Below are 1,151,607 nucleotides of genomic sequence, written 5' to 3'. Positions count from 1 at the left end.
CAGGAACTGAGGCGCAGAATATCTGGTCACATTAGTACCATCAATACGGGCAAAGATACGTCACTTTATAGACATATAACGTATGTACATGGTGGGAATTTGGAGGTCCTAAAGTTTTGGGGACTGGAGAAAAAAACTCTAGGACCAAGGAGCGGTAATCTAGATACAAAACTTCTGCAGGAGGAGGCCAGATGGATACACAGACTACAGACCATGAGTCCGGGTGGCCTAAATGAGGGGTTCTCATATACGCCTTTATCTGACATAGCACAATAAAAGCATAAAAATATTAATATAAAATAAAAACAATTTTTGTTACTAAATATTGAAACAACATACCAGGAGAAATATCATCTTAGACCCTAGCTGAATTAAGGAATCACCGCTGCTTAATTATTAGAACGTCACCTTATCCACATTAAATGAGACAGCCATAGTATTACATCTATGGACAGAGATTAACTGGAGCACCAGGCTTTTCTGGATAAGTATAAAGTATGGTGGATGGTTGACGCTCAGGCAGCCCTGATATAGTTCCAAGTTAGATGACCTGCCCCCGTAGACACACACCATAATATACCCCCATGGAAGAAAACAAAATATAGTGGTCATATTACACTTTTATAAAAATGACAATGGACCATCGATAGAGGTCTTAAGACCGTTCCCCATGCCCTGAATAACTCTAATTGCCCCACTTTTTGACACACATCCCAATTTACAGACAAATAATGTTTTATATTGCTCCATACATTTAGTATGGTACATAGCATACATGAAGGATATTACTGAGGGGCAGGAATGGGTTAACAACTTGAGCATGGAGGAGGAGATAATGTGGAGAGAAGAGAGGGTGGAGAGATGTGATGACTTCACCTATTTTGGGTAGATCGGAACCGCCCTCTCAGCCATGCGATGGACTGTGTACAACTAGTGTCATGAATCATGAGGGGGAGGAGAGTAGCGCACAGGATGTGCGTCAGTGAACTATTTGGTGCTGTGACTTGAGGACCTTACGGAAGCGGCCACTGTGATTGGCTGTAAGGGATCACGGACAGGTGGGCGGGACCTGGAACAGTATATAGGAGGGTCATGATGAGCGTGCGGATACATATACCCCACATCCCCTGACGAAGCCACTGAGCGTGGCGAAACATGTCGGGAGGGGTGGTATAGCGTCATGTGTTTTAAACAGTGTCAGGCCTGTTAGGGAGAAACGGCTCATTAGTACGCTGCAGAGGCAGCACTGAACACAAAGGAGAGTGGTAGAGCGAGCCATACTAACAATCATAGTGCTAACTGTGACCTCTATGAAAATAATAGAGGAGTCAGTTTAATGTAAGCGGAGAGAGAGAGAGGGAAGACCGCTCAGAGAGAGTGATATTAGTGACCCAGAGGCAGCCCTGCGTGAGAGGCAAATAGATACAAGATTAGCAACATTAGCTGCATGTTTAACCTGAGCACGGAGGTTGGACGGCAGAGAGCCCCAGCAGGAGCGCTATTTCTGCCACTACACCGCATGTGATCATAAATAAAGTATTAGCACGATGATTGCAAGTATGAACATTACCCCACAACAATAAGTGGGAGGAGCTGTACCCACAAAGGGGTTGTATTGAATAAAAGGCGAACGCAACGACATACTCCGAATGTATCCCATGTAATACCTGACACTGATAATTTTAATAGATAATTTTTCTGTAGAGTGTTTGTTTCTTTCAAACTTAATTTTAAATAAATAACCAATAAAGAAATAATTTTTAACATTAGTTAGGGACCCCTACAGGGATTCTAGGTCTTAATAGACCAATGATGTATCAAAAAAAGCAAACTCTCTGCAACATTATTTGCAGGATGCTCTCCTGAAGAATTCAGGTTCACTATATCCTGGAAGGCTTCTACTGAACAAGGATAATTATGGCCTTTAATCATCCAGTCGTGTCCAGGAACTTGGAAAGTTACTCTTGGTCACGTGTGCTTGTGAAGTCCATAGGCCAGACTCAGCTCTAACTTTCACTAGGTTTGCTTTATATTTAGACGTAGACTTACTGTCCAGTGCTAAGCTGCTGTAACTACCCTTAGTTTGTCCTCTCCAGAATTGATCAGGTCCCGGAGGAAAGAAATTGCAGCTACATAGTGGATAAGGCCTCTCTCCTCCATACACTTGCTTTCCTCCTCTCTACAATACACTACACTCTGAACTAACTGAATTCACTTCCTGTTAACTAACTTTATTAGCAAACCCCTGGCTATATAAATTTTGTGGAGCCAGCACCACCTAGGTGCGAATGGGTGTAATTACATTGCCAGCCTGATAAATAGGAAATAGCATACATTGCAAATACATTAGATATTTAACCGCCTCCGGACCGCCTAACGCAGAATCGCCCAGGCAGAGTCACGCATATATGCGTCATCTCGCGAGACGCGAGACTTCCTGTGAACGCGCACACACAGGATCGGAAGGTAAGAGAGTGGATCTACAGCCTGCCAGCGGCAATCATTCGCTGGCAGGCTGTAGATGCAATTTTTTTAACCCCTAACAGGTATATTAGACGCTGTTTTGATAACAGCGTCTAATATACTAATATACCTGCTACCTGGTCCTCTGGTGGTCCTTTTTGCTTGGATCGACCACCAGAGGACACAGGCAGCTCAGTAAAGTAGCACCAAGCACCACACTACACTACACCCCCCCCGTCACTTATTAACCCCTGATCCCCCTATATAGACTCCCTGATCACCCCCCTGTCATTGATCACCCCCCCTGTCAGGCTCCATTCAGATGTCCGTATGTGTTTTACGGATCCATGGATCGGATCCGCAAAACACATACGGACGTCTGAATGGAGCCTTACAGGGGGGTGATCAGAGAGTCTATATGGGATGATCACCCCCCTATAAGGCTCCATTCAGACGTCCGTATGTGTTTTACGGATCCACGCATCCATGGATCGGATCCGCAAAACACATACGGACGTCTGAATGGAGCCTTACAGGGGGGTGATCAATGACAGGGGGGTGATCACCCCATATACACTCCCTGATCACTCCCCTGTAATTGATCACCCCCCTGTGAGGCTCCATTCAGACGTCCGTATGTGTTTTACGGATCCACGCATCCATGGAACAGATCCGCAAAACACATACGGACGTCTGAATGGAGCCTTACAGGGGGGTGATCAGAGAGTCTATATGGGATGATCACCCCCCTATAAGGCTCCATTCAGACGTCCGTATGTGTTTTACGGATCCACGCATCCATGGATCGGATCCGCAAAACACATACGGACGTCTGAATGGAGCCTTACAGGGGGGTGATCAATGACAGGGGGGTGATCACCCCATATACACTCCCTGATCACTCCCCTGTAATTGATCACCCCCCTGTGAGGCTCCATTCAGACGTCCGTATGTGTTTTACGGATCCACGCATCCATGGAACAGATCCGCAAAACACATACGGACGTCTGAATGGAGCCTTACAGGGGGGTGATCAGAGAGTCTATATGGGATGATCACCCCCCTATAAGGCTCCATTCAGACGTCCGTATGTGTTTTACGGATCCACGCACCCATGGATCGGATTCGCAAAACACATACGGACGTCTGAATGGAGCCTTACAGGGGGGTGATCAATGACAGGGGGGTGATCACCCCATATACACTCCCTGATCACCCCCCTGTCATTGATCACCCTTTGCCCATCCCTACAGTGGCAAAACCTATAAGATCAACAATTTTTTTACATGCAGATCACGGGACGTGGTATACATGATCACGTGCCCTTGTGGCCTCATCTACATAGGTGAGACCACAATGGAAGCCCGGGAACGTATTAACTCTCACAAGAGTAACATCAGAAGGGCCCAGATTGACAAACCTGTGGCGAAACATTTCTTGGAACGTGGACACTCGGTCAACCAACTCAGGTTTTCGAATCATTGATTCGGTTGGCCAAATGAGACATGGGGGAGATAAGGATCGGATCCTACGTACAAAAGAGCTCAAATGGATTTTTGAGATGAGGGCACTCCAGCCCTTTGGGATGAACCTAGATTTCTATGTGGGAAATGTGTAAATGATCTGAGTGACCTTTTATTAGAATCTGCTATCTGTATAGTGATTTTAATAGATTTTTGTTTTCTACTATTTTACATGCACTTAATTTTCCAACCCACACTACGTCATGTTGCACTGGATTTTAGTGTGGTTCGTTCCTGCTTGGATCCCTGACGTGGGCGTGTGGATCCTGAAATTGGCGTTGGTGATGCGGGCGGAGTGAGGCCCCGGGTGCGTCCTTGACAACGCAGGGCTGGCTGGACGGAGAGGGGGCGGAGCCGTGATGTCACTTCGGTCGTGGATCCGGCTGGTGACCTGGAGACTGGGTGCCGCCCCCCTGGACGGTCCCCGAACTTGCCGGATGACACGGGTGAGGTGATCGGCAGATGGCATGAGATTGCACGATGGTTACCTTACTGTTAGGGCGATTGCCCTTCCGCCGGGATCCCTGACGCGCTGATGTGGGTTTGTCGCGTTCACTGCGGGGAGGTGGGCGAATTGATCCACTAGCGTCCCTATCAACGGTGCGCGTGTTGGAGGAGGTTCGGGAGGAGTCTGGATGACGCTATGGTCGCATGGGCGGAGTCGCTGGCGATCAGGTGACTCGGAGACGGTCATGCGCTGACATGGCCCCGCCTCCCCGGACATGCGCACGGGTTGTTGGAGGACGCTCGAGAGATGTGCGCCATGAAGGTATGTGGGGAGTTGGATCATATGCCCAGAGTGGGCGCATATTATGACACTACTTATGAGCGTATTTGTATCCACTTGTGATGACATTAGCACTTCACTGATTGGGTTATTGGCCACTTCTGTGAGAGTGGGTGTGTTTTATGGTATTTAAACATGATCTTTTAGAGTACACATTGTGTTTGATAAAGGCTGTGAGTCAGCCGAAACGTAACTACCCTCTGCACGTGTTTTTTCACTTGAGCGGCTCCCAATAAAGGGATTTTTTTGTACCGGACATGCTGCCTCCACCTTCATTCATTGGACTGTATGTATAGGAGCCCTGATGGATCTTGGACTCCAGGTAGGCTGTTGCATTCCGGATGACCATAAGTTCTGGTGAGTGCGATTCCACAATACTTTTTAATTTTTTTATTGATCACCCCCCTGTAAGGCTCCATTTAGACATTTTTTTTGCACAAGTTAGCGGAATTATTATTTTTTTTTCTTACAAAGTCTCATATTCCACTAACTTGTGTCAAAAAATAAAATCTCACATGAACTCACCATACCCCTCACGGAATCTAAATGCGTAATTTTTTTTTTACATTTATATTCCAGACTTTTTCTCACACGTTAGGGCCCCTAAAATGCTAGGGCAGTATAAATACCCCACATGTGACCCAATTTCGGAAAAAATACACCCCAAGGTATTCGCTGAGGGGCATATTGAGTCCATGAAAGATTTTTGTCCCAAGTTAGCGGAAAGGGAGACTTTGTGAGAGAAAAAAAAAAAACAATTTAAAAAAAAAAAATCTTCTATGGACTCACCATGCCCCTCATTGAATACCTTGGGGTGTCTTCTTTCCAAAATGGGGTCACGTGTGGGGTATTTATACTGCCCTGGCATTTTAGAGGGGCCCTAAAGCGTGAGAAGAAGTCTGGAATCCAAATGTCTAAAAATGCCCTCCTAAAAGGAATTTGGGCCCCTTTGCGCATGTAGGCTACAAAAAAGTGTCACACATGTGATATCGCCGTATTCAGGAGAAGGTGGGCAATGTGTTTTGGGGTGTCTTTTTACATATACCCATGCTGGGTGAAATAAATATCTTGGTCAAATGCCAACTTTGTATAAAAAAATGGGAAAAGTTGTCTTTTGCCGAGATATTTCTCTCACCCAGCATGGGTATATGTAAAATGACACCCCAAAACACATTGCCAAACTTCTCCTGAGTACAGCGATACCACATGTGTGACACTTTTTTGCAGCCTAGGTGGGCAAAGGGGCCCACATTCCAAAGAGCACCTTTCGGATTTCACAGGGCATTTTTTACACATTTTGATTTCAAACTACTTCTCACACATTAGGGCCCCTAAAAAGCCAGGGCAGTATAACTACCCCACAAGTGACCCCATTTTGGAAAGAAGACACCCCAAGGTATTCCGTGAGGGGCATGGCGAGTTCCTGGAATTTTTAATTTTTTTGTCACAAGTTAGCGGAAAATTATTTTTTTATTTTGTTTTTTTCTTACAAAGTCTCATAATCCACAAAGTTTTGACAAAAAATATCTTGGCAAAAGACAACTTTTCCAATTTTTTATACAAAGTTGGCATTTGACCGAGATATTTATCTCACCCAGCATGGGTATATGTAAAATGACACCCCAAAACACATTGCCCATCTTCTCCTGAGTACGGCGATACCACATGTGTGACGTGGTATTTCGTGATGGGCATAGTGAGTTCATGGAAGTTTTTATTTTTTGTCACAAGTTAGTGGAATATGAGACTTTGTAAGAAAAAAAAAAAAAACATCATTTTCCGCTAACTTGTGACAAAAAATAAAAAGTTCTATGAACTCACTATGCCCATCAGCGAATACCTTAGGGTGTCTACTTTCCGAAATGGGGTCATTTGTGGGGTTTTTCTACTGTCTGGGCATTGTAGAACCTCAGGAAATATGAGCATAGTTTGTAAACGCTATAACTTTTACCCAAACCATTTTTATTTTTTTTACCCAAACATTTTTTTTTTTTATCAAAGATATGTAGAACAAAACATTTTGAGAAAAATTTATGTATAGATGTCGTTTCTTTTATTTATTTTACAACTGAAAGTGAAAAATGTCATTTTTTTGCAAACATTTTGTTAAATTTCGATTAATAACAAAAAAAGAAAAAATTTCGGCAACAATGAAATACCACCAAATGAAAGCTCTATTAGTGAGAAGAAAAGGAGGTAAAATTCATTTGGGTGGTAAGTTGCATGACCGAGCAATAAACGGTGAAAGTAGTGTAGTGCAGAATTGTAAAAAGTGGCCTGGTCATTAAGGGTGTTTAAGCTAGGGGGGCTGAGGTGGTTAAAGTGTCCCTTTTGCACAGTGTCCCGTAGGGTGGCCCAGACGTCCGTTTTAGGCCAGACAGTCCGGTTTTCAGGCTCCCTGTCCTCCATCCTGCAAAGTGGCTGGACGGCATACATACAGACGTGGACAAAATTGTTGGTACCCTTTGGTCAATGAAAGAAAAAGTCACAATGGTCACAGAAATAACTTTAATCTGACAAAAGTAATAATAAATTAAAATTCTATAAATGTTAACCAATGAAAGTCAGACATTGTTTTTCAACCATGCTTCAACAGAATTATGTAAAAAAATAAACTCATGAAACAGGCATGGACAAAAATGATGGTACCCCTAGAAAACACAGAACATAATGTGACCAAAGGGACATGTTAATTCAAGGTGTGTCCACTAATTAGCATCACAGGTGTCTACAACCTTGTAATCAGCCATTGGGCCTATATATATGGCTCCAGGTAATCACTGTGTTGTTTGGTGATATGGTGTGTACCACACTCGACATGGACCAGAGGAAGCAAAGGAAAGAGCTGTCTCAAGAGATCAGAAAGAAAATTATAGACAAGCATGTTAAAGGTAAAGGCTATAAGACCATCTCCAAGCAACTAGATGTTCCTGTGAGTACAGTTGCACATATTATTCATAAGTTTAAGATCCATGGGACTGTAGCCAACCTCCCTGGACGTGGCCGCAGGAGGAAAATTGATGACAAATCTAAGAGACGGATAATCCGAATGGTAACAAAAGAGCCTAGAAAGACTTCTAAAGAGATTCAAGGTGAACTTCATGCTCAAGGAACATCAGTGTCAGATCGCACCATCCGTCGTTGTTTGAGCCAAAGTGGACTACATGGGAGACGACCAAGGAGGACACCATTGTTGAAAACGAATCATAAAAAAGCAAGACTGGAATATGCCAAACTACATGTTGACAAGCCACAAAGCTTCTGGGAGAATGTCCTGTGGACAGATGAGACAAAAATCGAAGTTTTTGCCAAGGCACATCAGCTGTATGTTCACAGACGAAAAAATGAAGCATATCAAGAAAAGAACACTGTCCCTACTGTGAAACATGGAGGAGGCTCTGTTATGTTCTGGGGCTGCTTTGCTGCGTCTGGCACAGGGTGTCTTGAATCTGTGCAGGGTACAATGAAATCTCAAGACTATCAAGGAATTCTAGAGAGAAATGTACTAGCCAGTGTCAGAAAGCTTGGTCTCAGTCGCAGGTCATGGGTCTTGCAACAGGACAATGACCCAAAACACACCGCTAAAAACACCCAAGAATGGCTAAGAGGAAAAAATTGGACTATTCTAAAGTGGCCTTCTATGAGCCCTGACCTCAATCCTATTGAGCATCTTTGGAAGGAGCTGAAACATGCAGTCTGGAAAAGGCACCCTTCAAACCGGACACAACTGGAGCAGTTTGCTCATGAGGAGTGGGCCAAAATACCTGCTGAGAGGTGCAGATGTCTCATTGACAGTTACAGGAAGCGTTTGATTGCAGTGATTGCCTCAAAAGGTTGCGCAACAAAATATTAAGTTAGGGGTACCATCATTTTTGTCCATGCCTGTTTCATGAGTTTATTTTTTTACATAATTCTGTTGAAGCATGGTTGAAAAACAATGTCTGACTTTCATTGGTTAACATTTATAGAATTTTAATTTATTATTACTTTTGTCAGATTAAAGTTATTTCTGTGACCATTGTGACTTTTTCTTTCATTGACCAAAGGGTACCAACAATTTTGTCCACGTCTGTACATGCGTCAGTGAGTGCCTTCAACTCCACCTCCTGTGCAGACGCACAAGATGGGAGTGTCTTTTGTATGATTACCTTACCATCTTGGATTACCACATATCCGGTGACAAAGTGTCCTTGTTCATCATTCCACCATCTGGAGCCATCTACAAAATATTCAGCATCAGGGTTAGTTAATGGAGTTTCAGTAACATTTGGTAACCTTTTTGTTTCTGCAATCATCAATTCATGACAGTCATGATTTGCAATTGGATCAGACATTTCTACTACTCCCACTTCCCCCTCCTCTTCTAAATCCACTGGCAACAAAGTAGCTGGATTTAGAACAGTACATCGCTGTAAGGTAATGTGGGGACTGAGTAGTGTCATCTCATATTTTGTAATTTTGTCTTGAGAGAAATATTTCAGCTTGGTGGTTTGTAGTAATTCAGAAAATGAATGTGGTACTTGTAATGTAAGAGGGTGTTGCAGTACCAAGTCTTCTGTTTTTAGCACTAATTCAGAGGCTGCGGCGACAGCTCTGAAACAAGTGGGTAGTGCTCTATCAATACTATCTAGAATGGTAGAATAGTATGCAATGGGCCACATACAGTCCCCTTGTTTCTGCGTCAGTACACCTGAGGCAAATCCCCCTTGCTTATGAAAATACAATGTGAAATTTTGTTTGTAATTGGGGATGCCCAATGCTGGTGTTGTAGTGAGAGTTAGTTTTAATGCATGAAATGCACTCACAGCTTCTGGTGTCAGTTCAAAAGTCTCTCCTTTGAGGCAGTCATATAGTGGCTGTATCATCTGAGAGCAATCCTTAATCCAGGGGCGACAGTAACTTACAAATCCAATAAAGGCATGCAGAGCCCTTGGAGTACTTGGCAGGGGGTGCTGCTGTATAGCAGTAACCCTCTCAGATGTAAGGTGTTTAGTACCTGGAGAAATACAGTGACCTAGGAAAATCACAGTAGATTTACAAAATTGCAGCTTCTCTTTGGAGGCTTTACAACCACTTTCAGCAAGGAAAATAAGCAAAGATAAAGTTTCCTCTTTACACTGTTCAGGACTGTGGCAACAAAGCAACAGATCATCAATATATTGTAAAAGAACAGTGTCCGGATAGGCCGGCTGCCAGGACTGCAACACCGAATGTAGAGCAGTAGAGAAAATATCAGGAGAATTGGCAGCCCCTTGTGGTAAAACGACCCATGCATACTGCTTGTGACGGAAAGCAAAAGCAAAATGGGGCCAGCATTCTTCATGTAAAGGGACAGAGAAGAAAGCATTTGCAAGATGAATGACAGTAAAAAATGTGGCATCTATGGGTACTTGGTTTAACAGCGTGTGTGGATTGGGCTTACCAACACACGCGTGACAATAGATGCAGCATCATGAATGTTAAGTTTAACAGGCTTTGTTAGTGGGAGTTTAACAGATAATCTGAGGCGATAAGCTCCTCAGGCACATATTTTTCTTGTATTAGGGTATGGGCTGCTCCTGTGTCTACCAAAAAGTCAATTGAAGTGGATGTAATGATTATTTGTGGACCTGGGGATGTGTCAAGGGGGTAGTTAACATTGAGGGAACTCACAGGATTGCCATCTCTTTATTGAGAGGTCTGGGCAGTAGCCTGACCTCTCCGGGGACATTTGACTGAGCAATTCCCCTTTTTCCCACAATTCCAGCATGTTACTTGGTCCCAGTTACGTACTCTTTTCTGGAAACCACCCTTTGGTTTGAAGGGTTGGTTAGCCATTATTGGCTTATTTTTGTTTTGTAAGTTTAGCTCAGCTCCCTTTATGGCCACTAGATTAGGGAACTGGTAGGTGCACCAATCAGGGTGAGACTTCTTTACAGCATCCTGTATGGGTGCTTTTAATCCAGACATGAATGTATTTTTTTGTAGTCTGATGTCCTTACTGTCTCCTCTCTCGTACCCATAGTCAAGCCAGAGCTGCTCTAAAGCTGTGGCGTAGTCAGCTACAGTCTGCTTAGAGTCTTTTGTTTGCGTTATAAAGGTATCAGTCTGAATGTCCTGTTGCTTTTTCACCCAGGGTTTGAGGGCCATGATAAATTCCTGGCCCGACTGGTCTGTGGTCTTATCTAAAGGGACAGTACAGGGTCCTTTGCCAACATTTGATTCTTAAGTACCTCCCCTCCTTTAGTCTCTAGAAGACTCTCCAGATCTGCCCAAGTAGCTTTATGTGCGGTCTGGAAACTTTCCAATTTACGAAGGAAAGTACTGGGGATAGTACGGGGGTCTGGCAAAGTGTTACACATAGCGAGCAACTCATTTGCATTCCATGGCCGATAAACATTATAATCATGTGTTTCCACTTGCCCAGCTCTGACTGTGGGGAGGGTCTTATTGACCAATGGGTACCAGCCCACACAGGAGTGTGGTTTGGGCCCCCCACAGTCTGAGCATCTCTCTCTCGTGTCTGGGTTTTGCTCTCCACACTTAGGATAAGTTCACCCCTCCGGGCCATTATATGGAGATTGTGCTGTTAGAGAGAGAGATTTTTGTGGGTTGTGGGGGATAATAGACCGTACTTCATGAGGGATGATTAATTCTTTTGTTGGCAATTTAATCACATCCCACATTTCATACACAGGTCCCTTTATCAGTGTATTTTGCCTTATGGGCAGTCATGGTCATTCCCTAGGCTACATCATACCACATTGTGGCCTGGTCATATTTGTTATGGTTCTCCAACCAGCCCTTAAAATTAGTGAGAAATTTCTGCCATACTGATTCATCCAATGTTCCATTTATACCTGCTCCCAGTTTCTTTAACATTTGTCTACAGTTGTCACCGCTTTCTCTGGGAGAAATCTTAGAAGTTCAGATAGACGGAAGACTCAGGAGTCGATCTGAAAGATCTCTATTGTTTTTATTGTTGCTGACAGGTTTCCACCCCTTCGCAGGTGTTGCTCATTATCAGTCAGGTGTCCCTTTATATGTTCCGCCTTTCACTGGTTTCCCTGCGGCTAATAGTTCTTCTGAGGAGTGCTTTGCTTGTGTGGCGATTCTCCTGTTCCAGTTGCTTCTCAAGCTAAGTCCTTTCCCATTTCTTGTTGTGTTTATCCTGACTAGGCCTCAGGGAGACACTGGCTCCTTCAGTTTGGAAGGAGCCGGTTGGCTCTTTCCCTGTTTCCTAGGCTGAGGGTTTGGTGCAGTGTTTTAGCAGACTCAGGTTCAAGTGCATGTGCTTTTCTACCTTTGAGATTTGCACATGTGGTTAGCAGCTTAGGGAGAGAGTCAGGGTTTGCTAGGAGGTGACCTCTTTATCCCCTAGGCTTGGGGCTTAGTCTGTAGTTGTTTTGTTGCTGTTCCCTTTGGTTGTCTTTGCTTCCCCGTACTACCCGTGACAGTCTTTGGTTGCTTCAGTGCCATTTGCGCATGCTACAATATCAATTGCAGAGACCTATTTCTCTGCTCCCTTCTCAGAGGAACGCTTACTCTGTGTAGCCCCCATCCCGTGGGTGGCTCCTTGTAATTCACTATCCAGGTAATCACACACCTGGTGAATTACAACAGTGCTGTGGACACACTTCCGAGGCAACACTATCAGTGGTGCCATGGGCACATTTCCGAGGCTGCACCATTTCTTCAACTACCAGTGGTGCTGTGGGCACACTTCCGAGGCAGCACTATCCACTGGTTGGCAACACTACAGTATAGTCTTGCCTACATACAGAGTAACTCACATGTCCGCTCTGGGTTTACTCACTGGAAACCCCTTAAACCCCTCTACGTTCTTTCTATGGCACAGGAAGCACACAAACACTTCTATCCAAATGATTATAACTGCAACCACCCAATCCAAACTGGTATAATAATTCCCTGGCATGTATACACTATACAGCACAGGAGTTGGCAACAAATCAGTAATTTTTCCTCACACAATATCAGCAGGCACTACATGTAAAACCACACAGCATGACATAACATTGGAACAACCCCTGACCTCAGGCGCCTTTTTCAGGTACCAACAAGGAACTGCAGGGCCCCTATCCAATCTTGCTGGACAGCTTTATACACTGCCACTTCTCACAGCCTCCTCTAAGATAAGTCTGTCAACCTGTTTCTCCACCAGAACCAGAGGCCTCCAGAGACACGGATCGGACAAGCCAGTCAGTGGGCTCTGGACTTTTAGCTTGGCTTAGGGGAGGCAGGGTTAGACCCTTCTTAGATTCAGCTTATCTCAGACACTCACACATTTGTGCATTCATACGCAGTTTGCACATATAGGGGAATTAAGCAAAACATTTACCAGAACACAGTACACGCACCATGTTCACACACAACACTGCAGAACAGCGTGCAGAGCTCAGGAGACAGGCAGTAACACAATGGGTTACTTACCGTGGTCTTCCTGGGTCCTGGTTTCCGTTTCGGGGTCTGCACCTAGAAGCGTTGTTGTGGTGCCCGCATTCTCCACCAGAAAAAGTTGTGGCAGACCAAGGGTCAGTCACATGATGATCGTTGCCACGTGTTCAGGTGAATGACGTTGACGGAGGAAAATGACAGAGGTCAGCGCATAGTTCAAAATTCTGCCAGGAACCCAAAGAGGGAGTGTCCTGGGCCCTTAATTTATACACAGTTCAAAAGGGTGTAACATCTCAAAGATAAACATGATTGGTTTACAGATATTTCAATAATCGCTTCTGATTGGTGCACATATAGTACTTCTAATTGGTGAGAACTGAATCCATCTATTGATTGGTTAATTTTCTGTGGGCTTTTTAATATTCCACTATTGGGTTAATAGCTAAGACTGTGTGTTTAGCAAGGAATGTATATTTGGTTCTTAGCGTGCACATACGCATATCTTATCTTAAAACACACAGATGCTAACATTGTCTTTCAGCTTAAGGGTCCATTCACACGTCCGTTGTTTCTTTCCTGTTCTGTTCCGTTTTTTGCGGAACAGATCTGGACCAGTTCTGTACCCATTCATTTTAAATGGGTCCTGAAAAAAATCGGACAGCACAATGTCTGATTTTTTTTCAGGACCCATTGAAAATGAATGGGTACAGAACTGGTCCAGATCTGTTCCGCAAAAAAACGGAACAGATCAGGAAAGAAACAACGGACGTGTGAATGGACCCTTATTCTTGTTTTACAGCTGTAGGCTGTCGCCATTTTCTATTGCACACACAGAGAAATGGAAACATAAAGTCCTTTATAATATCCACTTTCAGAAAAGCTGGATAATTTCTTTAACACAGGCTACAGTAAGGAATACATGGAGATTTGTAATATCATACAGCGACATCTCCCTATATTAAACTTTGACCAGGAGTGGAAAGGGTTAGTCAATGAGGGGGTTAAATGTGTGGCCCGCATTGCCACAACCATAGGACAAAAAAATCGGCCCCAGCCTTTTCGAGGAACAATCAGCAACTCCACCTATGTGGCTCACCTACAAATGTGGTAGTCACAGATGTATCTGCTGTAAATGCATGTCAGTGTGTCAAAATGTGACCTTCTATGAATGACAAGAATTACACCATAAAACAATATCTGAACTGTAACACAGATTATGCAATTTAATCACATGCAGAGATTGTCTTCTACAATATGTAGGTTGCACTACAAAACAAATAAAAAGCAGAATACACAAACATTTATCAGATATCCCATATTATGAAACTTGCAGTGTATCTGCAGCCAGTTTTCACTTTGCCACTGTGCACAAAGGAGATACAAGAGCGTTTTCTGTTCCGAGAGTGGAAAGGGTTACTCTTCCCATTAGAGGAGGAGATCACAAACGAAAATTCCTCAGCCGTGATGCATATTGGATGTTTGAATTGGGAAGTTGCTTTCCCACATGCCTGAACAGAAAACACAATCTGATTTTACAATATTGTTAAAATAACTATTTTTCATAGTTTTTCAATACTATATACATGTTGTCTTTTCTTTTTGATGCACTGGGTGTTTGTTTTTGGTGTCTGATTAGTTCTCCTCCACTTTTGAGCATGTGATGCCGAAGTCTTGATTACCTGGTGCACCACACATTTAAAGAGAGGTGAGCATTCACTTCTCTGTATGTCATGAGGACCGAGATTGTGGAGTCCGAAATGCGTAGACATCGTGGATCTTGTATGTGATTCGTGTTTTGATAGAAGTTTTTTATTGTTATTAATAAAGCTGCAAGTTTTTATGGGAAGCTGGACCACAAGTTTTTTCTTTGGATTAAGATAAATTAATTGCTATTATATGCCGTTCTACCCAAAGGAAAGTCAGTTACAGGTTTGTGGCCATTAGAAAGCAGAACATTGGCAAAGTTCTCGACATTCTCCACACATCAATGTCAGTGCAGCATTACATCCTGATATGTCCCACAGGTTGTTCATGTGCTAATAGGGTTTGGCACACTTATATACAGGATTACCTCAACACATTGGTTAACCCTACTAATGGCATTAGGGAACAGATAGAAGCAACATCTATGGTAGGCCAAGGTCATGGTCATATGCACATGAGAGTGGTCTGAAGGCTACAAATGTAGGTTTCCAGGTGGCATGGGCATAACTCTCAGGGTAGCAGACATAGAAGCTACCAGGGGCGCAGCTATAGTGGAAGCCATGGAAGCGGCTGATTTGGGGCCTGAACTAAGAAGCAGCCCACCCTGGAGGAGGACTGAGGCATTTTATTATCAGGGCTCCCATAACAGTATTATGCAATATTATATACAGTATATACAGTGACATTATATACAGTATATGCCTGGTCTGAGAGCTATTTTGAATAGCCGCAAGAGTGGGGGTTGCACAAGAGGAGGGAATTGCTGGTGGGGCCCAGTTAGTTCTAGGTACCCCACTGGTAGCTGCTAAGGGGGCCCATCTCCATTCAGACATAAGGTGCAGTTAGTGATAAAATGTATATAAAGTTTCATGGGAAATTTACTATGACCCCATTCTGTTTTATTATAGATTCTCAAGTATTCACGGTTACTTTTTCTGTTTGTATTATCCATTCTGCAAGGCAGTACTTTTTGTATTTTTCTTTGCTGTGCCATCACTATATAATCCCTGTACTGTGATATAAGGGTACTTTCACACTAGCGTTTTTCTTTTCCGGCCTAGAGTTCCGTCCTAGGGGCTCTACACCGGATAAGAACTGATCAGTTTCATCCCCATGCATTCTGAACATGTTAATAAAAGTGGTCATGGTGAAATGCAGCCCTATTACCAGCTTTACAATGGGGCCCCATGGGTACTTGTTAAACCCCTGGCAGTCAGGATCAGAAACCAATCCACGGTCAAGGACACAAGTGAAGGCCAGGGTGTGGATACCATACACTAAAACAGCAACGTGATTGAGAACAAGGAACAATGTTTAAGACAGGCTGAGGCAGGATTCAAACACTTAGGCTTCCAGGACAACGCAACCCTGAAGAGTGACGAACGATGAATGTACCAGCTTCTCTGGCTAGCAGCAGTGGCCTAAACTATTGTCAGACAAGTAGCAACACCTGCAACAAACCACCCACAACAAACATACCTGCAGCAAAGGGATCAAGAAGAACCTGAGAAAAAAAATTATGCCAGGACAGGATAAATTCTGAAAATCTACTTTTGGTAAGGTGCCCCATGAGGGTGCTCTTTTTGACTAAAGTGGAATAGAACCACCTCAGAGTTGAAATGGGGCCACAATAGTCACAGCAAGCCCATCACCGGCCATCTTGCCCACTCTCTTAGTAAGTGGACTATGAGTGCACATAATAGGACGAGAAACTTGGTAATATTTGCCTGGGACAGGTGATTACATTCACAATTTCAGCCAACATAATTCTTCATCTTAATTGAAAATGAGCACTATTTTAGAAGAAAACATGGAAACCTGATTTTCTGAAATGTTGATGCATCTCTGCTGTAGGGTAAATGAATTGGGTCTCGTTCCAGTTCAATACAGTGCAGTGAATGGAAAATTTCACTTGAATGTTATAGTTTTTCTTGGACAAACTTACTCTTGTTTCATACATAACAGTAGACTAATATACGACTACAACTGGTAAAACTAAAACTAGCCTTAGCTAAAGAGTGACAAACGTTCCAAACAAGAGAAATGGAAATCTAAAGAAAATAGATTTGCTGTTAGGATGACTTGTTTTGACGAGTATCACTGTGGTACATACAGTAGATACATTTACAACACAACCGATAAACTGTTCAAAAGTCATAAAATCGTCAAACAGATCACAATGACATGCTATCAGGTGTCAGCAGTGGGTGTCTGTGAGCTTGCACCCTGGCAAATTAATTATCTGGGTCATAAAAGAGAGATGTTTAAAGAGGTTGTCCCATGTAGCCAGTTCCACAGCGAGATGAGACTAAGGGCTCATGGCCGTATGTATTTTGCGGTCTGCAAAAAACAGATCCGGAAAAAATAAAGATGACGTCCGTGTGCGTCCCATATTTTGCGGATCGGAACAGCTGGCCCCTAATAGAACAGTCCTATCCTTGTCCGTATTGTGGACAATAATAAGACATGTTCTATTTTTTGTGCGAAACGGAAATACGTACATACGGAAACGAAATGCACACTAAGTAATTTATGTTTTTGTTGTGGACCCATTGAAATGAATGGTTCCGCATACGGTCCGCAAAAAAAAAAGGAACAGACACAGAAAAAAAATACGTTCGTGTGCATGAGGCCTAAGTGTTAGCCTCAGGAGGCTGGGTTTATAGAAACAGACAAGCGGGCCGGCGCTTCAAGGTTTCCATAACTTATATTGTATTGAATGGGAACTTAGCAAACAGTATAGTAGGACAAGCTACGCAATGTCCGTAACTCTGGAAGTTATGGAAGCATCGCAGCTTGTTCTGCTTCACTTTTTGTCACCCTAATTTCTGTAGCAAATCTACTGTGTGTGAAATCCCCTGAACAATTATGGTCAGGCTGGGTGCTATAAAACTGTAATAGCTCTTGTCTGTCAGAGGAAAATGAGTTCTGCCTGGAACTACCGATAATACAGTATATAACTTGTGATTAACACCACTGCCATTAAAGGGTTTTTCCACGGGAATATTTGTATTTAAAAAAGGGAAAAATTGGTTAAAAACCAAACAGAATTATTTCTTATCTCACTGACCACCCCCCGAAACTGCCATTATGACACAGCTCTGGTCACCACTGCTCTCCACTTCCTGCTCCAGAGCTCGACACACAGGAAATGGCTTGGACTGCTGCTCAGCCAATCACTGGCGCAAGCGGGTCACTGCTTTTTATATACATTTATTAAAACCCCTGTAATTAAATGGTTGTACACTGTATGGCCAAATTTGTTTGACATCCCAATAAAAAAAACAGGACTGGTAGTATGGAGTCGGACCCTGTTCTGTAGATAGAACAGCCTCCAATCTCGTGGGAAGACTTTCCATGAAGTTCTTAAACGCAAGTCAAAAGAGATTCTGTGAGGTCAGGCACTGATGTTGGATACAAAGATCTGGGTCACAATTGATCAAAAAGGTGTTAGATAGGCTTGAGGTAAGGGCTCTATGCAGAACAATTGAGTTTTTATACACCAAATTCATTAAACCATTCATTAAACCATGCCACATGTAATATCGGTAATAACAACTTTTATGACTTAATTATATAATATCTACTTTTGGTTGCAATGTTTGTTATTTCCTCTGTCCGAGATAATTCATATGTGCCAAAAAAGTCTACTTGCGCTTTTACTCCTCTTGCCCTCCTTATAGCGTAACAACACACGCTGCAGTCTTTCAGATATCGAGAGGGTTTATTGCAGGAATCGCTCTGTAGTAGCGCTATATGCTGTATCCAATGTTGCACAATACTGTGCCGATGTCCTCCTATTTTGTGGATTTGTATATGGCTTAAGTGCTGCTGTTAGTAGAAATTGGATATCTCTTACTGATCTGTCAGTCTTGCTACGTTTCCTTGACTGTGTCTGCTAGGACGTCTTCACGCCTGCGCTCTTAGATCTTACCCACACCGGACTTTGGAAGATATTAGATTCGCTGGCACTGCAATCAAAAGTATGTTCAGAATATATTTCCAATGTATTCAGTCAATGTCGCCGTCCACACCAGACGCGTTTCGGAAATTCTGTTCCTTCCTCAGTGGCAGAATAGTCGTAACTTCATTGGAATCATTAGCTGCTTTTATAGAGCTATATTGGGCATTTTCAAAACATGGACCGGACTTTATACAACATATTGGTGTGATATACACACCTTGAGATTTTTCAACTCTCCCCATTTTTTTTACATCTTCCAAATGAATACTGTCATTTACTATTGACTAATACTATATTCTGTCCATGATTGTAAGGAGGGCAATATACCAAGTATGATTGGTCCTCTGGATTTCAGCATCAGTGGTACGATAGATGATAGACATATATGATGCACCACATATTTGGTAGATTAACAAAACCTATGGTGACAATTTGGTAGAAATACAGGAGGTTTTGGTTGGGAAATGCTCCACTTTTTATCCCCTTTCTAGCTGGCAGTAGTCTAGAACTGTTCTCTAAACAGGAGATACATATTTGGTTACAGTCTTGAGACAATATCATAATAAAGCCAGCCGACATGGGGGGTAATATTGTGTTTAAATCAAGGAGCTATTATGTGTCCTAACCCAAGAGACCAGTTCCACCTATGAGGATTTACTGTGACCTGACCACCAAGTTTCACACCAAATTTCAGAATTTTCGACAAAAAAAGTCAATTATCAGCTTACTGATTATCTGAATGCTGACTCCATTCTGTGTTTGGATTCTTAAGAAAATTCAACAACAGTAGAAAAAGAAAAAATTCAACACAAGATCCAAGTCTTCAATAAAACATCTCAGAATTTATTAATATGGACAATAGTTGTGAAACCACTGGGCCAAACAACTGGTTTCACTGTGGGCTAGGGTGTTATCCTGGCAGTCCTCTGGTATACAACCCTTAACCCCCTATACAGGGATCTGGACTTCTCTGAAGGGAGCCACCAGGCTGCTACCTCTTGGAATAGTCCTGGTGTGGTTGACTGCCGACTCATGGAGATGGTCTGTGGCACCAAAGAAACACAAAAAACTCACAGTCAGGAAACAGGCAGAGGTCAGGGCTGGTAGAGTTTATGTGAATCTGTGAAACAATCCAAAGGTCAGGAAAGGTGGCAGATGGTCAGGATCCAGGAATCATGCAGAAGTCGGTACACTGGAGGACAAATGGATTGTAGCTCTTTACAAGTTTGAGCAGGCTAGAGACCTGAAACTGAAATCTGTAGAGACGAACAGGGATCACTTGCACAGTAAAAGAGTTTAGGTCAACAGCAAAGATAAGTAGGTGCATCTAAGCTTATTAGTCAAGTAGCTGAGGACAGGATCTGAAAGGGCATTAACACCTGCAGTGCTGCATGTAAAGATTCTCTTATACATACACAAGAAGAGGCCGTAAAGGCCGTATACACCTTTAGAGGCAATTTTTTTCTATGATTGCATTTTACTAAATTTGGGCTAAAAATAATTTTTTCAATTCGGCTTTATTTAAAAATATTAAGCCTTTCTGTCAAAAAGGGTAAACTGTTTTTCTAGCTGTGTGACTGGTACTTTCACTTTGTACCAGTTGCAATAAACCTTATCTCTAAATTTCTACGGTCATAAACACTTATATAAGCCACATTATGAGTGTTTATAATGTCAGAGAGTATACTGCTAAAGCATCTCAGCTATGTACAGAAAAAAAGGGCTCCATATTTTTAATAAAGACCAATTAAAAATATATTTTTTAGTTCAAAATGAGTACAATGCAGTAATAAAAACGAATTGCCCCCAAAAAGCCAGTATGCAACCTATGGGACATAGGAGTCTAGCAACAAGGCAGTAGCTAGGTAAGTGATGCAGCATTTGTGACCACCATTGAGAGCAGAGTATTGCGGGGTCACAGAGTGTCAACATAACATATATCTTCATAAAATTCAAAGTATAACACAAGAATCCCAGCAGCAGGGGAATCTTGCATACATTTTGATCAATTAGTCTAATTTACAAACCTCATTTTAAAATACCCTAGAATTGTGAGTTAAAAGTGGAGATTCCTACAAAGAAGGACCCAGATTTACTAAGCATAAAGATGGTGCAAGCTTAGCCAGGCTGTCTAGACCTGCACCAGATTTATCACAGGGGCTCAGTCTGGATGATGAATCTGATACAGTGATAGACACTTTTCTCTGACTCTATACTAACTTTGATATAAATATTTATGTCAAGGGGCGTGGCCAACTGCCGTCATGGACGGTCGCATCTGAGAGCAGCTCCGTCTCCCACCAGTAATCCTGAGCCATCCTGCACATTCCGGCTGTAGATATCACCCCCAGCAAGGAAGTTTGGATCTACTATCGAGACCGATTGCGTGCCATGAGCCCCAGCAAAGCACAGATGGCGGCGGAGCGGCTTAAGGAGTTTGCCAGGCAGGACTCCCAACATGGCGCTGCGGCCTCCTCACCATCCCGCACAGCCAGCACGCGGAGTCAGTCCTCACAGCAGCTCCCGTCTGACACAGAGGCCGCACCAGAGCTAACCCTGCAAACCTCCCACCAGCAATTGATGGCGGCTATCACAGGTTGCCAGGTCTCCCTGACAGGGAAGATAGAGGAGGTCAGGGTGGATTTGGGCCTACTACGGCATGACGTGCAGCAGCTACGGGAGAGGGTTAAACTCACTGAAACCAGAGTGTCTGACCTGGAAGATATGACCACTCCATTACCAGCGAGGATAGCCGCCGTGGAGGCCTCCGTGGAACTTTACCGCCAGAAGTGCGATGACCTGGAGAATCGCGCGCGTCGCAATAACGTGCGTATTATCGGCATGCCGGAACGGGCGGAAGGCAATGATCCGGCGATTTTCCTGGAAGGATGGTTCAAGGGGATATTCCCGAACGCTGCCTTCTCCACAGCGTACGCCGTTGAACGGGCGCACCGTGTCCCGGCCAGGCCACTACCACCGGGGGCCCCGCCAAGGCCTTTACTTGCCCGCATGTTAAATTGGCGCGACAGGGATCTCATCCTAGCACAAGCCAGAGTCGCACAGGCCATTACACTGGGCTCGGCGAACATATCCTTATATCCGGACTTCTCCGCTGACCTGCAGAAGAGAAGAGCCACCTTCGTCTCCATTAAAAGACGACTTCGTGAGATGAACCTGAAGTATTCCATGGCATACCCTGCGCGTCTGAGGATCGTCGACGGCGAAAAATCTCTATTTTTCTCTACACCTGCTGAGGCGGAGGACTGGCTTTCGGGAAGACCTCGCCGCTCTCCTCCTAACTGATTTGGGGACAGGATGAAGCTTTGCCACCATCAACAGGGACTCAGTTCAGGATATGCTGAATATGTGGCGTGACTGTCCCATGATTTTACCTCTACAATTTTGCCTGGGTCCTTGGTTGGTAAAGTATTACCTTGCTGTGTTTGGACTCAGAGCCGTTAAGGGTTAATTGCATTCCTGCATATATGATGTTGGTCCGATAGTGCTTATTCGGTCGGGACACTCTGTTATGAATGGTGGGATTCGCTGCTCTACCTGCACTGGGTTTCCATCCCTATACACCGTGCAGGTCCCCCAATGTACGGGGCCACTAGCTACAATGGGCATGTTTATGTTTTACTAGTTCACCCACTGTTTGGGTGGTTACAAGTATGCCTTATGTTAATCGCTTTATTTGAAATGTACAGTCACTCTCTGCATATGATGATCCACATCCATCTCCTCTGCCATAGTGTTCCCCAGTGTCTAGAGTCTTATCCTCCTTCAATTTCTGGTGCTCACTATGGCAGACATTAGAATAATGTCTTGGAACGTCAGAGGGCTGGGCGGGCCCAGGAAACGTATGGCTGTGTTTTCTCATATCCGAAGCCATGCTCCCCATATCCTAGGGTTGCAGGAAACGCACCTCACTGCTGAAACAGGGGGGAGGGTAAGGAAGCCCTGGGCTCAATGGGTGGAAAATGCGTATGGAACCTCATACTCTAGAGGAGTATCATTGCTGATTCATCGGGCAGTCAGATGGGAACCGCACCACACTAGTATTGACCCAGAAGGGAAGTTTGTTTTTGTCTACGCTCATATAAATGGTATGCCATATGTGATTATGAATATGTACAACCCTCCTCCAGCCAGTCTAGCACTGCTTCAGGCAGCGGCAGGATTTGCAGCGCAGTTCCCCACTGCCGGGATTCTCGGCATGGGAGACCTTAATATGATCCTGGATGACTCGCAGGACAGATTTCGCAACCCGTCTGCTAGTCACCCCGGACGGCCCCCACACAGGACTGCTCTGGCGCGCCTCTTGTCTGAGCTGGGATGGCTGGACATATGGAGAGAGAGATATCCAGACAGGATAGAGTTCTCTTGCTTCACACCCTCTAGGGGAGCTCTCTCTAGGATTGACTACCTCCTGGGCACCCCTGGCACCTTTATGGCAACACGAGAGATCCGTTATGGGCTTCAAGGCCCGTCTGACCATGCACCTGTAGTGGCCTCACTTGCTGACCCTTATGTGGCAACCCGAACACCCAAGCAACGTATACACCCATTTTGGCTATCTCTGATATCTCTAAATGACAGGGTGCCTGATCAGCTCCACACCTTCTTAATGGCTCATCCAGATGATACTGACCCGGCCTTATTATGGGACACCCTGAAGGCCTTTCTGCGTGGCTGTCTGAAATCCTCCATTTCATATGTTAAGAAGTCCACTCGCCGTAAGGAGGAGGAGTTGGGCATACAGTGCAGAAATGCTGAATGTGCGTTTGTATCGGATCCTACCGAGGAGAATAGGAGGGATTGGTTGCTGAAAGGCAGGGATTATATGAACCACCTGCAGGAGAAGGGCGACCGCAAGATGCTTTTCTTGCAACAACAGACCTTTGAGCAAGGGAGTAGAGTGGGTAAGGTGCTTGCGCAGATAGTAAGAAGGAACAATATGTCCCCACCAATACTTCGTATTGCGAACAAGGATGGGACTGTGGTGTCGGACCCGGGGGGTATCCTAGATCGTTTCAGGGAATATTACCAGGACCTTTATTGCTCCCGGGCTGAGTATCCTCCTCAAGCATTAGAGACTTATCTGCAAGAAGTAGATCACCCACAGCTGTCCGAGCCGGATAGGGAACTATTAGATGGTGAGATCACACTGGAAGAAGTGAGCGAGGCAATTGCAGGGTTAAATCTGGGAAAAGCCCCCGGGCCGGACGGGATACCATTGGAGGTATACTCCAAATATGTGGAGATTTTGGCACCACAGCTCCTGCGCATGTACAAGGCGTCTCTGAGCAATGGGGTCCTTCCGGAGACATTGTATGAGGCTTCCATTGTTGTTTTATTAAAACCTGATAAGGAACCTATAGAGTGTGGGTCATACCGGCCCATTTCACTGTTAAATCTGGACTACAAGATCCTTACTAAAATATTTGCGAATAGAATGAACAGAGTCATATCTACTATCATACATGACGACCAATCAGGCTTTATTCCAGGTAGATCCACCTCTAGTAATATACGCAGAGCGCAGGCTATTGCCCAGCTGGGTTGTGCGGATGGGAGGCCATGGGCGCTGGCGGCTTTGGACACTGCCAAAGCGTTTGATTCCATCGAGTGGCCCTTCTTAGTACAGGTCCTGCAGTTTTTTGGCTTTGGTCCTGGGTTCATCAAGTGGATCAATCTACTATATAGTTCCCCATCTGCGAACATCATGATTAATGGATCCTTATCACCCACATTTAGGCTATACAGGGGTACCAGGGTGCCCCCTATCTCCCTTGTTATTCGCGGTGGCCATTGAACATCTGGCGCTGAGAATTCGTCAGGATGCAGTCTATAGAGGTGTGGGGTTGGGAGGCAGGGAGGACAGGCTGGGTTTATATGCTGACGATCTTATTCTGTACATGGATTCCGTAGAGTGCACTTTACCGAGAGCAATATCCATTATTGAGCAGTTTGGTGCATTCTCCGGACTATGTATTAACTGGGCCAAGTCGGCCATTATGCCTTTATGGACCTCAGCCTGGCCAGCAGTGTATCAGAATCTCTTAGTAGTGGACAGGTTTAAATATCTAGGAGTGATTATTACTAAAGTCCCGGAGTCCTCTCATTTGTTGAACATAGTCCCTCTGGTAGCATACTTCATGGATAGGTTTAAATCCTGGAATACTTTACCGCTGTCCACGATGGGCCGGGTAAACTTAATCAAAATGGTTCTTCAACCCAAAGCCTTATACCTGTTAGAACACGCTTGTACACCTGTCCCACGAGTATTCTTTGATAAGCTACACTCCCTTATGGCGACATTTATCTGGGGTAGGAACAGGAGAAAATTAGCCGTCAGGTCTCTACAGAGGAGTTGGGATCAGGGTGGAGCAGCTCTGCCAGACTTGCATCTATATTTCCTTGCTGGTCAGTTGCGATATCTGGTGCCATGGGTGACCCGGGACGTACTTCCTAGTTCTGAATACTATTTGCGGGAATATTTGCAGCTTCCCACCCTGTGGCCTGTACTCGAGGGCCGATCTTCAGTGTCAGGCTCGCTCCTACCGATACATAAATTGGCGCACCAGGTATGGGGAGCTGCAAAGTTGCAGCAATATAAGGACCTGCCAGAGGATATACCATTGTGGAACAACCCGATGTTTCCGCACCTGATGCAGAGTGAATGGGAGGTGATTTGGAGAGGATATGGGGTGTGCTGTTTGAAAGATCTATATGAAAAGGGTATACTGTTCTCCTTCTCACAGTTGCAGACCAAAGCGGGTGTTTTGAGGTCACACTTTTTCAGATATCTCCAATTGAGACATGCCCTCCAAGCTCAGTTGAAGGATCTGAATAGGCCGGTGTCAGTTTATCCCCTGATAGGGGTCTTCAGGACCCAAGGCCCAAAGGGATTGATTTCCGCCATTTACACACACCTACTTGGCCTCAAAATTTCAGCTTCTCCTTTAGGCGCGGAATGTAAATGGAGAGGGAATATTCCTACTTTGACGGATGGGGAATGGGGAGAGGCTCTGGAGGCTCCGGTGGCTGTATCCCCATCTCTCAATAACAGATTGACACAGCTCTTCATTTTAAATAGATGTTATTTAACCCCAACCAGGCTTTTTAAAATGGGTAGGAGGCAGAACACGGAGTGCCATAGGTGCCACCTGGCAAATGCGGACTTCTGGCATCTAATATGGGAGTGTAGTCACATACAGCGGTTTTGGAAAGGAGTGGTGGATGTGGTCTCATCCCTGATTCCGGACTCACTAATTGTTTGTCCTAAATCTTGCCTTTTGGGTATAGTAGAAGATGAGTCACGATCACGTTACACTCTTACCCTCATTAGGGAAACCCTATTTATGGCCAGGAAAGCCATTGCGGTTAGATGGATGGCGGACAGACCTCCTACGGTTGGACAATGGAAGACCTTGGTCAATAACATTATTCCCTTTGAGAGGATTATGTACTCCCGTAGGGGTTGCCCTCAAAAATTCGAGAAAATATGGGGTCCATGGTGTGCTTCCCATCTGACTGCTACGACGGCCCATCTGCATTCGGTGGATTGAGGGTGTTCCCGCCTGAATGAGAGACATCAGGCTCTGTTGAAAAGTTTCACTTGCATGCCGTAAATTATGATATGACCTGTAATGCATGGCCTAATGACGTCAGACAAATGATGTTTCGTGGATACCGAATACTGTTTATTGCTCTTTGTAATGACAAGAATTACATGCTATGGCAATTTTATCTATGCAACACTGTACGACTCTTTTCAATGTACGGATCCTTGAATGTACTGTTACATAACTTGCTTATCATTTTCCAATAAAGCGAGTTTAAAAAAAATATTTATGTCAAAATCTTGGTGCAAAATAGTACATCGTAGGCCTCGTCCACTTGTCGAGCATGTCAAAAAATTGTGTAGAAAAGTGTAAAAATACGTTTTTCCCAACCACTTCTGCTAGTTTGTTCCAAGCACCTAAGATATTTAAAGGGACTCTGTCATCAGATTTGTACCTATGACACTGGCTGACCTTACATGTTCACTTGGCAGCTGAAGGCATCTGTGTTGGTCCCATGTTTATATGTGTCCCCAAAAAATAAATTAGACCCTATCTTGGAAAGGATTAACAATAAACAATCAGATAGCTACAAGCTAATATCCTCTCTTGTCCCAGATATTTAAATATAACTTTTAATAAATTGATAAAAATAGTATAAACAAACCTATTAGACTATTATAAGTGAGCAACATTTTTGTGGGGTAAAACTAGCTGATACTCATTATTGGTGCCATATATCTGCGTAATTGTACAACTTTGTTCTAGAGGGTGGCTGGGAGTGCACTTCCCCACACCACCACTCTGATTGTGGTGCACACTGGCACACACTATCCACTCCAAAACATACGTGTATATGCAGATATTTCCTATCACTTTAGAGCACATTTCCATAAGAGACCAGTGTCTAAAACTTAAGTCTGCCCCCCAACATGTTTCACCAGTAATCTGGCTTCATCAGGGCTTTGGGCAGCATTGAGAGCGGAACGCCACAGATGGAGTATAAATGACCTATGTAATGTAATTGACAGGTACTTGCCCCAACAAGAAATGCTGGGTGTCATTAAAGTGGGTGTCGGTTGCCTGGAGGTTTCTCCAATTACAACTCTTGACTCTGCCTATCCCTGTCTTTAGGGGAGTGTCCAAGATCATGTGCTGCGCCGAAGAACGATGCACACTGACTTACCTCACTGAATACATACAAGTCCACACGGAGACTGTGCCAAAACTTAGAGTTTTCTCAGTGGATCACACTCCATACTGATATGTTGCACATCAGAGGATGCGCCGGGACTTAGCCGGCATACACTTCATCCCCCTCAGTACGCATGTCCTGCGCACCAGCGGGATGCCCCGGAACTTAGTGTTTGACTGCGGCATGAGCTCTTGCTACTGAGCCTACGCCAGAACTTATACTTAAAACTGACTCACTTCGCTCAGTATACATGTATTACATGTGTAAGAAATATGCCAGGGCTTGAAATCGCTTAAGCCACATTGTCAATGACACATAATTATATATTTAAACACGGTTAGCAGTGACTAACACATCAGATTGAATAACCAAACAATTCTAGACGCAGAGTGATAGGTAAGTAATACAGTCTTCAAATATAAAATTTATGTTGCAACCCAACCTTCCTCATTTATCAGTACAGCATTGGGAATCTGTCAATAAATTCCATAACATATTCCATTGGCTTCTTATTGTTTATTTCCGCATGCTACAAGCTCACAAAAGGATCATCAACAAATATAATAGACCATATATAAGCCTTATTATGCAAGACAGAGTCTGCGGGTGGCAGTTCATAAAAATGATGAAAACGTAAATCCTTCATTAAGGCCTTTAGGGCTGACACTGTCTAGGCGGTAAATCCACCTTGTTTCTTCTTGAAGAAGGACTTTGTCCAAGTCACCTCTTCGTGCTCCAAGGGTCTTCTTACAGACACCCCAAAATTTTAGACACTTGGGGTCCCCTCCATCAACAGACCTAACTTGTATCAGCTTTAGTATTTATACCCAGAATCATCCGAACAGTTTCTACGAGCCCGTATGTACTGTCCAATGGGTATACCCTTTCTCAGAGGCAACGGGTGGTGACTATATACCTCTGTTCTGATGCGTCCACCAGAGTCCAAGGAGAGACGGAGGTCCAGAAAGGTTAAAGTATGCTCATGTATTTCGGAAGTAAATTTCATTCTTATGTCGTTAGTATTTAGAGCCTTCACAAATTTCTGAAATAGTGCTGTGGTGCCATCCCATAAAATCAAAACATCATCTTTAAAATGGCCCCAACATAAAATGTGCTCAGTGTATTTTCCAAAGTGTTGCATGAAAACAATAGTGTTTCCCACCCACCCTAAAAAAATATTTGCATAATTTGGTGCACATTTACTACCCCTAGCGGTACCATTTAACTGTAAATAAAATTTCCCATTAAATAAAAAATAATTATGTGTCAAAAGATAACGTAAAAGTGTGAGTATTAACTTATTGTGAGCGTGAAATTGCTTTTGGTGAAAAGAAATTAAGCCACTGCCTTTATACATAACTCATGCTCAATTTCCAAACTGGCAAGTTGCGTCTGTTCTGTGACCTCAATCTCCTGGAGTCTGGTGAGCGCATCTTTTGTATCCCTGATGTAGGAGGGCAAAGAGGGAACAAAGGGTGAAATTAACTCATCCACATATTGACTGATATTTTGAGTTAGGCTATTATTGCCAGACACTATTGGTCACCCAGGAATGGATAGTCTTTGTTTGTGGATCTTAGAGATCGCATAAATTGTTGCAATAGTGGGATGTGCTTTGAGCAAAAATTTGTATTCGTCTTTGGAAATCAAATTATCACTCTTTGCCTCTGCTAAAATAACTCTGAGCTCCTCCAGAAACCGTGCCGTGGGATTGGTTTCCAACTTCTTGTTAGTATGGATATCTTTCAATAGATCCATAACCATGTCCTCATACATATGTCTCTCCGTAAGGACAATATTACCGCCCTTATCGGACGGTATGATAACCAATTCAAAATAATCCCTCAGTTCCACCATAGCCAATTTCTCATCCGGTTCTAAGTTATTACTGGTCAGAGATCTGGACGGTCTAATGGTCTTTAACTTATCTGTTACTAGGTACTACAAATGTCTCAATGTTTCCATACTGGGAAAATGGAGGTGTAAACTTGGACAGTGGTGTAAGTGACGACAGGGGAGTGCCCAGAGAATCTACAGTTAGACATACTATGCCACAATTTTGCCCATTGTGGTGTAGTATGTCTAACTGTAGATTCTCTGGGCACTGCTCACTATAGAAATATACTTCCATTGTGCCTTTTCTACTACATATGCACTTTATAGCTCTTCTCACTTTTTACAATATTTATTGCATATTTTAATGAGTGTAATTTCACGTTGGATACTTTGCTTATAGGTCAAAATTCGATTTTTGCTACATTTTCGACTTTTTTGATTTTTCTAACACATTTTCTGAAATGATAGTGTGAATCACATACACTCACCTACAATATTTTATATATATCATTTGTGCATCTTGTTACATAACATTTGTGCATTTTGATATTTATATAGATATTTTACAGATCACATTAAACATCACATTGGGATCGAATTTTTATCATAGTTAATTAAATAAAAAGATATTCTGTCGACACATTGTTCACCTATCAAGTGTATCTATATAAACTTTTTTAACTTATGTACAATAAATATTGAGTACTTATCCAAACAAATTCCGATATATATGCAATATTCCATATGAGGTGTGCACAACCAATCCATTACTTTATACTATTGAGTGAATAAATCACCGCTTTTTCACCAACCACCGGCGAGTGCTGCGGATTATTGAATTATTGAATTTTCTGTCACCCAAATATGTAACAGAAAAATTAGTGAAATTTATTAACCTGTCCACTAGTTAGAGCAGGGGTATATCACAGCCAAAAATTGGTGAATTTCACCCGACAATGTAACAGACAAATTAGTGAAATTTATTAACTTGTTCACTAGGTAGAGCAGGGGTATATCACAGCCCAAAATGTGGGATATGTAACCCAACAATGTATCAGACAAATTAGTGAAACTACTTAAAATTAAGAAAAAAATATGCAAAAATTAACAAAAAATAATCTTGATGTATGAGGTGAAGGTCCATATGGAGTAGGAGGTTGAGGAGGCGGCAGATGTAGCAGTGTAGGTGGAAGCGGCAGTGGAGGAAGACGAGGTAGCCAATACTGGTTTTTGGTTTTAATTATTTTTTTATTAGGGTTGTGACGGACTGAACCGTCACTGGGGCTGCTGGAGAAGCCTGAGGCCCAGTCTCCTTCCTATGGACTATGGACCCAGAACTATGGCGACCCCTCAGACCTTTTGGGGTTACAAGAAACTATGAACCAGGATTTATGTGTGGAATTTATATGCCACATATTTCCTATTGCCCATTAAAGGTGCATGGTGTGGATTCAGCAACACAAAAAAGGTTAACTCTGCACTGAGACTCCCACTGATTGTGTTAGTGATGGGATTAAGATAGTTATAAGAGCAGCCGACTCCTAGATGAGTAGATCACCCTATGATACACTCAGGAGATAATCCCATCACATGTGTCTCCTCACCCTCTATTCATTCATTATGGAGGGGGTGAAGATGTCTGCATGTTGTTCATTGTCAATTGCGTCAAAGACAATGCCATTGTGTTTGTTAATTGCGTCACAGACAATGCCATTGTGTTTGTTGAATAGGGTTAGTTTTTGTGTTTAAACTGTAAAGCTGTAAAGGATTGGCTGCTATGTCATGTCCTCAGTTCTCAACCAGGTCCATGGGGGTGGTACCCTTGTTGGAAAATGTGTATATAAGTCAATGCTTGTGTGTTCAAAAAAGAGTTCCTGTTTTACATTCAACATAGAGCCTCATCTCATGTGTATGGGGATTGCTATACGCTGTAAACTCCCCTGGCTATAACTCCTGGCTCTTGTAAGGGCTGTTCCTGTTCCTTGTTCCTGTGGTGGTTACGGTGTAGAGCGGAGTGCTGGAAGTTCTCGGGAAGCACTAGAAGCATCCATCAACGGAGGTACCCTGTCGGGGTGCCAGGAGATCCGTTACAAGGGTACACCCCAAAAGAGTGGGAAATATACAAGAATGAGCAATTGTGCTGTAGTATAACAATGGCTGGGTAAGGATGGTATACATGTCTATTCTGCACAATGTACGGACAAGTCCTGTGGGATCCATGCCTGGTTCATTTTAATGACCGTGAGCTTGTCCACATTGGCTGTGGACAGGCGGCTGTGCTTGTCTGTGATGACGCCCTCTGCCATGCTAAACACATATTCAGACAATACACTGGCTGCAGGAAAGGCCAGCACCTCCAAGGCGTAAAGGGCAAGATCAGACAAGGGGCCCAATTTGGAGACCCAGAAGTTGAAGGGGGCAGACCCATCATCCAGTACGTGTAGGCGTGTGCACACATACTGCTCCACCATATTGCTGAAATGCTGCCTCCTGCTAAGATGTTCCATATCAGCTGGTGGTGCTGGTTGTTGTGGCGTGCTGACAAAGCTTTTCCACATTTCGGCCATGCTAACCCTGCCTTCTGAGGTGCTGGTGGTGCCCCAGCTGCATTGGCGACCTCTTCCTCCTCCTCTGCCTTTGCCTTGTGCTTCCACTGTGCCCCCACTGTCAGGTGGGAATGCCACCAGCAGCGTGTCTACCAGAACGGCGTCATTGGCACTGGCCATGTTGGTGGAGTACTTGAAAGTGAGGGAATTTAGGACGGTACGCTGTCCTTGTAACGGGGTTCCAGCAGCGTGGCCAACCAGTAATCAGCACACGTTAGAATGTGGGCAACTCGGCGGTCGTCGCAGAGACACTACAGCATGTAATGGCTCATGTGTGCCAGCCTGTCCAGAGGAAGCAAAAAGCTGTCCTCTGTGGGAGGTGTATCATCTGTGTGCTCTGTATCCCACCAGCCATGTACCAGTGATGGCCATGAGCTGGTTTGGGTGCCACCCTGCTGTGAACACAGTTCTTCTTCCTCCACCGTCATCCTCCAGAACTGTGCCCTGGCTGGACAATTGTGTACCTGGCGTTTGTGGGTGCAGGAACCCACCCTTGGAGCCACTTGTGAATGACTGGCCTGAAACCCTATGAAATGATCCCTCTTCCTTCTCCTCCTACTGTGCCACATCCACATGGAGGTCTTGTTACCAGTGGGGTACCTCAGGAATCTGTTCTGGGACTCATATTGTTTAATATCTTTATCAGCGAAATTGCAGAAGGCCTCGATGGTAAGATGTGTCTTTTTGCTGGAGGGATACACCAAATGGAAAAGGATTTAGGAAAACTAGAGGAATGGTCAAAAATCTGGCAACTAAAATTTAAAGTTGATAAGTGCAAGATAATGCACCTGGGGCGTAAAAACCCAAGAGTAGAATATAAAATCAGTGATACAGTCCTAACTTCAGTATCTGAGGAAAGGGATTTAGGGGTCATTATTTCAGAAGACTTAAAAGGTAGGCAGACAATGTCATAGAGCAGCAGGAAATGCTAGCAGAATGCTTGGTTGTATAGGGAGAGGCATTACCAGTAGAAAGAGGGAGGTGCTCATGCCGCTCTACAGAGCACTAGTGAGACCTAATTTGGGGTGTTGTGCTCAGTACTGGAGACCATATCTCCAGAAGGATATTGATACTTTGGAGAGAGTTCAGAGAAGAGCTACTAAACTACTACATGGATTGCAGGATAAAGCTTACCAGGAAAGATTAAAGGACCTTAAGGCCTCATGCACACGACCGTTGTGTGCATCCGTGGCCGTTGTGCCGTTTTCCGTTTTTTTCGCGGACCCATTGACTTTCAATGGGTCCGTGGAAAAATCGGAAAATGCACAGTTTTGCAGCCGAGGCCGTGATCCGTGTATCCTGTCCGTCAAAAAAATATGACCTGTCCTATTTTTTTGACGGACAACGGTTCACGGACCCATTCAAGTCAATGGGTCCGTGAAAGAACACGGATGCACACAAGATTGGCATCCGTGTCCGTGATCCGTGGCCGTAGGTTGCTTTCATACAGACGGATCCGAAGATCCGTCTGCATAAAAGCTTTTTCTGATCTAAGTTTTCACTTTGTGAAAACTCATTTCCGACAGTATATTCTAACACAGAAGCGTTCCCATGGTGATGGGGACGCTTCTAGTTAGAATACACTGCAAACTTTGTACAAGACTGCCCCCTGCTGCCTGGCAGCACCCGATCTCTTACAGGGGGATATGATAGCACAATTAACCCCTTCAGGTGCGGCACCTAAAGGGGTTAATTGTACTATCATATCCCCCTGTAAGAGATCAGGGCTGCCAGGCAGCAGGGGGCAGACCCCCCCCCCTCCCCAGTTTGAATATCGTTGGTGGCACAGTGTGCCTCCACCATCGCCCCCCCCTCCCTCCCTCTATTGTATTAAATCGTTGGTGGCACAGTGTGCCAACCACCATCGGCCCCCTCCCTCCCTCTATTGTATTAAATCGTTGGTGGCACAGTGTGCCAACCACCATCGGCCCCCCTCCCTCCCTCTATTGTATTAAATCGTTGGTGGCACAGTGTGCCAACCACCATCGGCCCCCTCCCTCCCTCTATTGTATTAAATCGTTGGTGGCACAGTGTGCCAACCACCATCGCCCCTCCCTCTATAGCAGTAACATTGGTGGCAGTGTGCGGTCTCAACAGTAGAAGATTCATACTTACCTGCTTGCTGCTGCGATGTCTGTGAACGGCCGGGAGCTCCTCCTACTGGTAAGTGACAGTTCTTTAGCAATGCGCCGCACAGACCTTTCACTTACCAGTAGGAGGAGCTCCCGGCCGGACACAGACATCGCAGCAGCAAGCAGGTAAGTATGAATCTTCTACTGTTGAGACCGCACACTGCCACCAATGTTACTGCTATAGAGGGAGGGGGGCCGATGGTGGTTGGCACACTGTGCCACCAACGATTTAATACAATAGAGGGAGGGAGGGGGGGCCGATGGTGGTTGGCACACTGTGCCACCAACGATTTAATACAATAGAGGGAGGGAGGGGGGCCGATGGTGGTTGGCAGACTGTGCCACCAACGATTTAATACAATAGAGGGAGGGAGGTGGGGCGATGGTGGGGGCACACTGTGCCACCAACGATATTCAAACTGGGGAGGGGGGGCTGCCCCCTGCTGCCTGGCAGCCCTGATCTCTTACAGGGGAATATGATAGTACAATTAACCCCTTTAGGTGCCGCACCTAAAGGGGTTAATTGTGCTATATCCCCCAGTAAGAGATCGGGTGCTGCCAGGCAGCAGGGGGCAGTCTTGTACAAAGTTTGTAGTGTATTCTAACCTGAAGCGTCCCCATCACCATGGGAACGCCTCTGTGTTAGAATATACTGTCGGATCTGAGGTTCACGAAGTAGCTCATATCCGACAGTATATTCTAACATAGAGGCGTTCCCATGGTGATGGGGACGCTTCAAGTTAAAATATACCATCGGATTGGAGAAAACTCCAATCCGATGGTATAAAAGAACTCCAGACTTTACATTGAAAGTCATTGGGGACGGATCCGTTTGAAATGGCACCATATTGTGTCAACATCAAACGGATCCGTCCCCATTGACTTGCATTGTAATTCAGGACGGATCCGTTTGGCTCCGCACGGCCAGGCGGACGCCAAGACGACTTTTTTTTCATGTCCGTGGATCCTCCAAAAATCAAGGAAGACCCACGGACGAAAAAACGGTCACGGATCACGGACCCACGGACCCCGTTTTTGCGGGCCGTGAAAAAAAACTGTCGTGTGCATGAGGCCTAACATGTATAGCTTGGTAGAAAGACGAGACAGAGGGGATATGATAGAAACTTTTAAATACACAAAGGGAATCAACAAGGTAAAAGAGGAGATCATATTTAAAAGAAGAAAAACTGCTACAAGAGGACATACAGTTGCAAGAAAAAGTATGTGAACCCTTTGGAATGATATGGATTTCTGCACAAATTGGTCATAAAATGTGATCTGATCTTCATCTAAGTCACAACAATAGACAATCACAGTCTGCTTAAACTAATAACACAAAAATAATTAAATGTTACCATGTTCTTATAGAACACACCATGTAAACATTCACAGTGCAGGTGGAAAAAGTATGTAAACCCTTGGATTTAATATCTGATTGAACCTCCTTTGATAGCAAGAACTTCAACCAAACGTTTCCTGTAGTTGCAGATCAGACGTGCACAACGGTCAGGAGTAATTCTTGACCATTCCTTTTTACATAACTTTCAGTTCAGCAATATTCTTGGGATGTCTGGTGTGAATCGCCTTCTTGAGGTCATGCCACAGCATCTCAATCGGGTTGAGGTCAAGACTCTTACTGGGCCATTCCAGAAGGCATATTTTCTTCTGTTTAAGCCATTCTGTTGTTGATTTACTTCTATGCTTTGGGTTGTTGTCCTATTGCAACACCCATCTTCTGTTGAGCTTCAGCTGGTGGATAGATGGCCTTAAATTCTCCTGCAAAATGTCTTGATAAAGTTGGGAATTCATTTTTCCTTCAATGATAGCAATCCGTCCAGGCCCTGACAAAGCAAAGCAGCCCCAAACCATGATGCTCCCACCACCATACTTCACAGTTGGCATGAGGTTTTGATGTTGGTGTGCTGTGCCTCTTTTTCCCCACACATAGTGTTGTGTGTTTCTTCTAAATAACTCAACTTTGGTTTCAGGTGTCCACAGAATATTTTGCCAGTACTGCTGTGGAAAATCCAGGTGCTCTTGTGCAAACTGTAAACGTGCAGCAATGTTTTTTTGGACAGCAGTGGCTTCCTCTGTGGTATCCTCTGATGAAATACATTCTTTAGTGTTTTACGTATCGTAGATTCGCTAACAGGGATGCTAGCATATGTCAGAGACTTTTGTAAGTCTTTAGCTGACACTCTAGGATTCGTCTTCGCTTCATTGAGCAGTCTGCACTGTGCTCTTGCAGTCATCTTTATAGGACGGCCACTCCTAGGGAGAGTAGCAGCAGTGCTGAACTTTCTCCATTTATAGACAATTTGTCTGACCGTGGACTGATGAACAGCAAGGCTTTTGGAGATACTTTTATAACCCTTTCCAGCTTTATGCAAGTCAACAATTCTTAATCGTAGGTCTTCTGAGAGCTCTTTTGTGCAAGGCATCATTCACATCAGGAAATGCTTTTTGTGAAAAGCAAACCCAGAAATGGTGTGTGTTTTTTATAGGGCTGGGCAGCTGTAACCAACACCTCCAATCTCATCTCATTGATTGGACTCCAGTTGGCTGACACCTCACTCCAATTAGGTCATGGAGATGTCATTAGTCTAGGGGTTCACATATTTTTTCCACCAGGACTGTACATGTTTACATGGTGTGTTCAATAAAAACATGGTGATATTTAATTATTTGTGTGTTATTAGTTTAAGCAGACTGTGATTATCTATTGTTGTGACTTAGATGAAGATTAGATCACATTTTATGACCAATTTGTGCAGAAATCCATATTCCAAAGGGTTCACATACTTTTTCTTGCAACTGTAGTTTTAAATTAGAGTGGCAAAGGTTTAAAAGTAATATCAGGAAGTATTACTTTACCGAGAGAGTAGTTGATGCATGGAATAGCCTTCCTGCAGAAGTGGTAGCTGCAAATACAGTGAAGGAGTTTAGGCATGCATGGGATAGGCATAAGGCCATCCTTCAAATAAGGGGGCTATTCATACTATTCAGTATATTGGGCAGACTAGATGGGCCAAATGGTTCTTATCTGCCGACACATTCTATGTTTCTATCCTCTTCCATCATCGCCCGAAGTGTTTTTACAAAGTGGCATAGAAATGGGATAGTAACGCTGAGAATGGCCTCATTGGCACTGGCCATGTTGGTGGAGTACTCGAAACAGCGCAACAAGGCACACAGGTATAGCATGGAGGTCCACTCATTGGTGGTGAAGTGGTGCTGTTCCGCAGAGCGACTCACCCGTGCGTGCTGCAGCTAAAACTCCACTATCGCCTGCTGCTGCTAGCACAGTCTGGCCAGCATGTGCAAGGTGGAGTTCCACCTTGTAGCGGTGAGCGGGAAGGCCGCAATTACACTGCAGCGCTGACAAGCGAGCAGCAGCAGGGTGAGAACGCCGAAAGCGCGCACAGACGGCCCGCACTTTCTGCAGCAGCTCTGCCATATCGGGGTACTTCTTAAGGAACCTCTGCACCACGAAATTCAGCACATGCGTCAGGCATGGAATGTGCGTCAAACCAGCTAGTCCCAGAGCTGCTACGAGATTTCACCCATTATCGCACACCACCAGGACAGGCTTGAGGCTCACCGGCAGAAACCATTCGTTGGTCTGTTGTTCCATGCCTGTCCACAGCTCCTGCGTGGTGTGGGGTTTGTCCCCCAAACAGTTTAAAACTGCCTGCTGTTGTTTACCCCTGGCTGTGCTGAAGTTGGTGGTGAAGGTGTTACGCTGACTGGATGATGAGGCAGTAGAGGATGAGGAAGCGGAGTAGGAGGAGGAAGCAACAGGAGGCAAAGAGAATCACCCTGCAATCCTCAGTGGTGGAAAGACATGCGCCAAACTGCTATCCGCCTCAGGCCCAGCCCCCACTGCATTTAGCCAGGGTGTTTTTAGGGAGATATAACGTCCCTGACCGTGCTTACTGGTCCATGTATCTGTAGTTAGGTGGACCTTGCCACAGATGGCGTTGCGCAATGCACACCTGATTTTGTCACCCACTTGGTCGTGCAGGGAAGGGATGGCTCGCCTGGAAAAGTAGTGGCAGCTGGGGACGACGTAATGTGGGACAGCCACCGCCATAAGGCTTTTAAAACTCTCCGTCTCCACCATTTCAAAGGCCAGTAATTTTGAAATGCTGGCATTCAGGGCCAAGGATCATGGGTGGGTAGGGGGGTACTTCCTCTTTCGCTCCAGTGTTTGGGCGATAGAGAGTTAAACGCTTCCGTGGGACATGGTGGAGATGCTTGGTGACCCAGGGGGTGGCGTTGCTGGCAGATCCTCTGTTTGCGGGGTGGCAGGTGCCACTGTCACTCCAGAGGTGGATGAAGAGGCAGAGACTGCAGCAGAAGAGGAAGCAGGAGGAGCCAGAGACCTTTCTTTGTTTTTGAGGTGTCTATTCCAATGCAGCTCGTGTTTTGCACTTAGATGCCTGGTCATGCAGGTTGTGCTCAGGTTGAGAACGTTTATGCCTCGCTTCAGATTCTGATTGGACAGCCTGCAAACCACTCGTGTCTTGTCATCAGCACATTGTCTGAAGAACTGCCACGCCAGGGAACTCCTTGGATCTGGCTTTTGTGTGCTCGGTCCCTTGCTGTGGTGTCAGTAGCAGGCATACTGTCTAGTGGACGGCCGCTCCGCTTTTGCACCCTGCTCCCTCTTCTCCTGTGCTGGTGGCTCTGTGCGACCATTGCCTCTTCCTCCAAACTACACAGGTCACTCTCATGATCTTGATTCAATGTGGGGTTGAGGACCTCATCGTCCTCCACATCATCTTCCACCCAGTCTTCACCCCTGCCCTCCTTGTCGGTCTGCACACTGCAGAAAGCCACAGCAGTTGGCACCTGTGTTTCATCATCATCCGAGACGTTCTGCGGTGGTCCTCCCATGTACTCATCCTGAAACATAAGTGGTTGGGCATAAATGCACTCAATCTCTTCCACTTCTGGGGCAGGGCTATGTGGATGGCCCTGAGAAACCCTGCTAGCAGAGTCATCAAAAAAAGAAGAAGAGACTGCTCCATGACTTGGGGCTCAGACTGCTTGGCTGATTTGCAAGGGGGTGAGGTGAAGGACTGATGGACATGGGCTGCTGGTGCCAACTCTGATCTTTAAGCAGGAGACTGGGTGGGAGACAATGTGAAGGAACTGGAGGCACTGTCAGCAACCCAATCTACTATCGCCTGTACTTGTTCTGGCCTCACTATTCGTAGAGCCTCATTCGGCCTTACCAAATAACGCTGAAGGTTTTGTCGCCTACTCGCACCTGAGGAAGGTGTTTCATTTGTGCGTGTAGCTGGCACAGATCGACCACGTCCACTCCCTGCAACAGGAGCTCCACCAGCAGCACCACAACCGGGGCCACTTCCCTTATTTGATGCTCTCCTCATTCTTTGCGTTCACCCACCAAACTAACAGATGGTTTATGTCAGGCAAAAAATTTAACCGCCAATAGTCAACAATTAAGTTCACTGAGAGTAAGGCAGTGCCAGTGTCATAAAGAGAAAAAATTTCTTGAGGTCACACGACAGTGTAACAGGCAAATTTTATACGATTACTTCAAGGTCACAAAATATGTTAATTGTCAACCAACAATGTAACTGCAGTGTTGACTGGTTGTATTTCACTGTGACAAATGCAACAAAAGCCGCAAATGTATTATCTTGCCCAAAATGGGTGTTTTTTTAATAACAGAATATAACAGCAGCCTCTAACGCTTGTATTTCACTGTGACAAATGCAGCAAAGGCCGCAAATTTAGTATCTTGCAAAACATTTGTTTTTTTAAACCCAGAATATTATTACAGTATTTCAAGCTTGTATTTCACAGTGACAAATGCAGCAAAGGCCCCAGAGGTAGGGTATTGCCAAAAATGTTTTTTTTTTTTTTTTAACCCAGAATATTATTGCAGTATTTAAAGCTTGTATTTCACAGTGACAAATGCAACAAAGACCTCAGATGTAGGGTATTGCCAAAAATAGGTGGTGTTTTTTTTAAACCCTGAATATTATTGTAGTATTTTAAGCTTGTATTTCACTGTGACAAATGCAGCAAAGGCCCCAGATTTAGGGTCTTGCCAAAAATGTGTGTTTGGCAAGACCCTACATCTGGGGCCTTTGCTGCATTTGTCACAGTGAAATACAAGCTTGAAAAACTACAATAATATTCAGGGTTTAAAAAAAACACCTATTTTTGGCAATACCCTACATCTGGGGCCTTTGTTGAACCTAAATACAATCTTAGGTCTCATGCACACGAACGTACTTTCTTTCCGCTTTCCGTTTTTTTTTTTTTGCAGACCAAATGCAGAACCACCCATTTCCATGGGTCCGCAAAAAAAACTGGTTACTCCGTGTGCATTCCGTTTCCGTATATCCGTTCTGCAAAAAAATAAAGCATGTCCTATTATTGTCCGCGTTATGGACAAGGATAATACTGTTCTATTAGGGGCCAGCTGTTCTGTTCTGCAAAATACGGAATGCAGATGGACGTCATCCGTATTTTTTGCGGACCACAAAATACATATGGCCGTGTGCATGAACCCTTAGTCATGAGGTTAAAGGGGTTCTCCGGGCTTTTAATATTGATGATCTATCCGCAGGATAGGTCATCAACATCAGATCGGCGAGGGTCAGACACCCGGCACCCCCGCCGATGAGCTGTTTGAAGAGGAGGCGTGCGCCGTGAAAGAGCTGCCTCCTCTTCACTGTTTACCTTCTCGCCGTCGCCTCTGCAGCGGTGAGCAGGTGTAATTACACCTAACCGTCCCATTCTTTTTAATGGGACGGATCGTTCCATAGACTTGTATAGGAGCAATCCGTCCCATTGAAATAAATAGGACGGCTTGGGTGTAATTACACCTGCTCACCGCTGCAGAGTCGACGGTGAAAAGGTAAACAGTGAAGAGGAGGCAGCGCTGTCACAGCGCACGCCTCCTCTTCAAACAGCTGATCAGCGGGGGTGCCGGGTGTCGGACCCCTTCCGATCTGATATTGATGACCTATCCTGAGGATAGGTCATCAATATTAAAAGCCCGGAGAACCCCTATAAAACTGCGCTATAAATGCCTACCAACCCTCCTCGTCCACTTTTTGACCATTTCACAACAGAAAGAATGCACAAACACAATCTCAGTCACAGTGTGAACACTGTGCTATCCAGCATGCTAGAAATGCCTACCAACTGTCATGATGGAATTTTATATTATACAGTTTATATAATATGGCTTTCAGGCGCAAATGGAGACAGAAATCTACAGCAGTTCCGAATTGCTCACGGCCTGTCGGACAATGTTCCTAATATATGATGATGTCTGTGCCTCCACATATATTAGGCACATCTTCCGGCAGCACTGGTGATTTCAAAGAACGGTGTAGAATACTGGTCTTAATAAATTTTCCCCAACGTATTAGGCTACTTTCACACTAAAGGCAAGGAACGCCGGCAGGCTGTTCCAGCGGGTGAACAGCCTGTCAGATCCGTGCTGCTGCTAGTGCACGCGTGCCCGTCGGACTGCAGCTACGGCCCCATTGACTATAATGGGGGCGGGCCGGAGTTCCGGTGGCAGCACGGCAAAGATGCAGAGAAGCGGTCGGAATAAAACTACGACACTGTGGATATTGACACAATCTTACCAGCTTCCGCCATCATCTTTACAATGTATGTTGCTTTTGTTCTTGGGTTGATATGCACAAGTCGGACCAAAGCACGTTCATCTCTGGGACACAGAACCAGGCTCCTTCCTGAACAGTATGATGGCTGGACATTCCCATCTTGTTTGTATTTGTGTATAATTGTTTGTACAGATGAACGAGGCACCTTCAGGTATCTTGGAATTGCACCCAAGGTTGAGCCAGACTTGTGAAAGTCTACAATTCTCTTCCTGATATCTTGGCTGATTTATTTTGACTTTTCCATGATGCTACACAAAGAAGCAGTGTGTTTCAGGTGTGCATTTAAATACATCCACAGGTGTTTCCCTTACGTCCTACCAGCAGCACAAACGGGGTTAACTGCCCCCTGTAGACTGGTAGGACCGGCAGAATTTTTAATGAGCCCAAGAACCAATAATAAAGCTCCCACTCTCTCAAAAGGAGGGAACTACCCCCCAGCCACCGTGTATTTTTCTGTCCTTTGGACAGGTGGACTGGCGTGTAGCACCCCCCTCCTTTTTCTCTTAGTTGGGGGAAGCAAAGATTTGGGGTTATGGCATAGATCTTTCCCCTTGTATTTATTTATCTTAGGGCTTTGCGATTGCCCTTTTTTCTGGCCCCTCCTCCCCTCTTTAGCAGGTTCTCTTTTTTTGCTAACCTGCTTTATCCTTGCTGTTCAGGGGATCGCCGACGATTGCTCTTCAGTTGCGGGTACCGGCTGAGGGATACCAGCGGCGCCGCTCCCCTGGATGACGTCACCAGCGATGTCACTTCTCTGTGGCTCCTCCTCGCTGGCAGCTATGCGCTGCCGGCGCTCACTCTTGGCAGAGGGAGGGGGGAAGATTAGATGTCCTTTTTTCTATTAGGATGGGATATTATTAAATCCCCTGTTTTCAATGGGGAATGACATCCCCAGGAAAGAAAAAAAAAAGAAAAGAGGGAAATAGGAGGGAAAGTAGGCGGCTGCATCAGCTGTAGTTCATTTGCCTGCAATAGTTCCACCCTAGGGCGGACCCTACCTTATAAGCCCTCAGTTGCCTTTACTCAGTCTCTGGTTGTGCAGCTATTTAAGCAAGCCTCCAGAGTCCTATTGCCTGAGAGAGATTTTCTCTAGTTCTCCTTTTGATACTGAAACTTCGGAGCTTCGTTCCAGTTGGGGGGTTTATTCTTAAGGTGGCGTTTTCTCTTCTTATTGCAGAATAAGATTTTAATCGTCCTCTTTCTTTTTCGCAGTCATGTCTTCTCCGCGAGACTCTGACCAGCGGAAATCCACCGCCAAACGCAAGCACTTGGCCTGTTTCGATTGTAATACCCCCTTAGACGACAACTGCCCGTATTCAAGATGTGACAGCTGCCGTTCCCGTACCACTACTGAACCCACGATGCAGGAAATGTATCAGTGGGCTAGGTGTTTTGTGGATGACTCAATCAAGGGGGTAGTCAAGCTGTTGAATGAGAGGTTGCCGGGACCCTCCCAAACCCCTATGGAGGTCACTGCACCAAGCGAGAGACCCGCTGTCTTTTCTGCGGGCTCATCATCCTCTGACGAGGAGGAATTAACCTCATGTTTTTTCCCCCCAGAAGTCCATCAGGTCGGGGACCAGGATGTTCACGTTGGGGAGTCCTCCGATCCCGCCGGTCGAGCACAGCATGTCTTTAAGGCGGATGAGACCCTCCGTTTAGTCATGCGTACTGAATGGAAAAAATGGAGAAAGGACCAGTCCTGACTTGCAAATTTAAGATGATGTTCCCAATGGCGAAACCCTTGATGGAATCGTGGGGTTCCATTCCCAGGGTTGACATGGCCATAGCCAAGTTGTCTAGACGCATTCTGGTGCCTGCAGATGATGGGTCGAGTCTGCAAGACCCTCTTGATAGAAGGGCGGAGTGCACACTAAGAGGCTATTCAGCAGCTTCAGCATCTGCTGCCATAGCAGCATCCGAAGTGTCGTCTTTCTTGAGGAATAAGCTGAATCAGATCCAGACCGACGCGGATCAGAGTGTATCCCGTGATGACATCCTGGCTGCCTTTAAAACGGTGAATCTGGCTATGGACTTTCTATGTGATACTACGCAAGTACAGCTAAAGCTCGCAGCCAAGACCATGGGCTTAGTCTCTGCAGCTCGTAGACCGTTATGGCTGAAGCCGTGGAAGGCAGATAATGCCTCAAAATATAATTTGTGTGGGCTTCCGATCGGCTTTTCGGTTCCGAGCTGGACAAAATCATGGAGGGCCTCTCCGATAAAAAGGGCAAGAGTCTTCCTCAACAGCCCTTTCGAGGATGTTCCAGTCAGCATTGGGGGGGCAGACAGGGCCAGCAGTCTACTTCCCGTAGAAACTGGGGGGGGCAGCGAAGATCGTCGTGGCGCCCCCGCAGACCCACTAAGGAGGCCAATCCCTCCTGACAGCGGGCCTCCCAGAGGCTCTTGGTTTCCCCCTGCTGTCCCTGCCGTTACACCTCTGGCTTTTCCCGTACCCTCTCCCCAGATCCCGGTGGGGGGGCGTCTTTCCCATTTCAAGGAGGTTTGGGCCCAGGAGATTGCAGATCCCTGGGTTCTAAACATAGTTTCCTCCGGGTACCTTATAGATCTCGTCTCTCTCCCCCAAGAAAGATTTGTTATCAATCGAGACTTTCAGCCTGCCAAACAGAGGATTTTAGAATCCTAAATCCAGGACTATATTTCAAAGGGTGCTCTGGAGGAAGTTCCGGCAGGGGAGCAGGGCCTAGGGATCTATTCTCCAGTGTTTCTGGTTCCCAAGAAAACAGGCAATCTCCGGATGATAATCGACTTGAGATATCTCAATCGATTCATAAGAAGGCCAAGGTTTCGTATGGAAACCATAAGGTCAGTCAGTCACATCCTCAGACTCGGAGATGTAATGGCCACTCTGGATCTCAGGGATGCTTACCTCCATATTCCGAAATTCCTCAGGATCGCGGTCCAGATTTCCGGGGTTCTCAGGCATTTTCAGTTTGACACCCTTCCCTTTGGAATCTCATCCGCCCCCCCTTATCTTCACCAAGGTGGTGGTAGCAGTGGTGGCAGCACTGAGACTTCAAGGACTGACCATTGTCCCTTACCTGGCTCAAGTTTTGGCTATAGGTATTTGTCTTCCATAACATAGAAAACAGGCTTACCTCCGAACAATCTGTTTCTATATCGACCCACAGTTTTTGGGCTGGCGAGACCCCCCATTCCAGTAATCGCGATATCAGGGCAGCCTTATAATACCCTTCTATGTCTGGAAGACCCGTACCTCCCTCTTTCTTACTTTTTGTCATGGTGTGGTATGGTAGCCTATTGTGTTTGTTTTGCCAGACAAATTTCAAGAGAAGACGTTTGATTTTTTTAAAAAATTCTTTAGGAACCTCAGTCGGGAGGGTCTGGAACAAGTACAAGAGTTTAGGTAGAATCATCATTTTTATGACGTTAATTTTCCTGAACCAAGAGAGAAATAGCGGTTCCCAATCCTTCAACTGTTTCTCAATGTTTTTTAAGAGGGGTACGTAATTTAGGTTGTATAACTCTGATTGTTCTAAACATATGTTAACTCCTAGATATTTAAAGGATTGAAGGGCCGGTTTGAGATCACTTAACTTTTTTACTTTCGCCCAGGTGGTGCTATCTAGTGATACATTAAATATTTCCGATTTGTGAAGGTTAATCTTAAAGTCTGAGACTTCCTTGAAGGCTTCAATCTCTTTAATGAGTTCTGGCAAAGAGTTTAGAGGGTCTGTTAAAGCAAAGAGGGTGTCATCCGCAAAGGCGGCTATTTTATGGTTACCCGATTTGGTTGTCAACCCTTTAATATTCTGGTTATCTCTGATCCTGGACAAGAAGGGTTCAAGCGAAAGGACAAAAAGGAGGGGGGATAGAGGGCAACCCTGCCTCGTCCCATTGTATATGTTGACTGTATCCGAAAGAGTACCATTAGCTCTAACTCGTGCAGAAGGGGTAGTGTAGAGAGCCATAATTTTTTCTATAAAACCCAAAGGGAGGGCAAATTTGTTTAATACTGAGCGCAGAAAAACCCAGTTCAGCCTATCAAAGGCTTTCTCTGCGTCCGAAGCCACCATTAACATGGGGACCTTCTTCAGCCTTGCCGCTTGGATAATTTGTAAGACTTTTATGGTGTTATCTTTTGCTTCCCTTCCCGGGATAAATCCTACTTGGTACAAGTAATCCCATAAATTTTTTCAGTCTAGTTGCCAATACCTTCGCAAATATTTTTATATCGTTATTGAGCAACGATATGGGCCTATAGTTTGCACATATAGAGTTATCTTTTCCTTCTTTGGGAATCACTGATATATGAGCAAGTAATGACTCTGTCCTAAGGGGATTATCGGTCGATATTCTATTAAAATAGTTGGTTAAATGGGGGGCCAGGATATCTCAAAATTTTTTATAATAGCAAATCGCAAATCCATCAGGGCCTGGGGTCTTGCCGTTTGCCATTGAATCAATTGTTTTTAACACTTCCTCAGTAGTGAATGGAGCAGTTAATTCGTCCGCCTGTTCTTTAGACAGTCTAGGGGTTTCTATTTTACTAAGGTAGTTATCAATAAAACGTTTTAAAGTGGGATCATTCCTCTTATCTGGGCGGATATTATATAATTCTGCATAAAATTTTTTGAAGGAGTTAGCTATACCCTCTGAGTCATATACGTCCAAATTATTATCCGATTTTATTTTAGGTATACATGTTGTAACTCTGTCTTTCCGTACTGCATTTGCCAGGGTTTTACCACATTTGTTCGCATTTAAATAATGTTTAAACCTGGCCATAAATAAATATTTGTGGGAATTAACATCAAGCAGTTCCTTCAGCTTAATTCTGAGCTGCGCTAGTTCAATTTCTACCTTTTTACATAGAGAGACTTTATGCATACTTTCTAATTTCCTAATTTTTGTCATAATAGCATCCATTTCCACGTTTCTCTTCTTCTTTTCTCTTGCGCCCAATTGTATGAATATTCCTCTAAGGACCGCTTTGTGTGCCTCCCATGTAAGGGAATCACAGCCACTACTGGCGTTGTTCTCCTCGAAAAAAACCTTTATCTGAGAGGCAATTGTATCTACGTTAACTTTTTGGGACAGTAGACTTTCGTTCAGTCTCCAAGATATATGCTTTTTGGGGTTTGAATTAAATTGTAGTCGAACCTGGAGGGGAGCATGGTCCGAAAAGAGAATGGAATCATATTCAATCTTTTTGATTGCATTAATCTCCCTCTGGGTAACTAAAATGTAATCTATCCTTGAATATGTTTTGTGAACCTTAGAATAAAAGGAAAAATCTCTAACTGTTGGATTGAGTATCCTCCAGGCATCAACCAAGTGATACTGCTGGAATAATTTCTTAATCCTTTTAAGCCTGTTCATGGGAACAGATGATTTTCCATGAGATGTATCTAATTGTGGTTCAAGAGTGATGTTAAAGTCCCCACCGAATATCAATGTCCCCTCCAGGAACGACTCCAACCCATCAAAGACAATTTTGAAAAAAGCTGACTGATTTGAATTGGGTGCATATACGTTGGCAAATGTAAACAATTGTTCATTAATTTTACCTTTTACAAAAATATAGCGCCCGTCTGGATCTGTTGCGACGTCAATTTTGGTAAAGTTAATGTGTTTGCTAAACACTATAGACACCCCTTTTCTTCTCTGAGTTGGAGTACACGCATTGAACCACTGTGTGAACTGTGAACCCTTTAACAAAATTTTCCCTCAAAAGATGGCATGCACTTAACAAAACACTTAATTTTCTTCCTAATACAAGCCCAGATACACCACTCATAGGTCTCATCCCCAATGCTTGGCAAATTTGGCATAAGACACTCGCTAATAATAAATTACTGGGTGAGACTCCTTTTAAAAACATTTATGAAAATGGAAAAATTTTGCCCCTAAATAAGTTGAAACTTATCTATAGTCAGATTAGCATCCCTACTGCCCAATACCATAAACTTTCAGCCCTTTTAGATAAAGTTCACCTTGACCATGTTAAATCAACTAAAGACACTGTAGTTTCAGCTCTCCTACGTAGTCGTTCCTCCAAAGATCATCTGATCTCCATTTGTTATAAATTAATAACAAGTTCATCTAAACCCTTAACTTACTTGGATCCATGGAGTAAGGACTTGAATTCCCCACTTAACGCGACGCAAACTAACCACATACTAAAATATGCACACTCAACCTCAAAATGCTATTTATATCAAGAAATGCAATACAAGCTGACATCACGGTGGTATAAAATACCTACTTTACTACATAGAATAAATCCTGAAATCCCTGAGCATTGTTGGAGATGTGGAGGAGAGATAGGGACATACCCCCATATTTGGTATAAATGCCCTCTAATTGTCCCCTTCTGGGAAAAGATTAACAAAGTTGTTAATGAGGTCTTTAAAACCAATACGAAATTCTCTCTGCATCTGATTTTGTTTAATTGGTTTGATGTGTGTCATGTGGAAATCAAGTCGGAGTTATGTACTCTTTTCCTCAATGCGGCCAAGATACTAATACCGAGGAAGTGGTTGCAGAAGGAACCTCCAACGCTGAAAGATTGGTATCTGGAGGTCAAGAAAGTACAGAGTTTTGAAAAAATGAGGTGGACTTTAGCATATAATGTACAAAGATATGAAGAAACATGGGAAAAATGGACTTCTTATATGACACCAGAAAAGACAAAGATGTTCTTAGAGGACTGTGTTTAATTGTTCAATTATGTTTATTTTGAGTCAAGACTAAACAGACTGTTCTCTGTTTTTATACTCCTTAGAGGTCTGTTTATAGATTATTCTCTAAAAGGTTTACTAATTTACTAAATTGACTGGTAACCATTTTCCTCTCCTTTTCCTGTTTTTCCTTGTCTTATCCTTCCCTCCTCTTTCCCTCCTTCCCTATTCTTTCCTTGTTAGTCTCCTTCTGTTTTGTTGATCATGTATCAATAATGTTATATTTACATTGGAAAAAATATTTCATTACCTTTTATTTATTTTCTGGATATGTATATGGATATATATGTATTTTATTTGTCAGATTTTTAGAGAAATCTTTATTATTGCTATTCATTTGGAGTGACGTAACTCCAAAATATATATCCTTAAAATCCCTTTAAAAATAAAATATTTACACATTGTCCCTTACCTGGACGACTGGCTCCTTTTGGCGGCCACCAAACCAGTTCTGATACCACCATCTTCATCTGGCAATTTTCTTTCTGCTCCCCCTAGGGTGGATCATCAACTGGCAGAAATCGAATGTGAGACCTTCGACTTCAATACAATATCTAGGTTTCATAATCGACTCTGTGGAGATGTCCCTTCAGTTGACACCAGAGAGGAAGTCCCGGGTACAAGACCTAGAAAGGTTCTTATCGGTACCACGACAAGTATCCATTCGGACTCTCATGAAGATGCTGGGACTCATGTCAGCGGCTGCGGACGCAGTCCCTTGGGCATTATGGCACCTCTGCCCTCTTCAAACAGAAGTTTTGAATAGATGGGACGGCAGCCCTACGGGGCTAGATTCCCTATACTCTCTATCATCCCAAACTCGGAATTCCCTGAGATGGTGGTTCCATCTCCCTGCAGGGAAGTCTATGACCCAACCATCTTGGCTGATATTGATTACAGATGCGTCCCTAGTAGGCTGGGGCGCTCATCTAGACGGTTCCATAGTTCGAGGAACTTGGTCTCCCATGGAGCGGCGTCTCTCCTCCAATCTCTGCGAGATGCGAGCTATCCGGCTAGCCCTCCTTCACTTCGCCACTCAGATCCGGGGCAAAGCGGTGAAAGTACAGTCAGACAAGATGACTGCAGTTCTTTACATAAACAAGCAGGGGGGTACGAGATCCCTACCCCTTCTGTCAGAGATCGGGGTAATTCTACGGTGGGCAGAGTTGAACCTATCCCATCTATCTGCCACCCACATTCGAGGGTCCCTCAACATGATTGCAGATCGTCAAAGTCGTGGATTACCGACCATGGAGTGGTCTCTGCATCTGGAGATCTTCAAGCAGATAGTCCTCAGATGGGGATTACCGGAGGTGGATCTCATGGCAACCAGGTTCAACGCCAAGGTACAGAGGTTCTGCTCTCTATACAGGGAGGACAACCCCCCGGCGATAGATGCTCTGTCGATACCGTGGAGGTTCGGGCTGGCTTACATCTTCCCTCCCTTTTCCATGATACCAAGGGTATTGATGAAGATCTGTCAGGGTCGGGCCTCGGTAATAACCATCATTCCGTTCTGGCCCAAGAGATCCTGGTTTACCCAGCTCATTCAGATGAGTCGGGGACAATTCTGGAGACTCCCCCCAGAGCAGACCCTGGTGTCGTGGGACACACATCTCTGCCCAGATTCAACCTGACAGCCCGGAGGGCTCTCTGAGGGCGGTCTGTAGAAGGGCTCTCTGAGGCGGTCCTGAGAACGTTATCACATTTAAGAGCGGAGTCCACTAAGAAGGCCTACTCCAGAGTAATGAGAATCTTCACCTCTTGGTGTGATTCCAACCAGGTGGCATCTACAGATCCGCCCCTTTCCGCCATACTACAGTTCCTTCAGGATGGACTAGACGAGGGCCTTGCTCCGGCCACTTTGAAGGTTCAGGTTTTTGCCATCTCGGCCTGTCTAAACAAGCCATATTCTCGGGATCCGCTCATCAAACGCTCCCTTAAAGGAGCCGATAGATTGAAGCCTACAATACTGAGACCCATTCCTCAGTGGGACCTCTAGTAGTGCTCAATGGGTTAGCATCTCCTCCCTTTGAGCCATTAGAGGAGGCCGGTTTCAAGTTTGTCACCTTAAAGACTAACTTTTTTTGCTAGCTGTGACCTCAGCTAAGAGGGTTTCTGAGTTACAAGCCTTCTCGGCTCTGCATCCATATATCACCTTTTTGCAGGACCGAGTCCTCTTAAGATTCTTACCTTACTTCAGACCTAAGGTTTTATCCTTTCAGAATGTTAACCAGGTAATTTATTTACCGGTTTTATTTTCTTCCGCCTCCTCCCATGTTCCTGTCAGACATCCTCTGGACATGATGAGAATCTCTTCATCCTGTTTGCCGGTAAATCTAAAGGCCGCAAAGCGTCTAAAGTTTCCATTAGTCGCTGGATCAGAGAAGCCATTAGAGAGTCCTTTTTGTCTCAATCTCTGGACCCTCCGGAGTTTGTTAGAGCCCATTTTACTAGGGCCCTTTCAACCTCTGTGGCGGAAACAATCATCTTCCCTTAGAGTTAATCTGTAAAGCGGCTTCCTGGAGCTCTGAATCGACCTTTATCTCGCACTACAGAGTTGGTGCTAAGTTTGCAGAGTTTTCGGCCTTTGGGCAGACTATTCTTAATTCTGCCAGACAGGAAGGCCCTCCCTAGGGGGTTTCTTCTTGTTATCTCCCCGTCTGTGCTGCTGGTAGGACGTAAGGGAATCGTTAATTTCTAACGATAATTTGTTTTCCCTTAGTCCTAACAGTAGCAGACAAATTTACCACCCTGAGTAGGTATGCTTGCTGAAAACACGGTGGCTGGGGGGTAGTTCCTTCCTTTTGAGGGAGTAGGAACTTTATTATTGGTTCTTGGGCTCATTAAAAATTCCGCCGGTCCTACCAGCCCACAGGGGGCAGTTAACCCCGTCTGTGCTGCTGTTAGGACTAAGGGAAAACAAATTATCGTTAGAAATTAACGAGTCTCTAACTCAGATGTTGCCAACAAACCTAACAGAAGCTTCCAAACACATGACATCATCATATGGGCAGTCTAGAATGGCTTAACCCCTTCAGGACCCTGCCATTTTTCGCAAATCTGACACGTGTCCCTTTATGTGGTGATACCTTTAAAACGCTTTTACTTATCCAGGCCATTCTGAGATTGTTTTCTGGTCATGTATTGAACTTCATGACAGTGCTAAAATTTAGTCAAATTTTTTTATTTTTAATTAGGGAAAAAAAATCCAAATTTACCAAAAATGTGGAAAAATTTGAAAATTCCTAAATTTCAATTTCTCTACTCTTATAATAGATAGTAATACCTCCAAAAATAGTTATTACCGTACTTTACATTCCCTATGTCTACTTCATGTTTGGATCATTTTGTGAATGCCATTTTACTTTTTGGGGACTTTAGAAGGCTTAAGTTTAGAAGCAAATCTTGAAATTTTTCAGAAAATTTCTAAAGCCCACTTTTTCAGGACCAGTTCAGGTCTGAAGTCACTTTGTGAGGCTTACATAGTAGAAACCACCCAAATGAACCCATTTTACAAACTACACACCTCAAGGTATTCAAAACCGATTTTTACAAACAGAGATAAAATTTAAAAATTTCACTTTTTTGGCAGATTTTCCATTTGAATCAATTTTTTCCAGTTACAAAGCAAGAGTTAACAGCCAAACAAAACTCAATATTTATAGCCCTGATTCTGTAGTTTACAGAAACACCCCATATGTGGTCGTAAACTGCTGTATGGGCACACGGCAGGGCGCAGAAGGAAAGGAATGCCATACGGTTTTTCGAAGGCAGATTTTGCTGGACTGGTTTTTTGACACCATGTCCCATTTGAAGGCCCCCTGATGCACCCATAGAGTAGAAACTCCAAAAAAGTGACCCCATTTTAGAAACTACACCCCTCAAAATATACAAAACAGATTTTACAAACGTTGTTAACCCTTTAGGTGTTCCACAAGAATTAATGGAAAATAGAGATATAATTTCAAAATTTCACTTTTTTGGCAGATTTTCCATTTGAATCAATTTTTTCCAGGGAGAAAGCAAAGGTTAACAGCCAAACAAAACTCTATATTTATGGCCCTGATTCTGTCGTTTACAGAAACACCCCATATGTGGTTGTAAACTGCTGTACGGGCACACGGCATTGCGCAGAAGGAAAGGAATGCCATACGCTTTTTGGAAGGCAGATTTTGCTGGACTGGTTTTTTGACACTATGTCCCATTTGAAGCCCCCTTGATGCACCCCTAGAGTAGAAACTCCATAAAAGTTACCCCATTTTGGAAACTATGGGATAAGGTGGCAGTTTTGTTGGTACTATTTTAGGGTACATATGATTTTTTGGCTGCTCTATATTACACTTTTTGTGAGGCAAGAAAGCTGTAGTTTTATTTATTTTTTTGGCGACTGTCTTGTGCAGGGGCTAATTTTTTTCGGGATGAGATGATGGCTTGATTGGTACTATTATAGGGTACATATGAATTTTTCATCACTTGCTATCACACCTTTTGTGTGATAAGGTGACAAAAAATTGCATTTTTTACACTGTTTAATTATTATTATTTTTTTACAGTGTTCCTTTGAGGGGTTGGGTCATGTGATATTTTTATAGAGCAGGTTCTTACGGATGTGGCAATACCTAATACAGTTGCAAGAAAAAGTATGTGAACCTTTTGGAATTATAGGGATATCTGCACAAATTGGTCATAAAATGTGATCTGATATTCATCTAAGTCACAGTCAATAGACAATCACAGTCTGCTTAAACTAATAACACACAAAGAATTAAATGTTACCATGTTTTTATTGAACACACCATGTAAACATTCACAGTGCAGGTGGAAAAAGTATGGGAACTCTTGGATTTAATAACTGGTTGCACATCCTTTGGCAGCAATACCTTCAACCAAACATTTCCTGTAGTTGCAGATCAGACATGCACAACAGCCAGGAGTAATTCATGACCATTCCTCTTTACAGAACTTTCAGTTCAGCAATATTCTTGGGATGTCTGGTGTGAATCGCTTTCTTGAGGTCGTGCCACAGCATCTTAATCAAGTTGAGGTCAGGACTCTGACTGGGCCACTCCAGAAGGTGTATTTTCTTCTGTTTAAGCCATTCTGTTGTTGATTTACTTCTAAGCTTTGGGTCGTTGTCCTGTTGCAACACCCATCTTCTGTATTAGCTTCAGCTGGTGGACAGATGGCCTTAAGTTCTCCTGCAAAATGTCTTGATAAACTTGGGAATTAATTTTTCCTTCAATGATAGCAATCCGTCCAGGCCCTGACGCAGCAAAAGCAGCCCCAAACCATGATGCTCCCACCACCATACTTCACAGTTGGGATGAGGTTTTGATGTTGGTGTGCTGTTCCTCTTTTTCTCCACACATAGTGTTTTGTGTTTCTTCCAAACAACTCAACTTTGGTTTCATCTGTCCACAGAATATTTTGCCAGTACTGCTGTGGAACATCCAGGTGCTCTTGTGCAAACTGTAAATGTGCAGCAATGTTTTTTTTTTTGACAGCAGTGGTATTCTCCCATGAAATCCATTCTTGTTTAGTGTTTTACGTATCGTAGATTCGCTAACAGGGATGTTGGCATATGCCAGAGACTTTTGTAAGTCTGTAGCTGACACTCTAGGATTCTTCTTCACCTAATTTAGCAGTCTGCGCTGTGCTCTTGCAGTCATCTTTACAGGATGGCCACTCCTAGGGAGAGTAGCAGCAGTGCTGAACTTTCTCCATTTATAGACAATTTGTTTCACCGTGGACCGTTGAACAGCAAGGCTTTTGGAGATACTTTTATAACCCTTTCCAGGTTTATGCAAGTCAACAATTCTTAATTGTGGGTCTTCTGAGAGCTCTTTTGTGCGAGGCATCATTCATATCAGGCAATGCTTCTTGTGAAAAGCAAACTCAGAACTGGTGTGTGCTTTTTATAGGGCAGGGCAGCTTTAACCAACACCTCCAATCTCATCTCATTAATTGGACTCCAGTTGGCTGACACCTCACTCCAATTAGGTCATGGAGATGTCATTAGTCTAGGGGTTCACATACTTTTTCCACCGGCACTGTGAATGTTTACATGGTGTGTTCAATAAAAACATGGTAACATTTAATTCTGTGTGTGTTATTAGTTTAAGCAGACTGTAATTGTCTATTGTTGTGACTTAGATGAAGATCAAATTTTATGACCAATTTGTGCAGAAATCCATATAATTCCAAAGGGTTCACATACTTTTTCTTGCAACTGTATGTCTACTTTTTTATATTTCATTTTCGAAAAAAATAAAATCATGATTTAGTGTCTCCATAGTCTGAGAGCCATAGTTTTGTCAGTTTTTAGGCGATTTATCTTAGGTAGGGTACCATTTTTGCGGCATGAGATGATGGTTTAATTGGCACTATCTTGGGGTGCATATGACTTTTTTAGTCGGACCCCTGCTGCATGCGCGGACATCCGTGAAATCACCGTTGCCGTCGCATTAACCATTCATGTGCCGCGGTCAGCGCTGACCGCGGCACGTGCGATGTCCAGCAGGGATCCTTCATTAAGTATCGGGGCTGTCTTATGGTGTTGCTATTACACTTTTTGTGGTGTAAGGTGACAAAAAATAGCTTTTTTTTTTTTTACACCATTTTAATTTTTTTACGTTGTTCATCTGAAGGGTTACGTCAAGTGATATTTTTATAGAGCAGGTTCTTCTGTATTGGAATGCATTGCCTCTATGAGTAATACAGTGTGTATTACTCATACAGCTTCCTGCCTGTGAGAAGCTGTATGAGTAATACACACTGTATTACTCATACAGGCTATGCATTCCAATACAGAAGAACCTGCTCTATAAAAATATCACTTGACGTAAATATAAAATAAAAATGGTGTAAAAAAAGCTATTTTTTGTCACCTTACACCACAAAAAGTGTAATAGCAACACCAGAAGACAGCCCTGATACCTAATGAAGGATCCCTGCTGGACATCGCACGTGCCGCGGTCAGCACTGACCGCGGCACATGAATGGTTAATGCGCCGGCATCAGTGATTTCACGGATGTCCGCGCATGCAGCAGGGGTCCGGCTATCAGTGACTGCCGGACCCCTGCTGTGGATCAGGCGAGCGCAGCTCCTACACCCGCCCGATCCCCATGAAGTACATGGACGTCACGGGTGTTTAAGTCCCGCAAAGAAATGACGTACATGTACGTCATGGGTCCTTAAGAGGTTAAAGGCATAGTAATCTTAGTGTTTGCAAACTCTCTCATTATTAAGGCATTGGGCAAATAATAATTATGGTAATCCTAATTGACCAGAAACAGGAAAGGTTTATTCTGATTTCATGTCAGATATTGAGAAAAACATGCATGTGTGTCTTTTTATATCGTGTATGTAAACTTCTGGTTTCACCTGTATGTATAGCCCTATGGACTGCTATGGGTACCATATTACAGGTCTGTACATCGTTGCACTTTTAGGAAACCATAGTAAAGCTATATGTCTGAGTCCTTAGAATTGCGCCAAGACTAATGGCAGATTTAGGGTATGGTCACGCAGGGTGTAATTCTTGCACTGGCATTTCAGTAGTTTTTTGCAGTTTCTGCTGGAAAATCTGCAATAAAATGTGCATGTGTTACATGTAGATTTGTAGTGGACTGTGCTGCAGATCTGCAGTGGATTTCACCTTATGCATTACAATTAATTCTGTAGACAAAATCATGAGCATAAATCGACATGCTGCGGGATTTAGGGCAATTTCACAAATTGCATCCCATCTGCACACTGCAGAGAAAACCCACAGACTTGCACTGCAGGTTTTTAATCTTCAGGTTTTTGTCTCAAAAATATAAAAACTGTAAAACCATGAGGCATACGATATCATTACAGACAATTATATATATATTTTTTTATTATGCTCAGGTCTGAGCAAATCAGTTTTTCTCTTGGTTTCACAGATTTGGCCTTTAAAAGGCATGTGGTCCTAAAATTTTGATCAGCTGAAAAACAGCCTGTTTCAGTTTATTCGTATTTTTCATTAACTTGAACGCGCAAAAATTGTTTTGTCTCACTCCCATTTCTTCTTGTTGCATGTTGAAGCTCTACTTGGAATCTTATTAAGATGCAGCCATGCTAAATATGATTTTTTGCCATTTTTCAAGTGGTCTTAAACTTTTGATCAGGACTGTAATATACTAATATTGTCCTAAATATATATAAGACAGTTCTCACCTTTGTTGCTGTGACGAATACCGTACCCCGACTGACGTCAAATGTCAAATACGTAGAGCCAGCGAGATGCAGTATAGTCACTGGTTCCCATGGTGTGACGTTATGCCCTCCTGGAGGAGTGAGTAGGTTCAGTCTTGGTACAGTTTATACAGTTGGCTCCTGTCCACGCGGGCCCAGAGAGGCAGAGGGTTGGAAACACTCGCTCACAACGCTGACGAGCTGAGAGAGCCTTTTCACTGCCCCAGTGAAACAGCGCATTCTCAGCCCGGGAATACTGCCACCAGTTTCTTGTTTGATATAAGCCCGGTCTGCAAATGGGATTATATAGGGTAAGTAACCAACCCACGATTAACTATGCCGAAACACGGATGTGGGGATTCGTGATTGAGATACAAGAACAGCACAAGATTAAATGATATATTTAATTGCCTTAAGGGCTCACTAGACAGAACACAATATACACAGACACTGTATACAGTGGTCTGAGTGGTAAATACAGCTGGCGTGGTACAAACAGGGTTAAGATGAACAAAAGTCAGTTTACCAGGTATATGTGTCTTTTGGGTTGTGAGAGTTCTTAGCTGTATTTACATGGAGAGCAGTGATGTTAGCTGGTTGCAGGTCTCTCTGAACACATGGCACGATGTGACCTCCCTTCCAAGAAAAGACATGCCCGCTTGCTGGCACAAGCCTTTTAACCTATAGCTGGCCCCTCCCCTCCCAGCCTCTGGGAGAGGTCCACTCCCCCTCTGCTGGGTTGGCAGCACATGAGCCACATAACCGATTAGGGCTCATGGCTCCAGACCAGAATGTTGCAGAGAGGGAGTTCTGGCTACCAGTAGAGTCCAAGCATGGTACCGTTATTTGGTTTCTGTGGGGAGATATGTATATCTGCCCTCCCTGGCAACTCACCACCAAACTATGACCACGGGCCTGTTAATCGTGGCCACAGGGACACAAATATGCATCTGGTTTATGTCTATGATGGACAGGCAATTCATAATTCCTTATGAATCGCCGGTTCCATGATGTCCGATAATGTTCATTGCACTGGGGAATAGTTCCATTAGCAAGGATCCTGGCTGGCTGAACGGAGGTGAGAAATTGTAAACAACAGTGGCCTGCTAGAGGTTCTCTGCCAGTTGGCTGGGCTTAGAAGCAGGGCCCCCCTGTGGAGTTCACTACCTCTGCTACCTGACAGCTGATGGCTGGTGTGGGAACATGGCTGACATAAAATAATCCATATTCCTCACAGTTGCTTTCACGGAAGCACAGGCCCAGTCAAGACTTCACTGTATACAAACGTAATAGAAAGAAAAAACTTGTGATCCAGCTTCCCATAAAGACTTACAGCTTTATTAATAAAAATAAAAAAAATATTATCCAAACATGAATCACATAAGAGATCCACGGTGTCTACGCGTTTCGGACTCCACAATCTCAGACTCCACTCATTACATACAGAAAAGTGAATGCTCACCTCTCTTTAAACGTGTGGTGCACCAGGTAATCAAGACTTCGGCATCACATGCTCAAAAGGGGAGGGAGGAGAACTAATCAGACACCAAAAACCAACACCCAGTGCATCAAAAAGAAAAGACAACCAACATGGTTTTTGTTCAGGCATGTGGGAAAGCAACTTCCCAATTCAAACATCCAATATGCCTCACGGCTGAGGAGTTTTCGTTTGTGATCTCCTCCTCTAATGGGAAGAGTAACCATTTCCACTCTCGGAACAGAAAACGCTCTTGTATCTCCTTTGTGCACAGTGGCAAAGTGAAAACTGGCTGCAGATACACTGCGAGTTTCATAATATGGTATAGCTGATAAATGTTTGTGTATTCTGCTTTTTATTTGTTTTGTAGTGAAACCTACATATTGTAGAAGACAATCTCTGCATGTGATTAAATAAATTGCATAATCTGTGTTACAGTTCAAATATTGTTTTATGGTGTAATTCTTGTCATTCATAGGAGGTCACATTTTGACACACTGACATGCATTTACAGCAGATACATCTGTGACTACCACATTTGTAGGTGAGCCACATAAGGTGGAGTTGCTGATCGTTCCTGGAAAAGGCTGGGGCTGATTTTTTGTCCTATGGTTGTGGCAATGCGGGCCACACATTTAACCCCCTCATTGACTAACCCTTTCCACTCCAGGTCAAAGTTTAATATAGGGAGATGTCGCTGTATGATATTACAAATCTCTGTGTATTCCTTACTGTAGACTGTCAGAAACTGCCTTTTGGGGAAATATTAATTTCTTTCTGTCTAAAGAGAAGCCCATTTTTTGGCCTCCTCTATAGACCGTGTAGCATAAGTTCTTACAAATAATTTGCTACTGATATTATCCGCTTCCCTCATAAATGCAGTACTATCCGAACAGTTGCAACATTTTGCCCCTTGGTATGTTCCTTGTCACATGAAGTGGGTGACATGAAGTCGCTAAAAGGGTAGTATTGCCAGCCATCTCTTTTCTATGGGTTGATGTTCAAATTGCTGAATTGGAGGCATCACTATATAAATGCAGGTCCAGAAATACTATAGATTTCGGATCATGATGGATGCCAAATTTGATTTCATCTATCCCCTCATTGAAGTATTCACCTAAAGCTGGAATGTCCGTCACATCGCCGACTCACATAATCAACAGATCGTCTATGTAGCGTCCATACCACTTGATATCTAAAAAAAACCGGTTAGCTTCTATAAATAAAAACTGTTTGCCCCCATAGACTCCTGCTAGCTGGAAATAATACTCCCCATTAAACATGAAAAAATTATGCTTGAGTAAAAATTGCGTAACCTTGCAAATATAGGTTACTCTTCCCATTAGATGAGATCACAAACGAAAACTCCTCAGCCGTGATGCATATTGGATGTTTGAATTGGGAAGTTGCTTTCCCCGAGGTCTGAACAGAAAACACGATCTGCAATGTGGAAGACCCGCTGTGATCCCAAAAGTGATGCCAGAGCAAAATCAAGTCCTCTTTGGGCATATTTTTGTCCTGATCTGCTGTGGATTTTAGCCACATGTGAAGTCACTCTTACAAGTTGATTTATGGTGCAGATTTTTTTTTTTTAAAGCATGTGGATGAGAGGTCTTAAAATTTCATCCACTTTACTGGTACAGTAAAATGATGCGAATTTGCCACATGCGAATCCACAATGTATGCAGTGTAAACCCCTCCATGTGATTGCTGCAGCCAAGCAAACAAAGGCATGAGGGAGAATGGGAGTAGCAGCACTGGAAGTGTCCGAGGATTAAAGGGGTTATCCAACCCCTATAGGTACCACCCAATGCCTGGGCCCCTCATATAGAACAACACACAGTGCAACAGCCCTCTACGAAAAGAAAAAAGCACAGACATATTACATTGCAAATGCTATGCTAATAAATTTTAGATGCTTGACAAAACAATTTTGTACAAAAATTTTTGAGCCCGTCTGTCGCACGTCAAGGTGATCTCTATAAGACGGGAACCTAACACTAAACTCACCTGTAATGTGCCATGACAGCGACCATGAAATTCAGGAAGTGTAGGTCCCACATGCACGCTGGGCCCATTTTGGTTTATATCTCTGTGGTGCCAAAATGGCCTCTATTGAATCCCGGGACTACAAGTACCAACATGCATGCTGAGCAAACTATATACTCATGCCAATTAAAATCAGCCTGTGAGGCAAAACAGGCTACAGGAGTGCACGGCCAAAATAGGAGTCAGCCACGTCTCCCATATAAACTACAAAGAGAAAGGGGGTTAGTCAGCACATCCCAATGCGCAGGTGCAAGTCGCTATGGCTGAAAACACATATAGAACAACACATAGTGCAATAGCACTCTACAAACCAAATAAAGTACAAAGACATATTACATTGCAAATGTTATGCTAATAAATTAGAGATGCTTGGCAAATATATTTTGTACAAAAATATTTGAGCCCGTCTGCCACACGTCAAGGCAATCTCTATAAGATGGGAACCTAATAATGAATTCACCTACACTTCCTGAATTTCATGGTCGCTGTCATGGATTTAGTGTTAGGTTCCCGTACTATAGAGATCTCCTTGACGCGGCAGACGGGCTCAAATATTTTTGTACAAAATATAATCTCTAATTTATTAGCATAGCATTTGCAATGTAATATGTCTTTGTACTTTATTTGGTTTGTAGAGTGCTGTTGCACTATGTGTTGTTCTATATGTGTTTTCAGCCATAGCTATAACCCTCATATAGGTTATAGATGCCCTGCTCCTGATCCTTGTGTCATCTGTTAGGGAGGCTCGTCCCCGTTGAAGTCTGCTTGGGGAAAAGCAGCGGCTGCACAGGTATCAGGATCGATGAGGGAGGCGGGGAGCGAGGCAAGTATAACCTATATGAGGTGCATTATGACCCCTTTTAACTAATGTGTGGCACGATTGTTGGCTTTGGGCTCATTTCTGAATAACTGACAACCCCGTCAAGGCTGGTGTCCAAAAATGGTCGACAATTCATAACTACCGCTATATAAGAGGAAGCAATAATAAAGCGCACACCGTTCCACTGCAAAGTCAAACCCAAACAATTTATTTGTGCTAAATGGAAAAAAAAAAAATTGTACTCAAAATAATTTTTTTTATACATTGTACCGGCTTACAGTATTCTGCTAAACAAGCATTTATTAGTGCCAAGCTGTGCTACTTCAATAGGTAATCTGTCCTGCTTCTATTAAGCAATACAAAATGACTGACTGTGCTGCCAAATACTTTGCTAAAATTTAAATCTCAGGGGTACTTCCGGGCTATTTATGTAAATTTTTAAAAATACTTTGCAAAACTGAAGGAAAAAAAAAAAACAATTGCCAAGGTATATTTTGCATCGCTTGTACAGCCAATTGTATACATCTTTAAAAAAAAATGTGCTAAATACTGTGAGTCATAGAAATGGATTTGCGGACAGCTTACAGAATAAGATTCACCTAAAACTGATACAATTAAATCTTAAGATCCATTTTACAATACATTCCACATAGTTAAACAAGGATTCCCACATTTCACTACCAGGTCATTATCGTTACTAGATGAGGATTTGGTTTTGTGATTGTTGCATCAGTTATGGTTTATGTGCGACGGACGACGTGACTGGTTTATGTATAGCTAGCTAGAAGATGTATCTGAGTTACAGGCACTGGATAACTTGAACCTACCTCCGTAAAGCCATTAACACACCCTTACTAGCACATGATTTGTACATATAACACTGTGCTTTTATAGGCCTTTATATATATATTTTTGAAACATAAGAAACATGCCGTTATATCAGATTACTGCTCTGCAATTAAGACAGTAAAACTGGGCTTTGAGCTACTGGTTTCCACTGCACGTGGGCTTACGATGAGCATATTAGCGGTTGCAGTCTAAGACTACGTGATTGTAGTGATTTATGGTATATATGGGATACTTTATATTTAAAAAAAAAAAAAAAATCAAACCATCATGCTCTTAGAAATCCATGAGAATCAAAATAATAAAAAAAATAATGTATCCCTTTTATTGTATAAACCTAAAAGCCTCAAAGAAAAAGCATGAGAGCAGCAGGATATAACAGAGTAAGGCTGCCCTGCCTCTTACAGAGTAGCAGTCTCCCAGCCAGGGTACTAACGTACATGTAGTATCGGTAAACATGGAACGGGAACTGTGTGGGGATGCTGGAAGACCCCCGACACCGGCTGATTTTTGAGACAAACATTTACAACACAATTAGACAGTGAAGCCTATGTAACCTCAGTGCAAATAAAGTCAAATCCGAGTATGACAAGTAAGCCTTTGGCTCTGAGTAAACTGTTCCATGTTATGAGTCCAATTCAAGATGCAGAGACTGCAGAGGACATGCACTAGGGCTGAGAGGGAGGATGCACTGAATTGTGGGAAGTGGTGGACTGAGATGCAGTGGACTGGACTGCAGGTTGTGCCGGAGGAGGTGGTGGGGGCGGAGGCTGCACTGGAGTCTGCGTGTTTGGAGACGGAGGTGGAGTGGGACGCTTAAACTTGTCAGGGCTGTTGCTCCTTCTAGGGGAGGGTCTCTGAAAAAACAAAGCAAAAAACAACATGACACATCTGGGTCTCCGTATCTACATATACATATCTTGACCATAAAGGCATCATTTAGGTCTTTAAGTGTCAAGCCAACTGAACTTCGAAGAGGTTTTCACTTGGTCTCCAGCGAGTGCCGTGGACTCTGGATTCTGATGAGCACTGGCCGCGGATCAAACTTTGCTGACCTATGCTACTGGTGAAAAAGTCTCGAACCCAAAAATGTACGCCAATCTGTAAAAATATTTTCTAATAGAATATATCTCACTACAAACGGCAAATTATCGCTCAGTTTACCCCTCCGACAAAGTTATTTGTAACCCTATTTCCCTACACCTACCCTCTTAGCAGCTGCCTGGAGACAAATAAAATAAGATTCCCTGGGTACCACTAATTCTATGAACTGCAGTAATTGCTAATTAAAAGCCTGAATACTTGTACTACTAGGTCTGACTTAGGCCCCATTCACACAATGTTATCTGTTTTGCGGTCTACAAAAATGGATTTTTTGTACTCACCGTAAAATCCTTTTCTCGTAGTAGGCATTGGGGGACACAGCACCATGGGTATATGCCCAGCTGCCACTAGGAGGCTGACACTAGAAACAAAAAAGTGTTGGCTCCACCCAGGTGGGCTATACCCCTCTGCTAGAGCCAGAATAACTCAGTCAGTACAAAAAGCAGTAGGAACGCCACACCTGAACCAAAAAGAAACGGAGTGCCAACAAGTCTTGAACTGGGGAACCCGACAACCACAAGCAAACGCCGGAACCACGAACAAGAATAAATGCTCCAAGGAAAGGGAGGGATCTGTGTCCCCCAATGCCTACTACGAGAAAAGGATTTTACGGTGAGTACAAAAAATCCATTTTTCTCGTGCGTGGCATTGGGGGACACAGCACCATGGGACGTCCCAAAGCAGTCCCTGAGGGAGGGAAGAAGAATGCCAAGACGGCAACCTAAAGCACCGCTGCCTGCAGAACCTTACGCCCCAGGCTGGCATCAGCAGAAGCCAGGGAATGAATGTGGTAAAATTTAGAAAAAGTGTGAACTGACGCCCAGGTGGCGGCCCGGCAAAGCTGGGCAGCCGAAGCCTGATGACGCACCGCCCAGGAAGCTCCGACTGCCCTAGTCGAATGAGCGGTCAACCTGGAAGGGGGAGCACGGCCCTTCGCGGCGTAGGCCTCCTTGACAGCCGACCGAACCCAGCGAGAGATGGTGGCCTTGGAGGCAGGCAAACCTTTACGAGGACCCGCCGGAACCAGGAAAAGAGAATCCGAACGACGGAAGGGTTCCGTGAGGCGAAGGTACCAGCGGAGGGCCCGAACAACATCCAGGCAATGGAGAGACTTCTCCCGAGGGTGAGAAGGATTAGGGCAGAAGGAAGGAAGGATAATCTCCTCATTGATGTGAAACGGGGTGACAACCTTAGGGAGAAAGGAAGGAACGGGACGCAAAACGACCTTGTCCTGATGGAACACCAGGAAAGGCGACCGGCAGGAAAGCGCCGCCAGTTCGGAAACCCGGCGGATAGAGGTGATAGCCACGAGGAAGGCAACCTTAAATGACACAAACGACAGAGAGATGTCTGCCAAGGGCTCAAAAGGAGAGGACTGAAGAGCATCGAGGACAAGATTCAGGTCCCACGGCTCCACCGGAAGGCGAAAAGGAGGGGCTCGGCGAGCGACACCCTGCAGAAAAGTCTTAACCTGAGCCCGCGCGGCCACAGAACGTTGAAAAAGGACCGAAAGGGCAGAAATCTGCCCCCTGAGAGAAGCCAGGCGAAGCCCCTTATCAAAACCAGCCTGAAGAAAGGCCAGAATATTAGGGACCGAAAAAAGGAGGGGACGAAAACGTGCGGACTCGCACCAAGCAAAATACGCCCTCCAGGTCCGATAGTAAATACGGGCCGACTGGGGCTTCCGAGCGCGAAGCATCGTCTGAACGACAGAGTCCGAGAGACCACGGGCCTTCAGGACCGCGGTCTCAACAGCCACGCCGTCAAACGAAGCTGCGGTAAATTCGGGTGGAACAGAGGGCCCTGCGAAAGGAGATCGCGGCGCAGGGGAAGACGCCATGGAACGTCGGCGAGCAGGAACACGAGATCTGCGTACCACGCCCTGCGGGGCCAATCCGGAGCCACCAGAATCGCCGGCACCCGGGCCGCCTTGAGACGCTTGAGCACTCGAGGCAGAAGAGGGATGGGCGGAAAGAGATACAGAAGGTCGAACTGAGACCAAGGCAGAACCAGGGCATCGACCGCTAGAGCTTGTGGATCCCTGGACCGCGCAACATAGCGCGGAAGTCTGTGATTCAGGCGAGACGCGAAGAGATCCACGTCCGGAGCTCCCCACCGGAGACACAGTTGATGAAACACCTCCGGGTGGAGAGACCATTCGCCCGGGTCGACGAGCTGACGACTGAGAAAGTCTGCCGCCCAATTGTCGACCCCGGGAATGTGGACGGCGGAGAGAACGGGGACGTGGTCCTCCGCCCATCGCAGGATCCGAGAGGCCTCTCGCAGGGCCATCACGCTCCTGGTGCCCCCCTGATGATTCAGATAAGCCACGGCGGTGGAATTGTCCGTTTGAATCCGAATCGGGAGGCCGCGCAGACGAGAAGTCCAGTGCGACAGTGCTAAGAAAATTGCCCTGAGTTCGAGAACGTTGATCTGCAGGGAGGATTCCTGAACAGACCACAGACCCTGAACCGTGAGGGACTCGAACACCGCTCCCCATCCCGAGAGGCTGGCATCGGTCGTGATCACCCGCCAACTGGGAGGGAGGAAGGACCGGCCCAGGGACACCGTCCGAGGAAGCAACCACCAGGAGAGATCCAGGCGAATCTGAGGAGGGAGACGAACAAGGCGCTCGAGACCCTCCGGGGACTTGTCCCACCTGGATAAGATGAACATCTGAAGGTCCCGAGAGTGGAATTGGGAATAAGGAATGGCTTCGAATGAGGCCACCATCCTCCCCAGGACGCGCATACACGTCCTGATGGTCAGAGAGGACGGCCTGCGGAGAAGATGCACCCCCGCCTGAAGAGAAGAAACCTTCTCTGGGGGAAGGAACACCCGCCCGAGGCGAGTGTCGAAGAGCATGCCCAGAAAGAGCATCCTCTGGCGTGGGATAAGGGAGGACTTGGAGTGGTTGACAAGCCACCCGAACTGAGCAAGAGCCGAGAGGGTGATGCTCAGGCTGGACAGATTGTCCTCGGGAGACGGGGCCCGAATCAGAAGGTCGTCCAGGTAGGGCACCAAGGCGACCCCTCTGGCACGAAGAAGAGCCACGAGGGGAGCTAACACCTTGGTGAAAACCCTCGGTGCGGAGGCCAGACCGAAGGGAAGGGCTACAAATTGGAAATGAAGAGAACCCACCGCGAAGCGAAGGAACCTTTGGTGGGAGAGAGCGATGGGAACGTGGAGATAGGCATCCTGAATGTCGATAGACGACAGGAACTCGCCCAACTCCAGAGAGGCGATCACGGACCGGAGGGACTCCATGCGGAAATGACGGACCCGGACAAAGTGATTGAGCGCCTTCAGATCCAGGATAGGACGGAGTGAGCCGTCCTTTTTGGGGACGGTGAATAGGTTCGAGTAGAAGCCCCGAAAACGTTCTGACTCTGGAACCGGAACGATGACCCCCAGAGCACGCAGAGAATGAATGGCCTGAAAAAACCTGTCTGCTCGGGCGGGAGACATGGGGGGGGGACGTCAAGAAGAAACGACTGGGCGGAAGGTCGGTGAATTCGATTCTGTACCCAGAAGAGACCACCTCGAGAACCCAAGCGTCTTCTACGTTTGCCCGCCAAACATCCCGAAAGACGAGCAGGCGCCCTCCCACCATGACGGGGATCGAGTCATGCTGAAGGAGGCTTAGTGGACTGGGGACGAGCGGGCTTGGGCTTGGCGTGCCAAGAGGGCCTGGACTTAAAGGAAGGCCTGGAAGGCTTCTTGTCAGATCGGGCAGGAGGGGCCCGAAAGGACCGAAAGGACTGCGTCCGGGAGGACGACCCGGGGAAACGACGGCGGCGAGGCTGATTCTGAGGAAGAAGAGAACTCTTACCTCCAGTGGCCTCGGAGATGAGCTCCTCTAAGCGTTTCCCAAAAAGCTTTCCACCGAGAAAGGGAAGAGAGATAAGAGCCTTCTTGGAGGCGGAGTCCGCCGCCCAGGAACGAAGCCAGATGGTGCGGCGGATAGCCACAGAGTTGGCGGCCGCACGCCCAGAGCGGCGAGCCGATTCCATAGAGGCGTCACAAAGAAACTTGGAAGCCTGATAGATCTGGGAGGCAAGCACTGCCAAGTCCCCCTGGTCAGAGTCAGCAGGTAAGGCACGGAGAAGTTGCTTTGCCCAAATAGCGCATGCCTTGGCGACCCAAGAGGCGGCAAACGCAGGGCGGATGGCGGCGCCCGCTGCGATGAAAACGGACTTGGCCAAGGAGTCGACCCGTTTATCAGCGGGATCCGACAAGGAAGCCGCATCAGCCAGGGGAAGCGTAGTAGCCTTCGCCAGACGAGCGACCTGAGGATCCACCAGAGGGGGAATCGTCCAGAGATTGACCGAATCCTCTGAGAAGGGATAAGGGACATCAGAAGCCTTGGTGAGATGAAGGCGCCGGTCAGGGTGACGCCACTCCTTGGCAAGGAGCGCGTCCAGATCCTCGTGATTGGGGAAAACCACCGTGGACCGCTTAGAGCGGCGGAAGGACACTGCCTCCAGGGAGGAGGACGAGGGGACGTCCTGTACATGGAGTGCGTCCCGAACGGCCCTGATGAGATCCTGCACGGCTGCCGACATCGCCGAACACCGCTCAGATTCAGAATCTGAAGCGGAGGAGTCCCCAGGAGCGGCGGAAGCGGCTGAAGAAGAAATCTCGCCGGACTCAGACCTAACCGGAGAGCGATCCGGGGAAACTGAGGAGGAGTGGGACCCAGCCGAGACCGTACGTGGTCGTTTGCGGGACCGAGTGCCGGAGCGAGGATGGGAACTGTCGCCAGGCGCATCACCAGCGGTAGAGGCCCTGCCAGAGGCAGCCGCAATCTGGGCAGGGAGACTGTCCAGAGACTGCGCCAGGGATTGGGAGAGGCTAGCAAGGCTACCTATGGCCTGGGACAGGGTAGCAGCCCATTCCGGGAGAACCGACAAGGTAGAGGCCGCAGGAGCGGACTGGGCGGGCCCGGGGGCGAGGCACTGCACACAGAGGGACGTAGGCTGGCCGCATGGGAACTTCCTATTACACACAGAGCAGGCGTAATGAGTGGAAATGGCGGCGGGGGGAGTGGGGGCCTGACCAGAGGAAGACATGATGGCGGATGGTGGAACCTGGAAAGAAGAAGTCAGCCAGAGGCTGCCTACCACGACCAATGGTGCTGTGTCCCAGGAACCGATAGCTGGAGGATCCGGAGCGCAGGAGAAGATGGCGACGCACGCGAACCGCTCAGCTCAGGCACAGAGAAGCCGTTCGGAAGAAGAAACGCCCCCCCCAGCAGCCCGCGCTGGCGCTGGATTGGGCGGAAAAAAGGAACCTCCCAGAGGAACGCCCACAAGGGGAGGGAGCAAGAGAGGAAGCCCGGGAAGCCCAGGAGACGGAGCCCGCCCACGTGACCGCGGCCTAGGCCAAGCAAAAGCCGGGGCCTCTAGTAGTGCCCCCCTGATATCAAAGCGCTGCCGGACGAGAGCGGTACCCCTGCCCGCCAGCGCTGGAGAAAGTAACTGTCAGCGCCGCGGACAGGCAGAGGAGGGGACACAGTCACCAGAGGTAGGGAGAGGGGGAAAGCCGAAAACGGCCGTCTTAAAGGAGCCGACCCCATTAAAAAAGCTCCAGAAGGATGCTTCTGAGAAGGAGAGTGAAGGAGAGGTGCCCCCCCAAAAGGAAGGCCCACCCCTGCTACCTGTAGAGGAAAAAAAAAAAAATAAAAAAAAAATAAAATAAAATAAAATTAGCAGAAAAAGACCTGCTAGCAGGTCATGTCTGCCTCCTACGGACACTAGAACTAGACTGAGTTATTCTGGCTCTAGCAGAGGGGTATAGCCCACCTGGGTGGAGCCAACACTTTTTTGTTTCTAGTGTCAGCCTCCTAGTGGCAGCTGGGCATATACCCATGGTGCTGTGTCCCCCAATGCCACGCACGAGAAATCATGAATCCGCAATACACGGATGCAGTCTGTGTGCATCCCGCCCTTTTTTTGGGCCGCACTGTAACAACACCTATTCTTGTTCTCAAAATGGACAAGAATATTGCGGAGCGGAAATATGAATGCAGACAGCACACTGTGTGCTGTCCGCGTCTGTTGCTGCCACACTGAATTGAACAGGCACGCATCTCAACCGCAAAAAATGCAGATCGGATGCGGACCAAAAATACTCGTGTGAATGGGGATTTCATAGAATACTGCTTAAATAACAATTCTGCCACAATTTTTAGAGCTCTGAATTATGCGTTTCTGCTTTTCTTCTACCAGGAAATGTATGCTCACATCAGTGGGGTCTGCGCCTGTACTGTTCAATCAGCGCTGAACTGACATAGTCAGAGATTGAAGCAAACACCCAGCTGTCAATTTATTCATACATTTCCAGATAGAGTAACAGGAGTAGCATGCAGAGTTCCCAGAAAAGATGCTCTGAAATTATTTTATGGAAAATGAAAAAAAATAAAAATGCATTAAAAGAGATGGAGTTTTCTTAAATGGAGAATACATCTATTCCATATGGAAACAAGTGGAGGACTTGGAGAAGTATGTACCCTAATGTTTTACTTACTGTAATGCCATGAGACGATCCCATGTGCTGCACGTGTAAACCTGGAGAATTGAAATAAGACATTCCAGCTCTAGTGAGGGAGGTTGGAGGGGTGAAGCCAACAGTGTGACTGGCATAGGACAAGCCTAAAACACAGAACATAAATATCACATACGGCACAGAGCTGTACAGGACACAGACAATCTACACGGCAAGGCCTCAGATTAAATGCTGGAGGAGACCACAGCAATCTAATGTGTGCAGAAACCTCCCTACTGCCCCCCAACGGCCAATAAGCATGGGGCACATTCAATTTCAACTCCCTCAATCCTTTTGTTCAGTTGGAAGACCTTCATTTAGGAGAGTTGTTGCTAGCAACTTGTCTCTGGGACCCGCACCTGCATCGAGAACGGACCCCTGAAGATTCTGGAGAGTGCACTGCGCATGCACAGCCGCCCTCAATTCATTTCTATGGGGCTACTGAAAATAGCTGACCACCGTCTGGCGCAGTGCGCTCCCATACAATCCTATGGGGAGTGGGCTTGGTGGTGGCTGGACGCCGAAAAACCTGGGGTCCTCCGGCCACCATCTTCCAAGCGTAGGTGCGGGTCACTGGGACCCGCACCTATCAGACAATGGGGGCACATCCTAGTGATATGCCTCCATCGTCTATGAAGGAAAAAAACCCTTTAAAGGGGTTTTCCTGCCATATACATTGATGACCTGTCGTCAGGATAGGTCATCACTATCTGATCGGGGGGTTCGACAGCTGGCACCCCTGCTGGTCAGCTGTTTGACGGAGGTGGTGCTCCACGTCTTCTGTGTTACGACGGCATAGTGTAATGACAAGTACTTCCCAGACGACGTGCAGTGTAATGAAGAGAAAGCAGTGCACGCATGGAGTGCCATCTCCTCTTCAAACAGCTGACCCGCCGATCCGATATTGACGACCTCTTCTGACGAAAGGTCATCATCAATATACAGATGCAGTTAAACTTGATGGTTAACGCGTTAAGTAAAGAATGGCAAGAAAATGTTAACTACTTTCAATGGCAAATCACTGTAAACTGAGATATTTTGTAGAGGGTAATACACTCTCAAATCACCGTAATACACAATTTTCCTCCTTTAAAACTTAACTTTTACTACATATTTTTCAAAAAATATTAAGTACAAAAAAAGCCCCCAAAATAAACAAAAATGAAATACATCCACAAGTAATACTCCACAAACCAGGATATAGGAATGGTTTCATTGTTGGGGGCCACTACACTGTATCATGTATGGTCCAGTCTTACTTATGACCTTACAGCAAAGAGGGGGGGGGGGGGTCGACCACAGGTTCAGATGATGCAGCATATGTTGAAAATGATTTGGACAAGAGCTATCCTTGATATGTCCCTGATGCCATCACACCAGCCCTGAAAGGGGCGACCCCATCTCTCGGTGGCTAAACCCTCAATTACTATCATGTCCCTCAAAGTTTTAAAGGAGGGAAATTGTGTATTACGGTGATTTGTAACTTTTCAATGGCTTTTGTCACAAGATAACACTGTGCCATGTCAATTTTAGCTCTGCTACATCTGCATAGGCTAGGACACTTAGCACTAAGTTTCTAAGTAAGCTAAGAATTGTAGGCCGCTTATCCACCTTTCCCAAGAACATGCACACTTGGTTAATCCGGGAATGTATGCTTATGGTGGGAATCCGAGCAGAGAGCTGTTGGTTAAATTTTCTGCCAAAAGCATCTCAGTTCGTCACATACGTTTTTGCATAGTTGCAGAGATACTGTCGTTTCTACATTTTGGTTGCCATCTTTGTGAAAATGACAACAGAATCTGTCAGCATGCTGTCTGCCCATAATAATACAGGACAAGCGTCACAAAGTTATTATTTGATGCCGGTTAGGCCTCATGCACACGACTGTTGTTCTGGTCCGCACCAGAGCTACAGTTTTTGCGCCTCTGGTGCAGACCCATTCATTTCAATGGGGCCGCAAAAGACGCGGACAGCACTCTCTGTTGTCCGCATCCGTTGCTCCGTTCCGAGGCCCCGAAAAAAAATAATAACATGTCCTATTCTTGTACTTTTTGCGGACAAGAATAGGCATTTCTACAATGGGCCGCCTGTTCCGTTCCGCAAATTGCGGAAGGCACACGGGCGGCTTCCGTGTTTTGGCGGTCCGCAAAAAACTGAACGGTCGCGTGCATGAGGCGTTACTGAGAAGCTTAATTCTATGCCCGCACTATATTCCCAGCTCTAAACACGTGCACTGGTCTACATTAAAAACACATCCATACAGCGATGGTTCACAGCCAAAAAGAAAAGAGGCAATTTACCAGGTGAAATGGGTCTGCTGGAACTTGGGGATGGTGTGTAGGGTATTGGGCTGGACACAGTACGTGGCCTTAATCCTTGTGCAGACATCTCATTAAAATACCTAAAAAGAGAAAAGGACTATATATTATATATTTTTTTTCTAAGTTAAATTTAAAAAAACATGCAATGAATAGAGAGGGGTTTGTCCTGTATATAGAGAAGTGAACTGTAAATATAAATATATATTGCCAAGGAGGGGTTAAAAAACACCAAATACATTATAAAAACCGCCCCCACAACTGCTAAAAGTAGGAGATCCCTTATCACTGGGCCAGGCTGCTCATAGGAGGCCATGTCCACTGCTGTAGATGCCACATCATGCGACAAGCCTCATACCAGAGGCATGGCCATCTCTGCCACTACAGCGACTACCTCCATTACCCGTGTGTTGCACTCTTCTCCTCCACACATATACCCAGGGAGATCTGAAGAGACCAGAACGAGACCATGGATGAGACATGGGGAAGGTTGGCTTCTGGTTCTGGGAGTGCCCGCTGCTTCTAGTATCCACTCTGGGAGCGGGTGCCAGATGTCTGCGGTTACAGTAAGTGCTGGGCTCCCGCAGGGATCTGCAGCATTGTATCAGCGCAGCACGTGCAGCTCTCTTCAGTACCTGCAGCCTGCGCCAGGGATTGAAAAGACCTGCACGTGCCACAGAGTCAAAAATATAATCAATATGATGATTTTTGTTTACAAAATAAAATAAAAAATAAATCACTATAGTCAGCCCATAAAAGGGCGAATTAATCAAATTAATTCATGTGATCGACCAGCCGTATATTGGTATATTTCGACAGCTATGCAGTTAGTAATCACTGTAGTAAAATAAAGAAAAGATAACCAAGTCTACATCTTGGTTACCGCACTGTGACTATTAATGATACACAGCTCATAGTGTACCAGTATAAGCAATTCTGTCGTTAAACAGCAGCATAGACGGCCTGGGCTCCACACTAGGGTTGCTCAGCTCTATACTCTAGGAAACAGAGCGCATCAAGCAGGGAAGCCAGCACTGTAGGATGTAATACAAAACCGGAGGCTCCGGAAGCAGGGAACCTAGGACACAGCAGGATGCGGCCAGCTGTTCTGAAGGTACAATTCTCGGAATGCTCAAATGTGCATGCTGTGAGTTGTAGTTCCACAGTAGCTGGAGTGCTGAAGGTTGATGACCCCTGTCCTACTGTAAAGATGTGTACAAAAGCAGAATCTGCAATCCAAGTTATTTAGAAAAACTATGTGCACTATGGGGGTCAGTTATTAATCTGAAGTACACCTAAATTAATTTGTTAAAGGTTAGTTGAGCCGCAGTCTGTGCCTTCTCCCCACTCATGCCAGGTCTAAAATTGTGGGTGAGGCGCGGATGGGCCGGCAGGCCTGTCATTTACCATTTTCTACCCCTGTTTTAGGCGTAGGGGCGTTACTCCTGCTTCTAGAGGCTCTGTTCTCCCGTTCTCCCACCTCATGTCACCCCCTGCCATCCTTGATTGACAGGGCCAGGCAGCGTTAGTCTTCTCCTGCCGCCCCTGTGTGCTGGATAAATCTCGCTCCCCTATAATCGTATCTCCTACAAAACTGGAGGAACACTTTGAAGAGGACTTTCCTCCAAAACTTAATTATGTTTCTACTGCTATTTTGCCTGAAAAGGGCAATTAAAATGTGATAGAATAAAAGGCTAATTTACCAAATTATTCAATATCCATTACCCCTTAAGGGCAGAGCAATTTAAATGGCACTATTTTATATTGCACACAATGTAATGGAAGGCTGGAAAAAAATTCCAATTGGGGTCAAATTGGAAGAAAGAAATGCAATTTTGCCAGCTTCATGGGTTTCATTTTTAAGACATTCCCTATGAAGTAAAACTGACCTTCATTCGTCACCTTCATTCTCCGGGTCAGTATAATTGCAGTAATACCACATTTATATAGTTTGTCTGTTTTCTTCTTTGCATCATCATATTCTGACCCCCATAACATTTTTTATAGTAACATCTATGGATCTGAGCTAATTTTTTGCAGCGCGATCTGTAAATATATATTTAATATATTGATACCATTTTTTTCCTGTTACAGCATTCAAAAAAAAAAAAAAGTATTATGGGGGAAGGGGGATTTTTATATTTTTTTTACTTACACATTTTAAGTCCCCTTAAATTAAGAAGCGATTAACTTGTTTGTCCCATAGACTGTAATAGAAATTACCACTGCAGCCTATGAGAGCTGTTATGTTCCTATGGAGCCCTGCCACCTGCTGGTACTCATAGGAACTACTTCTGTGGTAGCCTCAGTCCTTAAAAAGGAAATCTGTTACATGGATTACCAATATGAAATTTACAACTATCGCCATGTAGAATAAAATACCTTCTTTCTTGATGTACTCTTCATTCTGCGTTTTTGGGCTTTTATTTTCGAGTAAATCCACTTTTTGTATTATGCAAATTAGTCTGTAAGGTGCCCAGAGGGGCATTATCTTTCAAAGGTGCTCAGGAACACCCCCTCTCCAGTGTCCAGCCCGCCATCAATCAGAGCCCAAGCACGCCTCTCTAGGGCCAAAACTACATACCGCTTCAAATGTGTCACCGGGCATGCGCCGAGCCCAGTTACATTTGTAGTGAGTTGTTTGCATCCAGCTGAGGGAGAATATGTGGGATGTTGTAGGAAAGGGGGGGGGGGGGCTGATGGAGGGCGGGCTGGGTACTGGAGAGGATGGCGTTCCTGGGCACCTTACAGCCTAATTTACTCGAAAATGAAAGCCACAAACACAGAATGAAGAGTACATCAAGACATAAGGTATTTTGTTCTGCATGGCAATAGTTGTACTTTCATATTGGTAATCCATGTGACAGATTTCCTTTAAGAAGGACTGAGGCTACAACAAGGAATGAGTGGCATCCCCAATCTCAGCATGGGAGAGCCTATTGGGGTCCAAGAGCACAGCGATCCCAAGGAAAACCCCTTCAGATGCCAATGTCCCAAATGACCATGGCATCTGATTGGCTAAAATGTCTGTGATAGGTGTTATCGTTGATCACAGACTTTAGCCCTGGGCGTCTGCTGATTAACACGGCACAAAACCGTCTGTAATGACTCAACGCGCTCAGGATTGGGTGTCATTTTTAGAGAACAGATATTCGTCGTATATGTATGCTGGATGTCCTCAAGGGCTTAAAAAAGAAACTTTTGCAAGAGTACCTTGTTTTTCCAATGTACAGACAAAAAATGGTTGACAATGGTTGTGATGAAAAGGGATGAATCTGAGGATGACTCAACACTGCCATCTGCACTGACACCTGTAATACAGTTAAATAAAGAAATCCAACCTCTCGTCATCCATCTCTAAGCTGGATTCACTTTCTGACAGCTGCCGGCACAGGGCTTCTCGTCTTTCCATTTCCCTCTGCAGTTTTCTTTGAAGCCTCAAATTTTCTTCCCTCATGTGGCGCTCTTCTTCCAAGTACTGGGCCATTTTCTCAGTGTCTGTGTGAGATAAAAGTCGTTCAGATAAAATAGTAAAGTACAATTGTATTACAGAATGCATAAATATAACAGGAAGGTTCAGCTAACTCCGCTCAAAGCTAGACGAAAACAAGACATTCTGCACAGAGAGCCTGTTAAACCAAATTCAGGGTAATTTTCTAGAAGTGATCCCCTTCTTAAAGGGGTTGTACGGGTTCAGAGCTGAACCCGGACATACCCTTATTTTCACCCAGACAGCCCCCCTGAGGATAGCATCGGAGGATATAATGCTCTGATGCGCTCCCTTGCCCTGCGCTAGATCGCGCAGGGCACGGGCTCTTGTTTACAATCACACACTGCTAGGCAGAAGCTTCCGCCCGGCAGTGTTCGGTGATGTCACTGGCTCTGATGGGCAGGCTTTAGCGCTGCCCTAGCCGTTTTACTGGCTAGAGCTACGCTAAAGCCCGCCCATCAGTGCCAGTGACATCACCGGGCTTCCTGGCAGCCCCATGGAGAGCCCGGTACGTCACCGGATCTCAAAAAAATGCCTTTGCCCTGCGAGATTTAGTGCAGGGCAAAGGAGAGCATCAGAGCATGAACTACTCCGATGCCCCTGTCAGGGGGGGGTGCCTGGGTGAAAATGGAGGTATGTCCGGGTTCAGCTCTGAACCCGGACAACCCCTGTAAATGGTGGTCAGTTAGCCTGCACATAGAATGATAAAAATTTTCAGGCCTAAACTAGTAAAATAATTGTACAATATACTCCCTTCACCGTTATCTTACTGATCCTGCATCATGCATCTGCTTGGTCCTGCACAGACTTGCCAGCTGCTGGCACATCAAGCTAAAGAGAAGATAAGTGCCGCACATCCACACAGACCAGTAGCATAGACCAATAAAAAATAAAAATAAAAATAAAACTAAGATTTATGAGGCAATGAAAGATATGGTTGGAAAAAAACATTCTGATTTTTTCATAAAATTTCAAGCTATTCTTCCAGGAAGGAATACTTGGGAACAAGCGTTTGTTCCCGAAAATCTGCCGTCTATATCCACCTTAAAGAGGACCTTTCACCGATTATGACACTGTGAACTAAGAATACAGACATGGAGAGCGGCGCCCGGGGATCTCACTGCACTTACTATTATCCCTGGGCACCGCTCCGTTCTCCCGCTATGCCCTCCGGTATCTTCGCTCACTAAATTATAGTAGGCGGAGTCTGCCCTTGTTCTGCTCTAGCGCTGGCTAATCGCAGCGCAGAGCTCACAGCCTGGGAGGTTATTTTCTCCCAGGCTGTGAGCTCTGCAATGCGATTGGCCAGCGCTACAAAAGAACAAGGGCAGACTCCGCCTACCATAACTTAGTGACCGAAATCTCCGCCTACTATAACTTAGTGAGCGGAGATACCGGAAGGCATAGCAGGAAACGGAGCGGCGCCCAGGGAGAATAGTAAGTGCAGTGAGATCCCCGGGCGCCGCTCTCCATGCCTGTATACTTAGTTCACAGTGTCAGGATCGGTGAAAGGTCCACTTTAAGAATTCCTTCCTCATGCAGTGTCCCGTCTGGAAGGAAGAATCAGGGAGACTGCCATCTCTGTCCACAGCATTTTGAGGGTCAAGTATTTAGGGCTCTTCCTATCTTCTAAGGGATGACAATTTAGGTCCTGGGGGAAATTCATGCAACCCCACCCAATACCTTTAAAAGGTATCTGCATTATATGGATTTTTTTTTAAATAAATAACTTAGAGAATCCATTTTATGGGCTTTTTTTTCCAAGGTTTAAACTTACCTCCAATCCACAAAATAGGGACCCTGAGAGAGATTTATAAGTGGCTTTATAAAGTTACAAGCTGTGTGTTTCTGACATGCAATATATATATATTTATTTTATTTATTATTATTTTTTACACCCCCCTGGCCCAAAAGGGGGCGTGGCAAGGGCAGGAAAGGGACGTGGACAACAGCTGAGACAAATGTATCTTCATTTACACCAGTTTTCTACACAGCAGCTCACAGCTGCCTTAGGGCTCTTTCACACCTGCGTTCTTTTCTTCCGGCATAGAGTTCCATCGTCGGGGCTCTATGCCGGAAGAATACTGATAAGGATTATCCTAATGCATTCTGAATGGACAGTCCGTCCTTCAGGATGCATCAGGATGTCTTCCGTTCCGGAACGGAACGTTTTTTGGCCGCAGCAAATAGCGCAGCATGCTGCGCTTTTTGCTCCGGCCAAAAATCCAGAACACTTGCCGCAAGGCTGGATCCGGAATGAATGCCAATTGAAAGGCATTGATCCGGATCCGGCCTTAAGCTAAACGTCGTTTCGGCGCATTGCCGGATGCGACGTTTAGCTTTTTCTCAATGGTTACCATGGCTGCCGGGGCGCTAAAGTCCTGGCAGCCATGGTAAAGTGTAGTGGGGAGCGGGGGAGCAGTATACTTACCATCCGTGCGGCTCCCGGGGCGCTCCAGAGTGACGTCAGGGCGCCCCAAGCACATGGATGACGTGATCGCATGGATCACATGATCCATGCGCATGGGGCGCCCTGACGTCATTCTGGAGCGCCCCGGGAGCCGCACGGACTGTAAGTATACCGCTCCCCCGCTCCTACTATGGCAACCAGGACTTTAATAGCGTCCTGGCTGCCATAGTAACACTGAAAGCATTTTGAAGACGGATCCGTCGTCTTCAAATGCTTTCAGTACACTTGCGTTTTTCCGGATCCAGCGTGTAATTCCGGCAAGTGGAGTACACGCCGGATCCGGACAACGCAAGTGTGAAAGAGGCCTTAGATTTCTGTTTAGGCGCATGAACTGCCTGTGCCCCGTCTTAGATGTGGTGCACCCTCCGACAGTGCAGGAGACATCAAGAATTTATACATTTCCCCCTATGTGTCTGATGACCAGTGATCATGAGAAAGGGGGCCCTCCCACCATATGAATGGAGTGGCAGTTGAGCAGGCATGTCGTCTCTCCATTCATCTTTATGGGATTGCCGGAGACAGGAAAGTACAGCGCTCGCCTATCTCTGGCAGTCCAGTAAAGATGAATGAAGCGGTGGTGCACAACTCCATTCATACAGGGAGAGGCAGGAACAGTGTTCTCTTGATCGTGAGGGTCCCGGCAAAGGAGAACAGGGGAGAAGTTTAAAACTTGGGACAATCACCTTAAATAGGTTGGGAAAGTATTATCCTATTCACTCTATCCCCCAAGAGTTTATATTTTACTTTTGAACTCCAAAAAGAGAAATTGATGCAGCCCCTGGCGATATATATATATATATGTGTTGACTCACTTCTAAGGCATTACGAAATAGGACATCAGATAAAAGCGGATTGCACAGTTTGATAAGTACCAAGAGGAAGAACCTTTGTTATCGCCTGGAAATGCCAAGAAAACAAAGTACTCAAGGACAAAGCAAGAGCAAATGTCACAGATTATCATCAAGTTCATTCATCATGTATGCCTGACTTCTCGCAGCACTGCCAGACACTGACTGCGCCTGCACCCAAATTCTTATGCTGCTGTAAGTATGGTTCAGTAGAGCTGTGGGTGGTCGGGGTGCTGCATCCAGAATACAGACGGTTAAAGACGCGTACAAATAAGCTGCATAATTTATTTTACGAAAGAGTAGGTTAGTTGGATGCACAGGGTGGCTGATACACCAAAAAGGGTGCTCTCAAACTTACAGCGTCACCCCACTGTTAAAAAGCAAAAGTATATATAGGAATGATTGGGCACACCTAAGATGCTTGGAGACCAATTTATTAAGGTTGTTAAAAAGGTTAAGTGATAGACAGTAATAAAATAGTAGGAATAAAAGCAGCAGTGCGGATTTTGCAGTGCTATTAATGTATAAAGCTGTCGCGTAATAAAATGGAGATTAGATGCGTATGTGACCGAAAGGAGGCTCAGAATAGTACCTGCCCGGCAGTGCCAGTGACTATGAGCCTCGTTGCGACCACAGTGGACAGCAAATGTAAATATTCCAATAACAGTGAATAAAATTATATACTTTATAAATTAAGAATGCCGGGTGGGTAAAAACCTATATAAATATAAATGTAAAAATCAAAAGTCCGGATGTACCAAGTTGAGATCCTTCTGGTATTGGCACCCACTTACAGCAGCAAAAGAGTGTTTAAAAGGGGTTGCAGTGTTTGGAGTCAAGATTTCTCTGTCTCTGACCCGGCGGCGTCCCGCTTACAGTCAGAGAACAATCCCGTGATGAGACAACAAGTAGTTTACAGTCTTACCAGTGTTGGAGGGTTCTCCTGATTCGGAGATACCTCGGCCGTCTATCGAAACCTTCCTTCAATCTTTGCCTTTATAATCAGATGGATCCAGCGGTAGCTTGAGTGCGTCACTTATGTGGTTGCTGCACATGTCCCGCTTGTTTGGCTCCAAAGCTGCCGGGTTTTCCAGGCTTGGTTTCAGATCGGCTCCGTTCGGTACACTGGCTCAGAGTGGTCTTCAAGTTAGTTGGATGCGGTGCACTCGCATAAGATTGGGGGGTCAGACCAGACGCGTTTCGGGGCTATGATGTCCCCTTCCTCAGGGATAGCCACTGAGGAAGGGGACATCATAGCCCCGAAACGCGTCTGGTCTGACCCCCCAATCTTATGCGAGTGCACCGCATCCAACTAACTTGAAGACCACTCTGAGCCAGTGTACCGAACGGAGCCGATCTGAAACCAAGCCTGGAAAACCCGGCAGCTTTGGAGCCAAACAAGCGGGACACGTGCAGCAACCACATAAGTGACGCACTCAAGCTACCGCTGGATCCATCTGATTATAAAGGCAAAGATTGAAGGAAGGTTTCGATAGACGGCCGAGGTATCTCCGAATCAGGAGAACCCTCCAACACTGGTAAGACTGTGAACTACTTGTTGTCTCATCACGGGATTGTTCTCTGACTGTAAGCGGGACGCCGCTGGGTCAGAGACAGAGAAATCTTGACTCCAAACACTGCAACCTCTTTTAAACACTCTTTTGCTGCTGTAAGTGGGTGCCAATACCAGAAGGATCTCAACTTGGTACATCCGGACTTTTGATTTTTACATTTATATTTATATAGGTTTTTACCCACCCGGCATTTTTAATTTATAAAGTATATAATTTTATTTACTGTTATTGGAATATTTACATTTGCTGTCCACTGTGGTCGCAACGAGGCTCATAGTCACTGGCACTGCCGGGCAGGTACTATTCTGAGCCTCCTTTCGGTCACATACGCATCTAATCTCCATTTTATTACGCGACAGCTTTATACATTAATAGCACTGCAAAATCCGCACTGCTGCTTTTATTCCTACTATTTTATTACTGTCTATCACTTAACCTTTTTAACAACCTTAATAAATTGGTCTCCAAGCATCTTAGGTGTGCCCAATCATTCCTATATATAATTTATTTTACACCGAGGTACAGTCTGTATTATGGCCCTGTCATATTCACAGTTCTTCTAGTAGTCACTGGAAACCGTGGACAACTTAGACTCGGTGCACATTACATCTAAGCCTCACATTTATTGTAAATGTCAGGAACTATTCCCCAAAAGTAAGGCAGATGTGTCTTCTCGCCAGTATTCGTTAGCATGCTTTTATTACCAACTGTATAGGAGACTGCAGCATACTGCGTTTTCCTATACAGAAGGATGCCATGTGGTATACAGCTCTTTACCATAGTACCCGATGTATGCCACAATATGCCTACACTCTGGCATACAGCAGAGGTATTCATTGGGAGTGGACACTTCTGATGAAAGCCTTGAACGCTGTACCCACTGAGTTATTATTAAAGCTCTCTCCCAAACACCCAGCTGGCAGGGAAAAAGATGTGACAGCCCTAGGTATAGATCAGCATGAAAATTGTGAGAACTGTAGGTTCACTCAAAGTAACATGTACTGGTATGTATGTTGCATGCACAGAAAGATAAATGAAAAAATGTGCAAATAGCACAAGGCAAACTAGCCCACCCAAAGACCTGGGATGGCTGCATAAGGTTGTCACGATACCAAAATTTTTACTATTTCGATACCATAAAAAAGTATTGCGATACTGTGCTCACCGCATAGGAGATATTTTTCATTTTAATATATATTTTTTTTTTATAACTATTTATCCCTTTAGAGGCTAGAAAAGATCCCATGTCCTATCCACCCTGATAGAGCTCTATTAGGATGAATAGGATCTCACACTCTCCCTGCTGCTCTGTGCATAGTACACACAGCAGCAGGGAGCCGACTATGGCAGCCAGGGCTTCAGTAGCGTCCTGGCTGCCATGGTAACCCACCGGAGTCCCAGGATTACACTGCTGGGGCTCCGATCAGAAGCTGTCACTGCCACCAATGAGGAGGGGACCCTGTGGCCACTGCCACCAATGATTATAATAGCTATAACACCAATGATTAGACTTTATAATACTGGGGTTGGGGGGTGTGGTGCACTGTGCCACCAATGAATATAGTTTATGCCCGAATACAAACGCAGGCTGCTGGTGCCGGCCATATCCCATACCCGGCCTCTATGACTGCGCGCTGCGATCCGCCACAATTAACCCCTCAGGTGCCACACCTGACCGGTTAATTGCGCGCTGCGATCCGCCGCTGTCAGAGGCTGGGTACCAGGTATGGGATATGGCCGGCACCCGCAGCCTGCATTTGTATTCAGGCATAAACTATATTCATTGTTAGCGCAGTGACCACAGCACCTCCCCTGCCACTGCCTCCTCCTCCCCTGTGCTGCTGAGAACATGGCACGCACTGACAGCAGCGCGTGCCATGTCAGTTTAACTCGTGTGTGAAAGAGGCAGAGCAGCAGAGGGTCTAGACGCAAATGGCGACAAGACTTTTTTGCTATTCTAAGTCGCATTGGCGACCATTTTGGTTTCCATCTGGAGCCCTGAAGACGCATCCGGCATTTCAATGCATTTGTAAGACTGATCAGGATCCTGATCAATCTTACAAATGCAATCAGTTGGCATACGTTTTGATGGATCAAGCAGGCAGTTCTGGCGACGCAAGTGTGAAAGTAACCTAAAGCGTTATTCTCAATCCCTTCATTTCAGGGGCTCAAAAGTAATTGGACAAATCAAATAATTGTAAATAAATGTTAATTTCTAATACTTGGTTGAAAACCCTTTGTTGGCAATGGCTGCCTGAAGTCTTTAACTCAGACATCACCAGATGCTGTGTTTCCTCCTTTTTAATGCTCTGCCAGGCCTTTACTGCAGTGGTTTTCTCCTGCTATGCCCTCCGGTATCTTCGGTCACTTGGTTATAGTAGGCGGAGACTTAAGGGACTTGGTTATAGTAGGAGGAGACTGCCCTTGTTCTCCTGGGCGTCTAAAAAAACACCCAGGCTGTGAGCTCTACGCTGCGATTGGCCAGCGCTACAGACTGGGAGAAGAAGACGCCCAGGAGAACAAGGGCAGTCACCTCCTACTATAACCAAGTGACCGAAGATACCGGAGGGCATAACAGGAGAACGGAGCGGCGCCCAGGCATAATAGTAAGTGCAGTGAGATCCCTGGGCACCGCTGTACAGATCATGATACTTAGTTCACAATGTTTTGCCAGATGAAAGGTCCTCTTTTAAGAAAGCGAGAGACGGAGGAGGATATGGAAGAAAGGCATTGTGGCATTCTGGATAGCAGAGAGGTATATTTGTGTGTAGTCATCAAAAAAAGTGATACTGAAAGCCATGGGACTCTATGAGCTGTCCCAGGCCGAGAATGTAGATAGAGAAGAGCAGGGGTCCTAGGACAGAGCCTTGTGGGACACCAACAGAGGGGGAATTAGAGTGGAAGACGCTAAATGTCCAGTCTGTGAGGTATGATGTGATCCAGGAAAGGGCCAGGTCGGTGATGCTAAGAGATGAAAGAGTTGGTAACAGAAGGGAGTGGTCGACTGTGTCAAAGGCAGAGGACAGGTCAAGGAGAAGGAGGACAGAGTAATGTTTTTTGGTTTTGGCTGTTAGCAGGTCGTTGGTGACTTTGGTAAGGGCAGTTTCAGTTGAGTGTTGGGTCCGGAAGCTAGATTGTAGCAAGTCAAAGAGAAAGCAAGAGGCGAGGCGAGAGGACAGTTCAGAACGGGCATGTTGTTGAAGCAGCTTTGAGGCATATGGAAGAAGTGATATGGGGCGATAACTGGACAAAGAAGATGGGTCAAGTGAAGGAATTTTGAGGAAGGGTGTAATGGTAGCATGTTTGAAACCAGAGGGGAAGACACCAGAGGTTAGTTGAAGAGATGAGTTAGGGTTGGGATAAACACTGTGGTGAGGTTGGGGATGAGGTGGGTTGGGATTGGGTCAAGTGCACAAGTGGTGAGATGTGATATGGAGAGTAAGATGGAAAGTTTTCCTTCTGTAATGGTGGAGAAGCTGGTTTTGGGGAAAAAAGGAATGAGCAGTTGTGTAGAGGGTCTGTGGGGACTGTGCACTGACGCTTTCTCTGATGTTGATGATCTTTTACTTGAAGTATGTGGCAAAGTCCCCAGCTGAGATGAGAGGTGAGGGTACGGGCGCTGGGGGACAGAGAAGAGACTTAAGTGTTAAAAAGCTGTTTAGGGCTGTGGGACAGGGAAGATATGAGAGATGAGAAGTAGGCCTGTTTTGCATCAGCTAGTGAGGATTTGAAAATAAGAAGGGATTGCTTGTATGTGGTGAAGTGATACTTCGAATGGGATTTCTTCCATCGCTGCTCTGCAGCCCTGGAAACCTGCCTGAGTTTTTTGGTCAGGCTGGTGTGCCAGGGTTGTCTGTTGATTTTTCAGGTTTTGTTGTGTGTGAGGGGGTTAGCAGAGTCCAGCGTTATACAGAGTGGTGGCAGCATCTGCGTCCTGGAGGGAACAGATGGTAGCGAGTGGCAGAAGAGAGTCAGAAAGTGAGCGAAAGTCAAGATGTTTAAGGTTCCTGTGGGGGTGTGCTAGTGTGTGGACCGGGGGAGCAGCAGAAGAGACGAGTGAAGAGAAGGTGAGTAGGTTGTAGTCAGATAGGGAGCAGATGTGGGTAAAGATCAGATCCAGAGTGTGACCATCTCTGTGGGAGCGGAGGACCACTGTGAGAGGCCAAAGGAGGAAGAGAGTGATAGAAGCTTAGAGGCAGCTGAGTAACAATTGCTCGCGCGAGTGCCATTTACTTTTACATCACCCTTACCGCTTTTACAAAAAGTGGGCAAAAAGAGGCAGAACCTCAGCAGCGCCTCTGCAGCCCAACTCACTTAACATGTGCACCAGAAAACTGGCACAAAAAAGACAAGAAATTTACATCAACTAATGGATCTGTGAATGAGCATCAATAAATAGACAAACATTAAGGCTGCTTTCACACCTGAGCGTTTCTCAAACGCGCGTTTTACGCGCGTTTTTGTCGCACGTTTTTTGTAATAGTAAACGCGCGTTTGTGTGATTGACTGCAGTGTCCTATGGCCACAAACGCGCGTCAAAACGCCCCAAAGAAGCTCAAGTACTTGATTATGCGTCGGGCGTTTTACAGCGCGATCGTACGCGCTGTAAAACGCCCAGGTGAGAACCATTCCCATAGGGAATCATTGGTTTCTCTTTGTTGAGCGTTTTACAGCGCGTAGGAACGCGCTGTAAAACGCTCAGGTGTGAACCCAGCCTAAATGATCGCTTTTCACACACATTTGCATGAGTCCTGGCATCAGACTTATCCAGGGGAATCGCACATGCGCCAGCTGTCTGCGCACTTCCGGGTAGAGCGAAGTGCACAGACAGCTGGCGCACGCACAATTCCCCTGGATGAGGCTGCTGCCAGGACACTGCGTGGGCCCGGACGTGTGGATCAAGTGCGCATGCGTGAGATTACGGCGCACTGGGGGAACAAGCCAAAGAGGAGTGAATACCGTATTTTTTGCCATATAAGACGCACTTTTTCCCCCCCAAAAGTGGGGGGGAAATAGCAGAGCGTCTTATACGGCGAATGCTGCTGATTTTGCCTTGTTTTCAATGATACACCCGCCGCAATGCCGCGCGGCGGGTGTATCAGCTGTGAGGGAGGAGGGGCTTGGGGCCGGCATCTGCTTTTATAATGACAGCGGGGCCCGTGCAGTGACTATTCTACTACACGGGCCCCGCTCACTGTATAATCGTATCTCTAATAGTTAATTGTTACCGTATGTATATAATCGCTTAAGGAGCGCTGTGTATTACCAGTACTTACAACTACAAGCGCTCGCCGAGAGGAGGGAGGAGGCAGGCTGGGAGGACGGGCGCTGGCAGTGTGAGTCATACGTTATGCGCCTGCGCCGCCCACTTTATGAATGAAGCAGGCGGCTTGGGCGCATGACGTATGACTCCCGCTGCCAGCGCCTGTCCTCCCGGCCTGCCTCCTCTCGGCGAAACTGAAGCCGGCTGAGTGTACAAGGTTCCCTTTAAAATCAATGGAGGACGGATCAATTTTCTATTGTGCCAGTGAAACCGGATCCGTCCCTATTGACTTACATTGTGTGCCAGGACAGATCCGGATCAGCAGCGTTTTGTGTGTCCGTCTCCAAAGCGGAATGGAGACGGAACTGATGCATTCTGAGTGGATCCTTTTCCGTTATGGACCACTTGTGAGAGCCTGGAACGGATCTCACACACGGAAAGTCAAAACGCGAGTGTGAAAGACTTAAATGCATTCTTGCAACTTACTGATCTAGAGAGCCAACTCTTTCACCTGCACATCAGTTGCCTCCATAAGATGGTGGCAGACGAAGGGGTCACCAAACATGTAATTCAGCCTCCTCCAGTGAAACACCACGAGCTAGATTTCTGGTAACAGAACCTGCTCATGTACGGAAGGCAAGTGCAGTTTGTTCTGCTAGAGTGGCAGTCATCTTTTGGGCATGATTACTATGCAGACAGGAGTGAAGACCTGCCAGACGGGGCATTGCTTCAGCAATAAAGACAATGGTGACCGTCAATAAAGAATATATTAGGTTGTAGAATAAATGCATCTAACACATTTGTTAGGGCTCATGTACACGGCTGTAGCTGTTTTTGAGATCCACAATATACAGATACCGGCAGTATGCCTTACACATTTTGCAGAAGGCAACGTCCCGTCCATAATAGAACAGTCCTATCCTTGTCCATAATGCAGACAAAAATAGGACATATTCTATATTTTTACCGGTGCCAAGGAATGCACAAACCGATGCGGACTGCACACAGTAAAGTAAATGGGTCTGAATCCGAACATAAAATATGTGGATTGGATGCGGACAAAAAAATAACGTTCATGTGCATGAGCCCGTAAAAGTAGCTATGATGTGGTCAACAAGAGACATGTATGAGTAATGAGGCTGGAGAAAGTCCAGCAAAATGAATCATCTTCTGCTTACGCTGTAGCTGTGCAGCTCTCAGTTGCTTCTTTAGCCTTTCTACTTCATTCTTAAGGAAACGTATGTGTCTCATCATGTTCTCTGGGGAGTCTATCTCCATAGATATGTCACGAGGTGAAGGTGGAGCAGACACTGGTTGGTCTAATTTTTCCTGTAAAATTCTAAGGAGACAAAATACAGCTATAAGGCTTAACACATGCTTTTACTGGTTGACAGGTTAGACTACTTTCACACTAGCGTTTTTGGTGGATACTGCAGGGTTCAGCAAAAACGCTTCCGTTACTTATAATACAACCAGCTGCATCCGTTATCAACGGATCCAGTTGTATTATCTTTAACATAGACAAGACGGATCAGTCATGAACTCCACTGAAAGTCAATGGGGGACGGATCAGTTTTCTATTGTGTCAGAGAAAACTGATCCATCCCCATTGACTTGCATTGTGGGTCATGACAGATCCATTTTGCTCCGCATCCCAGGACAGAAAGCAAAGCGCAGCATGCTGCGGTTTGCTCTCCAGTATGAGAACGGAACGCAATGCATTTTAATGAATGGGGACAAAATTAAAGCTTTATTTTCTGGTATTGAGCCCCTATGACTGATCTCAATACCGGAAAACTAAAACGCTAGTGTGAAAGTACTGTAATGGTTATTACTATGAATTCCCATAAACGGCCAAGAGTGCATGTTAATTTCAATAACCAGTGGGGAATAAGATGTCACCAGACTCCTCTGGCAGCATCTGATCTTCTGCTGGAACAAGGATCGAGAAGCCCCCATGAAAATGACAGGATCAGACTATCTTTCTCTTACTTGTATGGCCAAATTTAAAGGGGTTGTCTCACTTTAGCAAATAGTATTTATCATGTAGACAAAGTTAATACAAGGCACTTACTAATGTATTGTTCTTATCCATATGGCTTCTGTTACTGGCTGGATTCATTTTTCCATAACATTATACTCTGCTCGTTTCCAGGGGTTAAGACTACCCTGTAATCCAGCAGCGGTGGCTGTGCTTCCATACTATAGGAAAAAGGGCCGTCCTCTGGTGGCTGGGAGTGTGGGAGCGCATATCCGCACACATACGCAGCAGCTCCTGTCCCGCCCACCTCGTTTCAGCGCTGCAGTGATGGAGTGTACGATGCAATGAAAAAATTAATCAAGCCAGCAAAGGAGGCATTATGGGCAATCACAATACATTAGTGCCTTGTATTAGCTTTGTCTGGAAGCAGCAGGGGTAAACACCTGAAGGTCACTACACCTATATTATGTCCACCCTCAAGTCAAGCCATCATTAGCTGCTACAAGAAAGCCTTGAAAAACCAACCTTTTCTCTGCTTCCAGCTTGTCCATCCTCTTCCAGAGACGATTGACTAGTGCTTCTTGTTCTTGCTCCAGGGTGTTTTCAAGGTCAATCTTCTCACGTCTTAGCTGAAGGCATAAAAAAGATTTTTGTTAAAAAAATAAAATAAACATACGCATAGCAGTGTAGAATGTGACAGAATAAGGCTGAACCTTCATCTACGGGAGGGCAGAGCAATGTTTGGCACTCTCAGCTGCTGTGAAACTACAACTCCCAGCATGCACACCTCCTTGGCTGTTCTTGTAATTCCCACGGAAGTGAAATGAAGCATCCTGGGAGTTGCCATTTCAGAACAGCCAGAGTGCCAGGGTTGCTGATCTCTGTTCTAATGAAAAAGAACAAGAATGTTATAAACCTAGAAAAAAAAAAAATGTCATTAGATATTTTACCCAATGAGTGAAGTAATGTACGAACAGTCATATGGAATGAAATCCCCAGAAGAGGCTGAGCCAGGACAGATCATGATGGGGTAGTCTTAAACTGGAAAGCCCTCTCTCTAATTTTGTGAATAAGGATGTTTTCTTGTGATGTCAGACTAAATTTATATCAATGCAGTGGAGGTTTAATTAACTGAAAGTTTTTTTTTTTAATTTTAATACTGATGACCTGTCCTCTGGATAGGTAATCAGTATCTGATCAGTGGGGGTCCAACAGCCGGGCCCCATGGCAATTAGCTGTTTGAGACTGCACCGGCACTTGCAGTAGCGCCACTGACTTCTCACAGCTTCTTCTAGGCCAGTGACAATAGGTTCATCTGTCACATGGCCTAGGCGCAGCCTAGCCCCATTTAAGTGAATGAGGCTGAGCACGATATCCAGTACAGCCACTGCATAATGTACAGCGCTGTGCTTGGTAAGCTGCGAGGAGGCGGCAGTGGCACTCACAGAAGCTCCAGTGCCTTCTCAAACAGCTGATTGCTGTTGGACCCCCACCGATCAGAATCTGATTACCTATCTCTAGAGGACAGGTCATCAGTTATAAAATCCTGGAAAATCTACCTTTTGGGATTAACCTGCAGTAGGTTGAACATTTGATTATTCAAATTTTGCCTTTGTGTCTGCAGCAATAAACAGGCATGTCGACTAGCTGGCGATACACGCAAGATGGCTGTCAGCCAAAGATTCAATTGGCACAGTTATGTACCCTGACCTCCCCATAAACACTCAGATGAGCAGATACAGTAGAAAGTGCTTGTTGCACTTTTTATAGATCTCCCCTAAGTACACATGCATAGCACAAGAAGGTTCTTTACTTGCACTTACCAGGTTTCTTGAAGACACAGCTCTGCCAAGTACGCAGTTAGCTGAAAGTGTTAGCATCCAGCACCATCTGGTGGACACATCTTAAACTACACTAGACACCACTGCACCACCTTTAAAAATGATGTACTCTGTCTAGAACAGGCATGCTCAACCTGCGACCCTCCAGCTGTTGTAAAACTACAACTCCCACAATGCCCCGCTGTAGGCTGATAGCTGTATGCTGTTCAGGCATGCTGAGAGTTGTAGTTTTGCAACAGCTGGGGGGCCGCAGGTTGAGCATGCCTGGTCTAGAACATGTGGATATATACAAATGCACCACACAAAACATGCATGTTCTGATACAGTGTGAAAAAGGATGTGCACACAGACTAATTCAGGTAAGGGCGATGCAGCCCAAGCTACAAGATTACAGGTAGACTAAACATCACCTTGTGGTTGTTGTCATCTCACTGGACTTCATAATTCTACAAATTCTACTACAATATGGCCACAAGCAGGCTAGTTACAGTCTCTTCATGGCGTTTACTACCTTCGCCCTCACTTTAGCTGGTGCACCCCTAGCCCAAAAATAAAATCTGCTGACTGCTGATCTCCATTCTCCAACATCCTCTGTCATCCCACACCCTTTGTTTTCACAGTAAATAGCCGAGTGTTATTCAGGCGGGTAAGCGAGCAGTTCAAGCTTATCTCACAATAATCTGTGTGCATGCCCGAGGCTACTGAAATCATCCCTGCAGAGGGCAAGAAGAATTCTATGAATGCACAGCAGCAATGAAACTGGAGAGAAAACCTGACTGGTACATGCAGTCAAATCTGTAGTGTATGCTGACAGATTCCTTTTAACATGCACCCTGCCTGACCGGGAAGAATTAAGGGGGTTACCCAACCACAGGAACTTATCCCCTGTCCACATCTAAATGGTGGGGGTCCAACCATTGGGACTAGCGATGAGCAACTTTATACGAATCAAATGAGTTTATTAAAAAAAAAAACAATATCAACCTCCTTGAGCAGCAAGGGGCTGGCATTACTTTCCAAGAGACTCCCCCAGGACTGACAGCGCCATAGATCTCGTGTAGCCCTGTCAGTCTCGCACCTGTGCTGTCGCTCCGAGTACCAGCACAAGTGCAGAGGCTCTGCTGTTGCCGCTTGGGTAGTGCAGATGCTCACAGTGCATGCACCACTCATGTCTGGGTACACCCAAACGGTCGGTACCTGTACGGGTCAGGTGGCAGCGGCACAGACTATGCGCTTGCACTGATACTCGGAGCATTGGAGCAAGTGCGAGATTGACATGGCCAGGCGAGATGTCTGGCCCCGTCAAAGAAGCGGTATGTCTGAACAAATCTGATTCCTACAAATCAATTCGCACGTCACTCGGCCAGAGTCCCCAGATTGAACAGAGCAGCAGTCATGCATGCCCTCTCCTGTTCCACTCAACTCTATGAAACTACCAGAAGAAGCTGAGCACTGTACTGGGCTTCTCTTCCGCGGTCTCCTAGAGTTGAATGGAGTGGCAGCATGCTCCTCATTTTTACGATCATGGAGAGCACAAGGGTTGGACGTCCCCGATCAGATACTTCTCCATCCCAGTGCTCCAGACTAAAAAAAAAAAAAAAAAAAAAAAAAAAAAAAATACCTAGTAGCCATTGGCTCCTGAACTGAAAAAATTTAGGAGCCAAATAAAAATTTTAGTCGCCAAATCGAAACAGAATCAAAATTTTGGTATCGTGACAACGCTACGTTCGGCCCATAATAGAACAGTCCTATCCTATTTTTTGGGGTGACAAGGTGACTAAAAAATGGTGAATGCTCACCGCATAGGAGATATTTTTGAATAATGTAAGTTTGGACTTTTCGGACGCAGCTCTATGTAATATGTTTGTTTATTTATTTATTGTTTATATATTTTATATGTAAAATTGGGAAAGGGGGGGGATTTAAACTTAATATTTTAGGGTACTTTCACACCTGCGTTTTTCTTTTCCGGCATAGAGTTCCGTCACAGGGGCTCTATACCAGAAAATAACTGATCAGGCATATCCCCATGCATTCTGAATAGAGAGTAATCCGTTCTGGATGCATCAGGATGTCTTCAGTTCAGTCATTTTGACTGATCAGGCAAAAGCCAAAACCGCAGCATGTTACGGTTTTATCTCCGGTGAAAAAAAACGGAAGACTTGCCTGAATTTTTCCCCATAGGAATGTATTAGTGCCAGATCCAGCATTCAAAATACCGGAATGCAGGATCCATTCTTCCGGTCTGCGCAGACCGGTAAAAATTTGTAAAAAGATACAAGATGGATCAGTCTGTCCGCATGACAAGCGGAGAGATGGATTCATTCTGGCAATACATTTGTGAGACGGATCCGCATCCAGATGCGTCTCACAAATGATTTCAGTCACATACTGCTTGCCGGATCACACTGCCGCAAGTGTGAAAGTAGCCTTAGTGTTTGCATTTTTTTTACTTACTATTAGCCCCCTTAGGTGCTGGAACCCTTGTCCTATTCACCCTTAGGCCCCTTTCACATGGGCGAGATTTCTGCGCAGGTGCAATGCATGAGCTGAACGCATTGCACCCGCACTGAATCCGGACCCATTCACTTCTATGGGGCTGTGCACATGAGCGGTGATTTTCACGCATCACTTGTGCGTTGCGTGAAAATCGCAGCATGTTCTATATTGTGCGTTTTTCATGCAACGCAGGCCCCATACAAGTTAATGAGGCTGCATGAAAATCGCATTGTATCTGCAAGCAAGTGCGGTGCGATTTTCACGCATGGTTGCTAGGATGAAAGTCTATTTACTGTATTATTTTCCCTTATAACCTGGTTATAAGGGAAAATAATAGCATTCTTTATTACAGAATGCTTAGTAGAAGGTCAATATAATAAACATTATATACACCCGTATAATAAACATTGGTGGTGCAGTGTGCCCCCCCCCCCCCCCCCAGTATAATAAACATTGGTGGCTCAGTGGGCAGTGCCAATGAGGGCATCCTGTTCTTCTTTCTTCGGGACCTGTCAAAGGACCTGTGGTGACATACTGTGCTCATCACATCATCCATCACTATGGTAATGGACCATGTGATGAGCTGTGACGTCACCACAGATCCTGAAAAAAAAGAACAGGAGACCAGCAGCTACGCGATCAATTGGAGGAGGAGAGTTAATTTTTATTTATTTTTTTAACCGTCATTGGCACTGCCCACTGTGCCACCAATATTTATTATACTGGGGTGTTGTGGGGGGGCACACTGCGCCACCAATGAAAATAACTGACCTGTTAATACAAATACAGGACGTGGGCGCCGAAATCAAATAGCCGGCACCCTACCTCTATGATAGGGAGCTGCGATCAGCTGCAGTTAACCCCTCCGGTACCACACCTGAAGGGTTAACTGCCGCAGATCGCAGCTCCGTGTCACAGAGGTCGGGTGCCGGCTATTTGATTCCGGCACCTGCCTCCTGTATTTGTATTAACAGGTCAGTTATCTTCATTGGTGGTGCAGTGCGCCCCTCCCCTCCTCCTCATGCATTAGGGCAAAACTGATCCGCTTTGGACCACTTGCGAGAGCCCTGAACGGATCTCAGAAATGGAAAGTGAAAACGACAGTGTGAAAGTAGCCTTAATTATAATAGGACAACCCTTTTAATGCCCGAGAACACGATGCTTAAGCAAAACATGTCTGTCACACAGAATTGTGTCAATTGTGCGAGTGACTTCTGAGAGGTGTGCGTTTCTTTTTCAGGAGAGGTACTTTTTTTATTAAATTTTTTTTACATTTTAGTTTTTTTTTTTTATGGGGGTACAAGGTTAGCAGGGAACACATTATCCAATAGGTTTACTACTGTCCCCATACAGATCACTGATAACAGTAGCTTAAGGGCTTATGCAAACGTATTTTCTTTCCGTGGCCGCATGCTACGGTTTTATCTCCGGCCCAAAAAAAACTGAACACTTGCCTGAATGCTGGATCCGGCATGCGCAGACCTTTAGAAATGTGAAAATAAATAGATACCGGATCTGTATTGCAATGCATTTTTCAGACTGATCAGGCATTTTTCAGACTGATCAGGATTCTGATAAGTCTGAAAAATGCCTGATCAGTCAGAAAACATGCGTTTGCATACAGTTTGCCTGATCAGGCAGGCAGTTCAGGCAACGGAACTGCCTGCCGCAATCAAACAACGCAAGTGTGAAAGCACCCTTAGAACAGTACAGGTGTAGTGATGCTCGGCTCTACCCCACTGCTGGGACACAGCGTTACCTGTTCTAGTGTTAGCTGTTTGGAGATGGTGTCATTTTCCAGTTTCTTTATTTTCTTCATTAACTTGTTAACTTGAAACTCTTGTTCTTGTTCCAGGTGTTGTTCAAGCTCCGCTTTCTCATGCTGTAACTAAATGGAAAAGCAGGGAGAATGTTAACAGACATGGACACAATCTACGTGAGAATAAAAGCCAGCCTTTGCTCACTTTAAAGGGGTCAGACACTTTCTGGATACTGTTGACCAATGTGTATGTGAGATCATTATATGGCAGTGATGGCGAACCTTTTACAGACCCGTGTGCCCAAAGTGCAACATAAACCCACTTATTTAATCGCAAAGTGCCACAACACAGCAATTTACCTTGAATACTATAGTCCAATATAGAATATCTTCCATGTACTTTATCATTTATTTACAATATCCTGCCTACATTCAGTGCGCTGCCTGTGCTGTTCATAGCGTGCCCTGCGCTGCTGAATGGAAAAGTCTAAAGCATATTAGTACACCATAGACTTTTTTCAGGGTGTGGGTGCCCACAGAGAGGGCTCTGAGTGCCGCCTCTGGCACCCGTGCCATAGGTTCGCCATCACTGTTATATGGCATTTACTAATATAGGTTTTGTTAAAATTCTGCACCATTTTCTATATTTCAGAAAGTATGTCCCCTTGTTTATAAAGTATTTTGTGCTGTCCACAAAATGGCTGCTGATGGAGGGTCATATGACCAGACACATTACCTCCATGTGATGTCTCCTCCATTCAAATGCACTGCACCTGCCATCGGTACTTTTCCTGTTGGGAGTTTAGTGCAGGTGCAGTGTGTCTGAATGGAGAAGGCATCACAGGGTGGTGATTTGCCTGGTCACATGACCCTCGATCAGCAGCCATTTTATGGACAGGACCTCAGTGTGGACAGCAGAAAAGACTCTGTAAACAAGGGAGAATATTTTTTTTTTTCTTACAAAGTCTCATATTCCACTAACTTGTGAATTTATTTTTTGTCACAAGTTAGTGGAATATGAGACTTTGTAAGAAAAAAAAATAAAATCATTTTCCGCTAACGTGACAAAAAGGAGATTTTTGTATAACTTACCAGTTAAATCTCTTTCTCGCTCTTCCTTGGGGGACACAGACCTTGGGTATAGCTCAGCTCCCTAGGAGGCGTGACACTAAGTAAAACTGTTAAGCCCCTCCTCCATCAGCTATACCCTCAGCCTGGAGATAGAGGCTACCAGTTGCGTGTCCAAGTAGTGAAAGGATAACAACCAATAACGGAAACAACCAGCCAGCAACCCAACGGGGCGCCAGACCATAACCCTGTAACCAAACACAGAAGGGTGGGTGCTGTGTCCCCCAAGGAAGAGCGAGAAAGAGATTTAACTGGTAAGTTATACAAAAATCTCCTTTTCTCGCCCATTTTCCTTGGGGGACACAGACCTTGGGACGTTCAAGAGCAGTCCAAGAAGGGAGGGACCACAAACCCAAGGCGGAACACCACCAGAGCATCAGGAAACCGCTGCCTGCAAAACCAGACGGCCCAACGCAGCATCCGCTGATGCATGCGTATGCACCCTATAGAACTTTGTGAAAGTGTGCAGAGAGGACCAAGTGGCTGCTTTGCACAACTGTTCAGCCGAGGCCCGATGCCTCTGCGCCCAGGAAGCTCCGACTGCTCTGGTGGAATGAGCAGTGACGCCAAAAGGCGGAGGTCTGCCCTTGGCTCGATAAGCCTCAGACACCGCCAGTTTAATGAAACGGGCAATAGCCACCTTGGAGACCGCCAACCCTTTGCGCGAACCCTCCGGAACCACAAACAGGGAGTCCGTGCGCCGAAAGGACCCGGTGACCTCCAGTAAATCCTCAACGCCCTGACCACATCCAGACGGTGCAGTTCCCGTTCTCTGGGGTGGGAAGGAGAGGGACAGAGCGACGGAAGGACGATGTCCTCATTGATGTGAAAGGCGGAGACCACCTTTGGCAGGAAAGTCGGGACAGGCCGAAGCACAACCTTATCCTGGTGGAAGATCAGGAATGGTTCGGAGCAAGAAAGAGCCGCTAACTCCGACACCCGTCGGAGAGACGTGACGGCCACAAGAAAGATGACCTTGCAGGACAGAAGGCGAAGGGAGACCTCCCGTAAAGGCTCGAAGGGGGCTGATTGGAGCGCCGAGAGCACCACATTCAGGTCCCAGGAAGGAACTGGAGGGCGGTACGGCGGAACAGAGTGAGCCACCCCTTGTAAAAAGGTCTTAATTGGCCCTAGAGGGGCCAGGGGACGCTGGAGAAGAATAGACAGCGCCGAAATCTGACCCTTCAGAGAACTGAGGCACAGCCCCAGGTCCAGACCCGACTGGAGGAAGGACAGGATTGTGGGAAGAGAAAACCGGAGAGGTGGGATGCTCCGGGACTCACAGAACCCCAGATAGGACCTCCAACCCCGATAGTAGATCCTAAGGTATCACGGATGCTAGTGACAAGATGCCCCACCGCGGACGCCAATTTGGACGGAAGCTCTGAGTCCATGTCCACGTCCGAATCCGCCAGTTCTCCCTCAGAAAGCGTATCCCTTTGAGAGGATAGACTTGACTGAGCTCGCACGCATGGCGGAGAGAGTGAAGCATCTGGAGAAGATGTGCGCTCAACCCTTGAACGTTTCTGAGTATGCCGGGCCCTGGAAGATTCGCTGGGAGGCAGGGAACCAGTGGGGGCGGCAGAAACGGTAGTCCCAGCGGGTGCGACAGGGATTGTGGCAGCCTGCGGGAGAGGCGGTCTATCCACGAGACGGCCCACTACGTGTGTAAGGCTTTCCACCGCCTGAGACAGAGACCTAGCCCAGTCAGGGGGTTCAGAGGCACCGGGGGGCGCAGCGGGAAGCGGGCCCTGCACCGGGGCCTGACATGCAAGGCAATGCGGCTCAGATTGCCCACGCGGAAAAAGTTCCTTACAGGCGGTACAGGCATGGTACCAGGGTTTGGGGGCACCTGTGGGATCTGACATGCTGAAGTGTGGTTGTACTCTAATATAGAGACCACAAAGGGTTATAGCAGCTATGACCAGGAGGGTTAGGAGAGGGTTAACTGTCCTACCAGTGCCTCAGAAGAACGTCAGGAGATGGCCCAGATCAGCAGCAGCAGAGAAGCAGTGAACAGCAGTGAGCAGCAGAGAGCAGCAGAGAGCGCCCACAGAAGCCGAGCGATGTACACAGGAGGTTAGAGTCCCCCACCGATGTCCCAGCTTCCTGTCAGGAGTGAGGAAGCGCGGGAAACCTCAGCAGAAAGCGCGGGGAACAAGCTCCGCCCCCTCCAGCGCTTGAAATGTCTCCTGTGAAGGAGAACGTAGCTCCGCCCCCAAAATGACGCGCGGAAGCCCCGCCCCCTGCCGGGACCGCTAAGCCCCGCCCCCCGTTCTCGGCGGGAAGGGGGAGAGAGAGAAGAGAAAAATGGAGTCAGCCCCGATGAGGGGGAGGGGGGGGGGGGGGGGGGGAGAAAGATAGCAGCGTGGGGGGGGAAAAGCGTGGGGGTGCTGAGGATGCTGCTGTGCTGCATTGTCCTGCAGATGAGCGCTCAGAATGAGCGACCACGGGTGCCCCCCTTACCCAGAGGGGTAGATGCTGCAGATAGGGACGGGGTATGGGCTGGAATAGCCATCTCACCGTGCGACGTCTTCACCCTCAGTCCTTTCCAGCAGGGTCGCCCCTTCAGCCACTGGCACCGCAGTGGCAGGAAGCTGGAAGAGGGGCTTGGCGTGCGGGCGACCCCCTAGCTGGCGGGATGTAGGGGAGCCATTGCTGCCCAGATCCTCCTATTGCTTCTGTGGGGGAGGCAGCAGTGCAGATAAGTTGGCACTGGCGCAGCTCAACCCCGGGAGAGCAGAGAGGTCAAATGCGTCTCTGGTATCCCTAGGAAAAAATAAAATAACAAAATTAGAAGAAAAAGTAAAAATAACAAGGAGAAAACAGCCCTGCAGTAGCAGGGAGTGTCTTGCCTCCTTGGACACTAAGCTAAAACTGGTAGCCTCTATCTCCAGGCTGAGGGTATAGCTGATGGAGGAGGGGCTTAACAGTTTTACTTAGTGTCACGCCTCCTAGGGAGCTGAGCTATACCCAAGGTCTGTGTCCCCCAAGGAAAATGGGCGAGAAAAAAAAATTCTATTTATCTCACCCAGCATGGGTATATGTAAAATGACACCCCAAAACACATTGCCCAACTTCTCACGAGTACGGCGATACCACATGTGTGACACTTTTTTGCAGCCTAGGTGGGCAAAGGGGCCCAAATTCCTTTTAGGAGGGCATTTTTAGACATTTGGATCCCAGGCTTCTTCTCACGCTTTCGGGCCCTAAAATGCCAGGGCAGTATAAATACCCCACATGTGACCCCATTTTGGAAAGAAGACACCCCAAGGTATTCAATGAGGGGCAAGTTAGCGGAGATTTTTTTTTTTTTGTATTTTCTCACAAAGTCTCCCTTTCCGCTAACTTGGGACAAAAATTTCAATCTTTCATGGACTCAATATGCCCCTCACGGAATACCTTGGGGTTTCTTCTTTCCGAAATGGGGTCACTTGTGGGGTATTTATACTGCCCTGGCATTTTAGGGGCCCTAAAGCGTGAGAAGAAATCTGGAATATAAATGTCTAAAAAATTTTACGCATTTAGATTCCGTGAGGGGTATGGTGAGTTCATGGGAGATTTTATTTTTTTACACAAGTTAGTGGAATATGGACTTTGTAAGAAAATAAATAAATAATTTCCGCTAACTTGGGCCAAAAAAAAAGTCTGAATGGAGCCTTACACCCCCCGTCATTGATCACCCCCCTGTCAGGCTCCATTCAGACGTCCGTATGATTTTTACGGATCCACGGATCGGATCCGCAAAACACATACGGACGTCTGAATGGAGCCTTACAGGGGGGTGATCAGGGAGTCTATATGGGGTGATCACCCCCTTGTCATTGATCACCCCCCTGTAAGGCTCCATTCAGACGTACGTATGCGTTTTGCGGATCCGATCCATGCATCCGTGGATCCGTAAAAATCATACGGACGTCTGAATGGAGCCTTACAGGGGGGTGATCAATGAAAGGGGGGTGATCAGGGAGTCTATATGGGGTGATCAGGGGTGAATAAGTGACAAGGGGGGGAGGGGGGGGGGGGTTGTAGTGCAGTGGTGTTTGGTGCTACTTATTACTGAGCTGCCTGTGACCTCTGGTGGTCGATCCAAGCAAAAGGGACCACCAGAGGACCAGGTAGCAGGTATATATCAGCGTCTAATATACCTGTTAGGGGTTTAAAAAAATATCGCATCTCCAGCCTGCCAGCGAAGGATCGCCGCTGACAGGCTGGAGATCCACTCGCTTACCTTCCGATCCTGTGAACGCGGAAGGTTCTCGCGAGAGGGCGCGTATATGCGTCCACCCAGAATAGCAGGGCCGCCGCCAGGACGCAATCCTGCGTACGGCGGTCCTGAGGAGGTTAAGGTGGTGAGCGTTTCCTCGGTGATGGTAGTAAACTGGGTTATTTAGGAAGGGCACTGGGTAGTCATGTAGAGGGGATTGTTGGCTGAAGCTCTCTCAGATTTTGTCAACTGTATGTTTGAAACATGAGGCAAAGTCTTATGCTGAGATGTCCAAGAGGAATCTGGGCTCAGACGTCAGGCGCAAGTTAGACCATCTGCAAAAAATGTGCATGGCCTATAACGATTTTCAATACTTTTCATTACATTTAGAGATCATTTTTTCTTTTTATAGACTGTTAGCCCAACCAAAAAAATAATGTCCTCTACGAGAGTCCCACAAAAAACAAAAAAAAAAAAAAAAAACAAACAACATCATCATCATGTGACTCCAGGGGCATACACGTCTTTCACGAGACTCCTAGAACCATGGCCCACTGTAAACGTATTACAGCAGGTCCTGGAAAGCCGCCACCACGTGGAAGTATCTGATCACCTGCATGAGCTTCCGTGACAGCTCGTTAGTGAGGAACTCCTCTTCTTTCTCATAGTTCACTGCAAGGGTTTCCTTCTCCTTCTGCAAGGCCTGGATCTTCTTAAACAATGTGTTGCTGATGAATTCTTCTTCTTGCTCAGCCCTGGCTTGCTGTAAAGGAGAGAGATGTGTTAGGCTTCCCCTTTATCACACACAGTCAGCACAGTACAGTCATATACAGTTGCAAGAAAAAGTATGTGAACCCTTTGGATTGATATGGATTTCTGCACAAATTGGTCATAAAATGTGATCTGATTTTCATCTAAGTCACAACAATAGACAATCACAGTCTTCTTAAACTAATAACACACAAATAATTAAATGTTACCATGTTTTTATTGCACACCATGTAAACATTCACAGTGCAGGTGGAAAAAGTATGTGAACCCCTAGACTAATGACATCTCTAAGAGCTAATTGGAGTCCAATCAATGAGATGAGATTGGAGGTGTTGGTTAAAGCTGCTCTGCCCTATAAAAAAAAAAAAAAAAAAAAAAAAAACACACCAGTTCTGGGTTTGCTTTTCACAACAATCATTGCCTGATGTGAATGATGCCTCGCACAAAAGAGCTCTCAGAAGACCTACGATTAAGAATTGTTGATTTGCATAAAGCTGGAAAGGCTTATAAAAGTATCTCCAAAAGCCTTGCTGTTCATCAGTCCACGGTAAGACAAATTGTCTATAAATGGAGAAAGTTCAGCACTGCTGCTACTCTCCCTAGGAGTGTCCGTCCTGTAAAGATGACTGCAAGAGCACAGCGCAGACTGCTCAGTGAGGTGAAGAAGAATCCTAGAGTGTCAGCTAAAGACTTACAAAAGTCTCTGGCATATGCCAACATCCCTGTTAGCGAATCCATGATACGTAAAGAATGGATTTCATGGGAGCATACCACAGAGGAAGCCACTGCTGTCCAAAAAAAAAAAACATTGCTGCACGTTTACAGTTTGCACAAGAGCACCTGGATGTTCCACAGAAGTACTGGTCAATATTCTGTGGACAGATGAAACCAAAGTTGAGTTGTTTGGAAGAAACACACAACACTATGTGTGGAGTTAAAGAGGCACAGCACACCAACATCAAAACCTCATCCCAACTGTGAATTATGGTGATGGGGGCATAATGGTTTGGGGCTGCTTTGCTGCATCAGGGCCTGGACGGATTGCCACCATCGAAGGAAAAATGAATTCCCAAGTTTATCAAGACATTTTGCAGGAGAACCTAAGGCCATCTGTCCACCAGCTGAAGCTCAACAGAAGATGGGTGTTGCAACAGGACAACGACCCAAAGCATAGAAGTAAATCAACAGAATGGCTTAAACAGAAGAAAATACGCCTTCCGGAGTGGCCCAGTCAGAGTCCTGACCTCAAACCGATTGAGATGCTGTGGCATGACCTCAAGATAGCGATTCACACCAGACATCCCACGAATATTGCTGAACTGAAACAGTTCTGTAAAGAGGTATGGTCAAGAATTACTCCTGACCGTTGTGCACGTCTGATCTGCAGCTACAGGAAACGTTTGGTTGAAGTTATTGCTGTCAAAAGGAGGGTCAACCAGTTATTAAATACAAGGGTTCACATACTTTTTCCACCTGCACTGTGAATGTTTACATGGTGTGTTCAATAAAAACATGGTAACATTTAATTCTGTGTGTGTTATTAGTTTAAGCAGACTGTGATTGTCTATTGTTGTAACTTAGATGAAGATCCGATCACATTTTATGACCAATTTGTGCAGAAATCCATATCATTCCATAAGGGTTCACATACTTTTTCTTGTAACTGTACATCCGCCAGGCAGAACGGTAAACCGGTCCTTGAAATGTCTTTCCAGCCAGCACTTCCATCAGAGAAACTAGGGAACAATTATTCCTAGGAAAGCATAAGCACCAGTGCTCAAAGATATTCAAAGCACACCTAGCGACGCACCTTATTAACCCTTTAAGAACTGGGCCATTTTCCCCTATAATGCATTTCCAGTTTTTTAACTCTGTGCCCTCCTAAAGCCATGGTTTTTATCTGTTCATATAGTCATACGAGGGCTTGTTTTTTGCAGGACAGGTACCACTTTCTAATGGCACCATTTTATATTGTATATGGTGTAGTGGGAGCCCTAGCCTACAAACAGCTCTGGACATTTATTGCACAGTGTTACTTTAATGACACGTTTATTCTCTGCGTTGTCATTATACGGACGGACAATATGCTATCTTTGTCATACTTATCCAGTGGATGATTCCTCGATTAGATGGACTTTTCCCACCACTGATATATATACTTTTTGTACTGTTTTGGTTTAAAATAAAAAGACTTATGGAAATAATAAATAAAATCTTTGAAAAAAAAATATTTTTTTCTTTGCACTGCCATATTCTGATCCCTGTAAACACATTTTTTATATATATTTAAGTCTATGGAGCTGTGAGGGGGGCTCATTTTTGTGAGATGACCTGTACTTTTTATTTATACCACTTTGGGGTGTCTGACTTTTTGATCACTTTTTATTAAATTTTTTGGAGAAGGAAATGACTAAAAAAGGTGAATCGGCCATTTAGATTTTTGTTCTGTTATGCTGTTTGCCATACGGGAGAAATATTTTTACATTTTAATAGTACAGGATAGGGCTGAAACTATTACTCGTTTGAATCAAGTACGGTAATTCGACACAAAAAAATAAATCAATGCAAATTTTTTGCATTGAGGATTCATTTGTGTCATGTGACCACAGAGTGGGAGTAAAGCGCTTGCTATTACTTACCGCTTCATGGTCACCCGCCGGCCCAAACCGCGCTGCACTGGATCCTGACACACGTAAACACGCACTATGACCCGACGCTGTGTGACGTCAGGATCCAGTGCAGCGCACGGAGCAGAAGAGGGAGGAGCTGTGGGGAGGCGCCCCTACAGGAAAGGTAATTATTATATTTCACTGGTGCTGGAGCCATGGCACTGAAGGGAAACAGCCGGCAATGGATGGCATGGAGGGGCAGATGGGAGTGGGGGACATGGAGGGGCAGATCTGATGGCACTGGGGCACATGGAGGGGCTGATCTGATGGCACTGGAGGAGTGGGGGGACATGGCAATGGATGTCATGGAGGGGCTGATGGCACTGTGGCAGTGCAGCTGAAGGCACTGGGGGATAGTGGAGATGATGGCACTGGGGTGAGGGGGGAGCTGATGGCACTAGGGGATAGTGGAGCTGATGGCACTGGGGGAACTGATGCACTTGGGCTGATCGCACAGGGGGAATGAAGGGTGTTGGGGACTGATGGCAGGGGTCTGACGAGTTTTTATAAAGGAAAACAGTCTATTAATTTAATTTTTCATATTCGATTATTTTTTAAGATTAATCGGTAGAATACTCGATTACTAAAATAATAGTTTACTGCAGCCCTAGTACAGGCGTTTGGGACATGGTGATGCCTATGAAATTATTTATATATTTTTTCCCCACTTTATAAAATCTCCCCTATGAGATCATTAGACAGCTTCTCCTACAGACTGCATGTATTTAATATTGCAACCTATGGGAGATTCAATATATTCCTATGAAGCACTGCCACCTGCAGGAATACTTCTGTGGTAGGCATTGTATCCTGCAGCAGGCTCCAGCCTACCACAAGCAACAAACAACTTCCCTGATCACAACTGACCATGGTAACTGAAGGTTATCATCGGTTGTAGACCAGAATACCTCTTTAAGGACGTAATTTATTAATGCACTTCTCAGACCAGCCAGAACCCCTTTTTATATGGGGAGACAGAGTGCAGAGGAGTAAAAAAATATAAAAAATCAGCGTTGGAATAGGAGCGCCCATGACAGGTTTCCTCCCCCCCCCCCAAACAGCTGAATACTTTTAGGTCACATGAAAATGGGTTTCCGGTCTCAGCGAGCCCCTTTAAAGAACATTTACATGAAACAAAACAAAAAGTTATATAGCGGTTCATCAATGTGTTCAATTATGGACAAGAAAGAATGCTCATGGGAGCCACAGTCCATTTATCTGGCTCAAGATCAGGTAGGAATCTGTGCTGGAAATTACAGTTTATGACCTGAAGTACTGCTCAGATTCATTTAAATTAGACTGCCACTATACAAAGGTCACATATAATAAACTACAGAAAACCTTAGAAGTGAATTATTACCATCTTGTAAAACCTATTAAATATTAACCGCTCATTAAAATCTCTGCAGGCCTATATATGGCCCTCTGCGCAGTCTCACTGGCTAGATCAGTGAGCTGCAACCAGAAAAACATTCAGGTGGCTGTAGTTGTGGTTTGTACACTCCAAGCTGTCAATATAAGGCCAGACACAGACGAGCTGAGTTCACTGTGAGATACTTGCTGCGTGTGGCAGTGCGAGTTCCAATTCTGACCTTTGACTGGATTGAACGGCATTAGGGTACTTTCACACGTGCGTTAGAGGATCTGGAAATCTGTATGCAAACTGATAGCATTTGTTTCCGGATCCGTCTGACAAATGCATTGCAATAACGGATCCGTCTCTCCAGTGTCATCCAGAAAAACGGATCCGGTATTTTTTTTGTGCATTTTTAAAGGTCTGCCAATGCGCAGACTGGAAAACCGAATCCGGTTTTGAGGAACACTTGGTACCGGATTCGGCATTAATACATTTAAATTAATGCCCGATCCGGCATTCCAGCAAGTGTCCCGGAATTTTGGCTAGAGAAAATACCACAGCATGCTGCAGTATTTTCTCCAAATACAGTAAGAGGGACTGGGCTGAAGACACCCTGATGCATACTGAATGGATTGCTTTCCATTCAGAATGCATTAGGATAAAACAGTTTTTTTTTTTCTTTTCTGGTATTGAGCCACTGTGAAGGGACTTAATACTGGAAAACTTTAACGCTAGTGTGAAAGTGCCCTTATGTTGACTTCTAAGACTTACAAGTCCCTGCGAGACCTATAGTCTACTGAATTACACCGACACAATGCTGTAGACTCCAGGTCTCACAGGGGGAGACAGCTTCATAAATTATTATAATGCCGTGAGATCCTGTCAGAGGAGCAGAGTTTAGAACAGGAACTCGCACTGCCACATGCAACTCGCTCGTGTGCGCCTGCCCTAAATGTAGCCACTTACAAAGGGATCTCAAAAAGAGTAAAAACTGTGCTTGCAGCTTGTGTTTAGTCAAACGACATACTGCTGACATCAAGTTTTTATCTTAAACATTTTTTTGGATAATTTTGGTAGATCTTGGTTTTAAATTTTCCAGGGTTTTCTCCCTGACCGTTACAAAAAGCTGATAATTGCTGTTCAGTAGAGATCACCTTTCAGCAGTCATCTCATTATCCCCACTGTCAGAAGCACAATATCTATATACAGGTAACATAGGATCCACTATTCACAATAGGTGATGATTACAGCTCACTCCCTGTCTCAAGTGCCAATATCTACCAGATATGTATTTTTCTTCAAGGAAATCTCATTTCTCTCAGTACAGCTTGGCTGCTGGTGGTGTCGCCGTCTTGTGACACAATCTTGTGATGTTCACATATTTCTCATTAGGTGGATTTTGTTAAAGTGAAAATGTACAGTGTGTTCCCACCTGGACTGACTTGTCAATGATCTCCTCCAGGCACACTGTACGATTGTTTTTGTTTGTTGTATTCTTGCACAGTGTTCATACCTTGTTACTGAAGCTCTGTCCTTACGCCTTTCCATAAGTTTACATGGTGAGTAATGAATTGGATACGACATAAGCTCCACACCCTGTGCTGAGCAGGGTTTGTGGTAAACACGTTTCCTAGAAACACTCATGGTCAATAGCAGAGGTCGCAATAACGCCTGTACAAGCGTCAGACGCCTGTTCAGGCAGTTTTCCTCCCTAAAAAAACATACCGGTATTTCATACGTGTGAAGCAGGCTCACTCCATAAACCCCTCAGATGCTGCGGTTAATAGCGATTGCTGCATCTGTGGGTTGGGAGGGAGGGGGCTTCATCTGCCCTCTGACAGGAGTAGAGTTGTTGCGATACCAATTTTTTGATTCGGTTTCGATACCATGAAAAAGTATTGCGATACTCGATACCATTCGATACCACGCGAAAAAAATAAACAAAAAAAGCCACGTGCATTCCTCATTTTTAAAAATGGCGAATCGCGCAGTTTTTATTTTATTTTTTCTGTTCCGGCATTCACCACCTAGATTTTTTTTTATATATTTTAATAGTTTGGACTTTTCTGACGTGGCGATGTAATATGTTTATTATTTAAATATTTTATATGTGAAATTGGGAAAAGGGGGTGATTTATACTTCATATTTTAGTGTTTTTTGTTTGTTTTTTTTACACTTTTTATTTAATGACTATTTTCCCCTTAGGGGCTAGAACCTGGGATCTTTCATCCCTTTTCCTATTCAGCCTGATAGATCTCTATTAGGGTGAATAGGACTCCACACTGTCCCTGCTGCTCTGTGCACACAGCATCAGGGATGTTACCATGGCAACCAGGGCTTCTGTAGCGTCCTGGCTGCCATGGTAACCGATCGGAGCCCCAGGCTTACACAGCTGGGGCTCCGATCAGAAGCTGCCACTGCACCACCAATGAGGGGGGGGGGGGGGGGGGGGGAAGAGGTCCCTGTGGCCACTGCCACCAATGATTTTAATACTGGGGGGTTGAGAGGGGCCGGCACACTGTGCCACCAATGATTTTAATGGGATGGGTGGGTTGAGGGGGGGGGGGGGGCAATGATAACTACCTCTTTATACAGGAGGCGGGTACTGGCAGATCAGCGGCAGTTAACTGCCGCTGATCGCAGCTCCCTGTCAGGGGCAGGGTGCCGGCAATGCGATTCTGCTGCCGGCACCCGCCTCCTGTATGTGTTAAAGACTGACTACTGTATATGAGTCCAGACTTTCACTATCAGGCCACACAGAGCGGCGCCCAGCAATGTCCCAGCACTCACCATTAGTCCTGGGCGCCGCTCCGTTCGCCTGCAGTGCTCCATTACTGTCTCCTGTCCTGCTCCACATGCTGCTGATTACTATCGGAGCGATGGGAGGAGACATCAGATTCACTAGTGGGCGTTCCTTCTCCCTGGCTGTAGCGCTGTCCAATCGCAGCGCAGGGAGAAGGAACGCCTACTAGTGAAGCTGATGTCTCCTCCCATCGCTCCGATAGTAATCAGCAGCATGTGGAGCAGGAGAGGAGACAGTAATGGGGCACTGCAGGCGAACGGAGCGGCGCCCAGGACTAATGGTGAGTGCTGGGGCATCGCTGGGCGCAGCTCTGTGTTGAAATAATCCTATCATTGGTGGCGCAGTGCGCCCGCCCCTCCTCCGCCCCTCTCTTCTCATTGCCGGCGCCGCCCCTCCTCCGCCCCTCGCTTCTCATTGCCGGCGCTGCCCCTCCTCCGCCCCTCGCTTCTCATTGCCGGCGCTGCCCCTCCTCCGCCCCTCGCTTCTCATTGCCGGCGCTGCCCCTCCTCCGCCCCTCTCTTCTCATTGCCGGCGCCGCCCCTCCTCCGCCCCTCGCTTCTCATTGCCGGCGCTGCCCCTCCTCCGCCCCTCGCTTCTCATTGCCGGCGCTGCCCCTCCTCCGCCCCTCGCTTCTCATTGCCGGCGCTGCCCCTCCTCCGCCCCTCGCTTCTCATTGCCGCCCCTCCTCCGCCCCTCGCTTCTCATTGGTGGCAGCGGCAGCAGCAGCACAGGGGGAGGGAGGACAGCTTCCTTCTCCCCGTGCTGCTGAGAGAGAACATGAGCGCGCCGATAGCAGCGCGCTCATGTTCAGAGATACTAGACTGCGCAGAAGCGCAGCCCAGTATCGAAAAAACGGAAATCCCGGTATCGTATCGATACCGGGACAAAAGTATCGATTGGGTATCGAAATTTCGATACCCGCAACAACCCTAGACAGGAGACCCTCAGGGTGATATTGCAGGGTCCCGATTGATTGCTATGACAGCCTGGAGCCTTGTCAAGGATCCCAGTGCTGTCCTAGAGAGCTGCCTGCAAAGCTGAGCCATAGGCATAGCCTGACCGGCAGGCAGTGAAAATCCCATAGCCTACTGCAGTCTATGGTGCCTGTCATCAGAAGATCAGAGGTACAAATCCCCTAAGGGAACAGAGTACAAAAAAAAAAAAAAAAACGTTAACATGAAAAAAAAAAATATATAAAAAAAAAAACATACAAATAATAAAAATTCAAATCACCCATTTTCCAATTTTACACGTTTAGATAACCAAAATAAATCACTGGTATCTGTGTATTCAAATATAACAATATTTATCACGTGCAGGAAATACCAAAACAAAAAGTTTGCTGTTTTTGGTGACTGCCACCCACCAAAAAATGTAATAAAAAGTGATGAAATTGTTATGTATCCCGAAATGGCACCAATAAAAACTACAGCCAGTCCAGCAAAAAATTAGCCCTCACACAGCTCTGTAGATGGAAAAATAAAGTTATGGCTGTCGGAATATAAGATTAGCATTTTTTTTTTAAATCGTAGAGCATAACAGAAAATATATCAATTTTGTATCACTGTAATCATACCAACCTGCGGAATAAGGCCTCATGCACACCACTGTGTGCTGTCCTTGCACGCATCGCAGTCCGCACTGCAAAAAAGTAGTGCGTGTAGTACTTTTTTGTGAAGCGGAGGCACGGACCCACTGAAGTACTCTGTAGTGCTTCCGATCCATGCTGCTGTTCCGCACCATATCTCCCGGATACGGTGCGCACACGGCCGGTGCCTGTATACTGTGGACGTCAGGCACACGGCTGTCATTTTAAGCGCATAATTAACACAGAAATCACAAAAAAAAAAAAAATGCGGAATTCCATATTTTTTTTCACTTTTCCCCTTTTCCAATACAAACTATGATCAATGAAATGGTGCCATTAAAAAATACAACTTGTCCCACAAATAATAATGGATACGGTTGTGTACATGAAGCCTAATTGTTGTTGCCAGTATCGGCATAGTTGGTCACAGGGTCCGGCACTGCGCCAGATCTGTAGCTCAGCCCATATAGCAGGAATGGGTTATTTACAGGGGGTAAGAGTCAATGCCCGATATCTTATGATAGTAAATAGCATAGATTCTACCAAATCTGCTCCCGCTTCTTTGCGCCATTCGTCACATCACAGTGTGGGCTGTCAGCGCCCAATATCACATGCTCCTCTTCTAAAAACATCTTGTTGATCTGAATCCCAAGTTATATGTGTGTGTGACCTAGTTTAATTACCTGGAGCAGGTTAGAGAGCAAAAACAAACTAATTACTATGGCAGATCTCCAGGGGCAGAGTCTCACCAGACAAGATCAGACCAAGGTATTCTTATCACCAGGGTGGAAGGAGAGGCAGGCAGAAGACACACAGGGAGGTACGTACACATGTTCAGGATCCGAGGAGGGTTTAGGCAAGAACTCAACAACGAAATCATCATTAAAGGGGTTCTCCAGGATTGTACTACTGATGGTGGGGGTCCGACACCCGGAGAAGGCACCGCACTCCTGTGGTTAATGCAGCCTTCTATGTGCTGCTGTACATTGCATAGTGGCTGTGCAATATACGTCATCAGTAGTAACATCCCAGAAAACGCCTTTAAACCCGCTATCATTATGCTTAACCGCTCATTTAAGCAGAGTTCTTATCACACTGAGGAGTTCAGCTTCCAGGGGTAATGCGGTTCCAAGTTAAAGGGGTTGTCAGAGTTATTTTTTTGTTCTATGTTCCTAACTGGGCAAATGTAACAGCTTTCCAATTCACTCACTTTATCTCCAGTGGCTGGTTTCTCAGATTTCACTGAGGGTCACATGACCTGTGATGTCAGCTTCCCTCCCTGCTCTGATAAACTTCCTTTACAAGCCTGTAAACAAGAAGTCACTGTGCTGGCCACACCCCCTTTGCTGGCCACACTCTGCTCTCTCCGACTCCTCGTGGTTGGGGGTGTTCCTGGGGCGGGGTCTATTAGTCCCAACCTTTCCAACTGCCAAGTATGCAGATGGGGCCACCAGAGCAGCGCTCCGACTTCTGTGAGAAGGGAACAGAACAGTCCGCAGCTGCAATGAAAACCTGAAGGCTGCAGGGGACAAACAAGAAACAAAGAAAGAAAGGAAATGCCAGATTGTGTCATAGAAAACGGATCCGTACCCATTGACTTGCATTGTGTGTCAGGACGGATCCATTTGGCTCAATTTCGTCAGACAGTCTGTTTTGGTGTCCGTCTCCAAAGTGAAATGGAGATGGAACTGATGCATTCTGAGCGGATCATTTTCCATTCAGAATGCATTAGGGCAAAACTGATCCATTTTGGGCCGCTTGTGAGAGCCCTGAACGGATCTCAGAAACGGAAAGCCAAAACGCCAGTGTGAAAGTAGACTAAGCGGTACAGCTGTAAGCAGTCTACTGCAACGCCGGGCAGGGTGCTATCAGCTGAATGGGAGGGGTGTGCCAATTACTTAGCTCAGCACACAATTTCAATACTTCTCATTGAGGCCACACGCACACATGTATGTGTCCGGAAAACACGGCCCACGTGTTGGACGCATCTCTCAACAGCTATTTATGATGCAGTAAGTTCATACCTGACTGCGGGTCTATTGTACTCATTTTTGGGGGGCGTTTGCCGTCACACAGGTATGTTTCCACTTTATTTCATGTCACCTATATAGCAGCGTCAGGGGTTTGAAAGGGTACATTTTGCTGCAGATGCAATGGTTCTGGTGATACCATACAGAGGTCCTTCACATTTCACGCAGAGACTGAGGCCTGCACTTCATCCATCCCAATTCCTGTATAATTTGACGAGCGCTAATGGACGAGACGTCTTTAGCATTGTCTTGTGCCAAGAGAAATTATTCATGTCTGGGAGGAGAGCAGCCAATGTTCTCTACCGCCTGATTGTAAAAGCACCCAACATACTCAATGCTGCTGCTCCATAAAACTGTATAGGATGCAAGGATATAATCAAGTGACCGCTCCCATAGGGATGTGCAGAGCACGTCTGTGACACGCAGAGTGCACTTGCCATATGAGAGGGTTGTTTTTTTGCGGTATGTGTAGGGCATTTGAGGTTTTTAACATTTTTCAAAGTTTTTATGGGACCATTTTTCACTTCTTTTCTGTCTGGGGGAACTGAACCTGCAGATGTCCGCTTTTTACAGGCATACTATTATACCTCGTCTCTGGTAAGGTGTAATAGGAGCAGTAAAATGTCAGGTATGTCGTAGGGGGGAGGGTAACTGGAGACAGCAGGAGCCCCCTCCCCATCTTACCACTTAGATGCTGCGGTCATTATTGCACGCAGCCTATGAGGCAATAACCAGCCACTGCAGACAGGCGTTAGCTGTGTAACACACACAACCAGCACCCGATATGCATGTCACTAGCCGTTAATGGGTTAAAGATGCACCAGCAGTCATATATGAGAACCGCCACCTGACTACACCAATATATTCTTTTATCACACATCTCTTGACTACACCTAAATTTATCAGATTATTAGTCATATAACGACTAATCCTCTAATTATCCCGAATCAGCAGCCACACGGAAGTCTCGATCCCACAGATCCTGCAGAAAGCAATGAAGACTACTGACTAAACAATGCAGTCTTAATAAATTAAATGGCGCCAATGGCGGGGGGGCACCAAAACGCTGCACAATCATATCCCCTTTCTTAGGCTACGTTCACAAGGCAGATTTTGCACGCAACTTTCAGTAGGTTTTCTGCACCAAAATTCACTATGAATCCCTGAGCAGGGCGTACAGTGGCCAAGGTATGCACCTTGTCCGAAGAGCTACATGCCCAAATGCTTTAAACATGACATTTTATATAAGAGGTCTCCTCTGTTGGCGGGTGCATTGTAGGCTTCCTTATTCTCATGTGTCTTGTACGCAGAAATCCAAGCAGTCTACACCTACCCGGCTCAATGATTAACAGCTCCCCCCCTGCAGCTGGAAAACTTTACAGTGCACTGCGCAGCGCCACGGCCCGCCTCATGCTGGAAGCAGCGAGGACAGCCGTCTCGGATTTACACAGCGTTTGCTTTTGTGCTTAGTGGTTATGAAATGGCCTGAATACAAACATATGCAGTATGCAATCGTGTCCCCCTGCCCCAATTCCTATATTTCACATACGCCATTCATGTACCAATAGGTAATTATGCCATGGTGTTGGAATCCCCATAAAAACAGATTTTATTTAAGGGGGTATTCCCATCTCAAACAATGGGGGCATATCACTAGGCTATGCCCCCATTGTCTGATAGGTGCAGGTTTCAGAGGTGGGACCTGCACCTCTCTCAACTCCTTAAGGCAGTGTTTCCCAACCAGTGTGCCTCCAGCTGTTGCAAAACTACAACTCCCAGCATGCCCGCACAGCCAAAGGCTGTCCAGGCATGCTGGGACTTAAGGCAGTGTTTCCCAACCAGTGTGCCTCCAGCTGTTGCAAAACTACAACTCCCAGCATGCCCGCACAGCCAAAGGCTGTCCAGGCATGCTGGGAGTTGTAGTTTTGCAACAGCTGGAGGCACACTGGTTGGGAAACACTGCCTTAAGGACCAGGCTCATTTTCACCTTCAGGACCAGGCCATTTTTTGCAAATCTGACCAGTGTCACTTTAAGTGGTGATAACTTTAAAATGCTTTGACTTATCCAGGCCATTCTGAGATTGTTTTTTCATCACATATTGTACTTCATGACACTGATTAAAATGGAGTCAAAAAATTATTTATAAAATTTTCAAATTTCCAAGTTTCAATTTCTCTACTTCTATAATACATATTAATACCTACAAAAATAGTTATTCCTTTACATTTCCCATATGTCTACTTCATGTTAGGATAATTTTGGGAATGACAATTTATTTTTGGGGGAACGTTACAAGGCTTAGAAGTAAATCTTTAAATTTCTCAGAAATTTTCAAAAACCAACTTTTTAAAAGGACCAGTTCAGGTCTGAAGTCACTTTGTGAGGCTTGCATAATAGAAACCACCCAAAAATGACCCCATTCTAGAAACTACACCCCTAAAAGGTATTCAAAACTGATTTTACAAACGTCGCTAACCCTTTAGGTGTTCCACAAGAATTAATAGAAAATGGAGATACAATTTAAAAATTTCACTTTTTGGGCAGATTTTCCATTTTTATATTTTTTTTCCCCAGTTACAAAGCAAGGGTTAACAGCCAAACAAAACTCAATATTTATGGCCCTGATTCTGTAGTTTACAGAAACACCCCATCTGTGGTCGTAAACCGCTATATGGGCACACGGCAGGGCGCAGAAGGAAAGGAATGTCATACGGTTTTTGGAAGGCAGATTTTGCTGGACAGTTTTTTTTTGACACCATGTCCCATTTGAAGCCCCCCTGATGCACCCCTAGAGTAGAAACTCCAAAAAAAAGTGACCCAATTTTAGAAACTACGGGATAGGGTGGACGTTTTGTTGGTACTAGTTTAGGGTACATATGATTTTTGGTTGCTCTATGTAACGCTTTTTGACATGGTAACAAGAAATAGCTGTTTTGGCATTGTTTTTTTGTTTTGTTATTTACAACATTCATCTGACAGGTTAGATCATGTGGTATTTTTATAGAGCAGGTTGTTACAGACGCGGCGATACCCAATATGAATAAAAAAAAATTTATTTATCCAAGTTTTACAAAATGATTAAATTTTTTAAACAAAAAATAATAATTTAAATCAGGATTTGAGCAGGCACCAGGTTCCGATAACCGCCCGCCGGTGATCAGAAATACACATGAAATACCGGTATGTCATGTGTCCTTAAGTACCAGGACAACATGCTGTACTGGTACGTCATGTGTCCTGAAGAGGTTAAACGAAGCCTAACACGAGGCTGGCAAAGTGGTTGCTGGCGGTGCCAGGTCCAGCCACCACCAAGCCTACCTACTGGCCCACCAAAAATGGCAAACGGAGCCACTTTGCTATTTTCGGAATCCCCACAGAGATGAATAGGACCGGCACCTATCAGACAACAGGGGCATATCCTAGTGATATGCTCCCATTGTCTGAGATGACACAACCCATTTAAATCTTCATTAAAATGGCAAATATTGGGACGTTTCACATTAAGGTGGGTCCACACCTCCTGCAGAAGAACTAGCCAGACACTGCCATTCACCAACGGAACCCATTGACTATAATGGGATCCGGTCACTTTCCAGCAAAATGCCGGCTTTCAGACTTACAAACACAGTTGTTTGGAGAGGAATACTGTGTCCAGCACAGACAGATACTGCTGCACACAGCCGGATTCACACTGACTATATTGAGATCTGACTGCTGTCCAGAATAAGGGTCATGCACAAGAACGTTGCTATTTTGCGGTCCACAAATTGCAGATCCGTAAAACACAGATACTGGCCAAGTGCTTTCTGCATTTTGCAGAACGGAACAGCTGGCCTATAAATAGTCCAGCACTGCAGACAATATTAGGACAGGTTCTATTTTTTTCCCCGGAACAGACACAGAATGCACGCAGCGTCAATTTCGTTTTGTTTCGTTTTTTTGCAGCCCCATAGAAGTGAATGGTTCCACATACACCCGCAAAAATATAAATAAAAAAATGAGCGGACAAAAAAAAAAATTTATGTGCATGAGCCCTAAATGCAAGCTTTCAGCCAGACAAATCCCCTTGAAGGCAGCAGTATTTGTCCAGCTGAAATCCAGCATTTATGCCGGATAACGGGCAGACCCCATTATAGTCAATGGGGATCCGGTAGTGTGTGACAGTATCCGGCTTTTCTGGAACACACTGCCACATTTGTGAATGTTGCATTACTTAGAAACTGATTTTAGAGGTGACAGAACCTCATGCACACGACCGGATTTTTGGTCCATGTCCGATCCATTTTTTGCAGTTCACACACGGACCAATTCATTTCTACGGGTCAGAAAAAAATCGTTGTGCTGTTCACATTCGTGTGGCCGGGCCACAAATTATAGAAACTGTCCCATTGTCCGTTTTGCAAACAAGAATAGGCTTTTATTACGGTGCGCCCCATGAAAACAGCAGGATGCACACGGACTGCATGTGCAGAAGGCCTAAAGGAAATACAAATAATCCTAGGAACCTGCTCACATATCATTGGGGTTTCGATATTACTACGGTGGAACATTTGCCTCTGCAAAGATATGTCAACTAAACAATGAACTCCCCGGATAGTGACAAATGCTGGAGCTGCAACTTTCTGTATTGTTTCCTGACTGCGCCCTAAGGTGTGGGAAGAGGCAGATCGCAGACGACAGCAGATTAACATTGTGCGTAGGGAAAATTTGTATAAAGGAATGTTGTCTACTGCAGTGGAATTTAATCTGGCAGATACAGGACTTTACTAAATGGATTACGGGTCCAACATAGAAAAATCCAGAATTAGTCTTACCGGTAATTCAGTTTCCATGAGATCACCAAGACGGCACACAATGAGATTGACCCCTCACCTCTCTAGGGGCAGGAACAGAGAAAGGTTTAAATCCGCCCCTCCCACCACCAACACCAGAGCAAAAGGTGGTGGTTAACACATAGTGAGACAAAGGATAATATAACCTAGAAGGTATTACCTCATACCTACCAGAAAGTCCTGCTGAAAAAAACGAATACAAAACTGGGAGGGAATAATGTGCCGTTGTGGTGATCTCATGGAAACAATTACCGGTAAGACTAATTCCGGATTTCCATATCACCACCATGACGGCACACAAGGAGATACACAAAATTACATATCATTGGGGGGGGGGGGGGGCGGGTGTAACTGCCTGAAGCACTTTACACCCAAATGAGAAGTCTAAAGTTTTGGAAAAATCTAGTCTATAGTGCTTCATAAATGTATGTACACTAGACCATGTAGCAGCCCTGCAAATGTCTTCTAAGGATGCTCCTGAGAAGAGGACATGACCCTGGTCGAATGAGCTTTTAAGTTGTCAGGACAGGGGAGGTCCTGAATCTCATAGTAAAGGGAAATAGTATTCCTAGTCCACCTGGCTAAGGAAGATTTTGAAATTTTTTGACCCTTGTTTCTCCCTGAGAATTGAACTAGAAGGCTATCAGACTTTTTGAACCTTTGGTAGCCTCAATATAATTCAAAACTGTATGTCTGACGTCCAGGGTATGAAAAACTGATTCTTTGTCGTTTGAAGGGTTATTACAAAAAAAAAATAAAAAATTGTAAAATGATCTCCTGGTCACGATGAAAATTTGACCCTACTTTTGGGAGGAACCCCGGATCTAATCCGAGTACAATTCTATCCTCCATAACCCACAGGTAAGGTTCTCTAATGGAAATGGCCTGTATCTCACCCAGTCTTCGGGCTGGCATAATCGCAATTGGTAGTGCCGTTTTAAAAGATATTAGTTTGATAGAACAATCATCTAGTGGCTCAAAGGGAGATAGTGTTAGGCCAGTAAGAACAATATTAAGGTCCCGGGAGGGGACACGAGATTTTAGAGTTGGTCGAAGACTGGAAGCTCCTCTAATGAATCTTTTTATCCATCTGTGGTTTGCAAGATCAGAGCCGAAGAAAAAGCCGAGAGCCGACACCTGGACTTTGAGGGTGGATGGTCTAAGCCCCAGCTCAAGCCCCTGCTGTAAGAACTACAAGATTATCTGGATGTTTGGTCCTTTCAGGTTCAGGGACGGGTTCCCCGACCAGGAACAGAATTTCTTCCATATCTTCAGGTAGATGGCGGAAGTTACTTTTTTCCCCACATGCTCTAAGAGGGTTATCACTCTATCTGAAAGACCTTGGTACTTCAGTATCTGGATCTCAGGATCCAAGCCGTTAGTCTCAGGAACTCTAGACTGGGATGTAAAATCGGTCCCTGATCTCATTCTCTTATGTTATCATTAATAGGGATCACTTTTTTTTTTTTTTTTTTTAACCCTTGGACCCCCAAACATTTCCTCCTGGATGGAATGGGGTTTCTGAACCTCTTCCACCCCCATAGTGGCCCTCAGGGCTTTTAATCGATTCGGCATTTCGTCCACAGCGAAACAGAATTTTCTATCGCCCTTTGAGAATTCCGTCTCTGAAGCAAGGTCCTCTTCATCCCAATGCCTGGATGAGGAGGCATCCTCCCCCAAGTCCTCGGAATCCAAGGATGAGGGCGATCTTAATTTTTTGTCGTTTAGGGGGAAGAGGTCCCCTAGGAGTCGTGGGCAAATTAGATAAGGAGGATCTAACTTCTTCCTGTATCATAGCTCTAAATACGGGGGGGGGATTTAAACCCTTCTCTGTTCCTGCCCCTACAGAGGTCAATCTGCTTGTGTGCTGTCGTGGTGATGATATGGAAATATAACAGAACCAAAGTCTGCTAGTATCACTTAGGTTTAGAGGACTCAGAGTTATTATCTCATGTCTGTCTTCTGCTTTAGAGAAATACCAAACACAGGCCCGATCCGAACTGACCCCCTCATATGTCCCCTATCATGCTGTTAGTCTGGATCAGTAGGCCCTCAGTTACGCTGGGATCAGACCTGAGCGTACTTGAACGTCTGCATGCGCGATTGTACGGGCGTTTGCAATCGCGCATACAGAGACATGCGAACGCCCATTGTCGCGCGTTCCCGCTGAAGTCTATGTACGGGAACGCGTGACAAGACGCCCCAAAGAAGCTCCTGTACTTTTTGGGGTGTCGGGCGTTTTACAGCGCGATCGTACGCGCTGTAAAACGCTCAGGTGAGAACCATTCCCATAGGGAATCATTGGTTCTTGCCTGTTGAGCGTTTTACAGCGCGTAGGAACGCGCTGTAAAACGCTCAGGTCTGAACCCAGCCTTAGGCTTGGATATGTTACATTTGTAACGTGTAATGTGTTAAAGGGGCTTTTCCATGAAAAGTATTAAATAGTGCATTTTAAAGTATTATAGCTGTATATATGCAATAAATTATTATTTTATTTATTTTTTGCGCACATTACATTTTTCCCCTCTGGTAGCGCCCCCTGCTGTCTATCCTTCTGGTCCACCTTCTCCTGCATTCAGTAGTGGATTGACATGCACAGTAGGTTTCCTGCTCCTTTCCCGGGGCCCTACAGGTAAATTTCCCGGTGGGCCAATGCCCTCCTAGTGGCAGTCAGCCAGGTACATAAAGACCTGATGTTCTCATTAATTAATGCAGGAGCATCAAGCACTTATGCACCTTGCCAGTGGCCGCAGGTGTCCTCCTGAATTCTACTGTATTGCTTTTAGAAATTGACCCAGTTTCATACTGTTGTGCAGGTCTCTGCCTACATGTGCTTGCCCTGTCTACTTGTGTTGGCCCACCTACAACAACATGAGGCCATTTTTATTTATTTTTTTCCAGGGCCACTTTACGTTCCCAGTCCACCCCTGTCCTTTCCTATCCCACAGAGCTAACATAATGATCTTGTAGTGAGCCCAGACACCTTTCAACCATTCATTCATCCCTACTTCTACATTCATACAGAACATAGAGGTATATAGCTATATCTCACACTAGGCACTAGATCCCATATGTATCTCTGAGGCTATACATGATGGCAAGGAAAAGGATAACAAGAACTAATTGCCATGCATCCTGGGCAATGCAGGGGCTTGATGACCTGCTGCCAACCCACAGAATTGCAAGCAAGTCCTTCTGATATGTAACACCCCCATTACTGCTGTCTGAAGGCGGCCATGCTAGCAGCTATGTCCGCTATGCCAGCCGTGATGTACCGGAATTAAATCTATGGCAGCTCGGAGCTGCCGTACATTTCAGTCCTTATTTACGCCAGCTTCAGGCATACATAATGATGAATTAGCCGGGGCCTATGGCCCAGCCAGTGAGACCCCCCCCCCCCCCCCTTCCCATGCCCTCGTCACGCCCCTTCTTTTGCAGACTTGGCAAGGGCAGCGTAAAATTTAGATTGTGACAAGAAAAGTTGCACAATTATTGAAAAGCCACAAAGCCATGATTGGATCAGAATGATAAATTCTCCCCCAAAGACTTTCAGATTTTTTTTTTTTTTTTTTTTTAAGAAACAGCCATCAATTACATAAGCAGCAGCAACACGTCACCTCCTTACCAGCAGTGATCGATGTTGCCGGTATGAGATCTCACAATCGGAGAGACACAGAAGAGGCCGTACTGGTTCTGCCTCCCCCCGGAGCGCATCTGGCTGGTTAAACTGGATATTGCACAAAGATCAAAACTGTGCCAAAACTCGTACCCTGAACAACTCTGTGCCGTCGCAACTTACCTCTAGTCAGGTGCCCCAACAGCCAGTCTGTCCTGACGACAGAAACCAGACTGAAGTCCACCCGCGATAGGACACTGACCGAGCCTGGCCGCACAGGTCCAGATTCCATCAATTCCCACCAGAATCAGTAGAGTTTAAAAGCACCCCCTGTTCACACCCCCCAATTGGGGCATATGGGCTTCACTGGGGGGTACAGAACAGAGCCAGACCTGGCCCTCACATGCCTCTGTTTGCTGAGCCTGCGACAAACCTACGTCCCTTCCAGTGACCAATGCAGAGGAGATGTATAGTCAGAATGCAACCGACAAACCGCGAATCGGCGTGGTATAAAATCGGAACCATATACGACAATAGAAAGTTACCCTAAACATAAGGAGCCAGTAGGAGATTTCTAGGCCGGGGATCAGCAACCTCCGGCACTCCAGCTGTTCTGAAACTACAACTCCCAGAATCCTCCTTTCACTTCTGTGGGAGCTACAAGAACAGCCACGTCAGCATGCTGGGAGTTGTAGTTTCACAGCAGCTGAAGTGCCAAAGGTTGCTAATCCCTGTTCGAGTCAGACTCACCTGCCAAGCTCCTAGGAACTGTCCATAGGACTTCACCATATGCTAATAATAAAGGGATTTTGTCACCTCCTTTTACGATTTTAAGCTGGCACCATCGCTATATTGACTAAAGTAGCTTATTTCCAGGACTCTTCTTTTTACTTTATTTCGTTTAGTAGTTTTGATGTAAAAGCGATTTTTATGTTATGCTAATTAGGGTCCAAGGTGCCCAGAGGGGCGTTTTTCTCACTCTCCGGTGCCCAGTGACGCCCCCCTGATCATCAAATAACCTCCCACAGCCCGGCAAACCGTTCCGCACCCTACCCACGTCATAGTGTGCCTTATAGAAATGCCCCATCCTCCTTCCTGTCTGCGGCCAGAAAACTCGCGCAGGCGCAGTACCGCCTGCGCGATCATCAACCTCCTGAGGGCAACAGCCTCAAAAGTCTCACTGGGCATGCGCCGAGCCCAGTGATGTGACTTGAGCGCTGTTGCCCTCAGGATGTTGATGATCGCGCAGGCGGTACTGCGCCTGCGCAAGTTTTCTGGCCGCAGACAGGAAGAAGGACGGGGCATTTCTATAAGGTACACTATGACGTGTAAAAATCGCTTTTACATCAAAACTACTAAACAAAATAAAGTAAAAAAGAAGAGTCCTGGAAATAAGCTACTTTAGTCAACATAGCGATGGTGCCAGCTTAAAATCGTAAAAGGAGGTGACAGAATCCCTTTAAAGGGCATCTGTCAGCAGATTTGTACCTATGACCCTAGCTGACCTGTTACATGTGCACTTGGCAGCTGAAGGCATCTGTGTTGGTCCCATGTTCATATGTGTCCGCACATTGCTGAGAACAATCATGGTTTTAATATATGCAAATGAGCCTCTAGGAGCAACAGGGGCCATTACACCTAGAGGCTCTGCTCTCTCTGCACTCTGACTGCACCACAATTCTGGTATAAAATGTTGTTGTATACAAAGGGTACTTTCACGTTAGCGGCAGGACGGATCCGACAGGCTGTTCACCCTGTCGGATCAGTCCTGCCGCTATTTCGCCGTGCCACCGCTCCATCACCTTTGACTATAATGGGCACGGGGCGGAGCTCCGGCGCAGCGCGGCAGTGCACGGCGAAAGGCCGCCGGACTAAAAGTACTGCATGTCCGACTTTTTAGTCTGGCGGCCTCTCACCGTGCTTAGCCGGAGCTCTGCCCCCGTCTCTATTATAGTCAATGGGGAGTGGACGGAGCAGCAGTCCAGCGGCACGGCGAAATAGCGGCATGACGGATCCGGCAGGGTGAACAGCCTGTCGGATCCGTCCTGCCGCTAGTGTGAAAGTAGCCTAATACAACCAATAACTGGTATAAAGTGAGAGCGCCTGCCCATGCTCCTCACCCAGTCTGAGCCCCTGTGGTGCGGGTCTACTCAGCCTCAGCTTATAGGATTAGTAAATCTGCCCCATGGTATCTCCGGGTTGGCACCTGGCGTTTCTGTCAGCCTTGTGTACTCGGTCGCATTCTGGGAGCTTCTGAACCATACAGATTTATTTTCACTTTGGAATGTGCAAATGTAGCAGTGGATCAGCACAAGTCAAGCGAGGAAAACCGGGACTTGGTAGAAAGGTGGCAAAGTGACCCAGAGACCAATGTAAGTGCGCATATCCTGGGAATAAAGTATACGTTATACGGGCACCTTCACACGTGGTGGACAAACCCGCATCAGAAGAAGTTTCACATGTATTCCTAGTCCACATTTGTCTATTCTGCGCTTTTCACGCCTCCTCCAGCAGTCTGTGCGTCTAAAATGAAATCTACGCTAGTTTGTAGCTGCTGTAGATTTCAGTCATGATTTATGCCAGGAAATAAGTGGCATAAATGATAATGTACCGACGCCAATGGCCTCACCCACATCATGGCCCTTTTTTGGGGGGAAGCGGGAAGGCTAGTGTAGAAAAGATTTCTGCGCCTAAGGCACAAAGGCATGTGAACAGCCGCAAACCTGCGAGGCGCGACTTTAAGCCGGTTCCTAGCGCAGGGGTTCGTAGTAAATGACCCCCCAATGTGCAATTTTGTGAAGCTTAATTTCTCCATAGAATTCAATTGGAAAACATAATCTGCAATGAAATCCAAGATAAAATCTTCAGCAGAAAGAAAAAAAAAACGCACCAAATTCTGCATAAACCTAAAAATGCACACATGCAGATCTCAGGGTGGATGGCCCTATGTGAAGGAGTCTGCAGAGCTCAAAATAATTCACTTAAGTTCCCCCTTTAGCCTTCAGATGGTGAACCTGTAACCCGGACAAAAGCCTGAAAACAGTAGTGGGAACATAACCTTACACACTAGGTAATGGCGGTTTAGTTGGCAGTTATTGTGCAATTTTATCTTATTATGGGGGCTGCCAGGCACCACTTATCTCCAGGGATAAAACGGGAAGAAAAAAAAAGCTCCACCCATGCCATAAAGGAGAGTAGGGCAAATCTCAGACCCAGGCAGCCAAGAGGCTGAGAATTTTGCTGCTAGCACCTTGAGTATTATTCTTTGGACGTCTATAAAGTTATGACTACTACAAAAAAAAAACTTCAATAAAAGAAAAATGTATATAAGATGCTAATGAAGTGGCTCCTGTGATCACACACCCTTAGGAAGACTCGCTTTACAAAGCTTGTGCAAAACACGTATGTCAGGTGGCTGAAAGGACAACTCCTCCCAAAACACAGGACGCCTACCTTATCCTACAGCAGGCATGCTCAACCTGCGGCCCTCCAGCTGTTGCAAAACTACAACTCCCATCATTCCCTGACAGCCTACAACTATCATCCTACAGAAGGGCATTGTGGGAGTTGTACTTTTGCAACAGCTGGAGGGCCGCAGGTTGAGCCTCCCTGTCCTACAGTAACGTATTCCAGTGTACAACGTGACAACTTTTGGGTGGAGGCAGTCGGTAAGAAAAAAAGATATCCTCGGTCGTTAAGCTATGCTGGGCTGATGTGATATGGCGGCTCTGGAGGAACGATTTATGAGCCCTGCCGGGCTGTGGCATGTACCAAACCAGTCAGTCTAATGGAAACATATTGGTATAATGGGATGGGGCAGAAGAGACACGTCAATTATACAGATTAAAAGGGGTGTGCCAGAGGATAACTAAGTGGGGGTCTCACCACTGGGACTCCTACAGAGCCCAAGAATAGGGGTCCCATTCCCCTAATCTGATGGAGCAGCAGGCTGAGCGTGCGCCCGTTCATAGTAAAAGGCAAGCGCTGTACTCCAGAGCTCCCACAGAGAATGAATGGAGCAGCAGCGGCACATGCTCCACCAGATCAGGGAAATGGGACCCCCGTCACTTATACCTGTCCTGCGGACTGCACGGCTTTTCATGGGGGCGTGCTAATGGAAGCTGGGGGGGGGGGGGGGAGGACAAAAACAACGCACAACTAATAAAAACATCCAGTGACCCAGGGCGCCATTAGCAGGCCGCGATGGGAACGAGCCTCCCTAGTATCGCTGGTGACGCTAAGGAGACTTGTTCCTGCTAGTAGCTGCCCCCCCCCCCCTTGTGTGGGCATCAGAAGTGACGCGGGTACCAGTTAGTGAGGCAAGTACAATCTGTGAGGGGCCAGGATAAAAATGTGAACGTTTTATTGTTTTACTTTATTTTTTTCTATGTGCCAGTGGGGTATGCAAACAAGCATTCCTCTGCAGCCCCTATAATGCGCTACAATACTCACTGGGGCTTCTGGCAGCTTACCAAGCACAGCGCCACCCATTGGATAGTTTTTGTGCTTGGTATGACAGCTTAGCCCCACGCATTTGAATGGACTGAGCTGCCCCAAGGCCCTGAAACCTATGAATGTGATGTCACATGGCCAAGGAAGAGGCTTACTCGCTCCCAGAGCACAATGGCTTCTTCCTACAGCCGATCAGTGGGGGTCCCAGGAGTCGGACCCCTACCGGTCCAACAGTGACGACCTATCCTGAGGATAAGCCATTGATGTGTAAAACCCCAGAGAATAATGGACCCTTTACACGGGAAGATGATCTAGCAAATTGTCGTCAAGGAAAAGTTTCTTCCCAACAATCTGCTGATCGCTGGTGGAGGAGACCTCTGCTATGACATGCAGCGATCTCCTCTACAGTATGGGGAGGAGTGATCACTAATGCCATCGCTCTTCCCCATACTGTTTCCCGGCAGCAGATCGTGGTCACATAGCACTATCTGCCACTGGGAAACGATGATCTTTTGTCCTGTGTTTTGCTAGTTCATCGGGAAATCGGTGGCGCATTTACACCGCAAGATCATCAGTAACAAGCGATATGTTCAATTGTCGGGCCATGTGAAGGGCCTTTAAGTTCTACAAAAAATTTCAGTGCGATCAAGTGGCGGTGACACCCTGTTCGTAAAGTCCAGATCGGCAGTGCCAAGTAGCAGTTGTATAGTCCTAGGTGCCTAGGATATGGCCTTAGCCCGGGCTCAGCTCCCAGTAATGAGATCCTGACAACTGCCACCATCAGGAATGCTAGGGCATCCCCGGTGTCAGGGGAGCCAGGCTGTTTGAGACTATGCAATCATTTCTAGAGGAGCACTGACATGTAGAAGGTCATTCCGGGATTACCAGAACATAGTACGGCTTCTCTGCGTTATCACAATTTCTCCTAGAAATGTGTTTCCTAGTAAGATGCAAAAGCACTTAATAAAGGGTAAGTAAGGCCTCGTTTTCCATGATGCTGCCCTGGAGATAGACGTTTCAGGGTAATCCTACCGGTCTTCTCACTTGTCACTCAGCAAACCAGAGATTAAACTGGAATGAGTATGTGAGACGTACAAACCTGAGTCGGAGGAGCAGTTCACCTCCTCCTTCCTGGGAAAAAGACCTGTACGTGGTGACCGAGGCGGACAGCGCGGTCAGTGACTCCGATCAATGCTGCCAAGTGACAAGGGTTCACTGTGCCTACAATCCTACATCTTCTGTTGCCTTATAGATGCCATTGTTGATACTGCTACTGTCTCATGCCATAAGGTAATGTAAGCACATGGTAAAAGACGGGCACATTAATATATATATATATACTTATGACCAATGTGAACAATGGCTGGCTCTCCATTAAAGGGGTTCCCGAGTGCGTAATATTTCCTCAGGATAAAGCTGGGTTCACATTACATTTTTCCCCATCTACAAAAAACGTATGCGTTAAACTGGGACTAGTGTAGAAGACGAGGTAGTGAACGTAAAGCACATCACTGTATCCCTTTTGGGGTCCACAAATCGCGGATCGCATTTTCTCCTTCTGCACAACCCGCATCCCCCATGTTAGAACGGACAACGCACGGTATGCTGTCTGAAATGAAGGAGTCCGCTTCCGATAAGCAACAAATGCGGAACAGAAATATGGTTGTGTGCAAGCAGCCTTAAAGGGGTTATCCAAGTCTATTAAATGCCCCCCATATGCCTGGGCCCCTCACACAATCAGATAAAAACATATGGTGTCCAGGGGGGACCCTAGCATCACCTGCGATCCTAGGGAGACTCCCCTCTCCCCGCCTGCAGTACAGGGACCAGGAGCGGCGCAGTGAGAGGGGAGACAGGTATAATCAGTGTGAGGGGCCGGGCATATGGGGGCATTTAATAGTCTTGGATAACCCCTTTAAGGGAACTTGGCACCATGAACATGCTAGTACAGTCTGCATGTTATAGAGCAGGAGGAGCTGAGCAGACTGACGTATAGTCTTATGGAAAAAGATGGAGTAAAACATGACTTTAGTGTTGCGTGAACTTCTGTTTTCAAGTTTGGCGTAAAAGGTTTGAGATATTTAAGAATTGCGTTATGGATTCTGTTATGGTCGGTGGTAGTGGAATTCATAACGGAATTCTTAGATATCCCGAACCTTGTGCGCCGAACTTGAAAACAGAAGTTCACTCACCCCTGCCTAAATCTCTTCTCCTGCGGGCGGTCCTGACAGTGACACTGGGACGGCTGTCACTCACTGAAGAGGACCGTCCACATGACTCCTCGGCTCAGAACGAGGAGAGATTTAGATGAATACAATACTAGTAAGGGCTCATGCACATGGACATATATTTTGTGGTCTGCAGAATGCGGAACCGGGCCGAAAGCAACGCTGCACTTTCCGCAGGCCCCAGGGGCAAAATGTCTGCAAAATGGACAAGAATCAGACATGTTCTATCATTTGCGGCACGGACGCAGATAACACCAGTCATGTGAACTTGGCCTAATAAAGGCACTTCACATCAGAGTTGTCGGACATGCAGGACTTTTTAGTCCGGCGGCTTTCGCCGTGCTGCACCGGAGCTCAGCCCCCGTCCCCATTATAATCAATGGGGACGGAGCAGCGGTCCGGCGGCTCGGCGAAACAGCGGAAGGACGGATCCGACAGGGAGACCAGCCTGCCGGATCCGTCCTGCCGCAAGTGTGAAGGAGCCCTAACACAGATGTGAACATAGCCTTACACTGAATCTTCTCAGCTCCTCCTGCTCTATAACCTGCTGCCTGCATTTTCATGGTGACAGGTCCCGCTGAAAACGATCATTCACACGAGACCCAAGTCCACCATAGCCGTGCCCACTCAGATCCACAGAGGAGAGGTGAGAAAGCTGCTGGCAGCATCTCATCTCCGTTAGGAACATAGGATGGGTATGTTGAAAACTAACCCCTGAGTCAGAAGGCCCCCATAAAGAGAGCTTTACCTTATGTGTAAGCTTAAGGGGGTCATCCCACAAAGGGTAAGGCTACTTTCACACTCGCATTTTGGCTTTCCGTTTGCGAGATCCGTCATGGGCTCTCACAAGCGGTCCAAAACGGATCAGTTTTGCCCTAATGTATTCTGAATGGAAAAAGATCCGCTCAGAATGCATCAGTTCCATCTCCATGCTGTCCGCTTGACGAAACTGAGCCAAACAGATCCGTCTTGACACACAATGTAAGTCCATGGGGACGGATCCGTTTTCTCTGACACAATCTGGCACAATAGAAAACGGATCCGTCCGCCACTGACTTTCAATGGAGTTCATGACGGATCCAACTTGGCTATGTTACAGATAATACAAACGGATCCGTTCATGACAGATGCATGCGGTTGTATTATTGTAACAGATCTGTTTTTGCAGAGCCATGACAGAACCAAAACGCGAGTGTGAAAGTAGCGCAAGTGATAAATGGTCCAATGGCGGGGATCCCCAACGATCCTGAGAACATATGACGTCACTTCTACAGCGCTCTGTCAGGGGTGGACCATCCTGCACTACCACTAAATCCGGTGGTCGGACCCCCGATATTTGGGACCTGGACATGAGGTCGATATAAATAATCCAAGTGATAGAAGGAGGTGTAAAAAGTCGCTCCCCAATCATATCAGCAGCACACGCCATCTGTTATTTCCAGCCATGGCGGTGCCAGCTGGCAGCCTGTGGAGGCATTTCTGTGCCCGAGAATTAGACTGCGCTGGGGACAGATGCCAGTGTCTCATCATGGATTGGGGCCTATAGACTGGAGCTGGAAGAACCACACGTGACTCATCTGTGACAGAACTACAAGTGCCAGCAATTCCATCCAGGCCCATGCTAACACCTGGGGGTCCTCAGCAGGGCATGACGGCATGCTGGGATTTGCAGTGCCCCCTGCAGGTGCTCAGGTGACGCCCTGGGCTGCACTACTCACTATGGTGACGCTGGCCTTCCGCAGGTCCCGGTTCTCCTCCTGCAGCGCCTTGCACTTCAGCTTGTAGGTCTCCAGCTCGATCTTCAGCACTTTGTTCTCCTGCTGCAGGGAGGCCAGGCGGTTAGTCAGCTCCTCCAGGCGGAATGGCGAGATGACGATGCCCGACTTCCCGGAGGAAGAGGCTGAGGAGGACGTCTGCATGGCGGCCGAGCTGTTGCCCGCTCCGTCCGTGTCACTCTCGCTGGCGCTGTCCGCCATCACCGCGGCTTATGACTGGGAGGGCGGGAGGGATGACACAGGACAGGCGGCGGCAGGCAGACACTCGCCCACTGTGTGAGCGCTCACTGCACTGCGCACACTCTCCCCGACCAGAGAGAGCGGAGCCAAGAGGGAGCGACCGCTCAGTCACAAGCTAGGTCTCTTCACCACAGCGACCCCGTCAGGCCACACTGTGAACGGCGGGCGACTGTACCACTTGTCTGAGTCAGGAGAGCGCCAAATCTGCCGAGAACTTGATGGATAGAGTGAAACATCAGACAGGACCTTGTGAGGCTGAGGAGGAGCACAGGCCCCAAGGGCAGGCGAATGTCAGCAGGGTTAGGGCAGCTTTTTTGGTTTTGCATTCACCCCAAAGTGTATTGGCAGAAGGGGTAGAGGGAAAATTGCCAGGGAGGCTAGTCCTGAGCTGGAACATCCTAGTAAATATGCCTGTTTGGCTAATATTAGGGATGAAAGCCCAGGGCCAGCAACACTGCAGTTACTTTTAACTTATAAATGACAGACCGCTGAAATCCACTCACCTGCCTCTACTTTATACTGCCGTTAGTGTGGGCAGCATAAAGCGATGACAGGTTCCCTTTAAATAAGGGGCTCAGAAGCTGGTGCAGGAAGGAAGGGTTTGGGTTCATGGTGAACGTGGCCGGCTTCTCTGTCGGTTACAGGCTCTACAGTAGGGACGGGCCGCACCTTCATGGGTGCAACTGCCCTGGGGGAAAAAAGGTTAGACGGCTGGAGGGGCTTTTAAACTAGGATCTGGGGGGATGATGGGGGTCATACTAATAAGGGGGTAGATAGTGGGATATAGAAGGGGACAGTGGGGATTTAGTGGGGGCTGGGGTTATCGAGGAAAATAGGGAGAAGACTGGGCAGAACTATACATTTATGAAAAATAGAGCTGCTGGTAACAAGAACCGGCTACATACAAACGTCAGCCAAGGTAACGCAAAAATCCCGGATATTCACTTTATAGGTAATAGTAATTTAAAATGTATTTTCACAAATGCCAGAAGTCTAGCTAGAAAAATGGGGGAGCTGAAGGCTATGGTACTAGAAGAACACATAGATACAGTTAGTGTGTGAGACATGGTTGGATTCTTCACATGACTGGGCTGTAAATATTAACCCCTTAAGGACCGGGCCATTTTTCACATTAAGGACCGGACTGATTTTTGCAAATCTGACATGTGTCACTTTATGTGGTAATAACTTGAAAACGCTTTTACTTTTCAGGCCAAATTGAGATTGTTTTCTCGACACATATTGTACTTCATGACAGTTGAAATTTGAATCAAAGTATTTCATTTTATTTATAAAAAAATACAAAATTTACCCAAAATTTGGAAAAATTCACAATTTTCCAAATTTCTATGTCTCTGCTTATAGGAGTAATACCTCCTAAAATTGTCATTACTTTACATTCCCCATATGTCTACTTCATGTTTAGATCATTTTGTGAATGCCATTTTATTTTTTGGGGACATTAAAAGGCTTATAAGTTTAGAAAAATTTCCAAAACCTACTTTTTAAGGACCAGTTCAGGTCTGAAGTGACTTTGTGAGGCTTACATAATAGAAACCACCCAAAAATGAACCCATTTTAGAAACTGCACCCCTCAAGGTATTCAAAACTGATTTTACAAACGTTGTTAACCCTTTAGGTGTTCCGCAAGAATTAATGGAAAATGGAGATGAAGGGCCAGATTCATCATTAGCTCAGGTCAGAATAATGGAGTGAAAAAGTCCCAAAAACTAAAACTGTGCACAAATTTGCGTTTTCTGAAAGTGGGCGTGTTTTCTTATGTAAATTAATCTCTAGACAGATTTACTATTGGGACTATTTAAAAAGTCGCAATTTCACTCCAGTGAGGACCATGCTTATCTTATGAGACTTTTTAATAGAACATGCGACTTTTTCATTAAAACGTGTGACTTTTTTGTAAAGATGTGCGACTTTTGTAAAGATGCTTACTGACGGATAAACTGCTACTGTCAAACCACATTTATTACAGTCTTAAAGGGCCGATCATAAATCTGACTTGGCCAAAACTGACTTTAGCCATATGTTAAAGTGGAGTGAGCTGTGAGAGTCATGATAAATCTGGCCCGAAATTTCTGAATTTCACTTTTTTGACAGATTTTCCATTTGTTCAAGTAAGAAAGCAACGGTAACAGCCATACCAAACTCAATATTTATTGCCCTGATTCTGTAGTTAACAGAAACACCCCATATGTGGCCATAAACTGCTGTAAGGGCACACTGCAGGGTTCAAAAACCATTCGCGCGCGTTCGCGCATGTTTGCGCGCTTGCGCACGCATGCGCACTTCGCTCAACGAGGCAGAATCTAAAAGTCCGCACGGGCGCATCAGGCACAGGCCTGTGCGCACGCGCGGGATCTTTGAAAAGGAGGAGGGGGCACTGAGGAGAGCCGGAGGCGGATTTCATTACATCGAGGTGGCGCTGAAAGGATCATGGGAGGAGCTGGGCACCAACGGCGGCGGCGGAGAGCGGCAGATTCAGACCTTCAGAAACGCCCTGGGCACCTTATCCAGAAGATTGACAGGTTAGATAAAAGCGATTTTTATCAAAACTACAGGGCGGATTTATCTTATAACAACAGCTTTGTAATGACAAGGGCACCATGGAGAGAACAATAGTTTTAAAAGGGGGGGTTAGAAACTGGTGACAGAGTCCCTTTAAATCTGCACAGGGACTGGCTGCTACAGGGACCAAAGTCCTCTGGGGTCATATATCCCACCCCTCATCCCAAAATCTATGTGAAAAGAATGAAAAAACATGAAGAAAATTTTAGACAAGAACATGTATGTACATGATGTGATATTAAAAACGTGAGTTCAGTACATCCAATATGGCCGCTCTCATGCTAAGGCACTTCTTGTGATGTCATCAATAGATGCTTGGCCCCCCCTCCTCTGGCATGACCTTTTTACTTGTGATGTCATAATGGGGCATGACTCATTACTTATGACATAATAATCAGGGGGTGTGGTCTAATCCCATAAATTGGGGTCACGCCCTGACAGCAGTGTCAGTATCTCTAGCTGTCTCTCACCATGGGGAAGTCCTGGAAAAAGAGGAGGTTGGTGCCAAAGACGATTCCTGTGGTGAATGCAATAGAGAAAATGGATGTCGGCCCTCGACAGTATCCCGATGATGTAGATATGAAGTCTGATCACGGTGATGATGAGAAGATGGATTTTGGCCCTCGCCAATATCCGGACGATGTGGAGATGGAGGACCTTCCGGGGAACACCACTAACATCAGGGCCTTAAGTACCCGGAAGAGAAAGCGGCCAAGCTGTATCATCTGCCGCCGGCTATAACATCTGCCGCCGGCTATAACATCTGCCGTAGGCCCTTATACCATCTGCCCCTTGGCCACCATATAACATCTGCTCCTTGGCCCCATTTACCATCTGCCGCCTGGGGCCATTTACCATCTGCGGCTTGGGGCCATTTACCATCTGCAGCTTGGGGCCCACTTACCATCTACCCCTTGGGGCCCACTTACCATCTACCCCTTGGGGCCCACTTACCATCTACCCCTTGGGTCCCACTTACCATCTACCCCTTGGGGCCCACTTACCATCTATAGATGGTTTTTGCCATCTAAACCATCTGAAATTCCAGTGAGGACGAGCAGAGCACCACCAGGTCCAGTAAGTTTGGCCGCTTCCCTCCGTCTTCTCCTTGTGTTTTTGTAAACCGTTTTTTTATTTGGGTATTTTCTCTTCTAGGGTCCGACTACAAAATAACATCAGGAACCTCTGGTGACAATATTCTGTCCCTGAAAATCTGCCAGAGCTGCGACCCCCGACCTCCTCTCTACAAGTTAGCGGACCTGAATCCAGCCAATCCTGAAGACGGAGCCAGAGCTGCAAAAGAATAATTTAAAACCTAAAACCTTTTACAAATAAAAATAGTGTTTTTTAAAGAAAAAATTGTGTTTTATTTCTCTTAATTATCAAATTCCATAAATCGTACTCGGCATCTATTTTCTATGGGTATCCTAAGGGTATATTAAGTGAGCTCAGAGCTGGATCCTGAAGGGGCGCGTTACCAATATTTAAAAGCGTTATATTCAAAGTCACACATTTTTGCACACAATCTGCATGTGCTAAAGTTTGTGACTTTTATTATAGCCGGAAAACTAGTACAAGTCTCAAAATAACTGATCCCCCAGTTAATACTCCATCCTCTAGTTTTATCTCCATTAAGGGTATGTTAATAAAGTGTGAGCCCATTACATTCAAGATGGCCGCTCTGATGCTACGCCATCCTTTGTGATGTCAGTATTAGAATCCTGGCATGGTTACACTTTTTGTGATGTCACCATTAGAATCCTGGCACGATGACGCTTCTTTTTTTCCTTAGACACACTATCTGTGATGTCATCGGCTACAGAGTCTGAGTGTCATAATCAGTGGCATGCCTGCGGGGCATAGATAGGGGGTCAGCACCCGTCACCTGAGTAGCCCCCAATCCATATAATGCTGCACCATGTCTACTAGTAATACAGCTAAATAGTGACTGAATATTTCCACCGTACTGTTACTAACAGACCACTGTAGGAAGATCAGTATTACCCCCATACATTAATAACATAGTAATATAGTGTGTACGGCTAGGGCTACACTGCGACTTTTTGTAGCACGACTGATTGATTTTAACTATTGAATGACAGCTGCAGTCCACAAGATTGTATTTAGCATTCTGTTTTAATAATGCTATTAACACCCGAACACCGAACCCGAACTTCAGTGAAAAAGTCCGGGTTCGGCTCCGGATACCCGAACTCGCAAAGTTCGGTACGAACCCGAACTTTGCAGTTCGGGTTCACTCAACTCTAGCCATGAGGGATTAGTCTTGAACACCATTGAATGTCAATGGGGGATGGATCCATTTTCTATTGTGTCAGAGAAAACGGATCCGTCCCCATTGACTTGCATTGTGTGTCATGATCCATCTCGTTCCACACCACATGGCGGACAGAAAAACGCTGCAGGCTGTGTTTTGGTGTCCGCCTCTAGAGTGGAATGGTGACTGAACAGAGGCAAACGGATGCATTCTGAGCGGATCCTTTTCCATGCAGAATGCATTAGGGCAAAACTGATCCGTTTTGGACCGCTTGTGAGAGCCCATGATGGAACTCAGAAATGGAAAGCTGTCCACTAAAATTCCTCGGTCCTTTTCCATGTCAGTGTTACCCAGTGTTTTACCATTTAGTATGTACGGGTGACTTGCATTATTCCTTTCCATGTGCATAACCTTACATTTGTCAGTGTTAAAGGGACACTGACAGGGCCAATAAGCATATTGAGGTATATATATGGCACTACAGGTCTTATAATGGGTATTACAATCATATAAGTATCCCCCCTGTCCACATTATACATACAGTAAACTTTAAGTTTTATAACCTGCTCCAACGGTCTTCAATCTGCCCAAGGGGCGGCGTTTCACCTCTCTTGCGCCCAGCCAGCCTCCCCAACTGCCGCTTTGAAGCGCCGCCCAGCTCATGAATATTCAGTTTGCTGGGCGGCTTCTGCGGTCCCCGCTCTGAAGCGCTTCGCTTAACAGTGCCCGGCGCATGCGCCGGATCTTGTGAAGTCCGGTACAGTAAGCGCCGCCCAGCTCATCAATATTCACTTCGCTGGGCGGCGCTTACTGTCCCCGACTTCACAAGATCCGGCGCATGCGCAGGGCACTGTTCAGCGCAGCGCTGCAGAGCGGGGACCGCAGAAGCCGCCCAGAAAACTGAATATTCATGAGCTGGGCGGCGCTTCAAAGCGGCAGTTGGGGAGGCTGGCTGGGCGCAAGAGAGGTGAAACGCCGCCCCCTGGGCAGATTGAAGACCGTTGGAGCAGGTTATAAAACTTAAAGTTTTCTGTATGTATAATGTGGACAGGGGGGATACTTATATGATTGTAATACCCATTATAAGACCTGTAGTGCCATAAATATACCTTAATATGCTTATTGGCCCTGTCAGTGTCCCTTTAAACTTCATCTGCCACTTATCTGCCCAATAGTCCAAACTATCCAGATCCATCTGTAGCAGTATACTGTCCTCTGTAGTATATATACAGTATACTGTCCTCTGTAGTATATATACAGTATACTGTCCTCTGTAGTACATATATATACAGTATACTGTCCTCTGTAGTAAATAGACAGTATACTGTCCTATGTAGTACATATATATACAGTATACTGTCCTCTGTAGTATATAGATTGTAATACCCATTATAAGACCTGTAGTGCCATAAATATACCTTAATATGCTTATTGGCCCTGTCAGTGTCCCTTTAAACTTCATCTGCCACTTATCTGCCCAATAGTCCAAACTATCCAGATCCATCTGTAGCAGTATACTGTCCTCTGTAGTATATATACAGTATACTGTCCTCTGTAGTATATATACAGTATACTGTCCTCTGTAGTACATATATATACAGTATACTGTCCTCTGTAGTAAATAGACAGTATACTGTCCTATGTAGTACATATATATACAGTATACTGTCCTCTGTAGTATATAGATTGTAATACCCATTATAAGACCTGTAGTGCCATAAATATACCTTAATATGCTTATTGGCCCTGTCAGTGTCCCTTTAAACTTCATCTGCCACTTATCTGCCCAATAGTCCAAACTATCCAGATCCATCTGTAGCAGTATACTGTCCTCTGTAGTATATATACAGTATACTGTCCTCTGTAGTATATATACAGTATACTGTCCTCTGTAGTACATATATATACAGTATACTGTCCTCTGTAGTAAATAGACAGTATACTGTCCTATGTAGTACATATATATACAGTATACTGTCCTCTGTAGTATATAGATACAGTATACCGTCCTCTGTGATATATTTAAAGTATACTGTCCTCTGTATTATGTATATAGTATACTGCCCTCTGTAGTGTGTGTGTGTGTGTGTATATATACACGCTTGAGAAAGGCTCTGCGAGCCGAAACGTCGCAAGTTATGCCTGTTATGGGTGAATAAATCACTTTTTTTCACTTTTATCTTGGAGTGCATTCTGGACTTTCCTGCTACTATAACAATTGAGGTATTGCCGCCACCTTATACCGGATAGTGCACCCACACCTAGGTTGATGCTCCCGCTGGATTTCTCTGTTTTTCTATATATATATATATATATATATATATATACAGTATACTGTCCTCTGTAGTATATATGTAATGTCCCGGAGTGCTACTACCACTCCTTTGAACACCTTGCTACTGTCTCCTATGTGCTAATACTTGTAATCTAATGTATTTTATGTCATCTCAGAATAATGTGCATATTTTTTCCATGTAACTGTTATAGTTTATGTAATGTGCCTGTTCCGCCAGCAGGTGGAAGCAAACACTTCGCAGAGCCTTAGCAGAGTCTGGAACTTTTCCTTCCAGTCTCTAACCCTCTCTGAGAGAGAGGGGGAGTTTAGTGTTGGTGAGTAAGTCTAGCCTACCCCCTCCTGGGGAAATGTTCTATGTTGGCTAGCAGAGCGCTGCCTGCTCTGCTAGGCCCTGCCTCTAAAGTGCATTTTGGTTGCTTGTCCCCTCCTGGGCTTGCATTGCCTTAACCCCTTAGGGACCCATGACGTACCGATATGGCATGGATCCCGAGTCCTGAATATTGCACTGCAACCCATGTATAGTCCTGTATATTACACTGCACCCCATGTATAGGCCTGTATATTACACTGCACCCCATGTACAGTCTTGTATATTACACTGCACCCCATGTATAGGCCTGTATATTACACTGCACCCCATGTATAGGCCTGTATATTACACTGCACCCCATGTATAGGCCTGTATATTACACTGCACCCCATGTATAGGCCTGTATATTACACTGCACCCCATGTATAGGCCTGTATATTACACTGCACCCCATGTATAGGCCTGTATATTACACTGCACCCCATGTATAGGCCTGTATATTACACTGCACCCCATGTATAGGCCTGTATATTACACTGCACCCCATGTATAGGCCTGTATATTACACTGCACCCCATGTATAGGCCTGTATATTACACTGCACCCCATGTATAGGCCTGTATATTACACTGCACCCCATGTATAGGCCTGTATATTACACTGCACCCCATGTATAGGCCTGTATATTACACTGCACCCCATGTATAGGCCTGTATATTACATTCCTCAGGATGGCGATAGGACAGTATTTTATGCTGTCCTGAGTTGTTTGGTTTTGCTAGGGCGGTATTTTGTGCTGCACTGCCATGTTGCTGGGGCAGCCTACTTGTGATGGCACCACCTTCTGTGAATTTGGACTCACAATATGGGGCCACTTGTAGGTTCCTTTCCAGGGCCATTTTAAGTTCCCAGCACTGGCATAGCTATAGCGGTCGCAGTAGTTGCGACTGGGCCCCTAAGCCAGGGGGGCCCAGAGAACCTCCTTGCCAGTGCTGTGGTATATTTCCCTTTATAAGATGCAGTGCATCTTATGAATGGAATACTAGTGAGCGCTTCCATTATAGAAGCACTCACTCACTAGTCTGCAGGAGGGTGGGAGTAAAGCACTGTGAGCGCTGTTCTTACCCCTCCTCCCTGCTTGTTCTTCTCGGGGCCCGCTCTGCTGTGTCCTGGCTGCCTACAGTATCAGGATGTACAAAGCGCACTGTGACCTCACGCAGGTGACTGTGCAGTGCGGGCCCCAAGGCCAGCAAGAGAGCGGGGAGACTGCTGGACCAGGAGAGTGGCCGCGGAGCAGGAGAGGTAAGTTACTTTATTTATTTTAAAGCCTGATTTGAGGGATCTGAGAGGTCTAATGGGGGTCTGGATGTCTGGTCTGAGGTCTAATATGGGGGTCTAGAAGTCTAATGGGGGTCTGAAGGTCTAATGGAGGTCTGATATAGGGATCAAGAGGTCTAATGGAGGTCTGATATAGGGATCTGGAGGTCTGATATAGGAGTATGGGGGTCTGAAGGTCTAATGGAGGTCTGATATAGGGATCAGGAGGTCTAATGGAGGTCTGATATAGGGATCAGGAGGTCTAATGGAGGTCTGATATAGGGATCTGGAGGTCTGATATAGGAGTATGGGGGTCTGAAGGTCTAATGGAGGTCTGATATAGGGATCAGGAGGTCTAATGGAGGTCTGATATAGGGATCAGGAGGTCTAATGGAGGTCTGATATAGGGATCTGGAGGTCTGATATAGGAGTATGGGGGTCTGAAGGTCTAACTGTAGTGTAATACAGCACCAGCAAAGTGAATGGCATTTGACAAATCTTACGTGCACTTAACTTTTTTTGTGCGGAAATTGATCTTCCCTGTGGATTTTGAAATCTGCAGCATGTCAGTTGTTTGTGTGATTGGTCACGGTCACCTTATGTAGAGTGGTTTTCCCCATAGACTTCAATGAGGTTATTAATATAACCAGAAAATCAACATTAAAAACTGCATTAAAAAACACAAAAAGTTAAGGAGAAATGACAGCACTGTTATCACTGTAAAAACCTTTAGGCCACCTGCACACATTGTGGAATACGTGCAGAAAAACCGCAGCGTAGTATAGTACCAGCAAAGTGTATGGGCAGGCATGGGATTCAGCCGCTTCTCCAGATCAGGTTGTTAAAATTACAGACGGATCAGAGAACCGTGTTACCGGCTGAATCCCGGTGCGGCGGGAGATGAGCGCTTGCATTGTGGAAGCGCTCATCTCCCTACATTCATCTGTATCACTGTCCTCAGGACGGCGATGCAGATGAACACTGCAGCAGGGCAAGGGAGAGGCGTCTACCTACCCTGCTTCTGTGCCAGGCTGCAGACACTAGGCCGGAAGAGGCCTGCATCGCATCGCTGACAGCTTGGAGGTGTTTTTTTTTTTCGTTTTGGCGCGCTGGGGGCATTGTTGTTGGCACATGGGGGTATCTACTGGGGGCATTGCTGGCATATGGGGGACACTATGGGGCATCTACTTGCACATCCTTGGGGACACTATGGGGGCATCTACTGGAGGCATGTCTGGGGTATCTACTGGGGGCATGGCTGGCACATGGGGGACACTATAGGGGTATCTACAGGGGGCATTGCTGGCATATGGGGGCAACTACTGGCACATCCTTGGGGACACTATGGGGGCATCTACTGGAGGCATGGCTGGCACATGGGGGACACTATGGCGGTATCTACTGGGGCATTGCTGGCATATGGGGGACGCTATGGGAGCATCTACTGGCACATCCTTGGGTACACTATGGGGGTATCTACTGGGGGCATGACTGCCACATGAGGGACACTATGGGGTATGTACTGGAGGCTTTGCTGGCATATGGGGGGCACTATGTGGGCATCTACTGGGGCATTGCTCTCCCATGGGGGCATCTACTGGCACATCCTTGGGGACACTATGAGGGGCATTTACTGGGGACATTATGGGGGTATCTACTGGGGGGATTGCTGGCAGATGGGGACACTATGGGGGCATCTACTGAAAGAATTGCTGGCATATGGGGCGACACTAAGGGGGGCATCTACTGGGGCATTGCTGGCACATGGGGGCATCTACTGGGGGCATTGCTGGCACATGGGAGACACTGTGGGGGCATCTTAGTCTACTTTCACACTCATGTTTTGGCTTTCTGTTTGTGAGATCCGTTCAGGGCTCTCACAAGCGGTCCAAAATGGATCAGTTTTGCCCTAATGCTTTCTGAATGGAAAAGGATCCGCTCAGAATGCATCAGTTCAGTCTCCATTCTGCTTTGGAGGCCGACACCAAAACGCTGCTTGGTGTCCGTCTGATCAAACGGATCCGTCCTGGCGCACAATGTAAGTCAATGGGGACTGGATCCGTTTTCTGTGACACAATCTGGCACAATAGAAAACGGATCTGTCCTCCTTTGAATTTCAATGGTGTTCAAGACGGATCCGTCTTGGCTATGTTAAAGATAATACAAACGGATCCGTTCTGAACGGATGCAGACAATTGTATTATCTGAACCGGTCTGTCCATGACGGATCCGCACAAAATGCGAGTGTGAAAGTAGGCTTATACTGGCACATTATGGGGACACTATGGTGTTGGAGGGGGGGAAGAACACTATGGGGGCATATTATATAGGCACATTATGGGGGCACTAAGAAGGGACATTTATACTAGCACATTATGGGGACACTATGGGGAAGAGGAGAGGAGCACTATGTGGGCATATACCAAGGGGCATTATATAGGGGTATTATATACACAAATTATGGGGACATTAGCTCAACTGGGGGCACTGAGGGAATTTATTTGTGCTGGCACACAGAACGGGAGAATTTTTGAACTAGTGCACATTTATTATTATTATTATTAAAGGTGGCAGGTTGAGTTGTTAAAGGGGTTCTGCACTTTCATTTAACTGATGATCTATCCTCTGGATAGATCATCAGCTTCTGATCAGCGGGGGTCCGACACCCGGGACCCCGCCGATCAGCTGTTTAAGAAGGCAGCGGCGCTCCAGTAGCGCCGCGGCCTTCTCACTGTTTGCCGCCGGGCCGCCGGCCCACTAACGTCACGACTAGTATCAACTAGCGTGGGCGCAGCTAAGCTCCATTCAAGTGAACAGAGCTTAGCCCAGCCCACGCTAGTTGATACTAGGAACCTAAGATGTCTTTTGTCAAACTGCAGAGACGAGAGATGGGTGAAAAATCATCATGGCGGTCTGCTCTCAAAGGAGAAGATGAAGAAAGAGAAGGTCTGCATCATAGGAGAAGTCACTTGATATAAGAGGTATGTGGTGCTGTATTCTGGATAGCACAGAATATAATATGTATGCAAATATGTCTTTAGTGCTAGGTAGAAATGTGCATAAAATGTATATAGTGTAGGTAAATCTACTGTAAGTGTAGCCTCGGGGTCATTTATATACTGTATGGTGTATATTGTACATGTGATTATGTGAGTGTAGTGTCTATATAGTCTGTTTATGTATGCATACCACCCAACCATCCCAGATCTGGCATAACTATGTACTGTGTGGGGGGCACAATGGAGACTAAGCAGGGTTGGGACATGTACAGATAGACATTGGGAGGCGTTAGAGGTGTGGGCCAGCGCTGGAAAAAAAAAAACTTTGCGCAACACTGATAGTTTAGCTCCTTATTCTTGTGAATGTGTGCGTTCACCCGCATACGTGTGCAGGCGGCCTAAGGGTACCTGCACATGGTGCATATTTATGAGCAGAAATCCACATGAGCAGAAAAACGCACATCAATCTGCACTATTTATTATTATTATTAAAGCACCATTCATTCCATGGCGCTGTACATATGATAAGCGGTGCACATACATAATACAGACAATTGTACTAATCATAAACAAGAGGATCTACAAACATGTAGGTGAGAGTCTGATATGTTGGGGTAGCGAGTATTTATCACAGATTTTTTTAATGCATTTTTAAGTTGATGAAAATTTTCTGCAGATCTTACGCTTCGATTGAAAAGGATGAAATCCGCCCACAAAAAATGCAACAATAATTGATAAGCTGCAGACTTCAAAATCCGCTTGGACGGACGGAAAACTCGCTTGTGTGAAAGAGCACACGGTACAGATATGTATGCAGAAAATCCACACCAAAATCGCACTATTTATCAGTCTTGGTGTGCATTTCATGTGGATTTTTCTGCATACAAATCTGCATCGTATGAAGATGAACACACAAAAGATCTGTGCGAATCTCTGTGCGGATTTATGTGCATTTCTGCAGCATATCCGCACCAAAATCTGTAATTTCTAACAGAGCTTTTTGTGTGGATTTGATGCAGTTTTGCTTCAGATCCTTCATTGGAAAAGGGTGAAATTCGCATCTAAAACCACAAACATAATTGACATGTTGTGGATTTAGAAATCCGCACGGCAGCTCAAACGATACTTGTGTAATCTCATACACTTGGCTGGTACTGTACTATGTATTCCGCAACGTGTGCAGTTGGACTTAAAGGGAACCTGTCACTGGGATTTTGTGTATAGAGCTGGGGACTTGGGTTGTTATATGGCCGCTAGCACATCCGCAATACCCAGTCCCCATAGCTCTGTGTGCTTTTATTGTGTAAAAAAAACAACGATTTGATACATATGCAAATGAACCTGAGAGGAGTCCTGTCCCTGACTCATCTCACATACAGGACTCATCTCAGGTTAATTTGCATATGTATAAAATCATTTTTTTTACACAATAAAAGCACACAGAGCTATGGGGACTGGGTATTGTGAATGTGCTAGCGGTGATCTAACAACCCATGTCCTCAGCTCTATACACAAAATCCTGGTGACAGGTTCCCTTTCAGGTTCCCCTGCTGCTAGGGGCATAGATGCCAGTGCCATGTAGAATACTATGTGAGTCTTTTCTGAGTTTTGTATCAAACTCTTATTTTTATCAGTCCTTGTGCAGCTACTAAGTAAACTACGAAGGAAATTGACTTTCTCTGTGTATTTACTTAGATAAGTGCATGTGTACTTCATGCTTCTTATGATTCTCAGCTGCCTGCAAACATACTAAATGTCAGTAATATTGCTGTCTACAGCTTCGTTCACATCACCGTTTAACCTTTCCGTTCTCTGGCTCCGTTGAGCAGCAGGAGAACGGAAAGTATGGATTCTGCAGATAACTGAGACCTAACTGAGCGTAACAGAGCCTAAAGACCCCATAGACTCTGCTCAAAAATCATGTTCTGAGTGGACACTGAATGGACCACATTATAGTCTATAGGGTCTTTAGGCTCAGTTAGGTCTCAGTTATCTGCAGGATCCGTACTTTCCGTTCTCCTGCTCCTCAACGGAGCCAGAGAACAGAAAGGAGAAACGGTGATGTGAACGAGGCCTATGTGAGACATTAGGGCACACTTAAAGTAATACTCTGTAGCAGCAGTGGCGGATCCAGGGGGGGGGGCAACGGGGCAATTGCCCCCCCCCCCCCGAACTGGCAGCAGGCGGCGGCTGGGCACAGGGAGATGAGCGCTTCCATTGTGGAAGCGCTCATCTCCAGTCATCTGTATCGCCGTCCTCAGGACAGCGATATAGATGTCTGCCTGTGCTGCGGTAGGGGAGGGAGAGGCGTGTCCCTTTCCCTTCCTCTGATAGGCTGCAGGCACTAGGCCGGCAGCCTATCAGAGGCCGGCGCAGGCAGCGCGATGACGTCATCGCGCCGCCTGAGCCATACAGCGTGGGACACAGGCCAGAAGAGGCCTGCATCGCATCACTGACATAGAGGTAAGTATGTGTGTTTTTTGTTTTGTTTTTTATTATATACAATACTTTTACTGGCGGGGGCTGTTATTACTGGCACCTGGGGGCTGTTATTACTGGCACCTGGGGGCTGTTATTACTAGCAAAGGGGGGGCTGTATTACTGGCAAAGGGGGGGCTGTTATTACTGGCAAAGGGGGGCTGTTATTACTGGCATCTGGGGGCTGTTATTACTGGCAAAGGGGGGCTCTTATTACTGGGGGCTGTTATTACTGGCACAGAGGGGCTCTTATTACTGGGGGCTGTTATTACTGGCAAAGGGGGGCTGTTATTACTGGCACCTGGGGGCTGTTATTACTGGCAAAGGGGGGCTCTTATTACTGGGGGCTGTTATTACTGGCATAGGGGGGCTGTTATTACTGGCACAGAGGGGCTGTTATTACTGACACAGAGGGGTTCTTATTACTGGGGGCTGTTATTACTGGCACAGAGGGGCTGTTATTACTGGGGGCTGTTATTACTGGCACAGAAGGGCTGTTATTACTGGGGGCTGTTATTATTGGCACAGAAGGGCTGTTACTACTGGGGGCTGTTATTACTGGGGGCTGTTATTACTGACACAGGGGGGCTCTTATTACTGGCACAAGGGGTCTGTTATTACTGGGGGCTGCTATTACTGGCACAGGGGGGCTGCTATTGCTGGCATAGGGGGCTATTATTACTGGCACGGGGGGGGGCTGTTAATACTGGCACGTGATTGGGGGCACTATAGGGGCATCTACTGAGGCCACAAAGAAGGGGTATTTTATATGGGCTCTCTGTACAGTACAATTTTATACTGGGACACATTATGGTGGGTACTATGGGGAAGGGGGGAGAGGAGTACTATGGGGTCATCTATGGGGGGCACTAAGAAGGGGTATTTTATACTTGCAAATTATGGGGGACACTGAGGGCATCTACTGGAGCATTTTATACTGGTACATTATGGGGGGCACTAGGAGGAAGAAGGGTGTGGAGCACTATGGGGTCATTTACTAGGGGCACTATATAGGGGTATTTTATACTGGCACATTATGGGGGCACTATGGGGACATTAGCTCAACTGGGGGCATTACAAGGGGGTATTTTTTGCACTTTCACATTATAAGGAGAATTACTATTACTGGGGGGGGGGGGGCATTATGGTGGGCTTTATTACTCCCCCATGGTATGACCCCCTAGTAGCAGCACCAGCCTCTCCCTGCTCTGCTATCCCTCTGCCCCTTCTCCAAATCCTTATTATGAAATCTTTCTCATTAGGATAAAACACAACATCAGCTCCGCCGAGCCCCCAGCCAAGTGTGGAAGTGGCGTCCAAGATCCCCAAGGGCCAAGCCAAGTAATTGTAAGTTTTCATGTGAAATATGTTTGTTATACACATATAGCCTACACTGTGGAGTCTGTTCTATAAGCACCATTGTTTTGTGGCGGCGGACAGAAAATAATCTGAAAGTGCCCCTCCCGAGACCAGGCTTTGGATCCGCCACTGTGTAGCAGATGGATAAAATGTGTCATGGTGCCCGTAAAAACAGCGTCCAGCTTAGTGGAAGTGCAACAAACTTTCCATCTTGTAGAGCTGTGTAGAAAGGAAATGTCAGAACTAGTTTTGGGACCAGACTCACTGAAGCCTATAAATGTTATAAAGCAAATCATTTTTTGCAAAAAAATTATTGGTGTGACCCACATTTTTTTTTTTTTTCCCATTTCATGACAGCACTACCATGAGAGAGAAGGAAGGGACAAGATGAGTAAATTTGACCCTCCTCTGGCTCCTCCTCAGTGTCTTCCTGTACCTGTAGGTGGAGAGACGTCTAGTTCATAGTAGTGCTGTGGAGCCATTCCTGTGGAGGCAGTGTTTTAAAAAAAAAAAAAAAAATGCAGTTATTACATGCCTTCCATTTGGTGGGGTAAGCATTGGCGTCTCAGCGAGTCAGATATTTGGCTTTAGTTGGTGCTTCCCTCTAGTCCTCTGTTGCTCCAGGCAGTGGACAACACGTATGTACCAGACACTCAGGGAGTCACTTTGGTTGGCAGACCTTCACTATCTAATAACCATCAGTGCTGGTGGATGACATAAGGACGGTGCCTCAGTAGGTGCCTGTGTTAGTGCCGGCTCCTCTTCCAGTATGGTGTGGCACTACGGCATGGAAGGTTAATACTGGAGCATAGATTCAAGGCGGATGTGCCTTCTGATCTGAGATCTGCAGGTAAGTGATCATATAAATCAGGGCAGTTGAGGTGAGTAGTCCTCCAGTAATCATATATGAGTTAGGTGATGGTATGAAGGCCTCTCATCTACTATTGTAAGTGACTGTGCTTTTTGGGGTGAATTCCTTCATTGATTCCTTCTGTGTGTAAATGGGGTGTAGAGTAACAAAGACAGCTCTCATGAAGTAAAAATGGCTTCTTAAATTACAAAATCTGTCATTTGCATGACTAAATTGGCTGAGTCTTACACGAATATGCTACAGTGCATTTGAAAAGTCTTCAGACCCTTTCACTTTTTTCACATTTTGTTGTATTAAGGCTTTCTAATAAAATAAAAATGTAATTTCCCCCCCCCCCCATCATTCTGCACTCAGTCCCCCAGAATGAGAAAGTGAAAACAGAAAGCTGTAAATCTTTGCTAATTTACTGAAAAGAGAAAACGTAAATCTTGCATTGACATAATTATTCAGACCCTTTACTCAGTACTTAGTTGAAGCACCTTTGTCAGCGATTACAGCCTCCAGTCTTCTTTGGTAGGATGCCACATGGTTTGCACACCTGAATTTGGGGATTTTCTGTGATCCCTCTCTGCAGATCCTGTCAAGCTCCGTCAGGTTGGATGGGGAATGTCGATGTACAGCAGTGGCGGATTATAATTGGGGCGTTTGGGTCGGCAGCCCCGGGCCCAGGGTGAGTGAAGGGCCCATCGCCAATTTGCCATCCTAAACGCCCCATTTTGCGCCACCACCAGACCCCAAAGTTACTAAAACACATCTGCAATAGTAGGCAGCGACGCACAGCCAGCGCTTCACTTACACGCTGCGCTGCGCTGCCTGACAGTAACAGCCGGACGGCTTGCTTGATCCCGCCCCAATCAGCGTCGCGGTGGAACTCAGTGGAAGGCTGCCTGTAAAAATTAAGCAGGGCGGATTCGGAGGAAGGCAGACTGCTGAGGAGAGGAGGGGGCACGTGACTCAGTCAGTCACTCACTGTAGCTCCGCCTCCTGCACAGCGTCACAGAAGGAGCTCTGCAGTGCTTTGTTCCCGCCACCGATGTGCCCACCTCCAGTCTTCTCAGTGCCACCACTTACTATTGCCAGCGCCAGGAGTCAGGACAGCCTGGCTGGGTCTTGTGAGAGAAAGCACCAAGGAGGACCTGCTTTGAAACTTCCAGCATTCCAGTGAGCAGGCGCAGCAGCAGCCAAAGCTAGTAAATTTTTATGAATGGTGATGGCCTGGGCAGCAGGGCAGTGGAACTGTGGGCTGCCTGCCTGTGTCTGTGAGTGAGAGGCAGAGCAGCCAGCAGTGGCCATTTTAGTCAGATTACAGGCTACAGCCACTCTGCAGCTTTATCTCTAATCTGACTAAAATGGCTGCTGCTGTCTGGCCTCTGCTCTGCCTCTTTTTTTCACAGGTGTGTTTGACTATAAAAATTATGGATTATTTATTACACCAAGTGTTTCATATTAAAATGGTGGATTACAAATGATCCTTCTCTTTACAGGTGCCTAGTCCAGTACACCAAGTTTTTGACCATCAAAATGATGCATTATTAATCCCTGTATGATATAGGGATTAATAATCCACCATTTTGATGTTCAAACACTTGTGCTGGGCTGGGGATTAGGGATGAGTGAACTTCTGTTTTCAAGTTCGGCGTATAAGGTTTGGGTTATCTAAGAATTCCGTTATGGATATTCCGCTACCACGGACCCTAAGTTATGGTTCCTGTTTGCAGAATCCATAACGTAATTCTTAGATAACTTATAGCTTATATACCGAACTTGAAAACAGAAGTTCGCTCAACACTACTGGGCACCTGTGAGGAGAGAGAAAGAGACATTGGCCAGCCACCGCCATTTTAGTCAGATTACAGGCTACAGGAACTTAGTCTGCAGCTTTGGCTCTAATCTGACTGAAATGGCTGCTGCTGTCTGGCCTCTGCTTTGCCTCTTTTTTTCACAGGTGCCACTGCCCATCACAAAGTGTGTTTGACTATAAAAAGTATGGATTATTACACCAAGTGTTTGATATTAAAATGTGGATTACAATTGATCCTTCTCTTTACAGGTGCCCAGCCCAGCACAACAAGTTGTTGACCATCAAAATGATGGATTATTAATCCCTGTATGAATCTGATACAGGGATTAATAATCCACCATTTTGATGTTCAAACACTTGTTGTGCTGGGCACTAGGGATGAGCGAACTTATGTTTTTAAGTTTGGCGTATAAGGTTCGGGTTATCTAAGAATTCCGTTATGGATATTCCGCTACCACAGACCCTAAGTTATGGTTTCTGTTTGCAGAATCTATAACGGAATTCTTAGATAACCCATAGCTTATATACCGAACTTGAAAACAGAAGGTCACTCAACACTACTGGGCACCTGTGAGGAGAGAGAAAGAGCAGTGGCACAGAGACATTGGCCAGCAGTCGCCATTTCAGTCAGAACCGAGCCAAAGCTCCAGAGTGGTTCCTCCTCAAATATAGAGATTACTAATCCACCATCATGTTCTATTTATTCTACAGATCTGCTTATTCCACTATCATTACCTCCAGTGAAATCCAGCATCTCACAGAAGCAAAAAACACAAGGGCAGGCAGTCCTACAAGACAACGGCAGGCAGTCCTACAAGAGGATCACAAGCCATTCATTTTGACGGTAAGAAGCTGTGTCTATGCAAACTGTTTGGTAGGCAGGTCGCTGGTGAGAAATTCCCTTTAAGGATTTTAGTGTGCAGCTAGAATATGTTATATTTATTCTACAGCATGGATGTCAAACTCATGGCCCTCCAGATGTTGCAAAACTACAACTCCCATCATTCCCTGATAGCTGTAGTATGCCCAGACATGATGGGAGTTGAAGTTTTGCAACAGCTGGAGGGCCAGAGTTTGACATCCCTGTTCTACAGATATCATTATCGCCTCCGAAATATGTCTCACAGAAGCCTACAAGACAAGACGAGGGCAGGCAGTCCTACAAGAGAATCACAAGCTATTCATTTCAAAGGTGAGAAGTTAAATATATTTATATATGGAGCATATGTAAATCAGAAAACCAAATCCAGAGCCTTTGTTAAAATCAGCCCTTTAATAACCAGTTAAAGAAGCACTCCGTACTATTTTTTTTGGGCCTATATAGTGCAGAATAATCCATTATAAAAAAATAAAAAAAATAACCTGCCACCAGGTAGTAAAGTTCAAATCTGCTGTATGAAGGATTGATATAAAATATCTACAGATATGGAATAAAACTTGGCTTTCTTCAACTCGTCCTCAACTGTAAACATAACTTTTATATAGCAAAAGGAGCTTTATACATTTTTTGGTTAAATATTCATCCAAACTTGTAACTTATACATGTATAACCCTCTGCTTTTTCTATACTTAAGCGGTTTTCACTTCAGCTAATGGCATTTATCTCGTAGACAATGTTAACATGAGCCACTTACTAATGTATAGTGATTATCCATATTGTCTCCTTTCCTGGCTTGATTCATTTTTCCATCACATTATACACTGCTAGTTTCCATAGGTACGACCACCCTATAATCCAGCAGCGGTGGTCGTGCTTGCAAACTATGGGAGAAAGTTCCAGACTCACTGGTGGCCGAGACCACATGAGTGCACAATCTTTCCTATAGTGTGCTAGCATTACCACTACTGATGGATTTGATGGATTGCAGGGTGGTCATAATAAGCATGAAAATGAGCAGTGTTATAATGTGATGTAAAAATGCATCCAGCAAAGGAGGCAATATGGAGAATCACAATACATTAGTAAGTGCCTTGTATTAACTTTCTCTACATGATAAATGCCACTTACTGAAGTTAGACATAGCCTTATACTGGGGTCTCATTATACACAAGGTACATTTACTTGCGCCAATCTTGGAGGCAGTTACTGGGTGGAGAGTGCACATATGATTTTGTAATATTTTTTGTAATATTTTCAGATTCTAGATTGTTCATTTTTTTAACATGATTATGGGGGATGTTATAAATGTATGTGGTCTGTAAGAGTGTATGTCCTCTGACACTTACTATTGTATACAGTATGGCACTATTGTACATTTTCCAAACTGGTTGTACAGAAAACTGACTTGGTTGTCCCGAGCAACCAATCAGATCCCACCTTTCATTTTTCAGATCTCATTTGGGAAATGAAAGGTGGAATCTGATTGTTTGCTATAAGTAACCAAGTCACTTTTCCTTTAAATTTAGTTTGGATAAATCTTTCCCTGTAATAAAAAAAACAAAAAAACATTTAATATATTATTTGAAAGACCATTTACCATTGTTCTAAAAACTTCAATAAAGGTTCGAATAAACACCGAATTGGGGGGGGGTCATTGATAAATAGAGAAATAGGGGCCCAAGTTTGGGAAACAGCCCCGGGCCTATGAGGCACTTAATCCGCCCCTGATGTACAGCCATTTTCAGGTCTTTCCAGAGATGTTCAATTGAGTTCAAGTCATAGCTCTGGCTGGACCACTCCAGGACATTTACAGAGTTGTCCCTAAGCCACTCCTGTGTTGTTTTGGTGGTGTGCCATGTTGCTTTCCTGTTGGAATGTGAACCTTCAGTCCAGTCTGACATCCAGAGCACACCGAATAAGGTTTTTATTATCTCTGTACTTTGCTCCAGTTAGCTTCCCCTTAACTCTTACCAGTTTCCCTGTGCCAGCCAATAAAATAACATCCCCACAGCATCATGCTGCTGTCACCATGCTTCATTGTATTGGGTTGGCATGGTATTGGGCAGTGCCTGGTTTCCTCCAAACAAGATGCTTAGAATTGAGGCCAAAAAGTTCAATCTTGGTTTCATCAGACTTTCTTGTGTCTTTTACTAAGGAGATGCTTATTTCTGGCCACTCTGCCATAGAGCCCAGATTGGTTGAGTGCTGCAGTGATGGTTGGCCTTCTTCAGGTTTCTCCCATCTGCACACAGGATCTTTGGAGCTCAGCCAGTGTGACTATTGGGTTCCTGGTCACCTCTCTAACCAAGGCCCTTTTCTCCTTGTGGGGATTCTCTCTGGTAGGCAGGCTAGCGGACGCAGTATAGAGGCAACAACAAAGTCTTTAACTTAACCACTTAAGGACCACAGGTTTATACCCCCCTAGTGACCAGGCCCTTTTTTACAAATCGGCACTCCACAACTTTAGCGGTTTATTGCTCGGTCATGCAACTTACCACCCAAATTAATTTTACCTCCTTTTCTTCTCAGTAATAGAGCTTTCATTTGGTGGTATTTCATTGCTGCTGACATTTTTACTTTTTTTGTTATTAATCGAAATTTAACGATTTTTTTGCAAAAAAAATGACATTTTTCACTTTCAGTTGTAAAATTTTGCAAAAAAAACGACATCCATATATAAATTTTTCGCTAAATTTATTGTCATACATGTCTTTGATTAAAAAAAAATGTTTGGGTAAAAAAAAATGGTTTGGGTAAAAGTTATAGCGTTTACAAACTATGGTACAAAAATGTGAATTTCCGCTTTTTGAAGCAGCTCTGACTTTCTGAGCACCTGTCATGATTCCTGAGGTTCTACAATGCCCAGACAGTACAAACACCCCACAAATGACCCCATTTCGGAAAGTAGACACCCTAAGGTATTCGCTGATGGGCATAGTGAGTTCATAGAACTTTTTATTTTTTGTCACAAGTTAGCAGAAAATGATGATTTATTATAATTTTTTTTTTTTCTTACAAAGTCTCATATTCCACTAACTTGTGACAAAAAATAAAAACTTCCATGAACTCACTATGCCCATCACGAAATACCTTGGGGTGTCTTCTTTCCAAAATGGGGTCACTTGTGGGGTAGTTATACTGCCCTGGCATTCTAGGGGCCCTAACGTGTGGTTAGTAGTTTGAAATCAAAATGTGTAAAAAATGGCCTGTGAAATCCGAAAGGTGCTCTTTGGAATGTGTGCCCCTTTGCCCACCTAGGCGGCAAAAAAGTGACACACATCTGGTATCGCCGTACTCAGGAGAAGTTGGGGAATGTGTTTTGGGGTGTCATTTTACATATACCCATGCTGGGTGAGAGAAATATCTTGGCAAAAGACAACTTTTCCCATTTTTTTATACACAGTTGGCATTTGACCAAGATATTTATATCACCCAGCATGGGTATATGTAAAATGACACCCCAAAACACATTGCCCAACTTCTCCTGAGTACGGCGATACCAGATGTGTGACACTTTTTTGCAGCCTAGGTGGGAAAAGGGGCCCACATTCCAAAGAGCACCTTTAGGATTTCACCGGCCATTTTTTACAGATTTTGATTTCAAACTACTAACCACACATTAGGGTCCCTAAATTGCCAGGGCAGTATAACTACCCCACAAGTGACCCCATTTTGGAAAGAAGACACCCCAAGGTATTCCGTGAGGGGCATGGCGAGTTCCTGGAATTTTTTATTTTTTGTCACAAGTTAGTGGAATATGAGACATATTTATCTCACCCAGCATGTGTATATGTAAAATGACACCCCAAAACACATTCCCCAACTTCTCCTGAGTACGGCGATACCACATGTGTGACACTTTTTTGCAGCCTAGATGCGCAAAGCGGCCCAAATTCCTTTTAGGAGGGCATTTTTAGACATTTGGATCCCAAACTTCTTCTCACACTTTCGGGCCCCTAACATGCCAGGGCAGTATAAATACGCCACATATGACCCCATTTTGGAAAGAAGACACTCTAAGGTATTCAATGAGGGGCCTGGCGAGTTCATAGAATTTTTCTTTTTTTTGCACAAGTTAGCGGAAATTGATTTTTTTTGTATTTTCTCACAAAGTCTCCCTTTCCGCTAACTTGGGACAAAAATTTCAATCTTTCATGGACTCAATATGCCCCTCACGGAATACCTTGAGGTGTCTTCTTTCCGAAATGGGGTCACATGTGGGGTATTTATACTGCCCTGGCTTTTTAGGGGCCCTAAAGCGTGAGAAGAAGTCTGGAATATAAATGTCTAAAAAAATTTACGCATTTGGATTCCGTGAGGGGTATGGTGAGTTCATGGGAGATTTTATTTTTTGACACAAGTTAGTGGAATATGAGACTTAGTAAGAAAAAACAAAAACTTTCCGCTAACTTGGGCCCAAAAAAATGTCTAAATGGTGCCTTACAGGGGGGGTGATCAATGACAGGGGGGTGATCAGGGAATCTATATGGGGTGATCACCCCCCTGTCATTGATTACACCCCTGTCATTGATCACCCCCCTGTAAGGCTGCATTCAGACGTCCGTATGATTTTTTACGGATCCACGGATACATGGATCGGATCCGCAAAACACATGCGGACGTCTGAATGGAGCCTTACAGGGGGGTGATCAATGACAGAGGGGTGATCACCCATATAGACTCCCTGATCACCTCCGTCATTGATCACCCCCCTGTAAGGCTCCATTCAGACGTCCGTATGATTTTTTACGGATCCACGGATACATGGATCGGATCCGCAAAAAGCATGCGGACGTCTGAATGGAGCCTTACAGGGGGGTGATCAATGACAGAGGGGTGATCACCCATATAGACTCCCTGATCACCTCCGTCATTGATCACCCCCCTGTAAGGCTCCATTCAGACGTCCGTATGATTTTTTACGGATCCACGGATACATGGATCGGATCCGCAAAACACATGCGGACGTCTGAATGGAGCCTTACAGGGGGGTGATCAATGACGGAGGTGATCAGGGAGTCTATATGGGTAATTACCCCTCTGTCATTGATCACCCCCCTGTAAGGCTCCATTCAGACGTCCGCATGTGTTTTGCGGATCCGATCCATGTATCCGTGGATCCGTAAAAAATCATACGGACGTCTGAATGGAGCCTTACAGGGGGGTGATCAATGACAGAGGGGTGATTACCATAGACTCCTGATCAGGGGGTGATCAATGACAGGGGGGTGATCAATGACAGGGGGTGATCAGGGAGTGTATATGGGGTGATCACCCCCCTGTAAGGCTCCATTCAGACGTCTGTATGCTTTTTGCGGATCCGATCCATGTATCCGTGGATCCGTAAAAATCATACGGACGTCTGAATGGAGCCTTACAGGGGGGTGATCAATGACAGGGGGGTGATCAATGACAGGGGGTGATCAGGGAGTGTATATGGGGTGATCACCCCCCTGTAAGGCTCCATTCAGACGTCTGTATGCGTTTTGCGGATCCGATCCATGTATCCGTGGATCCGTAAAAAATCATACGGACGTCTGAATGGAGCCTTACAGGGGGGTGATCAATGACAGGGAAGTGATTAGGAAGTCTATATGCGTGATCACCCCCTTGTCATTGATCACCCCCCTATAAGGCTCCATTCAGACGTCCGTATGCGTTTTGCGGATCCGATCCATGTATCCGTGGATCCGTAAAAATCATACGGACCTCTGAATGGAGCCTTACAGGGGGGTGATCAATGACAGGGGGGTGATCAATGACAGGGGGGTGATCAGGGAGTCTATATGGGCTGATCAGTGGTTTATAAAGGGTTAATAAGTGACAGGGGGGGGGGTGTGGTGTAGTGTAGTGTAGTGGTGTTTGGTGCTACTTTAGTGAGCTGCCTGAATCCTCTGGTGGTCGATCCTAACAAAAGGGACACCAGAGGACCAGGTAGCAGGTATATTAGACGCTGTTATCAAAACAGCGTCTAATATAACTGTTAGGGGTTAAAAAAAATCACATCTCCAGCCTGCCAGCGAGCGATCGCTGCTGGCAGGCTGGAGATCCACTCGCTTACCTTCCGTTCCTGTGAGCGCGCGCGCCTGTGTGCGCGCGTTCACAGGAAATCTCGGCTCACGCGAGATGACGCCTATTGGCGTTAGTGTGACCTGGGAGAGCCGCCGCGATGACGCCTTTCGGCGTTAGCGTGGCGGCAAGCGGTTAAACAGTTCAGTGTTTATTCACACTTGGCAGGTTAACAAAATATAAACAAAGTCACCTTAGTGTAAATCCTGGTGTTCCATTGCTGCAGGTACAGCATAAGAAGTCAAATCCTGGTGTTCACTTCACACCATGCTGCGGTTACCGCATAAAGAGTCCCAGTCCTGGATATCGTTCCCTTGTCCTCCCAGACAGGTCGCAGGCATGCATCCAGCTACAAGCCTCATACACAGACACAGCTCCTACTCTGAGCCCAGCTGCCTATTATAGAACAACCACGTGCTGCCAAAACCCGGACCGACACTTAAACTCCGGTCCGGTATTTGAGCTCACCTGGCTGGAAACCATCCCAGCTGCACATGTTGAGAGGAAAATACCTGCCTTCCCATACAAAACCCCTCGCTGTGTCACATCCTAATTACTTTGGGGGGGGCGTCGAGCTCTAAGAACAGTCTTGGTTGTTCCAAACTGCTTCCATTAAAGAATTATGGGAACCACTGTGCTCTTAGGAACTTCCAGTGCAGCAGAATGTTTTTTTTATACCCGTCTCTAGATCTGTGCCTCTATGCAAACCTGTCTCTGAGCTCTACATGCAGTTCTTTTCTTCTCATGCCTTGTATTTTGGTCTGATATGTGTTATGAGCTGCAAGACCTTATATAGACAGCGGTGTGTCTTTCCAAATCACGTCAAATCAACTGAATTTACCACAGGTAGACTCCAGTCAAGGTGTGGAAACATCTCAAAGATGATCAAGATAAATAGGAGGCCTCCAGAGCAAAATTTCAATTGTTATAAGAAAGGGTCTGAACACTTATGTCTATGCAAATTGTAGGTTTTTCCTATCAATACATTTGCAAACATTTTTTAAATTTTGTTTTCATTTTCTCATTCAGAAATGAGAATTTGAGTGCAGACTGATGGGGGAAAACTTTATTTTAGCAACATAACAAAATGTGAAAAAGTGAAAGGGTCTGAAGACTTTCCGAATGACCTGTTTGTCAGAAGGGAAACTCCCTTTTTTTTTAATTAATTATAATCATGCAGTATATGTTATTCCCAATCATGGATCATATGTTAATTGCTTGTTATTTAAATCATGTACAATTAATTTAGGGCTTCACATGATTGTGGATTGTATATTATTTGCCTTCTATTTATTTTTATCGAGATGTATTTGAATTATGTACAGTTAATTTACAGGGTTGTATATAATCTCTAATTGCTTCAAGTGGTATAGAAGGAACGGAGAGGGAGGGAGGGAGAGAAGTGGGGAGAGAAGGAGAGATAGGTGGATGGAAATAGGACATTTCAATCTAAATAGAGTAATGACAAAACAAACAGGAGGAAAGAGAGGGAAGACTCAATTGAACTTGGATAATTCCACTTCCCCAGGGATCAAAAAGGTAGATCGTACCAAACAACAGTTAATAACTAGTATGAATAAACAGGTGAGTTCCCCCAAAACGGTCCTACATAAGAAGGGTGATGAATCCCAAGATAGGGAAGGATCGTTTCTCCAGATAGAAGAACATAACACCTCTAATATTACTTGTAAGGGAGGATTCCTTGAATGAAGAGAGAGGTTCCAGAGAGAACATATCAGAAAGAGACGTCGGCAAAGTAAATGGTGAGCAATCACCTAGTTTGCAGGATATTTTCTTAGAAATCAAAAAGTGTAAAACACCAATACTGGATGTCTGTCTCCAAGTGGGAAATGTGAAAGAAAACGTAGGGTTACTCCGAGCGGATCTGCATAAGTATGAGAACAGATTGGAAGAGGTAGGAAAAAAAGAGTATCTGAAGTGGAAGATCTACTTCAGAAAACTGCTAGAGAGAGTGGGAAAACAATACTGGAAAATAAAGAGTAAATTATTGAGCGTGGAAAATAGATCTAGGAGAGCCAATTTAAGATGTTTGGGGTTCCCTGATGGAGTGGAAGGACAGGATGTGGTCCTTTGTATGCAGAAATTGTTTATGGAAATCTTTGGACAACATGTGACAAGATATCCAGATTTTGTAAAGTGCCCACAGACTAGCTACTAAAGTACCCCCCCCCCCCCAGAGCAAAACCTAGACCAATATTGGTCAAGCTATTAATGTCCAGGGATATGGAGATGAGATCTTCCCTTAGAGCAAGAAAGAAGGGGACTCTGGATTATAAAGGGACTCCAGTGATGTTATTCCCAGATTATGCGAGAGAGACTCAGCAGGACAGAAGTCGATTTATAGAAATGAAAAAAGAGCTACGGATGAAAGGGGTACAATACTCAATGTTATTTCCAGCAAAGTTACGAGTAGTGTGGAGAGAAAACACTTGGTTTTTTAATACCCCGGAAGAAGTTAAAGAGTGGATGGGAAAAAATGTTCATAAAATTAAAAGCGTCGGACCGGCTGTCTAGGAGGATGTCATGGATATAGTTCATAGGGATATTAAGATAAAAATAAAAGATGTAGTGATGGATAGAGAGGGGCGATATGTGTTAATGGATTGCATATTGGATAATAAACCTTGGATAATTGCGAGTGTATACATACCACCCCCTTTACAGTAGAGGTATTGCTGAAGATTCAGGAGTTTTCCATAAATAGAAGTAATAGGGCACTATTGATAGTGGGTGATTTTAATATGGTAATGGATGAGGGGATAGATATATGCAGAATAGGGCATAAAATGGATTTACACACAAAGTCTAGACTTAAAAATACTATGCAAGAATTGGACTGGATAGATATATGGAGGTTGTTAAATCCGAGAGCAAAAAAAAAAAAGTCATGTTTTTCTAAAACTTAAAGTATTTTCACTAATAGATATGGCAGTAGTAATAGAAATACAATACACAATATCATCAAGATTAAATATGCAAAGAGAGGTGTATCTGATCATCGTCCACTTATGGTTAATACTAGAGAGGAGAGGAGAGGGAAGGGAGAGGTGTACGGGGAAAAATTAATTTAGGTTGGATAAATATAAAGGTGACACAAGAAAAGATTCAAAAAGAAATTAAAGAGTATTTTGATATTTTGCGGATATTATGACAGTTCGGAAAGTTATTAATGTGGCAGGCGCAGCACTATGAAGTGCCTTTTGCGCTGCGGCATTAGAAGAATTTTGATATCTCTGACTTTTTAGTCTAACCAGACTGTCTATTGCTCTGTAATTCCTCTAGTGCCGTTCTATGGAAGCAGTAGGTTTAAAGAGCACACCAAATGCTTAAAATAACTTATTCTTTATTAACTTTAACTTTTCTTCATATATAACACTGCCGCCTCTGCAGCAGATCGTCCATATACAAAACATGCGTTGAATAAAGTATCATAAAATGGCGGTATGCATAAGATGGTGGTTCAACTGTTCAACCTTGCCATTCAACATAAAATGGTGGATATATTTCTCTCTTCAGTATCTGTACTCTCACTTTAAGTTATTTAAGCACTTTATGATTTCTCTGAGAGGTATATCCGAGGTTAACCAATAGTTCACTTTCTCTACTTGGTTTGCAGTTTGCGCTATATAATTGCTTATGATCTGGTATGAGCAGTTCGCATTTGTATGCAATTTGTTTGGATTGTATGATTGTATGGCTCAGTAGTTCATTCGTATGGTGGAACTGTAAGTAAACATACATATAACCAGTTCAGTATACAGTTCTAATCACTATATTAACAGTAGGAACATTATATAACTGTTTTAAATACCTATTTTGGCCTCTTGCTTCGATAAAACACAGCTCTTGGTGGAGTGTGTGCCTGTTCAGCTCCTCTCTATGGTGAATAATGATTCCAGCAGCTCCTGCTAGGGAAATTTCCCACACAAGCTGTGTGTGAGGCTGGCTGTAATTGGTCAAAACTCCTGGGCTGTTTGAGGCTAGCTAGGATTGGTTAAGACTCCTGCTTAGCAACAACAGTTTAACTCTATGCTTTCTGTTGTGTCTGCTGTGTCATTGAGCTTACCTTACATTATATAATGAATCTTAAAGGCATATTATCTTTTTCTGCTTCTGTGAACACAACATATATAACAGTTATAAGACATCCAAACATGAAGTCACTGTAAATAATAAATAATAAATGCTTTTGTCTTTAAAACACAAACATAGGAACTGTATTAAGGTATTGGCAGGTTTAGCTGTATAAACATATAAGCTGTATTAGCAACCTAGGACAGGTCTTAGCTGGCCAGCTACAGAGCAGCAGCAGCACTTGTGTGCAGTCTTCATTACTGCAGTCTGTCCTCTCTCTACTTCATGTCTCCTGATGAACTCCATTCCCACAAAGATTCAGCTCAATATCATATTAAACTGTAGTCAGGATCATAATCCCTGACAGTTTGATCAGAGAGGAGGATGAGGCAGCTCTTTCTTTCAGTGTTGTGAAGTAACTTGTCCTGCTGTGTGATTAGGACAGATTTTGTGTGTACTAACAGGACGGCAGCCATTTTATTTTTCCTAATCATTGCTCCCCAGACAAGACGAGCCATTATAACTAATGAAAGATATTTGGGAATATATTTCTAATAAAGTAATATTTGCATATTTTCATTTTCTTAATTCCTGGAGAACCCCTTTTAAGAGTTCTCCAACAATGAAGTTGATGTATAAAACATGGATGGCAGTCAAAAATCTTTGGGATCATATAAAGATAAATGAAGATACCCTGTTATGGAATAATGTCCTTACAAAGGAATTTAGTGCAATAGATAAGACAACCTGGCTGAAACACGGGATATACAGGTTTGGACAGATCAAGCCATGCAATTAGATTGTGTCAGCGAGATAGGACAGGCATACAGGAATTTCCTCAGCCACTTAAAAAGATTACTAAGACGGGAAGAGAAGTATAACTACAATTTACAATATCTTATTACAGCAAAGTAAAAAAAAAAAAAAGGTGTTACTGCAAATAGTAAAAAATGGGAAGAGATAGTAGATTCTGTGGACCCTGAAGGCTGGGGAAAAATCTTTTTGGAAATAAAGAGAATCTCCTTAAATCCAGCCCATAGATGGACACCATTTTTTGTGGTCCTTTGATTTGTACTATTCCCCAGCTAAACTAATGAAATATTATAAAAACAAGGTTTTTAAATGTCAAAAATGTGGAGAAGTAGGAGTCGAGGATGTGCATCTATTATGGAAATGTCAGTATATACAAACATTTTGGAATAAGGTAATTATTCACATAAGGAATCACCATGAGATTGATATTCCTAAGAGCCTTGAAGTGTGTATTCTGGGTAATATAGAGCATATAGGCAACATTAGGATGCAAGAGTTAGCTGCTAAATTACTGTTCCAAACGAGAACATGTATAGTGAAGAACTGGGTACAGAAAAGGGCTCCAACAGTTCAAATGTGGGAGAGAATAGTAAAGTGTTCGATAGCTTGTGAGAAAATATACTATAAATCACAGAAAAAAATATGGAAATTTGCTAAGATGTGGGAGAGATGAATAAAAGAGGATGAATAGAAGTTTGATCTGGGGAGGATGGGGGAAGGAAAGAGAGATAGAGGGTAGGGGGCTCATTCCTCCTCCCCATTTCAATTTTTATATATATATATATATATATATATATATATCTCTTTTTATTTTATTATTTCCCTTTTTGGGAAGGTGAGGGGGTGATGGGATTGTTTTTGGGTTAACATATAACTGTGGACTGTATGTTTATCCTTTAAATATGTAATGGAAAAAAGAAAAGAAAAAAGTAATTATGGACTATTTAAATTTGGAAAAGGACATTATATTTATTGTGTATGAATTGATAAATAATGTGTTTTATTGTCTATATAACTATTTAACCCGTTCACTACCAGTGCCGTAGCCGTACGGCGCCGCGAATTAGGGTACAAAATACCAGCGCACTACAGCTACAGCGCTGTGTTCAACTGGTCCCTGATGAAGGGAAAGCTATTCCCGAAACGCATCTGGGTTTGATCGGACACCTGTACAGAGCACCTCTGGCCACGCTATGAAATTTCTAGATAGAGGAAAGACCACCGGAACAACGGTACACAGACCAAAAAGGTACCTTCCTCTGCGTTGTACCGGAAGACAAAAAGGCACGGACGATACAGACACGTAAGTCCCGTCCTAACTCCCGCGAGAATTCGGGGAAGCAGGCTTGAGGAGCACTATCCCGCGCCGCCCGACCCTCGCCTGAACCATCTTAAACATCGAGGAAGGTAAGAGGAACTTTGCTCACAAATACAGAGACCACCAATGAGTGCCTAAGAACTGTTAACGATCACTGGAAATATGCTAACACCAGAGACTTACATTTGAAATAATCGAAGTAAGACTAAAAGAACCTGAATATTGAGTCACATCCTAGATATTGACTTGCATCCATATAGGGACGTATCTGTATGCGATTGCAACCCATACTATCAAGATATCTAGTACCACATAGTCAGCCGACTATAGCGTGAATCTACCAATAATCTGGTAGAATCCATCAACTGTGTGGACTTTATTCGAAGAATTGCCGTTGGGAATATTGCATTTTCTATTTTTCATCTTGATTTTACAGGATTTTTAGAGTGTTTTATATAATTTTATTATGTCACACACGTGTGAATCATACAATTGCTTGATTTAATTAAATTTTATTGTCAAGTCCAAATGAAGTGTGCTCACCCATTATTCTAGTAATAGTTAGTGTCAGTTTAGATTTTGCATGAACGCACCATCTGCGTGCGTGCATTTTAAAACCACCAAGCACTGTAGTGAATTCTTATACTACAGTTTTTGCACACATGCACCATCTGTGTGCGTGCTGCAGAGCACCGATAAGTGCTAATTTTTGTTTTTGTTTTTTACATTTTTTGGTGGGGAAAAAAAGAGTTGCAGTTAGTGGTAGGTAGTTAGTTTTATATACTGTTTGTATATACAGTACAAACCAAAAGTTTCGACACATCTTCTCATTCAAAGAGTTTTCTTTATTTTCATGACTATGAAATTTGTAGATTTGCCGCACTGAAGGCATCAAAACTATGAATTACCACATGTGGAATTATATACATAACAAAAAAGTGTGAAACAACTGAAAATATGTCATATTCTAGGTTCTTCAAAGTAGCCACCTTTTGCTTTGGTTACTGCTTTGCACACGCTTGGCATTCTCTTGATGAGCTTCAAGAGGTAGTCACCTGAAATGGTTTTCACTTCACAGGTGTGTCCTGTCAGGTTTAATAAGTGGGATTTCTTGCCTTATAAATGGGGTTGGGACCGTCAGTTGCGTTGTGGAGAAGTCAGGTGGATACACAGCTGATAGTCCTACTGAATAGACTGTTAGAATTTGTATTATGGCAAGAAAAAAGCAGCTAAGTAAAGAAAAACGAGTGGCCATCATTACTTTAAGAAATGAAGGTCAGTCAGTCCGAAAAATTGGGAAAACTTTGAAAGTGTCCCCAAGTGCAGTCACAAAAACCATCAAGCGCTACAAAGAAACTGGCTCACATGCGGACCGCCCCAGGAAAGGAAGACCAAGAGTCACCTCTGCTGCGGAGGATAAGTTCATCCGAGTCACCAGCCTCAGAAATCGCAGGTTAACAGCAGCTCAGATTAGAGACCAGGTCAATGCCACACAGAGTTCTAGCAGCAGACACATCTCTAGAACAACTGTTAAGAGGAGACTGTGAGAATCAGGCCTTCATGGTACAAACCGGATTCCAAAAAAGTTGGGACACTATACAAATCGTGAATAAAAAACTGAATGGAATGATGTGGAGGTGCCAACTTCTAATATTTTATTCAGAATAGAACATAAATCACGGAACAAAAGTTTAAACTGAGAAAATGTACCATTTTAAGGGAAAAATATGTTGAATCAGAATTTCATGGTGTCAACAAATCCCCAAAAAGTTGGGACAAGGCCATTTTCACCACTGTGTGGCATCTCCCCTTCTTCCTACACCACTCAACAGACGTCTGGGGACCGAGGAGACCAGTTTCTCAAGTTTAGAAATAGGAATGCTCTCCCATTCTTGTCTAATACAGGCCTCTAACTGTTCAATCGTCTTGGGCCTTCTTTGTTGCACCTTCCTCTTTATGATGCGCCAAATGTTCTCTATAGGTGAAAGATCTGGACTGCAGATTGGCCATTTCAGTACCCGGATCCTTCTCCTACGCAGCCATGATGTTGTGATTGATGCAGAATGTGGTCTGGCATTATCTTGTTTAAAAATGCAGGGTCTTCCCTGAAAGAGATGACGTCTGGATGGGAGCATATGTTGTTCTAGAACCTGAATATATTTTTCTGCATTGATGGTGCCTTTCCAGACATGCAAGCTGCCCATGCCACACGCACTCATGCAAGCCCTATACCATCAGAGATGCAGGCTTCTGAACTGAGCATTGATAACAACTTGGGTTGTCCTTGTCCTCTTTGGTCCGGATGACATGGCGTCCCAGATTTCCAAAAAGAACTTCGAATCGTGACTCGTCTGACCACAGAACAGTCTTCTATTTTGCCACACTCCATTTTAAATGATCCCTGGCCCAGTGAAAACGCCTGAGCTTGTGGATCTTGCTTAGAAATAACTTCTTCTTTGCACTGTAGAGTTTCAGCTGGCAACGGTGGATGGCACGGTGGATTGTGTTCACTGACAATGGTTTCTGGAAGTATTCCTGAGCCCATTCTGTGATTTCCTTTACAGTAGCATTCCTGTTTGTGGTGCAGTGTCGTTTAAGGGCCCGGAGATCACGGGCATCCAGTATGGTTTTAAGGCCTTTACCCTTACGCACAGAGATTGTTCCAGATTCTCTGAATCTTCGGATGATGTTATGCACAGTTGATGATGATAGATGCAAAGTCTTTGCAATTTTTTCGCTGGGTAACACCTTTCTGATATTGCTCCACTATCTTTCTGCGCAGCATTGTGCGAATTGGTGATCCTCTACCCATCTTGGCTTCTGAGAGACACTGCCACTCTGAGAAGCTCTTTTTATACCCAATCATGTTGCCAATTGACCTGATTAGTGTTAATTGGTCTTCCAGCTCTTCGTTATGCTCAAATTTACTTTTTCCAGCCTCTTATTGCTACTTGTCCCAACTTTTTGGGGATTTGTTGACACCATGAAAATTTGAATCAACGTATTTTTCCTTTAAAATGATACATTTACTCGGATTAAACGTTTGATCTGTCATCTACGTTCTATTACAAATAAAATATTGACATTTGCCATCTCCACATCATTGCATTCAGTTTTTATTCACAATTTGTTTAGTGTCCCAACTTTTTGGGAATCCGGTTTGTAAAATATCTGCTAGGAATCCACTGCTAAGGACAGGCAACAAGCAGAAGAGACTTGTTTGTTTGGGCTAAAGAACACAAGGAATGGACATTAGTGGAAATCTGTGCTTTGGTTTGATGAGTCCAAATTTGAGATCTTTGGTTCCAACCACCGTGTCTTTGTGCGACGCAGAAAAGGTGAACGGATGGACTCTACATGCCTGGTTTCCACTGTGAAGCATGGAGGAGGAGGTGTGATGGTGTGGGGGTGCTTTGCTAGTGACACTGTTGGGGATTTATTCAAAATTGAAGGCATACTGAACCAGCATGGCTACCACAGCATCTTGCAGCGGCATGCTATTCCACCCGGTTTGCGTTTAGTTGGACCATCATTTATTTTTCAACAGGACAATGACCCCAAACACACCTCCAGGCTGTGTAAGGGCTATTTGACCATGAAGGAGAGTGATGGGGTGCTGTGCCAGATGACCTGGCCTCCACAGTCACCGGACCTGAACCCAATCAAGATGGTTTGGGGTGAGCTGGACCGCAGAGTGAAGGCAAAAGGGCCAACAAGTGCTAAGCATCTCTGGGAACTCCTTCAAGACTGTTGGAAGACCATTTCAGGTGACTACCTCTTAAAGCTCATCAAGAGAATGCCAAGAGTGGGCAAAGCAGTTACCAAAGCAAAAGGTGGCTACTTTGAAGAACCTAGAATATTACATATTTTCAGTTGTTTCACACTTTTTTGTTATGTATATAATTCCACATGCGTTAATTCATAGTTTTGATGCCTTCAGTGTGAATCTACCATTTTCATAGTCATGAAAATAAACAAAACTCTTTGACGGAGAAGGTATGTCCAAACTTTTGGTCCGTACTGTAGATACATATATATATATATATATATATATATATATATATATCAATTTCAGTTAGTGTCAGTTTAGGATTTTGCACGAATGCACCATCTGCATGCGTGTATTTTGCAACCACTGAGAACCGATCAGTAGTATCCATTACTGATCGTGTCTGCTCAGTTTTCACTGCTTTTTTTTTTTGCAGAAAAGAATTAAAAAAAATGCTAATTTTTGTTCTTTTTTCTCCTAAATTTATTTTGCAATTTATTACAAGTCCCTTCACATGTGAAAGCACCTCATACACACCCCACACTAAATAAAGTTTTACACATTTTACACATTACACCCCAATAAAATAAAAATGGCCCCTCCAGCCCAACGAGTTTACTCAGATGAAGAGGCATACGCATATCTTGCCTCTGATACTGAGACGGCCAGTGAGGGAGAAGAGGATGCCACTTTCCTCTACCCCCTTATCATCATCATCATCCGCTGATGAGGGACCCTCTATAAGGCGCCCCAGGGTAGCAGAGGAGGCAGCCCCCCAGAGTGACCCCGTATAGACCCCACCCCCTGAGGATTATCAGGCCCCAAATTCCTGAGTTTCTGGGCAGCTCAGGAATTCAGATAGATTGTGTGGGCTTCACTGAAATATAATTTTTTAAAATCTTTTTCTCTGAAGATTTGATAAATTTGATGGTAACCCAAACAAATTTATACGCCCAGCAATTTATTTCCCAGAACCCCACATTGCCCTATGCTAGACCCCTAGGTTGGACCCCAGTAAATGCAGCAGAGATGATGACCTTTTGGGGGCTCTTGCTGCATATGGGCGTTGTTAAAAAACAAAACAAAGATTACTCAGTATTGGAGTGCGGATGTATTGTACCACACTCCAATTTACAGTAGTCTCATGACCCATAATCGATTCCAAGCAATCCAGAATTTTTTGCATTATAACGATAATGCACAGTGCCCAACCCTGATGACTCCCGCATTTGACCGTCTATACAAATTAGGCCCATCCTTGACCACTTCAACGCAAAGTTTTCAGAAGTGTACACCCCATAAAAAAATGTGGCAAGGCAAGGTATGACATAAAAATGTATAAAATCTGTGAGAGTATCTCTGGGTACACTCACAAGTTTCAGGTTTACGAAGGGAGGGACACCCGGATTGAACCCCCAGAAGGCCCCCCCCCCATTCAAGGAGTTAGTGGGAAGATAGTGTGGGACTTGCTACACTAACTGCTGAATAAGGGTTACCATCTCTACGTGGATAATTACTACGTGCGGCACAGTACGCAAAAATTGGAGTGGCCTACCTAGATCCCTGGCAGGGCAACCATTAAGAAAAGGAGAAAGCTGTGCTCTCCTCAATCAGAACATGTTGGTTAAGTACAAGGACAAGAGGGATGTCCTTTTACTGACCACCATTCACACTAACACCAGCTCCCCTGCCACTGTATGAGGTACCATAACCACTGTCCCCAAGCCAGACTGCATCCTGGACTACAATAAACACATGGGGGGGGGTTGATCTTTCAGATCAAGTTCTGAAGCCCTACAATGCCACACGAAAAACAAAAGTGTGGTACAAAAAGCTGTCAGTGCATCGCGTACAGATGGCGCTGTACAATGCGTTTGTGCTTTTTCAATTCTAGAGGCCATCCAAGAACCTTCCTACAGTTTCAAGAGGTGGTGATAAAAGCCCTAATTTTTTCTAACCAAGCAGTTAAGGGCCTCAGTACTTCTGCAAGTTATGGTGCCCGGGTTGTACCAGGGCAACATTTTCCTGGTGAACTCCCCCAAACAGCAAGAAAGGGAAGGACCCAAAAAAGATGCAGGGTGTGTTCCAAAAGGGAGATAAGGAAAGACACCATTCACCATTGTGAAACCTGCCCTGAGAAACCTGGCCTGTACATCAAGGATTGTTTCAGAATCTATCACTCAACCATGGAATAATTTATCCTTATTGTACCCTGTAATTTTCCATATTTTGCAGTTTGCCTCTAGAGCCCTGCTGTGTGCCAATACAGCAGGTTACAAGCACATATGTGGTGTTTCTTGAATGGGGAGAAAATGGGGAACACATGCTGGGGCGCATTTTCTCCTTTAACCCCTTGTGAAAGTGAAAATTTGGGGTTTGCTAGTAATTTTTCATTTTCACAAATATGTGCTTTGAAATCCTTTAACAAGTTTTTCTGCCTTCTGTGAGACACCTGTTTGCTGAAAAGTACCCTTTTCACCACTTAAAATGTTCGTACGGGGGTGTTCTTTCCAAAATGCGGTCACTTCGTGGGGTTTTTAATTTCTGGGGACCTCAGAAATTTTTTAACCTGCGACATGGCACCTAAAATCCATGTCTGTTTATTCAGGCCTGCAAAATCCATATTTGCAGTTTGCCTCTAGAGCCCTGCTGTGCGCCCATACAGCAGGTTACAAGCACATATGGGGTGTTTCCTGAATGGGGAGAAAATGGGGAACATATGCTGGGGTGCATTTTCTCCTCCCGTGAAAGTGAAAATTTGGGATCTGCTAGTAATTTTTCATTGTCACAAATATGTGCTTTGAATCCTTTTAACAAGTGTTTCTGCCTTCTGTGAGACACCTGTTTGCTGAAAAGTAGCCTTTCTACTACTTGAGTGGGTGCTCTTTCCGAAATGGGGTCACTTCTTGGTGTTTTTCATTTCTGGGGACCTCAGGAATTTATTGAAGGCGACATGGCACCTAAAATAAATGTCTGCCAATTCAGGTCAGCAAAATCCATATTTAGCTGTTTGACTCTAGAGCCCTGATGTATGCGTGCGCCCATACATCATTTTTTGAGCACATATGGGGTGTTGGCGTATTCGGGGGGAAATGGATAACAAAATGCGTGGTGCATTTTGTCCTGTTACCCTTTGGGAAAGTGAAAAATGTGGGTGTAAAGCAATTTTTTCTGGACAAAATTGTAATTTCTTATTTTCACAGCCAAGCATTTCCTAATTCTGTGAAACGCCTGATGGGTCAAAGTGCTCACTACACACCTTGAAATATTCCTTAAGGGGTGTAGTTTCCAGAATGGGGTCACTTTTTGGGGGTTTCCACTGTAGGGCCACCTCAGGGTGTCTTCATATGCGACATAGCTCCCAATTACCATTCCAGCTAAATCCGCTCTCCAAAAGCCATATGGTGCGCCTTCAACTCTGAAGCATGCTGTAAGCCCATACATCAGTTTTTGAGAACACATGGGGTGTTTCTGTAAACTCTAGATTCAGGGTAATAGATTTGGGGTTTTGTTGGGCTGTTAACTCTTGATGTGTTGCAGAAAAAAATGATTAAAATTTAAAATAAGTGAAATTTTCAAATTTCATTCCCATTTTCATTTAATTCTCGTGGGGCACCTAAAGGATTAACAAAGTTTGTAAAAATCAGTTTTAAATAGCTAAAGGGGTGTCGTTTCTAAAATGGGGTGATTTATGGGTAGTTTCTAATATGTAAGCCCCAGAAAGTGACTTCATAACTTAACTGGTCCTGATAAAATTGGGTTTTGGAATTGTTCTTAAACATTTTTAAGATTTGCTTCTAAACTTCTAAGCCTTCTAACGTCCCACAAAAATTAAATTTCATTTTTAAAATGATCCAAACATGAAGTAGACATATGGGGAATGTAAAGTTATAACTATATTTGTAGTTATTACTATTTATTATAACAGTAGAGAAATAGAAATTTGGAAATTTGCAAATTTTTCCACATTTTTTGTAAATTTTGTATTTTTTTTTATAAATAAAAATGTCATTTTTTGACTCAGTTTTACCACTGTCATGACGCACAATATGTGATGAGAAAATAATATTAGAATGGCCTAGATAAGTAAAAGTGTTTTAAAGTTATTACCACATAAAGTGACACATGTCAGCTTTACAAAAACAGCCTGGGATTTAAGGTGAAAAGTGGCTCGGTAGTGAAGGGGTTAATAAAAGGAATAAAAAAAAAAAATATGAGCTGCAGGGTATATCAAGGTACATAAGTTGTAATTAGAATAAAAACAAAGTGATAATTAGATATGTCAGTAACAGACACAATTAACTTGTGCGTGGTTTCCAGGTAGCGATGTTTTTTTTCCATGTTGCAAAAAGCTGAATTAACAAAAAGTGAAAAAATGTATAAATTGTAAAAAAAAAATATATTGGTAAGGACTTCTTTAAAAAATAAGTTGAAGGACGAGCAGGAGATGCGTCTAGCATTGTCAGAAATTTCTGTTTCTGATCCCCTTCCGTCTGTGTCTAGCCGTAGGGAAAGTAAAATGGTTAGTTCAGATTCCTCCTCTACTGACTCTGATTCTGGCTCTGAGGATTTTTTTTCTTGAAGTCCTGATTATGACTCTGATGATCCGTTGGGTTCAGGCTCAGAATTTAAAAAATGTTAATTATTATCTGATGATACTAATCAGATTCCACCTTTCGGTTTTCATAGCTCCTTTGGAAAATGAAAGGTATAATCTGATTGGTTGCTATGGGTAACTAAGCCAGTTCTACTTTACACCAGTTTGAAAAATGTCCCCCACAGTATGTGCCGGAGAAGGGCCAGAGTCCAGGTAGGACTGAACCTGGGCATTGAGGCGGGAGGTCTCCATTTGTTGATTTCTCTCAGACTGGCGTGGCACAGGAAAAAAATTGTTCTATCATGTTGATGAGACTGAACTTCCTGCTGCTATTGCGACTTCTGCTGCTTGTGGGTCCCCAACAGCTACAGGGCGTCCAGCAAGATGCATTGTTCCACCATCTCCCCTTGTTGAATGAGCATAAAAGTCTGTTCTAAGATAAATATCAGGGGAATTTTATCGTTCATGCCGCGGTTGTCCCTACTGATACATTTTGTGGCCTCTTCGAAGGGCTTCAGCACGCTATAGGCATCTCTGATGAGCTGCCACTGCCTGACCTCGAACAACACATGCTCCCTGCTGAGGTGGTCTGGTGCATGACACAATCATTCATGGCTTGTGGAAATGCTCTGGCATGTACAATGTTGAATTCCAACAAGTTGGATTAAGCGGTGTAACAGCAGACCGTTTTGTTTCTGCAAGTACAGGAGGACATTCCTTGTCACATAAGAATAGCTGAAATGTGAGGACAATCTCCCGGACATTGCCAGCACCTTCCGCAAGCCATTGTACTTTAAAAAAAGTATTGCACATCTACTGTAGGTTTATCGCGTGCACCATAAACGGAGCATGTGTTATTTTTCCTCGGTTCAGTGTGGCCCTGATGTTGCAGCCATTGTTACTGATCACCTTGCCCAGTTGGAGTTGGTGGAGAGCCAGCCAGCTATTTGCTGCTTGATGTGCTTTAGCAAGTGATCATCTCTGTGGCTACTCTCACCTAGGCCAGGAAGCAATAACACCGCATGGCAATGCTTAACTTGACACGTGATAGTAGGGGGAGGGGCCATGAAAGACATATATTGTCCCTGCCTGTAACAGACACTCTAGGTGTTCACCATTGCATGCACTTTGCTGCACAGCCAGAAGTGTAAGGAGTAGCCCACATTCTCCAACATGTGAGTGTACATGGCAGGGATAGCTTTTTGGGAGAAATAATCCTGGCTAGGTATCTTCGAGCTAGGCAGAGCATACTCCATAGGCTCCCTAAAAGCAGCAGACTAAGACACCATACTGCCGGTGGATGTGGCCTGGCTGCTGCAAAAGAGACTGGTAGAAGGAGGAAACTCTTGTTGAGTTAGCTGGCTGACACCTCTGTTTTCCAACTAGATCAGTTGATCCGCTTCATGTGGTTCAATAAAGCTGTGGTCTCTACTTTTGTGTTTGACTGTCCACAGCTTATTTTACTATTTCATATCTTGCACGGGGCAATGCTGTTGTCTTTTGGCAGCATTGAGAAAAACTAGCAGACATGAGATACTCACGCTCCATAAAGAGCTAGTGGCAGCAGAACTTGGCTTAGTTTGGGAACGTTTGTGCTGCACCCACCGTATCAGTGGCATCATCAGTTCCCAAAGCAGATCTGGCCTTGGCAGTTCTTTGGGAAGTTCTGGCCGTATGTCGCCTCTGCTTTTTTTTTGCTGACGCTATCAGTGCACTCCTTCTCAGATGTTACCTCCTACTGAGCACCCTGATCTGGATCTCATGTCCTGTCCAACACACAATCATCATCTTGGACCGTAATATGTCATTGTGAGCTCCTTTGTCCCCTCCCGATTCCTTGCTCTTCATTTGTCTTTACCGCCACCACCATCACCACAAGTGCCATTGCCACTACCACCAATACAGCTATGCATGGGGACCCCTGCCTCCCCCTGAACCTCCTCCTTGTGAAATCCCAAACACTGACTGCCCTCACACAAGTCTTCAAAAGACAGACTCTCTTGACTATCTGCCATAGTTCTGGGTGGGGTTTGGTTGTCACTTTCTAGGAAAAAAAGATGCCCCACAAGGAGAGGGCAGTAAAGAAAGGCTTCTCTGGGGCTGCAAGGTGAATAGGTGTTTCTCCAGGGACACAGAGGTGACCTCCACATCATCCTGCTGTGACTAAGAGCAGTGGGGAGCTATACCATTTAATATGGTCAAGGGGAGCAGTAAGGGACAGGGAAGTGGCTGTGCTGCTGATGGTCCATGCAGAGGCCTTGGCCCTGGGCGCGGCAAAACTGTGCCTGCTGCCAGAGCACAAAAAACACACTCATCCATGATACCTAGCTTTATGTCCCAGTTTGCAGGACACCACTCTCGAAGTCACACCAGTGCGACCAGGTGGTCGCTTGGATGGCAGCAGATAATGCTTCCAGTCAGTTAAGCAACACCCTGTCTACCACAAAGTCCAGTCTCAGTAGCCAAGAGTCTGCTCAACTGAATTTTCACCCTGATCCTCCTTCCTCCCACCATGGAGAGTCTTGCCAAACAAGTGATCCCACACTCTGATATTCTGAGGAGCTCTTTTCATCGCCATTCCTTGATTTGGGCCTTTCGCCAAGCACGCTTGAAGAGGGACATGAGGAGATCTTGTGCACTAATTCCCAAACTCTTGAGCATCCACATTCAGAAGAAGATGACGGTGGGGAGTGGCAATTAGTGTTTCACGAGGTGGATGATGATGATGAGACACAGTTGCCAATAAGTCAACAGCAATTAGTGTCTCAAGAGGTTGATAATGAGGATGAGACACAGTTGTCAATAAGTGAGGTTCTTGTTAAGTCAACAAGTTAGGAGGATGACCAGAGTGAGGAAGTGGAAGAGGAGGTAGTGGACGACTAAATCACTGACCCAACCTGGGAAAGTGGCAAGCCAAGCGAGGACAGCAGTATAGAGGGGGAGGGATCCGCAGCACCGCAACAGGCTGCAAGAGGCAGTGGGGTGGCAAAACGGAGAAGGCGTGCCACACCAAACAGGTCTGCAACAGTTCTGCGGAGCATCCCCTTGCGGCAATCTCCCTTGCCAAGGGGTAGGTGTTCTGCAGTCTGCCGCTTTTTTGAGGAAAGTATGAACGATAAAAGAATTGTAATTTGCAATCTGTGCCGTACCAAAATGAGCAGGAGCGTGAACACTAGCAACCTCACCACCACCAGCTTGGTCCACCACATGGCATAAAAGCCCCTAATAGGTGGGCCGAAACGCCTGGGTCCACAGTCGGTGTCTGCGGGTCACACAACTGCCTCCTCTTTACCTGTGTTACGTGCTGGCCAATCCCCTGTCCAAGACACAGCACCTGCGCCTGGACCTTTGCAAGCACCATCAGCTAGCACATCCTCTTCTGTGTCCCAGCACAGTGTACAGATATCCATACCTCAGGCCTTTGAACGAAAGCGCAAATACCCAGCCACCCACAGGCCATAGCACTAAATGCGCACCTTTCCAGATTGCTGGCCCTGGAAATGTTGCCATTTAGGCTTGTTGACACTGAGGCTTTCCACAGCCTGATGGCGGTGGCCCTCCCTCATTACTCAGTCCCCAGCCACCACTATTTTTCCTGGTGTGCCGTCCCCACATTACACCAGCATGTGTCCTGTAACATCACCCGTGCCCTGACCAGTTATTGGGAAGGTCCACTTACTGACTGACACATGGACAAGTGCTTTTGGCCAGGGACGCTACATTTCCATGATGGCACACTGGGTGAACATTGTGGAGGCTGGGAGCATGTCGTACCCTGGGATGGCATAGGGGCTACCGATGCCAAGGATTGCAGGCCCTACTTCCATCAGTATTTCCGCCACCACCTACATTAGTGGCTGCAACCCCCTTCTCCTCCTCCACCTCCTCCTCCACTTCCACCTCTGAATTCTCATCTTGCAGCACCATTCAGCCATTAGTCAGTAGGTGACAAACAGCACACCGCCGCAGAGCTGTGGTAGGGTATAAGGGACCAGACTGACCTGTGGCTTTCGCCACTCAACCTACAACAAGGCATGGTTGTGTCTGATAATGGCCTTAAGTTCGTGGTGGCTTTGGAACTTGGCAAGCTCACACACATACCATGCCTAGCCCACATGTTCAACTTAGTGGTTCAGAGGTTTCTCAAAACCTACCCCAATTTGCCTGAGCTACTGGTGAATGTGCGCCACGTGTGTGCCCATTTCTGAAAGTCCTCTACAGCTGCCGCCGGTCTGGCATTGCTGCAGCAGCGCTTGCAATTGCCGGCTTACCGACTGTTGTGCGACGTGAGCACGCGCTGGAACTCGTTCCACATGTTGGCCAGGCTTTGTGAGCAGCAGAGGGCAGTAGTGGAATACCAGCTGCAACATGGTCGTCGCCTTTCCAGTCAACTTCCGCTGGAAGTGCATGGATGTCTGACCTCTGTGAGGTTTTATGCAACTTTGAGGAATCAACACAGATGGTGAGCGGTGATGCCACTATTATCAGCGTAACCATCCCACTTCTGTGTCTAGTGAAACGCTCGCTGCTCACAATGAAGGCAGAAGCTTTGCATGTGGAAGAAGTGGACATAGGGGAAGACAGTACACAGGGTGATAGCCAGACCATCCTCAGTTCGTCTTCTCAGCACGAGTTGGATGAGGAGGAGGAGGAGCAGGAGACGGTTGCCTCCGCTACAGAGGGTAGTACACATAGCAGGTTTATTCCATCTGTTCAGCGTGGATGGCAGAAGGGGAGGAAGAGGATGAGGCAATTTAGAGTCATCCTCCTGATGAGGACAGCAAAGTCTTGTCTCTTGTGACTCTGGCACACATGGCTGACTTTATGTTAAGCTGTCTTTCCTGTGACCCGAGCGTTATACACATTTTAAACAACACGGATTACTGGTTGTTTACCCTTCTCGACCCCCGCTACAAAGATAAATTCTCATCTCTCATTCCTGAGGTGGAGAGGACTAGCAAAATGGTGCAATACAAACTGAAAAGAATGGCGTGGTATTAAACAAGCAGGAAGTGCTCAAACCCACATGCAGTTGTGCATATATATAGGGGAGCAAATCCTGCACTTGTGGCCCGTTGCTAATGATGATCCCTAGCAAAAATGCATACAGTGGAGGATGCCCACAGCGAACCACAAGTACCACAATAGACATCCTACACATGATAGCAATTATGTGGATGTGATAATCAATATAGCAATATAACAAAATAATAGCAAAGACAGGTGCACTCTGCGGTCTTACTAAACCCTCAAACTGATTTTAAAATTGGGAGATTAGCCAACATGTCCTACGGTGTAGGACATGTCTGAGCCCGAGCAGCGCGCCACGGTTTCTCAAGTAGCTCGGGGACCTAACACTCACCTACCTGTGCCGTATGGGCAATACCGGGAGCCAGTGGGCAAATTACAGGAGCATGAGGCCGACTCACAAACAACACACCAGTTACCTCCAGCATGGAACTATGCTAGCAATGGGAGGAGGGAGGATTCTGCGAGTCCCACTCAAGACTGGCTGATAAGGCCCAGGCCTCACAGGTGCACCTAAATGTAGCCTGTAGATAGAAAGCAGGCACATTTAAATTGGAGTTTATACATCTCCAGGCACAGGTAGGTGAGTGTTAGGTCTCAAGCTACTTGAGAAACCTTGGCGCGGTGCTCGGGCTCAGACATATCCTACACTGTAGGACATGTTGGCTAATCTCTCAATTTTAAAATCAGTTTGAGGGTTTAGTAAGACCGCAGAGTGCACCTGTCTATGCTATTATTTTGTTATATTGCTATATTGATTATCACATCCACATAATTTATATCTTGTGTAGGACGTCTATTGTGGTACTTGTGGTTCGCTGCGGGCATCCTCCACTGTATGAATTTTTGCTGGGGATCGTCATTAGCAACAGGCCACAAGTGCAGGATTTGCTCCCCTATATACAGTACAGACCAAACATTTGGACACGCCTTCTCATTCAAAGAGTTTTCTTTATTTTCATGACTATGAAAATTGTAGATTCACACTGAAGGCATCAATACTATGAATTAACAGATGTGGAATTATATACATAACAAAAAAGTGTGAAACAACTGAAAATATGTCATATTCTAGGTTCTTCAGAGTAGCCACCTTTTGCTTTGATTACTGCTTTGCACACTCTTGGCATTCTCTTGATGAGCTTCAAGAGGTAGTCACCTGAAATGGTTTTCACTTCACAGGTGTGCCCTGTCAGGTTTAATAAGTGGGATTTCTTGCCTTATAAATGGGGTTGGGACCATCAGTTGCTTTAAGAAATGAAGGTCAGTCAGTCTGAAAAATTGGGAAAACTTTGAAAGTGCCCCCAAGTGCAGTCACAAAAACCATCAAGTGCTACAAAGAAACTGGCTCACATGCGGACCGCCCCAGGAAAGGAAGACCAAGAGTCACCTCTGCTGCGGAGGATAAGTTCATTCGAGTCACCAGCCTCAGAAATCGCAGGTTAACAGCAGCTCAGATTAGAGACCAGGTCAATGCCACACAGAGTTCTAGCAGCAGACACATCTCTAGAACAACTGTTAAGAGGAGACTGTGTGAATCAGGCCTTCATTGAAGAATATCTGCTAAGAAACCACTGCTAAGGACAGGCAACAAGCAGAAGAGACTTGTTTGGGATAAAGAACACAAGGAATGGACATTAGACCAGTGGAAATCTGTGCTTTGGTCTGATGAGTCCAAATTTGAGATCTTTGGTTCCAACTACCGTGTCTTTGTGCGACGAAGAAAAGGTGAACGGATGGCCTCTACATGCCTGGTTCCCACCGTGAAGCATGAAGGAGGAGGTGTGATGGTGTGGGGGTGCTTTGCTTGTGACACTGTTGGGGATGTATTCAAAATTGAAGGCATACTGAACCAGCATGGCTACCACAGCATCTTGCAGCAGCATGCTATTCCATCCGGTTTGCGTTTAGTTGGACCATCATTTATTTTTCAACAGGACAATGACCCCAAATACACCTTCAGGCTGTGTAAGGGCTATTTGACCATGAAGGAGAGTGATGGGGTGCTGCGCCAGATGACCTGGCCTCCACAGTCACCGGACCTGAACCCAATCGAGACGGACCTCAGAGTGAAGGCAAAAGGGCCAACAAGTGCTAAGCATCTCTGGGAACTCCTTCAAGACTGTTGGAAGACCATTTCAGGTGACTACCTCTTGAAGCTCATCAAGAGAATGCCAAGCGTGTGCAAAGCAGTAATCAAAGCAAAAGGTGGCTACTTTGAAGAACCTAGAATATGACATATTTTCAGTTGTTTCACACTTTTTTGTTATGTATATAATTCCACATGTGTTAATTCATAGTTTTGATGCCTTCAGTGTGAATCTAAAATTTTCATAGTCATGAAAATAAAGAAAACTCTTTGAATGAGAAGGTGTGTCCAAACTTTTGGTCTGTACTGTATATGCACAACTGCATGTGGGTTTGAGCACTTCCTGCTTGTTTAATACCACGCCATTCTTTTCAGTTTGTATATAGAGATGCCTGGAGGTGTATAAACTCCAATTTAATGTGCCTGCTTTCCATCCACAGGCTACATTTAGGTGCACCTGTGAGGCCTGGGCCATATCAGCCAGTCTTGAGTGGGACTCGCAGAATCCTCCCTCCTCCCATTGCTAGCATGGTTACATGCTGGAGGTAACTGGTGAGTTGTTTGTGAGTCGACCTTATGCTCCTGTAATTTGCCCACTGGCTCCTGGTATTGCCCATACGGCACAGGTAGGTGAGTGTTAGGTCCCCGAGCTACTTGAGAAACCTTGGCGCGGTGCTCGGGCTCAGACATGTCCTACACTGTAGGACATGTTGGCTAATCTCTCAATTTTAAAATCAGTTTGAGGTTTTAGTAAGACCGCAGAGTGCACCTGTCTTTGCTATTATTTTGTTATATTGCCAAAATGGTGCAATACCAGAAGGTCCTTGTGGAAAATTTGCTCCAAAAACTTTCAACTGGCAATGCTGGCGGCAGAGTACGTAGTTCCTTGGGCAACCCAGGAGGGGAGACGAGGGGAACACACAGCAGTTCCAACAGAGGCAGGGCAACACTCTCCACACTCTCTATGCACAGCCTAGTGTCACAAGGAGGGAAAAGTTTTGGAAGATGGTGAAGGAGTACATAGCAGACAGTGTCAGTGTCCTCAGTGATCCCTCTGTGCCATACAACTATTGGGTGTCCAAGCTGGACATGTGGCACGAACTGGCACTCTACGCCTTGGAGGTGCTGGCCTGCCCTGCCGCCAGCGTTTTGTCAGAGCGGGTATTTAGTGCTGCTGGGGGCATAATAACTGATCAGCGCATCTGATTGTCAACTGAAAATGCTGACAGGTTGACTCTTATTAAAATGAACAAGGCCTGGATTGCACCTGACTTCTCTACTCCACCAGAGGATAGCGGCTGAACATAAAGGCACTTTAAATGTTGTTTTTATAGGGTATTGAATACACTGTATTCCTATGCACCCCTTCCACCACAAAAAAGGGTATATGGTTCAATCTTCCTTTTCTCGTCCTCCTCCTCCATCATATCAACATGCTTATTAAGTTGCCCTTGCTCCTAATTCTAATGCTTAGCAGTAGACCCTCACCCCTAATGTTTTAGAAGGTCACCAGCAGGCCATCGCCCATAATGTTTTAGATGGTCAGATCAGCAGCAGGCCCTTGCCCCTAATGTTTTAAAGGGTCACCAGCAGGCCCTTGCTCCTAATGTTTTTGAGGGTCACCAGCAGGCCATCAATCATAATTTTTCAAGGGTGTATATGATGCCCTCCTTTATGTGTAATAAAGGGTGTATTGGAGTGCCGGTTTCTTGTAATTTTTGATAGTCCTTTCCCTTAGTGCACAGGCTTTATGAGTGTGGGAGTCCCACTACCTGAACAATTGTACCACAATGTGAATGAGGCCCTTCTTTATGTGATATACAGGTTGTATCGGAGTGCATCTTCTGAGTAATTTTTTGGCAACACTTGTACTTTTTATACAAGTAAATATACAGGAAAGAATGTTTCTTAACAATTTTTCCTCCATTTTTTTGGGGGTTTTGTGCGTATTATTGTCAGTCTGTAAAAGTGGCGTACTACTCGGAGATCGACGTTCCCTGCAGCGAACTGGGAGTCCAAGATGCATCCAGACATCCTCCCCATGCTGTTCCCGAACTATTTTGGTGGTGTTTCCCTCAATTTCTGACCATTTCCTGTGAACCAGACACCCTCCCCTCTTCAGAGCAGAGGGTGCCTGGTTTAATGCTCGGGTTCTCCCATTGACTTCCTTTGTGCTCTGGTGCTCTGCAGAGCACCCAAGCATGCCAAAGTGTTCTACTCAAGCACCCAAGCACTTTGGTGCTCGATTAACACTAGTAATTACTGTATGTCAGGTTCAGTTCCCAGGCTCTTCCATTTCGAATCACGTCTGCTCCAATGATTTTAATAAAAATCATGGTGGAAGTTATAGCCCACTTGAGAAGGTTAAACGTGATCATATTCCCTTACCTGTACAACCTTCTCATTGTGAGCAATTCTGTGGCCTCAGTGGTCTCGTGCCATATACTGCTGAGGCCAGTGACTGGCTGCAGCAGTCCATGCAGTATATGGGCATGTCATCACTGCACCCAAACCATGATGTCATTACTGCAGTAGTGAAGAGAATATGAGCACCGGCACTGGAATTAAGGGAGTTCTAAATAGTACGTACAACATTGTTCTATTATTCTGATAATAAAAGCCTTAAAAAATTAAAATAAAAACTTGGAAAAACTCTTTAAGACAGCAGCATAGTATAGTGACAGGCCCACTGATTGTCGCTCCTGTCATGGCATTCAATACTTTTAGAGTACTGACCTTCTGAAGCTCGCAGAGGTGGCAGTGTACGTATTGGACTCATCTCAGTGAAGGCAGATTATGGGGTCTGACATGTTTTCTTTAAGGTGTTTCAATATGCTTCACCTTTAAAAATGCATGAAGAACGTGCCTTTTTTGCAATAAAATGCATTTTTGTTCAAACAGCACACTTCCAGCCTGTGCGGATACACCTGAACCCCAATATTTCTTCATTTTATCCAGTCAATTAACATACACTAATGTCCTGTGGACAACAGGATACGAAACCCTAAACAAAAGTGTGGGAAAACAGGCTACTATAGGTGCAGTGTGTCCAGTACAGTTCTTCCAGAACCGGGTACTGCTTCTTTTCTTCTGCATCCCTCCTATTTTTTCTTAGGCTAAATGCACACGATCAGGATTTATGTGCGGAGAATCCGCACTGAAATCCGTAAGTGTTTGCAAAGAAATCCATGCGGACAATCTGCATGAATTGGTGCAGATTTGCATGCAGATTTTACTCTCCCCATTGAGGTGAATGTCAGGTCAGGAAAAATAAAATGCGCACAGAAAAAATCTGCACCGTGTACATGAGAATTTCTAATTCTTATACAATACAATGTACTTGACCTACAGTAGGGATTTTCCGCACGCAATCGCGTGCATTTAACCTTATTCTTCCATACTGAGCAGCGTTATTGAAATAATGTATATACATGGCACTGCTGTCCGCATTCATAATAATCACTGTGATGTGTTTGATGGGGAGGTAAGATAAATGGGGCATGATCTTCATCAATAGACGCTTCTGTTGCAGTCGATTCCTACTGTAGGTAACATTTCCATAGTAATATTGATTTTCATGAAATGGCTTTTATTATGTTCCCAGCTTGATTTAAAGAAATAAACTCTGTGTTGATAATAATGCTGATAGTGCCATACAGATGATTAGTATTTGAGGGTGAGGTAAGTGAGAATTTAGTGTTTTTTGGACGTGGGTGTTGCTTGATAGCATGTAGGGTGTAGGATGTACACGGGGTGTAGCATGATACAATGTTGTTATTCCAGTAATTGCTGTTGTGAAATCTGTGATTTATTACATTACAAATGCTGACCTGCATGCTCAGTGGTGCGGTATTTATGTCGACTTTGCTTGTTTCTGACACCTATGTAGGCAGATTTTTAGGCTTTAAGGGGTTTTCCAGGCTCCTAACGCTGGGTTCAGACATGAGCGCTCGCGATGGAGCGCTCTGTATACACGATTGTACCGGCGTTTGCAATCGCGCATACAGAGACAAGCTAATGCCCATTGTCGCGCGTTCCCGGAAGTCTATGTACGGGAACGCGCGACAAGACGCTCCAAAGAAGCTCATGTACTTCTTGGGGCGTCGGGCGTTTTACAGCGCGGTCGTACGCGCTGTAAAACGCTCAGGTGAGAACCATTCCCATAGGGAATCATTGGTTCTTGCCTGTTGAGCGTTTTACAGCGCGTAGGAACGCACTGTAAACGGCTCAGGTCTGAACCCAGCCTTACACTTGGACCAGAGCTGTGCTTCCTCCAGCTCCATTCTAAGTGCTAGTTCCAGTCCAGAAAAGGCTGTTTCACACGAGCGAGTCCCTTGCGGGAATCACGCTCCGTGTGTGAGCATGATCCTCCGTTCTTTACTTGAAGGAGCGCGCGGCATTATCATGATTTATAATGCTATGTGCCTCTGCTTGACCTTACTTCTACAGAATCATGCTGACAGACAGAGGTCACAATAACGCCTGTACAAGCGTCATAGATGCCTTCTCCGGCCATTTTACTCCCTGGAAGAAGTCTAAGACGTACCAATACCCTTTTCCCTGCTTTACATCAGCGTAGGGGGCACTGTGAACGGCACAGGCAGCGCAGCGATGCTGCCTGTGCCTGCAGTAACCAATAGCAAAGCTCTGGACATCCTTTTTTGAAGATCCATTGTAACAATGCCTGTCCTTGCCCACAAAACAGACAAGAATAGGATATGTTATATTTTTTTGTGGAGCAGACTTGAGGACATACAGATACGGATTGCGCACTGAGTCATTTCCGTTTTTTTCCGCATTTGGGCTGCAATTTTTTTTTATAATTTACGCGGACAAAAAATACGTTCACGTGCATGAGCCTTAAATCAGTATAATGCCGTGCGCGCCTGCAAGTCCAGAACAGAGGATCACTTTCACACACGGAGAGTGAAATGCATTTAAGCTTTAGTGACTGTTCAGACTGCTCCTGTGAATTTGATGTATTTTCTATATCCTGAGTTCCTGGTGCCTGCACTGGAGTCCCTGACCCCAGTGAGTAAGCTGACAACTACAGCGGGACTATCCCAGGAGGTAGCAGACCGGTTGCTTCCCTTCAGCGAAGGCCAGATCCCTATACAGGGGTTAAAGGGTAGATACCAGGGGAGCGCCGGAATAGTGCCCTTAGGGTTAGCCCCATGCCAAACCATTTAGTTGGCACAGGGGGTCCACACTTGCTGATCTTTGAAACTAGACTTACTATATTAGATATATACCACATATATCTCTCCCTCTATCATTTCCTGCTCTCAGATAGAGTAGCAGAACTCACCTGATAAGTTGGCTTTAATCATACCCTACAGTATGATTACATTTTGAAAAACACTTTATTAATTGGAACCTTCTAAACTCTCCCGTGTCTAGATATTGCTGTTACATACTTGTTATGCCCCCTCCCTGTGTTCTTTTTGATAGCGTCTCAGAGCATCAACCTGATGTGTCCAGTGTTGGTTGTCACACATGCTCAGTAGTTACGTCCCCCCTCTTGGATCCACAGGTGAGGGATTCCTGCTATTGTGTAGGCCTGCCAATAACCAACGCTGGAAACATTAGGTGGAAAATTAAAGGAAATAACACTAGGGGGTGCTATAACAAGCATGTACCAACAACACATAGACACAGAAGAATTCTTTTAGATTGTTTCATTAGAAAAAAAACTGGTCTGTTTTTGTAATCACACGCAGACGTGATATTTAGGTCTGGAAGAATTACTTTTACACATGTTTGAAAGTATATGAATATGCAACCATTCTGTAGCAATTATCTATGCGTTTTTAACAAGAACCCCAAGAAATGCAACATTTTTGGAAATGTGAAAGATGACAAGCATTTTCCCATTACCAAGATTGATTGATATAAATTTTTATTAGTTTAGTAATTTTATTTATTTAATTGAACACAGATAAAAATGCATCCTTAATAGCTTTCCACCCGCCCCTTTGGATTTTATGTCATCAGTTTTCTAGGTAATTTGGATTAAAAAACTGTTTGTCGCCATGTAAAGTAGAGCTGTGAATGTAAGGTTTCCGCTCGCACTAGTCTTTACTGTAATGGGTGATCTAATAGAGCCTGACCACCAGCTGCTCTGTAATAGTATACTGCAGTACAAGAGCAGCCCAGGCTTGTGGACGGCACCATCCATTGGCATAATTGCAATGATCAACTTAATAAGTGGGTATTAAGCATTTCCTTAATCTACCGCTTTATGGAGACAAATTATCCATTTTATTATCCACTTACTGTGGGTGTTTTTTGTAATCTTTGGATTTATCGCTTGAGAGTGAAATGATGGCAACCAAACATGTATGCATGCCGTAGTCCTAGTGAACGCACATGGGAAATACTGGTAGAACAATCACAGGACCAGGACTGTAATACTTATATTTATTTGGTTTTAACTATAATTATACCATGACACAAGCTTGACATTGTAGACTGCTCGGCCTGCCGCCAGCAGAGAGAAGACACGAAAACGGGTATCTCCCTGTTTCTAACAATTAAGTTATTGGAGAGAATAAATGCAAAACAACTCAAGTAGACCTAACAAGATTGTTTAAAGGGGTTGTCCATAGTTTACTTTTACTTTAAATTTCCCGCTCCGTGTCACCTGTTAAGAGAACTATACTTACTGTCTCCCCGCTGCTTGGTTCTGGCTCTGTGGGTCCCAGGCTCTCCTTATTTATGCATACCGCTCATTTAAATGAATACATGGTCACATTAGAGCACATTTATTAAGACCGGCGTTTTAGACACCAGCCTTAATAAACCCCTAAGCTGGCTAGGATCTTACCTTTGCAGTAGGTCTCTGATCTAGTTCACAGAGGTGGTATTCTGAGTGTGGTAGCCCCCTCTATGCTGTATATATTCTCTAGTAGGACATATGAATGCTACGGTATATATATCATCACATGACATCATCACTACCAGCTCTGAATTCTTAGGGACTGTCAAACAAGAGAAGAAGGTACTGGGTAGAGATATGGTAAAGCAAAGGTGCACCAAAAGGAGAAGCCCAGCTCTTGGTGAACCAAAAACCTTATTTTCATAAAAAATAAAAAGAAGCATTCTTAGGAAGAGAAGATTTACAGGATTTTCACAAGAAAGGTACCGGTATATAGGTTATATCTCAGAGTATCTAGCCTACCTGGCAGAATGTAGGTGACAGACTCCCTTTAACCGACCAGCATCCCAATAGGAAAAAAATATGGGAAAATCCATGGAACCTGTGTGTAGCCATTTGAACCTCATCAGGATAGGTTAGCTCCATCTGGTAGATGTCACCTACCTCAGTCATACTGAACAGATATAAATAATTTCTAAAATCAATTATCAGCATAAATCTTTAAATCTCTAGCATTGACTGTAAGGTTCTGATGTCTTGCCTGGATCTGAAGATGTCCTTCTGCTCCGTTTTCTCCACTGCACGCAGTTTTTATTTTCTTGCTCCTGTCTCCAGGATATTTGTGTAGGTGGAGAGGTTAGACACCAGCTCAGCTAGAAATGCAGTAACATCTTTATAAGCAGGGTAGACAAGACATTTCTCTTGAGATAAAGTGTATGCAGTTTTCAGCAGATACAGCGCTAGATGGAGGTTTCATGTTTACACTTTCTGCTGATTTATTTTAATCATTTCAGTCTTGCCCCCAAAATTGACAGATTACCATCTACATCTGACTCTCAGCAAATACCTTGTAAAGGCCAATGGTCCCGCACAATAGATGTAGATGATCTTAAAGGGATTTCCAGAATTACTATGTTTTTTTTTTTAGCAAAGATGCTCATTTAGTTACTTACCTCATGTACATCTCCAACATTTTTCTTAAATTTGGACTCCCCAGACCCATTTTTACCATGTAATCAAATCAGTCTGGATTGTTTACATCCTGTATGTAACACTTCATGTTGCTGTATCCAACCAAACCCATGATGCACCTCTCCTTTCTCTGCCACACTACCCCTAACAACGCCCAGCTAGTTTATAGCCCCTTCCACCTAGTTGGTTACATAGACAGTCCCCCAGCTGTATGGACATGGTCATGTGACCACAGCCCAGAACAGAGGATAGGAGCAATAAAGGTAAAATAAATACGTTACAAAATTACAGCTAGCTTCATAAATAATAGTTTTCACGGGATGTTGATGCACACTGGAAAACTCCTTCGAAATATTGTAAGGGATCGTCTCTTTTCAGGGGGTCACACTCACAGATATCTTCGCAGACACAATGATAATGTCCAAACTCTTGCTTTATTTCAGACACTTTAGCAAAGCACAGGTTAAGAAGTCGCAGCATCAACTTATCACGTGTGACATCCACACAAAATAACAAACCCTTGCCCGGCTAGGCTCTAACTAAACACAAGCGTATCCCTGACTCACCTAGAGAGCCCTGTTCACACATGGAACACAAATGCGGCTTTCCTCAGCCATTCAGTCCAGCAACCTCCAGGCTGTGACAATCCCCCAAAATACCTTTTGGGGGATTGTGGCCCAGTAGTCCTCCCGACTCTGGCCTCGTGATCCTCGTTTCACAGGCGTCACCGCGTCCCCCAAAGTTCAGGCTATCGCCTAGCCCCGTGGCCCCTCAGCCCACTCGGCAGAGACCACTCACACAGAGCCTCACCAGGACTCTGCTTCACAAGACACTTCAGGGTGAGCCACACTCAAGATCCAGTAGCAGGATTAAATAGGATCCCTGGACATGAGCATGCCTCAAGTCCCGGACTGGGACCTGGGGAAACAACACCTCAATGTTCACATTGCCACAATATATATGTGCATCTATGCCACTATATTGCTGTTCAAAAACATAAGCCAGCAATATGACATTACCCTTAGAAATGTTGGTGAGATCATCTATCATCTAATCTATCGATACATATTGTGGGGGTTAAGCTCCTTTCCGGGGGTTATTCACACAAGCATCTTCGCCAGACACCAAGTTTAGGGTCCAAACATCGCTTTTATTTGGCACCTCGGCAAAACAAACATAAATCATACAAAATAAACACCTGGCCGGCTGGGCTCTAACTAAACAAGGTATCTTCCTACCTCACTTAAAGCACCGTTCGCACACGCTAATTACAAGCGGTTTTCCCAGCCCAGTGTCCCACAGCCGCCTGACTGTACAGAGCCCTGTTCACACACGGTCTCACATCCAGTACAGTGGCGTAACTAAAAATTACAGGGCCCCACAGCATATTTTTGAATGGGGCCCCCCTCCCCCAGTAATTTTTTCACAACCTTTTCCTTTCATGCCGCCCCCATTCCTGTGGCTAGTAAAGATCGCTCTCTCAGACCAGGCCCGGCAGCTGTTCCATCTATATTGTACACTGTCTATACCATCACTGTATATTATTTCATTGTGTAATACTGTTGAGGGGGCCCTGACAAAATCTCTTAGTCCTCCTCCTCATGGATGGGCCCCTTTCTGGGTCAGGGCCCCAAAGCAGCCGCTTCCCCTGCTTCCCCTATAGTTACGCCCCTGATCCAGTACCTTTATGGGGGAGCGTGGCCCAGTAGTCCCTCCGACTCCGGCCTCGTGACACTGCGCCCAGGCGTCACAGCGTCCCCCAATGCTCCGGCTAGCACCTAGCTAGTGGTCCCTCAGCCAGTCCATATTTCTGGCACAGATTGTGGCACAAAGGTCCTTTGCGTCACAATCTGCGACTTCTCTGCTGACGCCAGGTCTAAAAAAAGGTGTGTGGTGTGGGTGGGGATGGGCCGGCAGGCTTGTATCACCATTTTCTATGCCTGTTTTAGGCGTAGAAAATGGTTTAGGAAGCTGTTTTTCATTTGGAAGTGTCGGAGGAGCCACCAAAGTTTTGTAGATGATGGCACCTCGTCATAACTCCGGCGGATCCACCGTTAGGTATAGGGCTTTAGTAAGACCGGTGTCTAAAATGCCGGTCTTAATGAATGTGGCCCTATACATCTTGTACTCTGAAATCAGGAAAGTGTGGGGGGGGGGGGGCAGCAGCTATCAATGGCTCTATCTCAGATTGTATGGCAGCCAGAGAAGTGAGCGTGGTATTGCCTGCACATGTCAGTTCTGACCATGTTTAAAGGCTCTGGCTCCTGTATTGAAACAGACCTGTCTCACATTGTTTACCTGCTATACAGCCTGGGATAGAACAGGTTGAAATAGCCCCCCCTTCCCCTTCAAACATCGCTCATGTCAGCCAACATGAAGGAGGTGAGGGAACAGCGGAAGACATGCTGACAGGCTTCAGAGAGAGGTATAGATCCTCGTATCCCTGTGTAATTGTACATGACACCAGAGGTATGGGTAAATGGACTTCTGTGTATGAAGTTACCCCCATCAAGTATGCTCTTGATTATCTCATCTTTTCTGGAAAAAGTAGTGAGAAGATGAGCGCTTGCTCTGCATCTAATTAGGCCATTTATTCACAACACAACCCAGACATTTACCAGCGTCTAGATCATGGCATCCAACAAGTTGTACCAAACCCTTCTACCACAATCAGATATCAATAAAGTTTACAGTTTACACCGTTCTTGTCTATTCACAATCTTTAATGTAAAATTTACTGACTGCTTCTCTAGTAATACCCATTACACGCAGCTGTGATAGGGATTATACAGTATACGATTATTGCTAGAGAGGAATATCTAATATATTTCTGACAGATGGAAAATATTTCTGATGGCCAGATAAGACATTTCTGATCACTGGCTGTCACCATAAACTGTGATTTGCCCTTTGAACTCACCATAGACTATACCCTGTAAGCCCTATGCCCAATCAGAACTGAAATCAATGAGCTGTGTGCCATTATCCGTAACTGCAAAGCTGTGGGGTATGGTATCAGGGTGAAGAGCCACACATTAAAAACCGACTCCTTTAAAGACACAACTCATGGACAGGTGTGGTGATGATTTTGGAAGATGACAGACAACAACTTCAAAAAGTTTGTCTGGACAATTCCTTTAAAGGGCTTGTCTCATCACAGACATCTCCTTTAAAATGAGAGACACCATGTTGATCCGCTGATGGTAAGTGCTCAATTACCCTGCGGTAGCTGCTCCAACTTGTATTACATCCGACCACTCAAATGAATTGGTGTCTACATGATACATGGACAACGTGATTGACTGAGCAAGAGCCAGTGCTTGTCAGTGGGGATCGGGAGGGGAGCATAGGGCATATAGACTGAAGTTGTCTAGACTCTATAGAGTGGTACGTTTTTTTTAGCACCTTTTCGCAATGTGTCTGTCTCTGATCTCTATGTTATAGGAGATAATTAGACTATTCATCCTGACATCGTCTGATACCATTGAAAGTTCTTTTAGATTCTGGTTGCCCATGGACATTGTACGCTCAGGGATCAGGATTTATGCTTGTTTGGAGGCCCTTTGTGAACTTTTTTTTGTTCTTTCCTATTCTGCCATTGTTCCTCTAATATTACAACAATTGAATCGAGGCATCTGCAGAAAGCTGGCATATAAAAGCTGTCTGCCTGCAGTAATCACGTCCCTGCAAACATCTAGAACTATGTGGGCTATTCATGTCATGCTGAAAAATGCTAACCATCCATTACATGCGCAATGTTTCTGCAAAACTTGTTGTGCCCAACATAATTTACCCGCTAGTAATGTCTATGGTAATGTGTATAGTAGGCATACAGAGAAAAATGAATCACTAGTAATAGAGGAGCCATTTCTCCTGTCATGTTAAACATGGTGTCAGAGCTGCAGGCAACATGTTATAGAGCAGGAAGAGCTGAGCAGATTGATATATAGTTTATAGAAAAGAGTCAGTAGAACTGGTATTTTATTCATTTTAATTCCTGATCATTCAGGGCTTAGGAGTCCAATGGGTGGTCCTTCTCAGTGACAGCCTTCCTTGTAAAAGTGTACACAGAGATAGCTGTCAACAGGGGCGGACTGGGAACTTAAAGTGGCCCTGGAAAAAAGCTAAAGTGGCCCAATGTTGTAGGCGGGTCCAAATTGACAGAAGGCAGGACAACAGAAGTAGGCTGGGCCAGCAATACCGTAGAGCAGGACAGAATACCACCCCAACGGAACCAAATACCAGAGTGCAGCACAACATACTACCTCAGCAGAACCAGATACCACAGTGCAGCACAGCATACTACCTCAGCAGAACCAGATACCACAGTGCAGCACAACATACTGCCGCCCACCTCACAGTATAAAGCTGTGCCTGATGCACCTACATTAATTAATAATGAGAGCATCAGATCTTTATGTACCTTGCTGATGGCCAAGAGGAGGGATTAAGCGGCCCACTGGGAAATTTCCCTGTAGGGTCTAAGGCCAATTTGCCCATGGCTGTCAATCATTCAATAGGACCATTCACTGGACTCCTAAGCCCTGAATGAGCAGGAATTAAAATAAATAAATTATATTACTGAATATTTTCCCATAAGAGTAGATTTCAATCTATAACATGCTGCCTGCAGATCAGACTTCATGGTCAATGTGACTCCCAGCACCTCCCGGAGATTAGCCCCTAGTTGTGTGTGGTGCCAGGGCTTCATCATCCTACACATACCTATCATGCAAATACAGAGGAAGGGGCAGTGCCACCACAACCTAAATGACCATGGCCAAAATAAAGGGGGTGAAGCATTATTTTAAAAAAATTTATAGGAACAGGTGAATTTTTCCTTGGCTCCAGTTTTACATCATTGGCATAGTAAAAGTCTCATTGAAATAAATGATGTTCACATCCAGATGCTGCATGATTGCCGAACACACTGAATACTAACCCATTAAATTCAATGGACCACTTCACATTTTTTTGCGTGGATTGTCAGTGCAGAGAAAATTGCGGCATGCTATATTTTGGTCTGATTTTCTCACTTGACTTGCCTATTCAAGTGAATGGGTCTGCGACAGATGGCATTCTTGTATGTGGTCTGTTTAAAATAATCATCCTTATTTTGTAGCTGGACCATGGAAAAATGAGTTTCCTCCATGTGCACTACTTTGATTTACTCTCACACACCAAAAACTTGCTGACAAGTTAATTGGCTTCCAATTAAATCTCCCCAGTGTACCTGGCTTGAAGGGAATGTGTCATCAGAAAATAACTTATTGTTTAAATCAAGCTTTTATGTCTAACATATTTTTAAATAATTTTTTATGAAATGTTCAATTTTCCATGTCAATATCTACAGTATATTTAAACATATAAACCATAAATTCCTGTAGTTTTCCCTCTGGCCACTAAGCCTAATAATAGGCGCCACTTCTTGGTCTGTACAGATAACTTTACTGTAGTTATCTGCTTATCTATACTCCAAGGTGATACCATTACAGGATTAGAATGATAGATAATACAGGATCCACTCTTCACAATAGGTAATTGTCAGAGCTTGTCTATTCTTTCCTTGTAAAATGACCTCTGCACAGGGCACAGAACATGCCTAGAAAACTCCCCCATAGAAGTCACTGAGGTCCCCTTCTGACCATTGTTTCTATGGACCATGGGGCTGCCCTACAGCAATTTTGTTAATGCTTTGTAAATGCTCTTAAGAACAGCTCAGGCAAGATGGCCGCCCCCATAATCATGTGCAGAAATAGAATAAATAAATCTATAATCAGAAAATAAAAAAGGATGTGTTTTAACTGGCAGCTAATATTTTTGGTGACATATTTCCTTTAAATAGGGAAATAATTGTGAGTTCCATTGGAGGCAGGGATGGTGACAATCTCTGAACTATGCCGAACTATTAGGCTACATAAGTTTAAGGTATATAGGTAATAAATATTTCATTATAAAACACTTATTGTATAAAACTACTCCATCTTCACACACCACTTAGGTAATGTATAGCCTGTAGTTGTCATGCACTGAATTACAGTTTCAGAAAGATTATACGGTATATCGAAGAGCGTTGCATTCTTGGCTACAGAAACAAAGTCTAAACAAATGTAACTTTGAATAGTCCCTGTACGTTCAACGAACTTGACATAAATCAATAGTAGTGGTTGATATTTGGAACTCCTTAATACATCTTATCATAGAAAAATGCCTCTTTCTTCATGTATCAGGCTCTTTTATTTCATCCTCCCTCCTAAACTGTTCACTGACTGAATTCCCTGCTAAATCCATCTTGGGAGATAGGATGGACTTTCAGCACATTAAAAGGGTTCTCCAGGAATACTAAGATTTCACAAAAGGCCAGCAGCCTGCCAGATTCATACTTACATGCTCCATATCACTCCGGCCCTCTGTGCTGCCTCTGCTGTGTCCCTGTTCCAGCCCCTGGCTTGTTTTCTTCTGACGCTACATGGGCATGGTCACATACTCAGCTGCAGCCAATGACTGGCTTCAGAGGTGTAGTGCTGCGTGTGGCCACATCACTGCAGAAGCTAATTATTGGCTGCAGCAGAGCATGTGACCATGCCCATGTAGGACCGAAGAAAACGAGCCAGGGACTGGTACATAGACACAGCAGAGGTAGCCTTGAGGACTAGAGCAGGTAAGTATGAATCTTCTGCTTAGAGAGGCAGGCTGAGGGCACTCAGTATTCCTGAAAACCCCCTTTAGGCCTCTTTCACACAAGCGTTTTGTCTGCAATTGCGATCAGTTGTTCAGTTTTGTCCGCACGGTTGCAATGCGTTTTGATGCGTTTTTAACGTGCGTGATAAAAAACTGAAGGTTTACAAACAACATCTCTTAGCAACCATTTAATGAAAAAAGCACTGCATCCGCACTTGCTTGCGGATGAAATGCGTTTTTCACTGAAGCCCCATTCATTTCTATGGGGTCAGGGCTGCGTGAAAGACGCAGAATATAGAACATGCTGTTTTTTCACTGATGCGTGAAAAAAACGCTCATGTACATAGACCCATTGAAATGAATGGGTCAGGATTCAGTGCGGGTGCTAGGCGTTCACATCATGCATTGCACCTACGTGGAAAACTCGCTCGTGTGAAAGGGGCCTTCAAGTTTCAGATTACATGCTGCCCATAGAAGTCTCTGAAGAGAGGACTGTTGCAGCTAATAGTAAGTGTGTTTACTATCTCACAATTACTGCTCAGTACTTCTCTATGATCTATTCTGTGCTGCTGTTGCCTCTCTGTATATGAGAGAAAGACAAGAGAGCAGGATCTCCTCTTCTGCGTGCAGTATATGGGAGACATCAGAGCACCTACTCGACACCCATTAGAGCTCAGTCAACCAGTTACTGTACGCTTTTAGTCTACCTTAAGAAAAAATAAGTCGGGACCATTTTAAACACAATTTATTTTTGTTTTAAATAATCAACTAGATCATCCAGTGTTTGATTTCATACATTGTTATTAGAGCTATTATCAATGAATGCTGTTTTCATATGAATATAATCAACAAAAAGATTTCACCAAAACCCAAAAAAATAAAAATGCCCTTTTAAAACACAGCAGCATTTAACAACCTAATATTACACTGCTAGAATGAATACAGATGATTGGCTTTACTGAATAGAGTCTACATCTTTATAGCCAGTACACAATACAGTAAGGACTTTACATCATGTCGCCTGCCTAAGATCTAATTGTTCCTTTTTCAGTTTCCTTTTGTTCTTGGCTTAAGCACAACATCATCTCTAAAACCTCAAGCCATTGCCGCACCCTTGTAAAAGCAATACAGTAAGTGCCTGTGACTACGCACTACTGTACAATATATTATTATTTTCATTGTAAAAGTTCATGAAGGGGTTGGCAACAGCAATCCCATTAAATAAAGGGCTTGTGTCGATAGCTCTGATGTCGCTTTGTGTTCTAGTGTAGCTTTTCGCAAAGTTGAACAAAGGCTAAGTCAAAGTAAAGTGAGTGATACATGCACCAAAATATTAATCTGAAGAAAATGATTCAGGATAGCAGAAGTCCCTGTTTGTCGTGTACTGTTACACATTGCAGCAGAATTAAAGAAATTTGTGTAAAATCTGCTTGGCTTAGTTTTTTTTTTTTTCATATACAAACAATTGAATTGATAATATACAAGATTTGGTGAAGACGCACCCAGTATATACCCTATCGGTGAAGTATTGTCAGACACCTATCAGGTTATATGGTTATGTGAGTGATCTTCGGTTGGTAAGTAGTTACCAGGCGGTGCATTATTAACATGAGTTGTAGTCTTGTTAGAGTTTTATACAAGTGTCACTTATTTACAGCAAATCCATTGATGATTTATAAAAGAAAATCGAGAGCATTTTAGACCCCAGTTTTTGGGGTACATGTGAAATAAGGCGAACTGTTGCTTATTGAGTGATTATTGTGTCTTTCACGAGTCCATCCAAGGTCATCATCTTCGGTGGTGTCCCAGCTCCAGGAAAATCCGGATTCTTGAAGAGATGACGTTAACAGCATGGTATTTAATATGTACACTGCATTGTAAACTACACACTCCTTGACCCCATCCGAATGAAGGTGATTTCCCATGCTCTGTATAATTGGCTCATGCTAAAATAAAGGTTTCTTGCATAAAAAAAACCCATGCGGTTAATGTGTGGAAGCGGCAAACACACACTCTTTTGTTTGTTTTTCAGTGTTCTCCACTAATTAGTTTTTTCTTCTGAATACTGGCAGTATCCATTCATCCTGTAGGATAAAAGACAGAAAAATTAGCTTTTTGGGGTCAGGGATGACGGTGAGTACGCCCATCGCGCAAACCTATTCTAATATTTTTTGGCATATGTTGAGGAACAGTATATTTGGAATTTGGGCAATAGATTTTTTAAAGGGGTTGTGTCACTTCAGCGAATAGCATTTATCATGTACATAAAGTTAACCCAAGGCACTTACTGGCTGGCTGGATTCATTTTTCCATCACATTATACATAGCTCGTTTCTATGGTTACGACAACCCTGCAATCCAGTACCGGTGGCCGTGCTTGCACACTATAGGAAAAAGCACCAGCCTATGTGCGCTCCCACAGTCCCGGCCACCAGAGAAGCCAGCGCTTTTTCCTATAGTGTGCAGTGTAATGTGTGTAGTGTGTAATAAGTATTTTGTGACGACTTCCATCAATATATTCAAAAAAATTACATGAATATGCGATTAATTAAGTTGCGTTACGGAAAACAACTATTTGGTTTAGAAGGAGTAAAAATATTAAGGATAATATAGTAATGGCTCATTTAGGAATCTGAACAATAACTAACAAGTAGATCCTATCTCTAAGGGTAATTTTAACTGTGGTACATGTTGACATTAAGGCTCTATTACACCTGTAGATAATCGTGAAGATCATTGTGTTATGTGCACATATTTTTGGGCTTTATTTTTTTGTGTCAAAAAATGTAATGTGCTTTTACAAGTTTATTTGCTGCTTTTGTAGCTTTAATTGCAAAATTTTATACAGCCATTTTTTCAACTTAGAAAGGCCTGTGGGGAACATAATGCCATAGCCAGAACATACTACGTTTTAACGAAAATGCCTAAACCTCAAAACTGCAAGGCAAAAAATGCCATAAAAAAGAAAACATGTTGTCAATTGTGCAGTGAATTTCATAATTTACTATGAACTTTAAAGTAACTTCTGTTTATGTTAAAATGCAAAAAAGAAAAAGCCCCCTCCTTGCTATAAAAAAAAAAGACTACGGGGGAGATTTACTGAGATTTACTAATTCTATAGATGGCATCAACTAAGTGGGCTCAGGTTGGATGACAGATCTGGTGCAGGGAAAGACACTTTTCTCTCACTCTATAACAACTATTGGTTGGTTCACTTTGTGACTGAATTTTACACCAGACTTGTGTTGCAATTTTGTTGCATATAAGGACATAACTCTTTTACAGTAAGCCAGGTTCTTGTTGAACTATGTGCATAGAATTTATGTAAACCTAGATGTGCCATGGGTGACATTTATGCCAGTGCACTCACATTAGTAAATGTGAGCTCGTATATGACAGCAGCCTAAATGTTATAGCTTTTGCTACGGATGCTTTCTAGAGGATCCTTGTCAAGGCCCCAAGGAACCCAAATTGGGAAACACAGATTTGGCCTTGTTGCTCATAGCAATACATCACTGAGCAGCTTTCAATTTTCCAGGGCAGTTGAAGAAATGAATACTGAGCTCTGATTGGTGAGTTTTCTCTCTATAGAGAATCCAAACATCTTTGGTCTTGCTCTGAGATTTAAAGTGTACCTCCAAGCAAACTTGTCTGCCTGATCTGATATTAGACATGGATAGATGCTGGGCTAGGCAGCGCAGATGTCAAGGCAGCTGTACAACATCCAGTGAGTATCGTACTTGGGTCTTATCCTAATTAATAGGACTCAGCCATGATACTAACTATGCATCTTATGGTTACCAGTGTGCAGTGGTGTCTATCCATGCCGATGTCAGATTGGGTAAGAAAGTATGCCTGGAGGTACACTTTATCCAATGGAAACTCCATCAATGTAAAGTTGTTTTAGACATTTCCGGTGATGAGAATGTAAGCAGGACCTATCTGGTTTGGCACTACTATTTGTCAGAAGATTACTTATGGGTGCATTTTGTAAGCCAGTGCCTAATTTTTTGTGTAAGATCACATTGGACAGGTTTTTCACCTGCATGTATCTGTGTATTTCCCATAGTTATATTAAGTTATCATCCGATTGTGAGGTTCTTTAAAATATGGTATTATGCCAATTACACTCCTCAATATTAAAATTGTAACCCCAAAAAGTAACAGTCATGGAATTATGGAAATCACAAGGTCGATAGAGATGTTAATAATATGCAAATGATGAAAAAATATTAAAGAAAAAAAATCTCGATTTTTTTTCGCAGCAAATCAAATTTTACCTGAAATTCGGATCAAAGTTGACTTTGTGGACTTCAACTTGCTCAACACTACCTTTTACTTGCCTTTCTTGGTGTTGCAATTTCAATATTGTGAGTATTTGCATATCTGGCATAGTGCATTTAGCTATGGACAGAATGGGCAATAACTGAATAGTTGGATTCATCTTTACTACTGACCTGAATCACAATGGTATTAAGAATAACTTTTCTTCTCAATGTGTCTGACCTCCTTCTTGGTCTTCACTTTATGCCCATCATTCTAGAATTTAAATGATTGTGAATGGTTATAGATAATTCAATGAAAATGATTAATACTAATATTTTTTTTTTTTTCATTTTTCTTTAAAACTGAAAGTCAAGTATTGAGGCACAACAGATGTATTTATACTATAATTCCACCCAATGGCTTGTAGAGGACCTTTCCCTCTGAGCAATCTGTCCATAAGTTTCTGAAGGGCTCAAGGTCAACCCTAAACCAGAGGTTGGGTTCTCACTCTGGCGGACATTTACAGTAGGCCTTCTGGTGGAATTAGATTTTGAATTTAGAAAGATTAGTACAACAAACAAATGCAATTCTAGCAAAAAATATTATAGGCTTCAAAACAAGACATGGGGCAAGAATAAGATTCATGTGTTAAATAATGTAAAATGTATAAACCAAAAGTCACGCAAAATCTTTTTAAAGGGAATCTGTCAGCAAGATATTGGCCTCTCACATTACTTGTGTTGTTCTTTTACGAGTCCTCAGAGAAAATCATCTATATTCTCTACTCCTACCATATGATGATTAGCTCTGTCAATTCAAGGAGGATGGCTTTCTTCCTCTGAATCAAATTAGCCATCCCCAAAGCCCACCCCTTGCCTGTTGATTTACCTTTTCTGTCACAGACATCATCATCCCCTCACCTCCAGTGGGGATGTTCACTATGATATGAAATGTGGACTGGGGGGATCTGGATGTGATTAACTTGACTCATAAGAAGAAAGACCCAACTTTCTTGACTTAAAAGTGCTAATTAGCAGACAGCAGGAGTGTGGAATAAAATAGTTTTTCATTGCATTTAGGATTCAGAAGATCTTTAAAAGGACTCCATCGGGGACAACATAATAGGATTGATAAGGTAATGCAATGTGAACCATAATCTTACTGACAGGTTCCCTTTTAGTGTTAACCGGAGCAAATTCCAGTCAAACCTCCATTATAGAACAAATGAGTTACCTGGAATACTTACCTAACAGCCCTTCTCAACCATATCAGCTACATGCTGCTGGAAGGAGTCTGGATAATTTCTAGTTTGCCCTAGACCTTTGTTGTTTTAGTTTTTACTGTTAAACATAATGCAACACAAATGCATAATACACTATTAATGTATCGCACCACAACACTTTAAGCTATTTATGTAGCCGTTCTAATACATTTACTGTTAGAGTTAATCCACCATGACAGCTATAGTAACCGTGCTGTTGACAACTGCTTCATCTGTAGTTCATAGTTAGCCGAGGGCCGCTGTGCATGAACTTCTTAGGGGGCATTAATGAGAGTAAGACCAATGTCAGATGAGTTTAATACAGATGCAGAATTAAATCTGTGTTATGGTCACAAGTCATGCTAAACCCATGAGTCCTTTGACACAAACTGACCAAATAGATCCCTATGGTGCTGCCAGTTCCTATGGGTCTGGTCTCATGGTTTCACTGGGACTGACAGCCATGATGCTGTCAGTGCAGATCATTATATCTGTGGTCAGGCCAGAATTTGGAGCATTAATATGGGCACTTGTATTATGCTTATGTAAAACTGGACTAAGGGAGAGTTCCCTTTATAAAATCCCTCAATAGTGGGTCAATCCACTAGTAATTATAAGCCATGGGAACTATTAGCATAGTCCTCGCCTGATGTGTAGTAGGAAGACGGAAACATTACACATATTATTTTAAATTTTTTGGTGGTAGGCGTGGGCCCAATGTTTAGAGGACCTCTGTGCAGTTGCACATACTGTATGTCTGCTTTTGAAGGTAGGCAAACTTATATTTGCACAAGACCAGTGCTAGTGCTGTATAACATACAAGTGCCAGTATGATGGCAGCTTCTTCGAAACTCACCAGTTATACAAGAAATCACTGTTTATGTTGCCGGTACCATATATCTGCAGGCAGTTTTATGTCCTCCTTTGATACAGTTATTGCAAAATTGCAGAACTATCACAATTTTACAAAAACTGCCAAGATTTTACAGAACCATAGTAGTTTTTAGCCACGTTCATGTGATAGTTGTGGCAACATCAAGACAAAAGCTGGCACGTGTGAATCCACCTGAAGACTGATAAGTGAGGTATGACACAAAGTTTAATACAAACCACTCGTCTTACGACATTAAAACTGGCACACAACAAGGCATGGATCAACACAACAGACAAAATTACTTGCCCCAACCATTACAGTTCCACCAACTTTTTTCTCCTGTGGAACCACAACCCGTCTCACGATTTTCCTTGTCACCTGGGAGAAGCACGAACATTGGCTTTGTATGGGGTTCAGTATTCAAAAGATTCACACCACAAGAAGCCGACTGTGGGAACACTTCCCAAATTAACGTAGGACATAGAAGAAAAAATTACTTTTCTGGTGATAATGTTGCCTTCTTCATCTGTGTATTGTTCTTCAGTAACAGATTCAACGGGAATGTTTTTAACTTCCTCCCCCTAGAGAGTGTCAGATTTATTACATCAATCATATATCAATCTGAATTTCCTAAGCACAGCACGCCAGGCATGCGGGGTAGGAGGATAATAAGCCTTTAGGAACCATGCTACAAGTGGGTGAAACTGGCCATAAGCAAGGTTTAGTATAAAGAAACATTGTTTCCTATTTATTGCAAATTGTAAAGTGTATCTCAAATATATTGCAGCAAATGGCAGGCAATGAACAGACCTTATTTAATTTAGTCATAAATATCATGATCAACTGGAAACTTTTACAGTTGATCAACTCTTGGATCAATGGTGAATGGCGAAAATAAATTACACCCCATACAGTCGTCATTTGCTGCAGTTCTAAGTAACTATAATATGGAAAAGTAAAAGTATAAATTGTCTAAGGCCACTGGCAATGGGTCATTTTTTAAGGTTCTCCATATACTGTATTATAAAAAACTTTTGAACATGAGATATGTTTGTTGTTGCACTTGATCACATGAATGGAGCTGAGCTCTCGTGGACAAATAGTAGCGCTGTCTTCGGAAACAAAGCAAATCCTTTGTTCTTCTTTCTGACAATACAGTTAAAGGGTCTTTCCAACTGTAGGGAAAGACATAGCATTTTGCTAGGATTTGCCATTGTATCCTCATTGGTAACAGTCTGATTGGTAACTGGTCCTTAGTTAGTAGGAGTCAGTCTCCACTCACAATGCCTTGTAGGGCTAGCTTAGCCGAGCGTAATGATACATTTCACTTAGTAATGCTTTGCTTCATTCTGGAGAAAAAATACTTTCCAAATGAGCAGTTGAGTGCACTGAGGGCGGGCCCAAGCTGCTCTGTGCATCCTTGTTCTTCCAGCTTCCTCTGCCAGTCCCTCCCTCTCCTTTATTGACATGGCCAAATTCCTGCATAGTCATCTTGTCTGGCCCTGTTAATCAAGGGAGGGAGAGAATGTCCGAGTAAGCAGGGGAAGCAAGGGTGCACAGAGGGGCTTGGGCCGCCCTCAGTGCACTCAACTGCTTATTTGGAAAGTCCTTTTTCTTCAGAATGAAGCAACAGGTCACTAAGTGAAAGGTATCATTACATTCATCTGCACTAGCCCTACAAGGCATTGGGCACAGTTTAGCTGTAAGTTTCCTAATAACAAACTCTGTATAAGTGCTGTAGTTTTTCCTCTGCACAGTGATGCTCCGGGCCACCTTCTGCACAAGCATCGGCAATACAATGCCATTTACTTGAATGATGTTGTGTTGCAGTGCCTTCCACAGCAGATGGCAGGAGCAGCACTGTGCAGTAGAAATGTAGCGGGGGTATCAGTCCCTTAATTCTTTTGATGGTCAAGAGTCCCAGGGGTCAGCCCTACACCCATTAGATTTTTACAGCATATCTAGAGACAATTCATTAGCATCTTTTCCAGTCTGGAAAACAACACATCAAACTTACATGCAACCTTAATATTTTACAAAATTTTTACTGCAGGCACAACATTTTTTTTTTTCTGTTCAATGTTGTGTTAGCCCAACCTGTTTCTCATCTTTGTTTTTATTATTTTCTTCCTCTTCTCCATTATACACCCTACAATCCACATAAACATGCACAGAAGCTAAGGTTCAGATCCTGATAAATCTGGCTTCTGCTAACCATGCTCAAAAAGAGAAGCCTTCTATAAACCAAACTGAACAAAAGGAATTCAGGTGGGAGGACAGCGAAGGGAATCATCACTGGTTGGAAAGAAGGAATCCTCAGGGCAAGGAGGAATAGTGCACCAATTTCACAACTAAAATTACAAACCGGAATCCCAAAAAGTTGGGACACTAAACAAATTGTGAATAAAAACTGAATGCAATGATGTGAAGATGGCAAATGTCAATATTTTATTTGTAATAGAACGTAGATGACAGATCAAACGTTTAATCCGAGTAAATGTATCATTTTAAAGGAAAAATGCGTTGATTCAAATTTTCACGGTGTCAACAAATCCCCAAAAAGTTGGGACAAGTAGCAATAAGAGGCTGGAAAAAGTTAATTTGAGCATAATGAAGAGCTGGAAGACCAATTAACACTAATTAGGTCAATTGGCAACATGATTGGGTATAAAAAGAGCTTCTGAGAGTGGCAGTGTCTCTCAGAAGCCAAGATGGGTAGAGGATCACCAATTCCCACAATGTTGCACAGAAAGATAGTGGAGCAATATCAGAAAGGTGTTACCCAGCAAAAAATTGCAAAGACTTTGCATCTATCATCATCAACTGCATAACATCATCCGAAGATTCAGAGAATCTGGAACAATCTCTGTGCGTAAGGGTCAAGGCTGTAAAACCATACTGGATGCCGGTGATCTCCGGGCCCTTAAACGACACTGCACCACAAACAGGAATGCTACTGTAAAGGAAATCACAGAATGGGCTCAGGAATACTTCCAGAAACCATTGTCAGTGAACACAATCCACCGTGTCATCCGCCGTTGCCAGCTGAAACTCTACAGTGCAAAGAAGAAACCATTTCTAAGCAAGATCCACAAGCTCAGGCGTTTTCACTGGGCCAGGGATTATTTAAAATGGAGTGTGGCAAAATGGAAGACTGTTCTGTGGTCAGACGAGTCACGATTCGAAGTTCTTTTTGGAAATCTGGGACGCCATGTCATCCGGACCAAAGAGGACAAGGACAACCCAAGTTGTTATCAACGCTCAGTTCAGAAGCCTGCATCTCTGATGGTATGGGCTTGCATGAGTGCGTGTGGCATGGGCAGCTTGCATGTCTGGAAAGGCACCATCAATGCAGAAAAATATATTCAGGTTCTAGAACAACATATGCTCCCATCCAGACGTCATCTCTTTCAGGGAAGACCCTGCATTTTTAAACAAGATAATGCCAGACCACATTCTGCATCAATCACAACATCATGGCTGCGTAGGAGAAGGATCCGGGTACTGAAATGGCCAGTCTGCAGTCCAGATCTTTCACCTATAGAGAACATTTGGCGCATCATAAAGAGGAAGGTGCAACAAAGAAGGCCCAAGACGATTGAGCAGTTAGAGGCCTGTATTAGCCCAGAATGGGAGAGCATTCCTATTTCTAAACTTGAGAAACTGGTCTCCTCGGTCCCCAGACGTCTGTTGAGTGTTGTAAGAAGAAGGGGAGATGCCACACAGTGGTGAAAATGGCCTTGTCCCAACTTTTGGGGGATTTGTTGACACCATGAAATTCTGATTCAACATATTTTTCCCTTAAAATTGTACATTTTCTCAGTTTAAACTTTTGTTCCGTGATTTATGTTCTATTCTGAATAAAATATTAGAAGTTGGCACCTCCACATAATTGCATTCAGTTTTTATTCACGATTTGTATAGTGTCCCAACTTTTTTGGAATCCGGTTTGTATGATTTCCTATACCAAAATGTAGCTGTTTACTCATTGCCCGTGATTCCTCAAAGTTGTAAAGCACCAGATTCTGCTCCATGTTCCAATATATACCAGTAAATACTAATATATATCCTACTGATGATGTCAATTAAACTGCATAACTTATGGATGTGTTCGGTGATAATTAAAATCAATAGAAAATGTTTTAATATCAATTAATAATAACCGTAATACAATGGAGCAAAAAAATAAATAAAAATATATTGAAAGTTTAGAACCTCCATATATCAATGCCAGGAAGTTTGGCCAATTAATATATGCATTGTAAAGCCTTAGTTTGTCCAGTGATAAATTAAAATAAAGTGTTACAACATGCTTAATAGCAAACATCCAAGCTATCAGAACTGAAAACTCATGCCGGTGCCGGGAGTCAGCTGTACTCGGTACCTTGTAAATCAGCCGTCGCCGAGTAATTTTTGTAGTGATTCTTCGTTCCTCATCTGAACTCGACCCACTCTCATATTCACTGTCACTAGAATCCTGATAAATGCATTTTAGGCATGTTTTACCAGAAGACTTAAAAGAAAAAGAAATATTTTTATCTATGAAGCCAGAAAGTGATATTGAGGGTCTTCGAGTGATGGCGGACATCTTTGTTTTCCAGTTTGGTGATTAGTAGTTGTGGGTGCTCCTTATAAGGCTGTGAAATGTAATATGTGTAACCACTTTGTGAGAGGAACTCTGGACCGATAACTTCTACGCTTTATGAAGACCCAATATTTGTGAGTCTCTACATTGGTAGTACCACATTTACAGTGATTATTAGAGATGAGCTAGGTTCTCTAATATTCCATTTGGCTGCTTCACCGAATTTTACAAAAAAATTTGCTTTGTGACGAATTACTTCATCACGAAGTGCATTTCTTTGTAAATAGCGGGTGCAATGAAAGGGAATGGTGATTGCACTGTTCCCCCATCATTGAACCCCTCAGATGGCTTGTTCATCACTGATCGCGGCATCTGAGATCCATATTAAAGCATTTTACTGTTTGCAAATAATAAAAAAAATTAAGGAAATCATACTTATCTTATCCATTTGATTGCAAAGAGTCCCCCGCAGCCATCTTGCTTGAAGATCCAGCACAAAATCTTGTGCAGCGCGTGATGACGTCATCAGAGCGGCCGGCGTGGTGACATCATACGTCACCGCACATGAGATTTCGCATTGGGATCTTCAAGCAAGATGGCAGCGGAAGCCTCTTCGCACCCAAATGGATGAGGTAAGTGTGATTACTTTTATTTTTACTGCCATTACCACAAAGCATAACATTTTTATTTTAACCTGATATTTGGATCGAAGTCCACTTCGATTCACTTAATACTAGTGATTATTGACATTATCCAGCTAAGTGGACTATCCATTAGCGTAGGTAACAACTGGTCTATCACATTTGTAGGTCACATAAGAAATTACTTTATTAATGTCTAAGATCAGACTGTGCAATAGATCTAACTCCATGAACAATATCAAATTTGGTCAATGAAAAATATATTTTCTTTATTTTGTTTTATGCAAGTGGCAAGGGCTTTGAGTCATTTTGCCACTGTAAATTGAAATTCCATAGGTGATCAGGAGGTGCTGTTTTTACTAAACTAGAATTTCTCGTTGTTTCTAAATCAAGTATCCTTAAGATTTTACAATATTGCTCAAAACCCTATTATTTCAGTGCTTAGTAACTGGTATCACTTCCTTGATTCATGTTGGAAGTGGTAAGAGAATACAATGCAGCATAGTGCCTTGCTTAATAAGAGGTGAGCTTCTGACAGCAATATGAAATTGTGAATTCAGCTTTGAGCTATAATATATGACTTTGGATGTAGTTACAAACTTTTTATGGGGTTATTTCTGTACATACAATTACAATTCGGCTTCAGAGGTTTCACAATGAGTTAAAGAGCATTGTTCTGAATCTTATTTGTCGTGAAAAATACGTGGCTTATGGTTTTCATAATATATTTTCACTAGACCTTTTGATCTAGAAAGATTTACCAGTACACGCTAGCTATGCAACAACTGAATCGAACTGTACCTTTTCATAAGATGTTCCTTCTCCATGGGCTGAAGGCTTGGATTTTCCTTCCTCCAAGCCAGTCCGTTTTGCACTAATGGGCAGTGAGCTCTTATGCTCTCCAATTACTGACTTGCTTGTCATCTCTGGAAATTTCTGATGTCCTACTGACGGTGTTGTCTGTTCCACTTTGCCTTGGAATATTTTTGGTTTCTGTTTTTCGTTCAGTTTCACAGGTTCTTTCTCCGGACATCTGGAACTCGTTTTACCTTCTGTTACTGACTCAGAAGGACTAACATTAGAGCCCAGTCTTCCTACTTCTCCCTTGAGATATGAGGTAATTGACTCATGGCTAAGAAATGGCAAAGAAAGTAACAGATTTATTATGCAATACTGCGTGCAATCCAAGTGCACAAAAACAAAAAAATTATTGTATATTGTTTAATATTTATAAATGTGACACCTTACATTATACTGACTATTGAGGATAATGAATAAAGTAGGATTCCTAAGCAATATTTTTAACTGGGATCGACTTTAAAGATCACGTCAGCCTGTTCCACCTTATTAAACCAAGCATAATCCTGACTGGGTTGATCCTGCTAAGTAAAGCAGTTCCTCATTTATGTTTCTAGGTTGCATCATTCCTGAGCAAAATAACTGTTTATTCATACAGTATTCAATTAGGCCCTCTGAGTACCTGAGCTCTTCCTCTCTGCACTGTCCCTTTCATTGTCAAAGGCCAGGCATCTCGATAGACCCTGTAATCTTGCACCTGCATCGCAGTCTACACTATCGGCACATGCACAGTAGATCTGCTTCCTGAGCAGTGTGGATGACTACTGCGTATTCGCCGATGACAATTCTCCACCCAAATTAAGCCAAGCCTGTCCTCTTCCGGGTGTTTTGCTGGGGAAACAGAGGCTGATGCATTCCACAAGCACTCTAATGTAGACTATGGCACAACTGTGAGATTGCAAGCCAGATGCCCAGTGCTTTCATGTCAATCAAAGGGACAGAGAAGTGGAGGAGCTCAGGTGCTCCGAGGGACTTGGATTAACCACTAGGTACACCGAAAGGATGAATTTACATATTAATTTAATGTTATTTCACTCAGGAATGGTGCAACATAGGGACATAAGTGTCAACCCTTTAATCGGGTTGATCCAGTTGACAGATTCTCTTTTTAGTACCAAAGTTGAGTCATTATGAAATTGTAGGCCATCTTGTTTACATTCTCCTAGGCACAGGAGCAAGATTAAATGGCTGAACCATCATTTATATTATGTACGGCCACTATTACTGTTTCTGCATCTTTCACAGAGCTGCATGGTACGGCAGCATGCATACAAGGACAAAACACCATACAACTTCTTCACAAAGTAGAGGTGTTGATGAGAAGTAGACCCCGTGCTGCCAATTTTTGGGATCCCATCAGCCCAACTCTCACCCACATATTCTGTGGATAGGTGATAAATGTTCATGATTGGAATAACCCTTTAATCTAAAAAAACAACTAAAAAGCAATTGAATAATATAAACATGCATGAAATAGCAGACTTTATAAAAAAAAAATTGGCTTTAGGCAAGCTTTTCTAGAAGTGGTCACACCACAGGTTGTATGAACCCAATAAATGTATTTCTTTGTCCATTTCAAAAGTCGTAGTTATACTAAGTATTTTATATTGCATAAAGTGTATTCTTCCTTTCTGCATTGAATCATGCAATTAACCAATGAAATTATTTTCTTTATTTTGTGTTCATTAACTAGCGGTAAATTGAGACATACCTGTCATCCAATCGCTCTAACAGTTCACTATTGAGTTTCCGCTCAGGCATTGATTGTTCCACATGAATGCTTGTTGCTTCTGTTCGCCAACCTGCAATTGAAGACATTTCTTGTTCTGCTTGTTCAACATTTTTGAGGATGGCCTGAACCTTCTCCTCAGTCATCTCCTCTGACTCAACCTCTTCAAGATGAAGATGCTTAAAGAGTAATTTAAGCCTTTCTTCAGTGATCTCCTCCTCAGGACCAGATGTGCTTCTCTCAAGATGGTCAGATACTTGTGCTCTTTCAATCAGTTTTTGTTCTTTGTATTGAACAGACTTGTCAACTTCGATGTAGCTACCTTGATTTTGGGGATCATCATCCAACTTTATATCTTCAAATTTTACTCGATGAATGGCCATTTCATAAGAAGCATCAGGACTGTGAATTAAATAGTCCGGTCTGCTGTCATCTAGAGAAGTGTCTTCTGCCACCACCACTGGTGGTGCAGCTGAAATATCTCCATTTCCCTGTTGGGTTACTAACACGTCACTCAGTCTACTAGGAGTTCTAAGGGGTGACTCTACACTAGAATTATCGCTAAAGAAATCATCTTGGTGAAGGGGGGTAGGAGGCACATAACGCAAACCAGTGGGAGTTTCCAGTTCCACTTCAATGGTAGGATAACCTGAGGAAAACAGTACACTGACCTGAATGAAATGGATTTATGAAACAACAAAAATATAATACAAGCACTATGATATGATAAAATGACTGAAGACAGGAACATGAAATATTAGTATACTAAAATTAAAAGTTTTGACTGTGAATAGTGTTAATGTTAGTTTGTATGCTGACATCTCCCCACATATTTAAGGTCTTATGCAACCCTAAAAGTTAACATCTTTTTTTTCTTATTTTATTGGTGAAGTGAATAGACCAGTGCATCTGGAAACCAAACTATTCCACACTGGCATACAATAAAAGACTACAGAGCATTTTAAAGCAAGAAGCTAAATCTAAAGGGAAGACATAGTACAGGAAAGGTCTCCTATAAGAATATTTCAGGTATAGTAACTATAAGTGGATGAGTAGAATATGATGAATAAGGTGGCCTTGGAGAATGAAGAGAATTTGTTGTCATGGGTAAGATCAAAAACACTGAGAAAAAGGAAAAGAAATAGTAATAAGCCATGGAGGACATATATATAGCTATAATGAGCACAGTCATGTTACATGATGAATAGACAATGCAATAGATGCAACAGATATTGTAAAATGACCACTTGAATTAAAGCTTTAAAAGAGAATCTGTCACCAAAATGCAATTCATCCCTGTTGCCAAAACTGTTTTAGACTAATATACTTTGTAATATACTTTGTATATATTTCTAGATCAAAATTGTGTTTAATTATTTGTTAAATTGTACCTCCAGTATAGCCTAAAAACTTCACAGTGCTCTTATGCAGCCTTTGTGAAGCTTTTACCTCAAATCCATTTATGCTGAAGACATATTTTTCCTCTTAATTCACTAGCAGGAAATTAGCAGTGTCTGCCCTTTCACAGATATAGATGATATGCAGCCTAGTGATCAGTCTACTGTGTATACTAGTTTATCTTACTCTTGCTACTGGTCTTTCCACCCCTTACCACTGTTGTTACATTCCCATGGTGAAACCCCTATCCTACAGCGGAGAATGCCAGCTCTAATGAATGCAGAGGCTGCTGTAATCACAGGATGTCATTAGCTGCGAAGCTCTCTCTGTAGATAGGCAGCTTTTAATTATCTGTTTGGGTAAGATAGTCAAGTTATTTTAGTTACATCTCAATTTTATTGTATCTATCAATTTATTTGCTACTTCAGCTCACATCAGAAGGAAGGAAGTACAGTGCAGCAGCCTGAAGTACAGCCTTTAAATGAATGAAACTATCAAATTTGAAGGTTGTAAGTGGATCACTGGTGGTACACTTTAACATATATACCTCTATCCAGAAACCCAATAAATATGGAAAGCAATATGGAAAGCCTTAAAAGACTAAACATGTAAAAGGTGAATATTCTACTGAAAATATATTATAATTATTGATTCTAACATGCAAACAGTGACAGGTGCTCTTTTAGTGAGTTTGTAGCAGAGGTAGAAAATATGGACCAGTGGAAATACTTGCAGATACTCTGGAACTGGAAAATAAATGTATATTGTTGGATGGATATCTTATCCCCTTCAGGATATGTCATTCTCAAAAATCTCCCTACTTGGTATTGGGTTTGCATTAAAGGCTTGCTTTATGCATATTTGGCAATGCACAATCAATCACATGCATTTTTTTTTGTCATACTAAAACAATATTGCAATAAAGCAACATATGTCATCATATAATACTTGCATTTAGCTAATGGCTTAGAATATAGAAAACTGTACAAATGTTAGTTTTTATAACTATATAATATGATAATAAACATATTATTTGTTCTAGGTGAATTAGCTGATTGTCTTCAATTGAAAGAGCATTAGACTTGTAGTCTGGTCTTGATGAGGTGTAAAAGATTCAGAGGAGAGACAGGAACGGTGACGCTCAGTCATTACGCATGCAGATTCAAGCTGGTTAAATAAGAAGATGATATGAAACTGCAAAGGGCAAAGCGCATTTCGCAAGCGTGCATTCAGAATAAGTGTTATGACAAGAATTTTCATATCAAGGTTAAAATCACATTGTGCTTCAAACTTAATACAGTTATTATTCTACACAAGTGCCCCCCTGGGCACCAAACCTGACTTACAGTCCTCCGTGAAGGTTTACACCCATCGTTTTTATGGTTAGAACATATCAGCTGTTCTCTCTTTCTTAATATTTACCATTTATTTTATAAATTTTATTTTTTAAGTAACCACCCTCCACTTTATCCTCTTGACTCGGGACCTCCACTATCTAAGAGGAAAGCATTAGCAGGGAAGCTTGGGCAAAGGCTATTTTAAAAGTAAATGTCCTCATTTCACACCATTTTGATTTTTTAACCTGATAAGTCCAAAATTTTGAGCTGATTAATTTCTTAACATATTTAGGTCCAAATCTTCTGCAGAGACATAGGGAGGACTTACAGCATACTGTCTTATTACTGAGTTAAATATCCTAAGCTCTCCATCGTGGTGACTGAAAGCAGTGAGAATTGTATCATTTAAAGAGGACCTTTCACCATTCCTGACATGCCTGTTTTAATAGCTCCATGCATTCCCCATGTAGTAGCAATTCTGGAGCATCTATTCCTATGACTCTATGTTGTGCCATTCCTTTATTATTTCTACTAGAAGTTATGAATTGCTATTAGCCTTCAGTAAGGGTACAGAGGGGAGGTAACCAGTTGGGGTGTGTACCTGCACAGATTGAAAATGACAGCACTGATTGGATAGAGTGAGTCTGTGCAGGTACACTCCCCAACTGGTTACCTCCCCTCTGTACCCTTACTGAAGGCTAATAGCAATTCATAACTTCTAGTAGAAATAATAAAGGAATGGCAGAACATAGTCATAAGAATAGATGCTTTAGAACTGTTATTACATGGGGAACGCATGTAGCAATTAAAATAAGCATGTCAGGAGTGGTGAAAGGTCCTCTTTAAAGCAGTCTTTCAGGCTCCTGATATTGATAATATATGCTCATTAATATTCAATCGATGAGGGACCAACACCCTGCACCCCCACGATCAGTTGTTTCCTGCAGCCATTGGTGTTGGAACTAGCGCTTTGAAAGGAACAAAAAGTACAGCTTCATTCAAAGTGTAGTGGCTGTGCCAACTTACTGCAACTTTGCCCCCATTCACTTCAGTGGCAGCTGATCTGCAGTACCCAGCACGACCACTACACTTTAATTGGAGCTGTGCTTTCTGTTCCATTCAAAGTTCTAGTTTCAGCGCCAGAGGCTGCAGGGAACGACTGATCATGAGGGTGTAAGGTGTTGGACCGTCCCTGATTGGATTCTAATGACCTATCCAGAGGATAGGTCATTAATATGAGGCGCCTGGAAAACACTTTTTACTCTATTGGGGGTATTTATTACATTTGGGGAATATCAAATCAATGGGGGCCCCGATACTCAGCACCCCCACTGATCAGCTGTTACCTGCAGCTATGGTTCCAGGAAGAAAACAGTGTATGGAGCCAGGAAACCACATTTCTGTACACTCTGTAGTGGTCGTTCTTGGGTACTGCAGCTCAGCTTCTATTCAAGTGAATGGAAGCTGAAGTGTCCTGGTTCCATACATGGTTTATTCATGGCTGCAGTAGGCCATCTATATCTTAGTCCCAGAAAATCATTTTAAGATATTTCATATACCAGGACTCTTAATAAATTCGGTCCATCTTCTGGTAGTTTGAGCTGCAGAAAAACAAATCTGTCCTAGATATGGGTTGGTGTAGATTTTTGCTATAATTTATAGAAGTTTCTGATTTAAAGCTTTCTTTTGTATGAATTGTGGTCTACCCATATAATTTAGGATTTGATTATAACATTTATGTGGTGCATCGTCTCCCGCATTTCTTACTGTCTAGTGTTATTTTCTTGGGTGTTTTTTACTTTTCTGTCAGTTGGGTATAATATTGTTAATTATAACATTGGTATTCTTTTGTATTCGATTCAGCTATCAAGCAGAATTTTGGAAATTTGCTTGAATCAATAGGAATTGTAGGTTTTAAATTCTTCTAACTCATACATATATTTTTGCTCCCATGCATTAACATTTTAAAACTATACTTAACAGGAATGATTAGTTATAGAAGAATTTTTTTTATCGGCAGAAAGAATGTGAGTGGAATTCGATCCAAATTTTAGGATAAATTCGATTCGCCTTAAAGCCGAATTTCCTCGTGCTTCGTGTAAGCGAATCGATTTAACCTGAAATAGTATAAAAAACAAAAAAAATTCATTATTACCTCCTCCATTTGCTCGCGATGGGCCGCCAGGCAACATCTTGATTGAAGAACTCGGCCGAAATCCCCTGCCGGCATGATGGCGTAATCTCCCGTCGTGTGAGATTTCACGCCAGTTCGTCAAGCAGAATGGCTGGCCCGTCACAAGCAAATGGATGCGGTAAGATTAACATAAATTTTTTAAATTAATTTCACACTGTTTTTACACTCAGATGACGCGATCATGTATGAACGCGCCATCTAAGGGGTACAATGACGGGGGCGGCGCTATTGCAGCTCCCTGTCATTGCACCCACTACTTACAAAAAAAATGCGCTTTGTGACGAAGTAATTTGTCACAAAGCAAATTTTTTCTGTGACATTCAGCGAATTCGCTGAATCGAACTTTTGAAAAATTCGCTCATCTCTAAATGTGACCACTGGAATGTTATGCAATAATAATGGACAACATTTGTTGAAAAGTATCAAGTTTTCTCCATTCCAATTTATACAATATTTTACCATCAATAGAAGGGTCATTAAACACATTGTTGTCATCTGAAAAGCTTCTAGTGCCACTAATGTTCCCATAGTCAAAAATTGGACCCTCCAGCAATGTCACAATATCTATTCGGTTGATTTTTGTCAGGACATTGGTTAAGGAATCAGCTAAAAAAAAAAAAAAAAAAACATCAAACATTAGTCTTTCAGATGCGTTGGAGCAGTACACAAAAAACGGTTGCAAAAGCATTTATATTTCCTGCATACATTTTATTGAATTGATTACATTAACATCTGTGTCCATATGTGCATATAGATATAGCAAGAATTACAGGTGATCAACAGTAGCTTGAAGATCACGCATCAACACACTAAAAGTAACTTAAACAGCACAAGAAATATGAAGATACTGGTTATTACATCGATGTCTATGTAGCCAATGATAGGCTTCAATTTATAAACCTTCTTCGTTAGACTTAGAGTACTCACTTGTTGCATTTTTGCCTTCTCTGATAACCCATTTCTTCAACAGCATAAAGCTTTGTGTAGTCAGCGAATTAGGATTTTCAACACGAATTTGATTAATTTCATCCACTGAAAAATTCAGTTCTCTTGCAAGTTCTGAAAAAAAAATGAACATTTTAAAAATGTAAGATATTGATCTAAAATATTGCAAGTAGAAAGAGTTGTATGAGATCAGATTAGTTAATCTCCAAAAACAGCGCCACTTTTCCTGTGGGATGTTTCTGGTATTGAAGGTCAGTCCTAGTCTAATATCATACACTCTCCAAAATTGGGAACCTCTAGGCACAATACCATGATTTTTTCTTTTTTTATGTCCTACAGTATATGCCTCCATATCAAAACTAAAAGAGGAAAAAAAATCAATCCATCTCAGCACTGTCATCAAAGGGGTTATCCAAGACTAAAAAATGTCCCCCATAGGCCTGGGCCCCTTACACTGAATATACTTACATGGCTCCCCGCTCCCTGCGCTGCTTCTGGTCCCCGCACCGCCGCTGCTGGCAGACTGTGATAGGGACGAGCCTCCCTAGCATTGCGGGCAACGTTAGGGAGGCTCGTCCCCGTCTGCCATTGACTGCCACCCCCCCCCCCCCCCCAGTGGCGGTGCAGGGAGGGGACCAGGGGACCAGGGAGCCAGGTAAGTATATTCAGTGTGAGGGGCACGGACATATGGGAGACATGTAGGGACATTTTTTACAGTGTAAAATCTGTCTTTTCAGTTTTTGTGTTAACTAAAACACGTTTCAGATCTGTATGGGGGTCTTTCCTCAATTGAAAACATAGAGGAAAGACCCGGTCCTAGCCAAAATGTGCTTTAATTGACATAAAAAAAAGTTTGTAAACTACAGCTTTCTCTGTTGACAGTGACAAAAAGGATCCATCCTCTTCTCTATTACTATTTTTGCAAAGACTGGTTCAAAGACCATCTGTCAGCAGATTTCTAGCTATGACACTGGCTGACCTGTTACATGAACGCTTGGCAGCTGAAGGCATCTGTGTTGGTCCCATGTTCATATGTGTCCACATTGTTGACAAAAATTGAGTTTTAATATATGCAAATGAGCATCTAGAAGCAACAAGAGCATTGCCATTACACCTAGAGGTTCAGCTCTCTCTGCAGGTGCCGCATCCTCTACCCTTTGATTGACAGGGCAAGGCAGTATAATTATGATCATGCCTGGTCCTGTCAATTAAAGTGCAGAGGGTGTGGCAGTTGCAGAGAGAGCAGAGCCTCTAGGTGTAATGGCAACGCCCCTGTTGCTCCTAGAGGCTCATTTGCATATATTAAGACTGCATTTTTCTCAGAAATGCGGGCACAGATGAACATGGCACCAACACAGATACCTTCAGCTGCTAAGCCCACATTCAACAGGTCAGTCAGATTCATGGGTACAGATCTGCTGAAAGATGCCTTTTAAGCATAAAATAATCAGGCAGGATGAACGGCAGTAGTACTCAGTAAATCAAAAAATGCTGAAAAGTCTTGTGTCTTAAGCACAAGTACTGTATGCAAGTGTAAAATAATTTATTTTTAAGCTATTCCTCTGTAATGCATACTTAGGTACGGTACACCCCCTTTATCTGTGTGCACCATGTGTCATACAAATGGTAGTATGTAGCAGTAATGTAGAAATAAAAATTCATGGACCCATAAGGTTCCACTGTATGCTACAGACACTATAAGGAGGTAGCGGTGTTTGCATGTTGCAGCATGATTGTTTTCCAAAAAGTATTGATTTATTGATTTGTAAATGGTTTGTGCTTACTTCTAAAGGGGTTGATGACAACTGTGGATGGTATTTGGGGGCACTTTGGATGGCAATGGGGCACTGGATGGCATTTGGGGGCACTGTGGACTGCACTAGGGGCACTATGCATGGCATTTGGGGGCACTGTGGATGGCATTTGTGGTCACTGTGTGTGGCACTGGGGCAACTGTGAATGTCATTGTTATGAGGGTGCTGTGGATGTCATGGTTATGGGGGTGCTGTAGATGACACTGTTATGGGGGCTCAGTCATAGGGCTCATGCAAATGAATGTGATCGGCCCAGGAATCCATGTCCCCGTCCATGTGTCGGACACATTTTCCTGCCTGACCCTGCCTTCCCTGACCCGATCTGACTGTATGATAATAATATATGATACAACCAGTCTGTATCTGACCACAAGGCGATTGTCGTGTACTCACATCATCGTGTGTACATACCTCGATCGGATAGAGACTGGCTGTAAAAGATGAGAAATTTTCAGCACGTGGTTGAATTGAACTCTTGCATGGTCTTTATTTCATATCCATCAGGTACATACAGTGCGGTGGCCAGTCTCCCAACACCTCCTGTCTGACGGGAGTTCTGTCTACTGCACTGTATGTACCCGATGGATATGAAATAAAGACTATGCAAGATTTCAATTCAACCATGTGCTGGAAATTTCTCATCTGTTGCTACTATAAAGTTAGCCAGGCTGCTCCGCTGCACGTGTGACTATTAGTGAGCTGGAATCAATTTTATTTTTCATAGAGACTGGCTGTATCATACATTATTGTCATACAGTCAGTTCGGGTCAGGAGAGTGTGGTTGGCCTGGGAGATGCGGCCTACACACAGACCACGTTCCCTGGGATGATCATGGTCGTATTACCAAGATAAACAATGCAGCATGCAGGACTAAAAAAGATAAGATTAGGCCTCATGCAGTCTGCAAGTCGAGGATCCGCTAAATAACTGTACTGTCTGTGTGCGATCTGCATTTTTTTGCAAAGCCATTGACTTCTATGGGTTTGAGGTCTGCATTTTGAGGACCAGAATAGCACTTGTTCTATGGCTACATTTAGTGGGAGTAGCTCCTGCAAACTGAATAGGGGGGGGGGCAACCTGTGACTTATCACTCAGTGCAGCCCGGCTTTATCAATAAAGTTACCTATTTAACAAAACAGGAAACTAGGCAAGTAAACAGATCTGCCAGGATAGTCTGATGCCCAGACCGATGGAAAGAAAGCATAGACATGAAAACCAGGAATTGGGGGTGTATATATGCAAGGTGTTAGGAGCACATAAAAAGAATTTGGATTTGGGGACTGGACAACCTCTTTAATTAAAAAATACATAAATAAAATAAAGCATTGTTAGAAAGTATTTATCCCCCCCCCCCCCTTGTATTTCACCCATTACTAAATATATTTTTTTATTTCATATAATAGATTTATTCAATTTATGTAACCAGTGTAAAGTATTGGACAAAGCTAAAACACAACAGGCTATTTCTATTTTCAAAAACATAAGAAATGTAGAAAAAAAAGATAAAAACTTCTATCAATATTGTGGTAACATTTTAAACGACCCAATTGTTACATATTTTAATGGGAAACAATAAGTAAAGGTCTCTACACCAATGACATAACTTAAGAGTATTTTATGTAAGGGTTCATTGTAAAGTGTCAAGCATGTTCATGTAAAAAACAATAGAAAAAGCAAATCAATTTTCGAAATTTTGAATGCTACAGAATATTTTCAACAAACTTTGCAGAAACTTTTCTCCAATGTATTCACTGAGGAAAATAAACTGTCAGATGAAATGCTGAATGTTGAAATAAATTCCCCATTAAAAGTGCCCTGTCTGACCCAGGAAGAAGTACAACAGCGACTTGAAAAAATTAAAATAGACAAATCGCCAGGACCGGATGGCATACACCCCCGTATCTAAAGGGAATTAACTAATGTCATAGCCAGACCCTTATTTCTGATATTTGCAGATTCTATATTGACAGGGAATGTCCCACAGGATTGGCGCATGGCAAATGTGGTGCCAATATTCAAAAAGGGTCCAAAAACAGAGCCTGGAAACTATAGGCCGGTAAGTTTAACATCTGTTGGGTAAACTGTTTGAAGGTTTTCTGAGAGATGCTATGTTAGAGCATCTTAACGGAAATAAGCAAATAATGCCATATCAACATGGCTTCGTGAGGGATCGGTCATGTCAAACTAATTTAATCAGTTTCTATGAGGAGGTAAGTTCTAGACTTGACAGCGGCGAATCAATGGATGTCGTATATCTGGACTTCTCCAAAGCATTTGACACTGTACCACATAAAAGGTTAGTATATAAAATGAGAATGCTCGGACTGGGAGAAAACGTCTGTATGTGGGTAAGTGACTGGCTCAATGATAGAAAACAGAGGGTGGTTATTAATGGTACACACTCAGATTGGGTCACTGTCACTAGTGGAGTACCTCAGGGGTCAGTATTGGGCCCTATTCTCTTCAATATTTTTATTAATGATCTTGTAGAAGGCTTGCACAGTAAAATATAAATTTTCGCAGATGACACTAAACTGTGTAAAGTAATTAACACTGAAGAGGACAGTATACTACTACAGAGGGATCTGGATAGATTGGAGGCTTGGGCAGATAAGTGGCAGATGAGGTTTAACACTGACAAATGTAAAGTTATGGACATGGGAAGGAATAATGCAAGTCACCCGTACATATTAAATGGTAAAACACTCGGTAACACTGACATGGAAAAGGATCTAGGAATTTTAATAAACAGCAAACTAAGCTGCCAAGCTAAGTCCTACCACTTTACAAATCATTAGTCAGACCACACATGGAGTACTGTGTACAGTTCTGGGCTCCAGTGAACAAAGTAGACATAGCAGAGCTGGAGAGGGTCCAGAGGAGGGCAACTAAAGTAATAACTGGAATGGGGCAACTACAGTACCCTGAAAGATTATCAAAATTAGGGTTATTTACTTTAGAAAAAAGACAACTGAGAGGAGATCTAATTAATATGTATAAATATATCAGGGGACAGTACAGAGATCTATCCCATCATCTATTCATTCCCAGGACTGTGACTGTGACGAGGGGACATCCTCTGCGTCTGGAGGAAAGAAAGTTTGTACACAAACATAGAAGAGGATTCTTTACGGTAAGAGCAGTGAGACTATGGAACTCTCTGCCTGAGGAGGTGGTGATGGTGAGTACAATAAAGGAATTCAAGAGGGGCCTGGATATATTTCTGATGTGTAATAATATTACAGGCTATAGCTACTAGAGAGAGATCGTTGATCCAGGGAGTTATTCTGATTGTCTGATTGGAGTCGGGAAGGAATTTTTTATTCCCCTAAAGTGAGGAAAATTGGCTTCTACCTCACAGTTTTTTTTTTTTGCCTTCCTCTGGATCAACTTGCAGGATAACAGGCCGAACTGGATGGACAAATGTCTTTTTTCAGCCTTATGTACTATGTTACTATATGGAATGGATAACATTAAAGCATTTTTGTACCTGTCCAACTAAGTCCCAAATGATCAGCGACTATGGCCATCCTTATGTCCGTCCGCTCACATGGACTCTGAGGACCTGCAAGTTATAAAAGACAAATTATAACATTTTGTTTTTTTTACAAATATGTGCTGGAATTTTGAGACTGTCTACTGAAACTACTCTACACAATAAAAAGTGTGGGATCTGTGATCTAGAAATATTGGACTACTACAGCTTGTACTGGTTATGTGTTTGGAGAGTACAAGTTTAGCTCTGTGAGTACGGTTATTAAATGGAAGTAAGCATGCTGCTTCAGTGTACAAGAGGTGAGTTTCAGTGCTGGATGGTGTTGGCCTTGTAGAGGCAGTTTTTATGTTCGATCCATGGGTAAAGTGTGATTTCTTTGAACTACGGGCATGCTTTTCTAACTAACTCAAGTGTATCTTTTGAAAAAATTAAGAACGAGTAGTGTAAGACACAGACACAGATGACAATGAAAGAATGGAAACTAACATAGGTCACTCCACAAGCAATCACGACAGGTCATGCACTAAGGTCAACAAGTCAAGAGGTTTACAAACTAGGCTGGATTTCCACGATGTGAGCTATTACAGCTCCAGAAACCTGACTGCCTTTATTCTCACCAGTCCTTCTACTGCTCCTTCTCTCACTGTCGGTCTTTTCAATCTTTGATTTTAAAGTTGTTGTGTCTGCTTTCATTTCTTTAGCAGACCTCGATGTTAACGAAGGCTGGGACACTTGGGTGGCTTCAGATAGTGATGTATTTCGTGATGTACTGTCTTCATCATCAGAGATTTCAGGCTGCATCTTTTTTTCTTCGTCAGAAAAGCGATCCACAAGCTTTAATGTCTCACCACTAATTCCCTTAAAATATTCAATAGAATGTTTACAAACCTCACTGAACTCATGTTTCTTTATTTTGGCTGCTGACGTGGCAGTGGGCAAAGATCTTACCTTTACTGGTAATTTTGAAGGAGCTGGTTTGCTTGACTCCTTCTCTATGTGTGTCTGTCTAGGTTTTGGTGCAACTTTTCTTTGTATAGGTGGGTTGACTCTATTTACATTTTTAATTGGTATTTTAGACCTTATTTCTGTATTTGAAATGTTTCCCTGCCTTGTTTCTTTTTCAACCTTACTAGGCAAACTTCTTTTAACACCTGATGTGTTTGTATTGCTTATTCGATCATTAACTGGCCTTACTGATATGGCTTTGACTGGTAGTTTAGACCTTGGCCTATTCCCTGCTGGATCTGCCAACTTCTGCTCATTTCTTTGGGGTTTCTTCTTATCCCTATTAATGTTTTCATTGGATGTCCCTAGATCATTATCTATATTTACTTTTGTTTTAGTTAGTTTATTCAAAGGCTTGGATTCACATTCTTCACTAAGAACCAAATTAATTGTGTTATTATTTACATTTAAAGCTAATGAATCCAAGTTATTGTTGTTGTTATAATTTTCTGCTGGAAAATCATGGATTTCTATGTGCCTAATAATTGTCTCACTGGTTGTTATGTTTGTGAAAATAGTCTTGCTCTCATTATCTAAATTATGGGAATCTGGCACAGCCTCTATTTTATCTGTCACTTCTCCCATGCCATCTTTCTTCGTGGTCATTGTTGAGGCCGATATGCCCATCTTTATAGGCATACGCAATTTAGGATCAACTTTACAATTGGTAGTAGTAGCTGGTTTTTCCAGTGAATTATTACCATGTGTTCCTTCAAGACGATCTCCACTTCCCTGGATGATGGTAGCATGTTCAACTGTAGATGTCTCTACTTTTTTTTCTAGGATGGGTTCTATCAAGATGTCCCCTGACTGTGGAAGTGTGATGGCAATAATTTTGTCCCCATCCCCCTTGACCCCTGACTTCCCTTCAGAATTATGCTCACCAATCTGAAAAAATTGAAGTCTTTCTTCAACAAAATCCCTCTTGCTCATGTCAATAGCACCACTGCGAGTCATCTCAAACATCTTCCCTTCATGAAATGGGAAGGGGTTGGGCTCACTAGTTGGAGTACTTTCATCTGTAGGAGTTCTGGCTGGAGTTGTATCAGGTGTAGTTGCTTGAGATCGATCTTCTACAGCCAGACTAAAAGGCTTTGGTTCCTCATCTTTGGATTTGGGTTCAAATACATCATCATCTCCTGCTTTACTAGACCATGGATCAAAGTCAAGGCTCTTTGTAGCTACCGTTTTAAAAGGTGTTGCAAACTCTTCATCCACTTTATAACTAAAATATGTGTCTGGAAACACTTGTCTTTCTGGATGCCTTCCTTCCAAAGTAAAAAATAGTGCTCCTTGTTTCTTGTCACCAGATTCAGTTTTCTTTTCATCATCAGATATTTTTCTACATGGCTTATACTCCTCAATTACTACTTTTTCTTCTTCTTCAATAACTTCAAGTTTACTTTGACTAAAACTACGGTCGCTGTGTTTCAGCATTCCTTCTTTTGTCCATGGTTCCTTTCTAACTTCCACATCTTGACTTGGTCCATGTTTAGTATCACTTTCTGTCAAACCATCATCTTCATCTTGCAGGTCATAGCCATCTAGAGAATCAATCTCTGTGGCATCAGTATCATGTGAAAATTCTGCAGTGGTTGCTATGGAGCACTCTGTGACAGATTGGTCGTTATTACCATTTTGTTCAAGGTCATTAGATGGTGCATTTAAGCCCATATCTGACTCTTGAGGTTGTTTTGAAGTACTAGACTTCACAGAAGAATTTATTTTTGTACATTCTTTTATCTCTTCATCTTTAATTTTAAATGTATACTTTTTAACAGCAAAGGGGTGAAGAACCGATTCGTCATCACTTGAATCACTGATATCTAATTCAGGGGGAACAGGAGATGGTGGCAGTACCCGTATGACTGGCTCAGCTGAGAGCAACTTGTCATGGTCATCTTGCAGATTAACTTCAGTTAGTTCCATTTCACTGTCTGTTGAATTTTCCGTATTTTTTTTACTAGAGTCACTGTGCTCAGAATCTAAAGGTGGTGGAGGTGGAAACTCAATATATGCAACTCTGTTGTCTTTTGATCTTTTGTTTAAGTCTTTGCTAATGTTAACTGGCTTTGCTATATCAGAATTTATAGCATCTGGAATGCTCTGCTTAATTGATGGAAGTTTGACTAATTCTTCCTCCTCTGACTCTTCTGAGACTTCTGGAATAGGGCTAGGTTTTCCTGGTATATATGGCATTAGTGAATCAGGGGTTTTAGAATTAAATTCATAGCTAACTTCCTCTGAACTGGGTGTTTCTGGAGTTAAAGGACTTTTCCCTGAGCTATCTATAAATGACACTTGTTCTAGGGTATCATCCTCTGGGCTGCCCTGAGGAGATGAGGGTTGTTTCTGTGGTTTAATACTAAAGAGGGTTCCTCTTCCTTCTTGAACTGCCCTACTCTCATGGTTAGCTACCATTTTAACTCCTTGTTGTACTTCTTTCTCATATTGTTTTCCTACTTGTACAATGCTAACATAAACGGGTAATGTTTTTATTTCCTTTAACACCTCAGTGTTTCCTGTTGAATTTCTGTGGTACCCTGCTGGCATAGAGGCATGAATATTGGCTAAGTCTTCCCTGACGGGACTCATTTCTAAAGAATCTGGGGACTTAACAGGGGATATCTCGTTATCTTCAGTAGAAGGCGACAACCCCAGGTAAACTTGGGCCTTATCTGTACGCCTGTTACTTTCCTCAGCAACAAGTGTGGAATGTAGTATATCAGGCTGTATCTGCTTGTTTATAGGTAGTGAAGATGTTCTATTAATGTTGTTTTCTAGCTTTGAATGGCTATTAGGCCTGTCTGCACTATGCAACACTCTCTTTTCTTCAGAGACTCGGACAGGGATGTGTGATACATTTGGCCCTTCCTTCTTGTTCTCATATTTTTCATCACTGATATTTCCTACATCCTTTCGAGCAAGTTCTGTGTACAAAAGTTTTTTTGAAGGAGACTTAACACTTTCATTTGTATCAGCTGTACAAGATACAAATTTGGGCAACAGTTTGTCTTTATCAGTTTCAGAGCTTGAGTGATGGGATCCATTAATTTCTGCTCCTTTGTCCTGTATGAACACGTGTGTCAGTTTTTCCTTCTGTGTATTTTGATTAAGTGTACCAGATGTCTCCCATGTTCTATAAGTTTTATTTTCAGGGGAGTCTTTAGTGCCAGATACTTTGGTCACTGACTGCTGTGGAAACTGATCCATTAGTCCTCCAATTAATTTATCAGCTTTGTGATCTAAAAATCCACTACTATTTTTAATCTTTTCTTTAAATTTTAAACATTCTTCATTGATGGCTTCTGAAATTGACTCCGTCAGCAAGGGCAGCTCTCCATTCATTTCCTCAATGGTCTTTTGTGGTTTATCTTTTGAATGAAACTGAAAAAATGGAAGCCGACTGTCCTGTGTTTTCTTAACCGGAATCTTTGATGGGGTCTCATGTTTTTTTTCATCCTGGCTATTGTCCTTGTTTTGGGGATTTATACTTTGCTCAAATTTTAATTTAATAGAGCTAAGTTTTGACTGTTTTAGTTGAAAGCCAGATTGTGAGCCTGATTGTTGACTGTCTGCCTTGTGGTCAAACATCCTTTTCTCAGGACTACAAGGCAAACTTGTTGCTTTTCGGTCATCAGCTAAGGTGGAATACTTTCCATCTTGCAAAAATTGGTGCATTTTAGTCCAGTCTTCACTGGAAGTCCTGAAATCTGTAACCTTTAGTTTTTCTGGACTACTGTTAATAGAATGGTGGCCTGAATTATAAGCTTTACCGGTCTTTTTGTTTGGCTTCTTCTCTGGTGACTGTAGCTCGTCATTTAGCTTTTCTGTTTTGTCCCGAAAAAACTGTGACACTTCAGTCAGTTTTTCTTCTGCTTCTTTAACTGTCCTATCCACCCTATCTTCATACAATAACTTTTCTCTACCTCTATCTAGCCTATCCTCTGTAAATCGCATCCACATTGCATGTTTAGGGCTTTTAGGATCTCCAGCATAATGTATTACTGTCACTTTATCAACAGAGTCATCACTGCACATTTTACCTAAACCATTTTCGGCTACATCCTTATATATTTTGGAAAGAATTTCCTTTTTAGGAGTAGTGATTGTTTTTTCTCTGCATTGTTTTTCAGGTAGATGAAAGTCAGATCCAAGAAGTAAAGCATGGTCCGTCAAAGACTCCTGTGCGTCATCTAGTTTCTCAGAAAGGAGCATTTTCTCAGCAAATCGGTATGATTCCCCTCGTAGTTCTGATAACTCATCATCATGATATTCTACTGAATGCTGACTCAGTAACTTGAGTGTTTTATATGAGTCATCTGATATAAGTTGGGCAGAACTTGGACGACTATCTTCTTCTTGTGAAACTGGTGTGTTTACTCTTGAGGACTCCAAATAAGATGGTAAAGACTCCTCAGCAGTCAACTCCTCTTCTTCTCCCTGTCCCTGTTCATCTGAACATGGAAACATTTTATTTCTTTCTGTTACCATATCTTTGATGTTAAAATCTCCCTGACTTAAATCCCTTTGATAAACATACATTTCCTTCTCTGGGTGTTTTTTGGTTTCTCTAATAATGACTTCTGTAGGCTCAGCTTGGTTACCTTTTTCAATATGGACCTCAATTATGCGCTCCAGTTTTGGTTTCATTTTGATGTCCCTTTCAGCATGTTGTGAAGTGTCAGCAGGCTTCTGAACATCTGAAGCTACTGTTTTATGTTCAAAGAGGCCTGCCAGCTCTTTAGATGGATCACGGCCTGACTGAAAAGCTTTCATTATGTCATGAACAGACATGGTTTCCTCAATTCTTTCTGACTTTTCAGCAGATTGAGGAGGATGATACACCATTCTTGTAGTAGTTGTTATATGAGTTTCTTCTTTTACTCGTACTCCCTTCCCCAGAATCCCTGCATGGTCATCTTCATCCATCCCGGTTTTCAGCTGAAACCCCTTACTTTTGACTTTTAAAGGTCCAGATTGATTTTGTTCTAACTCCATGAATGTTTTATTGTGTTTTAACTGTGGTGGTTCAATTTTGTCAGCTTCTCCAACCTCCCCAGTTGATGGCTCATAGCTCCTTATAACATGAACTACTTCTGTTCTTGTTTCTGTAATAACTGGTGGAATAGGTACATCATGAAAAAGTGGCTTGGGACCAGTGCTTTCTGCACTCTGTGGAGCCGATGGGGTTTTTTCACTTCTTGTTTCAAATCCACTATCAGATAAAGGGCTTTTATCTTGCTCATGTTGTGAAAAATCATCTGGAGATTCTAAAATCATGTCTGTTCCAAATACAGAGTCTGCAATTTTGCACAACTCTTTTTCTGATGCTGACGATCTCATTGATGATGGTGGCATTTTAAGTTTATAATCCTGCAGAGCTATACCTGGTTTCAGAACCCTTTTTTGTTTCTCTTCTCCTTCTTTTTTCCCATCATCATACTTGTATTTAAGAGTTGAAAATGTACTCCCACCAATGTCATTTGTTAAGTAATCAATTACTTTTGTTAAATGATAGTCTTTTTCTGATAAAGTTCTAGATTTCAAATCTACTTTTTCTAGTGGGTGTAATGGCAGACTTATGCTAGCACCTTCTCTAGCTTCTTCAATTTCCTCTCTACTAAATTCTACCCAATCATCTTCTGGTGATTGCCCCTGGTCACAGGAAGATGTCCTTTTTTCTAAGAAGACATCTTTTTTTAAAATTTCACTGACTTTTACCAAGTCCTCTTTTACTTTCTCAACTATTTTAAATGGCTCCTCATCTTCAATTTTGACTTCTTTAGCTAACTCAGAATGGAATGGTTTGTCTTCAGTAGTATCAGTTTGTAGGATTGCTGTCATTCTTATTAAGTCTTCTTTCATATCTGCAACATCTTTCAGAATCTCCTGACTGGAAGATAATGAAGAGGTTGTAGATAATTTGAGGGCAGCAGGGGAGAGAAACAAGGATGTCTTAAGAGGTGAAGAAATTCGACTGAACTGATTAGCTTCAGTTGATACATTTTTTGATGTCGACAGCAGGGCAGCTGCAGATTTTGTCAAGGATGCAGATTCTGTCAGCTTCTTTAAGGTTGGTTCTGAAAGCACATTTACCACAGAATACACTGGTACAGTTAATGTTGAAGATGTAACAGATGAGGTAGTAGAGGATAATGAAGACCTAAAGTTTGTGTAGACTGCACCAGTAGGGGGAGCTCTTATTGTCTGAAAAGCTGATGCTGTAGATGCGAAAGACTTAATTGGTGAATATGACATTTGGGTTGTTGTGGGAATGGAGTAACATTTTTCAGCTGTATCAATGGTTGTATTGATTGATGCAGTGGCAGATTTTGTAACTGCTGATATCTTGTCTTGCAAATTTACTGCCGAGCCATTGATATAATTGGAACAGAGTGGATACTTTAGTGGTGATGCAGACCCATTCATTAATCCAACTTCATTTGGCCCATTCCCAATCTTTAAAGGTGAAGAGAGAGATGGTGCAATGTTCACTTTAGAAGGAGTACAGACTGTGGAAGAAACCACAGATTTTAGAGGTGAAGATGAAAGTGACCCTGCAGAAGTAATGATTGATTTAAAAGGGAGGCTTGAAGAGTACATGTTAATGTTTGATTTAGGAGATGCTGGAGGGGTCATTGTAATGGACGACCTTTCCAATAGAGAGCCAGCAGTGGTCACTGGAGATGTTCTGGAAGTAAAAACAGAGGTGGAGGATAATCCCTTAAAAGCCGGTGGTTCTGCAATTGTAGAGGCTCGAATTGGTGAACCAGTAGAGCTATGAATTGTATATGGAGGTTGGGTGACAACAGTTTTTATTGGTGAAGCAACTGTCCGAAATGATCTGATTGGAGATGCTACATCACTAACGGATTTAACAGAAGATGTAGTGGAGGCTCCTAGTGTAGATTTTATTGGTGAGGCAGAGGAGACAGACCAAATAGATTTTAATGGGGATGCTGATGGAGTATTAGAAGAAGAGCTTGATAGTGAGGTAAAGCCTGATTTGGTCTGCCCAGGCACTGTGATTGGAGCAGCTGTCCATGACTGATATGGTCTTGTTGGAAAGCCTGGCTTGTATGAATAGGTAACAGGGATAGTTCTTGGTGCTCCTGCATTCCGATCAATGGGTTCTTTTATGAATAAATTAAAATTAAATGCAAAATTAACAAAAAATGATTGAAAAAACAGAGAGACCAGAGAAAAAAAATTGGTCAGTAAAGATTATATTATTTCAAAAGCAAGTACAACTGTTTTTATGAGTCAAGATGATGATTATGGTTTTAATGTGTGGAAAAAAAGAAACAAAAAGGATTTTGTGGATGTACAATGAGCCAACACTATAAGCAACACAAAGCAATGGACAAACACAAGAACAAAACAACAATAAAGAGACAGAAAAGACAGCACGTGGAAAAGGGCCAACAAAACCCATATCACTACTCAAACTTCCTATTGACTTTCTGATGTGCTAATTTTGTCCTGTAGAATACAGTATAGTCATGTAGGGTTAGTGTTCAGAATTAGTATTGTCATTTGTGCTGGTTGTATCATGATGCAAACGTTACTGTCAAAAACAATATAGATTAATATTTTATTTAGGCAGAACCCTTCATGCAGACTTGAAATTGAAATATGTGACAGGCAAGTACAGTGCAAAAATGTGGAGGAAATCTGATACATTCGAAAATGTTTTTCCATGCAGAATTTATCTATAAGCTGCACAATCATAAAGCCAATAAGATCTAGTTTTCTCAAAATATTCTCAATAGTTGTATTTTCCTTGCATTTTTTCATGCTGTTGATTTTCCTTTTTTGTTTTCATAAAACCAAAGAAAAAAAATGACATGAAATAAAAAACCATTGGGTCAGGATGATGAGTGAATTGTGAAGTCTGTGATAATGGTCAGGCAGGGGTAGCTAAAGAATGGTTTCTGGACTTTAGCGTGCATGAAATGTTATGTCAAAACAAGCAATGGATTATGACATTTTTTAATTATTTTGTACAAGTGGTTTCCAATGCCAGCCTTTTATATTCAGCAAAGTTTCAGAATATATGGTATTACTTTTTACCAAAATATTTACTTCTTCTAAATATATCAAATCAAGTTTTAATGGAAAAAAGGCTAGATTTGGACAAGTTCAATATATACATTCACATTTTTCTTTAAAAGAAGAGTTCTTGATTACCAACGTCTGCCATACGTTTTTTAACAAAATTCCAAATGTGAAGGCAGTTTTAATCTTCGGACTGTTTGCTCTTAAGCCTAAACGTTGTGCTTTGCAACATAGGATTGCTTTAAAATCCTGATTGTTGTACACTGACATATCACATCTTCATCCATCTTCAGCTTTCTAAAAATAAACTGCAGCACTACCATGAATTTCAAATTTCCCAGATTTGACCTGCATATTTATTAGAAAAATGTGTATCTGGCATTCATGTAAAAGATCCTCACATGTGTTGGTGGGATTACAAAAGCTTTATGCACAGCATAGAATTGAAAACAATCAGCATGGGTACAACAACAGCTGTAGTTGCAGAAAAGTTGTTCCTACTTGTGAATGGAACAAGATCCACAATGGTGGCTTTCTGCAGTATAGCTCTACTAAGTGGGTTCTACTTTGTGCTAAAAATCTGGTATGAGATTACTATCCATCCTTAGGTTGCTGCTCCTAAAAAAGAAGTTATGCTGCTGTTTGCATTACTAAAGTTCAGTTTAAAGTTAACAATTTGCTTTTGGTGTTCAAAAGGCCAGATTTGGTGTTTAAAAGTCCTGAATTTGTTTTTTTGGTGTTTAAAATGCCAAATGAGGAAAAAAAGCACTCATAGGGTAAGTATGTACAAACTGAGAGTGAGATGGCAATGCCCACTTTGTTGTGTTGTGCAACATAAGACACACTAATGGAAAGCCTATTTAGTTGTAGTGGTCAGTTCTGTTGATGTTGTCTGGGTCCTCATTGAACAGGGGGCTGGCTCTCAGGAGGAAAGAAACATATAGAAGACTGGTGGGTGAAGGAGTTTCAAATCCACTCGTGTAGAGACATCCCTTAGTGCAAAGACACGTACAGAGCAGATGAAAGTAACTTCTTTATTAGGACCTCCAAGAAATGGTGATTTTTGGAGTGCAACAACTCCTTTCTGTTAGCAAGTCTGTTAGCTAACAAGCCAGCACTCACTTGCTGGACGCTGAATCTTGCTGAAGCTTGAGAAAGGAGTCTTTTCATCCCCCCAAAAAATTTAATTTCTTAGAAGTCCCAATAATATTTCAAGATTCTCTAGGTACTGGTACAGTGCCAAGTGATTGGCGCAAGACAAACGTGGTGCCCATATTCAAAAAAGGATCAAGGTCCTTCACAGGTAATTATAGACCTATAGGCTTGGAAAGTATAGTTTGTAATTGGATTGAAAACTGGCTGAAGGATTGTGTCCAGAGAGTTGTAGTCAATGATTCCTATTCAGAATGGTCCCGGGTTATAAGTGGTGTACCCCAAGGTTCAGTCCTGGGCCCTTTATTATTTTATTTATTTATTAATGATATCGAGGACGAGATTAATAATACCATTTCGATTTTTGCAGACGATACTAAGCTATTTAGAAGTGTACAGTCTATGGAAGATGTCCATATACTATAAGCTGACTTGAACACTCTGAGTTATTGGGCATCAACTTGGCAAACAAGGTTCAATGTGGACAAATGTAAAGTTATGCATCTTGGTAGTAATAATCTCTGTGCTTCATATGTCCTAGGTGATGTAACACTGGGAGAGTCACTTATAGAGAAGGATTTGGGTGTCCTTGTGGATGGTAGATTAAATAACAGCATACAATGTCAATCAGCTGCTTCTAAGGCCACCATGATATTGTCATTCATTAAACGAGGCATGGACTCGCAGGGCAGGGATGTAATATTACAATTTTACAAAGCGTTGGTGCGGCCTCATCTGGAATATGCAGTTCAGTTCTGGGCACCTGTACATAGAAAGGATGCACTGCAGCTGGAAAAAGTACAGAGGAGAGCGACTAAACTGATAAGGGGCATGGAGGGTGTAAGTTATGAAGAAAGATTAATAGAATTTAAATTATTTAGTCTTGAGAAGAGACGTCTAAGGGGGGCATGATTAACCTATACAAATATATAAATGTAAAATGCGCTGAAAAGACAAGGGGCACTGCCTCTGACTGGAGAAGAAAAAGTTCAGTCTCCGGAAGTGTCAAATCTTCTTTAATGTAAGAACTGTGAAGCTGTGGAATAGACTTCCTCAGAACGTGGTCACAGCAGGAACAGTGGACAGTTTTAAAAAGGGTTTAGATGAATTCATAAAAGTAAATGACATTAATGCTTATGAAAACGTGTAGAAATCTGAGTCTCACTTCCTTCTGGGATTCACGTCCCCACCTATCCCTTGGTTGAACTTGATGGAATTATGTCTTTTTTCAACAATATTAACTATGTAACTATGTAAATAATTTACTTTTTTCTGCTCTGGTAGTTTGTTTGCACCAAGGAATGTTTTTACACGGGTGGATTTGATGGGCCTTCATCCACCAATTCTCTAAATCAATTTGCTTTTTGTCCTATCAATTATCAAATCACATATGTCTACCAGCATGAATAGTACTGCCTTCCTACCAGCATGGAACAGTGCTTCCTTTGAGAAAAATGCACAGGGCTAGACATTTCTTAAAAATACACATTTAAGCAGCTTTTGCTGTGGTCAATCCCCCTAAAATAAGCTGATCACATGGTATCTCGCCGCTAGGACTTTCACTGATCAGCTGTAATGTGCTATGGAATCTGACAGCAAGTGCTCCATTCCACTGCAGTACCACCACTGGATAAGTGAAGCATTACCAGTGCAGTCCTTTTAATGCCGGGATCTGTTGGGTTCAGATTGACTCAATGCAGGATTCCCCCTCTGTTGGAACCTCTTAGCCTCCAATACTTGAATACTTGAATGACTGATGGCCATTGTATATCTGCCTGAACACATCAGTTAATGTTGGAGGGGCATAAAGGGTGTTTGCTTCTGGCTTAGGTGCTAATAATCAAACAGAACTATATTGTCATTTGGTCTACAGCAGATCTTTCACCATAATATTCTATTATTAATATAAATTTGATCAGCTTGCAACATGTTAGCTTCTAGGCATGTGATTTTGATCTACACTGATATTTGACAAAAACTGGGAATGGATTATTGCCTCCTTAAGACATTAGAGTAACATTTGGGCTGCCCTTTTCATCATCCATAAGGAACTTGCAACTGTATCCCAGCTGTGGGATACACAGGAATAATTCATGTCAGTAAAGAAAGACTCTTCTTTTAAAGGGATTAGTATTGTTAGACTGTTAATAAACTCACTCATTCCAGGTTCAGTCAGATAGCTGTATCGCTTACGCAAGGCTAAAGACACAAAGTTCTGACGACGATCCACCTTCTCCATCTGTGAAAAAATGAGCAATAGATTAAAATAATTCCTTTTATACAAAGAAGTAACTTCCAGCTAAATTAACATACATCTAGGACTTGATACTTGATCATGGGGAATGTAACCAAACAGATAAATCACATTTAAAAAGCAGCATTGTTGTATTGGTCAGAATCTTTACTGAAGATTGGAACATTGTTACTAGCAGAAACACTCAACAATGTAACACGGCATATACAATAAAACAAAAACTATCGAATGTTAAGTTAATTAGGATAATACATTTCCGATTTGGGCTTGACTCATATGTATTAATAACTATACCTGTTTTATTTTTTATCATACCACTTTTGTATATTTCACTGTATGACTTGACTATAAATGTTTAAAACCTATTTAAGTTAAATTGCATATATTGTTTCTAGGGAACAGACAGTATCATTAGCATTAGCTCTGGGATGCCTTAAAGTTATGGAACAGATTAGGCTACTTTCACACTGGCATTTCTGGGTCCGCTTGTGAGATCCGTTTCAGAGCTCTCACAAGCGGCCCAAAACGGATCAGTTAAGCCCCAATGCATTCTGAATGGATAAGGATCACTTTGGCTGCATTTGGTCTCCGTTGCGCTTTTTAGATGGTCACTAAAACGCAGCTCGCAGCGTTTTGGTGACCGTCTGACAATGCAGAGCCAAACGGATCCGTCCTGACTTACAATGTAAGTCTATAGAGACGGATCCATTTTTCACTGACACAATATGGTGCAATTGAAAACTGATCCGTCCCCCATTGACTTTCAATGTAAGTCAAGACGGATCCGTTTTGACTTAGACTTTTTTATGAATGAATAATGCAAACGGATCAGTTATGAACGGATACAAGCGTTTGCATTATTGGTGCGGATCCGTCTGTGCAGATACAAGACGGATCCGCACCAAACGCGAGTGTGAAAGTAGCCTTAGGCAACTAAGAAATTTCGAAGAATCCATAGAAATCTAAGTTACAATTTTGAATTAGTTAAAAAAAATAAAAAATACAAAGATTTTAAGGGTCAGCATTTAATAGTAGCATTAATAAAGGTGAGCATAAGGAAACTAAATACAGAGTTGCAGTGAGATGCCATGGCTAAAACTGCCCATACACATTACAGGAATGTTGATAGATGGTGGGATCCATACAAAATATAGTGTGTATTGATGTCTCTTGACGGATGCTTTAATGCGGTCAGAAGTGAATGGCAGCAGCTTGTCTTCCTCTGTCTAGCATGCATGCTTTGCCAATGTTTAAGGGGAGATCGGGGGGAAATAGCTGTCAGTCATATAAGTGTTCTGCCAACAGATATTTTAAAGGGGTTTTCCAAGAGTTTTTTTTTTGTTACTGATGATCCTCTGGAAAGGTCATTAGTATCTGATCAGTGGGGGTCCAACACCTGGGAGCCCTGTCAATCAGCTGTTTGAGGAAGCAGCGGTGCTTGCAGTACAGCCGTGGCCTTCTCTCTGCTCGCCAAGCACCCACGATAAGAAAAACTCTCTGAAAACCCCTTTAGGTACATTCAGTGCAAAACCCAGTGTATGCGAGAACGTTAAGGAGTGGGTTTTCTTCGCTCTCTTGAGTTGCACTTAGAGAGCCAATTCAATGGAAGGAAGAGTGTGAAGCTCATACAAGATTAGGCCGCATTCACACGACCGTAGTTATGTTTTTGCGGCTCGGATGCAGACCCATTCACTTCAATGGGGCCGCAAAAGATGCGGATAGCACTCCGTGTGTTGTCCGCATCCATTGCTCCGTTCCGAGGCCCCGGAAAAAATATATAGCATGTTCTATTCTTGTCCGTTTTGCGGACAAGAATAGGCATGTCTACAATGGGCCGCCCATTCCGTTCCGCAAATTGCAGAAGGCACACGGGCGGCTTCTTTTTTTGTGGATCCACGGTATGTGGACCGCAAAAAAACGATACGGTCGTGTGCATAAGGCCTTACACTGATTTCTACTAGAGTCTGTACATACAGCAATCTTCATATGAAAGTAAGGTTGTGGAGTAGAATATTGTATGTTGGAGATATTATATACAGTTCATGTGTTGCTATAGTACACATGTTTATGCTAATTTGATTAATTGATGATGTCATGTGATACACATACTATGTTTGCTATATAATGTCAATACGTCAGTTACTGGAGCAAGGCTCATGTTTGATCTGAAACGTGGCTAGGTGTATGTATTGCCTCAATAAAGGAACTTGGGAGTGTGACTTTGCATACTAGCATAGTACAGATTGAATCAGGCGGCATGGTGCATGCTTGACCAGCGGCTCATTCATTTTGTTGTGATGGGTGGGGGACGCAGTCGGACCTCCACCAATCTAATAGTTATGAACTATGTGAATAGGGGATAACATGTTATAATTGGAAAACCCCTTTAACTTGTCTGAAAATATGTAGCTTTGGATGTACTATAAAATACTATATGGTGAAAATTGAGTAAGCAAGTCAAATGGAAGTTTGCATCTGAATATGATGTGTCATGCTTCTGTGTAAAATTCATCATTGAAAGGTCACAATCAATATGGCTCCACTTCCTGTTGTCTATTTTGCCAAAAAAATAAATAGAAACTGAATAAAAAAAAAGGTTGATATTGGTAAAGAAACTTAATTAACAAATATTAGGTGCTGCTCTAACTTCTAATTTATAGATATATGTCTCATTTTAAAGGGGTTGTGCCATGTTTGACAAACTGATCACTGTGGGTCCGCCTGCTGAGACCCCATTTGATCCCCTGATTTGATGGAAACGGCAGGTGGAGCAAGTGCCCAGAGAATAAATGGAGCGGCAGGCTGCATGCCTGACCCTGCTTCTCCATCAGATCAGGGGAATAGGACTCCCTTTTTAAGGATCAGCTGGGACCCCAACCGATCTCTCAATTTGATGTGTCGGCAGGTCGAGCATGTGCCCTACAGCCATACATTCTCTATGGGACAGCCGGAAATAGCCTAGCGCTATACTCTGCCATCTCCAGCGGTCCCACAGAGAATGAATGGAGTGGCAGGCTGCATGTCTGACCTGCCGCTCCATCAGATCAGGGGAACAGGACCCCTGTTCTCAGGACCGGCTTGGACCCCAACCAATTTGTGGATTGGGAATAACTTGCAAATTTGGCACAAATACTTTAAGTTTATTTATAGATGACGTCTGGTGCAGTTTATATCAGGGATCAGCAACCTTCGGCACTCCAGCTGCTGTGAAACTACAACTCCCAGGATGCAAACATGCTCGGCTGTTCTCACAACTCTCATAGAAGTGAATGGAGCACTCTGGGAGTTGTAGTCTCAGAACATCTGGAGTGCCGGAGGTTGCTGATCCCTGCCCTATATGATTCCTAAGCCCCCTGATTTACACAACAGATGTGGGAACCTTAACTACAGATGATTATCATTGAGAAAGGTGCATGAGTTGTATTACCTCATCATCTTGGTCTGACTCTGTTTCCTTTTGGATCCAAGATGCATTGCAGAGATAAGGTAAATTATAGTGGGCAGCAGGGAAAAGAATATTAGGAGGTGATAAGGGATAGGTAAGCAGCAGCACAAGCACAAGAAACAGCAAACACTGACACAAAAGATAAGTAGACAAGTAAATCAAAGGTCAAGAAACATACAGGTTATCTGAAGAATACGAACACCGTCACACTGTGGACTTAGGAATCCATTGTAACAAAGAATTACAATTATGACAGCACAGTGGGGATGACGCATACTTATCACATAGTTCTGTGGACTAAGCAGGACGTGAGGATACCCAGCCAGTGTGTACCAATAGTGGGAATAGAGATTTACTACTGCCTACCATAAAAGGCTGAACATGGATCTTTAATTAGGCGTTATCAATGTTTGACCTGGCGCCCTATTTCATCCTATCACTTCATCTACTCATAAGGTTGGCAGTCATAGGATTCCAGAGCAGGGAGGTGCTTAGGTTGGGGATGTATAATTTTCGATGATTTGATTCAGTATTTTTATTTAAAAAGCTGTCTAAATGCTGTTGGGGTTGATAGAGAAAGCCTGTGAGTCCTACATCCTCCGGCCGCACATAATGACTGACAGCTTTGTACGCAGAAGGATCTGTCAACCAGAAGAAGCAGGACTCACAGGCTCTCTCTGTGAGACCTGGCAGAATTGCGGTGCGATTTTCACGCACGGTTGCTAGGTGACGATCGGGATGGGGACCCGATCATTATTATTTTCCCTTATAATATGGTTATAAGGGAAAATAATAGCATTCTTAATATAGAAATCATGGTCATCTTCGCTGTGCACAGGAAAAGGACCTGTGGTGATGTCACTGAGGTATTTACATGGTCTATCACATGATCCATCACCATGGTGATGGATCATGTGATGGACCATGTGATGAACACAGTGACGTCATCAAAGGTCCTATTCCTCAAAGAAGAAGACAGAAGAAAAGCCGGGCTGTGCGAGCAAGTGGATTAAGGCAAGTTAAAAACATGACGCCTGTGTGAAAGAGGCCTTATAGATAGAGACCTGTTGGAGCAGCTTTAAATTAATTTTTGAGCTCATTTTTGGAAACTGATTATTGCTACTTTATAATAAAATAATATCTAACATCAAGAATCCATTCACAATGTACCGTATATCTTGACCTTGTATCTCCTCAGAACAAAAAAATAAAATACCTATAAAGGGTAACTTCTACTCCTATAGCCTTATTTCTATTTGCCTGTGGAAAGATTGTAATCTTAAAAGGAATTTTCCAACTTTTTGCACACATGAAATCTTAAAAAAAGAAACTCACACGTGGTGTAATTCCTATACCACCGACCAGTTGAGTCTCCTGATGCTTGTTCTCATCACTGCACTATGGGTGACATTTTAGAAAGGCGGACAACAATCGACTATCACAGTCATGTGACGTGTCACTGGATAATATGTATATGTGTAGCAATGACAACAAGAGATGAGGGGCCTGATGACCAGTGCATGGGAATGGTGCTAAATTATTATATTATAAAGTTTATTATTTTAAGACTAGGGTCAGACAAGGGTGGTATTGTTAGAGATCAGAAAACCCTTTTAATTCTAACCTATGAAACAATTCACTGGAATTAAAGGTTCTAAGACATTGACATTGATGCAGCTGAAGATCTGGACTCTGTCCTCATGACAATGCTGAACCACTGGAATAGGGGTGTCCTGGCGAAGCAGTGAGGACTATCCGTTGACACTAGGCCTGGTGCTTCAGTTGCTCATAACCTGATGCAAGGTTAGGGGAGGAAACTTCTGCAGTTCACATTTTTTAGGGAAAATTTATCATGGAACGTGCACCCCCAGTGATGAATATTCTTTATACTTAATTTTCTCTTCATCTATTAACATGAGCATATTGTACGTAAAAACTGAAAGTGTTGAGACAAGTCCTGCTTTCATGGGTAACTCAAATATAATACAGTGGCTTTTCCTTCTGGATATGTTGTCCACTGGATTTTGCAGGGTGACAATAGCCACTGCTAAGACAAGGGCAAGTTTGTAGACTATGCTTTCAATCTATGTGTGGTAGACAGAAGCCTTTCAATGAAATATCCGTTGTACATTTTTTCAGCATTGTTTTAGTGAAGAACAACCATCCAATAATAGCTGCTAATGGTCAATTTTTTCCTTTAGAATCGTCTTAAAGAAAAACTGCGCACAAGGATGATAGGAACCAGAAGAAAATATGGAACCATAGTCATATGAGTATGACAAGGCAGTAAGGAATTCTTGTGAAGGTCAAAAACAAAAAGATCACTGCTCCAATAAATCAGTCACGAGCCATTCCAAGCTTCAACCAAAACTACTACTCCAATTCTGGTTGTTTTCAAGTGTTACTAGCTGCTATTAATGTAATAAATGGAAGGCCATATAAATGGGAGGCCACATAGAAACATTTGTGGGTTGCGATTGGATATTAAGGACAAAACAGTGCCAATTTTTTTTAAAAAGAGAACAGGAAAGGCAAAGAAGAATTAACCTAGGCAAATAGAAAATGTAAATCTAATCTGAACTGCCATTCCATTTGGAAAGGGGAATACCAATCTGAGTTGAGTTCTTCTTTAAAACTGACCCATAGGGAATTCTAGTGATCTGTGTTCATGCAGATTGCTATGCAGAAAGCCAACTTATGGTAGTCGTCTCATTACCTTTTTCTGGGTTGGCAGAGTAATATTGAGGTTGCAGACGGCGGTCTGTGGCAGGCCTTTTGTTGTCTTTGGCTCTTTCAAAAATGATAGTCGACCGCAAGGCTCCTGACTGGGGTCTCTTACCTAAAATACATTTAATATATCAATTTTCCAACAATAAGATGTGCACTGAATAAATAATTAGTGGTATATGATCGGCTGAATTTGCTGGATTATATTTATTAAAGCATGGATTTACATATAGCCTTTTGTAACTTTACTCGTTTTGTACTGAAACTCATCTTCATCTAGATTTAGATAATTCTAAATTATGCAGGAGGCTAAGCTCAAATACAGCATCTCCCTGCTTGTTCGGTATCTGTACAAAGCAGGCTTTGGTGTATTCTGGAAATTATAGTCTGTACACAAGGCAATGTACAGTAATCCCATGTAAGTGGTTAGGGAGGTAACTGCTGATAATCCTTCAGTTTGTGCCATGTAAGTCTCAGGTGTCATAGAGTCTAATGTGTCTGATAAATGTCTGATACACACAAGTGCTTGCTCATAGGTAGTAGAATAATTTACCAGTCCAAAATTAGCCCTGGAGATGTTTGGTAACCACTGATTCAGGGACAGCTATTGGTGGTGCAATGGTAGCAACCAGTGGCGTACATAGAGAAGTGAGGGCCCCATAGCAAGGATCAAACCAGGCCCCCCACACAGGACAGAAGAGTTTCTGCCTAAACCCCTTTTAATGACTCTTGGGCCATTTATCCATTGCCTCATTTGCTAAAAGTTGTTCCTTTAGAGAGTAGAGTCCTGACCAAGTTTTCACCTCCGGTAGAAGACAAGATAATCCCAACTAAGACTGGGCCCCCTCTTGCCCTGGGCCCCATAGTAGTCGCATGGTCAGCCGCTATGGTAGTAATGCCCCTGGTAACAACCACACCCAGGCCTGCTGATTGAGGTGGCCTAATGCCTCATTTGTTAGATAAGACACCAGTGTTATACATGGTAGATGGGAGTCCTATTGCGTTGGGGCGCAGAAGCTTTAAAGGTTTTTTTCAGGATTTTGATACTGATTCTGATAGACCACATCCCCATTGGTCAGCTGTTTTGCTGTGTCCAGTAGCAGCTGCCAGAATTACACAGTTTAACCCATTCTGTAGTGGACAGAGGTGGTAACTGCAATGCTGCTCCCATTAAAGTGAATGAGGACAGTGCTGCAAATAGCAACACACTACACTGTGGATGGAGCTGTTTAGCTCTGCCACCAGAGATACCCCAAAACAGCTGATCAATAGGGGTGCGGGGTGTCAGATGCTGCTGGTTAGATACTAATGGCCTATCTGGGGGATAGACCATCAGCATCAAAATCCTGGACAACCCCCAAAGTTACACTATTGCACATATGCATAGGAATTATTGCATAATGCACATCAATGGAGTTTTACCATTAACTTTTTTTGAATGATATTAAATTATAGCAGCGTTACATAGAAATCACTTATCTCTCCCTGCACAAAGAACTGGGTCGGACTGGGGTTCCTTAGGCCTGCCAAAGGAAATTATTCTCGGGGCTCAATTTCCGCGTCATCATTAAAGTCTAATAATTTTTTAGGCAAAGAAAAAGACCCTACGGCCTAAGTTGGTGGCTCCAAAGGTAGATCTAAATGTTGCATTCCTCCTGGACCTTTGAAGCCCACTATGGTATGGGTATCAGAGAATGGGCCAACTAGAGGATCCTTTGTTACGCTGATGGGCCAGTCCAATGTTGGCAATTAATCTATCTCAGGTCGTTTTTGTATGACCATGGAAAAGATTTACAGTTTCATTTCAGTTTCTGGGGGCAGATTTCCCTTAGCATGGTTTGTGGGAGCAGGTGGGCAATGCTACAGAAGAAACAAACATAATATAACATCAGCGTCCATCATTTTACCTTCACAGAAAATGGCAGTCTATTTTCTTTGAAAGCATAGAAATTAAATACAAGCTGCTGCCCTCCTTTTGTCAGGGGCGCCAGGTTTCCATAGCAGTCCACATGGATAGGTTTCCCTTCAAGTACCTGTTTAGATGATAACAAAAGTGTTAACCTGATGATCAACTGAATGAAACAATCAGGGGCCTTATTTAGAGAGAACAGAACTTGCATTAGAAGGCTGTACTGTTAACGAGAATACGTTGATCCTCAGGACAGGTCGGTTTTACAAAATACTTGTATTCCCCATGAATAAAAAAAATTCTGGAGCACCTTTTTCTACAACTCTACATTGTGTCGATCTTCTTTTATTCCTCCTTAAACTATGTAACTAAATCAACGGGGTGTTATTAATTGCCTTGTCAATAAGACATGCCCTTACACCATCTGATAGTGTCCAGTCAGTGCTAGCCTTAAAAGGGGTTGTCCGAGTTCAGAGCTGAACCCGGACATAGCCATGTTTTCACCCAGACAGCCTCACATGATTTTCATGCTCTCCGATACTCTCCCTTGCCCTGTTCTGGATTCCGCCAGGCAAGGGCTTGTTTATTTACCTCCGCACATTGCTAGGCGGATGCTTCCGTCCAGCAGTGTGTTCGGTGACGTCACCGGCTATGATGGGCCGTTTTACAGGCTAGGGCAGCGCATGGGCAATATTCGAATTCGCAATATTTCACGAATGTTTGGGTGAATACTTGTCATGTGTTCGAGAATTCCCGATTATTTTCTTGATTGCGAAAATCTGCAATGTAATATGCGTGTATTGCTCGCGCAATACAGGCGTGGGTCACTGTTGCTACATTTTTCAAGCTGCTAGAAGTTTCCTGAGACTGGAGAAAATGGTTGGCACGGCAGAACATTACAATAACTTTATATGCAGATAGAGTGCTCCAATTTATTTGCGATTGCGCAAATTGGCAATTAATGATGTGCATATTTTTGCGCAATACGTGCAACTTAACATTTTGCCAGGTCTGACTACTTATTACTGAGTATAAGTATTGTTGTGAACTGGTGACATCACAGCACTATGTCTGTATCATGTATGTATGGACAGCAGAACACTACCTAATACCCTGCACTGGAACCTATCAACTACACTATACCAGGATATAACCTACACTGACTATCTCCCACTAAGGGTACTCTCACACTTGCGTTAAACTTTTACGGTATTGAGTTCCGTCCTAGGGGCCTAATACCAGAAAGAAACTGATCAGTTTTATCCTAAGACATTCTGAATGGAGAGCAATCCGTTCACTATTCATCAGAATGCATCAGTTCAGTCACAGCATGCTGCGGTATTTTCTCAGTCCAAAATTCCAGAACACTTGCCAGAATGCCGGCATTATTTTCCATTGAAATGCATTAATACTGGATCTGGCCCTAAGTGTTCTGGAAAAACTGACCTGGTTTTGCGGTCTGCGCATGCGTAGACCTTTAAAAATGTGAAAAAGATAAATACCGGATCCGTTTTTCCAGAATTGCAATGCATTTGTGAGATGGATCCGGATACGTTCACAAATGGTATCCGTTTGCATACAACTTGCCGGATCCGGCAGGCAGTTCTGGCGACGGAACAGGCTGCCAGAATCCAACAACGCAAGTGTGAAAGTACCTCAACTATCTGTATCATATATATAAGCTAACTAACTATCTAATGTAATTATACAGCAAAGCACAGAGCACAGCAATGACACTGCTCTCTCTCAGAACTCCATAAAACGACAGAGAATGGCTGCTGGGGAGGTTCTTATATAGTAAGGGGTAGGCAACTTTCCAATTGGTTGCTAGGGATGTTGCTAAGCTCAGACAAAGACATTGCAGCCTTCTCATTGGCCCACAAGCAAGAGGGGAGGTTACTGATGAAAAAAAATCTAAAATAATTGAGAATACGAATATATAGCACTATATTCTAAATCTTTGCGAATTCTCGAAGTGGCGATATTCGCGATTCGAATATTCGCACCCAACACTAATTTATGAAGCCACTCTTGAATGTTCTCCTGGAGATTGAGAAACGTACTTCTATGTCTTTACTCCTGGCAGCCTCTTCAAAGTTCTCCTGCTGTTCCAGTGTTTTGTCCACCTTGTCATCTGTCATACAGAAGCACCGTAGTCGAGCTTCCACCGGGTCATTCATTTTGGCAAAGACCACAAACTTGGCCATGTAAGGTACACATATCAATTCCCTGTAGAGCTGTGTCGCCAAACTAACAGTTTCGGGGATCTGATGGCAGTCGCCAAGCCAAAACCTGCACAAAAGGACATATACATGTAATTGTGTAACTTCATGTATGAAAAGGTCAGCACATGGAGAAGTCTACACTCTTAGGCCTCATGCAAACAACAGTATTTTTTCACGGTCCGCAAAACGGGGTTTCGTTGTTCCGTGATCCGTGTCTGTTTTTTCTTCCGTGTGTCTTCCTTGATTTTTGGAGGATCACCAGACATGAAGGAAAGTAAAAAAAAAGTTGTTTTGGTGTCCGCCTGGCCGTGCGGAACCAAACGGATCCGTCCTGACTTACAATGCAAGTCCATGGGGACGGATCCGTTTGACGTTGACACAATATGGTGCAATTGCAAACGGATCCGTCCCCCATTGACTTTCAATGTAAAGTCAGGAGTCCCTATCAGAGTTTTCTCCAATCCGATGGTATATTTTAACTTGAAGCGTCCCCATCACCATGGGAATGCCTCTATGTTAGAATATACCATCAGTTTTGAGTTACATCGTGAAAACTCAGATCCAACAGTATATTCTAACACAGAGGCGTTCCCATGGTGATGGGGACGCTTCAAGTTAGAATATACTAAGAACAAGAATATACTAAGAACTGTGTACATGACTGCCCCTGGTGCCTGGCAGCACCCAATCTCTTACAGGGGGCTGTGATCCGCACAATTAACCCCTCAGATGCCACAGACCCCCCTCCCTCCCCAGTTTTAAATTCATTGGTGGCCAGTGCGGCCCCCCCCCCCCTCCCTCCCTCTACTGTATTAATTTCATTGGTGGCCAGTGCGGCACCTGAGGGGTTGATTGTGCGGATCACAGCAGGGGGCAGTTATGTCCACAGTTCTTAGTATATTCACCATGGGAACGCCTCTGTGCTAGAATATACTGTAAAGTAGCCTACAGACACGGATCATGGACGCGGATGAGAATCTTGTGTGCCTCCGTGTTTTTTCACGGACCCATTGACTTGAATGGGTCTGCGAACCGTTGTCCGTCAAAAAAATAGGACATATTTATATATATAGGTCATATTTTTTTGACGGACAGGAAACATGGATCACGGACGCAGATGATTTTTTCAAGTTTTCAACGGACCCATTGAAAGTCAATGGGTCCACAGAAAATCACGGAAAACGGAAAACGGACACGGATGCACACAATGGTCGTGTGCATGAGGGCTTAATGGAACAAAGATATTGTAACAGATTCATGTTTTAGCATGTAGGAAAGGCAACTTTTTGCTCCTAAATACACCCATATTTTTTGCATAAAATTCTGAAAAGATTTAAAATTGACATTTTTTGCATAAAATTCTCTAAAAGATTTAAAATTGACATTTAGACGGGCAGTCTACAGATGAGCCAGATTTATCATATGACATGAGTCATTGTGATGATTCTAGATGTCTCCCCTGTCTAACTCATAGTAAATCTAGGTCATAGTTATCATAGCTAATTTTGGCAAGCCATATCTCAAATAGCTAAATAGGAGTTTCTACTTTAACTCCTTCCTAGTATAACATTTACCTGGCAGACACATTGGTGGTAAAAGATACACAATCGCTGACAAATGTTAAAGGAGTCGTTCCAGTGATGTCCTCCCATTGAGCTGGAGATGTCCCACCTATAAAAAAAACACCAAGATTAGCATTAATAGTTTGAGGCTTCAAGAAGGGGTTTTAAAAGGACACTTCCATCAAAATTTTTATGTGACTATTCTATGAATTTTTTTATTTTTTTTTAAATAAAACATTAGAGGATGTGTTTCTGCATATAATTTCATGAAGTCACTCCAAGTGTTTTACTTCCTATCCTGGCTCTTCATCTTTGTTTGGACTTTAAAGGGAAGACCTCACCATGAAAATGCAGTGTAATCTCTACGCAGCATGTAATAGAGCAGGAGGAGCTGAGCAGATTGATATAGAGTTTGATAGTGTGAAAAAAAAACATTCAGTATAACCTGTGTTTTAATCATTTAAAATCCTGCTCATTCTGGGCTTTAAAGTCCAGGGGGCGGTCCTATCAGTGATTGACAACATTCTCGCTATGACTGAGCATACACAGAGAGCTGTCAATCACTGATAGGACCGCCTCCTTGACTTCAAAGCCCACAATCAGCAGGAATTTAAATGTATAAAGCACAGGTTGTATTGAATATTTTTCCACAAAACTATAAATCAATCTATTTTTGCCCTTGGAAACAGAAACATAGAATGTGTCAGCAGATAAGAACCATTTGGCCCATCTAGTCTGCCCAATATACTAAGTACTATGGATAGCCCCTGGCCCTATCTTATATGAAGGACGGCCTTATGCCTATCCCATGCATGCTTAAACTCCTTCACTGTATTTGCAGCTACCACTTCTGCAGGAAGGCTATTCCATGCATCCACTACTCTCTCAGTAAAGTAATACTTCCTGATATCACTTTTAAACCTTTGCCCCTCTAATTTAAAACTGTGTCCTCTTGTAGCAACAGGTTTTGTGTTGTTCTTTGTCACATAAAATAGCGGGCAGAGGTTGTAACATCTATATTAAAGAGGTTGTCCGGCCTTTGAGCCAACAAACCCAGTGGTAGGAAGGTGTGCCACATAAAAATAAAAAAAACTACTCACCTGTCTACAGTCCTGCTGTTCCAGTGCAAATCCCTCATTCCCAAACATACCAGACGTGGCTTGGTACTGTAACAACTGCAGCCAATCACTGGCCTCAGTGGTCACATGTGCTTGAATGATACATCACTGCCGGGATGTGCTGTTCAAGCACACGTGACTGCTGAGGTCTGTGATTGGCTGCAGTGGTTACGGGACCAAACCACTTCTGGTCATGCCGGGACCAAAAGTGGCCGGAAACAGGGAAGGGCAGTAGGTTTTTAATTTTTTTTTTAAAGGGGCACACCTTCTGACCACTTGGGTTGTCCGCTCCTAGGCCAGACAACCCCTTTAAGTCTCACCTGTATATACAATAATATAACATGTATATGGCTGCGTCATAATTTTTGGTATCATTTTGATTTGATCATAGCTAATACTTAAAGAGTAACTAAACTTTTATAATAATTTTTAATATGTTGTCCCTAATCCCCTAAAAAAAAAAAAAAAGAATATATTTTGTTTATTAATTTTCTATTTTTACTGTACTTTTACATCCCTAAAGAGCACCATTCAGTGTGCTCTTAAAACTCAGATCTCCGTACACCGCTGACAGCTCATTTCATGAATGGGCAGCAGCAGCGCAGGGAATACGGTCAGGAGCGCACATTGCTGCTCCTGCCCGTGTTCCCCGCGGGATTACTAACTCCTGTCATAGCACATGTGTCCCATCATGCCTTAGGGCAGTGAGTCGTGTCTTGACTTTAGAAGATAATGTGACGCTAACCACGCCCCTTGCTCTTACCAATGAGGTGTAATGCGTCCGGAATTACTAGGCTCCGCTACAGGACGCTACCAACAGCAACTGCAATGGTAGGCTAATAACTTTAAAATAAGGCAGTTCTGATAAATGATGGTATTTGGGAAGTGATGTAACAGTGAAATCTGTTGGATGGGATACATTTACTGTACATTTGTGGCATTACCCCTTTGAAAACATAATGTGATTCTTAAAGTATTGAACAGTCTACCCTATGAGACTCAATTCAACATGACTAAAGCCTGTACACAGGCAGATCAGCAAGCGATTGTGGACAGGGAAGCGTTCCCTCCCGACAATCACTTGCTCGCTAGTGGAGGAGACCGCTGCTATTACAAGCAGTGATTTCCTCCGCAGCATGAGGAGGAGCGATCGCTAATGTCATCGCTCGTCCCCATACTGTCTAGTGGTTTGCCGGTGAAAGATCATAATTAGAGAGCACGATTTGCCACCAGCAAGCGCTGATTTTTGAGCATGCTTAAAAATCAGAATTGCCTGATGAACGAGCTCCTTCAATGACCAATGGTCGGTGTTCAGCGATTGCTCGTTAGCGACTGTCGGACTAAATATCGGCCAGTGTAATACAGCCTTAGGCTACTTTCACACTAGCGTTCGAGCGGATCCGTTCTGAACGGATCCGCTCATATTAATGCAGACGGTGGCTCCGTTCAGAACGAATCCGTCTGCATTATAACTTAGAAAAATTTTGAAAGTGTGAAAGTAGCCTGAGTGGATCCGTTCAGACTTTACATTGAAAGTCAATGGGGGACGGATCCGCTTGAAGATTGAGCCATATGGTGTCATCTTCAAGCGGATCCGTCCCCATTGGCTTCCATTATAAGTCTGGACGGATGCGCTCGCCTCCGCACGGCCAGGCGGACACCCACGTTCAGGTGTCCGCTCACTGAGCGGAGTGGAGGCTGAGCGCTGGCAGGCGGATGCATTCTCAGTGGATCCGCCTCCACTGAGAATGCATTAGGGCCAGACGGCTGCGTTCAGGGCCGCTTGTGAGCCCCTTCAAACGGAGCTCACGAGCGGACACCTGAACGCAGGTGTGAAAGGAGCCTTAACCGTTGGTTAGTTGCCACCCATTGCATATGATCATTTGAATACAATTACAAATTTACTGGCTGTATGGATAACCTAACACTTTAATCAGAAACCGTTATCTTTCCTGACAGGTCTGTTTTAGAGACTATTTACATTCCCCATGTAAAAATAAAATTGTGGAGCCTCTATTCTTATGACTGTACATTGTGCTGTTCCTCTATTATTCCCTCCTGAACTTTATGAATGAATTTCCATGAACCTGCAATAAAGGCCTATCAGGGTGTTACAAGTTGGCGGTGTGTCCCTGCACAGTTTGACAGTGGCAGCCCTGATTGGACCGCGTCAGACTGTGCAGGGGACACCCCCCAACTGGTAACACCCAATTGGATCTTTATTTGCAGACATTCATAAACATCTATTAGGAATAATAGAGGAATGGCACAACATGCTTCAGAATGTTGCAATTAGTTACTAAAACAGTCCTGTCAGGAGAGGTGACAGGTCCTCTTCCATCAAGAAGTTGTGGCTTTTGTCCCTTGTACTCACCTGTAATACTGCACAGCAGCCTTAGACTTGGGGTGGTATCTCCTTTATAGCCATTGGTTACCCCTTCACCTGATGGCGGGGGCACTGGGATTGTCATAGTTATTGGCTTGTGGAATTTTCTCCTCCTGGGTTCCACTGTGACAATGGGGCTAAATGTAGCTCGGTTTCCAATGACTTTTTTGACCAGCTCATCGGGTACCGGTTGTGCCTGTAATTCATTAACATGTTCAATAATTAATAGCTAGCATCGAGCAAGGATCATCAGTAAAACTATTGTTTCCTTTTTCATTAACTAACATATCATTTCTACTTAATTGATTTGGAAAGTATTGAGCTGCTGAGTGGAGCGGGGGCAGCGGCCAAGTAGAACAACTCAACCAGAGCCGTTTATTCTGCACTGTATTCAAGTTCCAACATCAAATTACAATACAAGAACTACAGTATAGTACAAAATAGTTCATTATGATTAACCCCTCAATGACTGCCATGTTAGGTTACATCACAAATCGCGCCTGCTATCCTCAGTGCAAACATCCATTTCTTGCACCTCGCATCTACAGGTGCACAGTGCACCCATATCAGTTGATGGTACCACAATTTTTTTGGAAGGTACCAATATCAGTTTTTTTGCATTTTGTTGAGGAAATGCATGTGTCAGGATACTGTATTTTAACTTGAGGGCCACAATAGGAAACATACAGGGCTTTGTAACCGAGAGAAGGTGTTTCCCCTGCCTGGGCGTGTGCTCCGCCTGTAGGCAGGGGTGGAGGATGGACTCCACAGGGAAAGAGGAGGGTCATCCTGGCAGCGAATTATGTTTGACCTCCATCAAACTCAACTAACAGTGAGTAAGACGGACCAGGCACTTCGTACCGGGTTCCATCTACACAAACCTTGGATTTGACAAAAAAAAAAATTCTAGTGACTCTTATTACCACAACACAGGATTCTTCCGTGGGGTATTATATGTTGCATGTGTTATTCATTGGGGGTTCTTTTGGTCATTATATTTTAATTATACTTCATCATAAAAGTTATATTTTAATGGGCTTTTTTCCGTGATTTAGGGTACTTTCACACTTGCGGCAGAGGATTCCGGCAGGCAGTTCCGTCGCCGGAACTGCCTGCCGGATCCAAAAAAACGCATGCAAACTGATGGCATTTGTCAGACGGATCAGGATCCTGATCCGTATGACAAATGCATTAAAATGCCGAAATTTTTTGCGCTCTAAGCATGCGCAGACCGCAATGCCAGATCCGTTTTGACTGAACGCTCGGGGCTGGAACCGGCATTAATGCATGTCAATGGGAAAAAAATGCAGGCAAGTGTTCTGGAATTTTGGACGGAGATAAAACCGCAGCATGCTGCGGTATTATCTCCGTCCTGAAAAGTCAAAAAGACTGAACTGAAGACATCCTGATGCATCCTGAACGGATTGCTCTCCATTCAGAATGCATTAGGATAAAACTTATTAGTTCTTTTCCGGTATTGAGCCCCTAAGACGGAACTCAAAGCCGGAAAAGAATAAGGATGGGGATATCAATTTAAAGATTTATTATGACCTCTGAGGACAAAGCTACAATAAATGTTAACTAATATGTCAACCTTCACAACCTAGTTCTCCAATGTATCTAAAAGGAAAATTTAAGCAATAGTCTTCATTGAAAATATCCAGCTGATTTCTAGCCTATGCATCTCCATGGTAACAGACAACAAACCCTGTGTAGTCTGACTCTGCAGTCATTCTCTTTTCTACACATCCTCTACTTCTTACTAACATACATTTGGTGAATTATAAAAAAATAAAAATAAAAAAAATATGGACGATGACATGAATGTGGAATCAGACCACATGGGGTTCATTTTGACGTCTGCTACCAGAGCAACACATAATCCTATACAGGAACAGTGACAGTAAACACAAAATAAAGAATATTAATGAAGCCTTTTTGCAAAGTTGCTTCCTTTTATTTGCATTGGACCACAAAATTGCATATACCCTTTGAAATATGCTGGTGGATCAAAACTTACTATTCATTCACTATACAACACTATAACCACCCAAAAATGTTGCGCAGTGTCCAGTGTCTCTTGGGCCCACCAGAACAAATGATTCTGAGGCCCCACTGTCTTTGTATACAGGACGACCTTAAGGGCCCAGCTTTATTAAGGGTCAAAGCTTGGGCCCTCCGGAGGATCCTCTGGTGGGCCAGTAAGACCCTGTCAGCATCTGATCTTTACAGCTCTAAATACCTTACTATGCATCAAGTTTAAGTAATGTTGGAAGCTCTGAAGTTCACATATGTTTCCAACATTACATATAATTAATATATCACTGCTCTACATGAAACCTGTAAGACTGTGTCTCCAACAATGTAAGAGACACACAAAAACTTCTAGAAGATCATACTGTGTATGACCTTCTAGTTTATATGAGGACCTTCTAGTTTATATATCTCCTGTGACACCATGACAAAGGCTCTCAAGTCTGAAATTCGAGGTTCGGTATATTAGACTTGGCATAATAGCATTAATAGCATCCCCTTACCTGGAGTCCTACTCTAATTCTCTTAGTCAGAGCCCCCTCTGGGAAGGACGCCTGGACTCGTGGCACTGTTGTACTCTTCAGAATTCCACCTTCAGGTCCAATCTGATTGCTCTCTTGCTTTATCCGAGACACAACAGCAAAGTATTGTGGGAAATCCTTTGTAACAATTCTACATATTCTCTTCTTTTCCAGTTCTTCTGCGCTGTCCAGCTCTTAAGTCACAAAGAAGATAATACATATAATATGGAGATCGTGATGATTCTTTAACATATGTGACCTCTTAGAATTGTCTTGAGGGAACAGCATAGATGTGCATATGCCACAATCAATAGGTTTAACTGTTTCGTTGTAGCACAGAACGCATTATAACACTCTCTAAGAGGTTAAAAAACATCAACTTCTGCAGAATGCATTTGTAAAGCATGTGTAGTGCTGGTGAGGACACTTAGAAAAGTATGGATCATTAGTAAGTATATTATGTCTATGGGTTTCTTTGTTCTTAGTTGATTCTGTACTCCTGGCAGAAGCATTGTTTTATGCCAAGAGTTAAATATGGTCTATCAAATGGATTCTTTCATTCTGTGTCCAGAAATTCTCATCTGAGAACCTAAGGGTACGGCAGATCTGCCTGAAGGATTTTCAGCCAAAGCCAGAAGTGGGTCCATCAGGAAGAAGTTTAAATCCTTCTTTTATATTTCCAATTCCTTTCAAATCCACCTCTGGCTTGGTCTCAAAATCCTATAGACAGATCTGCTTCAAAAACCTTGTTCAAAAAAAACTCTTTGTGGCCGTACCCAAACATTTATGAAATATGATATAATAGTTGCTTTCTAATAATGAAGAAGAAGACCTCTGAAATTAGAGGGTGCACTTAGCACATTGTATTTAGTAAATGCTGTTATGATGGAATGCCTTTGGTAGATCCTCGGTTTATAGCCTGCTCTATGATAAATGTTTCTGCCAGGCTGAGAAAAATCACTGTGATCTCTGACCACACTGTAAAAGCCCCAGAAGAGAGAAACAAGTTTTACCTTCATCCATGCCATTCAGCAATTCAGTCAACTCTTCCAGCTTGCAGTCATATTGGTGCTCCTTCCAAGACTCTCCGTTCTCACTTCTCAGTACAATCAATTCCCTTTCCTTACTTCTCATTGATCCAAAATGGGGGATTTCTACTATGACAGGTCTGCACAGAAACAAAACGGTCACTTTAAAAAAAACAAAAAAAATCACCAAACGACTAAGACACCAAACCCCCCACAGCAAAGTGACATGAATAAAAGGAAAACAAAAACGAAAACCCAAAAAGCTGCAGAATCCATCAGAATATAAATGGCTGATTGAAAGTGCTGCATAGCACCTATTCGGCTATTAATGCAATGCTTAGTCATATGTTGCTTAGGTTTCTGAATTGGTGGCAGATTTTGCAGCTTTCTCGGTTTAGTTAATAGACAGTATCCATATTCTCCTACAGAGGTTGTACATATGTCATCCAAGCTGTGATATTTATGTTGTAAAAGAAGCAGAGAGCAGATTTTAGAAGAAAGGAGAATATTTCCTCATATGGACCACATCTGTTAACTCTAAGGTCTTTTCATTTCCTATTTAGAGTAAAACTTCCATGGAATCCTGTAGACATACAAACATAGGAGACTGGACATACGTCAGCCAAAGAAATGAACATAGGCCAATGGCAAGGGCAATACAATCTTTGCAGGTTAATAGGTCAGATACTGTCTGCTTTTCATCATTGTGCATGGTGTAGAACGGGACTGTTCGGAGAGAAGGTATTTCACAGTCGTTTCAACTTTATAAAATTTTATAATTTGCTGAACAGATTTTAATATAATTGCATGCAATACTGTTCAGCAACAACCTACGTTCTTAGTTTTTCGATGACAGTGTCACTTTTTGAGTACAGAGCCATCAATACAAATGTCAATACTAAAAATGAAGTTCTTGAGTTTTGGTCTTCTGCCACTTAGACAAAAAGTCTATCAAACCACTTCCTAGTCATATCTGTTTGAGTGGTATGAGAGGGGAACAATCAATAGGACCAGCATTATGGGACACACAAGAACCCTCCTTATTCAGTAGGATGTGCCACAGCTTTCTAGTTGGTGAAGATACCCATCGATCCTTGGGCCTCTCCTTCAATGGTTCTCCTTGCACAGCCATGCTAACACTATGGTTTACATTTAAACACAGTTTTACAGATTACATAAAAATATAAACTGTATATAAAGTTAAGAAACCCGGTAAATGCCTTCTACTAATGTACCTACAATTGTGCTGCCATTTCTGATACTGAAACTAATTAAAGAGGATCGGTCACCGCTTCCATAAAAGCCATTGAGTCATCTCCAGACTTCTGGTCTCTATGGTCAGACAGGCATATCAGAAGAGGAGACAGGTCCTATTTAAAGGGAATGTATCACTTATTTATTAACTAAAACCAGATAATGCAACATTCTTTTTTTTCTAATCGTTTTTATATTTTTGACTATTGACAGCATTAGGAGATATGCTTTACAGTAGCCACATGACCTGTAGTCTGAAGATGACTTATTGGCTTCTGTAATCTGGGGATAAGCTGTAGTCTGGAGATGATTCATTGGCTTCTATAATCTGGAGATGATTCATTGTCTTCTGTAGTCTGGAGATGACCTGTAGTCTAGATCTGACTCATTGGCTTCTATGAGAGGGTATTCTAGACATGGTCTGTGACCTGTGCATCGGTCAGTATGCAGGGAAGAAGAGGATATGATCTGTGACCTACTTTAAAATGTGGATCCCGTGTTATCTATATACAGAGGTGTTATCTGTCCTTGTAATCATGCCTGTGATGATAATGAACAGACTGCTGAAACGGATGAACAGGAAGTGTCAGCTTATTATGAGGCTGAGTGACCATTGAGGAAACTACAGGATTTTAGAATTGTTTTTTTTTTATATAATGTAGATAGTGACATGAAAGATATATTCATAAAAATATTATTTTGCGTAAAATGCACTAGCGGAGCACCTATAATACATTATCTCACCTGGAGTACATTCTGGAGGGGATTCTAAGAGAGCTAGCAAGTCCTACACTAGATTATTGAATAGTGGTTGGTGTAAAGCCTTTTCCTAGCAGGTTTTATCAGAGCAAACCCTGTACATACACTGAACAAGCAAGGCATGCTGGAAGATATGAGCCCAGGCTGTATGATTATATCTGTATAGAATAAGGGATCTCAGGGCTTGAGATCTTAGCCAGTTGCTTAGTTTTCTCCCCGCACGTTACAAAGGTACATGACCACACTGAACATTAACAGGTAAACAGAAACGTGTCCGCCGTCCTTCACTGAATAATGATTAACTTTGTGATATCAGCTTGCACATAGTTTTGCCCATTCTACTGTATACTGTATACCTGTCACTAGTATTACTCATGCATGAATATAGCATTACACTGTTCCAAAATATCATGCTTCTCACTTTATAGATACAACCAAAATTATGAAGTGAAGCGATTCAGACTTAGATTGATTCTACCCCTTGTAGTTTATATTTTTGCAATACCTTTATAATTATGCATTTGGGCTCTAGGATCTTCCTATGATGTAGAAATGTAGTACCAGGTAACTTGGCTTCTGGTTGCAGTGATCATTGCAGTATGAGGAGCATCTACCTTATTCTTTCTCCTGACAAATCAATTTTGCCATGAATACAAATTTCATGAAAATCAATAGAAATACAGTACAGCTGTACAGGCAGCAATCCCATGAGCATGTGCCCCTACGCCTAGAGCAGAGCCTGAGGGGGGAGATGCTTGAGATTGAAAGGACACCATAGCCAGAAGTCAAGCTCTGCGTCAGGCCCTGCACTAGTCATAACAAAGAGTTCCTTAAAATGGGTTGTCTGGTTACCTATATTGATGACCTATCCTCAAAATTGGCTCCGACTCCCAGCACCCCTGCCGAACAGCTGTTTGAAGAGAACTCAGCGTTCCTGCCAGCACCATTTACCAGATCAACGTCAACATGGCAGCTGTGAGCAGTATAATTACATCTCCTTCCTCCCATTCACTTGAATAGGACAGAGTGAAACTAGAACTGCTCCTTTTCATTGTAGGGAATGGGATGGAGAAGCTGTCATTACACTGCTCGCCAATGCAATGTCGAAGGCGAGAAGGTAAACAGCGAAGAGAATGCAGTGCTCGCAAGAGCGCTGCATTCTCTTCAAGCAGTTGATCGACAGGGGTGCCGGAAGTCGTAATAACCACATCTATTTGATATTCTGAGGATAGGTCATCAATATCGGACACTGAACAACCCCTTTAAGTACCAAAAATCTAAATAAAAAATCTCCTTTAAACTTCAGAGGGAATCTTCTACTGTAACAGGATAATTAATCCAATATCTATACACATAGAACCAGCCTTCATTTCTGCAAATATCAGGCAACGTTCCGACAAGAGAAGAACATTCCTTATTGTTCACATGACTGGAATTCCTTGAAGCTGATAAGCTGCCTGGTGCTCCCACTGCCAGCTGGGAATGAAGAACTCATTCAGTGCCTCTCCTTTGTGGAACTGAACCCACAGGGGGGCCTAGTGTTTCGCATTTGGCAGACATATCACAATTATATAACAGAAGGGGGAAAATACAGAGCAATCTACACCATACGCACAAATGACTTACCGTTTGTATTTTTGCTATAGAACAAGCACATGTAGATATCTCCAAATATAGTGATATATTTATAATTGTATACAATTTTCTGCAACTGCAAATACCTTCTCTTGAACAAAATAAAATAAAACTACTGTTTCTCCAAACTACAATGTGTTAGATGCGACAGTAACATATAAAACAGACAAAAAGGTAGCAACCATGAATAAAGCAACTGAAAAGAAATCATTGTTTGCCGTGAGTTCCACATGCCTAAAAGCACAACAACGTCAGCAGCAATAGACAAGCCACTCTCCTCTCAACAACATGGCGTCACTTAAAGTTGTGACAACTGAAAAGAAAAAAAATGTGGATGGCAAATAATAATCATAGAAAATGTACAAATACAACCCTCAGACCATTTATATATTTTGCTTTTTTGTTTTTTTTTTGTTTAATAATGCAGCATCCTACCCAATAAATTTTGTTCCTTGAGGCCCAAGCTGCAGGATTCGGCTAATCAAGCTCTCTCCCTCGTTTAGAGGGGGGGAATTGGTAGGAAGATGCAGTTTACTGAATAACATCCATGCAGCAAGAAGAGAAATAAGAAGGGGACATTAGGATTGGATGGCCACTCCAGACAATGATTGACGGTTCTATACCCGATGTCTGGTGCCTGCTTTAGAAAATAAAGTAAAATTTTGCATGCAGTCTAAACTAAAGGAGGGGGCATTCCTGGACATGGTAGTAAAAGCATAAAGTATATGCTTTGATAGCCAGTGTGCAGTTTCTGGATGTTCTAAACATTTGCATTACAGGCACAAAGCATCCACATCTGCGTGTGATATCATTGCTGTAATGCAGCGTTTCAGAACAGTAGCAGCAATCTGGGTTTCAAGGCTCAATCCATACCATGAGGTTTTCTGACTGTCGGCAAGCTGGATGGTACAGCAATGTCGCAGGTATGATTGCTTGCAAAATAGAATATGAATATGACACTAATATTATCACGAACCATCGGCTTTACTGCCAAATAATAATGGGCTGTTTGAATTATTCGCCATTCATCTGACTCAGCAAGACATTTTTAGAACGGTTCTTCTCTATGAACAGCTGTTGCACTGTTACTTTTGTAAATTTGGGGAGTTATTAACACAAAAGTGGAAAAAAGAGACGCTTACGCTGTAATCCTAAGTACATGAGGCTCCACTGTAAATGAACACTATGATCATTGATATTTTGGTAATATTTGTCTAACATGTCAAATAGATTATGAATCATTGCAGTTTGCACATTGGCCACTAGATGTCATAACAGTTCACTCTACAGTCTACCTAAATAAAGTCTCGTTTTACAGCCTACAGTAAATCTGAATGTCACAGTCTATAGTAGTCAAAGGATTAGTGACCGAATGATGTGTCTATTTTACTTCCTAAGCGACATAAGGAGCTGTGGCACAATAGCAAAGAGAGCACTGTAGAGCGGACACAGAACAGAAGGATGGTGCTGGGTTATCAGCGAGGACTGGGAAGGACCAGTATCCTTTCATGCTGGGCAAAGAGAAAAGGACACAGCACAATGCATACTTTCATATAAATATATTAATTAAAAAAGAACATACACTTATAAAGGATTAAAAGATTTCTGTATGTCAGAGAATGTGCACAGGAGCATTGTGAGAATAACTAGTGATGGGCAGGGGCTATATTGGAATTCGCAATATTTCACGAATATTTTGTAGAATATTCGTCGCATATATTAGCGAATTTCGAGAATTCAAAATTATTTTATCGAATGCGATAAATCGGCAATTTAAAAATCGCGTAATGCGAATTTGTAACGCGAAATACAGGCGTAGGTCACTTTGGCTACATTTTTCAAGCTGGTATAAGTTTCCTGAGACTGGAGAAAATGGTTGGCACGGCAGAACATTAGAATAGCTTTATATGCAGATAGAGTCAAGTGCTCCAGTATATTGCGCTAATCGGCAGTGATTTAAATAATTTTTCGCACTACGTGCAACTTCACATTTTAGCATGTCTGACTACAGATTACTGACTGGTGCACTAAGTATTGTTGTGAACTTGACATTAGATCCTTCTCATTGGACAAGCAAGAAGCAGAGAGGAATCATATCTTCAGATGGAAAAAAAATGCTGAATATTTGATATAACGAATATATAGCAATATATTCTAAATATTTGCAAATTCTCGAAGTAGCGATATTCGCGATAAAAATTTGCTATTCGAATATTCGTGCTCAACACTAATAATAACCTAAGTTAAAGGGGTTGTCCAGGTTCAGAGCTGAACCCGGACATACCCTTATTTTCACCCCGGCAGCCCCCCTGAGCCTAGCATCGGAGCATCTCATGCTCCGATGCGCTCCAGTGCCCTGCGCTAGATCGCGCAGGGCACAGGCTCTTGTGTTTTCAATAACACATTGCCGGGCGGTAACTTCCGCCCAGCAGTGTGTTCGGTGACGTCACCGGCTAGGGGCGGGCTTTAGCTCTGCCCTAGCCGTTTTACTGGCTAGGGCAGAGCCAAATCCCGCCCATCAGTGCCGGTGACGTCACCGGGGTTCCTGTCAGCCCCATAGAGAGCCTGGTATGTCACCGGAACTCAGAAAAATGCCTTTGCCCTGTGCAATTTAGCGCAGGGCAAAGGAGAGCATCGGAGCATGAACTGCTCCGATGCTCATGTCAGGGGGGCTGCCTGGGTGAAAATGGAGGGCTGTCCAGGTTCATCTCTGAACCTGGACAACCCCTTTAATAGGATATAACCTAACGAAAAAAAATATTGCATGGAAGTATGTGAATTTAGTTCTGTAGTTAACTGTACAAAAAATTTTATGTGACCGTTCTGACCTGACAGGTAGTCTGTCTACTCAATTGGTGCATATTTGCTACAAATTAGACCACACCTCCCAAGTGAAAACTAATGCAGAAATGTTATATGCCAGGAAAATTCCTGTTCAAATCGATTAGGCCTGATGTGAAAAAGTAATTGCCCCCATAGGCTTCTTGATTCCTCCATCGCTACGTCATTCACCTGCAACATGTGGCTCGATCCCCTACGTGACTTACCATTAGTGTTAGCCACAACACTACTAAATCAACCAGTTAACCAAATTCAATTGACAATTGGGTTCAATTTCACTAGTCACACCCAGGCATGACTACAGCCAGACCTGTTGAATCTAAACATCACTTACATAGAAACTGCTTGGAAATGTGAAGCAGGATAGAAGGTCTCAAAAAGCAACATATTCAAATAAATACGCCAAAGTCATTGAACTCTACCATTCTAGAAAGGGTTACAAAGCCATCGCTAAGACTCTGGGACTCCAGCAAACCACATTGAAAGCCACTATCCACAAACCTGGAAAGTGGTAAACTTTGCCAGCAGTGGTCAGTCTACCAAAATTACATGAAGAGCACGTCGATGGCACATCCAGGAGGTGACACAAGAGCCCAGATGAACATCTAAAGAACTACTTGCCTCAATTCAGGTCAATGTACACAATTACACAAAGACACACTGGCAAAAATGGTGTCTATGGTAAAGATGCAAAGAGAAAACCATCACTGACCAAAAAGAACATAAAGGCTTGTCTTCATTTGCCAAAAACAGCTTGATGACATTTGGCATTATACAGTATTCTGTGGACTGAGTCAAAAGTGGAATGTTTTGGAAGATATAAATCCCATTTCATCTGAAGTAAAGCTGGTCTGGAGCTGCTTTGCTTCTGCAGGACCTGGACAACTTGACATATTTGTTAGAACCATGAATTGTGCTATCAAAAACCCTGAACAAGAATGTCTGCCTGTTAGTTCAAGACCAAAAGCTCAAGAACAGTTGGGTTATACAGCAGGAAAGTGATCCAAAGGACACAAGCAAGCCCACTTCTGAGGGGCTCAAAATCAAAGTCCTAACTTGATTCCCATTGAGATGCTTTGACAAGACCTTAAATGGACATTTCATGCTGGAAAACTTTCCAACATAGCCAAATAAAAACAATTCTGCAATAAAGAGTGGATGAAATTTGTCCCCAGCAATGTAAGAGACTCATCGCAAGTTATCGCAAATGCTCGATTGCTGTTGTAACTGCCAAGGGTGATGCAACCAGATGTTAGGTTTAGGGGGCAATTACTTTTTCACATAGGTGATACACCTTTTTATCTTCAGTAAATGGAAGGATGATTTAAAAGCAGCATGTTGCCTTCACTAGTGTTGTATTTATCTTATATTGAAGTTAGTAGGGTTGTCTGAAACACTTTAATGTGACAAATTGGCAAACGTAGAAGAAATTGGATGAGGGGCTAATATTTTTTTACAGCACTGTATATGCTGCAGATTTGCCTGCTCTATAAGCATGTAGAATTTGAAACTTAATGGCACAAATGTAATATTATCCTATTGGGTAACTAATAACATAGCCAGACTGGCCCACCAGAATATCTTCGCATGGACTCCAGACTAGGACAGGATAATAGGGTCAAGAAATCCAGCAACAGACAAGCTTTTCAACTGACAGTAGAGCCAGTCACTTGCTGCAAGGGTTTAGCAATTTTTAGGTTAATTCACAAAGTTTTGGCACATTCCATTGTATGCTGTAGCAATGTTAGCGCAGAATACAATGCAATATAGAGATGTGGAATAAAAATCATAGCAATAGCCAGAATGTGAGCTCTTGAGCTATGTAAGGAACAAGGCTACAGGTTTTCCCTGCAGTCCCATAAAAAACAGGTCAAAGAAAACAATTTGCGAGAGTGCAGTCCGATCATAGTCATCTAAACTGATCTGATGCACAGAGAAATGGAGTCACGGATAGAAAACACAATAATCTACATAATAATTACAGCAGAAAAGGACAAAGATACAATTTCCGTACTCCCCAATCAAATTGCATAAGGTCAATGATCAACCAACTAAAACATTTTACAGATAGAGCCTTCACTGATTTTTGAGACTGATACAGGTAAGGATAATTTCTCCTGAATTGTTTTACTGTTACATACATAGAAATAAAACAACGTAATAAATAGAAATATTCCTACAATATATATTTGGCTAAAAAAAAGAATTAAACAACTGCCCCCTAGGGTTATACTGTATAGATGTCACTATGGAATAAGCTTGAATGGTAAGGAAGCTTTTTTTCCAAACTGTAAATTACAACAATAATAAAAATAAAAATAAAATAAATGTATAATAAAGTAACTTACCCCAAAAACTGAGCCCCTGCTGGGCCCATTTCAACCAAGCGACTTGCCAATCCTTCTCCTTCTACCATTGGTGGTGTTGCTAATTTGTGCCTCTTGACCAGGCGGCAGGTAATACGGGTTGGGGCTGTGCATTTCCTTGGTGGGATAATAATTCTCATGCCATTATGCCGGCTTCCTCTCATTGAGCCACCACGGGCGTCCACCATGAAGCTTACTAGAAAACTGTTAGAAACAGAACCTATAGTGTAAGGAGCATTGTTATGGGGACAAATAATTATAATATCTATTCATGCAGTTTCTATGATTAGTTCTAATCATTTTAAACACTCCAGAAAAGGTCAATTGTGCAAGAATCATAACTTAGGGTTGTCATGCAAATGTAATAATTCAAGTCCAAAATCCAGTTCTGATTAATTATTTTTAGGGGGTCAGGGCTGCATTTTTCTGACACAGAAGTCAGCCTTGCCGTATAGACATATAATTAAATGTTAAAGGGGCTGTTTGGCATTTTAATATTAATGACCTACTCTTAGGATTGACAATCCTTATTAGAGAAGTAGGGTCCAATTCCTGCCACATCAACAATTATCTGTTTGAAGGGGCTCTGGAACTCCATTTAGCCCTGTGGCCTCTTTGTTGTGAGGCACAGTGCCATAGATTCTTGAGTGGCTGTGCATGGTACTACATGTAGCTCTGTCCCATTAAATTTGCAACCAAGATGCAGTACCACATACGGCCACTACAAAATGCAAGACACTGTCTCTGTTAAACAACGAAGAGGCCAAAGCTCTCACCAGAACGCCATGCCCTCTTCAGTCAGATGATCTGCGGGGGTGTGAAGAATCAGACTACCACTAATCTAACATCGATGGCTCATCCTAAGGATTGGTCTTCTATATTAAAATCCTAGACAATCCCAGTAAATTCTCTCTGCAGCCACCACTAGGGGGAGTTGAGGAGCTTAATGCAAACTGTTCATACACTGAACTTAATAATAAAATAGCAAGCCGTAAGATCACCTTAGTGGTGACCGTAGGCAGCCAGACCTTTGCCCATATCATTGAATGGCAGTATGAATAGAATCAGAAGAATAAGGACCCAATCAGTAGAATAATGTATTTGAAATTAATCAGTACAGAATTTATGCCTAAAACAACATGATGTTAAAAAGTGAAAACTCAATTTAAGTATCAATGTCTCATTTTCATATAAGTGATGAATGCAAAATCTGGATGGACAAGGACCGTGGCCTGGAGATGTGTTAATGGCCATAGGTGTTGGTAAAGCATCTCCTAGTACAGGGGTCAGAAAACTCCAGTTGTGATGAAACTACAACACTTCTATAGGAGTTCTGACAACAGTCATGCAGGTGTGCATTATCGGAGCTATAGTTTCACCACAGCTGGAGTGCCCTAGGATGTTCATCCCTGTCGTAGTACATAGAAAATAAGGAAGGATCAGATAATGTCAAGGAGATTTTACAATGGAGGTTTATTGTACACCATATCAGATGTTACTGGGTGTAAAATCCACTATAAGCACAATTTTAAAGGGACTCTCTTTTCAACAGTCCTGCCTTTAGTATGAGAGCAGCACAGAAAGCCTTGAAAATCAAGCACACAGAACGTTTCAGATGGTTTCCTATTGAATAAAACTTGGAGAGTCTTCTAGCCTGGACATAGACTTACTTTGCCCATCATTGATTACGACAGCGGTTCTTTCCTTCTCATACAATTAAACAAGACACAGATCTTCTAGTGACATTTGGCTACTGTGAACACAAACAAGCCCTGCCTGTATGAGGCACACAAAGCTCCTTTGATATAAACCGGTTTATTTCATGAGGGAATGCTCTTTCAGGTTATGGGATATCCTCGGGTTTTCCTAAGCACTGTGTAATGTGAATCCGAAGTGTCTCAGACGTTCCTGTGACTGGCTCAGTAAAACAGCTCTGCTTTATTGTGACTGCTAAATTAAGCAAGAAAAAACCAATCCATGGGCTTTGTGTTTGTGTCTCAAACATACCCATAAAGTCAATGTGTACAGGGTACTCTTGGTACAATGTCTTAAGTTCTATTTTAAGACATTTAATTCAGAATTTTTAATTGAGAAAGGATGTAATCTGGTAACTTAGATCCTTAAAGGGGTTGTCCAGGAGTTTACTGTTGATTGCCTATCCCTAGGATAGGCCATCAAATATCTGACTGGTGGTGACAACACCAATCAGATGTTCTGCAGTAGATCCAGAAGTCGACACAAGAAAACACGGCTCCGTCCATTGTGTAGGGAATGGAGGTGGTTACTGCAGCGCTGCTTCCACTGAAGTGAACGTGAGCAGAGTGTAGTAGCCATCTCCATCCACTATACAAAGGATCAAGCTGTGAAGTTCCTGCACCTGAGCGACTCAGATGATTGGCAAGGGTGAGGGGTGTCAGACCCCCATCAATCAGATATTGATGGCCTATCCTGAGGATAGGTTGTCAAAACTAAAATCCTGGACAACCCATTTAAAGTGGTTGTCCCATTAAGACTGCCTATGTCCTAATGCCTTCTAAAGCCATAGACCCTCTGTAGAGTCCATCTGAATGGCCGTCATACTACATTTTGCCTACATGAACTAAACTGCTGTAAGGCTGTGTTCGCACTATATTGTAGTGGTCATTAGAAGTTAATACTAATGCTATTGGGCACCACCCACCATCCTGGTTTCTATAGTACTGATAGTATTGCTAGGAAGAGTAGCACCGCTTCAGGGATTCACAACTCCACCATTCAGATATTGATGGCCCATTTTACGTTAAGAATTGCCTGAAAATGTTATGGTGCTTCTCCAATCCAGAACATCAATTTTGCAGTCTGTAATTCTATAGCAGCATGCTAATCCAGAAGAACCACAATACATTCATATACATTCAATGCATCTCAAGCTTTGTGTCCACACATTAAATAAAGTCAGCTCTGTAGTTGCATGAAATAATCAGGGAGTCTAAGTGCAGCAATGTAAACCGAGTTAGTACTTTTACATCCAGAAAATAGTCACAACCACACACAAATCAGCATGATCACCTTGCATCATACAGTGGAAGTGAAGAGTAATAGCTGCAAGATAATATAGAAAAGCAAAACGGAAAAATAGTCATATAAACAGTTAAAAGCGAGCGACAAACTGATCAGCATAAAAAACTGCATGGGTAGCAAAGGAGGAAAACATGTGAGTCAGCATGAGCGTGCTATTCTTTCTATACAACACATAGCTAAAAGCAGCAATGAAGACCTTCTAGCACCTAGTCTGAAAGGATTCCACTCATAGCACCCATCATCTCCCAAATTACAGTCCTATGAGCAGCGGTATATAGGGGAAACTAGCAGAAAATATTAGGAAGCTGCCTCAGTAGTTTTTTTTTTAATTATATCAGCCGCACTGCTTGCCTTTTACCCTGAGAATTTATGAGCATTGAAACCATAGGCAAACACAAGAAAACACAAAGTAGGTCCCAATATACCTTTATACTACTGCGTTAGGCTAGTGTCACACTAGTGATAGAGATCCGGCAGGGAACAGCCTGCTGGAGCTCTCTGGTCCGATATTACTGGACGGTACCTGATTGCCCCCCGCCCCATTAACTAGAATAGGGTCCAGAAGAGATCCGGCCGCAACCTGGCAAATAAGCAGAGAATCGACCGGACAATACCGCTGCACACAGCCTGCCGGGTCTCTTACCGCTAGTGTAAAACTGGCCTTCATCCCCAGCGTACTCTACCGTATTCATTTATTTATTTTATGCACTTATATAGCGCTGACATATTCCGCAGCGCTTTACAGACATTAGCATCATGCAGTCCCCAATGAAGCTCACAATCTAAGTTCCCTATCAGTATGTCTTTGGAGTGTGGGAGGGAACTGGAGAACCTGGAGGAACCCAAACGGAGAACATACAAACTCCATGCAGATGTTGTCCTTGGTCAAATTCAAACCTAGAACCACCAGTGCTAACCACTGAGCCACTGTGTTGAGCCACCGATTTAGGTTCAAAATTCCCTACTTATTAACAATATATGTGTATTATGAGACCTCTGAGTGTCATGTACAAATGTTCTGGCCATTTTGAGCACTTTCGATTCGGGAACAATCAGTCGAACAATTTGGCCAAGTCAAACCGGAATAGAATTCTGAGCGGTTCAGTCATCTCTGGCAGCTATCACTAGGGGGAGCTAGTATTAAACTGAATAGCATCTGTGCATGGCAAGCAGGCAAAGTTCGATGTCATGCCCAATAGGAATCATATGCACTGCCTCTACGGTATGTATGCCATTGATATTGACATATAGCTGAATGTGGAAAATTATATAAGACATTGCTGATGAAGGATGTCCTATTTGATAGAATACAAAAGGTACATCAGGTATAGACAGAATATCCATACTCCTGCTGCAAGCAGATGCACAAAGAGAACACCTCAGATTCAGCAATGTTCTACAGTTAATGTCAGCAAGAGCAAGCCTACCGCGCCACATACTATTTCACATCAGATACCGTTACTTAAATGTATACCGTCAGTACTAGAGGAAAAACTAACAGGGTCATTTATCAGAGATGTGTGTTTTGCTCCAGTCTTTGATAGTCCCCCCCCTTCCCGCACTGCCAGAGGATGCACCTAAATTATGACGAGGAGAATGTTTTGTCATAAATTAGGCACATCCTCTGGCAGTCCGTGAGCCTAGATTGAAAACTGCTCTAGTCACTGACTGGGGTATTTTTGAATTATGTCACATGGAGATTTAAGAAGTCGTAAAACAGGGTCTTATGACTTTTTTATGCCAAAAACTGACATAAGGAATGTTAGTAAATGACCCCCTTAAAATGTTTTTGTACATAGCCATAGTAGATAATGGTACTGGGCCATCACATTTCATTTTCTTTCTCTTTCTCAAAAGCAGAGCAATCAGACACTATTTTGGCCCATATGGTTTCACTGTTTCACAATATCTGATATGTTTTTTATGTTATCTTATGTTTTCTTTATTTTCGTTTCAAATAATACACTGGTTCATTTTATTGAATGGTCACTAAATTGTCACACACGTTTGCATAAATTAAAAGGGTTTTCTGAGACTTTAATACTAATGACCTATCCTCTGACACTCAGGATCAGCTGTTCGAGAAGGCAGCGGTGCTCGCAGTAGCCAGTAATGACACGTTCATCGGTCACGTGGCCTAGGCGCAGCTCAGCCCCGTTCAAGTGCCCAGGAAGTAGCGGTGCACGGGGCGGTAGCAGTCAGTCAGTATGTAGTGTCACCTGGGGGTAATATCACCTACTCGGTGGTGTGGCATTTGTTTGTTAACCCACTTGAGGAGGTGAACCTGGTCATATGTAGAATCTGTGGGCAGAAGGTGAAGCATGGCCAGGGTGACAATGTTGGCACTACGGCCCTGCATCAACATATGCAGCGTCACCATAAAGTGGTCTGGGAGAACCGTGGCTTCTATGTGGTAGTCCAGCCTGCCGCAGCAACTGCTGCATCACCCAGTGGCACGCACCTGGCTTCAGGCAAACTTTGCATGCACTTCAGCCACTCGTACACTGCAAAACACACCCTCCTTTAGCTGCAGCAGCAGAATGGCATCCCCCAACATAGGCTGATATGCAACGTTTTCACCCGTTGGAATTCCATCCTCCATATGTTGGATCGACTGTACGAACAGAGAAAGGCCATTAACGATTTCCTGATGACCCAAGCGGACAGGAGTACTCCCCTGTGTAACTTCGATGTCAGCCAGTGGCAGCTCATGCAAGACACCTGCCATTTGCTCAGGCCCTTTGAGGGGGCCACGTTATTTGTCAGTCGCCAGGAGTACGGGATGAACAATGTCATTCCACTGCTTCATGTCCTGGAACAGATGCTGGTAAATCTGTCTGGTCAGGGGACTGGAGACATAGCGCCTAGATCTGACGGCCACATGGGCCCTGTGGGGGCTGAACTGGAGGAGGAGGAGGACATTGGAGCACAAGCAATGTGTAGCGAAATGGGTGTTTTTTCTACACAGGTGACAGGAGAGGAGGAGCTACAGGGCCATGAGGAACACGAAGCAGAGGACCCAGATACACCGTGGCAATATGCAGGGGAGATGGAGGCAGGGAGTCCCTCCGAGTCACTTGCACAAATTGTTCGATGCATGTTCACTTGCTTGCGTAGTGACAGCCGAATTGTCAGCATTTGGCAGAGGGATGACTTCTGGCTCTCCACCTTGTTGGACTCTCTCTATCGGCCCAAAATCGGTGCCTTTTTTACACCCGCTGAGAGGGGCCCTCTGCGCTCATGTTCCACTGCCATGGCTGCTGGGGAGGGGTGGGGTGGCAAGAGCAGTACCAGCTCCATCAGCAGCAGCCTGAGTCTAGAGTCGCTGATAAGCAGCTTTCTTCACCAGCCTAGTGAAGAAACTAGAATAATAATTTGGAGGCTCACCCATCTATAGGTCGGGATACGGAGGTTATGTCGTATTGACTCACCCAATCAAAAGTTAAATAAGATCAATATACAGAAACGACAGGCACTCACCATATGAGACCACCCAGAGATGTCTATGTAAAAGGTTAGTATTTATTAGCACCTTATTATAGCAAAACCATAAAATCCAGAACAAAAATAAAAAATTAAATTGTACATATAAAAATATATCAAAAAATATATATATAAAAAACCTTGACTAGTTACCATACAGTACGGTGTGTAAACTATGGATAGCAGACACAGGTCACTGGAGAGATAGGGAGACAAGGAAGCCCGCTCTACGCTCTGTCTAGGAAAGAGCTGCGCCGGCCCACGTGAGACGCCAAGCTCTGAATCTCCGAGCCATGTGGTATGCCAAGTGCGGCCCTCCATGAGTGATACAGCCGAGAGATAAGGTAGTGCGTCCTAACTTTAATTGATTGAGCGGATTCCAAATTCAATTAACGCCTGCAAGTGCTCTGGGGAGGCCAACTAATTCTAGGAAATATACTGGCACACTTCATATGTTCATTACAGTTATGTCAGATTAAGAAAGATTATACCTATTGCATATTATATATGGTGGTTTAAGGAGGGTATAATACTCCATTGCATGTTGATAGCCTCTCATATGAGGATACATATGCCCAATGGTGTGGATTTAGCAACTAAGGAATTGGCGTATATATGCTGAATACTTCTATGTTGGTGCATATATGCAGATGTTGGTGTGAACGGCGTGGATGTCAGCCACCTCATTGGTTCCAGTGACCTGTGTCTGCTATCCACACTTTACACACCGTACTGTATGGTAACCAGTCAAGGTTTTTTATTTATATATATATATATATATATATATATATATAATTTTTTTGATATATATACAATTCCATTTTTTATTTTTGTTCTGTATTTTATGGTTTTGCTATAATAAGGTGCTAATAAATACTAACCTTTTACATAGACATCTAGTGAAGAAATACTCCCCAGCAGCAGCATCTAGACCTGGTGGCATACTTGGAGTGCACCCTGCCATCCGTCATTGATAATCCGCTGGACTACTGGGCAGCCAAACTGGATTTGTGGCTGCAACTGACCGAGTTTGCCCTGGAAAAGCTGTCCTGATTGGCCAGTAGTGTGGTATCAGAGCGGGTGTTTAGTGCGGCAAGGGCCATAGTTACCCCAAAAGGAACTCGCTTGTCCACCCAAAATGTGGAGAGACTGAACTTTGTCAACATGAATCCGGCATGGATCAGCCAGGATTTCCACCCACCATGGTGCCACACCAACACTTTGACAAAAGAGACCGGTTTCTTCTGGCTACCTGCCTCAGCTACTATTCTGATGCTGTCACCCGCCTGATGCCACACATCTGATACCAAGTGCTCCTTCTTTCACCCACCATCTTCAGCGGGTAATGGTATTGCCACCCACCTCCACACTATGTTACCTTGCCACTCTGTGGCCCCCTGATGCCGCTGCCACCTCCACTCTATGTCACCTTGCCATTCTGTGGTCTCCTCATGCTGCTGCCACTTCCACTCTATGTCACCTTGCCACTCTGTGGTCTCCTCATGCTGCTGCCACCTCCACACTATGTCACCTTGCCACTCTGTGGTCTCCTCGTGCTGTTGTGACCTCCACACTGTCATTGTGCCACTCTGTGGCCTCCTCCTGATGTGGCTGCTGCCGCCTGTTCCACACTCTGTCATTCAGCCACTCTGTGGCCTCCTCATGCTGTTTCCACCTCACCACTATGTCATAGGGCCACTCTGTGGACTTATCATGCTGTTCCTACCCTCCCCACTTCAGGACTGGGCCACTATTTTGTCTTTCAGCCTGGCGGACATCATCATTTATTTGACCCTTCTTCTGATCTGTCAGAAGGAAGGAAAAATGAGATGCACAACGGATCCTGTCTGTGTAGCAGCTGCAAGGCCTGTATGGTCCAATCAGAATTGGCTTGTGATTTGGTAACCAAATGCAGGAGTGGGTACAAAACACAGAAGACATGCAAATATTCAGTTCACGTGTTTTCTCTTTTGGATCCACTGCTGTTTTTTTGGGCATTAGCAATACTAATGGATTACTGACCAAATGCTGACCGAGTGAAGGCGGATGCTTCATAGACAAGATCCGTTTTTTTGTGGGTTATTTTTCTGACGGATCAAGGAAGGGTAAAATAATCGATGACGTCAGCACAAACTTACTGCTGACACCCTCTCCAATAGAACTGGTTCTGTAGACATCTATGTCGAATCAGCTGACAACCGTGTAAAAGGAGCGCGCTTCTTCTTGGCGCTAACATCAACCTGTAAGGCTGAGTTCATACTTAAGTTATTTGGTTAGTTTTGGCCCTGTGCCCAAATAAGTGAAGTGTGCAGTGATTCTAAGTGCGACGCCTGTCATGTGCTTGTCATACGGACTCACAGTATTATTTCACTACCAAAGCAGACTTCCTATGCGTGTTACTGCAAGGCACAGTAGTCTACACCATTATAAAGGCTCTCTGCAGACAGGAAATAGCAATTTTTTAACGTAATTCACCGCAAATAAATTTGGATCGAACCACATTTTTCCCCAAAAATTTGTCAAACCGGCGAATCAAATTTTTGAAAGATTCGCTCATCTCTAGTTACGATACCTGGGACCCCCACCAATCAGCTGATCAGCTCTCATGTGCGCCGCTGGCTTCTCCTTGCTTACCAAGCACTGTGCCGTACATTGTATAGCAGCTGTGCTTGGTATCGTAGTTCAGCCACATTCAATTCTATGAGGCTCATCTGCGCCTAGGCCATGTGGCTGATGAACGTGTTGTCACATGGCCTAGGAAAAGTTGCAAGAAAGCTGTGGCGCTACTGCGAGCGCCGCTGCCTTCTTGAACAGCTGATCAGTAGGGGTCCCGGTTTTCAGAGGATAGGTCATCAGTATTTAAGTCTAATAACAGTGTTATCTGAGAAAAATGCTTCTTTCTCCACTTCTTTCTCCATGAGGCTCTCCTCATCCCCTTAAAGGGGTTGCCGACTTTCTGCTTACTGTTGATCAATGTGTTTGCGAGATTATTTTATGGCACTTACTAATATAGGCTATGTTGAAATTTTGCACCATGTCCTTTATTTTATAAAAAGTACTTCCTTGTTTACAAAGTCTTTTGTGCTGTCCACACAGTCTTGTCCATAAAATGGCTGCTGAGGGAAAGTCATGTGACCAGGCAAATCATGCTGCTGGGGCAGAGTTATGTGACCAGGCAAATCACCTCTATGTGATGTCTCCTCCATTAAAATACCCTGCAGCTGCCATCTGTACTTGTACTGTTGGGAATTTAGTATAGGTGCTGTGTGTTTGAATGCAGGAGACTTCACGTGGGGGTGATATTCCTGGTCACATGACCCTCCATCAGCAGCCATTTAATGGACAAGACCTCTGTGTGGACAGCACAAAATACTTTGTATACCTTATGAAATATAGAAAATGGTGCAGAATTTCAATAAAGGCTATATGAGTAAGTGCCGTATAATCATATCACATACACATTGGTCAACAATAATCAGAAAGTGGACAACCCCTTTAAACTAACATTCTCTCTGAATTCTCTGCTAAACCTATATCAAGAGACCAAGTAGACGGTCAGGTCACTGAAGAAGCAACTTACAGCTGTCCATAGAAGTCTATTGAGAGGGATGGGGGTAGAAGGAGTGAGCTTCAGCAGCTAAACCCAGCCATACACGATCATATGGCCAACCGCTGTCTCATCTGAACCTCTCATACAGGCGCATTCTTGCCTGAGCATGCACATGTATGCAGTGAATTGGGAGAGGAAAATAAAACCTGGCAGACAACTCTGGCAGTGGCTTATCTTCTGAGAACAAAAGGATAGGACAGCTGATATCCAAAGTGCCTGATCCTTATCTCCACTGAGATCAACAGTTGGGGGTGAATCCGGAGGCCCCATACACATCAGAATGTCAACTGAAATTGACAAGTTTGGCCAACATAGATCTATAGGTATGGGCAGCTTAATAGTAAGATTTTACTGTCTCGCTGCTCCTGGATTCATATCTATACAGCTGAGAATTTCTCTATAATGTCTTCTATGCTCTTCTGTTTCTCTATATAAAAGATCTCATCTACTTTCCATGTGCAGTGTATGGATGACATGATAGCAGCTAGTTACTATCAATAGCACAGGGACAGAATTAGAGATGCAGGGAGGAAAACTGCTAAAAATGCCAGATACAGGTCATATAATGGTCAGAAACAGTGTTATTCCCCATGTACACCCACATGGGCAGCTTTTATATATATATATATATACTGTAGAAAATTTTTGTTTACACAATGCAGTTTTCAACTTACCCCGAATGTACAGGGCTTGACACAAGGTTAACATTGTCCAGAGTGTCTGCAGCCCAGCTATAATGCCTCAGTGAGTCTGAATCAAATTCTCTTGTAAAAGAAAGGTGCTGAAACAGAGACAGGTACAAGTGGTAAATTGTAGAACTGGCTTAAAATGGTAAAGAAATAAACACATAAGACTGCAGTCTGCAAAATACAGTGATCTTGACCATTACCAATGCTTACTTGATAGAGAGGGGCAATTATATAAAAAGCAAAACAAGAAACTGCTGCACTACTTTCTTTATGAACTTCATATATCAGTTGTACTCCCTTTATCCTAGACACCAAGTGGAGTCCCCCAAACTATACATCAAATGGGTGACTCAATGTAAGTAGGATTTGTGGGTGTGGGGAAGATGGCCCAACATGCTAACTATAACTATTTTTTTTTTTTAAACTAGACTGTTATGTTTATTTTGACAGTTCTTGCTTATTAGAGAACAATAATGTGCAGACTCATTTCAGCTGTTAGCCCAAATAACCATAAACCAGGCTATGTTCTAAGTGACTATTCGGGGTTATTAGCAAACATGACATACTGGACAAGCAGGACTCTGATACATGGGCAGATATTCTGCCTGGTTGGGAGCACTGACTGATGATACGGCATGGTGAGTGGCACTCATTATGTATCATTTACATGCGCCAGTTATCGTTAGTATGGGGATGAACAATCAATAGGATCGTTGGTCCCCATACAGTTTTCATTTGTCAGTAGCACTTGCTCTGTTTACATGGGGCAATGTACGCCCAACCAACAATGATTTTTAATAGCTCATAGAAGATCTGATTACTCAAGAACCAAGAATTTGTCCATCTGATTTTAGTTTATTTTTTTAAAGAAGGTGGTTTTAGGTCAAGGAAATTATCTGGTAGCACATAAAAATCATGTACTTGACAGGTGGGGTTTTCTCTACAAAACACCAGTAATGTAGCTTGCTACAGTTTCTAGAACCTCACAGTGTCAAAGGAATTAAAAAAAATTAAAATACCCAATCACAAAGTGAACCAATTTGGTATTAGAGCAAGGCCTGGGGCTCCATAGCGATAAAAAGTCACTCAACAAAACCTTATGGAAAAAAAGGTCTGTGAAATGTCTGACTCTCAAAATTATTGCAGAGGTTGCAAGGTGATTTGAAATGTTTTTCCACATAGGGAATAAAGAAAGTTGCGACATGACCATGATTTTACCACAGTTTGCATGTGATCCCACTATCTCAGAGAAGCCCTAGCATCCAACATTTATAAAACATCCACTAGTAGAGATGAGCTAATCAATTCTAAACTAATCAAATTCAACGCAGATTGTGTGAAAATTTGAGTTGCATCCAAATCGAAATTTTGGTGATTTGATTTAGGTTAATTTTGGAGAGAGAGGGAAATTTACTAAAGAGTGAGACACTAAAGAGAGAAAATAAAGTTCTAGGAGACTCAGTGTCGTACACAAATGTTCAGGCCATTTGGAGCTCTCTTGATTCCGGTAGAATCAGAGGCGGATTTGGGGGGGGGGGGGGCGCCCAACCCCTCTTCTCTGCCCCTGGCCGGGTACATAAAGAGCTCTCAATAGCAATTAATGCTTTGAGAATTAGAAACTCATGTATTCCATCCTGTATCTCATCTCCTAAGCCCCCTGCTCCATATCTTAATCAGGGAAAAACTGGAGGAGGACAGAAAATCTACTGATGGCCACAACACAAGGACAGCTTTTAGTGCAAAATATTGTGCTGCTTTGTGGTATATGGTTCTGTTAGGATGGTATTTTGTGCTATGCTAGTGCTGACCCCGCCATTTGTTGCCCCGCCTTCTGTCAGTTTGAGAAAATGGGGCCACTTTTTTTTTTTTTTTTTTCCAGGGCCACTTTAAGTTCCCAATCCGCCCCTGAGTAGAATTTGCTCCAACTCAAATTGGTAGACCGATTCAGCGGAATCAAAGTTAGAATTCTGAGTGATTCACTCATCTCTATCCACTTCTACTAGTATTTGGAATTTAGAAAACATATTCAAAGAATCTAAAAAGGTAATTAAACTTGTACTGTAGTATATGACATATTGAATAAGCATTTTGCTTTATAGTCTAATACCATTGTTATTGACTTTTCACGTACTATTTTGCACAAAGCAATGATAGATTTATGGTTTCTATATGTTCAGTTGTACTATGTAGGTAGTAAAGCCTTTCTCTCATACTTCATTATTTGTATTGCACGTAAAGGAAAGCAGATGGAACAATGTTTCCGCGGTGTATAGCCTTTGTTGGCCAGATCCTAGCACTGGAAACATTATTGTTCTGAATATATTGACTCACATAACACAGATAATGCTATGTGAGTGGCTCACAATTACCTACTAGTCCAGGTGAACATTTTCCTGCCAAGCGCTTTCCCCTCTTCATTAGTAAATGTATTATTTAGACACCTGACATTTGCTTCTCACAGGTTTGCCAGTGACCTTCAGTAAAGCAGATGGCTTTCGAAGACGAAAGGGATTAAAAAGTTCACCTAATTGTAATGAGTGTGTTACTGAATTGTATACACTAAGAGAGTGCTTGTTGAGGGTTCTGCAGCTCTTTCATGTCCTGAAGTCCGCTAACCTCGCACAGGACAGGAGCTAACCTTTCCACTAAACAAATAGTTTTATAAAACAAATTTGGCAAATGCTTGGAAAAAAAATGAAGGCTTATCCATAATATAACATGTAGGGTTAGACTTGTATTGCAGGTTTTGCATTATTTATAGGGAATGTGTTACTTATGTTTTTTCTGTCAGCCAGTGACATTTTTTTGTCATCTGTTTCTATTTTGTGATGGTAGATTTTTAATTCTATTTCCTGAACATGATTATGGGGGAAACCATCTTGTCTGAGCTGTTCTTAAGAGCATTTAGGAATATGGTTTACAGCAGCCACCATGGGCCATAGAAACAATGGACAGGAGAGGACCTCATTGACTTCTTTCGGGGAGTTTTCTAGGCAAGTTGTGTGACCTGGACAGAGGTCACGCAAAGGTCATTGACAATCATCTACTGGGAATGGTGGGTCCTGTGTTATGTCCTGTCTCTCTCTTTCTTTCTCTCTATATACTGTATATTATATATACGACTAAATTCCAAAAAAGTTGGGACACTGTGCAAAATGTGAATAAAAAAAAAGGGTTTTAAGACACATGCCCTTGAACATAACCAATCTCTAGCTCAATATTAACAGTGCATTCAGAAAGTCTTCAGACCCTTTCACCTGTTTCACATTTTGTTATTAGTGATGACCAGCATAGGCAATATTTGTTTTCGCTATATTTCGTGAATTTTTGGCCTAATATTCGCCCTAAATTTGCAAATTCTAGAATTCAGGATCTCCAGTCATTATTTTCTTGAGAAATCGGCAATGTAATATGCGTGTATTGCGTGCGCAATACAGGCGTGGCTCACTATTGCTACATTTTTCAAGCTGCTAGAAGTTTCCTGAGATTGGAGAAAATGGTTGGCAGCAACTTTCGTGACTGTGAGGAAGAACTCCTGACTGACAGCCGGCAGTTCGGCATAGCCAGCCGAACTCTCGTTCATAAGCGCTGTCAGTCACAGGCGAAGAGGCAGGGAAGGGGGCGCAGTTACCTTGACTTGAAGCAAGGAAGCCGCTGTCCCCTTGACTTCAAGCATGACTAGAAAACCGTGCTCTCAGGGGATAAAATAACTTTTTCAGAGCTCTTGCCGCATTTGCCTTCAGGAAGAAAATGATCATCAGAAACATACTGCTGGCTACTCTCAAGTACTGCTGGTGGCTTGGGATGGTTTTTGGAGGTGACAGGTTCCCTTTAAGACGGGTGTTTTAGACGCTGGCCTCTACATAACTTCACCACATCCAGCGCCACTTCTAAATGTAAGCCAGCTTCCTTGCTGTCTTACATTTAGACAATTTTCTATGCCTAAAACAGGTGTAGAAAATGATGAATGAGATGGGCCTGCTGGCCTGTCCATTTCCCCGTCCACGCCACAACCACTTTTTTAGATCTAGGGAGCGGGGAAAAGCCACAATCCGTGCCTGAAAAACATCTAATATAGGCATATTTTAGGTTGGTAAAACCCCTTAAATTACCAGAATTGTCCCGAAGCCGCTCCTATGTTGTGTTGGCTGTGTGCAAAGGGTCGGAATACTTATGTCCATGCAAAATTTTAGTTTTTTTCTTTTTAAGAAATGTGCAAACATGTATTGACTGCCGACTGATAGAGGAAATCTTAAATTGTTTTACTTTAGAGCAAGACCATAACATAAAATGTGATGAAAAAAAGTGAAAGGGTCTAAAGACTTTCGGAATGCATTGTATGTGTTGGTTCTTCTTGCAATATTTCTTATCACATTTTGCATTCAGTCTCCTTGGCCTGAAGCCTGCGAGAACAGCTGAGGGCTGTTTATGAAGTAAGAAGCATGTGTGGCTTGATCATGTTGGATAAATAGAAGGTCACCAGGACTGTATACAATGCTAATAAACAAGAAGATAAACTGAATGTGGATTGCAGCTAGAACATATGTTCTATGGGAAGTTGAATTATATACAATTTGGACACATACCCTAAAATAAATGTAGTAAGAATTTGAAGAATATATACAAAAGGTCATCAGTATTAACCTAAGCTCATTTTTGAATCCCAGTGTTTATGTAATGGACGCTAACAATCATCAATGACATCATCTAAAAACATAGTAGCGTTGTTCAAGAAGAGATGATTTTGGGCTTTGTTCACCTATGCCGCTTTTGTCATGCTTTTGCCAGTTTTTAATTCACTTTTTTTAAGTCATGGGATCCTTGGCAATCAGCTGTGATCTGTGGAGAAACCTAACATCAAGTGCTCACTTATTCTGCAGCGCCACCACAGTACAAAATAAGTATTACACAGTTTAAGTTTCTGAATTCACAATTCATTGAAATCAGTTGACTTTCGATGTAAAGCATGGACACAATGGGTCTTCTACAGCAAGACATGATTTTGGAGTCATTTAATGGCAAAGAGATGAGTGTCTTATGTGGCAGATCACTCCCTTCTAGCTTGACAAAATTCCTAATAGGGAATTTGCAAAAGATTTTCTAAACCAGACAACCACATTTCTAAACAATTTTCTGATGGTCATTACTGCTAATAAAACATAATCATAATGGTATATTGTAGGTTTTAGCAGGAAACATGAACGTACCTGATCCTTTGAAGGTGCAAGTAGTTCTTCAATCATCATACTGTCCCGGGCGAAAGAACTCCTGTTCAGTGTGTAGGACCTATCCGAACTGAAGGAGCGGAGGCTGTTGTTGCATTTACAATTTACCAAAGTACACGCAGATGACAATGAGATGGATGGGAAAAAAAAGGAAACAATGAATGCAGCTTCCAGGGCAAAATAAAATAAAATGTGATAAAAATGTGATAAAAATGTGAGCAACAATAAATTTAGAAAATAGTTCGAATGAAAAAAACTGTATTTGTCACAAATGATTTGGATAATATGACTTTTGGAGAAGAATTTGCTACTAGGAAGAAAATATTTTTAGGTACATATATATAAGCTAAGCAGCTCATTGGGACCCTGGAAGATACATGATAGGCAGAATCCAAGCCAAACCCTACATCTAATAGACAAAGCAAACATATGAAACTAAACATTCACTAGGTCACTCTCACTTCAATCCATTATACTTAGTCTTCAAAAAGATTACATGCACTTCACAACTATATACATGATCAGAACAGTGGCAAAAATAGACTAGCAGAACAATAATTGAGGGGTTTCCAAGCACGTAGAACCTAAGGTTAAATATTCCATGATTAAAACTCCCAAAATTATGATCTTACTTCCTTACTTGCAGAAATTCCAAATTACTTAAGAGTACACCCTTTAATAAATTTAGTGCAAATAACTTTAACTACCTCTTTTACTTAGATTGATGTAGAAAAACAAGGGCTATCACATGGAAAGATCTTCACTAGCTCTGTGGTAACTGTCTACAGTAAAAAAAAAAAATATATATATGTTTTATTTCTCTGCCCTATCTGGAATTTATTTCTATCTCAATTTTTTTTTAAACCCTGCATTTAAAGGCTATGAACACCTTCTGGGCATTTAAATGATTCCAGTTTACTCATTTTGGGCTAAAAGTCATTTTTCTCAATTGGTCTTTATTAAAAATCTTCAGCCGTTTCTGAGGTATGGGGCTTAAAAATCAGTCTACTTGCAAGCTGTCACTTTCTAAACACTCTTTATAGGCTCATTTCTTATAAGACGGCCTGCAAGCAGCGGGTCCACAATATGCGGGCACCGGCCGTGTGCTCCCCGCATCACAGATGTGATCTAATTTACTTGAATTGGTCCATAATCCGGAGCTGCAGTGTGGAATGGAGGCACGTAACCCCACGGAAGAACTACGGTGTGCTTCCGTGGTGTTTCTGTCCGTGCCTCCACACTGCAAAAAAAATAACTTGCTCTATTTTTTTACGCTGCTGACGGATCACGGACCCATTCAAGTTGAATGAGTCTGGATCCATCATGGCTGCCGCACGGATGAGGCCCGTGCATTGGGGACCGCAAATTGCGGTCCCCAATGCATGGTATGGCCGCACAACGGCCATGTGCATAAGGCCTTAAATAAATGTTTATGAGGTCAAGAGATAAGAGCTACACATGAGATCATAAGATTCAAAGAAAACAGAAAGTGACCGATTTTTAACCCCTGTAACTAAGAAACGGCTGAACATTTTTAATAAAAAAATGATTTTTAGTCCAAAATGAGTAAGTATGCGATGAAAAAAAATAGAAAAAAAAATACCCCCAAAGGTGTACATGGCCTTTAAAATGAAACAATACAGTGTGGTTGCCCTGTGCATTTTGAAGCCAAAACCAGGACTGGATTCAAAGGAGACAAAAAAGCTTTGCTCATGCACACGGTATGTATTATAGGGATGGCATGGAGGTGCATGGCAACAATTCTTCAGTTTCATACAGAGACATCATTTATCAAAATTGTTTAACAGAAAATGATGTTGCAAACATGCCATGTGGAATACAAGCATCATGTCCCTGCTCAGAAAATATACCTGGCAGATAATCCATTGAATGTAAGATAGCTCCTATTCTATTGGGTGAGGGGTTTCACAGATCTAATATTTCATAAAAAGAAATATCCTTCTTGTAAACTTCGGAATATACTGGGGCCCTATGCTGAGCTGTGAGGAAGCAGCGATCTTGGAAATCTGATTAAATTCAGCCACAATTCTGATTTGGGAGTCTCATGGTCAGACGTGGGTTATGACATTTTTGTACGTTATTAGGCAATATTTCTTACACAGACATTTCTTCCTAAGCACACACTAGAACACTAAGACTTACAAGCAGCATTTCATGTACTAATTTACACTCTGGTTGTATAATAATTGTCTTCATTTATTTTTAATCGCACTACGCTTGGCTTTTGTGGGTTTGGCCATTTTATGTTGTTACAAAAAGTAGAGCAGCCACTTGAGTTTCCACTCATTCGGCTCTGCTTTTTGTCTGTGCCAGTGAGGGCAGTCATTTCTGGGCACTGCCTATATGTATGGGCGCAGTTTATCAAGTCATTAGGAACCAGTATTATAGAAACGTGCCTGAGAGTGGTGATGACACACTTTTGGCATCTGACTGAGATATAAGATATACAGTATGTCCCCCTCCCCATAATGTAAATCTTATATCTCAGGCAAATGCCAAAATATATCATTTGAGGTGGCTTTGGGGGCAGTTTTAAGTCTGCTTTTGCTTTGAGAGGTTGCACCAATTTTATGAAATAGAGCACAATGATAATATATTTGAGGCAAGTGCGATGTGGCGTAGGCCTATGTTTGTAAAAGTACACCAGGGGGTTGCAACTTTTTTTAATTTCGCACATCATAAATGAGATGCTCTAAGTTAAAGTCCTGCCCTACTTTTCACTCCATTTGTAAAAGTGTCAGGGATCACCAAATGACACAAAACTATGCTCCAAATGTCACATGTTGGCATTCTTTGTGACATTTTTACACCACAAAACTGGCATAGCAGACATGATAAATGTTCCTTTATGTATTTAGAATTAAATGTGTAGAGAGGCTATCCTTTTTGGGAGGTACCATCTCTCCTTACAGAGAGAGTGCCTTGAGAGAATATTTTGGCGTATCTGCTGAACATTCCCTCCTGACGTGTTATGAACCTGGTCATAGGAGCAGCTTGATGCCAGCAACAAATTTCAGAGCATGCTGGCTACCTGGTCCCATTGCTGCTGTAAGTGTGTCCATTAGGCCTACTTTTAATAGGGTTGTTACAGGATTTTAATTTTCATTTAGTATTTGAAACCCAAAACACAGAAGAGGTGCAGATCTTCCCAAAGTAGTTTTTCTCTATGTCTCTATGTAGGACTTCCAATGCTTGGTTTTGACTTACAAAGACAAAATATGACCAAATACAGCCAATGTGAAAGTGGCCTTGTTTTGGAAGTATGGACATGTAGGGGGATCAGTTGGAGCACTGCAGGACTTTACAGTAAGTCTTGTCATTGCTACCAGAAGGGATGTTCTTTTGTAAGAATTCTTCAAAAGCTGATTTCAGTATATTATTAGTTTGCAGCCTTGTTTTGTTTTTATTTTTTCCCCATAGTTTGACATTAAATGGGCTTTTTGTTGCCCATTTTGGAACTTCTAATTTACTTAATTTTGGAAAATATGTTTACCTTCTTGCCTTCCAAGGGCCATAACTTTTTAAATTTTTGGGATGATTTAGCTATATGAAGGCTTTTGGGGAATGAATTGTAACTTTTTTTTAACTAGCACCACTTAATGTCCCATACGATGAACTGCGAAAAAATAACCCCAAACTGCAATTCTGCTAACGTTTGGGTTTGATTTTTATGGCGCTATGCTCTATAAAGGAGATGGCGACTTTATTCTGCAGGTCAGTACAATTATGGCATTACCAAATACATATAGTTTTTATTATGTTTTACTGCTTTTAAAAAATGGAAAACTTTCTATTCTAAAAAAAAAAATAAGTCGCAGCATTCTGACACTTTTTTCTTTCGACTAAGGTGGGGGGGGCTTTTTTTCTGGGCAAGCTGTAGATTTTATTGATATCATTTTGGGAAACATGCTACTTTTTGATCATTTTTTATTCCATTCTGTTGGGGATATGAGGTGATCTAAAACCTAAAATTCTGCTATTGGGGTAGTTTTTATTTATTTTTTTATGCCATTTATGTGTGTTAAATAACTTGATATTTTAATATTTCAGATATTTTTAGATGTGACAATATCAAACATGTTTGTATGAGAAATTGGAAAATAAATTTTTTTACTTTTAATGTTTTTTCAAATATTTTTTAGAAACTTTAAACTGATTTTAGATTATTATTTTTTTTTGTCGCTTCAGGGAACTTGAACCTGCTTGTACTATTCGATCGCTTGTACTATTCACAGTAATACTTCTGTACTATATATTGCCAGCATGCTATTACACCGGTCCAAGGCAGGGTATAGGACCAGTAACTTGGCAGGACTGTGGAACCTTCAGCAAGCACTTGCCTGCCATTGCAGCCAGTTGGTAAGCCGTGATGGCTTTGTGGGGGTGCCCACTGAATGACAGAGAGAGCCCCCTCCATTTATCTAACTGATTAGATGCCGCAGTTGCTATTGACTGTAGCATCTTAGTGGTCACATGGCCGGGTTAGGCACAATCTCCTAACATAGCCACTGCTGTCGGATGGTGGCTGTGTAAAATGGCTGGCACCCACTATGTAGGAAGCAGACACAGCCCATGGACCCCATTCAATGAACTGCTCATTCACCTTGGGCATACAGTTATACCGATGTGCATGAAAGGGTTGAATTGGAAGCTTTTATGGGCAGTATTCTCTTTCTGATAATGTTGACACTATATTAAATGATTATAATTTTGGTAATCATCCTGCAGGATATTCTCCTTTGATGGGCCGTATACAGAGCTGTGGTATTTCTTATTTGCAAATAGGTGTTGCAGTTTTATCACATTTCAGGCCAAAGCTTAGATTAATAGATGTAAACCATGATAGTATGACTACCTCACTGGTCCTTACAAAAAGAGAGGCTCAGATAAACTAAATACTAAATTAGCCTCTAAAAATGTACATATAAAATGGCCTCAACCCAATTATGAAATCTTAACATTAGTGCCGATTTTCCAAAACAATCCAAACATTAGTAAACAGGAAAAGCTGCTTCAAACCATTTATGATGAAAGAAAAGAACTTTCCCCCAGCAATGGGACAAATGTAAAGAACATAAAAACCACAACTTTCCAAATATAAAAAATAAAGAAAAGAATTGCCACGCCACAGCACAATAATGACTAATATGAATGACAATGAGCAAAAGTTAAAGTCTGAAACGATGGATGACATGCCTTCTTACCTGATTTTAGGACTAGTTTAAAGAAATTTATTTTGAACAAGGAAAAAAAGTAAAATAAAATAATCAGATGCAGCAAATGTAAAAAAACTATAAGTGAATAAGCAGTTGGATCACTGACTTTCCTGCACATGGTATACACAAAATACCTGTATATCTACCATTAATAGAATATCTTACCTTTGTACAGACATTTATAAAGGATATGATGTGTATAACATGAAATTTATGACTTGATATGTAAAAGAATTACAAAACAGAATAAAATTCTGATGAATGAAGGCTTTCCCTAAGCAACAATGAAACACATTAGGTATAAGGTATCTTCAGCTGTAAAGTCTCACCCTGGGTTCACACCTGAGCGTTCTGAAAGGAGCGCTCTGTATGCGCGATTGTACCGGCGTTTACAATCGCGCATACAGAGACAAGTGAACGCCCATTGTCGCGCGTTCCTGAAAGTCTATGTACGGGAACGCGCGACAAAACCCCCCAAAGAAACTCAAGAACTTTTTTGAGAGTAGGGCGTTTTTCAGCGCTTTACAACGCTGTAAAACGCTCAAGTGTGAACCAGGGCCCTAGGGAAGCATTGGTTTTCATGTGTTGAGCGTTTTACAGCGCGTTTGAACGCGCTGTAAAACGCTTAGGTGTGAACCCAGCGTCATACTGATGATCTGGTGTATGGTGTGTAATATCCAGGGTCAGATTACTTATAGGTCAGTATAAGGAGGGTTGAGCTGCAGTAAGCCAGCAGACACCGCACAGTAGAGAGTTTATACTTCTGGCTCCGTTCTCTGTGTTGGTTCTGATGATGAGGGTGCTAGGTGTCAGACTTCCACCAATCTGATATTAATGATTAGGGTTGAGAGAATCGAGTGGAGTTCTATCCGAATTTTAGGAAAAATTCGATTCACTACGAATCTGAATTTTCTCGTACTTTGTGGTAGCCCAAAAAAACAAAAACAAAAAAAAAACATACTTACCTCATCTATTTGAGTGTGAAGAGCCGGCCGCCATCATCTTGATTGAAGATCTCGCCTTAAATCCATACACGTATGACTTTGCCACGCTTTCACATGATTTCACGCTAAATCTTCAATCAAGATGGCGGCGGTCGGCTCTTCATGATCATGACATTTTTTGTAAAATTCGGCGAAGGAGCTGAATTGAATTTTTTTATACTTCGCTCATCACTGTTAATGATCTACCCTGAGGATAGGCTACCAATATCTAGAACCCGGACAAACCCTTTAATTAGGAATTCACAGTGCTGTAGGACTGAGCGGAGGGCACTCAGGGAGGGGCAGAGGGTGCTGAGAAGACAAGCATTTTAAAGCTATACATGACTTAAAATATGGTCTAACTGATGGCCTAAGTCTAAGGGCCTGTCAGCTAGACCAGAGCAATAATCAGAAATGAACCATGCTGCAGACAAACAACGATTTTAGATGCTGCATAGCTGGTATTTGCTTGTTTGTCAGGTGTCGGAGGAATTTTCACACAGGGAGCGAAACGAGTGCTCTTTTTTGATAATTGACCCAAACCTCGGCTCATGTAAAAGGACCCTAAGGCTTCAGACAATCTGTGGCTACAACCTCCTGAGATGTAAAACATGTTTATATAATTATTACTAATGAACAACTGGGTAGAGCTAATAAAATTATGTATTTTTTTCCAACTTGTGCACGCTTTCCAGACAGCACTGTGTACTGAAAACCTATAGGAAGAGACATAATATGCTATGGGATGCCATGAAATTTTCAAGGGAAACGTCTGTAAGGCTTTTACTTTGAAAGGCGGCATTATCGGCTTAAACATTGGCCCATCAGCAATCACACCGCTGTAATCCAAAACACGGGCGGTAATCTCTTCCACCAACACAGTGCCGGGTTTTGTTTTAGGGCTTTGAATAAGCTTCACAGAGAATGTGTGGTCATGTCCCCGGCACTCGCAGAACTCCGGAGAGTTAGATCTCAGACAGCAGAGCTTTACCAGACCTGAATTCCACGTGCTAAGCGTAATATCCTGATGAACTGATGACTGTTTGGTTTCTCCAAAAGTTCAAGCAAAGAAAAACTGATTTGTATAATACGAGTGGAGGGCGCAGCACAATGAAAGCTTGTATATATAGCCAGGTGAAAGTTAAAGCTAAACAACAAAATTAGAATCCATTAAAATGTTTGTAGGCCACATATTCACCAAAAAATTATAATCTGACAATATCTAAGAGAGTGTGGAATGTAAGACCAATTACTTCTACAGTCTAAAGGTTAACTGGAGAATATCTGGAACACTTAAAGGGGTGTTCCCATCACAGACAATGGGGGCATATCGCTAGGTTATGCCATCATTGCCTGATAGGTGCGGGTCCCACCTCTGGGTGGCTGCACAAGCGCAGTGCGCTCCCATTCACTTATATGGGGAAAGCGATTGGCGGTGGCCAGACCCCAGGAAACCCGGGGTCCTCCAGCCACCATCTTCCCCACTCAGTTCTCGGCGTAGTTGCGGGACCCAGAGGTGGGACCTGCACCTATCAGACAATGGGGGCATATCCTAGTGATATGCCCTCATTGTATGTGATGGGAATACCCCATTAAAGGTGATGGCAATCGATGGTGAAAGTTTTCAATTGAGATTCCTTTTTAAAAATACATGTTAACCTTCTGTCCTGTGATGTACATTTACTGCACAGGTAGGAAGACATTACCCCTGGCTGTACCTTTATGGCATTGAGATCACGTAAGCTTAGGCGTTGAGAGCCGCACCATCCATTATATTATATCAATAGTGGCCCCAACATCTAAGTAACATAGTATAACATAGTTTGTAAGGCTGAAAAAAGACATAAGTCCATCCAGTTCAGCCTGTTATCCTGCAAAGTTGAGGAAGCCCCCCCCCCCCCCAAAAAGAAATGGCAATTTTCCTCATCTTAGGCTACTTTCTCATTTGCGGTAGCCTTTTTTGGCAGGCTGTTCCGGTGGGGGAACAGCCTGCTGGATCCGTGCAATCGCAAGTCCACCGTGCCTCCGGATGTCAGTTCCAGCCCCATTCACTATAATGGGGGCGGGCCAGAGGTTCCGCCGGAAAAGGCTATCGCAAGTGTGAGAGTAGCCTTAGTAAAAAAATAAAAAATTCTCAACTACACATTTGGCAGAAGATGGTTAGACTCAGAGGGGTGGTTCCCTCTGTCACCCCAACACCTCTTCCCAATGCCCATCTTAATTGTAGGGTATTTATGGGTTGTCACAGCGGCTGGGGGCTGAATGGAGACCCCCTATCTTTGTACACCTGTTACACAGGGCTTTATAGGATACCTGTCAGTGTTCTGCTGACAGGTATGATATACTGAAGTACAGATTCTGTTAGCTTGTTTGAGCCTATAGAGCTGCGGACATGCGCTGCTAGATCGCCACCAGCACGTCCACAATATGTATTTCCCATAGCTCTGAGTGCTTTTATTCAATAAAAAAAAGATGTTACATATATGCAAATGAGGCAAGTAAGGAGCCCAGGGGGCTGTTACCATCATTTCAGGAGCCCAGCCAGGGACACTGTGGAGGAGCCCAGCACCGCCCTGCATCCTCTGAATCTTCTCCTTGCTCCCTCGGCGTCACACAGTTAAAGTGCTGTAATCTTGTGCATGCCAGCTAGGGCATGCGCAGTTCGTTCCCTGAGGCTGATGCCAGCAAAGGGAAGGAACACCATGCCGACACTGTCACTGACATTACGGCGCTTCAACGGTGTGACATTAGGGGAGCAAGGAGGAGATTTGGAGGATGCAGGTGGTGCTGGGGTCCTTCACAGTGGACGTGGCTGGGCTCCTGAAACATTAGTCTCCTTACTTGCCTCATTTACATATATGTAAAATCATTTTTTTACTGAATCTACTTTCACCCTGGCGTTTCTGGGTCTGCTTGTGAGATCTGTGTCAAGGTTCTCACAAGCGGCCCAAAACGGATCAGTTCAGCCCCAATGCATTCTGAATGGAAAAGGATCCGTTCAGAATGCATCAGTTTGGCTGCGTTTGGTCTCCGTTCCGCTTTTCAGGCGGACACCAAAACGCTGCTTGCAGCATTCGGGTGTCCGCCTGACGATGAGGAGCCAAACTGATCCGTCCTGACTTACAATGTAAGTCACTGGGGACGGATCCGTTTTCACTGACACAATATGGTGCAATTGAAAACGGATCCATCTTCCATTGACTTTCAATGTAAGTCAGGACGGATCCGTTTTGACTTAGACTTTTTTTAAAAGAATAATGCAAACGGATCCGTTCTGAACAGATACAAGCGTTTGCATTATTGGTGCGGATTCGTCTGTGCAAATACAAGACAGATCCGCACCGAACGCAGGTGTGAAAGCAGCCTAAAAGCACTCAGAGCTATGGGATATGTATATTGTGGATGTGCTCGTGGCGATTTAACAGCATATGTACACAGCTCAAAAAATATTTTTCAAAACAAACACAAAAAATGTTTCTTCCCTAATTAAAAATGTTTTATTATATAAAAATTTGAAATAAAGAAAATGCACATAATTAGTGTTGCCACGCCTAAAATGATCCAGATTATAAAATTATCTGACTATTTAATTAATAGTGAATTAATAAAATGATGCCGGGCATATGACCAAAAACCTTCCTGTTGCCCAAGACATTTCACATGCTATTTTTTTACTTTTCTTGATGACTTTTTTTATTTAGATATGCAATAAAGAAGAAGATCTATATCTCCTAAGTAATGACGTTCAACCTGTTTAAACATGCAGCAGGAATACATGTCTACAGTATGTGGCTGCAGGTAAGTATTACACAATGGGTAGCCTCACTCAAGAAATACTATGATGCTACTTACATAGATATCTGGACTGAATTTCTTGTCTACATTTAATAACAATACGTCCATATGACCTTATATTAATACATGATAGAATTGGGATTCTCTTCGTCAGGTATATGGTACATTGACTTCTGATGCATGTGTTTGAGGGACTTTTTAGGACACTAAAGGACTTTTATTATTTGGCTGCTGCTACTCTTCTATATTCCGCAGACTTGTGCAAACATGATCCAGTGCATAGTATATGTGTATGTCGTGCAAAGGACAGGGTTAATTCTAACAGTGTACACAAATGTCAGGTTTTGTGACTTCCCATGATCATGAAGTAGAAGCTCAAAACAGAAAAGAGATGGACACATGTAAGTCGATGGTGTAACATGAAATTACAGTGCCGCCATATTGGTACTTACCTGGCCGATCTGGCTCCTAGGCTGAAGCCCATGTAACCTTCTTGGGGCAAAGAATCATCCCCTAGCTCTTTCAGATCTTGTGGTCCAAGGTATTTGTCAGTGTCACCTGTCATTGCATCTTCACCTAAGAAAGAAGAATGGCTGTTTTAACGACAAGCAGCAACCTCATAGAAGCCCTGATGATGATGAGTTAGTAGATCATCACTGTGAGCACGCCGACACCTAATCAATGACATGACAGAGCCCTGGGACATTTTCCACACAGAATTTTCAATAATGCACACCAGCAGCAGGAAACCACGCAGATAGCTGGATGCCCGGATGCTACAGTCAATGTTATGTGGCTGGAAAACAATTTGCCGGAGATAGCTGTGTTTTACAAAACATGAAGCCACTGATATGTTGCATCTATTTCTGCTTTATAGCTATTATTTCCTTTTAGACTTGATATCTTTCATCATGTGCACATGCGGTAAATTCAAGGTGCGTCTGTAGCGAAGTGCGATACCGTGCAAGTCAATGGGTTTTACAATATCCTGTTCACATATTGGAGAAGAAATCTACAGGGATCTTAGAGTCTGGATTTTCAATTCTGCAACATGTACTTGATGTCACCAATATCTTGTTTATACCAGTACAAAGCAAATACAGACGTGGACAAAATTGTTGGTACCCTTTGGTCAATGAAAGAAAAAGTCACAATGGTCACAGAAATAACTTTAATCTGACAAAAGTAATAATAAATTAAAATTCTATAAATGTTAACCAATGAAAGTCAGACATTGTTTTTCAACCATGCTTCAACAGAATTATGTAAAAAAATAAACTCATGAAACAGGCATGGACAAAAATGATGGTACCCCTAGAAAACACAGAACATAATGTGACCAAAGGGACATGTTAATTCAAGGTGTGTCCACTAATTAGCATCACAGGTGTCTACAACCTTGTAATCAGCCATTGGGCCTATATATATGGCTCCAGGTAATCACTGTGTTGTTTGGTGATATGGTGTGTACCACACTCGACATGGACCAGAGGAAGCAAAGGAAAGAGCTGTCTCAAGAGATCAGAAAGAAAATTATAGACAAGCATGTTAAAGGTAAAGGCTATAAGACCATCTCCAAGCAACTAGATGTTCCTGTGAGTACAGTTGCACATATTATTCATAAGTTTAAGATCCATGGGACTGTAGCCAACCTCCCTGGACGTGGCCGCAGGAGGAAAATTGATGACAAATCTAAGAGACGGATAATCCGAATGGTAACAAAAGAGCCTAGAAAGACTTCTAAAGAGATTCAAGGTGAACTTCATGCTCAAGGAACATCAGTGTCAGATCGCACCATCCGTCGTTGTTTGAGCCAAAGTGGACTACATGGGAGACGACCAAGGAGGACACCATTGTTGAAAACGAATCATAAAAAAGCAAGACTGGAATATGCCAAACTACATGTTGACAAGCCACAAAGCTTCTGGGAGAATGTCCTGTGGACAGATGAGACAAAAATCGAAGTTTTTGCCAAGGCACATCAGCTGTATGTTCACAGACGAAAAAATGAAGCATATCAAGAAAAGAACACTGTCCCTACTGTGAAACATGGAGGAGGCTCTGTTATGTTCTGGGGCTGCTTTGCTGCGTCTGGCACAGGGTGTCTTGAATCTGTGCAGGGTACAATGAAATCTCAAGACTATCAAGGAATTCTAGAGAGAAATGTACTAGCCAGTGTCAGAAAGCTTGGTCTCAGTCGCAGGTCATGGGTCTTGCAACAGGACAATGACCCAAAACACACCGCTAAAAACACCCAAGAATGGCTAAGAGGAAAAAATTGGACTATTCTAAAGTGGCCTTCTATGAGCCCTGACCTCAATCCTATTGAGCATCTTTGGAAGGAGCTGAAACATGCAGTCTGGAAAAGGCACCCTTCAAACCGGACACAACTGGAGCAGTTTGCTCATGAGGAGTGGGCCAAAATACCTGCTGAGAGGTGCAGATGTCTCATTGACAGTTACAGGAAGCGTTTGATTGCAGTGATTGCCTCAAAAGGTTGCGCAACAAAATATTAAGTTAGGGGTACCATCATTTTTGTCCATGCCTGTTTCATGAGTTTATTTTTTTACATAATTCTGTTGAAGCATGGTTGAAAAACAATGTCTGACTTTCATTGGTTAACATTTATAGAATTTTAATTTATTATTACTTTTGTCAGATTAAAGTTATTTCTGTGACCATTGTGACTTTTTCTTTCATTGACCAAAGGGTACCAACAATTTTGTCCACGTCTGTACATATGGATTTTTGCAGCCAGGGTCAGATTGGCCATAGACCTTACAGGAAAATTTCCCGGTGGGCCGATGCCCAGAAGGGCCGCTTGAGCCCTCCTCACGGCCGGCCAGTGGAAGTTTTTGAGCATGTATTTTGTGCCCTAACTCCACTTTTTAAAGACCAGTTCAAGTCTGAAGTCACTTTGTGAGGCTTACATAATAGAAACCACCCAAAAATGACCCCATTTTAGAAACTACACCCCTCAAGGTATTCAAAACAGATTTTACAAACTTTGTTAACCCTTTAGGTGTTCCGCAAGAATTAATGGAAAATGGAGATGAAATTTCTGAATTTCCCTTTTTTGGCAGATTTTCCATTTTAACAAAAAAAAATTCCACTAACAAAGCAAGGGTTAACAGCCAAACAAAACTCAATATTTATTGCCCTGATTCTGTAGTGTACAGAAACACCCCATATGTGGTCGTAAACTGCTGTACGGGCAGACGGCAGGGCGCAGAAGGAAAGGAACGCTATATGGTTTTTGGAAAGCAGATTTGTAAGCTGCTATGTCACATTTAAAGACCCCCTGATGCACCCCTAGAGTAGAAACTCAAAAAAAATTACCCCATTTTGGAAACAACGGGATAAGGTGGCAGTTTTGTTGGTACTATTTTAGGGCACATATGATTTTTGGTTGCTTTATATTACACATTTTGTGAGGCAAGGTAACAAAAAATAGCTGTTTTGGCACTGTTTTTATTTTTTGTTATTTACAGTGTTCATCTGAAAGGTTAGATCATGTGCTATTTTTATAGAGCAGGTTGTTATAAATGCGACAATACCAAATATGACTGGTTGTTTAAGTTTTACATAATAAAGAATTTTTGAAAAAAATTTTTTTTTTTGTGTCTCCATATTCTAGAAGCCATACATATTTTATGTATGCGACTGTCTTATGTAGGGGGTCATTTTTGCGGGATGAGATGACGGTTTAATTGGTACTATTTTAGGGTGCATGTGACTTTTTGATCGCTGGCTATTGCACTTTTTGCGTTGTAAGATGACAAAAAAATTGCTTTTTTTAAACCATTTTTACTTTTTACGGGGGTTCATCTGAGGGGTTATTCCATGTGATATTTTTATACACAGGTTGTTATGAAGGCGGCGATACCTAATATGTATACTTTTTTTTATTTATTTGTGCACAATTATTTTACACAATAACAGCATTTTTTTGTTCAAAAAATTATTTTCAGTGTCTCCATATTCTGAGAGCCCTTTTTTTTTTTTTTTTTTGGGCTGATTGTCTTAGGTAGGGTCTAATTTTTTGTAAGATGAAATTATGGTTTGATTGGTACTATTTTGAGGTGCGTATAACTTTTTGATCGCTTGGTATTACACTTTGTGATGTAAGGTGACAAAAAATGACACCGTTTTTATTTTTTATATTTTTTACGGTGTTCAACTGAGGGGTTAGGCCATGTGATATTTTTATAGAGCAGTTCGTTATGGACGTGGCAATACCTAATATATACACTTTTTTTTATTTATGCAAGTTTTACACAATCATATAATTTCTGAAACAAAAAAAATCATGTTTTGGTGTCTCCATAGTCTGAGAGCCATAGTTTTTTTTTAGTTTTTGGGAGATTGTCTTACGTAGGGTATCATTTTTGCTGGATGAGATGATGGTTTGATTGGCACTATTTTGGGATGCATATGACTTCTTGATCGCTTGCTATTACACTTTTTGTGATGTAAGGTGACAAAAAATTTCTTTTTTTACACGGCTTTAATTTTTATTTTTTTTACGGTGTTCACCCGAAGGGTTAGGTCATGTGGTATTTTTATAGAGCAGGTTGTTACGGACGCGGATATACCTAATATGTCAATTTTTATTTATTTTACATTTAACATAAGCATTCCTGATATTACTTTTAAACCTTTGCCCCTCTAATTTAAAACTATGTCCTCTTGTAGCAGTTTTTCTTCTTTTAAATATTCTCTCCTCTTTTACCTTGTTGATTCCCTTTATGTATTTAAAAGTTTCTATCATATCCCCTCTGTCTCGTCTTTCTTCCAAGCTATACAAGCTATTCTTCCTGGTAAGTTTTAGGCTGCTTTCACACTAGCGTTCGGGTGTCCGCTCGTGAGCTCCGTTTGAAGGGGCTCATGAGCGGACCCGAACGCAGCCGTCCAGCCCTGATGCAGTCTGAATGGAGCGGATCCGCTCAGACTGCATCAGTCTGGCGGCGTTCAGCCTCCGCTCCGCTCGCCTCCGCACGGACAGGCGGACAGCTGAACGCTGCTTGCAGCGTTCGGGTGTCCGCCTGGCCGTGCGGAGGCGTGCGGATCCGTCCAGACTTACAATGTAAGTCAATGGGGACGGATCCGTTTGAAGATGCCACAATATGGCTCAATCTTCAAGCGGATCCGTCCCCCATTGACTTTACATTGAAAGTCTGGACGGATCCGTCCGAGGCTATTTTCACACTTAGCTTTTTTTTGCCATTTTAATGCAGACGGATCCGTTCTGAACGGAGCCTCCGTCTGCATTAATATGATCGGATCCGTTCAGAACGGATCCGATCGAACGCTAGTGTGAAAGTAGCCTAATTCTGCAATCCATATACCAGTTTAGTAGCTCTTCTCTGAACTCTCTCCAAAGTATCAATATTCTTCTGGAAATATGGTCTCCAGTACTGCACACAATACTCTAAATGAGGTCTCACTAGTGCTCTGTAGAGCGGCATGAGCACCTCCCTCTTTCTACAGGTAATGCCTCTCCCTATACACCCAAGCATTCTGCTAGCATTTCCTGCTGCTCTGTGACATTGTCTGCCTACCTTTAAGTCTTCTGAAATAATGACCCCGAACCTTTTCCTCAGATACTGAGGTTAGGACTGTATCACTAATTTTATGTTCTGCTCTTTGGTTTTTACGCCCCAGGTGCATTATCTTGCACTTATCAACATTAAATTTTAGTTGCCAGATTTTTGACCATTCCTCTAGTTTTCCTAAATCCTTTTCCATTTGGTGTATCCCTCCAGGAACATGAACCCTGTTACAAATCTTCGTGTCATCAGCAAAAAGACACACCTTACCATCGAGGCCGTCTGCAATTTTGCTGATAAAGATATTAATATGGGTCCCAGAACAGATCTCTGAGGTACCCCACTGGTAACAAGACCATGGTCTGAATATACTCCATTGACTACAACCCTCTGTTGCCTGTCCCTCAGCCACTGCCTAATCCATTCAACAATATGGGAGTCCAAGCACAAAGACTGCAATTTATTGTATAAGCCTTCTATGTGGGACAGTATCAAAAGCCTTACTAAAGTCTAGATAAGAGTCTACTGCACCTCCTCCATCTATTATTTTAGTCACCCAATCAAAAAAATCAATAAGATTAGTTTGACATGATCTCCCTGAAGTAAACCCATGCTGTTTTTCATCTTTCAATCCATGGGATTTTAGATGTTCCTCAATCCTCTCCTTAAGTATGGTTTCCATTAATTTCCCCACTATTGATGTCAGGCTTACTGGCCTATAGTTGCCCGATTCCTCCCTCCTACCTTTCTTGTGAATGGGCACAACATTTGCCAATTTCCAATCTTCTGGGACGACTCCTGTTGCCAGTGATTGGTTAAATAAATCTGTTAATCGTTTTGCTAGTTCACCGCTGAGTTCTTTTAATAGCTTTAGGTGTATCCCATCAGGCCCCTGTGACTTATTTGTACTAATTCTAGACAGCTGACTTAGAACCTCTTCCTCTGTAAAGACACATGCATCAAAAGATTCATTAGTCTTCTTTCCTAACTAAGGTCCTTTTCCTTCATTTTCCTTTGTAAAAACTGAACAGAAGTATTCATTGAGGCAGTCAGCTAGTTCTTTATCTTCTTCCTTATACCTTCCTTCTTTTGTTTTTAATTTGGCAATTCCTTGTTTTTGTTTCCTTTTTTCATTTATGTATCTGAAGAATGTCTTATCGCTTTTTTTCACGGACTGAGCTAATTTCTCTTCTGCCTGTGATTCAGAAGCTCTTATAACTTGTTTGGCCTCTCTCTGCCTAATCTTATAAATTACATTTGCCTGTCATCCTCGCTTTTTTTTTTTTTTTTTATAATTACTAAATGCTATCTTTTTGTTTTTAATGATTTTGGCCATTTCTGCTGAGTACCACAGTGGTCTCTTCCTTTTTTTGCGTTTACTGACAAGCCTAATGCAATTTTCTGTTGCCTACAGTTTTTATTTTATTTTTTTGAAGGTGTTCACCTGAGGGGTTAGGTAATGTGATATTTTTTATAGAGCCTAATATGTCTACTGTTCTTTTTTCCTTATTTTTTATTTTTTTTTATTTACTTTACTTTGGGACAAGGATGCTTTTTTTTTTTTACTTGAAACTTAAAAAAAAAAAAATGTAAACTTCATTTGATCCCCTTTACAATGCATTACAATACTTCTGTATTGTAATGCATTGGCTGTAAGTGTATTACACACTGTAATATACTTACAGCCTGCTTGCCTTCGAGATGCAGGGGGATGGATCTCACAGGCTCTCCCGGAAGGCATCGGGCTGCCTTCCCTGCCATGGGGCCCCGGTCACAGCAGCGCGGGGACTCCATGGACATTGTCACCCGTGAGGATACCGCACATGCCATGGTCATCGCTGACTGCGGCCATGCAAGGGTTAATGCGCCGGCATCTGTGTTTTCACTGATGCCGGCGCATACAGCAGGGGTCTGGCTATCAGTGACAGCCAGACCCCTGCACCCGCCCGATCAGCACGCCGTTCCTGTACTGCGCTGGGATTTCTGTCCCGCATTTCTGTGCCGTACATGTACGGCACTGGTATCCTAAGGCTTAAAGGCATACTTGGAAACATTACATATAGAGCTAAAAACCATTCTCGTTAATATAGCGATACAGTTGAATATGCAGACATGAACACTTCCACAATGAAAGCACTCATTACCCAAGGCCTTTCTGCTGCCCCCTACTTGTCCTGGTGCTGCCTGGAGCAATCGCCTCACCTCGCCTAATTGGTGGTGCACCCCTGCCTACTTGTGTTGGCCCTGCCTTCCATCAATTTGGACATGACTACAGAACTGGGACACTTTTAGTATTTTTTCCAAGCCCACTTTAATTTGCCAGTCCGCCCCTGTTTGTATCAATGTCAGCATGACAACCTACTGAAATTGACATCTTCTGGTTTGGAAATCGATATCTTTCCATATATAAATTCCATTGTTGAGCATAATCATCTTGATCACATATTATGACGTTAAACTCAAATATTATGTGACGGTGATCCAGCTGGCACTACTACTAAGATTGTGGTGCCCGTGTCCAGAGGGAATGTATGTTTGCTGGTGGATCTTCAGTGTGTTAGAAATACACACATGGCCTCAAAAGAAACCTTGAAAATGAAACAATTTGTTTAAGAAAGTTACGATATGAAAGACTTTGATGTGGCGATAAAGGGGTATTCCCACTAAAGACATTTAAGACATACTCTATGACAATCCTACTTCTGAAACCTGCACCTACATCTTTAGAGTGGGTTCACCTGACCCCTGTCTGATGAGGTGACTTCCCACAGGTGGGACCAGCTTTTTTTCCACATTTATTTACCCTATGAATATACCATAAATGTCTGTGGTTGGAATATCCCTTTAAAAATGTTGTCAAACACAAGCATATAAGGCCTAATAGGACTATGAGGCATACTATGTTAAGGTATCCAATCATGATAGCAAGAATTTTCTCTCTGTGCAATTAGGCGCACGGTTCCCTATCAGTATGTCTTTGGAGTGTGGGAGGAAACCAGAGCACCTGGAGGAACCCAAATGGAGAACATACAAACTCCATGCGATTGGAAGAAGGCACCAGTGATAACGACTGAGCCACCGTGCTGCCCATGGTTCATATTAGAACAAGTAATCACCGTGTGTTTGCACCAGGATTTAGAAATTATTTTAGTTCTTGGCTACTGGACAAAACTGTCTCTCTACAGACGAGATAATAAGATGATACATAAGAGCGGTGAATGAATGACCAGACTCTAAAAGCTGCAGCATCAATGTAAAAACATAGGATGCATCACTCATCAATATTCTGACAGCATTTTCCATGTTCCTCATTTGGCTCTTCAAATATTTGTGTTCTCATGTGCTATTCAAAGAAGGATGGGGAAGAGGAGTCTCTTTTTTCAATATGAATTACAAATATATGAATATCTGTCTCCCTCGCATTTTAAATAAAATATCCAGACTCTGGTATATCTTGTATTCTCATATACAGGTGAAACGCGAAAAATTACAATATTGTGCAAAGTTCATTTATTTCAGTAATGCAACGTAAAAGGTGAAACTAACATATGAGATGGACTCATTACATGCAGAGCGAGATATTTCAAGCCTTTATTTGGTATAATTTGGATGATTATGGCTTACAGCTTATGAAACCCCAAAGTCACCATTTTGAGGTACGCTTTGCACAGGGGGTACAGATTAATTAGCTGACTACAGTGTGACACTTTGAGTCGAGAATATTGAACCTTTTCACAAAATTAAAATTTTAAGCTGCATTAATGCAATTCCTTTTAAAGGGAACCTGTCACCTCTACTATGCTACCGTCACTGAGCGTTTCTAAATGTTCATTGTGTTACCCTAAACATTTTAATTTCATTTGCAGACGAATTCAATAAGTATTATGCATTTTTGTACTTCACGCCTTTTATGCAAATTAACATACAAGAGTCATATCTTACTTGTGGGACCAGAGAAGAGTCATATTTTCAAGCTCTGACACATCTCAGGTTAATTTGCATATGTATCAGATCGTTTTTTTTTTTTTACACAATAAAAGCACACAGAGCTATGGGGACTGGATATTGCAGATGTGCTAGTGGCCATCTAGCAACCCATGTCCTCAGCTCTATACACAAAATCCCGGTGACAGGTTCCCTTTAATTTGCATTACTGAAATAAATGGACTTTTGCACGATATTCTAATTTTTCGCGTGTCACCTCTATATATTTTTCGAGTTTCATGCTGGTGGTAGATCTGCCAGACTGGTTCACCCCTGTAAAATTAAACAACTATGGGAGCACAAGTTGAAACACATAATATATTAAAGGGGTTCTGCATTTTCATTTAACTGATGATCTATCCTCTGCATAGATCATCAGCTTCTGACCGGCGGGGGTCCGACACCCGGGACCCCCGCCGATCAGCTGTTTGAGAAGGCAGTGGTGCTCCAGCAGCACCGCGGCCTTCTCACTGTCACACTGACGTTGCGACTAGTATCAACTAGCGTGGGCGGAGCTAAGCTCTGTTCACTTGAATGGAGCTTAGCCACACGCATGCTAGTTGATACTAGTCGTGACGTCAGTGGGCCGGCAGTAAACAGTAAGAAGGCCGCGGCGCTACTGGAGCGCCGCTGCCTTCTCAAAAAGCTGATCAGCGGGGTCCCGGGTGTCGGACCCCCGCCGGTCAGAAGCTGATGATCTATCCAGAGGATAGATCATCAGTTAAATGAAAGTGCAGAACCCCTTTAATATCATTACATAAATAGAAATGTCCCTGAAGTTACAATATTCATGGGTTTTGGGATAACTATTTTATGAAACAATGTAACTTAAATCCATAGTTCTATGGAAAACTATTAATTGGTTCCAAAGCCCAAAAATGTCATCCCAAGGTAGGAGAAAATGAAGATTTAAGAAAACTAAACTAAAGTCCTTATAACAGTCCGGAATAGCTGCTGGACACTGTAAATCACTTCCTATTTTGAGGACAGGAGCTTCTTCGTGGTCCTGTATAGCACACAGTGCACCAGAAAAACGAAACAGAACCGTCCACACCTGACTTCCGAATAAGCAGCTCATCCTTGTACAGACAGAGGGCAGTCATACCACACTATACTGTAAAAAGGAACTACTAGGCAACCAATACAGGTGGTTTACCAGAAAATGGCCATGCTGATTGGGTTGGATCTGAGTCTGAGGCGTAGTCTGTTGAGTCTAGTTTCATCTTGCAACAGACTAAGTATGACCATTGTAAGTTGAAAATATCGTATCCTGAGGCCGATGTAATAGGTTAACAGCTCAGTATAGAAGCCAATAGAAGCAGAAGGACTCAGTCAGCATCACAGCCTCGTTGGGGATTTCAACACCCAAGTCTCTATCTTGACAAACCTCACATGTGTACTTTAAAGGGAACTAATGAACATGCAGTGTAAGAATCCCTGCTCATTTTATGCTAAAAGCCCTCATACGCATTAGTGAATTATCGACTGAACCCACCAAAAACAGGTAATTCAGCCGACAGTCTAATGTATGGGGAGCTCCCGACTCTCCCCTGAGAAGTGATGTTAGGGAGACAAGGATCGGGTAGATGGACTATTTTCGCCCAATCCTTTTGATGTCCGAGGAGATCAGCCGCCATCAGAAGTGTCCGCAGCAGCTTTCTCCCCTCTCCTGTATGAGTAGGGGAGAGTCAGGAGAGACAGTGGCCGGATGACCGCTGGTTCAGATGATAACTATTGAATGTGTATGACCAGCTTTAGGAGTCTAGTGGGTGGACTCACTCAGTGATTGTCAGCTTTCCAGTATGAATGTACAAAAAAGATAACTGTCAATAACTGAGAGGAACGCCTCCTGGACTCCTCAGCATAGAAAGAGCAGAATGTATACTGAATCATTTCCTCCGAAACCATATATAAATCTGCTCAGCTCCTCCTGCTCTATATCGTACTGCTGGCAGATCAGACACCATGTTCAGTGTGACAGGTTCCCTATAAACACATCTCTAGTGTAGTCCTCAGATAACTTCTGCTTTAGACCTTAGTTGATGACAACGTCACATGTGGCTGATGCCTCCATACGTGTCAGAGAGATGTGTGTAATCTGCATTTTGAGGCTACTCCAGTCTGGTTGGCATTGTGTCTACATGGGGTTTAGTCCTAGGGTCAATCAATTCAGAGGTAGACAAGTGAATGAACAAAAGTTTACAAACAATTACCTTTCATCTTCATGAATAGACAATAAAAGGGTTTGTCCCTCCAGACCAGTATCGGTCCTGCTCAGCGTCCTTTCATTATGGTATATAAAACTTTGCTGAATTGTTTGCTTTGCTTTGCAAACACATTGCAGTTTGTTTAGGCCGCTGGGGATATGTGCACCTTGCAGACAAGCTGCTGAACGTCCTTTGCTCAGATACAGCTTGTGTGTAAAATATGAATTTCTTAAATTATTACTTGATCATCTTTTATTAATCTCCCAAGGATTCCCTTGAGTGGAACTTTATCTGTTGGAAGTCATGTCACAGGATCTTTTCAAACTGGAACAAATGATGTACGGTATAAAATTCCAGCTTAGGACTTGTCATTTTTGTCAAATACCCATGTTATACGATATCAAATAATACATGTGAAACACAACAAAACGTAACAAAGACCTGCTACCGAGCCCAGGAAAAGCAAACTAACAGAAAAGTGTGAAAGTGTATGACGTAGGTAAGTGTGCTTGCTTTATACCTGAACAACTTTTGCCTGTGGTCTGCATGGGCTTGAATAAAAAAACAAAATACAAAAAAATAAATAAATGGAAATGGTATAAACAATATAAAAAAATAAAAACTCTCACCTCTCCAGTCACCTGCAGATCCAGATGCAGGTAGTTCTGTAGTTCCCATGCACTACTGGCACCATCACTCAGCGGTGAAAGCCATGATGCCAGCAGTGATGAGCGACTTGGGCAACATTCGAATTTGCAATATTTCGCGATTATTTGGGTGAAGATTTATCATATATTCGCGAATTCGAGATTTCGTGATCTCCAGTCATTATTTTCTTGAATGCGAAAATCGGCATTTGGAAAATTTGTGATGTGAAAATCTGTCACCAACACTACTACTACTACGAGCCAATATTCGTGATAAAAATTTGCGATTAGAATATTCGCGATCAACACTAGATGCCACATAGCACAGCACTGGACTGTCACTTGCGGTCGCTTGTAAAAAGAAGAACCATAAGGATTGCTAGAGAATCTGTGCTGGATCAACAGGAGGCTTGGAGGGATAACTGCTGCTTTTTTAAATTTTTCAAAGATCAGCTAACACTATAAAGGGAAGGTGCAGCGTTAGCGTCTGCCCCCCCATTAACTATAATAGGGACAGGCGAAGATCTGGCCGCAACTCGGCAAATGTGCTGTGAATAGGCGGGTGAAAACTGCTAAGCGTAGCATATTTACCGGGTTGTAGCCGGATTTCCACCAGTCCCCATTATAGCTAATGCAGCCGGTGTGCCTTCAGGCAGTGCCGGAGCGAGACATCTTCAGCAGGCTACTCCCAACCACTAGTCTGAAACTAGCCTTAGCAGGATGATGGGTCACTTTATTTAATTAACATTTTGCCAATCTTGTATTGAACAGCTCCAGCGGATGAGTCCTAAATATCCATGAGCTCCTGGCTTTCTCCGCCCAACTCCGCCAATTCTGTTGGGGGAAAAACTGTCAATCGGTGGCAGGGGATGGGGAGAGACAGTAGCTCATGAATGTCAGGACTCATTGCATGCACTGGAGCTGTTAGAACCTAGCAGCATATGACTGGTGATGACAAATTCCCTACCATACTCAACCATGGACAACAATGGAGCAGTTTTTGGAAGAATCTTCTCTAATCCCATCTCATGCAGCCCCTTTTAAGCTGGCCAGTTCACTACAGAATTGATGTGGTTTAAAGGGGTTGTCTGGTTTCATGATATTGATGACCTATCCTGAGGATTGGTCTGCATCCTCTTCAACGTTGACCTGCACACTGTCTAGATTGTAGCGGCAGTGTAATTACAGCTTCTCCCATTCAAGTGCACGGGGTGAACAGCTGTAACTACCCTGCACCGCTGCTACAACCTGGACAGCAGGCAAGGAAATATCGAAGAGGATGCATTGTACGAGCGTCACAACTCTGTCAAACAGCTGATTGATGGGCTTCCAGGAGTCGGACCCTCACCAATCGGATATTGATGACCTATCGTGAGGGTGGCCCATCAATTTGATGAAAATGGACAACTCTATTAAAGGCAGATTTATTTTTTCTGATGACTGTCAGCACCCTCTTATCACATAAATGAGCATGCCAGATGGCGACTGACAGCAGATATGATCATTTATCTGTCTTGTTGGTCATGGTGCAATCTTCAGGCGTCTAAGTCACAGATGAAGGCAGAGATCAAAGTGCAATTTATCACTTTCAATTATGGTACGGCGATGCAGAATGGTAACCTTCACAAATCAACTGGGAATGACAAGTCGTTCAGAAATAAGGCCTTCACACATGGCAGGATTTGCAGCAGAAATTTCTGTGACTGAAAAACACTTCCATTCATCTGAATGGGAATTGCAGAAATCTTTGTGCTTGCTGCTAAAACAAACCCATTCCAATGAATGGGACTGATTGTGTGAAGGCACCCTAAGAGACATAAGTGAGAACCTGCAGTTGTCACAACATAATGAAAATGTTGCCAAACTTCCTTAAAATCAAAGAAAACAAATGGAACACTGTCACATACACCGACACAATACCTAAGCACTGTGGTCATCGTTAGGCAGCCATACACACAAGATCCCCTCATACATGTCTACTCAATAGGAAATGGCGATGGAAGCTGTTGTTATGCTGGGCTTAGATGGCCCGATGTTTGGGTCGATCATCGGGAACAAACGTTCCTACAAATGCACGTTCCAGACAAGGGGCCCATCTAAAGGTGCTGCAGATCACCCAATCAATGAGCCAAACACTTGTTCATTGGGAGACACAATTGTTAATGCAAAAACCTAAATTATCGCGTTGTGCTGTCTACACTCTGCTGCCCAGGAATAATGCGGCTGTATGAGGATGAACTATAGGTGTAGCCAACACTCATCCTCATACTGTGAAGATGATCGCTGGATGTAAATACAGTTCTTCACCTCCACTGACGAGCAGCCAGATGTTGGGAAGGAACGTTCCCTTCCAGATAATTGGCTTATGGTGGGAGCATGTAAATCCACTATTAAACTCCTCTAGCAATGGATTATCTTTCCAAGAACAAAAGGATTCTTGGAGTTGAAATCCAACTGTCTGATCCTTATCTCCCCTTGATATATGCCATCAGGACAAGATAGGAAGCCCCCATACATATTAGATAATCATCCAGTCCCCTATGGGTAGACATATATCTAATGTATATGGCCAGCTTTATAGTTGCCTAGGTGGCCATACAAGCAAACACCTTGACCCTATCACAAGACACATCAAAAAGTAAATAGTAGTAAATGAGTAGTACAATGAACATATAGACTGAAAGCTGGTTTAATCTACATCATGCTGGGTTTATTGGGTTTACTGGTAAACAAAATAAAAACACCAGAGCCAAATTCACCTAACCTGGTCTCATTGGTGGTGCGCCCCTGGCTGTGCAATGCTGTGCCAAGGCTGGAGCTGATCAAAACTCATTTTAGCAAAATGGCTGAGTTAGCTCAAGTAATTTTGCTAGGGGTATCTATTACTAGTTTATGTACCCTCAGATTTCTGCTGTGGTTATGCATATTGCATGCCACAGATTTAGCCGCAGCATTGTCCCCATGCCATTGGGCCAAGCTACATGTGGGCACCGGCCAATGTTTCCAGCAGATGCCTTGTTGATGTGGTTTGGAAATCCAAGTGAAAATCATCTGCCGCCATTGAAGGCAGTGCTAATTCTCATTGATAACAGTAAGAGGCAGTTTCCTTAAGAATTCCAAAGGGTTTTTGGCAACAAAATTCAGTGCAGAAAATGTGACCTAAAAGCCCTAAAAGAGCTGTTTGGATAGGATCTGCTGAACATCACCCCACAACTCATGCTAATTAAGGTGCCTCTTAAATTGATTGGCAAATAAGCATCACGTGGTAATGGCTGCGGCTCTTTTTGGCAAATGCATACCAAAGCTATGACCACGTGATGACTTTTGGCCAGTCAGACTGAGAGACGATGATCAACATGCGACATGCTTTTGAAAGGAATGGCATTCAATAAGCATCTTCACTGGGATCATCACTGGAGCACCGTCACCATTGGCTTCAATGGGGGAAGAGCTCTAGTAACGAGCTGCCTCCACCTAAAGGCTGACAGTGTTGTGTAGTTCAGAGGCCAACGTCCGCTGACAGAACTACACCCAGAATGCTGATAGACAGGGGTGTGGGATGTTGGACCCCCACCTATCACCTAGTGATGGCCTCAGGATAGGCCATCACTTAGTAAAAGCTGGATAATCCCTTACATTTACGCCATCTATAGGATTAGTAAAGCTTGGCCTGTGGGCATAAAAGTGCCCTAAGGGTATGCTCACATGCAGTGAATACAATTGAATTTTCTGGCACAGATTGGCAGGTGGAAAACCTGCAGTATATTATAGCATATTTAACAAACCTCATCCGAATGCTGTGTGATAAAAATAAAAATAAATCAGTGCGTAAATTGACCTGCGGCATGGATTTTAAATCTGCAACATGTGTGTGTTGTAGATTTTCACTGCTGATTTCATCCTTTGCAATGCAATGGGGTGAAATCTGCAACACATCTCAATCGAAATTTACATGTAAAACATGCACATTTTTCTGTGGATTTCTGCGCAACTCCGCAATGAATTGTTTGTGTTTCGCTTACACCCCAGGTGGACTAAAAACATGTTCAGACAGCTGCGTGTTCTAGGCTGAACCCCATATCAAATCCGCCTCACAAACCATGCCCTGTTGATTTCAATGGGAAATCTGCACGGTAGCTCAAACGATCGCAGTTTTTTTTCCCGCTGCATGTGAAACTGCAAATCTGCAGAAGGGTCAACTTTGGATTCCTGCCATGGATGAGTGAAATACAGAGAGATGGTTTGTACCTAAACTTCTTCTCGAAACCCCAGGTTCATTCATTTTAAAGGGGTTGTCTCACTTCAGCAAGTGGCATTTATGATGTAGAAAAGTTAATACAGGGCACTTACTAATGTATTGTGATTGTCCATATTGTCTCCTTTGCTAGCTGGATTCATTTTTCCATCGCATTATACACTGATCATTTCCATGGTTATGACCACCCTGCAATCCACCAGTGGTGGTCGTGCTTGCACACTATAGGAAAAAGCATTGTCCTCTCTGGTGGGAGCACACATATGCTACCTCCTTTTCCTATAGTGTGCAAGCACGACCACTGCTCCTAGGTTGCAGGGTGGTCGTAACCCCTGGATAGGAGCAGTGCATAATGTGATGGAAAAATGAATGAAGCCAGCAAAGGAAGCAATATGGAGAAGCCCAATACATTAGTAAGTGCCTTGTAGGAAAGGGATGCAAATGAGCTCTTAACAAGCTCTGCCTCTGATGCCACCAGATGTAAGGCAGCGATCCTCTAAGTCAATGTTCAGCTCTTAAACTAAGCCTTGAGACATGAATTGGATATTAAATAAGCCAGCATCTCATCTGCAGACAGCTAAGGAGAGATAGTACCCCTTAAGTGCCTTGTAGTAACTTTCTCTACATGATAAATGCTATTTGCTGAAGTGGGACAACCCCATAGAGCGTTTCTCTTTTTACATACCACCCTTCAGTTCAGCTACCAACAAAGATGCCATGTGTGCCTCCAATGCACACAAATGACTGCGCTACATTGCACTTTTTTTTAACCCATTCGCATTTCATGAAGAAACCCAGCAGGCGACAAAGGGTTAGCCCGCACAGTTGCACCTCAGGTTACCGGCAGCACATTCCAGCAGTGACACAGGACTAGAACCTTTATCTCTACTTTCCCTCCGAGTCCTAATTGCTTTTTCCATTGCAAGCCAGAAGGTAAAGCAAAGTTCAGGGAACTGGGTTCTCTCTCTGCCTCATTTTACAACCGGCTATTACGCCTTTTTACACAGACTTGTAATTAAAGCAATCTCCATCTTTCCATTCTGGTTTACAGGGATAATTCAAAGCCACAGTTTCCATTCAGGAAGCCGCAGATGGACTCGGTTTAACTGGCCAGAAACCATCTAAAAATACCCAGCACACACACAAGTCTACTTATAAAGAATAGATCATCTTTCCGCCTCTCCCTTTTTTATTTTAAGAATCAGCGAGGGCTTCTTTCATGCATTTCTTACAGCCGCAGGGAGGTCAATGCATATGAAGTACAGTATAGAAGTCTTACTTGTTAGGAGCAGAGCCATTTCAGAGTTTACAAGATGTATTTTTTTTATATCCCGTAGAAATTCCTTGTAGTCCTCAAGCAGTGAATTGAGTTTAATCCAAAACAGCGAAGGAAAGAAACTAATTCCACAGGGTCATGTTAACTTCTCCATGTGATAAGCAACATGTTCCAGACATTGCTGCTCTGCAGCTCCAGCAGGAATAATCCACAAAGACCAAAGTCCCTTTAAAAAGTGTGTTACAATATAGAGTGACACAAACAACTCGCCCCCATAAAAACCCCAAACAGCAGTCATCCAAAGAGTGGGATAGGATCTTCTCTGCTCGCCCTGCACACATCCATTGAAAGCTGCTCCTGAATGGGTTTCAAAACTTCTTTGACAAAACTCTGCAAGCAGTGAATGGTGTAATAATGAGCCCTTGAAGTATTTGTATGTAAATAGGTATCTGCATGGGGGTGTGGATATTCCAGTGTAATCTGAGCTTTAAAGGTACAGTCCCACTTCTGCAGCTGTAGTCACTGGTCAGGGACATCTGTACCGCAGTGAATCTGGTAGTAGTACAACGTTCTATACTGCATGCTGTTTAATGTTACGAGATATAGGTTTGGCTTGAAACAAAGTACTAGCAGTATAAAAATAAAGTAGCAGCAGAATAAAACAAAGTACTAGCAGTATAAAAATAAAGTAGCAGCAGAATAAAACAAAGTACTAGCAGTATAAAAATAAAGTAGCAGCAGAATAAAACAAAGTACTAGCAGTATAAAAATAAAGTAGCAGCAGAATAAAACAAAGTACTAGCAGTATAAAAACAAAGTAGCAGCAGTATAAAAACCAAGTACTAGCAGTATAAAAACAAAGTAGCAGCAGTATAAAAAAGTACTAGCAGTATAATAACGTACTAGCAGTATAATAAAGTACTAGCAGTATAAAAACAAAGTAGCAGCAGTATAAAAACAAAGTAGCAGCAGTATAAAATAAAGTACTAGAAGTATAATAGCGTACTAGCAGTACAATAAAGTACTAGCAGTATAAAAACAAAGTAGCAGCAGCATAAAAACAAAGTACTAGCAGTATAAGGGGACGTTCACAAGATGGCTTTTACAGTGGAATTTTTTGCACTGAAATTCCGCAGAAAACCTGCAAGCAGACGTGTCCTTTTTGCCTCTCATACATCTCAATGGGAGGCAGCGCTGAGGATCACGGGGGGGGGGGGGGGGGGGGGGCTTATAGCCCTAGCCATGCCAAGAAGGGACATGTCCCTTCCCGCCGTCAATGGGATGCAACACTGAGGACCGCGGAGTGGCAGAATATAGACGTGGCCATGCCGAAAAGGGGACATGTCCCTTCTCAGCACGGGAACAGCTGTAAGCTGCCACTCTCTGATCCTCAGCATTGCCATTGATGGCAAGAAGGGACACGCGCCTTCTAGGCGCGGCTAGGGCTATAAGCCCCCACTCCGTGATCCTCAGCGCTTCCTCCCATAGAGATGTATGGGAGGCAGAAAAGACGAGGCCGTCGGCGGGTTTTTGGTGAAAATTCAGCGCTGTCCATGTCAAAATTCCGCTGTAAAAACCACCGTGTGAACATCCCCTAAAATAGTAGCTTCTTTCTTTTATAAAGTTACATGCTGTGTAACTGGAAACACTCATGCATATTGCAATGTTTCTTATGACGTGGTAGGTTTGGATTATCAAATGTTCTGGATGATCAGACATTAGTGTCTTAGTGAAACTACAACTCCCAGCATACCAGCAGTCTGGAAGCAGTCGTTTTTCAACAGCTGGAAAGCGACAGGATTGAGTTCACTGCATCAGTCCTCATGCACATGGCCGTTGCCCGGCTGTGCCCGTATTGTGGCCCACAAACAGCGGGTCTGCAATATACGGGCACTCACCGTACCACGGATGTGGACCCATTCACTTGAAGGGGTCCGCAATCCAGGAGCATTACGGAGTGCCTCCATGGGTTTTCTATCCGTGCCTCCGCAAGTGAATGGGTCCTGCATCCACATATGGAAGCTCTACAGGCCTGGCCGGTGCATGAGCCCTTAGGGTATAGGACTAGCAGAAAGTCAGAAAATAACAGGATAACACCTCATGCACACCATCGTGTCCGTATTTCAGTGAGCAAACCATAGATCCACAAAATTGAACATTTTTCACACTCTAATCAACAGGAATGACTAGTATTCTCATCCACAATGCAGACCAGAATTGGACATGTTCTAAAATTTGCGAAAATGGCCACACGGATCCTCATAAAATACAGATGTATGCATGGCTACATAGAAATGAATGGCAAAAAATGTGATAGCATTCAGATGGAAAACACAGTTGTGCATATGAGGCCTTAGACTCGGTATAAATTCCTATGCACTGAGCTCCCTCTAGTGGTGGCCGCAAGCAGACAGTTTTATCATGTACTACATGACGAGAATGAGAATTTAGAAGTGTATCAGGGATACGTATTAGTGTATTTCTGGCAGCTGTCTCTTGGAAATACATTGAGCAATACTGAAGGTCATGGTTATGATGCACCTGTTCCACTTTTTTCCAACAAAGAAGTCAGGTAAAGTGGGTGAGAAGGAAGGCAACTTTTTTTTTATTTTGTTTAAAATTTCCTCCACTCGAAAAAAAAAGAAAAAGAGAATTTGTCATACAACCTAACATATACTATTGTCACTTTGCTCCAATAATTTACCAATAACTTACTATGTCTGCTCAGTCTTTTCAGCTTTTGGTACTGATAGATTTCTGATTAACGCGCAGTACGGTGCCAAAATCAAGTGCCAGTCTATCAGACTTCTGAACATGGAATTTAAAGCCACATTCCGATGCAGACGCAGTGGATTTTTTTTTGCTATTTTTTGCGTGTATTCAGCTGACTATGGTATAATACATGTACATGGGGCTTTAAACCCCCATCCACTGTGGAGTTGGGGGAAGACTGTGAACATTTGGCTCTGTAGTGATGTGACAGGGAGCACTAAGCATGGATTGTGTTTGTAAGGGAGGGGGGCTTTTTAATATAGAATTATTTACATTTCAACCTGCATTATTTATGATCTCACATGTAAAAACCATATGTGTTCCTATTGTTTCCTAGTGAATAAAACGTGTTACTACATGTAAGGACTCATATGCAGTTTTCCTCATTAAATTCAGTAGGTGGTGCTGGCTACAAAACCACAGCAGGGATTAAATTGTCCAGATTAACATATAAATGTGTATTGGGTGAAGATGCTTGTACATTGTGACGCAGATCTAGAGATAAGACTTTATTAGTTTACACTGTAGCGTCTCCATACATATACACGTTTGGCTCGGCCGAAAATGTATGTGTATTCTGTGGGGAGAGCAGATGTAGTGTCCCACACATGTGTGTATGGTCCACTCCAAATTGTTATGTATAGTGTGATGTCATGTTGCACTATTCCTTTGTCTATGCTGCTGAATCTAGGAGTTGGGAGTTAGGAGGAAGGAACTAAATTACCTCAACCTTTCAGTCCAAGATTAGGACTATCTGATCCTACACTGTAGATTACCCTTCCGGGGTATAAAGTGGATTATCACTTTGAGGACCACAACCTTTTAAAATAATGAAGGAGAGAGTTTGCCTGCCATGAGGGAGATCGCCCTTGGGTTGCTGGATCAGTGAACTATATACTATTGGCAAAGGAAGATAACTGCCGTTTATCAGGTTTTAGTCACCTTTGCATTAGGTGGAGAGTTTCTAAGCTACGGGCTGCCCACCATAATTAAGGACAGAAAGTCCATCTGTCAGAATACTTATTTAAAGAGGATCTAAACTACTATTGAAAGGCTGAGTAATCAGAGCAAGATCAGAAACCAAGTACAAGTAAGAACATCACCTTTACTTAACTGAGCTGGAGATACCCTCTACACTTCACCTCCAGGAGCCTGCTAATTTGGATTTGCAGCTTTACCCTTTTTGCCATCTGTATGCAAGACAAAGTGATGATATTGGATGCCTTACTACATCTGACAAGTAAAGTTCCTGTTTGGTTTAACTACTGCCTCAGTCTTCATTCTTCTGCTCCATCTCTTAATTGCACCTTATGGTGCTGGCGTCATGAACACAGGGGCCCAGCCGCCAAAGCACCCTAAGCATACCCACTACCATCAAGGGCACCTCAACTTCCATCTGGCTGGTGTTCCCTGCAATAGAGAGTGCCCCGGAGGATTTAGTGCTGTCTTCCCATCCACTGCACTGCCAACCCAGGGGACAACTTAACTGTGAGTAAATGAACTACTACACTCAACGGATCACCACCACTACACTCACTATCCCCTGTGCCCCGGCACGTTGCACAGAAAAAGCCGCTGCCGGAAACTTCTGGTGGTGGATTATCTCCCTGGAGAACAAAATAATCAAAATTAAAAGGGGTTCTCTTGGCTTTTAATATTGATGACCTATCCTCAGGATAGGTCATCAATATGAGATCGGGGGTAGTTCCAAAACCTGGCACCCCCGTTGATCAGTTGTAAGGGGAGACAGTGCCAACTCCCTTCTATTTTTATGCTCGCCGCTGCTTTGCCATAGACATAGCAGCAGCAGGAAGAGAGACAGGACACATGCACACTGCACGCCCCATCTCCTCATACAACTGATCAGCGGGGGTTCGGGGTGTTAGTCCCCCACCAACCTGATATTGATGACCTATGATGACCTATTCTGAGGATAGGTCATCAATATTAAAAGCCCAGAGAACCCCTTCAAATATTTATTTCGCTCTATCCTTGTCTCCCCTGACATCATTTATACAGCTTCATACTAAGGGTACAACCGCATGGTGCTGTCGTGCTCGAATTGTGATGTTGCCATGCTGTGGTCGAGTACAGTGGCGTAACTAGAAATGACTGGGCCCCACAGCAAATTTTTGAATGCCCCCCCTCCCAGAAACTTCTTTGCAACCCCCTCCTCCTGTGCAACCCTCACTCCTGTGGCTCGTCAAGATCGAGCTCTCAGACAAGGCCTCCTCCTGGGTGGGCCCTTTCTGAGTTCAGGTTCCAAAGCAGCTGCTTCCCCTGCTACTCCCCTGGTTAAGTATCACTCAGCCATACAAGCTGCTGCGGGCCCCAATTAACTAATTAGGACCACACTGTTTGGTCAATCTGCATTGTTAATGTCTACATAGTATTGCAGGTGCCCCACAGCCATTAATAATCGGGACTGACTAAACAGTGCTGGGTGCCGGCAGTGGCTCATACGGCTGTGCTGTACACAATTGCAGCACGACTGCGCTGGTCATACTCTGAGGGTATCTGCACAGGAGATTTGTATGCAGAAAATCCGCATGTAAAACAACATAAACACCACATAAAAAACATACATAAATCCTCATCTTATATTATGGTTTTTGTGCTTTTTTGTGCGTTTTTTATGCAGATTTTGGTGCAGATTTTCAGTTTATGTTAACAACTCCAATTCGAAGGTGCGAAGGTAGGAATCGACATGCTGTGAATTTCAAAATCCATAAGGCAGGTCAATTTCTTCACTTAAGAAAAAAGCAAAGTGTACATGAGATTTGTCAAATCTCCTTCACTTTGCTGTTAATGTATCACGCTGCGTTTTTTCTGCAGGAAAATCCATGTGGAAAAAATGTGCATAATCCGCAACATGTGCAGTTACCCTAAGGCCTCTTTCACACTACAGTATGTCCATTTCAGTGTTTTGCGGTCTGTTTTTCACGGATCCATTGTTCCGTTTGTTTGCTTCCGTTGTGGTTCCGTTTCCGTTCCGTTGTTCCGTTCCGTTTTTCCGTATGGCATATACAGTAATTACATAGAAAAAATTGGGCTGGGCATAACATTTTCAATAGATGGTTCAGAAAAAACGGAACGGAAACGGAAGACATACGGATGCATTTCCGTATGTGTTCCGTTTTTTTTGCGGACCCATTGACTTTAATGGAGCCACGGACCATGATTTGCAGGCAATAATAGGACATGTTCTATCTTTCAACGGAACGGAAAAAAGGAAATACGGAAACGGAATGCATACGGAACACATTCCGTTTTTTTTGCGGAACCATTGAAATGAATGGTTTCGTATACGGAACGTATAAGGAACGCAAAAAACGGACCGCAAAACAGAAAAAAAAAACGGTAGTGTGAAAGAGGCTTAACAGAGCTGTCCACGCTCAGAGACGCATGCACTGCCATACAGACTGCCTGCCTCACGCACCGGCAATTTTACAGCCCCGTAGAACCTCAGAGTGTATGGGCCCCTTACTGGACCTTGCTCATATTTCATACAAAGATATAACAAGTTTTTGATACAGTTGGATTCCATAGAAATCCAAAAGAAAACAAATTCTGACATGTTCCATCAGATCCCGTTCTTAGGCCTAGTTCACACGATCGTATGGCTTTTCTAGTTTTTTGCGGTCCGTTTTTCACGGATCCGTTGTTCCGTTTTTGAGTTCCGTTGTGTTTCCGTTTCCGTTCCGTTGTTCCGTTCCGTTTTTCCGTATGCCATGTACAGTTTACAGTAATTACATAGGAAAAATTGGGCTGGGCATAACATTTTCAATAGATGGTTCAGAAAAAACGGAACGGAAACGGAAGACATACGGATGCATTTCCGTATGTGTTCCGTTTTTTTTGCGGATCCATTGACTTGAATGGAGCCACGACCCGTGATTTACGGCCAAATATAGGACAAGCTCTATCTTTCAACGGAACGGAAAAACGGAAAAACGGAAACGGAAGGCATACGGAACACATTCCGTTTTTTTTGCGGAACCATTGAAATGAATGGTTCCGTATACGGACCGTATACGGAACACAAAAAAACGGCCCGTACACCCGCAAAAAAAACGTTCGTGTGAACTAGGCCTTAGAGAGGTATTCTCCACTAGAATACTGCAACTTAGGCTCTATTCACATCACCTTTTTGGCCCAAGTTTAACATGTATGTCTGGAAATAAAACTGCAGAGTCCAGCAAAAACATGTTAAACAATGTGTTTTTTTATGGTGATGGGTGCCGCTGTATGGCATCTGTTGGAGCCATTCGTTTAATGCATACGTCATGTGTGTATACTTCAAATGTGAGGCAAAACCGTGATATGAACACAGCCTTAGAGGGGTTCTCTCACTTCAGCGAATAGCATTTATCATGAAGAGGAAGTTAATATAAGGCACTTACTAATGAATTGTGATTGTCCATATTGCCTCCTATGCTGGCTTGACAGATTTTTCGATCACATTATACACTGCTCGTTTCCATGGTTACAAACACCCTGCAATCTATCAGTGGTGGCCGTGCTTGCACACTATAGAAAAATGCGATAGCCTATGTGCACTCCTATGGTCCAGGCCACCAGAGAGGCCAGCACTTTTTCCTATATTGTGCAAGCATGGCCACCGCTGATGGATTGCAGGGCGGTCATAACCACGGAAACGAGCAGCGTATAATCGGATAGAAAAATTAATCCAGCCAGCAAAGGAGGCAATATGGACAATCACAATATATTAGTAAATGCCTTGTCCTCTACATAATAAATGCCGCTTGCTGAAGTGAGACAACCCCTTTAAACACAGAGCCTTATGGGAGCCCACAAATGTTGGGCGTCTCCATACTGAGGAGCTGTGCGGCCTCCATGCATTACCATATAAGCATCTGTCATTCAGTATGTAAGCCCTTAGTACATTATACAGTAATTACGCCTGAAGAATTTTCATTTCATTGCGTTGCTTAAGGACTGAATATAATGATCCTTGGAAATAGCCCATACTTGTTTTTCCAGTTTGGGCCATTAATTTTCTTGCTGTCATTCCTCACAGACTCTCTTAGCTTTATCTTTCCATGGAATGCAACGTCAAACCAAACAGTATGAGAATTTCCCTGGAAAACACTGTTACTGCAACCAATAGGATTGGATAAACTTTCTACTGCTTTAAAAAGGAAGCCAGTGGTGCTAACTTAAAATGTAGGTTCCACCAAATATAAGATAACAGGGTGTCACACTGCTGGGACCACAAGCGCTCCGTCAAAATCTACGACAGTTATACAGCAGCAAGCCCTCTGTGTGTCCTCCATAGTTCATGGACACTGCTAGGCTGAAAATTGGATTCCAGAGCAACTCCTAGCAATGATCCATGAAAACCATTGACCAAACACGACTATAATGGGTGTGAGGGATCTGTAATCAAGAAAAAAGCAATCACCACGGACCCACGGACCGTGGTGTCACCACGGACCCAGCGGAAAACCACTGATGTGTGAGTACTGTGGGGTTTCGCTCTGGTAGACAGGGTAAGCAGACGCAGTACAGAGGCAAAAGACAAGTTCTTAACGCAAAACTTCAGTGTTTTATCTACACTTGAGGCAAATGCACAAAACAATGCGTTACTTTGCAGTCTTTACATCACACACAATGGAAAGTTCATATAAGACAGGTCACCCTCCAACCTGGCACCAAGCCTTGGAACCCAACACAGAGATCCTGCTGCTGAGCCCAGCTGCCTATTTAAGGACAGCCAGGTGCTGCCAAAAACCCGGACTGGCAATTAAAATCCAGTCCGGTATTTGACCCCACCTGGCTGCAAATCAGCCTAGCAGCACACGCTGGGAGGAAAATACCCGGTTTCCTAAACTATTCCCCTCACTGTCACAGTACATACATTACCATCACTGGATATGTGAGCAGTCCGTGGAGAACAGATAGCATGTGTCCGTGATTCACTGATGTGTGAAAGAGGTCTAAGGGAGGGATGCTGTAAAGAGGAGAATCCTGCCCATAAAAGAAACAAGACTTCCTCCATTCTCAATAGTCTAAATTGACCTCAGTGCCTTTGTATCAGTGACATCCCAACACAAGGCAGGAGATTTCAGAATCATTCAAATGCTGTCTTACCTGTCGTGATGACGGGACAACAACTCTATCTGAAAACCCCTAATTTGAGTGTTTTTTCCAAATAAATTCTGTATAACTAAACATTGCTAATAGCCCCAGGTATCCGTCCCTGGCCTGGAGCTATAGGGGTCTCCTAATTCTGTTCCCAGAAGTGTTTCCTGCTGCACACTGTGCTTTTCTCTCTTTGTCCAACCTGTGCATCATTCCCGTAGTATTTTGTAGACCTCTTATAAGAGCACTTTGAATAAAGGATAGGAGGAGAACAAGAGGAATGAGTTAATTGCACTAGATGGGCCTGCTATTCCTCCCAGCAGGGACACACTTCTACAAGTAATGTCACATGAGGGGGTGGTGTGTGCGGGAGGACACAGGCTGATCAGGTGAGAAGGAGATCACTGCAGAAAAGTGATCTGTACAGGCGTCCATTGTTAGGCTTTGTGGTCACTGTAAAAACTGCAGGATTTTATGTTTTTTTTTATATCTAGAAAGGAAGATGGAAAATGAAAAATAACATAAAAAAATATTGAAAAATATGTTTTACATACAAACATGATATAATAGGTCATTTTTGATGACCCATTCCCTTTAAGGTGTCCATGCACATAGGCTACTTTCACACTGGCGTTTTGGCTTTCCGTTTGTGCGATCCGTCATGGGTTCTCACAAGCGGTCCAAAACGGATTAGTTTTTCCCTAATGCATTCTGAAAGGAAAAGGATCCGCTCAGAATGCATCAGTTTGCCTCCGTTCAGTCACCATTCTGCTCTGGAGGCCGACACCAAAACGCTGCCTGATCCTTTCTTCCCACAAGATATTCGTTGGTGCCAGAGGGATCAGGCCGCAGCGTATTCCCCTCTACCCATTTAAAACATATGCCTCTTCACCCAAACCATATGTGCACAGATAAGGGAGAGTTCACATCATAGTTATTTTTCTGTTCTTCTGATCTTGTAAAAAAAACAAAACTGATCCTGTGCATCATTTAGGGCAGGTTCGCATCGGCGTTATTGAATTCCGTTATAGGTTCCGTTATAACAGAGTTATAACGGAATTCTAGGACAGAATTCAAAACGGAAACCTTTTAGAGGCTGAGCTGTTATTTGGCCCCATAGACACGTATTAGGACGGTGCAAAACAGAACGCCTCTTAAAGGCTTCCATTTTGCGTTCCGCCCTAGAATTCTGTTATATTCCATTATAACTCTCTTTTAACGGAACCTATAACAGAATTCAATAACGCCAGTGCCAGAGATCCATTTTTTGGGCTGGAAAAAAGTACTACAAGCAATAAAAAGGATCTCAGACGAAAATGGCTCAAACGAATGCCATATGTGCATAACAGTTTTTTTTACACGATCCTGTTTTGTTTTTTGGGGGGATCAGAAGAACAGAAAAGTAACAGTGATGTGAACTCTCCCTAACCTGGCTAATATGAGTGATAACAAGTGTTAAAGTGGATTCACATGTACCAATAATCATCCAGATTATCGGGAATGACCGTTCCTGCGAATGCTCGTTCCTAATAAACTAACCATCTAAATGTGCCACCGATCACACGATAAATGAACGAAACACTCGTTCATCGGGTGATCCTGTTGTTCGCGCCGGCGCCACCGATCATTGTTTCTGGGCAGAAGATCATGCTATCTAAATAGCGATCTGCTGCCAGGAAACAATGATTCTGTATGAGGACAAGCGATGGCAATAGCGATTCCTCGTCCTCATACTGTGAAGGAGATCGCTGCATGTAAACGCTTCCTTCCAGTCCGTTCCATCGGCCCGTCTAAACCCGCCTTTAGGGCTCCTTCACACATACAGCTTGTTAGCATTTTCAAAGGCTGGCAAAACAAACAAAAACCCATGTATTTTAGGTTCTTTTTTTCATTGCATTTTTCTACAAGTGTTTATAAAATGAATCTGTCACCAGCCAGCTCCTATAGGGTAGTTTGCACAGACACATAGCTGTGGTTCTTTTGTTGATCCGAGGCCATGTTTCCGAGTTATAATACTTTTTCTTAATAAGTAAATTTGGCCTTTGGTGCAATGAGGACATCGCCGTCGCTTTTGTTGTCCCCAAGCTCCGCTCTTTTCTGTGGCCACAAACACTCATATCACCAAACACCTAACTTGCATATTAGGAAACCGTATGATAACTCAGGAATGGAGCCTCGGATCAACATAAGAAAACAGCGTTTTAATCAGGTGAGTCACAGTTATGTGTCTATGCAAACAGTTGGATGCGGAGGTTGCTGGTGACAGATTCCCTAGTGCCATTTTTTTTATTTTGTAACATTTAAAACATGCCTTTTTTTGACATTTTTCAAGCCACCAGTAGCTACCATCTTCTGTCCTCCTCCTCCAGTTGTCTATGGAGCAGGGGGCTTAGGAGGTGAGGTGTGGGCCACAGCAGTTGAACTCAGGAGGGCATGTGTGGTCGCTCTTGGGTACATGACAGCCTAATTCTCAAAGCTTTCATTACTGCCAAGGGGGCCTTGGGTGGCCCCTGGGGCATCAGCAAATTTCCCTGTAGGGTCCATGGCCAATCCGCCCCTGCATGCAATGTGAAAATGTTACTGGGTGTTCAAGGCAGAATAATCACTCTCATTTTAGTGGATTTGTCTGTTCTGACATCAGACAAGCCCTATCATGGTATGTATAGAAATGGCCTCCTACTGTGGAATTATTGACATCCTCTTGCAAATCACCATGTGGCGATATCTCTTCACAGATTTGTAGCGTGTAGTAAATTCAGCCTTAGGGCTCATGCACATGACCGTTGGCTGTTTTGCGGAACGGCTGGGCTCTAATAGAACAGTCCTAACACGGACAAGAATAGGACATGTTCTATTTTTTTGTGGGGCCGTGGAACTGACTTGCGTATGCGGACAGCGCGCCTGTGTGCTGTCCACATCTTTTGCGGCCTCATTGAAGTGAATAGGTCCACATCTGATCCGCAGAAAATGCGGATCGAATCTGGACCAAAAACACGCTCGTGTGCATGAGCCTTGAGGTTTTTTTAAGCAGGTTTTGAGGCAGATTTTTCTGTAAGTTTTTCAGCCAAACCAGAAGCGGATTTGAGAGGATTCGGAAATATAAAGGAAGGACATAGACTTCTTCCTGCTGGATCCACTTCTGGCTTTGGCTGAAAAATTTGCAAGAAAATCTGTTCCAAAATATCTTCTCCAAAAAACTCTGGGGGTCATTTATTAAGGCTGGCGGTCTTAATAAAGTCCCTGCGCAGGAGGTGGATTTATGTGCCGGCCTCTACATAACCTCAGCGTATCCACCGCCGCTTCCTAGCTGTCTTACATTTAGACCATTTTCTAAGCCTAAACCAGATGTAGAAAATGAAGAATGAGATGGGCCCTCCGGCCCGCCCCCTTTCCCACCCACTTTTTTAGACATTGTGTGAGTGAGGAAAAACGGAAGATTGTGGAGCATCTGAGCGTTACGCAGCAATCTGCGCCTGAATTGTGCCTATTAGGCTCCATTCACACTTCCGCAAAATGGGTCCGCATCCTTTCCGCAATTTTGCGGAAAGGGTGCGGACCCATTCATTCTCTATGGGGACGGAATGTGCTGTCCGCATCCACATTTGCGGATCCGCACTTCCGCATCCGTGCTTCCGTTTCCGAAAAAAAAAAGAACATGTCCTATTCTTGTCCGCAATTGCGGACAAGAACAGGCATATTCTATTATGTCGGCAATGTGCGGTCCGCAAAATGCGGAAAGCACATTGCCACTTTCCGTGTTTTGCGGATCCGTGTCTCCGTGTATCCGCAAAACACATTGCGGACGTGTGAATACAGCCTTATAGGTGTATTTCAGGTTAATAAATGGCACCCTCTGTGTGCACCTACCCTTAGGCCTCTTTCACACTTCAGTGTTTGGTCAGTGATTTCCATCAGTGATTTGTGAGCCAAAACCAGGTGCAACTCTAAACACAGAACAGGAGCAGATCTTTTCCTTCTACCTGTCTGTGGAGGCTCCACTTCTGGTTTTGGCTCACAAATCACTGATGGAAATCACTGACCAAACACTGAAGTGTGAAAGAGGCCTTAGGCCTATTGCACACGGCCGTTTTTTTTTCCCGTTTACTGGCCGTTTTTTGCGTTCCGTATACGGTCCGTATACGGAACCATTCATTTCAATGGTTCCGCAAAAAAAATGGAATGTACTCCGTATGCATTCCGTTTCCGTATTTCCGTTTTTCCGTTCCGTTTTAACATAGAACATGTCCTATTATTGCCCGCAAATCACAGTCCGTGGCTCCATTCAAGTCAATGGATCCGCAAAAAAAACGGAACACATACGGAAATGCATCCGTATGTCTTCCGTTTCCGTTCCGTTTTTTCCTGAACCATCTATTGAAAATGTTATGCCCAGCCCAATTTTATCTATGTAATTACTGTATACTGTATATGCCATACGGAAAAACGGAACGGAAAAACGGAACGGAAAAACGGAACAGAAACGGAAACAAAAAACGGAACAACGGATCCATGAAAAACGGACTGCAAAACACTGAAAAAGCCATACGGTCGTGTGCAATAGGCCTTAGGGTGACTACACTCAATGGAGAATATGTGCAATTTTTCCATGCAGATTTTAGTGCAGAAAAACCGCAGTGCAATAGAGTACCACAAAAGTGAATGAGATTTGCCAAATCTCATGTATACTTTATGCATTTTTCACGTAGGGAAATTGTCCTGCCATGCAGATTTTAAAATCCACAGCATTTCAATTGTTTGTGTGATTCTACACCTTAAATATTTTGGTTTTCCCCACTTCAATTGGGTTGTTAACATAAACTGAAAATCTGCAACAAAAATTCGTAAAAACTGCACAGAAATCGCAATAAATGGTGCAGATTTATATGCGTTTTTATATGTGGATTTGGTGCGTATTTTATGTGATTTTTCTTAATACAAATATGCGATGTGTACAGGTAGTCTTAGAAGTAACGCTGGGTTCAAATATAGGTTTCTTAGTTGGGTTTCTGTGCACTTTTTTGCTGTTTTAGTGCTATTTTTTGCACCTACAGTCTTTTGGTGTGTTTTTATTTTATGGTTAAAAATTCCAGCTTCGGATATTGGCTGAAAGTCTCTGTGAAATATGAAGCACAGGACACACAAGTGTTTTTTGCTACAGGCGTTCATGCTAATTGGATGCCACAGCATGTTGACTTTTGGCAAAATGTGAGCGGTTTCTATGGTGTTCTTTTAGTGGTTAAAAAATTGCCAGACAAAATTCATGACAGATACAAATACAGCACCAAGACGGCAGTGCTGACCACTGAGCCACCATGCCTCCTGTACCCGCAGTGCTTGTGGATCAATATTTTCTTGCCCAGGATGATGAAGTGTCTGGAACAGAATCCTGATGGATCCCGAACCTTAAGAAGGGATCCACATAGGATTATTAACATCCCATAGATGAGTAGTTTTGATGGGAATATTTCTCACCATTTCTGATCCACCATCTCAGGGCAGAATATCTGGGGATAGTGCATCAGATTTATGGTTGCATCGTTGGAGGAAATCTGCTTCTTCTCCCAGTGATAGTCTCCCATTGGACTCTCTGGGCTAGACTTGTCTGCTACCTGTCCAGTCCAGAAGAGATTGCTGCTGTTGCGCCCGCCTGTCTCTCCGATTTGATTGGAGATGCTTGTCACAGCCTTCTACTGGGGTAAAGTCATCCATGGTGTGGATGGATTATCTGGTATATAACTTATTTTAAAGGGGTTATCCCATGATTAATGTGAAAAATGAAAACCTGATATCATATAGTACATGACAATCTCTTTTTAACAAACTCCAAACCAGCCCTGTACCTCACATGGATCCTGAGAGCTCCCCATTCATTGCTCCAATTACTCTGCTAGATTTATTTCAAGCTGGCAGTTTAGGAGGGCGTGTACTTTCCAAGGGGCGTTTCCTTTCTGCTGCAGCTGGTGGCAGTTGAAGGAGAGAACTGAGCCTGTGCTTCCATCTCAATGAGCAGGACAGAGAAATTAGAAAAACAGCAAACAGCAGGTGGCGCCATACAGATAGATTTCAGTGAATAACCCAAAGGCCCCTTTCAAACGGGCGAGTATTGCACGCGGGTGCAATGCGTGAGTTAAACGCATTGCACCCACACTGAATCTGGACCCATTCATTTCTATGGGGCTGTGCACATGAGCAGTGATTTTCACGGATCACTTGTGCGTTGCTTGAAAATCGCAGCATGCTCATATTCATATATATATTCAGCGTTTTTCACACAACGCAGGCCCCATAGAAGTGAATGAGGCTGCGTGAAAATCGCAAGCATCCGCAAGCAAGTGCAGATGCGGTGCGATTTTCACGCACGGTTGCTAGGTGCCGATCGGGCTGGGGACCCGATCTGTATTATTTTCCCTTAGAAAATTAACTCACCGAGTCCACTTCATCGCGGAATTGCGGATCTGTCTTATTCTGTAATGTTGAGCTACCGGCTAAGGACCTGTGGTGACGTCACATCACATGATCCAATCACATGGTCCCTCACCATGGTGATGAACCATGTGATTGGACCATGTGATGAGCACAGTGACGTAATCAAAGGTCCTTTTCCTGTGCACAGCAAAGAAGAAGACAGAAGAGAAGCCGGGCTGCGCGATCAAGTGGATTAAGGCGAGTTATATTATATATTTTAACCCCTCCAGCCCTATTATACTATGCATTCTGTATTAAGAATGCTATTATTTTGCCTTGGAACCATCCCGATCTTCTCCTAGCAACCGTGCGTGAAAATCACACCGCATCCGCACTTACTTGCAGAAGCTTGCGATTTTCACGCAGCCCCATTCACTTCTATGGGGCCTGCGTTGCGTGAAAAACGCAGAATATAGAACATGCTGCAATTTTCATGCAACGCACAAGTGATGCGTGAAAATCACTGCTTGTGTGCACAGCCCCATGGAAACGAATGGGTCCGGATTCAGTGCGGGTGCAATGCGTTCACGTCACGCATTATACCCGAGCGGAAAACTCACTCGTGTGAAAGGGGCCTAAGTGTTATATAGTGTTATATGAATATTTTATCTTTTATTGTGAAATAAATCTAGTAGAAGTTGTCATGAAGTCAGTCCAGGACACAATATTTTAATCCATATGAAGGATTATAGTATTCTCTCATTGCTCCATATAGCATGTCCTGGACTTACTATCATATGAACTAGTGAAGTAAAGACAGGGGCGTAGCTAAAAGCTCATGGGCCCTGGTGCAAGAGTTCAGCTTGGGCCCCCGTCCCTCAGTGCTTGTTGGCAAGGGGCATGGGAGCATATATCCTTCCTGCAGCCTGAGGCAAACATTGAAAGGGCACCCCCTCATGCCAAATTCTTAACCTAACCCCTTCCCTCCAGCCAGAGGTGTAAATTGACCAGTATGCACTTTCTATAATGCCAGGGTCTTATGTGGCTCAAGGGTCTTTGCTCAGGCTCCTGGGCCCGGTAGCGACTGCTACCTCTGCACCCCCTATAGCTACCCCCCTGAGTATAGATCACAGTTTAGCTGGTGGGCCTATAAGGATTTGTGAGAGTCACAATCTAAGTTCCCTATCAGTATGTCTTTGTAGTGTGGGAGGAAAAAGGAGTACCTGGAGGAAACCCACGCAAACACTGGGAGAACAATCAAACTCCATGCAGATGTTGTCCTTGGTCAGATTCAAACCTAGAACCACAGAACTGCAAGACACCAGTGCTCACCACTGAGCCACCGTGCTGCCCATGTAGTATTTTGTGACTGTAGGGTATTCCAGGATTTTAATATTGGGGCCTATCTGACATCCAGCAACTCCACTGATCAGCTGTTCCACAGGAGCTGGAAGTCACAGCTGTATCCACTGTGTAGTGGACAGAGATGGCACCTGAAGTGCTGGTCCCACTGACATGAATGGGACCAGAGCTGCAATTACAAGCTCCGTCCACTGCAAATAGATGGAGCTGTGTAGTTCCCACATCAACTGAATGTGCTGAATCTACTCTGAAACAGCTGACCAGCTTGGGTTCGAGGTGTTGGACCCCTGCCAACTGAGGATAAGCCTTCAATATTATAGTCTTGGGAAACCCTTTTAAGGTATCTCACAGGTGACCCAATGAAACAAAGCAAATGGGTGCTATTACTCAGGGGACCATAATGCCTTGTATTCTGTCCAATAAATAGTCAGGGACCACCTTCTACCCAGTAATCAGTTTTTCTTTCAATGAAAATTTTTAAGAAAATCTGTTGAAGGCATAACATGTTTTCTACTAAAAGATGCAGATACAAGATTAGATGGCTAATATTGGGAAAGATAAGGATCTGGCAAGTTGGACTGGACAAGTTAGGGGCTAGATGAGCTTCTGCAAGAGGAATCTGGCAGCACTTTTCTCCTCTTTTACTACGTATGCACACTGAGCTGACCATGTATATTTATAGGAGGATCAGGAGAGATAGCTGTTGGCCAAACAAGCACGGTCTAACGTTTATGGCCAGCTTTATTTTGGAGCAAGCAGTCTACTGGCCTACTGGGCTGGGTATGTTAATTACAGATTAGAGACATATGTGGCGCCAAGAGGCCAGTAGACATTATGCACGCCACACCCGAATCACACACTGGCCCAGATTTTCTAATCTTATCTAATTTGTAGATAGGATAAATTTAGACAGTTTTAAAATGCACCAGTTTTATCATAATAGCTGATGCTGGATGTCAAATGTGGAGCATCTTTCGACCGTCAAGTCTAGTCTATGCCAAACATCTTCTCAAGGACACCAAAATTCTGTTCCTGTGCCCTTGAAAATTTGTCCACGTGCACCCAAAAACTATCCGCATGTCCTGAAAATTTGTCTACATGTGCCGAAATTCTGTCCACCAAAAACTTTAGACCAAAAACTTTTGTATTTGATCTTCATAAACCATTGTCCATTGCCCTGTAACTGCATTGCTGGCCTTCTCCCAGATCACAGGCTTCTCACTTTTCTTTAGGCTTCATGCACACGATCGCATCCGCCTTGCAGTCCGCATATCACCAATCTGCAAAATACGGATGTGGTCTATGTGTTGTCCACATTTTATTTGCGGACCCAATGTTTTTAATGGGTCCATGGTCCTCATTTTGTGGACATATTCTATCTATTTGTGGAACGGGCAGCAGATGCAGAAAGCACATGGATGATCCGTGCGCCTTCTGTATTTGTTTGTCCATTTCTCAATAAGATAGAACATGTCCTATACCTGTCCACGGAACCATTAAAATAAATGCAGATGCAGCATAGGCCTCATCTACAATTTACAGCCCACAAATCAAATATGGTCGTGTGCATAGGGCCTTAGAGTGAATGGGAACAGAAGTACTCAGAATTACTTTGCCAAAGTCAAACATACACCTAGAGGCTGTATCTAAATGGTAAAGAAATCCCCATTTATGAGCACAGACAGCAGGACCATTTCCTGTAATAATAAAGACGAGTAATATTCTGAAAAATATGTCACATATACATACAGACATTTCATTAGTAGCACATCCACCCTATAGTGATAAACATCATTACCCATTGCGGAAATACCAGTTAAGATCCAAACCATGGTTAATGCATTAGACTGGGAGAAAAGCACACGTAATTATGTAACTTGGAGCTCACGCAACACGGTAAGACTGAGGGTTTAACCTAATGATAGTGAGAGTATTACACATTCCTCTATCGACATGACATGCAACGTTTAGAGGATATGCTTTGCTGTTCTCGTCCTCATGCAGTTGCATTTACGTCATTAATCCAAACATTTAAACAATATTAACGTAATTGCTTGGATTAATAGATAATTGATAGTGGTTTCACATATGCCAAATGGTAACTGGCAGTCATCCAACATGGTAATTTTTTTAAATTAAAGTTTTATACATGCAAAATATGCACTTAAAGCTCCCATGTTTATACCTGTGACTGTGAATTAACTCTTAAGACCCTCATACACATTAGTGTATTTCCGGGTGAGCTCGTCGAGAGGGACAAGATTCGGCCGTCAGTTTAAAGGGCTATTCCCATCTGAGACAATAGGGGCATATCTCTAGGAGACACCGTCTACACTGAGAACGGAGCGGGGAAGGTGGTGGCCAGAGGACCCCAGGTTTGGCCAGGGCACCCCCCAGCATGCGCTCTCCCTGTAGGATTTCTATGGGGCAGACGGAAATAACTGAGGCAGCACTCTATTTTTGGCGGACCCATAGAAATGAATGGAGGGTGGCTGCGCAACAGCAGTGCACCCTCTGCAACTTTCGGGACTCCGTTCTAGGTGGGACCTGCACCTATCAGACAATGGGGGCATATCCTGGCAATATGCCCCCCATTGTCTGAGATGGGAAAACCCCTTTCATGTGTATGGGGAGCTGCCGACTCTCCCCCTGACAGGTGATGTCAGCGGAGAGAAGGTTCAGGCAAATTAATATTTTCACCGTATTATTTTGTTCTACCAGGAGATAAACCGCCACCGGAAGTGTCTGGCAGCAACTTTCTCGCCTCTCCCTATTGACAATACACACACGTTGAGCGAACATGTGTATGAGGGAGATAGAGATATAGTTTGGCCGACAGCAATTGAAAATGTATGGCCGCCTTTAGTCCTATCCTCAAATATTGTATGAACATGGCTCAGATAAATATGGGGTGGGGGCTACCAATTCTATAGGAAACGTTAATTTTTAAAAATGGGAAAAGTTTAGAACGCCGACAGGTTCCTAAGGGGAACCTGTCACATTGAATATGAAGTCTGATATGTATAGCTGTAAGTCTGTCTACACAATGGCAAGATATATTTCAGCAAGGCAGTATTTCAAGTAGTTACTAAATGTCCGGAAAGGCAGCAGCGACTCTTTTTGACGCCCTGTTAGGGTTTGTTGATAAAATGGGACCCCTGATCCAAACCATCATTTTTTTTAAGCTAGTTGAGTTGGGGGCGCTGTTGCACTGGTCTTTATAGAGAGTGATTGCTACTAGTAGTGGAGAAAATTGGCCTTGTAAAGGTCTGAGCTGCCTCATAGATTGCAATATAGGGTATGAACAGAGCACATAAATGGTGGAAGAGAGCAATACGATTTATGTCTGCGTCTTCATCTATTAATTAATTACAAAATATCAAGAATATATATAAAGAGGGATTATGTAGTAGATATATATAAATACTGTACAGGCATGAGCGGATTGTCCATAACCCTTACAGGGAAACTTCCCGGTGGGCTGATGCCCAGGGGGCCACCTGAGCCCTCCTCCCAGGCCGGCAGTGGAAGTTTTTGGGGATGTATTTTGTGCTGCTGGCAGTATTTTGTGATGGACTGTGGTATTTGGCTCTGGTGGGGCGGTATAATGTGCCACAATATGGTATTGCTGGCCCTGCCTTCCATCAGTTTGCACCCAACTACAAAACGGGGCCACTTTTAGTATTTTTTGCAGGGCCACTTTAAGTTCCCAATCCGCCACTGTGTACAGACTCAAACGGCTCAAAATGGGGGAGGGGACTCATTGGAACTTGATTGCACCCACTGTACATTTGCCTTAACTCAAAGCATTTGAATCATTTGACATCTGCTGTTCTACAGCCTAAAGAACCATGCTGATGTATCTTTCCATTTGATCTAATAGAGAAGGTTCGGATCTGGGGTCCTATTTGATCAACATGCCCTAACAAGGTGTGCGACGGAGATGTGTTGCACTGCGTGAGGCAAGTGGTGGCCACACCAGATACTGACTGGTTTTCTAATTCTCTCCTCCCCAGTAGGCAAATCTGTGCACATTTCAGAGTGGCCTTTTATTGTGGGCAGTCTAAGGCACACCTGTGCAATATTCATGCTGTCTAATCAGAACCTTGATATGCCACACCTGCGAGGTGGGATGGATTATCTCGGGAAAGGAGAAGTGCTCACTAACACAGATTTATACAGATTTGTGAACAATATTCGAGAGTAATGGGTCTTTTGTGTATGTAGAAAATGTTTCAGATCTTTGAAGTTAAGGTCATGCAAAACGGGAGCAAAACCGAAAGTGTTGCGTTTATATTTTTGTTCAGTATATATAGTTTTGTGGGAAAAGATTAAGTAAAACTTCTTTTTTATTCATTTAAATTTCAGCTCATTCTGGGCTTTGAAGTCCAGGAGGCAGTCCTATCAGTGATTGACAGCCTTACTTCTATGTATACAGAGATAGCTGTCAATCACTGATAGGACCGCCTCCTGGACTTCACAGCCCAGAATGAGCAGGAATTTAAATGTATAAATTACAAGTTTTATTGACTCATTTCCCATAAAACTACATATAAATCTGCTCAGCAGTGGCTCCGTCAGGAGCTTTTGTCCAAAAAAGGGACATAATACCATCAGCAGCGGCGGTATTTTGTCCATCAGACTTCATAATGGGATCCATGGTGTTCTGCCTATGCCTTAACAGAGTACCGGAATCAAAACCATTTATTCTTGAACGCTACGAGATAAATATAATCCCTGAGGTTAACCCTTTGTCTCGTTGTTGTGAGAGCCTCCAATTACTGATAAATGTTAGTTGAATCCACTGGGGGTGAATAAAGCTTTGTACCTTCGTCCCCTTCTGATAAATACTCTGCATCACTGAGGATCTCAGGTATATTGGCTTTACGTACTGTGTAATTCAAGTAAACAGACAGTGAATGGGGGAAGATCAGATGTAATGAGATACACACAAGGCTCTGCAACACGACTATTCACATTTCACATGCAAAAGACACAGAGATAGTGCACCTGTGCTGATTTCTGTACGAGGCACATCACTACAAGTGGCTATACAATGAATTCTCGCTGTAGATGTATATGGCAGCAGATGGACTTTGCAAAAATATATGGCCATACACATTATATAGCTTTTGGCTGACAAATGCCCTGACACCCCCATCAAGGTGCCTTCTGCACGCCCTGTGTTATTGCGACGGGCAGGGATTGCTATTTACTTCTGAAGGAGAAAAGATTGGACGTATTAAAATCCACCAGTGGTAGACATCTGACGGCCTTATGGTCGCTCTCGTAGACAATATACATGATCCACAGGTCCACTTAAAAATCTTATGTCTATGTCCAGCTTATGTCTACTTGTAGGACGGTCATTATATCAGACAGAATAAATGTTTTCAAGGAGACGATATCCACCGCTATACGGGCAGGTACCTTGTCATAAGATGTTCATTTTGAGTAACGTACAATTTTTGAATTTTGAAGCACATTTTGAGAATTGAGATGCCTTAAGGGGACACTGCAGATGAAGTTACAACTACCTTGAAAATGTATCTATGGATCTGTGACGTGGTCACTGTATTTTGGTGTTATTTGAGTCCTGTATGGCAGTATTTATAATGTGTGGCACTGGTATGTACAGTAGATACTGCACGCTATATTATGTGTGCCGTGTATGTGGGTGGCACTAATGTAGAGAAATGTTACTTGTCCAATAAATGGCCAAATGGAAACCATGCTTCATGGTGCCTATACTGTATGGTACGGTTATCCGTACACGATATGTTCCTATACCATATTGGAGGGGGGAAGGTGTTGACAGTAAGTACTAGACAGGGCATTATATAATATAGGGCGAGCCCTTCTCTGCACAAGCTAAGCTCCTGAATTGGAAGTAGAATGCTCAGTACTCAGTCCATTGTTTCTTCCGTTGAGGGACTCAAGGTCATTATGTTGTAGTTCTGTGCCAGCAAGTGCTGCATTGTCAGAATTTCAGGGACATTGGATGCCGGTCTAAAGGAAAATTACTGTATAAAAGTTTTATGGAGGCAAGAGAAGACAAAAACCGCAACTCCTCATGGTACTGGTGATGACACGGATAAAAGGAAGGATCTACGTCGTTCCCATACCTTCATCATCTGACATGTCCAGAACCTCGTTCATTGTTTCCGGAACATTCATTTTATGCTTTTCTGTCACCATCTGTTGGATTGAAAATAAAAAAGAAGAAACAATCACTTCCTATGTCAAGTTTAGGATGTAGCAAGCAAAATATGACAACACAGCTGGAAAAAGCAGCAAGATGCTGTGTTGTCTGCGGAGGCTTTCATGCCAGGAGATGAACAAACCGTGGGGTTTAGAACAGATTTATAATGCTTAGAACATGTGTGCTCCAAACCCCTTCGAACCATGTACACATGGAATACAGAATATTGTGTCTACTACAGGCAGGCCAGAGGAGGACATACTATCTGTGCACGGGGGGCCTTAAGGCAAGAGGGGTCCATAACACTAAAACAAAGGGGAGCAAGGTTCCCTTGGCTCAAAACTACTGATTACAGCTATTAGAGCATGCTGGGAGTTGTAGTTTTGCAACAGCTGGAGGGCCGCAGGTTGAGCATCCCTGCACTGGATGAAGGATTGACTTGGGAGTCATAGTAAGGAGCACTATAATGAGCCCCTCACACTTGATAAATTAACTGTTAAACAGGAAGGGGGCCACATACTATTTTGCACAGGGGCCCTCTATTGTCTACTACTACTACAGCAGGCCTAAATGAATTTTACTATATTTAAAGGGGTCCTCTGGTTATATTATGTTATCCCCTATCTATAGGATATCAGATCGGTGGAGGTCCTACCACTGAGACCTGCACCGATCACAAGAACCGCGGGCCCCATACCTTGTAGAGGGACCGTGAAATGAATGCAGCAGCTGGGTGGAAATGTGCGCAGCTACTCCTTTCATCTCTATGAATATCTAGCGCTTGGCTATCTCTGGAACTTCCACTGAAATGAATGAAGCGGCCACGCGCATTGCTGACCAGCCGCTCCATTCATTTCACGGTGCCTTCACAGGGGGCCCCCGTTCTCATGATCTGTGGGGTCTCAGCGGTCATCACTGTTTATTTTTCTGTTCTTTTGAGTTCACATCACTATGTATTTTCTTTGGATCTGTCAGCAGAACAGGAAAAAAAGAAAAACAGATCCTGCATTTAAAGCATCTGTTAGTCACATTTGGTATCCGTTTTAGCCATTTCCGTCCAAGATCCATTATTTTATTATGCATGCTTTTTTTTCTGTCTAAAATAACGGATCTCATATGAAAATGGCTCAAACAGATGCAAAATGTACATAAATGGGAATAACGGATGCTTTAAATACCGGATCCGTTTATTTCTTTATTTTTCTGTTCTTCTGACGGATCCAAAAAATTGAAAAATAAACAGTAATGTGAACTCAGCCTTAGGCCTCTTTCACACTTGCGTTGTCCGGATCCGTCGTGTACTCCATTTGCCGGAATTACACGCGTCCGGCAAATGAAAAACGCAAGTGAACTGAAAGCATTTGAAGACGGATCCGTCTTCAAAATGCGTTCAGTGTTACTATGGCAGCCAGGACGCTATTAAAGTCCTGGTTGCCATAGTAGTAGTGGGGAGCGGGGGAGCAGTATACTTACCGTCCGTGCGGCTCCCGGGGCGCTTTAGAATGACGTCAGAGCGCCCCATGCGCATGGATGACGTGTCCATGCGATCACGTCATCCATGCGCGTGGGGCGCCCTGACGTCACTCTGGAGCGCCCCGGGAGCCGCACGGACAGTAAGTATACTGTTCCCCTGCTCCCCACTACACTTTACCATGGCTGCCAGGACTTTAGCGTCCCGGCAGCCATGGTAACCATTCAGAAAAAGCTAAACGTCGGATCCGGCAATGCACCGAACCGATGACGGAACTCTATGCCGGAAGAAAAGAACGCAAGTGTGAAAGAGCCCTTAGTCGACTGGACATTTTTGCATATTAGGCATTTATAGATCTCACTTCTAAAGGATTTCCACGGCCTCCAGGTATGGAGATCCAGTTTTGTTGGTACCTGTAGGTCTATTGCTGGAGCCTGCAGGCATTTGACCTTAAGTGTCCAGCCACTACCCATCCATCATTCACATTTCTTTACACAGGAAACTTTGCAGTTTTTCTGGTTGTTTTACATTATATAATATTACATATTATACTATACAGTCAACTCCACTTGAGTAAAGCACATGTTTCTCAACAGGGTACGTAGTAAAACCTGCCCCAGGGGTGACTGTGCTTAGTGATAATTTGGTTATTTAAGAGAACCACATACCCTTCTTATGTTAAGAAATATTAACTCAATATCAACAGGTGAGAGGTGATTGCCGGACATTAATAGCCAAAACGATGTGAATAAATTTAGATATGCTGACAGGACTGGTATTAGTATGATACTGGTCTTAGCATCTATATACAGGACATTCAGTATATAAATGGATATTCTCATCTCTTAAAGTGATGCCATGTCACTAGCCTATCACACCATTTTACGATTGGTGGGGTTTTGACCTCTGGGACCTCCACAATCCTCATAATGAAGGGCCCACAGTTCTGTTGTAGTGCTGCCTCCTCTTTCTATGCACAGCGACCCCCCACCTGGCCCCAAACAACTGAAAAACGGAACACTCAGGTGGCCAGAGCATTGAGGTGCAGGGAAAAAATTATAATGTATTTTGGCCCCTTTATTCTCAGGATCGATCTGGGTCCCAACACTTGGATAAGCCCTAAAGATAAGCCATCACTTTATTAGATGGGAATAACCCTCTATGCAGGGGCAGATTGGCCATAGACCTTACAGGAAAATTTCCCGGTGGACCGATGCCCAGGGGGCCAGCCAGTGGATGTTTTTGGGGCTGTATTTTATGATGCACTAGTATTTGGCTCTGTTGGGGTGGTATAATGTGCCATATTATGTTATTGCTGCCTTGAATCAATTTGGACCCAACTACAAAATGGGTATTAGTATTTTTTCCAGGGCCTCTTTAAGTTCCCAGTCTACCCCTGCCTCTATGTGAAGAAAGGCAAGGTAAATTAAATAAAACTCCTCCTTAAAGGTGTTCTCCAGGAATTAAAACAATGAAAATACTTATATTTAATATTATTTTATAATAAATATGATCACAAATACCTTTCCTTACTTAGAATGGCTTGTTTTGTCTGGGGAGCAATCATTAGGAGAAATAAAATGGCCGCCGTCCTATCAGTACACACAAAACCTGTCCTAATCAAACAGGACAAGTTACTTCACCACAATGAGCCATAGTGCTGCCTCATCCTCCTCTCTGCTCTACTTGTCAGGGATTATGATCCTGAATACAGGTGAATCTCTGGGGGAATGGAGATGATGATGAGGAGACATGAAAGGAGGGTAAGGTGTGGCTAATGAGCAGCAGCACTTGTTTACAGTCTCCATTACCACAGCAACACATTACCACAGCCTGTCCGGTCCATCCTCTCTGTACTTCATGTCTTCTCATAAACGAAATTCCCCAGAGATTCAGCTAAAGATCTTATCATCTGTATTCAGGATCATAACCCCTGACAAGTAGAGCAGAGAGGAGGATGAGGCAGCTCTTTACATCAGTGTTGTGAAGTAACTTGTCCTCATGTGTGATCAGGACAGGTTTTGTGTTAACTAATGGGACAGCGGCCATTTTGTTTCCCCTGATGATTGCTCCCCAGACAAAATGAGCCATTAAAACTAATGAAAGGTATTTGAGAATATATTTCTAATAAAGTAATATTTAAGTATTTTCATTTTCTTAATTCCTGGAGAACCCCTTTAATTAGAGGGGATCTATTAAAAATGAATAATTTTTTAGAACAAAACATATGACGGCACTCCGAGAAGTAGGAGGGTGCACACCTCTTGAGGGTTTGGTCCATCTCACCCCCTCAGTGTGAAGTCCAACAAAAAGCAAGTAAGCAAGTAAGTGCTGCCTCGCTTTTTATTGTAATAAATAATTTCCATGGACCCTTTTGGCTAGCTCTGTCGCCAAACAGGTGTTGCAGTCAGTGGGTTACAGCTCTTCATGAACTTTTTCTATAGAGACAGCTATAACCAAATATACTAAAGGCGCATTTACATGTGTGCCGACTGAGCAGGCAATTATTGGGAAGGAAACGTTCCTCCTGATAACTACTCATCAGTGGAGGTGAGAGCTGCATGTACATGCGGCACTCACCTCCACTGTACAGGGACGAGCGATGGCTACTGTAATCTCATTCTCATACAGATTAATGGTTTCTCGGCAGCAGATTGCTTTTTACTCAGCATGATCTGCTGCACAGAATTAATGTTTTACAGTAGATGTCTGCATTAATGATGATTTGAGCTTTGCTCATTCATCGGGTGATCTGCAGCACCTTTACACAGGCAGATAATTATGAATGAGCATTCGTACTAATAATCGGGAAGTGTTTGGCCTAGCACCAGGCTCTGCAGTCAGTAAGTGACTTCTGTGGAGACACTCTCCAATGTGTTCTTGGGGAAGGGTTGTTTAGAAGTGGGTACAGGAGACTGTTCAAACCCAATCCTGCAAGCCCGGTACATTGCAGTCACATACTAGGTCAATGCAACACTGGCAAATTTTGGCGTAACTGTATGATTTTACAGCCAGCAGTACGGAGAGATGATTTAATGAGCTTGCTATTCCCAGCCAATGAGCTTAATCTACTCTCATTATGGACATGTAAATCTATATATCTGCACATAAATCAATGCCATAGTTAAAACGGGAAAAGGTTTTCATGCTTCTCCGCAACACCCATCACACCACTCTTTGACCAACCATGCCCTTGACTCTACCTGGACTATCACTGAACATGCCTCACTTGCTCTTCACCACTTACACCCAGATGGAGAACTAGCCATTGGTACCTCCACTCTGGTAGCTGGCATGGCAGCGCATTTTCAGCTGTGGCGCGTACCCACTGAGGCTGTAAGGCATACCTCCTGGCATACATGTAGGCTAAGCATTATGCAGAGGTTGAGCTTGGAATAAGAGGGAAGGACGTGGACTTCTAGTGATCAGCTTGTGACCATGAGATCCATAATTTAATAATGGAGTTGTCTGAACTAAGACAAGCCCTTTAACAGAAAGTGCCAACACAGCAATGTCTGCACCGGTAATACTACCATTATATGAATTCACTTACAACTGTAGTCAGGGTCTCTTCCGTCACAACCTTCAATGTATCGACCACTGAAATGTAACCCAGTCTTCGGGCAATGGCGAGAGCGGTGTTACCGTTCTGGGAAAAGAAGGAATAACAGAATTTTGTAAGACACAGATGGCCTGAACATGGCTCTAAAGTTTCCTAGATCATATACCCAAAGCAGATGCCCCCTGCTCATCTCCTCTACTCTACAACTCTGCCTCTGAAGTGTCTGCAATGATGACTCTTTCCTGGCACTCATCCACACATGAGATCAGCACTGAGAGAACATCCTGCATGTAATAATAATAGAACATGTGCATATGTATGAAGTTGTACTGAGAACCAGTGACATAGATCGGAGCTGGTGGTACAAACCATGAGTTTACTTTGAACCTACTTAGAATAAATTATTTCCTGATGCACACATTGCTCAGTACCATATTAATGGTCTTCTTTAGTAACTACTGGTTTTCTTGATGAAATAACAATTCTGAAACATCTTTTTCTTAGAACTATTCCTCTATTATTCCTTCTGAATAAATTTACAACTGGTTGTCTACAAACACAGCTACGGTCATGTGTTAACATAGGCAACTATCCTGTGGTAAGCGCAAGCAGAAAGTGAACCTGCTAGGACCCAGAGACAAAGAGGATATCTGAACACTGAGGCACCACAGATAAATAGAAATATATTCGAAATTTCAATAACGTGCTTTTTTGGAACGTTAAAAGGCTAAGGACACCTTTGGGGCAATTTCAGTATGATTGCGTTTTAGTCAGTTTGAGCTAAAACATATTTTATTCTATTGGTCTTTATTAAAAATTCACAGTTGTTTCTGAGATACAGGGTTAGAAAATCAGTCTGTTTACAAGCTGTCAGCTTCTGTGGTTTGAATCCCGTCGTTTGACGGCTCATGTGTAGCTCTCATCTCTGATCTCATCAAAATGTATTATAGCGCTTATGAAAATGAGCTGTGAGATGATGGGATTCAAAGAAAACAGAAACTGAAAGCCTGCAAATAGACTGATTTTTAACCCTGTATCTCAGAAACGGCTGGGCATTTTCAATAAAGACCCATTGAAAAAAAAAAAAGATTTTTAGCCCAAAATGAGTAAAATGCAATCATAAAACAAAATGCCAATGAAGGTGTGTATAGCCTTTAAGCAGATTTGTTTTTTTGGACTGGGCAACCCCTTTACAATATTTATAGTATACAGTGAGCACTCCCTAGTGGTGACTGCTGGCAGCCAGAATTTTATCAGTTAACGCTATATCTATGCAGAGGATTTGGAGAGATTGAGTTTTACAGAATTATGTTCCTACATAGATATTAAGAAGTCCAAAAGGTATTCAAAGGTAGACATTCACTTTAAAAGGGCTGTCTACTTTTTTATATTGATGGCCTATTTTTAGGATAGTCCATCAATATCTACCCCACCTCTTTTGGGAGTATTTCCAGAGCCAGAACTACACAGATCCATCCATTGTGTAGTGGACGGAGATGGTTACTGCAGCGCTGGTCCCATTCACCTCAATGGAGCACTGCAGTAACCAGCTCAGTCCACTGCACAACGGATGGAGGAGTAGTTCCCGAACAAGAGTTACTTTTGAGCAGCTGATCGGCCGGGGTTCGGGATAATGGATTCTCACCCATGAGATATTGATGGTCTATCCTAAGGCATATTTCACACAATTTAACATGCAAAACAAGAACAACATAAAAAAGTAATTTGTGTAATGAGTAGCATGCCGCCTATGTGGATTGTAAAAAATCACAGTGTCTGAATATTCACTTACCACAGTGACTTCATTGGGGGAGGCACCATGCTGCAGCAATACATTGATGATATGGGTGTGTCCTTGCTGAGCAGCTTGATGCAAATGAGTATATCCGTTCTGGTGAAAGAACATTGCACGAATCAAAAATGTTCTCCCAAAGCAAGAAATGCTACCACTAAAGAGGGGCTAATGTGATAATAAAAGAGCAGGGGGGCTTAATAACAGAGCAGAGGGGCTTAATAACAGAGAAGTGGGGCTTCTGTAATAATAACAGAGAAGAGGGGCTTCTGTAATAATAACAGAGGGCTTATGTGATCATCCATACTTATATTATTGAAATGTGACGTCTCTGATAATAGTCTCTGATTGTATAAGATGTGTACAAGCTCTAGGCTAGTCCTACCAATGACACATATTCTCTCATGGGACAATAAGTCAGGACCCTTTAAAATAAATGTCCATTGTCTTTCATTATCTTACGTGTCATTTGTTTCATCTCTTTGATAAATATATGGCAGTTTTATGGACTCTATTATGACAGTTTTTAACAAACCCTTAGGGGTCATGCACGCTGACATATTATGGATCTGTATTATGAGGCCTAAAATCTGCTATGGATCCATTTATGCCCCAATTTCGGAATCCAAATGAAAAAAAAGTGCATACTCCAATGAAATAGTATTACCGAGAAATTGTGCACAAGAAGTGTTACTGGTAGAGGAGAATGCAGTGACACACACAGTGCCCGAGAGTCCTTGCATAGGCTGACACAGCAGTCTCTACAGTTCTATATGGTTATGTGCATGAGCCCTTCCAGTACTCTGTCTGAATTCTGCAGCCCACTTTTCCACAAAGTAGATTTTACTTTTCCAAAGTCTTAGAAATGCAACAACGCACCTTGGTTTTGGCATTGACTTTGGCACCATGCTGCAGCAGGAAGTTCACCATTTTAATGTTCCCATAGTGGCTGGCCACGTGCAACGGAGTGTACCCCATCTGTAGAGCATCATTAAAGAAAAAACAGGTGATTACTCTTACCTCCAATCATATCGTATCTTAGGCATCCGTCCAGTGATCACAACACTATGGTATTTCACATCCCTTTCCCCTTTGAACTATGTTCCGTAATCGCTAAAAACACTTTTATTATATATCACATTAAAACTAAGTGGTAGTTCACCAAATCATCTATCAGGCTGGGTGTCAGAGAATTGGGTGTGCACCTCCAGATCTTTACCCATAATGTACACATCACCGTTATGGATTCCGTTTTTGTTTTCCGTTATAACATGGTTATACCTGAACGATCCATTATGATTCGCACAGGCTTCTATTATGACGGAAAGCAAAACGGAATGCCTTTTAAAGGCTTCAGTTTTGCATTCCGTCATAATACAAGTCTATGGGCAGCATTACGGATCCGTCCTAGTTTCCGTTATGCAGGACTGGACTTCTGAAATCAGGACGGATCCGTTACGCTGCCCATAGACTTGTATTATAACGGATCAAAACGGAATGCCTCTTAAAGGCTTCCGTTTTGACTTCCGTCTTATGGATTACATTATTTTCCATTATAACGGAAAACAAAAACGGAATCCATAATGGTGATGTGAACCTGCCCTAACTGACACCTTGGAAGTTGGTCATTTAGGCTAGGTTTACGCCACCGCATGCAGTGGAATTTTGTACTACAAAATGCCAGTATTCACGGCGGAAACCAGGCAGACCCCATTAGGGTGAATGGGATCCACCGGGCACTGCCGATGTCCGGCATATGCCTGATCTGACAGTTCCGGTATTCTGCTCCCATGGCAGAACAGAATACTGGAGATTAAAATGGTAATATGAACGTAGCCTTACTATAAAATAATTCAGCCTAATTTATCATTGATATCAGGGATGAGCAAAATGAGATCCATCTCCGTACAGCAGAAAACTTTTTGCACAAGTGGCGTTTCTCCGCCGCCTTCGCCAGTTTCCGTGGCGTAGATATCAGTATAGGAGAATGGATGGATGGATGCTGAGCCTAATTTTTGATGAGAAGTACGCCTGGTTATCATAAACCGGCGTATGCGGAAGCACCGCGGCCTGTTCAAACAGCTGATCGGCAGGGGTGCCAGGAGTCAGACCCCCACAGATCAGGTATTGATGGCTTATCCTGAGGATAGGTCATCAGTATAAAGCACTCTCAGAAATCCTGTCTCCAAGTATGGCAAATAAATCCCTGTATCACCAACACGTCTCCAGTAATCCAGTAGCCAAAACTTGTGATATTACTTTCAAGAACTTCCTGTCATTTCACAAAATGAATATAGAAAGTAAAGCTAGGTGCACACTTGAACCTAGATTTAGAATACCCAAATCACCAAATCCAGCATATGCTGATCACTGCCTGCGTCCACCACATCCCATTCACTATAATAGGGACAGTCGGGTCCCAGCATGAGTATCTGCATTACTCTTGATGAAACACCTTTCTTCCTTTCATTTGTTTTTATTTTGGCTGGATCTGCGTTGGAGGCTCCTAACAGAACCTCCATTGCAGATGTGCACATGGCCTTAACCATTTACATACAAACTAATTAAAGGGATTGCCCCAGATTGACAACTTATCACCTATCTATGGGATATGACCACTGGGAACCCCACCAATCATGAGAACGGGGGTCTTGTGTCCCCTGTTTGAATGAAGTGACAGGCGAGCATGCACACTGTCACTCCATTCAAATTCTATGCGCCGAGCTCTGTACTTGGCTATCTTCGGTGGTCCTGTAGAGTTTAAGTGAAGCAGCAATGCACATACTCAACTACTAGTCCATGAGGGACCTCCATTCTTGTGAATGATGGAGGCCCCATTGGTCGGATCCCCACCGAACAGACACTTATCACCTATCTACAAGGTAAGTGATAAGTTGTAATTCTGGGACAACCCCTCAGGGTCCAAAGTTGTATCATTCTTGTGAATAGTGTAGGGTCCATTGGTCAGATCCCACCAAACAGACACTTATCACCTATCCACAAGATAAGTGATAAGTTATCATTCTGGAACAACCCTTCAGCGTCCAAAGTTCTAAATTATGGGCTCTAAATTTAACTGTGCTGTAAGATATATAAAGGCTTTTTGCACTGGACCAGAACCTTCACATTGTCACCCTACCTGTAGCTATTACTCAGTTTCATCAGAATCTCCCCTTTTGCTGTAGTTATCAGCACAGCTAGACAAGCTTAGGCTTCATGGTAGCAAAGAGGTGGAAACAATACCAAAAATATAATTCATGAATGTTTAGCATTTTCCATGGATGTTTTATTCATGGTTATAAGAACATATTCTCAAAAAAAAAAATGTAATCCTCTTTCCAGGAAAACGAGTCACTATATATTTCCCTGACCCTGTTTCCTTGACAACCAAATAATACGTTTATGGACCATTAATATGAATCACTTGGTTGAAATGTCTCCGAAGACATTTCCCATAAACAAGGTTTGGACAGAGACCTTCTTTTATGATATACAGAACACAGAACACAAATAATAGATGTAAGCAGATACCTTCGTAGTGGAGTCGGTGACTGCTCCGTTGTTGCAGAGAACTTGGGCAACACTGACTCTGTCCTCCTGGGCCGCCAAGTGTAGAGGTGTCAGTCCACTCTAGAAATCATGTAACATAGCAGTAGTGAGGATGGTGACAGCTAATGTTACCTATCAATTCATATTAGTGATTTTTCTTTTTAAACCTTTGCCTTGGCTGAATTCACATGGAGAAGATTTGTTGTGGGAATTTTTCCAACGGTCATGTCACATTAACCTACCAAATTCTTCGATCCATGAGGGGCTGTTCACATCTTGTTTTTGATGAACATCAAACGGATACGTTGGTAAAAAGAAAAACGTATAGAATTGTATGGCTTGACATACCCATAGACTATAATTGGGCAACTATAGTTCAAAAGTGCATACTTTTGACTCCGTTTGTCACTGTTTATGTTTCTGCAGGATAAAATAATGTAGCATACCACGCATAGAAAACAATACTTTTATTTTACATTGCAGTGAATGGAAGACGGATGGAAACTTAAGACAATATGTTTCCATCCATTAACATTTCACATTTTTTCAGATCATGCCTTAAAATATTCAAATTTTTATGTTAAAAAGAAAATATTTCAGAAAAATGTATATGTATCTTTGTTAAATTATTGAAATGTATGCAAGTCTGGGCACATTACATGTCTAAACGTATCTGCTTGAGGTACAGCAAAAACGAGATGTGAACAGGCAACAAGATGCACTTATCCCTCCAAAAGTAGGAGGGAAATGGCAGTGCATCTTACGGAGGAAATACTAATGATTGCTTCCATTATGGAAGCAGTCATCATTATGCATGTGGGGCGGGAAGTGTAGAGATGCGCTGGCTGTATTCACCATTCCCTGGTCTTCTTTCAGGAGCCACAGTGTCATGACATAGTGCACATAGGGCTCACTATGACCTGACGCTGAGCAACATCAGGTCACAGTGCTGAGCTAGGCTGGCAGAAGACTGTCTGGAGCAGGAGAGGTTGATTATTTATTTTTTCTGTCTGATAGGGCTGGCGGGTCTGATCTAAGGTCTTAGGAGGAATAGGGGTCTGATCTGAGGTCTTATGGAGTTTGGTGTCTGATAGGGGGTCTGATCCAAAGTCTGAGGTGGAATAAGGGTATGATGAAGGTCTCATCAGAGGTTTGATGGGGGTCTGATCTGAGGTCTGAAGAGGAATGAGGGCATGATGGGGGTTTGTCCTAGTTGTTGAGTTGACCACACATCTTTCCACTGATCCCACAGAGGTGTATGTTACTTTCCATATAAATCTAGATTTAAAGAATATACTGTATGTTTTTCTTGGTACAGTTCCAGACAACCTATTGTCACTGGGGGAAGGTGGCAAGATTTTAAATATTTGTGTGATGTTTTTATACTGTAGATGTATCTGTAGAAGCTTAGAATAGCGTTATCATAGGAGAAATAGCCTTGTACTTAGGGATATGGACAGAAATGTGAGCTAAATGTTATGTTAAAAAAATTACTGGGATGAATTTCTAAGGCAGGGTTTGGAAAATTGCTGTCTTTCTGAAATTCAGGTTTGGCCAGTTTTGGCACAATATGTACAAGCAGTGCAGAGATCAAGAGATCATGACTTTATGAATAAAAAAACTATTCATGTGACGTGACAAAGGAAAGAGTGATATACTGAATATTTAGATCTGGAAATGTATACTGTATTATATGCAAGTCTGTCTTCTAGATGAGAAAGCAGGCATTTAGCTGGCAGTATGGTGCCAGTAAACCATTGTCACCTGCAGGCTGTTTAGAAGGCTAAGGCAGGGCAAACTGAAGATCTGCCCCAGGTGAGGCAACACCTACCTACTTATATGTAGGAAGACATATATTGTACATAGTTTAATATATATGTTATCTAAGAAGTCAGAAAGGAGATTTCTGTTGTGAGGGGATGTAGGTTCCTCAGTTCCATAGTCAACCAGGGCCAACATGGACATCAGGTTCAGCAATGAAGAGATCTTAGGGGTTCTACTTCCTCTGGATCATGATAATGTAGGAGCCTTCAAGATGACGATGTCATGATCTTCTTTATATATGCTCTCTAGTACTGTAGATATTACAGGATCCAATACAGTATAGGGTAGGACATGATACCTCTGATGGAAGCTCCCTGGTTGTCATGCTCTGAAGGCAGGATGTTTGCATCACAAAGGCCCATTTAATACGACTTTGGGCATACAAGGTTGTACATAACAGGGCCAAAATCACAAAACATTGCTTACATTTTTTATATTGATAGCTCAACCTTATGTCATGACTTAAGCGTGACAATTGTTCCCTAAGGAGCCATAGGATATTTGCCTAACGTCTGGAGAAAGAAGTCAAACCAGATTTCCTGGCATTAGAAGGCATCAGCAATTTACAATATTCACAGTCACTTTGTAACCTTCACTGGAACCTCATTTTTTAGATCTTCATCATATATTGGCACCATGTAAATATAACTCGTCACACACTTACTAGTGTGGTATTTAAATACCTTGTTGCTAACATTGACATTAGCATTTCTGGTGAGAAGCAGAGACACCATGTCCACTTGGCCCTCCTGAGAAGCTAGATGGACAGGGGCTATTCCTTGCTTGGTAACTGCATTGGCATCAGCACCATATTCCAGTAAGGTGGTAGCTATGTCCATTTGGTTTTTCTTTGCAGCAATGTGCAGAGGGGTGTAGCCATTCTAGAAGGAAACAGACAATGAGTGTTCGTTTCTACCATGGCACTTAACATCAGTAAATTAGATTGTGTACATCCCACCAAATAGGATCCTTTAAGTCTTGAATTATATAATGAGAAACAGACCGCCCTCCACTGCTAAACATCTGCAGAAGCAGCTGTCATGTCCCTGGTTGTTTCCATTTTTGGCTTTAAAATAGTCCCTGTGGTTTTCCAGAACAGAGTCTTAGTCTGTACATGTGATACATATATACAAATGCTGATATATAGCAACACACTTATGGTAAGAACACACACACACATATATATATATATATATATATATATATATATATATTTATTTTCATAAATTTTTTTGGTGATGTGATTTTTTTTAATGTCACGATCTATACAGTAGTTAAAAAAAAATCCTAAAATCCACTTAGGAGTTTTTGCACTGGCCACTAAGCCTAATAATAGGCACCACTTATTGGTTTGTACAGATTACTTTTTAGCAGTCATCTCATTATCGTCATAGGCAGGATTACAATGACAGATAACACATACAGTATCCGCCGTTCACAGTAGATGATGAAAGTGACCACAGGTCACAGAGCATATCTAGAAAACTCTCCGATAGAAGTCAATCAATAAATACTGGAGGGGAGCTTTGTACATTGATTACCCCTATAGCTGTATAACAGCAAATATGGCTGGTGGAGAACTAGAGAAAAGATTCTTCTTTATCTCCAGCACCACTCGTATCATTGGACTTTACCTGGGGCTGCAGTTGTGCAGTACCATACACAGCCTATAGACAAGGCTGGCGCTGTTTTATTTTTTTTTTATCCTAGACTGCCCCTTTAACTTTACGAAGACAATGTTCATAAATGTCTAAAATAACTTACACATAAGAAAAAAATGAGCCTCTGCTAATTTCTGTCCCTAATAAAATCTGCGTCTATATATACCACTTCGTTACCACGCTGTCTCTTTACTCCTTTCCTGTAAAGGTCAGTGTGGACACTCTCTCCCCTTCAGCAGATATCAGATTTGCATGCCACATCCCACAGACCATGTTTTACAGATGTCTGATTCCAAATGAATTCCAGTTTTATTAGTCACCACTTACTGGGGGTATGATAGCTCTCTAGGACACATCGACGGCTCACAGAGTCAGCCTACTGGTGCAGAATCCCAGCAATGGCACGTCACATTGTAAAAGTATCATAAAAGTCATATCAGCAATGTTTAGGGGCAATATACATAATAGGTGTCCCTAAAGGGGTTATCCGAGACTAAAAAATGTCCCCCACATGCATCACCCGCGATGCTAGGGAGGCTCGTCCCCGTCCCCGTCTGCCATTGGCTGCCCCCCCCCCCCCCCCAACACCGGATGTTTTCATCTGCGCAAGGGGAGAAGCAGCAGCGGTGCAGGTGAACTACTGTATAGACGTGTATTACTTATAATCTTATAAATCCTATAATCATTCATTATTGTTTTTCAATTTGTCTGTAAAACATGTTGGCTGTCCGTGATTTTGGGATAAGTGGCCCGGAAAAAGAAAAATTCTGGTTGGCAACCCTGATCGTAGCTTAGTGGTATTCATGTGAATGGAGTTAAGAAGCAATACCAGACATAGCCCATAGATAATACAAGCACTGTTTTGGGGGACAAAAACTTTTCATGCCTTACGGCAGGCATCCTCAGACTGCGGCCCTTCAGCTGTTGCAAAACTACAACTCCCAGCATGCCCGAACAGCCTACAGGTATCAGCCTACAGCAGGGCATTTTGGGAGTTTTAGCTTTACAACAGCTGGAGGGCCACAGTTTGAGGATGCCTGCCTTACGGTATAATACAGGCCTGTTTTAGAGGACCTGTCCCCTCTCCTGACATGTCTGTTGTAGTAACCACTTGCCCTCCCCATGTAAAAACAATTCTGGAGCATCTATTCTTATGACTCTATTTTGTGTCATTCCTATATTATTCCTGCTAGAAGTTTGAATGAATTACTAGCAGTATTCAGTGAAGGTCCAGATGGGCGACACCAGTTGGGGGGTGTCCCTTCACAGTCACTAGTCAATCAGTGCTGCCAGTGTCAGACTGTGCAGGGACACACTTTCAACTGGTAAAAACCATCTGGACCTTCACTGCAAACTGCTAGTAAGGCCTCATCCATACGACTGTCCGCGTGCCGCCCATACTTTCCTGTTCAGCACATCCCGGAGAAATACTTGTTCTTGTCCACAACACAGACAAGAGTAGGACATGTTCTATCTTTTGTGCAGAGCCACGTAACAGACATACAGATGCGGACAGCAAACGGTGTTCTGTCTGCATCTTTTGCGGCTGAATAGAAATAAATGGGATACAAAATGCAGTCGTGTGCATGAAGCCAAATTCATTTATAACTTCTAGCAGGAATAATAAAGGGATGGAACATCACAGAGTCAAAAGAATACATGCTCCTGAATTACCATAAATAGGGAATAGTGTTGAGCAAATCAAAGTCCACAAAGTCGATTCGCTGCGAAGCCAAACTTCCTTGTGCTTCGTAGCAGTGAATCGATTTTCCCTGAATGGCAGTAAAAAATAAAAAGATTATACTTACCTCATCCATTTGATCGCTAGTAGCTGGCAGCCACCATCTTGATTAAAGATCTCGCACGAAATCCCGTGCGTGGTGACGCATGATGTCACTACACTAGCTGACATGATGACGCCATCAAGGACAACGCGAGATTTTGCGCTAGATCTTCAATCCAGATGGTGGTGGCTGGCTCGTCACAATCAAATGGATGAGGTAAGTATAATAAAAAAATTTTTTTTTATTTCACATTGTGTTATTACAGTGAGATGCCGCGATCAGCTATGAACGCGGCATCTGAGGGGTACGATGACGGGGGGAGGCACAGTCCACTTTGTGGGCAGCTGAATCGAATTTTCAAATACTTTGCTCATCACTAATAGGGAATGAAGTTATTACCACAGACATGTTGGGAGGCTACATGTATATGAAGAGGCTGGCTTTGGCTAGTAATATGGTTTGGACTAAGCACGGTATACAATGGCATTTCTGCAAGTCCAGTAGCTTCATGGACCAACACAGAGGTCCGTTATTTGGTAACATGCATATCTACATTCATAGAAGGCAAAATGGCACAAATGGAACAATCTGCATACATGAGCCAATCTGATGACCGTCACTGAGAATTTACCATTTATCATACACATATGATGTAAGTGCTTTTACCTTTGCAGCTCCGTGAGGTGATGCACCTTTATCCAGGAGTAACAGCGCCACTTTCTGGTTATCGTAGTGTGCCGCAACATGCAGTGGCGTTAAACCGCTCTGAAGACATGCAGAAACAATCAAGATCACACACTGTGTCAATTAGGAAATCGGTGGCAAGTATCATACTTAGGGCTTATTCAGACGACCATTTGAACGGGTACAGACTAGAGATGAGCGAATTTTATATTTTTTTTATTCGTTTACACTTAGTGTGGTGGTAAAAGCAGAATTGCATTATGGATTCCGTTACCACGGACCATAACGCAATTCTATGATGGCATGCATAGGCATTCCGTTATTCATTCCGTCATAAAAGAAGTCTATGGGCTGCAAAACGGATCCGTCCCGTTTCCGTTGTGCAGGGGAGCCCTCTCCTACATAACGGAAACGGGACGGATCTGTTATGCAGGCCACAGACTTCTATTATAACGGCATGAATAACGGAATGCCTCTAAAGGCGTGAACGAATTTCATAACATGAAATTATCTCATCTCTAGTACAGACCCATTAATTTCAATAGGGCCACAAAAGACGTGGACAGCACACTGTGTGCTGTTCGCATCCGTTGTTCCTTTCCGCGGCCCTGCAGAAATCGCAGACAAGAATAGTCATTTTCTATATAGTGCCAGCCGCAAAACACTTACGGTCGTGTGAATTTAGCCTTATTCTGCCCAACTGGAGGCAATGAAATGTGAGCTATTTCTTTATGTTAGTGGCTAACAAATCACAGTAGTATTTATAGGGTTAGAAATGTATCAATATAATGTACCACAGAGAAAAATGACCTTTCACATAAAGCATAACTTTTACTATCATTGGTTAAAATATTACCCCATCTACACTCACCTAAAGAATTATTAGGAACACCATACTATTACGGTGTTGGACCCCCTTTTGCCTTCAGAACTGCCTTAATTCTACGTGGCATTGATTCAACAAGGTGTTGATAGCATTCTTTAGAAATGTTGGCCCATATTGATAGGATAGCATCTTGCAGTTGATGGAGATTTGAGGGATGCACATCCAGGGCACGAAGCTTCTGCTCCACCACATCCCAAAGATGCTCTATTGGGTTGAGATCTGGTGACTGTGGGGCAATTTTAGTACAGTGAACTCATTGTCATGTTCAAGAAACCAATTTGAAATGATTCGAGCTTTGTGACATGGTGCATTATCCTGCTGGAAGTAGCCATCAGAGGATGGGTACATGGTGGTCATGAAGGGATGGACATGGTCAGAAACAATGCTCAGGTAGCCCGTGGCATTTAAACGATAGCCAATTGGCACTAAGGGGCCTAAAATGTGCCCAGAAAACATCCCCCACACCATTACACCACCACCACCAGCCTGCACAGTGGTAACAAGGCATGATGGATACATGTTCTCATTCTGTTTACGCCAAATTCAGACTCTACCATTTGAATGTCTCAACAGAAATCGAGACTCATCAGACCAGGCAACATTTTTCCAGTCTTCAACAGTCCAATTTTGGTGAGCTTGTGCAAATTGTAGCCTCTTTTTCCTATTTGTAGTGGAGATGAGTGGTACACGGTGGGGTCTTCTGCTGTTGTAGCCTATCCGCCTCAAGGTTGTGCGTGTTGTGGCTTCACAAATGCTTTGCTGCATACCTTGGTTGTAACGAGTGGTTATTTCAGTCAACGTTGCTCTTCTATCAGCTTGAATCAGTCGGCCCATTCTCCTCTGACCTCTACCATCAACAAGGCATTTTCGCCTACAGGACTGCCGCATACTGGATGTTTTTCCCTTTTCACACCATTCTTTGTAAACCCTAGAAATGGTTGTGCGTAAAAATCCCAGTAACTGAGCAGATTGTGAAATACTCAGACCGGCCCGTCTGGCACCAACAACCATGTCACACTCAAAATTGCTTAAATCACCTTTCTTTCCCATTCTGACATTCAGTTTTGAGTTCAGGAGATTGTCTTGACCAGGACCACAACCCTACATGCATTGAAGCAACTGCCATGTGATTGGTTGACTAGATAATCGCATTAATGAGAAATAGAACAGGTGTTAATTCTTTAGGTGAGTGTATATATAATCTTAAACTATGTCAGATGATTAGACAATGCCTTACTTAGGACGTATCCAGGTTAGTACAATCCGATATAGAAAATTGTGGCAACTTACAGTTTGATGACTGTGGACCTGGCCAGACGGTGAACGAGAGGTGAAGTCTGGGCCGGGGAGGGGGAGGGGGAATCTCGAATGTGTCCCTCAATGTACCCCTGCCTACAGGCGGAGCACCCGCCCCGAAAGGGGCGACCCCACCTCTCGGTGGCTAAGCCCTCACTGTCGCCTACTTTTACTCTGCCTGTAGAGATTGAAGATGTTCGTCCCTTCTTAGCACCTTACTATACCAGGAGGTCTGTGATATAATTACCATATAATTTTTGCCCTAGAATATCAGATGGGCAATTACCCAGAGTGAAGTCTGCAACAATTGTTTCTTTATCTAGCAACTATCAGAATTGAAGTTTGCCAAGATTTGATTATTTATCTTCAGCCCCCTGATGAAACAGTTTTTACATATACTGGGGAAACACGTCGGGACAAGCTGCTAAGAAGGGACGAACATCTTCAATCTCTACAGGCAGGGTAAAAGTAGGCGACAGTGAGGGTTTAGCCACCGAGAGGTGGGGTCGCCCCTTTTGGGGCGGGTGCTCCGCCTGTAGGCAGGGGTACATTGAGGGACACATTAGGGATCCCCCCCCCCCCAGACTTTACCTCTCGTTTACCATCTGGCCAGGTCCACAGTCATCAAACTGTAAGTTGCCGCAATTTTCTATATTGGATTGTACTATCCTGGATACATCCTAAGTAAGGCTTTGTCAAATCATCTGACATAGCTTAAGATTATATATATATATGGGTTAATATTTTAACCAATGATAGTAAAAGTTATGTTTTATGTGAAAGGTCATTTTTCTCTGTGATACATGTTAGTGGCTAGCAATAAAATCACTTAATAGGGATATTACATAGCCTGGTTTAGAGGGAAAGTAAGTCTTTGTACACCCTAAATGGTTACCGCTACGCAGTCATGTGTCTCTCTGGGAGGAAAGGAAAACTAGTGAAAAACAATGTTGGATTACAGAAACCAAGGCCCGTAGTGCCGGGTAATGCCAACACACATGACTTATATTAGGTCTTCTGCATTCCAGCATTCAGCAAGTCTTTGGGGGGAGATTTATCAAAACTGGTGTGAATCCGGTAGCCTGATCTGACGAGCTGTTCCTGTCACAAATGGCAGCAGTCAGCTGGACAAAAACCACTACATGCAGCGGCATGTATGCAGGAAAAGCGGCTGGACCACAGAGAGATCCCATTATAGTCGACAAGGAGCCAGCGGGACACTGTCATATCCGGCAATGCCAGATATGGTGAGCTCCGGTAGCCTGATCCTTAGCTGGATCAGGCCACCGGAATTCAAACATAATAGTGAATTGGGCTTTAGTTGCCCATAGCAACCAATCAGATTCTACCTTTCATTATCCAAAGGAGCTCTGAAATATGAAACGAGGAATCTGATTGGTTGCTATGGGCAACTAAGCCAGTTCTACTTTACAGCAGTTTTGATAAATCTCCCCCTTTGTTTCTATTCTACAGGAATATATAGTTATGTAGCAATTTAGTTAAAGCCAAACTATTTCTAACTGCTTGTTTGGGGTGAGATGGTTCGAGTACTACTAAGTTACTACTATGGAGTCAGCATGGTAGAACTTGCAGGATAACAGGCCGAACTGGATGGACAAATATCATTTTCGGCCTTATATACTATGTTACTATGTTAATATGTTATGATAATTCTGGACATGTTTGGTTTGTGTTCTCTATTCAAAAAATTACATTAACCCAGTTAGGGTTCCTGCACATGGTACAAATCTGTGTGCTGAAAATCAGGAAGAAATCTGCACCAAAACCACACAAAAATGCACATAAACTATTTATTGTGGTTTTGGAGTGTTTTCTGTGGGTTTTTTTATGCAGTTTTTGGTGTGGATTTCCATTTGGATTTTCTGTTTGTTATCAACCTATTTGAAGTCTATGGTGGTAATTGGTAAACCCCTCTACAGAAGGTGCAGAATCACACAAACAATTGACATAATGTAGATTTTAAAATCCGCACAAGAGGTAAATTTCCGTGCAGAAGAAAAAAGTTAAGTGTACAGGAGATTTGTCAAATCTCCTTCACTTTCCTGGCACTGTGTTAGGGCTTGTCCACACTACCGTCTCGTGTTTTGCGGTCCGCAAATTGTGAATACGCAAAACATGGGTGCCGCCCGTGTGCCTTCCGCAATTTGTGGAACGGAACAGACGGCCCATTATAGAAATGCCTATTCTTGTCCGCAAAATGGACAATAATAGGACATGACTTATATTTTTTGCGGGGCCACGGAATGGATCAACGCATTGAAGTGAATGGGTCAGCACCCGAGACGGAAAAAAAAGGGGCTCGGATGCAGAACCAAACCACGGTTGTGTGAACGAGCCCTTACACTGTGTTTTTCCTGCTTAAAAATATTTGTAGAAAAACAATGCAGTCCTCATCATGTACCTCTGGCAGCCTTAGGGTGCGTCAGTCTGAAGAGCTGTTTAAAGCTAAAACTAGTAGTGGATTCAAGAAAGAGAATCCAGTCCACTTCTGACATTGGCTTTAAAAACTGCATTAAAATGCATCAAAGCCCAAAATATGAAGGCACCCTTACTCTCCAGAATGTTAACAAGTATGAAACTAGAATTGGGCAAGTCCACCAAAAGCACCAGATGGAAGCTGCATATAGGCCAGGTCATTTTCTGGTGGGGTCTATATCACTTTTTAGGTCATTCACCAAAAAAATCAAGCAATTGTTTAAGTAAGATATACAATAGTTTGTAGGTATACAATAGTTTTCAAGGACAAAAAAGGCATACAGCCATCTAGATTGACCTTTTGACCTGTTATCCTACAAAGTTGATACAGAGGAAAGCAAAAAGAAAATCTTCACAAGGTAGAAGTCATTTTTCCTCATTTTAGGGAAAAAAATTCCTTCCAGACCAGGCAATCAAGATATTGTGGCATATTTGAACTGTGGGCCTACGATGTCATTCCATCATACACAAGAAAGGACAGTATGGCACCAGTTGTATGGTAATTATTTTGCTTTATTACAGGAGGTCTCCAAGTCCAACCCCACTCAGAAGATCCAAAAGAAGTCACCATGAAATGCAATCAAAGGGCAGCATGTTATAGAGCAGAAGAAGCTGAGCAGATTGATTTGATTGTTTTATAGGAAAAGATTCAGTATTCTACTTGATTGATTCAAATCTCTGCACTTTCAATGCCTTGGAGTCCAGTGGGAGGTCCTATGAGTGACTGGTAGCCTTACTTGAATGAACAGGCAGAGACAGCTGTTAGTCACTAACTAGGACTGCCCACATGACTATTAAGCCCAAAAGGATTTACACAACTAAGGCCACGTTCATATTTCCTAGTCCGTTTGACATCCATGAAAAAAATCAGTCTGTGTTTCATCCATGAAGATGTCCTTGAAGGGTCCATGTTTGGTCCATGCGATCGTTTTTGCCCTCTTTGTGTCGCCCATATTCCACAGACAATGCACAGCTGAAAATTAAAGGGGTTGTCCAAGTTATATTTATTGATGACCTATCAGATTGGCGGGGGTCCGACACCCGGCACCCCCGCCGATCAGCTGTTGGAAGAGAAGGCACGCCGTGCCAGCGCTGCCTCCCCTTCACTGTTCATCTGCAGCGGTGAGCAGGTGTAATTACACCCAAGCCATCCCATTAATTTCAATGGTACGGATCGCTTCTATACTCTTGGACAACCCCTTTAATTTCAAGAGAATTTCCTAGCAACGATCCATGAAACACAGAAGAAACACACATGCTATCCGTGTTGTGTCCATGTTTTTTCATGGACCCATAGAGTATAATGGGCCTATTTGGTCCACATCATGGACCAAAGTAGTGTATGCCTCCATGCTCCTTCTACTCTACAACATGCTACCTGCAAATTAGACTGAGAGGTTTGCTTAGATTGACAGCGCTCCTTCCCGGTAATCACCTGCTAGCTAGCGGAAGAGACTGCTGCTATTATATACAGCGATCTCCTCCTCAGTATGGGGGCGAGTGATCGCTAATACCATCGCTCGTCCCCATACTCAATCATTGTTTTCCGGCAGCAGAGTGCTAATTACACAGCATGATCTGCCGCCAGCAATCGATTAATTTTAAACATGTTGAAAGACTCCAATTACTTGATAAACAAGCGTTTGCTCGTTCATCGGGCAATTCACGGCAGTATTACACTCTTCGCTAACGAGGTGAAATAGGGTCTTAACTAATAGATGATGATAGATAATGTTTACATTTGTAAATTTTCATTCTTTCGTTTTTTTTTATGTTTTGACTATTTTAATCGCTATACATCTGAATTAAGCCTCATTCATATATTAGTTTTTGGTCAGTGATTTCCATCAGTGATTGTGAGCCAAAACCAGGAGTGGAGCCTCCACAGACATAAGGTATAAGGGAAAGATCTGCACCTGTTCTGTGTTTAGAGCCGGACCTGGTTTTGGCTCACAATCACTGAAGGAAATCACTGATCAAACACTGATGTGTGAATGAGGCATAAGCAATAGAAACTAGGCCTGCACTTACCTTTCCGGCTGCATCTGGGGATGCATTTTTCTCCAGAAGCAGCTTGGCTACTTCAATCTTTCCATACTTTGCAGCAACATGTAGTGGAGTAAATCCTTTCTGTAAATAGACATTTTACAAGTGGTCAAACAGGTTCCGCTTCTTTGTTCCAATATGTCTCCTTTTGTTCCACTGAACTTTTCCATTGTGTATTCACTAACAGAATTACAGATAATTTGGTCCAAGCAGTGATCTACAATGTAAACCACTGGAACCTTCACGCAATTGCCAGGATACATAATACCAACATAATATGAAGCGATACACTAAAAAAGGAATCAAAATCTACCAAAATAAATACTGGATAAACATCAGTCATAACACAACCAGGAATAAAGAAAGCTGCATTAACAGTTAATGAATGGGGCAGGATTATCTGACTGGTCAGAAGAAAAATCTGCATGTGCAAATGTGCTGATATGTATTTGTGGAAGAACATAACCTGTTACCTGTGGACAGGGGTGGATTTGGCATTTGTGGCACCCCAAAGTTATATCTGATGGTCCCCATCGAACTGCCCCGTTATACCGCTAAGCTGTGCCCCATCAGCCCGCTAAGCCCCACACTCTGATTAGCCTGGCCACTTCTACTGCTGCTCTTTGAAGGCTCCTGTGCATCTGATGTGGCTGCAGAGGTGTTATGTCCTCCCCTTTAATGTTTTTTTCACCCGCTTGTGGCTAGTAGAGGGCCCCCTGATGTCTGGGCCCCAAGCATTTGCTTGCTTTGCCTGGTGGTGAATGCTACTACTCCCTGTGGACCAGGTACTATAAACCTACTACCTGCAACCTTAAGGTAGTGTCATATATTTTATATTCATGCACAGTCCATGAACATATTTGTGGCCTGACAGCACCCAATAGCGTGCCCTAGGCGAACGTTATTTTCGAATTGTTTTTCAGACAATTCTTTAAAATGGTACAATCTAGAGCAACTATGGAGTATGACATAATGTAAGACTTCCATATGGGTCTTTTAACTTACCTTTGTGACTATTGCATAGGTAGCCCCATGTTCTAGTAGCACAGAAGCTACATCATCATGCCCTTCCCTGGCAGCCAGGTGCAGTGGAGTGTAACCAGAGGTGGTGGAGGCATCTGGGCTTGCCCCTTGCTTGAGTAACTGCTGAACTATGTCTGCTTTCCCTAGACGAGCTGCTATGTGCAGTGGTGTTTGGTCATCCTGAGAACACAAACAGACAAACGTTTTCAACATTTTGGGGAATACCTGGAATGGTGTGCACTGCATTCATAAAGTGAAGACTAGACTTGAAGGATATCAAGTATGCTCTGCTTGATTTCTATAGGAAACAGAGGGGGAGTCACCTCTAGAATGTGTTCCTTCTGATGGGAAACTACTTAAATTTGGCTGGTTCATTAATCATTTCCCACATATGGTCTATGCCAATCATGAGCAAAACTTAAAGGGTTTATTCCATGACTAATGTAAAAAATGAAATTGAGACATATACTACATGACAACCTCTTTCTAACAAAGCTAGAACCAGCCCTGTACCTCACAGGGATCCAAAGATCTCCCCATCCATTACTCTGCTAGATTTATATTAATCTGACAGCTCAGGGGAGTGTCTTCTCTGCTGCAGCTCAGGGCGTGTCTCAGCTCTCCCTATCACAGCTCAGGGGGCGTGTCCATGCTCTCCCTATCACAGCTCAGGAGGCAGATGAAGGAAGAAACTGAGGATGTGTGACCATCTCAGTGAGCAGGACAAAGAAATAATAAGAAAAAAACAAGCGCAAGAGCAGGTGGCGCTATACAGATACATTTTATTAAATAATTCAGTGGGTATGTTTTTAATTACTTGCAATTGCAAAAGTATTCAGATCCAGGTGGTGGTTTGAATACTGTAGAATAATTTTTGTGGGACCACCCCCTTAAGGACTGCTTTCTAGTATGCAAAACTTCCCCCTGAGTAGTCCAGGAGAAAACATTGAATTAAAGATATAGGGCCAGATTTATCATTAGCTCAGGTCAGAATAATGGAGTGAAAAAGTCCAGTTTTCTGAAAGTGGGGGCGTGTTTTCTTATGTAAATGAATCTCTAGACAGATTTACTATTGGGACTATTTAAAAAGTCGCTAAAAAGTCGCAATTTCACTCCAGTGAGGACCATGCTTATATTATGAGACTTTTTAATAGAACATGCGACTTTTTCATAAAAACTTGCAACTTTTTCGTAAAGATGTGCGACTTTTGTAAAGCTGCTTACTGACGGATAAACTGCTACCGTCAAACCACATTTATTACAGTCTTAAAGGGCGGATCATAAATCTGACTTGGCTAAAACGGACTTTAGCCATATGTTAAAGTGGAGTGAGCTGTCAGAGTCATGATAAATCTGGCCCATAATGTTAGCCTTAACCACTAAACCACCCTAACCCTAAAAGAGATCAAATATTAGCTCACAACCATTTAGGAGCTAAAAACATCTCAATATTACCAGGTGGTGGAGACAGGAGCCAGAACTGTAAGTTCACTGCCAGTATACCTGGTCTGTGTAAAAACCTCATCATTATATCACATGTAATACACCAGCAGCAAAACTACTGTGGAATGTATTTGTTGCTGGTGAGGAGGTATCATTTGCTACACTGTAGTATTTGGCCTACTACTGGGTAGGCATCTTGTCCTGCACTGTTGTATTTGTTTTGTGCTGCTAGGGGTAATATGGAGACTATATGGTGGTATTTGGCGCTGTGCAGCAGAATGTGCATACTGGTGAGGCTCTGGCATGACCATGCATTTGCTGGAGTATACAAAGTTTGAGAAGCCCTGATGTAGAACATGTAGAAAGTTATGAAAGTCAGTATAACTTGGTGGGATGGTGGAGAAAGTTTTTCCGTCTATGTCTTAAAAAAAAAAAATGCCTTAGGACAACCTAATACAGAAATAAATTAGAAATAATAATATGTAAAACCAATACAGCTTACCTTTGCTTTAGCTTCTACCTGAGCTCCATTTTGCAAAAGGTATCGGACAACTTCAGACTGTCCGGCTCTGGCAGCCATATGGAGTGCTGTTTCACCTCTCTAGAACATTTAGGGAAAAAAGCAAAAAAGGCAGTTATCACCGCAACCAACTAACATTAGAGAGGACCTTAAAGGGGTTTTCTGAGACTTTATAATCTGATCGTGGGGGTCCAACACCCGGGACCCCCGCTGATCAGCTGTTTGAGAAGGCAGCAGCACTTGCAGTAGAGCCACAGCCTTCGCTAAGCCAGTGATAACACGTTCTTCGGTCATATGGCCTAGGAGCAGCTCAGCCCCATGGAAGTGAATGGGACTGAGCGCAATACCAAACACAGCCATTATACAGTGTACGGCGCTGTGCTTAGTGAGCATGGAGAAGGCCATGGTGGTTACAGGAGTGTCAATGCCTTCTTAAACAGCTGATCGCTGGGGTCCCAGGTGTCGGACCCCCATCGATCAGATACTGATGACCTATCCAGAGTCTTAGTAAAACCTTTTAACATACTTGCATTCCACATGCAATAACAATCCTGGAACATATTTTCTTATGACTCTACGTTGTCATACTATTTCTCTATTATTCCTACTAAACTTTTATAAATTTATTGCCAACTGTGTCACCCCCCACTCCTGCGCAATCTGCTACTGATTGGATAGTATCAGAGTGTACACCCCCAACTGGTAACACGCACTTGACAATTCATTCAAAAAATTCTATTAGAAATGATAGAGGAATGGCACCACCACATAGAGTCATAAGAAAGCATGCTCCAGAATTTCCATAATTTAATGGGGAACACAATTATGTACTAAAACAGACATCTCAGGAGTGGTGACGGGTCTTGTGTAAAATGTACAGATTTGATTATAAAAGAACATCCCGTTGAACAATATTAATGTGGCAGCATTCTCTAACAATTTCTAATCGTCTTGGATGCATTACTGATGTATTAAGTTACTTGATGTTCAATATGGTAAACCGCTGCAGATATGGGTTTACTCCAACCAAATACAGTAAATGTAGCACATGTACATAATACTACACATGGAAAATATACTGTGCGATAGTATACATGAGGTGTATTGTAGGCTAGGTAATGCTTCTCTTGGTTTCTGGGAAAAATATAAGCAAATTAGCATGTGTAGAGATATGAGAAATGCTCAGCTTTCTTTTCCTTTTTGTCAGAAAAGGTAATTTGAATATCTTTATTAGAAACCCTAAGATATACAACCTTTCCAGCAGAAGTAAGATATGCTAATTTGCATATACTTTTTCTAGAAATCAAGAGCAGCCTTGCTTGCCCTTCAATACACCTTGTACCTACTAGGCTTTCTCCATAATGAGAAAGAGTACCCACCAAACAATGCATATTTATTCTCTGATTCTTTCCAGAAAATATATGAGCCCTAGGAGACCAGAGAGCCTTATTTACTCATTTTCAGGATAAATGAAGCATATTTGATTTGGTCCAAAAAATTTGAGTCAGACCCAAAACTTATTTCAAAAAGTTCCCTCATCTCTAGTTCAAACCTGAGCAACAGGATCAGTAAGGTGAGTATGAATTAATTTGCTATTTCATAAAATACCATATAAAAGGCCAGTGACGTCACATTAACCGGTGACATGGCCTAGGCGCAGCTCAGTCCCATTCAAATGAATAGGGCTAAGCTGCATTACCAAGCACAGCCACTATCCAATGTATGGCACTGTGCTTAGTAAGGTACGAGGAGGCCGCGGAGCTCACCGGAGCACCCATGCCTCCTCAAACTGTTGATTGGCGGGGTGGAGGGTGTCTGACAACCCTGCCGATCTGATATTAATGACCTATCCTGAAAAACCCCTTTAAAGGAAAACGAAAAGGAAAAAAAGCAGAAAGCCTGTAGTAAAAGCTATGGCCACCAGAGACTTTAATTATATTATTACTTTACACACTTATATAGCGCTGACATATTCCGCAGCTCTTTACAGACCACAGCATCCCACTGTGCCCAATGTGGCGCACAATCTAAGTTCCCTATCAGTATGTCTTTGGGGTGTGGGAGAAAACCGGAGTACCCGGAGGAAACCCACACAAACACAGGGAGAACATACAAACTCCAGGCAGATGTTGTCCTTGGTTGGATGTGAACCTAGGCCCCCAGTGCTAACCACTGAGCCACCGTGCTGCCACTACTAATAACTCCATGTCATTGTGGGCAGTACCCTTTAATGCAATAAACTGTATATAAAGTTGTGTAAATTTGGCATAGAACATGTATAAAAACATGAGGTTTGCCTCTGATACATTTTCTAAAATCTAATATGCTTTCACAAGAAAAGAATGTAAAAAAAAAGGTCATAGCTGACTGTCTGGGAATCGTTCTGGTCCCAACAGTTTGTCAGAGGCCCAGACTACATTTATGTATCTTGGAAAATAAATAGCATCAAAGGCCTATTTTTGGTGGAACTCAGCTCTAAAATGATCCCAGCTGCAAAGGACACATGGGGTAAAAGAATCAATATCTCAAACATATAAATCTGCTGTTTCATGTCATGTAATGGGAGATACCGGGCATTTATGTGCCATATGTGCTTTAAACAATTCCTGTTGGCAGTCAGATAAATTAAAAAGAGAAAAAACTCTTGTGAATATCACATTTAGTATCCAGGCCTGAAAGATCCATCTAAAAATAATTGCAATGCAATGTTATACTGTGTGCTGGGACTGGTAACTCTTTACTGGCGATACACAGTAGAAACGTCCTGGCTCACTTTGTGCCAGAGCTGCTCTATAGTGTCATTTAGGTTTTTTAACATTGCATGCCTGTTTACCCTGTGTACCAGGAAAGTTTCCAGCGCATCCGTTAAACAGACCTCTAGACCACCATTACAGTTGCCAAGAGACTGTTCATTTGGTATCTGTTTGGCGGCATCTAACGCGGCTTATTGCTTTAGCCGCATAGAATAGAGCAGCAGACTGTGCTAGTCCATGCACAGGTGTCCAGTAAAAATGTATGCTGCAGTATAAGGTTTTTTTTTTTAAATATCGGAACATATGGTGAACAGATGCCACTGTGCGTTAACTTTGCTGTGAATTTTCCCTTTGCTGGAAGAAAAAGCAGCATAAAGGTACGTTATTGGAAAAATAGCATGTGCAGTAAGCTCCTTAGGAGCCAGTGCAGAGGATGAGAGTTGTAATGGCCCTGATGAGATGTTGTGTCATGGTGTACTCCCTCAGGCTGGCGATCGGTGCAGTGGAAAGGTGGTTTGAGGAACCAGGCCAGAAGTAAAAGTCTCTTTTTATTGCAAGTGCAAAAGACAACTTGTAGTACATCCAACAGTAGTTTATACAAAGTGCAATTTCTTTCCCCCGATAATGAGGTATGGTGACTGGATAGGTGCCAGTTGCTAGCGACTTTCCCTTGAACCTCTGGCTAACAGCTGTAACTGGCACTTGTGGATAAAGGCGTACACTGTGTAATGCAGGCTTTCGGTTGGTCTGGCCTGGATGTAATCTAGGTGATGGGTATCTGAGCTGCAGTCCCTCACCTGCAGCAGGGTCTGTAAAGCTGTGGCTTGCTAGTCACTCTGCTGACTATCAATGTTGTAGCCTCTAGGAAAGCTGTATTCTGGGGTTCTTGCAGTCTCTCTGGAGTAGTGGAGAGTTGGATCTAGTGCTAGACCCTAAGACCCTTGGAGTACGAGCAATTGGACGTGCTTCCTTCCTTATTACTGTCCTAGCAAGAACACCCTATCCTGGCAGGAAGCAGGACCAGCCCACTCATACTAAGAGGGGAGAAACAGGGTGGTTAACCCTGTCCCTGCCAACCATACCATTTCATGCTGTGTACATAACATTAACATATTAATACATAACAATTGCAGATACCCCTAGGTTTGGGGTAATGCACATGTGTTTTTTATACCTTTATTTGGGCGCATCCAAAACGCAGCACAGCCGCGATGTGTGGCAGCACCCTTAGGAGTTGGCTGATTTCTCTCTGGACTGTTGTTTATCCTGTTGTCTGAAATCAAAGCCAGCAACCAGATTCCTGGACCCCTGTGTGTTCCATGTACACTTGACTTGTTCAGTCAAGCAAAAAGCAGAAGGAACTCTGTCTCTTTTCCACAAAACCTGAGCCTACTCCCTAAACTTTTATTCCTGGACTAGTTTTTGTATCCTCTACCCTATCCAGTATGCTTTACCCTGGAACCATTAAAGAAGACCCACACTTTACATAAACTTTAGATATGTTACTTACAGAGTGACATATCAAAGGTTCTGATCGGTGCTGGTCTGAGAGCTTAGCTCATTGAGAATAGACTTTGTACGGACACCATCTACACTTCCATCTTCAGCAGTGAAGAGAGACAGAGCTTAATGAGAGCATTTAACTCCTCATTTTAGCAATCAGTGGAGGTCTCAGCACTTATCACTCACTCATCAAAACCTTTGATATGTCGCTATGACGTATCAAAAGTTTCTGTAAAGTGTAGTTACTTTTTAAGCTTGATTCCTGAACTCAGTGCCCAGACGATCCAGAGACTGTTCCCTGTATATATGAGTATAAGAACATGTCTTTGCACATTTGCCTCTGCTGTCCAACAGCAACTGGTTCTCCAACCATCCTGTGTGGTCTAACTGTAGCTAGGACAGTCCAATGTAGATAACGATCCAGACTACTGTGTAGAAACCAAATGTTTTTTATCTTTTCCGCTGTAACCAGTAGAAGATACTCCTAGAGACAAACAGACCTCAAAAGCTAATGGAAGTACAGTAGAAACCTGTGTACCTCTAGATCTACTGGCTAGTGAAGCCACATAAGGCATTCTTTGTTCTACTGGAGCTGCCTACCAATTTGCTTGTATGCAAATACAAATCAAACCACAATGCAAAAGAAATGTTACAATATAGCTGCTGCATAAAATAACAAATCTAGAACTGTTTTGGTGGTGTCTTTACAATGTAGAGACACGCAGGGAGCACCGTCAACTCTGGCATAAGTACAAATTCCTAAATCTCCCTATTGATTCCAGAAGAAGGCCTATGGAGGAGGTCAGACAAAGTTATGAGAAATTAGATTCGGCTGCTACAAAGAAATTAGATTCATGAAGAATTACTTAATGAAGCGCATTCCTTTGTATGTAGCGGGCGCAATGACAGGGAACGGGGATCGCGCCCCCCCCCATCATTGATAAAAATCAGGGTTACATTTTTTTTATAAATACTCAACGTATCCATTTGCTCGTGTAGAGGTCATCAGGGCCATCTTGATTGAAGACACCACGCAAAATCTCACACTGTAACGTGATGACGTCATCACGCTGGCCGGGTGTGGTGACGTCATCACATAACGTCTTCATGCACAGCCAGCGCGCCGGCGTAGTGACGTCTTATATCACCCTGCTCAAGATTTTGCATGGTTTCTGCCGCAACTGCCTCTTCAGGTGCAAATGGATGAGGTGAGTATGTATTTTTTTTTTTATTTCTACCGCCATTTCAGGAGAAATAGATTTGTTATCAGGAAGCCCAAGGAAATTCAGCTTTGCAGTGAATCGAATTTTTCCTGAAATCCGGATGTAATTCCACTTCGGATGCTTCCATTCGCTCAACACTATTAAGGACTGAGCACTTTCAGTAGTTGTCAGCTCATTTTTCCAACAGTTACAGGGTATTTCTTCCAGCTCCTCCATATGCATGCATACTGATAGTGCTTGTGGTCCATGTGGTGAAGACGGGAGTAACTCTCTATCAGAGACCTCTGCTGAGGAAAAAGAGACTGAGCATGTCAAAACTCTACATGCCAAATCCTTCTTTCCCTGGCTGTCATCTGTTAGAGGAAAGTTGGCATATCCCCATACACAGAAGATAGTCATCAGGCCCCGCTGAAATCAGTGGGTTTGGCCAACTTTACTCTTACGTGTTTGGACACCTTTACATAAAATGTAAAGGAAGATGTTGCAGTGCTGAATATATAATTTAACAAACTGGCATTACATTATTTATGCATTAAGTTAAGACAGTAGTCCTGTCTCAAACCATCAACAGAAATACAGATGGGTCAGCAGTGCTACAAATGTAGCTGTACTTCAAAATTCTGTGTTGCCCATAGTGATCGGCAAATCAACTCACCACATTGGTTGTGTTGGGAGATGCTCCATGGTGCGTTAACTGAGAAACAATATTGACATGTCCCATGAAGGCAGCGACGTGGATCGGTGTCAGGCCAGACTGTGAATGAGACAATATTACTTATTATGGTTCACAGGTCCATTACAGAGATCCCTAAAGGAAGATCTTTACAGAGCCCCTGGTCTCATCTTTCTAGTTTATAAACAGAATTAAAAATTGTCAGCAAAGACTACACCGGAGAAAGAACATGTAATTGTGCATGGCAATACTGGTATTCCAACTTTGTGTAAAATTGAGTTTTACAACTCCATGAGCAAAGATGGCTGCATTCATGGTTGGCACATGTTGCATCAGAAGAGGAGGTTGGGGATTTTCATTTCTATCTATCTGTCTATCTCATATTTTAATAAAGGCTGTACATCACAGCAGGTGTGAAGCTAGGATCTCTTTCACATCTCTGTATATTGAAGTGGATACATGGAATTCAGCACCCCAACCATTAGTGTCTTCTGCCCTGACTTCCAAAATAGTATATATCTATGCTATTATCAAAACTTTTGCTGTTGACCTCAAATACCTGACCCACCCCCACCCCCTTCCCAAAAACCGAAACCAAACATGCACACATACTCATGCCCCTCTAGTCCTGTGTTACATGAGAGTACATAAAGTTAGAGGGGCCCATAGCAAAATAGTGCTCCTTTCTAATATAGAATAACATCACTACACTTACCACCCGGGACAGGAGGATAAACTTTTTGTATAATATATGAAAACATTCATCGGGCTCATATAATACCCTCCAGCGCAAAGACCGCAAATGGCTGCCCCACACTAGGACACCGCAATCATACATATTACCAGGCTAACTATATTAGGATAAGTGTATTTGGAGCGCTGCACCAGTCTTTATATCAGATATTATGAACACTTACCTGATTCTTAATGCTCTCCCAGTCCCCAAAGTTACCCCGGTGAAGATCGGCAGTACTCTTATGTTGGAACAAAAAGAAACCAGTCAAACTGAGTGACGTCACTACTGCTGTCCTGGAGGCCACACTGGGACACTCCAATCCAATACGCTTCGGAAAAACATGGTTTCCTTCTTCAGGGATATGACCTGATTTTGTTCCCACACACATGGCGCACTGTTGGCTGGGTCCTTTCCACGGGACTGTTAGTGGAGCTCGTGGACTTGTTTGTATCCACATTACCACCCGAATACCATCTTTGTAAGTATTTGGAACCCTTTGAAGAACCCAGACTGTATAAGGAATATATCCGCCAATCGTTCACTAGAATATCCGTTTGGAGAATGGGAGAACATTAAGAATCAGGTAAGTGTTCATCCAATCTGATATATAGACTGGTGCAGTGCTCCAAATATACTTATCCTAATATAGTTTTTCTGGTAATATGTATGGTGGTGTAATGGAGCAGCAGCCCCAATGGAGTTGCTATACAGGTGCCATCATTTAGATGAGTGTGAGGAACATTTAAGCTGTTGTTGATATGGTTGAATTTTGGGCATGAACTGTACAATATGTGCTTGATTAAGGACGATTAACTTCCCCATCTCCTTTCCATGACCCATGGATTAAACCCACACCCCCTTGTTTTCTAAGGTATGAAGAGAAGGACCCGGCACAGGATGTCATTCAAATTAGGAAGGCAGCCAACATGGAAGGTGCTCCTTGCATTGGCTGCTATCTTGCTATATATGCCTGCTAGCTATTCTCCCTCTAAACAATTTCCAAATCTGAAAACATTGTAGTCCAACTGCAACCTAAATGCCATCAAACTGGGCCTCTATGCCGCCTCACCAGTGCCAACATCATACTCACTTCAGTTACTGCTTGAATAGACGCCCCATGTTTCAGGAGAAGTTCCATTACTTTAATCCTGTTTTTCTTGCAGGCAATATGAAGGGGTGTGAAACCATTCTGTTGGGTAGAAAAACATATAGATCTATGAGTATCTCCATATAAAAGTATGAAAGCTTCTCATATAGGATTCCACCATCCAAGGTGAAAGAGTCCTGGTGGAGAAAGCTACTGCAATATACATAACATGCGAGAGATCTCGACCTATTGCCTGACCGAAGAGTAAGCACGGGTTAATGCCTTCAAAAAGTGTCTGCCTCTGCTTTGGTAGCAGTAGATGTTCTTATAAAAGATATATCAAGCATACAATATATTTTCATAGAGCTTCTAGTTAAAAGTTTGGATAGTTTGGACTCCTCACATTAAGTGCTCCCTGTAGGTTCACATATAACCTCTAAAGCACAGCGCCACTTGCTTTTCTGTTACAGACTGATTTTTTCAGTTTTTCAAGGGCAAGCATTCCCCAAGCTCAGCAAAAATAGAAATGTATAATGCTGCACGCCAGTGAACTGTGCTGATGACTTGGCATGATGGCGATGTACTCTGATCGAACCTTGATGAAAGCTTGCTGGCTAGGTAGCATGGTGAGACACAAACATTTTCGAGTGTTATTTCTAATGCACATTCTATGCAAATACTGAAACTTTATTCCTTAAAATTAGGACCCAGGGTAAAGAGCTAATTTCTTTCCGAGTTGCAATTAGAGAGGTGAAATACAAGTACAGCCTAAAAACGGATGCCACCTTGGAATACTGGTTAAACCTTAAAGTGAATTTCCACCTGTTATCACCATGATGGTCAGGTCCAACATTTTGCTCTAATTATTTTCTTAATTTATCTGTATAGTGGACGGAGCTTCATTTTTCTTCCAGATCCCCCGCACAGACATAGCTTTAAGAAAATGTGCTGTCTGCAGCCTCCACTAGAGGGAGCATGGGGGTATCACTGAATACTGTGCTATTATTGAGGTCAATGTATAAACTGTATACAGAAAGCTCAAAGCTCACTTAAAGGAGATCTGTATCTTTACGGACCTGCCTGTTTTAGTAAATAACTGCATTCCCCATGAAATAGCAATGAGGAGCATTTTTCTTAGACCTCCAGGTTGTGCTATTACTCCTAGAAATTTGGGAATGGTACATTTCTAGGATGATTAATAGATGAACTGCACCACACAAAGTTCTTAAACGGGTTGTCCCACAAAAAGTATTCTACATTTTTCAAACAAGCACCTGAATCTGAATACTTTTGTCACTGCATGTAGTTAATTTAGTATTAATAAAATTTAGTATACCCACGGACATATTAACTGAAACCTCTCTGTGTAGCGTAACCCGCTGTTTGCCCTTTTTCTAAGTTCTACGTCCAGCTCACTCAGTTTGACATACAAGCTCAATTCCATCCTTCAACTGCCTCCCTCTGCAGCAGAAAGGACATGCCCCCTGAGAAAGTGACCACCCCCTGACCTGACAGCCTGAAATAAATGTAGCAGAACAACTGCAGCAATTAATGGGCAAACCCATGTGAGGTACAGGGCTGGTTCTAGCTTTGTTAGAAAGAGATTTGTATATACTACATGATGTCTGATTTTCATTGTTTACATTGCTCATGGGATAACCCCTTTAAGAAAAATATGCTCATCAAAAGGTTATTTCATGAGGAATGCATTTACTGAAATGGATTAGTGAGGAACGATGAAAGGTCCTCTTTTAAAGGCTATGGACACATTTGTGCACTAAAAATCAATAACCCCATATCATACCGTAATGCAGCACATAATAAAATTGCACTTTCTTTGTTTACTGGTATCAGCTCACATGCTCTCAGAAATGCTCTTCTATGAGTTTTGCTCACTGCTGACATCTTCTGTGAGGCTCTGTGGGTGTTCTTGTTGATTTCACAAGAACCAGCACAGCTCTGCTGCCCCGCCCCCACATCCTGTTACACAGCACACCTCTGCTGCCCCGCCCCCACATCCTGTTACACAGCACAGCTCTGCTGCCCCCACATCCTGTTACACAGCACACCTCTGCTGCCCCGCCCCCACATCCTGTTACACAGCACAGCTCTGTTGCCCCGCCCCCACATCCTGTTACACAGCACAGCTCTGCTGCCCTGCCCCCACATCCTGTTACACAGCACAGCTAGCAGCCACTTACAAATAGGCTGCTGGAACTTGCAAGTAACTTGGTAGTAAGATTTCATTCCAATCCACAACATGGTGAGGCTTACAGTATGCTACAGCCTGTAATCAGCAGATCTATTTCTCACTTTCCATTCTGTAGAAAGTCCATTATTTGTAGACAAAATAGATATTTCTGATAGTAACGTTAGTGCAGCAATCTACAGTGAGAACCATGGCGTTATAAGCCTGATATAGATCTCATTACTGACAGCTCTCACATGGTCACTACATGCACTCTCTTCTGAACACAGTATTATGTGCAGTCCGCACAGTGAGCTGTCACTTTTCCCACACAGATTAGTACATCTGTATGATCTGTACACATATGCAGACGTTACACATTTTTATACAGCAGGTTGTTACGGACACAGCGATGCCTAATATCAGAATTTTTTATTTTTTATTTTACACAATAAAAGCATTTTAGTTTTAGTTTCTAATTTCTGAAAGCCATATTTTTTTTATTTTTTGGGAGATTGTCTTAGGTAGGATCTCATTTTCAGCGGGATGAGATGATTGATCTGTACTATTATAGGACACATATGACTTTTTGATGACTTGGTATTAAACTTTTTGTGATGTAAGGTGATAAAAAAAAATAGATTTTTGGGCACATTTTTTATTTTAGTTTTTTATGGTGTTCACCAGATGGGTTGGATTAGTTACGGACTTGATGATACCTAATATGTAAATTTTTTAAAACTTTATTTTATACAATAAAAGCATATTTGAAAAAAAATCATGCTTTTGTGTCTCCATTTTCTGAAAGCCATATTTTATTTTATTTTTTTGACGATTGGCTTATGTAGGGGCTCATTTTTTGCTGGATGAGGTCACGGTTTGATTGGTACTAATTTTGGATACATATGACTTTTTTGATCAGTTTTTATAAAATTTTTGGGGAAGTGCGGTGGACAAAATTGCAATTCCATCATAGTTTTTATTTATTTTTTATGGTGTTCCCCATGCGGTAAAAAATAAAATGATCCTTTTATAGATCAGGTCATTACGGATGCGGCAATACCACATTTTTAGTGTTTTTTATTTTTTAAATTTTTAACCAATTATGTGTGGATATAGGAAGGTTTTTTCTTTTTCTTTTTTTTACCATTTTCACCTTTTTTTCATTTTTTTGACCCAGACCCACTTGGTTCTTGAAGATACAGTGGGTCTGATGGCTTACAATACACTGAAGTACACTGTATAGTGTACTGCAGTGTATTGAACTCACACTAAGGCCTCATGCACACGGCCGTTGTGCGGTCCCCAATGCATGGGCAACGTCCATGTGGCAGCCGGGACGGATTGAGACCAACTTGAATAGGTCCGTGATCCGTCCACACTGCAAAAAGATAGAACACACGGAAGCACTCTGTATGGGGTTCCGTGCCTCCGTTCCGTACTGCAGCTCCGGATTGCGGACCTATTCAAGTGAATGGGTCTGCATACGTGATGCGGGAAGCACACGGCCGGTGCCCGCATATTGTGGACCTGCTGTTTGCAGGCCGCAATATGGCCACAGCCGAGCAACGGCCGTATGCATGAGGCTTAGATATACTACGGCAAGCGGGATGTCTGTGAAGGCGTCCAGTTGTCCTGGTAACCATCGGAACGCTGCCACAGCGCAGCGGCCTGATGGGGGAGCTCCTTCCCTCAGTTTACCCTTCAAGCATCGGGCCGCTGCCACAGCAGAGCAGCGGCCCGATGGTTAGCCCCTCTATACAGCAGTCCCTAAGGACCACAGCATGGAAGAGGTTAAATGGCCAACATCGGTGCCAGCACCGATGTTGGTCGTTTCAAGCAGAGCGCTCACTCTGCATCTTGAAAGGATGGGGGGGCGGGGGGTTGTGTGCGCTCTGCCATCTGAACTGGGGGGTGGGGGGGCATCGTCACCGCTCGCCCATCTATAAAGAGGGGGGAGCATTAATGCTTCAAGCATCGGGCTGCTGCCAGGGCAGAGCAGCGGCCCGATGGTTAGCCCCTTCCAGACAGCGGTCCCTAAGGACCACGGCATAGAAGGGGTTAAACAGTTATTTCAAGCGGAGTGTCAGCTGTGTGTTACAGCTAACACTCTGCCCCGCTGCTGCTCTGCCATCCTGAAGGGGGTGGGGGGGGGGAAGTGGAAGGAGAGAGAGACAGTGCGCACTCCAGTGTGCACACAGGAGGAAATACAGAAAATACATCAGATTACGGATTCTCTGTAACTTCATTGAAAGCAGCCTGCTGTGCATAGGAAGCACAGCAGGCTGTAGAACAAAACCGAAAAGAAAAAAAATTATAATAATAAACACAACCAATTGGAGACATTATTTTGTCCACAAAATAAATTAGTGTAAATTTTTTTATTTTTTTTACAAAGGTGTCCTCATCCTTTAAGGCAGGCATCTCAAACTGCGGCCCTCCAGCTGTTGTAAAACTACAACTCCCACAATGCCCTGCTGTAGGCTGATACCTGTAGGCTGTCTGGGCATGCTGGGAGTTGTAGTTTTGCAACAGCTGGAGGGCCGCAGTTTGAGATGCCTGCTTTAAGGCGACTTGAAAATGACTAGTACTATTCAAAAGAGTTATAATGAGACCTTGTGATTGTATTGCTACTCACTCAGCCCATATATATTATATAGCAACAGGGAAAGATAGAAAACTATAGATTTATCAGTTTGACTACAAGTGTGACCCGGTGGCGTAACTGGAAATAACTGGACCCCACACGACATTTTTGAACGCCCCCTCCGCAACTTCTTCACTCCTGTGGCTAGTCAGATGATGCCCAGCACCCGCTCTATCTTACTACAGTGTTACTGTATATAATGTCAGTGTATAATACAGTTGAGGGGGCCCTAACAATAAAATCTTTTAGTCCTCCTCCTGGATGGGCCCCTGCAGAGGTCAGGCCCCAAAGCAGCCACTTCCTCTGCTTCCCCTATAGATACACCCCTGGTGTGACCCATGGTATGGCATAGCTGGATGTTTACTAATGGCTATGGACAGACTATCACATGTTAGTTCTTCATAATGTTTTGTGGTTTCAAGTACTATAATCAAGAGCATTCATGTGTAATGAGTAGAACATTAATTGAATTAGATGCATAATTACAAAGAGATAGGTTTCTTAAATATCTATGTAACTATACAAAAGTATGGTTGTGTATGGCCTAAGAACATATTCACAATAGACTTATTGCTAGAGTCAAAGAAATGTAAAATAAAGAATAAAGCTGACGGTGCCATAGCTAAAACACAATAAAAGACACTCCAAAAGCACATGTTAAGACTCCACTCACAGCTAAAAACTGAGCCAAAAGCCGAAGTACTGGGAGCAGGGGCGTAACTAGAAGTGACTGGGCCCCACAACAAATATTTGTAAGGGCCCCCCTCAGCGCGCTTCGCACCTCCCTCCTCCTGTGTAAACCCCACTCCTTTGGCACAGTGTAGCGGTATACTGTATATTGTGGGGCACAGTGTAGCGGTATACTGTATATTGTGTGGCATAGTGTAGGCTATATGTGTATAACATAAACATATTTCACATGAAAACTTACAGTTACTTGGCCCTTGGGGATCTCGGACGCCACTTCCACACTTTTGCCGGGGGCTCGGCGGAGCTGATGATGTGTTTTATCCTAATGAGAAAGATTTCATAATAACGATTTGGGGAAGGGGCAGAGGGATAGCAGAGCATGGGGGAGTAATAAAGCCCACCATAATGCCCCCCCCCCCCCCAGTAGTAATAATTCTCCTTATAATGTGACAGTGCAAAAATACCCCCTTGTAATGCCCCTAGTTGAGCTAATGTCCCCATAGTGCCCCCATAATGTGCCCGTATAAAATACCCCTATATAGTGTCCCCAGTAAATTCCCCCATAGTGCTCCCCCCCTTCCTGCTAGTGCCCCCCATAATGTACCAGTATAAAATGCCCCATATATAGGGCCCCAGTAGATGCCCCTCAGTGTCCGGCCTCTGATAGGCTGCCGGCCTAGTGTCCCCCATAATGCCCCCCAATAATGTGCCAGTAAGTGTCCCCATAGATGCCTCCCCATCATGTCCCAGTATCATAGTGCCATCTCTCCCCCCCCACATGTCCCAGTATCATAGTGCCATCTCCCCCCCAATGTGCCAGTATCAAGTGCCTCTCTCCTTCCCACCCCCCATGTGCCAGTATCATAGTGCCAAACCCCCCCATGTGCCAGTATCAAATGCCTCTCTCTTCCCCCCCATGTCCCAGTATCATAGTGCCATCTCCCCCCCCCCAAAAAAAAAGTGGCAGTATCAAGTGCCTCTCCCCCCCATGTGCCAGTATCATAGTGCCAAACCCACCCATGTGCCAGTATCAAGTGCCAACCCCCCCCTACATGCCAGTATCAAGTGCCTCTCTCTCCCCCCATGTCCCAGTATCATAGTGCCATCTCCCCCCCAAAAAAGTGGCAGTATTAAGTGCCTCTCTCCCCCCCATGTGCCAGTATCATAGTGCCAAACCCACCCATGTGCCAGTATCAAGTGCCAACCCCCCTCCACATGCCAGTATCAAGTGCCTCTCTCCTCCATGTCCCAGTATCATAGTGCCATCTCCCCCCCCCACAAAAAAGTGCTAGTATCAAGTGCCTCTCTCCCTCCCCATGTGCCAGTATCAGGTGCCTCTCCCCCCCCATGTGCCAGTATCAGGTGCCAACCCCCCCTCCCCCCCAGGTGCCAGTATCAGGTGCCTCTCCCCCCCCATGTGCCAGTATCATAGTGCCATCTCCCCCCCCACACAAAAAAAGTGCCAGTATCAAGTGCCTCTCTCCCTCCCCCATGTGCCAGTATCAGGTGCCAACCCCTCTCCCCCCCATGTGCCAGTATCAGGTGCCAACCCCTCTCCCCCCCATGTGCCAGTATCAGGTGCCTCTCCCCCCCATGAGCCAGTATCAGGTGCCAACCCCCCTCCCCCCATGTGCCAGTATCAAGTGCCTCCAGCTCCCCCCCCCCCCCCTAGGTGCTTGCATCAGGTGCCTCCCGCTCCCCCATGGCAGTAACAGTCGGGTATTTAAAAAAAAAAAAACAATTCTACTTACCTCCATGTCAGCGATGCGATGCAGCCTCTTCCTGTGTCCCGCCCTGTATGTCCATATATGGAGTCAGTGCTTGTATTTCAGAAAAGTTTCTGCTGGGATTCGAACCCACAAACTTCTGCTTCAGAGGAAAAGCATTTAACCACAAGACCATACCAGCTGCCTTGCTGCTGGCTGAAAAAATATGAGACTTCTACTGTTATAGCTGGCTAAGTGTACATCTATACACATGACAGCTGCTCATATATAGAGATATAGCAGAGCTGAGTGTGCTGGGACAGCTGTCATATACAGATATAGCAGTGCTAGGTGTGTTGGGGCAGCTGTCATGTGTATAGATGTACACTTAGCCAGCTATAACAGTAGAAGTCTCATATTTTTTCAACCAGTTGCAATGCAGCCTTTATGGCTGGGTGGGTTAATGCTTTGCCAATGATACATTGGAGGTTGTGGGTTCGAATGCCAAACACACCAGGAGACTTTAGGAGAGACAGTAAGATTAGATCACATTAGCGAGGGGGCCTGGTCAGCCGCGGCTGCTGCTGTGAAGGGGCCCTGTACACATATTTAACTAACTTGAAAATAAACTGTCACACACGCTGCCGGGGCGCCGGGCCCCAAAGCAGCTGCTTCCCCGGTAGTTACGCCACTGACTGAGAGGACAGTATGAAGGACTATTGTTCTCCTGATAAGCCTCGACAGAGATGACCACAGAGGAGCATTGCACTTATCACCCAGTAGGTTGGAGTGATAGTCTGACAAAAAAAAAGGGGTTATGCCATGATTGATGTAAAAAATGATAATTTGACATCATAATAGTACATGACAATACCTTTCTAACAAAGCTAGAACCAGCCCTGTACCTCACATGGTTCCATAGTTTTCCCCATTCATTGCTCCAATTGTTGTGCTAGATTTATTGCAGGTTGGTAACTCAGAAGGTGTGTCCTTTATTAGGGGGCGTATCCTTACTGCTGCAGCTTTTTTCCTGTAACTGTCAGAGCTTCTAACAGAAGATATGGCTGGTGGCAGCTTAGTATTTAAACTGAGCACATCTAACAACCCCAGGGAGGAGGGCAGAGAGGTAAGGAAAAGATCAAACAGCAGGTGGCGCTATACAGATACATTTTATGGAATATCTCAGTGGCTATACAAAATGTTTAATGACATGCAATTACAAATGTATTTAGCTTATTTAAGCTAAGATAATAATTGAGCTATAATAAGTGTGTAGGAGGTCAGAGATAAGGAGCCGTCAGCTGAGCTGCCTGACAGAAAAGAGTAAATATACAGAGCCTGCTACTAGAGAATCTCAAGGATGTACAGAGACAGGGGCTTAAAATGTTTAATAAAGACCAATTGAAAAAATTGATTTTTATGTTTAAAAGTACACATTGCCCCCAAAGATGTCCATAGCCATGACAGGAAGCAGAATACGTGGAGTGTTTAAAAAAAAATGATATTCAGAAAACCATCCACCTGTTTTCTATTTAAAATACATAAAATATTCACATAGAGGTTGCTAATATGTGATAAAAAAAATGATTAAAGTGTTGGTTATTGCATAAGGCGATGAAAGCTGCATTTTAATGTGATTCTGTCTTAATATAATTCTGATTCCCAGATATATATAATCGGGTTGATGTGGTAAAATGTGGTCAGATCACAGCACAAGCAAGATATGCATTCTTTTTCATGCATGTACTCCCTGGGAAAACCATAAGGGGACGGGAACATATGAAGCCCACTTCAGCTTCTAATACAAGCACACACAAACACACAAATGGGATGGGGCTCTCTGGTAGTTTTTCTATAGTCCTACAAAAACAACTAGTCCAAACAGGATCCTTATGGGGTTGTCTCACTTCAGCAAATAGCATTTATTATGTAGAGAAAGTTAATACAAGGCATTTACTAATGTATTGTGATTTGCCATATTGCCTCCTTTGCTGTCTAGATTATCGCATTATACACGTCTCTTATCCATGGTTACGACCACCCTGCAATCCATCAGTGGTGGCCGTGCTTGCACACTATAGAAAATAGCACCAGTCTATGACAGCTACTACGGTCCAGGTCACAAGACAGGCCAGCACTTTTTCCTAAAGTGTGCAATCACGGTCACTGCTGATGGATTGCAGGCTGGTCCACACCATGGAAACGAGCAGTGTATAAAGGGATGGAAAATGAATCCAGCCAGCAAAGGAAGCAATATGGATAATAGCAATACATTAGTAGGTGCCTTGTGTTAACTTTCTCTACATAATAAATGCTATTTGCTGAAGTGAGACGACCCCTTTAAAGGTATGTCCACTGTTGCATGTTTTCAACACATCCTCCATACTTCCAATCTAAAATAAAAAAAAGCAGGATCCAAGTACTATGTGTCTCAATGTCGATCTGACATCTTCCACAAGTAACATGCAATAAAAACTGGAAATAGCATCTTGGAATGGGCAATGTATTCCAGCCATACTAATACAAAGGTCAAATGAATGTTTAAAAAATAATAAAGACATCAATGGGGTAGATTTACTAATCCGATAAGATGGTGTAAACCTGCTGTCTAGACCCGCACCAGATTTCTCACAGTGGCTCGGGCTGGATGATAAATGTGGTGCAGGGGTAGACACATTTTCTGTGACTCTATACCAACTATTGGTTGGTTAGCTTTGACTGAGGATTTTACCCCAGAATTTGGGAAAGGCGCATATTTAGCTCCACTCCTTTTTCTGGTAAGCCACATCCCCTTTGTAAGCTAGATACAGTGGATTTTACAAGAACTAGATATACCAACTTGCCTCAAAAATGCACCAGATTGCACCAAATTGTTCCAATTTGCGACACATTTTTGTGAAGTTTAAGACCGCGTCTAGATGCACTGACATTAGTAAATGAGGGCCAATCTCCTTTTTAAATTTTTTTTTTTTTATAAATTCGTAAAAACAACTCCACATCGAGACATAATGACAGTGAATCACTACCAGTTGATATTTAATTCTGTGTCTTTATTGGGGTCATAAATTGCCCATAATGTCAGATGGAGGTAAGCTGTGAGTAAGTAGTAACAAAGTCCTAGTTCCCACGAGGTCAACACATCCTGTCCCTGTCATCTGGTGATACGACGACCATGGAAAAAATACAAATCCTATTTGGACAAATTCTTATCTTGTGAATTACAAGAATATACAGTATGGAGTAAACTTCCTGTAATAGTTACAAAACTTCTCACAACTTTTATTCTGAAACTAAAACTATAGGACTGATTCTATAACACACAAAATGCACAATTATACATTACTAAGCATGTAATACATTGTAGGGCATGTAAACCATTTGGACATCATTTTTAAAGCATTGTGAGATATGGCAGGCTGTTCCACCAAAACATTCCCATCCGGCCCCATTAAACTATAAGGCCTCTTTCACACGGGCGTCATAGATTTGGGCCGGATAAGATGCGGGCGCGTCGCGGGAAAATGTGCGATTTTTCCGCGCGAGTGCAAAACATTTTAATGTATTTTGCACTAGCGTGAGAAAAATCTGCATGTTTGGTACCCAAACATGCAGAGGGTTTGGGTTAGGTGTTGTGTAGATTGTATTATTTTCCCTTATAACATGGTTATAAGGGAAAAATAATAGCATTCTTAATACAGAATGCTTAGTAAAAATAGGGCTGGATGGGTTAAAAAAAAAAATCTAAATAATTTAACTCACCTTAATCCACTTGTTCGCGCAGCCAGGGTTCTCTTCTTTCTTCAGGACTTGGGTAAAGGACCTTTGATGACATCACTGCGATCATCACATGGTTCATCACACGATCCAGCACCATGGTGATGGATCATGTGACAAACCATGTGATGAGCGCAGTGTTGTCACCACAGGTCCTTTTCTTCCTGCACAGCAAAGAAGAAGAAAGAAGAGAAGCCGCGCTGCGCGAACAAGTGGATTAAGGTGAGTTAAATTATTATTATTTTTTTTAACCCCTCCAGCCCTATTTTACTAAGCATTCTGTATTAAGAATGCTATTATTTTCCCTTATATTCCCTTATTTTCCCCATCCCGATCATCTCCTAGCAACCATGTGTGAAAATCGCACCTCATCCGCACTTGCTTGCGGATGCTTGCGATTTTCAAGCAGCCCTATTCACTTCTATGGGGCCTGCGTTGCGTGAAAAACGCACAAAATAGAGCATGCTGTGATTTTCACGCAACGCACAAGTGATGCGTTCTATGTGCACAGACCCATAGAAATAAATGGGTCCGGATTCAATGTGGGTGCAATGCATTCACCTCACGCATTGCACCCGCGCGAAAATCTCGCCCATGTGAAAGAGGCCTAATGGGGACCGGCAGAGATCCAGCCGCAACCCAGTAAATATGCCAAGAATCGGGCGGACGAAAACTGCTGCCTGCAGCGGTATTTGTTCCGCTGAAAAGTAGAACATCATCTAGTATCTTCAAACATGGCCGTGTAACATCTACTGGAGCGGCATGATTTTCAGAGACATTCCTGGCAAATTTGCAATGTCCCGGGCCAAAAATGGACAGGGCTCAAGCAACCCCCACCCACAAATAGATGTTTCGGGCGGGGCTGGGGCATTCACAGGGGTGGGGCTTATATACCCCTATTTTACCAACTCAGATGTTGGTAAGTATGGAGCAGCGTTAGGCCTTGTTCGTATTAATGGCCTTCATTTTACATATACACCGGGAAAAGATCCAGAAATACACGTTTGGTGAAGGACTGTTTATGGATGCCATATATGTCCGCAAAATAACGGAAGGTACCGTGTGCATTCCGTTTCCGTATGTCTGTATTTCCGTTCTGCAAATAAAATAGAACATGTTCTATTATTGTCCGCATTACAGACAAGGATAGTACTATTCTATTAGGGGCCAGCTGTTCCATTCCTCAAAATATGGAATGCACACGGAAGTCATCCATATTTTTTGTGAATCCGTATTTTGCAGACCGCAAAATACAAACGATCGTGTGCATGAGCCCTTAGTGTGTTCCCTAGGAGCTTTTCCTGGCGTACACACTAAGGCCTCATGCACACGGCCGTTGTGCGGCTGTTCCGTGCATTGGGGACCGCAATTGCGGTCCCCAATGCACGGGCAACATCCGTGCAGCGGGCCGGACCCATTCAACTTGAATGGGTCCGTGGTCTGTCCGCACCTCAAAAAAAAAAAAAAACATGTCATATTTATTTGCAACGGAACAACGGAAAAAAAACACCACGGAAGCACTCGGTAGTGCTTCCGGTGTTCCGTTCCGTGACTCCGTTCCGCATCTCTAGAATTGAAGACCCATTAAAGTGAATGGGTCCGCATCCGTGGTGCACACGGCCAGCGGCCGTGGATTGCAGAACCGCCGTTTGCGGGCCGCAATATGGCCATGGCCGCCCAACGGACGTGTGCATGAGGCCTTAAGGGGTCATTACAAATGGGCTGTGGACACAGAATCACAGGCATTCAGTTTTAGATTGAATAGAGAGTCAGATTGCTTGACATGCAAAACTCTGCAACTAGAAAGTTAAAAAGAAATCACAGCAGACAACCATAAATAATAAATCACAGCCAGAGAAGTCACTACCAGCCCCCGAGAGGAGTGAAGAGCCCGCCGAGAGGCACTGACATGGGATATTATACATTCATGTCTTAGTAAACTTGAATGGTGTCAAAACTTCTCATGATTTCAAGATTTCAACAGTTTAACTTGTTTGAGTGTTCAATGGACTTTTTTTTAAATATTATATTTAATAATTTAATATTCCCCAAAATTTTATGGATTCATCTATTTGGGTATGAAACAGCTCTCACACTTGGCGGCTGGCATGCCATGTACATTTCACAGTAAATGCCACTAAGGCTCTCGGCATTAATGTACACTGACGCCATAACAAATATAACAAGGGACATTGATGGTGCAGTCAGTGCTCACTGATGTGTCCGTCTGTGCTGACACCATCTTTACCACAGTGACAGTCCAATCTCAAGGTTATGTCAGATACTGAACTGGTGAGGAACTACAATGCAGGCGCCATTTTACAACTACCAATTCATCAAACCGATATAAAGGAAAATTGGTTTAGTTGCCTATAGAACCAATCAGATTCCACCTTTCATTTTCCTAAGAAGCTGTGAAAAATGAAAGGTGGAATCTGATTGGTTGCTATGGGAAACTAAGCCAGCTTTCCTTTATATCAGTTTGATAGATTTAACCCTTAGTGCTTAGTTCTTAGGTCAGGGTTACCCTTTAACATGTCTATAAATGCTTTTGGCAGTGAACACAGGTTTTCCCCTCCCCCTATTCCTATGGGAGGGGGAGCGCTATGTAGCAGGTCTCCACACTGAAATGGTTAGCATAGCCCGGGTCACTGTCATTTTCAGTGTAATGTAATATTCACAAATAATGTATTTCCTAATAATGGGGTCCCACGCGTTTCACTCCATGGGCTTTTGCTATTCGTCCGCAGCTTTATGAATCATGGATATACGTAAAGAGAACAGATGTGCTCACCAATGCTTTGGCGTTAGGATTGGCCTTCTTATCCAGCAGGACCTTTGCCACCTTGTAATGGCCACAGTGTGCGGCAACATGTAGGGAAGTTAAATAGTCATTGGTGACGTCGTCCACAGGTATGTTATGCATCAGCAGGAGCTGGACGCAGTTCAGGTGATCTCCTTGGGTTGCCATGTGCAATGGTGACAGTCCGTTCTGTAAACAGAGGAGCAAGGTGAGTTACAGGTGAGGCAGACAGGTAAGTGCTTTTCTAATAATGGCTGAATGTAACACATATCTCTATGTACTTGTACATTTTATGGAAAAACACCATGAAAAGTTGTCCTTAATTCATCTTCTACTTATCTTGGTCCCCTGCACAAGTAAAAGATTTTTTAGTGACAACCAATAATGGTCACCAATCCAGTACCTCCAGGACTACATTTGGGTCTGATCCCTTTTGTGGTTGTGTCAGTCTTCACTGTAATATAGGCATTCTATTCACACCTCAGGAAGACCAGAGTAAGACCTCATCCACACGACCGCTGTGTGTATCCGTGTCCGTTGTTCCGTTTTCCGTGATTTTCAGCGGATCCATTGACTTTCAATGGGTCCGTTGAAAACTCGGAAAATGCACCGTTTGTCATCCGCGTCCATGATCCGTGTTTCCTGTCCGTCAAAAAAATATGACCTGTCCTATTTTTTTGACGGACAACGGTTCACGGACCCATTCAAGTCAATAGGTCCGTGAAAAAACACGGAGGCACACAAGATTGTCGTCCGTGATCCGTGTCAGTTTTTTTCTTATCATTTTCAAGGCAAACTTGACTTAGATTTTTTTTTCACTTTTCTGGTCTGGTGATCTTCCAAAAATCAAGGAAGACACACGGAAAAACGGACACGGATCACGGAACAAGGGAACCCCGTTTTGCGGACCGTGAAAAAATACTGTCGTGTGCATGAGGCCTTAAGCCTGTATTATACTGCCCGATTTTTCAGCAGATAATCGCTAATGAGCGTTCAGGTGAAGGCTCGTTAGTGATCATGTGGCAGTGTAATACTGCCGCCGATTGCCCGATGAACAAGCAAACACTCGATCATTGGGCAATCCAAATATTTTGACATGTTTTTGTCTGCGATCGCATTCAGTTGTTCAGTTTTTATTGTTCAGGTGCAATGCGATTTAATGCGTTTTGCATGTGCGTGATAAAAAACTGAAGGTATACAAACAACATCTCTTAGCAACCAAAAACGCATTGCATCTGCACTTGCTTGCGGATGCAATGCAAAATTTCACGCAGCTACATTCACTTCTATGGGGCCAGCGTTGCGTGAAAATCGCAGAATATAGAACATGCTGCGATTTTCACGCAACGCACAAGTGATGCGTGAAAACCAACGCTCCTGTACACAGCCCCATTGTAATGAATGGGTCCGGATTCTGTGTTGGCGCAATGCGTTCGCATCACGTATAGCACCCGCGCGGAATACTCGCTCATGTGAAAGGGGCCTTAGGGTACATTCACATGACAGTATGAATGAGTCCGCATCCGTTCCGAAATTTTGTGGAACAGGTGCGGACCCATTTATTTTGGATGTCACCCGTTTTTTTGGAACCACAATTTTTTGGACCGCAAAACACACATGGTCGTGTGAATCTAGCCTTAAGCAGTGTTATAGATAAGTCTTCCTAAATTGTTAAACTGGAACGGTGAATGAAACACATTAACACAACGACGAGAGGGCCACTGTTTTGGAAAAATGATCTCTAGCGATGATCACATTGCTGACATATCTCATCTAGATCATCAGTACTTATCATGGGGAAACTCCTTTAACTTGTACATGGTGCCAGAGACTTATGTGGAGACACTGGGGGGAATTTATCAAACTGGTGTAAAGTAGAATTAGCTTTGTTGCCCATAGCAACCAATCAGATTCCACCTTTCATTTTCCAAAGGAGCTGTGAAAAGCTGTGAAAAATGAAAAGTGGAATCTGGTTGCTATGGGCAATTAAGCCAGTTCTACTGTCTGTAACATATATATATATATTGACATAGGGCAGGGATCAGCAACCTGTGGAACTCCAGCTGCTGTGAAACTACAACTCCCAGCATGCAAACATGCTCATCTGTTCTTCTAACCCCGATAGAAGTGAATGAAGCATTCAGTTGTAGTTTTTGAACATCTGGCGTGCCGGAGGTTGCTGATCCCTGACATAGGGCTTTGCAACATAGAAGTGAAGAAGATCGATCTGCAGTACCAGACACATCCACATGGATAAGAGTGGCTCCAGCAATCAGCGTGGTTACATCTTTCAGGTCATCAATGAGGTACCATACCTGGGTCAGACCTCACAAATCACACATTTTCTTTTATTTCAGAACACCCTTGTTACAGGTTTTTTGATTCGGTGGCCATAACGTCACCGTCATCGGTTCATTTATGCATTATTACAACAACGGCATCAAAATCCAATCATCAAGATTATTATGGCTTATCACTGACATAGGTACTTATGTGGTGGCCTGTCATCCGCACATTCACACTTGAAGGGAACCTGTCATGTTGAGCGTGGTGTCTGATCTGCTGATGGCTTGTCATAAAGCAGGAGGAGCTGAGCAGATTGATACATAGCTTTGTGGGGAAAAATATAACTTGTATTTTATTCATCTAAATCTTTGCTCACTCACAGCCTAGGAGTCCAGTGGGCGGTACTACTCAGGGACTGACTGCTATATGTTTTTTAAATACTTATACAGGGAAGACAAGTCAATCACTGAATAGGACCTCCCACTGGACTCCTAAATCCTGAAAGAGCAGAGAAGTCAATCAATAAATTACAAGTTCCCATAAAACTATATATCAGTCTGCTCAGCTCCTCCTGCTCTATAATACGATGGCAGTAGACTGGATAGCATTTTCATGGTGTCAGGTCAATTTATCACATCTACTACGATCAGAGCAAAGCTAGTAGGAGCGACGTTAATGACTAAGTGGATACCAAAGTATCAGTCAAGGAGTCAGACCATTTGAGCACACCCGGTGATCTTCTGCTATAGGCAGTGGCTTCATGAATCTGCAGGCCAGTAATCCCTATGCAGAAGAAAATGCTACTGCAGCACATTAATGGAGCTGGGTGATTTGTCACCAAGATAAAATGGAACTGGTTATGTAAGTGCCCTGTTCTCCAGGCATCAGGAACTCCAGAGATTTCACCTCTACTCTAAGATGTTTGATAAGCTTCTGGAGTGACGGCTGAAGAAGCAGTTTGTGCCGGCATGAACATATGTGTCCTGGCTGAGAAACAGGTAAGTGGAATCCATTATAGCACAAGGCAGGTTCTACTGGTTTCCCATTTCTAGTTTGGTCTGGGTGAAGAAGACTTCACAAGTGCATAAACATTTATCTTGGACAAGCTTCATGGTATTCAGGCACATAAGATAATGACACTTCTCATGAGCGATCCTTGTCCTGTCCCAGGGTTGTCTCCATAGACATACAACTCTTATTGTATCTGAAGGGATTATGTCCCTGGGATGTTCAGGAAGCTGAGGGTCAGGCTACAGAATAAAGCCAATCCACATCTAAAGGCATATAACTAAATGTAACCAATATATATAACTCAAGGTAACCAATAGTCATAGACATAAAATATCTGATCCATTTATTATAGAAGAATGAAACGTTCAAAATGTACTTTAGTGCCATGAATCCTGGTTTTCATTTGCATAGGATGAATAATGGGCCAAACTACAGATAAATAATGGGCCAAAGACACCAATGCTGGCCATACATTTGAGACAATGATCGGCTGCGTTGTGGACGATCAGTTGACCGTGGGATCGTTAGAACAAACGACCCTACGAGCAACATGCCAGACTAAACTGGTTGACTGGGGAGTCCCTTTTTAAATAAACTGACTGGCTTCATTTGGGCGATCATGACATAAACATGCAGTTTGGGCTGACAACAGCCAAGACTCTCCAGCACGGCTGATTACATTTTTAGCCGACAAGAGTCTGTCGTCGGCCATCGCGAAAGATCATTCACGCTAGTTTTTAAAATGACAGTCAACCAAAATGTTTAAAATCGTCCATTTTAGTCAACTTTTATCCCGTGTGTGTGGCCAGCTTAACTTTCTGCTAAGGGAGGCTCATCTGGGCACTATATGGTTGTAAAGGGCTGTGGCAGACTGGCCATAGACCATACAGGGAAAGTTCTCAGTGGGCCGATGCCTAAGGGGGCGTCTGAGCCTCATAATCTGATGCTCTCAGCATTAAAGGGGTTTTCCAATATTTCAATATTGATCATCTATCCTCAGGATAGGTCACCAATATCAGATCAGCGGGGGTCCGACTCCTGGCATCCCCGCCAATCAGCCGGTTGAAGAGAAGGCTGTGCGTGTTTACCTGCTTGCCATCGACATTGCAGCGGTAAGCAGGTGTAATTACAATCCGTCCCATGAATGGGATGTCTTCTTGTAATTACACCAGCTCACAGCTGTGAGGATGACGATGAGCAGGTAAACAGTAAAGCTACAGCTGTGCTCGCATGGAGTGCGGCCTTCTCTTCAACCAGCTAATCGGTGGGGGTGCTGGGTGTTGAACCCCCGCTGATCTGATATCGATGACCTATCCTGAGGATAGGCCATCAGTATTAAAATCCCAGAAAACCCCTTTAATTAATGCAAGGAGCACCAGGTACGTATGCAACGGGCCGGTGGCCGCAGGTGCCCTCCTGAATTCAACTGTATTAAAGTCCTCAGAAAGGTGATTCAGTTGAATACAGGAAGTATTTTGAGCTGCACTGTGACATTTATTTCTACTGGGGCAGTATTTTGTGCTGCGCTAAGGTACTACTGGCTCCTGCCTACTTGTGTTGCCCTGCCTTATGTCAGTTTGAAATCACCTACAACATGGAGCCACTTTTAGTTTTTTTTCCAGGGCCACTTTTAAGTTCCCAGTCCACCCAGGGGGGTAAAGGGGCACTTCCAGTACTGTATGGTACTAAGGCACACTTAAAAGGGATTTCCCTACAATTTTTTTAATCACCTATACATACAATGGAGGATAAATGTATGACCGCCAGGACCTCCACCAGTCACTAGAATGGGGTCTGGAGGAGTTTGAGTGGAGTGGCAGTCACACATGCTCACTATAGTTGAGTACCACTATCTCTGGCAGACATTGGCCTACATTTACTAATGCAAGTGCACCTAGATTCTGGTGGAAAACGTTCCAAAATGTGGTGGGCGCAGTGTTCGGTTATGTAGCTAGGTTTAAAGAAAGTATCTGTGCTGAACCCGACCTGGCTTAACAGGAAAGGAACGTGGCTTTGTGTAAAAGGGTCCGTGGCCTAATATGCGACATTTAGAACCAAAATTGAGCAACAATTCTAGGGTAAAAATTCCATCTCAAACTTAGGCAAACAATATTTGGTATAGGGTCAGAGGATATTTGTCTATCCCTACACCAGATTTATCACCCAGCCTGAACCCCTGTGATAAATCTGGTGCAGGTCTAGATGGACTGTCTAAGGCTACTTTCACACTAGCGTTTTAGTTTTCCGGTATTGAAATCGTTCATAGGGGCTTAATACGCTTCAGTTTTCTCCCTATTCATTGTCAATGGGGACAAAACTGAACAGAACACAACGAAATGCTCCAAAATGCATTTTGTTCCGTTTAGTTGTGTTCCCATACCGGAGAGCAAACCGCAACATATTGTAGTTTGCTTTCCGTCCCGGGATGCGGAGCAAGACGGATCCGGCATGACCCCCAATGCGAGTCAATAGGGACAGATCAGTTTTCTCTGACACAATCGAAAATGGATCCGTCCTCCATTGACTTTCAATGGAGTTCATGATGGATCCGTCTTGGCTATGTTAAAGATAATACTGTACAACTGGATTTGTTCATAACGGATGCATGCGGTTGTATTATCAGTAACGGAAGCGTTTTCGCTGAACCCTGCTGGATCCAGTGTAAAAGTAGTCTAAGCTTAGTAAATCGGCAGCGCGCATGGGTCACTACCACTGAATTCAATCTGCTCCTCAGGTGGTTTTGGAATCATACCATACATGTGTCACCTATCCTGTAGATACATGATACATGTTTTTTTGTGACCTGACCCCTTTAGGGCACTGTGTGGTGCTAAGGGGGCACTTAGGTGGAATGCTGGTTACTGTATACTATATACTGATACTCTCTATCTGGTTGCTGTATGTACACTATATGGGCACAGACTGTATATTTGGGCACCCCCTTGTGGGTGCGCTCCTGGATCTACCAGTAGTTTTTGGTCTTTGGGAGGCAGCTTGATGGTTGTTCACTTGGACACAGGGAAAAAATACAAACTCCCCACAGTGCCAGCCTCTTAGCTATGGAGAGTCAATATAGCTAGCAATAGAATATGTCTGTGTGATGTGACATCCCTGCTATATGTCTCCAAGGTGAATGTAATAGTTTCTAGTACTAATCTACAGATATGGAAAAGAGCAGAAGAGTTCTGTATTAACTCCTTACTTCCCGGTCTGCTTGTAGTTGTGAGTGGTCAGTGGCCACCACTGACAGCTATCACTATGGCAGATGCTGGACAAGCCGGTAGGTTTAAAGTTATTACGGATGGTGAAACAAATGTAACTTCCAGTAGCCAAGTTCTAAAACATCTACATAAAATAACCCGAAAAAGTAAATTAATAAGTACAATGTCCACCACACTCCAGCACTCTAGCATCTGTTTGCTGGTCGATCCTAGGCTTTTACATGTACCTGCAGGTGGTACATACATGCCACATCTCTAGGAGTTATCTCTAGGTGCTGGGCAGTGTATGATCATATAATTGACAGTACTTTGATGTCATTAAATAGGGGGCACATATCTCGAGAACCACTCATTCAGGTAGGTAATCTGGAAACAAACCTTGGTTTTGGAAAGAATCGGGGCTCCTCTTTGCAGCAACATTTCCACGACCTGCTCATGGCCGCTCCTTGCTCCACAGTGAAGAGGCGTCAGGCCGTCCTGGAAAAAGACATTAAACGGTAGATGTATTTTACTCTGATTGTTTTCTTTATTTTATTTGTATTATCTATACTCATTTACAAGCCACAATGGATGAAGTACAGTAAGGCACGTCTCCGCCCTTACACAGTGTTCCTTTTAGATTTCTAATTTCCCTTATATTTACAATAGCTGTTCGCCCAGTTTATGTTCAGCGCGTAGACCTGAGAAATCTCCCGGCATATGCAATGAAAATGAAGCCTAAATCTGTTCTCTCTATCACCATACTTGTTACAGCTTTGACATATTGTTTTAGTTTTAAAAAAGTCGGTTTTATTAAGGGACAAAATATGGCAAGGTTACAGAAACAAAAAACAGTATTGTATAAATGAAAGATACATAGTCCAATGGACGTAATATCTAACAACCAAAAACAAGTTTCACATACCTCAAGGAACAAAAACATGGTATCCTTATGAGTGCAAAGCTGTGGAGTTCTCAGATAAAGGTAAAGGGCAGGTGTGGCGGACATAGAGTATCTCAAGCAACCCGAAATAGACAGTAGGAGAAGCCAATAACCTCTCACCAAAGTTACATTGACAAGTAGGGTATCCTATGAGAAGTGTGGGAGGAGGCCAGCCATGGCTGCCAGAGTTTTAAGTAAGATTCGACCGTATCTCCCATAGAAGCTGTAATCTTTTTATATATGGCCATTCTATCCATCCGTTGCACAACCTCAGCAAGGCCAAGGGCGTTGGAACGCCATTTGGCCGCGATGTGTATACGTGCCGCTAGCAAGAAGTATTGGACCAGTTTAAATGGGGCGTATTTTAAGCTTACAGGCTTATCTCCAAGGAGACACACCGATGGGGTCTTATGAAAAGTGGTGCCCAAAACGTTTGATAAGATTGTGCATATTCCTGACCAAAAAGAGCTTGCTACAGGGCATGCCCACCATATATGGTACATTGATCCAATAGCATTGCATTCCCGAAAACAAAGGGGTGAAACCGATTGATAGATACAATGTAACCTGTCGGGTACTAAATAGGCCCTATGGAGGACCTTAAGAGAAGTTTCCAATAGGTATACTTGCCAATTGCCCCTAGTGACAGTCTCACAACATGCACGCCATTTAGCAATAGACATTGAGCAATGGATGTCCTCCTCCCACTTTGACATAAAGGGCAGCTTGTTAACACTGGATGGAGTATTTAACCAACAATAGAGTAGAGATACCAGTCCTACCCTTTTAAAAGAATATAAAATGAAACGTTCAAGAGGAGAGCAGGAAACGGATGAGAGGGTCCCCACAATGGACCGCCAATAAGACAAAATCTGAATCAGTCTGCAGCTTTCAGAGGTAGGGATAGAATATTTAGATCTTAACTACCAGCAATATGAAAGTCATGTCGTCTTGTCAGACGGTTGGCGGACCACCATGAGAAACCACTCAAGTCCATCTCAGGTGGAAAGGCCGGGTTAGCCAATAGAGGAGTGAGAAGAGCGGGTCTGGATTGGAGACCTGCCTTAAAATGGACTGACCTCCATAGTTGAATAGCATAAAAAGGTAGTAGGGCCTTAGATTTGAGGTCTGTAGGGAGAGGATTTGTATCCCAGAATAATGCAGACCAGGAAAATGGGACAATCATGTATGACTCCAGGTCCACCCTCATCGGAGGGCGTCGTCGATCATGGACCAAAAGAAGCTGTGCTACGCAAGCTGCTTTGTAATATTTGATAAAATTGGGGACTGAAAGCCCTCCCATTCGTTTATGAAGAAACATAACTTCAAGTTTAATCCTCGGTCATCGATGAGCCCAGATGAAAGAAGAGAGATCTCTATGTAGCCAATGTAGATCTGCTAAGGAAACCGGGATGGGTATGGTTCTAAATAGATACAACAGATGTGAAAATACCACCATCTTAATGGTATGAATTTTACCTAGCCAAGATAATAAAGGTGAGTCCCATATAGCCAAGTCAGACCTAATCTCTCTAAAGAGGGGAGTGTAGTTTACTTTGTACATATTGGACAGTTGTGAAGTGATGTATATTCCCAGATAGGATAGCTTGCTAGGGGAAACCAAATTCCCTTTCCACCAAGGCGACAACTTCGGAAGGGGTGTTACAATGGAGGACCTCAGATTTAGGGCTCGTTCATATGACCGTTGGTGTCCCGTGCTCATGCTGTGAACCGCAAATTGCGGTCCGCAATGCACAGGAATCTTCCATGGGGCAGGCGCATGGGGATCGCAGACCCATTCACAATGGGTCCGCGATCCCTTTGTTCTGCAAAAATATAGAGCATGTTCTATCTTTTTGCGGTGTGGAGGTACAGAACGGAACCCCAGAAAGCACTCCGTAGTGTTTCGTTCCGTGCTTCCGTTCTGCATCTCCGGACTTGCGGACCTATTGAAATTAATGAGACAATGGAACGGTGCCAGTGTATTGAGGATCCGCAAATGCGGTTGGCAATACGGGAACAGGACACCAACGGTCATGTAAACGAGTCCTTAGAAGGGTTCATTTCCAAAAAAGAAACCCTAGAGAACTCATGTATGAGGGCATTAAGGTTGGGGAGGGAAACAACTGGGTTGGTGATTGTGAGGAGCAGGTCATCTGCAAATAAGTTCACCTTTAGTTCCTGGGCCCCAACAGTAATGCCCGTGATATTAGGATCCTGACGTATAAGGGCAGCCAACGGTTCAATTGCCAAGGCAAAGAGGGCTGGGGATAGAGGACACCCCTGCCTCATGCCCCTTCCAATTTTGACAGGAGAGGGGGAAGTAGAAGGTAATTTTAGAAAAGCTGTGGGACGCGAGTAAAGAGTCGCCAAGGCTTGGACAAAGGAGCCATGGAAACCCATAATTCTAAGGAATAACATCATATATTCCCAAGAGAGACAATCAAAGGCTTTTTCTAGGTCCAATGAAAGTATTGTTAGGGGACGTTGTGTTGATGTGACCATGAGATTACATTAAGAATTTTGTGCACATTATCCGGGGCTTCTGTTTGAGGTATGAATCCAACTTGATCAGGGTGGATCAGGAGGGGAAGTAAATGGTTTAATCTAAAAGCTAGAATTGATGTGAAGAGCTTGGCGTCAAGGTTTAATAAAGATATCGGTCTATAATTAGCTGGGGAGAGAGGGTTCCTATTAGGTTTGGGGATAACTGTTATAAGAGCATCAAGGAATTTATCTGGCATTGCATTGCCCTGGAGGAGAAGGTTACAGTATGATGTAGTGTGTGGAGTGAGAATTTGGGAGAACTTTTTAAAATAGAGGGCAGTCAGACCATCTGGACCAGGGGCCTTTCCTAATTTCAGATTTTTAAGGGTCATCTCAAGTTCCTCAACCGCTACCTCCCTGTTGAGCTGTTGGAGAGCTTCAGAGGTGATTTTAGGGAGGTTGGCTTTGGAAAGGAAGGCGTCAGTGTAGACATTTGAGACTTTCGCTGTTTATACATGGATTGATAAAAATCATGAAAAGTATTAGATATACTGTTATGGTTACTCGTGACTTGGCCTTCCTGAGTTTGGATCTGCAAGGCTTGATTAATGCGTTGCTGGAATTTAAGCCTTCTAGCCAATAGTTTATCAGGTTTGTTGGCCCATTTATAGTACTTAGCTTTGGTCCAGCACAGGGCTTTCTCAGTCCTATGTGACAGGATAGAGTATAATTGTAAGTTAATGGTCTTGATGGCCTGTTGGAGGTATAAAGATGGATGTTGTTGATGAGCATGGACTAGTCTAGCTAGCTTAGACTCTAAATGGGACTGTGCCTGTCCTCTATCCTTTTTTCTCTTTGACCCAATGGCTATTAATTTACCGCTGATAAATGCCTTATGGGCTAACCATACCCAATGAGGAGAGGAGTCTGTAGTTGTGTGCTCGGTGAAGAAGTTAGTCAGATCAGTGGCAATCTGAGTCTGAACTGCAGGGTCTGTAAGCAAAGCTTCATTAAGGCGCCAAGACAAAGGAAGGGACCTTCTAGGTGTAAAGTCAAAAACAGAAAAAACAACGTCAGACCATGCTGAGACAATATGTCTACTGTTCAGATGAAGGGGGAGGGCATTGGCTGAGGACAGAATTAGGTGAATTCGGGTATGAGAATTATGTGCCGAGGAATAAAATGTATATCCTCTAGCTCACGGGTGTCAAACACAAGGCCCGCGGGCCGAATCCGGCCCGCCAGACCTCGTCATGTGGCCCGCGTAGCCGCCGCCGGCCTCCAGCCTTCACCTTTTATTATCACTTCCTGCAGGCGGCCCCTGCAGGAAGTGATAATAAATCGCATAAGGAGCGCTGTGTATTACCGGTACTTCCAACTACAAGCGCTCGCCGAGAGGAGAGAGGAGGGAGGAGGCAGGCTGGGAGGACGGGCGCTGGCAGTGTGAGTCATAGGTCACTCACCTGCGCCGCCCACTTTATGAATGAAGCAGGCGGCGTGGGCGCATGACGTATGACTCACGCTGCCAGCGCCTGTCCTCCCGGCCTGCCTCCTCCCTCCTCTCTGCCTACCGAGCGGCGAGCGCTTGTAGTTGTAAGTACCGTTATACACAGCGCTGATTATGCGATTACATACAATTAACTATTAGACATAGGATTATACAGTGAGCGGGGCCCGTGTAGTAGAATACAGTCACTGCACGGGCCACGCTGTCATTATAAAAGCAGATGCCGGCCCCTAGCCCGTGTATTGAGGGTCATTCACTACAGGGACACTTATGGAGGGGATCTGTGGATGACACATAGCATAAGATGCTATATATGTGTCATACACAGATCCCCCATAAGTGTCACCCACAGATCCCCCATAAGTGTCACCCACAGATCCCCCATAAGTGTCACCCACAGATCCCCCATAAGTGTCACCCACAGATCCCCCATAAGTGTCACCCACAGATCCCCCATAACAGTGCGTCACTCACAGATCCCCCATAAGTGTCACCCACAGATCCCCCATAACAGTGCCATCCACAGATCCCCCATAACAGTGCCACCCACAGACCACAATTAGTTCAAAACTAACCAAAAGAACACTTTTTGGTCCAATTTTTTTTTCTTCTTATTTTCCTCCTCAAAAACGTGCGTCTTATGGGCCGGTGCGTCTTATAGGGCGAAAAATACGGTAACCCTTACAGTTCTGGAATGTGTTGGATAACACTGACAGCATTATGTCAGTGTTATCCAACACATTCCAGAACTGTAAGGGTTACATAGCATCATAAATCAGTATAATGCTATGTGACCCCAGTCAGCGCTTGCAGGTCAAGCTTTCAGAGCTAGTTATTACTTACATTATTACAAAAAACTGTAATAATTGAATGCAGTGACAATAATTTATGATAATAAAGAGTGGACACATAGTCCTACAGATACAACCGGCCCTTTGAGGGTGACCAAACTGCTGATGCGGCCCCCGATGAATTTGAGTTTGACACCCCTGCTCTAGCTGATCCATTGTGTTCCCTACATGTGTCTTTTAGAGAGAATTGGTGCATAGTATTGTTAATGAGCTGGTTTTGCTCACATGTATGATGTGAGTCTGACGTGTGTGACCTATCCAGAGTGGTTAAAATCCCCACACCAAATGAGATATTGGTATTCTAGGGGTTCAATTATATCAGCAAAAATCTTGAAGAAATGAATGGGATGCTCATTAGTGGAGTAAGAGTTTACAATACAGATGAAGGTATCTTGAAGGGTACCTATAAGAATCTATCAGGTATCTATTGTCAGAATCTGAATAGGTCTAGTTGACCTGAAAAGGGAAATTTTTCTTGAAAAGAGTAACCACACCCTTCGTCTTAGATGTAGACGAAGCAGTATAAAAGGTAGAGTAATGAGAATGAATATAAGAGGGGGATGAGGTGGTGGAGAAGTGAGACTCCTGCAGACAAACAATCTCAGGGGAATGTTTTAGATAGTCTATAAATGCTTTTCTACGCTTATGAGTTAAAAACCCTAACATTATGTGAAATTATGCGACACATAATAATAGACCAGTGTTCGCAAGGGAAGAACAATTACCAGGGAACAGAAGGCAACATGATAATCCTTCCACTGCAGAGCAGCTATACATTTGCAATAACGCTGACCAGAGGATATATCGAGGAAAGTGGCCATAAGATGGATTCACTACCTCGAGAGACCCGACCCTTAATCTTCCCAGAACGGAGGAGCACCAGAGGGAGCCATAGGCTCAGATCATACCCAGCAGAATGGTGCAGTCCCAGAAGAGGTGGAAGATGCAGCATGTTCAGTTCTGAGGCCCCATTCTTGTTCCAAACGATGGCCGTGCCTTGGTGGACCAGGATTTTTATGCTCTCGGGGTCCTCGGAGGTAGGGGCACTTGCATCTCCATAGGGATTGCCTCTGTTGTCAGGGCTTCTTTACCTTCCTCCAGTGAACAGACTGAGTAGGTCCTGGAGTCGTGGAAAAAAGTCAAAGAAAAGGGAAAGCCCTATTGGTAGCATATTTGGGCTTGCTGAAGAGCCGATGTTATAGGCTTCATATTTCTGCAGCGGCCTAGATTAGAGGGTGCAAGATCAGAATACAGTTTTGCTGTGAAAGGTAGGCCCGGTAGTGCCGATAGATTGCGAGAAGCTTGTCATAGGCCTCCGAATAGTGGAGTTTCAGTATAATGTCCCTGGGGGTGTCTGGATTCTTCGGAGCACCCAGATCCCTGTGTATTCTGTCAATGCGGAACAGCAAATCGTCCTGTTGAGGCAGCAGGATCTTGTAGAGTTCTGACGCTGTTTGATGTAATGAAGTAAGGGTCTCAGGTACACCTCGTATACGAAAGTTCGCCCTCGTGGAGCGATTCACTAAGTCCTCCAACTTAAGCTCCAAGGCCTCTAGTTGCACCGTGTGGGTGTCACCATGCTTTCGGCCTTCGCTTTAACATCGGCTACTCGTTGGCCTATGATCATGGATTTGGCGGGAAAACTCAGTTACCGCTTGGGCTAATTCATCCCGGAACATTTGCCGGGTATTTTGGAAGAGGTCTCTCGGTGGAGATGCAGGAGGTAAGGCTGGGGCAGGTGAGGAAGGGATTAGAGTCCTCATTGTTGTCCAGGGCGGGCTGGGCCGCCATTTTGGAAGCGGCTTGAGAGGCAAAGATAGCTGGGATGGACAGTGATAGAGGCTGGGAAGCCGGCAGGGCACCCGATTTCTTGGATTTGGTCTTCGTCCTGGCAAGCTGGATGCTCAGGTCAGTGCTCGTAGAGCTGCTAAGCAGTGGTAAACAGCCCTTCAGCAGTGGCGGGCACAGAGCTCACGCGGCACGCATCTTCCCTCGTGAACCTCGCGCATGCGCCCTGACATATATTCTTTTAAGAGTATGATCACACTGTCGGGTCTCCTGATGCAGGCTATTCCATTTATTTCCAATCCTTAGAAATCATGTGCATTACATTTACAGTAATAATGTAATACCTGCTCTATCCACTGAGTGGCAGTGTTGCTCCAAACAATAATATCACCATATAACACTCTAAATCTCTCGGATCAGATGCATATCATAAAGCTCACAGAATGCACAATAATTTAGGCAAAGACCTCATTGGTCCTTAAACAATTTCTAAATGAAATGAACTTAATTTTGCTATAATATATGTAGTCATGGAATAGTATACAATAAGATAGATAGGCATGGCACAGAGAGATGGATGGATAGATAGATAGATAGATAGATAGATAGATAGATAATGAAATAGATAGATTGGTAGACAGCTATGACAAAGATAGATAGATAGATAGATAGATAATGAGATAGATTGGTAGACAGCTATGACATAGATAGCTAGATAGATAGATAGATAGATAGATAGATAGATAGATAGATAGTAGATAGATAGATAATGAGATAGATAGACTGGTAGACAGCTATGACATAGATAGATAGATAGAAAGATAGATAGATAATGAGAGATAGATAGATAGCTATGACATAGATAGAAAGATAGATAATAAGAGATAGATAGATAGTCTGTGGACAGACATAACCTTCATACATTTCGCATGACCTTGTGCAGAAATCACAGCCTGTATCTTCGAGGAATGTCAGCAATTTAGCATTTGCACATATGTATTAGGACAGCTTCTGACTAATGTCACCCCCCGGTAATGAACCTTGCTCAGTCTGTAGTCAGTGGCTGTGGGCCTCCGGGCGCAGCATGCTGCCACTACCGCGGTGAGAGGGCTGGAGGGATCCCTATGGCAGAAGGACTGATTAAATATATAAACGGTTAACATCTGTAAAGAATTCACTTGGAGCTAGATATACTTTGGGTAAAGAGCCTATAAACAGGCAGATACTACTCATGTCCAGCTCCAGGGCTCCTTGGAAGCTACTGAGATGACTCTGGCAGTCGTGTAAAGTAAGCAGATGACATTAGTATACAGAATGATCATGATGACCAAAGAAGAACGCTGCTTAGTATACCAGGTACTGACGCATCTCATCCTAATTCTTAGGAGTGACCTATCATGGCAGTAGTCCAGAGACAGAGCCCATCTGCTTGGGTTCAGTATGGAGAATATGGCCGCTCTATTGTCTGTTTGACAGTATGGAGGGTTAAATAGATTTCCACAGCATATGTCCATGAGCGCTGAGCACAATGGCGTCAGGCAGGGAAGAAATCTAGTCTCACAGGTGATGTCTCACCTCTCGGGCTCCTTGTGCTGGTTCACTAATATATATATAATGCATGGAGCATAAGACTGGCTTCTCTCCAAAAAATCAATACTGCAGCATCAGCGTTACGTAAGACATGATGCGTGAGTTATATGTTAAATGCATATTCAGCACCGCCGTCAAAGACGTTTCTGCCTTCTGGACGCTCTCATTAAAATGCATGATATCTGTGTGAGGCTCTCAAGAGCTGGAAATACTCTGAAGTTGCCTCTGATAAACAGACTTTCATGTATTTCCCCCCTATAAGTAGCGTTTCTAAGTACTGCCGAGTTTGTATCTCTGCCCCGAACACTCGGGAATTTCCAAGGGAACCGACTAGAGAAGATTCATTCATTAGGTAGGTTCACACAGAGTTGTCTCGCTATGTACTGGAAAAGCACTTAATGTACACACTGAACGACTCCCTGTTGGCATACATTTGGTGGGTTTGCGCCACCATATTTTGATATATACTACTATAAACCATAGTGGGTATGCTTTTCATGCTGAAAAAATGTATTCGCCATGGTATATTGCCTTGAGAAAGCGTGAGGATGAGAAGCGGCCGTAGGTTGTGTATCCGATTGTCTCGCTCAAGCTACCTCCTAGCACTTTCATGGATTAGTGACTGCCATGGATTTATCTTTTTATGGCGGACTTATCATGTGCTTTTTTTTTTTACTACACCTCCGACATGGTTCAGGTGTGCACAGAGCCATGCTACCCAGAATGACTTGAAGTAGTGCTCACCTTCTGTAGCACCCCAGAGGGGGCACTACCATTCTTACACCTAGCTACTGTCTCTAATGTCTAGCAAAGAATGTCATCTGTGTATTTCATTCCAGTTCCTCTGATACTGTGCCTTAATAATATTGTTGTTCAACTGTTATTACATATAATATGCCTGGTTGTCCAGAAGATGGCAGTGTATCTGGCAGAGAGATCATAAGATAGATTGGAACTTACCAATCCCATCTCCCCCTTTTGGGCAGAAGTGGTTGAGTCCTGCTTCTTACCAAGGGAGGGGTTGTAAGAAGTTTTAGTGGAGTAGAGAGTGGAGAAGTGGAGTTGAGAGTTGGAGCAAGAGAGTGAAGTAGCATGGTGTGGTGAGGGAGCGTATTCCCTCACTGCTGCTGGAGCTTTGGAAAATACCACAGAGTGCAGCCCACTCCTGATATATATAAAAGGACTTAGGTGGTCATTTACTATTATAAATTCACATAAATTATGCATATTTCAGGTACAGATTGTGGCACAACGGTTAGTTGCGCCTCTATTTGTGACTTTTCCCCGCCCACGCCAGGTCTAAAATAGAGGGAGTGGTGTGACATTTTCTACACCTGTTTTAGGCGTAGAAGCTGTCTTACATTTACTGGCGCTGGGTCTGCCGAAGTTATGAAGAGGCCTGCTCGTAACTGCGGCGGATCCACTACCAGCTATGGGCCTTTATTAAGACCGGCATCTAAAATGCCCCTTAGTACCTCAGAGGCAAAACGGAGCCAAAGACCTCTACTTAGCGAAACGGGTCACAGGATACCTCACACTCATAAGAAACAGTAACTCAAGCTGATCGGAACCAGACTGAAGCCAGAGATTAGCACAGCAGCAGAGAGATAAAGCAGTGTTCAAGTTCACCTGCCCGTTTACCCTTAGCCAGCTGCAGCCAAGAGAAAGATCAAGTATTGTTTGGATGACAAAAGTTTATTGCAAGTTTATTCAAGTAAAACCATTGAACTTTACCAAGTGTGGAGTCTATCTACTCCACCAACTACAACTCCTTTGTTGCTACAGAGCCTAACCCTGGGGAGTGACAGTATCCAGGTAGGAGCACTGTGACCCAAACTATTAGCGCCACAACATACCACTCGGAATTCCTAAACACTGGGACTTGATCGGCCCTGGGGGGGGCGGCATGCCGCACTTGTCTCCCATTGTTGGAACATGGGATCCTGTGGGTGACGTATGCCACCTTGAGGCGTACAGATATGTGGGAGCTTCATGATTACTGCATACACTAGGAGATTATCCAGGTCTATGCATTGAACCTAAAGTCCAAACACTACGTGAATGTTATGTGAAATCTGCCCCAAGCCCTCTGCTCGTTCAATACGGCTGCACTCCATTACTGTATATCAGAGAGGCCCTTGGATGCCTCTCAAGGAAAATGAAATTTGCCTGAAGTTTTTTCTTTTAGAGCTTGAGAACAATCCATATTTATCCACTGAAGGTCCAGGGATACTCACAAATTCCATTCCATCTTGTCCTATAATTTGGTAGGTCTTGTAATTCCTTACCCGTGTTTTGGCATCGATTTTGGATCCTCGATCAAGCAGAAGCTTCACCATGTTACCATTGCCTCTCTTGGAAGCCACGTGTAAGGGAGTAATGTCATTCTAGGAAAAATAGAAGAGCACAAAATCATTTCTATATGTAATTCAAGGAAGATAAGATATAACACATATATTACAGGCAGCATATTCAGTAGTCACAGGGAAGACAAAAGCTGAACGCCATGACAGAAGGACGTTTAGCAAGAGCTGCTTCCATTGTCAAGAATGGTAGGCTATAGACATACTGTGCTGTTGTGCTCGTCTATGAAAATATTGCTTTAACATCCCAGTTAGGCTAGCTTTAAACTTCCGCCATGTTTTTCCTGTTCCAGTCTAGGAAAATTAAAATGGCATGGATGCACCAGATCTGTCATATGACGGACACTAATAGTGCCTGACGGACCGATTGACGATACTAGGACGGACACTATACTGTCATTCTGCCGGACACTTTTTGTCTGAATCTGCGATAGAAGCACCTAATAGACCCTTCATCATAGATGTCAACCTAGTCTTAAATATGTTTCCTGACACTTATTTGATCACGGGGTCCAATTTCTGAAACCCCATGTCAGCTAAATGAACATTGCAACCCCTTCATTCATCTGATCATTGAAGGTGCTAGGAACTCCACAATAATCAAATATTAAATTCCTGGAAGCCCTTTTTTACTTGTTCTTTACAAGGATTTACAGGAGTACAGTATTGATGATCCATCTTCAAGATTGCTCATCAGTATCTGATCAGTGGGGGTCCGACTCCGGTACCCATGCCGATCAGCTGTTTGAAGAGGCTGTGGTGCTCCAGTGACTGCTGCAGCCTCCCCACAGCTTACCCAGTACAGCATCATTCATTGTATAGTAGGCCATGTTTGGTATTGAAGCCCTGGCCCAGTCACATGAGTTTACTACCCTAGGAAAAGGTTGCATTGCTCATCGGAGAACTGATTGGTGAGGGTGTTGAGAGTCAGACCCCTAGATCAGACATTAAATGATCTATCCTGAGGATAGGTCATCAATATTCAGCTCTCAGAAAACCCCTTTAAATATGACTTCTAATAATATCTCTTACAATAGACACTACATCAGCTGTATAACCCATCAGTCAAAAAATACTTTCAATCATTGACAATACCTACTAGAGACAAAGGTTCTTCTCCAATAGATCTGGTGTTTTAGGTTTTAAAGGCCATCTGTCAGCAGATTTGTACCTATTACACTGTCTGACCAGTTACATGTGCGCTTGGCAGCTGAAGGCATCTGTGTTGGTCCTCTAGGTGCAACAGTGGTGTTGCCCTCACTCCTAGAGGCTCTGCTCTCTCTGCAACTGCAGCACCATCTGCACTTTTATTGACAGGCCCAGACAGTGTAAATGTAATCACGCCTGCCTGTCCCTGTCAATCAAAGTACACCAGGCGTGGCGACTGCAGAGAGAAAGCTACTGAGGAAGGAGCAGAGACTCTGAAACGCGTATAGTGGTCTTATATGTGACTTTCATGCCTGATGTCAACATCCTTTTAAAGCAATTCATGGCCGGAGCTATTACTTACTGAGTTCAAACTACAAGTACCTTTGAATAGCAAAAGGAGTGCTTGGCGTGCAGCAGGACGAACCCATGCCTACAGGAAGTTGAAGCCCAATCAGCGGTCCAGTCGAGCTCAGTGAAAAGCAGCAGTGGTAACGCAATAAGGAAACGGCAGGGGTGAGTGCACAGCCCCACGTCCTACCCCGCTCCAATCCACTGTAATTTCTGGCAGCTACTCTTCCTAGAAGGTAAGCGCTATATCACACTACTAAGTCCTGGCATCATGGACGTCTTGGACACCAACCAACAGGTAGGCGCTGAACTCTACAGTTTGATAGCAAGAGGCGCTACCTAAATATGTATAAGAGTGATCACAAGAGTGCCAGTGTGAGCGCTACATATGGGACATAATCGCTATTTATATAACGCCTATCAGCATTGCCAAACATTGAATTAACATTGAAATCAGTATTACTATAGCGCTCTGCCAGTGTGAGCGCTATATCAGAGATACAAGTAATACTTTATAAAATACTTACAAGCATCGCCAACTAGCATTCAAACAAAGCATACCTTCACTTAAATCAAATAGTGCACTATTCATCAGAGAATTTTTTTTTTATTGATGAATGTTTTGGAATGTTTTTTATGAAATATCGACTGGAATGAATTGGATATAACCGGTTTTCTGAAGGAATTGGATATAACCATCTCAAGTGTGTTTTATGCCGATAATGGACCTTTCCTTTATAATTTTTATTTTTTTTACCATAATCATGTGGACAAAATTGAGATGATCTAATGTTGGATTGTATTATCTGCATATTTATTTACACTTGTTGCAACGGGGGTATTGAATGTTGACCACTGGTCTTTTATACTACTGAATCATATTTGATGAATAGTTATCAAATTTTTATGTAATTTTTATGCAAATACATTTTCGATTAATTAAATAAGGTGGGTGTACGTATAAGAAGGTGGTGTACGTATAAAATATTTCCTTTACTGCAGAGAGAACAGAGCCTCTAGGTGTAACAGCAACGCCCCTGTTGCTCCTAGATGATCATTTGCATATATTTAGACATCATTTTTCTCTGCAATGCCGTCACATATAAACATGGGGACCAACACAGACACCTTTAGCTGCCAAGTGCACATTTAACAGGTCAGCCACTCTCATAGGCACAAAACTGCTGACAGATGCCCTTTAAATATTTCCTCCTGGCTGCAGTGCCTCTTCAAGTAGAGGAAGGGGCAGTGTCATATGAATTATAGTCTGTGGGGAATGGTTTTTGTAGAAGAAGAGAACTGAAGGGAGGAAAGAAGACACTAAACAGGTGCAGTTCCATGGATAGTAACCTGACTTGTTGCTCAGGCCGCAGTATATAATTGTCATGTCCTAATGTCAGAATACGGTAATTTAAGCCAATGTGTGATTGATTGTCATTATGTGCAATGTTGTGATATAGGTGTATGTTATATCCAGAAGTAAATCTTTTAGTGTTTGCTGTTATACAACGTATTCTATATACGATTCATAAATGTTTAATGTAGACCACTCCATTGCAGTGCAGAATATGGTTGTGAGTTTTCCTCTAGGTACGTTACTTCTGCTCTATATATTCTGCATATTGTACATTTTTCTCACCCAAACTGACCCAGAACTTGGGAACTTTTTCCTGCGTTGCATGACATGAATATTTTTTCATTGCAGCTACAGATCTTGCCTCTTTATAGTCTCAGAGATACAATTAGCAGATACTTGAATACCAGGTATGATTGGCAATCGTCATTAGCATGGTGCAGCCTTGATTAGTAATTGCCGAGTTGAAAATAGATTTTTGAGCAAATTTAAGTTTTAAACATACTGGACATAATCTTAAAAAAAGAACATTACCATAGTATACAAATACTCAGTAAATGTCAGTCGCTTTCTAGAAAGGGACCAATTGGATCACCAATTAACTTTATTAAGAACTGTGAAATATTAATTTTACTGTTGGTCGAACACCTCGGGATGGTCGGGTGCTCTACCGAGCACCCGAGCACAATGGAAGTCAATGGGAGAACCCAAGCATTAAACCAGGCCCTCCCTGCTCTGAAGAGGGGAGGGTGTCTGGTTCATAAGAAAAGGTCAGTAATTGATGGAAACACCACCAAAATGGTTCCGGAACAGCATGGGGAGGATGTCTGGATGCATCTTGGACTCCCAGGTCGGTGCTGGGAACGATTTTGTTCAAGTAGTATACCACTTTTACAGACTGACAATAATACGCACCAAACTGAGGATAAAATCGATTTTAGAGGAAAAATTGTTAGGAGACATTATTTTTTGTATATTTACATGTATATAAAGTGCAAGTGCTGCCAAAAATTACACGGAAGATGCACTCCGATACAACCTGTGTATCACATAATAGAGGTGCATCATTCACATTGTGGTACAATTGTTCAGGTAGTGGGACTCCTACACTCATAAAGCCTATTGACTAAGTGAAAGGGCTTTCAAAAATTACAAGGAACCGGCACTCCAATACACTCTTTATGACACATAAAGGAGGGCATCATACACACTTGAAAAATTATGATTGATGGCCTGCTGGTGACCCTCAAAAACATTAGGAGCAAGGGCCTGCTGGTGACCTCTAAAACATTAGATGCTGATCTGAGCATCAAAAAAATTATGGGCGAGTGCCTGCTACTGAGCTGATCATTGAAAAAATTATGGGCGAGTGCTTGCTGCTTAGCTGACCATTGAAAAAATTATGGGTGAGGGCCTGCTGTTGAGCTGACCCTCTAAAACATTATATGTGAGGGCCTGCAGGTGAGCTGACCCTCTAAAAGATTGTAGGTGTGGGCCTGCTGGTGAGCTGACCCTCAAAAACATTATATGCGAGGGCCTGCAGGTGAGCTGACCCTCTAAAAGATTGTAGGTGAGGGCCTGCTGGTGATCTGACCCTCTAAAACATTACATGAGAGGGCCTGCAGGTGAGCTTATTCTCTAAAAGATTGTAGGTGAGGGCCTGCTGGTGAGCTGGCCCTCTAAAAGATTGTAGCTGAGAGCCTGCTAGTGAGCTGACCCTCTAAAACATTACATGCGAGGGCCTGCAGGTGAGCTGACCCTCTAAAACATTACATGCGAGGGTCTGCAGGTGAGCTGACCCTCTACAACAATAGGAGCGAGGGCAGACTAATAAGCATGTTGATATGATAGAAGAGGAGGAGGAGGACGAGAAAAGGAAAATTGAACCATATACCCTTTTTTGTGGTAGAAGGGGTGCATGGGAATACAGTATTCAGTTATTCAGTACATTATAAAAAACACATTTAAAGTGCCTTTATGTTTATCTGCTTTCGTCTGGTGGAGTAGAGAAGTCAGGGGCAATCCAGGCCTTGTTTATTTTTATAAGAGTCAACCGGTCAGCATTTTCAGTTGACAGGCGGATGTGCTTATCCATTATTATGCCCTCAGCAGCATTAAATACCCGCTCTGACAAAACGCTGGTGGCAGGGCAGGCCAGCACCTCCAAGGCGTAGAGCGCCAGTTCGTTCCACGTGTCCAGCTTGGACACCCAGTATTTGTAAGGCACAAAGGGATCATTGAGGATGCTGACACGGTCTGCTACTTACTCTTTCACCATCTATAAAATAAATTCCCCCCTTGTGACACTAGACCGCGTATCAGGGTGAGGGTGCTGCTGGGGTGTCGTGAAACTGTCCCAGGCTTTGGAGAGTGTTACCCTGCCTCTGTTGGAACTGCTGTGTGTTACCCTCGTCTCCCCTCCTCAGTTGCCCAAGGAACTACGTTCTCTGCCACCAGCGTTGTCAACTGGAAATTGTAGCAGCAATTTTTCCACAAGGACCTTCTGGTATTGCACCATTTTGCTCGTCCTCTCCACCACAGGAATGAGAGATGAGAAGTTCTCTTTGTAGCGGGGGTCTAGAAAGGTGAACAACCAGTAATCACTGTTGTCCAAAATGCGTAAAACGCGTGGGTCACGGAAAAGACAGCCTAACATAAAGTCAGCCATGTGTGCCAGAGTCCCAACAGGCAAGACTTCGCTGTCATCATCAGGAGGATGATTCTCAATCTCCTCATCCTCTTGTTCCTCTTCTGCCCATCCACGCTGAACAGATGAAATTAAACTTCCATGGGTACTACCCTCTGTAGCGGAGGCAACCGTCTCCTGCTGCTTCACCTCCTCCTCCTCCTCATCATCATCATCCAATTTGTGCTGAGAAGACAAACTGAGGGTGGTCTGGCTATCACCCTGTGTAATGTTTTCCCCCATTTCCACCTCTCCCACATGCAAAGCGTCGGCCTTAATTGTGAGCAGCGAGCGTTTGAGTAGACACAGAAGTGGCATGGTGACGCTGATAATAGCGTTATCGCCCCTCTCCATTAGTGATGAGCGGGAGGTGCCATATTCGATTTCGCGATATTTCGCGAATATTCGATTGAATATTCGTGATATATTCGTAGAAATCGAATATTCGTAATTTTTCCAATTATCGCAAATAATATGCGATTTAATTAATCGCGTATTGCGATTTTTCTTTTAATAGTATAAGGCAACGTCCCTATGACTAATTGACTATGGCTAGGCTAATATGTGTATTTAACGCAATTTCGTAATATTGCTCTAACTTCGTCTTTTAGAATATTACGAATATTCTAAAAGACGAAGTTAGAGCAATATTACGAAATTTCGTAAAATACACATATAGATTGTAATTTAGCTAATATAGTGCTATAATATTTTTTTTTCTCAAATTTTTTTTGCCTCTTCTGAACTTAAGTTTTGTTAAAGATGTACACTATTAAAAAAATTACTATAGCAGTATATTAGCTAAGTTACAATCTATGTGTATTTTCCGAAATTTCGTAATATTGCTCTACCTTCGTCTTTTAGACTTTTCGGAATATTGCTCTAACTTCGTCTTTTAGAATATTCGTTATATTGCTATAACTTTGTCTTTTAGAATATTACGAATATTCTAAAAGACGAAGTTAGAGCAATATTACGAAATTTCGTAAAATACACATATAGATTGTAATTTAGCTAATATAGTGCTATAATATTTTTTTTTCTCAAATTTTTTTTGCCTCTTCTGAACTTAAGTTTTGTTAAAGATGTACACTATTAAAAAAATTACTATAGCAGTATATTAGCTAAGTTACAATCTATGTGTATTTTCCGAAATTTCGTAATATTGCTCTACCTTCGTCTTTTAGACTTTTCGGAATATTGCTCTAACTTCGTCTTTTAGAATATTCGTTATATTGCTATAACTTTGTCTTTTAGAATATTACGAATATTCTAAAAGACGAAGTTAGAGCAATATTAAGAATATACGTAAAAAGTTGAAATCGCAATTCGATTAATTCAAGTTATAATAATCGAATTGCGATTTCAACTTAGCACTGCTATATTCCATATTAGGCTAGAATTAACGAATATGGAATATAGCAGTACTAAGTTGAAATCGCCATGCGATTACTTCGAGTTATATTACTCGCATTGCGATTTCAACTTGATGCTGCTGCTGGGTCTCAACTAGAATTTGCGAATATGACGAATGTATTCGTCATATTCCACAAAACGAAGATAACGAATGTATTCGTCTATTCCACAAAACGAAGATATTCTCCATCTTTGTTTTAGCTACCTATTCATCAACTTCGCGAATTCTAGCAATCATATAGGAAAGTTGACTATAGAGACAGCTAAGTTTAATTCGCTATGCCATTATATTACTTAGCTTTTTTTAAAAATAAATAGAATAATTATAATACCTGATAATTATTATAATTATTCTATTTATAAAAAAAAGCTAAGTAATATAATCGCATAGCGAATTAAACTTAGCTGTCTCTATAGTCAACTTTCCTATATGATTGCTAGAATTCGCGAAGTTGATGAATAGGTAGCTAAAACGAAGATGGAGAATATCTTCGTTTTGTGGAATAGACGAATACATTCGTTATCTTCGTTTTGTGGAATATGACGAATACATTTGTCAATATTCGCAAATTCTACCAAGACATTGAAGCCAACCATAGTAAACCAGGTCCAAGTTGAAATCGCAATGCGATTAATATAACTCGAAATAATCGCATGTCGATTTCAACTTAGCACTGCTATATTCCATATTAGGCTAGAATTAACGAATATGGAATATAGCAGTGCTTAAGTTGAAATCGCAATTCGATTATTATAACTTGAATTAATCGAATTGCGATTTCAACGTAATTCTCAAATCCGACAGTACATTCTAGTATATGGAGACGTTCCCATGGTGATGGGGACGCTCCATGAGCACGGAAGTCGGCAGAAGCGGCAACGGGCACTGACTGGAGCATTAAAAAAAAAAAAAGAAGAAGATTCGATTTTGCGAATATATAGCACTATATTCTAAATATTCGCGAAATCTCGAAATCGCGATATTCGAGAAAAAAATTTGCAATTCGAATATTCGTGCTTAACACTACTCTCCATCTGTGTTGATTCCTCAAAGTTTCTTAAAACCTCACAGAGGTCAAACATCCATGCCCACTCCTCGCTTGTGAAGAGCGGAAGCTGACTGTAAAGGTGATTACCATGTTGCAGCTGGTATTCCACCACTGCCCTCTGCTGCACACAAAGCCCGGCCAACATGTGGTGAGCTGACAATTGTAAGCGCTGCTGCAGCGTTGACAGACCAGCGGAAGCTGTCGATGTTGAAGAAATGGGCACACACGCGGCGCACCTTCACCAGTAGCTCAGGCAAAGTGGAGTAGGTTTTGAGAAATGGGATGTGTGTGAGCTTGCCGAGCTCCAAAGCCGCCACCAAGTTACGGCCATTATCAGACACAACCATGCCTAGTTCTAGGTTGAGTGGCGAGAGCCACAGCTCAGTCTGGTCTCTTATCCCCTGCCACAGCTCTGCGGCGGTGTGCTATTTGTCACCTAAGCAGATCAGCTTAAGCACGGCCTGTTGACGCTTCCCCATTGCAGTGCTACACTGCTTCCAGCTACCGACTGATGGCTGACTGCTGCAAGAGGATAATTCTGAGGCGGAAGTGGAGGAGGAGGCGGAGGAGGAAAAGTGGGGGTTGGAGCCACTAACATAGGTGGTGGCGGAAACCCTGATGGAAGTAGGGCATGCAATTCTTGGTGTGGGTAGCACCTGTGCCATCCCAGGGTATGACTCGCTCCCAGCCTCCAGAACATTCACCCAGTGTGCCGTCAGGGAAATGTAGCGTCCCTGGCCGAAAGCACTTGTCCATGTGTCAGTGGTTAAGTGGACCTTCCCAGTAACTGCGTTGGTCAGGGCATGGGTGACGTTACGGGACACATGCTGGTGTAAGGCGGGCACGGCACACCCGTGTACAATAGTGAAGGCTGGGGACTGCGTAACAAGGGACGGCCACCGACATCAGGCTGTGGAAGGCATCAGTGTCCACAAGCCTAAATGGCAACATTTCCAGGGCCAGTAATTTGGAAAGTTGTGCATTTAGTGCCTGTGGGTGAATGGGTTGATTATTTGCGCTTGCGTTAAAATGACTGTTATGGACATTTGGACGCTGCGCTGGGACAGGGAAGTGGATGTGGTCGCTGATGGTCTTTGCGAAGGTCCAGGTGCAGGGCGGGAGGCATCCAGGCCTTCGACAGGGGATTGGCCAGCACGTAACACAGGGGAATAAGAAGCAGTGGTGTGACCTGCAGACACAGATTGTGGACGCAGGCATTCGGCACACCTATTACGGTGCTTTGATGCCATGTGGTGTATCATGCTGGTGGTGGTGAGGTTGCTAGTGTTCACACCCCTGCTCATTTTTGTATGGCACAGGTTGCAAATTACAATTCTTTTGTCGTCCGCACTTTCCTCAAAAAAGCGCTAGACTGCGGAACTCCTACCCCTTTGGCAAGGGCGATTTACGCAAGGGTGTGCTCCGGGGAACAGTTGCGGGCCTGTTTGGTGTGACCCGCCATCTCCCTTTTGCCACCTCACTGCCTCTTCCAGCCTGTTGTGGTGCTGGGGATCCTCCCCCTCTGTAATGCTGTCCTCGCTTGGCTTGCCACCTTCCCAGGTTGGGTCAGTGACTTCATCATCCACCACCTCCTCTTCCAATTCCTTACTCTGCTCATCCTCCTGACTTGTTGACCTAACAACAACCTCAGTTATTGAAAACTGTGCCTCATCCTCAACCTCTTAAGACACTAATTGCCGTTGACTTATTGGCAACTGTGTCTCATCATCATCATCAACATCCACCTCGTGAAACACTAATTGCCGTTCCCCACCGTCATCTTATTGTGACTGCGGATGCTCAAGAGTTTGTGAATCAGGGAACAAGATCTCATGTCCCTCTTCAAGCGGGCTTGTCGAGAGGCCCAAATTAAGGAACGGCGCTGAAAATAGCTACTCGGAATATCCAAGTGTAGGATCACTTGTTTGGCAAGACTCTCCATGTTGGGAGGAAGGAGGATCGGGGTGAGGATTGTGTTGACCAGACTCTTGGCTACTGAGACTGGACTTGGTGGTAGACAGGGTGGTGCTTAACTGACTGAAAGCATTATCTTCTGCAATCCAACCGACCAACTGGTCGCACTGGTCTGACTTAGAGAGCGTTGTCCTATGCTGCCCTGCAAACTGGGACATGAAGCTAGGTATCGTAGATTGTTTTTCTTGTGCTCTGGCAGCAGGCACAGTTTCAAAGCGCCCAGGGCCACAGCCTCTGCGTGCACCATCAGCATCACGGCCACTTCCCTGTGCCTTACTGCTCTCCTTCTTCATATTAAATGTTATATATGCTTGAAAGTATGTCACATATACAGTAGCATAGGATTTGTAAGTGTATGCGCAAAAAAATAAAAAAAGATATTTAGGATGTGGAAATGTCACACAGGAGATATACCGCAGATAATGTTGCTGATGTCAGCAGCGACTAATATAAAATTAGAGGGAATGTCACAGGTATTTTGGATGTGGAAACATTACACAGGAGATGTACCCCAGGTAATGTCCCTGTCCACAGCGGACACCATCTACGGAAAAAGTACACTGGATGTCACAGATATTTTTGGGATGCGCACACGCTACACAGGAGATGTAGCGTAGATAATGTCGCTGTCTGCAGCGGCCTAACTATTGCTGATGTCAGCAGCGGCTAATATAAAATTACAGGGAATTTCACAGGTATTTTGGATGTGGAAACGTTACACAGGAGATGTAGCCCAGGTAATGTCACTGTCCGCAGCGGACATCATCTACGGAAAAAGTACACTGGATGTTACTGATATTTTTTGGATGTGCACACGTTACACAGGAGATGTAGCACAGCCAATGTCACTGTCCGCAGCGGACACCATCTATGGAAAAAGTACACTGGATGTCACAGATATTTTACAGATATTTTACAGGGAATGTCACAGGTATTTTGGATGTGAAAACGTTACACAGGAGATGTACCCCAGGTAATGTCACTGTCCACAGCGGACACCATCTACGGAAAAAGTACACTGGATGTCACAGATATTTTTGGGATGCGCACACGTTACACAGGAGATGTAGTGCAGAAAATGTCGCTGTCTGCAGCGGCCTAACTATTGCTGATGTCAGCAGCGTAGCAGGGAGGAGACTCGAGCATTGCTTTCGAGCACATGCGATATTCGTCCGAATACCGCCATGTGCCGAACATCGAGCTGCTCGAGCCGAACTTGTGTTCGGCCGAGCATGCTCGATCAACACTAATCATTATCCATTTAAAATAAACGGAAATCTTTCGGTTGTTACTAAGCCTCATAGTAGACTGACACCGCCTGTTCTGTAATGACCAGAGATCAGCAGTCATCTCATTAGCATAGCAGACTAGATGACAATGAAAGGCAACACCTATATACACAGATAGCACAGCATCCACCATTTTCAATAGGTGATGGTCACCACCAGGGGTGTATCTATCACGAGGCAAACAAGGCATTTGCCTAGGGTGGCACTTGCCAATGGGGTGGCAAAATGCCTTGTTTGCTTAGTGATAGTTACACAATATGCCCCAAAAAAATTTGCCCCTTGTCCGATCCGATCCTTCACTATACGGGCGGCATCGCCAACGCCACATAGTGAAGGAGTTGAAAGACTTACTTCCTCCTTCTCCTGACTTCCTCCCAACCCTCCCCTGCCTTTTGTGTCCACGCGTTGCCGTTGTGACGTCACACGGAGGTGGAGTCACGGGCCGGCAACGCTAGGGTGAGCCTTATCTCCTCAAAGTGCAGAATGGATCCTGCACACGGTCACCGCGAACACTGAGGCCAGGCCCCGGCCACCAATGCACTAATCACTGAGCCTGCTGTCTTCAAAAACTGTAAGTACTTAAATTACAGTAATTCACAAAAAAATCTATTACTTAGTTGTTTTATGGGATAAGGGGGTTGGTTAGATGGAGGAGAATTAGGGAGGGGTTAATACTGTACTATCTCTAGCTGCACATTGTTTAAAAAAAAAAAAAGTAATCTGTAAAATACATTTGTGTTAGAAGTTGTGCTTTTTTTTAATTTTTTGAATAATGATACAGCCATTTTATTTAATGTACTGTATTTGTGCTAATTTCTGTGCTGTTGGGGGGGGGGGGGGGGGTGAAGGGCAGTATTACACAATCTTTATATATTATTTATACATATACAGATTGTGTAATACTGCCCCTCACCCCCTCCAACCAACACAGAAATTAGCACAAATGTATTAAATAAAATGGCTGCCTGTATCAGTATTCTAAAAATTAAAAAAGCGCAACTTCTGACACACATACTTTGTATTTTACAGATTTTTTTTTTTTTTATACATCTGCAAAATACTAAATATTTGTGTCAAACTAGGAATGTGGATAGTTTATTTTTTTTAAATAACTTTAAGATGATAGACATTTTATTTTATTTCATACATACATTTGTGATTTTTTTCTTCTCTATATTCAAGGTGCACTATAATCACCAGAACTACAACAGCTAAATGTAGTAGTTCTGGTGTCTATATAATGTCTCTGCAGGCTTTTTAATGTAAACACTGCCTTTTCAGAAAAAAGGCAGTATTTACATTACTGTCTATGAATCCCTCTAGTGGCCACTCATCAGAGGTGCTTCCTAGTCCAGTGTTGCACAACGTGGTGCAAATGGTGGAGCCTAAAAAGGAAGGGGTGGGGGTTACAGTGGAAGGGGTTTGGTCTTGACAGGAAGGGGTGGGTCAAATTTATATTAGGGGGGTGCCCGAGTTTAGTCTCGCCTAGGGCAGTACAAAACCAAGATACACCACTGGTCACCACTCATCTCCTCCCCTTCCCCGCACAATGACCAGGTCACAGAGCATGTCTAGAACACTCTCCAATAGAAGTCAATGAGGGGCATTTACTAAAGTATTTATGCATTGCCACTATTGTGGCGTAGAAAAAGCCACAAATTATGGCACATGCTGTAACTGCACCATAATTTGCGACTTTCACTTGTCTCATTCCTTTTACAAGTGGTGAGAAAAGTGGGCGGACTCAGTGTGCACTGTGTAAAACAAACTTTTAGGGTCAGCCGATTCAGACACAACGCTTAGGTAAGTCCTACTGTCCAAATGTCCATCCATGGGTATCAGAGGACCCAGGGTGAGCCAAGAAAACATCCCCCATACCATTACTCCACTTGCCTGAACCTGACAGGAAGGATTCAAAGACTTGTGCTGCTTATGTCAGACTCTGGTCCTCCCATCAGTATCTGGATTCTTCCGACTAGGCTGTGTTTTTCCACTGCTCAGTGATCCCATTTTTGCATTACTGTATTTTGTCCACTGGAGTCTTGCTTGCCATTTGTTAATGGCCATGCAGCAGCACTATTCATTTCATTACTCAGCCGCACAGACCTGCGACTTCTGACTACATCACGGTCACATTTTGGCCACGGCTCGGCCATGCGGTGGCTGTGGTATCTTACAACACCCCTAACCATTAATAGAACAGTACAACTTGTACTTTATTTATTTATTTATTTATTTATATATTTTTTGCATTCTCCAAAAAAGTAAGAAGACTGCGATAGTTATACCAGTGGTACAGCAAGCCTAGAAGCCGCCATCAGATGTATCAGTGTCAGATGATTTTTTTCTCATTTATTCTGCCTTTTTTTTTAGGTTAATATCAAGGAAGTAAAGGATGAAGCATAACTACCTCATGACTTCAACAAAACTTAGTTAATGCTATATTTGACTCTGATTATTTTATGTAAATGGTTTATGTTATCTGATATCATCAGTCATTACTAGACCCAAAGCTGGACACATACTTTAGATAGCAGCCCTCCCGACCCCTAATACATATGGTCGAGCTAACCATACACGTGTTCAGAATGGCAGCGACTTATCTCTTCTCTGAACAAGAGGATTGAGCATGTTGAAATCCAATATCCTGATCCTTCTTTCACCTGATTTCTGCCATTGGAGGAAAGTTGAGACACATGATACACATTAGATGGCTAAACATTAATATTTAGGGTCAGTTTAAACAAGGTCCAGTGGCTCCATGGGAACAGAACCAAACAGAACTTACCCTTATCTGCCTCCATCATATGTACACCCTTAGATTGGAGTACTCAATGAAGATATAAAAGTATAGGAAGGAAAACACAGTACAGTAACAAAATCATATGGGAAGCACAATTGTGACCTTATGTTTCATGAACCATATAGTAATGTATCATTCATTTGGTACTTGATTATTGACTTACTCTGGCAGTGAAGTCCACAGCTGCTCCCCGGCTTATGAGCAAAGTTGCCACATTAATGTTCCCGTAATGTGCGGCTATGTGGAGGGGTGTGAAGCCACTCTGGAAAGACCAAACAAGAGCAATGTGAATTTTATGGCTAGGGCAATTTTAGGGATGGAATTCATATAAGCAATATCATAAGCAAAGGCAATACCTTCCAAAACCTGACACACACAAAACATTAACAGTGTCCTGATCAATAGTCTCTAATCTGCTGCATTTGACTAATTACTGGCAGTTTATCTGTCATTCTTCTCTAGTCCAGCATACGACTACTTATTATTAGTTTATTGCACTGCATAATACTCGTTTATTTTATCCCATAGTTCTAGATTATTGGATTACACAGCACTACATTATTCTATCACAAAGTTTTAGATTATTGGATTACACAGTTTTAGATTATTTTATCATATAGTACTAGATTGTTGGATTACATACTGTAGTACTCGTTTATTTTATCCCATAGTTCTAGATTATTGGATTATACACACTACATTATTCTATCACAAAGTTCTAGATTATTGGATTACATAGTACTAGTTTATCCTATCCCATAGAACTAGATTATTGGATTACATAGTTATCGATTATACTATCACATAGAACTAGATTATTGGATTACGTTGTACTAGATTATTCTATCACATAGTACTAGATTATTGTACTACATAGTACTAGTTTATGTATTGCATAGTACTAGATTAACAGATTACATGGTATTAGTATATTGTATAAAGCTAAATGGAAGCACAGTGTAATAGGTTACTTAAAGGTTATGTATACCTTTGAGGGCAATTATTTTTTGAATTGGTCTTTATTTAAAAAAAATATTGAGCAGTTTTGTCACAACAGTTTTTCTAGCTGTGTGAATGGTACTTTCACTTTGTAATAAACCTTATCTCTACATTACTAAGAGGTCAGAAAATCTTATTTAAGCCATAACCTTATCAGTAAGATAATGATTGAGCTTTAATGGATGTTTATAAGGGCAGATAGCAGAGACAAGGAACCTGGAGAGAAATACAGATCCTGTTACTAGATAAATCAGCCATGTTCAGAGAAAAGGGATCAACATTTTTAATAAAGACCAATTAAAAAAAAGATTTTTAGCTCAAAATGAGTATAATGCAATAATAAAAAAATTGCACCCAAAGGTGTGCATAGCCTTTAAGGGATTTTGCCAGGTTTAATAGTTAACTACAGAATAGGGCATAATTACCACATCTGTCTAACCACTGGGACCCCTACAATTGCAACACTGGGAGTCCTGTCCCCCTGTCTGAATGGAACAACAGGTCAAGCAGGCTACTCCATTCATTCTCTTTGGGATGATTGGAAGTTGATGAGCACTGTACAGTATATATAACTCACCATAATCTTTTAGTTGGGACTCAGATTTAGGTTTTTGCTTATTTTCTGATCACAGAGGGTCGGATTGGCCCACCAGAGTCTTAAAGGATCCTCTAATAGGTCCAGGCTCAGACTCCAAAGATCCAGCAGAAGAAAACCGCAGGCTTAACAAAGTGGGAATATACATATAAATCTGCCTAAAAGGGGTATTCCCACTGTAGCGATGTATGGCATATTCACAGTATATAATAAATAATATACAAATATCAGATCAATTTGGGTCTAAAGATGTGGATCACTTGTCCCACTTGGTGACCATTCATTCCTATGGGAGTTTAGAAAGCAGATAAGTGGGACCACCACTTAGAAGATATGTGTGGCTCCCAGAGGTGGGAACCATATGTCAGGATAACAATTACTTGTGTGTAGTGATCCCTCATTTACATTTAATAGCAACAATGCTGCTATTTTACATACTGGAGCCTGACTATGTAGTCTACTTAACAACCCATATATGTAACATACATGATGGTCACATATGGTGTGCTTGTCTATATGGATGAGATACATACATTGTACATCTATTGATGGGCCATGATCTCAGAGATCATCACCAGGTGACTGAATTTTAACATATTATGTGTCATGTTCCCTCTATGTTCTTCTTTGGGGTCAAGTTCCTGAATTCACTTTTGGAAGTCAAAATGAGGATTTAATTAAAAAAAGAGAAGTCAGATCTATCTGATTTTGGGTTCCAAAACTGCGTGAAGAAACCTGACCATGTGGCCCTACCCTTAGCATATCCTTACATTGGTGGCCTCCAAGTTGTGCTCCTCACATCCGGGGTGACCATTTAGACATGTCATTGTGGCATTGACCATTTACTAGGAACTTCAGACTAACACCATGCAATCAGCCTTCAATTCATCCTTCAAACAATGTCTCTTATAAACTAGATGCAATTGTTAAAGAGGTAGCAAACATTTCAGCCATGCTAGCCGGTAAAGGGCTTTATAAGTGAGGTTCTGCCAAGGTCTGGTAGAGATCACTGGTTTGCTGACACCAGGTAAGTGCAAGTGTCATGCAGAAAAGCCTAATAGAAAAAACAGTCTAGGAAGCAGTGTGTCAGGACTGTCTCCAGCTTGGACCAAGCCAATCAAATATTAACGAGGACGCCACCAGCGTTATGTGACATGCCGAGAATTTATCGTTCCGCTGTCGTTCTTTACTGCAGACAGCCCAGTTTACAGTATTGCCTCCTATTGCACATGCTACCTTAAAGTCTAAAGCAAATCAATACTACATAGGAGGCAACACAAAGAAGATAAGGAGAAAGCAGCGGCAGTGCTAGAGTATGAGCAAGTGACTGCGTGTACATATATATATATACCTCTGTTGTCCTATTCACCATCACCTATGTTTACACATTGGGAAGCACAGAAGGGGAAAAGAATGAATGGTTAGTCCACCAGTGATGATATGGATGACAATGACTTGATGATCATAGTATGGGGTGTGGGGTGATCACAAGGCAGGCACAGAAGAGGCGTTACATCTTAAAGATGCGTATTAGCAAGTAATTCTGCAGGCCTTATCATGTAGGTTAGACAGAACCTGCTATGGTGTGATACTACTAGGGTGTTATGTTATACTAGATTAGCGTGTCCCTATGGTATCAAAACTGTAATTTACAGATTGATTTATAATCTAAGGGCAAAGGTGCAAGGCACAAAACGGGTCATGTAAGATGGTACGAAACTAAGGTGGCCCCTTATCACAAAGCTGCACCTGCATTAGGCTTGGAGTCGACAGACACTGAGGTCGTCTACACAAAAAGTTCTACATTTTTCTTGGACAACCAGAAGGTAATGCTGGCTCCTGTCTCATTAATGGAGTATGATCCCTGAAGCTTACTGTGTGGAGGTTTCCCTTTAATTAAGAATACATTTTAAAAAAACAGGTTACAGGGAAAAGGTGAAAACTATTACTACAGTATAGTAATGGATTACAAACAACTACCATCCAGTGCAGAAATAACAGAACTGTCCAATGTCCTAATAAGACTGCCATATAGTGCACAAATACAATGCCGCTATACAGTGTCGTAATACTTCCCTAAATAACCAGGTTAATTTCATTTGATCCTGCAGAGAAGGGCTCAACAATCTCTAACACTCCAGCTAGTGTGAAAGTACAACTCCCAGCATGCACACTTGCTCGGCAATTCTCAAAACAACAATAAAAAGTGAATAGCGCATGCTGGGAGTTGTAGTTAAAACAACAACTAAAGTGCCTGAGATTGCTGACCTCTGCATCAAAGTCACGTGCGCCCCTAAAATGAACTGTTCTGGGGCCTTTCCTTTTTTTGCCCGTCCTATAACCCAGTGGCTCTACGCTGCCATAAATTTACCCTTTTTAAAGAACCATATGTTTATGGAATCCTTCATGATCAAAGAGCACCTGTCAGCAGGACCAACCCAATTCTAAAAGACATACTGCCTGGTAAGGTCGATCTTGTTAATTGAGAACAGTATCTGTCTTGTGAAAATCGGTTACAACCTTCCTGAGAAAATGGATTGTATTTTTTAAGCAAATGAGCTTCAGTCTACCAAGGGGTGTCGGCAGCACTGAAAAGTGGAGGCGCTGAGATGCGCGGAGGGGCTAGGCCCTCATTTCACTGAAGCCTCAACTGAAGTCTTTTTTTTTCTCTGGAATGACACAACCGATTTTCATAAGGGTGCTTTCACATTTGCGTTAAACTTTTCCGGCATAGAGTTCCGTTCTAGGGGCTCAATACCGGAAAAAAACTGATCAGTTTTATCCTAATGCATTCCGAATGGAGAGCAATCCGTTCAGGATGCATCAGTATGTCCTCAGTTCAGTCACTGTACATTTTCTTCGTCCAAAATTCCTGAACACTTGCTGGAATGCCGGATCCGGCCTTTTTTATATGGAAATGCATTAATGCTGGATCCGTCCCCAAGTGTTCGAAAAATGTGAAAAAGATAAATACTGGATCCGTTTTTCCGGATGACAACCGGAGAGATGTATCTGGTATTGCAATGCATTTGTGAGACGGATCTGCATCCGGCTCCGTCTACAAATGGTATCCGTTTGCATACAGATTGCAGGATCCAGCAATGCAAGTGTGAAAGTACACAAAGACAGATATCATTTAAATCACCAGGATCAACCCTATTGGGCAGTATGCTTGGTTTAATGGGGTTGATCCTGCCGACAGGTGCTCTTTAAAGCCTGTGCTATGCTGGTGGAGCTTCTTCAAACCATTATGTGAATTGCATGTGGTATAGTCTGGCACTTTTATAGGCTTAGGTCACCTACGGGTTAGGGTTACTGATGTGTGCCAATACTACCGCAAGATAGGTTCATCCACTGGGTAAATTGTACAAATGTGCAATATGCAGAATATCTCTATAGATAATACCAGCTGCTGTGCCCATCCATAAAAGACCCACGTGCCATACAAATATATGTTTCTGCTAGTTCAGTGTGCCTGTAGTTGGCTTAGGTTTTTTGATACCTCCACTATAGTTGTTCACCATGTCTGTCATACTACTCTATGTCAGATACCATGCGCTTTTCCAATCATGTGTGTGTGTCCTCTAATACAGTTTTTGCATCTGAGAGGTGCTGACGTTAGCAGATAGTGTTGGCACATGCACTGCACAAACTAAAAGTAGATAATAAGAAATCAACTTAACTGGCAACTTAAAATTGTGCCCAGAAACTTTTAGAACAGAAAGACTAAGTAAACCAAATTGTATGTTTGGGTGGAAGCGATGGAGATTAATAGAAGGAAGGGCTTGCAATGCTTCTTTGGGAGATGCTTTGCTGGAAGATATCTGACTGTATTATAACATGCACACTATTGCATCTCTGAAAACCACGCTAAGACAACAAACCTTGGATTCCACGTCAGCATTGTGGTCATTCTGCAAGAGAAGAGCTGCTGCTTTCGTGTCGTCCTTCCGGGCAGCAATGTGTAGAGCCGGCAGTCGGACTTTTCCTTTTGTGTCATTTTCAAGAAGAAGAGAAACCACTTGGTCATGGCCTTGTTGAAGGGCAACTGCCAGAGGTGTGAACCCATCCTGAGGAAGCAAACAAGTTCATTTCAAATTAAGAAGAAAAAAAACCTACAGCCATCGACACTGAAGATGTCCTTCATGTAAAGCAGGGGTAGCTAGGGTAGAGAGTACAACTTAACCTAGGGAAGGCTCAACCTAAACAAAAATATAACGTAAGCTGCTAAGATGGCAGTAAGCAGTATTATAAAGATGAATGTCCAGGTCATCATTTTTAAAAAGAAGTTCTTAAAGGACATTCCAGCTTTCTTCTACTGATGACCTATCCTGCAGATCCTCACCAATCTTTTTCGGGCATCCATCAGCACTGAAAACTAAACAGTGGATGAAGCTTGAAGCAGAAGGCTCTGTCCATGGTCATGCCAATATACTGCAGCTTGGTTTCCATTTACTTGACCGAAAGGATACAGTGGGATGCGAAAGTTTGGGCAACCTTGTTAATCGTCATGATTTTCCTGTATAAATCGTTGGTTGTTACGATAAAAAATGTCAGTTAAAAATATCATATCGGAGACACACACAGTGATATTTGAGAAGTGAAATGAAGTTTATTGGATTTACAGAAAGTGTGCTATAATTGTTTAAACAAAATTAGGCAGGTGCATAAATTTGGGCACTGTTGTCATTTTATTGATTCCAAAACTTTTTAATTATTGGAACTCAAATGGCTTGGTAAGCTCAGTGACCCCTGACCTACATACACAGGTGAATCCAATTATGAGAAAGAGTATTTAAGGGGGTCAAGTTTCCCTCCTCTTTTAATTTTCTCTGAAGAGTAGCAACATGGGGGTCTTAAAACAACTCTCAAATGACCTGAAGACAAATATTGTTCACCATCATGGTTTAGGGGAAGGATACAGAAAGCTGTCTCAGAGATTTCAGCTGTCTGTTTCCACAATTAGGAACATATTGAGGAAATGGAAGACCACAGGCTCAGTTCAAGTTAAGGCTCGAAGTGGCAGACCAAGAAAAATCTCAGATAGACAGAAGCGACGAATGGTGAGAACAGTCAGAGTCAACCCACAGACCAGCACCAAAGACCTACATCATCTAGCTGCAGATGGAGTCACTGTGCATCGTTCAACTATTCGGCGCACTTTACACAAGGAGATGCTGTATGCGAGAGTGATGCAGAGGAAGCCTTTTCTCCGCCCACAGCACAAAAAGTGCCACTTGAGGTGGGCTAAAGCACATTTGGACAAGCCAGCTTCATTTTGGAATAAGGTGCTGTGGACTGATGAAACTAAAATTGAGTTATTTGGCCATAACAAGGGGCGTTATGCATGGAGGAAAAAGAACACAGCATTCCAAGAAAAACACCTGCTACCTACAGTAAAATATTGTGGTGGTTCCATCATGCTGTGGGGCTGTGTGGTCAGTGCAGAGACTGGGAATCTTGTCAAAGTTGAGGGACACATGGATTCCACTCAGTATCAGCAGATTCTGGAGAGCAATGTCCAGCAATCAGTGACAAAGCTGAAGCTGCGCCGGGGCTGGATCTTTCAACAAGACAACGACCCTAAACACTGCTCAAAATCCACTAAGGCATTTATGCAGAGGAACAAGTACAACGTTCTGGAATGGCCATCTCAGTAACCAGACCTAAATATAATTGAAAATCTGTGGTGTCTTCGGAAGCCATCAAACCTGAATGAACTAAATATGTTTTGTAAAGAGGAATGGTCCAAAATACCTTCAACCAGAATCCAGACTCTCATTGGAACCTACAGGAAGCATTTAGAGGCTGTAATTTCTGCAAAAGGAGGATCTACTAAATATTGATTTCATTTCTTTTTTGTGGTGCCCAAATGTATGCACCTGCCTAATTTTGTTTAAACAATTATAGCACACTTTCTGTAAATCCAATAAACTTCATTTCACTTCTCAAATATCACTTTGTGTGTCTCCTATATGATATATTTAACTGACATTTTTTATCGTAACAACCAACGATTTATACAGGAAAATAATGACGATTAACAAGGTTGCCCAAACTTTCGCATCCCACTGTAGGTCATTAGTATGAATAAGCTGGAATACCTCTTTAAATATTATACAACCACGTCCATAAACAGTAAAACTAGACTAGACATTGTGTACAGTATGTTTTCTGATGTCACATGGACTTTGAATCAGGATATCATCTTACCATGGCATTAAAAAGCCCATTCAGGAACAATTTGCCCAAGTACAACTCTTACCTCCGTCGCAAGACTTTGACTTGCTCCATTGTCTAGCAAAAATTTTACAACGTCCAAGTGGTTCTCCTGTGCTGCCATATACAGCGGAGTGAAGCCATTCTAAAAGAAAAATAATCATACAAAATGAATACTTTGTATTATGCTCTATGCTATTGTGTACTGTACTGTACAATGCAATTGCATCTCTTGGATGTAGATATGCCCCTAGAGAAGTGATTCCCATTCTTTTTACCATTAGGGAATTAATTAAAAATCTTTCCCTTCGCACCTCAAAGAAACGTTGTGTAGGGGCTGGTAAAGCATTCTCTAATTCTATATTCTGGCTAAGAATTAGTTGACAGCTTTGCCACCATGTGGAGCCTCTGGGGTTGAATTCTTATTTTAATCCCTACTGCCTTTGTCTTCTGGGCAAATCCTGGTTAGGTTGTGGAACGCTGTCCTACAGGTTGACAGACTTTTTATTTTTTCTGCACAACTTATGCCAAAACCATGGAAATCCAACATTTTTTATGGATAAATTGGAACACAATAATACATGATAGAGATTATAGGTAATACATGTCTATAGCTCAGAATACTGATAAGAACTCATTACCAGCATTTACCATGAGCTGTATAATGATGATAATTACCACCAAAATAATCTAGTCAAGTACCATCAGCCTTAAAAAAATCATGGCCACGTTTATGTTTGTTCACAGACAGAGGAAAAAAAGTCGGCTATTTTTACAGACTGTCCAAAAATTTCTAGACGGTTGGCAACCCTGCTTGACAGCTGTCATCCCATGGTTCATATAGAAGAAGAAGTCAGTAGAGCTGATGGTATACGAACGATAATGTACTACATTACGTTTATATTAATTGTGAGTAACCAGGTGACAACTTAAGGACCCTTACATGGGCCAAGAATAACAGAGATTATTGCTAACGAGTTTTCATAGTAACACTTGTTAGCGATGATCGGGCGGTGTACATGTACTCCCGATTACCCGATGACCAAGCAAAACGCTCCTTCGTCAGGTAATTGTTTGTGTGCATGTAAAAGTGATCGTTTACCGCCAGATCATGCTGTGTAAACATGATCTCCTGCCGGCAAACACTGAGTCTTTATGAGGAAGAGCGATAGCATTATTGATCGCTCCTCCCCATGCTCTGGAGGAGATCGCTGCCTGTAATAGCAGTGGTCTCCTCCGCTAGCGATAAGCAGATTGTTGGGATGGAACGCTTTATTCCTTACAATCTGCTGTAAGGCTGTGTAAAGCCACTTTTACCCATACTCTACTTCCCTCTGACCCTCTGATAGCTCTAACCCACTTAAAGGTGTATTGGACTACCCGATTTTCTGGCAGATGATCGCTAACGAATGTTCCTATGACCATATGGCAGTCTAATACTACCTCCAAATGCCTGATGAACAGCAAACACTCACTCAACGGACAACTGTGATTTTTAAGCATGCTTAAAAATCACAATGGTGCCAGAGGCAGATCAAGCTGTGTAATAGCGATCTGCCGCCGGCACACCGCTGCCCTGCATGAGGACGAGTGATGGCATAGCGATCACTCCTCCCCATGCCACGGAGTAGATCACTGCATGTAATAGCAGCGGTGTCCTCTGCCAGCTATCTGACAATTGCCGGGGGGAAAGCTTCCCTCCCAACAATCGTTTGTGGCATTGGGGTGTCTAATACACCCTTAAGGTTTGTTTTAATCCAAGAAATGATTTCATGTCCAATAAAAAGTTCTACTGTTAAAAAAAAAAAATTCTGATACATTTGCTCGAGACTTTTCATAGGAAATCACATGATGCACTGCATGGGAAGGAATGCCGTAGGCTTCAGTTTGTCCTTGCTATTGGTTATGTTACTCTGACCCCTTTTAGGGACCATGGGCAAGGTCTGGCTGTAAAAATGTATTTTTCTGCAAAAGACTTCCTCTAGTGTATGAGAAAGTGGTACTATATATGCAAATGCTCCTAAGCGCAGTTAATGCAGTAGACACCAGGACTGTCATCATTAAAGGGGTTGTCCCATAAAAGATATTCTACCTTTTTCATACTGCACCTAGAGCTGAAGTTTTTTGTAATTGTATGTTATTCAAAATTTGGCATAGCCGCTGAGCTGTTCAATAAGATTCATCTGCATGTTGCCACCTGTTCGTTCTTTTCCATATTTCTATGTCCACCTCAGTAACATTGCTGAGGTGGTCGCAGATTACCTTTTTCATTCTTCAGCTGCCTCTATCCCTATCTTCTGCTGTGACAGTTACAGGGAGACAACAGCAGCAGAAAGAACATGACCCCTGAGAAAGGACATGCCCACTGAGTTGTGATAGGGAGAGAGACCTGCAGCAGAAAGAACACGCTACCTGAGCAGCTAGCATCTAGCAGAGCAATTGTAGTGATGAGTGGGGAGATCTCTGGACCCATGTGAGGACAGGGCTGGTTCTAGCTTTGTTAGAAAGAGATTGTCATGTTCTATATGATGTATGTTTTTATTTTTTTACATTATGCATGGTATAACCCCTTTGACTGTGGATGCAACCATTTAAGGACATTTTGGGCTCATGCACATGACTATATTTTTTGTCAGCATCTGATCCAGATTTTTTGCAGATCAGATGCAGACCCATTAATTTCAATGGGGCCACAAAGAATCCATCCATATATCTGTTCCACGGCTCAGCAAAAAGTATAGAACATGTTCTATTCTTGTCCATATTGCAGATGTGTGTAGGCATTTGTGCAATAGTGCCGTACACGCAATATGGGAGGTGCGGCAGGTATCCGTGTTTTGCAGATCTTTGGTTTCCGGCAGGGGCGTCATTAGGTCAAAACATTCGTGGCTGGAGCCCTGGATGTTTTGTCCAGTGCCCCGAATGTTTATGCTGGTGGGAAAGTTATTTTTATTAGGCTATTCCTAGCCGTCTGGGCAATCCCACAGTCATCCCCCAGCCCCCCTTGTACTTGTTCTGCTACTTGCAGGCTGCGCGGGCATGAGCTCAGAACTTCAGTCACTTCGGTCCGCAATTCTGTTCTGCGGCGCATGATCCCGCGAGACCTGCCGCGGGAGGTCACGGGTCTCACGGGATCACACACAGCAGAACAGAATTGCTGAGAGAAGTGACTGAAGTTCTGAGCTCATGCCCGCGCAGCCTGCAAGTAGCGCAACAAGTACAAGGGGAGTTGATGGGTCCCAACTTCTGTGATTAGTTTATAGTTGAGGGGTTTGCTTAATTTTAAATTAGGCTGACCATAGGTTAGGATGATCTGTGGGGTTGCCCAGGTGGCTAGGCCCTTCACTGTAGTTATTAACCCCTTTCAGCAGTCCCCCATTCACTGAAGGGGGACTGCTGAAAGGGATTAATAACTACTGTGAAGGCCCACCCACCGGTGGTGATGAGGGCGTGGCTTCATGGAGTGGTGGCGTGGCTTCACGTAGGCTCATGCCCCGGATGTCTTCAGATCCTAGCAACACCCCTGGTTTGCGGACTAAAATGGATAAAGTCATATACATGAGGCCTTAAAGTATAAAACAACTGTCATCGTCTTTTGCTTCATGTCTGGTCGGTCACTTTAGCTGGTCATCAAGATGCATGTTTTAAGAAATTTCCAGTTCTAAAACCTTTCAAAAAGACCACTGAGAAGTCCACCCCTTTATGCAGACCAGATTTTCAATTTCACTATATAAACAATGAGTAAGATAAATCATGCAGTTATAGAAGACATTTGAAAATCCAAGAGTCAAAAACATACTACAGTATACATATACTGTATGTCATGTTATTTTATGCCATACCACACTGGGATCTAAAGTCAGAGCTAAGGGCCCAGTTTAATCTTTTCTAAGTGACACTGACATGTTCCTGACATGTTCTGCGCTTGGTTCTTGCCTCTGTGATTAAAATAAGATTAAGGGGAATACTGTGGAAAATTCCTGTAAGAGCCCTGATGTACGGTTTCAATGGAGAGATTAGCCAGGAATGTGTTTCATAGATTGTTAGGAGAAGCCATTACCTCACATTGGCTCAGATTGGGCAGATGGTGTCCAGATTCACCACATTCACTACATCACTCACCAAAAATGCCCACAGGATGAAGGTTTTGTATAGCTTTAAATATGGGAAAAACTGTTTATCGATCATTACCCAATGAACACAAGATTCTGGAAATCCATATCTCCCATACATCTATAAAAGGAGGAGCAGATCTTAAAGGGGTTTTTGGGCAGTTTTTTTTTTACTGATGACCTATCCTCAGCTGTTTAAGAAGGCAATGTAGCTCACAGTAGCGCCACGACCTTCTCTCAGCTCACCACGCACGGCTCTGTACATTGTATGGCTTTTGTACTTGGTATCACAGCTCAGCCCTATTCACTTCAATAGGACTGAGATGCGCCTAAGCCATATGACCGATGAACATGATGTCACTGGCCTACAAAAAGCTGAGAGAAGGCCGCAGCGCTATTACTGGGAGTAGTCAAAGTGCTGGGTGGGTGACTACTGCTCATGTTCCAGACTGAGTTTTGCCAGGCATAAAAACCAGCCAGCATTGCCAGGTGCGGAGGAGTACCTCCGTCTGACTGTGGAGCTCAGGGGGTCTGTGTGCTGTGATCTGAGGGCTGTGTTGGGATCCGCAGCTTGAGCCCGGCTGGAAGCTCAGATCCCTGTGAGGGTGAACAGGCCGCGTAATGCCTGCCTGTGGACTTGACAAAGCAGAACTTCCAACAGGGTGTGAAGTAACACCCAGAAGAAAAGGTGACTGTTTTGTGTATGAACTTTTCATGTGTGTGAACGATCACCAAGCAACTTGCGTTTTTGTTTTGCTTTATGCTACATGCACATGACTGTTGTGTGTTTTGCAGTCCACAAATTGCGGATCAACAAAACACGGATGGCGTCTGTGTGCGTTCCGCAACTTGCAGAACGGCACGGACAGCCATTAATATAACTGCCTGTTTTTGTCCGCGAAACGGACAAGAATAGGACAGGTTATATTTTTTTTGCGGACCACGGAACAGAGCAACGGATGCTGTTGCGCATTGAAGTAAATGTGTCCGCATCCAAGCCGGAAAAACTGCGGTTCGGATGCGGACCAAAACAAGGGCAGGATTATCGGGTTGAGAGGATTTTATATGCTGTTTGTCAACCTACTCTTGTGAGTATATTAAAGGAATTTTATGCAAAAGTGAATAGCGGTGTTGCACTATTGGAGTTTTTATGCTCTAGCAGATTACAAAAGAAACAAGAAAATCGGGACAGTTCTGTGAAAAGTGTGATTTTATGTGCCTAACTCCTACCTTCCCCAGTGAGTATAACAGCTGCAGCGCGTGTGAGGGGCCTATACAGTACTTTACTATTAGTACGCTGCCCTCCGCAGGAGCTGTAGTGGCAGGAGGAACTTTGGAATTTGGTGTTCGTTCAATACCTGTACAGCCGGATGATTCGAGATTAAGAAGATTGATTAGTGGATGTAAACAGTGTCAGGACCGGAAGATGGAGAGAGCGGAGGCAGTGGGGACCACCGAAGAGGCATTGAGCAGGCAAGTATGAATATTTTGTTTCAGGGGCCATGATGCAGGAACTTGTTAAAAATCATTTTTACTGAAAAACCCCTTTAAAGTGTAGTTATGTTTTTTCCCAATACAACCTCAACTTTGCAACCAATATTTGTAATTCATAATAAACACTTAATTAGTATCTGCAATATGTCAACTTTAAAGGACGTCTGTTGCATGGTCATAACTGCTGAAAGAGCTAGATTGGGACTGACGCAGTACACACATACTATTGTGGAGTTTTTATTATCAAGGATAGTGTGAATATGAACTTTTATTATGTCAGGCACTGCTCCTGCAGGTGCCCAGAAGGTGGAGTATCACTGTGACGTGCTCCCTTAGCCTGTACCTTCTGTTGTACCTTCTGGTTTGATGCTACAGGTGTCACTCAGAGCAGATGTGGAGTTGCAAACAGCCATTATTGCTCACTATAGAGAGAAGCACCACCTCCTGACACTTGCAGGAGTGGTGACCTGCAGAATAAAAGTTCATGTTCACACTACCCCTGATAACAAAAGCTCCACAAAAAGAATGTTTGTCTAGCTCTCCACAGCCTCTATCAAGCTCTGTCTGCAGTTATGCCTGTCCAAAACTGCTAACAGACTCCCATCAAAGGGATCTGTTTACCAAGACAGTCTACCTTAACATTTGGGGATCTGTACAATGACAAATCAAAGCTGAACTAGTGGGTGCAAAGCCACAAATTACAATCAGATACCCAGACATCAGCCCCAACCCCGAAATTTGGAAAAAGAGAATCCAGACCTTTCTCATTTGCACTTTAGCGGCCACTCAGATAAGCTATTAATCTACTCAAATCAGTTTGGGTGCTGCAGCTGTCATCCTCACATTAAACTAGCTTCCTCAAACAGCTGAACAAAGATCTGGAACAAGGCAACTACTGTAGGTGAGATGAAGGTCATGAAGGTCTCAGCAGCGTAGGGTTCTCGTAACTGTCAATCAAGTCATTAGGAGAGAGGGGATTTTAGTAACTGACACTGAATGCCTCCATAAGCTGGTTTTGCAATTTAATACGTTTCTGTAGCCAAGAAAAATGTTTCTGTCTGTTCTGCGCTTACACTCTCACTATCTCATTATCCATTTAGACCATGTAACAATGTAGTTTGCACAACTGTACTGAAGGACCAGCTCGGAGCTTGCCTGTGCAAGAACTTGCAACTGAAGCATGGCTACTAGAATCCTTAAAGGGTATTCCCAACTCAAAAAGTGATGGTGTATCATGAATGAGGTTTAACTTTGGGGACCCCCACTAACCCTTAGAATAAAGGGGCTACTCTTCTGTTTTAGTGTTCCTTGCTCTAAGTGCACCAAAAAAAAAAAAAAAGCATTCTTTTTCTTGATGTGGTCTGGAAATCTACACAGAAATTATCCACATCAATGGGAGCATCATACAAATGTGTGCCTAACGAGATCGAGGCCTTAAGGCTCCCATAGACATTAGTGTATTGCCTCCCAAACCTAGCCAACAGCCCAATGTGTGTGGGAAGCTCCCGACTTTCCCCTGGCAGATGATGTTGGGGAAGAGAAGGATCAGACTATTTTTACCGATCCTTTTGTTCCCCTGGGAGCTAAACTACTGCTAGAAGTGTCCGGTAGCAGCTTTCTCCACTCTCCCCATTGAATACACATACTTATTCAGCTGAACTGAACGTGGATGTGTATGGGAGAGTCGCGAGAGACAGCTGCAACAGCTATTGGATGTGTATGGCCGCGTTTTGGGTCATTTCACAAGATAAGATGATATAGAAGGAGAGATAGTTTAGTCCTATAGTATTTGGAGGCTTCCTAATTCTTTCTTGCATTGTTCTGTCAAGTTCTGATTTTAACGTGTTGCTCTACTTAACACAATGAAAAAAGAATACAGAATATATTTCCAGACTAGTTAGAAATCCAATGACTTGTGTCCTCTCATATGGCTGAATATTAATGTACAGTGGCCCACACAATAGTGGTTGGCAATCTCCCACGCTGGTGCCAGCTCAGCGTTTCTTTCACTGCTGACTTGACAAAGATTTTCCTTCTTCCCCAGTAATTTATGATAGATTTCTGACATTTAGTTCTCAGATATTATTTTGAGCGATGAGTAATAGATAAAAGTTCCTAGACTACACAAAGATTACTGCATTGTGTGTATATTTCTTAATGTATGAGATTTATTTTGACAGAAACTGTGAAATTGTTTCTAACACATCTCCAAGCAATGCTTAACTTTATGTTTTTGTGATACGTGTACCTATAACGGATGCTGCTTTTAGTGAGCTGTAGTCAATGCACATCATATTCTTTGAGGGTCTCGTTTTCCTTCATGTAAAGTCTGTGACTACATTCTTGGCACAGTGCTACACATCCTTCCTGTACCAGGAGAGTTACATACGTGAACATGGAACAGATTTTCTCAATTTAAACATGATTACCGGATCTCAGAATATTCTATTGGCCATAAGTTATTATGTTACAGGCCGTTGATTTCAAGGCACCACAAAACAAGCAAGGGTATTCATAGAGTCACACCATGGACTTGGATAGAAGGGGCTCAGTCCTGTCCATAGTGTGACATATATCTCTGTAGGCCTATATTATTTGTGCTTCCCCCCTCCCCCTTCTACGTATGCCACTACAAACAGGAAATCTATATTATCTATAAGCAAGTACATACAAAAAATTTCATAGCTTACCTGCGACTGTGCATTGACGTTTGCGCCATTTGTTACTAAAATTCTTACGACTTCTGTTTGTCCGGCCAGTGATGCTATGTGAAGTGCTGTGTTTCCTTTCTGTAAAAAGGAACATGAATAAAATATGACTTTTTTATATTATTCCAAACTATATTAAATTTAAAGGCTTAAATCTGAAAATAAAAACTGTTTTGCTACCTTAAAGCATTTCTCACAAATGATTTAAAGCAGTCGTAAATCTGTCCTAGAATGTGAGCAGGACTGGTGGCCTCCACTTGCAGAGCTCCCTAGGAGGGAGTGAGGGGACACGACACGGCTATACAATATATGGTAATGGTGCGATCCTGTCATACGATATGCCATCATGGCTGAGCAGCCTAACAGGAACGCTCATCAATACTGTATGCAGTATATCCAAGTGCCAGAATGTAGTGTGAAGTGAGGTCCCACCCTTCAACCTAGGTAGCTATGCAAGTGGTGGAAACCAGTCCTACTCACACTCTAGGACAGGTTACTTGTATCTATTTCCAAGAGAAGCCTTTTAATGGAGTTGTTTGGCACTGGTGGTTGTTGATTGTTCTTGAAGTTCTTTTTTATGAAGAACTTTAAGAAAAAGGAGCAAATGCAGCACTACATATTACATCAGCCTCTTGAGATCCTGTCACAGTGATGAGACATTTCACCATCATTTCAGGTTGCCCCTTTACCCTTACTGCAATGGCCATGGGAAGTACCATTCAGCTTGAAGAGACCGATAAACAGAGGAGACATTGGCTGCACCAATTAAGACTAAAATGTGCAACACAATACTTCTGTCAAGAGGGCTTATGAATTGGTGAACATATGATAAGGATCTTTGACATAAGATTAGATGTGAGCCACACACCTTGGTCGCTGCATCCACATCAACACCTCGTTGGATGAGTTCTGTCACTATTTCTAAATGACCTTCTTTGGATGCAAGATGGAGAGCATTCAGTCCATTCTGGTAATGAAAAATACACATTATTATTAAACATGTACAGTATGTAACAATAACACATCTTATATAGTGTAGATACGCCATAGTCCTTCCCTTAAAGTTTTTTTTCCTGATGACCTATCCTCTGGATAGGTCATCAGTATCTGATCAGTGGGGGTTTGACACCTGTGACCTCCGCTGATCAGCTATTTGAGAAGGCACCAGTGCTCGCAGTAGTGCTGGATCCTTCACTCTGGTCACCAAGCACAGTGTCCCCCATTGCATAGTGGCTGTGCTTGGTATCACAACTCAGCCCCATTCACTTCAACAGGGTTGAGCTGCGCCTAGGCCACGTGACTGATGGACATTACGTCACATGGCCTAGGCAAAGCTAGAGAAGGCCAGAGCACTACAGCAAGCACCAGTGCCTTCTCAAGCAGATATTAATGACCTAGACAGAGTGTAGATCATCAGTAAAAAAAGTTCCAGAAAAACCCTTTAAACCTGTCCTCAGCATGCTATATTCGCCTATTCCAAACAATGCTGCCCCTTGGCATCAAAGATAGGGCACTTTCATACCTCATACCTCCCCAACCTAACATTCACTGTCTCCCACTCATTCGCCACCTCTTAGTCTCACCCTCACTTTGTTGCTGCCCCTCAGGGCTCTTTCCTGGGATCCCTACTCTTTTCTATCTACCCAGTGACTGGGATATAGTATTCACAGTAAGATTTGTGTACTCTATTTCCTAATATTGAAGTCCCATGTTAAAGAGGACCTTTCACCTCTTCTGGCATGTCTGCTTTAGTAAATACTCTCCCATGAAGTAATGTTTTTGGAGCATCTTTTCTTATAACTGTGTGATAAGCTGTTCTTCGGTTACTCCTCAGAAATTTTTGAATAAACTGACTGGGCGTTACAAATCCCCTGATCAATAAGGTGTGTCCCTACATAGTCTGACACTGGCAGCACCGAATGGCCAGTGTAGGACTGTGCAGGGACATTCCCCAACTGGTAACATCTCAATCCCAATTTATTCATACATTTGTAGGAGAAGAATAGACGAATGCAGAGCTATATGAAAAGATGGTCCATAATTGTCATATTATTGGGAATACAATTATTCATTTAGAGCTTGCTTACATCTGCTCCGGAGGTTGTGTTTTGGGCCTCCATCACAGAATCCACCAACAAGAGAGGATAAAAAAGTCAAAGGTGGACACCCAAACAGAAACCGGACCCCATTAGTCAATGGGTTTTAGTGATGATCTGGAACGTCCTTTATTTTTGTTGTTATGTGATGTGAATGTAACTTTAAATGAACATGTCAGGAGAGATGACAGATACTATTAAACAGACCCCACCAAATCCCACCAAATTACAATTTCCAATATGAAGGCACTCCAGACAGTTATAGGGATTTCAATAGGGATACAGAAATAATTCGAAATAATGAAGACCTACAAATCACAGCAGCATCTTTGCTTTTGAAATTGATGTGGGCCCAAGCTTAGAGATCTCACTAATAAGTGGCTTTCTGATGTAATGAAATGTTTTATTTTTTTCAAAGTAAACAGAACACAACCAAAAACCTGATGTAAAGGTGCTTTTACAGGGGGCAGAGGATCAGGGCTATTATTGAGGTTGAGTATTTGTACAAACGTTCGTTCCAGATAATTGCCTCTGCTGATCACCCGATCAATGAGGAAACTCTTGTTCATAGGGTGATTGCATCTTCTATCAGGCCCATAAAATCATCGCTTGCTGGTAGATAGGCCCGTGTAACCAGGGACGTGCTGCCATCAAACAATATAACTGTATGGGGCAGGGCAATTGCAGCAGCCATTTTTCATTCCCATACAGAGGAGATGATCAGGCAGTTGTCACGTATGATCGGTTCATTCCTGATAATTGCCTGAACATCGACCCATATAAAACAGCCTTAATATCGGATAACTTCGGATTCTCTATTCCAGAGTATTTACCTGATTGCAGACGTTAATATCCACACCATTTTTCAAATAGTCAAGAGCCTTTTCTATGTTACCGGCTCTGGCAGCTCTCAGGTAACTCGCACTTGTGTCAGACTGCTGCAAGACAAAAAGAATAAATACCATCAGGTTATAAAGCTGATACTACAAAATACCATTTCAGAATAGAAAAAAATGATTATAAACTTCTGAATTAAACTAACACATATATCAGTCTATGGAAACGGTGGAATCAAAGTTCATTATCTGGAATATATGTATAGTGAGGGTCTACACATGTCTGCGTCTCTGATGAGGACCACAGCACTATGGAGACTATTGGAAAGCAAAACCAGAAATTCATTTAAAAAAACTGAAGTTGTATCTGTCCTTTATACTTTCTCTACTTTTGTCTATATCCACATTAGATTCAAAGGGCAGGTCAGGCAACAATACTCCATAATTATTTTTGCTCCAGTTCCACAAGGTATAGCAATACCTGCAACCTACAAAGGTTGATCACACTGTTTCACAGATTTGTCTCACAACCCTATGTACATGATTGTATCACAGATCTGCGTTCTAAGGAACTGTAAAATGACAACCATATTTGTATGCTATACCTAGTATCATACGAAGGCTAGTGTAGCTGGCTATGCGTGGGCTATGGTTTTCAGGTTGTATATACTGGATACAAGTTTAACTATTATATGATTGTTTTCAGTTAATATAATTTATCAGGTAACATTATAGCACCATAGCCAATTATTATCCACTAATAAATGGAATTTGTGGTCTATTATTAAATTAAAACACTAACAATATTTGGTAAAGTTAAGTTTCCATTGATGGGACTTATGACACCAAATGAAATAAATAGTAAAAGGTATTGTCTCTTCTGAGACATTGGTTGTATATTGCTAGGCTATACCACCAATGTCAGATAGGTGTGGGTCCCACAAGTACCTATCTCCAGAACGAACCCCCAAAGTGAGCGGAGAGCGATGTACCACCAATGTCTCAGATGAGACTACCCCTTTAATATTCTCAGGAGCCCTGGTTCTCCTGCAGAGATCCAGTAGCCACAGGGAGTCAACGAACATCACTCCCTGGAAAAAGGTATGCAAAGAAACTCTCCTTCATAAGGAAGAAAGCTGTATTTCTAGTGCCACCTACATGCGACATGAAAACGCGATTAAATAACCATCGATTTTCGATCAGGCGTAAAAGACTAGATTTACCAGTCCCTAAGCACTTTGTTGAGTATGGCCATACTGAGAAAGACCTTAAATGCATGATCATAGACCAGGTTCAAAGGGGTAGACGAGGGGGCGACCGCACAGTGACCCTTAAGCAACGGGAATTGCGGTGGACTTTAAGTGGAATATTATATAGAATATTGGGTCCTCTTATACCTCCTTGTGGGTTTCTGTCTTATTTACCAAATTGGATATGTGATCACTGTTGGTGTTTTAACCATTGAATAAATGTTATTTAATTCTATTTTTTCTTTTTAGGACTATTGGGATCCTAAAGGGATAATTCTACTTCTCAAGCTATTATCATGGTGGAGGAGAATGTTGGCAGTCGCCTCTGCGATTTAGGTCTAGAATAAGAGAATGGGATCCATATTTGAAAACATGAATTATAGCCTCATATTGAAAAAAACGGATGAGTCGTGAATGGAGGAAGCGAAGGGTATAGGAGATGCATGGAGGGTAGAAGAGGAACGTGGGGACACGGGGTGCTCACAACACTTTGTGCCCCAGGAGCCTTGAGGTGTATGGGGATGATCACTGTAGTGGTGCATCCCCATGTGCCACCCTCCTCCTTTCTCCATCAGATGTGTTATGTCCTATCAGGACTATGTTTCTCCGATATTCGCGACTTGATATCCTGACTTATCTACTTTCTTTTAGTTTAGTATAATGTCTATGATCTGATCATTCTCATAATGTCCTGCTTCCACTGTAGGTCTCGCTACCGTGCTCGGACTGACTCTGGAACCGACGTGCGGTTGGGGGTAAGCGCTTCCCAGTTGCCAGGCAACGATTCACGTGACTCCACAGTGATCGGGAGGCCGAACTGTGAGGCGCCGCCCTACAGCTGCGTCGTGCTTTGGGGGAAGTGACTGGATGCTGACGTGCGCGGTGGGATAGACGTCACTTCCGGTTGCGTCTTCCCTCTGTGTACACCGGTATCCAGGATACCGGGCATGCGCGGTGAGGCCCCAGGGACGCCGAGATGCCTGCCATTACGACACTCCACTATGTAAGTAAATATTTTTAACCATGCGGCTATTGACCGCGTAATGAACACTCACACTAAGCACTAAGCACGAGGCACTTTATGTATTGGACACAGCTGGTTTATTATGTGATCTAATCAATTGTCTATGAAATATCACAAGGGATGTAAAGATTATGTGTTGTACACAGGAATACAAATGAAATTCACAAAGGATTATGATTTTTTTTTTCCAATTTACTGTTTTTATGCTGTTGATTGTATTATTGTTAATCACTTTGTTAATTGACCCATTGAGCATTATGGGTATAAATGAACATGCTGAGACACCAAATGTTATGCTTGAAAAAGACTGCAATGAGCAGTTGAAACGTTGCACAGGGGAATAAAGAAGGTCGTTTTTACTTTATCCTGGAGTGCTGCCTCGTTTTTGCAATACCTAGTGCCACCTATAGATAGATAACAATCAATAACCAATCCATTTAAGAGCCTTGAAACGTGACTATGGGTATCAGCCAAACCAAGGTCACTCATCTGTGGACATCGGTTTCTAGGTTCTTGCTCCTTGTCATTACAGAGCAGGGTGCTGGTTGACTGGGTGAGACACCTTTGATGTAGCTCTTGAGATTCAGCTGGTGTAGGGAGTCTTATAGGCAATTCTCCTTTGAAAAAAGTATGCAAAGTAGCTCTCCTCCAGAAGGAAGAGAACTGTACCTTCTGGTGCCACCTTGCATGTCAATATCCAGAGCCTTGTATAATACATGGAGACATAGAGAGTAGCATTTAGATGCACGTTGAATGATTACTTGTACCCTAAGATGCTTATATGCCTGAGCCCAACACTAACCCTCAATCTTTTTTAGACCTTTACGCAAGCTTTTTTTATTCTATTTTTTTTATACTCTTACTTTTGTTGATAGATGTGTATTATAGATACATTTTATATAGATAGTCAGTACAATCCAATGCACTTCTAGCTAAACAAACATGTATTAAATGATATAAAGTCTAACCCTAACACTTTTACTATAAAGGCTCATCTCTTTCTCCCACACCGTCTTCATATTTCTTATGATTTACGCCAGCACTTCCAATTAACAATAAGCCCTCTTTATGCTTTGCAGATAATACATGTATTCAGATTTTTCCTGCGCCGCACGTAGATGTTTTTTTGTAGCAGTGAGTGCACTGCAACAGACGTCATGGACCCAGTTCACACGTGTTCTAAATACGGTGATTGTTTCAAAAACAAATGATCAGCATTGCTCGCATCTTGCTTTGGGACAGGGGCCAATGTCTTTTGTTGCTTAGCACAGACGGAATATGCTAGAGTTTAGCAGTCAATCAGTGACCCTAAATTTGTATAATTTGCCTGAAAAAATGTATACTGAAACATTACAATATTGTTCATGTTTAAAGATCCCAAGATTTATAAATACGATGCCGGAGGTGTTATCTAACTTGTGAAATAAGATTGATAGATTATGCTTCTAATCATTCAGATAATCTGATAATTATTAATCTAACGGTCTAAATATAAAACTTTAGAGAATTAAAATTTAGAAAATTTTTTTTTTTTAAATGTGATATATATATAGAATTTTATAGAAATCATGTTGCCATAATTTGTGTAAAAATTGTCAAATGCCATGCAAGGTCTGATAAATTTGGTGCATCTTGAAAGGGCTTCTCTGTGCTAAAGATATTGATAACCTATCCTCAGGATAGGCCATCAATATCAGATCAGTGGGTGTCCAACACTTGGCATCCCTGCCAATCAGCTGTTTCAGGCAACCATGGTGCCAGAGAGTATCAGTGTTTGGAGTGGAAGCAGAAGGGTCCGTACAAATAGAGCTTAGCTGCAGTACCCTGGCACGGCCACTACATAGTGTATGGAGCTGTCTGCCTCCTGCTCCGTACATTGTATAGATTCCGGTCCTGTGGCAGCCTGAAACAGCTGATGGTGGGGGTGCCAGGTGTTTGCCCCTCTTTCCACTGGGAACACATATATGCTTAGCTGAGCCACTAAAGCATCTAAAAAATCATGGAAGCGAAAATGTATAGACATGCCGTGGATAAATATAGAAAGTCTACTGCAAGCCATATACTGGTTGAGCATAATTCTCAATCAGTATATGTAATGCAAAAAATACGTTGCCCTTTAAGTTACCTTCTTGGTGACAGTAGATTAAAATATCGGCATAGGCTGAAGCTGTGGGGTTGATGGGAGCCATAAGTCCTAAAATGAGTTTTGTCCAATAAGTCTCAACAGGTTCTAAATTATATCTATATTGTATTTGTTATCTTATTTTTATTTGTTGCCCAAATGCAGTGAAACAAAAGTGCACAAACCATGGTGTGCGATGCTGTATTTGACCATTGAGAATGAGAAACAGTCAGTAGTTCATGGAAATAGAGATCATTACAGCTCCACCCACCAGCTCAGGAACAGAATTAGAATTAGAGCTTAGAGATGCAGAGAGCAAAAATAAGAAAAATGCTAAAAAATGCATATACAATTCATACAATGGCCAGATACAGTGCGATCACTCATCTATACACACGGCACCTTTTTCAGAAAAATTATCTGAAACAACGGGTACGAAAATACACCAATCATAAATAAAACATAAAAAAAATGATAGGTCAAGTGAATAACATTGACTGTCTGATGATAATAGAACCTCTCAAAGGGTGTGATATACGGTATTGGGCAGCAAGCAGTCAATTCATGATGCTGATGTTTTGAAGCAGGATAAACGGACAAGCAAAAGGATCTAAGTGATTTTGACAAAGACTAAAATGTAATGGCTAGATGACTGGGCAGAGCTCCAAAACTCAAGGCCTTGTACGGTGCTTCCAGTATGCGGAGATTATTATCTACCAGAAGTGATCCAGGGGAGAACAACCCTTGGATTGGTGACATGGTCATGTGAATTAAAGGGTCACTGATGTGCTTGGGGACCAAAGGCTAGTCAGCCTGGTCCAGTCCCACAGAAGAGTTACTCTAGCATAAACTGCTGAAAAGGAAAATGACGGCTATGATATAAAGGCATCAGATAACCCAGAGCATGTTGTCTGTGGGACTATGTAGCCACGGACAGGTCAGAATGCCGAAGCTGATCTATGTCTAGTGCTAAAATCATCTACAATGGACATATAAGCATCAGATGTGGATGTTACTAACACATAAAACCTACAGGACCTAAACATTGTTGCAGATCAAGGACACCCTTGATGACAATGGTTTCCCTAATGGCAATCAAACCATGTGGCTCACCCACCTAAACAGCAGGACAAATTCCAATAGCATATTAAAATACAGACCCGGCTGGTGGCACCTCAAAGAGACCAGGTTCTCACGTGAACATGGTCACAACTAACAGCAACTTTGATAAAAAGCACATAAAAGTTGAGTTTCCCATGATCTTCTACTTTCTTTTGGTCTCTTTTGCTGAACATTTATTTATCATAAAGACACAATCCTGAGTTTGACAATCCTCTTTCAGGCCCACACCATTTACACTCCCATACTTTCAGAGGAGTTGAGCGCTCTCATCTACTGGACCTACCAGGTTGAATTTGAACCTGGCAGATTTGTTGCAGACAACCTGTTCGGTTTTCCTTAGATGGGACCTGCTACCATTTTAGGAAAGCTTTATGCAGTCCTCACATGATCCTGGAGATGTGGTTTATGCTTTACTATAGAACTTTCTATCATTGCTTACAGTTTTGTACTTCTCTGCGGACACTAAAATTTATTGCGCTACTATAATTTAGATTACACATGCTCTGCTATGTTTACATGGCCTTACTGTCTCCTCCATCTGGTTTCCGTCACTCACTGATGGCAAGAAAAGCATGGTCTGCTACGCATCTCTTTTCTCATGAAAGCTCAAACCTAATAGCCCAATAATATATCGGTGGTATCAGTTATACAATGATTCTGTCCAATACCTCATGGTCTGTAATAAGGGAAGATCCAATGAGAAATACACTCTAATAGACAGAATCAGTCACATTTCATAGTGGATGACCTTAGCAATGACTTATTTTCTCTTTCTTGTTCTAGCAGTCTTAAAATGTTATATACACAATACAATAGTAAGGAACATCCACGCTAAACCTCCATTGCGAATGCTACACATGACATAAATCATGAAAGAGCAGAGCTTGATATGCACCAATTATTTGAAGATGTCACCTTCAGCTATGTGAGAACTAAACGTGCACAGATGGCGGAGACATTACTCATAAAGTGGGTCAGAGGAAAAGACTTTCTTTCATACGGCCTTGTACAAACTGCAAAGGTTAACATCTGTATTTACTCTTAACATTTGCTCAGAGGCTTTCTTCCACAAGAATTGTGGAACTAAGTTGTATGTCTACTGAAAGGTACCAGGCAAGAAACGGCAAACGCGTCTTGTCCTTATTCCTTAACATGTTTCTATATGGTCTAATGGCCCAAAATGAAACCTTAGGCTCTATTTACCCTGTTCACTGGAGGTTTCCATCAGAAAGATTTCTCCCCAGAAACCTCAGACATAGGAGTTTACTGGACATTACTGAGTAATATTCATCACCCATAGATGCCCCTATGGAGGCTTCTTTTTGGGGGCTTCTTTTTTGGAAGATTCTATGCAGTATGAGCCAGAGGCGGATTGTACACCATTGGATCACAGCTGTACCATGTGCATGGGGCCTGTCAGCACAACTAAGACTTTAACCCAGTTTTTGGCAATAACCCGATACTAAGCAAGACTCTATGGGCCAGATTTATCATTAGCTCAAGTCAGAATAATGGAGTGAAAAAGTCGCAAATTTTTGCGCAATCACTAAAACTGCGCAAAAATGGTCGACTTTTTTCTGCTCTGCACTATGCTCGCCAGTTTACTAAAAGAGTGCGTTTTTTTGTATGTAAATGAATCTCTAGACAGATTTACTATTGCGACTATTTAAAAAGTCGCAAAAAAGTGCGCAATTTCACTCCAGTGAGGACCATGCTTATCTTATGAGACTTTTTAATAGAACATGCAACTTTTTCGTAAAAAGACGTGCAACTTTTTCGTAAAGATGTGCGATATTTGTAAAGCTGCTTATGACGGATAAACTGCTACCGTCAAACCACATTTATTACAGTCTTAAAGGGCCGATCATAAATCTGACTTGGCTAAAACTGACTTTATCCATATGTGAAAGTGGAGTGAGCTGTCAGAGTAATGATAAATCTGGCCCTATGAGCATACAATTACCAGAAATAGCATTAAAGGGGTTCTCCAGGCTTAAAAAAATCTGGCATCCGTTTTTCCTGTTGTAGGAAGAGAGTTTGGTCAGTACTTTCACCCATATCAGGCCGCCAATTCCACCGTCTCCACCAGAGTCACACTGGCTGCGGGTACTTGTGCTCAGGACCCAACTGCATGTGTTCTCAAGTCTGCACCTTCAGCTGCGTATACAGAATTTGCAGCAGAACAGGAAGACTCGAGGATGCATGCGCTCAGGATCTGAGTGAGCAAGCCTGAAAACTGTGCGAATGCAGTGGAGATGGTGGCCTGATGGAAGGGGTAGGTACTAACCAAACTCTCTTACCTTAGTAGCACAAAAGGCGCCAGGCGATCAGATTTTGTAAACCCCTTTAAGCAAATGTGGCCACTATATGACCTATGATGACAGAACACATCACAAAGTGTTAAGAGCTCATTCACAAAAAAGTTGAACAACTCTTTTTTGGGTCACATACATGGCATTTTAGAATTGCGTGAGCTACGCTACAGTGGTCCTAAATAAAAGACACTGATCCTTGATTCCATATTTCTGAAGCATTATCAATGGTTTGAGATAACGTGTAACACAGAAACCTAGGTCAAAAGGTTTGAAGAAGTCATAAGTCCTATTATCTTTCAGCATTTATCCAGAAGAAGGCAAAAACAATCCCTATGAGGCTATTGGCAAGTGCCTGGTTTTAGGAGAATAAAATCTATTTAAGCTTCGGATTTGGAGAGCAGATCCCTGAATTAATTACCAAATTAAGTAATCTACTAAATGTCACCCCTTTTTTAGGCAATTTAATGAACTAATCAACCTTCACAGCATCATGTGACAGGGAGTTATAAGAAAAGTAAAAAGAATAACTGTATGAAATAGCTATACCTGGGTGGATCTGGACATTACCTGGGAGGGACGTCTGCTAGTATATTAAGAGGGTTTATCAGTAAATAAAGTTAAGGTGAGTAACACTTAAAGGGAAACTGTTGCACTGCAATCCATTCTTCTCATTCCGGGGTTAGAGGTTCCGTGGGCGCTCTTTTTAGTGATTGACAGCACATCTTGTGTGAGGTTACATACAAAGATTTCTGTCAGTCACTGATTAGGACAGTCCGCCAGACTGAAGGTGAGAATAAGCAGGGAATTATTTATGCTTAAACTTTTCCCACAATACAGTATATCAATCTATTCAGGTTATATAACATGCTGCCTGCTGAATGGACTGCATTTTCAATGTGACCGGTTCCCTTTAAGAGAACTCAAGGTCTATTATCTCTAGAGCTCTCTGCGAATGTTTCTGTATCTCACATAGAGTTGTATGGAGCACAAAAATTCCTCTGCACCACAAATGTGCTGGAGAAAAAGATCATTCAGGTCGTTAGTTGGTTAGATAAGAATTATTAATTCCTTTTGGTGAGTGAATTATGCAAAAAGGTTCTGTTCTAACATGGCCTTGCTGCAGTGGAAGAAGAAGAATAAAAGGACAAGGTCAACATTAGCACCAATTGCTATCACAGTATACAACTAAGGGTGGGTTCACACTAGCATTATGGAGTCCGTTATGGCTTTCCATTATAACAGGGTTATAACGGAACATAACAGAATCCATAGGATGGAATACAAAACGAAGGCCTTTAAGAGGCATTCCGTTTAGCTCCGTCCTAATAGAAGTCTGGGTCCCGTTATGCAAGACTGGACTTTGTTTTCCGTCTTGCATAACGGGAACCAGACGGATCTGTTATACTTTCCTATAGACTTCTATTAGGACGGAGAGCAAACCGAATGCATTTTAAAGACATCCGTTTTGCATTCTGTCATAATGCAAGTCTATAGGGCATCAAAACGGATCCGTCCTTCTGTCTTATGGATTCCGTTATGTTCCGTTATAACCCTGTTATAAGGGAAAGCCATAACGGACTTCATAACACTAGTGTGAACCCACCCTAAAATCAAAACCATACTTCCAAACCGAAACTTGGCTTTTCCCTGTAATAAAGAGCTTTGAAATATCTGGTTACCCAGCAATACGCTGTCACGGAAGGTGTACAGAAAACTAGAAGACACAAAATGAAGATCCGACTGACTGGATCCAAAACTAAGGAACAAAAAGGGAGAGCCCTGCAACAGACCTGGCTCTCTCCCTAACTGCTCAGCCTATGCAAAAATCTCAATGGTAGATGATCGCATATCCTCGTTCCTCGACTGTATAACACCTGAACACCCTATAATAGTGAGGGGACACGACCACCGGCTCCCTACACTTGATACGGAGGGAGTCAGGGTCACCTGGGATCCAGCAAACAGTAAAACACAAATGAATGAACAAAACTTATCTGTAGAAGACTCAGTAGTAGCATCCAGCATGCACACACTCCAGGAAGTTGTATAAACCGCAAAGTGATGCAGTATGGGAAGGGATTTAAAGGGATGCAATCAGTGCAACTACATGACAGCTGAGAGAGGCTAACGAGATGAGAAAACAAAAGCAAAACAAAAGGAACCTCAAGGAGGAGGTTCTGAAGAACGTCTGTCAGAGCTTCTCAGATGTCTGGTGGTGACATACGCACTGGTTGAGATTGCCATAATGGTATCATAAAACCACCTGAATATTGTAGAGAACAAGGCCCAGAATACCTTGGTTTTCATAAAAGCACCCACTGCCATGACAGAAATGACCGATACTACGAAGTTAACCCTGATTCCCAATCAAAACACATAGGGGGAGATTTATCAAACTGCTGTAAAGTAGAACTGGCCTATGGTATCCCATAGCAACCAATCAGTTTCCACCGTTAATTTTCCAAAGGAGCTGTGAAAAATGAAAAGTTCTACTTTACACCAGTTTGATAAATCTCCCCATAGATTCAAATTCAACTGCAAAAAAAGAAAAGGGAAACAAATTATGGTAAAAAAATAAAGGAAAAATTAAATGAAAAATAAAAAATAATGGTTAACTATGGTCACACACATGAAACATCATAGGATTTTCTTGGAATCAAGTAAATGAAAACTATTTTCTATGGTTATGGGTAATGGCTGTGGAATAATTAAAAGAAAAAACAGCAACAAAGCGGCGCTGTCCTCAGATTACTGTGGCAAGGGATTTCCTTTCAACGCTGAGCCTGCATTTTAACTATTGCAGACATTTTGGGAAGAGTCCAGGCTGCTTTTACAGTTCATGCTGCCGTAGGCACTTAACGTGAGTGCACCGTAAAGTAGAATATGTTTATGCCCATTTCCATACACTGACCTTCTGCTATGTGGAGAGACAATGTTAAGTTTATTCAGGCCAAATCAAATAAAAAGAATAGTAAAACAGAAAAAGATAACTTTTTATAACACTAACTTCAAGTGTGCTCGTATGAGAAACATGAAAATGTAAGATATAAATGAGCACAATGCAGGATAAGAAAAACAGGATACAATCAGAAAAGGCTCCTTCTTTCTTGACTACCTCGTCATTACCTGACTAACAATCTAAAGATTCTAGAAATAATGTGCAAACTTTGCAGCCAGAGCTTCAGCGTTTTGCCTGGTGTAGTCCTAACAAAGCATGAGGGTGCTATGCAGCCATGATACAGCAGTCTGTGTGGTCCTGTATGGCACCTCTTAGTCATACTTCTGGGGGAAAAGACTGGACCCCAGACTGCTCGATGGAACATGGTTTCTGATCCCCTAATTCCTCTTCACAGCAAAACTTTGGAGTGTAGGAGATTGATCGGCATGGTGATGGAGCATGCCCACTGCAAATCTTTTGGGCCAACAGCTGATGAAGTCTTGAGTTACTTTGATACATGAAGGGTTTGGGTTCGATTTGGGTCCGAATCGATTCCAAACAAATCAAATGTGCTCCAATTGGCCTGAAAATGTGTCTGTAACATTCTGATGTCACCTAGGACTCCTTTTTTTTCCCTCTTTTGTCTCTCACGTTTTAAATGTAAATTCTATTAATTTCCCTCTCTTTCTCTTTAAAATTTACCCAAATTAAATCACCAAAAATGCAAATTTGGATCCACCTAGAATTTTTACAATTTTTTTGTTGAATCTGATATGTTTGGATATGATTTGATCATCTCTAGATACCACTGGACTCCGCTTAACTATTTTTTGGAAGATTTCCATACTACTTTTATATTTGTACTTAATGCATTATTGGACATATTTGTCTTTCTTTTTCAGGTGGTTTCCGATCACATTTCATCTCAGAATTTTACGCACGATTTTGTCTTTGATTGTTATGTATATTAGACACAGGTCTACGTTTCTGCCCATTGATTATATCATCTGTCTTGTGGGGTCCCCTGATCATATTGGGGGTCTGGGACATGCTTTCTTATATGGAAGTGCCTTTTTTATTTTATCTTTCAGTGTTTCTTTTTTTATCACTTAATAAAATGTGCATTTGCTCTGGTGCAGTCACATAAGCATACTGTGGTTCTGTTCATCTCCTAGTTCTTTGCTCATGTTTTGGTTGGCACTCAGTTAGCAACAATGGTGCCCAACATTGGGCAACTGGGTCAATCGCTACTCTATTAAATCTCCCACTCACTGGGGTTGAGGAGTAAGGATTAACGAGGGGCTTTCAACCACAATTCTTGTGATCAGTGGGGGCCCACAAGTGGGAATCCCAGAGATCAAACATTTTTTTTTACCTAACCTGTGAACAAGTGTTAAATGAACTGTTGTTTATGGGGGAACCCATTTAGGCAGATATGGCGAGTTTACTTCTTAACTGCCCAACATGCCCCCTGTAGCTTTCAATCACAAAATATAAAACCTTTATCAGTGCTGCCCACTCTTCATTAGAAGACAATCACACGGACAACATATATAGTAAATTACCCCAAAGCTGATATAGATGGATTACTATATATCTATATCCTGCCACATCTGTAAACTTATGAGCAGCCAAATGCAAACTAGCACAATAATGCCCAATGGTTCACGTTTTATACTTTTCTATCACCTTTAGCAATGATAGAACCAAAGAATGATTTCCACCCATACTACATAGTGTTATAAGGTGGTCTAGAGGGACTCAAAAGAACAAGAGGTACTGCAGATTGAGGAGCAGACGCGTAGATGGGATTTGTACGATTTCTGCTCTAATGCATAATCAGACCATCAAGACTATAGCAGCAATTGAACACATACTCATACATAATGCAAATGACCCCATGTATCATGGTACATCTGAGCAATATACACTAACAAGCCTGTGTTACATTACCAGCACACTGTTCTTTTCCATGATTTAGTCCATTGGAGCTGACAAGTTCCAGATGAAACCATCGGTAAGCAGGGTATCCAAATGAGTGATAGCAAACCCCCCGACCGGCACAGCAAATACTTTCCCATTGTTGTATGGCCAGACTTGCACAGGGTCAGCACACTCCTAAATCCACAGCAATGGAGAAATAATGATTTCACGTCACGCCCGGGAATCACAGGGCTTAGGTATACTGCGGCACTGACTGCACTGACAGCTGTAGGAATAGATGGCAGGTTTTGAAAGCAATATTTAGGGGGTAAAATTGTGATAGCCTACGCCAAACATATAATCTATTATTAGGGCATGTAGCAAATATGTCACACATGCTACAGCTTACAGAATAGTAGCATATGTAGTGCACTAAATGCCATATTATGGAGGTATTCTGTCCTAGGTGCATAGCTTGCTATAAAATACACCTAAAATCACTTTAAATAAATTTTCTGGGATTACAGTATTGACAACATATTCTCAGGATAGGTCATCAGGTCATATCTGATTGGCGGTGGTCTGACCCCTGGCATCCCCACCAGCCACGTGACCGATAAACATGGCGTCACTGGCCTAGGTGAGCAGTCGTGGTCTCTTTAAACAGCTGATCACTGAAGGGGGGGCAGGGAGTTCATCGTCCACCGATCAGATATTGATGACCTCTCCTAACGTTAGGCCATCAATACTGAACTCCTGGAAAACCCCTTTAAATTATACAATAATACATTCCTTAAAGGGAAATAAAATTGCTGTATTACATGCACGGGTGCACCTCGCCTTTCTGCTGCCTGTGCCGAAAACTGAAACGGCGCCCCCCATGCCAATTTCTTAACCTAACCCCTTTGCCACAATGAAAGCGCTCATTGCTCATGGCCCTTCTGCTGCCCCCCTCCCCCCTTGCCCCTACCCGGTGCTGCCTGAGGCGATCGTCTCACCTGGCCTCATTGGTGGTGCTGACTACCTGGGAACCCTGATGGGAACCCTGATGACAATAATATGGCTAATTGTGGCTGAGGGCACTGATTGGGTGTAGCACTCCGACTAGTGGGGCAGAGTGTTGCATTTTATAGCATTTGCTGCTCTTTTTGTTGCAATTCTGAAAAACTAGATAACCATTTAGAAGGATCAATACATAAACGTAGAATTAACCTACTGATATATATTAGCTATCAAATTCGCCAGCCAATTCAGAGGTAAATAGTAAGGGTAATACACATACTGTACCCGAAAATATAGACCCTGACCCTCTCTTTGATAATGATAGTAGCTGAGGTAGGTGGGCAATGTCATAATATAATATAAGTTTATCCTATCTTATTTATTATCTATACTCTACTTCTATAGCGCTGACATATTCCGCAGTGCTTTACAGGCATTAGCATCACACTCGCCCCAATAGGGCTCACAATCTAAGTTCCCTATCAGTATGCCTTTGGAGTTTGAGAGGAAACCGGAGTACCCGGAGGAAACCCACGCAAACTCCATGCAGATGTTTGTTCCAGAACGTCTAGTATCAGATGAGCCTCAGACTGTGTTGTACACAGTGAGTCCAGGTGTAGGTGCATGGGTGGTGGTCTTTCCTTCACATGCATAGCAGTATGAAAGCTCTTTGTACAACCGGTCACCACTTTTGCATTGTGCATAGTCTTAGCCAGATAGGATCAGTTCAGTTTCAAAAGACCTCACTGGCCACATTGGCAGGTTTTTATTATGAGGGAAATGTTCTGTCAGTTTTGTAAGCGTCTAGAAAAATTGCACCAAATGTTACACAATGTTTGCTAAATCTGATGCATCCAACCCTTTAAAAGCGATGGCCTATTTTTCGGATAGGCCATCACTACCTGATTGGCGAAGGTCCGACACTCTTCACAGAGATCTCTGTGGTGCAGCGGACACAGCTGTTTACTGCAGTACAGCTCCCAGTGAAGTGAGTGCGCAATGGATGGACGGCACTGGAGATACTGCAGAACAGTTGGTCATGTGTGGAGGTGCGGAGTGTCAGACACCCAATCAACAGATAGTGATGGCCTATCCTGAGGATAGGCCATCATTTTGAAAGGGTTGGAAAACTCCTTTAAATCTAGCACTTCTGTCTTGAGATGTTAATCCACTTTCGACACCACACTTCAGTAAGATTACGACAATTTTTATGACTTTTAAAAAATCGCAATTGATAAATCTGTGAGGCTCAGGTATTTGTTTTGTTTAACTACACTAATAATAATAATAATAATAATAATAAAGGGAGCTTCACAATAACTTGTGTATATGAAAAAATGACAACGTAAAGGCAATAGGGACACTGTAAGAGCAGAATGAATAGGATGTAGGAAAATGTGTATAGAGACAAGCCGCATCATATGTGACATGTTTACCTTAAAGGGGTTCTCCAGGAATTAAAAAATGAAAATACTTTAATATTATTTTATAATAAATATGTTCAGAAATACTTTTCATTACTTAGAATGGCTTGTTTTGTCTAGGGAGCAATCATTAGGAGAAATAAAATGGCCGCCAGTCCTATCAGTTAACACAAAACCTGTCCTAATCACACAGGAGGACAAGTTACTTCACAACACTGAGGTATAGAGCTGCCTCATCCTCCTCTCTGCTCTGCTTGTCAGGAATCATGATCCTGGATACAGGTGAATCTCTGTGGGAATAGAGATGATGAGGAGACATGAGAGGAGGGTGAGGTGTGGCTAATGAGCAGCAGCACTTGTTTACCACAGCCCCACATTACCACAGTCTGTCCTGTCCATCCTCTCTGTACTTCATGTCTCCTCATGAACTAAATTCCCCAGAGATACAGCTGAAGATCTTATCATCTGTATTCAGGATCATAATCCTTGACAACTAGAGAGGAGGATGAGGCAGCTCTTTACCTCAGTGTTGTAAAGTAACTTGTCCTCATGTGTGATCAGGACAGGTTTAGTGTGAATTAATGGCAAAGTGGCCATTTCGTTTCCCCTGATAATTACTCCGCAGACAAAATTAGCCATTATAAATATTGAAAGGTATTTGAGAATATATTTATAAAAAAAAGTAATATTTAAGTATTTTCATTTTCTTAATTCCCAGAGAACCCCTTTAATCCCCTATATACCACCACAAATCTAAAGCGCAAAGCACAAATAATTGTAAATTTAGCAAATACCGTGCTAACAACTTGTCTTTGAATTGCTAAGAATTCACATCAAGGACTCTTACATGTGCCCAGTACACCAGAATTTGAACCAGAACATAAAAGGGTTTGTTTCATCTGAGATATTGGTGGCATATTCCTATAATATGCCACCAATGTCAGATAAGTGTGGGACCCACCTCCGGGACCTGCTCTTACCTCCAGAGATAGCCCTCCATTCATTTTTCTGGGACTGACGAAAATAGTAAAATAGTCAAGCACTTGCTCGGCTGTCTCAGGCAGTCCCATAGAAGAGAATTTAGTGGTGGCCACACCTGTGCAGTGCACTCTTCATTCATTTCTATGGGACTTCGGAAAATAGCCAAGTGAGGTTGGTGTGCTCTCCTTCACTTTCATGTGTCTGTTCTAGAGATAGATGCAGGTTCCAGAGGTGGGACCTGCACCTATTTGACATTGGTGGCATATCCTAGCTGTATGCCAACAATGTCTCAGATAAGACAACCCCTTTAAATGGAACACTCAAGGAACCTATTACTTCTTTCCAATACAAATGAAGTTTTGGGCATCTTCAAAGGAGGTGCATCAACTTGACCGCTTCCTGTCAGCATTTTGGACATTCGTTTGTTCATCTTTTCTTTATTTTACATAACAATTTGGGATTATAATACAGTCTATGAACGGTGTGCCAATTCGAAAGAACTCAAGAAGCATTTAAAGAAACCTTAATTATCTGTAGATATGTTCCCCAGGTCTTTTTGCCGTTTATCAAAAGGCATTACTTCCAGCATAATTATTTATCATTAAGGAATATATCTTACTTAAAAGGTTTCTACCTGACCATGCCACAACTAAATATTTGAAAAAAGGGTTGAAAGAAAAAAGTTCTTGTCTCAATTCGGGGCCTTTAAGGCATGTCTTAATAGGAGATATCTAAAAACAGTGCTCCGTGGTAGGCAAAAGTCTTCCTTCAAAATGTCAAACAAAATAGGCCCAGCAGATCCTACACCTGGCAAAGTCTATGGATCCCAACTTCCCAACTACATGTCTTTTTTTGAACTTGTAGAAGCAGGGCAACGTGGGTATTGTAGTCTACCTACGTATTCTATGGCTTTTCTTGAGAAGAATGCGTGGATATCAGGGTACACTATATTGACACCACTTTATGAAAACAATTTTTATAGCATCTTGGGCTAGACTTTAATATGTCCGCATTGGTATCATATTGAAATTATCAGATCAAAAAGACTTTAACTGGGTGACCAAAATAGTTTAAAAAAATTAGTTACTGCCAATCCTCCCACAGTAAATAACAGCGAGCAAGTCTACTCCCTTTCCATATGCAATCCGTAAGAAGAGCGTCTAATGTTTTAAATGTCTTTATAGGAATCCACACTGGACCATTAGCACAGAAAAATAACACTTGAGGCAAAACAACCATTTTAACCAAGGAAATTCTAGATGCCATAGATAGAGGAAGGCGCTTCCAAATCTTTACCATTAAGGTTTTTGCAACATTGTTATATTCTCAGTCTCACTCCCACATTCCGGCCTCAGTGAGCTGGAATGCATGGCTGGTGTCAGGTGTCATAATGACCTTAGCTGTATGCTGCAGAATGATGTCACATCACCAGCGCCATGCATGATATCCACAGCAAGTCAGAGCTCTGTAAAAAATACTTCTAAATGCAGTCTCTTCATACACAAATCAGTGGGAGCGACCCTCTTCATGTCCTCAAGATCCATTTCAATACTTCCAGTTCTCTTTCAAGCATACCTACCAACATACTTGTAGGCAGTTAACCCCTTAATCCTGCCCAGTAATGCCCAAATCAGCTTGGAAACTCCCTTTCATGAGGGTGGCCTACAGAAACTCCATAGATTTTTGGCTCAGGACAGCCCGAATTTACCACGTCTCTGAAAATTGAGGACAATCCCAGCAAAATCAGGACTGCTGTAAAATATGCATTAAATATGCATTGACATGTCTGTTTTAGTACATACTTGAATTTCCCATGTAATACCTAGTGATGAGCGGCATAGGCAATATTCGTTTTAGCAATATTTCATGAATTTTTTAGCATAATATTCGCAATAAATTCGCGAATTCTAGAATTCGCGATCTCCAGTCGTTATTTTTGCAATTGCGCAAATTGGCACTAATGATGCGCATATTTTTTGCGCAATACATGCAACTTCGCATTTTATCAGGTCAGGTAGATATTACTGATTGGTGCAGTAAGTATTGTTGTGACATCACAGCACTATGTCTGTAGCAGGTATGTATGGACAGCAGAGAAACTGTAATTCCTATCACACTACCTAACACCCTGCACTGCAACCTATCAGCTACACTATATCCCTATCTAACCTACACTGACTATCTCCCCCTAACTATCTGTAGTATATATATGAGGTAACTAACAATCTAATGTAATTGGATAAGGAATAGGATCCAGATGAAAGCACAGAGCACAGCAATGTCACTGCGTTCTCTCTCAGAACTGCAAAAAACAGCAGAAAATGGCTGCCGGGGAGGTTCTTATATAGTAAAGGGGTAGACAACTTTCCTATTGGTTGCTAGGGATGTTGCTAAGCTCTGACAAAGACATTGCAGCCTTCTCATTGGCCCACAAGCAAGAAGGGAGGGTACTGATGAAAAAAAAAAAATCTAGAATATTCGCGATTACGAATATATAGCACTATATTCTACATCTTCGCAAATTCTCGAAGTGCCGATATTCGCGATAAAAATGTGCGATAAAGACAGCCCAGGGGCCACGGAGGGAGATACAGGGAATTTTAACATATTCTATCAGACGTCGTATGTATGGAGGTTTCACCACTAGAAGCATTGTCAGAGCCTGTATGACCTCCATACTACAGAGCAGTGGAGTCAGAAGGACACAAACCACAGTTCTACATAATGGATGGCCAATGCATCACTGTATTATCCTCATCATGTAAACTCTAAGTTCTTAAAGGGAACCAGTCACGGTAGGTTATAGAAAAGGATGAGCTGAGCAGATTGTTGGGAAACGATTCTGCATAACTTGTAATTCTTTAATTTTACTCATACTCAGGCTACATGCACACGACCGTATGTCTTTTGCGGTCCGCAAATTGCAGATCCGCAAAAAAAAGGATGACCTTCCGTATGGCATCCTTTTCTTTGCGGATCCGTTTTTTTTGAGGATCCATTGTAATAATGCCTATCCTTGTCCGCAAACTAGGAAAAAATAGGACATGCACAATTTTTTTTGCGGAGCAATGGAACGGACATACTGATGCGGACAGCAAAAAAACGGATCGGACACGGAAACAAAATACGGTCATGTGCATGAGGCCTCATTCCGGGTTTTAGTGTCCAGTGGGTGATCTTATACAGTCTTCTTTATAAGTGCACATAGAGAGATAGTTGTCAATCAGTGGGTAAGTCCTCCCACCGGACTACAAAGCCCAGAATGATCAGGCATTAAATAAAATAAAAAATACAAGGGTCCATTCACACGACCGTATTTCCGATCAACATTTTATGCGGATCCAACGCAGACCCATTCATTTGTAGGCGTGCTCTCTGCATCCCTATGTCCAGGTCGCAGCCATGCAAAAAGAATATAGAACATGTCCTATTATTTTTTGAGGACAAGAATAGGCATTTGTTACATAGTGCGGGGCGTGCAGAAGGGAAAACTGCGAGATTCACTCAGGCAGTGTGCGTGTTTTGCAGATCTGCGATTTGTGGACCGCAAAACGGTCACGGTCGTGTTGTAAATGCCCCCTTACACTGAATCTTTCCTTAAATTATTGATCCACATCCAATCAACCTTTTTTGCGGATCCGATGCAGACCCATTCATTTCTAGGTGTGCTCTCTGTATCCTTATGTCTGGTCCATGGCCATACAAAAAAATTAAAATAGAACATCTCCTGTTACGTTTTGAGGACAAGAATAGGCATTTGTTACATAGTGCAGGGCGTGCAGAAGGGAAAACTGCGGGATGCACACAGGCAGTGTGTGTGTTTTGCGGATCCGCGTTTTGTGGACCGCAAAACAGATACAGATGTGTGAATGCTCCCTTAGGGCTCATGCACATGACCGTATGTATTTTGCAGGCCGGAGAAAAAATTGATCCGCAAAAAATACGGATGACATCCATGTGCATTCCGTATTTTGTGGAACGGAACAGCTGGCCCTTCTTAGAACAGTACTTTCCTTGTCCGTAATGCAGACAATAATAGGACATGTTCTACTTTTTTGTGGAACAGAAATACGGACATACGGAAACGGAATGCACACGGAGTAACTTCCGTTTTTTTGGCGGACCCATTGAAGTGAAAGGTTCCACATATGGTCCGCAAAAAAAAACACGGAACGGACATGGAAAGAAAATACGTTCGTGTGCATGAGCCCTTACACATGAGCCCTACAAAGCTACATCAATCTGCTCAGCTCCTCCTGCTCTATAACATGCCGCCTGCAGATTGGACTGTTCTCCATGTGACAGGTTCCTATAACTGTCTCAGTGCTAAGACGTGATACAACAGTCACACTGTACATCGCTACCACAATGCCTTCTCTGTGTCATCAGATACTGTCTGTCACTGAGGATGACCTGATTAATTGGGAATATCTAAGTCAATCTCACTTGCCATATTGTACGGTCAGTCTTCAAATTTGGCAGCTGTGCTTTAAACCTCTGACACTTGAGGTTGGCCACGTCCCATTTAGATAACAGCGCAGAACATACGGTCGGCATCAAATCAAATAGCCTTGATCGATGCAGACTGTCTGAGCGTTCCTACATTTACGTGGTAAATAACAGAGATTGCACACAGATGCAGCAGAGCCAAATGTGTTATTGACTAGTTAGATCTGCATCGCTTCTGCACTATTAATTATTAAGCTTATTCAATGCAGTCCTAGGTAAAACCCTAGTAAAGACAATGCGATTCACCATGAGACGTGCCAAATGCCAAACTCAACACAATGCCACAGCAGAAGGCGCAGTATAATGAAGGGCTTTTCATTATACTGTACATGTCTAGTAAAGGACATACGTTATGCTCGACACATTTACAGGATAGGCTTCCAACATTGATCACACAACTGATTTGCTGGACTATAACATAAGTAAATGACCTTTAGGACTGAGCCACTGAATTTAGCGCACCTAAAAATGATACAATGACAAAAGATACAAAATAGCAACATAATAAACATAGAACAAACATGAAATGGTCAATATTTCTCCATTTATGGTCCAGCGAGAGAGGACATGGAAATGTCAAATACTGTACTACATTTAACCTGGAGGCAAGGGCAAACGCTGACGTCCTGCGCAGATGCATGTAAAGTCTGCATCTGTTCCTCTCCTACGAGCTAAGTGACCAAGATAAAGATGGGTCATTTCAGACATTCCCCAGCTCCTGAAAACAACCAAGAAGAAATCCTTACTTGTCCGAAAAAGATTTCTCCTTCTTCCACTGCCATATTTGAAATGCAACCTTATAATAGGATGAATTAACACCGCATCCCAGGAGGAAACATAAAAAAAAATCACAAAGCGCAATCCGGAAAAGACAAAGCCTTATATTCCAGGTGACGTCCCAGGGTCTCACTCTCAACCATGCTCTTCACAACACTGGAAACAACAGTGGAAGAGGATTCCTGGCTGACTTACCATGTTTGTAAGCTCCAATCATTCTCTGTATATGTAACCATGATATGTGGCATACCAAAAATAGCAGCAGAATCAGCTGGCTACTTCCCTCCAGTTGCTTGGAAGGGCTCAGAAGAGGCTTTTGTCATTTCGCTTATCAGCTTTCTCAGCTGTAATTCAGCCCGCTTAGAATAATGAATCAAATGGCAAGACCTATGGAAAGCCGTACGCTGTGAAGTCAGAGGGAGTCTAGTATGTGCGCCTTTTGTGCAGTGGAGACATAAGCATATTAAAAAAACAAAAAGGGTCAAAAAGACTGAAAGAGGATTAAGAAATGGAAGCTGCACCAAGGCTAATAACATTAAGCAGTAAAAGAGAATCTTCCTTATCCACAACACCATAAGAGAGAACTATATATATATATATATATATATATATATATACGGTACACTGCCTGTCCAAAAAAAAAAAAGATTCTCATTGGGGTTAAGGTCTGGAATCTGTGGTGGCCACTCCATGTGTGAAAATTATGTCTCATGCTCCCTCAACCACTCTTTCACAATTTGAGCCCGATGAATCCTGGCATTGTCATCTTGGAATATACCCATGCCATCAGGGAAGAAAAAATCCATTGATGGAATAACCTGGTCATTCAGTATGTTCAGGTAGTCAGCTGACCTCATTCTTGGAGCACATACTGTTGCTGAACCTAGACCTGACCAACTGCAGCAACTCCAGATCATAGCGCTGCCCCCACAGGCTTGTACAGTAGGCACTAGGCATGATGGGTGAATAACTTCATCTGCCTCTCTTCTTACCCTGATGCGCCCATCACAACTGGAACAGGGTAAATCTTGACTCACCAGCCCACATGACCTTCTTCCATTGCTCCAGAGTCCAATCTTTATGCTCCCTAGCAAATTGAAGCCTTTTTTTATGGTTTGCCTCACTGATTAGTGGTTTTCTTACGGCTACACATCTGTTCATCACATCAATCCCTTAAGTTCACTTCGCATTGTGTGTCTGTAAATGCTCTTACTTTCACTATTAAACATAGCCCTGAGTTCTACTGTTTTTTTTCTTCGATTTGATTTTACCAAACGTTTAAGTGATTGCCGATCACGATCATTCTGAATTTTTTCCCGCCACATTTCTTCCTCGAATACGATGGGACCCCACTATCCTTCCAGTTGTTCATAATGCGTTGGACAGTTCTTAACCCAATTTTAGTTATTTCTGCAATCTCCTTAGATGTTTTCTCTGCTTGATGCATGCCAATGATTTGACCCTTCTCAAACAGACTAACATCTTTTCCACGACCACGAGATGTGTCTTTTGACATGGTTGCTTAAGAAATAAGAAGCAACTCATTGCACCAGTTGGGGTTAAATAACTGATTGCCAGCTGAAAGATAATCGCCCATGCAGTAATTATCCAATAGGAGGCTCATAACTATTTGCTTAGTTAAATCCAGGTGGCGACTTTTTTTTGGGACAGGCAGTGTATATAGTATATGCTATGGCCTGGAAACAAAACTCCCTAAAGCTGGCCATACATTACTGATAGCTTTTCGACAAATGTTTGTTCTGTTGAAACGCTGATGCATGCTTTTTCAGTGGGGAGAGGGGAGTCCACTGCTTCAAAAGAATCAAACATGTTGAAATTCAGCATGTCCAACCCTTCTTTCCTCTGACCACTGCTGTTAATGGAGAGTTAGGATGCCTCATACACATGAGATGGTTGTCTGGTCCTGCAGAAATTGTCAGGTTCGGCCAACATTAATCCAATGTGTTTGGCCAATTTAAATTGTCTTGTGTCTAGACATTAGACAAGACAATCTCGCGCTGAATTTCCTTGTGCTTTGTGTCAGTGAATCCATTTAGCCTGAAATAGTATAAAAGACAAACTTACCTCCTCCATTTGTTCGCAACGGGCCGTCAGCCTCCATCTTGCTTGAAGATCTCGGCTGAAATCCAGTGTGGCGTGAGATTACATCATCACGCTGGCCTGCGTGATGACGTAATCTCGCGCCACATGGGATTTCGACCGAGATCTTCAAGCAAGATGGCGGTGGCCAGCCCGTTGTGAGCAAATGGAGGCGGTAAGTTTGATTTTGTAAGTTTGAATTATTGTTAATTTTATACTCAGATGCGGCGATCATGTATGAACGCGGCATCTGGGGAACAATGACGGGGGCGGCGCTATTGCAGCTCCCTGTCATTGCACCCGCAACTTACAAAAATTATTTTTTAGTAAAATTCAGCGAAGCAGCCGAATCGAATTTTCAATAAATTTGCTCATCTCTCCATGTGACGTCTGTGTTGCAACCATTTTTTTTGGACCCCATGACTTCAATGGGTCTGTGGTCCCACATTAACGGCTGAGAGTAGGAAATGTTTTATCCTTTCTGAAACGGACCTACAGTATGGATGTGGAAAGCACACAAAAGCTCACTGAAAACATCTGTGTTCTTTCTGCCTCTGTATGTCCATTCCACAAAAGATAGAACATATACTACTCTTGGCTGCAAATGTGGACAACGAACCCATAGAATTAAATGGGTCAGCAAAAAAAACGGATGTCATTCGTATTTTGTGGACCCGTGTTTTGAGGACCGCAAAATACATGTGGTCAAGTGAATGCACCCTACTTCAGAAATACCATGGTCTCCTAGACAGTACCAGACATAGAAGAGGGAGGACCATCTAGTTAAGATCAAACTGAACCTTCCAAAATGGGGCTATTTTTTTCCACTCAGGGCAGAACCGCTTGGTGATTGTTTCCCCCTCCACACCTTTTCCCTGACCCATTGACCAGGTCCCCTACTTGCTAACAATGCAGTTAATTTGTAAATGGGAGTTCTATACAGGTGCTTCTTCAGGACATCTAATAGCAAGGGGAATGGAACCAATTAAGATTGGGCCCTTGGTCTTCACGGGCTCCACCGCATCCACATGGTTTGCCTCTGTGGTGTGTATGCCCATTGTTCCAACAAAAGCAGGATGAAAACCAGATATTGCAATATTGCAGTACATAACAAGTCAGTAGCTGAGCTTTCCACAAACTCTTTATGGCATATACATTTTGGCCTATACTATATCACAAAGTATGTGAGTAAATGTTCACCAGAAGTGGTGAATAACCATGAGTACTACATTGTTACTGGCTTTATTACTAAATAAATGTGTCTGTATGTCAAATTATGTAGGAAAAGTTGTGTCCAGGAGAAGTCATCATAGTGATCTGTCCAGTAGTGAGGAAAAAAAAGGAAAGAGAATGAGAGGTGACATTACCTGTAAGGCCTCATGCACAGGGCCAATGTTTTGGTCCGCATCCGAGCCGCCAAAATGAGATGCGGACCTATTCACTTCAATGGAGCCGCAAAAGATGCGGACAGCACTCTGTGTTCCGTGGCCCCGCTAAAAAAATATAACATGTCCTATTCTTGTCTGTGCTTTGCGGACAATAATAGGCATTTATATTGAAGGCTGTCCGTGCCGTTCCACAAATTGCGCAACGCGCACACCGACGCCACCTGTGTTTTGCGGATACGCGATTTGCGGATACGCGATAAGTCACTGAGTGAGGACTAAATGGGACTATTAATGACTGGGACCTAAATGGGTATGGTCATGGTGGAGCAGTATTATTTGGCCCTTTATATAGTGTTATTGGTTGTATAAAAGGGGCATACCATTAGTTAGGGGGCACAATACTAGGCTTACAATGACTCGACCTCACAATTTTTTTCAAGATAATCACCCTGTGTACATTTCCCATTACTGGATTTAGCTTCATTTGTAGAGACCTACAAGCTGCATGTATCTAGCATACTATACTCTGGCCAGCTCTTGCCCTTTGACATTGACAAAAAAAATTGGCAAAAGTTTAGTATTATATAGAATAAAAATAGGGAGAATAAAGAAATACATGATCCGATATATGGTCATCAACATCAGCTGATATTCAGGAAGAAGTCTGGGTCTCAAATGTTATCATTATATACAGGTAGCTTTAGAAGTATGAAATCATAAAACTTCATAATACTGAATGTAGAAACAACACAGTGCACACATAGCTTTCCTCTAACTTCAAGAAAGCATTGTGATCTAGTAAAGACTATTTTACCCACTGAGCATCAAATCCTCTTTTCATTCTATGTTTCGATTCCTATAAACCCCATGAAGATAGCAAAATTAGTGTCTGCCTAATATCTTTATTGGATTAACCAAGTGCACTATTAGCATATAAAATAATCTTCTAAAATGCTAATCTGGATCTACCTAGTAAGATTCATAAAACTGCATAATAATCTTAGTTGGGAGGATGTCGAATTCAACCGGGATTATGCCGCTTTTCCGGGTTTATCGTCGATGTGTTATTCACTGCACGTAGAGAGAGCACAGACATCACGTTGTGTCCCCATGCACACTACTTCACAAAGCCTATTGTGGACATCTACAGGCGTGTGACAGGACTCAGCTGCCATGCTTGTTAACAGCATGTAACAGGAGACATTGACTAGAAGTCACACAAGATCAATACGTTGCTCTCCAGACTCGGTCGTGTGAACACAGAAGGGTATGATAGTGGAAAGCCATGTTCTGATATGAATGTGTTCAACGACTGCTGATGTCATCAAGGCTTCCTTCTGCCACCAAGCAGGGGCATATCGAAAGACTCATGGGCCCTGATGCAAGAGTTGAGCTTGGGACCCCTTCCCTCAGTGCTTTGTGGCCAGGGGTAGTGAAGCACATAGCCTTCGTGCTGACTAAGGCAAAAATTAAAACGGCACCTCGCCCCTTCTCCCCCATGCCAAATTCTTGACCTAACCCCTTACCTCCAGCCAGAGGTGTAACTTGACCACCATGTACTTTTTATAATACCGGTGTCTTCTTATGAAGCACAAGGGTCTTTGTGGCCCCTCAGGCTCCTGGGCCCTGTAGCAACTGCTACCTCTGCACCCTCTATAGCTACACCCCTGCCACCAAGGCTTCTTTCTTGACCTGTCCTCTAATATGTTTGCAAAATTATCTAGCTAGCCCCCACTGGCTGTTTCTACAAGTTTCTACAGTAATAGGACCTCTAGGGTATGATCCTTATACACTGAGGGTGGGCCTAAGCCATCCTGTGGTCCCTTGCTCCTCCTGCTTCTTCTATAAGCCTCACCTACTCTTTCTTCATTGACAGGACCAGACAAGACGACTATGCAGGAACCTGGCCCTGTCAATCAAAAAGGAGAAGGAGGAGCTGGTAGAGGAAACAGGAGAAGTAAAGGTGCACAAAGTGGCTTGGGCCTGCCCTCGGTGCACTTAATGGCTCATTTGCATAAGAATGAAATGCATCTTTTCTCCTGAAAGAAGCAACGAACAGGTCACTAAGTGAAAGGCATCACTACATTCAGCTGAGCTAGCCCTACAAGGCATTGTGCCTGGTTTAACTGTTCATTTTCTGCTGAGATATTCCTTTTAAATCTGTGCAATGTGTCTTGTCCTAAAGCCCAGAATGAATGCACACAGCGATGACATAGAACAAGGACAGTGCACACAGTGATGTCATAGCTCAGACAGCACAAACAGTAATGGTAACATCTGGCATATGGCATAAAGTGATTTTGTCGTACAGGAATCATGCACATAATGATGTCACTAAACAGGAATAATGCACACAGCGATGACATAGAACAAGGACAGTGCACACAGTGATGTCATAGTTCAGACAGCACAAATAGTAAAGGTAACATCTGGCATATGGCATAAAGTGATTTTGTCGTACAGGAATCATGCACATAATGATGTCACTGAACAGGAATAATGCCCACAGTGATGTCACAACATGGAATGAAATCATAACGTGATGCACGCGGTGATGCCCTTCCTTTCATCTCTCAGTAATATGCATTCCATGTTTTAAGCTCTCCTTCCATAGTCTATATGTAGAAGGTAGCCCCTGTAGCCCATTCTACTTGCTAGGTCTCACAGCTGTTTGCCTACTACCCTAATAGTAACCCCCCCCCCCCCCCCCCCATGCGATGCAGCTTTGTGCACATTTCAGTGAACTCAAGTTCGATGGATGAGTAGCTGTATATTTTACACTGTTTAGAACTTGAAAGAAATATGGGTAGATCTCAGGTCCGGGGCAAATGTCAAGTCCTATGATGTACATAATTTTTAAAATGATTGGACTCCCGTTCGAGACATCATTCATTTCCCCCCTAATCGGCCCATGCTGAGCCATAAGGAGCATCGTTGGCCGACCTTTCATCCACAGCTGACTGTCCGATTACCATGCATATCTAAAGTCCATGGGCAGCTTCAAGTATTAACCGCACATTAAAACAATAATATGTGTGGCAGAAGATTACATCTAGGAACATCAAAAGGCAGAAGCGCTGGTGGAGACAATTGTTTGCTAACTATTGCCCCCGGCATTCTGCATAAATAAGCTGTTGTTAGATATTCTTGCATATCTAATTTATCGTATGCACGGAAGGACGCAGACAAGCCCATAAAGTGCCCTCAGGGGGATCCTGTTAATAGAAGTGCAGTTAGCCTTTAATTGTCCTTGCAAATGTTTTGGACAGGCAGATTTCTAATTTATCCAACTAGTAACAGCTAAATATTGTAGTACTGGATAAACCAGGAGAGTCCAATATATCCACAGTCCAGTCCCTGGCCTGTGCTTCGTGCACTAGGCGTTGTAGGTTGTATTATCCGGTAAATGTACAACTACACACGTTGCTTTGACTTAGGGTGCATTCACTCAACCGTCTGTATTTTGTGGTCCGCAAAAAATCCGGATGATGCCCGTGTTGCATCTTTTTTTTGCAGACCCATTGTAACAATGCCTATTCTTGTCTGCAAACCGGACAAGAATAGGACATGTTCTACCTTTTTTGTGGAGATATGGAATATAAGATACGGATATAAGGATGCTACTGTACGCATAGGTTCCGCTAAATATGCAGTTCGGGTGCAGAGCAAAAATACGCTTGTGTGAATGGGGCCTTGGGCTTCACACACGACGGTATTTTTGTTATACGCATTTTTGAGGGGCTATGTGTACATCTGTAATTTTTTGACAGAACCTTGTGGTCATTCCGCAAATTATAGAACATGAGCTATTCTTATCCTTATTGCACAAAATACGGAATGCAAATGGAAAGTATCTGCATTTTGCAGATCCGTTGTTTGTGGACCGAAATACGGACACGGCCGTGTGAATGAAGCGCTAAAAGTATGATGAAAGGACTTTGGATAGAAAAGAATTGTACAAGTATGCAAAACAACTTTGAGGCTGATTTGAGACAGGTATTTATATGAAAGCTGTGACGTAAGGGGAGCTGATCACTGTTTGTGACATAAATTGTGATCATTTATAGTAATAAAAATAATGCCCAAGTTATATCATTATATTCAATACAACTCCTGGGTATAAAATATTTTACATTATAGTCATTAAATAAACTTTTTTCATTACTTAAATGGCTAAAAACTGGGTTATAAAAGTGCATTAAGGTCATAAAATGTCTGCAAACATGTTTTCTGTGCAATCTTGGAAACTGCTCTGATGCTGCAATAAATATATCTTTGCTCTGTATATTCCACCCCCGCAGTCCTTGGAGAGGACTATGCAACATGCAGTGTTGAAAGGTATGAGGAAAGCAAGCAGATACCGAGTCTTATCTGTGTGAGTTAGGTCATAGAATCCATTACCAAGGGCTGCCTGTGCTATTAATACTGCAAATGCCAGTTATATGTTGTAAATGTAAAGTATAACGTGCTCTGCCGGCTGCAAAGACTTTCCCTTTAAACCAAGTGCCATAAAGATCACGCCATACACGTTCATTCAGTGGGAAAATCAGAAGTGGAGCTTCACCATGTACCAATACTGGGCTTACAGGACAGAAGGATTTGTATAGAAATCTCCTAGTCCTGTGTGACGCCAATCAGCGGATCACTGCCGCTAATATTACAGTGAGAACATTAGAACATGGCTTCTTCATTATCATATTAAAGGGGATTTTTGGGAATAGAATATTGATGACCTATCCTCTGCCAGTCGGAAGTTAGAAGAGGCGGTGGCGGTCTGGTGAAGGCTGCCACCTCTACCTAGGCCAGTGACGTCACATTCATCAGTCACTTGGCCGATGTCCTATTCAGGGACCAAGCGCAGCCACTATACAACTTATGGCCTGTGGATAGGTCACCATCAAATTCTACTACCGAAAACTCCTTTAAAGGGATTGCCTCATTTAAAGGAGTGCCCCTTTTTTAAAATGCAGTGGTATCGATCAGCTGATGTCTATGAGTCCTGGCAATCAGCCCTTCAGAGGAAATATAGTATTATGTGAATGGCTGTCCATGTAACACATAGATGTGCCCAGTGTCAGACTGGGGTGCCTAGGGCCCACCAGTAAAATGTATTTTGGGGGGCCACTATACGGACACATTTAAATATAATAAATAATCTAACAAGTTTTCTATATGAACATCGGCTGATTGAGGACCTGTACATGGAATATATGTATTTAGTGCAGTAAATCTACTGTGTTATGTGCCACTTGTGCCGGAGGTGGGAGACTAGGGACCCACCTTGCTCAGGGGCCCATCTGGAGATTCCCCTGTACCCCTGTGGGCCAGTCCGAGTCTGGATGTGCCGTGTGCACAAGAACGTGAGCTCTTAGAAAGTTTGGGGCTCCCCTCTAAGACATCCATATCCCCTGATTTGGCACATGGACAGGGGTTGTCCTAATGGGACAACCGCTTTAAAAGGGGTATCTTAACCATTTATGGCAAATGCACAGCATAGGACTCAGTGATGGCTAACCTTCGGCACTCCAGCTGTGGTGAAACTACGACTCCCAGCATGCTCCATTCATTTCTATGGAGTTCTGAGAACAGCCAAGCAAGTGTACATCTTGGGAGTCGTAGTTCTATCACAGCTGGAGTGCCAGAGGTTAGCCATCACAGGCATGGGTCATCTCTTTCACATCTTAGTCACCAGCGTAATATTATGTCCTGGCCTAATCTCCGTTTCTCTCATTGATTCTTCCTTGCCGAATCCCCCAAAATTTGGGTCGAATGCTAACTCGATTCGCTCATCTCTTATCTAAATACACAGCATTCCTCCAGGCACACATATACTTGATAATCTCCAGTTTCTGCAATGCGGAACGTGTCAAGAGCAAGGAGACCTGCAGTTCAATACTGATGTCTCTGCTTTAACGTAAGAGAACATGCCTTAAATCACTGCATGTCATTCTCCTCCTGACCTTTGTCTGAGAAACCAAAATTAGACTGCAGATAAGGCACACACAATGTTTGAAGCCTATAGATGTGACTCACTGTGCAGAGCAGAACCGCAGCAGACACTGACCATAATGGACTACTGTGCATTAGGGCTCAGCAGCAGATCATCTGCCATCTATAATTCATCTGGAAATATTCTGCAGTTGTGTAATGCAAATATGACAAATAGTCATACAAAAGTCGCCCCCATTCTCCCATTGCTAGACACCATGGTGCAATTATGTGAGAAAGCTGAGACTAAAAAAATTAACCAATTGTACTGGAGGGATATTATATGTAATATTTCTGGTTTTGGTAACTATTGTGCTATTTCTACGTTACTCAGCACCAGGCAAGATGATGATGGTATATCTCAATAAATAATAATGAAAAGGATAATGCTAAAAATAACTAAAACCAGCACAAAGCTCATAGAAGATGTTACCAGCTTTCCACAGATCCTGAATGGAACATAAATCCTCATTTATAAGAATAATAGATCTGAGTTGTATAGATCTGTAAAATAGAGGTTCCACCATATGCTGTAGTACACAGGTAGTTTCTCCAAGAAACCCTGGAAGCACCACACTGCAGCATGCAGAGAACGACTCCGCCGCTTCTACATTCACTACTCCTTCTCCCCTACTGTTGACTGGAGTGCGGGTTTTCATTGTGGAGATCCAGCGCTGTAGGGAGACATACAGGCACAGTTCTCCAGGAAAAAGAATTAGCTCTCCTCTAGAAGAAAGAAAACTTGCTGTAGTGCCACCTCTAGGTAGCTTCTTACAGGAGGAGAGATAATATCATATTTTTTTCCCCTGTGTAAGTGTATAATGAAGTGAATTTATAAGGTGAAGCAAAGACAAGAGGACTCTATCCCTGAGGAAGAAAAGAGATCCTTTCAAAACTTCTGTTTAACTTCTGTTGTGGGAAAAATGTTTGAAGGACTCTTAAGGGACTATATACAGGAGTATGTGACTGTAAATAATATTATAAGTGATAACCAACATGGGTTTACCAAGGACAGAAGTTGTCAGACTAACCTGATTTGTTTTTATGAGGAGGTGAGTAGTAGCCCGGATAGAGGGGCGGCTGTGGATGTAGTGTTTCTGGATTTTGCAAAGGCTTTTCATACTGTCCCTCATAGACATTTAATAGGTAAAGTAAGGTCTATAGACTTGGAAAGTATAGTTTGTAATTGGATTGAAAACTGGCTGAAGGACCGTGTCCAGAGAGTTGTGGTCAATGATTCCTATTCAGAATGGTCCCGGGTTATAAGTGGTGTACCCCAAGGTTCAGTGCTGGGCCCTTTATTATTTTATGTATTTATTAATGATATTGAGGACGAGATTAATAGCACCATTTCTATTTTTGCAGATGATACTAAGCTATGTAGAACTGTACAGTCTATGGAAGATGTCCATAAACTACAAGCTGACTAGAACACTCTGAGTGATTGGGCATCAACTTGGCAAATGAGGTTCAATGTGGACAAATGTAAAGTTCTGCATCTTGGTAGTAATAATCTCTGTGCTTCATATGTCCTAGGTGATGTAGCACTGGGAGAGTCACTTATAAAGAAGGATTTGGGTGTCCTTGTGGATGGTAGATTAAATTACAGCATACAATGTCAATCAGCTGCTTCTAAGGCCACCAGGATACTGTCATGCATTAAACGAGGCATGGACTCGCGGGGCAGGGATGTAATATTACCACTTTACAAAGCGTTGGTGTGGCCTCATCTGGAATATGCAGTTCAGTTCTGGGCACCAGAAAGGACGCTCTGCAGCTGGAGAAAGTACAGAGGAGAGCGACTAAACTGATAAGGGGAATGGAGGATCTTAGTTATGAAGAAAGATTAAAAGAATTTAATTGATTTAGTCTTGAGAAGAGACGTCTAAGGGGAACATGATTTACCCTTTACAAATATATAAATGGGCCATACAAAAAATACGGTGAAAAACTGTTCCATGTAAAATGCGCTCAAAAGACAAGAGGGCACTGCCTCCGACTGGAGAAGAAAAAGTTCAGTCTCCGGAAGCTTCAAAGCTTCTTTACGGTGAGAACTGTGAATCTGTGGAATAGACTTCCTCAGAACGTGGTCACAGCAGGAACAGTGGACAGTTTTAAAAAGAATTTAGATGAATTCTTAAAAGTAAACAACATTAATGCTTATGAAAACATGTAGAAATCTGAGTCTCAATTCCTTCTGGGATTCGCGTCCCCACCTATCCCCTGGTTGAACTTGATGGACTTATGTCTTTTTTCAACCGTATTAACTATGTAACTATGTAACTATGAAACGCATCAGATTTTTGGTCCACAACAGATCCTGTAGCTGTAAGCTAGCGTGACTTCACAGGCGCTCTGATTTGGAGCGCAAGCTTTTTTGAATAAGAAACGTGCTGACGGCTGGGGCACATTTTCCAACTACACAGCCTGACTTCTTCTACCGGACTGGAGGATCGGGACAACTATCAAGTATTCACCACTACACATCAGCATCGCGAACTCTCCTCTACAAGTACAGGTAGACGTGACGGTGTCACATATACAGTTACAAGAAAAAGTATGTGAACCCTTTGGAATGATATGGATTTCTGCACAAATTGGTCATAAAATGTGATCTGATCTTCATCTAAGTCACAACAATAGACAATCACAGTCTGCTTAAACTAATAACACACAAAGAATTAAATGTTACCATGTTTTTAATGAACACACCATGTAAACATTCACAGTGCAGGTGGAAAAAGTATGTGTACCCCTAGACTAATGACATCTCCAAGAGCTAATTGGAGTGAGGTGTCAGCCAACTGGAGTCCAATCAATGAGATGAGATTGGAGGTGCTGGTTACAGCTGCCCTGGCCTATAAAAAACACACACCAGTTCTGGGTTTGCTTTTCACAAGAAGCATTGACTGATATGAATGATGCCTCGCACAAAAGAGCTCTCAGAAGACCTACAATTAAGAATTGTTGACTTGCATAAACCTGGAAAGGGTTATAAAAGTATCTCCAAAAGCCTTGCTGTTCAATGGTCCACGGTGAAACAAATTGTCTATAAATGGAGAAAGTTCAGCACTGCTGCTACTCTCCCTAGGAATGGCCGTCCTGTAAAGATGACTGCAAGAGCACAGCACAGACTGCTCAATGAGGTGAAGAAGAATCCTAGAGTGTCAGCTAGGTCAAATGTCTCTGGCATATGATAACATCCCTGTTAGCAAATCTACGATACGTAAAACACTAAACAAGAATGGATTTCATGGGAGGATACCACAGAGGAAGCCACTGCTGTCCAAAAAAAACAGTGCTGCACGTTTACAGTTTGCACAAGAGCACCTGGATGTTCCACAGCAGTACTGGCAAAATATTCTGTGGACAGATGAAACCAAAGTTGAGTTGTTTGGAAGAAACACACAACACCATGTGTGCAGAAAAAGAGGCATAGCACACCAACATCAAAACCTCATCCCAACTGTGAAGTATGGTGGTGGGGGCATCATGGTTTGGGACTGCCTTTCTGCATCAGGGCCTGGACGGATTGCTATCATCGAAGGAAAAATGAATTCCCAAGTTTATCAAGACATTTTGCAGGAGAACTTAAGGCCATATGTCCACCAGCTGAAGCTCAACAGAAAATGGGTGTTGCAACAGGACAACGACCCAAAGCATAGAAGTAAATCAACAACAGAATGGCTTAAACAGAAGAAAATAGGCCTTCTGGAGTGGCCCAGTCAGAGTCCTGACCTTAACCCGATTGAGATGCTGTGGCATGACCTCAAGAAAGCGATTCACACCAGACATCCCAAGAATATTGCTAAACTGAAACAGTTCTGTAAAGAGGAATGGTGAAGAATTACTCCTGACCGTTGTGCACGTCTGATCTGCAACTACAGGAAACGTTTGGTTGAAGTTATTGCTGCCAAAAGAGGTTCAACCAGTTATTAAATCCAAGGGTTCATATACTTTTTCCACCTGCACTGTGAATGTTTACATGGTGTGTTCAATAAAAACACATTTAATTCTTTGTGTGTTATTAGTTTAAGCAGACTGTGATTGTCTATTGTTGTAACTTAGATGAAGATCAGATCACATTTTATGACCAATTTGCGCAGAAATCCATATCATTCCAAAGGGTTCACATACTTTTTCTTGCAACTGTAGATACTTATTACAACTTAGAGCACAGCAGACGTGGTAGAACTCCACCTCTAGTCACTTATACTCAGGTGCAGTCAGAGAGTAAGCGCAGTAATTTTACCTCTTTATTGCGGCACTGACCTTCCTTGTAGCATACTCACATCATTTTTAAGTAAGAGCGCCAGTAAACTTTTTTTTATTTCTAAGTGTATAATGAATTTCTGCATGAGCAGTACTTATACTTGTAATGCCAATTGCGACCATGATCGCGAGCAGGCAGTGCTGCCGGCATCCGGTTCCCATGGTTACTAAGCCGGAGCTCCAAGTGCAGGAGCGCCGGCCAATCTCTGCAAACACCAGCACCGCCAGCGTGATGACATCACATGGATCATATGATCCCGGATGTCTTACGTGACCACAGGGCAGCCTTATTTAAACAGGCAATTTCTGATTTTGGCTGTGATTGTCGCTCTCCTGGTTTGACCCAATCCGTTTTTTTTCCGTGTTCCGTCGTACCAGTGTATTTTCCCTAGTGCCTGTCACTTTGTTTCTTACTTTATCCTTGCTCTGGTACGGCTTAGATCCCTGCACTTATTTAAATAGGGACTGCCGTGCAGTTGCGGCCCATTGTTTAGAATGGATCGTACAAGTAGGGACAGTAGTGTGAGTAGAGTTCAAGGCTCACTGCTTCCCACCATTACAATAGTTCCCTCTTTGATAAAAATGTACAGAAGGGCATTTCAATGCTGAATTGGGTTTAAAGGGGGTGGGTCATCTGACACATTGATGGCATATCGCTAGGACCGTGATGGATAACCTCCGGCACTCCAGCTGTGGTGAAACTACAACTCCCAGCATGCTCCATTCATTTCTATGGACTTCTGAGAAGAGCCAAGCAAGTGTGCATCTCAAGAGTTGTAGTTTTACCACATCTGGAGTGCCGGAGGTTAGCCATCTCAGCGCTAGTATATGCCATCAATGTCAGAAAGGTCCCATCTTTGGTACCTGCTCCAATCTACAGAATGGAGCCCCCAAAGTGAAGGAGAGCACACGGCTAATGCGTAGTGTGCTGCACATTCATCGTTATCAGAGTTTCAAAAATAGCCGAGCACACTTGACAATTTCCAGAGGTGCCATGGCGGGCTCAATTCACCGTTATGGGACTGCTGAAAATAGCTGAGCCCGAGCTTGGCTATTTTCAGAACTCCCATAGCAGTGAACAGAGGTAGAATGTGCGTGTGCGGCTGCCCTCCGTTCACTTTGGGGGCCTTGTTCTGGAGATAGGAGTGGGAACTTAGAGGTGAGACCTGCACTTATCTGACATTGACGGCATATCCTAGAGATATGCCATCAATGTGGGAGATGAGTCACCCCCTTTAAAATAGGCCAGATGCATTGGTATGAGAAATATTATTACCATTTTATGATTGACAGTATGTAGTGCTGCTTCTCTGGCTGCAATTTGGATCACAAATGATGAACTTAAAAAATAAAACGTAAAAGAGAGAAATATAGAAAAAAGACAGCCTTCTGTCACATATTCATCAAACCCTTTGACTTGTCTTTCATTGTGGCTCCCGCTTTCAGAGGCACAATCCTAGAATTAGAGCGAGCTGTTTCCTTTGTTATTTCCATGGCAACCAATAGTAACGTCACATGCTGCATTGTACTCCGAGCAGCTGAGCTCCACGCAGAGAAGGGCCTGTAAACATTGTGTAGTATTCAGCAGAGGAACAACCAGGTGGAAGGGGCGCACTATGGCTATATTTAGAGATGAGCAAATTTCTCAAAAATTCTATTTGGCCGGTTCGCCAAATTTTTCATAAAAGTTTGTTTGTGGCAAATCGTGTTAAATAACGGCTATTTCCTGACTTCATAAAGCCTTTATAGTGGTGTAGAACACTGTGCCTTGCAATAACACCCATAGGGAGTCTGCTGTGGTAGTGAAATAATACTGTGAGTCAGTATGACACGCAGATGTCAGGCGTCGCTCTTAGAATCACTGCATACTTCACTTATTTGGGCAGTCACGGGGCCAAAACTGATAACAAATATCTCAAATATGAACTCAGCCTTACAGGTCGATGTTAGCGCCAAAAAGAAGCACACTCCTTTTACACAGTCATCAGCTGAGTCCACATAGATGTCTATAGAACCTGTTCTATTAAACACTTATACAAGTAGAGCCCCTTCCCCCCGACAGAGTGGAGAGCGTGTCAGCAGTAAGTTTGTGTTCATGTCACTGATTATTTTGCCCTTCCTCTGAGCCGTCAGAACAATAACCCCCAAAAAACGGATCCTGTCTGTGGAGCATCCGCCTTCACTTGGTCAGCAATCGGTCAGTAATCCATCAGTATTGCGCACAAAAAAACAGGAGTGGATCCAAGACAGAGATGACACGTGAAATAAATATTTGCATGTCTTCTGTGTTTTGTACCCACACCTGCTTTTGGCTACCAAATCATAAGCCAATTCTGATGCAAAATAGGGACCATGTCATGCAGGCCTTACAGCTGTTACATAGAAAGTATCTGCTGTGCGTCTCATTTTTTCTTCCTTCTGAATGATCAGAAGAAGAGTCAAATAAATGATGATGTCAGCCAGGCCAAAAGGCAAAATAGTGGCCCAGTCATGATGTGGGGAGGGTGGGAACAGCATGAGAAGTCCACAGAATGGCCCTATGACATAGTGGTGAGGTGGAAGCAGCATGAGGAGAACACAGAGTGGCCCAATGACAGAGTGTGGAGGTGGTGGCAGCAGCAGCAGCATCAGGAGGAGCCCACAGGGTGGCACAATGACAATCTGGAGGTGGCAGAAGCAGCATCAGGAGGCCACAGAGTGGCACAATGACAGAGTGTGGAGGTGGCGGCAGCAGCAGCATGAGGAGGAGGCCACAGGGTGGCTTAATGACAGTGTGGAGGTGGCAGGAGCATCAGGAGACCACAGAGTGGCACAATGACAGAGTGTGGAGGTGGCAGCAGCATCATCAGGAGGCCATAGAGTGGCACAATGACAGAGTGTGGAGGTGGCGGCAGCATCATCAGGAGGAGGCCACAGGGTGGCACAATGACAGTATGGAGGTTGCAGCAGCAGCATTAGGAGACCACAGAGTGGCAAGGTGACATAGTGTGGAGGTGGCAGCAGCATCAAGAGACCACAGGGTGGCAAGGTAACATAGTGTGGAGGGGACAGCAGCATCAGGAGACCACAGGGTGGCAAGGTGACATAGTGTGGAGGTGGCAGCAGCATCAGGAGACCACAGAGTGGAAAAGTGACATAGTGTGGTGGTGGCAGAAGCATGAGGAGACCACAGAGTGACCCGGTGGCAGAGTGGGGAGGTGGGGGGCAATACCAATACCAGCTGAAGATGGTGGGTAAAAAAAAAGGAGCACTTGGTATTATATGTGTGGCATCAGGCGGGTGGCAGCATCAGAATAGTAGCTAAGGTAGGTAGCCAGAAGAAACAGGTCTCTTTTGTCAAAGTGTTAGTGTGGCACCATGGATAATCTAGTCTGATGCATCAGGCTTAGGTGGGTGGAAATTCTGGCCGAGCCACGCCTGATTCATCTTGACTAAGGTCAGTCTCTCCACATTTGGGGTGGACAGGTGAGTTGTTCTTGGGGTAGCTATGGTCCCCGCCACACTAAACACCTGTTCTGATGCCACAGTACTGGCCGGGCAGGACAGCTTTTCCAGGAGCAAAATCGGCCAGTTGCGGCCACAAATCCAGTTTGGCTGCCCAGTAGTCCAGAGGATCTTCAATGTGGGGTGGCAGGGTACTGTCCAAGCATGCCACCACCTGCTGGTTCAGGTCCTGCTCCAGGTCTAGCTGCTGCTGCTGGTGAGTAGTTTCTTCACTAGGCGAGTGAAGATAGATGCTCATCAGCGACTCTAGACACAAGTTGCTGCTGATGGAGCTGGAACTGCTTCTACCCCCCCCCCCCCCCACAGCAGCCATGGCAGAGGAACGTGAGCGCAGAGAACCCCCCAGGTCAGACCTGCGAGAGGATGGACGATGGCGCATATAGGCAGCAGCTAAATGACTACATAGGATGTCTCTATAGTAGTTCAGTTTGTCCTCCCTCTCAGCAGGTGTAAAAAAGGCCCGCATTTTGGACCGGTAGCGAGGGTCCAACAAGGTGGAGGGCCAGAAGTCATCCCACTACGCAAGCAAGTGAGCATGCATCGGGCAATTTGTGCAAGTTACTCGGAGGGACTCCCTGCCTCAATCTCCAATGCATACTGCCACTGTGTGCCTCTGCCTCGTCTTCCTCATGGCCCTGTAGCTCCTCTGGCTGCTCCTCCTCTCCTGTCAACTGTGTATAAAAACCACCCATTTCGCTACACATTGCTTGTGCTCCAATGTCCTCCTCCAGTTCAGCCCCCACAGTTCTCATGTGGCCGTGAGATCTAGGTGCCACGTCTCCAGTCCCCTGACCAGCCAGATTTACCAGCATCTGTTCCAGAACATGAAGCAGTGGAATGACGTTATTCATCCCGTAGTCCTGGTGACTGACAAATAACATGGTCTTCTCAAAGGGCCTGAGCAAATGGCAGGTGTCACGAATGAGCTGCCACTGGCTGACATCGAAGTTACACAGGGGAGTACTCCTATCCGCTTGGACCATCAAGAAATTGTTTATAGCCTTTCTCTGTTCGTATAGTCGGTCCAACAGATGGAGGGTGGAATTCCAACGGGTGCAAACGTCGCATATCAGCCTATATTGGGGGATGCCATTCTGCTGCTGCAGCTCAAGGAGGGTGTGCTTTGTGGTGTACGAGTGGCTGAAGTGCATGAAAAGTTTCCTGGGCATTTTTTTAGGATGTCTTGCAGATGGGTGGAAGACTTCAGGAGCCGCTTGACAACCAGATTGAACACGTGTGCCTTGCAGGGCGCATGGCTCAGCCCTCCTTGACGCAGCGCCGACACAATGTTTTTCCCGTTGTCGGTCACCATGGTTCCAATTTTTAGTTGTCGCAGAGAAAGCCAGGATTCGATTTCTTGATGAAGGACACAGAGCAGTTCCTCTCCTGTGTGACACCGTTCGCCTAGGCAAACGAGGTGCAGAACAGAGTGACACCGCTGTGCCCTGCACATGTGGTATGCTGGAGGGGCACTGTAAATTGTCCCTGTAGTAGAGGCTGAGGACACGGTGGAGGATGAGAAGGCAGAGGTGGACATTGTCGCAGGACCAACGGCGTGAGAATGTGGAGGTAGAAGCGGCGTCACCTGGCCAAGTTGCTGATGTGGCTGTGCAGGAACCACATTTACCCAGCGGGCCGTAAAGGACATGTATTGTCCCTGACCGTAGTTACAGCTCCACACGTCGGCGCTGCCGAGCACTTTGGCAGACACTGACAGGCTCAAGGAGTGGCCCACCTTCTGTTCTACATATGTGTTGAGGGCTGGTACTGCCTTTTTGGCAAAGAAATGATGGCTTGGGACTCTCCACCTCGGCTCGGCACAAGCCATCAGTTCTCTGAAAGGTGCAGAGTCCACCACTTGGAAAGGGAGGGACTGCAGTACCAGACACTTTGCCACGAGCACATTCAGCTTCTGCACCATTGGATGAGTGCACGCATACTGTTGTCTCTTGGCAATCGCTTTGGTGATCGATTGCTGACGGAATAACTGACGAGGAGTAGGAGGAGGAGCATCAGCAGGCAGATGATGGGAAGGACAGACAGTTCCCTTCGGCTGGGGTGGTGGAGCCTCGACTGCCTGAAATCGGGTGCGTGCCACTGGGTGATGCAGCGGTTGCTGTGGCAGGCTGGACCACCATATCGGAGCTACGATTCTCCCAGGCCACTTTATGGTGAAGCTGCATATGTTGACACAGGACCTTCTGCCCACAGATTCTACATACGGCCAGGTTCACCTCCTCCGGCGGCTTAACAAAAAACTGCCATGCCGCTGAGTAGGTAATTTTACCCCCAACACTCAGCACTGACTGACTACTACCACTGCTACTTCTGTGAACCCCTGCACCACTACTTTCCGGGTAGGTAGGTAGGCTCCTGTGAAGGAGGTGTTCTACCCCAGGCACGTTTGGCTCCCGACCTCCTACAGCTGCCACCCTGCTGACTCCCAGCCACACTAGCGACTTGCTGGCTTCGCCTCTGCCTCACGGGCAAGCTGCCACCCTCTTCTCCCGATGATGATGGAACCCCTAATTCACCGTAATTCAGCCCTTACATCATCATTATCGAGTACTGTCTGCATGTCACTGATGTCCTCCTCAACGGTCTCTGGGTCAGGAGCCTGACCGCTCGCAACACCAGCTCCCACCCCACTCTTCTAATCACTACTTGCCAGCCTAGCGGAGGAAGCAGCGGATGTCTCCTCCACATCTTGGCTGGCCAGTAGCTGCTGACTGTCCTCTAGTAGCTCGTCCTTTCTGTATAGTGGAGTTGAGCCCACAACATACAATACTTCTCTGGCTGAGGGAACAGAAAAGGACAGAGGCAGGTTGAGGACAGGTGAGGGCACAAGGCCTGCTCCCGGGCCATGCCAACTAAGGGTTGTGTCTGACGAACCCACCGACTCTTGGCTGGGGGTGTCTGATGTCACTTGGGACGAAGTGGATAACTGAGTCAACCTTTTAAGAACCGCTGGGTTGCTGGTCAAGACACGACTGCTAGATGACACTGGGAGCTTATGCCTCTCGCTGCGACTCCTGCTGCCACACCCCCTTACTCTGCTGCGACCTGTGCCTGCGCAAGAAACATTTAGGCCTCTGCCACTCTCCTGTGTAGGGCCTGGCACTTCTCTGTCTGACATACTGTTAGATCAAATAAATAATTTAGGAATAAATAAATAGGAAATTAAAACACCCCCAAAAAGTCTGTAATTTTCTCACTTCACCACACAACGGCTAATGAGCCCTTTTTTTCCCACTAAGGACCTTTAGAACATATAACTGCACCACTGAACGGCAAATAGGCCCTTATTTTTCCACTTATACACGCCACAAAAGGCTTTAGATAGAACATATAACTGCACTGCTGAACGGCAAATATATATTTTTTTGCCACTAATACGCGCCAAAAAGGGCTGTCATTTTCTCACTTCACCACACAATGGCTAATTAGCCTTTTTCCCCCCACTAATACAAGCCAAAAAATGCTTTAAAACATATAACTGCACCGCACAAGGGCAAATAAGAGGTAGAAATATTTCCTTGTAATGAACCCTGTTAATGCCTGTATCAATCAGCTCTTGCACCCCAATAACAAGAATGGTTTGCTGGAATTACAGAGCTGTATAATGGCAATTTGGATCCACAGTCAGTGCAGCAAGGTGTAATAGGATTGTTCCTATTACCCAGGCTGTAACCTCTCCTACTGAACCCAGTTCTGCTTCAATACTGTGGAATGATTCCTCCCTGTCCTTTCCCTGAACGTCTATACAGCAAAATAAAAGTTTTAAAGTCTTTCCTAGCACTGTCCCTAGCGCTTGCTGACGTCTCTCCCTGCACTAAGTACACTGGAAAATGGCTGAATCCAAGATGACTGAGGCTATTTATAGGGCTGTGACATCATAGGGATGGCTGGCTGCTGATTGGCTGCATGCATGGCATTGTGGTTGATCCCTCGTTCCCAGAGTTCCTTGCTCCATGTCCTCAGACGTGCCGCAGCCATTTTAGGAAAAAATGCGATTAGTTACTTCAAAGCGTGAGGAAATTCATATTCAGTGCAAATCGAATTTTTCCTGAAATTCGGATTGAATTCCACTTTGTCAACTTCGATTCACTCATCTCTAGCTATATTGTTTATTATCGATGGAGAATGGGGAGGACATGGACAACCTAGACTGACAAACCAGTGTGTTCAGCACGCTGCAGTACTGCATGACATATGCATTACATGTAGGGTTGTCACGATACCAAAATTTGTATTCCATTTCGATACCAGAAAAAAGTATTGCAATACTCGATACCATTCGATACCACCCAAAAAAAAAAAAAAAAACACCAACAAAGCCACGTGCATTCCGCATTTTATGCAACGTCCGGCCCATAATCGAACAGACTGATCCTATTTTTTGGGGGGACAAGGTGACCAAAAAATTGCGAATCACGCCTTATTTTTTTTTTTCTTTTACGGCGTTCATCGCATAGGAGATTTTTTTTTGTTTTTAATAGTTTTTACTTTTTCGGATAAGTCATATCTTTTTTTATTGTTTATATGTTTTATATGTAAAATTGGGAAAGGGGGTGATTTAAACTTAATATTTTGGTGCTTTTTTTACTTTTTTAAAAACTTTTTATTTAATAACTATAAGCCCCCTTTTAATCCCTTGTCTTATTCACCCTAATAGAGATCTATTAGGGTGAATAGGACTTTACACTGTCCCTGCTGTGCTGTGGTTTGTGCACACAGCAGCAGGGAGCTCACCATGGCAGCCAGGGCTTCAGTAGCGTCCTGGTCATGGTAACCGATCGGAGTCTCGCGATTACTCTGCTGGGGCTCTGATCAGAAGCTACTACTGCACCACCAATGAATGAAGAGGTGGGGAGGGGACCCTGTGGCCACTGCCACCAATGGTTTTAATACTGGGGGGGTTGGGGGGGGGCGCACTGCACCACCAATGTTTTTAATACTGGGGTTGGGGGGTGCACTGCGCCACCAATGAAGATGACTAACGTTTAATACAAAAAATATAACTCGCAATCCAAGAAGTAAGAAAGGAGTGCCGGGGGCTGTAGATGCAATACCACTGTCCAATAAGAAAAGAAACTCCACAGGCAATTCTAAGTGTGCGTATTTATTCACCAGATGCGACGTTTCTGTCCTCTCAATGGAACCTTTTTCAAGCGATTAATACAAATATAGGAGGCTGGTGCCGGCAGCAGAATCATAAAGCCGGCACCTGACCTCTATGTTAAGGCGCTGCGATCCGCGGCAGTTAACCGCTCAAGTGCGGCACCTGAGGTCATAGAGGTTGGGTGCCGGCTATGTGATTCTGCTGCCAGCACCCGTCTCCTGTACCTGTATTAATGGGTTACTTATCTTCATTGGTGGCGCAGTGGCCACAGTCCCTCCCCTCCTCCGCCCCTCTGGCCTCATTGGTGGAAGCGGAGGCTCAGTAGGGAAGAGAGACTCTCTCCTTCTCCCCTGTGCTGCTGAGGAGAACATGGCGAGCGCAGTAGCGCAGCCTAGTATCGGTAAATGTCAAATCCTGGTATCGAATTCGATACCCGGTGCAACCCTAATTACATGCATTACAAAAAATATAATTCATTAGGCATCTTATAAGGATATGTTAAAAGGATATTCCAGTAACAACAAGTGGTTAGATCGGTGAGGGCCTGACCACTGGGACCCTCACTGATTACAAAAATGGGGGTTCTGTGCCCCCCATATGAATGGAGCGGCGGTCAAGCATGTGCTGCCTCCATTTATCTCTATAGGACAGCCACAGACAGCAAAGTATATCAGTTCCACTGTCTAAATGGACGATGGGGAGAATGTACAAAAAAGCTCCAGGTGTTGTCCACCCTAGAGCTGAAAGCATCAATGCTAATATCTGAGCCACCATATATGCCAGGTCTGAGATTCACAGGTTCATTTGTGCTTTGAATAAAGCAGACAAATTATTCTTAAAGCCTATGTACCCCCCCCCCCCCCTCCCCTTTAGGGGTCATTTTTTATGGTTTACGTATTTTGGGATAAAAATAATTTTTACAATTGGTCTTTATTAAAAACGTTCAGCCGTTTCTGAGATACAAGGGTTAAAAATCAGTCTGTTTGCAGGCTGTCAGTTTCTGTTTTCTTTGAATCCCTTCATCTGACAACTCGTGTGTAGTTCTTATGTCTGATCTCCTGACCTCATAAACACTTAATTAAAGGGGTTGTCTCATCTCAGACAATGGGGCATATCGCTAGGATATGCCCCCATTGTCTTATAGGTACAGGTCCCACCTTTGAGACCCACATCTATATCAGAAACGGAGCCCCGCAAAGTGGTGGCTGGAGGACGCCGGTCTGGGCACCACCCAGCGCTTTCCCGATAAAAGTGAATGTGAGCGCACCTCGCATGACCGGCCACCGCTCATATTCACTTCTATGGGCCCAACGGAAATAGCCAAACCAGTGCTCGGCTTTTTTCGGTGGCCCCATAGATAAGGTATTGAGGGCGGTTGCGCATGCCGAGTGAGCGCTCCACCACTTTCCATGCGCCGTTCTTAATATAGGTGGGACCTACCCCTATCAGACAATGGAGGCATATCCAAGCGATATGCCTCCATTGTCTGAGATGAGACAACCCCTTTAAGCCTTTTCATTTTGATAAGAATTGAACTATAATGCAACTGAAAAAATAATTATTAGCCCAAAATTAGTAAAACACAATGATTAAAATGACCTTTAAATATTCACTAAACTGTAAAAGATGCTAGAATCAAGGAGAAGACTTTTCTGATTCTCTTCTTTTCCACTTGTCATAGATTGTGATTGCCCCCATTAAATATTCATTTAAAATGAAGTTGACTAAAGTAAAACCCAAAAGCCAGTAAAACTGAGGAAATGAGCACGCTGATGTTCTGCCTTGGTTTTTTGGCTTGTGATTTGCTGCTGCAGTTGTTTTTCAGATTCCCTTTAATTTAGCTCATCATGTGAATCAGTGTTTTATGAGAGTATTAGCTGTGATTGTATCACCAGAAGCACTGGACTGTGAAAGAATGATTAGAGAGCACAAAAGGACAAATGTGCACCAAGCCTATCCATGTCACATTGCCCTCCGCAAAGAGCAATCCTGAAATATTGCCTTTTTTAGAAATGGCAACTCGAAAATCCAAACAGTTTATATGTTGTAGGATAAGTTCACTATATTACTATGATGCTGCTTTTGTACTTGTGTGTATGTTTTTCCTATAACTATGATTGGTATTATGTTGTACAAGTAACAATTTTGTCTCTTTCATGTATTACGTCACTGTTAGGGCTCATTCACATGAACGTATGAATGGGTCCTCATCCGTTTTGCAATTTTGCGGAATGTGTGCAGACCCATTCTTTTCAATAGGGCCGCACGCGGCTGGTATACGCAAATTGCGGATCTGCAAAACTCAGCAGTTCGGTTGTGTGCATGAGCCCTTATACATGTCAGCGTTATTATATTGTACACGTTAGTATTCTGTTACTGTTTGCAACATTCATGCTTTAGTATTGTTTCTTTTGTTAGGCTACTTTCACACTTGCTGCAGAGTGATCCGGCAAGCAGTTCAGTCACCGGATCCGGCAAAACGTATGCCGACTGATGGCATTTGTAAGACTGATCAGTCTTAAAAATGCCTGATCAGTCAGAAAAATGCATTAAAATGCCGGATCCGTCTTTCCGGTGTCATCTGGCAAAACGGATCCGGCATTTATTTTTTCACCTTTTTTTCAGATCCGGCATTCCGGTATTTTGAATGCCGGTTCCGGCACTAATACATTCCTTTGGAAAAAAATGGCGGACCCGGCATTCAGGCAAGTCTTCAGGTTTTTTTTCTGGAGATAAAACCGTAGCATGCTGCGGTTTTATCTTTCGCCTGATCAGTCAAAAAGACTGAACTGAAGACATCCTGATGCATCCTGAACGGATTACTCTCCATTCAGAATGCATGGGGATATGCCTGATCAGTACTTTTCTGGCATTGAGCTCTTTTAACGGAACTCAGTGCCGGAAAAGAAAAATGCTAGTGTCAAAGTACCCTTAATTCCCTGGAGCCTGCTGTTATTGTTATATCCATTGTGTTAAGGTGGTGTGGATTTTAGGCTCTGATTAGTTATTTCTACATACAGAATCATGAGGCTTTTTTTGTGGCATTAATCTATTGTATTCCCTACTATCTTGTATTTATTGACATATTTTAATCATGACATATTAATAAATATTTTAGATAATTAAGGAACGTATTTTACTCGTATTTATTGTTGAAGATATCGATATGTTGAGCGTTCCAATGTGATTTAGACTAAAATATTTGGGATCTATTTTGGTAATGGCTATTATCTTGATATTGTATATGCTAGGCTGTATTCACATCATATTTTTGTCCCATGCTCAAGGCATACACCTGACATATACGTTAAACGGATGCCTCTGAAGGATGCCATACAGTGGCATCCATAACCATAGCGTTCCCCTGTAAAAATAAAAAAATAAACTTTTTTTTTTGCTGTACTCAGCTGGATGATAAAGCATAGTGTACTATGTACTACTTTTCCATCCTTTTTTCCTAACGTGCATGTAAACATAAGACAAAAGCGTATTATAATATAACTAGTATATTGTATATATTACAATGATATCATTCTAAGACCTCATGCACACGACCGTTTTTGAGGTCCGCATCCGAGCCGCAGTTTTTGCGGCTTGGATGCGGACCCATTCACTTCAATGGGGCCGCAAAAGATGCAGACAGCACTCCGTGTGCTGTCCGCATCCATTGCTCCATTCCGTGGCCCCGCCCAAAAAAATATAGCATGTCCTATTCTTGTCCGTTTAGCGGACAAGAATAGGCATTTCTAACAATGGGCCGCCTGTTCTGTTCCGCAAATTGCGGAAGGCACACGGGCGGCTACCCTTTTTTGCGGATCCACGATTTGCAGACCGCAAAATAAGGAACGGTCGTGTGCATGAGGCCTTATCATGAGTATTATTATATTGTGCATTCTAATTCTGCATATAATATTCACGTATTATTACGGTTACTATCCTGCCACAGTTGTAGAAGTTACTATTATTACTGTACATGTTACTATTAAGGTCCCTTTACGCGCTGCAGAATTTTCCACAACCTAAAATCAGTTCCATTCATTTGAATGGGGTAGAAAGAACGTGGATTTCTGCAAGCCTCATTCAGGTGAATGGAACTGATTTTCAGTCGCGGAAAATTCTTCAATAAAATCCTCAAAATGTGAAGGCGCCCTTATATTATTATTACCACTGTTAGGTGTGTTAAAATACTATATGCCTAATTCTTGTTTTCCCCTACTGTATGCATCAGGGCACAGTCAGACCGCCCCCATCCACTCCACTGACAGATATCTAATGTACATTGGTCTGATTTGCAGGTGTAATGTGTTTCACCAAATACTGTGTTGAAATATAATTTTATCTCAAAATCCAGATTGTAACATGGCAAATAAGGTAGAATTTTTATTTCTAGACCTGATCCCCCATCCCCACCCCCGATTCCCCGATTCACATTCGCTAAACAGAAGGGGTCCCATCTGCAGAAGTGTGAGGGAACGTACAAAGGAATGATCCCTTTCTGTGCACAGATCCATCAGTGTGATCGCACTATGCTTTTTTGACTTACGCCAGCCTTTCTAATATTAAGATGCATGTTTCAATCCAGTTAATGAAGCAGTGTTCAGCCTACAGTGAAGACACGGGGACCCCCTAATAAATCAGCATCAAAAAAATACATCCCCAGATGCACAAGTGGCATCTATCCAGCAAGTACATCTGGTGAGATTGTACGAGTTGCTCTGACATAGAGCTGCCAAATAGAGAATTATCCGCCTCGCTGGCGTCACATGCTGCCACACGCTCCTGGAGAACGTGAGCGATGGATGGAGCTGATCTTCCAAAGTCCAGCAGCACCATTGACCTGATTTTCACCATAGACCAGGGATCAGCAACCTCCGGCACTCCAGCTGTTCTGAAACTACAACTCCCAGATTCCTCCTTTCACTTCTATGGGAGATACAATAACAGCCGAGTAAGTGTGCATGCTGGGAGTTGTAGTTTCACAGCAGCTGGAGTGCTGAAGGTTGCTGATCCCTGCCATAGACCTTGAAGCTGTCAAGTGTCCTGCACCTGATTCTGACTGGTATTAAGTCTGTAACATAAAGTTAGCATCCTGTAAAGGTCACTACCCGTACAGCCTGGATGCTCTCTTATAACTATCCTTAAAGAGGTATTCCAGGATTTTAATATTAATGGCCTATCATCAGGAGATGCCATCAATTTCTGATCGGCGGGGGTCCGACACTGGTTCAGAGTAGCTCTGTTGCTAGAAGTTAGTGCCTGAACTACACGGCTCCACCCATTGTGTAGTGGACGGAGCTGGTAACTGCAACGCTGCTTCCATGGAAGTGAATACTGCAGTTACCAGCTACGTCCACTACTCAATGAATGGCGCTGTGTGGTTAGGGCGCCGACTTCCAGCGCTGCTCTGCAACAGCTGATTGGCTGATCAGATATTGATGGCCTATCCTGAGGACACGCCACCATAATTTAAATCCTGGAATACTCCATTAATAACCATCTCTTTATACAATAATATGAGGGATTTTCCACATGTTTCTAACAGTACATAATGTATACTATGTCATTATTTTAACCAAATTGATAACTTTTTTAATATTGTGTTGAAATATAATTTTATTGTCTGAAAATGTAACATGGTAAAGAGTTAAAGTAGAATAGAATCTAATTTCTAAACCTGATAAGCCCCCCCCCCAGATTCACATTCCCTAAAACAAAAGAGGTCCCATCTGTAGAAGTGCGAACTATGAATATATAGTATATACTATATACTATGTATGTATATTCTTATGCTATTGTCAATGTCATGTTGCCTAAAAGAATATTGTCATGTAGAGATGGTCTTGCGGTTCGCCCGGCTGTCGCTTCGCGGCGAACTTTGCGCGTTCGCGATTCGTGAACATGCAAACATATGGCGATGTCCGCCATATTCTTTTGCGTTGAGCTGAACTTTGACCCATGACACATCCATCAGATGGGACAGGGCAGCCAATTGAGATGTTTCAGCACATGGACACACCTCCACCCTATAAAAGAACCCGATCTGGCAGTCATTTTACATTCTGTGTTTTGCCTGTGTAGGGAGGGGTTGCTGTGTGGAGCAGGGACAGGCTGTTAGGGACACCAAACACTAGCTAATAGGGCCACAAAAGTCCTTTTAAGGACTGGTATAGGTGTGTTATCGATAGGTGTGATATACTGAGGGGTGTGATATACTTATAATATACTTTCTAACATAGAAAGTATATTATAGTGCATTTGTACTGTGCAGCAGTTGTGTGCGGTTCTGCTGCGATACCGCAGCTATATAGAGGGACAAATGCTATTGGAACAACTAATTGCAAGCCAGGGCGCCATCAGTGACATCATACCTTACGCCTTCTTTCTGGAGCGTGCATTGCGTCTTGTCAGTGATCAAGCTGTCGAGGAGCAGAAGATGGAAGATGAGGAAGTCACAATGCTGAATGAATTCCCAGGGGGGGCTACTCCATTTGAGACAAGTCAGCAGGAGTCTGAAGAGGAGTCAGAGGAGGATGGTGGCGGGGGGGGGGGGGGGAGAAGCAAGAAGAGCAGGGTTTGAGGAGGACTTTAAACTTTTCGAGGATCCCTGCTGTTGTCCGTGGCTGGGGGGAGGAGACCGAGGACGACATTCTCCTAGGCAATGAACAGGAGCCAGGGGCTCCACCGCTTCCAATTTAGTGCAAATGGGGGCCTTCATGCTCCAGTGTTTGAAGAGGGACCCCCGTATAAAAAGCATAAAGGGCAAGGACCAGTACTGGGTGGCAACATACTCACGGTACAAACACAAAATGCGGAAATGTTACCAGCATCACAGAAGGCTGTCAGAATGCAGCATTTCCAGGCTTTGCTGCGAGAGATGCTGCATTCTGCTATTGCGGGCGCTTGCAGAGGAATTTCCACCCACAGCAAAACAGGTGCGGGTACCAATCCTACCGCTCCTGCAAGAAGAGGGCAGTTTGAAGATGTGTTGGTCACTTCGGATATGAGAACATTCTTACAACCAACCCATCGACAGCTGCCCTCTGGATACAGCCTCAGGGAATGCCTAGACCGACAGGTGTGCTGTGAGAAGTGTGGAACCCCTGGACTACTGGGTGTGCAGGCTTGAGCTGGCACAATTTGCCCCTCGTCGAGTGTCCTGTCCGAAAGGACGTTCAGCGCAGCAGGGGGGATCGTGACCGATAAGCGCACTCGCCTAGCTCACGACAGTGTGGACACCTGTGACAACCACGTGTAATGGAATTTCCACATGCCAGCCCATACATATCCGCCACCACCCAGAACAAAGAATGGTCCTTGTCTTATGTATAATTTTTGGAACCTCTACTCCAGTGGCCTACAGTAACATTTTTATCCAGTGACCGCCTAATGTACCTCCAGCCACATCATCACAAGTTCTTTTCTGTCAGGGGAATGCCTAATTTTTGGGGCCTGTACTGGTCTACAGTAACATTTTTATCTAGTGACCACCTAATGTACCTTCAGCCACATAATAACAAGTTCTTTTCTGTCAGGTGAATGCCTAATTTTTGGGACTCCCGTGGCCCCTGATTAAAATACATATTTTTTGTGGGAATTTTTGCCAATGACCCCCCTCTGGTATATCATATTCATGTTGTGGGACTATTTGTGCACTTCTAGTAAGTATTTGGTGGCTGCAAATATGACCTAAAGGTTTTTCAGGTTCGCCTGCTATTAAAGTCAATCGGGCCTGCCGCGAACGAGCAGTTTGCGAACATTTGATCGCGAACGCGCGTTTGCGAACCGTCCCGACCGATGTTCGTCCATCACTATTGTCATGGTTAAATAGATGGAATTCATTCAAGTGCAGTCCTGCGCATTCATAAAATATCGCAGTACTATATTAGAATGACCTCTTATTATAACAAGTGGTAATAATATACATCAAGGACAGCAAATACCAGTTCTTGCTTCTACCAAAAAGGGTCAATTCTGATTTTATCAGGAGGAGACGATCATAGCAACAACATCACCAGAGCCCTGAGGCCTCTTCAAACAGACGGACCCTCGCGATCTTATATTGATGACCTATCCTGAGGATATGGAAAAAAAATGGCACCGGCAGCATCTCACATCTTCCAAACTTTTATTGCGACCCCCAGACAAGTAAAAACAGCAACGTTTTGGCTGAATCCCAGCCTTTGTCAAGCCTAATGACATCACATCGCTACCTACATATATACCCCACATATAAGAACACACCCCCTCTAGCTGCCAATAACATTCATTGTTCATCTCATCTACTGATCACTATTAGACACGTGTCTATTTACCCAGTTATTACCTTACACCTGGTTCCAGACATAATAGATCATTATTAGATCGCATCCATATCATGGCGATCTTGGTCATGTCGGCGTCAGCCCGAGTATACTGCGCAGCCGCATGTAATTGCGTTTGTCCAATAGGATGCATCGCCGCGTATCCATGGCGACCGACGGCGCTCCTTTCTGCAGCCAATCGGCTGTCTAAAAAGCCCTGTAATGTATATAACCACGTGCCGTGTCTGCGGACGTCATCAGGATGCACCCTTGTACATCTAATGCATCCATCACGTGAACACTCACGTGTAGCGTCACTGTAGCGCGACATCGTCGGTGCCATGGTAACGGGAAACGCAACTATGGAGATAAATACAGCATATTTTAATCAGAATGTCTAGGCGATCGCATAGGGCAATGCCATAATCCATGAGTCAAATAATCATGTATATGGCATAGTCCTGTTGGCTACAGCGCATCAATCAATGTCTGGAATCAGATGTCATAAATCAAGGGACATATAATAACACAATGTACCATAAAATACAAATACAAAAATACAAAAAACATACATAGATGAAATGATAGCATAGAAGTATACTTAAAGGCAACTCGTTTACCCTAAAAAGTAAGGGGTGGAAAACAGGACAAATTTAGATATAACTAAAAACAGGATGTCTAAATACCTAAAAGGCATTACTAGCCACTCATCTCAGTCAATGGAAGTGACATTAAATTCTATATTGAGGCCATACGGCTGAAGAGACCTGAGAGTGTGGATCCACTTAAGTTCCTTTCTCCTCAGGATTTTCTTCCTATCCCCCCCCCCCCCTGTCTTAAATACCCTACACTGTCAATAGCACGAAAATGTAACTGGTTTATGGAATGATTATGTTCAATGAAATGTTTAGCAACCGGTTTGTCTAATGCTCCTTTCCTTATTGTACTTTTATGCTTATTGATTCTCTCCCTCAATTCCATCGTGGTCTCCCCCACGTAGATCAAACTGCAGGGACACTGTATCATGTAGACCACATCAGTGGATCTACATGTATAGTGTCCTTTAATTTTGAACCGCTTACCACTGTAAGGATGTGCAAAACCATCACCTCTCATGATGCCACTGCAGTTGCAGCATGAGAGGCAAGGGAAATTGCCATTCCTCAGGGGTGCCAATCTTGTCTGTCTCTCAATATCCTTGCCCCCTATGTCTGCTTTTACGATTTTATCTCGCAAATTTGGGCTTCTCTTATAGGCCATCATTGGGGGGGGGGGGGGCAGAAAATTCTATAACATTGGGTAATCCCTTGTGCAAAATTTGCCAATCTTGTCTCAGGATGGCAGCAATATTGCCACTATCACCCCCATAGATTGACACAAAGGGAATACGCTCAATGTCTTGTTTCTGGGACTTCCTTATAAAGGTGGAGCTACGTTCAGTGGTCACAATTTTGTGTCTAGTACGTTTAATCGGTTTTTTGGGATAGCCTCTATCCCTAAATTTACAACACATTTCATCCACCCTATGTTCAAACTGAGTATCATCAGATACAATGCGTCGTACTCTGAGCAGTTGACTCCATGGTAGGGAGTTCACCATGCTGGAAGGATGGCTACTATCATACATCAATAAGGTATTTTTGTCCGTAGATTTTTGAAACAAATCAGTGGTAATAATTCCCTCCCGCACCAGAATTCGGACGTCCAGAAACTGCAGCTCACTGACAGAGTGTGTCACCGTGAACTGCAGGTCCTGGACCCCAGAATTCAGGTGCGCATGGAACTCATCAAGTTCCAATATAGTACCTGTCCAAATTAAGAAAATGTCGTCGATGTAGCGCCACCAGCACAGAACCCTCTCAAAAAAGCTGGAGCGATACACCAGCCGATCCTCGACCTCCACCATAAAGATGTTTGCGTAGGTTGGGGCCACATTGGACCCCATCGCCACACCACGCTTTTGTTGGTAGAAGGTGTCCCTGAAGAGGAAATAATTCCTCCTCAGGACCACCTCCAGGAGGGCGAGGATCAGCCGGCGCGCCCCGGGAGAGAGATCTGTGCTGGCAAGGGCCACATCGACGACATTGAGACCATATGAATGGTCAATGGATGTGTATAATGATACAACATCAAAACTCACAAGTACAAAATCATCAGGCATGTTGAGAGACCTTTGCCTTTTTGGTATTTAAACATCCTGTTTTTAGTTATATCTAAATTTGTCCTGTTTTCCACCCCTTAATTTTTTGGGGAAACGAGTTGCCTTTAAGTATACTTCTATGCTATCATTTCATCTATGTATGTTTTTGTATTTTTGTATTTGTATTTTATGGTACATGTGTTATTATATGTCCCTTGATTTATGACATCTGATTCCAGACATTGATTGATGCGCTGTACCCAACAGGACTATGCCATATACATGATTATTTGATGGATTATGGCATTGCCCTATGCGATTGCCTAGACATTCTGATTTAAATATGCTGTATTTATCTCCATAGTTGCGTTTCCCGTTACCATGGCACCGACGATGTCGCGCTACAGTGACGCTACACGTGATGGATGCATTAGATGTACGAGGGTGCATCCTGATGACGTTCGCAGACACGGCACGTGGTTATATACGTCACAGGGCTTTTTAGACAGCCGATTGGCTGCAGAAAGGAGCGCCGTCGGTCGCCATGGATACGCTGCGATGCATCCTATTGGACAAACGCAATTACATGCGGCAGCGCAGTATACTCGGGCTGACGCCGACATGACCAAGATCGCCATGATATGGATGCGATCTAATAATGATCTATTATGTCTGGAACCAGGTGTAAGGTAATAACTGGGTAAATAGACACGTGTCTAATAGTGATCAGTAGATGAGATGAACAATGAATGTTATTGGCAGCTAGAGGGGGTGTGTTCTTATATGTGGGGTATATATGTAGGTAGCGATGTGATGTCATTAGGCTTGACAAAGGCTGGGATTCAGCCAAAACGTTGCTGTTTTTACTTGTCTGGGGGTCGCAATAAAAGTTTGGAAGATGTGAGATGCTGCCGGTGCCATTTTTTTTCCATATTTATTTCATGGCCTGTTGGATCAAGGACCAATGGTGAGGCTGCTGCATCCTTATACACATCGACGAAGGATCGTATAGTGCTGCTTCTATTTACAATTTGTGCTATCCTGAGGATAGTCCATCAATATCAAAATCTTGGACAACCACTTTAATGATACGCTATATGTACATTGCTTTTTGAATATACAGTACATATACCGGTATTCTCCTGTAAAATAAAGTAACAGGCTATATTATTGAGTACCTAATAAAATGGTAGCCAGACATAAACCTTACAGATGTGTACGTCAGACTCGGTGGTGTGAACGAAGCCTTTCTGTGCCAATATTAGCAATTCCAATCTACTGAGAGCACAATGCACATCTAGATAGTTATAAATCAGCCTGTGTATTCCTGCAGATTATCATAGCTCCAGCAATTATCTGACCCTGCTGAGCGGAGATTATTTGCAGCAATAAAAGAACCACCAACAACCCATCAATATGCATTCTGACTAACAAAAGGGTAGCCCAGGGCATTCGCCCACTCCCCGTCTTTTCATCCTCCCCTGCTCGAATCCAGCTCATCACTGGTCTCAGTAGTAACTAAGCATGCTGCTGTATCTCTACGCCAGGGTATTATACTGCAACACTAAATTCTTTCATTTTGGCAATTGTCACTCAATTTTATAAATAGTAACCCGCCCAAATTATTGTCTGCAAAATTAGATACACAACGGCTCATGCACATGACCGTATGTATTTTGCGGTCCGCATAAAAATACGGATGACTTCCGTGTGCATTCCGTATTTTGGGGAATGGAACTTCTGGCCCCTAATAGAATAGTCCTATCCTTGTCTGTGATGCGGACAATAATAGGACATGTTCTACCCTCTTGCGGAATGGACATACGGAAACTGAATGCACACAGAGTAACTTCAATTTTTTCAGCGGACCCATTCAAATGAATGGTTCGCATATGGTCCGCCAAAAAAACGGAACGGACAGAAAATATGTTCGTGTGCATGAGCCCTAAACCTTCTTCTGCATAGTTGGATGTCTGTCTATCTTGATAAATTTTCCCAGAATACATTAAAATTAAAGGGGTTCTGCAGGTTTTTCTTTCTGATGATCCATCCCCTGATCCTGTGACCACCGCCGATCATCTGTTCCAGGGGCGCTGCGGTCTTCTCGCTGTTTACCTGTTTACCACAGGCCCAGTGACGTCACGACTAGTATCACTGGCCAGGGCGCGACTAAGGCTACTTTCACACCCGCGTTTTGTGCGGATCCATCTTGTATCTGCACAGACGGATTCGCACGAATATTGCAAACGCTTGTATCCGTTAATAACGGATCGGTTTGCCTTATTCATTTAAAAAAAGTCTACGTCAAAGCAGATCCGTCTTGACTTATATTGAAAGTCAATGGGGTACGGATCCGTTTCCAATTGCACCATATTGACTTACATTGTAAGTCTAGATGGATCCGTTTGGCTCCGCATCGTCAGACGGTCACGAAAACGCTGCAATCTGCGTTTTAGTGGCCGTCTAAAAAACGCAACGGTGGCCAAACGCAGCCAAATTGATGCATTCTGAACGGAAGCTTCCGCCCAGCAGTGTGTTATTGTAAACAAAACAGCCCGTGCCCTGTGCAATCTAGCGCAGGGCAAGGGATCGCATCGGAGAATGAGATGCTCCGATGCCAACATCAGGGGGGCTGCCTGGGTGAAAATAAGGGTATGTCCGGGTTTAGCTCTAAACCTGGACAACCCCTTTAACTTTTTAAGCATATTGAAGTAAACCCAACATCGTCTATTGAGGAACAATTAGATTTGCCATGTTTGATTTCCCATTGGAAGTCATAGGTGTTTGCCTGAGCTGAACACATTATTGGGTTGGTTTAGAGGCCAATCATTTCTAATGTCTAAGTGAATCCATTTTTGGCAGTTATCAACAGTTTTTGGTCAACTTTGGCCCAATCTACCCCTAGGCCATGTATCTTTATTTGCACTGGTTCCTATATGCCTTGAGATACCCCGAGATTACAAATCTCTATTCATGAATCCAAGAGACCTTACAAAATGTGAGAACCTATCCCCTCAGACTTCCCCAATGAAGCATCTGCTATCCACAATCTATATACGCTATGGAGGAGATTTATTATTCCTCTACGCCATGAATTTGGGGTTAAAAAACCACTGAAACCTTGTATTGCGACTTTTTTAATGCAATTGCGACTTGTTTTTTGTCTCAACCGGCATTTTTTAAATTTGTAAAATATAACATAAATTATATATTATATATAATATTTTCCAACCTGTTTAGAAAATCTAACTAGCTCCATTAAATAAGCCACTGATATTCCGAGTACATTACTTCTCTCTACTCCCTGTGGTATTTAACTGATAGTTTCTAAAGACCTTAAGGCCCCATTCACACAACCATATGGCTGCAGTGCCCATGTTGCAGACTGCAAACCGTGGGTCCACAAAACACTGGCACCGGCCATGTGAACTCCACATCGTGGTGTGGATCCATTAACTTGGGTCAGCGATCCACAAGATACAGCAAAAAATAGGACATGCCCTATCTTTTGTGGAGCAGAAGCACGGACCTGGAAGCCCACTGAAACACACAGAACCCCTTCCATAGGCTTCCAGGTCTGTACCTCTGCTCTGCTGAAGATAAGACATGTCCTTTCTTTTGCTGGATCTTGCGGATCGCGGACCCTTTCAAGTCAATGGGTCCACATCGAGATGTGGAATTCGCATGGCCATTATCCGCGTTTTGTGGACCCGCAGTTTGCAGTCTACACCACGGAAACAGCGGCCATATGGTCGTGTGAATGGGGCAAGCAGAAATGACCCATGATGAAGTATTAGTAATATAGATTTTTTAATCAACAAACTTTAGGGTCCTTCAGGAGGTGGCCACACTGTATTTATTTACATATGAGATTCAGGGGTCTCTGGGACCAAAGTGTGACTTTTTATCACCTCACTGACTGATTAATTATATAAAACATACATTTTATTAGTTCATCTTAAAACATTTCTTTGAACTCTTAACTACTAAGATTAAAATTCCTCAGAATTTAGAGAGGTGGGAGTTATATAAGTTTTCTGGATACACGTTTTCCCTGGCGGGGTGCCTGATGACTTCTCAGGACTATCCCCCCTTTTTTTTCCCTTCTTCTTGTACCTCCGATTAATCTAGTATGACCGGCGTCTTCAGGGGATGGCGTGCAGGTAACCACCTGCACGCCATCCCAACTCCCACCTCTCTAAATTCTGAGGAATTTTAATCTTAGTAAAGAGTTCAAAGAGATGTTTTAAGATGAACTAATAAAATGTATGTTTTATATAATTAATCAGTCAGTGAGGTGATAAAAAGTCACACTTTGGTCCCAGAGACCCCTGAATCTCAATAGTAATGTAGAAACACATGGGATCAATAGACTAGTGTGAATACAGCTGAGCATTGGGACATAACAGGTCTGAATACCCAAGACTTTTAGGACCAGCTATTAGTTTTGTTTGACCTTTTAGATATATGAATTTATCATTTTTCTGGCGTAAAACCCTGTGTTTGCCCTTTCTTGAACACCACTGAGACACAAAATCTTGTTACAAGTGGCTTTTCTATGCTGTCCTCTGCACTTTCCAAAAAGGGGGCATGGTGAGGGCACTTTTATCTTCATTCACAACAGTTTTCTAGTGTGAATGAAGACAGAAATCTATGGCAGCTAAGAGGCTGCTGTAAATTTCAGCCTTGTGCAAGGCCAGCGGGAGCATTCGCCAAATCTGTGATGAGGCCTGCATCTCTGCATAAACTAGGCGCAGGCGTCCCTATACAGATACATTTTATTGAATATCTCAGTGGCTATATACATTTATAATTACATGCAACAGAAAAAATATTTAGTACGTAATCCAGTTGCTGGTTTGAGAATTCTTTTTTTTCGTGGGACAACCCCTTTAAAGAGCTAGGACAGAAAGTAAAATTAAAATACATGGAGTGACTTCAGGCAGGGGCGTCGCTAGGTTAAAACATTCGGGGCCTGGGCCCCGGATGTTTTGTCCCATGCCCCGAATGTCCTGCCTGCCGGCTAGATACAACTGTATTGCCGTACACAGAACGGCAAATACAATTGAATCTAATATTGGGACGAGGCGAAGGACCTTTGGTGACATCACAGGTCATGTGATCAGCAAAACAGGCTGTGATAGGATGACCAGGATGATGTCACCATCCAGGTCATCCTATCACAGCCTGTTTTGCTGTTCACATGACCTGTGATGTCACCAAAGGTCCTTCGCCTCTTCCCAGTTCAGGATTGGACCGGAGTCAAGAGGAGAAGTAGCCTAATGGTGATGTCTGTACAGGAGAGGTAAGTGGAGGGAGAGGCAGAGAAATGCTGGGAGTTGTAGTTATTTAACTGGGATGTATTTTAGGGCTGAAGGGAGGGATGTTATTGACATGGAACTGTGTGCTTGAGGTGGCTGGGGGAGGGAGGGATGTTATTTACATGGGACTGTATGTTGAAAGTGGATGGTGGGGGGGAATGATGTTTATGTACATGGGACTTAATGTTTAGGGTCCAGTGTTTTCCAACCAGTGTGCCTCCGGCTGTTGCAAAACTACAACTCCCAGCATGCCTGGACAGCCTTTGGCTGTGCGGGCATGCTGGGAGTTGTAGTTTTGCAACAGCTGGAGGCACACTGGTTGGGAAACACTGGTTTAGGCTACGTTCACACTTGCGTTTGGTGATCCGCTTGTGAGATCCGTTTCAGGTCTCTCACAAGCAGCCCCAAATGCATCAGTTTAACCCCAATGCATTCTGAATGGATGCGGATCCATTCAGAATGCATTCGTTCGGCTCCGTGCGGTCCCCCGTTCCATTTTGGAGGCGGACCCCAAAATGCTGCAAGCAGCGTTTTTTGTGTCCGCATGGCCTTGCAGAGCTAAACGCATCCGTCCTGACTTAGGCTACTTTCACACTAGCGTTCAGAGCGGATACGTCTGAGACAGATCCGCTCATATAATGCTGACGGTGGATCCGTTCAGAACGGATCCGTCTGCATTATATTGTAAAAAAAATTCTAAGTGTGAAAGTAGCCTGAACAGATCCGTCCAGACTTTTACATTGAAAGTCAATGGGGGACGGATCCGTTTGAAGATTGAGCCATAGTGTGTCATCTTCAAACGGATCCGTCCCCATTGACTTACATTGTAAGTCTGGACGGATCCGCACGGCCAGGCGGACACCCGAATGCTGCAAGCAGCGTTCAGGTGTCCGCCTGCTGAGCGGAGCGGAGGACAAACGCTGCCAGACTGATGCATTCTGAGCGGATCCGCGTCCACTCAGAATGCATTAGGGCAGTACGGAGCCGTTCGGGGCCGCTTGTGAGAGCCTTCAAACGGAGCTCACAAGCGGAGCCCCGAACGCTAGTGTGAAAGTAGCCTAACAATGTAAGTCAAAGGGGATGGATCCCTTTGCATTGACACAAAATAGTGCAATTGTAAACGGATCCGTCCCCCATTGACTTTTAATGTAAGTCAGGACGGATCCGTATTGGGACTTAGAAATTAAAATCTAATACAAACGAATCGGTCCTGAACAGATGCATTAGTTTGTATTATATCGGTGCGGATCCGTCCTGTACAAGTACATGACAGTTCCGCACGAACGCAAGTGTGAAAGTAGCCTTAGGGGGTGATGTTTACATGGGATTGTGCGTTGGAGGCGGCTGGGGAGGAGGTGATGTTATTTACATGGGACTGTATGGTGGAGGGAGGATTATAACTACAGGGGGCACTGCAAATCCAGGGGACATTATAGGCGTTCTTATTACTACTGGGGGCTCTATAGGAGGGTCTTGTAGATCTGCCTTATTTCTACTAAGCACACTATGGGGGCCTTATTACTACTGAGGGGTCTGTATGGAGCTTTATTACCACTGGGGGAACAATAGGGGGCCTTATTTCTACTGGGGGCTCTGTGAGGGTATTATTAATATGGGAGGGCATTGTTGAGGAGCATTATCACGGTTGGGGCAGTGTTACTAATAAGGGCATTCTAGAAGGGAATTACTATTGGTGGGACTATGAGGAGCACTATTACTATGGGGGGCAGTAATGTTTCTTTAGGATAGTATTTGGGGGTATGGGGGGGGGGTTGAGGTTTTGGCATAGCAAGCAGCAGGATAACACTGTGGGGACTCCAGTTGGGGGATAATGATAGAAAGTGAGGAAGCTAAGATGTCTGTGTGTCACACTCTGCAGAGACGAGGCGGCTGAGAGAAGTTGTCCAGACCGAATGGAGAAGATGATGACAGAGAGGAGACGTCCCCTGAAGGCCCTGGATGTGACAGGTAAGTGCCGCTGTATAGCAAGTACAGCATAGTGCGGGGGGGGGGGGGGGATATTTATTGGGGCTTGTGCCCCGGATCTTTTGAGACCCTAGCAACGCCCCTGACTTCAGGAAATGACATTCAAAAACCCATCCATCTGATTACTATTTTGTTATGCAAAAAATCTAATAGAATGTACACATAAAGGCTTCTAATAAGTCCTAAAATATTTTGAAGGTGGCATTCAGCGGACATATTATTTTTTGCAAACTATACGTTTTAGTCACAAGTTTTTCCTTATATGTACTGTAATATAAAATGTAATACAAAACCTTACAGTTCCAGTAGTTGCCAGGGAAAGCAAATTTTAGGGAAAATTAATATCTGGGAGTTATTAACATTTATATTTGCATATTATGAGAAAGTATGACCAGACAAGAAGAGGTCGTTTTATTTTAGACAATTGTTTTACAGAACTATATATGGGAAAAACTATAATACCTAATAGTGATTTTGTCAATATAATCTCTAAAAGCGTTGATCATAAACAAGAGATTTTCAGTTCCTAGGAAGCAGTATCATCTTGTGTGCACACATTAGAATATGATTATCTGCCAGATGGTAGAAGGATGGTACATATGTCATATGTATTGCAATTAACAATGACATACTGGTCAGAAATAAAACAGATAAAATCAGACTAACTAAAATCCAAGTGTCACATGATATCCCTAACCCTATTTACAATAAGCCTTACATGGCTTTTCCACCTGATAGAATAGTATATGATTTCTGGTGGAGAAGGTCCTCATAATCAAATCTTAGATGGTTGCTTAAGTCCAATCCTTTTTTATGTTTTCCCCTAGACCTTAACAACCATTAGATTTTCCATATAAAGAAATAGATTAGGCTCAGCGATGACCTCAATAAGCAGATGTTAATATTAATATGGCCACATTTTATACATTTAGCTGTCTTTTTCAACTAGTGAGTCATCTACAGTATATCCACATCCAACATTTTCTTAACAGAGTAGCAGAGATTTCCCTATTGTCTTGTCTTCTCCTGTTTACTAACATTGTTTGGGGAAATCGGTATGCAACTGCCTTACATATGATCTCTGTGTCAGGTCATCACCTTGATCAGCTCGATTCATTTAGGGTGGAGTTATTGACTGATTAGCCTTCCTTTAAATGTTTATGCTTTCTGCTCAGTTCCTGGGTATAGCATGATCACGGTTCATTTCTATCCAGAATTCTCAGCATTCTAGCTCCTAACCTATATTTGTATTGTGTCTTTGTAGTTTGGTACCTATAGTCCTTCTAACCCCTATCTTTCTGTCAGCAATGAAGTTTGTTATTTTTCTGTTATCTGTTTGGCTTTGTTTTTCGATTTGACTTGTAATCTTGCTGAACTCAGTATTGCAAAGTAAGGTCAGTATCATTTATATATGTTCACGGTCGTTCATCTGCTTCTATCTGTATACCATCACCATCTTCTGAGTACCAGGAGACACCCTTAGTGCCTAGGAAAGGCATTTGCTATAGGTAACTTTAGTTTTCGAAGTCTTCTGAACAATCAGTGTCATTACACAAACTTTTTCTTGCTGTTGTGATCTTCACAATACATTGCTTCTTACATGTCAGTTACATCTTGAGTTCATCATTGATCGACCTTCTGCTTTCTCCAGGACACTCAGCCACTCAAGTCTCCATATAAAATACTGACTTGGTTCACTCATTGATCATACCCTTTACAATCACTATACCATTCTACTGGCCAGTGTTCTGCTAATGCAACTGTCGGCAATCCGTTCAGTAACATTTCCATTACCTTCACATGAAGCAACTGAAAGTACTAGCTGGTTCTCTCTGTCACAGTGGCCTGGAAGACTTTTGGGATGATCCCTATTGATTATTTTAATGTCTCATATCCTTTTAAGTCACGAACTGTATCTGTTAAGGAGCCCGACAGTGCACTCTTCTGCAACGGACTGTATATGAATTTTGCTTGCACAGCTGTACCAAACCAGTCCACTGGAATAATGGTTATTAATGAGTTTTGCAGACCAAATTTAGTGTACAAGCTGCCTCCATAAAACCATGCAGATACAGTTTGTTCTACATGACCCTTCAAATACTGTGGAGTGAAATTTCTTTGAAACAACCACCCAAAATTCCATTGAAAACTGGTATTCTAAGGAAGTTGCCTTCTCAAAGAAGATGGCCAATGTGGAAGAACTGTAAATCTGTCAGAGGAAATGTGGTCTGGATTACGGAGTGGTCTCCTCATAGAAGTGGTCTTTTGGAGAGCTTTTACTGTATTAATGAAAATGAACAATCACCAGAAAATCTCAGCTAGTGAGGGTTTAGCTATGAGTATCCAAATGCAATAAACTAATACAAATTCCAACACTACAGTTCCATACATACCGGTAGATAAAATCATATTACCTACTACACCATGTTGGGTAGAAAAACCTTTGCTTGGGAGCACAGCTGAAATTCCCAATGTCACTAGAGAATGGCATGGATTTACTTACTTTGTGCTTTATTTTTCCATCTGTTTTTGACAACCCTTTCCCAAAAATAAGCTGACCGGAAGTGGCTTGGTCATGTGAATGTTGTGGCCAATAATTGGCTTCAGCAGTCACATGTGGTAGTGACATACTAACAACATGCCATGTTAGCATATAGGTCTGGAGGGGACTGGATGCAGCCAAGAACATTAGTGGTGTGGGTAGAAACGTGAACAGGTGAGTTGTGCTTTTTTCTTTTTTATTCACCACAGGTTACCAGTAACACCATTGGGGCTGTTTGTTCTAAGGCAGGACAACCCCTATAACTAGATGTAATTTTTGCTTTATCATTGGGTAGAAGAGGGCTAAAAATACATCAAATAAAAATCAACACCGCTCTAGATTTGTGCTCAATTTTCAGCACTTTTAGGTGTTGATTTATTTGATGTATTTTTATGCATATTATTTGTTACTGTTACGTGTTATATGAATCCATTTTGTGAATAAATCTACCGTAGATCTTATGTTAAATTGCAGCATTGTCAGTTATTGGAGAGTGCCAGTCTGATTGAACCCTTCTCTAAGGCTAGTTGCCCCGTCGATCGGCTGATTACAACAGGTCCAGCTCCTGAAACCCCCAGCAATTCATTGTTATTACTGTAGGAAGCTACAGGGGCTGCAGGGTAAATGAAGTATTATATGCCTGCTATTTAGATGAATGGCGACCATGTCATATGTGGACAGACTGGGTCTACCAAAGCGTCTCCCTGCTCTGGCTCATAAAGGGGCCATGAGTGGAGAAGTCTCCTTTATGACACCCCTAGGGAACTACACTAGATAGCAGCTATACCAACTTACTGTAAAATGATTCAATTCACAGAACAATCGCAGTGGATTGTACGTATGAGATAATGCGTTTTTAGAAAAACTGCAGACAGCTCATTATAGGTCGTCTTTCTCTCCTAATCATTATAGAGACATCTAATCAATTATTGCACTAACATTTTGATAGCTCTATTATTCTGCCAGGCTTAGCACATAGTAGCCTTAACTTTTCTACTAGGTTAAGCATAACCCAGATAGAAAATGTAAAATATGACGACCATGCACTTGCACAGACTTATTAGGATCAGATTTTTTTCCCCGCTGACCTGATTTCTTCAATAAATCTGGGTTTTACATAACATTTACAATACTTTATAGAAAAGCATCAAGGGATATTTAGCTACAAGAGGCACTTTAAATGAATGAGCTGAAAGACGGATTAATGGTACAACAGTGCAACTGCTTAACTATTCAATTTTGCCCTTTATGATATCTTAGAATTCCATAGTTTACCCAAACATAACCACTGAAGGATGTTAAAGGTCTGGTTAGAGGGATCAACATCCTTCTGCAAGTACTGGACCTACTATATTTCACATTCATCTCAAGCCTAACAATACTTATGGAGCTGCAGGGTGACACAAAAAGATGGAACGCCCCATCATGAGCCAGGCACAACAGCCCTAAGCTGTAATAATATAGCATTATTATGCATAATTTATGTACTCGTGCATGTTCCTTCTTCTTCTAGTCTGCGGTGTACAGTATTTCACTATAAAGATCAGCAGTTTGTAGTCTAGACCTACTGCTCTTCTGTAACATAGAACAGAAAGCCATTCATTATAAAGCCCATGGAGAGATGTCTTTGGTCCTCCAATCACCCAACATGCATTACCGATATATCCATTGGCTTCTCCAGGGGTAGATACAGACTACTGTCAAAAAATAGCATGTGGGCCCCCTTCCACCAGTATACCTGCAACTTGTAAATAGTGATTGTAAAGGGTAGCATCACTGGTGGCCTGGGGTAGTGAAGGGGTTAATAGCAGCATTTCTTGTTATCCCAGCATTTCAGCATGTTATTCAATTCTCTGGCATAATTGATAAATGTGATACAGAGTGCTCATGATTCCTAATATATGGATTGTCGTATTTCTGTGTCACATTGTGGACCTAGGGATGGTTGATAATTAAGGTGCTGTGGCTTAGCTGCCTTTAGCGCAAGAATCTTATGTATGGAGCTACTTTGAGAAAAATCTGCTTCATTCTTATTCCACTGTAACATGGTCGGTATTTGTCATCCATATTTGTAAGCCCAAAACATTATTTAACCTTCAAAGAAAAGTAGGGTTTGGCTTTCAAATACTGATAAAAAAATTATGAGAAATACTGACTATGTGAATGTAGACATAGACCCATGAGCCCAGGTGCCTACGCCTACCTCTTAAACCCCAATTCCCCATTGCCAGTGGTGAAGAACTGACAGAAACTAAATAAGAAAGCATAGAAATTATATGTTGTCACACCATATCTATTAAGAATCGTAGCGGACTAATCCATTAAAGGAGTTGTCCCACGGAACATATTCTACAGTTTTCAAACCAGCACCTGGATCTGAATACTTTTACAATTGCATGTAATTAAAAATTTTGCATAGCCACTGAGTTATTCAATAATATGTATCTTTTTGGCACCACCTGGTGTTTTTTTTTTTTTTTCTTATTTCTTCTTTTTCCTGCTCACTGAGAAGGTCGCACATGCTCAGTTTCATCCTTCCACCGACTACTGAGTTGTGATAGGGAGAGCTGAGACACGCCCCCTGAGCTGCAGTAGAAAAGACACTCCCCTTGAGCTGTCAGCTTGATATAAATCTAGCAGAGAAATGAATGGGGAGATCTCTGGGTCCATGTGAGGTACAGGGCTGGTTCTAGCTTTGTTAGAAAGATATTGTCATGTACTACAGGTGAAACTCGAAAAATTAGAATATCGTGCAAAGTTCCTTTATTTCAGTAATGCAACTTAAAAGGTGAAACTAACATATGCGATAGACTCATCACATGCAGAGCAAGATATTTCAAGCCTTTATTTGTTATAATTTGGATGATTATGGCTTTTAGCTTATGAAAACCCCAAAGTCACCATTTTGAGGTCCCCTTTGCTCAGGGGATATGGATTAATTAGCTGACTACAGGGTGACACTTTGAGCCTAGAATATTGAACCTTTTCCCAAAATTCTAATTTTGAGCTGCATTAATGCAATTCCTTTTAATTTGCATTACTGAAATAAATGAAGACTTTTGCACGATATTCAAATTTTTCGAGTTTCACTTGTATATGATGTTTGTTTTTCATTTTTTAGGCTACTTTCACACTAGCGTTCGGCTGTCCGCTCGTGAGCTCCGTTTGAAGGGGCTCACGAGCGGACCCGAACGCAGCCGTCCAGCCCTGATGCAGTCTGAATGGAGCGGATCCGCTCAGACTGCATCAGTCTGGCGGCGTTCAGCCTCCGCTCCGCTCGCCTCCGCACGGACAGGCGGACAGCTGAACGCTGCTTGCAGCGTTCGGGTGTCCGCCTGGCCGTGCGGAGGCGTGCGTATCCGTGCGGATCCGTCCAGACTTACAATGTAAGTCAATGGGGACGGATCCGTTCGAAGATGCCACAATATGGCTCAATCTTCAGGCGGATCCGTCCCCCATTGACTTTACATTGAAAGTCTGGACGGATCCGTACGAGGCTATTTTCACACTTAGCTGTTTTTATGCTAAAATAATGCAGACGGATCCGTACTGAACGGAGCCTCCGTCTGCATTATTATGATCGGATCCTGTTCAGAACGGATCCGATCGAACGCTAGTGTGAAAGTAGCCTTACATTAGTCATGGGATAACCCCTTTTAAAGGGTTTTTTGGTACTTTGTTATTGATGACCATCAATATCATATATTTGGATATTGATTGCTTATCTTCAGGATAAGTCGTCAATGTAAGATCGAGGGTCCAATATGCCACAACTCAGCCACGAGCAACAGACACTATAAAGAGCAGGAGCAACTTTGTCCACATGGTAGTTTCTGGTGCCAGTATAATAAAACTGAGCTCCCATTCTCTTGAATGGGAGCTGAGCTGCAGTACCCCAGCATGTCCGAAACAGCCTATAGCCGGGCATTGTGGGAGTTGTAGTTTTACAACAGCTGGTGGGCCGCAGGTTGAGCATGCCTGGTATATAGCAAGTCCCCAGGTGTACAATGTGATATCAGTAACATAAATGAGACTGTAGAAGGAAGAAGGAAAAAAACTTTTTTCTTGGTTGGCTGATATGCCAAGTCTTATTTCACGATTGTTAAATATATTGACTTAGTGGGTCTCTGCCTATAGGTGGCACTAGAGAGAGTTTTCTTTCTTCTGGGGAATAACTAATTTGCATACCAAAAGACTCCCTACACTAAGGGGATTTCTACAAGGAGAACCAGGAGCCCATGATAACTACATTTACAGGAGCAAAGAATCAGATGAAATGGTGCAACATCAACCATAGACATGTGCACTGATACAGTTTTCTACCTTGTAATTGTCATAAAATGAAATCACTATGAGGCAATGTCCCCCACGTCACTATTATGGCTTTAGCTATTGAGGAAAAGGGGGCAGGGTTTGCAAGGGACTAAAAGGGGGCAATTAATAAAGAGAAGATTTCTAGAGACTTGGCTAGTGCAGAATGGCATGTTGACGAACCCACCCCCCCACCCCTTATCGCACTAAAATAAAGAGAGGTCATTTTAGTGATAAATCCCAATCCAAAAATCTTTCTTGATCCATTCAGTAAGTGTCAGTGGAGCCTTTTTTTAAAGCAATTTGCCAGACGATCTGAAAGGGAACCTGTCATCAACTGTATGCTGCCCATACTAACGGCAGAATAAAGTAGAGACAGGTGAGTTGATTTCAGCGGTCTGTCATTGAAAAGTTAAAAGTAAGTGGTTGCTGAGAACCAACATCACAATCATTGCAGACTGCGCCTGGAAAAGAGTCACGGCCACCTGAGAAGAGTCATTCATGGATTCCTGCTCTCCTGCCCACCTGCTGATGACTGACAGGCTTCTACCTAGTTTTCTCCCTTTCTCTCCAGGAAAGAGCTGCCAATCATCAGCAGATGGGTGAGAGTGCAGGAGATTAGGAATAACCAGGACTCTTCTCAGGTAGATTTGACTCTTTCAAGTCCTGGGCTGCAATGATTATGATGCCGGTTCTTGGCAACCACTTACTTTTAGCTCATGAGTGACACACCGCTGAAATCAGCATCTCTGTCACCACTTTAGGCTGCCCTCAGTGAAGTCAGCATAAAGTTGATGACAGGTTCCCTTTAGTGAAATAAGAAAGGCTTTCAACGTAACTGTAAGATCCTCACCTGCTTTGCACTCCAGGGGAACCAAGAGGGGTCCTCGTGGAGTTGCGGGACAGGTTATGCGTGTCTCTGATGCACCAGCGCTGACCCCTTTGCGAGCCAGTGCGGAGATGCGTTCGCGTGGACATCGGAGGGGAGGACCGTCGGAGTCCCGGGGACAGAGTGGCCAGGCGAGTGACAAGACGCCGCGGCCAGGGTTGTCTCCGGTGTCTCCTGCGACTTCCGTTTCCGCATCTGGGTCCACGCGCTCGCATACTCACGCTGAGTCAATCATGCGTCCGTGCGTACGCACGAGGGCAGGTTCGCAAAGGGATACACGGTCGCGAGTACGCGCTTCCTATGCACTTCGTCGACCAGTGGCGCATATTATACTGACTCACAAGAGCAAAGTGGATTAGGGAGCCAGCCATGGGTTAATCAACTTGTGATTGCCTTAGGCCTTGTACTCAGGTGCAGGGCAATTTGTTCACCTATGGTAGTGGACACTTGGCACCCTGGGATTGGTCAGCAGGCATTTAAAAGGAGGTCTCTCAGGGTGATCAGTGCCCACTGTTATTTTCCCTCAACCAGGTATAGGTCACAACTCCTAGTGACTGAAGACTGCCAGGAACTTTGTCCTTACAGCGGACCCAAGATCTGGAGTGACTCGACTGCCAAGTGCACAGCATCATTCAGCACTGGTTGGGACTATTCCTGGAATCTCCTTGCCTGGTTTTTTGTTATTATTCCTTGTTACCAGCAAGTGTCCTGGACGTTTATGTTTCTGGTGAATAAACACCTTTTTGCTTTCATCACTGGTCTGTTTGTTGGTGCCTTGCATTACAGTAACATACAAAAAAATGCAAGTTAAAATAGAAAAAAAGAAATTCCTGATAATAGGTCTGCAGTGTAATGGTAGGGAATTGTACATGACGGGAGTATTGGTTATATTTCGCTCGCCCCCTACTACAATTAATTGCTCTCTCCTATTCAGCCAACCCATTATACCAATTCACCCAACCATCCCATAAAGCCTCGGACACCTGTTGGAATGTATTGGCCACAGCAGCCGTTTATTAATATAAATACAAACATAACATAAACCATAAAAATTCCCAACAATGACTCATCCTAACAGGGGAGGTCCTTGAAGCCCCAAAACCCCTAGCTGCCGAATTGGGGTGAGACATTTTGCCTCCAGCCGATACCCCCAGCTCGGAAGCACCACAGAATGGCCCCCCTCAATCTACCACAACAGCTCGGCCACCATGGGAGTCCAGCCCCAACCGTGGGGCCCTCCCAATGTCCTCCAGTTCCAACGTAACCAACTCCAAGGACCCCCCACCGCCACTGTGACAAGACCGATGCATTCTCCACATGCACATACCGCCTCCCCCCCCAGACAAACTTTAAGGGAGGGTGGGAGGGAGCTTTTTCAGGTAACCAAAATGGCTACCGTCCTCTTCCTCCCTGCTCTATTTAACCCCTTCGCCCCTCCCCTCCTCCTTAAACCCACCAATCCGGACCTCCTACCTCCACCCACCCCCCTGCTATGCCAATCCTATTATTCCCTGGGGCTCCCTAACCAAACCCCCCGTCATATGGGCCTTCCCTTAGGGGCCCCCCTTCCCCCCTTTTCAGTCCGGCCATTTCCATCTTATCCCTCAAGTGCTACAGATAGACATTAGTTAACACTAAGGCCCCTTTCACACGGGCGAGTTTTCCGTGCGGGTGCGATGCGTGCGGTGAATGCATTGTACCCGCACTGAATCCTGACCTATTCATTTCTATGGGGCTGTGCACATGAGCGCTGATTTTAACGCATCACTTGTGCGTTGAGTGAAAATCGCAGCATGCTCTATATTGTCCGATTTTCACGCGACGCAGGCCCCATAGAAGTAAATGGGGTGCGTGAAAATCGCATAGCATCCGCAAGCAAGTGTAGATGCGGTGCGATTTTCACGCATGGTTGCTAGGTGACAGTCTATTCACTGTATTATTTTCCCTTATAACATGGTTATAAGGGAAAATAATAGCATTCTGAATACAGAATGCAAAGTATAATAGTGCTGGAGGGGTTAAAAAAAATAAAAAATTATTTAACTCACCTTAGTCCACTTGATCGCGAAGCCCGGCATCTCCTTATGTATCCTTTGTTGAGCAGGACCTGTGGTGAGCATTAAATACAGGTAAAGGACCTTTGATGACGTCAGATCACATGCTCCATCACCACGGTGATGGACCATGTGATTGGAGCATGTGATCTGACATCACCACAGGTCATTTAGCCCACAGCTCATTCAAGAAGTAAAGAGACCGGGAACTACGTGATCAAGAGGAGAAGGTGAGTTAACTTTTTTATTTTATTTATTTTTTATTTATTTTTTATTTATTTTTAACCCCTCCAGCACTATTATACTATGCATTATGTATTCAGAATGCTATTATTTTCCCTTATAACCATGTTATAAGGGAAAATAATACAATCTTCAGAACATCAATCCCAAGCCCGAACTTCTGTGAAGAAGTTCGGGGTTTGGGTACCAAACATGCGCGATTTTTCTCACGCAAGTGCAAAACGCATGACAATGTTTTGCACTCGCGCAGAAAAATCGCGCATTTTCCCGCACACGCCTCTTATCCAGGCCAAAAATATGACGCCCATGTGAAAGAGGCCTTAAAGGGGTTGTTCAACTTTCTCAGATTGGTGGGGGCGAGTTTTCCACCAGGATGCGATGCGTGAAGTGAATGCCCGCACTGAATCCTGACCCATTTATTTCAATAGGTCTGTGCACATGAGTGTAGTTTTTCACGCATCATTTCTCCTTCAGGAAAAATCGCAACATGTTCTATATTCTGCATTTTTCATGCAGCCCTGGTTTCACAGAAGTGAATGGGGCTTCAGCGAAAAACAGAAGGCATCCAGATGCAATGCATTTTTCACTGATGGTTGCTAGGAGATGTAGATTGTAGTGAAAAATGCATCAAAAACTGATTGCACCCGCGTGGAAAAAACTAAAACACTGAAGGCAATCGCAGACAAAACTGACTGAACTTGCTGCAAAACCATCAGTTTTTTCCTTAACAGACCCTGAGAGAATCCGTAATGCACATGTGAAAGAGGCCTAAAGGTGTTGTACAATATTTTTACAAACAGTGCCACACTTATCCACAGGTTGTGTGTGGTATTGCAGCTCAGCTCCATTTACTTCAATGAAGTCGGCTGCACTATATAATCCAACCCATGAGCAGTGCGACCATATTTTTTTTAAACACCCCCTTCCAATATCAGTCCCCTAATATAATGATAATAGGTTTTCCAAAAGAGAACAGATATTTTAGCTTAGTCTGCACTGCATTGCCCCCATTCATCCTAGCTACACGAACTGTTTGGATAAAAAGAAAAATTATACATCACATTATAAAAAGCAACAGCAGCCAAGCATTCAGCAATGAATTCCACAGTGCCTACAGATGGAGCTGCTCCCGCTGAATATATTACCGAGTCTGGCTCATAGAAGTCAAACATAAAATAGATGAGGAAGCTTCGGGCTGAAACGCAGTGCAACCCTTTGGGTATTCCAGCATCCCAAGGAGATCTGATTATACAGAAGAAAACAGAGCCTTTCATTTCTTCTGACTCGGCCATGTGAATACGCACAAGGTGGAGAATGCAGCGGAGGATGATGATGGTCCGATCAATAGCTCAACCATTCCCAGAACTTTCCTCCTTTCAGGAAGTGGTTTGATGGGAACCAATGATCAATGAGTCCATAGGTTTAGACAAAGACGGATGCTGCTGAGCAGTATTGTGGTCATTTCTCCTAGAGAATTCGGCAATGTATTCCGCTCACACAGCGTCACCTCGCCTTACCTCTTATTTAAGTAGTGGGCATCGGATGTGATTTATTACGCTTTTAAACCGATACATTTACGCACTTAACATCTTGACAGCTATGACAGCAGGCTGTGATGTATAGTTTAGAGACAGAAAAAATTGTGTCGCCCATAGAAACCTGGAAGATTTAAATTTTACATTTTTATTATTTATCCAATTCTGTCTTTGGTAGCATCTGATGGACCTACGGTAATATTAAAGGGATAATATTAAAGGGCGTCCTGCTATCAGGGGTGCACCTAGTTTTCCTGCTGCCTGAGGCAAAAACTGAAATGGTGCCCCCCTTCATGCCATCACAATGAAAGCACAATTGCCCTTCTGCTGCCACCCCCCCCCCCCTTGCCCCTACCTGGCCTCATTGGTGGTGCCCTCCTGCCTGCTATGGGCCTGTACATTAGGGGCTTAGCTATAGTGGAAGAAGCTGCTTAGGGGCCCGAACTCAGAAGCAGCTCACCCAGGAGGAGGACTTACCCTGGTTTCACACCTAAGCGTTTCGCAAACGCGCGTTTTTATGCGCGATTTTGTCGCACGCTTTTATGCACGTTTTTTGTAATAGTAAACGCGCGTTTGACGCGCGTTTGGGTGATTGACAGCAGTGTTGTCCAAAGAGTCTATGGCCCAAACGCGCGTCAAACGCGCCAAAAAAGCTCCTGTACTTGTTTGAGCGTCGGGCGTTTTACAGCGCGTTCAAACGCGCTGTAAAACGTGAAAATGTGAACCAGCCCCATAGGGAAGCATTGGTTTTCATGTGTTGCGCGTTTTACAGCGCGTAGGAACGCGCTGTAAAACGCTCAAGTGTGAACTTAGGGTAAAAGATTTTATTGTCAGGGTCCCCTCAACAGTATATACAATGACATTATATACAGTGACACTGTAGGAAATGGACAGAGAGGCTGCCGGGCCTCGTCTGAGAAAGAGATCTTGATGAGCCACAGGAGTGGGGGTTCCAAGGGAGGAGGGTTTTCCAAAGAAGTTCCTTGGGGAGGACCTTGTTCAAAAATTAGCTGTGGGGCCCAGTCATGTCTAGTCATGTGACTGCTGTACATCCATTTCTCTATGGTGGTTCTGTGGTATGCTATATTGTATCTCATAACATCCAGGATTATTTCCTAGAAGCTTTGCTTTTGGGGAAAAATTCAGTGCCTCAAAGGGCTACCACTAGTGTTGAGGGAACTTCTATTTTCAAGTTCGGCGTATAAGGTTCATACAAGGTTTGTACGCTGAGCTGAAAACACAAGTTCGCTCTACACTAGTTACCAGACTACACCACCTGTGCAGGCTCCGTTCACGGGTCAATGCCATCTATATGGATCTCGGCCTGTTGATCGGCGGGGATGCCTGTTCTCAGACCCCGAATGACAAGATATGTATGACCTCTTCTAAGAATAGGCCATTATTATTGAAGACATTTTTAATACATTTGGTGCAATTTCCTCCAGTGGACTTTTGCTAAAAAAAGGTTCTCCAGGATGGATGTCATCAGTATCAGACTAGCAGGGGCCCGACTCCCAGGACCCCCGCAAACAGCTGTTCTGACCTCTGTCGACCTGCTGTGCACAACATATAGGTCATCATTCATCAATATAAAAATCCCGGAAAACCCCTTTAAGACATATGAAATGATGAAGTCTTTTGAAATCTGCACCACTAGAACCAACCTGGAAAATATAAAAATACCGGGGGAGATTTATCAAATTGGTGTAAAGTAGAACTGGCTTAGTTGCCTATAGCGACCAATCAGATTCCATCTGTCATTTTCCAAAGGAGCTGTGAAAAATGAAAGGTGGAATCTGATTGGTTGCTATGGGCAACTAACCCAGTTCTTAATAAATCTCCCCCAAGTCTCAACTTGCAACTGCTGCATTGGGTCTAGAACAGGGATCAGCAATCTTAGGCCTCTTGCACACGAACGTATTTTCTTTTCGTGTCTGTTTAGTTTCTGTTGCAGACTGTATACGGAACTATTCATTTCAATGGGTCCGTGAAAAAACCTGAAGGTACTCCGTGTCCATTTCGTTTCCATATTTCTGTCCTCAAAAAAGTAGAACATGTCCTATTATTGTCCGCATAACAGACAAAAATAGTACTGTTCTATTAGGCGCCAGCTGTTCCGTTCCGCAAAATAAAGAATGCACACGGACGTCATCTGTATTTTTTGCGGATACGTTTTTTGCAGACTGCAAAATACATACGCATACAGTCGTGTGCAATAGGCCTTAGACACTCCAGCTGCTGTGAAGCTACAACTCCCAGCATGCAAAACTGACTCGGCTGTTCTTGTAATTCCTATAGAAGTCAAAGGAGGATTCTGGGAGTTGTGGTTTTGGAACAGCTGGAGTGCTGATTCCCTGGTCTAGAAGTACTGGTACAAGGTCTCTTATATAATATAGAACCGGTGTGGATATGCCTCAAAGTGCACATAAAGCCACACAGAAATTTGTGTGCAGGTGTCCTAAGGGCTCTTGCACGCGGTCGTTGCCCCGCTGTGGCTGTATTGCGGCCTGCATACGGCAGGTCCGCAATACACGGGGCACCGACTGTGTGTACCCCACATCACGGATGCGGACCTGTTCGGACCTGTTCACTTGAATAGGTCTGCAAACAGGAGATTCGGTGCGGAAGCAGCTTCCGTGGTGTTTCTGCCCGTGCCTCCGCACCGCAAAAAAGTAGTGCATGCACTACTTTTTTGCGGTGCGGATCGCAGACCCCATTCAAGCATGCGGCTGCCCCACGGTCAGTGCCTGTGGATTGCGGACCATAATTTGCGGTCCGCATCACGGGCCCGGCCAGCACACGTGTGCATGAGCCCTAAGGCTACCTGCAGATTACGTGCTTTTTTTCTGTACAGATTTTTGTGCAGAAAAACTGCGGCATATTACAGGACCAGAAAAGTGAATGAGATTAGACAAATCTCACGTACATTTATTTTTTATTTTTATTCCGAGCAGAAATTCACTTGCCGCGCAGCTTGTCAATTGTTTCTGGGGATTTCAGCGTGTATTTCACCTCTTGCAATGTAAGGGCTTGTTCACACGGCCGTGTGAAGCCCGTGCCCGTGCTGTGGACCGCAAATTGCGGTCTGCAATGCGCGGGCACCGACCGTGGCCCAGCCGCATGGGGATCGCGGACCCATTCACTTGAATCCATCCGTTTCGGAAAAAGATAGAGCAAGTTCTATCTTTTTGCAGTGCGGAGGAACGGAACCCCAGGAAGCACTCCGTAGTGCTTCCCTAGTGTTCCGTTCCGTGCTTCCGTTCCGCATCTCCGAATTTGCTGACCCATTGAAGTGAATGGGTCCGCATCCGTGATGCGGAATGCACACGAAACGGTGCCCGTGTATTGCGGATCTGTAAATGCAGTCCGCAATACGGCAACGGGCAGCACACATTCGGGTGAATGAGCCCTAAAGGGTGAGATTGTAACACATGATTTTGGTGCAGGTAGTGTAAAGCTCTTAGTCTTCGTACAGTTAGGCTACGTTTACACAACGACATTTGTTGCGCGACTTATTGTCAGATAGGGCACAACTACACTGCACTACAACTATTACAGATAGGGCACAACTAGACTGCAAAATTTGTTGCACTAATGTTGCGCGACAATTTTTATAATGGCAGTCTATGGTGTCGCACTGCAACATGCAACATGCTGCGACTGCGACGCAACAGTCGCAGAAAAATCCATCTCGAATGGATTTTCTGCGACTGTTGCGTCGCAGTCGCAGCATGCTGCAGTGCGACACCATAGACTGCCATTATAAAAATTGTCGCGCGACATTAGTGCAACAAAATGTCGCGCGCCAAATGTCATCGTGTAGACGTAGCCTAAAGCTGCACCTTTGCTTCTGACCTAGATCACATACACCTAATACATATTTATAACCAAATAAAGCAATAAAAATGGAAACGTTGAATTAAAATCAATGCTCAATCCCCGTCCCCAGTACATCAGTAATGAATGATCTCAGTGCAAGGCTTTACAACCCCCTTAGCACTTCAGCGTTTTACATTAATTTAGTAATTTTGACAGCTTGCCCCCTTCCCCTCCCCCACACACACCACTCACAATGAGGAGCAGGCTGGGGGCTTTGTGTGGTTGCCATGAAAACCAAACCATTTTGCTCTAGAAAAGATTAAGTGATTTTTGCGCTTCAAAGGTGCCCAAAATATTGGGATTTCTCTAAATTTACAGGAGGCCTCCCCTCGCTTTTGCTTAGGCTGCAATAATCATGATAAGAAGAGCCGATGACGGCTTGTGATCAGGGCGAGTGTTGTTATCAATTAGTCCATTGTGAGGTGGTTAGCGTAATCATTGCTTGCTTATAAATTTGACAGCTGAAACAGAAAATTAACTGTAATTGTGAACCTGCATTGTACAGGCTACCAAAACGTGGCATAACGTGCTCACACATGGGTGGTCTTTCATTACTGCACCAGAAATCCATGCATTTATTCAGATTGTAGCATCATAGAAATTCGATTCGGCTGCTTTGCCGAATTTTACAGAAAAACTAGCTTTGTGACTAATTACTTTGTCACGAAGCGTATTCCTTTGTAAGTGGCGGGTGCAATGACTGGAAATGGCGATTGTGCCGCTCACCCTAATTGGACCCCTCAGATGCCGCTTTCAACGCTGATTGCGGCATCTGACATTAATATTAAAGCGTAAAATAAAATAATTGTACTAAATCGTACTTAACTCGTCCATTTGATCGCAAAGAGCCGGCCGCCGCCATCTTGATTAAAGATCCAGAGCGAAGTCTTGCCCGGCCCGTGATGAAGTCACCACATCATACGTCACCATGCACGGGATCTTCAATCAAGATGAAGGCGGGCGGCTTTTCGTCATCAAATGGATGAGGTGAGTATGATTTTTTTTTATATTTCTTACCCCCATTTCAGGGAAATAGATTTGTTACCACGAGGCATGAGGAAATTCAACTTTGTGGCGAATCGAATCAAAGCGGACTTCAATTCGCTCAACACTAATCAGTTTAAGGTATAGTCACATTCGGCAGATTTGCCGCAGAAATTTCTGTGACTATCCTATTCATGTGAATGAGGCCTGTAGAAATCCTGAGTCTGCCACATGAGAATAAACCCATAAAGGAACGTTCGCACAGACAAGTCCATGACATATCCATGGCAAAATTCGAATTGTACGAGCCCCACGTGGATTTTGCTGCAGAACCGCCGCAGATTACACCCTATGCATTGCAATGGTGGAAACCCAGAACATAAATGGACGTGCTGCAGATTTAAAATCAAAATGCATTTGATGTGTATGGATTTGCGTAAAGGCTCATGCATACAAACGTTGTTTTTGTCCGCATCTGATCCGCATTTTTTGCAAGTCGGATGTGGACCCGTTGATTTCAAAGGAGCGGCAAAAGATGCAGATAGCACACAGTCCGCTGTCCGCATCCGTATGTCCATTCCGTGGCATCTGCAAAAATATAGAACATGTCCTATTTTTGTCCACATTACGGACAAGGATAGGACTGTTCTATTATGGCCCGGATGTTACGTTCCGCAAAATGTGGAACACACACGGCCGGTATCCGTGTTTAGTGCATCTGCAATTTGCGGACCGCAAAACAAGTAATGGTCGTGTGAAAGAGCCCTAAAGCAACCCTCCAGCTCAAGACAAAACACAAATCATGCGGCCGTAAGTGTTTTGCGATCCACAAATCACGGATTCACAAAACATAGATCGCGGCCAAGTGCATACCACCATTTATTTTTGAATTTCTGTAGAAATGTCCTATCCCTGTGCACAAAACGGACAACAATAGGACATGTTCTATTTTTTTTTGTGGGGCTGCAGAACGGATCTGCGGATACAGACAGCACACAGTATGCTGTCCACATCTATTGTGGCCCCTTTGAAATGAATGGCAAACGCATGGCTGTGTGCATGACCCCTAACTCGGGAATGAACAGAATACTTAGATAGTGACCTCCAGTTAATGTGAATTTTTTTCCCTTGAACTGAAGAGTTGACTTAAATGTCCTCCGCTGTTGCTGCTACTGTAAAGTGCTGCAGACTTCCTGCCTGCAATTTTGCAGTGGAAAATCCACTAGGTGTCTTCCCCGTTTGAATTTACCCAAAGTTCTTTTTTTTCTGCAGTTTCTTTTTGTGTTGCATGTTCTTGGTTTTAAAGGGGTTCTGCACTTTGTTTAAGCTGATAATCTATCCTATCCTTCTGATCGGCGGGGGTCTGACACCCGATCAGCTGTTTGAGAAGGCAGAGGCGCTCCAGCAGCACCGCGGCCTTCTCACTGTTTACCGCTGGCCCAGTGACATCACGACTAGTATTGCTGGCCTGGGCAGGGCTAAGCTCTGTTCCCTTGAATGGAGCTTAGCCCCGCCCACGCTAGTTGATACTAGTCGTGACGTCAGTGGGCCGGCGGTAAACAGTGAGAAGGCCGCGGCACTGCTGGAGCGCCGCTGCCTTCTCAAACAGCTAATCGTCCGGGGTCCCGGGTGTGGGACCCCACCGATCAGAAGCTGATGATCTATCCAGAGGGTAGATCATCAGTTTAAACAAAGTGCAGAACCCCTTTAAGTCTTTTTTTGCCTATCGGGGTATAATTCACAGGTAGTGGTTGAGATGTGTTAAAACCACACTGGGAGAAACCATAGTGCGTTTTCATTGCAGTTTTTGATGCAGTTGTGTTTTTTTTTTTTTACAGATGAAACTATCATTTTTAACCTGAAAAAACTGCAAACAAATTGTAAACCATCTCAAAAGTGCATAAAGGTTTTCCTCAACCGGTATGTGTGAATACACCCTCAGAATTAAGACCAGTAAAAGAGAGAAAACTTAAACAATTTGTAAAAGCGGTCAAAATGTTTTATGATCTACTGACGGGATAGATCTTTTGGGATGCCCATTGATCCTAAGGATGGACAGACGGCAGGTTGTGATCCAGTTTGCTGAGGGAAATTATGACGTGCATGCACATTCTCCTGCCATTGATATTAATGGTGGTTTCAGGAATGTCTAGCTGTCAGCTTAAAGGGGCTATCCGATATATAAAATATCCCCCCCAATACCAGGACCCCACGGTGACGGGGGGGAGCAGCCAATAGCAGACCACAACGGGGACGAGCCCCCTTGAGCAGGTAAGTATAATCCATACAAGGGGCCCGGACATTGGGGGGGGAATTTTTAGATATCGGATAACCCCCTTAAACTTATTTGTTTCAATGAGAGACATGTTGGCCCAGTGTTTAAATCAGTTGGGGTCAGACTTACACCAATCAATATTTCATCATATCCAATATTAATATAGATCATATAACATTAAAGGGGTTTTCTGATATTTTAATACTGATCGGTGGGGATCAGACACCTGGGACCCACGACGATCAGCTGTTTGAGAAGGCACCATTGCTCCTGTGAGTGCCACAACCTTCTCTCTGCTTCCTTTCCTAGGCCGAGTGACAACATGTTCATTGGTCACAAGGCTGAGGAGCAGCTCAGCTACATAGAAGTGAAAGAGGATGAGCTGCAATACCGAGCACAGCCACAATACAGTGTACGGCGTTGTGTTTGTTAAGCTGAGAGAAAGCCACAGTGTTCACAGGACAGCGGAAAAAGGCCCTCTCAAACAGCTGTTCAGCAGGGGGCCCGGGTGTCGAACCCCCACCCATAAATTACTCATGACCTATCTTGGAAAACCCTTTTAAGATCTATGGGGTTCTAATTTGAACACCTTTATAACTATAAAATCAAATTCAATCCTCAATGGAATTCTAGTCTGAGGTATTGGATTAAAGTACTTTGGTCCACCAGAAGAAAAGTTTCTGGGCATCATTCTTCAGATCTACAGAATATTAAGTCATCATAAATGCTATGGTTCAGTCTACATGAGTGAATTTTTTGATTTTAGATGGGTAATTTATTATTTAAATCGAAAATAGTTTTCAACCCCAGAGGAAAGTTATTTGTTCCATGTCATTGTCAGATGGGGTTGTCTTCTTCTCTGTGCCATGGAGCCTGCTATTGCTGAGCTGCATTATCACACCACAACCAAGGATAACTGCACAGTCCTCTCGCACTATCCTCTCATGGACAGTCCATCCCTGTAGTTTTATGAAAGTAGAGAGGTTGTGATTTCATCATGCACGCAGCCCTTCTGCTATTATGTCCATGAAATATGGCAAAATGGTTCAATATGGATCCACTCTTTTGTTATTCAAATTGCTCACTCAATGCAGAAATTTGGACATTATATATACTGTATTAAGGATTGTCTCAACCAAGCTAAAGGTTTTTACATGGACAACATGTTAATAATAACATTCATTTTTAAATAAGTAGCATCACAAAGTCAACCCCTTTTAGGTGTGAGCTACTTACATTGACTGATCCCTGTTGGTCCCCAGGAATCAGCTATCACTGGATGAATAAAGCTACATAAGACATGTCTGACTCTACATCCCCCTTGCAGCAAATACAAGTTATGTTGGTCATACTAATTAATAGTCAAACATGTAAAAAAGTGGAAGCCCCTCTATAGAAAAACTTACTGTTCTAGCTCATAAAAGGTGGGTTCCAGGCAGGAGACCTCTATGTATGAGGTCCATATGTCCTTGTCCACCTTCCTCCACAATGTCCTATTATGGTGTTTAGGAAACATGTCCTTATGGACTACTACGTTGTAGCTTTTTAATTAAATTAATTGATGCTATAAAGATAATGGATAAGGCTACTTTCACACTCCCATTTTGGCTTTCCATTTGTGAGATCCGTTCAGGGCTCTCACGAGCGGTCCAAAACTGATCAGTTTTGCCCTAATGCATTCTGAATGGAAAAGGATCCGCTCAGAATGCATCAGTTTGCCTCCATTCAGTCACCATTCCGCTCTGGAGGCGGACATCAAAACGCTGCCTGCAGCGTTTTTCTGTCCGTCCTGGGATGCGGATCTCTAACACAATAGAAAACTGATCCGTCCCCTATTGATTTTCAATGGAGTTCATTACTGATCCGTCTTGGCTATATAAAACATAATATAACCGGATCCGGTCATGACGGATGCATGCGGTTGTATTATTGTAACGGAAGCATTTTTGCAGATCAATTAAGGATCCGCCCAAAAGCGAGTGTGAAAGTAGCCTAAAACAGGATACAAATACCACTAAAGACACTGAAGATTGTCATTAGTTGCTTAGTTAGAGCCCAGTTTAGCTTATTTATTATGTACTTTTTGATAAATTTCAATTTTTCCAAGAGTACATAGGATATTTTAGTACAGTTTTTATTTTTATTTTTTTATTTTTTTGCTGGCATCTGAATAGCTCATAGCTGAAGCTTGTTTCATTACAACATCTCCTGGCTTCATAACCAAAGGCACATTGTGCATGTGCACTTTCAAGCTGGATTTATTGTACATGTTCAGTGGTTAAAGGTCTAATTGGACTCGTAGAAATGTAGATTTGAGGCTCACACCAGAAGTTTACATTCTGAAATAATTACGGTCAATAAAACAAAGTCAAATGTGTAGAAATTGTAAATGTGCTTATTTTGGGCCCATGGAAATAGAGTATGGGCTGGTGCTTATGTGAAATTCTATTAAATATTTGTCTGATTAATGTGTTTTTGAGTACAAAAAGACCTGAAATAATTAAAGTGGAAAGTTCACTTTTGAACACAATTTGAAACTTTATATATCAGTATGATAAAAAAGTTGAGAAAGTTTTTAGAATATTTTGCTTCACTTATCTACTCTATATTATACAACAGAGCCGAAGGCTACTAGAATTATTCAACATGGCTAACCAAAAGCTTTTATTATGTACCTTAACTGAGAGTCCAACATGCAAATCAGACACTGAACCATAAGGGATTACTGCAAAATGTGAGCTCAGAAGTAAGCAGAATTTTACATAACTGAATATAAATTCATCATATACAAATTTACTTAATGTTTTATGAAGAATTCATTTAAATGTAAAATGAAACATATGAACTTGTTCTTTCTTTATTTTCTTGGATTTCCTGTAGCTCCATAATATAGAGCCATAGGCCTTCCGTGTTACTAGTCTTCCAAACCCACTCCAGCGGGGATAATGCTACGGCTACCACTAGATTCTACATCAGAGCCTGCCTCAAGGCCAGATGGACTTGGATGCTAGGGACCCAGGTGGAGATGGGGAGGCCCCAAAGAGCAGACAAGGGATTAATCCAGAGACTAGCCACAATCAGAATACCAGGAAAATCTGTATAAAATAATTTAGTAGATGAGTGGTCAATCCAGAAAAAAAGCCATGGTCAGTACAGATCTAGAATTCATGTACAAAACACAGAGTTACAGAGCCGGGACACTATATATAACCACCAGCAGCTGGTCTGACTGAGTACCAGACTTAAAGCGGTATTCCAGTTATAGAAAGTTATTCCTTATCCATAGGATAGGGGATAACTATCAGATTGTTTAGTCTCCTACTGCTGGGACCCCAACCGATCATGAGAACAGGACCACGTCCCCCTTTGAGCCCTGCTGAAAAGGAAGAGGTGTGGCTGGTCAGAAAAGCATGCAACTGCTTCATTCATTTCTATGGGGACACTGGACATAGCCAAGTACAGTGTTTGGCTATCTCCGGCGCCTGTAGAGATTAATGAAGCGACTGCACTTCGGTGGGGGTCCCAGCAGTGGGATATCCATCAATCTGATAGTTATCCCCTATCCTGTTAATAGGGAATAACTTCCTATAACCAAAATATCCCTTTAAATCCCCCACCTAGCTCTGTGATTGGACACTGAGCCAGGAACCTGATTGGCTTGGCTTCCAGCTTCACTGGTAGGTCGAACAGCTGGGGCTTCACTGGTCTGCATGGCAAACCTCCCAGCACAGCCATGCAAAGAATTTTGGCTGGGTAAACTCCTGACAATACAGTCCACAAACTGTAACATTTAACCATTTTAGCCCTGGAGAGTATTTCATTTTTGCATTTTCATTTTTCACTCCCTGCATTTCCAGGGACATAACTTTTTTATTTTTCTGTTCACATCGCTTGTTTTTTGCAGGACAAGTTGGAATTTCTAATTCCACCATTTAATATTGCATGTGATGTAGTGGGGGCTGGAATAAAAAATTCCAAATGGGGTGAAATTGGGAAAAATTCCACAACAATTTTATGGGTTTTGTTTTTATAGCGTTGTTTTTATAGCGTTTTGTTTTTATAACCTTAAAAATAACAATTCTTTTCATTGCCATATTCTGACCCCTATACCTTTTTTGTAGTACAGAGATGGGGCTCATTTTTTGTGGGCCAATCTGTACTTTTCATTGATAACATTTTGGGGTGCGCATAACTTTTTGATCACTTTAATAAATTTTTTGTGGGAGGTGAAACAACCAAAAAACTGTGAATAGGCCATTTTGATTATTTATTTTTTCCATTTTGCTGTTTGCCGTACGTAAGGAATAAATATTTTTATATATTAATAGTTTGAGATTTTTTTTATTGTTTACATATTTAAATTTATATTTTGGGGAAAGGGGTGTGACTTGAATTTTTATATTTTTTTTATTTTTAAAAACCTTAATTTTGTTTTACACTTTTTAAAAGTTTCCATACAGACCTTTAACAAGAAATCATTAGATGCATTAGCATTGGAGTGTATGAGAAATACACTACGTTCCTATGGAGCCCTGCCACAGGAAGGGGATCAATAGAAACTAATGTGCGGCAGCGTCTGTTCATTCAGGAGTACAGAAAATGCTGCACAATGCATCTTGTTTTTTTCTCCCTCAGATGACGTGGTCACGTTTGACCACGGCATCTGAAGGTTTAAAAGTTCGCAATTGGCGTTACCACAGGTCGCACACAATAGTTCCGGGCGCTTGTCATTTTTAAAGTCCTGGCCAGCAGCATACATGTACGGCACTGGTCGGGAAGGGATTACCAAGGATATACAAGTATTCAAACTAGTTATTAGGCTTAAAGTGATATTCCCATCTTGTCAATGTGGTCACAAATCAAGTAAAAATGGAGCAATGGGGCAGCTCTGTAGTGAAGTACAGTCTGCTACATAGTAGATGGATGCTGTCTGCTCCTGGAGCCAGATCAGTAGGGATTCAGGGTGTCTGACCCCGCCAATCAGCTAGTGACAGGCCATCACTTAATAAAATGATGGCAATCCCTTTAAAATCAGATACTACTTCTCCTATAATTTGAAGCCACTTCTGGTTGTGGCTTAAAAAATTGCATAAAAAACTGTATATAACTGGATATAACTTATCATAGACTGAAACCCATAGTAGACACGGCAACATAAGGCAGCATAAAAAGTGCCTCTGACTCTGTAGTAAAATACGGCCTAAGGCCTCATGCACAGCCGGACATTATGCAGCCTGCAAATAGCGGGTCCGCAATTGATGGGCACTGACGATTGTGCATTGCACTACTTTTTTACAGTTGGATGCAGATCGTGGACCCTATTGAAGTGAATGGACCCTGCATCCACATACAGCGTTGCCCATGCATTGCGGACCTCAGCACAGGCCCAGCCGGCACACGTTCGTGTGGATGAGCTCTTAGGCTCCATCGGAGCATTGGGGCATACCATACCAAGTATTTATAGGTACTAGATGCTCTTCATATTGCTCAACAGACATTTACAACCTTGTATGTCTCTGACGTTCTTACCCTTTGTCAGATATCTCCCCAAGAAGACGGCTTCAGTCAGAATTACAGTTCTGTGCCCTTGGGAAGACTGGCAAGGTCACAAAGGGACAATTAATGAACCATTGGAGTGTGACTGGATCACACTAAAATAGCCGCCAGATGTTAGAGAATTGCCGGTTTGAAGATCTAAAATGGTATTTCAGCTAAATAAAATAAAAAAATATGGTAATAAAAAATAATTTCTTGACTTGTTTCTCAGTTATATCTCTTACGCTCAATGCTGGGTACCAACCAAGCTATCCAATACTGCAGGGTTGCCACTCAGCCTTCACAGGGTCCTGAATGGCAAATGTACCTCGGTATTCCACAATACAGCACCCATCCAAGGCCCTGAGGCTAGGGCTACATGGTGACCTTAGGTATGCCAGTTGTCGCGTGACGAAAGATCGCAGTGTAGCACAGCAGCCACAGAAATGAACGGGTTCACAGTCCGATTCTCAAGTTTGCTGCGACTGTAACCCCAGAATCGCCAAAAATCCAGCAGGGTTAGATTTTTATATGAAACATGCGCGGAAAACATGGGTGCTGCGCTGCGACGCCATTCATTTCTATGGCTGTACTGCTACACTACTACAATATTTGGTCACGTGTAGCCCGTGCCTTACGTGCGACTGAGCTAATATCATATATGTAAAAGCCTGACTGATGCAGCTCTGTGGACAAGCCCTCACCGGCAACCCTCAACATGTTTTTCTAGTTTTTTTTTCTAGTAAATCCAGTCATCAGCCAACCCAAGTTTCCACTAGCTACGTGAGAACAATGGCCCTGACTGTCTGATGTCCTCTGTTCTTGTGTCCCGGCAGAAGCTTACGTCAGCCAGCCAGGCAATGTTTGTGAGCTCTGATATATAATCTACAGAAATGGAAATTCTAGGGTTAAGCCCTTTATGGTTTCGGGCTTTTTTTTTGTTGATCCAAAATAATCGCTTACATTTATTTTATTTTTTCCCTGACAGCAGAGACTGCAGAGATTTGGTACAGAGTGTGCACCAGCTAGTGGAAGAATCCCTCTTATACATCTCCAGCATGGCATGGAGCCAGGGCCGAGCACTGCAGATGTAGGCGGCTCGATGCATGTTTATGTAACACACAAGTAATGCTCAGTTGCACTGCAGAGGCGCAGCAAAGGCGAGCAGCAGAGAATGGCGGCTCTAGAAGTTAGCTAACAACTGTAGCGGTTCTTAACCCTTATCAAACCACTATCCTTATAATGCAGAACTAAAAAAAGCATACATATATCACTTTTTTTTGTTGCTGTTAATTTCCATCAAAAAAAATTAATGCTGTGTAGAAATAGGGAAAATAGGGTCATCGCCTGGTGCTAATTTACGCCAACCTTTTTTCCAACAAGGGAACACAATGGAGCACTGCTTCTATATTCCTCTATCCCCTATCACTAGGCGCAGACTTCACATTTCTGGGGCCCCACGCAAATCTATGTCTGGGGGATTCACCAAGCTAAGCTCTGCCCTGTCACACTCCCACACCTCGCCCTATCAGCTCCCTAGGCCTCACTCTCAGCCTGGCCACCATAGCTGGGAAGCAGCAAAGCCGGTCAGCACTCGCTCAATGCACGCTGCACGGGAAAAGGAGCCACCTCCACAGTCAACATGTAGTAATGAATGCCAGCAGCTGTGTCTTTGGAAATTCAGTTTATTCCAGAATATATCATGTCCTACAACCAAGACGCGTTTTCGGCAAAGATGCCTTTATCAATAGGGCCCCCTTCCCCTCTTGGCCATTGTGCACCTGAACTGGGTGCACTGGCTGTATATCCGTCATGATTTATTTCTTTTTTTCTTTCAGCCAACTGCTTGTTGACAGCAGAGGGCCCCTAATCTCTGGAGGCCTCGAGCATTTGATTGGTTTGCACGGTGGTAGAGTCAGCCCCTGTCTATTACTTGGAGAAGAGTAAACACGATCTCCTGCCGGCAAACGAGTCAGTATGGGGAAGAGCTATGGCATTGGCAATCACTCCTCCCCATTCTCTGGAGGAGATCGCTGCATGTAAATGTCTCCTCCACCAGCGATCAGCAGATTGTCGGGATGTAACGCTTCCACCCCAACAATCTGCTGTAATATCATCCTGTGTAAAGGGACCTTTAGGTAGTGTAACCATTCTTTGCTGATGTTACAGTATCTGAAGACGGTGGGGGGAAACACTTTTGGAGGTTCACACCAACCAGGGGCAAGTAGAATAAGTCCAGCGAGATGATGTCGACATACGACTGCTGCAGGCAATCACTGACATTGGTCAGCGATTGGCTGCAATGGTCACGTGTTGTGGAAATTATGTAATCTCTGCAGTCAAGTAAACAAAGCCCGGATGGCCAGGACGCCACCGCTGGATCTAAAAATGCCTCTTTTATTATCTTATTGCATTGCCCGTCATTTCCCTGTTTTATTTTGAAACTGGACAACTACTATAAAAAAATATATTATGCTTTCAATTATGCATTATCACAATATATTCATTACCAAATTGGCTTCTAGGTGTCAAGGGCATACCTACTGTAAAGATAGACCACGCTGCTGGTATGGAACCCTTGGAGAGGTGATCCCAGACCTGGTTAGCCGGATTCTCTTTGCTACTTGGTGGCAAAACCCTGTGCAGGACTCCCCTTTACAGAGAAGCGGAATAGTCTGGCCCAAGTCTGAAAGAACGAGTGTAGAGGGGGAAACAAACACATTGTGATGAATGGAAGAATTGGGGAACCATAACTGGGGGCCAATGCTGATCTTTGTAATAGGTCTCCTGTCCTCTGTGTACAGAATACCAGTGCAAGGTATATTTTACCTGTACTCTTTCTGCTCTCCCTGGCAATCAATTAGTGTAAGTCAACCTTCCCCTTTTATACTTCTTACTGTGTCTTGACTGGATCTATGTGGAAGAGAGGTCCAAAGCATCACCCAAGGTACTGTAAAATACTTGGAGAATATACAGCGTAAGGAAGGCCTGCCTCACAAAATTTCTCTCTTATGTTTCTGTGATCCACAATAAAGCATTGAAAAATGTATCTAAACGCGCACTGGACTGTTCATACATATTGGACTTCTATAGTGGAACCCATGCAGAAGAGAGCATGCCTCAACTTGGCGCACAAGATACCTATTTGGATATACAGTTTGACTGAATCTATGTCCATAGATGAGGAGCTGAGTGTGTACTGTAAAACACCTGGACATAGTCCCTTTTAGAGGCTGCAAAGGTAAGACCAAAGTGGGTGGCAATGCAAAATAGCATAAACAGGAATGCAAATGCCGTATACATTTACACCCGTGTGGTCTCTAACATTTCACTCTTTAGCTCTTGTGAAACTTTAGAGTCCAGCACAAAATGAAATGGTCATCAGCCCAAATGTTCAACCACAGCCAAACCATATGATACATATGTGTATAACACATGAATAATGCAGTTGGACATTGCAAGAACACATTTAAGACATTTATGATCGCCCCCCCCCCTTCCCTCCAGTCCCCAAGGCATGTAGATTAGTCATGACATAGCTGAAGCAAAATGTGATTGCACACCATTTATTCCCCTTTTCTCATAGAACTCCTTAGTACATTTTAGTGATTTTGGCAGCTGTCCGCCAACATATATCACCATACAATGGATGTAGGAGAACCCAATCTGGGAAGGGTCATTTTTAGTGTCACCTGTGTGTTTTGTCAAGGACTCTGCAGCTAAGGGCTCTCAGGCATACTTCCTCCAAGAAGTCCATACTCAATAGTCCTCTCTTTGACATACTGGGTACGCTGGGCAAAGCTTGCAATGTATACCTTGGACAGAAGTCTGTGAGATAGAGATGAGTGAATCGATCCGTTAGAAATCAAAATTCGACCTGAATTTCTTTTAAAAATTTGAATTTGTAGATTCAGAATTTCTCCAGGTTCTTTCGGGTAGAAAAGAATCAAACCAAAATGGATTATTTAGGAAATTCACTTATCTTACCTTCGACGTATCCCACTTCAAAGGCATCTATAAGTATCCCCCATAGGTTCCAATTGTAAAAAAAAAACATACGGTACAGTATGGTTTGACTGTACACCTAAAAAAAGGTATTATGTCTCCCCAACAGAGGCCAAAAAGGCGCTCTTTTGTTATTGTTCGAGTATGTATATGCCTGGCATATATCCTGGAAGCTTTTCCAATCAGAAGCGTAGGACCATACTGTGATGTGAACAGGACCCAATATATGGAAAACACTACGCTTAGAGTCAAACTTCAACACTGCATGATGAATAATACAGTCAGCTAATTACATTCATTTCTATAATAATCTTCTAAATCTTCCATCTCTTTAATTCGTCCCACAAAACACCCACAAGATTACAAACATAGCCAATTCTCGGTGGTCTTACTGTATTCTGAGCAGCGACAAACAACATCACGCTCAGGTTACTCCCCAGCACAACAACAATAAGTAGCAAATGTATTCATGGATCCCCTCCCTCCATCTGCAAAAAAAACACTGATAAAAGCCAAATTCTTGATCTCGTTTTGCATAATATTCAGTTGAAATATTAAACATGCTCCATTTCTCAGAAGAGCGTTTAGGTAGAAGGTGCACCAAGCCAGACCCTCTCCTGCATTATCATTTTCCCAGTATTAGAAAAGGAACATGGCAGTTGGGGGTCTTGTTACAGATTTTGCATCAAGGTACAGGACTCAAATGACTGTATGTCTCTGACTATGAACATGCAAATAATAACATAAGGATGAACAGGAACTCAGGTGTCAGATGGATTGTGAAGTGGGCCTGTCACGTTTCCGTTTTTAAGCATATTGCTATACTGAAAAACTGTTTTCGGTCCTGCACTTTTTTACAAGTTTTGTTGATCGTGGTCCTACTTCAGAAAAATTTGATTAACTATCTGTAAATTGGGTGGACATTGTATAAATGTCACATGTCAAGACAAACATTCTTTTATAAAGTCAAGTATTTAAAGTGTAACTTTCTTTATTATTTTGTAATGTATAGGGGCAGTGATACAACAACTGTTACACTTCCTTGTGGTAACACCAGAGGAGAAATGAAGCATAACTAACCCTCAGGACTGTGAGTGAACCCTAGGGCTAAACTAGTGGGTGGAGACTATAGGATTTGGGGGGAGATTTATCTTCCCTCTATTCTAGGGATTTGACATTAAAAAGTCACAACCTGTTTTGCAACCAGATTTAGTCTCAACTGGCATTTTTATGTCGTCAGTTTCCGGAAAGGGGGGAAGCAAAGGCAAGGTTTGGGTGGGGTAATTGGCCTAAATGATGACTGAAATCTACGCTAGCTACGATCTGGAGTAGCAGCTTTCAGTGTAGGGCACAAACTGCTGGAAGAGGCATTTAATTTATGACAAGCACATACCGGTCTTGATAAATCAGGGCCTTAGTGTTTTTTCATCTTAAAATGCTCCTCATGATGGGAGTATGGACTTTGCACAGGTGATCCACATGTCCCCCTCATCCCCTCCCGAGTAATCTCTGAGGCATCCTGGCCATTTAAGGGAATGTGTCATCTGTAAATGACCTATTGTTTAATCAAATTTTTGAAGAATTTTTAAAGCCAAGTGAACTCTGGCTGAGCTAGTTTCTTGAGATATTTTCTTGAGATAGGAGCAAGTCCCAGAGGTGGGACTCGCACCTTTTTGCACTGTAATGGCCTACCCTATCGATATGTCATAAGTATCCACATAGGACAACCAGCCTTATGGTCTTTACTACAATGTTGATGATCTTCTAAGGAAAAATAATTCAGGTAATGGCAAAATACTTTGGCATACATGGTGAGATCAGCATACATTTCCAGGATAAAACATTAGATCCTTCATCATCTCAGAGGGAAATCTTCATGCCTACACCTACTTGAAGAGGTAGATGAGGATCAACAGAAGCTGGTAAAGCCATACACAACTGATCTGTGTAAAGTGGGTCACGTATTCTGCACTTGTTACATTAAATCTAATTGCAACAAAATATCAGTCTTTGTATAATATGCCGCGTTCTTATGGCGATCATTTCAAAGGGAGAACTTGTCTGCCTTTCATATCAGTGTCGGCATTTTACATATTTCCACTTTGAAATTGACTTCAAAGAAACCTCAGCCTAAGAAGTCCAATTCAAAGTCTGGTCTGCCCAGGGTCCCGTTCTCCCTAACCCCTTGTGTTCCAGCCCCCTGTTTGCCACATAAATGCCTGAGACATCACAAACATACTAACACCCACAGTAAACACTGGATACAGCGACCAGCTGCCTTCTCCATTCTCTACACCATTAATGTCCTTCCCCTATGTTTGACAGACCTCCAGTCTTTGTATGCTCTCCTTTGCTCTACATTATATTATGGCTACTGCAATTACTATTCATTAGGTCATATTTGGAAATGCATTACAAGGCCAGAATGCATGAAGTGGTGAAATTAACCAAAAACCATTAGCTTGTAGTACTTGAGTACCAGGACTTGAGTATCAGGACATGTGTTTTATTTGGCTATACATTAACGAGGCAACATTGAGTGTTTCCATTCAAGACTTTTGTTATGTAAAGCAGATAGCTGCAAGCTCCATAGTCGCCTAGAGGTACATTCAGGAGGTAAGACCAAGCCACAATCTTCATCTAGCCCAATAATGACTCTCCTATTCCTGTATCTGTATCGAAAAGTTCCCATATACACATAGTGTGAGGTCAATAATAAGGGCCTGTTTACATGAGCCGATACAGAGAGTATTGATCGGGAAGGGAGGGTGCGTTTCCGGATTTGTGCTGCATTTACATACAATCATTCCTTCTGCTACAATCCTTCATCCCTATGCAGATTCATAATTTGTTGTCAGCTTGTCCTTTTTTACCCAGGGTGATGTGCTGCGGACAGACGATGATTTTATGAGCAGCACCCTTATACAGGCCAACTATTGGAAACGAGCCTTTGTGGCAACATTCATTCTCAATAATTGGTCCGATTCTCGGCCCATGTAAATAGGACTTTAGGTTTTTAATTATACCCTTTAGGGTAATGGCCACACTGGGCACACGACACCTGTCATGGCCAGGATCTCAGGGGCATTGCAGAGCAGCAGTGATCCCATAGAGATGAATTGTGCTGCAGTGCAACTTGCATGTTTGCGAAAAATTCAGCTGAATAGGTCACCAGCATGAAACAGGTGGGAGCCCCTTTAAGTTACTGTCATTGCTGGTGAAGGGTTTATCCAGCCTTCTAAAGTTGATGATTTATTACTGGGGTAGACAATCAATATTAGATCAGTGGGGGTCCAACTCTGGATACCTCCACTTATCAAATATTGGAAGTGGAGAGCATTGCGGCCTCATGGATCTGGATGCATTTCGCACTCACAGTGCCCTACTTTAGTAATGGCTATTCTGGGTATTGCAGCTTCGTTCCATTCAAGTGTATGGGACAAAGCTGTAATACCCAGATTAGCCACTATTAAAAGTCAGATCCCCACCAGTATAATAATAATAATAATAATAATAATGGCCTAGCATAAGGATAAACTATCAATTTTAAAGGTCTGGATAACCCCTTTCAGGCAGAAAACCAGTCCCTGCATATTGCTCATACATCCCAGATTTCAGCACAATGTGTAAAACAAGGAACTCTTAGGCGATATCCTGCATGTGACCAGATTCCTACTCGACGCTGTAAACACCTACTACAAACTGCTTGGGGAGATATTCTGATATATTTTTCATGGGCTCCTAAGCCTGTTATGACCTGAGGAGGGGATGATTTACTATACCTTCCACTGACGCTGTATACCTCCATAAACTATGCGCAGTACAACAAAAGAATATGGGGCTTGGCGGAGGGAACAAAAGCCTTTGTTAGAGGCATCTGGTCCTCCTATGTCCACATTGTAAAACCCACACTGAAACATTTTATCTGCCACACATAAATATTCCTTCTACTAGATTGTCGGCTAGGGGTTAATTTCATTTGACCTAAGATTTCTATGCAGTAGAGGAGGAGGCATCTGCGTGACGGTGTTAGGGTCAATTCACGATTCATTGTAGGAGATTGCTAGCCCCGATTATCCTTGAGGCCTGATGGATGTATGACATGCAGACCCTCAGCAAAGCTTTATAAGCTATACAACGGTTGTAAGAGCCTATAACATAGCGCTATATACAATGCCCGGTTTCCAGGACTATACGGGATTCCTACTATTTGAATTGACACATCCATCTCTTTATTGGCAGGCCCAGATGTTCACCATTGTTTTAGTGCATTGCCAAAACTAGGGTTGTCCCCAGGATCAATGATCCTGCTGAAAACTCATGGTTCCTCTAAATGACCCACAGCTGAGCTTCAGTTTACAACGTTACGATGATGTCTGTTCAAATGCAATACCCTGTATGAAGCAGGGGGTACAATACTAATGAGCCACCTGAAAACCTGGACATTTCTATAAGATCATGTTGAAGGAATGACTGGATTCAATAAAGGCATTCTCAGAGGAAGGTCTCCTATGCCTCATTATAGTTTGTCCCCCATAGAAACCTACTTGGTGGCCATCCTATCAAATAAGCAGTTGGGTATACAGCGCTTTGTGAATTAACCTGAGGGCCACATGTTATCTGTGCATGCTCTTTGTGGTCTTCCACTAACTTCATTATGTTTCGTAACAGCCATTGGTTTTATATGTTTTAGGCCTCCTGCACACAACTATATTTGTTTTACGCCTCCGATCCACTTTTTTTATTTTTTTTTGCAGATGCAGACCCATTAATTTCAATAGGGCCTAAAAATATGTATCCGGATGTCTGTTCCACAGAAGAATAGAACATGTCCAATTTTTGTTTGTTTTTGCTGACAAGAATGGGCATTTTGATAATGGGGCCTGTGAAAATTGCAGGATGCCCACGTCAGATATCCGTATTTTGCGGATCTGCGGGGTGTACATGAGGACCTTTAGTGAGAAGTGGTCAACCCTAAGGCCTCTGTCAGACGGGCATCACTTGTGAGGGCCGGACACGATGCGGGTGCGTTGCGGGAAAATGCGCAAGTTTTCTGCGCGAGTGCAAAGCGTTTTAATCTGTTTTGCACACGCGTGAGAAAAATTGGCATGTTTGGTACTCAGACCCGAACCCGGACTTCTTCACAGAAGTTCGGGTTTGGGTTAGGTGTTCTGTAGATTTTATTATTTTCCCTTCTATGGTTATAAGGGAAAATAATAGCATTTTTAATACAGAATGCTTAGTAAAATGTCTATTGAGGGATTAAAAATAATAAACTAATTTAACTCACCCCATTCACTTGGTCGCCTAGCGGATCTCCTCTTCTTTCTACTTTCTTCAGGACCTGGCTAAAGGACCTTTAATGACGTCACTGTGCGCATCACATGGTCCATCACACGGTCCACCATGGTGATGGACCATGTGATGAACCGTATGATGAGCGCAGTGACGTCATCAAAGGTCCTTTAGCCAGGTCCTAAAGAAAGTAGAAAGAAGAGGAGATCAGCTACGCGACCAAGTGGATGGGGTGAGTTAAGTTTGTTTATTATTTTGAACCCCTTAATGGACATTTTACTGAGCATTCTGTATTAAGAATGCTATTATTTTCCCTTATAACCATGTTATAAGGGAAAATAATAAAGATCGGGTCCCCATCCCGATCGTCCGCACTTGCTTGCGATTTTCACGCAGCCCATTCATTGCGTTTCGTGAAAAATGCAAAATATAGAGCTTGCTGCGATTCTCACGCAACGCACAAGTGATGCGTGAAAATCACCGCTCATGTAAACAGCCCCATTGAAGTGAATGGGTCCGGATTCAGTGGGGGTGCAATGTGTTCACCTCACGCATTGCACCTGCGTGGAATTCTAGCCTGTGTGAAAGGGGCCTAACAGTTTTTGTAATGCATAGATTGTTTTTGAAAGTCCATGTTTTAGATACTATAGAAGGCCAACTACTCACATACACCATATAGACGTGAGGGCGTAGACAATATCAGGACCTGACATTAAATACTTGAATTCATCAAGACAAAACAATTCATGAGCATATTTTCTCAGTGTTCCTCTGTTATGCCTCCTGTATTTATGACAAAACTGACAACTGGGCTGTACCATTCCCCTTGTGAAAGAAGTGTGTCCCCTTTCTGTCTGACACTGGCAGCATTGGACAGTTTCCGACTGCATATGGACGCACCCGAACTGGTAACACCCAATTGCCAATTTATTTATACGTTTCTAAGCAGAATAATATAAGACAACAGCACAGAGTTATAAGAAAAGAAGCTCCAGAATTCTTATTTCATGAGGAATGAAGGTATGTACTAAAGTGGATATGACAGCAGTGGTGACTAGTGTTGAGCGAATCGAAGTATCCAAAGTGGCCTTCGATCCGAATTTCAGGGAAAATTTGATTCGCTATGAAGCTGAATTTCCTTGTGCTTTGTGGTAATGAATTAAATTTTCCCTGAAATGGCGGTGAAAAAAAATCATACTCATACATTTTTTTCACAGATTAACCCTTGTAAGCCCAATTTTTTTTAATCTCAGATGCCACGCTCAGTGATGAACGCGGCATCTGAGGGGTTCAATGACGGAGGGGTGGTGCAATCGCCGTTACTCATAAAGAAATACGCCTTATGACAAAGTAATTCGTCACAAAGCTAATTTCTTTGTGAAATTCGGCGAAGCAGCCAAATAAAAGTTTTTCGAAACTTCGCTCATCTCTAGTGGTGACCGATCATCTTTAAAGGGGTTATCTGGGAATTAATGTTGATGACCTATCCTCTGCATAGGTGACCAATATCAGATAGGTGGGGTCCGACACCTGGGACCCCTGCCGATCAGCTGTTAGAAGAGGCTGGCCCTCTTCCTTGGCCTACTGACGTCACCATATTTATTTGTCACATGGCCTAATCACGGCCATTGAAGTGAATGGGGATGACCTGCAGTACCAAGCAATGCCACTATGCAGTGTACGGTGCTGTGCTTGGTAAGCTGCCAGGAGGCGGCTGCACTCGCTCACTGTAACTGCTGATCGCAGGGGTGCTGGGACAAAGACACTGTTAATATAGGATTCTCAGATATGTTCAAGGTGACTGAAATATATGTCACTGATCCCCTGTACTTTTTACTCTGAGTCCGTATTGTATTAACCTATAACCAATGTTCGGTATATGAATACTGGACTAAAGGCATGTATGGCTCTATAGAAATGGAGGAATGCATCAAGAGTTTGAAGAACATATTTTTGTTTGTTCAAAGCTGCTCATTTTATGTCTCTTATCTCGGGATATCTCCAGCCAAGAGGAATGTGTCATCAGAAAATGATCTATTGTTTAGATCGTATTAAACATATTTTTATAGAATTTTTGGTGACGTTTTTAATTTATCATGTGACTACATAAAACAAACATAAAATCCTGCAGTTTTCGCACTGTAAAATGAGTCTAATAATACCGCTACGTCTTGGTCTGTACAGATCACTTTACCGCAGTTATCTGCTTATCATTACAGATAGGATTATAATGACAGATATCACCTCTAAATAGATAACACCGGATTCTCCATTCACAATACCCAATATCACAACTTATCTACACAGAGCATGTTTAGAAAACGCTCTTATAACACACCATTGGGGAGCTTTATCAAAATTGGTACAAAGGAAAATTGGTTAAGTTGCCCATAGCAACCAATCAGCTTTCACCTTTCATTTTTCAGGGCTCCTTTGAAAAATGAAAGTGCCAATCTGATTGGTGCTATAGGCAACTAAGCCAGTTTTCCTTTGCATCAGTTTTGATAAATCTCTACAAAAAATATGTACGAATGTATATATTTCCATGCTCATTATAGAACCAACTCAATTAACGCTGTTACCAGCTCAAGCAAGATGGCCGCCCCGTAATCATGTTCAGGTAATAGAATTTAAAAATCTGCAGTCAGAAAGTGAATACAGATTAGGAAAAAAAAAAGGATATACGTGGCTGTCAGGTTTTAACTGGCAGATAAACTTTTTATGACACATTCCCTTTAAGGAAGGACACATTTAAATACTGGATGTAGGGCCCATTGAATTGTATGCCCCCCATACAGGTGCATGCCTCACATATAGACTCCTACTGTTTTGCAGTCGACTATGCTTTTCAGTAAAAAAATGGATGCCAAAAGGACACGTTTTGGGCGTACACTAGTTCAGTTCAAGCCTACAGATGCATTCGGCCTGTTTTATGGGAACACTCCCAAAGCAAGCGATAAAGGCGTAGTAAAAACAAGATGTGACGTAAGCTTCACACATAACATAGCCACCACTTCAATTCAGGTGGTGTCCTAATACCTCCAGAAACATCTATGGTCCTCCACATTAGGCCACGTGCAATCACTTCCCCGGATCAGGCCGTATTTAAAGACCATCCATCTACTAATCCTGAGTGATCATAATGGTCCCAATCCGGTAGCTTGTAACCAGTATAATTCTGTATAACGCTACCCCTGCCAGCCCATGCACAGTTGTGCATCCAGATGGAAGTTCTCTGAAGGACAGGGATAAGTGCGGGCAGACTCCATGACTTTGGGTTGATTTGATTTACTGCAGGAAACAGAAATGCTGACTAGTCCTTTACGGCAAACCACACCCTATGCTTTATGGACGCTCTAATGGACTTAAACATTGCACTTTCATGCTCCAAACACTTGATTGATCTGATTCCAACACGGGGACTTGAAATTTATCTCCATAGAAGGTCTTCAGAGACACTCCAATACTACTGCATTATATGGTACTGTTATACATGCACTAGACTAGCACTATATATTATAATACTGTATGTATGTGATGTACCACATTGACGGTACTATCTTTCTTTTACATTTTCCATTATTCTTAATAAACAATTTAGTGACTCATTTACTAGAATTTGTAACCGCAACGTGGACACCATCTTTCGAAGGGTCAGCATTGAGATAATGTAGATCACTCAGCCTGTTAATGGCCCTCTATGACTATGGGTAGGATGGAGTTTTATTGTGCATTGTCTGTAGGCCTCATATATAATCCCTCAACCCCCGGCATATGATCAAAGCTCTGCTGGAAAGACAAAGGCATTACACACCACAGTGTATACCCTTTCAGTCCTCTCCTCTATACTGAGGAGGGGAAGGGGGGCTTATGGTAATAGAAAAAATGCCTGAAGAATGGAAGAAGACTCTTTAAATCTCCTCTGTGACCCTGACACGCGTTACTGCTATTGTCATTCTGCTTTAAAGGCTATGGTTAGGGGGGCACAGTGTGAACAGCGGCCATGTGCTGCAGAGTCAGGTTGCAGAGGGGCAATACGGGAACACTTTATACTTTAACCAGTTGCGTGCTTTTGCAAAAAAAATAAAAAATTTAGGGAAAATTATCTGGATGTTTATTAGTAGCTGGAAAGCAAAACTATATCCAACAGCCATATAGTGAAAGGGATTTGGGCAGGAGTCACTTTCATTACTTGGAGCTGTCCAGAGGACAACTGCTGAAGCTTATGGAATACCCAACATCTCTTAGCATGGTACTAGACACGTGCATGCCTGCTTTAGTATACATCCCAATAAGACATGAAGAACATTAACACTTAAATCAGTGGCCCCAATGTCTATAATAATCTTCAGTATGAATGCATGCTTACAGTAGTCATCCACAAATCTATTCAATCTAGCATGTTCCTTGAAATCCCAATGATGTGCCAACACTTGTCTCTCCCATGCTATTTTCTGCCTGGTCAATAATCACCTGGATCATAAATGGTAAGGGCACTGAGAAGACAATGGCCGATCCACCACAATGATCAGCCAAGGTTGACAGTATTGTCACATGTTCCCCATCACTGCTATCAAAGCAGTTTTTGGAGATTTTATGTAGAGGGAGTGCATTCAGCATTGAACAGTAGCATATGATGAAACCTAGGAGCATCCCCATCGATGACTGTACCTGGAGCCTCTCTATTATGTCACATATAACAATAGGTATTGGTTTCCTACGATAGGTTGTAGATTTAACGGCGCACGCAAAAAGGAAGCCAAGTGGTGTGATGCCGTATGTGCTACAACGGCGGGGGGGGGGGGGGGGGGGCAGACACATTTACTGCAGCAAATCTACATGTCATTGGGGGAGCTCATGCATCATTGCTCTCAGTAAATTAGGATTATCTGTCCTTCAGGGAATATCACAAAGGATCATAAAAGGAAAAAAAAAAAAGGAAAAACAAAAACCTATAGGTGCAAACAACAGGCCTGGATCTGTGGCCTCCTGGTCAATATTTTTTCATTGCCTGTGATGAGAAGAAGGAGGCTGCTGGGCCTCGTCTACTGAACTGGAGGACAAGGTCTCCCCACTGCCTACACAATCCTCTATAGGAACATGCATTTTAATTGCCCTTTGTCCCAGGCAGAGACTCTGACACCAACAGAAATGCAGGAGAAAATCCTTATATCTTATAGACGTTGCCTGAAATAAATTATTTAGCAACAGTGTCAGAAAAATTTTACGTCAACCGCATACAAGTGCGATTGTATTGTCATGGTGAAGAATTTAGAATGAGGTCACAGCAGTGGTGGAATAGCGCAGGCCACTGAATATATATATATTTATACTATATATATATATAATGTTTATATATATATATATATATATATACATAATATATATATATATATATATATATATATAGATATACATAATTTATATATATATATATATATATTGGGAACACTATATTAACATGACGTACAGATTATGCTGTATGTATCGTGTTAACGTAAGTGCTAACTTTATAGACATATACGTGCAGATTAATGCCACCATATATATATATATATATATATATATATATATATATATGAATAGATAGATAGATACAGAAGAGCGGCTATTTGCATTATGTAAGACCATGCATAACATATTCCAGTAAGATGTTTAATGGCAAACATGGGGACTGAAGCTCTAAGCCATAGAAGTAGGGATCAGATGCTTGAAAATCCCATGAAGAAGACTGACATGTGTGGAAGGCACACACACACCTCCTGCATCATCTCTGCAGTAGTCCATACCAGTGTGAAATGTGTTTCTGCTTTCACGCCATGCTTCGGCTGGATCTACACATGTGAAATCAACATACAGCCATCCATCTGTCATATGCAGAAATGATACCTTTTTCTTACGATCCCTGGAGCGTTTCCTGTGCCTCCTTTTCTCCTTAGTTTCCTCCTCTGCATTAATTTCCAGATCCCTGTTCTTCTTCAACTGGGATGCTGCATGAGCCATTGTGAGAGAGAATATCCCATGAAACAAGGGCCCCTTGAAAAAGGTGGAATACCCTTATGCACCTTCTATCCAGCTTGACAGGGAAGACTCCAACAAATGAAGAGCAGTAAAACCCAGTACGCAGGCTCAGGATGAAGACGAGGAAGCGTGTAAATATCCAGTGCTCACATCCCTTCCTCTACCTTCCAGTACCTGGAGCGTTCCCAGGCATAAGCGCAGGGAGAAAGACAGCTGAAGCAGTGTGCTGGTTGACTGCTGTATCCCCCTGCTACCAGCTGGAAGTGTCTAAGTGATCCCAGTAAGGGGGGATTGCTCCTAATGATGCTCTATGCAGAGGAATAGTCATGTGGGGCCGCACATGCAAAGACCCAGCATCACAATCTGCTTCCCAATCCAGGAGCTGGAAGCTAAAACATGCACTTGGTCATCAGCCTAGGACCAAAATGTGTCCTTGTATAAATCTCTGAACCTAAGAGGCAGAGCTCCCTCCCACTGTCATAGAGCTGCTGATGATACGGGGGGGAAATATAGAGCAAAGAATAAGGAAATATATGGAGTCACACAGTCCCTGAGCTGCATTATGCAGAGCACAATGTGACGGGAGGGTCTTATTAACACTGAGTGTGTGCTTTGGAGGCTGCCCCCCTCCAGAAGGACAACAAATTCATAGAGGGAGGTGGAATAAAGCCTTTTTTTTTTGTCTCGGAAGAATGTATACAAAAACATCCAGTGTAACAGTCCTGCAGAGGAAAGACTGAGCTCTAATAGCAGGGATACAAATCATTGCACATTTTAATTTTCTTTTTAATTTTAATTTTCCAGATCTATTCACTGATGCTCATGGACTAATGAGTCGCATTGAGGCCTCCTTCAATCACCTTAACATCTAATACCACCTGAGTCCATAGCCTCCGCAGCATCTGAATATTCATCTCCTGTATAAAAATAGCAGTACGTTGGCCCTTGAGCAGGAGCTATTAATGGAATGTACACAGAAGAAAATTAAAAATCGTTCGAGCAAAAGCTAATACGGAAACGACATGCACAAAATAGCATTTATGCCAATACAAAGGCAGGAGGCAGAAAGAATATTTAGCGATGGTTTTAGTCTTTTCTGGATACGATGTTGTTTACAAAAATGTGACCTAAAAAAAAAACATTTCATCAAACCGCCACGTGACATGCATGGCTTAGACTATTCCACTTTTCATTAAGGATGGGTATACCGTCACGATGATGAGCCTGGTTAATCTCTATATGGTTTATCCAGATGCCGGCGTAGAAGGAAATGCTAGACCAGTAAACCCTTCTAATATGCATGGAGCACTAACTGGTTTATCCAAATACTGTTAATCCAGATGAAAAATTCCTTTTGCCAACTGCTGTCCATCAACTAGGTCATGTTGTTTGGAGATAAACAAAAACAAAAAAAAACTGTGAAGGAGCTAACGTAATGATTGTGACTTCTGCAATGTGCATTACACATTTACAACTGTCTGGAATGTACAGGGGAAAAGAGGTTCTATCGGCAGAGATTTAAGGGGTACTTCATCAAATTCGTTTTGTGAAAATGTGAGACATGTCATAGACTGGTGAAGTTCTGGGAGCTGGGGTCACATATTAATGTCCTAGACCAGGCATGGTCAACCTGCGGCCCTCCAGCTGTTGCAAAACTAGAAATCCCAGCATGCCCTTATAGGTGGGAATTGTAGTTTTGCAACAGCTGGAGGGCCCCAGGTCGGGCATCCCTGTCCTAGACAAATGCACAAGTAACCGTTGATCCATTTTATTCTCTTTTCTGTTGTGCTTATACACAATTAGCTATAACATTCAAGGGGTATTCCCACATTTGATATTTATGGCACAGTATATATATTGATAAATGTATGATAGATGTGGGACCCATACCCTTGTGGAGAATAGGGGTTCCCCGACCCATCCGGTGAGACAGCAGCCACATCCAGCCTGAGAATAAGTGAAGAAAGACATGCATATGCATGCCACTTCTCTATTTAGTCTGTGCCCAAATGTGGTAGATGGCAGCCACTTCACCAGGCAGATGTAGGGACCCCTGTTCTCCACACAGGTGTGGGTCCCAAAGGTGGGACATCAGGTGGACATGTCATAAAGGTGCAAGGTAGAAATACCCCCTTAAAACCACTGATGGGTAATTATCTTGGTTCAGTGACACCTATTAAGGGTAGGATATATTAGGAAGGGAATGAATAATCAGCTCTTGAAGTTGATGTGTTGGAGGCATACAAAATGGCAAAAGTGTGAGGACCAGAGCAATTTTGATAAGGGCCAAATTGTGATGGCTAGACTACTTGGTCGGAACATCTACAAAACAGCAGGTCTTGTTGGGTGTTCCCAATATGCAGTGGTTAGTAGGTAACAAAAGTGGTCCAAGAAAGTATAACTGCTGATCTGATATCTGGGTCATAAGTGTCCAAGGTTTACTCATGGATGTTGTAAACAAAGGTTAGCTCATCTGGTTTAAACCCACAAAAAAAGCTAATGTAGCACAAATTGTTGAAAAAGTTAATGCTGGCTATGAGAGAAAGGTTGAATCACTGACTACCACCCTGTAAAATGTAGCCTTTAATAAATCACTTCAAAAACAACCCCAAAATTAATCCATGATATACACATAATGAAAACAAAAAACACACCACTCGATGGTAGTAACTGAGGCGATGTTATAGGTATGGCTTGAGACTGATAAATGAAAGGGGGTGCTGACCCTAAGGTCTCACCCTAAGTTCAAGACCCTACCTATAAACGGAATAGCCGCCCGATAGGGGCGATTCTGTATCAGGAACCTAATGAACGCCCTAGGATGGCGTTTTTATTATGTGTATATCATGGATTCATTTTGGGGTTGTTTTTTAAGTGATTTATTAAAGGCTACAATTTACATAGTGGTAGTCAGTGATTCAATTGTTAAGATATATACCATCTACATGGATTTTACCCTTTGACGGGTTACTGTCTTAGCTGTGACTTATCAGAGAAAGGTGTCAGAACATACAGTGCACAGCACAGACCAGTCAGAGTGCCCCTTCTGGTCCATATCCACTGCCTAAGGTTAATTTCACACCAGTGTTTTTGCTGGATCTGTCATGGATCAGCAAAAACATTTCCATCACAATTATACAACCGTCTGCATCCGTTATGAATGGATCCAGTTGTATCATCTTTAATAATAGCCATTAATAGCCATTCAATGAACACCATTGAAAGTCAATGTGACTTACATTGACTTACATTGTGAGTCATGACGAATCCATCTTGCTCCGCACCACATCACGGACAGAAAAACGCTGCTTGCAGCGTTACTCTGTCCGCAATGGGGATGCAACCAAATGCAATGGAATGCATTGGGCAATATCAGAGCTCTCGTCCATGAGTATGGGTATGTATCTTTGTACCTGTCCTGAAGATCATACCTTGTCCCTGTCCTGTATTCTGATAGCCTAGCAGATCTTATCTGCGTCTGGTCCATGTTCCTGTTTTTGTCTGTCTGGCAGTCCTTACTGCTTCTGGTGTTACGTTCATGTCTGCTTCTGTTCTTGTCAGTCCATGTCCACCTTCGGAAGAGGGTTCCTCTGTTCCCCGGAGGTGGAGTGCCCATTCTCTGTCTGTGTGCAGCTCCGCCTGGGGCCGCTTAGTTTCTATTGCTTGCGGCACAGGTAACTGCTTCTGCTATGCCTTGCCTGTCTGTGGACTCAATGTACTGTTGGTACCTTGTCTGGCCACTGACTCGGTTTACACTCTGGAGTAGCCCCTGGCAACTACCCTAACGGCCAAGCCTATCCTCACCATCTGAGGCTCTAGTGAAGACCAGGTAGCTGCTTAGTTACGCCCCTCCAGAGTATTGCTAGCCAGTGGCGCAGTGGGTCCACTTCCACTGATCCGTTTTTAGTACATTTAGGTCTTCTGTTATAGTCATTGTCACGTGTCTTGGTTCCTTTGTAATAAGTTTGTGTTCCGTGGTCCTTGGCTTGTTCGCCTTGTCCTGCTCGTATGATGTCCCAGAGGTCCCCCTTGGGCCCCAGGAACGTGACAGGGTGTCATGCTCCTCAATTAATTAATCAGAATAAATCAAAATTAAAACTGTAGCACTCGCCTGTCTTCAATTCATGCTGGTTTATTCACCAAAAATTGCGACGTTTCGACCTCTTGGTCTTTCTCAAGCAAAATTCGCTTGAGAAAGACCGAAAGGTCGAAACGTCGTAATTTTTGGTGAATAAACCAGCATGAATTTAAGACAGACGAGTGCTGCAGTTTTAATTTTTATTTATTCTGGATGATTTTGGGATACTACAGACTGGTATCCAACAGCAGAATGCAAGCAGTATTTGCGACGTTTCGACCTCTTGGTCTTTCTCAAGCAAGTTTGCTTGAGAAAGTCTGAGAGGTCGAAATGTCGCAATTTTTGGTGAATGAACAAGCATGAATTTAAGACAGGCGAGTGCTGCAGTTTTAATAGTAATAGGGGCAATCACACATAGCCAAATATACCACTCCACTGGTTTTACAATTTATAAAATCTCTATTGACTAATTCATGAGTCGTTGATGTGCTTTTAAATGTCTAGCCAACTTGGATCTGTTCACATGCCACGTACCTCCTGTGCCACAAAGGGCCTGTTGGTTGCCAGGAAAGCACCTCGCAATAGGGGAGAAAAATGGCTGTGTACCAAGTGATCTTTTAATCTCCACCCTATTTTAAAAGTAATCTGGGTGGCTGACGCCAATGACTGTACAAAGGTCCACATCTTGGAGAATCCCACATTAAGTTTCAAGTATTGAGCAGAACTGTTTGTGGGTATATTCCTATAACTCTAATAGTCCTTTTCTGTTTCTCTTGGGTTTGGGTATCAATAGGCATCGTTCTACTATCCCTTCTACTAGCCTCTTTAACACCTTCCTTCAGAACAGTGTCAAGATAACCCCTGTCGTTGAATCTCTCTCTTAGATCCTTGGCCTGTTCTAAAAACATCCGCTTATTTGAATAATATCTCCTGAGGCAAATGTATTGTCCTTTCGGTTTATCTTTCCTGAAGGGATATGGATGTAACCTCTTCCAGCTCAGGAGGCTGTTTGTAGCCGTGGATTTTCTAACTATGCCAGTGGTGACATATCCATAACATCATAATTTAAAGGACACATCTAAGAATGTCAAAGAATTGTGGTAACATTCTGCCGTAAAGTGCAGGCCCAGACTGTTTTGGTTAATTTCTGATAGAAAGTCCATAAAAGAGTCCTTGGAGCCTGACCAAAATATCAAAAAGTTGTCGATGAATCTCAACCAGAGGCACATTGAATGATGCCATTGGTGGAGGTCATCAAACCATATCACATTTGCCTTCCACCAAGTCGAGGAGCAAATTCGCATATGTGGGTACACAAGGAGTACCCATAGTGGTGTCCCTGAGCTGGTGGTAGCAGAGGGAGCTAAAAGTAAATTATTTTTTTAGTTAAATTAAAGTCCAATGGTTTTCAAACAAACTCATTGTGTGAGGCCAACGGTATTTCTCTCATGCTAAGAAAACTAGCCGCGACCTTAAGTCCTAGATGGTGATGGATGGAACTATATAAAGCCGCTACATTTATTGATGCCAATAGTGTTGTTATCCACCAGTAATTCTTCCAGTCTGAGTCAGACGTGTCCCTGATATACAGTATGACAGTGGAGCTTGTCCACATAACTTTTATTTTGATTAATACTGCCAACCCTAGATATAATAAGCCTACCTTTCTGGGTTTTCAGTCCCTTATGTAAGGTATAAAAAGTGGCTGTAATTGGAAAAGTCAGGAAAATAAGATTGAACTCATCCTGTTGTCAAGTGCCTCAAAAAGAATTTCTTGTAGAAATACTGGGCCCGGATTACAGTCCAATCGACAGTAAGACTCAGGGTCTGATAATAGATTTAAATACATTTGTGTATAGTCATCATAGTCCAGGATTACCACGTTTCCTCCCTTATCTGAGGTTTCGGGACAATTGTCTTGTCTTTTTCTAGACTGACAAGAGCCTGTCTCTCCCCATACTCAGGTTGGTAAAAGTCTTCTCAATAAACTTTTAAAGACTCTCAATGTGTGGGCTATCTGCTAATGGTGGCATCCATACATTTTTGTGCTTTAAATTAGTTACTGGTCCTCTTGCGCTTCTCGCAGTACCCCAGAGGACTACCGCAAAGGGTTAATTATTGTCAAAAGGGTTAATTTAATGTGGACAAGTTAAATGTTGTGATTTGTTGTTAAAAAACTCATTTCTTTATACACTGTGTCATCCTAACAGCACGATGGCGAATGGAGTGGTGGTCATGCATGAGAACTACTACTCCATTCACTCAAGGATCCAATTTCTTGTGATCTGTGTTGGCCCAGCAGTATGGCCCCAGTAACTGATCATTTATCACAGATCGTGTGGATAGGTGACACATATTGTTTGTAGACAATCCCTGTAAATCATCTGTTGTATCATTATTGATCGTGTTTATAACCGTTGGGTACGTCACTATGTAACGGTGATAACTGGATTTGATGGAACATGTCATGTGATGTGGTCATTTTTTTGTTATTAGTGTATGTTTTATAGTGATAGATTTTATCATGACCTAAGCTACTGTATAAGGTGTTTGAAACAAGTAACTATGATTTTCAAGTAAACACCAAAAAAGTATTTGGGGCAAAATAGTTCAACCCGGAACCATGCCCCCCAATTATCACACCAAAAGAAGGCTAATCCAAATAGAAAACAATAAAACCAGTATTTATTAATGCATGTTAAAACAAGAAATCACAGTATTAAAATGCCCTAGCAAGTAGTACAGGCTAATGGTGAAATACAGGCATATGGCTGGACAATTAATAAACCAGGGTATATAACACACTACATGATATAATGTTGAGACCCAAATAAAGTGCAAGTGCATGAACTCTAATCACATGTACATTTCAATGCTAGCATTTACCCCCTGATGAAGCATTAGCGAAATGTGCGTTGTGACGCAGGAGGAGACGGTTTCTTGGTATGGCTACACATTTGTATATCAATTGCTTGGGCTGCCTTGGTATGTACATGTGACTTGAGTTCATGCACTTGCACTTTATTTGGGTCGGAACTGCCTGCCTGAATCCTCTGCCGCAAGTGTGAACGTACCCCAACAGATGTGCGGCACAGAAGGGAGGGAAGAGAAGTACCCTTCCACTAGGGTGACCACTAGCTCACCTGGCGCTAGCACCTGGCTACCCTTATGTCCCTAGACGGGATGCTAACCAGTACACCGATCACGTGCATCGTCCCTGGCTTACCCTGAAATAAGTCCTAGGTAGTAAGTAGGATGGTGGGAGCACTAGTCCTCACCACTGACACATAGGGTAACAACAGGGAAAGGACAAACAACACAAACACCAAAAACAATCCCAGAAGGGAGACAACAAACAGGAATGAACCAGAGATCCAATAACTCCAGTCTCAACAGCTCCACATAAATAGTTGTCCACCTGAGGTCAGAATAGAAGATCTGAAACGAAGGTCTATATCTGGCAACAAGGGAACCAGAAAGGAAGATTATATAGTAGCTGGGGGTGGCTGACAGAGAACAGCTGAAAGGAAAAGCTACAGATTCCTAAATGGGACAAAAAAGAATCACAAACCTAAGCAGGAAAATCTGGATCGGAATCTCTTCTCACCATTAGGTCATGGAGCGATCTCTTAAGAAACCGAGAGAGTAGCCACCCGCTGCAACCTTCTGACCCCAGGCACAACAGGGTCAGCGATAGGTCGTAAAACCCTTGTGACAGCCTGCCAATCCATCAGATACAGGGAAAAGAAACCCTATTCTCAGGATTGGTGGGCTTTCCCCCAGCGATCAGTTAGTTATCCCATATCCTATGTATAGGGTATAACGTCTAAACTTGGCACAACATCCTTAATCATCACTGGAACAGACATTTGGTTTCAAAGTGAATTTCCACAGGACAGACCTGTTGCAGACATTTCAGGACTCTCCTATTAATCTGAACGGAGTTTGCAGAAATCCATGTGTTTGCTTCAGGGACAACTCCATGCAGATGAAGGAAACTGATTTTAAGCTTCAGAAATGTTCACAGCAAAGCTGCCTCATGTGAATTTATCCTAAGTCATGCACTAAAGACGCACTTCTGGTGATACTAGAATATATACACTTAAATATAGCTTATTCACTCATTCATTTTATGCTCCGATGCCCCCCCTTGCCCTACGTTGCATTGCACAGGGAAAGGGCTGTTTTGTTTACATTCTCACTGCTAGGCAGAGGCTTCCGCCTAGCAGTGATCCCAGTGACATCACCGGTACTAATGGGTCATCTATAGCGCTGACCTAGCCTGTTTTTATTAGCATACCCAAAGTGTGACCTGGAACGTCATGGGATCTAAAGAAAAAAAACATGGGTGAGCATCAAAGCATGGAATGTTGAGGGGTAACTATCTTTTATTTGAACTGTCTACATATGAGCTACATCTGGTGTAATGGGGTTATCTGATGGTATAAAATACCTGCTCAGCCAATCATTGTTCGCAGTAGTGACCGGCCTCAGACAAGGATTCGCTGAGCAGGCATTTCTTGGCATTTCCTGTGGAAACCAGAAAGCAGGATGTCGAAGGTAATAATGCTTCTTTTATGTTTTTAAACCCATTTTTCCCCTTTTCTAAAAAAAAATATTGCTGGACAACCGTTTACGGGGGTTTGGTCCCCTTTAAAATAGGCCCCCTAGGGTGTGGTGCCAACACTAAGGTCAGTCATGGCTGCAACAGTGCACATGCACCTCATTCATAGCTCGGCTGGAAGTAAACAAGCTGGAGAGAGACTTTAAGATCATCAAACAGAGCCAGGGACTTAGAATGGAGTGATGGGGAGCAGGTGAGTATGGCTGTTTCACTGGGTACCAACAGACTAGGAGGGCTACTTAAAAAAGGCATATTCACATCAGTAATGAAGGCTTCTTTTGGGGCAGCTTCCATCAAAAAGAAAGAAAAACCAAAAAGTCCTGCATGCAGGACTTTTTTTGTCTGGTTAAAAACAGGTTCCCGAAAGGAAATTGAATGAAGCAGAACAATGGAAATAACTCAAAACCTTCTACAGAGCACCCGAGCAAAATGGAAGTCAATAGGAGAACCCAAGCATTAAACCAGGCACCCCCTGCTCTAAAGAGGGGAGGGTGTCTGGACTCTAGTTCGGCTTAGGAGTCCCTGCTCTGACTTCATATACAGTGCTTGGGGACACTGAGTGTATAAAAATCTTATTTAGCCTCTATTTCTAAAAGGTTTCTGGTGGGATTCGAACTCACAACCTTCTACAGTACAGCCAAGAATCTTAACCACTACACTATAGAGCTGCATGGACAGTAACTTAAAATAAATAAATAAATATCAGACTCCTGCTGTATAGGAATACTTACTAGTAGTAAGTATTTCTATACAGCAGAAGTCTCATATTTATTTTTTAGTAACTTTTTTATAAATTTGGGAAGACCCCAAAACATTGGGAAATAGAAAAGAGAATGCAAAGAGAAAGTGCGCTGAGTATAACAATGGCTGGGTGCGGCCAATATACTTGTCTATTCAGCACAAGGTACGGACAAGTCCTGAGGGATCCATGCCTGGCTCATTTTAATGAACATAAGATTGTCCACATTGGCTTATGACAGGCTGTTGCGCTTGTCTGTGATCACCCCCCTGCCGTGCTAAACACACGTTCGGACAATACTCTAGCCGCAGGGCAGGCCAGCACCTCCAAGGCGTAAAGGGCAAGCTCAGGCCATGTGCCCAGTTTGGAGACCGAGAAGTTGAATAGGGCAGACCCATCAGTCAGTTCGTGTAGGCGTGTGCACACGTACTGTTCCACCATGCTGCTGAAATGCTGCCTCCTGCTAAGACGTTCCATATCAGCTGGTGGTGCTGGTTGTTGTGGCGTGCTGACAAAGCTTTTCCCCATTTCGGCCATGCTAACCCTGCCTTCTGAGGTGCTGGTGGTGCCCCAGCTGCGTTGGCGACTTCTTCCTCCTCCTCTGCCTTTGCCTTGTAGTTCCACTGTGCCCCCGCTGTTAGGTGGGAATGCCATCAACAGCGCGTCTGCCAGCGTGCGCTTGTACTCGTGCATCTTCTGATCACGCTTCAGTGACGGAATTAAGGATACCATGTTGTCCTTGTAGCGGTTATCCAGCAGGGTGACTACCCAGTAATCAGCACTGGTTAGACTGTGGGCAACTCGGCGGTCATTGCGCTGACACTGCAGCATGTAATCACTCATGTGTGCCAGGCTGCCCAGAGGCAACGACAAGCTGTCCTCTGTGGGAGGTGCATCGTCTGTGTCCTCTGTATTCCCCCAGCCATGCTCCAGTGATGCCCATAAGCTGCTTTGGGTGCCACGCTGCTGTGAACACGGTTCCTCCTCCTCATCCTCCAGAACTGTGCCCTGGCTGGACAGTTGTGTACCTGGCCTCTGTTGGTGCAGGAACCCACCCTCCGAGCCACTTGTGAATGACTGGCCTGAAAACCATGGAAATGATCCCTCTTCCTCTGTGCCACATCATCTTCCATCATTGCCCAAATTGTTTTTTCAAGGAGACATACAAGTGGGATAGTAACCCTGAGGACGGTGTCATCGGCACTGGCCATGTTGGTGGAGTACTTGAAACAGCGCAACATGGCTCACACGTCCTGCATGGAGGCGCACTCGGTGGTGAAGTGGTGCTGTTCCTCCGCAGAGCGACTCACCCGTGCGTACTGCAGCTGAAACTCCACTATCGCCTGCTGCTGCTCGCACAGTCTGTCCAGCATGTGCAAGGTGGAGTTCCACCTTGTGGGTATGTAGCACCTGAGGTGGTGAGCCAAAAGGCTGAAGTTACGCTGCAGCGCAGACAGGCGAGCAGCAGCAGGGTGAGAACACCGAAAGCGTGCACAGATGGCCCGCACTTTCTGCAGCAGCTCTGGCATATCAGGGTAATTTTTCAGGAACCTGTGCACCACCAAATTCAGCACATGTGCCAGGCAAGGGATGTGCATCAAACCGGCTAGGCCCAGAGCTGCTACAAGATTTCGCCCGTTATCACACACCACCAGGCCGGGCTTGAGGCTCAGTGGCACCAAGCACTCATCGGTCTGTTGTTCCATGCCCGTCCACAGCTCCTGCATGGTGTGGTTTTTTTCCCCCAAACAGATAAGTTTCAAATCAGCCTGCTGTCGTTTCCCCTTGGCTGTGCTGAAGTTGGTGGTGAAGGTGTTATGCTGACCGGATGAGGTGGTGGTAGAGGAGGAAGCAGAGTAGGAGGAGAAGGCAACAGGAGGCTAAGAGAAACGTCCTGCAATCCTCAGTGGCAGAAGGACATGCACCAAACTGTTATCCGCCACAGGCCCAGCCACCACTGCATTTACTTAGTGTGCAGTTTGGGAGATATAACGTCCCTGCCTGTGCTTACTGGTCCACGTATCATTGGTTATGTGGACCTTTCCACAGATGGCGTTGTGCCCTGCAGCCTTTAAACAAGCTTTATTAAATGCCCGAACACGAACCCGAACTTTTCCGGCAAAGTTCGGGTTCAGGTCCGGGTACCCAAAATCGTAAACTTTACAGTTCGGGTTCGCTCAACACTATTCATTGGTTCAGGGAAAAACCTGTGCTAATTTCAGGCTTTATTGTCACTTGTATTTAATATTTTTGAAGGTTATCTTGAGTGGTGAGAGCACAAGACCACACTTCAATGTTCTAGTGCACTATGTCCTGGACATTTAAAGTCCTGCTAACAATGCAATAAAGAAATTCATTATCTGCTATGGCCTCTGGAATATGCAACTGAACAAGCGGTTATATTAAAAGGGTTAACCCAAGACAGGCCATCACACCTCTTCTGTGAAATATTTTATCAACTACAACACAAGTACCTCCCCTCATCCACTACATTTCAGCACCATGTAAGCAACAAAATGTTGAAGGTCATCACCACTTCACATGAAATGATAAATAGAGTCATAATAATGGCCTATTTCAGTGGTTGGAGTCTGATGTCCCATGTTTCCAAGTTTTTAACTGAGTACTTGTATAAAAATGGTATTTGATTAAATTACAGCTCAGATTTGTATAGCACTCACAATAATGGAGCGTGAGATAAACGACATCAGGTAAATGCAATTTTTGGTTTATTCTGACACTAGGGAAACTATACAACACATTTTGTTAAAGGGATTCTGTCACCTGGATTTTGCCTATAGAGCTGCGGACATGCGCTGCTAGATCGCCAGCTAGCACGTCCGCAATATACATTCCCCATAGCTCTCAGTGCTTTTATTGTGTCAAAAAAACAATTTGATATATATGTAAATGAGGCAGCCACGCCCACTGTGAAGGAGCCTAGCACCGCCCCGCATCCTCCGAATCTCCTTCTTGCTCCCCGACGTTACAAAGTTAGAGCGCCGTGCACATGCGCGAGTACGCCGCATGTCAGTGGCGGCATAGTGTTCCTTCCCTGTGCTGGAATCAGCCTCAGGGAACGAACTGCGCATGCGCTAGCTGCAAGATTATGGCGCTCTAACATGACACTTAGAATTGAGGTTAAAAAAAATCTTGGTTCAATCTTGGCTTCACCAGACCAGAGAATCTTGTTTCTCACAGTCTGAGCATCTTTAGATGCTTTTTTGCAAACTTCTGGTGGGCTTTCATGTGTCTTTTAATGGGGAGAAGCTTTTTTTCTGGCCACTCTGATCGCAATTTTTTATTGTGAATATCGGCACTTCGAGAATTCATGAAGAGCTAGAATATAGTGCTATATCTTTGTAATCGCAAATATTCTAGATTTTTTTTCATCAGTACCCTCTTTGCTTCTTGCTTGTGGACCAATGAGAAGGCTGCAATGTCTTTGTCTGAGCTTAGCTCTATCCCTAGCAACCAATAGGAAAGTTGCCTATCCCTTACTATATAAGAACCTCTCCAGCAGCATTTTCTGCAGTTTTTTTGCAGTTTTGAGAGAGAGAGCAGTGTCATTTCTGTGCTCTGTGTTTTGCTGAGTCATCTGGATCCTTATTCAATTACATTAGATAGTTAGTTAGCTCATATATATAATACAGATAGTTAGTGGGAGATAGTGTAGGTTAGATAGTCATATAGTGTAGCTGGTTCCAGTGCAGGGTGTTAGGTAGTGTTATAGGAATTAATGTGCTGTGATAGGGAATAGTGTCTTTGTCTTTCGTTTTAAAAAAAAAAGTCATTTGCTGTCTGTTTTTCTGTGTTGTGATAGGGATTACTGTGCTGAAAAATTTAGCAAAAGTGAGCCACGCCTGTATTGCGCATTCAATATGCGCATATTACATTGCCAATTTTTGCAATCAAGAAATTAATGACTGAAGATCGCAAATTTTAGAATTTGTAAATTTATGGTGAATATTAGGCCATAAATTTGCCCAAATATCACGAAAACTAATATTGTCTATGCTGCTCATTGTGCTCATTTCAGTACAGCACAAAGTTATTGTATCCTTCTCCACAGTGGCGTAACTATAAATGACTCGGCCCCACAGCAATTTTTTTAACGGGACCACCCCCAGGAACTTCTTTGCAACCCCCTCCTCCTGTGCAACCCCCACACCAGTGGCTAGTCAAAATTGCTCTCTCAAATGAGGCCCAACAGCCGCTGTCTGTCTGTTTTCTACAGTGTCTCTGTATATTATGTAATTTTATAATACTGTTGAAGGGGCCCTCACAACAAAATCTTTTAGTCCTCCTCCTGGTTTGGCCCCTTCTGAGTTTGGGCCCCAAAGCAGCCGCTTCCCCTATAGCTACGCCCCTGCTTCTCCAGTTCTAAGCCTTCACACAGTCTCTGAGCTCTACAGGCAGTTCTTTCCTCCTCATGGTTTGGTTTTTGCTCTTATATGCATTGTCAACTGTGAGACCTTATATAGACAGGGGTGTGTCTTTCCAAATCATATCTAGTCAACTGAATTTACCACAGGTGGACTCCAAACAAGGTGTAGAAAAATCTCAGATGTGATCATTAGAAATGGGAGACCCCCAGAGCTGAATTTCAAGTGTCATAGCAAGGGTCTGATCATCTGAATACATATGTCCATGCAAATTTTGCAATAAATTCTAAAATTCTGTTATTATTGAGTGCAGCATTATGGGATATTGAGCGCAACATGGCAAAACGTTAAAAAAGGGAAAGGGTCTGAAGACTTTCCAAATGCATTTTATATAATCCTTTAATTATAGCCACAGAGTCCTTTAAAAAGATTTTCTCATCTTGCTGTTACTAAGCACTTTGCTGTTTCACAAGCTCCCATTGTAGAACCTGAGCCCACCGAAGGATCCTCTGATACTTGGTGGGCCAGTCCAACCCTAGACACAGATGTTTTGGCCAAAGTTGATAAGAAGAGGCTGATAATCTGTCCTTAAAGGGAAAAATAGCTACTGTCAAATTTTGGTTAAAATTTTTTATTTGATCTGCTTAGAACTGTTCTTTTTTCTTGGCCGTTATTACTGGAACTTAATAAATAACAAAACCAACTATTTGATGACTAAAAAAGAATATATTTTGGTAAAACATATGTCACCTATATTTTTATCTGCTAGTTAAAACCAGAGAGTTACACATATGATTTTTCTAACCTGTTTTTATTTGAAATGGGGTGGAATTTGGAAAAAAACGCAATTCCCAATAGTTTTATGGGTTTCATTAATAATGGCATTCCCTATGCAGTAAAACTAACCTGTTACATTCATTCTCCAGGTCAGTACAACACTACAGCAATACCACAATTTTAAGAACCTTGAAAAACTTTTTTCTTTGCAACGCCATATTCTGAACGCCATAACTTTTTAATTTTTATGTCTACAGAACTCTGTGAGGGCTTATTTTTCCCAGGGCGATCTATAGATTGTTTAAAAAAGTTAAAGCAAACACAAAAAGGTAAAATGGGCATTTAGATTTTTTTCCACTACACCCAATAAATACTTTTCTATTTTAATAGTACGGGGCGGGCACTTTAGGATGTGGTAATACCAATGATCTTTATTTTTAAATTTATTTTTATTTTTAATATTTAATATTTTATTTTCATTTTTTTCACTTATTTTTAGTCCCCCTAAAGGGACTTTAACATTTGATCATATGATCGATTTCTCCCATAGATTGCAATGATGTACAATTGCAGCAAAATGGGAGAATTACTGTGTTCCGATAGGAACTTTGCTGTAGCCGGCCTCGGATCCTTCAGAAGGCAAGAGGCTGCCATAGAAGCCGAACACCTCCCATGATCTTGATGCAGGGGAACCATTTGGTCCCCAGGAGCACAGCAATCCTAGGAAAAGAAAGCTAAGATGCCTTGGTCACAATTAACCACAGCATCTGAGGGGTTAAAAGTCTGTGATTAGCATTAACGCCACCGAGTGTTAGGCTGAGGCTGCCATAACGACCAAACGGTTTCTGCGGTTCCGGCACAGGAGAGCATCAACTGGAGTACAACATTCTCCAAAAAGATTGCTCATATGCTGTGGTTGCATTTGACCACATCTAAGGGGTAAAAAGGCCGTGATTGGTGTTATTATACACCCATTGTCTGCTGTGTGAAAAGGCATCAGGGGGTTAAGGTGCTCCTAAGCAGGTGCTATCTTTAAAGACAAGACTTCTCCCGTACATGTATTGCGGAAGTCAGGAAGGGGGTTATTAAATAAAGCAGGGATGCTCAACCTGCGGCCCTCCAGCTGTTGTAAAACTACTCCTCTCACCATGCCCTGCTGTAGGCTGATAGCTGTAGGCTGTCTGGGAATGATGGGAGTTGTAGTTTTGCAACAGCTGGAGGGCCGCAGGTTGAGCATGCCTAAAATAAAGCAACCTTTCATGCCATCTCAGAAGGGATCAAGACAGGGGTAGGATATGCCAGATTTCATAAATCTCGCCCATAGTTTATGCCTTAAACTCTAATGCTCCTTGGACCTCTAAAAATTCTAGTCATGTATATTAATTTTATCTATTACTTTGCTTGGGACATGATATGATATGTTATGATAGACTAGGACAGAAACTTTGGCATAATTAATAAAAAGACATTGAATTAATCCGACTAATCAGATTAAGCTATGAGAAGATGAAAACAGACACTTGCTATGGATGCTCTTCTATGGCTATTACTTATTCTGCTCACATACATTCAAATGATAAATAAAGTTAAATTACAGAAGAACCATAAATGTATATTTTGGCTTAAAAGGGTTGTCCAGCCCCTGAAATTGTTTTAAAAACTGACTCAGATCTGTGTAAAATAAGGGATACTCACCTAATTACCTCACAGCTCCCCTATCAATCCCATTCCGACGATTACTTTGTCCCAGCTCATCTCTCCTTACTTGTCCCTCAAAAACACAGGAGAAAATCCCCACTCAGCCAATCACTGGCCCCAGCAGTGCCCCGCCTCAGGCACTGATTGGTCCAGCAGGCATTTCCTGTGTGTCAAGACAGGACCAGGAAGTGGAGAAGACTGGTAGTTTGTGGTATTGCAGCTCAGCTCCATTCACTTCCGTACAGCTCATTGGCAGCACCGCACACAGGGACAGGCATGGTGCTAGTTCTGGAGGAAAGCATCCATGTTTTCATATCCTGCAAGGATCCTACCCCTGTAAGCAGGGGCGTAGGTAAAGGCTCATGAGCCCTTGTGCAAAAGTTCAGCTTGGGCCCCCCTTCCCTCACTGCTTTGTGGCCAGGGGGCAGGGAAGCACAGAATGCCCCCCTCCCCACCATGCATAATTCTTGACCTAACGCTTTCCCTCCAGCCAGAGGTGTAACTTGACCAGCATGCACTTTCCATAATACCAGTGTCTTCTTATGTGGCACAAGGGTCTTTGGGCACCCTCAGACCCTAGGCCCAGTAGCAACTACTACCTTTGCACCTTCTATAGCTATGCCACTGCCTGTAAGGAGATTTTCAAAAATTAGATTCGGCACCTTGGCTAAACTTTATCAAGAAATTCGATTCATTAAGAATTATTTCCTCACGAATCAGTTTTCATTGTATGGAGCGGACAAAATGATGGTGAATGGTGATCGCGCAGCTACCCATCATTTAACCCCTCAGATGCCGCGTTCAACACTGATCACTGTATCTGAGACTCACATTCAGTTGCTCAAGTAGTTAATCCATAGAAACATAGAAACATAGAATGTGTCGGCAGATAAGAACCATTTGGCCCATCTAGTCTGCCCAATATACTGAATACTATGAATAGCCCCTGGCCGTATCTTATATGAAGGATGGCCTTATGCCTATCCCATGCATGCCTAAACTCCTTCACTGTATTTGCAGCTACCACTTCTGCAGGAAGGCTATTCCATGCATCCACTACTCTCTCAGTAAAGTAATACTTCCATATATTACTTTTAAACCTTTGCCCCGCTAATTTAAAACTATGTCCTCTTGTAGCAGTTTTTCTTCTTTTAAATATTCTCTCCTCTTTTAATCCGGGGTTAAAAAATCCTGGGGCTACGTCTTCACGCTCGCCGCAGGTCCTTTGGCAGGTTTTCTTCAATCAAGACAGGAGAGGATGGCCTCTTCATGATCAAGTGGATGAGAAAGTATAATTTTTTTTATTTTCAGGCATCATTATGAAAAATTTGATTGATTGATTTCTTACCATGAAGCGCGAGGAAATTCGGCTTTGCGGCAAATTTTTCCTAAACTTCTGATCGAATTCCGCATCGGATGCTTCGACTCACTCAACACTAGTAAGGAATATCAATGGGTCTGCAAAAAAATGCTGCTGCAACACAGACAGTATCCGCATTTTGCGGGATGCAAAATACATACGTTCATGTGCAATAGGCTTCTATATGTCAATTATTTTTTCAATTGCACATAGACCATTGTACAGAATGGGTCTGATATCTGTGATTGAGGTGGATTCGGCCCAGGATTACACAGCTTTTTATGGTATATCAATGTAGTTCGCAAAAAATAATAATAATAAAGAAATAAAGTACAAATAGAAAATCACTTCCTAGCAATGACTGAGAGCAGCCCAGGCCTTTGTGACAGGCCTTCTATGCTCTGCTCCACTTCATGGCCGTCAGTCATATCCCGCAGTGCGCGTTACGCATCACATATCACATGAAAGCACCAGAACAACAATGCGGCTGCAGTTCTCATGATTAGTCCACTTGAAATCTACCAACATGGTATCGATTTCCTTGTAACGCTGCTACAAAATGATTCATCTGCAAAACTGCAATGCTCCACCAGGGACTATGCTGCAGGGCTGGCCGCAGACAATGGGAGAAAATGATGTTACTAGGCTGGATCCAAGCAGAACGACCCTCATTTACATCCCAAATAGGTCTCCGGGGATTGGATGAGTCTCAGACACATGTAATAAGGCGAATATATGAGAGGGGGCAAAGAAATAACCTTCAACCAGTCAGCAGAGCTACACACCCATAACGGGCTCACGACTGTGACGAGCGCTCACATAACAAGGACACATGAGGAGCAGGAAAGATTATCAGAAGTAATTACAAGGTTCCTTGGGTAGCATGTAGCGTTGAGCGAACCCGAACTGCAAAGTTCGGGTTCGTACCGAACTTTGAAAGTTCGGATACCCGGACCCAAACCCTGACTTTTCCACTGAAGTTCGGGTTCGGTGTTCGGGTGATTTTACTATTTTCCATTATAATATGGTTATAACAGAAAATAATAGCATTCTTAAGACAGAATGCTAAATAAAATGGCCATTGATGGGTTAAAAATAATTAAAAAAAACTCACCTCATCCACTTGATCACGCAGCCGGTATCCTCTTCTTTCTTCAGGACCTGCAAAAGGACCTTGAATGACGTCACCGCACTCACCACGTGGTGAGCGCGGTGACGTCATCGCAGGTCCTTTGCAGGTCCTGCAGAAAGAAGAAAGAAGAGGATGCCGGCTGTGCGATCAAGTGGATGAGGTGAATGTTTTTTAAATTATTTTTAACGTCTCAATGGCCATTTATTTAGCATTCTGTCTTAAGAATGCTATTATTTTCCATTATAACCATGTTATAACGGAAAATAATAAAGTGAAGTTCGGGTCCCCATTTACTTTCACTGGGTTCGCTCATCCCTAGTAGCATGGTATGGTCATATACCATGACAGGTTGCAGAGTCATTCGGCATGCGTCAAGTAAGCTTGGGACATAATATATGTAGGATGCATGCTGGAAAATACTTTGTTGCAGTACTATGTTCATATGGATACCAGTGGCATACCTTCAATGGAGGTAGACCACGTCCTGCTACGGTGGCACTGAACTCCTTCTTCTCTTTCCAATGTGAAGACACTGCAGCCACCACTAAGGGGAGCTCACTGCAAACAGATGATTTCAGCTTCCATTTTAGTCAATTGTAACTGTATAAATTCCTATGCACTGAGCTCCCGCTAGTGGTGTCTGTGGGCAGCCAGCTTTTTAACAGGTGGGAGGCAGGAGATTTATCAGCCGTGAATATAGTACATTGAGAAAGATGGTGTTCAACATCAGCACCATATTTATGAAGCACCTTTTCCAATTTCCTCACATAAAAGTTGGATAAAGTGGGGAAGGTGGCAGGGATGACTTCAGGACAATTTTTGAATTAAAAAGTTGTCCGCTTGATAAAAAAATAAAATTGAGGAATCAATATCGGTCACAAAATACAGATAGATCTACATACACAAATGATGATCCTATGTGAAAAGAACACCCTAAAATAACATACCCGCTCAGTGTACATAAATATACAGAACTATGGGGAGTAGCACTGGGAGTGTTTGAGGCATGCGTACTGGTAAGCTAGGGGGGGGGGGGGGCAGGGGGCCCGTACTGTGTTCAGCTATGGGGCCCTGTGAGATCTGTGTACGCCCCTAATTGCTAAATTATATATCACATTCATCTGTAGGTCTGATGTCTGTTCTTATTTCCATCCGCAAAATATCTCAGAGGGAAAACCGTCACAAAGTTTTTCGGCATCAGCCATTGGTAGTGTGATTTGCTTCCTTTAATTTGATGGGTCCGAGTGCTAGGTGGGTGCATTCTGGATAGCATGTGGATGGAAATGGCTGCCGTCTGAATCAGGCCTTAGGCTACATGCAGAATAAGATTTTGCCGCATTCTTCCTCCCTTCTGCATATTCCTGGGGATTGCCCAATGTATTCATGTCCATGCTGGCATAGATAGTAAAGCAACACATCCTGCAAGAAACCTGGTTGCCTCATTTTTCATAGTTGCAACATAGCTTGGCAAAAGGCAATGCAAGCTGATAACCTTCAGGCCATAATTCTGCATATTTTCACTGTACTTTACGCACTGGAGTGGCCAGATCTTATATTACTATCAATAAGAGTGTGTCATTACCAAAACCTAAGATACCACGGGCAAAAAAAAAACAAAAAAACAGGAAGACACCGTGGGACATTACTTGCCATTTCCCATTGCACAAAGACATTGGTTATGTAGCCCAGACTCTAGGAGCATCACATTGAAAGAATATGCTCCATGTAAACTAACCAAGGGGCGCCATCTCCTGGCAGCTTTATGTCATGACAAAAGAATTAAATTATTCATAAATAATTACCCTATAAATGTATCTTATTTATTGTGTTTAGGAATTGACTTTTTTTTATTTTTCTTTATTTTTATTGAAATGTGAATATTTGGTAATAATTTGGAAAAATGTAATGCAAGTGTAACAGATCATACAGTAGATCATTGGCTGTATATAAGGATTAAGCTATCCCATAAATTTGCAGAGAAAGCAAATAAAAAATGAAAAGAGGATAAAAATAATTTAAACTAAATATATTCTTAAACTAGACTGGCACACCCATCAGGGCATACCTAAAGGGGTTTTCTCGGACCCAAACATTTTTGCAGAAGGCTGGGAATGTACTAAGAAGTCTTCGGCTACTTTCACATCTGCACTTTCCCTTTCACCTATTAAGATCCATCATAGGATCTCAATAGCGGGGAAAACGCTTCTGTTTGGTCCCCATTCATTGTCAATGGGGACAAATCCGCATCCAGATCCATTTTACAAATACATCCGTCTGCGTCCGGATTGCCGGATCCGGCAGGCAGTTACGTTGACGGAACTGCCTGCCGGAATCCTCTGCCGCAAATGTGAAAGTACCCTAAACGTCACAGAAATTTCTGCAACAAATCTGCCACATGTAAATGTACCTTTAGTGCTCATGCACACGGCCGTGCCTTTTTTTGCGGTTCGCAAATTGAGGATCTGCTAAAAACGGATGCCGCCCGTGTGCCTTCTGCAATTTGCGGAACGGAACAGGATTCCCATTATAGAGATGCAAAACGGACAAGAATAGGGGATGTCTCATAATTTTTGCGGGGTCACGGAACGGAGCAACGGATGCGGACAGCACACAGAGTGCTGTCCGCATCTTTTGCGGACCCATTGAAATTAATGATTCCGTATACGGAACGCAAAATACTGTCGTGTGCATGAGCCCTTAGTCTGCACTTGCCATGCACATTATTTATACATCTACAGTATAATACGGTACAATTCTGACAATACTTTTTACCTATATGTATTTATTTATTCTTAGCCAACAGGGTACTTTTTTTTGTATATGTTTGTAACCCATGTCCTTAAGAACAAGACATACATCCCTTTAAACATTGACAAGTTTCAGTTTTTCATTGAAGCAATATTTCTAACATTTTTACGTAAAAACATAAAAAATAAAAAAAAAAGCATTCTACATTCAAGGAAGGCTAGAAATGGCACCTGCCTCTAACATTATACATATGGAGTGCCATCTAGTGGCAACAAGTATTTTTGCAACGTAAGATTAGCGCCAAATGATGTTACCTATCCAAGAGAATGTCCGAAAGCAGCTCAAGTAAAGACAACACAAGACAAAGCCTCTTACTTAATGCATTAAATAGGGTCATATGTTTATTAGAACCAATCACGTGTAACGCTTTTACTTTATCATGGTCTGTCTTATGATTTTTTCACCAAGGAATGAGCTGTGGGATCAGGGTTACTATTGTTTACATATGCGTTTCCCTTTAGGCCATGGTTCACACAGATCTCTATAGTATCATGCCCATATAGCAGCCAATATAGACCTGTGTACTAGACAAGCTGCTGTATTCTTCTTGTGTTACAGGTCTGATTTGTAACAAGATCACAGATGTATTTGTATGTACAGCATATTATTTATATAAAGAAATAGAAACTTTCAATTTTAGTCCGAGTTCATACTGTGGATCCCAGTGGCGTAGCTAGAAATGACTGGTCCCCACAGCAAATTTTTGAATGGGGCCCCCCTCCCCCAGTAATTTTTTCGCAACCCCTTCCTTACATGCCGCCCCCATTCCTGTGGCTAGTAAAGATCGCTCTCTCAGACCAGGCTCGGCAGCTGTTCCATCCGTTTTCTACATTGTCTATACTGTCACTGTATATCATTTCATTGTGTAATACTGTTGAGGGGGCCCTGACAAAATCTTTTAGTCCCCCTCCTCCTTGATGGGCCCCTTCTGGGTCAGGGCCCCAAAGCAGCCGCTTCCCCTGCTTCCCCTATAGCTACGCCTCTGGTGGATCCTGTTAGGGTTTAGGTACAGGTGTGTGTGAATAATCCCTTTATGTCCCTATAGTGAAGTTCCTAGGCAGCATCATGGGTCCTGGTGGCCATACACATTAGACTTAGGGCTCATTCACACAAACGTTTTTTGCGTTACGTATACGGGCCATTTATTGCGTTCCGTATACGGAACCATTCATTTCAATGGGTCCGCGAAAGAAAACAGAATGCACTCCGTGAGCATTCAGTTTCCGTATGTCCGCATTTCCGCTACATTTTGAGTCTTGTCCTATTATTGTCCGTAAATCACATTCCGTGGCTCCATTCAAGTCAATGGGTCTGCAAAAAAAACGGAACACATACGGAAATGCATCCGTATGTCTTCCGTATCCGTTCCGTTTTTGCGGAACCATCTATTGAAAATGTTATGCCCAGCCCAATTTTTTCTATGTAATTACTGTATATGCCCTAGGGAAAAATGGAACGGAAAAATGGAACAGAAACGGAAACACAACGGAAACAGAAAAAGGAAAAAACGGATCCGGAAAAGAGGGCCTAAAATGAACATTCGTCGTATCAAATTTAACAACAAACACTCATCTTAGGGCAGATCCCTTATGGATCTGAAAAGACGGATCCGTTACAATAATACAACCGCATGCATCAGTCATGAACGGATCCGGTTGTATTCTATAGCCAAGACGGATCCGTCTTGAACACTATTGAAAGTCAATGGAGGACGGATCCGTTTTCTATTGCGCCAGATTGTGTCAGTGAAAATGGATCCGTCCCCATTGACTTACATTGTGTGCCAGGATGGATCCGTTTGGCTCAGTTTTATCAAACAGACACCAAAACTCGTCTCCAAAGCGGAATGGAGATGGATCGGAGGCAAACTGATGCATTCTGAGCGGATCCTTTTCCATTCAGAATACATTAGGGCAAAACTGATCCGTTTAGGACCGCTAGTGAGAGCCCTGAACGGATCTCACAAACGGAAAGCCAAAACGCCAGTGTGAAAGTCGCCTTAGCCGACCGATGACAGACCATTATCTTTTGAGTGGAATTCAGCCATGTTCAATATTTTCTTCTGGTCGTCGATTGAAAGATCTTTTGTTCAAAGTAAGCGCTGTATTAGATTAAAAGATTAAGCAGACGATTGTCAGGAGGGAATTGTTCCTTTCCGGCAATCATCTGCTCACTAGTGGAGGAGACCGCTGCTATTACATGCAGAGATCTCCTCCATAGTATGGGAAAGAGCAATCAATAATGCCATTGCTCATCCCTATACTGACTTGTTTGCCAGCAGCAGGTCATGATTAGACAGCACCATCTGCCGCCAGCAAACAATGATTTATAAGCATGCTTCAAAATCCTGATTTCTCAATGAAAGAGTGTTTGCTCGTTCATCGGATAATTGGCGTCAGTATTACTCTGCCAGATCATCGCTAATGAACATTCCTACAAACTTTTGTTAGCAATTACCTGGCCAACTATCAGCCAGTGTAATATAGGCTTAAGATAGTGTGTTCCCAGGAAGATCTTTCGTCCATTGCCCGACTTCATTGGCAGTTTGATCAACTGTAATGGCCGATATGTACTATAATGTGTATGGCCATGTGAATAGTGTTGAGCGCGAATATTCGAATTACGAATTTTAATCGTGAATATCGGCACTTTGAGAATTTGCAAATATTTAGAATTTAGTGCTATATATTCGTTATATCGAATATTCAGCATTTTTTCCCATCTGAACACATGATTCCTCCCTGCTTCTTGCTTGTGGGCCAATGAGTCATTGGCCCACAAGCAACTTAAGCAGGGAGGAATCATAACGTCAGATGGAAAAAAATGACGAATATAAAAAAAAATATATATAGCAATCGTGCTATATATTAGTTTTTTTTGAATATTCGTCATTTTTTTCCATCTCAAGTTATGATTCCTCCCTGCTTAAGTTGCTTGTAAAGCAACTTAAGCTTGGAGGAATCATAACTTCAGATGGAAAAATATGCCGAATATTCTAAAAAACGAATATTATATTCTATAGTGCTATATATTCGTTTTTGACCCACGCCTGTATTGATTGCGTAATATTTGCATATTAAGCGATCATTACCTTACCGATTTTCGAGTAAAAAAGTAATGTATAGTCTACAAAATATTAGCGAAATATCACAAATTTGAATGTAACCCCTGCCGCTCATCACTATCTGTGAAACGATAATTCACCAGATGTTTGTTTGTTCAACCGTGAACCAACTTCTATCTAATGGCAAGCTTAAATGGCACTGTACTTCAAGTAAACTGTTGATATGTCGTAGGGACATATCAAAAGTTTAGATCATGGGGGTTTAAGCGCTGAGACCCCCGGATCTCTAGAACAAGGGATGAGAAGCGCTTACTTAATGCGCTCTCTCTCCTCGCTGCATAAGATGGGAGTAAGAAGGGCCCATAAACTTTCTACTGAGCCTGTCCTGCAGCGAGGAGAGAGAATATCCCTAATTCTAGAGATCGTGGGGGTCTCAGCACTCAGTCCCCATGACATATCAATGGTTTACTGAAAGTACAGTGCCACTTTAAGTCAAAGAGAAAATGCACCACCAAGTCATAGAGAAATAAAGATCTCCCAAAGCCCACTTTATATCATTTAAGGACATATTTGGACAGTAACACCACTGAGACCCCTCGCAGCCTTTTTAGAAGCCTTAAGGCTATGTCCACATGATGCGAGTCAATGACCAATGACAGTCTGAGGATACAAGACCTTTTTGTGCACAAAAAGTGACATCTCTTAAAGGGGTTGTCTGGACTACAGATATTGATGACTTATCCTAAGGATAGTGATGGATGTCAAAAAAATAAAAAATGGAGACAGCACGTCCAAAAGGCGGCTTAGTGATAGCCTTTGTCATGCATGACAAAGGCTATCACTATCACTAAGCCGAAACGTTGCATCTGGAATAAAATTCCGCCTTTTGGACGTGCTGTCTCCATTTTTTTTACATCCATCAGTTACCTTTTTTTCGGGAGATTTTTACCACCCCCCCTGGAGACGAGCACCCGCAGCAGCATCACTAAGGAGTGCTGTTCACCCGTGTTTGTTTTATCCTAAGGATAGGTCATCAATATCAGATCGGTGGGGGACCCCTAGTCATCAGCTGTTTTGGCAGTCGTGGTACCGGAAACTATACTGTGCACACAGCACAGCTCCATGCACCATCTAGTGGTCATGCCTGGGTACTGCAGCTAAGCTCCCATTGAAATGAATAGACACTGAAAACTAATCAGTGTACAGAGCCTTCTGATTCTGCTCTGTACACTTTGTAGTATCTGGTACTGCGGCAGCCTGAAACAGCTGATCAGTAAGGGTGCCGGGTCTCTGACCCCCACTGATCTGATATTGAGGACCTATCTAGGTTCTCAATATCAGTAGTCCAGACAACCCTTTTAAGTTTTCTGGTCCTGGATATTACTGAGCACCCATGATGCAACGGACAGTGAAGTGCTCTAATTTGGAGATATAAGTTGATGTATTAAGGTGATACTATGCTATCTACTATATAATTTATTCTTAGTGATCAAAAAGTGTTATTTACCCCCTAAAGAATACTAATGAGAACTACAAGTCATCCCACGAAAATCAAGCCCCCACACAACTCTATAGAAAGAAAAAGAAAAATGCTATGGGTCTTGGGATATGGCAATGCCAAACTATTCTTCTTTTTTTTTTTAAAGGGTTTTATAGCAGAACGTAAAAAAACAACTGAAAATAAAGATAAGAAAATGTATAACGTAAAAACTCAGTGGCAGTATTGCAGTTTTTCCCATCTCCCTCTCAGGAAGAGAAAAGGTTGATCAGAAAATGATGTGTACCCCAAAATTGCACCATTAAAAACTACAACCTGTCCTGCAAAAAACAAGACTTCATACAGCTACATAGATGAAGAAATAAAAAAAGTTATACCTCTTTGAAGGCGACGATAAAAAAAAAGGAAGAAGGGGTTAAAATAACATAAACTCCTGCTCCAAGCAGGTACAATCTGAATAGCGAGCAAAGGAGTCTCAGGTAAAATACATTTCCTAACGGCAACCCCCGGAGCCTGTGACCGGCAGCTTCTACTGTAAAAACTGCCTTATTGTCTCTGGGGTTGTAAAGCTAACAGTCCTGAAACAGAACAGTGGAAACCAACTGGAAGTAAAATCATGTTTTCACCACTAGAGGGCTGTAGAGCGCTTTGATTTGTGCTTCATGTGTTCAGAACATGAGGTCACTAGAAGATATAGCTCACAGACAGGTGGACTTGTATCCCCCACTGTGTCTTTTTGTAATGTGCGTTCCTCTGGTGCCGAATTATGAAATATCATATTATGCAATTTTACAGTCCATATTGACAACTGTATTTGGGTGGTGCTGCTATGATAAAAGGGCGCTGCTCTTGTACCCTTTGCGGTTAACTGAGATGTCTATAGCCCTGACGAAGTCTATCCAGCAGACCTAAGGTCTAATAGGCCCAAGATGCCATTAGTGGGTGGCGATAGGCATGTGAGACCTACCTACCCCTGAAGCATGGGAATGTGGGCGATTCTGAGTGGATTAGAGAGAAAATGAGTACTACGCCCCTGCCACGGTAAATAGCAAATATTGTGCGTCTCCAGCTGGTAAGTGGACTGCTACAGTTCTTGATTTTACTCCATATGACTGTTCAGGCTTGTCTGTAAATGTATTACTGACCTCCTATTAGTGCTCCTGCTTTTAAATCAGTACATAACAGTTCAGAATCTAGGAGTCTCCCAGCTTCTCTGTCAGATGGAGGATAAACCACACCCAGCTGAGATTGCTGGCTGGGATTTTTAAAAAGACCCGGCCTGGAGCGTGGGGAGCAGCCACCCACCCAGCACTTTGGATACTCCCAGAAAGAGCCGTCCCGGATCAGCTTTACTGCCATACTAATAAAAAACTGTTTTAGTCAGCACTAGCTGCCGCTGACACTTAAAACTACTTGCTCTTACCTCACCGAGGCCAGGAATCTGGGTGTCACATACCTTCCATCAATGACGGCTCCTTGCACCTTTCTACACTACCTTCTCTGTAATTTTTTGAGACTGTCGGTTTAAGACTTGTCCCTGTTTGTTTATCTGATTATTCAGCACAAATATTAGCTTTATTTTTCACACTTCATCTTGACTTGAATTAACTTCCATATGTTTACCCATCTCACCATAAGGCTGATCACATATTTGTGATGCAGCACGTATCGGTACAGATTACATGAACAATTAGATGTATTTTCCAAGAAAATCTGCTAGAAATTAAGCAGATAAACGCTTTATTACTACCAGTATTAAAGTTTTCTACCAAGATACCTTGTCACAACAGTTTTAGAAGTAAGTTACATGTATGAAGAAAATGTGACTTTTAAAAATACCTTTATTTATGATCAAGCAGGTATAGGTATGTATATATTTATCACTTCTAGACTTTAGGTTATTTAAAGGGGGTTTACAAGACTGAGAAGGCACCGGAGCTCGTAGTAGTGCCGCGGCCTTCTCTCAGCTCACCAAGCATAGCCCCAAACATTGTATAGCGGCTGTAGTTGGTATCGCTCTCAGCCCTATTAACTTCAATGGGGACGAGCTGCCTAGGCTATGTGACTGATGAAGGTGATGTCATTTACAGCTGATTGGCAGGGGTCCTGGGTGTCGAGCCCCCACCGAATCAGATACTAATGACCGTTCCAGAGGAAAGATCTTCAGTTCAAAAGTCTTGGAAAACTCCTTTAACTGTGTTAAATATTGCATATATTTCTGTGTGTAATCTGTACCAAAATCCAGTGAAATCTGTGCCACATTGTTTTCAATGAGAATCCTCATTGCGTTCATTTGGCTGTGGATATTTTCATCTGGGGACCATCGGCATATTTATCCTCAGGATAGGTCATCAGTATCAGATCTGCAGGGTGCGACACCCGGGACCCCTGCCGATCAACTGTTAGAAAAGGCCTTGAGTGCCGCAGACTCGTTCCTAGTCCAGTGACATCACTACACATCGGTCACATGGTCTAGTTGCCTCTCAGACACTTTCAAGTCAATGATGCTGAGCTGCAATACCAAGCACTGCCACAATTTGATGTACGGCGCTGTCCTTGGAAAGCTGCCGGGAGCCTGCATTGCTCACCAGAGCTCCGGTTAGCAGCACAGCGGCTCCCTGAAAGAGCTGATCGGCGGGCGGGCCGGGATTTGGACCCCCGCTGATGTGATAATAATGACCTGTCCTGAGGATAAGTCATCATTATCTTTTTCAGGATAACCCCTTTAACCCTGGCGACTGACGTGTTTGGCTTGTGGTAACTTGACTGTCTATTGTGCAACTCCATTCTCTTTCATTAGTTGGCCTGATAAGATATATTACAAAGTTTCTTATATTCACCTGCACTATTGATTTATGCAAAAGCATTTCAAGCATACCTGTCATGAGTTATATTGCACTTTGAACATGAACATCTAAAAACATCAGAAAAGGTAAAACTGGGGAGTCTCTGTGACCTGTGAAGTTGTGTCGTGCTAAATGGCTGAGCGCCACATGCCGGAAAACAGGCCCCTAAAGCCTGCTGTGGACTGCGGGTGGAAAACTGCTAAGCAGACCTATTAGTGATTGACAGCCTTCCCTCTATGACTGTGCATACAGATATATCTGTCAATCACTGATAGGACCGCCTCCTTGTCTTCAAAGCCCAGAATGAGCAGCAATTTAAATGTATAAATTACAAGTTTTACTAAATATTTCCCTATAAAACTATATATCAATCTGCTCAGCTCCTTCGGCTCTATAACATGCTGCCAGCAGAGTACAACACATTTTTATGATGAAAGGTTTCCTTTAAAGGATAACTGTCTTATTTTTTTTATTTGCTAGTTTATTAGAGCTAGGCATGTATACATGAGTTAGTCTGTCAATGACTGTCAAAAAATCTGTAATTTCCTTATAATAACCGCTTTCACTAATGTCTCCTGTCCTTTTCCACTGCTCCCTTAAAAGACCGTTGCTAGGGCTCATCTGTCTCCCAACTTAATGTAAACAGAAGACAGAGGGGCAGTCCCTTACACTGCATGCCTGCATTAGGCTTCAGAGTGAGGAGACATGTCTCTCAGTAATCCAATCTGATTGGCTGGCAGGGAGCTGCTGGCTACAGCAAGTGTGTATGGGAAGTGAGGGAAAGCAGTTTTGGCCTCAGAGAACTGGCAGAGGAGCCATCTTGAGAAGGTCCTCATATTGTAAATGTTTAAACAGCCGTAACTAAGGGAAAAACTCAAGGAAAACAGTGGTATGTGAAGAAACTAAAGATTACTTTATGCATAATGCTGCTGCAGCAGTAACATATGCTAAAATTTATTTTTTGATGAAAACATGTCTGTTATCCTTTAAATGGGACTGAGCTGTGTCTAGGCCATGTGATTTAAGAATGTAATGTCACTGGCCTAGGTTAGCCCCATGGCCGATCAGCGGTGGTCCGACTCCTGCACAGGTCATCAGTTTTAAAGACTCAGACAATCCCTTTAAGTAAACCCATGTATAACAATCTAATCTGTAAAATGTGAGTAAAAATCAAAGTCCAGCTACACCCATGTTTCCTTAAAGGGGTTCTCCAGCAATTAAGAAAATAAATATACAGAAAATACTTAAATATTACTCTATAAATATATTCCCAAATACCTTTCTTTGGTTATAATGGCTCGTTTTGTCTAGGGAGCAATCATTAGGAGAAATAAAATGGCTGCCTCCCTATTAGTGGACACAAAACCTGTCCTAATCACACAGGAGGACAAGTTACTTCAGGACACAGAGGTAAAGAGCTGCCTCATCCTCCTCTCTGCTCTACTTGTCAGCTGATAATATCTTCAGCTGAATCTCTGTAGGAATGGAGTTTATGAGGAAACATGAAGTACAGAGAGGAGGTGGGAGATGTGGTTAATGAGCAGCGGCACTTATATGTAGTCTCCATTACCACAGTCTGTCCTGTCCGTCCTCTCTGTACTTCATGTCTTCTCATGATCTCTATTCCTACAGAGATTCAGCTAAAGATTTCATCAGCTGTATTCAGGATCATAATACCTGACAAGTAGGAGAGGAGGATTAGGCAGCTCTTAAAGTGGTTGTCTCATCACAGACAATGGCGAACATGCCCCCATTGTCTTAAAGGTGCCGATCCCACCGCTGGGACCTGCACCTATATCGAGAACTGAAGCCCCGAAAGTGTTGGAGGGTGCACTGCACATGAGCAGCTGCCCTCCATTCATTTTCTATGGGGCCACTGAAAATAGCCAAGCATAGAAGTGAATCGTAGCAGGTGGCCGGTCATGCGCGGTGCGTTCCCATTCACTTCTATGGGGAGAGCGCTTGGTGGTGGCCGGACCGGAGTCCACCAGCCACCACATTGCGGGGCTCTGTTCCCTATATAGGTGTGGGTTCCAGCGGTGGGACCCGCAGCTATTAGACAATGGGGGTATATCATCGCGATATACCCCCATTGTCTGTGATGAGACAATCCCTTTAAGCTAAGTGTTGTGAAGTAACTTGTGTTATTAGGACAGGTTTTGTGTGCACTAATAGGACTGTGGCCATTTTATTTATTGTAATGATTGCTCCCCAGACAAAACGAGGCATTAATAATAATTCATATTTAAGTATTTTAATTTTCTTAATTCCTGGAGAACTCCTTTAAAAGGGTTTCTGGGTTCTCACTGTTGACAATCTATCCTCAAGCAGTTGATCCTCACTGATCAGCAGTTCCTAGAAGCCATTGGTGCCGCAAATAACAAAGTGGACATCGCCAGAAGCAGAAAGCTCTGTCCACTCAGTTACTGACTCCTGTTCAATGTGACCGCTTCTTCTACACAAGCAATTATGCAGCTTCAAGAAATATTGTATCTTTAATGTGTGCATTAGGAGGAAGGCTCTTCTGAGACATTATAATGCAAATTAAAACTGTCTTGAAACAAATGGATTGCAAATTGCCCTTAAAACATACTGGCAATTATAATATCAGTAATAATAGGACTACTGCGTCAGGTTTGGAGGTAGGTACCTAGCTGTGCTCAGTATCATAATGCAATCACCATGTTCTTTTTGTAGCAAGGCTTTCTACGATAGCAGCTGCTGAAGTGGGTTCCACAGTCCACCTTCCTGAACGATTGTCAGCGTGGCATTGCCTGGTGGCTCGCCATGATGCTTACTGAAAGTGACATGGCTTGAAAAAAAAAATGTCTCTGCCACACTGTGTGACTTGTCACTACAGGCAGTTTAGTCATGGAAACATCAATTGTACATTTCACTTCACTGAGAAGTGTTGCAGCAGCTGGGGTTTTGATAATTACTTTAGCATTCCTAGAAATGATCTCCAAGCATACTAACAGGGGGATGGCGTCAGAGCGAGGATACTTTGAGATGTTTGTATGTAAAAAAAAAACGGCAAAACAAAAGCGGCATCATATTATTAGAGACATTCTCAACAGCAATCATAAAAACATTGATGTCGTTGTGAATAAAATCTGTGCCATACACCTCACTATAGTCTGCAAAACACTTGACCTTGGAAAACACATTTAGGGTTCTGTAGTTCTCCATATAAAGTTCTGTAAGCAACGCCTACAACTACATGCGTCCGGCTGCATTTCGGGGCAGGTAGCTGCGGTGATCTGTTGCCGGTGTCTTCCCATACACTGCTGTGGTCCTGGGCTCTGTTCTTGCATCGTTCTTCCTAGAATCTAGTCCATGGTTTTCTTCCAGCCCTGTACACAGCATGCCTTGAAGCCTGTTCCCTGTAGCACCTCATTAAGGGTCGGAACGTGTCACCTACTGTTCTTTAATAGTTTTTCACATCTGACTTGTGTGACCAATCCCAGTCATCCTGTACCTACTTAAGTGTTCCAGCCCCCTTTCCAGGTGCCTGAGCATCAAGGTCCTTGTGTTCTGCTAAGGTTGCATTTGTTTGTGCTTTAGTTCCTGTATTCCTGACCTGTGTCTATCGTCTGAATTCCGCTTCCTGTCTGATCCTTGCCTGCAATGTCTTGACTCTCCTGCTGCTGAACCAGATTGCCTGACCTCTATCTGTGCTGCCTGCTCTGACCCTTTGCTTGTATGACTACAACTCTGCCTCATGCTTTGGTCCTGCTCTGTCGCTCCTGGCTACGACTTGGCCTGTTCACTATGTCTGTGAAGTTGGTCATGTGGCACAGTGGTTTCACATCCGCTGGTTCATGACAAAGTGTACCTCATAGTTTTTAGAAATGAATAGTACAGGTGAATATAAGAAACTTTGCAATATATCTTATTAAAGAATGATGCTTCCTCCTGGGCTTCTCAGGCTACTTTCCACCTCTTTCTCTTCCTCTTATGGCTGCATTATACTGGTCGATTTTTTGGCCGATAATCGCAAACAGGCGTTTGCATGAACACGCGTCAGCGATCATCTTGCAGTGTAATACTGCCGTTGATTGCCCGATGAACAAGCTTGTTTATTGGGCAATTCAGATTTTTAAGCATGCTTAAAAATCAGCGCTTGTCGGCTGCAGATCTTGCGATTTATTAGCAATCTGCTGCGGGCAAACCACTCGTCAGTACTGGGACGAGCGATGGCCTAGCAATCGCTCCTCTCCATGCTGCAGAGGAGATCTCTGCATGTAATAGCAGTGGTCTCCTCTGCTAGCTAGCAAGCGATTCCCAGGAGGGAACACTTTCCTCCCGACAATCGCTTGCTCAATCGGCCTTTGTAAAACAGGCTTTACTGTATCTCTAGTAGCTCCCATCTCTGTCTCCAGCATCACACATAAAATACTTCAGAGAGATGAGAGATGAAGACGCAGCTGCCAGCGACTAAGTGATTTAATACCTCACTATTAAAAGTGGTAGAGTCTAATCTTACTAGATATAGTAGAGTCAAAAATGCTAAGTCTAGCAGAGCTAAGAAACTTTCTCTCATCCAGCAGCGTCCACCTTACCTTACCATACACGTCAATGAGAAAAGCAAGTAAGAGCAAAGCAGCCTAAACAAAACAGACAGAAGCATTCTTCTTTAACTGGATACAGTACAACGTTTCTTATATTCACCTTATGGAAAGTTGTTTTAGAACTGGAAGTAAGCTTTAGATACTGTTTCTATGATCCTAAAGAGGACCTCTCCTGACATGTATCTATCATTCCTACTAGTAATTTAGAAATGTATTATCAGCAGTCTGCAATAAAGCTCCATCTGGGTGTTACCAGTTGGTAGAGTGTCCCATGCTCTGACTCTGACAGCGCTGATTGAATTGTATCAGACTGTGCAGGGACACAACCCAACTGGTAACACTCATGTGGACCTTCATTGCAGACTGATAGCAATTGATTAATAACTTCTAGCAGAAAAAACAGAGAAATGGCACAACATGGGGTCATAAAAATAGATGCTCCAGGGTTGTTATTACATGGGTGATGCAGGGCCTGTCAGGAGGGGTGACAGCAGGTCCTCTTTAAATTAGCTCTTGATTCAGGACCATGATGCTATTTAGAGTGATAGTATTCCTCGACACTCTGCGTTGTGATTTGTGGTGCAGATAGGATCCAATACACAGAAATGACAGAAATTCTGCACACACCGAACTGATGCTATTCATATGTGATTTATTCCTCAAGAAACACAAGCCAAGATACTCATTCCCGGTCTCATTTTGTGCTGCTTCTCCATGGACTTCAGAATAAAGAAAGTTTAGCGACACTGTCTATGGACTCAACAACATATAGATTTTTGTTTTCGATTTGGAGGGTCCTGCACCCAAGAAAACTGAGCTGCAGATTATTCATTTGAAGTGCAGATCAGACAGGTTAGAGTGTGTCTTTGACTAAGCTCTACCCTTTTGGATCAGTGGAAGGACACATGAGACCGAAGGCTTACATCCTCAAAGCATTTTTTCCAATTAAATATATTGATGACATCTAATTTATTCAATAAGAGAGACTAACTGCATCAGAAGAAACAGCACAGTGTCATGGCGGTCCTGACAAGGACAAATAAGACCATTTCATGACTGTGCCGTCATTAGGTTACATTAACCAAATAATGGTAAGACTATTCTGTGACATAGTTCTTGCATTTTTAGATTTCTTTTGTGCTATGACTAACGGCTGTGAACAATCACACATGTCTTATAAATGTGCCTAATGTACGGGCCAACAATTACTTTCCCGCTGATCTAGTAACAACAGGTCTCAAAGAAATATGAGAATGCTAAAAGCAGTACTATTTAAAATGCTGCATATCATCGTATGATCTAACATCTTATCCCGATGGAGGACCAAGGGTGCATGGGTACTGTTAGGATCACTCAAGGCTGACTGGTCATGACAGTGTAAGGGCCTTTCACTAACAGTAAAACAGGATGATGTGTTGTCAAAGAGGAGAACATAGGAACATGTCAATTCTACTGGAACAGAAGAAACCAATGGTGGACCATTTACCTAGGAACCCTGTCTAGATGAAAGAAAACAAAAGGGGTTGTCCATCATTTTTAATTGATGGGTTATCCTTAGGTATGATCGGTAAAGTCCAGGACTTCTATCAATCAGCAGAATGAAGGGTTTGTGATGCTCTGTGTTGTCCCAGCATTTGTTTCTTCAATTTAAATAAATGGCTGTTTATGTTATTATATCATTATGATGTTATGTAATGCTGCCACCCTGTGGTCACTCTTGTTAAAGGTTTCCTGAAATGTATTATGTAAATTCCATTGCCTTTGCTCTCTGTTCTACTCCTCCCTTTCTGTGACATCACATCCTGTGCTCTGTCCCTGTGTCTTCCTTTCCTGCAGCAGGCTCAGAGCTGGTGAGAGCATTGACCTCTAATGTCCTCTAGTATCCTCTAATTTCCTCTATGTGCTTTGCTCAAGGTAAACTCAATAAATGACCAAAGCATCTCCATTGTATCCTCCTCACTGGATTTTCACATACAATGGTACCACGACCTAAGGGATATTAGTGAGTTCAGCTGTCTACCATTGCTTGCACAGAGATTACCACTCACAACCAGTCAGAGACTTCTCTAACGTACATCTGTGGCAGAATATGCTCTCTGAACTGTTGTGACAGAACATACAGGTACTGAAGCATAGCCCCATCTCTAGTAACCCCAATGACTTTTGAGAATGTAAATTACAATTGAATTATAAATCATGGTTCGTCTATGAACCCCAGAGATGATGTCTTCTGAAGTGTCTCCATGACATGTCAAAAAGATGGATACTTCCATGCCAACAGAACCAAGCAGTAAAATACTTCTACAGTGCATACATTATTCCCACCTGGCTGATGGGATCATCTCATGATTGTATGTATTTGAACCCCTTATTGACAGTGCTCTATAGGCCACCTCAAGCCAAATTAAATATTAATTTCAACTTGGGATCAGCGAATCGATTTGTCTCATTACCCAGAGTTCTTCACCTGTGATGGGCTGTCCCCACAGGTGAAGAAGCACCCACTTGCCTGTTGATTGACAGGTCCGGACATCTCGCATGACCCTGACAATTTGGGCCCTGCGCCACTGCCCCGAGTAGCTCCGCAGGCTCCAAAGCAAAAATTTGCCTTTGGGAGCATTGATTGTGCATGAACTGCTACACTTCTGGGACAGCCCCTCACAGGTGAAGAACTCTGGCTTATAAGACAAATCGATTTATTAGACTTGATGCCTCATCCTTGATACCAACTCTTTAGTTTATATTTGTTACTAGACCTTTTATTTCTACATTTATATCTACACATCTGGCCAGTGACATGGAAAGCTGATACCAGATCTATGAAAAAAGGCAGTATTGTGAAGTTCATTTTTTTAAATGCTTGCAAGACAGATCAGAGATAAGCGTGACAAAGTGTCAGCTCTTGTTGGACATCAGTGACTCATACTCCCGAAAATTACAGCTTCCCGCTTCTATGAAATGTTTTCTTAGCTTGTCGCTCTAATACCATTTAATAGATCGCTCAGTGAGTCCAGCAAAGCCTTTGCAATTTACAGAGTATGACTCATAGGTTATTTGGGATTTGGGGAGAGTTTTTCTTAATGACAATCTGCAACTTTAAGGTTTTTAAACACCTTTTTTGCAAGTCACTTCATTGTATGAATGCTGTATAAATAAGGGAAAATTACATTTTTTTCAATGGAAGCTTTTTCACTGCCAGTCTGGCTTCTCTGACCCCTATCAATCAGCTGTTATCGCTGGGGATAACTGAGTCTGCAGCCGCTGCAGCATTACATGCTAGTCATTCAAGTGATTGACTGTCTATGCGCTGTATAGGCGCTTTGGGTCCACCCCAGGGAAAGCTAGTTTTGAAGACTGGCTCTCCATTCTGGCACTTAGAAGGGATCTTGGACAGCAGTTCTTATCATGGGACAACCACTTAAGACTCAATGCAATCCCTTTATTTTACTGAAATTTTCCATTATTTAGTTTCTGAAGGAATATACTGTATATATAGTTTATCCATACAGATGACTAAAAGGTCAAGCAGAGGGTAAACAACCCCTCCTGTGGTCAGGTCCCCCCAAATCTGAGCTTCTGTGTATTGGCATGTATAAACTGTTCACGTAACCTTTATTTATGTATTTATTTTGATGAACCAGATGGTTAGCATGATCATATTTTTAGATAAAGGGCTAGCACAGTAGAACCCAACATGACCATGCATCGCACAGACTGCTCATTGATTTCAATAGGCACCATGCCATGCTTTAATATCACTAGAGATCATTTTGGCATATATTGTAGTATCATATAGTAGTATCACAGTTCTCAAAGTTACAGGGTTAAAGGAAATGTGTCACCAAAATTTTTATCTCCAGTTAAAACCAGATAATAACACATCTCCTTTTTGTAATCTGTTTTTATTTTCTGATTGCAGATTTATTTATTTCCTGAGCATGATTATGGGGGCAGACATTTTGCTTGAGCTGTTCTTAACAGCATTTAGAAAGCTTTACGGCAGCCCCATGGGCCATGGACACAATGGTCGGGAGGGGACCGCAGTGACTTCTATGGGAGAGTTTTCTATTCATGTTCTGTGACTTGTGCAGAGGTCATTGTACAAGGGGAGAATAGATAAGCTCTGACAATCACCTATTGTAAATGGTGGATCCTGTCTGTTATTCTAATCCTGTCTGTAATGATATCACCTCTGTATATAGATAAGCAGATAATTGCAGTAAGGTGATCTGTATAGACCAAGAAGTGGCATCTATTATTAGGCTTAGTGGCCAGAGCGAAAACTGCAGGATTTTAAGGTTTTTGTTTAAATATTGGTATTGACATGGTAAATTAAAAATAACATCATCAAAAAATCTTTGAAAATATGTTAAAATGTGATATAAATAATAGGCCATTTTTTAATGACAAATTCATATTAAAGGGGTTGTCCGGGTTCAGAGCTGACTTGAGCATCGGAGCAGTTCATGCTTTGATGCTCTCCTGTGCTAAATTGCGCAGGGCAAAGGCATTTTCAGGAGTTCCGGTGACGAACTGGGCTCTCCATGCGCCGGTGACGTCACTGAACACACTGCCGGGCGGAAGCCTCTGCCCGGGACTGTGTTATTGTAAACAAAAGAGCCCTTGCCTTGCGCGATTTAGCGCAGCGCAAGGGAGCACATCAGAGCATGAGATGCTCCGATGATAACATCAGGGGGGTTACCTGGGTAAAAATATTGGTATGTCCGGGTTCAGCTCTGAACCCGGACAATCCCTTTAAGGCCACTAACATTGATTTTGGACAGTGTATTTGTCTTTGAGAGGCTTTCTTTAGAACTTATATATCAACAAAAAGAGAACCGGTACACAATATTACCCAATAAAATTAAATTTTATTATGACATAAAAACATACAGACATAAATGTAGAGACCGTACAGCGTGCCTCAAGGGGCAGTCCACAATAAGTCCACCACTAGCAGATATTTGATCGTTTGATTCCCTCAATCACAGTGAGGGTGTTGTGGATAAGGAGTCTAGATCAGCATATAATATTCAAAAAGCTGTATCTAGCCATAAAAACACAACTACCTCAGCTGTGAGGCAAATCTGGCATGAATGAATATCGGGTATAAATAACATCCATATATTCTGATCCTTACCATCCACACAGTTTAATATATCATAAACCTGCCATAAAGAATATGTCGGACCGATCTGAGTTTCTCACTTACCCGATATCCAGTGGCGTGCGTGTGGGCTGTCTCTATCTGGCGTACTCCTCGACGTACGTTTCGCTAATGCTTCATCAGGAGGATTTCCTTTCTAAAGGCTTAGGAGGTCTTTTTAAGTGATTGGTGGCCAATGGCTGGCGATCCCTGTGTCATGTGATTCTAATACTAATGACTCCTATCGCGGCGCATCCCGCAATCGTCAGATATGGGTATATCATGGACTTCCGCCCTCCCATCAGCGCGATCCAAGCGAGAACTTAACATGGATCAACTCTGCTTGCTATATTTGAATTTGGTTCTTGAGCTACCAGAGATGGGGGAGTCTGGTGTATGTTATCCTCAAAGTGTTTTTTTTTTTTTTTTTTTTGTATTTAAGAAAAATAAGGCCTACCCATAGCCATTAATGCAAAGAATGTAAATTCACAAACATTTCTCTATTTCGTTTTAATACACCCAAAGGCTAGCTATCTACACTTGAGAATAGGGATCAGGGGTGGCACTTCCTTCTTATAGTTGGTATAAACTCCAAGCACAGGTTTACCAAAGGAGTCGCAAACCTTCAAAAGCAGAAAAGGGTCTCCCAGGAAGAAAATATTGATGATCTATCCTCAGGATCATTTGGGATCCAACATCCAGCACCCCTGTTAGTCAGCTGTTTGAAGAGGCTGCGGCACTCTGGGGAGCCCCAGGGCCCCCTTACAGCATAACAAGAACAGCGCAGTACATTGTATAGTGGCTGTGCTTGGTATTGCAGCCCAGGCAACTTCACTTGAATGGGAATGAGCCACATGACCAATGAACATGCCCTTACTAGCCTAGGAAGAGGTTGCAGAGCTCACCAGCCTCTTCTGATCAGTGGAGGTACCAGGAGTCAGACCTCCACCATTCTGATAGTGATGACCTATCCTCAAGATAGGTCATCAATACTGAACACCCTGAAAAACCCTTTAATCATTTTCGATTAAGAAACACTTGTTTAAATTGTGCAAATGAAAGGTTCATTGTTATTTCAAATGAGTGAAATACGGCATGGAGACAGCTTTCACAGCAGATGAGCCCTGGTAGGTGAACTTTTCAACCGCAACACTTAAAAGTCTCTGCTTAGTACAGAGTCATTAATGGTACAAGAGACCAGACAGTGTAGAAGCAAATCAGTATCCGGAGGTAATCAGGCACTATTCTAAGTCACACAGCAGGACTGCAGTTAATGGACGGGAAGGCTTAAAAATGCTTAGCTGCTACCAACAAAATGATCTCGGGAAGTAAAGGAGATTTTAATTTCTTAGATATTGTATCAGTAAGTCCAACATTAATTACTTGTTCTCAAAGTCAATGCATTGATATAGGACAACGCAGGCACCCCTTCACACAGCGGGGCTTTGCTATCCGTTTGTATGCATGTGGTCTAATATGTTAGTAATTATCGGATAACCTGGTGATCCACAGCAAGAAAGAGGTGTGCAAGGAGACAAATTCCCTGCAGACCATAAACAGGCTATGGGTTATTTCATTATGCTCCACAACCTGTGCAGCCAAAGCTACCATAATTAGTGGTAGGAACACAGCTACAACGAAATGGACCCATACCAAAATCAGGGATGGGTTCCCATCAATTAATTGACAGTAAACTGAACTGTAGTAATGCACAAACCAGTATGACAGCTCTTTATTAGCTGAAACCAAAGGATGGATGGCATGGAAAATATTCCAGATCCCATATCTTAAAACTAGCACCTTGTTCTTTCCAACTGCACTTCAGTGGACCTCCTCAGCCTCCGAGCTACATAGCTGCAGTTGTTATGGTTGCTATATAATGTAGTTATACACATGGCTTGTGGCCAGATCAGGCTGTAGGCAAAATCTGTGGAAGAACATGTAGAGTTTTGGTGCTTTTGTTTTAATTATATATCTATATTTGCAAGAAGGCAAATAAGAGGAACGTCTGAATCTTCTTGGTGGTAATTAGACTATTACATGGTGCTTACCATCTTCCATTAGGATTCAGCACTGGTTCATCTATTAAAGAGTTATTCCCATCTCAAACATTGATGCATATCCACAGGAAAGGTATGGGTCCCATACGTATCTCAAGAAGAGGGTCTACCACATAATAAGGGACCAAGGAACACCTCATCCATGCAGAAACCTACATGGCTTCCATCAGAAGCGTAGCAAAAGGCTCATTGGCCCTGGTGCAAGAGTTCAGGTTGGGCCCCCCCTCCCTCAGTGCTTTGCAGCTAGAGGCCGGGAAGCATATTGCCTTTGTGCTGCCTGAGGTAAAAATTGAAAATGCCCCCCATGCCAAATTGCTAGTGCTAGTTGTACTCACTGCTCCCTGGTCTTCTCCGGGTCCATGCTGCACTGTATTAACTGTGTACAGCTTCAGGACGCAGTGCGTGCACCGTGACGTGATGCTGTGCAACATCAAGTCACAGTGCAGCGCGGGCCTGGAGAAGACCAGGGAGTAGTGAGTGCAGGAAGAGCGGCTGGATGTGCATAGTGGCGGTGCTGTCCGGAGCATTAGAGGTGAGTTCATATAGTTAATTTTTGGTCTGATCTGGAGTCCGATATGGGGGTCTGATATTGGGGTTTATGTGGGGGTCTGATCTGAGGTCTGATAGTAGGTCTGATATGGGATCTGATCTGAGGTCTGATATGAAGGTCTGATGAAGTTTGGGCGTCTGATAAAGACTGGGGGCCTGATCTGAGTTTTTTTTTCTCATTACCCTCCTATAAAACCTAGGTGTGTCTTATGGTCAGGTGCGTCTTAAAAAACGAAAAATACTGTAATATTTTTTTTTAAATTATATGATTTACTGTATTATTTCTCTTCACATCCAGATCTGCAGCAGACTCCCATTTCACAGAAATGCAATCCTTATTTTCAGTATTCCTTTTAGTCGTCTATAGACCCATCCTGTTATGACGCACAAGCAATTACAAAGAAAGGAAAATGTTTTTCCGTCATTGACAAGACTTAACTTTAAAGAACTTGCTGCCTGAAATGTGCAATATCTATTATTAGACATTTGTGTTGGTGGATGCACTCTAAAATGTTTAACCATTCAAGTGTCCTTCTACCTGCTCTGACTTAACGCACCTTTTTTTTTTTAAATCACATTCCAAGAGCTATAACTTTTTAGTTTTTTTTATCAATGTACTTGTATGAGGTCTTATATTTTGCAGGACAAGTTATAGTCTTTAATGCACCATTGTGGGTACATGTAATGTTTGGTTAAAACCCCCTTTGTTTACATCAGTAAAAAGGTGTATTAGTGGTCACTAAGGGGAATTATGGTGGATTTAGACAGGCTGACTGAGCGGTTGATTGTTGGGAAGGAAGTGTTTCTTCCCGGCAGTCGGTTGCTCGTTCAGTGAAGGAGACCAATTGTTCATCGAGTGGTCAGCAGCACATTAAGACGGCCAAATAATTGGGAACAACCAGTTATTACGACCAATTATTAACAACGGATTATTGATGCGTCTAAATGCACCTTTACTGTTAACAGACTTTGGCATTTTGTACATACTCATCACAGGAAAAAGGCAAAAAGTGACAAACTTGTTAAAGAGAATGTGTCATCATGGTTTTGTTAAACATATTTTTTAAGAATTTTTGGAGATTTTTTTTAAAAGCATCTTTCATATCATTAAAACAAAAACAAAAGACTAAAATCCCACAGTTTTCACAATGGACAGGAGGGGACCCCATTGACTTATATGGGAGTATTTTTTAGGCATGCTCTGTGACTTGTGCAGAGGTCAGGAGGGAGCTGATAAGCTGTGATATCACCTACTGTGAATGATGGATCCTGCATTATCTATATGGTGGTGTTACTTGTCATTGTGATTTTTCCTGTAGTGATAATGTTAATAGCTACTGAAAAGTTACCTGTACAGGACAGGAAATCATGACCTATTAGACCTAGTGACCAGTGTGAAAATTGCATGATTATATACATTTTTTAAATATAGTGAAACTGAAATCACCAAAATTATATAAAAACATATTTAGCACAAAAATGTGATTTAAACAATAGGTCATTTTCTGATGACACATTCCCTTTAATATCACAAGAAAATGATTAATCATAACAGTAAACATATTTTTGCCTTACAATATTCCTGCTATTATTTTTTTATTTTTGTACCAGTCAGTGGTAGTGAACATTAAACTCTTATAATGAAACCTCAAAATATAGTATTAGCGGAAAGTTGCATTTTCGTCACCTTCGTCCGCTATAAATGTTCAGAAACTTTCACATCAGCTTCCTCCATAGTTCATCAAAAGAAAAATCTAGCTCAAACAACTGTACATCTAAAGCTGTTACGGTATCTTTTACTCAATGTGACCGTAATAGCAAAGTAGGAAGATTTATGTTGTCCTTTTCTGTAGCATGTTTGCGAAACTCATGCTGTGAGAGGGGAAAAGGAGCAGCAAGAGGGAGGCAGCTGATTGCTTAGAGCTCAGGCCACATCTCTCCAGCTTCACATCAGGAGGGGATTGCCGACTAGACGCTTATTAGCATTACTCTTGGTTCCAAATGCAAAATTGTTACAAGTGCCTCCCAATGATTACATGCTTTTTTGGCTTCCTCCTCCACCAGGGTCCTCATACGACTGAAATCTCTGTACCTTTTATATCTGTGCTACTGCCTTTTACATCTCAAATAGCATGAAAACAAGTGTGGCCAGCCTGGGTGGTATTCCTGTATCATAGTCACCTTGCAGCCAAGTCCTGCAGTTCCTCTGCTAAGAAAACCTGTAGAAGAAACTAGGCAGTTTGGACTGAGGTTCCTTGGGCCCACCAGAGGAAATTATTATTGGGCTCAAACGTCATATCAACAATAAAGTCTAGACTTTGATTCAATGATGTAGACCCTAGTGGCAAGTTACTAGCTCCAAAAGTTTCTTTTTCCTGGACCTTTGCCGTCCACTAGGGTATCAGAGCCTGAGCCCATCAGAGTATCTGGTACTCTGGTAGGCCAGTCTGACACTGAAACTAGGTATGGTAAACTGAACGTTATCGTAGCTGTAATATTTATAATCTATTCTATCTATAATCGGTTCTCAAACAGATGATGTCTGAGGAGAGAAGGGTCGGGTGAATTTCATTTTCCTCTGCTCCTTGTGTTCTTATGGGAGGTAAGCCGCCACCATAGGTATCTGGCAACAGCTTTCTCTTTTCTCCCTATGGAATGAACATACTGTACATGCTTGTCTAAAGAAACATGTTGGTATATGGAGGAGTTAGGAGAGATGGATTTAATTGGAAAGGGGGGTAGTTAAGGGGTAGCTTTTGATTGTTGGGAACAAGAGTTCCAACCTACTTGTCTTTACACTTGTGAGCAATTCTAACCTAACCTTGTAAGACTTTGGGTGCGTTCCTGTCGTCTGTGATTGGACCACACAACGGGTATTGCACAAACATTCAACACATGTAACAAAAAGACTCTAATGCTAGGCATCATAATGACACCCTAGTGTTTTCTGCAGTGATTTATTCGATACACACAATGTCCCTTTATTTCCTAGTACTCCATGCGTATTAATGTCGTGTCAATGCTAAGTGACTCAGACACTCAGGTGAGAGCGAATGAGTAGGCACCAGTATAGTTTGAAATAATTAGCTGTCAAATTTTCAAAAAAGACATAAATATATGCAAAAGTGACTCACACCTCTGTATTCTACACATGTGTAGTGTTCAAATAAAAGCTACCACATTAGATGAAGGGACATTAAAGATTATTTTTATATACATTTCAATTTACGTTAAAAGGGAATTTCTTTTTGAAGGGTTCAGTGGCAATAAGTTGGTCACAGGAGTTCCCTCTGCTGAAACCCACAAAGATCAGCTGCAGGAAAGCCTGGAAACAAGTTTTTAATCCCCCAGCAGCGCCACCACAGGGGGAAAAAAGCATTACATAGTCAGTCTTCATCATCAATGGGCTGTCCATGTGGCAAGTGGACATGCCAGGTCCTCCAAAGAAAGAGATGCTCTTTGTAGCTGCTTTTCATTAGGCACTCCACTTCATCAAGGTCAGAATCTTTTAAAGGGAATGTGTCATGAGAAAATGACCTATTGTTTTAATGTTAAACATATTTGTTTTAGAATTTTGGGTGATTTTTGTTTAAATTTGCAATTTTCGCTAACTATATTTAGAAAACATATCCAAAATTGTGCAATTTTTTAACTAATCTCTGGACGTAATAATAAGTTGAGACTCCCTGTTCTGTACAAGTAACTTTTTAATATCCATAACATTATCATCACAGGCAACATTACAATGACAGATATCACATTTGTATATATATATATATAACACAGGATCCAGCGTTCACGATAGGCTATGTCACAGCTGTACATCTTCTCCTTCCTGACCTCTGGACAGGTCACACAGCATGCCTAGAAGTTAAAGGGGTTATCTAGGAAATAATATTGATGACCTATCCACAAGATAGGTAATCAATATCACATTGGCAGAGGTTCCAGTTCCGATATCCCAGCCGATCAGCTGTTTCGGTAAGCTACTGCACTCGCTGGTGCTCTGGTAAACGCGGGGGCCTTTATCAAGGACAGTGCCGTAGATTGCAGCTCAGCTTTGCCTTGAATGGGCCTCATCACATGGCTTAGGAAGAGGCGGGGGTCCTGGGTGTCAGACCCCCGCCAATCTGATATTGATGACCTATCCTGAGGATAGGTTATCAATATTAATTCCAGGATAACCCCTTTAATCAGATCCCCTCCATTATACTGTGTCTATTGCCCATGTGCCTGTTCATAAAGAGGTAGCCATCATCAAACATTTAGGACTAGTAGTCAGCATAAAAACACAACTTTAGGATTTTTTTTTAATTATAGATAGGGACACAGAAAACCACCTCAAAAAAATAAAATTAAAAATTTGGAAAAAAATTGATTTAACATAAAAATCGCATATAAACAATAGGTCATTTTCTTTTGACACATTCCCTTTAAAGATGTTATGTTATCACAATCTCTAATATGAGAGACAGTGGGAAACAGTTGTTCTGGCTGTTGGGAGTTGTGAACTGCTTGCTTATCTTCCCTGCAGCTATTCGAATGAATGGCTATCCATGAACCAGGTCTGCAAGAACTTGAGCCGGTGCTTGCTGGCAGCTCCCCACTGTGACCTAATTGGGCATATAGACACCATGGGGTATTTGAATATTTTTTTTTTTTTAAGCCAGACAAGGTTAAAATAAATAGATATATAAAAGTAAAGAAAAATAAATTCTACGTGCACCGAGTTTACATAAACTGTGTTTGGGAGTCAATATTCTGTATTAGATACAATGCACATAAGAGAAATAAGTGCATGAATGAATCACCAGATCCACGACCACATAAAATATAACCCCAGTCCATTAAGCACATTTATGAATCCACAAGTCACAACAAGTAAGCAGCCATTCTCCCACAAGGAATAATAAAAAAACATCATTGCCAGCTAATAAAGCAAGAAAGTGTTAGGAGAAAAGCCTGAACCTTACCATGGATTACCTCGTAGTGTGTATTATCTCCAATGAGAAGTGACATATTCTGCAGATAACACAGCCATTAAGCCTACAGAGATCAGGTCTCTGAAAGTGCAACTTCACCAACTCCTGCAGCTTCTTATATATTACAGAATGAGCTGTTTTACTTACAGGTTATGAAAAAACTTCATCAGTATCAAACTCTTAAGGCTCAGACTGTTCGCCAATCCAGGTCAATAAGAATACGAGTCACTATGGCCATGCAACAATACAGAAACCAAGTTTAAAGGGGTTCTGTGAGGCTGAAACCCTTTTCATATGTGCAGGCACCAGTCTCTAAGTGCCAAGCTCCAGCAATGAACTGCCCTCTCCTCCACTTCCAGTCCCTGCTGGACCAACCATGTGACACATGTCACCGCTGCCAGCTAGTTAGTAGCCCCAATGGTGGCACGTGTCATGTGCTGTGTCTACAAATATCACCACTGAGGCCACTGATTGGCTAACAGCGGTGGCTGACAGCATGTCACACTCCATCCAGCAGAGAACAGAAGCAGAGGAGAAAGGAACTCAGAGTTGGAACCAGAACATCTGTAGTACCCCAGACCTGGGGGTACTACAATTGGTTTGCAATGTAATGCTTTGTAATATTCATGTTATGTCACCTTTCTTGCAGCAGATGTGGTACAGTTGGCAGTGTTTGGTAACAGGAATGGAACTTCTCATTCCATTTTTCCCCAATTAGTAGAAGTGGGCTGGTCTGACTTCCTGCCAAGGGAGGGGTTGAGCGAGTAAGAGTCAGTTTAGAGTTCAGAATGTAGAAAGGAAGTGAGGGTGGCTGCAATCCATCTTCCGCTCCTCCGGGCCATGAGAACCACAGAGGGGATTTATCTAGGGGAAGATTTGTGTATTTGAGTCAGCAGAGTAATCAAGCAATCAAGCTATCACGATTCACCTGCAAGGTGGTGGGAAACATGTCAAAACACCAACACCTCAGTTCAAGAAAGGCATAGCTAGAAGCCTGCATCATACAATGGACACCTACAGCTACAGGTGCCAGAGTAAAGCCATAGGGAAGAGAATCCCTACTGCAAATATCTGAGTGTCATCTTCTGCCACATTGCCAGCCATCATACCCTATTATCTCGGAGGAGAGAATTGCACTTTGTCTGAACTGCTGCAGGATGTGCTGCTCTCTGTGTTTTGCACTCAGTAAAGAAAGACTACCCTTTTTCCTTTCATAATCACCTTTTTCATTGCATGGAGCGATGGCCTGAGGAAGCACACCTAGATACAACATCACATAACGGCCACTAGGGCACTGTGACACAACAACATCTCATCAAAGTCACTACCACTAGCCACTGCGGCTCCCATCCTCTACACCGTCTCCTCAGTCGTTTTCTGCACATCGGTAACAGGTGAGACATTTTTACTTTTATTAACCCTTGGAACCTGTCATAATGTAATATAAAAAAGAGGATACAGTTTCAGAAAACCCCTTCAATGAATTATCTTAAAGGGGTTCTGCACTTTGTTTAAACTGACACCCGGGACCCCTTCCAATCAGCTGATTGAGAATGCAGCGGCGCTCCAGCAGCGCCGCGGCCTTCTCACTGTTTACCGCTGGCCCAGTGACATCACAACTAGTATCAACTAGCGTGGGCGGGGCTAAGCTCTGCTCATTGAATGGATAATAGCCCCGCCCACGCTAGTTGATACGTCACTGGTCGTGACGTCACTGGGCCAGCGGTAAACAGTGAGAAGGCCGCGCCGCCTTCTCAAACAGCTGGTCGGCGGGGGTCCCGGGTGTCGGACCCCCACCGATCAGATGCTGATGATCTATACAGAAGATAGATCATCAGTTAAAACAAAGTGCAGAACCCCTTTAATATCTCCATTATTATTTACACATTAAGGGTCCATTCCCACATCCACAACAATTTTGTGGTCTGAAAATTGTGGATCCGCATTTTGCAGACCGCACATGGCTGGCACTATAATAGAAATGTCTCTTCTTGTCCGTGCCTGCGGACAAGAATGGACATGATCTATTCTTTTTGCAGGGCCGCAGAATACAAGTGCGGATGCAGACAGCATACTGTGTGCTGTCCGCATCTTTTGCTGCCCCATTGAAAACGAATGGGTCCTCACCCGTTCCGCAAAATTGCGGAACGGATACGGACCCAATTTGCAGACGTGTGAATGGACCTTAAATTATATGATCACATGAAATCACTTCATAGTAAATTTTACCTGGAGCTCTTTCCACAAAATACTAGGAAATTGACCCATAAGTGTTTCCCAGATGTAAATATATTGTCTGAATCTCTCCCTTTACGAGCAGCAGCAATTCTGCTAATAGGAGAGAGCAGAAGCTGGGAATTCAAATTCCCTGCAGACGCTCCCCCACCGCAATGAGTGGAATACAGAAGAAAAGACAACGCTATTCTGGTTTTCATCTATATGAATACAAGGGCATAAAATGCAGGAGGAGAGCAAAAACCAGGAACCTAGTGGGAGATTTATCAAGACTGGTGCAAAGTAAACCTGACTAAGTTGCCCATAGAAAATCAAATCAGACGGATCCTTTCATTTTAAAAAGGAGCTCTGAAAAATGAAAGGTTGTAAGGAGGCTGCGACTTGGTTGATTGCTTTGCCTCCCTTGCATTGTATAGCCAGTCTTCATTGTTGAAGGGGTTTTCTGACACTTTTTTACTGACGAACTATCCTCCCGATACGTCATCAGTATCTGATCTGTGCGTGCCCGACACCCAGGAGCCCCACTAATGAGCTGTTTGAGAAGGCACCAGCCCTTCTTGCAGCTAGGCCGTGTGCCGTCACGTTCATCAGTCACATGCCCGAGGGACAGCTAAGCCCCACTTAAGTGAATGGGCCTGGGCTGCAATGCCAAGCACATCCACTACACAATGTATGGCGCTGTGCTTGGTGAGCTTCAAGAAGGCTGCAGCACTCACAGGAGCCTCGGTGCCTTCTCAAACAGCTGATTAGCGGGGGTGCCCAACTGATCAGATCCCGATCACCTATCCAGTTAGAAGTCAATGGGTCCACATCTGTAAACGGAGTGAACACGGCTGGTGCCCGTGGAATGGAGCACTTACGTTCATCTGAATGGACCCTTAAGCTGAGTTATTCTCCACCTGTTTTGGAGACAGGGGTGGGTCTTGGAGTTGGGACCCAGATCTATCAGCCATTTATGGCAAATCCTGTGGCTATGCTATAAATGTCTACAGAGGGAACCCCTTTAGTTCTAAATTTAAATAGTAAAATGCAGGTCCATAGAATCTTATACGTAATAATACTACATATGCTACAGACCACAATGGCCTAAGCCAAAATGTAACATTTACTATGCTCTTTGTATTCGTTAACTCTAAGGGCATGATGCTGAGGACCATAAATAATATAGAGGGCCAAATAAAAAATTAATTAATAATCAAAGTGCAAACAACTTTTTGTCTGTAGAACACCAATAATTACAGAGATTCTCGACTGTGATTCATTTTTTTTTGTTTTAGCGAAGCCAACGCATTACACAGATAAGAAGCAAACATGCTTATCAGTCCGCCTCATATGGTGGAAGCTCAAAGGACCACTCCGCCGAATTTGTATATATTCATCACACGCTCAAGAACATAATCACAGCCGTTACTATGGTTACTGAAAGAAGAGGAAAAAAAGCTCAGTTTGTACCCAATGTCAGATTTACAGTCTATCTAACCTTTTGGATTTGTATGCGAACTGGATGGAGCTGTCTATCTGGACGCATTTAATCCGCTCTGCTAGCGACGAGGAACACTCTTAGGAGAATTAGTTTGGAGGGAGAAGAAAAACCTTTATCTTTGATGCTGGGTTTCTGGTTTAATGGGTGTGCAAGGCAGCTTAAAGGGGTCTTCTACTACTTTAGTACTGATGGCCTATCATCAGGAGAGGCTATCAATATCTGATCACAGGGGGTCCGACACCCCGAACCCCCACTGATCAGCTCTTCTTCAATACACAGCTCCGTCTATTGCAGAGGTGCACAACTTGTTCTGGTTGGGGGCCAAATTGTCAGACTCAAGCAATCCTAAGGGCTGAAAATAAAACATAAAGAAGTACAGTGGTCCGTCAAGTTACAATACTAATAGGTTCCAGGACGACCATTGGATGTTGAAGCTTTGCGGACAAGAATAGGCATTTATATTGAAGGCTGTCCGTGCCGTTCTGCAAATTGCGGTACCGGACCGCAAAACACACAATTTTTGTTAGTATAGATATTATTTATGAAGATTTTTCATATGTTAAACTAGCCGATCATTTTCCATGTGAATACCTGTAGGAGCATCTCTTGCTTTTCTTTCCCGGGGTTTCCTATTCACAAACATTTATCAGAAGAATGATTAGTAAGTGCCTCCGATTTACTGAATGCACTGCCGAGCAATCCGAAATACAATTTGGATTTAAAAGCTCTGAGTACAGTCCGTTCTATGGGAATCACGTAAAGGGAAATTACAATATAGAGAGTGTGGCTGGTGCGGCAATCAGTTTGAAGTGTATGCCTGGGTAAGTATGGAAAGAGATATTCGGACACAGCGGAGATGTCCTGTCAGTAGGTCCCAAAATTAACCTCTGTGTCCCTGTCATCACCACATCAGTACATTTCAGTTGTGTTTTCGGTCTCACGTTCCATAGAGAGAGCTGTTCAGGCTCCCGAAATGTCTCATTAGATTTTAATCACCAGCTGAGTGAGAGCATTGATTGGGCCAGCGCTGATTGAATGTGATATCAGAGCTGTGTACGCACAGCCCGCGCCCACAGTCCATAGCAATAGGAGACATTCAAAATCACGTCTCATGTTATTAATTGCAGCTGCTGCTAAAGGTGACTGAGGAGAAGGTAGAAATGAATGAGATTTTGCATATACCGTACATATGTCTGAATTATCAGACAGAATATGGAGAGTTATGATATTCTAGGTCTTGCCTCTGCATCCGATCCGCATTTTTTGCAGATTGCATATGCACCTATTCATTTCTATAGGTCATCTGTGTGCTGTCCGCATTAAGGCCTCGTGCACATGGCCGTTGCTGGGCCGCTCCGTGCATCGGGGACCGAATGCACAGGCACTATCCATGCGGCTGCCGCGACAGATGCAGGCCCATCTAATGGGCCCGTGATGGGCCTCCGTTCCGCACCGCACCTTCCAGATTGCGGAATCATTACAAGTGAATGGGACCGCATCCACGATGCGGTGAGCGGTGAGCACACGGCCAGTGCCCGCATATATTGTTTAGGGGCCTAAAGAACATGTCCTATTCTTGTATGTTTTGCAGTCAAGAATAGTAAGTAATAGTAAGTAATGAAGGGAAAATCGTCTCCCAAGTGCCCAGCTGGGCAGACTTTTCTCTTTCGAAGTGCCCAAGCGCAGTCTTTCTCCGATATCTGTTCCTCCACTAACCTCCCAGGGCTTCCTCCCCTCTCCCCTGATGTCATGGTAATGGGACTCCAAATCTCTCACAAGCGCCCTCTGCTGTGCACTGCATTCCTTTTTGTGGGCTATTACCACATCACCTCAGTGCCACAGGCACCCAAAGCAGAGGAGGCAGTCACCAAACCCTCTGCTGCCCCTGATCACCAGGAAAATGGAGACTTACCCTCCCCTTGCTTGGACATCCATGGGAACAACTCCTCTACCCTAGACCACCTTACTACCCTAGACCACCAGGGAAGCAGCCATTAAACAAACTTTTAATAAAAATGACTAGCTATGCCGTAAGCAACTGATCAGTGAGGTATCAACTGAAAGGTACCGACTTTAAGAAATGGAAATTTTGACATTTGCATACATATCCAGTCTTCACAGAAATTACATATCTGTACAGTAATTCAATTTAATAGATGCCAGACAACTCTGACAAGCTCTAAGGTAATGAACTCTGCAATAGGTTGGGTGGATGCATAGACTTTTTAGTACAGATTTTAGTCACAAATGTGGCCACTTCTTTTCCTGTTCAGCTACTTATGAGTAAATGCAGCTGAACAGGAAAAGAAGCAGCCGCATCCAGTTGGGACCTGGAGGCAGAGCCCCTGCGGGTGCAGCAGAGACAGCAGAATCTCAGAGGATACAGTAGGTCATCAGTAAAAAGAACACTTGGAAAACCCCTTTAATAGTGCAAGAAAGGAGGAATAATATATTTTTATATCCAGAAATCCTTATTCCAACTCCTGTATAAAGTTAAGTAAGTTACATTTAGTGCTAAATATAGCAACCAAGACGTTGCCTGCTCAGCTTGGGAATGTCTTGAAGCTTATAAAGAATATTTTGCAATTACGCCTGGAGTGAGATCCTTTTCGGTTCCCCGGATACACAGCTGAAAGTGCTGAAGTCATACGCCGGGCTCAGCTGGTATATAGCATGCTGATTGTAATTGGCAGTAAACTATATAAATAATGTCCCTCTTTTGATGAAAAATAGGCATTTTTCACTGACAACCCATAACATTCTGGAATTATAAAGCTTAAAGGCTTCCTATTTCTAGGCCGAGATAGATTTTAGGATACATAAATGAAACATGTCACATTATGGATCAAATCTGAAAGGGCAGAGGATTTGTAACAGTCTTTGATAATAGCACATTTGCACTACTAGCACTGTTATATTTGTATTATTGTATCACTAAGAGCTGTAGCTATTCCAAGCATCAGTTCCATGCAACACCTAATCAGAGACATTGCTTAAGGCTAGGTCTACACGACGACATTTGTCGCGCGACATTTTGTTGCACCAATGTCGCGCGACAATTTTTATAATGGCAGTCTATGGTGTCGCACTGCAACATGCGACATGCTGCGACTGCGATGCGACAGTCGCAGAAAATCCATTCAAGATGGATTTTTCTGCGACTGTCGCGTCGCAGTCGCAACATGTCGCATGTTGCAGTGCGACACCATAGACTGCCATTATAAAAATTGGCACGCGACATTGGTGCAACAAAATGTTGCGCGACAACTGTTGCGCCCTATCTGTCGCGCGACTTTTTGTCGCGCGACAAATGTCGTCGTGTAGACCTAGCCTTAAGGGTCCATTCACACGTCCGTTTTTTCTTTCCTGATCTGTTCCGTTTTTTGCGGAACAGATCAGGACCAGATCTGGACCTATTAATTTTCAATGGGTCCTGGAAAAAATCGGACAGCACAATGTGTGCTGTCCGTTTCCGTTGTTCCGTTCCGCATGTCCGTTTAAATATAAAACATGTCCTATTCTTTTCCGCAAAATTCGGATCCTGGTACAATACAAAGTCAATGGATCCGCAAAAAACGGAAGACATTCGGATGTCATTCCGTATGTCATCCGTTTTATGCGGAATCCGTTCCTGGAAACACATAACAAATGTTTTTTGGTTTTTTTTTCTATTTTTTTTCAAAGAAATCCAAACAACTTTATTTGATTATTGAAATTTATACATGTTTCCGTTTTTTGCGGATGCGCAAAAAACGGATGACATACGGATGACATACGGAAACATTTTCAGGAACAACGGATCCGCAAAAAACGGACCCAAAATCGGGATATCGTTAATTTCTAACGATAATTTGTTTTCCCTTAGTCCTAACAGCAGCACAGATGGGGTTAACTGCCCCTGTGGACTGGTAGGACCGGCGGAATTTTTAATGAGCCCAAGAACCAATAAACGATCTTCAGCTCCCTGAAAGGGAGGAGATCACCCCCCAGCCCACTGTGTCTTTAACAAGTATGATGTAAATTAGGGAGGGATATTTGTGTGCTGCTGTTAGGACTAAGGGAAAACAAATTATCGTTAGAAATTAACGATTCCCTTACGTCCTACCAGCAGCACAGATGGGGAGATAGCAAGATAAAACCCCTAGGGAGGGTCCTCATGCCTGGCAGAAGTAAGAACTGTCTGCCCGAAAGCCGAAAACTCTGCCATCCTAGCATCTATCCTATAATGGGAGATGAAGGTTGACTCAGAGCTCCAGGAGGCCGCCTTACAGATCAACTCTAAGGGGAGAAGGCTTCTTTCCGCAACCGAGGTGGAGACCGCCCTAGTAGAATGGGCTCTCACAAACTCGGGAGGATCTAAGGTTTGGGAGACAAAAGCTTCCTTAATGGCCTCCTTGATCCAGCGACTAATGGTGGCTTTAGACGCTTTACGGCCTTTAGACTTACCGGCAAACAGGATAAGGAGATTCTCATCTATCCTGAACTCTCTGGATCTATCCACATAGATCTGGAGGCATCTAGAAATATCCAGCGGATCTCTAGCTGGAGTATCAGAGGAGGAGGCTGTAAACAAAACTGGTAAGGAGATTACCTGGTTGATATTCTGAAAAGTAGGCACCTTAGGTCTGAAGTATGGTAGAAACTTCAGGAGTACTCTGTCCTGTAAGAAAATAATATATGGATGAATTGCAGAGAAAGCCTGCAATTCAGAAACTCTTTTGGCTGAGGCTATAGCCAGAAGAAAAACCATCTTTAAAGTCAAATATTTGAAATCAACCTCCTCCAAAGGCTCGAAGGGGGAAGATGCTAGACCCCTGAGCACTACTGAAAGATCCCACTGGGGAATGGGTTTCAGTATAGTAGGCTTTAGTCTTTCCGCCCCTTTCAGGAAGCGTTTGATGAGTGGATCCCGAGAGTATGGCCTGTTGAGACAGGCCGAGATGGCACACATTTGTACCTTCAAGGTAGCTGGAGATAGGCCTCTATCTAATCCGTCCTGAAGGAAATGTAGTATCGCAGGAAGGGGCGGATCTGCAGACGCCACCTGTTTGGAATCACACCATGCCACGAAGATTCTCATGATCCTGGAGTAGGCCTTGTTTGTAGACTCTGCTCGGGAATGCGACAAAGTTCTCAGGACCGACTCGGAAAGCCCTTCTATGTTGGGAAGGGGCTGATCAACCTCCAGGCTGTCAGGTTGAACCTGTGCAGATCTGGGCAGAGGTGAGTGTCCCACGACACCAGGGTCTGCTCCGGGGGGAGTCTCCAGTATTGTCCCCGACTCATCTGAATGAGCTGGGTAAACCAGGATCTTTTGGGCCAAAACGGTATGATGGCTATTACCGAGGCCTGATCCTGACGGATTTTCATCAATACCCTCGGTATCATGGAAAAAGGAGGGAAGATGTAAGCCAGCCTGAACCTCCACGGTATCGACAGAGCATCTATCGCCAGGGGGTTGTCTTCCCGGTACAGGGAACAGAACCTCAGCACCTTGGCGTTGAACCTGGTTGCCATGAGGTCCACCTCTGGCATACCCCAACTGTGAACTAGCTGCCTGAAGACCTCCGGATGCAGAGACCACTCCATGGTCGGTAATCCTCGACTTAAGCGGTCTGCTATCATATTGAGGGAACCTCGGATATGAACGGCAGATAGATGGGAAAGGTTCAGCTCTGCCCACCGAAGAATCACCCCGATCTCTGATAGAAGGGGTAATGACCTTGTGCCTCCCTGCTTGTTTATATAGAGAACCGCAGTCATATTGTCTGACTGGACTTTCACCGCTTTGCCCCGAATCTGAGGGGCGAAGTGAAGGAGGGCTAGCCGGATAGCTCGCATCTCGCGAAGATTGGAAGAAAGATGCCGCTCCAGGGGGGACCAAGATCCCTGCACTTGGGATCCGTCCAGGTGAGCGCCCCAGCCTACAAGGGACGCGTCTGTAGTCAATATGACCCAAACTGGTTGGGTCATAGACTTCCCTGCTGGCAGTCGAAACCACCATCTGAGGGAATTCCGGGTTTGACCGGACAGGGAGCACAGGGAATCTAGCCCCGCAGGGCTGCCGTTCCATAAGTGTAAGACCTCCGACTGAAGAGGACGGAGGTGCCATAGCGCCCAAGGGACTGCGTCCGCAGCCGCTGACATGAGCCCCACCATCTTCATGAGAGTCCGAATAGAGACTCGACGAGGGACATGAAGGACCTTTGCCAGGTCCTGAATCCGCGCTTTCCTTTCTTGAGTCAACCGGAGGGACATCTCCACAGAGTCGACCACGAATCCTAAATATTGGATTGAAGATGATGGGCTCACATTCGACTTCTGCCAGTTGATGATCCAGCCTAGGCGGAGAAGAAAGGAGATTGCGATCTGAAGATGGTGGGTAAGGATCGGAACTGAAGAGGCTATGAAAAGCCAATCGTCCAGATAAGGAATGATAGTCAGCCCTTGGAGTCTCAATGCTGCCACCACCGATACCACCACCTTGGTGAAGATAAGGGGGGCAGAAGAGATTCCGAAGGGGAGCGCGGTGAACTGAAAGTGCCTGCGAACCCCTGAAATCTGGACCGCGATCCTGAGAAATTTCCGGAAGGCGGAATGGATCGGGATGTGAAGGTAAGCATCTTTGAGGTCCAGGGTAGCCATGACATCCCCGAGGTTGAGGATATGGGTGACTGACCTTATGGTTTCCATACGAAACCTTGTTTTCCTTATAAATCGATTGAGAAATCTCAAATCGATGATAATCCGGAGGTCTCCCGTCTTCTTGGGAACCAGGAACACTGGTGAATAAATGCCTAGGCCTCTCTCCCCTGCCGGCACCTCCTCTAGGGCTCCCTTGGAGATATAGTCCTGGATGTAAGATTCCAGGACCACTTGTTTGGCCGGCCCGAAGTTTCGTGTAGCGACGAATCTCTCTGGGGGGAGAGAGAGAAAGTCTACCCGGTACCCGACGGAGACCAAGTTCAGAACCCAAGGGTCTGCGATCAACTGACTCCAGGAGTCTTTGAAAAAGGAGAGACGGCCCCCCACGGGTGTTTGGGGGAGTGGTATGGGAAAGTCTAGAGGAGACACTGCAGGGGCAGCAGGGCTTATCCAAGAGCCTCGAGGAGGCCCATAGTCAGGAGGGTTTTGCCTCCTTGGCGGGTTTACGGGAGCGCCTCGAATACTTACGAGACGGTCCCCCCCAATCTCTGCGCCTAGATTGCTGCCCCGGGCGTCCTTCGCGCCTCTTTCCCTGCCTGGGGCGTCCCCGAAAGGGCTGCTGGGGGAGGCTCTTCCCCTTTTTGTCGGAGAGCCCCTCCATTATCTTGTCCAATTCGGACCCGAACAGCCTGTTTGGTTCGAAGGGGAGCCCACAGAGGTTGAATTTGGACGCGTTGTCCGCGATCCAGGGTTTCAGCCAAAGTGGTCTGCGGGCAGCCGAAACTAAGGCCATAGTTTTGGCGGCCAGCTTCAGCTGCATCTGGGTGGAGTCAACTAGGAAGTCCATAGCCAGGTTGGCTGATTTGAAGGCTGCCAGGATATCATCCCTGGATACGCTCTGGTCCACGTCTGTTTGGATCTGGTTGAGCCTAGAGCGTAAATAGGTGGCCACTTCAGTGGCCGCGATTGAAGTTGACGCGGAGGCAGCGGCCGCCGCATAACTCCTCCTAAGGGTGCACTCTGCCCTCCGATCAAGAGGGTCCTGCAGACTAGACCCATCGTCTGCGGGGACTAGAGTGCGCCGGGACAACTTGGCTATAGCCATGTCCACCTTGGGAACGGAACCCCACGATTCCACCAAGGGTTTAGCCATCGGGTACATGAGTTTAAACTTTCTGGTGAGAACTGGGCCTTTCTCAGGTTTGCGCCATTCTGTGCGCATCACAGAGAGAAGGGTCTCATCCGCTCTGAAGACACGCTGTGTCCGTACGGCGGGATCGGAGGACTCCCCAATGTCAACATCCTGGTCCCCCGACCTGATGGACTTAAGTAACTTCTGCGTCTTTTCTGGAGGGAAAAAGCAAGAAGTATTTTCTTCTTCCTCAGAAGAAGACCCCACCGACCAGGGGGTAGGTCTTTCGAGTGGTGCGACTGGAGCGACCACATCCATGGGAGTCTGAGAGGGTGCTGGTAACCTCTCATTGAGTAAATGCACCACTCCCTTAATGGAATCATCCACGTATGTCTTCGTCCACTGAAACATTTCCTGCATCGTGGGTTCCGTGGATGTCGTGCGACAACTCTCACACCTAGAATAGGGACAGCCGTCGTCTAGGGGCGTGTTGCAATCAAAACACGCCAAATGCTTCCTCTTGGCCCCAGACTTTCGCTGATCCGGATCCCTGGGGGAAGCCATAGTCTGTAATTGGAAAGAAAAGACAGGTCATAACACCTAAAAAAATTGGAGGTGGAGAAACAAGACCTTAAGGGGGCCCACCAGCACTAGAAGAAAAATAGAGCTGCAGCAGAGGAACACACAAACCCACGTCAAGCAATACTACTAAGGATATCACAAGGCGCAGGGAACTCTGGAGCTAGCTTGTCAAAGCGATGCAACCAGAGCACTGAATGACAGGCTCTGGGCGCTTAAAAGGAGAAAGCCCCGCCCCCTGGGCGGGTCCCAGATCGTGAATAGCCCAGATATATAAGAGAGCCAAATACTGGCTCAGCCTGCTGTAGATAGCTCCCCTGGTTCATCCTGGATCCCAGGATGTATATAGGGGAGCAACTTTAATCAGGGAGGTGAGGATAAAACCTCAGATCGCGCTGCGAAGAAACCGGAAGTGACGTAGCGCACCAAGTGCGCGTCACTTCCGGAAGATGGCGGCGCCCATAGAGCCGCATGCATGCGGCGATGGGAAAGAACAGACACCAGAAAAAACTGAAAGGAGAGGGGAGGGGGACACCCCACTCCCCGACGGTCCCCAGGTACAAAAAATCGCCGCAATCAGCCTAAAATAAAGGCAAAGAAAGAGAGCCAAAAAACGGGGCGATCCTATATAGACGAAAGGAGCCCCTGACACTCTCAGCTCCCTGAAAGGGAGCGATACGCCAGTCCAACCTGTCCAAAGGACAGAAAAAAACACAGTGGGCTGGGGGGTGATCTCCTCCCTTTCAGGGAGCTGAAGATCGTTTATTGGTTCTTGGGCTCATTAAAAATTCCGCCGGTCCTACCAGTCCACAGGGGCAGTTAACCCCATCTGTGCTGCTGGTAGGACGTAAGGGAATAGGAAAATACTGACGTGTGAATGTAGCCTTAGAGGTGCAGACATCAGTTGCACCTGGGCCCTGGTGTCTAGGGGGTCAGGTGTCCTTCTGCCACATAAGAATAAGCCAGTATTATAAATGGCACATGGTAGTGAGGGGATCTACTACAGATTTTGTACTGGAGACCAGGAGATTGTAGTTACACCACTGTCCCTTAGCTAAGAGTTCTCATCTGGGAGGCTCTGTTCTGGGCCTCCAATGCAGATTTCCTCAAAAATATCAGACAGAAAAGTTTTTATCCTAAGCTTCAAGTAAATACAGCAAAGTGAACAGCTACTGTAAATCCAGCATGTGAGGTGAGGGACTACAGCTAAGACACCCATCACCCAGAACATTACTAAGCCAGTACAACCTAAGTGCTAAATTGCAGCCATCCAACCTGCCTCCATAATCCTAACTGGTGCCAGAAGATTGCACTCAAAAACTGCTGGTATTTAATGTATTTGTACATTGTACTTAGTAGAAAAGACTTTGTTACGTTCAATTCTGGCCTCATTCTTTAATAGTACATTTCCCCTGCACCGATCCCCAGGAAGCAACGATCTAAGGAAGTACACTGTGACATAACACTTCATCAGGACCACTACCACTCCCATCCTCTGCACCGGCTCCTCCAGGGTTGCTGCACATCTTTCCCCTCTGTGAAATGGCTGATGTATGGATAGAGAAGGGGGCTGGCATAGCTAATAAACTGAGCCAGACAGTAAGTCAACTTCATCATGTCAGCAACAGCGAAAGGAGGAGGGAGCTCTCTGCCGGCGTCAGAAGTGTGTAACAACACTGGTTGTTCACAAGACTGGAGAAATGGACTTCAGCTACAGCAGTAACCTTTCCCAAGTATTAACTTGGTCTGTTGGTACCCCTAGTGAGGCACAATTTTAGAAGAATCATGTTGTTGCCAGAAAAATTATGAAGCAAGTATCAACCCTAGTAGACAACAAATGCACAAAAATACTTCATCAATAGATAACAGGAACTGAATGATTATGGCAGTGGATGAAGGATGAAGGAGAAGGAAGTCCGGCAATGAAGAAGAAGAGAAATGATAATGGTATTCAGGTAGGGAGCAGTGAATGACCGAGAGCAGAAAGAACTAAGCCTGCTCTACAATATAAACTAGCAAGAAAGCCAAGACAAATCAAAACCAAACAGAAAACAATATCAACAACACACGCAACTACTATGTAAGCAGCAATGAAAGACTGTAGAACCACAGGTCCCGGGATACACTTGTAGAATACCAATGTACTAGAGTAGGATACAAGAACTAGGATACAAAATTCACAGAGCTTTCACTGTATCCAGCAAAGTAGCACAGAAACTCCAAAGATTTAAAGGAAGGCTAACAAATCAAAAACCTCTCTGTAAATTTACCAGGCTGAGTAAGATGATTGAATCAACCAGATTCAGGATCAAACAATGTAAGTAAACAGGAGAGGATGAGGCAATAAGGAAGTCCATGTTGCTGATAACAAAGTGGAGGTTCCAGGACATAGAGAGGGGTATGAATATGGACCAAAAGGACATTATTCAGAATTAAAGTACGTTTTATTGTTTTACATTTTGACAACAGCCAAAGAGGTTTTATCTCAGTGGACAACCGATTTAAAGGACGTCTGTCAGCAGATCTGCACATATGAAACTGGCTGACCTATTGCATGCGCGCTTGGCAGCTGAAGGCATCTGTGTTGGTCCCATGTTCATATATGCCTGCATTGCTGATAAAAATGATCTTTTCATATATGCAAATAAGCGTCTGGGAGCAATGGGGGCGTTGCTGTTACACCTGGAGGCCCTGGTGTCTCTAAAACTGCTGTGCCCTCTTCACTTTGATTGACAGGGCCAGGCAGTGAAAACATCATCACACCTGGCCCTTAGGCACAAATCTGCTGACAGATGCTATTTAACGTGCCACTGCTGTGTTGGACTTTTAAAAGTTGACGGGTATCAGAAAACTAACGTTGGGTTGTCCAGAAGAAATCATATCTAGAACGAGTAAAGTGTAGCAGTCATTAATTAAAACTTTTGAAATCATCATAGACCAAATAGTCAGAGTGCAGATACCCACACTGATCGCTAAAATGAAGGGGCAGAAGAACTAAACTGAGCGATGCGCCCTGGCATTTCTGGTCAACTCTATTCAGAGAGATTACAACACATGGTATGGACTCACAGACTTTCTACGAGTCTGTACGCTTACAAGGAGAACCAGTCAGGAAAAGAGGGGCACAGTGCTCAGTGGACACCCACTGTTCAAAACCTCTGACATGTCACTTTAACATGCCAAAAGTTTTATTTTCTTTTTTATTTCTTTGTCCAGCTCACTGAGAAGGCCGCACATGCTCAGTTTCATCCTTCAACTGCCTCCTGAGCTGTGATAGGGAGAGCTGAGACACGCCCCCTGAGCTGCAGCAGAAAAGACACTCTCCCTGAGATGTGATAGGGAGAGCACAGACACGCCCCCTGAGCTGCAGCAGAAAAGACACTCCCCCTGAGATGTGATAGGGAGAGCACAGACACGCCCCCAGTGCTGCAGTAGAAAAGACACTCCCCCTGTGATGTGATAGGGAGAGCACAGACACGCCCCCAGTGCTGCAGCAGAAAAGACACTCCCCTTGAGCTGTCAGATTGATATAAATCTAGCAGAGCAATGAATGGGGAGATCTCTGGATCCATGTGAGGTACAGGGCTGGTTCTAGCTTTGTTAGGCTTAGTTCACACGAACGTGTGTGATCTGTGGCCGTATTGCGGCCCGCAAATCGTGGGCCGCAATACACGGCCACAGTTCCGTTTGCATTCCGCATCACGGATGCGGACCCATTCACTTCAATGGGTCCGCGAATCCGGAATCGCGGAACGGCCACACGGAACGGGACCCCTCAGAAGCACTACGCAGTGCTTCCGTGGGGTTACGTCCCATACCTCTGTTCCGCAAAAAGATAGAACATGTCCTAGCGGGCGGATTGCGGACCCATTAAAGTGAATGGGTCCGCGATCCGATGCGGCTGACCTACGGTCCGCGATCGTGCATTGCGGCCTGCTATTTGCGGGCCGCAGCACGAGCACGGGTCACACACGTTCGTGTGAACTCGGCCTTACAAAGAGATTGTCATGTTCTATATGATGTCTGATTTTCATTTTTTACATTACTCATAGGATAACACTTTAAGAGCTCATGCACACAAACATATTTTCTTTCCACTTCCTGTTCTGTTTTTTTTTGCGGACCATATGAGGAACCATTCACTCTAATGGGTCCAGCAAAAACAAGGGAAGGTACTCTGTGTGCATTTCGTTTCCATATTTCCGTTCCTGCAAAAAAGTAGTGCATGTCCTATTATTGTCCGCAAATCACGGACCAAGGCCCCATTCAAGTCAATGGGTCCGCAAAAAATACGGAACGCACACAGAACACATCCGCATGTCATCCGTATTTTGCCGATCCATACTGTAGAAATGCTATGCCCAGCCGATATCGCTCATGTGTTTGGTGATTAATAATTTACTGTTTCCGATTCGCAAAAAACAGATCACATACGGAAACCATACGGATATGTTTTGTGGAATAAGGGAACGGAGGGGGACTTAAATCAGAGAAAAAAAACTCAGATACAGAACAACGAATCAGTGAAAAACGGACCGCAAAACAACAACGGTCGTGTGCATGAGCCCTAACACTAATTTAATGTAAAAAAATATATAAAGTTATGTGCCCTTTTCTAATATACTTATTTCAAGAAAATACAGTATTTCAATTGACCCTGTTTTCCAGGCCTCTGGAAATATTTCACGTACCGCTTCCATTCAGTTTATAATTCGTTTAAGGCTTATCTGAAAATACAGATGTCTGGTATAAACAGCATCTTTTGCGAAGGTAAAAATTTCACTGAATCATGACAAACATCCGGCTCCTGACTACATAACATTATTAATGTACCGCTTTAGCACTGGGGAAACGATGACAATGGGCATTAGATTACTGCTGAATCAATCCTATGTCTGCTTATGTAAGACATAAATCAGTAGATGTAATTCTGTGTACTAACCGAGAAGCATTCCCACAAGGCACGTATAAAGGTATTAGAGAAAACGAAATACATCCTGTATCACCGGACTGATTGCAATCAACCAGCAAACCTAATGTCATTTCATAGGCAGAACCCTCTGCAAGGGACAACGAGATTGTGGAAGTTCATGGAGATTTTATAGTTCAGATAATTATAAAGAACATAACAAATATAAAAAAGACAAGACAAATGATGGAAAGCATGAAAGAATGTGTGTTTTAATATATTACCAGCTGGGCTGCAATGCAATAAATGAGAGACTATCCATTCATGCAGTACTCCAGGCTGGGAGCTCGTGCACATGGAGTATGGAGGCACAGGTAGGTTTTTGTCATCGCTGACTCCGTATGAATCTGTGGCATGTTCTAATGCAGCGATGCCCAACCTGCAGCCCTCCAGCTGTTGCAAAACTACAACTCCCAGCATGCCTGGACAGCCTACAGCTATTAGGGCATGCTGGTAGTTGTAGTTTTGCAACAGCTGGAGGGCGGCAGGTTGAGCATCCCTGCTCTAATGCATCCATTCATGCCGCCTCCAGGGAATTGCAATGCATGTGAATACCTATCGTTACATAAAATATTACACAAACTATCAATTTAAGGCTTCATTCACACTGCATTTTTTTGCGGATAGCACATTGATCCATTCATTTCTATAGGGTCATGCACATGTCTGTATTTTTTGCGGATCCTTGTGGCCATTCCACAAATTATAGAGCATGTCTTATTCATGTTTGTATTGCGGATGAGAATAGTCTTTTCTATTGACTGTAGTGAAAAAATACAGAATGCACATAGAAGGTATCGGTATTTCACGGATCCGTTATTTGCAGACTGAAATGCAGGCATGGTTGTGTGCTTGAGGCCTAAAGGTTACGTTCTATGTAAAATCTGCTGTATCCAACTGAGACCAAGAATAGCTGACACGTGGACCTGCTTATATAGCATTATTAGACGGTCCAGTGGAATCTATGTACAAGCAGACAAATCCAGAAGAACAGACACCATCCCCTAAGGGCTCATGCACACAAACTTATTTTCTTTCCGCTTCCGTTGCAGAACCATTCACTTCAATGGGGTTGTAGAAAATACGGAAGTTACTCCGTGTGCATTCTGTTTTCGTTTGTCCGTATTTCCGTTCCGCAAAAAAGTAGTGCATGTCCTATAATTGTCCGCAAATCACTGTCCGAGGCCCCATTCAAGTCAATGGGTCTGCAAAAAATACGGAACACACACGGAACACATCTGTATGTCACCCGTATTTTGCAGATCCATACTGTAGAAATGCTATGCCCAGTCCATATTGCTCATGTGTTTGGTGATTTATAAATTACTGTTTTCATTTCTGATCCACAAAAAACGGATTAAATACGGAAACCATACGGATATGTTTTGTGCAATAACGGAACGCAAGAGGAATTAAATCAGAGAGAAAAAAAAAGCCAGATACAGAACAATGGATCTGTGAAAAACGGATCGCAAAACAACAACGGTCATGTGCATGAGCCCTAAAGCAGTGTTCCTCAACGCCAGTCCTCAGGGCCCACCTGCTGGTCATGTTTTCAGGATTTCCTTAGTATTGAGCAGGTGATATAATTAGTGTCAGGGCATCGGGATTCACCACAGGTGTTCATTCTGTGGGGTATTCTCAGATCATGACCGGCAGGTGGGCCCTGAGGACTGGAGCTGAGGAACACTGCCCTAAAGCAAGGCCAAATCCTACAACATACTGAATCCCCATCTGATGGAAATTGGAAGTAGTTTTATATCCTGTCTTATCGAAGGTTCATACTGCTGTTGTGTCCCTTGTGCTTTAAACTGCAGCTGTGCTAGTTCATAGGTTAATATGCACAAGCCAAACACATGCTCTCCAAGGCTTCTGTACATTCAAAACTGATGTCACCCAAGAACTGTGACTAGTTAGGCCTCTTTCACACGGGCGTTGCGGGAAAAGGTGCGGGTGTGTTGCGGGAACATGCACGATTTTTCCGCGCAAGTGCAAAACATTGTAATGCGTTTTGCACGCGCGTGAGAAAAATCTGCATGTTTGGTACCCAAACCCGGCTTGGGATCAGTGTTCTGTAGATCGGATTATTTCCCCTTATAACATGGTTATAAGGGAAAATAATAGCATTCTGAATACAGAATGCATAATACAATAGGGCTGGAGGGGTTAAAAAAAATAAAATAAAATTTTACTCACCTTAATACACTTGCTTGCGCAGCCCGGCTTTCTTCTGTGCTGTGTACAGGAAAAGGACCTGTGGTGACGTCACTCCGGTCATCACATGGTCCACCACATGATCTTTTAACACGGTGATGGATCATGTGATGGACCATGTGATCACCGGAGTGACGTCGCCACAGGTCCTTTTCCTGTACACAGCACAGAAGAGAAGCCAGGCTGCGCGAGCAAGTGGATTAAGGTGAGTTAAATTATTATTATTTTAACCCCTCTAGAGCATGCTGCGATTTTCACGCAACGCACAAGTGATGTATGAAAATCACTGCTCATGTACACAGCCCCATAGAAATGAATGGGTCCTGATTCAGTGCGGGTGCAATGCGTTCAACTCACGCATTGCACCCGCGCGGAAAACGCGCCCGTGTGAAAGGGGCCTTAAAGAAAACCCATCAGTTTTTGGATTATGAATATGCTGGATATATTTAAAGGGGTTTTCTAGTACTCAGTGACTGACGACTTATTATCAGGATAGGTCATTATTATCAGATTGGTGGGGGTCCGACAACCCGCATCCCCACTGAGCAGCCACCAGACTATATAGTGGACAGAGCTGGAAGTTGTGTAGTGACGGCCCCACGGCACTGCCGCTCAGGTCCCTTTCAAGTGAATGGGTGCTGATCTGCAGTACGCCGCCACCGGAAACTGTATAGCGGATGGAGCGTTCAGTCCACTGTACAGTCTCCAGGTCCGGCAGCTTCCCAAGAAAGCTGATTGTGGGGGTGCTGGGTGTCGGACCCCCACCAATCTCATATTGACTACCTGTCCTAAGGATAGGTCATCAGTATCTACATTTAACATTATAATCTATGAGCGGAAGTAAGTAGCGAAGGTAAAGGATAGATTTTTTTTTAAGACAAAATAAACTGAAACAATAGTAGACGAGTATTTGATTGTACACTTATTTAGCTTTATGACTTTATCACATTGGGAAAACCCTGTATATCAAGTCACCATCTAGAAAGCGTCATATATTATTAAAAAAAACGAATATTTCAATAATAAAAATAATAATACAAATATTTCAATAACAGAAAAAAATGATGTAAATATAAATTCTTCCAGTACAAATATGATGTGTACCGTACCCTAGTACAGGCAGCGCTGTATATTCTGTAGGTATTTTTACCTTTGGCCTACCCATTTCTTCATCTGAACTGAGCATCGAAAAGGACTCTTTCACATGAGCCAGTTTTCCGTCCGGATGTGATGTCTGTAGAGAACGCATAGCGTTCGGACTGAATCCTGACCCATTCATTTCAATAGCTCTGTGCACGTGAAGATCGTTCTCTGCATTTAGGAAAAATCGCACCATGTTCTATATTGTGCATTTTTCATGCAGCCCTGGCCCCATCGAAGTGAACGGGGCTCGAGTGAAAAAACGGAAGGCATCTGGATGCTGTGTGTATTTTACTGATGGTTGTTAGGGTTAATCTTTACGCGTGTAAAAGATGCATCAAAAACAGTATATGTGTGCGGAGAAAACTGAAACACTGAATGCAATCGCAGACAAAACTTATTAAGCTTGCACGCAAAAATTTTTTTTTTTTAAATCTGTTTTTCCCTGAACAGACCCTGACACATTCCAAATCGCTCGTGTGAAATAAGCCTAATGCTCATCTTCAGGTTCTTCTAAACCCCCATCTCATTACAATAAAACAAAGTCATTTAAGTAAATAACAAGCACCATATTGAATTATCCAAAATCTGCACACAAAAAACCCAAAACACCTGCCGTCTGCTACCCTGGGCTCTCCTCCAGGGAACACAGCAACTTGAGAGAAACAGGCCTCTACAGAAAATCAATATCTCACAATCTAGCAAAGTAGTTCAGATTTGAATCCAGAAATAATAAAAAAAATCCTTTCCTGCCAAGGAAATCCCCTGGTTTGCACGTCACATCAGTGCAGGGAAGTGCAGAGGCACGATGGGTCATTCGCACTTACCATCCTTGGTCAGCCATTAACTCTCCAGAACAGCAGCATAGCTGATTTTTCTGAACTTTAATCAATCCACCATCCCCATAGAAAGTGATACCAAGAAGGATACAATTCACTGCCACTTACCTGGAAAGAGAAAAAGGACAGAGTATGAGCCGGCTAATCACACAAGGCTAATCTCGTCAACGTTTTACTAATTGGATCCGACATAAAGTAGGATGAGACCTGATGTAGCATCACAATAGAAGCGTCTAACCTTGCCGTAGAGGTAGATATTTGATGGATTGACACAGTGCGAATGCTAAAACTATTCATTTATTGAGCATCCTAAAAACTTTCCGACAGTTATTGGAGTATTTAGTCAGCGACAGATGTGCGAGCGAGGCAGACGATGGATAGATAAGCCTCTTAAGTCCACCATGGGTGATCCCTTCAGGACGTATATCATGATTGCAGCTAGATCTGTTGCAGCCTTCTCACTTCGTAGGCCGGTCGGGAGCAGGGTGTGGTGGCAAGCTGCCAGAGATTTCCTAGGCAACTGACATCTCAAAGGAGCCACAAATAGCAGCAAACCCCAGTATGCTTACTGGTGTCGCACACAATCCCATCCGGCCTGACAGCAAACACACAAGTAATCTTCAAACACGCTTTATGCAAACAACAGTAATCAGGCCTTATCCAGGGGACTTCACCACTAGATGGTAGCTGGATATGGAAATTCATGCTATTGGAAAGGATTTATCTTATCAGAACTGACTGTATCTGGGAATGAAGAAACCTTCAGCAATGTTTTCCAGGTCCAGGAGCCGATGTTCATAGAGATATGATCAGTACTGAAATAAATGGGGGTAGAAGAACGCTACTAGGGTTCTTTTCAGGACCTGTTGGTGAGGAACAGACGGGCCTTTATTAATCTGTCTTTACATACGTCCTAGTTGCCAACAGTTCAAAGTTTTTCCTTGCCCCAAAATAGGTGGGGCTCTGTAGCATGCCATCAATAGAGGCAGATGACACAGTTTCTATGGGGCCCCAGTAAGGCCAAACAGCCCTACCCTCCTTCTGACACATGCTCTTCTCAGTGGAAGCAGGTTCAGCCCTCCCAAGGATGCTCTTAGCCGTGCCCTTACAAGTCCTTGCCCTTTTCTATGGAGTCCCAGAGTGGGCGCTCTGACATGAAGGGGGTGCATCTTCAGCATTCTGATAGTTCTTGAGGACACCCCTGTATATTATACTTTTAGATTTCTTACCAGCCAGACTTTCTCTGCCGCATCTTGAAACTAGGACCTGATGTATGGGAGGCAGAAACCTTACCAGTAGTCAATGGAAAGATTTCTGACTAAAAACCTCAATAGGATAAAACCTCAAAGGATAACAGCAAATGTATAATTTATTTACTCATTACAAAAAATGTATGGCACAAACTAAATTACAATAAATTGGATGGGTGGTCCCTGTTGGGTGTGGGGCATTCCCTTGGGCAGGGATTACATGTCCTGAAGTTACCAACTAAAATGTATATGCATAATCGTCGCCAACGGTCCTGATATTGCCCGGACAATGAGGCGAATCATTCTGTGAAAGGGACCCAAGGGTGGGTGTTTTGTGGACATTCTAGGCTGTTTTGGGGTGAATTTCCGGGAAGCCCAGGACAGGGCTTAATTTTCACAAATTTTACTTTTTTACATTGGTATGTATGTTTTTATGTTGTCTCTTTGAAGATTTCCATCCAAAACATAAAATCTGTAATATCAGGAGTTAGCCGGCAATGTTTGGTACTTCTGTTTGTTTTACTTAGGCATTGTTCATACTTCAGTGTTTGGTCAGTGATTTTCATCAGTGATTTGTGAGCCAAAACCCGGTGCAGGTCAAAACCATAGAACAGATGCAGATCTTTCCATTATAACTTTTCTCTGTGTAGCCTTCACTTCTGGTTTTGGCTCACAAATAACTGATGGAATTCAATGACCAAACACTGAAGTGTGAACGAGGCCTTACAGAGACATTGGGGATTATCTGTTTTGTTGTGGCAGACATTTTTAAAAACATGATATGCAGTCATATTAGTGGTCACCTTTGAATTAGATCCTCAGATAGCTGAGTATAATAGTAAAATTTTAAGGTGCTCTTTTAAAGGGGCAGGTATTTAACATTAGCTAATGAAACGTTATTTTGAAAGTGACGACTAATATGGCTGCACTTCCTGTTTTCTCTGTTATTTCCTGTTGCAAAAATGGCTGCCAAAAAAAAAAAAGTATCTACGTAGGTAAATCAAACATAATTACATTACTAAACGTGTTCTGCTCTAACCTTCAATTTATTACTAATATATGGTCATTGGGTGAAAAAGCTCAGAATGGAGGCTCCATCTAAGGGAACAAATACTTATGTCCAGGGATGGATGGCTTCCTTGTTCTTGTTGTCACTTATATAAAAGTCCGCTGATCACCTCATGTATCCTAGAAAAGAGGTTTTATAAGGATTAGGGAAACCTGAGATGACTTCCCATAGCCTTAATAATCCAGGGTGATGTGTCTAATTAGAGGGGCAAAGGTTTAAAAGTAATATCAGGAAGTATTACTTTACTGAGAGAGTAGTGGATGCATGGAATAGCCTTCCTGCAGAAGTGGTAGCTGCAAATACAGTGAAGGAGTTTAAGCATGCATAGGATAGGCATAAGGCCATCCTTCATATAAGATAGGGCCTGGGGCTATCCATAGTATTTAGTATATTGGGCAGACTAGATGGGCCAAATGGTTCTTATCTGCCGACACATTCTATGTTTCTATGTGCTGTGTACTGATCATTACAGTGTATTCACACAGTGCAGTTATTTTTTTGTTTTTTTACTGTGATACTCTCAAAGTTGACATGAAATGTCTTGAAATAAAGGGGGTCATTTATTAAGACCGGCATTTTAGACGCCAGTCTTAATAAAGCCTCTGTGCTGGTGGTGGATCGCTGAAGTTATGTAGAGGCTCCGGCCACTACATAACTTCTGAAACATCCAGCGCCACTTCTAAATGTAAGCCTGCTCCTAGCCCATTTTCTATGCCTAAAACAGTCATAGAAAATTATGAATTAGACGTCCACGTCACGACCACTTTTTAAGACCTGGCGTGAGCGGGGAAAAGTCGCAGATTCTGTACCAGAATCCACCTAATATAGGCATATTTCAGGTTAATAAATGACCCCCAAAATGTCTTGCTGTAGTACCCTAGCAGTACCCTAGCGCTGCCACTACACAGTGAATGGAACTTTGTGCTTCCAGTTTCATTCAATTATAGTTTCCGATGCCAGTGGCTGCCCAAAAGAGCTGATCTGTGGGAGTGCGGAGTGTCAAACTCCCATCAATCCTGTCTGCAATCCAGTATCTAAGTACTGGAAACCCCTTTAATTCTTTTTTTCATTCTATCACGATTTTCTGGCTGCAGTTAAAGGTGTTATCCAGTTTTCTCATATTGGTGACCTATCCTCAGTCGGACCTCCGCTAATCAGCTGTTTGAAGAGAACGTGGTGCGTATGGGAACACTACATTCACCTAAATGTTTACCTGCTCAGCATTGACATTGCTGTGGTGGAGCAGTGTAATGACAGCAGTTCTGTCCACGGGACCACTGGAATTACACTTCTCCGCCCCTGCAATGTTGATGGCGAGCGGGTAAACAGTGAAGTAAATGTGGTGTTCGAACCATCGCTACGTTCTTTTCACTCGGCTGATTGGCGGCGGTGCCGGGAGTCGAACCCATGCTAATCTGATATCTTTAAGATAGGTCATCAATATGAGAAAACCGGACAACCCCTTTAAATCTACCTCTGCTATATGTGAATCAAATTCCAGAAATTGATTAACTAGTTCAAGACTGGGCCACATTACTCCCTTCTTGACTAGTTTTATTTTTATTTTTTTGTATATTCGGGTTTGAAAGCAATACATTTTTTGTATTTGCATATTTAAATAATTTTTGCATCCTTTTTTATGGGGCATGGTGCATTATTTTTATGTTATTTTTATTTTTGAAAATTTTTATTTTATACCCATGGAAATGGAAAAAAAAAATGGAAAAAACGATTCAAATTGTGTTCCATTTCTGTGACGGTTGTCTTTATATAAGGGATATATAGTTTAGTCGCCGGGGTGAGGCTAGAAGCTGCAGCATGAGCTAGTAGTGGTGTCCTTTTTATATTTTGTGTTGTTATTATTATTATTTTACACATTGTGCCCCCTATAAGATTGTACAAGACCTTTAGCTGGCTCCCACTACTGCACTTGAACAGTATCTGTGCAGCTGCAGACATGGCAAGAACATTTAGAAATGACCTTGCAGAGTCACATGTGGATGTTCTAAGATGTCCGGGGGTCTAACAAGTGAAGAGCAAATACCGTAACTAAACAGTTTTAAATATAAAAAATTGTAATCAGATCCATATTATGATTTCATATGGGTTACATGTTTCTTAAATTTTTTACATTTACCTATTTTTCTATCCAGTGGCCAGGAATTTTTCTTTTTTTTCTGAGGAATCCTTGACCAGGTTCCTAGGATGCCCAGGGTTCTATTGAATTCTGGTTGGGAAACACTATTACTGAAAACCGATATCTCCTATTTCATTTTAGCAGAAAGCTGAATTAGAATCGTTCTTCTTAAACATCATGAGACATGCTAGAAAAATTCTTCTTCATCATTGTCACCTTTTCGCCTACTCACACGACTCAATCTCTTCTCCAAGTGGCATACTTGCTGGTTAGCATCATCTCTTTATTTCAGCTGCTATAATATAAACTTAAATAGATATATAACATTCTTCCTACATATTGTTTTGGCATGTTATAAAGCCAAACTTTCATAGAAATTGATAAACATCTCCACCGAAACCAACAACTTGTATGTTTACATAGAAATATTATAAGCAGAGGTCTTACATCACATCGCTACATTTGGCAAGCTCAAGCAGCAATACCCCACGGGCGTTGCTTTACCTAATTAAATAATGGAACCACATTCTTTGCTTTTTTATTTAGACAAAAGGCTGCTCCCCGGTTGAGCACAGCGTGATGTCAAGTCCAGGTAAAGGGCAAGCTAAAGTGATTGATTTCTTCCGTCTGGGCATTAATGGCTCAATGGTTGTGGTTTTACGTGGACATTCAGAGATGTTACGAGGTTCACAGTTGGATGGTATGTTCTGCTTACTGCATCTTTAGAAAAGTAATTTACGGTAGATTTTCTGTAATATAACACTATAATGTAGTGCAAATAGAAATTCTTCCCTGTCTGTTAGCAGCACAGAATAGAGGGAGAGATGTTGATCTTGGGAATATATTGTTTTCTATGATTTGATTCAATATATTCATGGGAAAAAAAAAAGGTTGCTGCCAGGTCCAACACAGAAAGCATGTGATTCTTGCTTCCTCCACCCTAACGCTGGGTTCACACCTGAGCGTTTTACAGCGCGTTCCTACGCGCTGTAAAACGCACAACAGGCAAGAACCAATGATTCCCTATGGGAAGGGTTCACACCTGGGCGTTTTACAGCGCGTACGATCGCGCTGTAAAACGCCCGACGCTCAAACAAGTACAGGAGCTTTTTTTGGCGCGTTTGACGCGCGTTTGGGCCATAGACTCTTTGGACAACACTGCTGTCAATCACCCAAACGCGCGTTCACTATTAAAAAAAACGCGCATAAAACGCGCAACAAAAACGCGCATAGAAACGCGCGTTTGAGAAACGCCTAGGTGTGAACCCAGCGTTAAAGAGTGATTGACAGCTCTCCCTTTAAAACGGTTTCCTGGGATTTTTATATTGATGGCCTATTCTCGATTAGATACATATGCAAATTAACCTGAGATGAGTCCTGTACGTGAGATGAGTCAGACAGGACTCATCTCAGGGTAATTTGCATATGTATCAAATTGTTTTCTTTACGCACTAAAAGCACACAGAGCTATGGGGACTGAGTATTGTAGATGTGCTAGTGGCCATCTAGCAACCCATGTCCTCAGCTCTATACACAAAATCCCGGTGACAGGTTCCCTTTAAAGGGGTTTTCTGGCTGGCAGACATTTCTTACAAAATGCTCAGAATCGGTTACAAAAATAATAGAAGCAATACTCAACTTACCAATCCCTTACCAGGAAGGAGAAACCAGCAGGGGATCAGTGATGCAGTGGAACAGAAGTGGTGGGAGATCATTGAGGTGGGTATTGTCTTTTGTAAAAAAATAAAATAAACACGAACAAATTTTCTTTCCATGTCAGTTCCGTTTTTTTGCAGACCGTATGCGGAACCATTCATTTCAATCGGTCCGCAAAAAAATAGAACTTACTCTGTGTGCATTTTGTTTCCTTATGTCCGTTCTGCAAAAAAATAGAACATGTCCTATTATTGTCGGACAAGGATAGGCCTGTTCTATTAGGAGCCAGCTGTTCCGTTCCTCAAAATACAGAATCCATATGGACGTCATCCATATTTTTGTGGATCCATGTTTTGTGTACCGCAAAATACATACGGTCGTGTGCATGAGCCCCAAGTCTGATGGACAAATTGTCTGCACACACAGTGCCCTAAAAGGGAGATTGGCACCTAATTAAATAGAAAGGGCATCTAGGAGATGTGGCTTCTCAATGAGCCTGTCTGGTGGCAGATTTCCTTTAATGAGGTTGCATAGAAAAATGTTTATAGAAAAAATGTTGCTCTTCTCCTTGGACTGTGTTTAAAATTTCAGCTCTGCCTCATTTACTCAACTGGTTTAAATATTTGTAATAAAAAATAACATTGAGAAACGTGAAGACAATTAAGGGAACCATGCCAGCTGCATGTTATAGAGCAGGAGAAGCTGAGCAGATTCAAGGAGGCGGTCCTATCAGTGATTGACAGCTCTCTCTGTATACACAGTCATAGAGGGCAGGCTGTCAATCACTGATAAGTCCGCCTCCTTAACTTCAAAGCCCAGAATGAGCAGGAATTTAGGTGTATAAATTACCAGTTTTGCTGAATCTTTTTGCATAAAAGTAGAACTCAATCTGCTCAGCTCTTCCTGCTCTATAACATGGTGCCTTCAGCTCAGACACCATGTTCAATGTGACAGGTCGCCTTTAAGATGTGGGTGGACGTTATGTAAGGTGTGAATTTGACACCTTTTTATTATATGTAGTACATTATACTTTTGCCCAAATTAAATAGAGATATCATAGCATGGTATGACTAAAGTTGTGCTATTCAAGACAAACACGTAAGCATTAGTGTTTTTCTACAGATTAGTGCTGGATCCTATTTGGACTGTTCCCCCATCCTTACAAAAGGCATGAATCATCCCAATACACAGATTACTGATTACCTGTGTTCATTGTGCTCTTCCAGCAAGTCGTGTGCTTACTTAATATTCCAACAATTGAGATATTAAATCAGCAATTAGTATTTAGTAGAAAAAAATCAGACTGATGAATCATTATGAGAGGTGCAGCACGGAAGAAGCTCGTATGCGGTATGTCTTGGAAATACTACTCCATATGGGATGCGTGTCACAGTTGGATCATTTACAATTCATCAGTAATCATGGAAATCCTGATTAGACACTTGCACAGGCTTCCCAAATGCATTCTTTGCCAGGAAATCTGTGCATTGCTACTTTTTATATTAAGTAGTTTAGTTAGTCTATTTTTCGTTTCTAACTAAAAATTGGAAAGGAGATGAAAAACAAAAATGAAATAATATCAGGGCAGACTAGATGGTCACGTGGTCTACTTCTACCATCATTCTTCCATGTTTCTATGATGCCCAGCTTGATTGAAGCTCCTAAATTCTGTGGATCATGATCTTAACTATGACGACTACCACTATGATAATATCAGAATATCATTGGTAAGTTTATCCATATAGATAGGTCGTTTTTACATTATCCATTCAAGCATACCTCCAACAATCCACTTAACTTGGAAACTTTGTGTGCCTGTACAGAGAAATTTCAAGCTAAGAATTGTAAGCTAATTGAAGTAGCCATGGCGGAGTGAGGACAATGGTGGTAGTAGTACTCACTGTGGCTATGCCTCCCCGGTGCTCCCTGGGCTGTATGTAATGAATGGAGGGGTACACCCTTCTTACCCCTTGAGGCACACCTTGGTTTATGGTCTCCTGGGTACTTTCGGTGTTAATGGATTGTGGGGTGCAAGGCAAGAAAAACTGCTTAACGTGGCTTCTGGCTAGCAGTATCATGGTAGAATGATGCAGCCGCAAAATGAACAGTCCAGAAGTAGTGAACTCAATCAACAGGAATAAACTTTACCTCATGTTCAGCAGAAGTTACAAACGTCTAAGGCTACTTTCACACTGGCGTTTTGGCTTTTCGTTTGTGAGATCCGTTCAGGGCTCTCACAAGCTGTCCAAAACGGATCAGTTTTGCCCTAATGCATTCTGAATGGAAAAGGATCCGCTTAGAATGCATCAGTTTGCCTCCGATCAGTCTCCATTCCGCTCTGGAGGCCGACACCAAACGCTGCCTGCAGAGTTTTTCTGTCCGTCCTGGGATGCGGAGTGAGACGTCCTGACACACAATGTAAGTCAATGGGGATGGATCCGTTTTCTCTGACACAATCTGTCACAAAAGAAAACGGATCCGTCCTCCATTGAATATCAATGGTGTTCATGACGGATCCGTCTTGGCTATGTTACAGATAATACAACCGGATCCGTTCATGACAGATGCATGCGGTTGTATTATTGTAATGGAAGCATTTTTGCAGATCGATGACGGATCCCCCCCAAAACGCGAGTGTGAAAGTAGCCTAAGAAGGAGTTAGGACACAATGCTTAGGCTACTTTCACACTAGCGTTCGATCGGATCCGTTCTGAACGGATCCGATCATATTAATGCAGACGGAGGCTCCGTTCAGTACGGATCCGTCTGCATTAATAACTTAGAAAAAATTCTAAGTGTGAAAGTAGCCTGAGCGGATCCGTTCAGACTTTCAATGTAAAGTCAATGGGGGACGGATCCGCTTGAAGATTGAGCCATATGGTGACATCTTCAAGCGGATCCGTTCCCATTGACTTACATTGTAAGTCTGAACGGATCCGCTCGCCTCCGCACGGCCAGGCGGACAGCTGAACGCTGCAAGCAGCGTTCAGCTGTCCGCCTGTCCGTGCGGAGGTGAGCGGATCCGCTCCATTCAGACTGCATCAGGGCTGGACGGAGGCGTTCGGGTCCGCTCGTGAGCTCCTTCAAACGGAGCTCACGAACGGACCTATGAACGCTAGTGTGAAAGTAGCCTTAAATGTTACTTAACCGTTCCTGAGTCTGTATACATGGGCGGAACAGTCCAGGTTATCCCTGAGTCAATTTCCAAATAAACAGGGCTATCTTTCTTATTCCGGCCGAGGGGTGCAATTCTTTCTCCCTCGCTTTGTGTTTGCAATGTCCAGAGGCCTTTACCAGACTTGTAATGTCTCTCACTTATGACTGGGAGCCTGAAGTCTCTAGTCCAGTCAAAGCTGTGAAGTCCAAAGGTCTTATACGTGCATTACCTTCACAGTCTTGTATCATGCACAATTATTTATTTATTATACTCACTTATATAGCGCTACTATATTCCGCAGCACTTTACAGACATTATCATCACACAGCTCACAATCTAAGGTCCCTATCAGTATGTCTTTGAAGTGTGGGAGGAAACCCACACAAACAGAGGGAGAACATACAAATTCCATGCAGATGTTGAGCTGCAAGGCAACAGTGCTAACCACTGAGCCACCGTGCTGCCCCACAATTCTCTCTAAATGGCCACTTGACCATGCCGGACGAGGCTAATCTTCACACCCTCAGTGGCTGTCACCAGTTCTGCCCTCTTTGGATCCCTGTGGGCTGACTGTCCCCTGACGTTTCTGCTGAGCCCTCTTTCCTTCTGTTAGCTACACACTCTATATTCTGACGGACTAGAGGGGTATGTGAAGCAGCCCACCTACTGCTTCTAAGGTAAATTTGCAGTGTGTAGATTTGGATTTACAAAGTAGAGGAGGGTGAAGAGCATAGTGTATGAGATATCCAAGATGTTTGTCTATAATATGATGGTAGTCTCATGTTCAAAGCTGTAGTGGATGGTGAGATATGGAGCCTGAAAGTCAAAAGTTCAAAACATTGTTACCCTTTTGCTCGTCAGTGTATAAATCACTGTCACATGATCGCTCATTCCCTACTATCTGCACTATCCATTATGCCCCTGTTTTCATCAGGGGATGTGCTGCCAACAATGATTTTTATGTCATCCTAATGCGATCAAGGACACACGAGAAAATTATCATCAGCCTTTTAATTGCTGGAGATGTTTACCATGGACGATGGCCAGGAACAAATGTTCATAAGAACAAACTTTCAGAGACTCATTGTCTCACCATTGTCACCATGAAATTCACATTTAATTCAGGTCCAACGCTGTGTAGGACCTTTCATTTAGTGATTTATTGCTTCTTTCTGGAGAAAAAGTATTTTTAATACATAAGCAAATGAGCAGATAAGTGCCTCAAGGGCAGGTCCAAGCCACTCTGTGCGTCCTTACTTCTCCAGCCCATTCATCTCCTGCTCCTTTCACTCTAGTCATCTTGACTTGCCCTGTCTATTAAGAAGGGGATCGAGATGACTAAGGAGGAAGGAGAAGAAGGAGGAGGCTAATTTGTATATGGATAAAAAACAACTTTTTCGCTATAATAAAACAACAGATTATGAAGTAAAATGTATCTTTACATTCAGCTGAGCTAGTCCTAAAAGGAGTTGTGCCTGGGTTACCAGTACATTTACTGGTGACAGATTCCCTTTAACATGGCAGACAAGGATTATAACGTCCTGCATTAGGAGGTAGAAGATGTCTGCGGCACACATGGCTCATTATATGTACCATGCACGAGGATCACTGGAGGTACACTTTAATGGTGACAACTCTCATCTTCTTAACAGAGACCACTGGACTGTAATGATGTTATCCACAATTCCATGTGGGACTACTGGGGGTCCAAACTACATAAGCCCATATTTTAGACTCATATATGTCCTAAGTTCTTTTTTATTTTTTTTAACACCATAAATAAGAATTTCTCCTAACCTTATTGTTATTTTTTTAAATTAAATCTCTATATCCTTTCTAAGGATCTATGTGACAAATCCCTGCTGTGTTAGCCCACAAGTTGTCTCTGTCTTGTAGGCTCCAATGGCTTAATAACAAAACACTGACATGGTGGTACAGACCTCTGACAAAATTATATACATTTTACCCTTTGGCTCCAAATGTATGCTAGAGATGCTTACCTGCCCTAGGCACTATGCTTCATATTTGATGGGAATACCCTAATGTGCCCTCCCTATGGCTGAAGATCTGTTCATTATACTATGAGCTTTACCAGACTTCTGTTCCTACCTCCCGAATGCAATTCTTTTTTATGTTCCCAGGACCTACAGTACAGACCAAAAGTTTGGACACACCTTCTCATTCAAAGAGTTTTCATTATTTACATGACTATGAAAATTGTAGATTTACACTGAAGGCATCAAAACTATGAATTAACACATGTGGAATGATATACATAACAAAAAAGTGTGAAACAACTGAAAATATGTCATATTCTAGGTTCTTCAAAGTAGCCACCTTTTGCTTTGATTACTGCTTTGCACACTCTTGGCATTCTCTTGATGAGCTTCAAGAGGTAGTCACCTGAAATGGTCTTCCAGCAGTCTTGAAGGAGTTCCCAGAGATGCTTAGCACTTGTTGGCCCTTTTGCCTTCACTCTGCGGTCCAGCTCACCCCAAACCATCTCGATTGGGTTCAGGTCCGGTGACTGTGGAGGCCAGGTCATCTGGCGCAGCACCCCATCACTCTCCTTCATGGTCAAATAGCCCTTACACAGCCTGGAGGTGTGTTTGGGGTCATTGTCCTGTTGAAAAATAAATGATGGTCCAACTAAACGCAAACCGGATGGAATAGCATGCCGCTGCAAGATGCTGGGGTAGCCATGCTGGTTCAGTATGCCTTAAATTTTGAATAAATCCACAACAGTGTCACCAGCAAAGCACCCCCACACCATCACACCTTCTCCATGCTTCACGGTGGGAACCAGGCATGTAGAGTCCACCCGTTCACCTTTTCTGCGTCGCACAAAGACACGGTGGTTGGAACCAAAGATCTCAAATTTGGACTCATCAGACCAAAGCACAGATTTCCACTGGTCTAATGTCCATTCCTTGTGTTCTTTAGCCCAAACAAGTCTCTTCTGCTTGTTGCCTGTCCTTAGCAGTGGTTTCCTAGCAGATATTCTACCATGAAGGCCTGATTCACACAGTCTCCTCTTAACAGTTGTTCTCGAGATGTGTCTGCTGCTAGAACTCTGTGTGGCATTGACCTGGTCTCTAATCTGAGCTACTGTTAACCTGTGATTTCTGAAGCTGGTGACTCGGATGAACTTATCCTCCGCAGCAGAGGTGACTCTTGGTCTTCCTTTCCTGGGGCAGTCCGCATGTGAGCCAGTTTCTTCGTAGCGCTTGATGGCTTTTGTGACTGCACTTGGGGACACTTTCAAAGTTTCCCCAATTTTTCAGACTGACTGACCTTCATTTCTTAAAGTAATAATGGCCACTCGTTTTTCTTTACTTAGCTGCTTTTTTCTTGCTGTAAAACAAATTCTAACAGTCTATTCAGTAGGACTATCAGCTGTGTATCCACCTGACTTCTCCACAACGCAACTGATGGTCCCAACCCCATTTATAAGGCAAGAAATCCCACTTATTAAACCTGACAGGGCACACCTGTGAAGTGAAAACCATTTCAGGTGACTACCTCTTGAAGCTCATTAAGAGAATGCCAAGAGTGTGCAAAGCAGTAATCAAAGCAAAAGGTGGCTACTTTGAAGAACCTAGAATATGACATATTTTCAGTTGTTTCACACTTTTTTGTTATGTATATAATTCCACATGTGTTAATTCATAGTTTTGATGCCTTCAGTGTGAATCTACAATTTTCATAGTCATGAAAATAAAGAAAACACTTTAAATGAGAAGGTGTGTTCAAACTTTTGGTCTGTACTGTATATCTAAAGTCAAACCACCTTGACCAGAGTCATGGGTGGAGATGGCAGACTTACTTAATCGTGTGGAAGAGCTCAGGGCTTCAGACCATAATGCTCTGGTGCTTTCCTTTCAACCTGGCTCTCCTGGTCCCAGTTTCATATTTGCCCTTCATTGACTTCATGGCTTGATATGAGACAAAACCCGACCATCTGATCATCCAAGCATGTTGCTGAGATACCTTTACCCTTGCCTTTCTTCACTTTTCCCTTGGTTTACTGTGTGTCTGTCTAGCCTCCTGGCTGGTTCACTCTCACTAGTCTCTTTTATTCACTCTTTTTTATGATAGCTATTTGTACATTTCTTTTATCCATTTGGTGAATCTTTTTATTATGATGCTTGTGATGTCCTGATCTTGCAACAGACATACAGACGTGGACAAAATTGTTGGTACCCTTTGGTCAATGAAAGAAAAAGTCACAATGGTCACAGAAATAACTTTAATCTGACAAAAGTAATAATAAATTAAAATTCTATAAATGTTAACCAATGAAAGTCAGACATTGTTTTTCAACCATGCTTCAACAGAATTATGTAAAAAAATAAACTCATGAAACAGGCATGGACAAAAATGATGGTACCCCTAACTTAATATTTTGTTGCGCAACCTTTTGAGGCAATCACTGCAATCAAACGCTTCCTGTAACTGTCAATGAGACATCTGCACCTCTCAGCAGGTATTTTGGCCCACTCCTCATGAGCAAACTGCTCCAGTTGTGTCCGGTTTGAAGGGTGCCTTTTCCAGACTGCATGTTTCAGCTCCTTCCAAAGATGCTCAATAGGATTGAGGTCAGGGCTCATAGAAGGCCACTTTAGAATAGTCCAATTTTTTCCTCTTAGCCATTCTTGGGTGTTTTTAGCGGTGTGTTTTGGGTCATTGTCCTGTTGCAAGACCCATGACCTGCGACTGAGACCAAGCTTTCTGACACTGGCTAGTACATTTCTCTCTAGAATTCCTTGATAGTCTTGAGATTTCATTGTACCCTGCACAGATTCAAGACACCCTGTGCCAGACGCAGCAAAGCAGCCCCAGAACATAACAGAGCCTCCTCCATGTTTCACAGTAGGGACAGTGTTCTTTTCTTGATATGCTTCATTTTTTCGTCTGTGAACATACAGCTGATGTGCCTTGGCAAAAACTTCGATTTTTGTCTCATCTGTCCACAGGACATTCTCCCAGAAGCTTTGTGGCTTGTCAACATGTAGTTTGGCATATTCCAGTCTTGCTTTTTTATGATTCGTTTTCAACAATGGTGTCCTCCTTGGTCGTCTCCCATGTAGTCCACTTTGGCTCAAACAACGACGGATGGTGCGATCTGACACTGATGTTCCTTGAGCATGAAGTTCACCTTGAATCTCTTTAGAAGTCTTTCTAGGCTCTTTTGTTACCATTCGGATTATCCGTCTCTTAGATTTGTCATCAATTTTCCTCCTGCGGCCACGTCCAGGGAGGTTGGCTACAGTCCCATGGATCTTAAACTTATGAATAATATGTGCAACTGTACTCACAGGAACATCTAGTTGCTTGGAGATGGTCTTATAGCCTTTACCTTTAACATGCTTGTCTATAATTTTCTTTCTGATCTCTTGAGACAGCTCTTTCCTTTGCTTCCTCTGGTCCATGTCGAGTGTGGTACACACCATATCACCAAACAACACAGTGATTACCTGGAGCCATATATATAGGCCCAATGGCTGATTACAAGGTTGTAGACACCTGTGATGCTAATTAGTGGACACACCTTGAATTAACATGTCCCTTTGGTCACATTATGTTCTGTGTTTTCTAGGGGTACCATCATTTTTGTCCATGCCTGTTTCATGAGTTTATTTTTTTACATAATTCTGTTGAAGCATGGTTGAAAAACAATGTCTGACTTTCATTGGTTAACATTTATAGAATTTTAATTTATTATTACTTTTGTCAGATTAAAGTTATTTCTGTGACCATTGTGACTTTTTCTTTCATTGACCAAAGGGTACCAACAATTTTGTCCACGTCTGTACCATACTTCATTCTGTTGAATTTTCAATAAAACCTTTTTGAACCATAAATCTCTCTATCCACTACAATTTAAAGTACCAACAAAAGCCTCTAAAAACAGTAATATATTTTGTGACTTCTCGCTGTTCGGTCCTGACAGACATAGAAGCCAGGAACTAGGTCTGAGGGCTATAAATTTGTAATGAACTGTAAATCTGTAAGGATGCATAAACAAGGGATGCCATAATAATCCATTCATATGCCTAGAAGAATATGTCCATCAGCGCAACTACAGTCCATGCACAGAAAGTAACTTGGTACATAAAGTAAAGGAGAACTAACACACAACTGAATCAGCCCAGCTTCATGAAGGCATGGTGGACACTTCTGACATATGAAGCCAATGGAGGTATGTATTTGATCTGGAGTAAGCTATTCCTGTTGCACTGTGATCTCTGGGAAGTGTTCGAGCACATGGCTCTCATTCCAAAGCAGCGGAAGCATTGGATCTATGTCAATAATGTCAACACTGCTCCGGATGAGCCACTAAGTTAAAATTATTCCTATTATACCCCATCATATCCTGTTCCGAATAATTGAAATAACTTCCTATACATGCCACTAACGAGCATCTGGTAACTTCTAGCATGCAATCTTAGACTTGTACATTTCTTTCTCTAAAGTGATAACAAGAGATTTATTGAAGAACATCAACACTTCTGGTCTCCGATTCAGATATGGACTGTGCATTTTATCAAAGTCTATGGCTATAAAGTTAGTCTTGCTTCTTGTACTTTAAAGGGTTATCTGACTTATGGGAACAACTCTCCAAAGTCCATGGGTGTTAAAATATTAAAAGAATATATACTGACCACATAACAACCTTCCCCACAATATTCTGCACTGCTGATGTTTACATGATGCAGCTGTGATGTAGCCATATACAGCGCATGACTGCTGCAGGCAATCACCAGCCAGAGACTTCTGGGGCCAGTGGTTGGCTGCAGTGGTCATGTGCCATATACAGCCAAGGCTACTTTCACACTCGCATATGGTGCGGATCCGTTCAGATAATACATCCTTCTGCATCCGTTCAGAACGGATCCGTTTGTATTATCTTTAACATAGCCAAGACGGATCCGTCTTGAACACCATTGAAAGTCAATGGAGGACGGATCAGTTTTCTATTGTGCCAGATTGTGTCCGTGAAAACAGATCCCCATTGACTTACATTGTGTGTCAGAACGGATCAGTTTGGCTCAGTTTCGTCAGACGGACACCAAAACGCTGCAAGCAACGTTTTGGTGTCCGCCTCCAGAGCAGAATGGAGACTGATCGGAGACAAACTGATGGATTCTGAGTAGGGATGAGCGAACTCGAACTGTATAGTTCGGGTTCGTACCGAATTTTGGGGTGTCCGTGACACGGACCCGAACCCGGACATTTTCGTAAAAGTCCGGGTTCGGGTTCGGTGTTCGTCGCTTTCTTCGCGCTTTTGTGACGCTTTCTTGGCGCTTTTTGAAAGGCTGCAAAGCAGCCAATCAACAAGCGTCATACTACTTGCCCCAAGAGGCCATCACAGCCATGCCTACTATTGGCATGGCTGTGATTGGCCAGAGCACCATGTGACCCAGCCTCTATTTAAGCTGGAGTCACATAGCGCCGCCCGTCACTCTGCTCTGATTAGCGTAGGGAGAGGTTGCGGCTGCGACAGTAGGGCGAGATTAGGCAGATTAACTCCTCCAAAGGACTTGATTAACTGATCGATCTGCAGCTGTGGATCATTGAGCTGCTGATCCTCAATTGCTCACTGTTTTTAGGCTGCCCAGACCGTTTGTCAGTCACATTTTTCTGGGGTGATCGGCGGCCATTTTGTGTCTTGTGGTGCGCCAGCACAAGCTGCGACCAAGTGCATTTAACCCTCAATGGTGTGGTTGTTTTTTGGCTAAAGCCTACATCAGGGTGAAGCTGTCACACCAAGTGCATTTAACCAGCAATAGTCTGTTCATTTTTTGGCCATATACAAAATCAGGGGCAAGCTGCGCCTGTCACCAAGTGCATTTAACCCTCAATGGTGTGGTTGTTTTTTGGCTAAAGCCTACATCAGGGTGAAGCTGTCACACCAAGTGCATTTAACTAGCAATAGTCTGTTCATTTTTTGGCCATATACTAAATCAGGGGCAAGCTGCGCCTGTCACCAAGTGCATTTAACCCTCAATGGTGTGGTTGTTTTTTGGCTAAAGCCTACATCAGGGTGAAGCTGTCACACCAAGTGCATTTAACCAGCAATAGTCTGTTTATTTTTTGGCCATATCCCAGTCTAATTCTGTCACTAAATCCATACCGGTCACCCAGCGCCTAAATACTAGGCCTCAAATTTATATCCCGCTAAATCTGTCCTTAGTGCTGTAGCTGGGCGAGTTATTTAGTGTCCGTTCAAGCACATTTCTTGTTCTGGGTTGAAATACAATTCCCAATTTAGCAATTTCATAATTTAGTGGTTTCTGCTATATCAGAGCTATTTGAAATCTATCCCTAAAAGGGTATATAATATTCAAGGTGCACATAGGGTCATTCAGAATAACTTCACACACCCGCTACTGTGCATTTCCAAATCTAATTCTGTCACTAAACCCATACCTGTCACCCAGCGCCTAAATACTAGGCCTCAAATTTATATCCCGCTAAATCTCTCGTTACCGCTGTCCTGTTGTGGCTGGGAAAGTTATTTAGTGTCCGTCAAAGCACATTTTTTGTTCTGGGTTGAAATACAATTCCCAATTTAGCAATTTCATAATTTAGTCGTTTCTGCTATATCAGAGCTATTTGAAATCTATCCCTAAAAGGGTAGATCATATTGAAGGTGCACATAGGGTCATTCAGAATAACTTCACACACACGCTTCTGTGCATTTCCAAGTCTAATTCTGTCACTAAATCCATACCGGTCACCCAGCGCCTAAATACTAGGCCTCAAATTTATATCCCGCTGAATTTGAATACAATACATTGGGCCAAATAATATATTTGTTGTTGTGGTGAACCATAACAATGAGAAAAACATCTAGTAAGGGACGCGGACGTGGACATGGTCGTGGTGGTGTTAGTGGACCCTCTGGTGCTGGGAGAGGACGTGGCCGTTCTGCCACATCCACACGTCCTAGTGTACCAACTACCTCAGGTCCCAGTAGCCGCCAGAATTTACAGCGATATATGGTGGGGCCCAATGCCGTTCTAAGGATGGTAAGGCCTGAGCAGGTACAGGCATTAGTCAATTGGGTGGCCGACAGTGGATCCAGCACGTTCACATTATCTCCCACCCAGTCTTCTGCAGAAAGCGCACAGATGGCGCCTGAAAACCAACCCCATCAGTCTGTCACATCACCCCCATGCATACCAGGGAAACTGTCTCAGCCTCAAGTTATGCAGCAGTCTCTTATGCTGTTTGAAGACTCCGCTGGCAGGGTTTCCCAAGGGCATCCACCTAGCCCTTCCCCAGCGGTGAAAGACATAGAATGCACTGACGCACAACCACTTATGTTTCCTGATGATGAGGACATGGGAATACCACCTCAGCATGTCTCTGATGATGACGAAACACAGGTGCCAACTGCTGCGTCTTTCTGCAGTGTGCAGACTGAACAGGAGGTCAGGGATCAAGACTGGGTGGAAGACGATGCAGGGGACGATGAGGTCCTAGACCCCACATGGAATGAAGGTCGTGCCACTGACTTTCACAGTTCGGAGGAAGAGGCAGTGGTGAGACCGAGCCAACAGCGTAGCAAAAGAGGGAGCAGTGGGCAAAAGCAGAACACCCGCCGCCAAGAGACTCCGCCTGCTACTGACCGCCGCCATCTGGGACCGAGCACCCCAAAGGCAGCTTCAAGGAGTTCCCTGGCATGGCACTTCTTCAAACAATGTGCTGACGACAAGACCCGAGTGGTTTGCACGCTGTGCCATCAGAGCCTGAAGCGAGGCATTAACGTTCTGAACCTGAGCACAACCTGCATGACCAGGCACCTGCATGCAAAGCATGAACTGCAGTGGAGTAAACACCTTAAAACCAAGGAAGTCACTCAGGCTCCCCCTGCTACCTCTTCTGCTGCTGCCGCCTCGGCCTATTCTGCTGCTGCCGCCTCGGCCTCTTCCTCCGCCTCTGGAGGAACGTTGGCACCTGCCGCCCAGCAAACAGGGGATGTACCACCAACACCACCACCACCACCTCCGTCACCAAGCGTCTCAACCATGTCACACGCCAGCGTTCAGCTCTCCATCTCACAAACATTTGATAGAAAGCGTAAATTCCCACCTAGCCACCCTCGATCCCTGGCCCTGAATGCCAGCATTTCTAAACTACTGGCCTATGAAATGCTGTCATTTAGGCTGGTGGACACAGACAGCTTCAAACAGCTCATGTCGCTTGCTGTCCCACAGTATGTTGTTCCCAGCCGGCACTACTTCTCCAAGAGAGCCGTGCCTTCCCTGCACAACCAAGTATCCGATAAAATCAAGTGTGCACTGCGCAACGCCATCTGTGGCAAGGTCCACCTAACCACAGATACGTGGACCAGTAAGCACGGCCAGGGACGCTATATCTCCCTAACTGCACACTGGGTAAATGTAGTGGCAGCTGGGCCCCAGGCGGAGAGCTGTTTGGCGCACGTCCTTCCGCCGCCAAGGATCGCAGGGCAACATTCTTTGCCTCCTGTTGCCACCTCCTCCTTCTCGGCTTCCTCCTCCTCTTCTTCCACCTGCTCATCCAGTCAGCCACACACCTTCACCACCAACTTCAGCACAGCCCGGGGTAAACGTCAGCAGGCCATTCTGAAACTCATATGTTTGGGGGACAGGCCCCACACCGCACAGGAGTTGTGGCGGGGTATAGAACAACAGACCGACGAGTGGTTGCTGCCGGTGAGCCTCAAGCCCGGCCTGGTGGTGTGTGATAATGGGCGAAATCTCGTTGCAGCTCTGGGACTAGCCAATTTGACGCACATCCCTTGCTTGGCGCATGTGCTGAATTTGGTGGTGCAGAAGTTCATTCACAACTACCCCGACATGTCAGAGCTGCTGCATAAAGTGCGGGCCGTCTGTTCGCGCTTCCGGCGTTCACATCCTGCTGCTGCTCGCCTGTCTGCGCTACAGCGTAACTTCGGCCTTCCCGCTCACCGCCTCATATGCGACGTGCCCACCAGGTGGAACTCCACCTTGCACATGCTGGACAGACTGTGCGAGCAGCAGCAGGCCATAGTGGAGTTTCAGCTGCAGCACGCACGGGTCAGTCGCACTACAGAACAGCACCACTTCACCACCAATGACTGGGCCTCCATGCGAGACCTGTGTGCCCTGTTGCGCTGTTTCGAGTACTCCACCAACATGGCCAGTGGCGATGACACCGTTATCAGCGTTACAATACCACTTCTATGTCTCCTTGAGAAAACACTTAGGGCGATGATGGAACAGGAGGTGGCCCAGGAGGAGGAGGAGGAGGAGGAGGAAGAGGGGTCATTTTTAGCACTTTCAGGCCAGTCTCTTCGAAGTGACTCAGAGGGAGGTTTTTGGCAACAGCAGAGGCCAGGTACAAATGTGGCCAGCCAGGGCCCACTACTGGAGGACGAGGAGGACGAGGATGAGGAGGAGGTGGAGGAGGATGAGGATGAAGCATGGTCACAGCGGGGTGGCACCCAACGCAGCTCGGGTCCATCACTGGTGCGTGGCTGGGGGGAAAGGCAGGACGATGACGATACGCCTCCCACAGAGGACAGCTTGTCCTTACCCCTGGGCAGCCTGGCACACATGAGCGACTACATGCTGCAGTGCCTGCGCAACGACAGCAGAGTTGCCCACATTTTAACCTGTGCGGACTACTGGGTTGCCACCCTGCTGGATCCACGCTACAAAGACAATGTGCCCACCTTACTTCCTGCACTGGAGCGTGATAGGAAGATGCGCGAGTACAAGCGCACGTTGGTAGACGCGCTACTGAGAGCATTCCCAAATGTCACAGGGGAACAAGTGGAAGCCCAAGGCCAAGGCAGAGGAGGAGCAAGAGGTCGCCAAGGCAGCTGTGTCACGGCCAGCTCCTCTGAGGGCAGGGTTAGCATGGCAGAGATGTGGAAAACTTTTGTCAACACGCCACAGCTAACTGCACCACCACCTGATACGCAACGTGTTAGCAGGAGGCAACATTTCACTAACATGGTGGAACAGTACGTGTGCACACCCCTCCACGTACTGACTGATGGTTCGGCCCCATTCAACTTCTGGGTCTCTAAATTGTCCACGTGGCCAGAGCTAGCCTTTTATGCCTTGGAGGTGCTGGCCTGCCCGGCAGCCAGCGTTTTGTCTGAACGTGTATTCAGCACGGCAGGGGGCGTCATTACAGACAAACGCAGCCGCCTGTCTACAGCCAATGTGGACAAGCTGACGTTCATAAAAATGAACCAGGCATGGATCCCACAGGACCTGTCCGTCCCTTGTCCAGATTAGACATTAACTACCTCCCCATAACCATATATTATTGGACTCCAGGGCACTTCCTCATTCAATCCTATTTTTATTTTCATTTTACCATTATATTGCGAGGCTACCCAAAGTTGAATGAACCTCTCCTCTGCCTGTGTGCTAGGCCTAAATATATGCCAATGGACTGTTGCAGTGGTGGGTGACGTGAAGCCTCATTCTCTGCTATGACATGCAGACTAATTCTCTGCTGACATGAAGACAGATTCTCTGTTACGGGACCTCCCTCCTCTGCCTGGGTGCTGGGCCTAAATATATGCCAATGGACTGTTGCAGTGGTGGGTGACGTGAAGCCTGATTCTCTGCTATGACATGCAGACTAATTCTCTGCTGACATGAAGACAGATTCTCTGTTACGGGACCTCTCTCCTCTGCCTGTGTGTGTGCTGGGCCTAAATATATGCCAATGGACTGTTGCAGTGGTGGCTGACGTGAAGCCTCATTCTCTGCTATGACATGCAGACTAATTCTCTGCTGACATGAAGCCAGATTGTCTGTTACGGGACCTCTCTCCTCTGCCTGTGTGTGTGCTGGGCCTAAATATATGCCAATGGACTGTTGCAGTGGTGGCTGACGTGAAGCCTCATTCTCTGCTATGACATGCAGACTAATTCTCTGCTGACATGAAGACAGATTCTCTGTTACGGGACCTCCCTCCTCTGCCTGGGTGCTGGGCCTAAATATATGCCAATGGACTGTTGCAGTGGTGGCTGACGTGAAGCCTCATTCTCTGCTATGACATGCAGACTAATTCTCTGCTGACATGAAGACAGATTCTCTGTTACGGGACCTCCCTCCTCTGCCTGGGTGCTGGGCCTAAATATATGCCAATGGACTGTTGCAGTGGTGGGTGACGTGAAGCCTCATTCTCTGCTATGACATGCAGACTGATTCTCTGCTGACATGAAGCCAGATTGTCTGTTACGGGACCTCCCTCCTCTGCCTGGGTGCTGGGCCTAAATATATGCCAATGGACTGTTGCAGTGGTGGCTGACGTGAAGCCTCATTCTCTGCTATGACATGCAGACTGATTCTCTGCTGACATGAAGCCAGATTGTCTGTTACGGGACCTCTCTCCTCTGCCTGTGTGCTAGGCCTAAATATATGCCAATGGACTGTTGCAGTGGTGGCTGACGTGAAGCCTCATTCTCTGCTATGACATGCAGACTGATTCTCTGCTGACATGAAGCCAGATCGTCTGTTACGGGACCTCTCTGCTCTGCCTGTGTGCTAGGCCTAAATATATGCCAATGGACTGTTGCAGTGGTGGGTGACGTGAAGCCTCATTCTCTGCTATGACATGCAGACTGATTCTCTGCTGTCATGAAGCCAGATTGTCTGTTACGGGACCTCTCTGCTCTGCCTGTGTGCTAGGCCTAAATATATGCCAATGGACTGTTGCAGTGGTGGGTGACGTGAAGCCTCATTCTCTGCTATGACATGCAGACTGATTCTCTGCTGACATGAAGCCAGATTGTCTGTTACGGGACCTCTCTCCTCTGCCTGTGTGCTAGGCCTAAATATATGCCAATGGACTGTTGCAGTGGTGGCTGACGTGAAGCCTCATTCTCTGCTATGACATGCAGACTAATTCTCTGCTGACATGAAGCCAGATTGTCTGTTACGGGACCTCTCTCCTCTGCCTGGGTGCTGGGCCTAAATTTATGACAATGGACTGTTGCAGTGGTGGCTGACGTGAAGCCTGATTCTCTGCTATGACATGCAGACTGATTCTCTGCTGACATGAAGCCAGATCCTCTGTTACGGGACCTCTCTCCTCTGCCTGTGTGTGTGCTGGGCCTAAATATATGCCAATGGACTGTTGCAGTGGTGGCTGACGTGAAGCCTCATTCTCTGCTATGACATGCAGACTGATTCTCTGCTGACATGAAGCCAGATTCTCTGTTACGGGACCTCTCTCCTCTGCCTGTGTGTGTGCTGGGCCTAAATATATGCCAATGGACTGTTGCAGTGGTGGCTGACGTGAAGCCTCATTCTCTGCTATGACATGCAGACTAATTCTCTGCTGACATGAAGACAGATTCTCTGTTACGGGACCTCCCTCCTCTGCCTGGGTGCTGGGCCTAAATATATGCCAATGGACTGTTGCAGTGGTGGCTGACGTGAAGCCTCATTCTCTGCTATGACATGCAGACTAATTCTCTGCTGACATGAAGACAGATTCTCTGTTACGGGACCTCTCTCCTCTGCCTGGGTGCCGGGGCCTAAATATCTGAGAATGGACTGTTCCAGTGGTGGGTGACGGGAAGCCAGATTCTCTGCTATGGAACCTCTCTCCAATTGATTTTGGTTAATTTTTATTTATTTAATTTTTATTTTAATTCATTTCCCTATCCACATTTGTTTGCAGGGGATTTACCTACATGTTGCTGCCTTTTGCAGCCCTCTAGCTCTTTCCTGGGCTGTTTTACAGCCTTTTTAGTGCCGAAAAGTTCGGGTCCCCATTGACTTCAATGGGGTTCGGGTTCGGGACGAAGTTCGGATCGGGTTCGGATCCCGAACCCGAACATTTCCGGGATGTTCGGCCGAACTTCTCGAACCCGAACATCCAGGTGTTCGCTCAACTCTAATTCTGAGCGGATCCTGTTAGATTCAGAATGCATTAGGGAAAAACTGATCCATTTTGGACTGCTTGTGAGAGCCCTGAATGGATCTCACAAACGGAAAGCCAAAACGCCAGTGTGAAAGTATCCTAAGTCATTGCTGCATACTGTAAATGCAAACAAACAGGACTGGAGCCATAGCTCATAATACAGGTGGGGGGGGGGGGGAGATGATGTGCTTAGTATACATCAGGCATCCTCAAACTGCGGCCCTCCAGCTGTTGCAAAACTACAACTCCCAGCATGCCCGAATAGCCTACTGGTATCAGCCTACAGCAGGGCATTGTGGGAGTTGTAGTTTTACAACAGCTGGAGGGCCGCAGTTTGAGGATGCCTGGTATACATTATATACACCTTTTATTTTCAGTGTATCTGTAGACTATTGCTCCCCTTGTTTCCATCAAGACACCAGCTATGATGGCTCCACCTGTAGCTCTTATCTGTACTTTCCTTGCAGCTCATTAAAACTCTTTGTTGCTAAATTCTTATCAGTCCAAACTGACAATATCATATCTGAATCTTGAAGATAAAGCAAAGGCCACTTACGTAGATGATAGACGATATAGTTTAAAGCGAACCTGTCACCAGTTTTATGGTGTCCTAACTAAGGGCAACATAAATAAGTGACTGATTCTCTAAGCAAAATGCTGGGTCACTTTCTTTAATTGACCCAGTCAATCTGCCAACATCTTGTATTGAAAAGCTCCAGCTGATAATGATGAGTCATGAATATTCATGAGCTCCTGACTCTCCCCGCCCACCTGCTGCAGGTGGGCAGGGGAGTGGCTATAGCTGTTAATTAAATATACGCTGGACTCAATGACATCACACTGGACTCGAATCAGCTCATTAGCATGCGGCATCTTTGTGTGTATATTATGAGGTAACCATCTGTCACACCAGTAAGTGAATACATCTAAGGTCCTTTTTAGTAGTTAATGATTGTATATAATTAGTTAGATTATAATCAAATATCCACATGACAGGTTCCCTTTAAGCATGAGTAAACACAGAACACATAAAATGTGGCAAACTGTAAGCTAAAAGTCAGATAAAAATGTGTCATGTGGTATTGGTATGTGGTACCTACAACAGAGCAAATTCAAAGAAACAAAGAGACACATTACTGCAGAACACTGCTATATTAAAGAGATGGCTGTAATGTCAACTGTAGCTGTGAAGAAAGTATAAAACCAAAGTGGTGCCAACTAAATTGGAAGTCAGAAAACAATGTAAAAAAAGAGGAATTGCAATATATACATATATACATAATATATACGGCATGTACAGTACCTATTAATATTCGATTCAATTAAGGGATTAGTTCCTGAGATATATGCATTCAATTCAATTGATGATAGAACAAATGTCTACATCCTAATTCTTGTGATTAATGGGGGCCACGCTGTTCGGGCGTCCACCAATCAGAAACATATACCTTCTTATGATCGACTAACACCTTTAAGGCGTACCTGAATTTTCAAAATAAAAGTTTGCATAATGCATGTGCTTCTTTGTACAATCATCACTGTGAAGAAACATTTATGTTTCGGCTTCCCTAATGTTTTTTTTCAGCCATATTATTCCCTGTTTCAGCTGCACAGCTAGATGCATTTCACTCAGAAGCAATGGACATCTCCCTTCTGCCAGCACTCCATGCAGTGACCTCACTTCCCTTACTTTCCGCTATGTTTTTTTTTTCAGCTCCGGAGCTCACAGAACAGATAAGGAGGAGTAATTCACATTTACAGAAAGGCAGGAGGCTCCTGTGATGTTCAGAAGCAACCTAATTCACATTTAAGATACGTCCTCAAAGAAAACTTTCAAGACAAACCTCAATTTGAATCTGCATATATTTAATAAGAGATTTCCATATTATAATGGGTCTCTGCTGTGCAGTGAGAAGGAGGCACATAACCGTGACAAAATAACAGGCAAGTGAGAATTATTCATACAGAGTCAAAAAAAATTGCGGTCCCCAATGCACAGAATGGCCGCACAATGGCCATGTGCATGAGCCCTTATACTTTTTATACAAAAAGTAATATCCCCGGCCATGGACTGCATTTAATCACAGCGTTCAAGTAGAAGGTGGTTCTTATTTTTAAGAAACAACTATATTTTCTAAAACTATGAATATCTTGAGGGATCAGCCAGAAAGGACATTTGTCCATAAGGGCTGTTGCACACGAGCAAGTCCATTGTGGGAATCACGCTCTGTTTGTGAGCATGATCCTCCGTTCTGGACTTGCAGGAGAACACAGCATTATCATGACTTATAACGCTATGTGCCTCTGCTTCACCTTACTTCTACAGAATCAAACTGAAATAAAGCAATTTTTTCAGCCATAGCAACGTACACCTGCGCATTGGGATGTGCTGACTGACCCCCCTTTTTTTCCTTTGCAATTTGTACCGGATGTGTGGCTGACTCTTCAGTCCTGCACCCCTCACCAGCCTGTCTGCCCCATAGGCTGATTTTAATTAGTGTAGGTATAAGGGCTCATGCACACGAACATATTTTCTTTCCGTGTCCGTTCCATTTTTTTTTGCGGACCGTATGCGGAACCATTAATTTCAATGGGTCCGCAAAAAAAACGGAAGGTACTCCGTGTGCATCCCGTTTCCGTATGTCTGTATTTCCGTTCTGCAAAAAATAGAACATGTCCTATTATTGTCTGCATAATGGACAAGGATAGTACTGTCTATCAGGGGCCAGCTGTTCCGTTACGCAAAATACGGAATGCACATGGACGTCAAAATACATACGGTAGTGTGCATGAGGCCTAAAGCTTAGCCTGCTTTCCCTCACTCACTGGAAGCCTTTTTGGCACCAGGAGAAGTATAGGGTGGACTCTCATTGCATTCGTTGGGGCCATCTGGCACCAGGAGAGGTGTGGAGTGGGCTCGGCATGCATGTTGGTACCTGCATTCCCTGGATTTAATGTAGGCAATTTTGGCACCAAAAATGACAAAAATTAAGGTGGGCCCAGCATGCATGTGGAACCTACACTCCCTGAATCTTATGGTAGCCGTCATGGCACATGACAGGTAGAATTTAGTGTTAGGTTCCCGTCTTACAGAGATCGCCTTGACGTGTGGCAGGCGGGCCCAAATCCTTTTGTACAAAATGTATTTTCCAAGGATCTCAAATTTACTAAATAAGCCTAGCATTAGCATTAGAATACTTTTTGTATTTTTTGGGGGGTTTTCAGCCATAGCAACGTGCACCTGCGCATTGGGATGTGCTGACTGACCCCCTTTTCTTTGCAGAAATAAAGCTAGCAGTAGGATTCTGTAGAAATGTGGTCAAGCAGAGGCACATGCCGCACGCTCCGGCAAGTCCAGAACGGCGGATCACGCTCACACACGGAGATGGACTAGCTTGTGTGCAACAGCCCTAACCCCTGAATTTATACAATAGTGGCATTGTTTAGGCCTCTTGCACATGAACGTGTGCGCCTCGTGGCCGTGCTGCGGCCCACAAATGGTTCAGGATCCTCATCTCTTGATCATAGCGGAGAGTGATTACAAAGAGCGTCTCCCACTCTGAAGGATCTGCCCTATAATGCATAACACAGAAAACCTCATTTCAGTACAGCAGCAGTCTCTTAATTAGGATATGATGAAGTTATCGGAATTTGACCTTGAAGCTATCTAAGTCTTTTCCTCCGAGGCATCTATACTCCCAAATTGTATTTTGACAGATCTGAAAGCCCCGAGAAGGAAGGCTGCAGCAGCTGGTATACTATATGTCTTCTGCTGTGATGTGCTCTGAGCACAGGACTAAAAGGTGAGCAGGCTCATTTGATGGGCAGCAGTACAAGGCAATCCATTCCCTGGGGCTCTGGTTCACTAGGAGGTCGGTGTATAATGCGCAGCTTCTTCCTTTTTTTAGGACAGTTTTTTTTAATTGGTTGAAATATTTATTCATAAGTGTAATGCCTGGACACCAGCAGCGCCTGCAGATCAGGAGCTGCACACTGCCGTGGCTCTCTGATCCAATAAGAGGAACCCTCTCCTAGGGTTGCACCAGGTATCAAATTTTCGATACCCAATCAATCCTTTGTCCCTGATCAATACCAGGATTTGCTCATTTCCGGTACTATGCTGCGGTACTGCTAGTATCTTTTACAGAACATGGCGCGCGCCACCCTCAGCCCCATGTTCTACTGAGTCGGCACGGTGCAGAAGGAGGGAGGCTGCCACCAGTGAGAGTTTAATACTGAGGAGGAGGGGAGGGGCTGTGAAGCTGCCACTGCCACCAATGCATATAATTAACCGCTAAATACAACTGTAAGCGGCCTCAATGATAGAGCATGGCGATCCCGTAAACCCCATCAATTAAACACTTAGGTGCGGCACCTGAGGGGTTAATTTGCAGTATCCTTAGGGCTCATGCACACAGCCGTAGATGTTTTTGCAGTACACAAATTGCAGATCCAGAAGTGTGTGTTCCGCATTTTGCTTAGGCCTCTTGCACACGAACGTGTGCTGCCTGTGCTGCGGACCGCAAATTGCGGTTTGCAGTGCACGGGCACCGAACGTGGGCCAGTCGCATGCGGATCGCGACCCCATTCACTTGAATGGGGTCCGCGATCCGTCCGTTCCGCAAAAAGAGAGGACAAGTTCTATCTTTTTGCGGAACGGAAGCATAGAATGGAACCCTTATGAAAGCACTCCGTAATGCTTCCGTTCCGTGGTTCCGTTCTGCACCGCATCTCCGGATTTGCGGACCCATTCAAGTGACCCGTGTATTGTGGACCCGCTGAATGCGGGCTGCGATACGGTCACGGGGGACACATGGTCGTGTGCAAGAGGCTTAACAGAATGTCTTGCCATCTTTAGAGTAGCCTTATCCTTGTTTTTAAAACGGACAAGAATAGGTCGGGTGCTGCTGAACGGACGTCCGGATTTTGCAACTCCATTGAAGTGAATAAGCACCCGACTTGCAATGAGCCGTTATTATGAAATTACTTACAAACAGTACGGGAGGAGCCTCGTGTCAGTAACATAATCAATGTTATTTCACTGATGAAAAAGAAAATACATTATTTCCCAAACACTATCTGTAGTGATGAATCTCCAGTGCCAAGTGTGAACGTGAATCTTATTATTAGCAGTAAAAACAAAATCAATTGTTCAAATACCAAGTGTGAACATGTTGTTATTATAGATCTAGTTTTCACGTTCACACTGGGTACTTGAATAATTGACTTCATATCCACCACTAATACCAGGAACCACGTTCACATTTGGTATTTGAGCAATTCATTATGTTTTTACTGCTAATAATAAGAATCACGTTCACACTTGGCACTTAAGATTCATGACTTATTTTTCGGATGTTGTTTGGGAAATAACTGTGCTTTCTTTTTCATCTAATTAGAACAGTTTAATAATAGATCTTTTTCTGCTTGTTTTTAAATGTACGATTTTAATTGCTCATGTTACGGACATGAGGCGCCTCCTGTACCGTTTGTAAGTTCTCTCACATACTGTATATGCTTCATACTAAGGCCCCTTTCACACGGGCGAGTATTCCGCGCGGATGCGATGCGTGAGTTGATCGCATTGGACCCGCACTGCATCCGGACCCATTCATTTCTATGGGGCTGTGCAGATGAGCGGTGATTTTCACGCATCACTTGTGCGTTGCGTGAAAATCGCAGCATGCTCTATTTTGTGCGTTTTTCACGCAACGCAGGCCCCATAGAAATGAATGGGGTTGCGTGAAAATCGCAAGCATCCCCAAGCAAGTGCGGATGCGGTTCGATTTTTACTCACGGTTGCTAGGAGACGATCGGGATGGAGACCCGATCATTATTATTTTCCCTTATAACATGGTTATAAGGGAAAATAATAGCATTCTGAATACAGAATGCATAGAACAATAGCGCTGGAGGGGTTAAAAAAAATTAAAAATAATTTAACTCACCTTAATCCACTTGTTCGCGCAGCCCGGCATCTCTTCTGTTTTCATCTGTAAGGAAAAGGACCTTTGATGACGTCACTACGCTCATCACATGATCCATCACCATGGTGATGGATCATGTGAATGACCATGTGATGAGCGTAGTGACGTCATCAAAAGTCCTTTTCCTTACAGATGAAGACAGAAGAAATGCCGGCTGCGCGAACAAGTGGATTAAGGTGAGTTAAATTTTTTATTTTTTTTTAACCCCTCCAGCTCTATTGTACTATGCATTCTGTATTCAGAATGCTATTATTTTCCCTTATAACCATGTTATAAGGGAGAATAGTACAATCTACACAACCTTGAACCCAAACCTGAACTTCTGTGAAGAAGTTCGGGTCTGGGTACCACAGTCAGTTTTTTATCACGCGCGTGCAAAACACATTGCACCCGCGCAATAAAAACTGAACAACGGAACGCAATCGCAGTCAAAACTGACTGCAATTGCGTACCTACTCGCGCGGGTTTGCCGCAATGCACCAGGACGCATCCGGACCTTATCCTCGTGTGAAAGAGGCCTAAGGGTTTGGCTACACGGCAACAAGAATGTCACATAACATTTCATGTAATGTTTGTCAATGGTGTCACAATGCGACACATGACATGCTGCGGCATGGCAGTCGCCAAATTTCAGGCATGTCAGACTTAGTTTTGCAGGTCGCACGCGACTTTCACTGTTAATTTAGTGTTTTTTGCTGTGGAAATGCATACTTTTCGCACTGGATTTGTTTGCTGAAAATCTGCAAGAAATCTGCAACTAAAACCACTCAAAAGAAAAAATACATTTACAGATCCTGAGAATTGCGAACCCATTAATTTTTTATGGGGCAGCATGATGTGCTGCCCGGACACGGAATTGCAGACCCGCACTTCTGGGTCCGCAATTCCGTTCCCGATAAAAAATAGAACATGTCCTAATCTTGTCCGCAATTGCGGACAAGAATAGGGATATTCTATTAGTGCCGTCAATGTGCGGTCCGCAAAATGCGAAACGCACATTGCCCCTGTCCGTGTTTTGCGGATCCGTGGATCCGCAAAACACGTTACGGACGTCTGAATGGAGCCTTAGGCCGGGTTCACATCACCGTTTCTCTTTCCGGTCTTCTGATCCATCAGAAGAACAGAAAACAACAACAATGACGAGAAAACGGATCCTGTATTTTAAGCATGCATTAGGGCTCATGTGCACAAACGTTTCTGCATCTTTTGAGGGTTGGATGCGGACCCAGTTGCTTCAATGGGGCCGCAAAAGATGTGGACAGCACACTGCGTTATTTCAGATGGAAAAAAGTCCTACATTATGGGGGAGATTTTTAAAACTGGTGTAAAGTAGAACTGGCTTAGTTGTCCATAGCAACAGATTCCACCTTTCATTTGTCAGAGCTGAAAGGAGGAATCTAATTGGTTGCCAGTTCTACTTTACACCAGTTTGATAAATCTCCCCCTAAATATTTATTTTTCCCATCTGCAATAACGGATCTGACAGAAATTGTTAAAACGGATGCAAAATGAGCATAACTGACCATAACGGATGCTTAAAATACAGGATCCATTTTTGTTGTTGTTCAACAGATCAGAGGAACGGAAAACAAATCAGTGGTGTGAACCTAGCCTTACTTGGTAAAAGGCACCCAAGATCATCTTTGTTATATCAGTATAAGGGCTACTTCACACGAACGTATTTTGCGTTCCATATACGGGCCGTTTTCTGCTTTCCGCATACGGTCCGTATACGGAACCATTCATTTCAATGGGTCCGCAAAAGATGCGGACAGCGCTCTGTGTGCTGTCCGCATCCGTTGCTTCAGTCCGTGACCCCACAAAAATGATGAGTCCTGTCCTATTCTTGTCCGTTTTGCGGACAAGAATAGGCATTTCTATAATGGGCATCCGTTTTTGCAGGTCTGCAGTTTTCGGACCATAAAAAACGGCACGGTCGTGTGAACGAGCCCTAAAATTGAGGAAAATATACCATCCGTATTTGGACCTCTGGTACAAACGGAATAAATGTAAAATTCCAATTAATAAAATACTACAATATTACTCATTTCCATAATCAGGCATGAAAGCGTTTCCCCCAGCCAGCCTGATTAATTAGCATAAATAAAATTAAAGATGAGGAGAAAAAAGTGTTATCAGTTCACGCAGAGTATTTGTCATACCAAATGGTCTCCATTTAATTATGTATATGGTACTTTTTCCGCCAAGTTAAACTGCGCTACGATGCATTTTTAATGTTCTGCGTAAGTAGCAGCAAATTGGAAGGTCAGATAAAGCATGGGGCTTAAGGTTTGTGTGGGAGTTTAAACAGGAACATTGAGTAATTTGAGAAAATAACAAGTTTGAAGTGATTAGTAAGACTCTGCAGCGGTATTGCGCACTTTTCAGTTCGCCCATATATTAGTGCACCTAACACATGGACAAGATGAAACCTTTAGTAATCGGAGATATGGCCTGGACATAGGATATAGAGAAAGTGCTGGATAGGGCACACAACTGACCCAGACTAAGGCCTCATGCACACGACCGTTGTTTTATTTCGTGTCTGTTGCAAAATTTTTTGTGATTTTCTGAGGACCCATTGATTTTGAAAACTCGGCTAATGCACTGTTTCCCATCCATGTCCGTGATCCGTGGTTCCAGTCCGTCAAAAAAATATAACCTGTCCTATTATTTTCGCGGAAAACGGTTCAAGTCAATGGGACCGCTAAAAAACGGAGAGGCACACAAGATTGCCTTTTTTTTCCTATTATTTGCATGGCAAACCTGTCTTAGACTTTTTTTTACATTCCTTCATGTCTGGTGGTCCTCCAAAAATAAAGGAAGACACACGGAAACAAAAATGGAAACGGATCACGGAACAATGGAACCCCATTTTGCAGAACGGAACACAACAACGGTCGTGTGCATGAGGCCTGAGCTGAACAGATTCCACTGACTACAATGGAGTCTGTTCAGTTTCCATTTGGAATCCTTTTTTTGTTGTTGTCCTGTCTTAGGCCTCATGCACACAGCTGTTGCCGGCCATGGCCCATATTGCAGCCTGCAAACAGCGGGTCCGAAATATGCGGGCACCAGCCGTGTGCTCCCCGCATGACGGATGGGTCCACAATCCGGAGCTGCGGTGCGGAACGGAGGCACGGAACCCCGCGGAAACACTAAGGAGTGCTTCGTTGGGGGTTTTGTCCATGCCTCCGTGCCACAAAAAAATAGAACTCGTTCTATTTTTGGGCAGTGCGGTTCAAGTGTGAATGAGTCTGGATCCGTTGAGGCAGATGCACTGATGGTGCCCGTGCATTAGGTACCGCAAATTGCGGTCCCCAATGCACGGATTGGCCGAACAACGGCCGTGTGCAAGAGGCTTTAAAGAATCTGTGCCGGAGGTCCCAAACGGAGCCTCCAATGCAGATAGGGCCGGCTACATTCACACGGCCGGTATCCGTGTTTTGCGGAGCAGCAATTTGCGGACCGCAAAACACATACAGTCGTGTGAATGTAGCCTTAAAGTCAAGTCTCCAGCATTAAATTTAGAAATCATTCTTAGGGCTTGTTCACACGACCGTAGTTTGGTTCAGCATCCGTGCCGCATTTTTTTCGGCTCGTGTGCGGACCCATTCACTTCAATGGGGCCGCAAAAAATGCTGCAAGCAGCGTTTTGGTGTCCGTCTGATGAAACTGAGTCAAACGGATCCGTCCTGGCACACAATGTGTGTCAATAAGGACGGATCCGTTTTTTCTGACACAATCTGGCACAAAAGAAAACATCTTGGCAATGTTACAGATGATACAAATGGATCCATTCATGACGGATGCATGCGGTTGTATTATTGTAACGGGTCCGTTTTTGCAGATCCATAACGGATCCACCCAAAAACGTAGAAAATGGTCTAAATGTAAGAAAAGGCTAGGAAGCTGTCTTATATTTGGAAGTGGTGGTAGATCTACCGAAATTATGTAGCAGCCGGTGCCTCTTCATAACTCCGGCGTATTCACCGCCTGATATTGTGGCTTATTAAGACCGAGCATACTATTAAGAAATTTGAAGAGTTATGGAAGCCTTGGGATACCTTTCAACAGATGATCAAGTTCAATGCAAGAAACTCGCTGTGTGTGGCAGTGCGAGTTCCCGTTCTGACCTCTGCTCGTCTGATAGGATCACACAGCAATATAATGATTTATAAGGCTGTGTGTTCCTGCAAGACCTGGAAACTATTGAATTACACTGACACCAGGGGCGGATTGGCCATAGACCCTTCAGGGAAATTTCCTGGTGGGCTGATGTCAAGGGGGCCAATTACCCAAGCTCTCCTGATGGCCGCAGGCCAGGTACATAAAGATCTGTATGGCCGCAGTTTCCCTCCTGAACTGAACTGTATTACCATCCTCAGGATGGTGATACAGTTGAATACTGTTGAAAGAGCAGCAGTACTGTGGTATTTGATATTCTGCTGGGGCGGTTCTTTGTGCTGGACTGTGGTATTGCAGGTCCTGTCTACTTATGTTGTCCCTTCTTCAATTTAGTCTCTCCTACAACATGGGGCCACTTTTAGGTTTTTTTTCCAGGGCCACTTTAAAGGGGTTGTCTGGGTTCAGAGCTCGACAGTGTGTTATTGTAAATAAAAGATTGCTTGCCCTGCGCGATTTAGCGCAGGGCAAGGGAGCGCATCAGAGCATGAGATGCTCCAATGATAGCCTCAGGGGGGCTGCCTGGGTGAACCCGGATAACCCCTTTATGTTCCCAATCCACCCCTGCTGTTTGATCTTGTCAGAGGAGCAGAGGTCAGAACGGGGACTCTCACTGCCACACGCAATGAGTTTCTCGCATTGAACTAACTCGTCTGTGTCTGGCCCTAGCCACTTTGGGCCAACCTCTGTTGCATTCATGCTCCCACACTCATGTATTCACATGACTTTAGGTAGTAACTTCTCTTCTTGGTCCGGTTATTGACACTATATTACTGAGAAATAATTGCTTGCGTTAAGCATCTTATCCTTGAACATCCGTATGCAGTAGAATACTGGAGTATACTGGAATATCTGGAGTTAGAACAAGTGTCAAAACATGGTCTACTACAGTATAATGGGCTCAACCGGCAAGTGAGAGTTTGTAACATAATCATCATTGTTGTCATCAGATTATTGTCTGAAAAACACAAAATAACACTTTCAATAGATTATTGGAGGGTACCTATTCAAGACAACCATTTAGAGGAATCTATGGAATCTACTTGCTTCAGCTGTCATTTATCCTATCCCATGATTAATGTAAAAAAAAAACATCATATAGAACATGACAACCTCTTTCTAACTAAGCTAGAACCAGCCTTGTACCTCCCATGGATCCAGAGATCTCCACATTCATTGCTCTGCTAGATTTATGTCAAGCTGACAGCTCAGGGGGCGTGTCTCAGCTCTCCCTATCACAACTCAGGAGGCAGTTGAAGGAAGATACTGAGCATGTGCGGCCATGTCAGCGAGCCGGACAAAGAAATAAGAAACAAACAGCAGGTGGCGCTATACAGATACATTATATTGAATAACTCAGTAGCTATACTAAATTTCTAATTACATGCAATTACAAAAGTATTCAGATCCAGGTGCCCCACTGGACAACCCTCTTAGGGCCCATTCACATGTCCGTAATTCTATCTCTGCATCCGTTCCACAATTCATTCATTTCAATGGGGCCGCAAAAGATGCGGACAGCACACCGTTTGCTGTCCACCTCCGTAGTTCCGGCCCTGCAAAAAAGATAGAGCATGTCCTATTCTTCTCCGCCATCGCAGACAAGAATAGGCATTTCTATCATAGGGCCGGCCATGTGCGGTCAGCAAAATGCGGAACGCACATGGCTGGTATCTGTGTATTGCGGATCCGCAATTTGCGCGTCGCAAAACACTTACGGATGTCTGAATGGTCTCTTAATGCTGTGCTGTCATATGAATGAGGCACCATGTTTTTCCCAGAAAACAATATAATAAAAGCACGTGGTGGAGCCTTGTGGAGCCAGAGAGATTGTACTGTATAGGTCCATGGCGATCCATACCAGGCCGATGCATAATACGGTCAGAGGATGAAGCGAGCAGCAATAGCTGAGCTATACTCAGTGATTCCTCTGTATTCTGACATCATTATTACATATTTAGTGAATCCATCCACAAAGCAAACATCTTCTACGCAACAATCCATAATCCCAAGTTAATTTGCTGCAATGAAATAATAATTATTTATGGCCTGCCACCATTTACTTAAACAGTTATTAAATGAAAGCAGTTAATGTCCGTTGTAAGTTTCTAACCATTTATAGAGACTTTATGTGCCAGGCTTCCTGTGCAAATAGCATTATACCAGAATAAATAATAATTATTTGATTGCAGCCTGTTATTTGCTTCTGCTCGTGGTCTGGTTTATACTATTGTGCTATAGTAAATGCTGGCGTGCGCAGGGATTTCGTTTTATTTAATGCTATTTAAGTAATTCCATTCTGTAAAACAGTGTAGGATTTATGAAGCTCTGCCTGCTTCTCAAAAAGGCGTTCTGCTACTACCGCGCACACATCTCAGGAACTTGTAGGCACAAGATGTCTGGCACCTTGAGTCACCATTAACTCCTTCTTGACACTGCAATTTTCTGTTTTTGTGCCTATGTTTTTCACCCTCTGCGTGTCCGGGGCTATAACGTTTTAGTTTTTCCGTTCACATAGCTGTATGAGGGCTGTTTCTTGTGGGACAAGTTGTACTTTCTAATGGCGCTTCTCAGACATTAGAATCCAACTGTGCCCAATGGGTCTCACAATCTAATTTCCCTATTAGTAAGTCTTTGGAGTGTGGGAGGAAACCCACGCAAACACGGGGAGGACATACAAACTCCATGGAGATGTTGTCCAAGGTCAGATTCGAACACAGGACCCCGATGCTGCAAGGCACCAGCGCCAACCACTGAGCCACCGTGCAGTTCCATCCCAGTTTTATGGGTTTCATTTTTGCAGCGTCCTCTATGCAGTAAAACTGATCTGTTATGTTCATTTTATGGGTCGGTACGATTATGCCGATACCACATTTATATAGTTTTTCTTGTGTTTTAATACTTAAAAAAATAAAAACATATTCTGACCCCTATGATTTTTTTTGTAGTTACATCCATGGAGCTGTGTGAGGACTCATTTTCCACAGGGCAATCTGTAGTTTTTATTGATACCATCTTGGAGTGTGTATAACTTCATGACCCTTCGAATAAAACTCCAGGAGGGGATTATAATCCAAGGCATGAAAAATCAACCCATGTCTTAGTGCTAATATAGTGGTAGAACTCTTTTGTGACTTTTATCTTAAGGGGTTTTCCAGCATTTTGGCCTTTTTTTTTTTAACGGTCCACAGCAGCATGTTCTACCTAGTGAAAAAAATCTTACCTGGTCCCCACTGCTCCCTTCTACCTCCCTGACTCCATTCTGCAAAATTTTGGTCCCTAGCATGTAAACTTCAAGACGGGGTCATGTGCACAACTGCAGTCAATAACTGGCCTCAGCAATGACATGTCCCCAAACAGCATGTGGCCCAGCAGTGACAAGCCACTTAGGTACTTATTACTGCTGAAGCCAGTCACTGGCGGCAGCAGTGCACAGAACCCCATTTGGAAGATTACAGGCAAAATGGAGCTAAGGAGCCGTAACGGAGCAGCGGGGAACAGGCGAGTATGATTTTTTTTCACTAGATACAACACAGTTCCAGGGAAAGTTAGAAAACGGCATTATGCTATATTTTTATGATCTATCTATAAATTCCATGTTTCCTCGTTGAACCGGATATAAGATAGGTACCATGTTGTACAGACAAGTGCTCAGTGTATCTGAGCTTTGCCTACAGACACAGGCAGAAGTAGATCGAAGACCATCTTCTGCTCCAGCACCAAGAATAGCCCTCAATATTGAGTTATTCTGACGTGTACTTCCTGAAGCAGTCCAACAGATGCCAGCCAGATCCTCTGTAATGTAAGTTGCATGGAAATTCAACGACAGTCAATAAGTAAACTAAACTGTATACCACTGTATATTGGCTAATCCATCAAAAAAATAAAAATAATAATAATTCAAACACAATACAACACAACTCCAAATTATTTATTTTCTATTGAAAAAAAAAGAAACAAAACACTTCTATTGTTATTTATGACAGTTTTTTTTTATTAGTATTTTATAAAAAAAAAAGTCATTTTTATTGACCTGAGCCAAGGATTGTATATCCATCCATCTACTATTTGAATCCATCAAACCGTGACACTACTGTTATTCTCAGCAGTGCCGTACCTTCCACAGAAACAGACCACACAACTGCTTTGGGGCCCGTCAGGAGGGAGAGCCCAATGTTAAACTCCTTCTTCTGTTCCGAAAATGAACACGATACGTTTTTATACAGCCATCACTAGGGGGAGCTCTGTACAAATACATTTTTACAGCTTCAGTTGCAGTCATTGATAACTGTATAAATTCCTATGTGAGCTACCCCTTGTGGTAGCTTCAGGCAGACACTTTTATAATGCACTGAGGGAAGCCGCAGACAAAGAGCTGTGTGGGGAGATGTATCGATGTATTAATGACAGTTGTCTGGTGTAAATGCATTGAAAAATATGGTTTTCAAAGTAAGCGCCATATTCATGAAGCATCGGTTCTATTCAACGACAATTAAAATTTAGAATTTGATTGCGTCACACTTTGTGTTCCTATTTGACACATGTATACTGGGAAACTGGGTTAGCAGGAGGAGCCCATAATGTTTTTCTATGGGGCCCTATAAGATCTGTCTACACACCTTGAGTCTCAACCCAATAAGTTCGAAAAATACTGAAAATACTACACAGAATGCTGTAAAAAATAAATAAAATAAGATTAAAAATAAAACTTACAGATCCCCCACACTCCGATCTACACCCTCTACTTTCTGTTTCAGCAATGATGTGTCAAAACAGGGGCAATTACTGGATGTAACAAGTCACTACTATAGCCAGTAATTGGCTGCAGCGATCTACTGCTTCTGTGTCGGAAAGCCTGAGCGGATCATACAGCGTAGGTCAGTGGATCCTCCTTCTTGAGACCGAAGGGGGATCTTTGAGGTAAGTGCTGCTTTTTATGTTACATGTACTTGAGGCAGTGAATAGCAGTGGTAAAACATTATTCTAAAGAGAGTTTCCATTAAAGGGTAGGCATACTTTTGCAAACTTTATTATTTATTTATGATATTATGAATTATATACATTAGTATTATTATTACTCCAACACATCTAAAATAGAAAATGAAACAAATGACCCCCTTTCCCCATAATTAAAATGAAAATAAATAAACAATAAAAAATAAACATCATGGGCATCAGCGCATCCCAAATTACCCAAAATAAAATCTAAAAATATTTATCCCGTACGGGGAAAGAGGTAAAAAAAAAATCTAAATGGCCGATTCACTTCATCTCCCAAAAAATGAAACAGAAAGCAATCAAAAAATCATATACACTCCAAATTGGTATGAATAAAGACTACAGATCGTCCCGCTAAAAAATGAGCCCTCGCAAAAGTTATGGGGGTCAGAATATGACGATGAAAAGAAAAAAATAATTTCCAAAGTTTTTTTTTGCAGAATTAAAACACATACATGTGGTATCGTTGCAAGGGGTCATGCACACAAACGTGGTTTGGTTCCGCATCGGATGCGGACCCATTCATTTCAGTGGGGCCACAAAAGATGCGGACAGCACACGGAATGTTGTCCGCATCCGTTGCTTTTTTCCGTGGGGCCTCAAAAAAAAAAAAATCTAGAACATGTCCTATTCTTGTCTGTTTTGCAGACAAGAATAGGCATTTCTATTATGGGCGGCCCGTTCCACAAATTGCAGAATGCACGGGGGCGACATCCGTGTTTTGCGATTCCGCAATTTGCGGACTGCAAAACATGGAGCGGTTGTGTGTATGAGCCTTAATTGTGGTAATACTGACCCAGAGTATGACAGAAACAGGTCAGTTTAACCGCGCACAGAATGCCATAAAAACAAAAACGATTAAACTGTGGCAAAATATTTATTTTAATTTTTTTTCCCAATTTTCCCCCCATTTGGAAAGTTTTACAGATTCTCTCTACAAAGTACGCAATATGACATGGTGCCATTAGAAAGTACAACTTGTCCAGCGGAAAATAAGCCCTTGTACGTCTATGAGATTGGAAAAATAGGGAGTAAAATAATGAAAAAACGCAAAAACTGAAAATCACAGGGTGCTGAAGGGGTTAAGGTATGATAGTTGCGAACCACATGTATAACACAGACTGAGAGCTTTTGAAAGAATAAAAGTTGTGACAATATGAATATTAGACACACAGCTGTGAAGAGAAGAGACACATAGCGGACGACACGGGGGACCATAAAGCAATTAGCTTTGAATGAGAAAATATTGCAAATTCGTCCTAAGAAGTATTCGCTGGAAGAGTCAGAACAGCATAAAACCAACTGATTTATTGCATATGGGAGAAAAACATGGTTTTAAAGGCTGAATGACACATTGTCCTAAATCAAAGACTTTTCATACCGAAGCCTCGCAATATTTAAATATCAACCACTAGAGGGCATTACAGAAGTACACAAGTGGCTGACGAGTCGTAAGATGTGATTCATTACAATCGATAAATGGCCCTTTATATAAACAATACAAGGTATAGAGGCTTTCATTAAATGCAATACCATAGGATACATGCAGATACTCCATATGATGTGATAGGATGACCAGCAAATATGTTACGTATAAGGAAATATCAGCCGCTGCACCTACCAGGGCGGCCAACATCCCTCTCCATGACTAGTTACTTCCACTGTCTTAAAGGGATGGGCAAATCACCTTTAAGTCCTCAGCATATGGTTTGATTATTTAAAGGGGTTGTGCAGCAATTTATATTGATGACCTATCCTCAGGATAGTCTTTGACAAAGGACCGGCACTCACTGAGTACCGGTCCTTTGTCAAAAATTACATTGTTGGACGCCATCCCTGGACATGTGCACCACGCCATTCAAGAGAGAGCGCCGACTGACATCTCTGTGACTATCCTCAGGATAGGTAATCAATATCCGATCAGAGGGGGTCTGACACTCCATGCGAGGGCTGCTTCATCATCATTACACCACATGTTGTCTCCCTTGTAGTGTCGGTGCCATGGTATTACAAGTACCCGCCTCCTCTTCTAACAACTGTTCGGCAGGTGTACCAGGTGTCGGACCCCCACCGATCAGATATTGATGACCTATCAATATAAATTGTTGCTCAACCCATTTAAACTATCATAGAATTACCACATCTGAGAAACAACGTTTTTTTTATTCTGTTCATTAATTAAAATGCATATTGTTTGTCATTTGTAGTGCACCCGGACATTGTCTGTGATGGCGCTTAGGGGGTGAAGATGATTACAAGCTGCAGGACTGATGAATGAATGAGTTGAAAGCGAACCAACACTAGACTACGGCACGTGCAGTGAACCCCTGAGGAGTCGGTGCAGAGGATGGGAGTGGTAGTGGCCCTGATGAGATGTTGGGCCACGGTATACTCCCTCAGGCCATCACACCCTGGGGTTCAGGGGAGTGAAAAGGTGATGTGAAGGAATCAGTCCAGAAGTAAAAGAATAAGTCTCTTGTTACTTAATGCAAAGGATGAGTTACAGCACATCCAACTGACGTCTGTACAAGGTGCAACGTCTCTATCTCCAGATGAGGTATGGTGGCGGGCAAGATGGCAGACAATAGCACTCTAAGGTTGTCATTCTTTCTCTTCTGATTTCCCTTCACTAACATCAACAAGCTCGCACTTATGGCTATAGGTGTCCATTTGTGAAAGGCAGGCTTTTGAATGTGTCCTGAACTGAGGTGATGGGTGTCTTAAAGGGGTAGTCCCATCTTGGTCATTGGGGGCATATCGCTAGGATAGGCCCGCAATGTCTGATAGGTGCAGGTCCCACCTCTGACAGCCCTCCACTCATTTATTAGGGAGTGCAGTGAAGGAACTCGGCAGGGAGGATGTGTCACACATCTTGGAGAGCTAACCACAGACCTGTGGATGTAGGCTTGTTCAGATCCTTCTGTCTCTTCATGTAATCCCAGACAGACTTGGTCATGTTGAGATCAGGGATCTGTGGGGCCTATGTCATCACTTCCAGGACTCCTTGTTCTTGGAAAGATATTTCCTAATGACATTGGCTGTATATTTGGGGTCATTGTCCTGCTGCACAATAAATTTGGAGCCAATCAGGAGCCTCCCTGATGGTATGGCATAATGGTTAGGTATCTGCCTGTATTTCTCAGCACAAAGAAACAGGCAATGTTGAGGACTTTAGACAGAGTGGTCAGCCAAAGAAACAGTGCAGCCGATGAAACGTACAGCAAATGTGTATGTTAAAGGGGTTTTCTGAGATTTTAATACTGATGACCTATCCCCTGGATAGATCATCGGTATCTGATCGGTGGGGATCCGACACCCGAGACCCTCACCATTCAGCTGTTTGAGAAGGCAGCAGTGCTCACAGTAGTGCAGCGGCCTTCTCACAGCTTTCGCTAGGCCAGTGATGACACGTTCTTCGGTCACATGGCCTAGGAGCAGCATAGCCTCATTGAAGTGAAACCTGTACACTGACATGGGTGTATGCACCACAGTGCTGGTAGGGGGGGAAGAAGTGAGACTTCTTAGGGACACTGCTTGGTGATATACAGGAAGTGTGTGTTGTGTGCGAAGTGGCATGAGGTGCTCAAGAATCTGTTGTTGGCCTCTGAGAGCATGTTCACCAAGTATTGTATTGATGGTTGAGCCACTCCCTTCCTCTCTATGGGAGAAGCGATGTAGGCGGCTATGCCCGGCAGTCCCATAGAGAAGAATGGAGCAGCAGTGCGCATGCCCAACTTGCTGCTTCCTTTATTTTGGAGGTCCCCATTCTCATGATCAGAGGGGAGCACCAGCAGTAGGACGTGCATTGATCTACTAGGATAACTTGAAATAACTGGAATACCCCTTTAATTTTACATGTGACATAACACTTTAGGATGCCCTTTATAGAAAAAAGTCACATTGTGTTATAATAAAAAGCGTTTAAACTCCAGCCAAAAGATCAAAGCAACAGATTACGGAGAATAACAACTTTGCCTCCCTCTGATTTTTAACCTTTTGGGTCCCACAGCAAAAACCCAAGCATATTGCTTTTGTAATGAAAAAAGGTAGAAAGCTGCAGAATTACTGATTTTAGTCTGTAAATCCATAGATTCTGAGATGTAGCATCTGGCACATTGTGTACTGCTGCTTTCCTCCCTGCAATTGCTTCCCAAGTGATTCAATTCCCTGGATGGGGTTGCCTATTAGCACTTCTTCTGGTTTTAATCATATACTTGCTGGGAGTTTTTCCAATGCTCAGCTAAATGAAAGGGAGTGGTATACTGGGCTTACTGCCTGCCTTTAATTTTCTTCCCAGAAAAGGTGCCATCATCAGTTTACAGTTACTTGAGATCTACAGTAATTTCTTTCATTGTGATTTCTTACAGAGAGAGTGCTATTAGGCTTCAGATGGTAGAAGCAAGAACCTGTGCAAGCAACCAAGAAAACAAACTGGTGTTTACATGCTATTGTGGGGAAACTGGGCGAGGACGGTGCTAGACAGGGTCAGTTGTAGATACCGGTGTCAGGCACAAAGGACGTACATGTTCATAGCACTGGTGGGGAACAATATATTATACAGGGGACTTAAAAAAGGTCCTTCTATCCACAACGACATGGTGACATTTTACTGTTGTTTTTTCTGTTAACTGCTTGGTGTATATTTCTCTGTTTGCCAACCAACGATTATTCTCCCATCTGTCACAATTGTACCAACAGCCATTGCCTGACTGACTCAGGAGATTAATTTAATAATGAGGGGGGAAAAACAACGCATAGGGGAAGATTTATTAGGTATTTTATGCCACAAAAGTGACGTTAAAAAGTCACAAATTATGGAGCATGCCATATTTGACCTTTAATTTATAATTTCTTGAGTTTCAAGTAGTGAGAAAAGTGGCAGGGCTTAGCGAAAGGGGCAGAGTTTCCATGGCTCGTTGGATTCACTACAGGTTACAACAAAAACTAGTATAAGTTATAGCTTGAGTCTATGCTTGAGCCTTAGTTGGCGTACATTTGAGATTCTGGGGCACAGGGAGCCAGAGATGCCAGTCTAAATAAATTACGTGAATAAAGGGATGAAGACTAGCATATGGGAACACCATTCTTTATAGATTTCCTGGTCTTTTCTCACCTCAGCCGCTATGTCTCTGCTAACTCACTCCTTGATCCATTACATTCTGGTTTCTACAGAAACCGCCCTTACCAAAGTGACAAACAAACTCCTGACAGCTAAATGCAATGATGACTACTCTCTATTAATTCTCCTCGATCTCTCTGCAGCATTTGACACTGTAGACCACCATCTACTCCTCACCATGCTCCAATCTATCGGCCTTAAGGACACCGTTCTTTCTTGGTTTTCTTCCTAACTCCCTGACCGCTCTGTCAGTGTATCATTTGCTGGTTCTACTTCGTCTCCTCTCCCTCTTGCTGTTGGGGTTCAACAGGGTTCTGTCCTAGGTCCTCTCTTCTTTTCTATCTACACAGCCCCAAAAGGACAGACTTTCATAAGATTTGGTTTTCAGTACCATCTCTATGCTGATGACACCCAACTATACCTTCAACCCGTGACATCACCCCTACTGTACTACAGAAAACCAGAGACTGTCTGAACAGGGACCCACTCCTATCTCCAGAATTGAGCTACTGAAGTAAAGGGAGAGCAGCCATGCATGTGTGACCATCCTGCGTTCACTGCTATGGGAGTTAGCAAAAATACCTCAGCTTTGGCTCAGCTATTTCAGGCAGTCCCATAGCATTGAATGGGCCCCTTCTGGAGAAATGAGCGGGTTTCTTAGGAGGAACCTACACGTATCTGACAATGATGGCCTATCTTGGTGTTACTAGATAGGGGACACCCTTTTAAGAAGTTTCCTGCATGTCATGAGGGACCAGGAAGCAAAGATTGGAGAGGAACTCAGGAAGGATCTGATGGAAGTCGGGACTGTTGAGCTATTACTTTTTTTATTACATCATTCTGAACCTGTTTAAAATAAATCATTGGACAACCCCTTTAACTGGTAAGTGTAATGATTTCCTCATATTTTACTAGGGGAGGATATTATGCCTAATGGAGGCACCGTATTGCCTCCATGTCCTACAGAGTCTGTTCACAAAAAGACCTCCATGTTCAATGAGACTTCTTCCTATGGACACATCCATAAGAATTACACTGTGGAACAATTTCCTATATGCATCTCATGACCATAGTGAAAAGACCCAGTCAAAAAAAGTTTTAAAAACCCTCTCAATGTGCTGTTGTATGGTTTTCAAAGGCATCAATTGTGTAAAAATCTCCAGATACTCCAAGTATGCAGCTAGGCAGATGTTACACCATTTGTCAAAACGCTGACATTTCTGAAATTGTTAACTAAGAAATTTAGACATACGGTAAAAGAAACAGATAAAAAGCTTTGAAATAGTAAAAGGGAGTTTTTAAGTATAGAAAGGCCCACAATGGACTCACAAGAAATATGGCAAGCTAAGGAGGAAGAGTGAAACCATGTGTGCTCAAACAGAAGCTTAACTTACTAAGGTCTCATGCACACAGCTGCATTTAGTACAGAGCTGTAATCGGGCTCCTATACAGTTGCATGGGGTCTCTACACTACCTCTGTATGGAGGTTCAACAGAAAACAAATCATGATGTAACATAGTATATAAGGCTGAAAAAAGGGATTTGTCCATCCAGTTCGGCCTGTTATCCTGCAAGTTGATCCAAAGGAAGGCAAAAAACAAACAAACTGTGAGGTAGAAGCCAATTTTCTGCACTCAAGGGGAAAAAAAATCAGATAACTTCCTGGATCAACGACCCCTCTCTAGTAGCTATAGCCTGTAATATTATTACGCTCCAGAAATACATCCAGGCCCCTCTTGAATTCCTTTATTGTAACTCACCATCACCACCTCCTCAGGCAGAGAGTTCCATAGTCTCACTGCTCTTACCGTAAAGAATCCTCTTCTATGTTTGTGTACAAACCTTTTTTCCTCCAGACGCAGAGGATGTCCCCTCGTCACAGTCACAGTCCTGGGGATAAATAGATGATGGGAGAGATCTCTGTACTGACCCCTGATATACATAGTAATACATAGTAATTAAATCTCCCCTCAGTCGTCTTTTTTGTAAAGTGAATAACCCTAATTTTGATAATCTTTCAGGGTACTGTAGTTCCCTCATTCCAGTTATTACTTTAGTTGCCCTCCTCTGAACCCTCTCCAGCTCTGCTATGTCTGCCTTGTTCACAGGAGACCAGAACTGTACACATGTGTGGTCTGACCAGTGATTTATAAAGTTGTAGGACTATGTTCTCATCACGGGCATCTATGTCCTTTTGATGCAACCCATTATCTTAATAGCCTTGGCAGCAGCTGCCTGACACTGTTTTTTACAGCTTAGTTTGCTGTCAACTAAAAGTCCTAGGTCCTTTTCCATGTCAGTGTTACCCAGTGTTTTACTATTTAGTATGTACGGGTGACTTGCATTATTCCTTCCCATGTGCATAACCTTACATTTGTCAGTGATAAACCTCATCTGCCACTTCTCTGCCCAAGCCTCCAATCTATCCAGATCCCTCTGTAGCAGTATACTGTCCTCTTCCGTGTCAATTACTTTGCACGTGGAAGGAACTTGCCTAAATATATCTTCAATATATTCAGGCTCTGAGAACTTGCTCCAGTTCTGTGACACTTGACTTTGAAATCCTGAAATTGGATAACGAATAAGCAGAACCTCTTTAAAAATATGAGACTTATTCAGGCATAAGACGTGGATTACACATACTGCTAAATTTAAATCCTCAGATTGTATAAGAATAGAGACAAATCCTACTCATAGTACAAACTGAAATTAAGGATCAGCTTACATTGCCAATTAACATAAAGGGGAAGCAGAACAATTTAACATCCTAATTCACATGTGAATGGAACTAAAAATTAAGTAATCACATGGTGAATTTTGTCTGTATCCACGCAGCTTTAACCTCCAGCTTCACAGGCTCAACAGAACATTAGATGAAATGTTAATGCAGTGCACTGGCTGCCCAAAGGCCATGCCTATACAGTATGTATGACATGTTTCTTTCATTCATAGCGCTATTTAACAACTTCATTTTTGTCCTGGTATATTATACCCGAAATAGCTTTATGGAACTCAAATCATGCACATATACCTTTATATTAGTTCTCCTGGCCATAGGAAATAATGTCCATGTGAAGACAGGGCAGCACAAGTGATACTGCTGTCAGACACCCAAACACTGGTGGGTTGCCATCAACTCATTGTCCACCAGACACTGCATGGGAGGTAATAAGTTTAACATATAAAATGAAAGGTTCCTACTTAAAGGGTCACTAAAACCAGAATCCACACAAAGAAAAGGGAACAACCAACAAAATGGTAACATAATGTCTTTACGTGTCTTTGTTATTTGCCCTTGTTTCATCAGATATCACAATTGCAGACCATAAAAAATAAACTAGAAAAGCACTTTGCTGCTCTCTCAGGCTGCAGCCATATCTTCTCCCCCCTCCCGTTCCTCCTCTGAGGTTAGTGCATGTGATTCAGGAGGTTTAGGAGGAGGGGGCTGGTTTTAGTCAGAATTTTTTTGTCTACACTGTGAAGGTGGCCATTTCGTTGGGAGAATTTTCGTACTTACTAAGGGTATCTAAGGGCTAAACCATGTGGATCATGTGCTTTTTTCCACACAGATTCTTGTGCACAAAATCCACATTGTGGCAAGAGACTTGGAGGGCGGGCAAAGGCAGAGGCTGGGGAGCAGCAAAGTGAAAAGAAGGCAGAGCAGCCTGGGCACCTACACACTGAACTCCGCCCCTGGGCACTTGCGAGGGCTCATTTGCATATGAATTAAACGTCATTTTTCCTGCTGGTGCAAGTCTAAAGACAAAGGTACCGATACAATCCTGTGTAGGTGTGCTACAGAGCCATGTAAGCACTGTATATGGCCATATGGAGGTGACAGACTTCCTTTAAGGACAATGCTTAAACTTCTTTCCCAGTGTGGTGCCTTTTTACTTCAGTGCAAATGGGCAGGCCCAATTTATTCTGTCCTACCTCCACATGGACCCATTAAATATGTGGTATTGGCCTCAATGGCTGCACAATGATCATAATATTCTTAAAATGAGTGGATAAAAGTGGAAGGACAAGGAAGAGAAATGAATGGCCCTGATCATTTGTGTGTATGGGTTACATTTATTTATTATGGATATGGTCATTATGAAAAACAGAAAAGTGCACTCTTCCCTACACACTTGGGTTTTGAAGAGGTTTCCAAAAGTCCCAGAAAATTAAGGGTTGAATTGTATATGGTGGTGGCACTGTGGTTTTAAAATGTGATTTCTCAATGATATCAAGGGGAAAAAAGAGAAAAAAGGATATATACAGTAACACTAGTTTATGGTTAAAGAGAGTGGATTAATATTAAAATGTATCACCTAACCACAAGTTTCTGATTGATGGGGTTTGACTCCTGGGACCCCCACCACTCATAAGGACAGGGTTTCCGAGTCCCCTGTGTGAATAGAACAACAACCCCCCCGGCAGCCCCATAGAGTTGAATGGGGCAGTGATGCCCTTGCTCAATAGCTGTTCCATTTTAACATGGAACAAGAGGACTCCTGTTCCCAGGATCGGTGGGGGTCCCCCCCACCGATCTGAAACGTATCCCTCCTGTGGTCAACAACTCTACTTTCGCATCAAGACTTTCCTATGGAATCGACTTAAAATTTGACTTTAAAATGGTAATTTAAAATTATGAAAAATATGTACTCTCAGCAAGTAGGAAGTGATTTGAAAAAGCATTTGCCCCGACTCTGGATGCACTCCTTTATTCCATTCTTTACGCACTGGAGAGTTTCTGATCTTTACACAAACTGTAATATCAGACAAAAAGATTCTGAATAATTTACACAACAGTTTCTGAACTATGCGAAGGGCAGTTCAAGTTACATTAGAAAGACACAGGATAACTTATTTCAAGGGGTTGTGTCAAAATGGGCATTTTTCACCTATCCACAGGGTACCTGAGAAATGTCTGATCACTGGAATTACACGAATTATGAGAATCGGGCCCTGTGCCCTCTGTTTTTTTTTCTCACTTCACAACCACAGGAAGGCATTTGATGGAACAGTGGTTGAGTACATGCCCTGCCGCTTCATTCCCACTTTCATTCAGATTATTCGAATGAAAAAGCATCTGCCCTCTCAATAATCTTAAAAAATGATTCATTGTATTCAGATATATACGATAAATATAGACAATTTGAGTTTTTCACGTCACATTTAAAAACAAAACGGCTATTTCTCACCTGCTATCACTTTGGTATAGGCAAATTAGATACATTTTCTCAGAAATTCACCATGCATAAAATGTGGAGGAGTATGTCTCACATGGATGCACCACTTGTCATACATTTCTAATACTTTTTTGCCCTTTAAATGATTCCAAAGTGTTTTATCTTAACGTCCTACTTTAGATAAATTTACACAATGTTTTTGTACCATTTAGGTACCCGAGGAAGAGGATTCCCGCCATTTTATAAATTTTGTATCTTGGTGAATGTTTTCTTTTTATACAATGCCTGTGTTTTAATATACACAGTATTATTTCCACTGCAATGACTGGAAGCTATCCTCTTTATTACTGTGAATAAAATGAAGTGTTAAAAGTAACTACCGGTAATGTTCAGTTATTCTGTTTCCGGTACAAACGTAATTTTCAATCTTCTATCTAGACTCATCCGTATCCATTAAAATTGCAGCATAAATGTATTTACCATGAAAGGGTTAAAATAAAATGAATTATTTAGGAACCACTGTTGGTCTCCAAAGCCAAATAAAAAAAAAGCTGAAGCAGAAACAGTCGCCAGGTCAGGATCAATTCCTGTCTTACGAACTTGGCCCCAATAGCTTTTAGTGAGCAAGAAAAATACAACATTGAGTACTTTTCACTCACTACAACAGCGTTAACAAGCAGAGATGTCACATTCAGTCCATAAAGAGGTCACACAGCTTCTAGCAAGACAGAGCATTAATAAACAAGGTCCAGGCGTGTGGAAATATACAAAATGTATTTACATTGAACAAAACTTCACTTTCCCAAACTATGAAACCGATGGATGCCCCATAGTTGTGGACTGTCATATACCTTCCCTCTATCTTAGCATCATTTAATATTATAGACTATGGCGGTCTACCGGCTGAACTGTCCTACCATTTATACTCTGTAGAATGAAAAAGACGCTGTAATTATTTGTAGAAAGAGTGAGAAGCTAAGAAATGGGTTTCTTTAGAAACATTCAATGTTGGACAAGCATTAGGGGAGAACTTATTAGGCTACTTTCACACTCGCGTTGGTGCGTATCCGTCATGGAGCTGCACAGACAGATCCGTTCAGATAATACTACCGTCTGCATCTGTTCAGAACGGATCCGTTAGTATTATCTTTAATATAGCCAAGACGGATCCGTCTTGAACAACATTGAAAGTCAATGGAGGACGGGTCTGTTTTCTATTGTGCCAGATTGTGTCATAGGATCCGTCCCCATTGACTTACATTGTGTGTCAGAAAGGATCCGTTTGGCTCAGTTTTGTCAGACGGACACCATAACGCTGCAAGCAGTGTTTTAGTGTCGGCCTCCAAAGCGGAATGGAGACGGAACGGAGGCAAACTGATGCATTCTGAGCGGATCCTTTTCCATTCAGAATGAATTATGGCAAAACTGATCCGTTTTGGACCGCTAGTGAGAGTCCTGAACGGATCTCACAAACGGAAAGCCAAAACGTGAGTGTGAAAGTAGCCTGAGGAGTACATGGTAGCACTCATCCTTCGTTGAAGGCCTTTAGAAGCAACAGTAAAAGCATGGCACTAATTGGTTTTCTAGAGCTCTAAATCATCATGAAAGGGTCATCCCATTATTTTCACTCCACCTTCGTTATTTAACTACTCTTACTTCAGACCTTGATGTCTCAACTTGGAATGCCAAGAGAACAGCATCGGACTGAAATCCCTTGGGCCCACCAGAGGTATTGATTCTGAGGGCCCACCCTCTGTGTATATAGGACATTAAGGGCCTTACTCCCTATACAATATAGGGTACTTATTAACCATATTTGTCCATAACGTGTCATTGAATAGAAATTAGATTGACTTTAAAGAGGTTGTCTCGTCTCTAGGATATGCAATTAGTGTCAGATAGGTGTAAGTCCCACTTCTGGAACCTTCACCTATCTCTTGAAGGGGGCCTCCAAAACGAGAGCATACCATGCAAGCACAGCCAACCTCCATTCACTTCTATAAAAATAACCAAGTTATCTCCATCATTCCCATACAGTTGAATGGAGAGGTGGCCATGCATGAGTAGTGAGCTCTCCATTAACTTCTATTGGACTTCCAAAAATGCCCGAGTGCGCTTGCTCGGCTACTTTCGAAACTCCCTAGAAGTAAATGGAGAGCTTGCATTGCATGTGTGGTCCACTCTTGTTCACTTTGGATGTCGCCGGTATGGACCAGAACTTATCTGACATTGGCGGTATATCCTAGTGATTTGTCACCAATGTCTCAGATAAGACAACCCCTTTAAGGGGGAGTAACTGCATATGCATGGAATCAATCAGATTTTATGTAGCCAATATGCCTTAAAAATATTTCCTGCTAAAGCCCCTTTACGCCTTACTTTCAGACTTGTTACACAAACAAAGTTGTCAGGGAGAGCACATCTGTAGCAGCAGCAATGTGCTAAGTGATTTAAATGAAATCTGATTGGATATTTGCAAGGTTATAGAAATTTCCCATCATTGCTTATAGTCCACAACATAACAAGGGGGCAGATGTGCCTTGGGATGAAATGTACGGTATTTAATAGCCCAAAATGACCTCCCCGCAGGGCAATCCTTGGCATGTTGTACACATAAGATGCTATGCTGAGCAACTGCAAATCATTGATTATATAGGATTTATCTCATAATATCATCTACTGCATATTCACACTCAGACGGCAAAGAACCCCAAAGGGAAATCCATCTTGAAACCTGCTTTTGTCAATCTTACCCCCATTAATTGTTATGACTGTGTTCGATTTAATGAAAATCAAAGGAAATGTTTAAATAAAAGTGGAGATTTACTGTCAAACACAAGTGCCATATAACGTTACTCCTATGGAAGTCATCAGATGATACATTAAAAACCTTTTACAAGAGGCACATGATTGACAAGCGTGCTTCATCTTCACAAGGGAAATGCTGATCTGTGTCAATGCAACCTGCTTACTGTATGTACGACACACCATTATGTCTATACTATAGCTATAGTGTGTGTACAGTGCCTTGCAAAAGTATTCACCCCCCTTGACTTTTTTCGTGTTTTGGTACCTCACAACCTGGAATTAACATGGATTGTTTGAGGATTTGCATCATTTAATTTACAGAACATGCCCACAACTATGAAGATGTTTTTTATTTATTTATTGTAAAGCAAACAACAAATATGACAAAATAACAGAAAAAGTCAATGTGCAAAACTATTCACCCCCCTAAAGTCAATACTCTGAAGAGCCACCTTTTGTGGCAATCACAGCTCCAAATCACTTTGCATAAGTCTCTATGAGCAGTTGCCACATCTTACCACTGGGATTTTGCCCATTCCTCCTTGTAAAACTGCTCCAGCTCCTTCAAGTTGGATGGTTTGCTCTTATGAACAGCAATCTTTAAGTCTGACCACAGATTTTTCTATTGGATTGAGATCTAGGCTTTGACTAGGCCATTCCCACACATTTACATGTTTCCCCTTAAACCACTCAAGTGTTGCTTTAGCAGTGTGTTTGGGGCATTGTCCTGCTGGAAGGTGAACCTCCGTCCTAGCCTCAGAGCACGCACAGAGTGGTGCAGGTTCTGCTCAAGAACATCCCTGTATTTAGCACCATCCATCTTTCCCTCAACTCTGACCAGTTTCCCAGTCCTGGCTGCTGGTGTTCTTTGGGTGATGTAAGGCTACTTTAACACTGGCGTTTCTGGGTCCGCTTGTCAGATCCGTTTCAGGGCTCTCACAAGCGGCCCAAAACGGATCAGTTTTGCCCCAATGCATTCTGAATGGATAAGAATGCAGCGTTTTGATGTCAGCCTGACGATGCGGAGCTAAACGGATCCGTCCTGACTTACAATGTAAGTCAATGGGGACAGATCCGTTTTCACTGACACAATATGGTGCAATTGAAAACGGATCCGCCTCCCATTGACTTTCAGTGTAAGTAAAAACGGATCCATTTGCATTATCATGAACAAAAAAAAGCAAACTTTTTTTTTTTTTTTGTTCATGGTAATGCAAACGGATCCGTTCTGAACGGATACAATCGTTTGCATTATAGGTGCGGATCCGTCTGTGCAGATACCAGACAGATTCGCACCTAACGCAGGTGTGAAAGTAGCGTAATGTGTTGGGTTTGCGCCAAACATAGCGTTTTCTTTGATGGCCGAAAAGTTTGATTTTAGTCTCATCAGACCAGAGCACCTTCCTCCATACATTTTGGGAGTCTCCCACATGCCTTTTCGCAAACTCACAACGTGCCTTGTTGTTTTTAGCTGAAAGTAGTGGCTTTCTTCTGGCCACTCTGCCATAAAGCCCAACTCTATGGAGCGTACGGCTTATTGTCGTCCTATGTACAGATACTCCAGTCTCTGCTGTAGAACTCTGCAGCTCCTCCAGGGTTACCTCAGGTCTCTGTGCTGCCTCTCTGATTAATGCACTCCTTGCCCGGTCCGTGAGGCCGTCTCTTGGCAGGTTTGCTGTTGTGCCATGTTCTCTCCATTTGGTTATGATAGATTTGATGATGCTCCTGGGTATCATCAAAGTTTTGGATATTTTTTATGACCTAACCCTGACTTGTACTTCTCAACAACATTGTCCCTTACTTGTTTGGAGAGTTCCTTCATACATACAGTGTATTCACCCCCCCCCCCTTGACTTTTTTCATATTTTTTTTATATTTTGTTACATTACAGCCTTAGGCCTCATGCACACGACTGTTGTGCGCATCCGTGGCCGTTGTGCCATTTTCCGTTTTTTTTTCGCGGACCCATTGACTTTCAACGGGTCCGTGGAAAAATCGGAAAATGCACCGTTTGGCAGCCGCATCCATGATCCGTTTTTCCTGGCAGTGAAAAAAATAGGACCTGTCCTATTTTTTTCACGGCCAACGGTTCACGGACCCATTCAAGTCAATGGGTCCGTGAAAAAACACGGATGCACACAAGATTGTCATCTGCGTCCGTGATCCGTGTCCGTGATCCGTGTCTGTTTTTTCCTATCATTTTAATGGCAAACTTGACTTAGATTTTTTTTTCATTTTTCATGTCCGTGGATCCTCCAAAAATCAAGGAAGAAAAAACGGTCACGGATCACGGACCTACGGACCACGTTTTTGCAGACCTTAAAAAAAACGGTCGTGTGCATGAGGCCTTAAAGGGAGTCTGTCACCTCCATATGGCCATATACAGTGCTTACATGGCTCTGTAGCACACCTATACAGGATTGTAACGGTACCTTTATTCTTTTCTTTAGACTTTGACAAGCAGGAAAAACGAAGTTTAATTCATATGCAAATGAGCACGCGCAAGTGCCCAGGGGCGGGTTCAGTGTGTAGGTGCCCAGGCTGCTCTGCCTTCTTTTAACTTTACTGCTCCCCGGCCTCTGCCTTTGCCCGCCCTCCAAGTCCGGACCTATCGATGAGGCAAGAGACTTGGAGGGCGGGCAAAGGCAGAGACTGGGGAGGAGTAAAGTGAAAAGAAGGCAGAGCAGCCTGGGCACCTACACACTGAACGCCGCCCCTGGGCACTTGCGAGTGCTCATTTGCATATGAATTAAACTTAGTTTTTCCTGCTGGTGCAAGTCTAAAGAAAAGAACAAAGGTACCGTTACAATCCTGTATAGGTGTGCTACAGAGCCATGTAAGCACTGTATATGGCCAGATGGAGGTGACAGACTCTCTTTAAGGCTGTAATGTAACAAAATATGAAAAAAGTCAAGGGGGGTGAATACTTTTGCAAGGCACTGTATGTATACAGTATACCAGTATAACTGTATGTGTGTATATGTATATATCATGTGTATGTATATACCTGTATGTGTATGTATATGTATATATTATGTGTGTGTATATATATACTTGTAGGTGTGTGTATATGTATATAATATGTTTATGTGTGTATATACCTGTATGTGTGTATATGTATATATTATGTGTATGTATATACCTGTAGGTGTGTGTGTGTGTATATATATATATATATATATATATACACACACACATAACATTTAATTGTCAATCAACACATTAGACACTATTAAAATTAATGGTTTATATTATGTAAAATGTCAATTTCATACTTGCTACACCTGTGCACCGATGTAGCAGGGCTGAGTTTGTCATTGAGAAAATGTGGCGCAAGCAATTCTGAATGGACTGCCATTTCACCTACTGGATATTTTATACATTTTCCCACTTATCTCCTAAGTACTGAGGTGCCTGTTCCTAGCACTAAAAAAAAAGTCTACATATGTACCATCATTTACCATTAACTGGATGGGAGGCTGGGAGATATGGTAACCCCCTCCCCCCTCCAGACTAATCAGACTCTTATATATATATATATATATATATATATATATATATATATATATACACCCTGTGCCTAAGTCCTAAAATGACTGAATCGGAGAAACCCTTCACCTCTGCTGTCTCTTTCTCTCTCTATCTGCTTAGACACGTACACAAATGTAGCAGAGCTAAAACTGCTATTTAACTGTTGCCATTTACAACATCTACCCAATGCAAAAAGATTAGTGAATCTCAATGAATAATGGTAGACCAACAGAATTTTACAGTAGGTGCCTCTGTTCATTGCGGGTAGGTTACTAATATGATATCACGACATGAACATTTTCATGAAAGATTGTCCTTGAAAACGTCACACGACTTTGAAGGAGAATTACGTCTCTCGGTGTTTGCGGATCAACCACATCAAAGTGGGCATCACCCCCCCCCCCCATTCCCCTCTTCATAAGGTAGACAGCAGTTTTGCATGAAGTCATAAAACAATAAAAGTGTAAAATAAAATAAAGCATTGCTTTTATAGGATACTGTGCTCCCAAGCATATAGTGCGTCTATCAATAGTGATGTGGAAAACTGTTTATTATCGAATGTAGCAGAGCTGAGTAGGTCAGTGGCCAACTCACTGAGCTATCATGCTATGGATTATAAGAAATGATACTACACGACTCCAGGAATTTTCACAACACGCCAATGACGCAGCTTCAAAACTATTACGTGACAAATTTAACTCTGCTACATCACCTAGCCGTTTTCACTTTTTTTTTTTTTTTTTTTTATCCAGCCATGTCCTTCACTCGTGTAAGCTCACCGCCTTCAACCCTCCACTACTATTATATTCATAAAAAGTCAGTGACATGTAGCATGAATAGGCAGCCTTCACCTTGAAATCAACAGTCGGGAAGGTGATGTCATAGAAAGGGGGTTTGTCTAAGGCGGAGCTGGACGTACAAAAACAGTATGGCAGAACTGTGCAAAATGACTATCCAAATTTCATCTAATCCTCCAAAAACCATGACGGCATGGAAGGGCTTAATAGAAAAATAAAAGTGGGAGCAGAAAAACAGGTGCTTCCGCGGATTTCGTTTCACGCTGAGATAATTTGTATCTTGACGATTAATATTTTTTTTTTTTTTTTAGCCATTCACTAGCTGAAATATTCTCAGTATTAAAAATGAGTGGTGGCATAGTAAGCAGCGAGTAGGGCGCTATGACCACCGTTGCTGACCCCCATGAATATATCATTTTTCGCCATGTATTTGACTCCTCCACAGCATCCAACTAAACAAAGCACCTGTTTGCACAATGCAATACCCGTGAGTGCACAGCAATAAGATGCAACCCCGCCATGATGAGAACATGATTACAAAGCATAATCCCAATACTTGTCGCTAATCCAGCAGGTGCCTTCTCCCAGGGATGAACTATATACCAGACGTACTGTCAGACATCAAAGCTCGACAGAACCCCCACGCCAACAACCCATAACCAAAAGTTCTCCAAGCACCATGGACATTTGATGGGGATGGATCTTAGTAACCCTTCTAGGCACAAAGTCCATTTGTTGATCTTCTACATGGCAATGACCTAAGCAGAAGATGAAGATGGTCACCCATGAGAAGGTGTGTCTCTATATCATGGCACACCACGTCTGCCTGAGTCTACTGTTTTCCTCCTAGGCACACACCCAGTAGACACCATCGTACACAACCAGCAACCTCTCGCTTTCTGAACACAGTATCGTTAAGCACCATGCAAACAGCAGAGACGCCTGTTACCTTTTTGCCTTTCTTTTTCCTATGTGCAGGCTTGGAAATTTTCTCCTTGGGTTCCTCACTCATTTTTCTGGGTGTAGTGTCAGTAGAGGGATCGCTGTTCCTATATATTCCAACATCCAAAGCCAACGAGTGAAATCAAAACACAGAAACCCAAGGTCCTCCTGCCGATATGTCACAGACAAGTGCTGCTTTGAAGCTGATGGCTCTACAGTCTTTACTTCCAGCTGTACAGTCAGAAAGTGCCCATGCTCGCTGCCTAGGCTTAAAGGGAAGAAAAAAAAAATGGGAGTTTCCCCTGACACAAAAGACTATTATTCCTTTAAATAAATGAGCGTTAACCCCATCCGGTGTGAACTGCACTGTATCCCTGAAGTCAATCGGAATAAGACTTTCGAGCCGTGCTCTCCCCACTGTGTTTCCAGCCTTTAAATGGTATTGACGAGCACAGAACAGGAATGAGCTGCAGATTGCTGACAAGTCTGGGAAGCTTTCCTCGCTGGATGATCTGCTCTTTTTCTCCCCCTCTTCTCTCTCTTTCTCTTGTGGATTGGAAAGTGAATGTGAATTTCACTGATTGCAGCGAGCGTCTTAATACTAACACATGTGTTAAATGCATCAAGGCATGACAAGAGAGGAGAAGAGCTCACGCTCCCTTCTGCCTTTGAAGCCACTCCCAGGCTGAGTCTTACAGTAGAGCGAGCAAAACAATCAAGTTACATCAAACTGTCGGGGACAACGAGGATCCTTTTAACTGTCGCTAGTTTATCCTCCCGGTAGAAATGATATCACGCAGTCTGAAGCTTTACAATCATAGGTTATGATCAGGTGGGAAGGTTAAATATTACCAAAAGCAAGCATGTTGGTGGCAAGAAAGCATCTACCGGGTCTTCGAGATCCATCATTTAGAATTACCATCTTGATCATGGTTTATTGTAATTCTCTAAAAGGTAATTATTTTTTTTTTTTACTTTTCAGCGACAATCATTTTCTTTATTTTGAAGTATAGAAAAATAAAACCAGGTACAACGTTCCATAAAAGCGAGAATAGTACATAGGTATTACATAAATGAATATGCAGATCAATAATGTATCTAGAAAAATAATAAAAATCACATATTTTCAATAGACCATAAGGAAAATGCGATGTACAGATCCTGTACTCAGAGTCGTTGGTATATGACAGCACAAGTTGGGGGTGAAGAAAAGTAGAGAGGTGAGTCAATACTTTATTTAAGATAGAGAAAGGTAGAATCCCAACAGGTGCTGTACTCTAGTGCAGTGGTGCAGTGGCGTGCCCGGAGGGGAAGGGGGGGGGGCGGTCCGCCCCGGGGGCCGGCTCTCACGGGGGAGCCTATGCGGTAGTGAAATACCAGCGCAGGTAATGACGTCATCGTGCGCGCCTGTGCAAGCGCAGGTAAGTATTTAGCTTTTAGTTTTTTTTCTTTCTTTTATGTGACAACTTTGGAGGACATGAGGGGCCGGGAGCACACAGGAGGACGCGTGAGAGGAAAATATGGTGGGATACTGTGTGGGGGGAAATTTTTTTATTTTATGTTGGGGGACATGAGGGGGATGCACACAGGAGGACGTGTGGCGGGGAATATGGTGGGATACTGTGTGGGGGAAAATTATTATGGGAGGGATTACTATGTGGGGGAAAAATTACTATATGGGCAATGTGGGGGACACTACTGTGTGGGGGGAAGTGTGGGGGACACTACTGTGTGGGGGGAAGTGTGGGGGACACTACTGTGTGGGGGGCAGCGTGGGGGACATTGCTATTGGGGAGGCACTGTAGGAGCCATTCTATTATTTCTGGGGACACTATACAGGGATTATTACCTGGAGCACAAAATAGGGTGTTATTATTTCTGGGGACACTATACAGGGATTATTACCTGGAGCACAAAATAGGGTGTTATTATTTCTGGGGACACTATACAGGGATTATTACCTGGAGCACAATATAGGGTGTTATTATTAATGGGGGAACTCTAGGGGACATTATAGCTGCTGTAGACACTATAGGGACATTTGGGGGAATTTATCAAACTGGTGTAAAGTAGAACTGGCTTAGTTGCCCATAGCAGTCAATCAGGTTCCACCTTTCATATTTGACAGCTCTTTTGGAAATCCAATTCAACTTTATACCAGTTTGATAAATGACCACAATTATGTCTACTGGGGTCAATATTTTTTCAGCAGTATAGTAGCTGGGACATTGGGGAGCACAACGGGCACAGTGTTGGGGGTGGCAGCAGGATGACACTGAGGACACCAGGATGGGGAAGTTGATGGAAAAATTGAGAAATCTAACGTGTCTGTGTTACAAACTCTGTAGAGACGAGATGTGGCTGAAAGAATTTGTCATGGCGGTCTAACGGAGGAGAAGAGGTAAGAGAAGGTCTACATGACAGGAGATGTCCCTGGATGTAAGAGGTATGTGGTCAAGTATTTGGGGGTGGGGGTGCCAGAGAAAGGACCCGCTCTAGTGTAGAAACTCTCATGGTCTACATATAGAGTGGAGTGGTAAAATCAATCAGATACTATCTTCGCACAACAAGGGTGGGAGTAAGGGGAGAAGGGAGTAGAAGGGAGAGCGGGAAAGAAGGGGAAGGTAATAATAACAACAGACTCAAATCTGGAGACCCTCTGAAGTGTCTTTTTAATGTAGAGGTTGTTCACTCTGGACAATATTATTTTGTTATATTGGTCCCTTGATGAGAAGCTTATAACTGGGTATCCTACTGATGGGACCTGGGCCAGGAAAAGCTCATATAATGCAGGTGTTTCAGAATGTTGCCCACCACAACCTGGTCATTGTAGTTCATCAATCATTCACAGTTGGGTTAAGCGAATCGAAGGATCCAAAGTGGACTTTGATCCAAATTTCAGGGAAAAAAACTGATTTGCCACAAAATGGTATAAAAAAAATAATAAATACTCACCTTATCTGTTTGAGTGTGACGAGGCCACCTTGACCATGTGGATTGAAGATCCTGTGCAAAATCTCGTGCTCATAATGACCCGTCAGCATAATGACGTTATCATGCACTGGGCGAGATTTCGCTTGGGATCTTCAATCAAGATGGCCCCAGCGGCTTCTTTGCACTCAAATGGATAAGGTGAGTATTTTTTGTAAACCCTTGAAAGGATTATATTTTTACTTTAGATGCTGCGATCAGCGATGAACATAGCATGATGGGGGCGGCGCAATCGCCATTCCCCATTATTGCGCCCACTACTTACAAAAAAATTTGCTTTTTCGTCATGAAGCTAATTTCTTTGTGAAATTCGGTGAAGTAGCTAAATCGAAGTTTTCATAACTTCGCTCAATGCTAATTCACAGCAATCTGCTCTGATTTACCCAGTACCATGTATATTTAACCAAGCACGTGTTATGCCTGTAAATGTAACATATACACCAGCCAGCCATAATATTACAACTACCATCCTAATATTTTGCAGGTCCCCCCTTTGCCACCAAAACAATTCTGATCTATGGACTCAACAAGATCTCTGAAGGTGTCCTCTGATATTCAGCACATAAGGTCCTCTAAGCTGTGAGGTGCGGCCTCCATGGATCAGACCTTCTTTTAAACATATGCTCAATTGGATGGAGGTCTAGGGAATTTTGGAGTCCAAGTCAACACTTTGAACTCTTTCTCACGTTCCTTAAACCCTTCTGGAACAAGTGTGCATTATCCTGCTGAAACAGTTGCCATTAGGAGTACATCACGTACGGAACAGTGCAGACCTAAACTGTACCTGCACCTCTGTCCTTACCAGCTTGGCTGATCTGCCCTAAACGGCGGTCCCCAACTGGGCGACAGTCCCTAAACATTATAAGTGCATAGGACCTAATCTAGAGGGGGAAAGAATAGTTAGGCAGACCCAGACAGAGATGTCAGAACCAGAAAGTCATGCCAGAACCAAAGAGACAGTATCAGAATCAAATACACAGCAGGGTGAAATACCAGGAGATAATGTCAGAGGCAAAGTCACAAAAAGCGTGGGTATGAAAAACCCTCCAGAGAGAGAGGCATTCTTTGGAGTCACCTTTCTTCTGCTTAAAAGAAAATTTACGTAATGGGAAAACATTATCTAATAACTGCATTTAAATTAATTATTTTTTAACCAAACAACCCATGCAATATGGGGAGACATACTTATTTAAAGCAGACTTTTATTCTAGTCTTTGGCGCTTTGAACACACAAATAATGTGATTTGTTCAAGGTCAAAAGTGGCCAACAATGGAATTTGAACCAAAGTTTCCAGAAAGTTTCTTAAAGTCTTTTGTGTCAGCTATTTAATTAAATTAGAAGAATTAAATCAACTTATTTCATAATAAGTTTTGCATTCATCACCACAGTGGACAATAAAAATAATATACTCAAAAATGTTCCATATTTCACAAAATTCAGGTGGCTTTTTAGGTGCTATGTCACTTCTACAATAGATTTCAAGCTCTCTTCTTTTGATATTTCCCTGAATTAAAAAATTGGAAAATATGGGGCACATTTATTAAGACTGGCGTTTTAGATGCTGGTCGCAATAAGCCCCTGTGCTGGCGGTGGATCCGCCAGAGTTATGAAGAGGCTCCGGCGCATCCACCACGGTTTCAAAATGTGAATGCAGTTTATTGGTTACAGTTAGTGTATACTTACAAAACAAAAGAAACATATAAGCTATACAAAATCAAAGAGAATCAATATATGTTGGACATATTCACTTTTGGAGCAGATCTTAATCAGTATTAGCCATATTATAAATAATTATCAAAGTCTCACAACTAACTCCAAAACTAATCTCCTATAACCCAATGTCGAAAAGAGTAAATAAAAGGTTCACAAGGTTGTATGGAGGATATGGAAGAGATACAGTTCTTATTAAAGGGGTTGTCCGGCAGCAATTTTTTTTTTTTAACACAGTCTCAAATTGGGATAACCAAATTTATAAAATAATACTCAGCTCATCGATCCTCCGCTTATGGTTCTTAAGATCTCTGATGCTTAGGTCTAAAGTGTATGGGCTCCCAGGAGTTGTGAAAAGCAGTGGTGCACCGACTGGGGGAGCCATCGGGTCTAGACCCCCACAACAACCAGCAAATATATTTTTTTTATCCCTTAGGGCCGCACCGCCGATCACCACAGGCGACGCGTCCCTGAATCTAGTTGCCAGCGGCGGCGGAAGCGCTCATCTCCATATTCATTTGTATCGCCGTCCTCAGGACAGCGATACAGATGGCTGTTGTGGTGTGGCAGGGCAGGAGAGGGAGAGGCGTCTCCCTTCCCTGTTTTTCTGCCTGCGGCCTATCAGAGGCAAGCTCAGGCGGCGTTATGATGAAGAAGGCTGATGAAGGTAAGTGTTTTATTTTTTTGTCGTTTTATTTTTTTTTGGGGGGGGGAGCTGGCACTATGGAGGCATCTGGCATTTCTTACAGCCCCATTTTTGTGGGGGGTGGCACTCTGGGGGCATTTATTTCTTGCCCATTTTGGGGGGGATATGGGGGCATTTCTTACTGGCACATTATGGGGGGGGGGCACCATGGGGGAGAGGAGCACTATGGGAGCTTATAGGGGGTCTCTAAAGAAGCTTTTTTTATTGGCACATTATGGGGGGCACTATAGGGGATAATTATTTTTGGGGGACGTTATCTTTGTACTATTAGTGTCTGGGCCAGATCTTTTTTAGAGCACTGTGTGCCAATAATTGTTGAACGGGGCACTATCTGTGTGGTAATAGTATTTCCAGGGGGACTGTTTCTGCAGTATAGTATTGGGGATGGCATGAAAGGGTGTTCAGAAGATGTGAAGATGATGGAAATGTGGGAAACGAATGTCCGTTTGTCAATCTCTGCAGAGACGGGAGATGGCTGAAAAATCATCATGGCGGTCTGGTCTGAATGGAGAAGATGAGGAAAGAGAACGTCTACAACAAAGGTGACATCACTGGATGTAAGAGGTATGGGGCGCTATGTAGGAGAGGAGATGTTCCGGCTCCTCCCCCTGCCATTTGCAGAAGGAGGATTCAGAGCTGGGTGAAGACGGCCAAGGTGGGCAGCAGGCCACGGGCGGTTGGCAGATGGTGGGGGGAGGGAAGAGAGCGGAGGAGCTTCCTGGCTGTACCCTGCTGTTGATGTGTAGAGACAGGCCACAACAATAGAATTTCAGCTGTACAGTGTTTATTGGGAGTGGCCTATTAAATGTAGTAGGGGCTTTTAATAATGGGCGGGGCCAAAAATGGGCTTTTTTTGCTCCTACATGGCTTTTAGAAATGGCCAGGCAAAAGAATCAACGCAGCACGCTACGTCGCCGTATTTTTATTTTTATGAAGGGGGCTTTGAAAAATCGGCGGGCAAAAGAATTGGCACAGCGCGCTACACGTGCCACATTTTTTGACTTTCGGATCCCCCTAGACAAATTTCCTGGGTGCTCCCTTGGTGAAAAGTACTGCTGAGGAAAAGGCTGCATTTTCAGGAACTGTAGACAATTTTAAAGGGGTTCCGAGTATATCAGGGTTAGGTTTAGGTTGAGGGTTGGTCTGGTGGTGGACTTGGTTTCTAAAGATCATTTTGGGGTTGGCCTGAGTTCCTCCTAGGAACCCATAAATTCTAGGCACATTGTTCTCTGTTTCTTGATCCCTCTCTACATGTAGAAAATGCTCATTCTACCAGTCACTGGCCACAGTGATGACCCACCTCTGCCTCTGAATAGTTAAGTGTCTCGAGAGGGACCTTGAAGCAAAGACCAATAGGGACCCAGTAAGCATTGGAAGGGGAGCATCAGGAAATTGGTGAAGTGAGTATCCCTTTTTTATTTTGGTATGCCTTTTTGATCCTATGTATGAACAAAATGTATCATCCAGACAACAACTCTTTTAATGCAACTTTCAAGAGAAATCTAAAGACTAGCTTCTTTACATGTGATGGTAGCAATGTAATCTCTAATTAACGATATATATGGAGTTTGACGTATTGTTTAGAAAAAAAATATATATTAGTACAGCTAATGACTAGTAGTTATCTGGGGCCATTAACAGGTCCCTTTTCATGTTCTAATTGCTTTGCATGTACCCTTGTATGCAAAACAGAAAAAGTGGAGTTGCTATGGAAAGTGATCTCCCGAGGTAGGTAGTTATTTGCACTACGGTGATATTCTGTAACCGTCTGGAAATATGACAACTGCTTGACTGAAGGCCAGAAACCCTGTCCTGGGTGGATGTCAAGCAGCTACTTCAGTCAGTGGAAGGAGCAGCTAATGACAAGCTCTTTGGGAAACCCCTTGTCCATGGGACATATCTAGTATAGCAGCCAAGCCTCATTCACTAGACCAAGTTGTGAGCTGAAAGGGTACATGCACACGTTGAGGGTTCATGTGTGGAGATTCCTAAATGAAATCCGCAGGTGTTCGCAGGCAAATCCGTGCAGTCAATCCAAATCAATTGGTGCGGATTTGCATGCAGATTTTCCGCATGCGGATTTTACTAAGTGAATGAAGAAAATACGGTCAGGAAAAATTTAAAAAATGTACATGCTGCAGATTTTGAAATCCGCACCACAGGTCAAAATCCGCGTGGAAAAAAATCTGCATCGTGTGCATTGAGAATTTCAAATTCTCATAGAATGCAAATGTCACGGATGGTGTAACAGAAAACAAGAAGTTACAAATAAGGATCCGACTGGCTTGATCCGAAACTAAGGAACAAAAGGGTGACCCCTATTTAAGCCCTGTCCCTGTCTTTCCAGCCCATGCAAAGATCTCTATGATAAAAAATTGCATGCTCTCGTGCCTCGACTGTATGACACCTGAACACCCTATAATAGTGAGGGGACACGACCACCGGCTCCCTACACTTAATACGGAGGGAGTCAGGGTCACCTAGGATCAAGCAAACAGGAAAACACAAATAAATGAACAGACTTATCTGTAGAAGCATCAGTAGTAGCATCCAGCATGTAAACACTCCAGGAAGTTGTATAAACCGCAAAGTGATGCAGTATGGGAGGGGATTTAAAGGGATGCAATCAGTGCAACTAGATGACAAAGAGAGGGAAACGAGAGACAAAACAAAAGCAAAACAAAAGAACCTCAAGCAGGAGGTTCTGAAGAACGTCTGTCAGAGCTTCTCAGATGTCTGGCGGTGACAACAATGCACATGACCTACTGTGCGGATTTTCCGCACAGAAATTTGTGCGGAAAATCAGCATGCAATCCTGATCGTGTGCATTTAGCCTAACAGTACAGTAGATAGCCTAAGGAGAAGATTGACTGACCATGTTTTTGGGAATAAAAATGAGCAGACTATTTGTTTATTCAATTTCTGGACAACCACTTTAACCACCTAACTGTACTGCCCAAGCTCCAGCTGTGGGAAAAGTACTTAAAGGGGTTGTGTCACTTCAGCAAATAGCATTTATCACATAGAGAAAGTTAATACAAGCCACTTACTAATGTATTGTTATTGTCCATATTGCTTCCTTTGCTGGCTGGATTCATTTTTCCATCACATTAATGACTGCTTGTTTTCATGGTTACGATCACCCTGCAATCTATCAGTGGTGGCCCTACTTGCACACCACAAGAAAAAGCACCAGCCTACGTAAGCTCTCATGGTCCCAGCCACCAGAGTGGCCAGTGCTTTTTCCTATAGTGTGCAAGCACGGCCATCGCTGGTGGATGGCAAGGTGGTTGTAACCATGGAAATGATCAGTGTATAATGTGATGGAAAAATGAATCCAGCCAGCAAAGGAGGCAATATGGACAATCAAAATACATTAGTAAGTGCCTTGTATTAACTTTCTCTGCATAATAAATGCCACTTGCTATAGTAACACAACAAGTGTTGAGCGAGCATGCTCGGCCCATCGCGGTATTCGGTGTGATAGAGCACGATGCTCGAGTTTCCTCCCCGCACAGGTTTGTTGGCTGCTACGAAGCCAATAAACGTACAGGTAAGTACTGCCACTCACTGCAATGCCGTAGCCATGTTGGTTACTGGCATTACAGTGATTGGCTGGCCGAAACGCGTCATCAGGTGCTATAAAGCTCCCAATGACACGTGGTTCGGCTCAGTCTCAGGGAGAGCTGTGCTGTAGAAAGGACAGATAGTGTAGGGAATTGAATATAATTTTTTGGTTAGGCAGGGTTGGTGTTAGAGACCCAAAAGTCATTTTAAGGACTATTGTTGTGTCTGGCAGCAATATATATTTTTAGCGCAACCTGCGCTAAATAGCTTGCAATTGTTTGGCCGCTAAAGACAGCGACATTATCTGCACTACATCTCCTGTGTAACATGTGCACAGCCTAAACATATCTGTGACATCCAGTATACTTTTTCCATAGATGGTGTCCGCTGCGGACCGTTACATTATCTACGCTACATCTCCTGTATAACGTTTGCGCATCCTAAAAATATCTGTGGCATCCAGTGTACTTTGTCCATAGACGCTGCGGACAGTGACATTACCTGCGCTACATCTCTTGTATCTACATCTCAAATATCTGTGACATTGACTGTAATTTATTTGCACATACACTTAAAAAAACATACTTGCAAGCATACATACCATTTAATATGATGAAGGCAAGCAATAAGGGACCGGGAAGTGGCCGTGCTGCTGATGGTGCACGCAGAAGCCGTGGCCCTGGGCTTGGTGAAACTGTGCCTGCTGCCAGAGCACAAGAAAAACAATCATCCACGATACCTAGCTTCATGTCCCAGTTTGCAGGGCGGCGCAGAACACCACTCTCGAAGTCAGACCAGTGGGACCAGGTGGTCGGTTGGATTGCAGCAGATAATGCTTCCAGTCGGTTAAGCACCACCCTGTCTTCCACAAAGTCCAGTCTCAGTAGCCAAGAGTCTGGTCAACAGAATGCTCGCCATGATCCTCCTTCCTCCCACCATGGAGAGTCTTTGCAAACAAGTGATCCCACACTTGGATATTCCGAGAAGCTCTTTTAACCGCCATTCCTTAATTTGGGCCTCTCGCCAAGCCCGCTTGAAGAGGGACATGAGGAGATCTTGTTCCCTGATTCCTAAACTCTTGTGCCCTGATTCCCAAACTCTTGTGCATCCACAGTCAGAAGAAGATGGCTGTGGGGAACGGCAATTAGTGTTTCACAAGGTGGATGATGATGGTGAGACACAGTTGCCAATAAGTCAATGGCAATTAGTGTCTCAAGAGGTTGATGATGAGGATGAGACACAGTTGTCAATAAGTGAGGTTGTTGTTAGGTCAACAAGTCAGGAGGATGAACAGAGTGAGAAAGTGGAAGAGGAGGTGGTGGACGATTAAATCACTGACCCAACCTGGGAAGGTGGCAAGCCGAGCGAGTACAGCAGTACAGAGGGAGCACAGAGGGGGAGGGATCCGCAGCACCGAAACAGGCTGGAAGAGGCAGTGGGGTGGCAAAAGGGAGAAGGCAGGCCACACTAAAATGTTTCCCGGAGCACCCCTTGCAGAAATCTCCCTTGCCAAGGTGTAGGTGTTCCGCAGTCTGGCGCTTTTTTTATGAAAGTGCGGACAATAAAAGAATTGTCATTTGCAACCTGTGCCGTACCAAAATAAGCAGGAGCATGAACACTAACAACTTCACCACCACCAGCATGACCTGCCACATGGCATCAAAGCACCCTATTAGGTGGGCCGAACGCCTGGGTCCACAATCAGTGTCTTCGGGTCACACCACTGCCTCCTCTTCCTCTGTGTCACGTGCTGGCCAAACCCCTATCCAAGATGCAGGCCTCCCGCCCTAAACCTGGACTTTCGCAAGCACCATCAGCTAGCACATCCAATTCTGTGTCCTAGCGCAGCGTACAGATGTCCATACCCCAGGCCTTTGAACGAAAGCGCAAATACCCAGCCACCCACCCACAGGCCATAGCACTAAATGCGCACCTATCGAAATTGCTGGCCCTGAAAATGTTGCCATTTAGGCTTGTGGACACTGAGGCTTTCCGCAGCCTCATGGCAGCAGCCGTCCCTCGTTTCTCAGTCCCCAGACGCCACTATTTTGTCTGGGGTGCCATCCCCGCCTTACACCAGCATTTGTCCCGTAACATCACCCGTGCCCTGACCATCGCAGTTATTGGGAAGGTCCACTTAATGACTGACACATGGACAAGTGCTTGTAGCCAGGGATGCTACATTTCCCTGACGGCACACTGGGTGAACGTTGTGGAGGCCGGGAGCGAGTCGTACCCTGGGATGGCACAGGTGCTACCAACGCCAAGGATTGCGGGCCCTACTTCCATCAGGAGTTCCGCCACCACCTACATTAGTTGCTGCAACCCCCCCTTCTCCTCTGAATTGTCATCTTGCAGCACCAGTCAGTCATCAGTCATTAGCAAAACAGCACCCCGCCGCAGAGCTGTGGCAGGGGATAAGGGACCAGACTGAGCTGTGGCTCTCGCCACTCAACCTACATCCAGGCATGGTTGTGTCTGATAATGGCCGCAACTTGGTGGCGGCTTTGAAGCTTGGCAAGCTCACACATATACCATGCCTAGGCCACGTTTTAAACTTAGTGGTTCAGGGGTTTCTCAAAACCTACCCCAATTTGCCTGAGCTACTGGTGTGTGCCCATTTCCGAAAGTCATCTACAGCTGCTGCCGGTCTGGCAGTGCTGCAGCAGCGCTTGCAATTGCCAGCTCACAGACTGCTGTGCGACGTGAGCACATGCTGTAACTCCACGTTCCACATGTTGGCCAGGCTTTGTGAGCAGCAGAGGGCAGTAGTGGAACACCAGCTGCAACAAAGTTGTCGCCTTTCCAGTCTTCACAAGCGTCGAGTGGGCATGGATGTCTGACCTCTGTGAGGTTTCAAGCAACTTTGAGGAATCAACACAGATAGTGAGAGGCAATACTGCTATTATCAGTGTAACCATCCCACTTCTGTGTCTACTGAAACGCTCACTGCTCACACTGAAGGCGGATGCTTTGCATGTGGAAGAGGTGGAAATGGGGTAAGACAGTACACAGGGTGATAGCCAGACCACCCTCATTTCGTCTTCTCAGCGCAAATTGGATGACGATGATGATGATGATGATGAGGAGGAGGAGGAGCAGGAGACGGTTGCCTCCGCTACAGAGGGTAGTACCCATAGCAGGTTTATTCCATTTGTTCAGCTTGGATGGACAGAAGAGGAGGAAGAGGATGAGGAGATTGAGAGTCAGCCTCCTGATGAGAACAGCGAAGTCTTGTCTGTTAGGACTCTGGCACACATGGCTGACTTTATATTATGCTGCCTTTCCCATGACCCTCGCGTTGTACGCATTTTGCCAACACCGATTACTGGTTGTTCACCCTTCTCGACTCCCGCTACAAAGAGAACTTCTCATCTCTCATTCCTGTGGTGGACAGGACTAGCAAAATGATGCAATACCAGAAGGTCCTTGTGGAAAAATTGCTCCAAAAATTTTCAGCTGACAACGCTGGCGGCATGGTACGTAGTTCTTCGGGCAACCGAGGAGGGGAGATGAGGGGAACACACAGCAGTTGCAACAGAGGCAAAGCAGCACTCTCCAAGGCCTGGGACAGTTTCATGACACCCCGCCAGCACTCTCACTCTGATGCACGGCCTATTGTCACAAGGAGGGAACAATTTTGGAAGATGGTGAAGGAGTACTTAGCAGACTGTGTCTGCGTCCTCAATGATCCCTCTGTGACTTACAATTATTGGGTGTCCAAGCTAGACACGTGGCACGAACTGGCGCTCTACGCCTTGGAGGTGCTGGCTTGCCCTGCTGCCAGCGTTTTGTCAGAGTAGGTATTTAGTGCTGCTGGGGGCATAATAACTGATAAGTGCATCCGACTGTCAACTAAAAAATGCTGACTGGTTGACTCTTATCAAAATGAACAAGGCCTGGATTGCCCCGACTTTTCTACTCCACCAGAGGAAAGCGGCCGAACATAAAGGCACTTTAACCCCTTAAGGACCGGGCTCATTTTCACCTTAAGGACCAGGCCATTTTTTGCAAATCTGACCAGTGTCACTTTATGTGTGAATAACTTCAAAACACTTTTACTTATCCAGGCCATTCTGAGATTGTTTTTTCGTCACATATTGTATTTCATGACACTGGTAAAATGGAGTAAAAAAAAATTCATTTTTATTTATAAAAAAAATACCAAATTTACCCAAACTTTGGAAAAATTAGCAAATTTCCAAGTTTCAATTTCTCTACTTCTATAATACATAGTAATACCTCCAATTTACATTCCACATATGTCTACTTCATGTTTGTATTATTTTGGGAACGCCAACATTTTTGGGACGTTACAAGGCTTAGAAGTTTAGAAGCAACTCTTGACATTTTTCCAAAATTTTCCAAAACCCACTTTTTAAGGACCCAAAAATGACCCCATATTAGAAACTACACCCTTCAAGGTATTCCAAACTGATTTTACAAACTTTGTTAACCCTTTAGGTGTTCCACAAGAGTTATTGGCGATTTCAGAATTAAATTTTTTTGCCAAATTTTCCATTTTAATCAATTTTTTCCAGTAACAAAGCAAGCCAAACAAAACTCAATATTTTTTGCCCTGATTCTGTAGTTTATAGAAACACCCCATATGTGGTTTTAAACTACTGTACGGGCACACGGCAGGGCGCAGAAGGAAAGGAACACCATATGGTTTCTGGAAGGCAGATTTTACTGGACTGGTTTATTTACACCATGCCCCATTTGAAGCCCCCCTGATGCACCCCTAGAGTAGAAACTCCAAAAAATTGACCTCATTTTGGAAACTACACCCCTCAAGGTATTTAAATCTGATTTTACAAACTTTGTTAACCCTTTAGGTGTTCCACAAGAGTTATTGGCGATTTCAGAATTTACATTTTTGGGCAAATTTTCCATTTTAATCGATTTTTTCCAGTAACAAAGCAAGGGTTAACAGCCAAACAAAACTCAATATTTATTGTCCTGACTCTTTAGTTTATAGAAACACCCCATATGTGGTCGTAAACTACTGTACGGGCACACGGCAGGGCGCAGAAGGAAAGGAACACCATATGGTTTCTGGAAGGCAGATTTTACTGGACTGGTTTATTTACACCATGCCCCATTTGAAGCCCCCCTGATGCACCCCTAGAGTCGAAACTCCAATAAAGTGACCCCATTTTGGAAACTACACCCCTCAAAGTATTCAAATCTGATTTTACAAACTTTGTTAACCCTTTAGGTGTTCCATAAGAGTTATTGGCAAATGGAGATGAAATTTCAGAATTAAAATTTTTGATCAAATTTTCAATTTTTATCCATTTTTTCCAGTAACAAAGCAAGGGTTAACAGCAGGGGCGTTGCTAGGGTCTCAAAAGATCCGGGGCACAAGCCCCAATAAATATGCCCCCCCCCCCCCCCCCGCACTATGCTGTACTTGCTATACAGCGGCACTTACCTGTCACATCCAGGGCCTCCAGGTGACGTCTCCTCTCTGTCATCATCTTCTCGGTCTGGACAACTTCTCTCAGCCGCCTCGTCTCTGCAGAGTGTGACACACAGACATCTTAGCTTCCTCACTTTCTATCATTATCCCCCAACTGGAGTCCCCACAGTGTTATCCTGCTGCTTTCTATGCCAAAACCTCAACCCCCCCCCCCCCCCCTCATACCCCCAAATACTATCCTAAAGAAACATTACTGCCCCCCATAGTAATAGTGCTCCTCATAGTCCCACCAATAGTAATTCCCTTCTAGAATGCCCTTATTAGTAACACTGCCCCAACCGTGATAATGCTCCTCAACAATGCCCTCCCATATTAATAATACCCTCACAGAGTCCCTAGTAGAAATAAGGCCCCCTATTGTTCCCCCTGTGGTAATAAAGCTCCCTACAGACCCCTCAGTAGTAATAAGGCCCCCATAGTGCGCTTAGTAGAAATAAGGCGGATCTATAGGACCCTCCTATAGAGCCCCCAGTAGTAATAAGAACGCCTATAATGTCCCCTGGATTTGCAGTGCCCCCTGCAGTTATAATCCTCCCTCCACCATACAGTCCCATGTAAATAACATCACCTCTTCCCCAGCCGCCTCCAACGCACAATCCCATGTAAACATCACCCCCTAAGGCTACTTTCACACTTGCGTTCATGTACTTGTACAGGACGGATCCGCACCGATATAATACAAACGAATGCATCCGTTCAGGACCAATTTGTTTGTATTAGATTTTAATTTCTAAGTCCCAATACGGATCCGTCCTGACTTACATTGAAAGTCAATGGGGGACGGATCCGTTTACAATTGCACCATTTTGTGTCAATGCAAAGGGATCCGTCCCCATTGACTTACATTGTCAGGACGGATGCGTTTGGCTCCGCAAGGCCATGCGGACACAAAAAACGCTGCTTGCAGCATTTTGAGGTCCGCCTCCAAAATGGAACGGGGGACCGCACGGAGCCGAACGAATGCATTCTGAATGGATCCGCATCCATTCAGAATGCATTGGGGTTAAACTGATGCATTTGGGGCTGCTTGTGAGAGACCTGAAACGGATCTCACAAGCGGATCACCAAACGCAAGTGTGAAAGTAACCTAAACATTAAGTCCCATGTACATAAACATCATTCCCCCCCCACCATCCACTTTCAACATACAGTCCCATGTAAATAACATCCCTCCCTCCCCCAGCCACCTCAAGCACACAGTTCCATGTCAATAACATCCCTCCCTTCAGCCCTAAAATACATCCCAGTTAAATAACTACAACTCCCAGCATTTCTCTACCTCTCCCTTCACTTACCTCGCCTGTACAGACATCACTATTAGGCTCCTTCTCCTCTTGACTCCGGTCCAATCCTGAACTGGGAAGAGGCGAAAGACCTTTGGTGACATCACAGGCCATGTGATCAGCAAAACAGGCTGTGATAGGATGACCTGGATGGTGACATCATCCAGGTCATCCTATCACAGCCTGTTTTGCTGATCACATGGCCTGTGATGTCACCAAAGGTCCTTCGCCTGTTCCCAGTATAAGAGTCAATTGTATTTGCCGTTCTGTGTACGGCAATACAGTTGCATCTAGCAGGCAGGCAGGACATTCGGGGCATGGGACAAAACATCCGGGGCCCAGGCCCCGAATGTTTTAACCTAGCGACGCCCCTGGTTAACAGCCAAACAAAACTCAATATTTATTGCACTGATTCTGTAGTTTATAGAAACACCCCATATGTGGTCGTAAACTACTGTACAGGCACACGGCAGGGTGCAGAAGGAAAGGAACACCATATGGTTTCTGGAAGGCAGATTTTGCTGGACTGGTTTATTTTAACCATATCCCATTTGAAGCCCCCCTGATGCTCACCTAGAGTAGAAACTCACAAAAAGTTACCCCATTTTGGAAACTACGGGATAAGGGGGCAGTTTTGTTGGGACTATTTTTAGGGTACATATGATTTTTGGTTGCTCTATATTACATTTTTGTGAGGCAAGGTTACATAAAATAGAAATTATGAAATTTCATCTCCATTTGCCAATAACTTTTGTAGTACACCTAAAGGGTTAACGACGTTTGTAAAATCAGTTTTAAATACCGTGAGGGGTGTAGTTTCTTACATGGGGTCACTTTTATTGAGTTTCTACTTAAGGGGTGCATCAGGGGGGCTTCAAATGGGACATGGTGTCAAAAAACCAGTCCAGCAAAATCTGCCTTCCAAAAACCATATGGCGCTCCTTTCCTTGTGCGCCCTGCCATTTGGCCATACAACTTTTTACAACCACATATGGGGTGTTTCTGTAAACTACTGAATCAGGGCAATAAATATAGCGTTTTGTTTGACTGTTAACCCTTGCTTTGTTAATGGAAAAAAATTATTAAAATGGAAAATTTGCCAAAAAATAGCTGTTTTGGTACCGTTTTTTTTTTTTTTGACTATGTTCAATTGAGGGGTTAGGTCATGTGTTATTCTTATAGAGCAGATTTGTACAGACGTGACAATACCTAATATGTCTACTTTTTTAAATTTATTTAGGTTTTATATAAAATCCTTTTTTAAACAAAAAAAACAGAGGACGGTTTTATTGGCACTATTTTGGGGTGCATATGACTTTTTGATCGCTTGCTGTTACACTTTTTGTGATGTAAGGTGACAAAAAATTGCTTTTTTTTACACTTTTCATTTTATCTTTTTGACTGTGTTCATCTGAGGGGTTAGGTCATCTGGTATTTTTATAATTCAGGTTCTTATAGACATGGCAATACCTAACATGTATCTTTTTTTTAAATTTATTTTTGTTTTGCTAAATAATATCATTTTTGAAAAAAAAAAATGTTTTAGTGTATCCAAAGTCTGAGAGCCATAGTTTTATTTTTTTTTCTGGTGATTATCTGTGGCCAAATAGAATTAAAATTGGGGAAGGGGATTATAAATTTTGTAATCCATGGAAGTGTGGTACTTCCTGAAGCGAAGCAACCGTCAATGCAGAGGCCCGGATGATCGGGGCACGTGTCACACTGAGTGGTGGTGTCCTTCCGTATCCCCCTCCTGTGACACACTCTGCACTTTTTTGGGGACCATCCCTTCTTTCCAGTATGGGGGACCACAGGGAAGATCCAGGCACCTCCAGATCCCGAGGTACTCCGACTTGCTCTTTCCCGGTCAGAAAAGATCAGGGCCTTGAGGACTGCCTCGTAGAACTGCAAGAATTTCCCTGTGTTGCCAGCTTTCTGGGACAGCACAAAAGAGTTGTACAAGGCAACCTGTACCAAGTAGACCGCAACTTTTTTGTACCATGCCTGGGTTTTGCGCATGGCATTATATGGCTTGAGGACTTGATCAGAGAGATCAACTCCTCCCATATACCGATTGTAGTCGACGATACAATTGGGCTTGAGGACCGTTGCAGCGGTATCTCGCACAGGGACAGGTGTGATGCCGTTACTGTGAATTGTGGACAGTACAAGGACATTCCTCTTGTCCTTATATCTGAACAGCAATAGTTTTCCACTGATAAGGGCACGGGTCTCACCCCTGGGGATAGGTACCTGGAGGGGGTGGGTAGGGAGGCCGCGTAGATTTTTCCACACGGTCCCACAAGCGCACATGGATCTGGCGGCGAGGGACTGGAACAAGGGGGATACTAGTATAAAAGTTATCCACGTACAGGTGGTAACCCTTATCTAGGGTTGCATAAGGTCTCACACAAGTTTCCCACTAACACCTAGAGTGGGGGGACATTCTGGAGGTTCAATACGGGAATCTCGCCCCTCGTACCCACAAAACTTGTAAGTGTACCCTGATGTACTCTCACAAAGTTTGTACAGCTTCACGCCATACCTAGCCCGCTTAGAGGGAACATACTGGCGGAAAATGAGTCTCCCCTTGAAAGCAATGAGAGACTCATCAACAGCAACCTCCCTTCCAGGTACATAGGCCTCCAAAAATTTGGCCCTGAAGTGATCGATGACCGGCCTGGTTTTGTACAGGCGGTCATAGGCAGGATCACCTTGGGGTGGGAAGGAAGGGGGGGACATGCTGCATTATCTGCATAATGAGGCATTTCCAAATGGCCTCAAAACAGGAACATGTCATGGCCATACAGTAGAGTGGGGTCTGGTAGAGGACGTCCCCACTCCAGTACTGCCTGACACTGTTTTTTTGGACTAGGCACGATGGCCCAAAATGTCCTCATCTCAGCTGCACTGACCAGAGTCCAGCCATCGGACCTAGCCAAAAAGGAGCCCGGGTGTTGAGCAATGAACTGTTGGGCGAACAAGTTCGTTTGCTCCACCATCAGATTCACAAAGTGGTCACTGAAAAAAAAACTATTCATATTCAGTGAAGCCCACTGTGGGAATCTGGATTCCTGATTGGCCAACAAAGTTAGGAATCACAGGCTCAAAATCCTCTGGGGTACACCAGACAAGTTCACCGGTAGGGGGCACAGGTGGACTTATCTGGTGGGCTGGAAAACTAGTATGAGCCCCAGGGCGGCTCATACTAGTGTGGGCCACAGGCTCCCTGGCATGTGGGTCCCCTGGCTCCGCCTGGAGGCGTCTCCGCCGCCTTGGGGGCTCATCATCATCACTAGATGATGAGGAGGACGCGGATGACAAGAGGAAAGTGGGGCTCTCGGAGTCGGAGAAAAGCAGGGCGTATACCTCCTCGGGCGAGAATGTCTGGCGGGCCATAGGGGAGTGTGTGTGTGTGCGTGTGTGTGTGCGCGTGTGTGTAAAACTTTATTTAGTGTGCGTGTGTGTGGGGGCATGGGTGTTCACGTTCACCACCCTAAACCTAACAAACTCGCTGATCAAACTTGCGGTCCGAAGCTGATCAGCGGTGGGGTGGGCAATGCGCTTACAGTGGCCGGATGCTAAGATGCCGGCCACAGTCAGCGTACGCACACAAAAAAAAAAAAAAGCGCTTGCACCCCAAAAAATTTATGTGTGGGGGTGGACAGGGGGGCAAGCTGCAGCACCCCTGGGGGGTCTAGGGTCGCACAGCTGAGTGTGCTGTGGACCCCAGACACCCGATCAGGGTGAAGCCCAAAAATAAAACTTATTTTTTCCCTTAAACTATCCCTCAGTCTCCCTGACTAATCTAACCTTTCCCTAAACCTGTTCCTGCAAACTTTTGAGTGGCTCACATGGGGGTGCTGGGCTCAGAGGTGGATGGGCTCCTCTCTCCACAGAAGCAGAGTGGAGGAGGAGAGCAGGCCTGGGGAAAGTTAACCCCCGCCCGCCCATCCAGCCAATAGGATGAGATACTGAGAGGTGATGTCACCGCCACCTCTCAGTATCTAAGGATGGTGATTGGTGGTGTATTATCACACCACTGATCACCATTCTATTCCGGGTTATCAGGTCACCGGAGACACGAATGACCCGGAAACGCAGCAAACCACCGGTCTGAATTGACCTGCGGTTTGCTGCGACCGCCGATACGGGGGGGGGGGGGGGGACTCTGGACCCCCCTCGGCATTGTCACAGAGTGCCTGCTGAATGATTTCAGCAGACACTCTGTTCCGATCACCGCCCGCCGCACGGTCAGCTCAGCAGCAAGCTCTCAACCATAATTTTTTGATGGTCAGCTCAGCAGAATGCCCTCGCCCATAATTTTTTCCATGGTCAGATCAGCAGCAGGCACTCGTTCCTAATGTTTTAGAGAGTCAGCTTAGCAGCAGAATCTCAACCATAATTTTTACCATGGTCAGATCAGCAGCTGGCCCTCACCCCTAATGTTTTAGAGCAGGCATGGCCAACCTGAGGCTCTCCAGCTGTTGTAAAACTACAACTCCCACCATGCCCTGCTGCAGGCTGATAGCTGTAGGCAGTCTAAGCATGCTGGGAGTTGTAGTTTTGCAACAGCTGGGGAGCTTTAGGTTGGCCATGCCTGTTTTAGAGAGTCAGCTTACCAGCAGACCCGCAATCATAATTTTTTCGATGGCCAGCTCAGCAGCAGGCCCTCGCTCCTAATGTTTTAGATGGTCAGCTCAGCAGCAGGCCCTCGCCCAAAATGTTTTAGATGGTCAGATCAGCAGCAGGCACTCACCCCTAATGTTTTAGAGAGTCAGCTCAGCAGCAGACCCACACCCCTAATGTTTTAGATGGTCAGATCAGCAGCAGGCCCTCGTCCATACAGGGAGTGCAGAATTATTAGGCAAATGAGTATTTTGACCACATCATCCTCTTTATGCATGTTGTCTTACTCCAAGCTGTATAGGCTCGAAAGCCTACTACCAATTAAGCATATTAGGTGATGTGCATCTCTGTAATGAGAAGGGGTGTGGTCTAATGACATCAACACCCTATATCAGGTGTGCATAATTATCAGGCAACTTCCTTTTCTTTGGCAAAATGGGTCAAAAGAAGGACTTGACAGGCTCAGAAAAGTCAAAAATAGTGAGATATCTTGCAGAGGGATGCGGCACTCTTAAAATTGCAAAGCTTCTGAAGCGTGATCATCGAACAATCAAGCGTTTCATACAAAATAGTCAACAGGGTCGCAAGAAGCGTGTGGAAAAACCAAGGCGCAAAATAACTGCCCATGAACTGAGAAAAGTCAAGCGTGCAGCTGCCAAGATGCCACTTGCCACCAGTTTGGCCATATTTCAGAGCTGCAACATCACTGGAGTGCCCAAAAGCACAAGGTGCGCAATACTCAGAGACATGGCCAAGGTAAGAAAGGCTGAAAGACGACCACCACTGAACAAGACACACAAGCTGAAACGTCAAGACTGGGCCAAGAAATATCTCAAGACTGATTTTTCTAAGGTTTTATGGACTGATGAAATGAGAGTGAGTCTTGATGGGCCAGATGGATGGGCCCGTGGCTGGATTGGTAAAGGGCAGAGAGCTCCAGTCCGACTCAGACGCCAGCAAGGTGGAGGTGGAGTACTGGTTTGGGCTGGTATCATCAAAGATGAGCTTGTGGGGCCTATTCGGGTTGAGGATGGAGTCAAGCTCAACTCCCAGTCCTACTGCCAGTTTCTGGAAGACACCTTCTTCAAGCAGTGGTACAGGAAGAAGTCTGCATCCTTCAAGAAAAACATGATTTTCATGCAGGACAATGCTCCATCACACGCGTCCAAGTACTCCACAGCGTGGCTGGCAAGAAAGGGTATAAAAGAAGAAAAACTAATGACATGGCCTCCTTGTTCACCTGATCTGAACCCCATTGAGAACCTGTGGTCCATCATCAAATGTGAGATTTACAAGGAGTGAAAACAGTACACCTCTCTGAACAGTGTCTGGGAGGCTGTGGTTGCTGCTGCACGCAATGTTGATGGTGAACAGATCAAAACACTGACAGAATCCATGGATGGCAGGCTTTTGAGTGTCCTTGCAAAGAAAGGTGGCTATATTGGTCACTGATTTGTTTTTGTTTTGTTTTTGAATGTCAGAAATGTATATTTGTGAATGTTGAGATGTTATATTGGTTTCACTGGTAAAAATAAATAATTGAAATGGGTATATATTTGTTTTTTTGTTAAGTTGCCTAATAATTATGCACAGTAATAGTCACCTGCACACACAGATATCCCCCTAAAATAGCTAAAACTAAAAACAAACTAAAAACTACTTCCAAAAATATTCAGCTTTGATATTAATGAGTTTTTTGGGTTCATTGAGAACATGGCTGTTGTTCAATAATAAAATTAATCCTCAAAAATACAACTTGCCTAATAATTCTGCACTCCCTGTAATGTTTTAGAGGGTCACCAGCAGGCCCTTGCTCCTAATGTTTTTGAGGGTCACCAGCAGGCCATCAATCATAATTTTTCAAGGGTGTGTATGATGCCCTCCTTTATGTGTAATAAAGGGTGTATTGGAGTGCCGGTTCCTTGTAATTTTTGGCAGCCCTTTCCCTTAGAGCATAGGTTTTATGAGTGTAGGAGTCCCACTACCTAAACAATTGTACCACAATGTGAATGAGGCCCTCCTTTATGTGATATACAGGTTGTATTGGAGTGCCTCTTCCTTGTAATTTTTGGCAGCATTTGCACTTTATATACAAGTAAATATACAGGAAAGAATGTTTCCTAACAATTTTTCCTCTAAAATCGATTTTATCTTCAGTTTTGTGCGTATTATTGTCAGTCTGTAAAATTGGGATACTACTCGGACAACATCGTTCCAGCAGCAACCTCGGAGTCCAAGATGCATCCAGACATCCTCCCCATGCTGTTACTGAACCATTTCAGTGGTGTTTCAATCAATTTCTGACCTTTTTATGTGAACCATACACCCTCCCCTCTTCAGAGCAGGGGGTGCCTGGTTTAATGCTTGGGTTCTCCCATCGACTTCCATTGTGTTAGGGTGCTCGGTAGAGCACCCGAGAACCCCGAGGTGTTCTACTTGAGCACCTGAGCACTTTGCTGCTCAATCAATACTAGACACAACCCCTTTAACTTTTCTGCCGAGCTGAGCTCGGTCAGAAGTGGAAGGGGGGGGGGGGGCTGCTTTAGCTAATGATATCTAATTGGTGGCAGCTAGCCTGCTACTGGTCTTGTTTGAAAGCTGGCATTCCAGGTTTCCAGAAGACCAAACAGCATGATGACAGCATTAGCTCAAGATAAGCAGGAGATATCACTGTTAGAAATTGAGTCAGGAATAATCGGGGGTAAAACCTACTTTAACTTTTATGCTTTTACTTTTAATGCCAGCTTTCAAATCAATACAATCCTATATCTCTAGCTGCTACCAAAACCAGAGATATGAGAAGCTAAAGCAGCTGCCCCCCTCCCATTCAGTCTGGAGGAGGGGGAGAGGGAGCAGTTGCAGAGCTGACAGCCTGCAGGAGGAAAGGAAAAATAGTAAAAATATAGAAATGTGGCATCATCATCATTGTACTGACCCACATAATAAAGCTATGTATTTTTTACCACACAGTGAACGTAAATATATTCTACAAAATGTTAAAATTGCATTTTTTTTTATAGTTTTTTAAATCCTTCACCCTAAAAATAAAATAATAAATGTTATTTAGTATACTATATATACCCCAAAATGGTTCCTAAAAAAAAGAATACGGCAAAATAAAAAAAGGATTTAGAAGAAAAAATGTAAAACTTATGACTGCTGGAACAGCGTATACATAACCTACAATCTCTCACATCTGTAACTGCAGTTACGACGCCCCCACTACATATTCTGACACTTGCAAAGATAAAAAAGTGTGAGTAGTTTGCAAGGTTCTGTGCATCATGTTAATGAATATAGTGCGTGGGGTTTTCATATTTTCTTCCATGTAAAATTGGGTTAAACGTTTGAACTTTTGCAAGAAATCAGGCTTCTGAAATGTAGATGAATAGATCAAATGTGAATCATTTTCTAAGCTAAATGATTTGACACTAACAGATGTGAGGAAAGGGGTTTATTTCAAACAAATGGGAGCCTTAACCATGCAGAAAACATCTAAATAGGAAATTAGGGTTGGGCACCAGCATTAAAATATGAAGACTCTGGCAGGGATTGCACAGTCACCAAATGCAATGATGTCGAATCTCTGCCAGTTATGCATAATTTATTCAGACTCTGCTCTTACCATAGGACAAAAAGCTTTCAGAGTTCCTCTGGACTTTTCTAGCACAATAAATGGAGGCTTTTTAATATTCTTCTCCCATAGTCTAACATCATCTCATATTATCTTTGTCTATGACCGGTAGATTTGACTTCTTTCTTCATTTACTCTTGTCCACTGTGGACATGCATACAGATCGCAACAGTCGTACATAAGCTTCATAGCAGCTGCTAATGAAGAGAAAATCAACCTACAGACAGGTCTTAATGATTGTCCTTGTTGGAGGTTATATTAAAGTGAATTTAAGGACATCTTACTGATCAAGTAACAAATGGAGAACACTGTCTAGCAAGTGTCTGCCTGCTGCTCAGTACTGACGTAAGGAACACCGTGGACAAAATGCATTATGCCTAATACAGAGCTTAAGGTGGGTTGGGTATGACACAAGGATTCTCTCTTTGTTATTTTGCCATACAACTCCCCTTTGGTATCAGTTTTCTCTGGATTATTCCTTTAACCCCTTTCACAATTCAATGTACATTTATGTCACTACATACAGCTGACACCCTGCTGCAACAGCCAGGATTGGAGCTAACTCCGATCCTGGCCCCTTAACCACTTAGGTGGTACAGGCCACTGATCATCGGGTGCCAGTGAGTTTTCATGACAGCCAAGGCCTAACAAAGTCTCCCATGTCTGCCATTTGTAATTACCCATTAGACCCTGCATAAGAAAGCTCAATAGACTGCCTGAGAGTAAATAACTGGAAGCAGAGAGGTGTTGCAGTGTATTACTGATCATACAGTGGGACAAAAAAAAATCTAATTCATTAAAGTATATTTCAAAGTAAAATTTAAAAAAAATATCTATTTTGCCTTTTTAAAATTCCCATAGAGCAAAAAAGTGGAATAAAAACCATAAAATGCACCTGCCCATAAGACACACCTAGATTTTAAAGGAGGAGAATAAAAAAAAACATATTTTTAATTAGACCTCAGATCCGATCCCCAATCAGAACCCCAATGTTAATCAGACCTCAGCTCAGAGCCCCAATCAGACCCCCTATGTTAATAAGACCCTCAATCAGACCTCAGCTCAGACCTCAATGTTAATAAATCTCTCAATCAGACCTAAGCTCAGACCCCAATGGTAATAAGACCCCAATAACATCCGGGATCAGACCCTCAATCAGACCTCAGATCAGAGCCCCAATGTGAATGAACCCCCAGAGCTCAGATCAGAGCCCCAATATGAATAAGACACCCCATTCAGTCCTCAGATCATACCCCCAATGTGAATTATGGTGCCTTCTCAAACAGCTGATTGAGGGGGTTCCGGGTGTCGGATCCACACCATTCATGCCTATCCTGAGGATAGGTCATCAGTTAAAAAAAAATCTAAAAAAAACTTTTAATGGGGTTGTTGTTTTTTGACAATGTAATTTGGATAGGAGGCCTCCATCAAAAGTAATCTAAACACAGGGTGTCCTGCTGCATTGACTCTCAGCAATCAGCGGTAATCTGCTGGGGAACTTGGCAGCAAGTGTCAAACTTGCCTATAGTGCCTCCTCGGGGGAAATGAAGCATTACAATGTGCCCACTGAAATAAAAGAACTGTCTGAGCCGTTTTCCTCCAAAAGAGACACCCTTTTTAGCTGCTCTTTGCTCTAAATAACATAGAAGAGACTTGACTGGGTGCTCCACTTACTGAGAAAAGTGTAATAGGATATTGGAAAAAAAATATTTCCGAACAGACTAATTACTCCTGTTCTCTCATCCTACAAAGATTCAGCAGAAGCACCATCTACTTTCATATCAGTACTGGAACTAAATATTAATTAATATTATAGGACAGTTATCATCACGACCCCCTTAAAAAATGATTAGCCATTCTTCAAGTTGGGAGGTATACAAGCATGCCAACCTGCACTATAGATAATGTTTTGCATTACTCAGGATTCATCATAGACAAGCAGCACAATTGTTCCTGACATGTCGAAGCTAAAAGCTAATAGCACAGCTATTACATTCTATTAGAATTCATTTTGCAATTGCAGTGAAATTATGGCGCATTTGTACATTGCCATGACAACATAGCTTATCCTCACTTACTCGCTGGACATCTCATGTACGGTGCATTCGGAAAGTCTTCAGACCCTTTCATTTTTTGTACATTTTGTTAAATTGCGGCCTTGTGCTAAAATAAAAATAAAAAAAATCTAGTTTTCCCCCATCAGGCTGCACTCAACCCCCCTCAATGAGAAAGTGAAAACCGAATTTTAGAAATGTTTGCACATTTATTAAAAAAGAAAACAAAAATGTCATAAGTACATAAGTATTCCCTGTGCTATGTCATTCGAAATTTTGCTGTGGATCATCCTAATCATTCGAAATTTTCTTTTGAAAAGGAGGCGGACGGTTTATTCCTCTTCGACGCGCTGGTGCGTCATCTCGCGAGACGCGAGATTTCCTGTGAACGCGCGCACACAGCAGCGCGCGTTCACAGGAAACGGCAGGTAAACAAGTGCATCTACAGCCTGCCAGCGGCGATCATTCGCTGGCAGGCTGTAGATGCGATTTTTTTAACCCTTGAAAGGTATATCAGACTCTGTTTTGTTAACAGTGTCTGATATACCTGCTACCTGGTCCTCTGGTGGTCCCTTTTGCTTGGATCGACCACCAGAGGACACAGGCAGCTTTGTGAGTAGCACCAAACACCACTACACCCCCCTGTCACTTATTAACCCCTGATCACCCCATATAGACTCCCTGATCACCCCCCTATCATTGATCACCCCCCTATAAGGCTCCATTCAGACGTCCGTATGTGTTTTGCGGATCCACGGATGCGCAACCGTGGTGTGATCAGACTGGAAGCTGTAATCAGTGCCAAAGGTGCTTCAACTGAGTCCTGAGTAAAGGGTCTGGACTCTGAATACTTATGTCAGTGCAATTTACTCCACGTAGGGCAAACAAATCCACTGAATTCTATGTTTATTTGGATGTCCTTGTCTTTCCACGGTCTGTGGTCTACAGAATAAACATGGGAACATGCATTGCTTTGGTCTGTTTTTACAGAACTTGCCTATTCTATTCAAAGGGTCCATGAAAACCATGAGTGCGGTCAATTTTCACTGATCCATTGCACAGAAAATTGATACCAAGTTTGCAAAAAAATTTTTTTATCAACCACAGTGAAAAAAACACTGAAAAATGTCCTGAACTTGGACCCCTGTGGATGCAAAACTTGGATTCAGAACAATACAAGTGTTTTTGTCCACAAAACTTACAAAGATGTGTAAATGATTTCAAGGACTTAAAGGGGTTGTCTCGCTTCAGCAAATGCCATTTATGTAGAGAAAGTTAATACAAGGCACTTACTATTGTATTGTGATTGTGTGACGACCGGGCCACAAGGGTGTACTAAGTACTACGGTGGTGGCGTGCCGAATGGGTGCAGTAGTTGTACTCACTTTTCTATAGCTCCCTGGGCCGGTGCGCAGTGGAGGGGAAGACAGCACTAAATCCTCCGGGCACTCTCTGTTGTAGGGAACACCAGCCAGATGTTGGTTGAAGTGCCCTTGATGGTATAGGTCAGTGATAGGCAAACTGCGGCTCTCCAGCTGTTGCAAAACTACAACTCCCACCATGCCCTGCTGTTAGCTGAAAGCTGTAGGCAGTCTTTGCATGCTGGGAGTTGTAGTTCTGCAACAGCTGGAGAGCTGCAGTTTGCCTATCACTGGTATAGGTGTTTAAGGTGCTTTGGTGGCTGGGCCCCTGTGTTTGTGACGCCAGCACAGTAAGGTGCAAATGTTGAGAGTAGTAGAAAGGATAAGGAGTCAGTTGTTGTAAAATTGTTGAACATTTACTGAATCAATGGTCTCAGGAAAGTTGTTACAGTTCATCAATATAGCAAAGGTTATAATCCAGATGTTACTTTAGCTGAAATTCCTTAATACAGGTCTGGCAATTGTTGAGTTCTCCTAATGCTGTTACTTTACAGGCAAAGAATGGGTAAATTTTCATTTACTCCGATTTCTAGCACTCAGGTACTGAATATAATGATTTCCTATTTATCTTAAGCAATCCAATAAGGGTGTTCTTCCTCATGACAGGCAAACTCTCTGTTACATTATTTGATACAGGATACTCTCCTGAAATATTTAGGTTCACTACGTTCCCAGAGGGCGTTTAGTGAAAAAGGACAATTCTGTGCACTAATTATCCAGTTGTGTCCAGGTACCTTTAAGTTCCTCCTGGTCACTCGTGCTGGTGAAGTCCCTTGGCTAGACTCAGCTCTAATCTTCACTAGACTTGCTTTATATTCGTACTTATTCTCCTCCTCCATTAACGTCCTTCTCCTATCTCACTCCAACTAACTACATACCTTCCTGTTCTAGCACACCCAAGCTATATATATATATATATGTTATGTGGCGCCAGCACCACCTAGGGGCGAATAAATCTCATGACAATGCCAGCCTGATATTAGGAAAATACAATATATTAAATACATTGAATATGACATTTAGCAGCAATTTAAAATGCCCACATATAGCACATAAGTGGGACACTGCATACACCACTGCTTAAAGATTAGTCGTCCTCGACGTTTGACTTGCTGGACACTGTGGATCTCTACGCCGTCACCTGTAATATATAAAACATACGCCGCAAACACAAATATGCATACTTTTAATGCATAGTACTATTATGGCACTTCAATAACCTCCTGCAAATAAAGGTTTATGCATAACAATAGACCTTAAGTATCATCACGTATACATTTTTCTTTGTTTCTGCTTTCATGGCAAAAAGGGCTAATTGGGCGTAATCTTTGGTGCTTGACAGGGACAAAAAGAGTGGTGATCTCACATAGGGGCTATACAGTCCATGGCATAGTCCTGAGACAAAGTCCATCCCTGATTTGGGGTATAAATAATTTGTAATCGAATAGGTTAGGCTGTTGATTAAAAGATGTGCGTTGCATGGAATAAGGGACAGAAAAGTCTTTCTGAATACATTTATAGAACGTTGCATAATAGAAGGGGGTAAAAAGAGAATAAAAGGGCTCAAAAACAAGGGCGCAACTTGGGATTTTTTTGAATAATGGAGTCCATAATAGAGTCCTTTAAAAGGGGCAAAGGGCTCTACAGTGGCTTGGAGGAACTGCCACCACAACTGCAAACATTAGAGTCCCTTTTGCAATAGTGTCTCTGGCTCCATTTAAGTACTGGCCAACCGGCCTTTATAGGTATAAGGGTCTTCAATTACGGTAGGAATTATTTTTCCTGAGAGTCCCATACCTCTGATCCTGCTGCATTTCAGGTTTGCAATAGATGATACCTCTGTAATTACAGCAAACCTTGCTTGTTATTGGGGTGCAAGTGCTGTGTGATACAGCCATTAACAGTGTGTATTACTAGGAAATATTTCTACGTCTTATTAGCCTTTGCGCGGTGCAGTTATATGTTCTAAAGCCTTTTTTGGGGTGTATTAGTGCAAAAAAAGGGCTCATTAGCCGTTGTGTGGTGAAGTGAAAAAATTCCAGCCTTTTTTGGTGTAAATTGGTGGAAAACAAAAAGTATTATTTGACATTCAGCGGTCCAGTTATATGTTCTAAAGCCTTTTTTGGGGTGTATTAGTGGAAAAAAGCAAGGGCTTATTTGCTATTCAGCGGTGCAGTTATATGTTCTAAAGCCTTTTATGGCGTGTATTAGTGAAAAAAAAAGGGCTTATTAGCCGTTGTGTGGTAAAGTGAGAAAATTACAGCCTTTTTGGGGGTGTATTAGTGGAAAAAAAGTCATGGCTTATTTGCCGTTCAGCAGTGCAGTTATATGTTATAAAGCCTTTTTGGCGTGTATTAGTGGAAAAAAAGAGGGCTTATTAGCCTTTTTTGGCGTGTATTAGTGGAAAAAATATTTTCCTTTTTATTTATTTATTTAATCTAACAGTATGTCAGACAGAGAAGTGACAGGCCCTGCATAGGAGAGGAGCAGAGGCCTAAATGTTTCTGACGCAGGCACAGGTCACAGCAGAGTAAGGGGGTGTGGCAGCAGTGGGCACTTCTAGAGGACTGAGCTCCTGGTGTCAGATAGCGGTCGTGTCTTGAGCAGCAACCCAGTGGTTCTTGAATGGTTGATTCGGTCATCCACTTCGTCCCAAGTGATTTCAGACACCCCCAGCCAAGAGTTGGTGGGTTCGTCAGACCCAACCCATAGTTGGCATGGCCCGGGAGCAGTCCCTGTGATCTCACCTGTCCTCAACCTTCCTCTGTCCTTTTATGTTCCCCCAGACAGAGAAGTATTATATGCTGTGGGCTCAGCTCCACTATACAGCGAGGATGAGCTACAAGAGGAGAGTCAGCAGCTACTGCCCAGCCAAGATCTGGAGGAGACATCCGTCGCTTCCTGCGTCATTTCTTTGCCAAAAAGGCAGTACCAGCCCTGCACACACATGTACAACAGAAGGTGGGCCAGTCCTTGAGCCTGTTGGTGTCCGCCAAAATGCACGTGTCACGCCCATGTTCATGGTCGTAACTCCTTGGGAGACGCATGCAGTTGCCCGGGGTCTGGGAGTTTTGTCAACCGCAGCTGGGGGCTATTAGTTGTTTGCCTCAAGTACGGTTGCCGCGGATAACAGGTGTATTTGGAAGTGTAGCAGCCTGAGATGCTTGCTAGGCGTCTCACTTTTGATGCGTGCGGTTCCCTCTGGCTATGAGTTGTATGTATGTATGCACTTTCTATGTCTGGTGTGCACGGGGTTTATGTTATATGTGCACTGTGACACTTTCCTTCACTTGTGGTTGCCCATGGCAATGTGTGGTGTTGTGTGCATGTTGTGGCAGTGTCTCGGCCTTTCGCTAATCCCCAGGACATGGTTGCCACGCATGCCGTTGCCCGCGGTAACAGGTGGAGTGTGTGCTTGTTTGTGCTTTTCCCCTTTAAGTAGCTTCCATCCCTTGCCTGGTATTGGAAGGGTTAATTCCCTTCCTAGTGTGTGAACACTGGGTGTGTCTCTGTGTGGGTGTGGCTACTTGGGGCTATTTAGCTCCTGCTGGATGCCAGTATCTGAGGGGTACTTCAGCCATGGTTAGCTGGAGTCATCCTCCTGGTTATGTGCCATCTGCCAGTGAGGGCCACCCTTGTGGTCATAAGTTATACATGATGTTATGAAGATGTTTCGTTGGTCTCTTTGTTTATTGCAGCATATGGTCCTGGGTTCCTGTGTGATGTGTGATGTGTGCTGTGTCCGTTTGTGTTCTTGTGGACAGCGGCACTTGTACATGGGTTCCAGGCTTTGTGTCTGTGGTAGGTAGGTGTTGTACTTGTTTCATTTACCTGCCATTGCCATAAGCTGTATATGTTCCCCCTTTCTTTGTAGCTTGGCCAGTGAGACTCCTGTTCGTCCGTTTCTAGGAGGAACAAGTCGTCTAAGGCTACTTTCACACTAGCGTTCGATCGGATCCGTTCTGAACGGATCCGATCATATTAATGCAGACGGAGGCTCCGTTCAGTACGGATCCGTCTGCATTAATAACTTAGAAAAAATTCTAAGTGTGAAAGTAGCCTGAGCGGATCCGTTCAGACTTTCAATGTAAAGTCAATAGGGGACGGATCCGCTTGAAGATTGAGCCATATGGTGTCATCTTCAAGCGGATGCGTTCCCATTGACTTACATTGTAAGTCTGAACGGATCCGCTCGCCTCCGCACGGCCAGGCGGACAGCTGAACGCTGCAAGCAGCGTTCAGCTGTCCGCCTGTCCGTGCGGAGGCGAGCGGAGCGGAGGCTGAACGCCGCCAGACTGATGCAGTCTGAGCGGATCCGCTCCATTCAGACTGCATCAGGGCTGGACGGAGGCGTTCGGGTCCGCTCGTGAGCTCCTTCAAAAGGAGCTCACGAACGGACCTATGAACGCTAGTGTGAAAGTAGCCTTACTCTGCTCCTAGTCCAGGACCACCCTGAGGGCTAGTAGGAATCTTAGGTTCCAGAGAATGAGCCCTCCTACCATCAGGGTCAGCTCATACGGCTAGGAGACAGGGTTAGAATTAGGGATGTGATAGGAGGTGACCTGCTCCCTGATTCCTGTCCTAGCCATGCAGCGACTATCATCTTCTGGCATCGCACGGCTGAGGGTTTTCCCCATCCTCAGCCGTGACAGCACGGCAGTGCCGACGTGTGGAGCTGTAACTACGGTCAAGGACAATATATGTCCTTTATGGCCCACTGGGTAAATGTGGTTCCTGCCCAGCCAAAGAAGCAACTTCGGCCTCCAGGTGACGCTGCTTCGGCCTCCACGGTCTCACGCCGTTGGTCCAGCGACAATGTCCGCCTCTGCCTCCTCATCCACTACTGTGTCCTCATCCCCCAACACAGGCTGATATGCAACGTTTCCATCCATTGGAATTCCACCCTCCATATGTTAGACCGACTATGCGAACAGAGAAAGGCCATAAACGATTTCTTGATGGTCTAAACGGACAGGAGTACTCCACTGTGTAACTCCGATGTCAGTCAGTGGCAGCTCATGCATGACACCTGCCGTTTGCTCAGGCCAGTTGAGGATGCCACATTATTTGTCACTCGCCAGTAGAGTTTCGATACCCAATCAATACTTTTAGACCCGGATCGATATGATACCGGGTCTTACAACAGTATTTAATGATACTAGGCTGCGCTGCTACACAGCCCAGTATCTGTTAAGAGAACATGGCATGCGCTGCTCTCAGCGCGCGCCATGTTCTCAGCAGCACAGGGGAGAAGGAGGCAGTCCCTTCCTCCCCCTGTGCCGCTGCCATCAATGACAAAAGAGATGGGAAGTAGATAGGAGGGGCTGTGGCCACTGTGCCGAACCTGAGGGGTTAATTGCCAGGGATCGCAGCGCCCTGTCATAGAGGGCGGGTGCCAGGTATGTGATACCGCTGCTGGCACCCGCTGCCTACGCTTAAAGGGGTTCTGCACTTTGTTTTAACTGATGATCTATCCTTTGGATAGATCATCAGCTTCTGATAGACAGAGGTCCGACATTTTTTGTCACCTTGTCCCCTCAAAAAAATTGTATAGGGCTGTTCTATTATGGGCCGGACGTTCCATAAAATGTGGAATGCACGTGGCTTTTTTGGTGTATTTTGGCGTGGTATCGAATGGTATCGAACATCGCCAGGACTACGGGATGAACAACGTCATTCCACTGCATCATATCCTGGAACAGATGCTCGTAAATCTGGTTGGTAATGGGACTGGAGACGTGGCGCCTACATCTCATGGCCACATGAGCCCTGTTGGGGCTGAACTGGAGGAGGAAATTTGAGCACAAGCAATGTGTAGCGAAATTGGTGGTTTTTCTACACAGGTGAAAGGAGAGTATGAGCAGGAGCAGCCGGAGGAGCAAGAGGGAGATGAGGAAGATGGGGCAGATGACCCAGGCACACCGTGGCAGTATGCAGTGAAGATGGAGGCAGGGAGTCCCTCCGATTCACTTGCGCAAATGGCCCGCTGCATGCTCACTTGCTCGGGTAGTGACAGACGAATTGTCACAGAGGGATGACTTCTGGCTCTCTACCTTGTTGAACCCTCGCTATCGGTCCAAAATAGGTGGCCTTTTTTACACCCGCTGAGAGGGAGGACAAACTGAACTACTATAGAGACATCCTATGTAGTCAGTTGGCCGCTGCCTATCTGCGCCATCGTCCATCCTCTCGCAGGTCTGACCGGGAGGGCCCTCTGTGCTCCCGTTCCACTGCCATGGCTACTGTTGGGGGCTGGGGGTGGGGGTAGGAGCAGTACTCGCTCCATCAGCAGAGTTTATTCCTATACTTTGATGTGAGTCTGTCACCAAGAAATTCACTGATAAATCATGCACAATACCTTGTAATGATACCTTTCACTTAGTGATCCTTTCCTTCGTTCTGGAGAAAAAGGTACTATTATTCCATTTGGAAATGAGCAGTTCAGTGCACCAAGGGCGGGCCCAAACCTCTCTGTGCACCTTATGCCTCATTCACACAACAGTGTTTGGTCAGTGATTTCCATCAGAAACCAGGTGCGGCTCTAAACACAGAACAGATGCAGATCTTTCCCTTATATCTTATGTCTATGGAGGCTCCAATCCTGGTTTTGTCTCACAATCACTGATGGAAATCACTGACCAAATCACTGATGTGTGAATGAGGCTTTACTCCTCTAAGCTCTGTGTCTGCCCCTTCCTCTTCTTCTTGGTTCCTGCATATCCATCCCACCTGGTCCTGTCAATAAGAAGGAGGAGAATCCACTGGAATCCACAAAACCCTGATATTTGATCAGCACTGGTTGAAGAACATCAATTAGGCACCACCAGATTACAGAGAAATCCAGTCAATACATTTTTTACAGACTGCATTTCTTCTGGATTCTGGCGATCTTTGCACCTAATAGATGTTCTTCCACCTGTGCTGATCTGACATTGGGGTCGTGCGGTTTCCAGTGGATTCTCTTCCTCCTTTGTGGCTTGTTCCATTCAACAGAGGGATTCGCACAGCGGAAGCATCCACCTTTGTGTATTAACACATCTGCTTATTTGCATATGGATTAAAAGTACATTTTTTTCTCCAGAAGGAAGGAGTCAATCACTAAGTAAAAGGTATCATTACATTCACCTGACCTAGTCCTACAAGGCATTGTGCCTGGTTTAGTACTGAATTTCCTAGTGTTTCCTAGAATTCCCTTTTGTGCATAATAAAGGATTTCTAGCATCAGAAATTGTGTGATTAGAAAACCATATGACTGAAGAACTCCTCCAGAAGCTTTAGTTGTACAACAGCAGGAAAGCCAAGGGTTGGGAACCTTTGGTTTATAATACATTAGGGAATTCCATCAGTTCCCAATTATCAAAGAGGATCATTTACACATCTGCTATGGTAAACAGCAGAAGTGAGCAAAAAAGAGAACATCTATCCATCAGCAATCTATAGCAACTATTTACAGCAGTCTGTAACCTACAACTGGGTACAGACGCTAGACCAGTGATAGCTAGCCTCCGGCACTCCAGCTGTCGTGAAACTACGACTCCCAGCATGCTCCATTCATTTCTATGGAGTTCTGAGAACAGCCAAGTAAGTATATATCTTGGGAATCATAGTTTTACCACAGCTGGAGTGCTGGAGGTTAGCCATCACATAGCTAGACTGTGAATTTTTTCATAAATCAGTCTAAGGCTGGGTCCAGACCTGAGCGTTTTACAGCGCGTTCCTACGCGCTGTAAAACGCTCAACAGGCAAGAACCAATGATTCCCTATGGGAATGGTTCTCACCTGAGCGTTTTACAGCGTGTGCGATCGCGCTGTAAAACGCCCGACGCCCCAAGAAGTACAGGAGCTTCTTTGGGGCGTCTTGTCGCGCGTTCCCGTACATAGACTTCAGCAGGAACGCGCGACAATGGGCGTTCGCTTGTCTCTGTATGCGCGATTGTAAACGCCCGTACAATCGCGCATACAGGTCTGAACCCAGCGTTAGGGCTCATACACACGACCATATCTCCTCCGAGACATACGGTCCGTGAGCGGGCCATATGTCCCGGAGCGGCATACATCGTGCGCACGGGAGCGCACAGCATCATAGGTTACTATGATACTGTGCACATCGGGCTGCCCGTAGGACTATTGTCCAGCACTTATATGATCATATGAGTGCAGGACAGTAGTCCCGCAGGCGGCCCGATGCGCACAGTATCATAGTAAATTATGATGCTGTGCGCTTCTGTGTGCACGATGTATGCCGCTGCGGGACATATGGCCCGCTCACGGACCGTATGTCTCTTGGAAGGCATACAGTTGTGTGCATGAGCCCTTAATCAGAACTGTGCTGGAGCAAGATGGCCAAAATGTATTTAGAGGTGCAGGCCTCTTAATAAATTTGGTACATCTTCTGGCAGTCTATCTATACCAGTTATGAGTGGAGGGAAATTTAAAAATAAAATCAAATTTTGGTTTGTGCAAACATTTGTCATTTTTGTATGCCAGTAAAAGGGAGTGCAGCCAATGATAAAAACTCCCCCTCATAGTATGCAGCTTGTTAATAGCTAGTATAGACCTTGACTTTCCTCAATTCATAATTCTAGCAACATGATTAGACTACGTTCACACCACCGTATGTGCTTTGCGTTCCGCAAAAAAATATAAGGAAGACGTCCGCATAGCATCCTTTTTTTTGCAGACCTATTGAAATAAATCGGTTGTCATCCAATCTGCAAAAAAAAAAAAAAACGGAGCGGACACGGAAACAAAATAAGTTCGTGTGAATGTAGCCTCAAAGTCAAACTGAACTCGCACATCGGTTTCTCCACATACAATGTAATATACCACTCAAAAGATTATGCGGTAGAACACGTTACGGTTAAAATATAGTATGTAGCACGACCCATAATTTAAGCAAGCAAATCTAGATTTATCAATGTAGCAATGAAAAAGGCTAAACTAAGGGTGCGGCCAAATTATCAGGTTTTGCCATTTGGAAGCCAAAACCAGCAGTGAATTTAAAACAGAGGAGAAGTAATTTCTGTCCTTTATACTTTCACCCTTTTTATAATCCACTTCTGAATTTAGCTTCTAAAACTGCATCCAGAAACCTGATGGTGTGTCCATACCCTTACAGATACAAGGGCAGGTTAAGATAACAGTTCCCATAGATTATATTTTTTTATATATATATATATATATATATATATATATATATTGTACACTGAGCAAAAATATAAACGCAACACTTTCGGTTTTGCTCCCATTTTGCATGAGCTGAACTCAAAGATCTGAAACATTTTCTACATACACAAAAGACCCATTACTCTCAAATATTATTCACAAATCTGTCTAAGGCTCCATTCACACGTCCGCAAATGGGTCCGCATTCGTTCCGCAAACGGACCCATTCATTTTCTATGGGAACGGAATGGATGCGGACAGCACACAATGTGCTGTCAGCATCCGCATTTGCGGAGCACGGCCCCGATCTTCAGGCAGCAGCTCCACAAAAGATAGAACATGTCTTATTCTTGTCCGCAGCTTGCAGACAAGAATAGGCATTTCTATAGGGGTCCGCAACACACCACGGATGTGTGAATTGAGCCTAAATCTATGTTAGTGAGCACTTCTCCTTTGCCGAGATAATCCATCCACCTCACAGGTGTTGCATATCAAGATGCTGATTAGACAGCATGAATATTGCACAGGTGTGCCTTAGACTTCCCACAATAAAAGTCCACTCTGAAATTTGCAGTTTGATCACACAGCACAATGCCACAGATGTCGCAACATTTGAGGGAGGGTGCAATTGGCATGCTGGCTGCAGGAATGTCTACCAGAGCTGTTGCCAGTGCAATGAATGTTCATTTCTCTACCATAAGCCGTCTCCAAAGGTGTTTCAGAGAATTTGGCAGTACATCCAACCGGCCTCACAACCACAGACCACGTGTAACCAGCCCAGGACCTCCACATCCAGCATGTTCACCTCCATGATCGTCTGAGACCAGCCACCCGGACAGCTGCAGCAACAATCGGTTTGCATAACTAAAGAATTTCTGCACAAACTGTCAGAAGCTCATCTGCATGCTTGTCGTCCTCATAAGGGTAAATTCTCACATTCAATGGCGTCTGGCACGTTGGAGAGACGTTCTGTTAATGGATGAGTCCCGGTTTTCACTGTTTAGGGCAGATGGCAGACAGCGTGTGTTGCGTCGTGTGGGTGAGCGGTTTGCTGACGTCAACATTTTGGATGGAGTGGCCCATGATGGCGGTGGGGTTATGGTATGGGCAGGCGTATGTTATGGACAACGAACACAGATGCATTTTATTGATGCCATTTTGAATGCACAAGAGATACCGTGACAAGATCCTGAGGCCCATTGTTGTGCCATTCATCCACAACCATCACCTCGTGTTGTAGCATGATAATGCACGGCCTGATATTGCAAGGATCTGTACACAATTCTTGGAAGCTGAAAACAAAACAGTTCTTGCATGGCCAGCATACTCACCGGACATGTCACCCATTGAGCATGTTAGGGATGCTCTGGATCGGCGTACCCAGTTCCTGAAAATATTCTGCAACTTCGCACAGCTATCGAAGAGGAGTGGATCAACATTCCACAGATCACAATCAACAACCTGATCAACTCTATGCGACGGAGATGTGTTGCACTGTGTGAGGCAAATGGTGGCCACACCAGATACTGACTGGTTTTCTGCCCCCCCCCCCCCCCCCCAGTAAGTCAAAACTGTGCACATTTCAGAGTGGCCTTGTTCATTGTGGGAAGTCTAAGGCACACCTGTGCAATATTCATGCTTTCTAATCAGCACCTTGGTATGCCACACCTGTGAGGTGGGATGGATTATCTCGGCAAAGGAGAAGTGCTCACCAACACAGATTTAGATAGATTTGTGAACAATATTTGAGAGTGATGGGTCTTTTGTGTATGTAGAAAATGTTTCAGATCTTTGAGTTCAGCTCATGCAAAATGGGAGAAAAACTGAAAGTGCTGCGTTTATATTTTTGCTCAGTGTAAATTAGATTTTCAGTGATTTGCTTTATGCTGTATGTTTGTGTAGGGACTTACATGACAATTATGGGGAAAATGATGTTAGCACTCTTGAGATGTACCCAGTTTTGTACCATGTTATTATACAGGTTCAATTGTCATGGTGATCATTTGTGTGCATATACATGGTGTTGACCATGTGTTCTAGGACTTGGTTTGAAATCTGGAGCGCATGGCCCAATCTGCTGTGCTTTTATTGAATTTATGCAGCCGCTGCCATCTTGGCTGGCAGTCGTAGTGTTCCGGGACTCAAGTTTCCGAGCTACATCACTTCTTCCCTTTCCTTTGAATACTTGTGATGCATTCCTGGACAAAGTAGCTTATATTTGGCTGCAGGCATTGGGTAAGATCTGATTATATTAAATACTTGCATAATGTGTTAACATTCTGGGATTGGCCAATGCTGGTTAATATAGTGGGTGACTCAAACACCTAATTAAACCAATGAAAAAGCGTCTGCGAAACGGCATTGGGGAAGCCTGTATGGTCCGTATTTGATGTATTATATTCTGCAAAGAAAAAGGGGTCAGTCAGCACATCCCAAAAACATCCCCATTATATTCTTCAACAGTAATTTCTGTTACTTTGCTTTAGTGGGTTATTGCACAGCTCAGGGCTCTGTACTAAATAATATACACTCACCTAAAGAATTATTAGGAACACCTGTTCTATTTCTCATTAATGTGATTATCTAGTCAACCAATCACATGGCAGTTGCTTCAATGCATGTAGGGTTGTGGTCCTGGTCAAGACAATCTCCTGAACTCCAAACTGAATGTCAGAATGGGAAACCTAGGTGGGCTACAACAGCAGAAGACCCCACCGGCTACCTCTCGTCTCCACTACAAATAGGAAAAAGAGGCTACAATTTGCACGAGCTCACCAAAATTGGACTGTTGAAGACTGGAAAAATGTTGCCTGGTCTGATGAGTCTCGATTTCTGTTGAGACATTCAAATGGTAGAGTCCGAATTTGGCGTAAACAGAATAAGAACATGTATCCATCATGCCTTGTTACCACTGTGCAGGCTGGTGGTAGTGGTGTAAAGGTGTGGGGGATGTTTTCTGGGCACACTTTAGGCCCCTTAGTGCCAATTGGCCATAGTTTAAATGCCACGGGCTACCTGAGCATTGTTTCTGACCATGTCCATCCCTTCATGACCACCATGTACCCATCCTCTGATGGCTACTTCCAGCAGGATAATGCACCATGTCACAAAGCTCGAATCATTTCAAATTAGTTTCTTGAACATGACAATGAGTTCACTGTACTAAAATGGCCCCCCCAGTCACCAGATCTCAACACAATAGAGCATCTTTGGGATGTGGTGGAACGGGAGCTTCGTGCCCTGGATGTGCATCCCTCAAATCTCCATCAACTGCAAGATGCTATCCTATCAATATGGGCCAACATTTCTAAAGAATGCTATCAGCACCTTGTTGAATCAATGCCACGTAGAATTAAGGCAGTTCTGAAGGCAAAAGGGGGTCCAACACCGTATTAGTATGGTGTTCCTAATAATTCTTTAGGTGAGTGTATGGTTTACCAGTACTTTTGCTATTGTTATATACATTTGACACGACCGGTCCGCTGTGGCGTCTTCTTCTTGTGTGGATGGATTTTTGATACATTTTTAATTGACTATGTATTTTAATAGTTAATTACTATTTATTTTCTATTTGCTGTATGGTGTTATTTATGAATTTATTGGATGCCTGAGAACACCTAGAGATATTTCTACAGATCTAGGGTCTGCTGTTCTATTAACTAGAAGGACTGGGCAGCAGTGATGGCCAGTTCGCAGTGTTCGCCGACGAACACATGCGATCTGCCATCTTTATTCCCAAGCCCGGCGATGCAGAGGTAAGTCGTTACCTGTGCCTGCGCCGCAAGCCGCTCTGAAACACAGGCGGTCAACGGGAGCAAGATTTTCACCAGAGCGCAGGGCTGGAAGACAGATGTGAGCGCTGCCTGGCCCTGTCAATCAGGACTTGGAGGGAGGCGACAAAGCTGGGAGAACTGAGCCTCTAGGAGCAGGAACATTAGCACATCGCTCATGTCAGCTAGCTTGATAGGGTTAAATCTGGTGACAGAAACCGTTTAATTAGGACACTGGACAAAGAGCAGATATGCGATATGTGTATGTGAACCAGGCATTCACCTCTGCCAAATATTGCCTTGTAATCCAGCAGGTATTTTCCAGTTCCCCGGTAAATAACAAAACAGGTGGCTTCGTAGAATGTCAACAGCCCGGGAACTGCTGAATATTTTATACATGGTGTTATTTCTGAATCCGATTTTTCCAACCAAGCCAACAATTATCTTCAGCCTGTTATTTTTCTGAGTTAGTGAATTTTACAGGCCATATACAAATGAAATTAGATATTATAGAAGTATGTGTATTTTACATAAAAGCATGGATAGCAGCTAAATGCCACTCTAAAACTGAAATGCACTTATAATCTGGCAACCTCCTCTTAAATTTTTTCTGGACAACTGAACCCCCCAAAAAAAATCACAGATGGTTCAAAATCTGTATTGACACACTGCACCCCTTTTTACAGAATGCAACCCAATGGGGCAGCCTCAGCATAATGCATTTAAATCACAGAGACCCCAAGGGGTTGTTCAGAGAGATTGACGTGAATATTTTTTTTAAAGGGGTTATCCAGGAAATGATAATGATGGCCTATCTTCAGGATAGGTCATCGTTATCACATCAGCGGGGGTCTGAGTCCTGCCGATCAGCTGTTTTAGGGAGCTTTGAATAGGGCCGAGTTGCAACTAGGCCATGTGACTGATATACGGTGGTGTCAAATGGCCTTGGAAGAGGCTGTGGCACCCACCGAGGACCGGCCTCTTCTAACAGCTGATTGGTAAGGGTCCCCGGAGTCAAACCCCTGACGATCTGATATGATGACCTATCTGGAGTATAAAAATATTACAAATGTATTCACACATCAAAATTCAAAGCCCTTAGAAACCAGTCCCACAAGCACCCAGGAATCAAAGAAGGAATGCCAGGAGCATTCTTCACTGCTGCTGTTACCAGCTACTGTTGGCGGTGATTTTGAACACCTTTAGAGGGAAGCATGAAAAGACTGACTGACATGGACCCTCAAGAACCAAAAGCTGGAGTAAAGAATGCTCCTGGGTACCTGTGCATGGTCTCAATATCACATTAATTTAAACCATGGTTTTGGACCTATAAACTTTGTACATGACTGAAGTAAGTACTATTTTTGCAGCTTTTGTTTGAAATATTTAGTAAAAATCTGCAGCAATTTTGCACACACCATGGCAGTTGTTTTTTTTGCAATCTTTCCTACACCAAAATATACATCTATCCTCCCCAAGACTGCTACCAGTGTACCACACTGAGTTAGAGGAGTGAAGAGCCTCCATTCCCTGCCTTCAGTCAGTGCTGGCTGTCTGGCTGGTAGCCAGGGACTCCTCGGACCAACCAAACAGGACAGCAGCATACAACAGGAGGTACACCAGCTACGAAGAATGTTCCTCTGAGCTTCCGCTGCATCTGTCTGTTTCATGGCCACGGACTTAGTACTACTGCAGTGTTGCTCATATGATTGACACAATACATCTGTCCTGATGAGAGTGAGTGCGGTAGTGGGACTGTGACCGGATGCTCGGTGACTGCGGGGAGTCCAGTGCATAAACAGAATCTAAACTCACATCTCTAAGCTGCCCACCGGCCTTACTTACAAACAGTCTAATGCCAGGAAAATAGACAGATGACCAGGGAATGGCTGAATTGCTGTGTGACTGGTCCATCAGAAGTGGATTTATCTTTTATATTTCACATTCCTTTTGAACCACCTACTGGCTTTGGCTAAAAAATGCATCAAAAACTGCCACAAAACTGCATGTGTGATTTCAGCCAAATAGTGGTATGTGGCAAAAGAAACTTAAGCTGATTCTGGCACCAGTGTCTTGGCTTTGACCAATACATCTGCCCCCATAATAATTAATCCCCTGTATAACCTCTGTTACTTTACATTACACTGGGTTCAAGTTGGTCTAGGAGTGATAGTCTCAGGAACAGCAACTGTGAGGATGACAGTGTTGGGGTTGGGACCAATGTGGATGAACAAACAGTAAGACATTCTCTATTTCTGTCTGTCGCTTGTTCTTCGAATCTCTATGTCATGCCTCCTCATACCCTACACTAGACACAACACAGTGTGCTGTATTCGCTTTACCTGGTGTGTCACATGGATGCACCTGCCTCAGTGCCAAAGTAGTTCTCCATTAGTTACAATATATTGCAATATATGACGTGTATTAATAAAGGGGTATACCCATCTCAGACAATGGGAGCATATCGCTAGGAAATGCCTCCCACTGTCTGATAGGTGCGTGTCCCACTGCTGCGACCTGCACCTATCTTGTAAAGGCAGCAGGCAAAGTCCTGGAGGGGGCACTGCACTCCCATTCACTTCTGTGAGGAGAGCGCTTGGTAGTGGCCCGGACCAATGGAAACTCAAGGTCCTCCAGCCACAACTTTCTCCGCGTCATTCTCGATATAGGTGCAGGCGCCAGCAGAAAATTCTAAAGAGTTCACAAACTGTATTTTGATTGCCAGGTTTATTTTGTCAGCAACAAATTCTTTCCCTTACAATAAGGAAAATTGGCTTCAACCACATGAGGATTTTTGGGCTTCTTATGAATCAATTTTACAGGATAATAGGCCGGACTGGATGGGTACACTATGCCTTTTTCGACCTTACAAACTACAGTATGTCACTATGTTATGTTACTGCTCCAGTGCATCTAAAAAATTATTTAGCAATTAGTAGTTATTAAAAAATATCCAGCTGTTTTGTGTGTACAGCTCCTTTTCTGACTTACTTACATTTCCATAGTTACAAACTACAAATTGTATGTGATCTAACACTTGTGAGGCAGTGACAGGAGTCATTTATGATGGGAGATATGTGCTGCAGGGGAATGCAGATGCCCTGTTTAGAGCCCACTGCATGGCATGTGTTCACCCCCACAGGTTTGAACAAGGGGGAGTGGATGTGAGGCAGTGACATGAATCATTTATGATGGGAGATATCTGTCACCCAGAATGCTGCAGGAAGCATTCTAAAAGGGGTTTTGTTTGCACCGGGAACGTGTCACCAAGGTCCCCGGACTTGGTGGAGTAAAGGCCTCAGCCGTGAGGACGCCCAGGACTATGAGAAACTTAAAGGTGAGGTCTTGGCTCAGATGGGGGTAACATGTATGTGCAGGCGCAAAGGGTGTACCAGTAGGCCTTTTCAGAGTCCGGGCCCTCCAGGTCTCAGGCATATGACTTGTTGCACCTGGTGAAGAAGTGGCTCCAGCCTGCGACCTTGAGCCCCACCCAAATAATTGAGAGGGTGGTAGTTGACTGTTTTGCACGCACACTGCCGGTGGCCATTCAACGCTGGGTGGGTCAAGGAGACCCAGGCAACCTTGGCCAGTTGGTTAACCTGATTGAGCGGTATATGGCGACCCAGGACTTGATGCGGGGCTCTGCTCAGATGGGGGAGACACACCAGCCCCCCTCCCAGCCTAAGGAGCCTGGAAGAAGGTCCTTCCTATGGGGGATAACGCAAACCAAGCTCCTGTTAGGCGAGTCCGGGGGACCCGCGAGGCCACTGTGATTCGGTGCTGGCCCTGCCAAGGCCTGGGACATGTGGCTGCTAACTGCCCCTTGACTTCTGAACCCATGGATTGCGGGTTCGCTCGCCGGTCCTCATTCTATGCCCGACCAGTGTGTATCACTGACCCCCTGGTGGCCGCTGGTACGCCTCCCTTGTGTCAGGTCTCTGTTAAGGGGTACTAGGTCAAGGCACTGCTGGATTCTGGGAGCCTGGTGACCCTCGTACATGAGTCACTGATTTCAAAAGAAATCCCAGGAAAACAAAAATTTGCCATATTCTGTATCCATGGGGACCTCTGGAAGTATACAACGAGGGTTACCCTGTCTGCGTCAGGCGGGGAAGTCCAACATGTTGTGGCGATAGTGCGACATCTCCTTTATGACGCCATTTTGGGAAGAGACTTACCTATTTTTTGGACCTTATGGAAGGACAAAATGCATTCTCTTGGGGAGGAAAACTGTCCTGGTCCTGAACCCGAAGACCCCGATTCCGGGGTACCAGCCGTAGGGGTCACCACCACAGGTCAGGAGTGTAACCCTTATAGGTTTCCCCTAGAGGTGTTGGCTGGCGAGACTGTAGAGACCCCATCCATCCCGGACCTGGAGGTGTCCTGAGACACGTTCGTGACAGCCCAGCTCCAGGATCCTACATTGGTGAGGGTGAGAGAAAGGGTAACCATAATCAATGGGGTAGCTCAGCACCCAGGAACAGAATCTGTGTTTCCCCACCTGGCCGTTAACCAAGACCTATTGTACAGGGTAGACAAGGTTCCACAAGAGGTAATAGAGTAGTTGGTGGTACCACAGCCCTACCACCGGATGGTATTAGACTTGGCCCACACGCATGTACTGGGAGGTCATCTTGGGGTGAAAAAGACCCAAGAGCAAATATTGCAGAGGGTTTTTTTGGCCCGGGATATATGATGAGGTTAATTCAGTCATGTCCGGTGTGTCAGGTAACCAGCCCAAAGCCCCACTACCGTAGTCCATTAGTACCTTTTCCAATTATAGAGGTACTGTTCGAAAGGATAGCCATGGATCTGGTGGGTCCAATAAATAAGTCAGCCAGAGGTCACCAGCATATCTTGGTGGTCTTTGATTATGCTACCAGGTATCCTGAGGCGGTTCCACTGTGCCATACATCGGCTAAGCTTATAGCCAAAGAATTAATGGGCATGTTTTCTCGGGTAGGGATACCTTAGGAGATCTTGACAGACCAGTAGACTCCCTTCATGTCTAAGGTCATGAAGGAACTCTGCCGGTTGTTAAATGTTAAACACTTACACACGTCTGTTTACCATGCCCAGACAGACTGGTGGAAAGGTTTAACAAAACTTTAAAGAACATGCTCAAGAGAAAAAGATAGGAAGGTGTCACGGCAGGGAGTGGGGGAAACCCCCCACTGTGCGGTGTCAGAGGGTAAAGGGGATCAGCCTGGCCAAAAGGAGTAATAAGGAAGCAGGTCACCGCCTACAGCGTCCCTAATCCTCTCCCTGACTCCTCACCGTATGAGCGGACCCCGATGGTAGGACGACTCATACTCAGAATACCTAAAGACCCTAAGTCGCCCTGGTAATCCCTCACCAAGGAGCAGGGAAGAGACGACCTGTTCATCCCAGTAATGGAGGAACAGGAGTCTCTATCTGAGGCCAGGCTGCAAGGAGAGGGGAACACATACAGCTATAGAGATGGCAGGTAAGCGAGTCTAGTAACACACTTACCTGCCACAGACACACTGACTGGAACCCGTGCACAAGTGCTGGTGTCCACACCAACATTAAAAGGACACAGCACACACCACAACCACACAGAAACCCAGGACACCCATAGCTGCAATAAACGTGAGACACCATAAAAACATCTATGACCACAAGGGTGGCCCTCACTAGACAGATGGAATATGAAGACCAGGAGGATAGCTCCAGCATACACCATGGCTGGAGTACCCCCCCAGTTTCAGGCATCCAGCAGAGGCTAAATAGCCCAAGCAGCCACACCCACACACACATAAACCCAGTGTTAACAAAACACTAGGAATGGAGTTAACCCTTCCAACACCAGACAAGGGAAGGAATCCACTTAAAGGGGAAGTGCACCCACAAGCATAGGAAGCTACACGTTGCCGCAGGCAACAACATGCGTGGCAACCATGTCACGGCAATCACCCAGAAGGCTGATACACTGCAACCGCATGCTCACACAGCAACACGTTGCCGCGGGCAACAGCAAGTGTAACAACAGTGTCACAGCGCATACCATAGGCCGTGACAGAAGGACTGGGATCTTTTGCTGCTGTATGTATTATTCGCTGTATGAGAAATGCCCCAGGCGTCCACTGGGTTTTCGCCCTTTGAACTATTGTACGGCAGACATCCTCGGGGGTTGCTCGACGTTGCTAAGGAAGCATGGGAGCAACAGCCCACATGAGAGTGTCATCGAACATATAGAAAAAATGCAAGAAAGGATGGGGACATATGCCGATTGTCCAGGAACATATGGAGGCGGCACAACTGGCCCAGAGTCGGGTATACAACCGTGCAGCCCAGGTACAGACTTTTAACCCGGTGCGACTGGGTACTGGTACTTGTGCCCACGGTCGACAGTAAGTTCCTTGCAAAGTGGCAAGGACCCTACGAGGTCATAGAGAAAGTGGGGACAGTAAACTACAAGGTATACCAGCCAGGTCGGCGAAAGCCGGAGCAGATATACCATGTTAATTTACTAAAGCCCAGGAAAGATAGGGAAACAGGATTCTCTGTCTTGTCTCCGGCGAAGGCTCCGTTGCCACCGGCGGTCCCGGGAAAAGCCTCTGCCGCGGTGAAGATAGCGGATGGCCTGTCTACTAAACCGGTTCAGGAGGCCAGGAACTTTGTAAGTCGGAATAGGGATGTATTCTCCGAACTTCCTGGATGTATGTCCGTAGTCCGGCATGACATTGTAACTGAGCCCCAGATCAAAGTTCGCTTACAGCCATATCGGGTGCCTGAGGCTTGGCGACAAGCCATCTCTGAGGAAGTGAAGTCGATGCTGCGACTAGGGGTCATTGAAGAGTCTCGGAGCGAGTGGGCTAGTCTAATAGTCCTTATACGAAAACCAGATGGAACTTTACGGTTTTGTAATGACTGCCAGAAGCTCAATGAGATATCAAAGTTTGAAGCCTACCCCATGCCTTGGGTCGATGAGTTGATAGAGCAATGAGGGTAAGCTGGATACTTTTCAGTCTTGGACCTCAAAAAAGGGTACTGGCAGGTGCCCTTAATGGAGGCTGCAAAGGAGAAAACTGCCTTTGTAACCCCCAAAGGGCTGTTTCAAAATAAGGTGTTGCCCTTTGGCCTACATGGTGCTCCAGCCACGTTCCAGCGGTTAATCAATATCATCTTCCGGCCCCATTGTCAGTATGCTTTGGTCTACCTCGATAATATAGTGGTATTTAGCACAGACTGGGAGAGTCACTTACTAAAGGTGCAGGCAGTTGTAGATTCTCTCCGGAAAGCGGGATTGACCGCCAACCCAAAGAAGTGTACTATAGGGTTGGAAGAAGCTCGGTACCTGGGGTATGTAATTGGACGGGGAGTCATCAAACCCCAGGTAAATAAAATAGAAGCCCCTTACAACGAGGCAGATGAAAGCCTTCCTAGGGTTAGTGGGATATTACCGGAGGTTTATTCCCAATTTTGCCACGTTTTCATCTCCAATAACGGACCTCCTGAAAGGGTGGAAGTCCGTAATGGTCCGCTGGGGTGTTTAGGCAGGCGAGGCCTTCAGGACATTGAAGTCGGTGTTGTGTGAGACATCTGTCCTGGTTACACCTGACTTCAATAAAGAGAAGTAGGGCTAGGTGCATTGCTGTCTCAGGAGTTTAACGGGGAGGAGCATCCCGTTAGTTTCCTGATCCGCAAGCTAACGCCAGCCAAAACTAGGTATAGTATTGTGGAGAGGGAGTGCCTCGCCATCAAGTGGGCACTCGAGTCTCTCCGCTATAATCTGCTGGAGAGGACATTCTGCCTGGTGACCGATCATTCACCTCTCACATGGATGAGTCAGACGAAGTAGAGGAATGCTCAGGTCACCAGATGGTTCCTCTACATGCAACATTTTAAGTTTACAGTGGAACACAGGGCAGGGACGCTGCAGGGGAATGCAGATGCCATGTAAAGAGTCCACTGTATGGCATGTTTTCACCCCCATAGGTTTGAACAAAGGGGGGGTATGTGAGGCAGTGACATAAATCATTTATGATGGGAGATATCTGTCACCCAGAATACTGCAGGAAGCATTCTAAAAGGGGTTTTGTTTGCACCAGGAATGTGTCACCAAGGTGCCCAGGTGGAGTAAAGGCCCTTAAATTAGGTGTCCACTAAGGTAGTTGGTGGACACCATGATAGATAGCATAGCTGGTTCCAGCTAGTCCGAGTCGTGCTTTTACTGGGAACAGACAATGTGCTGGGTGGGTGCCTGTTCCCCATGCTCCAGTCCGGGACATGGGGCATGCTCATGTCCAGGGATTCTATTTAATCTTGCTGCTGGACTTAGGTGTGTCTCAGTCTGGGGAAGAAAGTAGTCAGTGTGAGGTAACACTGTCAGTAGGTGCTGTGATTGTTTGACCCAGCCGTGATCCGGTTTTATCGGCTGTACTTATTTGGAAAAGCCTAAATAAAGAAGACTTTGATGAACTTTTGGGTGTCCCTGCCTCTGTACACTGGTCAAGTGAGAACGGTTCCTTACACCCTGCATACATTCTCCTTTATATATATGAGGCAACTTGTAACTTATCAAAAATGTCTTTATTTTATATGCTGGAGTGTGAAAAAATGGTTGCCGAGGTGGACCTACAGTAACTTTTAAGGGGAATGTGTCACCAGTTTTATGCTGTCCTATGGCTGCTTTCACACAAATGTGTGAAAATCTGTGCATATTCTGAATGATATACCATTGTCATTATTGAATCAGTAATCCATCTGGATTTGCATGTGTATTCCTTCCTGCATTTTTTATGTACTCCCATAGACTATAATGTATGTACTTGGAAGCAAATACACACAAAACTCGGGCATGCTGCGGATTTCAAATACTGAGGGAAATTTTACACCCATGTGAATATCCCTATTCATTAAAATTAGCAGCAGATTCCAGTACATAAAATCCAAGCCATATGCAAATGGAAAAGCAGCCTATTGGAGCCAGGAAAATAAAAGGACTCCTGGCTTGAGCAGTGCATTGAGAAGTCTCCAGCGCTTGACTAGTGCTGGATCTGCTCAATACTGATTTTAAGAAAATGGCTTGGTCAATTCAAGTAAGTAAGCCAGTATTTTGCTCATGCGATTTGTCACCAGGTTCCCATCGTGCCAGCAATAATGCTCTGGCTCTTCAAGGCATGAATCCCAAAGATGTATTGTGGTACTTGGCACAAGGACATTAACAGCAGATCTTTTAAGTCCTTTAAGATGCAGGGTGGGGCCTCCATGAATAGGACTTTTCAGCATATTCTGTGATGTTTGATCAGATTGAGATCTGTGGAATTTGGAGGCCAAGTAAATACCTTGAAATCACTGTCATGTTCCTCAATTGATTTCTGAAGAATTTTGCAGCCTGACTCTTACCATCTTACCTGTCCAAGCTCCAGCCCAGTGGTCTGGGGCTTAGGCACAGCAGCACTGTGTCAGGCATGCTGCCGGGCCACGCCCCCTTTGATGTGCCATCTAAGCCACAACCCCTGGTAGTGTCCCATCTAAGCCACACTCCCGGTGATGTGCCACATAAGCCACACACTCCGGTGATGCATACCTTAGGCCACGCCCCTTGTGATGTGCCACCTAAGCCATGTCTCCTGGTGATGGGAGCTCCTATGCTTGCTTGGGAGATTAGAAGTTATTTGTATCACCCGTGTATTTTTATGAAGACAAAACTGCTTGTTTTCTGGGCCAATGGGGCACTGAGTCCCTGGACCTATCATGTTCTGATCCAGGGACTCAGCGCTCTATTTAATCCACCTGATGGTAATACTCCCTGCCAGTTATGGGTTTTCCCTTGCTGCGCTCCCGTTGCTATTGTGTGTATCTTGGATGGTTGCTATTGGATCTGACTTCAGATTACCTCTGATCTCTCTCTGCCTAGTGATTTTGTACCCTGTTTCCTGCCTTAGTTTGACTATTTTTGACTACTCTCTGTTCTGTACCATATTAACCTCACAGCTTTGATCTATTTCTGTATGACTCTTTTCTGTGTTTTTGTCTGTTTTGGTTTCCATTTGTGTGAACAGGTTCCTTCAGTTTTTACCACGGGTGCTTGGTTTCTCACCCTGCACTTACCAGCATAAGGATGGTCGACCAGTTGTGGACTTGCTGCTTAGGGATTGCTCTGCAAGTAGGCAAGGACAGCAGGTTGAGTTTAAGTTAGGGCTCACTGTGTGAGTGTGTTTCCCTATCTACGGTTGTGACAGTTTGCATGATAATATCAGCAATTTGTTCTACAGTAGCTCTTCTCTGGGATCCGACCAGACAGACTAGATTCTAGCCTTAACTCGCCTCGTACATCAATGAACCTTGGGCATTCTTGACCCTGTTGCCAGTTCACTGGTTGTCCATCCTTGGACCACTTTTACTATGTCCTAACTTCCAAACCTGGATATTCGGAACAAACCACAAGACCTGTCATTTTGGAGATGTTCTATCCAGTCGTGTAGCTATCACAATTTATCCCATGTCCAAGTTACTAAGATCCTTATACTTACCCATTGTTTCTGCTTTCAACTCATCAACATTAAAGGGGTTGGCCACTTTCTGGTTTACTGTTGAGCAATATGTTTGTAAGATGACTATATGGCACTTAGTAATATAGCCTTTGTTGACATTATGTGCTATAGTTCATAAGGTATGCCAACTTGTTTGCCAAGTCTCTTGTACTGTCTGCATAGAGGTATTGTCCATAAAATGGCTGATGATGGAGGTTGTCTGACCAGGCAAATCACCTCCATGTACTGTCTGTGATGTCTCCTCCATTCAAATACTGTGCACCTGCCTTCTGCACTTGCACAGTTGGGAGTTTAGTATAGGTGCAGTGTGTTAGAATGGAGGAGATATCACATTGAGGTGATTTTTCTGGCCACATCACCCTCCATCAGCGGCCATCTTATGGACAGGACCTCTATGTGGACAGCACAGAAGATTTAACTAACAAGGGGGCATGGTTTATGAATGCTTGTTATCTCTGTCTTCACACTGATGCATTTTTATGCAACTATGTATCCCTTTTAATGTGGCATCTGTTGCTAATTTAAATTAATTGATGTTATTTGACTGTTATTATGTTGCAGGAGGTAATATTTTAATTGTCTTTAATAAAAAGTGGATTTTATGCACGCTGGACATATATATTCAAGTATCAAGAATGTGTCCGCATTGAACCAAAGCAAGTCCGTGCTGTGCAATCTAACTATGCATTGGCTATATAAGTAAATGCTATACAGTCATCTTACCTACACATTGATCACAAGTAGACAGAAAGTGACCAATCCCTTTAAGGACTGACTGTTCACTTGCTGCCCAATATATCCCATCCCTTGACAGGTACCATTGTTACAAGATGATCATTGTTATCCACTTTACCAGTGTTTCTAATGGTCTGGCTGATTGGTGCTGATCGGTTATCCAGGGCAGCCAATGTGAGTTGATTTTGTGTGGCCGGGTACTGTTCTGCCCACCACAGAAACATAGAACCTTGTAGCAGGTAAGGTCAAGTTCACACTTCAGTCATGTGATCAGTTATTTCGATCAGTTATACAGCCAAAACCAGATGTGGGTCCAAAACACAGAATAGGTGCAAATCAAATAATTACACCTCATCTCTGTGTAGGCTTCACTACTGGTTTTGGCTCACAATAACTGATCAAAATAATTGACCAAATAACTGAAGTGTGAACGCAGCCTAATCTACGTTCATTCAGGCAAATATATATATATATACAGTCATGTGAAAAAATTAGGACACCCTTTGAAAGCATGTGGTTTTTTGTAACATTTTTAATGAAAGGTTATTTCATCTCCGTTTCAACAATACAGAGAGATTAAAGTAATCCAACTAAACAAAGAAAACTGAAGAAAAGTCTTTTCAAGATCTTCTGTAAATGTTATTCTACAAAAATGCCTATTCTAACTGAGGAAAAAGATAGGACACCCTCACATGTATTCCCTCTTAAATTGGCTCAGATCTCACACAGGTATATCACACCAGGTGCACATAATTAGTAGATCGTTACTCTGCATGTTGAATGAGGCTTGCCCTATTTAAACCTCAGACATTTAGTTTGGTGTGCTCCTGACTGTTGAAGTGAGAGTGAGCACCATGGTGAGAGCAAAAGAGCTGTCAGAGGACTTCAGAAAAAAGATTGTAGCAGCCTATGAGTCTGGGAAGGGATTTAAAAAGATCTCAAAAGATTTTGAAATCAGCCATTCCACTGTCCGGAAGATAGTCTACAAGTGGAGGGCTTTCAAAACAACTGCCAACATGCCCAGGACTGGTCGCCCCAGCAAGTTCACCCCAAGAGCAGACCGCAAGATGCTAAAAGAGGTCTCCAAAAACCCTAAAGTGTCATCTCGAGAACTACAGCAGGCTCTGGCTACTGTTGATGTAGAAGTACATGCCTCTACAATCAGAAAGAGACTGTACAAGTTTAACTTGCATGGGAGGTGTGCAAGGAGGAAACCTTTGCTTTCCAAGAGAAACATCGAGGCCAGACTGACATTTGCCAGAGATAAAGTTGACAAAGACCAGGACTTCTGGAATAATGTTCTTTGGACAGATGAGTCCAAAATTGAATTATTTGGACACAACAGCAGAGGACATGTTTGGCGTAAACCAAACACAGCATTCCAAGAAAAGAACCTCATACCAACTGTGAAGCATGGAGGTGGAAGTGTCATGGTTTGGGGCTGCTTTGCTGCAGCAGGACCTGGTCAGCTCACCATCATAGAATCCACGATGAATTCTACTGTGTATCAGAAGGTGCTTGAAGAACATGTGAGACCATCAGTTAGAAAATTAAAGCTGAAGCGGAACTGGACCATGCAACATGACAATGACCCAAAACATACTAGTAAATCAACCAAAGATTGGCTGAAAAAGAAGAAATGGAGAGTCCTGGAATGGCCAAGTCAAAGTCCAGATTTGAATCCCATTGAGATGCTGTGGGGTGACTTGAAAAGGGCTGTACGTGCAAGAAACCCCTCAAACATCTCACAGCTGAAAAAGTTCTGCATTGAGGAGTGGGGTAAAATTTCCTCAGACCGATGTCGAAGACTGGTAGATGGCTACAAGAACCGTCTCACTGCAGTTATTTCAGCCAAAGGAGGTAACACTCGCTATTAGGGGCAAGGGTGTCCTATCTTTTTCCTCAGTTAGAATAGGCATTTTTGTAGAATGACATTTACAGAAGATCTTGAAAAGACTTTTCTTCAGTTTTCTTTGTTTAGTCGGATTACTTTAATCTCTCTGTATTGTTGAAACGGAGATGAAATAACCTTTTATTAAAAATGTTACAAAAAAACACATGCTTTCAAAGGGTGTCCTAATTTTTTCACATGACTGTATATATACATATACTTACTAAAAGATGAGCAAATGGCCATTCTGGTTGTCGCATTATAGGAGTGGTGTCATCTCATACACTAGGGGCATATCACTAGACTATGCCTTCAATATCTGAAAGGTACGGGTCCCACCTCTGGGACCCACACCTATCTCTAAGGCTACTTTCACACTCGCGTTTTGTCATGGACGGATCCGTTCACATAATACAACCGTCTCCATCCGTTCAGAACGGATCCGTTTGTATTAACTTTAACATAGCCAAGACGGATCCGTCATGAACACCATTGAAAGTCAATGGAGGACGGATCCGTTTTCTATTGTGCCAGATTGTGTCAGTGAAAACGGATCCGTCCCCATTGACTTACATTGTGTGTCAGAACGGATCAGTTTGGCTCAGTTTCATCCGACGGACACTAAAACGCTGCAAGCAGCGTTTTGGTGTCCGCCTCCAAAGCGGAATGGAGACTGAACGGAGGCAAACTGCTGCATTGTGAGCGGATCCTTTTCCATTCAGAATGCATTAAGGCAAAACTGATCCGTTTTAGACCGCTTGTGAGAGCCCTGAATGGATCTCACAAACGGAAAGCCAAAACGCGAGTGTGAAAGTAGACTAAAATGAAGCCCGCAAAGAGAAGGAGGGTGGACCACCCATGTACGGTCACTATTTATTCATTTTTATGGGAGTGCTGAAAATAGCCGAGAGTGCCCCATAAGTACCATAGAGATGAATGGGAAGTGCACCACGCAGAGGCAGCCACCATTGCATTCATTTTTATGGGGCTGACGGGAATATCTGAGCCAGCACACAGCTATTATCAGCAGTCCGGGCGGACGTGCATGTGCAGTATGCTCTCCTTCTCTTTGCGGGCTCTGTTTAAGGGTCCATTCACATGTTCATGTGTGCTGTCCGCATCTTTTGCGGCCCCATTGAAATTAATGGGTCCACCCCCGTTCCGAAAAATTGTGGAATGGATGCGGAAAAGGAACTATGGACCTGTGAATGGACCCTTAGATATAGGTGTGAGTCCCAGAGGTGGGACCCACACCTATGAGACATTGGGCATTTCCTAGTTATATGTCACCCAATGTATGAGATGATGCAACCCCTTTAAAGGAGTCCTCTCATAGTACGTAAATTAAGCATATTGTCAAGGTCTTACCTTGTCCCCATGGTGGCGCCATTTTGGACATGTGCAGACTGCAGTCTCTTATAACCTCTCAGTGCATCATCACTTGCCTGCTGCCTGGGCGTCGCACAGTGATGATGTGGCAACACCTGACTATATCAGTCTGCTCAGGCTTCAGGTTCATTGCCCTTGCGTTTGTTCTCCAAGGTGCATCTCTGGCATTCTGAGCTCCTTGTGTGTTCCTGTGTATGATCCGGCCTGGCTGACGTTTCCTCGCATCAGCAGATGTACCCGCTTTGGACCTGATCCCGGCTTGGACGACTACCTGTATTGGACTTGACCAGCGTCTTCCTAACCTCACTGTCCCTGATGAATGTTTATTTATGTTCCTTTAAATAAACGACTTTATTTTACGTGCGTTTGCATGTGGTCTGGTTTCCTGGCCCCCACGACACATCGATAATAGACTACAAGATATGCCATAATATACACATACTTGTATAACTACAGTTCATTAATGACAGCTTATTCCAGGAAGCAAAGGTGAAGACAGCAGATTAGTTGTCTACATGTTGATCATATTGTGTTGTTTTCCTCTGGATCAAATGCTGTTTTCTAAGTATAAAAGGTTAGATTGGATGGATTTCAACCCCCTAACTATGCAATTAACTGCATTAATACACTTTTTATATTTTCTACACTTGCATTCAGCAAGACTTTTTTCCATGATACAAAATATTGCTATTTTTACCACTACTATTAATAATGTATTATTATTATTATTATTATCAATAATAATTAATAGTAGTGATTTACTATTATATCTTGTTGTTTCTAGGAAAAATGCTTCTTGTTTCCAGCCCAGGGGATAAGCTGTAGCATGACCCTTAATAGAGATACGACAGCAAGATGTATCCAGAGGCTGTGCTGCTGGCACATTGCCTAGTGGTATCCTCCGTAGTGCTGCATGTGACTGCCCAGCATAGGTCTGAACCTCCCTCCTGAGAAGCAAGGGTAATTGAAAGCACAGTGGCACAGGACCAAATATGTCCACTCTGCCTTTAATCCATTGGCCAAGTTTCTAAATATAAAAACAACTACCCTGAAGAAAATGACAACTACTCATGTTGTTTGACAGCTCTTTGCTATAGTTTTTGTACGTATGGATCATGTGAAATTTAAAACCCATGGCAATTCCATGCCTAATAGGTGGGTTACAACATTAAAATCTGGGACTGCCTTATCGAATTGAATAAAGCAGTGTTGTTCAATATTTCTAAACTCTTTAGGTTCTAGTGAAAAGTAAAAATCAGTTAAGTACCCCCAAGGCCATCATTTAATCAGTGATTTATTAATGTATTCATTCATTCTTACATCTGTTACAAACTTAACTTACATCCTATTATTGTTACCATTGATATAACCTTGGTTTTCAAAAAGTTTGGTGCTACATTTTTTATGGTGCCAATTTGCGTTAACTCTAGGTTAGTATAGTGATCAGTGTAGTGAATAATGATCAGATGTATTGAAATTAATTGCAAAGTAATTCGTTGCAATTAAAGTTAGCTTAATCACAAAAAACTAATTTCCACTGCATCTCAGCCCTTTCATAAAATTACCTGCTAACATCATTTCAGTGATCATCTTCTGGTTAGCTCAGACAAAGCAGCTGATATCACTATGTCATGATGATTGGGTTAGAAGAACAGACTGGTTGCTTTAAAATGCGGATGGTGCTTGAAATCACTGTCTTCTTCTTTTAACCGTGGTTACCTCCAAGTAGACATGCGCAGTCATCATTGCTTTGCATCAAAATGACTTTACAGGCACCTAAATTAACAATTTATCAGATTATCAAGAACTTGAAGGAGAGAGGTTGTTGATGAGAAGAGGGCTTTCAGGGTGTCCAAGAAGTTCCAGCAAGTGCCAGGACTGTCTCCTAAAGAGAATTAAGCTATGGAATTGGGTCACCACCAGTGCAGAGCTTGCTCAGGAATGGCAGCAGGCAGGCGTGAGTGCATCTGCCTGCACAGTTAGGCAAAGGCTTTTGATGGATGTCCTGGTGTCAAGAAGCCACTTCTCTCCAAGAAAAACAGCAAGGACAGATTGTCATTCTGCACTAGGTACAGGGATTGGACTGCAGAGGACTGACGTAAAGTTATTTTCTCTGATGAAGCCCCCCTCAGACTGTTTTGAACATCTTGAAAAATGAACACTGTCATGAATAAAAAAAAAGAATGCTATCAAAACATCCTCCAAAAGCAACTTCTCCCAACCATCCAGGAGCCATTTGGTGATGAACAATGCTTTTTCCAGCATGATAGAGCACCATGTCACAATTTAAAAGTGATAACTAAGTGGCTTGGTGAACAAAACATTGGAATTTTGTGTTCATGGCCAAGAAAGTCACAGATCTTAATTCCATTGAGAACCTGTGGTCCATACTCAAAAATAGGTGGGCAAACAAAAACACAGAAATTGTGATAAACTCCAAGCACTGATTAGTCAAGAATGGGTCACCGTCAGTCAGGATTTGGCCCAGAAGCTGATATCCAGCATGCCAGGGCCAATTGCAGAAGTCTTTAAAAAGAAGCGCCAAGAATGGATAAGTCTTTGTATAAACTTAATACATTTTGTGCATTATTTAGTTTATTATTGTACTTCAGTATATCATAGAAACCTCTGACAAAACCATGGGAAAAAAACAAAGCAGCAAACTTTGTGAAAACCAAAATTTGGGTCAGTCTTAAAACATTTGGTCACTACTTGTATACTCCTTAGTCCTGTGGCACATACAGTATCCCCTAGGATATACATAATACTTTTTGAGTAACAATGCTACAGGTCAGCAGGGAAACAAGAGGTCCAGTATGAGACATTATATTGGTTGAGCTTATATAACTTAATCCTAATTGGCAATTTTTTTGTGTATAATACTAATCGTTAAACCCAATGCCACTATACCTTTTAGGTGGCTGACACGACGAACTTATGCAAGCGGATCGACTGGCTCAGTGTATTATGAAACAGCCAATTTAGAAGATGTGCCACCTTTTATCTACAGACTCTTTTATGTTTGTGACTGTAGATACCTTAGATCAAACTCTTAATGAGAACAGTCATCACAATCTGTCTTATTTTTTCCAGAAGTATTAAACATTAAAAATCTTTTGCATATAGTTTACAACTTTTTATTTTGACCTAATTTTCCTTCTATAATATTGCAGAACAGACTTTAAAATGTCAACTAAATAGTGTTATGGTCCAAAGGCATACCTTTCTTCAACTACCATACTATCTGCAGTTTGCAACCTGATGGACCACCGCCATCAGAAGACATTAATTTCCTAGCCCAAAGTACCAAGAATCTTGCAATATAAAAGTGTGGAGGATTCTTACTGCCAGCATTTTGTGGATCCCTGAGACCTGTATTTATTTATCCACATCCAATGTAAAATCGTTTTGTACAGGGTAAGCTTATGTTTGAAGGAGGTTACTTATGTTGGGGGTCTGTGCATGTAGGCGGGCTTGGCAATGACAGACTTTCACAGACTTCAAAGTCCAATACAGTTTATTTTTCAAACAGTGGTATCAAAGTTAAATCTTCAGCTTGGTCCATTCACAGACACATAAATCCATAGAAACATAAAAAAAAAGAAATACTTGCCCATCTGGGCTCCAACTATACAGCATCGTCACCTCACCTAGGTACTTGGTAAACACACGATCAGGCTCTCCTCAGCCAGCAGGTCATTGTCATGGTCTTACCTCCTTGCTGTTCCCTTCGTTTGACATGTGCTGGCGGCCATCTTGGTTTCTGGGTTTTCTTGTAGCCTCCCACCCTGCGGCTCCTCCTTCCCACTGGGAGGAGCTGGATGCCCAGCTCATATATATAGGAGGTCTGTGGCTTCAGTTCCTTGCTTGGTCCTCCTGTGTTCACATGCTTCCAAGACTGCTGCTGCTTCTGGTTCCTGATCCTGGCCTCGTCTGACTACCCCGTTGGTTCCTGATTCCGGCTTCGTCTGACTACCCCGTTGGTTCCCGATTCCGGCTTCGTCTGACTACCCCGTTGGTTCCTGTTCCTGGCTTCGTCTGACTACCCTTCTGGTTCCTGACCTCTGTCTCCGCAAGACCCTGCTTCGGTTTAGCCATCCGTTCGGACTTTGCTTACGGCTTGCTCTTCAATAAAACCTTCTTATTTTCCACCTATCTCTTGTTGTACGTCTGGTTCATGGTTCCTTGACATTAGGACCAAGCCATGAATTCTGACGGTACAGGGCCACCCTCGCTACCTACGCTGGTTGCCAGACTTGATCAGCAGGATCACCTGTTGGGTCGGTTCGCTGTGGCGTTGCAAACCCTGCTTGAACGCACGGCTCATTTAGCTTCCGTTGCCGATGGGTCGGTTGTCGCTCCTGGGCCCGCTCCTACTGCCGCTCCGGTTGTTGCGCCAGAGTCTACCCTGACACCTGTTGCTGCGCCTGTGGTGTTTCAGGGTATGACCGGTTCTGCCCCCCTTCCACAGCGCTTTGGGGGAGAGCCAACTCAGTGCCGAGGTTTCCTTAACCAGGTGGGCATTTACTTCGAGTTGCTGCCACATGCCTTTCCTACTGAGAGATCAAGGGTGGGCTTCTTGATCTCGCTGCTCTCGGACAAGGCCTTGGCCTGGGCCAGCCCTTTATGGGAGAACAACAATCCGGTGGTTGCCGAGTTTTCCGGTTTTGTTGCTTCTCTTCGGAAGGTATTCGATGTGCCGGCTCGTGCTGCCTCTGCTGCGAAGCTCCTTATGTCCATCAGACAGGGTTCACGATCCGTAGCTGAATACGCCATTGAGTTTCGTACCCTGGCAGCAGAGGTGGGCTGGAATAATGAGGCTCTGGTCGCTGCTTTCTCTCATGGTCTCTCGGATGCCTTGAAGGATGAGGTTGCAGCTAAGGACCTACCAGTGGAGCTCGAGTCTCTTATTTCTTTCCTGATTTTGATTGACACCAGACTCAGGGAGAGACCTTCCTTTAAGGAGAGCCTGCGGAGGTCTCCTAACAGATTGGCGCCTACGTTTGCTGTCCCACCCGTGCCTCCCTCTCCTCCCACGCCTCCTGGGGATGACTTGTCTGGGGGTGAACCCATGCAGCGGGGGTTTGCTCGCCTGTCTGAGGGGGAGAGGGTACTCCGGAGACGCGAGGGCCGATGCATGTACTGTGGTCTCGGTGGGCATTTTCGGTTGGCATGTCCGAACCGTCCGGGAGAACGCTCGCACCTGAGGTCCTGTCGGGGGCAGATCTTGGGTGGAGTCTCCTCGTCCCCGGTTTCCCGTGTTGACAAACCACTGATCACGGTTGTCCTCTCCTGGGTCGGGGGCTCGGTGACGACCCAGGCGTTGGTGGACTCTGGTGCTGGTGGTTTGTTCATTGATAGAGTGTTCGTTGCCGCCAATTCCATTCCTCTGCAGCCTCGAGGTTCCCCACTGGCTCTTGAGGCGATAGACGGCAGACCCCTTCTGCCGCCACACGTGACTCATGAGACCCTTCCAGTGGGGATAGCCATTGGTGCCGTTCACAGAGAGTCGGTCTGTCTCCAGGTTATTTCGTCTCCACACTACTCGGTGGTCTTGGGGTACCCCTGGCTCCAGAAGCATAATCCGACTTTCGATTGGAGATCGGTCGAGATCCTCTCGTGGTCACCGCAGTGTGGGGCTAGTTGCATCCATGGGCCTGTCAAGTTGCTGTGTACTTCCTCGGACTCTCTGTTGCCTCCTGAATACGAAGAGTACCGGGATGTATTCGATAAGGTGCGCGCGGTTGCCCTACCTCCGCACCGCCCATACGATTGTGCCATAGAGTTACAATCCGGTGCCGTTCCTCCTCGTGGCAAAGTCTATCCACTGTCGGTAGCGGAGAATGAGGCCATGGAGGAGTACGTGAGGGAGGCGCTTTCACGCGGACACATTCGCAAATCCTCGTCCCCGGCAGGGGCTGGATTTTTCTTTGTGAAAAAGAAGGGCGGCGAGTTGAGGCCTTGCATCGATTACAGGGGTCTCAATCGCATCACGATCAAGAACGCTTACCCGATACCCTTGATTTCCGAGCTGTTCGATCGCCTCAAAGGGGCCACGGTCTTTACCAAACTCGACCTGAGGGCGGCATATAACCTGGTAAGGATCAAGGCGGGCGATGAGTGGAAGACCGCGTTTAACACCAGGACCGGTCATTATGAATCCTTGGTTATGCCCTTTGGGTTGTGCAATGCGCCCGCAGTCTTCCAGGAATTCATCAACGATGTTTTCCGTGACCTGTTGCAGCAGTGTGTGGTGGTCTATTTGGATGACATCTTGGTATATTCTGCATCCATGGAGGCCCACATTCTGGATGTCAGACGAGTGTTGCAACGCTTACGAGAGAACAAGCTGTTCGGTAAGCTTGAGAAATGCGAATTTCACCGATCCCAGGTAACCTTCTTAGGTTACATCATTTCCGCTGAGGGGTTCTCCATGGATCCTGAGAAGGTTTCGGCTGTCTTACAGTGGCCCCAGCCCAGTGGGCTTCGTGCCCTGCAGCGCTTTTTGGGCTTCGCCAATTATTATCGGAAGTTCATCAGGGACTTTTCCATGCTAGCCAAGCCTCTCACGGATCTGACTAGGAAGGGCAGTAATCCTCAGGTCTGGCCGCTCGAGGCCATCCGAGCTTTTGAGGCTCTAAAGTCCGCCTTTGTGTCGGCTCCGATTCTGTCGCATCCCAACCCTGGGTTGCCTTTTGTCCTCGAGGTGGACGCGTCTGAGACGGGAGTAGGCGCCCTCCTGTCTCAGCGTAGAACACCAGAGGGTCCTCTGCTTCCTTGTGGGTTTTACTCCCGGAAACTGTCTTCCGCGGAGTGCAACTATCAGATTGGTGACAGGGAGTTATTGGCCATCGTGCAGGCCCTTAAAGAATGGAGGCACTTGCTCGAGGGCTCGGTGGTTCCGGTTCTCATCCTGACGGACCACAAGAATCTGACCTACCTCTCTGAGGCCAAGAGATTGACACCACGTCAGGCCAGATGGGCTCTGTTCTTGTCACGTTTTAATTACGTGGTCTCCTACCTACCCGGCTCCAAGAACATCAGAGCGGATGCCTTATCACGGCAGTACTCCGAGCTGTCCGGGGAGGAGTCGATTCCGACTACGGTCATACCCCCGAATCAGATCCTGGCCGCTATTCGCACCAGCCTGACTTCTCCTCTGGGTGAGCAGATTTTGGCGGCTCAATCTGGTGCTCCCTCTGGGAGACCCAACGGCAGAGGTTTTGTGCCTGAGGAGTTGCGCACTCGGTTGTTGCGAACCTACCATAACTCCAAGGCCGCGGGGCACCCTGGAAAGAATCAGCTGTCCTGGGCGGTTTCACGTCTGTTCTGGTGGCCTTCTCTACGTTCCGACATCGCCGCATATGTAGCGGCATGCTCCGTTTGTGCCCAGAGTAAGTCCCCTCGGCACCTTCCGTTGGGCCTTTTGCAACCCATAGCCACCGGGGAGCGTCCATGGTCACACCTGGGGATGGATTTCATTGTGGACCTCCCTGCATCCCGAGGCCATACGGTCATTCTCATGATTGTGGATCGGTTTTCCAAAATGTGCCACTGTGTTCCTCTCAAGAAGTTACCCTCTGCACAAGAGTTGGCCTCGATTTTTGCCAGGGAGGTCTTCCGGTTGCACGGTTTGCCCAAGGAGATTGTGTCGGATCGGGGGAGTCAGTTTGTGTCCAGGTTCTGGCGCGCCTTTTGCTCCCAGTTGGGGATTCATCTCTCTTTCTCCTCGGCCTACCACCCTCAGTCCAATGGGGCCGCAGAACGATCCAATCAGGCCTTGGAGCAATTCCTTCGTTGCTATGTCTCCGATCACCAAGACAATTGGGTTGACCTCCTGCCTTGGGCTGAGTTTGCCAGGAACACGGCGGTGAACTCTTCCTCTGGGACGTCTCCCTTCATGGCCAATTATGGGTTCCAACCTGCCGTGTTACCGGAGGTATTCTCTCCCCAGGATATTCCGGCTGTGGAGGATCACCTTTCCGTCCTACGTGCTTCTTGGGTACAGATCCAGAGGTCCCTTGAGGTCTCTGCGCAGCGCCAGAAACTCCAGGCTGATCGCAGACGAGCGCCCGCTCCTTCCTACCAGGTCGGAGACCGCGTATGGTTGTCCACCCGCAACCTCAACCTTCGAGTGCCCACTCCCAAGCTGGCGCCTCGCTTTGTTGGTCCCTTCCGAGTGCTTCGCAGGGTAAACCCGGTAGCCTATGCCCTTGCGCTTCCTCCTGGCATGCGGATCTCCAACGTGTTTCATGTCTCCCTGTTGAAGCCACTGGTGTGTAATCGTTTCACTTCCTCGATTCCTCGGCCTCGTCCGGTCCAAGTGGGCAATCGTGAGGAGTATGAGGTGAGCAATATCCTGGACTCACGCCTGGTCCGCGGCCGGGTGCAGTTTTTGGTCCATTGGCGTGGTTATGGTCCAGAGGAGCGTTCCTGGGTTCCCTCCGCAGATGTCCATGCTCCTGCTTTGCTCCGAGCCTTCCACGCACGCTTCCCTCAGAAACCGTTCCTTACTCCGCGGAGGAGGGGCCCTTGAGGGGGAGGTACTGTCATGGTCTTACCTCCTTGCTGTTCCCTTCGTTTGACATGTGCTGGCGGCCATCTTGGTTTCTGGGTTTTCTTGTAGCCTCCCACCCTGCGGCTCCTCCTTCCCACTGGGAGGAGCTGGATGCCCAGCTCATATATATAGGAGGTCTGTGGCTTCAGTTCCTTGCTTGGTCCTCCTGTGTTCACATGCTTCCAAGACTGCTGCTGCTTCTGGTTCCTGATCCTGGCCTCGTCTGACTACCCCGTTGGTTCCTGATTCCGGCTTCGTCTGACTACCCCGTTGGTTCCCGATTCCGGCTTCGTCTGACTACCCCGTTGGTTCCTGTTCCTGGCTTCGTCTGACTACCCTTCTGGTTCCTGACCTCTGTCTCCGCAAGACCCTGCTTCGGTTTAGCCATCCGTTCGGACTTTGCTTACGGCTTGCTCTTCAATAAAACCTTCTTATTTTCCACCTATCTCTTGTTGTACGTCTGGTTCATGGTTCCTTGACAGTCATCCAGCTTCCAGGTACTGACCAACAATAAGACTTTTAGGCCTTTTTATTCTACCCATAGTAATGACCTTAGCAGCTACACCTTGGTATGCCTTGGGCTAGGGGAAATAGTTGTACTGGAGTGGGGAAGAAATAGCAGGTCCCTCTACCAACCTACCAACCATTCCATAAAAATCCAGGCACATAAAACACTTTAAAGAAATGTGCGTCAGCAAACTACATTTTGCTGAAAGTACCCAGCTTTCCTGGAATCTTTTTACCTCACCCATCTGAGCCTTCTGGGTGAGATATGCACCCATTCCAGTACTTTTTCAGGCACCATGCCCCAACTTTGGGGCTCAGACCCATGTGATCTTTTAGAAGTTCATCTACGCAAGAGGGATAACAGTATATGCAAGTAGCTCCCTACACTGGTCTGTGGAAGCTATGGAAACGCCAAATGACTATAGAGACACTTTTTGTTGCTGAAATTTTTCTGTGACTGAAAATCAGTTTTGTATTCACCTGAATGGGTCTTGCAAAAGTCTATGTGTTTCCCACCCAAAACAACTCCATTCAAACAAATAGTGTTAATCTTCATTTGCAGAAAAATCTGCCTTACCATGGCTTCTCACCTGGAGAGGATCACCGAATGACCATGAGCGAGGGTTTCCTAAGTCTCCAAGGCATCACCATATACCCCATGCGTCTACCCCATAACATACATAGTACACCGATACCCTGCAATCACTGTAACTGACGCTAGTTTATTTCCACTCTCAGTGAAGACAGGTCATTTTTTTGTAGAATAAATATTCGCCAGAAGGAATTCTATCAATTCAGTAATTAAGAGAACTGATGTTACTGAGAATTGGAGCATGTCACTTATAGCTGATGAAAAGAAGGGCTGAATGGTGGCAAATAATGGATCAACTATTACGTGCATGAGCAGGTGCACTTCAAGTGAGTGAGGACAGATAAACATGTTCAACATACAAAATAGTCATCAACATAACCTTGACTCTGGGTCTGCGAAAGATGCATGCAGCTGCTATAGAAAGCATGGAATTCTGTACACGGAAGCTTTGTGTCACATAAGTCTCAGCTTAATAGGAATGTCGAATAATGATGGCACAAATAAAAAATAAATAAATAAACATATATATATATATATATATATACAGTACAGACCAAAAGTTTGGACACACCTTCTCATTCAAAGAGTTTTCTTTATATTCATGACTATGAAAATTGTAGATTCACACTGAAGGCTTCAAAACTATGAATTAACACATGTGGAATTATATACATAACAAAAAAGTGTGAAACAACTGAAAATATGTCATATTCTAGGTTCTTCAAAGTAGCCACCTTTTGCTTTGATTACTGCTTTGCACACTCTTGGCATTTTCTTGATGAGCTTCAAGAGGTAGTCACCTGAAATGGTTTTCACTTCACAGGTGTGCCCTGTCGGGTTTAATAGTTGGGATTTCTTGCCTTATAAATGGGGTTGGGACCATCAGTTGCCTTGTGGAGAAGTCAGGTGGATACACAGCTGATAGTCCTACTGAATAGACTGTTAGAATTTGTATTATGGCAAGAAAAAAGCAGCTAAGTAAAGAAAAACGAGTGGCCATCCAGGCTGTGTAAGGGCTATTTGACCATGAAGGAGAGTGATGGGGTGCTGCGCCAGATGACCTGGCCTCCACAGTCACCGGACCCGAACCAAATCGAGATGGTTTGGCGTGAGCTGGACCGCAGAGTGAAGGCAAAAGGGCCAACAAGTGCTAAGCATCTCTGGGAACTCCTTCAAGACTGTTGGAAGACCATTTCAGGTGACTACCTCTTGAAGCCCATCAAGAGAATGCCAAGAGTGTGCAAAGCAGTAATCAAAGCAAAAGGTGGCTACTTTGAAGAACCTAGGATATGACAGATTTTCAGTTGTTTCACACTTTTTTGTTATGTATATAATTCCACATGTGTTAATTCATAGTTTTGATGCCTTCAGTGTGAATCTACAATTTTCATAGTCATGAAAATAAAGAAAACTCTTTGAATGAGAAGGTGTGTCCAAACTTTTGATCTGTACTGTGTGTATATATATATATATATATATATATATAGTTTTTTTTTCCTAGTGACAACACACTTTAGAAGTGGTATTTTTTCAAATGGTTTCCCAAAACCCCCTCTAAAAAGGAAAAAAAAGTCTTAAAAAAGTGACTAAAAAAGCCATAAAAAATGCTTGTAAAAAGTGCCAAAAAAAGCCCTTCAAAAAACAGGGAGGCAACATCCTCATTGCTGAAATGTACTGGGGTTTCTGATAAATTGGCAGAATAGTCAATTTACGGGTTGAGTTGTAGTGAATTGAGATGTGAGTTAACAATAATAGTACATAGGATACGTATAATAAGTTAATAATGTTACACCATTCTGTGTGATAATGAATCCGGTTATTCACTGTAATTAGGAATATAGAGCCATTCAGAAGTTTTTTAACCTCATAAAGGCCAAAAACATGTCAGGGAAATGAAAACAGTTGCATTTGTTATATAAAACAGATTCTGGTAACAACAAGTTATTCCCTATACACTGAATAGGGGACAACTGATGGATCATTGTAGGTTGGACTGTTGGGATTCCCAATGATCACGAGACAGGGGTGGTTCAGCATGGACACTACTTTTTATGGGACTAACAGAGATCGCTAAATACAGGACTTTGTTTTCCATCCTGCATAATGGAAACCATACGGATCCGTTATGCTTGCCCATAGACCTCTATTATGATGGATCCAAATAGAATGCTTCTTACAGGCTTCCGTTATGCATTCCATCTGAGAATTCCGTTATATTCCATTATAACAGAACCTATAACGGCATATCTTACCACAAGTGCGAACCCGCCCTTGCTGTAGCTTGCTTAACCTTTTTAACAGGCCTTGAGCCTTGGTAGTGTGCATACTCAACTACTGTTTCATTCAAACGTGAATTCAAGACCCCACTCTAATGACCAGGAATACCCCTTAACTATATAAGCCACTTCTTCCCAACTAGATTTCATAGTAATCTGGTCAGGGGGTCTCCAGAACACATCAGCAAATCTGATTTCAAAGGTGTTTGGCAAATCTCAGTGAGGGTGCTAGTGCCAATCATTGAATGGTTTACTCACCCCTACATAAATCTTCTTTGAGACACAAATAGGGGTATGTCTAAGCAGTATTATTACTCTGGGGTTCCAAAATGGTGATATAGCAAATATATGGCAGGGGGAAGGGGGTTAATATGGTTTAGAATACTGACACTGATTTCATTGGTCATCTCTAGCAATGGTAAAACTTTCCCTATGGCAAATACATGGCTTTATGTAGGAGAACCAGGCTTAGGTGTAGTGTGACACAATTTAGGGTGGCAGTATATAAATATGATGTTGAGGCTATTTATACTTTTATCTCCTATTTTGTGTTATCACCTTCTTTCTCATAAAATAGAAGAAAGGGTGCTAGACTATGGGGCAAAGTAGCTTAGAGTACATTCAACCACAGAAGGCAACACTAACTAAATGCATCGTGCCCAGGAAATGAGAGCAGAGAAGGATGAGAGTGATAGTAGCAATAATAGTGGTTGTAGTTATTACTCACTATGATGCTCCCCATTCAGAGGACACCCTGGTTCTGTGATTTCTCCTGTCTGATGGTGGGCCATGGTGCTCTTGATGGTGAGAAATTGTGAGGTGCAAGGCAGGGTGGCCTACAGCCATGGAGGCAATAAGAAGGCACTTTTGCAGTAGAACAGTTCTTTACTGATTAATCAAGTTCAGGTACATTAGTCATATTAGGTAATCTGCAGTAATAGCTAAAAGGAATTGTTTAAAGCAATTCTCCCCACACTGCATTTCCCTAGCTGACTTTTGCATAAGCATCCAGAAATAGGGGTGCAACTCGTTCTCACTATGCAACCACAGAGTGGACCCCAGTGTCAGGCTAAGCTCTGCACCTTTTTTACAGGTTGCCATACTAGCAATTAATATTACTACAGGTTTATTCATCGAGATGTAGTATAGGCAAATCTGGATTCTGCCTTTTAGGTTTGCCCAGGGCTGGAAGCCTTGGAGTCTAGAAGCTTTTTGTTGAGCAGTTTATCTCCACAAGGCTTCTACTCGCACCTCCTCTCAAAACTAGAATGCTTTTCAAAGACTTTTCAAAGACATATTGTTTCTTTTCTCCACCTTTTGATTCTCTGGCTGGTCTTCTCTCTAGCGCTGGTTGTCTATGTCCACACTACTCTATCTCTACACTGACTCATTTGTCTACCAACGAATCTCCCATAGGGATTGTTTTAAAGTTTTATGGTTCTATCTTCTTGCGCCTTACTTACTTCCTCTTCCTATACTGTGCATAAACAATATTGCCACATTTGCAAGATACTACATCTCTTTTTTTCATTATCCCCATGTGATCCAAGTCTGTGTAAACCTCAACAGCTGAGAGTTTGCCGATTTCCCCACCCACGTTAGGTACTGTACATAGTGATCACATAATTGAAGTCTGGACAGGGGCCCAGATATTTTGGCATCTAATGTACATGATTCAACAATTTGCTTTTCTTGCATTTGAGCTGCACTGAAAACAATTCTCACATCTTCTATTTTGCCTATGACACACTACATAAGGTAGCAATGTAATGTACTAAAGAGACTAGTTGTTTTCTTAATGCACTATGTGCTTTATTACAGTGGAACCTCTGATCTTACTCGTCTTACTGCCAGCACAACAGAAAATATAATATTGTGCTTGCCAACCTTTGAGAATTATTTCAGGGAGATAACAATCAGATACATGCCAAACCCCTTAAAGGGGTATTCAGGTTGTATAAGCTATTAAATTGCACTTGTGTCAAAGCCTTATCCCATACAGTAACAGTTTTCAGGGGTCCAGCGTTACCCCTCTATCCTACTACTGTTTTCCGGTTTTGATCTGTAATCCACTCTTACGGTTATGGCGCTTTCCCTTACATCACATGAGGTGGACACCAACATTCTGATCACATTGCCCATGATTCTCTACCCCCCCTTTTCCCCGCACAAGTAGACATTTCCGTGTGGGTCTGGGCTTTCCTGGGGGAGGGGCTTATATGCCCCGATATCTATCTGCTTTACTTGAAGACAAGCTCTTGTCTCTTGCTTTTGAAAAAGTATGCTTGGCAGAGGCAGAGAACAACTGTGCATGCATGACCATGCTTCACAGAAAACTACAGGTCATATCCATGGAAAACTTTGAATAAACAAAAGGCTAGTTGCCCAAAATAAGGTACTTTTATTACAGATAAAGGCAGCAAAACCGGTAATAACATTAAATTAGGGAGCCATTTGCATGGTAAAACTCTGGAACATAGATACTACTTTGTGTAACCAGAACACAAATTTGCACTTGAATCATGACTACTGCACATGGCTCCTGCACCCAATAGCTAGGGGTGCAAGCCAGAGCAAAAGCCTGCTGCTGGGAGTGACAACATCAGTTACCAGCAGATGGCAAAATATGCCAGACACTTGCGCATAGAGAATCTCCCTTCTTCCACCCCTCAAACCTGTGATGGAAGTGGGCTGCACTAGTGGTGCAGTCTGTGCTGCGGAGTGGCTTCTGTAGGGCAGTGGTGACCAACAATTTGGAGGTTGGGAGGAGAAGAAGTCACCATCTGCAGCAGAGTAGATGGAAAAAATATGGGTCTGTGGGAAAGAGACAGCTGAGGAAAACAAGGACCTCCATGTCAAAGAGGAGGGTATGCCCTAGCCCATGTATCAGCCTCTAGAAGCCACTTGACAAGTAGGGATGGGCAGAGTATAGTGACAACCTGCCCGAGCTATGGCACTTTAGGCCTAGAAGATCACCCCAGAATCAGGGAGACCCCTAGGGACTGTGAGATTTTGCAGATATTTTATATAGCTATGATGACTGTGCCTTTAGGAGGCCGTAAACGCCACGAGTAATATGCCCACATATTGAGAGATCACAACCACCAAGCATATGGTTTATGTAAATATGCCCATTGCAATGTTTACGTTTCCATGCCATTCAAACAACAAGCCCCCATCTTTTCTTATGCATAACATGCATTACAGAAAAGGTTGCTTCTTATGAGCTTTAGAAGTCAATCTCTTCTCTCCATTCATACAGTTTTTTGCATTTGTTCCAAGCATGTTTTTAAATTAGAAGGAAATGCTGGCAGACGATAGTTGTGGGGAAAAGAAAAACATGATTTTTCAATTATATATTTTTTCTGTTTGACTTTTTGTAGTGTACTCTAGGAGAAGTGGTTGCGTGCCATTTATGTTTCTCCTAGTGCACATGAGTTTTTCCTTTAAACCAGTTCTAGGAGCAGTCCCTAAAATGGTTCCTCTAACAAAAATAATAATGCTGTGCCAATCGCAGGGCAGTACACACATAAATGAAGAGAAGAACAAAAGTGTATATAGCCCACTTGTCACATGTCCAAAAAGCGTTTTACACAGGTCTATGAAGGATGCACCTCATTTATGATGAGGCGCACAACCCTCATCCTCCAGAAGTCTGTGCGCCTAAAGTGAAATTTTTAGATTTCAGTCTTCTTTTACATCAGAAAAGTGGCATAAAAGAAGATAAATTTACCGGGCCGGCTGGACCCAAACCCCACCACTCCACCCTTGCCCCTTCTTAAAAAAGTGGTGAGAGCAGCGTAGAAATGTCACTTGCACCTAAATTTAGGTGTGATGATGTTTAAAAAGTTGCAAATAGAAGGTTAGTGATTTTTTTTATACCACAAAACGGGAGTGGGGGGGGAGATAAATTCCCCCTAAGACTGTATAATGTCCATGGCAAAGCACTGCCCTCATGTAATGGATGGGAAATAGAACAGACCTGATTAGTTGGGTATCAGCTTTCCCTCTTTTTGCTGCACTACCAGTGCGTTAACCGCACTGCGCGTAATAGAGATCCTTCCCTACTAAAACCACAGCCGGGCCATTTGGTATGTTAAGGTTAATTACCACAGGGCAAACCTTTATTCTCCACAGAAGATAAGGACCAAAATGTCATAAAGACTAGCTGTTGGTAAATATATATATATTAAAAAAAATAATCCCATGATGCAACTGGCTCTGAGCTAACATCTCCCAGACCCCTGCTGGTTCAGTGACTGTACAATTTGCAGTATTGATTTACATTCTGGTATGTGTAGTCTTTGCATCATGTACTGTAATCACACATAGAAGAAAGGTAAATCTCTTACAACCCAGTACACAAAAACTACAAAGCTGTTTTGGGTTTATTCAGAATTGTTAAAAGGCCAATTGGAACCCCTCCTCATCATCATCTGCTTATGAATCAAAACGTCTGGAGACATAGGCGTCTTGCAAAACAGCCTGATGGATGGATGTTCCTTTGAATATGTGGCAACACTGATTGCTTTTTTAATTGGTGATGGTAATGTCTGTTTGGGTGGCACTTTACCGTGATGGCCAGGGATAAGCTACTGTGGTCTAGTACTGGTACAGAAACATGGAAAATGAAGCCTGGGGTCTGTGTGGGATTTGAAATTTGAATGTGTGGCATTTTTAGCTTCTATCCACATGCAGCTATTATTGTTATCCAAAATATCAGACACGTGCATGTCAGAAAAGAACTGAATAATTTAAAGCGTGAATTGCCTGTTACTCAGGGTCAATACAAGATCATTTCAAGCAAAGGTTCGGTGATATTATTATATACTATATGCTATACATATTTTAGCTCAGCAGAAATAGGGAAAAAATCTCTTCTGTGACTACAGATGAGCTACAGGGGTTAAGGGTAGCCTGAGACACACCTCCTGACTCATCATTGGTTCGGGCTTCTGTTCTCTCCGCCCCCCTGCAGCTCCGCCTCTTCATATAGGCTGCTGTCTACCAGGAACTCAGTGCATGGAGAGCTGATCTGTTTTACAGCAAGGGCTGAATATTTAAAAAGAACAGACAAGACCACCGGTAAAGGTCCCTTTACACGAGCCAACCGAGTAGTCAGTTATCGGGAATTAACCCTTTGTTCTTGATAACTGACTGCTTATTAGAGGTGAAAGCTGCATGTACATGCAGCAATCACCTCCACTAGGCTATCTCTCATCGCCATATAGATACATTGCCTCTGGACAGCAGATCCCTAATTACACAGAGCAATCTGCTGCCCAGAAATGATCATTTCAATGTCCGTATGAACTATGCTTATGATCAATGAACAGGTGATTGGTGACACCTTTCCGTAGGGCAGTTATCAGGAAGGAGCTTTACTAGAAATCCTCCTTCCCGATATTTGCTTTGGTTGTCTTAAAGGAGGATTCCTAGGTACGTTAAAGGGCATCTGTCAGCAGATTTGTACTTCTGAAATTGGCTGACTTGTTACATGTGCGCTTGGCAGCTGAAGACATCTGTGTTGGCCCCATGTTCATTTATGCCTAAACTGCTGTCAAAAATGTAGTTTTAATATATGCAAATGAGCCTCTTGGAGCAACGGGGGCATTACTGTTACACCTAGAGGCTTTGCTCTCTCTGCAACTGCTAAGCTTTATGCACTTTAATTGACAGGGCCAGGCAGTGAAAACATCATAATGTCTGGCCCTGTCAATCCAAATGAAGAGGTGCAGCAGTAGCAGAGGGAGCAGAGCCTCTGGGTGTAACGGCAACACCTAATTTGCTCCTTTTTCTCAGCAATACAGGCACATATGAACATGGGACCAACACAGATGCTAAAACTTGGGGAAATAAGTATTTTTAACAGAGAGCCTGAACTGTCAACTTAAAGTCAACCTGTCAGCATGAAGATGCACAGTAAGCTACAGGCACTATGTTACAGAGCAGGAGGAGCTGAGCAGACTGATATATAGATCTGTTGAAAAAGATTCAGTATTTAGTAACTTGTAGTTCATTCATTTAAATTCTTGCTCTTCCTGGGCTTTGAAGTCCAGGAGGAGGTCCTAACAGTGATTGACAGTCTGCCCTCCATGGCTGTGTATACAGAGATAGCTGTCAATCACTGATAGGACCACCTCCTGGACTTCAAAGACCAGAATGAGCAGGAATTTAAATTAATATAATACACATTTGACTTTTTCCACAAATCTAAAAATCAACCTGTTTAGCTCCTCCTGCTCTATACCATGCTGCCTGCTGCACAGGACACCATGTTCATTGTGACAGGTTCCCTTTAAGCAAATTATTTGCAACCTTATTCAACATTATATAGTAAGGCGAGCTTAAATGCCAAAGGTACATTAAATTCTGAGGGATGAAAAAAACAGACATCCAACACTTATCCCCTTGGTTCAAAGGAATACGTAATCCAAACACTCAGATTAACAAGACCTGAAGCTTGAAGAACATGGTTGTTAAATAGCACCACAAATTACACTTGTTCCCATTCGAAAAACGGAGACACTATTATGGCACAATCCGAGATAGTGTCATTTCCTGCCAGTGTGCCGAAAAAAGAAAGACAAATTTAACTCTAGAAGGAAAACGGTGATTAAACGTCTTTCCTTCTGATGTGTTTAGAAGGTATCATATAATTCACACTCCCAGCCATCTGAAATATGTAGGGGGAAAAGTTCAGGCATTGCTGACCTTGTAGATACTGAGGGAATAGCTCTATGTACTGCATGTCCTAGTTTTCTTTGTACCAGTTGGTAGGGAAATGAGTGTGAAGTTTTCAAAAATTCTCTTAACGTGTTTCACCCTAGACAGCAGAAAATACTTAACACCCATGATTAAATTTAGCAGCAGTCTGGCAGACTAATACAACGAAAACATTTGAAGTTTAACAAACAGGATTCTTCCCAGTTAACGAGAATCCATACTGCAAACAACCATACTCACTTCAAGACACAGCCATTGACTTCTAATTGGACAAACATCATTTTCATTTCCACAAATTCTATAACCATATATTATTAAGATATTGCAATAGGCAGTGGGTGTGGACCCACTGTACCAAATGTCTTGACTTTTGGGCTGGTCCTAAGGGTGTTATCCTGGTGACCCCCATGGTTTTTACTTCAAACCCTAAATAGATATCTGGACTTCACTGCAGGGGACCTACCAGGCTGCTACCTTTTGGAATAGTCGCAGTGTATTTGCCAGTTGACCCATGGTATTCAGAGACAGAAATGCAAAACACCAAGGGATCAGGCAATACTCGTAGTTGGTAAACAGGCAAAAGTCAGGGCAAGCAGAGTGTGAGCAATTGCATGAAAATAATACAAAGTCAGGGCTGGCAGCAAAGGCTCAGTACTGAAGACAGGCTAAGGTCAGGACAGGCAGCGGAGTATCAGAGTCAGTTAACAGGCAAAAGTTTGCAACACAGGCAGACAATCAGAACAGCACACCTTCACTGGCAAGGATTAAGAGAGCAGCCCAGCATTTATAGCAGAAGCTGATTAGCAATTAGAAGTAGCAATGCAACTGCACACAGAGCAAGGAGTGGAGAGCAGCAGTGGAGATGGCAAAATTGGGAGTGGTAGTAGTTCAATGAATAATGTTTCTAATAGAAGTAGCAGGGCAGCGATAGAATGGGGTGCTGATGTAGCAGATATTTTACTTTGTAAAGCCAATTTCATTTTAATGATGAATGTGTCATCTTGGGTTACACACACAGTCCAGTCTGGCTATGGCTCAACAAGGCTCTCATAATATTACTGTCTGAAATTAGAGCTATGGATAAAGAACAGCGGCTCACCCCAAACACTCCCAAAAGACCAGGTGCTCACTCCACGGATCCACCTGAATCCGGAGAGAATGGTACAAAAAATATAAACAATAGGAGGGCACTCAAATATCCGGGACCACCAAAGACAGTTTCCTATGGTCACATTTAATATAAAAAGTTAATTACATAAAATTGTACATACATGAGATAAAATATAATATAATACAATGCAAGTGTGGTATAAATGTGCCCTCTTGGGCATAAAACGCCTGGACGGCACCAAGCAAACAATGTGATGGTACCAAACATGTAATGTAGTAGCCGCTCTTGCAAACTGTGGGCTTGATCCTAGGTAGGCACTCTGAGTCCCAATGTAATGTCCTCTGGAAATCTATACTGGTGTTGATCTATAAATTAGACCGCACTGCCATAAGTAACGTAGCGATGGTATATCACTGAGTATAGCCTCATGCGGCAAGGTACATTACCCCTCTTCTTTTGCTTGGCAGAGATGGAGAGCAGTCTTTGCTTTGCCGCCCGGACTCACCTTGGCGTCCAGTGTGGTCTCTGGGTCGAATACGCGGCATCCCACGTGACCTGGCGGCACACCACGTGATACACGCGGTTTGTTGGGGAACAGCTCGATTAGTGCTATGTTGGGTCCTAAGGTCTGGACCATGCAGTTATTCACCACTCCAGTCAATAGAGATCCAGGGGGCTACCTATTGGTATCGGCACCTCAGGAACTCGACAGGGAGACTTGAAAAAAGAAGAACTTTGCTGTCTCGAACCAGACCCGTTTCAGGGATCACACCCTTTCCATTTAGGAGCAGGAGAAGGGAAAGGCTGAACGGTGATGTGAACGAAGCCTTACAAGCAAGAACCTACTATAAGGGAGATATTAATATAGTCTACAAAGCTTTTTGTACAGTTTGGCAGCATGGTTTGTCTGTTGTTTCTGCATATCTATTCATTTAGACTCCACATTTTAAATACCCTAATATAAAGTATATGGTTAAAAGGATTGTCCAGAAAGTCACAATAGGGGAATTAAGCATTGTCCTTATCAAAAGTTTAACATGCCTCCATACTTGAGTAGGTGAGGCCCATAAGAAGATTCTCTGGTAGAACTAGGTCTTTTTTTTTTTTTTTTTGGATACAATTCCCCCCCAACCCCAATTCCCAAAAAAAAAAAAAACCCTCCCCTCCCCCCCTACCTGTGGTGCGTCAAAATAAAACCCTTATAAATAAAGCAGTTGACCACAACTAATCAATTCTCCAACCACCCCATATCTTAATCCACTGATCCTCAGCTTCCCTCTGTTTATACATAATTTTCTCATAATTTTTTACCTTAACAATTACATTTATCCATGTATTTATATCTGGAGTGTATCGAGCAAACCAGGTCCGACTGACCAAGACTCTCTAGCCAACATCAATATCCTACTCAGGAAAATCTTTTGATACTTGTGATTATTTAGTTTAGAAAGATCATTAAGCACGAATATTTGTGGTTCAAGAGGGATTCGAACTTTTAGTTTATACATAATACAATTATTTATAGTATTCCAGTAGTTTATAAGTTCTGGACAGGTCCATATCATATGAAGAAAGTCCGCTCCTACAGTGTCGCATTTAGGGCAGTTAGACGTGTCTCTTAATCCACATTTATTCATCCATAATGGAGTAATATATAATCTATGGCAAATATAAAATTGTACTAGAACATGGTTGAAGTTCTGTGACAGTGAACCTAAGTTCCCAAAAATATTCTCCCACCCTTCTATTTGTAGATTCGGGCAATCCAGCTCCCACGCTCTTTGTCCTGGTGATTGTGTATCACTAAACCGTGCCTTAAGTAATAACTTATATATATTTGAAATTTTTATTCTAGACAGTGTACCCCCTACCCATTCATTCAGAAAAGATGAATTATCTATATCCAACACCAGTTTATCATCCAAACTGGATAGTACTGAACGCAATTGAAGATACCTAAACCATGAAAAATTTTCTATATTATGTGTCATCTCTATAAATGGTTTGATTTCTCTATCCTTAACTACCTGTGAAATATATAAAATTTTATTCTTCTGCCAAAATGTGTCGGCTGCAATATCATCCAGCCTCTGTAAGTAGACATTATGCCAAAGAGGCGTAAATGTAAATGAACCCTTAATCTTCAACCATGTCCTAGTTGTAGCCCACACTTTCAGGAGTAGTTTTATAGTCTCTCTATAACCTCGCTCATAGCTCTTCAATAGCCCAGATTCCAACAAGGTAAAAATGTTATTATGGGCGTGGCTAATTACCATCTTCCCCAGCAGTGCACTGTTCTCTGATTCATAGCACCTCAATAGCTGGGCTGCAATAAAATACCCTTTAAAGTAAGGGAGATTTAAACCCCCGCACTCCACTGATTTATACAAATATTCCAGCTTTATTCGAACTCGCTTTCTTCCCCATATTAAATCATTAATTATTCTTTCCATAAGTTTAAAATACTTATTTTGTATCCAAATAGGTGTATTCCTGAGCACATATAGAAATTGTGGTAGTATCACCATTTTAACTAATGAAACTCGGTCAGCTCTGGATAGGGGAAGTCTCAACCAGATCCCTATTTTAGCTCTACTGCTTACCATTATGGGGATCAAATTAAGTTGTATAAAATTTTCAACCCGAGGTGATATAATCAAACCCAAGTATTGAAAAGTGTCAACAATATTCAACTGTGTCACTAGGACCTCTTTCTGTGGCAGGGGATCCACTGGCATCAAACTGGTCTTGGCCCAGTTTATAAGAAGACCAGACACCTCACCAAATGCTTTAACCATTTGAATAATCCTGGGGAGAGTAGTTTCCGTATGGTCTATAAAAAGGAGAACATCATCCGCATATAATGAGATACGGTCTTGTGTTCCTAGCGTACCAAATCCTTTAAGCTGATCGTCCTGCCTAATGGCCATGGCAAGGGGTTCGATATAAATATCGAATAACAAGGGGGATAGTGGACAGCCCTGCCGCGTGCCCCTATTTAAATCAATACTGCTGCTCAGGATTCCATTAAGACTCAATTTTGCCCTTGGAGATCCATATAATAACTTAAGAGTACCTATAAACCTTTCTCCAAAGCCCATCCTTGCCAGAACCTTCCAGAGGAAGCGCCACTCCACCCTGTCAAAGGCCTTAGAGGCGTCCAATGACAGGATGGAGTAGAACTAGGTCTTGATAGATTTGGGCCCAGGTAAAACAGGTCCCACAAGGGTCATCAGGACACAATCCTACTAATGACTATATTCTTTCTATGCAATGTAACAGTAGAATTTACCATGTACTTAAAAGTGAACATGCACTTGTACTGTATAAGCAGGAGGATAAAGCATCAGACTCATGTTCCCTGGTGGATTTAAGGCTCCGAGCCAAAGTGATGCATCTCTGTTATATCACCATATCACTACGTGCAAGCCTGTACGCTGGTTAGTTTCATGTTATCTACTCCCATTGACAATCATGTATACAAATGAGAAACGAAAAATCTATTTCAACAGTCATTGCAATAGTGGTGTTTCTGCGTTTCTTCCACAAATAAGAACTTCAAAGGTTGATAATGTTCACCATAAACGACAGCACCTTCTACAACTACCAGCATGCAATGACATGAAGAGACGAGGCCAAATGAAAAAGAATTGATTTCGTTTGTTGTACAATTCACAATACGTAGTACCAGACGGTGAAAGAGGGAAAGCTCAGCAGGCGAGGTATGGCATAAGAAGTAAATACTCAGCATACAAACCCAATGACTATCACAAGCAGTCATACTCCTAGAATAACAGCTTCTTGCCCTTGAGCCAAAGAGCCCAAGCTGCAGCACATAGTAATATTTCACACGATACCAAAAACTCAGTATGATAAAACACGGCCAAGAAGGTGCATTATATCAGATCAATTCTGAACTTGTAGACTGTGCATGCATAAAGTATAACTAACAAAACTTCTCCAAATACGCCCAGACATTTGAATATCCACCACATCAAGGGTGGCATTTATCATCTCCTGTATGCCATAAAAAGTTGCAACGGTGCACAGCACATCATAATTGTACATAATTTTGTGATTTTTTTTTCGGGGTGTAGAGTCCCACTTGCCACTTTTCAAAAAAGTGAGTAGAGCCATAAGTGGGGGGCAGCTATAGCCAGCCCGACACATTTATTATAATGTACAGCAGAAAACTGGTGTAGATTACAGTGGAAATCTACTGTACATAAGCTCCCTTGCTGATATAGATTTCCATTTTGGCACAGAGATGCCACAGTTATTAAGAGACATGCTCCTCTTAATAACTGGGATGCATCTGACACCAGTGAGGGATAGGTTAGGACAAGTGTGTAATATGCTGGTCTTAATAAATGTCCCCCCAAATCTTTTAATGCCAATGCCCCTTTAAGTTTCCAAAAGCACTATCTGGCTCCGTGGTTGGCAATTTCTTATAGGATACATGGAATGTTTCTACGCTATGTAATGTAATGTGGGGAGGTTATGGCCGATAACAAATGTATATTCCAATTATAAGATCGAAGCTTTTCTATCAATGTTCTGTGGGAAATGTTGTAGGGAAAGGGGATGTGCCTTTGTAATTATCATGCGGTTGTGATGGTGTAACCGAATGTTGGAAGTTATGGAAGATGGAGGGCATCATAATGATGGTTTGTGGGGGGAGGGTATGTGGGGGTTGGGGACTTATGTTTGCATTACTAAAATGCTAATAAAAATTTAAAAAAATAAAAGTTTCCAAAAGCAGGGGCAGTCCCACCAAATGTGAAACTACTGGAGTTTATTAAAAGCTTTGTTTCATTAGGAGAAAAGTTTATCCATATTCCCTATTATAGCATATGGACTTCTTAATAAGGTTCTGCGTTCTGCATCCCACTATATATGCAAGAATGTAAATCTGGAAAGCTTCTTACTGGTGACTGTAGTTGTGAGTTATCCACTCCCTTCTGGTCCTCTGTTGTGTAATTTGGCCAACGCTTTGACTCTCCAACTTACCCAGCAACTTATGTGTTGACGTTACTAGTTGTATGCTGTTCTAAGGCTAGTTGAACACTAGCGTTAAAATTATCCAGCAGGCTGTTCTGTTATCCGGCATAGATGGAAAATGCCTTTTGCTGCTGGGGCCCATTGACTATAAACGGACCTGGCGGGGATCTGGCCTGTTTCTGGCGTGAGTGCTGGGTTTTGGCTGGACAAAATCTGGTGCAGGCACCGTTTATTTGTCCAACCTGCTGGATAGTTTTAATGCTAGTGTTCAACTTTTAACTCTAGTGTGAATGTAGCCTGTCACGGACATACCGAGACATACGGACATACCCTCAACAGTGAGTTCCAGGAGATCTTTGAAACTGGCAACACGTAGTTTGATTTGACATGTTTACCTTGTAGATCAATAGGCATCTGTGTTGTTTCTGGTACTGGCCACACCCTTAACTTCCAGGTGTTGCTATTGTGGTCATTTAACTTTCTCTATTTGTAGTTGTTTCTCCCACAATGCTGTGCAGTTCATCATCTACTCTTCTAAGGAAAAAGAGAATAATATGTTTTATGGGATTTTGTTCTTCATTAAAGGGGTTCTCCGGGAATTAAGAAAATGAAAATACTTAATTATTAATTACTTTATTATACACTCACCTAAAGAATTATTAGGAACACCTGTTCTATTTCTCATTAATGCGATTATCTAGTCAACTAATCACATGGCAGTTGCTTCAATGCATGTAGGGTTGTGGTCCTGGTCAAGACAATCTCCTGAACTTCAAACTGAATATCAGAATGGGAAAGAAAGGTGATTTAAGCAATTTTGAGCGTGGCATGGTTGTTGGTGCCAGACGGGCTGGTCTGAGTATTTCACAATCTGCTCAGTTACTGGGATTTTCACGCACAACCATTTCTAGGGTTTACAAAGAATGGTGTGAAAAGGGAAGAACATCCAGTAGGCGGCAGTCCCGTGGGCGAAAATGCCTTGTTGATGCTAGAGGTCAGAGGAGAATGGGCCGACTGATTCAAGCTGATAGAAGAGCAACGTTGACTGAAATAACCACTCGTTACAACCGAGGTATGCAGCAAAGCATTTGTGAAGCCACAACACGCACAACCTTGAGGCGGATGGGCTACAACAGAAGACCCCACCGGGTACCACTCATCTCCACTACAAATAGGAAAAAGAGGCTACAATTTGCACGAGCTCACCAAAATTGGACTGTTGAAGACTGGAAAAATGTTGCCTGGTCTGATGAGTCTCGATTTCTGTTGAGACATTCAAATGGTAGTATCCGAATTTGGCATAAACAGAATGAGAACATGTATCCATCATGCCTTGTTACCACTGTGCAGGCTGGTGGTGGTGGTGTAATGGTGTGGGGGATGTTTTCTGGGCACACTTTAGGCCCCTTAGTGCCAATTGGCCATAGTTTAAATGCCACGGGCTACCTGAGCATTGTTTCTGACCATGTCCACTCCTTCATGACCACCATGTACCCATCCTCTGATGGCTACTTCCAGCAGGATAATGCACCATGTCACAAAGCTCGAATCATTTCAAATTGGTTTCTTGAACATGACAATGAGTTCACTGTACTAAAATGGCCCCCACAGTCACCAGATCTCAACCCAATAGAGCATCTTTGGGATGTGGTGGAACGGGAGCTTCGTGCCCTGGATGTGCATCCCTCAAATCTCCATCAACTGCAAGATGCTATCCTATAAATATGGGCCAACATTTCTAAAGAATGCTATCAGCACCTTGTTGAATCAATGCCACCTAGAATTAAGGCAGTTCTGAAGGCAAAAGGGGGTCCAACACCGTATTAGTATGGTGTTCCTAATAATTCTTTAGGTGAGTGTAAATATATTCTCAAATACCTTTCATTAGTTATAATGGCTCATTTTGTCTGGGGAGCAATCATCAGGGGAAACAAAATGGCCATTGTCCCATCAGTTCACACAAAACCTGTCCTAATCACACATGAGGACATGTTACTTTACAACACTGAGGTAAAGAGCTGCCTCCGCCTCCTCTCTACTTGTCAGGGATTATGTTCCTGAATACAGATGATAAGAACTTTAATTGAATCTCTGGGGAATTTAGTTCATGAGGAGACATGAAGTACAGAGAGGATGGACAGGACAGGCTGTGGTAATGTGTTGCTGTGGTAAGGGAGGCTGCATACAAGTGCTGCTGCTCATTAGCCACACCTCGTCCTCCTCTCATGTCTCCTCATCATCTCCATTCCCACATAGATTCACCTGTATTCAGGATCATGATTTCTGACAAGAAGAGCAGAGAGCAGGATGATGCAGTACTATGGCTCATTGTGGTGAAGTAACTTGTCCTCCTGTGTGATTAGGACTTGTGATGAGCGGCAGGGGCTATATTCGAATTTGTGATACTTCACGAATATATGGGGGTGAATATTCGTCATATATTCGTGAATTCGAGATTATTTTCTTGATCGTGAAAAATCAGAAATGTAATATTCGCATAATGCGTGCGAAATACAGGCGTGGGTCACGTTTGCTACATTTTCCGAGCTGCTAGAAATTTCCTGAGACTGGAGAAAATGGTTGGCACGGAAGAACATAAAAAATGGCTTTATATGCATTGAGTGCTCTAATATATTCGCAATTGCACAAATCGGCACTAATGATGCGAATATTTTGGCACAAACGTGAAACTTCACATTTTAGCAGGTCGGCATATATGTATGGACAGCAGAACCTATCACAGCTACACTACATCAGGATATAACCTACACTGACTATCTCCCACTAACTATCTGTATTATATATATAAGCTATCTCACTATCTATCTACTGTAGTGTGAAAAGCACAGAGCACAGAAATGACACTGCTGTTTTTCTCAGAACTTTAAAAAACTTTAGAAAATGACTGCTGGGGAGTTTCTTATATAATAAGGGCCAGGGGTAGGCAGCTTTCCTGTTGGTTGCTAGGGATGTTCAGACAAAGACATTGCAGCCTTCTCATTGGCCCACAAGCAAGAAGGGAGGTTACTGAGGAAAAAAAAATCTAGACTATTCAAAATTATGAATATATATCACTATATTCTAAATATTGGCCAATTCTCGAAGTGCCGTTATTAGCAATTTTTTTCGCGATTCGAATATTCGTGATCAACACTAATTAGGACAGGTTTTGTGTGTACTGATAGGACGGCGGCCATTTTATTTCTCCTAATGATTGCTGGCTAGACAAAACGAACCATTCTAAGTAATGAAAGGTATTTGTGAATATATTTATTATTAAATAATATTTAAGTATTTTCATTTATTTAATTCCAGAAGAACTCCTTTAAGGAAGCTGGATTCCATTTAAAAAGGGATTGGGGCAACTCTATTAAAAGTGGGAGTTGACCTTTCCATTCTAATGAGCATGATAGCCCCAGGCACATATAGGGGCATTTATCATTGTCTTTATGCCATTATTTTGACTTTTTCAGCTTCTTGACACTTTTCTAAAGTGGCATGGTGAGAAAGGAGGTGGGACTTAGCAGGAAGGGCTGAATACAGCCTGCTGGATTTACTATAACTTGCACAAGAAAATGCCATAAGATATAGTTAAAGTTTTGCCAGCCCCTGGTTGGTGTAGACTTGAGTTTCTGGAGCGCAGAGGACCAGATATTTGCCTAATTTATTAAGAGGCATCTGCCTAATCACTGGCCCATGTAAACATTTTTATGCGGGCATAAAAATGCTCACTCATCGGATGCACATTGCCCCGTGTAAAGAGGGGATGTACTACCAACATATAGTAGTTTATAGTAAACTGTAAGAACAATTGTAGTAACAATCATTTGTCCCCCTTGCAGTTTCCATTGGCCAGTAGACACTGATCAACTTGCATATCATTAATGAGCACTTGTTATGCCTTGCATCAGCCATCTAAAAAGGACCCCTACTCATGCTTTCATATTGGGCAATGATGAAGAGCAATACATATATTGTTTAAATTAAGGACAACCTTTTTGTAACTGATATTTCATAGGATTTTTTTTTTAAGGAAACATGTAGAGAGCCCCCTGAAGAGCCAGTATTGAGGATGATAGTGGTAGTGGCTCTTTATAACTATTTATGCTGTTGTGTCCTACCCAAGGCCCTGGCTAACTGGGGTTCAGTGCAATGAAAAAAGTGATGTGACGAAACCAGGTATAGACTGTAGAACAAAGAACGTCTTTCTTTACTGAGTGCAAAAAACAAAAAACAACACATCCAGCAGCAGTTCGTACAAAGTGCAATGCTGTCCTTGCAGATAATGGAGTATGGTGGCTAGCAGAAGATGACACTCAAAAGTTTATTGGCAGACAATGTCTCTCTCCTGATTCCCCTCCCTCCTGGCAGCTGTGGCTGTAGGTGTCCACTGTATGATGCAGGCTTCTAGCTATGCCTGTCCTGAACTGCGGTGATGGTGTCTTAACATGCTTCCAAGCACTGTGCAGCAGAGTCTTGATAGCCTGATTGCTTGATCACTCTGTTGACACAAGTATGCCGTAGTTTATAAATCTTCTGTAGCCTAGGACCCTGCAGTCTCTCTGGGACAATGATGTCCTCCTAGATGAGACGCATCTGAGGTCCATCTGGCCTGCCTGGAGGAGCAGAAGATGGATCACATGCTCCCTCACTCCTCACTTTCTTCTCTACTTTTCCTCTAACTAGCTGTGCCCCTCCCAGCCCACTCCTACCAAGAGGGGAGGCATGAGATGGTAAGTTCCATTCCTGTTGCCAACACTGTCCACCATACCTCATCTGCTGGTGAACAAAGTGTATTGCATGAAAGGTGACATAACATGAACATTACAAAGCATTACATTACAAACCAATTGTAATAGCCACAGATCTGGGGTACTACACACAGTAAATATGATCAGCATCACTAGATTTAAGAGTCTATCCTTAGATGCACTGGAAGGTGCAACACTTTGCAGTTCAATATCTGGTTTTCCTCTAGAATCTTCTAACTTTAATGCAGCTGGCATCTTTTCTAGCATTAGGTCAAATGAAAACCAGTGTCTGCAATTTATTGCCTCTTTACTAAATTACTTGTTCCTAATGTTCTGCTTTGCTGTTGGCTCAATGATCCATAATAAGATAAAGTTGCCAAAAATAAACGCAATATATTGCACCTGGCATGTGAATAATCCTAAATCCCATATAATAAGGACTTCAGAAACGCAGCATTTCGCTGAGCGAACCCTGATGCACCAAACATATCATTTCAGTGTTATGTACATATGGATGCTGAAAGAATAACATCACTACATAAGCACTCTTATGGGGCCCTATGAGATCTGTGTACGTCCCTGGATAAATGTGTTCTGCCACTTCAATATAGAGCAAAGAGAAAGACAACAAAGTATGACCAATTGCCTAATTAGTAAATAGAGTCCACCTGTATGTAATTTATTCTCAGTATAACTAAAGCTGTACTATTAAGGCCTCAGAGGTTTGTTAGTGAACATTAGTGATCAGACAGCATCATGAAAGACAAGGAACACACCAGACAGGTCAGGGATAAGATTATGTGGAAGTATAAAGCAGGGTTAGGTTACCATAAAATATCCCAAGCTCTGAACATCTCACGGAGCACTGTTTAATCCATCATCCAAAAATGGATTGGTATGGCACAACTGCCAATCTACCAAGACATGGCCGTCCACCTAAACTGACAGTCCAGCACTAATTAGAGAAGCAGCTACGAGGCCCATGGTCACTCTAGAGGAGCTGTAGACATCCACAGCTCAGGTGGGAGAATCTGTCCACAGGAAAACTATTAGTCGTGCACTCCACAATCTTTGAAAGCAAGCCATAAGAAGTACAATTTGCAGTTTGCCACAAGCCATGTAGGGGACACAGCAAACGTGGAAGAAGGCGCTCTGGTCAGGTGAGTCTAAAGTTGACTTTTTTGGCATAAATGCAAAGCGCTATATATAGAGCGCAAAAACTAACATTGCACATCACCCTGAACACACCATCATGCTGTGGGGATGCTTTTCTTCAGCAGGGAGAGGGGAGCCGGTCAGAGTTGATGGACAAATGCTAAATACAGGGCAATCCTGGAGAAAAATCTGGTAGAGGCGCAAAAGACTTGAGACTGGGACGGAGGTTCACCTTCCAGCAGGACAACAACCCTAAACATATAGTCAGAGCTAAAATGGAATGGTTTAGATCAAAGCATATTCATGTGTTAGAATGGCCTAGTCAAAGTCCAGACCTACATCTCATTGAGAACATGTGGCAAAGTTTGAAAGTTCCTGTTCACAGACACTCTCCATCCAATATAACTGAGCTTAAGCTGTTTTGCAAAGAAGAATGGGCAACAATTTCAGCCTCTAGATGTGCAAAGCTGGTAGAGACATACCCCAAAAGACTGGCAGCTGTAATTGCAGAGAAAGGTGGTCCTACAAAGTATTGATTCAAGTGGGCTCAATGCAAATGCACAACACATTTTCCAGATTTTTATGTAATAAAAAGGTTGAAAACCATGTGTCATTTTCTTTTCACTTCACAAGGCTTTTACAGTAGTAAAGATATCTCTCTCTTTTTTCATATTATATGTTGTGATATAGCCATAGAGCACTGTGTGATCAGTCAGGCACAAATGCGATTTCACAGTACATACAGTAACTGGCAGCCAGCACCTGCTGTCCAGCAAATTGAAATGCATGGTCCCTGAAGAACATGAGATTGATTGTTCTTGAAAGTCACATAAGGTAAAGTGTATCTTATATGCACACACTCAATATTCAACTTGTTGGGGTCGTCTATAGGAAATTTCAGCTGTACTAAAACCCACCAAGAAGGTGACCCATACTGCGGTATCCTCATCGGTTAGCTCCTGAGCAATGACAGATACTGTACTGTACAGTCTACCAATATGTAGATTTAGTCTAGTTGTAGACACCTAAACCCATAAATGAGACTGTAACTTATAATGGAAAACCCTGAAGAATACTCAGCCATAATCTACATACAAGATATTTACTTTCCCATGTCTTTCAACAGGGATAGTGAATTATTGTACCATGCAAAACCTGTGGAGAACATCTGGCCACAGGTGAAGCTACCATAATGAAACTGTATAGGAACCATTGTCTTTAGCTATGTGGCAGGGAATATTTATAGATTAGTTGGACAGGATAGCCAACTTTTATCTAAAGCTTAATCCCTACTCTTTCAAAAGGGTAGATGTACATAGTATTGGCTGGAATGTTATAGTGACATAGTTTGTTGTTGTTTTTACTTCCCTTAGCTGAACTTTTCATAAATGCATATTCTTCTCTCTGCATTCTTGCTAAGTGAAAAGCTGCAGCTGCATCCCCCTCCTCCCTATCTTCTAATTACTGTATTGCTGTAGAAGGATTTTGGACTTTGAGACAGACTTAGGAGGGTAAGAAGGCAGCCTTTAGGCCTGTGTCTGTTGGATGATTTACTGGATAATATATACAGGGGACCACAGTTACTTGGTAATGAATACCAGTTTCCTGAAGTGGTTGTCTCATTAAGACAACCCCTGGGTATTTGCTCTATTAGGGCATCTGGACAACATAGCGCTGCCCTCCATGTGCCAGAATGGAGAGTTGATATATAATAGTAAATTTCTCCTGCAGCAGACTCTACGGGAGACATTTCTGGATAATTGTGGCTTCTGCTGGAAAAATTAGCTATTTGCTGGGGGACCTCCTGTTAGAAAAGGGTTGTCTCTGATAAATTAAAAGGGTATGCCATTAATGTATAATAAGTGTGGCTCCTACCTCTGGGACCTGCACCTATTTTCAGGACGAGTTTCCCTCCACCCCTGTCTCCCTGGTGGTCTCTGCATCCAGGCAGAGTACTGTATGAATGAAAAGATAACCTCACATGTCTGTAGCTCTTTTCATTCAGGATTTATGGGAGTGATTCATTTTCTGTGTGGATGTTGCAGCAGGTGGCCACCACACCAGGGGTATGGAGGTTGTAGGGCTCCCATTCTGGAGATAAGTACAGGTCCCCGAACTGGGACCATTACCTAATAGACATTTATTGCATTTCCTGTGGGTATGAGATGTCTACGGTGGGAATACTGCTTTACCAATTGATACTAATGTTTCTGAGGAGCAGAATAACCATTTCCTAAGCAGAATTGCAGTACCCCAGAATAGGGTACACGCAAATAGGGTACATGCAAATTGTTTTTGTTTCATAATATAATTTGATGCTATTTAATATGTTAATTTCTTGTAATGTATCAGCATATTTCTGTATGCATCAGTTGGGGTTAATGATCCTGACTCTGCCCCTGTAAGATGCTAGGAGATGGACTTAGATCCACCCCTAGCTCAGTTAATACTGATCTAGTGGAGGAAGTGAGAGGAAGCTACATTTGTTCTCTCCTCAGAGAACTAGGTCTTCATCCTAGAGAATCACTATCTCTAAGACATTTACAGAGAGAAAACCATGTCTACTACACACTACTCTGGGAAAAGAGAAAAGAAGAACTAAAAGGTCCAGACTAGATGGGCCAAATGGTTCTTATCTGCCGACACATTCTATGTTTCTATAATCTGTATGGCCCAGCCTGGGAGTCAGTAAGATATTTTTTGTTTAAGGCTGATAGAGACTTTACTGCAGTGAGAGTCACATTGCTAAGACACCCTTCACTCTTGGACATGGTCTGGCCCATTGTAACTTAAAGGGGTTTTCCAGGATTTTTATATTGATGACCTATCCTCTTCATTGTTTACCTGCTTGCTGTCAACAGCACAGCGATGAGCAAGTGTAACTACAAGCCGTCCCATTAATTTCAATGGGATAATTCCTTCCTATTTAAGTGTATAAGAATGAACCATCCCATGGGACGGCTTCTTGAAATTACAACTGCTCACTGCTTCAATGTCCATGGCGAGCAGGCAAACAATGAAGGTAAGGCTGCGCTCGCATAGAGTTTGGCCAGCTGATCGGTGGGGGTGCCAGGTGTCAGACCTCCCCACCGATCTGATATTGATGACCTATCCTGATAACAAGTCACCAATATTAAAATCCCGGAAAACCCCTTTAATCCTGTATCCCTCAACTGGGAATTACAGCCACCATTGGAAGAACATTATTGCCAGCCTTAGTTCTGCAGAGAGAGTCTTTGGTGAGGTGAGGGATGGTGTTCTACAATCCCCATCCTGGCCTATAACTATACAGTGCTATCTGGGAATATTTGCACTGTGAATTGTTTAGAACTGCGTTTTCATACCATTGTATGTGCTACAACTCCCAATCTGCACTTTAGAAAAGAGAGAATTGTTTATTTTCTACAACTGGCCTAGTTACTGACTCCAGCACCATACACTGGCCACAGCAGCTACATTTCCTTCCTTGCACCCATACAGCACTCAAAACATCAAGGTCACCCCCAAATACCATCAGGCGGGAGCCCCAACATCAAGGTGTGCCCCGGGGGAAGAAAGGGTGTGCCCTCCTATCACTGCCCTGGCCCTAGGGAGCCCCAGTGCGAGGATTGCCACTGTGAATAATTATTGCAGCCAGGGCCCCTACCGCTCCCATCCTCCACTCTGCTACTTCAGGGCCTGCAGCAGAATCACTATGTTACGATACTGGTAAACACGGCTAGAATCCGGTAGCCAGACGGAATAAGCCAGGCGCAGTTATGAACTGTAGAGATGTAGTGCAGCTTGAAGTGTAGATCAAGAGATGGTTATACAGCAAGGATTAGAAACAGTCTGGGTAAGACAGTTCTGAGAAGCAGGACACTGGAACAAGTCACAATACTCGAGCAATGATTGAATTGCCAGATGGGTGAAAGTAGGCCTACGCAGGAAACAAGATGGCTTCCAATCAGCACACATTAGCCATCTTTGTTAAGGGCAAATCCGAGAGCAAACACAGCAGACTCCAGTGGTGAAGAGTAGAAGTGTAACACAATAGTTCACAGTGAGTGAAACAGCAGCCACTAGTGGTAAATTAGAAATATACATCAGGATCCCAACACACTATCAATAATATTCATACATACTTGGAGATGGCTGACAAAGGTTAGAAAATAATAAATACAGAAAAGACTGTGGATAATAAACTCATTTGCATTATGAAAATCAATCACATTATTTTAACAGGTACTATCTCTACTTGTGGAAAGCGCCTTAAACAGTGTGAGGAGGCTTATAGGTCATAAATGCTCCTCTGGAATTCTGGGAAGAAATGGATACAAATGAGCTCTTAAGAACCTCTGCCTCTAATGCCACCAGATGTAAGGTATCTATCCTATAAGTCAATGTTTAACCCTTGAGACATGACTTGAATAATAAATAAGCCAGTACTCTACACTAATGAGGGGCAATAACCCCCGAAACAGCTGTCTGCAGATGAGATACTGGCTTATCTATTAGCCAACTCATAACTGACTAATAAAGTGCTCGAATGTCAGTAAATAGCCCAGGGAGTAGAGGGTATTGTAGACAACATCTAAACTGTTATAAAACTTAACTTTTACTATAACAATTAAAATCTTCAAATAGAGTCTCAATACAGATAACATCAGCTGGTTGGGGTCAATATAGTTTTAGTGGTGGTTCATCATAACAAAGGCAGTGGCACTCTATATTTTGACTGCCCGCCACGCTGCTTCCTGAAGAGCCATTTTTACCCGGCGAAACGCGTTGGAGGAATTGGGGCTTATACTCTTTGAGGGTTTTCCACATAGGTCTGAGGTTCCAGCTGGCTTGGGGTTGCTCTTCTCAGGGCGGGTGCTCCGACTACAGCCAATTTGAGGTGCTAGACTAGGGCTTAATAGGGAAAGAATAAGTAGGCTAGCATACCAATAGCACTGCCCCTGTTATGATGAACCGCCACTAAAACTATATAGACCCCGACCAGCTAATGTTATCTGTATTGAGACCTGACACTTAACCCTTCATGATCTGCCAGCACAAAATATGACTCTATTTGAAGATTTTAATTGTTATAGTAAAAGTTAAGTTTTACAGCACTTTAGAAGATGGTCCCAGTTGTTGTCTACATTATCCAACTCATGTCTCAAGGCCTATTTAAAGGATCCAACATTGACTTATAGCATACCTGGCTTACATCTGGTGGCATTAGAGGTAGAGCTTGCTAAGAGCCTATTTGCTTCCCTTTCTTCCAAATATTTTAGCACTGAAGCTTTATCAAGAGAGGAAGGAAAACCTTCCTCACACCACCAGGTCCCAATCGACTATAATGGGGTCAGATGGGGATCTGTCAGTGCCCGGTGGAATTCAACTGTATCCAGCTATGCTGGATACGGTTAACTCTGGTAGTCTGTTCCTCTTCCAGATGCTAGAGATGTGAACCTACCCATTGCCAGGTGTACAAGGGTTATTTCCATAGATATTCTGGATTGCAGAAGGAAGGTTATGGACAGACGGAAGGGCTTTTAAAAAAATATTAAATCTTCTTTATCATTGTTTATTCTATTATGCCACATATTTTCATATCCCTTAAACTCTTTGAGTTGTCTTATATTAGAAGCAGTCTCACGAGCTCACTCACTGCTGGCATTACTGGATGCAGCTTCACTTCTTCTGAAACCCAATATGAAATGTTTAAATTTGTCCTGTGCTTCCTGTACGCCTGTTATCACATAACACATGGCACAGACTATAACTTTCTGCCTGTAGGCATCATGATGAATTTTCGATAAGGATTTCCATGAAATCTTTCTATGAAGTAAATATGGAATTATTTGATATGAACAGCCAAAGCAATAACCTACATATAATAGTAGTCATTGTTCATGTGTCTTTCATTTCTTTTTTTTATCCATAATTCGGCATTACTTATACTAGTACGTTATTACTAGATATAATAGTACGATTCACAGTCCACAGCACAGGTTGAATATTCTACTCCTAAAACACAAAATGACAATGCAGAATGAATATCTTCCGTGCAACCTGCCAATCCAGTCCAAGAGCCCATAAGGGAAGTTTTTCTACTGGACACCTTAGCTCAGAGGTGCTATTGTAGCTTACAAAGCACTGAAAATATGACCAGTGGTGTTTGGCCACAGTAAAAAATTTAAGTAAAAACCTATTAAGGCTACATCCACATCTGCGCTTGCACGCAGCGGTATTTTGTTCAGCAGAGTTGCCAGTATGCATGCAGGAAACCTGGTGGACCCCATTATAGTGAATGTTAAAGAAAATCTGTCACGTGGATTATCACTAATAAAGTAAAACTATTCCCATGTAGAACATAACACCTCCTTCCCTGATGTACCTTTCAGTTGGCATTTCTTGTTTTCTATCTTGTGAAAATCATCTTTGTATAATATGCAAATTAGGCAGTAAAGTGCCCAGAGGGGTGTTATTTTCTTTCAATGGTGCACAGGAACGCCCACATCCAGTGTCCAGGCCCGTCCTCTAGTAGAGCCCAAGCATGCCTCTCCTGCGCTGAGACTCCACACCCCCATCTTGCCTTCAGCTTCGCAGAGAAATATGCTGATGGGGTTGTGGAGTCTCAGCCCAGGAGAGACGTGCTTGGGCTATGCTGGAGGACGGGCCTGGGCACTAGATGGGGGTGTTCCTGAGTACCATTGAAAGAAAATAACGCCCCTCTAGGCACCTTAGTGCCTAATTTGCATATCATACAAAGATGATTTTCACAAGATACAAAACAAGAAACGCCAAATGAAAGGTACATCAGGGAAGGAGGTGTTATGTTCTACATGGGAATAGTTTGACTTTATTAGTGATAATCCATGTGACAGATTTCCTTTAAATGTCGAGCTCCAGTGGTGTCCGGCATATGTCAAATATGGCAATTCCAGTATTATGTTCCTATGCTGAAACAGAATACCGGAATTGCCAGCCCAGATGTGGACATAGCCTAGCGGGCCAACATTCAGCTAAAAATCTTTGAAAAAAATTAGCTTTCTGTCGCTATATTCTTGACCAGGTGGCAACTCACCCTCATAACACTTCACAAATAGGAGCCTAACCCAAGCAGTTGGAGGTGTGGCGCCATGATGGATACTTACTTTCACCTCTGGTGGACATGTCCCTTTGATCACACCATACTGGTCCTCTATTATAAGTTCTGTTTGGTACACTTATTTCCAAACAAAATACCAAAATGGAAAATGCTGCTGATTAGGCAGCTGAAGCGAGGATTCTTATTCCTACCTATTGGAAGTCCAAATACCCTTCTACCAGTTATCAATGGATAGATAAGGTTGATTACCATTACAGATTGGAAGAACCAGCCAAGTGCAGGCACTGCATGTGATCACTTAGGCCACTGATTGACCAGCAGCAGTGAAGTGCGTGTAGATGGCAGATAACACTTCTGGTCCAGCAGGGACCAGAAGAGGTGGGAGCTCAGTGCTGGAAATGGAGCAACAGCGGATTGGCCACAGACCTTACAGGGAAATTGCCCGGGAGTCCACCAGAGCCCTTCTCACGGTCAGCCAGTGTAAGTTTTGGGGGATGTATTTTGTGCTGCTGGCAGTAGTTTGTGATGGATTGTGGTATAATGTGCCACAATATGGTATTGCTGGCCATGCCTCCCTTCAATTTGGACTGGACTACAAAAAAGGGCCACTGTCCCGGTCCGTCCCATGACAGAGGTGAGAAGATCAGAGAGACTGGCGGTACGTGAGGGTATCTGACAGTCTCTGTTTTCTCCTTTCAGTGTTGTGTTTGGTAAAGACCACACCTCTTGTCAGGTGCAGCTTGTAGTCATTACTGAGGCCTATTTAGTTCTGACTCTCACTGCTTACCATGCAGTTGATATTTCCTTCTGGAGTTGGTTGAGCTGGTGTGTTGTCTTGCATTTTATTGTTTGCTTGTGTGTGTTGTTGTCTAGGCCTCAGGGAGACACTGGTTCCTTAATCTGGGAAGGAACCAGTAGTCTCATTCCCTGCCACCATTCCTAGGGCCTTTCAGGGTCTTCATGGCCTAGGTTCCGGTATATGAGTATTTCCACCTTCAGGGTCTACTCATACTGGCAGGAGTCAGGGAGAGGTCTAGGTCACCATCCCTCTCCCTTAGCTTTGAGGCCCGGACTCCGGTCCATTCCTTCTGTTTTTCATTTGGGTTTATCCCCCATTACCTGTCACAGCCACTTTTAGTATTTTTTACAGGGCCACTTTAAGTTCCCAGTCCGCCCCGGAGCAACAGGGACAGGTGAGTGTTTTATTTTGTTAACCCTGCACCCTGCCTGGTTATGGAGGACCTCTTTAACAATTGCTAGGGATCTATAGCCTGATTCGGAACATTTGTACGTCCATGTGTCTTCCTGCATTAGTGGTTGATGATGCAAACAATCACAAGGAGTAGCTCGATGTCCACAATTTCTCCTTATTCTTACTAATGAGGATAGTGGTTAATTGTAGAGTGTAATACAAATTACCAGCCTGGATGTGTTTTCTAGAATTACTTTTTAAAATCAATCATCATTGCTTACAACTGCTCATAAAAACATCACTACTCTCATATCTTTTTAAAGGTTTAGGCCTTTATATTGACGGTAGGCATTCATATGTCTAGTTTTATTACATAATTGTGCAAAATATCATAAAATGGCATCACTGTATTGTAAATTTGTAGTGCTGATGCCAGGCACTCAAGCTCAGGTACAAATGTACAACCCATATAGCCATGCCACTAAATCCACTCTGAAGTACTGGATTCTGTACACAGCCCGAAAAAATACACCCCTTTACCAGCCTCCATCCACTTTATGAATAACCAACTGTCTAAGATGAACACACATGCAGATAGAGATAAATTTTAGCATTACATGCAGAAGGGTTTGCATCTTTCTTCCATTACACAAGCTATCAACAGTAATGCAGTTCCCGAGCTGCAATATCACAATATATTGTAGTGAGCCAAATCATTAGGATTTTCCTCCTTATATCATAGTAGTCACAGCATGCTTCCTTGTTAGCCATCTCAGAGAATGCCAAGTTTTCTCCACCTTCACCTCACATGCAACGTTTTAGGGACACGCCCCCTCACTCATGCATATCGATAGGAGACAGTCACAGGTATAAATAGCACATGCATATGACATCATACAGTTATTACATAGCAATAAAAATGTTCACCTAAATATATCAAAATCTTAAAATCTAAAACCAATAGCTGAGTGTGATCACAAAAAATACTCAAAAGTTACACACCTCATTTAACCCTTTCAGTTTAACAGTGTCCTATTTCACAATCCAATAGGTCTCACTTTGTATCAGCCTTCCTGTTATGGGCAACCTCAACACATTCCAATACCATATACCTTAAATCTCATATTTGAAGGCTACCCTCAAAAAAAGTGTTCAACCAATGCAGTTTCACCATACTCTTTCAATTTCCTCTTTTTTTCTCGACCAAACAACTTTCCAGATTTTTTCTACCCTTAACTATTTATATTTTAATATTCGACTTATGTTCATTTAATTGAGTCTTCATTTCTTTGATGTTAAAGTCCTATGCAGGGAGCATGGAAGCATATTGAAGTTCATTTAGTGTCTCAGTAACAGCCTGTTTGGATCAATCTGTAAAATCTGCACAGAGAGAATGGGACAGAATAAGACTAGTTGCACACTAGCATTAAAATCATCCAGGAGGTTGTTCCGACGGAGAAACAGCTTGCAGGAGTTTATCATATCCGGCATAGCTGGAAAAGGCTGGAGCACCGCCAAGCACCATGGACTGAAACCGCAGCAGTTTTTGTCAGGCCGAATCCCAGCACTAATGTCAGAAACAGGTCAGATCCCCGTCCGATCCCATTATAGTCAAGGGGCTTCAGCAGTGGAAAGGCTGTATCCAACTATTCCAGATACTGTCAACTCCAGCAGGCTGTTCCCCTGCCGGTAGAGCTTGCCAGAAGATTATTACGCAAGTGTGCAACTAACCTGATTCTCCATTGTATAAAAGCTATGCCCCTAGTTATAAGTTTATTCAACTGGAAAAAACAAAAACAACACACATGTGATAGTTGAAGGTTAACTGACTTATCTTACCTTAGACGGGCTCCGGGGTGAAGAGGACCTCCTTTCAATCTAGAAAGACAAGAAGGTGTTATTTTGTTAAACTTTATATATATATATGCCTTTTGGAATATTCTATCCCAGAAAGCATGGGCGTAGCTATAGGGGGTGCAGAGGTAGCAGTCTCTACCGGGCCCAGGAGCCTGAGGGGGCCCAAAGACCCTTGTGCCACATAAGAAGACACACAATGCACTGAGGGAAGGGGGGCCCAAGCTGAACTCTTGCACCAGGGCCCATGAACCGTTAGCTACGCCCCTGCCAGAAAGTATCTGCTATACCAAAAGAAGACAAAAGTAATTGATCCAAAATGATCTGTCACTGGATGACAAAATTGACATTTGTGTTACACAAATAAACATGGATTGTAACAGAAGAGATTCTGCACTCAATTAGAATCCCATGGAAAGGAATGAGATTTGTTCAAAGATCCATTAGGTCTTTTACACAAGACCTCAGTGGTGAAAACTGAAGTCCCTGGACCCCAGTGCAAAATCTGTAACAGGGCTCCCTATCTACCATGTGCCATATACGGTATATAAGTGTCTTAGGGTACTTTCACACTAGCGTTAGAAGAATCAGACAGGCAGTTCCGTCTGACAAATGCATTGAAATACCGGATCTGTCTCTTCGGTGTCATCCGGAAAAACGGATCCGGTATTTACTTTTGTTTACATTTTTAAAGCTCTGCACATGCGCAGACCGGAAAACCGGATCCGTCAATGCGGCAATTTCCTGAACACTTGGTACCGGATCCGGCATTAATACATTTCAATGGAAATTAATGCTGGATCCGGCAAGGGTTCCGGAATTTTGGTCGGAGAAAGAAATGCAGCATGCTGCGGCATTTTCTCTGGCCAAATACCGTAAAAGGGACGGAATGGAAGACATCGTGAACGGATTGCTTTCCATTCAGAACGCTTTAGGACAAAACTGATGCGTTTTTTCCGGGTATTGAGCCCCTATGACGGAACTCAATACAGGAAAGTACCCTAATGTGGCATAAAGTTATATGTTGCCCCGCCCCCCCTCACACATTATAGCCTGTGTATTGTACGGGTATTTCTTAAGTACTGACTGATTCTGTCCCTTAAATTCTGTTCACTTTCATTATTACCATTTTGTGCAATGATGTGCCTTGTAATCTAGTACCCACTCCCCATTGTGCTGATAAGATCCGTATTCCTGAGTGATCTTAGAAACATGCGTGCTGCGCACTGGAGGAGGGGCGAAAATGTTTAAACTCTATGACATACATTCACTCAGGGTACTCCATTGAAGACTTCATTCTAGGTAGGATGTGAGTATTGATTCGCCCTATTTCTTGTACACCCTGGGGTGTCGTCTATGTGCTACGACATGGTGACTGGAGTGCCACCCCATATTGCGTGTTGCATATTTAGGGTAGTGATGTCTATTTACTTTTTATTCAGTATGTGATTTGCTTGTATATTTGATCACTTAGTAAATATATTTATTCACTTAGCCTGCGTAAGCTTATTCGTTCTAAAAAATTTTGAATTCCCATTACATTATAGCCTGTGTCTCCACAATTGCTGCGCCACTGTATGGCCTTATATATTAATATGGGTGTAGCAATTTGCAAGGAGAGCCTGGAGTTCTGGGAAGACTAACAGCCAAATGTCTGGCCAGCCAACTAGGCACCTATTGGAAAGCTTCCTGTATATCAAATGATTATTCCAGCTTTAGCATTTTTTTTACATTTGACCAGTACTAACCCTTACCTAAACAGAGAAATCCATGCATCTGTCTCCCATTGCTCGGTTCTAGTCCCAGGCCTGCACACATCCCAGCAGGATCATGTTATCCACTGCAGCCAATGAATGGTCTCAGCAGTGAAGTGTCCCCAAGAAGCATGCCACTGTTAGGTCATGTGTCGCTTAGGGACACAACACTGCTGTGGCCAGTCACTGGCTGCAGCAGGGCATGTGACCCTGTCCGGATCTGTACGGGCCTGGGACTGGTACCATGGCTGAGAGGAGTGTCTGCACTGGAAGCAAGCAGTGGGTATTAAGTTAGAGAATCTCTGTTTAGGAAAGGGGCAGTACTGGTCAAATGTACAAGTTTGTCTAAAGCTAGAACAACCCTTTAAGCCTTAGTGCTACGGCAGGCTCTGTACTGCCACCTTGTATATTCTCAATATACATTAAATATGTATTCTATTAATTCTATTTCAGGCTTGTTAGAATTTATCTTTTGCTATTTTGGACATACAAACCAGTATTGATCCTGAACGAATCACTAAGTACAATCAGACAGAGTATAGCTTATAGCCCTACTTACACTGTATTATTGTATTGCTATCCTGGTATTGCTGCCCATTTATTTGATAGAGGCTTAATCTAAGTAAATGTACAGTAATGAAATGCTTATGTATGGTGCCTCCAAGATTTAAAAATGTAGACCTGCAAAATGGCAAAATAAATCAAGTAGTGAAAGGACTGTAATAAATAAAGCACAGGGGACCCAAAACATCTGCGCAAAAAGCCACCTACTAAACATTTATAGCATATCCAAGCTATCTATATATACCTGTCACGGCGCGGTGTGGGTGGTAAACTCCAAAACAATCACATGAGGGAAGGGAAAAGGTACTAGGTCTGGAAACTAGGGAAAGGGAAATGGTCACCACGTAGTGAATCCCTAAATTGATCCCTGACTACTATCAGTATGAACAGACCTCGATGGTAGAAATGTTCATAAGTAGGAACCTAAAGCCCTATCTGACCATAAAGGGCCCTGGAAATAGTGTCAGGACAAAAGATGACCTGTTCCTTTCCAGCTAAAGGAACAGGAGACTCCCTCAGGCCTAATACCAAAAGATAGGGAAATACAACAAACTTGAAATAGGGAAAAGACAGTCTCTTAGATCTTCTGACCCCTGTCACGGGAGAGACCATGACAGTACCCCCTGTTCTACGGTTGGCCTCTGGACACCCAGGACCAACTTTATCCGGATGAGCTCTGTGAAATTCTTTCACCAGACAACTAGCATAAACGTTGGCCGCTGGAACACACATCCTCTCCTCTAGTCCATAACCCTTCCAGTGAACGAGATACTGGAGGGATCTACAGAGAATTCAGGAGTTCACTATTCTGGCGATCTCAAATTCCAGATTACCATCCACCATGACAGGAGCGGGAGTCAAGGAGGACGGTTCAACAGGTTCGACATATCTCTTCAGCAACGACTTATGGAACACATTATGAATCTTCAAAGCCTGAGAAACTTCAAGACAAAAGGTTAATAATGGCAGTGATCTTATATAAACCTTGGGCCCAGGTTCGGACCATTCATACGTTTCTTGACAGCCATACGTTTATACTTGTTGTCCATTTTTGTCAGATTATTTCGAATTTTCCGCCAAATAGATGACAAAAAAGAGGAAAATCGTTCCTCTTCAGGTATACCATGTAATCTAAAAAATAAATAAATGGGCAACAAGTATAAACGTATGGCTGACAAGAGACGTATAAATGGTCCGAACCTGAGAGTGGGTGATTCTGTGTGACTGTCCACAAGAAACATTAAGTTGAAAATATCTTCTTGGAAGTTAGGCCCAAGGTTTATTAGTCCATATAAGATCACTGCCATTATTAACCCGGTAGCCTTTTGTCTTGAACTTCCTCAGGCTTTGAAGATTCATAATGTGTTCCATAAGTTGTTGTTAAAGCTCACCATGTAGTGAATCCCTAAACCGAGCCCTGACTACTATCAGTATGAACAGACCTTGATGGTAGGAATGTTGATATGCAGGAACCTAGAGCCCTATCTGACCCTAAAGGGTCCTGGAAATAGTGTCAGGACAAAAGATGACCTGTTCCTTCCCAGCTGAAGGAAACGGAGACTTCCTCAGGCCTTATACCAAAAGATAGGGGAATACAACAAACTAGAAATAGGAAAAAGGCACTTAACTCTGAAGTACGCGGACGAGCAGGAGCTTAGAGGAGAACCAAACACTTCCAGAAACAGAAAGGAGCTATTAACTGCATAGCATGATGGGTGAGACCAGACTAAATAGAAGAGTTGGAATGATCACTTAAGCTACACCTGAGACAAGATGTGTGGTCATAACCAGCAACAACACAGAACAAGTGAAACCAAAGAGGCTGTCACATCACATCACATGCAGCCATTTTTTTAGATCTTCTGACCCCTGTCACAGGAGAGACCGTGACAATATCAATCAACTGGCAATCTGTATTTTTCTAGAGATTGACTGTAAATTATAAGGTTTAGGTAAAAGCTAAATTGTCACTGTGATTTCACACAACGTTGCATAAATTAATACTACAGGTGAATATAACAAACTCTGCAATACATCTTATCAGATAAAAATGCCTTGCTCTATAGTTATCAGCTGGTTTCTCCCCCCACCTTTCCTAAACTAAAATTCTGTGATACATCAGTCATGAGAGACCATGAAGAGGTTGCCAGCAAAATGAAGGATCAGATTACATCATCCCATAGAAGTCTAAGGCTTCTTTAACACTAATGGCACTGCCGCTAGTGACCGTGTGCCTCCAGACTGCCATTTCATCCCCATTGACTATAATGAGGGTGGGGGCGGAGTTCCGGCAAGGTATGGAAGCACACGGAGTGAGGCTGCCGGAGAAAAACTACGACATGTCCGACATTTATTCTCACTGTGCACTGCCGTGCCTCGCCAGAACTCCGCCTCAGCCCCTTTTATAGTCATTGGGGACGGAGCGGCAGTCTGAAGGCACATGGTCACTAGCGGCAGGACAGATCCGACAGGCTGTTCACCCGAAGGAACAGCCTGCCGGAGGTCCGTGCCACTAGTGTGAAAGTAGCCTGAGAAAAGGGGAGAAGCAGTGAGCACCAGAGTGAGAAAGAGACACAAATACATGATTCAGCAAATTGAGCAACTAATAATAAGTATGTCCCTTCCCAGGTGCTTTATTTACATCTACACTGCTCAGTTCTTCATTATAATGTCCTATATGATGCTTCTGAGTGAGTGAGAAAAAGTTATGGAGCAGTATCTGCTGACTTTATATATAGTCTATGGGTAGACATTATTACATCTAGGGTAGTCTAACCCCCCCCCCCCCCCCCAGCTCAGGGACAACTGAGAATTACATAAATAGCTAGCAGAGGGGAAAACTGCTGAAAATGTCAGCAAGCCCTTGAGGAGCAAGAGTGGACGATGGGAAGAGTATTGGCTCTGACTATAGAATGTGTCGCAGTGGTTTTGCTCAGGTTTTTGCTCCTTAGGGCCAGTGCAGTGAGAGGAGGTTGCAGCGATTCTGGGGCCACTCCCTGTAGTGGGGCTCCTGCCTAATGGTAGTTTGGGGTGCACTTGATGTTGGTGGTTGTATAGGTGCCTAGCAAAAAGTATACAGTAGTAGTAAAATCACCATTGTATAGTGTGGTAGGAGTCAGGAAACCAGGCAAAGAGTAGAAGATTAAATGTCTTTTATTACTTGAGTGCAAAATAGGAGTTCTAATACATCCAACAAAAATCTGTACACAATGCAAATTTGTTCCCCAGATGGCGAATTATTGAGGCTGGCAAAGTAGAAACTATTGGCACTCTTGGTATGCTATCTTGCTAAAGTCTCTCCCTTTCTAGCTAGAAACTGTAATGTGACAATTGGCTGTCAACTGTGAGATACAGGTTTTAGAGGCATGTCTGGCCAGTGTGATGGGTGTCTTAACTGTAGTACTTCACAAGCAGTAAAATCTGGATAATTGTAGTAGCAGGTTATCTTGTTTACTCCCGTGCTTTAGCCATGCAGATTTCATGTTCTTGTCTTTCTTACTGTCTCTTGTTGCTCTCTCTGTATTAGAAGCAGTAACTCACAGAGATCTGTTAGGCTCTGGATCCTGAGGCCTAAGGAGAAGGAGCACATAAACGTGCTTCCTCCCTCCTCAATCACTAGACTAGAACTCCCCCTCCAGACAGGAAGTTAGACCAGCCCACTCCTGCCAAGAGGGAAGGAACAGGGTTGTCAACTCTGTCCCTGCCAACCATACCATGTCATGCTGGGTGTACATAAACATACCATAATACTGCAGATACAAGTCATATAATGGTCAGATATTGTGCTACCACTCATGTATACACTTGGTAGCTTATTCACAACAGTCATTATTGGTGGTTATTGGTTTTTAGATGAGGTAAAAGTCATGCAATATATGAGAACTCATTTAGCATGTTTATTATGTAGTTTCTCTCTCACTGTTTCTATATTACAGACACAGGAATAAATATTCACTGTAAATGAAAAGTGGGCGCTGAGTGCTTCTCTTATATTAGCATTTTGTCTCATTTTGTCTGACACTTCTGGTAAAACTGAGAGAGTTCTTTGTCAGTTTTCACACAAGTAGGACACAGGCAACATGTACCGGAACCTGTGATTTCCTTGTCACAGTTTCTAAAGCAAATTCTTCTACGTTCTACTCCCCTGTGCTTGTTTTGTTCTGCAAGACGTAACATATATTCATATACAAGAACAAAAAGGAATACAAAGGAAAAACTGCAGATAGATGAAGAAAATACATACAAAGTTACTCACAGCTATATCTCTGATAACTATTCTGTAAAATGGCCATGTGATTAATATATCAGAATGGTCACTGATGTAAAAAAAAAATTATGGATAATACCTGTTTGTGTATGTCCATAAAATAAACCATGACCATCATCAGTATTCATAAAGTAAGATTCCTTTAAATCAGGGATGCTCAACCTGTGGCCCTCCAGCTGTTGTAAAACTACAACTCCCACGATGCCCTTCTGTAGGAAGATAGCTGTAGGCTGTCAGGGAATGATGGGAGTTGTAGTTTTGGGGTTATCAAATATTGTGATCTATAGACCTGGGGGCAACCAAAAATAAAAAAAACGCCCTTTAAACAGTGTTACAAGGCTAACTTGGAGAGCATGTGAGTCTCCTGGATTGCTACAGATTTGACATTAGACTAAACCATGGAGTGGAGTGAAGGGATTGCGAGTTCTTCACCCTATAACCCCTGCAAGGATGCATTGACTTTCTCACAGGGAACTCCCAGGTCACTAATCCTAGAGTAGCCTCCACTAAAAACAGCTAACATATCGATAGACTAAAGATAATGAATCATGGTACCAAGGCATAGACAGAGTATATAGTCAGATGGAAAACAGGTGTCAAGTCAGGCAAAGCACATTTATAACAGAAGACAAGCCAAGGTCAGGGCTGTCAGAATTCAAGTAATTAAGGACAGGCAACAGATGGGTAAGTAAGGTCAGAAGACAAGCCGGGCCAAAGTGAACGAGTTGCTCAGGCAAAGGAAAGTTGGGGAAGGATTCTTAAAAAGCCTGTGAGAATTAGGCATTTGCTGGGATGAAAAGTATTTGGTACACTGCAAATTAAGACCAATGATGACCCATGTGGACATAGCCTAAGGGTCCATTCACACGTCCGTTTTTTCTTTCCTGATCTGTTCCGTTTTTTGCGGAACAGATCAGGACCAGATCAGGACCCATTCATTTTCAATGGGTCCTGGAAAAAATCGGACAGCACACGTTTCCGTTGTTCCGTTCCGCATGTCCGTTTAAATATAAAACATGTCCTATTATGTTCCTGAAAAATCGGATCCTGGTACAATGCAAAGTCAATGGTTCCGCAAAAAACGGAAGACATTCGGATGTCATTCCGTATGTCTTCCGTTTTTTGCGGAATCCGTTCCTGGAAACACATAGCAAATTTTTTTTTTTTTTTTTTCAAAGAAATCCAAACAACTTTATTTGATTATTGAAATGTATACATGTTTCCGTTTTTTGCGGATCCGCAAAAAACGGATGACATACGGATGACATACGGAAACATTTTCAGGAACAACGGATCCGCAAAAAACGGACTGTTTTTCAGGATGAAAAAAACCAGGACGTGCGAATGGACCCTAAAGGGGACATTCTAGTTCCAGGAATTCAATGTTATTTTTCTTAGAATAAAATTTTACTGTATATTATTAATGTATATTTTCGGGATCACGGGATCCTTCATTGTTTACTTCCAGGGATAAAGGAATATCTGCCCTCGCCATCTACAGTACAATTGTCAGAGCTGCATCATGTAACGAGTACCTGTGTGTCCATCATATGACCAGGACCAAGAAGCAAAAAATAAAAGTTTCTAACTGCAAGCAGAGATCTTGACAACTGTGAGGGACAGATACAGAAAATAACATGTATTTGCGGAGAACGGAAAACCTCTTTAATACCAAGTAAGTTTCATATCATTTATATTCTATTTGCCAGCAGATTGTCACCCATGGTGTTTTAGCGAAAGAAAAAACAAAAAGTGATTGACAAAAAAAAGAGGTTTCAGGTCTTTGAAATAACCCTTGATCATTATATATTAAGAGATGTCATTTCACAGCTATAGACACCGGTTTCCAGCCTCTTGTAGATACCTAATGGTGGAGAGTGTCGCCATGGAAACCCCTCTACAACTACAAGTTTTGCCATGGCAACCAGGCCTCCCCGGAATACTAATGAATGCCTATGGCAACAGGAAGTAAGTACAAGGATATCAAGGGACCTGGCATCTCATGTATCATTTATAAAACATGGCTATTAAAGACGTTAAATATATCTGAAATATTATTATGACGAACAATACATTTGACGTAGTCAAGTGAGAGCAGACTGGGAGAAAATCTGTCCTCCAATGTGCCAATGTTAATACGGGCAGCGCGACATCAATATGCAATCAGCACAAAGAAAAACTGCATATTCACGGGCCCATAATAACTTAATCTATTATTATTTTTCTTATGGAATTTGTTATGCTGGTCATACTCGCACTACATGCACTGAGGGAGATCAGTAGGGGGCTGTGATGCCTTCTTGTGCTGCTCTGCCACTTGGACCACTGGAGCCCCCAATATAATAGTGGAAAGTTGGCATACCTCTCCATTTTATGGTTCAACTAGGGTTGCCACCTTTCCCAGCAAAAAATACCAGCCAAGTTAAGCGCCACCCAAAGGGGGTGTGGTTGTGGGACATGGCTTAACACTGGGTGTAAAGTCGCTTTGTCATAATGTGGCTCCCAGTATTAATAATGCCCCCATTAGTGCACACCAGTAATATTAATACCTCCATTAGTGTCCCCTAGAATTGATAATGCCCCCTATTAGTTCCCCCAGTAATAGTAATGCGTTTATTAATGCCCTCCAGAATTAATAATGCCCCTATTAATGCCCCCCAGTAATATTAATGCCCCCATTAGGGCCCCCAGAATTAATAATCCCCCCATTAGTGCCCCCAGTAATAGTAATACCTCATTAGTGCCCCCTAGAATTAATAGTGTCCCCTCAGTAATATTAATGCCCCAATTAGTGCAACCCAAAATTTATAATGCCACCATTAGAGAGCACCCCCAGAATTAATAGTGCCCCGTAACATTAATGCCCCCATTAGGGCCCCTAGAATTAATTATGCCCCCATTAGCACCACCCAGAATAATAATGCCCCCATTAATAGTAATACCTCCATTAGTGCCCACCAGTAATATTAATGCCTCAATTAGTGCGCCCAGTAATATTAATACCCCCCAATATTAATAATGCCCCCTTCTCTGCTTGTGCAAAAAAATATAATAACCCACCTCATCCATTTGATCATGCCATGGTAAACACTCGCTGCTCACTGGAAGTTCAGGACAGGACCTGTGCTGCTTCCAGTCAATGCTGTGAAACATCATCATCTTGACCCCGACGCCATCAAATGGACGAGGTGAGTTTTGTTTTTCTTAACTCAATTGAGGGTGTTTAAAACTGTACTAATGAGCACTCCACAATGGAAGTGCTCATTTGCAACAGTCCATATAGGAATACCGGCAATTATTATTGCCGGTAGATACAAATACGGGCATCGGCATTAAATTACCGTCCGGTGACTTACCACCTGGGTGGCAACCCTACTTTTAACAAGCACAGAAACTGTTCATTCACCATTCTTGGGATAGTTGGTGGCACCAGTCGTATACTGAATGCGACACTGCACAAAAAGACATGATGGAGCCACATAAGATGCCTTGTCACAAATGGCGGCTGAAGCATTTGAGAGCAACGTCCACAAATGCAGCCAAAAGCAGCAGGGGGGACAAAGATTGCCAGTGAAAGAAGTCATATCTTCTTACAGATTGTTAAAGGGGTTGGTCAGGTTCCCATATTGATGATCTATCCTTAGGGTGGCGGGGGTCCGACTCACCTCACCCCCACCCATAAGCCGTTTGAGAAGAATACGGCACATGTACGAGCACTGCTTTCTTTTCACTCTTTACCTGCTCACCATCAACATTGCAGCTGCAAGCAGTGGACAGAGGAGCTGTAATTACATCTGCTCGCCGCCAGGAAACAGTGAAAAGAAGGCATCCATTTTTAGCCATTTCCGTCTGAGATCCGTTATTTTAGACGGAAAAAAAAGTCCTGTATCCATAACTTTTTTTTCCATCTAAAATAACAAATATCAGACAGTTATGGCTAAAACGGATGCAAAACATTTATTTAATTTAGTCAATTTATTATGTAAAAACATTATCTGAGCATAATAGATGCTTAAAATACAGGATCCGTGTTTTTGTTTATTTTTCTGTTCTTCTAACAGATCAGAAGTATGGAAAACTAAACAGTGATGGTGTCACGGACGGTGTACAGGAAACAAGACAATGCAACATGCATATATGACTGTCACGGACGGTGTACAGGAAACAAGACAAAGCAACATGCATATACAACTCACTGGATCCAAAGCTAAGGAGCCAAAAGGGAGACCCCTGCACAAGACCTGGCACTTTCCCTGGCTGCTCAGCCTATGCAAAAATCCCAAAGGTGGATGGTTGCATATCTACGTACCTCGACTATATAACACCTGAACACCCTACAATAGTGAGGGGACACGACCACCGGCTCCCTACACCAGACACGGAGGGAGTCAGGGTCACCTGGGATCCAGCAAACAGAAAATAACAGATAAATGTACAGCACTTAACTTAGTAGCAGACTGGGAAATAGGATCAGCATGCACACACACTCCAGGAAGAAGTATAAGCCGCCCAGTAATGCATTATGGGGAGGATTATAAAGGGATGCAATCAGTCCAACTACATGACAGCTGAGAGAAGCTAGCGAGATGAGGAACTGAACAGCACAACAAAGAAAACTCAAGGAGGAGTTTTGACAGATGGGGACCCTGCCTTAGGGAGCTACAATTTGACCATGCAATGATCTGAATTCCCGTGCCCTCGTGTCCTCACACATTCCCAGCACGTGCGCACTGCATTGCCCATTATAGGCAGAGGAACGGGGACTTTCAATGCGCATGCGCCAGCTTGCGCAACCCGATCCAGCCAGCGGAGGCACGGGATTTCAGACGGAGAGGAGGAGGTAATCAGATTAAACAAGGGCAGGCCAGAGGGGTGAAAGTGGCAGGGTTTGGTAGGCAAAGCGCCCAGGGGCCTGTGCAACGGCTGCATGAACGCCGCCCCTGGGCTCCTTCAGAATCTAATTACCATATGGCATAAAAGTGTTTTTTGGAGCAAATCGGCCATGGACTGCAATATGAAAGGCACCATAGTAATCGGGGTAAAGTAATGGAGAACCTGATCTGAGTGGTCTGTAATGTTCATGTTTGGTGAAAAACTCCCCTGAACGTTTCGCAGTACCTTTAGTTCACATGACTGATTTAGAAAAACACACTTAAAAAAATCAGCATGCAATCCGTATGTTTTTTTTAAGCATGAACAAACTTGCTTTTTGTGTCGTTTTTTATGCGTTTTTGATGTGTGTTTTTTACATGCATTTTTTTTTAACAATTGGTGGTCACTTCAATAGAAAGCTGCATTTTTAGTTTTAGGTTTTTAATGCGGTTCTGCCCCCAAAAATGTGTGGAAAATGAACAAAAAATGCATGGACTTACAGTACATGGAGCTTTTTTATGCTTTCCATTTATTTCAATGGAAAATTCAGCTCTGATTCTGCCCCAAGATAGGGCATGCTGCTTTTTTTTTTTCAACACTTCTTTCTTCATGTGAAAAAAAGGAAGTGCTGCTTGAAATGAATCGGAGGCTGTTTCGAGGCATTTTTTTTTAGCTGATTTTAAAGCAGAAATGCTCCAAAATCAGCGTAAAAAAACTCAGTGTGAACTGGCGCTTGGGGGGCTGTCAAAGAGGGCAGTTGGGATGCAGTTGTGACGCAGTTACTGCATCAAGAAACGTATTCACTACACAGTAATGTAGTCAGCTGTAATTAATTCAATCATTTTGATAATTTCTGCTATGTAGAACACTAGTGTTTAACTAGGTGCTAAACTGGGTAAATTCTATTACCGCGTTGTGAATGCATGTTGATTGATGCAGTAACTTCTCAAAGTCAACTGCATCCCAACTGTGCTGTCTGACAGCACCCTCATACAGATAGTCTTAGTAGAAGAACAAATGTTTACTAGTAGCAATTAAAGGGGTTCTCCCCGGGAATTAAGAAAATTAAAATACTTACATTTTACTTTATTATAAATATGTTCCCAAAAAACTTTCATTAGTTATAATGGCTCATTTTGTCTAGGGAGCAATCATTAGGAGACATAAAATGGCCACCGTCCCATTAGTCCACACAAAACCTGTCCTAATTACACAGAAGGACAGTTACTTCAGAGCAGTGAGCTAATGGGCTGTTTTCATTCTCCTCTCCTACTTGTCAGGGATTATGACCCTGAATACAGATTAGATGAATCTCTGTAGGAATGGAGTTCATGAGGAGACATGAAGCACAGAGAGGATGGTATGGATGTGGATAATGAGCAGCAGCACTTGTATGCAGTCTCCAATACCACAGTCTGTCCTGTTCATCCTCTCTGTACTTCATGTCTCCTCATAAACTCCATTCCTACAGAGATTTAAGATCTTATCAGCCATATTCAGGAGGATGGATGAGGTTTAGCTTTAGCTCAGTTTTGTGAAGGCTGTGTGAGTAGGACAGGTTTTGTGTGAACTTATGGGACAGCGGCCATTTTATTTCCCCTGATAATTGCTCCCCAGACAAAATTATAAATAATGAAAGGTATTTAAGAATATACTTATAATAAAGTAATATTTAAGTTTTTCATTTTCTTAATTCCCGGAGAACCCTTTTAAGCTGGAGATACATGGTACATCCATAAACTGGAAGCATCCATGATACATTTGTAGAACCCAAGAGCAGACACTACCATTTCTACAACCTAGCTACTGACTGCAATGCCTAGCAAGGAATGTCAACTGTGTATTTAATTCCAGGTCCTCTAATACTGTGCCTTAATAATATTGTTATGCAATTGTTATTACATGTAATGTGCCTGGCTTACCAGCAGGTGGCAGTGTACCTGGCGGAGATCTTTAGTTAGAATGGAACTTACCATTCCATTCTCCCCCCTTTTGGGCAGAAGTGGGCTAGTCTTGCTTCTTACCAAGGGAGGGGTTGAAAGAAGCTGTAGGGGAGTTAAGTTTCAGAGTCCAAAGGGACAAGATATGGCGCAGTGAGGGGGGCATTTCCCCTCACTGCTGCAGGAGTTGTCCAGGCGGAGCAGCTTGGAAAGCACCCTGACTCCTTGCAGTTCATAGATGGAATATTTCGAGGGGGGGTCAACAGCCAAAGAAAAGTCCAGTAACCAGACTGAAGCCAGAGATTAGCACAGCAGCAGAGAGATAAAGCAAAGTGTTCAAGTCCATCTGCCAGTTTACCCTGCTGGAGCCAAAAGAAAGATCAAGTATGATTTGGATGACACAAGTTTAGTCAAGTAAAATTTTTTAAACTTCACCTAGTTTGGACTGTACTTATTCCACCAACTACAACTTCTTTGTTGCTATGGAGCCTAACCCAGGGAGTTACAGTATCCCGGTAGAAACACCGTGACACAAACTATTATCACCACAACATACCACTCTGCATTCCTAAACACTGGGGGCAACCCACAGCACATTAGTTACAGAATTTCAGCTGTGAAATTTGCAACAAAATTTTCCATCAAAGTACAGTCCAATGCAGTTAGTGAGGTTTTAATAAACCCCACTTAATAGCAGAAAAGTCAGCAAATCAAATCAGTGTCAATTTACATTGACTGGTACCAAAAAAAAAACACTGCAACAGTTAACAACATCCCTGTTACAGCTAAATCTCTGCTGTTAGTAATTATGGAAATGTTGTTTTGCCAAATGTTTGTATGGAATATCTAATAGATTGGACATAGGAAAGGCATACTGTATGTTAACAAGGCAAAATAAGAAAGTTAGGAGGCACCCAGCATGAATATTATATTTGAAGAAACTACTGTTAGATATTTTTAAAACTAATTTCCCCAGCACATCTGCTTCCTCTCAATAATTAAAAGGGTCCTGTCTGTCAATCACCTCTTTATTTAGATTTGTCTCGATATATATGCATCAGCCTATGATTCTTAAGTGCTCTTAGCATCCTACCGTGAAAAGTAATTATCAGCAGGTGGAAACCAGGAGCAACAGTAAAAATAGTAATCTGAATTTCCATAAAAGCTGCAATTTCATGGTCATGTTTCTAGAAGGTGTAAGAAGGTACCTGGATTAATCGTGGGTGGAAGGTATGTGTCACCAAGGTTCCTGGCCTCGGTGAAGAAGGAGACAGTATTTTATGTGTCAGCAGCAGCTATTGCTAATTGACACCTAAAGATTTAGCATGGCTGTTATAGCTGATCCGGGACGGCTCTTACTGGGAGTAGTCAAAGTACTGGGTGGGTGACTATTCCCCATGTTCCAGGCCGGGTTTTGTCAGGCATAAAAACAAGCCAGCACTGCCAGGTGTGGTGGATTTACCTCCCTCTGACAGTGGAGCTCAGGAGTCTGTGTGCTGTGAACTGAGGGCTTTGCTGGGATTTGAGGTTTGAGCCGAGCCGGACTTTCCTGTGTGTGAACAAACACCAAGCCACCTGCGTTTTGTGATACAGCTTATCTGCATTTTGTTATACACCAATATATGAATAAACACCACTGTTTGATTCAAGAACTTGTATTTTGCCTCTGTACTGCATCTGCTAGTCCTAACTACCAGAGCGAATCACCACAAAGGATGGGGGTGTTTTTAGCAATCTATATATTTGGAGCATGAAACAAAAAAAAACTATTATACTGTATGATTTAATGTTAACATTATACACAAGTAAGCATCCAGAAATCTGGATCTTTAGGTCCCAGTGATTAGTGGTTTGGTCTGCCAGTCCCTGTTGTCCAGGGGTCAATTACTATTTAATGAGCTTATACAATATTTATTTAAGGGCTAATGCACACAACCATGATTAGCCGGGGAAACATAGTTCGTACATCGGCAGCACCTCCTGGGCTGACCACAGCTCCCCTGACCTGAACTGACTGCATCATAGTAATTTATGCTAATTTATGATCATCGGGCTATTGTAGTGTACTCACATGATGATGTACGTAAGTACACTGCAATAACCCTGTGATCAGATAGAGACTGACTATAGGGCTGCAGCAAACGATTATTTTAGTAATCACGTATTCTAGCGATTATTTTTACGATTAATCGTGGTGGCGCATAGGGCCCCCCCCCACCCCAGTCGCAGTGCGCCCCCCCACAGGATCCCCTCTCCCTTGCTCCTCCGATCGGAGCCCCAGCAGTGTAACGCTGGGGCTCCGATCGGTTACCATGGCAGCCAGGACGCTATTGAAGCCCTGGCTGCCATGATAAGCTCCATGCTGCTGTGTGCACAAAGCACACAGCAGCAGGGACAGTGTGAGCTCCTATTCACCCTGATAGATCTCTATCAGGGTGAATAGGACAAGGTTTCTAGTCCCTAAGGGGGCTAAAAGTTAGTTACAAAAAAAATAATAAAAACACCAAAATATTAAATATAAATGAAAAAGAAAGATTTACAAAAAAAATAAAAAATACACATTAACAATAAACATTAATTTTCAGCAGATTTGTGGGATTTTTTTTTAATTTTTTTCAAAAATGAAAATTCCCAGAATATCGGTATAAATTATCGGCTATCGGCCTGAAAGTTCACAAATTATCGGTATCGGTATCGGCCCTAAAAAATCAATATCGGTCGATCCCTAGTTCCCTGTGACTGGTGCAGTATGAATCAATGTTGCAGCCCATTCAGATCCTCTGATCACAAGAATGGGGTCGTCTGTACCCCCACAATGAATATAGTGCTGTTCAAGCATGCACACTGCAGCTCCATTCATCTTCATGGGACTGACGGATATAGCTGGGCGCGGTACTCAGCAATCTCTGACATAGAAAATGAATGGCGCGACGGTGTACATGCTTCACCAGCCCTCCATTAATTCCAGGTTATGGGGGCCCCCATCCTTGTGATCAGCAGGGTCCCCAGTACTCAGACCCACTCTGATCTCATAGTAATGTCCTGTCCTGTGGATAGGGAATAACTTCTTACCAAAATACTGTATTAAAGGGGTCCTCCTCTTAGATCATCCTTTGTCCATAAGAAGATATGGATGTCACAGAGAGGGAAACCCTATTAGAGTGGAGAGCTCTGATACCTATATCAGAGACATGGGTGGGGTATTAGGTCAGACCACCATATGGAGCCCATACAGTAAGTGATAGAGGACGGGGAGGCAGCAGAGGACGCTGGGACAGTAGTATATGTGGTGCCTAACACACAGCGGCCATGCTGAACGCCGGTCCCGCAGGATTAAACCGTTACTCACCTCTCCACCCGGCTCTGGTTCCAGGACAAAATACACTGGAACGGAAACCAGAAAAAGCATTATTAGTTGCTATAGGGACTGCTGGAAGTGTATGAGCCAAGCTCCATGGCGACTCGTAAGGGTCAGGTGATGTGCTGGCTCTCCACTTGGTTCAGTCAGGTTTGGCGGGACGGCGGTGGCCATTTTTACCTCAGCAGCCTCTGAAGTAGTTATAGGACCCGCTGTTCAGTGCATTGCGGTACCGAGTTGGGAGGCCACGGAGCGGTGAGTGAGAGGCTTCTCTCCACTCACGCTCCGTGGTCATGTGATTTAAATGAATTCTCGATGCAGGGAAACTGCATCGAGGATTTTTTTGCCTCGATTACATTGATTAAATCGATGAATCGTTTCAGCCCTAACTGACTATATCATAAATTATCATTTATTACTATGATGCAGTCAGTTCCAGTCAGGGAAGCCACTGTTGGCCCGGGACATGCAGCCGACACATGGACCATATTTCCTAGGCCGATCACGATCATGTGCATGAGGCCTAAAACACTGATGGAGCAACATCAAAAATAGGCTGTCTGTCACAAACTTACCTGCCCAGGCTCCAGTGGCTAGATCTCCGCCAGGAGAGACACGTTGCAAAGACACACACCCTGGTGATGCCACAAGACGCAGTGCTCTGTTTCTCTCCACAGAGGGTTTGTGGAGGAAAACTAGCAGTGCTTGAATATTCATATGTTCTGTTCCTGGGTTCTGTGTCTCACTAATGGAGCACCGAGTCATGGACATATCAGGTTCTTATCCTGGGACTCGGTGCTGTATTTAAATCCCTTTCTGGACATACATCTTTGTCAGTGATAGCTTCAGACTCCCTAGCTGTGCTCCTGGTTCTGGTTCTGTGAGCATGTGGATTTATATTATTGTTATTGACCTCGGCTTGCCTTTGACCACTCTGTCTAATGTTTTGGTGCTGTGCTTCCCGTCTGGTTCTGACTTTGGCTTGGCTTTGTGACTACACTCTGGCTTGCAATTTTGTACTATTTTGGATTTCTGGTTCTGACCCATTTCCGTATGACACCATCTTTGTGTTGCTCTGTCTCTGTGTGTGTCTGTTTTGCACTGTAGCAGGAATGTCGACTAGTTGCAGACTTGCTGACTGGGGCTTGCACTGCAAGTAGGCAGGAAAAAAGGGGGCAGGTTCCAGTTAGGGCTCACTATCCGTGTGTTCCTGCCTACTGTGGTAACACTGCTATTGAACAATCTGTGTCCTTTGGTTAGCAATGCAGGTGACCAAAAAATATAAACGATACTGATACAAAATCATAGAAAACAACCTATTGTCACTATTGCGACATTAACACAATGAAAAACAGCGTATAAATAAGACAAAAGCTATTCTTACACCATCGAAAAAGAGCACAGTCTAATGGGAAAAAAAACTCACTGTTTTGATGTAATCACAATTTAAAAAAATAAGGAAAATAAAAAAAAATCACGACCATGACTTTATTATTACAATAGAAATAGTGTAAAATGAAAACAAAGTCTATTGCTGCATCAATAAAAAAACACACAGCTTATAAAAAAAAATATGCCATGATGGCATCATCAAGCAGAACACTACATAAGAATCAATATACAACACAGCCAAACAATTAAAACAAACACTATAGTGATATCATCAAAATGACACCATCAACTCCTTAAGGACCATGACATATATTTTCATTGTGGTGATCTCGCAGGTTCTGTCAGTGCACCAGCAAGATCAGCAGCAGGAACAGGTCTGTTACACAGCCGTGCTCCTGCCGCAACTGTCATGATCGGAAAAAAAAACAAGAACTATTGTGACATCAGCACAATAGAACACAGCAAAAAAATGAACACACAGGTGACTGAGACACCATCAAAATAGAAAACGGCTTATACATGCTACAGTTATGCCAATTAAATAGAACACATCCGAGGCTTAGTGTTCAAAGATGGCGCCCACTCAGAAGCTGCTCTAAGGGGAAAAGTGTAAAAAGCGTAAAGAAGTTTTAAAAAATAAAACTGAATATTAAAATTCAATTTGCCTCCTTTTTCCAGGTTAAAAATAAAACTAAACAATAAAAAATTAAGATTATAGGCATTGTGGAGTCCTGAAACATCCAAACTATTAAAATATAAAACCATTCTGTAAAAAACTATTACAGTGTAATGGAAAAAAATCTAAATTGCTGATTTGCAGTTTTTTGTCACTTCATCTTCCATAAAGATTGAATAAAAAGTGATCAAAAAGACGTACACACTTTAAAATGTTATCAATAAAAGCTACCGATCACCCCACAAAAATAAACCCTCATACAGTCCTGTAGATGTAAATATAAAAAAGTTATAGAGGTCATTCTAAAAAAGAATAGTGTTTTTCTAAAAAAAAAAAAGATAACGTATTGAAACACAAAAAGAACTATACAAATAGGTCAGTTTTAACACATAGGGAATGATTTTAAAAACAAAGGGGGTCATTTATTAAGACCGGCATTTTAGATGCCAGTCTTAATAAAGCCCTGCACTGCTGGTGGATCCGCCACAGTTATGTAGAGGCGTCGGCCTCTTGGAGGATTTTTTATTTTTGCGTTTTTATTTTCCTCAGAGCCTTCCCGGAGTCATAACATGTCATAACATGTTTATTTTTCCCTTCACATTTTCCCGTCATAACATGTTTATTTTTCCCTTCACAAAGCTTGTTTTTTTGCAGGAAATATAGAACTTCTAATGACATATGATGTAGTGGGAAGTGGGAAGTGGGAAGCGGGAAGACATATTCCGCCATAGTTTTTGGGTTTCGTTTCTACAGTGTTCCGTGGTAAAACTGACCTGTGCCCTTTATTCTCTTGGTCAGTTCAATTATATCGAGACCACATTTATTTAGTTTTTCTTGTGTTTTAATACTGGAAAAAATAAAAACTTTGATATTTTCTTTTCTTTTTAACATCATATTCTAATCCCCCTTGTGTGAGGGCTCATTTTTATGTGGGATAATCTGTAGTTTTTATTAATACCATGTGCGTATCACAGGGTAGCGTTACGGGTATAAAGATAGAGCGGAGGTGCACCCCCGTAGCTGCCACCCGGTCTCCTGTCGTTGCCTACTTGCACCACCAGCCCTAGGTGACGGGGCACAACTGGGCGATAGTCCCTGACCTGAGTAAGTGCAAGCAGAGAGATAGCGACAGCAGGGAAGTGGACAGCCAATGAGAGGTAGCACTAGAGCGGACAGAGAGGTGGAACTAGCAAGGTACCACCAAAAACAGAAGTGCGAGGCGTGTCAACTAGCCGGGGTCAGTCCAGGATGTCACGTCTGTACGAGGGAGGAGACAGATCCGAGAGCGGGCCAAGGTCAAAATCCAGGAGGTCACGTCAGTACAAGAGAAGAGGCAAAGACAAAATCCAAAAGCAAGCCGAGGTCAAAATCCGAGAGGTAGCATCAAGATTCAGGGAGCAGGCAGAAGAGGTGTCAGGAAGCAGATCAAGGGTCAAATCCAAAGGTAAGCTAAATAACAATAATAATACACAGCCTAAGGGACCAAAATCACAGGCAACCTGTAGCCGGCAGGTTGCCTGTATTTATAGTGGGGAGTGAGGGTAATGTGACGTGGCCAGCGTTACATGACCGACAGACAGGCAAGTCGAGCACCGAGTGATCAGCTCGTCACTCAAGGCAGACCTAGGAGCAGGGAGCCTCCCAGCTAGCAAAGCCGCCCTGGGAACGAGGCCGAACACAGATCCTTGCACCTGAAGCTAAGCAGCAGGTCTGCGGCCGATGGAAGACCGAGTGCGCCTTCGGCGCCCCATTACAGTACCCCCCTTTTACAAGGGGCCACTGGACCCAAGCCCTTGGGTACAAATCTCCCAGGATGCTCATCATGAAACTTCTTGATGAGCCTCGGGGCGTGGATCTCAGTAGCTGGGACCCAAGACCTCTCCTCGGGTCCATAGCCCTTCCAGTGGACCAGGTATTGAAAGGAGTTTCTAACCTTTCTAACATCAATAATTCTAGAGATGATGAATTCCTCCTGACCTTCAACCTCCACAGGTGGAGGAGGTTTTTTAACTGGAACCACTGGTGACACATATCTCTTAAGCAACGACTTATGAAACACATCATGTATACGAAAGGAGTCAGGTAGCTTAAGTCTAAAGGACACTGGGTTAACAACCTCAATAATATTGTATGGTCCAATGAAACGCGGAGAGAATTTCCTAGAACACTGTTTCAAATCAAGATTCTTAGTCGACAACCACACCTTATCGCCGAGTACAAAATTTACCCCCTTGAAACGTCTCTTATTGGCATGTTTACACTGGGTTTCCTAGGCCTTTTCCAGGTTCGTTTGAACCTGTGCCCAGACTGTGCACAGTCTAGAGGTATAACAATCTTCCTGCGGGTTGAGTGAGGATACAGAGGGACTAGAACAAAAGCGAGGATGCAAACCACTAAAAAAAGGAGACACCCCCGTGGAAGAATTGTTAATAGCAAATTCTGCCAACGGGAGGTTTCTCACCCATAAGAGTTGGTTATGTGATACATAGCACCTTAGAAAAAGCTCCACTGCCCATTGGTCTTTGGATGGAAAGCAGACGAAAAGGATAAAGAGATGTCGCATCTTCGACAAAAAGCTCTCCAGAAACCAGAAACAAACTGAACGCCTCTATCAGAGACAATATTCTCAGGGACACCATGCAGACGTACCACATGTTCAATGAACAAGGATGCTAAAGCCTTCACATCAGGGAGCTTACTTAAAGGAACAAAGTGCACCATCTTGCTAAAATGGTCAACCACTACCCACACTACTGATTTCCCCTCAGAAGGGGGCAGATCAGAAATAAAATCCATGGAAATGTGAGACCATGGCTTGCAGGGAATGGGTAGTGGTTGTAGTTCACCAGCGGGAAGTGTTCTCAGGGTCTTAGACCTGGCACAAACATCGCAAGCCAAAACATAAGACCGTACATCCTTGGCCAAAGTGGGCCACCAGAAAGACCTCAGCAGCAATTCCTTAGTGGTAGCAATACCTGGATGACCAGAGAGCACGGAGTCATGACATTCACCCAATAATTGAAAACGAAAGCACTCAGGAACAAATAACTTCTCTGCCGGTGTTTGTGGAGGAGCAAGTTGCTGAGCCCGTTGAATATCAGAGGAAAGATCCGCAGAAACTGCTGCCACAAAGACGCTTGCCGGCAAGATGGGTTCCGGGGGGGTGTCAGGAGGTTGGACGGCATTAAAACTCCGGGACAAGGCATCTGCCTTAATATTTTTACTACCTGGTATGAAAGTAACAGAAAAATACGAGTAAAAAACAGGGCCCATCTGGCTTGTCTAGGATTAAGGCGTTTGGCTGCCTCAAAAAACACTAAGTTCTTATGATCGGTGAGGACAGTAATACGGTGTCTAGCCCCTTCTAAAAAATTCCTCCATTCCTCAAATGCCCATTTTATGGCCAGTAATTCGCAGTTTCCAATATCGTAATTTCTCTCCGATGGAGAGAACTTACGAGAGAAGAAGGTGCATGGCCTTAAATTAGTAAGTTAGAAGACCCCTGAGAAAGGATGGCCCCCACACCATCCTCTGAGGCATCAACCTCCACCACAAAAGGTTCCTCAGGCTGAACCAAGACTGGAGCCATCTGAAAACAATTTTTAAGGGTATCAAAGGCCCAACAGGCCTCCAACGACCAGTTAATCAGATCAGAACCTTTTTTAGTTAAGTCAGTAAGGGACTTGACAATAACAGAAAAATTCTTTATGAATTTACAGTAAAAATTAGGCGAATCCTAAAAATCGTTGGAGTGCCTTTAAGGAGGATGGTCTTACCCAGTCTTGGATAGCCTGAACCTTACTGGGATCCATTTTAAATGAATGAGGAGTAAGAATATAGCCGAGATAAGGAATCTCTTGAACTCCAAACAAACATTTCTCTAAGTTAACGGACAGATGATTCTCCCTGAGGATTTTAAGAACCAATCTGATGTGAGACACATACGAATCCCAGTCAGGTGAAAAGACAAGAATATCATCGAGATAAACAATCAAAACTTTGCCGATGAGTTCTCTAAAAATGTTGTTCATGAAATTCTGAAACACAGCTGGGCATTGCAAAGACCGAATGTCATAACAAGATACTCAAAGTGTCCCTCTGGAGTATTAAAAGCAGTTTTCCACTCATCTCCCTCCTTAATACGAACTAGGTTATACGCTCCTCTCAAATCAAATTTAGAAAACCACAAAGCACCCAAAATCTGGTTAAACAAATCAGGAATCAACAGGATGGAATACTGATTCCTTATAGTGATTTTATTCAAATTTCTTTAGTCAATGCAGAGCCTGAGACCACCGTCCTTTTTAACGAAAAAGAATCCTGCTCCCAGGGGAGAAGTGGAGGGCCTAATATGTCCCTTCTTGAGACTCTCCTCGATATAGTCTATAGTCTGAAACCCCAGCTTGAACTACGGAAACCCCAGCAAGAACTACAGTTAGGCCCCCATCTCTCTAACTCGCCCGAACTCCAGTTAATGACCGGATTGTGTTGCTGAAGCCAGGGCATACCAAGGACTACCTGAACAGGAAGATTCTCTAAAACAAAGATAGAGCATTTCTCTGAGTGGCAGACCCCCACAGACAGGGTAACCTCCGGAGTACGGAGTTTTACCGTGCCCCCTAGCATGGGGTAAAATTGATGGCAACAACCTGGATCGGGGTGGACAATTCTAGTATAGGAATTCCCATTTGTTCAACAAATTTGCAATCAATAAAACTAAAAGCTGACCCTGAATCCACAAAGGCATTTCCTGACCCCTTTAAGACTCCAAAGGCAATAGAAACCGGCAACAATTTACTTCTTACCACCTCCGGGAATACCTTGTCCTTGGATCTTTCAGACTTGGATGACTTTCCAGAAGGCGGAGCTTTAGAACACTGACGGATCCAGTGGTCGGGATCCCCACAATAAAACAAGAGCCCCGACGACGGCGTAGCTCTCTTCGCGTCATCCCGAGTTGCATGGGCTCCTCCGAGTGGGCCTCCATCTTGGGTTCAATGGGGGAAACCTCAGGTTGAAGAAGGGTACGAGGAGAAAACAAATGCTCTCGCTGTCTCTCTCTGATCCGTCTATCTAGTCTGATGGTTATTGTCATGGTCTCCTGTAAAGAGTCAGGACAGGGATAACAAACCAACATGTCTTTTAACTTCGCAGTGAAACCTGCCCTAAATTGACATTTGAGCGCTGGTTCGTTCCAACCCGAGGGAACGCACCACTTGCGGAACTGCGTACAATAATCCTCCACGGGACGATTATCCTGAGTGGGGGCCTTAAGATTGGATTCGCCACAGAGGCTCGGTCTGGTTCATCATAAAGAATCCCTAATGCCTGGAAAAAGAGGTCCACAGAATTAAGACAAGGGGAATCCGGAGGCAAAGAAAAGGCCCATTCCTGGGGGTCCCCTTGAAGCAGGGAGATGATAATACCAACCCTCTGTGGATCAGGACCATAGGAGTTAGGACGTAGTCAAAAAAATAGTTTACAGCTTTCCTTGAAAGCTAAAAAACTTTGGCGGTCACCCGAAAACCGATCGGGTAATTTAATGTGTGGTTCCACCTGAACGGTGGCGGAAGCAAGAATGGGGGGAGTTCGGACGGTCTCCTGAACCTGTAGTCTCTCCCCAAGTTCCTGTACTATTTGAGCAAGACCCTGCACATGTTCAGTGAGGCTCTGTAAAGGGTCCATGCTAAATTAAGGCCTGTGATTCTGTCACAGGGTAGTGTCACGGGTATAAAGATAGAGCGGAGGTGCACCCCCTGAGGTGCCACCCGGTCCCCTGTCCCTGCCTACTTGACCCACCCGCCCTAGGTGACGGGGCGCAACTGGGCAACAGCAGGGAAGAGGACAGCCAATAAGAGGTATCACTAGAGCGGACAAAGAGGTAGAACTAGCAAGGTACCACCAAAAACAGAAGGGCGAGGAGGGTCAACTAGCCGGGGTCAGTCCAGGAGGTCACATCAGTACGAGGGAGGAGACAGAGACAGATCCGAGAGCGGGCCGAGGTCAAAATCCGGGAGGTCATGTCGGTACAAGAGAAGAGGCAAAGACAAAATCCAAAAGCAAGCCGAGGTCAAAATACGAGAGTTAGCGTCAAAGTTCAGGGAGCAGGCAGAAGAGGTGTCACGAAGCAGATCAAGGGTCAAATCCAAAGGTAAGCTAAATAACAATAATAATACACAGCCTAAGGAACCAAAATCACAGGCAATCTGTAGCCAGCAGGTTGCCTATATTTATAGTGGGGAGTGAGGGTAATGTGACGTGGCCAGCGTCACATGACCGACAGACAGGCAAGTCGAGCACCAAGTGATCAGCTCAACGCTCAAGGCAGACCTAGGAGCAGGGAGCCTCCCAGCTAGCAAAGCCGCCCTGGGAACAAGGCCGAACACAGATCCTTGCTCCCGAAGCTAAGCTTCAGGTCTGCGGCTGATAAAAGACCGAGTGCGCCTTCGGCGCCCCATTACAGTGCGTGTAGCGTGTGTGTGACTTTTTTATCACATTTTATTCAATTTTGTTTTTTTGGTATGTAAAGTGATGACAAAAATGGTGAATCGGCCATTTTGATCGTTTTTTCCATTACTCCATTTGCCGAATGGGCTAAATATTTTTATATTATAATAGTTCAGGAATTTTGAGATGTGATGATGCCTATTAAATTTGTATTTTATTGTTTATTTATTTTAATTTTGGGGAAAGAGGGTGATTTATATTTCTATTTTCTATATTTTTTTTCCTTTTCTTTTGAGCCCCCCGAAGAGGTTAGAATATGCGATCTTCAGATCGCTCTTAGTTTATATTGTAGTTCAATAGAACTACAATCACCACTACAGTCACCTGCAGGTCTCCACAGGAACTACAGCTATGATACACTGGGTCTTTTCAGAGAGACCCAGTGCATCAAAGCAAAAGAACAGCTCCCCAATCACCATATGGGGAAGCCATTCCTGACCCAGAAGCGCTTTAGCATTTAGATGTCATGGTCACATTTGACCATGGCATCTATAGGTTTAAATGTTTGTGATTGGCGTTATCGCCGGTCATAGACATTAGCCCCAGGCCTCTGCTGTTTAAAACTACTGAAAGGCCTTCTGCCATACCTGTAAAGGCTTTGGGATGCAAGGGGTTAATGTTGTGTTACATAACACCAACTATACAGATCATGGACAACCCCTTCAAATAGGATTGCATTTTTGCTAAGTTTTTAACGCCCTAATGTAACCAATTTAATATGCTACTGTTTTAAGTACACCGCTTTTATACAGACCTATGTGTTTTTATGATTACAGACTCATGCAAACACAATGGGCGAGATTTACTAACCTAAATATGGGCAGCACGGTGGCTCAGTGGTTAGCACTGGTGCCTTGCAGCGCTGGGGTCCTAGTTTCGAATCCGACCAAGGGCAACATCTGCATGGAGTTTGTATGTTCTCACCGTGTTTGCGTGGGTTTCCTCCGGGTACTCCGGTTTCCTCCCACACTCCAAAGACATACTGATAGGGACCTTAGATTGTGAGCCCCATTGGGGACAGTTTGATGATAATGTCTGTAAAGCGCTGCGGAATTAGTAGCGCTATATAAGTGTGTATAATAATAAATGCACCAAAATTTGGTCTTAAATGAGTTTCATAATGAATTTTTTTAATCTGCCCGGTGCCCTAAACACTGCATATTTTGCCCATATATCGGTTTATATTTCAGCATGTTTTTTCCCGTTTTCAGCATCACTATGTCTTGGTAGGATGTTTTGATGGCTTACTTCTTGTTTTCATCAGCTTCCTGTTGGGTTTTCCAACCAAGCCGAGTATGTTTTGCTCTATGATGTTTCTCAAGGCTTGCTGATTAAGGTAATGTCAAATATGTATAGGATTTTTATGTTTTACTACTGTTGCACAAAAAATGACTTTCCATTGCCTTTAATTACATTTTTATTTTTGGAGGCGGGATGAACATAAACAATGCTTCTGGAATAGTTTTTTATTTTTAAAGCGTTCACTGTGTGGGTAAATAATGTGATAATTTAATAGTTTGAGCCGTTGCAGATGTAGTGATACCAATTATGTGTTATTTTTTATTTTTATTGACTGACATTAAAAAAAACTTTTAATAGGGTTTTTCTTACCTTTTGGCTGTATTTATTAGATTTATTTACTTTTTTAAGTCCCATTAGAAGATTTATGTGACAGACCCAGTACTCAGGAAGAGTATGTCCGCCTCTGTATTCTTCCTTACTCAAGAGATATTGCAAACCGCTGGTCTTTAGCTCCCAGTTTTCCTCACTCACTGGACGAGACTCAGTGTAGGTGAAATAAAGTCTGCTTTATTAAGCAACTGCACAAATTTATATCAATAAAGTGATCAGATGAAACTGTAATTCCATCACACCCCCATTCCCCTCCCCAGACATTCTGTCTGCACCACACCACAGGGGTCCACCTGCTAAAATAGCTCCAGACAGCCCTAGCAGAAGCCTGGCCAAAATATCATTGTTTAGAGCTCTTTCAGAGTACAATGGCAGATAACGAAGGGGGGCGCTGACAGTCTTTTGATAACAAGTTACACAGTATAACATAATTGCACATCTCTAACACCAATCCATGTTTAACTCAAACTGATGACCATGTCGTCACATAGCTCCCCCAAGTTTAAGTATGGCAGACCCGGTGAGATCCTCTACGAGTCCACTTGGGGATGTCCATGTTAGTCACCCTTCCAGTTCGGTTTGGCGAGATACTCCATCAGCATTCGCATTGTGTTTCCCAGGCTGGTATAAGATTGTGAAAGGGAAAGGAAGATCCCAGCAATCGTGTCTTGCTAAAGGGTTCAATTTATTTTCAAAATGTAGTCATAGATTATACAAGTTAATGCGTTTCAGCTAACAGCCTTTCTCAGTAGACATGTTGCCATCACTAGAGTCACATATTTATAGATAAATGAAGTAATTACACACAGGTGTCAATAACACTCAAAAGTGGGTGGTAACAAATCAACTCATAGATACAAATACAAAACACATTGGGTTCTAATTAATGAATATAAAGGATACCATGATGTTCATTTGGATAATCAGAGAAGAAGTCTAAAAAATTCTAAATAAAATGCAAATGAATCTCTACAGACGTACAATGTCATAATCTCGATTTAACCCCTTGGGGTGTATCGTATCCAATGTGTGGATCCAATACGCCTCTCTACGGAGTAAAAGTTTCTTGACATCCCCTCCCCTCCTTGGTCTAGTGATTTGCTCTAAAACCTGAAACCTCAAATGTGAAATTGAACGTTTATGTTTGTCAAAATGATTTGGGAGCGGTAACAAGAGGTTTTTGGCCCTTATTGTAGACTTATGCTGACATATTCTGTCTCTAATGGTTTGCATCATCTCTCCTATATACAGGTCCTTCTAAAAAACAATTAGCATATTGTGATAAAGTTCATTATTTTCTGTAATGTACTGATAAACATTAGACTTTCATATATTTTAGATCCATTACACACCAACTGAAGTAGTTCAAGCCTTTTATTGTTTTAATATTGATGAAAATTCCTATCTAAAAAAATTAGCATATCATGAAAAGGTTCTCTAAACGAGCTATTAACCTAATCATCTGAATCAACTAATTAACTATAAACACCTGCAAAAGATTCCTGAGGCTTTTAAAAACTCCCAGCCTGGTTCATTACTCAAAACCGCAATCATGGGTAAGACTGCCGACCTGACTGCTGTCCAGAAGGCCATCATTGACACCCTCAAGCAAGAGGGTAAGACACAGAAAGAAATTTCTGAACGAATAGGCTGTTCCCAGAGTGCTGTATCAAGGCACCTCAGTGGGAAGTCTGTGGGAAGGAAAAAGTGTGGCAGAAAACGCTGCACAACGAGAAGAGGTGACCGGACCCTGAGGAAGATTGTGGAGAAGGACCGATTCCAGACCTTGGGGGACCTGCGGAAGCAGTGGACTGAGTCTGGAGTAGAAACATCCAGAGCCACCGTGTACAGGCGTGTGCAGGAAATGGGCTACAGGTGCCGCATTCCCCAGGTCAAGCCACTCTTGAACCAGAAACAGCGGCAGAAGCACCTGACCTGGGCTACAGAGAAGCAGCACTGGACTGTTGCTCAGTGGTCCAAAGTACTTTTTTCGGATGAAAGCAAATTTTGCATGTCATTCGGAAATCAAGGTGCCAGAGTCTGGAGGAAGACTGGGGAGAGGGAAATGCCAAAATGCCTGAAGTCCAGTGTCAAGTACCCACAGTCAGTGATGGTCTGGGGTGCCATGTCAGCTGCTGGTGTTGGTCCACTGTGTTTTATCAAGGGCAGGGTCAATGCAGCTAGCTATCAGGAGATTTTGGAGCACTTCATGCTTCCATCTGCTGAAAAGCTTTATGGAGATGAAGATTTCATTTTTCAGCACGACCTGGCACCTGCTCACAGTGCCAAAACCACTGGTAAATGGTTTACTGACCATGGTATTACTGTGCTCAATTGGCCTGCCAACTCTCCTGACCTGAACCCCATAGAGAATCTGTGGGATATTGGGAAGAGAAAGTTGAGAGACGCAAGACCCAACACTCTGGATGAGCTTAAGGCCGCTATCGAAGCATCCTGGGCCTCCATAACACCTCAGCAGTGCCACAGGCTGATTGCCTCCATGCCACGCCGCATTGAAGCAGTTATTTCTGCAAAAGGATTCCCGACCAAGTATTGAGTGCATAACTGAACATAATTATTTGAAGGTTGACTTTTTGTGTATTAAAAACACTTTTCTTTTATTGGTCAGATGAAATATGCTAATTTTTTGAGATAGGAAATTTGGGTTTTCATGAGCTGTATGCCAAAATCATCAATATTAAAACAATAAAAGGCTTGAACTACTTCAGTTGGTGTGTAATGAATCTAAAATATATGAACGTCTAATGTTTATCAGTACATTACAGAAAATAATGAACTTTATCACAATATGCTAATTTTTTTAGAAGGACCTGTACACTAAACCACAAGGGCATTTAATTAGATAGAGCAGATTGCTTGAATCACATGTAAAAAAGCCTTCGATTTCGAAGGCTTTTCCTGTATGGAGGTGATAAAATTCAGTGCCCTTAGTGATATGGGTAGCATGGTGGCTCAGTGGTTAGCACTGGTGCCTTGCAGTGCTGGGGTCCAGGGTTTGAATCCGACCAAGGACAATATCTGCATGGAGTTTGTATGTTCTCCATGTGTTTGCATGGGTTTCCTCCCACACTCCAAAGACATATTGATAGGGACCTTAAATTGTGAGCCCCACTGAGGACAGTTGGATGCTAATTTCTGTAAAGCGCTGCAGAATATAGTAGCTCTATATAAGTGCATAACGTAAATAAAAATATGGGCACAATGGAGGAAAGGTGCCTCTTTTTTGTGTAGTTAAGGTGCTTTGTTTTAATGTCCCCTTCTTGCTACCTAGGTCAGCACGTACTAATTTGTCTCTGAAGTTAGGGTTCTTTTTATTGCATATCAGCGGGGAACTTTTAAACTCTTCAACCCCAGGGAAAAATTTTGTTAGTATATGCCAGTGCTGTCGGATCAATTTGTCAAACATGAAATTGTGTAGATTTATGAATAAATGCTATCCTCCTTTGCTCCTTATTTCTAGGGAAATGGGCTTGTGTAGTGCTTTGGCCCTGTCCAGAATCTGTCTGGGATAACCCCTTTTAATAAACCTTTCTGTAATTTCACCCAGTCTCAGGTTCCTTTTAACCGGTTCAGAGACAATACGTTGGATTCTCTGGAATTGAGATTTAGGAATTGCTTTTTTAAGGGAGGGTGTGTGTGCACTGGTATAGTACAATATACTGTTCCTATCCGTAGCTTTCCTAAATAGATCTGTGGAAAGACAACATCGTCATCTTTTATCACTGTGGTATCTAGAAAATTCACCAACCATTTGTCAGAGGACATCTACAATAAGGACCAAAAACCTCTTGTTACCGCTCCCAAATCATTTTGACAAGCATAAACATTCAATTTCACAATTGAGGTTTCAGGTTTAAGAGCAAATCACTAGACCAAGGAGGGGAGGGGATGTCAAGAAACTTTTACTCCGTAGAGAGGCGTATTGGATCCACACATTGGATACGATACACCCCAAGGGGTTAAATCGAGATTATAACATTGTACGTCTGTAGAGATTAATTTTCATTTTATTTCGATTTTTTTAGACTTCTTCTCTGCGCTGATTACCCAAATGAACATCATGGTATCCTTTATATTCATTAATTAGAACCCAATGTGTTTTGTATCTATGAGTTGATTTGTTACCACCCACTTTGAGTGTTATTGAAACATGTGTGTAATTACTTCATTTATCTATAAATATGTGACTCTAGTGATGGCAACATGTCTAGTGCAACAGGATCGAGTGCTGACCAGATTGTACTCTATATTAGATTGTGAAAGTGAACGGCTGTAGGGACAGGCTCCACTGCAACAGACGTCCATGTGCCCCAGACACCCGGTTCAACTAAACAAGGAGGATCTCCAAAATCCTAGGTCTGTAGTCGCTAGGAAGGAGGCTGGACCTCAGGCTTCTGCAGCAGCCCCAATGAAGGTTCAGTCCATCACAACTTGAATTTCTAATAGACTGATTGCTGGTAAAACACATTCAAAAACTTCTGTATTCCAGTGTATTACAGCTGACAGTCTTACAATTAAATTTAGCCTATCAGCAACCTGTGATAGAAACCCATCGAATCGAGGGACATGGTCTGCCGGGCGAGCAAGATGGCTGCCTGAGACTTGTGCTTCAGCGCCTTACCAGCAACGAAGGAAAAGCGAGCAAGCTAAAACCATCCCACATCAACCCTATTGTTTGGCCATACCTCTCAGATGACCAGAGGCAAGAGGTCAGTGAAAAAGCAGGGTAAGCTGGATTTTTTCTTTGAACGGTTTAAAGACCAAGATGGTGTCACGTCCCAGACCCTGTCCTGCTGCCCAGGCTCCAGCTCGCCTGGTGTACGCCCGAGGATCCACCACCAGAGGAGACATCGGAGTCGCCTTCGGCTACGCAGTCCTCTTCCCCTTCTAAATGCCTGCCACAAAGACAGACCTGAGGTCATCCTGGCTGTTCACCGCTGAGTGCACCAGGAGGGTTCATCTCCTTGCACCTTCCCAGCGAAACAGAGGCCTAGACTCCAGGCCCCGTCCAAACAGGACGCAGAGGTGAGAGACTGTATAGCACTTTCTCTACAAGCATTTCCCACCACTGACCAGCCTGCTTCAGGCAATCTTCTGAAAGACATGTTGGTCCTCTTCAGATAGACAATGCATAATGTCTTAACTGTCCTTATCCTCCCGATTCAGAACTCAGTGGCGACCGTTGATAAACGGGTCAGCCACGTGGAGTCCAAAATGGGCGACTTTGCCACATCACACACACAATAAGTTCATAGATGTCCATTAAGAGCTAGCAGAAGAGCTTGAACATCTCAAAGTCAAAGTGGTGGATCTTGAGGACCGGTCCCACCGGAATAACATTAAATTCCAGGGGATACCTGAGAAAATCGCCTCCAAAGACTTGTTTTCTTACCTCCAGGGTCTCATGAGGGCTATTATTCCCAACATTTCCTCTCACAAACTCACTATTGACAGGTCACACAGAGTTGTCAGTTCAAGACACCGCACCCAGGGATGTGCTGGCTAGGGTGCACGCATATTATAAATCCTGGTGCTTTCCCCTTATATGCTAACAGGTGCTTTCCCCTTATATGCTTCAGACCTTTAAGTTGATTATGGACGCAGGCAACATTCCAAAGAATATGTTGGAGGCAACCATAGTGACTATCCCTAAATAAGACACTATTGACGCTAGATGCTGAGAAAGCGTTTGACCGCATCAACTGGTCTTCGCCTTCTCTGTCCTTTCTCGCTTCTACCTCACATTTTTTGCCTTGCTCTGGATCAACTTGCAGGATAACAGGCCAAACTAGATGGGCAGATGTCTTTTTTCGGCCTTATAAACTATGTTACTATGTTCCTATGGCTATGGCAGCACCAGGAACTCAGCCGAGATCCACACACCAGCTATCCACAACTCCAACAGAAGCTATAAACCGCACATCATAGTGGGAGAAACAACAATAAATAGAGATGGTTAAATGACCATAATAGCCCCACACCTGGGAAAAGAAGGTGTGGCAAGCACTAGAAACCACACAGACGTCATTTGATCCAAACGGAAAACATGTCAGCTCAAACCACGTGTTGCCACTCTCACCGATCTTCTACGGGTGACCTCCGGGTACCCAGAACCAACCTTATCCGGATGAGACCTGTGAAAGGCTTTTACCAAACGACTGGCATTCACGTCAGATGCCGGTACCCACATCCTCTCCTCTGGTCCGTAACCCTTCCAGTGAACAAGATACTGAAGAGATCTACAGAGAACTCGAGTCAATAATCTTTGCGATCTGGAATTCCAAACTGCCGTCCACCATGACAGGAGCGGTGGCAAGTAAGACGGCTCCAAAGGTTCAACATATCTCTTCAACAAAGATTTCTGAAACACATTATGAATTTTCAGGGCCTGAGGAAGTTCAAGACAAAAAGCTGCAGGATTAATAATGGCAGTGATCTTATATGGACCAATAAACCTTGGACAAAACTTCCAAGAAAGAACCTTCAACTTAATATTTCTTGTGGACAGCCACACAAAATCACCCACACTTAGGTCTGAACCATTCATACGTTTCCTGTCAGCTACACATTTATACTTGTTGCCCATATTCATCAAGCTATTTTGAATTGTCCGCCATATAGAAGACAATGATGACGAAAAACGTTCATTCATCAGGGATACCGGAAGTATCTGAACCAGAGAATGTGCCAAATTGCGGGTGAGACCCATATGCCCCCAAAAATGGCGACTTACCAGTGGACTCCTGTCTACAATTGTTTATGACAAACTCTGCCAAAGACAAAAACGAGGATAATTCTTCCTGGTTCTCAGAGACAAAACATCTTAAATCTCCAGACTCTGATTAGTGCGCTCCGTCTGTCCATTCGTCCGAGGATGAAAAGCAGAAGAAAAAGACAGTTGTACCCCCAACCGAGTACAGAACGTCTTCCAGAATATGGACACAAACTGAGTCCCAAGATCCGAGACCACGTCAGAGGGAATGCCATGAAGTTTCACAATGTTGTCAACAAACACTTGACCAAGTGTTTTAGCATTAGGTAGGCTAGGCAATGCTATAAAGTGCATCACTTTACTAAAACGATCCACTACCACCAGAATAACTGTCTTTCCAGGCGAATTAGGCAGATCATTATTAAAAGCCATAGACAAGTCAGTCGATGATCTTGACAGTATCGGGAAAGGAAGTAGAGATCCAGAAGGTCGAGTATGTGTCACCTTAGCGTGTGCACAGATACTGCAGGCCGACAAAAAGTCCTGAACACACTTACGCATGCCCGGCCACCAGAATCTACGAGAGATGAGGTCGGCAGTGGATCTACTCCCAGGGTTTTCCATAAGAACCGTACAGTGATGTTCCTCAAACACCTTATGACGCAGTTCTGATGGAACAAACAATTTCCCAGAGGGGCAAGACTCCCTGTGTCTCCCTGAGCCTCTAACACCTTCAACTCTAGGTCAAAGTATAGAGCAGATATCACCAGTATGGGACTCGGATTTTCAAAATCACCACGTCCAGAAAAACTATGTGACAAGGTATCTGCCTTGACGTTCTTAACCCCAGGACGATAAGTGACAATTAAATTGAATCTGGTGAAAAACACGGACCACTTGGCCTGCCTCAGGTTCAGTCATTTAGCCGACTCCAGGTGAACACCGTGATCGGATGAATCGCCCCTTCCAACCGATGATGCCACTCCTCGAAAGCCAACTTAATGGCCAGCAACTCTCTGTTACCCATATCGTAATTTCTCTCTGTGGCAGAGTTTTTTTTTCCAGAAAAATGCACATGGACGCCATTTACCAGGTGACGGGCCCTGCCATAAGACTGCTCCTACCCCCAATTAAAGGTTGTGATACATCCAGTTGCACCAATATAGGGGCAGAAGCAAAGAAATCCTTAACTGCAGAAAAGGCTCGCAACGCCGAATCAGACCACACTGAGACATTCGTCCCTTTCTTAGTCATGTCCGTTAAGGGTTTCACCACTGTCAAATAGTTCTAAATACATTTTCGGTAATATTTGGTGAACCGCAAAAACTGCATAGGAGCCTTCAGATTTTCAGGTCGATCCCAGTCCAATACAGCACAGACTTTCTCTGGATCCATTCAACAACCTGAAAATGACAGCAGGTAGCCCAAGATTTGCACCTCATGTACAGCAAAAACACACTTCTCTAATTTTGCATACAATTTATTATCTCTTAGGATCTGTAACACCTGTGCAATGTGATCCTGATGAGTCTCCACATCTGGAGAATAAATTAGTATGTCATTCAAATACATGACAACAAACTTCCCCACCAGGTGATGAAAAATGTAATTCACAAAATGCTTGAAAACCGCAGGAGCATTGGTTAACCCAAAAGGCATGACCATTCAGCCCCTTCCTTGATCCTGAGCACATTATATGCCCCCCTTAAGTCCAACTTGGAGAACACTTTGGCATCAACAATCTGGTTAAACAAATCAGGAATCAAAGGAAGGGGGTAAGGATCACAGACAGTAATCCGATTGAGCTCACGGAAATCCCTACTGGCCTAAGAGTTCCATCCTTTTTTTAACAAAGAAAACCCCTGCTGCCACTGGAGATTTATGTGTTCTTTAGCCAAACTCTTGGTAATAAACTCTCTCATGGTTGTTCTTTCGGGTCCAGAAAGGTTATACAACCTAGATTTGGGCAACTTAGTTCCGGGAATAAGGTTAATAGGACAATCATATTCCCGATGCGGAGGTAAATCCAGGGATCCACTTTCATAAAATACATCGGCAAAATAAGATATAAAAGAGGGTAATGTTTTAGGGGTTAAAGCAGAAAAAGATGGATTCAGACAATTGGCAATGCAATAATCCAGAATCTGTCTAGCTTGCCAATCAATGATTGGATTGTGCTTGCTTAACCATGGTAAACCCAGAACCAACAAAGCAGGGAGACCCTCTAACACAAAACACAAGATGAATTCCTGATGAAAGTATGAATGTCAACCACTCTTAATCGGATGTCATGCACCATGTGAGATAAACACTTCTGAGTTAGAGGTGCACAACCAATAGTAAAAATGGAAATGTTTTTCTCTAATGCATTTTGGGACAACATGTGCATACGGATGAACTGAGCATTAATCAGGTACTACTAGTCAAAGACAAATGCACATTCTCTGACTCTCCTCTCACCCCTCCAAGAGTCAGATGGGAATTAGACGTCCCCTTTTTTTTCTTTTTGACGCTAAATGCATGGACATACATCGATAAAATGTCCCTTTTGTCCGCAGAAAAAAAAACACACTCCCTTCCTATGACTAATACGCTTAAAAGCAGATCCAGGAGTAGCTCCCCCTAATTGCATGGGTTTATCCCCAGACATAAACCCAGGAGTATCATCACATAAAGTGTCAGAGGAAGACGGTATGTTAACGTTGCCCTCCCTGACAGATTCTCTGAGGGAAGTAATAATTTCATTTTGTTTAGGGAGGAGTGCAAATTGTATTTTAGGCTACATCCACACTCATCTGGGGATGAGATTCAGAGAGTTGGTGTGGTTATTTTGTTGCTTAAAGGGGACACGAAGTCATGGGCTTTGCACATTCTGTTACATGTTCATAAATAAATCTAGATATTTGCACAGCTACTTCACAAACGTTTGATGATTTTATGAATATTTTTATATTATACATTTCAGGTAATCCTAGCTAATGCCCATCTACTGTATAAGCCATGTATAAATCAAGGATGTGACCGCTATACCTAAGGGGATAGACATGTTCTTGTTACCATTCTCTCAGGTACCAAAACATCTTCTGTGACCTGATCAGTATTCCAATCACTTCCTCACAAAACTCTGTGATAACACGTCTGCCCAATACATGCCCAGCTGTGCCGAGATATAGAATCCTAAAATATTGCTTCACAACAAAGAATCATTTTATGCCTTCAGCAAGGTTAATTCAATTCATACTTTTTATCTTGCCCTCTACACAAGCCAAGAACTCATTTCTGCCTTGGGATAGAATAGCAGATATATTGTGCTGAGGAGAGGAACCTTATCAGGCCAGCTCTTGGCTACATGCTAATTGGGGTTAGGTAATGAAAACAAATGCACAGATTGCACACAAAATCATTCTATTCTATGTGTATGTAGAATTTTTTTTTGTTTTGTTACAAGTCTACAGAAATAATTACCGTGCCTATGCTTTTTACAATGGAACCCTTGGAAAATATTTGTTCTTCTAGAGATCCTCTATTTCTCCATCAGGCATGCTTGATATGCAAGTGGGCAAATAAATATTAAAGGGGCTATGTCATGAAAAGTATTATTATCAATGGATAAGGCATTACAAATAAAGTATTGTTTCTATACATATGCAATGGAAAAAAAAATTATTATTTTTTTACATATATTACAGGTGAAACTCGAAAAATTTAAATATCGTGCAAAAGTTCATTTATTTCAGTAATGCAACTTAAAAGAAATTGCATTAATGCAACTTAAAATTAGAATATTGTGAAAAGGTTGAATATTCTAGGCTCAAAGTGTCACACTCTCATCAGCTAATTAATCCATACCCCCTGAGCAAAGGGTACCTGAGATTGAGACTTTGGGGTTTCATAAGCTGTAAGCCGTAATCATCCAAATTATAACAAATAAAGGCTTGAAATATCTCGCTCTGCATGTAATGAGTCCATCTCATATGTTAGTTTCACCTTTTAAGTTGCATTACTGAAATAAATGAACTTTGCATGATATTCTAATTTTTCGAGTTTCACCTGTATATTTTCCTTCTCTGGTAGCACCCTTTGCTATTTCTTCTGAGGCTAAAGTTCTGGTTCACTTTCCCCTGAATTCGGTGGTGGACTGACATGCCCATTAGCTTCCCTGCTCCTTTCTTCCACTCTGAGCACTATGATCTCATAGTGAAACAGGTGAAGCAGCCCAAATGCCTTGCATTCAGTAGTCCCCACTTCTACACTCATAACAGAAAATTGGGGGGTGGAAGGTGGTCATTACATATTATAGTACTATTTGTATTGCAATGGTGGCCCATGTGTACCGCTGTCCATCTCCTCGGGGTGGGCATGGGACTCATGGGACTCACCCTATCTCCCTGTATCCTGCTGGCATCCCATGCGTCTTTTACAGGCCTGTGCTTCTTTGCTCTTCCAGCCAGGCTCTTAAACGACCAGCGTGTACACCCTAAGTCTCCATGGGCAATGTCTGGACTTTTTAGGGCATTTAAGGCACCTTTCCCTAGGAAGGGTGACTAAACTTTATGTTTTTATGTTTCCAGCTTGCTAGTCCATAGTGAAGGTGTGCTGTTCTGTTTTTCTGGCCTTGTACCAACCTCTTCCTGTTTACAGTTTTTTTTTTTTTAACTTTCATGTTTTATTGATTTTTCAGCATAAGGAAATCAGACAATAAATATGTCACTTGCGTAAGCCAGATCAATGCTAAAAGTTTCAAAGTACAACTTTGACATTCGTATTGTAATATTACATAGCTAAACCAACATAAGAATGCCAGATACTAAATGACACTTGTATAATCCAGCACTTATCTCAAATATCTGCAAAGCATATTTATGACATATACAGCAGATTGTAACAAATTCAGTCCAAGAACAGAACTAATAGACTGAGTCCAGAACTCGCGATCCACTCCTAAGAGATACTTTATTCTACACTTCAGTGTGCCCCTATGTGTGTTTTACCTTACACCTTTATCCGTCCACCGTCTTCCATCCACCGCTCTCTCCCGCCATGTATGTATACCACAACCTCAGTTACTACAGAGCCAAAGAGTGAATCTGTACTGCAAACGGGGAAGAGTTCCATAATTCCCATCTTTTATGAGCCCTTAAGCGTTCAGAGTGAGAATCTGCATATATATATTCATGTTGCATATACTGGTTAACTAGTGAAATCACATCAGATACCTGAGGAGTAATGGGCATCTTCCAGGAGGTCGCAATAAGCTTCCTTGCAGCTGAAAGAACGCCCATCACAACCGATCTGTGGGAGTGAGGTAAACCTCCTATTCCGATGGACAATACAGATAATGGAGGGTCGAGGGGGATCTGAAAGCCCGCCACTGTCGAGATAAGGTCAAAAATCTTCCTCCAGAAAGGGAGAATAATAGGGCACGACCACCACATATGTGATAAGCTTCCCTTTTCCCCACAGTTCCTCCAGCAGCTTGAACTATATTCAGGGTCCATATGTGCTATACGAGCTGGAGTCAAGTACCATGTAAGTTGTATTTTCCTATTTTGTTCAATGTGGTTAACGCATTTGGCAGTAGCTATCGTCCAGTGGAAGGCATCCCTCCACTCCTCGACCGACCAAGAGCTTTCAAATTCTTCTTCCCATTTCACCATAAAGTTCAGCTTTGTTTCTAGATTAGGGTCTAGAGCATGATATGCAGTAGCCAGGCCCCTCCCCTGACCAGTCGTATCAGTAAAATATTTAAGAGGGCAGTTTTATTCAATGAAGTAATAGGAGGTCTCGTTCTGTGTAGCATATGCCTAACTTGTAGATATTGATAGAAATAAGAGTTAGGTATACCATAGTTTTGATGTAAGGTCTCGAATGTTTTCATAGTGTCACCTTCATACAACTGATCTAAGCGCAAGATACCTGCTTTCTCCCACTCCTCTAAGGAGAGGTCGGGGATCCCATACGTAAGCGCCACTAGTGGGATCTCAGACCTCTTAGGTGAGAAAAGCAACCCTTTCTCTATACAATGGCACCAGGTCCAAACTGCCGCTTTCATAGTCAAGAGAGGGGGTGAAGATTTAGGCGCTTCCAGGGAAAGGGCGGCAAGAAAGCCTGTGAGAGAACCCCGTTTTGCGTAGGTAGATTCTAATTCATGCCATCTCTGTAGTGAGGAAGGCGCCCACCACTCTTTAGTCTGCTCAATGAGGTTCGCCCTGTAGTAACGACTGAGGTCCGGGACCCCGAGGCCCCCTTCTCTCAGCTTTGAGTACAGGGCTCGACGGTCCACTCTAGGTGTTTTGTTACCCCATATAAATTTTATAAGGTCCGATTGCAACAATTTTAATATTTTTTGTGGAATGATAAGAGGGATACATCTAAGTTTATAGAGGATCTTAGGCAGAATCATCATTTTGACCGCATTAATTCTGGCCAGCCATGATAAAAACAGCTTAGAATACTCAGCATAATCTGTTAGTAATTCTTTCCTCAGGGAGTCAAAATTACTTCTCACCAGATTTAGTATACTAGGCGTTAATAATATGCCCAGGTAAGTTATGCCTTCCTCTGCCCACTAAAATGGAGCTTTCGCCAGGAGCTCCCTTTTGAGAGGTTCTTGGATCGCAAATGGGAGGATATGCGATTTTGTGACATTAAGTTTGTAGAAAGAGGCGTGTGCATATTCTTTTAAAACCTCCATGACGCTGGGGAGAGATACCTCTGGATTCGTAAGTGATAACAGGACGTCATCCGCGTACAATCCTATTTTATGCGATGCCTTACCCACCTGTATGCCCAAAATACCTGGATCCAACCGAATCCTTTCTGCCAGGGGTTCCATCACCAGCGCAAAAACCAACGGCGACAAAGGGCAGCCTTGTCTGGTACCGTTCGTTATATCAAAGCTTTTGGAATAAAAGCCAGATGCTAATACTCGGGCTGATGGAAGGGAGTATAGATTTAAGATAGCTGACAAGATAGGTCCCCTGAACCCAAAATGATCTAACACCTCCGTCAGAAACCCCCAGTGCACCCTATCAAAAGCTTTTTCAGCATCGAGTGATATAAAGATTGTGGGTGCCTGTTTACAGTTTTTAACTCTCCGCTGCCTGAGCTGACCTTAGCCTGTTTTCCGTATAAACCCTTTGCTGCCTGACCTGACCTCAGACTAGATTCATGTATTTGCATGAACTCTTCCTGCCCTTACCTCAGCCTGCTTCCTGACTATGAGTATTGCCTTACCCTTCGGTGCTTTGCACCGGTGTCTCTGGCCCCAGTGAGTCAGCTGCCAATCACACTGAGACTATTCCAAAAGGTAAGTCTGGTGGTCAGCAAAGTCAAGATCCTTGTATAGTGGTAAAAAACAGGGATAACTCCCTTTAGTCTAGATTAAAGTCAAACCGGTTGATTGGCGCAGTGCTTCCTCACCCGCTGCCCGTAAAAATTAGTAAAATCACTTGGCCTGTGTGTAAGAGACTATTTTCTATGCAGGGGAAGAAGTCAGAACAAAGGGTTAGCAAGAGCGGACAGCAATACATTCCTGGGAGATGCAGATGCTTGATGGTCACATGTGATGAGCTGAGAGCCGCTCACAGAAAGTTAGAGAGATACAGACAGGTAACTAATGAAGATAAAAAGGGGGAAAATTACAGTACATTTTGTGCACTGATATAATTTTAAAAAATGGTGTACATAACTCTCTCTATAGCTATATATATATTTTTTTTTTATTTGTGTCCTAACCCTTTTAACATAATCCAGGGATTTTTTTTTCACTCAGGTAGGTTTGTAGGTTGTTTACACTTGTAAAAATTCCTGATTATTTTATTTGTTTCCAAGGAATTATAATTATCTAAAAGAAGAAATGGATCAGCAAAGAACAATATAACTATAATTTATTGTTGATCTTCCTCAATCACGTCACTGTAAAACATGTAAATGCTACGGAAGTCATTACTAGGAAACAATGATGCTCCTCACCCAATGTTCAACAGTTTTCTCCCAAATCTACAGAAAGCCAATGTCCTGATGAAGAAATTCCTAAATCTAGCATTACATAACTACTACTAAGTCGAGTTACATTATTATGACCACTTCCTACATTCAACATCAGCAGTTACGTGTCATGAGATGGCTTAGTGGGTATATAAGGTGCACGATAGACTGTATACATACCCCTCATAGCTGTCATAGCTCTGAGTAAAATGGGTGTTTTCTCAGAGTTGCAAAAAAGGATGATTATTGTCTTTTGGGCCAATGGTTGCATTATTTGTGGATCTGTGCAGTTTGTGAACTGTTCTGATGCTGCTGTGCTGAAAGTGCATCATTAGTGGACACATAACACCATTGCAAATAAGCAACGTGGAAACTGCAGAGCACCATATGCCATTGATGTGAGAGGTAAACAAGGCTACAAAAGTGCACAAGGGTGGAGCGACTCGCTGCAGTGAAGCAGCTCACCACAAAATGAACCAGAGGGCTACCAGACATGTTTCTGAAACAACAGTGAAGCCTAATGTGTATGGGGCTCCGAAGCAGACAGCTGGTCACTGCACTTCTGCAAATGAAGTGGCATTGGCAGAAAAGACTTCAATTTTCACTGCATTATTGGAATTGGAACTCCATTGATTAGAAAAGGGTTGCCTTTCCCCATGAGTCACGTTTTCTGCTTCATCGAATGGATGGAACTTAGCATCACATGTGAGAAATATCAGAGAACGAACACCCTTCAACAACTGCTAGAGGAACACAGGCTGGTTATGCTCTGGGGAATGTTTTATTGGCATTCTCTGGGTCCACTGATCCATGTGGAAGGCCGCCGAATACTTGCATCAAATTGAGCATCTGTGGGACCCCCTCCATCTTTGTGTTCACTCTATGGATCCTCCCCACTCTCCCTCCAGCAGCTGAGGGATGCACTGCAGTCAGTAGGGCTCCAGATACCTATGAAGACCTTATAAAGTAACTCCTAGCCTGTCTAGCTGTTGTCCGTGCTGCACACGGCGGTTACTCGAGATATTAGCTGGTGGTCATAATAATGTGACTCAACTGTGTATATTAGAGATACAATACACAGCTTTTGTCCAGTGCAATCTTCACTTGTAGATGCTTTAAATGGAACATTAGTCTGATATCCTTGTATTATTTTTATAGGTCATCCACAGATTCTAATTAATAGACGAGCACAGAGGGAAGTGGAAAGTGTTTGTTGACATTAAAACACCCGTACTCTAGAGGGCTTGATCCAAGCACAGCAGGAAGAGTGTACTGGTAAAATAAAATACTAATTAAGAATACATAGGCAATTTCCATTGTCCTTGCTGCTTTTCGTTGCCTGCTGAGGAACAAAAGATCCCAACACATTTTAAAATGGAAATTTGCTCAAACAGCCGGCTCAATAAATATTGCTCAAATGTTTCAGAGAAGTTTAAAATGTTCACTCTCTCTGCTACTCTATATTATGTATCAAAAGATTCTAGATTTGTTTATATGGGAAAATGCTGAACGTAAATTCAGCTTGCTAAATGCAAAACAACACTCTATAAAACACTCAAAAAATTGATACGCTGGCCCAGATTTACTAATGTGTCTGCGCCTAGAATCTAAAAAGTGTTGCAAATTGTTATACTTTTTGGCTCAATTTGCAATTTGCCGAAACTAGGGTTTCTATACTTCAACTTGCATGCAAATGGAATAGGGATTAGTGGGAAGGGGAAGAGCTTCATGGGAAAGGCATGGCTGACAATGTGTTTTGTGTGAGAATTGTGCCACAATTCTGGCTTTAAAGTCTGTCTCAAAGTAAGGTAACCAATAGTTGGTATAGAGCTAGACAATGGCATACCTACCACTGAGGCAAACCAATGGAAATTGTATAAATGCACTGAGCTCCCCCTGGTGGTCATGTAGGAATACAGTTTTATAACATTCTGTGTAAGAGGAAAACAAGATATTTATGCCAGTTGTCTGCTTTAAATGCATTGAGACATATGCTGTTCAGGATAAGCACCATATTTATTACGGTCAGATAAAGTGGGTAAAATGGAGGAAGACTGTTTGTTCCATCATTTATTTATTTTTTTCTTCCACTTAATAATTTTCTAAAATATTCATCAGAAATCTGGGGAGTCATATTTTGCATTGCCTGGGAGTGTTTGACGCATGTGTTTTGGGAAACTGGGTAGAACGGTGTGGTGGGGGGATGGCGTGTGCATTCTAACTTTTGCTTTGGGTTCCTGTGAGGTCTGTGTATGTCCCTGGAGCAAGACATAAGTGTCATCTAGCCTGAGTCGCGTCAATCTGATAAATCTGGTGCAGGAACAAACACCTTGTATACGTTTATGCCATCTATTGGATTAGTAAACCTGGGCCATTGTATTATGCCTGAAGGAACTATACATGAAGTGCCTAAAGGGACTACACATGGTGTTCTTTGAAGCATGTGGCCACATATATTTTAATCTAACTTAAAGGGGTTGTCCAGGTTCAGAGCTGAACTCGGACATAACCCCTTCTTCCCCCATTCAGCGCCTCTGAGTTGAGCATTGGAGCATTTCTTACTCCGATGCTCTCCCTTGCCCTGTGCTGTATAGCACAGGGCAAGGGCTTTTTCTTAAGATCCGGTGATGTACCAGGCTATGCTAGGCAGAGGCTTCCGCCTAGCAGTGAGCCTGCTAAAACAGGCTAGGGCAGCGCTAAAGACCACCCATTAGTGCCGGTGACGTCACTGGGATCACTGCTAGGCGGAAGCCTCCGCCTAGCAGTGTAAAAAGGTAGACAGCCTGAAATGGTCTGATGCTCAACTCAGAGGGACTGAATGAGGGAAGAAGGGGTTATGTCCAGGTTCAGAGCTTTAAGCTCAGTCACTGTATAAGGAAAAGTTCAGACACAGCAAATCCGTAAATACCTAGTGTTGGCTGCTAGCTCAGAAGTGGAAACGTATTCAAACTAGGCAATATATAAATCTCAATTTGCTACAATGTATCAATGCGGTTAAATAGCACTACATAAAATGCATGATTACATCAGTATGTAGATTTGCCCTTTTTTTGAGTACCTGCGAAGGGCGATTTCCTCATGTCCATTTGGGTTCCCTGCTGTTAGCACCAGGGAGCTCAGAGCATTACTAGAACTTGGTACCAGAATAAAAATCATTTCACTAGCAGCTATCCTAAAATAAATGTTATATGCACCAGTCATGTCTTTAATATGCTTTTTTAGTGACGATCAATATCATCTGTCACATTTAATAGGAGTACGTGGTCTACAAAAGGTTGAGGACTTCTGATCTCAGAGGAGCCACTGAATGGGACTTGAAATCCCTTCATGCAATCTAACACACAGGAGCGGACTGGGAACTTAAAGTGGTACTGGAAAAAAAGTGGCCTTATGCTGTAGGCAGGTCCAAATTGACAGAAGGTGGAGCAGCATAAGTAGGCAAGGCCACCACAAGCCACAAATAGGCAGGGAAAACAGAAGTAGGCAGGGCCACCAATACTGTAGTGCAGTAGAAAATACCACCCCAGCAGAACCAAATACCACAATGCAGCATAAAACACTGCCCTATCACCATACTAAGGACAGTTAAATTCAGGAAGGCACCTGTGGCTGCTGATCGGGTGCATAAGTACCTGATGCTCCCAACATATGTACCAGGCCAGCAACTGTGAGGAGGGCTTGGGCGGCCCCATGGGCATCGGCCCATCGGCAATTATCCCTGTAGGTTATATGGCCAGTCCGCCCCTACTAACACTGTAGGCCCACTGACCTCCTTTCTGTCTCACACTAAAGCCTCATTCACACGTCAGTGTTTTGGTCAGTAATTTCCATCAGTGATTGTGAGCCAAAACCAGGATTGGAGCCTCCACAGACATAAGGTGTAAGGTAAAGATGTGCATCTGTTCTGTGTTTAGAGCCGCACCTGGTTTTGGCTCAAAATCACTGACCAAACACTGACACGTGAATGAGGCTTAAGGGCTCATGCACACAAATGTATTTTCTTTCCGTGTCCATACCGTTTTTTTTGCGGACTGTAAAAAAACCAGAAGCTACTCCGTGTGCATTCCGTTTCCGTATGTCCGTTTCGCAAAAAAATAGAACATGTCCTATTATTGTTCGAATTACAGACAAGGATAGAACTATTCTATTAGAGGCCAGCTGTTCCATTCCGCAAAATAAGGAATGCACACGGACGTCATCCGTATCAATCTTTTTCGGGAGCGGAAATGCGGGTCCGCATTTCTGGATTGGGGCCGCACATCGAATGAATGGGGCCGCAAAATGCGGAACGGAATTGCGGATGTGTGAATGGAGCCTTATTCTGCGGCAAAACCAGGTGCGGGTCAAAAACGCTGAATAGATCAAATAGATCAAATCATTACACTTAGTCTCTGAGTAGGCTTCACTACTGGTTTTGGCTTAAAATAACTGATGGAAATAACTGATCAAATAACTGAAGTGTGAATGCAGCCTAAGAAAAGTTTAACGATTCTTTTAGTTAAAAGGGGATTACTGTTCGGCCCCATGAGTCTATTGATCACCAGGGTTAGAAAAGATGAACTCTGATTGCAGGACCAGCTTTCACTTAGAATTGTAATTATAAGACCACCCACTCCGCAGTGCCATTAGATTGCTCTTATTACGTATTTATCAAATCAGATTTTATTTAAGAATAATCTAAAATTAACCAGAGAATATCCTTTTCTACTGTCTTTTATGGCACAGTATCTTGCCATACAAACTCGTTGAGAAGACGGGAGTATAGCTAGGATTCTAAATGTAAAACATATTGCAAATGTAATTTGCATTTGAAACGGAAACCAATGCTAACTATAATGAAAAAGCATAATATGGCGGGATAACATTAACGAGGTTTCGTTTTAACCGTTAATGCATTAAGACTAGGAAATAATATAGGGTTGTCATAATCAGTGGTTGATGTGGTTTTAGTTAGGCCCCTTTTACAAGAGCGAGAATTCCACGCGGGTGCAATGCGTGACGTGAACGCATTGCACCCGCACTGAATCCGGACCCTTTTATTTAAATGGGGCAGTGTAGATGAGCCTTGTTTTTCACACATTACTTCTGCATTGCGTGTAAATCGCAGCATGTTCTATACTTTATAGAAGTGAATGGGGCTGCTTGAAAATCGCATTGCATCCGCAAGCAAGTGCGTATGCAATGCGATTTTCACGAATGTTGCTAAGGAGATGATAATAAATAGGGATGAGGTCCAGTCACTTTATTATTTTCCATTATAACATGGTTATAATGGAAAATAATAGCATTCTTTAATACAGAATGCTAAGTATCCCTTGAGGGTTAAAAAATAATAAAAAAATTTACTCACCTCATCCACTTGATCACGCAGCCGTTATCGTCTTCATTCTTCTTCTTGCAGGACCTGCGCTGATGTCATCCTACTATCTTCATTCAGCAGGACCTGAGCTGGCGTCACCACGCGGTGAGCGTGATGACGTCAGCACAGGTCCTTTTGCAGGTCCTGCAAGAAGAAGAAAGAAGACGATAACGGCTGAGCGATCAAGTGGATGAGGTGAGTAATTTTTTTATTATTTCTTAACTCTCAAGGGAGATTTTACTTAGCATTCTGTAATAAATTATGCTATTATTTTCCATTAAACCATGTTATAATGGAAAATAATAAAATCTACAGAACACCGAACCCAAACCCAAACTTCAGTAAAGAAGTTCGGGTTTGGGTACCACATTCAGTTTTTTATCACGTGCGTGCAAAACGCATTAAAACGCTTTGCACTCCGCAGAAAAAACTGAACAACAGAACGCAATATCAGACAATTGCGTGCCTACTCGTGCGGGCCACCACTTGGTGCTAGGGATTTTAGTTCAAACTGATGGGCCTGTGGTCAAACCCCCCACCTCCCTTATGTTTACCGGTTGCACCTCTCAATGGTGATTTAAGGTGGCGTATACCTAATAGATATACATTGAATGCGGATGTTTTACCACCCACACTCTAAAAGCTTTTATTAGTGGTCACGTTCTAATTTTTTTGCTATTTTTTATATGGTTTGGGTGCAGAAGCGCACAGAAATCCCCATGGAAATTTGTGTGAATCTTTTGCATGTCGACCTGCACCCGTGTGCAGCTACCCTTATGGTGTTTTGTATCACTTGTAAAAGATCCACTTCTGCTTTTTATCTGCCTTTGCTAAAATATCATGAAAATAACATAAAATTCTGCATAAAGTAAGGTATTTTTTGAAACCACTTGAAAAAATTTCTGTCTCGCAGCAGACAAAGAAAGAGAAAAAATATATATCTTATAAAAGCATTAAATGACTTGCAGAAAGAGCCATAACAACAACATCATCGGCCATGACAATAACTGTATTATTGCCATGGCAACCACCAATCATGGAGGAGTGACACATTTTATTCATTGCTCTTCTTTCTGGAGTGGCCACACAGAATTCTGTAGCAATATCTGTTGCCATGGTGACACATCATCTCCCCCTCCCGTTTGTTTTGGATGTGATATGACCCTCTCTGCAAGATGCATGCGAAAGCAAAGGGAAACAGAGCAAAGCCGCTCCATGAAATATATCTGCGTCTGTTCTTCTACGCTTGCATTTAGCTCTGGAGCCATATTCCTGTGTGAACACAAGATACCATCTTCAAGCTAGTGACGTAAACAGCCGGGAAGTGTGGCTACAGCACTGAATTCAGTCTGTTTGCTCCAAAGAGTTAAAATATGATATAGCACCTACGCTGGATGAAGGGAAAGGTGCCCTTGAAGTTGTGAAGTCACGGGCAGAAGAGGGTGAAGTATATTACCTAATTGCAGCTGTATACCTAGGTAATAAAGGTTGCTGCCACAAATAGGCGATTATTGAGCACCTTATGGATGAAAAAATTCATACTTGCCTATGAGAAAAGACTTCAGGTAGATAACATGCACCTTTTAGGCCGGGTTCACATTACCGTTTTGTTTTCTGTTCTTGGTAATTGGTCAGAAGACTAGAAAAGAAAAAAAAACTGATCCTTAATTTGAGCATCTGTTGTGCTCAATTTGCATCCATTTTTGTCAGTTCCGTCAGAGATCCGTTATTTTACACAGGAAAAACAGTCCTGCATGCACAACGGACGCTTAAAATAAAGGATCTTTTTTTGTCTGTTCTTCTGACAAATCAGAAGAACGGGAAACGAAACAGTGATGTGAAGCCAGCCTTAAAGGGGTTGTCTCACTTCAGCAAGTGGCCATTTTCATGTGGAGAAAGTTAATACAAGCCACCACTTAGTGAAGTGAGACAACCCCTTTAAAGGGCTTGATCACCTTTGTGGAGTTTTTCTACAGACCCAATAGAATGGCTGGACCTGCGGTGGTAATGATTCTTAACATATGCCCCCCAAGAGTCCCTCTTTTTGACCCAGGTCCCTTTGTCCCACATTGTTCCTTAAATGTCCCTCTTTTTGACCTGGAAAATAAATGTGCATTAATAAATTTACTAAATTGCTCCTTACTAAACTATCTGTATGGTTTCTACCTGTATATTAGACCTTAACTTAATTATTTGGTGCAATTTGGAGGTAAAAATATCTATAATTACATTATTTAGATGCTAATATTAAAAGAGATATTGAAGCACAAAAAATTGTCCTGGGGCTGCAAAAAAATGAAAGAACTTCCCCTCACCGATCCCCATCAAATACAACAGCTCTTATGGCGTCAGGTCCCCGCTGCACCTCACTTCCTGCTATTAGAAGGAAATGGCTATGAATGCTGCTGAGTCAATCACTGGATGCAGCAACCACCCGCCTCAGCCAGTAATTAGATCTTTCACAAAATGAGCTGCAAGTGTTCCTTTTTGACCATCCAAAAAGTTGGGTGGTATAACTTAACCTGATCCCCACCACTGGGTTTTGGATCCATTGCTGCCCAGCTGTCACACTTCGGTGTGGAAGGGAAACACCACACCAAGCATAAGAGGGAAGGGAGGAAAAGGGAATAAGGCCCGAGAACTAGGGAAGGAAGACGGATATCTCCTAGTGAAAACCCTAACCAAAATCCTTACTGACTACCAGTATGAACAGACCCCAGAGGTAGGTGTGTTCATACGCACGAATACCTAGAATCCTATCTAGCCCTGGAACTAATGGCAGAGACGAGACTACCTGTTCCTCCAAAAGGAAGGATGAACAGAAGTCTCCTTCAGGCCTAATAAAAACAATAGGGAAATGCAAAAAACAGAACTCAAACAAAATACAAAAAGGGAAAGGAAAGACTTTACTTCAAAGGGGCTATGGAAGCACCAGGAACTCCACCGAGATCCACACACCAGCTGTCCACAAACTAAAGCTATAAAATGCACAGCATTGTGGGAGAAGCCACAATAAATAAGGAAGGTTAAATGACCACATTAGCAACACCTGAGGCAAGGGATTTGGCCATTACCAGAAACAACACAGATGCCTAATGATCCACAAGGAAAACCTGTCAGATCAAACCACGTGTTGCCTGTCTCACCGATTTCCTGCCACCTGTAGCGGGAACGTCCGTGACATCCGCTGGCTCTGCAGGTCCCAAGTCTTCCTGCATCACTGCTGCAGTCAATGACCCAGTGATGTGTCGCATGGGTGACATGTCATTCCTCTGGCCAGTCATTGGCTGCAGCCATCACATGACCGGTGTCAAAGTGGATATTGACGCAGGGAAACCAGGGACCTACACAGCCGGTGGGGCAGAGATGGAGCCAGAACCCAGTGGTGGTGATGCATGTGGGTTCTCACTGTGAGGTCTGCATAAAAGCTTAACAAAAGTGGACAACCCCTTTAAAACACAGGTTAAGCACCCCAACCTGGTGTCCTTGAACAGATAACAAAGCCAGCCACAGAGAATCTACACTAGTAATAGGCATTGGAGGTTCAGTAGGGGCAGTAGGTAGTGCGTGCACAATAGGTGCATATTTCCACCTGCAAAAAGACACTGTAGATGGGGACAAGCACTGGTCCCTGATATTATCAGTGAATGACCTATGAACCCCAGAGAAAATGCAGTCTCCCGTTTTTTAGTTGAGTCTTCTGGACATATCAGGAACCAAGGCATGTATGAAATGCCTTCCATTCATACCTGAGAGATTCTTCAAATAATTTTGACATTATCTCATGGTTTTCTTTGTTGATACAGTTGAACATTTTCATTTACACGTGTTTTTTGTTGCTATTCCCATAGATCAGTGGTGGCGAACCTATGGCACGGGTGCCAGAGGCGGCACTCAGAGCCCTCTCTGTGGGCACCCTGGAAAAAGTCTATGGTATACCAATATGCTTTAAACTTTTCTTGCCATTCATGAGTGCAGGGCTCACTTTGAACGACAGAGGAAGATATACTGTATTGGACTGTAGTATTCAGGTTAAATTGCCATGTTTTCACTTTGCGGTAAATAAGTGGGTTTTGGGTGGCAGTTTGGGCACTCAGCCTGTAAAAGGTTCGCCATCACTGCCATAGATTGTAATGTAGACTGTCCATCTATAAATGAACATCTCTTGTCTGCATGGTGTCCATAACATAACACAGAATATTTGTGCCAGAGGTGGATTACTGTCACGGCCACGGATATGGTCGTGACTCCTCAACCGCATGAGGTTGCCTGCGGTTTGGTTTTGGTGTTCAATCACAGGTGAGGGCCGCTGGTTTGTGGCCTCACTTGTGGTTGCCGCGGGCAACTAGTTGTATGTGTTGGTTTCAGCAGAGCAGCCTGAGCGGTGCTGGGCAGCTTGCTGCATGGCATGCGGTTGCACCTAACAACCTTCATGCTGGGTGTTGTGTTTGTTTGTCTGGAGTGCACTGCGTTTTGTGTTGTGTGTGCACTAGGACTCTTCCCTTCACTGTGGCTGCCCTTGGCAACGTTTGGTTGGATGTGTACATGTGGTGGCAGTGTCCCGGCCTTCGGGCTGACTCCCAGGACATGGTTGCCACCCATGTCGTTGCCTGCGGCAACAGCCACAGTGTGATCTTGGTTTGGACACTTCCCCTTTAAGTGGTGTCTTCCCTTCCCTGGTGTTGGAAGGGTTAACTCCCTTTCTGTGTGTGTGAGACACTGGGTGTGTCTGTGTGGGTGTGGCCTCTTAGGCCTATAAACCTATGACCACAAGGGTGGCCCCCACTGGCAGATGATATACACAGGAGGCTGCTCCAGCTAAGCATGGCTGAAGCAACCCCCTGACACATGCCAAACACTGAGGCTTTATAGGCCTAAGAGGCCACACACACACAGAAAGGGAGTTAACCCTTCCAACACCAGGGAAGAGACAACACCACTTAAAGGGGAAGTGTCCAAACCAAGATCACACTGTGGCTGTTGCCGCAGGCATGTCCTGGGAGTCAGCCCGAAGGCCGGGACACTGCCACCACATGTACACATCCAACCAAACGTTGCCACGGGCAGCCACAGTGAAGGGAAGAGTCCTAGTGCACACACAACACAAAACGCAGTGCACACCAGACAAACAAACACAACACCCAGCATGAAGGTTGTTAGGTGCAACCGCATGCCATGCAGCAAGCTGCCCAGCACCGCTCAGGCTGCTCTGCTGAAACCAACACATACAACTAGTTGCCCGCGGCAACCACAAGTGAGGCCACAAACCAGCGGCCCTCACCTGTGATTGAACACCAAAACCAAACCGCAGGCAACCGCATGCGGTTGAGGAGTCACGACCATAACCGTGGCCGTGACAATTATGGAGGTCTGGGGAACTAAGCAAAGTTATATTTCTAAACCCCTGTCACACCACTAAGTTCCGCCATATCACACAGCTAATATTCGCCCTGGTCGGCACACTAAGCCCCACCCTGGGGACTTCTGCCGCTGCTTTACAGCTGGGAAGGGCACCCCCCCACACACACACACCTTGAACAAGCCTATGAACCAGCTGCACAGGCAGTCTTTAGTCATTTTTTCAGAAAAAAACACTCAAAGCCAGCAGGGGATCCTCTAATCTGTTTGGTCCATTTGCTTGGTTTGAGTGGTGGTAAAGTCTACCACTGATCTCAGCAGTGATGTAAATAGGATGAACACTTGGTTTCTAAATGAGATAACATCTGTGGATAGCGCTGTCCTTAATTGTGTAGCGCCAACTGAAACTTGCTACACACAGAGGACAATGCAAAATTCTCTATCCAGCGTACTGAGGTTGGCATACTGTACATGCTCAGTTCCATCTTTCAACTACTACCAGCTGTGGCAGTGAGGACATGCCCCCTGAGAAAGTACATGTCCCCTGAGCTTCCAGCCTGAAATAAATCTAGCAAAGCAACTGGAGCAATGAATGTGCAGATCTCTGGATCCATGTGAGGTACAGGGATGTCTCTAAGTATGTTACAAAGAGACTGTCATGTAATATATTATATCTTATCTTTATTTTTTACATTAATCATAGGATAACCCCTTTAATACTGAACTGAACAGTGCTGAACAGTTTTGATGTGAATAAAGCACTTGGAGTAAGATAGAAATTTACTATTAGCTGCTCCAGCCTCTGTGTCTGTCGCTGTATCTCTCATCGCGGCTCTCTCCTCCTCCCATCCTCCTCTCTCCATAGACTTCTATGGTTAGCAGTAATTTGAACCTTCATTGTGCTAAAAGTCTGTCTGGGTCAGCAGAGAATTCCATGTGAATGTTAGTTTAGCAACCGGGGTGACAGAAAAGAGCTGATAACTGGACAAAGAGGCATTTTTAGATAGGTTATAAAGTTTCTTATATTCCTCTGTACTATTGATTTCTGCAAAATTTTGTGGAAAATGAGCGACCATTTAAGGACTCTACTTGAATCACAGAAACAATATCATTAACTAAAACTAGAAGTTGCACAAGATACAGGACAGACAGCATTCTCCAAAAGCAATTTCATGAACATTAGTTAAATAAAAAGCACAAAGAGGAAGTTCTGGTTCTAGGCCATGAAAGCCATTTTCTTATATTAGGGAACAAAATGTTATCATTAGTGTTAAGCAAAGTTATCAATAATTCGATTCGGCTGCTTCGCCGAATTTCACAAATAAATTTTCTTTGTATGTAGTGGGCACAATGGCGGGGGACGGCGATTGAGCTGGCCCCCATCATTGAACCCCTCAGATGTCGTATTTATTGCTGATCGCAGTATCTGAGATTAACATTGACTATTTTCAGGGGTTAATCCGTGGGAAAAAAAACTCACCTTATCGATTTGATCACGTAGAGGCTGCCACGGCCATCTTGATTGAAGATACTGCACAAAATCTCACGTGGTGACGTGATGACATCATCAGGCTGACCGGCATGGAGACATCATGCCTCACTGCACAAGAGATTTCGCACAGTATCTTCCTTCTGTAAAGCCTGCCAAGAATGCAAGTCCTAACTAACTATTTACAGGCCTAAACTTAGTCTCTGATGCTTCAGGCGCCACTGTGTCAGAGGATGTCTTTTAACCGAGATGATCATCAGGCCCCCCAGTCCTCATGCGGCCTTGCTTGGAAATTAAACTTCTGTAGAATCCCTCTTCCAAAAAGCAGGATCTAGGTGCGGGACAATGACCAGTCCCCCTCCACTGCGTCCCAGAACACCCCAGGACACTCTGACACCAGGATGGAACCGGATTCTATCTCACACATTCAGTGCTTTCACCATTTCAGCTCTCACTTCCTGGTTCTTCTTTTCAGCAACCAGCAGCATGAGTCATCCTCTACTTTGCATATTTAAATCCAGCAGTAACTTAGCTGTAACAGAAAACCAACAGCCTCCTGTGGCCAAAATGCAAAATGACAGTCCTAAAGTTCAATTATGCATAGCATTATACAGGAATTGCTGTTCCACAATCTCACAGCCACCGAACCAATCACTTCTATGGAGCTGCTGGTAATAGTGGAGCCAGAGCTGGGCTTTTTTTGGCTGCTCATGTGCAGTGCGCTCCTGTTCACTTTGGGAGCTCTGTTCCAGAGGTGGGACCCACACCTATCTGACATTGGTGTTGTATCCTAGCAATATGCCACCAATGTTGGAAGTCAGACAGCCCCTTTAATGTATGGAAATTAAAGGTCAACTCCTGGCAATAAATTATCCCATTGGGACTCCTTGTGATTAACAGTATTCTGGAAGGGAACCAAGCAGTAAGTTTCCAATTCTCCTACAGGGTAAATGAAGTGCTACACAGTGCCCCCAATGGCCAAATAATATTACAGATCTAGACTTGAATGAGGTAGTTTTGTCTTTTTTATCAATATTTACCTGGCATTTTATAGGTAAAAGCATTCTTCATATGAAGTCTAGGGACACAGATTTAGTGACAGCACTGATGCTTTGTCTGCTTCACTCCTATGGCTGGCTCTCAGTGAATAAGTTGACTGCATTCAGTCAAGCTAGCGATTTCTGTTGTGTGCAAATGAAAAACGAACATACAGTAATTACTACAGTCATCAGTGTAAATATAATACAATAAATTCACAAAAATGACAGGCTAGTAATTAACCACTTGGAGATTGTTAATTAGCTTGCTACAAAATTAGCGCCATCATGGTTGGTCAGAATGTGGGTAGAATTCTGATTGGATCCTCCACTGGAATTACAATCAAATGGCTATATAATGGTGCTATGTTATATGGTCGGGAGTTATAACATTTTGGGACCAATAAAATTAGGAATTTTCTTCCATCAAAGTAAAGTATTATTAAGGCCTCTTTCACACGGGTGTCCCGTATTTGCTCCGGATGCATCGTGTGTGCATTGCGGGAAACCCGCGCGAGTAGGCACGCAATTGCAGCGAGTTTTGACTGCGATTGTGTTCCGATGTTCAGTTTTGTACGCGCGAGTGTAATGCATTTTGTACGCGCGTGAGAAAAAACTGAATGTGGTACCCAGACCCGAACTTGGACTTCTTCACTGAAGTTTGGGTTAGGCGTTCTATTCATTTTATTTTACCTTATAACATGGTTATAAAGGAAAATAATAGTATTCTTAATACAGAATGCTTACTAAAATGTGGCTTGAGGGGTTAAATTTTATTTTTTTATTAACTCACCTCATCCTCTTGTTCGCGCAGCCGGCACGTCTTCTTTCTTCTTCTTTTACCTGCAAAAGGACCTTTGATGACGTAATCGCGCTCACCACGTGGTGAGAGCGGTAACATCAGTGTAGGTCCTGCTGAATGAAGATAGAAGATCTTTTTGGGAATTTCTACTGTAGTGGTACCCCCACGGTCTTCAAATGCCACATGGTGCCAAAAACTAGTCTAACAAAATCTGCCTTCCAAAAACCATATGTCACTCCTGCCTTCTGAGCCCTGTGGTGTGCACATACAGCAGTTTATGACAACATAAGGGGTGTTTCTGTAAATTGCAGAATCAGAATAATAAATATTGAGGTTCATTTTGCTGTTAACCCTGCATTACAGGAAGAAAATTCTGCAAATAAAAAATGTTGCTCTTATTCCTGTGGAACACATAAAGGGTTAACAAATCCGTTTTGAATAGTTTGAGGGGTTTAGTTTCTAAAATTGGGTGATTTATTGGTGTTTTCTATTGTGCAAGCCCCTCAAAGTCACTTCAGAACTAAATTTGTCCTTGAAAAAGGTGGGTTTTGTAAGTTATCTTAAAAATTTTAAAAATTACGTCTCAAATTCTAAGCTTTGTAATGTCCTAAAAAAAAAAAATGACATTTACAAAATGATGCGAACATAAAGAAGATATATGATGAATGTTAAAGGGGTTATTTAAAATCTAAAATATTCCCCTCCAATACCCAGGCCTCTCGTATACATTATATTTATCTGCTCCCCGGCACCGCAGCCGCTGCATCTCGTCTCGGCCTGCTATTGGCTGCTTCCCCCCTTAGCCGGATGTTTTGATCCGCGCAACGGAAAGATGCAGCGGCGGCCGTGCAGGGATCCGGAGTAACAGGGGAGCTGGGGAGCAGGTAATTATAATGTATACGAAGGGCCTAGGCATGGGGGGGGGGATTTTTAACCTTTGGAAAACCCATTTAATTACTATTGTATAAGGTATCACTGTCTTAAAAGTCAGCAAATTCAAATTTTCTCAGAATTTTGGATTTTTGGGGATAAATAAAAGAAAAAACATATTGACTCAAATTTACCACTAACATGAAGTAGAATGTCACAAGAAAACAATCTCAGAATGGCTTGGATAAGTAAAAGCATTCCTAAGTTATTACGACATAAACTGACACGTCAAATGTGCAGAAATTTGGCTTGGTCCTTAAGGTGAAAAATTGTTTGGTCCGGAAGGGGTTAATTCACCTGGTATTCAAAGAAAATACAACATAAGCTACAACACAGTGAATATGAATCAGTCTCTGATCACAAGAAGGTGCAGTGCACAGAAGAAAAAATAATGACCTGTGAAATGATGAAAGCGTATTGATCCAAATGGAAGCCCAACGAGACACCCTCCCACATGAGAGACCTTGTGGGTGCGTCCTGCCACCTGCATGACCCATTGCAATGCACTTGAAGAGTTAAAAGTCTGATAATTTATCATAGATATTCTGCTTATTTGCCTTATCTCTTGCAGAATTTGCTACAAATGTATTTGGCTGACTCTAGAGGGTTTCTAGCAATGCTGGAACATGTGGTGTGCTGAGGGTAATTTGTTGCACCTTTTCAACCAAGCCTATTTTTAGTCTTAAATGCCATGCTAAAAAAAAACTATGAGTCATCTAATCAATAATTCTGAGCCTGTTGCCCTGTGCTGTCTGCCTGGAAGACGCATCTCCCAGGCATGTGGCTAGACTGCCATCTGCTGACACAAACAAGGGTAGCATCTTGTACACACTGGAATCTTCAATTACTGTATGTACATCAAGCATAATAATATAATGCCACAGAAAAATGTAAAATAAAAAAAATCATTCAATTAAAAGGATATTCCAGCATAAAAAGAAGGCTTGCAATGGGCTATAATGCTGTAAAACAATAACAAAGCTTGTATTTACTTCTTTGTTCCAAAGGTGCCTGGGTCCCCAATGTGCTCCTGTCCTGACAGTAAAAAATGGCTTTGAACGCCGTTCAACCAATCGGGTCCTTACTGCAGTCATATCCTTACGACTGCAAATTATTAATTAACATAGCTAAGTCTATACTTTTATTGCAATCTATCAGTTTCATATTATAGGGTTATTATTCCAAATTAAAAGATAATGAGTGTCAAGGAACCATGAACCAGACGTACAACAAGAGATAAGTGGAAAATAAGAAGGCTTTATTGAAAATCAAGCCGTAAGCAAAAGTCCAAACGGATGGCTAAACCGAAGCAGGGTCTTGCGTAGACAGAGGTCAGGAACCAGAAGGGTAGTCAGACGAAGCCAGGATCAGGAACCAACGGGGTAGTCAGACGAAGCCAGGATCAGTAACCAACGGGGTAGTCAGACGAAGCCAGGATCAGGAACCAACGGGGTAGTCAGACGAGGCCAGGATCAGGAACCAGAAGCAGCAGCAGTCTTAGAAGCATGTGAACACAGGAGGACCAAGCAAGGAACTGAAGCCACAGACCTCCTATATATATGAGCTAGGCATCCAGCTCCTCCCAGTGGGAAGGAGAAGCCGCAGGGTGGGAGGCTACAAGAAACCCAGAAACCAAGATGGTCGCCAGCACATGTCAAACGAAGGAGAAAAGTGAGAAGGTAAGACCATGACAGTACCTTCCCCTCAAGGGCCCCTCCTCCGCGGAGTAAGGAACGGTTTCTGAGGGAAGCGTGCGTGGAAGGCTCGGAGCAAAGCAGGAGCATGGACATCTGCGGAGGGAACCCAGGAACGCTCCTCTGGACCATAACCACGCCAATGGACCAAAAACTGCAACCGACCGCGGACCAGGCGCGAGTCCAGGATATTGCTCACCTCATATTCCTCACGATTGCCCACTTGGACCGGACGGGGCCGAGGAACCGAGGAAGTGAAACGATTACACACCAATGGCTTCAACAGGGAGACATGAAACACGTTGGAGATCCGCATGCCAGGAGGAAGCGCAAGGGCATAGGCTACCGGGTTTACCCTGCGAAGCACTAGGAAGGGACCAACAAAGCGAGGCGCCAGCTTGGGAGTGGGCACTCGAAGGTTGAGGTTCGGGTGGACAACCATACACGGTCTCCGACCTGATAGGAAGGAGCGGGCGCTCGTCTGCGATCAGCCTGGAGTCTCTGGCGCTGCGCAGAGACCTCAAGGGACCTCTGGATCTGTACCCAAGAAGCACGTAGGACGGAAAGGTGATCCTCCACAGCCGGAATATCCTGGGGAGAGAATACCTCCGGTAACACGGCAGGTTGGAACCCATAATTGGCCATGAAGGGAGACGTCCCAGAGGAAGAGTTCACTGCCGTGTTCCTGGCAAACTCAGCCCAAGGCAGGAGGTCAACCCAATTGTCTTGGTGATCGGAGACATAGCAACGAAGGAATTGCTCCAAGGCCTGATTGGATCGTTCTGCGGCCCCATTGGACTGAGGGTGGTAGGCCGAGGAGAAAGAGAGATGAATCCCCAACTGGGAGCAAAAGGCGCGCCAGAACCTGGACACAAACTGACTCCCCCGATCCGACACAATCTCCTTGGGCAAACCGTGCAACCGGAAGACCTCCCTGGCGAAAATCGTGGCCAACTCTTGTGCAGAGGGTAACTTCTTGAGAGGAACACAGTGGCACATTTTGGAAAACCGATCCACAATCATGAGAATGACCGTATGGCCTCGGGATGCAGGGAGGTCCACAATGAAATCCATCCCCAGGTGTGACCATGGGCGCTCCCCGGTGGCTATGGGTTGCAACAGGCCCAACGGAAGGTGCCGAGGGGACTTACTCTGGGCACAAACGGAGCATGCCGCTACATATGCGGCGATGTCGGAACGTAGAGAAGGCCACCAGAACAGACGTGAAACAGCCCAGGACAGCTGATTCTTTCCAGGATGCCCCGCGGCCTTGGAGTTATGGTAGGTTCGCAACAACCGAGTGCGCAACTCCTCAGGCACAAAACACCTGCCGTTGGGTCTCCCAGAGGGAGCACCAGATTGAGCCGCCAAAATCTGCTCACCCAGGGGAGAGGTCAGGCTGGTGCGAATGGCGGCCAGGATCTGATTCGGAGGTATGACCGAAGTCGGAATCGACTCCTCCCCGGACAGCTCGGAGTACTGCCGTGATAAGGCATCCGCTCTGATGTTCTTGGAACCGGGTAGGTAGGAGACCACGTAATTAAAACGTGACAAGAACAGAGCCCATCTGGCCTGACGTGGTGTCAATCTCTTGGCCTCAGAAAGGTAGGTCAGATTCTTGTGGTCCGTCAGGATGAGAACCGGAACCACCGAACCCTCGAGCAAGTGCCTCCATTCTTTAAGGGCCTGCACGATGGCCAATAACTCCCTGTCACCAATCTGATAGTTGCACTCCGCGGAAGACAGTTTCCGGGAGTAAAACCCACAAGGAAGCAGAGGACCCTCTGGTGTTCTACGCTGAGACAGGAGGGCGCCTACTCCCGTCTCAGACGCGTCCACCTCGAGGACAAAGGGCAACCCAGGGTTGGGATGCGACAGAATCGGAGCCGACACAAAGGCGGACTTTAGAGCCTCAAACGCTCGGATGGCCTCGAGCGGCCAGACCTGGAAATTACTGCCCTTCCTGGTCAGATCCGTGAGCGGCTTGGCTAGCATAGAAAAGTCCCTGATGAACTTCCGATAATAATTGGCGAAGCCCAAAAAGCGCTGCAGGGCACGGAGACCACTGGGCTGGGGCCACTGTAAGACAGCCGAAACCTTCTCAGGATCCATGGAGAACCCCTCAGCGGAAATGATGTAACCTAAGAAGGTTACCTGGGATCAGTGAAATTCGCATTTCTCAAGCTTACCGAACAGCCTGTTCTCTCGTAACCGTTGCAACACTCGTCTGACATCCATAATGTGGGCCTCCATGGATTCAGAATATACCAAGATGTCATCCAAATAGACCACCACACACTGCTGCAACAGGTCACGGAAAACATCGTTGATGAATTCCTGGAAGACTGCGGGCGCATTGCACAACCCAAAGGGCATAACCAAGGATTCATAATGACCGGTCCTGGTGTTAAACGCGGTCTTCCACTCATCGCCCGCCTTGATCCTTACCAGGTTATATGCCGCCCTCAGGTCGAGTTTGGTAAAGACCGTGGCCCCTTTGAGGCGATCGAACAGCTCGGAAATCAAGGGTATCGGGTAAGCGTTCTTGATCGTGATGCGATTGAGACCCCTGTAATCGATGCAAGGCCTCAACTCACCGCCCTTCTTTTTCACAAAGAAAAATCCAGCCCCTGCCGGGGACGAGGATTTGCGAATGTGTCCGCGTGAAAGCGCCTCCCTCACGTACTCCTCCATGGCCTCATTCTCCGCTACCGACAGTGGATAGACTTTGCCACGAGGAGGAACGGCACCAGATTGTAACTCTATGGCACAATCGTATGGGCGGTGCGGAGGTAGGGCAACCGCGCGCACCTTATCGAATACATCCCGGTACTCTTCGTATTCAGGAGGCAACAGAGAGTCCGAGGAAGTACACAGCAACTTGACAGGCCCATGGATGCAACTAGCCCCACACTGCGGTGACCACGAGAGGATCTCGGCCGATCTCCAATCGAAAGTCGGATTATGCTTCTGGAGCCAGGGGTACCCCAAGACCACCGAGTAGTGTGGAGACGAAATCACCTGGAAATAGACCGACTCTCTGTGAACGGCACCAATGGCTATCCCCACTGGAAGGGTCTCATGAGTCACGTGTGGCGGCAGAAGGGGTCTGCCGTCTATCGCCTCAAGAGCCAGTGGGGAACCTCGAGGCTGCAGAGGAATGGAATTGGCGGCAGCGAACACACTATCAATGAACAAACCACCAGCACCAGAGTCCACCAACGCCTGGGTCGTCACCGAGCCCCCGACCCAGGAGAGGACAACAGTGATCAGTGGTTTGTCAACACGGGAAACCGGGGACGAGGAGACTCCACCCAAGATCTGCCCCCGACAGGATCTCAGGTGCGAGCGTTTCCCGGACGGTTCGGACATGCCAACCGAAAATGCCCACCGAGACCACAGTACATGCATCGGCCCTCGCGTCTCCGGAGTACCCTCTCCCCCTCGGACAGGCGAGCAAACCCCAGCTGCATGGGTTTACCCCCAGACAAGTCATCCCCAGGAGGCGTGGGAGGAGAGGGAGGCACGGGTGGGACAGCAAACGTAGGCGCCAATCTGTTAGAAGACCTCCGCAGGCTCTCCTTAAAGGAAGGTCTCTCCCTGAGTCTGGTGTCAATCAAAATCAGGAAAGAAATAAGAGACTCGAGCTCCACTGGTAGGTCCTTAGCTGCAACCTCATCCTTCAAGGCATCCGAGAGACCATGAGAGAAAGCAGCGACCAGAGCCTCATTATTCCAGCCCACCTCTGCTGCCAGGGTACGAAACTCAATGGCGTATTCAGCTACGGATCGTGAACCCTGTCTGATGGACATAAGGAGCTTCGCAGCAGAGGCAGCACGAGCCGGCACATCGAATACCTTCCGAAGAGAAGCAACAAAACCGGAAAACTCGGCAACCACCGGATTGTTGTTCTCCCATAAAGGGCTGGCCCAGGCCAAGGCCTTGTCCGAGAGCAGCGAGATCAAGAAGCCCACCTTTGATCTCTCAGTAGGAAAGGCATGTGGCAGCAACTCGAAATAAATGCCCACCTGGTTAAGGAAACCTCGGCACTGAGTTGGCTCTCCCCCAAAGCGCTGTGGAAGGGGGGCAGAACCGGTCATACCCCGAGACACCGCAGGCGCAGCAACAGGTGTCGGGGTAGACTCTGGCGCAACAACCGGAGCGGCAGTAGGAGCGGGCCCAGGAGCGACAACCGACCCATCGGCAACGGAAGCGAAATGAGCCGTGCGTTCAAGCAGGGTTTGCAACGCCACAGCGAACCGACCCAACAGGTGATCCTGCTGATCAAGTCTGGCAACCAGCGTAGGTAGCGAGGATGGCCCTGTACCGTCAGAATTCATGGCTTGGTCCTAATGTCAAGGAACCATGAACCAGACGTACAACAAGAGATAAGTGGAAAATAAGAAGGCTTTATTGAAAATCAAGCCGTAAGCAAAAGTCCAAACGGATGGCTAAACCGAAGCAGGGTCTTGCGTAGACAGAGGTCAGGAACCAGAAGGGTAGTCAGACGAAGCCAGGATCAGGAACCAACGGGGTAGTCAGACGAAGCCAGGATTAGGAACCAACGGGGTAGTCAGACGAGGCCAGGATCAGGAACCAGAAGCAGCAGCAGTCTTAGAAGCATGTGAACACAGGAGGACCAAGCAAGGAACTGAAGCCACAGACCTCCTATATATATGAGCTAGGCATCCAGCTCCTCCCAGTGGGAAGGAGAAGCCGCAGGGTGGGAGGCTACAAGAAACCCAGAAACCAAGATGGCCGCCAGCACATGTCAAACGAAGGAGAAAAGTGAGAAGGTAAGACCATGACAATGAGGATATGATAGATTACATCAATAAGAATCCATTAATATCTACTCAGTGTAACAAACATTTGTCAACACAAAGAACAGTAAAAGCTTCCTCATTTGATACCATTAGGCCTCTTTCACACCAGCGTGGCGTGTGAGGGCCAGAAAAGATGCGGGTGCGTTGCGGTAAAATGCGTGATTTTTCCGCGCGAGTGCAAAGCGCTTTAATGCGTTTTGCACCCGCGTGAGAAAAATCGGCATGTTTGGTACCCAGACCCAAACCCGGACTTCATCACTGAAGTTTGGGTTTGGGATCGGTGTTGTGTAGATTTTATTATTTTCCCTTATAACATGGTTAATTCTTAATACAGAATGCAAAGTAAATTAGGGATGGAGGGGTTAAAAAATAAAAAATAAAGTTAACTTACCTGCTCCATAGCTGCCGATCTCTGTTCTATCTTCAGGACCTGGCAAAAGACCTGTGGTGATGTCACTGTGCTCATCACATGGTCCAATCACATGGTTCATCACTATAGTGAGGGACCATGTGATTGGACCATGTGATGTGACGTCACCACAGGTCCTTAGCCGGCAGCTCAACATTACAGAAGAAGACAGAGATCCAGAACTACACGATCAAGTGGACTCGTTGAGTTAATTTTTTTTATTTTTAACCTCTCCATCACTATTTTACTTTGCATTCTGTATTCAGAATGCTATTATTTTCCCTTATAACCATGTTATAAGGGATAATAATACAGATTGGGTCCCCAGCACGATCGTCACCTAGCAACCATGCGTGAAAATGGCACCGCATCCGCACTTGCTTGTGGATGCTTGCGATTTTCACTTCTATGGGGCCTGCGTTGCGTGAAAAACGCAGAATATAGAGCATGCTGCGATTTTCACGCAACGCACAAGTGATGCGTGAAAATCACAGCTCATGTGCAAAGCCCCATAGAAATGAATAAGTCCGGATTCAATGCGGGTGCAATGCGTTTACATCAATCATTGCACCTGCGCGGAATACTTGCCCGTGTGAAAGGGGCCTTAAAGCTCACTCACACGACAAACAACCGTGTTGCAGCTGATTTTGTAATGGCCGTCACACGACCGCTGTCAGAACCAACTAAAGTCTATGGAGCTATTCACATGGCGGTTCCTAACAGCCAGTGAATAGCGGCACTCAAAAAAAATAGAACATGTCCTATTTTTGGCCATTTTCACTGCCAGCCAGCTGTTATTTAAATCAATAAGCCTGTTTTTAACGGCTTGTTTAGACAGGAGTGCAACCGTCCATTGGCCGTTAAAAATGGGTACACTATGTTTAAAGAGAAAAAACAGCTAACATTCTCCCCGGCTGTGATGCAGTTTGCTGTGATTGGACTGCGCCAGGGAAAAGGAGAGGCCCACTGAGAAAGGCGGCCGTCTCCCCCTCCCTGTACCAACACCGCAATAGGGCAGTGTATTAGGAAAAAAATAGCAATATCACATCTCCTAATCGTGGCCTACAGTGCCATGTATTGATTTTAGAAAGTACAAACTGATGAAAGGTCCTCTTTAAATAAGGGCCTTTCAGGGGTAAAAAAAAAAAAAAACACTCTCCTCATCCACTTGATGCCACATTGGAGGCAGCAGGACCACAATGTGATGTCACGACGCTGGGAGCATCAGGTCCTGGTGCCTCCAGTACGGAGCAAGTGTTCCCTTGTCACTTTGTTTTCTATATACATATATATATATATATACATATATATATATATATATATATATATATACTGGGGGACACCATGGGGGCATTTTGTATACTGAGGGCACAGTGATTGGGATGTTAAAATCCTAATCATAAAATTCATCAGTTTTTAATAGTTGTTTTTAACGGCGGTAAACAGATAAACGGACAGAAAATGGATGCACACACTGATGCAAAATGGCCATGAAAAACTGACAGTTAATACATTTGTGTGAATGTACTCTTATCATTTAAGTCTTTGATTTGTACTGTTTGGAATTGCCACCCAAGTAATATTTAGAAATGGATGTAGCTGACGTGTCTAAAATTACAGGAAATGGATTGTACAAACAGCAAAATGATTCCAAAAACAGTGCCATGCCTGGCCACGGGGTTTGTGTTGTATTAGAGCTCAGTCCCATTTGCTTCAATGCAATACCAGACACAATCTGTGGTCAGGTTTGGTGCTGTTTCTGAAAGAAAGCAGCCACGTTTTTCCATACCTTAACAATCCCTTTAAAGGGATTTTATGGGATCTAGCAGGTCCCACAAACCTACCTTAATTGCACAAAACTCCCCTGTAGAAAAAAGTTTGTAATCTACTTACTGCCCTGAAGCTGCATGCATCAGCCGCTTAGGAACCTAGTCCTGTGATGCTCCTCTTTTGAAAATCCTGCTTCTGCCGTTGTTACACCCTTTACAGTATGGGCTATGGATGAGACATAATTTCTGCTGTCTATGGAGCCAGATCTGTTCCTCTTCCTAGCAAAGTCCTGAATCCACCTCATCTGCATATGTATCAGGAACCGTTCTGATCCTGTTCACAGCAGAAGTGACATCCCACCCACAGCCCAGGCCAGAAACCTGGTGAAGAACGTGACATTGGTGGAAGCAGGATTTCCAGAACAGGAGCATTATATGCCCGGGCCCCTCACACAGATTGTACTTACCTCGCTCCCTGGCACCGACCACGCTCCTGATGCCCACACGGCCTCCGCTGCATCTCCCTGACGCGCGTATGAAAACATCCGCTGACAGGCAGTAGGCCGCAACAGGAATGAACCTCCCTAGCATCAACCATGTCCCCCCCCCCCCCGATGCCAGATGTATTGATCTGCGCAATGGGGAGAAGCAGCGGCGGCCGTGTGGGCATCAGGAACGAATCGGGTGGTGGAGAGCGAGGTAAGTACAATCTGTGTGAGCATTTGGGGGGGGGGGGACATTCATGCATTCAAACATTTTCAGGGGTTCCCTTGTGGTAAAGAGGCTGGAAATCACAGCTGTATACTGTATATTCTAAAACTAAGGAGGATGTATCATTTTTGTACTCCAGTTTTCTGATGTACAAAAAGTTGCAAACTTTGTTGCAAGTCCAGTTTTGTGCTATGGGGGGGCTATTGGTGCCATGATACTGGCACATGGAGGGGGGAGGAGAGAGGCACCTGATACTGGTACATTAGGGGGCAGGGGGAGAGGATGGCACTATGATATTGGCACATGGGGGGGGGGGTATGAATCATGAGGGGCAAAAATGTAAAATGATGGGGGGGGGCAAGAAATGGATATGAATCATGAGGGGCAGAAATGTGAAATGATGGGGGGGGGCAAGAAATGGATATGAATCATGAGGGGCAGAAATGTGAAATGATGGGGGGGGGGCAAGAAATGGACATGAATCACGAGGGGCAGAAATGTGAAATGATGGGGGGGGGCAAGAAATGGACATGAATCACGAGGGGCAGAAATGTGAAATGATGGGGGTGGGGGGCAAGAAATGGATATGAATCATGAGGGGCAGAAATGTGAAATGATGGGGGGGGGCAAGAAATGGACATGAATCACGAGGGGCAGAAATGTGAAATGATGGGGGGGGGCAAGAAATGGACATGAATCATGAGGGGCAGAAATGTGAAATGATGGGGGGGCAAGAAATGGACATGAATCATGAGGGGCAGAAATGTGAAATGATGGGGGGGGGGGCAAGAAATGGACATGAATCATGAGGGGCAGAAATGTGAAATGATGGGGGGGGCAAGAAATGGACATGAATCATGAGGGGCAGAAATGTGAAATGATGGGGGGGGGGCAAGAAATGGACATGAATCATGAGGGGCAGAAATGTGAAATGATGGGGGGGGCAAGAAATGGACATGAATCATGAGGGGCAGAAATGTGAAATGATTAGGGGGGGGGCGCCAGAATGTAGATTCGCTTGTGTTGACAAAAATCCTTGCACCACCCCTGGAGCAGAGGATAGTGGTGGTGATGGCAAAAATGGGAGTACTGGTAATTCAATGAATAATGATCCTCATAGAGTTAGTGGGGCAGCGACAGACACGGGCCACCGATGTAACAGGTACTTTTTTTTAAACTTAGTATTTAAAGAAATCAATTTTTTAAATCATTTTGGCAGTTTTTCTTTTTAATTTTGGCAGCACTATGCCATGGAAAAGTAAATCCAGAATATTGTCCTTCAGTAGCAATCAGCACATAGAGATAAATCTCCTATACACATAGAGAACCCACTTTCAGTTTATTGATGTGAGGGAAACATGTTATCTGCTAGTATAATAGTAGATTAGTAGAATTAGGATGACAGTACAACAGCTATATTGTTCTCTCAATAGGCCTAGATAAAGATGCCCACAGAAGTGCATTGCATTTAATAGTGTAATGTGCAATGTTCTAATTGAGTATCTCATCCCCTTCCCTCTCTGGTCACACTTATGGTCTGATTGAAAAAGTCAAATGATACTGCCGTGTTAAAAGTCCAAACAAAGCAAGAAGTAACAGACCTAGGAGAGGAAGTAGTATTCATGGAGTGACTTAGCCTACTTTCACACTAGCGTTCGCTGGTCCGCTCGTGAGCTCCGTTTGAAGGGGCTCACGAGCGGACCCGAACGCAGCCGTCCAGCCCTGATGCAGTCTGAATGGAGCGGATCCGCTCAGACTGCATCAGTCTGGCGGCGTTCAGCCTCCGCTCCGCTCGCCTCCGCACGGACAGGCGGACAGCTGAACGCTGCTTGCAGCGTTCGGGTGTCCGCCTGGCCGTGCGGAGGCGTGCGGATCTGTGCGGATCCGTCCAGACTTACAATGTAAGTCAATGGGGACGGATCCGTTTGAAGATGTCACCCTGTGGCTCAATCTTCAGGCGGATCCGTCCCCCATTGACTTTACATTGAAAGTCTGGACGGATCCGTACGAGGCTATTTTCACACTTAGCTTTTATATGCTAAAATAATGCAGACGGATCCGTTCTGAACGGAGCCTCCGTCTGCATTATTATGATCGGATCCGTTCAGAACGGATCCGATCGAACGCTAGTGTGAAAGTAGCCTTAAAAAAATGATATCCAGGAAACCATTCATCAGTTTTTTTATAAAAAGAAAAAATACATAGAATATTCATACAAAGGCTGTTAAAGAGGACCTTTTACCAGTTTTTACTTTATAAAAGCAATACCTCATACTGTAGTCCATCTTCAGGAGATGCCATCTCGCACATTTTTTTTCATGATCCGCTCCTCCATGGCACATCTGTGCCCCCCTTTTAGTTTTGGCACCTGATATGCTAATTAAAGTATAACTGTCATGTTTTCATAAAAAAAAAAAAATATTTTAGCACATGTTACTGCTGCAGTATACATAAAGCAATATTTAGTTTCTTCACATACCACTGTTTTCCTTGAGTTTTCCCCTTAGTTACGGTTGTTTAAACATTTACAATATGAGGACCTTCTCAAGATGGCGCCAGTTCTCTGAGGCCAAAACTGCTTTCCCTCACTTCCCATACACACTTGCTGTAGCCAGCAGCTCCCTGCCAGCCAATCAGATTGGATTACTGAGAGCTACGCCTCCTCACTCTGTAGCCTCATGCAGGCATGCAGTGTGGAAGACCGCCCCTCTGCCTTCTGTTTATACTAAAAAGAGGACAGACAAGCCATAGCAACGGTCTTTTAAGGGAGCAGTGGAAAGGGACAGAGGACATTAATGAAAACTGCTATTATAAGGTAATTACAGATCTTTTAGCAATCATTGACAGACTAACTCATACACATTCCTAGCTCTAATAAAGTAGCAAATAAAACAAAAATTTACCCTTTAATAGCATCGGTACAGGGAGGAAGAGACATCAGCGTCTCTTTCTCCATGGCTGTGACACGGTCCTATCACAGCAGACCGCTTCATAGTCAGGGAGAAGGAAAGTTGTTCTTGTGAGATTTGGTAAATTGCACAAGAACAGGCTATGTAAGCGAGCAAAGTACTTGTTGTACTCACTTACATAGCCTGTTCTCTTGAGATTTACCAAATCTCACAAGAACAACTCTCCCTCTTCCTGGCTGTGAAGCGGTCCGCTGCAATTGGAGGGCGCCACAGCCAGGGAGAAGGAGACACCCGCTGAGAAAACCTGATGTCTCCTCCTCCCTGTACCAATGCTATTAATTAGCATATCAGGTGTCAAAACCAAAAGGGGGCACAGCGGTGCAATGGAGGAGAGGGTAAGGGAGAGGGTAAGGAAAAAAAATTGCAAGATGGTATCTCTTGGACAAGGGCTACAGTATGAGGGATTGCTTTTATAAAGTAATAGTGCCATATTAAAAAGTCCTCTATAATATGTGGGAAAAAATTGTGATGGTTCCCTTTAAATCAAGAAAGTGCTATCTATGGCCAGACAAAGTCACCCTGTTGTTTCCAAATGACCCTATTGTGCACTTAAATGAGCCCTGTGTATGCAGTATACATTATGCTGCGGCTTTGTTTCTCTGTAACACAGAACCGTTTTTGAACAGTTCCATAATATCTATATTACAGAACCCACCAAAGACATCATTTGAGATGCATTGGTAAAGGATGAACGGAAAGAACAAAAGGGATTCTGTCTGTGTAATAAGTCAATGGAATGTATCCCTCATTATACTATTCATGGTCTCCATGATCCGCCACTGTCTGGTGACTTGGAGAACATGCAGGTGCTGGTCACATTCTGCAATGCTCTGGTGTAGTTGTGTCTCCAGAATTAAAACAATGCCAGTGGAAAATGTGAAAAACATTTTAAGAACATTGTATGTCTTTGCTGAGATGTTATTTCTTGAAGTTACAGGCCCGAAGCCTGAGCTGTACTACTGAAAGGTTCTGATGACATCATGCACTGTTCCCATTTCAGGTAAAAAGTTGGTGTTTGCCACTAGTGATGTGAAACAACTCTGGATAACGGGTCACTGAACACAAAAATACAGTGTCAGAGGCCCACTGACCAGAGTGGGAAACAGGACGAATTTTAAAGTCAAGCATATTTAATTTTAATAAAATCGTTTTCCAAGATTTTTATGACTTATGACCATAGGTCATCAGTATCTAATCGGTGGACATCCGACACCCGCGACCCCGCCGATCAGCTGTCAGAGAAGGCACCAGCACTCACAGTAGCGCCGCACAGGGGCGTACACAGAAATCACTGGGCCCCATAGCAAGAGTCTGAATTGGGCCCCCAACCCCGCCCACTACCCACCCCTGGACCATCCCACCCCCTGGCTCCTCCCCGCCACACCCCCATTTGCCAATAAGAAAATGTATACATGTTCTACTGAAACCGTTAGAAACCTTTAAGAAATAGGTGCTGAATTCAGGTGCTTATAGTGCTTTATAATCCATACTCTCTCTGTATGGGAGTAAGGATCTCAGCCATGTACAGCACACATCACTGCTCCTGCCTGTCTGCTTTGGTAAAGTCGGGCATAAATGGGCGATGTCAGGCTTTAGCAGAGTGGGCACAGGGCGCCATATGTATGCGAGCATATATATCACTCCTCCTGCCTGTGCCCACTGCGGTAAAGCCTGACACAGCTTTGTTACCAGCGCCATTTTTTCATCACTTCTCTCACCCCAAAAAATTTAATAAAATGTGATTTAAAAAGTCACGCACACTCCAAAAGGGTATCAATAAAAACTACAGTTCATCCCGCAAAAAATGAGCCCCCACACAACTTATATAACTATAAAAAAGTTATGGGGGTCAGAATATGGTGATGTAAAAAAGTAAATATTTTGTTTTAAATCAAAGTGTTAATGTATTTTTACACTATTTAGACATAAAAAACCTACACATATGTGGTATCGTTGTAATCGTACTGACCCAGAGAATGGCACAGTTTTGCCACAAAGGTAAAGCTGTAGGAACAAAACCCCTAAAAAGGTGGAAAAATTGTGGGGTTTTCCCACAAAAAAAAGTTATGGCTCAAGGAAGATAGGGAAGGAAAAATAAAATGCAAAAATGAAAAAACCTCTGGTATCCTAAGGGTTAAAGGGGCTATCTAATCCCTATTATGCCCCCCAAATTGCCCAGGCACCGCATACAGTTAATACTTATGCCCAATGGGGGGGTGCAGACAATAGCAGGCTGTGTCGGAAATGAACCTCCCTAGCGTCACCCGCGATGCAAGGGAGGCTCATTCCCATTGTGGCCTGCTATTGGCTGCTCCCCCCTATGTCGCTGGATGTATTAATCTGCGTGACGGGAGGGAGGCAGTGGCAGCTGTGTGGGCATCAGGAGCAATGCGGGTGCTGGGGAATGAGGTAAGTAAGGTGCCTGGCCCCGAGCATTTTGGGGGGCATTATAGGGGTTGGATAACCCCTTTAACTCATTGCTGCTGATGCTAAGTGTGCACATAGCCACCAATCATATTCTCCCCCCACCCCTGCAAGATGACTGATATGCTGGGGGGCCCTGTAGGATCATAGAGGACTCAGGAGGACAGTGTGCTTCCACCCTCTTCTCCCCGGGGAGTGAGGGGGGAGGGAGTAGGAGGAAAGCACACTGTCCTCCGGAGTCCTCTATGATCCTACAGGGCCCCCTTCCCCCCAAACCCCACTGCTTGCTGCTGCCCTCCCCCTATCAAGAATACTCATTTCCAACCAATACCATATATGAGCTTTATATTAAGTCTGCTGCTGTCCTCTTACTGTGGCCCACTTCACTGACCAGTCCTTCAGTATGGGCCAGGGGTGTGGGGCACTCACTGGCTGATGACTGTCTTGAGGGCGGGCGGCAGATGGCGGGCAGCACGTGAGCGCAGAGGATAACTCTGCCACGCCGAGTGCACTGCTCTATTAGGGTGACCAGACGTCCGGTTTTTAGACTCCTGGTCCTCCGTCCGGCACAAGGCCAGGACGGACTGCCAGAAGTCCTCCTTTTTTGTGGTCATCAGCGACTCTAGACTCGACGAGTACGGGGCACTTTAAGGATCACTCACATCATGGCGTAGAGCGCACTGACATCAGTCGCACGTCTGGCAGCGCCTGCATCGCGCCAGTCAATTCTGGTTTGTGCAGGCGCGGCCACGCAGGAAGTGGAGGAACAGACTCTGAGGAGCGCAGCTGCACTGAGGTACTCCCTGGTCTGTGCTGTGGGCCGTCGGGGATTGCTCAAAGGGGGGGAAGGGCAGGCGCTGGTAATTTTAAAAGGGGTTAATAATACTTACTGTGTGGGTCCTGGGAACAGCTGAAAGGGGGAAATAAATAAGTGTAAAGAGGGGACTTAAAGGGGTTAAATACTGTGAATGAGGGACTGCTGAAAAGGGTCTATGTGAAGGCCCTTCACACTTTCACAGTATTTATTAACCCCTTTCAGCAGTTCCCCATTCACAGTATTTATTAAGCCCTCAGGGGACTGCTGAAAAGGGTTAATACTGTGAATAGGGTACTGCTTAAAGGGGTTAACGATAATAACTACTACTGTCCCTCCAGGACACCCATGACCCCTCCACAAGTTCTTACCTCTCCTCCACCCGTTTCCCGGCAGGCGATGGGGGGCGTGGCTTCGCGGAGGTGGGCGTGGTTTGTAAGTTTTAGGGGCGTGACCGGCGAGATCTGTAAAGCCAGTGGCCACCCTAGTCTCTATGTGTGCCTGGCTGAGCTGCTCCTGCTGCCTGATACACTGGCCAATCAGCAGCAGCAGGATCCTTGCCTGGGAGGGAGCTTCAGCCCGAACAATGGGTGGGGTTGGAGCCGGAGGGAGAAGTTCAAGAACGCCGCCTGAAACTATGAATAAACTGTCACTGTCTTGTGCAGAGTAGGAGGCGGAGCCTTTCATGCGCTCCGGGCCCCCCGCAGCCTTCTCTTAGCTCACCAAGCACAGTGCCGTACATTTTCTAGCGTCTGTGCTTAGTATCGCAGCTCAGCCCCATTCACTTCTCAAACAGCTTATTGGTCACGGTCCCGAGTGTTGGACCCCTCGATGAGATACTGATGACTTATCTAGAACATAGGTCACCAGTTAACAAATCTTGGAAAATCCCTCTTACAGTGATTGTTAAAAGTAGGGAAACATGTAGGGATGGGTTGTCAAGAGTAGGGATACTTCTTTGACAGACATTTTTATATTTATTCTGGTAGATCTCCTTTATGTGTGCAATCACACAGTCCTAATTTTGGTCTGTGTAAGACAAAGGGTGGCCCCCAACTGATAAACCATGCCCGCATAGGTGAAGCCATGGCATGATTTTTTCTTTATTGTTTGTATTGTTATTATTTCAATAAGCTCAGGCACAGTAAGACCCTATTCATACACTTGTATGAGCGCCATATGATGGCTCTGTACAACTAGAAGGCTCTATGGAGCCGTAACACAGGGATATGCGTTGGCTAATTTCGCGTGTTCGGCATTTATGTTCTCTAGTATCCTTTGAAATGGCCCACCGATGTTTGGACAAGCATATTGTGCTTTCCCAGCTAGAATTCATTTAACTATTTCAAGACTAGGCGATTTTCAGTTTTTGTGCTCCCTGCCAGAGCTATAAAGTTTTTACTTTTCCATTCACACAGCCGTATGAGGGTATGTTTTACGTGCTAATGGGCAAGCTGTATGTTCTAATGGCATTTAGTATTATATACAATGTAGTGGGACCATTTGGAGTAGAACTGGAAAATATGCAATAAGGCCATAGTTTTATGGGTTGTGTTTTGGTGGCTCTCCCTATGCGTAAATTGATCTGTGCCCTTCATTCTGTGCGTCAGTACGATTACAGCTGTACCATATTTGTATAGTTTTTCTTGTGTTTTTATATTTAAAAATAAATAAATAAACTTTGGAAAAAATTATTATCGTATTCTGACCCCAATAATATAGTTATGTCTACAGAGAAATATCATTTGATATAGCTAAGTTTTTATGGGGTTAGGCCACTTTCACACTGGCGTTTCTGGGTCCGTTTGTGAGATCCGTTCAGGGCTCTCACTAGCAGTCCAAAACGGATCAGTTCAGCCCCAATGCATTCTGAGTGGATCCATTCAGAATGCATCAGTTTGCCTCCGTTCAGCCTCTATTCCTCTCTGGAGGCGGACACCAAAACGCTGCTTGCAGCGTTTTGATGTACGTCTGACGATGTGGAGCCGAACGGATACGTCCTGACTTACAATGTAAGTCAATGGGGACGGATCCGTTTTCACTGATACAATATGGTGCAATTGAAAACGGATCCGCCTCCCATTGACTTTCAGTGTATGTCAAAATGGATCCGTTTGCATTATCATGAACAAAAAAATAATAATAAACTTTTTTTTTAGTTTTTTTGTTCATGGTAATGCAAACGGATCCATTCTGAACAGATACAAGCGGATCCGCACCTAACGCAGGTGTGAAAGTAGCTTTAGTTTTCAACTATACCACTTTTGGTATGATGACTTTTTGGTCACTTTTTATTCAATTTTTTGGTGGAGTTAATTTGTTTCTGTTACAGAAATCACCGTACGAGATAACTACATTTACATTTTAATAGTACAGGCAGTTTGGAACACAGCAGTGCCTATGATGTTATTTTTTTTTTCTGTTACACTTATTTAACTTTTTTTTTTTTACAGATCACTTCTGGTATATACCGCAATGAATTATACCTGTAATTAGGGATGAGCGATTCGACTTCGGATGAAACATCTGAAGTCGATTCGCATAATAACTTCATAAATCAATTTGTACTGTAAAAAAACAATTTCCCGAACTCGGGTTCAGTTCCAAGGTACCACTTGGAACTGAACCCGAGTTCGGGAAATGGTTTTTCACAGTAGAAATTGATTTATGAAGTTATTATGCAAAGACTCGCTAGAATTCGCAAAGTAATAACTTTGGCTCATAGGAGCCAATAGATTCTAATACTGTACAGAGAGCTCCTGCTCCATACAGTATTCAAACAAAGTATTATGCAAATCGACTTCGGATATTTCATCCAAAGTCGATTTGCTCCTCCCTAATTGTAATCTATTGCAGATTTGCTATGTTCTTATGGAGCTCTGCCATCTGCAGGCCTCTATAAGAACTACAGCTTTAATAGGCTGAATTTATGCATAGAGACCCAGGCTATTTCCACGAATTAACAGCTTCCCCGATCTCAACAAACATGTCACAAAGTGAATGGGAAATGAAGGATTGCTACTGCAAACCTTCCACCCTCTTTCAGTTCTACTGATTATCGGCAGCACATCTGTGATCATATAGAGAGATGTCCTACCAATAATTGTGCATCTGTCTATGCAAATCAGCTGACAAATGAGAGTTTACTTGTTTATTGGTTGTTCTGCGGCATGCGGCAATTATCGTTCCAAAGAATTCTTGATCAGAAAATAGAGCTCATAGTCCTATTTATTTACTGCCAAAAATAGGGAAAGGTCTTGACAGTAAAGCAGTAATCCCTTTTAGGCTTCCTTTACACGTTATTTTTTTGGTTTGCATTTTTTGCTTTTATTTTCAAAGCTTCTTTTTTTAGAGCTTTTAACCTATTTTTCTGGGTGTTTTTCAGCTCCACAGTGATTCCATGTTAAAAAATACCTTTAAAAAGGTCTAGAATATGCTTTCTAAAAAATAAACTACAAAGCTAAAAACAAATGCAATGCATAATACACCATGCAAAAATGTGGATGTTTCATAATTCATTATAGACTAAGAGGTGCATTTTAGATGCCGGTTTTAATAAAAGCCCATAGCTGGGGGTGGATCCGCAGAAGTTTTGAATAGTTATGCTTCCGAGCTGTATTACCATTTTCTATGCCTAAGGCTGGGTTCACACCTGAGCGTTTTACAGCGCGTTCAAACGCGCTGTAAAACGCTCAACACATGAAAACCAATGCTTCCCTATGGGAATGGTTCTCACCTGGGCGTTTTACAGCGCGTACGATCGCGCTGTAAAACGCCCGACGCATAATCAAGTACTTGAGCTTCTTTGGGGCGTTTTGACGCGCGTTTGTGGCCATAGGACACTGCAGTCAATCACACAAACGCGCGTCAAACGCGCGTTTACTATTACAAAAAACTCGCATAAAAACGCGCGACAAAAACGCGCTTAAAACGCGCGTTTGAGAAACGCTCAGGTGTGAACCCAGGGTAAGGCCTCATGCACACGACCGTATGTATTTCGCGGTCTGCAAAAACAGATCCACAAAAAATATGGATGACGTCTTTGTGCATTCTGTACTTTGCGGAACGGAACAGCTGACCCCTAATAGAACAGTACTAACCTTGTCCGTAATGCGGACAATAATAGGACATGTTCTATTTTTTTAGTGTAACGGAAATACGGACATAAGGAAACGGAATACACACGGAGAAACTTCAGTTTTTTTGCAGATCCATTGAAATGAATGGTTCTGTTTACGGTCCGCAAATCCATCATAGGATCTCAATAGCGTAGGAAAACGATTTAGTTTTGTCCCCATTCATTGTCAATGGGGACAAAACTGAACTAAAGGGAACAGATTGCACCAGAATGCATTCTGTTCCGTTTTTGAGTGCATCCTGGGATGCGGAGCAAGATGGATCCGTCATGACTCACAATGTAAGTCAATGGAGACGGATCAGTTTTCTCTGACACAAAAGACATTGGGCCAGATTTATCATTAGCTCAAGTCAGAATAATGGAGTGAAAAAGTCGCAAATTTTTGCGCAATCACTAAAACTGCGCAAAAATTTGCGACTTTTTTCTGCTCTGCACTATGCTCGCCAGTTTTCTGAAAGTGGGCGTGTTTTCTTATGTAAATTAATCTCTAGACAGATTTACTATTGTGACTATTTAAAAAGTCGCAAAAAAGTCGCAAAAAATTGCGCAATTTCACTCCAGTGAGGACCATGCTTATCTTATGAGACTTTTTAATAGAACATGCAACTTTTTTGTAAAGACGTGCGACTTTTTCGTAAAGATGTGCGACTTTTGTAAAGCTGCTTACTGACGGATAAACTGCTACCGTCAAACCACATTTATTACAGTCTTAAAGGGCCGATCATAAATCTGACTTGGCTAAAACTGACTTTAGCCATATGTGAAAGTGGAGTGAGCTGTCAGAGTCATGATAAATCTGGCCCATTGACTTACAATGGTTTTAGACCGTCTTGGCTATGTTAAAGATAATACAAGTTGATAACGGATGCAGACGGTTGTATTATCATGACGGAAGTGTTTTTGCTGATCCATGATGTATCCAGCAAAAACGCTGGTGTGAAGGTAACCTAAAATAGGCGTAGAAAAGGATGAATGAGAAGGGCCTCCCAGCCCGTTCCCTTCTCCGCCCACAATTTTAGACCTGGCGTGAGGGGAGAAGTTGCAGATAGCGGCACAACTAAGCGTTGCACCAATATCTGAGTCCGAAATACGCCTAAATATCTAGCCTCATAAAATGTCAAAATAACCTGCTTGAAACCAGCCTAAAAGATTGAAGGAAGCCATTTTTTTTGTGCCAAAGCTTAAAGTGGAAGTTACATAGAGAAAACGTATAATGGAAGGTTTAAGCTTCTTTCTTTCATGTTTTGGACCTACTCCTACTGAAGCATAATGTGAAAGAGGACTTATTAGATTTCTTCTCTCGTGAGAAATGCTCTGAGTTGATCCAGGAGATGGCCAGGTGGGGAGGATTATATTGGGCTGAGGATGTCAGGGCGTTCATATATTGTTTAAAGCAAGAGATGGGTGAGGCAGACAGTAGATAAAAGAGGAGGATTAGACAAATGTGAGGGTGTTGTAATTGGAGTAACCATGGAGGATTTGTAAAGGTGTTTCTCTAACAAATATAGACAAAGTTATGAAGACAGCATAAAGCCATGTATGAGTCCTACAAGGGACTGTCCACTTGAGAACATATACACAATGATAGCACATTCCTTATGCTACAATATACAACATTAATCAAAGATAACCTGCCATAGCACACTGTAAGCATGCTCACGGACTGCATCATTATGTGTGATATGGCCTTCTATTAAGTCTATTAAAGGGATATTCCAGCGAAAAAAAAAGCATGGTTGCAAATGTTTTAAAAGAAAACAGATAATACTTACCTCACCATTCTCCTGTCTCTGCCATTCTAGTTCTGCCGGGGTCCCAGCTGTCCTCTACTTCCTGCCACTGTCCCAACATGGCGGGAACTGGCAGTGAATTCCACTCATCCAATGACCGGCTGTAGCGATAAGCCACCCCTGAAAGTCCTTGCCGAGTCCGGACAGAGGCAAGAAGTGGAGTACAGCTGGAATCCCAGCACCATTGGACTGGCAGAGACAGGGGAATAGTGAGGTAAGAATAACGCTTTTATTTCTTTAAAGCATTTGCAGCTCGTGGTCAAGTTTTTTTTTATACTGCTGAAATACCCTTGTTGTTTTCCGCTATTGAGATCTGGATCTCAATACAGGAAAAATAATTTTTCTGTTTGGTCCTCATGCATTCTGAATAGAAAGAGATGCGTTCAGGATGCATCAGGATGTCTTCCGTTCCATCAGCATTCCATTTTGTCACTGGACACAAAACTGCTGCAAAAAAACGGTCATGAAAACGGATCTGGCACTGAAAACAATGTAAGTCAATGGTGACGGAGCCTAATGGGGCCGAATGGACGGACACCATTCCTAACAGTGCCAGGGCACTCCCATCTAGATCATGCCCCACTTCTCCCTTCAGTGTCTCCTCTCCACTATCTGAATGGGGCTGGGCAGCTATACCAAGCACAGCCGCTATGCAATGTATGGCGCTGTTCTTCGTAAGCTGCGAGAAAGCCTTGGCACTTATAGCTGACTAGTGGGGGTCCCGGGTGTCAGACACCCACCGATCAGATAATGATGACCTAGAAAGTCTCAGAAAACCCCTTTAATACTGAATAGAAGGTGAATTCCAGGGCAATTTTCCCTTAAAGAGGACCTTGCACCACTCCTGACATTCCTGTTTTAAAAGCTTCATGCATTGCCCATGTAATAACAATTCTGGAGCATCTATTCTGTGTTGTGCCATGTGTATCTGACAGTATCTCAGTTTTTTCCTTTCAGTGTTGTGTTTGGTAATGACCACACCTCTTGTTAGATGCAGTTTGTAGTCATTACTGAGGCCCTATTTAGTTCTGACTTTCACTGCTTACCATGCAGCTGATATTTCCTCCTGGAGTTGGTTGAGCTGGTGTGTTGTTCCTTTGGATCTCCTGCTCCTCCATTCTGCTTTAAGCTAAGTGCATTTTGTCTTGCATTTTGTTGTTCGCTTGTGTGTGTAGTTGTCTAGGCCTCAGGGAGACGCTGGTTCCTTCATCTGGAAAGGAACCAGTAGTCTCATTCCCTGCAACCGCTCCTAGGGCCTTCCAGGGTCTTTAGGGCCTAGGTTCCGGTGTATGAGTATTTCCACCTTCAGGGTCTACTCATACTGGCAGGAGTCAGGGAGAGGTCTAGGGATTCCTAGGAGGTCATCATCCCTCTCCCTTAGCTTTGAGGCCTAGACTCCAGTTTATTCCTTCTCTGTGTCATTTGGTGTTATCCCCTCCCCATTACCCGTGATATTATCAACCGCCCAAAAAAATGTCATTTTGTTTTTGTCAGTGAAGCGATGGATAGTGTTTCTGCACTGGTCAATCGTATGCAGGGATTGTCTTTGGAGGTGGCTGACCTCCGCCAGGGCTGTCTTTGCCGCAGGGCAAATGGGGCAGCTGCCCTGGGCCCAGTTGCTCCTGGGGGCCCAAGGAAGCTCCGTTTCCCGAGTCCCGACTCACGACTCCGATTCACTATGCAGCAGTCTTCAGAACAACTTACAACTGCGCTGCACTGCTTAGTTAGCAAGCACGTCGGCGCCACGTGGTAAAAGGGGGTGTGTGATGTGACTCACCGCAGCCTGGTGAGTGGCGCCACGGCGGAGCAGCCAGCAGCAGGGACTAAGTCTCCGCCTCTGGTCCGGAGCTAAAGGGATTGGGTGGTGAGTCACGGCCTCACGTGACCAGACCACAAGTGTCATGGTCTTACCTCCTTGCTGTTCCCTTCGTTTGACATGTGCTGGCGGCCATCTTGGTTTCTGGGTTTTCTTGTAGCCTCCCACCCTGCGGCTCCTCCTTCCCACTGGGAGGAGCTGGATGCCCAGCTCATATATATAGGAGGTCTGTGGCTTCAGTTCCTTGCTTGGTCCTCCTGTGTTCACATGCTTCCAAGACTGCTGCTGCTTCTGGTTCCTGATCCTGGCCTCGTCTGACTACCCCGTTGGTTCCTGATTCCGGCTTCGTCTGACTACCCCGTTGGTTCCTGATTCCGGCTTCGTCTGACTACCCCGTTGGTTCCTGTTCCTGGCTTCGTCTGACTACCCTTCTGGTTCCTGACCTCTGTCTCCGCAAGACCCTGCTTCGGTTTAGCCATCCGTTCGGACTTTGCTCACGGCTTGCTCTTCAATAAAACCTTCTTATTTTCCACTTATCTCTTGTTGTACGTCTGGTTCATGGTTCCATGACATTAGGACCAAGCCATGAATTCTGACGGTACAGGGCCACCCTCGCTACCTACGCTGGTTGCCAGACTTGATCAGCAGGATCACCTGTTGGGTCGGTTCGCTGTGGCGTTGCAAACCCTGCTTGAACGCACGGCTCATTTAGCTTCCGTTGCCGATGGGTCGGTTGTCGCTCCTGGGCCCGCTCCTACTGCCGCTCCTGTTGCTGCGCCTGTGGTGTTTCAGGGTATGACCGGTTCTGCCCCCCTTCCACAGCGCTTTGGGGGAGAGCCAACTCAGTGCCGAGGTTTCCTTAACCAGGTGGGCATTTACTTCGAGTTACTGCCACATGCCTTTCCTACTGAGAGATCAAGGGTGGGCTTCTTGATCTCGCTGCTCTCGGACAAGGCCTTGGCCTGGGCCAGCCCTTTATGGGAGAACAACAATCCGGTGGTTGCCGAGTTTTCCGGTTTTGTTGCTTCTCTTCGGAAGGTATTCGATGTGCCGGCTCGTGCTGCCTCTGCTGCGAAGCTCCTTATGTCCATCAGACAGGGTTCACGATCCGTAGCTGAATACGCCATTGAGTTTCGTACCCTGGCAGCAGAGGTGGGCTGGAATAATGAGGCTCTGGTCGCTGCTTTCTCTCATGGTCTCTCGGATGCCTTGAAGGATGAGGTTGCAGCTAAGGACCTACCAGTGGAGCTCGAGTCTCTTATTTCTTTCCTGATTTTGATTGACACCAGACTCAGGGAGAGACCTTCCTTTAAGGAGAGCCTGCGGAGGTCTCCTAACAGATTGGCGCCTACGTTTGCTGTCCCACCCGTGCCTCCCTCTCCTCCCACGCCTCCTGGGGATGACTTGTCTGGGGGTGAACCCATGCAGCGGGGGTTTGCTCGCCTGTCTGAGGGGGAGAGGGTACTCCGGAGACGCGAGGGCCGATGCATGTACTGTGGTCTCGGTGGGCATTTTCGGTTGGCATGTCCGAACCGTCCGGGAGAACGCTCGCACCTGAGGTCCTGTCGGGGGCAGATCTTGGGTGGAGTCTCCTCGTCCCCGGTTTCCCGTGTTGACAAACCACTGATCACGGTTGTCCTCTCCTGGGTCGGGGGCTCGGTGACGACCCAGGCGTTGGTGGACTCTGGTGCTGGTGGTTTGTTCATTGATAGAGTGTTCGTTGCCGCCAATTCCATTCCTCTGCAGCCTCGAGGTTCCCCACTGGCTCTTGAGGCGATAGACGGCAGACCCCTTCTGCCGCCACACGTGACTCATGAGACCCTTCCAGTGGGGATAGCCATTGGTGCCGTTCACAGAGAGTCGGTCTGTCTCCAGGTTATTTCGTCTCCACACTACTCGGTGGTCTTGGGGTACCCCTGGCTCCAGAAGCATAATCCGACTTTCGATTGGAGATCGGTCGAGATCCTCTCGTGGTCACCGCAGTGTGGGGCTAGTTGCATCCATGGGCCTGTCAAGTTGCTGTGTACTTCCTCGGACTCTCTGTTGCCTCCTGAATACGAAGAGTACCGGGATGTATTCGATAAGGTGCGCGCGGTTGCCCTACCTCCGCACCGCCCATACGATTGTGCCATAGAGTTACAATCCGGTGCCGTTCCTCCTCGTGGCAAAGTCTATCCACTGTCGGTAGCGGAGAATGAGGCCATGGAGGAGTACGTGAGGGAGGCGCTTTCACGAGGACACATTCGCAAATCCTCGTCCCCGGCAGGGGCTGGATTTTTCTTTGTGAAAAAGAAGGGCGGCGAGTTGAGGCCTTGCATCGATTACAGGGGTCTCAATCGCATCACGATCAAGAACGCTTACCCGATACCCTTGATTTCCGAGCTGTTCGATCGCCTCAAAGGGGCCACGGTCTTTACCAAACTCGACCTGAGGGCGGCATATAACCTGGTAAGGATCAAGGCGGGCGATGAGTGGAAGACCGCGTTTAACACCAGGACCGGTCATTATGAATCCTTGGTTATGCCCTTTGGGTTGTGCAATGCGCCCGCAGTCTTCCAGGAATTCATCAACGATGTTTTCCGTGACCTGTTGCAGCAGTGTGTGGTGGTCTATTTGGATGACATCTTGGTATATTCTGCATCCATGGAGGGCCACATTCTGGATGTCAGACGAGTGTTGCAACGCTTACGAGAGAACAAGCTGTTCGGTAAGCTTGAGAAATGCGAATTTCACCGATCCCAGGTAACCTTCTTAGGTTACATCATTTCCGCTGAGGGGTTCTCCATGGATCCTGAGAAGGTTTCGGCTGTCTTACAGTGGCCCCAGCCCAGTGGGCTTCGTGCCCTGCAGCGCTTTTTGGGCTTCGCCAATTATTATCGGAAGTTCATCAGGGACTTTTCCATGCTAGCCAAGCCTCTCACGGATCTGACCAGGAAGGGCAGTAATCCTCAGGTCTGGCCGCTCGAGGCCATCCGAGCTTTTGAGGCTCTAAAGTCCGCCTTTGTGTCGGCTCCGATTCTGTCGCATCCCAACCCTGGGTTGCCTTTTGTCCTCGAGGTGGACGCGTCTGAGACGGGAGTAGGCGCCCTCCTGTCTCAGCGTAGAACACCAGAGGGTCCTCTGCTTCCTTGTGGGTTTTACTCCCGGAAACTGTCTTCCGCGGAGTGCAACTATCAGATTGGTGACAGGGAGTTATTGGCCATCGTGCAGGCCCTTAAAGAATGGAGGCACTTGCTCGAGGGCTCGGTGGTTCCGGTTCTCATCCTGACGGACCACAAGAATCTGACCTACCTCTCTGAGGCCAAGAGATTGACACCACGTAAGGCCAGATGGGCTCTGTTCTTGTCACGTTTTAATTACGTGGTCTCCTACCTACCCGGCTCCAAGAACATCAGAGCGGATGCCTTATCACGGCAGTACTCCGAGCTGTCCGGGGAGGAGTCGATTCCGACTACGGTCATACCCCCGAATCAGATCCTGGCCGCTATTCGCACCAGCCTGACTTCTCCTCTGGGTGAGCAGATTTTGGCGGCTCAATCTGGTGCTCCCTCTGGGAGACCCAACGGCAGATGTTTTGTGCCTGAGGAGTTGCGCACTCGGTTGTTGCGAACCTACCATAACTCCAAGGCCGCGGGGCACCCTGGAAAGAATCAGCTGTCCTGGGCGGTTTCACGTCTGTTCTGGTGGCCTTCTCTACGTTCCGACATCGCCGCATATGTAGCGGCATGCTCCGTTTGTGCCCAGAGTAAGTCCCCTCGGCACCTTCCGTTGGGCCTTTTGCAACCCATAGCCACCGGGGAGCGTCCATGGTCACACCTGGGGATGGATTTCATTGTGGACCTCCCTGCATCCCGAGGCCATACGGTCATTCTCATGATTGTGGATCGGTTTTCCAAAATGTGCCACTGTGTTCCTCTCAAGAAGTTACCCTCTGCACAAGAGTTGGCCTCGATTTTTGCCAGGGAGGTCTTCCGGTTGCACGGTTTGCCCAAGGAGATTGTGTCGGATCGGGGGAGTCAGTTTGTGTCCAGGTTCTGGCGCGCCTTTTGCTCCCAGTTGGGGATTCATCTCTCTTTCTCCTCGGCCTACCACCCTCAGTCCAATGGGGCCGCAGAACGATCCAATCAGGCCTTGGAGCAATTCCTTCGTTGCTATGTCTCCGATCACCAAGACAATTGGGTTGACCTCCTGCCTTGGGCTGAGTTTGCCAGGAACACGGCGGTGAACTCTTCCTCTGGGACGTCTCCCTTCATGGCCAATTATGGGTTCCAACCTGCCGTGTTACCGGAGGTATTCTCTCCCCAGGATATTCCGGCTGTGGAGGATCACCTTTCCGTCCTACGTGCTTCTTGGGTACAGATCCAGAGGTCCCTTGAGGTCTCTGCGCAGCGCCAGAAACTCCAGGCTGATCGCAGACGAGCGCCCGCTCCTTCCTACCAGGTCGGAGACCGCGTATGGTTGTCCACCCGCAACCTCAACCTTCGAGTGCCCACTCCCAAGCTGGCGCCTCGCTTTGTTGGTCCCTTCCGAGTGCTTCGCAGGGTAAACCCGGTAGCCTATGCCCTTGCGCTTCCTCCTGGCATGCGGATCTCCAACGTGTTTCATGTCTCCCTGTTGAAGCCACTGGTGTGTAATCGTTTCACTTCCTCGATTCCTCGGCCTCGTCCGGTCCAAGTGGGCAATCGTGAGGAGTATGAGGTGAGCAATATCCTGGACTCACGCCTGGTCCGCGGCCGGGTGCAGTTTTTGGTCCATTGGCGTGGTTATGGTCCAGAGGAGCGTTCCTGGGTTCCCTCCGCAGATGTCCATGCTCCTGCTTTGCTCCGAGCCTTCCACGCACGCTTCCCTCAGAGACCGTTCCTTACTCCGCGGAGGAGGGGCCCTTGAGGGGGAGGTACTGTCATGGTCTTACCTCCTTGCTGTTCCCTTCGTTTGACATGTGCTGGCGGCCATCTTGGTTTCTGGGTTTTCTTGTAGCCTCCCACCCTGCGGCTCCTCCTTCCCACTGGGAGGAGCTGGATGCCCAGCTCATATATATAGGAGGTCTGTGGCTTCAGTTCCTTGCTTGGTCCTCCTGTGTTCACATGCTTCCAAGACTGCTGCTGCTTCTGGTTCCTGATCCTGGCCTCGTCTGACTACCCCGTTGGTTCCTGATTCCGGCTTCGTCTGACTACCCCGTTGGTTCCTGATTCCGGCTTCGTCTGACTACCCCGTTGGTTCCTGTTCCTGGCTTCGTCTGACTACCCTTCTGGTTCCTGACCTCTGTCTCCGCAAGACCCTGCTTCGGTTTAGCCATCCGTTCGGACTTTGCTCACGGCTTGCTCTTCAATAAAACCTTCTTATTTTCCACTTATCTCTTGTTGTACGTCTGGTTCATGGTTCCATGACAACAAGTGACTCACTCACCTTACCTTACACAGCCAGACCAGACCTGCCACTGCCGCGCCAGGAGGGGAGGACTTGGTAGGTAAAGGCTTTAAAGCAAAAAGCACGCATATATATTGACTTAATTTTACATTAGAAATTTAGACCGGTCAGGCTGGTCACCGAATTAATAATTAACCCCAGATCCAAGACCATTCATAAATTAGTGGGGGATTACCGCAAATTAGGTGGCCATTAAACTGTTGGGTGTGCTGGCGGCTTCACTGAAGGCTTCTGCCTCCAGCCCGCGCTTCCTTAACAAGACTGCACCAGGGATGGGCAGGCTGGCGGCTTCGCTTATTATGCTCCGCTGCCGCGTGCGCCAGGGATGGGGGCCCGCAGCTCCAGTAAGTGAAAATGTTTTCCCCCTGTCCCCTCCTCCAACCGCCAGCCTGCACGTCCAGTGTGGTGTGGACTGGTCATTTTTACTAAGGAATATAGTTTAACCATTTATATGCAAAAGAGAAAAAAAGAGGTCACGAAGTCAGCTCCAATCAGATATCTGCACATAGACCAAGAGTCTTGGTCTATGTGCAGATATCTGATTGGAGCTGATTTAGTGACTTATTTTTTTCTCTTTTGGACATAAACAGTTAAACTATATTCCTTAGTAAAAATGACCACTCCACACCATGAGGGCCCCCCTGAGCAATGGGTGACACCAGCCATAGCAACGCCACTGCCTCTCTCTGTAAGTCGCTGGAGTGCACGGCAGGCTCGCTTTTCTGAAGGAAGTGAAACTGTGAACTGTCTGAACTCTGAACGGCTGTACAATCAGTAGTGGCATGTGACACATGTGGCAATAATAATGTGTCTGCTGGCCTGCAGCCTGGTAAAGACCTGTGTCATGTGTGATGTGCATCCCAATTATGCCATACATACGTGTACAGATACTGGTCCTGTACTCCTGTGAGGCTGCAAGGCAGGGGTGTGGTGTGGACCACTCATGAGACTGCATGTGCTTAGGCCTCATACACACGGCCCTTGTTTGGGTCCGCATCCGTTGCTCCATTTCGTGGCCCCGCCCAAAAAATAGAACATGTCCTATTCTTGTCCGTTTTGCGGACAAAAATAGGCATGTCTACAATGGGCCACCCGTTCCGTTATGCAAATTGCGGAAGTCACATGGGCGGCTTCTGTTTTTTGTGGATCCGCGGTTTACTCTACGAGTGGATTATTATTTTTTGTGTGTGTTGTGGTGGAGGGCGTGATTGCATGCTAGGGTGTGTGAAGGCGGGATCCAGGGGGCCAAGTAAATTCTTGCCCAGGGTCCAATCAATATTAAAGACGGCCCTGACCTCCGCACGGCAGTCTCGCAGTTTCAGAGACCACAGAAGGCAGCTTCCAGCAGCAGGAACCAGGCCTGCCCGGAACCTAAGGTCGCTCTCCCAGATAGGTTTTCCGGGGGAAGTGACAACTTTGTTCGGTTCAGGGACTCGTGCAAACTATATTTTAGACCACGTCCTAACTCTACTAGGGACGAGAGCTAAAGAGTGGGGATTATTATTTTGTTACTGAAAGGTGACGCTCAGTCTTGGGCTTTTTCGTTGACAACCGGATCACAATCCCTCCGGTCGGTAGATGAATTTTTCAGAGCTCTGGGGCTTATCTACGATTACCCAGATCGGGTCTCCTTGGCCGAGACTAAGTTGCATGGCTTACAGCAGGGAGAGTGTTCTGCGGAGTCCTATTGCTCTGAATTTAGGAGATGGACAACTGATACTGAGTGGAATGACCCAGCCCTCTGTAGTCCATTCTGTCAAGGGTTATCCGAGAACCTGAAGGACGCATTGGCATTTCACGAATATCCAGAGTCATTGGAGGCGGCCATGTCTCTGTCTGTAAGTATTGATAGACGCCTGAGGGAGAGATCTACGGTTGCTCTCGCTCGAGACACACTATCATATGGGGAAGCGGCCTTTTCAGACACTTTGGGTAGGGAGGCACTTGAGCTCATGTCTGATGATGAGCCAATGCAGTTGGGAGAAGTCACTCCTGGACCTAGTGATAAAAATGTTAGGGTTAAGAAAATACTCAACTTTTTCTGTGGCAAAGGGGGACAGTTTGTTAACCTATGTCCTTATGTTAAAGGAGAAAGAGAGAAAGAAAACTAATGTGTTTAGTCCTCTTCTCACTCTTGGTAGTGTGGGTGGGGAATCTGAGAATGTACTTTTGTCATTTACTAGTAGTAGCCGATTTCTTCTGCCTGCCAAGGTGGCACTAGACTCCAAAACTATGGAAATTGAAGTATACATTGACAGTGGGGCAGGGGTTAACCTAGTGGATGGCAAATGTATTTGTATGCATGGTTTGACAAGAAGCGCATTAGACAAAAATATTTCAGTGTTTGCAAAAGTATTTGTCATAAATTGTGCAGGACATTCGCCTAAAGGTGGGAGATTCTCATCAAGAATCAATTTCATGTTTTGTGCTGGAGGGTCTGCCTGCTCCTCTGGTGCTAGGTTTACCGTGGTTATCCAAACATAACCCTACCATCGATTGGCAAGTGAGACAGATTCTTAATTGGAGTGATTTTTGCATAGACAACTGTCTTAGCACATCGCTTTCTGTTGTAACCACTAAGATTGTACCTTCTTTTATTTCAGATTTTTCTGATGTATTCTCTGAAAGTGGAGAACAGGGGTTACCTCCACATCGGGAGTATGATTGCCCAGTCAACCTTATTCCCGGAGGTAGATTGTATAATCGGTTGTATAATCTTTCTGAACCCAAAAGAGTAGCCATGCGAGAATATATTACCGAGAGCTTGGCTAAAGGTCATAAAAGACCATCTAAATCACCAGTTGCTACAGGGTTCTTCTTTGGAAAAAAGAAGGACAGAATCCTTAGGCCATGTTTGGACTTCTGTGAGCTTACTGTCCATGATCCCTATCCTCTTCCTTTGATCCAAGATTCGTTCAATCAGATTGTCGGTGCCAAGGTGTTCTCTAAATTGGATTTGAGGGGGCATATAATCTGATAAGGATCTAGGAGGGGGACGAATGAAAGACAGCCTTTAATACCACTGAAGGTCATTTTGAGAATTTAGTCATGCCTTTTGGGTTGATCAATGCTCCTGCTGTTTTTCAACATTTCATCAATGACATCTTTCATCATCTGGTGGGCAGGTTTGTGGTGGTGTATCTGGATGATATTTTAATTTATTCCCCCGACATGGAGAAGCATGCGATTTTTGGGGTTCACCAACTACTACCGTAAATTTATCTTGAATTACTCGACTGTTGTTAAACTATTAACAGATATGACTAAGAAAGGTGCGTATTTCTGAGTCTGGTCTGATGAGGCATTACAAGCCTTTTCAGCTGTGAAGGAATGTTTTGCTTCTGCTCCTATACTATTGCAACCTGATGTGTCACAGCCATTCATTGTGGAAGTTGATGCATCCGAGTTAGGGGTTGGAGCAGTCTTGTCGCAGGGGCCTTTACCTAGCAAATGGCGCCCATGTGATTTTTCTCTAAAAAACGCTCTACTGCTGAAAGAAATTATCATGTAGGTAATAGAGAGTTGCTGGCCATTAAGTTGGCTTTTGAGGAATGGCATCATTGGTTGGATGGAGCTATTCATCCTATTACAGTAATTACTGATCACAAAAATCTGGCCTTTCTGGAGTCAGCTAAACGTCTCAAACCAAGGCGGGGAAAGGGGGAGAAATTTGGAGGATCCTGGGATCCTGGCTTGATATTAGCTGATGGGGTGGTTGTATCCGCCCTTTATCCTGAACTTGAGGCAGAGGTGTTGGAGGCCCAGGGAGAAGCACCTAATTCTTGTCCTCCAGGGAAGTTGTTTGTTACTTCGGAACTACGGCACAAGGTGTTTCAAAAACATAACAGAACTGTTCTTACGGGACACCCTGTGAGCAGATCCATGGTTGATCTTATTTCCCGGAGATTCTGGTGGCCAAGATTGTGTAAATGTGTTGAGGGCTATGTGTCAGCTTGTGAGACTTGTGCGCGTGCCAAGGTGACACATACTCGGCCTTCAGGATCTCTACTTCCCTTGTCTATCCCGTCCCGACTGTGGACTCATTTGTCCATGGACTTTATCACAGATTTGCTAAATTCCTCAGGGAAAACTGTGATTCTGGTGGTTGTTGATCGCTTCAGCAAGATGGTGCACTTTAAACCATTCATCAGGTCTGCCTAATGCTAAAACTCTCGCACAAGTGTTTGTCGATAACAATGTGAATCTACATGGCATTCCTTCTGATGTGGTGTCTGATAGAGGGACTCAGTTTGTTTCCAGATTCTGGAAGGCGTTCTGTACTCGCCTGGGTGTACAATTGTCCTTCTCTTCGGCCTTTCATCCTCAGTCGAACGGAAAGACAGAGCGCACTAACCAGAATCTGGAGACTTATTTGAGATGCTTTGTCTCAGAGAATCAGGAGGAGTGGTCTTCATTTTTGTGGCTGGTTGAGTTTGCCATAAATAACCGTAGGCAGGAGTCCACTGATAAGTCACCGTTTTTTGGAGCATATGGGTTCCATCCACAGTTTGGCACATTTTCTGGTACTGAGACTTCTGTTCGTTGTCATCTATCTGACGGAAAATTCAAAACTATTTAAAAAGAAATTGGCAAAAAGTATAAACGTATGGCTGACAAGAGACGTATGAGTGGTCCGGACCTGAGAGTGGGTGATTCTGTGTGGCTGTTTACAAGAAACATTAGGTTAAAGGTACCTTCTTGGAAGTTGGGGCCAAGGTTTATTGGGCCATATAAGATCTCTTCCATTATTAATCTGGTTGCTTTTCGTCTTGAACTTTCTCAGGCGTTAAAAAATTCATAATGTTTTTCACAAATCATTACTGAAACCATCCTCCTTACCTCCGGCTCCGATCTTGGTGGACGGTAATCTTGAATTTCAGATTGCCAGGATAGTGAACTCGCGATTAGGGTCCATTCACATGTCCGCAAGTGTTTTGCGGATCCGCAAATTGCAGATCCGCTTAACACGGACACCTTCAATGTGTGATCCGCAATTTACGGACCACACATCACAGACACTATAATAGAAAATGCCTTTTCTGGTTCGCAATTGCGAACAAGAATAGGACATGTTCTATTTTTTCAGGAACGGAATTGCGGATCCCGAAAAAACGGATCCCGAAAATACGGATCCGGATCCCGGAAAGGCGGATTCGCATTCGTTCCAGCCCCATTGAAAGTGAATGAGTGAGCAAATTGCGGAACGAATGCAGACCCAAATTACGGACATGTGAATGGACCCTTTCTCCATCGATCTCTTCATTATCTCGTGCACTGGAAAGGTTATGGTTCAGAGGAAAGAATGTGGGTTCCTGCGACCGACGTTAATGCCAGTTGCCTTGTGAAGGCCTTTCACAGGGAGCATCCTGGTAAAGTCGGCCCTGGGTGTCCGGAGGTCACCCGTAGGGGGGGGGGGTTACTGTCACGATCGGTCCCTCCCATGACAGAGGTGAGAAGATCGGAGAGACTGGTGGCACATGAGGGTATCTGACAGTCTCTCAGTTTTTTCCTTTCAGTGTTGTGTTTGGTAATGACCACACCTCTTGTTAGATGCAGTTTGTAGTCATTACTGAGGCCCTATTTAGTTCTGACTCTCACTGCTTACCATGTGGCTGATAATTCCTCCTGGAGTTGGTTGAGCTGGTGTGTTGTTCCTTTGGATCTCCTGCTCCTCCATTCTGCTTTAAGCTAAGTGCATTTTGTTGTTCGCTTGTGTGTGTTGTTATCTAGGCCTCAGGGAGACGCTGGTACCTTCATCTTGGAAGGAACCAGTAGTCTCATTCCCTGCAACTATTCCTAGGGCCTTCCAGTGTCTTCAGGGCCTAGGTTCCGGTGTATGAGCATTTAAACCTTCAGGGTCTACTCATACTGGCAGGAGTCAGAGAGAGGTCTAGAGATTCCTAGGAGGTCACTATCCCTGTCCCTCAGCTTTTAGGTCTAGAATATGGTCTTTTCCTTCTGTGTTTCATTTGGTGTTATCCCCTCCCCATTACCCGTGATATGCCATTCCTTTATTATTTCTACTAGAAGTTATGAATGAATTACTAGCAATCTGCAATAAGGGTACAGAATGTTGTTAATAGCAATCTGCAATAAGGGTACAGAATGTTGTTAACCAGTAGCGGGGGGTGTACCTGCACAGACTCACTCTATCCAATCAGTGCATCTATTTTCAGACTGTTGCTGGTACACACACCCTACTGGTTACCTCCCCTCTGTACCCTTACTGCAGACTGCTAGCAATTCATTCATAACTTCTACTAGAAATAATAAAGGAATGGTACAACATAGAGCCATAAGAATAGATGCTCCAGAATTGTGATTAAATGGGGGATGCATGAAGCTATTAAAACAGGCTTTTCAGGAGAGGTGACAGGTTCTCTTTAAGATTTATATTCCAGCATGTTCAGACTCCTTTTATATCTTAAGTAGGGTCTGTGCCATAAAAGGTGATTGATAAGATGTGCACAAAAAATTATATCCAGAATTACCCTAATAGCCTTTGAGGCGCCATATTCTAGAAAGTTACTGTGTCACTGATACTGAAGTGCACAATCACGTGTCGGTATATGGCACGTGACCACTGCAGCCAATCATTGTCCTCAGTGGTAGACAGCTGAGGATAGGGATTGGCTGCAGTGGTAAAATGCCTTATCCTGGCACATCACCTGTAAACCAACAGTGTAAGAAGAACCAGACCTGCGCTGCAGAAAACATCTGGAGAAAGGGGTGAGTATAAGATTTTTTTACATTTTATTTTAACTCATTTGAAGTCTTGTCTGACATTTGATTTCCATTTTAAACAGGCAAGAGTGATCATGCTAGATCCATCCTTCACTGTGCAAAGTTTGCATTTCTAATCAATAGGGTTAAGCGAATCCGAACTGCAAAGTTCGGGATCGTACCGAACTTTGCAAGTTCGGGTACCCGGACCGGAACACAGACTTTTTCACTAAAGTTCGGGTTCGGTGTTCGGGTGATTTTATTATTTTCCATTATAACATGGTTATAACGGAAAATAATAGCATTCTTAAGACAGAATGCTAAATAAAATGGTCATTGAGGGGTTAAAAATAATTTAAAAAAAACTCACCTCATCCACTTGATCGCACAGCCGGCATCTTCTTTTTTCTTTAGGACCTGCGATGACGTCACCACGTCGTGAGCGCAGTGACATCATCACAGGTCCTGCTGAATGAAGATAGAAGGGCGTGGTGTGGGCAGAGAAGGAGACAGTACCATTTTCTACACCTGTTTCAGGAAGCTGTCTTACAATTTGAACTGACGGAGGATCCGCCAAAGTTATGAAGAGGTCAGTGCATCTTCATAACTTCCATAACCGCCAGTGCAGTGGCTTATTAAGACTGGCGTCTAAAACGCCAGTCTTAATAAATGTGCTCCTCAGAGAACACGCTGCATAAATAGGGGAAGATATACCAATGCTGTGGGCTTCAAGAGCTGTCAGCAAAAAGAAGGTTCAGCCCACAGTCATCTCTTGTGACTCCCCCATAGACATACATGTGTTGTCAATGAAAGAAGAAAACCTGTCAGCGGCTTATTTCTGGAGAGAACAAAAGTTTTGGGGGGAAAATTTTGCCCTTTCCATTTCCTCCCTGACATCATCTGTCGAGGATGCATACCCTACAGATTACAATGTTAGCTGGACCTGCCACTCTGTGCAGGTTTGGGGAATGGAGACCTTAAAGGGGTTGTCTCACTTCAGCCAGTGACATTTATTATGGAGAGAAAGTTAATACAAGGCACTTACTAATATATTGTTATTATCCATATTGCTTCCTTTGCTGGCTGGATTCATTTTTCATCACATTATATGTTACTCGTTTCCATGGTTACAACCACCCTGCAATCCATCAATGGCGGACATGCTTGCACACTATAGCTTTTTCCTATAGTGTGCAAGCACGACCACCACTGATGGATTGCAGGGTGGTCATAACCACGGAAACAGCAAAGTATAATGTGATGGAAAAATGAATCCAGCCAGCAATGGAAGCAATATGGATAATAACAATATATTAGTAAGTTCCTTGTATTAACTTCCTCTACATAATAAATGATATTTGATAAAGTGAGACAACCCCTTTAAGAATCAGATAGCGTAAACTTAGGACCGTATTGCACCGGAACTGATTTTCTAACCAATATCTGTCCAATTAGACCAGTATTTGGTGTGAATAACATAAGATCTGTGTGTGTAATTTGCCATCTGACCAACAATTGGATTCTCACAGTGGCGGATATTGGATGACAACTCAGTCTAGTGTGACATTTTCTTCTGCGAAGGATCCCCTACATGGTGTTCTCATCAGACTCAACAAATATTAATCGGAGCACAAGCATCTCTACAATAATATGGCAGGACTGCAGAAATGCCTCATGCACACGACCGTTTTTTTTTTAAGGTCCGCAAAAACGGGGTCCGTAGGTCCGTGACCGTTTTTTCGTCCGTGGGTCTTCCTTGATTTTTGGAGGATCCACGGACATGAAAAATGAAAAAAAAAACTAAGTCAAGTTTACCATTGAAATGATAGGAAAAAACGGACACGGATACGGATGACAATCTTGTGTGCATCCGTGATTTTTCACGGACCCATTGACTTGAATGGGTCCGTGAACCGTTGGCAGTGAAAAAAATAGGACAGGTCTTATTTTTTTCACGGCCAGGAAACACGGATCACGGATGCGGCTGCCAAACGGTGCATTATCCGATTTTTCCACGGACCCATTGAAAGTCAATGGGTCCGCGAAAAAAAAACGGAAAACGGCACAACGGCCACGGATGCACACAACGGTCGTGTGCATGAGGCCTAACACTGCTGTGTTTTCATCTATCTATTCATCTGATTACAAAGTATAACAAAGAACGGCCTGCACGATGCAGGAGGATGGGGTGGCCATTCTAGAGTGTTCAGGTAAAGGCAGTGATTCTCACAACATTATATTAAAGAATTCCGATTTGCAATATTCCCTAAATTGCTCTTTAAAGAGGACCTGTAACCTCTCCTGACATGTTTCTCCATCTTGTAATAACACTTTTAGAACATTTATTCTTTTGACCCTATGATTTACCATTCCTTTATTATTCCTTCTAGAAGTTGTTAGCAGTTTGCAGCGAAAGTTCATCTGGATGTTACCAGTTTGGGGGGTGTCCCTGTACTGGCTGACACTATCCAATCAGTACAGCCAGTGTCAGACTGTGCAGGGGCACACCCTCAACTGGTAACACCCATCTAGATCTTCATTGCAAACAGCTACTAATTCATTCATAGCTGCTGCAGGATTAATAAAGGAACGGCACAACAAAGAGTCATAAGAATAGATGTTCCAGAATCGTTATATATGAAGGGGTGCAGGTAGATACTAAACAGAAATGTCAGGAGAGGTGACAGGTCCTCTTTAAAGCATCACTTATAATTGGACTACATACAACATGACAAAGAATGCAGCAATTAGCTTTTATCTTATTTATCAAGTGTTGGGGGACTTCTGATGGAACCTACGATTCAGTCATATATTAAAATAAGAAGATTTAAAAAAAAAATTACTTTTACCTAAAAAATACAGATGTAGATGTAGACATTGCCACTGCAGGCATGTGATAAAGGCAAAGCAAGGAAGCTAAGCTGTCATTGCCTGAGGGTACATTTCTATGATAATTTAGGCAAGCATGCAGCATTTCAGCAAGATGACTGAACAAGTGGAGATATGTAAAATACATTCCACATAATTAATTGAACATGCCATATCCCCCTTTCAGTACAAATAGATTTGCTTTACACCAGCCATAATAAAAAATACCATAGAGGAACATATAGCAAAAGTTTTGATTTTGCCCGTTCCTCCACTGGTCAAAGTGAAGTCAAAGTGAAGCCCCAATGTAAAATCTGTAAGTGGGTCCCACACCTACTAAGTACAATTTATAATACTGGTGTCTTCCTATATGGCAGAGAGGTTATACAGGGGCGGACTGGGAACTTATAGAGACCCTGAAAAAAATACCAAAAGTGGCCCCATTTTTTAGTTGGGTCCAAATTGGCCCAGCAATACCATATAGTGACACATTATACCACTCCATCACAAAATACTGCCGGCTGGCCTGTAAGGAGGTCCCAGGTGGCCCCCTGGGCATTGGCCCATCATGGAATTTTCCTGTAAGGTCTATGGCCAATCCACCCCTGAGGTTATAGGGCCCCCTCAGACATCAAGATCTTGGTGTCACTGCCGTCTCTGCCCCTATAGCTGTACCTCTGAAGGTTTCCGCTGCTGTGGCCGTGTCCTCCTGTGACTGTATGGGAACCCGTCCTAGTCTGCACACAATGAGGAAGGGAGGGACCATGTAAGGAATTATATGCTGCTAAAATATTTTTGCCTAGGTAGGATATGAGGGGACAATTATGTAATAGAAATAAAAAATAAGTAATCCCCTTTGTTGTTTCCTTCATACAGTATGCAGGAGGAGGCTCCTATGGAGTTCTGACAGAATCCCGAATGTTCAGACACAGTCCCAGTATTTTTCCTGTGTACCCTAAAGTGGTTGTCCACTTTTTACTATTGATGACCTATCCCCTGCCAATCAGCTGTTTGAAGAGAAGGCAGCGCTCATATGAGCGCTGCCTTCTCTTCTCTGTTTACCTGCTCGCTGCAGCAATTGCAGTGGTGAGCAGTGTAATTACAAGTATGGCGTCCTCATTCACTTTAATGGGACAGATCTGTCTGTTCAAGTGAATACTACAGAGCCGTCTCATAGAAGTGAATGGGGACACCATACTTGTAAGTACACTGATCACCACTGCAAATCCTTAGACGAGCAGGTAAACAGAGCAGAGAAGGCAGAGCTCATATGAGCGCTGTGTTCTCTTCAAACAGCTGATTGGACGGGGTGCCAGGAGTCAGACCCCCGCTGATCTGATATTGATTACCTATATTGAGGATAGGTTATCAATAGTAAAAAGCTGACAACCCCTTTTATTTCCAGGATTTTCACGAAAGTTCAGAGACAATTCCAGCAACTTCGGCTTGGCTCAGCCCAAAAATGGCAAGGCATATGTAAACCCCGCCTAGAAGTGGGTGTTCCATGTGGGTTTGAGCCGTTGTCCAGGAGCTGGGCTTAAATGCATAGAATTTACCAATGCAAAAGTTGATATTAATCATATGCTAGGGAGATAAAACCACAAATGAAAATAATGTCTCATGTGAACAATCTATGGCGGACTGGCCACACACTGATGTCAGCGTGAGATGCCTTTCACATACTCTTAAAGGGGTTGTCCCATGAAAAATATTCAACGGTTTTCAAACCAGCACCAGGATCTGAATACTTTTGTAATTGCATATAATTAAATATTCAGTATAGCCACTGAGTTAATCAATAAAATGTATCTGTATAGCGCCACCTGCTGTTTGTTTCCTATTTCTTTGTCCTGCTCCCTGAGAAGGTCGCACATGCTCAGTTTCTTCCTTCAACTGCCTCCTGAGATGTGATAGGTAGAGCATGGACACGCTCCCTGAGCAGCAGCAGAAAAGACCCTCCCCTTGAGCTGTCAGCTTGATATAAATCTAGCAGAGCAATGCATGGGGAGATCTCTGGATCCATGTGAGGTACAGGGCTGGTTCTAGCTTTGTTAGAAAGAGATTGCCATGTACTATGTGATTTTCATTTTCTACAGTAGTCATGGGATAACCCCTTTAAAGGCATTATCTGAGATGCGTCACTATCCCGTGTGGCCGCCACTTCCGGGATCACATGACCTACAATGGGCACGTGATCCCTACCTGGAATTACAGCCTGCAGCACAAGCGTGAGGCAGATACTTTCGCCAATGCACTTGCAAGAGATTCAAACTCACGCATGCACTGGGGTTTCTAACCCACAGGCTGGGATCACGTGCCCAATGTACGGCATGTGATCCCAGAAGTGGCAGCCACACGGGATAGTGACGTATCTTGGATAACCCCTTTAATGTTTGTTTTTTTGGGGAGCAATAAAAACCCTTGCATGGAGGATTTATCCTGATGAAACAGTCTTTCACTACTGGAGGTGCACGTGAACAAAGGGTGTTTAGCCTTTACCAATGGCAACAGCATTGGGGAAACAATAAAAGCTTACCATGAACTAGCAAGTACTGGAAAAAATGGTGATCCTTTATGAACATTTCTGACGGCTCTTTTGGATGAGAAGAGTGAAGTTTGATTTTTAGCGTATGATATATTCGAGGAAACTGATCAATGCCATACGGCAATTTTCTTGTATACAAAAGCAACACATTTTTGTACATATTTCTAGGAAAAACTTTGTGACTTTTTGGAGATTTTCATTGCTTTCTACACTTAAAAAAAAAAGTGGGTAAGGCTTAGCAGATTAGGCAGATACTCCTGAGCCCACTACCTTTATTAGATTTTATGCTAGAAAATTGGCATAAATTGCAGAACTAACCCATAGCTTGCATAGATTTCAGTTTGTGGTGCAGCGACAACCCAAGATGTGACAAATTTATATAGAAGCGTGCACCTCATTGAAAATTCAGTGGCTCCTAATCCAGCAGACCTTTGACTAAGACCGGCCACTATTAGTAAATCCACCACCATAGCATAGCTTACAAACTTGAAGGACATTTTGTGTTCATTTGGGCACATGCTAATGGTACAGAACGAATTTAAGCATTTAATGCAGGTAATCTGTTTTCTATTCTGCAAAGCACAACAAAATCACACAGAACATTAACCTCAGCAGGTTTTTAAGCTCCTGAGCTGAAAGTAAATTGCTTCCATTTTCTGTGTGTCAGACTATAAAACAGCAGAGTAGAGTATCCTATAGAACAATACATCCAGAGTCAATTTACTCGAAATAAATAACATGTGTCTCACGGCATTCAGGTCAATAACTTGCATTGTGGAGTTCAGGCTGCTTTCTTGTAATTTTCACAGTAAGGTCTCATACGGCGGGTCCGCAAACATGGGAAACCGGCCGTGTGCAATCCGCATGACGGATGCGGACCTATTCACTTGAATGAGCCACAAATCCGGAGATGCGGTGCGGAACGGAACCACGGAATGGAAGCACTATGGAGTGCTTCTGTGGTGTTCCGTTCCGTGCTTCCGTTCCGCAAAAAAGATAGAACTTGTCCTATCTTTTTGCAGAACGGACAGATCGCAGACCCCATTCAAGTGAATGGGGTCGCGATCCGCATGTGGCTGGCCCACGGTCGGTGAATGTGGTTCAATAGAGAAAAGGAGTATCCCACGGCGCAAAAAACACCCAGTGGTTGGATTAGAATGAGGGTTCTTAATAAAAAAGAACCCTCATTCTAATCCAACCACTGGGTGATTTTTGCGCCGTGGGATACTCCTTTTCTCTATTGAACTACTGGCTTTCTGAGGGATTCCAGGCATCCCTGAACAGAAGTACTCATCCCGGGCTGCATACCATCCGCCGTGAGGGGCTTATGCCAACCTGACACACGTCTACATTAGAGTTGTGCCTAATATAGCACAACTCTACCAGGTGAGCCTCCATTTATTGGAGATACTACTCATTACCCATTTAAGACGTTATTACCCTATGGTGCGCCATATATATTTTTTTGTTCTACAGTTGAACGAAGCCTGCTTTTATTGTTGTTGAATGTGGTGTCTGAGCTGAAGACAGCATATTACTGTCCATAGCAGAAATCAGGAACGGGAGGTGAGCTGCAGTAACCCAGCACGGCCACTATACTTGAATGGAGCTGTGATTATGACTATGCTCAAAGTGCTAGTTTCAGCAGGGAACAGCTGGGGGTGCAGGGTGTCAGGACTCTATAGATCGGATTACCTAATCAATATCAGGAGCCCAGCTTTCTAAAATCTATTAGCTAAATGTTGGAGCTAGGTCCAACATTTAGCTAGCTAGGTCACCTAGAATAGATAGCTAGGTCACCTAGAAAGATAACATTATTATAACACAATTATACAACAAAGTGCATGCGCTTAACAGTACAGAGTGTAATCATATCATGTCTCCATATCAAAGAAATCATGTTATCAATGTGGTTGGTTAATGTACATGTTGCATTTTTTTATACTGTCTTGGCTACTAGAAGGGTGGACTATGTTACATCGGAAAACAACTCGGCCAATTGATGAAACCTTCCAATCTTGTGTCCGTCTATAATGGCAGTGTATTTTAAATAGTGAAACATAGTGACAGCTAAAACTATTGTATCTCCAGAGGAAGATGCTCTACAGATCTAGGAGATTTTGCATCTTCAAGTACAGTATTAGTGAGATTAAGCTTTAAAAAGCAACTACTCCCAACATATGTACAGTAATACTTTTGTGCAGCTAAATTATAATCCCGTTTCCAAGTGTCTATTCTTGGTTTAACTGTGTCCCCACCTCAAATTGTAATAAGTCATTGATAAAGTCTACTGAGCTAATAGACTAATTGAAGTAGAAATACCTGGAGTATGAGAAGAAACTTTAACAAAACGTTTGATATGTGACAGGACGGGGACCAAAAAACCACTGAAAGAGGCAGGGGAGCCGGAAAAGAGTAGTGAGAAGCAGATGAGTATGCGTTTTTTTTAACAGGTACAACATACTGCAGGGGTAAATACAAGATTTTAGCCCTATAAGCTAAACATATGCCCATGTCCGTACTTTTAACATGAATCCTAAACTGGCCTTAATAATCCTGCTTGTGGCTCTATTAGCCCAAAAAACAGTTTTTTATACCCTGTCAATCGCCTACCTAAGGTGCCCAATGGGACATCCGTTAATACAGGGTGCCCGGCCGTCTGGTGCCCAGCTCCTCCTTCCCAGTCTTAATCGCCGCCCTCCCTGTCTACAGTGCCGCCTTCCTCACCTCAGTGCCGCCTCCGCAATCTTCCCATCCCTCATCCAGATCCGGCACCTGCGCACTATGCTCAGCCTGATGCGCCGCAGGATCCTGGCAGCGGCTTCGTTGAGCGAAGTGCGCATGCGCCCAGGCTGAGCATCGTGCGCAGGTGCCGGATCTTTAGCTTATAGGGCTAAAATCTCATGACAGAATCCCTTTAATTCAGGGAGGACATTTTGATTGGTTTACCTTCCTTTAAATTAAAATTTTCTTTTTGCTGCGTATAGAGTTCTATGCATTTGTATATAAAATCTGTGCATTCTAATTTGTGTTGGGTCAATGTAGATTGGGATCTGTAGTCCATCTGCCTTTCATTGCTGCCAGTATTGAGGTTTGTTCTTTGTTTCTTTCCTATGCACTCTGATTATAGTCTGTTTGCTGAAGTTGGCTTAAGAGTTGTCTTTGTCTGTCTTACTGGGTTAATATTAATGATCATGGTTTCTGTTAGTTCCTTTATATTTCTGTTCACAGTCATTCATCTGATCTCAGCCTTAATACCATCACCATCTCATTCATCCATAGTTATCATTCAGTTCCTCCTGCCTATCGTTCCTGCTGTATGTGATGGGGATATCTAAGTATCAGGAGACACAGTGTAACGCCCAAGAGGTGCATTACCACCTTTTACACCTTTCCATTATCCTCTGTGGTTAATATAATGTCATCTATGCATTTATTTCCTAATCCTGCAGAATGTTTATATTCATTTCTATGCAACTGTTATGTTTATATGCAATGTGCCTGGTTCACCAGCAGATGGCAGCAACATTGACAGAGCTCCAGGGACAGAGGATGGAACCTTCTTTCCATTCTCTTCTCTCCCTCTGGGGAGGAGTTTAGTTAGTAAAGGTCAGTCTAGTCTACCCCCTGCCTAGGGAGGTTGTGCTGCAGGGAGCTCGTCAGCTCTGCTGGACCTGGAGGTCCAAGCTACAAGCCTCAGGAGCCAGTAGAAAGTTCCCTGGATAAAGCTAAAGAGAGAGAGTCAGACTACAGAAAGTAAAGTACAGCAGAAAGGAAAAGTACCTATTTAATCCTGACAGTACAGCAGAGCCAGAGAGTAACAGATGTAGCAGAGCCATGTGTGTTTGCCTGCCAGAATTTATGCCAAAGCTTCCTGGTGACCAAGATAGAGTTGGAAGATTGTTGCCTGATGAAAGTTTATGCAAGTAAAGCTGTTATCAAGTTCATCACAAAGTCTGGACTCAATTTATTTCTTCATCCCACCATTCAACTACCATTTTTCTGCAACGGACGGTCACGCTTGGGGTTTCAGCATATCCAGGTAGGAGAACCGTGACAAGTGCAACACCTTTAAGGGACATTAGGCCATCCCACATCACTCTGGCATTCCTATCCTGGGTACCCCTCACCAACCACCATCTACAAAAAGAGGGCCTTGTGCCCTCGTTGCTGCAATGCAACTGGCGTCACAACAAAAAACCTTCTCTTTAAGGGATTCCGAGTAGTCATGAACACCAACCCCCTGCCCGTCGCGACAGCACCCAGAAATGGTCATTGTTATAGGAAAACTCCAGTGCAGTCTTATTAAATAGCCAGCATAGTTACACAGACTCCAGGAAAACTACTTTAGTTTTTGGATCTAGGTCAGAAGATGCCTTGATCAATCAAAATATTTCCATGAAAGGGAACACATGTTGTAATCTAACCACATACTTTTGGCAAGGGTGAAAATGTTTTCAGACACTAAAGATGATGCAAAAAGACTGTAGGTTCCATTGAGTGGGTGGTTTTCATATTGTGGGTGCTTTGTAATGGTTGTTTCAGATGATTTATCAGTATCAGCTTCCATATATGTGTACATAAGGAATAACACAATTTCTGACCATTATATCACTTGTATATGGCATTCTTTAGCAGTTTTTTCACTCTGCAGGCTGCATCTCTAATTCTCCCTTTTCCGTGAGCTAGTGGGTAGAGACAATCTACTTGATGACTCATAGATAGCACATGGAAAAATGGAAGGTCCTGCTCCCTTACTCTCTGTACCATACCAGCAGCAGTGATGTAGGACTTTATACAGCAGAAATAAGCAGTGTAGCGGTGAATCCAGCAGTGGAATGAGACAGTAAAACACATGTTAGCCAGCAGCATGGTCTGTGTGTATCTCTGTGCCTTTGTCTCTCTCCAGCATTCGATCCCTTCTACTCCTCTTCTCTGAGGCCGAAGATGGAATTTAGTAGAGAACTAAGAGTAAGTGCTTGTTCTAGATAATTGTCCTATGTAACTGTGCTGCCAATCACACAATGAATGAGTGATTGAATGAATGATTGTATATTTTATTCGGAATCTAAAAGCATCATTTGTCAGCAGCAATTTGTCCTGTGCAAACAGGGATGTGCTCCCGACAAACAAGGAAAATGCATGAGACTAAACAATCGTTGTAATGATCATTCTTCCCCATACATCCACAATCCATGGTGCATGTAAATGCTGCTAGAGCGTGGATGCTGATCGGTAATGAAGATGTTCCTATGAACTTTCATTTACGATCATTGCCTGCTCTTAGCCCATATTAGTGAAGTGGTGGAGGGGGAGCAGAATGATACATTTTCTAACAGTTGTTCTAAAGGTGCATTTCAACTGAGCAGGTAATTATTGGGAAGGAACTACTCCATCCAGAGAATTGTCTGCTCATCAGTGGAGGTAAAGAGCTGCACTTACGTGCAGCGATCCCCTCCACTGTACAGGGATCAGTGATGACTACTGTAATCGCATATCCTCATACAGATACGGTCCATCCCCCCTGTTTGGAAAGAATGACAAAAAAATTGGAATGTGATAAAGCAAACCAAGTTTCCTTTTTTTCTATCATATTCCATATGAAATCAGAAGTATATGAAGGCACAGTATGGCCCCATAGAATGCCTAAAGTGCCATATTATGCCTCCATTGATATAAAGCCACAATACGGGTGTGTGCCTGAGCTCAAATTAAAATACATGTATGCAGTCTGGTCACAACAACTTAGAGATTTGTCACTCATGCAGAAAGTATGGCATAGTGCCAGCGGTGAGCAACATGTCCTCCTTCAAAGTTCAATGTCAAACATGAAGTACTGCAACCAAGAACCTGCAAGGGCGGTATGATATTGCACAATCGGAAGGTTAGAAAATAAAATAAATTTTAGAGTCAACACAACTATGAATGCATGAAACTAGCACAGTAATAAATAATGTCTGGACCAAAGTGTAGGGATTTTATAGCCTTCTAAGTGTACTATTTGTTTTGAAGCCTGATGATTACAGTGAAAGTGTACCTACTTCAAAATCAGCAAAACTCTTTAACGATGACCCGTCACCGCTCCTGGCATTTAGTAGCTACTCGCATTCGCTATGTAATAACAATGCTGGAGCATCTATTCTTATGACTCTGTGTTGTGCCAATCTTCTGCTACTCTTGCTAGAAATTTATAGCTAAATATACAGATGGGTGTTACCAGTTGGGGGTGAGTCCCTGCACAGTCTGACACTATCCAATCAGTGCTGCCAGTGCCAGACTGTGCAGGGACTCACCCCAAAGTGATAACGCCCATCTGTATCTTTATCCATAAGCTTCAAGCAAGAATAGCAGAAGAACGGCACAACATAGCTTTATAGGCATAGATGCTCGAGAATTGTCATTAAATGAAGAAGTTACTAAAACAGACATGTCGGGAGAGGTGACAGGTCCTCTTTAAAGAAGCACTCCAGCGAAAAAAAATATCTGTGCCCAAAGTGCAGCATAGTGTGTTTATTAAAGTGTAACTATCAATTCAGGTTGGTTTTAGTATCATGTAGGGACAGGGATGTTAAAAATGAGTTTGACAGCGCCAGGTAGTGTAAGCTTCATCATTACTTGCCCTGTCAAAGTGCAGAGGGTGCAGCAGTTGCGGAGAGAGCAGAGCCTCTAGGTGTAACGGTAACGCCCCCATTGCTCAGTAATGCGGACACATATGAACATGGGACCAACACAGATGCCTTCAGCTGCCAAGCGCACATGTAACAGGTCAGGCAGTGTCATAGGTACAAATCTGCTGACAGATGCCATTTAAACATCAAGTCACTATCTCTGTTGGATATATTTGCTCGACACATTGAGTATTTTCTTGCTTTTGCTATGATTTTTGAGGTTTTTCACTTTTAGAATATTTTTTACAACGAGTATGAGCTATCAATAAGCTGGATATTTCATAAAGACCGTGCTGAGACTATTTCACGCAATGTGTGTGATTGAGGAGGAGCGGTGGGATATGCATCAAACAAATTCCTCTGGTCATCTTACTATGAAATCCTTCATATTGTATATATGACCTTTTCTCCATCCCTTTATATGTGTCCTGCTGAATGTGACAACAGGCAGTCATTACTTAGCACCTTCTCTGAACATGTTTGCCCTCAGAGAGCCACTTGTCACCCATGCAAGAAGGAGTAATTACTATGGTATATCTTCTGCTCAGTCTTCCCTGCTGCGTTCTTCTTGAATGCCAATTAGAACATTTATTCTTCCTGACACAGCTTAGTGCCAATAAAGGTGACAATGCAGCACATTGTGAGAGCAATGAGAATCCAGAGGGTCAAGAACTTACAAGCTGTAAAACACACAACACCTTTATGTTAGACGGGATTCAAGACCAGCTCCTTAGGTATTAGCCGGGAATTCGTGGCAAGGTACAGGGCTTGTTGTAACAGATCTGAGCAGCTATAAAGGCACTCTGTTCAATTGACTTGGACACTGAACCTTTCCTATATGTGATAGATATGTTACAATTAGAGATGTGCGAATCGAAGTTGACAAAGTTGGATTCAAATTTCAGGAAAAGGGATTCGCACCGAATACGAATGTCCTCACGCTTTGTGGTAACGAATCACATTTTTCCAAAAATGTCTGCTGCACGTCTGAGGACATGGAGAAAGGAACTCTGGGAATCACCCATAATGCCATGCTTGCGGCCAATCAGCAGCCAGCCCAGTGATGTCACAGCCCTATAAATAGCGTCAGCCACCTTAGATTCTGCCATTTACCAGTGTATTTAGTGCAGGGAGAGACGTCAGCAGGCACTAGGGACAGTGCTAGAAAATACCGAATTGTGCTAAAAAAAATGATTTACAAGTGCAGGGAAAGATTATTCAAGGTGTAGGGAAAGGATAGGGAGGCATCATTCCACAGCATTTATGTTGAACAGGGTTCAGTAGGGGAGGTTACAGCCTGGGTAATAGGAACAATCCTATTACACCTTGCTGCACTGACTGTTGTTCCAAATTGCCATTATACAGCTCTGTAATTCCAGCAAACCATTCATGTTATTGGGGTGCAAGTGCTGTTTGATATAGCCATTAACAGGGTTTAATACAAGACAATATTTATGTCTTATTTGCCCTTGTGCGGTGCAGTTATATGTTCTAAAGCATTTTTTGGCTTGTATTAGTGGGAAAAAGGGGCTTATTAGCCATTGTGTGGTGAAGTGAGAAAATTACAGCCCTTTTTGGTGTGTATTAGTGGCAAAAAAATATATATTATTTGCCTTCAGCGGTGCAGTTATATGTTCTAAAGCCTTCTGTGGCGTGTACTAGTGGAAAAAATATATATTATTTGCTGTTCAGCGGTGCAGTTATATGTTCTAAAGCACTTTTTGTCGTGTATTAGCGGCACAAAAAACTATTTGCCGTTGTGTGGTGAAGTAAAAAAATTACAGACTTTTTTGGGGTGTTTTAATTTCCTTTTTATTTATTTATCTGATCTAACAGTATGTTAGACACAGAAGTGCCAGGCCCTGCAGAGGGGAGTGGCAGAGGCCTAAATGTTTCTGGCGCAGGAACAGGTCGCAGCAGAGTAAGAGGCAGGGGTCACGGCGAGAGGCCTGAGCTCCCGGTGTCATCTAGCAGTCGTGTCTTGGCCAGCAACCCAGCAGTTCTTGAATTGTTCACTCGGTCATCTTTGTTTTGGATCATCCACTCCAGTTTTTTGGGGCATTAGCAATACTGATGAATTACTGACCAAATACTGACCGAGTGAAGGCGGCTGCTCAACAGACAGAATCAATTTTTTGGGGTTATTGTTCTAATGGATCAGAGGAAGGGCAAAATAATCAGAGACGTCAACACAAACTTACTGCTGACACTCGGGGGACTCTACTTGTATAAGCGTTTAATAGAACAGGTTCTGTAGATATCTATGTGGAATCAGCTAACGACGGTGTAAAAGGAGTGCACTTCTTCTTGGCGCTAACATTGACCTGTAAGGCTGAGTTCATTCTTGAGTTATTTGGTCAGTTTTGGCCCCATAACTGCCCAAATAAGTAAAGTATGCAGTGATTCTAAGAGCGACGCCTGTCATCTACGTGTCATACTGACTCACACTATTGTTTCACTACCACAGCAGACTCCCTGTGTGTGTTACTGAAAGGCACAATGTTCTACACCACTGTAAAGGCTCTCTGCAGCCAGGAAATAGCCATATTTTAACGCAATTCACCGCAAATAAAAAAATCCCTATACTGAGGAGGAGATCGCTGCATGTAATAGCAGCGGTCTCCTCCGCTAGCGAGCAGGCGATTACTGGGAAGAATTGCTGGCAGAATCGGACTGTGTAATACAGCCTTAAGGGAAAGGATGTCACAGCAGTACATGCTGGCAGATTGTCACAGAAGGGATACACCCCTCTGCTTCTGAGTGAAATGCATCTAGCTGTGCAGCTGAAAAAGGGAATAATATGGCTGAGGAAGACATTGGGGAACCCCAAAGAACACATGTTCTTGCACAGTTATGATTGTACAGAGAAGCACAGCCACTATGCAAACTTTTTTTTTTGAACACTCATATATGCTTGAAAGCACTGCCAAACATTTTATAAACCTGTTTTGATGCAATTCACTTAATGTTGTAATATGATATTTCCCTAACACAACATTCCAGAAAGACGCTCATTAACGAACACTGCATGCTTTACCGTCTTATTCTATAACGCTTCCCAGGAATTGACGCCCGAGTCGGTCTCCGGTTACCTTAATAAAATAGGCAAACAATCTCAACAATCTGTTTTAAAGAGAACATGCCACTAACATATACCCATTGAATTAAATGGGTTGTCCAGGGTTGTTGTTTTTGTGAAGACAGACCAGGAGCAGCAATCAAGCAGCGGAGACCAGGTGAATAAGGACTTCTCCACGGGTCCTGATGTATAGGGATTAGAATAAAAAAATAACATAGACAACCCTTTAAAGATTACCTGAAACCTCTCCTGACATGCCTGTCTTAGAAATTACTTGAATTCCCCATGTAATAATTGTGGAGATTCAATTCTTATGCATCTATGTTGTTATTCTTCTATTATTCATGCTAGAAGTTATGAATGAATTTATAGAAGTTTGCAGTGAAGGCCCAGATGGGTGTTACCAGTTGGCTGGTGTTCCTGCAAAGTCTGATACCATTCAATCAGTGCTGCCAGTGTCAGACTGTGCAGGGACACCCCCTCAACTGGTATAACACCAATGTGGACCTTTATTGCAAACTGCTAGCAATTAATTCATAACTTCTATCAGGAAAATCAAAGGAAAGGCACATCATAGAGTCATAAGAATTAATGGCAAATGAAGATGAAGTTTCAGAATTTCAATTTTTGATAACCTTACCTCACAAAAATGTAAAATAGAGCAACCAAAAATCATATGTACCCTAAGAAAAGTCCAAACAAAACAGCCACCTTATCGTGTAGTTTCCAAAATAGGGTCACTTTTAGGGAGTTTCTACTCCAGGGGTCCATCAGGGGGGATGAAATAGGACACAGTGTAAATAAACCGGTCCATAAAAATCAGCCCTCCAAAAACCTGTCACCACCAGACATCTGAGAAGCTCTGTCAGAGGTTCTTCAGAACCTCCTCCTTGAGGTTCCTTTGTTTTGCTTTCATTTTCTCATCCCAGGCGCCAAGCTGCCTAAATCTCGTTTATACAATCTCTCCCAACCTGAAAGGGTCGCTATGCGTGCTTATATCTCTGAGAGTCTGAGAAAGGGACACATACGACCCTCGAAGTCACCTGTTGCCGCAGTTTTTTTCTTTGTTAAGAAAAAAGATGGTTCTTTAAGACCATGTCTGGATTTCAGGGAGCTGAACAGTATCACAATTCGTGACCCTTATCCGCTTCCTTTGATCCCGGACCTGTTTAACCAGATTGTTGGGGCTAAAGTTTTTTCCAAGTTGGATCTAAGAGGGGCATACAACCTGGTCAGGGTCAGAGAAGGAGACGAATGGAAGACGGCCTTCAATACCCCTGAGGGCCATTTTGAGAATTTGGTTATGCCTTTTGGTTTGATGAATGCTCCAGCCGTCTTTCAGCATTTTGTGAACAGCATTTTTTATCATTTAATGGGGAAATTTGTATTAGTGTATCTGGATGACATTTAGATTTTTTCTCCTGATTTCAAAACTCATAGGGAACACTTACGTCAGGTCTTGCTCATCCTGCGTGAGAATAAATTGTACGCTAAACTGGAGAAATGTGTGTTTGCGGTTCCAGAAATTCAATTTCTGGGGTTTCTTCTCTCCGCTTCTGGTTTTCGCATGGACCCCCGAGAAGGTCCACGCTGTGCTTGAGTGGGAGCTTCCTGAGAATCAGAAGGCGCTGATGCGTTTTTTGGGTTTTGCCAATTATTACAGGAAGTTTATTTTGAATTATTCCTCTGTTGTTAAACCACTCACTGATATGACCAGAAAGGGGGTAGATTTTTCCTCCTGGTCGGTAGAGGCGAGTAAGGCCTTTTCTAATATCAAGGAGAGTTTTGCTTCCGCTCCCATCTTGGTACAACCTGATATTTCTCTACCCTTCATAGATGAGGTTGATGCTTCTGAGGTGGGTGTGGGTGCGGTCTTGTCTCAGGGTCCCTCTCCTGCCAAATGGCGACCGTGTGCCTTTTTCTAGAAGAAACTCTCCTCCGCAGAGAGAAATTACGATGTGGGAGATAGGGAGTTGTTGGCCATCAAATTGGCTTTTGAGGAATGGCGCCATTGGCTAGACGGAGCCAGACACCCTATTACTGTGTTTACTGACCATAAGAATCTGGCCTACTTGGAGTCAGCCAAGCGTCTGAACCCGAGACAGGCCAGATGGTCTTTGTTCTTTTCCAGGTTTAATTTTGTTGTCACGTTCCGCCCTGGGGTTAAGAATGTGAAGGCGGATGCCCTGTCACATTGTTTTCCGGGAGGTGGGAATTTTGAAGACCCGGGTCCCATTTTGGCTGAAGGTGTGGTGGTCTCTGCTCTTTATCCTGAATTAGAGGCAGAGGTTCAGGTAGCCCAGTCAGAGGCTCCTGATCTTTGTCCTCCTGGGAGGTTGTTTGTGCCTCTCGCTTTAAGACACAAGATTTTTAAGGAACACCACGATACTGTCCTTGCTGGGCACCCGGGGACAAGAGCCACAGTGGATCTCATCGCTCGGAGATTCTAGTGGCCGGCGCTTTGTAAGTCGGTTGAGGGTTTTGTGGCAGCCTGCGAGACCTGCGCTCGTGCCAAAGTCCCTCATTCACGGCCATCAGGTCCTCTCCTTCCCTTACCCATTCCTTCCTGTCCTTGGACACATCTGTCCATGGACTTCAATACAGACCTGCCTCGTTCCTCGGGGAAGACTGTGATTCTGGTGGTGGTGGACCGTTTTAGCAAAATCATCCCTTTTCCTGGCTTGCCCAATGCTAAGACGCTGGTGCAGGCATTTATTGATCACATTGTCAAATTGCATGGTATTCCTTCAGACATAGTCTCTGAAAAGGGCACGCAGTTTGTTTCCAGATTCTGGAAGGCTTTCTGTTCTCGCTTGGGGGTTCGGTTGTCATTCTCTTCTGCTTTCCACCCGCAGTCGAATGGCCAGACAGAGCGCGTCAATCAGAATCTGGAGACATATCTGCGCTGTTTTGTGGCAGAGAATCAGGAGGATTGGTGTTCTTTTTTGTCTCTTGCTGAGTTTGCTTTAAATAACCGTCGTCAGGAGTCCTCTGATAAGTCACCATTTTTTGGTGCATATGGGTTTCATCCGCAGTTTGGGACTTTCTCGGGAGAGGGGTCTTCTGGTTTACCTGAAGAGGACAGATTCTCCTCGTCGTTGTCATCTATTTGGCAAAAGATTCAGGATAATCTAAAGAGCATGAGTGAGAGATATAAGCGTGTGGCGGATAAGAGACGTGTGCCTGGTCCGGACCTGAATGTTGGTGATCTGGTGTGGTTGTCTACTAAGAATATCAAATTGAAGGTTCCCTCCTGGAAGTTGGGTCCTAAGTTTATTGGGCCTTACAAAATCTTGTCCGTCATCAATCCTGTTGCCTACCGTCTTGATCTTCCTCAGACTTGGAAGATCCATAATGTTTTTCATAAGTCCTTATTAAAACCTTATGTCCAACCCATTGTACCCTCGTCTTTGCCTCCTCCTCCGATTGTGGTTGATGGTAATCTTGAATTTCAGGTCTCTAGGATTGTGGATTCTCGTGTTGTCCACGGTTCTCTCCAGTACCTCGTTCATTGGGAGGGTTATGGTCCTGAGGAGAGGATGTGGGTCCCAGTGACGGACATTAAGGCCACTCGTCTCATCAGGGCTTTCCATAGGTCCCATCCTGAGAAGGTGGGCTCTGAGTGTCCGGAGTCCACTCGTAGAAGGAGGGGTACTGTCACCACCAGACATCTGAGAAGCTCTGACAGACGTCTAGAACCTCCTCCTTGAGGTTCCTTTGTTTTGCTTTCATTTTCTCATCTCGTTAGCCTCTCTCAGCTGTCATGTAGTTGCACTGATTGCATCCCTTTAAATCCTTTTCCCATAGTGCATCACTTTGCGGTTTATACAGCTTCCTGGAGTGTGTGCATGCTGCTCCTACTTCTGAGTCTTCTACAAGATAAGTTTTGTTCATTTATTTGTGTCTTTCTGTTTGCTGGATCCCAGGTGACCCTGACTCCCTCTGTATCTAGAGTAGGGAGCCGGTGGTCGTGTCCCCTCACTATTATAGGGTGTTCAGGTGTTATACAGTCGAGGTACGAGGATATGCGATCATCTACCATTGGGATTTTCGCATAGGCTGAGCAGTAAGGGAGAGAGCCAGGTCTGATGCAGGGCTCTCCCTTTTTGTTCCTTAGTTTTGGATCCAGTCAGTCGTATATTCATTTTGTGTTTTCTAGTTTCCTGCACACCTTCCATGACATAGGGTCATCTTTAGGGACAGTTCCCCACATATCGTTCATAATACGAATCCCTGCCTTTTCTTCGCCCTCCATTGTGAGGATTGTCTCTCCTACGAGAGTAATTTTCTTTTGTTTCTTGTTTTGTCTCTTTTTTTTTTTTTTTTGTGTATTGGTCTTATTAGGGGTACTTTATTAGTTTTTTTACTTTTTATACTAATAAAGACTAAGTTTTATAGGGTGGTTATCTGTGATTATACTTAACCTCATTAGACCATCACAAATTATATTACCCTTTAACCTAGAAGCAGAGGAAAGTGAGCTCCCAGATGGAGGCCCCAGCCCCGATGAGGAAAGATTATATGGTAACCAATTGTTTGGTGGAAGAAGGGGACCACCAAGTTATGTCAAGGATCACAGCGAAATAAATACACCTGACATCAGTATCATCTGTGACGCCATTCTGTTAGGGTGCTGCCACAAGTCTCAGCTGTGCTGCATTTTTTGCTGCAAATAAAAGCACAAAACAGCTGCGGTTTATGCTTCAACATACCTCTGTTTATCGTGAGTTTTCTTTGAGCAAAGGGAAAACACACAGCAGACATATACTGTATGTAACTCTATTTTGTACTTAATGTAAATCAGTTTTGCTGTTTGTTTTCCCTTTGCTGGAAGAAAATGCATCATAAACACAGTTATGTTGTTGCAAAAACTGCATGCGTTTTGGTGCGTTTTTTCTGTGATGTGTGGCAGCACCCTTAGGGTTTGACTAAACTAACAAACTTAATCCTAGTATGTGAATTGCCCCAAACGAAGAACATCATTATATTTTATGATTACATTTTTTGGTGCATGTATGTTCTGTATCTGCAATTTTCCATCACTGCAATTAGTCTTGTTGAGTTGCTCTAAAATAATAATTTCCTGCTTCCTATTTGGTTATCGAAATGGACAACGTCTCTAAGAATGAATATTATAAACATTAGCTGAATGACTAAAAGCCTTTAAGAGCCCTCATATTGTAACCACAGCAGTAAATCAGTCTTCCTTAAGATTACTTAGTTAAGACTAGAGCAAACACGGAAAATGTATGTAAGCATTACAGTAATGGAACTTAACTCTTTATTGCTAAACAGATTGCACACTTTACAATATAAAGGGTTAAATGTTAAGCTTTTTATTTGTTAAAGGGAACCCGTCACCGGGATTTTATGTATAGAGCTGAGGACATGAGTTGCTAGATGGCCGCTAGCACATCCGCAATACCCAGTCCCCATAGCTCTGTGTGTTTTTAATGTGTAAAACACCCGATTTGATACATATGCAAATTAACCTGAGATGAGTCCTGTATGTGAGATGAGTCAGGGACAGGACTCATCTCAGGTTAATTTGCATATGTATTAAATCATTTTTTCCCACAATAAAAGCACACAGAGCTATGGGGACTGGATATTGCGGATGTGCTAGCGGCTATCTAGCAACCCATGTCCTCAGCTCTATACACAAAATCCCAAGGACAGGTTCCCGTTAAAGGGCTCAGCCACTTTCTGGTTATTGTTGATCAATGTGTATGTGATATGATTATATGGCATTTACTAATATAGGCTTTGTTGAAATTCTACACCATTTTCTATATTTCATAAGGTATGTCCCCGTGTTTACAATGTCTTTTGTGCTGTCCACACAGAGGACCTTTCCATAAAATGGCTGCTGATGGAGGGTCATGTGATCAGACACATTACCTCCATGTGATGTCTTCTCCATTCAGATACTCAGCACTTGTCATCTAAATTTGTTCTGCTGGGAGTTTAAGTGCAGGTGCAGTGTATATGAATGGAGGAGGCATCACATGGAGATGATTTCCCTGGCCTCCCTTAGCAGCCATTTTATAAACAGGACCTCTGTGTGGACAGAACAACAGCTAAAAAAACAGTTAACCTTTTGTGACAGAACAGATCAATATTTTTTATGAAGACCAATTGAAAAAAATATTTTTAGTCAAAAATGAATAACATGCAATCATTAAAAAAAAAAAAATAGCCTCTGAAGGTGTACATAGCCTTTAAGGTTGAAAGAACGAAAAAAGTGCTACATCCTGAAAACCAGTTCAAGACTGGGCTATTTTACCCCCTTCATGACCAGACACATTTTCATTTTTGTGGCTTTGAAAGCCATGACTGTTTTGTATTTATTTACTCAAATATTGATTTATTTTACAATCTGTCCTCTGTAAGGTCATACAAGATTACACTTTTTTATTGTTGATCTCTCTAGAAGGCTGAGTGATTTGCCTGGTCACATGACCCTCCATCAGCCGCCCTTAAAAAACAAGTCTTCTTTAGAAAACCAAAATTTAAGTACCAGTGAATATAGATAGTAACCTTCCATGGAGGAAGGAACCACAAAAATCCTTAAAGGGGTTTTCCCATCTCAGACAATGGGGGCATATGGCTAGGATATGCGCAGCCGCCCTTCATTTATTTCTATGGAGCCGACGAAAATAGCTGAGCGATGGCTCAGCTATTGCCGTCTGCCCAATAGAAATGAAAGGGAGCATAGGCTGCGCATGCGCGGTGCGCTCCCATTCACTTCTATGGGAGCAACACTTGGTGGTAGACGGACCCCGGGAAATCCGGGATCCTTCAGCCACAGCGCTCCCTGCTTCGTTCTCGTTGTAGGTGTGGGTCCCAGCGGTGAGACCTGCACCTATCAGACAATGGGGGCATATCCTAGCAATATGCCCCCATTGTCTAAGATGGGAATACCCCTTTAGGCTTATCATTAGAAAACATTCAGATAATTCTGTTACAAAAACAAGCTAACAAGTATAACATAAAAGTTGGGCAGAAATGAGCAAATAGAATTTCATAGACTTGTGTTTCCTACAATCCACTGTCATAACTTGACAGTGACAATCAGCATAGGCTTCCAAGAGTTAAAAGTCCAAACGCAGTTTATATTTCTTCCAAAATATTATAAAGTTATGCATTCATTTTGGAGCAATGCCAGAGGAACATAAAGAAAATAACTGCCCATCTGGGCACTATGATATACACAGAGTTTTTTTTCACCTATGAACTCAGCATAAACATTAAGTCAGACTTTGCATAACAAGCAGATCTTGCAGATTCTAGGTACTAACACTAAATTAGCTTTTTAGCCCTGTATTTATTCCTCCAGTAATGATCCCAGAAGATACATCTGGGTTGGCCTTGGGCTAGGGGAAAGTGTTTGTACTGGAGTGGGGAGGGAACGACAGGTCCCAATACCCACCTACCCATAGAATATCCAGCCCCATAAAACACATAAGAAAGTGGCTCAGTAAACTACACTTTGCTGAAGCAACCCAGTTTTCCTGGAATCCTTTAAGCATTATTGGTGGGATATACAGTACAACCACTCCAGGACCTTCCCAAACACAGTGTTACAAATGGTATGACATGGAACATACTGCAAGCCTTCAAATGTATATAGCATAAAAGTGTATAGAAAATGTGTGACACATAGGACAGAACAGCTGAATTAAATTACATGTTGGAACTAGTCCATAATTGGTGCATCTGATGATAGGTTTATTGTACTTGTCTCGTTGGAATTAAACAACAGTATAAGACAGTAACAGGTACTTAGGGTATGATCATTCTGTTTTTCATAGTGATTGGATTCAGATTTGTTACTGGCTTACAAATGTTGATGCAAAACAATGATCGAAATTGCAATGTGTGAATGAGGCTTACTGTCAAGGATGGCTGTAACAAAGGTGCTGTTACAGATCAGTGAGTGTGGACCCACTGTGCCAACCAAGCGGTTTGACTTTGGGATAACCCTAAGGGTGTTATTCTGACTCTCCACCAGTATTTACCCATAACCCCTGTAAAGGGATTTGGACTTTGCAGGGGGGAAAGCAACCAGACTGCTACCTCCTGGGATAGTCCCAGTGTGGTTGGCAGCTTACTCACTGGGGTCAGGGACTCCGATACAAGCACAAGAAGCTCAGGATCTGATAAATGCAGCAAAACAGCAGGATCATTCTGAACCGTCATTAAGGATTGATGAAAACACAGACAAGGCAGGTAGGTTGGATACCTGGCAGGAATACAGACAAGGAAGACGGACAGGGTTAAACTTAAACACGAACAGAACAGAAACTAGAAGTGCAGAAACACATAGGCAGGGCAGGTACAAAGCTGGAGCACAGAGTGGAACAAACACAGGATAAACATAGGCAAACACAGGGAATCGCAGGCAAAATGCAAGAGAGTTGCAGAAGCACCAGACTTCAACACCTTTGCTGATCACCAGGGAACCTTAAAGCTCAGGCACCCTCTGCTTGGAGAGGGAATCTTAAATACCCAGGGACCCCTAGCCACTGCTTGGGGAAATATTTGGAAGAGAGTATACTAAGGGGACAGAGGCTGGAGCCCCTGAACCCAGTGGGTAAGCTGCCTACCACACCAGGACACTGGCAGAAGAATGGAGCGAGGCAGCATGATTAATAGTGTGACATCCGTGCCCCCAAAGGAGAGCAGGGCAGTGGCAGAAATGGGCAGCTGTCCTAACAGGTGCTTTTTTGCACCTGTATTATGGACCCAGAATCTGAACCTCCATGATTTCATCAGAACCAGAGTTAGAGCACTATAATCTTCTATGGTGCTCTATCTCTGCCCCTCTTTAACAGAAAGACTCATACTAGTAACTAACTACTCGCAATATTTTGATAGGGGTAAGTGTTTGGTCGGCAGGGGTCCAACAGCTGGGGTTTCTGCCGATCACTAGAACCCTCTTTTGAATGGAACGGCAGATATGAGCGAGGATATGCAAACCACATCGTAAGTTCCAGGGCTGTGGAGTCGGTAGATAAATGCTCCGACTCCTCAGTTTTTTGTACTTCCGACTCCGACTCCCCGACTCCGACTCCTCTGTATTTAATATGCGAATGTATTTTATACATTCCTTGAAGGAAAGAAAGAAGTTCTTCTAAGCTCTTCTAGCACAGAGAGGTAGTTGGGCAGAAGCTGCTACCTTCTCCTTTGTGTGCTGATCTTCTGCTGAAGATAGGGCAGTGGGAGGATCCAGGAAGGGACATTTATTTTAAAACATGATTTCCCTAGAAGAATCCCATAGTCATGTTTAAAGTTTAAGATAACATTCTGAGTTTACACGTTTTATAGCCTTAGGCCCCATGCACACGGCCGTGTTTCACGGCCGTGTGCGGGCCGTGGAACCGCGGGATCCAGGCCGCGGTTCCACGGCCCGCACACGGCCGTGAAACACGGCCGTGTGCATGGGGCCTTAGCTGAATGACAGCAGTTTTTCCAATGGTTTACAGCTTCAGTCTTGAACTATTGACCCTCCATTCCCTTCACTTATACAAGTGTCTCTAGTCCTGCAAAACACATATTTACTTAATCCCTTATCAGTGAGAGGCTAGGTAAACCATGGGCATTGTGTTCCCTGTAACATCAGAACACAACACAATGGAAAGTATATGTATTGCCACTCCTAATTGTGCATTGCGTGCCATATAGTGAAGCATATGAAAAGCATGCTTCTTCACATCACTGAACGCGTTTGTTTTGCGGTTACGTGAGGCACTGCATGCATTGGCCTTTATTCTTACAGTAGAGAAGTCATTAATTATAACTGTTTATGAATTCGGACATTTAAACTTGCTTTTTTTTTTTTTATTCCAATTTAAATTTAGTAGGAGTCGGAGTCGGTTCATTTTTTGCCGACTCCGACTCCAGGTACCCAAAATTGACTCCGACTCCGACTCCTCGACTCCGACTCCACAGCCCTGGTAAGTTCTAGCGCAAGCGCATATATATCCGGACGGATTGGCTATTCATCGGTCTGCAGAACTTTTTGGACTGTAGACCATTAGCCTTATCGCATTGTCTGTCACGCGAGCGGTGATCATACATTGGCAATCAGAAGGGGAACACCTGCCCAAAGTAGTCAAAAATCCTGCCTCAAGCTACGCTCGTGTTGCTAGTAGCAACATTTCCCCCGAGGACGCCACAGTTGTGGCGAAACATGTCGGGGGAGCTGCGATTCAGTTTTTAAATTATATGGCTGTACTCTGATGTGGCAGTAGCTGGGTGCACTGCAGGCACACAGCACGCTTACATAGTTGATAGGGAAACTTACTCATAGGGGACTGGCAGTGAGGATAGAAACAACCTGAGGACAGGACAATAACAACTAGATAACAGCTCAGCACAAAAGGGGCAGTTAATTAAGGACAAATGTTAGGAATCTGCGAATGATAATATTTACTGATCCACTAATGCTGACAGATTACATACAGGAAAGTATCGGTTGATATAGTAGCAAATCCTAACCAGCCAGTAGCAAAATGAGTGTATTCACATTGTAACCAAGAGGATATGTTACAATATCCCTATGGTTATCCCCATGTGAGTAATCTATAATAAATACAGTACTCCAATTAGAGAGTGATAGGGATGCAGAGAATTCTCCTGTTGCAAAGTCCAGCCATATACAATTTTAAATATTGTCCCTTTTCCTTTTTCTTTCTTTTTGACATATTTTTAATAAAATTAAATAAATGTTACGTCTTAATACAGAACATAAACAGGAATTATCTAACCTTAGGCTACTGAACCTAATAATACACAGTTATCTACAACAGTCCCATAGAGTTCGCTGAAGCTTCAGACATACATGCATTTCTGATGCTCCATTTAAAAAAGGTAACACTGGCCCCTGTGAATGGCAGGGGTCCGACTGATCAGACAGTTATTACTCTAACCTGTGGACACAGGATAATTTGTTGTCACGTGGCAACCCCTTTAACTCTAGAAGGTCTTCAGGGTTAGCCTTCTGTTGGCTACATTTATCCTGTTATGTTGTGCTGCCATTAAGTGTACAAATGCCCACACAGAACAGTGCTTAAAGGGGTTGTCTGGGATTTTTATATTGATGGCATATCCTCAGAATAGGTCATCAATATCTGATAGGTGGGGGTCTGACTTCTGGCCCTCTTGCTGATCAGCCTCCTCACAGCTTACCAAGCACAGCGCTTTACACTGTGCAGGGGCTGTGTATGGTATTGCAGCCCAGGCCTATTCACTGAGCTGCACATAGTCCATATGACTGAGGAACATGATGTCACTGACCTAGGAAGAGGTTGTGGTGCTCACTGGAGAGCAGCAGCCTCTTCAAACAGTTGATCACCTTTGAGTGCCAAGAGTCGGACCCTCAACGATCAGATACTGATGACCTGTCCTGAGGATAGGCCATACATATCAAAATCTCAGACAACCCCTTTAGGTATTAGAGAAACACAGTATTTAGCCAAATAACATTCTCACTTTCCCCTATGTAATCTAATAATAATGCTAAATATTAAATAGAGAATACAAAAAAAATTATGTCAGAATTAAAGGGGTTGTCGGCTCAATAGATAGGTCATCTATATCAGAATGCCAAGGGGTCTGACTCACAGCACCCCCGTCCATCAGCTGTGTGAAGAGAACGCTGCGCTTTGTGCGAATGCTGCCTTCTCTTCGTTGTTTACTTTCTCGCCATCGCAAACGCAGCGGTGAGCATGTGTAATTACACCTAAGCCGTCCTATTCACTTCTATGGGATGGCTCCTTCCAAATGTCCATGATATATAAAAGGGGATTGGTCACTTGGTAAATGGCGTTTATCATGTAGACAATGTTAATACAAGGTACTTACTAATGTATTGTGATTGTCCATATTGCTTCCTTTGCTGGCTGGATTCATTTTTCCATCACATTATACACTGCTCTTATCCAGGGGATAGGCAATATGCACAATCACCATACGTAAGTAAGTGGCTTGTATTAACTTTGTCCACATGATGAATGCCATTTGCTGAAGTGAACATAGCTAGAACAAGCAGCTGTCTGAATTTTGAAGTCTAGTAGTTATGAATTCAGTCGTGTTACTGAACCCCTCATCTAATATCTAGAAGTATATTGTGAATTTGCTGCACTGCACTGTATGTCTCATCTCATTACCACATTTCATTATAAAACAGAATTAAGAGTCAATGTGCTGCTAAGCTAATGTATCCAAGGCAGTCACGAGCCTCCAAGGACACATAATGGTTACTGCTCTCATTATACAATTCTTCTCTGCATTTTAAATAGGCATATTCAATAAATATTAACTTAAAATACCTGGGGGAGGTGAACCGCTGGTAGGAGTTAAATCTACCCAACTACAAAGGAGAGTCACCGACTAAACCTCCATCAGGGAGATACGTTCTGTGCTCATCATCGTCTCATCCCGCACCCAGAAATCTGTAACCAAAATCCACAATCCAGTTCTGAGTCCTGGCAATGTTCCTGTTCCTGGCAGCCTGGACTGAATATGAGGCACCAGTGCCTCTTCTGAAAGGCCATAGGGACATTAAGGTGGCTGCTTGAACAGTGCGGCTAAAAGATTCATCATTAGGGGATCTGAAAGACTTGATAATGAATAATTATGATGGGTTCTCCAGTTGATATCTGTATCATGCATAGGAGCTAGCAATTAGGACTAATTGTGTGTTAGAAAACAGTGGACATGGTATTGAATTATTTATGCCAATACATACTACGACAAGCTAATAGCTCTGAATTTAGGTCCAAAAGATTTCCGTACCAATAGCACACACTGTTCTTGCATGTATGGTGGTAGTGGACAAACCAAATCATTAGATTTTTCCAATGGATCAGTTTTAAAAAGAACTTGTCAGTGACCGACACTACTTTCAGAGATCTGTCAGTGAGGAATTAAAAGGGTTTTCTGAGATCCTCTGAATAGGTCGTCAGTATCTGATCAGTGGGGGTTCAACACATGGGATCCCCACAGATCAGCTGTTTAAGAAGGCACCGGACCTCCTGTGAGCGCTGCGGCCTTCCCCGTGCTTACCAAGCACAGCCCTGTACATTGTATAGTGGCTGTACTGGGTATCGAGCTCAGCCTCATTCACTTCAATGAGGCTGAGCTGCGCCTTGGGCTACTTTCATGCTCACATTTTGTGAGTATAGCCAAGACGGATCCGTCTTGAACAACATTGAAATTCAATGGAGGATGGATCAGTTTTCTGTTGTGCCAGATTGTGTCAGTGAAAACGGATCCGTCCCCATTGACTTACATTGTGTGCCAGGACGGATCTGTTTGGCTCAGTTTCATCAGACGGACACCAAAACGCTGCAAGCAGCCTCCAAAGTGAAATGGAGACTTATCGGAGGCAAACTGATGCATTCTGAGCGGATCCTTTTCCATTCAGAATGCATTAGAATGAAAACTGATCCGTTTTGGACCGCTTTTGAGAGCCCTGAACGGATCTCACAAACGGAAAGCCAAAACGCCAGTGTGAAAGTAGACTTAGCCATGTGACTGATGAACGTGTTGTCACTTGCCTAGGAAAAGAGCTGATCGGCAGAGCTCCTGGGTGTTGGACCCCCACCGATCAGATACTGATGATCTATCTAGAGCTGGGGTGAACAATACTTTCTGGGTGGGGGCCACCTTGTCAGTCTGAACCAACATCAAGGCCCAAAAATAAAATGGGGGTATTAACAACTGAAATACTGTATTTATGGCATATTGAACATACAGTATATACCAGTAATGTTTAGTTCCAGGACTCCCACATGAAAAATACATGTGAGCAGCCGCAAGACATAGACATACATGTCTGTTACCAGATTGTTGGGAGCCGCACAAAATGGTATCGAGGGCCGCAGGTTGTGCACCCCTGATCTAGAGGATAGGTCATCAGTAGTAAAATCTCAGAAAACCCCTTTAACATGAAGTAGTTTTTGAGAAATCAGAGTTCACAGCATGTAGCCAGCGAGGACTCTGCTGTTAATGAAGGAGTCCAATATATTTGTTAAATGCAGACTTAGGGTACTTTCACACTAGCGGCAGGACGGATCCGACAGGCTATTCACCCTGTCGGATCCATCCTGCCGCTCTTTTGCCATGCCCCCGGACTGCCGCTCCGTCCCCTTTGACTATAATGGGGACGGGGGCGGAGCTCCAGCACAGCAAGGCAGTGCACGGTGAGAGGCCGCCAGACTAAAAAGTCGGACATGCAGTACTTTTACTCAGTCGGCCTCTCACCACGCACTGCCGTGCTGCGCCGGAGCTCCACCCCCGTCCCCATTATAGTCAATGGGGACGGAGCGGCAGTCCGGCGACACGGCGAAATAGCGGCAGGACGGATCCGACAGGGTGAACAGCCGGTCGGATCCGTCCTGCCGCTAGTGTGAAAGTAGCCTTAACCCCAGCCTCCCCCATCCTCCTGCCATTGATTGGCATGCTTCTCCATATGCAAAGTAACATGGAGATACCTGTCATTGATGGGCTGGAGGGTGTGAGGAGACTGCATGTCATTTGTGGACTCCTTGCATGGACTCCTTACTGCAGCTCTGGCGGTGCGATGTACAGTTTAACCTGTCAGTTCTCAAAAGCTACTTCATTTTAACTGTGACAGATCACTGAAATCAGGAGGCATGTCAACACATATGGTGCCTGACAGGTTCCCTTTCATTTTGTGCAGATTACTCGTTCTTTTTTTTTTAAACCTAGCACAATATTACAATAGTTTTCCCTCCAGAATTCCAAGATCCCTGTATAATGATTCCAATATAGCCTTGTACTTCAGAGCAGAATTCCAATGATCAGACTCATGTAATGTTAATGTTTTTTGTTACAGATCTTTTTATACTATTCTAATAAAAACATTCTGTAGTACCAAACGCAGACCACTGTCACTTTTTAGTAAGCCTTTTTATTGGAATGAATTTGTAAACTTTGGCCCACATTTAGCAAAAGCGGTGTCATTTTAGCCAGTGCAGCCTGGCTGATTACTTGGCTTGTGGTACATTCTTTTATAAATCTGTCACAACATACATCACTGTCTGAGCCACAGATATGTCTTCAGGATAGGTCATCATTATCAGATAGTGGGGTTCCAACACCTAGTGGTCCCATTGATCATCAAGTGAATAGGAGCAGCACAGCAGTACACCATCACCACAAACTACACAGTTTTTGTTCCGTATACTGAATATTTTCCATCACCCAGAACCAGCTGATCGGTGGGAGTAACGGGTGTTGGACTTCTGCCGATCTGACAGTGATGACCTATCTGGAAGATCGGTCATCAATATCTGAAGCCTGGATAACCCCTTTAGAGGCTATGTACATCTATGAGGGCAATTTTAGTTATTATTGCATTGTACTTATTTTGACCTTTTTTTCAATTGGTCTTTATTAAAAATATGGAATCCTTTTTTGTGAGAGCAGACATGCTGACATGCTCTACTAGCTGCCTGTGGATTTTTTGTCTTTTCCATCATCTGGGGAAAAGACAGACTCCTCATCTCTGCTCTCTGACCTTAGAAACACTCATCAAAGCTCAATCCTTATCTTAATGATAAGAATGTGGCTTAAATAAGTGTTTATGACCTCTTAGTAGTTTAGAGATAAGAGTTATTAGAAGACCAGCACAAAGTGAAAGTGAAAGTACCATTCACAGTTAGAAAAAAACGTTAACCCTTTGTGACAGAATGGCTCAATATTTTTTATAAAGGCCAATTGAAAATAAGATTTTTAGCCAAAAATGAGCAAAAAGCAATTATAAACAAAAATTGCCTCCAAAAGTGTACCTAGCCTTTAACTTTCACATTAGCTAAAATTACACTTTTCTTTATGCCAGGCTCTGTGTGATGCAGGGGTGTATTTTTTTTTTCTCATTCACAGCTTTTTTAGGCAACTTTTAAAAACAATTTGCAATTAACAAATGTGTCTTAAGACAGACTGGCCGATTGCATGCCCCTTCCCTGGGAGATAAGCCAACCAAGGCTTCAGGGGAGGATAACCAACCAACCAAGATGCTGAAGGTAACTTTCAAAACCAACATTTTTCTTGGTTACAGCTACTCATTTTAGAGCTACCTTTTAACTAGTAGTTTGGATGTGTGAAAAATGGAAATTACTGTTACAGCCTGAGTCATTAAAGGTGCTGATTTATTTTTAATACATTTATAGTGAAGTGTTATTTAAAGAACATTAAACTAGGCTTAAACCATTGTGCCTTTTCTCCCTGAATACTAAATTAAGAGCAAAATAAACACAGATTCTGGGAACAAATCCAAATTTTCCATTTGCTATGCTTTTTGAACAACTATGGTATATCTAGGGTGGAATAGTTAACGAGAAGTTTTCCTAATTAAAGAACCTGGTATGATGTGTGAAAAAACAGCAGAAAAGAGCAGGGTCTATGGAGTATAAAATGTATCCATCTCTCTATTTGTCTATCTATACTTACTTATACTTTCATTTAAAAATATATTAACAAAGAGAAATCTTACGGAGACACACTAATCTCTCAAAAAGTCTTCCAAGATAAACTTCTCACCCCTTACCCAACTTTACTCTTTATTTCCTCATCTTCTACTCATTTCCTTTTTTACTTTTGCACCCCTAAACTCTGCCTTTCTTTCCTCAGCCCAATGCCATTCTAAAACGATTTTTTGGGTCCTGGGTATGACTTTATAATATATTTACCTTTCCAAATTTGATTGGATTGACTGCCCAGGAACCCAATCAAGTGACGCTTCTGCCGATGTCACGTTCTTTCAAGTTTCCGGCCTGAATGGGACGTCACTTCAGCTGTAGATGGGGCCAGAACTCTTCCTGGTGCATGTGCAAACTCCTGAATCTACTGTACTTCATCTGCACATGCACCAGGGAGATGAATATTTCTGGCCTTGTACACAGCAGAAGTAATGTCCCATCTATAGGCCAGATCGTTAACCCGGTAAAGGACCTGATGTAGGCGGAAGCTGGATCTTTTTAAGAGGAGCGTCACATGATCGGGTTCACGAGCAGCTGTTCCACTCAACTTCAGAATGGTGTCATCTTACCAGGTTCCTAGGAGAACAAAAATAACAGTAGCGCTGGAGCCGTACGTAAAATGACAGTAATAAACGGCACCTGATCGGATCCATTAACTATAACTGGATACGTCAGGCTTTCCATAAGAAATTGCAGCATACCATTTGTTCCTGTATTTTAAACCAAATCCGTGATGGAAGCCTCTAAGGCTACATGCACACGACCGTATGTGTTTTGCGGTCCGTAAATTGCGGATCCGCAAAAAAAACAGATGACGTTCCGTATGACATCCGGTTTTTTTGCGGATCCGTTGCTTTTGCGGATCCATTGTAATAATGCCTATCCCTGTCCGGAAACGAAAAAAAAAAATAGGACATGCAACGGAACGGACATACTGATGCGGACAGCACACAGTGTCCTGTTCGCGTTTTTTGCGGACCCATTAAAATAAATGGGTCCGCATCCTATCCACAAAAAAAAATGGATCGGACACGGAAACAAAATACGGTCGTGTGCATGAGGCCTAAAGCTGGTTTCACACGGGCGTTGCGGGAAAAGGTGCGGGTGCATTGCGGGAACATGCACGATTTTTCCGCGTGAGTGCAAAACATTGTAATGCGTTTTGCACGCGCGTGAGAAAAATCAGCATGTTTGGTACCCAAACTTCTTCACAGAAGTTCGGGTTTGGGATCGGGGTTGTGTAGATTGTATTATTTTCCTATATAACATGGTTATAAGGGACAATTATAGCATTCTTAATACAGAATGCATAGTACAATAGGGCTGGAGGGGTTAAAAAAATAATAATAATAATTTAACTCACCTTAATCCACTTGCTCACGCAGCCGGCATCTCTTCTGTCTTTATCTTTGCTGTGTACAGGAAAAGGACCTGTGGTGACGTTACTCTGGTCATCACATGGTCCATCACATGATCTTTTACCATGGTGATGGTACACAGAAGAGAAGTCGGGCTGCGCGAGCAAGTGGATTAAGGGGAGTTAAAAAAAAAAATTATTTAACCCCTCCAGCGCTATTGTACTATGCATTCTGTATTAAGAATGCTATTATTTTCTCTTATAACCATGCTATAAGGGAAAATAATAATGATCGGGTCTCCATCCCGATCGTCTCCTAGCAAACGTGCTTGAAAATTGCACCGCATCCGCACTTGCTTGCGGATGCTTGCGATTTTTACGCAGCCCCATTCACTTCTATGGGGCCTGCTTTGCATGAAAAACGCACAATATAGAGCATGCTGCGATTTTCACGCAACGCATAAGTGATGCGTGAAAATCACCGCTAATGTGCACAGCCCCATAGAAATGAATGGGTCCGGATTCAGTGCGGGTGCAATGCGTTCACCTCCCGCATTGCACCCGCGCGGAAAACTCGCCCGGGTGAAAGAGGCCTAACAGTGCCTTCACCGCATCTGCTATTGATACTATTTGTTATTGAAAAGCCTGTATATCCTACTCCAAGATTATATATCAGTTTCACATTCGGACAAGTGAGACAGATTCTTTTCAATGTGCAGACTACAGTAAATATTTTAAAGAAACAATAGCATCAAAGTCTCGAATGCCAGTACATGCTGCAATGCTTAAAGGGGTTCTGCACTTTTAATTAACTGATGATCTATCCTCTGGATAGATCATCAGCTTCTGATCGGCGGGGGTCCGACACCCGGGACCCCCCCCGATCAGCTGTTTGAGAAGGCAGCGGCGCTCCAGCAGCGCCGCGGCCTTCTCACTGTTTACCGCCGGGCCGCCCGCCCACTGACGTCACGACTTGTATCAACTACAGTGGGCGCGGCTAAGCTCCATTAAAGTGAACAGAGCTTAGCCGCGCCCACTGTAGTTGATACAAGTCGTGACGTCAGTAGGCGGGCGTCCCGCGGTAAACAGTTAGAAGGCCGCGGCGCTGCTGGAGCGCCGCTGCCTTCTCAAACAGCTGATCGGCGGGGGTCCCGGGTGTCGGACCCCCGCCGATCAGAAGCTGATGATCTATCCAGAGGATAGATCATCAGTAAATTGAAAGTGCAGAACCCCTTTAAAAACATTTAGAAAGGCTGTAAAGAGTCTTCTTAGTACGGCTAAGGCTACTGTCACATTAGCGTTGTTTAAATCCGGCGTTCAATTCCGACACCGGAACTGACCACCGGATCCGGAAAAATGTGTGAAAACGGATTACATTGATCAGGATTTTGATCACAATGAAAAAATGCATTGGAAAAAACGGATCCGCCATTTATGGACTTTAACTTTTTTTTCAAATTTTTTGGGTTTAACATGCAAAAGCCGGATCCGGTTTGACTGAACACACGGCGCCGGATCCGGCATTAATGCAAGTCAATGGGAAAAAGACCAGATCCGGCGTTTAGTCAAAGTATTCAGGATTTTTGGCCGGAGGTAAAAATACAACATGCTACGGTTTTCTGAAAAGACTGAACTGAAGATATCCTGATGCATCCTGAACGGATTGCTCTCCATTCAGAATGCATTAGGATAAAACTGATCAGTTCTTTTCCGGATTTGAGCCCCTAGGACGGAACTCAGCGCCAGAAAAGAAAAACGCTAGTGTAAAAGTACCCTAAAGAAAGTCTCCAGTTCTAGTTCTACTGGGCGCTGAAGACACTTGTGTGTAACATGCAGAGGCTTCCAGTCGCCTCTTGTCACTACCCCAGTCCCTGACTATGTACATGTGTCCTAACTATCACTGTCCATCACCCTGCCTATCTGACTTGTTACACATAGATGTCTTCAGCACTCATTAGAATGCTAAAGACTGAAGACAGACTCTTCTTATTAACCCTTGGTTAGAGCTCTACTAAGAATTCTCTTTACAAACAGTTTTTTATTACAAAGAAACACATTTTTTTCCCTAATAAAGTACGTTACAAAAATATTTAACACCCCATCCCTACACTATATTAAAAATAAAAGTGAAACAAATAAGATCTTGTTTGGTTTTAGTTGGAAGCGTTACTCTTTAAAGTGAATACACTATTGTAGTGGTACCTGCCACTATTCTTTAAATGAAAATTAAATAAAAAGTTTTCAAACTGAAAGTGAACACTCTATAACTTATAAATGTTCCATGACAAGTAGAGTTGAGCGAACACCTGGATGTTCGGGTTCGAGAAGTTCGGCCGAACATCCCGGAAATGTTCGGGTTCGGGATCCGAACCCGATCCGAACTTCGTCCCGAACCCGAACCCCATTGAAGTCAATGGGGACCCGAACTTTTCGGCACTAAAACGGCTGTAAAACAGCCCAGGAAAGGGCTAGAGGGCTGCAAAAGGCAGCAACATGTAGGTAAATCCCCTGCAAACAAATGTGGATAGGGAAATTAATTAAAATAAAAATTAAATAAATAAAAATTAACCAAAATCAATTGGAGAGAGGTTCCATAGCAGAGAATCTGGCTTCCCGTCACCCACCACTGGAACAGTCCATTCTCAGATATTTAGGCCCCGGCACCCAGGCAGAGGAGAGAGGTCCCGTAACAGAGAATCTGTCTTCATGTCAGCAGAGAATTAGTCTGCATGTCATAGCAGAGAATGAGGCTTCACGTCAGCCACCACTGCAACAGTCCATTGGCATATATTTAGGCCTAGCACACAGGCAGAGGAGAGAGGTCCCGTAACAGAGAATCTGGCTTCATGTCAGCAGAGAATCAGTCTGCATGTCATAGCAGAGAATGAGGCTTCACGTCAGCCACCACTGCAACAGTCCATTGGCATATATTTAGGCCCAGCACACACACAGGCAGAGGAGAGAGGTCCCGTAACAGAGAATCTGGCTTCATGTCAGCAGAGAATCAGTCTGCATGTCATAGCAGAGAATGAGGCTTCACGTCAGCCACCACTGCAACAGTCCATTGGCATATATTTAGGCCCAGCACACACACAGGCAGAGGAGAGAGGTCCCGTAACAGAGAATCTGTCTTCATGTCAGCAGAGAATTAGTCTGCATGTCATAGCAGAGAATGAGGCTTCACGTCACCCACCACTGCAACAGTCCATTGGCATATATTTAGGCCTAGCACACAGGCAGAGCAGAGAGGTCCCGTAACAGACAATCTGGCTTCATGACAGCAGAGAATCAGTCTGCATGTCATAGCAGAGAATGAGGCTTCACGTCACCCACCACTGCAACAGTCCATTGGCATATATTTAGGCCTAGCACACAGGCAGAGCAGAGAGGTCCCGTAACAGACAATCTGGCTTCATGTCAGCAGAGAATCAGTCTGCATGTCATAGCAGAGAATGAGGCTTCACGTCACCCACCACTGCAACAGTCCATTGGCATATATTTAGGCCTAGCACACAGGCAGAGCAGAGAGGTCCCGTAACAGACAATCTGGCTTCATGACAGCAGAGAATCAGTCTGCATGTCATAGCAGAGAATGAGGCTTCACGTCACCCACCACTGCAACAGTCCATTGGCATATATTTAGGCCTAGCACACAGGCAGAGCAGAGAGGTCCCGTAACAGACAATCTGGCTTCATGTCAGCAGAGAATCAGTCTGCATGTCATAGCAGAGAATGAGGCTTCACGTCACCCACCACTGCAACAGTCCATTGGCATATATTTAGGCCTAGCACACAGGCAGAGCAGAGAGGTCCCGTAACAGACAATCTGGCTTCATGACAGCAGAGAATCAGTCTGCATGTCATAGCAGAGAATGAGGCTTCACGTCACCCACCACTGCAACAGTCCATTGGCATATATTTAGGCCTAGCACACAGGCAGAGCAGAGAGGTCCCGTAACAGACAATCTGGCTTCATGTCAGCAGAGAATCAGTCTGCATGTCATAGCAGAGAATGAGGCTTCACGTCACCCACCACTGCAACAGTCCATTGGCATATATTTAGGCCTAGCACACAGGCAGAGCAGAGAGGTCCCGTAACAGACAATCTGGCTTCATGACAGCAGAGAATCAGTCTGCATGTCATAGCAGAGAATGAGGCTTCACGTCACCCACCACTGCAACAGTCCATTGGCATATATTTAGGCCTAGCACACAGGCAGAGCAGAGAGGTCCCGTAACAGACAATCTGGCTTCATGTCAGCAGAGAATCAGTCTGCATGTCATAGCAGAGAATGAGGCTTCACGTCACCCACCACTGCAACAGTCCATTGGCATATATTTAGGCCTAGCACACAGGCAGAGCAGAGAGGTCCCGTAACAGACAATCTGGCTTCATGACAGCAGAGAATCAGTCTGCATGTCATAGCAGAGAATGAGGCTTCACGTCACCCACCACTGCAACAGTCCATTGGCATATATTTAGGCCTAGCACACAGGCAGAGCAGAGAGGTCCCGTAACAGACGATCTGGCTTCATGTCAGCAGAGAATCAGTCTGCATGTCATAGCAGAGAATGAGGCTTCACGTCAGCCCACCACTGCAACAGTCCATTGTCATAAATTTAGGCCCAGCACCCAGGCAGAGGAGAGAGGTCCCGTAACAGACAATCTGGCTTCATGTCAGCAGAGAATTAGTCTGCATGTCATAGCAGAGAATCAGGCTTCATGTCAGCCACCACTGCAACAGTCCATTGGCATATATTTAGGCCTAGCACACAGGCAGAGGAGAGGTTCATTCAACTTTGGGTAGCATCGCAATATAATGGTAAAATGAAAATAAAAATAGGATTGAATGAGGAAGTGCCCTGGAGTCCAATAATATATGGTTATGGGGAGGTAGTTAATGTCTAATCTGGACAAGGGACGGACAGGTCCTGTGGGATCCATGCCTGGTTCATTTTTATGAACGTCAGCTTGTCCACATTGGCTGTAGACAGGCGGCTGCGTTTGTCTGTAATGACGCCCCCTGCCGTGCTGAATACACGTTAAGACAAAACGCTGGCTGCCGGGCAGGCCAGCACCTCCAAGGCATAAAAGGCTAGCTCTGGCCACGTGGACAATTTAGAGACCCAGAAGTTGAATGGGGCCGAACCATCAGTCAGTACGTGGAGGGGTGTGCACACGTACTGTTCCACCATGTTAGTGAAATGTTGCCTCCTGCTAACACGTTGCGTATCAGGTGGTGGTGCAGTTAGCTGTGGCGTGTTGACAAAAGTTTTCCACATCTCTGCCATGCTAACCCTGCCCTCAGAGGAGCTGGCCGTGACACAGCTGCCTTGGCGACCTCTTGCTCCTCCTCTGCCTTGGCCTTGGGCTTCCACTTGTTCCCCTGTGACATTTGGGAATGCTCTCAGTAGCGCGTCTACCAACGTGCGCTTGTACTCGCGCATCTTCCTATCACGCTCCAGTGCAGGAAGTAAGGTGGGCACATTGTCTTTGTAGCGTGGATCCAGCAGGGTGGCAACCCAGTAGTCCGCACAGGTTAAAATGTGGGCAACTCTGCTGTCGTTGCGCAGGCACTGCAGCATGTAGTCGCTCATGTGTGCCAGGCTGCCCAGGGGTAAGGACAAGCTGTCCTCTGTGGGAGGCGTATCGTCATCGTCCTGCCTTTCCCCCCAGCCACGCACCAGTGATGGACCCGAGCTGCGTTGGGTGCCACCCCGCTGTGACCATGCTTCATCCTCATCCTCCTCCACCTCCTCCTCATCCTCGTCCTCCTCGTCCTCCAGTAGTGGGCCCTGGCTGGCCACATTTGTACCTGGCCTCTGCTGTTGCAAAAAACCTCCCTCTGAGTCACTTCGAAGAGACTGGCCTGAAAGTGCTAAAAATGACCCCTCTTCCTCATCCTCCTCCTCCTCCTCCTGGGCCACCTCCTGTTCCATCATCGCCCTAAGTGTTTTCTCAAGGAGACATAGAAGTGGTATTGTAACGCTGATAACGGTGTCATCGCCACTGGCCATGTTGGTGGAGTACTCGAAACAGCGCAACAGGGCACACAGGTCTCGCATGGAGGCCCAGTCATTGGTGGTGAAGTGGTGCTGTTCTGTAGTGCGACTGACCCGTGCGTGCTGCAGCTGAAACTCCACTATGGCCTGCTGCTGCTCGCACAGTCTGTCCAGCATGTGCAAGGTGGAGTTCCACCTGGTGGGCACGTCGCATATGAGGCGGTGAGCGGGAAGGCCGAAGTTACGCTGTAGCGCAGACAGGCGAGCAGCGGCAGGATGTGAACGCCGGAAGCGCGAACAGACGGCCCGCACTTTATGCAGCAGCTCTGACATGTCGGGGTAGTTGTGAATGAACTTCTGCACCACCAAATTCAGCACATGCGCCAAGCAAGGGATGTGCGTCAAATTGGCTAGTCCCAGAGCTGCAACGAGATTTCGCCCATTATCACACACCACCAGGCCGGGCTTGAGGCTCACCGGCAGCAACCACTCGTCGGTCTGTTGTTCAATACCCCGCCACAACTCCTGTGCGGTGTGGGGCCTGTCCCCCAAACATATGAGTTTCAGAATGGCCTGCTGACGTTTACCCCGGGCTGTGCTGAAGTTGGTGGTGAAGGTGTGTGGCTGACTGGATGAGCAGGTGGAAGAAGAGGAGGAGGAAGCCGAGAAGGAGGAGGTGGCAACAGGAGGCAAAGAATGTTGCCCTGCGATCCTTGGCGGCGGCAGGACGTGCGCCAAACAGCTCTCCGCCTGGGGCCCAGCTGCCACTACATTTACCCAGTGTGCAGTTAGGGAGATATAGCGTCCCTGGCCGTGCTTACTGGTCCACGTATCTGTGGTTAGGTGGACCTTGCTACAGATGGCGTTGCGCAGTGCACACTTGATTTTATCGGATACTTGGTTGTGCAGGGAAGGCACGGCTCTCTTGGAGAAGTAGTGCCGGCTGGGAACAACATACTGTGGGACAGCAAGCGACATGAGCTGTTTGAAGCTGTCTGTGTCCACCAGCCTAAATGACAGCATTTCATAGGCCAGTAGTTTAGAAATGCTGGCATTCAGGGCCAGGGATCGAGGGTGGCTAGGTGGGAATTTACGCTTTCTATCAAATGTTTGTGAGATGGAGAGCTGAACGCTGGCGTGTGACATGGTTGAGACGCTTGGTGACGGAGGTGGTGGTGGTGGTGTTGGTGGTACATCCCCTGTTTGCTGGGCGGCAGGTGCCAACGTTCCTCCAGAGGCGGAGGAAGAGGCCGAGGCGGCAGCAGCAGAATTGGCCGAGGCGGCAGCAGCAGAAGAGGTAGCAGGGGGAGCCTGAGTGACTTCCTTGGTTTTAAGGTGTTTACTCCACTGCAGTTCATGCTTTGCATGCAGGTGCCTGGTCATGCAGGTTGTGCTCAGGTTCAGAACGTTAATGCCTCGCTTCAGGCTCTGATGGCACAGCGTGCAAACCACTCGGGTCTTGTCGTCAGCACATTGTTTGAAGAAGTGCCATGCCAGGGAACTCCTTGAAGCTGCCTTTGGGGTGCTCGGTCCCAGATGGCGGCGGTCAGTAGCAGGCGGAGTCTCTTGGCGGCGGGTGTTCTGCTTTTGCCCACTGCTCCCTCTTTTGCTACGCTGTTGGCTCGGTCTCACCACTGCCTCTTCCTCCGAACTGTGAAAGTCAGTGGCACGACCTTCATTCCATGTGGGGTCTAGGACCTCATCGTCCCCTGCATCGTCTTCCACCCAGTCTTGATCCCTGACCTCCTGTTCAGTCTGCACACTGCAGAAAGACGCAGCAGTTGGCACCTGTGTTTCGTCATCATCAGAGACATGCTGAGGTGGTATTCCCATGTCCTCATCATCAGGAAACATAAGTGGTTGTGCGTCAGTGCATTCTATGTCTTTCACCGCTGGGGAAGGGCTAGGTGGATGCCCTTGGGAAACCCTGCCAGCGGAGTCTTCAAACAGCATAAGAGACTGCTGCATAACTTGAGGCTGAGACAGTTTCCCTGGTATGCATGGGGGTGATGTGACAGACTGATGGGGTTGGTTTTCAGGCGCCATCTGTGCGCTTTCTGCAGAAGACTGGGTGGGAGATAATGTGAACGTGCTGGATCCACTGTCGGCCACCCAATTGACTAATGCCTGTACCTGCTCAGGCCTTACCATCCTTAGAACGGCATTGGGCCCCACCATATATCGCTGTAAATTCTGGCGGCTACTGGGACCTGAGGTAGTTGGTACACTAGGACGTGTGGATGTGGCAGAACGGCCACGTCCTCTCCCAGCACCAGAGGGTCCACTAACACCACCACGACCATGTCCACGTCCGCGTCCCTTACTAGATGTTTTTCTCATTGTTATGGTTCACCACAACAACAAATATATTATTTGGCCCAATGTATTGTATTCAAATTCAGCGGGATATAAATTTGAGGCCTAGTATTTAGGCGCTGGGTGACCGGTATGGATTTAGTGACAGAATTAGACTTGGAAATGCACAGAAGCGTGTGTGTGAAGTTATTCTGAATGACCCAATGTGCACCTTGAATATTATATACCCTTTTTGGGATAGATTTCAAATAGCTCTGATATAGCAGGAACCACTAAATTATGAAATTGCTAAATTGGGAATTGTACTTCAACCCAGAACAAAAAATGTGCTTTGACGGGCACTAAATAACTTTCCCAGCTACAACAGTACAGCGGTAACGAGAGATTTAGAGGGATTTAAATTTGAGGCCTAGTATTTAGGCGCTGGGTGACAGGTATGGGTTTAGTGACAGAATTAGACTTGGAAATACACAGTAGCGGGTGTGTGTGAAGTTATTCTGAATGACCCAATGTGCACCTTCAATATTATATACCCTTTTTGGGATAGATTTCAAATAGCTCTGATATAGCAGGAACCACTAAATTATGAAATTGCTAAATTGGGAATTGTACTTCAACCCAGAACAAAAAATGTGCTTTGACGGACACTAAATATCTTGCCCAGCAACAACAGTACAGCGGTGGGTAACGAGAGATTTAGAGGGATTTAAATTTGAGGCCTAGTATTTAGGCGCTGGGTCACCGGTATGGATTTAGTGACAGAATTAGACTTGGAAATGCACAGAAGCGTGTGTGTGAAGTTATTCTGAATGACCCTATGTGCACCTTCAATATTATATACCCTTTTAGGGATAGATTTCAAATAGCTCTGATATAGCAGAAACCACTAAATTATGAAATTGCTAAATTGGGAATTGTACTTCAACCCAGAACAAAAAATGTGCTTTGACGGACACTAAATATCTTGCCCAGCAACAACAGTACAGCGGTGGGTAACGAGAGATTTAGAGGGATTTAAATTTGAGGCCTAGTATTTAGGCGCTGGGTCACCGGTATGGATTTAGTGACAGAATTAGACTTGGAAATGCACAGAAGCGTGTGTGTGAAGTTATTCTGAATGACCCTATGTGCACCTTCAATATTATATACCCTTTTAGGGATAGATTTCAAATAGCTCTGATATAGCAGAAACCACTAAATTATGAAATTGCTAAATTGGGAATTGTACTTCAACCCAGAACAAAAAATGTGCTTTGACGGACACTAAATATCTTGCCCAGCAACAACAGTACAGTGGTGGGTAACGAGAGATTTAGAGGGATTTAAATTTGAGGCCTAGTATTTAGGCGCTGGGTCACCGGTATGGATTTAGTGACAGAATTAGACTTGGAAATGCACAGAAGCGTGTGTGTGAAGTTATTCTGAATGACCCTATGTGCACCTTCAATATTATATACCCTTTTAGGGATAGATTTCAAATAGCTCTGATATAGCAGAAACCACTAAATTATGAAATTGCTAAATTGGGAATTGTACTTCAACCCAGAACAAAAAATGTGCTTTGACGGACACTAAATATCTTGCCCAGCAACAACAGTACAGCGGTGGGTAACGAGAGATTTAGAGGGATTTAAATTTGAGGCCTAGTATTTAGGCGCTGGGTGACAGGTATGGGTTTAGTGACAGAATTAGACTTGGAAATACACAGTAGCGGGTGTGTGTGAAGTTATTCTGAATGACCCAATGTGCACCTTCAATATTATATACCCTTTTTGGGATAGATTTCAAATAGCTCTGATATAGCAGGAACCACTAAATTATGAAATTGCTAAATTGGGAATTGTATTTCAACCCAGAACAAGAAATGTGCTTGAACGGACACTAAATAACTCGCCCAGCTACAGCACTAGGGACAGATTTAGCTGGATATAAATTTGAGGCCTAGTATTTAGGCGCTGGGTGACCGGTATGGATTTAGTGACAGAATTAGACTGGGATATGGCCAAAAAATGAACAGACTATTGCTGGTTAAATGCACTTGGTGTGACAGCTTCACCCTGATGTAGGCTTTAGCCAAAAAACAACCACACCATTGAGGGTTAAATGCACTTGGTGACAGGCGCAGCTTGCCCCTGATTTTGTATATGGCCAAAAAATGAACAGACTATTGCTGGTTAAATGCACTTGGTGTGACAGCTTCACCCTGATGTAGGCTTTAGCCAAAAAACAACCACACCATTGAGGGTTAAATGCACTTGGTGACAGGCGCAGCTTGCCCCTGATTTTGTATATGGCCAAAAAATGAACAGACTATTGCTGGTTAAATGCACTTGGTGTGACAGCTTCACCCTGATGTAGGCTTTAGCCAAAAAACAACCACACCATTGAGGGTTAAATGCACTTGGTGACAGGCGCAGCTTGCCCCTGATTTTGTATATGGCCAAAAAATGAACAGACTATTGCTGGTTAAATGCACTTGGTGTGACAGCTTCACCCTGATGTAGGCTTTAGCCAAAAAACAACCACACCATTGAGGGTTAAATGCACTTGGTCGCAGCTTGTGCTGGCGCACCACAAGACACAAAATGGCCGCCGATCACCCCAGAAAAATGAGACTGACAAACGGTCTGTGCAGCCTAAAAACAGTGAGCAATTGAGGATCAGCAGCTCAATGATCCACAGCTGCAGATCGATCAGTTAATCAAGTCCTTTGGAGGAGTTAATCTGCCTAATCTCGCCCTACTGTCGCAGCCGCAACCTCTCCCTACGCTAATCAGAGCAGAGTGACGGGCGGCGCTATGTGACTCCAGCTTAAATAGAGGCTGGGTCACATGGTGCTCTGGCCAATCACAGCCATGCCAATAGTAGGCATGGCTGTGATGGCCTCTTGGGGCAAGTAGTATGACGCTTGTTGATTGGCTGCTTTGCAGCCTTTCAAAAAGCGCCAAGAAAGCGTCACAAAAGCGCGAAGAAAGCGACGAACACCGAACCCGAACCCGGACTTTTACGAAAATGTCCGGGTTCGGGTCCGTGTCACGGACACCCCAAAATTCGGTACGAACCCGAACTATACAGTTCGAGTTCGCTCATCCCTAATGACAAGCTAATATACGCCATAATGTGGGTTTTAGCTGAAATGAAGGCAAGCAGCTCAGAACATGCATTAAATTGTAATTAATTATGAAGGAAAGATACCACGTATTATCTCACACAGCAACTAAGCATTTACAGTACAGACAGCATTATGTACACACGTTTAACCTCAGCATTATAATATTAGAGAAATAATGGAACATGGGGCAATGAGATGTGCACTTTGTCAATGGTATATTAATGAACCCTCGGCTCCAAGCTGTGTCCAGCGAGAGCTGTCAATTGGGCATTGTTAATTCTGCTTCACTGTCATGCCAAGATCACAAAACAACATCAATGTCTCAAATTGACATTCCACCGAAATATACCATTACATGTTATCTATATTGATGATTAAACCATTGTAAACAAAAAAAAGTTAGTCACCCTTCAGGGAATACATTAGCATGTTTTATTCTCAAATGTTCATTAAGATACCAAGCAAAAATAAACCTCCACCTATACAATAAGGATACCAAGCAAAAATAAACCTCCACCTATACAATAAGGGTACGGCCACACAGAGTTTTTGGGATGAGGCTTTGAGGCAGATCTGACTGCAGTATTTTTCGCCAAAGTGAGAAGTGGATTCAAAAGGAATCGTAAATATAAAAGAAGAATTAAGGGTACTTTCACACTAGCGTTAGAAGAATCCGGCAGACAGTTCCGTTTAACAAATGCATTGAAATACCGGATCCGTCTCTCCGGTGTCATCCGGAAAAACGGATCCGGTATTTCTTTTTTTCACATTTTGAAAGGTCTGCGGCAATTTCATGAAAACTTGGTACCGGATCTGATATTAATACAATTCAATGGAAATGAATGCCGGATATGGAAATCCGGCAAGTGTTCCGGAATTTTGGCCGGAGAAAATACTGCAGCATGCTGCTGTATTTTCTCTGGTCAAATACCGTAAAAGGGACAAAACTGAAGACATCCTGATGCATACTGAACGGATTGTTTTCCATTCAGAATGCATTAGGATAAAACTGATGCGTTTTTTTTCCGGTATTGAGCCCCTATGACGGGACTGAATACCGGAAAACTTCAACGCTAGTGTAAAAGTAGCCTTATACTTTTCTTTCCTGATGGATCCACTTTGGCTTTGGCTTAAAATCTTGCTGGTAGATCTACCTTAAAGTCTCTGTGTGGTTGTACCCTAAGGCTGCATTCACACGGCCGTAGTGTGTTGCGGACCCGCAAATTGCGGGTCCGCAACACACCAGCCCGTCACCCCCATAGAAATGCCTATTATTGTCCGCAAGCTGCGGACAAGAATAGGACATGTTCTATCTTTTGCGGAGCTGCAGACCCGAAGATCGGGGCCGCGCTCCGCAATTGCGGATGCAGACAGCACACTGTCCGCATCCATTCCGTCCCCATAGAGAATGAATGGGTCCGCACCTGTTCCGCAAAATTGCGGAAGGGATGCGGACACATTCTGCGGACGTGTGAATGGAGCCTTAGTGTCACATATTTTAGTTGTGTGTATTATTTAAAGGAGTATTCCCATCACATACAATAGGGGCATATCACTAGGATCCCAGAGGTAGGATCCACACCTACACCAAGAACGGAGTGGGGAAAGTGGTGGAGGGTGCACTGCGCAGCTTGGCTATTTCCGTCGGCCCCATAGAAATGTATGGGATCGGTGGCCACGCAAGCGCAGTGCGCTCCCACTCACTTGTATGGGAAGAGTGCTTGGCAGTGCCCAGAGCCCGGGAAACCCAAGGTCCTCCAGCCACCACTCTCCCCACTCCGTTCTCGGCGTGGGTGCAGGTCCACATATCCTAGCAATATGCCCCCATTGTCTGTGATGGGAATATCCCTTTAATGTCTTTTTTCTTTATCCTTTTGCTTATATTTCAGATGGAAAGGCATTATATATACATTTGTAGCTATATTACAGATCTATGACATATAGATCATTCATAAGGGAAACCAAACTGTATTTTTTTGCCCAAAAACTGTATTGAAAAGACAAGTAGATAATGGCAAACACATGATACCAAAACAAATAGACCACCCATACCGGACAATGGACACCATGTCAAAAACATAAAGAAAGAATGCTCTGCACAACCACGCTAAAATGTTCATGTTCATCAACCGAAGGATAACCCAGGTTTTACGTTCCCCACGTACTGAGTCTAACAAAACATTTCATAGCATACTATGTTCATAGATATGAACACAACACATGAAAACACACAAAAGGAAGGCACAGTGCTGTTGGAGCGATTACATTATACGGGAGGCTTTGTGTGCCTTCTCTGTCCTACACATAGAGATAAAGTGACATCATCCAGGTCCTAAAATTCAGTACCAGGTACAAGCACCCAGCTGCTAAGTGTGTAAGGGGAAAGGAGCAAAACCTCAGTTTCAGGTTTATATTTACTGTCTGTGTATTACACATGATGGTCACACGCCGCAGATTTCTTAAACCTCTTATCCTATATATCTATTCAGGTGGATATCAGATTGGTGGGTGTCTGACTCCTCGCAGCGCCACTCATTTAAAGGGATTCCTACAGTAACACATAGTTACTTGTAGGTCTCCCTGAGCTGTATTACATGATGCCCTTATTAACTAATAGTCTTGATTTATTTCTTTTTAAAAATCGATTTTAGTGATATGCTAATAACTTACATAAGGTGCCCAAGGGGATGTCCTTTCCTAACTTGGTGCCCAGCCGCACCCCTCGGTCCAGTGTCCAGCGCCGCCTTCCTGAGTCGAGCGCCTCCTATAATATAATATATTCAAGAGCCGCCGCGCTGACGTAATCCCTGAGCCTGTCTGAAATCCTGCGCGTGCGCACTGCATACTGTAGTCTGCGCACGTGCGGACTACAGGTAATGGCACCGTCGAGCGAAGGCGGCGCTGGACTCATAAAGGCGGAGCTGGGCACCGGACCGAGGGGTGAGGCTGGGCACCAAGTTTGGAAAGGACATTCCCTTGGGCACCTTATGTAAATCATTAGCATATCACTAAAATCGATTTTATAAAGAAATAAATCAAGACTTTTAGTTAATAAGGGCATCATTTAATACAGCTCAGGGAGACCTACAAGTAGCTATGTTACGTCGGCATTCCGGACATGAACTTACAGGGTAGTACTCTAAGGGGTAAAATGTGGTGACAGAATCCCTTTAAGTAGTGACCAGGAAATGTAGAGCAAACGCAGTCACATTCGCTTGAATTGGACTAAGTTTGCAGTACATTTGAGGCCATTGCACAGTGTATGGAGCTGTGCTTTTCCTGGTACACCATGGCTCCTTCTATCAGTTGATCGTAGGGGTGCCCGTAGTTGGATCCCACACAATCAGATTTTGATGACCTATCCAAGGCTCAAAACCCTTTTAATGACAGAACATTATCAAGACCCCTGAGCCTAGTGTTACCTCCCTCTCTGCTCCACCTCATCAATGACTGAAATCCCTTGTCTATACAGTTTGTGATCCTCCTTATTTATGAGGCCAAAATCACAATTTGTGTTCCTCACCAGCTTCTATAAAAAAAATAATACAAATAATACAACCCCATTAAGCTATATGAGACGTATTTCCAGTCGCAAATCTGCAATATGTGCAGTGCACATACCTTTAAGGGCCCTCTATAAAAACAGACCTCTTGGTACTTTGCTCTTCTCAACACTGAGTTGTGTGTACATCCAGTGTCAGACTGGGGTGCCTAGGGCCCACCAGTAAAATATATTTTGGGGGCCCGCTGTACGGATACATTCAAATATAATAAATAATCTAACAAGTTTTTATATGAACATAGGCTGGTTGAGGTGCTGTACACTGAATATATGTATGTAATGCAGTAAGTCTAATGTGTTATGTGCCACTTGTGCAGGGGGTGAGAGACTAGGGGACAACCTTGCTCAGGGTCCCACTGGGGGATTCACCTGTACCCCTGTGGGCCAGTCCGAGCCTACGTATTTCATGCCAAGAAGGAATGACTTCAGAGAGGCGATTGTTGCTGCAGCACTGAAAGACAGAACTGATGAATTCCGGGTGTCCTTTAGGTCAAGACTGCACAACCCGTGGTCTGTGATACTGTTTAGTGTGGGACAAAGTGCAAACATATTTTGCTGTGTTCTGAAAGTAGGAAATACAGTTTCATTTTAAGTAATTTAAAGGAGCAGTCCAGATTAACTGGTTACCATGTTGGGCCTAGTGCAGGCCTAAGTGTCAATGCATGAGTACTGGTCTCTCTCCCCTCAGGCCCTCCTTCCATCAGGAGTACCAAACAGAGGATCCTCCAACTACCAGACATTTATGGCACAAACTGTTGATATGCCAAAATATGCCAAACCGTAATTTTGCTCCTATCCTCATTTTTTGCGGATTGGATGCGGACCTATTCATTTTCACCCGTATGTCTGCCCCGTAAGCCTGGCAAAAAAGATAGAGCATGTCTTATTCTTATCCGTTTTGCAGACAAGAATAGGCATTGTTACAATGAGTCTGCAAAAACAAACAAACAGATGCAACATGGACATCACACGGACATCATCTGTATTTTTTGTGGATCTGCATTTTGCGAACTTCAAAATACATACAATTGTATGAATGCACCCTAAAACTTTATTACAGCCCCGGGAAGTAGCTCACTCCAATACTCTTTGTTTTAGGGTGCATTCACATGACCATACATGTTTTGCGGTCCGCAAACTACGGATACCAGGTGTGTGCAATGGGTCTGTGGTCCGCATGTTGCGGCTAAGTATAGGGCATCTTTTTGGGAGTGGCCGCACGGATGTAGAAGCACACGGTAGCCCTGTCTAATACTTCGCCGCAACATGCGGAGCACAGTCTAATTGAAGTCAATGGGTACGCAGCGTGCACACGGCCATTATCTGCGGTTTTCCACTCGCAAAACATTTATGCTGATGTGAATGCGACTTTAAGGGGAACGGAACATTAAAAAATTATGTGAATATTGTATAGTTTATGAAGTTTCTCCTATTCTTGCTAGAGATGTTCTGATACTTTAATGAGGCAGGCAAATCGTTTCCCAGAATACAGTGAAGGGGAATTCCATTCAATGCAAGCCAGTGTTTGGCTTTATGTGAACATCTGACCATGACAGAGACACAGAGGAGCTGGCACCAGAACTCACAGCAAATGGAACTGACAGGTCTTCAGCTCTGAGAAAACAAACTCACTTCTGTGCAGCCAGCATGGCTCATTGTGCCTTGTGTCCACATTTCCCTTGTAGAGGTCCTGTCACATCATCAGGAATCTTTTTATACTGAATATTTTCTACAGTAACAAACATTGTGAAACATCTATCAATAGTCACTTGTACAGACTGGAACATAAGTCCGGTTACGGTCAGTGCCCAATATTCGTCAAGAAGATACTACATGCCATGTACAGACCAGAGCACGCGCTATGAATCGGTAGAAGTGACCATTACTACATTATATCATTATAATAAACGCTGAACATAAGTAGGTTCATCAACAAACAGATAAACGTAACGCCATACATTTAGACAGAAATCTAAGTCGGCAACTCTCTACTAAGTAAGCCCTTAAGTGCTTCAGTAGGACTATAAGTCTCATCTTTCTGCTGGGAGTTATAGTTGTTCTAATAAAAGTCATAAAAGCTCAGAACTTCTAACACGACAAGTAACAACAACCTGAACAGTGCCCAAAGTCTTCCAAACATAAAGTAACTGAAGAACATTGCTCACCTGGTTTCCTCCTATACTACCTCTTGAAGGAAAGGAGGCCATGTCCTACACTAGGTGCAACTTCTTGACTTGTCCCAAGTGGTAACAATCCCTTTTGGAGCTCTGGAGAAAAGTCCAGATGCAGGAAAGTCCTGGGTCCCAATGTGATCAGTGCAGTGAGATATCCTGAGAGTTGTGTTCAGTGCAGAGCTCCCTGGATACTTGTTGCATCTGCAGAGCCTGCAGTTCCTAGTGTTACATTACACACAGCGGAGGGAGTGGCTGCGGGGCAGCCAGGTACAGGCAGCTCTCACATTGCTCTGCTCAACTGCTTGTGGGCTGGAGAACGCCAATCTGAACTTTTCATCTGCTTTCCTTGTTTACACGCCTCTTTACTAGTAAAGTAAATGAGGAAAAGATGCTGACAGTCTTTCAGCAATGATATTCCATGTATGTGTGTGTGTGTATCTAGGAGCTGTAGAGAAGAAATATGTACTGTATATCAATTTATTCAAATATACATATATCTGTGTGTGTGGTGCTCATTACAAAGCACCATACGTGTATATGGCAACTTATGTCCTGTGAGAACGAATGATTGGACATGTTGAAATTCAAGAATCCACAGGTTTCTTTCCCCTATCTGCCATTCACATTAGATCAGGGATGTCAAACACGTGGCCCTGTAGCAGTAGTACAACTACAACTTCCAGCATGTCCTGATAGCTGTAGGCTGTACGGGCATGATGGAAGTTGTAGTTTTGCAACACCTCGAGCGCCACGGGTTTGAAAGCACTGCATTAGATGGTTAGCTAGTCTCGACAAAACCATTAGGGTGTGACCACGTGGCATGGCTGTGTTATGCTTTCGGAGCAGCCCCGCTGTGATCGGGTACCACGCAGCCATATGGGCCACAGTGGACCCTACTAACACTGCACTGTTTAGTCAGTCTACATTGTTAATGACTGCACAGTATGGCCTCATACACACAAACGTATTTTGTTTCCATGTCTATTCCGTTTTTTTGGCCGATAGGATGCAGACCCATTAATTTCAATGGGTCCGAAAAAGATGCGGACAGCACACCGTGTGCTGTCCGCATCAGTATGTCCGTTCCGTAGCCTGCAAAAAAATATAACATGTCCTATTCTTGTCCGTTTTAGGCATTGTTACAATGGATCCGCAAAAAACAAATAAAAAAAAACATATGGCATATGGATGTCATCCATTTTTTATTGAGGATACGCAATTTAAGGACTGCAAAACACATACGGTTGTGTGCATGTAGCCTATTGCTGGTGCTGCGCAGCCATTAACAATGCAGACCAACTAAACATTGCAGTCTCATTAGTACTGTATGTATATATTTATATATATTTATTCATATAATATTAGGTGCACCCAACTGTGCCGTGTGGTCGTACCCTAGGCCACTCACAGTTGAATATGTACAAAAAGTCAAAGGAATCTTACATAATACATTCCCACAATCTCATTTATGAATAGGACTGTATGTGACACATGATGCAGTATAACATGACTACAGTCAGTTGGGTCTTTCAGTGTTAATAAAGCCAGATCACAGCTGCTGAGTTTAGACTGTGTTTCCGCGTTCAGATTGCTGATGCAGTTTTTAACCCCTTAAGGACCGGGCTCATTTTCACCTTAAGTGACCAGTGTCACTTTATGCGTGAATAACTTTAAAACACTTTTACTTATCCAGGCCATTCTGACATTGTTTTTTCGTCACATATTGTACTTCATGACACTGGTAAAATGAAGTTAAAAAAATTAAAAATTTTATTTATAAAAAAATACAAAATGTACCCAAAATTTAGAAAAATTTGCAAATTTCCAAGTTTCAATTTCTCTACCTCTATAATACATAGAAATACCTCCAAAAATAGTTATTAATTTACATTCCCCATATGTCTACTTCATGTTTGGATCATTTTGGGAATGCCACTTTATTTTTTGGGGACATTACAAGGTTTAGAAGCAAATCTTGGATTTTTTTTAGAACTTTTCCAAAACCCACTTTTTGAGGAACAGTTGATGTGTGAAGTCACTTTGTGAGGAGGCTCACATAATATAAACCACCCAAAAATGACCCCATTCTAGAAACTACACCCCTCAAGGTATTCAAAACTGATTTTACAAACGTCGTTAACCCTTTAGGTGTTCCACAAGAGTTAATGGCAAATGGAGATAGAATTTTAGAATTTAGATTTTTGGGCAAATTTTCCATTTTAATAATTTTTTTTCCAGTAACAAAGCAAGGGTTAACAGCCAAACAAAACTTAATATTTATTGCCCTGATTCTGTAGTTTGCAGAAACACCCCATATGTGGTCGTAAACTGCTGTACGGGCACACGGCAGGGCGTAGAGGGAAAGGAGCGCCATGTGGTTTTTGGAAGGCAGATTTTGCTGGACTGGTTTATTTACGCCATGTCCCATTTGAAGCCCCCCTGATGCACCCCTAGAGTAGAAAATCCTTAAAAGTGACCCCATTTTGGAAACTACAGGATAAGGTGGCAGTTTTGTTGGGACTATTTTTAGGGTACATATGATTTTTGGTTGCTCTATATTACATTTTTGTGAGGCAAGGTTACAAAAAATAGAAATTCAGAAATTTCATCTCCATTTGCTATAAAATGTTGAGGAACACCTAAAGGGTTAGTAAAGTTTGTAAAATCAGTTTTGAATACCTTGAGGGGTGTACCTTCTTAGATGGGGTCACTTTTATAGAGTTTCTACTCTAGGGGTGCATCAGGGGTTCTTCAAATGGGACATGGTGCCAAAAAAAAAGGCCATCAAAATCTGCCTTCCAGAAACCATATGGCGTTCCTTTCCTTCTGCGCCCTGCTGTTTGGTCATACAGCAGTTTACGAGTTACGACCACATATGGGGTGTTTCTGAAAACTGAAGAATCAGGGTAATAAATATTAAGTTTTCTTTGGCTGTTAACCCTTGCTTTCTTACTGGAAAAAATGGATGAAAATGGAAAATTTGCCAAAAAATAGCTATTTTGCCACCATTTTCATTTTATTTTTTTGACCGTGTTCATCTGAGGGGTTAGATCATGGGGTATTTTTATAGAGCAGATTCTTACGGACGCGGCGATACCAAATATGTCTACTTTTTTAAAATGTATTTAGTCCAATTTTAGACAAAAACAAAAACAAAACATTTTAATATCTCCATAGTCTGAGTCAGTCAGTTTCAGTTTTAGTTTTTAGCCGATTGTCTTAGGTAGGGGCTAATTTTTTGCGGTATGAGACAACGGTTTTATTGGCACTATTTTGGGGGGCATATAACCTTTTGATCGCTTGCTATTACACTTTTTGTGATGAAAGGAAATGCACCATTTTTATTTTATCTTTTTGACCGTGTTCATCTGAGGGGTTAGGTCATGGGGTAATTTTATAGAGCAGATTCTTACGGACGCGGCGATACCTATTATGTCTACTTTTTTATTTATTTTAGTTTTACAAAATATCATTTTGAAAAAACTTTTTTTTTTGGGTGTCTCAAGTCTGAGAACTATCGTTTTTTTTCCATTGTCAGTGGCTAAATGGAAAAAATTGGGGAAGGGGATTATACCTTTAGTACTCCATGGAAGTGTGGTACTCCCTGAAGCAACCAATAATGCAGAGGACGGGATGATCGGGGCACGTGTCACACTGAGTGGTGGTGTCCTTCCATATCCCCATCCCGTGACACACTCTGCATCTTTTTTGGGACCGTCCCTTCTTTCCAGTATGGGGGAACCACACCTGGAAAGTGTTGGCCAGGGACGATCTGGGCGCCTCCAGTTCCCGAGGTACTCAGGCCTGCTCTTTCCGGGTCAGAAAAGATCAGGTCCTTGAGGACTGCCTCATAGAAATGAAGGAATTTCCTTGTTTTGGCAGCGCTCTGGGTCAGCACAAAAGAGTTGTACAAGGCAACCAAGTAGGCCGCAACTTTTTTGTACCATGCCCGGGTTTTGCGCATGCAGTTATATGGCAACTGCTCCCTTTATAGTCGACGATACATCTGGCTTGAGGACCGTTGCCGCGGTACCTCGCACAGGGACAGGGGTGATCCCATTACCGTGAATTGTGGACAGTACAAGGATATCCCTCTTGTCGTTATATCTGACCAGCAACAGGTTTCCGCTGGTAAGGGCACGGGTCTCACCCCTGGGGATAGGTACCTGGAGGGGGTGGGTAGGGAGGGTGCATTGATTTTTCTGCACGGTCCCACAAGCCACATTAGTTCTGTATTAATAAAAGTAGATTTGGCAAAAATACCTTCATCTTGGATTATTATGAAAAAATAAAATAAAATGCACAGTGTTTGAGGGTTCCCTTTTATATACAGGTCCTTCTCAAAAAATTAGCATATTGTGATAAAGTTCATTATTTTCTGTAATGTACTGATAAACATTAGACTTTCATATATTTTAGATTCATTACACACCAACTGAAGTAGTTCAAGCCTTTTATTGTGTTAATATTGATGATTTTGGCATACAGCTCATGAAAACCCCAAATTCCTATCTAAAAAAATTTGCATATCATGAAAAGGTTCTCTAAACGAGCTATTAACCTAATCATCTGAATCAACTAATTAACTATAAACACCTGCAAAAGATTCCTGAGGCTTTTAAAAACTCCCAGCCTGGTTCATTACTCAAAACCGCAATCATGGGTAAGGCTACTTTCACACTAGCGTTCGGGCGGATCCGTTCTGAACGGATCCGCTCATATTAATGCAGACGGAGGCTCCGTTCAGTACGGATCCGTCTGCATTAATAACTTTAAAAAAATTCGCAAGTGCGCAAGTGCGAAAGTAGCCTGCGCGGATCCGTTCAGACTTTCAATGTAAAGTCAATGGGGGACGGATCCGCTTGAAGATTGAGCCACATTGTGGCATCTTCAAACGGATCCGTCCCCATTGACTTACATTGAAAGTCTGGACGGATCCGCACGGATCCGCACGCCTCCGAACGGCCAGGCGGACACCCGAACGCTGCAAGCAGCGTTCAGCTGTCCGCCTGTCCGTGCGGAGGCGAGCGGAGCGGAGGCTGAACGCCGCCAGACTGATGCAGTCTGAGCGGATCCGCCTCCATTCAGACTGCATCAGGGCTGGACGGCTGCGTTCGGGTCCGCTCGTGAGCTCCTTCAAACGGAGCTCACGAACGGAAACCCGAACGCTAGTGTGAAAGTAGCCTAAGACTGCCGACCTGACTGCTGTCCAGAAGGCCATCATTGACTACCCTCAAGCAAGAGGGTAAGACACAGAAATAAATTTCTGAACGAATAGGCTGTTCCCAGAGTGCTGTATCAAGGCACCTCAGTGGGAAGTCTGTGGGAAGGAAAAAGTGTGGCAGAAAACGCTGTACAACGAGAAGAGGTGACCGGACCCTGAGGAAGATTGTGGAGAAGGACCGATTCCAGACCTTGGGGGACCTGCGGAAGCAGTGGACTGAGTCTAGAGTAGAAACATCCAGAGCCACCGTGTACAGGCGTGTGCAGTAAATGGGCTACAGGTGCTGCATTCCCCAGGTCAAGCCACTTTTGAACCAGAAACAGCGGCAGAAGCGCCTGACCTGGGCTACAGAGAAGCAGCACTGGACTGTTGCTCAGTGGTCCAAAGTACTTTTTTCGGATGAAAGCAAATTTTGCATGTCATTCGGAAATCAAGGTGCCAGAGTCTGGAGGAAGACTGGGGAGAGGGAAATGCCAAAATGCCTGAAGTCCAGTGTCAAGTACCCACAGTCAGTGATGGTCTGGGGTGCCATGTCAGCTGCTGGTGTTGGTCCACTGTGTTTTATCAAGGGCAGGGTCAATGCAGCTAGCTATCAGGAGATTTTGGAGCACTTTATGCTTCCATCTGCTGAAAAGATTTATGGAGATGAAGATTTAATTTTTCAGCACGACCTGGCACCCGCTCACAGTGCCAAAACCACTGGTAAATGGTTTACTGACCATGGTATTACTGTGCTCAATTGGCCTGCCAACTCTCCTGACCTGAACCCCATAGAGAATCTGTGGGATATTGGGAAGAGAAAGTTGAGAGACGCAAGACCCAACACTCTGGATGAGCTTAAAGAGGATCTTTCACTCGTATACAAACTAAAAACGAACTCTATCTGTGGGCAGAGCGGCGCCCAGGGGTCCCCCTGCACTTACTAGTATGCCTGGGCGCCGCTCCGTTCGCCCGGTATAGGCTCCGGTGTCTCAGCTCCATCTGTTGTATTGGACTGATTTTTTTGTAGTAGGCGTGTCCCTTGCTGCAGTGCTGGCCAATCGCAGCACACAGCTCATAGACTGGCTATGAGCTGTGCACTGCGATTGGCCAGTGCTGCAGCAAGGGACACCCCTCCTACAAAAAAATCAGTCCAATACAACAGACGGAGCTGAGACACCGGAGCCTATACCGGGCGAACGGAGCGGCGCCCAGGCATACTAGTAAGTGCAGAGGGACCCCTGGGCGCCGCTCTGCCCACTGATAGAGTTAGTTTTTAGTTTGTATACGAGTGAAAGGTCCTCTTTAAGGCCGCTATCGAAGCATCCTGGGCCTCCATAACACCTCAGCAGTGCCACAGGCTGATTGCCTCCATGCCACGCCGCATTGAAGCAGTCATTTCTGCAAAAGGATTCCCGACCAAGTATTGAGTGCATAACTGAACATAATTATTTGAAGGTTGACTTTTTTTGTAGTAAAAACACTTTTCTTTTATTGTTCGGATGAAATATGCTAATTCTTTTAGATAGGAAATTTGGGTTTTCATGAGCTGTATGCCAAAATCATCAATATTAAAACAATAAAACGGCTTGAACTACTTCAGTTGGTGTGTAATGAATCTAAAATATATGAAAGTCTAATGTTTATCAGTACATTACAGAAAATAATGAACTTTATCACAATATGCTAATTTTTTTAGAAGGACCTGTATATAGGCCACTTTTTTGGTTCAGCCAAATTTTTTTTTGCCAATTGTTCTAGGGGACCTTCGTTTTGAGGGAGTATTTCTTCATACTGAAGAATTTGGTGGTCATTTCATCAAGCAATGACGATGTTAGGAACTGCTCAAAGCTGATGGAAAGGCCTGGGGATCTCCCTACCATGGTGGCGCAGGTAGCTTTCTTGTCCGTGGCAGTTCAGGCCATTTTTAGGCAGATTTCACTTTAAATGTGAAAATAAAAATAGACCCCTGGGTTCTGCTAACATAAATTCAAAGATAAATTACATAGCCAAAGTGTAACACAACTAATTGAAAGAATTGCACTATATGAGCGTATTACTGGTATAACCCTGCTCTGCTAACTTGCTTTTTATCACATTAGTCTATCCATTAATAAGGTTTTATACATTAGAGGAACATTACTGTTTTCAAAGGACACTAATAGATAATACAAAGACAGAATGCATCCTATCTGAACGGAACTACATCCCAACACTTTTAGGCTGGTTTCACACATAGTTTTCAAGCTTTTGCAGCATTTTTCAACTATGGGAATTATGAAACACAGCACAAACATGCATTTGTTGTAGTGCAATTTTTTTTATCCATTGCATTAGTTTTATAAATGGCAATATGCTTTTCCAATTTTATTTTATTTATTTTTTTATTGCTATTTTTGTGGATTTTGCCCCTGCTTGACAAAACATGTGTCAGGGTATGTGGTATTTTTATTTATTTTTTTACAATAGAGAGGAAGTGACCAGACAGGTCTAGAAAGCCTAAGTTTATGTCATCTACACAGGATTAGTAAATCTGGGCCACTATGCTAACTTTCATATTATTCTTACAAACATTTTTATTGCTTGTGCAAGTTCATTACATATCTATCTATCTATCTATCACAATGCCCCCTAATGGCAGTAGAGAAGATCACATGCTCTAGCAATACAATTTTGAACTTAAAGGGGTTGTCCAGGTTCAGAGCTGAACCTGGACATCCCTCCATTTCCCCCCCGGCAGCCCCCCTGACATGAGCATCGGAGCAGTTCATGCTCCGATGCTCTCCTTTGCCCTGCGCTAAATTGCGCAGGGCAAAGGCATTTTTCTGAGTTCCGGTGACATACCGGGCTCTCTATGGGGCTGACAGGCAGCCCGGTGACGTCACCGGCACTGATGGGCGGGATTTGGCTCTGCCCTAGCCAGTAAAACGGCTAGGGCAGAGCTAAAGCCCGCCCCTCAGAGCCGGTGACGTCACCGAACACACTGCTGGGCGGAAGTTACCGCCTGGCAGTGTGTTATTGAAAACACAAGAGCCTGTGCCCTGCGCGATCTAGCGCAGGGCACTGGAGCGCATCGGAGCATGAGATGCTCCGATGCCAGGCTCAGGAGGGCTGCCGGGGTGAAAATAAGGGTATGTCCGGGTTCAGCTCTGAACCCGGACAACCCCTTTAAAGCATATCTAGCCTTTCACAAAACTCTGTAGTAATCAATAGTACAGTGTGTTTACATGATGAATAACACTGTTTCTGGCCATTAAAAGTACTGGCCTCTCTGGTGGCTGGAACAGTGGGAGTGCACATAGGCCGCTGCTTTTTCCTATGGTGTACACTGCTGCTGGATTGTAGGGTGGTCATAACAATGGACAACAGCAGTATGTTATGTTATGGAGAAGTGAATCCAGCCAGCAAAGCAATATGGACAATCACAATACAATAGTAAGTGTCTTGTATTAACTTTCTCTACATAATAAATGCTATTTGCTGAAGTGAGACAACCCCTTTAATGTTTTTTTTTTTTCTGCTGCTAGGGTTTGTTTTTTTAGCATTGTATCCATGAGCTGGTCTCATCTATTTCCATGTGGTTCAAATATACAAATACATCAGTTCACAATTATTCCATTAGGTTAGATGTGAGGGGCAAGACAGGGAATATGGGAATTTATGTGGCCTCCCTCAATTCAAGCAAAGCAGGGAGAGTCTGGCCACAGAAATAAGCTTGGATACAAGAGCAATGCTGATGCCCTTACTGCACAAAAGGCCTAATTTGCATGTTACAGGCTATGTACACGTATTTTGGGCTAAAATTATTTTTTATTTGGTCTTTATTAAAAATATTGAGCTGTTCTGTCAAAAAGAGTTAACTGTTTTTCTAGCTGTGTGACTGGTACTTTCACTTTCTGCCTGTCATCTAATAAACCTTATCTCTAAATTACTAAAAGGTCATAAACACTTTTTTAAGCCACATTCTTATCAGTAAGAATCAGCTGTAATGAGTGTTTATAAGGTCTGAGAGCAAAGATAAGGAGGCCGTTAGCTGAGGTGCCGGAACAGAGTAAAAATTCGGATCCTGCTACTAGAGAAACTCAAGGCTGCACAAAGACAAGGGTTCAAATTTTTTAATTAAAAAATAATAATTTTTAGCTAAAAATGAGTACAATTAATTAAAAAAAATGCCCCCAAAGGTGTTCATAACCTTTAAGTAAGGCCTCTTTCACACTACCGTTTTTTTTTCCGTTTTGCGGTCTGTTTTTTGCGTTCCGTATACGGTCCGTATACGGAACCATTCATTTCAATGGTTCCGCAAAAAAAACGGAATGTGTTCCGTATGCATTCAGTTTCCGTATTTCCGTTCCGTTGAAAGATAGAACATGTCCTATATTTGGCCGCAAATCACAGTCCGTGGCTCCATTCAAGTCAATGGGTCCGCAAAAAAAACAGAACACATACGGAAATCCATCCGTATGTCTTCCGTTTCCGTTCCGTTTTTTCTGAACCATCTATTGAAAATGTTATGCCCAGCCCAATTTTTTCTATGTAATTACTGTATACTGTATATGCCATACGGAAAAACGGAACAGAACAACGGAACGGAAACGGAACCACAACGGAAGCAAAAAAACGGAACAACGGATCCGTGAAAAACGGACCGCAAAACACTGAAATGGACATACTGTAGTGTGAAAGAGGCCTAAAAGTAAATCAGGAATGGCGCCTCGGATCAACAAAAGAAAAACAGCGTTTTAGCATGTGAACCACAGCTACATACCTATGAAAACAGTTGGATATGGACGTCGCTGGTGACAGATTCCCTTTAAGGGGCATCTGTCAGCAGATTTGTACCTGTGAAACTAGCTGACCTGCTATATGTGCGCTTGGCAGCTGAAGACATCTTCGTGTTGGTCCCATGTTTATATGTGCCCACAATGTTGAGAAAAGTGATGTTTTCATATATGCAAATAAGACTCTAGTAGCAAGGTGGGCATTGCCATTACACCTAGAGGCTCTGTTCTCTCTGCAACTGCTGTGCCCTCTCCACTTTGGTTGACAGGACCAGGTGTGATCATATTTACACTGCCTGGCCCTGTCAACATGCAGAGGGTGTGGCAGTTGCAGAGAGAGCTGAGCCTCTAGGTGTAATGGCAACACCCCCCAATGCTCCTAGATGCTCATTTACATATATTAAAACTTCATTTCTCTCAGTAATGGGGGCACATATGAACAGGGGACCAACACAGAAGCCTTCAGCTTCTAAGCGCACATGTAACAGGTCAGCCAGTCTCATAAATACAAATGTGCTGACAGATGCCCTTTAAAGGTTATCTTTCAGCAGTTTTGACCATGATAAACTGCTGACAGCACTACGTAGGGGCTGGGGAGCAAAGCAAAAAAAACATTTTGTAAAACTTTTATCATCAGTAGTGTGAATATGACATTTTTTTTCTGCCAGATTCTACCCCTGCAAGTGCACTGGGGGTGGAGCTTCACTGTAAAGTGCAGTTTATCCTCTGCATTGAGCTGCTTCACAATACCTCCCCTCTGAGGGACAGTTGTTGCACCCAACTAGGAGAACACAACAGTTGTCACTGGGAGAAGAGGGGAGGGGCTGTGAAGCAGCTCAGTGCAGAAGATAAAGTGCAGTTTACAGTAAAGCTCCACCCCCAGTGCACTTGCAGGATCAGAATTTGCAGAATAAAAGTTCATATTCACACTAATCCTGACAATAAAAAATGCTTGAAAAGTATGTCTGTCCTGCTCTTGACAGTCCTTATCTAGTGCTGTCAATGGTTTAGCATGGTCAAAGCTGCTGACAGAATTTGTTTAATTAAAATGCTAATAGAAATTATTATTTCTTATGAATACATAATTACATTTGTGTAATGTCAGTAGGTAGGGATGGACACGGACAGTCAGCCCTAACTAGAAACCGCCCGCTCTCCCTGCCTACTTGCAGTGCAAGCTCTAAGTAGCAAGTCCACAACTGGTCAACATTCCCTCGGCTAAGGTGCGAGACAAACAACACCAAGGGACAAAAACAAGACACAAATACAGAGTCGTACTGAAATAGGCCAGAACCAGGAGGACAACAACATACTAACTCGCGAGACAGAGAGTAGTCAAAAAGCCAAGCCGAGATCAGAACCAGACAGAAAACTCAGTACCAATACGTTAGACAGAGAGTAGTAAAAAAAAGAGGCAGAGATCAATACACTAGTAATCCAAAATACGCAACCAGGAACACAGCTAGTGAGTCAGAGACTATCACTGGCACTGGTATAAGGCAAGGAGGGGGTTTAAACAGAGCACAGAGTCCCTGGATCAGAACCTGATAGGTCATGACTTGGCGCTCCATTAGGGCTCCTTAAGACGACCGTATGCTGCTTTCCACATCTGATCGGCAATTTTGCAGATTATATACGAATCTCTTCACTTCTATGGGGCTCCAAAAGATGCAGACAGCTCTCCGTGTGCTGTCCACATCTTTTCTTCCGTTCCACGGCCCCGAAAAACAAGTCCTATACTTGTCACTGAAAAGCGGGACGTGGCCCTATTGAAGTCTATGGGTAAATGTAATTTGTTTTTTTTGCGGACATGCTGAACTGAAAAAAATTGATCTGCATTTTTGCGGACTGCAAAAAACCTATGGCCGCCAGAATGAGCCCTTAGTGAGAACACCAGCACATAGGAATAGATCAGCTGAGCGATCAGCCCACTGCTAGCCTCCCCCAGCAACACGCCTGCTGTGGCGAGAAAGCACATCGCATCCCGTTGCTAAGGACGCTGTCGCATCACCAGGGGACGTGACTTTATGAGCAGCGAGATCTCACCTCTGGAGCCCAGACAGGTAAGTCAGTGACAATTTGCTTGGAAAGAGTGTGGCAAGTTATAGAAGAGGGGCATATTTGGAAATGATCTGTAGTGATGAAGGTGCTAAAATTCACCCTACCATAAGATGTCACACTTAAAGGGGACCTGTCAAGTTGAACATGGTACAAAAAATAATGAACAGCCGGCACTCCGGAAAATAGCGTGGTGCACGTGTCCTGAGATGACGATCTCACATCAACGATAAGAAAGAACCGGCACTCACTAGCGTGTTGCAAAGAAAGTTGCTGTCTTTAATGGTCACATGTATTCATCTGTGACGCGTTTCGACTCACGTCTGGAGCCTTTCTCAAACAAATGGATATGACATGAGTTGAACATGGTGTCTGAGCTGTGGGCAGTATGTTATAGAGCAGGAGGAGCTGAGCAGATTGATATATCGTTTTTGGGAAAAGTTTTAGTATAACTTGTATCTCATTCATTTCAATTCCAGCTCATTCTGGGCTTTGAAGTCCGGGAGGCGGTCCTATCGGTGATTGACAGCTACCTCTGTATACATATAGGGCAGGCTGTCAATCACTGATAGGACCGCCTCCTTCCCTTCAAAACTCAGAATGAGCAGGAATAAAATACAAGTTTTACTGAATCTTTCCCCCCCCAAAAACGATGTATCTATCTGCTCAGCTCCTCCTGCTCTATTACCTGTTCTCTGCAGATTACTTTGCATTTGCATGGTGACACTAGTGCACTCGGAGGAGTGTCCTTTATGTATCATAAACTGTCTTCTGTGACCACAATCTTTTACACAAGGAGTGTCTGGACTTTGATCAAGCAATGTAAAACACCAGGCTCCCTGGCATAAATCATACACAAATACCAGGGAGGATGCCCTAGCGATAATAGGTTCATTTGGTCACAACCATAAAGTCCTTCTTACATCGCATGTTTGCTTTTGTACTACATTTATACAGATCTTTTATTACAATGGGATTATAGTTCTTTCTGTATAGACTGTGTTAATCTGAGCACAATGTACATGGAAAAGGGAGGAGGCCCATAACAAAAACCTGAATAAGGCCAGCCTTTATGTGAGAGGAGTGCCTGGCGCTCATTCATCCACCATCTTACCATACCTGGTAGGCCTGGGGCAGTGTGATCCTGGGAAAAGCGTAACTTGAACCTTTTGGGCTCCCACAAAAATCAGCTGTCCTGTCCGTGGTAAGTGGCCATCCTAAAGACAGAAATGTGCCCATATTACACTCATGTTGAACTGAGCTTTGGTTAGCATTCTGTTAAAGGGGTTGTCCTTTTCAAACCAGCACCTGGACCTGAATACTTCTGTAATTGCATGTAATTAAATATTCAGCATAGCCACTGAGTTATTCAATAACATGTATCTGTATGGCGCCACCTGCTGTTTGTTTTTGTTCTTATTTCTTTGCCCTGCTCACTGAGGCGGCCGCACATGCTCAGTTTCATCCCGTCTCCTGAGCTGTGTTTTGCGGATCGGAAACAGTAACTTCTTAAAGGGAACCTGTCACCCAAAAATCGCCTATTAAGCTGTTTACAGTACCTTATAGTGCTGTATAGTCGTTTCCTGATGCACTTTTTGTTAGTTTTGCAGCATGTATGCTCAGTCAGAAATCGATGTTATATTCAGCTGCTGCCCCGTGCTTCAAGTCAGGCTTGAAGTCACGGGGGCAGCGGCCTCGGCGTCTTACATGGCCCTCTCCCCGCCCCCTGCCTCTGTGACTGACAGCCGAAATCCGATTCCGGGACCGCGCTCAACGGCCGCATGCGCAGTAAAGGGCGGCAGGAGCGCGGTCCCGGCTGCCGCGCGTACTACGCGCCGTCTTACTTTCGCCGCACTGCGCATGCGCCCGACATCCTGTATCAAACGCGCCCGCGCCCGGCATCTGGGCGCGGGCGCGTTTGATACAGGATGTCGGGCGCATGCGCAGTGCGGCGAAAGTAAGACGGCGCGTAGTACGCGCGGCAGCCGGGACCGCGCTCCTGCCGCCCTTTACTGCGCATGCGGCCGTTGAGCGCGGTCCCGGAATCGGATTTCGGCTGTCAGTCACAGAGGCAGGGGGCGGGGAGAGGGCCATGTAAGACGCCGAGGCCGCTGCCCCCGTGACTTCAAGCCTGACTTGAAGCACGGGGCAGCAGCTGAATATAACATCGATTTCTGACTGAGCATACATGCTGCAAAACTAACAAAAAGTGCATCAGGAAACGACTATACAGCACTATAAGGTACTGTAAACAGCTTAATAGGCGATTTTTGGGTGACAGGTTCCCTTTAATCACCAAACACATGGGCATAGCATTTCTACAGTATGGATCCGCGAAATACGGATGTGTTCCGTATTTTTTGCAGACCCACTGACTATTCGACCTCTGTTCTTAGGATCCGCAAAAAATACGCCTGACGCCCGTGTGCGTTCTGTATTTTGCAGAACAGAAAGAACAGTCCTATCCTTGTCCGTAATGTGGACAATAATAGGACGTTCTATTTTTTTTTTTTTTGCAGAACAGATATACAGAAACAAAATGCACACATAATAACTTCGTTTTTTTTTTTTCGAGGCCCCACTGAAATTTATGGTTCCGTATAGAGGCCGCAAAACGGAACGGACATGGTAAGAAAATACGTTTGTGTGCATAAGCCCTTATTTTGAGGTATTACACTGTACACTGCAGGTGACTAAAATAACTTTCAATATAAACGTATACATTTGGATATTTGTAAAGGGCAAACGTGTGTGACTTCATCCTTAGACAAATATGTACAGTATATTATAGAATACATAAACCGAAGAGCAGAAGCGCGGCGTCACTGCAGGGCTTCTATATATGTAGATAGATGGATATTTTGGATAATACAAAACGAAACAGAAAAAATACTCATTTCCTACATTAGAAACCAATAAAACATGATTCTAGGAAAGCGAGGCAGGAGGTTCACGTCAAAAACGTGCCCTACCGCCTGACCTCACAAATGCCGTCTAGTCCCCTCCCGCAGCGACTTTTCTCACCGCCCTTTCTAGTACGTTTCGCGCCGTCATCAATGCCCGCTTCTGATTGGTTGCTTTGAATGTCCACTGGCACCGTGATTGGCTGAGTCGCTTGAGTTTTGAGCGGCCGGTTTGAAATCCTCTCAGTCCTCAGCTGCCTGTGTCTGAGGAGGAAGAGTCGTTTCCTGAGGTAATGTCGCCGCTCCTCTGTCCGTTATACGTGGCCGGGTGATGTCCAGCGGCCGCCGTGACTAGTGTGTACCGGGGGAGGAGAGTAATGGGCGCCTGAGGGGGAGTTATTAGAGAGGGTCGGGGGCCGCGGCTTCTAGAACGTTCAGGTCAGTCCGGGTCTGTAATGTTCCATTGCCCGTGACAGGCTAGATCGGAGCAGCCTTCCGTGTGTACTGGGCATGCTGTGACTTGTAGTTCCTCAGCAGTCGGCCGTGCACGGACAGCTTGTGGCTATTTACTATGTGACCCTACACAAAGCTGTGTACCCGGCTGTGCAGCTGGAGGCGCCTGTCTTCTCTGAGGGGGCCCTGACAGGACCCCTGCCTTCTTCCTCCATCACTGTACACATGTGGGGCCCAGGCCTGGGTTTCTTGATCCCTCTGCTCCTAACATCTATATTCTGTGTGTATGGGCGAGGTTCTATGTGTCCAGTTGTAGCTTCAGCCTTTGTTGGACCTGCATGTGTTATCTCTGCATAAATAGCAATTCCCTAAAGTATGTGTAATGCCAGGAAGGTCCATCTGTGATTACTGATGGGCGGTATACATGGCACGCTGAGTGGGCGGCAGGCACTGGGTACAGCCTGGTGGACATGGCAGTCGTCCCCTCTTTCCTGATGCTACTAGGTGGTGGTCCTGAGCTGTATGTGCCAGGCGTCTGATAGTGCCCCTCTTGCTTCATGCCAATGCTTGTTTCTGTTGACAGGAATTCACAGTCGTGGAGGTTACCACAGAGAATAATTTTAAACCGTTAAAGGGGTTGTCCACTTTCAGCGAAGGGGAGGGGGCTTTTATCCTGACCCCTTAAAGGGGTTATATTTCATGTCCTCCCTTACAAGGATAGGATGACTGAGATGAACCTTGTGTACTCGCAAGCATTGTGGGTTAAAACAGGGCTAGGATCATGTGCCCATATAAATATATTTTATTATATATACGCCCTGATCTCATGAGATGTTCCACTGTGGGATAGATGACTTGAGCCAAAATATAACCTTTATGAAGAGGTGCACACTTACCACACTTCTGGTCCCCCGCTGCAGTACCCTACTTCTGCTCTTCAACATCTGGTTTGCCGGGTAAGTCTACTTTCACACTAGCGTTTTGGCTTCTAAAATCCATTCAGGGCTCTCACAAGCGGTCCAAAATGGATCAGTTTTGCCCTACTGCATTCTGAATGGAAAAGTATCCGCTCAGAATGCATCCGTTTGCCTCAGTTCAGTCTCCATTCCGCTCTGGAGACGGACATGTCCGTCTGACGAAAACTGAGCCAAACGGATCCGTCCTGGCACCCAATGTAAGTCAATGGGGACAGATCCGTTTTCACTGACACAATCTGGCACATTAGAAAGCGGATCCGTCCTCCATTGACTTTCAATGGTGTTCAAGACTGATCCATCTTGGCTATGTTAAAGAAAATACAAACGGATCCGTTCAGAACGGAAGCAGACGGTTGTATTATCTGAACGGATCCATCCTTGACGGATCTGCACAGAACGCGAGTGTGAAAGTAGCCTTACATGTGCCTCTGCAGCTAATGGATGGCTGCAGTGGTGACATGTCCTCCAGTGTCAACCTTTAAAGCGTTTGTACAAAGTTTAGACGCTATCCCCAATCCACAGGATAGGGGCTAATTAACCACTGGATCAGCAGAATATGTGCCCGGCCCCTCCATTTGTTCGTTGAGGGACCACCTGACAGCGCTCAGTCCCGGCGGTCTCGTAGAGAATGTATGGAGCAGCAGGGCACTTGCGTGACCAGCCACTCCCATCAGATCCGGGGAACTGGTCCAGCAGTCACACCTCCGGTGATCATTTTGTTATCCTCTATCCTGTTAACCCCTTTAAGATCTAATATGCGAATATTACCTCTGTGAGGTCTTACACCTCAGAATTTACAAGTATCACTTTAGTAAAGAGTTAGCTCTGGACTTTTACACCTTTTTATCTAACTGATTTTACTGTTGATTATCTAATCTTTTACAGGATGTTTTTTTTCATGCTTTGTTCTGTTACATGTCTTACAGCTTTGTTTTTTTTTTTTTTTTTTTATTAAAAATATTTTTTTCTCTCTGCATAGACCTATAGAGAGCCACAGAAATGGATGAATATGCAAAGATAGAGAAAATCGGCGAGGGTATGTATTAGGGTTGTCACTACCAAAATTTAGATTTGATTTCGATACCATAAAGTATTGCTATACTCGATACCAAGCGCAAAAAATAAAACACCAAAAAAGCCGTGTGCATTCCAATTCCATATTTTATGGAACGTCCGGCCAACAATAGAACAGTCCAATCCTATTTTTTGGGGGGTACAAGGGGACCAAAAATGGCGAATTGTCTGGCACCTGAGGAGTTAGTTGCCGTGGTTTGGCGGATTGCATGCCCTGTTATTGATGCCAGGTATGTAATACTGCTGCCGACACCCGCTGAATGTGTTTTACATTCATTGGTGGCGCAGTGGCCACAGCCCCTCTCCTGCTATCTCCCAGTTGGTGGCAGTGGTAGCCTCGTCACAGAGGTGACGGAGAGACTCCTTCCTTCTCGACTGTGCTAGCGGCAGACCATTCGACTGCTAGGGGGCCCAGTCTTAGTTGGGATTATCTCCTCTTCTACTGTGGGTGAAAGCTTGGTCAGGAACAAATTTTTAGCAAATGTCTGTCATTAAAAAAGGTTTGATCCTCTCTATGGGGCCCTTACTTCTCTCTACGCCACTGTGTTCCGTCCTGGAAAATGCGGAACTCGCATGGCTGGCATCCATGTTTAGCGAACCGCAAATCGGAGACGATTGTGCGTGTAAGAGTCCATTCACCGGCAATGTGCGTTCCGAATTTTGCGGACCGCACATCTCCGACAATTGCGGACAAAAATAGGACATGTTCTATTTTTTTTTCGGGAACAGAATTGCGGATCTGAAAGTGCGGGTCAGCAATTACGGATCCTGGCAGCACATCGTGTGGCATCATAGAAATGAATGGGTCCGCAATTCCATTCCACAGAATTGCGGACGTGTGAATGGACCCTTAGGCTTAAATTGCTGAGCTACCAGCCAAATAAACAAAAGAATGTGGGGCATATCTGTGACTGCGGGATCAAATTAGAATTAAAAGAACACCATTTTCATGGGATTGTTGACAATCATTGTGGACCTGTCATTATTTTTGACGTATCTAAGTAAGGATACCTTCACATCTGCGCTACCAAATCTAGCAGGCTGTTCTGGCAGAGAACAGCATGCCGGATTTCACCCTGTCTGGCATTGGCAGATACTGCTGTTCAATGCTGGATCCATATCGATTATAATAGGATCCAGCCCAGTTTATAAATGGACACAAAAGCCAAAATCAGGAGTGGAGCATTAAAGGAAAGTATATAAGACAGATACAATCTCCCTCTTGTATAATTCACTCCTGGTTTTGGCTTTCAAAACTGCATGCAGAAACCTGACCATGTGTATCCTTATTCTATCTTATCAGTAGACTGTGCAGGGACAAACATTTTAGGGCTCATACCCATAAAAGTAAGGGCTTTGTGCCCATGTTGTGGACTGCAAACGGCAGGTCCACAGTATACGAGTACTGCCCGTGTGCACTCTGTGCTGCGGGTGCGCACCCATTGACTTGCATCGGTCTGCACGATACGGTCAAAGATGGGACATACAGTACAGACCTGGTCTCTAATCTGAGCTGCTGTTAACCTGCGATTTCTGAGGTTGGTGACTCGGATGAACTTATCCTCTGCAGCAGAGGTGACTCTTGGTCTTCCTTTCCTGGGGCGGTCCGCATGTGAGCCAGTTTCTTTGTAGTGCTTGATGGTTTTTGTGACTGCACTTGGGGACACTTTCAAAGTTTTCCCAATTTTTCGGACTAACTAACCTTCATTTCTTAAAGTAATGATGGCCACTCGTTTTTCTTTACTTAGCTGCTTTTTTCTTGCCATAATACAAATTCTAACAGTCTATTCAGTAGGACTATCAGCTGTGTACCCACCTGACTTCTCCACAACGCAACTGATGGTCCCAACCCCATTTATAAGGCAAGAAATCCCACTTATTAAACCTGACAGGGCACACCTGTGAAGTGAAAACCATTTCAGGTGACTACCTCTTGAAGCTCATCAAGAGTGTGCAAAGCAGTAATTAAAGCAAAAGGTGGCTACTTTGAAGAACCTAGAATATTACATATTTTCAGTTGTTTCACACTTTTTTATGTATATAATTCCACATGTTAATTCATAGTTTTGATGCCTTCAGTGTGAATCTACAATTTTCATAGTCATGAAAACAAAGAAAACTCTTTGAATGAGTAGGTGTGTCCAAACTTTTGGTCTGTACTGTATTTTGCGGAACGGAGGTACGGATCGGAATCTCTATGAAGCGCTTCTGTGTGCTTTTGGGTCCATGTCTCCGCAGTGCAAAATATAACACGTCGTATCTTGTGAATCATGGAGTGCACACGGCCAGAGCCCCTATACTGCAGACCGCTATTTGCTGTCCGCAGCATGGACACTGAGCCTTTACGTTCATCTGCATGAGCCCAAGGGGGGGTGGGGAGGGGGGAGTAAACTCAGTTGGCAAATACTCCTAATTTTATAGTATGAATTATAGAGGGGTGACATGACGCACAGCTATAAGAATGGATGCTCTAGAATTTGTTACGTGATGAATGCAAGTAGTTTTGAAGCCAGTTGTGTCAGTAGCGGTGACAGCTCCTCTCTAAAGGTATAAATATTTCACTTTTAACCATATACTTGTGCCAGTGTTAAGTATAAATGAACTCTAATACATGCATCTGTTTTCAGGCACTTATGGGGTTGTGTATAAGGGGCGGCACAAGGCGACTGGTCAGGTTGTTGCCATGAAGAAAATTAGATTGGAAAATGAAGAGGAAGGTGTCCCCAGTACAGCAATCCGAGAAATATCCCTCCTCAAAGAACTTCAACATCCGAACATTGTGTGGTATGTGTCTGATGGTTACCATTTAGGCCTGGGCCACAGAGACTCTTTTGTAGCATTGATTGTTTTATATTATGGAATGACAGCTGCAGCCCACAAGATGGGTGGTTTATAGAAGAGAAGTGTTCTATACAGAGGCATGCCACAAAAACATTTACTGAGGAATGCTTAAAGAGGACCTTTCATGGGTCCAGACATAAAATAAGTAGCAGGCTATGCATTGCATACTATTTTTTTTTTTTTGTGTCCCTTGGCGCTGCTCCATGCCCTTGGTAAATTCTCCTGCCTGGTATGCTAATTCATAGCATCGGGGCAGAGAGCAGGAGACGCCAGGGTTTCTCAATGGAAGAAAAAACTCACCTTATCCCCGACTGACGCTCTCCTTTGTGATTGGACAGCGCTGCAGCCAGGGAGGAGACGTCCATTGAGAAACCCTGGCATCTCCTGCTCCCTGTCCCAAAGCTATTAATTAGCATACTAGGCGGGAGAATTTAACAGGGGCACAGCAGGAGACCGGAGCGCTCTTAGATCCCTGCTTTTCGCCCTACATAACGTGCTACTTCGTTTATAACGTCTGGACCCATGAAAGGTCCTCTTTAAGAAGATCAATTCCACTTACACTGCAAACGTAGTGGGGTCATTTTATTAAGACTAGGGATGAGCAAATCGACTTCGGTTGCTTCATCTAAAGTCGATTCGCATAAAGCTGTTTTTAATACTGTGTGGATTGGGATTTCAATACGGTATTAGAATGTATTGGCTCTGATGAGCCAAAGTTATTACATGAAGTCTCGTGAGACTTTGCGAAGTAATTACTTCAGCTCATCGGAGCCAATACATCCTAAGGCTGCTTTCACACTAGCGTTCGGGTTTCCGTTCGTGAGCTCCGTTTGAAGGAGCTCACGAGCGGACCCGAACGCAGCCGTCCAGCCCTGATGCAGTCTGAATGGAGGCGGATCCGCTCAGACTGCATCAGTCTGGCGGCGTTCAGCCTCCGCTCCGCTCGCCTCCGCACGGACAGGCGGACAGCTGAACGCTGCTTGCAGCGTTCGGGTGTCCGCCTGGCCGTGCGGAGGCGTGCGGATCCGTCCAGACTTACAATGTAAGTCAATGGGGACGGATCCGTTTGAAGATGCCACAATGTGGCTCAATCTTCAAGCGGATCCGTCCCCCATTGACTTTACATTGAAAGTCTGGACGGATCCGTCCCAGGCTATTTTCACACTTAGCTTTTTTTAGCTAATATAATGCAGACGGATCCGTTCTGAACGGAGCCTCCGTCTGCATTATTATGGGCGGATCCGTTCAGAACGGATCCGCCCGAACTCTAGTGTGAAAGTAGCCTAATACTGTATGGAGCTCCCGCTCCATACAGTATTAAAACTAAGTTTCTCGCCCATTTTCCTTGGGGGACACAGAAGACCTTGGGTATAGCTCATCTCCCTAGGAGGCGTGACACTAAGTGAAAACTGTTAAGCCCCTCCTCCACAGCTATACCCTCAGCCTGGAGAGAGAGGCTGCCAGTTTTTTTCTTAGTGTCCAAGACAGGGCTGTTTTCTCCTTGTTTACATTTTTTGATTTTTACTTTTTTTCTTTTCTTTTCTTTTTGTTCCAGACAATCAGGGACAACAGAGACGCACTAGACCTCTCTGTTTCTCCCGGGGTCGAGCTGCGCCAGTGCCGGTCATCCGCACTGCTGCCTCCCCCACAGAAGGCAAGGTGGACCAGGGCAGCCCAGCTCCCCTGCATCCCGCCAGCACAAGGGTTGCCCGCACGCCAAGTCCCTCTTCCAGCATCCTGCCACTACGGTGCCAGTAGCTGAAGGGGCGACCCTGCTGGAACGGACCGAGGGTGAAGACGGCTGTGGTGAGAGAGTGGCTTCTCCAGCCCTATGCGCGGCCCCCCCCCCCCCCCTTTCCTCTCCTGCGTGCTGGACCCCCATACTGGTCCCTGCTGATCCTAGGCTGGCCCCATCCTAGCACTATAATCATATTAGCTTGTTTTATTAGCTCCCTCTCCTCCCCTCCTGGCTTCCAATAGGATTCATCCACTGAGGGGTTATGCTGGCGTCCCTATCATGCCGCCCAGGGAGCTGCCTCTATCCTTACGGGCACCCGGTTGCAGGGTCCCCCATCCCCCCCCTATCGCCTTACTGGTGCGCTACTCAGGGCCAGGGGCCCTCTCCTGACGGCTGAGGCGCAGGGCCCTTGTTTCCGTCCGCGGGGTGGGCACCTGCGGCCTGCATGGACTGGTGCGGTGTTCCAGCAGACCCCGGCCGACCGCAGGTGCTTTCCGGTCGGCCGGGCGCTGCAGAAAAATTCTGTCCCAGGCTTCGCGGCCTACTGGGCCGCGATTCCGGCTTCTTCCCGGGTCCCCTGACTCTTCCGGCCCGCAGGGTGGGCTCCCGCGGTCGGTATTATGCACGCTCCGCTCCCTCCAGGACCCGGCCGGTACCTCCAGGCACCGCAAGAATTTAGGTCCCAGCTTCGCGGCCTACTAGGCCGCAAAAATTCCGGCCTCGATTGGAGGGGGCGGGAACTCTCCAGGCACTAATTCTTCCCGCCGGAAGTCTCCCCGCCCCCCAGGGGATCACTGCACCGCCCTCAGGTCGGATCCCTATTAACCTCTTGGGTGCCAACGGCTCCCATCTGGAGGAGACCCTAAGATGGCTTGCCTCTCGGAGAGGCTGTGCTCTTATATGATGGCCCCTTCCTGCCACTATATATATATCAGAAATATCTGAATTTTTTGTTGGCTGCGCAGGATGCTGCAGCCTGACCTTAGAGCGCTGGCCTGCCCCCATTCCATAGGCGGCATGTTGCGCTCCGCGGCACTGGCCAGGTACATGTTCCCCTTCTAGGCAGACCTTTGCCCTCTCCTGGGATACGGCGCTGGCTTTCTATAGGCAGAATTAGTCGCCCTCTCCAGTCACGGTGCTGGCCATGTGCCCTCTCCAGTCACGGTGCTGCCCCCCCCCCCCCCATTCTAGGCGGAATACTGCACTCTCCCTGGCTGCGGGCTGGCCTTGTGCATGACCCCCTTCTGTAGGCGGAATACTGCTCTTTTACCGCATACGGTGCTGGCCATGTGCACGACCCCCTTCCATAGGCGGAATGCTGCACTCTCGCTGGATTCGCTACGGCCATATGCATGACCTCCTTCCATAGGCGGAATGCTGCACTCTCGCTGGATTCGCTACGGCCAGATGCATGACCTCCTTCCATAGGTGGAATGCTGCACTCTCTTTGAATTCGCTGCTGGCCATACGCATGACCTCCGTCCAAAGGAGGACTGCTGCACTCTCTCTGGATTCGCTGCTGGCCATATGCATGACCTCCGTCCATAGGCAGAACGCTGCACTCTCGCTGGATTCGCTGCCGGCCATATGCATGACCTCCTTCCATAAGCGGAATGCTGCACTTTCTGGATTCGCTGCCGGCTATACGCATGACCTCCGTCCATAGGCGGAATGCTGCACTCTCTCTGGATTTGCTGCCGGCCAGGTGCATGAACTCCTTCCATAGGTGGATTGCTGCACTATCACTCCTCCCCTCTGGGGAGCTGGATTCGCTGCCAGCAATGGGCATGTATCCTTTCCTCAGGCGGCATACGCACATACCCACTGACTGGTTGTTCTCTTTCAACGCCACTGACTGTGGTTGTTTTCTCGCCAGTACGTTGCTGGCCATGTGCATGACCCGCATCCTTGGCGGGGTGCTTGCATTTTCACTGGATGCGATGACGGCCATGTGCGTGACCCCGCCCCTTTCTGGGCGGAATACTGCACTTTCGCCGGAGGTGTTGCGTGCCATAAACAGCCCTCATCATTCCATGGGCGGAAATTTGCACCCTCACGAGACTCATGGCTGTCCTTGATATGCTGTACGGGACTCTTGCAGGTTCCCCTTCATTGCGGAGTAGTTGCACTCTCACAGAATTCGGTGTTAGGTGGGTTATTGCACAATCGCTTAATGCTAGGATAACCCCGTGCATGTCCCCCTTTCACTAGGCGGACCTCCTGCATTCCTGCTGGGTACTGTGCGGCCATGTGCATGGTCACCTTCTGGGCGAACTATGGTATGTTCTACTTCTCTGAAGTTGTTACTGGCCTTGGGCATCCCCCCTTTGGGACGGGCCTTTGCATTCTTACCAACTGCAGTGTTGCCAGGTACATTTTCCCCTTTTCTGGGGGGACTGCCTGCGTTCCATCGCATGCCGTACTAGTCTTGTGCATAACTCCCTTTCAGGTTGCACTTTGCACTTCTTTGATACTGTTGGACTCTGTGGCTGATCCCTTTCACTGGGTGACTATTTTTGCAGTGAGCGGAATTTCTGGTGCGCTCTGTCCGTTGTTTGGGCCGTGTATGCCTTCTCCTTCCATAGGTGGGTTGGCCTTCTCACTGCTTGCGGGGCTGCTCGTACGTATGCTTCACTTCCTCCTGCGACATACTTTTTTCTCTTGGGATGTGATGCTTGTCACGGGCCTTGCACTCTTCTCTAAAGATATCTGTCTGTCCACCTGTATAACCCTTAGGTGTTGTCATACAAGCAATAAAAGAATGCCCATTGTATTCAAAGGTGTATACTTTATATATAAGTAGATGGGCTCTACTTGCTCTCTACTGCACCGAGCTGGGTGGTGCTCGTTCTCTGGTTTGGCCTGTATATTGTGGTCCCGTTGTCTTCGCTAGTTCTTTTGCCTGTTGGAAAATCTGACAGCCCCAGGCTGACGTAGTTTTTTAGCAACTTTACAGCTTTTTTACCTGGTGAAAATATTGTAAATTTGTTGGGGACTGTACTCCGGCCCAGACCATGCCACACCCTCGGCACTTCTGTGTCCAATGCATAAAATCACCAGTGTGACAAATACTGTTGCATGTGTTTCAAAAAGAAAAATGGGGGGGGTTGTGACAATCCTATGCCAAAAAGGCACTGTAAAGCTTTCTGTAAATGACTGCAAGTGTGTTTACACATTACAAGGCTGAGCAAGTTCAAACAGATTTATAATCTTGTGAATCAATTTTGGGAGGTGATGCTTTTGTTGACTCCTTAGTCTGCATGGATCCAAATCTGCGTTCTGTCTCCCCCAGAGTTGTAGAAGCAGCGTAGCTCCTATTCACTACAGTCGGTTACAGAAACAGGCTTGGTCCCATCTCGCGTGAAAAAGGCAAAATGGGGCAACCCTTTTAAAGTCTTTTTGTGCCTGGTAATGGGGGATTAAGGCTTCATTCATGCAGATCCGCAAAACACGGAAAGCGGCAATGTGCGTTCTGCATTTTGCAGACCGCCCACTGCCGTCACTAATAGAATATGCCTGTTCTTAGGACATGTTCTATATTTTTTTTTTTTTTTTTTTTTTTTTTTGCGGAACGGAAGTGCGGATCCACAATTCCGTGTCTGGGCAGCACATTGTGTAAACTTCTGTACTAGGGCCTGTTTCATATTGGTGTTACTTGTTGCAGCAGGGGAAACAGCCTGTCACATCCCTAACTCCTGTGTACAGTCATACACTGCCCGACGTCTGTCCAGCCCCATTCACGATAATTGGGACCGGCAGAGATCCAGCCGCAGCACAGCAAATATGTTAAGAGGCGGTTGCAATGAGGCCAGATGGACTTCAGGCAGCGCACGACTGTACATTATACTTACAGATCCAGCAGGCTGTTCTGCCAGTGTGAAATAGGCCTTTGTCATGTGTTGCAGAATCCAATCATTATCAATGATGACGTGTTCTGAAGTACCACTACGCTGCTTGCTCATGTGGATTTATTTTAGTTGGAGCACATCTGGGACATAATTAAAGGGCATCTGTCAGCAGATTTGTACCTGAGAAACTGACCTGTTGCATGTGTGCTTGGCAGCTGAAGATTTGTTGGTTTCATGTTAATATGTGCCAGCATTGCTGAGAGAAATTATGGTTAAATGCTATGTACACCGTGGGAGGCAATTTTTGTTTGATTGCTTTTCACTCACTTTTGGCTAAATCGTATTTTTCAATTGGCCTTTATTAAAAATGTTGAGCCGTTCTGTCAGAGTTAACTTTTTCTGACTGTGATTGGTATTTTCACGTTGCGTCCATAAACGGTTATTTAAAGGGAACCTGTCACCGGGATTTTGTGTATAGAGCTGAGGACATGGGTTGCTAGATGGCCACTAGCACATCCGCAATACCCAGTCCCCATAGCTCTGTGTGCTTTTATTGTGTAAAAAAAAATGATTTGATACATATGCAAATTAACCTGAGGAGTCCTGTACTTGAGATGAGTCAGGGACAGGACTCATCTCAGGTTAATTTGCATATGTATCAAATCAGTTTTTTTACACCATAAAAGCACACAGAGCTATGGGGACTGGGTATTGCGGATGTGCTAGTGGCCATCTAGCAACCCATGTCCTCAGCTCTATACACAAAATCCAGGTGACAGGTTCCCTTTAAGCTACATTCTTATCAGTAAGAAAATAACTGATCTATAATGAGTGTTTATAATGTCAGAGCAGAGATAAGGGGCCCGTCGGCTCCCCAACTGATGGAAGCTCTGTACAGAAAAAAGGCTCTATTTTGAATAAAGACCAATTGGGGGAAGGGGGGGTGGGAGATTAGGTCAAAATTAGTACAATGTTATAATAAAAGTGTGCATAGCCTTTAAATATGTGCAGATGACCCTCTAGGAGCAGCGAGGGCGTTAGTTACACCTAGAGGCTCAGCTTTCTCTGAAAGTGTCGGGACAAAGCAGTTGCAGAGCCTCTCGGTGTAATGGCAACGCCCCTATTGCTCCTAGATCCTTATTTGCATATATTATTGCATATTTTTTTCTCAGCAATGCGGACATGTATGAACATGGGACCAACACAGATGTCTTCAGCTGCCAAGTGCACGTCATAGGCACAAAACAGGTCAGCCAGTGTCATAGGCACAAATCTGCTGACAGATGCCATCGAAAGCTGATCAATCCCTTTAAGGATTAGAAAGAGTGGACGCAGCTGATCATAGTTTTTGATTTCTCCTCCTTCCACAGCCTTCTGGATGTTCTGATGCAAGACTCAAGGCTATATCTTATTTTTGAGTTCCTTTCTATGGATTTAAAGAAATATTTGGATTCTATCCCTGCCGGTCAATACTTAGATGCAATGCTTGTAAAGGTAATTTTAATATTTAAGCTAAAAAATGTAATGTTTCTGCAAGGTACACTGTAGATGCCTTCGCACGCTGCAGGTTTCTTTTAAAGCCAGAAGTGAATCCAGCAGGAAGGAGAAATACATGTTCTTCCTTTATATTCGATTCCTTTCAAATCCACGTCTGGATTTGGCTGGGAAACCTGAAGAAAAATCTGCCTCAAAATCTTCTCCAACAGCCCTAATAAACATTGCTTTGGGATATCAGTTTATTTTTGTTATTTCTCGTATTTTGACAGAGCTACTTGTATCAGATTCTGCAAGGCATTGTATTTTGTCATGCCAGAAGAGTTTTACACAGAGATCTGAAGCCTCAGAACTTGTTAATAGACAGTAAAGGAGTAATAAAGCTGGCTGACTTCGGGTTGGCGCGGGCATTTGGCATCCCTGTTCGTGTTTACACACATGAGGTAAGAAAATGGAATTCAATGGGGGAAAAAACATGGCATTTCATAAAGCTTTGAATGCAAGTTAAGCAAAGGTATATACTAATGTTCTACCTTAATTAACGTGTTTCAGGCCGCATGCACATAACTTTTTTTATTTAGTTTTTACTCATCATTCACACATTAATTTCTCTGAGGCTAGAGAAAAAATGGAGACGGCACACGTTACCATTTCCTTCTGGGATTCATGTCCCAATCTATCCCTTGGTTGAACTTGATGGACCATATTAACTATAACTTTGCTCTGTTGTGCCATTCCTGTATTCCTACTAGAAGTTATGCATGAATTGCTAGCAGTCTGCAGTAAGGCTACAGAAGAGTGGTAACCAGTTTGGGGGGAGGGGTCCCTGCACAGTCTGACAATGGCAGCACTGACTGGATAGAGTATGACTGTACTAGTTGGCTATTAAAACAGTCTTGTCAGGAGCCGTGAAATGTCCTCTTTAAATATATATATTTTTTTGTTAAATTTATATTGTGTATACAATCCTGTAGACTTCCTGTCTTTTGAGAACAGCCCCATGGGCCATAGACACAATGGACAGGAGGGAACACCGTTGCATTCTATGGGAGAGTTTTCTAGGCATGCTCTGACCTGTGCAGAGGTCAGGAGGGAGTAGATAAGCTGTGATATCACCTATTGCAGTGGTCAGCAACCTCTGGCACGCCAGATGTGGTGAAACTACAACTCCCAGCATGCTCCAATCACTTCTTTGGGAGTTCTGTAAACGGCTAAATCAGTGTGCTTGCTTGGAGTTGTAGTTTCACCAGAGCTGCAGTGCCGAAGGTTGCTGATCCCTGACCTATTGTGATTGGTAGATCCTGGGTTATCTATACAGAGGTTTTACTTGTCATTGTAATTCTGCCTGTGGTGAGTGATAATGGCTACTGAAAAGTTACCTGTACAGGACAGGAAATCATGACCTAGTGACCAGTGTGAAAATTGCAGAGATTTTTTCAAATGTAGACAGTGACATGGAAAAAAAATTAAAAAAAAGTACACTTTCCCTTTTAAACCTAGATGCAGACCAGCACTTCTGGCAATCTTAAAATTTCTGGGTGAATTTATCATGAGGGGAGTATTTAAAGTCAGTTTTGCCGGATTCTGCGTTGGTGTACTTTATGCAAATTTTATCAAATGCCACATGCTGTTTGATAAATTTGTCTTGGGGCTCATGCAGATTACCGCAGCCTGTTTTGTGGTACACAAATTGTGGATCCGCAGAACACTGATACTGGCCTTGTGCATTCCACATTTTGCGGAACGGAAGGGCAGCTCCTAATAGAACAGTCCTATGCTCTTCCATAATTTGGGAAGTTATAGGACATGATTTTTTTATTTTATTTATGGAATGGGCACAGAATGCGCACTAAGTCATTTCAGTTTTTGTGTGGCGCCATTGAAAAGAACGGGTACAGGGGTAAAAAGTCAGTTTGTGCATGAGACCTTATCCTTAAACCTAACACTTGCGCTTTTTTTTTTTTGGGTCTACTTGAGTCAGATTGAGACTTTTGCAACTTTATAAATCTGGAATAAAATTAACCTATACGTAGGTAACCACACCCGTTTTCCCACTTGTATTTGGAAGCTGAAGTGAGTGGTGTAAAATGGAAAAAGCATTTTTACACCACTCGTGACTTTGAAGCCAGAATTCTGGCGTTGAAGACATGATAAATTAGGGCCATGTTCTTTGTTAGGGTACCTTCACATAGTAGTTTGTAGGTTTTGTGCAGATTTTGCTGTATTTCCACAACAAATCTGTGCTAAATTCTGCATGTGTTACTTGCTTATGTTGATGCTGATTTGATCCACATCTCACGCTTTGCATTACAAAAGGTGAAATCTGTACTTAGAAATGATTGATGTACTGCGGGATTCTAAATCTCCTCTGCAGGTCAATTTCTGTGGATAAAAACACTTTTGCATGAGAGAAAAATCGATACTTTGCTGGTACTGCATTTTCTGCAAAGAAATCCACACAATACTTGCCATGTGCATATGGCCTTAAAGGGGTCCTGTCACCAGTTTACTTTTAAATCTGCCTACCTCGATCAGGCAGTGGGTTGGTTTTTTTTTTTTTTTTAATAGCCCCCTGTTCCAGAGTTATGGCTGTTGGTTCTGGGCAGTGGTTAGTCAAAGGGGAAACCACCAGCTCATTTCCCAAGGAAAACGGTGCTCTTCGCTGCTGCAGCTGTCCGGTTGGTGCGTATGGCATCAGAGCAGTAAGTAAAGTATGTCTAGTAAGACCACTCTGTGTTCTCGCAGCATTTGGGACCGGAGGGGCACACAGCCAGCAGCACAGTTTTGCTTTGATGCTGGCTTCGTGGATCCCCCCCCCCCCCAATCAGACCCCCGCAATATCAAAATTCATAAATTGCAGTGAACTGAATTGATTTTAAATGGTTAGTTTGATTAAAATACGATATTCTTTGTCATTACTACAGGTTGTAACCTTATGGTACCGGGCACCTGAAGTTTTGTTAGGTTCTGCGAGATATTCAACACCAGTTGATGTGTGGAGTATAGGCACTATATTTGCAGAGATTGCAACTAAGAAGCCGCTCTTCCATGGAGATTCCGAAATAGACCAGCTCTTTAGAATATTCAGGTATGTTAAGGGGGTCTTTAAAATGTAGCTCACTTGAATAAGACACCTCATGTGTGCTAGGACAAGTCAGTGAGTGAAAATGGGTTGTTGGGCCAATAATCTTCTACTGTTTTAGGAAACGTGTGAGCAGCCGTTCTTCCTAAAAAAAAATTCTGCTGTTTCCAGCATCTACTATTGATCTTTCGAGAACGGAGACAATCTCATCCTTGTTAACAAAAGTTAACCCAGAGCTTGGTTCCCACTTATGGTTTAATCAATGAAGTCAATAAATCTGGTGTCAGATGCAAATTATTCTGTTTACACAGCATTTTGCACCTACCACTTAATTCAAATGTTGTGTACAGATACAGTGAACATACACATTAAAGTGAACAGGGCCAGGCTAACGTCTGCTAGCGTTAGTACAGATCCTGCAGGCTGTTCCCCTGCCGGACAAACTGATGCTAGTGTGAAAGTAGTGCCAGATGTTTGGCTGATCATGTTGAAATCGACGTTTATCTAATTTGTATGACCACTTTTTTACTTTTCCACTCCCCGCCTTCCAAGAGCCATAACCTTTATTTTTTCGTTCATGTAGTCGCATAAAGGCTTATTTTTTACAGGACAAGTTGTACTTTTCAAGAAACAGGAGATCTCTGAACAGAGCAGTAGGGAGCAAGTGAGAATGATCCTTCTCCCCTGCCCCCATTAGGTGTAACATGCTGCTAGGAACAGTTGGCTTAAAATGGTTCACTAGTTTCTTCTAGATATTCATGAGCTACTCCTGGGAAATCTGATTAGTGGGGTCCAACATCTGGCAACCACAATGATCAGCTGGTTTTGGAAGTTGCTGTAAATAAAACAGTGGACAGACCTGGAAGCAGTATGCTCTGTGCCAAAATCGATCGGACCCCCACTGATCTGATCTTGAAGTATTCTTAAGATAGATTATCAGTATCTAGAAACTAGATGAGCCCTTTAAGGTTTAAAATTCTGAGCCACTTCCTGTTGTCATAACATGAAGGGAAAAGGCTACGCCGATGCTCTGGTTTTGATTACTAGCAGAAGGACCCGGCTTCGCACGGGTATATTTCATCTATTTCATTTGATGTTTGTGTGTCGTTAAAATATATCAACAGTATCCACTATAACAGTGACATCTACAGTACCGCGGTCCTTCCCCCTTTATTAGTGACCTCCACAGTACCCTGTTTCGTTAACAGGGATTTTCAGTGACCTCCACAGAGCTCTGTTCCCTTAACACGTTAAGGACCCAGGACAAGAATGCTCATCCTAAAGGGCTGATACTTGATGCCCCAGGACGAGCATTCTTGTCCTGCGGTCCTTCCTACTGTGGGGAGGACTCGATGGTTGCCATGGCTTGGGGGCCCGGCATGTGCCCCCAGGCTGGGTCTCCTAGGCAACTGTTAGCATCTTAGTCTCAAACACTAACTGTTCAATACAGCACAATACAGATGTATTGTGCTGCATTGAAACAGGGATCAGACCCTGTGCCATAGTGGGAAAAATAATAAAGTGAAAAAAAGTTATTAAAATTTAAAGTTTTACCAAAAAGTGTCCTTTTCCCAAAATAAAGTAAAAAAAAATTGGGGGAAAAAAGAAAAGTAGACATTTCTCGCCCAGTTTCCTTGGGGGACACAGAAGACCTTGGGTATAGCTCATCTCCATAGGAGGCGTGACACTAAGTGAAAACTGTTAAGCCCCTCCTCCACAGCTATACCCTCAGCCTGGAGAGAGAGACTGCCAGTTTTTGCTTAGTGTCCAAGGAGGCAAGACACTCCCTGCTCTGCAGGGCTCTTTTCTCCTTTGTTGTTTTTAAAATTTTTGATTTTTACTTTTTCTTTTCTTTTTGTTCCAGAATACGGGACAACAGAGACGCACTAGACCTCTCTGTTTCTCCCGGGGTTGAGCTGCGCCAGTGCCGGTCATCCGCACTGCTGCCTCCCCCACAGAAGGCAAGGTGGACCAGGGCAGCCCAGCTCCCCTGCATCCCGCCAGCGCAAGGGTCGCCCGCACGCCAAGCCCCTCTTCCAGCGTCCTGCCACTACGGTGCCAGTAGCTGAAGGGGCGACCCTGCTGGAACGGACCGAGGGCGAAGACATCTGTGGTGAGAGAGTGGCTTCTCCAGCCCTACGTCCCCTCCCTCCCCGGTCTCCTGCGTGACTGACCCCCCATACTGGTAGCCTATCCGAGAGCGGAGAGGTGCAAGGTTTAGGCATTACCCATTGCTTTACCTAAGACAGTTTTCATATGTTTGTCTCTTATAGCAGAGTGGCTATAGGGTGGCCCTGCTGGACCTAGGGTGGTCCCTGGGGTGCCGCAAGGCGGCAATCTGCTCCCTCTCTCTCCCGCCATAGATCATACCGAAGAGGGGGCGCTTACCGGTGCGCTGCTCAGGACCTGCTGCCGCTCCTGACGGCATGGGTAATCCTGGGCGCAGCCAAAATTTAGTCCAGGCTTCGCGGCCTGCTGGCCCGCACCATCCGGTGCTCTTTCCTCGGGCCCCTGACTTTTCCGGGCCGCGGGGTGAGCTCCCGCGGTCTGCATTGCATGTGCGCACTATGCTATAACTGGGCCGGCCGACCATCCGTCCGGTTGGCCGGACGCCGCAACTTTGGGCCCAGACATCGCGGCCTACTGGGCCGCACCTCACGCTCCTCTCGGGTCCCTGATTCTCCCGGCTGCCGGGTGGGCTCCCGCAGCCGGCATTGGATAGCGCTGTGTTCCAACGGGTCCCGGCCGGCCGTCGGTGCATTCTCTCATCCATGGCGGCGCGGCCGGCCGGGGCGCTGCATAGTTTGTTTAGCGGCCTGCTGCGCACTTCCGGCGCTCGGGTTGGGCACCCGCGACCGGTACGGGTGCTCCCGCGGCCGGCTTAGGCCCGGCCGATACTTTAAATACTTGCGGCCCCGGTCAGCCGGGCGACGCAAAAATTTAGGCCCCGGCTTCACGGCCTGCTAGGCCGCAACATTCTGGCCTCTGGGGGGGGGGGGGGGCGGGAACTCTCCAGGCGCGGATTCTTCCCGCCTGGAGGTTCCCCCACCCCCAGGGGTTCGCTGCGCCGCCCCCAGGCCAGATGCCGGTTAACCCTTGGGGTACTGGCCGGCTCCTGAGGGCCTGTACGACCTGTGCCCCTGTATGGTGGCCCCCTTTCTGCCTCAGGGAGGCTGTAATATTAATAAATAAATGATAATAATAATAAAAAAAAAAAAAAAAAAATACTATTATTTTGTTTTAAATAACTGGACTTGTGGGCTGCGCAGGATGCGGGAGCCTCATCATTCAGTACTGCTGTCTGTATGCATGCCCCCCTCTCTTAGGCGGTGTGTCGTGTTCCCCGGCCGCGGCGCCTCCCAGGCGGTTTTTTCTTGCCCTCGCCCGGGATTCGGCGCTGGCCAAGTGCATGCAGATTTTTTTCTGACCAGACTTCGTCACCCACTCCAGTTCTGGTGGCTGCAGGTGCATGACCCTCCTTCCTAGGCGGAATACTGCACTCTCCCTGGCTGCGGCCTGGCCTCATGCATGATCCCCCTTTTCTAGGCGGACTGCTGCACTCTCGCCGGATGCTGTGTTGGCCATATGCACGACCCCCTTCCACAGGCGGGACGCTGCACTCACTGGATTCGCTGCCGGCTTTGTGCATGAACCCTTCCATAAGTGGAATATTGCACTCTTACCGGATACGGTGCTGGCCATGTGCATGAACCCCTTCCATGAGAGGTCTACTGCACTCTCCCCGGATAAGGAGGTGTACTGCACTTTCCCCGGTTACGGTGCCGGCCTTGTGCACGTTCCCCTTCCATGGGCGGAACACTGGATTCGCTGCCGGCCATGTGCATGAAACCTTCCATAGGCGGAATACTGCACTTTCACCGGATACGGTGCCGGCCGTGTGCGTGAACCCCTTTCATAGGTACACTGCACTCTCACTGGATCCGTTGCAGGCCATCTGCATGACCACCCCCCCTTCCGTAGGTGGTGTGCCGCACTCTCACTGGATTCGCTGCCGGCCATGGACATGTCTCCTTTCCTCAGGCGACATACGTGCACTCTCATCCATGGCGGCGCTCTCACTGGATGCGTGGCTGGCCATGTGCATGACCCCCTTTTCTGGGCGGAATACTGCACTCACTGGATGCGTTGCCGGTCAGGAGCCTGCCCTCTAACTTGGGTGGAATGCTGGCACTTCCATTGGATACGGTGCTGGTCTTGTGCTTAACCCCCCATTATTCCATGGGCGGCATTTTGCACGCTCACACGATCCACGGCTGTCCTTGTTTATGCTGTGCTGGACTGGTACACGTCCCCCGTCATTGGAGGAGTGGTGCACTCTCACGACATTCGGTGTTGGGTGGATTTTTTTTGCACAATCACTTAATGATAGAATAACCTGTGCATGCCCCCTTTCACTAAAGTGGACCTTCCTGCGTTCTGCTGGATATGTGCGGCCATGGGCATGGCCCCCTTCTGGGCGGAGTATGGTATGTCCTACCTTTCCGGAGTAGGTTCTGGCCTTGGCATCCCCCCCTTTTTTTGGGCAGGCCTCTGCAGTGGTTGCCAGGTACATTTTCCCCCTTTTCTGGGCGGACTGTTTGCGTTCCATCGCATGCCGTGCTAGTCTTGTGCATGACTACCTTTCGGGTTGCACTTTGCACTTCCATTGCTACGGTTGGACTCTGGCTGATTCTTCGCTGAGTGACTATTTTTGCAGTGGGCGGACTTTCTTGTGCGCTCTATCCGTTGTTTGGGCCGTGTATGCCTTCTCCTCCCATTGGTGGGTTGGCCTTCTCACTGCTTACGGGGCTGCTCGTCCGTATGCCCCCCTTTATCCTGAGATGTACTTTTTTCTCTTGGGATATGGTGCTTCCAGCAAGCCTTGCACTATTCTCTAAAGAGCTCATTCGGTCCAACTGTGTGGGCCTGAGGTGGTGTCCAACAAACAGCAGATGAATGCCCAATGTATTCAAGGTACCTACCTTTTTTATCAGTAGACGGGCTCTACTTGTTCGCTACTGCACCTGGCTGGGTGGTACTCATTCCTTTCGTGGCCCTTCCGCCCGGGGTGTGTTCGTGGTCCCTAGATGCGTACCCATTCGTTCTCCCGCGGCATTGTTCCCCTGCGCTAGTGGTCACATGCTCGAGAGTGCTGTTGTCTGCAGCGCCTCTCGAATTCTTCGTTGGCTCGTACAGGACTGCGATTCCCTTGCCTGCTGCAATTTCCTCCTCTTCGGATGCAGTGTGGTATGAGTCCTTCGTCTTGGCGCCTCTGCGCTTCTGTCTGATCTGCTGCCAGGTTCGGGCTGCTATTCTCTGGAAGGTCACCCAACTTCTCTTGGGTGCTCGATTACCCAGGTCCGGAGGACCTCCGCCTTGGGTTCGCCAAGGTATTCGCCTTCTGCGAGGCGGTGGACCGGGCGTCTCTCAGTGTAGCGGGTTCTGCTTTTCAGCTGGCCTATGGCTTCCCTGTTGCCCTCCCCTCCTCCTTTCGGTTGGAGGGTGTTATGCCGGCCTCTGTCTCCGCTGCCTTATCTCGCCGGCTTTGTTTGGCTCCCGCTCGGTACGGATCACTCCGATGTGGCTTCCCGCCGGACTTCAGAGGCTGTTCTTTCACTGTCCTCCCCTCTGGGGAGAGCATGGTTGTTCATGTGGATGGTTCCGGTGTTCCTTTTGGCCTCGTGCTGTCTCCCTGGTTCACACTGGCTGTATTAGCTGTGTGCCTATTTACTGAGTCTACCGCGTGCTGTCCTCCCGCTGAGTGCAGATTGCATGGTCCTGCTGTAGACTTGCCTTCTTGATAACTTGGGGGGACTACCTTTTTCGATCCAGATTGTCCTTTGATCTCCCACACCGGGGCTGTACAACGTGGTTACATCAGCATGGACTTTTGCCTGTCTTCTCCTGGTATCTGGCGGATCCTTTGGGTTTTTTCCATCTGTCCTCTGCTCCCCCACTCGGGTGGATACGGGACAACGTTGTTCGAGGGCCGACGGGGCTAGTTTTGTCGACCCTTCTGCCCGTGTTACTGGTCTGCGCCTGATCACATTGGGTTTTCGCCCGCTTTCCAGGCGACTCCAGCGGGTTCGCTACTGTCCACTCCTGGCTGTGTTTCGTCCAGGATCTGTCGTAAGGCTTGGGGTTTTTTTGTATGGGGTTCTGTGGGGAGCTGTGCATTCCCCACTCTGAATTTCTCTCCCCATGGTTCTGTCGTTTACTTGGGGTGTCTTGTGTCGGCGCTGTTCTTCCTCTTCCAGCGTTCCCGGCCCTCTGGGCCTGCCAAGACCTCCTTCCTCGGAGTGGCTCTTTGGTTCCTCTGTACTGTCCTTCGGTACCGCCCTGGGACTATATACTGAGCTCTCGGCGCTCCAATCTTGTCCTTGGGGCCGTTACAGAGGTTCTCTCTACCCCCTCTGTCCGGTACGGTTGTGTTCTGTATCAGTCGTTTCTCTGACGGGTGCCGGAATGGCCCTTCTTTTGTTACGAGCCTTCTGTCTTTTCCAGGACAGGGCTGTTCTACATCCCGTTTTTCTTCGTTCGTTCGTTCCTTCCTTCCTTCCTTCTGAAGGTGGTGTTTGCCTTTCGCTTCAACACCTCACCTATTTGGACGTTGTTTGGGCCTTGCCGTTTTTTTCCTTGGAGTTCTCCGACTCTTGTAGATGTTCGGCCTCTTGGGTTTCCAGGAGGTCTGTGCATAGGGTTGACGGACTCCAGGGTGGTTGTCCTCCGCTTGCTCAGATTGGCTATTGCTGAGGTTCCCGCACCTAGGGCAGGGTTCTGTCTTGGTGTCACCGTTCATTTCACCTGAGCGGTCGGTGCCTCCTGGGCCGGAGGCATTGGGCTTCGGCCATGCATTTGGGCAAGGCGGCCACAGGTCTACCTTGCACGCCTTGACAAGTTCTACAGGGTGCATACTCTGACTTTGGCAGATGCTGCCTGCCCCGCCTGGGTTTGCGGGCGGCGGTTCATTGATGCCTTTCGGGTGCTTCACCTTGGTGCTGTGGTCCCTCCCCCTTTTGGACTGCTTTTGAACGTCCCAAGGTCTTCTGTGTCCCCCAAGGAAACTGGGCGAGAAAACGAGATTTTTGTATAACTTACCAGTAAAATCTCTTTCTCGCTCTTTCCTTGGGGGACACAGCACCCACCCATTCATTGTTTTTCTCTGTACTGTTTCCAAGTTTTTGTTACCCGTTGGGTAGTTGGCTTGTTGGTTCCTTGTTGGACTTTGCCTTTTCTCACTGCTTGGACACGCAACTGGCAGTCTCTCTCTCCAGGCTGAGGGTATAGCTGTGGAGGAGGGGCTTAACAGTTTTCACTTAGTGTCACGCCTCCTATGGAGATGAGCTATACCCAAGGTCTTCTGTGTCCCCCAAGGAAAGAGCGAGAAAGAGATTTTACTGGTAAGTTATACAAAAATCTCGTTATTGGGTATCGTCGCGTTCGTATCAGCCAGCTCTATAAAAATATCACATGACCTAACCCCTGAGGTGAACACTGTCAAAAAAATAAGTTTTTTTTTTTTTTTTTTGTCACCTTACATCACTAAAAGTGCAACACAAAGTGATCAAAAAGGCGTATGCCCGACAAAGTAGTACCAATCTAACCGTCGCCTCATCCTGCAAAAAATGAGCCCCTACCTAAGATAATCGCCCAAAAACTGAAAAAACTATGGGTCTCATACTATGGAGACACTAAAACATGATTTTATTTTTTGTTTCAAAAATGAAATCATTGTGTAAAACTTACCCAATATGTCTACTTTTTTAATGTATCGCCGCATATTGCAGCAAGCGATCAGTCATATGCACCCTAAAATTTTACCAAACAGTCGTCTCATCCCGAAAAAAAATGAGCCCCTACATAAGTCGCCCAAAAAATAAAAAACTACAGGTTTCAGAATGTAGAGACGAATCTATATATATATTTTTTTGCTTTATGTAAACAAAACCAATAAAAGTAGTCATATTTAGTATTGTGACAATCTGCTCTAAATACCACATGATCTAACCTGTCAGATGAATGTTGTAAATAACAAAAAATAAAAACTGTGCCAGAACGGCTTTTTTTGTGAGGCAACATGACAAGAAGTGTAATATAGAGCAACCAAAAATCATGTGTACCCTAAAATAGTACAAACAAAACTGCCACCTTATCCCGTAGTTTGCAAAATAGGGTCACTTTTTTGGGCGTTTCTACTCTAGGGTTGCATCGGGGGGGGGGGGCTTCAAATGGGACATGGTGTCAAAAAAACAGTCCAGCAAAATCTGCCTTTCAAAAACCCTATGGCGTTCCTTTCCTCCTGCGCCCTGCTGTGTGCCCGTACAGCGGTCTACAACCACATATGGGGTGTTTCTGTAAACTACAGTTTCAGGGCCATAAATATTGTTTTGTTGGGAAACTTTGAAAAAATTGGCTTCAAATGGAAAATCTGCCAAAAAAGTGAAATTGTATATTTTCCATTAATTCTTGTGGAACACCTAAAGGGTTAACAAAGTTTGTAAAATCAGTTTTGAATACCTTTTTGAGGGGTGTATTTGTAAATTGGGGTCATTTTTGGGTGGTTTCTATTATGTAAGCCTCGCTAAGTAAATTCAGACCTGAACTGGTCCTGAAAAAGTGGGTTTTAGAGATTTTTCAGAAAAACGTCAAGATTTGCTTCTAAGCTTCTGAGCCTTGTAACGTCTCAAACATAAAATGGCATTCACAAAATGATCCAAACATGAAGTAGTCAGATGGGGAATGTAAAGTAATAACTATTTTGGAGGTATTACTATCTATTATAAAAGTATTGGAATTTGGAAATTTGCTAATTTTTCAGTAAATTTAGATTTTTTTTTTTTCTCTAAATTACTTTTTTGGACTCCATTTTACCACTGTCATGAAGTACAATATGTGACTAGAAAACCATCCCAGAATAGCCTGGATAAGTAAAGGCATTTAAAGTTATCACCACATATAGTGACACCTGTCAGATTTGCAAAAAATGGCCGGATCCTTAAGGTGTTAAAATGTAACCTCCACAACACGTCACCCTAGGGTGGCCAGAGGTCCGGTTTTAGGCCAGACAGTCTGGCTTTCAGACTCCCTGTCCGGCTCAGGGCCTGGACAGACACAGGGATGTCCTTTTGAACAGTGTGAGCTGCAGGGAGAAAGTCTCCTTCCCTCCCCACCCCTGCAGCTGACAGAAGTTTATTTTTACTTTAATTTTTTTTTCAATTCCCTTCGGCTGTGGAGTGGGAGGGGGCGTGGCTTAGCGGACCTGGTGGTGCGATTTTTAAGTCAGTCTTTTGTGGGTGGCCACCCTACCTGCGCCTGAACTGTGTTAAAGGAGCAGAGCGCTGTGGAGGTCAGTGTCATCCACAGCACCCTGCCCCATTAAATCTGACCTACAGCAGTGAAGAAAAATGGCTGGGTTGTTATGGAAACCTGGTGTAAAACTGTATGTGGAAACTAAGCCTGTGAGCTTCTATTGGCTGACAAGGGTAATGTGACAAAGCTTCTATTGGCTAATGCATTTTTGGGGAATATCTCAGGAATGGTACGACCTAGAGAGCTGAAACCCGGTCTAAAACCTTCCCAGACACCCATGTACCTGTGTGCCAAATTTCGTGATTGTAAATGCGACGGTGCGGATTACTTTAGCGGACACTCACATATATAAAGCTTAGTGTATTAGCTGAAAGCACTTCAGTTTAGCTGCATTCCTTTAAAGCAGCAATGATCTCTATGCTGGTGTGCTTTTTAGATGCGTATCTCAGTTTTAAGACAGCTGTATTGTGTTGCTAAGGTAAGACACATGAAGGTACTATAACTCCTTGTGCCTTAGTCCACTGTAAAAGTATGCAAAGAAGTTATCCCCTATCCACAGGATATATTTCAGAAGGTACAACTACTAAGACCACCACTGATCCTATGAATGTAATGGAGCTGCAGCTTGAGCATGTGCCCAGTAGCTGCTTTCTCTATTGGACTGCTGAAGTTAGATATTTCCAGCAGTCCCATAGAAAATATATTACAATGGCAGAGTGGGTGCGCAACAGTGGAGTTCCAATGGTTGACCCCAGCAATCGTTTAGTTGTACCCTTTTTCCTGTGGATAACTTCCAAACTTGGCACAGGAAGCTTTTGAAATTGTCCCGTGGGTTGTGCCATGCACACAAACCACAGGCACCAGCACAGAGAAGAATGTGTCGCTGTGGTAGCTGGTCATGTCTGCAGTGATGTGTTTCCACCTTGCTATGCTTCTCCCTCCTGTTCTCCATTTCTGTTTATCCCTTCCCGAGATGTTGTTGACTCCAGGGATGGCAGTGGTCAGTGTTCCTTCTCTGCACACAATCTCCTTCATTTTCCATTATTTTATTATGTAGAGCTCTGGGGACACCAAATAATGAAGTCTGGCCAGAAGTGGAGTCTTTGCAAGACTACAAGAATACGTTTCCTAAATGGAAAGGTGGCACCCTTGCTTCTAATGTGAAGAACATTGATAAAGATGGGCTTGACTTGCTATCTGTAAGTATTGGGAGCAGGGCTCTGTATGCCTCACTTTTGTCGTGACACTTTTTGTATGTTTTATTATTGAATACCACACATTTGAGAAACAATGCCTTTAGCATGCTGCAGTTAACCAAACTAGTCCTATTAACCCCTTTAGCAGGAAACAATGTTATCTCAGACTTTATTTTGTGTGTAGAATGTGGCCCTCCAGGTGAATTGCTGATTTAACCTCGGGTCCTTCTCCTCCTAGCACTCCCAGCATTGCAAGTCTTGACTCTGCAAGGCTGCTAGCAGCTGTAGGTAGGAGCCACAGAGCTGCTTAACATGCCTATGAATGGGTGTAGTATCGGCACTTATTTAATGTGGCATGTGCTGCTTTCATAAGTGTCCTGGAGGTGGTCCCTAATGCCGAATTGAGCTGCTCCACAAACTGCTCTGCCCTGACTAACTGCTGTGCCATACCACCTACAGCTATCATGTTTTGGGGGGGGAGAGGAAGAGGTCGTAGAGCAGCTAACCTCAGATGGCCAAGGCCACTTCAGTAATGGGGATCACTTTTGGAATATTACAACCACACACAGGTATGCTAGTGTTGAGCGAAGCGACCTTCGTATACTTAGTTCAAAACTCTGGAATAACACTGTACAGAGATCAGTCTCTGTACAGTATAAGAATGGCGACTTGGTGAATAACTTCGGCTCATTGGAGCCCATACGTTTTGATACTGTACAGAGACTGATCTGTGTATAGTTTTCCGAAGTCTTTAACAAAGCGACTTCGGATGAAGCATTCAAAGCTCGCTTCACTCAACACTAGTGTAAACAGCTTTCCTGGGCTCCCATCTAGCACACTTGGCAGTTATCCTACACTATAAAAATGTCCCCCATGTGCCGGGCCCCTCACAATAAATATACTCCCCTGGCTCCCTGCGCCGCTCCTGGTCCCTGCACTGCTGCTGCTTCTCCCTGTGTATCGATGAAAACATCCTGTGTCGTGGAGCAGCCAATGGCGGACGGGGACGAGCCTCCCTGGCGTCACCTGCAATGCTAGGGAGGCTTGTCCCTGTCCCCGCCTGCCATTGGCTGCTCCCCCCACGACACTGCAATGTTATCATCAGAGCCAGGTAATTTATATTGATTGTGAGGGGCCCGGCATATGGGGGACATTTTTATAGTGTTGGATAACCCCTTTAAGCACAGACAGATCTTGTTGGCAAACTTAATTTTATGCTCATATTCCTGATCAAATATAATTTCAAATACCAGTCATCTTAAACTTTTATGCAATGTGGCTTATTATCCTGTTGAAAAAAAAAAAACATTTCTTGTATCATATCTTTAACAGAAAATGTTGATCTATGATCCTGCAAAGAGAATTTCTGCCAGGAAGGCCCTGCTTCATCCGTATTTTGATGATTTGGAGAAGTCAAATCTTCCTGCCAATCAAATTAGAAGTTAAATCCTGACTTCCATGTTGGGCCCCACGTACAGAATTCTATGAATCACCACTTACTTTTACTATTTGTGTATATCTATGTGGTTTGTTGTGTTTGTGTAAATTTTCTGCAAACTTTGCAGTTAATGTACGTACTTGTAACCTTGTACTCTTGTAAATATTGTGTGCTATGAACAGTGACAGAACTTACAGCAGAGACTGAAATAAAGAGCTATATTCACTAGCCTCGGATGGAATAACCAGCTGTCAGTGACTAACCAAGAAAAGTTGTAGACCATTGATTGTAATGTGGTCAGGCAAGTAAAGGAAATCTGTGTCCTGTAGCAACTGCTCAGGAACAGGTTTGGGTAGGTGTCTAACTGAAGGGCTGACAACTGGGACACTGGACAATCGCATAAATGGTGTCAGAATAGAGTGGTTGTGCACATGCATGACAATCACTCTGTTCTTCTATGGGATGGCCAGTTCCTACTCTTAAAACACTCTGGCAGTTGTCTGGTTTGGAATTGACTCCTAGCTGTCTGAGAGGCAGGTGCAGATGTTTCCTATCACAATTCAGACTGCTCTCTCCAATTTTGACTTTGGTCTAGGTGCATGCTTGACTGGTGGCCCACTGTCTTTGGCTGGGCCTGCATCATCCTTTTATTGTCACAGGTAAATGGAATTATCATTGGGCTGCGGTTTAGATTTTTAGGTTACTTGCGGATGCTTGCGATTTTCACGCAGCCCCATTCACTTCTATGGAGCCTGCGTTGCGTGAAAAACGCACAATAGAGTATGCTGCGATTTTCACGTAAAGTACAAGTGATGGGTGAAAATCACCGCTCATCTGGACAGCTCCATTGAAATTAATGGGTCTGGATTCAGTGCACGCATTGCGAGGTGAACGCATTGCACCCGTGTGGAAAACACGCCTGTGTGAAAGGGGCCTAGGTCCTATTTCAGATGGACGATCGGAAACTTGTCTGTAGTTGCAAAAACGAGGTAGGGGGCGGCACCACTCGCAGCGGCTCAGGGCACCAGAATCCAGTGCTATACGTGGCTAAGGAGGACACACACAGGCGGCGGTGCTCAGCTATGAAGATAAGATTCAAGTCGAAGATAATGTAGAATGGAAGGAAGTAGCGGCACTCACCAGTGTGGTCGAGAAAGGTTTGCAGCTTTATTTTAATCCAAAATCACATCAGGCAGGGGGTAGACGATTCACAGCACGCATTGATCAGCGGCGGCCGTTTCGCGCTAAATGCGCTTCATCTGGCTGAACGTTCAGCCAGATGAAGCGCATTTAGCGCGAAACGGCCGCCGCTGATCAATGCGTGCTGTGAATCGTCTACCCCCTGCCTGATGTGATTTTGGATTAAAATAAAGCTGCAAACCTTTCTCGACCACACTGGTGAGTGCCGCTACTTCCTTCCATTCTACATTATCCGGAAACTTATCTGTGTTTGGGACAGTGAACGTGAGTTTACACGAACTGCACACAGGTGGAGTCTGTATGCAGTCTGTTTTTCTGTAGACCCCTTCATTTGATTCTGTCTTGCAGATTTAGTAGGAGGTTATAAAACACTCTACAAATTTAAGAGTTCTGGTATAACACTGACAGCATTATGTCAGTGTAATACAATCCACTAAGGGTTGCACAGCATTATAAATCAGTATAATGCTCTGTGATCCTGTCAAGAGGAGGGTGCTCAGGACGGAACCTCTCTAGCACACACACTGAATTTATCGTATTGAACTTTATCTCTGGCCTGTCAGAGCTTTTATCTCCTTCCCTTCTGCCAGGGGAGGGTTATGTTTCTCAATCCTGTCTGCACTGATCACATAGATCAGGCATCCTCAAACTGCGGCCCTCCAGCTGTTGTAAAACTACAACTCCCACAATGCCCTGCTGTAGGCTGTTCGGGCATGCTGGGAGTTGTTGTTTTGCAACAGCTGGAGGGCCGCAGTTTGAGGATGCCTTACATAGATGTATGTTGGGCAGGAGAAGAGAGAAGTGTACATATGCGCAGCTATCATTGATTAGAGCAAAGCTCTGTATTGGCACTCTGACAGATCAGTAAGGAAGCAGCCAGGGAGGTCTGACACTGCTGGACCACCCTAACTGCGGACTATAAGAGGCAGGCACTTTTTAGCAAAATCTTCTCATACTAAATGGTTAGTCTTGGGCCCCTTTCAGACGAGCGAGTGTGACGCTCTGGACTCTCAGCACAACACCCATCCTGAACTTCCAGCTTTGCTGGGGTTGCATAGCATCATATTGATTTATTCACTGTTCTCCAAAACATTCCAGAACTGTAAGGGTTGCATAGCATCATAAATCAATTTTAATGCTATGCTTCCCCGGCAATGCTACAAGTTCAGGTTGGTTGCTGCAATGTGAGTCCGAAGTGTGACACTCGCTCGTCTGAGTCCTTATAGTCCCAAAAATACTTTTTTTTTTTTTTTTTTTTTTTTTTTGCAGCAGTGGTGGCCAATTTGGGTATTTTGTTAGTCTCTCTCTCATTGTGACTAGGGCTGCAATGAGTACTCGATTAGATCGAGTAATTTGACTCAAAAAAAAAATCCTTGATGTATGTTTGTGTCATGTGACCACTGAGCGGGAGTGAAACGCTTGTTCTTACTCCCGCTCCGTGGTGGCCTGCAATGCGCTCGAAATACTTATTTCCAGCAGTGGGCCTCCGGAAACTCCATAGCACATCCATGGTCCTGCGCTGCACTTATGTATGCAGGATGTGCCCTGATGGTGTTGGCAGTGCCCCTGCTGGAAACGTAAGTTGGTGACACCGAGGGGGGCGCGACTAAGGCTGGGTGCCTGGAGTGCACAGCGTCATGGCAACCAATGACTGCACTCTGGGTGTCAGGAGGAGGGCAGGCTGGGCTTTCACGGACCAGGTGTCCGTGGTTTAATTGAAGTGTGGCACGGCCTTAGGGGAGAGATGGCACAAGGGGGAGTTGAGCTGAAGGCACTGGGGTGGGGGTGATATAAACGAAAACTATTCAATTTTTCTTAGAGTACTTGATTAATTGATAGAATACTCGATTGCTAAAATTGTTAGCTGCAGCCCTAATTGTGACGTTCACCATGTAGAATAAATACTTTGGCTTTTTAGTAGTGTGTTAATTTTTGGACACGGCAATACTAATATCTATTTATTTGTTTTAACTATAAAATGGACAACCATGAGTTATGGGAACCTCACTATGGCAGCCCTGTGAGCCTTCACAAGGCTCCCAGCTGCCATAGAAAAGTAAATTACTCCTATAATCTAAATGGGGGTGGGAGGATTCATTTGTCAGAGGGAGCCCTCCCTCCCCATCCCTCTCCAGACGACCACTCAGATTCAGTCTCTGATCAGAATCTGGTAATAAATCAGTAACACGATGGAAAGCAAGGGGAAGAGACCTACCCCAAGTGTCACACCAGTTACTGTAAAATGTAGGAAAGTGAGCGCCAATCTCACGCATATCAAAGTAAAATGACCAAAATAAATGGAGTAGGAAAATTGCACCATCCACAAACATGTGGGACACTATAGAGGGTAGGTAAAATAAGATACCATACAGTACAACAATGAATAAAAAATATATAAGAAAAATTGAATTGGTAGAGGTCAATGTCTACGCCCTGGATATGCAGCCCAGTTGTAAATCAACAGACTGATCCAGAAGTACGTAATCAACCCTCTTTAATGTTAAAATATGCGGCTCAATGTGTTTCAGGGGTCGCAATACCCCCTTCATCAGGAGCAGCAACTGGGCTGCACAACCAGGGCATAGACATCGACCTCTACCAATCTACACGCGATCCTGGCTGGGGGCTGACGCCCCAGGTGTCATGAGTTTATCCTGGTGGCGACATCCCAGTGAAGTGAATGGAATATCAATAATAATGTTATTATCAATATTAACTTATTCAATTTCTTATATTTTTTATTCATTGTTGTATTGTATCTTATTTTACCTAAACACTATGGTGTCCCACATATTTGTGGGTGGTGCAATTTTCCTACTCCACTATAATTTTTATTTTACTTTAATATGCGTGAGATTGGCGGTCACTTTCCTACATTTTTACAGTAACTGGTGTGACACTCGGGGTGGGTCTCTTCCCCTTGCTTTCCATCGTGTTGCTGATTTACCACTTTCCTTTGGTGTCTAGCCTTGTCCTACACTAGAGCAGCCTTCTCTAACCAGATCACCTTCATCCTTATTTCCTCCACCTCATGGTCCTGTTGGCGCCCCTTTGTGTATCCTTTTCCTTCAGGGACAAAGCACAGTCCTGTGAAGCTTTTGGATAACCTCCTTGTTTTTTTTTCTGATTTGTTTTCACGTAACTACTCTGATCAGAAACTGCCAGTGGCTGATTGCTAGCTATATCACCCACTTAGTGGTGAATGGGCACCATGTTAAAAGACCTGACATCCACTCTATGTCTTGGTAGTGGAGATACAAAGACCACTGTGAATATGTTATGTGGGTTCGCGTGCAGATTTTGCTGCGTTTCTGTGATAACTCTGCAACAATGGCCTCATGAACACGACCATGCTGTTTTTGTGGTCCGCGGATCTGCAAGAAACAGAAACCCCGCCTGTGTGCCTTCCGCAATTAATGGATCGGGTGGCCTATTGTAGACATGCCTATTCAGGTCTGCAAAACTAATAGGACATGCTATTTTATTTTTTGCGGGGCCTTGGAACGGCGCAACGGATGTGGACAGCACACAGGGTTCTGCTGCATCTTTTGCGGCCCCGTTGAAGTGAATAGGTCCGCAGCCGAGCCTCAAAAACTGCGGCTCGAATGCGGACCTAACTACATCGTGTGCATGAGGCCAATATCTGTATGTCCCTTTTAGGGGTCCTAGCTCATATATATGATTAAAACTACTTTTTTTTTATTTATTCTATTAAAACCTAATATAGAGAAGAATATTGGTGTTGAATAAAACAGACACTAGCTGGGTGTGTATATATTGTTTCGCAAATACTGGCGGCAATGGGGTCAGTGCTTTTTATTGCAGCACTGTGTTGAACACAATTTTATCGGTGAGTGGTGTATTTTTGAGATATATTATCTGCATATAACGATTGTCTTGTCATTCTTATTTTGCAGACTGGTATTACAGTGTGCATCCTGTATTTTTTACTGTTCACGACAGCACAGGGTACTCGAGATAAATCTAAATGCTCTAATTATACTGCTTACAAAAACTCCCACATACACAACACTATATAGCTGAACAAGCTTGAGTAGTTGGTACAAGGCTCCACACTATTTGTCATCTTACTTTGCTGTATACAGTTGCAAGAAAAAGTATGTGAACCCTTTGGAATGATATGGATTTCTGCACAAATTGGTCATAAAATGTGATCTGATCTTCATCTAAGTCACAACAATAGACAATCACAGTCTGCTTAAACTAATAACACACACAGAATTAAATGTTACCATGTTTTTATTGAACACACAATGTAAACATTCACAGTACAGGTGGAAACAGTATGTGAACCCTTGGATTTAATAACTGGTTGAACCTCCTTTGGCAGCAATAACTTCAACCAAACGTTTCCTGTAGTTGCAGATCAGACGTGCAATTCTTGACCATTCCTCTTTACAGAACTGTTTCAGTTCAGCAATATCCTTGGGATCTCTAGTGGCAATCGCTTTCTTGAGGTCATGCCACAGCATCTCAATCAGGTTGAGGTCAGGACTCTGACTGGGCCACTCCAGAAGGCGTATTTTCTTCTGTTTAAGCCATTCTGTTGTTGATTTACTTCTATGCTTTGGGTCGTTGTACTGTTGCAACACCCATCTTCTGTTGAGCTTCAGCTCGTGGTCAGATGGCCTTAAAGGGAACCTGTCACTGGTATTTTGTGTATAGAACTGAGGACATGGGTTGCTAGAGGACCGCTAGCACATCTGCAATACCCAGTCCCCATAGCTCTGTGTGCTTTTATTGTGTATAAAAACCAATTTGATACATATGCAAATTAACCTGAGATGAGTCCTGTACGTCAGATGAGTCAGGGACAGGACTCATCTCAGGTTAATTTGCATATGTAGCAAATCGGTTTTTATACACCATAAAAGCACACAGAGCTATGGGGGCTGGGTATTGCGGATGTGCTAGCGGCCATCTAGCAACCCATGTCCTCAGCTCTATACACAAAATACCAGTGACAGGTTCCCTTTAAGTTCTCCTGCAAAATGTCTTGATAAACTTGAATTCATTTTTCTTTCGATGATAGTAATCCGTCCAGGAGTCCAATCAATAGGATGAGATTGGAGGTGTTGGTTACAGCTGCCTTGCCCTATAAAAAAAAAAACACCAGTTCTGGGTTTGCTTTTCACAAGAAGCATTGCCTGATGTGAATGATGCCTCGCACAAAAAAAGCTCACAGAAGACCTACGATTAAGAATTGTTGACTTGCATAAAGCTGGAAAGGGTTATAAAAGTATCTCCAAAAGCCTTGCTTTTCATCAGTCCGCGGTAATACATTGTCTATAAATGGAGAAAGTTCAGCACTGCTGCTACTCTCCCTAGGAGTGGCTGACCTGTAAAGATGCAATAAAACTAACAGCAGCCTTGGATATCGATGCTTGGGTACATTTATCGATGTTAATTTCACATGCGACAGTATTTATAACGTTTCGGCATACAAATGCCTTCGTCAGATCCTACAGAAAAAGACAATTTGAAATCATATTAGACATAAAGAACATAGTACATGACCAGTGATCATACAGGATTGTACAAAATCAAGATAATTGTGGCATATGCATCAAACATTGTGAAAATATCAAAGAACAATATAAATATAAGTAATCCGTATATCGAGTACTGCAAAATACGCAGAATCAAGAAATCCAGACAAGCAAGGTGGTCATACACTGTAAGACTGAACCAATGGAGCGTGCATTTTATCTGTCAACCATGTATTAAGGAATGGAATGCTAATGAAACACCAGGATCATTAATGGCAATTTAAACATGCTACTGAAATTGTGATGTCACTTACCTATGCCGCAGGGAGAAGGAAGGAACAAAGTAGACAGACGCAGATAAGGTATGCATGTACTCAGCATGCTTTGTCAGAAGTGGCGTCTGGAGAGGTGTGCTGACTTATAAAGGCATGTGTGAGAAGATAATGGCGCCATTTTCGCCAGGTGAAAGGAGGGAATGTGGAAAAGTTCAGGCCAGAGCGCACCCGTACCAGAAATGGATGCATTCCAGCCTGAGACGCATCTGGCGCATGCGCAGTAGCGGCAAGCGTTCACCACCCGGAAGTGGTGTTGTCTCACCAACATATATGAGTCCACATGGACATTTCAGCATGTAGACGACATGATCAGAGTTGCAGGTAAAGAAATCTCGTATAGGGATAGATTCCCCTGTGCGGGGATGTGAGATATGAGATCCTTTCTGTACGTGCGAACACTGCATGCAACGCAGACACGGAAAAGTACCTTTCTTTCGTGTTTTAAGAAATGATTGTTGAGGGGAGCTTTTGGTAGAACCCTCATCTGCGTGGACCTATTGCCACATTTCTCCCCCTCCATCCATGTTGTCACATTTCTCTCCCCTCCATCCATGTTGTCACATTTCTCTCCCCTCCATCCATGTTGTCACATTTCTCCCCCTCCATCCATGTTGTCAGATTTATCCCCCTCCATCCATGTTGTCACATTCCCCCCCCCCTCCATCCATGTTGTCAGATTTATCCCCCTCCATCATGTCCATTTCACCCCCCCCCCCCATGCCACATACAGACTACTCAGAGACATTTGTCCACACAGTTACTCACCACCAACAGCTCAGTCTCCAGACCTCCGCTCTCCAGTCTACACCAGTTTCTGCTGCTGCAGCGCCACTCGGCAGTCACACCCCCCTGACCCAGTGACTGTCTGTGTTGCCGATGCCGTGCTGCTGCTGTGCCTGCCTGCCGCTCTGTGAGGGCCGGGGCCGCACGGCACACCTGCAGGCTGAGGTGGGTTGCCAGGCAAGTCCCCAAGTTATGTATTTAAAAAAATATATAATTCCGCCCTGGTGCCGTTTCCCCCTTCTCTGCGCCCTCAAGCAGCCGCTTGGTCTGCCTTATTATAGAGGCAGCCCTGATCATATACTGTACATGAGCTAGGAACCCTAAAGGGACTTTTCGGTCTTTTGACCGCTATTTTCTTATTGTATGTTTAAATATCTGTATGTGTTACATGCAGATTTTGTCATGGATTTCTCCACCACTCCCAGCAATCGTCTATTAGCAAAACACAACCCTAGTACGAATCTATCATCTTTCATGGGTTCCAGGCTGATAATTCTTATGGTACATTCACACAACAGTTAAGAAAAATTATTAAACTGTCATTTTTTTACAGCCATTTTTGCACCAGTGTGTGCATCCATTTTCTGGCCTTTTATCCGTTTTTTAATGGCCATTGAAAAAGGATTAATTTTATATATACACTGAGCAAAAATATAAATGCAACACTTTCGGGTTTTCTCACAGTTTGCATGAGCTGAACTCAAAGATCTGAAACATTTTTTACATACACAAAAGACCCATTACTCTCAAATCTGTCTAAATCTGTGTTGGTGAGCACTTCTCCTTTTCCGAGATAATCATCCCACCTCGCAGGTGTGGCACATCAAGGTTCTGATTAGATAGCATGAATATTGCACAGGTGTGCCTTAGACTTCCCACAATAAAAGACCACTCTGAAATGTGATTTGATTTGGATTGGCAAACTACCTAGTCTGTATGGGGCCCCCCCAACTCATCTGATGGCCAAAGTCGAGGGTAAAAAGGATCTGGCAGCTGGATTTCAATCCCTTTGTTGTTGGAAAGAGCTGTTTAGCAGCGGTTTTCTCCCTCTCCAGTGCACAACACATGCATGCTCAGCTGAGGCCAAGAGTGCATTTGTATGGGAGGGCGGTCGGGAAAGATAGCTTGTGACTGAACAAGCCTTAGGCCTGGGATCCATATTCCACCCCGTTATTACCACATTGGGAAATTATGGTGTTGAGCAGAAAATATTAGCCTGTGGGAGAAGGGACTTATACATTACACACAATATTACACTACGATAATTGAGATCATAGCACACTTATTTTCTCCATGGAGCTCTATCAGGGGAGGTTTGGCCACTGACCCTACAATTTCCCTGCACTGTGGTGTTGGGTTCTTCAGGGGCGGTATCCTGTGTTGCACTATGGTATTGGGTTCTGCGGGGGTGGTATCTTGTGCTGCACTGTGGTATTGGGTTCTGCAGGGGTAGTATCTTGTGCTGCACTATGGTATTGGGTTCTGCAGGGGCTGTATCTTGTGCTGCACTATGGTATTGGGTCCTGCAGGGGTGGTGTCTTGTACTGCACTATGGTATTGGGTTCTGCAGGGGCTGTATCTTGTGCTGCACTATGGTATTGGGTCCTGCAGGGGTGGTGTCTTGTACTGCACTATGGTATTGGGTTCTGCAGGGACCTAGCCTGTGCTGCACTAGGGTATTGGGTTCTGCAGGGGCGGTATCTTGTACTACACTATAGTATTGGATTCTGCAGGGACCTAGCCTGTGCTACATTAGGGTATTGGGTTCTGTAGGGGCGGTATCTTGTACTACACTATAGTATTGGGTTCTGCAGGGACCTATCCTGTGCTGCACTAGGGTATTGGGTTCTGCAGGGGCGGTATCTTGTACTGCACTATAGTATTGGGTTCTGCAGGGATGTAGCCTGTGCTGCACTAGGGTATTAGGTTCTGCAGGGGCGGTATCTTGTACTACACTATAGTATTGGATTCTGCAGGGACCTAGCCTGTGCTGCACTAGGGTATTGGGTTCTGTAGGGGCGGTATCTTGTACTACACTATAGTATTGGGTTCTGCAGGGACCTAGCCTGTGCTGCACTAGGGTATTGGGTTCTGCAGGGGCGGTATCTTGTACTGCACTATAGTATTGGGTTCTGCAGGGATGTAGCCTGTGCTGCACTGTGGTATTGGGTTCAGCAGGGACGTAGCCTGTGCTGCACTAGGGTATTGCTACCCCTACTACTTTTGTTATTTCTCCTACTTGTATTGATGCACCTTCAGTCAAGTTGAACTTGCCAAAACCTGAGGCTAGTTCTAGTTTTTTTTTTTTCCAGGGCCATTTTAAGTTCCCAGTCCGCCCCAAAGCTCTAGCCTTAAAGGGGTTATCCCCTATCCATAGGCCAGGGTCTGACCAATGGGACCCCCACTTATTCTGAGATCAGGGTTGTTCCCCCATCCTGATCAGAAGGTCAAGAATGTGACCTGCTCCATTCATTCTCTATAGGACTGCCGGAGATTGCAGGGTACAGCGCCTGGCTATTACCAAAAACTAAGCATGGGCGGAGCTGCTGCATATCAAACTCCTTAGCTGTTACATTGTGTCCTTAATGGCATCATCTCTCATCGTTGCCATGAATTATGCTTTAAAGCAAAAAAGAAGCTAATTGTTATGGACATTACTGGTGAATTATATATGACAGTGACCAGATAATGGGCATAAAGCATATTAATATTAATCCAAAGAGCTTGTCATTAATAAAAAATCACTATTTACTGAGAATTCACCTCCGGTCTGATGCCGTCTTGGTATGATATAATGTGTGTTTTCATGCAGGTGCACAGTTTCAGATAACAAGGGTATTGTGTAATACACAATGCTAATTGACATGGTATTACAAGGAATAACAGGTCTTGAGAGTGTAAACCGTTCCAACAAGAGAATGTCATAGATCACTACACAATGCCTTGTCTTATTTCCTAGACTGGCTGTGTATAAGAATCACTCATTCATAGTGAAGAATGGGGCATACATTTTGGCATGTGCATCAAAATAATATTAACTAAAGTCTAGAGGCTTGAGGAAAATAGGGGCAGGGTGGCAACATGATCGAAGGCTTTATGTCAAAGGGTTAAATAATTTCCAGGAGGAAAGTATTTCTAATAAACTAGACAAGAGACGAAGGGAGGCACAATCTGAAATTAGGGGAAGATCAGATGCAATATTAGAAAAATATTTACCGAAAGAGGAATAGATGCTTAGAACAAACTTTCATAAGATGGCTGGGAAATCTACAGGAAGTAAATGGAAACCTGCCTGTAATATAAGGGAGACTAGATGGACCAGGAGGTCTTCTTCTGCAATTATTCTTCTAACAAGAATGCTGTTTTGTATGTTTCTAACAACAAACTGTTATACTGTTTTTATACTGTTGCAGTCAATATAATGCTACTTTCACACCTGCATCATGCAGTCCGTCAGGCTGTTCTGGCAGAGAACAGCTTGCCAGAATTCTCCAGATCCAGTATTGCCGGATGCAACTGGAATGCCCACCGGTCCCATTAATGTGGTTGTCCGGGTTCAGCTCTATCCCTTTCTTCACCGAGGCCGCCCCTTTGAGTAAAGCATTGGAGCATTTCATGCTCCGATGCTCTCCCTTGCCCTGCGCTTGCATCAGGGCAAGGGCTGTTTTGTTTATATTTTTCCACTGCAAGTCAGAGACTTCCACCTAGCAGTGTTCCCGTTGATGTCACTGGAACAAATGGATGGGCTTTAGCACTGCCCTAGTCTGTTTTACAGGCTAGGGCAGTGTTAAAGCCTATCCATTAGTGCTGGTGACATCACCGGGCTTACTGCTAGGCAGAAGCCTCCACCTCACATTCCCATAGTGATACCCGGTTCATCACTGGATCTGCTGAAAAAGCCCTTGCCCTGGGCAATTCAGCACAGGGCAAATGAGAGCATTGGAGCATTCATGCTCTGGTGCTCCATTCAGACGGGCTGCCTGAGTGAAGCAGGGGATATGTCCGGCTTCACCTCTGAACCCGGACAACCTCTTTAAGTATAATTGGGTCCGGTGGAGATTTGTCTACATTACTGCAAAAAATGCTGAGAATCAGCAGGACACAAACTGCTGCATGCTGCAATTTGTGTCCGGGCCAATTCCCGGCATTGTCTACTGGATCAAGTGGCTGAATCTTAGTGCCGCAGGTGTATAAGTAGACTAACTCAGGAATAAGGCAAGTTCAGCTTGTAACACACAGAGATGCTGTTGTGATTTCTAACTTCAGCACTTCTAACTTGGCCAGGACAGCCAGGGACATAGATTTAGCCCGGCCAGGAAGTGGACAGGGAATACTGCTCCAGTCTGTGCACATGTGTGCCGACGTTGGGTGTGTAGCAAAACCAGAGTCCAAGTCTCGGCAACCAAAGAGGAGAATAAAAGCTGTGAGAGGAGAGATTACGGTCTTGTGGTCCCGGGGATGTCCACATGGAATAAAAAATGTCCACTTTTTTGTGGCTGGAAATTAGCTAATTTTTTCCATTGCCATCTGAATCCTGCAAGGGGATATTAACACGTGGGAGTTTTGTTACAGAAATTTCTGTGACTGAAAATCTATTTTCTAAGTTTTGTTGGCGAGCAAATGATTTCTGCCTCATTTGCATTAATTGGAGTCACAGACATGTGTGCAACAAATCTGTGTGTGAATATATCCTAAATGCATGTGAACACTGTGACACCATTGATTATCATTTCAGTAACAAGAAGTCATGAAACGCATGTCTCCCTGTAGCTGTACCCTTTTTTGTCTTATGACTTTCTGTGTAGCCCTAGAAGACCCAGATCAGCTCTTTACAACCTCTCTGGGGGCTGCATTCCCCCTGTAACTCCGGCCACTGTGCCAGACCCAGTTACAAGAGAAATCAGCAATAAAATGTAAAGTTAAATGTCCCCCAAAGGTCTTGTTTAACTTAAGTGTAAAATAAAAATAAATAAAGATAAAGGGAGGGATGCAGCAAAATGGTGTAAAGGAAAACTGGATTAGTTGTCTATAGCAACCGATCAGATTCCACCTTTAATTTTCCAAATGAACTCTAAGAAATAAAAACTAAAATCTGATTGGTTGCGGTGGGCAACTAACAGTTTTCCTTTACACCCGTTTTGATAAATCTTCCCAAAAATAAAAAAATGCCAAATCATATTGTGCTATTAACAAAAAGAAATAAAAAAAATATGGAAACTCCCATCCCCCTTTTTTAAGTTTTCCCTTTAAAAAAAAATAAAAACAAAAAAAACATACTAAAATAAAAGTAAAAAGTAAAGCCCCATATATCACCAAAAAAAGTTATGGCTTTCAAAGAAAAGTATGTAAATGGCCCAGTCTTCAACTGGTTAATGTAGCAAAAATAAAAATTATGCCACGCTGTAGAATAAAAAAAAAAAATATATATATATATATATATATATCCATAACAAAAGGTCAGGCAGCACTCCTTAGTATGCAGCTGAAGCTGTAGCGGTGCCCGCAGTGATCCCTCGATCCAGGACCAGTAATATAACACAGAAAAAACTGCGGCACTCCTTAAAGTAGAAAAATGTGCAATTTATTCACACATGTCAGCAGAGACAACGTTTCGGTTCTCTCTCAGAACCTTTTTCAAGTCAAGTGAACATAAAAAGTGCATATGTGCATATATAAATACATCATCACTTGGTGCCTAATTGATTCAACAACCAATGCAATAGCAGTGCACTCCCCTTGGGGGTAAGCTACAATTCATGTGGTCAATTCCTAAAGTTAACATGGATACCAATCTATCCTAAATACATGTAGGTGAAGTTTTAAAAAAATATATATTTCATTGAAATCCTCATAATTGCGTACAGGTGCATATAATAAAGTGAACAGTGCAATTAAAATCATGACTGTAATACCTTCTCAGAGCAAGTTATGGAGAGAAATATCGGGAAAGGCGTCTTCACTTGTATGGAGGCTCGCGCCACTGTTCCGCGTCTGCTACTCCCCACTGCGCATGTGTCAATCCTTCTTCCCTCGTGACGCCGTACATAACCACCCTGCGTCACATCTAGGCGGAGTCCCACATGATGACGCTCGATCGGCCGCCCCAGCACCATCCCCGCACGCGCTGCGTGCGACAATAGGCTGCGTCAGTCGCACCGAGCCACATCACTGGTCTATAACCGCCATCTTAAATCAGGGCATTCATCTGGGCAAAATATTACAGCTCTGTTTTCCCATAGTTCTTCTCCAAACTTATATTCCGCCATAGGCAACAGTCAACATAACATTTTAAACAATGCCTACAGACAATTAAGCCACATGTTTAACATGAACATGACCATAGCTTCTATTAATTCACTATATACAGTATACGATACACATCAAATCACAGGACTGTGAACTTGAGATTAACTGACCATTTCTCCCGTTACCCTAAATTCAACGTTTAGCCCTTTTGGTTTCAAAGTATCTAGTCGAAAAATCCACCTGAGCTCAATTTTCTTTAATATATTTAATCGATCCCCTCCTCTCACCAAAGGTTTAACGTGGTCAATGACCATAAATCTCAAGTCACTCTCCTTGTGATTTTTTTCTACAAAATGTTTCGATACAGGCAAATCAGTTCTTTTACTCCTGATGGACTGTCTATGGTTATTCAACCTGGTCTTTAAATCACATGTCGTTTCACCGACATATAGCCTTTTGCAAGGACACCACAGTACATATATCACCCATGACGAATCACAGGTGAGATAATGCCTTATGTTAAAGATCTCTCCCGTGTCTGGATGTGTAAACCCTGATCCTTTCACCATCAGTTTGCAGTTCACACATCCAAGACACGGGAAGGAGCCCGTGCGCCTTGTCTTCAGAAACGTCTGTCTTAATTGTCCCTTTTCTGGTACTCTGGAGTGTACAACCTTGTCCCTAATGTTCCCTGCTCTTTTGTATGCCATCATAGGCGGATTCTTAAAGGCTGCAATATTCGGGTGTCCACTACTCAGTAGCCCCCAATGGCGCCTCACTATATTTTCAATATTAGGGCTCAACTCATTATATGATGATATAAACGGCAATCTATCATTCGCCTGTCTTTGTTTGGGGGCCAACAGCTCCTCTCTTGAAGTTTCTCTAGCTCTGTCCGCATGTTTTTTCACTAACCTTCTAGGGTAACCCCTATCAACAAAGGCTTGTTCCATCTTATTCATTGCCAAATTCATGTTCTCTTCCTTATCAACTATTCTCCGTACCCGGAGTAACTGACTGAACGGTAGAGAGTCCACCATCCTCCGTGGGTGACCACTTGTAAAATGCAATAATGTATTCTTATCCGTGGATTTAATATTCAAATCCATATGCAGCTGATCATCCTCAATATATACCTGTGTATCTAGGTACTGCACCCGGTCAGCCGATGCCGTTAACGTAAATTGGATCTCCCTATCTAGAGAGTTCAAAAATACGTGAAAGTCCATCAGCTGATCCATGGTGCCACCCCAAATGAGGAAAATGTCATCTATGTACCTCCACCACGTCAAAACTTGGTTGAAGTGGGGAGATACATAGACGAGACGCTCCTCAAATGACCGCACAAAAATATTTGCATAGGTGGGCGCGGCGTTGGACCCCATCGCCGCGCCCATCGTTTGCAAATAAAACTGTCCCTGGAACTCAAAGTAATTGTTCCTCAAAGACAGCTCCATCAGTGTCAATACAAACTGTCGTGCTGGGGCGGAATAATCCGAATGTTGTAACATCTCAGCCACAGCCGACAGTCCCTTTTCATGATTAATAGACGTGTATAATGACACTATGTCAAAAGATGCCAAAATCGCCCCTTTCGGAACCCTCGTTCCTTTAATCTTGGTGATGAAGTCTCCGGTGTCCCTAATGTATGATTTAGCACCCATAGCGTACTCCCTAAGTATTTTCACCAAGATTAAAGGAACGAGGGTTCCGAAAGGGGCGATTTTGGCATCTTTTGACATAGTGTCATTATACACGTCTATTAATCATGAAAAGGGACTGTCGGCTGTGGCTGAGATGTTACAACATTCGGATTATTCCGCCCCAGCACGACAGTTTGTATTGACACTGATGGAGCTGTCTTTGAGGAACAATTACTTTGAGTTCCAGGGACAGTTTTATTTGCAAACGATGGGCGCGGCGATGGGGTCCAACGCCGCGCCCACCTATGCAAATATTTTTGTGCGGTCATTTGAGGAGCGTCTCGTCTATGTATCTCCCCACTTCAACCAAGTTTTGACGTGGTGGAGGTACATAGATGACATTTTCCTCATTTGGGGTGGCACCATGGATCAGCTGATGGACTTTCACGTATTTTTGAACTCTCTAGATAGGGAGATCCAATTTACGTTAACGGCATCGGCTGACCGGGTGCAGTACCTAGATACACAGGTATATATTGAGGATGATCAGCTGCATATGGATTTGAATATTAAATCCACGGATAAGAATACATTATTGCATTTTACAAGTGGTCACCCACGGAGGATGGTGGACTCTCTACCGTTCAGTCAGTTACTCCGGGTACGGAGAATAGTTGATAAGGAAGAGAACATGAATTTGGCAATGAATAAGATGGAACAAGCCTTTGTTGATAGGGGTTACCCTAGAAGGTTAGTGAAAAAACATGCGGACAGAGCTAGAGAAACTTCAAGAGAGGAGCTGTTGGCCCCCAAACAAAGACAGGCGAATGATAGATTGCCGTTTATATCATCATATAATGAGTTGAGCCCTAATATTGAAAATATAGTGAGGCGCCATTGGGGGCTACTGAGTAGTGGACACCCGAATATTGCAGCCTTTAAGAATCCGCCTATGATGGCATACAAAAGAGCAGGGAACATTAGGGACAAGGTTGTACACTCCAGAGTACCAGAAAAGGGACAATTAAGACAGACGTTTCTGAAGACAAGGCGCACGGGCTCCTTCCCGTGTCTTGGATGTGTGAACTGCAAACTGATGGTGAAAGGATCAGGGTTTACACATCCAGACACGGGAGAGATCTTTAACATAAGGCATTATCTCACCTGTGATTCGTCATGGGTGATATATGTACTGTGGTGTCCTTGCAAAAGGCTATATGTCGGTGAAACGACATGTGATTTAAAGACCAGGTTGAATAACCATAGACAGTCCATCAGGAGTAAAAGAACTGATTTGCCTGTATCGAAACATTTTGTAGAAAAAAATCACAAGGAGAGTGACTTGAGATTTATGGTCATTGACCACGTTAAACCTTTGGTGAGAGGAGGGGATCGATTAAATATATTAAAGAAAATTGAGCTCAGGTGGATTTTTCGACTAGATACTTTGAAACCAAAAGGGCTAAACGTTGAATTTAGGGTAACGGGAGAAATGGTCAGTTAATCTCAAGTTCACAGTCCTGTGATTTGATGTGTATCGTATACTGTATATAGTGAATTAATAGAAGCTATGGTCATGTTCATGTTAAACATGTGGCTTAATTGTCTGTAGGCATTGTTTAAAATGTTATGTTGACTGTTGCCTATGGCGGAATATAAGTTTGGAGAAGAACTATGGGAAAACAGAGCTGTAATATTTTGCCCAGATGAATGCCCTGATTTAAGATGGCGGTTATAGACCAGTGATGTGGCTCGGTGCGACTGACGCAGCCTATTGTCGCACGCAGCGCGTGCGGGGATGGTGCTGGGGCGGCCGATCGAGCGTCATCATGTGGGACTCCGCCTAGATGTGACGCAGGGTGGTTATGTACGGCGTCACGAGGGAAGAAGGATTGACACATGCGCAGTGGGGAGTAGCAGACGCGGAACAGTGGCGCGAGCCTCCATACAAGTGAAGACGCCTTTCCCGATATTTCTCTCCATAACTTGCTCTGAGAAGGTATTACAGTCATGATTTTAATTGCACTGTTCACTTTATTATATGCACCTGTACGCAATTATGAGGATTTCAATGAAATATATATTTTTTTAAAACTTCACCTACATGTATTTAGGATAGATTGGTATCCATGTTAACTTTAGGAATTGACCACATGAATTGTAGCTTACCCCCAAGGGGAGTGCACTGCTATTGCATTGGTTGTTGAATCAATTAGGCACCAAGTGATGATGTATTTATATATGCACATATGCACTTTTTATGTTCACTTGACTTGAAAAAGGTTCTGAGAGAGAACCGAAACGTTGTCTCTGCTGACATGTGTGAATAAATTGCACATTTTTCTACTTTAAGGAGTGCCGCAGTTTTTTCTGTGTTATATATATATATATATATATACAGTCTATATGCTGCGTATTTCCTTTGGAAAGCCATACAGCAACAGTCGTAGATAAATTATGGCACTACAAAGATTTTACTGGTTTCCACTGTAGATTTTGCTGACACTAGATGAACTCTTTCTTACTTCAATCTTCACATATAATAATTTTTTCCACAAGATGTCAGTAGAGTGTATGGGAATGGATTATAGCGGGGAAGATGGAAAATAGAGCTTCACCTGGGGCTTCTGTATATGACAGAAGGTTAACCCTCTAGAACCTGAATAGACTTACATTTCCTTGCTGCTGTATAGCTCCCATACACATAAATGAGAAAGGTAGTAAAACACCTGAGCTTTGATACATAAAAGTATTGGTGATAAATACGCCTCTTAATAAATTTGGCGCACATTCGGTTGTCCCTACTGTCTTCCTGCCACAACTGAAGACTTGGTTCAGGTGATGCACGTTGTGATTCGTACCTGACTGTGTGGATCAGAGTTATTGTGTTCTGCTTTCAGGCTACATGCACACGCAATATTTCAAAGAAAAGGGCTAGGCACTCTCTATATCTGGAGTAAGTGGTACTTTATTTCATAAAGTCATATAATGATAGTTGATACTCCTAAAATCACAATACAATCAATAACAGGTCTGGCCAGACTAAAACATGACAAACAATACCTTTAAACAATGCTAATATTAAACAATGCTAATATTAAGAACAAGGTGCTCCTATAAAACTCATTGGTTAGTGTTTGGTCCAATGTCCAGAATTCCACATAAATAATCGCAAGATTAAAAGTGATGTTAAATATTTGAGATTCTCCTATAGAACTTATTTGTTAATATTCAATCCAATGTCCAGAATTGTAGATAAATATTGGTGAAATATTCGAGATTGCGCCAAATTTTCCTATATAGTTTGTAGTCTGTTAGTGAACGAATCGAAAAATGTCTTACAGTATATTCGAGTAGGACTATGTGTCGATTATATTCTCATCGCAAATACTTATTCCATCTCTAATTGTATTGTCTACTCACGAAACAGATGTACGTAGGCGGATCCAATGGCGGATCCAATGAGTATCGACTTTAACGAGGAATAGTAATATACGACTTTTGTTGAAATATCGAGGGTGTCTCGAGAACTAATGTCCTTTGCCGTTCACTTTAACAGGTTAGGTTTTCACTTACTGGCACCAGTAGCTCCTTTATGTTTTCGGTTCCACAGGTTTATACGCTATATTCTTGATAGTTTTCTTCAAAGCATCCAAAGGTGTGAAAGCTGGTGGTCTGAACCACTGAGTAAGGGGCCACTTAGAGCCTCGAAACGCGTTTGGTACTGGACCCCCCTATTCAACACAAGGACCACCAGCTTTCACAACTTTGGATGCTTTGAAGAAAACTTGGCCAGACCTGTTATTGATTGTATTGTGATTTTAGGAGTATCAACTATCATTATATGATTTTATGACATAAAGTACCACTTACTCCATATATAGAGTGTGCCTAGCCCTTTTCTTTGAAATATTGTTTTAGTTTATAGATTGGGTGAATCTGTGGGCTGAGAGCACCCATCCGGGGAACCTCACGCAGCAGTGCGGCCTAATTTTGGTTTTATTCAAATCCCACTACATGCACACGCAGTGAAAAATAAACGGCCATTAAAAACTGAAACAGCGTCAGTTCTCCGTGGCCATTTTTTTAACCAGTCAATGCTAATTCAGTATCCCTTATTAACGGCCATTAAAAAAGGATGAATTTCCTTGGGTTTTTAAGTCTCTGCAGTACTCTTGATCTACTGTGTATATATATATATATATATATATATATATATAGCCTTGAAAAAGTAACTTTTCCACATTTTTTCACATTACATTCACATTATTAAATGTATTTTATTGGGATTTTATATGATAGACCAACACAACACAACACAACACAAAGTAGCAAGTACAGCGTATGCTTGAGGTAAGGGCTCTTTCACACCTGCGTTCTTGTCTTCCGGCATAGAGTTCCGTCGTCAGGGCTCTATGCCGGAAGAATCCTGATCAGTTTTATCCTAATGCATTCTGAATAGAGAGAAATCCGTTCAGGATGCATCAGGATGTCTTCAGTTCCGGAACGGAACGTATTTTGGCCGGAGAAAATACCGCAGCATGCTGCGCTTTTTGCTCCGGCCAAAAATCCAGAAAACTTGCCGCAAGGCCGGATCCGGAATTAATGCCCATTGAAAGGCATTGATCCGGATCCGGCCTTAAGCTAAACGTCGTTTCGGCGCATTGCCGGATCCAACGTTTAGCTTTTTTAGAGTGGTTACCATGGCTGCCGGGACGCTAAAGTCCTGGCAGCCATGGTAAAGTGTAGCGGGGAGCCGGGGAGCAGCATACTTACCGTCCGTGCGGCTCCCGGGGCGCTTCAGAGTGACGTCAGGGCGCCCCACGCACATGGATGACGTGCTCGCATGGCACGTCATCCATGCGCATGGGGCGCTCTGACGTCACTCTGGAGCGCCCCAGGAGCCGCGCAGACTGTAAGTATACCGCTCCCCCGCTCCTACTATGGCAACCAGGACTTTAATAGCGTCCTGGCTGCCATAGTAACACTGAAAGCATTATGAAGACTGATCCGTCTTCAAATGCTTTCAGTACACTTGCGTTTTTCCGGATCCGGTGTGTAATTCCGGCAAGTGGAGTACACGCCGGATCCGGACAACGCAAGTATAAAAGAGGCCTAAAAAGAAAATGATACATGGTTTTCCAATTTTTTTATTCCAGCAGGACAACGACCCTAAACATACAGCCAGAGCTACAATGGAATGGTTTAGATCAAAGTATATTCATGTGTTAGAATGGCGCAGTCAAAGTCCAGACCTACATCCCATTAAGGCTCTGTGGCAAGACTTCAAAATTGCTGTTCACAGACAATCTGCATCCAGTCTGACTGAACTTGAGCTATTTTGCAAAGAAAAATGGGCAAACATTTCAGCCTTGAGATGTACAAAGCTGGTAGAGACATACCCCAAAAGACGCTGTACTTGCAGAGAAAGGTGGTCCTAAAAAGTATTGACTTATGGGGGCTGAATACAAATGCATGCCACACTTTCCAGATTTTTATTTAATGAAAACCATGTATAATTTTCTTTTTACATCACACATACCCGCTACTTTGTGTTGGTCTATAACATCAAATCCCAATAAAATACATTTAAGTTTGTGGGTGTAACGTGAAAAAATATTGAAAAGTTCAAAGGGTATGAATACTTTTTCAAAGCACTATGGGGTCATTTATTAAACAGAAATATGCCTATATTAGGCGTATTTGTGGTGCAGATTGCAATCTGTGACCTTTCCCAGCTCGCACCAGGTCTAAAAAAAGTGGGTGGGGAAGGGGACAGGCCGGCATGCCTATCTCTTTTTCCATTTTCTACACCTGTTTTAGGCGCAGAAAATGGTCTTAATATAAGACAGCAAGGAGACTGCATTACATTTAGAAGTGGCTGTTGATTCGCCAAAGTTATGTACAGGCCTGTTTTAATAAATGTGCCCCTAAATATATATATATATATATATATATATATACATATATACAGTACAGACCAAAAGTTTGGACACACCTTCTCATTCAAAGAGTTTTCTTATTTTCATGATTATGAAAATTGTAGATTCACACTGAAGGCATCAAAACTATGAATTAACACATGTGGAATTATATACATAACAAAAAAGTGTGAAACAACTGAAAATATGTCATATTCTAGGTTCTTCAAAGTAGCCACCTTTTGCTTTGATTACTGCTTTGCACACTCTTGGCATTCTATTGATAAGCTTCAAGAGGTAGTCACCTGAAATGGTCTTCCAACAGTCTTGAAGGAGTTCCCAGAGATGCTTAGCACTTGTTGGCCCTTTTGCCTTCACTCTGCGGTCCAGCTCACCCCAAACCATCTCGATTGGGTTGAGGTCCGGTGACTGTGGAGGCCAGGTCATCTGGCGCAGCACCCCATCACTCTCCTTCATGGTCAAATAGCCCTTACACAGCCTGGAGGTGTGTTTGGGGTCATTGTCCTGTTGGAAAATAAATGATGGTCCAACTAAACGCAAACCGGATGGAATAGCATGCCGCTGCAAGATGCTGTGGTAGCCATGCTGGTTCAGTATGCCTTCAATTTTGAATAAATCCCCAACAGTGTCACCAGCAAAGCACCCCCACACCATCCCACCTCCTCCTCCATGCTTCACGGTGGGAACCAGGCATGTAGAGTCCATCCGTTCACCTTTTCTGCGTTGCACAAAGACACAGTGGTTTGAACCAAAGATCTCAAATTTGGACTCATCAGACCAAAGCACAGATTTCCACTGGTCTAATGTCCATTCCTTGTGTTCTTTAGCCCAAACAAGTCTCTTCTGCTTGTTGCCTGTCCTTAGCAGTGGTTTCCTAGCAGATATTCTACCATGAAGGCCTGATTCACACAGTCTCCTCTTTACAGTTGTTCTAGAGATGTGTCTGCTGCTAGAACTCTGTGTGGCATTGACCTGGTCTCTAATCTGAGCTGCTGTTAACCTGCGATTTCTGAGGCTGGTGACTCGGATGAACTTATCCTCCGCAGAGGTGACTCTTGGTCTTCATTTCCTGGGGCGGTCCACATGTGAGCCAGTTTCTTTGTAGCGCTTGATGGTTTTTGTGACTGCACTTGGGGACACTTTCAAAGTTTTACCAATTTTTCGGACTCACTGACCTTCATTTCTTAAAGTAATGATGGCCACTCGTTTTTCTTTACTTAGCTGCTTTTTTCTTGCCATAATACAAATTCTAACAGTCTATTTAGTAGGACTATCAGCTGTGTATCCACCTGACTTCTCCACAACGCAACTGATGGTCCCAACCCCATTTATAAAGCAATAAATCCCACTTATTAAACCTGACAGGGCACACCTGTGAAGTGAAAACCATTTCAGGTGACTACCTCTTGAAGTTCATCAAGAGAATGCCAAGAGTGTGCAAAGCAGTAATCAAAGCAAAAGGTGGCTACTTTGAAGAACCTAGAATATGACATATTATCAGTTGTTTCACACTTTTTTGTTATGTATATAATTCCACATATGTTAATTCATAGTTTTGATGCCTTCAGTGTGAATCTACAATTTTTATAGTCATGAAAAAAAAGAAAACTCTTTGAATGAGAAGGTGTGTCCAAACTTTTGGTCTGTACTGTATATATAGCTCCCATAGTGCACCCAAAAGCAATGCATTCCTTTTTGCCCCCAGTATAGATAATCACCCCCTTAGTGCCTCCCAGTAGTTATAATAGACCCTAAGTTGTGCCCCCCATATATAAATATATTTATATATATTGACCCCAGGTTCCGCCTCCATATATAATGCCCCCACCTTACCAGGGGTGCACCACCAATGAGGCCAAGTGAGGCGATCGCCTAAGGCAGCACCAGATGGGGGCAGTGAAAGGGCCATGGGCAATAAGTACTTTCACTGTGGCAAAGGGGTAAGGGTAAGAAATTTGCATGAGGGGGGGGGGGCGCCGTTTCAGTTTTCACCTTAGGCAGCAGAAAAGCTAGGTGCAACCCTGCACCTCACCCCATCTCCGCTAGTGCTGACTTGTACTCAATAATGACTACTACGTCAGCAGGCCTTGACGTTCCCAGTGTTGTGACGTGTCATTATGCTGGGAGTGCAGGTCCTGCTGCCTCCAGTGCCCAGTGAGAGTTCCATCACATGCAAGTAGAGGAAGTGAGTATTTTATTATTATTTCAACAGCTGGAAGGCCCTTTTCTTTACAGTGTATTCATTTTAACAGCCGTTCGACGGGTGAACTTAACAACGGGCCCATTCATTTCAATGGGGTTTGTCTGGCCATAAAAATAGACAATTTTTTCTTTTACAGCGGCTATTCCCTGCCATTAAAAAAACAGCCATGTGAATAGCCCCTTTGACTTCAATTGATTCTAAAAATGGTTGTGTGATGGTCGTAAAAAAATAGCTGTCAGACGGCCATTTTTCACGTTTATGTGAATGTAGCCTAGGGTACACAGTCATGTTGTGGTTGAGTACTACGCGACCATACTTCTATGGGACTGCCAAGTACAGCGCTCGGCACCATCTCTGTAGCTTGTAAACAGCAGGACCGGACCAGTACCGTAGAGATTGGAGCTGTAGAAAGGCGTGAGTATAGTGGGATTTCTGATTTTAATCAAATATAGGACTTTGCGGAGGTTTTTAATTTTCTTGCCTGGTCGTATGATCTATGCCTTTCTTCACAATATCCTAAGACCAATATGCACCATAACGATTTATATTCACTTGTTTGTATCCTTTTTGCCACAAGGTGTCAGTGTACGATAAAAGGTTATAGAAAGCAACAATCTACAAGGGATACAGTATCAGTAATGGCTCGTAATCTTCACCATCGCATGTCATTTTTTATTCATTATATTTTCCTGAATGCTGCAATGGTGTGACATCTGTATCATTGCACTGCATTGTTACTTTAATTTCTACCGATCTATGTGTCACTGGTCAGTATAGTTCTGGAATTCTATTCAAGAAACAGGAAGTGAACAGTGCATTATATCCTAAAGGTCCTACGTAGTAAAGCTGTGTTACAAAATGATAACATTAATATTTTTGTTAACAAGGCAGGTCTTTGGCATCCATTCTTTCAGTCAGCAGGGACCTCCAGGAACAGCTGTCAGTGGCCTATAGACACCAGCTCCCTAAATAGTCATTTGACAGAATACAGGCTGCTGTAATTAGCAGTTTAAATTCTGATTATGGCAAATGTCAGATCTCTCTTGTGAGTAAAGGAATGTCTTCTGTAATAACTTGAAGTGCCAACTAATTTCTCAAAGGCGTTTTCAGGACATTTATACTGATGGCCTATCCACAGCACAGACCGTTATTATCCGATCGGCAGGGGTCTGACACCCAGCTGTTCAGAAAAAGAGAAGAGCAAATTGATTCTAACAAATTGATTTGTCTCATCAGCAGGACTCCTTCAACCGTAGGGGGCTGTTCACGCAGGTGAAGAAGAACCCACCTGCTGCTAGATTGACAAGGCTGGACATTTACCAGCATCATAGCTGGATTCTACATTGCCCTGAATTGTGTAGGCTTAAGCCCAGGAGTGGCAAGTCATATAGTGTAGGTCCCGTCTGTTGGAAGTCACCTTGTTGCTGGTAGATGGGCCTGACACAATTTTGATAAAGAAATATTAGCAAAGAGCTTCTAATTTTCATATACTAGTAAGTATAGCAGATGCCATTCAGATTTATCCATCTTTCCAGTGTTTTGTGCATGGAGCAGTCTCCTGCTGCGTATAGTGTGTGCTGTTGCGTTACAGCCGTGGTAACGTGCACGGAGGTGCTGGTATAACTGTTTTTTGCACTTAGCCTGACCCTGATAATCTCCTGCCTGTGCCAGCACTTAGATTAGCAGGCTCGCCTTCGACTTCGGAGCAGCGACTGCACAGGCACTGAGGCCAACGCACAACCTCTGGCAATGGGAGCAGCAGCACAGGCAGGAAATTGTCAAGACCGGGGTAAATAGGAATAGGGACTAGAACTAGTCCATTGTATAGCGGATGGAGATGGTTTCTGCAGCACTGCCGCCATTCATAGCACTCTGTTGGGCTCTGTTTTCTGATACAGACCTTCAAATCTCCTGCATAGACTTAAAGGGGTCCCCAGGTCATAGATATTGATGACCTATATTTGGGACAGATTGTAAGTATCAGATAGTGTGTGGGGACTGACACCCCATACACCTACCAATCTGATGTATGCCGGAGCCAGAAACACAGCTCCATTTTCTGTGTAGTGGCCGTACTGGGTTACTGCAGCTCAGCTCCCACTGCGATTGGTGGCACCTTTACAAGGGGCAATTATTGGGCATTCCTTTGAATGTTAATCCCCTATTTTTATTCAAATCCGCGGCCTATGTAAAAGGGCTTATAGTGAAATACTCAACTCATATCAGCAAAGCATCCTGTGTCACAGTACAGTAATACATCTTATCACAAGCAGACTATATAGATTGATGCTAATGATAAGGAAGCCTTGTTGTAACCAGTTAGGATGTTCTTCAGCTTAAAGCCTCTTGCACATGACCGTATGGCTTTTTCAGTATTTTGCGGTCTGCAAAAAACGGATCCGAAAAAAATACGGATGACGTCTGTGTGCATTGCGTTTTTTGCAGAGCGGAACAGCTGGCCCCTGATAGAACAGTACTATGCTTGTCCGTTATGCGGATAATAATATGTTCTTTCTTTGAACGGAACGGAAAAACAGAAATATGGAAACGGAAGGCATACGGAGTACCTTCCATTTTTTTTGTGGATCCATTGAAATGAATGGTTCCTTATACAGTCTATATATACGGAACGCAAAAAATGGAACGTATTTTATTATATGAAATGGAAAAAGGATGAGACGCCACAGACAGATAAGTAATGTTTCTGTGAAAATTCTTTCCTTTTGTAATATTCTTTATCAGGAAAGGAAATCAATATCTGAACCATTTATAGAACTCCCTTACAGAAAATACACTTCTCAATAGAGAAATTGCAATACCTAGACGGAGAAGCTGTAAGGTTATGCAAATCGAGGAAATAGCGGGTGTCGCCAAGATCTGCAGATGATCACATTTTCCATCACTTAGCTCCAATCTGTGGCATGTGAGAGGGACACAAATGTACGGTAGTCTTCATTTCAGGTAACATTGATTTGGGCCAGTGGTATGGCCATTTCTCCAAAGTGTCCCAGGAGCCATTTTTTAACAGGACAATGCCTGGCCCCATGTTGCTGGTGCAACCAATGAGAGCCTGCATGATCTAAATGTGCTACCAGGGCCTGGAGTGTCTCCGGACTTGTCCAATCCAGCACATCTGGGATGTCATTGATGAGCAATTGCAGAGGAAGCTGCCAGCAGTGGATCTTGATAATTTGCATGCCTGAGTGCATTCAGTGTGTCAGAATCATTAATACCCTCATTGATAGTGTGCCAAGGAGTCTAAGGCTCCTTTAACACGGGCAAGTATTCCGCGCGGGTGCAATGCGTGAGGTAAACGCATTGCACCCGCACTGAATCTGGACCCATTCATTTCAATCGGGGTGTGTACATAAGCGATGTTTTTCACGCATCACTTGTGCGTTGCGTGAAAATCGCAGCATGTTCTATATTCTGCGTTTTTCACACAACGCAGGCCCCATAGAAATAAATAGGGCTGCGTGACAATCGCAAGCAAGTGCTAAGGAGACGAGGGATTAGCGACCCGGGTCCCCATTTACTTTATTATTTTCCATTATAACATGGTAATTATGGAAAATAATAGCATTCTTTAATACAGAATGCAAATTCAAATGTCAATTGAGGGTTAAAAAATAATAAAAACATTACTAACCCCATCCACTTGATCACGCAGCCGGGATCCTCTTCTTTGTTCTTTTTGAGGGACCTGCAAAAGGACATTTGCTGATTTCATCGCGCTCACCACATGGTGAGCGCAGTGATGTCAGCGCAGGTCCTGCTCAATGAAGGACCTGTGGTGAGCCATGTGGTGAGCGCGATGACGTCAGCGAAGGTCCTTTTGCAGGTCCTTCTGTCACGGACGGTGTACAGGAAACAAGACAAAGCAACATGCATATATGACTCACTGGATCCAAAGCTAAGGAACCAAAAGGGAGACCCCTGCACAAGACCTAGCACTTTCCCTGGCTGCTCAGCCTATGCAAAGATCCCAAAGGTGGATGGTTGCATATCCACGTACCTCGACTATATAACCCCTGAACACCCTACAATAGTGAGGGGACACGACCACCGGCTCCCTACACCAGACACGGAGGGAGTCAGGGTCACCTGGGATCCAGCAAACAGAAAATAACAGATAAATGTACAGCACTTAACTTTGTAGCAGACTGGGAAACAGGATCAGCATGCACACACACTCCAGGAAGAAGTATAAGCCGCCCAGTAATGCACTATGGGGCGGAATTTAAAGGGATGCAATCAGTCCAACTACATGACAGCTGAGAGAGGCTAACGAGATGAGGAACTGAATACCACAACAAAGAAAACTCAAGGAGGAGGTTCTGAAAGGCTTCTGTCAGAGCTTCTCAGCTGTCTGGTTGTGACACCTTCAAAACGAACAAAGAAGAGAATCCCGGCTGCGCGATCAAGTGAATGAGGTGAGTAATGTTTTTATTATTTTTTAACCCTCAATTGACATTTCACTTTGCATTCTGTATTAAAGAATGCTATAATTCTCCATAATTACAATGTTATAATGGAAAATAATAAAATCTACAGAACACTTAACCCAAACCTGAACTTCAGTGAAGGAGTCCGGGTTCGGGTCTGCGTACCACATTCAGTTTTTTCTCACGCGTGTGCAAAACGCATTGCACTCGCACGGAAGAAACTGAACTTCGGAACGCAATCGCAGACAAAACTGACTGAAATGCGTGCCTACTCGCACGGGTTTCCCGCAATGCACCCTGAACGCATCTGGCCCTCACCCGCGACGCCCGTGTGAAAAAGGCCTAAGTGCGCTTAAAGAGGACCTTTCACTTGTAAAAAGAATGTGAACTAAGTATGCTGACATGGAGAGCGGCGCCCGGGGATCTCACTGCACTTACTATTATCCCCGGGCGCCGCTCCGTTCTCCCGTTATGCCCTCCGGTATCTTCCCTCTGTAAGTTATAGTAGGCGGTGTCTGCCCTTGTCCTGTGGGCGTCTCCTTCTCCTAGGCTGCAGCGCTGGCCAATCGCAGCACAGAGCTTACAGCCTGGGAGAAAAAACCTCCCAGGCTGTGAGCTGTGTGCTGCGATTGGCCAGCGCTGCAGCCTAGGAGAAGGAGATGCCCACAGGACAAGGGCAGACACCGCCTACTATAACTTAGTGAGCAAAGATACCGGAGGGCATAACGGGAGAGCGGCGCCCGGGGATAATAGTAAGTGCAGTGAGATCCCCGGGCGCCGCTCTCCATGTCAGCATACTTAGTTCACATTGTTTTTACAGGTGAAAGGTTCTCTTTAATTCTGCGTGTTGTATTCATACACGATACTGAATAAATTGCGATATTTTGAATAGTTTTATTTTATTCTTTTGCCTTTTACACATCATTAAAGGGGTTTTCCCATCTCAGAAAATGGGGGCATATCGCTAGGCTATGCCACCATTGTTTGATAGGTGTGAGTCCCACCGCTGGGACCTGCACCTACAATGAGAATGGAGCCGGGAAATGAACGGAGGGCGCACTGCGCATGCGCAGCCGCCCTCTATTCATTTCTATGGGGCCGCCTAAAATAGCAGAGCACTGGCTCAGCTATTGCCGTCTGCCCCATAGAAATGAATGGGAGCATGGGCTGCGCATGCGCGGTGCGCTCCTATTCACTTCTATGGGAGCAGCGCTTGGTGGTGGACAGACCGTGGGAAATCCGGGGTCATCCAGCCACAGCGCTCCCCGCTTCGTTCTCGTTATAGGTGCGGGTCTCAGCGTTGGGACCCGCACCTATCAGACAATGGGGGCATATTCTAGTGATATGCCCCCATTGTCTGAGATGGGAATACCCCTTTAACATGTCTATCAAGTCCATGATTTCCATAATTTCACAACTTTTTCTTCTTGTTGTAATTTCAATGCTGAGTAGTGTATAAAAAAGTATTAGACAGAAGCTCTACCAGTAGTACTAGTAGTAGGCCTCTGTATCTGAGCAGTAGATCCCTCTTTCTGGTTGGTTTCTGGGATCAGCACCTACTCCACTTTTCCTTTACACTAGTTTTTATAAATCTCTCCATTATTACCAGTGTTTTTTCATAGAACTGAATATAAACCTATCATATTGTCCAGCCTTGAACACCACTTTGTTATTGGGGTTGAACGTCCAGTTATGATTCATTTCATATCATAACTTAAAGGGGTATTCCCATCTGTGACAATGGGGGCATATCACTAGGATATGCTCCCATTGTCTGATAGGTGCGGGTCCCACCTCTGGGACCCACACCGAGAACGGAGCGGGAAAGGTGGTGGCCGGGGGACCCCAGGTCTCCCTGGTCCGGCCACCACCAAGCACTCTCTCCATAGTAGTGAATGGGAACGCAACGCACCCCCAGGAAGAAACCAAAGTGAAACGTGTGTTGGGGTTGGTGTGTCCCGTGACTCTCCCAGTCTGTATGACATTATAGCTATTTTTTATAGATGTTATCAAGTGGTTGTCCTACAGGTTGGATCTACATGGTGTTTACAGTATGCTTAAGACGTTTGTCCTCTTTATATGCTTGCAATTGCAAGACCAACCTGCTATGCATTATATATGGTATGGTGTATTAGCTGTACTTGAGACAATTGGGTTTCGGATAACAGTATGTAATTGATACCAGTATTTATCATCACCCAGTGTCTCATGGTTATGTCATTTTCTGACCGGAGGTATCTAAGGGGTACCTCTAACATTGCTGCGCACTTTTATATTTATTCTCTTTTTTGATATGTAATTGATTTGTGACAATAAAAATATGTTAATTTACTGTATGTGTGTCCTGTCACATATTATTAAATGTCTGCCCCCCTAGTGCCCACATCTCCTCCCTTTTTGTAAAAATGGTTAGGGTTTCAGAAAAGGGGGAAAACTGGCAGTTTTTGGCACAAAATGGGGAAAACTGGCGCCCATTACTCCTGAAAGAAGTTAGTGTCTTTTGTCTTACAGCTTCTGCCTCTTAATAGTTTTATTGCATCGTAAACTAGCGAGACTTCTTATTGACACTGCCATAAAAAAACACCAGTCTTAATAAAACTCGCCCCATAGATTTGATGCGTTTGTCTACTATAGGTGATCCCGAACATCTGTGATCTGTGAAGGAACCTGGCAGCAAATGTTCAATTTCCCTACAGCGCAGGTGCAATAAAATATTATACACTTCTCATTGAAATTAGTGGACTGTCCATTACATGGCCATGCCATGTCCTTCAGAGTCTTATATCGATGGCTCGTGCTCGCCGCTGTCTTACTTCTCTGGGCAGAAATGGCCGCTACTTCATTCATCCATTTGTGGGTTCTCAGTCCCTCTGCCTATTTGTGGCGGGTTTGGCTGCCGATCTCATCTGTGGCTAATAGGGTGCATTCACTCCCTCCAGCCTGTAAAGGGCTGGTGTGTCCACCCTAATTCTCTTTAGCCTATTGCTAGCCACTTCTGGGTACTTGAGGCACCGTCCCCTATGGGAGGGTGTCTGAGCGATAGGTTTCCTAGCTTGCTAGTTCCTGCAAAGGTGTGCTGTATCTGTTTATCTGTTTGTGTTCCGACTTCTTCCTGTTTCCTGGATATTGACCCTTCACTACCTGACCTCCATATTTACCCTTCGCTGACTGTCCTGAACTTGGGACTGTTTATTGGACTGCTAGTACACTGGCTGCTCTTACTTTGGCTTGTCCCTGACTATGATTTTCCCTGATCTCAGCCTGTTCCTGACACCTCGGTATTCCGCATTGGTGTCTCTGACCCCCGTGGTTCAACCTGTCAACCACACAATGATGTAACATTTAATTAATCAGAAAGATTATCAAAATTAGCATATCCACTTTAGGAAAAAGATGACTAAGTGGAGATCTAATTACTATGTATAAATATATCAGGGGTCAGTACAGAGATCTCTGCCATCATCTATTTATCCCCAGGACTGTGACTGTGACGAGGGGACAGCCTCTGCGTCTGGAGGAAAGAAGGTTTGTACACAAACATAGAAGAGGATTCTTTACGGTAAGAGCAGTGAGACTATGGAGCTCTCTGCCTGAGGAGGTGGTGATGGTGAGTACAATAAAGGAATTCAAGAGGGGCCTGGATGTATTTCTGGAGTGTAATAATATTACAGGCTATAGCTTCTAGAGAGGGGTCGTTGATCCAGGGAGTTATTCTGATTGACTGATTGGAGTCGGGAAGGAATTTTTTTCCCCTACAGTGAGGAAAATTGGCTTCTACCTCAGTTTTTTTTTTTTTTTTGCCTTCCTCTGGATCAACTTGCAGGATAACAGGCCGAACTGGATGGACAAATGTCTTTTTTTCAGCCTTATAAACTATGTTACTATGATGAACCTAAAAATGACACATTATTAAAAGGTGAATATTTACTTTAAGATTCCATTCATATAGGTATTTTGCAACCTTCTAATGTAGGTGTCAGTGGTTATTTAATTTAACCATGACTGAGCCTTCTGTCAGATTATTCCCCAGCACATTCGCTTTATGGATGGCTCTGATGTATACCACTATATAGTCATACTATAAGTTACGTCAACCATTGGCCACAACTATAATGTTAAAAAGTGTATCCTGACACATATCAGCCTGACAGATGTCAAAAAGACATACATTTGTCCTCTGTAGGGTAAGACTACACAAACGTTTTGTTAGATGTGAATCTGGCCTAACATAGAAAGCAAGATACAGCTAGCCTTTGGGGGGAGGGGGGGGGGGGCTTTTGCCCATTTACTATTACCATAAATTTACATTGCCTTACCATTATAGGTAGATATTCAGCATATGTGCGGTATGGAGCATTTACATATTCAAAGCTTCATCCTGGAAGCCCTTTCCATTTATTTCTAAGGACCCTTGGATTTTCTGTTCTGTACTGCAAACCAAAGTTAACCAGGGATGGATTCAAATAGCTTGAAATACATACCCCCCACTTTTTTGGGAAGAGTTTAAGCATTTGTTTTAGAATTCAGTTGCTTTGTTTTTGGGTTTACAATGTAAATGAGTGGCCAAGAATAAGCTGGTATTAAACAGAACGTGGTTAGAGTTGTATAAACTGATAAGAGACACTTCAATGAGTGAAAATAATTGCCGAAAATAGTCTTTGAAAGCTTTTCCCATCAGTCTATGAAAAAAAAAGTGCAATCCTCTTAGGAGTCACATCAATGTAAATGAATATTTATGGAGAAAAGTAATACGCTGCTTAGTATCTCTACTCATGGATCTAGATTTCCCTTGTATGCCATCCGAGATGCTAAAATAAGATAATACACAGAGCACAAAACTGTATAAAATGAAAAATAAGCATGCTCGTGTCGTTATAGGATATGCAAAACCACTCAATCTCCTGCACATCTGAAATTAATTCCATTATAATTAACTGGAGAGAAAAAGGTTTATTGCTAGGTTATAAAAAAAAATTGAGAGTCAAAGTTGCACATCAACTGATGTGTATTACATAGCAGCCATTCAAATATATATAGTCAGGTCCATAGATATTGGGACATCAACACGATTCTAACATTTTTGGCTCTATACACCACTACAATGGATTTAAAGAGAAACGAACAAGATGTGCTTTAACTGCAGACTGTCTGCTTTAATTTGAGGGCATTTACATCCAAATCAGGTAAATGGTGTAGGAATTACAACAGTCTGCATATGTGTCTCCCACTTGTTATGGAACCAAAAGTAATGGGACAATTGGCTTCTCAGCTGTTTCATGGCCAGGTGTGCGTTATTCCCTCATTATCCCAATTACAATGAGCAGATAAAAGGTCCACAGTAAATTTCAAGTGTGCTATTTGCATTTGGAATCTGTTGCTGTCAACTCTCAAGATGAGAGCCAAAGAGCTGTCACTATCAGTGAAGCAAGCCATCATTAGGCTGAAAAAACACAACAAACCCATCAGAGAGATAGCAAAAACATTAGGCGTGGCCAAAACAACTGTTTGGAACATTCTTAAAAAGAAGGAACGCATCGGTGAGCTCAGCAACAACAAAAGACCCGGAAAACCATGGAAAACAACTGTGGTGCATGACCGAAGAGTTCTTTCCCTGGTGAAGAAAACACCCTTCACAACAGTTGGCCAGATCAAGAACACTCTCCAGGAGGTAGGTGTATGTGTGTCAAAGTCTACAATCAAGAGAAGACTTCACCAGAGTGAATACAGAGGGCCCACCACAAGATGTAAACCATTGGTGAGCCTCAAAAACAGGAAGGCCAGATTACAGTTTGCCAAATGAGATCTAAAAAAGCCTTCACAGTTCTGGAACAACATCCTATGGACAGATGAGACCAAGATCAACTTGTACCAAAGTGATGGAAAGAGAAGAGTATGGAGAAGGAAAAGAACTGTTCATGATCCTAAGCATACCACCTCATCAGTGAAGCATGGTGGTGGTAGTGTCATCGTGTGGGCATGTATGGCTGCCAGTGGAACTGGTTCTCTTGTATTTATTGATGATGTGACTGCTGACAAAAGCAGCAGGATGAATTCTGAAGTGTTTTGGGCAATATTATCTGCTCATATTCAGCCAAATGCTTCAGAACTCATTGGATGGCGCTTCACAGTCCAGATAGACAATGACCCAAGGCATACTGCAAAAGCAACCAAAGAGTTTTTTAAGGGAAAGAAGTGGAATGGTATGCAATGGCCAAGTCAATCACCTGACCTGAATCTGATTGAGCATGCATTTCACTTGCTGAACACAAAACTGAAGGGAAAATGCCCCAAGAACAAGCAGGAACTGAAGACAGTTGCAGTAGAGGCCTGGCAGAGCATCACCAGGGATGAAACCTAGCGTCTAGTGATGTCTATGTGTTCCAGACTTCAGGCTGTAATTGACTGCAAAGGATTTGCAGCCAAGAGTAAAAAAGTGAAAGTTTGATTTATGATTATTATTCTGTCCCATTACTTTTGATCCCTTAACAAGTGGGAGGCACATATGCAAACTGTTGTAATTCCTACATCGTTCACCTTATTTAGATGTAAATACCCTCAAATCTAACAGTCTGCAGTTAAAGCATATCTTGTTTGTTTGATTTCAAATCCATTATGGTGGTGTATAGAGCCAGAAATGTTAGAATTGTGTTGATGTCCCAAAATGTATGGACCTGACTGTACGTTAGAGATGAGCAAATTTTATATTTTGAAATTCGTTCACACTTCATTTGGTGGCAAAATGTGAATTGCGTTATGGATTCCGTTACCACGGACCATAACGCAATTCTATGACGGAATGCATAACGGAATGCCTTTAGAGGCATTCCGTTATTTATTCCGTCATAATAGAAGTCTATGACCTGCATAACGGAACCGTCTCGGTTTCCGTTATGCATTCCGTCATAGAATTGCATTATGGTCTGTGGTAACGGAACCCATAACGCAATTTACATTTTACCACCAAACAACGTGTGAACGAATTTCATAAGCAGAAATTCGCTCATCTCTAGTATACATAGTTGAGTACATTCTTCCTGACCAGAAGCTACTCTTTTTGAATTCCTATCCTTTTAGAGATCCTAGTCACATGGATGGATGAGACCTGTCATACACAGTGGTTTGTCCTACACAGTGACTTAAAGGGCCTTTCGCACAAAAAAAAAAAATATATAGATTTTTTTCAAACCAGGATCTGAATACCTTTGTAACTGAATGTAATTAAAAATGTCATATAGCCACTGAGTTAGGGTACTCTCACACTAGGGTAAAAGTTTTCCGGTATTGAGTTCTGTCCAAGGGGCTCAATACCGAAAAAAAACGCTTTAGTTTTGTCCTAGTGCATCCAGAATGGAAGGCATGCCATTCAGTATGCATCAGGATGTCTTCAGTTCAGTCACTTTTGCAGTATTTGGCCGGAGAAAATACCCCAGCATGCCGGATCTATTTAAATGTATTAATGCCATATCCGGTACAAAGTGTTCCAGAAAAACGGATCCTGTTTTCCAGTAGGCGCATGCGCAGACCTTTAAAAATGTGAAAAAATAAATACCAGATCCATTTTTCCAGATGACACCGGAGAGACGGATCCGGTATTTCAATGCATTTGTCAAGCGGATCCAGACCAGGAAACAAATGGTATCTATTTGCACACGGATTTCCGGATATGGCAGGCAACAACTGCCATTAGCTGCAGTAGAAAGGATATGCCTCCTCTGAAAGTGCACACCCCTAAGCTGCCAGTTTGAAATAAATCTAGAAGCGCAAATAGGGCAATGAATGGGGAGATCTCTGGATCCACGTGAGGTACAGGGCTGGTTCTAAGTTTGTTGCACCCCAATGGAAAATAAGTCCATATCGTCAGGGTCTGCAGTTAACCAGTGGACTATTTTACTGGAGGAATTCAGGTGCAAAACAATACAGGTAAGGCATAAGGCCGGCTTCTCCAGTCTCCTCCCTGGTAGAAGAAGGGTTTGATTATGAGGAAAGGCCTAAGGGTACTTTCACACTTGCGTTTTTCTTTTCCGTCACAGGGGCTCTACCGGAAAAGAACTGACCAGGCATATCCCAATGCATTCTGAATGGAAAGTAATCCGTTCAGTTTGCATCAGGATGTCTTCAGTTCAGTAGTTTTGACTGATCAGGCAAAAGAGAAAACTGCAGCATGCTACGGTTTTATCGCCAGCGAAAAAACTGAAGACTTGCCTGAATGCCGGATCCGGCATTTTTTTCCATAGGAATGTATTAGTGCCGAATCCGGCATTAAAAATACCGGAATGCCGGATCTGTCCTTCCGGTCTGCGTATGCGCAGACTGAAAAAAAGGTGAAAAAAATAAATGCCGGATCCGTTTTGCCGGATGACACCAGAAAGACGGATCCGGCATTTCGAAGCATTTTTTCGACTCATCAGGCATTTTTAAGACTGATCAGGATCCTGATCAGTCTTACAAATGCCATCAGTTGGCATACATTTTGCCTGATCCGGCAGGCAGTTCCGGCGATGGAACTGCTTGCCGGATCTCTCTGCCGCAAGTGTGAAAGTAGCCTAAGCTAGCTGTCCCCCTCTCTCTCTCTCTCTGAAGGCTGGTACCTTGGTCACAGGCCCACAGTCTGTAGCTCAGTAGCCCAGGTGGCTGGTGACCCATGGTCTGTTGCTCAACGTCCCCATCTTAGACTGTCTGGCTCCAACCAGTGAATTTAATGCCAAGATCTGTTTATTTTTTATTCACAAGGATATATTCACATGCACACATTTGTTGCAGAAATTTCTGCCACATGTTGATATACTATAAAACAATTTACTTGCAGTGGCATAGGGATAGGGGGCACAGTGGTTGCATATCTGGCTGATCCTCAGCAACTAGGACCCTAATCCAGGGGGTCAACAGCCCCCCTCTCCACACTTACACTGATCAGACAGAACATTGCCTGCCCAGTCGTAAAGAGGACTGTGCAGACACACAGTAACAGCTGCACAGTCCTCTTTATTCCCTTCCTGCACTCATCTCTATTATCACTGCAGGGAGGAAACAGAAACTTTATAATGCTGGGGACTGGAGAGGTGAGTAACCACTGTGCCCCAGGTATGTAGCATTAACTTTTCCACTGCCCTCTACAAGGGATGTTTACATAAAACCCTGTTTCCAGGGATGCTGGACATACCCCCTCCCCCCCCCTCGCTGTCCTAGAATCAGGGATGGGCACACTGGGCATACTGGGAGTTGTAGTTTTACAAGAGCTGGAGAGCCACAGTTTGCCCATCCCTATCCCAGATCAACAAACTTACAGACGTTAAAGGGAACCTGTCATCAACTTTATGCTGCCCATACTAACGGCAGCATAAAGTAGAGACAGGTGAGTTGATTTCAGCGGTCTGTCATTTAAAAGTTAAAAGTAAGTGGTTGCTGAGAACCAACATCACAGACATTGCAGACTGGGCCTGGAAAAGAGTCACAGCCACCTGAGAAGAGTCCTGGTTATTCATGGATACCTGCTCTCCTGCCCACCTGATGACTGACAGTCTTCTACCTAGTTTTCTCCCTTTCTCTCCATGAAAAACCAGGACTCTTCTCAGGTAGATTTGACTCTTTTCAAGGCCTGGGCTGCAACGATTATGATGCCGGTTCTCGGCAACCACTTACTTTTAGCTTTTCTGTCACTATTTTATGCTCCCCTCAGTGAGGTCAGCATAAAGTTGATGACCGGTTCCCTTTAACCTCTTCACTGCCCAAGACCACCAGGGAGGTGGACACTAACAGTATGGGTGCTGTTTTAATACTATTTGTATCTGGCTGCTTTTTATTTGGAAGAAAGCAGCCAGGTTTTTCTAATCCTGAACAACCCCGTTAAACAGCATGCCGCTCATACCGCTGTATGTTATGTTTCCTCCTTGTTTTTCCAAGTTGCTGTTTTCTAAGGCTAATTCTAAAACGAAGCAAACATATGGGATGTAAATTGTGCTATTTTTAAATGTTTCAGTCAAAGGAACGGAAATAGGATAGCAAAAAGAATAGAAACACATTTATGTTCAGATGAACGCTAGTTATATATAGTTTTACAGATGCAGACTCCCCACGGTTCACCAGGAAGCAAATCTCCTGCTTTGGAAAGCCTTCAATAAAGGTATTGTGAACTGCAGACAGTAAGGCCTGTAAGTTAGAGTGCTCATTAAAGTCCATTGCCTGCATTATCTGCTATCACAATGCTGTTTCTTATGCCATCTCTATTTTCCGCTGCAGCTTAAAGCTTTCACTGTAATGAGGTCAGTGAGTAATATAGTTCAGTGCTAAGTAATTACTTGTAACTGCTGAGGATCAGTCAAAGATGGAACAATCTATACTGTTAAACGTGAATGTATGAGGATATCACTAAATGCGTGTAGGAGCCTTATCTATACAGTGCCCACAAAAAGTAGTCACCCTGTGGTCGTAAAAGCGTTTTCCGGGAGATATTTGTATGTACTGGTATAAGAATTAGAGGCAAAGAGCTTCTAATTTTCATATAGTAAGTATAGCACTAATGCAATTCAGATGTATCCATGTTTCCAGTGTTTGCATGTGTCTTTACACATGGAGCAGTTTGCTACTACTTACAGGTGAAACTCGAAAAATTTTGCATTGCAGTTGTGGTTATGACGTCACCGTGCTCACTGCTAGGTGGACGTCTTCGCCTAGCTTTCCCCATGGAGAGCCTGGTATGTCACCGAATCTCCCAAAAACCGCCCTTACCCTGCTGGATTCAGCATAGAGCAAAGGGGAGCATTGAAGCATGAAATTGTCACAACCAGACATCTGAGAAGCTCTGACAGAGGCCTTTCAGAACCTCCTCCTTGAGTTTTCTTTGTTGTGGTATTCAGTTCCTCATCTCGTTAGCCTCTCTCAGCTGTCATGTAGTTGGACTGATTGCTTCCCTTTAAATTCCTCCCCATAATACTTTACTGGGCGGCTTATACTTCTTCCTGGAGTGTGTGTGCATGCTGATCCTGTTTCCCAGTCTGCTACAAAGTTAAGTGCTGTACATTTATCTGTAATTTTCTGTTTGCTGGATCCCAGGTGACCCTGACTCCCTCCGTGTCTGGTGTAGGGAGCCGGTTGTCGTGTCCCCTCACTATTGTAGGGTGTTCAGGGGTTATATAGTCTAGGTACGTGGATATGCAACCATCCACCTTTGGGATCTTTGCATAGGCTGAGCAGCCAGGGAAAGTGCGAGGTCTTGTGCAGGGGTCTCCCTTTTGGTTCCTTAGCTTTGTATCCAGTGAGTCATATATGCATGTTGCTTTGTCTTGTTTCCTGTACACCGTCCGTGACATTATAAGCCGCCAAAACCGTCTCAAGCATGGATCCGGTTTCACTTTTGGCTGAACGCCTTCAGGGTCTTTCATTGGAGGTAGCTGATCTCCGCAGGACTTTTTCTCAGCTTCAAGTGACCGGTTCAGCTGGCGTTCATGGAGTTTTTTCTGAGCCTAAGATCTCGCTCCCGGATACGTTTTCCGGGGGTAGTGAGAATTTTGTGCGTTTTAGAGAGGCTTGCAAACTCCATTTTCGCCTTCTTCCCCATTCCTCTGGTGATGAGGAACGGAGGGTGGGGATCATTATATCGCTGCTCAGGGGTAACGCTCAGTCCTGGGCCTTTTCGCTGCCGGAGGGGGCACGGCCCCTCTGTTCAGTGGATGAATTCTTTTTAGCCCTGGGTCAGATATATAATGATCCGGATCGTATTGCTCTGGCTGAGTCTAGACTATGTCTATTATGCCAGGGTAAACAATCCGCAGAGATATACTGCTCAGAATTTCGGAGATGGGCAGCTGATACTGGTTGGAATGATGCTGCACTCCGAAGTCAATTTTGCCATGGTCTTTCAGAGGGATTGAAAGATGCATTTGCCTTTCATGAAAGGCCTATTTCCTTGGGCTCTGGGAATGGGAATTTGTCCAGGTTCAGCTCTGAAACCGGACAACCCCTTTAACCTCTTAGGGACACAAGGCGTACAGGTATGCCCTGATGTCAGAGTCCTTAAGGACGCGCGGCGGGCGGTGATCAGAACAGAGTGCCTGCTGAAATCATTCAGCAGGCACCCTGTGACAATGCCGAGGGGGGTTCTGTGACCCCCCCTTATCGGCGATCGCTGCAAACTGCAGGTCAATTCAGACCTGCGGTTTGCAGCGTTTACGGGTCATTCCGGCGGGGATCGGCGCTGCCATTGGGTCCCCGTGCTGCTGTAATAGGGACCCGATGACATGGAAGGCAGCGCAATGCCTTTCTTAGGCATCGGGGCTGCCTTCTGGTGAAGAGCCTGTGAGATCCAGCCCCCTGGATCTCACAGGCAGGAAGCTGTATGAGTAATACCATACATACAGCCAATGCATTCCAATACAGAAGTATTGGAATGCATTGTAAAGGGGATTAGACCCCCAAAAATTGAAGTCCTAAAGTGGGACAAAAAAAAAAGTGAAAAAAAAGTTTAAAAAATAAAGTTTCCCCCCCAAAAAAATTTAACGTTTCAAGATTTTTTTTTTTAGATATTTTCACCAAATAAAGTAAAACAACTAGGGAAAAAAAGAAAAGTAGACATATTAGGTATCGCCGCGTCCGTATCGACCGGCTCTATAAAAATATCACATGAACTAATCCCTCAGATGAACACCGTAAAAAATAAAAAATTAAAACTGTGCCAAATAAACCATTTTTTTGTCACCTTCCATCACTAAAAGTACAACAGCAAGCAATCAAAAAGGCGTATGCCCACCAAAATAGTACCAATCTCACAGTCACCTCATCCACCTCATCCCACATCATTTTGTTTTGTTTTTAAAAAGCTGTTATTGTGTAAAACTTAAGGAAATTTGAAAAAGTATACATATTAGGTATTGCCGTGTCTGTAAGAACATGCTCTATAAAAATATCACATGACCTATCCCCTCAGGTGAACACCGTAATAAAAAAAACTGTGTAACAAAAGCCATTTTTGGTCACCTTGCGTCACAAAAAGTGTAATTACAAGAGATCAAAAAGTCATACGCACCCCATAATAGTGCCAATCAAACCGTCATCTCATCCCACAAAAATCATACCCTACCCAAGATAATCGCCAAAAAAATGAAAAAACTATGGCTCTCAGACTATGGAGACACTAAAACATGATTTTTTTTTGTTTAAAAAATGAAATAATTGTGTAAAACTTACATAAATAAAAAAAAACTGCCATATTAGGTAACGCCACATCCGTAATAACCTGCTCTATAAAAATATCACATGACCTAACCCCTCAGGTGAATTCCGTAAAAAAAATACGGTGTAAAAAAAGTAAGTGGTTGCCGAGAACCAGCATCATAATCATTGCAGCCCAGGCCTTGAAAAGAGTCAAATCTACCTGAGAAGAGTCATGGTTATTATAATCTCCTGCTCTCCCTGCCCACCTGCTGATGATTGGCAGTTCTCTACTAGAGAGAAAGGGAGAAAACTAGGTAGAAGACTGTCAGTCATCAGCAGGAGAGCAGGAGATTATGAATAACCATGACTCTTCTCAGGTAGATTTGACTCTTTTCAAGGTCTGGGCTGCAATGATTATGATGCTGGTTCTCGTCAATCACTCACTTTTAGCTGATGTGTGACACCACTGAAATCAGCATGTCTGTCACTTCTTTATACTGCCCTCAGTGAGGTCAGCATAAAGTTGATGACAGGTTCCCTTTAACCTCTACAATATGATGATCTCAAGGTGACTCCTCTGCCAGTTTTCTAAGGCCAAAACTGCTTACCCTTACTTCACATACTTGCTGTAGCCAGCAGCTTCCTGCCAGCCAATCAGATTGGATTACTGAGAGACATGTCTCATCACTCTGAATCCTAATGCAGGCATGCAGTGTGGAGGACCGCCCATCTGTCTTCTGTTTGTACTAAAGGGAAGACAGACAAGCCATAGCAACGGTCTTCTGAGGGACCAATGGAAAGGGTCAGAGAACATTAAAGGGGTTCTCTGGAAATTAAGAAAATAAAAATACTTAAATATTACAAAAAGAAACCAATGTGGATAAATAGAACTGTAAAGAAAGCAATAAATGGCAAAAAGAAAGCATATAAATCACTAAAACAGAAGGGTCGGGCGGAAGCACTGAAAAACTAGAACATGTAAAAAAAAAAAAAAAAAAAAAAAAAGCGGCCAAACTAGAGACCAAGAGATTAATTGCCAAAGAGAGTAAAACTAACCCTAAAATGTTCTTCAATTATATAAATGTTAAAAAGTATAAATCTGAAGGTGTCGGCTCTTTAGAGAGTAATGAGGGCGGAGTCGCAGAGAGCGACGAGGAGAAAGCAAAGCTGTTAAATATTTTTTTCTCCAATGTATTCACTGAAGAAAAGAAAACTGTCAGATGAAATGCTGAATGTAAAAATAAATTCCCCATTAAAAGTGTCCTGTCTGACCCAAGAAAAAGTAAAACAGCGACTTAAAATAGACAAATCGCCAGGACCGGATGGCATACACCCCCGTATACTAAGGGAATTAAGTAATGTCATAGTCAGGCCCTTATTTCTGATATTTGCGGACTCTATACCTACAGGGAATGTTCCACAGGATTGGCGCATAGCAAATGTGGTGCCAATATTCAAAAAGGGTCCAAAAACAGCCTGGAAACTATAGGCCGGTAAGTTTAACATCTGTTTGGGGTAAACTGTTTAAAGGTTTTCTAGGAGATGCTATCTTAGAGCATCTCAATGGAAATAAGTAAATAACGCCATATCGGCATGGCTTTATGAGGGATCGGTCATGCCAAACTAATTTGATCAGTTTCTATGAGGAGGTAAGTTCTAGACTTGGCAGCGGCGAATCAATGGATGTCGTATATCTGGACTTCTCCAAAGCATTTGACACTGTACTGCATAAAAGGTTAGTATATAAAATGAGAATGCTCGGACTGGGAGAAAATGTCTGTATGTGGGTAAGTGACTGGCTGAGTGATAGAAAACAGAGGGTGGTTATTATTAACGGTACATTGCCTATAGCACAGACCTGTCACTTACCAGTAGGAGGAGCTCCCGGCCGGACACAGACATCGCAGCTCGCTGGTAAGTATGAAGCTTCTACAAATTGCTAAGCAACCATGGCAACCGGGACTGCAGTAGCGTCCCGGTTGCCATGGTTACCGATCGGAGCCCCAACGATTACACTGGGACTCCGATCGGTAGTCTCCACTGCCACCAATGATAGGGGGGGTGATTTTAATTAGGAGGGGGAGGGAGGGGAGAGGGCCCACTGGCCACCAACGAGTTATCTACAGCGGAGGGAGGGGGGGCCCACTGGACACCAATGAGTTAATTACAGGGGAGGGAGGGGGGCCCACTGGACACCAATGAGTTAACTACAGGGGAGGGAGGGGGGCCCACTGGACACCAATGAGTTAACTACAGGGGAGGGAGGGGCGGCCCACTGGACACCAATGAGTTAACTACAGGGGAGGGAGGGGGGCTCACTGGACACCAATGAGTTAACTACAGGGGGGGAAGGGGGTCTGCCCCCTGCTGCCTGGCAGCACCTGCCAGGCAGCAGGGGGCAGTCATGTACACAGTTTTTCAGTATATTCTAACCTGAAGCATCCCCATCACCATGGGAACGCCTCTGTGTTAGAATATACTGTCGGATCTGAGTTTTCACGAAGTGAAAACTCACCTCTGAAAAAGCTTTTATGCAGACGGATCTTCGGATCCGTCTGTATGAAAGCAACCTACGGCCACGGATCACGGACACGGATGCCAATCTTGTGTGCATCCGTGTTCTTTCACGGACCCATTGACTTGAATGGGTCCGTGAACCGTGGTCCGTCAAAAAAATAGGACAGGTCATATTTTTTTGACGGACAGGATACACGGATCATGGTCTCGGCTGCAAAACGGTGCATTTTCCGATTTTTCCATGGACCCATTGAAAGTCAATGGGTCCGCGAAAAAAAACGGAAAACGGCACAACGGCCACGGATGCACACAACGGTTGTGTGCATGAGGCCTTAGGCAGATAAGTGGCAGATAAGGTTTAACACTGACAAATGTAAAGTTAAAAATTGCAATTCGTTACCACGAAGCCCGAGGAAATTCGCATTCATTCAGAATCAAATTTTTCCTGAAATTCAGAGCGAATTCGACTTCGTCAGCTTCCATTCCCTCATCTCTAATTATGATCCTGAATACAGATGATAAGATCTTTAGCTGAATCTCTGTAGGAATGGAGTTTATGAGCAGATTTGTCTGATGAGCTGCAGCATTTGTATACAGTCTCCATTACCACAGCCCCACATTGCCACAGCCTGTCCATCCTCTCTGTACTTCATGACTCTTCATGAACTCCATTCCCACAAAGATTCAGCTAAATATCATATTAACTGTAGTCAGGATCATAATCCCTGACAAGTAGGAGAGGAAGATGAGGCAGCTCTTTACCTCAGTGTTGTAAAGTAACTATTCCTGCTGTGTGATTAGGACAGGTTTTGTGTGTGCTAATAGGACAGCGGCCATTTTGTTTCTCCTAATCATTGCTCCCCAGACAAAAAGAGCCTAATAAAAGGTATTTGGAAATATATTTATAATGAAGTAATATTTACTTATTTTCATTTTCATAATTCCTTGAGAACCCTTTTAATGAAAACTGTTATTTTGACAGTCATTAGGTATACATGCCTAGATCTAATAAACTAGCAAATAAAAAAATATGAGAGTTACACTTTAAAGTTGGATTATCAACACTGTTCAACACAAAAACTGCTTTGATGAAATCCCCCTTCCAACGCTAGAGAAAAGTCTCAAGGTCAGGAGAAACAACTCTAGACGACATTGTAGTATCTCTCTCCAATGTCTTAGAAGTTATCTGACGTCCTGTAGAAGTGATGCTCAGCATAGCGTTGCATGCAGCATCTATGCATGGCGTCTGCAGCCATCGGCATTCATTGCTCCATGAGCATGCTGGCAGGCGTTTTAACAAAGAGCTCATGTGTCCGTCATGAGGAAATGTTAAATGGAAAGAAAAAAAATATACCACTTGAGATTTACAGTTCAGCTAAAAATACATCCTGTTAAGAGGCAAATGACAAACCGCTGAAGGTGATATCTTTATTGGCTCCCTCTTCTCTGAGAGCTGGATTTAGGAAGAATGTGCAGGTTCAACGAGGATTAAGTCCTGCACCATGGCTGATTTCTATACATCTATTCAAGCCTCAACTCTAATGTACTAGCATTTCAGGTCAGGATTAAGGGGAAAGTGTCTTCTATATTCTTTTCTACCAATTAAAACTAGATAGTGACACATATTCTTTTTTCTTTAAACCGTTTTTATACACTTATTATGGGGGCTGCCATCTTTCCAAAGCTCCTGTCAAAAGCATTTAGAGAGATGCTGTACAGGAGACATGAGTCATAGACATAATAGACTGGAGGGGACTCATTGATTTCTATGGGGGAGTGTTCTAGGCATTCTGACTGTGACCTGTATTGAGGTCATTGCGCAGGGGTGGGGAGGAGATGAGTTGTGACCATTACCTATTGTGAATGGCAGATCCTGATTTACCTTACATTGTAATCCTGCCAGTGGACATAATCAGATGACTGCTGAAAAGTGATCTGTACAAAAAAGGCTCAATTTATTATTAGAATTAGTGGCTGGGGAGAAAACAGCAGGACTTTAGTATTTTTAAAAAGTACTTTGATATAGAGAATGTTTTAGAATTCTCCAAATCAAAATACCGTACTTTTTTCAAAATCACCAAAATCCGAAAAATATTTTTACCATAAAACTTTTACAACTATAGGTCATTTTCTGACAATATGTTACGTTTGAAAGCACAGACTGACATTGTGAGACTAGAGCACTAAGTACAAATGTTTTTTCATTATATATATATATATATATATATATATATATATGTATATGATTATGATTACAAATGACCTTTTCTAACCATAGTAGACAGCGCAGAACAGGACACATCTGTCTTCATTCCAGCCACTTTGTAGACCACATTCAAGGTGCACTTTGCTGAGTGCCATTTAAACTGACCATACACTTTAGATACAATTTAGGACATTGAGGTGAATAGTGCATGCCTCATCCAAATAGTCCATAGAGCACCCAGTATACAGATACATATTGCTGTACAATGCCCAGATAAATACATCATACAGCATCTGGATAAATAATGCACTCAGTGTCTACACAATTACTGTAGTACCATTGACTGTCTAGAAAAAGAGTGGTATGCAGTGTCAATATTAACAATGCATGCCGTATCCAGAAAAATTACTGCACACTCTGTCCTAAAAGTAGTATAGATTATGACTGTAATATCTATCAGGTGCAGGTTTAATGCAAAATCCATAAAAATAGTGCATAGAGCATCTAGAAAGATGATATATACATTGTTCAGATAAAGTATATATAGCATCTTTTTCAGGAAAAATGGGAATAAATCCTGATACAATGGAGAAGGTTAAGCAGCTACAAGTCTAATGCGGACTGACAGAAACAGATCTGGAAGCTCTTCCAAGTCTTTGTAGCTCAGGTGCAGAGCAGTTTGGGCACTGCTTAAAGGGGTTGCTCACTTTAGCAAATGCCTTTTATCATGTAGACAAGGTTGATACAAGGCACTTACTAATGTATTATGATTGTCCATATTGCTTCCTTTGCTGACTTGATTCATTTTTCCATCAGCAGGGGTGGACTGGGAACTTAAAGTGGCCCCAACTTGTTGGAGAGTTCCAATTGACAGAAGGTGGCGCAACAGAAGTAGGCAGAGCCTGCAATACTGTAGTGCAGCACAAAGTACCACCCCAGCAGAACCAAATACCATAGTGCAGCATAAAATACTGCTCTAGCACCATACTGAAGACAGTGATACAGTTGAATTCAAGAGGGCACCTGCAGCCGCTAGCCAGGGGCATTAGTGCCCGTTGGTCACATCATTAATTTAGGCTACATTTGCACAACTATATATATATTGCGGTCCTCAAAAAATACGGATGACTTCCGTGTTGCATCCGTTTTTTTTTTTTTGCGGACCCATTGTAACAATGTCTAATATCTATTCTTGTCCCCAAAATAGACAAGAATATGACATGTTCTATCTTTTTTGCGGAGAAGCGGAATGAATATACGGATTTGCAGTCCGCATTTTTTGCGGACCCATTGAAATGAATGGGTCTGTATTAGTGTTGATCGAGCATGCTCGTGTCATGGTCTTACCTTCTCACTGTTCTCCTTCGTTTGACATGTGCTGGCGGCCATCTTGGTTTCTGGCTTTCTTGTAGCCTCCCACCCTGCGGCTCCTCCTTCCCACTGGGAGGAGCTGGATGCCTAGCTCATATATATAGAAGGTCTGTGGCTTCAGTTCCTTGCTTGGTCCTCCTGTGTTCACATGCTTCTAAGACTGCTGCTGCTTCTGGTTCCTGATCCTGGCCTCGTCTGACTACCCCGTTGGTTCCTGATCCTGGCTTCGTCTGACTACCCCGTTGGTTCCTGATCCTGGCTTCGTCTGACTACCCCGTTGGTTCCTGATCCTGGCTTCGTCTGACCACCCTCCTGGTTCCTGACCTCTGTCTACGCAAGACCCTGCTTCGGTTTAGCCATCCGTTTGGACTTTTGCTACGGCTTGATTTCCAATAAAGCCTTCTTATTTCCACTCATCTCTGTTGTACGTCTGGTTCATGGTTCCATGACATTAGGACCAAGCCATGAATTCTGACGGTACAGGGCCATCCTCGCTACCTACGCTGGTTGCCAGACTTGATCAGCAGGATCACCTGTTGGGTCGGTTCGCTGTGGCGTTGCAAACCCTGCTTGAACGCACGGCTCATTTCGCTTCCGTTGCCGATGGGTCGGTTGTCGCTCCTGGGCCCGCTCCTACTGCCGCTCCGGTTGTTGCGCCAGAGTCTACCCCGACACCTGTTGCTGCGCCTGCGGTGTCTCGGGGTATGACCGGTTCTGCCCCCCTTCCACAGCGCTTTGGGGGAGAGCCAACTCAGTGCCGAGGTTTCCTTAACCAGGTGGGCATTTATTTCGAGTTGCTGCCACATGCCTTTCCTACTGAGAGATCAAAGGTGGGCTTCTTGATCTCGCTGCTCTCGGACAAGGCCTTGGCCTGGGCCAGCCCTTTATGGGAGAACAACAATCCGGTGGTTGCCGAGTTTTCCGGTTTTGTTGCTTCTCTTCGGAAGGTATTCGATGTGCCGGCTCGTGCTGCCTCTGCTGCGAAGCTCCTTATGTCCATCAGACAGGGTTCACGATCCGTAGCTGAATACGCCATTGAGTTTCGTACCCTGGCAGCAGAGGTGGGCTGGAATAATGAGGCTCTGGTCGCTGCTTTCTCTCATGGTCTCTCGGATGCCTTGAAGGATGAGGTTGCAGCTAAGGACCTACCAGTGGAGCTCGAGTCTCTTATTTCTTTCCTGATTTTGATTGACACCAGACTCAGGGAGAGACCTTCCTTTAAGGAGAGCCTGCGGAGGTCTCCTAACAGATTGGCGCCTACGTTTGCTGTCCCACCCGTGCCTCCCTCTCCTCCCACGCCTCCTGGGGATGACTTGTCTGGGGGTGAACCCATGCTGCGGGGGTTTGCTCGCCTGTCTGAGGGGGAGAGGGTACTCCGGAGACGCGAGGGCCGATGCATGTACTGTGGTCTCGGTGGGCATTTTCGGTTGGCATGTCCGAACCGTCCGGGAGAACGCTCGCACCTGAGGTCCTGTCAGGGGCAGATCTTGGGTGGAGTCTCCTCGTCCCCGGTTTCCCGTGTTGACAAACCACTGATCACGGTTGTCCTCTCCTGGGTCGGGGGCTCGGTGACGACCCAGGCGTTGGTGGACTCTGGTGCTGGTGGTTTGTTCATTGATAGAGTGTTCGTTGCCGCCAATTCCATTCCTCTGCAGCCTCGAGGTTCCCCACTGGCTCTTGAGGCGATAGACGGCAGACCCCTTCTGCCGCCACACGTGACTCATGAGACCCTTCCAGTGGGGATAGCCATTGGTGCCGTTCACAGAGAGTCGGTCTGTCTCCAGGTTATTTCGTCTCCACACTACTCGGTGGTCTTGGGGTACCCCTGGCTCCAGAAGCATAATCCGACTTTCGATTGGAGATCGGTCGAGATCCTCTCGTGGTCACCGCAGTGTGGGGCTAGTTGCATCCATGGGCCTGTCAAGTTGCTGTGTACTTCCTCGGACTCTCTGTTGCCTCCTGAATACGAAGAGTACCGGGATGTATTCGATAAGGTGCGCGCGGTTGCCCTACCTCCGCACCGCCCATACGATTGTGCCATAGAGTTACAATCCGGTGCCGTTCCTCCTCGTGGCAAAGTCTATCCACTGTCGGTAGCGGAGAATGAGGCCATGGAGGAGTACGTGAGGGAGGCGCTTTCACGCGGACACATTCGCAAATCCTCGTCCCCGGCAGGGGCTGGATTTTTCTTTCTGAAAAAGAAGGGCGGCGAGTTGAGGCCTTGCATCAATTACAGGGGTCTCAATCGCATCACGATCAAGAACGCTTACCCGATACCCTTGATTTCCGAGCTGTTCGATCGCCTCAAAGGGGCCACGGTCTTTACCAAACTCGACCTGAGGGCGGCATATAACCTGGTAAGGATCAAGGCGGGCGATGAGTGGAAGACCGCGTTTAACACCAGGACCGGTCATTATGAATCCTTGGTTATGCCCTTTGGGTTGTGCAATGCGCCCGCAGTCTTCCAGGAATTCATCAACAATGTTTTCCGTGACCTGTTGCAGCAGTGTGTGGTGGTCTATTTGGATGACATCTTGGTATATTCTGCATCCATGGAGGCCCACATTCTGGATGTCAGACGAGTGTTGCAACGCTTACGAGAGAACAAGCTGTTCGGTAAGCTTGAGAAATGCGAATTTCACCGATCCCAGGTAACCTTCTTAGGTTACATCATTTCCGCTGAGGGGTTCTCCATGGATCCTGAGAAGGTTTCGGCTGTCTTACAGTGGCCCCAGCCCAGTGGGCTTCGTGCCCTGCAGCGCTTTTTGGGCTTCGCCAATTATTATCGGAAGTTCATCAGGGACTTTTCCATGCTAGCCAAGCCTCTCACGGATCTGACCAGGAAGGGCAGTAATCCTCAGGTCTGGCCGCTCGAGGCCATCCGAGCTTTTGAGGCTCTAAAGTCCGCCTTTGTGTCGGCTCCGATTCTGTCGCATCCCAACCCTGGGTTGCCTTTTGTCCTCGAGGTGGACGCGTCTGAGACGGGAGTAGGCGCCCTCCTGTCTCAGCGTAGAACACCAGAGGGTCCTCTGCTTCCTTGTGGGTTTTACTCCCGGAAACTGTCTTCCGCGGAGTGCAACTATCAGATTGGTGACAGGGAGTTATTGGCCATCGTGCAGGCCCTTAAAGAATGGAGGCACTTGCTCGAGGGCTCGGTGGTTCCGGTTCTCATCCTGACGGACCACAAGAATCTGACCTACCTCTCTGAGGCCAAGAGATTGACACCACGTCAGGCCAGATGGGCTCTGTTCTTGTCACGTTTTAATTACGTGGTCTCCTACCTACCCGGCTCCAAGAACATCAGAGCGGATGCCTTATCACGGCAGTACTCCGAGCTGTCCGGGGAGGAGTCGATTCCGACTACGGTCATACCCCCGAATCAGATCCTGGCCGCTATTCGCACCAGCCTGACCTCTCCTCTGGGTGAGCAGATTTTGGCGGCTCAATCTGGTGCTCCCTCTGGGAGACCCAACGGCAGATGTTTTGTGCCTGAGGAGTTGCGCACTCGGTTGTTGCGAACCTACCATAACTCCAAGGCCGCGGGGCACCCTGGAAAGAATCAGCTGTCCTGGGCGGTTTCACGTCTGTTCTGGTGGCCTTCTCTACGTTCCGACATCGCCGCATATGTAGCGGCATGCTCCGTTTGTGCCCAGAGTAAGTCCCCTCGGCACCTTCCGTTGGGCCTTTTGCAACCCATAGCCACCGGGGAGCGTCCATGGTCACACCTGGGGATGGATTTCATTGTGGACCTCCCTGCATCCCGAGGCCATACGGTCATTCTCATGATTGTGGATCGGTTTTCCAAAATGTGCCACTGTGTTCCTCTCAAGAAGTTACCCTCTGCACAAGAGTTGGCCTCGATTTTTGCCAGGGAGGTCTTCCGGTTGCACGGTTTGCCCAAGGAGATTGTGTCGGATCGGGGGAGTCAGTTTGTGTCCAGGTTCTGGCGCGCCTTTTGCTCCCAGTTGGGGATTCATCTCTCTTTCTCCTCGGCCTACCACCCTCAGTCCAATGGGGCCGCAGAACGATCCAATCAGGCCTTGGAGCAATTCCTTCGTTGCTATGTCTCCGATCACCAAGACAATTGGGTTGACCTCCTGCCTTGGGCTGAGTTTGCCAGGAACACGTGAACTCTTCCTCTGGGACATCTCCCTTCATGGCCAATTATGGGTTCCAACCTGCCGTGTTACCGGAGGTATTCTCTCCCCAGGATACTCCGGCTGTGGAGGATCACCTTTCCGTCCTACGTACTTCTTGGGTACAGATCCAGAGGTCCCTTGAGGTCTCTGCGCAACGCCAGAGACTCCAGGCTAATCGCAGACGAGCACCCGCTCCTTCCTACCAGGTCGGAGACCGTGTATGGTTGTCCACCCGCAACCTCAACCTTCGAGTGCCCACTCCCAAGCTGGCGCCTCGCTTTGTTGGTCCCTTCCGAGTGCTTCACAGGGTAAACCCGGTAGCCTATGCCCTTGCGCTTCCTCCTGGCATGCGGATCTCCAACGTGTTTCATGTCTCCCTGTTGAAGCCATTGGTGTGTAATCGTTTCACTTCCTCGGTTCCTCGGCCCCGTCCGGTCCAAGTGGGCAATCGTGAGGAATATGAGGTGAGCAATATCCTGGACTCACGCCTGGTCCGCGGTCGGTTGCAGTTTTTGGTCCATTGGCGTGGTTATGGTCCAGAGGAGCGTTCCTGGGTTCCCTCCACAGATGTCCATGCTCCTGCGTTGCTCCGAGCCTTCCACGCACGCTTCCCTCTGAAACCGTTCCTTACTCCGCGGAGGAGGGGTCCTTGAGGGGGAGGTACTGTCATGGTCTTACCTTCTCACTGTTCTCCTTCGTTTGACATGTGCTGGCGGCCATCTTGGTTTCTGGCTTTCTTGTAGCCTCCCACCCTGCGGCTCCTCCTTCCCACTGGGAGGAGCTGGATGCCTAGCTCATATATATAGAAGGTCTGTGGCTTCAGTTCCTTGCTTGGTCCTCCTGTGTTCACATGCTTCTAAGACTGCTGCTGCTTCTGGTTCCTGATCCTGGCCTCGTCTGACTACCCCGTTGGTTCCTGATCCTGGCTTCGTCTGACTACCCCGTTGGTTCCTGATCCTGGCTTCGTCTGACTACCCCGTTGGTTCCTGATCCTGGCTTCGTCTGACCACCCTCCTGGTTCCTGACCTCTGTCTACGCAAGACCCTGCTTCGGTTTAGCCATCCGTTTGGACTTTTGCTACGGCTTGATTTCCAATAAAGCCTTCTTATTTCCACTCATCTCTGTTGTACGTCTGGTTCATGGTTCCATGACAGCTCGGCCTAACACCAGTTCGGCTCAAGCATCGCGATGCTCGGCACATCGCGATGTTCGAGTCTCCTGCACACGCGTTTGTTGGCTGCTACGCAGCCAATAAACGTGCAGGTAAGTACTGCCACTCACTGTAATGCCGTAGCCATGTTGGTTACAGGCATTACAGTGATTGGCTGGCCGGAACGCGTCATCGGGTGCTATAAAGCACCCAATGACACATGGTTCGGCTCAGTGTTAGTCAGGGAGAGCTATGCTGTAGAAGGGACAGATCATGTAGGGAATTGATTCAATTGAATTACATTTTTTTGTTAGGCAGGGTTGGTGTTAGAGACCCAAAAGTCCTGTTAAGGACTATTGTTGTGTCAGCAATATATATTTTTATCGCAACCTGTGCTAAATAGCTTGCAATTGTTTGGCCGCTGCAGATAGCGACAACATTATCTGCGCTACATCTCCTGTGTGCGCAGCCTAAAGATATCTGTGACATCCAGTGTACTTTTTCCGTAGACGCTGCGGACAGCGACATTATCTGCGCTACATCTCCTGTTTAATGTGTGCGCATACTAAAAATAGCTGCGACATCCAGTGTACTTTTTCCGCAGACACTGCGGACAGCGACATTATCTGCGCTACATCTCCTGTATAATGTTTGTGCATCCTAAAAATATCAGTGACATCCGGTGTCCTTTTTCCGTAGATGCTGTGGACAGTGACATTACCTGCGCTACATCTCCTGTATAATGTTTCCGCATCCCAAATATCTGTGACATTGACTGTAATTTTTTCTTTGCTGCTGGTGACAGCAGCGACATTACCTGCGCTACATCTCCTGTATAACGTTAGCCGCTGGTGACAGCAGCAACATTACCTGTGCTACATCTCCTGTATAACGTTAGCCACTGGTGACAGCAGCGACATTACCTGCGCTACATCTCCTGTATAACGTTAGCCGCTAGTGACAGCAGCGACATTACCTGCGCTACATCTCCTGCATAACGTTAGCCGCTGGTGACAGCAGCAACATTACCTGCGCTACAACTCCTGTATAACGTTAGCCACTGGTGACAGCAGCGGCATTACCTGTGCTACATCTCCTGCTTAACGTTAGCCGTTAAAAGCATCCTAAAATCTCATTGTGAGAGGTACATACCGTATGGGAATAAAAGCTTAAGGAACAAAAAGAAACCAATGTGGATAAATAGAACTGTAAAGAAAACAATAAATGACAAAAAGAAAGCATATAAATCACTAAAACAGGAGTAGTACGGAAGCACTGAGAAACTATAAGGAAAAAAATTTAACATGTAAAAAACAAATAAAAGCGGACAAACTAGAGACCGAGAGATTAATTGCCAAAGAGAGTAAAACTAACCCTAAAATGTTCTTCAATTATATAAATGTTAAAAAGTATAAATCTGAAGGTGTCGGCCCTTTAACCACTTCAGCCCCGCTAGGTGAAACCCCCTTCATGACCAGAGCACTTTTTACACTTCGGCACTACACTCTTTTCACCGTTTATCGCTCGGTCATGCAACTTACCACCCAAATGAATTTTACCTCCTTTTCTTCTCACTAATAGAGCTTTCATTTGGTGGTATTTTATTGCTGCTGACATTTTTACTTTTTTTGTTATTAATCAAAATGTAACGATTTTTTTGCAAAAAAATGACATTTTTCACTTTCAGCTGTAAAATTTTGCAAAAAAAACGACATCCATATATACATTTTTCGCCAAATTTATTGTTCTACATGTCTTTGATAAAAAAAAAATGTTTGGGCAAAAAAAAAAATGGTTTGGGTAAAAGTTATAGCATTTACAAACTATGGTACAAAAATGTGAATTTCCGCTTTTTGAAACAGCTCTGACTTTCTGAGCACCTGTCATGATTCCTGAGGTTCTACAATGCCCAGACAGTAGAAAACCCCCACAAATGACCCCATTTCAGAAAGTAGACACCCTAAGGTATTTGCTGATGGGCATAGTGAGTTCATAGAACTTTTTATTTTTTGTCACAAGTTAGCGGAAAATGATGATGATTTTATTTTTTTTATTTTTTCTTACAAAGTCTCATATTCCACTAACTTGCGACAAAAAATAAAAAATTCTAAAAACTTGCCATGCCCCTCACGGAATACCTTGGGGTGTCTTCTTTCCAAAATGGGGTCACTTGTGGGGTAGTTATACTGCCCTGGCAATTTAGGGGCCCAAATGTGTGAGAAGAACTTTGCAATCAAAATGTGTAAAAAATGACCGGTGAAATCCAAAAGGTGCACTTTGGAATATGTGCCCCTTTGCCCACCTTGGCAGCAAAAAAGTGTGACACATCTGGTATCGCCGTACTCAGGAGAAGTTGGGGAATGTGTTTTGGGGTGTCATTTTACATATACCCATGCTGGGTGAGAAAAATATCTTGGTCAAATGCCAACTTTGTATAAAAAAATGGGAAAAGTTGTTTTTTGCCAAGATATTTCTCTCACCCAGCATGGGTATATGTAAAATGACACCCCAAAACACATTCCCCAACTTCTCCTGAGTACGGCGATACCAGATGTGTCACACTTTTTTGCTGCCAAGGTGGGCAGAGGGGCACATATTCCAAAGTGCACCTTTCAGATTTTGCAGGCCATTTTTTACACATTTTGATTGCAAAGTACTTCTCACACATTTGGGCCCCTAAATTGCCAGGGCAGTATAACTACACCACAAGTGACCCCATTTTGGAAAGAAGACACCCCAAGGTATTCCGTGAGGGGCATGGCGAGTTCCTAGAATTTTTTATTTTTTGTCACAAGTTAGCGGAAAATAATGATTTTTTTTTTCTTTTTTCCTTACAAAGTCTCATATTCCACTAACTTGCGACAAAAAATAAAAAATTCTAGGAACTCGCCATGCCCCTCACGGAATACCTTGGGGTGTCTTCTTTCCAAAATGGGGTCACTTGTGGCGTAGTTATACTGCCCTGGCAATTTAGGGGCCCATATGTGTGAGAAGTACTTTGCAATCAAAATCTGTAAAAAAATGACCGGTGAAATCCGAAAGGTGCACTTTGGAATATGTGCCCCTTTGCCCACCTTGGCATCAAAAAAGTGTCACACATCTGGTATCGCTGTACTCAGGAGAAGTTGGGGAATGTGTTTTGGGGTGTCATTTTACATATACCCATGCTGGGTGAGAGAAATATCTTGGCAAAAGACAACTTTTCCCATTTTTTTATACAAAGTTGGCATTTGACCAAGATATTTTTCTCACCCAGCATGGGTATATGTAAAATGACATCCCAAAACACATTCCCCAACTTCTCCTGAGTACGGCGATACCAGATGTGTCACACTTTTTTGCTGCCAAGGTGGGCAAAGGGGCACATATTCCAAAGTGCACCTTTCGGATTTTGCAGGGCATTTTTTACACATTTTGATTGCAAAGTTCTTCTCACACATTTGGGCCCCTAAATTGCCAGGGCAGTATAACTACGCCACAAGTGACCCCATTTTGGAAAGAAGACACCCCAAGGTATTCCGTGAGGGGCATGGCGAGTTCCTAGAATTTTTTATTTTTTGTCGCAAGTTAGTGGAATATGAGACTTTGTAAGGAAAAAAGAAAAAAAAAGAAAAATCATCATTTTCCGCTAACTTGTGACAAAAAATAAAAAATTCTAGGAACTCGCCGTGCCCCTCACGGAATACCTTGGGGTGTCTTCTTTCCAAAATGGGGTCACTTGTGGGGCAGTTATACTGCCCTGGCAATTTAGGGGCCCAAATGTGTAAGAAGTACCTTGCAATCAAAATGTGTAAAAAATGGCCTGCGAAATCCGAAAGGTGCCCCTTTGCCCACCTTGGCTGCAAAAAAGTGTGACACATCTGGTATCGCCGTACTCAGGAGAAGTTGGGGAATGTGTTTTGGGGGGTCATTTTACATATACCCATGCTGGGTGAGAGAAATATCTTGGCAAAAGACAACTTTTCCCATTTTTTTATACAAAGTTGGCATTTGACCAAGATATTTTTCTCACCCAGCATGGGTATATGTAAAATGACACCCCAAAACACATTCCCCAACTTCTCCTGAGTACGGCGATACCACATGTGTGACACTTTTTTGCAGCCTAGATGCGCAAAGGGGCCCAAATTCCTTTTAGGAGGGCATTTTTAGACATTTGGATCCCAGACTTCTTCTCACACTTTCGGGCCCCTAAAAAGCCAGGGCAGTATAAATACCCCACATGTGACCCCACTTTGGAAAGAAGACACCCCAAGGTATTCAATGAGGGGCCTGGCAAGTTCATAGAATTTTTTTTTTTTTGCATAAGTTAGCGGATATTGATTTTTTTTTGTTTTTTTCTCACAAAGTCTCACTTTCCGCTAACTTAGGACAAAAATTTCAATCTTTCATGGACTCAATATGCCCCTCACGGAATACCTTGGGGTGTCTTCTTTCCGAAATGGGGTCACATGTGGGGTATTTATACTGCCCTGGCTTTTTAGGGGCCCTAAAGCGTGAGAAGAAGTCTGGAATATAAATGTCTAAAAATGTTTACGCATTTGGATTCCGTGAGGGGTATGGTGCGTCCATGTGAGATTTAATTTTTTGACACAAGTTAGTGGAATATGAGACTTAGTAAGAAAAAACAAAAACAAAAACAAACAAAAAATTTCCGCTAACTTGTGCCAAAAAAAATGTCTAAATGGAGCCTTACCAGGGGAGGGGTGATCAATGACAGGGGGGTGATCAATGACAGGGGGGTGATCACCCATATAGACTCCCTGATCACCCCCCTGTCATTGATCACCCCCCCTGTAAGGCTCCATTCAGACATCCGCATGATTTTTTACGGATCCATGGATACATGTATCGGATCCACAGAACGCATGCGGACGTCTGAATGGAGCCTTACAGGGGGGTTATCAATGACAGGGGGTGATCAGGGTAATCAGGGTGATCACCCCCCTGTCACTGATCACCCCCCCTGTAAGGCTCCATTCAGACATCCGCATGATTTTTTACGGATCCATGGATACATGGATCGGATCCACAGAACGCATGCGGACGTCTGAATGGAGCCTTACAGGGGGGTTATCAATGACAGGGGGTGATCAGGGTAATCAGGGTGATCACCCCCCTGTCACTGATCACCCCCCCTGTAAGGCTCCATTCAGACATCCGCATGATTTTTTACGGATCCATGGATACATGGATCGGATCCACAGAACGCATGCGGACGTCTGAATGGAGCCTTACAGGGGGGTTATCAATGACAGGGGGTGATCAGGGTAATCACCCCCCTGTCACTGATCACCCCCCCTGTAAGGCTCCATTCAGACATCCGCATGATTTTTTACGGATCCATGGATACATGGATCGGATCCACAGAACGCATGCGGACGTCTGAATGGAGCCTTACAGGGGGGTTATCAATGACAGGGGGTGATCAGGGTAATCAGGGTGATCACCCCCCTGTCACTGATCACCCCCCCTGTAAGGCTCCATTCAGACATCCGCATGATTTTTTACGGATCCATGGATACATGGATCGGATCCACAGAACGCATGCGGACGTCTGAATGGAGCCTTACAGGGGGGTTATCAATGACAGGGGGTGATCAGGGTAATCAGGGTGATCACCCCCCTGTCACTGATCACCCCCCCTGTAAGGCTCCATTCAGACATCCGCATGATTTTTTACGGATCCATGGATACATGTATCGGATCCACAGAACGCATGCGGACGTCTGAATGGAGCCTTACAGGGGGGTTATCAATGACAGGGGGTGATCAGGGTAATCAGGGTGATCACCCCCCTGTCACTGATCACCCCCCCTGTAAGGCTCCATTCAGGCATCCGCATGATTTTTTACGGATCCATGGATACATGTATCGGATCCACAGAACGCATGCGGACGTCTGAATGGAGCCTTACAGGGGGGTTATCAATGACAGGGGGTGATCAGGGTAATCAGGGTGATCACCCCCCTGTCACTGATCACCCCCCCTGTAAGGCTCCATTCAGACATCCGCATGATTTTTTACGGATCCATGGATACATGTATCGGATCCACAGAACGCATGCGGACGTCTGAATGGAGCCTTACAGGGGGGTTATCAATGACAGGGGGGTGATCAGGGAGTGTATATGGGTGATCACCCGCCTGTCATTGATCACCCCCTGTAAGGCTCCATTCAGACGTCCGCATGCGTTTTGCGGATCCGATCCATGTATCCATGGATCCGTAAAAATCATGCGGACGTCTGAATGGAGCCTTACAGGGGGGTGATCAATGACAGGGGGGTGATCAATGACAGGGGGTGATCAGGGAGTGTATATGGGTGATCACCCGCCTGTCATTGATCACCCCCCTGTAAGGCTCCATTCAGACGTCCGTATGCTTTTTGCGGATCCGATCCATGTATCCGTGGATCCGTAAAAATCATACGGACGTCTGAACGGAGCCTGACAGGGGGGTGATCAATGACAGGGCGGTGATCAATGACAGGGGGTGATCAGGGAGTTTATATGGGGTGATCATGGGTGATCAGGGGTTAATAAGTGACGGGGGGGGGTGTAGTGTAGTGTGGTGTTTGGTGCGACTGTACTGACCTACCTGAGTCCTCTGGTGGTCGATCCTAACAAAAGGGACCACCAGAGGACCAGGTAGGAGGTATATTAGACGCTGTTATGAAAACAGCGTCTAATATACCTGTTAGGGGTTAAAAAATTCGGATCTCCAGCCTGCCAGCGAGCGATCGCCGCTGGCAGGCTGGAGATCCACTCGCTTACCTTCCGTTCCTGTGAGCGCGCGCGCCTGTGTGCGCGCGTTCACAGGGAATCTCGCGTCTCGCGAGATGACGCATATATGCGTGACTGTGCGCCAGCCTGCCACCTCCGGAACGCACATGTGCGTTAGGCGGTCCGGAGGTGGTTAAAGAGTAATGAGGGCGGAGACGCAGAGAGCGACGAGGAGAAAGCAAAGCTGTTAAATATTTTTTTCTCCAATGTATTCACTGAGGAAAATAAACTGTCAGATGACATGCAGAATGTAAAAATAAATTCCCCATTAAAAGTGTCCTGTCTGACCCAGGAAGAAGTACATCAGCGACCTAAAAAGATTAAAATAGACAAATCGCCAGGACCGGATGGCATACACCCCCGTATCCTAAGGGAATTAAGTAATGTCTGATATTTGCCGACTCTATACTGACAGGGAATGTCCCACAGGATTGGGGCATGGCAAATATGGTGCCAATATTCAAAAAGGGTCCAAAAACAGAGCCTGGAAACTATAGGCCGGTAAGTTTAACATCTGTTGTGGGTAAACTGTTTGAAGGATTTCTAGGAGATGCTATCTTAGAGCAACTCAACGGAAATAAGCAAATAACGCCATATCAGCATGGCTTCATGAGGGATCGGTCATGCCAAACTAATTTAATCAGTTTCTATGAGGAGGTAAGTTCTAGACTTGACAGCGGCGAATCAATGGATGTCGTATATCTGGACTTCTCCAAAGCATTTGACACTGTACCGCATAAAAGGTTAGTATATAAAATGAGAATGCTCGGACTGGGAGAAAACGTCTGTATGTGGGTAAGTAACTGGCTCAATGATAGAAAACAGAGGGTGGTTATTAACGGTACACACTCAGATTGGGTCACTGTCACTAGTGGGGTACCTCAGGGGTCAGTATTCTGCCCTATTCTCTTCAATATATTTATTAATGATCTTGTAGAAGGCCTGAATAGTAAAGTATAAATTTTCACAGATGACACTCAACTGTGTAAAGTAATTAATACTGAAGACGACAGTATACTACTACAGAGGGATCTGGATAGATTGCAGGCTTGGGCAGATGAGGTTTAACACTGACAAATGTAAAGTTATGAACATGGGAAGGAATAATTCAAGTCACCTGTACATACTAAATGGTAAAACACTCGGTAACACTAACATGGAAAAGGATCTAGGAATTTTAATAAACAGCAAACTAAGCTGCAAAAAACAGTGTCAGGCAGCTGCTGCCAAGGCCAATAAGATAAGTGGTTGCATCAAAAGGGGCATAGATGCCCGTGATAAGAACATAGTCCTACCACTTTACAAATCGCTAGTCAGACCACACATAGAGTACTTAGAGAGGGTCCAGAGGAGGGCAACTAAAGTAATAACTGGAATGGGGCAACTACAGTACCCTGAAAGATGATCAAAATTAGGGTTATTCTCTTTAGAAAAAAGACGACTGAGGGGAGATCTAATTGCTATGTATAAATATATCAGGGGTCAGGTACAGAGATCTCTCCCATCATCTATTTATCCCCAGGACTGTGACGAGGGGACATCCTCTGCGTCTGGAGGAAAGGTTTGTACACAAACATAGAAGAGGATTCTTTACGGTAAGAGCAGTGAGACGATGGATCTCTCTGCCTGAGGAGGTGGTGATGGTGAGTACAATAAGGGAATTCAAGAGGGGCCTGGATGTATTTCTGGAGCATAATAATATTACAGGCTATAGCTACTAGAGAGGGGTCGTTGATTCAGGGAATTATTCTGATTGCCTGATTGGAGTCGGGAAGGAATTTTTTATTCCCCTACAGTGGAGAAAATTGGCTTCTACCTCACAGTTTTTTTTTGCCTTCCTCTGGATCAACTTGCAGGATAACAGGCCGAACTGGATGGACAAATGTCTTTTTTCGGCCTTATGCACTATGTTACTGTACGTGTGACATACTTGCAAGCATATATACCATTTAATATGCAGAAGGCAAGCAGTAAGGGATGGGGAAGTGGCTGTGCTGCTGATGGTGCACACAGAGGCCGTGGCCCTGGGCGCAGTGAAACTGTGCCTGCTGCCAGAGCACAAGAAACACACTCATCCACGATACCTAGCTTCATGTCTAGGACACCACTCTCAAAGTCAGACCAGTGCGACCAGGTGGTCGGTTGGATTGCAGCAGATAATGCTTCCAGTTGGTTAAGCACCACCCTGTCTTCCACAAAGTCCAGTCTCAGTAGCCAAGAGTCTGGTAAACAGAATCCTCACCCCGATCCTCCTTCCTCCCACCATGGAGACTCGTGCCAAACAAGTGATCCCACACATTTGGATATTCCGAGGAGCTCTTTTCATCTCTATTCCTTGATTTGGGCCTCTCGCCAAGCCTGCTTGAAGAGGGACATGAGGAGATCGTGTGCACTGATGCTGAAACTCTTGAGCATCCACAGTCACAAGAAGATGACTGTGGGGAACGGCAATTAGTGTTTCAAGAGGTTAATTATGATGATAAGACACAGTTGTCAATAATTGAGGTTGTTGTTAGGTCAATAAGTCAGGAGGATGACCAGCGTGAGGAAGTGGAAGAGGAGGTGGGGGACAATGAAGTCACTGACCCAACCTGGGACGGTAACAAGCCGTGCGAGGACAGCAGCACAGAGGGGGAGGGATCCACAGCACCGTAACAGACAGTGGGGTGGCAAAATGGAGAAGGCAGGCCACACCAAACAGGCCCACAACTGTTCCCCGGAGCAACCCCTTGTGGCAATCTCCCTTGCCAAGTGGTAGGTGTTCCGCAGTCTGCCGCTGTTTTGAGGAAAGTGCAGACGATAAAAGAATTGTCATTTGCAACCTGTGCTGGTACCAAAATGAACAGGGGTGTGAACACTAGCAACCTCACCACCACCAGCATGATCCGCCACATGGCATCAAAGCACCCTAATAGGTGGGCCGAACGCTTGGGTCCACAATCAGTGTCTGCGGGTCACACCGCTGCCTCCTCTTCCCCTGTGTTATGTGCTGGCCAATCCCCTGTCCAAGATGAAGGCCCAGATGCCTCCCGCCCTGCACCTGGACCTTCGCAAGTACCATCAGCTAGCACATCCACTTCTGTGTCCCAGCGCAGCGTACAGATGTCCATACCCCAGGCCTTAGAACGAAAGCACAAATACCCAGCCACCCACCCACAGGCCATAGCCTGAAATGCGCACCTTTCCAAATTGCTGGCCCTAGAAATGTTGCCATTTAGGCTTGTGGACAATGAGGCTTTCCGCAGCCTGATGGCGGCGTCCGTCCCTCATTACTCAGTCCCCAGTCGCCACTATTTTTCCCCGTGTGCTGTCCCCGCCTTACACCAGCATGTGTTCTGTAACATCACCCGTGCCCTGACCAACACCTGACTTAACGACTGACACATGGACAGGTGCTTTTGGCCAGGGACGCTGCATTTCCCTGACGGCACACTGGGTGAACGTTGTGGAAGCCACTCAAACTACAACCAGGCATGGTTGTATCTGATAATGACTGTAACTTGGTGGCGGCTTTGGAGCTCGGCAAGCTAACACACATACCATGCCTAGCCCATGTATTCAACTTAGTGGTTCAGTGGTTTCTCAAAACCTACCTCAATTTGCCTGAGCTACTGGTGAAGGTGCGCCGCGTATGTGCCCATTTCCGAAAGTCATCTACAGCTGCCGCCGGTCTGGCAACGCTGCAGCAGCACTTGCAATTGCCAGCTCACCGACTGTTGTGCGACATGAGCACACGCTAGAACTCCACGTTCCACATGTTGACCAGGCTTTGTGAGCAGCAGAGGACAGTAGTGGAATACCAGCTGCAACATGGTCGACGCCTTTCCAGTCAGTTTCCGCTCTTCACAAGCGACGAGTGGGCATGGATGTCTGACCTATGTGAGGTTTTGCTCAACTTTTAGGAATCAACGCAGATGGTGAGCGGCGATGCCGCTATTATCAGTGTAACCATCCCACTTCTGTGTCTACTGAAACGCTCACTGCTCACAATGAAGGCGGACACTTTGCATGTGGAAGAGGTGGAAATGGGGGAAGACAGTACACAGGGTGATAGCCAGACCACCCTCCGTTCGTCTTCTCAGCGCGAATTGGATGATGATGTGGAGGAGAAGCAGGAGACGGTTTCCTCCGCTGCAGAGGGTAGTACCCACAGCAGGTTTATTCCATCTGTTCAGCGTGGATGGGCCGAAGAGGAGGAAGAAGATGAGGAGATTGAGAGTCATCTTCCTGATGAGAACAGCAAAGTCTTGTCTGTTGGGACTCTGGCACACATGGCTGACTTTATGTTATGAAGCCTTTCCCATGATCCTCGTGTTATACGCATTTTGGCCAACACCGATTACTGGTTGTTCACCCTTCTCGACCCCCGCTACAAAGAAAACGTCTCATTTTTTATTCCTGTGGTGGAGAGGACTAGCAAAATAATGCAATAGTCCTTGTGAAAAAATTGCTCCAAAAATTTCCAGACAACACTGGCAGCAGAGTACGTAGTTCCTTGGGCAACCAAGGAGGGAAGACTAGGGGAACACAGAGCAGTTCCAACAGAGGCAAGGCAACACTCTCCAAGGCCTGGGACAGTTTCATGACCCCCCGCCAGCAACCTCACCCTGATGCGCGGCCTAGTGCTACAAGGAGAGAAAAGTTTTGGAATATAGTGAAGGAGTATGTAGCATACCATGTCAGCATCCTCAATGATCCCTCTGTGCCTTACAACTATTGGGTGTCCAAGCTGGACACGTGGCACAAACTGGCGCTCTACGCCTTGGAGATGCTGGCCTTCCCAGCGTTTTGTCAGAGTGGGTATTTAGTGCTGCTAGGGGCATAATCATGGCTGGACTGGCCTCCCGGGATAACGGGAAATTTCCTGTTAGCCCGGCAGGCCTGAGTGCCGCAAGGCCGCGGCCCTGGTGACAAGTGGGAGGCGGCCGGCGGCGGGGCACATGGATATGAGCGCTTCCATTGTGGAAGCGCTCATCTCCATAGTCATCTGTATCGCCGTCCTCAGGATGGTGATACAGATGTCTATGCTGCGGCAGGGGAGGGAAAGGTGTGTCCCCTCCTGGTCCTCTGATAGGCTGTCTGTAAAAGTGGCGTACTACTCGGACAACATCGTTCCCAGCAGCGACCTGGGAGTCCAAGATGCATCCAGACATCCTCCCCATGCTGTTCCCGAACCATTTCAGTTGTGTTTCCATCAATTTCTGACCTTTTACCATGAACCGGACACCCTCCCCTCTTCAGAGCAGGGGGTGCCTGGTTTAATGCTCGGGTTCTCCCATTGACTTCCATTGTGCTCGGGTGCTCGGTAGAGCACTTAAGCATCCCGATGTGTTCTACTCGAGCACCTGAGCACTTAGGTGCTCGATCAACACTAGTCTGTATCTGTTCCGCAAAAAATGCGGATTGGATGTGGAGCAATATGGACAATCACAATACATTAGTAAGTGCTTTTTATTTACTTTGTCTACAAGATAAATGCCATTTGCTGAAGTGCGACAACACCTTTAACTGGTAATCGGAATTATCATCAAGAAAACCCAAATTAAACAGCCAAATAAATTAAGAGGAATGGTACATAGAATCCACCTAGATAAATAGTTCCCTATAGTATGCAGAATCACAAGGCACCATACAGTACCATATAGTATCATACAGTTCTCAGATAAATAGTGTACACAGTGTCCAAGTAAATAGCATATACTGCACCCACATAAACATCCAGATACATGATTATCTGGATAATAAGCATATATAATATATAGCACAAAGATACGTAGTGCATACAGCATCCAGATGACCAGTGTATACAGTATTATTGCGTTAAAGTGAAGAACCGCGCTGCCTAAACAAGGATTTTTTTCCACCGTGCTATAAGCCCACCGAGTTGATACAGGATAACAGTGCTTCCCAGCTCTGGATTCCAAACGCACCTCCTGGATTCCTCTGCAGGGCACCAAAAAATCACACCATAGTGAAGCACTTCAAATGCAGGTAAAAAAACTTGTGGTTTATTATACTCACAAACAAGCTAAAATATATAGCATATATAAAATCCTGGTAGTAACACTCCGCTGCCCGACCCGGGTTTCGCACTCAAGCTTCGTCAGGTGCGAAGAAGCACGGTTCTTCACTTTAACGCTTTGGAAACTAGTGTGAATTGACCCACAACACTACAAGGACCTGCAGCGCAAGTATTTAATAGTATCCAAAAGAACTACGTGACTGACTTTCCTTTATTAGATATATTGATTTTATTTTTACCTTTATGCATTTATATAGCATTCACATAGCATTCAGTGCTGTACAGAGCACAATCACGTAGCATCAGATAGATATTATATCCATTGCCCATCTCCAACAATCCCTATACCACCAATACATCAATCAACATTCAGTGGAGCTGAGGGTCCAGGGCATGCAGACTAGTAACAGGTACAGTATAGACAGGTGAGCAGGGGCGGACTGGCCATAGTCCCGTTAGCGAAAGTTCCCAGTTGGCCGATGCCCAGAGGGCCATCTGAGCCCTCCTCACGGCCACCACTGGATACATAATGATCTGATGCTCCCAATAGTAATTTATGCTAGGAGCATCAAGCACTTGGCCTGCAGCTAAAGGGGCCCTCCTGAATTCCGCTGTATCACCGTCCTCAGGACCGCGATACAGTTAAATACTGCAGCGGGGTGAAAGTATTTTGTGCTGCACTGTGGTATTTGGTTCTGCAGGGGCGGTATATTGTGCTGCACTACGGTATTGCTGGTCCCATCTACTTGTGTTGCCCCGCCTTCTGTCAGCTTATTCCCTCCTACGGGATGGGGCTCCTTTAGGTTTCTTCCAGGGCCACTAAGTTCCCGCTCCACCACTGCAGGCGAGGAAGGTAAAGGGTTTTTTAAGGTGGCATGGGCTACAGCTCTTAATTACCTGCCGCCATTCTCAAACACTGTACTTGTAATATCTGGCAGCTGCAGTAACACATACAGCGCAGACAAGCGGAACACTAGGGAAGAAATCCATAACATAATGCAATATACATCTAGTATTAATATATTGTCCAACAGCAATAACTTTGTATCTGTATAAGGCGTATTGCTAGTGTTTGCCAGTGCCCCGAACACCCTGACCATTGCTTCATCGGAAGGTGAAATTGAAGCCTACTATGAAATCTTGCACCAATGGCTACCCTATATTTACCCTATATAAATCAAATCAAATCAAATAAATTACCAGTGACACTAATACATGAGATTTGCAACCTTATCATGATGAAACAGCATATAATCCTGGATATCTCTCTTATCTCCTTCCCTTCCTTCCTTAATTCCTTTCTTCCTCCCTCCCTTCCTTCCCTTTCTTAATTCCTTCCTCCCTCTCTCTCTTCCTTCCTTGCCTTCCTTTTTTCCCTTCTTTCCTTCCTCCCTCTTTCTTTTCCAAAACGAAGACTGGATCTCAGCATAAGGGAGAGGGGCACATTCACTAAGAAAATGGCTTCCCCCTTGTGTTATGATTCAATCCTACTTTTGATCAGAAAAGATATGCAGCCCAATGTGAAGTGCAGAGGGATTGAATGGTGATTGTCTGAAGTTCATTTGGCTGAAACTTCTATAATATGAAACTGTATTTACAGCCCTTACATGTCGCTAATATATGCCATGAGTTAATGATCGGTAAAGGGTGGCGGCAGCTCTGTGGATTTCAAGAACATAAGTGCAGTGTCTCTGTAATGTGCCAGTTCCATTCTTCCTCTTTTCAGGTAAGGCTAGGCTCACGTCTGTCGTGGAGGTCCCAGCAGAAGCCATTGTTGTATATTTTAAGGGGTTGCCCCAGGAAAAAATGTCTACAGTTTTCAAACCAGCACCTGGATCGGAATACTTTTGTAATTACCTGTACATGTAATTAAACATTAAGTATAGCTACTGAGTTATTTAAAAAAAAACGCCTGTATAGTGCCACCTGCTGTTTGTTTATGGCTTATTCCTTTGTTCCACTTACTGAGATGGCCGCACATGCTCAGTTTCATCCTTCAACTGCCTCCTGAGCTGTGATAGGGAGAAAGCTCCAGCAGAAAGAAACGCCTCCTAAGAAAGGACGCTTCCCTCGGGCTGCCAGCTTGAAAGAAATCTAGCAGAGCAACTGGAGCAATGAATGTGGAGATCTCTGGATCCATGTGAGGTACAGGGCTGGTTCGGGATTTGTTAGAAAGAGGTTGTCATGTACTATATGATGTCTGGTTTTCATTTTTTACATTAATCATGGGATAACCCCTTTAAGCAAAAGAAAAACCTGACAGACCACATTATAGTAAATGCGCTCCATCCAGTTTTCTATTTCTATGCTGGAATCTTGCAGCAGATGTGAAGCTAGCCTTACTGCAACACCTCTCCATTCAAGTGTGTAAGCCTGTGTAGTTTTATCTTGATTAACCTCCATATCAGGATGGGTCTCAGCAGACAAACCTCTACCTATATCTTATTCCAGTGGAAACACCTCCTTGAAGATACGTCCACATTGGACGTAAATGCTGCACATCTGCTGCAGCGAATTTATATGCAACAAATCAGCAGCATTTTACAGTACCAGCAACGTGGATGAGGTTTTAGAAAATCTCGCCCAGATGATGTGGAAAAAAAACTCTCAGCGTAAAGTGACCTGAGGTTCGGGTTTTATGCTGCAGATTTCAGGTTTTGCAATGCATAGGGCAGATCTGCGGCACGTCCACATTGAAAAATAAAATGTACCCCTAAAATGTAAATCCCAACAGGGTAGATAGATGTCAGGAGCTTTGTCTGCCCAAGAACTGTACAAAGTATAGTGCAGCAATAAACCTGCTCTTATTGATAGCCACAATTCTCCTAAGATTTTCCATTACAGCTGATATAAAGTATTATATTTACTGCAAGGGGGCAGCACGGTTATTGCTATGTTCTCTCAAGGTTGATGTATCAGCTGCCCAAATAAAATACTTTACCCCTGTCTAGATCGAACATTAACTAGATCACAAACAATTCACTGGCAATCCAGCCTGATGCCAAAACATGGCGATTCCAGTGTTTGCTAAACAGCAGTTCACGAGGCTCCGAAAATACCTGCTTGCAAAACAAGCCTTGAAATGGGCTTGGACTTTGATAAATCTTATGTAAGTTATTATGGGTTACTCAAGAGGAAAGTTTGACAGGTAGAAGAGAAACATAAAAAAATGGCTGGCACATCTTCTATAACTATGATATTTGGGCTTGTGCCATTTTCATTTTTTCTTTTATAAAAATGTGACCGATATATAACAAAATATTGCAGTTTCTTTTCGGCACACACATTTTTTATTTTGGGCATTCAGACCGCACACAGAGAACAGTCTACCTGTTATACTGCTACTTTGTTCCTGGTTTACTGGGGTGTTCCTGAGAATTTCATAAGCAATGAGTAGTTTATGTATTAAACGGGTTCTCTGGCACTTTATGTCACATAGTCAGGTTTCCTGATGTAGTTTTGGAAGCCAAACTCAGGAGTGAATCATAAGAGAAAAGACAATGAATGAAGGGGACACGATGACTGCAGGAGTGCAGCAGCCCCTTCATTGCCCAGACTAGCAGGTGTTGTGAAGATCGGACCCCCCACAATCAAGCTAATTACATACGGTAATGAAAAAAATATAGGAAAATTCATTGGATATGCGCCAAATTAGAACATGATAACTTTGGGTTCCACCTCAGGTGTCACAGCTCTTGGGTTTCCCGTCATGAACATCTGGTTTGACACTGGTGACTTTCCGCAGTGGTAATATGTCACGGATGCGTCACGTCACATATGGGTGACATGTCAACGCTGCCATCAGTCATTGGCTGTACGTGACTCAAGTCAAACAGGATGTTGAGGTGGGAAGACTCCAGACCTGCAGTGCACAAGAGGGGCAAAGCAAACCCTTGCCCCGGAAACGTTGTAGATGATGTGCACCACGTCTTGTCCATCTCTGTGGTGAGCCAGGCTGCTATGTATGTCCTGCTGCTGCAATGAATGAACTAAAGAATTTTACGCAACATCTAATGGACTGGTATGAATATACTGTCTCATTTACTATTGTATATGGAAATATTTGATGAAAAAAAATACTTTTGCAATACAAGCGTCTGTTGGATGTGACCAATGAACGTGACATCACATGGCCAAGGTAAAGTTTTGAAAAGGTCCAATGCCACTGGATTCTCAAACAGCTGACCAGCAGGGGTCCCCAGGATCAGATAATGATGACCTATGAGGAGGATATGCGAAGCACAGCAATGGCCATGGGTCCCCTAAAGCAAATGTTTTTTGTGATGCCAGTTGCAGTGAAGCATCAAGGGCACTGGGCCCCTTTTAGTGATGTAGTAGATGGTACCCAGGTATAGGAATGCCAGAGTGGTGTAGGGTGGCCTAAATGTCCCTTAATGTTGGTGCACGTGTCACGGTGATCCTACCTGGATACGCTGGAATCCAGGCATTGTTGTCCGAAGCAGAGCAAATAGGGGGAATAATCGAGGGATTTGAAGAAATAAATTGAGTCCAGACCTTGTGATGAAGTTCAATAACAGCTTTACTTTAATAAACGTTTCTCCAACAGTTTCAGGCTTTGTCTTGGTTCCAATTCTGGCAGGTAAACAAACTCAACACTGCTACATCTGTTGCTCTCTGGCTCTACTGTGCTAACACACTTACTGTATAACTTTGCTTCTTTCTTTATGCTGCAACTTCTCTCTGTAGTCTGTCTCTAGATTAATACCAGGGAATCTATACCTCCTGGCTTCAGAGGCTTCAGGCTTTGGCCTCTGTGTCCAGCAGAGCTGAAGGTGCTCTAGCTGGCTTAGGCAGGGCATGTCCAGCCGGGACGTGGACCTGCTTCCTTCCCCAAGTGGGGATACTCTCCACTGACCTCTAACTAGAACCCTCCCCTCCTTAGAGGGAGAATTAGAATGGAAAGAAGGTTCCATCCTCTGCAAATGTAGCTCTGACATACTTTCTGCCACCTTCTGGTGAACCAGGTACATTACATGAACATTAACAGTTACATAGGAACAGCAATGCACATTGTATAGGACCTGCAATAAATGCATAAGATGACACTGTGTTAGCCCATAGGAGACAGTAGCTGGGTGCGGAATGGTAATGGCACTCTGAGTCATTACAGATACATAGGTAGTATTTTCCAAAATACTACCGGTCCACGAGCCACACAAGACAGGCAGTGGGAGATTAGGGAGGTTAACAAGTGGCTCAAGAACTGGTGTAGGAAGGAGGGGTTTGGGTTCCTGGAGAACTGGTCCGACTTCTTTCTTGGCTACAGGCTCTATCGTAGGGATGGGCTGCACCTCAATGTTAAAAGGGGCAGCTGTGTTGGGGGAGAAGATGGGTAGAAGGTTGGAGGATTGTTTAAACTAGGGACTAGGGGGAGGGTAATTACATTATAGGATGGGAAGATAGTGCAGATAGAGACCGGGGGCAAGATAATGGGACTGGGGGAGGAATAGAAGGAGGGACTAGAACAGTTCAGAAGTGTAGAAAAGTGTAGGGTAAAAAATATACATAAACCTCTTAAATGTATGCATACTAATGCCAGAAGCCTGACTAATAAAACTGGGGAACTGGAATTAGAGATGTGTAAGGAGGACTATGAGATAGTAGGAATAACTGAGACATGGCTGGATGATAGCTATGACTGGGCAGTTAATGTACAGGGTTACAGCCTGTTTAGAAAGGATCGCCAAAACCGGAGAGGGGTCTGCCTTTATGTAAAGTCCTGTCTAAAGCCCACAGTCCGAGAAGATATAAATGAGGGACATGAACATTTGGAGTCACTATGGGTAGAAATAAATGGCAAATCATAATGAGGACTTATTATGGGGAACTTCAACTACCCAGATATAGACTGGGAAACTGAAACTTGTATATCTCATAAACAAAAACTGGTTCTTGGCCATAACCAAAGACAATTACCTTTCCCAACTGTTTCAGGACCCGACTAGAGGGATGGCCATACTGGACATATTAACCAATAGACCTGACAGAACAACAGATGTGCAGGGTGGGGGACACCTGGGAAATAGTGACCATAAAGTAATAACTAGTGTTAATCGAGCACTAAAGTGCTCGGGTGCTCGGCCCGAACACCTCGGGATACTCGGGTACAACATACACCCTTGAAAAATTTGGATTGATGGCCTGCTGGTGAGCTGACCCTCTAAAAAATTATATGTGAGGGCCTGCAGGTGAGCTGACCCTGTAAAAGATTGTAGGTGAGGGCCTGCTGGTGAGCTGACCCTGTAAAACATTATATGCGAGGGCCTGCAGGTGAGCTGACCCTGTAAAACATTATATGCGACAAATAAGCATGTTGATTATATAGGAAGAGGAGGAGGAGAAAAGGAAAATTCAACCATATACCCTTGTTTGTGGTGGAAGGGGTGGAAGGTGCATGGGAATACAGTGTATTCAGTACATTATAAACAGCACATTTAAAGTGCCTTTATGTTCATCAGCTTTCCTCTGGTGCAATCGAAAAAGTCATGGTCAATCCAGGCCTTGTTCATTTTTAAAGGGTGAACCTGTCAGCATTTTCAGTTGACAGGAGGATATGCTTATCTGTTATAATGCCGCCAGCAGCACTAAATACCCACTCAGACAAAATGCTGCCAGCAGGGCAGGCCAGCACCTCCAAGGCGTAGAGCGCCAGTTCGTGCCACATCTCCAACATAGACACCCAGTAGTTGTAAGGCACAGAGGGATCATTTAGGACACTGACATGGTCTGCTATGTACACCTTCACCATATTTTTCCAATTTTTCCCTCCTTGTGACAGTAGGCCACGCATCAGGGTGAGGGTGCTGGTGGGGTGTCAGGAAACTGTCCCAGGCTTTAGAGAGTGTTGCCCTGTCTCTGTTGGAACTGATTTTTTGGAGCAATTTTTCAACAAGGACCTTCTGGTATTGCACTGTTTTGCTCGTCCCCTCCACCAGAGGAAGGGGAGATGAGAAGTTCTCTTTGTAGCTGGGGTTGAGAGGGGTAAACAACCAGTAATCCGTGTTATCTAAAATGCATATAACGCGCGGGTCGCTGGAAAGGCAGCGTAACATGAAGTCAGCCATGTGTGCCAGAGTACCAACAGGCAAGACTTCGCTGTCGTCATCAGGAGGATGACTCTCAATCACCTCATTCTCTTACTCCTCTTCTGCCCACCCATGCAGAACAGATGGAATTAAACTTCCATGGGTACTACCCTCTGTAGCAGAGGCAACCGTCTCCTGCTCCTCCTCTTTATCGTCCAAATCGCGCTGAGAAGATGAACTGAGGGTGGTCTGGCTATCACCCTGTGTAATGTCTTCCCCCATTTCCACCTCTTCCACATGCAAAGCATCGTCCTTAATTGTGAATTGTGCATTTGAGTAGACACAGAAATAGGAAGGTTACGCTGATAATAGCGTTATCGCCGCTCACCATCTGTGTTGATTCCTCAAAGTTTCTTAAAACCTCACAGAGGTCAGACATCCATGCCCATTCCTCGCTTGTGAATAGCGGAAGCTGACTGGAAAGGCAACAAGCATATTGCAGCTGGTATTCCACTACTGCCCTCTGCTGCTCACAAAGCCTAGCCAACAAGATCTGTCCCTCTTCAAGCATGCTTGGTGAGAGGGCCAAATCAAGGAATGGCGCTGAAAAGAGCTCCTCTGAATATCCGAGTGTGGAATCACTTGTTTGCCCAGATTCTCCATGGTGGGAGGAAGAAGGATCAGGGTGAGGATTGTGTTGAGTAGACTCTTGGCTACTGAGACTGGACTTGGTGGAAGACAGGGTGGTGCTTAAGCGACTGGAAGCATTATCTGCTGCAATCCAACCGACCACCTGGTCGCACTGGTCTGACTTCAAGAGTGGTGTCCTGTGCCGCCCTGCAAACTGGGACATGAAGCTAGGTATCGTACATGATTGTTTTTCTTGTGCTCTGGCAGCAGGCACAGTTTCTCTGCGCTCAGGGCCACGGCCTCTGTGTGCACCATCAGCATCACGGCCACTGCCCCGTCCCTTACTGCTCATCTTCTTCATATTAAATGTTATATATGCTTGAAAGTCTGTCACACGTACAGTAGCGTAGGATTTGGAAGTGTATGCGAAAGTAAATTTAAAAAGGTATTTGGGATGTGGAAACGTCACACAGGAGATATCCTGCAGATAATGTCAATGCTGTCACTAGTGGCTAATAAAATATTACTGGGAATGTCACAGGTATTTGGGATGAGGAAACGTTATACAGGAGAGGTACCACTGGTAATGTCATTGTCCGCAGCGTCTACGAAAATAGTACATTGTATTTCACAGATACATTTTTTCAGCGCACATGTCACACTGCAGATGTGGCACTGGCAATGTCACTGTCAGAAGCGGACACCATCTTTTGAAAAAGTACACTGTATGTCACAGATAAATTTTTTCAGCGCACATGTTACACTGCAGATGTGGCACTGGTAATGTCACTGTCAGAAGCGGACACCGTCTATTGAAAAAGTACACTGTATGTCACAGATACATTTTTTCAGCGCACACTTTACACTTTAGAGGTCACGGTGAGGTGTGAAAGGGAACACCACACCAACCACAAGAGGGGGGAGGGGGGAGGTGTGGTCATTACTATCAACAACAATGTGAAATTAAAAGAGGCTGTTAGATGACATCACTTGCAGACAGCCTTTCCGACCTTCTAACACCTAGCCTGGGAGTGACCGTGACAGCGGACACAGTCTATTGAAAAAGTACACTCTATGTCACAGATATTTTTGGGATGCGCACACTTTACACAGGAGATGTGACGCAGCTAATGTCACTGTCCGCAGAAGACACCGTCTACGGAAAAAGGACACTGGATGTCACAAATATTTTTGGGATGCACACACTTTACACTGGAGATGTGGCACAGCTAATGTCACTGTCCGCAGTGGACATCGTCTACCGAAAAAGGACACTGGGTGTCACAGATATTTTTTGGATGCACACGCTTTACATTGGAGATGTGGCACAGCTAATGTCACTGTCCGCAGCAGACACCGTCTATGAAAAAAGGACACTGGATGTCACAGATATTTTTGGGATGCGCACACTTTACACTGGAGATGTGGCGCAGCTAATGTCGCTGTCTGCAGCAGCCTAACTATTGCATGCTGTTTAGCGCAGGATACGCTGAAAATAGATATTGCTGCCACACACAACAGTCCTTAAAAGGACTTTTGGGTCTGTAAAGTTTTAGCAATTTAGCGCAGTTTGAGCTAAAAAATTGATATTGCAGCTGCCACACACTACAATAGTCCTTAAAAGGACTTTTGGGTCTCTGAAAAGTTTTTCTAATAAAATTATTCCTATATCACTCCCTATGCTGTCTGTCCTTTCCTTAGCACAGTTCTCCCTGACTAAGACTGAGCCGAACACGCGTCATCGGGTGCTATATAGTACCCGATGACGCATTCCGGCCAGCCAATCACTGTAATGCCAGTAACCAACATGGCTACGGCATTACAGTGAGGGCAGTACATACCTGCACATTTATTGGCTGTGTAGCAGCCAAGAAACATGCGGGGAGGAGACTCGAGCATTGCACTCAAGCACATGCGGCATTCGGCTGAATTCCACCATGTGCCGAGCATCGAGATGCTCGAGCTAAACTGGTGTTTGGCCGAGCATGCTCGATCAACACTAGTAATAACCTTCCAATTATCATTCAAAAGAGTGTTTCTTCAGGGAAGAACAAAAATACCAAACTTCAAAAAAGCTAAATTTAGGCAACTAAGAGAGGCCATAGGCCTAACTAACTGGGAAAAATGCCTCAAAAATAAAAATACAGCCACAAAATGGGATATTTTTAAAAGCATCCTAAAATCTAATTGTGAGAGGTACATACCTTATGGGAATAAAAGGTTAAGGAACAAGAAGAAATCAATGGCCATAAATAGAACTGTAAAGAAAGCAATAAATTACAAAAAAAAGCATTTAAATCACTAAAACAGGGGGGTAGCGAGGAAGCACTGAAAAACTATAAGCAAAAAAATGTAATATGTAAAAAACAAATAAAAGCAGCCAAACCGAGAGATTAACCCTTTCATGACCAAGGGTCATTGATGCCCCAGTGTCCAGGTCAAAATTTACAAATCTGACATGCGTCACTTTATGTGGTAATAGCTTTGGAACACTTTTACTTACCCATGCCATTCTGAGATTCTTTTCTCGTGACACATTGTACTTCATGATAGTCATATATTTGAGTCAATATATTTCACCTTTATTTATGAAAAAATCCCAAATTTACCAAAAATTTGGAAAAATTCACAATTTTCCAAATTTCAATTTCTCTGCTTCTAAAACAGAAAGTCATACCTAATAAAATATTTATTACTTAACATTCCCCATATGTCTACTTTATGTTGGCATCATTTTTTAAATGTAATTTTATTATTTTAGGACGTTAGAAGGCTTAGAAGTTTAGAAGCAATTCTTACAATTTTTAAGAAAATTTCCAAAACCCACTTTTTAAGGACCAGTTCAGGTCTGAAGTCACTTTGTGGGGCTTACATAGTGGAAACCCCCCATAAATGATCCCATTGTAGAAACTACACCCCTCATGTTACGCAAAACTGATTTTACAAACTTTGTTAACCCTTTAGGCGTTCCACAAGAATTAAAGGAAAATGGAGATGAAATTTCTAAATTGCACTTTTTTGGCAGATTTTCCATTTTATAATTTTTCTTTCTTTAACAAATTGAGGGTTAACAGCCAAACAAAACTCAATATTTATTACCCTGATTCCGCGGTTTACATAAACACCCCACATGTGGTCGTAAACTGCTGTACGGGCACACGGCAGGGCGCAGATGGAAAAGAATGCCATACAGTTTTTGGAAGGCAGATTGTGCTGGATTGGTTTTCTGAACGCCATATGTTTTTTATTTTTCTGCCCATCGTCTTGTGCAGGGGCTCGTTTTTTGCAGAAAGTGTGGAGGTTTATATTGGTACCATTTTTGGGTACATAGGATTTTTTGATCATTCATTATTACACTTTATGGGGCAAGGTGACCCAAAAATTGGCTGTTTTGGAACAGTTTTCATTTATTTATTTTTACAGCGTTCATCTGAGGAGTTAGGTCATGTGATAGTTTTATAGAGAAGATCGTTACGGACGTGGCAATACCTAATATGTATACTTTTTCTTATTTATGTAAGTTTTACACAATAATAGCATTTCTGAAACCAAAAAAATGATGTTTTAGTGTCTCTATAGTCTGAGAGCCATAGCTTTTTTATTTTTTGGGCGATTGTCTTAAATAGGGTATTATTTTTTGCGGGACGAGGTGACGGTTTGATTGGTACTATTTTGGGGGTCAAACGCCTTTTTGATCGCTTGCTGTTGCACGTTTGTGATGTAAGGTGACAAAAATTGCTTTTTTTTACACAGTTTTTTTTTGGTTTTTTTATGGTGTTTATCGGACGGGGTCTATCATGTGATATCTTTATAGAGACGGTCGTTACGGACTCGGTGATATCTAATATGTGTAGTTTTTTCATTCTTTATTTTTTTATAGGAAAAGGTAATTTTTTTTTATTTTACATTTTATTTAATAATTTTAACTTTTATTTTTTTTTTCACTTTTTTTTTATCAAGTCCCTCTTGGATCATGACGATCCAGTGGGGCTGATGGCTGTACTATACTTTGCAATGCTCTTGCATTGCAAAGTGTAATACATTCAGATGCCCTGTAGGTGGCAAAAGCAACCATCGGGGCTGCCATCGCAGCGCAGCAGCCCCGATGGTGGAGAGAGGGAGCCCCCTCCCTCTATTAACCCCATGGATGCCGCTGCCGCAGCATCTATGGGGTCACAGAATTTACAGCAGAGTGTCAGCATAGAGCTGACACTCTAATGATGGCGGCGGCTCAGGAATGTGGAGCCGCCGCCATCAAACAGCAGGGGGGCAGACGGGGGTCAGCGCTGGAAGGGGGGGTATGACAAGGCAGCAGGGGGCGGACTCAAGGAGGGGGCAGTGCCGCAGCACTAGGAACAGATGGAGGGGGCACAGATGGGCCTGCACAGATCGGGGCGGGGGGGGTAAGTGTCTGCACGCACAGATCGGGGGCGGGGGGCTGCACAGATGGGGGGCTGCAAGGACACTGCTTTCAGGCTCTGATCTGCAGAGCGCAGATCAGAGCCTGAAACCGGCATTTTAACACTGCCGCGATCCGATTGGTTAGTCTGCACAGACTAACCAATCGGATCGATCGCCGGCAAGGGACCACTCTGATTGGTCCCTTGCCGGCATTACTGCACTGTATGCTGTCCGTGACAGCATACAGGGCAGGGGCAGAAGCTTTAATCCAAGCGCTTTGCAGCGCTTGGATTAAAGAGCTGCCAGAACGTATATATACGTGGTAGCTGCACGGGGTATGTGCAGCTATCACGTATATATACAGATTGCGGTCGGGAAGGGGTTAGTTGCCAAAGAGAGCAAAACTAACCCTAAAATGTTCTTCAATTATATAAATGGTAAAAAGTATAAATCTAAAGGTGTCAGCCCTCTACAGAGTAATGAGGGGGGTGTTGCAGAGAGCGATGAGGAGAAAGCAAAGCTATTAAATATTTTTCCCCCACTGTATTCACTGAGGAAAATAAACTGTCAGATGAAATGCAGAATGTAAAAGTTAATTCCCCATTAAAAGTTCCCTGTCTGACCCAGGAAGAAGTACAACAGTGTCTTAAAAAGATTAAACTAGACAAATCGCCAGGACCAGATGGCATACACCCCCATATCCTAAGAGAATTAAGTAATGTTATAGCCAGACCCTTATTTCTGATATTCTATACTGACAGGGAGTGTACCACAGGATTGGCACATAGCAAAGGTGGTGTCAATATTCAAAAAGGGTCCAAAAACAGAGCCCGGAAACTATAGGCCGGTAAGTTTAACATCTGCCATGGGTAAACTGTTTGAAGGTTTTCTAAGAGATGCTCTCTTGGAGTACGTCAATGAAAATAAGTAAATAACGCCATATCAGCATGGCTTCATGAGGGATCGGTTATGTCAAACTAATTTAATCAGTTTCTATGAGGAGGTAAATTCTAGACTTGACAGCTGCGAATCAATGGATGTCGTATATCTGGATTTCTCCAAACCATTTGACACTGTACCGCATAAAAGGTTAGTATATAAAATGAGAATGCTCAGACTGGGAAAAAATGTCTGCATGTGGGTAAGTAACTGGCTTAGTAATAGAAAACAGAGGGTGGTTATTAATGGTACACACTCAGATTGGGTCACTGTCACTAGTGGAGTACCTCAGGGGTCAGTATTGGGCCCTATTCTCTTCAATATATTTATTAATGATCTTGTAGAAGGCTTGCATAGTAAAATATCAATTTTTGCAGATGACACTAAATTGTGTAAAGTAATTAACACGGAAGAGGAAAGTATACTGCTACAGAGGGATCTGGATAGATTGGAGGCTTGTGCAGAGAAATGGCAGATGAAGTTTAACACTGACAAATGTAAGGTTATGATAGGAAGGAATAATGCAAGTCACCCGTACATACTAAATGGTAAAACACTCGATAACCCTGACATGGAAAAGGATCTAGGAATTTTAGTGAGCAGCAAACTAAGCTGTAAAAACCAGTGTCAGGCAGCTGCTGCCATGGCCAATAAGATAACAGGTTGCATCAAAAGGGGCATAGATGCCCGTGATGAGAACATAGTCTTGCCATTTTACAAATCACTAGTCAGACCACACATGGAGTACTGTGTACAGTTCTGTGCTCCTGTAAAGGCAGACATAGCAGAGCTGGAGAGGGTTCAGAGGAGGGCAACTAAAGTAATAACTGGAATGGGGGGAACTACAGTACCCTGAAAGATTATCAACATTAGGGTTATTCACTTTAGAAAAAAGACAACTGAGGGGAGATCTAATAACTATGTATAAATATATCAGGGGTCAGTACAGAGATCTATCCCATCAGCTATTTATCCCCAGGACTGTGACTGTGACGAGGGGACATCCTCTGCATCTGGAAAAGAAGGTTTGTACACAAACATAGAAGAGGATTCTTTACGGTAAGAGCAGTGAGACTATGGAACTGTCTGCCTGAGGAGGTGGTGATGGTGAGTACAATAAAGGAATTCAAGAGGGGCCTGGATGCATTTCTGGAGTGTAATAATATTACAGGCTATAGCTACTAGAGAGGGATCGTTGATCTGGCTTGTTAATCTGATTGCCTAATTGGAGTCGGGAAGGATTTTTTTCCCCTTAAATGGAACCATTCACCGTGATTTTGTGTATAGAGCTGAGGACATGGGTTGCTAGATGGCCGCTAGCACATCCGCAATACCCAGACCCCATAGCTCTGTGTGCTTTTATTGTGTAAATAAAACAATTTGATACATATGCAAATTAACCTGAGATGAGTCCTGTCCCTGAGATGAGTCAGGGACAGGACTCATCTCAGGTTAATTTGCATATGTATCAAATCGTTTTTTTTATACACAATAAAAGCACACAGAGCTATGGGGACTGGATATTGCGGATGTGCTAGCGGCCATCTAGCAACCCATGTCCTCAGCTCTATACACAAAATCCCGGTGACAGGTTCCCTTTAAGTGGGGAAAATTGGCTTCTACCTCACAGGGGTTTGTTTTGCCTTCCTCTGGATCAACTTGCAGGATAACAGGCCGAACTGGATGGACAGATGTCTTTTTTCGGGCTTATATACTATGTTACTATCATCAGTTCAAAAATCTCAGAACTTCAACCTTCAACTCCATTGTCTAAATCTCTTCCATATTCACTGCAATAACTACACCATGAATTATCTACTGAACCCGTCTTGTCCAATAAGAATTCACCTTACATTTTCTTATCACATGCAAAAATGAATGGGTTATGAAAGGGTTAATAACCAGCAGCGTCATTAATTCTGCTTTGAACAGGCTGATGAAGTTACTGAGCCTGGTATGTAGACGCCTTTTAAATATAAACTCTGAAAGGACACAGTGTTGTAATTAATGGAGGCCATCTGACTGACCTTCTAACTTTGAAAGAATGCAAAGAGGGACAACTCCTAAAAATGATGCCATGCCCCTAAACCCTGCTCAATCCCTGTCCATACATGCTCAATTCTGTGCAGTCCCACCTGATCGGACTATTGTCACCTATCCAAAGAGATGCTGAGTGCAGAACTCCATCAGTCCCATAGAGCATCTGCTCCACCACTGCTCTATTCATAAGCTGGGCCACAGAAATTGTGATCTATGGGGGTTCCAGTGGTCGGACCCCAACCAATCAGATACTTATTACCTATTGTAGAGATAGAGGAGCCTATAAATAGGTGATATTTTTAAACCTTAGGACAAACTTTTTAAAGGCATTTTCCAGGACATAGATATTGATGACTCAACCTCAGAATAGGTCATCAGTCGGTGGGCATCTAACGTCTGGCACGTCTACTAATTAGGTGTTGGCGGCAGTCACTGGAAAGTATACAACGGACAGAGCTGGAAGCAGAAGGCTTTGTCCAGTGGGCCGGATGTACCACTGCTCAGCTCCCAAAATGGACACACATGGAGCATGGCTTGTACCAGTCTGGAAAGTGTGATATAATGACACTACACTACGGAATGTCCTGCGGCTAGTCTTTGTACGTCACTGGTGCTTGGAGCATTCATGGCTTATATACTCACTGTATGGGCCTATCCTCAGTAATGTCCAATATGAATTACTGGCTGCTGAGGGTTGGGACCACTGGGATATGTGAAGGGAACTTACCTACTCCCTGCTGCTCATTTCCAGCTCTGTGGATCGCAGGCTGTCTTCACTGCATTTTCGGTCCCTACATGTAAACTTCCTACATGGTAGGATCATGTGTCCTGCTGCAGACAATGACTGGCCTCAGCGATGACGTGTCCCCAAATAGTCCATCACTGCTGGGTCATGTGCCGCTTGAGGACATGTCACAGCTGAGGCCAGCTATTGGCTGCAGAAATGCACGTGACCCCATCCATATTTAGTATGGATCTGGCGCAGTTTTGTCGCAGATCTCATCCTTGCAATTAGAAGGGTGAAATCCGCACAAAAGAACCACACAAAGAATAGACATGCTGCATTCGAAAATCTATTTCCGTATTAAAAAGCCAAGTTTACATGAGATTTCTGTTATCTCATACAGTTTGCTGTACTACACTGCGGTTTTTCGCACAAGAATCTGCCCAGAAAAAACGTGCGGACCCTGCATCGTGTGCAGGTAGCCTAAGAAACTAATAGAGATGAGAAAGCAGATCCAAGTGCAAACCGTAAGTGCAAGGGTTGGTAGGCTGCCCATTATATAGATGATTCAGCTCTGCAGGAGTTTTAATGACTATAAATCTACATTTTCCTCTAGAGCTTTGCTGGCAGTTTTCTGACGCAGTGTTTTTACTGCAGTGTCCAGATGGGTATTGTGTATTCCCATGAATATATTATATTATTCACAGCTGTTCTTTTTCTGTATTTGTTGCTGATTATACGGTGACATATTTTTGGGAACATTTTCCCCACTCTTGCTGCAGAAGGCAGATACAGAAACAAGTCTATTTGGTGCAATTGGAACTTGTTAAAAACTGCTACACCTGTACAGGGGTGTAGCTAGCGCTGACTGGGCCCCACAGCAAAGTTTTTACGGGCCCCATGTAATGACCAGGAAGTAGTGGACCCGAGGAGTGTATAGGAGGGGGGCGAGCCTGGCCTGTATTGTACTAGAAAAGACACTGCTCCCGGGCTCCCTCTCAACTCGGGCCCTGAAGCAGCCGCTTCCCCTGTAGTTACGCCCCAGGGCAAGCCCTTTAGAGGTTCTGTTACATTAAAGAGGGCCTCTCACCTCCTCTGCTATGTCTCTTTTATTAGCTGCTTGCATTCTTCATGTAATAACAATCCAAGAGCACTTTTTCTTATAACGGTATGTTGAGCCGTTCCTCAATTATTCATTTATAAATAATTTGGCAACTGGGTGTTATCATTCCTCTTGTCAGACGCTGGTAGCACTGATTGGACAGTATAGAAGTGTGGTAACACCCAGTTGGCAATTTGTTCAGAAGTCATAACAGAGGAACGGCACAACTTACATATATCAGGAACTAGGCTCCAGAATTGTTATTTCACATGGAAAACAATTATCTTCATTAAGTCAGGCATGGTGGTAGATCCTCTTGAAGTAAGAGTGCCTAATAGAACTATATACTGTGTATGTGTCTTATGAAAGGGTTACATTTTTTCCTTGTAAATGTTGCCATGTACATCTGCATATTTAGTTATTATATCTGCAGGATGTTTTGTACCTTTTTCTGGGATTTTCGTAAGGGTTACATGCTCTGATATTAAAGTGTAAGGTTTCATTCACATCACCGTTCAGCCTTTCCGTTCTCCTGCTCCGTTTAGGTGCAGAAGAACGGAAAGGACGGAAAGGCACATAACTGGCGCCCTTAGGCCCCATAGACTATAATGGGGTCTGTTATGTTTCCGCTCAGAAGATTAGTTTTAAGCGGAGACAAAAGTTGTGCATGCAGGAGAACAGAAAGGCTGAACGGTGATGTGAATGAAGCCTAACTGTAATTTTTTGTAATGTGCAGTTTTTTGTTTTGTTTTTTACATCAGGTAAGAATACTGTAATCTGAATTGCTGTTTTTGCTGATCCTAGGTCCCGCGCATGTCACTGCACTTAGAAACTTTTACAGGTTCCGGTCGATTCTCCAAATTATGACTATCGACTCATCTTTCATTTTAGTATTAACTGAGATGCTTACGATCCTCTTCTAAGGTTATTATTTATTCGGATAGACTTTCCTTTTCTTCTCTGATGTACGGAAGCTAGTTCTCGCGATGTGTGCCTTATTCTCGCGCATGTTTTCGCACTTTAACTGAGAGGTTGCTGGTCTGTTGTTCTGCGCATGTTCTGGTACTTATATGAATTTACGGCTGGTGTTGGTTTCTACTTTGATACTTTTCTCCCTCTCTCTTGCGCATGTTCAGGCACTTAGTTTTTATATCATGTTTTTCTAGCTGATGTTTTACTATGCACTGGCATCTTTGCTTATATTTTAGAACCTATACAGTACTTAAAGGGGTTGTCCAGGTTCAGAGCTGAACCCGGACATACCCTTATTTTCACCCTGGCAGCCCCCCTGAGCCTAGATCGCGCAGGGCACAGGCTCTTGTGTTTTCAATAACACACTGCCGGGCGGTAACTTCCGCCCAGCAGTGTGTTCGGTGACGTCACCGGCTCTGAGGGGCAGGCTTTAGCTCTGCCCTAGCCGTTTTACTGGCTAGGGCAGAGCCAAATTCCGCCCATCAGTGCCGGTGACGTCACAGGGGTTCCAGTCAGCCCCATAGAGAGCCCCGGTACGTCACCGGAACTCAGAAAAATGCCTTTGCCCTGTGCAATTTAGCGCAGGGCAAAGGAGAGCATCGGAGCATGAACTGCTCCGATGCTCATGTCAAGGGGGCTGCCGGGGTGAAAATGGAGGGCTGTCCAGGTTCAGCTCTGAACCTGGACAACCCCTTTAAATTATTTTGGTTTAATGAAGATATTAATAAGTAGTATATTGTTTCTTTGATTTTCTCTGATATGTAATTGTTATTTTTTATTATTTATTATCTTGTGGCTGCTTACTTTGGTTTTTGTCCTTTTCAGGATTAGTAGCTTTATTATGTATTCATTGTTTTTATTTATTTTTTATTAGTTATCTTTATTTTTTATTAGTTATCTTTTGGCTAAATGTCTTTGTTTTGTTTCCTATTCAAGATTAGTAACAATTTTTTGTTTATACAGTACAGACCAAAACTTTGGACACACCTTCTCATTCAAAGAGTTTTCTTTATTTTCATGACTATGAAAATTGTAGATTCACACTGAAGGCATCAAAACTATGAATATTCTAGGTTCTTCAAAGTAGCCACCTTTTGCTTTGATTACTGCTTTGCACACTTGTTGGCCCTTTTGCCTTCACTCTGCGGTCAAGCTCACCCCAAACCATCTCAATTGGGTTCAGGTCCGGTGACTGTGGAGGCCAGGTCATCTGGCGCAGCACCCCATCACTCTCCTTCATGGTCAAATAGCCCTTACACAGCCTGGAGGTGTGTTTGGGGTCATTGTCCTGTTGAAAAATAAATAATAGTCCAACTAAACGCAAACCGGATGGAATAGCATGCCACTGCAAGATGCTGTGGTAGCCAGGCTGGTTCAGTATGCCTTCAATTTTGAATAAATCCCCAACAGTGTCACCAGCAAAGCACCCCCACACCATCACACCTCCTCCTCCATGCTTCACGGTGGGAACCAGGCATGTAGAGTCCATCCGTTCACCTTTTCTGCGTCGCACAAAGACACGGTGGTTGGAACCAAAGATCTCACATTTGGACTCATCAGACCAAAGCACAGATTTCCACTGGTCTAATGTCAGTTCCTTGTGTTCTTTAGCCCAAACAAGTCTCTTCTGCTTGTTGCCTGTCCTTAGCAGTGGTTTCCTAGCAGATATTCTACCATGAAGACCTGATTCACACAGTCTCCTCTTAACAGTTGTTCTAGAGATGTGTCTGCTGCTAGAACTCTGCGTGGCATTGACCTGGTCTCTAATCTGAGCTGCTGTTAACCTGCGATTTCTGAGGCTGGTGACTCGGATGAACTTATCCTCCGCAGCAGAGGTGACTCTTGGTCTTCCTTTCCTGGGGCGGTCCGCATGTGAGCCAGTTTTTTTGTAGCGCTTGATGGTTTTTGTGACTGCACTTTGGGACACTTTCAAAGTTTTCCCAATTTTTCGGACTGACTGACCTTTATTTCTTAAAGTAATGATGGCCACTCGTTTTTCTTTACTTAGCTGCTTTTTTCTTGCCATAATACAAATTCTAACAGTCTATTCAGTAGGACTATCAGCTGTGTATCCACCTGACTTCTCCACAACGCAACTGATGGTCCCAACCCCATTTATAAGGCAAGAAATCCCACTTATTAAACCTGACAGGGCACACCTGTAAAGTGAAAACCATTTCAGAGGACTACCTCTTGAAGCTCAACAAGAGAATGCCAAGAGTGTGCAAAGCAGTAATCAAAGCAAAAGGTGGCTACTTTGAAGAACCTAGAATATGACATATTTTCAGTTGTTTCACACTTTTTTTGTTATGTATATAATTCCACATGTGTTAATTCATAGTTTTGGTGCCTTCAGTGTGAATCTACAATTTTCATAGTCATGAAAATAAAGAAAACTCTTTGAATGAGAAGGTGTGTCCAAACTTTTGGTCTGTACTGTATATATTAATATTGTATTTCATAGTATTAATTTCATATTTTTTCTTTATTTATCTTTTAGGTTGGACTGGATCTATTAGAAGGTAAAATACTTTTCTTTATATTTGGTTACTTTATAGCTCGCCACTGATCTATTGTTTTGTTAAAGAAGGTCAGATTTTAATTTCTTATCTTTTTATTGATAAAGTACATTTTTCTATTATTATTGCCACTTTTATAGGAAGGATGCATAAGTGAAACCTTCATTCAGTCCCAGGGGTGAGAGACTTTTTAGTCTATATATCCAGCGGGTTTCTTCCTGCTGTAATTTTTTATCTAGATCTCCCTGTCTTGGGCCACATTTTATTTTTGTTATCCCCCATGACTTTGACCCATGACACATCCATCAGGTTGGACAGGACAGCCAATTGAGACGTTTCCGCACATGGACACACACCCTACACCAGGGGCGTACATACAGGGATCGCAGGGGTCGCAGTTGCGACCAGGCCCGGCACTCCAGGGGGCCTGGCCGCCTGTGGACCCCTGGCCCCGCCCTGCAGCAGTGGGGGCTGGGAGTTGGGCAATGTAATAATTATAGCTAGTGTCATTGTTTCCAGATGCCTCCATTTAACCCCTTAGTGGAGGCGGCAGGATTCGGTGTCCCCGGGCCCGGCACCTTTGCGCTTGTTTCTGTTTCCGGGGGGACAATGTTGACAAGCGAACACACTAGGAAAGCAGCTTCAGAGGTGGAAGTACCGGTTTCCTGGTCATGGCCCCATTGCTTGTATTGCTGCTGGCTGAGGTGGCACTTGCTTCTCGGGGTGACCGGGAGCCTGTGTACCGGGAATGTGTCTCAGCATGCGACCAGAGGAACTGCATCGGGGCCGGACTGCAGGATTTCTGGGCTGAGCAGCCCCTGTACATGAGGATGACTGGTGAGAGGAGCACTAGTGACATCTCCAGGTGGGGAGGGGGCGGCGGCTGGGAAATGTCATGGTGCCCAGTGAAGTGCCAGCCACAGACAGTGCCCCATTACACTGAAGGGGTAAAGTGCCAGTTGCAGTGTCCAACATAACACGACGGGGAGGGGGCCCCATGGATCAGTTTTGCACCGGGGCCCCATGGATTGTGTGTACACCACTGCCCTACCCTATAAATAAACCCGATCTGGCAGCCATTTTACATTCTGTCTTTTGCCAGTGTAGGGAGAAGTTGCTGTGTGGAGCAGGGACAGACTGTTAGTGACACCAAACGCTAGCTAATAGGGCCACAAAAGTCCATTTAAAGACTGGTATAGGTGTGCTATCGATAGGTGTGATATACTGGGGGGTGTAATATACTTATAATATACTTTCTAATATAGAAAGTATATTATAGTGCATTTGTATGTGTAGCAGTTGTGTGCGGTTCTGCTGTGATACCGCAGCTATAGAGAGGGACAAACGCTATTGGAATAACTAAATGCAACTGGTGTGATATACCTGTTGCCCCCCCAAAAAACTGATTGAGGGGTGTGATATACCTATAATATATCTTCCAACATAGAAAGTATATTATAGTGCATTTGTATTGTGCAGCAATTGTGTGCGGTTCTGCTGAGATACCGCAGCTATATAGAGCGACAAACACTATTGGAATAAGTAATTGCAACAGGTGTGATATACCTGTTGCCCCAAATAAAAACTGATAGAGGGGTGTGATATACCTATAATATACCTTCTAACATAGAAAGTATATTATAGTGCATTTCTACTGTGCAGCAGTTGTGTGCGGATCTGCTAAGATACTGCAGCTATATAGAGGGACAAACGCTATTCGAATAACTAATTGCAACTGGTGTGATATACCTGTTGCCCCCCAAAAAACTGATTAAGGGGTGCAATATATCTGCTTCCACAAAATACTGATTGAGGGGTGTGATACACCGGCCTCCACCAAATATTAATTATTTCAGCTTCCAGAAAAATAATCATTATTGGGTTCTATATAACTGTTTCCACAAAATATTGATAGAGGGGATTTATATACCGGCTTCCACAAAATATTGATTGAGGCCTGCGATATACCTGCTTCCACAAATACTGCTCTTCTATAGGGACTTTGTCACAGGGTCATTTAGAAAATGACAGGCAGAGGAAGAGGCAGGCCATTCTGCAGGGGTGGTAGGGGTCGGGCAGGTGCACCAAGCCGGAGCCTAAGTGGGAAGTTGGAGAAGGTGCATGCGATTAGGGTAAATGACGCACCAGAGTTGATTAAGTGGCTCAATCAGCCTTCCCCTTCTGCACCATCCTCATCCTCTGTATCAGCACCCTCCTCACTCTCTGCTGTGTGCACCCCCAAAGACACCACCACCACCATAGCCCCTCCACTCGAGTCAGAGGAATTATTTTCCCATCCATTCCCAGACCATACCGATGTGCAGCCATTCTTGGCATTGGATGAGGAAAAGGAGGTAGCAACGGCCGTCACCCAGCGGTCTGACAACAGTACTCAGATCAGCCCAAGGAGGGTGGTCCCCGCTGTTGCTGCCTACTCCAAGATCTCTAATGTCAGTGGTGGTGAAGGTGACGATGATGACGTGTCGATGGACGTCATGTAGGTGCCCGTAAGAGGAGGGGAGTTCAGAGGGAGAGACGTAGCAGCAGATAGGGAGGAGAAAGAGGAGAAGCAGGCAGAACTCGCAGTGCACAGGAGGCAAAAAGCGGACTGCAAATGTATCTGGAGCGAGCCATCCACCATGCACGGTCACATCTGGTGCTCCCAGGACGCCGGCACATGGCTCCGCAGTGTGGGCTTTTTTTAACGTGTCAGCTGCTGACAATGGTGTTGCCATCTACAGCCTGTGCTGTCAACGCATAAGTCGCAGTAAGCCCAACACTCACCTAGGGACGACCACCTTAAGAAGGCACCTGGCCTCCCATCACCGAGCCCAGTGGGAGCAACACTGTCAGAACCCACAAAGCCACACTCCCGGCCCTCCACGTACTGCCTCTTCTCCTTCTCCTCACATTTGTTTTACTGCCCACTGGGTGAACCTTCTGACGGCTGTCAAGAATGCAACCCGTGGCACCTGTGTGGATTTGGTGTTACCTCCACGGATTGCATGCAGGCCTGCCTCTTTTTCTCCTCCTCCTACTCCATCCTCTGTCTCCTCCTCGGCTGACTCCTCATTTTCCACTGCTACCGCCTCTTCCGCTGCACCCCCCCAGCTCCCCAGAACCTATTCGACGTTGCCATGCTGTGCTGCGGCCAGGGCCGGACTGGGACAAAAAATAGGCCCGGGCATTTTTGACTGAGCAGCCCAATCACATGACCCCCAACAGGCCCCATCCCCTTGCAGTCTAGGGGCAGAGCCAAACCCGGAAGCACAATTGAGGGGCAGGGCCAGCCACCAGTAAGATAGGAAGGCTTCAGCCAACACACAAGCTTTGCAACAATATAGGAAGCTACAGAAAAGTCTTATAATATCCTCAGTGGATCTCAACCTCCCCATCCTCACACCCTGTACAGGTCAGTGCCCCCGCAATTGCACTCACAGTTCTCCAGCAACTCTGGCAAATACCACCTATTCCGTACAGGGTGGGTTTACATCTGCGTTATGCCATTCCGTTATAGGTTCCGTTTCAAACGGAATATAACGGAATGGCCAGATGGAATGCAAAACGGAAACCTTTAAGGGTCCATTCACACGTCCGTTGTTTCTTTCCTGATCTGTTCCGTTTTTTGCAGAACAGATCTGGACCAGTTCTGTACCCATTCATTTTCAATGGGTCCTGAAAAAAAATCTGACATTGAGCTGTCCGATTTTTTTCAGGACCCATTGAAAATGAATGGGTCCAGATCTGTTCCGCAAAAAACTGAACAGATCAGGAAAGAAACAACGGACGTGTGAATGGACCCTAAGAGACATTCCGTTTTGCTCTGTCCTAATAGAAGTCTATGGGAAAGCATAACGGATCAGTCTGGGTCCCCTTATGCAAGACGGAAAACAAAGTCCTGTCGACAGGACTTTGTTTTCCGTCTTGCATAACAGTAACCAGATGGAGCCGTTTTGATTCCCATAGACTTTTAAGAGGACGGAGAGCAAACGGAAAGCCTCTTGCAGAGTCTGCACTGTATGAGAGGTAGCAGTGGCTGTGAAGGGAAAAGTTCCAGAGCACAATGACAGTCCCAGAGCCTTTCTGCTGCCTGACCAACTGTATGCTGCCACAGCGCCAGCCTGCAGGACATCAGAGAGGCCTGGGGTCCACATTACAGCACCAATACATTTACTTATTATCAAAAAGCATCATACATAACCAAACAAAAGCCAGAATATAATAAAAGACAAAAACATTAAACTACATTTATAATAAAACAATTTACTTACAAAAGAAGCTGTTCAGTCGTCTGCTGTGCCATCCTCTGCTTGCTTCCACTGATTATTTGCCCTCCTTTCTGTCTCTCCTCAGTGCGTAGGCGCACTGTTATGGGGGATCTGTGGATGACAGTATGACACACTGTTATGGGGGACCTGTGGATGACACACTGTTATGGGGACCTGTGGATGGCACACTGTTATGGGGGACCTGTGGATGGCACACTGTTATGGGGGACCTGTGGATGGCACACTGTTATGGGGGACCTGTGGATGGCACACTGTTATGGGGACCTGTGGATGACACACGGTTATGGGGGCATCTGTGGATGACGTACTGTTATGGGGGATCTGTGAATGACACTATTAATGGGGCATCTGTGGATGACACTATTATGGGGGCATCAGTGGATGACGCACTGTTATGGGCATCTGTGGATGATGCACTGTTATTAACAGTGCGTCATCCACAGACCCCACCCCATAACAGTGTCATCCACAGATATCCCCTTAATAGACTGTTAAGGGGATATCTGTGGATTGCATGGCACTGTTATGGCGGCATCTGTGGATGACACTGTTATGGGTGGCCGGGGGGATCTGTGGATGACACACATATATGGCAGCGCAAGCATCTTGTGCTATATATATGTGTCATCATCCACATGATCCACAGATATCCCCCCCCCCCATACCAGTGTCCCTCCCTATTGTAAGACAGACCCCGCAGTTCCTTATGTAAGTGAGCTATTGAGCTTGTAAATAAACTTGTGCAAAGTATATGATTAGATAGTAACTACTCATATACTTTGCACAAGTTTATTTACAAGCTCAATAGCTCACTTACATAAGTTACTATCTTATCTAATATAATCTATCACTATCATCACTAACTTACTGCACAGTCTGTGGCAGACTGTGGGCATGGGCAGGCGGCAGCGACAGCCAGTTGGGCACTACTGGGGCGCAGGGGCGGGCACTGGCAGGCAGAAGCTGGTGGCGTGGCAGTGCTCCAGTCCCGCTCTTCAACATTCAAACTTGGCGGCCGCGTAACTGTAACGTGACGTGACGTCACTCACTACATTACGTCGCACGCGCTGCTCCTCCCACACTGATGGCGGAGCAGGCGCGTGACGTCGGAGTGAGCGACGTTACACTGCCGGCCGCCGAAAGATGGGAGGCGGAGCACGGAGGCGGAGCACAGGAGGCGGAGCACAGTCTCACACAGTCAGTATATGTGTCTGTTCTTTGTGTCACAGTGGGCGGCCGGGGTTGGCAGGAGGCGGAGCAGTCACAGTGACAGGGGTGTGATTAGGCCATACCCGGCCGGCAGTCACGGCACACCAACTCGAACCCTGAGGCGGCCCATCGGGCAAATGCCCGGTCTGCCCTATGGCCAGTCCGGCCCTGGCTGCGGCTGTTGTGTCTGGAAGCCAAGAGCCACACAGGTCCTGCATTCCTTTCAGCTCTGCGGTCACAGGCTGATCAGTGGCTAACCCCGCTCAATTTGACAGTTGGTAAAGTGGTGTGCGACAACGGTGCCAATCTGCTGAGCACGCTCAAACAGGGCAAAATGACACAGAACTAAGTTCAGGAGTCGTGCAGCAATTCGTTGCCAAATACCCCGGGTCCAGGATGTCTTTCGGCAGGCCAGGAAAATCTCTGGCCATTTTAGAAGATCTTACACGGCCATGGCTCGCCTTTCTGACGTTCAGCAGTGACACCACTTTCCCGTCAGACGTCTGATTTGTGACTGCCCAACGCGCTGGAACTTCACCTTGTATTTGCTTGATAGGCTGCTCCAGCAGAAACGTGCAGTTAACGACTACTTGTACGAACTCTGCGGTGGGACAGGTTCTGCGGAGCATGTTTTTTTTTCATTGCGCCAGTGGCTGCACATGCTCGACGCAGGCAGACTTCTGCAACTATTTGATGAGATCACCAAACTGGTCAGTCGCAGCCAGGGTGCCATCAGTGACATTGTACCTTACGTCTTCATTTTGCGTTGTGTCATTGATCAAGCCATTGAGGAGCAGGAGCAGGAAGATGAGGAAGTCGCAATGCTGAATGAATTCCCAGGGGGGGACTACTCCATCTGAGACAAGTCAGCAGGAGTCTTAAGAAGAGTCAGAGGAGGACGGTGCCTGGGGGGAGGAGGAGGAGCAAGAAAAGCAGGCTTTAAACATTTCTGGGATCCCTGGTGTTGTCCGTGGCTGGGGGGAGGAGACAGAGGATGACATTCTCCTGGGGGGGGGGGGGCTGCTCCACTGCTTCCAATTTAGTGCAAATGGGGGCCTTCATGCTCCAGTGTTTGAAGAGGGACCCCCGTATAAAAAGCATAAAGGGCAAGGACCAGTACTGGGTGGCAATGTACTTAGACCCCCGGTACAAACACAAAATGGCAGACATGTTACCAGCATCACAGAGGGCTGTCAGAATGCAGCATTTCCAGGCCTTGCTTCGAGAGATGCTGCATTCTGCTGTTGCGGGCGCTGGCAGAGGAATTTCCACCCACAGAGAAACAGTTGCGGGTACCAATCCTACAGCGCATGCAAGAAGAGGGCGGTGTGAAGATGTGTTTTGGTCACTTCAGATATGAGATCATTCTTGCAGCCAACCTATCGACAGCAGCCCTCAGGATCCAGCCTCAGGGAATGCTAGACCGACAGGTGCCCGACTACATCGGGTTAACGGCCGATGTGGACGCTCTGAGAAGCGAGGAACCCCTTGACTACTGGGTGTGCAGGCTTGACCTGTGGCCAGAGCTGGCACAATTTGCCATGTAACTCTTGGCTTGCCCCTCGTCGAGTGTCCTGTCCGGAAGGATGTTCAGCGCAGCAGGGGGGGGTCGTAATGATAAGCGCACTCGCCTAGCTCATGACAGTGTGGACTACCTCACATTTCTAAAAATGAATGAGGCATGGATCTCTAAGAAATTCAACACCTGTGACGACCACGTTTTAAATGAATTTCCTCATGCCAGCCCACACATATCCGCCACAACCCAGAACAAATAAGGGTCCCTGTCTTATGTAAATACAGCGGCATAAAAGGCCTTTTCAGTCCGGTGAATGCTTAATGCTTGGTGCCACGGAGGAATTCAACACCTGTGACGACCACGTGTCATCGAATTTCAACTATCATAATTGTTTGTTTTGTTTTTTCAAGAGGGGGGATTTCGTTAGCTATGTTTTTAATCCAATTTTATATTTTTAGTTCTTTTAAACATATGTATTTGACATGTATTTGTACTGGCCTGCAGTAAAATTGATATCCAATGACCGTGTAGTATACCTCCATCCACATAATCACTTGATGTTTTCTGTCCGGTGAATAATTTTTGGGGCCTGTAGTCCACTGGTCTGCAGTAAAATTGATATCCATTGACCGTCTAATATACCTCCAGCCACATAATCACTTGATCTTTTATGTACGGTGAATGCATAATTTTTGGGGCCTGTAATCTAACTGGCCAACAGTAAAATTGTTATAAGGTGACCGCCTAATGTACCTCCAGCCACATTATCAATTTTTCTCTTCTGTACGGTGAATGAATAATTTTTGGGGCCTGTACTCCACTGGCCTGCAGTAAAATTGATATCCAATGACCGCTTAATATACCTCGAGCCACATAATCACTTGATGTTTTCTGTCCAGTGAATGCCTAATGTTTGGGGCCTATACGCCCGTGGTCTAAAATAAAAAATTTCTAGGCTCCAGCAGTGCACATTTTTGAGTTTCCCTTCAAGACGCATAAAAATGGCCCCTGAATAAAATACATATTTTTTTGTGGCAATGTTTGCCATTGATCCCCCTCTGGTATGTCACTGTCCATGTTGTGGAACGATTTGTGCACTTCTAGCAAGTATTTGGTGGCTGCAAATATGACCTGAAGGTTTTTCAGGTTCGCCTGCCATTAAAGTGAATGAGGCCTGCCGTGAACTTGCGGTTCGCGAACATTTAATCTCCTTTGCAAATCTTCCCAGCTGGTTTTTGTCCATCACTACTCTCAACCAATTTGGGTATAAAGCCATCCTTGCACATCATATGGGATGTTCCCTGGGACTGGCGAGATGTTCCAGGAAGACAATGTGACATGTCACATGGCTAGATATGTCCAACATTGGTTGGTAGAGCATGACCAAGACTTTCAAGTACTACCCTTACCTCCTAATTCTCCAGAGTGGAACCCAATTGAGCATCTGTGGGACCACCTCTATTGTTGTGTTTGCTTTATGGATCCTCCCCCATGCACCCTCCAGCACTCCCAGCCCATCTAGCTGCTGTTTGTGGTTAGTCTGGATATTAGCTGGTGGTCATAATAATGTGACCCAACTGTGTATATTGATGACCTATCCTCAGGATAGGTTATCAATATCTGATTAATAGGGGTACGACTCCAGGAATCCAAGCCACTCAGTTGTAGGAAGAGGCTGCAGCGCTCCGATGAGTAATGTGACCGATGTCAAGGCCACTGCCATCACGTTCCTCATTCAGTGTCATTCAAGGCACAGTCTTGACCACGCTGTGCTTGGTTAGCTGTGAGGAGGCTGCAGCGCTCACCGGTGAGTCACATCCTCTTTAAATAGCTTATCAGCAATGGTGCCGTATGTCGGACCTCCACCAATCTGATACTGATGGCCCATCTTGAAGATAGGTATCAATATGGGAGTCTCAAAAGACCCCTTTAATATTATAGTCTGAAAAATTCAGGTCCTGAACGTATTCTATACGTTATATGTATGGATATGTATCTCATTTTGTTTTTGTTCTATGCAATGCTCACACATATCTCAGCAATCAAAAGGAAATCTATAAATCTTAATACACAAAAATACACATAATTGTATATTTAAACAAGTTTATTGACATTTTCTTTATTTTATTTTTTTTGCAAAATTAAAAACATAAAATAACCACAAAGATAAAGGCCATAGGCTGTATTAACCAAATGAACCAGCCACTTGGTTATAAAGAAACTGACATTTAAGATTACAACTGGATATTATTGCATATGCCCCAGGTGTGTTCATACCGCTGTAACATTTGGCAATTTTACAGACTGAGCTTTGGTTGAGGAAAATCGACAACTGTTAATTTATTCCTAAGGGTCACAGCAGACATCAAGGTGTGGATTTAGGTTACTAGTCCTGCTTTTCAATATGCCTATCATCACGTAGCCTACATAAGCATATATACTTCCTCCAGTTCACCAACAGCAATGTTCATGCTGCAAAGAGCACATTTTGTTGGTTGTTTTTGCTGGTATGTTATAAGAGGGTTATCCCCTATTCATAGCACCTGTATCTACAATGCTAAAATGTTAATGACATTGCCAACATTGAACCCCTGTCAAAAACCTGAATTTAAATAATGTTATGGCTTTCTGCAACTCTGGGGTAAGTAATGGATTTATATTTCATCAGGCCCAACTTACAAATACATTGTTCTTCACCTGCTAAAGATAGATGGCAAAACTAACTTTTCACGGACAATCTGTCATGAGGAGCCATATTTACTGATGCCATGACTCAGGAGCTCCTGCTCTGGATACTGGACCATTGAAGCTCTCTAAGTTTGTTTTATACATGACCAAAACTTTGTAGGAGGTCAGCGATTTGCTTAAAGCGCGCCTACCAGCAGGATCAACTCTACCAAAACAGGCATACTGCCTGGTACTGTTCAATCTGCTGATTACAATGATACCTGTCTTGTGGAAATCGGTTGTGGCGTTCTTGAGAAACAAAAAACAAAACAAAAAAAAATGACTTTTATTTTTTATACAATTGAGGGCTTCAGAGTACTGAGGGGAGTGGCCAGCACTGGAAAGCTACGGTGCATTGAAGGTCTAGGGCCCGCCCCTTCAGTGCACAGAAGCCCACATTTGCATAAAGAATAAAAAGTTGTTTTTTTCTCTGGAATACCACAACCGTTTTTTCACAAGCCAGATATCATTTTAACCAGCAGGATCAGCCCTACCAAGGAGTGCCTGGCTTAATGGAGTTCATCCTCATGACATTCTCTTTAGCTGTGCGCACACACAGATGCAGTAAAGCAAACGACCAATGCAGTAGGTGCATATGGTCCTGAGGTCTGTAGCACTGAATTATGGCGGCATCGGTGGCATTAGGTCCTTCCTTGACAGATTCTCAGTGTGCCTTGCCCACATTGACACAGATTTTGATTGATCACACATGAGCACTTAGAATTCCACAAATGATTTATGCCATCTATAAAACTATTGGCTGACACCAAACAGCCAATCAGCAATGTTCTTTCATTGGCCTGGTATCAGTTACGGCCTAAAAGCAAGCGTCTGATTGGCTGCTGTGACTCAGCACTACTTTAGTACATGATGGGTGTATCATGACGTTACATCAATACTTTTAGATTACATAGTGCACAGTTTACAGAATGAATTTAGAATAATAATGAAGTTACATTTTAACCTGGACTGGAGTTACAATATAATGCAAGACTAGGCGATATCTTCTTCACTACGCAGTCTATAGAAATTGTTTCATAGAGGCATTTCACATAGCGTTTGTATCCAATTATAATTTCAAGTACACTTGTGATTAAGTCATAGTCTGCATTAGCGTATGGAGAAACATACGGACCAGACTAGGGGATTATTTTTCACATAAAAGGCCACCAAGCCTAAAATACCTTACATTTTATACGAAAGAATAGCTCATAACATTCACAAGCACATGGGAAATCTTCAGGAACCCCACAGATGCTCGATAACTACTATTTTATATGGAGACCCTAGGTTCCTGTATATATGCAAATTCTAGAATTTCGAGATAATAGGCACAATGGAAGGGTTCGAATTGTATGGGACCAGGTTATACGTGTATTTTGTGAATGTTATCAGGGGTGTCTCCATATAGGTCTTATATTTTAAGTTTACAATCTCCTTTTAGTGCCTCTTCACAATGGTGGTCCACTTTACATTAGGTTCTGTCTGGCTTATATAGCGCATGACTATTGTATAGCAATTCTGACAATATGCATTGTGATATATTGGCCCAGGAGCAGCTTTGATCCTCCTTAACAATATTAATATCTTTTTTTTTTTTTATATAATTAACACTGAAAACTCACACAACAACCAATTTAAATAAGTGAAGAAAGAGAAGATAAGGAAATACTGATACACAGGAAGCATATTCACTAAGTAACAAAGGGGAGGCTCATATGCCCACCCTGGGCACAGTTTCAATGAAATGCTATGGAATCCACTCGGCTATAGTATAAGTGACACCCTGGAAGAAAACCTTATCATTTAAAGTGAACCTGACAACATTAATGGGCTTGATGAAGCCACCTAGTTAAGAATTTGCGTATATGCAGTGTATATGATCTGTCTGAATATACTGTCTCTGTTTTGTATCAATACAATAAGACATGACATCACAGAGACGTGAAGTCATAAGCTTCTAGCCAAATGACTGGCTGTACTCAAACTTATGTTTACCAGGCCACACACTTACCTTCACCTTGCACAGAGGCTAGGTGGACTTAACAGGGTTGACCACTTTAAAAAAAATTCAGACTGAATGGGCACAAGTCCACGCTGTAGCTTTCAGCTTACTGCTCGTCACAAGGCCCTTGTCCTGGCTATGTAAGCATCCCACCAGCACAGCAGAACCAAAATCAAGGAGGACACGTGGTTTAATCACATGAACATATCGCTTTCTGCTCAAGGCTTTGGATGGGTAATAAAGAGGTCATGTGTTTATAACACAATTTGGATCTCAGCGGGAGATGGGCATCCGGGGGCCTTGTGGCCACAGTGGTGGGAAGTTTACATAGCCGGGGGACGGGCCTCCAGGGGCCTTGTGAGCTGAGAGGTCCGATTACTGTGGCACAGCATGGACTTGGGTGTCCTTACAGCCCGGATTCTTTTAAAGTGGTTAACCCCTTTAATAAATGTACAACTTTAAGAGACTGAGAATGATCCAGGCCACAAGAGAAAGTGACGAACCAATATTCTCTGTATTCTTCATAGGTATACATTATAAAGTACTTCTATAAAATTCTGTACAGGTTCACATTAAATCACCACTAGACCACACAGAAGGTGGAAGACCACTGTGTAATAAATGGATGAAAACCACATGAGATAAGTACATATTTTAAGTCACAATGACAGCAATACATTTTCTTGCAAGTAGGGTCTATAATATACCCTGCATATCCCTGTGAATAAAGCCCTTCTATGTTTTATATTCTAACCTAGCATAGGCATTTCACATACAGAATATTGTTATATTCCAAGTAAGACAGTAGATATATGGTTCTCCATGAAGATGGACACCAGGTCATTGCTGGGTTGTAGTGTTGATTATTGACTTTTTTTTTTAATTTCATGAAAATGGCTTTCATTTTAATTGGGATATATCTGATGTTTGGTGAAGCTGACCATTTTGAATATGCTTTGAGCTATACAGCTCAATGATTCCTATGTTGACATACTTTCAGGCAGAAAAAAAAGTGAAAAGTGGCTTCTTCATATACACTTAATATTAGCTATCTATTCCTTGAAAGTTACTGTATATACTAAATTGATTTCCAAGGAATACCACAAAAGTAGAAGCCCAACATCACATAAAACCTAAAACTTTATACTTAACCTGAATCTACCCTCCATATCACTCTCCAGGTGGATGGAAGAACCTAAGATACTGGTAGTGCAGTAGAATACTAAGACGTCTTTGAGAGTGCCAATAGTCCCACTTTACACAAGCCAATTATCGGCACAGCCACTGAATCAGGTGCAAGTTTTGGGACATCAATGGCCAACTTCATCTTACATGATCCCTTTGATTGTGAGATGGAGAGAGTTGAATACTGAGGTTAATTGTTGTCAACTATATTTTCAGATTTTGAGTCGAGTAAGGTTCAACATTAGAGGTGTAGTCCAGTTTAGAAGAACCATTTTCATATATCCGATTGGAGCATTAAGTTAATCGTCAGAAGACTAGGTCCTCTACTCAGGACAGTCACCTCTCAGCCAGAGCGAAGAACACTTCAATGAATGGCTTATGCTCTGGAGGACCTTTGCTGTCCTGTATTACACAGACAACATATTACTTTGAATGAGCATTGTGTAATGCCTAATTTCCACTGTTGTGGCACTGCAGGAAAACAAAGCACTTACAGATAGGATTACAACTGATTTCTAGAGCTCCCAGCAGAGGGACACTTTGTGATCTGCTTATCTTCAACAGACCCTTGGGAGTAGAGATTGTCCAAAGTCGAGAACCCCGTAAATGACCCCATGTCCGACTATTGGTTCGCAAGGACGAAGATGAGCAATTCTTACTACAAGAGTCGAAAACGACTTCTGTCTTCTGCATTGCTTTGACTGATTATTATAAAGATCATGCAAATTATTAATTAAAAAAATACCTGAATCTGAAGATTTTCTAGTTTCCGAGAGCTTTGAGCAGAAACATATGCACAGACAGGATAAAACATGATTGTCGAGCTTTCCATAAGTGAGGTTAGCTTGACACACTAGCCTGGATGCTACACAATGTGGATCCCGAGTTTTTAAAAACACAGTACTAGCAGAGGAGATGGAGCGTGTGCTCTACAACATATCACTCCTCCATGTATTGGCTTAGTCTAACTAGAGAAGTTATGCTCCAAAATGACAGATCCCTGTACGGAACATCACATATCTCCTTAGATATGTATGTTTACGCTGATCATAATGACCGTTCATTTTGTTTAACCCCTCTCCTGTGATGCACAAGGGTCTCCACCGACCCTCCTCAGCTAAAGGTAACAAGCTTTTTTTTTGACCTGCCTGAAGTGAAATTGTGCTTTAATCTTATAAAAAATTCAAATAAACAAAAATAAAATAAAAATGCACACACGTGGATTCATGTCAGTGCTTCAAGGTTAACTACTGTACAGCTTCTTTTAACGTTAAGACAATATTCATTTACATGTGTCTTCAAGTCACTGCTTAGGCAAAGGCCGCTGACGAAGAGTTCCAGAAGCACCATTTGCGCCTTGAGCGATGTTTGTTAAGGATGATGTCTTCTTTCTCTCGCTCCTTCTTCACTCTCTGGTAGTGGTCTTCTTCTTTCAAGTACCACACTGGCGGCCAACGGTGTCTCTCAAAATATTCCTGGTTTTCTGAGGAGACAGACCATACAAACATGGCATGTTAGACTATGAATGTACAAATGCACTGTAATTAAAAATGACAGCTTGTTTATTCACCCATTTAGGTGTATGATCCTGCTAAGACCGGATCCTTTGCCAATACAGTGATCTCCGCTGGTGCACAATACATTTTGTCAACTTTTTTTATTGTAAAAAAAAGAATCAGGCTAGGCACTCCATGGTAGAGTTCATCACTCCAGCTCTGGTGAAACTACGACTCCGAGCATGCACACTTGCTTCGCTGTTCTTGGAACTCCCACAGAAGTGAATGGAGCATCTGGAAGAGCTGGAGGTAGTACATCTAATAAATGCTGAAACCAAAAGATCCCCTAAATGAAAAAATCCACATCTTGGGAGGTGAAGAAATCAGGCCCAGCATCGGTACAGGTGTTTTAACAAAAGATCCACCCTCAAGGTAAGGGAGCATTTACACAGCCCTATCCATTTGGAGGTCCACAGATCGCAGATCCGCAAAATACGGATGCCGTCTGTGTAGTGTCTGTATTTTGTTGCAGACCCATTGACTTCAACTGCTCCACACTAGTCTCATTGACACTGACCAACAATCCAAACAGATGCACCACAAATAAGGGCTGATTAAAATACATACAGCACATTTCATAACCAATCTAATCTCTTATTCCTGAGGAAGGGACTAGATCGATGACGAAACACATTGCACGTATTTTAATGAACGGCTTATGGACATGGTAGGAGACAGTGTATTGAAAAACGGTATGACTCTCAAATACGTTTTGTTTGCTGAAATTATCATACCCCTTTCAGCTGACTATGCACAGAGAAATGTCCAACCTGCACCAGCAATTGGCGAGGCTTAACCTATTTTTTAGGACCCCCCTCCAGCTGGCACCACCACGTCACCACTGCTGCCAATCACTGGCCTTAGCAGTCATGTGCTGTATACTGCTGAGTCTAGTGACTGGACGATGACCTGGTGTGTACGGGAGTCACAGCTGCAGCCAGTAAGATGATGTCAGTGCTGCACGACGGGAGGCAGCAGGGGAAAAAAGCGGCATGACTTTATGCTACTGCTAGGAAACTTAATTCAACTTGAACCTCTGTAACTAATTGGCAATCGATTTCCCTTCACGTTAGAAAAAAGGTTTCTTAGATATTGAGAGCTTCTGGTCATCAGATATTCCCACATAGGTTGTTGTGAGATGGAAGGAAAATGAATACGTTGAAAATGAAAGCCATTGAAAATAGTTGAGAATTCACCTCGACAGATGGCTACTTGAAAGAGAAGCTAAGAATAGAAATGAGGGCTCGTCCACTGTGGGAAATAGAGCAAAAATGATCGAAAACAGCCGATCACAAAAAAAGTAACATGAACCATAAAAAAAACTACTGCTACAGTGTTACCATACTTTCCACTCGCTTGAAAATATGTAAAAGCTTCCAAAGATTGTGTGGCTATAATGTTGGCTAATGTATGGCCATTCATTACTGTATACATGGTGTATAGGTACCTACCAGCTGATTTAGATTTTATTTCTTTCCGGAATTTCGAGCAGACACTGTTATAATTGGTACAGATGTGGTGCAGGCACCAGGCCGCCAGCTGATGTGCATTATGAAACTGTAAGACAAATGCCGCAAAGTCATATAAGTGTATATGCAAGGCTACTTTCACACTAGCGTTCAGGGCTCCGCTTGTGAGTTCTGTTTGAAGGCTCTCACAAGCGGCCCTAATGCATTCTGAGTGGATCCGCTCAGAATGCATCAGTCTGGCACCGTTTGTCCTCCGCTCCGCTCAGCAGGTGTCCGCCTGGGCGTGCAGAGGCAAATGGATCCGACCAGACTTACAATGTAAGTCAATGGGGACGGATCCGTTTGAAGTTGACACACTATGGCTCAATTTCAAACGGATCCGTCCCCTATTGACTTTCAATGTAAAGTCTGGACGGATCCGTCTGAGCAACTTTCACACTTAGAGTTTTTTTCTAAACTATAATGCAGACGGATCCATTCTGAACGAATCCCATCGTCTGCATTATAGGAGCGGATCAGTCTGTGCAGACACCAGACGGATCTGCTCTGAACGCAAGTGTGAAAGTAGCCTAACAACTTTGTCTGCTTCTGCTCCAGAAGCCAGGCAAAGAGGCAGGAAATCGCATAGACTCAATGCTGTGATGAGCTCACTTGTTCTAGCTCCTGAGATGGCGCAGAGAGGCAGGAGAGGGTGTAGACTGAAAGCTGTGATGAGCTCATCTAGCTCCTGAGATGGAGCAGAGAGGCAGGCTTGGCTTGAGAGCCAATAAGTCAGATGGGTGCTCTGTCTGCCACCTTGATTTTGGACTATTATCTACAGAAATACATGAGTAGTGCTGCAGATAAGGAGTCCAGATCACCATTTTTTATTTGATTGCTCCCCATTTCCCCGCTGTCAGCTCTCAAAGCTGCGAGGAAATACACAGTCTGGACTGCTGTTCAGTGCTAACATAATGGAGAGGACTTGTGCACATGCACAGCAGTCGTGACAGTGTATTTCAGTGCACCTTTAACCCTTTGAGGACCATAAGATTACCGTCATCAATATAAAAATAATAATATTTTTTTCCCTTTTAAGAATGTATTTGAACAATAAATAAAGCTAGATCCATTCGTTGATCAGAACTAATAAAACACTTTTTTTTAAAAAGTTATTAATCAGATGATACAGGCAATTGGTCGGTCCTCAAAGGGTTAAAAACTGACAGCAGGTTAACATGGGGGAAGTGGAAAATAAAAAGGAGCAATATGGACTCCTTATCAGCAGCACTACTCATGTATTACAACAAAAAATAGCCCAAGATGGTGGCGACCGATTCCCTTTAAATCCTGCTGTCCTTTTACTCAATATCAATTATTAGTCATAACCCTGGTTTGTCTCTGTGCATTTTGTTAGTATACTGGTGCCTATTTGACCCGGCTCATTTACCAGACTACTCTTTTGCTCTCTCCCTATTTGCTACTGTTCCTGACCTTGGACTGTTGACTTTTCTTGCCTTTCGCTACTGTGCAGTTTGTCTCTCTTGGTTTGACCCAGTCTTTGTTTTCGGATGGGCTTACTGATTTGGCAGTGACTGTTCCCCTCTGGTTCCCATCCCGGCTAGTCTTCTTCCGGTTCATGCCACCTGATAGCAGCTAACCATGGATTCCATACAAGCCAGAAGGGACCATTCAGAGTGGACTAGTTTAGGTTTCTGAATGAGATTGCCTTTATTAGGCCGCATGCACACGAACGTGGTTTGTTTCCATGTCCGTTCTGTTGTTTTTTTTTTGCGGATAGGATGGGGACCCATTCATTTCAATGGGTATGCAAAAAATGCGGACAGCACACCATGTGCTGCCCGCATCAGTCTGTCCGCTCTGTAGCCCCGCAAAACAATTAGTGCATGTCCTATTTTTTTCTAGTTTGTGGACAAGGCTAGGCATTACAATGAATCCGCAAAAATAACAGATGCCATACGGAACCTCATCCGTTTTTATTTTTGCGGATCCGCAATTTTCGGACCACAAAACACATACGGTCGTGTACACGAGGCCTTAGTCTGCTGTAGGCAGGGCCTTATTTAGTGATAGGGGCGTTTCCCCATATCCTAGTTCTTGCTAAACCAGGAGGCGTCTTTTGCAGAACAGGTTACCATTTTTTTGATAATTTTGTTGCAGCATAATATAACATGATATGTTACCATAAAGTTAAATGTATTGTAAAGCACAGCAGTCAATTAAATGGGAGGTGTCATTAAACACCCAACGTCTCACTGTTTGCTATAGGTTACAGCACATTTACAAAAATGCAAGATCCGACATCACGTCTGTGTCCTCCTGTTATGAATATCTATGTCTCTCTCATCCAATCAACCCAATTCCACGACTGACTGATCTTTAGCCAAGATAATCTCTGCTGAAAGATAAAGACGTTTACATCTGCTCTCCTCCCTCCTGCCGCTTGCCTCTGGTGCTTGTACAGTAATATCCTCTGGGCACACAACCAGAATACAAACCTGAGCAATTTCCAGGTAGTTTAGCACTTCCTGATCGATATCCACCCCATTCACTGCAGCCTTGGTCAGCTCCTGCACAGCATGTTGTTCTGCAGGACAAAGCACATTTTACACTCTGTGACAACCATTATAAATAACCTCAATATTTCTGGCCCTCAAAGCAGATTCTATTAATACGCCACATACAATATGACCTTAAAACCCAGCAGAATGGCAATGCAGGTATGCACTCAAAGGTTATGCAACAATATAAAAGTGCGGAATTCTGTCTGCACAGCTAGCTGGGAGTTGTAGTTCATTGTTACGTTAATGCTATAGGTCTATTAGCCTGCAACGTTGATTCAGAGTAAGGCAAAAAAAAAGGATGTAAAATACAATTTGCCCTATTTTAGGGGCAAAAAAAATCCTTCCTCGCTTGAACCCCCCCCCAAAAAACCTTTCAGTTAGGCCTCATGCACACGACAGTTTTTTTTCTCGGGCCGCAAAACGTGGTTCCGTTGTTCCGTGATCCGTGGCCGTTTTTTCTTCCGTGGGTCTGCCGTGATTTTTGGAGGATCCACGGACATGAAAGATGAAAAAAAAAATCGAAGTCAAGTTTGCCATTGAAATGATAGGAAAAAACGGACACGGATCACGGACACAGATCACGGACACGGATGACAATCTTGTGTGCATCCGTGATTTTCACGGACCCATTGACTTGAATGGGCCCGTGAACCGTTGGCCGTGAAAAAAATAGGACAGGTTATATTTTTTTCACGGCCTCGAAACACGGGCGCGGTGTAAAAACGGTGCACAAGCCGAGTTTTCTACGGCCCCATTGAAAGTCAATGGAGCCGCAGAAAAAAACGGAAAACGGCACAACGGCCACGGGTGCACACAACGGTCGTGTGCATGAGGCCTTAGGCTACATGCACACGACCGTGTGTGTTTTGCGGTCCCGCAAAAAAAACGGATGACATTCCGTATGGCATCCGTTTTTTTTGCGGATCCGTTTTTTTTGCGGATCCATTGTAATAATGCCTATCCTTGTCCGCAAACTAGAAAAAAATAGGACATGCACTATTTTTTTTGCGGAGCAACGGAACGGACATACTGATGCGGACAGCACACTGTGTGCTGTCCTTGTTTTTTGCGGACCCATTGAAATGAATGGGTCCGCATCCTATCCGCAAAAAAAACGGATCGGACACTGAAACAAAATACGGTCGTGTGCATGTAGCCTTAAAAGCATAAATTCACACATTTGCTGTAGATTCAGTTCCCCTGTCCCATTATAGGAAGAAAATAATAGCTTTTCTGGATCCATCATATGATGAACCCCACTGACTATAATGGGATCTGTCGGGTTTCTGACCGTCACTGCGACTGCGCTGGACAAAATAGCGCTGCATGTTGCTGCTGTCCTTCAATGTGAATAGAGCCTATATTGCTACACTCATGGAAGGCATCCAGGCACCTTCTGAACTACTTTAGGGTATACACACACACACACACGGCAGTGTAGTTTATTCGTTTATTTAGATTTCCATGTGTATTTGTTGCTTTTCTAATCCGCACCAAAATCCAAATTTGTTACTAAACAAATGTGGATTTTGTTGCTCATTTTGCCATGGATCTGCCTCGGATCTCACTCTTTGCATCGCATAGGGTGAAACTTGCACGGAAAATACACAAAAACAATCCTGCGGATTCCAAAATATGCACTGCAGGTCAATTTACACGCACAGTGTACATGAGATTTTAAAAATCTCATCTGTGTAGCCGTTACTGTATTACACTGCAGATTTTCCACACAATTGGGAAATTCGTGCATAAGATGCAACTTCCTCCGGCAGAGAGTTCCGTAGTCCCACTGCTCTTACAGTAAAGAATCCCCTTCTATGTCAGTGTCTATGAAAACAATTTGCCTGGTCCTTTACGATCGGCAGAATATCTACCCATATTATCCATATTATGGAAGGGAGAGCTTCTTCTTAACCTGCCCACGGTCATAATTTTGTTCAGTCGTCACTACCAGTCCTGCCAACATGCACGTCGGTGACCTGCACACGAGTGCAGGTGAACGCACATAAGATCCAACAAATTTCCGTGCAGATTTATATGCAGCATATCCGCACTGAAATCCACAATGTCTAACAGAGTTTTTTGTTGTGGATTTGATGCAGATCTGACCTTTTCATGTAAAAGGGTGCAATCTGCAGCTACAAACCGCAAACATTATTGACATGCTATTTATTTTGAAAAACGCAATGCAGGTTAATTTCCACACGCAAAATGTACATGAGTTAAAAACAATGACATAATGAGTTTGAGATCCCATTGCTCTTACCGGTGACAGCCACCAAACGTGGAAGGCAGATTCTATTTGCCAGTGCAATCAGCTCCAGTGGGTCCAAGTCCGACGTGCACGACAACTGCTTGGTGTACAGATAGTCCAGCACAGCTTGCATTGAAGATTTGCTTACATTAGGTAGGCTGACCTGCAAATGAACAACCTCATCAGAATCACGTATGCCAGGGAATAACATCATAATCTCTGTGTCTATAGCAACCCTGTGCAATTACTACTGTGCTTCTATTTTTCCCATTTATAGTAGGTATAATACCACTTTAATTCAGAACGATTCCCATTTCTCAGCTCTATTGTTTGTATGTGAAATATTGTGCAGCCATTTTTTTATCAACCATGTTTGCTTAATGGATATGCACCTGTCATTATGTATGTGAATGTGCTAGTCTAAATTTTCTTGTAGTATATATTGAGGGTAGCGCCTTCTAGACTGAACAACACCCATCTGCCGGGGGCTTCTGAGCAGAGTATAAATGTAGCAGGTTCCTACACTGTCCTGAAAATGTAAGCTTAGGACAAGTCCAAGAAAGGTATATTAGTGTTAGGTACCCGCCTGCGGAAGCCACCTTGAAGCCTGGTAAATGGGCCCAACACACGTTTGATCAAAAATGTGCACAAAGAGCTTCCATTTATAGTAGGTATAATACCACTTTAATTTAGAATGATCCCCATTTCTCAGCTCTATTGTTTGTATGGGTAATGACATACAGAGAAGAGTGAGGGCCCATATCATAGACACCTGTGCTGGATTTGCTAGGACAGAAGGGCCCTGATGTCTGCTTTCCCTTCCATCCCCTTTCTATGATCTTTGGCCCAATTCACTTAACTCTTGTCATTAACAATTCCTCTGGAGAGGGGAGTCCTGCACAGGTTCTCACTACCCAACCGGGCTGGTCCCCTGTCTCCAAGGGCCCTTATAGCAGATGCATGGTCTACTACTATGAGATCTATGCCCTTGATTACTACTTTTTTTCTCCGTTCAGTTGCAGAATATGTATACATCTCTTAATGAAATAAGTACTCTCCTAAAGGCTATGGACACCTTTATTGCTTTCTACTCATTTTAGGCTAAAAATCTTTTTTTTTTCCATTGAGGCGTTATTCAAAATTTTCTACAGTTTTTCATCTACAGCTTTCACTTTCTGTGCATTTGCATTCTATTGCTCTCTGACTCACATTGAATCTGTCAGAGAACTACTGTTGCCTGGATTTGTAGCCCTTATCTGTGAACTGCTGACAGCTCATAAACACTCACTTAAAGGGGTTTATCCATCACAGACATCGATGGCATATGACTAGGATATGCCATCAATGTCAAGATAGGGGGTCTCACACTATCTCCAGAATGGAGAGCACAATGGGCATGCACAGCGTGCTTTCTATTCATAGTTATTGGAATTCTGAAAATAGCGAGCTCGAGAGCCGAATGGGGAGCGCACCATGCAAGTGCAGCCACGGCTCCATTGACCACTATGGGACTGCCGGAAATTGCCGAACCGGAACTAGACTATTTTTTGGAACTCCCATAGTGGTGAACGGAGGTTGGCTGCGTACGTGTGGCCGCTCGTCATTAACTTTGGGAGGACCCAAATACCTCTGTGCCTGATACATATCCTAGCGATATGCCACCAATGTCTGAAATGAAACAACCCATTTAAACTAAATTCTTATCAAAATGCCAAGTACTTCGCTATTGCTACTTTCACACTATCGTTTCTATTTTCCAGTATTGTGATCTGTCATAGGGTCTCAATGCCGGAAAAAAACGCTTCCGTTTTGTCCCCGTTCATTGTCAATGGGGAAAAACGTAACTGAACAGAACGATCCAAAATGCATTCCGTTCCGTTCTCATACCGGAGAGCAAACCGCAGAATGCATCCTCTGATGCAGAACAAAACGGATCAGTCATGAACCACAATGCAAGTCAACGGGACGGATCCGTTTTCTCTGACACAATCTAACAATAGAAAATCTGTCCCCCACTGACTTTCAATGGAGTTCATGACGGATCTCTCTTGGGTATGTTAAAGATAATACAACCATCTGTACGGATCCGGTTGTATTATCAGTAAACGGAAGCAGTTTTTTTGCTGAACCCTGCCGGATCAAGCAAAAACGCTAGTGTGAAAGTAGCCTATAATGTGTGTTTACAAGTTGCTAGTAAAGTATAGATAAAAGCTACAGATCCAGCTGACGAATCAAGGTCAAGCAGAAAGGTTGCTAGCCACCAAAACTCAAAGCTGTAGAAGAAAAACAAAAAAAAAAAATGTATAAAAAGAATAAAAATATAATTTTAGGCCAAAATGAGTAAAATGCAGAGACACAAAAAAATTGCCCACTAAGGTGTTCATAGCTTTTAAGTAAAGCTCATAGGGGGTTTCCATGTTAGTTTATTGACCTGTTGGCATAAAACACAGCAGAGAAATGGTCTTGTTGCCCATGCCGTCCAGTTAGAGCTCATGATAAAACTGCGCTGTGGCTGGTTGCTGTAAGCAACAAGACCATTTTTATAAATGTTTTTTTGCAGAGGTCAAAGATTTTGTTACAGAGGGTTAGAGTTTAATGACAATGGAGAGAGTGCCCGGGTGCATAATTATACAACAAGCAAGGGAAAAAACGCTCTTAAAATTGCATATACCTCATTATTTGCACTTTCCACAAATGAACCTCCAAACATTGCAGCCATCCATTCACAGCTACAGATTAGAAGCGGCTTATGGGCATTGATGTTTCCATCATCCAATTTAAATGTTACATCTGGAACCAAATATAGAGACATGATCACTAAGTCTGCAAGCGACGCAGTTTCCAGGAATACAGGAAACGGAGTCAGAATCAGAGCATGCGAGGAAAGACCAGGTTATATCGTTTCACAATGCTCCTGGGTAGGACTGCAACTGCAGATATGCCCCATGAGGTGTCGGAAAATCATCTCCTGCTGTTCGGAGCCTTTATAATTAGTAAACAAATGGAAACAGCCATTTTCTGCATTGTATCCTAAAAGGGAAGAGACTAAGGGCCATTCTATACATCAGCTGTTGTTGGACGCTTCATGTTTCCATTATTTACCATCATGCATGCCGTATGGTGCAGTGGCTCGTCGTAGACAAAGAACGCTATACTACTGCACTGCGTACAATAAATAGCGCCCCCGTTAGCACTCATCCCGCTTGTTTGATTGGCGGAGAGGGATCACTGAGTAAAAGTGTCTGAACGTTAACTGCATAGTAATTCCTTTTGGTCAAACAGCAAGGGTGTCCCACCATCCCCAAACTCCTGCAAGAGCAAATGTGAAACTGCTTTGGTTAGTCCCACGCTTGCGCTAAAGCTGTTCCTCTGCCAGAGGTCACTGTATTCGGCTTAGCTGGATACTGCCGTGCACCTCCGGGCCCCACTGACTATAATGGGATCTGGCCAGGTTTCAGTTATGAGCAGTGAGTTTCGGCCGGAAAAGAATTTGGTCTTGCGCCTGTTTTTGTCCAGCCGAAACCCGGCACTCTCTCACTTGTAAAAAGAGTGACTGACAACAGGCACACTTTGGGGCATTGTTATTTATGAAGTACGCTAGTTTCTGGGGGGAAAAGTAAAAAAAAAATATATATATATGCAACTGGTATACCTAAAAAAAATATTTCTCAATCTACTACTGATTCAGCAATCCACAGATATAATGGTGGTATACTACATGAGCCATGATGCCAAAATTTACTGTGAACGGCTGCAGCAGTCATCACTGAAGGATCGTAGAGCGACTGGTTTGAGATTGAAGGGGTCAGCAGTGCTTTTTCATTTTATAACATTTACTGCACTTTTTATAATAAAAAAAAAAAAACACACAAGACAAACTTCGTAATGCAAACTGCAACTGAGGACCTTACACTATTCCATGTGTGCATGTTCCAAAAAGATCTTTTTTTAGTGAGCATACTTGTTGAAAGGAATTTGCGGTGTCAAAATTATAGGCAGATATGAGGCAAGCATGAGGTCAAAGAGGTGACAGAAAAGGGGTCATCAGTGCTGCAAGGCCCTAGAAATGGGACCTGGAAAAGTACAAGATCTACAATTCCAAGTGTTTGAAAAGGTGTTTAGCAGACGGCACGGATGAATGGAGATCTAATCAAAAGAGAATGTGCTCACCAGAAAACGTTGACTTGGAGAGACATTCTTTGATTCGATTTGCTTTCCTGACGTGAAACGCTTTTGTAATCTCCTGGTTCATAAAGGCTTCTTTGTTTGTGATATTCTCTACCATCATTCGCAAATCAAATACTTCTAGAATTTCTGCAATTTGTGCTACTCGCATCAAACCTTTCTCATTTTCATCTAGCTGCCCAGTGTATAAAAATCGTAATACGGTTTTAAAAGGCCCATACTGTACAGAGGAGTCCATTCGGACCACGGTCATTGAACAAGTCCTATTAGACACTGGGTTGACCATCAGTTCTTGGTGCATACTATAAAAGCCTTTGCTCCAAGACATTAAAGCAACACATCCTTCCTCGTCACAATCTGAAGTCAGTAAAGTATCATCGCTTTTTGAAATCCGAAGACAGGCATTTGATGGTTTCAAGGAAGTTCCATCTGTGTCCTCGTCTGTGTCAAGGCTTAATGTCCGCAATAACAAATCTTTTGAAGGCTTTTCCTTCCTGCAGAACCTTTCCATGAGGTTTTGTGACTCTTCATGTTCCATTAAAAAAAGGTCATAAAATTTTGAAGAGGAGGTAGCAAGGTAAATTTTATGAGCAAAGATCTGTTTTTGGTCCTGAAGGACAAACATGACATCTGCACACAAAGGATTGTCCAGTAAATCTCCAGCATCATTAATGTTAGACTCACTGGTCTCGGGTATCTTTATCACTGGCGGTGGTGATTTAGGGGGAAGGAATGGAGCTTGCAGTATAGGTCTCTGAACTCTTTTCAGATGGGACTTCCAAAACTGAAGATGTCTCCTGGAGATCAAGGCGGCCCTAATTGCATTGTCAAACACATCCTTTATGCCAAACTGGTCAAAAACACTGGTTTCGTAATATGGGATCCCAAGTTCCTTGGCAACTTCTCTTCCCCTTTCTGGTGGCAAAATGTCTCCCCGTTTTATCGGTCTGTAATAAAAATAAAACATAATAGTTAATAATACGGAATGTATTGTGAGCGAACCTCTCCCCTGAACCCTCCAAGAATAACATATACATGTTCTGGGGCATCTTTTTGTAGCATTCTGCCTTGTGCCATTCCTATGCTATTCTTCCTAGAAAAATATGAATAAGTGGATGTTATTAATTGGTTGTGTTTGTAGACACTCTGGCAGTTTCAATTACTGACTACACAATGGCACAGTGTAACAGCAGCTGCTGTGAGACGCTGTTCCCCTGCATACCGCCGCGGTCCCGGGCGCCCTGTTCAGCGGTGATCTGCAACCAGTGCTTCCCATTCACCGCTGCAGTTCTGCGCGCTCTGTCTGTGTAGGTACTGTTGTTCCGGGATCCGCTCCACAGTTTCCGCTCATCCCTGGCCAAAGCATGCTTGCTGCTTGTTTCCTGCAGCACTTTAAGAGCTGGCACGCGTTACTTCCTGTGCTCTATGGGTTAGGTCATGTGACCTCGCTGACCAATCCTAGCCCTCCTGCACATATATAAGTGGCCCAGCCCCCTTCCCAGATACCTCAGTGTCAAGGTCCTTGTGTCCTGCCAAGTTTCCTGACTCGTACTTTTATTCCTGGACTCTGCTACCTGTTTGATCCCTTCCTGCTTGCCTTGAATCTCCTGTTGCCAACCAGGATTGCCTGACGTGTACCTGTGCCGCCTGCCCTGACGTATTGCCTGTTTGACTTAGCCTTTGCCTCATCCTTCGGTCTTGTACTGTTGCTCCTGCTGACAATGCCTGTACCTCTGGTACCATCTGCCTCGTGTGCCTATCCTCCTCAAGAGGTAACGACCTGGTGTTACCCTTTGGGAAAGTCTATCCCCACCATCAGGGGTACTGTGAAGATCGAGGGGTTCACTTAGACAACGCCCTTAGAGGAGGTAAGACAGGTGGCACAGTGGGTTCACACCCACTGGTTCGTGACAGAGCATGTAGAAACATCCTTAACCGATAAGGGGAATGATAACACCCAATTGTCAATTACATTTCCTAAAGGAGTAACACGGGAATGGCAGTCTATCTTTTTGAGGAACAGATATACAGGATGATCCATGTGCTTTCTGCATGCACATGTCCATTCAGCAAAAAGATAGAATAGATCTTATATTGGTCTGCAAAATGTGGACCACAGACCCGTTGAAGTCAATGTCTCTGCACAAAATACAGATGCAACAAGAACTGCAAAACGGATATGGTGGTGTGCATAGGGCCTAAAACAGATATTTCAGGAAAGATTAAAGTTACCCATTAAGAGTACTAAAGTGAACTTACAAATCATTGACTGCATAATGCCTATATCACCATCTTTAAGAAAGAGCAAAGGTTTGTAACTTACCTGGCTAATGGTCGCCTTGCCCTGTTAACAGCTTCAAGATCGGCATAACGCAGGTCCAGCTGGCAACCCACAAGAATGACAGGTGTGCGGGGGCAAAAATGTTTAATCTCCTGAGCCCACATTGTTTTCACATGGTTTAATGAATTTGGATTTGCGATTGAGAAACACAGAACAACAACGTCGGATCTGAAAAAGAAAGCACCCTAGAATTAGAAATCTGAAGGCAATTATTAAAATCACTGAATCACCAAACAGGTTCCTCAAAATCTGGTCAGGGGTTCCACAGAAGACAGCAGCAGCAAAAGCTTATACTTCTACAGTAACGAAGGAAGGAAGGAAAACTGATTTCAGCCTCAGATGCTTGACTACAATTGTGGCCACAATATGGAATTCTAGAATGCTTTATCACCACCTACACCCAGCTTCTTTGATGGGGTAGGGGCGCCAAGGAAATAGACACATTATTCAAGGATTTCCAAATTAAAAAAACATTGACAGGGTTGGCTTTCTGCCAAATCAAGGAGAGGGAGGGGTTTGCAGAGGAGTCAGGACAAGGGCACACCCTTGGTGCACTTAGCTGCTCATTTGCATATGGATTAAAAGTACTTTTCTCCAGAATGAAAGAACAAATGTACCATTACATTCAGCTGAGCTAGCCCTACAAGACATTGTGAATTTCTTGGTGACCGATTACCTTTACTCAGATACAATACCAAAACATTGCCCCTTGTCTAATTACTTAAGCATAGTGTGGATAAAATTAGATCAACTAAGTTCATATCTGAGCTTAGATTCCCGTATTCTGTTCGACCACAGGAACAGAATTTTGGGACCACCATACCGGTCATATTCCGAACAATGCTAGTGCCAAACAGATTCCATACAAAATAATGGGATCTGTCGGGTTTCCGGCTTTTCTTTCTGTATTATACACGCTTTATTGTGACTGAATATTTGCATTCCTGCTGTGTAACTCCCTGTTTTCACAAAATGGGATGTCCAGTAATTAATCTGAAATATACAGACAGATACTGTCACGGTGGGGATTGGGGGAAAACTCCCTACCGTATAGCATAGGTCACCTCCTAAGCTTCCCTAATCCTGGCACTGTCTCCTAACCATATGAGCAGACCCAGATGGTAGGTGGGCTCATACACAGCAACCTCGGACCCTGAGCTACCCTGATGCCGCCTGAATAAAAGGTTAAGAGCTAGAGATGACTTGCTCCTCCAGAACATGGATGAACAGGAGTCTCACAGGCCAAGCAGCAAAGGTAAGGGAAGACAGTGAGCAGCAACTTGGTTGGCAGGTAAGAACCCAATGATACGACAACACACCGAAACAACAAGCACTTACATGCCGCAGCAACAGGGTCGAAAACCAACGCCAAAACTACCTGGACCCCTATGCGGACAGAATGCATGGCGGCCCCAGGCAGAACTGCTCACTGACTTGTGGTTCCCCCTCTGGGGAACCCAGGGGCCCTCTCACCGAAGGCACAAACAGACAGGAGAATGTCTAGCAACCATGCTGGACAACACACCAAACAGAATAGACAGAACACAACACTAGACATAACACACCCTGTACATAAACCCTCAAACATATACAAAGAAAGGAAGGGGAAAATACATTAGGATGACATCAGATGACCTTGATGTCTAACTAGGTGGCCCTCACACTGGAAGGATGGAATATCAAGGGCAGGAGCATAGCTCCAGCACACACCAAGGCAGGAGAACTACTGACCTCACGCTCGCAGCACCAGATTAAGAGCCATGAAGCCACACCCAGAACACACCTAACCTAGTTAACCCCTCCAGCACCAGACAGGGAAAGAACCATAAGAAGGAGAAAAGCACAAACATACTGCACCACAACGCGTTGCCCCTGGCAACCAATATGCATGGCAAACAACAACAAGAGCAGGACACAGCCGTGACAGATACTTATCTATCATGCAATACCACCAGGGAGGCTCCTGACTGGCTTCAATTTTTTTCTGCAGAAGGACAACAAGCCCAAACATACAGCCAATGTAATTTAGAGCCATCTTCAGCATAATAGGATATTGTCCTCATAGAGTCCCAATCTCAACATCATCAAGTCTCTCTGGGTTTACGTGAGGAGACAGAAGAATTTGAGCAAGCCTACATCCACACAAGATCTGTGGTTACCTCTCCAAGATGTTTGGATCAACTGCTGTTTTGAAGACAAAAGGTGGTCACACCAAATATTGATTTGATTCAGATTTAGCTCTTGTTCATTCACTTTATTTTTATCAATTAATAAAATGCAATCTATTAATGTTTCTATTTTTTAAAGTGTTACTTTAAAGCATTTTTCCACACCTGCCTTATACTTTTGCACAGCACTATATATCCTAAGGATCCTGTGCCACATTCCTACACAAAGGTGCTAAATATATCAAATGAATTCGTTTGGACCTATTTTCAGCCTCCGCCACAGACAAGCTGCAGTTATTAAAGGAAACAAATGCTAATACTGTACGAGTTATCATAGACAACAGATCCAAGAATTAATTGCCTCGTGATCATACGACGCCTGTTCTTTTTCGAGATCTTAACAGAATGGCAGGAAGATCACGCTAGACATACGATTTCTAAAAATAATATGCTAATGTACTAAGACTGCAGGTTTCTCCTTGTGAGAATAAAACATAAATGTGGATATTTGCCAACTATAAAGAATCTGAATCTCGCTGTTTTGTTCGCCTGCTAAAAGAGCATTGCCTAACTAATTATGGTTTATTACAACAATAATTGGTCTTGTTAATGTAGTAATGAAACGCGTTTGGAAAAAGTTGATGAACACAAATGACTTGTCAATGTCTCCTAAATGGAGGTTAACAAAACCGATATGTCTACATTGGGAAGACATCCCCGTATACACAGTAGGCACCCTGTCTGATATTGGTTAAGGTCCTGATCACATTCCTGGTCCTCTAGGCTGGCCAGTGGCGTAATCTTGTTCATTACTGGCATATATCATATGACCTCCTCTGGAACATAAGTGCTGATCTCTGCAGCCCGCTGCTAATAATCTGCGTCATTTCAGCCACTACAATAGTAATTATAGGGACTTTAAAGGACACGGTTGGGTTCAGGAACACTATGACCATTCATTCATGGCTGAACCTTAACTGCAAAGTTATTTAACTCCTTTATCTTCACAGAACAGAATGTAAGTTGCTTGGTGAAAGAAAGTTGTGAATAGGCGTTCCTTTAGTAAAGGTTAAAATAATTCTGTAATTAGGAACTTTTTTTCTATTTAATGAAACCTTATGCAACTTTTCAATATGCTTTGTGTATCCATGCCCCAAGATCTCCAATGAATTGAACCCTTTACTGTTTACCTTCATATTTTGAAAACTTTTCCTATTCATGTCCAACTGACAGAGGCCAATGGATTGTTAATATAAAAAGAGCTTTGATATCTTACACCTACTGTATGTATGCACATTTTCAGCTTCTGCTTTTTAATGTGGGAATGTGACATCAGCAAATGAGCTATTGTTTAAATCTTGTTTTTATATTAAGCATATTTTTTTTGCAGACTTTTTAGTGATTTTTCTCTCTCGTCTCTATCTATATTTAAAAACATTTATCCTGCTGTCATGTCCTGCTCTGACTATGTGCGGAGGTCGGCCAGAATAGCAGCACGTGTTTAGTATTTTGTTTTGGAGCCGTGCTGGATCCGACTTCCATCAGGTGCACTGGGTGGGGTCATTAGGTTAAATAGCACTCCACCCCAGTGCTCTGAGCGGGTTATAGACATCACTTTGGTCTTGGAAGCAAGGAAGGTTGGTTGTCAGTTCCAGCTCAGAAAAGATAAGTGTGGTTTCTAGTTTTGTTGTTTGCTGTCTTGGTTGTTTTTGTGTCATCTCTCCCATCCAGGTTCTGTGCGAGCAGGCTGCTCCTATTTCCCCTCTTTACCATCTCAGGGAATCTAGGGTGTTTCAGCCCAGGCACGGGGACACATCATTCCTACCACCAAGGTCTGAATGTGGTCTGAGCAGTGCAGGGAGAGAGGTCAGGAATAAGCTAGGAGGTGACCCTTCCCCTGCTTCTCGCCTAGAGCCTGGTTGTTGGTTTATCTGTGAGTCTGAGTGCACGTCCGTCGTGACACCTGCAGTTTTCACACTGGCCACCAGGCCTTAAATACGTTAAGACTTCCAGTCTTTTGAAAACTGGCCAAATAGGCCATAGACACAATGAACAGAAGGGGCCCTCATCGACTTCTGTAGTAGAGTTTTCTAGGTATGCTCTGTGACCTGCGCAGGGGTCAGGAGGGAGCTGGTAAGCTGTGAAGGAGAACGTTTGCTATAAACTTATATTCTGAAGTTGTGTAGATCGGCATCTCAGTAATCCGTCCATGTGACGCTCAGTTTCTGAAAATCCGGCTTCTGCTGACGTCACAGCCTTTACTAGCTTTCCAGGACGGGCTACAGATGGGGCGTCACTGTTACTGTGGACAGGGCCAGAACTTTTCCTCCCTCTGCGGCATGTGAACTGAATCCACCTGTGCCAGGGAGAGAAATGGCACTGACCCCGTAAAAAGCAGAATTGACATATGCCTAGTAAAGGGCATGATGTCAACAAATGCAGGATTTTCAGAGGAGGAGCGCCATGTGCTCGGGAGGGCAATCCATGCAACCTCAGAATGGGAAGTTTATCACAAACTTTCTCCTATAGCCGTGTCATGAGTAATTAAAGTGGGTTTGGGAGACCTTCTGGGTCCTGGAAAAGTCCTTTAATCCAATGGTCCCTGCTGCTCTTGGTTTTCTTGTACTACAGAGATGACACGTTTTCTCATTTTGTCTATGCCAATACTAAGCAATTGGAGTGATGTAACAATAAAACCCAGCGCTCACCACTATAAAGAAACATCAAGGAAATATTCAACACAGAATTTTTTACCTAAAAATGTCATGATCTCTTTAAAGCTAGAAGGTCAGCACTACTCCAGACATACTGTATGTTATAGCAGTCCTATGTGACAAGCACCATCCCAGCCACAATAAAGAATTAAAAAGTAAAGTGCTTTATATAACTGCTCTACATATTTCTATCCTCAACATAGAAATAAAAAAAAGACTTTGAAAGCTATAAATATCAAACCCAGGCAGGGCTCCAAGTGTCTAGGAGATATCCAATAACTTTTTTTTTTTCATAAAAAAAATAAAATTTCAATCCAAGACTTTGCCCGCGGCTAAGTACTGATTAAGCCAGAGAGTGCACAGAAAAGTACTTAAAAGACAAGTGCAATAAACGTAAGAACCTTTTTCTATCCTTTGCTTGTAAAAATTGTCATGAGCCGTAATCCTAGAAACTGTATGTGTCATTGCTGCGCCATCGCCCTTCCATGACGCCATGTACATGCAAGTACTGTGGTTGCTTTTTGATCTAGGCTATTTCATCTACAAGCTTCGTCCACCGTCAAACGGATGTCGTTGGGCTGTATGCTGTAGTCAGTCACGTACAAGCACTGGTATAAAATGATGCTAAGCTCACATTAATAGACTGTAATCCTCAATTTGCTATTAAACACCCCAAATTATGAGTCAATGCTCCATTGAGCTAATAGTATAATATAAAGCAAAGCTTGGGAGATCAGGATATGAATGGACTCGACACTAATTGAACAGGTGGAACCGAAAGTCTTTGTCACAAAGTACTATTAAGGCAGAAGAAAGACGCAAGAAAGCACAGCCACCACACCCATGTTCGTGGCCACTGATCTGGCTTTTCTAACCTCCTTGGATTAGCTGGAAATCTAGCATTGCATGCTGGCCATTATCCATATAATGCACAGACAGGTGGGATCCACCAGAGCAGGAGTCACTCTTAGGGCTCGTTCACACGACTTGCCGTATTTCGGCCCACATACGGCGGGTCCACAATACACGGGGCACTGGTTGTGTGCGTTCCACATCACAGATGCGGACCTTTTCACTTCAAATAGAGAAAGTTCTATCTTTTTGCGGTGTGGAGGCACGCAACGGAACCCCAGGAAGCACTCCGTAGTGCTTCCGTTCCGTGCCTCCGCACCGCAAAAAGATAGAACTTGCTCTATTTTTTTTAGCAGAACGGACGGATCGTGGACCCAAGTGGTACCCTGACTCCTCTTTAGGCAAATAATTCTGGAGCATTTATTCTATCTCTTACAAACTCAATTTCGTGCTATTCCTCTATTATTCCAGATAGAAGTTTGTATTGGAGATTGGTGTTAAGAATTGAGCACGTGTCCCTCCAAATACTCCAACTCTGACTGGCACAGTCTATAACCCTATGCTGCTGCCAGTGTCAGACTGTACAAGTAGGAAATAAGTGACCCCCATCATGTTTAAAACATGGCAGTGGCAACATTGGGGTTAAAATAAACCCCATATCTTGCTGGCTGCCTGATACAAGTTTTTTGCCTGCCTTTATTGTGGGCCGGGTTCCTGCGCTGGCTGTGCAGTGCACTAAAGCACACTGACGAGAACACAAGACTCAGAAGGAGGAGGAGGCTGCCGTTCGCTGAGCTCACTAGCTCAGACGGCGCAGCGGTTTATTACCTCCCCCGTCCCTCCTTCTGCTTTAATTAGCCACACATTCATTGGTGCGGGCAGCTTCAGAGGCCAACCATTTAACTGGGCTCAGCGGCAGCCGCGTCATAGGAAGGGGGGACCCCCTCCTTCCTTCTCCACTGACTCTGGCCACAGAACAATAGCGCGTGCATGCCGAGCGCCATGTTATCTCATAAGAGGAGATACTGGGCTGCGCAGCCTAGTATAGAAAAAATGAAAATCCCGGTACTGAATCGATACTGGCATAAAAGTATCGATTGGGTATTGAAATTTTGATACCCGAGACAACCCTACTTATGGGATCAGTAAAACTTGCATTTCATTGGATTTGAAGGGGTTGTGCAGCTCCAGGATAGGTCATCAGTATCTGATTGGTGGGGGGTCTGGCTCCCGGCACCCCCAACTATCAGCTCTTTGAAGGGGAGCCGGCGCTCAGGTGGGCGCTACTTTCGCTTTAAGATTACACTGCACGTCATCTCATTTGCAGCGGCGGCGCAGTTTCATCACAAGTGCTTGTTCTATTCAAGTGAAGAGGACTGAGACGATGCACAGTGTAATTCTGAAGAGGAAGTAGTGCGAGCGTCACGTCCTCCTCAAACCAAGAGTCGGACCCCCACCAATCAGACATTGATGACCTATCCTCAGGACAGGTCATCACTATTACTGGCTGCACAACCCCTTTCTGAACTTTGACGTCAAGGAGACGGTCCTATCAGTGATTGACAGCCATCTGTGTATACACAGTCATAGAAGGAAGGCTGTCAATCACTGATAAAACTTCAAAGCCCAGAATGAGCAGGAATTTAAATGTATAAATTACAAGTTTTACTTAATCTTTTCCTATAAAATTATATATCAATCTGCTCAGCTGCTCTACAACCTGCTGCCCGCAGCTCAGACTCCATGCTCAATGTGACAGGTTGCCTTTAAACAGAGGGCTCCCGAGATGAGCTATAACAACCATATGCCCTACTGAACAGGTGCTATGAGATAGTCCCTTTAAATTCAGGTTGGAATTTATTAAGATGTGTGCACCAAATGCAATGCAAATACAAAGTCCGAATCTGTTCTCTACAAGGTACCTATGCTGACGTATAAGAAAAAGGGTATTCTTGTAATCACCCATAGGTACAGCCTGTATTTTGTTCCCCAGACACTGCTGCAAGATTCAGGTTGCAAGGCAACGCTAAACATTAAAATTAAATGAGTCGCTAAATTTATGGTACTGGGCAGCTCCATGAGGTTATGTATCCATTACTTGTTTACTTGGTTTAAGCTTCTATCTAAGAGTCAGTGGTGACTACAAACATAAATCCAATGTGAAATACACTGTTTACTCATGTTGTAAATTTGGTGCAGAGGTTATAGAGATGACACTGTCCATAGACGGCATCAGAGAACTTGCTTTTATTGCCCTTGGGCGTCCCTAAAACTGGAGGAGGGACGCTGACAGACATCATAGCACCTATTGTATATGAAACAAAGGGATGTTTGTAATGCTTGTGTCGGAAAATATAGATCTGTGTAATGCACATTGTCCCGTGACTTGAGATATGACAGGTCCCAATATGACCCAAGGAGAGAGAGGCACCTGCTGGTGGGAGCGGCCCTGCATTTTTGCACGTAGATTCCAGACTATATTTAATCCCAAGTGAGCACTGTTAAGTAATTAAATCTTTACTCGCATTCGAGGAAGCTGAGCCTCCATGGGGTTACCTTTCTGTCAACAGCTTGCAAGTAGGACTTATTCCTACTGTTGACCCTCAGTATAAGCAGACTAGGGTCTGACGACAGATGGTGAGGATTGACATAAGAAGAATTAGCCTAAACTGACTGGTTTTTGAAGGTTTTCAGCCTTACCTTATCTGGCACTGGTCGATGATAACTTTTTGCAAGAAAAAATAAAAATCAGGGACTAGGACCTAAGTATTGGTGCAGTTTTTGTGAAAGCGGTTACACCAGCGTATACATTTATAGCATATGCACAGGGTACGCCATAAAATACCTGACGGGAGTGGGTCCTACTAATGTGACCTGTAAAAAGAAGAGCAAGGAGAGCTTACGTAACTCCCAAGAACTCCACCTTTCCATTCTTTTTAAAGGGTGTACGTGCTATTTAAAGGGGATGTCCCACGAGAAATATTCAATAGTTTTCAAACCAGCACCTGGATCTGAATACTTTTTTTAATTGCATGTAATTGAAAATTTGGTATAGCCACTGAGTTATTCAATAAAATGTATCTGTATAGCGCCACCTGCTGTTCTATTTCTTATTTCTTTGTCTGTCCCGCTGAGACGGCGGCACATGCTCAGTTTCATCCTTCAACTGCCTCCTGAGCTGTGATAGGTAGAGCATGGACACGCCCCCTGAGCTGCAGCAGAGAAGACCCTCCCCCTGAGCTGGCAGCTTGATATAAATCTAGCAGAGCAATTAATGGGGAGATCTCTGGATCCATGTGAGGTACAGGGCTGGTTCTAGCGTTGTAATAAAGAGACTGCAATGTACTATATGATATTGGATTTTCATTTTTTACATTAATCATGGGATAACCCCTTTCCACGGGATAGGTCATCAATAACAGATCGGTGGAGGTCCAACACCCGGCACGCCTGCCGATCAGCTGGCCTTCCCTTCATTATTTACCTGCTCTCAGTCTACATCGCTCAAGTGTACAGGAACAAGCTTGAAGAGCAGGCTTCGCTGGCACGGTGTGTGGCCTTCCCTTCAACCAGCTGATAGGTGTGGGTGCTGGGTGCCGTACCCATGCCGATCTGATATTGATGACATATCCTGAGGAAAGGTCATCAAAAAAATAATAAAATAATAATAATCTCTTTAAGGATTGTAGAAAATGGGGGAGCAGGGTTATAACCCATATGGGCACAGTATTGGCCACCATCAGCTCTGAAATAAATCAAGATGAGTAAGGAATAGAACATCACATTACTTCAGAGAACCATTGAAGCTTGGAAGCTCCAGTCACATGACCTTATCGCCGTCTATAAGAATTTAGAAGATGCTCTTGAACGACTATGGAACAGAAGAAAGCTATGACTGTATCATGGGAATGGTTTGCCTATTTCAGGGATGGCCAACCTGAGGCTCTCCAGATGTTGCAAAACTACAACTCCCAGCATGCCCAGACTGCCAACAACTATCAGCCTACTGCATGGCGTGGTGGGAATTGTAGTTTTACAACAGCTGGAGAGCCTCAGATTGGCCATGCCTGGCCTATTTTATACCTAAATGGTACAGTGCTGTATATCAGACATGCCTACTCTGAAATGGGATCCCAGTCTTTGATTTCAGCACTATTAAAGCATAGAAAACCCATTATCATTTGGTCACTGTTAAATCTAACCTCAATGTACATTGCTTGCTAGGTTAGCGAGTAAGCACTAGTGTTTACCTTCCATAGGCAAAACGCCTGTCCTTGTGATGATCCCCAAAGGTGTCCCACAACCTGAGAGAGACGCTCACCTCGTCCACAACATCCCGCGAGCGTTCAAGGACCTTAAGAAAAGACAAATATAATATCACACATTTATTGCTGCAGCAAACTCTGCTCAAATTTCTGCAGATTGTGCACTATTTTCGGTGACATCACAAAATCTTTGCTGAAATGTAATATTCCAGACTATTAACATCACATGCCTGGGATTACAGCTATACATTAGCCAGCAGACATTATAGGGTGTACAGGACAAGGAGGCTACAGGAGAAAAGCAGCCCCCCCCCCCCCCATGCGCCGGGCCCCTCAGAGAGAATATACTTACCCCGCTCCACGCGCCGTACCTGGTGGGGACGGCGACGAACCTCCCATCTGCCATTGGCTGCGCCCCCCCCCCCCCCCCCCCCCCCACTCCGACACTGGATGTTTTCATCCGTGTACAGGAAGAAACAGCAGCAGCAGTGTGGGGACCAGGAGCAGGGCAAGTATATTCCCTCTGAGGTGCCCGGCACATGGGGGGGTGGGGGACTGTTGTATGATGTTGAATAACCCCCTTAATGTACTGTAAGGCTGGGTTCACACCTGAGCGTTTTACAGAACGTTCCTACGCACTGTGAAACGCTCAACAGGCAAGTACCAATGATTCCCTATGGGAATAGTTCACACCTGAGCGTTTTACAGCGCGTATGATCGCGCTGTAAAACGCCTGACGCCCCAAGAAGTACATAAGCTTCTTTGGGGCGTCTTGTCGCGCGTTCCTGTACATAGACTTCAGCGGGAACGCGCGACAATAGGTGTTCGCTTGTCTCTGTATGCGCGATTGCAAACGCCCGTACAATCGTGCATACAGAGCTCTCCATCGCGAACGCTCAGGTCTGTCAGTGCCTGTCAGCACAGGTATTGCAATGGTACATTGCTATTTAAGCTGAACCATAACAATTCCACACCTTTTGGAGCAACATGGTTATGTCATGAAAAAAAACAAAAAAAAAAAACGGTAAGGCTCAAACAGCGGGTCCGCAATATACGGGCACCAGTTGTGTGCACTCCATATCAAGGATGCGGACCCATTCACTTAAGTGGGTCCACAATCAGCAAGATTCGGAGCGGTGCGGACCGGAGGCACAGAGCGGAAGCCCTCGGAATCACTACAGAGCGATTCAGTCAGATTTCGGCCCGTGCTTCCGCACCACAAAAAGTAGAACATGTACTATTTTTGCGGTTTGGACTGAATCTTGTGGATCGGGGACCTAATGCCCGTGCATTATGTACTATGCTCCCAGGATACATGCAGGAAATTGGTTCATCATTGTCAGCACTACCTAGCAGTAGGCTAACCAACATGTTCTTTTCTTTATGTCCATTGTTAGGGTACTTTCACACTTGTGTTGCTGGATTCCAGCAGGCAGTTCCGTTTTTTTACATTTTTAAAGGTCTGCACATGCGCAGACCGGATCCGTCATTGCGGCTATTTTGGCACTAATACATTCCATACATTAGGATAAAACTAACCCCCTTAGGATCCCCTAGAACGGAACTCCATATCGGAAAACTTTGACGCAAGTGTGAAAGTACCCTTACAGTGTCTCTAATGTTACTGCCTCTCTTTAAAGCCCGTTTTAAAGGGTTATATCCGACTTGCACATTTATGGCATATCCACAGTATATACCATAAATGTCTGAAAGGTGCATGTTCCGCACCTATCAAGAACAGTGGCCCCCCGACTCACAGCCAACGCAGAGGTTGGTGGAAGTGTCAGAGTTTGTGGATATGCCATAAATGTCCAAAATGGGAATAACCCTTTAAAACACCTTACTATATTTCTACTTCCTGAGCTTCTCCCTTTAAAAGTGAAAGTGACTTTGACAGTAGGGGATAGCTTTTTTTAGTGGGGTCAACAGAAAAGTCATGATTTACTCAGACTTTTCTTCTGTCCGTATTCACAATATAGGTGAGGTAGTAAAATTCCCCAGTATATAATATTGGTTTGTGTATTGGCAAATTTTCCTTCTATAAACTATGGCTACCTGTGTGTGTGTGTGTATGTATTCCTTTTTTTTATTGTTCGGTCTTTTACTTTTTAGTTATGTGGCAAAAGAATAAATGGTTACAGTAAATCAAACAATAAAATATGATAAAAAGAGAAGTGGCGCAACCAATATATCTCCTGCTTCAGACTAATGACCTGCAGATAAATAGCAGAAGGAGAACTCTGGTAATGTGACCTGTGTGTGTGTGAGAGGTCAGGCTATTGGCATCTTCAGAATTAGGCAGGTACTTACCTCTTGACAGACGCGGTACTGATCTATTGCCCATACTGTCGGTACGTGGGTGGCCAGCAGCTGGTACTGAGTTAACGTAGTGTTACAAGCTCTGGCGCAGATAAGCCGTGTCTTGCCCACTGCATTGTCCCCGACGACCACACACTTGATGGTTTCGACATTGGGTCGTTCGTAGTCCATATCAGTGTCCATTTATGCAGCCCTAACAGGGAGACAATGGTGAGATGAGTAAGGCAGGAACATTACACTCTGAAGAGTCCCTCTACAACTGAAGACGAGAGGTCCAGTTTATACTGGAACGCCGTATGGCACATAGAGTAAACACCACGACTCCACTTGTTTTCTCTAAACATACCGGTCTGCATTTACAGAAAATATAGAGCGTGGTATGCATCACAGACATGCACAAGTTCAACTTCAGCAAGTATTTAAAGGGGTTTACGAGATTCTGATATTAATGACCTATCCTCAGAATAGGTCAACAATACCAGATCATCTGGTGGTCTGAAACCCCCGCCAACTAGATATTTGAGGAGGACACGGCCTTCCAGTGAGCGCCACAGCCTCCTTGCAGTTTTCCCAAACACATTGGATAGTGGCTATGCTTGGTATCTCCCCTCAGCTCCATTAGCTTGAATGGCACTGACCTGTGCCTATGCCATGTGACTGATGAATATGATGTCACATGGCCTAAGAAGAGGCCAGAAGTTGGACCCCCACTGATCTGATACTGATGACTTATTCTGAAGACAGACCATCAATATCAAAATTTTTATCACATATTAACAGCCTACAGGTGAATATTCCGTTTTGTTTTTTCCACAAAGGTGGATGACTTTCAGGATACCATTTTTTGAAGTCGGTCCATGTATTCTACTTACTGTCCTGGATGATAACATTCTCCTTTGTTTAGACTTTTAGTCTTGCTTGACTTTCTCAATCAGTCCAGTCACTCCGGCCAGAGAGGAAAAGGAATGAATGACTTAAATTAGGGTACTGTCACACATGCGGCAGAGGAATCCGGCAAAACGTATGCCAACTGATGGCATTTGTAAGACTGATCAGGATCCTGCATTCCGGTGCGGTATTATCTCCGTCCTGAACAGTCAAAAAGACTGAACTGAAGACATCCTGAACGGATTACTCTCCATTCAGAATGCATGGGGATAAAAAGGATCAGTTGTTTTCCGGTATAGAGCCCCTAGGACGGAACTCTATGCCGGAAAAGAAAAACGCTAGTGTGAAAATACCCTTAGAGCATCACACATTACACTGATAAGTGTGACGCTCTTCTGTGGACATCTTTATCTAGACCTATCAACAGAACAACAGAGTAGTCATACCGTCATCCCAATGATAAAATAATTGGGAAAAAGAAGCAAACACGTTGGAAATAACCCAACAATACAATCCCAGTGTTCTTGAAATATTTCATGTAAATGATATCCCAGCGGGCATAGCACCAACTCCTGGGATATTCTTAGATAAAACCCATGGCGTCCTAACAATCACTTCCAGGATATACATTTTGCTTGTCTTTCAGTCTACACAGAATATTTCTGGGCTTTTACTGCAGTGCAGTAATTATATCTGTTCATTTTCTACACATACTCCCATAGGAAATAAGTTATTACACCACTTCAGCTTTTCTGCTTTCTAGTCCACACGTCTATTCTCAGAGCTTGTTAACCAGCACCAAGAGATATTATGCTAATATTACAATGCCTTATGAGAGGCGATCTTTGCTTGCTGCTTTCTAGAAAACATGATCTGTACTTAATTTTCTAGAAACCGTGCACTCACTCGCTGGTGTGAACAGCTAAAATAGAGGTGTTATGGCAGAAAATCCAAGAGAAATCTATCACTAGAGGTCTCCCAGGTAGATGACGAGGAACAGTGCTTGCAAGGGAGGCGGAGGTCCCTTTATTCTAGAGAATGGACTCTATCAAAAGATGGTTAAGGTAGTAGCCCAACAAATCATGGGGGAAGGAGGGGGTCCCTAAATCTGGGCATTCTCTATCAGCTAGAGCAGTCATTATAGAAAAGTGGCTCCCTGTCTCTGGTAGACCCGATTACATAGTCAGCAATTCGCTTGAATGGCCAACATGTACAGTACAGCCTGTATTATACAGCCCGATGTGGCATACAATTGTCGGAAGTATTCCTTCCCGGCAATCGCCTGCTCTGTGGCTATTACATGCAGCGATCCCCTCCGCAGCATGGGCAGGAGCCATCGCTAGTCCCCATGCTGTCTAGTGGTTTGCCGGCAGCAGATCGCGCTGTTTAATAACTGCAAACGAAAAAATGTTAACACTTCAAAAGATTTGGATTGCCCAATAAAAGAGTGTTTGCTCACTCATCGGGCAATCGCCGGCAGTATTACACTGCAAGATGATGGCTAACGAGCGCTCATACGAACGATTGCTAACCATCGTCTGCTAAAAAATTGGGTGTTATGCTGACACTGCAGGGAAAATGAATGGTGAGATTTTAATATATGCAAATGAGCCTCTAGGAGCAAGAGGGGTGTTGCCGTTACACCTAGAAGCTCAGCTCTCTCTGCAACTGCTGCTCCCTCTGCACTTTGATTGGCTGGGCCAGACATGATTTTTCTCTGCAATGCGGGCACATATGAACATGGGACCAACACAGATTCCTTCAGCTGCCAAGTGCACATGTAACAGGTCAGCCGGTGTCATAGGGACAAATCTGCTGACAGAGGCCCTTTAACGTTTCCCATATTTGCACTGCAGATCAGCAGATACTGGCTGTCATACTCCAGACTAGTCTGAACTCCTGTTTACTGTCAAGATACGTATACGGGCAACAGTGGATACTTTAAAAACTGTCCAAATCATCTGAATGGGGCTTACAGAAATCCATGTGCTTAAAGGGAACCCATTACCAGGATTTTGTGTATAGAGCTGAGGACATGGGAAGCTAGATGGCCGCTAGCACATCCGCAATACCCAGTCCCCATGGCTCCGTGAACACAGACAAAATAGGGCATCCATCTGTGCTAAAAACACTGATGTCTGAATACACACATTAAAATGAATGGGGACGTGTGCTGTCCATGTAGAACACGTACATGAAACACTGACGTGTAAATTAAGCTTTAGTGGTTGTGGAGCCAAGATATTGACTGGATTGATTACCAACCTCTCAATAGGGCTTGCCAACGGCTATCTATAAATAAAACGCAGGACACAAGTGTGGTCATTTTGGGACCACTTTCAAATATGAAGGCCACAGGGCTAGAGAATGCAGAGAAGGACTCGTTGGCAATGTTTGTCCAAAGTTACCATCTATAAATTTAGTAGACTTTATTGGATTTATTTGTACAGATTGCTTCCATTTCATGTTTCACTGAAGAGCAGCACATTTACGATGCTGTACAGTCAGAAGTTTAGGCAATGAAGAGAGAAACCTTTAAAGGCCACAGTGGACCATCCAGAACAGGGGACACTATGCCCCTTTCTTGTTTTATGTGTAATTTGGAAGAGGTTCTTTATATATTATGTTTCATATACTTTGAAATACTAGTGAGGGGTCAAGCCCTGGTCCATCTATTGGTACCATATTTTACAAGAGGGTCTCTGGTGTGAACAGTCTGCTGGACACCCCAATCTCATATGTGCTGCAGAAAAACCCTATTTGATCTGTTTTTCAGTCCTCAGATTTTTCCAATGCAAATAACTTCTCTGGACACATCCTCCAACATTAACCAAGACATTATGAGCAGGGTACTTTATCTAATACCTGCAAGTCATGCCCCAATAGTCCACAATATCTAGAGCAGGCAACATCTACCCTAGCTTGTGATACCTTACCGTGAACATAATATACTTACTGATGTCAGGATATCATCAATCAAATTATTACGCAATGGTAATATATATGCAAGTATTAGATTTGACCCTTATTATGTACTGAGTAGAAAACTCTGCCTTCTGCAGCAAGTACTAAAAATATGGGTTTGACTGGCATCAGATCTCAAGTCTGCATACTGCCAAGTCACACTGGGAGTCCAAGAAGCTACTTTAGGATCTTGGGTTCTCCTTGGAATTCTCAGAACTGATTCAACCGTCCCTGCAGAACTGACAGTAAACAAGGTTGGCACACAATCGAAAATAGTGGATCCACATTAGCAAAAATGGAGCCTATAGAATAACGATGGTGTTATTCATGCAAGGTCAGGTCTATAGTTAGTGCATGTCACCTAACACTGTATCCATAAAAGGGTTTTCCGAGAATCCGATATTGATGACCTTTTCTCAGGATAGGTCGCCAATATCAGATCCGCAGGGTCCAACACTAATTCGCTGTTTGAGTAGGCCATGGTGCCACAGCCTCCTTGCAACTTACCAAGCACAGCGCCGTCCATTGGATTGTGGCTGTGCTTGATATTGCAGCTCATCCCCATTCACTTGGATGGGACTGAACTGTGCCACACCAGGTGATTGCTGAACATAATGTCACTGGCCTAGGAAGAGGCTGCGGCTCTCACCAGAGCCCTGCAGCCTCCTCAATATCTGAATCTTGTGAGAAAAAAAACTTTAAATAAGTAACAGAGGAGAATTGACAGGAGGCGAAAATCTCTATTCGCAAACTGGAGATATTTAAAGGATTACATGTGTTGCCTGATTAGACATTGGGCCCTGCAACAAGAGGGCATAAAAGTGTTTCCCCCGCTGGCCTTCAAAATAACTCTCAAAGGCCACTTTTGGGTAGTGTACCTCTTGGTGAGAGATTGTTAACTGCGAGACATGCCTCTAACATGCATTTCAAGACATTTTGCTCCGACTTTGAAAGAGCGCACATCATTGGACTGACAGAAGCAGGATTGTCATTTTGACAAACTGCCTGCACACATGGTGAACAGTCTCAAGATGGCCCAGACAGACCACCAGTAGAGAGGACTGTTGGATCCACCAACAAGCACAAGCAGCTCCCAAAGTTTTGTTGTGCCACCATCAAGACACAGGTGGCCTTCATTACTCACCCCCTATCTCTGCCTGGACAAATTTCGTGTCAAGGTATCCATCACCTGTTCTGCCATTGACAGCCAGACACTGTCACCTTCGTTTGCAGTGGTGTCATGAACGAGAAACCTGGATTGCTACAGACTGGAGCCGTATCCTATTTAGCAATGAATCCAGGTTCTGTTTGGGATCCAACGATGGTCTGGTTCTAGTATGGAGGCCTGGTGCTGAGCCCTTCAATACTGCCTTTGTTGTGGAGCGAAACACTGCTCCAACTGCTGGTGTTATGATCTGGGAGATCCCACACCCGGCAACCCCACCAATCTGATATTGATATGGAGGATAGGTCTTCAGAAAGCTGGGATAGCCCTTTTTTGGATAGAAGCTGGAAATGTAAGTGTGTTGTTTATATGTGAGACAACGCTTTTGTAGTAAAGAGCACGGAGATCTTATGTAGTCAATGCCAGTGGCAAGGCTTTCCATTGTGAGCATCATTTTTCCACTATTTCTAGTGGCATATATTGTTTAATGCACCTTCTACTATATACTATACGGTATATAATGGATACGTGAGATCATCAAAAAAAGTGTTCAACCATATGATTCAACCGTATGACAATGTGAGGTTCTCATGTTGAGGTCAACATCACATTTACATAACGTTACATTGCACTGTCCATAAAAGTTAAGAGCTGCCTAGCATCTAATTGAAAACTAGTACTACAGCCTCTGAGTGGAACATTTCCTTGTTCCCATCTGGGCCAAGACTGTTCTGTCTAAGAAGATCCTGGAAAGCAGGATGCTTGTTCAGTCACTGAAAAAAAGGAACCAGTCTGAAAGGAAAAGGTTTGTAATACCGTTTATATTAGTTCTCACATCCACATGACCCTCTGGAAGCACCATGCTGCAACGTTACAAGACTGTAACACACAGGGCAGCACAAAACGTGTCGTGCAGAAGCCTCTGAGCTTTCATATCCTCCTCCATAGTATAAGGACACAGATCCCCATGTGCTTAACTTCATGCCACATTGACAGACTCCGTGTATAAATCAGGGACCAAAGAGGGGAAGATTTAGGAAAGGGAATTTTTCAAGTCAGACCTGCAGGAGTCTGCATTGCCTTAATTTGCACCAAATTTATCAAATGTTGCAGTGTTTGACAAACTTGGTGCATCTGTAGCCCATTCAGGACAGGACGATTTTCCGTCTTTGCATTTTCCTTTTTCACTCTCTATCTTCCCGGAGCCATAACTTTTTTTAACTTTCCATTCACATAGCTGCATAAGGGTCAGAAAACCCCTTTAAGACATTTTCATTAAAGGGGTTTTCCAGTGCTTAGACACTGATGACCTATCCTCAGGATCAGTGGGGGTCCAACACTTGGCACCCCTACCAATCAGCGTTTTTGGGCAACCGGAAGCAGAGGGCGCCATACACTGTGCATGGCTGTGCCAGGGTACTGCAGCTCAGCTCCCATTCAAGAAAACGGGAACAAAGTAGGAGTACGCAAAACGCCGGTAACTACATAGTGGATGCGGCCTTCTGTCCTCCTAGTTTCCAGTACCAGTTGCTGCCTGAAACAGAAAAGTAGCGGAGGTGACGGGTATCAGTCCCCCGCGGATCTGTGATCGATTACCTACCCTGAGGATAGGTCATTGATATCCAAGTCCCTATAAAGGTCTATCTCACAGGATGATCGTTTTGAACAGAGCAATTACACATTTTCCAGTCAGCAGAGAAGGTACCAGGTAATTTCCAGTTGAGAAACTGTGGGATGCCTGACCCGGCTGTGACTCACTATTAGTAAAAAGGAAATAAAGCTACAAATATCACCAGCACCTACCAGTGATATGCACAAAGGTATGTACAGTTTTAATTAAACCCTGCGTACACTGAACCCCAGGCATATACTTCAATAAAAATTATACCGTCTTACAACAAAGGATAGGTCACCAATGTCATATCGGTGGGGGACAGATTCCCAGCACCCCCATCAGGTATGCCCTGTCCTGTGGATAGGCGATAACCAGAATACCCCTTTAAATGTCAAGTTTGATCTGAAAGCGCCACTGATTCCCACAATGAATGGATCAAGCTCTTTGGCCCTTACTCTGTTACTGAAAACCTGACAACATTCTAAGCAATGGTTCACTGATTTTAATGGTACTTTGATTTCAATGTTGTGTAAGATCACAGATTACATTAGCGCTAACAGCTCAGGTATGCCCTATCAGGAGAACATATTTACCCCTTTGTTCCACATATTTGTCACTTAAGGCATTTGCACAAGGCAGTGTATTTTATGCAGATTTACATGTGGTTTTGGCTGCGTTGCCACACCAAATTCACATCAAAATCCACGTGGAATCTGCACTGAAAATCCGCAATTAAAGTTTCTGCACCGTGTACATCTGCTTCGCTGTTACTGTTTTACACTGTGGATCTTCAGAAAATCCAGGCCTGTGCATTTACCCTAAAAGTTGCGTTTTTCTTTCAGAAATTCACTTCCATTACATTAGCGGACACCTGTTGCACGGCTTTCACATAGTCAGCGTTTGATCCGTGATTTCTATCAGCGATTGTGAGCCAAAACCAGGTGCGGGTCAAAAAAAAAAAAAAAAAAAAAAAAAAAAGCATATCTTTCCATTATACTTTGGGGGTCGTTTTCAAAGACCAGCTTTTTATGCTTCTCCTTTGTGCTGGATGAGGATACGCCTAATTTAGCGTGCGCCTTGTCATAAATTAGGTGCATCCTCCTGCTGTGTGCGCCACACGTGATAAACTACTACACTCCCTGAATTAAGTTTATCTGACTACTTTTACACCTAAAACTGGCGTAAATTTAAGTAAATACACCGGGGCCGGTGGTGCTGCCCAGCCCCCCACTCCTAAGTGGTGAGGACAGCCAAGTGGTGCGGAAGATAGGGTCTTGCAACTTTTTCTTTTTACACCAAAAAGTGGCAGAATGCACTTTGTCGATGACCCCATTTATCTCTGTGTAGCCTGTAATCCTGGGTCTTGCTCACAATCACTGATGAAAAATCACTGATCGAACACTGACTGTGTGAAAACAAAAAACGGCTGTGCGACAATAGTTTGTCACAAGGGTGTTAAAACAGTCATAAGTCGTGTGATGACCTTTATAAGTGACCCCCTTATTCTCTGCGAAAGCCTCTAATCCTGGGTGTTGCTCACAATCGCTGATGGAAATCACTGATCAAACACTGACTGTGTGAAAGCAGCCTTAAAGAAACACAACTAGACAGCAAATGCCAGCACAACACGTTAGAAACCTACAGCTCTCCAGTTGGTGTGGAGCAAGACAATCCAGAATAACATGCTGGAACTTGTAGTTCTACAGCAGTTATAAAGCAAGAATTCCAATGGAAAAGTAAAGTTATTCACCTGTATACCCAGTACAAGGATAAGTCAGTCTGTATAGCGGTGATCACAGGAGGATTGCGGTTGTTAGTCGTGAGGAACTTCTCATCCCAGCATTTCCTATGGCCGGAGGTTCCTTCAGGTCTCATTGAGCAGAGGCTTCTCCCTGAACAGGATGCCGTCAAGAACCGTTCTGAGGTTGAACTTTACTAGACAGCAAAGCAAATATGTGGGCTTGGATCCAGTCATAGGAACAGACATCCCTTCCCTCTCCGTGAATCACGCCTCTGGATGACAAATCCAGGCAGATTACAGGTGTGCCCGCTACTTAGTCAGCGCCTGGAATTACCTGAGTGCAAGGTGCAGCTCCCGGTCTGTGGAGACGCACTCTCAGACATACTGCTCATACTTCCGTGGTGAACATGTTATCCTGCACGGATACCGTAAAACACGCTCATTGAGGCATTTGTATTAACATGACGCACGCCATAAACTCTGGGTACAATGGGAAAAGCTTGATGCCATAATAACGCCAATTTCATTAGTCATCAGAAAGGGGCCTGACTAGAGAGAGTGACCAATTTATTGAGACAGAACTGTCATAGTCCAGTAATACTATACGCCGTGTCCTGCAACATTTAAAGGGATGTTCCTATTCATATATGTGACGGCTACTAATTACCTACTAGACCGGCAGACCAGTTACATGTGCGCTTGGAAAGTATTGGGGAGCACAGCGGACACAGTATTGGGCGTGGAAGGATGGGGTGTTGAGAAGGTGAGGAGGAGGATGGAAAAGTAGGAAAGTAAGATGTCTGTTTGTTAAAGGGCTTCTGTCACCCCACTAAAGTCATTTTTTTGGGGGGCTAGTTAAATTCCTTATAGTGCGATATATGAAAATATAATGGTGTTACTTACTTTCCTTCAGCCGTTTCTTATAAAAACAAAGTTTTATAATATGTAAATCAGGTCTCTACCAGCAAGTAGGGCGTCTACTTGCTGGTAGCCGCCGCAAAAAAAACGCCCCCTCGTCGTGTTGATTGACAGGGCCAGCCGCGATCTCCTCCTCCGGCCGGCCCGGTCAGCATTTTAAAAACCGTGCGCCTCTGTTCATTCGGCGCAGGCGCTCTGAGATGAGGAGACTCGCCTCCTCAGAACTCCCTCAGTGCGCCTGCGCCGATGACATCACCGAAAGAGAAGACGTCATCGGCGCAGGCGCACTGAGATGAGGAGACTCGCCTCCTCAGAACTCCCTCAATGCGCCTGCACCGATGACATCACCGAAAGAGAAGACGTTATCGGCGCAGGCGCACTGAGGAAGTTCTGAGAAGACGAGCCTCCTCATCTCAGAGCGCCTGCGCCGAATGAACAGAGGCGCGCGATTTTTAAAATGCTGACAGGGCTGGCCGGAGGAGGAGATCGCGGCTGGCCCTGTCAATCAACACGACGAGGGGGCGGTTTTTTGCGGCGGCTACCAGCAAGTAGACGCCCTACTTGCTGGTAGAGACCTGATTTACATATTATAAAACTTTGTTTTTATAAGAAACGGCTGAAGGAAAGTAAGTGACAACATTATATTTTCATATATCGCACTATAAGGAATTTAACTAGCCCAAAAAATAAAAATGACTTCAGTGGGGTGACAGAAGCCCTTTAAACTCTGCAGAGAAGAGGCGAGGCTGAAAGAAGTCACCATGGCGGTCTGGTCTGACAGGAGAAGAAGAGGAAAGAGAATATCTACATCATAGAAGAGAAGTCACTTGATGTAAGGGGTACATATGTGGCGCTGTATTACCCTGTATGTTCTGTAGCACTGTATGTAATGTTTTCCAAGTATGTCTTTAAAGGGGTTGCACGTTTTTTTTTTTTGTATGAGCGCTGCCTTCTCTGCTCTGTTTACCTGCTCATCACTGCAAATGCTACGGCGAGCAGGTGAACAGAGCAGAGAAAGCAGCTCTTATATGAGCACTGCACTCTCTTCAAATAGCTGATCGTCGGGGGTACCAGAGGACCCCGGCTGATCTGATATTGATGACCTATCCTGAGGATGGGTCATCAGTAGTAGAAAGAGGACAACCCCTTTAACAGTAGGACTGGAGGGAAGGGGGAGGGCATTTCAATATTTGCCTTGGGCAGCAGAAAAGCTAGGTGCACCATCGCTGAGTGAAGGGGCTGAACTCTTGCACCAGGGCCCATGAGCCTTTAGCTACGCCCCCTGTGTTTTACTATATGCAAATGAGCCCCTAGGAGCAACAGGGGCGTTGCCCTTACACCTAGAGGCTCTGCTCTCTCTGCAACTGCTGCGCCCTCTGACGGGACCAGGCGGTGAAAACGTCATCACGCATAGCCCTGTCGATTAAGGCACCACTCACACAACGGAATGTCTGGTCCAAAACCTCACAATGGATCCGCAAAAGAAAACAGATGCAACATGAATATCACAAGGATGTCATCTGTATTTTTTGCGGATCTGCGTTTTGAAGACCGCAAAATACACATGGTTGTTTGAATGCATCCTAAAGTGCAGAGGGCACGGTAGTTACAGAGAGCCTCTTGGTGTAATGGCAACGCCCCCATTGCTCCTAGATACTTATTTGCATATATTAAAACATCCTTTTTCTCAGTAATGCGGACACATATGAACATGAGACCAACACGGATGTCTTCAGCTGACAAGCGCACATGTAACAGGTCAGCCAGCGTCATAGGTACAAATCTGCTGACAGAAGCCCTCTAAGGCCTCTTTCACACGAATGTAAAGGCTCCGTGCCCGTGCTGTGGTCCGCAATGCACAGGAACTGACAGTCGGAAAGCCGCATGCGGATCGCAGACCCATTTACATGAATGGGGTCTGCGATCTGTCCGTTCCGTAAAAAGATATAACAAGTTCTATCTTTTTGCGGAAAGGAAGCACGTACCGGAACACCACAGAAGCACTCCGCAGTGCTTTCATGGGGTTTCGTTCTGTGCTTTTGTTCCGCACCACATCTCCGGATTTGCGGACCCATTCAAGTAAATTGGTCCGCATCCGTGATGCGGAATGCACACGGCTGTTGGTCCCGTGTACTGCAGAACCGCCGTATGCGGCCCGCAGCATGGGCACGTATCCGATACGTTTGTGTGAAAGAGACCTAAGGATGTATATCTGTATATCCACGTCCTGGTGGTTATAATCATATTCCCTGATAAATACGGGCTCTATTTTTAAACGATCCTATGGCAGGTTTAATCGCCTCGAGCCCCCTCACGCCTTCCTACAGAACGGTTGTCACAGCAACACACAACACACTCCACAGACACAACACAAGCCCCAGCCTCCTGACAAACCCAGCTCTGCCGTTCAGCGTACATGAATACAATTTGTAGCACCGTCACCCAAACACACACACACACATGCCTCTTACAGCTGCTCTGCGGGGCAGGCAGCGGCTGTGACAGGGTTAAATGCCACATTACAGCGTCCACTGGAGAGGGAGAAAAAAAAAGACACACAAAGCCTCACGACATCCGCCTTAATCTGCTGTATTTCCTGGCTGGACTGATAACGCCTCTCTGTCTCTCGTGTCACCGTTATTTCTACGTGCCGCCCACCCAAGGACCCTGGCGGATCGCACAGCGTAGGAATGCCAGCGGCACATACCTGAGATCAATACATGCATGTGCTGCACCATGCCACGTCGTCACGGTATCTGCCTCTGTGCATACATGAGCAGGCCAGCGTGACCGGGCATCATGGGTGCCGACGCCAATCAAACAACATCTGCATGGAGCTTGCATGTTCTCCCCGTGCTGGTTACACTTCTCGGCTAATTAGCTTCCTGCCTGATACAGAGCGATCATACAAGTGCCTTCTCTGTACAACGCCACGGAATACGTTGGTGCTATAACACTGCATATATATTTATACACACTATAGGCTGTGTCCTGCAACATTTAAAGGGATGTTCCTATTCATATGAGATGTGTATGTATATATATATATATATATATATATACATACATATATATATACACACACACACACACACACGCATGCAGCTATGTATGCATTCTCTGTACAACGCCACGGAATATGCTGGTGCTATAACAGTGCAAACATTATATACATATACACACACATATGCAGCTATGTATGCATTCTCTGTACAGCGCTGTGGAATATGTTGGGGCTATAACACTGTGTGTATAATTATATACACACACACACACACACTATATGCCATGTCCTGCAATATTTAAAGGGATGTTCCTATTCATATGATGTGTGATTATATATATATATACACACACACATACATACACACACAGCATTCTCTGTACAGCGCTGTGGAATACGTTGGTGCTATAAACAGTACTATATATATATATATATATATATATATATATATATATATATATATACATATACATATACACACACACACACACACACACACACACACACACACATACACAGTATATGCTATGTCCTGCAACATAGGGCTGTTCCTATTCATAATATATATATATATATATATACACACATACCCACACATGCAGCTATGTATATACAGATGGTGTACAGACCTGGTGTGTTCTCCTCCCCGGATCGCTCGTTATCTCCCAGCTCCCTATTGTTCTCCGGGGCAGCAGGCTGGTAAGGATGGGGGAGCTGCCAGGCTAAGACTAGGCACAAGTTTGCAGAGCACCATCGCTCGAGCTCATTGTCTTTCTTTCAGATGACAGTCCCTACCGCTATCCATCTTAAGGGGCGATCTTAACCCCTTTTAAGCATCTCCACCCCCTTTTTTTTTTTTTTTGTATCTCCGCCCTCCCGCGGACACTTTAGGAAAGAGGAAAAAAAAAAATGTGAATCGAGAAAGCGCAGCGCAGCCTACCGCCAGCCGACCTCCAGCTGCAGCAGCAGCAGCCGCGGCCTCGTGACGTCAGCGCCTCCCGTTCTATTTATATCCGCCCGATTGGATTTCATTCATGAAAAACAACGAGCGTTCGAAAGAAAAGCGCGCGCCAGTCAGAGCGCGCGCCCTCGTCCAGTCAGAGCGCGCGCCCTCGTCCAGTCAGAGCGCGCGCCCTCGTCCAGTCAGAGCGCGCGCCCTTGTCTCTGTTCGTTACCTCCCGGGCACCAGAGACAAGCCCCGGTGTACAATAGGGACGCCGAGCCGCGGGCTCCTGTTGTCACTTCATGTGACGTCAATTCCATGACAGCTTGGACGGAGCAGCCGCAGGTCTGTGCAGTCACTCTTTACCTCCCACTGCCCTGAGGAGGTGAGATGACAATAACAATGGTGAAGTTGCGCAGCAGTTACTTCTTCCATCAGAGACGGTTTTTTACCCCCCGCAGGAGTAGAACACGTTTATTAAAACTGGTGCTAAGGAAAACTGGCTTAGTTTCCCCTAGCAACCAATCAGATTGATCCTTTGGCTTTGCAAAGAAGCTCTGAAAAATGTAAGGATCCATCTGATTGGTCGCTATGGGAAACTAAGACTGTTTTCCTTTGCATAAGGCCTCTTGCACACGAACGTTGTGTGTCCGTATACGGCGGGTCCGCAATACATGGGCGCCGGTCTGTGTGCACTCCTCATCACGGATGCAGACCCATTCCCTTGAAAGGGTCTGCAGTCACGGAGATGCGGAACGGAAGCACGGATCGGAACCCCATGGAAGCATTACGGAGTGCGTCCCTGGTGTTTCTGTCCGTGCCTCTGCACTGAGGACGGATAACGGACCCATTCAAGTTGAAATTGCTGTCTTCAATGCACGGAACGGATGCACAATGTTCGTGTGCATGAGGCCTTAGTTTTGATACATCTTCCACATAAAAGCTCGTCCTGTTACCACAAACAAAAACAAAAAGCCGGAGTGGATGTGTGCTTTGCACAGTGCACCCTATCCATGTCAATCTATGGCTGCATATTATCTCCAACGTCCTTACTTTAAGGGTTAATGCAAAAAATACGGATGACGTCCGTGTTGCGTTTCCGTTTTTTTGTAGACATATTGTAACAATGCCTATTCTTGTGTGAAAAACAGACAAGAATAAGATATGTTCTATCTTATTTTACGGGGCTGCGGAAATGAATGGGTCTGCATCCAATCCGCCAAAAATGCGGGTGCGGACCAAAAATACAGTGGTGTTGACCAGTCGTAAAAGTTGCAGTATTACAGCCTTGTGACGAGATTTCCCTCATAAAATTTGAAGAAATTGCTGGAAAACATTAAGGGGTACATCAAATAAGACCCGCGTTTTAGAAAATGACCCCCTAATGATTTCTGCACACGACTGTATAGGTTTTGTGACTGGCAAATTGCATATCTGCAAAATACGGATGAGGTCCGTGTGCATCCCGCAATTTTCGTGGGACACACCTTAAAAAAGCCTGTTGTCCGCAAAACGTACAAGAATATGGTAGGTTGTATGATTTTCAGCCCAGCCGCATGGATCAGACACGGACCAACAATACCACTGTGTGCATGAGGCCCTACGCAAACGACCGGGCAAAAAAAATAAAAAATTAATTCAGAGCTCTTAATACAAAATTGTATCATTTGACGACAAATATCTTAAATATTACAAATACCAATATGACGCCCCTCCTCATACAACATATAAAAAAATATAATGTACATAAAAAAAAAAAACTTTGCAGACCCAGACAGAGTTCTGGTCTTCAAGCCACATCATGGCTGCTGTCCGTCTATGCTTAATTTACACCGCCGTGTCCGTATTTCCACCCAGAAGGTAGAGGGGGACAATGTCCTGAGCAATGCTGACCAGAAAAGGACGTGTTGTATAACTGGCGGAACAGCCACATGCATCCTCAAAAAACACTGCTGTGTGCAGGGCTCCATGGACAGGAATGCCTTAGGGCTCATGCACATGACCGCATGTTTGGTCTGCATCCCAGTAGTTATCATAGACCCCTCTATAGTGCGCCCAATAGTTATTATAGGCCCTATTATAGTGCCCCCAATAGTTATTACAGGCCCCTCTATAGTGCCTCCAATAGTTATTACAGGCCCCTGTATAGTGCCCCCAATAGTTATTGCAGGCCCCTGTATAGTGCCCCCAATAGTTATTGCAGGCCCCTTTAAAGTGCCCCCAATAGTTATTACATGTCCCTCTATAGTGCCCAGTAGTTAATTTAAGCCCCTCTATAGTACTACAGTAGCTATCATAGGTCCCTCTATAGTGTCCCAGTAAATATTACCCACTCTATACTGTTCCAGTAGTTAATATAAGCCCCTCTATAGTACCCCCATTAGCTATCATAGCTATCTATAGTGCCCCAGTAAATATTCCCCCCTCTATAGTGCCCCAGTAAATACTACCCCCTTTATAGTGCCCCAGTAGTTTATGTACAGTAAGTCCCTCTATAGTACCCCTAGTAGCTATCATGGGCCCCTCTATAGTGCCCAGTAGTTTTTTTTAGCTGGAAAATGGCAGCCGGATGCCATTTATAGTCAATGGGGTTCGGTGGTGAACAACAGTATCCAGCTGGGATGGATTCAGTCTTTATTATAGGCTCTATAGGAAACTCATAGCCCCTCTAAAGTGTCCTCAGTAGTTATCATAAGCCCCTCTATAGTGCCCTGGTACTTAATATACTATTCTATAGTGCCCCCAGTAATCATAGTGCCCCAGTACTTAATATAGTCCCCTCTATAGTGCCCTCAGTAGTTATCATAGGACCCTCCATAGTGTCCCTAGTAGTTATCATAGGCCCCTCTATAGTGTCCCTAGTAGTTATCATAGGCCCCTCTATAGTGCCCCCAGTTGTTATCATAGGACCCTCCATAGTGCCCTCAGTAGTTATCATAGGCCCCTCTATAGTGTCCCTAGTAGTTATAGGCCCCTCTATAATGTCTAGTGCTTAATGTAGGCCCTTTATAGTGCCCCAGTAGTTATCATGGGTCCCTCTATAGTGCCCCCAATAGGTATGATAAGCCCCTCTATAGTGCCCCAGTAGTTGATATAGACCCCTCTTTAGTGCTCACATATATTTTATAGCACCTCTGTGGTGCCCCAGTGACTACAGTGTCTCCATAAGTGACAGAAGAAAATTCTCACCCGAGTCCAGCTCCTTGCTGCAATCTGCCAAGCAGGCTACCGGTCTCTTCTGGCCTGCAGCCCGAGTTCCAACTTCCCCACGTCACAGCGCAGACATCCCACAGCCTGCGTCTTGGCGCAGTGACGTCACAACTGCCTAAGACTCAGCACAGGCAGTCGACGATGATGTCATCACTTCACGACTGCCTGCACTGCCTCATAGGCTTCATGTCCAACAACCTGTGGCCTCTGATAGTCAACAGCAGGGCCACACTATTCAGCTGTATCACTGACTTGAGGCAACTACTTTCCGGTATCGGCCCATACGGCGTTTGCCAGCTGGGCAGTTAGAATGGAATATACAATGATAATAAAAAAAAGTGATAACGAGACATTCTGGCTTGAACAGCGCAGGAAATCAAAGAGAACCTACAGTAGTTAAAAATGCTCATGTAAAGTTCATTTGCTGAAGAGAAGCTGAGACACAGGAAGGACTGAATGTCAACCCGAGCAATTCTCAGAATCTTTCAGACAGAACATTTGTAGGTGTGCTTTGGCGAGTCTATCACATGAAAACAATTTTTAATGACTTTTTTTTGTATTCATTTTATTTAACTATTTAATGTAGTCATTAAAAAAATGTAATCACAGGCCTACATCTGAAGATCTGAAATAAGGCTGTGCAATTTCAGGGACCAAAACACACATAAAATGAGGTGCAGTTGTGCTTGCACACAAACATTGAAGATCACATATATAGGTACAAGTATACTGTATATACATACACACAGATGTACCCAAAACATACACATGCTTACACAAACATACTGCAAGTTTAGGGTCACACGTAAACAAGACCTGTGACCGAACAGAAGGCTGATCTATCTGCCTTTGAGAAAAGCGCATTTTTGGTGGTGGAAGCCGCACCAAACATATGCCTAGCTATTTTAGCCTTTCCCCATTGACTTCAATGGGGAACATAGCTAAAAATGTCTTTAATAAAAAAACTAAGCACAAGGAAGGAACATCAGGAACAATGTTAGGAAATATTTTACGCTGAAAGAGTAGTTGAGGCTTGGAACAAAAATCTACAGTAAGTGAATTTAACCTCTTCGTGACGGCCAATACTCATTTTAATGGCAGTCACTAAAAGGCCTTAAGCTAGGCCAGCAGACAACAGGAGCTTGGCTCTTCTTTGACAGCCAAGCTCCTGCTCTAACAGCATGGAAAGGCAGAAGCACCAATCTGGACCGTTTAACACCTTAGATGCTGCGGTCAATAGCGACCGCCATGTCTAAGTGGTTTAGAGGGAGGGAGCTCCCTCTCTCAGGCATCGGCACCAGCCACAAATGAGATTGCGGGGTACCGATGTCTTAGTATGGCAGCTGGGAGCCTAAGGGCTCATGCAAAGTTACTCCATTACTCCATGTGCATTCCGTTTCCATTCCGCAAAATGATAGAACATGTTCTATTATTCTCCGCATTACGGACAAGGATAGTACAGTTCTATTAGGGGCCAGCTGTTCCGTTCAGCAAAATACCGTAAGGCCTCTTTCACACGGGCGTCGCGTGTGAGGGCCGGACAAGATGCGGGTGCGTTGTGGGAAAATGCACGATTTTTCCACGCGAGTGCAAAGCGTTTTAATGCGCTTTGCATGCGCGCGAGAAAAATCGGTATGTTTGGTACCCAGACCCAAACCCGGACTTCTTCACAGAAGTTCAGGTTTTGGTTAGATGTTGTGTAGATTTTATTATTTTCCCTTATAACATGGTTATAAGGGAAAATAATAGCATTTTTAATACAGAATGCTAAGTAAATTAGGGATGGAGGGGTTAAAAAATAATCACCATGGTGATGGACCATGTGATGAGTGCAGTGACGTCACCAAAGGTCCTTTTCCTCCCAGGTCCTCAAAGAAGATGATAGAAGACAAGCTGGGCTGTGCGAATAAGTGGATTAAGGTGAGTTAAAAATTTTTAACCCCTCCAGCGCTATTGTACTATGCATTCTGTATTCAGAATGCTATTATTTTCCCTTATAACCATGTTATAAGGAAAAATAATAATGATCGGGTCCCCATCCCGATCGTCACCTAGCAACCTTGCGTTAAAATCGCACTGCATCCGCACTTGCTTGCGATTTTCATGCAACCTCATTCATTTCTATGGGGCCTGTGTTACGTGAAAAACGCAGAATATAGAGCATGCTGCGATTTTCACGCAACGCACAAGTGATGCGTGAAAATCACCGCTCATGTGCACAGCCCCATAGAAATTAATGGGTCCGGATTCAGTGCGGGTGCAATGCGTTCACCTAACGCATTGCACCCGCGCGGAAAACTCGCCCGTGTGAAAGGGGCCTAAGAGTTAGGTAGCGGGGTGGTCGATGAACACGCTCTCTTGAGCACAGATTCCAGACAACCTCTTTTTTCCAGCAACTGTCCAGATTTATTGCCAGCGGGTGCTAGTTCTACATAAAATAAACAAACTAAATTCTATGCCTGTCCGGCTCTAACTATACAATGAGGAACTCCTAACTAACCTGGTGCCAGCCCAACACGGGACACCAAACATAACCTTATTATTTGTACCACCTGCTATACTCACAGAGACTCCAAGCAGTTCTGTCCCCAGGCAGAGACAGAGACGTGTCTCCATGAGTAGTGATTACCTGACAGCCTAAAACCCGGAATGTCCAGATGGAGTGGGGGCCCACCCTTCTCTCCCCACTCCAGCAACACAGGCCCTAAAAAACATTTTTTTTTTTCAAACCCGAATTGCAGAGAGGTCTGCGTAGACCTCTGCTGAACCTTTCCCCGGTTGCTTTTTAAATGACAGAAGTGAGGAACCTTGGGCACACATAGACCCTGTCCACTACTTCTCCAGACACTCTGTCACAATATAGAATGCACATGGATGTCATCCGTATTTTTTTTTCAGACCGCAAAATACATACGGTCATGTGCATGAGCCCTAATGTAGGCCCCCAGGTCTGCCTGCATATGCCTTAAAGGCTGTGCCAGAGGAGCAGGCTGATAGTGCCTGCTAGTATCCCACTGACAGCACAATACTCTGTACTACATAAGTAGTACATTGTATTATAGAAGCAATCAGAAGATCACCTGTCAAAGTCCTCTTGTGGGACAAATAAATAGTAAAAATTAAGAGTTTTATTTTTAAAAAAACAACCTCCAAATTAAAAAAAATACACCTTTTTCCTTAGAAAAGAAAATGCTTTTCAGTGAAAAAAGTTAAAATAAATAAATTCCCCTCTACATATTTAGTATTGCCACATCCATAATGACCCGCACTGTACAATTATCACATAAAAAAATGCCAGAATTGCTGTTTTGCTTATTTGACACCCCCAAAAAAGCAATGAAAAAGTGTTATGTACCCCAAAAATGATACCAATGAAAAGTACAAGTCATTCCACACAAATCAAGCTGTAGAATTTTTTTTCGCTTGGAATGCAACAAGGAAAAAAAAATGAAAATTTGCATGGTCACTTAGACCCAAAATTGGCTGGTCACTAAGGGATTAAACAATGTCTATGCTAAGATAACTAACGGCCATCTTGAAAAAGGATGTACACAGGATGTATTAGAAAATTATAGAAATGTCCATATTTATATAGTGATTCTGTCATATAATCATTTATTACCATGCAGCTGGAATGCATATTACCCCCTAGAGATGGAAACAGGCACAATGCTAATAGACAAAAATACTCAAAGCAGATTCTGCATTTCTTTATAAGAATAATATAAGCAGAAGGGGGAAGCCTAGGGTTCACTGATGACAACAGGAAATCCTTTAAACTACTACATCAAGGATTTCCTGCAGTGAAAAGAAGCCTTCTTTTCGATCCCCTGTATCTTCCATCCATGACAACTTTAGCGTGACTAGTATAAGGGTACCCACATGCACTCATATCTAACTGACATGTGTTTGGTTTATGCATTTCAATGGGACCTTCAATACCACCACAGATTTTATTTAAAGGGGTTATCCTATGATTAAAGAGGACCTGTCACTGGTTCTGAGATTACAATATTAATACCTGGCACCGCTGTCGGACTGGGGTGCCTAGGACCCACTAGTAAAATTTACTGAATTTTTCGCCCTGTAAGGTTTTAAAGGGTGAAAATAGGGGGAAAAAATTGAACAAAAAGTGGAGTTAATGAGTCACATTAACCCCAATCTTGCTGGCTGCCTGGTACATATGTTTTTGCCTGCCTTTATTTTCAGGTAGACTAATCACTCTTGTACTGGGGGAAGGGGGGGGGGGGGGCTGCTGGCTGCTGCTGAGTGCACACTGTGGGGCTGGGGCCCGGGCTGATACTGAGGAGGACAAGACAGTCAGGAGGTAAGACTGCTGCTGTTCATCACACTCACAAGATTAGACGGCGCAGCAGTTTATTCCCTCCCTCGTACCTCCTCCTCCTATGATTATCGGCTCATTAATTGATGGCGGTGTTGCAGGCTTCAAAGCCCGTTGTTTTCATTGGGGCAATGCTGGCTGCATCATAGGGAGGGACTGCAGTCAGCATGCCAGTTGCACGACTGGTTTTCTGACCCCCCCCCCAGTAAGGCAAAACTGTGCACATTTCAGAGTGGCCTTTTATTGTGGGCAGTCTAAGGCACACCTGTGCTATATTCATGTTGTCTAAACAGCACCTTGATATGCCACACCTGTGAGGTAGGATGGATTTTCTCAGCAAAGGAGAAGTGCTCACTAACACAGATTTAGACAGATTTATGAACAATATTCGAGAGTAATGGGTCTTTTGTGTATGTAGAAAATGTTTCAGATCCTTGAGTTCAGCTCAAAACCGAAAGTGTTGCGTTTATATTTTTTGTTCAGTGTATGTATGTAGTGCAGTAAGTCTACTGTGTTATGTGCCACTTGTGCAGGGGGTGGGAGTCTCGGGACCCACCTTGCTCAGGGGCCCCCATGGGGATTCACCTGTACCCCTGTGGGCCATACCGAGCCTGCCTGGCACTGTAGGGCGTGTTTAGGAGATGTGATATTGCTATTTTTTTTTCATATCCGCTGCTCCAATGCGGCGCTGTGCCCCCTGTTCACTTTTGCTGCCCTGTATACTAATCAATAGCTAATTTATAGCATCAGTACAGGGAGGAGGAGACGGCCGCGTTTCTCAGGGGCATCTCCTTCTCCCTGGCTTTGAGCTGTCCAATCATAGTGGGCTGAGTCACGGCCAGGGAGAAGGTGAGCTGTTTTTTCTCAATGGCTGTGACGCGCTTCACTGTGCCTGGACAGCTCACAGCCAGAGAGTAGGAGACGCCCCCTGAGAAACGCTTCCGTCTCCTCCTCTCTGTACCGATGCTATTAGGGCAGCAAAAGAGAACGGAAGGCACAGTCCTACAATGGAGCGGTGTGTCTGAAAAGAAAATTAGCCCTACAGTGCCAGGTATTAATATTGTAATCTCAGAACCGGTGAAAGGTCCTCTTTAAGGTAAAAACATGTAAATTAGATATCACATACTGTACATAATCTCTTTGTAACAAAGCTAGAACCAGCCTTGCACCTCACATGGATGCAGAGCACTCCCCATTTATTGATGCAATTTCTCTGCTAGATTTATATCAAGCTGGCAGCTCAGTGGGTGTGTTCTTTCTGTTGCAGCTGTCTCCCTATCACAACTCAGGAGGCAGTTGAATGATGGAACTGAGCATGTATGTCCACCTCAGCAAGGTGGACAGAGAAATTAGAACAAACAGCAGGTGGCGCTATACAATTACATTTTATTGAATAACACTGGCTATACAAAAAATTAACTACATGCAGTTGTAGTATTCAGATCCAGGTGCTGGAATATTTTTTTGTGGGACAAGCCCTTTAACCACCTCCCGACCGCCTAACGTAGGGATGCGACCTGCGGGCGGCCGGGTTATTCCTCCTTCACGCATCTACGCGTCATCTCGCGAGAGCCGAGATTTCGCACAGCGTTGATCTACAGCCTGCCAGCAGCGATCATTTTTTTAACCCCAAAATTGTATATTAGACGCTGTTTTGTTAACAGCGTCTAATATACCTGCTACCTGGTCCTCTGGTGGTCCCTTTTGCTTGGATCGACCACCAGAGGACACAGGCAGCTCTGTAAGTAGCACCAAACACCACACTACACTACACCCCCCACCCCCTGATCACTCCATATAGACTCCCTGATCACCCCCCTGTCATTGATCACCCCCCTGTTAGGGTCCATTCACACGTCCGCAAAATGGATCCGCATCCGTTCCGCAATTTTGCGGAACGGGTGCAGACCCATTCATTTTCAATGGGGCCGGAATGTGCTGTCCGCATCCACATTTGCGGATCCGCACTTCCGCATCCGTGCTTCCGTTTCCGCAAAAAAATAGAACATGTCCTATTCTTGTCCGCAATTGCGGACAAGAACAAGCATATTCTATTAGTGCCGGCAATGTGCAGTCCGCAAAATGCGGAACGCACATTGCCGCTTTCCGTGTTTTGCGGATCCGTGGCTCCGTGTATCCGCAAAACACATTGCGGATGTGTGAATGGAGCCTTAGGCTCCATTCAGACGTCCGTATGTGTTTTGTGTTTTGGCACAAGTTAGCGGAAATTGATTGTTTTTTTGTTTTTTTCTTGCAAAGTCTCATATTTCACAAACTTGTGACAAAAAAATTAAATCTTACATGAACTCACCATACCCCTCACGGAATCCAAATGCGTAAAAATGCCCTCTGAAATCCTAAAGGTACTCATTGGAATTTGGGCCCCTTTGCGCATCTTGGCTGCAAAAAAGTGTCACACATGTGGTATCGCCGTACTCAGGAGAAGTGGGGCAATGTGTTTTGGGGTGTATTTTTACATATACCCATGCTGGGTGAGAGAAATATCTCAGTAAATTGACAACTTTGTATAAAAAAAATATATAAAAAGTTGTCATTTACAGAGATATTTCTCACACACAGTATGGGTATATGTAAAAATACACCCCAAAACACATTGCCCTACTTCTCCTGAGTACGGCGATACCACATGTGTGACACTTTTTTGCAGCCTAGATGCGCAAAGGGGCCCAAATTCCAATGAGTACCTTTTAGAAGGGCATTTTTAGACATTTGGATTCCAGAATTCTTCTCACGCTTTAGGGCCCCTAAAATGCCAGGACAGTATAAATACACCACATGTGACCCCATTTTGGAAAGAAGACACCCCAAGGTATTTAGTGAGGGGCATGGTGAGTTCATGTAAAATTTTATTTTTTGTCACAAGTTAGTGGAATATGAGACCTTGTAAGAAAAAAATAAATCTTTTTCTGCTAACTTGTGCCAAAAAAAAAAAAAAACTTCTATGAACTCGCCATGCCCCTCACAGAATACCTTGGGGTGTCTTCTTTCCAAAATGGGGTCACTTGTGGGGTATTTATACTGCCCTTGCATTTTAGGGGCCCTAAAGCGTGAGAAGTAGTTTGGAATCCAAATGCGTAAAAATGCCCTGTGAAATCCTAAAGGTACTCATTGGAATTTGGGCCCCTTTGCGCACCTAGGCTGCAAAAAAGTGTCACACATGTGGTATCGCCGTACTCAGGAGAAGTAGGGCAATGTGTTTTGGGGTGTATTTTTACATATACCCATACTGTGTGTGAGAAATATCTCTGTAAATGACAACTTTTTACATTTTTTTTTACATTTTTTTATACAAAGTTGTCAACAGAGATATTTCTCTCACCCAGCATGGGTATATGTAAAAAAAAAACACATCGCGCAACTTCTCCTGAGTACAGCGATACCAAATGTGTGACACTTTTTTGCAGCCTAGGTGTGTAAAGGGGCCGAAAGTCCAACGAGTACCTTTAGGCTCTATAGGGTTGCTCACAATTTAGCCCGGCCCAAAATGCCAGAACAGTAAACACACCCCACAAATGACCCCATTTCGGAAAGTAGACACCCCAAGGTATGGTACATTTACATTTTTGTACCATAGTTTGTAATCGCTATAACTTTTGCGCAAACCAATAAATATACACTTATTGGATTTTTTTTTTAGCAAAGACATGTAGCACAATAAATTCTGACACAAACTTGTATAGAAATGTAATTATATTTGAACAATTTTACCAGAAAAAGTTAAAAATACACATTTTTTTTAAAATTGCGGTCTATTTTGATTAATATCAGAAAAACGAAAAATGTCAGCAGCAATCAAATATCACCAAAAGAAAGCTGTATTTGTGAGAAGAAAAGGAGGTACAATTCATTTGGGTGGTAAATTGCATGACTGAGCAATAAACCGTTAAAGTTGTGAAGTGCCGATTTGTAAAAAAGGGCCTGGTCACTAGGGGGGTATAAACCTGTGGTCCGTAAGTGGTTAAGGCTCAGTAAGCTAAACAAATGTAAGGTCTCCCACAGTCTCTGTGTTCAGTTTTCATTCATGTTGCAATATTTCATCTCTAGTCATTTTACTCGCATTTTACTCGCTGCTATGTTCTTCCCAGTTACTAATTAAGCAATGTATGAAGTAGGTCATGAGGTTACATTTTGGTGCATTGGTAAATAATCTCTGTCCAAACATACCGTATCTTAAGCTTTTCATTAACAACTTGGCTTTAAAAGTGATGGACAAAGTTGGATTTCATATATTATATTGAATGATTTATATTGCAATCACACGGGTAACATAAAAGCTGCTCTGTTTGCACCACATTTATTTGTATGATTGGGTTTTTGGTATTATTGTGATCTACATAAGTTTAGAAGTTTGGCTGGGTTTTCCTGCCACGGTTTTGATGTGTGTTTGGAGGCATCGGGAAAACGACATTAGAAAAAATAATCCTTTTTTTCCGGTGGCTGCAAAAATGCATCAAAACCCGAGCCTGAAAAGCCAACTTAGGCCGAATGCACACGGCCATGTGCATTCGGCCTTAAAAGGTATATAGAGATATATTCTTATTATTGTAGCCAAATTTACCACCCTAACTCCTCCCACAGTTTTTACACTACATAGACAGCAATATACCAAAACGTGCGTATTGTTCCAGATTGGTGTGCTATTACTTTGTGGAACGTTTCAAGCCCACCTACACAAATCTTATAGCAAAACGTTCAGCTATCCCTGCTGCCACTAAAATGTCCACGACTGTCACGGCGGAGGATGGGGAAAACCCTCAGCCGTGCGATGCCAGATGATGGTAGTCGCTGCTCGACCAGGGAGACAGAATTAGGGAGCAGGTCACCTCCTAGAGCTTCCCTAATCTGACCCTAACTCCTAGCTGCATGAGCCGACCTTGATGGTAGGAGGGCTCATGCTCCGGAACCTCGGATCCCTACTAACCCTCCGCAGGTCCCTGAGCTAGGAGCTGGGTAGACTACCTGTTCCTCCTGGACGCGGAGAAACCGGAGTCTAAAGTGGCCAAGCTGCAAAAGGAGGGGGAACATATACAACTTATGGCAATGGCAGGTACATGCCACAAACACAACACTCACCTGCCACAGACACTAAGCCTGGAACCCATGTGCAAATGCTGCTATCCACTACAAAAGGACACAGCACACAACACACATCACACAGGAACCCAGGACCATAAGGTGCAATAAACAAGCATAACACAAACACATCTTCATAACATCAAACAAGAGTTATGACCACAAGGGTGGCCCTCACTGGTGAGATGGTGAATAACCAGGATGATGTCTCCAGCAAACCATGGCTGAAGAACCCCTCAGCTTCAGGTCTCCACAGAGGCTTTATAGCCCAAAATGGCCACACCCACACAGACACACTGTGGGAAGGGAGTTAACCCTTCCATCACCAAACAGGGTAGTGAAGCCACTAAAAGGGGAAGTGCACAAACAACTATCACACTGCAGCTGTTACCGGCGACAACGACCAGCGTGGCAACCGTGTCCTGGGAGCCGACGAAAAGGCCGAGACACTGCCAACACATGTAAACAATACAAAACGTTGCCACGGGCAGCCACAGGCGAAGGGAAGTGTCACAGCGCACACATACATAAACCCTGTGCACACCAAACATAGAAAGTGCATACAAACACACACACATAACCATAGGCAACCACACGCATACCAGTTGTCCGCGGCAACCGCACTTGAGGCAAACAACTAAGTGCCCCCAGCTGTGGTTGACACAACACCCAGACCGCGGGCAACTGCATGCGGCTCCCAAGGAGTCACGACCATGAACATGGACGTGACAACGACTAAGCCATAGTCCTGATAGTTTTCACAATATGACCATTTGTTTGCAACTCACGTCGCCCATTGACATTCATTGAAACTCCACTCTAGGCACCTCAAATTTGAAGGGCAATTTCTAACCTGCGACTGTGCCTTCGTTTTTAATATTTCAGAGACATACTATGCATCAAATGTAGGTCTGGGTCTTGTGATTCTCACAATATAAAGCTCTTCAGTGTAGGATTTATAATTTTTAAACTACAACCGTTTGAAGATGGCAACTGCCAGTGAAGTGAGCAAGTTGGAAAGTTTGTTTTTAACCGCTCTTCTCTGCCCTTGCTGTAGAGCGAGTTGCCATAGGAACCCAGGCGTGTGAGCAGCCAGCAGAGTGACAAAAGCTAGAGTGTGAGCTGAAAATCAGGACATGATTTCTAAACTGCCACCACTCCCTCATTTTCAAGCCCACCTACAGAAATCGGCTGCTAATGTTTTTTTATAAATGTATGTTTTAATGTAACTGTGAAGCACTTTGGGCAATAACATTGCAATTAAATGTGCTATATAAATAAATAAAAGTTGAAATGCATTTCTCACTCTATCAAGCTTGCCATGTGCACTTTTTAAATTTGATCAATCAATTGGTTAGTGTAATGTTTACTATCATTACTCACTCCAAACACTCCACACAGTTACTCTGCCCACTCCATAAAGTTACTCTACCCAGTCCAACCTTTCCACAGTTACTCCAGCCACTCCAACCACACAACAGTTACTCAAGCCACTCCACCCAGTTACTCCGCCCACTCCAGTTGTAGACTACTGGTGGAGGCAAGAACACTTCACACAATTCCCCCAGAAATTGTAGCTTTTCTAGTTGTTTTTAAAACTTTACTATTTTAGTCTAATGTCTACAGATTGAGGATACTATAAGGCCCCTTTCACACGAGCGAGTTATCCGCGTGGGTACAATGCGTCATGCGAACGCATTGTGCCCGCAAGGAATCCTGACCCGTTAATTTCAATGGGGCTGTGTACATGTCCAATGGTTTTCACGCCTCGTTTGTGCGTTGCGTGAAAATCGCAGCATGTTCTATATTCTAGCCCCATTAAAGTGAATAGAGCTGCGTGAAAATCGCATTGCACCCGCAAGCAAGTGCGGATGCGATGTTTTTTTCCCATATGGTTGCTAAGAGATGTTGTTTGTAAACCTTCAGTTTTTTATCACGAACGTGAAAAATGCATTAAATCACATTGCACGTGTGCAATAAAAACTGAACAACTGAATGCAATCGTAGACAAAACTGAATGACTTTGTTTGCAAAATCGCGCATTTTTAACTGAACACATTCGCAACGCATCTGGACCTAATCCGGACACACTCATCTGCAAGGGGCCTAAGGGTAAGGCCTCACGGTCAGGTTTCCAGGTGCAGTTTTGGAAGCCAAAATCTGGAGTTGATCATAAAAGGTGAGAAAATATAAAGGACAGATACGACTTCTCTTTTTTTAATTCACTCCTGGTTTTGGCTTTCAAAACTGCATAAGGAAACCTGAGCGTGTGGTCATACCCTTAGTTCTCTGGTAGTATTCAAATTCTTATTTTTCAGGAAGACATGCACATAGTGAATACATTCCCAAACCATAGAGAAAAACCCAATGCACAAAGGGACAGATTTACAGATCCTGTAGATGGCGTACACTTCGAGGGGTTGTCTCGCTTCAGTAAATGGCATTTAGGCTACATTCACATGACTGTATGAATGAGTCCGCATCTGTTCCGCAATTTTGCGGAACGGGTGCGGACCCATTTATTTCAATAGGGCCGCAAAAGATGCAGACAGCTCAACGTGAGCTTTCCGCATCCGTAGTTCCGTTCTGCGGCCCCGCCCAAAAAATAGAAAATATCCTATTTTTCTCCTCAATTGCGGACAATAAGCATTTTCTATGATAGCAACGGCATATGTGGGCCGGTATCTGTGTTTTGCGGATTCGCAAAACACCAAGGTCATATTTATGTAGCCTTATCATGTAGATAAAGTTAATACAAGGCACTTACTAATGTATTGTGATTGTCCATATTGCCTATGCGCACTCCCGTGGGCAGTGAATCTATATGTGACAAATCTTTGTGCAATTTACAATAACATCATTTATATATAAATGTGGGCCCAAAACTCCATCAGTATACGTGTCATGGAACCATGAACCAGACGTACAACAAGAGATGAGTGGAAATAAGAAGGCTTTATTGAAAATAAAGCTGTAAGGCAAAAGTCCAAACGGATGGCTAAACCGAAGCAGGGTCTTGCGAAACCAGGGATCAGGAACCAGAAGGGTAGTCAGACGAAGCCAGGATCAGGAATCAGCAGGGTAGTCAGACGAAGCCAGGATCAGGAATCAGCAGGGTAGTCAGACGAAGCCAGGATCAGGAACCAGAAGCAGCAGCAGTCTTAGAAGCATGTGAGCACAGGAGGACCAAGCAAGGAACTGAAGCCACAGACCTCCTATATATATGAGCTAGGCATCCAGCTCCTCCCAGTGGGAAGGAGGAGCCGCAGGGTGGGAGGCTACAAGAAACCCAGAAACCAAGATGGCCGCTAGCACATGTCAAACGAAGGAGAACAGCAAGGAGGTAAGACCATGACAGTACCTCCCCCTCAAGGGCCCCTCCTCCGCGGAGTAAGGAACGGTTTCTGAGGGAAGCGTGCGTGGAAGGCTCGGAGCAAGGCAGGAGCATGGACATCTGCGGAGGGAACCCAGGAACGCTCCTCTGGACCATAACCACGCCAATGGACCAAAAACTGCACCCGGCCGCGGACCAGGCGTGAGTCCAGGATATTGCTCACCTCATACTCCTCACGATTGCCCACTTGGACCGGACAAGGCCGAGGAATCGAGGAAGTGAAACGATTACACACCAGTGGCTTCAACAGGGAGACATGAAACACGTTGGAGATCCGCATGCCAGGAGGAAGCGCAAGGGCATAGGCTACCGGGTTTACCCTGCGAAGCACTCGGAAGGGACCAACAAAGCGAGGCGCCAGCTTGGGAGTGGGCACTCGAAGGTTGAGGTTGCGGGTGGACAACCATACGCGGTCTCCGACCTGGTAGGAAGGAGCGGGCGCTCGTCTGCGATCAGCCTGGAGTCTCTGGCGCTGCGCAGAGACCTCAAGGGACCTCTGGATCTGTACCCAAGAAGCACGTAGGACGGAAAGGTGATCCTCCACAGCCGGAATATCCTGGGGAGAGAATACCTCCGGTAACACGGCAGGTTGGAACCCATAATTGGCCATGAAGGGAGACGTCCCAGAGGAAGAGTTCACCGCCGTGTTCCTGGCAAACTCAGCCCAAGGCAGGAGGTCAACCCAATTGTCTTGGTGATCGGAGACATAGCAACGAAGGAATTGCTCCAAGGCCTGATTGGATCGTTCTGCGGCCCCATTGGACTGAGGGTGGTAGGCCGAGGAGAAAGAGAGATGAATCCCCAACTGGGAGCAAAAGGCGCGCCAGAACCTGGACACAAACTGACTCCCCCGATCCGTCACAATCTCCTTGGGCAAACCGTGCAACCGGAAGACCTCCCTGGCAAAAATCGAGGCCAACTCTTGTGCAGAGGGTAACTTCTTGAGAGGAACACAGTGGCACATTTTGGAAAACCGATCCACTATCATGAGAATGACCGTATGGCCTCGGGATGCAGGGAGGTCCACAATGAAATCCATCCCCAGGTGTGACCATGGACGCTCCCCGGTGGCTATGGGTTGCAAAAGGCCCAACGGAAGGTGCCGAGGGGACTTACTCTGGGCACAAACGGAGCATGCCGCTACATATGCGGCGATGTCGGAACGTAGAGAAGGCCACCAGAACAGACGTGAAACAGCCCAGGACAGCTGATTCTTTCCAGGATGCCCCGCGGCCTTGGAGTTATGGTAGGTTCGCAACAACCGAGTGCGCAACTCCTCAGGCACAAAACACCTGCCGTTGGGTCTCCCAGAGGGAGCACCAGATTGAGCCGCCAAAATCTGCTCACCCAGGGGAGAGGTCAGGCTGGTGCGAATGGCGGCCAGGATCTGATTCGGAGGTATGACCGAAGTCGGAATCGACTCCTCCCCGGACAGCTCGGAGTACTGCCGTGATAAGGCATCCGCTCTGATGTTCTTGGAACCGGGTAGGTAGGAGACCACGTAATTAAAACGTGACAAGAACAGAGCCCATCTGGCCTGACGTGGTGTCAATCTCTTGGCCTCAGAGAGGTAGGTTAGATTCTTGTGGTCCGTCAGGATGAGAACCGGAACCACCGAGCCCTCGAGCAAGTGCCTCCATTCTTTAAGGGCCTGCACGATGGCCAATAACTCCCTGTCACCAATCTGGTAGTTGCACTCCGCGGAAGACAGTTTCCGGGAGTAAAACCCACAAGGAAGCAGAGGACCCTCTGGTGTTCTACGCTGAGACAGGAGGGCGCCTACTCCCGTCTCAGACGCGTCCACCTCGAGGACAAACGGCAACCCAGGGTTGGGATGCGACAGAATCGGAGCCGACACAAAGGCGGACTTTAGAGCCTCAAAAGCTCGGATGGCCTCGGGCGGCCAGACCTGGGGATTACTGCCCTTCTTGGTCAGATCCGTGAGAGGCTTGGCTAGCATGGAAAAGTCCCTGATGAACTTCCGATAATAATTGGCGAAGCCCAAAAAGCGCTGCAGGGCACGAAGACCACTGGGCTGGGGCCACTGTAAGACAGCCGAAACCTTCTCAGGATCCATGGAGAACCCCTCAGCGGAAATGATGTAACCTAAGAAGGTTACCTGGGATCGGTGAAATTTGCATTTCTCAAGCTTACCGAACAGCTTGTTCTCTCGTAACCGTTGCAACACTCGTCTGACATCCAGAATGTGGGCCTCCATGGATTCAGAATATACCAAGATGTCATCCAAATAGACCACCACACACTGCTGCAACAGGTCACGGAAAACATCGTTGATAAATTCCTGGAAGACTGCGGGCGCATTGCACAACCCAAAGGGCATAACCAAGGATTCATAATGACCGGTCCTGGTGTTAAACGTGGTCTTCCACTCATCGCCCGCCTTGATCCTTACCAGGTTATATGCCGCCCTCAGGTCGAGTTTGGTAAAGACTGTGGCCCCTTTGAGGCGATCGAACAGCTCGGAAATCAAGGGTATCGGGTAAGCGTTCTTGATCGTGATGCGATTGAGACCCCTGTAATCGATGCAAGGCCTCAACTCACCGCCCTTCTTTTTCACAAAGAAAAATCCAGCCCCTGCCGGGGACGAGAATTTGCGAATGTGTCCGCGTGAAAGCGCCTCCCTCACGTACTCCTCCATGGCCTCATTCTCCGCTACCGACAGTGGATAGACTTTGCCACGAGGCGGAACGGCACCAGATTGTAACTCTATGGCACAATCGTATGGGCGGTGCGGAGGTAGGGCAACCGCACGCACCTTATCGAATACATCCCGGTACTCCTCGTATTCAGGAGGCAACAGAGAGTCCGAGGAAGTACACAGCAACTTGACAGGCCCATGGATGCAACTAGCCCCACACTGCGGTGACCACGAGAGGATCTCGGCCGATTTCCAATCGAAAGTCGGATTATGCTTCTGGAGCCAGGGGTACCCCAAGACCACCGAGTAGTGTGGAGACGAAATAACCTGGAGACAGACCGACTCTCTGTGAACGGCACCAATGGCCATCCCCACTGGAAGGGTCTCATGAGTCACGTGTGGCGGCAGAAGGGGTCTGCCGTCTATCGCCTCAAGAGCCAGTGGGGAACCTCGAGGCTGCAGAGGAATGGAATTGGCGGCAGCGAACACACTATCAATGAACAAACCACCAGCACCAGAGTCCACCAACGCCTGGGTCGTCACCGAGCCCCCGACCCAGGAGAGGACAACAGTAATCAGTGGTTTGTCAACACGGGAAACCGGGGACGAGGAGACTCCACCCAAGATCTGCCCCCGACAGGATCTCAGGTGCGAGCGTTTCCCGGACGGTTCGGACATGCCAACCGAAAATGCCCACCGAGACCACAGTACATGCATCGGCCCTCGCGTCTCCGGAGTACCCTCTCCCCCTCGGACAGGCGAGCAAACCCCAGCTGCATGGGTTCACCCCCAGACAAGTCATCCCCAGGAGGCGTGGGAGGAGAGGGAGGCACGGGTGGGACAGCAAACGTAGGCGCCAATCTGTTAGAAGGCCTCCGCAGGCTCTCCTTAAAGGAAGGTCTCTCCCTGAGTCTGGTGTCAATCAAAATCAGGAAAGAAATAAGAGACTCGAGCTCCACTGGTAGGTCCTTAGCTGCAACCTCATCCTTCAAGGCATCCGAGAGACCATGAGAGAAAGCAGCGACCAGAGCCTCATTATTCCAGCCCACCTCTGCTGCCAGGGTACGAAACTCAATGGCGTATTCAGCTACGGATCGTGAACCCTGTCTGATGGACATAAGGAGCTTCGCAGCAGAGGCAGCACGAGCCGGCACATCGAATACCTTCCGAAGAGAAGCAACAAAACCAGAAAACTCGGCAACCACCGGATTGTTGTTCTCCCATAAAGGGCTGGCCCAGGCCAAGGCCTTGTCCGAGAGCAGCGAGATCAAGAAGCCCACCTTTGATCTCTCAGTAGGAAAGGCATGTGGCAGCAACTCGAAGTAAATGCCCACCTGGTTAAGGAAACCTCGGCACTGAGTTGGCTCTCCCCCAAAGCGCTGTGGAAGGGGGGCAGAACCGGTCATACCCCGAAACACCGCAGGCGCAGCAACAGGTATCGGGGTAGACTCTGGCGCAACAACCGGAGCGGCAGTAGGAGCGGGCCCAGGAGCGACAACCGACCCATCGGCAACGGAAGCTAAATGAGCCGTGCGTTCAAGCAGGGTTTGCAACGCCACAGCGAACCGACCCAACAGGTGATCCTGCTGATCAAGTCTGGCAACCAGCGTAGGTAGCGAGGATGGCCCTGTACCGTCAGAATTCATGGCTTGGTCCTAATGTCATGGAACCATGAACCAGACGTACAACAAGAGATGAGTGGAAATAAGAAGGCTTTATTGAAAATAAAGCTGTAAGGCAAAAGTCCAAACGGATGGCTAAACCGAAGCAGGGTCTTGCGAAACCAGGGATCAGGAACCAGAAGGGTAGTCAGACGAAGCCAGGATCAGGAATCAGCAGGGTAGTCAGACGAAGCCAGGATCAGGAATCAGCAGGGTAGTCAGACGAAGCCAGGATCAGGAACCAGAAGCAGCAGCAGTCTTAGAAGCATGTGAGCACAGGAGGACCAAGCAAGGAACTGAAGCCACAGACCTCCTATATATATGAGCTAGGCATCCAGCTCCTCCCAGTGGGAAGGAGGAGCCGCAGGGTGGGAGGCTACAAGAAACCCAGAAACCGAGATGGCCGCTAGCACATGTCAAACGAAGGAGAACAGCAAGGAGGTAAGACCATGACAATACGTTAGGGGAACAGCCATTTGGGGTCAATTTTCCACAGCAGAATTTCTGTGGCAGATTTTTGTGTTCCCACAGTGGAAATGCTCTGAAAAGAGTGAAATCCGCGGTGAATATTTATGCCGACATTTTTTACCCCACTGTGTAGATGGGTTTTCTTAAAATGTCATCCACTTTGTTGGTACTGTAAAACAATGCCCACAAATCGGGAGCCATGTTCTGCCCGTGTGGACGTACCCTCAAATGTTTCCTTGCCAGAAATGTTCACCGTTCTGAATTTAAGTAGAAACATCTGTGCCAATTAATTTCACTATCTATTTTGTACAGGGGAGCTGTGTTTTTCTGACTTATATATACTTCTTGTATGAGAATATCATTCTGGCTGCATGCTGCCGCCCATAGAGGGAGCTAACTGCATATACTGTAAGTGTATGCAACTACTGTAGTATAAAAGTCATTGGGCAAAGTATAATATATATATGCAGTGACCCCCCCCCCCCCCCCGTCCCCCGTCCTCCAGTGGCAGCCTCAGGTAGCAGCTATGACGGTGTCATAGGAGGCAGGAGCAGTATATAAATAGAGCACCATACACCCCATGTGAAGTGTCCGGCATCAGTGGTAGCTATGCTTTATGCTTTGGTCTGACTACACAGGAACCCAATGTACCTGTACTCAAATGATACATATATGCCCCTTATGACTTTGCTCTGATTTAGGGCTCGTTCACATGAACTTTTTTTGCGTTTCATATATGGGCCGTTTTTTGTGTTCCGTATACGATCCGTATACGGAACCATTCATTTCAATGGTTCAGCAAAAAAAACGGAATGTTCTCTGTATGCATTATGTTTCCGTATTTCAATTTTTCCGTTCCGTTCAAAGATAGAACATATCCTATTATTGCCCGCAAATCACGTTCCGTGGCTCCATTCAAGTCAATGGGTCAGAAAAAAAAAACGGAACACATACGGAATGTACTCCGTATGTCTTCCGTATCCGTTCCGTTTTTGCTGAATCATCTATTGAAAATTTTATGCCCAGCCCAATTTTTTCTATGTAATCGCTGTATACTGTATATGCCATATGGAAAAACGGAATGGAAGCGGAAACAATACTGAAACAAAAAATGGAAAAACTGATCCGTTAAAAACGGACTGCAAAACACTGAAAAAGCCATACGGTCGTGTGAACAAGCCCTTAGGGTTGTGCCAAATTTTAATTGATTGTGGTTCTGATTATCAGAAGCTTTTTCTACCCCTACATGACCTAATTCTTAGTTCTCTCATATCATCCATGAATATTAGGTTAAATAGATATATGTGTTCAAGAATTTTTATTACCAAACTGACCGAAAATTTTAATTTCCTGAGCCAGGATGGTGAAATTAACTAATCTTCCTATGAAAATACCACAGAAAAACCTAGGTCCATCGATGATCCATATATCCTAAATACAGCAATGTACACAAGAACAGAAAAAGAAAAAAGAATAGAATACCGTATATATCTATACTAAAGTAGCATAGTGTGACACAGTGAAGCGTATGGTCTGGGAAAACAGGTATTCTCCTCCCAGCGTGTGCTGCTGGGCTGATTGGCGGCCAGGTGGGGTCAAACACCGGACTGGATCTCAGGTGCCGATCCAGGGTTTGGCAACACCTAGCTGCCTTTAAAAGACAGCTGGGTTCAGAAGAAGGAAGGCTTGTGCCGAGTTGGAGGGCTGTAGGGGAAACAGGCCTCCTGAAGCCTGCTTATGGACTTGACGAGGCAGAACTGCCAGCAGGGTGTGAACTAACACCCAGGAGATAAGGTGACTTTTTTGCTTTATGAACTTTTCGTGTGTGTGAACAAACACCAAGACTGCAAAGTGACTTGCGTTTTGTGTTATACCTTATGTGTGAATAAACACTGAAGTTTTGCTTTACAAACAGTTTTTTGCCTCTGTACTGCGTCCGCTTACCCTGCCTACCAGAACGAATTCTTACAATAGCTATAACATTCCTCCCAACCATCCCGCATCCAGGTGGACAGTCCCACAATCGTGAGAGGCCTGAGGCATGTCCCGCTTTCAACAGTTTCTGTGGTCGCAGAGACAGTTGAATACAGTGGTGAAGCAGGGAGCCGTCAACTCTCTGCTCTATCATTCACCTGACCGGTGCTCTGTCTACTGCTTTGCACAGGACGGAGAATGATCATCATTCCCTGGCCTGTATGCTCTTGTGCTCAGCTCAGCACGCGCGATGATGTGACCTTGTGGCAGTTATAAGGGGGCTACACTATTGTAAGGTGGTCAGTAATGAGACAGCAGCGCAGTAATATTGTGAGCCGGCACTAAGGGGGAATTCTGCTGAGTGTGGGGGCACTAAGTGGGCATAACTGCTGTGTGGGGGCACTAAGTGGGCATAACTGCTGTGTGGGGGCACACATGGTGAATGCCGGTTGTATAATACAGCAGGCACCTAGCTGCAATGACAGGGAATGGCTATCACGCTGAATCCTGTAATTTAACCCTTCAGATGCCATGATGGTGGCATCTATGAAGTAAGGCAGAGGGATGTAGCTCCCTCTGCCTTCCATATGGAGACCCCGCTGTCAAATTGCGGGGCTCCGATCTGTTACCATGACAGCCTGGGGCCTGCTGAGGTGTCCCAGGCCTGCAACGGTAATCTGCCTGCTGAGCTATGCCTGTGCAATAGGGTGGCAGAATGCCATTTACCCTAATAGATCTATATTAGGGTGAACCAGACCAGGGATCTAATGATCCCAAATATTAGTCCCCTAAGGGGGTTAAATGGTTTTTATGTAAAAAAAAAAAAAAGAATAAAAAAATAGTTAAAGTTTAAATCACCCACCTTTCCCAATTTTACATCTAAAAATGAAACATTTTAGGTATCACCGCATCTGAAAATGTCTGAACTATTAAAATATAAATATTTTCATGTGTGGTGAATGCTATAACGAAAGAAAATTGATAAACACACGATTCACCTTTTTTTTTTTTGTCACCTTGTCCCCCCAAAAAATTGAATAAGGCCTCATGCACACGACCGTTGTGTGTTTTGCGGTCCGCAAATTGCGGATCCGCAAAACACGGATGGCGTCCGTGTGCGTTCCTCTATTTTCGGAACGGCACAGACAGCAGTTGATATACCTGCCTATTTTTGTCTCCAAAATTGACAAGAATAGGACAGGTTATATATTTTTTTGCGGACCACGGTACGGAGCAACGGATGCGGACAGCATACGGAGTGCTGTCCGCATCTTTTGCGGCCCCATTGAAATGAATGGGTCCGCATCCAAGCCACAAAAACTGCAGCTCTGATTCGGACCAAAATAACGGTCCTGTGCTTGAGGCCTGTGAGGAATATGGATTAATATTTACTGTTAGCCATGTCCTCACACCCCCATCTGCTGACAGATAGCTCCACAGGAGGGCCCTGGTTCAAAGCCCCAGCCCTGATTGTAATTTGATGCACCTCTTGGCATGTTCAGTGTACATGCAAAATAAGTTTCCACCCCCCCCCCCCCCCAGCCATCTGAGTGTCAGTTGGCCAGGAAGAAAAGCCCCCAGGGGGTCCAAGCTTTAAGGAGAAGGTCACACCTCAGTGCACCAGTTTGGAGCCACCTGAATCCGTCAGGAAAACCCCCAGCATCCACCCTTGCCCAGGGTCAATGAGAGCTCCCAGACATGTTGGCACCTACCTTTCATAAGGAATTATGAATCGCCTGGCCATCGCAGGCGCAAACCGGATACATATTTGTGTCCCGGTGGCCACGAGGTACGTTCCCATGGTCTTTGTTTACTGGGACGAGGTCGGGGTAGGGAGATATCCATTTCTCCCCATAGAAACCACATAACGGTACCAGGTTTGGGCTCTACTTGTAGCCGGGACCCAGGCAGGTCCATTGGTCCCAGAACCATCTCCCTGTGACCCTCTGGTCTGGAGCTATGAACTCTAAAGGGTTTTGTGGATCATTTGCTGCCAGCCCAGAAGAGGGGGAGTGGACCCCTCCCTGAGGCCGGGAGGGGAGGGGCTGGCTACAGGTTAAAAGTCTGGTGCCAGCAAGTAGGCGGGTCTTTCTCTGAAGAGGGGTCACATCCTACACATGTGTTTAGAGGGACCCAGGAAATAGCTGAGCTCACGGCCCTTCATGTGGACTCCAGCAAAGAACATCTCAAAGGGACTTTCATCATACTCATTAACTGACTTTTACACTGCTTAACCCTGTTGTAACCATATAACCTGTAATCTGTAACCTCAGACCACTGTATATATTCTCAGTGTATATTGTGTTAAATCTAGTGTGCTCTTACGGCGATTAAATCTATAATTTTATCTTGTGCTATCTTGTATCTCGATCACGAATCCCCACGTCCGTGTTTTGGCCTAGTTATAAGCTACCGCGGGTTGGTTTCTGACCCTATATAATCCTGTTAGCGGACCGGGCTTATATCAAACGAGAACTGGTGGCAGTTACCCGGGCTGAATGCGTGCTGTTTTCACTGTGGCAGTGAAAAGGCTCTCTCAGCTTGTTGCCTCTCTGTGCCTGCGTGGACAGGAGGTGTGTGTGTGTAAACTATACCAGCCTGACCTTATGTGCTCCTCTGGAGGGCGTAACTTCACGTTTTTGGTAAACCCTGTGATCATACCAGGTCTCGTGAGCTCGACGTGGTTGATGTCAAGTGGGCACGAGGTGTGGTATTCATCACAAGGCCTAACAGTGATTAAAAAGTTGCACGTAGCACAAAAATGGTACCAATAAAAACTACAGTATGTTCTACAGAAAACTACAGTTCGTTCTACAGAAAACAACCCCTCATACGGGTCAGTGAATGGAAATTTGAAAAAATGATGGCTGTCAGAAAATGACAATTCAAAGAAATTATTTTATTTAAAAAAAAAAAGGTTTTTATTTTTTTTAAAGTAATAAAACAAAATAAAAACTATACAAGTTTGGTATTGCCGTAATCATATTGACCCCACAGAACAAGTACTTAATGTCATTTTTACCACACAGTGAAGGCTGTAATGTCGAACCCACGAAACCTTGGCAAATTATATATTTTTATTTTTTATTTCACCCAATAAAGAATTTATTTCTTGTTTTCCAAGAAAGCCATTAAAAAATACAACTTGTTCTGTAAAGAAAAATAAGCCCTTATGGCTATGTGAATGGAAAATTAAAAGTTATAGCTCTTGGAAAGTGGGGAAGGAAAAAATAAAAATGCAAAAACGAAAATGGTCTTGGTCTTGAAGGGGTTAAAAGTTAGGAGGTATGCGACAGGTATAGGTAATGTGGACCTTGTAGTTGGGCCTGAAAGGTTCTATATCGTTGAGGCACTGGGAATTTGCTAATACAGTTGTGTTCAAAATTATTCAACCCCCACTGAAATTGAGTGTTTTGGCCAGTTTGATATTGATTTTGATCATTTCAGTCATCTTGTTTACAATTAAATCAAAGAGGCACTTGTAAGTCAGACAAATATAACATAACATTTATAATGAAATAACCACAAATGTATTTTCTGTGCTCACATCATTATCAGTTTTATTCAACCCCCAAGTGACATTCAATCTTAGTACTTAGTACAACATCCTTTTCCAGTTATAACGGCTTTTAAACGTGAAGCATAGCTTGACACAAGTGTCTTGCAGCGATCTACGGGTATCTTCGCCCATTCTTCATGGGCAAAAGCCTCCAGTTCAGTCACATTCTTAGGCTTGTGCGCTGAAACTGCTTTCTTTAAGGCTGGGTTCACACCTGAGCATTTTACAGCGCGTTCCTACGCGCTGTAAAACGCTCAACAAGGAGAAACCAATGCTTCCCTATGGGAATGGTTCTCACCTGGGCGTTTTACAGTGCGTACGATCGCGCTGTAAAATGCCCGACGCCCCAAAAAGTACATGAGCTTCTTTGGGGCGTCTTGTCGCGCGTTCCCGTACATAGACTTTCGGGAACGCGTGACAATGGGCGTTCGCTTGTCTCTGTATGCGCGATTGCAAATGCTGGTACAATCGCGCATGCAGAGCGCTCCATCGCGAACGCTCAGGTGTGAACCCAGCATTAGTCCCACCAGAGGTTCTCAATCGAATTTAAGTCTGGTGACTGCGATGGCCACTTCAAAATGTTCCAGCCTTTAATCTGCAACCATGCTCTAGTGGACTTGGAGGTATGCTTGGGATCATTGTCCTGTTAAAAGGTCCAACGTCTCCCAAGCCTCAGGTTTGTGACGGACTGCATCACATTTTCATCCAATATCTCCTGGTACTGAAGAGAATTCATGGTACCTTGCACACGCTGAAGCTTCCCTGTACCTGTAGAAGCAAAACAGCCCCAAAGCATGATTGACCCCCCGCCATGCTTCACAGTAGGCAAGGTGTTCTTTTCTTCATAGGCCTTGTTCTTCCTCCTCCAAACATAGCGTTGATCCATGGGCCCAAACAGTTCTAATTTTGTTTCATCAGTCCACAGAACACTATCCCAAAATTTTTTTGTGGTTTGTCCACATGACTTTTGGCATACTGCAGTCGACTCTTCTTATTCTTTGGAGACAGCAAGGGGGTGCGCCTGGGAGTTCTGGCATGGAGGCATCTTCTTTCTGCCACGACCAGGTAAGCGTTTCAACAGTGCCCTTTGCCTTGAATTTGCGAATGATGCTTCCTATGGTGTCTCTTGGTATGTTTAACATCTTTGCAATCTTCTTATAGCCATTGCCCTTCCTGTGAAGAGAAATCACCTCTTCTCTTGTCTTCCTGGACCATTCTCTTGACTTCACCATGTTTGTAAACACACCAGTAAATGTCTAGAAGGAGCTGAGTATCACAGTCCTTTTAAATATGCCTAATTGGTGCTTATTATGCTTGATTGCTGCTCCTTGACATCCACAGGTGTTTTCAATACCTGATCGAAAACACTTGAATGAACCTCTGTTCTTAAGAGTGGTAGTCTTTAAGGGGTTGAATAATTGTGTCAATGAAGAAATCACAAAAAAAAACCATTTAATACTGTATTACAAAAACAATTGATGTCGTTTTAGTTGCATTTGGTTCTTTAAAAAGTCCTTGTAAGATTTCATTCTGAACACAATTACAAATGTACACTAAATTCCCTAAACCCTTTACAGCATTGGGGGTTGAATAATTTTGAACACAACTGTAGGTTTCTTAACCTTCCAGTGACACCCCTCCATTACTGTGTACCCCAAAAGTAACAATTGTAATTGATAAATCTTCAGTAGCAATGACTATTTATAGAGCTGTCTCTGTGCCATTATTACATATTTGAGGTCATCTGCAGATGTCTAAAGAGAAAGAAAAAATAAGCTGCCAAGGAGGACAATGAGTCATTAAGGACTCACAGGTTTCAAGAGGTAACGTTGGTTCAGGCACGTTTTAATTCTCAGTTTACATTGACTTGTGAAGTTGTTAGACGCTCACAGGTCAGAACAAGGTGAAATTGACAATAGAGAGATTCTTTGAATAAGGCAGTGAACAAAAGGTCAGTAGGTGAGTGCTTATATGATGGTTATGTCTTTTATGGGCCACTAACTATCCATTGGTTCTACATGTCGCCATTTACTCCGCTGTGAAAACAAAAATCAAGCTACATTAATATTTGAGGAGAATTCCTCCAAACACCTGGCCACAAAGGTGCGTTGCAAAGGGAATGTCAAACCAAGCCTGTGGAAAAGAAAAACAAAAAAACAGGTTCCTGATAGACAATCATCATGCCGGTGGTGGAGTCAAAACATACATTATGAAGGCATTGTCTACTTTGACATGTTCTAATGAGAGGGGATTTATTTTGTCGCATTTAACTGGGAGGGTGAACAATTATATACCTTGTACTGCTCTGTCTTATATTCAGCCAATATAAAAATTACAAACTAAAGATTTACGAGGCTTGATTTATCATCCGTACCAAATCGCCATGAGTCTTGTAATTGTGATAAATTATGAAATTGCCCAGAGTAAAAAGTCCCTGAAACTGTATAAAACCCCCACATAACGCATTTTGTGGGTGACCAAACAATTGCAGATGGTGTCTAACAGTAGGATTTTAGTAATGGCCCTCTAAAACAGCAAGGGCCGAAATATTCAGGGTTAAATAAGGCTTCAAATATGAAATACTTATCTAATAAACCCCACTTTCTGTGTTTGCTGGTACTTGGCATGGTCCAAATGTAAGAATCAGAGGAACTGAGTCTAGTCACTTCATTGGAGGAGTAGTTCAGGCCCTGAAGACAAATTAGGAATGGCCGGACTAAGTGTGTGTCTCCGTCCCTGTCACTTCCAGTCCTCACCTGGCCGGAAGTGTGATGTGCCAACTTCCTGTGTGTCGCCTCCACTGGCCAGTCAGTGGCCTAAGCAGTGATGTGTGCAGTCACGATATGTGACTGCTGAGGCCATTGGTTGTTCAGCAGTGGCAAATTCGCAATTCCGACCAGGCAGGAACTGGACATGGCAGTGGACGGTGACGTGTTGCAGAAGAGTGGGTTTTGTTTTTTAACTCTTACACCTTTTTGTTTTTCAGGACCTGAACTACCCCTTTAAATCACAGGATCACAAGAATGTAACATCACAAGGAGGATACATAATGCCATTTCTACTGTATATACCTAATACAGTTTTTGGAGAGAAGTTAGAATGTCCAATTAGGATGTATAAAGCAAGATGTTTCTTATTATTACCTGTTTAACAACCCTCTGATTATGTGACATGACCCATGTACAGCAGTCCAATATGAGACTGCTATTCTGCATGCCGCGCCTGTCACAGAAACAGTCATTAACTGGAAGCAGTCATATTAATTCAGCTCTCTGAGACAGATGAAACGTATACAAGCATTTCAATTATTTTTAGAAGTCGAGACACAACACATAATCTATTCATAAGAAAGGAAATGACTACATCATTGGATATGGTTACATAATACGAGGTACTAGGTGGTTTTACTCATTAGATTAATGGCCAAACCTGTGATATCAGTGGGGTTGGTTATGTATGCACTCTGTCACCTCCCCCCACCCCCCAAAAAAAATAAAAAATTTAATTTGAAGTGATCAAAAACTCACACACCACAGATTGGTATAAATAAAAGTTACAGATCACCTCGCACCTCACACAGCTCTGTAGACATAACTATAAAACCTTATTGGGCAGAATATAGTGATGAAAATAAATAAATCATTTTTTTCCAAAGATTTTATTTTTTCACATTAAAACACAAGAAAAACTATATAAATGGGATATTGTAATAATACTGACCCAGAAAATGAAGATACCGGATCATTTTTACTGCATAGGGAACGCCATAAAACAAAACCAATAATACTGTGGTGGAATTGTGTTTTTTTTGCCCCAATTCCCCCCATTTGAAACTTTTTTTTTTTTACAGCTTCCCACTACATTGTATGCAATGGTTCTATTACAAAGTAAAAGTTGTCCTGCAAAAAGCTAACCCTCATACAGCTATGAGAATGGAAATGTAAAAAAGTTATGGCTCTAGGAAGGCAAAAACAAAAATGCAAAAACTGAAAATCCCATATTACTGAAGGGGTTAAATACATTGCCATTCTAGACACAATAAACACAGGTTAACTAATCTAAAAGTGACAGAATGTCAAATGATAAATTCTATTAATATTAGTGTACAGACCAATTATTCTCCCAACACAGCTCCTGAACATAGCTGCTGTACACCAACACTAATTAGCCATAGTTTTAAGACAAAGACCCAACTTTATCATTGGCAGAATAAAGAGATAAATTCTGTCTAAAACAACAGGGCTGTGCGGAAAGATCAGGGTTATCAGCTTATTGTCAAAGTACAAAAATAGGCAAATTTCTGAGACTCCGTTTTACTGAATTTTTACCGTTCTGTCTAAAGAAAGGGTTATCTATTGGAAAAAAGCAATGCACATGAATACATTACCCTTTACTCATAACTGTTATGTATCTACCCATCTATCTCACATGTATTTATAATTGGATGCCACATGCTCTATGATCTATCTATCTATTATCCACCCCTTTATACTGTGTCCCTTCCTGACATTCATATTGTAGCTGGCCAGCTAAGACCTGTCCTAGGTTGCTAATACAGCTTATATGTTTATACAGCTAGACCTGCCAATAACCCTAATACAGTTCCTATGTTTGTGTGTTAAAGACGAAAGCAGAGTTCGTTTCAGTGGCTTCATGTTTGGATGTCATATAACTGTTATATATTGTGTTCACAGAAGCAGAAAAGATAATATGCCTTTAAAGGGACACTGACAGGCCTTCTGAGCATAATTAGCTCTTTATATGCCCCCCTAGGTCTTATAATAAGTTTCCAATTCATATAAGTATTATCCCTGTGCGCATTGTAAAACGTTAAAAATAATCTTTATAATCACCTGTCCTTTCTGCCCAAGGGGCGTTCTTTGTGCCGCATTTGTGCCCAGCCGCGTCCCAACTGCCGGATCCTTAGACACGCCCATCTCATTAGTATTCACTTCGCTGGGCGGTATTTTCCTGTCCCCGACATTCGGAGATCCTGCGCATGCGCCCGGCACCCTCGCTCGCCGGGATCACATTGCACCAAGTGAATACTAATGAGATGGGCGTGTCTAAGGATCCGGCAGTTGGGACGCGGCTGAGCACAAATGCGTCACAAAGAATGCCCCTTGGGCAGAAAGGACAGGTGATTATAAAGATTACTTTTAACGTTTTACAATGCGCATAGGGATAATACTTATATGAATTGCAAACTTATTATAAGACCTAGGGGGGTATATAAAGAGCTAATTATGCTCAGAAGGCCTGTCAGTGTCCCTTTAAGATTCATTATATGGATGTGAGGTAAGCTCAATGAGACAGCAGAAACAACAGAAAGCATAGAGTTAAACTGTTGTTGCTGGGCAGGAGTCTAGACAAGCCTCACACACAGCAGGCGTCTTGACCAATTACAGCCAGCCTCACACACAGCTTGTGTGGGAAATCCCCCTAGCAGGAGCTTCTGGAATCATTATTCACCAGAGAGAGGAGCTGAACAGACACACATTCCACTAAGAGCTGTATTTTATGGAAGGAAGAGGCCAAAATAGGTATTTAAACAGGTATATATTGTTCCTACTGTTAATATAGTGATTGGAACTGTATAATGAACTGGTTATATGTATGTTTACTTACAGTTCCACCATACAAACAAACTACTGAGCCATACAATCCAAACAAATTGCATACAAATGCAAACTGCTCATACCAGATCATAAGCAATTGTATAGCGCAAACTGCAAACCAAGTAGAGCAAGTGAACTATTGGTTAACCTCAGATATACCTCTCAGAGAAATCATAAAGTGCTTAAATAACTTAAAGTGAGAGTACAGATACTGAAGAGAGAAATATATCCACCATCTTATGTTGAATGGCAAGGTTGCACAGTTGAACCACCATCTTATGCATACCGCCATTTTATGATACTTTATTCAACACGTTTTGTATATGGACGATCTGCTGCAGAGGCGGCAGTGTTATATATGAAGAAAAGTTGAAGTTAATAAAGAAGTTATTTCAAGCATTTGGTGTGCTGTTTAAACCTACTGCTTCCACAGAATGGAGCTAGAGGAATTACAGAGTAATAGACAGTCTGTTTAGACTAAAAGGACAAAGATATAAAAATTCTTCTAATGCCACAGTGCAAAAACCACTTCATAGTGCTGCGCCTACCACACATATCACTACTAGGAGCTATCAAATAAAAATACAGTAACATGGGTAATAATATACTGAATTTTAACCCTTTACGAACCTCCACCATACAAGTATGGTCTTTAAAAAAATCATTCCTTCCCGGCAATTGCCAGCTCGTCAGTGGAGGTGACTGCTGCATTTACATTCAGCAATCTCCCCCACAGTACGGGGAGGAGCGATCACTAATGCCATTGCTCTTCCCCATACAAAATCATTGTTTGTGGGCAGCAGAGTGCTGTTTAGACGACACGATCAGCTGCCCACAACGATCTATTACCCAATGAACAAGCATTTTGTTTGTTCATCGAGTAATCAGTGGCACTTTCGTACAAACACTTATTATTAGCAATAATGTGCCTGAATAAAGGGGCTTTATCTGTCCATTTATTATCTGTCTAGTTCTCTGTATAGCAATCAATCAATAAAGGTTTATTGGCAGGTCTAAAATTCTACATTAGTATTGCCAAAGCATGTGGGTTAAGAAATGGGGACCCACCCGGGGTCGGTGTATAGGAGTCCGTGGCATTACACGCTCCTCTCAGTCTGTGGCAGGCACTGATATATTGTGCTGCTATGTCCACTTTGTTCTTTTCCTCTAGTAGCAGGATGGGCAGTTTCTCTTCCTCCTCCATGGAGCTGAAGTCTGGGCGTAGATCAGAGAGTCTCCTAAAGTGAATGTCCCTCGTTGCTGAGTATTTGGGACAGTATATCAGGAAGTGGGCCTCATCCTCCACCGCCTCCAGGTGGCACTGCTGGCACAGTCTGCTTTTTCTAGGCATGTAGCTCTGTCGATTCGACGGCCAGGCTCTGGGCGCTCAGTCTGTAGCGGCTCAGGATTTTCCGGTCTCTGGGGTTCCCTAGTTTCTCCAGATAAGGGGCCAGTTTGTAGTCTCTCTGCAGGCTCTGGTATACTGTCAGCTTCTGGGATGCTCTGACCTCCTTCCTCTATTCACTGACGTATTCCTCTTGTCTATTGTTTAGGGCTCATGCACACTACCGTATGTATTTTGCGGTCTGCAAAAACGGATCCGCAAAAAATACAGATGACATCCGTGTGCATTCCGTATTTTGCGGCCCTTCATAGAACTGTACTATCCTTGTCCGTAATGCTGACAATAAAAGGACATGTTCTATTTTAATTTTTTTGCGGAATGGAAATACGGACATATGGAAACAGAATGAACACGGAGTAACTACTGTTTTTTTTTCTGACCCATTGAAGTGAATGGTTCCGCATATGGTCAGCAAAAAAAAAAGGGAATAGACATGAAAAGAAAATACGTTTGTGTGCATGAGCCCATACTGTGTTCCTGATCCCGGCTTTTGTGAGGTGGTGTGGGGTGATTTTCTGGTTGGGCTGGATTTCAGTAAGTCGATTTTGGGGCTTTGCCTTGCCTGGGATCCCTTGGTATAGCAAGGCTTTATGGTGTGGGAACCTTCACTACTACCATGTAGATGGCCCCAGAATGATAGCGCCCTCTTCTGGATTGTAAAGGGAATCTGCCCAGCTCCCCTCCACAGGCACTATCTATTCTATCTAAGGCAGGTAGCACTAAATCAAAACTTAAACAAAAAAAAGTGTGCATGCCTGAGGGGACTACACTATTGCCCTGTATACAAAATAGCAAAAAGGCAGCACTCCAAAATCAGTAAAAATGAAAAAGATACTTTATTTACCCATGTGGATACGCAATGTTTCGGCTCAACCCTAGAGCCTTTGCTTGAGAGAGGCTCTACGGTTTGCATATCCACCTGGGTGAATAAAAGTATCTTTTTCATTTTTACTGATTTTAGAGTGCTTGCCTTTTTGCTATTTTATCTATTTATCTCGCCACTGTTCATATCCACCTATCTATCCATATATTTAGTATATGATCACATAGATTGCTGATCTGGGAAAGTGAAAAGGTAGATTTTTTCTATATCACCTCTCAGTGACATACATAGAGAAGTAAGGGCCCCATAGCAAGGATCAAACCAGGCCCTTCACACAGGACAGAAGGGTTTCCGCCTAAACCAGGCATGTCCAAACTGCGGCCCTCCAGCTGTTGCAAAACTACAACTCCCAGCATGCTCTAATAGCTGTAAGCTATCCAGGCATGCTGGGAGTTGTAATTTTGGAACAGCTGGAGGGCCGCAGTTTGGACATGCCTGGCCTTAATCCTTTTAAATGACCCTTGGGCCATTTTTTCCACTGCCTTATTTGCTAAAAGTTGTTTCTTTAGAGAGTAGAGTCCTTACCAAGTTTTCATCCCTAGTAAAAGAGGGGATGATCTTGGGCCCCCTCTTGCCCTGAGCCCCATAGCAGTCGCATGGTCTGCCGCTATGGTAGTTACTCCCCTGTAACCTCTACTTTATATCGATCTACATATGCGCAGAATGTATAAACTTGCTTCCAAAAGTAAATGTTTTCCTCATAGTATTATAGAAGATGGCCGGAGTTTTTGTATTAGGGTTGTCCCTTGCTGCAGCGCTGGCCAATCGTAGCGCACAGCTCATAGCCTGGGAGTCCCAGGCTATGAGCTGTGCGTTACGATTGGCCAGCGCTGCAGCAAGGGACAACCCTAATACGAAAACCCCGCCCAGTACAAAAGAAGGAGCTGCAGACACCGGAGCCTATACCGGGCGAACGGAACGGCGCCCAGGCATACTAGTAAGTGCACGGGGACCACTGATATAGTTAGTTTTTAGTTTTTAAAATAGTGAAAGGTCCTCTTTAAGCAGACTGTTATTGTCTATTGTTGTGATTTAGATGAAGATCAGGTCACATTTTATGACCAATTTGTGCAGAAATCCATATCATTCCAAAGGGTTCACATACTTTTTCTTCTGGCTGTATGTTGCTGCTTTTGGAAGAAAGCAGTCATGTTTTCCTGATCCTAGAAAACCCCTTTAACGGTTAAGAGTCACCTTTATTTCCATAGCACATAACTTTTTTTTCTACTGGAAATACAATCTAATATAGAAATGTACGGTAGATTTCTGCTCGCAAGATTACAGATTACCAAGAAGCCAATCTGATAAATAGAATTGTAAAAGCTAGGCAGAATGACTGCTGAGTTCCTGGTAATTTCTGAGACCACAATGCATATTAGAAATATCAGAAAATCAGCAAAATAGGCAGCATTGTTATAAACATTGAACCAAAAGAAAATCTGCAATATTTCATGGTAGTTTACAGAGTACAAGGATAAAGGACACTGCAAATGATTTCAATCCGAGTGAAACAAACACTGGATAAAATAAATCTAGTTTGTGCTACAAGGTGGGTTTTCCTTTATAGAACTGTAATCTGGCCATTATAATGATGTCAGCCACACCTGCCAATTTTAGTGGGTCCGGCTGACCATCTAATGCGTATGATGATTTTCCCAGAGATTGGTTTTTATTGAGATAAGATGCCACGTGAGATTTCTGGCAATAGATTATTCCCTTCTTTCTATTGAGAATACAAGCAGTCTCAGCTTCGCCAGGCATGCATGTGTATGTTAGGGGGCTGAGAGTAATAGCTGATGGCTGAGCAAACATTCAGGTAATAGATATCCAAAGTGTATGGGCACTTTAGGATATAAAAAAAATGGGTTCATGCCTTTTGCAATTACTTATTTCAATCAAGGCTAGGTTCACATCACCATTTCGTTTTCCTTTCTTCTGATCCATCAGAAGAACAGAAAACAATTTTTTTTTTTAAAAATCCTGTATTTTAAACATCCATTATGCTTAGTTATGCCTATTTTCCATCTGTTTGAGCCATTTTACACAGAAAACAAAGTCCTTTACATAGTATTTTTTCCCCTCTAAAATAACAAATCTCAAACAGAAATGGCTAAAACGGATGCAAAATGTTCTTAAAGGGGTTGTCTGGGTTCAGAGCTGAACCCGGACTTACCCTTATTTTCACCCAGGCAGCCCCCCTGAGGCTAGCATCAGAGTATTTCATGCGCCAATGCGCTCCCTTGCCCTGCGCTAGATCGCAAGGCACAGGTTCTTTTGTTTTCAATAACACACTGCCGGGCGGAAACTTCCGCCCGGCAGTGTGTTCGGTGACATCACTGACTCTGATGGGTGGGCTTTAGCGCTGCCCTAGCTGTTTTCCTGGCTAGGACAGCGCTAAATCCCGCCTATTAGTGCCGGTGACTTCACTGAGGTTCCTGGCAGCCCCATGGAGAGCCTTGTACGTCACCGGATCTAAAAAAAATGCCTTTGCCCTGCGCGATTTAGCGCAGGGCAAAGGAGAGCATCGGAGCATGAACTGCTCCGATGCTCCTGTCAGGGGGGAGAACTGGGTTAAAATGGAGGGATGTCCGGTTCAGCTCTAAACCCGGACAACCCCTTTAACTGAGCATAACGGATGCTTAAAATAGAGGAACTGTTTTTTTTTTTTGTTTGTTTTCTGTTCTTGTGACGGATCAGAAGAACAGAAAATGAAATGGTGATGTGAACCCATCCTAAGCGGAGTCACAATATCAGACATAAGGCATGGACAGATCTTGCACCGTTTTTGTAAGAATGCAGTCATGTTGGACAACCTTAAGAACTTATTCTTTCCTTTTGCAATTAGTTTTGTTTAGGATGGTCGCTATGTCATGTGTGTCCTGTCTGCAGCCATATGCTATGCTGCCCCCCAAAAAATAGAACATGTCCTATTTCTGTGGACAAGAATAGGCATTTTTACAATAGGGCAGGACATGCGGAACGGGAAAATGTGGGACACACGAGGCTGGTATTCAAGTTTGGGGATCAGCAGTTTGCAGACCGCAAAACACATGGTTGTGTACATGAGGCCTTAGGCTCATTTTTTGCGGACCCATTGAAATGAATGGGTCTGCATCCTATCCGCAAAAGAAACGGAACTGACACGGAAACAAAATACGTTCGTGTGAATATAGCCTTAATCAGGGGAACCCATCAGCAGTTGTTCAGTTCCCCTCCAACTTCACCACAGGGAAAGCTAAGCATTAAATAGAGTCCATTCAAATCAATAGGCAATCTTTGTAATTCACTGATGTGATAGGCCCTCGAGAGCAAGAGATGGAGATGTACATAATGTAATGCTTGGACAAAGTTGGCACTGTTTTTGTAAAAATGTAGTCATGTTTTTCTACTTCTGGACAACCCGTTTTTAATTCAGAATACCATAATATGTTAAAGATATTTTTGATAGAATTTTTGGTGAGGTTTTTATTTTTATTTTTTTCAGATCACTATCCATCTTTTAAAAATGTATATAATCTTGCAATTTTCACACTAGCCGCTAGGCCTAAAATATGTTAAAGCCTGTGGTTTTGTGGTCCGTTTTAAACTGATTTGTTTTTTCAATTTTTTTTGTTTCAGAAGTGTTTCCGCTTCCGTTCCGTTTTGCTGTTCCGTTTTTCTGTTTCCAGAAGCATACAATAATGTTTAAACAGTAAGTACAGAAAAAAATTGGGCTGTGCATAACATTTTCAATTGATTGTTCCACAAAAACAAAACGGAAACGGAAGAAAAAAAAAAAACGTTTGTGTGCAAGAGGCCTTACCAGATATATTCCAGACCTCTAAGGCCTCTTTCACACGAACGATACGGATTAGTTCTGGATGCTTTTCGGATGAGTTCAGTGAAACTTGCACCATTTTGCAAGCAAGTTCAGTCAGTTTTGTGCGATTGCGTTCAGTTGTTCAGTTTTTTTCAGCGCGGGTGCAATGCATTTTGATGCGTTTTTCACGCACATGAAAAAAAAAACTGAAGGTTTACAAACAACATCTAGCAACCATCTGTGAAAAACGCATTGCACCCGAACTGCATTCGGATTACATCTGGATGCAATGCGTTTTTCACTAAAGCTCCATTCACTTCTATGGGGCCAGGGCTGAGTGAAAAACGCTGAATATAGAACATGCTGTTCACACCCAAAACAGTTCATACAGAAAAACATTCACCTTTTGATAGTGGGTGTTTAATCCACACCCGGCTGAATGCTTAGCCTCAGAAAGTCCACCTGCAGACTTTAGGTGGCCTGCTCGCCCGACACACAGGCCTCAGATCTCAGCAGAGTTTCACACAGCTCCAGTGTCAGAGAGGAGCAATCCACCCACCTGACACTGCTGGCAGTTTTTTATAGGCCTGTCAAAACCCGGCCTGGAACGTGGGGAGTAGACACCCACCCAGCACTTTGACTACTCCCAGTAAAAGCCGTCCTGGATCAGCTATTTACAGCCATACTAGATAGCAAGGTGTCACACAGCAACTGCTGCTGACACATGAAAACTGGCACTTACTCCACCGAGGCCAGGAATCTCGGTGACACTTACCTATCATCCACGATGATTACTTGTACCTTCTTACACATGTTAAAACAATGATTCAGTATAGGGAAGAACGATGGTATAAAGATCACTCCTCCCTATACTGAGGATGAGATTGCTGCATATAATAGCAACGGTCTCCTTGCGAGCAGGCGATTGCCGGGAGGGAACGCTTCCCTCCCGACAAATGTCTGCCACATTGTGCTGTGTAATACAGCCTTAAGACTTTCTTGTCTTTTGGGAGCAGCCACAAGGGCCATAGACACATTGGACAGGAGGGGATTTTTTTTTTGGCAGAGTTTTCTAGGCATGCTCTGTGACCTGTGCAGAGGTCAGGAGGGACCTGATAAGCTGTGACTTCATCTACTGTGAATGGTGGATGCTGTCTTATCTATACAGAGGTGTCACATTGTAATTCTGCCTGAGGTGATAATCATACTAGCTACTGAAAAGTAGAATATGCTTTACATTGCTCGATGTTCAGGTAGATTATCACTAACAAGTGTTCTTATGGATGCCCATTAGCGATAATCTTCCTATGTAAAGATGCCGATTACCCGATGAACATGCAAAACTCTTGTTAATTGGGTAATATAATTTGTGCGGTCACCTAAATCATTGTTTGCTGGCAGCCGATTGTGTTGTCCAAACAGCCTCTGCTGCTGGCAATGATTCTGTATGGGGACGAGTTCTGGCATTATTGATGCCTCCTCCTCAAACTGTGGAGGAGATTGTTGCGTGTAAATGCAGTGCTCTCCTCCACTGATGAGCAGGTGATTGTCAGAAAGGAACGCTTCCTTCCCGACAATCGGGCCTTTACCTGTACAGAACAGGAAATTATGACCCATTGTTAGACCTATTGTCCGGTGTGAAAATTACAGGATTGTATAGATTTTTTTAAATATAGATAGTGACATGAAGAAAAAAAAAATTCTATAAAACTAAGTTTAACATAAAAATTTGATTTTAACCAATATGTCATTTTCTGATGATGCATATCCTTTTAAATGCATGAAGCTCTGTAGTCCTGGGTAAAACACAGCTGTAGACTAGCTCCCTCTAGAGGCCAATCATATTTACATGGTCCAGGTTATATCAGGTGCTTTTGTAGCTGACTATTTTCAATAAAAAAAATATGCCAACCGCAGATGCCTATAAGCTTATCGAACCTGTAACCTGTCAGACAACGTCATTAAAACTGATTAAAATCTAATTAGCAGACCGTTTTCCACTGCATCTGCATGTAAACTGTACTCTGAGAATTGTGTGGGTGGCCATGCAGATAAAAGAAGCACTAACCTCAATATTATTCTTTCTTTGTCATTTGCAGCCATGGAAATATGAAACTACTATGTCTGTGTACTCTTGCTTTTATGTGAAGGCATTTCTTTGAAATACTGTGAGTTAATTCAAAACAGAAGATTGCTTGGAATGCCTCCAGACAATGCCCTTTAGGCTGTATGCACTCATATGATCATATGAGTGCGGGACAAGCGGCTCGACGTCAACAGCATCATTGTAATCTATGATGCCTTGTGTTCCCGTGCACACAATCAATGCGGCTCCGTGACATATGGCCCGCTCAAGGACCGTATATCTCGGAGGGCGTACAGTCGTGGGCAAGACGTCATAACAAAAATGTGCACTTAGGTACTTTTCAACGGTGAGAAGGGGTTAAAAAAACAGTTGTCAAAATTCATCAGTTTTTATAAGTGTGTATAATTTTGCACTTAGGCTACTTGCACACTAGTATTAAAATATTCCGGCAGAGAAACAGCCTGCCGGAGTTCATTGTATCAGACATTGCCGGATATTAACTTTCCTCACCGGAGCCCATTGACTATAATGGGACCCTGGGTTATCCGACCTGTTTCCAGCATTAGTGCGTCGATTCATCTAGACAAAAAATGCAGCAGTATTTGTCTGGCCGAATTCAGGCACTAATGCCGGATCCCCGCCGGGTGCCATTATAGCCAATGAGGCCTGGCAGTGCTCTGGCCTTTTCCGCCTATGCCAGATATGATGAACTCTGGTGGAAGATTTTAACAATATTGTGCAACTAGCCTTACTGAGAGATTACCTCATTACCCAAAAAACATAAAGCAGGGATGGCGAACCTGCGACTCTCCAGCTCTTGTAAAACTACGACTCCCATCATGCCCTGCTGTAGGCTGATAGCTGCAGGCAGTGTGGATATGCTGGGAGTTGTAGTTTTGCAACAGCTGGAGAGCCTCAGGTTGGCCATCCCTGCCATAATGCACGATTGTGTCTGTTAAAACAATCGCCCCAATTTTCTATGAATTAGACAGGGTAGACATACAGGCTGGGAGTCTTCAAATGTGTCAAGTTGTAGGATAAATGTGATTGCAACAATGGACTGCCTGTCTAAAAGTTGTGGGTTTTTTTACACCAATTTTGGAGCAAAAAAGCCACATTTTGGGCCATGCGTCTTGCCCTGCTAAGCCACTTCCACCTCTCTTTTGAGCATGGCAAACTTTTTTTTAGCAAAACACTAGATGCAACTTTTTGTACCAACTTATGTTAAAACGCACTAACATTCCAGACAAAATTGAGGCTCATAATCAATAGTGAATCTGGGTTAGTAGGTGTGGCGAAACCAACCTCGCCACTGGGTTTTGGAGGGGGCTGTTTGAAAGCCTCTTGCCTCAGGATTATGGCCCATAGTAACTTTAAAGGAGAAGACAGACCGGCCGCACAGCTTAAATCTGTCTGTAGAATTGTATTTTATGTTATTATGCGTTCGGTTAAATTGTATGTTATGTGAGGGCACCCAGATAGCTAATATTATTGTATTTGTGTATTCTGAATGCCATTCACCTAATGATATGCACTCAGACTTGAGCTATCTGGGGATATGTTAAATGCCTGTGTTTGCTGTGGGGGTGTGCCATTGTGTGTTTGGGTGGTGATTCCTGTCCTGTTGTCTCCACATGTGTATTGGTGATCTCCCCTTTGTCCTGAGACATAATTGGATTGTCTTCGGTCGTCTCCGGGACAGAGGGGAGGAAACCATGATGCATTGTGGGGATATGTTGTATCTGCAACAAACTGTAATAAAAACCAGGCTGGGTGTGCCAGCACTTCAGAGCACTGCTTGACCCTCAAGACGGAGCCTTGTCTCGTTATTGGGGGGATTCCCTGTATGCTGTTGGAGACTGATTGCCAGGAGTGTAAGCTGACTGATACGCTTTTCCTGTTCGTCTGCCGGCAGCTATCCGCGAGGTTCCTGTTTGGAGTGCTATTTTGTATCCAGTTCGGGAGGTTGGTGTTCTGCAGTAGCTGTGCCTGTCTATCGGAAAGGGGCAAATCGCCTAAACGGATTTTAACCCCTTGTCTGCTGAAACGGTCTGTTACAGTAGGATCTGAAAAATACCACATGCAACCATTTGATAGGTTGTAAATGTTAGATTGATAGGACCACTGTGATTGTTACCAGCTGTTAGAATAAGGATCTCTCGTCCTGTATCGACCACCAGTGGTGTTGCCCAAGCAGGCACACTGCCACTCCATTTAGTGGTCACATCTAGGTTACGTGCAGGGGAGCAGAACCACATTAACTCCTTGGCACCATAAAAAACTAGGGAGTGGCTGGGTAGAATGGCAGAAAAAGAAACGGTCTCAACTTATGATATCCTTAGGGCAAAATTATAACATTTGTACAGTAATTTAGATCTTATATCAATAAGTTCTTCAGATGTGGAAGCATGTATTCAATTCCACTGAATGGATCACAATACTAAAACCATTTATGGTCATTATCTGTCTTCAGATCTGTTTCATAGTTGTTTTACAGTTAAGCAAATGGAAACAAACAAAGCAATAAGAGATTATATGACTATTAGCACTTGAACCTGGCAAGTTGATCTTGAAAATGATTATGTAATGCATGAATGACCCATATAGTGAAAAGAGGAAAGAAGTCAACTTAGGCTACTTTTACATCTGTGGCATGGATTCTGGCAGTCTGCCGGAATTCTTCAGATCCGGCGCTGCCGGATGCAGCCGGCATGCCCGCCGACCCCATTATCTATAATGGGGTTCGATGGAGATTTGGCTGCAATCCAGCAAATTTGCTGAGAATCGACCGGAGAGAAACTGCTGCATGCTGCGGTTTGTGTCCGGCCGATTCCCAGCATTCTCTGCCGGAACTGGCACCCGGATCACAGTGCTGCAGATGTGAAAGTATCCTAACTAAGTTAGTTATACTGTACTCCCCTGGTCCAGTATGAAATGGTACCTATGAACTTATACTGTACTCCCCTGGTCCAGTATGAAATGATGCCTGTGAATTTATACTGTCATCCCCTGCTCCAGTATGAAACGATCCCTATGAACTTATACTGTACTCCCCTGGTCCAGTATGAAATAATGCTTATGAACTTATACTGTCATCCCCTGCTCAAGTATGAAACAATACATATGAACTTATCCGGTACTCCCCTGGTCCAATATGAAACAATGCCTATGAACTTCCATACACATTTTCTACTGTAGAGGATTTCAAACTCTATGAAACTTTGCACTGTCTACTAGACATTGTAAATAATTCCTGCATTCACCTTTTTACCATACTACAGTCTCCCTCCATTCTGTAGTTTGGGAATTTTTAGACCCCATCTATACTGTAGTTCATGAGTTCCATGAGTTTGCTATTTATATTTCCCCAGTGATCTTTACTGTATGCTATAATTCAAATATGCTGGATTAAACTTTTAAAGGGGGCATTCCAAGAAAGATATTGTTTGTATTTAATTACAGACCACCATTCTAAACATTTTATGTACTTGCACTTCCTAAAACATGTGAATATCTGCAGATAATCCAGAAATAATGTTACTTTTTGATGAACAGCCTTTCTGTGTCCACCTGAATAACTGCAAAAATGTTTAACTATAACAAATCTTTTTCATGGGACAACCCCTTTAACATTGATATTCAAGAGTTAAAGCCTTTAAGGGGAGGGACCTGATGATGGCATTCAATGTCAAAAGTTAAAGAAGGGGTTTCCAGTAAAAATTATTTTTAACAAGTTTCTGCAGCATGGCCCCCGAAACAGAGGATTCATACTTACCTGCTCCAGGCCCCTCCAGTGGTCCACACTACCTCTGCTCTCTCCATCTTCCGGTTCCGGCATCAATTACATCCAGCAGTACATGGGCATGGTCACATGCATCTTTCCGGCCAATGTCTTGCTTCAGCGGATATGTGACCACAAGCAGCATGTCACCATTGAAGCCAGTAATTGGGATGGAGCCATGCATGTGAATTTGCCCATAACAGCGCAGTGACCTGAAGATCGAGTGAGCAGAGCCAATGCAGAGGACTGGAGCAGTGTGAAGCAAGTTAGTATGCATCTTCTGTTATGCTGCAGGAAATTATTAAAAATAATTTTGGGGGGAAAACCCATTTAAGAATAAAAGAACTTAAAGGGATTGTCCACTTTGGACCATTTTTGTTTGTTAAAAGCTCTTTAACTATACTGTCTTCCTATCCTGCTTCAAACCAACAATCTGAAATCAGTGGAAGAATACGGCATCAATCTCCTTGCAGCCCCTAAAGCAGGAGAAGCTCTCTGACCTGGCTTATAGATGAGGTCTACTCAAATTTTCCTAATAGGGGACATCTTCTAGGGCCCTTTCTTTCAAGGGCATCTTGACAGTTGAAACCAACTAGAAGCTTCATTATTAACAAAGTCAACCTATAATTATACATGTAATACAAGACTACAATCCTCACCATATGTGAAAAGCAGTCAATTATTGGTTCTTAAAGACTTGAAGCACGCAACCTTGTGTCAGATGGTCCCAAGGCATCTTTCTGCTATAATTAGTATTTTTCCATAGAGGTAATACATAGCCATCTGTGATACCTGTTGTTATGTACACACAAGAAGTTGTACAATGAGTTTACTTCCTATTGTTTTTTTTTATACTATAGACAATAAGCACTTTAGATCTTTCTAAATACAGAAATCATCACCTAGATGGGATGTTTTCAAAATGGGTGCTCTATAGGAAACGGCTCATCTGGTTCTATTGAACCCAATTGCTGCGTGCAAAGTATAATACAATGGATGCAGTCAAAGCAAATGTTCAATTTAGTGTTTATCTACCAGTCACCACCTAAGTTTAGTCCATGGGTGTAACTACCAGGGTAGCAGGCATAGCAGGCCCAACAGTTAATGGGGCCCATTTCTGTCCAGACATAAGGTACAGTTAGTAATGACTATGGAAGGTGGTGTGTAAAAACACATTACACCTTTCTGTGGCAGTACTTTTTGGATTATTACTGTACTATGATATTATGTGTACATTATCAAATGAACAGAAAATAAATTTGCATTCAAGGCTTCACCTCGTATTATAAAAATATGAAATTTATTAGAAAGCACAAAAACTCGAGATAAAAACATTGTATACAAATGGTTAAGGCTGCAGCGCAGCCTGTAATTGTGGGAGGGGCATGCAGCATTTTGGCCGGCACTCACCTCCTCTCCTGCCTGGCGTTCCTGCGGCGTGCGCAGCGTGCAGTACGGTCCGGTCCTCAGCAGTGGCCTCCTCACTTCCGGGTCCGCCCCCTCAGCTTCCTCCCACTGCGACTCCAGCGTTCGGCTCTCCTCCGCTCCCGGCGTCTCAAGGATACCACGGTATGTTAAGCGCAGGTTATGCCTGTCACCTCACGCTGCCTGGGTGAATCGGCCTCCAGGGTCTCGGATCCCACGTCTGCCTGGTCAGGATTCCTGTCCACTCCCCTTCAACACCTTCCTCTGTCTGCTCCCTTGTCCAATGGGGCATGTTGTCTGCACTGCTGCACGTATTTTCTCCACTTTTTCACCTGGGCTGGGTTCGGGCCTGGGCGTTTTGCAGCGCGCTCCTACGCGCTGTGGGACGCTCAACAGGCGAGAGCCATTGATTCCCTGGGAATGGTTCTCGCCTGGGCGTTTTTCGCAGCGCGTGCGTTCGCACTGTGGGTCGCCCGACGCCCCGGGAGGTACTTGCGCGTCTTTTTGGGGCGTATTGTTGCGCGTTCCCATAGACTTGGCGGGGGCGCGTGACAATAGGCGTACGCTTGTTCTGAGGCCGCGTATGTCGGCCGCCTGCGGCTTCGCGCCTGCAGAGCGCGACATTCTGGACGCTCAGGTCTGAACCCAACATTGAGCAGCCCACCTACCCGCGGTGAGTTGTGGCTTTGGTCTGCACCTGCATTCTGCTGGTTACGGTTTCATCAATCTGCGGGTGGGTGTGTGGTTTCATGCGCATAATTTACACCATTTTCCGTCCCCCAGCTGTAGCATGTTCTTCCTTCAGCTACTGCGGAGTCTTGTCCAGTGCTCTGAGTATGACAGCCTCCGCAGTCGCTAGTACATGTATCACAGGCCTCACCTCAGGTTGTCCATTTTCTCTTACACTGCGGCCCTCGGTCCCTCCGAGTGTTCCGGCTCACAGCATTCTCGCCACATTCCCTGTCGTTGCTTGGTCTTCCTGGATCGCCCGGGCTCTCTCTCTCACACGGTGTTCGTCCTGTCTCAAGCCTTGGATCGCCCAGGGTCGTCTCTCTCCGGTTCGCCCGGTCCACGTATTTGTCTCCTGGATCGCCCAGGTCTCTTCCCTAGTTCGCCTGGGGTTCTTCTTCTTTTCCCTGGATCGCCCAGGTCTCTTCCCTAGTTCGCCTGGGGTTCTTCTTTCTCCTGGATCGCCCAGGTCTCTGCCCCAGTTTGCCTGGGGTTTCTCCTTCCTCCTGGATCGCCCAGGTCTGTTTTTCAGTTTCTCGGCCACCTGGTCTCTCTGCAATTCACGGGTGTGGGTCATCCATGCTTCTTGCTTCCAGTCGGCATGTCCCTTGTACCCCTGAGTCATGTCTCGGGCTCTTTCGTCCCCTGGGCCAGCCTGGTCGACTGATCCTCTTTGGCGTCTTACCTGTCACCGCTTCCTTTGGGGGATCGCCTCCCGTCTCTCTTCCCAGCTGTCGCTCATCTGGTCCTCATATGCGTTATCTTCAGATCGCAGGTTCGGTCTGTTTTTTTCAGCTCGCGTCAGTCAAGGGTTAAAAATCCTTTCTAAGGTAAGTTCAGGTCATGTTCGGTCCCTCTGAGGACCGTATTTTTGTTTGTTTTTCTCTTCTCTTCTGAAGGTCTGGGTTTTTCTTTAGCTTACCGGTACGCAATCGGATTCAGATCTCCTGTTCCTTGGTCTTGGGCTTCTTCTGGTATTTTAAATGGTTTCGTTTCCCTCACCTTTCATCTTCGTTTTCGGCTGTTCCTTCGCGTCCGCAGCTTCGTTTCCCCTCTCATTTACATTTTTCCCGCAGGTCAAGGATGTCGCACGTGTCAGAGATGGAAGACAATATTTCCCTTCCTGGAACATCGGCTTCTGGTCACTCCGTCAGCGCTTCCTTACGGAGCTGGACTGTGCCTAGGCTGATCACCGAGCTCAACCGCAGGGGGATTCGTCATCCCGCGTCAGCCCGCAAGGCGGAATTATACCGCTTGTTGATGAAGCCCCCGAGTTCAGTGGAAAGTCAGTCTAGCTCTCCTTCCATCCAGCAAGCCTTGTCCCAGATTCAGTCCTCTATTAGCGGGCTTGCCAGTTCTCTCTGCGACATTCAGGCCAGGGTTGCAGCCCTCGAGTCCAGACCCTCGGCAATCCCACCCTCCCCAGTGGTGGCACCCTCCCCACCTCCAGATGGGCCAGCTTCTGGTTCTCTGATTGCCCCGTCTCACTTCATCCCCGAGCATATCAAGAAGGACATCTTGGCTGGGAAGGATGTGAATTTGGCCTCCATCCTTATCGCCTCCCAGGACATCTCGGAGAATCGGATCATTAATTGCGGGGAGGTTTCAGTGGTCTTGAAGGCCAAAGACGCCAGACTTAACCGCAAACTGTCCATTCCCAAGTTTGTCCTGGCCTTTAGCCTGTATCAGGACATTGTTTGTTCTGCCAATCCATCCAGGAGGGAGGAGCTTGATACCTACCTATATCGGGTGTCGGACCTGGGCCACAAGTACGGTGGCTCAGCCTTTTACGATTACCACAGGTCCTTTTCCGCTAAGGCGGCAGCAGCCCTGTCGTAGTTTCAGTTCATGACTAATTGGGCTAATCTCGACATGGAACTGTTCTGCCGTCATTTCGCCGGTCTCAGAGCTCCCTCCTGCACCTCCTGCCAGTCTATATTCCATTCCTCTGACTGGTGTCCCGATCAGGCTCATCCTTCCCAGCCGGGAGCTGCTCCTAGTACTTCCGCGGCCACCAAGTCCTCGGCAACTCTGGACAAACTAGGTAGACCAATTGTCTATTTAGGTAGCAGCCAGGTCTGCAACAATCGAGCTCTTCACATCTGTTCGGCATGTTTTCAGGCCCATCCGCGTTCGGCCTGTACCAGGAAATCTTCCAAGAGCTCCTGACTAGCCGACATTGATGTAGACCTTCTGGATGTTCTGCTGCAGGATCACCCAGACCTTCTCTTCGTGGCCTTCCTCTTGGCCGGGTTCAAGGAGGGCTTCCATACAGGGCTCATCACCCTGCCTCACGGATCATGGGAGGGTCCCAATTTGCACTCGACGTTCGGTGACCCGGAGGCCGTGGATGCCCTTCTTTGATCCGAAGTGGAAAAGGGTTTCATCATTGGTCCCTTTCTCCACATTCTGTTTCAGTCCTGGCGGATCAACCCTATTGGGCTGGTTGTGAAACAATCTTCCAATAAAAAACGCCTCATCTACGACCTGTCAGCACCTCATATGTCATCCACCCCAAGCCTGAATTCTCTTATCCCCTCTGAGGAGTATTCTATGCAATACTCGTCAGTTGAGGAAGCCATTCAGCTCATTCTCCAGTCGGGGGTTGGGTCTTGGCTTGCCAAGGTAGACATAGCCAATGCCTTCAAGCTTCGCCCGGTCCACCCGCATCTTTGGAGGTACTATGGTATCAATTGGTCGGACAGGTTTTATTTTGCCAACTGCTTAACCTTTAGGTCCAAGAGCAGCCCCTGGCTGTTCGACCAGTTTGCCAGGGCTCTCTATTGGATCCTGGTGCATCACGGAGGTCTTCCCATGGTAATTCATTACCTGGATGACTTTTTGCTAATTGAGAACCCTCATCCGGTCCCCTCAATTCCCGCTACCCTCTTGGAGTTCTTCTCCCTCCTCCAGGTGCCCGTGGCCTCCACCAAGACCAAGGGCCCTGCCACCAGGGTGACCTTTTTGGGCATCACGTTAGATTCCGTCAAGATGGAAGCCAGTCTGCCACCTGAAAAGTTGACCAGGATCCGCTCTGCCATCTCCCGGGCGGTCAGCGCTCTGTCCCTGACCAAGGCGGAGCTTCAGTCCTTACTGGGTCTGCTGAATCACACCACGAAGATCATGCCCCAGGGCCGGTCTTTCCTGGCCAGCCTGTTGCATCTTCTTTCCACAGTTCATGACCAGGATTCTGTTGTCCACCTGGACTGCCACGCCATCTCGGACCTTGCCATGTGGAACACCTTCCTTTCGGATTGGAACGGCATTTCCCTCTTCGTTCCCCGCTGGGACTCGGCTTCCCCGATTATTTTCTCAGACGCAGCCGGTTCAGCAGGCCAGGTGGCCTCCGGAAATCCAAGCAGACCCAGCTGCCACCGGTTCTTCTCCCCTTCTGGAATTATATCCCATCGTGGCTGCCGCCTTGATCTGGAGCAGCTCCTGGTCCAACTTGCCAGTTTTGTTCGTCACGGACAACCAGTCCCTGGTCGATATCATCAATTCCGGCAGGTCCAGATCTCTCCGGGTCATGGCCCTGCTGAGGAAATTAGTGTGGCTATCCCTCACCCACAACTTCCATGTCCGTTGTGCTCACATTCCAGGGGATTCCAACACTGCCGCTGACGCCCTCTCCCGTTTCTGTTTTTCCACTTTCTTTCAGGAAATGCCCGAAGCGGATCATTCCGGCACTCAGGTTCCTCCACTCAGCTCATTCATCCTGGATTAGCATCTCTGGTGGACCAGGCAGAGAGACTGGTCGAGGGTTCTCTTTCTCACAACACGGCTAGGAATTATCGTGCCGGGTTTACAGCTTTCAGCAAGTTTGCTCGAGAATTCCCAAGGGGTCAGCTGGAGGAAACCTCATATGTCATGGCGTTCATTGCATTTTGCCACACCCGCCTCTCCTTGTCGCACAACACCTTCAAGCTATATTTAGCGGGACTCCAGCATCATCGCTTGATCGCCAAGCCAGATGGGGGTTCCATCATCGCTTCACAAGCCATCAAAGCAACACTCAGGGGTCTGCAGAAGAAGGGGAAGGGTCTGCGCACCCGTAGACAGCCGGTGTAGGGGGAATTGTTCAGAGCCCTATCCTCGGCCTTAGACGGCAGTCCTTTTGGGCCCTCTCTCAGCACGGTTCTGAAGGCGGCTATTTACCTCGGGTTCTACGGCTTCCTCAGGCCTGGTGAATTCACGTCGGGCTCCGGGCGTCATAGCTTCCTCCAGAAACGCCACCTAGTCTGGTCCGCAGACCATTTTGTCCTCCATCTCCCGTCCTTCAAAACCAATCAGTCTGGTCCTCCCCTCTTCTGCCTTGTGTAGGTAAGCCACTCACCACATCGAAATTCATGTCCCTCGTCCGGTCCCTGATGCAGGGGTTAGGTCACGACCCCAGTACTATTTCAGGTCATTCCTTCCGCATTGGGGCTGCGTCAGCAGCTTCTAAGCATCAGGTCCCCGCACATGTCATTCGCTGCATGGGGCGTTGGCGTTCGTCCTGTTTCGCCCGTTATATACCAGATCCCCAGGCAGAAATCTCTCAGGCCTTCCGTACACTGGCTTTGTAATATTCAATAAAACTATGTTACCTATTCAGAGTCTTTGGCCCCTTTTCTTGGCGTACCCGCGATCGTGGCTCCCGGCACACCCCAGCCACTAGTTTCAGGGTTAATGGTTTCCCCTTTCCCCACTTCCACCATCCTTAGCCCTGACCACAATTGAAACAATGTGTGTGGGCTGAATATGTCCAACACACAACCCTACAAACACCAGTTTCTATGGTAGGGCGTATTCTCCCTACACACCATGGCCGCTGTTATACTATCATAAGTATCTGCGATTTTTGATGCCTTATTTATTGCTTTTGATGTTACACCTATATATGTTTGCATTACTTTGGCGGTACTTGTATGTTTCCATATAGAAACTGGTGTTTGTAGGGTTGTGTGTTGGACATATTCAGCCCACACACATTGTTTCAATTGTATACAATGTTTTTATCTCTTGAGTTTTGTGCTTGCTAATAAATATCATATTTTTATAATAAGAGGTGCATCCTTGAATGCTGTATTTCTTTTCTGTTCATTTGTCTATGTTTAACCCCTTCAGGACCCTGCCATTTTTCACCTTAAGGACCAGGCCATTTTTTTTAAATCTAATATGTCACTTTATGTGGTGATAACTTTAAAACGCTTCTACTAATCCAGGCCATTGTGAGACTGTTTTCTCGTCACGTATTTTACTTCATGACAGTGGTAAAATTGAGTCAATTATTTTTTTTTATTTATAAAATTATTTCCAAATTTCAATTTCTCTACTTTTATAATAGTAATACCTCCTAAAATAGTTATTACTTTACATTCCCCATATGTCTACTTCATGTTTGGATCATTTTGTGAATGCCATTTTATTTTTTGGGGACTATAGAAGGCTTAGAAGTTTAGAAACAAATCTTGCAATTTTTCTGAAAATTTCAAAAAATTTTCAGGACCAGTTCAGGTCTGAAGTCACTTTGTAAGGCTTACATAATAGAAACCACCCCAAAATGACCCCATTTTACAAACTACCACCCTTCAAGGTATACAAAACTAATTTTAAAAACTTTGCTAACCTTTTAGGTGTTAAATAGGTTAAATTAGGTGGAAAATAGAGATGAAATTTCAGAATTTCACTTTTTTGGCAGATTTTCCATTTGAATCAATTTTTTCCAGTTACAAAGCAAGGGTTAACAGCCAAACAAAACTCAATATTTATGGCCCTGATTCTGTAGTTTACAGAAACACCCCATATGTGGTCGTAAACTGCTGTACGGGCACACGGCATTACGCAGAAGGAAAGGAATGCCATACGGTTTTTGGAAGGCAGATTTTGCTGGAATGGTTTTCTGACACAATGTCCCATTTGAAGCACCCCTAAAGTAGAAACTCCAAAAAAGTGACCCCATTTTGGAAACTACGGGATAAGCTGGCAGTTTTGTTGGTACTATTTTAGGATACATGTGATTTTTGGTTGCTCTATATTACACTTTTTGTGAGGCAAGGTAACAAGAAATAGCTGTTTTGGCACCATTTTTATTTTTTGTTATTTACAACATTCATCTGACAGGTTAGATCATGTGGTCTTGTTATAGAGCAGGTTGTCACGGACGCGACAATACCAAATATGACAACTTTTTTGAGTTGTTTGTTTCAGTTTTACATAACAGTGTCTCTACATTCTGAAAGCCGTAGTTTTATTTATTTTTTGGGCGACTGTCTTGTGTAGGGACTGTCTTGAGATGACACTTTTTGTGATGTAAGGTGACACCGTTTTTATTTTTTTACGGTATTCACCTGTCATGTGATATTTTTATAGAGCAGGTTATTACATTACGGTATTCACCTGTCATGTGATATTTTTATAGAGCAGGTTATTACAGACGCGGCGATACCTAATATGTCAACTTTTTTTATTTATGCAAGTTTTACACAATGATTTCATAAAAAAAAAAAAAAAACATGTTTTAGTGTCTCCATAGTTTGAGAGCCATAGTTTTTTCAGTTTTTGGGCAATTATCTTAGGTAGTGTATGAATTTTGCAGGATGAGATGACGGTTTTATTGGCACTATTTTGGGGTGCGTATGACTTTTTGATCGCTTGCTATTGCACTTTTTGTGATGTAAGGTGACAAAAAATTGCTTTTTCTTTGCACAGTTTTTATTTTCATTTTTTACGGTGTTCATCTGAGGGGTTAGATCATGTGGTATTTTTATAGAGCCGGTCGTTATGGACGTGGCGATACCTAATATGTATACTTTTTATTAAATTATTTAAGTTTTACACAATAATATCATTTTTGAAACAAAAAAAAAAATCATGTATTAATGTCTCCATATTCTGAGAGCCAAAGTTTTTTCAGTTTTTAGGCGATTATCTTAGGTAGGGTACCATTTTTGCAGGATGAGATGACAGTTTGATTGGCACTATTTTGGGGTGCATATGATTTTTTAATCGCTTGCCATTACACTTTTTGTGATATAAGGTGACAAAAAATGCCTTTTTTTTACACCTTTTTTTAAAATGGTATTCACCTGAGGGGTTAGGGCATGTTATATTTTTATAGAGCGGGTTCTTACGGACGCGGCGATACCTAATATGTATACTTTTTTTTATTTACTTAAGTGTTACACAATAATAGCATTTAAAAAAAAAACTATGTTTTAGTGTCTCCATATTCTGAGCCATAGTTTATTTTAATTTTTTTGAGCGATTGTCTTATGTAGTGGCCTATTTCTTTGTGGGATGAGGTGACGGTTAGTTTGGTACTATGCCTTTTTGATTGCTTGGTGTTGTTCTTTTAGTGCTGTAAGGTGACAAAAAAATTGTTTCTTTAGCACAGTTTTTATTTTTGCAGTGTTCTTCTGAGGGGTTAGGTCATGTGATATATTTATAGAGCCGGTTGATACGGACACGGCGATACCTAATATGTCTACTTTTAATTTTTTACCTATTTTTCACAATTTCTTTATTTCATCGGGCTGCCTTCCATGCCATCGGGTCCCCGTCACAGCAGCACGGGGACCCGATGGCAGTGTCGATTCCCACCCGACATCGCACATGCCGTGGTCAGCGCTGACCGCGGCGCATGAAGGGTTATGCGCCGGCATCAGTGATTTCACCGATGCTGGCGCATGCAGCAGGGGTCCGGCTATCAGTGACTGCCAGACCCCTGCTGCGGGTCAGGCGTGCGCAGCTCCTGCACCCGACCGATCCCCATGAAGTACATATACCTCACAGGTCTTTAAGTCCTGTCTTTGGGTCCTTAAGGGGTTAACAATACTGTGGTTGGCACTCGTCCATATTTGGTGTGCCCCCTTTGCCCAATTTCTTTATTATGTGTACATTATACCAGCATTTATTATACTCATTGTGGGGATTCGCTTCGGTAGTTAGGATAAGCGGGTGCAGTACAGAGGCAAAATACAAGTTCATAATTCAAACTTCAGTGTTTATTCACACATGGTGCCAAAAACAAAACTTTTGCAGTGTTGGTGTTACTTCACACCCAATGGCAAGTTTAATATAACAAAAAGTCACCTTTGTGTCAGTTCTGCCTCAAAGTCCAAATACAGGCTTCAGATCCCAGCACACAGACATCGCTTCTAAGCCCAGCTGCCTATTTAAGGACAGCGAAGTGCTGCCAAAACCCGGATCGGCACTTAAAATTCGGTCCGGTATTTGACCTCACCTGGCTGTAAATCAGCCCAGCAGCACATGCTGGGAGGAAAATAATACTGACATGGAAAAGGATCTAGGAATTTTACTAAACAGCAAACTAAGCTGCAAAAACCAGTGTCGGGCAACTGCTGCCAAGGCCAATAAGATAAGGAGTTGCATCAAAAGGGGCATAGATGCCTTTGATGAGAACATAGTCCTACCACTTTACAAATTGCTAGTCAGACCACACATGGAGTACTGTGTACAGTTCTGGGCTCCTGTGAACAAGGCAGACAGCAGAGCTAAAGAGGGTCCAGAGGAGGGCAACTAAAGTAATAACTGGATTGGGGCATCTACAGTACCCTGAAAGATTTTCAAAATTAGGGTTATTCACTTTAGGAAAAAGACGACTGAGGGGAGATCTAATTACCATGTATAAATATATCAGGGGTCAGTACAGAGATCTATCCTATCATCTATTATCCCCAGGACCATGACTGTGATAAGGGGACATCCTCTGCGTCTGGAGGAAAGAAGGTTTGTACACAAACATAGAAGAGGATTCTTTACGGTAAGAGCAGTGAGACTATGGAACTCTGTCTGAGGAGGTGGTGATGGTGAGTACAATAAAGGAATTCAAGAGGGGCCTGGATGTATTTCTGGAGCGTAATAATATTACAGGATATAGCTTCTAGAGAGGGGTTGTTGATCCAGGGAGTTATTCTGATTGCCTGATTGGAGTCGGGAAGGAATTTTCTATTCCAGTAAAGGTGGGGAAAATTGGCTTCTACCTCAGTTTTTTTTTTTTTTGCCTTCCTCTCGATCAACTTGCAGGATGACAGGCCGAACTGGATGAACAAATGTCTTTTTTAGGCCTTATGTACTATGTTACCTGTTTTCCCAGTCAAACCTCTCACTGTGTCACATCAGTTACGGACTTACGGTAGATATGTGACTTCATTATAGGCTTTTTTCAATGCTGTGAAATCTTAGGTACATAGTGACCTTTTTCTATTGTTTGTAATATCTCTGTGCTGAATCATTATTGAATGTTTGTATAGTTCTTGAGCTATAATATCACTTAATACCTAGGAAGCTGACTCAAAACAGGCGTCGGGGTGTTTCGGAGGTGCCATCCTTCGGTTCTGTATTTTATATGTTTTGGACTGTGCAATTTTTCTACGATTGTGAGGGTACGCCATATGACAGGTAGAATTTAGTGATACACCTACTCCTTTACTTTACTCTTTGTCTTATGCATACTTACATCTGACCCCATTGTGGAATACTCCTGTGGTTTGTGTCTGTCAGTGCCAATTTATATATCTTTTTTTTTTATCATGTCATTTTTAAAACTTTAATAAAGATACATTTTGGAATACTCTGTATATTTGTGTTTACAGTGTGCTTTAAGTTTTTTCATATAGGTGGTATAATATGACTGAGTAGATGATCACTGTGCATATTACCTCACTTGTGTGACATCATTGTGAGCACTATTCCACTATTATGACATTACTGTGCACATTATTACATTATTGTGACATCATTTTCAGCATTATCCCTCTACTCTGACAGCAACGTGAATGTCACTGAGAATTAACCCCTTACTGTGACATCACGGTGCGTATTAACTCTGTGCTTTAGACCAAAATAATCATTGAATTTTCCACATTATGAATGTGCTGCTAAAAGTGGTCATGGTAGAGTGAGACCCCTTTCCAAGTTATTCTATGGAGACCCATATTTACCTGTTACGCTCCTGGGTCAATCTATGATGAAACCCATTTTAACAGACATTCCAGACACATTCGGAAATTCAAAAGTATTCTGCAAAATACCGGAAAGTGAGTGTCATCTAGTAACCTTTTTATTAAGTGACTGTACACTGAATTCTTTGATGCTGTTGCTACAAAATGGTCAAATGGAACATGTATTTGTTGGCTTGACCTGCTATGGAGAGGGTTTTAGAGTTATTGCACCAGCATGTAATTGTATACTATAGTAATTAGAAATAATAGCTGTATAAAAGTACAAGTACATATGTAAATGGAGAATGTGGACAACAGCATTTTTCTAATTAGTGTTCAACAATGCAAGTAATAATCTCTTGAAGCGTTAAGTCATTTGTATAATTAAAATGTTTTCACTAATTTGCTGTTGCAATCCATGATGTTGTTAGATCACATGTTGGAATAATATGGGTGCCTTTGTTTAGCCTTGACCCATGATGCATTTAGAACACATTAGGTTTGTGAACATATATGTAAAATGATTGTTTGGTCAACTGCTATCTCTTCCCACTCTCTTCCAACTTCTCTCCATACACATGCACTTTCAATTCGGCTGAGCATGTATGTGTTATCCATGGGGAGAGAGGAGAAAACTGCTGCCAGACACTTTGGCAACTTATCTCCTCAAAGAACAAAAGAATCGGGCAAAAATATTAACTTTGGCCAATTCTTGTCTCTACCAACATTATCTGCTGGGGAGAGTCAGATGCTCCTCATACACATTAGACTATCAGCTGAACCTTTGATAATGATCATGGTGGCCTCTAGGCCCTCTGTACGGTGCATCTGAGCCTTTTGTCAGAAGTACACTTCAGGGAAGATATGGCCCATCGACTGTTAAAGAACTGTACTTTTGTACAATAACATTATATACTGTAGGTATATGTTCTTTTTGCAGTGGACCATTGTACAGGAAAGTACAGTCTGCAAAAAGGTAAACAAACACCAACCTGACAAAAACCCATATATCTGGCGGTGGATACGCCGAAGTTATGAAAAGGTGCCGGACTCTACATTACAACTATCTCTGTTGCTTGTGCACCTTTCTCTACCACACTTTATTCCTGCTACTCAACTTTCTGTCAATATGCTTGGATCCAGCACTCTGTGAACAACCAGCTTCTTTAGCAATGACCTTTTGTGGTTTATCCTCCTTGTGGAGCGTCTCAATGACTACTTTCTGGAAAACTGTCAAGTCCAGCAGTCTTCTCCATAATTGTGCAGCCTATTAAACCAGACCGAAGGGACCATTTAAAGGCTTAGGAAAGATTTTTGTGTTGATTAGCTGATTAGAGTGTGACACCATGAGTCTACAATATCAAACTTTTTCACAATATTGCAATTTTTCTGAGATACTGACTTTTGGCTTTTCATGAGCTGTAAGCCATAATCATCAACTTTAAAAGAAATAATCACTTGAAATCGATCGCTCTGTGTGTAATGAATCTATAGAATATATGCGTTTCACTTTTTTAATTACTGAAATAAATGAACTTTTCAATGATATTCTAATTTATTGAGAGGCTCTAGTAGGTCAAAACAATATGAGGAATGAACTTTGAGCTGATTCAGCTTGTTTATTATATGTGTAGGCAGATGGTATTATTATGCTGAAATTATTGTGTGTTTTTCCATCCTGCACTATTTCTTTTACAACATACACTGGAAAATTTCTTAGAGCCATAAAGTGCACGTTATATCGCTGGGCAATCCTTAAAGCAAATATACATTTAAAAAACAAACAAAAGAATTACTGGGGTAGTGAAGAAGGGAGTTTATTAAAAGACAAAAAGCTATAAATACATATGCATCCCATGAAAGTAAATTCCCCCTATCTTGTCCTGTATATCATATAACTTTATTGAACCCTTTGGCTTGTATTGGCTTTGCTCTCCTTTTCCAGCATATGTAGTATGGATCCTGTATGCTTTCTATGGCTCAGTACTCCGCATGCTGGAGCAGAGTGAATGCAAGCTGAAGGAACAGAGTGCTCTGAGAAGCGTTGATGTGTCTTCTGTGCTTTCAGTAAAGAATTAGGTCCCCTTTACCAGCTGCCAACCAAACAGCATCTCTCATTATGTGTTTTCAAGAGGAGAACAACATTCTCAATCTCTGATCCTTCTCTGATGATGTTGAGGTAGAGTCAAGCTCCCCCCATACACATTAGATTGATGTGTGGTCCGGCTGAAAATGGCAGGTTTGGCTAACCAATAGCTTATGGAGCCTTAAGACTATCCTAGTATTACAGAAATCTAAACAGGTCCAAAATGATTTGCTTATTAGTGTTTATAGGAAGAGGAGACCCATTTTATGAGATAGTGCTCAAATCCCAGCTTATTTTCTTCCCTTTACAAAGCCATAAAGCTAACTGAATTGTATCGTCCTTCAGTCGCCATTAAGGGGAACTTAGATGTTTTCTGCACCTAAGTTATTTATTTATCAATATGAAGTGAGTTCCTAAGCTCCCCCTAGTGGTGGCTGATTGCAGACAGAATATTTTCATTTAACTTCAGCCTCTATGAAGGTTGATTTGGATTGTGGTTAAAAGGTGGACAATCACTTTAATAGACAATCCTAGCCAAACCAGAAAATTCTGGCTTAACAATTAATAACTTTAGTCTCCCGCTGCTGTTTAGCAGGGCTGTCAAACTGAAGGGCTTCCATAAATGTGGTTACCAGTTAGCAGAGTCATTATATGTTTAGGGAATGGAATTCACAAGTTTCCTTCATAGAAGCACAGAAACAACAAAAGCATACCACCAGTCTGAACACCTAACCACACGGCCAAATACAGCAGATCTCAATTTTCATAAGCTTTACATGGGTTTAGTAAGAAATTAAAGGGATTGTCTCCCCCTCAGCAAAATTGCATTTATCATGTACATAAAGTTAATACCATTCACTTACTAATGTATTGTGATTGTCCATATCACTTCCTTTGTTGGCTAGATTAATTTTTCCATCACATTATACACTGCTCATTTGCATGGTTACGACCACCCTGTAATCCAGCAGCGGTGGCCGTGCTTGCACAATATAAGGAAAAGCATCGGGCTCTCTGGTGGCTGGAACTGTGGGAGTGCACACAGTCCAGCACTGTGCAAGAACGGCCACCGCTCCTGGATTGCAGGGTGGTCGTAACCATGAAAACTAGCAGTGTATAATGTGATGAAAAATGAACGAAGACAGCAAAGGAGGGAATATGGACAATAACAAAACCTTAGTAAATGATTTGTATTAACTTTCTCGACATGATAAATCCCATTTGCCTAAGTGAGACAACCCCTTTAATCTTGAGTCTAGTGACATCTGAGTTTTCTGATTGTCTCCTTTCTAGTGTTATTCTTTGATCTGAATATTTTTGGACAGTACTTTTTGCAGGTGTATTTGGCAAGGACATAAAATTAATACTGTGTTACTTCATCACAGGCTTTGATCTCTTACCACAACAGAGAAAGAAAGACATGCCATCTTCAGGAAAGCCTCAGGTAGCGCTGGTAAGTCAACCTTTCTCACGCAGTCTTCTCCCTTGTAATTTGCTGGTAGCTATATGAATGAAACAATTACAGTCTGTTAGAATCAAGGAACTCACAAATAAGTAAAAATATCCTAAAAATCAGCAAAGGAAGTGACTTGAATGGCAACACTTGGGCTCCTCTAATAGTGCATTCTGCAATGTGTGTCTAAAGTTTCTGCAAGTCTCTCCATGAAATGGGGCAGTCTACTATGCTTTTTCATGCAGCAAAATCACAGAAAACTGACTGATTCGCAACCAGTGAATGGAGGCTTTCGCGCCACATACAGCAAACAGGTCACTGAAACCAGTGTGGAAGGCGTCTAATGAAACAAGATGCAGCTTAAACTCATTTCTGCCTATAGTTCTGAGTCATTCATTTGTCAAAGGAAGTATTTCATTGAAGGCCTCATGCACATGGACATATGTACTTTGCAGTCCACAAATTGTGGATCTGCAAAATACGGATACCACCCATGTTGCATCTGCATTTTTTGACACCCCATTGACTTCAATGGGTCTTCAGACCCAATGGGACATGTTCTATCCTTTTGCGGAACAGACATACGGATGCAGAAAGCACACAGATCATTTGTGTGCTTTCCGTATATGTATGTCCATTCCTGAAAAAGTTATATATTTGCAAAATGTGGACCACGGACCCGTTGAAGTATATTTGCGGACTGCAAAAAATTATACGGTTGTGTGCATGAGGCCTTTTTGTAAATTTTAACTGGACAGGTTAAATTCAACCTGTCATATCCATGTTTCTCCCAAAGGGAGCCCTTCTGGATAAACAGGCAGTAACTATACATTGTTTCAGAAAAGATATAGTAGATGTGATGGGGCAGCTGCTATAGATATTTCAATAGCAAATAAACAGCATATTCTAAGCTATAAAGAATATGTTCCATCATGAACAAATGATATGACCTCCAGTTTTGCCAACTGATAACAGAGGGGTCAGATAAGAGCACATATGCATGTATGAGGAGACCATCCACAATTACACTGAATGGCCTACTCTTTCATCATTGGAGCTTCCCTGTATGAAAATTAGACATGTCACCCTGGTTCAGACTGGTTGAGGTGGAGTAATGGTTTGGGGAAAGTTTTCTTGATTCCCCCTGGGTCCTCTAACTTCTGGATGGACCAAGTAAATCTCTTCTTGGCAGCTGTTTACCCTAAGGCAGGAGACCACTTTCAGCAGGACAATGCACCATGCCACAAGGGTCATATAGTCATGGATTGGTGGTACAGTACATCCACCTAATTTGCAGAAACTGAAAGAAGCTATTCTGTCTGCAGGGGCCAATATTTTCCTAGTGAAATCTATGCCATGACAAATGGTTGTGGTTCTGTAGGCCAAAGGAGGTCCAACACACTACTGGGTGTCTCTGATAAAGTGCCCATTTAGTGTAAATATAGTAAAGCTGGCCATAGACATGAGATTAATGCTGGCCATTCCCACTAATTTCACAGGAGAAGATGACTATCTAATATGTATGGAGGTGTACTGACTTCCCTTGATGGCAAAGAAGGATCGGGCTTCCAGATAGCTGTCTCAAGTGCATGGCCAGCCGAAAGCCTGTGTTAGACTGGCAGATAGTCTGCCAGATCATCGCTAACGAGTGTTCATAGTAGCGTTCGTAGTGTAATACTGCCACCGATTTCCCACATGAATGAGCAAATCCAGGGCAATCCATCAGGCAATTCTGATTTTTAAGCTGGCTTAAAAATCATTTACTGGCGGCAGATCGTGCTGTCTAATCACGATCTGCTGCCAGCAAAAGAGTAGTCAATATGGCCATGCATACTGTGGAGGAGAGCGCTGTATGTAATAGCAATGGTGTGCTCCGCTAACGAGCAGGTGATTGCCGGTAAGGAACCATTCCCTCCTAACAGTCTGTACATGCTCATAGTTGTAGCTCTCAAATCTTATACCCATTTTCCTATAATGTCCACTTATGCCCCATAATATCATCCAAGGAATGCTGGGAGTTGTAGTTCTCTCCTGTTATATCTCTCTCTCCATATAATGGCCACTGATGACCCATAACAGTCTGGACATGCTGGGAGTTGTACTTCTGTCCCCTTATACCGCTTTCCTTAAAATGTCCACTGATATCCCATAATAATAATATGGACATGCTGGGAGTTGTAGTTCTGTCCTCATTTACCTCTCCATGTAATGCTGCTGATGCCCCATAACAGCAGGGCGTTTTGTTCTCTTATACCCCCTCCCTATTATGTCAATTGATGTTCCATAATAACAATCTGGACACGCTGTGAGTTGTAGTTCTCTTCTCTTATAGCCTTCCTCGTATGATATCTACTGATGCTCCATAACAACAATCTGGTAATGCTGGAAGTTGTAATTCTATCCTCTTACATCCCTCTTCCTATAATGTCCACTGATGCTCCATAATAATGGTGTGGACATGTTGGGAACTGTAGTTCTCTTCTTTTATACCCCTTTCCCTATATTGTCCACTGATGCCCCATAAAAACAGGCCCTTCACAGAGGTTGTACTTACCGTGCTCCCGGGACCCGCATCGCTTCTCATGCCTGCACAGCCACCACTGCATCTCCCCGTCGCTTGGATGCTCGTTCCCATTGCGGCCTGCTATTGGCTACCCCCCCGACGCCGCTCTTTTCATCTGTGCGACGGGAAGATGGAGTGGTGGCCGTGCCAGTATGAGAAGCGACGCAGGTGCCAGGGAGCGAGGTGAGTACAACCTCTGTGAGGGGCCTGGGCATATGGGGGGGGGGGGGGGGGGCATTATAGAACTTGGATAACACCTTTAAATATGCGGATAATTATATTCCTCTCCTTTTTTAAAAAAAAAAGCCCACACATCCAGACTCTTTATCTCCAGCAGCGCCTGACAAGAGTTCATTTTTCTAGCATCTTCAGCGAATGCCATTGTATGACATCCATCTGAAGCAGCTGTTTTAACGTATACTTCATGTGACAAAACGTCATAGGACAAAAAATGTGATGTGAACACGGCTTTACACACTTGATTAATAACGACTATCACTAGAGAAGAAGATCTGATAGATTTCCGACAGATTGAGAAGGTTATATTTGTATATATTTGAGTGGGGAGGGTCATTTATCTTGGTAGATTTATTATTATGTAGTCTTTTACAGTTTCACATGGTGGAAATCTAATTTCTTTGTACTATTTGTAACAAGGAGATTTCTTCCAAAAAATAGCACCACTTGCTGTGTAGACAAAATGTATCCACACAAAACCCAGCCCCCTCATCCTATACTCCCTGCCTTACATGCATGATAGGGAGTAGTAGATATGGCTACAGACTGAATGCCCTGCATTTGGTGAAACAAGAGCAAGTAAAGACATGAGGCCAGACACAGACGAGTGAGTTCAATGCAAGAAACTCTCTACGTGTGGCAGCAAGAGTTCCTGTTCTAACCTCTGCTCTTCTGACAGGATCACACAGCATTAGGCCTCATGCACACGACCATTTTTGTGGTCCGCATCCGAGCCGCATTTTTTGCAGAGCTATTCACTTCAATGAGGCCACAAAAGATGCGGACAGCACTCCGTAATGATTTATAAGGCTGTGTGTCTCTGCGAGACTTGGAATCTTTTGAATCTGCAGCATTATGTCAGTGTAAGGGCTCATGCACACAAACATATTTTCTTTCTGCTTCCGTTCCGTTTTTTTTGCAGACCGTATGCAGAACCATTCCCTTCAATGGGTCCGCAAAAACAATGGAAGGTACTCCGTGTGCATTCCGTTCCCGTATTTCCGTTCTGCAAAAAAGTTGTGCATGTTCTATTATTGTCCGCAAATCACGGTCTGAGGCCCCATTCAAGTCAATGGGTCCGCAAAAAATACAGAACGCACACGGAACACATCCGTATGTCATCCGTATTTTGCGGATCCATACTGTAGAAATTCTATGCCCAGCCTATATCGCTCATGTGTTTGGTGATTAATAAGTTACTGTTTCCGTTTCCAATCTGCAAAAAACGGATCGCATACGGAAACCATACGGTTATGTTTTGTGGAATAACGGAACGGAAGAGGACTTAAATCAGAGAAAAAAACACTCAGATACGGAACAACGGATCCGTGAAAAACGGACCGCAAAACAACAACGGTCGTGTGCATGAGCCCTAATTCAGTAGATTCCTGGTCTCACAGAGACACACGGACTTATAAATCATTATAAGGCCTCTTGCACACGAATGCAATGCATGGGCACCGACCGTGGGGCAGCCGCATGCGGATCGCGACCCCATTCACTTGAATGGGGTCCGTGATCAGTCTGTTCCGCAAAAAGATAGGACAAGTTCTATCTTTTTGCAGAACGGAAGCACGGAACAGAACCCCACAAAAGCACTCCATAGTGTTCAAGAAGCCTAATGCTGGAAGAAGAGGTCAGAATGGGGACTCACATTGCCACACGCAGCAAGTTTCTCGCATTGAAATCACTGGTCTGTGTCTGGCTTAGGCCTCATGCACATGTATTTTCTTTCCGTGTCTGTTCTGTTTTTTGGCGGACTGTATAGGGAACCATTAATTTCAATGAGTCCGCTAAAATAACAGAAATTACTCCGTGTGCATTCTGTTTCTGTATGTCCGTATTTACGTTCTGCAAAAGAATAGAACATGTCCTATTATTGTCCGCATTACGGACAAGAATAGTAATGTTCTATTAGGGGCCAGCTGTTCCGTTCCGCAAAATACGGATTACACACGGACGTCATCAATATTCTTTGCGGATCTGTTTTTTGTGGGCCGCAAAATACCTACGGTCATGTGAATGAGGCCTTAAGGAGATTATCTGTATGTTACATTTAGTGTTTTTTTTATTTATTTTTATTCAGGCTTTAGTTCCCCTTTAATCGCATTCTCCGGCGCAGGGAGTATCACAGGCATCTTCTGATCTCATATTCCTATTAGAGAATCCTATACTACATCTTTCATGGAATTATTTGGAAATTGCTATGATCAGGGGCTAATTCCAGGAGGACACAAGACCATCTGATGAATGCAAAAAACACTCCCCTATGTCTTTACTTTGTAGATAAATATGTTTTAAATAGAAGTTATTATTACAAAATACAGTCACATAATCCTAGGTAAATTCTACCATTCACTGCATACTATTCTGTTAGTATCAAGATTATACCATTAGTCAGACCTGATTAGAGACATGGATTAATCATTCCCTGTGCTATATGTAGCGCCATAGTGACAGTGCAACATTTCCATTATTAGGGTGGATACACACATGCAGTAATTAGAGTTAAGCTAAGCACAAGAATGGATAGAGAACACAGATGTATCAGTCTTTCTTTAAAGGTTTTCTGTGACCCCAATTTTTGCTATTAAACAGGCTGACATTATAGATGTGAAAATGTCACCTGAATGTCACTCTACATTTCTTTTTTTTAAGTATGCCCCCATTTTCGTGTAATTTTAACTTTTATTCTATACAAATGAGCCTCTAGGAGCAGGGGGGCGTTGCACCTGCTCCTAGAGGCTCAGTTCGCCCACCTCATTTCCACGCCCTTTTGTCTTGATCGCCAGGCCAGTGTTGGTTCTACTGCTGGCCCCGTCTGCCGTGTAAATATCGCGCCTGCGCCGTCCCTTTCAGTATTCGGCTCAGGCGCAGTGAGAAAGCCGGCTGCCGCGGACCTCACGGCAGAGCTGTCATACTGTTATGCCAATTCTACTAATCAGCTATTATACTAAAGGGTGTATTAGACTGGCAGATCATTGCTAATAGCGTTAATAGAAACACTTGTTAGCGATGATCTGGCAGTGTAATACTGCCGCCGATTACCTGATGAACAAGCAAACGCTCATTCATTGGGCAATCCCAACCTTTCAACAGGTTTAAAAATCATTGTTTGCCAGCGGCAGATCGTGGTGTCTAATCATGATCGGCTGCCAGCAAACAATAGGGACAAGCAATGGCATGTTATCGCTTCATGTATTAACATCGGTCTCCTCCGCTAACACTTCCTTCACGATAATTGCCTGCATAATCTGCCTGTCTAATACAGGCTTAGGCCTCATGCACACGACCGTTGTGTGCACCCGTGGCCATTGTTCCGTTTTCCGTGATTTTCTGCGGACCCATTGACTTTCAATGGGTCCGTTGAAAACTCGGAAAATGCACCGTTTGTCATCCGCCTCCGTGATCCGTGTTTCCTGTCCGTCAAAAAAATATGACCTGTCCTATTTTTTTGACGGACAACGGTTCACGGACTCATTCAAGTCAATGGGTCCGTGAAAAAACACGGCTGCACACAAGATTGGCATTCGCGTCTGTGATCCGTGGCCGTAGGTTACTTTCATACAGACGGATAGTAAACTCAGATCCGATAGTATATTCTAACACAGAGGCGTTCCCATGGTGATGGGGACGCTTCTAGTTAGAATATACTACGAACTGTGTACATGACTGCCCCCTGCTGCCTGGCAGCACCCGATCTCTTACAGGGGGCTGTGATCCGCACAATGAACCCCTCAGGTGCCCCTCAGGTCCGTCCCCAATGACTTGCATTGTAATTCAGGACTGATCCATTTGGCTCCGCACAGCCAGACGGACACCAAAACGAAAATCAAGGAAGACCCACGGACGAAAAAAAGGTCACGGATCACGGACCTACGGACCCCATTTTTGCGGACCTGAAAAAAAAAAACGGTCGTGTGCATGAGGCCTTAAAGGGGTTGTGTCACTTCAACAAGTGTACAGAGAGTTAATACAAGACACTTACTAATGTATTATTATCCATATTGCTTCCTTTGCTGGCTAGTTTCAATTTTCCATTGCATTATACACTGCTCGTATCCATGGTTATGACCACCCTGCAATCCAGCAGCGCTGGCTGTGCTTACATGCTATAGGAAAAAGTGCCAGCCTCTCTGGTGGCCGGGCCTGTGGGAGCACACACAGGCTGGTGCTTTTTTCTATAGTGTGCAAGCACAGCCAACACTGCTGGATTACAGGGTGGTCATAAACATGGAAACAAGCAGTGTAAAATGTGATGGAAAAATGAATCTAGCCGGCGATAAATGCTACAGGTGAAACTCGAAAAATTTGAATAGCGTGCAAAAGTCCATTTATTTCAGCAAGGCCTCATGCACACGACCGTTGTGTGCATCCGTGTCCGTTGTTCCGTTTTCCGTGATTTTCTGCGGACTCATTGACTTTCAATGGGTTCATTGAATACTTGGAAAATGCACCGTTGTTCATCCGCGTCCGTGATCCGTGTTTCCTGTCCGTCAAAAAAATAGGACCTGTCCTATTTTTTTGACGGACAACGGTTCACGGACCCATTCAAGTCAATGGGTCAGTGAAAAAACACAGATGCACACAAGATTGTCATCCGCGTCAGTGATCCGTGTCCATAGGCTACTTTCATACAGACGGGTCCGAAGATCCGTCTGCATAAAAGATTTTTCAGAGCTGAGTTTTCACTTGGTGAAAACTCATATCCGACAGTATATTCTAACACAGAGGCATACCCATAGTGATGGGGCGCTTCAAGTTAGAATATACTACGAAATGTCCCCTGCTGCCTGGCAGCACCCGATCTCTTACAGGGGGCTGTGATCCGCACAATTAACCCCGGAGGCCCCACAACTGAGGGGTTCATTGTGTGTATCATAGCCCCCTGTAAGAGATCAGGGGCTGCCAGGCAGCAGGGGTCAGACCCCCCCTCCCTCTACTGTATTAATTTCATTAGTGGCCAGTGCGGCCCCCCCGGCCCCCCTCCCTCCCTCTACTGTATTAATTTCATTGGTGGCCAGTGCGGCCTTATACTTACCTGCGCTGTCTGTGACCGGCTTTAAGCAATGCGCCGCACAGACCTGTCACTTACCAGTAGGAGGAGCGCCTGGTCGGTCACAGACAGCACAGGTAAGTATAATGCTTCTAATATTGCTAAGTAACCATGGCAGCCAGGACTGCAGTAGCGTCCTGGTTGCCATGGTTACCGATCGGAGCCCCAGCGATTAAACTGGGTCTCCGATCGGAACTCTCCGCTGCCACCAATGATGGGGCGGGGGAGGGGAGGCCGCACACTGGCCACCAATGATATAAATACAATACAGGGAAGGAGGGGGGGCCGCACTGGCCACCAATAAAATTAATACAGTAGAGGGAGGGAGGGGGTGCCGGAGGGCCACACTGGCCACCAATGAAATTTATTCAGTAGAGGGAGGGAGGGGGGGCCGCACTGGCCACCAATAATTTAAAACTGGGGAGGGAGGGGGGTCTGCCCGCTGCTGCCTGGCAGCCCCTGATCTCTTACAGGGGGTATGATATGCTCAATTAACCCCTCAGGTGCCGATTAATTGTGCAGATCACAGCCCCCTGTGAGAGATCGGATGCTGCCAGGCAGCAGGGGGCAGTCATGTACACAGTTCTTAGTATATTCTAACTTGAAGCGTCCCCATCACCATGGGAATGCCTCTGTGTTAGAATATACTGTCGGATCTGAGTTTTCACGATGTAACTCAAATCCGATTGTATATTCTAACATAGAGGCGTTCCTATGGTGATGGGGATGCTTCAAGTTAAAATATATCATCGGATGAGAGAAAACTCTGATAGGGAAACCTGACTTTACATTGAAAGTCAATGGGGGACGGATCCGTTTGCAATTGCACCATATTGTGTCAACGTCAAACGGATCCGTCTCCATTGACTTGCATTGTAAGTCAGGACGGATCCGTTTGGCTCCTCACGGCCAGGCGGACACCAAAACGACTTTTTTTTAAACTTTCCTTTGTGTCTGGTGATCCTCCAAAAATCACGGAAGACACATGGAAGAAAAACGGACACGGATCACGGAACAACGGAACCCCGTTTTGCGGACCGTGAAAAAATACTGTTGTGTGCATGAGGCCTAATACAAATTAAAAGGAATTGCATTAATGAAGCTTAAAAATAGAATTTTGTGAAAAGGTTCAATATTCTAGGCTCAAAGTGTCACACTGTAGTCAGCTAATTAGTCCATACCCCCTGAACAAAGCGTACCTTAAAATTGTGACTTTGGGGTTTCATAAGCTGTAAGCCATAATCATCCAAATTATAACAAATAAATGCTTGAAATATCTCGCTCTGCATGTGATGAGTCTCTCATATGTTAGTTTCACCTTTTAAGTTGCATTACTGAAATCAATGAACTTTGCCCGATATTCTAATTTTTCGAGTTTCACCTGTATTTGCTAGAGACACAACACCTTTAACAGATAACATCTTTCCCTCACAGCAGCAGTAAAATAAAAATGGGATCCCTGAGTTTTATCTCTCTGTGTTGACTTTTACAGAGAGACAATATTTTGTATTTAGCTTTTAATGGTATGAAAAAAGAAAAAAAGCCCAAAATTCTTAAAAACAAATTCCTCTTATTACAATAAGCAAGGTGATCTATGGAAGACTGATGCATACATAACAATGGTGGGGTAACTCGCGTAGTTATTTACACAGGTAATTTTTTTTTATTAATATTTTAAGTGATATTTATTATATCATATGTAGTTGAATCTGCTTAGATAAATAAATGTTTTTGAAAATGAGAAACCCAATCTATGTTCTGGCTGACAGAAATAGTTCCTGCTGATCCTGCAAAAAACTGCATCTTGGGAAAGTTGTAAATATCTTATTACGAGGCAACTAATCAAATTAATGGATGACACTGTCGACTTCTCCCGGGCAGAAACAACTCTTTTCGGTACCTAATAGGACAGATAAGACTTGTCATATAAAACAATCCCTTTAAACCAGCAGGTGGAGAGCTCCCTCTGTACTGTAAGCTGTTATAGTCAATAGGCAGCAGAAGGAAATCCTTGTCTGTCAGCTATTCTTCTCCAATCATTATCCTTCGAGACTGCTCTGGGAGAAGCTGATTAGAGGAGAGCCACCAGCATGCACTATTCTGACAGCTTTAGGGATGGGCTATGCACAAAGTGACTGTAGGTGCCTTGCACTGTCCACAACTGTCTGCACAGAAATGCAAACACTAGAAAAATTAGCAAAATTCATCGGTCCAGTCTGTTTCATTGCTATCAGGGCAGTAACAGCTCCTTTCTAGAAAGTCCATTTGTTCCTTCAAAACTATTAAACAAGTGCAAAATATAAACCTGTGTGCAAAACTATTGACCCGCCAACAACAAATGATCTTATGGAGGTGCATTTTGCATAGAGAATGCTTATAGGAGCCATACCTGGAGTGAAAAGTCACAGTGATCTCTCCAGCAGTCACCATCTGTCTCTATATCACCTGTTTTACACTTCCTCCCCTATACAAGCTCCTTCTCGGTCTAGACCAGGCCCCTTGTGAGGGTGTCACACCCATAACACACCTACAATTTCATTTTCTCTTGCAAAACAGTTTGTAAACACAGCTGTCCTCGTGCACTTTATCAGGATCGTTGATACAGTAGACTGTTCACTAAAGTATAATTAGGTCTCTGCCTAGCAAACAAGCAGCCTGTCACCTGATGTGATCTGCTACCATTAGTAGAAGTGCTTATGCTCAACATGTTTCCCCAGGTTAGCCATCACAGACCTATGGCATAACAGTGGCAGGAAAAATCTGCAGCAGGTCATGCTAGTGAATAAAAACCCACGCATGCCCCTATTTACACAACTTTTATTCTTCTTCAGGCAGCATTTTTGCATTGGTATTTTTAATCCAATGTGCTTGTGTGCCCTTGTGTGTATTTGTTATTAAATCCTCGGCATAATTCATACAATTATTTTTAGAACAGCTGTGCTATTTCACATAGGTCTGTGATGGCTAACCTCCGGAACTCCAGCTGTGGTAAAACTACGACTCCCAAGATGCCCCCTGTTCTCAGAACTCCATACAAATGAATGGAGCATGCTGAGAGTCGTAGTTTTACCACAGCTGGAGTACCGAAGGTAATAGCCATCACTGCCATAGGTCAAATTCATATGAAACATGCATTGTAACACGTGCAGATATATTCTCCGATTTCAGTTTTCGTTGGATAAAATAGATTGCTTGGGAACATGGCTTCAAATGGATTGTGCACCTTTAGAGAAGGAAGGGGGGGTTGGCAACTCCCCATTCCTATTGGGCAGACCTGTTAAGGGATACTTACCTTCATTCCAACAATAGCTTCCAATTCCTTCTCTTCCCGGCCTCGCCGGCTCCACTGCGCTCCCAGGATATAAAAGTCCATTTTGATTTTACTGCAGCCGATTGCAGTCCGCAGTGATGAGGTACATAATTCATCTTTGCACTTCTCATCTCTAATTTCGGTATGGAACGGAGGGGGCATTTTAATGTATCCATACACATTAGTTGTGAAAACAGACAATTTCCACAAAAAAATGGTTTGTTAGCAGAAATTCAACAATGAACAGTTGTCACCGCCAGATCTCTGAGAAGCTCTGACAGACGTTCTTCAGTATCTTTTGCTTGAGGTTCTTTTTGTTTTGTTTTGTCATCTCGTTTCCCTCTCTCAGCTGTCATCTAGTTGCACTGATTGCATCCCTTTATATCCCCTCCCATACTGCATCACTTTGCGGTTTATACAACTTCCTGGCTTGTGCTCACTGCTAGATGCTGCAACTGCTGGTTCCCCAGATAAGTATTTTCCTTTATTTGTGTTTTCCTGTTGGCTTGATTCTAGGTGACCCTGACTCCCTCCGTATTAAGTGCAGGGAGCCGGTGGTCGTGTCCCCTCACTATTGTAGGGTTTTCAGGTGTCACTCAGTCTAGGTACAAGGGCATGCAATTTTCTATCATTAAGATCTTTGCATTGGCTGAGCAGTCAGGGAGAGCTCTAGGGCTTTTATAGGGCTCACCCATATGTTCCTTAGTTTAGGATCAAGTCAGTTGGATCTTTATTTGTGACTTCTAGTTTTCTGCAACACCATCTGTGACAACAGTCTTTTAGTCAATTAATGATAGACTATAGTCCTCTGAAAGGAAGTTGGTGATAGTTGAAATTTTCGTCCGACAGTTGGACAGTAGATCCGTCATTCAGACAAATATTGTTCGTAGATGAAAGATCATTTTATTGAAAGAATGTTTCCAGAGAGATTGTTCATTCTTCATCCGGTGTCATTGAAATGTGTGGTCAGTTTGAATGACCATAACAGTCAATATGAACTAAAATGTTTTTTTGCTGTGTCATCGAAACCATAATTTACGAGATGATTGTTCAATGGTTGTTCAAGCATCAACCTAGTTCTGTCTTATGTGTATGGCCACCTTTACTTTTTCCTTCAGCCAGCAAATAGATTAGTTGCATCTATGATAACATGGACTGAACAGAACAGAATACATGCAGCAGCAGCGCTGGTAATGGCTGTTTAAGGAAATACTATGGTCACCATCCGGAACCACTACCAGTATTTATTAACCACTTTGGTAGGTAGGACGCTAAGGCTACCCCTAGATCCTTCACTAGAGCCGGCCTTAAGGGCAGTTGGACTTAGCTGATAAGGAACCATTCATTATACAGCTGCAGTGTAAGGAAGAAAACAGATGCAAGCTTGCTAGAAGCACACCCAGAATGATCAGGGTTAAAAGAATAGTAGACAATCAGGGTCAGAACCAAGAGAAATCGATGGGTCCCAAACATCAGATAAGGGGTTAATCCAGAGACTTTCCACGGCCAGAATACCAGGATAATAAGTAGAAGCCAATTCAACAGATGAGGGATTAATCAAGAAAACAAGCAATGGTCAGTAGACAGAAGGTTAACAAGAAGGCCAAAAATCCGGTACAAAGCACCAAAGTACAGTCAGGACACATATACGTAATCACAAGCAGCTGATCATGACTGAATAGCAAACTTAACCCTTTCAGTACCTGCCCACATTTCACCTTAAATCCCAGGCCGATTTGTGCAAATCTGACATGTCACTTTATGTGGTAATAACTTTGGAACGCTTTTACTTATCAAAGCCATTCTGAGATTGTTTTCTCGTGACACATTGTACTTCATGACAGTGGTAAATCTGAATCAATATATTTCACCTTTATTTATAAAATAATCCCAAATTTACCAAAAATTTGTAAAAATTCACAATTTTCTAAATTTGAATGTCTCTACTTTTAAGACAGATAGTAATACTTCATAACATGGTTCATTAATCAACGATCCCCATATGTCTGCTTTATGTTGGCATAATTTTGTAAATGTCATTTTATTTTTTGACGACGTTAGAAGGCTTAGAAGTTTAGAAGCATTTTTTCAAATTTTCACCAAAATTTCGAAAACCATTTTTGTAAGCACCAATTCAGTTTTAAAGTGATTTTGAGGGGCTTACATAATGGAAACCACACATAAATGACCCCACTACACCCTTCAAATTATTCAAAACTGATGTTACTTTGTTAACCCTTGAGGTGCTCCACAAGAATTAACGGAAAATGGAGGTGAAATTTCAAAATTAAACTTTTTGGGTAGATTTTTTTTGCTCAATTTTTTCATGCAACACAGCAAGGGTTAACAGCAAAATAATCTCAGTGTGGCATGGGTCCTACCGCTAACCTACCTACAGTGTGTGAACACAGTCCCATAGGTACTGAGGTCCAACTCCCACTCCCACATACCTCTATAGTAAGATCAGTAATACAATGGGAGGGTAGGAGGAGGCTGCGAGCCCCACCTATAACAGGCCATGTAACACAGGCTACCAGGTGCACAGAATGTTACCAACAATAAAGTATGGCACACACCATATATATCAAGAAAAAAATCACAGAATGAAGTGGCCTAAATGGGAGGAAGTGCAATCCCTCCGCATGTGATCCGCTGTATTCTGACTGGAATATATTGGCCAAAGTCTCAGTTTTTAACATCAGCGTAAGGGTTTGGCCAGTATTGTCAGTAGCATATTATTGTGGTGCACCTTTTGCAATGATTTATGAATTTTTATATTCTCATCCACATATTATTCCATCTTGTGTAGGATGTTTTTGTGGTGCATGTGGTCCACATGCGGAGGGATTCCTCCCCCGGGTATAAACACGCTACAGTGTTTTGGAGTTTTGAGCACTCCCATTTAGGCCACTTCATTCTGTGATTTTTAACAGCAAAATAAACCTCAATATATATTACTCTGATTCTGCAGTTTACAGAAATACCCCATATGTGGTGGTCAACTGCTCTATGGTCACGTGGCAGTGGTCAGAAGGAAAGGAGCGCCATATGTATTTTGGAGGCAGATTTTGCTAGAATGGTTTTTAGGCACCATTTTGTACATAAAGAGACCCTGACTTACCCCTACAGTGGAAACCCTTAAAGTAACCCCATTTTGGAAACTACACCCCTTAAAGAATATATTAAGGGGGTACTGAGCACTTTGACCCTTGAAGCATTTTACGGAATTTGGAAACACTTGGCTGTAAAAAAGTTTTGTTTCTTCCAATAAAATGTTGCTTTAGCCCCAAATTTTTCATTTTCACGACCCTTCAATCCAGCAGTGGTGGCCATGCTTGCACACTATAGATAAAAACAGTAGCCTATGTGCACTTCCACGGTCCAAGTCACCAGAGAAGCCAATGCTTTTTCCCATAGTGTGTAAGCATGACCACCACTGCTGGATTGCAGGGTGGACATAACCATGGAAATTAGCAGTGTATAATGTGATGGAAAAATGAATCCAGCCAGCAAAGGAAGCAATATAGACAGTAACAATACATTAGTAAATGCCTTGTATTAACTTCCTCTGCATAATAAATGTCACTTGCTGAAGTCAAACAACCCCTTTAAACTAAAGCTTGCATTAGACATGCAGATCAGCAAGCTATTGTCGGGAGGGATGCATTCCCTCCCGGAAATCGTCTGCTTGCTAGTGGAGGAGACTGCTGCTATTACATGCAGTGATTTCCTCCACATGGGGAGGAGCGATCACTATGTCATCACTGGATCCCATACTGTCTAGTGCAGGGATCTGCGGCCCTCCAGCTGTTATAAAACTACAACTCCCACAATGCCCTGCTGTAGGTTGATAGCTGTAGGCTGTCCAAGAATGCTGGGAGTTCTAGTTTTGCAACAGCTTGAGGGCCGCAGTTTGAGCCTGCCTGGTCTAGTGGTTTGCCGGTGGCAGATCCCTATTAGACAGCATGATCTGCTGGCGGCAAGCATGCTTAAATATCAGATTTGCCTAATGAATGAGCGTTTGCTTGTTCATCGGAATTGGCAACAGTATTAAACTGAATGAGGATTGGTAACGAACATTCATGCGAACGCTCGTTAGGGATTATCGACTGAAATATCGGCCAGTGTAATACAGCCTTAAACCCCTGTATGTACAAACATTAAAATCTCTAACAGCTTAATTTTTGTACTATAGCATCAAACCTCTGATAAAGTACTGAAGATATACTGTTTAATGATTATTGAAGACTTTGACACTTAATCCCAAACTACATCCGAATTCTGGGTGAAATAATCTCTGATAATGCAACAATGCAAGTTATTATACTGCTGGTACACTAGTATAGCTCAACTGATGTGTACAGATCCTTCTAAAAAAATTAGCATATTGTGATAAAGTTCATTAGCTATGGCAGCTTGCTTCTTTTTTGTTAAAAAAAAAAGACTGGACCCATAGACCATGTCTAGATTTCCGGGAACTGAATCTCACTACTGTCCGTGATCCTTATCCTCTTCCCTTTATCCCGGATTTATTTGATCAGACTGTCGGAGCCAAGGTGTTTTCCAAGTTGGATTTGAGAGAGGCTTATAATCTGATAAGAATCAGGAAAGGGGATGAATGGAAGACTGCCTTCAATACCCGTGAGGGCCACTTTGAGAGTCTGGTCATGCCCTTTGGTTTGACTAATGCCCCGGCAGTCTTCCAGCACTTTATAAATTACATTTTTCATCATTTGGTGGGGAGATTTGTTGTTATTTACCTCAAATTTGGCAGTGAATCCCTAGACTTCCTGGATGTACAAGTGACTGTTAAGGATGGCACTATACACACTAGTGGCCACCGTAAGTCTACTGCCACCAACTCCCTCCTCCACCAGACCAGCTTTCATCCAACCTCGGTCAAGCGTGCTGTTCCTTACGGTCAATTTATTCGTCTCCGTAGGATTAATGACACAGATGAAAGTTTTTACAAACAGGCATTGGAACTCCGTAGGAGACTCCTGGATAGGGGTTATCCGTCGAAAGATGTTTCAGCAGCCATGCGTAGGGCAGCTAAGTTGGACCGTGCCTCCTTACTCAAAGAAAGAACTGTCAACTCTGCACCTTCACGTTTTGCATTTTCTTTCCAATATAGTGCAGCGGCAGACATGGTTAAGCAAGTAATTAATCAAAATTGGGACCTTTTAAAGGGGGATTCCTCCCTAAACAGTGTAACGAGCGAGAAACCCCTGATCGCATTTAAGAGATGCCCCACGTTAAAGGATAAACTCGTCAATAGTGTGTTTTCCACACCTAAGAACGAGACGTGGTTGGGTAAACCCAAGGGCAACTTTAAATGCGGTCACTGCTCGTTTTGTACACTCAATACATGCAGCAAGCATTTAACTTTTGGAGGTATCACGCACACTGTGCGAGATTTTATTAATTGTCGCACCCCTTTTGTTGTTTACGTGATCTTCTGCCCGTGTGGACGTTTTTATGTGGGTAAGACCATACGTCCCCTGTTTGAACGGATACGCGAGCATGTTGGGTCTATTAGATCAGGAAGAGGTAGCCCCCGCCTTATTGATCATGTTCGGGCCGCCCATGATGCTCAACCGCGTTGCCTCTCCTTTGCAGGGGTGGAACATGTCCGTCCTATCCCTCGTGGTGGGGACCGGCATCGTCTACTCCTGCAGAGGGAGGCAAGGTGGATCATTCAGACAGGCGCAATGGGCCCAGCAGGCATGAATGACAGAAATGACATGTCTGTCTTCCTGTAAGCAACAACTCGCACCTTTGATATACATGTTCTTATGTCCTTGCTCCTCTATGCTTAGTCACGAGTTGGCCTTTATTTTTATATTTCTTTTCTATTTCCTCATTCTACGTCTGTGTTATAGTGCTGGATCCCTCTATCCATGCATTCGCATGGAATTCTACACTCATATTGTGCGCCCCCGCTCCCCCGGTTTAGAGACATATAATATATGTTGTCTTTTTATATATGTCTTCTTCTGAGTATCCGCACCTCTGCGTACATCCCCCGTTTTGTGGAGATGCATGCAGATTAACATATTGAATTAGGTATTTGTGCTATTACCTTTTTTTGACATGTATTACGTCACTGCTGTGCGCTTGTTTTTAGATGTCATTACTTCCAGGGGCGAACAGCTGTGGATGACGGCGCCGGCCGAACCCTGTCTGCCTCTATATAAACCGCATTAGCGTCATGACGTATTCAGCGGCCTGAGGAAGCGCGATCCCACGCGCGAAACGGCCGTCGCCGCCCGCAACAGTGTATCCGCCTCTGGACCCACATGTTTCTCCTTCTAAGGAAGCCACAATAAAGACTTTTTATCCTGGTGAGTGCCGCAACGCTGTCTATTTTCTTCTTACCTTCATGATTGACTGCCACTTGATGTTTGCTTTTTGTTGCTGAGCACCACCGACAGGATTCTTAATACCGCATGCTACCAGCCCACATCGGCGATACCAGTGGAGGCAGTGCCGCCTTGTTCTCTATTCTCCTCTTTGCGTTATTTACCTCGATGACATACTGATTTACTCACCCGATATGGAGACTCAGCAGGATCATTTAAGACAAGTATAATCGATCCTTCGGGAGAATAAATTGTATGCTAAGTTGGAGAAATGTGTGTTTGCTGTCCAGGAGCTGCAGTTTCTGGGTTACTTACTTTCTGCCTCAGGTTTTCTCATGGATCCTGAAAAGGTCAGTGTGGTACTGGAATGGGATCGGCCGGAGAATCAGAAAGCTCTGATGCGGTTTTTGGGTTTTACTAATTACTACAGAAAATGTATCCTGAATTATTCCACTATTGTCCAGCCTTTGACTGATATGACTAGGGTGGGTTTAGACTTCTCAGTCTGGTCGGAATAAGCATTACAGGCTTTTTCTGCTATAAAGGAATGTTTTGCTTCCGCTCCCATTCTGATGCAACCCAAGGTGTCTCAACCCATCGTTGTGGAGGTTGACGCATCAGAAGTGGGAGTTGGAGCAGTTTTGTCGCAAATGGCGCCTGTGTGCTTTTTTCTCAAAGAAACTTTCTGCTGCCAAAAGAAATTAGCGAGCAGGTATAATTACTCAGTCGGTGATTTGCGTTCTTTATCCTTTGTATAACAATTGCACAAGAAGGACATTATATCACTATATATATATATATATATATATATATATATATACTATTTCTATATTTAATAACATTGTATTATTAACCTTCATTAAAGTAAAGTATTAATTTAACTCTTAATTCAGTATTATTACTTTTCTTTAACCCCTTAAGGACTCAGCCCTATTTCACCTTAAGGACTTGCCCATTTTTTGCAAATCTGACCAGTGTCACTTTAAAGGGAACCTGTCATGTGGATATTTGATTATAATCTAACTAATTATATACAATCATTAACTACTAAAAAGTACCTTAGATGCATTAACTTACTGGTGTGACAGATGGTTACCTCATAATATACACACAAAGATGCCGCATGCTAATGAGCTGATTCGAGTCCGGCGTGATGTCATTGAGTCCAGCGTATATTTAATTCAGAGCTATAGCCACTCCCCTGCCAAACTGCTGCTGATTCCTATGGAAACAAACTGTCATTCAGCAGCAGGTGGGCGGGGAGAGTCAGGAGCTCATGAATATTCATGACTCATCATTATCAGCTGGAGCTTTTCAATACAAGATGTTGGCAGATTGACTGGGTCAATTAAAGAAAGTGACCCATCATTTTGCTAAGCAATCACTTATTTATGTTGCCCTTAGGACATCAGAAAACTGGTGACAGGTTCCCTTTAAGTGCTGATAACTTTAAAACGCTTTGACTTATCCAGGCCATTCTGAGAAACTACACCCCTCAAGGTATCCAAAACTGATTTTACAAACTTTGTTAACCCTTTAGGTGTTCCACAAGAGTTAATGGCAAATGGTGTTAAAATTTCAGAATTTAGATTTTTGGGCAAATTTTCCATTTTAATCCTTTTTTTCCAGTAACAAAGCAAGGGTTAACAGCCAAACAAAATGCTATATTTATTGCCCCGATTCTGTAGTTGGCATAAACACCCCATATGTGGCCGTAAACTACTATACGGGAACACAGTAGGGCGTAGAGGGAAAGGTGCGCCGTATGGTTTTTAGAAGGCAGATTTTTCTGGACAGTTTTTTTTGACACCATGTCCCATTTGAAGCCCCCCTGATGCACCCCTAGAGTAGAAACTCCATAAAAGTGACCCCATCTAAGAAACTACACCCCGCAGGGTATTCAAAAATGATTTTACAAACTTTGTTAACCCTTTAGGTGTTGCACAAGATTTAATGGAAAATAGAGATACAATTTCAAAATTTAACTTTTTTCAAAATTTCAAAATTTCACTTTTTTGGCAGATTTTCCATTTTTTTTTCCAGTTACAAAGCAAGGGTTAACAGCCAAAGAAAACTCATTATTTATGGCCCTGATTCTGTAGTTTACAGAAACACCCCATATGTGGTCGTAAACTGCTGTACGGGCACACGGCAGGGCGCAGAAGGAAAGGAATGCCATACGGGTTTTGGAAGGCAGATTTTGCTGGACTGGTTTTTTTTGACACCATGTCCCATTTGAAGCCCCCCTGATGCACCCCTAGAGTAGAAACTCAAAAAAAGTGACCCCATTTTAGAAACTACGGGATAGGGTTGCAGTTTTGTTGGTACTAGTTTAGGGTACATATGATTTTTGGTTGCTCTATATTACACTTTTTGTGCGGCAAGGTAACAAGAAATAGCTTTTTTGGCACAGTTTTTTTTGTTATTTACAACATTCATCTGACAGGTTAGATCATGTGATATTTTTTATGGAGACGGTTGATACGGACGCGGCGATACCTAATATGTATACTTTTTTTTTTATTTATGTAAGTTTTACACAATTATTTCATTTTTGAAACAAAAATAAAAAATGTTTTAGTGTTTCCATAGTCTAAGAGCCATAGTTTTTTCAGTTTTTGGGCGATTATCTTGGGTAGGGTACGATTTTTGCGGGATGAGATGACGGTTTGATTGGTACTATTTTGGCGTACATGCGACTTTTTTTTATCACTTTTATTACCTTTTTTGGGAAGTAAGGTGGGCAAAATTTAAATTTTCTCATAGTTTATTTTTTTATGGCGTTCGCCGTGCGGGGAAAGTAACATGAACATTTTATAGATCAGGTCGTTACGGACGCGGCGATACCTAATATGTGTAGTGTATTTTTTTATATTTTTTTTATTCAGTGATAAATGTGTTTTTTTATCTTTACATTTTTTTTACTTTTTTGGACCCAGACCCACTTGGTTCTTGAAGATCCAGTGGGTCTGATGTCTGTATAAGGCCTCTTTCACACTTGCGTTGTCCGAATCCGGCGTGTACTCCATTTGCCGGAATTACACGCCGGATCCGGAAAAACGCAAGTGTACTGAAAGCATTTGAAGACGGATCCGTCTTCAAAATGCTTTCAGTGTTACTATGGCAGCCAGGACGCTATTAAAGTCCTGGTTGCCATAGTAGGAGCGGGGAGCGGGGGAGCGGTATACTTACAGTCCGTGCGGCTCCCGGGGCGCTCCAGAATGACGTCAGAGCGCCCCATGCGCATGGATGACGTGCCATGTGATCACGTGATCCATGCGCTTGGGGCGCCCTGACGTCACTCTGGAGCGCCCCGGGAGCCGCACGGACGGTAAGTATGCTGCTCCCCCGTTCCCCGTTACACTTTACCATGGCTGCCAGGACTTTAGCATCCCGGCAGCCATGGTAACCATTTAGAAAAAGCTAAACGTCGGATCCGGCAATGCGCCGAAACGACGTTTAGCTTAAGGCCGGATCCGGATCAATGCCTTTCAATGGGCATTAATTCCGGATCCGGCCTTGCGGCAAGTCTTCAGGATTTTTGGCCGGAGCAAAAAGCGCAGCATGCTGCTGTATTTTCTCCGGCCAAAAAAACGTTCCGTTCCGGAACTGAAGACATCCTGATGCATCCTGAACGGATTTCACTCCATTCAGAATACATTAGGATAAAACTGATCAGGATTCTTCTATATAGTGTATTGTACTGTATTTTACTTACACTTTGTCTGAACAGATCTATGCCTTTAGCACAGATCTGTTCAGCACCATGGACAGCAGGATGCCTGTGAAGGCGTCCTGTTGCCATGGAAACCTTCTCCGTCTGCTCATTGTGGCCACAACTGAGCAGACTGGGAAGGGTAAGGAGGGTGGCTCCCTCCTTCTGTGACACCATCCTGTCTGGGGGCTGCAAAGAGAGGGAGCTCCCTGACCCTGACTGTTAACCTTTTCCATACCGCGGTCCGTACGGACCGCGTTATGGAAAGGGTTAAACGGCTGACATCTGCACAGATGTCAGCCGTTTATACCAGAGTGTCAGCAATGTGCTGACACTCTGGTATACCCACTGGCCACCAATGAATATTCAAGAGGAGGCGGGCAGGGGATCGTGATCCCGTCTGCCGCACTGCCCGCACCGCCTGTAACACCCCCCCCTGCACCACCCGCCGGCATCAAATCATTCAGGGGTGCAGGGGGTGTGAAAAATCTATAGTTTCTGCACAATAAAGTTTCTGATCCCCGTGGTCAGGGACTGTGGGGATCAGAAAACTCAGCAAACTGCAGGTCTCAATTGACCTGCGGTTTGTGGCAATCGCCGATACGGGGGGGGGGGGGACAGGATGCCGGCTGAATGATTTCAGCCGGCATCCTGTTCGGATTAACCCCTGCGGTGCCGCAATCGCGATTTAAACTAAGGACGTACCGATACGCCCTGAGTCCTTAAGGATTCGGGAAATAGGACGTACCGGTACGCCCTAAGTCCTTAAGGGGTTAAAGGAGTTGTCCCACAAAAAATATTGTATATCCCACAAAAAATATTGTATAGTTTTAAAACCAGCACCTGGATCTCAATACTTTTGTAATTGCAAGTAATTAAAAATATAGCATAGCCACTGAGTTATTCAATAAAATGTATCTGTATAGCGCCACCTGCTGTTTGTTTTATATCAAATTTTTTTGACCTGCTCACTGAGAAGGCCGCACATGCTCAGTTTCTTCCTTCATCTGCCTCCTGAGCTGTGATAGGGAGAGCTGAGACACGCCCCCTGAGCTGCAGCTGAAAATACACTCCCCTTGAGCTGTCAACTTGATATAAATCTAGCAGAGCAATAAATGTCTTTAAAGAGTATCCAAACCTGCCTTTAGAGGCATTCCATTATTCATTCCGTCATAATAGAAGTCTATGGCCTGCATAACGGATCCGTCCCGTTTCCGTTATGCAGAAGAGGACTCCCCTGCATAATGGAAATGGGACGGATCTGTTTTGCAGCCCATAGACTTCTATTATGACGGAATGAATAATGGAATGCCTCTAAATGCATTCCGTTATGCATTCCGTCATAGAATTGTGTTATGGTCCGTGAAGGGTTAATCTCCTGCAGCACAAAGGGGTCCTCTTACTACATGTTGCTTTCATTTATACACTGAGCAGACGGCAGATCTCCCTTCCCTGGTCTGCGCTGCTCCAACTCTGCATTGTCCCAGTCTGCTGAGTGAGGGAGCGTCTGCCAAGCGCAGGGACAGGGAGAAGTGCACACAGCCCAGGCACTGTTATCAGTTGCTGGGGAGGACCTGGCTTTAATCATTTACTTACAGTCCCTGGCTGTCAGTAATCTGACCTTGCACGCGTGCTTCTGTGTCCTCCGTCCTTCAACACATAGACGACCCTGCATAGCAACCTGATTTTAAGCACAGGTAAAAGTAGGCAGTACAGGGAACAAAACTGTGGAATTAAGGGGTAATTGAATACACAGTGAAAAGTTTAAATAGGGCCACCAAGGAGATATTAATCACCACAATCCAATACTCCCCAAAAAAAAAAAATGACTTTTATACTTTAAATTGTATTCTATAGTAAACCAGCAACAAGTGCAGTCACTGGTGTAGGGTACAGATATCATAGCAGGTGAACAGAAAGATCCTGGCGGTTTCATTCTGGATAGATTACAGAGGAGAGACTTTAGTATTGAGAAACACTAATAAAGACAAGAATAAATCAGAGCAACAATAATAGTTTTTGCTGCTTTCACACTAAGGAAAGGGCAGATTCTGGCATGAGTGAGCAAGTGACTAAATCTAGGAGATAAAGGAAATATCTTAGTCACAAAATAACCCCAAGACAGCAGGTGTCTGAAACTGAATTATAAAGTTTTGGTAAGTTAGGATTCGTTCACATCTCCGGCAGCAGATCCGGCAGACTGTTCCAGCAGAGAGCAGCCTGCAGGATTTCACCAGATTTGGCAATGCCAGACTCTATGGTTCATTCTGGCATAAGAGAGGAAGTGACTAAATCTAGGAGGTAAAGGAAATATCTTAGTCAAAAATATCCCCAAGACAGCAGCTGTCTGAAACTAAATAATAAGGTTTTGGTAGGTTAGGGTTCGTTCACATCTCTGGCAGCAGATCTGGCAGGCTGTTCCAAAAGAGAACAGCCTGCCGGATTTCACCGTATCTGGAATTGCCAGATTCCATAGTTCACTGCCGGGTCCCCTTGACTGAAATGAGGTCTGGCGGTCATCTGGCCACTTTCCAGCCGACAGGTGGCATTTGTGCTGGATCAGGCAGCCAGTAAAGCTTGCTGGAGACATCAACGTGGCCTTAGTAGATGCTGGAAACACAAGAAGTTGTTTTTGAAAGATCCCGTTTCAGATAGATGTTTTTTGCACTCCACCCCTACTTTTTTGTGTAGCTAACATTACAAACCTTCACATAAAAAGGAGGTTGTAGGAACCAGTATGAATTATTATTTCAAACTTGTATTGAAAATCTATAAAAGCCATCTAATCCATGAGTATAAAAGAGGCTTACGTGTTTCGGTCATATGCTGTTCTTAATCCTAGCATACAGTAGGGAAGACATGCATGATATAAACACAATGAGAAAATTCATAAAGCACGTCCATACACATTAGATGGGAATCGGCCCACTGATTTTGGCGTGTTCAGCAGAGCATCTAATGTGTACGGTCGCATTCCGAATTTCCCCTGATGGCTGATGTCAGAAGATGGTGGTATTTCAACTCTCTGATCCATTAGTTCCCAGAAGAAAACCCCTGCTAGAGGTATCTGGCAGCGGCCTTGAATCCTGTCCCTATTCACTACATATGCTTGCTCGGCCGAGCTGAGCATGGATCAGAAGAAATAGCTATCATTTAAGTGTTTAACCAACAATTATCTCATGTTTATTGCCTACTTTGGGCTTGGTTCTGTCTTTTTGACCCGCACCTGATTTTGGCTCACAAACACTGGATACAAATCACTGACCATACCATGCTTCAAACCCTGTGTACTTTTCTCTACATAGATTCTCGTGTTGCAGTTTTTTTCAAGCAATATTGTAGGTTTTTTGGGGTCAGTTTTTTGGTTTATGACCTAATAATAAAAATCTGTACTTTTTTTATCAACCTTTCCAACTGTGAAAATGTAAACCACTAATACCATCTCAGTAACTTATACTCTATATGCTCTCCTCATAAGGCTGGGGCTATGTGTTGTACATCCAAAAGTTATTATTTACACTACTGATGTATTGTGGATGGAGCTGTTTACCGCAGCACTGGTCCATCTAAAGTGACACCCACTTATCAGATATTGATGGCCTATCCTTTAAAGGATTTGTCCAGTATTTTACAAGTCTGTCTGATCTCCCAGCACACCCATCAAAGTCGTGCCGAAACTACACCAATATCTACTGTGCAGTGGATGGACAGTGCTCCTCCCATTGAAGTGATCGAGAGCAGTGCAGCAGTAACCAGTTCTGTCCACTACACTGTGATTGGAAATGGGTATTCCGAAGGTACTGCAGAGCAGCTGATTGTCAAAGGTGCAAGATGTCAGACCTCCATCAATCAGATAGGCCATCACTTGTTAAATACTAGACAATAGGAAGGTATCCAGGATTTCACAGGAGACTTATATTCGTTAATTTAGAATGTCAAAAAGTCAAGGTTTGAATGAAATATCACAGCAGTCTGTACAGTACTACATGTAGTCTGAGCCTTATATTTGTATAGTCAGAAACAAATGCAAATATTTTCATGACTGATGGGTAAGACAATCCATTGTTTGCGGTGCAATTATCAACACTTCAAAGTTAACACTAAAAGGATACTGGGGACTGAAAAACACACGATAAACAAATGCAAGCTTTGCCTAGTCATTAGATTACCCTAGATCAGGCATCCTCAAACTGCGGCCCTCCAGCTGTTGCAAAACTACAACTCCTAGCATGCCCGAACAGCCTACAGAAGGACATTGTGGGAGTTGTAGTTTTACAACAGCTGGAGGACCGCAGTTTGAGGATGCCTGCTCCAGATCAATGTTACCTTAAAGGGGTTGTGCAAGAATTGGGGAGATTTTGGCAAACCCCCCACTTGGCCGGAACTGTAAAGGGAAGCTTACCTACCTGCTTCCAGTGTTTGCTCCCAGCTCCTTCTTCTCCCGGCCTGTGAAGCTCTGCTGGGCTCCTTCTGTGAAAACATTTGGTTTGATGTCGCCTGTAGCCAATCACTGGCCACAGTGGTGACCGTCTCCCCTTACACCATGACAAATGGTTGCATGATGCAAGGGGATCTGGTCAGCCCCACGAACATTGGCTGCAGGCAATGTCAAACCATATGTTATGAGCTAGGGAGCCCAGCAGATCATCACAGGGTGGGAGGAGTAGGAGCCAGCGCC

The 1,151,607-nt window shown here is 43.8% G+C and overlaps 4 protein-coding genes across 13 annotated transcripts; 1 reads left to right on the top strand and 3 right to left on the bottom strand.

The window, feature by feature from the left end:
• Positions 1–61,325: 61,325 nt before the first annotated feature.
• CCDC6 (coiled-coil domain containing 6) lies at positions 61,326–127,425 on the bottom strand. 2 transcript variants are annotated; one of them, XM_044297367.1, is made up of 9 exons: positions 127,087–127,425; positions 99,634–99,783; positions 93,686–93,814; positions 88,112–88,215; positions 86,784–86,944; positions 75,302–75,458; positions 71,943–72,043; positions 69,625–69,665; positions 61,326–62,849 (listed from the first exon to the last, which is right to left on the bottom strand). In XM_044297367.1, the coding sequence occupies exons 1-9, from the start codon at positions 127,342–127,344 to the stop codon at positions 62,661–62,663; spliced, it is 1,290 nt and encodes a 429-aa protein (XP_044153302.1). In that variant the 5' UTR covers positions 127,345–127,425; the 3' UTR covers positions 61,326–62,660. The 2 variants fall into 2 exon arrangements, with proteins under 2 accessions (XP_044153302.1, XP_044153301.1); XM_044297366.1 differs by having other exon boundaries at positions 69,625–69,749; positions 127,087–127,423.
• A 62,164-nt stretch (positions 127,426–189,589) lies between these two features.
• Positions 189,590–885,056, bottom strand: ANK3 (ankyrin 3). 7 transcript variants are annotated; one of them, XM_044296175.1, is made up of 47 exons: positions 521,304–521,417; positions 420,357–420,458; positions 418,296–418,394; positions 417,410–417,508; positions 409,160–409,258; positions 406,779–406,964; positions 401,464–401,562; positions 387,158–387,256; positions 376,103–376,201; positions 369,198–369,395; positions 355,402–355,500; positions 353,558–353,656; positions 347,406–347,504; positions 345,443–345,640; positions 344,423–344,521; positions 337,696–337,794; positions 334,268–334,465; positions 331,743–331,841; positions 329,091–329,189; positions 328,212–328,310; positions 326,411–326,506; positions 321,310–321,382; positions 320,013–320,075; positions 281,075–281,198; positions 270,590–270,692; positions 265,368–265,474; positions 254,523–254,744; positions 245,671–245,825; positions 244,640–244,851; positions 242,091–242,298; positions 238,611–238,707; positions 236,875–237,103; positions 234,810–234,935; positions 232,892–233,014; positions 230,158–230,184; positions 226,634–226,715; positions 214,876–222,399; positions 214,253–214,327; positions 208,931–209,062; positions 208,463–208,609; positions 203,057–203,147; positions 201,319–201,619; positions 199,646–199,774; positions 195,759–195,842; positions 195,568–195,639; positions 193,318–193,399; positions 189,590–190,944 (listed from the first exon to the last, which is right to left on the bottom strand). In XM_044296175.1, exons 1-46 carry the CDS (start codon positions 521,415–521,417, stop codon positions 193,334–193,336), a joined length of 13,050 nt encoding a protein of 4,349 aa, XP_044152110.1. In that variant the 3' UTR covers positions 189,590–190,944; positions 193,318–193,333. The 7 variants fall into 7 exon arrangements, with proteins under 7 accessions (XP_044152110.1, XP_044152112.1, XP_044152115.1 ...); XM_044296177.1 differs by lacking the exons at positions 189,590–190,944; positions 193,318–193,399; positions 195,568–195,639; ... (2 more) ...; positions 230,158–230,184; positions 521,304–521,417 and adding exons at positions 404,246–404,269; positions 742,472–742,510; positions 884,842–885,056 and having other exon boundaries at positions 199,195–199,774; positions 201,289–201,619; positions 203,057–203,723; positions 420,357–420,461; XM_044296180.1 differs by lacking the exons at positions 189,590–190,944; positions 193,318–193,399; positions 195,568–195,639; ... (3 more) ...; positions 320,013–320,075; positions 521,304–521,417 and adding exons at positions 404,246–404,269; positions 742,472–742,510; positions 884,842–885,056 and having other exon boundaries at positions 199,195–199,774; positions 201,289–201,619; positions 203,057–203,723; positions 420,357–420,461.
• Positions 885,057–900,014: 14,958 nt separating this feature from the next.
• On the top strand, positions 900,015–927,472 carry CDK1 (cyclin dependent kinase 1). Its single transcript, XM_044298217.1, has 8 exons — positions 900,015–900,082; positions 902,202–902,258; positions 904,924–905,080; positions 912,094–912,217; positions 912,490–912,660; positions 915,142–915,305; positions 925,666–925,807; positions 927,137–927,472. Exons 2-8 carry the CDS (start codon positions 902,222–902,224, stop codon positions 927,248–927,250), a joined length of 909 nt encoding a protein of 302 aa, XP_044154152.1. The 5' UTR covers positions 900,015–900,082; positions 902,202–902,221; the 3' UTR covers positions 927,251–927,472.
• A 95,312-nt stretch (positions 927,473–1,022,784) lies between these two features.
• On the bottom strand, positions 1,022,785–1,135,975 carry RHOBTB1 (Rho related BTB domain containing 1). 3 transcript variants are annotated; one of them, XM_044296582.1, is made up of 11 exons: positions 1,135,932–1,135,975; positions 1,125,634–1,125,735; positions 1,052,870–1,053,071; positions 1,050,545–1,050,648; positions 1,040,543–1,040,728; positions 1,038,205–1,039,166; positions 1,036,706–1,036,824; positions 1,034,047–1,034,197; positions 1,031,715–1,031,803; positions 1,029,199–1,029,304; positions 1,022,785–1,027,674 (listed from the first exon to the last, which is right to left on the bottom strand). In XM_044296582.1, the coding sequence occupies exons 3-11, from the start codon at positions 1,053,059–1,053,061 to the stop codon at positions 1,027,502–1,027,504; spliced, it is 2,082 nt and encodes a 693-aa protein (XP_044152517.1). In that variant the 5' UTR covers positions 1,053,062–1,053,071; positions 1,125,634–1,125,735; positions 1,135,932–1,135,975; the 3' UTR covers positions 1,022,785–1,027,501. The 3 variants fall into 3 exon arrangements, with proteins under 3 accessions (XP_044152517.1, XP_044152515.1, XP_044152516.1); XM_044296580.1 differs by lacking the exons at positions 1,125,634–1,125,735; positions 1,135,932–1,135,975 and adding an exon at positions 1,065,803–1,066,326; XM_044296581.1 differs by lacking the exons at positions 1,125,634–1,125,735; positions 1,135,932–1,135,975 and adding an exon at positions 1,061,261–1,061,429.
• Positions 1,135,976–1,151,607: the final 15,632 nt, after the last annotated feature.

Source organism: Bufo gargarizans, chromosome 6 (genome assembly GCF_014858855.1).
Source record: "Bufo gargarizans isolate SCDJY-AF-19 chromosome 6, ASM1485885v1, whole genome shotgun sequence".
NCBI classification, from domain to species: domain Eukaryota; kingdom Metazoa; phylum Chordata; class Amphibia; order Anura; family Bufonidae; genus Bufo; species Bufo gargarizans.
The sequence above is the reverse complement of the archived record's forward strand: the minus strand, read 5'-3'. Positions and strand labels throughout refer to the sequence as shown.

Bases quoted from the DNA above. Each gene is read 5' to 3' on its own strand.
- ANK3 (XM_044296175.1), bottom strand. From the start codon at position 521,417: ATGGCTCATGCAGCATCCCAGTTGAAGAAGAACAGGGATCTGGAAATT. The intron at 409,259-417,409 runs GTAAGCTATGAA...TTTTTCTTTTAG, and splicing joins ACGTCAATGCACAGTCGCAG to AATGGCTTCACTCCGCTGTA. The intron at 242,299-244,639 runs GTAAGGGGATGC...AATGAATTACAG, and splicing joins GAATTAGAGTAGGACTCCAG to GCACAACCGGTACCCGATGA.
- RHOBTB1 (XM_044296582.1), bottom strand. From the start codon at position 1,053,061: ATGGACACTGATATGGACTACGAACGACCCAATGTCGAAACCATCAAG. The intron at 1,040,729-1,050,544 runs GTAAACACTAGT...TTTCTTTTTCAG, and splicing joins AGGCGTTTTGCCTATGGAAG to ATCCGACGTTGTTGTTCTGT. The intron at 1,036,825-1,038,204 runs GTGAGCACATTC...ATTTGGTTCCAG, and splicing joins CTCCAAGTCAACGTTTTCTG to ATGTAACATTTAAATTGGAT.
- CCDC6 (XM_044297366.1), bottom strand. From the start codon at position 127,344: ATGGCGGACAGCGCCAGCGAGAGTGACACGGACGGAGCGGGCAACAGC. The intron at 99,784-127,086 runs GTGAGTAGTGCA...TCTCCTTTACAG, and splicing joins GGAAGGCCAGCGTCACCATA to CAAGCCAGGGCTGAGCAAGA. The intron at 88,216-93,685 runs GTAACGCTGTGT...TTATGCCTTCAG, and splicing joins AACAGCTAACACTAGAACAG to CTAAGACGTGAGAAGATTGA.
- CDK1 (XM_044298217.1), top strand. From the start codon at position 902,222: ATGGATGAATATGCAAAGATAGAGAAAATCGGCGAGG. The intron at 912,661-915,141 runs GTAAGAAAATGG...TCATTACTACAG, and splicing joins TTCGTGTTTACACACATGAG to GTTGTAACCTTATGGTACCG. The intron at 915,306-925,665 runs GTATGTTAAGGG...TTTATTATGTAG, and splicing joins CAGCTCTTTAGAATATTCAG to AGCTCTGGGGACACCAAATA.